The sequence below is a fragment of the Equus caballus genome, chromosome 6 (assembly GCF_041296265.1).
Source record: "Equus caballus isolate H_3958 breed thoroughbred chromosome 6, TB-T2T, whole genome shotgun sequence".
NCBI classification, from domain to species: domain Eukaryota; kingdom Metazoa; phylum Chordata; class Mammalia; order Perissodactyla; family Equidae; genus Equus; species Equus caballus.
Genome location: NC_091689.1, coordinates 69089474 through 70178499, shown reverse-complemented (window position 1 = coordinate 70178499; position 1089026 = coordinate 69089474). Strand labels below are relative to the sequence as shown.

Sequence of the window (1089026 nt, the reverse complement as noted above, 5' to 3'; positions counted from 1 at the left end):
CATTGTTTAAGTCTTTTCCTATTCTTCTGTTGGAATTTTTTTCCATATTGATTTTTAGAGGGTTTTATTCCATTTTTTTTAATGCAGACAAATTTTTCATATGACTATGTCTCAAACTGATCTCCATGTACAAAGCAGAAAGCCTAATGTTAGATTATAATTGGTAAAAGCAATTTATACAACATATATGAAGGAAAAATATATATTGAAATATATATGTGAGAAATATAAAGCAAAGAGCAATCAAAAGTTATCGTCTCTTGAAAAGCATGCGTTATCTTGACAATTTTCTAGATAATTTTGGGCTGTAAACACTGATGTATCTGAAAGAATTTGAAAACATCCTCTTCACGAATAAGCCACTATTTATGCTATTGTTTGAAATTCTTTTTTGTACAAAATTTGAACAGTTTTGATTCTGTCCACTCTCATAAGATGATACATAACAAATGAAAGATATGTCCATCAGTGTCAACAGAGAACAAAACCAAAAATCTAAATAGTAACCACAAATAGGACACTTGACAGACAGTTTCCATTTTCATACTGCAGTTGCAGATGTTTTTTTAAATCCACCTTTCTTCCAAATGAGAAAATCATCCAAACTTCCAAATATGAGTATAAATCATGTGAATGAAATCAATTCCCACTGTGAAGGCACTTAGTGAATCTGAATGTTTAGCTTGTGTGTTTTATCATGAGCAGGTTTGTTTTTGTTTTTGTAATAAATTTTAGAACATACATGACTTAAAATTTTACTTTAAATGAGAAGCCAGACCTGAGTCAGTGACAGAAACTCAAACCAGAAAGTGAAGGAGCTGATAGATAAGAATCATATTGAGAACACAAGATATGAACAGGCTACCAAATTGCACAACACAGAAGGCACCGATCACACTGTCGTCTGTGTAAATGGTGCCACCAGGAGCTCACAAATCGAACCACCTTAAATTACTGAATAACGAGAAAGAAGCGGTACCGAAAGCTACAGTTAGCTCAACCAAAAGCTGTTGAAGGCTAGAGTCAAGAATTGAAGGAGCCGGGTCAGCCCTGTGGTACAGCGATTAAGTTCAGCATGCTCCTCTTCTGCGACCCAGGTTTGCAAGTTCCAATCCCAGGCACAGACCTACACCACTCATCAACCCACATATAAAGTGGAGGAAAATTGGCACAGATACTAGCTCAGGGCTACTAATCTTCCTCAAGCAAAAAAAGAGGAAGATTGGCAACAGATGTTAGCTCAGGACTAATCTTCCTCAAAAAGAAAAGAATTGAAGAAGAGTTTTTTTTTAATTGGACTTAATGCCAAAAACATACAGAAAATGTACAATGCACCAAGCACTATGCTCATTACATACCTTATCCCTAATCTGTACAAAATTCCTATGATGTTTTGTAATGACAATTTTAAAGATGGAGAAATTGAGGGTCTGACCAAAGTGGATATACATGTAGTTAATGGTAGAGCACAGTTTTGACCACGTGGTTAACTCATTCCAAAGTCTGCACTTTTATTCCCTATATGTCATACAACATAAAAACTAATATTTATACAATTATAAAATATTTTCACATTTACTGTTTCTTAATTCTTACCACAAGGCTTGTGGGTTTTATCACTCCCATTTTACAGAGATGGTGATTGTGGTTAAAAGAGGTTAAATGAAAGCCCAAGGTCATAGAGGAGACAGTGGGACTGGCTCAAATCTAGGTCTTTGGCCCTCAAATTACATGCTCAACTCAGCACATGATGCTTTTTAGTAGAACACACTCAACATGCTATGAAACATAGGAGGACTTCAGGGCTTTTTTGTCTCTTTCGTCAAATCATCAAGATGAAGACATATAACCCTCAGTAATCTTTACTCATCTATTAGTTCAAACTCATTGTATCTGCCTGACCTACCTACCGCTTAGTTAATGTCGTGCCATTTTTGTAATATGTAAACCACTAAGCAAATAGTAGGTACTAGTTTTTGTCGTCAACATCATTCCCATCATTAATAGCTGAAGTCCATGGATGGGATAAATATTTTTTAAAGCCATAAGATAAGTATGTGTGCAGATCAACTTGCTAAGAAGAAAGGAGTTAGATGCCAAATTGACACTAACCTGACAAAAAAGAGCAAAGAAAGGAAGAGAGGAGAAGGAGCACAGTACATAAGCTCAACTTCTAAAGACTCCTGCTAATCATATCTCATTTTAAATTATTGTTCGATTGTCACTACTCTAGTTCAGGCCATGAAACCTCTTGTGTGCATTTTATAAATCTTGCTAACTGGTTTAAAAGCCTCCAGATTCTTATCAAAGCCACTCTCTACTACACGGTGCTGTTAGATCCACTTCTGGAAAATGCATCTCTATACATCTCATATCCTACACAGTAAGCATAAATGAATCTTAAAGGGGAAAATAATGGTACCCAAACAACTGGAAATCCATAAGAAAAAAAAACATAATTTGGCCTGTACCTCATATCATACATAAAAATTAATTTCAGATACATCAGACCTAAATGTAAATCTTAAGCCTATAAAGCTCTAGAAGACCAAACGGGATATCTGCATGACCTTAGGGTAGGCACACCAGGCCAAGACTTTCTACTTTCTTAGAAATTGCCCACCACAATTTTAGAATATCTTAAAAATATCAAGATTTAAATTGCCTTCAAATTAATCAAAAGCAGCTCAAAGTTTCAAAGCAACTCCAATCAAAACCCCAATGAGTTTTTCATTTTTGTTTTAATGGAACTTGACAAGTTTTGTTTTAATGGAACTTGATTCTTAAATGCAAATGGAAAAGTGAAAGTCTGTGAACAGACATTCTACTGAAAAAGAAGGAAGGATCAGAAGAGGTGAGACTTACTCTAAAAACGTCATGACTTATTCTGAAGTTAATTAGGACAGTATGATACTAGTGGGAAGATAGACAAATTGGTAAAATAAAGTAAAAATATGTCAAGTAGATACGGAAATTAGATACGTGACAGAGGAGGCATGCTAGGCTTAGGGGGAAAATGTGACTGTTTAATTTCAGCTGTAAGAATGGTTAGTCATAAGGAAAAGTACAAATAAGGATTTCCTTTTCAGTCCACATAATAAATTCAACTTTAAGTGTCATTAAATGTTGAACAAAAACTTTCAAAATTCTATTATAAAGTACAAATGATTTAGAGAGAGGAAATGGTTTCTTAAGACATAAAATATGCTCCACATTAAAAAAAAAGGACAAATAAATTGTATTTTGTACTATGTTAAATAACTTATTATCAAAAAAAGTCTTTAAAAAGTGAAAAGGTAAGCTATAAATTGGAGATATTTACAACATATATGACAAACAGAGTGTTAGTAGCAAGTTATATAAGTAAATCTTACAAACCAATAAGAAGAGCTTAAATAACCCAATTTAAAATGGGGAAAAACACGAAAACTATAAAAGGTATTTCATGGAGGAGGAAATGCATATGGGCAACAAATATATAAACCAATGCTCCACTTCATTAATCAAGGAAATGCAAATCAAGCCTATAATGAGATAATGATATTAGCATTAATTGACAAACTCACAAAGTCTCACAATACCAATTCTGAAGATGTGATAGCCAATAGAATTGTTAGTACCTTTCTGGTAGGAATGTAATATTAAGAAAATAATTGAGAGTATCCATTAAACATTCATATACTCAGGATAGAGCAATTCCACCCCTAAGTATATACCCGGAAAAACCTTCACCCATGTGGATTACGAGATAGGTACAAGAATTTTCCTAGCTGAGCATAGTATAAAGGAATTGTCTCTTAGAAATAAAACTATTTAAATAAAAAACTGAATAAATATTAATTCATTATAAAAATTTAATAAAATACAAAAATATCTCAAAAGACAAGATATGATATAAAAATATGAAATGATAGACAAAGTTCAGATTTTAGTAACAAAAATTGGAAATGAAATGGGGAAGAGATGGAAGAAAAAAGGCAAGTTGAATTTATTATAATACATGGAGGTAGTTAATATATGACAAATATTTGAAGAAAATAATAGTCAAGTTTTAGTTATCTAAAAAGAGATGTTACTAAAATGAGAACAAAGTATATGTCTTCTAAATGAATAGAAAAAAATGAAAAGTAGCCAATACAGCAAAAGACCAAAAAAGAAGGAAAACAATAACCACTTAAAAACAATATACTATATAGCATATAGATAACATAATATCAAATATCAGTTAAGATAATCAAAGCAAATAGGAAACCTCACATACTCATATCAAAAACTGTCAGTGTAGGCAAATAGCATAAGTGTCCAACAATAGGACTTTAGCAAAATAAGTTGCATCACATACTGCATTAAAAAATTCATATTTTAGAAGAACACATGACATCAGAAAATTATTTTTGTAAATTTTAAAGAGAGATTGCAAGGGAAAGATTTGGTATATAAAACCAGCTGCCTTCTGAAGAGAATGGGCCCTTTAATCAAAGTATCTTTTGTTTCACTGATATTTTCCTTGGGTTTTGATATATCAACTTCAACATAAAAAATAGAACAGACCTGGATTGTTTTGCAAAATTAAGGAAAAAAGAATTTGAACTTAACGGGAGGTAAGTGATAGATTGCAGCCAACAATACCGGGTGCTATAGGAAAAGTACGAAAGAGAAATTTCTGGTGACAACTGAAGCCTAGAAGGAGCATCAAAGAATAGACGTGTGTAAAGAGATTTTGAGATTCTATTGTGACTCCCTTAGCATTCTTCCTTTTAAAGGCTTCATTGCTCACACCGACATTTGTGTGAGCAGATCCATTAGGGAAAGTGTAAATGTGCTGAGTTCCATGTCAAAGTGATGCTGGTGGGAGGAGAGAGGGCACACAGCCGTGCAGGAGAGGAGAGGTGGGATGGTCTCAACTGCCATCTCCATTACATCTAGATGCACAGAAAGAAGTTTAAAAGTAGAGAAAACTATGACTGTTTCAGAACCGTACGTTTTGCTGTGATTGGTTTTTTCTTTATGTATATTTTAATTCATTTAAGATAGGGAACACATTTTACTATAAAAGCCAATGATTTTCTAACAAGGGAAAAAAAAGCAATCCTTTAGTCACTAGTTCATTCAATAAATATCTACTGTCGCAGCCGTTCTTCTAGTGACGTAAAATTCATCAATGATCAAAAATAATCAAAATCTGTGATCTTATGGTGATTAAATTCTAATCAGAGAGCCGGACAATAAACTATACTAAGTAAATAGATAAAATATGTATGGCAGTATCTGATAATGGTATAAATAAAGAGACTAGATTAAGAGGAATCACTGGTGTGAGGAAGGGTGGGTTGTAATTTTAAAAGAGGTAATAAAGAAATAAATAGGATAAGCCAGTGGGAGGTCACATTTAATCAAAGACTTGAAGGAGGGAAGGAGTTAAAAGTGAAACTATCTGGAGAGAAGAATGTCCCAGGCAAAGGGAATAGCCAGTGAAAGACCCTAACACGGAGCGTTCTTAGATGTTCAAAGAAAAGCAAGCTGGTCACTGGGCGTCAATGGAGTGAGTGAGAAGAGAGTAGCCCGAGAAGAGGTCAGAGTGTAAGTGGAGGCAGATGATAGAGGATTTTGTGGGCTATTATGTAAGGACTTCGGCTTCCTTCTAAGTAAGTTAGGGAGCCATTACAGGGCTTTCAGAAGATGACTGACAAAATCTAATTGTTTCACCAAATGTCAGCCCAGCTATTGTGTCAGGTATAGACTCTGTATTATAGGGAGGCAGAGAGATCAGTGAAAACACTATAGCAACAATCTAGGTGAAGGATGATGGCCATTCACACCAGAAAAATAGCAGTGAGAGATGAAGAGAATTGATTGTTTTTAATATATTTTAGAGTTTGAACCAAAATTTCTGGCAGATTCAAGAATGACTAAAAGTCTGTTGGTCTAAACAAGTAGGACTAAGCTGCCCTTAACTGAAATGGGAAACAATGTAGAAAGAGTGGATTTAGAAGCCGAGGGACAGAAGGTCAGTTTGGGACAAGTTTAAGTTTGGAGTATCATGTTGCTGTTGAGTGGGCAGTTGCATATATGAAAGAAGACCAGGCTGAGGATATAAATTTGAAAGTCAACAGCATGTAATTGGAATTTAAGGCCATGGGTTCATCAAAGGAGTGAATAAAGGTATAAAAGGGAACAAAGGACAGAGCCCAAGGGCATTCCAACAATAAGAGGCGTAGATCAGGTGGAGGAAGCAGTAAAGGAGACTAAGATGGAGTGCAGGGATGGGGGAAGAAACTCAGGAGGGTGCAGAGTTCTACAAGTCGGGTGAGGAAAGTGTATTCAGGAGAAGGATGCCATCCACTGCGTCAACTGTTGCAGAGAAGATCAAGTAAGACAAGGACTGATAATTGACCAATAGATTTAGTAACATGGAAGTGACTTGTGACCTGAATAAGCAGAGTGGCAATGGAAGGACCGTCCAAAGTCTGGCTGGGAAGGGGAAAGCAGGGAGGGTAAGACATGATTAGAGGTGAGGAATTGGAGACGGTGAAGACGACAGCTGCAAAGAGCAGAAGAATGGGACTGTATTTGGTGGGGAAAGTAGGCTCAAGAAAAGTTTTAATTTTTTTTAAGATGAGAAAAATAACATCATGCTTGTGTATCATTGGAAACAATAATGTAAACAAGGAAAATATAATAATGGGGGGTGCGGAACTTTGGGAGCAATGTCTTTAAGTGAGTGGGAGGAGCTGAGGTCGAATGCACGAGTGGAAGGGTGGCTTGAATCCAGTGCACAGGCAGTTCATGGATCAATCTACTGTCAGAGCTTCTAGGGCCAAGTGCTGGTAGGCTGGTAGATGTGGTGATCAGATCTAGGGAAGTTCTCCTTTGAATGCTTCAGTGTCCCTAGTGGAGAAGGAAGCAAGGGTGTCAGCTGAGAGGGAAGGCCACAGGGGAAATATTCAAAGTCTGAGAAAGGAAGAGGTGAGAAAATCTTCCAGGAGAGTGGATGGTGAGGAGCCTTGGGAAATGTACTGTGATTGCTGGCCGGAATTAAGGGTCTACTTTGAGGTTTGTGGTCCTGAATTTAAAGTAGGAACAGTCAGTGATTTTCTTCGATCACATTCAGCTTCAGGGTACAAGGACAAAATTTTGATGGAATGGGATTAATAGAGGGAGTGAGCTGGAAAGATAGGAGATAATGATCCAAGAGCAGAGTGCATGAAACTGAGATAATAGAAGGGTAGCAGTTATTTATGTCTTCTCTGAGGAAAGAAAATCCTACCACTGTAAGTCACAGTAAACATGGAATAATTACAGTTTGTAAAACATAGCAAACAGGCTGATTGAAAGTCATTCATTCACTTTTTTCCATGGATGTTATTGTGAATCTATGAGTGGACAAAATGGACCCAGACACTATCATTATGGAGCCTAATTTGAGGGTAGGAAAGAGATGTTAATCAATAATTCTAATTGAGACCTGCAACTTTTTTATCCTGTGTAACAGGAAGACCCAACCTAGTCTGTTGGAGAGCAGTCAGTGGAGATTTCATTGGACGAAGGGATATTTTAGTTAAGAAAAGAAGAATGAAAAGATGTTAGATGGGTGTGATGGAAAACAGACAAAACTGCCTGTGCAAAGACCCTGGGTAATTAGAAGTAACGAAAGATGGGTGGAAAGATTGGCAGAGTGAGAAGTAGTACACGATGAGGCTGGAGAGACAGTTAGGGAGGAGCCTGCCCATGCAGTAGTATGACTACTAACCATTTGGACTTTCCAAGAGGGAAACGGAATCTTTGCAGACAGGAGAGTTCCAGGTTTACATGTTCTAAATATTAAGAGCATAGATTGGAACTGTACAAGAGTGAAACAGAGATAGAGAACATCAAAGGAGGAGCATTTTTAATGGAGATGGGGTGTTCAAAAATATTTTCCACACACTGAGTTTGAGGTGACTGAAACATCTAAATGTCAGTGTCAAGTGGTCCAAATCATTTTGTGAGAGAAATAAAGAAAAAGATCTCTAAGGATAGAGAGGAAAATTCTGAAATAGTTATTGAAGAGCACCATAAAGCTACATGAATTAATGTTGATGCTGGGGGCTGAGATAAAAATAAAACAATTATGCCACAGCATGGATGGACCTTAAGGGCATTATGCTAAGTGAACTAAGTCAGACAGAGAAAGACAAATACTGTATGGCCTCACTTGTATGTGGAAACTAAAAATATTGAACTCATAGAAACAGATGGTAGAACAGCGGCTGCCAGGGGTAGAGGGTAGGGAAAATGGGGAGATGTTGGTCAGTGTGTAGACTCCCAGCTATGAGACGAATAAGTTCTGGGATCTAATGTACAGCACGGGGACGATAGTTAACAATACTGAATTGTATACTTGAAAGTTGCTATGAGAGTAGAGCTTTGATGTTCTCACCATAACAACAACAACAAAATGGCAATTACATGAGGTAAAAGATGTGTTAACTAGCCTTATTGTGGTAAACATTTTGCAATATATATGTGTATCAAATTGTCACATTGTACACCTTAAACTTACACAACATTATCTGTCAATTATATCTCAATAAAGCAGGAAAATAAAAAACCAATTCTACCAATAGGTTATATAAGCTTACAAGAAATATAAAAGTTTGTGGTCTTTTAGTGGAATGTCTGCATTGGGAAGTTTAAGGTGGAACGGTTCAGGAGGGCAAAAGGTACAGGCTGCACACCTTGAAGTGAGAATCTCAGGTGGATGGGAGAACAGCATTTCAGGCAGGTGGTCAAGGCATTCATAGCCTAGCTGTTTCATATGATCTCACCTGCAGATGAGTAGGGTGTGAGCTTGAGAGATGCTGCAGGAGGAGGTTAGGTTAAGGCAAACTTGTGGAAGATGCTGAGGTGATATAAAAGTTTGCTGATTATGGATCAGGAATAAACAATGGCACAGTCAAAGGGTTTAGAGAAGTGTAAAAGGGGTGAGAGGCTGGATCAGTGGAGAGAAGCCCTAGGGCGTTAGGAGAATGTGAACTTGGGAGTAGTTGGATGACTGGAGTGTCTGAGGAGAGCAGGAATGCCAAGCAGCAGAGTTCACTTCAGTAGTCCCTGGAGGGTGGTGGTCTCTCAGCTTCCTAGGATTGCTGAAGTCTAGAAAAGATGCCCAGTGTTTTGAGATGGGGCAGGGGGCAAGCTTTCTTGGTCTTTTTGGGTGACAGCTATGGGAAGCTCCTAGAGAATGTTCCTTTGATTAAATTGCATTATCCAAGAGCTCGATAGTACTCCAATTCTCTGAAAAAATGTTTAATCCTCTGAAAAGTTAACAATTTTCCCAAAAAGAAGGAAGCTTAATAACTTTTAGCGAGGGTTGGGAACATGAGTCACTTCATCCCCAAGGACCACCTCCATGCCCTGTGGGCTGATCTAGAAAGCAAGCTCTCTAATGTAAAGTATGTATTTTTATTATCTGCTGCTTGATGGCACTTAACTTCAGATAAAGTGGTATGTAACTCCACCATAAATGGAGGCTCTTCAGCTGAGGTATCATACAGTGTTCAATTAACTGATTCTCTTATTCTAAGTTGTTTCTGATAAAATTAAATTTATGCAACCCATTTTGGCTAAACGAATCATTTGTATACTCTTATAAGTTGTATCTATATCATGAAAGCAATGACTAAAGCTCTTCAAAATCTCTTTACGTAATGTGATTTGTTCACCCTGGGGAAGAAAAGTTTTGAGAGTTCAGGCTGTTCGTTAACTGCTGTGTGTGGCGGGGGCCATACGCGGGCTCTATTCTGAGCTTCTCAAGGGAAGCAGCACCAAAAGAAAGCTTCAACCAGATGTTTACCACTTGAGCTGTTCTGAGTCCTCTGCCTCATTTGTACCTTAGGGAATAGTTTGGACAATTCAGGAATAAAAAAGAAGTTTGCTTTGAGCTGTCTCTTTTTTGAACCAAAAGCACTGAGAAGCCCTCCAGAGACAAATGACACTTCTCCTTCCTGGTTCCTCATTCAAATAATAGCATGTGTTCCTTTCATTAATTTGGAGAAAGACTGAGGGCAAGAGCTCTCCAAAACCGCAACCTGAAGGGCACCACATCCAAAGATTCAAATGACCAGGAGCCTTCCCTTGCTTTCTGAACTTGGCAATCTCATTTCTTCTCTGAGGAAAACCAATAATATCAGTAATCCTAAAGGACACTGAGGATTTACTAAGAACCACTTATCAGCACTGGCTGTGTTCTTGGTCAGGGCATTTGCAACTCTAGTTTACTAACAGGTGTAGAAACTGAGTCATGGAACTTTTCAGTAGCCTCGCCTGAATCACACCATTTGTAAACAACAGTATGGCCAGGTTTTTATTCAGGAAGCCCAGCTCCAAAGACTTATATCTTGAAAATTGGGCTCTACTCCCTGAAGGAGGCTGGAAGAAGGAGTGGACTGAAATGGCATCAGCTACCTTTCCTCCCAGAGTCTGAGGTTTTGTTCTATTGTCTCCTATCTCCTTCTATGTTTAATACAGAGATTATAACCCTAGCACACCCAATGTTTTTTTATAACAAAAGTTTTGTAAAACTATCTTTCATATTCTGCAATAAAATTCATAGGGTGCAATAAAGGATTCACTCAGCAGGCCTAGGTTGTCCAAACCCTGCACATTTCAACCAAAGATTTGGCCCTTGACCAGCTCCTGAAAGATAATCTCTAAGCCCTTAGAATATCATGCCTGAAAGGAGTGTCTTTGTTTACCTGGGGGCTTGGACCACATCAGACAGTTTATGATAACAAAGTGATTTCTGGTGGTGACTTTGGGCCACATAATATCAATATGATCTCTGGAGGCGCTGGAGACTGAGTAAGTAAGGTCAGCCACATGGACACTCCACAGCTACGTGACTGACCCGCAATAAAAATCCTGGACACCATGGCTAAAGTGAGCTTCCCCGGTTGGCAATACTTCATACATGTTGTCACATATTATTGCCGGAAAAATTAAGCACTGTCTATGTGACTCCAGTGGTAGAGGACAACTGAGAATGCTGCCCTATACACACAAGATCTTTACTACAATATAAAAAACACACGAAAGGAAAGTTATTTGTAATAAAATAATAGACATTTAATACGGAATTGTTGGGGCATGGCTATAATATATAATGCAGTCAGATACTTGGACTTGCAACTAAAGCTAACTGGTAGCATTTACCATTGGAGGCATGACTTTTCAAATGATTAACAATTCTTGGTAAACTTCCAAAGAAAGTATAATTGTCCCTCAATGTCACTATTCCTGGAAAAGTAAATATATTTCAACATAATGCAAAAAGTACTTTGTGTTTATATGTAAAACAGAGATAAGTTCTAGGTTCAGATAATTATGAGAAGATCTTAATCTGCATGGATTCTGTGGATCAGTCAAAAGTCAGGCAGAGTGATGGACAATTCTTTCTTGGGCAGACTGCCCTGAATATGCAGGACATCTAGCATTTCTGGTCTCATTAAATGAGACAGGACTGTGACACCCGAAAGCACCTCCCTGGGGGCGGTGTCATTCCTGTTGATAGCTATGGATCTAATGATATTACTTCTTTCTCCACAGTTTAAATCTGTCAGACATTTCTAAACTTGCTTCTATTGGTCACTAGTTTCCTAAATTCTTGTTTAAGGAACTAGAAAGTAGGGCTTAGAGCTGTTTATATGCATTCATGCACACAGCTAGTGGCATAAAAGCGTGCAGGACATTTTTAAATGTTCACCAATGTTGTTGCTTTGTCTTCCTTCCCTCCTTGGAGTTGACTTTTTTCTACCTCTTCCTTCTTCTCCTTTCCACCATCAAAGCAGCTAGATTTTCCATGATTGTTTTTGCAGGGGGGAAATATGACAAAGGAAAGAAAGTTTCTTCCTGGTCTTTTCATTTTAAAAGCCAGTGGTCATTGGGGCATGGAGGTGACTTAGTCAAATCGAGGCACAGCTTTCCTCCACTTCAAAGCCTATGAAACTAGAATAAGTTTCTACAGGCTGGGTGGTAGCGAGCTGAGCCAGGATGAGAAAGCCTGACATGAATGAATCATATGGACAGGAACAAGGGATTTTAAAGCAAAGGATGTCTCTCAGGGAGCGTTTTATTCAAGGGCCTGGCAGCTAGAGGAAAGTTGACCTTCCCCAGGTCCATTAGAGGACTTCCCGTGGGACACAGCCAAATCTAAGCTGAGTGTCACCTAGCAGGGAGCAATGTCTCATGCTGTAATGCTGCTTGAACTCTTTCTGATGTATTCCAACCACTGCTGACTCACTTTGATCTCTTTGCTCTATCCCAGGCTGGAAGAAGGGGTAGAGATTAGATTTGTAATAGAACTGAATTTAGGGAAAGTCACTGTAACTGTTTTTGGGTGGGGATACAGCTCAAGATCTTCCTGAGCTGATGGGTGGCCTAATACATATTCATTATGATAGCAAAATTGGAGCTAACTCAAGTGTGGTGTCACCTTAAACTCAGATACAAAGAATGATGCTCACCTCATTTCTCCTTATAGCAGAGAAAGTGGTTTGGCTATTCAAGGATGAGATTTTGTTTTGGTGTGAGGAGGCAAGGGGTAGAGGAAGAAGTTTGGGTTTTGTTCTTTTGATTCTGTGTTTCTTTTAGTTTGGCTTTGGAAGCACACAAATAGTGACAGCAGAGAAATCAGCTCATTTCTATAGATCTGGAGACTTCCCTGGATGTGCAAGGATGTGCAAAACTGAGCTCCTGTTGGCCATTGACTCACTGTCTTTTGAAGGACAATAGATTGGCTATGGGCAATTAAGGCTGTTTTTCCTGCTTAATCTTGATTACCCCTCACTTCCCTTCACTCTCCCTGTTTCTCATTTTCTCCTCTTTCCCAATCTTCACCTTCGAGAATTTTCTGGCATTCTAAAAAGTGTAAGATAAGAAGTAGCTACTGTGGCTCCTGCTCCAGATGGAGCTTGTTTTGGTGTAAGTTTGCCAGGAGAGACTCACCCTGAATGCAGTGTGGGTGCCTCTCAAGGACCTCAAAGTCCCGACGTCAGAACACAAGGGGCATATGCTGAGTGAACCACTGCTCAGAGCCTCCTGCCCAGTAATCTCATGAAGAGACCCTGCAAGCAACTTGGAAGCATCACACTGGGCAGCTGGATGACACCAGTACAACAGAACAAGACTGGAATAACTTAATATATATTGAGGCAACTTTTTCTTAATAATATGTTTGTGATTTTAAAATTCTTGCAAGGCTTGGTCATAGTGACCTGTCTAAACAATGATAGTATTACATTAAAGAAAACAAACAAGATTCTTGTAGGTAGATCAACACTTGAGACCTAGCAAACCTGGCTTCTGGCCCCCATGCTGCTGGCTCACCACCCCAGGGAGATGCTGGTGCTGTCTGATCTCAGGTTAGTATTGTGTTCTGTGTTTTTCAGCCCCATGACTCGGACAGGGTATACCCAAGGAACCCAGGATTCATAGTCATGTGTCCATGTTCCCACAGGGTTTTTGATTTGGAGTTTTGTTTTGGGGAGAGGAGCAAATAGCGATATTTTGTATATGAATTTTATGCTCACCCACCAACAGGCATAAGCAAAACCATGTAAATGTAATGGAGGAACACCTCCCACCTCCTTCTGAGCTTCACTTCCCAGACCGAAACTCCCAAGTGTGCCTGCTGAGTACGGTACAGGGAATAGAAAAAGAGTTCAACTGCCAATCTCCAAGCTATACCCCCAACCTCTCTTCCTAACTATATTCTGCCCTTTGGTGCCTCTCATTATGTACTTCCCCCTATGGACAGGACTCCCACTTCTGCCAAGCACACCGAGTATATTACTCATCTTAGGCTGCCATGACAAAATACGACACACTGAGTGGCTTTAACAGCAGACATTTATTTTCTCATGGTTCTGAAGGCTGAAAGTCCATGAGGAAGGTGCCAGCAGGGTTGGTTTCTGATTAGGCTTCTCTTCCTGGCTCGCAGATGGCCACCTCCTCACTGTGTCCTTATATGGCCTTTCCTTTGTGCACGCACAGAGAGAAAGAGAGAGAGACTTCTGGTATCTCTTTCTCTTCTTATAAAGCTACTAGTCCCATTGGATTAAGGTCCTATCCTGTGATCTCATTTATCTTAATTACCTCCTTAAAGGCCCTATCTCTAAATATACATTGAGGGTTAAGGCTTCTGCATAGGAATTTGCAGGGGGACACAGTTCAGTCCATAACGCTGAGTATTGGATTACTGCAGGGAGCTGATAAGCCATACTCTATTCATCATCCAGTCTCTCTCCTTCCTTTGGCCTTATTCTCTCTTGGTTTCTCTCTGTCTCTGTGCATGTCTCTTTCTCTCTAGCTGCATCCTCTTTGTACCTCTCTGTTCCTATTTTTCCATTTTTTTCTCATCTACACTGTAGCCCTGGGAAGGGTCTATAGCTCCTGGGTTGGGGTTAAAAAAAGAGTACACGTTCCAAGTTGAATAGAGTCTGAAACAATTTTCCCTAACTGCAGAAGTCACTGAATCTTGAATATTTCCATTCAATATTAACAGTCCCCTCCTCTTTGCAGCTACTTGAAATCTGATGCCTACTATACACGGATGAAATTATCACATGTTAATTCCTGTCCATGACATATTTCACCAAATTATGTTGTTTTTCTCCAACATAAAATATGTCTCAGATTCCAGTACCTAAGAACAGTTTGGGTCACATGTCCAGCTATATTGTATTATCTGGCTCAGAACATTTTGTCTTTCTACTCTGCATCACCAAGTGACCTTACCAGTTAACCTCCTATTATTGCAATAAAACCTGAATAGCTTTCAGAGCTGAGGCTGTGTCTAAACACATGCGGCAGAATTAAACATCACTGAACTCGTTCTAACTCACTTGTTGTAAACCATCTCAGCAAGCCGGTCCATTTCTATGAACACGAAGAACCCTGAAAATCCTGAAGTTCAAAAGAAAAGACGATTTATATTGCGGAGAATTAGTCCTATGAAATTTGGAGGTTAGATAAAAATTTACATCCCCAGAGAGGAGTCTGCCCACACTCCCATGGAAACTGACCTTTCTTTGATGTCCTCTCCTCTTTCCTCCTCACCCAGCCATTAATTTAATTCCTACGCTCCCTTTAAGGGCCAGCAAAACCCCACACCCCTCAGTTAGTGTCCCTTTAAGATTCCAATATGCAGATTTTTTTAAATATCTCAGCTTTTGTACTATAAAAACCAAAACTTGATGACATATATATTGGATTGCTCTTTCTAATTGTTTCCTTGTCAAGATTATAAAATTTTCAGCAACAAAGACCATATATTCCTTTAAGGTAACAATACAGAACTAGGCACATATCAAGATTATAAGAAATGATTTTACCTGATTTGAAACAGTCAATACTTAATTCAATTAAGATTCGCCCCTCTGAATCCTTAATTGCACAAAAATTAAGGCTTATTTTTTTTTAAAAAAAAAAAGCTTGCTGTGGAACATGATTAGCAGAATTGATAAGCTATAAAGGGCCTGGAAATAGCATAATATAGGACCAAGATTTTCATATAGTATATTCTTGTTTTAATTGTCTCAGTTGTTGTATTTCTATTTGGTCTTGAAAATAAAAATCTAGGTGAAAAAAATCATCCTGAATATATCAAAGATATTATTATTTTATTATTATAAACATAAATTGTCAAACCTGATTCCAGCTGGGCAGCTGATTACCATTACTCTATTTCCCCTGGAGAGAACTAATGGAAGGGCGCTCCCTAGAATTTGTAATGGTAAATTTCTGCAACAAAAAAATTGTTATGCTGTATTTTTTCTTTCCTCTAGAGAATATTCAATGGTCTCTCTAACAAAGAATTTAGTTGTAAGAAACCATGAAATTTTAATCACAGAAATAACCCTCTCAGCTTGATAGTGAGCTTTCTCACAGGGAATAGAGATTTGCTAAGACTAGAAATCAAAGGCAACTAGTAGTGAAGTGAAGGGAAATAGATAGTTTGAGACAGGATACCACTGGTGTTTGGTCTGATTTTAGATCAGACCCCCCCGTGAAACTTGTATTGGACTGTGCTGTGAATTTAAATAAGGATAGTAATGACATATCTGCAGACCTCAGAAAATTAGAAATTAGAGGGTAAGTCAATAAGAGATGAGATGACTATGGAGTAACTCATCAAGAGAACCATAATCACAATAAGGATGCCTGAAAACTTCAATACTCTAATTCTAAAGGAGACTCAAAAATCAAAGTGAATCATATAAATGTAATGATATGTAGTATTTTTCATTTGGGGTTATTTGTAAGAGAAATTCCAAGCATGACGTAGTGACTAAAATCGTGTGAAACACAATAAAAGTGGACCAATATAAAAAACCAATCTTTCTTATATACCTGGCTGCATGTCCAAATGGGGATAGAATAAGTTGAACATTAATATAAATTGGAGTAAAACCCATGATCTAGAACAATGATGGGGAAGGCAATTAATTGATGGAGAGTCCAAAAATACAGACAGATAGCCAAGAAGGGGCCTGATTGACGTGGATGTTGGGTTCTACGGCCTTAGGGCAACAAATCTCAAAATACTGTTTGGAGATCTCAGGCTATATCAGAAGCAGCAACAGCTGACTCCGTACTGAGTAGACATGAAACTGGCATAGATTGCTAAGTTTCTCTTGCCTTGGACAATGATCTACATTTAAATATGGAGTATGTCTACACCTACAGAGGAGGTTGAACAGTCTTAGATTCAGTGCTTAGAGAAATGCAAAGGTGAGAGTTCCGAAAACTAATACATTCTTGAACAGTCAAGTTGGCTAGATTTTTTTTAAAAAATTAATTTGATATTTGAGAACTATAGAATACAAAATGCCAGTGAAAACAGGAAAATAAAGCATTGGCGATTACAATCTCAGGGTACATTGACTTAAAATAATTTTAGTTATATTTTAAAACCTATTTGATAATCATACTGTTCATGTGACTAACACAATAATCACACCCCTCAAATAAACATGCTTCAAATTAAATTACCTTGACACAATCTTATCCACAAAGTTTACTCTCATGTTTCTAAACTTATCACCTTCAAAAGGAATCATGGGAGAAGATGATTAGAAATAGAAGTGTATGGTACTGCTAATTCATATTTTAAGAAAATTAAATCAATATTTAATTAGAGTAAATTTACTCTTTTCAGTACTTTGGCACTCTCAGGTTAGTTTACACTTATAGTGAGAATAATTAATATAAGATCTCCAATAATATAATTTCTTTCTAGAAATTGGTGGCAGAAACTACAAAGTAACAAAAGAGACTCAACATATGGTAGACATTTATTTATTCTATTATCTCTGTCAAAATGACTGCTCTGGGCCACACACTGCTTTGATGCTAGGAATATATCAGTCAGGAAATACACAAAGTTGCTGTGGTCAGAGAGTTTATATTCATGTCTGAGGTAGAGAGATAGACAATCAAAATAAATAAGTAAAAAGATAATGCCAGATTGTGATAAATGCTAAGATAAAAATAAATAAGGTGATGTGATGAAGAGTAAATGAGTGGGTCTCCTCTGAATAAGACAGTCCAAGAAGATCTTTTAGAAGATGGCACATTTAAGCTGAAACCTAAAAGATGAGAAGAGAACAAGTCAAGAGGCACCTAAGATGAAAGCAGACAGACAGCAAAAGCCAATCCCCTAGGCAACAAAGAGACTGATGTGCTGGAGGAAGCTGAAGGAGATGTTCTGCGTTCTCCGTTAAGGGAAAATTATTACCTTGAAATGGCCATAATCTCCACCTCCCAAAAGGGACTGCTTCCAAACCTTTAGTGCAGACATCTAAAACCTGAAGGAGACCTACACTTGTGCCTGAAGCAAAGTGAATGGGATAAAGTAATATAAGATCATACTGGAGCTATGATATGGGAGGGTGAGGAGCAGTGGGAGCACCTAATAAGGAGTTTAGGTATCACTCAAGTGCAGCAGGAATCCTGAGAAGGGTATTCATCAAGATCATGAATGTAAATGAAGTCATTTCTATTTTTGATCAATCACAATGGCTTCTATATTTCTTCCTTTCCTCTAACGGCCCTGCTGTTGGGAAATGGCCAATCCAAAGCAGTGAGAAGACAGGAGCATTGACAGTTGAAGACACACTGTAAGCTCCATGAGTCTGCCCTTGGCCTGGGCCTCATAGGTGAATCCGGTACCTAAGCGAGGGCACTGCCTCCTCCATCTGAGCTGTTAATCCCTAGGGCTGAAAGGATGGCAAATGCCACACTAGCCCTTTCAGAGGATTATAAAGTCAAACTATCACAATGATTCTTGAGAAGTTCAATCAATCAGTCATTTTTCAACAAAATAACACCACACAGCAGGGAACAAGGAGAAGGAGCCACAGAGGAAACACTCTGGGTTCCGCGTGTCCTTTGAGGGCAGTTGTTACCTTGACATGACCCTGCTTCCCAGCCTTTAATATAGACGTCAAAAACTCAGATACCTACAGGAGCCAGGCTGGGACTATAAATGATTGAAACAGGTGTGGTGGGAACTATGGCAAACTCCAAATCATATACCCCACCTAAAGAGGTCAGCAGCTACTTAGCTACCGCAGGTTGTTGCCTTATAAATCCCTATTTTAAAGAGAATCTTCCATATTTTAAGGAGAAGCCAAAATCTCTATGTTACATCCTAGTAACTAATTGCAAATTGTTTAAATCACCATATGGGTCAAATTTTTTAAAAAAGAAACAAATTGCGGTCCTGCAGCTTGGATCTGATCTGTCAGTAACAAGTTTGTAAATTGTCCCTTCAAGAACTTTTGGAAGCTCACACCTGTTTAAATCTATCCAGACCTCCTACTGTTTCCTGAGTCACCAACAGAGTCTACTAAGATTTAGACCAACTTCTCAGAAAATCCAGGAAACAAGACATTGGTGGACCCAGGAATATTCATATTAAGCATTTTTCTTGAAGACTGCGGTAAGAATGACAAAGGAAAAATAAAAGAATGAAAGAGAGTCAAAATTAGAACTGAAATGAAAAAATAAAGTGGGGGACTAAGCAATAAGATCATGGAAAGTAGAAAAGTAGAAACTGAAAAGTATGCATTTAAAATTAATACATGGGAAATGCAGGATGAAAAAATCTCACACAATGTCCTCGCAACCCATGCAGGAGAGAAAAGAGGGAAGAGGATATAGAATTCCTATGCCACAGTGATTTTATATGTGAAACTGAAGAGCAGGCCCATGGGAACATAATAGGGGGTCCTGATAGGAGGGAGTGGCAGGTGTGATAAATTGAAAGTAATGGTAACAGACTTGTTGAGAACAGCTAAATGAGAGTATATGTCTGCTAGAAGGACTTGAGACTTGAAGGGAACAGTTGCTATTGTTGATGTTGTAGTAGAAAAAAATTTTTGTGAACTATGTTCATGGTCCACTCTTGCAAGTGACACATTTGAAAGAATATGGTGAACATGAGGGCCTGCACTCTCGAACATCGTGATTGCGGCAGAGAGAATGAAAGGGCTCACAGCTGCGTGCCCAGTGTTTGGCACTGCAATAATGGTCAGGAGTCATATCTGTGTGAGAAAATACATGACTAATAAATCCTCGGGAGAAGAATAGCAACTGCCTGATTCCGAATGTCCCTATACTCTCTCTAAAACCCATAAAATCAAGAGAGTATATAACAATCTCATGATTTCCTATTGTGACAAAATATAATTAAAATATTTAGGGGTAAAGGGCCATGATGATAACTTGCCCTTAAAGTTTTCAGAGGAGAAAAACTTCCTGGTCTTCCTAGTGTGGTCATTCATTCACGCATTCATTGCTCATTCATTCAATAAGCGTCACCTGTTATACACGCCTTGTTCACCATTACCTCTCCAAATAGAATGCCTGCTATTTGATACGTGCTTAACAGGTATAACACACATAAAAACTAGGGTATCTTATTACATTAAAAGATATAGAAGTCCAGCTCCATGAAATATTGAGAATATTGCTGGCCTTTATTGCCGTTCTCGAAGATGTAGTGGAATTACTTTCCACATTAGACAGTAAAACTTTCCAAACACCCCCTAAGTTTCACTTTAAATAGCAACTACTCACATCTCTTCAATCATTCCTATTGGCAAAATTTAACAAAGCTCCTGACTTTCTTCTTACTTCCCTTTCCCCTGGTTGACCAAGGTTTTCCAGTTTCTAAGTTTCTTTTTACCATTTTCCATAGCAGTGATTTCAGATCTTCTCAGAAAGATCTGCCCCTGCTCCTGTACCCAGCACATTCAGGGTCTCTTAGGCACAACAGAGACTTTTAGCTGACCCAGCGACAAGGCATTCTTCCTCCTTAGAAACCTGGGCAGAGCAGAGAGGGATTTTGGAGAGGGGAAGAAAGTGAAAAGGAAAGGGAAAGACTTCCAATAATTATATATTTTTCCTTTATTCCTGTCATATCAATGTATGTGGAATAAAGAAAAAAGACCATGCTGCTATTTCTTCAAAATGAAATAAAGATAGTCTCTTTACCTAAGAAACTCTCAATCTGTTATCCAGTCTAGACTCTAAATAAGAAAACAAGCAAATAAAAAGAAATTTTATTTATGTAGTAATAGAATCAAGTATAGCATAAGCATTTCTATTCGTATGGTGACCATGTGTGCCCAGAGACAGTACTGGTTTATGACTGGGATCCCTGTGTGTTTATTAACAGGGTGCCCTTCACTCTTACTTGTCTCAATTTGGATGAAAAATTATGTTTGCCATATCTATCTGCAAAGTAGAGTGAGGTATAACTTTAATATTGGAGAAGTGCCTTTTCAAAGACAGAGTTGACCTATATCCATTGGAACTCATAATAACTAGATTTTCGCTGGAGAAATTCTTCAGGAGAGATGTCTGCTAACCTCAGGCTGCTACTTTAAAAGGAGTTGCCTTTAAATTGTAATATTAGTTAGTGTCTGGGGAAAACTGCTTGCACCCTAACCTGTTCAAACACCTAAACCCTCCATTATTCTGAGTTTAGAGCAATCAGTCACTGAGGGTGTTTTGTGCTGTGCCTGTCCTGATACTCAGGAGACTAGCTAGTCCCTGGATGAGACATTGAAGCACAAGACTTCAGCCCTGATCCTTGCCAACTTCAAGGACTAATCTCAATAATTCCAATGATGTCAAATAATCTTAATAGAAGGATCAAACAAACCAATGATTGACTCTGAAGTGAAATTCAGAAAGGCTACAGACATACCTAGAAACTGACTAGTACAGATTGAGCCTTTTGAAAGCAAAGCTTCCAAATCAGAAAAGAGCATACTCTATACATGTGAACCCATTTTACATAACAGGTAGGCATTTTACAAAATCTTTGTAGAACTGAATATTTGCACTTTTTAAAAATAGAAGTCAAAGAAGAAAAAATAAGTAATTCTTAGAAATTCTTCCATTGTCCTTCTACATTTGGCTGACAGATTTCCTGCCGCAGACATCAGCTATAGGCAACCAATTAAATGAACAAAATTTCTCTTTGAGAATTCAAAAAGCTCAATGATTTGACTGATTGGAATGTCTAGCTTAGCTAGCTTCTTAGCTATTCTTTTCTGTTGAAAGGTACAAATTTAAGTTGCTAAATGCCAAAATTTGCGTACAAAGAATATGAGCCTTTTATAGACATAGTTTTTGGGGCCTCTTTGCCCCATTTTTAACAAAGTCTCCCAGAAGTGGTGCCTTACCTTCTCACAGAAACACAATCTGAAGATGACTAGGTACCAAATGGCATCTGTACATTTTGCCAAGCTGTACTGATCCTATTAAATACTTAATGAAGTTTGAAGCAGTACTCTACAGTTTTGCATGTTTTCTAGCTTAATTCACTATCACTTTAATTTTCAGAATAAATCATTTTGACAAAATAAACCCCATCCAAACATGAATGTCTTGTAAATTATATTACCCAGAGGAGATATCAGTCAAATTCAACAAAGAATTTTTGAACACTTATTTATGAATCAGTGTTAGGTGCTGTGAGGGACACAGAAATGAAGATGACACAGCTTAGTCCTCCAGGAACTCGTAATCTAGTGGATGGGAAGAAACATAAACAAACCATGCAAGATAGACTCCATAATGCACACAATAAGGTACTGTGGGGGATCAGAATAGGCCACCCCAAAAGGTATCTCTTTGGCATAAGGTTTATTTTGGGCTGATTACTTTTAAAACTTCAGACATGGGAAAAGCTCTGAAAACCAAGTAAAAATAGAAGTTACCCTTTTTAAGAGACATCAACATTTGTAAGGGAAATCTCCATCTTAAATGTACAACCTCTCTGTACCAGGAAGAAGGGGGGATGACCTTGTCTGTAGAAACTCTTATCAACATGGAAAGCAAGGACTTAAATCTGCATAATAACCTTACTCTTGTTTACTGTACTTTTCTGTTAATTGCCCATAACTGACCCTCCCCACTCCCAACATCCTCCTTTGTCTTTAGCTGAAGATGGTATTTAAGATGAGAACATCCGCCATTTTGGCAAGTTGCTCAGTTTTCCTGATGTCTCCCATGTGTACATGTTATAAAGCTTTGTTTGATTTTCTCCTGTTATTCTGTCTCATGTCAATTTAATTCGTAGCCCAGCCAGAAGGACCTAGAGTAGGTAGAGGAAATGTTCTTCATCCCCTACAGTATAATCACGGAGTTGTGAGATGATGAAATGAAGTCTCACTCCAGAAAAGTTTATGATTTCCTGGCAGAGACTAACTTCCTACTGGTACTAATACTAAGTAGAATTTCCTATGGGGTTTATCACAAGTACAAAGTGCAATCATTTCTGGTAAAAACATTTTAAAAGCTTCTACTATTTACCTGTCTCTCTGTATGACTTTGGCATATTCATTAGCTCATTTAAAGAAAGAGGACATTAATTCTGAGGGGAAATTAAGGAAAGTTTGATGGCTATCTAGAGATTGACTGGTACAGGTTGAGCAAAAGCAAGAGTTTATAATTCTGGCCACCCAGCCTGGGTTGGCAGGGCCCACCTTCTGCTCTCCAGCACCTAGGCACCTTTTTGTAATGCAATTGTACAGGCTGTGTGGGCAGCCTCTGTCACCAAGTACACCACTGACTACCTCAATCTATCAACTGGAAAAAGATGAGAATCAGATTGCTGAGAAGGGATAGCCAAGACAAAAATTTGCTGATTTCAAAGATATTTTCCAGTTCTAAAAATTGAATTATTCTATGTTTTGTCTTGCATGACATAGCAAAGGTCTTCATGGCAAATGTCTTAACATTTTTGGTTTCAGTTGGTCATACTTGTTTCTTCTCTAGCTCTTTACATAATATAAAACAATGCAAAATACATACCTTCATAAGGATTAGAAGGGCAAAGAGGAGACCTATTTTAGAAATGTCTGACTCCTATCATTGTAGTATTGTTGTTTGTCAATAACATTTAGTTATGAGGAAAATATAGTACTTGAATTCTAATGATTTCTAATTTGTGACTTATCATTTAAGATGCTGACATCTCTTTATACCCATACCATGTAGCCACAATATACTATGCCAAGCATATTCTATGTATCACTCATTTATTCATGTGTAGAAAAAATTTCCCAGCAGAGAATGAGTTAATTCTCTGTGATTTTTTAGGAATGAAAACTTAGAGAATAATGCTCACATAATATTGATTCTTCAATATTTTGTCTATAATTATGTCAGCCTTCTCTTTAAAAATTTTTAACTCAAAAAAATATAAATGTCACTATAGTGGGAAGATAGGTCATATAATTGAACAATCTTTATTTAATTATGGTAAAGTACACATTGTTCTAAGACCAGCTGCCAAAAATCAAGATTGGCTATATATAATTGGTGATAGCAGAATGAGAACATAACCAAAGTTGATCTGGTTCATTGAAAATTGATGAGTCGTGTGTGTACGTGTGTTACATAAAACTATACGAATATAGAAATATACATGGTGTACAGTCCCTACAAATTGACAAGGATGAACTTGTCAATGTAGGGGAGGAAAAAATAATTTTTTCTATCTATCCTTATAAGTTCTCAGCTGAGGCCCCTGTAACAAAAGATAGATTGGCAGGAATAAAACAAACAGAAGTTTATTAACATGTATATCTCATATACATAATCCTTATGCCAAAGAGGCATATTCTGGGCTGGCATATTCTTGTCTCCTACAATAGACTGGCATTCATTTTTCTGTAGGAAAACATGTCTGTAGTCCTTTAAATGGAGCAAATTATTCATAGACCTTAAAATGTATATTTTACATATTTGAAGATGACCATGATGGTGATACTGATATAGGTGAAGAAAAATTCTTTTTCATACTACCTCCCAGGTTTTCCACCTGGAGACCTATAAATTAGACTGGCCAAAGGCAGATTAACAAGATAAAAACAAAGAGAAGTTTATTAGCATGTGCATTGCACTTACAGATGAGAGCACCCAGAGATGAGTAACTCCAAGGGGTGGTTAGAACTTGGGCTTATAAACCATCTTTATAGTTTTAGGCTAAAACAAAGGAAAAGGGATTTTGGGCTTCTAGGTGGAGGAGATAAATTATGGGAAGGTGACCAGAAAAAGGGTGGTAAACAAGAATTGTTTAGTAAGGTTTATTGTGCAGAATTAAGTTCATGCCTTTTCCATTGCTGAGTTGAGTCCTTCTCTTCCTGGTAAGAGAGGGAGACATCTCTAAAAATGGAAATTTCCTTTATAATTGTAAATTTCCTTTCAAAAGGAAAACTTCTGCCCTATTTTTTAGAGCTCTTCTTGCACCTGCTGGTTCTCGATGTCCTTTGACTCAAAATAATCCATATGCCAAATAATCCACTGGGGTAGCATATTCTGGTACCCTTCACTGATCTTTACACACTCTAATGGCTTGTAGCTCCTTGCTTTTTAATGTCAGAATGATCTGTGTACTAAAGTTGATGGCTGCCTTATTGCTTCCTCAATTTTTTCAGTTTACAGGCTCTGCAGATAACTTTTATGAAGGAAAAAAATTACAAAATGTCATCAATTTACTTATCACGAATTTCATTGATGATAGATTCATTTAGTTTTACTAGTTTTAGGGGTATTCCTCAGATTCCTGCCTCAGCCTATTAGAACTTTGAATTTAACTGTCTAATATAACAGTATTATTCTTTTAATCCTCTGGTTAAAGAGATTTTTTTTAAAAAAAGAAGAAACAATGCTCCAACTGTCAAAGATTTATTTTCTCAAATTCGTTAACCCAAAAATCGTTACCATATAATTAAATACAATTACAGCTAATGTTGCCTTATTCAATGTTCTTAAATATATTCAGCTTCTCCAATCTGCATTTTGGAATTTCAAAAACAATTTGTTTTTTTCCTGGCATTAATTCATTATCATTTATCTGAGAAAGTATCATTTTTTCAAAGATATAAGACTACTGGAGAAATTTTGATTTATATTGTGAAACAACTTTATAAAAACTTTTTTTAACTTTTAATAAATCGTTTTTCCATCAATTTTTGTAGAGGTTTAGCACAATGTTTATTGAGAGTTCAATTAGTCATGATAAGCTAGGTATACTTTAGTAAAAAGAAAAAAAAGAAACCTGAAATCTTAATGGTTTAATCCAATAAAGATTATTTCTTGCTCACATTAAGTCCAATGTGAATTCACAACGCCTCCTCCATCTTGCAGCTGTTTCTGTAATGTATGGCTTCCAAAGTCCCCACCTCAGAAAAGAGAATAGAAGAATTATTTCAACAACTGGTTTTAAGGGACAGGGTTAGGTGTGACTTACCTTGGCAATGGGCCAGGACCCAGTTATTTGGCCCAAATTTAACTACAAGGGAGCCTGGAAAATGTTGTATTCCTATTTACCCAGAAAGAAGAAAATGAAATGAGATTTGATAAACATGCAGCATTGTCCTTGCCATGCGAGGTCTTCCAGAAGAGTGCCAGCAAGACTGGAGAAAACAAGGAAACTTTTTTTTTTTTTCAAAACGAAGTATAGGACGTCAGCAACAGGGTGGAGTGAACTGTTCCCTTTGTCTCTCCCCATTTTGATCCACAACTAAATGGGCGTTCACTGACCAATGGAGGAAGCCCACACAGCACAACAGGATGCCTGAGAGACACACACAGCTATACATCTGAGGGTGGATGGACTGGCCCCCTGGGAAGTGGCGGAGATAGGTGAGCATGCCCTGCTCTCCCCTGGTACCCTTGTGAACACACATGAATGCTTTCCAGCCTGGTGCAAGTGCCTGGAAAAGTGGGAACATGCACCGGGGTGACCATAAGAGACAGCAGTAACCCTTAGCCTACGCTTGTGATCACTCTTCCGGCAGGAAGGGGGAGCCCACTGTGCCCCTGTGCCACCAAGGTGTGGCCCCATCTTAGTCCAGCAAGGAAACCTTGCCCACCAAGCACAGCAGCCCTGTGGACTGTAAACAGAGACTGCAGCAGATCTACGGCTACGGCAAACACAGCTCAGGCCTGCACACAAGTGCTTGTAGTGCTGCTGAGCCCCCAAAGAGAGAACATGTCTTGGGCAGCTGTGGGAAGAGGCAGCAGTAGTTTTTAGCCCACTATCAATCACTTTCTGGTGGGGAGGGGGAGCTCAGGGTGACCCTGAGGCACCAAAGAGTGGCCCTAACTCAGACCAGAAAGGAAGCCCCACCCAGCAAGGACAGTCCACACAAGTACCTGAGCACACCCCAGGCCAGGGCAAGCACTCATAATACCCCCATAGCTTCCAGCTGACAAGGTGGGGCCAGAAACTCTGCTCCTGCTTCCCCCTAGCAATAACAGGGGGAATCTGCATCCTAAGAATACCACAAATGCCCTGACAAAAGATTAGCTTGTCAAACACCATAAGAAACTGCAGCAACAATTCCTACCAGAAGGAAAATGACAATTCTCCAGAAACCAACACTGAACACACAGAAATTTAAAACCTAAATAACAGAGAATTCAAAATAACCATCATAAGGAAACTCAACAACTTACAAGAAAACACAGAAAGATAATTCAAGGAGCTCAGCAATAAAAGAATCTTTTCACCAAAGAGATTGAAACTATAAAAAAAATCAAGCAGAAATTCTGGACATAAAAAAACATAGTTAATGAAATAAAAAATAATCTAGAATCATTAAAAAATAGAACTGATCTTATGGAGGAAAAAATTAGCCTTCCAGAGGATAAAAATGTAGAAATTCTACAGGTGGAGGAGGAGACAGAACTAAGATTTTAAAAAATGAAGGAATTCTTCAAGAAATATCCAACTCAATTGGGAAAAAACAACATAAGGATTACAGGTATTCCAGAGGGAGAAGAGAGGAAGAAAGGAGCAGAGACCTTGTTCAAAGAAATAATTGCTGAGAACTTCCCAAACCTGGGGATGGTTCCAGATTTACAGATAAATGAAGATAATAGAACACCCAACTTCATCAATGCCAAAAGACCTTCTCCAAGGCATATAATAGTAAAAATGGCAAAAGTTAATGATAAAGAAAAAATATTAGGAGCAGCAAGGCAGAAGAAAGTAATCTACAAAGGAAACCCTATCAGACTTTCAGCAGATTTCTCAGCAGAAACCATACAGCCTGAAGAGAATGGAATGACATATTCAAAATACTGAAAGACAAAAACTTTCAGCCAAGAATACTCTATTCAGTGAAACTTTCCTTCAGATATGATGGAGAAATAAAAGCTCTCCCAGATAAACAGAAGCTGAGGGAGTTCATTGTCACTAGATCTCCCCAACAAGAAATAAAGATGCCCTCACATCAGCAATAAAAAGGCAAAAGTCTACAAAGCTCTGAGCAAGGAGATAAATAGACAGCCATGATCAGAAACCTGCAGCTCTCTACTAGAATAGGGAGGCAAAGAATCAGTTACAACTTAAAAGAGAAAGGGAAAGAAAGCATCAAAAGTAATGATAAACACTTCAACTTAGCCACAAAATTAAACTCACAAAATTAAAAACAGAACAATTCGTAACAGCAATTACTCAGAAAGGGAGAGGAAAGGGAAGTAAACTGCTTAGGTTAATGGAGATAAGAGGCTATGAGAAAATGGACCATCTCATCTCCAATATCTTTCATACAATCCTCATGGTAACCACTAAACAAAAAATTAGAGCAGAGCCACAATTTAGAAAAAGAGAGGAAACTGAGAAATCCCCCTCAGAAAACCACCAAAATGAAATGGCACTCAGAAATACAAAGGAAGAGAAACAATGGAAACATAGAACCAGAAAAAAAGACATAAAATGGCAGCTTTAAGTCCTCATATATCAATAATCACTCTAAATGTAAATGGATTGAATTCTCCAATAAAAAGACATGGAGTAGCTGGATGGATTAAAAAAGAAGATACAATAAAATGCTGCCTCCAGGAAATGCACCTCAACTCCAAAGACAAACATAGGCTTAGAGTGAAGGGATGAAGACAATACTCCAAGCTAATGGTCGACAAAAGAAAGCAGGCGTTGCCATACTTTTATTAGGCAAAGAAGACTTCAAGTTAAAAAAGACAATGACAGACAAAGGGGGGCGGTATATAATGATAAAAAGGACTTTCCACCAAGAAGACATAAAACTTATTAATATATATGCACCTAACACAGGGGCACGAAAGTACATAAAGCAATTATTAACAGATCTAAAGGGAGAAATTAACAGCAACACAACAATAGTAGGGGACCTCAACACCCCACTCACATCAATGGACAGATCATCCAGACAAAAAGTCAACAAGGAAATAGTCAATTTAAATGAAACACATGATCAGATCGACTTAATAGATATATAGAGAGCATTCCACCCAAAAAGAGAGGAATATACATTCTTCTCAAGTGCACATGGATCATTCTCAAAGATAGACCATATGTTTGGAAACAAGGTAAGCCTCAATAAATTTAAGAAGATTGAAATCATCCCAATCATCTTTTCTGACCACAATGCCATGGAGCTAGAAATTAATCACAAGAACAAAACTGGGATAGTTAGAAATATGTGGAGACTAAATAACATGCTATTGAACAACCATTGGATCATTGAAGAAATCAAAGGGGAAATTAAAAAATACCTGGAGACAAGTGAAAATGAAAATACAACATACCAACTCTTATGGAATGCAGCAAAAGCAGTCATAAGAGGGAAATTGATAGCAATACAGGCCCACCTCAACCACCAAGAAAAATCTCAAATAAATAATCTTAAAATGCACCTAACAGAGCTACAAAAAGAAGAACAGACAAAACCCAAAGTAAGCAGAAGGAGAAAAATAATAAAAATCAGAGCAGAAATAAATGAAATAGAGACTTAAAAAAAAAACAGTAGAAAGGATTAATGAAGCTAAGAACTGGTTCTTTGAGAAGATAAACAAAATTGACAAACCCTCAGCCAGACTCACCAAGAAAAAAGAGATAAATCTCAAATAAATAAAATTAGAAATGAAAGAGGAGAAATTACAACAGATACTGCAGAAATACAAAGGATTATAAGAGAATACTATGAAAAACTACATGCCCACAAATTCGATAACCTAGAAGAAATGGATGAATTCCTAGACCCATACGACCACCCAAAACTGAATCAAAAAGAAATAGCAAATCTGAATAGACAAACCACAAGTACAAAGATTAAAACAGTAATCAAAAACCTCCCAAAAAACAAAAGCCCAGGACCAGATGGCTTCTCTGGAGAATTTTACCGAACATTCAAAGATTTAGTACCTATCCTTCTCAAACTATTCCAAAAAATTGAAGAAGATGGAATGCTTCCTAACACATCCTATGAGGCCAACATTACCCTGATACCAAAACCAGACAAGGACAACGAAAAGAAGGAAAACTGCAGGCAAATATTACTGATGAACTTAAATGTAAATATCCTCAACAAAACATTGGAAAACTGAATACAGCAATACATTAAGGATCATACACCACAAGTCAAGTGGGGATTCATTCCAGGGATACAGGCATGGCTCAACATCCGCAAATCAACGTGATGTACCACATTAACAAAAGGAGGAATAAGAATCACATGATCATCTCAATAGATGCAGAGAAAGCATTTGACAAGACCCAACATCCATTTATGATAAAAACTCTCAAAACATGGGTATAGAAGGAAAGTACCTCAACATAATAAAGACCATATACAACAAACTCACAGACAATATCATACTTAATGGTGAAAAACTGAAAGCCATCCCTCTGAGACCAGGAACAAGACAAGGGTGCCCACTCTTGCCACTCCTATTCAACATAGTACTGGAGGTATTCACCAGAGCAATTAGGCAAGAAAAAGAAATAAAAGGAATCCAAATGGGAAAGGAAGAAGTGAAACTTTCACTATTTGCAGATGACACGATTCTATATATATAGAAAACCCTAAAGAATCCAACAGAAAACTATTAGAAATAATCAATAACTACAGCAAAGTTTCAGGGTACAAACCAATTTAAAAAATCAGTTACATTCCTATATACTAACAATCAACTAGCAGAAAGAGAAATCAAGAATACAATCCCATTTACAATCACAACAAAAAGAAAAAAATACCTAGGAATAAACTTAACCAAAGAGTTGAAAGACCTGTACACTGAAAACTATAAGACATTATTGAAAGAAACTGAAGAAGACATAAAGAAATGGAGAGATATTCCATGTTCATGGGTCGGAAGAATAAACATAGATAAAATGTCCATACTACCTAAAGCAATCTGCAGGTTCAATGCAATCCCAATCAAAATCCCAATGACATTCTTCATAGAAATAGAACAAAGGATCCAAAAATGTATATGGAACAACAAAAGACACTGAATAGCCAAAGCAATCCTGAGAAAAAAGAACAAAGCTGGAGGCATCACAATCCCTGACTTCAAAGCATACTACAAAGCTATAGTAATCAAAACAACTTGCTACTGGCACAAAAACAGACACACAGATCAGTGGAACAGAATTGAAAGCCCAGAAATAAAACCACACATCTATGGACAGTTAATCTTTGACAAAGGAGCCAAGAACATACAACGGAGAAAGGAAAGTCTCTTCAATAAATGGTGTTAGGAAAACTGGACAGCTACATGCAAAAGAATGAAAGTAGATCATTATCTTGAACCATACACAAAAATTAACTCCAAATCGATTAAAGATTTGAATGTAAGACCTGAAACCATAAAACTTCTACAAGAAAACATAGGCAGTATATTCTTTGGCATTGGTCTTAGCCACATCTTTTGAATACCATGTCGACTCAGGTAAGGGAAACAAAAGAAAAAGTTAACAAATGGGACTACATCAGACTAAAAACCTTCTGCAAGGCAAAGGAAACCATGAACAAAATAGAACGACAACCCACCAACTGGGACAAAATGTTTGCAAATCATTTATCAGATAAGAGGTTGATCTCCAAAATGTATAAAGACTCATATAATTCAACAAAAAAACCAAACAACTCGATCAAAAAATGGGCAGAGGACATGAGCAGACATTTTTCAAGGAAGATATACAGACAGTCAACAGACACATGAAACGAAGCTCAACATTACTAATTATTAGAGAAAGGCAAATCAAAACTACAATGAGATATCACCTTATACCTCAGAATGTCTATAATTAGCAAGACAAAAACAACAAATGTTGGAGAGGATGCGGACAAAAAGGAACTCTCATACACTGCTGGTGGGAATGCAAACTGGCGCAGCCACTATAGAAAACAGTATGGAGCTTTCTCAAAAAATTAAAAATAGAAATACTCTACAATCAGCTCTCCCATTACTGGGTATTTATCCAAAGAACTTGAAATCAATGATCCAGAGGGATTTATGCACCCCTATGTTCATTGCAGCATTATTCACCATAGCCAAGATGTGGAAACAACCCAAGTGTCCTTCTACAGATGAATAGATAAAGAAGATGTGGTGTATATATATATACAATGGAATACTACTCAGCCATGAAAAAAGACAAAACCATCCCGTTTGCAACAACATGGAACTTGAGGGTATGAGGTTAAGTGAAATAAGTCAGACAGAGAAAGACAGATACAGCATGACTTTCCTCATATGTGGAAGATAACAAATACATGGATAAAGAGAACAGATTAGTGGTTACTACATGGGAGGGGGTTGGGGAGTGGGTGAAAGGGATAAAGGGGCACATATGTATGGTGATGGATAAAAATTGGACTACTCCGGGTGAACATGAGGAAGTGTACTCAGGAATTGATAAACAGTAATGTACACCAGAAATTACACAATGTTATAAACCATTATAAGTGCAATAAAATTACTTGGAAAAACAAAAAATATAATTCGGGTTAGTTTCTTCCTAGAGTAAACTGCCATTTAAAATCATGGAGACAACGAACCTTGGTGTGAAAGTATAAACTAAAAATTAACCTCTTGATTTCAAAACAAATCAAAAGCACCATATGCCTTTTTGCAGAAGGTATAGCTGACTGCTTAAAATGTGACACTGAACTCCTACAACTCAAAAGCAAAAAAAAAATGCCCAAATAATCTGATTTAAAAATGCTACAGGACAACTGAAATTTCACAATATTGTAAACTATCATAACCTCAATAAAAAAAAGAAAAAGGTACAGGACTTGAATAGACATTTCTCCAAAGAAAACTTACAATGGGCAAGAGGCATATAAAAAGATGCTCAACCTTGCTAATCATTCGGGAAATGTAAATCAAAACCACAGTGAGCTGTCACTTCACACCAATTAAGATGGCTGTTACCAAAAAAACAAAAGATAACAAGTGTCGGCAGGCACCTGGAGAAATTGAAAACTTTGTACATTGTTGGTGGGAATGCAAAATGGTGTAGCTGCTAAGGAAAACAGTATGGAGGCACCTCAAAAAATTAAAGCTAGAACTACCATATTACAGTAGAGGAAAAATAATTTTCCCTCTAACCTGAGTTCTTAGCTAAGACTCCTGTGATATGAATAAGAGAAAAACAAACAGAATTTCATAACCTGTATTCTTCATGCATACATGGGAGAAATCCAGGAAAAACTGAATAATTCAAGGAGGTGGCTTAGAACTCCAGTCTAAATACCATCTTCAACTAAAGACAAGAGAATAAAGGTGTCGGGGAGTGGGGGTGCAGTTATGGGGAAGTTACCAGGAAAAGCTTGGTAATCAAGGATAAAGTTTGCTTTGAAGACTTAAGTTGTTTCTTTGTCCATTGATAATATTCTCTTGTGATTTACTCATCCGTCTCTTCCTGGCACAGAGAAGGGCATAGTCTTACAAATGGAGATTTCCTTTATAAGTGTAAATTCGCCTTACAAAAGGGTCACTTCCACTGTGTTTCTCAAAATAATCTTTACACCAAAGAGGCATATTTTGGGGTGGCACATTCTGCTATCTCTCACCTACATAATCTGAGAGTGAGTAGGGAAACTTTCATTGCTTTACACATTTACTGGCAGTTTGTTTTTTTTCAACCAATCATCTGTGCACTATGAACCTATTATTAACATCAAAAAGCAATTTTCTTGTGAATGTAAGTTCTCCTTTCCTTGATATTCTTGTTGTAAGCATTCTAATTTAAGAAAATTTTAAAATGAGACCAAATTTAACAGAATTTATAAACATATGCTTTATTTTCTGCAAAGGTTAAAGCTACGGCCCTCAAACACTGACCTATACATTTTGTAGGGGAGAGAAAATATATTTTCCTCTACCCTTCTAAATTCTCAGCTGGGTCTCTGTAACAAAGGACAGATTAACAAGAGAAAAGCATACAACTTTTTAATTTAAGTTTTATGCGACATGGGAGCATTCATACGGAAATAAAGACCTGAAGTAAAGGTTAAACCTGAGTATTTTTATACTAGGCTTGATGAAGAGTAGAAAGTCGTGGGGAAATATGATAGAACAAAGGGCATGAACCAAGTGTGGTAAACTTAGCAAGGGCTGTTTGTTCAGATTCCTCTTGGTGTCCCTTCATCTTTGAAGATAAGGATGCTCCTTTCTTCTGGGCATAGGGAAGGCATCTCTCACATGGGTCTCATGACCTTCTTCAGGGGAAAGTCAGAAAGTCTCAAATTCCTCCAGTTTAAGATATTCAATATGCCAAAGTGTCATATTTTGGGGTAGTGTGCCCTGAACCCCATCAATTTTATCTGTCCGCAGAAAATCCAAGGAGTAATCTAAGGTCATAATAAATATCTGTTAGCTTAAGGTAATGACTCTTTCCAATGGAATTTACCTGATGTTCCTGTTGTTGTCACATTAGTACAAGACAATGTCTGAAATTCCATTACCTCCACTGAATAAATTATTGCTGAAAAATAAATGAATGGCTGTGGGTATAGGATCTACTTTTCCCATATGACATGTGTGGGGACCTGGAAATGGCCACCCCAAGATACATCTCTTTAGCATGATTATTTGAGGCTGGTTTCTTTGCAGACAGGAAAGCAACTGAAAAGTAGAACTTGCTTGCCCTTTGTTAGGGTACATTTACATTGTAAAGGAACTCTCCATCTGTAAAGATATCTCCCTCTCTGTACCAGGAAGGGGAGATGACCTTCTCTCTAGAAACTCTTAATCAATGCCAAAGGCAAGGACTTAAATCTGCATTTTATTGTGCTAGTCTGGTAACCTCCTGTAACTGACTTCCCTCCCCCTCCCACTGTTGGCATTTCTTTAAGGATTAAGCATCTTTCCTTAGGCTAGGAACTGATTGCTGTGCTCACCTGTGACCACCCAGCTCGAGACAATAGAATTGCGTCCTGCTATGCCCACGGAGATAGCAGACCCACTATCTGCTGTGTCCATCAAGTGCCAACAGGGCAATCTTGTGACTATTGTGGGAGGGATATTTCAATCATATGTGAAATATCCTATTTGGGGTTATATAACCACTCTGTGCACCCCACTTCTTCAGTGCCCTTTCTTCCTTCAGGAAGAAAGGCCCTGGGCCATGGTCCTCATAAAGCTTTGTTTAATTTTCTCTTGCTATTCTGTCTCATGTGAATTTAATTCGTTCTCCAGCCAGATGAACCCACATTTAGGTAGAGGAAAAGTCTTCCTCCCCATACATGGAAAATATTTTTATATGTTTCATTTTAGGCCAACGTGTTATTTTATTAATACCTTTGCTCTTTGTTGTAGACACAACGGTGGCCATTGGGATAAAATACTAAAAGCTCAAAAATCAGCAAAAATAATAGATAAGGGAGAGAGGGCCCATACTTCTTTAAATGTATATGACCCAGAAATCAGGGCTCATGCTTCCTGGGATATAAATAAATTGACTCAAACTCCCAATGCTTGATATCTGGAAGCCTAGAACTCTTCCCAAGACTTCTGCAGTTTCTTGGAGGGCTTATATGTCCAAAGTTACGTCTTTCCTAAGTTCTTCTTCCATTTACTCAGTTCAGGTTATGAGTTATTTCATTGCCCACATGAACAATGTTTTTCCCGCATCATTTGTACCAAGTCATGAAATGCAGTCTATGCCTCAATTTCCACACTTACATAAGGTGTCAATATGTGTAGAAGACATTTTTTTGCTCGAGAGAATTAAATTGAAGAGTAGATATCTCTACTCAAAATATCTTCAATTCACCATTCTACTGCGGCAGATATTTTTCACTGACGACTTACTCCATGGACTGCTCCAATCTCACATCATCTTATTTTTCCCTTCCTGTAACTCAAATCCCCATGTCACCCCTTCTCTCTTGGATGGTCTAGAGAATTTGTACTGTTTCTTACTCTTTTTTTACAGAGTAATTCAGTTCTCTCCAGCCACCCCTAAACTAGGCTCAGGCCCTCCCACCCATATGTAAAACCCATGAGGGTGGTGCAAACAGTCTTATTGAATATGACTTATCTTTCTCGGCAGGCAGTAGTGATTTTATTCTCCATTATGAGTGAGCATAGAAAATTTCTTCTAGATATTTTGCAACAGCATATGGTCATAATCCAGGCAGAGATTAGCAATATTTAAAACTCCTTCTAAATTCCTCTGATAAACTTTTGTTCACAAAAGATCGGCAGAGACAAGGCAATTTAAAAAAACACTCTAATTGAATCCAACAACATTGTATTTATTAAGCATGTCATATTTTGTCATCATCTGTGCTATATTAGAATCCAAAGAAGCATTATAATCCCTCTCATCAAAATAAGAGTTTGTTGAATAAACAATATGAAAACATATTCCCATTAATGCCAAAATCTATAGCATAGATAAATTCTTTTGAAGTTCAAAGGAGACATCAATGTGAACTGGAATGTATTATCTGTGAGTAATAATATCCTGATGTACTAAGGAATTTAATTTTAATTCGTGAAGCTTTCTTTGAAATAAGTGCCTTTAACATTTCTGGTCCCTGGTCTGATAGAAAAAAAGAGCACTCTAAGGATTAACCAAATTACAAGAGCTAAAAAAGCACAGGAAAAGTAGGGACTATGGCTCAGTTCCTAGGTAATGGGAGGAAGAATATAAGAAGGCTGGTCCAAAAATGAACTGTGAGTGCAGAAAAGATCTCCTTTTCCCACTTGCTAGACTCCAAACATGCAGCCAGATTAACCACAAGCCTGAGAATATGACGTTGGTCCAGAGAACAAATGGAACTGGACAAAAAAAGAGGTTTGACCCTCATGGTGCCACGCAACATTCAGGTTTCTAGTCTTCTTATGAACAGAACACTCTTGTCTTGCTTAGACTTCAGAGTGTGAGCAAGACGAGATGCAGAAGGTTGGAGACAGTATAAGCAGTGTTTCAAGACTAAATCCAGAATAGAAGCTGATAATATTGGGGAAAAGGTCATGCCTAAAAGAGTTGCAACTCTTCAGCTTTGTTCAAACCGATTAAATGAAGTCCCCATACATGATGACTGCTTCAGTTCACGTATATGCAGACCACCTGCGATCAAGAACAATTCTGAAATCAAACATGAAAAAGGATGAAGTGCCCTGCATTAGTCAGAGTTCTCCAGAGATACAACCAATAGGATGATACAAAGAAAACTGTAATCAGGAATCGGCTCGTGCGGTTACAGAGATTGCCAAGTCCCAAAGTCTGCAGCATGAACTGAGAAGTTAGAGACCCAGGAAAGCCAGTGCTGTAGTTTCAATCTGAAGACCAATATGCTTAAGACCCAGGAAGAGCCAATGTTTCAGTTTGAGTCCAAAGGCGGGAAAAAAGCTGATGTCCCAATTCGAAGACCAAACTCCCAGTTGGGGAGAAAAGATTCTCTCTTACTTGGGGGAGGGGCAGCCTTTTGTTCTATTTAGGCCTTCAGTTGACTGGATGAGACTCACCACATTAGGGAGGGCAATCTGCTTTACTCAGTCCATCAATTTAAATGCTAGTCTCATCCAAATCACCTTCACAGAAACACCCAGAATGTTTGACCAAGTATCTGGGCATCTCGTGGTACAGTCAGGTTGACACATAAAACTAACCATCACTTGCCCCTTTTCCAAAGCCTCTCACAGCAAAGTTGCCTTAAGAAAGTTTTTAAATATTTTAAACTCAAGACCTTTAAAATTGAAGATCATCTTTTATGAAATAAGAGAACCTACGTCTTTTAATTACTTTGCTGACACCTTTCTAAAATAAGGCATTGCACATATTTATTCAAATTGAGTCAATCATAGGCTGCCAAAACAAGGTGAGCAATGGCGTGTCATCCAGAAAAATACAAAAACTTAAAAAGAAGACTAAGTTTTACTGAAGACAGACTTTTTGGTAGATTGATTTTATTCCTAGTTTTCTGTAAGATCTATTTTATCCTCCAAATTCTCAAGTATTATTAATAACCAGCATTTATTGAGCCTTACTGTGTACTAAGCACTATGCAAAGTGTTCTGGGGGCATTGAGACAGGTGCTATTATTATGACCATCTGCCAGATGAGAAAACAGAGGCTTAGGGAAGATACTTACGAAAGGTCACAAGCTGGTAAATTACAGGGCCAGGACCCAAACCCAGGTTTATTTGTTGAAATTCAGCACTCTAAACCACCACGCTGTACAACAGGACAATCAGAAGTTTGCCAAGTTAATTGGGAAAGTCATATCTTTCCAGACAGATGGAAAAGGATGAAGGCTCAGAGTTTGAAAAGGCCTGGATTGTCCAGGAAATGCTGAGAGATCCAGCATCATGATAATCAGTTCCCTACTTCTGTTTGTTATACATTTTTTAGTTGGTCACTCTACATTGACTTGGTTTCCAGTGATTAAACCAAGATGTCTGAACTGATACACCCAGAATATCAGAAAGAGGTAACCTGAAACCACTTACCCTTTGCCACTCCCAGATTTCCTTTCTCACACTTAGTCTTTGCTATGCAGTTAGCTTAAGTTGCAGAATGGTATTAGAGCTTGCTGTGTGAAACAGACAGTTCTATTTACTGTTGGATTATACTTAAGTATGAAATGAATTACATCAGTCAGTACATCTCATGTAACTATTCTCCAAAAAAATTTATTTTCAGTTCTTAAGGCAAGAAAACATTTTGCTTCTCCTGAAATATTAGCATCCTCCTTTGGCAGACAATGCAAATTATGTAACTGGTTTTGTTCTTTTTTCGCTTTGGCAACTGAAAAGGTCAGAGATATACTTATAATTCTATTATAAAAATCATTCTTACTTTCCCCCAACCATGCAATCTCATCTCTACTCTCCAATTTTACTTTTTAAAAGTTTTTATTTTGTACAGCACTTCTATTTTTGAGAACCACTTCAAGCCTTTTGTGCAACAAAGCAGAGAATGAATGAATATGTGAGAGAATAAATCAATGAGCAAGTGAATAAATGAATGAATGAATAAAGTAGCTTCCCCTGGCTTAGCTCTTGCCAGAAAATTCAGGGAAATTTCATCCCCAAATTCCACCCTCTGGTTCAAGAGATACTATGTTTCACATGAGTTCATGAAGACCTATGATTACCTTTACCCACATTTTCTGTTAATCCTGATTTATAACAATCCAATTGCTATCTTGACTTCTGATGGTAACTTCTGCTTTAGTCACCATCTCTTACATTGCCAATATCTTAGGTTCCCTGTGCAAATAAAATCTCAGTAGCCCTATTTTGCTTGCTCTTTTAACATTTTTTGTAAATATCTGAAATCTCAGTGGACTCGTGGCTTAGGTACTAATTACAAGAACTGCCTCTCATTCTCTCTCTCTCTCCTCCCTCCCTCTCTCTCTCTCTTTCTTTCTGTATAATATATATACACACATACTCCATGTTATTGTATGGATCGACTACAGTTTTTTTTAACCATTCACCAGTTGAAGAACATCTGGGTTGTGCCTACTTTGGGGCAATTATGAATAATGTGACTATAAATTCTTACATATAGGTTATTTCATGAATATAAGCTTTCATTTTGGGAGGGATAAATACCTAGCTATAAGGTAAGTGAATATTTAACTTTAAAAGAGGTTGCCAAACTGTTTTTAAAACTGGCTCTTGGCTCTACCGTTTTGCATTTTCACCAGCAGTAGATCAGAGTTCCAGTTGCTCCCCATCTTCTCTAGTACTTGGTATCGTCAGTTTTATTATTAATATTCAAATGTTTAGACATTTTTATAGGTGTGTAGTAACAGCCCACTGCATTTTCAATTTGATTTCCCTGATGACTGATGATATTGAACATCTTTTCATATTCTTATTTATTATCTAGTCAAAAATTTAAAAAGCTAAAAACGGCTAAGGCTAGTTGCTTCCAAATTTGCAGATAACATTTCTGTATTGTTAGAGCTGTAACGGAGCTAAGACACAAGTGAGAAGAATTGGTAAAAGCAGGCTAAAGTATTCTGCTATGTTCTGAAAAGACGCTGGCATGGATTTTAATCAATCATCTATTTAAATCTGTTTTGGGGGAGAGATTTTAGGAATTACTCCTGAGAACATGAGAGTACTCTTCCTCAGTTAAATTGAGCTGTGGTCCACTTCAAAGTACTTCAGACCCCTGCAGTTCCTCTGCCTCTCCGACAAGTTAGAGGAATCTCTTGATGCTGCAACTTGCTGACAATAATATCTATATCTTCTCAAAAGTGGTAGAAACTTGTGAAAACATGTGCTTTTGTCTATATTATCATTCCTTAGATCACTGAATTTTCTTTGTGAGTTTAGTTCCCCTTCTAGCATTAAAAACTAGGCACAAGTGTCCATGAAATTTTCTATTCATTAAAAAACATCTATGACTTAGACAAAGCGGAGGAGCATTTGCAGAACATAAGCTATATAGATCAAGCATCCTTCTCACATAATAAAAACTGATAACACCACCATTAAAATTCCCTTTTTTTATAACTTATGCTGGGCTCTGAGCCTACAGAGATGCTAACACGGAAGCATGAGAACAGTTAACCTCCAGTAAAGATGGCTGCTTCAACAACCCAGAGGGGTCAACTGAGATTCAGTCTTCTGGTGCCTATCCACACACCTCGAGGTGCACGAGATTTACGAGGGAGATCGTTCAAATGCTTAAATCTTCACTCTCTCCAAAGCAGTATTCACTACAGTCTTAATTTTGAGATGTGTTTGTATTTTCATTCTTTTCAGACACAAAGGCCTAAGACTGCAGACCATGTGAGCTGAGTATATTACAGCTGTTTCCAGTGACTAACATCTCACTGCCCGTCACCCAGCTATTCTATGTCAGATATGCTGACGCTTCCTGGAATCTGTTGAACATGATGTTCTCTGCCTGAGCAGCCATTCTTCAGTCACATACGGTGTGCACATGGGTTCTTTCTCTCTCAGCTTTTGGCAGCTTAATTGCAACACTGTCAAAAAAATCACAGCAAAAAATCTATTCATTTCTCATCATTCTCATTCAAATCTGTCTTGCAGTAGTTTGAGTTTGTTAAGTAAGAGAGATTATATAAAATGCATATTTTTATCAAATGCATGAGTAATCCATGTAATATTTGTTTTTATGACAGTCAAACTCAAGAGCGCTGTGTGTGGACAGAACAGAAGATTTAAACTCTCATAAATACTGAGACTATTTGAATGACTAACAAAACACCCATTGTTAAGTCAGATGGCAACATAGACCTTCCCCAAAATGGGCTCTAAATAAGTATATATTTCTTTTCTATTTACCTCTTAAAAATGTTTTTCTATTGACTGCAACTTCCAATAGAAATCCAAACAGTTATTTCAAGTTAAATTCAAGTTATGTTATGAAACTCCTTAAACATCAGATAACTTACAGTCACAGAGATTCCTTACACCTCCTTTCACTTAAAATTGATTTATAGTCTTTTTACTTCAGATAGGTCGCTGGGAAGAAGTGGTAATGCCTAAGTTAAGTTGGGCCATTTCAACAGCTGTGGGAAGAGATTGTAACTGGGGCGAAAATGAAGGATTACGTATCTAAGTGATCTGCCTTGTGAATCTACCCGGGGCTGTGGTTACGTAGTAGACGGCATAGTCTTTCATCTTCCGTATCAAGACCTTGTTTAATAGACAATATCATCTTTAGATATAGCCCGTGTATCTTTAGACCATTTTAGTCAGAGCTGGGAAATAGAGTCAAAATGACAGCAATGTTGTCTATCAGTGAGAATGAGGTGCATTGCCCATCACAGAAATAATAGAGTCCAGCAATACTACTGGCTAGATGCACGTGGGATTATTTTTCCTCTCAGTTAAAAGAATTCCTGAAACAGAGAGTCCAGGGCTAGTATTGCTGTTCCTTTGTCATCAGTGTTTGTGTTTCTACTCGGCCATTCTAAGTCCGTGACTTTCATCTTCAAGGTTGCCTCACGTTCCAACACGGATGTTGCAGCACTGGTCATCATTTAAGTATTCCAGGAAGGAAGCAGCAGGAAAGGAGGCAAAATGAGAAAAAGGCCAATCACTATAGTCTCAATAATTCCTGAATTTGGGGACCTTAAAAATTTCTTGTGAGTTCTGCAATTTTAAATCACTATTTAAACTGCATAAAATATTTATAATCATTCCATTGCCACTTGGAAAAGGTTATATTCTCTATCTATAAATTACAAGAGTTTATTCTTTATAGATTTCAAATAAGCCTTATCATTTCATTCCTCTGTTTTCTGTAATTATTTTTGATTGATTTATTTTTAAAGCTTGAAAAAGTGTTCCATATAATTGCATTCTGAAAATATTCTTCTTTTGTGTATTTGAGTGTGATTCTGTTTGGTGACTACAGAGTCATAGTCCCTTCTGTGGCATATTTAGCCTTTCTAAATACCCTTTTCCTTATCTACAGAATAATGATATCGATACCTATCTCACAGAGATGTTGTAAGAAAAATAACATAATATATGTGAAATACTTAGCAGAATGCTTGTCACACATTAAGTGCCAAATTAGAGTTACCAATCAGTTCCATCATACTGTAAAACAGTACAGTGATACTGTAAGACAGTAAACAAATAACACATGGCATGAGTCTAGGCAATTGATGGGGTGTAATTAGAAGAAATTTTTTAGACCTTCATGTTAGAAATATTCTCCTTCAAGTAAGCAAGTGACAGTGAAATTGGGTAAGTATAAAACTCAGAGGAATACAAGCATTCTAGGGGCATAGAATTTTTGCCTATTCTGTTTACTGTAATATCTCCAGGGCCTAAAACAGTATCTGATTCTTAGCAAATATTGAATAAACACTGTGTACTTCTTGGTCTGACTGTAAACCATATCTGGTATCACAATAAAGTAAATTCTGTTTATCAGTTTTCAACATCTAAACTCAACCTGTGGACAGTGCACAAACACTTGGTTGGGGTTGCAGAACAGAATATAAATATTGGGAGCCTTTGCAACATGAAAATGAAAGCACAGCTGACAGAAGGTAGGAGGTAAAACCAAAGAAAGATGTCATGAAGCATAGAATTGATCATTCTCATTTTAGAGTGAGTTGAGGCAAAATATTGGGAAATGTTGACTAAATACAAAATAGGGGTACATTTATTATTTAAAATTATAGAAGCATCCAAAATAAGGACCCAAACAAAATTATGACAAACATTTGAGGGAGGAAAAGGGAGAAGGTGTAGGTGAGATAAATTTCCCCTTTCATAGCAGGGAGTTAGAGATTGTCTAGGGTTGGTGAGTAAATGAGATATGAGCATCTTATTTCAGTCTAGCACTTGGAGCTACTATATAACTAAGTATGCAGGAGTCCACTGGATATGTTATGAGACATATGGTGTTTGTAGGGGTCAGTCCAATGAATTAAAAGGAGATATAACAGAGACCACCATTCCTCATCCCTCAAGTTTTTGGTGATGTCACTTAAAACCCTCTGCCTTTTCTTCCAGGATGTTTTTGATTTACATTGATCTGGGGAAGTGGGCTGAGTTTCAAAGGCTTCCATTTGGCCTTTCCTATTATAATAGCTCTTACTCTATAAGTTATGAATCCGATGTGAGGGTTCTGCCAACTTCTAAGTATGACCATTCCAGTTATAAGTTTGGGAATTGTGGAAATGACGACTGGGTGTATCTGTGGACCCACTGTGAGATGGATCTCGTCTATAACTTGACCCCCAAAAGCCTCTTCTCTAACAGAGGAGGCCATAATGGCAATTTGTTTCCTAGGCATCAGCATTAATTTGGGCCACCTAGTCTCTAATTCACTAGTAGGCACTGGCAGGGATAATTGATCTTGATCATCATGATGAAAGGCTGCTACTAAATACAGGGGTAGGTAGGAATATATTTAACGCTCAAATAATCTACTTGGTTGTTTCTTATATTACTTATATTACAGTTTTGACTACAGACTAATAAATTTATAGTTATCAAGACGCACAACCCTCAGGAATGAGGCTTTACAGCACAAAACAAAGTCAGCCACCTAGGCCTACAGAAATATTAGAACGAAGGGGAAGAAAACCTCTCTTGCCCTGGAGGTGACATTTCACCTCCACCCTAAGGGCATCTGAAGTACAGAAGTCTGGCGCCCTTGCCTCTGTGGGACCAGCTCAATGGTGCACTGCATCCTCTAGAGCTCCCCACTGGCTCAGGCTGAAGTTACTCTCTCGCTGGGCTAATCCCTTGATGAACTCCTTCTCCCGTGTTCTATCTGTAATATCCGGCATTCCTCATTCCCTTTCCCCCGAGAACACTCTGTCAGCAATCACATGACCCAATGCACCGTCTTAGGATCTGCTTCTCAGGATTCTGATCTAAAATGAACATTTTCTTGCCTTTTACTTGGAGGTTTTTTTTGTCTTTTCATGAAGGAAAGTCAATATATTATAAATGAAATCTTGGATGGAAGTCTTTATTATTTTCATTATTGATGATTTTCTTTCTTCATTTTTGCTCTGAAGTTGGGAGAGACTATGTGGAGACCACATATACTATATATATATAAGTTGGGATACAGATATAGTTAAATTTTAGTGTATCTACATAATGAACTATTGGGTAAATGTTACTTTCGTCACAAAGAGTTTTAATAACGTTGTTATATTCTTATAGGAAGATGTAAAAATATATAGAGAATAAAATCTAGAAAAGTTTTGAGATCAAAATTTTTTAAATCTAGGTAGAAATAACGATGGCTCTTTGGATAATAGATGAGATTCGATCCTATTTTCTAAGCCATCACAACATACATTTTTATGATAAATAACTTAAAAAATAATTTTTGCTAATTTATCTGCATATTTTATATAATCTGTGTTTAGTCATTATGGCCAGTTCTTCCCACAACTTTTTAGTACATAAAAATAATTCAGAATTTTTGCTATACATAAGATTGTTTATTCTAAAGATTATGATTCTTTTTGTAAAATGCACAGAACTTTATAGATAGGAGTAATTATTGTTTTCACCTACTCTTTCTCCATGGATTTCCCTGTTATATTTTAATACTTAAAAGCCAAGTATTACAACATCTCCTTCTTCTCCTTGAAGTCATTTTCTTTCTCTCTGGCTACTGGATTCCCACTCATTTGCAATGATTCACCTCAAATGTTAACCTTCTCTTAGAAGAATTTCCTGATCTTCATCTACATCATGGTAGTTGCATACTCCATCTTCCATAGCACTACAGATCTTTGGACAAACTTCTTCTGTAGCATTTATAGATGATTACATTATCATAATGTTTATCTCCTCCATAGTAGCCATCTTTCAAGATGAGCCCCATGGATTCTTGACTTCGTTGTAAGTCTCTGTGTAGTCCTCTCCCACATTGAATAGAGCTGACCTATGTGACCAGTAGGATATATTGCAGAAACGACAGAGTGAGATGGTGAGACAAGGTTATAAAAGACATTGTGACTTCCATCTTACTCTCTTACACCACTTGCTCTGTAATAATCCAGCTTCCGTTTTGTGAAGACAATCAATTGTACAGAGAAGACTATGTGGCAACAAACTAAGGTCTCCTGCTGACAGTCACATGACTTGCCAGCCATATGAGTGGACCTAATTGGATGGAAGTGTATTCTGCAACCCTAGCCAAGCCTTCAGATGACAGTAACACTAACCAACGTCTTGACTGCAACCTCATGAGAGACCCCAAGCCAGAACAACCACTCCCAAATTCCTGACACACAGGAACTACCCATTGCTATTTCAAGTTTTCAGGTAACTTGCTGTGCGAGGATAGAAAATTAATGCAGATTTTGATACCTAGAAGGAGGTTCCTGCTACAAGAAAAACTTAAAATTTGGGAGTGGGCTTTGGAATCAGGCAGTGAGTAGAAGATAGAAGGACTTTGAAGAAAGAGTTAGTGAAAGACTGAAAAGCTTTAAAGAAACTATTAGGACATATCAATGGACTTTGAGGAGGCTCTGGGTAAGGGCTTAAAGGGATGTTATTGGATATTGGAGAAAAGAAGATTTCTGCTGTGGCAAAAAGTTTAGGAACACTGTCGCTTTCTGTCATGTGAAAGGTAGAAAACGTACCCAATGTTATATGCTGGTGATGAAATTTCTCAGCCTCTCCAGGTGGCAAACGATGGTAAATTTTAAAAGCAGCTTCAGGCAATGTTCAAAACCAGGACACGCCAGGAAAATTTGGTCTAAAGGTGAAGGCCAGTCTTCACTGAACTGTGCTATCAGCAAGAAATAAATCTTTGTTGTGTTCAGCCATTGAAATCTGGGGTATTTAATTGTTACTGCAGAATAGTCTCATGCATTCTAACCAATACAATGAGCAAAGCCAGCAAAGCAGATTACAAAGAAATGGACCTTATCTGAGGGTCTCTAACATGGCAGTGTGTCGGAGTTCTCTTCAGGCTCGTTGCCAAAATTCTCCTATCTGCTTCTCCTCCCCACCCCCACTTGTAAAGAATTTCTCTTTTATGTGGGCAGTTCACAGTGAACAGAAAGGCAAAGAAGGGATGACAGCACTTGAAAGAACAAGGAAATAATTGGACAACTTCAGATGTAGTGCATCCTGAATTACTTAAATTCTTCTAGAAGCTTTGCGTTACAACTCAGAGGCATGCTCCTAATGGTTAAGAGAAGCCAGTGTGCATGCTCTGAAGCTGAGCCGTCTCAGCACAGATCCCAGCCTGGTTGTTAGACAGTTTACCTCACCTCTCTGCAGCTCTGAGAAATTGTATATACCTCCTGAGCTTGTTGGAAGATTAACACCCATTCCTACATAAAAGATACTTAGAATAGAGCCAATTAAGAAACACTGAGACTAAGGTTTCTCTAATATACAAGGTCTCAAAGACAACAGAGTTGAGTGATTAAGAACATAGACCCTGGAGGTTTGAATCCAAGCTCTGCTACTTACTTATTCTGTGACCTTTATTTCACTTTTCAATCCCTCAACTTCTTCATTTGTAAAATGAACATAAAAGGAGCTCTTTCCGCATAGGATTGTTAGAAGAATTAGGTGAGTTAATATCTGTGAATTAAATGAGTTAATTTGTGATTGAATAAGTTATCTTGTAACTAAATGAGTTAATATTTAGAAGTGACTGGCTCATAGTAAATGATGTGGATCAAGGCTGCCCCAGGTAGAGAAGCCCAAGGTGTGCTGGCCTGCATGCTGATCTATATGACCCGATGGATTTTATGGTGTGGATCAGGGCTGCCCCAGGGAGAGAAGCCCAGGACATCCTGGCCTACGTGCCGATCTATATGACCCAATTCATAACTAAAGTTATACAACCACACAGTAACCAGACCCCACCTGCACTGACACCATTTAATGACTTTTTACATCATCTTTCCTTTGTCTAGTAAAAAAAAGTCACATATCCATGCCTTATAAATTTAGCCCTAACCCTCAACACATTGCAGCTCTTCACTGCCCATGGGTCCTTTCCCCATGCTATTCTCTGAATAAAGGAGCACTACTACCAGAGCTTGAGAGTCCAAAAAACCTTTCTTTCGACTCCTTGGCTCACCGAGCCCGCATCAGTAAGTATTATAAAACTAAGTTTTAAATAAATTTAAAGTCAACATGTAATTAAGGCTTCATGGAGACTGCAGATTTTCATAGTTATTATAGTTTGTGTTCTTTACCTGTTTGTGCCTTTTGGGCTTGACAATAAGGCAAACTGAAGAATTCTGGGTTTTCTTCCTGCAATTCCTATTATGTTATCTCAATTTTTTTTATCTTCAGTTGAAGCATATATCAATGGAAGTTAAACACTTCTCTTGTTAGTCACCTGGAAATTTTTGACAGATCGTTGATGGGCACCTGAGTGATACAGTTTTTTATGACACACGAATCAGTCACTCCAACCTCTCCTAGCTTTGAAAAATTCTATGTTCTATTCTGAGTGATTTGGCAATTTCTTCTGTCTTTAAATTACTTGGCTTGTGACAGGTAATCTTCTGTACACAATGTAACTTTACATTTCAATGCTGTATCACAATGTAATCTTTTCAAAGACGTTTTAAGCAAAAATTAGGAATCCAGAATTAACTTAAATTCAATTGCCTGTGGAGTTATCAATGCAAGTATCTCTATTGAGGTGACAATCAAAGGAACCTCTGTAAAAAGCTGAGTTCTCACACGCAAAGGCAATGAAAACTTACTCCTTGCCCAGGTGGCCAGCACGTTTCCTTTGACTTTTGTAAGATATATTCCAATTTCAGAAAGAAAGTAGAGAAAAATGTGTAATTTGGAAGACAGGAAAGAACAGATTCTGTGCTACTTAAGTATTTTATCTTCAGTATTGTATTTTATTTCTACTCTTCATAATCTGAAAGATTGTTATTATTTTTCTCTCTAACTGGATGAAAAAAGCATAACGTCAAAAAAATGTAACTAGCCCAAAGTCACACAGTGACACACTCACATACACTTAAAGTGTGGCAGAAGTGGGAATTGAAGTCAGGCATGTCAAAACATAAAATCTATGCTTATTCCATTATGTTTCCTTGTCTATCAAAGTAATATGTGCTATTATACAGATGATTAATTCATTAAATAAAATCTTCTAATTTTCCATTAACATAACTGGCATCTTAAAGAGAAAATCAAAACTTATTAAAACAGAAGCATTTTAGTGATTTAAACATAAATATTCTCCCAACCTCCTCCTTTGATCCATTTCCTTAAGTCCCCATAGAAATCATCTATTTTTGGTCTACTATATATTGCTGTATTTTAGGTGTTCACAATTTGGGCTACTTTTATCTACTTCTACAAAACACTCTTGAATAAAACTTTGCAATCATACTAATTTTTTGTGTCCTCTCTTTCCCCTTTCTAAGGTATTATTGTTAATTGTTCATTATTCTTGTTTCCTGTTTGTTTTCATCTCAATATTTTTATAGTTTCGTATTTTTATCACATTTTAATTGCACCCAAAAGTTGTCCTGGGCAATCATCAAAGATTGTGTCCATGTGGAAAGTATTTGAGTCTTTCTTGATTTGTTGTCTATTTTCATAACTGATGCGGGAACGGTGAGCCGAGGAGTCGAAAGAAAGATTTCTTGGACTCTCAAGATCTGGCAGTAGTGCTCTTTTTATTTAGAGAATAGTGTGGAATAGCATGGGGACAGGACCCATGGGCAGTCAGACTTCTGCTGCCCTGAGTTGAGGGTTAGGGCTAATTTTATAAGGCATGGGTACGTGACTTATTTTTACTGGAAAAAAGAAAAGATGATGTAAAAAGTCATTAAATGATTTCAGTGCAGATGGGGTCTGGTTATTGTGCGGTCATATAACTTTAGATACGAATCTGGCCATATAGATCGGCATGTAGGTGAGGATGCCCTGGGCTTCTCTCCCTGGGGCAGTGCTAATTCATACCATAAAAAAAGTCCACTGGGTCATATAGTTTGGCATGTAGGCCAGGTCACCTTGGGCTTCTCTAGCTGGGGCAGCCTTAATCCACATCATAAACCTCAAACTTATCTACAAAATTACTCTTTTGTTCTTTGATTTTGCTATTTTTGTCTCCATCTTTTCACCTTTAGTTTTTTATCTAGAGCTCAATTGAGCTGTAGTGAATAATATCAGTTTTTGCTCTTTAAATTTCATCTTTTACCCTTTTCCTTGAGAATTCTCATTTGTTATTTTTTGTCTCATCACTTTCCTACCTCTAGAAAAGAAAATAAGACTTCCTTCTTATAATTACATTGATCTATATTTCATTTTTTCCTGTTCCCGCAAGAATTTCCTAAACGTCCATATAGTCTGCATAATCAATTAATTTTTTCCAGAACATTTAAAAACACATGGCGTATCACAGTGTATGTTAGCATATGTGTATGTGGATCTTGATTCTACTGCCCTATTTCTATTTGATGTCTCTAACTAGACTATTCACTTGTAAGATCAAACATACTTAGTGTTCTGCTCTTCACGGCATGTTGCAAATGCTATATTTCAGAGACTGTCTTACAGTTATTTGCATCCATGTTATCCCAAAATAAAGCTAAAATTTCCAACGCAGAAAGACTCTAAATTCTCAATTTTCCCTTTCACTTTGTCTTTACAGGCTCCATGCTAACAGTTGCAGATTTGATCCATTCCATTCCTTAGTTCATTTCCACGATTATATGTCTATAACACAGGACTCACTTATTTTGAACATCTGTGCTACATGAACCCAGCAGTTTTTGAAATATTAATTTAACAAATAGATACTAATTACCAATGATTTTCCAGGTCCTGTATTGTTTGTTGAGCACGATGAGAGTGCCAGCCACTACTCAAAGCACTTCTTATATATTAGCTCATGTCAATGTCCTCTAGCCAAAGACCACCAGGAGCAAACTCCTGGCCACCATGGAAACATGGAGCTGGCCCCTGTGATGGAGAGGGCACCCCACACTCGGAAGAGGCAGCCTGCTTCTGCTTGCCCTTTGCCTCTGTTTAAGGACTTGTCTTTTCTTTCTGACAATTCCAAAAGAATTCCGGGCATATATTTAGGTAGGAAGAAGTTACCAGCTCATTTCTTTCTTTTTCCCTTTCTTGAACCAGAGCCAGATATAGCCATTCCTTTATGATAAACTATATCCCCCTTTACCACAGAACCTCTTTAATGAAGAAAACTCTGTTGAGTCTTTCTTTTCTAATGTTCTTCTGATTGCACATTTCACTATATGAAAACTGGAGCCACATCTAAAGCATATCTAGGCAGCCTCCCTTCTTTATCCCCAAAAGAAAAGAACAAAAATAAGCTAGTATAGTGTTAGGTTTTGAAATGCTTGTGGGTTAGAAATGAATTAAAAGAAAATACTGAAACTCTGTGGAATCCACATTATTCACAGTGTTAGGGGAAGGTGAGAGAGGTAGTTGGCTATAGAGAGAGAATTCTAGACTCACCATATCTAAAGCCCCACAGCAGCCCCTGCTGTATTTTTCATGTTATTTCCATTTATTTGGGGCCTATACCATCAGCTCACTCTCTCTTCCCTTCTCTTACGTTGGTCAGAAACTGAGAATGTCTCTGTAGCAAGTAGAATTCTAATTTTCATAATATTAAGGTATGTTAGGACATAAAATATGCATATACTAAGTTCTGATATGTGACTCTGGACAGGCACCTAAAAAGAAGGTGAACTAGAAAATCTAATTCTCTAATATATTTTCCAAATCCTAAATCATAGTACCCACTTTGCCACCTCAGTTACATGGGAGTCGAGCTAGGTGTCCTAGAATCCTTTGCATTATTTCCTTTCCATAACCAATGATCCCCAACCAAACACATATTAGTCACCCCTATAGAAGAGGGATTCTTCACGTGTGTCACCACAGGAGAAGTATTTCCTGATAGCACGATGCGTCATTTGCTTTGCTATGACTGCTGGAGAAGGGACAGAGTCTTGGGGTATGAAGCCTCAGGTAAAGGTAGAGCTAAGAGATGCCCGAAGCCTATAAGGCATCAACCAAATATTAGATTATAGATTACATGAAATATTAACTCAACTCACATGGGTTATTTACAAAAATCATAGTGAGTTTCAGCAGTCCCTTGGAGGGTGACTGAGACACTCCTTCCACTTGTGTTCTATGTCTTTACTTTGGACCCCTAGTTTGTAACAAGTAACCAGATGAAGAAGTCAGGAAATCATATTCCCAAAGATTTGAACACCACCGTGGTTCCTACCAAGTGTAACCTTGGAGATGGGAGCGGAATTATGTTGCGTCCCCACCAGATGACCCTCCTGGAAGTTACTGCAAATACGCACAGGAGCCTACAGCCTATAGTCAAATACCAAGTGTGTAGTTCTCTTGGAGGTTATCGTCTGAAAGAAATGTGAACATTTGGCATCTGGCTTGCTGTAGCAATAGGGAAAGACATTTTCTCTATACTATTTGACAAATGTCAGGTGCCAAGGAATGAAGAAAAAGCATTGAGATATTTGGAAGACAGAGATCCATTCAGGAATAGCTTATGCTTAGCACCAAGGTGAGAATAAATAAGTCTAGAAAATGTATACATTGAGTAAGGACAAGACGTTCTAAAGCCTTTATAATGAATGCCAAAGGGAGAGATATTAGTAGTTAAACGGGTGACTTAAATCACAGGGATAGCAAGATGATAAACCTTTAGGCAAAAATGAGAATTCGTTTGGCTTTCAGCTTTCCATTCTGCCAGTTCTGCATTTCCCTCCTTCCCCTGAGACCCACAGCCATCTGGTTGAGTAAAGGCCCACAGTGTGGTGCCTCTCCAGCTTGCTGTATTCCTCACTACTTCCAACTCAACTCTCCCTACCTTTCAAAATTCAGAAATACAATGACCTGTTCTCTCTCTCATGGTTCAGCTTTCTGCTAACTGGAGATGTGTGGGGAATGCCAATCCTGGGAACTGGATCTACTCCGTTTTATTCTCAACTCAAAGGTACTACAAACCTATGCTCAAACCTGACATTCTGTCCTCTTCTGGGCACATCTGAATAGACTAGAGGCCCTCTGAAACATTCTCATAATGTCAGAGACAGAGCTGCCTGGTACTATATTGTCTTTACTCACATGTTCTAAGTGTTTTTCTGAGTCATCCTTAGTATTTAGGTTGTAGAGACACTGTTGTCAATCAATTTCTATTGTCTCAAAAAGGAGGCTGTCCAAAATGGAGCAAACTGATCATTGAATATGTAGTTAGATATGGGAAAAATCTTAAATTTGCACCATCTAAGTATATTTGAACTATCTTAAAAAAGAAAATCTTACGAGAATTTTACAGGATACAAAAAGATAGGACAGCACTTCTGACAAGAACTTTTTTAGTTTTTTTTCCAAGGAAGATTAGCCCTGAGCTAACCACTGCCAGTCCTCCTCTTTTTGCTGAGGAAGCCTGGCCCTGAGCTAACATCGTGCCCATCTTCCTCTACTTTATATGTGGGACGCCTACCACAGCATGGCGTGCCAAGCGGTGCCATGTCCACACCCGGGATCCGAACCGTCGAACCCCGGGCCGCCGAGAAGCAGAACGTGTGAACTTAACCGCTGCACCACCAGGCCAGCCCTGAATGGTTTTCTTAATTTTCAGTAGTGTAAAACAATGTGATCAAATGTCCAAAATATAATCATAAAACCTGCCATCTACTTTTCTGTGATTGTACTGATAAATACAGCTTTTCTGTTATACTCTCATTTATTTTGAGCCCTTTCAAATTAATTAAGTTAATTAACCAATAGAAAAATGAATTTAGTAGGAATTGTAAACAGTCAAAGGGCATACTCTTGAAAACCGTCTTTTTCCGAACACTGATATCCAGATTCTCATTGCCACCTCCCAGAGTCAACAACTATTATCAAAGTTCTGATGTGAACATACAGAAATATTGTATGCAAATATATGTGCCCAGTACTATCCTGATTATCTGACACAGATTTATTCATCAAATCCTCATAGCAACCCATGAGTACATATTCTTTTTTTAAAAAAAAATCATACTCATTTTTCACAAGGATATGAAGGTGCAGAAAAGTTAATAACTTATTCACAGTCCCGTATTTTATAAGCAGTGGAACCGTAATTCTACCCCAGAAAGCTCAGTTCCAGTACCACGCACTCCACCACAAAGCTCTACAGCCTCTGAGTAGTGCTTGTCATGTCATATTGGATACCATCATTTGCATCTCTTCACTTTACATTCAACAAGAGCTACAATGAGTACCCGAATTAATTTTGCACATTTGTATGAGAATACGTGCACATGTTTTTTGAATCTGTTCTCTCTGTCTGCAAAAGTATGTTAGGAATATAAGAAACCTTTCATGTGTGCGGTTAGATATTAAGCCTTATGTAAAGCCACATTTTATGCCTCATTTTAGAGAGAGGATATAATATGGGAATTGAGCTCCTTTCTCTGCTAGCTCTCAATTATACTTTTATCATAACCCTGTAGGGGAGTGTTTGCTCCTAAATGCAATTGAGAATCTCACTAGAAAAAGAGTAGCAATGGTATCACCCATAAACAGATAATTTATTATATTTGCCTTAAGAGGAACAAAAAAGACAGGATAGAAAAAAAGGAAAGGAATTTACTACAATATCACTACATTAATATTGCCTTATTTTGAAATTAGTGTTATTTGAGATGCATATTCCTCACCTTTCACATGGATTACTAATATGTGGCTCCTATGTCTACAGGGCTCACCAGTTTGAGATACAAATGAAGTAATATTAACTCCAATCCTCTACATGATGATTGCTTTGGGGTTCCCGGTATTAGTTTAGCAGCAAATTAGCCCAGACTTTGCCATTCTCCCTCCCCTCTGATATTTCTCAAGGAGTCTATGATGATGTCAGTATCTCGTAGATGCTCCAGTCTTCTGGTGGTGCAACAAAGGGATGGGGTATTATATGAATAGTGGCATGGAGGTGTAAAATAGCAAGGAATATGCACGGAACTCTTTAAATAGAGAGAGAAAGAGAGTGTAACACAATGGGATTGCCCTGTGAATAATAAGACACTAAAGGTACAATCAGAGCATAGAAAGTTGCTTTAATAGCAAAGAATATGGAAATTATAGTGATGACTAAACAAAGCAGAGAACAAGATAAAGGATCCTCAGAAGGAAGTGCAGACTTCCCAGGCCCCAGGTACTCACAGTGGGGTAGAGCTTTAACTGTGAACAGCTGTGTAGAGTGAAGGAGCGATGATTCCAGCAAGTGTGAGAGTTTGCTTTGCCATTCTCATGGGTGCTTCATACTCTCCTACCTGCTCCCATGCCAAATGGTCCACACAACTTCCCATACAATTTCTTTTTCCGTTAAGGCCCTCAAGAATCCAAAATCATGTCTTCCTGCTACCAGGTTCAACATTCTGGTGAGAAATAAATCCACAACTTTCCTGAATTATTGTTTGACTGGTTGAAGTCAAGGTCAGTTTGCAGGCTTACTATCCTTCAGTGGGCCAGAATTCAGACTTTACTCAAGTCAATTCTCAATCCTCCCCTAAACTAAAATTCCATATTCTCACAATAACATCTCAGCAGATAGAACATAATTTACCTGTCAAGTAAACTCAAACAAATACTGAACTACCCAGAGAGGAGGGCATTAGATTAGCCAAATAAAGCAAAGCATGTCACCTTCTTTTAACAATTGAATAATCTGGCTTTTTTACTCTTGTGGGAAATCATTCACCTACCAATGTACTTACACTTGCAGGTTGGGCTTTGTTGAAAGACAATTCTCCATGACGTTTTTGCACATCTTGTCCTTTGTTCGGAAGTATCCTGTATTGGTGACTGTATTACAAATAGATTTGGAAAATAGAGATAGTGTCTGCCTCTGGGCAGAGAACAGATTTGTTTCCTGATTAGGATAATTAAGATAATGTCTCCGTCTCTGGGGGGAAGTTAGACAGGTTCACTAGCAGCCCCTTTAAAGGATTGGGGTTTCCTAATCTCGGGGTTCCTCGGCTGTGGCACAAACACACTGTGCGTGCAGTACCCACCTGGGCCTGCCTCTGCATTGCCGCCATGGGACTTGAAGGAGTAGGGGAACTGACGCAAACATGAGAATCATGCTGCCTGCCATGCCGTGAGTAACAAGGTCCTGTGTCTCTGACCCGGGAAGTCTGTGTCTTCTGCCAGAGTCTGGGAAACTGGCAGGCTAACTCGTTAGTCTGCAAAACGGGTAAAATCTCAGCGCCTTCGCTGTTCTTGATGGGCTTTTCTCCAATAAAACTAATATTCTCTTCTTTAGCTATCATCAGGGACAGTTTATAAACAAAACAAATTCTAATTTAATCACTGTTTTCTTTTTGATATGCAGTTTGTCGCTACTTATCTTCTAGCAGTTTCTCCTCAGACTTGCATTTTTATCCCTTCACAGACTACCCAAAAGCAATTATGAAAGCATTCTGGTTTTTGACAATGATAAGGCATTGTAGGCTTAGGTTGAATATTTCTACCCTAAATAGAGAACCATCTATTCTATAAAAAGTTCTGATGCTATTTAAGAGTATTGAAGACCAAACTCTGGACACCAAACGAGGCATGATGACGTTGTGGCATGTCAAGAAAATTTCACTTTTTGTCCAAGGCTCATGAATTCATGCTTGTAAAAGTTTTTTTTTTTACCTTGCTCTTAAATTAGAGTTTATTAATTTCATTTTTTCTCTCCCCATTCGCTTCAATGCTGTATAATATGTTACACCATGTGTTCAAATCACAATGTGCTCCTCTCTACCTCTTTGGAAGTTTCTATTTTCCTTTTCCTTTAAGGTCTTTGGACTGGCTTCAAAGTGCATGAATCCAAATGATACTTCATATCGATATCTCCAAGAGTAAAAGAAACTCTCAACTTCTCTGTACCATCCAGAGTTCCGTTTCAATCAATAGCAAGTCCCTTGCTATAAAAATCCCAAAAAAATTATGTGCTTTCAAAATCCTTTTAAGAGGTGGAGGAGCAGATTCTAGGATGGATTTCCAGAAATAACTACTAGAACCACACCACAAAACAGGTCTGTCTGGTAACTGCTCTTAAAGAACAGTAGGGAGCTGAGGAAATGGGAAACCATTATTTCCAACAGTTGCCTTCACAAGCACACTACCTTAGCTCTGATCTGGAGAGCAAGAAGCCATCACCAGGACTGTTTTCTGATGGAAGGTATGGCTCTAACTAGAATAAAGGGATCAGCAAGTCATTACCACAGCTGACATCTCCAAAGCAGTGGAGCACCTGTTCAGTGTGCAATGGACACCTGCGGCGATACAACCTCCCTACATAACACAGTAAACAGTTCCAAATCTGATCCTTGCACAAATGCATCTGCTTGGCACAAACTAAACCACATCCAAAAACGGAGCTACGAGAAAACCTTAGTGGGAAGGTATAGATTTCAGCCTTCTAATGTAAAAAGTACAATAGAATGCAATTGGAAAGATGTTGAGTGAGTCACTCTATGGCATCCACCATGGTCCTGCCTTCTGGCAACATCAATATGTATCATCATTCTCGTTTATTTTGAAGAATAGCAATAAATTATCTGCTTAAAACCCTCTGTTAGTCTCCCTCCCGTTTAAATCCCGTTGTCAGAGTGACTAACAAGTAGCAATCTGGCTCCCTTTTAATTCTTTGAACTAGTTTTCTTGCATCACCACCACCCCCACTGCCACATATTTTCCAGCCATGCCAGCCTCCTCGTAGTTCCTTTAGTAGGTCAGGCACACTCCCACCTCACAGCCTTGCTGCTCACCTGCCCAGAATGTCTTCTCATTACGGAATGATATTTGCTTGGCTTCTTGTTTCATGTTCTTCAGCTTATGGTTCTTCAAATCTCACTAAATCAGTGAGACCTTTCCTGATCAACTTACTTAAGTTGCATCCTCCTCAACCTCCCTCTTTCTAGAATTCTCAATCCTTCTTTCCTACTTTATACAGATCTCAGCATTATTCTAGCACACTATACATTTTCCTTATTCATGGTGTATATTTTCTTCTCTTCCTACTAAGACGTAGGGTTATGAGTGCAGAAATTATATTTTGTTAACTATGATATCTACAGTGCCTAGAACTATATCTGGCATATAGTAATTGCCAGTAATTGACAATTACAAAATTACAAATTAGTGAAGAAGGAACAAACAATAACTTGCTCCCACATAACGTAATACATTGACAATCCGTTGTACAAATAAACATGCAACTATTCTCCTCTCCTTTGGGGAAATGTAGTATCTTGTGAGTCACCACCCTTCTCCAAGAGCTATTCTTTGCTCCTCTGTTTCAGTCACAATTTTATCTTGATATATTTTGAGCGATTAACTAAATAATAAGCTTAACTACCAGCAAAATTCCTTACATAAAATACGGGAAAAGAAAATGAAAAAAAGAAAATTGATTAATACTAATAAATACATAATAAATCAAGGAGAAAATATAGATATCTTATAAAATCTTTGTTTCTACAACTGGACACAGATTGTAATTAGCATTTATAAATTCATTATTCTGCTACCTATTTGATATTGCCTTTGACCTCAGTCAAAGTTTTCTTGATCAAGGTTTTTTACTTGATATTTGAGCCCACCTTTCATTCCTGAGATGCTGGATTCTTAAAGATCCTGCTCACATGTGATTGCTATACCTTTCATTAAATTTTACCACTCTAGTAATTTTAGGCTCTGAGAGGATCCCCTGGGTTTTAGACATACACTTCTATGCTCTTTACGTAGTAGCCTCCCTACATCCCCTTGATAATCAGGATTAATTACCCCAGTAATAGAGTATCTCTATTTTTTTATATTAGATTATGCAAGAGGAGGCCTTAACAAGCTAGCGTCAATCTTATCTTCCCAGTTCAGTGGAATCTTTGTTGTTTCCTCTGGTGGAAGTTGTCTTTTCTTAGGAACTGAGAACCAGAATAAAAAAAAGTGGGAGCACATATTTTTCTAGTGAGTGATTCAGTGTGATGGTGAAAGGTACCACTTTCACTTCTACCCCTTGGCTCCCAGAGCCACCTACTATGGTGTTAGAAAAATAAGTACCATATTTGTCATAGTGCAGAGAACATATCATACTTCTAGAGGATAAGATTTTAACTTTGTAAAGCATTTCTTTTAATAGATTCAATATCTTCACTAGGCTAAGCCACCATTTTCCAAGACCTTGATTGGTACGTGGTAAGACGAATTAATATTATAGAAATTAGACCATTATCTCTCTTTTATTTTTTCCTGTACAATAATCTCCTTACAACAGAAATAAGATTGTGTGAGACACAATGATGGTGAATAAAGCATTCAGTAAGTTCAACAATGATGTTGCTTGGAGAAACATGAGAAGGAGGGAAAGCAAATCTATATCATAAACTATCTTCCTCCACCACATGCCCATAGGGAATTTTCCTTGGTGCCGCAGGTGCCTGTTCAGGAGAAGTGGCAGTGCAGGAGAAATGAATGTCTTGAGAATGTAAACAAGTTTATGAGAAATTTTTTGCACTTCCAGGACCATCTTAAGCCCAATCTAATTTATACTGCTACCTCCTGGTGATGTACATTTGTTGGTATCTCCAATTCTGTAGGCCGAAAACCATATAAAATTCAGTTACTTTCAGAAAACTCGTGTCAGATGGTCATTTAGTATTCTCTACCAAGTATTCAAAACAAGCCAAATTAGAGTCACACACAAAAAAAAATAGTTATTTTCCAAAGAGGTCATGGCTTTACTTCAAAACCTTAAGACTATTCAGGAATTCTCCTATAGAAGTTTGTTAGAAGTTCCATACAGCATCCCATTAGTCGCAGACACTTTGATCACCACTAGATGTGCTGGCTCCTCAGAGCCAAGAGACTGAGATCAATTTTTTGTGTGCTGGATCTCCCATCCTTGCCATACATGTGTCTCAATAAGCATCTAGGTCCTGGCTACTTCTATTAATTACGTCCTATAAACATGATGCTGTCAATGAAATGAACAAGAGTGCTGCCCTGTTGAATAGTGAGATGACTGACTAAAGCATGGCATAGAGCCAAAGTTGATGTAGACCTGAATCAAGACAGTAAAGGTATATTGCTGTCCCTCCCTGGTGAAAGCATGCTGCTCTGGAATCTTAGTTTATTGGTAGAGAGAAAAGTAACATATTTCAGTAGTTGCATATCAGGTACCAGAGTCTCTGTTTATTTGCTCCAGTAACCAGACCACATCTGGAATAGCAGCTGCATTTGGAGTTATCAGTCACTAAACTTAAAATAACCCACTGGATGTGCCAAACTGATGAGTTAAATATGCATGTAATCACTAATTATAAATAAATTACAGCAACTAGAAGAAATATACTTTTGCTGTTATAAGTCAGGATAATGGTTACTCTCAGGAGGATAATGACTAAAAGGGAAAGAGGACAATTTTGATGAGCATATTTAAAAATTGCCATCATCTCATCCCCCATCACTCTCCATGGAACTTCAGATCCCTTTACTCTGTTTTGTTTACCTCTGTTATTATGTTTATGAATTGTAGTCTTCTCATCCTGTTTACCTCAGTGTAAGTTCCACAAGAGCAGAGATCTTAGGGTGTTTGAGCACAAATTATCCAAAGAACCTAGAAAATTTCTAGCCCATAATAAACTCTCTATAAATCTTTGTTGAATAAATACCTAATTTTCATTTCTGTAAAAGAGATCTGCTTTTTCTCTATGGAAATTTTTAGGACTTTCTCGTCATTTTTAATGTGCCCAATTTTGAATTTTTCTTCTCTATCCTATTTCAGACTTTGATAGCATATGTCTTTCTTTAGTTTTTAAAAATACTTTAACATTATTCTTCAAATATTACTTCCCTCCAAATCACCGTCTTTATTTTGACAAGTCTATTTTTCATGTCTAATATTTCCAGTTAGTTCTTCTTCATAGCTATTTGTTATAGCTGCCCTTGTTTCTCAGATGATGTGTTATTGTGTTAGTCTCCTTCACTGTGTCTATTCCATTAAGAGTGCTTCCTCTAGGAGCTCTCGCATAGTGAGTTTTGGGGTCTTTGAGAGGATCCAGTGAGTGATACTCCCTTTCCCACCCACGTGCTGAAGGAATTAAGATATAAAGTAAAATAATTATCAGTTAAAGAGCCCAACACATCACCTTTATTACTAATTAAACTGATGTTGGAGAACATGACTTACATCTGTGGGCAAATGGCCTGACTGATACTGAATCCCAGAATTAGATGGACTTCACCTCCCAAGCACGGGAACAGCCTCTCCACTGAGGGACATGGAAAACTTTGGGTGTGAAAAAGGAAGGGCTAACACGTGTGGTCTGAAGGCAGCCTCACTCCCAAACAAGAAAAGAGGAAGAGCCTGGGCTACACATGCCCTGCTTCTCCTTCCAAAGTCCACCAGCCACATATGATATGCTAAGCCTCTGGATGAAATGAGCAAGCAGGTGGATGGAGTCCGCAAGCTAAGAGCAAGTTGACTTTCCTTGGAAGGGAGCTGGAAAAAAGCATCTCCCCCATCCCACTTGCATATCTCAGTTCTTTATTCTCTCTTCACTGGGTTCAAACCTTAAGTCTCTAATGTACAAAGCCTATGACTCTTCCCTTAGGGATGAGATCAGCAATCAAATATATCTGCTGTATTTCATACCAACCAACATTTGGATACTCTGCTAGGACCATGAGTGTGCTGCACAGATTTTTCCCAGAAGCCTCTGAAGTGAGCATGAACAGAAAATAATTTAATTAGCTTTTGAGCCGCTCTGTGTACAAGACCGAGAGCTCACTCTGTGGTCTAGTTCCCACCTCGCCTTAAATTATGCACAGTCACATTATCCAGCAGAATCTATTCAAGGATCTGCAATGAAATCAAAAGACAACATGAAGTCACTCTAAAAATAAAATTCCTATATTACAGTTGCCTCAAATTTGCAAACAAACTCCTACTATGAAATTCTCAGGAAGAATTTAAAGTCCAAAAACAAAATCCATTTGCAAGTTAAAGTTTGCAGATGACAAAATCCCATGGACTTGAAGTCAGAAAGCAGATTCTCTGAGCCTTGTGAAGTAAAGTTCGTATGCATTACGTCCAGAGTTCTCTCTTCTCAGATTTTAATTCTGATCAGTCTCACCCAAATATGTTTTCAGTGCCTCAGGGGAGTGGGAGCTCTTTTGAGGACCTGCAGCCTAGACTGTCTCTGGTTGCAGCAGGTCTGTGAAGTTGCACCAATTCAATACCACATCTTCCATGACACTCACTTTTATAGAGAGATATTCATAGGAAACAACAGATTACCACAGCAGTGACCCATGTGCATTAAATTTAGGGGGAAAAAACAAACATTCTTTAGACCCTTAAACGATTATCCCAGACTAGATCATGCTCCCCAAATCTAACACCTGGAGTAAGCACAGACTGAGCCAGAGACTCAGTGTTTTCAACCCCAGGAAGGCAGAGAAAATAGTCAGTCTGTATCAATTGCCTGGACCCCTGACCTACAGGCATAAAATGATTTTGGAAAAAATCTCTCAGAAAGAGTTTGTTTCACATGATAAAGGTATCATATCTGGAGAAAAACCACCAGTTCAGTCTATTTGCTTTTTCAGAGAATGGCATTGGAGAAACTACTCCCTTCTTGCAAAGTTTAGCAATTTGCAGTGGTAGCAGCTGCAGTCACTAGTTTATATTTAGGGTATCTTTCTTCTATATCTGTCCAAACCTCCTAATGTTCATTCCCTTTGGCAGCCCAGTACTGAATTAAATGGATCGTGTAAGAAGTTACGTTCAGTGCAGAGTCATTTTGACTGTTTCTGCATTGCTAAAGAATTATGTCTTGCTAAAGAACTGCTTACATCCAAGAAACTGCCTCCCTGGAAAGAGTTCTTCAAGTAGAACCAATTGGAACCATCTATTGGGAGTGTTTTTGAGCCTGTGGACAAGCACATGAATCCAAGGTTGGCTCCTCCACAAGTTTCTATTTGGTGCAGAACACAGAATGGGATTTGAGGCAGCCAATCTCATGCTGTCTCCCAGGGACTGCCACCAGCCTTTCACTTTGTTGTCTGGTATATGCAAACCTCAGCTGTGTTACATTTGAAAAACAGTCAACATTTCTCTGCCCTCAAATGCCAAGCTTAAATAAAGTTTCTCTTTTTCATGTAATCACGTCCTTGCTTCAGTGCCCCCTTCTTAAACGGACTTCTACAGCCCACTAGCATCTTTTTTTGATCCCCTCATGACCAGCACATGTGGACTAAGGACAGCTGCTCAAGCTACAGTAGGATGCATGCTAACTTCATCTGTGCGGCCAGCCTAACATTTGGCTCCGGCCACCCAAGTGCTTCACCTTCCCTAGGTAAAGTCTTCTGCTCCCATGACTTTGCTCAGGCTCTCGCTGCTTTGATTCGGATCTTCTTTGTGAAGCCTTGCTTCTGTGGAAATAATCAACTATGATCAAAGGTACCAAATCGTAAAGACCTCAGGGATCAAGGCTTGAAGTCTCTTGCTCTGTCTACAACAGTTAAATCAACTGTAGAGGCCAGCCCCGGGAGGGTAGCAGTTAAGTTCACACACCTGGCTTTGGCAGCCTGAGGTTCACCCATTCAGATTCTGGGCGAAGGCCCAGCATTGCATATCAAGCCATGCTGTGGCAGGCATCCCACATATAAAGTAGAGGAAGATGGGCACAGATGTTAGCTCAGGGCCAGTCTTCCTCAAAAAAGCCCCAAAGTCAACTGTAGGTTCGCTGCATGACTCACTGTAAGCCTCCAAAAGACAATTACAAGATTATAATGTTTCATAGATTACAAGGCAAGGTTCTAAATGCACCACCCTGAACATATTTTCCCCTCAATATTTTGTTCTCCAAATTCTAACCATTTTGCTCATTTCTGAAGATTCCAGCCCAAGATGAGCCCCAAATTGAATCCATTCCCTAAACTGGGATTAGCAAACTTTATTCCTATAAAGGGCCACTTAGTAAATATTTTAGGCTTTGCAAGACAAGAAGCAGACTCAAGGATATTATATAGATATTTATATAACCACTAAAATATAACCATTTAGAAATGTAAAAGTCATTCTAGCTCACGAGCTGTACAAAAATAGCCAGTAGGCTGAATTTGGCTCCAGCCTATAGTCTCCTGTCACCTGCCTTAAAACACAACATCCTCATTATCTAAAATCCCATTGATGTACCCTGTTTAAACCCAATCATGAAATATATTAAATATTTCTTTAAAATGTTCTCAGTTATCATTTGGCGTTTTCTAGTTTCCTGTCATCTATTCTAATCACATTGTTTCTCCCACTTTAATTTAGTCACAGATTTAAATTACAAATGAGACCTTTCAATTCAAAGTTCCAGCTTCTTTTCTCTGTGATATCTTTAGCAAAAGCACCTTTTGTGAGAAGCCCAACAATGTGGATAGTAAACAATCTATCAGAAAACCTGCAGTAATTAGTACTCTGGCCCTACATCATAGGAAATTTGTATTGTATGGAAAGTACTTGAATTTAAATAAGAAGACATACTTTTTAAAATAATGAAGTAGTGAAATTGAGATAAATGTGTAATAACATAAAAATTCTTTTTATATAGGAAAAGGTTTTGTTATTCAAATTTTGTCTCTTCAGTCTGAAACACCAATCTCTCTGCCATAACTACTCCCATCTGGGAGCTTCAAGTTCTCTCCTGGGACCACAATTTTATGGTGTGACCTTTTCATTCTCTACAGTACACTTTCAGATCTATTAAAAATTTTTTTTTTAATATTAAGCATATAAAAATTTAGGAGACAGATTTTTATTATATCTGACTCCATATTGGATGTTTGACTGCCAACAGTTTTCATGTCCCACCCTCCCCTCCCTCCCTGTTGTCCCACATCTGAGCAAGCTGTTAAAAAAAAACCCTGGAGGTCCCTCTTTGCGCACAGGTGAGAAATTCAACCCACACCAACCCTGCCCCCACCCCAGGTCTCACCCCCATCCACAATAAAACTGAAGTCACTCATTTGTCCCTTCACTCAAGCTATTTGGGACCAAGTTGGATGCCTGCCCTAGTCTCCCCAGAAAGCCTCAAATGCAACTAACAAAGCTTTTGTGGTGCTTTTTGACTCCACTTAAGTCCAGAGAAATCACTTTTAATAGTTACCAAATTAATTATTAATCATCATGTGCTATAATTATTCCCATATTGCAATAGAGCAGACAGACTGACACCAAGAGATTTTTAGTTCACGTAAGTTGTAAGTGCAGAAATTCTGAAACTGGTTTATGTGTGTGGATCTACGACATGAATCTGAGTTCTCTAATGTCAGAGCTCATGAGTTTCCACTGTAGTTTGACAGTTGATTTGTGTGTGTGCCTGTGTGCGTGTGATTCTGAGTCCAAGGCCATACTGAGTCAATGGCAGTAAAACAGAAAATTGAGTTTATGGCACTAAAAATGTTAAAATCAAAAAGCCCAGTAAGAGAAAGGCTCAGTAACTGAGTCCCGTATCTTAACATTCTCTTTCAGAAGTAACATCACCCACAAGTTGCCCCAGGGAACTCAAGGGTGGGTTTGGAAGCGCTTAACTGTTGTTCCAAATTTTTTTTTCCGTTTTGTTATGTTAGGAAGATGCAACCACCAACCACCCTGAACCAGACCAAGCCTCGTCATGGGAGCTACGCCCAAGACCTTTGCTTTATTTTTAATGCTAAGATCTCTCCAGGAGGAGCTTAGGCCTTGTTACCGTAACCTGCCATGTATGTGGAAGTATGTTGTCCAGCTGAGCCTGAGCAAAAGGATACCCACCTCTTCCTTTTGAATATTCATTCCCTATCCAAAATAAGTGTCCTTGCTTCCTTTTGTTTGGGGATGCCATGACTATGGAAATGATTCCTCATGGTCTCCTATTTGCTGTAAATATACTTTGTGAGACAACTACTTCTGGTGGAGAGTCTGATTTAACTCGCCAGGAGGGAACCCACTTTGGTTCGGTAACAGTAAGCTATTCTATCAAAGTTATTGGAAGGGAGGAATTATAGATTGCAAAATTAGAGAGAAAGTAGCTTATAAATGCATTTCCTTTGATGTTACTCACCAAAAAGTGATGTAAAAATCAGTGCAATTAGTTACTGTCATCTGTACCAGTATTGTTCCTTTTAATACCTAAAGCCTTCCATTCTAGTTGCAGAGGAAAGCAGCAAAAGCAGGGCTACTAAGATCCACAGGAAACAACAAACACGGGAACAAAGCAGTCAGTGAACTCTCTGAGATCATTTAAAAACCGATATTGGGATGGACCATATGAAATTGCCAATAGTCAAACAACTTTATTTTGGTTTTCCAAAGCAGAATTCTTGACTGAAATCATTGTGGAACAGTTGCATTTCTAAAATATAAAAATGAAGAAAGTGACAAACGGTTTTCTTCTGAAGTGAATGTTATATCCACAAATGGCAGGACTGCCCCACAACAGCTGTACCACATCACAGTGCTGCTATTGCTTTTTAATAATGCAAAGATCCCCTTAAGTTTGTAAATAAGGCATTTTTCTTTTTGTTTTTTTAAAGATTGGCCCTGAGCTAACACGTTGCCAATCTTTTTTTTTCTTCTTCTCCCCAAAGGCTCCCAGTACATAGTTGTACATTCTAGTTGTGGGTCCTTCTGGTTGTGCTGTGTGGGATGCCACCTCAGCATGGCTTGATGAGCAGTCCTAGATCCACACCCAGGATCCTAACTGGCAAAACCCTGGGCTGCCAAAGCAGAGCACAAGAACCCAACCACGTGCCACAGGGCTGGCCCCACATTTTTTTCATTTATTGTAATCAATTACAATTCCTTCTTCTCCTTTTAAAACTTCCAACAGTGAGGTGATAAGCCATAATGAGAGAGCTACTGGAAAGTTTTTAAGGAAAAAATCTCCCAGTAAAAGACCAGTTCGTTTTGTAAACAGTGAGACAAAATTCTTTTCTGTGAAACCAATACTTTTTTGAAATTTTGGTGCAATTGCATGAAAAATCAATTGCGTTTTGAAATCTTACTTCTGCCCATCCCAGAAAAGTGGATCAGCTGCAACCTAAAATAGTTTTTATTTACATTCTAGTCATTGTCTTTTTTATGCTAGCATGGAAACTCTACAATATTGGGATGGGTTTCAAATTTACATCTATTAATCACCTAGGAAAACAAACATTCTATTTCTTTTTTTTTTTTTTTAAGATTTTATTTTTTCCTTTTTCTCCCCAAAGCCCCCCGGTACATAGTTGTATATTCTTTGTTGTGGGTCCTTCTAGTTGTGGCATGTGGGACGCTGCCTCAGCGTGGTTTGATGAGCAGTGTCATGTCCGCGCCCAGGATTCGAACCAACGAAACACTGGGCCGCCTGCAGCAGAGCGCGCGAACTTAACCGCTCGGCCACGGGGCCAGCCCCCAAACATTCTATTTCTTTACTGATAGAGACCAAGAGGTGAAAGGGTACACTGAATTTTGGAATACTGATTTTACGATAATTGGGGTATTCATTCCTCCTTTGCACTAATGACTTTCCCTTTTATTTTCAAGGGTTCTCTTCCATTCACGGTAAAAAAATTTTGTTATTCTTATTAAAGAAATAGTTCCATTTCATTAAACTGAGCTTATTAAAAGCATTCTACTTACAAGGCATTAGGTGATTTGTATAGTTTTGCTATTGGTAAACTTTTTCCCAAGTATCATACATTTCTTCCTTTAAGGAACAAAAAAAAACACCTGAAACGTGTCAGTATCAGTCAGGGCTCTCCAGAGAAACAGAACCAATTGGGAATACCACACACACACGTATATGTAAATAGATATAGAGATGAGAGAGAGAAATAGATTTATTTTAAAGAAGTGGCCGAGACGTTCATGGGGGCTGGCAAGTCTGAAATCTCTAGAGCAGGCCAGCAGACTTGAAACTCAGGCATGAACTGATGCTGCAGTTTTCAGGGAGAATTCCTTCTTCTCTGGGAAACCTCAATTTTTGCCCTCAAGGTCTTCAACTGATTGGAGAAAGCCAACCCATATCATCAAGAGTAATCCCTACTTAAATCAACTGATTGTATGTGTTGACTGCAGCTACAAATACCTTCACAACAACACTTAGATTAGCATTTGATTAAATAACTAGGAACTGTATCCCAGCCAAACTGACAACTAAGATTAACCATTACAATGCCTTTTTGCTTTTTTTTTAAATTCCCGGTTCTAGCAGTAACTAGCTGTGTGACTTTACACGTTACTTAACTTCTCTGTGCCTATTATTGGGGAAATTAAACAATCTTGACAACAAAAGATCCCCTCGTACCAGTACAGAAGAGAAGATGAGAGAGAGCATTGGTGAGTACGCATTACAAATTTACATGCATTTAAAGATAGCATAAAAATGTCCATGAAGTCTGGAGAGAATTTCATACAAGTGTTTACAGAAAAGTAAAAGGGAGAACAATTAAGCATTTCTTATCTCCTTGAGAGACAAAAGGATTCACCTTGTGATTGTCTCCTGTATTCCTCACGAGGGACTTCCAAGTTAATCTTGGAGGGTTGTGTTTACAGATCCAAGGGTCAGACGGTCCAGGACTATAGCTTGTGAATTCAAAAGGTCTGGCCTCTTACGGGGCCTCTTATGTTTATAAGTGGGCACACCGAGGGAGAGAGAGTGGGCCGCAGTTGGCTCCCTCCTCTTTGTTAAACAGAGAAAGCTTGGTGATCTTACCCTCATATGATTTTTCTCTGTAAAATGATGTAATAGTATAAGTATAAAAGTAGAATAAGATTGTTGAAGGGATTAATAAAATGAATTCAAAGAAAGAGCTCAAAACAATGCCCAACTCACAGTGGCCTCAAGTAAACAGCAGGTATTGTTACTTTACTTATGTTCTGCTTTGTTGTGCTCTTTGTTGGGTGACTTCTGTCCTGGTCCCTTAGAAACAAAAATGCAGACCTAATACTATTGTTTGTGCCTTTATTATTACTTACCTACAGTTTTTCGATAATCTCTTCTATGCCTCCCTGCCTTTCATATTGCTTTCTTTAAATCCACCCTCCACACAGCTACCTCCTTGAGCTCCCTGTACATCCACCACCACCCCTACCCACCATTTCCATTACGACATCTCAGTGGCTCACCATCAACTAGGAGAAAATCCAATTTTCTTAGTATGACCAATAATGCCCTCTAACTTGATCATGCCTCCCAGAACAGTCACAGCTCTTGGTTCCCCCTGTTGCAACTTTCATGAATCACTAATGCTCAACTTCTGTGAAAGCTGACACCACCATATATTGGTTCATGCCGTCAGTCCCCACTGCCTAGGATGCCCCCTTTTTTCTCTTCCTGTGTCCTCTGACCCTTACCTCATCTCATGCTACTCTTTCCCCTCCATCAATACATTCCAGCCACACCGGCCTTTATGGAGTCTCTAGGCCAAAAGGCCTTTAGCCACACTCTTCCTTCTGTTCTAAGACTCTTCTCACCACCCCATCTTTTATTCTGAGGATCCAACTCCTGTTTAAATCTCACCTTCTCAGAAGGCATCTGACCTTCTAATCTAAATTTGGTAGCTCTGTGGCCTTTTTATAATGACCAATTTTTTCCATCAGATCATATATCCTAAGGTGTAATTGTATATTTATTTTTGTGTTTGTTTTTAATGTACAGCTCTCCTACTAATTCTAGTAGCTTCTACTAAGCTCTATGAAAGAAAAGGCAATGCCTGTGGTGTTTACCACCAAATGCCCATCACCCAAAAAGAATGCCTGGCATCGCTGAAGATTTGCTAATTGAATGAATGAATATTTGAAGAACAAGATGGTACCATTATTAGTCCCATGTGGTAGGCTTATCCAATATTTATTCTGTACTCTTCCTTACAAACAGAATCACAATTGCATTTGGTGCATCAGTATGGTAAAATTCTGTTTTTCCGGGGCTGGCCCTGTGGCCGAGTGGTTAAGTTTGCACGCTCCACTGCAGGCGGCCCAGTGTTTCGTTGGTTTGAGTCCTGGGCGTGGACATGGCACTGCTCATCAAACCACGCTGAGGCAGCGTCCCACATGCCACAACTAGAACGACCCACAACGAAGAATATGCAACTGTGTACTGGGGGGCTTTGGGGAGAAAAAGGAAAAAAGTAAAATCTTAAAAAAAATCTGTTTTTCCCTGTCTCTGCCTTTTCCTCTTCTCTTTACCCCTTCATCCTGCCTAGGACATTGCACTTACAAGGATGTTGGTAGATGAAACTGGAAGCAGCCTCAGTCCTTGGTGGTACTGTGGAGCTACGATGCTATGCATACATCGTGGGAAAACCAAGGTAAAGCCACACATGTTGAAGTATAGAGCCCATGGAGACGTTAGAAACAATCTAGTCCAAGCCTGCCTTTTATAAATGAGGAAAGTGGGGTCCAGAGAGGTTACTCAGTCAAAGTCTTATAAAGAGTAAGGAATCAACGTAGGATTATAAACCGGTTTCCTTACTCTCGGACCAGTGCTTGGTTATAACTTCTCTTAGAGTCTACAGTTTGTTGCTGTTGTTTTTTCCTATGTGGAAGTGTTGAAATTTCTGCATAGCGTTTTCCAGGAAGGTGACATACAAGAAGGAGCCATCTTGTCACTAAAGGGAGTAAAACATAGAGGAAGAGTCTGACTTAATAACATGGAAAGAAGTGGAGACAAAAGTGAAAATTATGTTTTAAGAAGAGGCAGACTTTTTTTCAGAACTCAGAGAACACATACTGGTCTGATTTAATGGAAAATTTTCTTTTGAAGAAAAGGAATAAGTACTATTTACTTGTATTAGTTTTGAAAGGAAAGAAAATTTCCTAATATATATATGTGGACTTAGAATGAACTGCATCTAATACAAGCTGCCAGTTTCCAAACACGTAACACCGTTCCAATGATGCAATAGCAGTGCTGTTAGATTTACCATAAAATATTGCTATTTCAATCATGAAAAATATTGGTAATTTTTCCTGAAAAAAGTTTCTAATACACTCATATGGCTTAGCCAATTTGACACTGCATGTGAAATTACATCAGTCTTATGGCCCATCAGAGAGAATAAGAATGTAAACCAGATACAATAGTGTAGTTGGACTCAAGGAAAAGAGAGAGAAAATATCTTCTATTATATAGAAATACAGAATACTCCCACATAAGTGAAGTTCACAGTGATCTTACAATTGTGTGGGCTAGTGGAGAAAGCCATGTTGGGTGTTACATTTAATATAATCTAGAACAGCCTGAAATCAAGCACGTACAACACCAAAAGAATCACATATGATTACATCACAGACTAGAATAGTGTCTGGCACAGGATGTCTTTTGAATAAATATTGTTGTATAAATAAAGTTTCTCACCCAATCACGATTGTATAGGAAAAGAATATATAGTTCCTTCATTGGGAATGAATACACTGTATTTATCTGGCTGCTTTCTAAAATTCTAAGTGACGTCTATGTGAGTTCCTGTAATACCATTTTAGCCATGAAAACAGACACCATTCTAGATATTTCAATGCAAAGTAGTAGACTTCTTTGCAAGGCATTGATGAGTTACAAAATTTTTTGAGGCTTACGGGAACAGAAATGGGGTGGGAATAGGGAGTAAGGGAGGAAATGGGCACATTCTATGGAAACTAGGAATTGTGGGAAGCTCCTACCATCACTGCAGGAGACTGCATTTATGTGACCGCCATTGACTTGCGGCCAGCCAGAAGCCTGTTTTTATCTTCTGCTACTGCAGAGAACCCCTCCAAAAGAGCCTGCGCTGGTCAGCTGCCTCCACGTCTGTGGGAGCCCAAAGAAGTTCTAAGTCATTTTCCCCTCCCAGTCCTCCCAGTCTCAGACAGGATGCCTTCCATTGGCAGAACCTAAACCTGATCACTGTTAGCAATAGAATTTTGCTTCCTGCAACTGTGGGGGTTATTTATCTATCTGCACTGCACAGTTTTTAGGTAAATAGTAGTAAGGAAAACAGACACAGTTCTAAAACTGTTATCATGGAAAACTCATTCCCTATGGGAAAAAGATAATTACAAAAACATTAAACCTAAGCTTATATATATATATACACACACATATATATAAAACATATACTTTATGTATCGTATATAATACCTATATATAAATATTAAAATATATATTTATTCATATTATACTTAACATCTATTTCCTTAATGTATATTGCCTCTTACATGTCAAGCACTATTCTAAATCCTTTAAATGTTTCAATTAACTTAATCCTCATAAAACACACATGTGATAAGCACTATGATCATTTCAGGTTTTATAGATGAGGAAACTGAAGCGTAACGAGGTTAAGTAACATTTGCCCAAGTTCACACAGCTAATCATTAGCAAAACTGGTATTTGACCACAGGTTGTCTGGCTCAAGTCTATGCCCCTAACATGCTCTGCTGGCCATGCCTCTACCACCCAGGACTAGGACAGGATGGGTAACATGCTACTGCAGCACATAGAGAGAAAAAAAAAAGCCTAACCTAATCTGGAGGACTCCAGGGAAGGCTTCTAGGAGTAAGTGATATTCGAGGGAAGGCCTCGAGGATGAGTGGAAGTGGGCTGGGTGAACAGGAGGAAGAGGGCATATCCTGGAAGAGAAGCTATATTCTGAGGCACCAACAGGCTTGGCTGTGTACACAAAACTAAGCAAAAGCCAGTGACGCTGGAGCAGAGTGAGTGAAGAGGAAAATGGCAGGAAATGAGCCTGGAAAGGAACCTGGACTCCTTTTCTGGAGCCAGGCATGGCACTAGGCATGTAACACTTGCAGAGCTCTAATATGAGCTTTAGGGGAACTAAAGACGGCAGCTAAAAGGTGAATTTCCTGCTGCACGCCCCATCCAAATAACCACCTCTGTTTCAACATAAACTTCAGCTGTGTGCAGACCAAGTTTCATGGATAGACTAGCAGCCTATGCAACATTTTTCAGGTGATGCCTCAAATCTTACCATTACAGGTTGATTCCACAAGATGAACACCAGTACTGTTTTCAACTTTATTGAGGTATACTTAATATACAAAAAGTAGCGCTTTTTTTTTTTTTTTTTTTTTTTTTGCAGGGAAAGATTCGCCCTGAGCTAACATCTATTGCAAATCTTCCACCTTTTTCCCCCTCCCCAAAGTCCCAGTGCATGGTTGTATAGCCTAGTTGTAAATCTTTCCAGTTCTTCTATGTGAGCTGCTGTCACAGCATGGAAACTGACAGACAGGTGGTATGGTTCTGCAACCAGAAATGAACTTGGGTCACCGAAGTGGTGAGAGTGCTAAACTTTAACCACTAGGCCATTAGGGCTGAGTTTGGACATACGCATGCACCCATGATACCATTACCTCAAGGTAATAAACATATTCACCGCCTCCACAACATTTGTATCCCTTTGCTCTCATGTGTGTGTGTGTGTGTGTGTGTGTGTGTGTGTGGTAAGTATATTTAGCATGAGATTTGCCCTCCTAACCAGTTTTTAAGCTCACTGTGTTGTTACTTATCGGGACACTACGCTGTACAGCAGATCTCTAGAACTTATTCATCTTGTGTAACTTTAGCTCTAAGGCCATTGAACAAACTCAAGTAGATTTGAGGAAGTTAAATTATTAGTTCTCTATTTTATGTGAATTAAAAGACACTGTTTTCTTCTGCTGACAACTAGTTATTACCACAGTAATGGAAGAATATAAATGTTAACGGAAAGAAAAGAAATAGACACTTTGAGCCTAAAGCAATGCCTAAAGGTGATATGAAGGCACAGGCTCCCCGAAGGGGTGGATTGGTATGTAGGAAGAAGCCTCAGAAAGAAAATTTGGGAAAGGCTGAAAATGAACTTAATTTGTAACTATATCAATAGAATATCTGAGTCCATTTTCCAAAGCACGCATTTTTTAACAGATACAAATAAGTGCTTCCTTGCAATTCCTTTGTTTTTTTCCATGCCACAGATCTTTATCGAGGAACCCAGTTTTGCTGAAAACAGTGCAAAGCCCTAAAGATATCAAATGAATGACACAGCCTCTGCATTCAAGGAGAGAAATGATTACGGTAAGTGCCAAGATTCATAAGTACAAGGGTCTAGGTGAGCTCATGCCTAACCCAGCCAGAGGAGAAAGGGGCTCAGAGAGGCCTGCCCCGAATTTGGAAAGCAGAGGAATTATTATGGGGAGAAGGAGATGTAATTAAAGGCAGAATGTTCATCCCTGAGAAGTTCATCATCTAAAAATGGTGCCAGGAGTGAGCCAGAAATTTAGACCTATTGGTAAGATGACTCGTGGACACTCTTGCTAGAGAGGGCACTTGAGTAAGAGCAGATGAGTAATGGATCAAGACGGATGCAGAAGACAGAAGCAGGTGGTAAACAGCAATTGGCAAAGCACTAGAGAGAAATATAGAGGGCACAGACTTACTTCCGAACACAGCACATCTGGGAAAAAAACAAAGACGAAATGTTTGACTGGTAACATCTCAAAATTGATATCAGACTGAATCCCATTAATTAAGGAAATAGCTTGATCTTAAATCTGTTTGCTAATTATGACTTTTAACAAAATACTTGCCAGGAAGTAATCTTACTAAAAATCTTATAGAACTAGCTAAAGATTGACTGAGAGAACTTTTTTAAAAATACTTTTCCTTCTATTAATGCCATTAGCTGACCGCTAATGAGATCAGGGGAGTATAATGTAATAAAGCTATTCTTAAGCATCCTGAACTTGCATTCTGTAATAGAACTTTCAAAACGATGTTTCAGTGTTTTCATTTTGGCTAACTCACTGTCACGCAGTTAAGTATTTTCTATTTGCCCAGTCCAGAAAACCAAACTTTTCTGCTCTGCCTTCCTCAAGAGTTTTCTTTTATTTAATCTAATCTGTTGTCCACAGACCCTGTAAAGCAATTGTAAAAGGTCTACTCTGGGGTTTTCATTGGCAGAACCTGAGATAAAATCCATGGAGACAAATGCAGGCAGCATTGTTTCTGTGGCAGGGTCTGCTCGCTTGCTAGAAGGTTTATTTCTGCATGGCTTCCCTGTTTCTCTTGCTTAAAGGCTGTATGTTTATCTGGTCTGTTTTGCTTTGGTTCTGCTTTGGCTTTGTCGTGGTGTTTTGCTAAAAGTTGGCAGAAACCTTTGTTTTTCTTATTTTTTATTTTTTTATTAGCATAGTTTATTAACAAATGGTCAGCACTATGCACGTGTAAACAGCTAAAATGTATAATTTCATGAATTTGACTATGACAATGGAGAAAAATTGGAAGGAGGAGATAAATGGTGAGCAGTCAGTTTGGGCATTGGGAACTTTCCAAATGGCCAGGAGGCCTGATGTCGAAGAACACAGAGAGGGGAAAGAGAAGAAAAGGGAAATGATCTGGGCTGAGTCCTGAGGCCTCTTAAAAATCCTTGCCCTTTATCTTACATTTTACTTCCTATTAATAGCGAAACACTCCCTTGGACATTTCTAGGTGGAAACACGAAGGCATGTCCACTGTGCTCCCCTCAAACCCACTCCCTCTGTTGCCTTCCTGTGCAAGGGAATGGCATCACCATTCTCCCAAAGTTACACTGCCTGCTTAGAAACCATGGAGACCTCACCAGTAACTCCTTCAAGCGATGACCAAGTCCTACCATGCATCTATAGGGCCTCTTATTCTGTCCTACATTTCTCCCCTTTCCATTCCTAAAACCAATCCTTGAATTCAAGTCTTTAGCCTCTTTTACTAAACTTTTAACTAATCTCCCAGACTCTAAACTCTCCCATGCAAATCCATTCTACAGAATGCTAATATACAATTTTTCACAAATTGCTACATTGATCACATCACTCTCCTGCTCAAAACCTTTAGCAGTTTTCCTTCTGCCTGACTTGTTAAATGCCAACTGCTCTGCTCGTATTTAAAGCCTCGCACAACCTGGCTTGGACTGACCCTTCTGGGCTTTATTCTGACTGCTCCCCCTTGTGCGCTCCATGACACATCCAAATGAAATAACTCAAACCATTCCCCTTGCTGAAACGTCCCCTCTACCTTTCTCTTTCAAAATCCTCCCCATCACTCAAGGTCCATGAAGACTGACAACATCCCCACAGCTTTTTCCCTCCTCTGCACTGCAGGAGCTCTATGTGTGAACATGTCTTGGCACTAACCCCCTTCTATCTGATTTTTTGTTAATTTTTGTGCCTGTTACTTTACTACTAGGTTTTATTAGATGAAATATGAGGATATGATTAAGAATATGGGTTTAAATCTTTTACCCCTTAATCCTTACATGGCCTTGGGCAATTATTGGACTTAATTATGACTCAGTTTCCTCATCCATAGAACTGAAGTGATAACAGTGTTTGCCTCATATGATTATCTTGAAGATTAAATAAGTTAATACATGTAAAAGACATGGAACAGTGCCTGATACATAAGCATTCAAAAATGCTTAATTATTTTTAGTGTTTTTTTAATCTTCATAACTCTTACAACATGAAGAGTGTAGCCTTATATGTAGCAGACATATATGTAGCAGACATTAAAAAGACACTGTAAGAGGAAGGAGAAAGATGGAGTCATTGAACTTATAAAATGGGAAGGGAGGAAAGAAGGACAAAAGATGAAAATAAAGTAAAAAGAAGTTACATTAAAAGTTTTGTCAATCCTAAATTTGGACAAATACATTTATATTGCAAAAAGAGGCTTTTAGCCAATCCAGTTTCATTGTGGCCGAGTCCTGAAGTATTTTTTTTCAATACAATGCAAAGAAGTAATGTTTCACCTTAATGCATTACTTACATTAAGGGCATTCACATACATTATTTTACACTAGGACAGAAACCACTTGAGCTCAAACTAAGGAAAACACGAGGTACAGGCATTCCTCTAGGGTTCTTCATTACTTCACAGGGAAAATCCACTAAACATATACATACACGCATGCACACACACATGCACACAGAATCACAAACAAACACAACATAGCTCTCCACTCCACAAAATCTCCCACCTACTTTATCACGACATTCTGAGGTTTTGCTAGTCGATGATGGTTTAGCTCTGCAAATGAAAACAAGATGATAAAATGTCCTGAACAGATAAAATTCTTCTTATTCAAAAGGTCCTTGGACAATTTAAGGTTTATATAAATAAACGAATGGCATTCTCAAAGACAGCTTTCACAATGCATAGGTGTAGCAGAGTGTAAAAATTCTGCTTCCAATCAGTGTTGAAAACGGCAAAAGTAAATGAGAATTATCGGAACTGCTGGGGTCAGGCAACAATTTGGAAAGTTAATATTGTGTATGCTGAGGAAATTGAATATGATTGTTATCAATGGGAACATTAATACAACGAGAAAACTCTGAAAGACGAAGGAAGGAAAACAATAAGAAAAACAAAAGAATTTTGTCAATTTTGACAAAAGGGTTTTAATAAAATTTGTTTGAGACCAAAGGAATAAATCTCGGGTAAAATCATTGATCTCTCTAGAACTTTTCTGTATAACATGACTACCTTAAACTGAGAGTCACTCAATACATGAGTTTTGGATTTTGACCCAGTGTATATCTAATCAGGCTATTTCTCTCTACCACATCAGTGTTTACAGAGACACAACAGGCACCAAAGGCCCAAAGTAGACTAATTATCCAGCTTCTTCTTCATCCCCAAACCTGCTGTGTTCCACCATCTGCCTGGAATGCCCCTTCCAGTTATGCCTATCCCCAACCACCCTCCCGACCAGCGTGCACCTAGAAATTCCTTCTCTTCTCTCAAGGTTTTGATCAAAACACATGACTCCCCTTATTACCCCCAAATACGTTTTTTCCCTGCAAACCTAAAGCACTTTTCAAAAAATTAAATAGCCCATCAAATTTCATGACGATTTTTCTGTCTGCCTTACCAGCTTGTGGCAGAAGCTTCCTCGAGGTTTCTTTGCCCCCTCGCTGCCATTGCCCAGCAGCTGCCCCTCCCTGTGGCCACTTTCTCAGTTATCTAAACCCCAACCTTCAACTTCAGTTCCAAATATGTGTTTCCCAGGAAGCCTTCCCTGAATGCCTCGCCTGATTCAGATGCCACTCCTCAGTGCTATACTCATCCTCATCATAGTATTAGCACATTGTACTGAAATGATTGATTTGCTCATAATCATTAGTCACATTTCTCCATGTCCAGGACTGGCTCACATTCCACTTTATATCTGTAGCATCTAACGTAGTGTACGGCCCATGGAGTGTTAAGTAAATGGCTAAATGAATGCTGTATTTCTCTGCCATAATTCATTCATTCTACTATCTTTCCTTTGGGGAGAGGCAGTAGATAGGGAAAACTGTCAATTCTGCAAGGCTATTCTCTTTGCAATGACAATTGCCTTTTGTTAAGAATCTCTATTGCTTTTGCATGTGGAAATACTAGAAATTATTTTATAACTGAAAGAAGGCTCAGAATCATCTAAAACTGCCTCTTTATACAAAAACACAAAGAGAATACGTCAGTGACTCAGGGACACTGAAACCTATATGCCCGAAACCAGACTCAACTTTTTTCTTCTAACGCACTTCCACTTCCTTATGTTGCTGCTAGTAGGCATGTTTTAGAGTACCTGTCTGTGATGGTTAGTTTGGTGTGCCAATCTGCCTAGCCTACAGTCCCTCATTATTCAAACACTAATCTAGATGTTGCTGTAAAGGCATTTTATAGATCTGATTAACATCAGCCATCAACTGACTTTAAGTAAAGGAGATTATCCTCAATGATCTGAGCGGGCTTCATCCAATCGGTTGGAAGGCCTGAAGAGCAAAATGGAGGTTTCTCTGAGAAAGAAGAAATCCCGCCTGTGGACTTCAGCATCTGCTCCTGCCCAAGAGTTTCTAGCCTGCCCTTCCTGATGGCCTGCCCTATGGATTTCGAACTTGATTAACAGTCCCCACAATAGCGTAAGCCAATTCCTTGTGATAAATAATGAGAGAGAGAGAAGGAAAAAAAGAAAGAAGGAAGGAAGAAAGAAAGAAAAAATTTCTACTGGACTCTTGGAAAGGCACAATCAGGAGAGAAGAAGTAAAATCTGGCCTCACCACTGCAAAAGTCCTCTGAAGTCTGAGGAAGTGACTGCTTAGAAGAGCATGTTTGCCCTTATTAAAAACGTAACTGCATATGAAAAACCACCAGCAGTTGGTGAAGGGACTCTAACACACACATTCAAATGACCCAGAAGAGAGTCAGTTTTAAGCACAACCAGAGCCAAGGAGGGCAAAACCATCTCACAATAGCACTACTGGTCAGCTAAGATTTTTTTTCTCTTTTTGCCTCTATTTTTTCAACCCCCATCCACCTCCTGAAGAGTCCGTAATTACGGCTAGTAAGTAGGAATAGTGCTAAGTGAAAAGAAAAGAGATTTCTATACCCTCTTCTCCTAAAAGAGGATACCAACCTACAAGAGATTCCAGACTGGGGAAAGATTGAGAACTTTTGCCATTGAATGAGGTTGGAAGCCTGAATTATTACGATTATTGAATTAAGACTGTTTGCAACTTAAAGTCACTATAGAATTTTCTATACCTATTGTGTTTCAGATGAATACTGTAACCACATTGAAGGGGAGGAAGAAAGAATTAATCTGAGTAGTTTATAAACACAGAATTTCACTAAATACCCTCAGTCTTAAGTGTAATGAGTATATATGAGCATGTATATAATAAATCTAAGGGAAAATTTTCATGAAAATCAAGATATTTGCATGGTCTTAGTGTATCCCACAGATGGTTCATAAGTCCCAAGGGAAAAAATAGTAGAGAAATTGGACAATACCCTGATTGGGTGATCAAAATCAACATCACCAATAAAGATCAGTGGACATGTGCACCTCCAGATCGGATACACTGAGAAGCGCTCAGCATCATTGATGTAGTGTTCTGGCCTGGAGTGTGTAATCTGAATAAAGTCAAGAAAAAACATCAGATGAACCCAAATTGAGTAACATTCTATTAATTTTTAAAAGGCTGTGTTTTTTTAATGCCAATGCCATCAAAAACAGAAGAAACTGAAAATAATAAGGACAAAAGGAGAATAAAGACATACAACTAAATTAATTCTTGTTCCTATATTGGATCCTAAATTGGAAGGAAGAAAAGTGTTGTAGAGATTTTTATTGGGTCAACTGACAAAATTCTAATATATGTGGTAGATTTGGTAAAAGTAATATACCAATGCTAAATTTCCCGAAGGTGATAAATATGCTGTGTATTTGAGAACTGTTCTGGGGCTACATAAGAGGCTGTCATGTTGATAACTGTGACAACTACACTAAGGATATAAAAGACCTATGCTTAGGAAATATTCACTGAAATTTAAGAGTAAAGGGACACAATGTATGTATCTTAATATCAAATAGTTTAAAAATATTATATAGACTGATAGAGAAACAGAGAGCAAATGAGATAAAAATGTTAATAATGGATGGATCTGGGTAAATGGTATGTGGGTATTCTTTGTACTATTGTTATTCTTGGAATTGTCCAGGAATTTCAGGAATTTTTCAGGGTTAAATGTTGTAAAACCTTATTTCTTCTTCAATAAAATTTTCAGAATGCAGCATTTTGATGTGACCACCATCCTACTAACATAAGCCTGAGACTAAGAATTTAACTTAAAATCAAAGTGTCTTGATTTGGATCCTCCTTGGTCTTCCCTATTAGGGTAAATAATCCAACCAATGGGACTGAACTATATGGGGACAATAGTGGTTGTGGGGATGCTATTTAGCTAGTTTTGAAAGGTGTCTTCTCACCTACGTGCATTTACTCTATCAACAGAAAATAAATACAACTATGTTCATGCGAGGTCTTTGAATGTTTACCTAAAAAAGGCAGTCTGATCTACATTAAGGTTAAACTAACTAAAAATATGTAATTAAACTCCAATTCCATTTCTAAGGTATCACCTAGGAAAGCTACAAAATCTCAATTACATTCATCAATTTTCTCATTTGTAAAAATGAGGTTGAATAAGATTATCATTAAAGTCTTTTAAATTAAATGCCCAAAGTGAGACCTGACTGAGGGAGGGGAGGGAGAATGAGGTGGACAAAACCATGCACATTCACATGAAAGAGACCAAAGGGAAAATATATTCTTGAGAAAATTAAGCAACGACCTAAAAATATGTAGTTTCACTTTTTCCTGCTTCTTTTGCTTATATGTATGGAAAGTTTAATATTTTGACAATGCTGCACTATTTGTGCCTTTTAATCTAGTTTTCTGGGGACTGTGGAATTCAGAAAATATAGGAAGTAACCTATAGTTTCAGTAAGTATACCAAGGAAAAGCCCAAATTTTAGATTTTTTTGCTTTAAAAGTTTCAAAAACTGACTCTGAGTCCTAAGATGCTAAAATGATAAATTTGTTTTCTCCTCTTGTGACTATAAGAATGCAATTATAGAGACTGGCCCAGTGGTGTAGTGGTTAAGTTTGCATGCTCCGCTTCAGCAGCCCTGGGTTAACAGGTTAAGTTCCCTGGCGTGGACCTACACACTGCAATTCAAGCCATGCTGTGGAAGCATCCCATATACAAAATAGAAGAAGATTGGCACAGACGTTAGCTCAGGTCTAATCTTCCTCAGCAAAAAGAGGAAGATTGGCAACAGATGTTAGCTTGGGGCCAATCTTCCTCACCAAAAAAAAGAATACAATTATGGTTACTTGCGTTTTAAAGACATAAACACAAGAGGTCTCACCTGAAGTTTTCAGTCCTTTCTGGCCAGGGATGACCAGACATCATTTTATGGCATCAACACACCACCCTAACAATTCGCAAACACCTTAACTATTAATAGCCACAATACTTTTAAAATCAATGGATGAAGAAAATATAGTGAAGCAAACAAGACAGTCTTAAAGAGTCATTTCTCTTCATTCACTTCCAATATCCTCATCTAATGTCAGTAAAGGAATAAGAAAAGTGTATGTCCATAGGAAAAAGAGAATAAGTATATAAGAAATGACAAAAGATGTCAATAAAATACCAGAAGAATAGACAGAGTCATGAAAACTAACCTAATGCAGTGGAGAAATCTGAAAACGTATTGCCTATGGGCAGGTGGGGATAGTGAATCAGAGATGTTCAAAAACAAGAAATTGCAGACACCACAAATCTGAGAAAGCCAAAGCTCAAGTGGGACTGACAAAAGGAAGAATGGTTGAAGGTCCACGCAAGGGGCATTTAGGCCCGTGTACCCTTCTTCTGATCTAAACACCCAGGTGACTGATCTGTCCCACACCAACAGAAGATAAGATATGTACACTCTGAAGAAGTTAAATGGGAAATGTTCTGGAGTCAGGGATACCAGCCACAGATGAATGAGAAGCAAACATGGGGTTTAAGTGTAAGTCTGAATAATAACTGATAAGACTCCCACCTACTAGAAACCCAGTATGCCAACTAGGAATATATTCTGTAGGGAAGAGATTGAAGGAAGCCTCTGGAGTGAGTGACCTGCCCAAGAAGAAAAATCTAGAGAGACAGACTTTGAGGGGACTCAACAAATTGTCCAGGACCTCACCTACTTGCCCTATAATGAAGGTCACCATGAACAAGACCCTCCCACTCATACAGAACTTGCAATTGTCTTTTTGATGTCGCTTTTAAATATATGAGGAAGCCTAAAATGACTGACTATAGGGTAACTAGAAATCTGAGGAAAGCTTCTTACATGAAAGCCAGAGATAAAATAAAACATTTAGTTTTAGGGGAAAAAAAGGAATAGAAGAGAAAAAGAAACAATGCAGAGAACAGAAGAAAATTTGAAAAAATATATAATTAATATCTTCTGAGAGATAAGCAAAGGTATTGCATCCGTGAAATGAAAACAGAAAACAAAGCAAAACAACTCGGAATTCTTAGAATTCAAAAATATGACAGCCAAATTGAAAAATTCATAGAAGAATTTAAAGATAACATTGAAACGATATTCCAGAAAATAAAACAAATACAACAGTTTGGAAAACAGGAAATACAAATAGAAAATTCAGAGCGTCAATCAATGAGATACAACATCCCATAATAAGAGGTCCAGGAAAAGAGACTAAATAAAATGAAGAAGATGATGTTTTACCATAATTTATTCAAAGAAATTGCTCAAGACTTTTATTAAAAGGCCCCACAAAGTCCCCTGAACAATGAATTTGAAAGACTCATATCAAGTTACTTTACTGTAAATATTTTAGAACACTCGCAACAAATATAGGATCTTAAATCTCCCAGAGAGGGGAAAACAAACCAAAAAAAACCCACAGACAACGGACTGGGAATCAGAATGGTATTAGGCAAGATAAGATTGGAAATTGAGGAAAATGTAGCAATACCTTTAAACATTCTCGGTGAAATGATATCCAAACGAGACTTCTGTACCCAACCCAACTATCAATCACATCTGAGTGTAGAATGAAGACATCTTCAGACATGCAAGATCCCAAACATTTTACCTCCTAGGCACCAGGAAACAGAGAATCCAGTACACAAGATATCTAGGATGAGGGAGAAGCAGGCATTATGAAGTCAGTGGTACAGCAGGTTTCAAGAACAGCTAGTCCAGATTGGAAATGATAACAGATTAACAGATGGTGGGTATTTGCAACTAAAGACTATCTGATGATTTGAATATCAGGGACACACTTCTGGTGGAAATTAGGGATTAGTGTTAAGCACAATGTTAATTAAGTGAATGCCAAAAATACAATAGTTATTAATTCCCAAAAAAAGGCAAAACAAAACATATTGTTCAAAAATTGAAAGATAATTGTATCATACTTATCATTATGTGACTCAGCTAAGATGAATACTTATTTAGTCCTAATAATATAAAATCTGATTACTTTTTAAAATTGTACAGATGATTGGAGAGGCAGAGGGCTAAATGCTTATCTTCCTTACTTAGAAATCAATGAGTAATGTCTAAAATTGAAAAATCCACCAGCAGAAGTATATGCATATTACTTAGAAATTAGAAAACAAATATCAGAAGAAATAACTAAAAACTGTGAAGTAATTGCCTATGAAGAGGCAGCACTAGGGGCAGATAAGGCTGAAACAGAAGTCCTCTTGTTTCCAGTATAAGCTCATTGATTTTTCAAAATTGTGTTTACATACATATTTAACACACACAAAACATAAAGTTCAAAAGAAAAGTAGAAATAGCTTTAACGTATTTAGTAGGAATTTCAAATTCATTTTTATTTTATAAAAACATGACTGCATCTACCTATATTTGAATATTTAGTATATAAATATATAAACCTATATATATAAATATGCAAATTTAATATATAAATATATAAACTGTCTTCAGGCTACAGAAAAATGATGTATATACATAACAGATTTCCACAATTCTGGCACTAACATTTCAGCTTTCCAAGAATCCACAACCCATGTGTTTGGAGGCATTATTTTAAATCTTAAACTTTAACTCAGCAGGGTCTAGCTGAAAAGGAGCCATTGTGATTGCTCATAGGAAAATTGGTTATGAAACACAATATTTCTTATTTTTTGCAGTTAATGAAATATATTTTAAAAATGGTACTTTCTGGGAAGAAAGTAATATAACAAAATCTATAGTAACAAAGCTGATGATTTTAAGTGTTTGGGTGTGAAAAACATAAAGCCCTAAAATTAAACCAATCTTTTTTCCATCCCACTTCCAAGAATAAGAGAGTAGCTCAGAAACAAACAAAAAAATACACCCAGGGGTGTTTGGGGGTTTTTTTCTTTATGCAAAGAACAAACCTGAAAAATTACCTGCTCTGTAGAGTAGCTAATTATCTGTCATGTTGCTAAGGCATTTAATTGCTTAGATTATGCAGCAACATGTTAACTAAGCTCCTTGGGAAAACAGAGGACGAACAGTTTAAGATCAACCTTCACTTTCTCCTTTTTCAAACTTACTGTATAAAGATCATCAGGACACATCCACTCAAAGGAAAAAACAAAACATCCAATCCTGCCATGCCTATTAGAGACTATTGCTAAAGATATTAAGCCTGGGGGAGAAAATGCATTTTATCATAAGAAGACATGCATCCAGAATTTTTTTCTTTGAGGATTGCCCTGTTATTGGACTAGAGGTATGAATGTCTAAATTACATTTTTAGGTCTCAGAGAATTTTTTTACATTTTCTACTGCCCTGTTGAAAAGTTACCATTAAATAAGCATTTACTGAATACTCTCTTCCAGGCAAGCATTGTGGCCAAGCCTATGCCAATTCTACAATGACAAACAAAACTTTTTCTCCACCCTTAAAAAGCTCTCAGTCTAATAAGGAAGAAAAATGCAAACCCATAATTGCAAGGTGTGGTATATTCATACAATGGAACACAACTGCAGTTAATTGAATAAATTATGTCTACACATAACGTGAATAAACCTCAAGAACATAATATTAAAAGAAAGAGTAAGTTGCAGAAGATTAACACAGTATGATTCCATTTATATATTCTATTATATAAACACACAAAACTGAACAAACTAGTGTTTAGAGATACAAACATAAGTTACAAACTATAAAGAAAAGTAAGAACAATACGCATAAAATTCAGAAGCGATTTCCTCTGCATGCAGCCACAAACTCTCTAGACTATCTTTTCTCCTGCTCAACAATCTACCACGGCTATCCACTGACTCTAACAGATTTCTACCACTTCAGCCAGAGAAGTCCTCACTGCCTCAAAGGTAATAGTGTTAGTGCCTACAAGCGTAGGTTCTCTACCTGCCACACAAGAGGGGCCAAATAAAAACTGGACACCAGGCTTATGGCAAGGAAAGTGGTTTTATTTCGGATGACATCAGCCAGGAGACAAGAGTGAGCCCTTAAATTTGTCTTGTTTCATCTCGTCTCCAAGAAAGAGGGGAGGCGAGCAGTTTTAAAGGTTTGTGAGGAATGTGGCTGCTTCTAGAGAGACGGAGGGAGTCAGTGGCCTTGCTGGTCGGAGCTTTCCCACCAGCCTGCATTCAGCCTTGGGGCACTGCTTGCAGGGAGCAGGAGGAGATGATATGGAATCCAGGTGGGCGACATTGGCTGTTTGTGTCCGTGCTGCATAGTGGATTCTGGAGCCAGGGAGCCAGGGAGTAAGCAGGGAATGAGTGCTTTGGTTTTAACCCCACATATGCTGGGTTTAACGTAGGGGAGCTGTTATCAGGGCCCGGCATCAATAGTAATGCTCTCTTTTTTAAGTTGGACGCAGAATAGGATTACATGCAATGGCATTTGGTTCATTATTTTCTTTACGTCTTTCAAATATTTCATAAATATCCTATAAACAATTTAAAAGTGGTGGTAAAAACATCATGAAATGGTCAGGAAATTGTGTGCAATCCAGAATCAAAAGACGTTGCCATTTCCCCTCCTACAGGCAGCATTTTCTTTCACAGGAGGAAAGTTGGACCTATTGTCTCTCTTGCCTCCTCTCCTTGGTGCTCACAGATTCTTCTCTTCTCTCATGCTTTGCCCTAGGCTGCCCTTCAAACAGCTAATCACTCTCGGGACTCCAAGTTTTGGCCTATTTAACAGGTTGGTGCCCCCTTTTAGATGGAATAAAATATCTCTGGAAATATTATTATCACTTTGAGTGCCTAAAAAAGGTAATCAATTCTTTTAATTAAACCTAAACTGTGTGATGCATCAAATGAAAGCAAAAAAGGATAATTTCTCAGGTCTTATAGATTCAACTCAGAATGATTAAAACTAACTTTGAGACATAATTCTTCCCAGTGATAAGTCCTGGCAATTAAGTTTACTGTAAAATATGGGTTTGAAAGTAGTTTCTCAGTTAGATTTAGGCTTCCTGATGCTCCTATCTGTCTCTTGAGCATAAACTTGCCTCCATTTACCAGGATTAAAAAATGAAATGATAAATGGCTCCCCAAAAGGACAGCTGAATGAAATTAATATTCATGAAAATTACTGTTAAATGTCAGTCTTGTTCTTATCCTGTGGTTCCAACACCTGTGAAAGTCCTACAGCTCTCATAGGCAGGCTCTCTGCAATTAATACTTCCTGGCACTAACATCACACCAAAGCTATTTTATAGCAAAATGATTCCAAAGAAACCCAAGAGAGAAGCTTTAGAGCAATTCAGACCCCTTGACAGGAACGCAGTGCAAGTAGTGGATTTCTTACATTGCTTTGTTGGTCACTGATTTGACCATATCAAAACAAAAACCCAAGGAACATGTCTGCACCAGAGACAATCAAGTTAAGAGCCACTAGGCTGCACATACATACTATGTATGATACACTAGGTTGCAGCTTAAGAATGAAACTGGGACTTCATTATGAAGAAAAGTGGGTGGCTGCTTAAAGTCTCAAGTTCTTAAAATATCAGTAATAATTACATACCACGTATCCTCAGACCACGGAAAAATATCATTCTTTAAGCAGCATTAACTTCTGTGGGTGAATTAAACTCGCTCTGCCCTGCACTTCAGTGTGTAGCTTCTTCCTTCTGCTTGCTTCAGTGCTTCTATGGGCACGATTAGTTCTTACTGCAGATCAGTGAAGTTTGCCAGGACAAAATTTGGAGAGTTTTCCTGAAAAAAATGACAATACAAATATAATAGAAAGGAAAATAAGGTTTGTTTGTCTGTTGACTTGAATATATTTAGAACTAGCCTAGGAAATGCTTAAGCCATAACACATCTCAAATAAAACCAAAGATCTGTATTAAAAATACATCTTTTAAATACATTAAGATAAAAAGTGAAAATAATAATAATTATTATTATATTATATAATTATAAATTATAACTAATAATAATAATGATGTGGGTCAAACTATATTGCTTTGCAATTATGACCAGTTAAAATCTCCTATTTGATTTTTTCAAAATCAAAACAGAACTGTCGCAATGACCTTTTCAAATTCTAATTTCTTTAGTGGTTTGTCTAAATAATTTATCTAAATAATTTAGTGGTTTCTCTAAATCTAGGTAACTAGATTATCTATTAGGTAGGCAGATTAGGGGGTGGTTAAAATGACCCATTTGTAAAAAGTTTGCAGGACCAACAAAATTAGCTAAATATCTGGGCAGCTATTCCTGGGCTGCTGAGTGCACCGCAGTAGGAGAAACAACGACAGCCCCATGCCTTCCCATGTGCGTTGATCCCCAGGAAGGAAGCACAAAGCGGACATAGTTTGGAGGGTGAGTATGGAAGAGGGGTCCTACACTGGAGTGTCATTTGGGTCATTTTCGGGTCCAGGGGACTCTGCCAGGGTGAATGACTGAGCCGCTGTAAAACAGGCTCTGTAGTCAAGGAACATCACAAGCCAACTCTCTTCATGGCTTAGTAAATAAGCATTGCACAAGGGGCCCCAGGGGAGGTCCCCACATCAGCGTGCAGAGTAGGGGTAGAATAGTGGCTACAGTCTTCCCAATTTAGGGGATGTCTCATAGCATTTATTGCAACAGTGTCGTGTTCAAGGCTTTTCATGGTCTGACCCCAGCCTAAATTACCTCTCTTGTTAGACACGGTATGTGGCCTCTGGTGGGTTCTCATAAATTGTCACACTACACACACCCACAGACCCTGCACTGACCCAACTCAGTACAAAGCAGAATTGAAACAGTGTAAGTTCAACTATGTAAAATAGACATGTGGAAAACAAACAAAAGATGAAAGGATGGATACTAAATGATAAAAAGCGGTCACGTTCCAGAGGTATCTTGTTTCTTTTTTTGCCAAATGTTATTAAATAAACATTCATTTTGTTTCTTTTGTAAGTAGAAAACATTATTATTTGCAAGTCTCTCCCTGAACATAGAAATGTGTTTTTCTTCCTGCCCACACATTCAAGTATTTCATACCTTTTTCTTACAAAGACAGAGTAAAATATAACACAGGGAGCAAGCAGCTAAATTTCCTATTTTCTGTATTTTATTTAACCATAATCATCTTTGTTATTTATGACATATAAAATTATATAGTAAGGGTTATATTTTTTCTCCCTTAATGCAGATTGTTGTGATGGAATCACACATTCACAGAAAAGTTGTTTTGTTTATTTTTTTGCCTGCTTCACTAAGAATTGAATCAGATCGTCTCTAAGGCCCCTTCTGGCAGGAAAATTCTCTGATTCTAAGCTCCTTTCTGTGTTCAATCTCAGTTACTAGTTTCACTTGATATTTTGCATGTATTTGAATATTTCTACTTGCTTGTTTGTGCTTGATTCAACTTTTTCATGAACCTTGCCCAAACTCTGCTAGAATTGAATTAGTTTAGCTTTTAAAATGTGTTAAAACCCAGCTAGTAAAACAGTCTGATGTTTAATAACATTATGTTTAGTGGCACGAAACTATATTAACTTGTCTTCCACTCTGAAATTTTGCTGTTCAATATTTCTTCATTTCTCTGGAAGAACAGTTACCCTGACATTGTGATGTGTGACACGTTTTAGAGTTGTATGCCTTCATATTGTCCTTTTATTGATAAATTTATGAAAAAATGTCTTTGTTGCTGGGGCGAATGTATAGAAGCATTACCTTGGAAGACGTAAATGCTGTAGAATTCATATTTTCTGGACAGCAATGCATCAACCCATGATGCACTTATTTAGAATTCGTAAAAGGAAGACAAATGAATATCCGAGGCATAGTTTAACTTTCTCTTCAAAATCTAAGTGACAGCCAGTAGGCTAAGAATGCAGGAGCAGCAAAATACTATAAAATGGGGAGGGTGGACAGCAGTCAGTCTGCCCCCGGGATGTCCTTCCCATCTACCTCCCATAGAAAATAAGTGACCACAAAGTACAGTGATGTTTCCTAATTTTAAGAATGTGTTTGGGGGCCAGCCCCATGGCCAAATGGTTAAGTTCATGCCCTCTGCTTTGGCGGCCAGGGTTTTCACTGGCTCAGATCCTGGGCATGGACCTAGCACCACTTGTCAGGCCATGCTGAGGTGGTGTCCCACATAGCACAAGCAGAAGGACCTGCAACTAGAATATACAACTATGTACTGGGGGTGCTTTGGAGAGAAGGAGAAGAAGGAGAAGAAGAAGAAGAAAAAAGATTTGGCAACACATATTAGCTCAGGTGCTAATCAAAAAAAAGAATATGTTTGTCTTTCACATCCAATTAATATAATCTCACAAAAACCATCAGAAATAAATTCAAAATTTCTTCCTCTAATCTTATTTTTCTTAATGACAAGAAAGGAAAGAAACACTAGGATGTAAATTCCACAAAGGACACAGTCTATTGGCCTCATGCTCCCTGGTATCCCTCGTGATGTGCACAGAGCTTGGGCAGAGTTTGAATTTAAAAATGAGTGAATAGATGAATAAAAATTAAATGAATCATATAATTTTAGATCTAGAAGAGATTTTAAAGGTCAAAATTCTCGTATAAAGTTTTAGGAAAATCACACAAATCAATAATGTTGAAGACAGAATCAAAGCTGTGGTCTCTCATTGCCTTTTCTTCCATGCCACACTGTTCTTGCCTACTTCTTTCTATTTTCAAATTTATCTTAGTTCTTGAGTATACACATAATAGATAAATATACTTTTGCTTTGGAACTCATAATACGGAAAAAAAAGCATATTGAATTATCTAGCTGAAGATTTTTGAAAAATTAATATTTGTTGGGTTCTGTTTTGTATCGGACACAGTGCACTAACAAGGGAGGCCGTTAAGGAGGCATGATGTGTGTTTTTCTCCATGTCACCAAGCAGTTCTTCAACACCAGCTGGATGGCCTACAATTCAACTCAATTCTCACACTACCTGGAGATAGCGTCGGATCCCAGGTTAGGGGCTCAGCCCTACAAGACTCCCTAACTCCTTCAGATGTGAATTAAATGTCCAGGTTGTCACCTGTTCTTCTGACCAATGGGCCATGAGTCAGAGGCTCCCATGACCTCCACCTTAAGTTGGGTAAATTTGTTAGAACGGCTCACAGAATCCAGGAAAATAGTCTATTTACTGTTTATTATAAAAGGATATGATACAAACATCCAGATGAGGAGATGCACAGGGTATGTATGATATGTATGCATGTATGTGTGTACACATACACCCAAAATATGCACAAAATATACAAAAAGGGTGAGATTTCATAAGGTCTTTGCAATCTCTTAGCAGATTGCCTCTGATGTGTACCCCTTTTTGGTTTAATGTTTATTCAATGATAAAACTGTTTTCTGGGGCTGGCTCCATGGCCGAGTGGTTAAGTTCGCGCCCTCCGCTGCGGCGGCCCAGGGTTCGGATCCTGGGTGCGGACATGGCACCGCTCCTCAGGCCACATTGAGGCGGCGTCCTACATCCCACAACTAGAAGGACCTGCAACTAAGATATACAACTATGTACGGGGCGGCGGGGGGGGGCCGTTTGGGAAATAAAGTAGAGGAAAAATAAAGGGAAGATTGGTAACAGTTGTTAGCCCAGGTGCCAATCTTTAAAAAAAAAAAAAACTGTTTTCTTTCTCTGCTACCTTTGTGAGAGTTTTCTGGGTTGGGGGAAGATTTTAGGATCCCAGTGCCAAGTTACACATCTCTCAATAATAACTCCCTTAGGCACTGAAGACCGGGCTAAAGGTTTGAGATTACTCTCTAAGTAACTTAGGAGGGGATACTGAAGACAGTACGTAAGACTCATGATTATTGTGTGGGTAATAGGTTGGAGTCAATGTATATCATTTAACTGACAAACCAGACAGTGAAGTATTTGGCTAAAAGAGCAGAATTAAGAGGACTATTATAGAAAGCTTAAATGCAATCCTTCTTAAATAAGAAAAGAAAAATTTTAAAAAGAGAAAAGAAGAGACTCTCCTAGAAAGGAAGCATATGTGTAACATAATATACATAGTAATTAAAATATAAAATAAACAAACATAAAATAATAACATTTTGGTGAGTCAATACCAAACCTGTCAGTCACATGAGTAAATGTTAATGGGCTTGCCTTGCCTATTAAAAGTTTTAATTAACTCAGAGTAAAATCCAGCTCTGTTCTATCAATAAAGACACACCTAAAACAGAATGATTCAAAAGGTAAAATATAAAGAGATAGGCAAAGATGTACGATAACAGTAATAAGGTACAGGTTATGATCCCGATATTGGACAAGGTAGAATTCAGGCCAAAAATCATTAACTGAGACTAAGAAAATTATTTTATAATGACACAATGTACAATGAAGATGCACAAATTATAAATAGCTTCATACACAAAAAAAACTAGCAACCACCTATATAAAGCCAAAAATACAGGAAATGTAAGAAAAAATAAAACACCACTAGTTAAAAAAAGACTTTAGCATAACACTCAGTACAGGACAGGTTAAGTGGACCAAAAAAAAACCAGCAAATGAATGTATAGATGAGCTAAACAGAAGAAACAAAAAGGTTGAGCTTGTGGATGGATAGCAAACATCACTATATGCTTTTTAATGCACATGAAATATTCACAAAAATTTCCCAGAAATTATTTCAGCAGCATTAAATTTCCTGAATTTGGCAGCTGTACTATGGTTATGAAAGTGAATATCTTCATTCATAGGAAATACACACTGAAATATTAAGGGCTAAAAGGGCCTGATAAAGAAATGCGGAAAATAAGTAAAAATATGGGCGTCTTCCCTACTACTCTTTCAACTTTCCCATGAATTTGACATTATTTCAAAAGAAAAAAAATTCAAAAATAAGCGGCTGTTATTTTGACAGAGGCTTGCATTTGCTTGGTGGCTTGTTGCTAACAAATGCATTGCCCCATCTTTTCCCAGACCACAGAACACAAGACCGGCACCCAGCATGCCAGGACAACGAGATGCATTCTCCCGGGAGGCTAAAAGTGTATTGCGTATGTTTTATGTTTTATGCTAAAACCTCTGCATCTGCTTTAGGTTTCTGGCATTGAGAGTGGGTGACAGCAATAAAATACATCCATGCTTAGTGTCCATTTCTCCAGGATTAATTATCTTTCCCTTACAGTGACTCTGCATGCAAGAGCCAAACTTCAAGGTATTATAACCAAGTTTCCAATCCTCCTTTCTGGAAGGAGCATTAAAGACTCTCTCTTGGCGAGAACATTGTAGGCATTTAGTAAGCGTCTCCTAATAATATGATGAATCAGAGCTTCTAATGACCAGCAGGCAGACCGTAACCGTAGGAGCCTGCAGTAGCAGACCCCAGCCAAGGCTAAGACTGCAGGGTCAGACTGCAGTCATTGGAAACTAACAAAATAAGACAGAGTGGCAGAAAACTAATCAGAATTTCAATCTGAGAACCTGGCACACATGAGCTCTGGAAGAAGTGGAGCTCCGGGAAATACAGGAGCCCAGCAGTCTCAGGAGTTCCAGATTCAAAGCCTGATTGGGAAGAAAGGACGTTAGAGAAAGACGTCAGACAAAGGGTTCCTGAGGGCGACTAATTCTGAACCTGAGTCAGAGCAGCAACTAAGGCGGCTTAAATCCTTGCTGTCCCAAGGCCTGGCTGAATGGCGACAGGAGTCAGAGGCCAGGGAAATGAAATATTACAGCATTTTCTCTAATTTTCTCTGAGGAAGCATTGATTTAAAAGGCAAATTGATTTCTAATACTATTATATATTAGATATTATATTATATATCATATTATATTATATATCACCTATACCTTCCAAATTAGACTGTAATTGGGCATATTGTTCTCAAATAACTATTTAATGTGAGTTAGTCTTGATTCCCCACAGATGTCTTATACTTCTTTGTATGTCAACATAGATGCTAGAAAACCTGGAACAATAACAAATATGTCTTTATTGAAGAAGCAGCCTACAGATACAGTTCCCATTATATCCAAAAGCATATATAATACAGAAAACTTAGAGTAAAAGGAAAAAATCTCTGTGTAAAATGTTCCTATTTTCCACTAGAGAGAAAATTATTTTCACTTTCCTCTTAATAATAGCTAAATATTTAGAGATTCCTTCCAGTCCTACCAGCCAGATGGGAGCTACGATTGTCAGAAATAGTAAACAGTGATCACACCCAAGGTTTCATTTTGTCAGGTTAGATGCAAAGCAGATGCCCCTTTAGTGCCTATCTCCTGGTGAGCACATTGGACATCGACAGAAAAATAGAAACAGTACTGTTTGTGGTATCAAGGAGCCCCCTTCTTGGCTTAATCCCAGATGACTTCTTAGGTGCTGCTACTCACTCTACATCATAATCAGCATCAGCGAAAGGCAGCAATGTATAAACAAGTCCTCCCAAAGTAAAACTCACAATTTTTTGAAATAATTTAAATCGCTAAATTTTTGATCATGTACCCCATCAGTAACAACTCTTTAAACATGTACCTCCAACATATAAATGCTTATTTATACATTATCTACAACATACTTTATTACTATCAATCTGATACTACTAAAGCATACTTTCTTTTTTGAGACAAACATAGTATAAATAAAAGTTCTAACACATCTTTCACTTTGGGGACCAGCATTTAAAATAATTCAGTGATGGGGCCAGCCTGGTGGTGCAGCGGTTAAGTTCACGTTTCGCTTTGGTGGCCCAGGGTTCACTGGTTCGGATCCTGGGTGCAGACATATGCATGGCTTGTCAAGCCATGCTGTGGCAGGTGTCTCACATATAAAGTAGAGGAAGATGGACATGGATGTTAGCTCAAAGCCAGTCTTCCTCAGCAAAAAAGAAGAGGATTGGCAGCAGATGTTAGCTCAGGGCTAATCTTCCTCAAAAAAAAAAAAAAATGCAAGGAACTGCACCGGTTTTTACCAATAAATCTTAGATTAGTCCATAATCCAACTTTTAACCCTCAAACTCAACTCAGGTATTACTTTATCTCTTATATGGTTTTGACATTTGCTCAAATTAGAAACTAAGAGAGATTTACTTTGCTTGGTAGGATAGAAAGATTTGCGCTTATTCAGATACTAAATGCAGAACAAGCCTTCCTTGGTTCTCCAGTTAATGATGTATTGTCCAGAAAACTTCTTTTATTTGAACGCTCTTTTGCTTCTTTAGAATGGGGATGACTCCTGGCGTTCAAGTTACACAGGCAGAGTCAGTCTTCCTAGACAAAGCTCCGTGGATTATAGAGAAGTTTTGCAGATCTTCCAGAAAAAAAATCAATGGCAAATTATAGAGTCCACATTCTCTCTGTAAATTCCATAACTCCTGGGAGCCCCTCATTACTACTAGATCATAAAGTCCTGGAAGGCAGACACTGTGTCTTCTCTCTTCTCCGTAACGGCAATCCGAGTCCAATAACGTTTTCCGCTTCGCAGTACAGACTAACTTACGGCAAAACTATGAACAGAAAAATTCTACGTTGAGCATCTCAGTAACCCTGCAGGCGCCCCTCCCCCACCGCACCTCGTCCTCTTTGGTGATTCTTCCCTTCTTCCTTTCAGTACTTAACAGTACCACTCGTAGGAAATAAAAGTTTTCTCTTCGTGGCGATATTTGCATTTTAAGCTTTATCTTTAATGGAGAAGTGTGGATGTTGTTTTTAGAGGGAAAAAAATCAAGCATTACTAGGAAACAAGTGAATTATTATGGATGGACATGGAATTCTTTGTGCCTTTGAAACTTACCAAATGGATGTCACCTATGTGATAGGCCGCCCGACTCGATGCAAGACAGTTGAGGAATGGTGTTGGCGAAAGTCGGTCCACATTTTAAAGCGCCCCAGATAATTCTAATGTGCAGCCAAACCCAGAACCTCTAGCCTAGAAAAGAGATTTTCCTACCTTATTGTACATTAGAATTATTAACAAGAGATTATTTTTTAAAAATATGATTATTTGGAAAAATACCAATCGAATCTTATTTGGTACATCTGGGTTGGGATCTAGTAAATGCATTTTGAATCAGCTCTGTGGATGACACTCATTTCCATAGTTTGGGAACCAGAATTCAAAAACACATCCAGAGAAATTACTTAAAAGTAAAAGAAAAAAATATATCATTGTTGACATCAACAAAAATTTTAAACCTGTTAAACCTGAACACACCCTGAGCTATATTTCGGTGCTTCTACGTTCATTCTTGCTGTTTGGGTGACATGTAAATTACGTGTTGAAGGTAAGAGATTTTATGGGAAAATAATAATGAAATAGGGAAAACCATTAAAATTGTGATAGATTCTATGTAAATGTGCTCTATGGAAATATGTGAAACTTGGCATGAAATTTGTAGAATACAGCTAGGGCCATTTACTTTAATTGAGGTACACACACAACAATATTGCAAGCTACTGCTCTAAGAAATGCATATTTATTGGTATGGCTGTTTGCTCTCCTGTAGAGTTCTCTAACGTTTACTAATGGCTTTATGACAAAGAAAGTTTGACACATAATCTGTACATCCATCAGGTTGTTCTAAGCATGAATCTTTTGATGTTTAGCAAATAAAACAAATATATGCATCCACATAATCCATATGTCTATCAAGATATTTGCAAAACTCCAGAAATTTCCCTAATGCCTCTTCTGGGTCAATTCCAGCTGCACAGACCAGCTATCAGAGGCAGCCGCTTTTCTGATTTCTTTCACCATAAATTAGTTTTACCTATACCAGGACTCCATACGTAACAGATCGTCTATAGGTACTATTTTTTTTGTCTGATTTCTTTCATCCAGCATATATAAAAATTCATCCATATTGTTGAATGTGTCAGCAGCTCATCGTTTTAACTTCTGTGTGGTGGTTCTTTGCATGAATATACCACAAATTATCCATTCTCCCATTGATGGACATATGAATTAAATCTAGCTTTGGCTGTGATAAATTAAGCCACTATGAACATTCTGGACATATTTTCTTTTGGAGATATTTATTCATTTCTCTTGGATAAATACCTAGGAGTATAATTTCTGGATCCTAGGGTAAATATGTATTTAACTTTATAAAAAACTTTCAAACTGTTTTCCAAAGTCGTATCATTTTACACTCCCACCAGCAACACGTGAGAATTTCAGTTGCTCCACATCCTAAACAACTGTTAGTATTGTCGGATTTTAATTTCAGCCATTCCAGGGGCTTTGTGCTGATACCTCATTGTGATTTTCATTTGAATTTTCATGATAAATACCTATGTTGTACTATTTCTTGTGTGCTTAGCAGCCATTCCTGCATCTGTTGTAAAGTGTCTGTTCAGACCTTCTCCCTTTTTATTGGGCTGTTTGTCTGTTATAGATTTGGGGGAATTCTTTACAAATTATGGATAAGTTCTTATGTCAAATGTATGTATCGTAAATATTTTCTCCAAAGTTTCCAAATCTGTGACTTGCCTAGTTATTTTCGTAAAAGAAGACTTGCTTCTTACTAATCTGTGACTCGCCAGTTTATTTTTGTAATAGAAGACTGACTTAATTTGATGAAGCTCAATTTAGCATTTTAAAAATTTCTTATCTTGTGCTTTTTATATCTTGTCTAAGAAATCTTTTCCTATGCCAAGATCATGAAAATATTCTACTACATTTTTTTCTCAGAGCTTTACAGCTTTTTATATTTAGATCTAAGATCTATTTCAACTTAAAGTTTTGTATGGTGTAGGGTAGGGGGTCAACAATAATTTCTTCACTCTACAGATATCCAGTTGTTTTAACACCATTTGTTGGAAGACTATTTTTTCCTCCATTAAATTGTCTTTGCACCTTTGTCTAAAATCAATTGACCTTTTTAATTGTGGTTTTAATTCTGGACTCTTTATTTATTTCATTGCCTATCCTGATGCCAACAGTATACTAGACTTTTTTTTTTTAGCAAAAAAAAAAACCTAAAATGAAAAAAAATCTAGTATACTGTTGGCATCTATATATTTACTAAATTTTTGGCTACATGGTCTACCAATTACTGTGAGAGGATTGTTAAGATATCCTATTGTAATGGTAAATTCATTTGTTTAGTTAATTCAGTTAGTTTTTGCTTCATGAATTTTGAATGCTCTGTTATTTTGTCCACTTATATTTAGTGAAAATATTCATATTATTAGGTTTAAGCCCACCCTCTTACTACTTCTTTTCGATTCTTCCTTTTTCGTTATTATTTCTCTTTCTCATTTTTCTCACTTTATTTTTGATTAATCAAATGTATTTTAATGTTCCATTGTATTTCTTATTTTGAATTCTTAGCTATATCTCATTTTATTATTTTCTTAGTATTCGTTCTAGAGCTAACATTTTGCATTCTTATTTTGTCAGAGACTAGAATCAATACTTTCCCTCTTCACACATCACACTTCACATTTGATATTTCCAGATCCTAATTCACCTTTCCACCTTCTCCCACCATATCTGCCCATGGAATAAGGTTTGGAGGTTGAGTCTCACAAAGTCAGAGGACCTTGGAAATATTGATGCTTCCCACTTCACACTTGTTTTAGTTTTTTGTTTCTTGTGTTTTTCTTTTTATTTTTAGGAAGATTAGCCCTGAGCTAATATCTGCTGCCAATCCTCCTGTTTTTGCTGAGGAAGACTGGCCCTGAGCTAACATCTGTGCCCATCTTCCTCTACTTTATGTGGGACACTTGCCACAGCATGGCTTGATAAGTGGTGTGTAGGTCACGCCCGATCCAAACCAGCGAACCCTGGGCTGCTGAAGCAGAGCTTGCAAAGTTAACCAATACACCACCAGGCTGGCCCCATGTGTTAGTTTCTGATTGCTGCTGCAACAAATTACCACAAACTTTGAGCCTCAAACAACATAAATTTAATATCTTATAGTTCAGAAGTCAGAAGTATGAAGTCAGTTTCACTGGCCCAAATTTGAAGTGTTGGTAGCGCTGCATTCCTTTTGGAGACACTAGAGAAGAATCCATTTCCTTGCCTTTTCCAACTTCTAGAGGCCAATTACATTCTACAGCCTTGTGGCCCCTTCCTCCATCTTGAAAGCCAACAATGTGCCATCTTCTCTCCTGACGTCTGCTTCCATCTTGATATCATCTCTGTTTGCTTCTGATCCTCCTGTCTCCTCTTATAAGGACACATAATTACATTGGGCCCACCCAAATAATCTAAGATCATTTCCCCACCTCAAGACCCTTAACTTAATCACATTTACAAAGTCTCTTTTACCATGTAGGGTAACCTATTCACAGGTTCTAAGGATTAGGATATGGATATGATTGGGAGACCCTTATTCAGTCTATCACACACTTTATACTCCTCACTTCACAAATTGAATAACCTTGCATATTGCAAGAGTATACTTTCATTTACGCACCTACTCAATTTTTGTATAATTATCACCTTTACTTCTATATGTTACAAACATTATTTTACAGTGTTATTATTTTTGCTTTAAACAGGTAATTATTTTTAAGTAAATTATAAAAAGAAAGAACAGGGACTGGCCTTGTGGCTGAGTGATTAAGTTCATGTGCACCACTTTGGCGGCCCAGGATTTCGCCAGTTCAGATCCTGGGCAGGGACATGACACCGCTCATCAAGCCATGCTGAGATGGTGTCCCACATAGCACAACCAGAAGGACCTACAACTAGAATATACGACTATGTCCAGGGGGGCTTTGGAGAGAAGAAGGAAAAAAAAAAGAGAAGATTGGCAACAGATGCTAGCTCAGGTGCCAATCTTAAAAAAAAAACAAGAATAAAACACATTTAAAAAAATTTTTTAATTTAAAAAATTTTAAAAAAAGAACACACCTTCTTTTGTGTTTACTCATTTATTTACCATTTCTTGTTCTCTTTATTCCTTCATTTAGATCTGAATTTCAATCTGTTACAATTTCACTTTAACCGGAAGGGTATCCTCTAACAAATTGAACTTTTTTCAGCCCAAAATGATTTAAAAGCTAAAGTGTAACTTTTCATAGAATAAACCATTTGCATGAGCTAGGCCCTGGATTACCCAACAGTCACCTCGTAGTTCCAGATATAGGTGATGTAAGAGAAAGTGCCTGTAAGCATTTCTATCTGTTTGTAGAGTATTGTGTTTAACCACTGCCAACTTTAAAACTATTTCACACACTGTTTTTCTGTTACATAAAAAGCAGTATATTTGGGAGCAAGTGTTTTAATTTTCTTGTTCCAAGACGTCATGTTGCAGGTGGTAGAAATTGGTAAGAAAATGAAAACAAGGAAGGTGAAAAAGATATATGAGGCGTGCATGCAGAGCACTCAGCTTGGGCTGATGCTGCCTTTTTTTTACCTACTTGTCTCATTTTTTTTGGTTTTCTGTGTGTGTTGCTAGGTTACAATTGTATACTTTTTGAAATCAACATGAAACCAACTGGCTAAACAGGTTGTTCTCCATCAGCCTAAAAATAGTTCATGCCATTTTAATTGAAATTTCTAATTGAGAATGCTTGTTAGACTTCCTATTTGAAAGACTTGCCTTGGTCATTAAATATCTTTATGAAGATCAAGAGATTTAAGACAATTTACCTTTTCTTCCTTGCAAAAGCAAACATAAATATTGCAAGAATAAAAGAATGGCTAGCTAGCAGGTGAGGCTACTTCTCACTAATTCTGAACCATTAGGTTATGTAGAGATGACAAATCGATGTCAACCAGGTATAAATTGGTTTGTGATGCTCCTCATGGCCTGTGTCCCCAGATTTTCCAGAGCAGCGAAAACTACGTGTGAGAATACTTCCTCTCATCAAATTTCATTGTGATGGAGTATCATAACCTCTGTTTTTCCCTCATAGATGAAAACCTATCCAATGTAAAATACGCTTTGGAAATGCTAATGACAGAATAAATTGACAGATGGTTACTAGAACAAGGCCAGCTGGTAACACGGGATAGAGTCTTCAAGCTGAAAAAAGGGAAGCAATTTGGAGTCATGGTTCTTAAACAAGACCAGCATATCAAAAACCCTGAGGACATTTTTTTTAATTTATTTATCCTTCCAGCCAAGTTTCTTCCTTTTCCTACCTCCAACAAAGCTAAAATGCCCTGGGAGAGCAGGCATGTATAAACCTCAGCACGCATCAGAAGCACCTGAAGGACTTACTAAAACACGGATTGCCTGACACAACTTTAAAGCTTCTTATTCAGTAGGTTTGGAATGGGGCCTAAGAATTTGCACGTCTTATGAATTCACAGATGATATTGATTCTCCTGGCCCAGGGACCACACTTTGAGAATCAGTGGCTTCAAGAAACTAGGAAAAAGGTAGTAAATCCATCCAAGTTAGAGAGTCTCAACATATGGCAGGAAAGAGCACACTCAGGGATGTGAGATAAATCCAGTAGAAAAATCTGGGAACAGAGAAGAGTCACGGTGGGGGATGTTTCCACACAAAACAGAAGTATGTCTAGAAAGAAAATTTAATTAAAAGGTACTTGATTTCTGTTAGAGGCAAATAAAACCATAAGATCTGGGATTCAGCTTGTATAAGCAAAACAGTTCTGACCTAAAGAAGACATTTAGAAATAAATCATCATATTCCCCTGGGCAGAAGTGAAAGTTAGTCAACATGCCAGGGAAGGAAACTGAAAAGGGACAGTAAAAACCTGATTGTTGTGGACCCTAGTTCTTCTATGGGACAGTGAAAGTCACCACTGGGGAGCCTCTTGTTTTGGATAACTAAGAAGATACCACAAAAGATGAAAAACCAATAGCACCACCAAAAACCAGGTAACTGATTAGGATTTAGTAATTGCAAAATCGGCAGGAAAGAAAGAGTTGGGGAGGAAGGAGAGGAAAGGAGAAAGAAAGAAAAATACTAGACTGAAGGAAGCTAATATGAAGTTGTTGCTGAATAGGCATTAGGCTAGGTAGAGTGGACTTGCTGGCTCCCACTAACATTTAGAATATGAGTCTAGAGACCATGAGTCTCTGCCACTCAAATTTCAGCCTTCTTCTATCAGTAAGTTTTAGAGAGAAGGATAATGAAGGATCATAAAACATCAGAAGCCCTGATGCAGCCCCTGCCAAACCTAGTTGGAAAGACAGGTTGGGGAATTACCCATGTAGATGTTATACTTCTGTGGGTCTCTGACTTTGAGTGGCATCAAGAACAACAGAGCCAGAGGGCCCACTGTGGGCTCCCCACAAAGCTGGCCTCTGCGACATTTTTTATTGAAGCAATCATCAAGTTGCCCACACTTAAGAGGTTATTTTGACACATTTTTCAAGTGGTGGCTATGTCAAAAGTGTGGGCCAAAAGAAGTGCCCAAGTGTTTAGTAGTGTCAGCAGCAACAGAAGAGGGCAACATAGCTTTGGAAGGCACCCAAATATATAGCATCTGTTCCTTTTGTTCATGGAGATTGATTTTGGGACAGTCAAGGTCCTGGGCTTCTCCCATGTGTACCTCTTTCGGCATGCATTCAGTGATGGCAATACTCAGAAAAATGGGAGTAGGTAAGTTATGCATGAGATGGACAGTGATACATTACAGTCTGGAATGTGCAGTCCCCATAAATAAAGAGTGGTACATTGGGGCAAAGATGGAAGCCATCTGGTAGCAGTGAATACTGGAAATTGTAGCATTTCATGCATCCCATCTGTTCAGACAGTGGAGATAGGAGATCATCCTATCTTAGGCTAGTAAAGCTAAAACAAATGAAAGACTATTGGATGCTGAGCTAGGAGCTAGCCTATTTATCTGCCTTCCAGCTGTGGAATGAGTAGAGAATTGATTCAGACAAGTAGACAGAAGGGCACCCAAGGCAATTCGTTGGCATGCTCTGCAAAAACACTCTCCATTGGCAAATTCTCAGGCTCAATAGATTTGTTATTATTTGAGAATGAGTGAAATAAAAACATACCAAATGATACAGACGGGGGAAGAAAACCAAAAGAGGAAATGTACACAGAAAATTTTAGAAAAATACTTGGCATCCTCAATTGCATTAGCAAATATATAGCCTCTTGAAATGGGACCGGAAAGCCAGAAAGAAGGAAGAAAATGGAAATAACTAATGCAGCATTAGATCAATAGGAGACAGGTGAGATGCAGAGTTATAACATGATGGAAACACTTTCCTTGACTGAATTGCATTGTTCATCATTACCCCTTTCCAATATGTGTGAAATCCATAAGAAATATTTTCTGTGCAGACTTTTTATTACTAATTTTCAATTGTTTGAAGGAGATATCTATGTTTACATATTTCTTTTAAATAAAAGATGTTGGGCAGAGAAAACCAAGAGAGAATGAGATCCTTTCCCAGGTCCTCATTCTGCCAATTTTGTAAAGCAGTATAAAATTATGCTGCAGCACTTAGAGAAATGATAGTGAGCTCACCAACCATGTGCTCTCCAGGCAGGCCTGCATTTGTTCCTCTGCTGTGTCTGCAGGAGGTATAAATCTGAGCAAAGTTAATGGACTTCGTTGGTTGATATAGGCCTTCACCACTACTGATCATATAACTGTTTGGGGTTTTTTCCTATTTTCCTTTGTCTTAGGGATTTGAAAGTTTTGTATGTGGAGGTGGGTAGAGTGAAGGAGGGTAAACATTTACCAATTTAAGCATGACTGTAAGAGTCTTTGTCCAAGATTTTCTAGGTCCAAACTAATAACTCATACTTTCATTAAAATCTGCCTCAAAAACACATTGCAGAGAAACTGTAAATGTAACCGTGGGGTTTAAAACTTCAAGAGAGTGAACAGAAAGCAGAACTGACACAGCAAAACTTTTAAAAATCTAATCGTTCCGAGGAGGGCAAATTTTGTGAGTTCTCATTTAAATAGTAAAACCAACAGAGAGGAAAACACAATGAGACTTAATTGTGACAATACAAGACCATGGGTCCAAGTAATACACCAGATAACTTAGAAAAAATACAATAATCAAAAAACAAATAGAAGAAAAATTCCTGTGATGAAATTCCTTTATGTAAATAAATGCAGACTGAAAGAAATCACTCAATTCCAGTCAAACTTAATTTTAAAAGACCAAATTTAGAACCATACCGGCAATTTGTTTTATATCTCTAAATAAAGAAAAGTCTGTGTACATTCAAGCCAAAAATATAATACACACACACAAATCAAACTTGTATCCAATTTTTCCTCTGCCAAGAAGTCAATAAAACACTATCTGTAAAATTTTTAAGTGGTGAGACAGTGATTAAAAATTGTATGTTCAACAAAATTGGCTTTGTCTTGTTTTTATACTTAAAAAACAATTCTCAATAATGCAAGAACTCAGAAAATACACCATATAACCTTCATGAAAAAAATAGTTATTTTAGTTGACTGAAAAACAAAACAAGCACAAGTGCTCTAGAATTAAAAATCATCACCAAGGGGCTGGCTCCATGGCCAAGTGGTTAGGTTCACACACTCCACTTCAGTGGCCCAGGGTTTCACTGGTTCAGATCCTGGGGGTGGACATGGCACCGCTCATCAAGCCATGCTGAGGTGGCGTCCCACATGCCACTACTAGAAGGACCCACAACTGAAAATACGTAACTATGTACCAGGGGGCTTTGAGGAGAAAAAGGAAAAATAAAATCTTTAAAAAAAAAAATCACTAAAAAATAAACTAGAAATATTATTCTGAGCATTGTTGTAGACCACAAATCATAATGTTGGAAGAACAGTGCAATTATTACAGAAGCAAAAAGTCTAGGAATCAGGAGAGCTATCATTGAACCTAAACTCCACCAGTATCCACAGGCAGATTTTGCTGTGTGATTTTTAGTTTCTTTAATCTCACAGAAGTGGTTAGACATAAGGTAATAGAATGCATATTAAGATAGTTTATAAAATATTATTTAAAATAAAATGAGTTTTGTTACTCAGTTACGGGCTCACAGATTTCCAGCAGAATAAATGCTGTTTTGTATTGACCATCTGTAGTCACGCTGAGTTTCTCCTCACTCCACAACTAAAAAAAATTGTGTTGAAATAACATGTTATTTCCTTGGTAAAAATGAGATTATTCATGAAAACTAAAAACGTAAAGAAAGAAAATTTGAAGGAAAAAGAGTGTATGTTGACAAACCAAACTCAATCTTTGCCGTAAATCCACTTCTCCTGCAATCTTTCTCATCTTGGTAAATTGCAATTCTATTTTTCTGGTAGTTCAGATCAAACCTTGAGGCGGAATTGACTCCTCACTTAATCTCATACTCCCCATCCAATCCTCTGGCTACTGTATTGGTTCCACCGTCAATATATGTTTCATATCCAAGCTCTTCTCACCACCTCCAAGCTACAACCCTAGCCAAGAGCCATAAAATGGTCTCCCCACCTTCATCCTTACCCTGTTAAGTCTGTTCTCACAGAGCAGCCAAAGTGATTCTTTGAAAAGTTAACTCATTAAGTCTCTCCTCTGCTTAGAACTCTCTAAATCTTCCCAGCTCACTCTCCCCGGTCAATACTTCACCACAGGGCCTTTGGACTTGCTGTTTGCTCTGCCTAGAATCCTCTTGCTTCAGGTTTACACTCGGATCTCTCCCTCAACTCTCAATTCTTTACTCAAATGTCAGGTTTTTTGTTTTTTGGGTTTTTTTGAAGAAGATTAACCCTAGCCATGAGCTAACTGCTGCCAAGCCTCCTCTTTTTGCTGAGGAAGACTGGCCCTGAGCTAACATCTGTGCCCATCTTCCTCTACTGTATATGCGGCACGCCTACTACAGCATGGCTTGCCAAGTGGTGCCATGTCCGCACCTTGGATCCGAACCAGCGCACCCTGGGCCACCAAAGGGGAATGTGCACACTTAACTGCTGCGCCACTGGGCCAGCCCCTCAAATGTCAGTTTTTAAGTAAAGTTTCTCCCACAGCCCTATGTAAAAATGCTGCACTTTCCCCCACACAATCCCATTTCCACCTGCCTTTTTATTTTTCTTAGCACTTATTACATCCTTTAAAACATACACACTATTTTTTCGGTCTGTCTCTTCCCACTAAAATGAAAGCTTCATGAGGGCATGAATTTTTCTCTGTTTTGTTCCCTGCTGTAACTCCAGCACTGAGAGGAGTGCCAATAATGGATGCTGCATAAATATTTGTTGAAAACAGTTTCAGAATCATCTTCATCCTAATATTGTTTTTCAATTTTTGCATAATGGGCATGAATTCCTTGTATAACCAAAAGATCTTAAAATGAGCATAAGGAAAGTCATAAATGTACATATAATTATCTTCCTCAAGGACATTAGGAATATAATAGAAAAATCTAGGAAAATATTAGCAAATCCAGAGACTTTAATGACTCAAGCTTTAGCATCTCAAACCATTCATTTGTTAGCTTGAAATATTTGAGTGGTTCTCGTCTGTGAAGCTATCCATTTCAGATGCACATTTTGACAAATATAAATTTTAAAAGAAAATTATATGATGGTTGAATAAAAGGTATAAAAGTTAAGGTCATTTTAGTTGGAAAAGAGTAAGATTCTACAACTAACAAGCCAGTGACCCGCCTTTAAGACTCCATTTTTTAAATTCATTTAAGAAGTCATAAATAATGTCAGTTTTATAGTCACAATAACCTACTGAGAGAAAGAGCTTTAGGAAGGAAACAGCATAAAATTAAATTAGTTTTCCTGGCATTTGATATAAACTGAGATAACTTAGTTGACAGTGGAAGATTTTTAATTTGTCTTTTCACCCACCCACTTGTCTTTCTTTAGCAAAGATGACCCAGAGCTGAGGTCGCCCTTAAGATTTCATCCATTTGGTTTTTCCTGGCCATCAGTCACGCATGCATGTGATGAAACAAGCAAAAGAACATTGAGTTTCCATATAAATCAAAACACAGGAAAATTGATTTTTTTTTCATTTGTGGAACTCACTGAGGAACTGATTGCCTGGTGAGGGTTTGGGCAAATGTTGCATTCCTTAGCTGATGCTCAATGTACTAAAATCCTCCAGTGGGAACATACTGCCTCTACCTTTGGTTCTAGACCATATTTGTACTACTGGCCACTCTCTGGCCAGTTGTTCACCTCAAAGAAGCCCCTGGCCATGAATCCCACTCCTTTCCTCTCACCACGATGCCCCTTCTGTCCACTTAACAGATGTGTTCTACTGACTAATTCTGCAAGTAGATATTTACTAATATTGAGGTTTCATGTGGTCTAATAAATATCAACTCTCTGCTCTGCCTGATTTATAAATTAATTGCAAGTTAGACCAAAAATATTTAAATATCCCCCTTGGGTGTGAACTGTAATCCATGACTTGCCTCCAACGACTACAGTATGGGAAAGAGGGTGCAAAGAGAAACTTTATGATGGCTGAATCTGGAAAATACTACCTTGGCCAGGTAATCAAGGCTTATATCGTCAGTGATAAGTCATGCTGATAGCATGCACCCCGATATGATGTGATGAGGGCAGCACTTCACCTCTGTAGTAATCTTCCTCCAATCCATAATCCCTATATAACTATGAGAGAAACATCAGACACACTCGAATTGACCATTCTACAAAATAAATAACCATCTCGAAACAGTAAAGGTCATTAAAAAACAAGGAATGTCTGCCAAACCATTCTAGACTAATTGATGACTAATTTGATCCTGAAACAATAAAAGGGCATTAGTGAAAAAACTAGTGAAATTTGAATGAAGTTTGGATTGTAGTTACAAATTATGTAACAATATCTGTTTCTTCATTGCAACAAAATTACCAAGGTAATGTAAGAGGTTAAGAATAGGGGAAACTGTCAGGTATATACAGGAACTGTCCAACTCTTCCGCAAATGTAAAACTCTTTGAAAATAAAGTCTATCAAAAGTAATAGTCAATGAGATGTTAATCAAAATATTTCTTCTATTACTAATAGAGCCTAGGTTGGATGAGATGGCTTAGGTGTGGGGTGATATAGAGTTTTTAATTACACAACCAGAAATAGGCAAACTTGCTAGAGTTACATGGGACCACTGCAGGCTTCCCCAGGTAGGGTCTTACCTTTCAAATAGCTTGGAGGGGTAGAACAGAATGGATACATTCTACAGGTAACTAGCTTCTAAGAGGAGTAAAAGGGCTGAGCTATGCATGCCTAGTTTCTCTACCAAATTCATCAAGAGTAAATCATTGTTCTAACCCTGGAAAGGAATGAGAAGGCAGAGATAGACCCAGAGTATAAATCTAATAGAGCTGCCTAGAAGGAAACAGAAATGGAGAATTAATGTCCCCTCCTAGCATTTCCCCAGTGTTTTATCTCTTAGCCATTTAAGCTTAATGATTAAGATGAGGGTAAATTCAAGGTACAGTTATCTCATTTTTGAGGAGGTGATCATAAGTTTCTTGAACAATCCTATTTCCACCTTCATGAAGCTACTACCCACGCAAACTTCTCTTGTTAGGATCCACCTGCTAGGCGGTGTTGATTTTCCCCCTAAAACGCACTGAAACACTTCCAAACAGCACCTCAATCAAAATAACTCTGAGACCACTCACTCCAAGATTGAAAATTCCCTTTCTATTCTATTTCTCCTCCTATATTATGTCCATGTTATCCATAAAAGCCTATCAGAGGGATTTCCAGTTTCAGCTCCAACGTGTAAAGAGCTTGGAAGTCATCACAGCCGTCCTTACAACAAGAAAAAGCTGAACAAATTGAAAATCAATGACTTCTCTCCCACCAGTTAGAGAACTGGGGTCACAGGGAAAATTGCCACTCTGAAATCTAGAGACAGGTGAGTCCAAGATTCACAGATGAGATATAATTACCTGGAGCAGACTCAACCAGAACCATAAACTAGGAGGAACACTTAGAGGGTAATTCTGACAAATTGCTGGGGACTAAAGAGTGTGCATTAGCACGAGAGTAAGAAATTTCTGGGAGCTTTACCACCAGGAATCCCACCAGGTACTCACAGTGAAGAGTAGAGAAAGATTCCTCCTGGGTCTGGCTGGTGAAGGAAGGATAGTCATTATAAAATACATCCAGGCCACTCTTGCTAAAAAAGGCCAAGTCTCCAGGGGGAAAATTTTCCCCACGGTCCTATTTCACCTGGAGGTGGAGCATTGCTACCATCTAGCTCCCTCTAACCTTCCTGTCTCATTGAAAGGGAAGGAATGGCTATAAAATATCTGTGAAGGCCCAGGGACACAGTCCCAATAAAAACGGAGATTTAATGAAAAGATTACAAAATGCTTCCCCTCTTCCATGCCTTTTCACCACACCTACCGGGCTCCAATATAATAACAGTGGATTACAGCTAAAAGAGCTGCGAGTCTCAGACTCTCTGAGGAGGAGTCTTAGGGAAGCCCAAAGTCAACAGGGAAGACAAGCAGAAGGACACTAGAGGAATCTGGAGCCTCTGGCACCTACAGATACAGTAAAAGTTAACCAAAGCCCAACTCCCAGCCAGATTAACGAAACACCTCACATTACTGTCCTGTTTACCCCAGTTCGTATCATTCAACACATCATGTTTGGCTTCCAACAAAAATTACAAGGCATGCTAAAAGGCAGGAAGAAATACACTCTAAAGAGAAAACCAGCAGCAGAACTAGACTCAGGTATGACACAAATGTTTGAATTATTGGATAGAGAATTTAAAGTAACTATTAATACATGAAGGGCCCTCATGAAAAAAGTAGACAGCATGCAAGAACAGATGGGTAATGTAAGAAGAGAGATGGAAACTCTAAGAAAGATTCAAAAGTAAATACTAGAAATCAAGAACATTATAATGAAAATGAAAAATGCCTTTAACGAGTTCATTGGTAGACTGGACTAGGCTGAGGAAAGAATCAATGAGCTTGAGGATAATCAACAGAAACTCCCCAAACTGAAGTGCAAAGAGATAAAAGAATGAAAATGAATGGAAAAGAAACCAAACAGAGCAACCAAGAACTTTGGGACAATCTGAAAAGAAGTAACACAGGTGTGAGTGGAATACCAGAAAAAGAAAGAGAGAAAGGAGCTGAAAAAAGATTCGAAGTCACAGTAAGATTTTTCCAAAATTATTGACAGACAACAAACCACAGATCCAGAAAATTCAGCGAACACCACTCAACATAAATATCAAAAATCTACACCTGGGCATTTCATATTAAAACTGCAGGAAACCAAAGATAAAGAGAGTCTTGAATGAAACCAGAAGAAAGAAGTGATCCATGGATCCATGATCCATGAAAGAAGTAATTGAGAAGTTGGACTTTGTTAAAATTAAAAATTCCTACTCTGTGAAAGACTTTGTTAAGAAGAAGGAGAAGACAAGCCACAGATTGGGAGAAAATATTTACAAAAAACATATGTGATAAAGAAATGTAATCCAAAATATACAACAATATCTTAAGACTCAACAATAAAAAACAAGCAACCTGATTAAAAAATGGGCAAAAGATCTGAACAGACACCTCACCAAAGAAGATATACAGATGGCAAATAAGCATGTGAAAAGATGTTCAACATCGTGTCATTAGGGAATTGCAAATTAAAACAACAATGAGATACCAACACACACCCATCAGAAAGGGAAAAATCCAAACCACTGGCAACACCAAATGCTGAAGAGGATATGGAACAACAGAAACTCTCATTCATTGCTGGTGAGAAGGCAAACTGGTACAGCCATTTTGAAAGACAACTTAGCAGTTTCTTAAAAAACTAAACACTTTCTTACTATACAATCCAACAACCACCCTCTTTGGTATTTACCCAAATGAGTTGAAATCTTATGCCTCCACAAAAACCTGCATATTTATAGTAGCTTTATTCATAATTGCCAAAAATGGGAGGGACTAAGATGTCTGTCAGTAAGTAAATGGATAAACTGTCTACATACAAACAATGGAATGTTATTCAGCACTAAAAAGAAATGAGCTATTAAGCCATGAAAAGACGTAGAGGAATTTTAAATGCATGTTACTAAGAGAAAGAAGCCAGTCTGAAAAGGCTGCGTACCATATGATTCCAACTACAGTTTGCCCTTTGCATCTGCAGATTCAACCAACCATGGACTGAAAGGCCGACATGATTGCATCCATTCTGAGTATGTACAGACTTTTTTTTTCGTCACCATTCCCTAAACAACACAGTATAACAACTATTTAACAGCATTTACATTGTATCAGGTATTATAAATAATCTAGGGATGATTTTAAGTATATGGGAGAATGTGCATAGGTTATGTGCAAATACTATGCCATTTTATACAAGGGACTTGAGCATCTTGAATTTTAGTATCTGTGAGGGGATACTGGAACCAATCTCCAGCAGATACTGAGGGACAACAATATATAACATTCTGGAAAAGGCAAAATTATGGAGACAGTAGAAAGATCAGTGGTTATCAGGGGTTTGGGGGGAAGGAGGGATGAATAGGCAGCGTGTAGAAGATTTTTAGGCCAGTGAAACTATTCTATATGATACTATAATAACGGATGCATGTCATTATACATTTGTCCAAACCCATAGAATGTACAAAGCCAAGAGTGAACCCTAATGTAAACTACGGACTTTGGGTGATAAGGATGCATCAATGTAGGTTCATCAGCTATGACAAATGTACCATTCTGGTCAGGAATGTTAATAACAGGAGACGCTGTGCATGCATGGGGTCAGGGGGTATAAAGGAAATCTGTATGCCTTTCACTCAATTTTGCTCTGAACCTAAAATTTCTCTAAAAATTAAAGTCTATTTAAAAAATAAAAAACAAAGTCTATACATTAAAAAAAATAAAATATATTGTCCTTTTTAGAAAAAATTATTTGTTTTATCCTGTCAGGTTGCCAGCCAGTCTGCCAGATACCTCGAGTCTTTGAACTATAAACGTAGTTAGAAAAATTTTCCAGCAAAATAGTTAACATGTATTTACCATGTCTGAGGAGAAATCCACCTCTGTACACTGTCTGACAGTAGCGTCGGTGACTGGCCTGCCCTCTGAAAAAGTTTATAAGTTTATAATGGTGGCAGTCCCACTGGCCAAGTCTTGTTTTAGGTGCCTGTTTTAACATCCAATTTTGTCAAAACTATCATATCTTCGGTGTAGACGCTTTCTGCCCTGGGCCACAGTGGTTGCTGTTGTTACCACTTGCTTTGGAATTGCGTAGGCCTCTGGGACAGGTTGGTCCCTCATCCCTACAATTCTCTCAGCTGGAGAATCACCCCCAGCAGACTGCCAGACTGAAGCTGCTGCTGATGCTTCTGAAGCGTGTGCTCTTGGGGCCTACTGAGGACCAATATCTCCCCATGTGCTTTTCAAGACACGTCTCTCTGTACTTTGCAACTTTTCCAATTTTGAGGAGATTTTCATTCTGTGCCATCGTTTTCTGTAGATGTATGAGATACCTCTAGTCTTTCATTTCCCTCTGCTCTTCTCCTATAGCAAATGAGGCTCACATGAGTTTCTAAAATGCAACCTACTTCTGAACTTGATCCCTTCCCTTCTCTACAACATGAAAGGTCAGCAACGCTGTCTGGAATTACATGACTGCATTCCTTCTATTTTCTCTTTCAATTCTAGTTGGCATTTGTTCTCCTATAATATTCATCCAAACTTTGTCTTTAAGATGTCCCATAGAGAGAAAGACAAAATCCGTGAAAAAAAATCTGTGAAAAGAACCCATTGCTCACAAAATCTTGTCTGCTTTCATTCTCCTGGGATGGATAATCCCACCTATGAGGTAATCTTTTCCCTATAATCTACTCCCTCCCCAGTGGCACCCACTTATTAAGGCGGTGGCACTTACCTGGGTCTCTCAGGGCATTCTTGGTGCCCTTCCATGTGCACCTAGATAGTTTCAGCTCAAACTGCAACAACCTGCACACTAAGAGCCGCTTGTTCAGCACCTCCTGAGACTTTCATTTTCGCTTAAGGTACTTAATATTGATGATTCCCAATCCTCATTCTACATTTCTTCTAATTGGAGAAGTTGGAAAGCTACAATCTACACTCACCAAACTCCTTTGCAGCTAGAATTCTTGATGCAAATTAAGTTCCACAAATTCGATGAACTATTATAATCCTGCAAATAAACATAAGGCAGAGGTCATCTTACTATTGCTCTCAGCTGGTGTTTTTTGCAAAAAAGAATTTGGAAATATGAGGCTTCCTTGGGAAGAATTTCGATGTCCATTTTCCAGTTTCCTGAGTATGAAAAGCTATTGTGGTGGTGGCAGTAGCTTCCTGCTTTAACATAACTTGAAGTGTGACATCAGAGGTAGTAACTTTCTCAGCAGATCAGCCCTATATTGTCCTGCAAATCTTTTCGGATCCCCAACTAAACATCTAATTCTTTAGCACTTCCAATAATCTTCAAAGCACCTATATATTTTATCAATTCTAAGATCGGGGGGGGGGTGTTAAATATTTTTACATTCCTGAATTTGGGGTACATCATATTATCAATGACTTTACTACAATCTCTGTTAACCATGTAATGTTCATGACACAATTTTTTGAAATGCTTCCATTGACAACTTCTGTTAAGATCAAGACAGCACCAGCATCAACACACCTGAGGTAATTTCAAATGTAAATCCCATCACATTTGAGGTTCTGAGAGTATTTTGTTTTCTGCACTAAACCATCATCGCAAGAGTGGGTGAGACTCATGCACCATTTGCTCAAGGTCTCATGAATACTGCTCTTTCTTTAGAATAGCCTTTTTCCAGCTAAAAAGAGCTCCTTCCTTGGGGAAAAACCTTCTTAACTTGTAGTGACTTGTCAGTGTGAAAATCCCATATGGATAATGCTTAATTCTAAAACTGCCTGCGTAGGTTAAACAGTTAAATACGGACACTTGACTGCAAAAATCCAGCCTCGTGGAATAATATGAATCATGGCAAAGTTCAAAATTCCAATTTGAAAAAGCGGCATCAAACTAAAAATGGCCTAGTCAAAGTTATTTTGCTCACCAAAAGCTGGGCTTTATCCACATCTCAAAATTCCTGACATATTCATGAGAAGTTGATGTTTCAAGGGGGCCTATAAATAGCATCTATTTTTCCTGCCCAAGTTCTAAATCATTTGAGAAATAAGACCGAAAATAATTTTTTTAACAGATAAAGATCAAGATATCAACATCGTTAATAAAGTCTTGATCAGGGAACATGCTTATGCATGTAGCGGAAATGGTCTCCCTCGTACTAAACCCCTGAATTCAATTTACCATTCGCCACAGGCAGCACTGAACAACCTCATTCCTTCCTACATGCGTCTCTGCCCCTTGAACATGCAGGATGAAGAGTGTTTTCTTCAGCCAGCCGCATCCCAAGAGCAGGGAAGAAAGATGGAGTGAGAGTCATCGGGCCATTTCCTCCTCAAATCGCAACAACATCCACAAAATAAGAAAGGAAGGAAAGAAGTGAATAAATGACAAAAACAGCCTCCAGTCTCAAAGAGCCTCTGTTAGAAAAACTAATCTTCACAAGGGCAGAGACTTTATCTTGTTCAACACTATATTCTTGGCACCCAAACCACTTCCTGGCACTTAGTGAAGCTCAATAATATTAGCTGAATGCTTACAACAGGATAATAAAAAAAAGTAGATTCATGTTAGTCTCTTACTTTTTCCCCTAAAAGTAGGCTAAAACTCAGAAAATGTAAGGAAATTGTTTAGCCACATTTTTTCCAAGAAAAATATCACCAGCAAATAGCATTGTTTACCCGGAGGAGGCGGTGCTCACCTCAGCCCCTCCCTCATGCCCTACCTCTGCCTGCTGCCAGTAAGCGTCATTGAGCTAAAGAGGACCCCAAGGATTTCAGAAAAACTTCTTCTGGCCCCAAAGATCCCCAAATGCTTCTGCCTGGCCAAGAGTTCCGGGTTCGCTGTAGACTGACCCACTTTAAAAAGTATCATGGAACAGATGTTTTGTTCTTTTATCTATTGATCACAAACAAGAATGAAAAGCATATCCAAAGAAAAAGGAATTAAAAGTAAAGTCTTTCCTTGCACAGCCTCCAAAGGAGCTGAAGAAATTGTAAGGCTAAGCCTTTATTTGTATAAATGTCACTACAGCTCTCCCACAATTAGGCCTGTCCTAAAACATAGATAACATTCACCTCACCAGCAAAGCTGCCAGGATGTAATTAAAGATGCAAGATCTTTACGTACAGTCCCTGGGTCGAGAGGGGCAGTTCTCAAGCAGTGTGAACTCCTCTTTTTTTGAAAGGGTTTTGCCAGTTATTAGCTAAAATTTAAAGTGCAAGACAACTTAATCTAAAAGGTTGCAATATCTTTTGCCCATGTGGATGTGAGAGTAAGGTGAAGACAAAAGGAAACTGGAAAAACATAATGTTGGGCTTTTTGCTTTGTTTTAGTTGTGCTTGTTGTGTTGTTGTGACTATTTGCAATAGATCTGTTTAAGTTTTGTAGACATAGCAGAGTAAAAAAGTAATAATACATTTTCTATCTAGTGATTATAATTATAATAGAGATTCCACACGTAAGCCACATGATTACATTAGCACTCTTTGGTATCAAATGGCCAACACTTAGCAAATTGGTTAACTATGTTGGTGCATCTAATAGCTCCAATCATATTCTTTCATTTGGAATATACGTCTCTATATTTTCTACTTCATATTGGACTTTAAAGTTCTAGAAGATTAGGCTATGTCTTTTTTTCCTTGATTATATATAGCACAAAATATAGTACTTGTATAGGTAAAAATTTAATGAGTAGTATTTAAACTCTACAAACATTTAAAGGTAATTAAGAATTTGAGAAGCTTTAATCTTCTGCATAATTAAGTTTCTCAACTTGCAATACACTTCAGTTCATAACAGGAACTGCTTTATTGTCTATAAACATAAAAATCTATAAGTCCTATTACAAATTCAAAAATTAGCTCTTCTGGCTTAGGTGTACTTGAACTTAAAATGGTAAATCTTCAGTGGCCTTTCAAAGATCATCTAAGGACTTTATAAGACTGTACTTGGTAGATGATGATCTATTATTTAAAACACGGGGAAAAATGAGTTCAAGATATCCAAAGTAGTCAATTTAAGGTTCACAAGACATACAGAAAAGTCTCCCTAAATATCTAGCCCAGATAGCTATGTTGAACTCCAGACCTATATTTGCAATTGCCCCCTAAATCTCTCCCTAAACCAACATGTCTGCAATGCTTCCACCACAAAACAGGCCCCTACGGGTCCTGTGGCCTAGTTGTTAAGCTTGGCGCACTTCACTTTGGCGGCCCAGGTTTGCTTCCCAGGCAAGGACCTACGCCACTGGTCTGCAGCCATGCTGTGGCAGTGACCTACACGCAAAATGGAGGAAGATCGGCATAGATGTTCGCTCAGGACAAACCTTCCTCAAGCGAAAAAAGGAAGATCAGCAACAGGTGTTAGCTCAGGGCAACTCTTCCTCAGCCAAAAAAAAAAAAAACAGGTCCCTATAATCTGGGAAATCATACCTGGCTCCCAGAAACAAGGTTAGGGTAAGGTCATTGATGAAGATAAAGGCCCAGACCTCATATACGTAAAGTTATCTCCCACTTATCTACCCTTGTATGGTCACACCCACTTGTGATCCTGCTAGGGGTCACAATACCAGACTTTTCAGTCTGTCTGAAGCGCAGCCCAAAACCGACTTCACAATCCCCTTCCGGCTCACTAGAAATCAGACAAACCCTTGTCAATGGGCATGTGGCAGCCTTTAGCTTCATAAATATTTTAAAACTGGCAGAATTTCCAGGTGGGAAGGTGCATCTACATGCTGCCCAAACACCAGAATATTTGCCTCTTTCTAATTTCTTTTCCAGGCTAATTTCGTAAGGTCACATTCAGAACCTGGACAGCTGGGCACTGGTGACACAGGAAAGAGTCTTCGAGCATTACATTACATGCAATTTACTTCATATTATATTTCTGCTGCATCACATCTGATCAGAATAATCTCAATACATCTATGCCTTTGGTGACTGTGAACTGATGTTGTTACTTCTGCCTTTAGCAACACAATAGGGGGGAAATTCAATTCATACCATCTGGTAGCTTATGGTAAGCCTTTGAAAAAAGGTCTCTCAAAGAGCAGTGGACGAGAACACCCCCACCCCCAAAAGTGCTCCTCCTCCTCTGCTACCTAAATTGGTGAAGGACACCACCATTTAAGCTGCCAGTCATCCTAAACTACTTCCTATCCCTTTCACATGCGTGTGATTAAGGATAAAAGTTCAGTCAAGGTAACTTCCTAAATAACTCTGAAATCCGTTTCCTCACTACCATCACCAGCACCACTGCCTCTCCGGTCTGAGTTACTTCAACAGCCTAAAAGTCATGTCCCTCTTCAAGGTGATCTATCTAAGATACAAATCTGATCATGTCACCCCACTCAATCACTCTGCATTGCCTTCAGAATAAAGTCCTCAGCCTTTAATAACCTAGCTTTTACCCGGTTTTCCAGCCTCACCTGTTATCCTTTTTTTACCCCGTCCTTTCTTTTAGCCCTTCTAACTCCTTGAGTTTCCTCAAACACACCACACACGTTTGTTTAGACTGAATTACTCCACATTTCCCCTCACTTAGCTTAAAATTCGTCTAAACCTTAAACTAAGATGAAACCTTCTCCTGAAAGACTCTCTCAAAATTCCAACACCCTCCCAACCAGGCCCACCCTCAACACCAAATTCATGTTATGACACCCTCTTCAGACTTTCCACCCTGTGCTTCCATCTCTTCTAACGCTCATCACTTTATGTAATAATTGTTTACTTGTCTATTTCCCATAAGCCTAAGAGGTGTTTGAAGACACAGTCTCATGTTTTCTAGCTCTACGCCCAAGAATAGCCTCTGGCACAGAGTAGACACGTAATAGATATTTGTTGAGTGAATGAATGAGACCACGAAACCTGAATTCGAATTCAGATCCAAAGTCCATGATCTTTCAACTTCATCATAATCATTCAGCTACACGAATAAAGGAGCCAAAATAGACATTCAAGGGAGAGTTGTGGTAGCACTTATAAGTCCCTTTCTACCAGACTCTTTATATTTATTAGAGGAAGGGAAAGAATTGTCTACTGAAAGTGCAGGTGGCACCTAGTGTTTCTCCACTGAGGCACACAGATGGTCAGAGCACCATAACAGGCATGAGCAAAATGTGCTCAAAACAGGAATGGAAAATTCAACCTCCAAAACCTACAGAGGGTCCTTTGTCTGTTGATGGAGGGATTGTAATCACATCAGAGGCATTTTAGGTGAAGCAGAATCATCAACATGAAGCACAGAGCCAAGCTCCCTGCTTTGAGGTTTATGGATTTATATCCTGACGAATGGATATGATTGATTTCTCAGGTACATAAGAAAAATAAGACTGCCTTGTGGAAATTTAAGTTCTAAAGCAAATGCCTTAAAAATTTTTTAAAGTTTCACTGGGCCATTTAAGGAACACCTCATACAATTTAAAGGGAAATTTCTGGGCATTTAAAACTTCCTTCCATAATACTTCTTAAAACCCATAGTGTGCATTAAAATCACCTGGGAGTTTTTTTCAAAATAAAAAACATAAGGATTCCTGGGTCTCACCCAAGATCTATTAAATTCAAATCTCTTCAGGATCATATCTGGAACAATAGTTTTAAAGTTTCCTTGGACAATTCTGTGCACTGGTACGGTGAACCATTCCTCCAAAAGATTTTTTTTCACCCTGATAGAGATGCTTACATAACTGCACAGTTCTAGATGTGGCATAGTAGTTACGTAATACTCTCATTTCTCAGACCATAATTTTCAGGCTGTAGATTAGGTTTTACATATTACTGATTTTATTTTAGCTTATAAGAATAACTTATTGAACTGCAAGACTGAAGAAGACTAGGAATGCAGTATATCACTGTACAAGAGTGTATGTCTCCTGAAAGTTCACCAGGACATAAATCAATATGTAAAACATAATAAATATAACCCCAAATCTATGCTTTAGTAGCTGTCTTTTCACTATCAAATCTTCATTATATGATTTTTCCATAAGACTAGACATCACCAAAGCTGATGATATAGAACTATGCCTTTTTCCTCACCATAAAGCCAGGAGTCACTTCGCATTGAAATGAGTGTTCTCCCAAGACCACCCCACATCTTTAGTGACAATCATGGTTCCAAACACCAGGAATCTCCTTTTTACCCAGAAGTCCTTTTTTGGCCAGAGCTGTACTGGAGGCTGATCAGGATATCTTCCCATCTGTGAAAGTATCACCTTTGCAAGGCCAGGCCTCTCTCTGCCTCTAAAACTTCTTCATGATTTCTAGACGACTTCCATCTAGACCTGCTCCCCTGACTCTAGATTATTTAATCTTCAAACTTCCCTGAAGTCTGCATGTGCGCTCTGTGACTGCTTGGCAAATATTATATGTTCCATGCATTTACCCATATCCACAGTTGAACTGTGAGCAGGGAGGAGAAATTTGGTTTTAGCCTCTTCAATCTTTGACTCTGTCCATTTTTACCTTCAGTTACCACTCCCATGGATATTTGCATTTTAAATGGTATCCCACACGCAATAGCCCATCAATGTGTGTTAAGAATGAATAGGTATTTTCATGTAGTTTAATTTTCACAATTGTCTATGAGGTGTTTATCATTATTCCCCAAACATAGATAAGAAAAATCGAGAGACAGAAAAGTTGGAAGTGTCACAAAAGTTGTGACAAGGGTCAGAATTCAATCCTCTATTATAAATCTGAGTCATGTTCTTTTTAAAACATCACTGCCTCATATCAGTAAATTCCATACATACAAAACTCAATTATAAGGCTAACTAATAGGTGAACTCAGAAAACTTGATAGTCCTATATAACAACAATCTCAGTTTCAAAGACATTACTTGTGGAAACCACCTTCATTTAGAAAATTAAACTCTAATTTTCTGATACTTGATTATCTATATGTTCTAGACGGAGGCCAAAGATGCTGCTAAACATTCTACCACATGCAGGGAAGACTTCCCCCTAACACAAACACACAAAAAGAAGTATCTGGATAAAAATGTCAATAGGGCCAAGGTTGAGAAACTCTACCCTCCACCAAAGCTTCACCTAGTGAGTATTAGAAACAGTTTGGATTCAACTGAATCTTTTACATTTTAACATATTTCCACTTAGTCATTTCACTTATTTATTCTCAACAAATATACTTATATATTACATACTTAACATATAGTAATATAATACATAATTATATAACATATTGTATACATTATTATATATCTGGATGCTGACCTCATGGAGCATAGCTAAGAGTCTGTCTCACAACACGTAGGTGAAAGAATAATCATTCTGTTTTCTAAATCAAACTAAATATGCTTCTGAGCCTGTTTAATAGAGTGTGGAGAAATCTAATCCAGTCCTATTCGGAGAGCCCAAAGGTTGGGAAATTTTATAATATCTAGAAAGTGGAAGAAAAGGCCTGAGGCTTGGTCTTTGGTGTCAATATGATTACTCTTTCTGCTACCAATGCTGCTGTTGAGCTCTGCTCTCTGCCTTGTGCTGCATGTGGCATACCTGCACCTCCTAGTGGCCTTCTCTCCTGACCCCACCTTAGACAGCAAAGCCACCTCTTGCCTCTCCCATCCAGGACGGTGCACTAGATTTGAGATGAAAAATTCAAATCTCTGAGCCTTTCCCCGTCTTGGGTACACTTGCACCTTTTCCCTGTATCAAGCCACCTTTGCCATTTCTTTCCTTGCTCTCATCGCTCTCCATTCTCTCTAGTGGTCCTTCTCTCCAACCAAAATCTAAGTAGGGATCATCTTCTGAGGGTCAAGCAAATGCAGAGCAAGGAAAAAATATGTCTGGTTCTTTCAATTCTTCTACAGCAGCTAAAACAAAACAAGAGCAAATTTTCATAAGGACCCCCCTCCCCAACGTAGACTGGCAGGTTATAGCCATTTGTTCAACACACACGAAGCTCCAGCAAAGCACTATGGTACTTACCTAGTGAAAAATCTGGTGCTCTTGAGCTAGGGCACATAAAGTTGTTATCGGAAGTTTCCTCTCTTTTCCTTGCAATTCTTAGCATTGAAAGGACAAGAATCGTAATCAATACATCAGGTATAAGTAATTCACTCTCGTTTTTCTTAAGATTTGTTTTTGAATTGTTGGTTTTTCTCCAATGACTTTTTGTCAGAAATTACTTAAGCATGTTTGAGATTCTGATTTATTTAGAATTAATAACTTCCTCCAGTGGCATGACACATCTTTCATCTCGATTGTCTGGGATACAAGCGAAAACACCCTCTCTAGGGAGAGAGCCAAAACATCCTCAGAGGAGCTGCCAATACGGTTAGAGTGATGTCTATCAGGAACGAGACGACATTTGGGGTCAGCCACAGACAAACATTCTAAGTAGGAGCCATGTGTCACCTAGCATTGTTAGTTTCCCTGATTTAGGTCTTTTTTCCTTTTTTTAGTGTCCTTATCTCCCTCTTCAGGCACTCAAGATGCTTTGCTTTATCCAACTTCCCCTACATCTCCTGTCAAAACTCTCAGGAAATGTCTTAATAAATTGATGTACACTCAAGTATAAATGATGGATGTTGTTTAAATTGGAACTACTCCAGGAACACCTGCAGTTATTGGCTTTCAGTCCTGACAGGAGGAGGAGGAGGAGTATGTTTGGGCCAGAGGACTGTTCAACTTGTAAAAGTCACACTGACGTGTCCATGCCAAAACCAGTTCAAGTAAAATGTCTATTTGCATATGTCTTAGAAAATGTCCAAGATGTCTTAGTATCTACTAAGAAGTCTCACCCCAAAAAACGACTGTCACAGCCAAATGAGATTATATATGTAAAAACACTTTTTTAAGCTAATAGAGTATTACTGATACGAAATCCTGTCCTACGAGCTTTACTTGAATAACTTTATTCTTCTTTACAATAGCCTTGGAAGATAGGTGCTATTAGTCCTGTTTCACAAATGAGAAAATAGAGGCAATGGGAGGTTAAATAGTCTTCCTAAGGTCAAAAAGCCAGAAAGTGGTCTTCTTTGTAAACTATAACCTGTCATTACAATATTTATCATTATACTAATATTGTCATTACAATATTACAATAATTATCAATGTTATTCTCAGAGCTTGTGGGGGGCAGGATGGGGAATGTGAGGGAGTGATGAGCAGCCCGCTTTGGTTGTTGTGTTAGCTGTTTAAGGAGAAGTACAGGCAGCACAACTACTGTAGCTAACACTTGGTAAGCCTTTTCTACCGCCCCAGTAGCCCAGTGAGAGCTGACTGTATGTCATCTCATTTATTGCTCCCAGCAGTCCTAGAAGGAGGTCCAGTTAGCTCTCTACATTTTACAGATAAGAAAACCAAATCTTAGAGCATTTAGTACTTTACCCTGGGTCACACATATAGCCACTTGTGCAACCAAGATTTAATCCCAGGTAGCCAGATCTGATTAAGGGCTTTACATACTTTATCCTGTTTAATCCTCACAGTAGACTTACAAGGAAGAATGTACAGATGGGGAAACTGAGGCTCTGGGTAGTTAAATAATTTGTTCAAGTCTTCACAGAAAGTATGTATGAGAGCTGAGATTTGAGCCCAGGCATATGTGATTCCCAATCCAAGTTCTTACTTGTTATGCTGCTCTCCTAAGAATAGCTGAGAACTCCTTTTGGGTTCAATTACTTACCTCTTCCCCTTTGTACCTGTCACAACATGTGAGAAAGTTATACAAGGCTGAAGTGGTGAGGATAAAAGACTGGGCAGGGGGGCAAGGGACCCCACTCAAGAGCCCTCTACCACAGCCTATACACCTCAATTCATTTTTGTGACTCATAAACATTTCACAAATGAATATTCATAATAATATGGTATTACCAATGTGTTTATAAAACACGTAGTAAAGACAAAAACACCAGTAGCAAATTACCATGGGTGAGGGTTGTATTTTTTTCAAAAAGACAAAGCAACCTGACTTTGCTGAGGGATACTCTGGTCCATAGAAGATGGTAGGAGTTAGAGGTCTTGAAATTTACTGTCCAAAAGGTGAGCTTACACATTCAACTGCTATTTTGTATGTGGAAATAGGATACGCTTTTTTGGCATATGAAACTCAGGCCAGCTAGAGTAAACACACTTATTTATTGTTTTATTGGATATATCTGACTAAGATTATCATTCTAAGTTTGTAGCGAATGCCTATTACCAAGATTAAGATGCTTTGCAATCTGTCCAAGAAAGAAAATTTCATATTGATATAATGAATGAGCAGTCATGACGGGGCTAGTAAAATGATATTCACAATAATTGATCAGGCACTCTAATGAAGGGAATGATTCTTTTTAAACACAGTCTCCACCAATCTAATCCTTCTCCTCTTGGAACAAAAACTCTTTTGTTGCTCATTGTAGGAAAGACACATGTCTTGTCTAATCATACGTCAATGATATTCTAAAGAATCAATGTTTTATGCAGTTCCAAATAAAGTCCTTACTGGCTTTGTCTTTTCAAAATAATCAGTTAAATTAGCCTTGCGATAGATTTTAAAGATTTCCTAGCCCAGCAAGTTCACTGCCCATAATGTTATAGCAGTTTATCCTTAGATTATAAAATGTCCTAGATAACTTCCCTCCCGCCTGCCCCATGTTCCCGCTTCCATAAGTCAAAGGGTCAAAGATAGGTCTATGTCTTCTCACTCAGACTTAATTATCACCTTGCTTCTTCACACATTTCATAATCCAGATCAATCACATCCATTTGTCTAAACCAATCCTCGGTCAGAGACTAGACCATCAGAGAAAAAGAGTTTGGCAGTCACCCTGGCAGCAGCACTGCCCATGTTTGCCAACTAGCCTGAAGGATTGCGGTAGCTACAGCTACTCATTCAGCTGACACACAAGAATTTCACTCAACACTGGACAGATAGAAGAGTACATAAACTATGATCTTACTTTACTATTCTGGCTCTAATAATTCTAAAACAATTCTGAACATTTGGCACCCCAAAATGACTTATTTATACACCTAGAAAAATGATAAGTACAATGCAGATGCTCAGTAAATGTCTAAAATCTTGAATTATATCAATCACATTAATTTGTACAGGAATTTCAAAACTTTGTTTTGTCCTTGAGAAACTCCCATTTTGAGAGCAAACCTCTGGCATTCCCTTGAGCTCACAGCTAGTTTTTGACACCAGTAAATTATATGTTGTTTGCACAAATTCTTTTTGTGTGTGAGTACACTAGCACTGTAGAATTTTTTTATCTTTTCATTGACAGGTAACATAAAATATTGTTCATAAACTTTAAGTGTGTAGCTCCATAGACATTCCAAACATAAATACACAATGTAGCCACTATCTAGATTAAGATATGATAGAACACCATTAGCATCTATGGTAGCCTTGCTCACATTCATTCCCAAACATCAGTCACTTCCACAAAGGAAACCACATAAACTTCTATCCCATAGACTAGTTTTGTCTTTTTAAACTTCATAAGAATGGAATTATAGAGTATGTACTGCTCTATGTCTGACTTCTTTCATCCAATATTATATTTATGAGATTCATTCATGCTGTTGTGTGTAGCAGTGATTTGTTCTTTTTCATTGCTAGATAGTATTTCACTTATATGCATAAATATACATATAGCAAATGTATTCTTAGAAAACATTTGTATGTATTTCTTTTGGGTAGGAATGGAATGTCTTTCTTTTTAAGAGGCAGAATTGCTGTGTCATAGAGCTTGTGAATGTTCAGCTTTAGTAGATAAGCCAAACAATTTTCCAAAGTAGTTGGCCTAATTTATACTCCTTCCTGCTGTGAATGAGAGAGTTCTAGTTGCCACACATCTTTGCCAATGCTTGATAATAATAGTTTTTTCTTTTGTTTTGTTTTGTTGTTCTAGAAGGTGCATAGAGGTATGTATTATGCCTTCAACTTGCATTTCCATGATAACTAATGATGTTTGACTCCTTTTCATATGCTTAAAAATCAACTGGATATCCTTTTTAGTGAAATAGTAGTCAAGTGTTTTGCCCGTCTTTGAATTGTCTGTCATTTTCAGATTAATTAAAAGGAAATCTTTATGCATTCTGTACATGATTTCTTTGACAGATAAGGTATTGTAAGTATCTTCTCCCACCCTATTGCTTACTTTTTCACTCCCTGAATGGTGTCTTTTGATAAACAGAAATTTTTAATTTTAATAAAATTCAATTTATAAACCTTTTCCTTTATGGCAAGTACTTTTTGTTTTCTGTTTAAGAAATATTGCCCTACCCAAAGGACGTGAAGATCTTTTCCAATGTTATCCTCTAAAAATTTTATTTCATTGCTTTACATAAAACATGTATAATCCATAACTCACCTACAAGTAATCAGGTATACAGTGTGAAAGGGAGTCATTTAACGTTTTTAATATGGATAGAAAATTGCCCCACTACCATTTATTAAAAAGTACTTTCTTTCCCCACTGTCCATATCTTTGCAAGACTAATAATTTTCTAAAAATAAAAAGTGAAAATTAATTCAAATAGTAAGTGCTAAGAGTTTTCTCTAAATATCAAATAACCACTGTATAAAATTAGCTTCTATTAAGTTTCAGGTTTGCTGTGATAATCTGTCTGAAAATATTTATTTATTAAAAATATATGAAACACTTAGATTAATGAACAATGATCCTGGATACAAATGAAGAGAGAATTTGAAGATATTACCAGAAGAGCAGGTTGTAAGTCATTTCTATCTGTAATCTAAGTCTGTCTTATTTTTAATCACAAAAACTTGACATTTGTATTTCCTCAAAAGAAAGCAATGGCATTTTTTTCAGACAGTATATTTTTATTTTTAGGTTACTAATCAAATGGCAACTTATAAAAATAAACAGAATACAGTTTATGAAACAACTTTTTTTAAAAGGCAAAGCTTTACTCCAATGAATATTGTTTTCTCTCCTTTAATATCTTACTAGTAAATTGTTCTTACTAGTTCTTACTAGTTCTTTACTTCCTAGTTGTTCTTTCCAGTATTTGGCAAGGGGGAGCATTGAAAAAGCTAACACTCTATTATCCCAAATAATAAATTATTAAACTCAAAATATACCATTTGTAAAATAAATATTATTATAGAAATGACAAGATGGTAACCACTTGATTTATGTGGAATATAAATCAATTATTAAGAATCATAGCAAACACTTCAATAGCATTTGTCATATACCAGCTACTATACTAAATACTTTACATATGTATGCATTCACTTCTCACAGCTATCCTATAAGGAAAGTAATAACAGTGTCCTTAGTTTACAGATGAGATTGAGGCACAGAGAGGTTAACTATCTTGCCAACGTTACACAGCTAGTAGGTTGGTGAATCCCAGATTTAAACCTACATAGTCTGGCTGTAATGGCTATTCTGTTAACTAATATGCTATGAACCACTTTGTGACCGCTTGCCAGCATTTTGACAAAATGAGTAACAAGGCTACTAAAAGATGTCTATTGTATTTCAAATGCATTTATTCTAATTTGTTCTATCTCCCTGTCTTTCTTGACTGTCAATTGTCTGTAAGCACAGAACTTGACTGCTCAAAAACAAGGCTCAATGTCTCTGCGTTGTGCTAGTGTGAACGCACTCATGACAAGGAATAGGCCATCACTCTGAGTAGGCTTTATTTTCTCCAAACAGGATGTCACCTCATGCCTGGCTGGTTTGCACTTGCATGGTTCTAGATTTTCCTTCTATCCAGATGCACGGTACGACCTTTGATTGGGGATTGCCCTGGGATGTATGTTCCAAACTCCAGCGCACTCCTGAACACAGAAGACAATTCCATCCGGACTCAGCTCCAGGGAGAAAGTATTGGGATCATTCTTTTCTTCCTTTAGAAAATAACCATCAGGAACATAAGATAGTGGTTTGAAACACGGACTTTGGAGCCAGACCCCTCCATTCAAAGTCCAGCTTACCAGGTGGGCAAGTCACCCAACCTCTCTCCGTCTGCATTTCCTCATCTGTAAAATGTAGATGACAATACCGTAACTACCTCCTAAGGTTGCTATGAGGATTAGATGAGTTAACACACACAGAACACTCAGAAGGATAGATCATATGGGCCACATAAATAAAATAAATTTGACAACCATCTATGACCTTGTAGCAGCAACTATTACCAAACCCCCTCTCAGACATCTAATATGTCCCTGGACCAACACATGAGGGCAGCCCTACTCTTAGGGAATCAAAGTTTTTAGTTAATGCTTTGTGGTTATGCTTTTGGATTTTACCAAAAAAGTGTGGGTCTCATACATATTTTTACTATTTCACCCAAAATATAGTTGCCATTATCCCTCACACTATTTATGGACAGTCCTTTATTTCCTTCAACTTTTCAAAATATTTATTGTAGTGAGTACTAGCAGGTACTGTTTATTATCTACTCATTTTTCCACTTAGTCCTTCCCAGTGGAAGCCTGATTTTATTCAGATACCCCTCCTTACCTGCCCAACCGGGAGTGTCCAGCAAGTTGAATCATTCCCAATTCCTGGGTTCCAACTGATCCTATTTTGTCTAAACTTATAATCTCAGGACAGTCCCATGGAATATGCTATTGACCCGAGCATGGGTATGTGATAAAACTTGGTGGACTTATGCTTCAGAGGTGGAAGAGGTATGTTTTTCTTACTCTCTCATCCTGCAGATGAAAAAGAGAGCAAATAGCCCAAAATGCCACAGGAGACATCCTACTGCCGGGAAGGAAGAATTAGCCTTAGGATGAAGCTGGTTCTGGAGACAGCTTAGCAGATAGATCAAAGACCCTGGATTCTTGCTGACATCGTTTAGTCCCAATCAATACTATGCTCGGGGTGCTCCCTACCTCTGGATTGCCTTATCCTATATGATAATAAGCTTACTTGTACTTTAAACTAGTTTAATGCAAGTTTTTCTGTTATGTGCAGTGGAAAACTTCTTACTTAGAACTCATAAATCTATAACCTGCTTAATTTGAAATGAGGTCTATGTCCATGAATATCTTCCAGATTTTCACTGATTTTGGTGACTGCATATTACCTGCTTTGGGACTTGCACACTTTGCAGGTCATTTCTCCAAAGTACCTGGTGTCTGCCATATTTTAAAGAAAACTAAAAAGACACCCAAATATTAATTTCAGAAAGCTATTCTGCTTTTGCATCATATTGATTTCATTGAGTTGCAAACTTATTGAAAAATATGTCAAGGTATAAAGTCCCATCGTTTTTCAATGAAATATACATAAAAATACATTTAAACAATTATGCATCAAATGAATATATTCTATTTCATTGCCATTACATAAGAATATAGATTTTTTTTTTTACTCATTCCGTACTTTATTTCCAACAGGGTACCTAAATATTTAGTTTATAAAAATTAAATTTTATATGTCATATGAGCTACTTTAAATACAGCAAGTTGGAGCTCTATTTTTCATTACTTCTTTGGCAAATTTATAAGGAGAAAAGCTGTTGAAAGAATGTGGTCTCTGTGAAAGAGACAGCATTAATTATTCACATTATCATTGACGATTCTGCAATACTAGGTAAGTCACATTTTTTGAAAAGTGTTGAAAGGATTACATAAACTCCTATTGAAAAGTGTTAAGTATAGTTTGCAAAAACATACAAATACAGAAAGATTACTTTTTTTTTTTTTTCCTTTTTCTCCCCAAAGCCCCCCGGTACATAGTTGTGTATTCTTCGTTGTGGGTTCCTCCAGTTGTGGCATGTGGGACGCTGCCTCAGCGTGGTCCGACGAGCAGTGCCATGTCCGCGCCCAGGACTCGAACCGACGAAACACCGGGCCGCCTGCAGCGGAGCGCGCGAACTTAACCACTCGGCCTTGGGGCCAGCCCCCAGAAAGATTACTTTTTAAAAGTTTTCTAAGGATTATAACGAACAAAGTCGGGGACAATCAGTATCCTCTAAATTGCACAGGAAGACATCTCTAGACTTCTCTTGACTCTACAGAAGAGTGAATTATCTTCTGGGTATTATGTGGGCAGGCATTGGCATAAACTAGACAAAAATTCTAAAAGGACCAGTCTGAGAGTTAAAACAGTAATTGACCCTATCAACAATTAATACCTAAAATCAAATTGATTGCTGCTGATCTGTTAATAAAGTAGAATCAATTTCTGATGTTGATTTACAGGTAGTCTTGACTTACTAGACATGACTGGACTGATATTCATTCAAAACTCCATATAGCATACCACATATCCAAGGATAATCAATAACAGTGACCCATCTACAGCTAATAAGATTTTAAATATATAAAGACATAGTAGAAAAAAATTTGGCAAATAACTCCAGGATTGATAATCAGTCTCATGCATATTTAAAATGGGAAAAAAATCACAATTACATATTGTATATGTATATTCCTATATATTTATACCACATATATTCATGTATATATGCTATTTCATACATATTCATATATATACCATATATATTCATATATATTCATGCATATTCATATTGAAATAGCACATAAAACATTGACCAGTTTAAACTGGTTTTGTTTCCTTAAACATGTTGTTGAGTAATAAAACCTTTCTCAATAACAGAGACAACACTTTACAAGTGCCAGGTGTGAGCTCATAGCCCCAGGATGACCCCAGAACCAAGAATCTTCAGAAATGTTGCCACCAGAGCCCTTTATGAAGCAAGAAGTCCTTCAGTAAGGAAAATCCTGCTTCCAGCAAGCCAACTAGCTTGATTACCATATATGGGCTGATTTGAGACTAGCCAATCAGCTTCTGCCAAGTTTGAAATTCCCCTAACTCCTCAAATTTCATCCCAAACCCTGGATCTGGGAGACAGATTTGAGAGCCATGCCTCCTGTCTCATTGCTGGTAGACCTCGCAATAAAAGCTTTTTCTTTTCTCAAAAGCCAGTGCCATAGTGTTGGCTTCTATGTGCATTGGGTAGTGAGCCCTTGCTCAGTAACAATTGCACTCCATATACATATATATTCGGATCATCCTCTATGTTATATACACATATGCATAAATTACACACATTAAGAAGTATTATAACAAGCTAATTAGATTCTATTGTCTCCCCTCAAATTAATTTAGAAAACTGGAAAAATTCTGTAATCAAGCTACAATTTCTTTAAAGTAAAAGAAAGTATGGCTTGGAAAAATAGAATCTTTGAGCTGGAAAGACCTTTGAAGCCTATTAAATTTAAGCATCTTCTATAGGACTATCACCTGCAAGTGGATGACCCTATGAAGTTCTCCCAGAGACTAAATTGGAGCCTTGGTGAAATGAGCACTCTCAAGCATGAAGCATATGGAAGTTACAGTGTATGTCATAAACATAAACAGACAAATGAACAAATAGTGTCACTCTAAGAGAGCAGTATCATTACTTTAAATTTTTAAATGTAGTTTAAATGGTTGAAAAGATTGCCTTTAGTAAGCAGAGAACCTGGATTGGTCATCAGTTTCTGGACTTAGTCCCATCACTGTCATCTTCCTACCTTGACCATGACTATATAATAATTTTTATCTGTCTTATGTCCATAGTCATTTTGCAACCAGTCTGTGCACATGTGTGGTCTATTACTTTTAATGTTATGAAGATTAGGAGGGATTGAGCATGGCAGTTCTGGCCAGATCTACCACACTATCTTTACCAATCTTTATTCTTAACCTCTCTTTGGAGTTCTGGACTCTCAATTTTGTATTCTTTCTAGTCTTCATATTATAAACCCTACTCTATGGCAGGGTTTTGTCTCAATTACTTGGTAGACTCTAATCCAGGAAACAAAGCTTCTTTCTTGCCGCTATCTACCTGTATACTTATTCACTGCCCTTACATTCCTTTCCAATTTTGCTAAAAGTAGTACATTTAAAATCCTTATCTATCAGTGGAAAGGGAAGGAAAGCTTGTCAGCGGCTCTTATGATAATGCAATAAGTGATCAATCATACAACCAAGTTACTTTCTGTGTCTGTAAACTGTGAAGAGCAATGAGTTAGGTGCGAACCCTGAACACCATAACATCTTTCAGTGATGGACAAACTGCCCACAAAATCTAAAAAAGACAACTAATTAAAAAAATAAGAGGGTAGCCAGCAAACAGCACAGGAGTGTAGTGGCAGGTAAGAAAAGACCAAATTCAAATATCTGAATGTAGCCAACACTGATGAAAGTTATGGGGAGGAAGGTAGGAACCAAGAATAAACGCAATTTTAATAGAATGATTGAGACAGAAACAGTGAAAGAAAGTTGAAGCAGCACTTATTGACCAGTTAAGGAAGGAAACGATGGTGTGAGAAAAAGTCAAAGGTTGAAGTTTATAGATAGATGAGTAAGGGGTCCACAAAATGCAGTAAAAGAGACTAGGAGAAAGAAGGAACCTAGCCAAGAATGGGGCTGGTGAGAAACTGAATGATGTTTAGGTTATTAGAGAAGACAATAAGTTAGAAGAAATTGTATAAAACATGGTAATGTATTTATGTATGTAAAGCATGTGTACCATGGTGATAAAAGAGGAAGTATGTTAGAAGATAGTTCTAACATAGTAAAGGAAAGAGCATAGTAAAGGAACACAGTAAAGGAAAGAAAATTATAAAGGAAAATGAGTGTTTTTCACAGTAGTTTCCTAAAAGACAGCTTTTTGAAAAGTGAGATGAGACCACACCAGGAGATTACAAAAGATAATCGTTTGGAGTGTAGTGATAAATTATTAGAAATTATATGAAGTTCTCTCCCTTAGAGAAGCCAAGTTCTACTCGAATGTAATAAATAAATTGAGGCTGGCTCATCCTACGTTTCACATGTCAGCCAGCCATGCGTCATATGTGGTTCTAGCGTTATTCTCAAGGAACGGGAGAGTTCAGTGAGGACGAGTAAAGAGTGGCTCCATCACTCATTTGTTTTCTTTGCCTATATCAGGGTGCATCCTTTTTAATTGCCACAGGATGCGATCAATGTGTTTGATTTCACAATAATAAGATACTTAACGCCCAATAATCATTGTGATGCTTTGAAATGACATGGAGAGGCCTGAAAAACTTTTGAAACATGTGATAGTGATCGTAGTGAAACATGTGGTATTGAAAATGCACTCAAACCTCAAGATGAGTTACACATACATCTTTCACAAAAAGGAAGTATTTCAAATTTGCTGACCTCTTCGGTAGTGACAATGTGCTTTCTACCTAGCAAATATTTTCTATAATACACATACACACACACACTGCCTTTTAAAGTGAAAATGATATTTAATAATTAGCAAGGAAGAAAAAGTTTTCTGAAAGAATTGCATGCTTGGAGAAAGCATTTTTAAAACGTGGTTGTGAAAATTTTCTCTGTTTATATCATTTTTCTGGCAAAAACAGTGTGTCTCCTAAAAATAATCATATTGTGCCATATTATGAACTCGATAAAATAATTTTCTATTCTAGATCTTTCAACAGAATATAAGTGAATTTCAAACCTTTATTAAAATTTTGAAAATGTAAAACATTCAGTTTAAAAGAAAAAACAATAGACATTAGGGGAAAATTGAAATTTACTAGGTGAATTTGAATAAAATTCTTTCCAAAATTAGTAGTTGATACTAACAGATTACTATCATCATTTAATGACTGAAGTGTCTGTTTGCAATCAACCTTCGCTAACAGTTTTAAAGATAAACAAATCTTTTCTGTCCACAACTAACCTCTGTGTATTTTAACCCCAAGAGTTATCTTTGATAGGAATTGTCAGATTGGATCAAGGCAAGATTATGACATTAGAAAGAAGACATTGAGAGTCAGTTTAAGTTGGAAGCTGAGAGCACAGAAGACTTCAGAATTAAGCCAACTCAGTTTGAAAGCTCTGCTCTGCCACGTAGCCTGGTTAACCTTGTCCAATGCGGCTTTTTAAAAACCTGTTTCCTCTTCGAGAAAATGTGGATAACAACTACTTCATACACTTGTTTTCAAGATGAACTTAGGTCTTATATATAGTTGTGCTCAGCACATAGTAAATAACCTATGATAGCTAAGATTATTTTTTATTATTTCTGTGACATACAAGGTCCAGATAGCAGTTGGGTTGATACGATTTGTTTTAAAAAACACCTAAGAGATAAGACCAAAAATTTCCAGGCAATCTTTATTTTTTCAATAAAACAAATATACACAATTATTTAAGAACATGATTCCATAAAAGAAAGTTATTTTCAGCAATGACAATTGCACATTCCAAAGCACTGTACATATTTAGAAATTTAATAAACAAAATGTTATATCCCTAAAACAAGGATGTTTTGTTTACATTACGAAGATAAATGACTAAGTACACTGCTATGTCATTTTTTTCCCTCTTTTCTTTCCAAACGCTTTTTCAAAATTCCCCTCATGAAGTGGCTGATGACAGGACAATAGTTCATTTTTTAAAAAGAGCATTTAAGGTAAAGATGCTGAAAGCATGTAGAGGAAGGGCAAGGAGGCAGTCACCCCAAGCCCAGTGAGTGATGGAGAGTGGTAGGAATGAGGGGAAAGCAGCCTCTGCAGCCACACAGGGACTAGCTTTCCACGATAAGGGCTTCAGATTTCAAAGTGGAGTGCGAATCACTGGAGTGCTTTGTGCAAGGAAATTTCATTATCTGATTTAAATTTGTTAAAAGTCAACCTAGTTGCAGTGTTGACAATATGTGCACAAGCAAATAGTATTATTACATCCTATCCTCCATCCTACATCCCCTAGTTGATGACCTATCAACTCCACATAATATTTACTGAGTCCATAAAATGGAAGACAAAGAATTTACCTCTTCTTGACTACCTCCCAATCTCTCAGTTATAATTTTATTTTTATTTTTCCCATTATTTTCATAAATTTAAATAATACACTTAGTATATTTAACCTCCACTTCTTGATCCTTCAACTTCAGATTCCAGTTTAATCTTTTCAAAACTATTAACTTAGAAAAAAATTATACATGTCCACCATAAAAGTTTTAAGTAATCCAAAAGTAAAAAGAATGTAAAAATTTTTGCCAAAATACCAGGATACCAAAATAAGGGTCTTAAAATTGGGTAAATATTACTCCAGACACATCATTATATGAGCACATACTAAAAGAAAATGGCAAGAGAACTTTGGATACATTGGATTTTTCATAAAAGTAGAAAATTTAATTTTAGTTAAATTTAACTGAAGGGAATGAGAGGAATAAATTTGAACTCAAGGACTTTCTAAACTTTACGAAAATGTTTTTACCCTCTCACCGGACACGTTACTTTCCCAAAACTCCTCTAAAGTTAAAAAAGAATAAAAAAAGGTTTACGTACATTTTCTCACTCCTGCCCTAGTCTTTATTTCAATCACTTCCTTGCTTGGATTGTGTCATGAAACACGTTGCTGTGTACTGGCTGGTTTAGAAGAGCTAATGATTGCTTTGGTCTATGACTGATTGCATTTTGTGAAATGTCTTTCCGTGATTTCTAAGGCTCTTTCACTCAGTCATTGCTAGTTTATTGCTCTTCCCGATTACTCTCATCAATGAGAATCTTTGGATAGGCGTGTGTCACAAAGAACTATTGTTTTTACAAGAATTGAGCACCTGTGTTCCCATGAACTATGCCTCATGCTCCAGGAGATTTAACCTCTGAATAAGATAGAATATTAAATAGTTGTCTCCATTAATTTGTACTAAATTTTGCATGACTTTCTAAAAGTTCTTAAATTCTCATCTACAAATCTCTAAGTTGTGTGTCACCATTATAGATTAAAATTCAGAAGGGCCACACTTTCTGTGTATTTGTATTCCAACACAGCGGAGTACATTTCGCTGCTGCACCAATGGGAGCATCAATACACAAAACAAAAGTACAGCTCAGTAAAGTATCCCAAAATGAACACCCATGCAACCATGACCCCTGTCAAGAAAAAAGAGTATTGACAGAACCCTAGAAGGAGCCCTCCTATCCCATCTCTCTTGTCCGGAAGATGTAATAAATAGCCACAGTTTTATGGTATCACTTCCTTTTTTTTTTCATTTTACTAGGTATCTCTAAACCCAATAGTTTCATTTTGCCTGCTTTTCTGAATTTCGTATAAACAAAATCATACATGTATCACTTTGTGTATGACCTCTTAATACATTACATTTTAAAAATTCATCCATGTTCTTTAAATAGCAGATGTTCGTTCGTTTTCATTGTTGTACATTTCATCGCATGAATATACCAAAATGTGTTTATCCATTCTATTGTTGATGGACACTAGGAATTTTCTAGATTAGATTTTTTTTCTGTTATGAGTAATGGTGATACAAACATTCTCATACATGTCTTTCGGTACACATATGTATATATTTCTATTGGGTGTATACCTAGGAGTGAATTGCTAGGCAATAGGTTATACATAACTTGAGATAATGTCAAACTGTCTCTGAATTGGTTACACCATTTTACATTCCCATCAGCATTGAAGAAATTCCTTTGGTTCCACATAGTCAGCAACATTTTGTATTGACAGCCTGTAATTTTGCCATTCTATTGGTTGTATATTGGTATCACATTATGGTTTTTACTTTCAGTTCTCTGATTCCCAGAGAGCTTGACTATCTTTTCACCTGTGTGTTGGCTATTGGATATCCTCCTTTGAGTAGTGCTTGTTTAGGCGCCTAGTGCACTTTTCTACTGAGTTATTTTTCTTATTGATTTATAAGAGTTCTTCATATATTCTAGATATGATCCCCTTGTTGGTTATATATTTGCAAATATCTTTCCTTTTCCACTCTGTGACTTGCCTTTTCACTTTTGTAATGGTGTTTGATAAACAAATGTCTTTAATATTAAGGTGGTCAAGTTTATCAATGTTTTTCTTTGGCTTGGTGCTTTTTATTTCCTGTGAAGAAGTTTTTTCCTATAACAAGATCATGAAAAAAATCTCTTTTATAATCTTCTAAAGGCTTTGTTTCACCTTTCACCTTTATTTCTACAATCCACCACCAGCATTTGGTTATTTTGTGTATAGTGTTAGAGTCAAGTTTAATTTTTTCACCTATGCATATTCAATGATGTTGCTCTTTTATTAACTGAATATTCTGTCCTTTCCTCACTTCTCTAAAGTTCCACTCGTCATGAACCCAGTGTCCATATATGTTTGAGTTTCTTTGTGGGTTATTTACTCTTTTCCACTGATCTATTTGTCTACATTTCCACCATTATCATACTTTCTTAATTACTGCAGTTTTCTTACAAATTCATATTCTCTCTTTGAACAAGTCCTCTTTGGCTTTTTTGGTTTTACTGTTCCGTATAGACTTTAGAATCATCTTGTCAAGATTCATAGAAAGATCCATGAAAAACCAATTAGGATTTCATTTGCATCGTGTCTATAGATCTCTTTGGTGAGGATCGGTATTTTTACAGATTTTTATCAGACTTTCAAAGAAATCCATGAATATATTATATCTCTTCATTATTCTAGATCTTCTTTAATTTCTCTCCATTGAGTTTTACAGTTATCTATGTAGACATCTTACACATCTTTTGAAATTTATTCCTAGATGTCTATCATATTTTTTTTAATTTTTAGTAGTGTCTTATTACTTCATTTCCTGTTTGTTACAAGTATATAAAACTAAATTCATTTCTATAACATGATATTTTATCTGGCAAACTTCCTAAACTTTTTAATTAATTCTCATTTTTTATCCATAAATGATTTTGGATTTCCTATTTGCATGAATGAATAACAACAGGTTTTATTTCTCTTTTCTGACTCCTACTTTTTTTTTTTGCCTTACTCCATGGGCTAGGATTTCTGCTACAATCTGAACAGAGATAAGATGCCAGGTATCCTTGTCTTGCCTCCAATTTCAAAGGAAAATCTTTCAAACTTCAACCATTAAATATGATGTTCCCTGCAGACAGACACGCTTTATCAGGTTTTAAAAGGTCACTTGTAGTCTTAGCTTCTTAATAGTGTTTTATATGAATGGATGTTGAATTTTACAAATGTTATTTCTCCATCTATTGAGATGATCATATGATATTTCTCCTTTATTCTCTTAACATGGAAATTTCATTGATGGGTTTTTTTCAATGTTAAACCCAGCTTGTATTTTTGGAATAACTTTTCTCTCTCTCCACACAAACATATTCTTACACATAACATACTACACACCTACACATAACTTGCTCTCTCTCTCTACACACACACACGCACACACACACATGCACCACATATATAACTCCTGGATTCATTTCATTATTACTTTATTTAGGATTTTTGCATCTGTGTGGGATAGTCCTATAATTTTCCTCCTTTTATATTCTTGTCAGGCTTTTATATTAAGATAATTCTGGCTACATAAAATCAATTGCAGAGTATTTCCTCTTTTTCCATTTCCTAGAAGAGATTGTGTGTGACTTTAAATATTTGGTAGGTTTCATCATTTAAGGTTTATCAGCATGGAGTTGTATTTATAATAATGGATTATATTATGGATTCCATTTCTTCAATATTATGATATTTTTATATATATATATATTTTTAAAGATTTTATTATTTTCCTTTTTCTCCCCAAAGCCCCCTGGTACATAGTTGTATATTCTTTGTTGTGGGTTCTTCTAGTTGTGGCATGTGGGATGCTGCCTCAGCGTGGTTTGATGAGCAGTGCCATGTCCCCGCCCAGGATTCGAACCAACGAAACACTGGGCCGCCTGCAGCGGAGCGCGGGAACTTAACCACTCAGCCACGGGGCCAGCCCCCTATGATATTTATATTTTTAAAATTTCTCCTTTTATCAGTTGTGTTAAAATGCATCTTTTTAGGAATTTATATATATCATCAAAATTTTCAAATGTATTGCTATAAAATTTTTCTGTTTTTAATATCCCCTTATGCTTTTTTTTCTTTTTTTATTTTTTGCTGAGGAAGATTCACCCTGAGCTAACATCTGTTGCCAATCCTCCTCTGTTTTTGCCTAGGGAAGATTAGCCCTGAGCTAGCAACTGTGCCAATCTTCCTTGACTTTTTATATGTGGGTCACCACCGCAGCATGGCTGAGGAGTGGTATAGGTCCACACATGGGATCCGAACCCATGAACTTGGGCCACCAAAGCGGAGCATGCCAAACTAAGCTGCGACACCACGGGGCTGGCCCCTCTATGCTCTTTTTAATATCTGTGAGATCTGTAATGATATCTTCTTTTACATTCCTGATATTAGTTACTGATGGTTTCTCTCTCTCTCTCTCTCTCTCTCTGAACAACCACTCCACTTTTGGATTTATTACTCTTCTTTATTGTATGTTCTTTTGTATGTAATTAACTTCTACTTTTATCTTTATTATTTTCTTCTCCTGCTGTCTTTGGTTTATCATGCTTTTTCTTCTCCAGCTCATTGCTTGCTGGCCTTATTTCTTTTCTAGGATGTTATTTTAAAGCTGTGTATTTTCCTCTAAACAGTGCTTTAGTTGCTTCCCGCAAGTTTTATTAGGTATTATTTTATTATCATTTAGTTTAAAATGTTATCTGGTTTCCATTATGATTTCTTGGTCCCACCAATTATTTAGAAATGTATTTCTTATTTCCCTAATGTGAAGATTTCCTAGGTATCTTTTTGTTACTGATTTGTAGCGTAATGACAATGTGGCAATTAACACTAAATATAATTTTAATTTTTTGACATTGGCTTTAGGCTCTGGCATTTAGCCAATATTTTTAAACATTGTATATTTTAGTCTTTGTCTGATAGATCTAAAAGCAGGAGTCTTTAACCGTCTTTTTCTATTGTTCACCATTTCTGTTTATTTTCTTTTGTGCTGTCTTGTCTTCTCACTTCCCAAATTATGTTTTATTGTAAACAAGCATTTTATTTGCAAAATTGTTGGTGGAAATAACATTCCTCTAGGGAATATTTATGTTTGCGTCTGCCAGGCACCTGGGGCCACTAGCAGACTGAGATCTCCTCAATCCAGTTTCCATGAATTGAGGTGAATTTAAACTGAGCCACCTGAGAGAACCCATGCCCATTTCTTGTTCATCCTTACCGCTATGCACACAGTCCCTTCTGGGGCCCATTCAAAGCAAGGAGTTTTGCAATCCCCCTCTCCCCCCAGGGCTCCTGGATGCCAATTGCTGTTCACTCAACTTAAGACACTGTCACAGGTACACATGGTACCTCAGCCAATTGGTCACTCATCTACCTCCTGCAGAATCTGCAAAGAACCCAGAGAAAAATAGGCCAAAAATGCCCACCTCACCTTTCTGGGCCTCTGTCCTTCCCTATTTCTAGCCCACTCATTATGTGCTATCCTGTTTGTTCTTTAGGTTTTTTTAATTGAAATATATTTGATTTATAATATTGTGAAAGTTTAAGGTGTAAAACATGTTGATTTAATACATTTATATTGCAATATGATTGTCATTGTAGCTTTAACCAACACTTCTATCATGTCACATAATTATCATTTCTTTTTTGAATAATTAAGATATAATCTCTTAGTGTCTATATCCTCATAAAGAAATCCTGGAAAGCCACATAAACTAATAAAAAAATACATAATCTCTTAGTAAGTTTGATGTTTATAATACAGTATTGTTGTCTATAATCACTATGTTTCGCATTAAATCTCCAGGACTTATTTATCTACTAGTTGCAGGTTTGTACCCTTAAACAACATCTCTCCTATTTCCCCACCCCCAGCCCCAGGTAACCACCATTCTATTCTGTTTTTACAAGTTTGGCTCTTTTAGATTCCACATATAAGTGATATCATACAGTATTTGTCTTTCTCTGTCTGACTTATCTCACTTAGCATAATGTCCTCAAGCTCCCTTCATGTTACCATAAATGACAGGAGTTCCTTCTTTCTCATGGCTGAATAATATTCCATTGTGTGTATATATATAAAGAGAGAGATACCATATCTTCTCTATCCATTCATTGGATGATGGGCACTTAGGTTGTTTCCATATGCTGACTATTGTGAGTAATGCTGAAATAAACATGGGACTGCATATATCTCTTCAATATCCTGTTTTCATTTCCTTTGGGTATATATCCAGAAGTGGAATTGCTGGGTCTTATGGCAGTTCCATTTTTAATTTTTTTGAGGAACTCCATACTGTTTTCCGTGATGGCTGCACCAATCTACAATACTACCAACGGTGTACAAGGGTTCCCTTTTCTCCACACCTTCACCAACATTTCTTATATCTCTTCTCCTTGATGGCGGCAATTCTAACAGATGTGAGGGGATATCTCACTGTGATTTTGATTTGCATTTCCCTGATGATTAGTGATATTGAGCATCTTTTCATGTACCTGTTGGCCATCTGAATGTCTTCTCTGGAAAATGTCTATTTAGATCCTCTCCTTATTTTTAATTGGATTGTTTGGGTTTTTGTTATTAAGCTATATGAGTTCTTTATAAGTTTTGGATACTAACCCTTGTTTGAAGCATGATTTGCAAAAATTTTCTCAAATTCTATGGGTTGTCTGTTCATTTTTTTGATTGTTTCTTCTGTTGTTTGTGCTTTTGATGTCATATCCAAAAGCCATTGCCAAGATCAATGTCAAGGAGCTTCCTCTCTATATTTTCTTCTAGGAGTTTTACAGTATCAGCTCTCATGTTTAAATTTAAATAGTTTTTAAATAATTATATCCCCCAGATCTATTTGTTTTCTTTTTAGGAGGACTGGTCTGAATTATGTAAGCTGTCACCACCAAAGGTACCCTTCAAATTCAGTCTTTAATTTTTTTTAAGTATTACAGCCGTGAAAGTTACTTACCTCTCATCATTACCTCACAAAGATAAAATGAGATTGATAAGGGAAGGCATATAAAACTCACCATGAAGTCCACTATAATTCTAACGTAGCACTAAATGATTTAGTCTGAATATTACTGAGATGCTAAATATAACTTATGGCTGAGACATCTATACTCCTAAAGTTTTAGATCTCTTTTCTTACTAACTAAAAATCCAGCCTACTAAAAGAGTAAAGATAATTCTGCTTTATAGATTATCTACTGTAATTACTGTTAAGAACTATAATCATTAAGTATAATTAGCATCGAGTGGAATTTTACACAACAGTAAATGGTAGCATAATTACAGATTCAGGCTGTCTGCTACTACAAAATTAAGCAAAAAAATTTCAAGCAAAATCTGTGTGGTACCTAATGCATATTCATAAGCATACAGTATATTGCCGATAAACCCAAGTGAGATTGTAAAGCTCACATCAAAGATCTGAAGCTAACAACTTTTATTTCCTCCAAGATAGCAAACTCTTTTGAATTCCATTTATTATAAGTCATATTCTGCTTTCCATAATGTCACAGACTCCACTAAATATAAAGAAAATAAGAATACAAAAAATAATAGTTTACCTCCTAAATAACCTTATCTTTACACTGTTCAATAAAGGTATTTTTATTTGTTACCCCCACATCCTTCCAACAAAACAACAAAAACCTCACCAAAAGCAACAAAAAGATTGAAAAACAGAAAACATAATACATAGTCCATGAGTTAAGATAACCCTCTGAATTCCAAAGCTCATACAATGAAGTTCACTGGCCAAACACCATGGCGTCTGGACCAGGAGGAACAGAAGTGCTACCACTCAACTCACGCCTACTGGGACTCTGGCAGGTACAGAATTCCCCCCAAAATGAGTACCTCAGTCTAGAAGAATTTAACCTATGATTCTGATTAGAACGTCAAAATGTGAAGGATGGATGGGCAACAGGAGAAGAGCTGGAGGTCCTGTAAAGATTTCATTCCTTTTAATATTCATACAACATCATTCAGCGTCGGGGGCCAAATGATGCTGTCACATTGTTTCTATTATTTACCCCCTAGATTCTCAGTAGAGCAAAGATCACCAGCAGTGAATAGTGATTAGGAGGAAGAACAGTCACCAGATTGCAACACAGAGAGCCTGTGTCCTGCAGGAGCTTTGTTCTGAGCCATACCGTCCTCCTGATGAGCAGAAAAACTGATGTATCCCAGATTAAGCAATAAAATGGCAGATTTGATGAAAGTCTCTTGAAGGCCACAAATGGTAACTCATTTAGTCATAGATCTCTTCCCTCCTCATGTCGCCTCTCCTGCTCCATTCTGTTCATCCAGAGGTTAAACAATTCCTCTTGAGAATAAGTCATAATCAGAAAGAAGTCAATATGAAATATGCCAAAAAATCTGGGGAAAAAAGTGATAAGAGGCAGATGAGGAAAAGAAACCAAATGGAAATTTATCCACTGAAACGTGAAAAGTCAGACAAATAAAGTTTCTATTCTCTCAAAAAAATTACAGCTCTGAATTCTCTTTTTTAAAAAAGGCAATGATCAGGTTCAAAGATTCAAAGAGAAGATTATAGAAGGAGGTGAAAAGGGAGCTTAAGAGTTCAGAACAGAAAAGCAAGAGAAAAATAACACGATAGAGACAAAATAGCATACACACGTAATTGAAAAGACACAGTCAGGAACATAGTGATAGAATTCTGCAATTCACAGCAAACAAAAAGAAAAAGAACAATGATTTAAAATTGAGTATACAGATGATAATAGACAGGGAGGTAAAGAGATTTAACAGTCATCATTAGTATGTTTTCCCGAAAAAAAGAACTGAGCAAATAGAACAGAAAACATATTCAAATCTAAAACAGAAGACAATAATCCTGAAATGATGGCTTTCGTCTGCAGATCAAAAAGTATATCATGTTCCAGGAAACATCAATACAATAGATCAGCACTGAGACACACCCTCAGGAAATTATTGAATTACAAGCACAAAGAAAGAATCATACAGACTTTCAGGCAGGAAAACAAAAATTCACAGGCCAAGTCGACCTCAGACTTCAACAGAAAAACTCTTGCTAGAAGATAGTGTAATGATGCAGTCAAATTTTGAAAGGAAGAAAGAATGACCTTAGAATTTTATACTAGTCAAGTATTAATTATTAATTAGCATGTTTTAATCTTCAGACCTCATTTGAATATCTCCAGTTGTTCCAATGTTATTCTTTATTGCCAAGGAACATCTCAGATGAAGCATTGTATTTCATTGTCACTTCTCTTTACCCTACTTTAATCTGAAAGAGTTCCACCATCTTTTTATGCATTTCTTCACATTGACATTTTTAAAGAAAAGCTCTCTCAAATTGGTGTTGGTTCACAAACTGGCCTCCACACAGGAAGGGCAAGAAGAGACTGAAGAAGAAGGCAGACCACTTCACATCGGTAGGTAACAGGTTTAATAAGCAAGGGACCTTACATAAGAGGCTTGCCTTGGGTGGCCTCAAGATGAGCAGATCTCCACCCTGCCCACAAGAGTCTTAAAAGTGTATATAGAGGCCTTAACTGTGTTCAGTCATGTACTCAGTCCAGATGGTCTCAACAACATCTTACTCACTCAAGGCTGCATCCTTGAACCAGTTTTGGCATGGGAAGGGTGGGTGGAACATACATTCCAAAGACAAAAGAGCAGGAGAGGAGGCTCCAATTGCCCAGGTCCAACTTGCAGGTCAACCGGTGGTCACATCCTTTCCATGGCCTCCTCCAACAATTGGGTTTGTCTGATGTTTCCTCATAATTATACTCAGGTTAGGTATCTTTGACCGGAATACCATAGACATCATCTTAATCAAATGATCAAATTAAAATTACTAGTAATAGGGGGCTGGCCCTGTGACCAGGCAGTTAAGTTCACATGCTCCACTTCAGTGCCCTGGGGTTCACAGGTTCAGATCCTGGGCACGGACCTACACGCCGCTAGTCAAGCCATGCTGTGGTGGCATCGCACATAGAAGAACTAGAAGGACTTACAACTAGGACATAAAACTACGTACTAGGGTTTTGGAGAGAAAAAAAAAGAGGAAGGTTGGCAACAGATGTTAGCTCAGGGCTAATCTTCCTCACCAAAATTTTTAAATAAATAAATAAAATAAAATTACTAGTAATGGGACAAGTTGACATCCTGTTCCTCTTCATATAATGAATGGAGAATAATAAACCCAAATTTAGAAGTCTTAATATACCTGATATAAAATATAAATACATTCTTGGTTATACTATTTTAAAAAATAAAGAAATATACACAGCAAAATGGAACTTCTAGTCACACTATCATCCCAACACTCAAGTTCATTTCTTGCCTCAAAGAAAACTGCTGTTAACAGTTTGGTGGATATTTGTCACATCTCTTTCTGTGATTTTACATGTGTGAAATATATACTAGGGTTGGCTTTTTTTGGTCGTGGGGCGAAGTTATACAAATGTAATCATAGTGCATATTTTGTCTTGCAATTCACTTTATTCATTTAATATATTTTAGGGTATTTTTCATGAGAGCTCACAGCTCATTTTTTTTATCTGATGATTAGTATTTCATGGGATATACGAAGCATAATTTAACTATCCTTAAATTGACGCACATTTAGATTGCCTCCAACTTTTTAGCATTTCAAACAATGCTGTAATAAGCACTCTTGCATATGTCTCTTCGTGTACATATACAAATATTTCTGTGAATAGATACTTAGGAATGAAAAATTTGAAAGATATGACATTTTGATTTTTTTGATAGATTCTGCCAAATTACCCTCTAAATCAACTGACTGTTTTATGTTTCTACTTACTCTATAAGGAGAATCTGTTTCCTCCACATCCTTGTCAATACCTAGTATTAACAATAATTTTTAATATTTGCTAACCTATTGGGAAAAAAATCTTATTATTGCTTGCCAGAGAGGTTGTGTTCCTTTTCATACATTTATTGGTCATTTTTATAATTCTACAAATTGCGTATTTGAATCCTTTGCACACTTTTATTGTGCGCATTTTTTCCTATGTATTTGAAAGCTACTTTTTATGTTTCTTTGCATATTAATAATATATGGCACTTAGGTTGCCAATATGTGTTCTCCCAAGTGTAGACTGCCTTTTACTCAAGAGCACTTCACACTGGATCACTGGGTAATACCAAAAAAATCAAAAGTCCCGTTGCATCGATTGTACCCAAGAGAAACTTACCTACAGAGAGAGGAAGATTAATTTATTCCAAGGCACACAACTAAAGCCTTGATATTATATGAGGATGTCAAAATAAGTGTAGGACAGTGGAGAAAAGAAATTTAGAATTTATATTTTTGTCAGACCGGGTTGGAGTCCAGTCTGAGCTAATAACAGACGACTTTAGGACTACTATTGAGAAAAGACTTTAAATCCTCTGCAAGGGAATTGAACTTGGAATCCAGAGGCATAGCTTCAAGCCCTGGCTCCACTATGTACTTACTATAAGTACTTGTTGCAAACCAAATTCTTCAGTTGTAAAATGAGAATACAAATAGATGCCCTACATATTTCAAGTTGGTGATGTGAGAACCAAATGCTATAAATATGAACGAGCTCTATGCCTTTAAAATATTACGCGAAGGCAGGCAAAACCAGTGTCTTTTGGTAATACAAGGTAACTCTATTGTTGCAGTAACCAATAATCAATCTATAGGTCAAAATTGAGGTGAATTTAATACATGGGCCAGTTCTGAGGACTATAGCCCCAGAGACCAACCTCCACCAGGGAAGGAAGCATTCTGGAGAAGTGAGGTGTACAGCATGGTTATACACCATTTTGGAACAAGGAACATACATCAAATATGACAGGAATACTTTTTCTTTTTTTTTTACTACAGTCACAAGATGTTTTGCTGTGTACATAGCAGGTCAATCTGACCCTGGTTTCTGGGAAGGAACGCTCATCCTTAAAGAAATGCTGATGTGGGAGGGAGGCATTCATCCTTATCTTTAAAGAGCGTTCTTTGCTTTGAGATACTGTAAATGTTTACAGCAGATGTGCAATGCATGCTTCACAGGACAAATCAGGCCATTCTGGAAAAACAGGCCAAATCAGGTTTAAACCAAAATGGCTTATATACCTCAATATGTTAACTTTCCTTATTGCCTTTCATTTAGTCCATTGCCCATTACCCTCAAAATAAACCGCTAACCACCTCCCATTTACCAGTTCTAATAAAATAGAGAAAACAATGTTTTAATACTGTATACAAAAAAAAATAGAGATTTCTGTTGCACAGAGATTCTTCTCTATCGTTAATCTTCACACACCCAACATTAGTTTTTCGACAGGTCAAACACTAGTCAAGCTACTCTAAATTTCTATCATTTCTAATTATTTTGTTTACTTTTAGTTTCAATTTTCTTGGTTTAGAATTTGAAATTAAAATGCTCAAATTTACTTTTACTACCTAAGATTAAAAAATGTTAAAGACAAACTTCATGGCATTGATAATTCAATTTTGAATCTTCTCCTCCAGTTATAGAAGTTAATCCTTATTTTATATGAACTCTAAACACAACTATTGGCATATAGCAGCTTGTTATGAGATCTATCATAATTGACTAAGATTTATTTTTATGCGCTTTGAGTCCTCTTTTAAATACTTTTCAATTTAATCATTTCATCTTTTCAAAGATGTGTAAATGAAACGTTATTACCAAGTGCATGCAAGGTCATCTAGGGCCTTTCTGCAGAAAAATTACAAGAGGAAAAGCAGACTATTAATAGAGTATCCATCACTTTGATGAAACCAGGGATTGAAATTGACTCTCACATATATCCTATTTCTTTTGGCTTCAGAACAATGTGTATTAACAGAGACTAAGGATTTCCTTATCAGCATTAACACGGTTGCTGAAGACAATTCAAATGCAGTAACATTCAAAAGGAACTTTTAAATGCAAAGATTTCTTCTTTTATAATAGAAAAATTGATTTCTTAAATACTGTAGATATTTTGATGCTAATATTGTACTGGAAAATAAAAATAGTGGAAATGATAGCTTATTCATTGCAATTAGCCAACTATGAAAAATCTAAATGCTCTCGATTTTAGTTTGGTAATATTGTGTATCATAGACTAAACCAGACAAGGAACATATAGAGACATATATAAATTAGAGACATATATAAATGCTCCCAAGAGTACAAAAACCATGCTTTCCTTATTAGAGATCTAGTACCTTAGAAAACTACATAAAACAATGTGTAAATTAGAATAAAACATTTAAGTTCTACAATTTAACATTTCCCTTGATACCTACTTGCTGATGTTTACTCTTTGATAATAACCTTCTCCTATAACTTTACCATTATCTATCCTTTTCACGTAATTCAGGTCATTCCTTCTGATCATCAGTATTTCAGTGAAGTAAGTATAGAGGTGTCCATTTTTATTTTATTTTATTTATTTATTTATTTTTTGCTGAGGAAGATTAGCCCTGAGCTAACATCTGTGCCAATCTTCTTCCATTTTTTTTTATCTGTGGGTCACCACCACAGCACAGCTGACAAGTGGTGTAGGTCCATGCCTGGGATCTGGGCCCACAAATGCAGGCCGCTGAAGTGGGGTGCACCGAACTTAACCACTAGGCCATGGGGCCAGCCCCAGAGGTACCCATTTTAAAATCAATGTGTGTGAACTGAATAAAGGTCACCTTAACACGATTTGCAGCTGAGGAGAAGTCATCACTGCTCCTGCTTTCCATTACAAGGTTCCTGTCAAGGTGGCCTATTCCTCAATGCTAGAGTCTCAATGAATGAATCAATAATCAATGCCAGTTTGAACATAAGTTTCATTGAAGAGTTTCCCTCTTTCAAAAATGGCCATGTGTTTAATTTTGAGCCTTTTCTGATTTTAGGCTTTTCCACATTTCCCGACCCTAGCTTCTTGACTTTTTCATTTAACAAAAATTCATAAATATCTTTATAATTGTAGACCCCAGGGTGGTGGACAAGTTCCCCCTGCAAAAAGTAAACAAATAAATAATCACTAAGTCTAGGAGCAAGGTCAGCAATCTCTACTCGCTAGTTAAGAGACTATAAAGTAGTAGCCAATGGTCCAATTTTTTTTTCCCACTCAAACAACAAACACAAAATGAGTGAGTTACCAGTCTTTAAAAATAAGGATATTTCACAGGAAATTTTGAGTTTTCAGTTTCAGTTTCCCTTCGAAACTGAGACATCTAGTCCTCCACAATCACGTTTCCACATGGCAGTAATCACTGGGGCCTCCTCAGTCTACCTCCTTCAGCTGGGACTGCAGTCCACACGGCTTCCGAAAGAATGTTGTGCTATTCTCTCTTTCTCTCTCTCTCTCTCTCCCTCCCTCCCTTCCTTCCTTCCTTCCAAGTGACCCTTAGATTCCAAAGTGGACTGATATCTCCATGTACTCTTCTCAGTTGTGTGATAATTTTGTCCAACTTCAGCCTAGGGTTTCACGGTCTTCTCTCTGCCTGAATCCTCTCTACTTTGCGTGGCTGGTTGTTTCTCAGCCTTCGCAGTTTCCACGCCATACAGTTTATACCTTGCCTCCTCAAAGGCACAGTCCTTGATCTGCCCCCATGTAAAATAGTTCTCTCCTGTGATTCAGAATTTCAGCATCTTGTTTGGTTCCTTTATAGCATATATAACAAGTCATAATTTCTTTTTGTTTCTCTGTTTCCTTCTCTATCAACTATCCACTACAACCCCCTCCCATCTCACCACATTGTTAGTGCTGAGAAATCACAGGACGTGTTGGTCTAATTCACAGATGTATCGCCCGAATTCCTTGCAAGGTAACTGTCACAATCCTTGCTCCATACACTTTTTAATACATTTTTATAGATAAGTCAGTAGAAATTGTTCCAAGGTTAAATTCATTAAATGAAACCTAGGTAAAACCAAGGGAAACATTTCTTTATGGAAAGATTCCTATTGTCAATTGTGAATCACTGAGAATAGGCTATACTTTACTTTTTTTTCAGACTTATTTCACCATGAAACTACTTTTTCATGGTCCACTTGTCATCATCTGCTAGAGCTATGTTCTATGATCCCTCCACCAGAAACATCAACTCATCAATGGACAGGGACAGTTCCTTATGCAAAAATCCCTTTATAGGGGCTGGCCCCATGGCCGAGTGGTTAAGTTCGCGCGCTCCGCTGCAGGCGGCCCAGTGTTTCGTTGGTTCAAATCCTGGGCGCGGACATGGCACTGCTCATCAAACCACGCTGAGGCAGCGTCCCACATACCACAACTAGAAGGACCCACAACGAAGAATATACAACTATGTACCAGAGGGGCTTTGGGGAGAAAAAGGAAAAAAATAAAATCTTAAAAAAAAACAAAATCCCTTTATAGTAAAAAAAATAGAGAGAGATCCATTTGGCTATCATAACCCAGACAACTTCATGAGCACCCAAAATCGTTTTATGCCTTTGTTCATCATGAAATCTTCTAACTTGTAATTTATATGAAATGCTCTTCCCAGAAGTGAAAGACCCTGCCACCAATAATTCTGATTTCCAAAGTAAAGATCTCTCTCATAAATCAATAAATTTGCATTTTGATTTGCAAATTCATCTCTTGTGAATTTGACCAGCATGAAACCGAATCCTAGATAAAATCATGACAAATCAGTTCTCTGGTGCTGGAAAACTGAAGAACAGAGCCTCAGGTAAATTACAATCCCACTGAACAGCCTCCTGGCTGAATACGACTTTATCTATAATTATAGAAAGTTTGAAAAGTAATTGCATAAAATCATCACAGAACTCAAAAATATGTTACAGGGCGTTGTTATCTGTATCCCTAGAGGTCTCTGCTGAGCACGATCCTTTAGACGAAAATACCAATCACTGGTAAATTAATCATGCATTCATTCATTTATTTACCAAATGTGCACTGAGTATTTTCTCTGTGTCACACCTGTTCTGATGCTGGAAATACAATGATGAGTATGAGAATGCCCATTCCAGAGTAGCTTAGAGACCAGAGAAGACAGATCAAAATATAAATTAAAAGGGGCCGGCCCCGTGGCACAGTGGTTAAGTTCACATGTTCCACTTTGCCGGCCTGGGTTCATCAGTTCAGATCCCGGGTGCGGACCTATGCACCACTTGTCAGGCCATGCTGTGGCAGGCATCCCACATATAAAGTAGAGGAAGATGGGCACAGATGTTAGCTCAGGGCCAGTCTTCCTCAGCAAAAAAGAGGAGGATTGGTGGCGGATGTTAGCTCAGGGCTAATCTTCCTCAAAAAAAAAAGTAATAAATTTAATTTAAATTTAAATGCCCTCCATAGTAAGTGCTATGATAAAATTTGTTTATGATACTTTGGAATGCATAGAGAGACTTCTCTTGAAGACAGAGAGAATAGTATGTTAGAAGTTCTAACCCTCTCTGAGCCTTGAATGGTGAGGATGGATATCACAGCATTATTCAGTGTCACAGAATGCATATTAACTATCTATCAAATATAGAATTCCTCCCAAGTGTTGGAAGAAAGTATAATCACCAACCAGAAAGCACTACCTTAAACTAACTGCTCTTAAGACTATGTTGAAGTTCAGCTGAAAGTGTGCCAGTGAAGTTTAGACTGTGAGCACCAATGAGATTTGTGCCCTGCCTGTTTATTTAGGTGTTCTGTGTGCTTTCTATTTATTAAATTCCATCTAGTGAAATAGAGTACCTGGATGATGTTAGCACGGTGACTAGCAGAAAGGTGTTTATCGAGTTGCCATCTTATGCCATTTGAAGATTTTAGTTCTCACGGTGGAAGTATGTTTTCACTTGGCATCCCTTAAGTAAGAAACCACCAAAAAAATTTTCTCGTAGAATTTAGTACCAAGAAAAAAATAACTTTCCAGACAAACTCAGATTTGAATTTTTATCATACAAAAATTATGATTCATCCCATGTTCCTTCCATTTTTTAGTGAGGGAGAGAATAGAAAAATAGAGGGTTTAGCTGTTGTTGCGACTCTCTCTCCAGAGATCCCATAACAAATATTTTTCTTCTTCCAAATTATTTTTGATCATTCTTATCATTTGTTTAAGCCATTTGTTCTTTTATATTATATTTTATTATTTATTATTATATTTATTTATTTTATTATATTTTATATATTTAAACACTACAGGTCATTAAATTCTTTTGAAGTAAAAAGGATGCTAAATTATTAATAAATAAATAAATGGATGGACAGATGAATGAATGGATAGGTAGATGTTTTCCCAGATACATGATATTTCTCATTATCTAAAAAACTTAGATCCTCAAATATAGTCAATGTTAGTGCTGTATTATGCTTTTCAACATACTTTTTAAGCAACAAAAATATTATTACTAAAATAATTAATAAGGTATATTTTATACCCAAGAATCTGCTGTTTTTAACCATTCATTCAAGTCACCAGGATATATATATTTACATCTTCTAACCACAGTACTAATGAATTAATATTTTCTAATGCACTTAGAATAGTACCTGGCATAGAGAAAGTACTACTAGGTATGTGCTTGTTACATAAATTGTTCTAAAAAATACTATAAACTGTTGCTAAAACTTGAGAATTATCAAGAAGCCTAATTATAATCGTGCATGGTTTACTGAAGAAACACGAGTATTCCAAGAAACAAAAATGGTAAATATTTTTGAATACTTCCTGAGGTCCTTTAAATAAATTTCAACAAATCATCATTGTCTCTTTTGTGTTGTACTATTAACATTTAAAACAAATGTGCCTTAGGATTGAAAGGACATCAATAGAACAACGCTCCCCAAGAGAAGTTGCAAAACACGTCTTACCGAGTCTGAAATATAAAAAACTAGTTCATCCTGACCACAGGGGATTAATACAGAGCCACGACACAATGTACAACTGCATATATTGATACTAATAATTGATGAGCACATTCATGATTTCACCAAATATTGGGGCACTCACGAAAGTCAAAGAGGTAAATGTGGACCAAGTGAAAAGAAGATGCAGTCTCCCAGGTTCTGGATATATTAGGAGGCTGAGGGGGAAAGAGAAGAAAGGAGCTAAGATTCTTCAGAGTTGACAGCTTATAGGGTTACAGAGTATGCTCCGAATTCTTCTATCTTAAAGGACAGCTATAGGCATGATCACATTTGACTAAAGAAGTGTCTTTATAATAAATTGAAGCATGATTTCTCTGAGCCTTATCTCCATGCAAGAGCAGAACCAGTATCAAAGTTAGACCCAAAGGAGCTTTCCATAATTCATTAAAAAGAAGCACCACCTAGGGATCTGTTGGGCAATGAGAGCTCCAAGCTCCCGTTAGAAACTGGGAGAGGATGGAATCTCAACTGGGATCAAGTTTCATCCCAACGGATCACAAAGATATTAGCAATACCCTTGCCTACACTCATGAACTAGATTCTAACACTGAAACATACAACTGGGACAGAATTTAAAAGCGGCCTTTCCGTTGTCTCTGCAACAACTTCCACATCCAGGTAAGTTACTTAGCCTTGTATTTAGACTCAGGTTAATATACATTACACATTGTGGTGTATGTAATACATCTTGGTATACATAATACACTTGAATAGTGCACACCTATGCGAAAGGCTCTGTACCCATAAAACTGACAGTGATAATGGTGGTGTCATATATTAAATGGAAAAACTACTATCAAAGTAAAGAGGGAAGCAAATTCTCAAATGTGTGCTTCTTAGCCTAAAAACAACTCTCTCTTCTATTTGATAACCAATCTTTGGTTTAAGCCAGAGAGTGAGTAGATCTCTTCTCCACCATTGATTAGCTGGAATGGGACCAGTTCCCTCATCTATAACATGGAATAATAATAATATCTACCCCACTGGAGACTTTGTGGAGTTTAAAAAAGAAGAATTTGTATAAAGCTTTTATCAGCATGCCCTAGCACAGTGCTGTCCAATAGAAATATAATGCTAGCCACAAATGCAAACCACACAAGTAATTGTAAATACTCTAGTAGCCACATTTTTTTTAAAAATGCAGAGGAAATAAATTTTAATTATATATTTTCTTTAACACAATATATCCCCCTTTTTTTTTTTTGGTAAGGAAGACTGGCCCTGAGGTAACATCTGTTGCCAATCTTTCTCTTTTTACTTAAGGAAGATGCACCTTGAGCTAACACCTGTACTAATCTTCCTCTATTTTTTGTATATGAGATGCCTCCTTAGCATGGCTTCATAAGTGGTGTGTAGGTCCACACCCAGGATCCGAACCAGTGAACCCTGAGCCACCAAAGGGGAATGTGCAAATGTAACCACTAGACCACCAGGCTGGCCCCCCAAAATATCATCATTTTCACAAGCAATCAATATAAAAATTATTAATGAGATATTTTATATTTTTATACAGCATCTTTTATATCTGATGCATATTTTACACTTTAGAGTACATCTCAATTTAGCTTAGCCCTATTTCAAATACTCAATAGCCACATGTCACTAATGTTGAGGAGGGAGGAAAATCCTTCCTTCTATCTCTCTTGTGTTTTTATGGCCAGACTAACAATAAAATTGGCACAAGGCCATATTACCAGGAGAAAAACCCATTTGAATACATGTGTAATGGAGATCATAGAGAAATGATGCTGAGAGAGTAAACAAAGCAGGCAGCATACATATCTCCTATACAAAGAAACAATAAATTTATGAGGAACAACAGGGCAAGAAACTTAGGTTTGGGTTACGTGATTAGTGAGGAATCCAAGCAGAGTTTAAGTCTCAGGTAGTAAATTAGCAAGGCTCGTTCTTCTCGGCCCTGAATCCCGTAGCTCTAGTGGTAAGGATGCATAGGGAGCCCTTTCCCGAGGGAGATTTATTTCCTGCTTTCAGGGGCAACACAGACAGGAAGGTCAGAATGTCCTCTTTGCTTCTCAAGTAACTTTAATTCAAAATAATCAACGTGCTATTGTGGGATATTTGGGGTGGCCTGCCCTGGGCCCCAACACTAGTGCTGACAAGTACTGTATTGAAGAAAGCCGCTCTGGAATGTAGTCAACACTCCACAAAGACTTCTTAGCATTAACTATTATAGTAGGATTGGTATCACTACTACTTATTATTACTTATTGGTTCCTCTTATTCTTACAATAATGCTAAGCAGCGTTTATAACTATTAATGGAATCATAAAATAATTTAAAATCTCTTGCTAATTTCAGAATCTAAAAGCTTCCAGTGATGCTAGAAAAAGTAAGAAAAATAAAAGCAGATGTGCATCTTAATATATTAGGAAAAATTACAGAAGAAAATTGTCAAAAAGTACAGCCAATGTTCAATGGGAAAAAGTGGATAGACATGGGAGAAATTTCAGGTAGAGCATATGTTTCAAAAAAAGATTTTTAAAAGGCAGGATTTTTTGTAAAACCTGGGTTTAAATTTTTGCTTATAGCCAATATATTGGTAATTATTAACTAAAACCTCTGTTTGCTTATTACCCAGAAAATCAACTTAGATGTACAATTTTGACTTAAGCAAAATCAGAGTTGTACAAGATCTTCTAGAACAAAATTGTTTTACAAGTCAGAGGGCTTCTTTGTGTGCGTGGGGGGGGGGGGGGGTGGTGAGCGGAGCCCAATGTTGTAAATGTTGTAAGAGAATTATGCCCAAAGGAGTATGTAGACGTTGTTCTCAGATTCCAAGGAAGGAACTTCACAAAGGACTGAGGCCTTCCTAGGGCCCACGGAGGAGTCCGCCTCCCTAATCCACAGTGCCTTCTATCTCTCACCCTCATCTCTTTCTGGCAAACCCCTAGTCATGCTTCAGACATCAACCTACCTTCCCTTCCTTTGGAAAGCTTCTCCTGACCCTAAATGACCCTGTAGACATCTACAGCACCCTTTTTTGCCTTATGGTAGTTCCTACCACAGTGTATTTCAATTCCAAGGATGTGTGCCTATTTGTTTCTTCTTGAAATTCTTTTTTTTTTTTTCTTGTTTAGTTTCTATCTCTGAAGGATCTTATAATTTCCTATGCTTTCAACTATCTATGCATATAGCTTCTTTTTTTTTTTGAGGAAGATTGGCCCTGAGCTAACTGCTGCCAATCCTCCTCTTTTTCGCTGAGGAAGACTGGCCCTGAGCTAACATCCGTGCCCATCTTCCTCTATTTTATATGTGGGACACCTACCACAGCATGCTTGCCAAGCAGTGCCATGTCCACAACCAGGATCCGAACCGGTGAACCCCAGGTCGCTAAAGCAGAAGGTGTGAACTTAATCGCTGCACCATTGCGCTGGCCCCTGCATATGGCTTCTAAATCTATACCAAAAACGTCTTGCCAAAATCTCCTCTTTGATATAAACAAAATTAAAATTATCATCTTATCCTTTCAAAACTACTCCTCCTCCTGACTCGTTTTTTTTTTCCTTTTCTTTTTTATGAGAGCCTCACAGTTCTCTTGGTCAGAAAGAAAACCTTAATTCAGTCTTGGTTCTTCCTCTCCCTATGCCACGCAGACCAAACATGGTCAGTCCTGTAGCTGGCCCCACGAAGTGCTGTTTCCAGAATGCATTTCCATTATTCCGATTCAGAGCCTCATTAGTTCTTACCTATGCAAACACCTTCTAGCTGGACCTTCAACTCAGGCATCTCTCCTACCCCAGTCTGCTGACACATTGCTGCCAAATATTCTCACTGCATATTTGTCCATGCTCCTCCCCTATTCAAATTCCCTTACTTGTCTCAGCATATTAAATCTTAACCTCCAAGCCTTGCTTTCTAAGTCCCCCACAATATGGCCCCAAACTATCCTTCCAGGCTTATCTTCTACAATTACCCTCAATTAATTAAATATTCCAGCCAAATTAATTCTCTGTCCCTCCAAGGAGTCCCCATACTTTCTTGATTTCATTATTTTTTCATTTTTTATGCATAGGAAGATGTCACCCACACAATCTATACCTAGAATCCCGTATCTTTCTAATGCTTTTTTTTTAAAAGTGATCTTTTCCTCACTTGGACTCTGACCTATCTCTTGGGGCTTCATCTTATTATTGAGTTTCATCTTTACTAGTTGGATAGCTGCTAGTCAATTTGGAGTTCCTCCAGGAAGGAATTGTGTCTTGTTTTCCTTAGTATTACCTTCAATCCACCACCCCAGAGCGAATGGAAGAAAAAAATTCCCCAGATGATATTGTTGCAAATGTCTCGTAGAGAATTAGAAGCAAACGGGAAGAGAAGAAAAATCCAACTTAGGGTAGGCTTCTTGAATTGCTGGGAATTTTGAAATATCACAGAGAAACTTGATGGGTATATAGTGAAAAAATATTTGTATATGTCAATTATTTAATCACCCTGTACTTGTTCAATGCCTGCTGACATCCACAAAATATTTCAGATGCAGAAAGAACTTCCAAAAAGGAAAAGATACTTCACCATCTGCAATATTCAAATCTTTATTCTAAGAGACTGCACTGTGGAGAAATTTCCCTGGAGAATAAGAGATCAGCGGAATCATCTTCACTTGTTTACGGAGCCACCTTTTAACTCAGACGCTTCCTGGAGTTAAAAAGGTACTAACTCAAAAGCACTGAGCAACTGAACTCGAGTCGCCTTTGAATATTTTTTGGTTTCAGTAGTTTCTCTGTTTGTCTTATGCACATAAAAATGCAGACAAGCTCTCAGTAGAGAGCAGGCGCTAGGCTTGCAAATAAGAAATAAGCAGTTAGATAAGAAGAGAAGCAAAATACAAGTCAAATAGCAAATGAGATTACAAATAAATTTAAAATGTCAGCTATAAAAAGAATCATGGCTCTCAAGATCATAACAAATGCAATTGCTTTTAATAATCTGCAAAGTAAGACCAGAGACGGTTGGAAAGAACACCAAAATAACAAATGCTACCTAAACAAAATATATAATTATTGTGGCTGTTTAAAACGTTGTAATAAAATCTCTTTAACTGATCAGAATGTTCTCGGGACATACAATTGTATTCTTCTTTCAAAAAATAAATATAAATCTCAAGCATTCTGAATAATTTTCTCATTTTTTCTCATAATATGGCTTAACAGTCTCTGAGTAGTTTGTGTGTTTTTTCTCAAATTACTCATATCTTTGAAAGACCAAAATAAAATTATATGCAGCTATACATAAGCTGACTCTTACTCAAGAGTACAAATTTCAAAAAAATAATTTAGGGTCAAACTATCCTCACAGCATGAAAAGGACATTCTGTATCTTTTATATATACACCTGACGTATAGTTAGGGTGAAATAAATTATTATGAGGAAATAAATGAGTGTTAAGCACGATATGAGCCCTCCCTATTATTCCAATCTCTCTGTCTATTACTCCCTCAAAATATCCTTATATTCTAGCCACATTCAGCCATTCACATCCTGTAACATCGTCAAGTTCTCCTACATAACTGTGCCTCTGCTCCCGCTGATTTGTCCTTCTCAGATGGTCTTTCCATCTTGCCCATCTGGTAGGCTCCTGCTCATCCTTTAAGACTGAATTCTGGTATCATCTTCTGACTGAAGCCTTCCCTATCCTTTTCCAATCCTATCAGACACTTTACATGTAACCCACGGGTAATCATACTGCATTCTAACTATTTACGTCTCCTTGAGACCATAGACTGTGTCTTATTTGTCATTGTGAGTTTCAACATATAACACCATGTCAGGATCCTACTGTATTGTTGGATGACTGTTGACCAAATATCTATTTATACATGTGACTATAAGTTCCCTGAGGTTGGAGGCGTTGTGCCATTCATCACAGTAGATGCAAACTTAACATAGTGCCCACTACAAGGTGGCCCTAAATAAAATGGTTTAAGGAATTACCCTGCAATCAAAAAAGGCCAGAGTTTAAAGACCTAGCTACTAGGGTCTAACCCATAACTTTACAATAGTAGATTAATAGAGATTCAGTTACCTACATGGAAAGAAATGACAGCATATACCAAAGATTGCTGACTTTATTTATTAAACTGTTTTTTTGCAGATGATTGTTATTGTTATTCCTGGAAAAGCTCAGAAACATGTGTTTCTTTATAGGAGACTCTTTCAAAAAAAACATAAAATTTACTCAATACATTTTTGACCGTCACAAGTAATGTTTTCATAATGTAAGGAATAAAAACTCAAAAAAGAAGAGTTTTTATTTTGAAACTTATTCTGATTTTAGGCAATGTGATATTATAGGAAAGTCGGAACAATACAGAGCCAGGGTTAAATTCACAGCCAACTCAAACACATCTGTGCTTGCAAGCTTGAGCAGATTATTAAACCTCCGTGCCTCCACTTCCTCAGCTGCAAAATGGGAAGAGGAATAATAGTGCTATCTTCATAGCATCATTGCAAAGACTAAATTAGTTACAGATTTTGTATGCCACTGTGTCTGGAACAACATAAGTGCTCAATAAATGTAAGTGATTATGACATATACCTGATGGTCTTTAATATTAGGAGTGAAATTCCATTCTCTCCAGGGAGGGAAGATAAAAGGTCCCCATACCTCCACATAACACGGCTAAACAAGAAGTTCTGAATTGCTGCAGACCTTATGAAACAAGCCCCTCTGTGGGTCTCAAGTTTCCTTATTAACATAGCATCTGGAAGCCATGGGACTCTTTACGGAACAGGATGTCTTTTGCAGAACAAATGAAATATGAATGCATCTAATTCTATCCTACACACTGGAAAAATTTTGCTAGCAGAAAATATTGTTATATTATAGCACACATATTACCACAAATACATGTTCCCAGAACAAAATACATTGCTATTAGTTATTAATGATTTTTCTTTTTCTGTTTTTTTGTGAGTAAGCTTCTCCCTGAGCTAACATCGACTGTCAATCCTCCTCCTTTTTTTTTGCTTGAGGAAGATTAGCCCTGAGCTAATATCTATGCCCATCTTCCTCTATTTTGTATGTGGGATGCCTCCACAGCATGGCTCATGAGTGGAGTAGGTCTGTGCCCAGGATCCAAACCCACGAACCCCAGGCCACTAAAGCAGAGCACACAAAACTTTAACCACTTGGCCACAGGGCCAGCCCCTGAGTTTTCTATTTTTCTTTAGGCTTTCAAAAAATTTTATTTTCCATTAATCCCATTCTTGTTTGAGGATTTTTCTTAAAGCCTTTTTTATTTATTTATTTTTATTATGGTAATATTAGTTTATAACATTATATAAATTTTGAGTGTACATCATTACAATTCGATCTCTGTGTAGATTACAACATGTTCACCACCCAAAGACTGATTACAATCCATCACTAGACACGTGCCTAATCATCCCTTTTACGCTGCTCCCTCCTTTCCCTCTGGTAACCACCAATCCAATCTCTGTCTCTATCTGTTGTTGCTTTTATCTTCTATTTATGAGGGAGATCATACGGTATTTGACTTTCTCCCTCTGACTTATTTTGCTTAGCATAATACCCTTAAGGTCCATCCATGTTGTCACAAATGGCAAGATTTCATCCTTTTTTATGGCCGAGGGGTATTTCATTGCATATATACACCTTATCTTCTTTACCCCTTTGTCCCTTGATGGGAACCTAGGTTGTTTCCAAGTCTTGGCTACGGTGAATAATGCTGCCACAAACATAGGGGTGCATCTTTATGCTTTCACGTTCTTTGGATAAATACCCAATAGCTAGATCATATGGAATAGCTAGATCATATGATAGTTTCATTCATTATTTTTTTGAAGAATCTCCATACCGTTTTCCATAGTGGCTACACCAGCATGCACTCCCACCAGCATGTACATACGAGGGTTCCCTTTTCTCTACATCCTCTCCAACACTTGTTATTCCCTGTCTTGTTAATTATAGCCATTCTGACAGGTGTGAGGTGATATCTCATTGTAGTTTTGATTTGCATTTCCCTGATAATTAGTGATGTTGAACAACTTTTCTTGTGCCCCTTGGCCATCTGTATATCTTCTTTGGAGAAATGTCTGTTCAGATCTTTTGCCCATTTTTTAATTGGGTAGTTAGTTTTGTTGTTGTTGAGATGTATTAGTTCTTTATATATGTTAGATATTAACCCCTTATCAGATATATGGTTTGAACACATCTTCTCCCGATTGTTAGGTTGTCTTTTTGTTTTGTTGATAGTTTCCTTTGCTGTGCTGAAGCTTTTTAATTTGATATAGTCCCATTTGTTTATTTTTTCTGTTTCCCCTGTCCAGTCAGCCATGGTATTTGAAAATAAGCTGCTAAGAGCAATCGTTGACATTTTTCCCTATTATTGACATTTAAGTTGTTTTATTTTTATTATAAATGATGCCACTAATCATCATTTTTTGTGATTTTAAGTTGCTGTCCAAAGCAGGTGAATTTGTACATGGGCCCTTTAAAAGCAGCCTGTCTTTTCCCTTATGTCTGACAGTTTTTCTGGGGATAGTCGCTGTTGTAGTTAATAGCTAACAAAGCCAGATATTATGACACTCGTGTTGGTTGTGCTGAGTCCAAAAGCTGCTTATTGTGGTAATGCTCCCCCATTCAGATGCCGCACTCCTCCAAGGAAGGCTTCATCATAGTTTAAGATTCCTCCTGGCTGGGGGCTGGCCCAGTGGTGCAGCGGTTAAGTTTGCACATTCTGCTTCTCAGCGGCCCGGGGTTTACTGGTTTGGATCCTGGGTGCGGACATGGCACTGCTTGGCAAAAGCCATGCTGTGGTAGGTGTCCCACATATAAAGTGGAGGAAGATGGGCACGGATGTTAGCTCAGGGCCAGGCTTCCTCAGCAAAAAGAGGATGACTGGCAGTAGTTAGCTCAGGGCTAATCTTCCTCAAAAAAAAAAAAAAAAAGATTGCTCCTGGCTGGCTGTGAAGCACTGCAGCTAAACATTGCTTTTTTCTCTCCAGAATGGAGTTTCTCCCTCTTCGAGTCAGTCAGCACAGTCCCTTGTTGTGGGTTTTTTTAAATCCAGTTTTCAGTTCTATCTCAGGGGTAATTTCTCCAAGAGTAGTTGTAAATTTGTTGTGTCCGTAGGAAGAGATGAGTTCAGAGTCTGCCTATGACACCATCTTGACACCATCTCTTGATTATTCTTTTGATATTTATTTGGTGTACTACCCTTAATACTCATTATTACGGTTATAGTCCCTCTAACTAAAGAAAACTTACATTAATATCTCAGAATTATTTTCTCTATTTTTTCTGTGCATAATTTTTTGGTAAACCTCAACATATGTAATGCTTTTAAAGATCATAGTAATATACATTAATTTTTTATTTTCCAGCTCTGAGTTTTCAAGTTTGCAAATCTTGGCCAACATTAAATATGCTAATAAAGATCACTGGCAATTCAGTGGGGGCTCTTGGAAATAAATAAATTAATAAATAAATAATGCCATCTTAAATATTTCATGCGTGCTCTTTTTTCCCTGCTTTATTCTTATTTCTTTAGATTAAATGAATAAGTTAACTAGCAACAAAACATCTTGAGTTACCTTAAGGACGACTGATGTTCCATAACATGTGTACATAATTAAGTTTTTAAAATCTAGGTCCAAAAAAAAAAAAGAAAATGGATAAAATAGACTTGCTGGTTGGAGAAAATGATCTAAAAGATGGCAGAAGGAAAGCAATATTGTTCATTTCACATCTTCTACCATTAAGAAGAATTAATAAGAGCAAAATTTTATTGAGTGCCTACTACTGAGTGTCAGAAATTATTATAAGTCATTTACATGTGTTACCTCACTTGATCTTCATCAGAATTCTCTAAGCCAAGTACAATTATTACTCCCATTTTTAAGTTATTTTTCATGAATAAACAAAGTCACAGAGAGAGTAAGTAACTTGCCGAACATCACATAGCTTATTATTTGTGAAGCCAGACTTCAAACCAAAGCAGACTGACAAGGAACCTGTGACCTTAATCGCTCCAATCTTCTGCTTCCACAGAGCATGACCATAAACCACAAATGCAAGAAGTGAAGTTCAAAAAAGAGGACCAAAAAAGCCAATTTAAATCAATTCAAATCTATAGGACTAATTTTTCAATGATTTTATTAACAGTGTTAGTAAGTATACATAAAAAATGTATATCAAATTTGAAGATGACATATCAAAAAGGTAAAGAATAGCAAATGTTGTAGAAGATGTGGAGAAAATGGGAACCCTCCTACACTGTTGGTGGAAAGGTAAATTGGTATAGCCACTATGGAAAACAGTATGGAGAGTCCTCAAAAAATTAAGAAAGAACTACCATATGATGCAGCTATTCTACTTCTGGATATTTATCCAAAGAATACAAAAATATTAATTCCAAAAGATATATGCACCCTTATGTTCATCGCAGCATTATTTACAATAGCCAAGATATGGAAACTATCTAAGCGTATATGGATGGATAACGAATAAAGAAGATGTGGCATATATATACAATGGAATACTACTCAACCATAAAAAAGAATGAAGTCTTGCCATTTGCCACAACATGGATAGAACTTGAGGGTCTATGTTAAGCAAAATAAGTCAGATGAAGAAAGACAAATATATGATTTCACTCATGTGGAATCTAAAAATACAAAACACAAACAAATGCAGATACAGAGAACAGATTGGTGGCTCCCAAAGGGGAAGGGCTTTGGGGAAAGGGCTAAATGGGTGAAGGGGTTCAATTGTATGGTGATGGATGATAACTAGATTTTTGGTGGTGATTACTTTGCAGTATACACAGATGTCAAACTATAATGTTGTACACCTGAAACTTATATAATGTTATATACCAATTTTACCTCAATTTAAAAAAATTAACATAAAAAAAATTTGAAGATGACAAGTTTGGAAGGAATATGTCAGAATCAAAATTTAAATGAATTCAAGGATGATTAGAAGGATTTGGTTAATTACTGAATTCTTGTTCCAATAATCTGGACACCAGTAATGTAAAAGTTTCTCCAGGAAGTTTAGTTGACCTGACATTCAATAAAGGGTCATATAGCTACTAAAAAATATGATCATGGACAGCATTGCTCATTAGTTCAACACTGATATTGATCAACTACTATGTGCCAGTGGACCATGATCAAGGGAGATAATAGTTCCACTATGTCTCTAGTGGTCAGATGACGTCTGGAATATTATATCTGGCTTTGAGTCTCTCTCCCAAAGAGGGGCATCCAAAAAAGCAAGATCAGGACAATCAAGGACCGGAGATGAGAAAGAAAAAAAAAACCTGCCCTCAGATATTTCAACGGCAGTCATAAAGAAAAAAAATATACTTTATACTGCATTATTTTAAGCACATAACATGTTCGAGTAGCTAAAAATTTCCAAGAAAGGGACCACCTCCAGAAGTAAACTATCTTTCATTAGTCGACAAGTTTAAAAGCAAAATCGAAGGTCGTCTCTCAGAAGTGGTAAAAAATGTTTCCAATATTGAGGATAAGATTGAACTAAAGTACCCATACAGTTTCTTCCAATTATAATATTGTGATACTATTAAAATCTAAAAGGAGAAGAGAAACATAAAGAGATTTAAAGAACTGTAATGCCTGATTTCATTAAACTCCTATGAAAGTTGGTTGCTTTCACTGAGGGGTATTTTAATGACATTGTTCATACACAAGTCTGCTGTAAAAACAAAGTATGGCTTTTAGCTAGAGACGAAAACAATACGTGCAGCCCAGTCTTCCATTGATCCTACTCTATTCAGAAATCCATTAAAGTAAATCTATCACACGGGGAATATCTTTAAAGTGGCACTTTGTAAAAATTGACTGAAAATTTGGCAAAATGAAGGGAAAAGCCTGAGCTTTAGCATATCCATTCCTTCCTGAGGGGAAAAATGGGGATCGAATGAATTTATTAACAACTTTACAATGCTCTAATGGAATTTTCATTGATATACCAATCAACGATATTTTAGAAAATGGGCATTAAGTCTAACGAATTTTTTATGCTAGAGTTAATGCTGAGATAACATTTCCATGGTGAAACTTGCTTTTAATTTGGCAACTTTATATCTTCTGAGAAAATTGCTCTTAATGAATAATTTAGGTGCATATCTATAAGTGAATTTTGCTATGGAAATGGTTCTTGAAAGTAACCACAACTGCTCTTATAAGGGAGAGTTTTGAAATTCAAAGATATTCTGCCTACTGGGTTCTCCCTTGCTGCGAACAACACAATTAGTTTCTAATTGTATTTAACAATACAATTAATTTTTACAAATTCTTACTAGTTAATATCAAATAATATATATTTATACAATTATTTATAAGGAAGAACATGGATAGTTATGATAAAAAGAAAAAACAATTTCCCAGTAACAAGATTGGAATGGAAATGGCACTCCCAGCTTTCAGCAGAATTTCAATCAGGAGGCATTAGGAAAATGGTGGATGGAAGCAATTTAGAGGGAAAAAGGAACATAAATTAAGCACAGGCCAGGAAAGGGCAGGAGATGGTCCAATTTAGCGAGACGCCAGCTACGTCAGGAGAAAAGTTGACAGTTATTTTGCAACCTTATTCTGAAGAAGTGTAACAAAATTTATCAAACTATTTGATTTTGGAATAAGATACATATGATCTTGAATTTACTATAAGTAATCTTTATCAGAGAATTGGGCAAAACAGATGATTGAAATAGCAAGGCTGAATAGGGTTTGAGAAAAACAAAAAGTTTTACAATGAATGGACTAAATGGTCATAAAAGATAACTTACAAGATGACCAGGAATCGATCCTTGAGAGCGTGTGTGAAACTAGAACAGTCTGTTGTTCCCACCTCATGAAAGAAGACAGGATGATTTTTTTTACCAAATTTGTTGGGTACCTTTGAGATAGTCTGCCTTAACTATAAGATACACGGCTCTTTTTAATGATCAGAAGCTTACGTTTAAATATTTTACTCAATGTACACTTTTTTACGTTATTTTCATTTCGGATCCTCATGAATTTATTTGCCTATTCAGAAATTATAATTTAAAATTTTTAATTTAAAATTATAAATTAAATATAATCTTTTGCTTATGTTTTATGGATTGAGAAGATAGAGTCTGTAAGTGTTCATTAATTTTTTGAAGTGGATGGTTTTACTTTATTTCTTTGAATACATATAAGAAATTATTCCAGCAAAAATACTGTTATGAAAATGAAGAAATCCAATGGCATACAGTGTTGTACTGGTGCTGGCTCCCACCGCCTTAGGAGAGTCAATTGGGCACATCTCTTCCAAACTCTGTCATCAATTACATTATGTCGGTAACTTAAAATTGGCCATGATGGAAGTATTTACACCACAGAAACTGGCAAAGCAAAGCAAAAAGACAAATCAACGCTTTCATTTCTTTTTTTTTTTTTTTTCCAGAAAGCCAGCTGCGAAATATTTACCAGCCCACCACTGGTTTCACATAAAAAAGATTTTAAAGGGGTGGAGGAGAAGGAAGAGGCAGAGGAGGAGGAAGAAAGAAGGGAGGGAAGAAGAAAGAAAGGAAGAAAGCTAGTTTCAAGACCATAGAGAAGAATAACTGCCAATCAACAAAGTTCGGCTAATTGAGGAGCAAAGTTTAGTCCCCAGTCGGTACAGGACTGCTCCTTTCAAAGCAGCCTAGACTGTTGCAAAAACTGAGGAGTAACTGAGTACCCACTGAAATAGGAACTCCTCAGAGTGACTGAAATCGCGACTTCAGCTGAGTGAGGCCTGCTTCTCAGCAAGATGGTATAAAGCCAGGGCCAGAGACTTGGCAGACCCGAATGAATTGCAATAGCTTTAAAAAGAGAAAACAAGCACTAATTTCAAATACAAATGCCAAATCAATCACCCTCAGGACCTAACAGGTATTCGGTGTCTGGCGTTTATTCTACTGTTGATCTTTGAATGAAAGTATATGCTATTCAAATAGGTGGATCCTGTTGGACCCAATTTCAGAGCTATTTGGATCCTGCTAATGGAACCACATTTCCATGCAAGTTATGAAATCTTTATCATGGAACAACACCAGAAGCTAGATCTTTAAAAAGTGACATCAGGGCCTTTAAATGTAGATTGCAATTGAGTGGGGAAAAGGGAAGAAAGAGTAATTATCCACCAAATAATAGTGAATCCTGTAAACTACCAACTGTTTAAATCTTTTGCAGTTCCTAGCAGTGACATTTCTGCCATCACTGACATGGTCACAAGAGCAAACTGTTCACATTACAGGTTACTTGTCCCATGTCACACATTATTGCAATTCAACTGTCCCTCTCAGGCTATGTGTGCCAATCAGAAGGGAGGCTCCACAGATTTTAAATCTGGTTCTGGCATTACCAAATGTGTGACACTGGGCTCATTATCAATCTCTTGGGACTTCTATTCTCTCATTAAGAAAATACCTAACACATAGGATTGCTATTAGGGTAAATGAGTTTAGGTATAGAAAGAACCTAGGGGCCAGCCTGGTGGCATAGTGTTTAAGTTCTCACTCTCCAATTTGGCAGCCTGGGGTTCATGGGTTCGGATCCCAGGTATGGACCTACACACCACCTATCCAAGTCACACTGTGGTGGCATCCCACATACAAAATAGTGGAAGACTGGCATAGATGTTAGCTCAGCAACAATCTTCCTCACCAAAAAAAAAAGAGAGCGAGCTTAGAAGAGTGTATGGCATACAACAAGTGATAAATAAATATCAGTTTTTATTACTTTATCACCTCAACATCAATAGCTGTTTCTATTAAACATTTCTTTAATGATGATTAGCTGTTCTTCCAGGCAACCCCACGTATATAGTGAATCAACATTATTTTATGGCTCTCTAATAACACAGTTGTCCTAAATTGAAAAGAAAAAGGCAAATTTTGCCAATATAATTTTGTCAAGGGTATTCAGTTCTAGCAATTCTAATCTGTAATAAATTGCTTTGGAACAGCGTTAGCCATTGTCATTGTTCTGTCTCTTGTCTGCATTGATTATGTCTCTGATATCAAATTTTTCCTAGTCAAAGTATTAGCCTAAAACTAAGTAATGCTACATTTACAAGTAATCTCAAAATCTCAATTATTTTTTATTTGAGTTCATAATAGCTTACATCATTGTGAAATTTCAGTTGTACATTATTTCTTGTCTGTCCCCACATAGGTGTTCCCTTCACCCCTTGTGCTCACCCCTCACGCCTCTTCCCCTGGTAACCACTGAACTGTTTTCTTTGTCCACGTGCTTGTCTATATTCCACATATGGGTGAAATCATCTGGTGTTTGTCTTTCTCAGTCTGGCTTATTTCACTAAGCATAGTTCCCTCCAGGTGCATCTATGTTGTTGCAATTGGGATGATTTTGTCTTTTTTTCTGGCTGAGTAGAATTCCATTGTATATAAATACCACATCTTCTTTATCCAATTGTCCATCTATGGGCATTTGGGTTGCTTCCATGTCTTGGCTATTGTGAGTAGTGCTGCAATGAACATAGGGGTACATATGTTACTTTAGATTGTTGATTTCAAGTTGTTTGGGTAGATACCCAGTAGTAGGATAGCTGGGTCATATGGTATTTCTATTTTTAGTTTTTTGAGGAATCTCCGTACTGTTTTCCATAGTGGTTACACCAGTTTGCATTCTCACCAGCAGTGTGTGAGGGTTCCCTTCTCTCCACATCCTCTCCAACATTTGTTATTTTTAGTCTTAGTGATTACAGCCATTTTAACAGGCATAAGGTGGTATTTTAGTGTAGTTTTGATTTGCATTTCCCTGATGATTAGTGATGTTAAACATCTTTTCATGTGTTTATTGGCCATCTGTATATCTTCTTTGGAAAAATGTCTGTTCATATCCCATGCCCATTTTTTGATTGGGTGTTTGTTTTTTTGTTGTTCAGTTGTGTGGGTTCCTTATACATTATGGAGATTAACCCCTTATCAGCTATATGATTTGCAAAAATTTTCTTCCAATTGGTGGGTTGTCTTTTGGTTTTGGTCCTAGGTTCTTTTGCCTTGCAGAAGCTCTTTAGTCTGATGAACTCCCACTTGTTTATTTTTTCTTTTGTTTCCCTTGTCTGAGAAGACATGGTATTCCAAAAGATCCTTTTAAGTTCGATGTCAAAGAATGTACTACCTATATTATCTTCCAGGAGTTTTATGGTTTCAGGACTTAGCAAGTCTTTGATCCATTTTGAGTTTATTTTTTGTGTATGGCATGAGATAATGGTCTATTTTCATTCTTTTTCATGTGGCTGTCCAGTTTTCGCAACATCATTTATTAAAGAGACTGTCTTTTCTCCATTGTATATTCTTGGCACCTTTGTCGAATATTAGCTGTCCGTACATATGCAGTTTTATTTCTGGGATTTCCGTTCTCTTCTGTTGATCTCTGTGCCTGTTTTTGTACCAGTACCATGCTGTTTTGATCACTGTGGCTTTGTAGTACATTTTGAAGTCAGGGATTGTGATGCCTCCAGCTTTGTTCTTTTTTCTCAGGATTGCTCTAGCAATTCAGGGTCTTTGTTTGCCCCATATGAATTTTAGGATTCTTTGCTCTATTTCTGTAAAGAATGTCATTGGGATTCTGATTGGGGTTGCATTGAATCTGTAGATTGCTTTGGGTAGTATGGACGTTTTAACTATGTTTATTCTTCCAATCCATGTGCATGGAATCTCTTTCCATCTCCTTATGTCCTTATCTATTTCTTTCAATAACGTCTTAGAGTTTTCATTGTATAAGTCCTTCACCTCCTTGTTAAATTTATTCCTAGGTACTTTATTCTTTTTGTTGCAATTGTAAATGGAATTGTATTCTTGAGTTCTCTTTCTGCAAGTTTGTTATTAGAGTACAGAAATGCAACTGATTTTTGTAAGTTGATTTTGTACCCCACAACTTTACTGTAGTTGTTATTTCTAATAGTTTTCCAATGGATTCTTTAGAGTTTTCTATATATAAGATCATGTCGTCTGCAAACAATGAGAGTTTCACTTCTTCATTCCCTATTTGGATTCTTTTTATTCCTTTCTCTTGCCTAATTGCTCTGGCCAAAACCTCCAGTACTATGTTGAATAATATTGGTGAGAGTGGGCATCCTTGTCTTGTTTCTGTTCTCAGGGAGATGGTGCTCAGTTTTTCCCCATTGAGTATTATGTTGGCTGTGGGTTTGTCATGTATGGCCTTCATTATGTTGAGGTAATTTCCTTCTATGCCCATTTTGTTAAGAGTTTTTATCATAAATGGCTGTTGGATCTTGACAAATGCTTTCTCTGCATCTATTGAGATGATCATGCGGTTATTATTCCTCATTTTGTCAATGTGGTGTATCACATTGATTGATTTGTGGAAAAAATCTCAATATTTTTTAAAAATAAAGTCTATTTCTTGTTCATGTTACATGTCCATGATTGGTTTGCTGCAACTCTGCTCCCCTTTGCCTTTACACAGGACCCAGGCTTCTGACAGAGTCCCTCTGTGGATCTCGGCAAAGAAAGCGGGAGATATGGCTATGAGCTGGTTTTTAACAGCACAATGGTTACACATAACACTCTCACTCATTTCATTGGCTAATACAAGTCATGTGGCCACTCCTGAGTAAAGCAGGGCAAGGGTGGATAACCTAATCTTCTCATGGAGAGAAGCAGCAAATATGTTGAATAATAATAAGCTCCATCACAGACAATTGTAACAGCTCTTAGCGATGCCGGGAATTGGCATTATTTTTTAGGTTGGGAGGGTTGTTTCTGTTTCGTTTTGGTTTGGTTATTTCTGTGATTTTACCCTGTGCAGTTTTCGATGTCATTTTGTTTTTATTTTTCTCATCTGTAATATTTATTATGATGTAGAAAAGAAACTCTATATATATCCTGAAATTAAGAACATTAGTGGCCCCATAACAGAGGACCCAAATGCATGATAGGAGTCAAAATCTCCTCCCTCTCCTACACAATCTTTCTCTCCTATTTTGCTCCACTACTTCTGTGACTAATAGCTTCAACCGTGTGTGTGCCACTGGCAGGAAACTTTATGTCTGAGTCATTGTTAAAATTCTTCTTAATGTTTTTCCCTTAGAGGTGCAATGAACAGACCAATTACTAGGTCTAGATGCAATTACACTGATTCTCCTGCATAAGCACCCATTTCCTTGGGGGCTATTGCACTTCATTGATTCTAGGACTCATACTTGTTTTTGTATTTTATCTCTTAACATTTTATAGAAAGCTAAATTGTTCTGGAGTGTCAATAAATGATAATTTCAACAGATGAATATTATGCAGAAATATGCAAATTAGAATGCAGATGAGATATAACAGCAGTAATGGTACTGCTCCGAAACTGACTTTTTAGTCAGTTAGGACTCTGCACTGGGAGAAAGTGACCCTCCATCCAAATATGATAAGCTAAATGTCACACTTTTCCTTTAAAAGTAATCTCGACTTTATACTTCAGAGGCCACCACAAATGAGTGAACACACCCAAGTGTGGTGTTACTCACCTTTTCTATAAGGTCAGCAGGTCTCTCAAGGGAAAAATGGTAGACTCACTTTTCTGTAAAATATGGTCCCTTGAGTTAAGTAAAGTAATGCAGGACAGACTTCTAATTTAGCAGCTTTAGAAACATTCTGTGAAAGCTGTGAAAAACTCCTTTCCCATGGTGCTCGCTTGCCTAAATGGAAGCATCTGGTCTGAAGATTAACGCACCCTGGAAACACTCAAGGGAAAATGTACCACTTTTCTTCTATAAAACCCACGTATTAACCACCTGCATGTTCCCAAGTCCTCCAGCATTTCAGGGTCATGACTTCTTCCTCTAACATCTCAACTAGCCCTTCTCCATACACGGAGGTGTCTGGAGGACTGAGGAGCCCCAACTTTTTTAGAAGATTATTAAGGAATTGCATGGCTTCCATGTGCTTCTCACTCTAGTTTTCTGCTTTAGCTGAGAGTTTGGTCACCCTCTCATAATGAGGGCAAATGATGGAGGCATCCCACGGAAACTATTCTCTTGCACACCTTAGCCCAGGCTGGGAATTTGCCCTCCTTTTAGTTACCCTCAGAAGAAAAGAGAATTTTACTGAAATGATTAGGTTAACAGAAGGGAATTCTGTTAGGCGTTTCAGTTTCTGAAGCCCCTCTTCATTGCTCTCTAGGAAATTTTCTTTTCTCTTTTTTCTTTTTTTTTTTTCTTTTTTTTGGCTGTCCTTCCCTTAATGGTCCAGGCTGCCACCATGTTGCCTTAGGATCTTTCTAGGCAGTTGGCTTTTCTCTGTACCTCCTCTTCTTTCTCATTCTCCAGTCTATTCACACAACATCTTCTCACTCCCAAACTTTTAGTATTTTATTATTTACGACATAAAGCAGTTTTATTTTCATTTTTGCAGCCCAATCTATCACTATGAGACCTCTGGCCTCACTTTCCCTAACCAAAAGACAATGTGAAGTGTTCTTCAACACTTACAGTGATCTTCTCTAGAACTCTCCCTAATAACATTCAGAGATTGTTATCAGTTAGGAATAGCAGTGTCTTAACTACGTTAACGGGGAAGAGTACTATTTTTTTTCCCACAAAATGAGAAATGTAGAGATGATAAGGTGGCTCCAAAAAGACATCAGTGACCCAAGCTCCTCTAACTTTTAGCAACACCACACTTTTAGCGTCTGTCCCTTTCCCTCATGCTCCTTATCTGGATGTTCCACTTTCAGGCAGGAAGAAGAGCAAATGTTGGAAGGAAGAATGGAAGGAAGGAAAGAAGGAAGAAGGGGAGGAAGGAAGGAAAGAAGGGGAAAAAAGAGAGAAGCAAGAAAGCTAAAGGGACAAGGCAGCCTAGTCTACTCCTTTTAAAAGAACTTCCTGGAAGCCCCATGCAAAAATATCTGCTTCTATGTCATTGGCTACACCTGTGTTCACAACCACCTCTCCACAAGGGCGCGTACAAAATTAGGGTTCTGTTAGTAAAAAAGAGAATGAATATCTAGTAGGCAGCCAGAAATGGCCGTGAGCTGAGCTAACACAGAGGTCAGACAAATTCAAGATCTTACCAAGTAGCAAACTTGCTCTGTACCATCAAGAATTGAAGCTAGCAAAAGGTTCAGCAGAAGCTGAGAGAAGGCTGAGATGTCAAGAGCAGATCCCCAGGTTAATCCCACCAGACATTCCCTCTGAATAGATGAGATCTCTATGTGAGGTTCACAGAACCACTTCACACAGAGGGAGCATTTAAATGGCGAAATGTGTCCACTTTGTACCCCCAAGAGACATATCACCTTTAGCGCACTTCAATTAGACCAGTCATTTGCCTTCTCTCTGCTCCCTACCCAAGGTCATTTTCTCCACCAGGCTGCTTTCATTTCTTCCTTCCAGTCTGCAATCAGTTTTCTCTTTTTTTGTTGGAATGAGGAGATGGAACCATTTTATTTTAGTTTTAATTTTTTTAATTAGGTAGGATGAATTTCTTAAGCCAGAATCTTTTGTGCAAAACAGGGTGGATAAAATGTATATTCTTTTCATCTTGAGCATGCTCCCCCAGGGTCATGAGATTTTTTTTTCTTCCCTTATATCTGCAAAGTAAATCAACAAATTTATGAAATCTGCTAACTAACTGCCATTTATTGCGTAAGGCCCTGGGGATCTTAAAATGGATGAGAACTCGTCCTTGCCCTGTAGAAGCAAATAGTTGTGGGGTGAGATATGTTCCTAAAGAGACCATCACAGTGCAATGTGGAAAGTTCTACAGTAGCGGTATTTCTAGGGTACCAGAGAGTGCTAAATTGGGCAAGTAACCCAGCCAGAAGGTAAAGGAGAAGGGGAGATTAATGACACTTCAGAAGGGAGTACTCCTTTACTGAATCTTAAAGGGAAGTGGGGGATGGGAGCATTCCAAGCAGAGGTAAAACATGAACAGATAGGAAGAGCCCTCCAGTACGTGTAGAGAACAATAAAGCACTTTGTGGTTATTAGAACACGAAGTGTGAGGCGGATAGTACTGAGGGCTGTGCTTGGAGAGGGTTTACGTCTGTTCAGGGCAGACCTCATACACCACCTTCAAAACCTTTACTTTGATCCTGCAATTGATGGTGAACTCTTGAATTTTAGACTAGGGAGTGAGAAAATCAGAAGTACATTTTTGATATGGCTCTAGACTGAAAGATGGATGAGAAATAACGATAAGACTACAGTCAAGGAAGCTGGATTAAAGGCTGCCATGACAATCCAGGCAAGAGATGACAAGAATGATAAGAACCTATGAAAGACCTGATACAAGGAGGGAGTAAAAATATTAGAGGAATAGTGTGTTTATTCATTTAATCAATATTCATTGAGCATGAATTATGTTGCAGGCACTATTATGGGCACACCAATATAACAATGAGCAAAACAAATAAAAATCCCTACCTCCATGGAAATTACAAGGCGACGTTAAAGCTCTTCCCGATCTTCGGGTTAATACATATTAATTTACAAATGTAACCAAAGGCTGACCTTCGCAAGACATTTGGCCCAGCCTTAAAATATAGTCTTTGTCAGAAAAGACAAGAAGCCCAGGTCCTCATTCACATGGTGCTGTAAATTTTGAAGGACTCGATTCTCGCAGAATATTAATTAAAGGAAACCCGCTTCGTCAATGCACCTCTCTAATGCATATAAATAACTTCCACAGATCTCAGCAACACCTTTAACATTTTCATCACTTGGAAACACAGCTGTTGCCTCCCAGCCTGCCTTTCCTCGGCAGCTTTGATGGCTTGGTAATGTCAGGATGTGACATTATTGCTTACCCAGGCTGTGCCCTAATAATTCCATTTTTTTATAAACAGCAAGGCCCTTAGTAATCTTTGGGGACCACTTTAAAATTCTTGTGCATCTGCAAAAACTTTGAAATTTGTGAAGACATCTGTTACCCTCGGCTCTAATTTTGAAGGCAACCCCCTCAGAACATACTTTTAATAACTCAGAAAGTTTTTAAAATAGTTTTACAAATTTGCTTCCATACCTGTTTTAAACAGAGTATATATGTAAGCAATAAGATCCTGACAACACTTTATATTGTGAACTAATGTTAAAGCACTGACAGGAGTAAAGTCTGTCTGGGAATTACATATGATAGCAACTTTCCCTTCATCCAACACCTGACAAAGGAAAGTTTTCCTACCTTTTTTATTCTGGTCAGGTAATCAATTTTCTCTAATGCTTGTTCTACCACTAGCTTGCTGGATGACCGTGATAAAGAAAATCGTGTCACCTCTATGGATATATTTCCTAATGTGGAAATGGAGGGAAGTGAACAACATGATTCCCTCTAGTAAGACGATTCTGGATTTTGTAATTGATAAAAAAAATTTCAAACCAGACATCGAATTTCATATAGACAAGAGGATATTAATCAAAAAATCATAATAAATGTTTTAAACCAATTAAAATATCTAAACCAGACAAAATATATCCCAAAGTATTTACAGAATATACAAATATGGTGTCAGGATGACTGAAAGTTACTTTTTCAGTATTACAGATAATAAATATTGCTCCCAGGACACTGTAGACACGCAAAGTCCTTGTTTTCAAAAATGGTAGATGGAGATGAAGGTAGGGGATCTCTGACAGCTGTCTAACTTCCTTCGTGGTTGTTGGGTGTTCCTATTTTTCTCCCCCCTTAGGAGTTAATTTGAATAACATATTTCCTGGAAAATCATCCTTTCAAGGAGCTTTTTATATTTATTAGCATAAATTTTTATAAACTATTCTCTTAGCTTTATTAATTATTTCCATACTGGTGGATCATCCCTCATTCTCGCCCTTGAGTCCATGTATTTGTGTTTTAATCTCTTCCCATTTACCCTCTTGATGAGGCTGAGGGGAAAGTTACCTTTTTGAACAGTTTTTTTATTACTATTGTTTAAACTTCCTAAATATATCAATTCCACTAATTTTTCTATATCAATTTATACTTTTATCTTAATTCATTTCTTTATTTTGCTTTTCTTGGACATATTTGTTTAACATCCTATATTGAATGCTTAATTATTTTTATTCTCTTTTCCTTGGGTTTTTATATATAGCGTTCTCAATTCCATTTTCAAAATATTCTGCAGTTTCAGTTTTTATTCTATATTTGACCCAATAATTGGTGAAATTAAAGTTATTGTTTAATTTGTTTTTACTTTTGCTAGGTATATCTGGTTTTACTGAATTGTATTCAGAGATTATACTCTTCTACTTTCTGGAATTTACTGAGATTTTCTTTCTGGGTTCATGAGGACTTTAAAAAAGTGAAGCAGGGCCTTCCCAGTGGTGTAGCAGTTAAGTTCGTGTGCTCCACTTGGGCAGCCCAGGGTTTTTGGGTTCGGATCCCAGGCACAGACCCACACACAGTTCATCAAGCCATGCTGTGGCAGCATCCCACATACAAAATAGAGGCAGATTGACACAGATGTTAGCTAAGGGCCAATCTTCCTCTCCAAAAGTAAATGAATAAATAAATAAATAAATAAAATTTTTTTAAATAAAATTTAAAAAGTTGAAGCCTCTATAGTATGTAAATTTTTATAGCAACTCTATTAATTATCTTTAATTGTATCAATAGATATCAAGTCCTTATTGAATTTTGGATTTCTCAATCTGTTGAGGATAAAAGAAGTATTTAAAATCTCTAGCTATAATTGTATTTCTTTTAATTTCTTATTTTCTAAAGTTGTATTTATATGTTGAGATGCTGTATTGTTTACTGTTATCTATGAAAAATGCAAAAATTTGTATAATTTTACCACCTCTCCCTCTCTTTCTTTTCTAGTGTTTGTGACAAGTCCTGGGACATTTTTCCTGGTAAAGTATTAATATTATTAACTATTTCATTATTAGCAATTATTCGTCATTACATGATATAGCTGTGCTCATGAGTTATAATCATTAAAGTTACTTTTGTAGCTATGATTTAAATTTTAAAACTGCAGTAATTATGTTTAAAACAATATTTACCACCAGAATTGTCTTCCCACAGTTTCAGTCATTTGCTTGAACAGATTATGCACTCAAGCAGATTTTTTTTTTTGAGGAAGACTGCCCTGAGCTAACATCCATACCCATCTTCCTCTACTTTATATGTGGGACACCTGCCATAGCATGGCTTGCCAAGAGGTGCCATGTCCGCACTTGGGATCCAAACCGGCAAACCTCGGGCCACGGAAGTGGAATGTGCGAACTTAACTGCTGCGCCACTGGGCCAGCCCCCAGATTTTTCACATGGAGGACATGGGACATATAGTTGAAGAGTCTTTGTATATATGAAAATATCTTTCTATTGCCTTGACCTGTTAATGACAACTTGGCTGGGTGTCCCCTCTACTGGTGAAATCTATTCTCCCTCCAAATTCTGGAGATACTGTTCTCCTATTTTCTTGCACATAAAGTTTCTGAAATTATACTATTTTTTCTTTAATTGATGAATTGCATCTTCTGTTGCATAGTTATATCATTCCTACTTTAACACTGAAATTCAATAATTTCATTAGGTTTACCTTAGTCTTCAATAATCTTTGTTCTGCTCATAATAAATATAAGGGATATCTATGGTTTGCTTTCCCAGGATCTATCCCCCCTTTTTCTGACAATAGAATTAATTCGCTCTTTCCTCACACTCAGTTCACGTGGAGTTCAAACCCCAACCCAGGGTATCAACCAGGCTTAGGTCAAGCAATGCCTCATACTCCCCTTGCCACAGTGATTGATTCAAAGTAGTGCTAACTTCACTGTGTGGTTCTCCTTGACTCCAGCTTCCCTGCCATAATGTATAAAAGAAACATGCACTGAACGAGGTGCATCCTGTACTTTCCATAGGCAGCCCTTGATAGCTCATCCTACCAGACAAGGGAAATAACAGAGTCAATTAGAATTTCTTCTACTCATGATCTGCAGTACTCAGGAGTCCGAGATGTGAGTCTTGGCTCCTGATATCACCTTTAATTTGGTTACAAATATATTGTACTGTCTGCCATGATCTTTGGATGTTATAATATTTAGCTCTTTCCTAATTTTAGCACTGTTAAAAAACAAAATTTGAGTAAATTTGAACATCTAATTGGCTTTATTAAATGATTCATGAATCAGGTAGCATGTAATCTGACAAGCAGAGAGATACTTCCAGGGGTTACACAATGTGGAAGGCCTTTATAGTAAGGAGGATGGGACAAGGAAAGGAAGTCATCAGCAAGAAAAAATTATAGTTCACAGGAGGAAAATAAAAGTCCAGGTGACGACGGCTTCTCATTGGCTGAGCTGTGGTGTCTTCCACAGCTGGGCGCGTTGCTGGGTAAGAAGGAAGTCTTCTTTCCCCCTGCTCGGGTAGTACAGTAGTTGCACTTTCCATTTGGGAGTGCAAGATATCTCTCTTCCTGTTGGGGCATTGACTGATGTCTTCCTGTTTGGGGTAATAGACAATGCGTGGTAGGGCATGAGAGCTCCCTCATAGAGGCATTCAAAACTCCATGCTAGTTGAGGTTTCCTTTATTCATTTTAACAGTACAAACAAATCTTTCAATTGACTTTTCTTCCTTTCTCTGAGTATTGAGAAGTTTTTGCTAGTTTTGTTTTGTATTGTAAGTGAAGGATTGGAAAAGATTTTACTTATGGAGAAAAAAGTCACTTTTTATTTCTGAAAATAAAAAACTGAAATAAATAAGACCATTCCCATTATAGAAAGCCCCATATTAGTTGTTACTCTTTTTGTAGTCTAAAATATTCAATTATTCAAAGCTAAAGAAAGATAAGAGAACTGATGTCATATTCTCAGGTTACCATTTTTGTTTGCAGAAAGCGCTCTTGGTGAAGTTACTACGTCTCTCTCTTTTCTTAAGAAGAATAATGTTTATCTTTCCCCTGAAGTAAAAGTGTAAATTTTAATTCAAGAATCTATTTCTCCTTTGCTATTTAATTATTTATCGTTAATTTATTACAAAAAATTACTATTGATATCATAATCCTAATCTGTATTTTCTTAGTGAAATGGACATTTGCTGATTTCTGGCTGGCAAACATCCATGCGCTCTAATGCTGATGACAGTGGCCAGGTTTCACTTGAGGATACACTCCTCCCTATTTTAGGTCCTTTGACTCTCCTGCTGGATCCAAAGCTGGTACATGGCCTAGGATGGGCATGTGGCTATGTAGAAATGTGGCAGTGGCTATGTAGAAATGGTGTTATGAGCTGAATTATGCCCCCCTCCCCAACTCATATGTTGAGGTCCTAACCCCTGGTAACTCAGAATGTGACTGTATTTGGAGACAGGGCCTTTTAAAAAAGTAATTATGGAGCCAGCCCTGATGCTCTAGTGGTTAAAGTTTGGCATTCCCACCTCTTCAGTGGCCCAGGTTCGCTTCCTGGTTGTGGAACCACACCACCTGTCTGTCAGTAGCCATGCTGTGGCAGCAGCTCCCATAGAAGAACTAGAAGGACTTACAACCAGAATATAAAACCATGCCCTGGGGCTTTGAGGAGAAAAAAAGAAGAAGAAGTAGAAGATTGGTAACAGATGTTAGCTCGGGGCAAATCTTTCCCTGCAAAGAAAAATAAAAAATAACATCAAGGTTACACTAATGTCATAAAATTCATTGGGTAGTGTTTTCCCTTTTTCTATTTTCTTGAACTATTTGTGTAATACAAGAGCTATTATTTGTGTTAACACAAGCTCAGGGCAAATCTTCCCTGCAAAAAGAAAAAAAAAATGTAATTAAGGTTAAATGAGGTCATTAGGGTGGTCCTCAATCCAATATGACTGGTGTCCTTAGAAGAAGAGATTGGGACACAAACACACAGAGTGACAACCACATGAGAACACAGCAAAAAGATGGCCATCTGCAAACCAAGGAGAGAGACTTCAGAAGAAACCAAACCTACCAACATTTTAATCTTGGACTTCTACCCTCCAGAAATGCGAGAAAATAAATTTCTGTTGTTCAAGTCACCCAGTCTGTTACAGCAGCCCCAGCAAACTAATACAAGTGAGTATGAGACCTAAGTCAGATGAACCAGAACCAACAAGATTCAATTCTTGAAATGAATATTTTTCACTACTGCATTGGAAGCTGAATGAATTCAAGGCTAGGGCTGCTGCAGCCCTCTTGCCACCATGAGGCCAAATGTGTCAGAGAATGCAACCGATAAAGCGAAAGTGGTGCTGAAGGAAGTAAGGTAAGTACAGTGCTGTCCTTTGAGCCCCCAAGTTAAGGTGGACATAAAGTCACATCTATAGATGGATTTTTCAATTTTGTAAGTCAATAAAAATCCATTTTTTAACAATTTATAATTTATAAATTGAATTTTTTGTCTTTACATACAAAAGAGTACCAACTAATAAACTTAACTTCCAATAATTCTGAGCCAAGAATTGTCTAAACCTATAGGTTGTTTTTTTCTCTAAGTGGCAATCACTTTGAAATGATACAGTCACGTGGAAAGATATCATGGTCCCTTCTTAAAGGAAAAAAAATCATATAAAATAATAATTAAAATTTTAAAAAATTGTATAGAAAAAGTCATTGAAGGATCCATTCATTCTATGAAAATCACTTCCTCTGGAAAGTCTTATTGGTTTGGAGTAGAAAAATTGGGGAAGGTTTAAGTTTTCACTTTGTGTATTTCTTCATTATTTTACTTTTTATAACAAACACCCTATTTTTAAGATTTTCAAACAATAGAAAGTAAAATTCATAAAGAAAAATGAGATAGTTCTGGAATCCTGAGTGTTGACTCCACAAATTGACTTCTTGTAAATTTTATAATTAACTGAAAATGATACCAAATACTTAGCTTTTGCTGAGAAATTAAGAACTAAGGCAAAAGCCCAGATAATTCCAGTATAAATACTTAAGAAACCATCCTTATCATGTGAACTTTTATTTCTTTCAGGGTCTTACGCAGATATATCAAATCCATACCCAGCCACGCCCCAACACACACACTTTATTCCACCAATCTAACCTTGTTCAGAAATAAAAAGGACCAATGTACTCAAAAAAGCCTTCAATCTTTTTTAACTTTCAGGTCGATTGAATGACAGTAATGTGTATTTTCACATGAGCAACATTGTGATGTATACATATTTTTCATAAACAAAGGATCTTAAAGTGTTGAAATAATGTACAGTAATTTTTCGTATATTAAAAATTAATATGCAACACGTTTTAAAATACATTAGAAGATTACTATAGTATAATTTGTGTGTTTGCTCAATAAAAAATTACAACATTCTTACTTTTTTAAAAAAGTGAAACACATACCTAGAGATCAACACTCATGTTGTTTCACAAAAATTATTCATTTGCTAACTTTATCTTTAGCATTAACAAACACCAAGATACAAATTATGTTATTTGGAGCATTCATATTGGAGATAGATATACATATATATACACACACACATATATGTATTTATATATACAATGTATATTTGCATGTATAAATATACAATATGTTTGTATATGTATACATTTTTTCTGTCTTTCCATCTCCTCTTGTTCCTCCCAAATAATACCAATAACCCACTGGTAATTATTTTGTTTCATTTATTGCTCTTTACAATTTCACTCTCATTATGGGTAATATGGCTCCCACAACAATTTCTCAGACTGTGTTTGTGAACATGTCTGTGCATGCTGTTAGCAGAAAATAATTTACAGCACTCTCTTGCCTGTTGTGATGGTCATAATGTTAGCTTCCGCTGTGAAATGATAATAAAATTTTAAGGTAATTGCATGCTAATTGGTGAACAGATTCCAAAACCTGTGACACTAAATTGCAGGTGTGTATCTCCCAGCATCTCTGGAAGCTTTTATGCCCCCAAAATTACTAATAGCTCCTCTTCCCCAACCATTACACACATTCCTAATCATTTATTCCACACGAACATCAATAGAATGGAAATAAGTAAAGAACGAAGCATGCTTTACTTGTTGGCCTGAGAAACATAGGCATTTATGAAGCTCCTGTTGATTTCTTCATTGTGTTAATCATCACGCCATTCAAAAATCTAAAATACGTAGCTCCAAAGCCAAAGGAAGAAAGAATCGGTTTTAACTGGTGAAGCATCATTTAAAGTAGTGTGCAAGAATAAGATCAACTAGATCAACTCTGATGTAAAAATTCTTTTGGTCAAAAAAATTTAAAAGAAACGTGGCAAGAAAGCAATCTTGAATTTTCTATTTAATCCTGTAATATGTGAAAAAATGGCTATGATTATTCAGCCATTTTGGTCATGAGAAACATCTATCAATTACAGTTTTTAGTCCCAAATAGTTTCCAAACAACAAATAGTTATTCCATGACTTTTATATACCGTGTTAGCTGCTGGGGACACATTAGTAGGCAAGACCCAGTGCCCCTTCCTCAGGTCTAGGGGGGTATCAGAGAGGTGAGCAGACAATTAAAATTGTCTTAAGATACTTTCTGACTTACAGAAGTGTCTAAGCAACCATCAAAAGAGGGTAAACCTCTCTCCAATACAAAGATGAGTTTATTCTTAGGAACATAACTGAACTACATAATTGTCTAATTGTGGAATAAAGAATTTCTCATTAATCAAATTTTCCCATCCCAAAATTCAGCTGCCAGGGTCCAATCTTTATCTTACTATCAGAATTATTATAGTAGAATTAGGTCACCATGATGCCTCTTCATTTTCCTCTTACCTATAATATCCATTCCTCAAGCATTATTCTAAAGGCACTAAATTGCTTACTTGAGGAATATGAAAGGCATCTTGGCTTTCTATTGAGTGCACACCCCAAGGATTCTATTAATAGATACATAGGAACTAGAGAAGCCTGTCAACAAAAGCGAAAGTAGCTGTATCATAAATTCATAAGACTGAAAAAGACCTTGAAAAATTATCTGGTTAATATTCTTTTTAAGTGAGTCTGATTACACTGTGTTAAACACTACATAGCTATTATGTAACTTTAAACAGCTTATATGTAAAACTTTATACTTACTAGATAAATCAAATTACAACTTGCAAATCTTCCTCATGCCTTAATTCAACCAACATTTCTGAATTCCTTTTAGTTTGGAGACCCCAAACTCCATGCTGGGGAAATAATTTTGACAAGATATAATCCCTGTTGTCAGAAGCTAACTTTGGCGGGGGGGACATGATAGCGAAAAGTGCAGTCACCTCTTCCTTGCCAGAGATGTCCAAAGCCCCCCCAACTCTGTCACATGACATATCTGTGTAAAGTCCCCTTTATGGTAAGATATCGCTACTCACAATTCCAAGCCCAAAAAGAAAAAGGAAAGCTAGTTTTTAGAGGGGAAAAGGAGCCCACTAATCTTAGAGAAAGTCAGTTCTTGGAAAGACACTGATGGTTTGTCAAGTTACCAGGGGAAGTCCATATATTTCTTTTTCATATGTGTGTGTATACACTTATTGTATATATATGAATATGCCAATGTGCTGAGGAAGTTGAACTGCTCACTTGAGAATTGCTTTCATTTTTTATTCCCTTTTTCTCTCCCTCTCCTTCTCTTGCTTTCTCCCCTACATGCAGGAAGAATGTTAGCAAACATCACAGTCATGTTAAAGTTTTGCTTCTAAGATCTTAATCTGTGCAACAATAGACAGGTTCCTACCTGTCCATTACAATGAATGCTATGACAGAGGTGTTACTGGCCGCTGGGTAATACCATGTATTTCATTCTTGTATCTTTGAGTATATTTGTGTGTACACTTGTAAACTGGGGGATCTTCCTACAACAGAAAACATGTCAACATATTGTATGCCAAAAGTATAATGAAAAACAATTAGACATAAGATTTTACATGTAAAGGGCAGTGTTTAAGTAGCGGGATCCCGAAGGAAGGTGGCTTGTTTACCTGAGCTGCTCTTGATCTCCTTCTACTTACCACATCTTCTATACCACCAGCTGCCCCTTCTGTCTGTAGCTATTCAAGCAAGGTATCAGCTTGAATAGCTGACCAAGCAAGCAACATCCATACGGGAACCCTGTGTTGCTAATATACTGACTTGTTTATTCCACCTCACTCACTAAGCTCTCTAGCGAGCGGTAGGTAAGTTACCTCTGTACCTGGTATGTGCTTGAAGGATAACGCAAAATTTTAATTCTTGCATCAACCAATCCTGAGGACAATACTACGATGGGCTGAAAAAATCAGAGTATTTGTCATCTACCTCTCAAGTACCACTGTAAAGAGTTTGGTGAAAGAAGTAAATATTCTTGTAAGAATTTGTCAGTAGAAATGTTTTTCTTCAACAAGTTCAGCAACAAATCAGAATGATAATGTCATGTATGTTCCTACGTTTCTGTCATCTGAGAAAATTTTCTGCTCTATTTGATTCTTGTAATGGCTAAGGAAACCTGGAGAATGATTGACAACATCTTCTAAAAAGGCTGCAAGTTTCATGTAAACATTAAGTTTTTTGGTTGAAAAATATTGGATCATTAAGGGCAAAAAGAGACAATCTAAAACAATGTAATGTTTTCCCCTAATGTTAAAATAAACTTGGCAATTATTGTGACTTAAGTTTTAGTTAGGCAATATTTATATCAGTCTAAAAATTTCCATAAATGGCCTAGAAACCATTAAGAAGATTTGAGAAAATATTAAGGTAAAAACAAAAAGGAATCCTCAATACATGCTATCCTGTACTGTACAATATTTACATTCGTGATTTTTATCTAATCATAAAAATATCAGTTCTACTATATTAAATTTTCTTTGTAGACTGACAATGGTTTTGGTGTTTTTAGTTCAAACATAGGTCTTTATACTAACTTGAGATATCACTGACATTTTTTCAAAAATGAATATTATAACGTAGCTTTTTTAAAAAGTCATAAAGACAACATATGGTGAAAAAATTGTACACAGTGTTCCAATTAATCAGCTGTGTATCCTTGGACAAACAATTTAACCTCACTGTCCTATATTTTCTCCATCTGTAAATAAGGATATTATACCTATTTTATATATGAATATTACAAGAATTAAATGAAATAGTGTATACGAAGGACCAAACATATTTGAAAAGTATTATATATAATATATGTGAAGAAACATTATATTTTTGAAAATAATACTAGCAATATTGTTATAGATATACTTTTTTAACTTAACATGAAAAATGAAATTTATAAAATAAACAAATATAATGTGGATTATTTTCTTATTGAGTTCATAACAGTTTACATCATTGTGCAATTTCAGTTGCACATTATTTCTCATCTGTCCCCACATAAGCGCTCCTCTTCACACCCTGTGCCCATCCCCCCCCCCCCCCCCCCCCCGTAACCACTGAACTGTTCTCTTTGTCCGTGTGTTTATCTTCCACATATGAGTGACGTCATCTGGTGTTTGTCTTTCTCAGTATGGCTTATTTTGCTTAAAATAATATCCTCCAGGTCCATCCATGTTTTTGCAAATGGGATGATTTTGTCTTTTTTTAATGTGCATTATTTTTAAATGCATTCCCTAAAAGGGCTATTTTACTGCAAAAATCTTCTACTTTGGAGTCCTCTCTCTCATTCAAAACATGGCTGGATGCCTAAAAACTGCAGTTTTATGCAGTGGAGTGCAGGAGGAAAAGCAGTCGCTTTGTTGTCAGAGAGATCCAGAGTGAATCCTTACTAGATTGCCATCTTAGGCAGGGTAACTCATTTGAGTCTCCATTTCCTTACCAGCAGAATAAGAACATCATCATCTACTTGCTGGGGCTTGGGGGAAGTCTGAGGGTCTGGCCTATGGCATGTGCTTAATACATCCTTTAAATTTTAGGAATTCAGTTATGTTATAAAGCAAGGTACACATCTGCAGTAGCAACATACACAAGAAATTTTGGCTGGAAGGTACATATAGTTCAAACACCATTCAATTACAAAGGCTTAGCACAGGCCTGAAATCTTATATGTACTCAATAAGAGTAGAGGAGTGTTATATTCAATATTCAGAATATTTTTGAGCGCCTCATCTGCCAAGTCTGTGCTAGGAATTAGAAGCCAATACTCTGATGGAGTCACAAATGGGGGCTAATTACCTTACATCCTCTCTTTCCAGCTCTGTCTAGCACCGTAAGAGATTTAATCAACAAAAGCTAATGCCTCCAGGACTTAGGGCTGTGTCTCAGAAAAAAAAATTAATTAATTATTAATAAAATAAAATACAACATGGACTGACTGCCAAGTTTATTTATGCCAGTTGTCCTCGCCTGACTTCCCTCTGCAGATTCGTTCAAGCCACTTCTCCAACCTGCTGGTCAGAACACAGGGTTCATTCTGTTACTTAAGTACATAGCACAAGAAAATAGGAAACATCGTTCTACACAAAGCTTCAGGATTGACCTTCTTAAGACAACAGAGAAAACAATGATGAGATGAGCAAGAAAAAGTAAAAATTCCTCAAGGGTGAAATGTATTTTCTTAGATCCATGCAATCAAATATGTTTGCAGAATTCCATCTCAGAACCAAAATGTAATTGTGTTGACAATGAACACTGTGTTATCTTTTTCTAAATCTTGAATGCTAAAATGTGACTGTACTTTCAAGAATTTGCTTTGACAGCTGAGATTCTTTAAATCAATGTTTACCCAACTATCATGGCCTTAGGTGACCATCCTCAAATATTTACAACATCATGCTCTCTGCTATGTTATGGAATAAATATTTTGCATATTGTTGTGTTTACGATAAAGGATTTGAACTTAGCAAAAAAAAAGCAAAATCAAATCTCTTCCTCTAGACAACATTTATGGTGATACAGTCGCCCAGCACAATCTATACTATTGACCAAAAATTGCTAATCTAGATCTATATGTGTGAAGGCAAGAAGTTTCAGACACCAATATTCCAAACTCTACTACCAGCTCATTAGTGAACACTCATAACAATTTTGTTTTCCCACACAACCTCATAACTGCAGAGGTCAGATAATGAATATTCATTTGATTACTTTCTCCTCTATGTCATCTGAGTATGAATCTCGGATTCTGAGAGACTTGGAGTCCTGCTTCTGTCTTGTGGTTACATAACTTCTCTGGATCTTCCTGAGTAAAAACGCTGATAATAAAATCTGTCCTATAGCATTGTCATGAAAATGAAATAATTTAGAAAGTCTTAGAACACAATAGACTCTAATACATAGTAGCTCTTGTTCTTGGTATCAGTTTAGATACCAACATCTATGAGGAGAGGAGAGTGAGAAAGGCGCGCTTCCATTCGGAGCATCCAGCACTTCCAGGGTTCTCCCTGCGCAGTGAGGCTTGAAGCTTCACTAAGCTCAGCTGCGAAGAAGGAGAAAGGCAAAACAGAGAAAACGAAGAGGGCATAGACAAAATACAACTTAATTGCAAACATTAACACCTTTTCTTTTTCTGAATTTGCTAATTGCATTTTAATATTCCGTTTTCCACCCAGAATAGCCTGTCCCCCTTCAGGGGATCATAAAGAAGTCTTTAATGATGCTAGCTATCTGGCTGATGATGCTTAAGTGCTGCTAAGAAATTACACAAAGATAATTTTTACTTCGGGGCTGGCCCCCTGGCCGAGTGGTTAAGTTCGCGCGCTCCGCTGCAGGCGGCCCAGTGTTTCATTGGTTCGAATCCTGGGCGCGGACATGGCACTGCTCATCAGACCACGCTGAGGCAGTGTCCCACATGCCACAACTAAAAGGACCCACAACAAAGAATATACAACTATGTTCCGGGGGGCTTTGGGGAGAAAAAGGGGAAAAAATAAAATCTTAAAAAAATAATAATAATAATAATAATTTTTACTTCATGTAAGTACTCAAATATATGCACAAATTTGTTCACTCATAACCCAAAAATCATGACTCCACTATGAGAACATTGAGGTGGCCCAATACATATAGAGAAAAAAAGGGATAAAATAGATAGCAAATCAAAATATCATCTTTTGATTGATAAAGACTATATAAGGTCACAACTTAATATAAGAGCTAAATTGTCTTGCTAAGCGAACCCAGTGTTAGGCAGATTCACCCATCCAGTCACAGGCATTGCTGGATAGGAGCACGTAAGACAAAGCACAGAGGAGCTGGGAGACCGGCTCCATGAAGACAGTCTTATTGAAAGAGAAAAGAAAACGGGACTGAACTGGGCATGCTCAGTCGATTCTTCCCAAATTTCTACGAGTTACTTCTGGGGCAGAGTAAAAGGGATGGAGAGTGGCCAGCATCGCCACATTAATACTGAGTTCCTTAAACTGGGAGAAAGTTTCCAGAATGAGGGAAGACATATTCTCCCCTAATATCCACAACCAGAAAATAAACTGAAAAACCCAAGCAATGTAAAGCCATAATATGTTAATCTATTACCAAACAGTGGGGTCAATTCCTAAAAGGTATCATGTTTTACAAAAGTTGAAATTCTATTTAAACATACCTTCAAGCATAATAATAAAAGTTCTGGAAGGCATCTGCATCCCAAGCAAAGCCTATAATAGGAACCATCTCCAGTAGAACATCTCTCACTGAGTCGTAGTCGAAATCATCCAGGGCATGCTGCTGCCATGCGCTATGGCTATAAAGGGCTAGACAAACCCCTTCCTCTAATGAGTCTGAAACAAATTAAGAGATGCACACAGATACCAGATAGGAATTAAACACCTGCTTTTCTACTGATGGAGATGGAATAGAGGATATGACTTGGATCTGTGTCCAAAATTAAGCTTCCCACTCGTTTTCCCCATATCGAATCTAGCCATCTCACATTGCCTGTGTCCTCTCCACAGGAACAGAGCCTGCCAAGGTAGGTTTCAGTATGGAGGAAGAGAAATGGCAGGAGAAGAAAGAAAATTCCGGTGCTTTCAGCCAGAGAGAGAAGTAAGGCAGGCCACGATGTTGGAGAGATGTTGAACTCTATATCCCTGCTCGGAGAGGAGAGTGGACGCAGGACGGCAGATCCTTGCCACCTCACCAACAGATACGTCATTTCTTTCTGCACGTGGAGGAGTTAGCAAAAAGCGCAAGGGAATGTAGAAGCCCCTCCCCCAAACTGTCAAAAGTGTAGAATGTGAAGAGAAGGAAAAAGTCATCTTACACACTGCAGTTATCTGCAAAGGCAGATTCTCCTGCAGGTTCTGCCTTTTGTGGTGACTGTGAAATTGGGTCCATATTTTCATGTGTGTGAGAAATATTACTTGTTTGGTTTTTCTGTAATTCACTTTAATTTCTCTTATAAAAAGAAAGTGACCGTTTTCCCAATTTGTCCTGGACAGTCCCACTTTACACACACTAATCTTGTTGTAATTATCAATATCTCCCCTTTTCACCCTCAAAAGTATCCCAATTTGGGCAATAAATGGTACAGTCTTCCTAATAATAAGCCTATTCTATTGGATGGTAGAAACTTAATCCCAGTCAATCCAGAGGGCACCCCTTTTGCCCCACTGGGCTGGGAGGAAGGCTTGGTTTCATGTGGACCAGGACATTCGGAGAGGAAGGTATCAGATCCAAGTGGGCAGCTGGGGACTCTGGCATCTGCGTGGACCCCTATTCTTTTCTGATTTCAGGTGTCAGCCCATACAGGCTGCCATTTCTTAGGTCTCAGTCCTGTCTGAAAGGTCCTCCAGGGTTGAGCTCTGTCTGTTGCTTCTGGTACAGGAGAGTCACCATGAAGCTACCCACACCACACTAGGACAAGGGAAATTAGGAAGCTAATGCCCTCTGTCACTTTCACACTTCTCCCTGGCAAGTAGAAATCAGTCTTGTGCTCTTGTGTCACTCTGGGCCCACTATGGACCCAACTTCCTTGCCTGGGAATCATTCTACTATTTTTGCCCTATACCGGGACACAGGAATTTTGTAAAACTATCCCCAGGGCTTGCTGTTTCCTTGGGCTCCATCAAGAAACAGGTATGACATGCCCTTGCCTCGCTCAGACCCTGTCAGAACCCTCTAGGGTTTTGTACTCACTCCACCCACTCCCAACACAGTTTGGCCCAAGAAGGCAGGACACAGGATCTTCTCGCAGGTAGTCAATAAGTATAGTTATTATCATAATCCCGATGGTTATTGTTATCTCCATTTCATCATCTACAAAATGGTGTGATAAAATCTACTTTCTAGATTGTAATGGAGGTCAAAGTAGTTAATATTTATCAAAAGCAAATTACAAGGTATATTTAAATACTATTCTTTTCTTCCAACTGTGAGTTCTTTGAGGGAAGTGATTGTGTTTTAGTCTTCGTTTTTATCCATAGCATTTCACACAGTAACTTGTACATAATGAGTTCAAATAATGTTCTCAGTAAAATGATCACCTGAAACACACATGAAATAAACTTATAACACAAGTGAAAATATTTGTTATCAATCAAAGCAAGCAGGAATGACGTCATGCAGACATTTATAGCCCCCAGAATGTCATAGAGTGGTAAACAGGAACAGGAACATAGTGTAACAGGTAACATATAACAGGAACATAGTGAATATTCGTGGAGTAATTGATTCACTTTATCACAATATGCTTAATTGGCTACCTATGACTTTAAAGCAAGAATATAACTTTGAAAATACATAATTTGTCTTGTAGAAACAGTGAGAAAATCAAGTTCAAAAAGTCACAGTAATATTCTGAAAATACTATTTCCAAATACGGAACAATGGAAATGTATTAGGTTAAAACTGTCAAGGAGAGCCATCAATACAGTGGCAAGGGAAAAAAAGAAATGAACTTCTCTGTCACATTCCAGAAAGGTCAGGCTAGTGGCTGTGCTTCATGCAGTCATTCAGGGACCCAGGTTCCTTCCCTCTTGGTTCTCAGGGGTCCCCTAGGACAATGTCCTCATGTGCCCGAGAGAGGCTGAATCCCAGCATGTCTGTGAGGAGGGGATAAGACCCGGAAGTGGCCTCATCATTTCTGCTCACATTCAGTTGGCAAGGACTTGAGTCATGTAGCCACACCTCACTGCCAGGGAAACTGGGAAGAAAGGGAGCTCTGATTTTGGTAGGCAACTAGAAAGCTTAATTACAATAATAAAGGTTTTTTTGTCCCACATAGGTTAACTTACAAATAAAATATAGCCAAAACAACACCTTTGCTGAACAGAAAGGTAGAGTTGATGTCCCTCTGCACAATTTATTTATATCTACCAACTATAATTTGCCAAAATCATATAGTAGATAGTCAATAGACAGTGGGTATTTATTTCATAGGCAAAAAAATGAAAGCTATAGGAAGCTCTCTAGTCAAACAGAACCAAAAGTCATAATAAAGAATATTGGGGCTGGCTTGCTGGCGCAGCAGTTAAGTTCGAACGTTCTGCTTCGGTGGCCCGGGGTTTACTGGTTTGGATTCCGGGTGTGGACATACGCACTGCTTGTCAAGCCATGCTGTGGCAGGCGTCCCACGTGTAAAGCAGAGGAAGATGGGCATGGATGTTAGCTCAGGGCCAGTCTTCCTCAGCAAAAAGAGGAGGATGGGCAGAAGACGTTAGCTCGGGGCTAATCTTCCTCAAAAAAAAGAATATTATTTAACTTAACCTTATAGAAAATCTACTAAAAATGGGAGAAGAGAAACATTAATTAATTGAAAATATCTTCTTTTAGAATCCAGTTTAGTTAGGATTCCTAACATGTAGTTTATAAAAATGAACACCGAAACAAAGGGACAAACAAAATGTTAACAGTAAATAAAAATAACAAACACCTAAAGAGTATTTAAAATAATAAAGCTTTATCATCAACTCTTGTTTAATCTGCTAAATGAAGCATGGAAAAACTATCAAAAAGATAAAGTGCAAATTTTTCATTTTTGGGGATTGTTTTTCCCTTCCATCCTACTCTCTGAATGAGATTAATAAGATGGTCAATGTCCATGCTCTAACCAAAATAATGGGATAGCACTCAAAACAGATTTCCAACCCCTAGACAATGGCCAAATGCTAGAATATATGTTTCTTTAAACATTAAGTTTTTAAAATGCAAAAGTAGAATTAACTTAAGTATTTGAAATTTGGAAAATAGATTGCATAGACTGTTATTAGAAAAGCAATGATCCATAGATTTATAATAAGCTTTTATTTAACATGCTTATAAGCTAAATTTACATTTAGTAACATTTATAAACATAGCAAATCATCACAAGCTTTGGGTTCTAAATTGTTTCTGCTTTGTAATCTAATTTTTATGACCACCTAACTGATCAATAGAATTTTTTTGATAGTTAGGAATTCACCATATATATTCAGACTCTGTTCTGTAAAGATACTTAAAAGGACTTCTTAGTTTAGGCACCATTGTAGTAACTACCCCTGAGAGGTGAGTCCACTTGATTGAGAGAACCTTCATTAACAAAGGTTGATACACACTTTAACTTGGGACCCATGCCCCAAACACGACAGGCACACAATAAATACAGCTCTTATTATGCTCGGTATGATCATCAAGAGAATGTGCTTTAATAATAACAGCTAATCCCACCTCACTAAAATATTTGTGAAACCCATAAAAGGACAACATCATTTCTAGATGAGATCAGAGACATTTACCACTTTTACAGACTTTATTCTTGTAATCCTCTTTAGTCTACCTCAAACTGGTCTCTGTACGAAAACTACCATCGTCTAAGTACTCTGAAAGTAGTCCGTGTTCACAATTGCCCTAAGTTCTGTAAAGAACAGAGTCTTCCTCAACTGTCATTCTATCTCTGAATCTTTTAACTGTCATTCACCTCTCAGCAGTGATCAAATGAAATGGAGTTCTCTGTTACTGCCCATTACAAATGCTTTCACTCTGAGTCTTTAGAAAGAGAGTGGCTTTTTGTTTGGCTGGTTTTTTTCCAATATACTTTATGTGACCAAAAAAAATAGTCTCTACTTTGTGCTGGGGATATAAATCTTATATCAGGTGTAAAAAGTTATAACTTTAATTTTCTTTTTTTTTGGAGGAAGATTAGCCCTGAGCTAACATCTTCTGCCAATCCTCCTCTTTTTGCTGAGGAAGACTGGCCCTGAGCTAACATCCGTGCCCATCTTCTCCCACTTTATATGTAGGACTCCTACCACAGCATGGCTTGCCACGAGGTGCCATGTCCGCACCCAGGATCTGAACCAGCGAACCCCGGGCCACCGAAGCAGAACGTGTGCACTTAACTGCTGCACCACCAGGCAGGCCCCATAACTCTAGTTTTTAACAATTTATTTAATCTTTTGTGTCTCATCTTGATATGGGAAAAGAAACATTGTCCAAAAATTTAGAATTTTTCTCCTTTTGTCGAGTGACATATGATGGCCACTGAGAAGAGGATGCTTATAGAGCCCATCCTTTGGTGGGGGGAGGGGGAGTCTGGATTTGCTTTTCAATATCAGGTGACCACAAGAGTGTCTACACAGATGTACATCATCCCGTCTCATCTTTGGTATCCAGTCCATTCAGGTTATCCTGCAACATCCCTTGTTTCTGTCTGTCTGGTCCCTTCAGGAATTCGGCTCTCTCTGTTCCATCAGTGACATACCTGAGGCCATGGGAATGTCTGAAGGGCTAACAGAGGTCCCATCTCCCCAGATATGACCCTGCTATCTCTGCCCTCAGGGATCTTCCCAGCAAGATAGGCGTTGGGTCCCTCTCACCCAGGTCTACTAATATCCATACACTTGTTACCTCCCCTTGGTCTCTATTCTCCCTGATGCCTTAGCAGAAACTGCTCTATCAGTGGCTCCTCATTAATCTTTGTGTGTTTTTTTCAATTTTTTATTTTAGTTTATTTATTTTATTTTATTTTCTCCCTAAATCTCCAATACATAGTTGTGTATCCTAGTTGTAGGTCATTCTATTTCTTCCATGTGGGACACCGCCTCAGCATGGCTTAATAAGCATTGTGTAGGTCTGTACCCAGGATCCACCCCAGTGAACCCTGGGCCACCAAAGTGGAGCACACAAACTTAACCACTCGTCTACAGGGCCAGCCCCTGTGTGTGTTATTTTTAGTTTGTGGGCTCCTTCCCACTCTCACACAGGTGTATGGACTTTTGGAACACGTGTTGTTTCGCAACCTCAGGAGTTCCCTAGGTGAAATTCAAAGCTGGCCCTATACACAAAGGGCAAGGAGAGACCAAAGAAAGAAGCAGAACACTCCAGATTGGTAGGTGGCAGGTTTAATAAGCAAGGGAAATTACCTATGAGGTTTGTCGTGGACAGCTGCAAGATGAGTAGATGTCCATACCTGCCCACCAGAATCTTAAGAGTTTGTGTAGAGACCTTAACTGGGTTCAATCACATATACAGTCCAGACGGTCTCAACAACACATTACTCTCTCAAGGCTACATCATTGAAACAGCTGCTAGTATGGGAACAGTAACTGAAACATACATTCCAAGGACAGGGGAGTGGAGGAGGAGCCTATGATTGTACAGGTCCAGCTGATGGGTCAACCGGCAGCCATCTCTTCTCAATGAACTTCTCCAACAACGTGAAAGCCAGGAGGCTTCAGATTCCTCAGGAAACAGACTCTGAGATGGAGATGTGGGGAGTGCTCTTGGGAACAATGCCTGTATGGGTCAGAGGGGAGCAGGACTGAATAAAGGATGCAGGTGCAACAGAGACCGTGGCTGATCTGACAGAGAGTTCGGAAGCAAGTGTGGCTCTTCAGAGATGCCTCAAATTGAAGCAAAGGCAGAGCTTCATGCCCGCTCCCCAACAAATCTCTGGACAAGCGCTGCTCCAGAGTGAGACATGACCTTGGATGAGGCTGCTCCATACACGCCCAGGCAACTCCTAGAGCCATGGGTAAGCCACATTCCTAGCAGCTGAGGTAATAGCATCTCAGTCCTAAAGGGAGCATGTGCTTCATCCACCACACCGGGGGTTCTCAAACGGCAGCTGCATCAGAATCACCTGGAGGCGATTGTTAAAACACAGATTGCTAGGCACAACCCCAGAGTCTCTGATTCATTAGGTCTGGGGGCCGGTCCGGGTGCAGCGGTTAAGTTCACACGTTCTGATTCTTGGTGGCCCAGGATTTGCTGGTTCAGATCCTGGATGCGGACATGGCACCACTTGGCAAAATCCATGCTGTGGCAGGCATCCCACATATAAAGTAGAGGAAGATGGGCATGGATGTTAGCTCAGGGCTGATCTTCCTCAAAAAAAAAAAAAATTAGGTCTGGATTGAGGATGGAGCAGCTGCATTTTAAACAAGTTGTCAGGTGTTAATGCTGCTTTTTTGGGTCACTCTTCGAGAACCACTGCACTCCACTATTCCAAGCTTACTCCTCCTATTTTCCTTCAACAGAATAAAGAAGACCTTGAAAGTCAGGAAGTCCAAAGAAGACAGACAAAATAAGAGTGAGTGGAGATGAGAATCTGTCAATATTTTTTCAAATACTTTACTGTTACAGGTCACTGGGATAATACTTCTTTCACTCATTACTTTGGAGTTCTTTATTCTATATTTAGTTTCTTTTTTCTTCCTTTTCTCCTATTAATTAAATGTTCTTTGCTCTATGACTATTTCCAGCATATCCCTGTCAACTTGTCCCCACCCTGGCTGCAATAACTCCTCAGTGTTGCCTATTCTGATTCACTCAATCATTCAGAAACTATTTACTCTGTGCCCATATTTTCATTTGGGATGTCTGAATTCACTAGTGTCAAAAAATTAGTGCAGTTTAACTATTATCTTCACCAATGGGAATTGTGGTAGCACAAACAGACAGGAAAAATCACAATCACACACCCCGTGAGGAGAAGCCTAGGCGACCTGCAAGCATGGTCATAAATGACAGAGTGATGCCTAAACAGAAAGATAACAAGGTTTATAAACAAGCGCAACAGCACAGCACGTAACATGGAGTGGAGTGGCCTTGACATGTGTTTCTCATTATGCTCAGAATTGGTTAGGTTATAATCAGGCTGATAGGTAGCAGGTGGACTTCCTGGAAGAGGAATTGTCTTTTTTCTGTACTAAAAATACCCAGTTCAGTGAAGCACATTTCATACCTGAGGATCATGCCCAGACAAGGCAAGGTGTGTGAAAAGCTCTAGTTCCCTCTTTCCCACTCCATTTCCTGCACACTCTTCTGCATGAAACTGACGTTTATTTATGACATTTCACTCTGTTTTTGCCTCTCATGACTGTCCCTTATCATTCTTTTTAATATTGTTTCAGTGCATAAAATGGTAGTGAATAGTAGCAAAATCATAACCCTTCCTTTCTGCCCTCCCCTGCAAAGGTCCCAAATTTTCCAGTTCTTTACAGATAACCCTGTCATCTAAGGGTAGATATGTTTTTCTGGGCATCTTGGGTAGTGAATGACATGTGAAATTTGGAAATAATTTATTCCTAATCAAAGAAGATGTTTAAAGAGCACAAAAATAATGTCTGAGGAAATATTAGAAAAACTAGGATTATTTAGGGTGGAAATTAAAGTTTAGGGATTAATTTTACCAACTTCTTCAAAGATATAAAGGGTATCTAATGGGTAAGGTTGTGGGAGGAGGAGGAAATCAAGGATGAACACTCAATTTCTGCTAAGAAACAGGAGACAATAGAAACTAGATAGAAAGGTTTTCCTACCTAGCAGACATTAATTGGGCACATGAAAAAAGTGTGCTCTCTCTTTTCCTGGGGGGTCTTAAAAAACAAAACAATATTGTATTTCAAAACAGGATTAGGTGTGGTCCTATCGGGATACAAGTTAGCAGCAAAGATGACCTCTTAAGTTCCCGTCCCACCCTGAGATTTTATCTTTTATGATAGCAGTCAGAGACATTATACTGGGCAAAATTGATTTCTGGCAAAGGACATATCTCCAAAGAGCCATTTTTCACAGCTTTGTATATAATTTTTATTGATGCCATAATCTTCAAAGACTGAAGAGATGTCTCCCGTGTAATGAAATTCCTTAGGCCGCTCTAGCTGTTTGCTTGGAAAGATTATCATTTCCATGATGTCTCAAAGTTCTTAACTCATTGTGACCCCAGTCTAACACTTTATACGGAACTTGATTAGCAATAAGAGTGTTAGACTACAGCAATACAGATCGGGTGAATAATTCCACCCAAAAATATCTTTACAATATAGAATTTTGTTTTTCTCAGTTTATTTTCATTCATAGGGTTTTATAAGGATCAGGTGAATCAAGTAGAGAGCAGCCACCTGAGAGGCCTGGAATCACTCTAGAGAAAATTTGTAGGATGTGTATACTTTTACTGTCCTAAAATACAGACAGTCACCACTGTTTGGGTACTAGAATGGAGGATGGGAAGTTGAAGAAGTGAGAGAGGCAGAAAGATATAAATTCTCTCGACCTGGAAATTCCCTTGAGTCCTTTTGTATGTATCAAAATTCTGTGGTATCATTAAAGCCCAGCTAAAATCCCACCTTTTCTGGGAAGCCCATTACCGCTCCCTTAGTCTCATGGTAGAGCCGGTCAGATACCCCTTAGTTTAAATCCTAATTTCAACAAAGACCATCTATAATATTTTACTTAGTATTTCTTAACCTTAATATAAAATTGGCTTATGTACGTTTGTGAAAATATCTAGAACAGTGTCAGACACAGAATAGGTCTTCAACAAACATTAGTTCCCCCCCAAAACTGTTAAAATGGATCATTTTTATATTGATGATAGCAATTATTTCATTCTTCTTGGCAAAATCACTATTGCTTATATGTCTGTATCCTACCCCCATTAGATATACTTTCCTTAAGACCAAATACTGTGCCTTAGTCGTATTTACAAGTCCTTGATGGCTAATGCTGTACTGGCATACAATGAGTGCCAAAAATTTATGTGTGTTAGACACTTGTTCTTAATCTCTAAAGTTCCAAAAACATTAAATGTCAATCATCTTAAAAGATACTGACATGTTTTTAATACTATCAAATGTTCCTCATGATCTTAACCTCTGGCATAAATGAAAGTTCTAAGTAAACAGAAAATCATTAGCAAAAACTGAAGCCAATCTGTGATTTTCCAAAATTCACTGCCATTCCAGACTCTAAACTGATTTCTGGGAACTTGTGGATGAGAGAGAAAAGAAAAGTATAATGGATTCAAGGTTTGTGTCTCAAAATTCATATGCTGAAACACTAATCCCAATGTGATGGTAGTTGGAGGCTGGGCCTTTGGGAGATAATTAGGTCATGAGGGTGGAGCCCTCATAAATGGAATTTGTCCTCTTATAAGAGACCAGAGAGCTCCCTCGTCCCTTCCGAAGTGAAGAACTCAGAGACAAGACAGACCCCCAGGAAGAGGACATTCACCAAAAACCTGACCATGCTGGTACCCTCATCTTGGACTTCTGGCCTCCAGAACTGTGAGAAGTAAATGTTTGTTGTTTAAGCCCCCCAGTCGATGGTAATTTGTCATGGCAGTTCGAACTGACTAAGATAAAAAGAGTAAAGTGTTAAGATCACGTGTACAGAAAAAATTAATTCTGGCCATTATTATCAGTCTAATATAGTACGAAACATAAATTAGGTATGAAAGATCAGAATTAAAAAATTAGGGCAAGGTAGGGGGGAAAAAACCACACAACACAAAGACCTTTACCAATTTCATGAATTTTCTTCCAGTATTGTCTCTGCACTTTCCATATTTCTGATCATACTGTATAAATGATGTTTGTTCTTCTAGTTGTTGTTTAATTAACATAATATATGGTAAGAAATTTTCAACATTATTATAACCATTTTTAAAACATTTTATTTGTTGTCAAATATACATTTGTGCATATATAATAATTATATAGTCTTTCCCTTTTATTTTTTTAATTTCTAAAATTTCATAAATACTCATTAAATTTAAAAGAAATCCAGTTGTTGTATTGAAATTCAAAATAATAGAGCTGAGTCTTAATGATACCATCAAAATAACTTAAAATATTATTGATCGAATTACTTCAATAAATTATCAAGCATTATTATATGTACACACAAAAAGTAATTCATCAATTCTTTTCCAATAAGTTTATGATTGTTTTACAGACAAAGTCTAAAACTATAACCACAAAAGTTAAATGTTTACAGATTATAATATATTATGTCCCAAACTGTTTCTCCTTATTAGGGAAAGGGTGGGGAGCCAGCATGGAGATTAAGGGAATGTGGAATCATAAATCATTTATTATAAGTCTTTTCTTTTGAAAACTCCCTGATATGTATCACAAATTAATAGAAACAAAGACTAAAAGAATGACCCAATGCTTGGTATGCTCAAGCACCAACAGAGGTTTCTTTGGTGAGCAAGTTAAAGATCTTTTCCTCAGCTTAGACTTCAAGGCCCTCCAAAATGTGACCCCAGCCGTCCTCTCCAGCCTCATCCTCTATATCTGCCTTATGCACACCCTTCACTCCAAAAAAACAAATATTTGGCATTTCCTAACAAGCTCCAGGCTTTCCCACTCTCATCTCTACACATTTGAAACCTTACCCAACCCTTCCTTCAAGGCCCACGTCAGACATCCTTTTATACCTGGTGCCCTTTCTAATATCTCTCATTTGCATATGGTTTTTCCTTCCTTTCTGTGTGTACAGTAATTTTCTCTCCCTTGTACTTAGCTTGTTCCATATAGCCTTCTAGTATAGTTGAGTGTGTATTTACCATCTCTGAGGATTGCAAGATCTTTAAGGGTAAAGACTTTGTCGAATTCAATATTCCTTTTACATCTTCCCGTTAGTTCTTATTTAACATTTACAACATAATTCTTCAATACCTACCATGTTGCAGGCCCTGTGCTGGGCCCTAGAGATAGAATGATAAGCAAGCAGGAAGTGGTCTCTGTCCTAACAGAGCTTATGCCATCCAGCAGTGGATAAAGAAAAATAAATCGGAAATTAAAAGAAAGTGGAAGCACATAGGTGCTATGCAGCGTGTAGCGAAAGTACCAACTTGTCGAGACTGAGGGAGATGAGACGTACTGTTACAGGCAGAAGGAACAGAGTCAAGAAAGAGCTTGGAGTTGAGATTACATGGAGTTTTCCAAGAGCTAAAAAAAGGACATTATGACTGAAGCATAAAACAGAGGCCATAAAGATGGAAATACAGGCAGAGCTTTGTCATCAAGGGCCTCAGAAGCAAGGCTGAGGAGTTTAGACTTCATTCTAGGTCACTGGAAGTTGTTAAGCAAAGACATGATTTGATCAAAATTGACACCTACGCTTACAGAAACATCCATAGGAATTAGTTTATTTCCTAATAAATGTGTATTTATTTATTTATACTTTGCTGCAGTCCTAAAAGATTTTGATGTGGCTCAAATATTTTTTTTTTGCAGTACAGTATGTGCAAATTAGCATATTTCCACTTTCAAGAAGGTTTTGAAAATAAAGAAAGTGAGACATGTTGACACCAAAATCAAAGGTGCATACAGCCTGCACACACTTCATGTCAAAAAAAAAAAAGACTAGACACACAGAAGCATAATCGTGCTACATGATAATCTTTAAGCTCATTGGAGTTTTCTTTAATATATGCAACCTTGGTCTTAGGTCACTTTGTGAAGAAGGCACACTCTTTAACTCTTTCTGTCATATTCTTCCACAACACCAAAACACTCATTAAAATCCTTTAAGCAATAGACATAGAGATACATTGTTCATTAAAAAATATAAAATCTTTTACCTCCAGAATTCCCCCTGAGGAGAAGATTAGTTTGGGAGGAAATACTTTGATAAATCATTGAACCACGCCAAGGACCTACTCAATTAACAAAAAATGATTACTAAAATTTTCAGCAATGCTGAATATAAGGAGGAGAACTTAGTTGCCCTAAGGAGAAGAGGGGGGGTAGGAGGAAGATGAGGCAAGAGCATTAGGAGGAGAGATGAGGCTGTGGAAAAGCTCGTGATGCAGAATATGATTCTATATCATAACTTGTCTTCAGAAAAATAACTAAATTCAAAAAATCTTGGTATAAGTAGAGTTTGGGTTTTTTTGTTGTTTTTTGTTAACCAAGGGGGAAGCTAAGTTTTATGCCCAAAATGAAATAAGGCAAAACAGGGATAGTAAATACAGGTGGGCTTATAAACCAGGGAGACAGGAAGCCTTTAGATGACACTGAATTACATAGAATATTTTGCAATAGGGCAAAATGTCAACAGATTATTGTATTTAAAATAAAGTCTTCTGGTTGCCGGAAATTATAAAGTAAATAGAGCTTTTAAAATAGAAATTTTTTAGTTCTTATGGGTGCCGATTTTGAAATATGCTTGTTGGAACACTCTCAAAGATACAAATCTGAAAAGACGGACCTCTCATGGTGAGCCTCGATGTAGGTAAATGAAACTTTTAAAAGTACTTATTCTTTCTGTTTGCTAGAATGATGTCCAAATCTTAGCAGACTTTAAAGCAGCTACGTGTTTATCTACTGGTAATTTCTACATTACAGCAAGTTATTTTCAAGCTGTGAACATTCATGAATTTCAGGAGAACATATCTATCAAGCCCATAGAAAACCAAAACATCTATGCCAAAACTTGCCAAAAAAGATAATGTGATTTACTGATAAATGGAGAAACACAGGGAAAAAAAAGTCTTTCTTTTCATTCAGTTGCTGATTCAAATGGCATGTCCAGTTTAAATGGTAGTAGGGGAGAAAGTCACTGTTTTACTCAGAAAATTCTACACATAAATATCAAATTCAAATACTGGACATACCATAAACTATCTAAAAGGGAACAGCTGTTGAACCTACAGACATATAGAGGAGACTTCACCTGAATCTTGGAATGGTCATTTCTCTCAGTTTTCACTAATAAAACGTCCATCTGAGATAAATAAGGAAACTGACATAAAATTTGTGTTTAAAAGGATAATTCTTGCAGCAAAATAAAAGATGATCTGAGAGACAGTGAGTCTGGGAAGATGGAAGACTTTTAAAATAGATCCAACAATTCTGCTTCCAGCCAAGATGGAGTAAGAGGTACCAGATTTATCCTCCCACCTAAAACAAGTGATAAATTAGATTAAGTATATGAAACAACAACACGTGTGTGAGGAAGTTACTTGAAGCGAGGAAACAACCATCTAAAACAATTAGACGGAAAAGTTGTTGTCCCCACGAGGCTAAAACAGTGCTCATTCTAACCAGCCAAATTGGAAAACCTCGTAATTCAAGGAACATTGGATAGCGTTCTCAGAAAGATCTTGCCTTAGTTGTGAGAATAATTACCTACCTTGAATACAGCTCTGGTACTGCCTAACAAGTATTAAAGGCAAAACCCAAAAAAGATAGCACCATTTTCAAGCAACTTTCACTGTCTCGTAACAAAGCTGAAGAGTATGTATAGGAATACAAAAATATCCAGCACACAGCAAAATAAAATCAAAATGGCTAGCATTCAATCAAAAAATACCAGGTACACAGGAAAGCATAAAAATACAACCTATAAGGAGAAAAATCAAATAAACCCAAACCAGACCACAATGAGATATCCCTCTATACCTACTAGAACGGCTAGAATCAAAAAGTCAGATAACAACAAGTGTTGACAAGGTTGTGGAGAAATTGGAACCCTCACACACTGCTGGAGGGAATGTAGCATGGTGCAGCAGCTTTGGAAAACAGTCTGGCAGTTCGTCAAATGATTAAACTTAGAGTTACCATATGACCCAGCAATTCCACTCATAGATGTGTACCAAAGAGAAATGACAGCAGATGTCCATGCAAAAACGTGTACGTGAATATTTATAGCAGCATTATTCACAATAGCCAAAAGGCGGAAACAACCAAATGCCCATAAACTGACGGTTGAATAAGCAAAATGTGATATATCCATACAATGGAAAATTATTGTCATAAAAATGAATGAAATACTGATACATGCTACAACATGGATAAACCTGAAAACATAATGCTAAGTGAAAGAATCCAGTTACGAAAGACCGCATATTGTATAATTTCATTATGAAAATCCAGAATAGGGAAATCTATAGAGACAGAAATTAGACTAGTGGTTCTTTAAGGTCAGAAGGGGGCTAGGGGAATAAGGAGTGATTCCTAAAGGGTATGGAGTTTCTTTTTAATGTGGTGAAAATATTCTGAAATTAACATGGTGATAGTTCCACATAGCTGTGAATATACTAAAAACCATAAAATTGTACACTTTAAATGTATAATTAGACGGTATGTGAATTATATCTCAATAAAGCAATTTTAAAAAACCAACCCAAAACTGACACAAACATTAGAATTAGCAAATAAACCCATTAAGCAGACATTATAAGTGTATTCCATGTGTTCATAAAGTTAGAGAGAGATATGGAAGATGTAAAAATGACCCAAATCAAACTTCTACAGACGAAATTTTTAATATCTGAGATGAAACATACAATGGATGTGATGAACAGCTGACTAGATATTGAATAAGAAAAAATTAATGAACTTGAAGAAACAGCAATAGAAACCATTCAATATAAAACAGAGAAAATAAAAGAATTTAAAAAATAAACAGATCATCAGTGAGCTGTGGGTCAATGTCAAGTGACCATATATACATGTAATTGGAAAGCCCAAAGGAGTGGAGAGGAGGACAGAAAAAACATCAAATTGTCTAAAACTTTTCCAAATTTGATGAAAATTATAAACTCATAGATCCAAGAAATTTTCTTTTTGGGAAAATTTTTTGCTAAGAATGTAATGTTCTTAATGCTTTTAGGATTATTCAGTTTTTCTCTTTTATCTTTAGACAATTTTGAAAGTTATAATTTTTCTGAAAATTAGTACATTTTACCCAATTTTTTTATTAGCATAAAATTCTCTGAATTTCCTCCTTAATATCTGCTCTATCAATAATTGTGTCCTTTTTTTATTTCTGTGATTTATATTCGTGTGTCATTTTCATTCTTCCATCAGTCTTGCCAGAGGTTGTCTATTTTACTAGTATTTTTTTAAAATTAACTGTTATTTAGTTGGTATTCTCAGTTTGTTTTTACCTTAATAATGTGTTCTTATCTTTATTACTACCTTTTTTTAAATGTAATATTTTTTTTCTCCCCAAAGCCCCAGTACATAGTTGTATACCCAAGATGTAAGTCATTCTAGTTCTTCTATGTGAGATGGTTTGATGAGTGGTGTGCATGTCCACACCCAGGATCCAAACCAGCAAACCCAGGGCCACCAAAGCAGAGTGTGGGAACCTAACCACTTGGCCAAAGCGCCGGCCTGTTTTATTACTACCTTTATTATACGTATCTTCTGCCTTCCGTTGCTGTTTTGAGAAGGAGCAGGCAGCCTCACTGAGTCTGTTTTGTACAGCATCAGTCTTTTCTCTTTGACTCTTTTGAGATCTTCTCTTTATCTTTGTATTTCTTTGACTGTACTTTTTAATGTTTTGGTGTGGATTTGTTTTCCTTTTGAGGATTTGTTGATCTTTTGAAATCTATGGATTAATGTCTTTCATTATTTAGGGGAAATTCTAAGTTATATTTTTTAAATAAAACTTTTATTTTACACTAGATTTATTTTTATAGAAAATTTGGGAAGATAGTGCAGAAAGTTCCCATTTATTCCACAACCAGTTCTCCCTATTACAAACACCTTCCATGATTACAGTACATTTGTCACAAATAATGAACCAACATTATATATAAAACTAAAGTTTATAGTTTATTCAGATTTCCTTAGGTTTTTTTAAGTTGTTTTGTTTTGTTTTGTTTGTTTTTTGGTGAGGAAGATTGGCCCTGTGCTAACACCTGTTGCCAATCTTCCTCTTTTTGCTTGAGCAAGACTGTCACTGAGCTAACATCTGTGCCAAACTCCCTCTATTTTGTATGTGGGATGCTGCCACGGCATGGCTTGATGAGTGGTATGTAGGTCCACACCGGGGATCCAAACCTGCAAGCCCCAGGCCACTGAAGCAGAGTGTGCGAACTTAACTGCTACGCCACCAGGTGGGCCCTTCCTTAGTTTTTACCTAATGTGATTTTCCCGTTTCAGGATCCCATCCAGAATATCAACTTGTATGTAGTCCTGTGTTTCCTTAGGTTCCCGCTGTCTGTGACAGTTTTACAGGTATTGATGACCTTGACAGTTTTGAAGAGTTCTGGTCAGGTGTTTTGTAGAATTTCCCTCAATTGGGACTTATCTGATGTTTTTCTCATTATTAGACTAGCTTGTGGTTTTTTAGGAGGAAGATCACAAAGGTAAAGTGCTATTTTCACCACATAACAAGAGTACATATTATCAATATGATTCATCATTGTTGTTTACCTTGACCTCCTGGCTGAAGTACTCTGTTAGGTCTCTCCATTGTAAAGTTACTCCCTTCCCCCTTTCCAAACTGTACCCTTTGGAAGAAAGTCACAGTGTGCGGCCCACACTTATGATGTGGGAAGTGATACTCTACATCCTTCAGGACAGAGTGACTATATAAATTGTTTGGAATTCTTCTGCATGAGAGCTTTGTCTATTTTCCTTCATTTATTTATTTACTCAATCATCTATTTATATCACTGTGGACTCATGGATAGTATTTTACACTTTGCATTATAATCCATTATTACTTTATTTTCTTGCTCAAATTGCTTTAGCTTTGGCCATTAGGACTCTTTCAGTTGGCTTTTGTGTCTCTTTGACATACCAAATCATTGTGGTTTGCCTATGTATTTTACCTTGTTTTGTTTTGTGGAGTACTTCCTTGTTTTCTGGCACTGTAAGGTGGTCCAGACTCATCTTGCACATTTCCTGCCCCAGTCCTAGAATCAGTCATTTCTCCAATGAGCCTGTGTGCCTTTCATTGGAGAACAGTATAAGAAACCAAGATCTGGGTGGTAGATATACTCATTGCTATTGGGATGTCATTGCTTTTTGTTCTATTTGCTGAAAGATCAAGAAGATAGATATGTGGCAGAGATTTCCCATATACTCCCTGCCCCTGCACATGTATAGCCTCCCTCATGATCAACATCCCCCACCAGAGTGGTACATTTGTTACAACCAATTGAACCTACATTGACACATCACCAGCCAAAGTCCGCAGTTTACATTAGGGTTCACTCTTGGTAGTGTACATTCTGTGGGTTTGGACAAATGTATAATGACATGTATCCACCATTATAGTATCATGCAGAATAGATTCATTGCCCTAAAAATCCTCTGTGCTCTGTTTATTCATCTCTTCCTCCCCTGCAACCCTGGCAACCACTGATCTTTTTTCACTGTCTCCATGGTTTTGCCTTTTCCAGAATGTCGTATTGTTGGAATCAGACAGTATATGGACTTTCAGATTGGCTTATTTCATGTAGTAATAATGCATGTTTCCTCCGTGTCTTTTCATAGCTTGATATTTTATTTCTTTTTATCACTGAACAATATTCCATTGTCTAGATGTACCAGTTTGTCCATTCACCTACTGAAGGACATCTTAGTTGCTTCCAAGTTTTGGCAATTATGAATAAAGCTGCTATGAACATCTGTGCGCAGTATTTTGTGTGGACATAAGTTTTCACTTCATTTTGGTAAATACCAGGGAGCACAATTGCTTGAGCACATGGTAAGAGTATGTGTAGTTTTGTAAGAACTGCCAAACTGTCTTCCAAAGTGGCTGTGCCATTTTCATTCCCACCAGCAACGAATGAGGATTCTGAGGCTCCACATCTTCACTGGCATTTGGGTTTTGGGTTTTGACCATTCTAATAGGTTTGTAGTGGCATCTCATTGTTGTTTTAACTTGTAATTCTCTAATGACATATGACACTGAGCAAGTTTTCATATGTTTGTTTGCCCTCAGTATATCTTCTTCAGTGAGGTGTCTATTCAGATCTTTGCCCATTTTTTAATCGAGTTGTTTATTTTCTTATTGTTGAATTTTAAGTGTTCTTTGTATATTTTGGATAGCAGTCCTTTCTCAGATAGGTCTTTTGCAAATATTTTCTCCCAGTCTGTGGCTTGTCTTTTGCAGAGCAGAAGTTTTTAATTCAATGAAGTTCAGCTTGTCAATTATTCTTTCATGGATCATGCCTTTATATTTTTGGATATTGCTTTTTCTTATTTGTATTCTCATCTCCTTCTGGAATCCAAATACATATATGTTAACCTTTTCACTCTCTTTCCCATGTCTCTCATGCTTCTTTAGAAGTTTCATAGCCTTGTCTCTCCATGCCATATTTTATGTTGCCTTGTGTCTTTAGCTATGTTAAAATGCAAGCTACTCATTTTCCTTGGAATTTTATTTGTGGGAAATCTTTACATTCTCAGATTTTCCTTTCATCTACCTAGGGCTGCCTAGGATGACTCTAATGCTACCTAGAATGAAGCTTTTTTTAGACTACACAAGATGTATAAATTCAGGCTGAATACAACATGAGGCTTATAGTACCAAATTCTTAGTGTTCTTCTTTTTTCTCGCTTTCTACTCAGGACCAAATTCAAGGCAGTAACTTCTCCTTGCCATGCTAAAAGGAACAGGTGTTTGATTTATTTCTAGTTCGCCCATGTGCTGAGGATATAGACTGTAGAATCTGAGGCATACACAAGGAATATATCCTATTAAACTCACCAACTTGGTTGGGCTGTGGATTTTATCTCATACATCAGGTTGATGCTGAGGCCATGAAAAGCAAAACTCAGTTGTACAAAGCTTAGCAAATGCTTTCAGGGTGAAAACAAGCTTCTGTATTCCACTGTTCTTTCTGAGGTCTTACTTTCACTAGATTTTTTGGTACCAAAAAATTACTTCCTTGCAAGATCACCAATCTAAATATGATTATTGAAATTATTTTATCCATAATTTCAGGGATTTTCAGCAAAAAGATCAATTCGAAGGCCTAATCTGCCATATAAGTGGAAACACAAATTTTCCACTCAGTTTTCCTACTTTTCTCCTTAGTAGCCTAGCATCAAGAGCAAATTCTAGAGAAATGTAATATACTTACCTTCCCAAAAGTGCCAAAACAATGGCTTGGGTATCAATAGAGTCACATTGTCTTCCTAAAAGCTTTAAGCTCCCTCGTCCCCCTGCTATTTACCCTGCCTTATTATCATAGAAAAGGCTTATCAACATCTCTGCAGTTCCACCATTTGACTCATAACATCGATAATATATTGTGTATTTTTACAGAACTTACCATTTTAAAAAGCACTGAAATACATCATAAAAATATTTCTTAACCCATATAAAATAATTTCTCTCTAAGGCTAAAAATGTTGCTGACAAGCAGTCTGGAAAACATAAACAGAAAGAATGATTGTTCAATGTTCACTTATAAAAAGGCATTTAAAAAGAAAACCCAATGTTTATTCTGACATGGTTTTTCTCACTTATTTGCAATGGCTGCAAAGGAAATCTGCACCATTCTTATTTTCACTTTGTTTTGCTTTAAAGGAAAACAATCTCATCAATTCCAAAGTCCTTTTAACAGTATTATTGATTATTTATTTGTCAAACAGAAATTGAGACTTTAAAATCTTATGTTCTGCCCCTTAGAAAAAATGTTTAGCGCAATTGTTCTTTCTCAATAACTCTCAACAGTCCATGTGGGAATAGGCTTGTTGTTAAAAGACTAATTAGGTTATTGCCACTTTTGCTAAGCTGTAGAAGACTCGATATATTTTGACATCTATCTAGGAAGCAAAATATGGTCATCACTTTATTACTCTAATAATGACGATTTCACAGCTATCAGAAAATTGTTATTCCAATTTATCGATCCTCAGGCCAACCAGCAAAAACAAAGTTAAAAGCCAGACCTTATAAAAATCTTTTAATCATCCAAAAAATAACCAGTTTCATGATTTTATATGACATAAAAATTAAAGCCAAATTTGACAGGCAACAAGCTGTCCATCAAAGTTTATGCTCTCACTTTCATTGGCAAGAAGTAGTCAGAGCAGCCAGAATGCGGAAGGATTGCAGAGAGATGCAAGAAATCAGGGGAGCAAGGAGCTTTGGTTAATGGGTGGAAGGGAAAGATAGGAAATAGCCATACAATAAAGTACTTGAAAGTAATTGTGGCAAGACGTGCTGCTGTTGTTGTTGTTGTTTACTTAGTTGATTGTCCCTCCTTTTTTTCTCCCTTCGAGCTTTGCCCACATCCAACCAGGCAGGTGTGGTGTGCTTTACCCTAGTGAAGCATGGTAGGGGACACAGCTAACAAGAATTCTCTTGGCATTTTTCACCAAAAAGCACAGACTCTTGTGAGAGAGAGAAAAGAATTCTAGGCATTAAAGGAAAAAGTTTGTGGGGAGCAACCTTAGAACAGAAGAAACCCCTTAGATGAAGACAAGCGTTCCCCTGAGCCAGGAAGAAGAAGACAAGACCAAGGAAAATACCTATAGGCATTTATAAATCTGAGAGAGAGAGCGCCTGTACTCTCTGCTGAGAAGAGCCCCGGGAGCAAAAAGACAGGCTCACCTCTGGGGAAACAGGAACTTGAACAGCCTTGCAGAGATTCTCACGGCCTCAAGCATGACACTGATGGAATGGAAAAGAACCAGATTCCTGAAAAGATCAGGCAATAGAAGCAAGGGTTGTCTCAGAGACAGTCTGCATAGATTGATGGCCAGGGATCAGAAGGGATGACATACACCTCAGGAGATATCCTTATGGGCACCTGATATTGAAGGTCAGCTACAATATCCTTCTCCACACTCACTCCACCAGCCATCAAAGAGCAGACGTGATAACTACTACTTTCCAACTGCACCTTATTTGTCACTTGGTAGGAGGAAAAGAATCCTACATTTATGAAGGCTGTGTCTTTTCCCATATGAAAATGGGGCATGAAATAAATTAAAATAAATTGTATTTTTAAGAACAAAATTATGTGTTTTTTCACATCTGAGTTGATAAATAAGATTTGTATCGCCCCATTGCATTAAAACTAGATGTTAATCCTTTTTAACCCAAACATAAGAAGCCATATAATAAACCAACCCCATGACAATAAGAGAAGTCATTTTATAAAAGATGGTAACAGAGAATTCACCATCATTTTATCAGCACGCTGGTATTTATTGTGCCAAAAAGACCAGAAATAGAATGACAGCTGAAGAAGTCTCTACTTCTGATAGAATTTTGAACAATTGTCAACATAGACTAATTTCAGAGTTCTTAGTCAATGACAGTTATTGTACAAAGAAAAAGTAGTTTGAAATGGAATAAAGTGGATCACCAGAATGAAGACCAGAAAAGTGATAAATGTCCCTGTCTGTATCTAGGACAGGCATTTCCCTTGACAGTCCTGCTTATGAGTTTAATATTTTAAAGAAGAAGAATTAGTTATCATTAGAGTAGGTGATGTATGTATATGAAATATTGAGAATAATAAGAGCTACATTTATTGTGTAACTGTCATGCCCAGGACACTAGCCCAAAGTTGAAAGTGTGTTCAACTACTGTTAAGGTTCTCTGAATCATGTGGGTTCACCCATGAGGTGGACTTAGTACAATGATGCCCCAACTAAGTAGACCTTTTAAACATCATCTTTCCAAAATCAAGTGTAAACATACATGTGGCGCCTTTTCTATTTTACATGTTTGAGCTACTGATTAGCTAAATGATCATAGAATTTCTCCTGTATCAGTGAAAGACATTTAGAACCCAAAATGTGTGTCTATTTCATGTGACTCAGAAATGTCATCAAAATTAAACTGAGTTAAATTTTAAAAAGAAATTTTCTTAATGAATACTTGCTATAAATCTATAAATCACTGAATTTCCAATTATAATACTTGATGAGATTCAATTCCATATTTCAAATATTATAGTTATTTTTAGTTTTGAATTTTTTAAGACAATTATTAATGAAATATATTTTCCAACATTTCTCCATTATTTAAAAATTGATAATCCATTGAGACATTATCTTATATTTCTTCTATTCTTCTTTCTCTTTCTCCTGCCTGCAATTTGGACAATAAGCATCTTATTAATCACATTAGGAATGTAGGGTGAGAAGCCATAGGAGGAAATTTAAAACATCACTAAAATAATATTTTGATAATTTAATACAGAAATCAGAACATTGAAGTAGAGTTTTGCGTTAACAATAATCTAAAAGATATAGCTATCAGCTTAAATTAACACTGGAAATAGACCACACAAGGTGTGGAATACACACCACAAACTAGGAAGTTAGTGCCCCCTGTGCTCTATGATAAAAATTGATAATTTCTCATCACCAATAATTTAGAAGGCAAACCATTTGCCTATTGAAGCTCTGACTCTAGGGAAAGAGGATAGAAAGAACCAGAATATGTGTTGGCTTTTATCTGCTCATTTTAGCAGGTGGGCCTAGAACTGAGCTCAGACTTTGATTCTCCAGATTTGTACCAGCAAGAAACCAACCTTATGGAGGATTCACTTCCAGTGCTCAAGTCAAGTGAAGATGTGGGTGAAATCAAGAGCCATGGAAAGCAATGCGTGAGGGAATGCCTGTCTCAGGAGGAATTGGGTTTAATGCGTGGCAAAAAATGTTCTGCCCAGATATTTGGTGGCCAGAGGGGCAAACTGTGACAGAAAAGGTCACAACAAAATGCATACCCTACCATTCACAGCATAGAGTTGGTGCTGGGCTGTGGCTGCCCAGCCAGGATACATTTTCCAGCACCACCACGAATCCTCTCTCCTTCCATCCTGTTTGCATCTAGATGAGGCCATGTGACTAGTTCTTGTCAGTGAAATGCTATGGAAAGTATGCATGTCGTGTTTGAGCCGAACTTTTAGAAGGATCAGCATTCTCCATTCTTAAATGACCCTTTCCATTGGTCAGGTACAAAAGACAACAAGGCCAGGAAAATTTGCATTTAGTATCCTGTTAGCATAAAGCATGTGCTACACATGAAGAGTTAAGTGAATGATAGTTATTACATTATTGGAAATTATTAGTAAAGTTTTTTTTTTAATTAAAGGTAAAGGCAATTTTTAAATTACTGTTCTTGAACATACTTTTCAAACTCATGTACTAGGCTTCCCATTGCCCTTCCCCGTGCAACCAATTCATTTTCTATACTCAATCTACACCAAAACTAAAAAGGGAAAAACTCAATAAAAATTCTAGTGCAACTTGGGACTTTTTGTGGAAAAGCTGCCCAGAGATGTAGAAATTATCCAAGCAAATTCCATTTGAAAAAGAACCAGTATCTGTATATACTTTTCCTGAGAAGCATGTATCCTAATGTTTCGAACCCACAATTAGTAGTGGACAATAATTAAAATAAGAGACCAAAATAGATGGTTTAGCTTTGACCTCTGGAGAAAATAATATAATGAGTTAATTAGTATAAGGATGTTCTATAATGCGTTTCATGTATAATGTCTACAACAGCACTGACATTCATGTCCCTCCACCACAAATTTGATTTGATTCTATCAATTTTCCAACCAATTATATCTGAGACCATATACAGGGGATGAAATCTCCAAGTGTTTAAATCATGTGGTTTTGTTTGTTTGTTTGTTTATTTTTAAAGATTGGCACCTGGGCTAACAACTGTTGCCAATCTTTTTTTTTTTTTTCTGCTTTATTTCCCCAACCCTCCCCCCCATACACAGCTGTATATCTTAGTTGCAGGTCCTTCTAGTTGTGAGATATGGGACGCCACCTCAATGTGGCCTGATGAGCGGTGCCATGTCTGCGCCCAGGATGCAAACCCTGGGCCGCCACAGCGGAGCGCGCGAACTTAACCACTTGACCATGGAGCCGGCCTCCTAAATCATGTTTAAAGAACACATACAGACAACTCCTGTGGGTAAACCAAATTCTGAGTTCAAGTAGCAAGATCCTTCTACTTGATTCTGTGATGAAGAATGATTTATTTTTGAGTAAAAGGAAAAAAATGTATATTATATATATTCATATATTATATATGTAAACATGTATTTTATATATGTAAACACACATTTATGTATTAGTTTTAAGAGGGAGAGAGAGACATATCTTCAAAAAAAAAAAAAAGGTGGGGAAACACATTGACTACCTATTATTTGATTGGATGTTAGTCAGTCCCTCCATTTGCACAAGGAGCATTGCAAATCACGCTCTCCAGATTCTGCTGTGTTGGGAAAAGCAGTCTTGCACATGCAATCTTTTGATCCCCTCTTGGCCCCGTAAGAATGGGCCTCGGGCCTGGAACACCTCCTTACCGAGAGAGAAGGAGTCCACACAGCCCGTGCTGGACTTAGCGCCTTGTGTGAGAGTATCTTTCCCTGTTTCAGACTCAGTGTGTCTTCCTTTGTTCTGTTAAGCTTGTGCAACTTATGATACCTGGCCAACCCCACTGCAGTATCTGTCCCCTGCGGGGAGGGGAGGTGGTCTTTCATTCTGGGGCACAAGAGGGATGTGCTTAGGCCAATAGCCCTGCACTGACTACCAGACAGGACCTGCTGGCCACAGGGGGCCAATGCCCATTACTGGAGCTGATCTTGCTCTGTCTCTTCTCTATGTGACTAAAGCATTGTTCCATCCAGTGCTTGACTGTGTTGTGTTTTCCTTGGCAACTTCAGTACCAAGATGCAGTGGGCAGAAGTGTTTGGACTTCTTCTCCTGATAATAGGCCACAGATGCCACTTGCTCTATATTCTGTATGCAGCTCAACAACATTGCTCACTATAAGTCTGAAGTTTAGTACTTCTCTAATTCCTGTTGGTTGGTACATTAGCTTCCAATTGCTGAGATGACTTGTTGACTGCCCCTAAGTCCTTACCCAGGTAGATTGATCAAAGAGATTGTATCTCATCCTCGAAAGTTAAACACTGACCCATATATCCTCGGTCTAAAATAATATTCAAGATTAGACTGTGTACCTATTGAGAAGATAAAAAATATGCTTAATTCGCATTTGGAAAACTATCACTTCTTTTTCTACCTAAAACAACCTAAATTTTCCTTGTTCAGCAAACGGTTATGGAGTGCCTCCAATGAACCAGGCACTGCCCTAGCTGGTGAAGATAGAAGAGTGAGGATAGAAAGTTCCTGCCCCCTTGGAATTATATACTAGTGGTGTAGACAGCCAGCAAACAAACATAAAGTCAGCTAATGGCAAGAACTATTGTGGAAAGAAGCCAGGGTAGGTGAATAGAATGTGCGGGGGAGAGTATTTAGATAGGCCTGTTCTCTCTACGGGGATGAACTGTGAGCAGAGATCCCAATAAACTGACGAAGCGAGTCACAGGAATACCTGCTGGAAGAATCCACCCAGAGAGAGAAACAGCCAATCTCTCTAGTTGTTTTCTATTTGGACATCTTGTCTCACCCAATAAGATTGTAATGTTCTTAAGGACTTCTACTTATTTTGTAGCTAGCTCATATAGATAGTCTCAAATTGATCTCTTGATTATAGACAGAGGAGTCATGAGATTTTTATGGAGCTAGATTATATATATGTACTAACATTAAAAGTAAGATTCTATATCCTGAGAATATAGTACCTACTAAGCTACTGAGGGACATAGCCAAGGCAGCTCAGAAGAAGCACACTATATAAACATCCGTCAATGAAAGAAGAGGTCCCAGGACTAGCAACACATATATGTGATCCACAAAAGCAGAAATCTGAGGGCAGATTTTCACTAGAATGTGTCTTTTCATGGGGTCACCATGTGTCACTATATTACATGGATACTTATTTTCTTTTTAAGCAATACATTCAAAAAGTATGGTGAGGTTGAAGGAGAAGAGAAAAGATGGCAAACATGCTTGGGTGAAATCCAATTTTGCCAGGAGAATTAATTTTTAGAGATCAAATATCCTTAAAATTTATTTCAAAGGTTTATGACTATAATTTCCATTTTGAACAGGTGCAGAAACTGAAACGGGTAGGAAAGTTGGCCAACTTGAATTCTATTGTTTTGAAAGTGGATGTATCAATGCTAAGAAGTTGTACAGATTTAGCAGATTAATCCACTCAGAATCAACCCATCCTCTTGAGCTTCAGAAATCAAGTCTGAACCGTTAGCAATACTCCAGCTCAAAACAGAACTTATGTTTGATTTCAGCTAACATAAAGTTACGTTTATAAGCCTTAAGACAGCTCGTTTTATATTCCAGCTAAAAATTTTACACTCATTGACTAACACTTGAGGCAAACTTGTGAGAAAATAGACTTCCTAATGTACCTGAAATCTAAATAAACTGACTCATCTTGATATCCGAATAGAGCATTTGGAAAACATTTAGGAAACAACAAAACAGAGCAATACTTAAGCTATGGTCACCTTAAAGAATGTGACAGGCATATTCAGAGTTATGAGTTTGGACTATAAAATCAGATGGGCCCGGTTCAGATCCTAGTTCTGCAGTTTAACATCCACGTATCCTTCAGCAACCAGTTAACATCTCTGCTTCAGTGTCTCCATCTATAAAATGGGGAAAATAATAGCCTTAAGGTTACTCTGAGAAGTGAATGAGTTAACAGGCATAAAATTAGGTAGACCTACTTATATTTGAAATATTTTGACACATACACAATATGATACCTTTCTATTGTTAATAGTAGTATTGCAAGGTTTTTAAAAATATTAAATGAGATAGTTTGTGTAATACATGTGTACGCAATTTACATGTCTACTACATGTAAAAATACATCAGTATAGTGGCTAATACAAGTGGTAACTTTAAATAGTAGTATTAACATCACCCAAACCCCATCCCTAGGCAGTCAAGAGGAAAATTCTGATACACAGACTAAGCAAAACAAATGTTAATGGGTCCTGGGCAAGCCGATGAGCTCTGTGTGTGGAACAACTCACACCCAGTCGGAAATAAACATTGTCAGGGCACCATACCACAAGAGGGACTATATATTCCATCTCTCTATTCTGGATACAAGATTGAAACAATTATTTACAGACTATCTTTCTAAAATAATGCCTAAATTCAATTCCTTATATTTCTATAAATTATAAAGACAATGAGAGTGTCAATTGACAATATTGGAAACTATGCTACGAACTATATACAGTTTTGTATACTGAGGCTTTCTGCATAAATATACATATAATAAACCTTACTTGTACATAATAGGATTCTGCTATTAGTTTTCGAATCTAAGGAATCAGAAACCCTTCATCAGATGTAATGAAGGAAAATGTGTCTAACTGATCTTACCTGATTTTTCTCCTTTCTTCACATATATTCTGAATTGTTGGCTAATCTCTTATGTTCTTTCCCATTCTGATCTCATGCCGGTCTGGAATAGGCACTTGATTGTATGAGGACTTTTAATGCTGATTGCAGACAATTCGTGATATTTCCATCTACAAGTGCCCAAAGTTCAGGCTTTTAAGAGGAAGATTTCAGACCGTGTTTCTACATCTCCAGCTAACAGTGTTCAAAACTGCACAGAATTAAAGCAGATTTGGGTTGGGAGCATCTTTCCTCTGCTTTTAACAAAAGACACAGAATGCCAACCATTCGATATTTGTCACCAAGAGACAGTTGATCTCTCCATTTGCACAATCCTCAGCTTTCTCTCTGCCTTTCCACTCTGAGGATTCTATAATCTGTATTTGTCTCACTTATCGATTCATTCAGCAAATATTTATTGATTGCTTACTATGCCCAGAAAAGTCTCCAGGCCTGGGGAGATATAGCAGTGAACAAAACATAACCCACAGTTTCAGAGTAAACTGCATTTGCATGAACAATAAATCCTGTCTAATTATTTAGGTGAAAGAAATTACGTATTTAGTTATATGTGAAAAAAATCTTAGTTTCTATGATGTATTCTGAGTGTTTGTACATCAAACATTCTTTTTAGAGCTGCAAGCTGCTTTGAAAACCTTAACAGCAGGTATCATACTGACTGTATGTGCAGAATATCATCTTCCTAAATAAGCAAACACCACAATGTGGTAGATGATACTGGCCACCATAATTGTGAGATGAACTCTGGTAAAGATAAAAAAGTCTTAAGACTGGAAAAGTCATAGGCTGTTAGATTTATTCATATAATGTATCTGTAGGACATAAAAACATACACATAGATCAAATGGAACAAAATAGAGGACCTAGAAATAAACCCATACCTTTATGGACAGTTAATTTTTGACAAAGGAACCAAGAACATATAATAAAGAAAGTCTCTTCAATAAATGATGTTGGGAAAACTGGGCAGCAATAAGCAAAAGAATAAAAGTAGACTACTATCTTATACTGTACACAAAAATTAACTCAAAATGGATTAAAGACTTGATTTTAAGACCTGAAACCATAAAACTCCTAGAAAAAAATGTAGGTAGTATGATCTTTGACATCAACGTTAGCAGTATCTTTTTAAATATGTCTCCTCAGGCAAGGGAAACAAGAGAAAAAATAAACAAATGGGAGTATAACAAACTAAAAAGCTTCTGCATGGCAAAAGAAACCATCAAGAAATGAGAAGACAACCTACAAGTTGGGAGAAAATATTTGCAAATGATTTATCTGATAGGGGTTAATATCCAAAGTATATAAAGAACTCATACAACTCAACAACAAAAAGCAAACAACCCAATATTTGTCACCAAGAGACAGTTGATCTCTCCATTTGCACAATCCTCAGCTTTCTCTCTGCCTTTCCACTCTGAGGATTCTATAATCTGTATTTGTCTCACTTATCGATTCATTCAGCAAATATTTATTGATTGCTTACTATGCCCAGAAAAGGGCAGAGGTGGGGCTGGCCCCGTGGCCTAGTGGTTAAGTTCGTGCCCTCCGCTGCAGGCGGCCCAGTGTTTCATTGGTTCGAATCCTGGGTGCAGACATGGCACTGTTCATCAAACCACGCTGAGGCAGCGCCCCACATGCCACAACTAGAATGACCCACAACGAAGAATATACAACTATGTACCGGGGGGCTTTGGGGAGAAAAAGGAAAAAAATAAAATCTTTAAAAAAAAAAAAAGTGGGCAGAGGATCTGAACAGACATTTTTCCAAAGAAGATATACAGGTGGCCAACAGGCACATGAAATGGTGTTCAACATCACTAATTATGAGGTAAATTCAAGTCAAAACCACAATGAGATACCACCTCATACCCATCAGAATGGCTATAATTAACAAGACAGGAAACAAGTGTTGGAGAGGATGTGGAGAAAAGGGAACTCTCATACACTGCTGGTGGGATTGCAAACTGATGCAGCCACTATGGAAAACAGTATGGAGATTCCTCAAAAATTTAAAAATAAAACTACCATACGATCCAGCAATTCTATTTCTGGGTATTTTTGCAAAGAACAGGAAAACACTAATTCAAAAAGATAAGTCCATCTCTATGTTCATTGCAGCATTATTCACAATAGTTAAGAGATAGAAACAACATAAGTGTCCATCAACAGATGAATGGATAAAGAAGATATGAGATATATATATATATATATATATATATATATACAATGGAATACTACTCAGGCATTAAAAAAGATGAACTCTTGCCATTTGCAACAACATGGATGGACTTTGAGAGTATCATGCTAAGTGAAATAAGTCAGACGGAGAAAGACAAATACTGTATGATTTCACTCATATGTGGAAGATCAAAAAACAACAAAAAACAAACACATAAACACAGAGAACAGACTGGTGGTTACCAGAGGGTTAGGGAGGTGAGGGGAGAGCAAAATGGGTAAAGGGGAACATTCGTACAGTGACAGATGGCAACTAGATTTTTGATAGTGAACACCATATAGTCTATACAGAAGTTGAAATATAATGATGTATACCTGAAATTTATATGTTACAAACAAATGTTACCTCGATAACAAAATGCTGTATAACAAATAACCCCTCCAAAATAATAATAATATGAGAGTAAAATATAATGCAAAGTGTGCAAAGAGAAAAGGGAAGAGATGCTACCAAGGAGAAGGAGAAATGAGAGAAGGTTGGCATATCTGTTATCCACTGATACAAGACATATTTTTTGAGCTCCTAACATAAGTGAAGCACTGTGATAGATGCTGAAGGTACAATGATGAATATTACTCAGTTAATGACAGATTAGAATCATAAGATCTTATTGCAGAATGATAATAACTCTTTAGTTTATTTAATTAGTATTCAATTTATGGGACTACTTCCAGATTTTTAAGACTTAGTTTTTTATTCTCAAATATTTGTTGAAATCCCTAAATGTTCAGCCTTGCAGTTCCATTACTGTGTGTGTATGAATGCACACACATATGTGTATTTCTAAACATGTTCCTTTATATGTATATACCATATACACATATTATACTCTATAAATATATTATGTTTAATTTATTAATAGAAGTACTCGATAATTTTATATTATTTAGATTTTTTCTGGAAGAATCCTTGAATACATGAAATTATACAAACAATTGAGATTAAGCATATAGATAATAATAGAAGCTATATGCATTAGCAATTCCTAATTTGGATTTTTTTTGCTTCAATATGTAGGAAATCTTAAAAGCAGTATTACTTAGTCACATGGAACACATCCTCGAAATATCATTAAAAATTCTATTCTCAAAAGTGAAAAAATTGAGATTAAGTTTCGCATTTAAGACACTTGATTAACAGCCTAGGATTAAAATGTAAGTCTCCTCTGCTCTTATTTCAGTGCATTTTTATCTAACCATTATTTTAAGGGTAACAGAACGCACTCAGGTTATTAAAGAGAAATAAAGGGAAATGTGAGTTCTAGCCCAAGAAGATCAGAATGATGCCAATTTGGGGGTCCAGTAGCAGTAACAACACTTAGCAAGAATTCAAGCCCTTCCATGGACTGACTCCTGCTTAACTTTTCCAGATTCTTCTTTTGTCACTCTCTGCCTCCCACTTTATATTACAACAACCTTAAACACTGTGCTGTGACCCACACATATTTTGTTGTCTCTCACTTCACTGTCTCTGCTCATTCTTCCTCTACCGTCTGGTCTGGAATATTGGTGTCTCCCTCCTCCACTTTTTTTCTTGTCTTATTCGTGCACATTGTCCAAGCCTCAGTTCAGACATATCCAGCACACCTTCCTTAGCCGCCACTCACCTCTTCCAAGCTATTTTCTCCTCAATACTTCCAGATATCTCTGTCACTGTGCAAACCACATTATAGTAGTAGCAGTAGATGGAACCAAATGAAATTGCCATTATTTGGTTGATGTTGACCCACAAAAATGGTGAGTCATTCTCTGCCACCAGGTTGTAAATTCCTTTAGGGTGGGTCTTTTTAATGAATCACTGTCCACTCCCTCTCTCTTCAGAATGGGCCCCAACCGTTTGTTTACGGGAATGAATGGGTAATTTATAAATAATCACAGAAATTTCAAGGATGCTCCTCACACTGTCTTACACCCTAAATTCAACCCAGTTTCAGTCCCCTCACCCCTTCAATGGGATGAATGCACAGTTACACCAGATCTTCTTCTTTTTGATGATATGCTGTGTTTTTGTTAATGGAACAGGGCTCCATGCAATAGGTTTTGTTGGCTGTTCTTGCAAATTGCATGGCTTCTTTGTGAATATATCTTCAACGGAAACGTGAGAAAATCTGTCCCCTAGCAACAGCTCTCTGTAAGCTACGCTCCCTAATCAATATAAAGAGAAGAAGTGAGAGGTGTGGGGTAAGGCATTCATTGTTTCTTGGTTGGGCATAATTTTAACTTGACACAAGATTCAATTGATCCAAACTGATTACAGACTGCACTGTCTCTCTTCCTCCCTTGCTTCAGTTCTGTATACCTCGGCTTCATCCCAGAAAGATCCTGTTTACAACAGGCCACCAATGCTTTCCTGGGGCCATTCAGACATGCCTAGCAAATGGCTTATAAAGAAGACGCCCACACATGATTTACCTCCTACCGCTCGCTACTCATCTATCCATATTTAGCAAGTGCCCACTATGTTCCAGGAATTAAGCTAGATTACAAAGATGGATAAAAAGGAGGAACTCTTGTGCTCGAAGAGCTCAGAATTCAGTGAGAAGAATGAGACGTACAAATAAACAATGGCCAAAGAAGGAAACTCATATTAGAGATATATACCAAGCATGACAGCAGTTAGAAAGAGTTTTAACTCTGTTGCCAGGGGGTAAAGTGAACAGTTTCTGAAAACTACCTGTAGGAACTGACAATTAAGAGAACACTGGTGACCTGGTTGAGAACAGTAATAGTGTCTGCTGGACAGGGAACCCAGCCACTAATTGGTTAAAGTATGATTTAAGAATGACGAAGTGGCGACACTAATAGTGGAGAGCACTTTTTCAATGTGTACACCTGATATAAATTATAATATTAATACTGAAATTGAATAAGTTTGAATTATGGAAAGGGAAAGGGATACAGTGCCTAGAAATATCTACATATTTATACTCATATTGACCCTACGAGTTAGATATCGTTATTTTCTGCTTTTACAAACAAGGAAACCAACAAACTGGACTTGAGCTACAAAAATGAAACCATCATTAATTGGGCTTTTTTAAATATAAAATCAATTTTCCACATTGCATGTAGATTGTATCTTTCAAAGGACTTTCACATTGGTATTCCCAAACAACCCCAATAGGTGTTTAATCAGAGACATAAAGGAATGAGGCAAAGAGTGATTTGTTCAAGGTCACATGGTTACAAAACCTGAATCTTATCTGGGTTTATTCTACCCTAATAGAGAAAATACCTTTCACTCTTCCAATGTTTGAACTGTTTTAAAGTGTTTCTTTAAAATCTTTTTTAAAGTTTCAGAATATATATATAAAATTTATTCATTGCCTTACTTTATATTAAAAGGAAGAATGGGGACTAGTGAAGTCAAATTTTTTTCTCCATTTACCAGAGGAAAAAATTCTCCATTTTCTTTTTTTTCTTTTTCTTTTAAAGATTTTATTTTTTTCCTTTTTCTCCCCAAAGCCCCCTGGTACATAGTTGTATATTCTTCGTTGTGGGTCCTTCTAGTTGTGGCATGTGGGATGCCGCCTCAGCGTGGTTTGATGAGCAGTGCCATGTCTGCACCCAGGATTCAAACCAACGAAACACTGGGCCGCCTGCAGCGGAGCACTCGAACTTAACCACTCGGCCACGTGGCCAGCCCTTCCATTTTCTCCATTTACCATTTTTCTCCATTTACGCACATTTTTACATTCACAAGGCAGAAAAAGGAAAGTTTTTGTTTTGTGTTGCATTGTTTTCTTTTGAAATAAAAGTTTCTCTCAGTTCACTTGCTGTATCTTTTGGGAAAGAATCAGCCGATCTCTATTCTATACATCCCATGGGTAACACTTTCGTTGTTAGATCTGGATTCTATGGCAATAGGATACACCAAACACCTTTATTATTTATTTTACATGTTATTTGGAGCTAAGAGTCAGGCTCCATGTTTGGTGCATCCTATTGCCATAGAATCCAGATCTAACAACAAAAGGCATCATAATATATTCAATTCAACTCAGAAAACATTGATTGAGCTCCCTCTAGCAATAAAGCACCAGAGTAAGCATTATGTGAGTGCAATGATAGATAAAACACAATCTCTGCCTTCCATCAGCTCCCAGCCTCACTCTGAACTCTACTACAGGACAGCATGTCATAAAGTCTCTATCAGACATTCAGACAGAGTGTTATATCTGAGCTTCCATCAGAGTACTTATCCTAAATACGCCTTGTCCAGGTCCTGATCCTGAGGACTTCAGTTATGATTGTCAACTAACCATAAGATAGAAAGACTGCTTCTACCAAAACCAGTTAAGTTTGTTTTCAATACCCTAGTCCTTTAGAAATTCATGTGCACCAACACGCCAAATGCTAGTAGCATACACTTCAGTACCCTCTTCCTGCACGCCTGCTCGGCACCATGGCCAGTGGTCATTGAGGGTTTTTTCAGCAGGACTACCAGAAAAGACTCTGCTAGGCATACTCTGTACTCTTAAAATAATAATAATAATAATTAACACTCTGCCTTCTGTCTGAGAATGTTCTTCTTTATAACTGAGTCCATACAATCGGGAGAAATAGGCACAAAATGGTAAAAGTGGAAAGTGTTACCTCTGTCAGCCAGATATTAGATTCATCAAATCAACCCAGATAGTCAATGTTATTTTACGGCCCTCTCACCTCCTCCTCCTAGTCTGCCCTCGTTCTATCATGCTTCCTACTAACCTCTGAAGGCACATAAAAAAGCACTATTAGGGGGTACCCTTTTATGTCAGGACTTCTCCCAAAATCAGCCTGCCTGTAAAGTACATGTTAGCCCCTCAGGGTCGATTTCTACAGATCACTTGCTAAGTAACAATTAACTAACCCAGTAAAGTAATCTGTGAGTGATGAATAACGAAACCATTTACCTCTGCTTCCTACCCTCTGCCAACTACCTCCTCTTCTAAACCACATGGATGCATTCTAGAAGCCACTTCACCTGTTATCCAACTCTCTCCCTAAAAAGCGTTTAATTGTTGGACTGAGTTAAATAGAGGGATTATGTTGCTATAGAAATTGATTAGGGAGATATTTAAGGGGACATGGAGTTTCACAATCTATTCATATTATGTTATTTAAAAGAGCACCCAATGATCACGTGTATAGAACATATGACAATATGGAACAAATACTAACCAGAGAAAAGAGAGTAATAAGTCAAGGGCTCTATCTGTTGTCCTGGCTAAAAGCCTTTTCTTGGTAAATTTGATACCACTTTATACATCCTCCAAGGACTTGAACTTGATCCTTCCCTTAGAACAATTGTCAAGAACATTACCGTTCCCTCTGGCTGTAAAACAACTACTGAGTTCTATTCCTGTGGAAGAAAAAGATATTCTGTGCCAATATAATTTTCAAGTCACATCTTAGAGAGAAAATCTAAAGATATAAATAATTTTCAAAAGGGACATTGAAAGAAAGCTCCTCTTTTGATATGATTGTTTTTCACAGATGTCTTACTGTAAAAAAGTTAAAGGAATTACTACTCTGCAGTCATTGGAAATTTTTTCCTGTTTTAATCTTTTAAAAAAATTTACAACAACTCATCATTTTTCTTTTAAGCAAAAATTTTGCCTGAGAATTAAATTAAAATGTAGAGACAGTTTGTCCTGGATTCTGCTGCAATGAGCCCCATAAATATTTGATTTTCCGTGCAAATATAGATAATGGCATTTATTTTTGTAAAAAATACTTTCTGTTCAGGAAAAAAAAAATCAGTGATGCCAAGAACTCTCTTGTTTTGCTATCTTAACAAAGGCCCCAGGCAACTGGAAAAAGAATATCAGAAGAGCATCTTCCCACTGAAAAAAATACTAAGGGCAACAATTCCGTAAAATCTGGGAAGGCAGCTGTCAGGAAGCAGAAGAAAAGTCTCCTTAATATCATTAGAATCAGAGGCCTGAAAGGAACCTGGGTAGTTTATTTAATTTACTGCTAATCTCACATCTAAATCATCTTGCCAAGAAGATACTCTGCTGTTTGTTCATTTCCCAGGCAGAGAAAGATTTCACAACATCCCAAACAATTTAAAACTATTTCGGAATCTTTTGGAGGGTGTTCAGCTTTGTATGTTATGTAAATCTTCCCTCTATTCTTTAAATATATTTATATCCTTAGTGGAGTACAAGAACAAGTGGTTATAGCCTCTACATCATGACCCTTTCTGATTTTGGTGACTATCGTCTTTCCTAAGTTGCTCTTCTGACCTGTCTTCCTATACGTCAAGCAGGTCACTTAATATAATCTCTTAAACATTTGAGTGACTTGTGTCTGGACTCTGCAAAATTTTTTATACCTTCATTTAGATGGGGAACCCAGATGTCATCAAAATAATGAGTATAAAGATTATCTTGCCTCATCCATAAATAATGCAGTAATTACCTTAATGGTAATTTTAGTAGAGATTTGTGAAGAAAATTATGTAGACTCTAAATTGATCTGATTCTCAAACAAGCAAACAAAATTTCATAGTAGGTGCTATGGCTTTCGATTAGTTCACTGATAGTTTGATGTATGCATTCAAAAATTCATCAAGGCTTCCTGCCATAATTTGGTAACTGGTACCTGATTAGAACCTCCCATTTTAAGAAACAAGAATAATAGGCTAAATATATGAAACACTTGCTTTCATATAGTGAAATATATATATAAATTTCATTTCATATATATTCCATATATTAGACAATACTCAGAACAGGATTATAATTCTGAGAAATTATAGGAAGGAAGCCATACAATTGCCTGGACTTTTTGCCCAGCGGCACATTATAGACTGCTGCACAGAAAGGAGGAACACATACAGACTGTGGGGGTGTCACTGGATTGAAGAGAGAGAGAGCAGAGTTCTGAGAAACAAAGACTAATGTTAGCTAGAATTTGGAGAACAGAGTACCTGAGAGGAAAAAAACAATCAAAGGGGCACTCTAGAAATCTGCATAAGATCCTCTTGAGTCTCTGACTGATTACTAAGCTGCACGTAAGTTGGGAGCGAGATATATGTGGCTAAGAAAAGAACAACTACTAGGGAAAAAACAAGTACCAGAGCTTACACGAGGCTGGGAGCTATCCAAATTCATTCTCCCTCTCTGAACGCTGGGAGCATTCAGGCAAGACTCTAGAAAGGCCATACCTTAGGAGTAAGGCTGATCTATCCTAGCCCTGGATGCACATTGGCAAATATCAGAAAGAAAACAAAAGCCCAGAAGAATCAAGCTGTTCTTGAAAAACTTAACTGCTGCCATAACAAAGACCTTTTAAAGGATGGATACAAAATCAACACTTAACAAGCAGACAAGTTAAACAGAAAAAGGTGAGTCAAACCAGGAGGAAAATCAGTCAATGGAAACAAGACTCAGAAATAACAAAGACGATGGACAGATAAGAATTTTTAGAACAGCTATTAAAATACATTAAAAATGTAAAGGAAAACATGAATACAAACAAGAAAAAATGGGAAAACAAGACCAATGAGAACTTCTTGAGATGAAAAATGTGACATCTGCAATCAAACATTCACTGAAATAAAAAATGCACCAAAAGAAATTTTACTCTGTATAAATTATATTTCAATAAATCTGACTTCAAAAAAATTCACTGGGTGGAATTAACAGCACATTGGGTACTGCAGAAGAAAAGATCGATGAACTTGAAGACAAAGCAATAGAAAATACACACACTGAAGATTTGTTAAAAAATTATTAATCCACAAAAACAAGAAAGATTGTGCAGCCCAAGCAAGATAAGCATACACGTAAAAAAATACATCAAGGTATGATATAATCAAATTTATAAAAATCAGTGATAATGAGGGAGTTCTAAAAGTAGTAGGGGAGGAGAAGGGAAATAAAAAGACATGACATTTTATTAGACTTCAGCGTAAAGTAAATTTAAACCACAATGAGGTACCACTATACACCTACTAGAAAATCTAAAACCAAACTGACTGACCATCCCAAGTGTTGGTTAACGTATAGAGCAACCAAACTTCTTAAACCAGAGTATTTCACATGTGTAAAATGATAGACGCAGTTTCTGAAAAGTTAAACATACATCTACACTATGACACAGTAATTTCATCATTATGTATTTACCCAACAGAAATAGAAATACATGGCCACAGATTGCCTTAGTAGAAGAATGTTCATAACAGCTATTCCAACCAAAATCTGAAAACATCCCATATGTTCATCCACAGGAGAATAGATAAACATATCGTGGTGTGTTCATACAACAGAAAATTACTCAGTATAAGAGAAATGAACTACTGACACCAAAAGCGTGAAGGAAAATCCAAAACATTATGCTGACCAAAAAGAAGCCAAACACAGAGTACATACGTATGATATTTCATTTGCGTGATGTTCTAGAATAGGCAAAACTAGTACATGGTTATAAAATGGATAGGTTGTCTAGGATGAGGTAGGAGGAAGGGAGGGATTAGCTAAGAGTTGGTGAGGGGTTGCTCTAACAAATACCTAAAAATGTGGAAATGCCTTGAGATTAGGCAGGGAGTAGAGGCTAGAAAACTTTTGAGGAGAATTGAAGAATAAAAAGATATGCTGCTGTTATCTTTTGACCTGGAATGTTTGTAACTATTATCCTGTGCCTATCCCACCATCGTATTTTTAGGAGCAGATAACTTGTTTCTTGAGTTTCACAGGTACACAGATGGAGAGGAAGTATGTCCCAGGATAGATAATACCAATAGCCTCACCCATACTGGATTTAGAAAATTTAGGTAATGAGATTTGAGCTGATGAGATTTTTAGAGTTTGAGTTGATGTTATAATTGGTTGAGACTTTGGGGGACCTTGTGGTGGGGTGAATGTACGTTGTATGTGAGATGGACATGAATTTCTGGGCCTATAGGGCAGAATGTGGTAGGCAGAACAATGGTCCCCCCCAAAGATACCCACGTCCTAATCCTTTGAACCTCTGAATATGTTACCTTACCTGGCAAAAGAAATGTTGCAGATGTGATTAAGGTAAGGAACTTTTTTCCAGCTTTATTGAGGTATAATTGACAAATAAAAATTTTATATATTTAAGGCATACAATGTGATGATATGGTACATCTATACATTGTGAAAAGATTACCACAATCAAGCTAATTAACACATCCATCACCTCATGTAGTTACCATTTTTTCTGTGTGATGAGAACACCTAAGATTTACTGTCTTAGCAAATTTCAAGCATATGATACAATATTATTAACTGTAGTCACTATGCTGTGCCTTAGATCCCCACAACTTATCTTATAACTGAAACTTTGTACCTTTTGGCCAACATCTCCCCACTTCTCCTACTCCCTCAGACACTTGCAACCACCATTCTACTCTGCTTCTATGAGTTTGACTTTTTAGATTCCACATATAAGTGAGATCGTACAGTATTTGTCTATCTTTGTGTCTGGCTTATTTCATTTAGTATAATGTCCTCCAGTTTCATCCATGTTGTCACAAATGGCATTATTTCCTTCTGTTTTATGGATGAATAATATTCCACTGTATACATATACCACATTTTCTTTATCCCTTCATCCATCAATGGACACTCAGATTGTTTCCATATCTTGGCTAGTGTGAATAATGCTGCTGTGAACATGGGAGTGCAGATATCTCTTTGGGATATTGGTTTCATTTTCTTTAGATATATAACCAAAAGTAGGATTGCTGGATCATATGGTAGTTCTACTTTTATTTTTTTGAGAAACTTCCATACTATTTTCTATAATGGCTATATCAATTTACATTCCCACCAGGTTACAACAGTTCCCTTTTCTCCACGCCATCACCAACATTTGATATCTCTTGTCTTTGTGATAATAGCCAACATAACAGGTATGAGGTGTTATCTCACTGTGGTTTTGACTTGCATTTTTGTGATGATTAGTGGTGGCGAGCGCCTTTCCATAACCTTTTGGCCATTTGTATGTCTTCTTCAGAAAAACATCTATTCAGGTCCTTTGCCCACTTTTTGCTACTTTTTTACTATTGAGTTGTATGAGTCTTTTATTTATTTTGGATATTAACCCCTTATCAGATATGTGCTTTGCAAATATTTTCTCCCATTCTGTTGGTTGCCTTTTCATTTTGTTGATGGTTTCCTTTGCTGTGCAGAAGCCTTTTAATTTGATGTAGCCCCACTTGTTTAGTTTTGCTTTTGTTGCCTGTGCTTGAGATGAAGAGATTATTCTAGTTTACTAAGGGGGAAGGCCGTTCAATCTAATCACATGGGTCTTTAAGAAAAGAAAACGTCTCCCAGCTATAGAAAGAGGAAAAGGTGACTACAGATAAATGGTCAGAGAAATGCAACATTGCTGGCTTTGAAGATGGAGAAGGGACCATGAGCCAAGGAACACAAGCAGCTTCTAGAAGCTGGAAAAAACAAGGAAACATTCTCCCTTAGAGCCTCTAGAAAAGAACACCACTCGACGACACCTTGACTCGGGTCCAGTGAGATGCATGTTGGACTTATGACCTAAAAAACTGTAAGATAATAAATTTTCATTGTTTTAAGACACAAGGTTTCAGCAGATTGTTACAATGCCAATAGAAAATGCCTCAGATCTTGGAGCTCCTGTATTAACCAACAGTGCCCAATGATATGCTGCTTTACCTATGACCTGCTAATCTTCATTTTAAACACAATTATAACAAGTTTAATTAGTTCCTTACCTGGCCAATGGAAATTTTGCACCATCAAAATGGAATTGCCAGATGATACGTTGTGTGTCTGGTTTATCTAAGAAAGATGACGAGGAATTCCAATCACAGAACCCATATATGCCTTGGCCATATATGGAAATATTGGCAACAGAAATATGTTCATATGTTTTATTTAAATATTTATTGTTCGTACATAACATTTTTATAGACTCTACTTTAACCAACTTTTCAGTTAAAGACGAACTGCCTCTCCCAATCATACTGCATAGGAAGCGCTCCCATTGACTACCAGAAACAGCTACACTGACAGCAGCAGGAAGCAAGGTTGAAGATCCAAGGGTGGGTAGAAAGAATAATCGAAAAATCTTAATATGCTCAAAATAATAAATACGCTCAAAGCTTCGAAATCTAGCAACGAACCTTAGGAGTACCTGATCATATTACTGTATTTCTAGGTGATGCAAAACTGACTTTTATAATGATAAACCTGAGTTGCCAAAAAATGTGAGCTAAGGCTTCCACATGTATTCAAGAAACAGAAACTTGAGAATTTTATTTTTAAGAGATTTTCATTAAAACTGTCAAAGTAAATAAATGTCGATACTTCAAAGGATAGTTGATTGTTGGAAAATTCCCTTAAGAATTCTGAAAACAAGAAACAGCTAGAAAATATTTTCATCAGCTGTTGACAATGCAACCTCAGTACCAAATTGAGACTTCTACTTTCATATCTGCCATTGCAAGATGTTTAGAACCAATTTTTGAGTTTACCATAATATTTAAAGTATTATGATACTATTTTTCCATATACTCTCCCCCCAAAACTCCCATCTTTACTTCTACAAAAGAATATTCATATACCTGAGGTAACACATCTTTCAAACTCAAATATACATATAATATTTTCATATACATGGCAGGTTAGGTAAAATGTTATGTTTTACACTAAGGGAAAATTTAAGTGAATATTTTTTAAGGAATTTTACAGACATTAATAACTGTAAGAAAGGGCTTTTTTCTTTTCAATTTGAATAGAATTCATTGAAAGCTTTTAACCTCTCCAGAATACCAACTGTATTGAAGTCATTTGTTATTCTGAGTTTTACTGCCCTGTTTCTTCCTGTAAAACAAAGGTTTTGTAATTTGTTCCCTTTGTGCCATTCTTTACTGAATCTAGACTGAGAAAGAGACATGGGACAGCTGGCTTTCTATCAGAGACAATGAAATAAAAGATTCTGAGAAATGGGATTTGCGGCCCTTTAAAAAAGAAAAAAGAAAACCTGAGACAAAAAGGTTAAAAAACTAATTTGTCAGCTTCTACTAAATTCTGAGTCAAGTTAACCACTTCAACTCTGATCCTGCTCCTTTCTAATTCTCTGAATAGATTACAAATAATGGGAGGAAAGTGAAACATTAATCACAATTCCTTTCCAAGGAAGAACCCAACGAGAAAATATGGGCGAGGGTTATAATGCCACCCATACAGAAAAAAAAAAAAAGAGCGCGAGAGAGCAATCCTCGTCGCTATTGAGAGTCTAATTTCCTGACACAGACCTTACAAACTCATGTGCCCATTCGCTCATGTTGCCGATGATTAGAACCTGTCACTGGGAATCAGTTCATGGCTCATCGCATCACCAGTAATCTTCTCCTGACATAGAAACTAGTCCAAAACATTGCCAAAATCAACTTTATCGATGTGAAATACAAAATTATATTGTAGCAGTAAGAGTTTTGCGGGGTTTTCCATTATTTTGAATTATCTAAGGCACTGGCTTCCTCCAATGACATGGACAACGGAAGGCTGACTTGCTATACTAAAGATACAGTTCTAGCATTAAATAAATGCACTTTGATGATAGCAAGAAATATGGGAGTTACGTGTAAAGAAGATATTTCTGACTAGCATGCCCTTCCAAGCAGATTTTTTAGTTTTTCCCTAGAATTCTTTAAGAAAATTAATTCTCTAGAATTCTTTAAGAAAATTATTTTCTCTGAGGAAATAAAATAAGAAAATACTTTTTAATTTTTGCCTATAATTCTTTAAGAAAATTCTTAAAGAATTCTTTAAGAAAATTCTTAAAGAATTCTTTAAGAAAATAATTCCCTGTGAAAATGATTTCCCTAGAATTCTTGAAGAAAAGAGAATTCTTAAATTCTTCAAGAAGGTTTCCCTAGAATTCTTAAAGAATTCTTTAAGAAAATAGGAAACATATTTCCCATTTATTTCATTCTAAGGCCTGATTGTATGAGGCAGGGTAGAAAAATGCTTTTTTAAAGGATCTGTCTAGTTATATATTTTACATAGTTTAAGATGCCCAAAATTTCTAGTCCCTTATTTGATCTCCATATGAAGATAAATATCCTCCTTAAAATGTGCCATTCTGTAAGATATCCTCATATTGATGGGACCTTGTATTTTTCACTTATATTATAGAAAAAAGTGGAGGAAGGGGGAAATGAAAGAAAAATACGGAAAAGAATAAAGCATGGATGGAAGGAAAGAGAGAGGAAGGCAGCCTCCAACTGTGTACTCCCTTGTTCAGTTGCCCTTGTCCAAAGTGATCCTTTTATCTTATGAAGAAAAAAGAAGGGCTTTACCTCTCTTGCCTTCTTTTAATAGACCAAGTACCTAGAAAAGCAGTTCCATTGGTCATGAATGCTATTTGATTGTGTGTTTTGTCAGAACCTCTTTTTTCACCAAACAAAACAAGATCTGACCCTTTTCCAGCAGCGAGGAGAGGCAGCCTGGTAAATATCTACCTTCTCAGAATTATTTCTCGAATCCATTGTTTACAGTGGTTATTTTAGCCTGATGGAGCCCACCACTTGAGGAGATAAATCTCTTTTCCTTTCAAACATGCAGTGGAACATGAGCTTTGTAATGGCTATTGGTTTTTCCTTCAAAATAACAAAATTGTTTGTAAAAATGCTATTTTTGATCCAGTACAGTCATCCGAGATGTGGTCCTGTCGTGTATTCTATTTGTCACCAACAGTTTCATTATATTTTATAATGACATTGGTGCACCACAGTTATTGCTTAACCCAGTTTTGTCTTGAACAAGACAGCAGAATTGTCAGTCACTTGCTTAACCTTATTCTTCCACGGCTCTACCATTCTTTCATCCACATTCAGGAGCCTAATGTAATTATATTTAATTGAAAATATTGAAGCATTCTCTTTAAGACAGCCCATGTTACAATATTCCTATTAAATCTAATGCTTGGCCCACCTTAATCTTCAGTTTTTTATCTTCCTCCACTCCTTCTCCTTGTTCCCCTTAGTCACAGTAACAATCACAGTGACAGTAATTTGCACCTTTTATTTCATTTCATCCTTTTAGGAGCCTTCCCAAAGGGTTACTTAATCAAGACTCTTGGTTACAAGTAACAAAATCCACTTCCAATAAGCATAAGCAAACAAAGGAAATTTATTAGAAAAGCACTAAAATATTTCACAAAACCAAAGGGCAGAAGATGAAGCCTGCCTTGTAAAAGACAGAGACCAGGCGAAGAAACTAGTTACCCTGTCGCCACTCTCTATTTTTGCCTTTATCTATGCATCTCCTCCTTTCATCTTTCCCTCTCTTCATGCCTGACTTCAGAGTCAACATGTAGATGATCCTCAGCTGCCTCGTCTCCAGTTCACAGACCAACTAGTGCTTTTCAAATGAAGTTCCAGATCCTGAGAAGTGAGAACCTGATAGTTGTTCACCTTAGTCCATTGACTGTAACCAAGGATGTGGAGTCATGTGGGTCAAATGTGGCTATCAGAGTCCCATCTTGGGGCACAGAGAAATTCACAGAAAAGGGATATGTGCTGGAAAGATCCCCCAAAATGTTCCTGCTACTAGGATACAGGTTCTGTTGAATTAGCCCACATTAAAGATGAGAAAACTAAAGCACATTTTATATAATGGTCTTGTCTTAAGAGACTGAGATATTGGCCTTAGTTCTGTACTAACAAGATTTTTGAACTAAGTCAAAATCACTTCAGACTATATAACTTGCAAGGTTCCTTCCAGCATTAAAATACGGTATTCTATGTTCACCTGAGACTGGTCTTTTAAATAGCAATGCTCCTGCATAGATAACATTTTATGGCTTAATAGTATTGGCTAACTTGCCCTGAATAGTTACTCTGGGCTAGGCACTATTCTAAAAGCCTTTGAAGCATTCTCTTTAAGACAGCCCATGTTACAATATTACTATTAAATCTAATGCTTGGCCTAGATGTATTAACAGCAAGATGATCCTGACACAAACTTCACAGATGAAGGGCACAGTTCCCCCACAACACTGCTCTCACTTCAGATTCCAACAGCAAGCTTGAGTGTTCCCAAGCCACCCTGCCCTTCTGGTCAACTGGATATATAGTCAGGGTTCCCACTACCCCTCAGCTTTGATAATTCTCTAGAACAACACACAGAACTTAGGAAAGCACCATACTTATGATTATAGTTTTATTATAAGGATACAAATCAGGACCAGCCAAAAGAAGAGATGCACAGGGCGCAGTCTGGGAGGGTCCTAAACCTGAAGCTTCTGAGTCCTCAGGAAACGTTCCCCTCCTGGCACATCAATAAATAATTAGTAACCAGGGAAGCTCATCCATGCTTCAGATGTCCAGAGTTTTTATTGGGTTTCATTTCATAAATATGATTGATTCAATCACTGGCCATGTGATTGAGCTCAATCACTACCCTCTTTCCCCAAAAGTTAGGACATCCAACTGGTATCACATGCTCAAAGTCCAACACTCTAATCACACGGTTGGTCTTCAGCATGACCAGCCACCATCTTGAACCTATCCACAGGCCCACCATGAGTTACCTTGTTAGTATAAACTCAGGCATGGTTCAAGGGGCCTGCCATAAATAACAAAGACACTCCTATCATTCAAGAAATTCCAAGGAACCAAGATCAAAGGCCAGCAAAATTCTTTATTATACAACATTAACTCATTTAATTCTCATAATGATTCTTTGAGATGTAAACAATTATTTTCACAATTTTACAAGGCAGAGGATGGTTAGTAACTTTCCCAAAGTCCAGACAGCTAATGAATGGACAGACAATCTGACTGTAGAGCCTATGTTTTTAAATGATATCTACTTTCTCCTTCAGTTATTTGGCCTTTGTTTAGGAATCTGATCAGGAAACTCCATGCCTCAAATCAGAATTCCTCTCTAACTTATCATGTCATACTTTCCAACTTAAAGATAACAACATCCTAGTCTTTTGTGTTTTCAAAAGAAAAAGTATCTTAAATCAGTGCTTTTTGTTGTCTTCTTCCCTTTAAAACCACAAAATGGCTAAGTCATAAATCTTTGGAAAATGTGAAAACTTGATGGCACAGCCATTATCTTCAAAGTGACTTAGTACAGAGAACGTGGTGGGCATCTTTATCCAACAATGGTTTCTAATATGGCATTGGCCACAGTGATTAATTCTAGTCAGTGCAGTAAACACCCCCAAATCTGAGAGGCTTAACACAATACAGATTTCTTTTTCACTCATACAGTGTCCAGTCAAGGCTGGGCAGCACTCCTCTAGCTGAAATTCAAGGATCTGGCTCCTTCCATCACGTGGTCAAGCCATCCTGGAGCCTTTTGCTTCCAGGCATGCAAATAAAACAGAAAGAGAGCACTTGGGGAAGATGACGCAGATATTTAACCTCTTAGCCCAGAAGTAGCATATATCACTTCTGATCATATTCTATTGTCCAGAGCTAGTCAGATGGCCAACTTAATTGCAAGGGAGGTTGAAAAATGGAGGTGCAACACATGAACATTACTCAGCATTATTAATTGTCTCTGTCACGGTCTGCCCTTCAGTTACCAAATATCCATTTGATCGCTCCTTCCTACTTAAAGAAAACACCTCTCCCCAGGTAGTCAACCCAAAGCCCCATGCAGATTAAATCCAACATCCAGTGTTCTTTCTCTAGCTGTGTGAACTTTGGGCATGTTACTTACCCACTCTTGGCTCTGTAAAATTGGGAAAATCATTGTTTATACCTTAAAGATTTGTTATGCGAATTGGGTCTCCAAGTCCTATCCATTTGATCCAGATATGGTGCTTCCAGGCATTTCCTGTGAACTAAAATGGAGATTCTATTCCTTGGCACATGCTCAATATACAATGATAGTACAGGACACTGGCACTGGATGCCCCTTCAGAAAAGGGAAGACTGGAAATCAGAAAGCAGTCACTCATCTATAGCCACTCGGAATTCTAAGGGGAAGACACTGTGAAGTCTCCTTTCCCAGCAGGATAGAAACTTTCAAACTCTTGTATTGTTGCCTTCTGCAAAGGACTGCCCTGCCCATGATTCTCTGTGAGCCTAGAGCTCTACCTTCTGGGAGGTCCCTTTATCTTCTTTGGCCGCATCTGAAATGAATGTTGGAGCCCTTCTGGAGAGCTGCACAGTTGTCAAAATTACCTTCTCTTTATAGAAGCCTGGGTACACAAGAATGATTTTAAGTCATAAAAGGCTTTTTATTCCATGTTCTGAGTTTCTTGCAATATAATTCCTCCAAAAACCTAGTAAGCTTTTTATCTAATTGCAGTTAGTGCCATGTGCTGGTAGCCACACAAAAGTTTATCTTAGATATAATTCTCGGCCTGATTTATTGTTTGTTTATTCTTTCCCCCCTGGTTCCTACCATATCTCTCTTAACAATTTCACTGTGTTTACCTGAGGCCATCTAGCACAATGAATGAAAAGCCCACAGCCTTAGTCACTGAGCCACTTAACTGAGAAGTTTACAGGGACTTTGTTTCTCTTACTGGGGTAGGAGGTCTAAAAGCGATTAGCTTTCCATCCTTGAAGGCTCTGAATTCCTAAACTGTGTCTATTTCCCCTCCATTTTTTTAAATTAAGGTATAATTGCCATATAACATTATGTTGGTTTCAGGTGTACAACATGATTCAATATTTGTATATATTGTGAAATGATCACCACAATTAGTTAACATCCATCACTACACATAGTTACAAATTTTTTTATGTGATGAAAACTAAGATCTGCTTACTCTCTTAGCAACTTTCAAATCTGCAATACAGTATTAACTATAGTCACCATGTTCTGCATTACATCTCAGTGACTTATTTATTTTATAACTGGAAGATTGTACCTTTTGACCCCTTTCACCCATTTTGCTCACCTGCGACCCACTTCCCTCTTTAAACAGCTTTAAGTGAGGTATAACTGACCAACAATAAACTGCACATATTTAAAGTATACAATATGATAAGATTGACAGATGTTTACAGCCAGTAAACTACTACCACAATAAATATCATAAATTGGACTTCATCAAAATTAAAAACTTCAAAATGTGCTGTTAAGGAAACGGAAAGACAAGCCACAGACTGGGAGAAAATATTTGCACATTATGTATCTCATAAAGTACTTGTATCCAGAATATATATAAAGAACTCTCCAAGCTCAATAACAAGAAAACAAGCAACTCAATCAAAAAAGCAATGGACAAAAGATTTGAACAGATACTTTCCAAACAAAATAAAGATGTCAAACACATAAAAAGATGCTCAAGGTCATTAGTCATTGGGGAAATGCAGAACAAAAACACAATAAAATAATACTACACCCCTATTGGAAGATCAAATATTAAAAATACTGACCATATCAAGTGTTAGTGTAAATGAAGAGCAACTAATAGCTGAATACACAGCCAATATTGCATACAGAGAAAGCCTCCACTCCTAGTACTGTTTGGATCAGCTATTTAGCTGCTATAAAAAATACTCTCCAAATCTCAGTGGCTTACAACAAAAGTTTAGTGTTCATTTAGACAAAATTCTATGTATCCTAGTGGCTCCCCTGGGTATAGGCTAGTGGCTCCCCATTGCTGACTAGGAATCAGGATTCCTTCAATTGTGTGGTTTCACTGTCCTAGAATCCTTTCTTCCTGACCATGGGGACAGGGGAAAGTGAGACAGGGACAGAAAAACCAACCAACAAACCACCTCGTCCTATAAGTGACATATATCGCTTCTGTTATATTCCACTCTCCAGAACAAATTACATGGCCAACCTAAGTGTTTTCTGCTACAAATAGTTGACAGTTAATTGTCTGTTATATATTTTCCTTCTCTACCTACGTCCTGGCGTCTATCTCCTACAGGTTTCTGAGAATCTTTGTTCCAAAGCTTGAACCTCTCCTCTAACACCTTCAACTATAGAACCATTTCCAATTTCCAGATTATTGAAAAAATTTTGGTTGATCCATTTTTCCTTAAAATCATCACCTTCTTTTTAATCCCAGTGTTTTACAGTTTCACATTTAAGTGGATATTCTATCTATATACCCTGCCAGTGTGATGCCTTACTCAGCACAGCGTTTAGATTGCTCTCTAACCAATAAGGACCCTCTCATCAACTTCAAGCATTCTTACTCAGTTCTCATCCTACTCACTGCCCGTTGCACTCCTCATAACTCCCTCCCCTTAGCACACGCCTTTATTTTCTGTTTCTCCCCCATGCCTTCTGGCATAATCTTACTACAATGCATTCCTCCTCACTACTCTTAACTGTGGCCCAGTGCTTGGCCCTTTACTCGGCTCCCTTTCATGGTATTAACCATCATCTTTACTGATTTTTTTCAAATGTAATTAACACCAAAATAATTCAGTATATTTATATAAATAATCTATCATTGCTAAAGTGTTAGGATTCTAGATTTTGAAAGATTGAACCAGCTAAACATAGAGTCAGAGATATATTAGAGATGCAAGTGATCTTTTAACTTAAAACCTCTTATTTTTAAGGCAAGTCACAATTGTCTATGACTTGATCAAGATCATACAACTGCTGGCTGTCAGGAAAGCTGAGACTAGACTAGAACCCCATTCTCCAATATCGTATCCACTATTCTAGGTTGATTCCCTGACTTTTTATTAATTCTCCTCCGTTTTTTTCGCTGGTTTTCCAATTTACTCAGAATAAATTCCAATGAAACTGTATAGGGTTGTCCAGAGGAGATAACTGAAGATATAAATCTTCCACAGAGAAAGAGATCTGAATAAGGCACCAAATCAAACCAAAAGCAAGTATGCTAATTATGAAATACCTTAGTTTATTTTTATTCTAAAGTGAAATTCTCCTTCCTTTACCTCATTTAAAATATATATTTTTTGATTTTAGAAGTATGAAAAACCATTTTGATATTAAATGGCACCCTCTTCTGATAAGCAGACTTAACTACTTTTGTTAAATATAAGAATAATTCTCTCCTGAAGTGTGATTAATTGGAATTTTATTCGTGGAATTTTTTTAGCTTCATTAGTCATGTAAATCTTTATTATTTATTACGGCACGTAAATGTCATTCACTTCTTCTCTGAAAGGCAGCTTTTCTAGAGAAGTGGTCAGTAGGAAATCAACTCTCCCAGGCAAGATGTCAAGATTTTTCCACGTATTGACAGAGCAGTGGCCCTATAAAGATAAGTTTCAAAGATCCCAAAATATTAAGCGCTTTGTATAAATGTCAGGGGTTGCCATGATCATGACACAAAGCTAGTGTTTTTTACTCCTTTTGAATTCAGCAGTTGTGTTCTGGAGACACATCGAATGTTGTTAATCCCAAACAATTTATTTGACTATTTTTGAAGGCTTCTTGATGCTCTCTCTACTCAAACATCTTCTGTCAACAGTGATAGGATCCTGTTGAGCTGAAACCAAAAATAAGAGAGAAACAGTCTAGAAAGTGTTCACTTCCTAGACACATCCTGAGAGAACTAAATGAGTCAGAGGGAGCTGGGCCTGAGGGTAGACTGGTGTGGAGAACAGATTTAGCCATTGGGGTGTAAACTAACATACCCTCAGCAAGTCTTAGGTACTTTCGCCATAAGCATTTTTGCCTGCAAACATTTTCACCCAGTAACTAATTGGCTGTAAGCTAATTTTGTTGTAAAAGATAAAATAACCAGTTGACAGTTTGGTTTCAATTAGCTGACAGTTTGGTTTCATTGCTCCATTGACGCAGTACTCCCATTTTTGTATTACATAAATCTTAGCCCTCATAATGGTCTATACAGTGACAGGTAGTAGTGATGTGTCAGACTTAAAATAGTGAATGATAACAACTATGTATTTTGACTTGATAGAAAATACGGTGGTAAAACTTACTGGAAGTGTGAAATAAGAGAGTGTGAAGCCTGATTGCATTCTACACTAGAAAATGGTAACATATCGGTTTGCAAATCCTTCAGCGAGGACAGTCACTCCTCCCACCCATCAAAACCAAAAGTTTAGCGGGCTGTGGCAAATATAGAAGAGGCAGCTAGTAATTCACAACAGTCTTCGAGACTATTAATTATCGATTTTTTAGCTAATTTAGATCCAATGGCTTGTTCTCTAATACCATCTTTACCAAATTTATCATGCAATATTAGAAGTTGGAGGCAAAAGAAAAATGAAGCTACTCCTATTAGACCCCACCCCAAAAAGAAATGGTTACATGATTCCTGATGAGTATAATTTTTGTGAAAATTTTTTGCTATTCAATAATGGAAAACATCATGTGGACGGAATTTTGGTATTTGGCACAAAATCTGGCTTAGATGATTTGATGAATTATAAGGACTGGGTATGTGATGGAACATTTAACTGTAGTCCAGATATGTACTACATGTTTCATTATGTCCTATTTAATGTCCCTTTTATTTTATTCTCATTATTTTATCTTTTATGGCAAAATTGCCTTACAGCCAATTAGTCATGTGGCAAAAATGCTTTCAGCTAAGGTGTCTACGGCAAAGACGCTTATGGCAAAAATACTGGACATGCCCCTCAGCATCAGAAAGAAATTGCAACCATTTGGTTTTTAGAGTTTGTGGTTATGAGATTCCAGTTCCTGGCCCCCTAAAAATATTCGACTGGAAGGACTCAATTCACCTGGATTAAGAGAAGCCTACCAAACAAAATACTTTATAATGGGACCATGTACAGGCTTCCTTGTCTTACCCAAGAAATAGAAGATTCTAATAAAAATTAACCAAACACATAAAATTACAATATTATGAAACCGACAAAAAAGGGAATTGGTTATAGTAGGAGTCAGTATGAAGAATGGGGAATTAGCTAAGAGATGATCTGAAATAAATTATATTCTATAGAGTGTAAAGATAGAAAATTATGCAAAAGATATTCTCAGTTATTGAGACTGTCATTCTTTTGGGCTCTCTAGGTGAGGAACGTTTCTTATGTGAACAACTAGTTAAGTAACAATTAGTCAATTAGGGCTGAGTAAAGGAAACTAAAGAGAAAGTTTGGTTATAAGCTCTTTTTTTAAATGAGGAAACGTTAAATTCGTGCTTTTGCTGTTGGTTTCTGTATTGATGTGTAAAGTCTGTCCTCCCTTCAACCTTAGGAAATTGTAAGAAATAATTCGCTGCATCTTACTTAGGGCTTCTGAGACAAGAAGAGACTACATTGTACAAACTGGAGCTTCCCAATGGCATTCGTTGTCTGCTCTTGAGGGTCTCTGGATGTCAAGCAAAGGATGAAAGAACTCTCTATATTTTATCTCTGTGTCCATGTCCATCCCAAAAACCCTTTGGGGATATTCTTACACTTGCCAAATTCTCCCTGTGCTTCTTGGAGGAAGACAGTTGAGCGATATAATGTGTAGAAAGAATTATTTTTTAACACCACCTTGATTGGGAAATAGACCAGTTTAATACATGTAATAACTGGAAGTAGACTAGTATCAGAGAAATGACTAGAAGAGCCTTCTAACTGTTCTCCCTGCTTCCTGCTGTCTATTCCCCACACTGAAGCCTGGGTTATCTTTTGAAAATGCAAATTTGATCATGTAACATCTCTGCTATAAACTTGCAATGATTCTCCATTTCTCCTTAACACAGTCACCAGGCCCTTCCTAGTCTAGCTCCTCCTTAACTCTGGGGCCCATCTTTTACCACTGTTACTCTCCAGCTCTACTGATCAGCTGTACTGAATGCCTCCCACTGCCCTGAGGGCCTCTGTTCTCCGGCCCATGCCATTGAAAGTGCTGAGCTCTCTATCCAACCCACTGGGCTCAAACCTTGTCCCCCTGTTCCTCCTTCTCACCCAATAACACTTACCCAGGCTCCAGAAAGCCTTGCCTGATAGGTGTCGGTGTTGCAATCCAATGTACACATCAGGATAGATGCGGAGAGGGCTGATGGCCACTCTGAGTTTATTAAAACCAGCGTTTCAATATATACATAGCTTACATCTGTTAAACATACACAGGTGTTCTGAATGAAGTAATTAGCAAATGCCAAGAATTCTTAGTGATTTCTCAAGGAGCCCTCCCTCAGCCTCTGTTTTGATATTATCATGTTATTGCTGTGCTCGTATATTTTTATCTCGGAGCAGGCAAGGTCTCCTAGGCAACGGCGCCTCCTGCTCCCAATATCAATATCGTATCTCCATCTGTGCCCCCAGGCGACCGCGCCTGTCTTAGGTTGCCTCCCCCTGGAGGTCCTACCCATCATTGGCTGACCAGCCTTCTCACCTCTGGGTCACAGTTTGTTAACAAGCCTTTTCCAGTGGTTATTAACCCTTCCTGCGTCAGGGGCGGCTACAAACTAAATTTGGCCTCCCTGAACCCATAGCATCTTTTACTTGAATAAGCCAAAACATTACCAAAAGAGTTCAATCAAAGACTAAAGTTCCAATCGGCAGTTCCTGACCAAAAACTCATGGACAAAGCATTTCTGGAATCGTGTCTCAGGCTAGAGACATGAATGTTACAATCTTTTCTTTTTTTACTTCTTTTTAAAACTAGCAATGCCTTATTTCATTGTTGTGATAGAGATCACTAGTTACCCAGTGCAGCATCCATTTTCCCTTCCTCCTTAGTAATATTTAGAGTGGACACATTCTGCCCCATACAAAGGATTAGATTTCTCAGCTTCCCTTGCAGCTAGGGATGGCTATCTGGCTTGGTTCTGACTTATGGCATGTAATAAGAAATGTTATGTGATATAAGGCTGCTGAGAAGAAGCTGAGGATGTTACTTTCTTTTATAATAAAGTTAAACAGGAGATTTCAGTATAGATTCTAAGATAATAGATAACAGATACCAAACCAAATCACAAAACAGACCATTCTGTAGGAACTTTCTGGCATCCTTACCTCTCCTTCCTCCCGTAGTACTGACTCCAACCCTCTATGAGTCAGAAATAGTAATCATTGGTTGACTGGTAAGAGAAAAAAGAGAGAAGCTGTCAGCCACACCCCCTACTCCAGCAATGAACTTCAAGCCTACAGCAGGACCTGGGTGGCAAGGACAAGGATGCTCAGGATTCAAGCAATGGTGGTTCCTGTAAGGCCATGGTGTTGTGGAGTTCACAATGAGAAGGAATTAATGTTTTGGGAAGATTGGATAGTTTAAAATGAACACATCAGGCAGAAAATCAGGCTTATACCACATTATGTGAGTTCACTAGATTGAGAAAGTTTTAAAAATTCTTTTTGAGTAATTTCCTAGAAATTGGTTTTTAACTCAGCATATATAGACTTGTGATTTCTCAAGATGTTGGAGTTCCTAGGAGACTCTTTTGCAGCTATGGCATTGTTGGAGCTCTTTGGGGATTCTTTTCTTCTCACTCATTAGAATCTCTTTAGATAATTTTACCCCACCCCACACATTTAGTTGCCATCTATATCATGATGGTTCCCAAATGTATATGTCCTAGTCCAGGCATCTCCTCTGAGCTCCAGATTCATCACCAGATTCATCAGACATTAAAGGGCGTGCAGACATACAGGTCCCTGTGCTAAGGGCCAGGTGCTTAGAAGGGTGATCCTTTGGTTTAATGCTCTGCTGTAGCCATATTGAAATTATTAATTTTTTTAATAAAAGTCTCTACATTTTCATTTTACACTAGGCCCTGAAAATTATGTAGTCAGTCCTGGTCACAGCCTACATTCCATCTCCACAAGGAAAACTTAAGTACACTTAAACTCAACATCTCTCAAGCTGAACTAATGATCTTGAGTTCAAAACTGAGCAGGATCACCCGGTGTGATGATGGTGGCACCGTCCATCTTGTTGAACTCGCAGAAACTTAGCAGCCATCCTTGACCCCTCCCTCTACCTTACCTCCCATGTCATAAAAGCCAGTCGAATTTCTTTCTAAATCTATTTTTAATCTTTCCCCTTCTCTCCATTGTCACTGCTTCTACCCTCATTCAAGCTGCCATTTTTTCTAGGCTAGATCATTACAAAAGCTTTATAACTAATCTGTCTTCATCCACCCAAATCCTTTAAAATCCTTTCTCCCTGTGGTATCAAGAACAGTTATTTTCATACAGATCTTATCATGTCACACATACACACTATCAAACACATACACACTCACAACTGCGTAAAACCTTTCACTGCTTTCCCATTACTCATAGGTTCATTGGACCCTGTGGTCTGGTCCCTTGCTACTAGTTTTTTTTTTTAGTATGTTACTTAATTATTATTATCCCTCTCTCCCCAACCCCACCCCCATCTTAAATTTCATGATTATAAAAATTGCATCTGGTTTTGCTCATCACTCTATGCCAGGACAATCAAGACACAAAATAAGCATTCATTAAGAATCTGATTAATAAATGTATACCCCCAAAAAATACACGAGAGAGAAGGCAGGAGGCAAGGAGAGAGGAAGAGAAGGAGGGAGAAAGGAAAGAAAAGTAGTTGGTGGCAGATATACTGAGGCTTATTTTAAATCTTTATCCTGATTCACCAAATGTTCTGGGAGTTTGTTTCTAATGTGGAACTTGTAGCTAAGCAGATATAAATGTACCAGTACAGGTTCTTTTCTACAAGAAAATACAGAAATATCCTGAGAAACTCTATATCAAGGATGGAAAAGTGACTTTGAGTGGTATTTAAAGATGAAAATACTGCAGACTAGATAAGAGTCTATACCATGGGTAGCAAAGTCACATGTCTCCACAGGTCAATCAGGCAACATAAATCATTGACAGAATCCAGATGTCAAAAAATCAGGTGTGGAGAGGACAGTTGCTAGTTGGAAAGTACATGCCCCATGTAGAGGAGGCCACCACTACTCTGCATTGACCAACTACTGCTCAATGGGAAGACAGGTCCAGTAGCGTCAGGTGTTACTACTTTATCAAGAAAAGCTAAAACTCTAGATAGTATGCATAAAACATCTCTATTTTAAAACAATATGCAGTCCAAACAAAACACTTGGTTTGCAGTATAGAGCCTTCTGGTTTGTAGGGTCTAGTAACAGTGGTAATGAATGGATTCGAAGTCATCAAAACCTCCATGTTGGTGGTAGATGGTCTCACATCCTTGGGAGATTAAATTACAGGGAGAAGAAGAGTAGTTTGGATTTGTAGCTTGGATTTATAATCAAGAATCAGCAAGAAACAGAGAAATGTTTTTCTACTATACGTTCAAATGAGAGCCAGCTACCTGGAATTGTGAAATACAGCTTGGAAAATCCGACACACTGGGACTAAATTTCTGAAAGAGTGATTTAAAAGACTGAAGTTTGAGTCTTGGAGGGCTCCCTAAATGCTCACTATTGGTTAAGCTAATGAAATCTAAGAATGACAGTGGTACTGAGCCAGAGTGCCACAGGTATGCCTCATCATCTTGAAGTGGAAACCATGAGAGGAAAGACATCAGTGGCCAGGGACAAGCCAGTTCAATTCCAGCCAAGGTGATTGGCATCTTCCCTTGGCCCTGAATCACTCTAGGGCTCAGCTTGGAAACAGGACTCCCTGATCTGCTTCTAGTATGGCAAGTTGACCGCAGCTCTTAGTACCCAGGTATCCATCTACAGCCATGTCATAGTCCCCAGCAGGGGTGAAGATAGCTGTACACTGGTTCTGGTTGCAACAGATAGAAATTTAGTGGCAAACTTCATCTTGAGGATTTTAACCCTAATTATAGAAGTAGAACCCCTAAAGGAGGCGCAAATTAACTCCCAGTATGAACGCGTTGGCTCCAAGACACGCCGAGAAAAATTGATTGGCACAACCAGACTGAGCTTGCTAATGCCTTCAGAGGAAAGTGAGAAAAAATTTGTTCACCTCAGAGAAGGAATAGAAAAGGATATTGGACTGTGAATGGGAAGAGACCCCAGGAAGCGAAAATGTACACTATACTGTGCCTCTCTGTGGAGATCCACAGAGATTTTTTGCTAAGGAAAAAATGTAATGAGGTACAGAAATGTATGCAACAGAATTCCAGAGGGTTTAGGGGTCCTGACTGAATAAGAAAAACAGGTAATAAAGCATGATTTCCAGAGAGCTATGGGATGGAAAAGGACAATTGTAGGAAGGTGGAGCATAAGCATTGCAGAGGATAAGAAGAGGAGAGACAAAAGCAGCAAAATGGTGAGAAGGCTGCAAAAAGAGAGGCAGACAGAGAGATTTTTGGCAGCTGCCCTGAGTGGGAAACTTTGGGCAGAGTGAGCAATATCTGGAGATGTTTTTAGGAAGATTTTTAAGGGCTAAGCTATATAAAACTTCCATATTGCTATTTCAACCAGATCAGCTATAGACATTTGTCCTGTTCCTCAACTTTTTAAGAGTAAAATTAATAATGGAGGTGCAGGGAGATGGAATGAGGTGGGATGTGTAAACAGGCAGAGGCAGGTCAAGCAGCCCATTTACAATGGGGGTATGTTTGGGGTGCCCATCTAAGATCCACATTTACTAAATAGCAGACTTCAGAACGAGATCTCGATTCATCTATGGCAGTGCTGGAATTTAAGATACACATTTCAGAAAGCGTATGGGGAAGAAAATCAAAATCAGTGATGGCTTGGAGATCTTCTCTCCCAGCCCAAATCAGGCACTCAAGATGTGTCATCAGGGCAGTCCACCCAGGGCGCCATTGTCCAAAAGCACCGGAAATACTTACCAAGGAGGGCCTTTGATGTCTACTTATTTAGAGTGGCACCCACTTTGCAAGAAGTCTCAGTTCACAAACAAAGTTTGATGTGTTTGTTCAATGCTGTTGGGTATAATTGATTTTAGATTGTCCTGATTAAAATGAGTCTAATTTTCAGACTGTCATTATATCAAAAGTCCCTGTTGAAAAGAATCCTTGTGAGGAACTTGTGACAGTTTCGGTTTAATTATTTTCTGTAAAATCTCCCTGAAGTAGAAGAAACAGCAAACAGAAGCTATTCAAGCTTATGCGTGCTTTAGCACTGCAACCCATGTGACAACTGGGAAAGCTTGCTAGAGTGAATGATAATTTTGCTATTACTCAGTGGAAATAAAATATGGATTATTACTTAGGGAAAGAAACTGAACAGTTTGATCTGATATAGGGGACAAACCACCTAGGGGATGAAAATGATAAGGGGTGATGTTTTAGGAAGAAAATTACTTCTGAAACAAATACTTCACAATAATTATTATTTTAGGATAATTGCATCAACCAACTTTATTGTTCTCAAAGAGACCCACTGCCCTTTCCAGTCTCCTTTATTTACAGGTATGATTCATTTCTTTGTTTTGAAATCTAATTTATCAATTATGAATCCCAGTCTGACACATAAAATGGAATCATAAAGGCTTGAAAGGGTTAATACCGCTCCTCAAAGTCCTAAGAAGCTACCAGAAAAGAGCTCAGGAACTAAAGCAGTGCTCATCCTTGGCTGCACATTAGAATTCATTGAAGTGCTTTAAAACAAAAAATACCAGTGCCAGAGCCCTACCCACAGAGTCTGTGGTCAGGGTGGAACTCGGCATTGTTATCTTAGACAAGCTCCCCACGTGATTCCGATGTGCAGCCACATTTGGAAACCACTGAATCAAGAAAGTCTGTATAATTAATATTTTAAAAATCGACGAACTGTCAACAACTGGCACTTATTATGAATTTATATATTGAATGTGATCCAGAAGATTACCTCAACACCAGAGGAAGTTCACCAAATGATGGATATCTTCCCAAAGGAGTAGTAGCACGATTATAAGTCCTACCAGTACCATAATCTAGAATTATGCATAAAACTGCCAAGATGTTCCAAAACTGGGAATTGCGATTTTGCATGATGCGTAAATATAGAAGAATGTATACATTATTTCAGCTTAGCAGTTATTCATATTAAGCTATGAGAAAGTACCTCAATCACCAATATAAAATGCTGTTTTTCATACAGAATGGTGCAAGATTCTAAATGATGAGTTGTTCATCAGAATTGGTCAAATTCTAATTTCCTTGAGAACTTTGTCCATTATTATCGTAGAACCACTTTTAGGAGGAGAATTTTTAAACTTATGAGTCCCTACCTATATCATTCATTTTTCATTCTCTTCCTACTCTACCAAACCATAGGTAGAAAACAACGGGAATGTTCCTAAGACATAGCACACAAACATAAGACCCATCTCCTCTGCACAGGAGCAGCAAGGCCTAGAATCATGAGAGAGCAGTGGGAGGAGCGGGCCTCCATAATTACAGTCTCTAGCTGTGCAAGGTACCTCACACCTGCTACCTTGATTTTGGGGCCCGTTTCTGGATAGGTATTTATAGATAAAGGAAGGTAGGAAGGAAATATGGCCTTGGACTTAGTGTTGGTAAATTTGATTAGATTAGGAAGGTGAATGCTAACTATTCCTCTATATCTTATCTCTGGCCTACAGCAACCGTGGACTAGAGCAGTGCTTTTCAAAGTGTCACCCCAGGACACCTCTGGGGAAAGAAAGACACCTCTGGGGAAGGGTCCCTTTCAAGGGGTAGCCGAGGTCAACATTTTATTCTTATAATAATACTAAGAATTTTTTTTTTTTTGCTGTTTTTGAAGAGTTCCAATTTGTACTGATATTGGAAAAACAACACTGGGGGAAACCGCAGGTGTCCTAGAATGAAACAAGGCAGTGTCACCAAACTGTACTAGCAGTCATGGTACTCTTTATTGCTATATACTCACAGAAAAAAATAGTCACCTGTTCCACTTAACTGTGTCCTTGGTGAAGTGGTAAAAATTATTTGTTTCACTAAATCTCAAGCTTTGAGTGCACGGCTTTTAAATGTCCTTTGCTAGAACTATGCATAAAGCACTTTCGCTGCCTCTGAGGTTTGATTGTTGTCTCAAGAAAAAGCACTTACGCAATTACTTGAGTTGCAAGGTAACTAGCTATTTTTTTCGTAAAATACTATTTTTCCCTAAAAGAATGACTGAAAAACTGTGATCATTCAGTCCTGGGTATTTGGCAAAAGTTTCTTCAAAAATGAATAAACTGTGCTCATCAATTCAAGAAAAATCCCTGCAACTGTTTGTTGCCAATGATAGAATTCAAGCTTTCAAGCAAAAATCAACTTTGAAAACTTCTGTATGCCACCATGAGCTTGACACCTTTGCAGTGCTTAAAGAGTCCTCTGGCGGTATCAGTGGTGACATTACCAAATGTGATTTTGTTTGTGTGGGTTATAAAATGAGCGTGTCAACCTTTGGAATATCTGCATAACCGAGTGAATTAGTATTTTGAAAATGACCAATGCAAAAATATTTCAAAATCACACTTGGGAAAAAGACCCACCCACTCAAAGTATAAGATAGACCAATGGGATTTTAATTTAACAAAAGTACAAAAAGTTCACTGCTATAGTCTCCGATGCCACCCTGCAATTAACCTTGAGAAACTGTCACTTGTCAAGCTTTGTTAGCAGCAAACAGGAAAAGCCACAATTATCTGAAAAGGCTATTAAAATATCCGTCCCTTTCCAGTTGCACGTCTGTGTGAGGCTGAATTTTCTGCACATCCTTTAACCAAAACAACATGTCATAACTTTTGAATGCAAAGCAGATATGACAGCCCAGATGTCTTCGATTAAACTGAACATTAAAGAGATTAATGAAATGTAAAACAATGCCACGCTTCTCACTTACTTTGTTTTGGAAAATACTTTCGATTTTAAAAAGGTGTTTTTATGTTAACATGTAATGGATTTATCGTTATTTTTAAATGAATTCATTGGTAAATATTTTCTTAATTTTAATTGCTAGTACATTAAATTTCATAGATACACATCCTACAACTAGAAGGACCTGCAACTAAGATATACAACTGTGTACAGGGGACGTTGAGGAGATAAAGCAGAAAAAAAAAAAAAAAGATTGGCAAGAGTTTTTAGCCCAGGTGCCAATCCTTAAAAACCACAAAAAAGAAGAAGATTGGCAACAGTTGTTAGCCCAGTTGCCAATCATTAAAAAAAAAAAAAAGAAAGAAAGTAAAAGGATGGTTAAAAAAAAAGAAAAAAAATTTCATAGATAGAACACATAAACGAAAGCTATTTGGTCACCCTCAATAATTTCGGGTGTGGCAGGATCCTAAGACAGAAAACTTGGAAATAATTGCCTAGGTGAACTCCTCACCTTCCACATACTTCACCAAACCATCCTCTTATTCGGTCAATCACTCAGCCCACAGATATTTATTTAGCACTTATTCCCAGGCAACATTATAGGGACTGGGGCGAGGGCAGTAAATAAAAGAGACCCAGTCTATGTTCTCCTGGAGTTTATGTTCTAGTGGAGTTAGACAATGCAGGTAAACAAGTACAGGAGTGAAACAACTTCAGACAGGTATAAATGCCATGAAGTAAGCAAAACAGAGTGATGTGATCGAGGGAGACTCATGCGGCTACTTTAGATTGGATGTGGAAGAGAGACCTCTATGAGTAGATGATCCTAGAATTGAGACTGAATGACTCTAAGAAGCCAGCCGTGCAAAGACCTGGGGGAACCCTGTTCCAGGGCAGGAAGAGAAAGTGCAAAGACTGAAATGCAAAGAGGTGGGCTAGAGCCAGATTGGGGAGTGTCCTGTAAATCAGGGGAAGGAGCTTAAATTTTATACATAAGGGATACATTTAAACTACCTGTTTTTCCTTCAACCAGCACAGTCCCTCCCTCTGCTCTCAAGAAATTCTTTCAATCACCCCAAAGTCCTCTCATTGTCTCCCATTCAAACCCACACTTGAATCATATGCTAAGGGAAAAGGAAACAAAGCCTTTCAAAGATAGAAAGATTGCTATGCACAAACGCAGAGTGAATTTTTCTGCTCAGAGGGTGATTATATAAAGGGCAGCAGACTAAGGACAGGAGAGGAGGAGGAGCCGGGGGAATGATCACATGAACACGAGAGGAAGGAATGGATGCACAGGGCTCTGATGTGGCCTTGTGTGGGTGCCAGGGATGGGGTTAGGGTGGGATTACCATCAGAAGCATGAGAAGGTATTAGGAAGTTTATTCAATGCCCTTGTTTCTGACCCAGGAGAACCTGACTTCTACTGGACGTGTGGTGGGATGGGATGTTTCCCTGTGCCCTAGGACCTTCCCAGCACCCCACACACTCACCAACATACTAAGGGGACAGTCCACCGTCTGATCATCCTGGACATTCACGGTCCTCCAGAACAAAGTGGAGGACTCAGACACCTCACGCAATGGTGTTGACTCAACAGGAAAGTCTTGCTCCCTGATTGTCCACGGGACAAGGCAAAACCAGTTTGAGATGCCCTCTGACCCAGGACAGCAGTGGAATGCACCACCCCTGTTCCAAATTGTGAGTGTGATGGAATGTCATTGAAGAGCTCTCGTGCTGGCTTGATTGCTAGCCTGTTTGGGTTTTTTTAACCCAACTGTTATTATAATATATAATATTACAATATTACTACAGCTAACAATATAACTTATCTTACTCTATTTCATCAAGCGAACAAAGGCAATGTCTGAAAGGGCTAAACTGAACCAGAAGCAAAATGAGCACAAACTCAAATTGACTTGCATTACAGTGAAGCGGATGAGGATGTGCTACTCCGAAATATGCGACTCGTCACCAGAGACAGAGAGGCAGCATCAAAACGAGGCTGCAGAAAGAACCCCTACTAAACTCTTACCTTCCGTTACTTTCTGCCGTATATTTCCTAGTCATTTCCCCACAATTTATCATCCTATGAAGCCCAAACCCCCTTTCCTTTGTTAAAATGATATATAATCCCCTAGGTGTAAACACTTCTTTGAGTTTCACTTCTTTTCTTTGAACTCCCATGCACATAAATGTTAATAAAAACTGTTTGCCTTTTTTCCTGTTAATCTATCTTTTGTTAGTATAATTCACAGGTCCCCATCACTGAATCTAAGAGGGTAGAAGAAGAGTGGTCCCTCCCCAACAACAGCTTCAATTTATTCTCCTCCTACATATAGTACCTCTCCTCCTTAGTTCAAATAATACTTTCCTTAGAATGGGAAGTGGTACCTTATTGCAAAAATGTTTTGAGTTTTACTAATAAATATATAATTATCAAGTATTCTGGTAATTTGTGGCACATCCAAACAGAGGTAAGTCTTATTAAGCCAGCTTTTTGTTGGCATGCTTCTTACACGGATTTTTCTACTCTGGGTACAAGCATCTTTACAGTAAAATTCAGGCAGTGTCCATTCAGTCTGCAAGTATAATTATTGAGAATACTTAAATACATATCCTGGAATGAGAACTATATACTCTTAGAATAATTCATGTCAATATTGTCAGTGCTGTAAATATTCTAAACAGTAGCTCTTACCTTTGGGAGGTTATGACTCTTCCAAGAATCTGATGAGAGTTAAGGACACTCTTACTACCAATTTTTATACACAGAAAAATTTGCATAGAATTCCCAGTAATGTTTTAGACCCATAGAGTTCATTCATGGAGTCAAGTTAATAACCCATGCTAGAAGGTAAATTTTTATATCTTTCAGGTTTTTAACAAGCAAATGAAATGAACTGACATACGTATTTGTAAAAAGTAACTCTGGTAGTTCTTTAGAGAATGTTTTAGAAAAGCAAAAGTTCTAGTTAGAAGGATAGTGCAGGGTCCAATGATGAGTAAAGATGCAAGTGAGCAACGATGGCAGCTTGGACTAAATAAACAGTAACTAGGGACCTGGTAGGAAGGAATTTCGTAAAGACATACTTCAAGTAAAAGGAAAATAGTAGTAACCCACAAGGTATGATTATTATCATTACCAAATATAATAAAACAATAAAATGTAAGAAAAAATTAGAAAGATGCATTGAACCATAATTCTTAAATCAATTGAAGCAGGAGTTTAAAATCTTCCATAAATAAATTCTAGGTCCAGATGGGGTTCCTGCAGAATTCTACAAAACTGTCTGTATCTGTCAGAGTCCAATCAGGAGACAGAAACCACTCTAATAATTACAACAGGAAAATTTAATTTAAAGAATTATTAACTTTAAATGTCATGAATTACAAAAAGAAGACTCCAAAAAATACAGCAAGAGAAAACACAGGAAGCGGAATTACTTCTAGGGTTGAGAGTAAACATGGAGGAAACTGAGAGCCCTAGAATCTATCTATATGCCTGTTTTTGAAGCTCCTATAGATATAAATTGGCAAGATCTTGTAACTCTTTTGCTATACACGTTATTTCTTCCTGAGAGTAGACCTTACACTTCTCCATTTGGGTTAGGCTGGAAATTAACTCTCATTAGAGGCCTCAAGGCAAGGTCGGATGATGTGAGAGGTTCTTGCAGGCAAGGTAATTGTCCCAGATGAAGTCACCAAAGATTATTTATGCAAAGGAGTAATTGTTTGCTCAAAGTGAGATGAAGGAGCCCTTCCACTGGCAAAGAAGTTTCAAGATAATATGAAGGTTCAAAATTCTCACTTGTGTCTTTATCTGCTCAAATTCCCCACTCCAAGTAGGGTACCACTTCCTCCCAACCAGCTTCCTTATCATAAGGGGCTTAGCAGGTTAACGGGCTTTGCAACTCTGCAAACCTTACAATTAGATCTGGGGTCTGATGCTCAGCAATGTCTACCCTGTGGTTGAAAAAGAGAAGGAAGTTTTTTGAGGCCATCACGAAGGCTTTCTGATACTCCATTCATGACGTTACTTGAAAGTCTAAAGCCTTAATTTTTATTTAATTTTATTTTTATTTAATTGTGTGCTTTTATTTTCATAAGCTCTCCAGCACACTCAGAAATGACCGTCTACCTCGGTATCTTTGTAACCCACCCTATCACCATAGCAACTAGATTCCAAAGCCACTATCCCAACACCTTGCTCTCTTCTAGCACTCCATTCCAGCTACCACCAGTGATTAAGTACTTGTGAAGCTGCTGTGTGCTATGGCGTACTTGTGCCACATTTCCTCCAGCAAGGAGATTATCTGTGTGCTCATTAAACATGTGAACAACTGAAACTCAGAACCCCATTATGAACTTTACTTCATAATACCAGTCCAGTTCTGAAACCAACTTATCTATCAGTCAGGTTCCTACTAGAAGAGGGGCACACATGAGAGATTTAACTGAAGAGAATTTAAGGAGAGAACTAGTCACAGCCGTGTGGACATGGTTACAGTACAAACAAAAGATGGCGAGGCGTTCCTGGAAATGCAGCTGTGGGAAACCTCTACCACCACCAGATCTAAAGAGACAAGAAGAGGGAATTTGGTTCTCAGAGGGCCATGAGAACCAGAGCCACACAAGAAGGGATTCCTAGCAGAATCTGCAGTTTAAACGAAAGATAGCCACTGCCAAACCTAGAGAAGGTGGGAAGAATAAATACTACAATTACTCACTCCTCCTGTTCTCTTCTGATCTCCAATCCTTGCTTTCCATACCCACACTCAAACAGAAGACAGAGGGCAGGGTAAGCTGGGTGACTCTGTCCCCAACAGTCGACCTTCCTGAAGACATAAACGGGCAGAGCGAAACAGAGAAAAAGATCTGAGGGAGAAAATAAATAAAAAATATCATAACAGCCCCCAACTTCATTTTATGAGGCCAGCATAACCTTGATATAAAAAGTCTTGACAAGAATATTTCAATAAACAAAAATTACAGCCCAGCCACACTCATAAAAATTGATAGAAAAATTCTAAACAAATAATTGGGAAACTGAATCCAGTAACACATAAAAAGGATAGTAAAACATAAACAAGTTAGGCTTATTTCAGAAATGCAAAGTTAATTAATATTTGAAAATAAATCAGTGTAATTCACCACATTAACAGAATAAAAAAGAAAAATCATATAATCATCTCAATTGATTCAAAAAAGACTTTTAAAAATTCAACATACATTCAAAAACATTTTTTAAAGTCTGTTAATAAACAAAGAATCAAAGATAATTTATTTAATCTGTTAAAGTATATCTATAAGAAATCAATACCAAATGTCATACTTAATGATAATACATTTAGAACTTTCCCTTAGAGATTAAAAAAATATATAAAGTTTCTAGTCAGTGAAGTAAGGCAATACAAAGAAATATGTTATAAGGATTATGGTTATGTATGTAAAACAAACAAAAAGAATCTAAAATTAAAATGCTATGATGGATAAGTTTATTTAGCAGAGTTTCTGGATACTAGGTTAATACCAAAATCAATTGCCTACATACACACAAGCTGCAAAGCACTTAGAATATGAATTTTTTGATGACACCATTTACAATAGTGTACAAATATCAAATCTCTAAGAATAAATCTAATAAAATCCATGAAGAGCTCTATACAAAATATTATAAAATATTATACAGAGAAATCAAAGAAGACCAAAACAAGTAGGAGAAAGTCATGTTCATAGATTGAAATATTCCACATTGTTAAGAGACCAGTTCCCTCTAGTTTGATTTAGTTTCCACGTAACATCAATCAAAATTCCAAGAAGTTTTTGGTAAAATGTAACAAGTTGATTCTAAAATATGTATAGACATGCAAAGCATCAAGAATAACAAAGGCACTATTGAAGGAGGAGGAGGAGGAGGCAGCGAAGGAATTTCAACCACCACATATCAAGTCTCCCAGTAAGCATACAATAGTGAATATAGTGTGTTGTTTTTGCAAAGATAGACAAGTGGACCAATGGAATAATATAGAGACCCCAGAAACAGACCACACATTTACAGATATGTATACCTGACCTAAGAGAAAGAAAAGGAAAAGATAATCTGTTAAATACACAGGGCTGAAAAACTTGGGAGGAACAAATGAAACTTGAATCCAACCTCAGGCCATACACAGGAGGCCCAGCGGACTTGAGCATCTTGCTGGTGTCTCAGCCAAGACTGAATACTCCAGGACAATCAAAAATGGTCAATCTTGGACGTCAGTATCATGGCAGAATGAGCTCTTCCCTCAGACTCTCCCTTCTAAAATACGACTAGAGGGATATTCAAATACCAACAGAGGACATACACACAACATAGGAGACGTCTGGGGGACCCACGCAGGCATACACCTGAAGGTGGTAGTGAGGGGGGATCCTCCAGAATAAGGTGAAGCTGCTCAGCAGGAGCTCCATGGAGAGAGAAGACCCACGGCTAGCGGAGGGGCACAGATGGGAAGAGGCACTCTGTTCCCACCTGGCGCTCCAGCCCCATGCTCTAGCCCCACATTCACTGGGAGAGTGGTGCAGTGAGAGAGGGGCAGGTTAGAAGAGCGGCTCAGCTGGGGAGGGGCACTCTGTTCCTGCCCAGCACTCCAGCCCTGCGCTCCACCCAACATTCACAGGGAGAGTGGCACGGTGTGAGAGGAGCTGGCTAGAGGAGTGGTTCAGCTGGGGAGAGGCACTCTGTTCCTGCTCGGAGCTCCAGCCCTGCACTCCAGCCACACAATAGCATGGAGCACTGCACAGAGAGAAAAGCATTGGCAGGTGGAGCCCTGTGAGTGTCCAGAGCACCACACAGAGAGAGAGGCATCGGTTGGGGGAAGCATGCAGGTATAAGAAAGTGCTGCTTACCCCACCTGGCACTCCAGTCCTACTATCACCGAGAGCTCCACACAGAGTGAGAAGTGGAGGCTGGGGGAAGCACAGGGGAAGGAGAGCACCCCTCCCCCTGCCCAGTGCTTCAGATCTGCCACCAGCCAGAGCATCAGATGCTGAGAAAAGCAGCCAGTGGCCAGAGCTGGAGAGCCCCAGATCATGCTGGACCCAGAATACATAGCACCTGATCCTCACCCAGTGGAGCCACATGGCAGCAGCAACCAGATAATAACACCATGCAGAGGCAAAAATCCACACCATCAAGCACTATGAGAAAGTATATTATATCTCCAGACCAGAAGGAAGATGACAAATACCCAGAAGCCAACCCCAAAGATACAGAAATTCATAACCTAAATGACAAAGAATTCAAAATAGCTATCACTAAAAAAACTCAACAAGTTACAAGAAAACACAGAAAGACAAATTAACGAATTCAGGAGCTTCTTCACAAAAGAAATTGAAACTTTAAAGAACAACTGATCAGAATTTTTGGAGGTTAAAAACACAATGAATGAGATTTTTAAAAATCTGGACTCCCTAAACAACAAAACTGACAATATGGAAGACCAAGTTAGCAATTTAGGAGGCAATACTATAGAAATGCTTCAGAGAGAGGAGAAGAGAGAACTAAGACTAAGAAGAAATGAAGGGGCTCTCAGAGAAATATCTATCTCAATTAGGAAATGCAACATAAGGTATAAGTATTCCAGAGGGGGAAGACAAAGAGAATGAGGCAGAAAACTTGGTCAAAGAAATAATAGTGGAGAATTTCCCAAACCTGGGGAAGGAGATGAAAATCCACATAAAAGGGGCAACCAGAACTCCCAACTATGTTAATTTTAAAAGACCTACTGCAAGGCATATAGTAGTAAAGCTGGCAAAAGTCAATGACAAAGAAAAAATATTAAGGGCAGCAAGGCAGAAGAAAATAACTTACAAAGGAACCTCTATCAGGCTTTCAGCAGATTTCTCAGCAGAAACCTTACAGGCTAGGAGAGAGTGGAATGATATATTCAAAGTCCTGAAAGACAAAAACTTCCAGCCAAGAATTCTTTATCCAGCAAAATCTCCTTCAGATATGGTGGAGAAATAAAAACTTTCACAGATAAACAAAAGCTAGGGAAGTTCATTGCCACAAGACCCCCACTACAAGAAATCCTCAAGAAGTCTCTCTTACCTGAAAGAAAAAAAAGAAAACAAGAAAAAGGCTACAAAGCCCTGAGCAAGGAGATGAATATGTAGGCAACAATCAGAAATCAGCAGTTCTCTATCAGATCAGGTTAGTAAACACTTAACTCTTGCATCAAGGATAAAGAAAAGGAAAACACTAAAATAAAAATTCTATCATCCCCTTAATCACAAATTCACAACACAAGATGGAATAAGATATGACAAAAATAAATTAGAAGGGGAAGAGGAAAGGGATGGAATCAATATAGTCTAAAGAAATAAGAGGCAATCAGAAAAAGGACTATTTCATCTTCTAGACTTTCTAGATGAACCTAATGGTAACCACTAAACAAATAATTAGAACAGAGACATATATGATAAACAAGGAAAACGTGAAGAAAACCAACATAGAAAAATACCTAATCAAATCAGTAGCCCGATATACATGGGACAAGAAAGAAAGGATATGCAGAAGAACGAGAAAACATGCAATAACATGAGAGTATTAAGCCCTCATATTTCAATAATCACTCTAAACATAAATGGACTGAATTCTCCAATCAAAAGATGCAGAGTGACAGGATGGATTAAAGAACAAGACCCAACAATATGCTGCCTCCAGGAAAAACTTCTCAGCTCTAAAGACAAACATAGGCTCAGAGTGAAGGGATGGAAGACAATACTGCAAGCTAATGGCAAACAAATGAAAGCAGATGTTGCCATACTTATATCAGACAAAGTGGACTTCAAGATAAAACAGGTAAAGAGAGACATAGAAGGGCAGTATTTAATGATAAAAGGAACTCTCCAGCAAGAAGACATAATGCTTATAGACATATATGCACCCAACACAGGAGCACCAAAGTACACAAAGCAACCATTAACTAACCTAAAAGGAGATATTACCAACAACACAATAATAGTAGGGGACCTCAACACCCCACTTACTTCAAGGGATAGATCATCCAGACAAAAAGTCAACAAGGAGATAGAGGAATTAAATGAAAAACCAGACCAAATGAACTCAATAGATATATAGAGAGTACTCCACCCAAAAACAGCAGAGTATACATTCTTCTCAAGTGTGCATGGAACATTCCCAAGGATAGACCATATATTGAGAAACAAGGCAAACTTCAATAAATTTAAGAATATTGAAATCATACCTACTATCTTCTCTGACCATAATGCTATGAAACTAGAAATCAACTACAAGAAAACAGCAGGGAAAGGAACAAAAATGTGGAGACTAAAACAACATGCCACTGAACAACCAATGGGTCATCGACGAAATAAAACGAGAAATCAAAAAATATTTGGAGACAAATGAGAATGAAAACACACCATACCAACTCATATGGAATGCAGCAAAAACAGTCCTAAGAGGGCAATTTATAGCAATACAGGCCCATGTTAACAAACAAGAAAAAGCTCAAATAAACAATCTTAAACTACACCTAACAGAATTAGAAAAAGAAGAACAAATGAAGCCCAAACTCAGTAGAAGGAGGGAAATATTAAAAATTAGAGCAGAAATAAATGAAATTAAAACAAAAAAGACTGTAAAAAGGATCAGTGAAACAAAGAAGTGGTTCTTTGAGAAGATAAACAAAATTGACAAACCCTTAGCTAGACTCACTAAGAAAAAAAGAGAGAAGGCTCAAATAAATAAAATTAGAAGTGAAAGAGGAGAAATTACAGTGGATACCACTGAAATACAAAAGATTGTAAGAGAATATTATGAAAAACTATATGCCAACAATAGGACAATCTAGAAGAAATGGGTAAATTCTTAGACTCTGACAACCTCCGAAGACTGAATCAAGAAGAAATAGAGAATCTGAATAGACCAATCACAAGTAAAGAGATTGAAACAGTAATCAAAAACCTCCCCCAAAATAAAAGTCCAGGACCAGACGGTTTCTCAGGAGAACTCTACCAAACGTTCAAAGAAGATTTATTACCCGTTCTGTTGAAACTACTCCAAAAAATTCAGGAAGATGGAAATATTCCTAACACATTTTACGAGACCAACATCACCCTGATACAAAAGCCAGATAAGGACAATACAAAGAAGGAAAATTACAGGCCAATATTGTTGATGAGCATAGATGCAAAAATTCTAAACAAAATATTGGCAAACTGAATAAAGCAATACATTAAAAAGATCACACACCATGATCAAGTGGGATTCATACCAGGGACACAAGGGTGGTTCAACATCCGCAAATCCATCAGCGTGATTCACCACGTTAACAAAATGAGGAACAAAAACCACATGATAATTTCCACAGATTCAGAGAAAGCATTTGACAAGATCCAACATCCATTCATGATTAAAATTCTCAATAAAATGGCTATAGAAGGAAAGTACCTCAACATGATAAAGGCCATATATGACAAACCCACAGCAAACATCATACTAAATGGGGAAAAACTGAAAGCCATCCCTCTGAGAACAGGAACAAGACAAGGGTGCCCACTCTCACCACTCTTATTCAACATAGTACTGCAGGTTTTGGCCAGAGCAATTAGGCAAGAAAAAGAAATGAAAGGAATCCAAATAGGCACTGAAGAAGTTAAACTCTCGCTGTTTGCAGATGACATGATTTTATATATAGAAAACCCTAAAGAATCCATTGGAAAACTGTTAGAAATAGTTAACAACCACAGCGAAATTGCAGGGTACAAAGTCAACTTACAAAAACCATAGCATTTCTATACTCAAATAACAAACTAACAGAACAAGAATTGAAGAATACAATCCCATTTACAATTGCAACAAAAGGAATAAAAATATCTAGGAATAAATTTAACCAATGAGGTGAAAGACCTATACAAAGAAAACTATAAGACATTACTGAAAGAATCGATAATGACATAAATAAACGGAAAGATATTCCATGCATATGGATCGGAAGAATAAACATAATTAAAATGTCCATACTCCCTAAAGTATCTACAGATTCAATGCAATCCCAATCAGAATCACAATGACATTCTTCACAGAAATAGAACAAAGAATCTTAAAATTCATCTAGGGCAACAAAAGACCCTGAATAGCCAAAGCAAGACTGAAAAACAAGAACAAAGCTGGTGGCATTGCAATCCCTGACTTCAAAATATATTACAAAGCTATAGTAACCAAAACAGCATGGTACTGGTACAAGAACAGACACACAGATCAATGGAACAGAATTGAAAGCCCGGAAATAAAGCCACAAATCTATAGACAGCTAATCTTCCAGACAAGGGAGCCAAGAACACACACTAGTGTAAGGAAAGCCTCTTCAAGAAATGGTGCTGGAAAAACTGGACAGCCATATGCAAAAGAATGAAAGTAGATCATTATCTTTTTCCATGCACAAAAATAGACTCAAAATAGACCAAAGACTTGAAGGTGAAACCTGAAACTGTAAAATTTCTGGAAGAGAATATAGGCAGTACACTCTTTAACATCAGACTTAAAAGGTTCTTTTAGAATACCATGTCTACTCAGACAAGGGAAACAAAAGAAAAAATAAACAAGTGGGAGTTCATCAGACTAAAGAGCTTCTGGAAGGCAAAGGAAACCAAGATCAAAATGAAAAAACAACCCACCAACTGGGAGAAAATATTTTGCAAATCATATATCTGATAAGGGGTTAATCTCCATAATACATAAAGAGCTCACACAAATGAACTGCAAAAAACCAAAAAACTCAGTCAAAAAGTGGGCAGAAGATATGAACAGACATTTTTCCAAAGAAGATATACAGATGGCCAATAGGCACATGAAAAGATGCTCAACATCACTAATCATCAGGGAAAAGCAAATCAAACCTACACTTAGATACCATCTTACACCTGTTAGAATGTCTATGTTCACCAAGACAAAAAACAGCAAATGTTGGAGAGATTGTGGAGCAAAGGGAACCCTCATCCACTGCTGGTGGGAATGCAAACTAGTGCAGCCACTGTGGAAAACAGTATGGAGACTTCTCAAAAAATTAAAAATAGAAATACCATATGACCCAGCTATCTCACTACTGGGTATTTGCCCAAAGAACTGGAAACCAACAATTCAAAGAGACTTATGCACCCCTACGTTTATTGAAGCATTATTCACAATAGCCAAGACTTGGAAGCAACTCAAGTGCCCATTGACAGATGATTGGATAAAGAAGATGTAGTGTATACATATGCAATGGAATGCTACTCAGTCATAAAAAAAGACAAAATCGTCCGATTCACAATCACATGGATGAAACTTGAGAGTGTCATGTTAAGTGAAATAAGCCAGACAGACAAAGAGAAAAACTGTATGATTTCACTCATATGTGGAATATAAACAAACTTATGGACAAAGAGAATAAATTAGTGGTTTCTGGGGGAAGGGGAGTGGAGGGTGGGCACAAGGGGTGAAGGAGCACACTTATATGGTGTATGACAAACAATAATGTACAACTGAAATCTCGCTATGTTATAAGCTATTATGACCACAATAAAAAAAAATGGCCCATCTAGAAGGGCTCGGCTGAGATTGCTCGTCTCTGCCTTACATGAGCTCTCTTCCTCCAGTAATCCAGCCCAACCTTGTTCACATGGCAGCAGCTTTCCACTAGAGCATAGGTTCTCCATTTGGGAAATTTTGCCCCATTCCCCAGGGACATTTGGCAATGTCTGCAGACCCCTTTTGGTTGTCACCAATTGGGAGAGGAAGCTGTGAGGTGTCATGAGGAGAGGCTTGCTACTGGCATCTAGTGGTAGAGCCCGGGGATGCTGCTAAACATCCTACGATGCAGAGGACAACTCCAACAGCAACAAATTACGTGATCCATAACGTCAATAGTGCCGAAGTCGAAAAACACCGCAACAGAGTGAGTGGAAGCTGCAAGGTCTCTTGAGGTCTAGGCTTGGAAATTGCACAATGCCATTTTCACTGCATTCTACTGGGCAAAGTATCACAAACCCAGTCCAGATGCAAGAGGTTGGAAAATAGATTCCACCTTTTGACAGGAGGTGCTACAAAGAATTTATGGATGTGTGTTATTTCCCATAAATGCGGATGCTTTGGGGTGGAGGTGAGGGGATGAACCACTAGGTGGGTGTTGACGCCTTTTAATGAAATAGAGAAGACTGATACACAGATAGACTGAGGTCAGGCAGAGGGATTCAAGGATGGCTCTGAGATTTCAGAAGTGGAGCATTGAGGAGACTGAGAGGACGCAGACTAAGATTAAGATGGCAAGGGTGCTGTGTAAAATTCAGGCCTGATGTGTTGATTTTGAGATATTCACATCTAAGGAGGACAATTGAGTCATTGAAGTGAAGTCCCATGAATGCAGGATGCCCAGAAGTCTTGGCTGTTAACATAGATAAGGAAAACTTGAAGTTTGTCTTATTGCCAGTCTCATCACAATGTCATAACTTACAAAGATCCAAGTTCAACTTAAAAAAAAAAAAAAACCAGAAAAATAATCTAGGTCTTCACTAAGGCCACTTGATGAGTCAGCAAAGAGCAATTACATCAAACAGCAAACATAATATTTTTTGAAACCTTCTTTAGATACTGTTCACATTCCCCCAAAGTTCCATTACACATGGCAACTACTCACATCTCTGCCCTCTCTCTCCCTTTATAAACTCCAAAAACTACCCTCAGCCTCCATGACTTTCTCTTGTCATCCCTCCACTGCTTGTCTTCCTCCTGCCACCTTCCGTGGATCTTATTTTTCTTGGTAGGAGCATATTCTAGCAAGTTACCCCTTATCTTTGTGTTTCGTTTTCACCACCGCACTTAACAAAACTAAACAATCTTCCCCAGTACCCCATTCCTTAGAAAGTGAATTAAGTGGAGGTTTTTTATTTCTATTTTAATTTTTTTTAGCTCCCGGCCAGCTGCATGGAGAAAACTGATCCTCTGATGCTCTCTTCCTTGCAACTTGTCCACAGAACACTTAGAGGGATGAAAATGGGTCTCAGACTGGAAATGTCCAGGTATAAATGGGCAGAAAGACTTCAAACCCAAGACATGACCAGGGCTTTCTTCGACTGCAAGTTGTCTCACCTGAAGTGTAAGTTGTGGCAACACACAGGCAGAGCATAGCCACGCGACAGGATGTTTCACGGAGAAATAGCTTTCATCCTGCTTTACCATGTTTGAAGCATATCAGGACTGAACAATTCATTTCCACAGCCTCGATGATAGGGCTCTGTCTTAGTCTGCTGCAGCTGCTATCACAAAACACCATAGACTGGGTAGCTTAGACAGAACATTTGTTTTCTCAAAGTTCTGGGAGCTGGAAGGCGAAGACCAGGTGCAGCGTGATCAGGTTCTGGTGAGCACCCCTTCCCGGATTGCAGACAGCCACCTCCTCAGCGTGTGCTCACATGGCCTTCCCTTGGAGCACGCATGTAGAGAGAGAAAGTTCTGGAATGTATGTTCCTCTTCTTATAAGTGCACTGCCATCATGAGGACTCGCCCACCCCCCCCAACCATAACCTGCTCTAAACCTAATTACCTCCCACAGGCCCTACCTCCAAATACCATCACTTGGGGGGTTAGGACTTCAACATATAAATTTTGAGGTAACACAAACATTCAGTCCACAATGAGCCCAAAGATCTTTTTTTAATTGAGATATAATTGACGTATAACGTTGTATTCATTTCAGATGTACAACATAATGATTGGATATTTGTATATATTGCAAAGTGACCAAAGGTCTTAAGATCAGGGAGAGAAAAACTGTAAAGGATTATGAGAGAACCACTGTCTTCACAGATAACCTTTTCCTGGAGTTGAATTCAGAGCTCTTTTTTTTTTTTTTAAAGATTTTATTTTTCCTTTTTCTCCCAAAGCCCCCTAGTACATAGTTGTGTATTTTTTTCGTTGTGGGTCCTTCTAGTTGTGGCATGTGGGACGCCACCTCAGCATGGCTTGACAAGTGGTGCCATGTCCGCGCCCAGGATCCGAACTGGTGAAACCCGGGGCCACCAAAGCAGAGTTGGTGAACTTAACCACTCGGCCATGGGCCGGCCCCCAGAGCAATTCTTATCTTCATGATAAATACGATTTACTCTACCTCCAAGTCTGCAATAAGATCTATATTTATTCCTGATTTTAAAATATTTTTGTGCTTCTCACAAAGCCACCAGCCCCTGCCTTCATTACTTTCCTCTAAAAGCAAACATGCTCTGCCTTTTGAATATTTTATTAATCCCTATAATTAAAAATCCTTTTTCTTTCCTGTCCCTTTTCATGGCAATATCTTCCCTTTTCACACATCAATTTTTCTTCTTCCTGAATTGCAGAGGTGGAAAAAAAAAGAGTTGAATGATGTTGTGAATGTAAACACGTCTGTTGCCATGGGAGCAGCAGCAGCTGAGCGAGGAGAACCACTTGTGGCTGCAACATTTGCCGGGGCCCAATTACCAAACCTGGAAACTCTAATTCAGTAAACAGGGACAACAGTGAGCATAGTTAGAGAAAATTGCTTATTTTATTAGGGAGGGAGAGAGGCAAGCCGAGAGACTGCAAGAACTATAGGAGGCAGAGATGATGTTGGTGAGCACATCCGTTGCCTAATGAAGTGGTGGTTTTTCAAAGTGGCCTGGGAAAAATGCAATTTGCAGCTGCAGTGACTGTAACATGGGAGTCTAAGATCACCTCCTGTGTTTCCTGCTGGTTCCCCCACAGGCCTGGTGATGATGCAGTGTGAATACCATGCTCCCCTGCAATTTAGCAAACCGTTGCCAAGTTGCTGCCTGCTGGGTACCACAAAATTCTGAGCAATGTAAAACAAGTCCAGAAGGACTCAGTCCTTCACCTAGCTTTAAAGAAAAATCTGCATTAAATGCTCAGGGTCATGGAAAGAAAGCTACAGCTACATTTCTCATTCTTCTCCATCTTAAGAATGAGAAGAGCCATCAAGGAGCCTTTTCATTAACTAAAAGCATCCTTATTTGTCCTCTGGGTCTAAGGGATTGGGGAGCAACTTTGTGCATTTTGTTATCTTAAGAAAAATGTTAATAAGAACAATTAGCCCCACTCATATTTCTGAGATTTTGCAAATAAGAAATGAGGACCCACTTCCTGAGGATGGTTATCTACTAGAGGGTACGGAATAAAAATATTTGTGTGCTATATGCCATCACCAGAACCAGGACCCCAAGAACTAAGACCTCGAGGATCTAGTTTGTCACGATCACAAAAACAGTCCAATGAACGCCTTGATGGCTCAGGTGACTATTCAAGCTTTTCGATCCTACTCTATTGTACACAAAACAGAACAGTTTCCTGCACACATAACTGGCCCTTAATAAAATTAATTTAATTGAATTGAAGTAGATAAAATGAAAAGTTGTTAAAACAGTGAGTTGTACTAAATTTGAGTAATTGAATATGATTCAAGTGTGATAAAAGATCTTAAAAGACTTTAATTTCTGCATTGTAAGTTGAAACAGTGGATTTTTAAATTGTATTGTAAAAACATTAAATCTATTTTTCTCTGGCCCCCCCAAAAGATGTTCAGTTTTGGTTTATAGAGGCAGAGTTTGTACAGTGGAAACAATAGTGACTAGGGATTTTTTTTCAAAAAGTTCTATGTCCAGCTTGGATTCTAACTGGCTGCGTGACTTTGGGCAAATCCTTGAAGCCGAAGTTCCTCATCTGTAAATTCTCCCTGGTGAGATCCAAATGACATTATAAATATGAAGGCAATTCAAAAACTATAAGCTATAAAATAACCTATATAAGCCTTCTCCTTCTTGTCCTTGTCCTTTGAGTCTTTACACAAACGCCATCTTCTCAGTGAGGCCATCCTTGGGAGACTTGTCTAAAATTCAGCCACCGCCAGTCCCCATCCTGCTGCGTTTGTCTCCCTAGCACTCATCACCAGGCTGCGCTATTCACAGCCTACTTATTTGTCTTGTGTATGTGCTTATTGCTTGCTAGAATGAGTCTGGAGGGGTTTTTTTACTGTTTTTTCCCCAGCTATATCCACAGACCTAAATAGTAGGTGTTTATAAATATCTTATAAGGAATGAATGCAAAAACGAATGAATAAATAATTCATCGTCAGTTTTTTCTAACTGGCTTTTCAAAATGATGGAGACATAACCAAGGCCTCTGACTACATCTGTTCAAATCAACAGACTCGAATGAAAGAGTGAGGTTACCCACAGAGTGGACAGTCCTGGGCACACGTCTAGACCATTCCCTCTCTGTCACATGCGCAAGCTACCTAGTAACCCCAGCTCCCGCCCTCCGATAGGATTGTTATCAACATAAAATATGATTATGGGAGGAAAGTGCTTTAAAAGTTAAAAGCACCAAGAAAGTATTACAGTCTATACTATTATTAAACAGTGGGGTTTCTGGTGCCTTAATATTTTGTCAGGGACATTAAGCACAGTGGGAGGAAGAGTGACAGTTGCAATGCAAACATTTTCCGAGGAGTGCAGAGAAGGAAGCTGCAGCTGGTCTCAGCGTCTGCTCGGAATGCATTTGGAACCTCCGCCGTGGGCCCCAGAGCAGAGCACAGATCTCACAGCCTTGGCCAGAGACGGGGGCAGCCCACTCTTCTTCATGAAACACAGAAGAGTTGAGTTGTGAAGCAAACTCAGACATTCTAGCAAACTAAAATGTGGAGATTAATGTGCATTGTTCGGTACAACATGAAAGACACAATTAAAGACGTTTAAAAATTAATCATACATCTAAACATAATACATCACAGCTTCCTTCAAAAGGTCATGAAAATGGAAAGTTTCTCCTGCCAGGGTCCATTGTTCTTTGGGTCGTATTTTCATGATATGATGCTTTTTAGTACCCCTGCATATGATTAACTTTCAAATAACATGAAATTTTTAGATAGTAAAATTCAGAATAGTTTTCCACACTTCTTATTTCTCTTTCCCTCAGAGCCGTTATATATTAGGTATCAAGGATGGGTTTTGTGGGGCCAGCCCAGTGGCTCAGCAGTTAAGTTTGCACCTTCCATTTTGACAGCCCTGAGTTTGCTGGTTCGGATCCTGGGTGTGGACATGGCACCACTTGGCAAGCCATGCTGTGGTAGGCATCCCACGTATAAAATAGAGGAAGATGGGCACAGATGTTAGCTGAGGGCCAGTCTTCCCCAGCCAAAAAGAGGAGGATTGGCAGCAGATGTTAGCTCAGGACTGATCTTCCTCCAAAAAAAAAAAAAGAATGGGTTTTGTTTTGTTTTGTTTTGTTTTTTTGAGGAAGGTCAGCCCTGAGCTAACATCTACTGCCAATCCTCCTCTTTTTTTTTTTGCTGAGGAAGACCGGCCCTAAGCTAACATCCATACCCATCTTCCTCTACTTTATATGTGGGACACCTGCCACAGCATGGCTTGACAAGCAGTGCCATGTCTGCACCGGGATCCCAACCAGCAAACCCCAGGCTGCCAAAGTGGAATGTGTGAACTTAACCACTGCGCCACCAGGCTGGCCCCAAAAATGAGTTTTTTCTGACAAAAGTCTTCTAGAGTAGGTGGAGTCAGAAACAAGGAAAGTTCCAGGCCTGTGTGTTGGGAAGTGGCGTGCTTATTGAAGAACACAACCCTTTGCCGTCACACTGCCCTGTGTTTCAGCCACAGCTCATGCATTGTTTTAGCCAGTTTCCCCAGCTGATTCCAAAAGGACTTTCAGAGTCTGGCCATCTGTGTGTGGGACTGGTGGACGCGTGATCCCTTCAGATGTTTATTGCCTGATTTGATATGCATGAGGGTTTTTAATCTTTGATCTAAAGAAAGAGAATGGGTAGAGAAGAGAGGACACCTGAAAGAGGAAGGGGATGGGGAAGATGAAGAGAGTAAAGGGGCATTGTCTCTCTGTCTCCTCATATGTACTGGGGATTACTTTTGAGCCCTAATGGAAAGAGGAGTTGAGAACAGTTGATGAATCAACAATTGGGGGAGTGGGGGTAGGGTGTGTGTGGAATAATGGTACAAGCAGTGCCACTTCAGGCCCAGGTGAAAAGGTGCTACACAGAGATGGGGATAAAGCCACCCTTTATCCTGAACCCCTCTTACCTTCTTACAGCACCCCATGCTGCCACTGACTTGGTGCTGAGGGATCCAGGGGTAGCCACCAACCCAGAGTGGCTCCGTTTGGCAAAAAAGCTTAGAGAGAGCATTCCCAGCAGAGGTGGTGACCACATCAGTGTGGGAAGCAGTGGAAGAACAGAAATAGCCTTGCTCTCGAGCCCACGTGAGACACCCATGGGGAGAGACTGGAAGGGTGGCTCTCACACAGGGAGGGCTAAGTGTCATTGCAATTTGGATGTCAGTGTTAGCAGTACCTCATCTGTACCCTCAGACAGGTAAGACTTGGGGCAATTCTGCTTACAGGGAGAGTAATTATCTCAAAGACCCTTTGAAAAGATTACGTTAGATAACAGTGAGATATATGGCACAGAGCTCTGACACATAGAAGGGACTAGATAATTTTATCAGTCTTACCGGATTTCCCAGGTACCTGAATGCAAAACTGCAAAAATAATACCTACATCCCTTAGTGCCCTTCTCCATCGCCCTCCCCTTACTGAGGCATCCTTACCAAACTCCAGTGGCTCCAGGGTCTGGGTACTTGTCCAAGATGGTGTCCAATAGCTTTCTGGACTTCCATTGCCATTTGCATGCCAAGCGTTAGGGGATAAATAGACACATTGGAATATGCCATACGTTTTTGTCCCCAACCTCAACAGCATCTCTTAGGCATCTTATAAATTAACAATATCCTTTGAAAGAGAGAACACTTTTTTGACTTGAAATAGTGCCAATGCTAAATGAGCAAATCTGAATGAAATTAGTCATAAACATATCATCTGGCTCAGAGAAAATTTTTATAGCCAAATCACCATCCCATAGTGGTGTCTTATCAGTTTCTCTTGCTTCAATAGGCTATTTTTAAAGGCCCTGTAATATTATCCTCACAAAGGGGCTGTAGGAAAAGAAGTCAAAAAGAAAAGCCTAATCTAATAAAAATTAAAATGAGGCTGCGAACCAAACATAACAAAATAAAACATTTATCTCTCCCAGGGGTCTGCCACAGCTGGTTCTTCCAGCTCATCTGCTGCTGGGAAGTTTTACGTTGTCTTGATTATATCCAAAGCAAAATTGCCCCGAATTATTTAATCACATGGGTTCCAAGAATGCGCTACATCTGACAAATTTAAAGTGAAACCGACTGCCTGTATTTTTCTCAGATTTCAATATGCAATTGTGTAGACTTTCTGAGTATCACAAATTTACAAGATGGGTGTAAATTAAAATATAAAAAATTTAAGAAGTTTCAGTCAGATGAATGATTCAGAAAACAAGACCGTGAAATTTCATAGCTGCATACTCAGTCATAGAAAATTCTCATTATGTCTGAGTAAACACGCTGTAATGTGCATGGTAGTACATACCAGGTTATCAAAGATGTTTAACGTGGGAGCCACAATTTCTTTTTCTTGTGAGACTTTTCCACTCTCCCCAACCCTACTCCCTAACTCATTTATAATTGGGTGTGGAATTATAACTATGTTTATATTACAACTATGTTTATATTACAATAAAGAATTATAGTTATATGGGAATTTAAATAGCAACCAGCCAATCACTCATTTTAATGATGAGAAATGAGCAAAACTCAGTAAAAGTAGTCTTTTTGGTTTAAACCTTTCTGAAAAGATAGTTAAAAATCCTAATCCAGGAGAATGATCATAAAGGCTCTCTTTACTTGACCTAACCTCAGAGACTTGTAAAGGAATACATTTTTGTCACCAAGAAACAGGAAATATGATGCAAAAAGATTACATATTTGCCTCCCCACAAGAGACTGTGAGTACTCCAAACAAAGGTACTATATCCTATTATTTTTACAGTTTAACAATGTACATAATAGACATTGAATAAGCATGAAAAGAATGAACTATTCCACACGTGAGACAGATCAGCAATTCCTCCTCCTCAACCTATTTCAAGAAAGATTTGTCAGATCTTCCAGATAATTTTCCCCAGTTATGGACTGTGTCAGCAACAGATGTCAAATATTACATGTAAATTCAATACTACAGAATTATTTTTAGTAGCACAGACCACTACACATAGTTAATGGCCTTGACTAGCTACTGACTTAATTTCTGCCTGTGCATAAGGAGAATACACAGAAGACAGCATAAAGTTGAAAAATATCCACATTTATTTATAAATGCCCAACTTTGGGTACTGCGTGTAAGATCATTCTCTTTAAAAAGAACATTCTCCAAATGCATGAAGATCTTGGAATTTAGTTGTCTTTATATTATCCCTCATTATAATAAAATCAGTATCTCAGTCCTTGCTTCCCTAATTATGCAAAAGCATCCTCCATTGTAAGTGTTGTCTTTTTGCCTATAAATTACACTTTGTCTTCCTATACTTGGTTTGTTGGATGAACTGTTGACAGCTTATTGCCATTCAGGCAGAAATAATACCCTTGACCGTCCCATTTCAAATGACTGTCCTGAAATGTGACTGTTTTTTATGCTAAAAGTTAAAAAAAGGTACCAAATTGAATGATAAATATATATAAAATACGATTTGTAGAAGTTAACAATACACTTAGGTCAACAAGTAGTTTTCGACTGCTTTCTGAAACTGCCAAAGAATCATTATTTTAAAAAGTATTTTTATTTAGTCCTTAATAGGTAAAGAATTCCCTGTAAGAATCTCCACATAATTTTATAGGGAATAATTTTACTAAACTTTACAATATGCTTCCCTGAAAAAGCAATTCTTAAAGGAGTGAGATGCTGACACATTGCACTGAGTGTGGTTGTGGGGGACTGGAATTGGCCACCCCAAGATATGTCTCTTTGGCATGAGGATTATTTTGGGCTGGTTACTTTTAAAAACTGCAGACAGGAAAGAAACTCTGAAAAGTAGAATTGACTTACCCTTTGTTAAGAGACATTTACATTTGTAAAGGAAATCTCCATCTGTAAAGGGGTTTCCTTCTCTGTACCAGGAAGAAGGAGGATGACCTTATCTCTAGAAAGTCTTATCAATGGGGAAGGCAAGGACTTAAGTCTGCATAATAACCTGACTCTTGTTTACTGTGCTTGTCTGGTAACCTCCTATAACTGACTCCCTACACCCCCAACATCCTCCTTTGTCTTTAGCTGCAGATGATATTTCAGGTGGTGGCTTCAGCCATTTTGGTGAGTTGCTCAGGTTGCCTGAGCCTCTCCCATGTATACATGTTATAAAACTTTGTTTAATTTTCTCCTGTTATTCTGTCTCATGCGAATAAATTCATTCTCCATCCAGAAGGACCCAGAGTGAGTAGAGGGAATGTCTTCCTCCCCTACATGATGATGAGCTCTGGAACATAAAGACCCTACTGTCCTCACATTGCTCACACTGGGGACCTTTTATAGTGTCTTTACAATTGTCCCAATATGCACGTAGCATGTGCAGACTTGGTACCCACAAAAAAGCAACCACTGAGGAGGCTTTGAAGCATTCATCTCAATATGGTTCAAGTTTCACCAAGGAAAAACTAAACACTTTAAATCCCATCCAGACATGGTTGCCCCACCCTCTCCCATATCCCCTCTGGCCTCCTCTGAGGTCCTATAGTTCTCATGGACAATCTCTGGGCACACTGACAACTTCCCACCTCAAACACGCTTTCCTATCTGTCCCTCCATCTGCAGGCTCTCCCTGACCCATGAGAGATTGCTCAGGCCGCTTGCCTGCACAGAAGACCATGTAAAAATCTTGACTTTATTCTGTTTCAGGCATGCTTTGTATTTCCACACTCTTGCCATTACGGTGCAAGGCTCTTTTTATCCATACTTGTGGGCATTCTGGAAGTGCTGGGAAGTCAACACAAGGAGCAACCCTCAACAATGAGGGAAGGAAAGGAGTATCCCAACTTCCTTGTCCCTCAGTGAGATAATTCTAAGTTCCTGGGAGCATCCCCAGCTGGGCTGAACCCCACGGCCTGCAAAGTTAACCCACCTCACGTAGCGCACTCTCCTGTGGGTTTTCTCCCTTCCATCTCTCACCTTCTCTTCTCTTCTACTTACGCATCCTGGGATCCCCCCAGATACCCTACCTCCACCGGGATCCTTTCATTCAGGGTTCACTTTTGAGAGATCACAACTAGGACAAACCTTCCTTCAAACAAAGTCAGTGGTAATGAACAAATCTAAGGTAGTAGGGTTAGTTGGGTGATGGGGAGGGGAGAAGGGAAGAAGTGTCACCATTTGCTTAATAGCTGAAAAATGTGCTAGTCATAATATTCATTGGTCTACCATTATGCTAAGAAAACCTCATAAGTTGCAGACCATGCATGTTTTCATGTGCAGTTTCTGGAACTATATCTCCACCAACATATTTTCCTCACGGTAGTTTGTTTTCAGAGTTATTAAGTGTGTCCTTGGACTCCACCCTTTGTCTTATCCAGCAAAGCTTACAGAGTTACTACTTATATTTCCATACTGCTTTACTTTTCACTCTCTCTAGCTACTATCAGTCTGGCTTATAGTAACTGTTAAATATATGAGAGAGGAAGGAAGAAAGGAAGGTAGGATGGAGGGAAGGAAAAAGAGAGGGAAGAGAGGAAGGAGATATGACAGTGTTTAAAAATGTGTTTGGTGCTAAGCCATGCAGTTCTAAAGGGCATATTTGATTTGTTCTGTATAGGTAAATTATGGTATTTGCACATTGCTTGGCTATCTGTAATTCTTAAAAATAAGCCCAGATCCTCCTTAATGTCAATTGAGAAAATAAGTTTCACATACCAGAAACTCAGGAAAAGCACTGAGATCCAAGGAGCATTCTTCAAAGGAAATTAAACTCTGAACCAAAGCAGAGTTCAGTACACAGAGTCCACACAAGGCATTCCAAGTTCTTAGCAATATGCTTTAGCTCAGGGATTTCACTCCATTCCATAAAAGAACAAAGAGTTTAGAAATCAAATGTGCTTTGTCCTTTCCAAATAAAAGAAAACAAAGTTCATGAATATTTTGGGCCCTTGAAAACATAATACCAGTTTATCTACATGAAGATGGAGTGAATGGTGAGGAATCTTATGAAAGTCAAAGTAGTGATACTCATTCAATACGATCCAGCAGTCATGATCTTGGTATTTACCCCAAGGAGTTGAAACTTGCGTCCACACAAAAACCTGCACATGGATGTTTATAGCAGCTTTATTCATAATTGCTGAAACTTGGAAGGAATTCAGATGTCCTTCAGTCAGGTGAATGGATAAATAAACTGTGGTACATCCAGACAATGGGATATTGTTTAGTGCTAAAAAGAAATGAGCTATCAAGCTGTGGAAAGACAGGGAGGAAACTGAAATGCATATTACTAAGTGAGAGAAGCCAATAGGAAAAGGCTACATACTGTGTGAATCCAAATATAAGACATTCTGGAAAAGTCAAAACTATGGAAACAATAAAAGGATCAACAGTTGAATAGGTGGAGCACAGAGGACTTTTAGGGCAGTGAGACTACTCTGTCTGATACTATAATGATGGATACGTGTTTTTATACATTTTTTCAAACCCATAGAATGTGCAATACCACGAGTGAACCCTAAGGTAGACTATGGACTATGAGTGATGATGTGTTATTGTTGTAGGTCCATCAGTTGTAACAAACAGTACCACTCTGGTAGAGGATGTTGATAATGGGAGAGCCTATGCATGTGTCGGGCAGAGGGTATACGGGAAATCTCTGTACCTTCTGTTCAATTTTGCTGTGAACCTAAAACGACTGTGAAAAATAAAGTCTGTCTTTAAAAACCATTAAAATAGTGCATAATTTAGTCCTCACCAGCAATTATCTATCTTGAACGGACTCGTTTAAGATTGTTCTTAAGAAGTTCTCTCTTTCGCCACCCTCCTCAAAATAAAATCAAAAGACGGGGGAAAATAATCAATCTTGAAATGCTTGAAATTTTTTATTTTCTCCATACCACTCTCTCCAGATCATGTTTATACAAAGGGCCTGGGTATGCAAAACTTTGTGTGAAAATATTCTCTGTAGAGTCTAGTCTAACCACCTTGGAATGTGTGTGATCTTTTACTGCCCACCTCAGTAATTAACCTTCCTGGTTTTCTTTCCAAGACAGCAAGCTTTAGTTCAGTTGAGGAAATACAACAAGTAATTCACCCAGGCTATAATTTCAAACTGTTGAGCTTCTGGCAACTTGCCCCTCCTCATCGTTTCTTTAGATCTTGCTCCTCTCCTCCCTTTCTCCTCTTCACTCCCATGCACGCGCAGCCCCCTGATGCTCTCCATGGAAGCAACACGGCTGCAAATCAGAATGAGGGGAAGGCTTTGAAGTCGCTCAGGCATAATAATTTGCTTTCTATTTATAAAAATTGATCCACTGGTAAAATAAATCAAGTGTCAGGCAAAGTAGTATAATGAAATGTGTTTTGTGCCTCATTCTGAAGAACAAATAAATTTTTCCCTCCACGGGGTTGAGAAATGTTTTAGAGATTCAGAATAAACTTTACCTCTGTCCTCAAATTCTTGATCTGGAACTATTGACTGTCTTGATGAGAAATTCAGACGATCCCCAGCAGCCCAGACTCAGAGAGAGTTCCAGGAAGCTTAAGGTGGCTGCTCAGAAATAGGGACAGCAGTGCCTCCAGATTCCTTTTTAACGTACAGGTCACAAATTAGACCCCTCATGGTCAGCGTGATATTCACAAGTTATAATATTTTAGTCTTCCTTTGCTTCTTCTCTGCCTGTGAAGGGATAGGAATTGAGGTGATAAATATCAGAGTAAATATCTTTTAAAAACCCACACTAACAATAGGGAAAAAAATGCTGTTTTATTATATGTTTATAATTGTATACCCCAGAGCTTCTAATTCCACATTCCTGTTTGTCTTGGAGAAGGGGCCACACTGATCCTCTTGTAGACATTTTCAAAAGAGGTGAATGCAGGAGTCAAGCTCTCTGTAACATGATGTTTGGGTATTAAATGCCATTCCCAAAGTAGTTTATGCTAAATCCCACAATCCCAGGTCTATCAGTGATGAAGACTCTCTTCTTGACCTAACTCTAGAAGCATGGCTCCCAGTAGCTTAAAGCTGTGTCCCTGGGATGTCATCCAACACCTCTTAAAATGCTGCCTGAGAAAGTTTGCAATTGCAAATCATTTTTGGGCTCCTTTGAGATGTAAATCTTCTACCACTCAAACTGTCTCCTCAAGGACCTGGGAGCCGTCTCTTTGAAATGCAAACGTTCAAGGAGATAACTCACTCTGGTTCCCAGCCCCTGTGGGAGAGGACAGCTTGCTCCAATTTGTACAACCACTCCCTGTCATAAAAATACTGTTTGTTGCTTCTCTGGATATGCCCAATTAGCCAAATGGCCTAGTGACCAAACACCCCCTTCTAGCTCTTCAGTGTCCCTCCTTTTGCACACCTCAGTGTTTACAAAGTCTCTTGCCTCTTATTTCAGCAGAGTTGAGCTCAGGTCACACTGGGTTCTCTCCCCTATTGCGACAGTTACTATTAAACAAAATCTGTCGTTATTGCCATTAACTGGTGTCCAGCTTGGTTTCTCTTTGACATCAGTCAAGTTTCGCTGAGGAAACAGTAACCACTCTAGGCATTTCAAACAGAAAGAATTTAAATACAGGTAATTAGGTATTTACAAAATCTTACTGGAAGAATTGGAGAATTGGAGGTAGGGCTACTACATTTACTGTCTAAACGAGGAGCATTTTTTTAGAGTAAGAGGGGCCCTATTAATAATGACACTTGTATAATGGGTATAAATCAGGACTATTCCAGAAATATGGATATGCAATCAACCTAAAGTCAGGCAGCCACTCCCGTGGCAAAGTCCCATCAGTTAGCTCCTGTTCAGAGTTTTGAAGCTTCTGCTCCTACTGCTGCTGCTGCAGCCCTGAAGGCTCACACCCACAAAGCCAGAGGCTGCAAAAGGAAAGACTGAAGCGAGTCCCCAGCACCCTTCAGCCCAAGTGCTTGTCAGGAAGCCAGCCTCTTCCGCCTCCCCACTCTGTCCCAGTGCTTCTAATTGGCAGAACCTCATTCGCATCCGGACTCCTAGCTGTAAGTGAGTTTGGAAATGTCATTGATAGTTTTTCACCCTCCCCACAAAGGAGGAGAACAAAATGCAGGTTCAGAGAACCAACATAAGCGTCTACCATAATCTGCCATACCATGCTATTTGGCCTTGTTTTCAGACAAAAAAAATAAGTCTGTTGTGTCAGAGCTCTAAAAAATGTGAAGTATTAAGATTTCCAAGTCTCCTCAAGATTGCCTGAATGAACTCTGGGCAGCCTGACTCAAGACTATTCATTTGTTCTACCCATTGTTAAGTGCTGATCCTAATTCTGCTTCCAGTGAAGAGAGGCAAAGATGATAAAGAGCTTAGCGTATTTTGCCCTGAATCTCTGTTAATAAATTATCAACGCATTAATGCTTTTTCAAAGTGGCAGATGGGTTGTTTTCTCAAGGTGTAATGAAAATAGCATGAAAGATGGGTGTGGTCAAGAGGATGGTTGCCTGAGGAGTTGTCAACACAATGATGTTTTGGTTGGGTTTATGTTCCAGCTGCTGAATGTATTGTGGAAGACGTACTAAATTGGTTACTTGGTTTGTCCCTTGGGTGTGGCTGTGACAGATAACATTTACTGAGGAAGAGGTAGAAGGAGAGGGATAGAAAAACAGAGAAAATGACTAAGAATCAGTAACAGAAGGAGACATCAAGACCAGAGAGATACAGAGAGACAACAGACACGCACCTCCCCCACTATGCAGACACAGATGTGCACGCATGCAGGTAGGCACAGACGCGCACCCTGAAAACAAAGGAATGGGGCAGATGAGAGAAGAGACAGAGAAAGGAGTACACAAAAGCAAAGTGAGAGAACAACATTAAAATCAAGAAGACAAAAATATAGAGATTGAGAAAAGTCTTTCTCATACTAAAGCTATTCAGAGAATCATTACAGCATGTGGAGGAATTTTAGAGATTTTGGTTCTGTTCTCACTTCTTTTTGCTTTGTTACTGGGTTATTTTTGATTTCTTGCTAATTGAAGAATGTCACACGAACATATGCTGTGATTATGAAACTAGTTTTTGTCCAGAATTAAATTGGTGAGGTACAAATTTAAGAGATATGGAGAGAAAATATTTTTTGACTCATAATTCATGATTTTTCTATCCCATATTTCTACTATATAGAGAATGTGAGCACCTGCTTTGTTGCAATAATTTTGGAGTAGAATCAAGCAAGTATTTTTCTTTGGCGTGACTGAAATTCAACTATGTCTCCCTGATTCAGATATTTGGGCCATTATCCCCCAAAGTCTTGTTTCTAATAATGTGCACATTAATTACTTCATTTTTCTCACACTTCACTATTTCCTCCAAGTTAAAACAAAATCTTCTAATGAAGAGTAATTTTCAAAAATCAGCCACAAACAGATGAATTAGTGAACTATTAAAGATACTTTTATTATGTTAAAGGATTAGAAAGTCATGTCCACTGTCACCATATTGTTTGAGGTTCAAGCTCATGTAACCAGACAAAAAAAATGAAATAATTGGCATAAATATTGGAAAAGACAAAATTATCATTATTCCATGTAATATAATTTTGTAGCCCCAAATATAAAATATTCAACTAAAATATATACTAATAATTAAATTAGATTACTGGAGACAAGAAAAATAAACAGAAAATCAATAGCTTTTCCATATATTGAAATAAACAGTTAGAAATTAAAATAAGACAAGTATTTTATTCACAACTGTGGCAAAAACTACTAAATATCTAGAAATAAATTTAGTGAGAAGAACATAAGAGCTCTATGAATAAAATTTCATTCTAGGACATAATGAAAGACCTAAATAAGTGAAGAGAACATCCATTACTCACAATGAGAAGACAAAACGTCTTAAGATGTTAATCCCTTCTGAATAGATACATAACACAGTGAAACTCTAATTTGAATATCAAAGCAGGATTTTGAAACTAAAGAGCCTAAATGTCATATGACAAAATAAATATGAATGAATTACTGAGAAATTTTTGATGAGGAAGAATCGCAAATGGGTATTTGACCCACCAAATATGAAAAATATTATAAAAGCTACTATTAATCCAAACAGTGTGGTACTAGTGTAGAAATATGACAAGGCTGGCATTACAAATAATTTGGGAAAAGATGGACCATATAATAAGTTGTAATGGGAGAACTAGTTCTGATTTCAAAGAATTTTAAGTGAATTCATAATCTCTCAACATATATAAAATACTAAATATTAAAATGTAAGCAATATATCTTTAAAAATATTAATCCATATAGATAGGACAATATACTACAACTTTTTGATGGGTCATGGGGAGGACCTTTTCTAAATAAGATAGAAAACAAAGAGTTAATAGAGAAAAATGTGACAGATTTGACTACATGAAAAGACACAACTTTTATATCTTGAAAGACACTGTTGAGAAAGTCACCTAGGGCCAGCCCTGGTGGCCCAGTGGGTAAGTTCAGTGCACTCCGCTTCAGTTGCCTGGGTTCACTTCCTGGGCACAGAGCTACACCACTGTCTGTTAGTGGCCATGCTGTAGTGGTGGCCCACATACATAAAAAAGAGGGGGATTGACGGTAGATGTTAGTCCAGGGCAAATCTTCCTCAGCAAAAAAATTTTTTTTAAAAAGTCGCCTAATGTCAGACAAGGAGAAAAAAATTGTAACACATAACAGACAAAAGGCTAATATTCCTAATGTATAAATAATTGCAATAAATTAATAAGAAGAAGACAAATAAGCCAATGGAAAAATGGGCAAAGGATACTAGCAGGCAATTCACTGAAAACAAACACAAATGGCTTATAAACATAAAGGGGCTACAAATGAAACAAAAGTAAGAAAATAATTTTTGCCCATGGGAATGGGAAGACTCAAAAAGATAACATCGAGTGCTGGTGGGAGTGTTGGGCAACCTGGCAGTCTCACAATATAAATCAATATAACCTATGGGAAAGTAATTTGTCCATGAAGTTGTGAAACATGCATTCCCTTTAACCTAGCATTTCTTTTTCTAGGACACTAGCCCACAGATCCAATAACATGAATTGCAGAGCAGTTATTATAGCATGACTCCATTTTTGTGATTTAAGGTATATATGCAGGCATCTGTGTGACTGTGTATAATGTATGCGTCTATAGCTGGGTCTATATAAAATTAGGAAGAGGTTGGGATGGATAGGCACAAGTGAGTACTTTGGAAAATGGAGTCAAATGGGTGAAAAGGAAGATTGTCATTTCGTTTTTTTATTGAGGTATAATTGACATATCATATTAGTTTCAGGTATACAGTGTAATGATTCAATATTTGTATATATTGCAAAATTATCACCACAATAAATCTAGATAATATTCATCACCATAGTTACAAACTTCTTTTCTTTCTTGTGATGAGAATTTTTAAGATCTACTCTCTTAGCAACTTTCAAATATGCAATAAAGTATTACTAGCTATAGTCGCCACACTGCACATTACAATCCTATGATTTATTTTTTTTACAGCCAGAATTTCATATCTTTTGACTCCTTCAAGAATTTTGCCCATCCCTCACCCCCCATTTCTGGCAACCCCCGATCTGTTTTCTGTACCTAGGAGCTCCGTTTTGGGGAGGGAGTTTGTGTGTGTGTTTTGTGTGCATGAAGTGAGGTCATAGGGTATTTGTCTGTCTCTGTCTGACTTATTTCACTTAGCATAATGCCCTCAAGATCCATCCATGCTGTCACAAATGGCAAGACTTCATTCTTTTTTATGTCTGAATAATATTCCACTGCATATGTGTGTGTAAATACATGTATATGACATTTTCTTTATCCTTTCATCTGTCAGTGGACACCTAGGTTGTTTCCATGTTTTGGCTATTGTGAATAATGCTGCAACAAACATGGAGGTGCATATATCTTTTCAAATTAGTGTTTTTGTTTTCTTCAGATAAATACCCAGAAGTGGAATTGCTAGATCATACGGTAGTTCTATTCTTCATTTTTTAAGTAACCTTCCTACTGTTTTCCACAGTGGTTGCACCAACTTACATTCCCAACAACAGTGTACAAGGGTTCCCTTTTCTCTACATCCTCACCAACACTTGTTGTTTCTTGTCTTTTTGGTGATAGACATTCCAACAGGTGTGAGGTGATATCTCATTGTGATTTTGATTTGTATTTCCCTGATGAGTAGTGATGTTGAGCATCCCTTTACGTGCTTGTTGTCCATCTGTATATCTTCTTTGGAAAAATGTCTATGTGGATGCTCTGCCCAGTTTTTAATCATTTGGTTTTTTGCTATTGAGTCGTATGAGTTTTTTATATATTTTGGATACTAACGCCTTAACAGATATACAATTTGAAAATTTCTTCTTCCATTCAGTAGGTTGTCTTCTTATTTGGTTGATGGTTTCCTTTGCTGTGTTCCACTTGTTTATTTTTGCTTTTGTTGCCTTTGCTTTTGACGTCAAATCCAAAAAACCAACGCCAAAAGCCTCATGGTCAAGGAGCTTACTGCCTACGTTTTCTTCTAGGAATGTTATAATTTGCAGTCTTACATTCAAGTCTTTAATCCATTTTGAGTTAATTTTTGTGTATAGTGTAAGATAGGTTTTCATTTCATTATATATTTTCATTTTAAAAGTAGTGCCTATCGGGGCTGGCCTGGTGGCATGGGGATTAAGTTCATACACTCCACCTTGGCAACCCAGGGTTCATAGGTTCAGATCCTGGGCACAGACCTACATACTGTCCATCAAGCCACGCTGTGGTGGCATCCTGCATAGAATGTAGAGGAAGATTGGCACATATTTTAGCTCAAGGATGATTTTCCTCATGCAAAAAGAAGAAGACTGGCAACAGATGTTAGCTCAGGGCCAATCTTCCACACCAAAAAATAGTAGTGCCTATCAATAGATGAATGAATTTTTTAAAATGTGATGTATATATGTGTGTATATATATATATTATGGAATATTATTCAGTCTTTAAAAAGAAGAAGGAAATCTTGCCATTTGTGAAAACCTGGCAGATATTATGTTAAGTGAAATAAGCCACACACAGAAAGACAAATATTGCATTATCTCACTTGTATGTGGAATCTGAAAACAAAGATCAACCTTACAGTAACAGAGAATAGAATGGTGTTTACCAAGGCAGTTGGGTGAGGGAAAAGGGCAGATAACTGATCAAAGAGAACAAACTTTCAGTTATAAGATGAGAAAGTTCTGGAGAACCAATACACAGCATGGCAACTATAGTTAATAATAATGGATCATATACTGGAAATTGGCAAAGATGGTAGATCTCAAGTGTTCTCACCACACACACAAAAAGGGTAACGGTGGGAGGTGTTGGAGATGTAAATTAGTCTGACTGTGGTAATCATTTCACAATGTGTATATACATCGCAACATCACATTGTACATCTTAAATACATACAACTTTTATTTGTCAAAATAAATGTAAAAGTTTTTAAAGTGGTAATTTTCACAATAATTAGAACGGTAATTTTAGATGCATCTATGTGGCTTTCGTTTGTAAACTGAATAAAGTGTTTGACTTTAAATTGTGTCTGCTTCCTTCCTATAACAAATGTGATTTTGTTCCCCCATATGTTCTTCAGTTTTTAGCTCTATTTGTCACATCATAGTCACTCAACAAACATTTGTTGAACAAATGAATGAATAACTAGACATTCCCTAGCTTTTTGCTGTCTATGGACCTCTTTTTCCTCCGAAATACAGTAGCTAGTTTTGATTTCTATGCAGCTCATTTAGCACTAATTGTTCACCAATTTTTTCAAGATTATTTTTTTCAATTACTCCCATCTTCCCAGGGATTTAACCACCTCTCAATTCACCCCCCCTTCCACCTCCCACCTCTCCTCCTCCACTCCCAAACTGGAAAGCATGCATTTGTTGGCATATTCTGTCCATATGCTCATTTTCAATCACTGATTCAGACATCTTATTACAGGAAATGAACACTTTTTTAAACTTAAGGGATAATTGTGTGAAACTATTTGAAGAACTGTTGCTTCAATTTGAAGAATAAATTACTGGACTCAACCATATCATATGTTTTCTTATTCTAGGTAACAAAAATAATTTCCCAATTAACCAGAGGGGGAAAAAGATTAATTTGGTTGTGAAAATAAAGAAATACATCCACATAATAAAAAAGAAAATGTGTTAGATCAGCTCAGATTTTCTACAGTGATAGTCAAAATGTTCTTTGTTCACAGCCTATCTAATCCCTGCTTCTTAAACCCAGATTAATCTCTTTGGTTTATGATGAGTTCCCAATCAAATCGATAACAAAGATTGTAGAAGCTTCTCTTCAGAAGGTCTGGCTGGCTTCATCTAAATGACCTGAAGGGAGAAAGGTTTCCTAAGTGGAGTTTTGTTGTCACTCTTGCTGTTTATTGTTTCTAGTGACTCTCCCTAAATCATCTAAGACTAGCAGGAAGAATAAATTCACATTTAAAAGTGCCTAGGATGTATGAACTACTTGACACATGCTACTTCATTTAATTCTTAAAACATATTATGAAGCAGCTATTATTCTACCCATTTTAAAGATAAGGAAACTGAAACTTAGAAAGGGTAATGACTTGAACAAGATCCCACAGATAGTAGATGTTAAAGGCAGGACCCAAACTCAGGGGTATCTAATTTCAAAGTCTGTGCTTCTATACCAAAAGCCATCCCCATGAAGTCTGAAATGTTGCTCACAATCAGAGCATTGTTACGTGGATCTTCCAATAAATGTTGCTTTTCCCATTTCATAATGATCAAATTTCACAATGATCATCTTAAATGCAATGACATTCATCCTTACTTAAAATGTCAATTGGAAACTTAATTACTTCTCTTCTCTGCCCATTGGGAAAAAAGGCAGTAAGAAGTGACCAATGCTCTGATTTAATTATGCTCATTTGTCTCCGGAATTTTTCTGAGCATTTTAAAATGAGCTAATAGTGCAGACCAATTAACAAGCAAAATGAGATTACACTCAAAGACTGCAAAGCCAAACACCAGTGCTGGTAAACACAAATATCAGTAATTAGGGTTTTAATTAGAATTAACATTAAACCAAAAGAGGTATGGAGATAAACATACAAAGCACAAGTCAACATCATAACAAGCAACTTTGGGGCAGAAAATATGTAAGTATGCTAGTAAGTTCTGTAAAGTCTTATTATCCTCACTCAATCTTGTATCATCCTTTTTAACTCTTTTGTTTCCATTTTGAATACAAACATCAAATATCAAAGTTTTCAAACTGAGCCAAGATCAGTTCACACTCAACCTTTGCAAACAACCATCACAACCACTCCAGGTTTTTGCTAACAACTGAAACCAGAAAGGGAAGCAAAAAGTAACAAAGCCAAATTTCTGCAAGTGTTTTCTTCTTGTAAAAACATCTGGAATTTTCTCTGGCGAGACTTGAGGCTTCTTGCCCTCTTTCAGATGATAACTGCTATAACCTTGAAACCCTTGGAGGACGCATTCAGGACCTAACGTAAAAAAAAGTAAAAAGAATACCTTATTAGCAATGTAAAATAAATCAGCCAATTAATTAAAAGGGTAATTATGAACAGTATTGATACTTAGAGAATTATGTACATAAACCAGTGATGGAGCCCGTGATGTATAAAATGCAATCACTGAAAGATTAAGGGAAACAAAATATTGCTCCCAAACAAGAAACCTAATTTGAGACTGATTCCACAGCCATAGGAAAGCCGAATAAGCTATGGTGTCCGTGGTGCTGTAATTGACAGTTAGGTTTAAAAAATATACAGGATCAATAGGGTACAGGGAAGGAAAGTCCGTACACTGTAAATCTATGAAGCCATAAAAAACTAATGAGGGAGCTCCTTATGACTGGTATAGAAAGCTCTCAAAAGAACAAAATTAAGAGAAAAAATTAGGATACAAAACAATGTACAAAATATGTAATCATTTCTGTTTAGAAAAAAACGAGAAGAGGGAAAAGGCTGTGAATGTATTTGGATTGTATTTACATAAAACATCTCTGAAAGGATGACACTGGCTACCTGAGAAGAGAACTAGGGGAAAAGGTGGGACAGAAATTTTTCATGGTATATTTGTTTGCTCATTTTAATAAGCACGGACTTTGACCCAGGAACTCCCTAGGCAGAAATTTTCCCTATGAATACAGACATATTCCAAAATACAAATTCAAAACAATATTCACAACAGCAATGTTATTAATAGGAAAAAACTTTTAAAAACCTAAAAGCGCATCAATGATTGATTGCTTACGTAAATTGTGGTACATCACCAATCTACAGAGTGTAACTAACAAGGGGAGGAGAATATCTGTGAACTCCGAATGGAACTGCCCCTCTGCCATCCCAGAGGTCTAGCCCCTTATTTGCTACCCTCAGTTGAATCTTGGGTAGTCTAACGGGTGGCATAACCACATGGTTGTTTTGGATATGGAAAGAAAGAAATCCAAGAGAAATACTACACCAGCATGCCAAGAATTGTGAAGGGTCTGACATTTTACCCTATTCGCAAGCCAACCAGCTAGTCTGCCACAGTTTCAAGGATGTTTGCAGAAGACACAAGACTCTAGAAATACAGTACTTCATTATTCACAGCAATATTAGTAGCCAGAGTTTCAGCATTTTCTTATGCTGGTCCCTGAGCTCCAACTCCAACAGGGTGACCCAAGAGGATCAGGTGACACACACACACACACAGTGGGTTGTGTTACAGGAGAAAAACTTAGAGCTTAGATGTAGGGGGCCTGGTCAACCTAGATCTTAACTTATCTCACTCAAAGAACATCATGTCTTGAAGGAACACAGAGCCCTTCCACATGAGTTACTGTTCCTGGGAATGCTGGTCGTACCAAAGATAGTTCCTCTTGGCACGCACATAGCCTTTGTCCCCTGCCTATATAAGCAAACTCCCTCTCTGCCCGTGGTAGCAGGTGCAGAACTTCAGCCAGCCAGCTGCCCCTGGACACTCCCTATACATAAGTCCCAATAAACAAATATCTTTCATACTCTGTCTCCAGATCTTTTCTTCATTCTCTCCGCACCCTATCCCGCACTGCTTGCTCAACCTGGCATGTGGCCAGACATTAGGGAACCCAAATCTCCTATAATGGGCAGTAAGCATGACTGCCCTTTGCTCTAGAGGAAGGTTCTATCTCTATTTTCCAAAAGCGTAAACAAGTCTGACCTTTGGTGTAGAAGGAGACATTATCTCTCTCTTACAAGACTATTCACCATGCTAAAATCCTTGAAAAGATAGTCCAGAACAAAGGCAATCATCATATCTGTTCACATGATATGCAGAAATACAAGGGACCCAAGGAAAATTGTCTCCCAACAATCTCCACCTCTCATTTCCCCACCACCTCAGCTTCTAGTGAATTTCCTAACGAGTACACCACCACATCAGCCACTCTGATTAATCTCATCCAGTAATAGTTTTAATTAAGACTGTCAACGAGACTCCAAGCAACAGGATGAGGCCGACCTGCAGGATTGACCCCAACCACGCCCTGCTGGGTCCAGGGCCTAACCAGCTAAACAAATACCATAAACCATGAGCGTCTACATTAGAAATCCTGGTTGCCTTCACCTTTAGCTTCTGTATTGACTTTTCTATTTAGCTGGAGACATTAATTTAGGTAGAGCAAAATATACTAGCAGTTGCTCATTCTCCACCTCAGCCCCCCAAAAAAGAAGTCTTAGGCAATTCTCTCATGCATAACCATGCTTGTCAGTGAGTCGAGACTAATCTGAATGCCTTTTAGCACAAAACTGGTACCATTGATCACTTCAGTGAAAGTCAAAGAAAAGTTTCGTATCACTTTTTCTAATTGAATGTCCTTCCTGTTGTAGGAACAGCTATCTACAAAGTGAATATAAATAACAAGTCAGTTACCCTTCAGAGAAGCTCCTCAAAGTAGCTAAGGGTAACTCCAATTTGGAGGGATTGCTACAGTCACCTGAGGGCTATTGAATCAACTGCAGGTTTTTCTTTAAACCCTCAAAGGTGATCTATGAGCACCTCTAAAATGCAAGTCACTATATTTTCAGGAGGGAAGCAAGTTAATTCCTGGCTTCCACACAAGAAGTACCTTCCCATGGGTGCATATGGTGTCCCTAGAAAGAAAGTATTGTTTACATTTGGGGATCCTTAAGAGGAGCTTGCATTGGACTAGGACCCAGGTTGACAATGCCTCAAATGTGGCTTGCCAGCCAGCTAGTAAACCTTAAGATCCCCAGTTCAGTTGAAATAATTGAATCTGGTCCTTGTCTTTGGAAGGACTGCACATGGGAAGTCAGTCCAACCTGTCCTGTTTGTCTAGCTCACCAGCCAGGATGGCCCATGCTCCTGAACCTCTCACGGAAATCACCCATCAGTATCTCTGGATGTCTGCCCCACACCTGTTGCATAGCTATTGCTCAGCCATTCCACAAGATGGACAAATGCCACCTGGTTGGCATGTTAAAAGGTGTGGACTTTATTTGTTCTATAGAAAATCAGGGGGAGGAAAAATAGTAAACTCCAAAAGCACAGAATCTGGAGCTAGGATGCCTGGTTGTAGATCCCGACTCTGCCACACTTTTGTTAATATTGCCTCTGCTCTGATAGAAAAAATCTTTAAGTATTGGGAAGCTGTCAAGCTCACAGTAGCACACACAAATTTCCAAAATTCGTAGTCTGAAAGCTCAAATTTTATCATTGGCAGCAAATACTGCCCGTTGTGTTCCTTGAAGCAATAGGCTCACTTTGTTCATTTTTGAAAAAGGTCTGCCAAATAACCAAATCTGAACAACCATGGTTTTGTCTGCCAGTCATTTTTTCAAGTGAAAATGTTCCATGAAAAAGCAGTTAGTTCAGCCCACAGATCAAACAACCGCACACACGCTTTCTCCCAAGACAACCATCAAACTGCAGAGTGCATCAGATGGGCTTGAGGAATACTTCCTATTTGTCACACAGAATATGAAAAAGGTGTGTACTCAAAGTTTGAGATTTAGTCAAACTGATAATTTGTACTGCTTTATCAAAGACATTCTTAAATGAAACTCATTTGGTAATTGACAGGGTTCAGAACATGCTACCCCAAAAATATGGCGCTTTGGCATATTGAATACTTTAAGCTGAAGGAATTTGAGAAACAACAGGTGCAAGAAGGACTCTGACATCCCCTGAAGCAGGTCATAAGACCCTCATGTTAGCAGCGCCCTCCCCATACCCAGAGGAAAGGAGCATCCTGATCTCCAAAGATGGAGGAACGTCTAGAGGAAACCAGAGGAGCAGGCCTTGTTAGATCATATCCTTTTGTCCTATCACATTTTTCTACAACTTTTTACTCTTCATCAAACCTAGTATAAAAATGCTCAGGCTTAACTGCTCTTCAAGTTTTCATTTCCTTATGAAGCTTCCCATGTCACATAAAACGTTATTAAATAAATTTGTATGCCTTCCTCCTATTAATCTGTCTTTTGTCAGCCCAGTTTACAGTGCCCCAGCCAGAAAGCCTGAGAAGGGTAGAGAAAGAGATTTTTCTTCCCCCACACACTGACGAATAAAATAGCTACTAGTACAATTTGGCGCCGTTGACTTAATTTGTGCTTGGGACCAATATTTTTACCCACCATTGCTTCGCACCATTCATGCAAATGTCAACATAGTGGAAGAGACAAATAATTTCTTGGTATTGTAAAAACAGGTTTGATTTCACGGACCCCCTGTAAGTGTTTTGGGGACCCATGGATCTGCACACTACACTTTGAAACTGTTGGTCTCCATGAACATGATAAAGTCCTAAACTAGGGCAGGTGTAGTAGAATGGAGAAGCAGGGATGTATAGGAAAGAAATTTTTGAAGAGAAAATACAGGACTTGGTGACAAAGTACGTGTGAGAAGTACAGAAAAAGGATGGATCAATCTTGCTGAAAATTGGGTGACTACGTGCTATTAACATAAGTAACAAAAAAGAAAAAACCCTGTAGGACAGATCAGCAATGGATCTATTTATATAAGGTTTTGGAGCCATCTCCTAAAAACTAATTTTTCCTAAGAGAAAAGAGACTCAAGGGACAATATTTTGTTTGGAGATAAGGATTCTGAGTACAGATGAATTGATCACTCAAACTATCATGTAGGCCAGCTTTCTATGGACCTATGACAGACTACTAGTTTGAAGGAATTGAAAGCATAAATCCAGAAATACCTAAAAGAGGTGTTACACTAAATTCCCATCTAGACATCAATAATAAAACGTTCTAGCTCCATTGGAGGTGGGACAGAAACAGCAACAAGAGATGATGACTTTGGGACAAATATAGGATCCTTGACATCAGATGGTAAACTTGGCTAAGCCATTAGTGGGTCTCAACAGAAGAGGGGGCATCGTAACAAGGATATTTGGTATCATTCATTACCCCGGGAGCAAACATCAGCAGTCTCAACATTGGACATCATACTTTTTGAAATAAGCTCTGAGGATCGTCAGTGATATTGGCAGCAGAGCATTCAACGGGCATCAGCAACATTGAGGCTTATGGGTTTTACAACACAAGAATCTCCATTTGAGCCACAGTAAGAAAATGGGAATGTTGGCTAGTTAGTGACAATCAAAGGGCTAGTTATGGAGAACATGAGAGACAGCTTCTGGAGAAAACTCATAATACTCTGTGAAGAATTTACAGCAAGACTAGTGTTCCCAAAGGGATGTAAGAAAAGCTAGAGAAATATTGTTTTGAGGTACTATTTTTCCTCCCTGGGTGATAAAACCTAGCAAATTATGGATTATTAGGTATAAACAAAACCTTAATACATGAAAATTAATTTTCTAATTATCCTTATCTTCCACAGACATTGGCTTGATCCAAAAGTCTATTTTAATAAAGACCTATTTTCTCCAAGAAATTTTGATTTAATTATGAATCAGAAAGCAGAGATTTCCTTTTTAATAAAAAATCATTGGCTATGTTTTTACTTTATCCTCAAAAACTCCATCTGTGTCTGATCATTAGTGATAACCAAATATCACTACACAGCCTGACATTTTTAATATCTATTTTCCGCTCTATAGTGTTAATCTTTGGAGGATCTCAGTTGCTTCATCAGGACTTATGATGGTTAAACTATCCAAAGAATGTCTCTGTTTTACAAAAAATGTATTCCATATCCACTGGAAAGGTCAGTAAGCTGACCACAGCTGAAGCATAGTATTCTACATTGTATGTAGCTTTTAAACGAAGATTTGTTAAACACATGATTTACTCTAAGTTACAAAACCCAAAAAGATAATTTAAAACTATAAACACAAAATTTATATTGAGTATTTAAAAATTTTTGGTTATGTTGCATTATTTAACAAAAATAGACCTCAAATAGAAATTGCCCACCACTCTCCCCGTTCCCATTAATCTCTAACCACACTGGCCTTTTTTCCATTCTTCAAACATGCCAAGCTTGTTCCTGACCAAAAGATTTTGTACTTGTTATTTCCTTTTGTAATAGTTATATATTTCTGCGTGACAAAGTACCCCAAAACTTCATGACTTAAAAAAATAAGCATTTATTATCCCACAGCATCTGTGGGTCAGAATTTCAGGAGGAGTTTAGCTGGGCGCTCTGGCTCACACTCTCTTGTGAGGGTGCTGTAAGACATCAGCTGGAGCTGTCGTCATCTGAAGCTTGAATGGAGGTTGGAGGGTCCACTTCCAAGAAAGCTCCTTCACATAGCTGGCAAGTCAGTACTGGCTGCTGGCAGAAGACATTAGTTCCTCTCCATGTGGCCCCCCTCCATAAAGTTGCTTGAGCATCCTCATGATATGACAGCTGGCTTTCCCCGGAAAATGGTCCAGGAGATCAAGGTGGAAGTGGCAATGTCTTTTATGTCCTAACCTTAGAAGTTGCACACCATCACTTCCACTGTATTCTACTCAACACAAAGACCAATGCTGATACAGCTTGAGAGGGGACTATACAAACACCAGGAGGCAAGGATCATGCGGAGGCATCCTGGAGGCTGGCTACCACACTTCTTCTCTCAGATCTTTTTATTTTTCCTTAGCTCTCCTAATTCAGGTCTCTGCTGAACTGTAATCTCCTTGAAAAGATCTTTCTATCTGTCTAAAACAGATTCCCCTTGACCTCTGACCTTCTATACCCTTAACCTACATTGCTTTTACAGTGTTTATCAATCCTGAAATTGTTACTTATTCACTTACGTATTTAATTTTTTTTATCATCTGTCCCCCAAGCTTCATGATGAGAGAAACTTTGTCCATCTTTTTCATAATGCAGGCCAATCACCCAGCATAGTGCCTGGCACACAGTAGGCACTCAGCAAATATTTGTTGAATGAGTGAATGGTACTTGAAGCAGTGGCAATGAATTTACACTTGGTTCTTCATGATCTTTCACGCACTTTTGCAACTCCACACAGAGAGAAATATTAGCAGTAACCCAAAGGATGACAAATGACAAGACTAGTGCTCCATAATATTCTTAAGTGAATTACAGTGTTTGTTAGCAATTACGGTTTTCATTATTCAAGGTAAATTGGTGTTTGCCTTTCTAAGGGAAATGTCCAGGACTTACGAAATATTTTCATTATTATATGTTTATGAGAAAAAGTAAATGATTTTAAATATTCATGTATAATAAGAAACAATAAGCTATCAGGAGACAGTTCTTGGAAATAAATGGAGATGCATGGAGATATAATTTTGGAAGGAACTTAATCTCATTAAATATCATTACTTAAGTATTTAGTACTTCTGGTTCACGGAGCTTTTATTGCCTCAATACGTAATGTACATGTACATCATCTATCATTTTGTCACTGAACTGAATGAACAGAGAAGAATGCTTGCTTTAAATAGACAGGCTGCTTCTCTCTACTGCCTTACTCTCCTGCCCACAAGGCTCTGGGAGGTAAAATTGCAACTCGCCCTTCCCTGCTAATAAGAATATAATCAAAGTTAAAACCTACTTCTTAAGTTTCATCTAAGATGCTGTGGTTTATACTCTGCACAAAGAAAAATGATTAGAAATATTCCGTCAAATACTCATTTCTGCAAAGTTATTTGCACCTATGCAATTAGATTATTATGGCGATAATCTGCTCAGACTAATAGCTCTCATTGCAAATGTAATTATTCTAGCTTTAATCCATCTTAATTGAGTAGGAGAGCAGAAATGGGCAGGTCAGTCAGTAAATGAAACTCTAACTCGAAGATCAAAGTAAGGAAAAGGATGTTTATTCTAAAGTGGATTGCTAAATAAGTTTTTTGGCACAGAGTAATAGAATTAGTAATATGTAAAGAATATTAGAAAGTATCTAGTTCACCCTCTCAGCCAAAGCAAAACTTTCCTCCACAAGATCCAACCTCTATTTGAACTATAACTGTGATGGAGTTCTCGTCTCAAGAAAATAAGGCTTCAAATGTACATTTTTATGTTGAGCCAAAGGAACCCCTCTGTGAAGCTTCCAAATTCGGGACCTACTTCTATTCCATGAAACATGACAAAATAAGGCTATTCTTTCCATTACTTGACAGTCCTTTAGAGTAGTGCTTCTCAAATTTGGGTGCATACTGGAGTCGCCTGGGAAGCTTAACTACTGATGGCTAGATTCCATCAGCAAAATTCTGATTTCACCTTCTGTGAGGCGTGACGTTAGCATCTAAAGTTTTAAAAGCTCCCATGCGGGGCCAGCCCCATGGCCTAGTGGTTAAGTTTGGCACACACCACTTTAGTGCCCAGGGTTTATGGGTTCGGATCCCGGATGCAGACCTACATGCTCGTCAGCCATGCTGTGTGTGGCAGCAACCCACACGTAAAATGGAAGAAGATTGGCACAGATGTTAGCTCAGGGCTAATCTTCCTCATTGGAAAAAAAAAAGAAAAAGGTCCCATGTTAGTCAAATGTGCAGGCATGGTTGAGACCCACTGTATTTCAAAACAGTTATCTTGTTCCCAACACTTCTAATCTTCTCTTCCCAAAACTAATTCTTCCACTTTCCTTCTCTTATTCTTCATATGACATAATATTCCCTCATCGTCTCAGTCCCCTGAATACGCTCTACTTAATCAAAATTGATCTTTAAAAGCAGAACCTAGCGGTTTTCCAGTGGGCCGACCGGTGCAGAACAAAGTTGCCAGTGCGATTTCTCATTCTTCGCAGATTGAATGGCATTAGTGTTTGAATACCGATGTGATACTGGTAGCACAAGGTGAGCCTACTGCCAACTAAAGCTCTTAATTCCTCTTCATGTGAACTGACGTTAAACCGTGAATCCCCAGTCCCACAGGTACAAAGCTGATTTTCCGAATTTCCTGATTTACTTTTATCCCCAATAATTTTCATCTTAGTTTACTTTCTTTTGTTCTATCTTATTAATTTTTAAATGAATCATTATTCAATTATTCACTATAATAGCCCAAGGCCAGGATTAGGGGGAGGCAAGTAAGGCGCTCACCTCAAGAACAAATTTTAAGGGGCACTAAACCTCTCAGGAATGGAGACAAATAAATTATTTTCAGCTTTATTGTGGTATAATTGACAAATAAAATTGTAATATATTTAAAATGTACAATGTGATGCTTTCATACGCATATACGTTGTGAAAGAATTCCCACAATCAAGTTCATTAACACTTCCATCACCTCACTTATTTACCTTTTTTTTTTTGGTGAGAACAGTTAAGTTCTACTCTTTTGGCAAACTTGAATTACGCAATACAGCGTTATCAACTATAGTCACCACGTTATACCTGATACCCTCAGACCTTATTCATCCTATAGCTGAAAGTTTGTACCTCTTTACCAGCCTCCTCCCATTTCCCCCACTTCCTGGCAACCACCACTCTACTTTCTGATTCTATGAGCTCCACTTCTTTTCTTTTTTTAGGTTCCACACAAAAGTGATACCACGCAGTATTTGTCTTTCTCCATCTGGCTTATTTCACTTAGTATAATGCCCTCCAGTTTCATCCACGTTGTCACAAATAACAAGATTTCCTTCTTTCTCATGGCTGAATAACATTCCCTTTTGTGTATATATGTACTGAAAATGAAAATGTGGCAAATATATCTATATAGTATATATAGATATTTTTTTTTTTCTTGATCCATCCATCCATTGACGGACACTTCGGTTGCTTCCACAACCTGGTTGTTGTGAATTATGCTGCAGAGAACATGGGAGTACAGACATATCTTCGAGATAACAAATAATATTTTAATTCAATATTTAAAAAAAAACAAAATCCATGTAAAATATCCATTATAAATAAAATATCAAAATTTTCAATAATAACAGACTATTTTTGTTTGTTTGTTTTATGACCCTGCATTATTGTTCAATGAGAACAATCATTTCCCAGAAGCCTGTGGTTCCCAGGCCAGGGCGGCCATCTAGTCCCCACCCCCACGCCACTTCATCTGTACCCCAGTAGGTTTATGAAGGCTTACGATGACATGCAAACACACTGGACAAAGCAGAGCTTAATATGTATAGTCACGTTTTTTGATTGTAGAGTTTGTATTACCTTTTCCATTTGGCATATAATACAGGAAGAGATTTTGATAAGTGTCTATGGGCGCACACATTTTTCTTTACAGGCTCCAGTAAGTCAGCACTGCAATAACCACTTGCCCATCCTCAGATTTCTGTTATCTGTATTTGATAAACACACCTTTTGTATTTTTGTCTAAGGCATTGATAGATATACCGATCAGGAGAAATACAAATCTAAACCTTAGTTCTCTGATTGAGAAAGCTTACTCCAGTTTCAAAATTATTCAAACAACTAAAAATTCGCTTACCTACAGCCATTTGTTTCACATTTCTTCATCTTCATATTTCTCTTCCTAAGAGACACTCATTATCTACTAAATTGAATTATACTCTTAAGATTTGACAAATTAGAATTTCACATTTCACATACAGGCAAAACATCAGATAGCTTACAGAGTTTTATTTGAAATGTGTTGTAATTTTTATTGTCTTTATACTTATTGTCTGCACAAAAACGAATCACTAATTCTTTGATTTACTTAAAGCAATTACCTCTACAATTGGTTTCTCTCTTCAGATAGCAGAAAAAAAGGGTGGGAGTTATAGGACACCACATTTTTCTGAAGCACAAGGAAGAATTTTCTAACAACTGGAGACGGTCAGACTTAAAAGCAAGCTAGTGATTTCCTTGTCTCTAGAAGTGTGTAAGCAAAAAATGTACACCACTTGTTGTGAATGTCAAGCAGGGATTCAAAAGTATAAAAGAGGCTTGGCATCGGTTACTCCGGAGGTCCCTTCCAACTCTAGGACTCTGTGATGAGACCCATAGGATAAGCAGTATTGTAAGGTTCCATATGAGTAAACTTAGTCATTCAAAGAGACATTTGCAAAAGAAAAGAATGCAATTATTATATATATATATATATTTTTTTAAGATTGGCACCTGAGCTAACATCTGTTGCCAATCTTCTTTTTCTTCTTCTTCTTTTCCCCAAAGCCCCTTGGTACGTAGTTGTACATTCTAGTTGCAGGTCCTTCTAGTTGTGCTATGTAGGTCGCTGCCTCAACATAGATTGATGAGCAGTGGTAGGTCCACACCCAGGATCTGAATCAGCGAATCCTGGGCTGCCGAAGCAGAGCATGCGAACTTAACCACTGGGCCACAGGGCTGGCCCCAGATGTAATTATTTTCATGATTTCAAACCCAAGGGCTAACCAGGCATTCTGAATAGCCCCAATTTCCTTCTAAGCAATCCATCACACATCATTTTGTCTATGCCCTGTAGTACCTATTCAACTTTCTGTCTGCATTACACATTCTACGGATTTACTACTTACTCGTAAAGTAAAGCATCATGTTATCTATTTGTTCTAAAATTGCCTCTTTCTTACCTCTGAGAGAAAATTAAAAGTCATTTCTATTGTCTTTACATTTCTTTAAACAAACTGAATTTAGAGGTACTAATAAAATTTTGATGATATGGCCCACTAAAGTATGTTTACCTTGGATCAAGGAAGGAATAAACTTTTTTATTCAATTACAGATGAAATATATATATTTGGCTTCTCTACATGAGTGGTTCTCAACCTGGCTGTTCATTAGAATCACCTGGAAAGTCTTTAAAACGCTGATGCCCAGGCCCCAGCTCATGCCAATTAAATCAGAATCTCCTAAGGGAAAGCAGCCTGGGTCATAGTACAGGTTAAAGTTTCCCAGTGGCTTTAATGTGTACTGAGAGTTGAGAACCACTGTTATCTCTGTGTATTATACTCTCTCGCTCTTTCTCTGACACAGGTGGAATTTAAAAACAAAAACAAAAACAGTCAGAGGTTCTCTGCGTGTGACTGACGCACACCAGTTACTGAGACACAGGTGCATTCAGAATATTTTAAGTGTCCAAAGAGGACAGAGTGGCAATTGCTGACTTTCAAATGGAATTTTTCTCCCTCCATATGGAAAAATGAAAGATAAAGAAATATTACCCTTTTGTAAACTAGATTGAAAATAAAATATCCTAATTCACAATTCTGGGTGCTTTTGGTTTTGTTTTTACTATAAAACACAGTTGAGATAAAAGTGGGCCATAATTTGGGACACTCCTGCTGTGTCACAGTGCCCTGCCCGATTGCTGGTAGGGTATATCATAGCACCAATACTGTTAATAATACAGACTAGTAACAATAATGTTTTTTACATATAAGATGATTTTAATTTTAAAAACACTTATGGGTCAATCATTCAGATCACTTATTTAAAAATAAGTATTTGGAAAAAAAATAAGTATTGGATCACATCTACAGAAGAAACAATCTAAAAGTCCAACAATAGGGGATTGGTTCCATGGATAAAGACCATGGATAAAAAACAAAAATATGTTGGGTCCGGCCTGATGGCACAGTGGTTGAGTTTGCACCCTCCGCTTCAGCAACTGGGGTTCACAAGTTTAGATTCTGGGCGTGGAACTATACACCACTCATCAAGCATGCTGTAGTGGCATCTCACATACAAAATACAGGAAGATTGGCAACAGATGTTAGCTCAGGGCCAATCTTCCTCACCAAAAGAAAAACAAAAAAACAAAGATGTGTTAAAATAGACCAATACTATTATGTGAAAAGAATCAGGTTTAAAAGCAGCATGAGGGTCAGCCTGGTGGCATAATGGTTAAGTTTGTTGCTCTGCTTCCATGGCCCAGGGTTCGCTGGTTCCAATCCCAGGCACGGACTTAACGTACTGCTTGGCAAGCCATGCACAAAACCGTAGAGGAAGATGGGCATGGATGTTAGCTCAGGGCCCATCTTCCTCAGCAAAAAGAGGAGGATTGGCAGTAGATGTTAACTCAGGGCTAATCTTACTCAGAAAAAAAAAAGCAGCATGAATACTATAATCTCATTTTTTAAATATATTTAGTTATAGACCAAATATATTATCTTTCAACTATATTAGTCTTCTACATATATACATAGAATGTATATATGGAATATATATATGTAGTATGTATATTAAATTATATATATAATTTTCCATTTGTGTGCTGTTTGGGCTTAGAGTTACTAGTGATTTTTAAATTTTCTTTTCAATTTTTTTATTCTTTTATGTTTATTTTATATTTTTTGCACAATCAACAATGAATTGTGTGATAAAGAAATAAAAAAGGATGGGGCCGGCCCCGTGGCAGAGTGGCTGGGTTCATGCACTCCACTGTGGCGGCCTGGGGTTTCACCAGTTCGGATCCTGGGTGCCGACGCTGCACCGCTCATCAAGCCATGCTGAGGGGGTGCCCCGTATGCCACAGCTAGGAGGACTCACAACTAAAAAATATACAACTCTGTACTGGGGGGAATCGAGGGGAAAAAAAGAAGATTGGCAACAATTGTTAGCTCAGGTGCCAATCTTTAAAAAAACACAAAAGAAAGAAATTAAAAAAGGAAGGGCCGGCCCAGTGACCAAGTGGTTAAGTTCACGCACTCCACTTGGGCGGCCCAGGGTTTTACCAATTTGGATTCTGGGTGCGGACATGGCACTGCTTATCAGGCCATGCTGAGGCAGCATCCGACATAGCACAACCAGAAGGACCTACAACTAGAATATACAACTATGTACTGTGGAGCTTTGGGGAGAAGAAAAGGAAAAGAAGATTGACAACAGTTGTCAGCTCACGTGCTAATCTTTAAAAGAAAAAAAAGGATCTTATAAATTTATATGGCTCAAAATAGCACCAATTTTTCTCATGCTGTAGTTGAGATCCAGAAACCTGCCACAATAGATTACTTTCAAAGAGACAGCAAAGCAAAATTGTTTTAAATCAAGTACCCAAGTTTCTCCCCTACCCTATTTTTTTCTGCCTTTTTCCTCATTCTTTTCGGGAATGAGAATATATGCCCTTTTTCAGACAAAGCAACTTTTTTGTTGGATTACAAGAGATGAGAGTGACAGTGTAGAAATGTCTGGAATGTGTGCAGGCATAGTCTATAATTTTATACAGCGTATCTCGTCATCGCTAAGGTAATCAGGGAGAGGCAGATTTTTGAGAAGAAGAGAGAGAAGTATTAAGTTAACAGTCCAAATCAACCTCTTGATATTGTAGGCTATTCTTTAAAACTAACCCAAATTTTGGGCTGGCCTGGTGGCCTAGTGGTTAAGTTCACTCACTCTGCTTTGGTGGCCCGGGTTTCGCAGGTTTGGATCCCTGTGCGGACCTAGCACCGTTCACCAAGCCATGCTGTGGCAACATCCCACATAAAATGGAAGAGGATTGGCATAGATGTTAGCTCAGTGACAATCTTCCTCAAGCAAAAAGGGGTAGATTGGCAACAGATGTTAGCTCAGGCCCAATCTTTGTCACCAAAAAAAAAAAAAAAAACCCTACTAACCCAAATTTCATCCACTACTGAAGCCTTCCGAACAATCCACTAATCTCTCCCACATCTGAATTCTTACAAACTTTTGGCTATACTGTATATTTGGATCAATTCAATGTGTATATTCTTATTTCACTTTTCGTATGTGTAAAATTGCCCTTTCCAATGAGAGTATAAGCAAACTAAGGACAAGGCCATATCCTACATGAGCCCAACACAACCTTAAGCACACAGTGATTTGGCACCTACTTTTCACATTCATGAGGGGATGGTGTCTTCACAACGGAGCTTGTTCAATTGCACTGATATGATGAGAGGTCCAAGTTCCTGATGATCTCCTGGCCCCTGCAGCTAAACCGGTAAGTCCTTTCAGTGATCTGTCACAGAAGATTAGGCTATGGCATGTTTGACACAGATTCCAATTTGTGTAGTCCATCACTGTTTACAATAACTAAGTCTTCATCTGATCATATACATATTGCTTAATTAAGCAAGAAGTGCTTTACCTATGAAGTCCGTATGGCAGTCAAAATCTTTTTCAAAGGATGAATTTAGGGCACGTCCAACCAAAATTTGCATTGGGGAACATGAGACCCTTAAAATATTCTGTAAAAAAAAAAAGAAATTATGTTGAAATAAGAAGGAAAGATGCTGCATATTTTATGCAACTCTTGGAAATTCACACTGTGCCTTAATATACTAAGGCTCTTGTGGATTCTTGCAGTGGGTAAACTTACTTAATTTGGTTGAACCCAGCATTTCTCAGTGAAATCATTTGTTGTATAACATTCAATAACATCCTGCAGAACATACTTTAGGAAATGCCCTTTCTGAGATTCAAAACTCCGTTTCTTCTTTCTTAAAGGTCATACCGAAATATCATACTTTATCATTGAGTTATCACCATAAAGATTGTTAGGGTTAATTAAGAGGAATCTTAACATCATAACATTTGTTGTGTCCACACTTCTCCTTAAAGATTTGTCATGCACAATATTATCTCTCAGTGTCTGGAGAACCAGACAAATAATCCATCTGTTTTAAGGTTCTTAGAAAAAGGACAATCATTACATCTGCCAATTAGCATCCCAAGTGCACAGGAAGGCTGTCAACTTTCCGTTCACGAATGTTTTCCCAGAGGTTCATTCTTTTTATCTGGTTCAACTGTTAGATCACGACGGTAATACTTCAAAATCTTTTATCTGGGAATGAATCTCTTAACACCAAAGGAAGCTTTGGATTACGCACAGTGAGACTGCTTGACAAAAAAAGAACTATGGAAAAGAACATCTGTCCTGATAGAGAACAAAACCTCCCAGCTATGCTTAAAATATTAAAATCTGGTTTGCAGCAGCTTCTGTCCCCCTGTGAAAACAGAGAAAGATGGTGAAAGCGTAGAGCTGGAATAGGGTTCTGGATGCCATAGTAACGGCATCTTCAGTGATGACATTATGTACCACCTGGTGCTCTCCTGACTAAATTGCAATATTATGTCTCAGCATTCACCAAGGTGGGACAAAGCCCAGGCATAAAACAGAACAATCACATTAAAGCAACAATTCACCTACAGGTTGGAGTAGGATGCATCAATCTTTTTTATTTTCCTAATAATGTCTTTTGTGCTACCAGGTGTTAGCACCATAGCAAGATTTATGAGCAGAGCCAAAATCCAAAGTACTCTAAAAGTAAAACAGAGAACTATAAATTTGGAAATCACAAACCTGTGCAGAAGACCCTACTGAAATCTAATTATTTCAGTAAGAAATTCTGGGCAAACTTTTAGTCTATTTAATTAACAGAGATGCTAAGGCAGAGGCTGAATAACCACTTCGGGGAAACATGGAGCGGGGCTGGATAAGACCCTGGATTAGATGATCTATCAGGATCTCCGCCACATTAAAATGCAGTGCTTCTGTGATACAGTCACAATGTTTCACAACGTTGGACCTGAACAACCTGCTTGAGTTGAGAAAACTCCCCGTTTTCCTCCTGTGTGTCTCCTTTCTCTCACACCACTACCACACTTGCCATAGTTCTGACACCAAATGTAGGGGAGCTTTTCCCCCATCAAGCAAATCTCTGTGGTACCATCTGGATGTCCTACAATTTAACTCAATTCTGATGCTCTCTACCTGCAGGTAGCCTCAGATCCCACAGGTTAAGGGCTCAGTCCCACAAAACCATCCCCACCCCACTTCAGATGCCAATTGCAAGTCCAGGTTGTCAACTGTGCCTCTGACTAATTGGCTATAAATCAGAGGTGCCCAAGATCCCTTCCTCGGGTTCGATTAACTTGCCAGAGTAGCTCACAAAACTCAAGCAAAAGGTTACTTATGTTTACCAGTTTATTAAAGGATGTGATAAAGGATACAGATGAACAGCCAAGTGAAGAGATATACAGGTCTAGGAGAGCCCCAAGTGTAGGAGCTTGTGTCCCCAAGAAGTTGGAATGTGTCACCCTCCTGGTATGTGGATGTGTTCACCAACCGGGAAGCTCTTCAAACCCCATACTATTGAGACTTTTATGGAGCCTTCATCATGTAGGCATGATTGATCATTGACTCCATTTCCAGCCCTTCTCCCTTTTCAAGAGAATGGGGGCGGGGCTGAAAATTCCAAGCCTCTAATCATGGCTTGGTCTTTCTGGTGACCAGCCCTCATCCTGGAGTCATCCAGGAGCCCACCCAGAGTCACCTCATTAGAACAAAGGACATTCCTATCACCAAGGAAATTACAAAGATTACAGGAGCCCTGTGACAGGAACCAGTCAAAGACCAAAGAAAAGTTGCTCCCAGTGCTCTCAACCCTTAGGAAAGGACAAGAGTTTTAGGAGCTCTATGCCAGGAACCAGGGGCAGAGACCAATATATCTATTTTCTGTATTTCACACTACTAAATAAAGGTAATGGTAATTTTCCATCTTCCCATAAAAAAGATATCCTTTATGGTTTTGTAAACCCATTCAAATAGAGGTTTTATCTAACTATGGGCTCCATTTCATTCCTGGACATGTCAATACTCATTCAACAAGCATCTATTAATTGAGAATTTGTTCCATGTGTAGCATTTCAAGTGCTATGAAGGATATGTCATCATTACTATTCACCAAATATTTCTGGCTGTCTTCTTTCAGGATACATGGTGGTTGTACTTTCTGCCCCTTCTTGAAGTTGAGCGTGGACATGTAACTTGTTTTGTCCAATGGCAATGTATGAGTAGAAGGGAAGTCTATTACTTCCAAGCAGAAGTTTTAAGAGTCAATGCATTTGCCATGTTCTCTTCCCACTGCGTCTGTGATCCTGGAAGCACAGCTCAAAATGAAGTCTCTATCACCCTCGAACCTTGCATCACTCCATTGAGCAGAGGCCGCTGCTGATCCATGTTGGACATGAAATCCAAGAGAGAGAGAAACTTCCGTGTTACATGACTGAGATCTGGATTCTTTGTTACCACAGTATAATCCAACCCTTCCTATCTGGTAAGAAAAAAGACAGTCCCTTTTTAGAGCACTTACTATGTACACAGCACATTATATATTATCACATTTAGTCCTCACTACAATCCCATGATAGGGTATCTTTACCTTCATTTAACAGAGCAGGAAATTGTATATCAGAAGGATTAAGTCACTTGCCCAAGATCAAACAGCTGGAAAACGGCAGAGCCACAAATCAAACCAGGTTCTCAATGCATGCTCTTTCTACCACCCAATGCAGCCTGCTCTTGAGGGAGTTAAATTCTAGTCAGACCAAATTTTTAAAAAGATGAAACACAAGAACTCTGAGAGAAAACAAATGGGTGATGTATATACAAATAGTGTGAAAAATATCTTTGCAGAAATGCAAATAGAAAAAGATCAATTTACATTAAATGTAATTAGTAATAGTGGTATAGTTGAGTCTTGAGCCAAATCTGTAAGATTTAGTGAAATTTTGATGAATAGAAAGAATGTGGATAGCAATAGAAGTTAAAGGCATTGCATAAGCAAAGAAGGACAGGAAGGAAACTATTAGAAGAGAGGGGTAGCAGAAGATTCTTATAGAAAAGAGTGAAGCGGAGGTAATAAGCGGGACATGGATGGTCTTTTTATGGGTTTCTTTTTTCCTTATGGAACTAATTTTTAAATATAAGAGTAAATCATAAAATTCCAATCAGCTCTAAAGGAACACATTGAGAAATACATTTAGGACAATTGTAAATTTATTTGAAAATATTACAATCTAAATTTAAATACTGCCTAGGACCATAAAGTTCTACCTTAGGATTAGAACTCACCATTCTGTCACATTTTAAGAGCAACTGTTCGTTTTCCTCAGTAAAGGACATATCAAGGAACATGATCATAGACCACCAAGTTAGGAAGGGGTTACAATACAAGCGACAAGACCCAGGGAAGAACACCATCCTCAAATGAGGGCAGGCGTCACCACAAGGGCTCCCTCTCAGTCAACCCTAATCCCAAAGTTGAAATCTCACCATGAGTAGTCTATTCAGAGTCAATAGTAGGAAACTGAATTATTTTAAATGGAAGAAACATGAGTTGGGATATTTGAAGAAAAAAAGAATTAGGTTCTTAAGTGTGCTTTAATGGATGGTAGGTGTTAGATAAATGGACTTCAAGTTACAAGAAACTCCCTGGAAGGTAAGAGTAGAAGAGAAAATAGCAAAGTATCTGGCAAATAGGTACTTTGTGAAATAAGCAAATAGGTAGTTTGTGAAAAGAATCAGCCAAATAATCAATCAATAAATAAATGTATTAGAGTCAGATTGTGATGGGTTTAAAAGCTGAAGGAGATGTCCCAAAGGTATGGGGAGGCACCAGTGGCTTTTGAACAGAGGAATAATATAATTTAATTCACTTATTTTTATTTATTATATTTGCATAGTGATTTATTTCCTTTTATGTTCCCTAATGTGCTAAAAATTGGTGAAAGTACCGCAAAGCAATTGTTTTGAGTGGTTTTTTTAGTTTAATGAATGCTTTATTTAAACAATGCTAAAATGTTTTGAATGAAAATTTTTATTGTAAATATAGTACAACAGCATTTCCTATACTAAATTTAGAAAACGTAATTTTAAAAAAGGTCCCATCCCTAATAGTAAATATAATAATAACTACATAATGCCTCTCATTAACCTAACAAAAGATATGTAAAATTAACACAGGTACATGATTGTATCCCAATAAAGCTTTTACCCATAGAAAAAGATAATACAAAAAATACATAGATGTAGAAATAATTAGTGTAACATTTTGATATGTGTCCTTCAAAATGTTTTTAAATAAAAAAGAATTATAATATGTATACTATTGTGAAAACTGCCTTCGTAGTTTAACATGATTTTTAAGACTATTTTTCCAGATCAATAAGCATCAAAAATTATATTAATAGTTAAATAGTATTTCTTTATATGGATATACCATAATTTATCAAATCTATTGCATGGCTATTATAACATTTTCAAATTTTGATGTTAAAAGCAATAATGTAAGGATACTACCAGATTATTTCTATTGGATGCAATTCTAGAAGAAAACTTGTGGATCAAAGGAAATGTACATGTTATTGAAAAAGTTATAGCAATTTAAATTCTGAGAGCTCCCCTTTCACACACCTTTATCTGAATTGGAAATTAGCATTTTATATCTTTGCCGAGTGAAAATTGGTATATCATGGTTATCTTAAATTGTATTTCCTTAACTTCTAGTGCGTTTCAACAATTTTTATACATGTACTCACGATATGAATTTTTTTTAATTGCCTATCCATATCCTTTACTCATTTTTCTATTCATATGTTTATTCAAGTGTTTTTGAAAGATAAATCCAGTTAGTATATGGGATGTGCTAAATAGATTGAGGCATGTGTGCTACCTGAATGCAACTGAAGGAAGATAAGACTTCAAAACCATAAATCTTCACTTCATTTGTATTGCCAGAAAGCTGTGCCTTGTTTTGTTTAGGCTCAGAGTGATACTGTGATCAAAAGAATATAGTCAGAGTAATTACAATTTTTAACCCAATATGGTTCATAATCATGGTCCATATAGCCAAAAGTAATTTCAATTTTTTACCCAAGTCCTTTATTTCTATTTCTTGAACACTGTGAAGGAAAATGGATATATATAGTGCCTAATTGTATTTCTTGAAAATTCTCTTTTTTCTCTCCCATCCCATCCTCTCACTTTAATGCCGTCTCAGCCTATTTCTCTCTTTAAAGCCACCTAAAAATTCCCCTTCTCCTAGTCCAGGCAACTTTTTTCTTAACCCTTCCCTCTGTCTCACTACCATTTATCATGTGTTTGGAACATATAATTAAAAACAAAATCTCCTGCCAACTTAGATAACCTCTCCACAAAGGTAGGAGAGAAAAAAAACAGCTTTATTATCGAATAAGTATTAAGCCAGAATGTGGTGCATGTCCCAGGCAATCCACTAAGAGATTGCAAAGACAAAAAGAAATCTCACCTTTTATAGAGCCAGGCAGATGCAACCCGTTACATACATGTTCTCAAGCTAAACCATAACTAGTCGTCAAGAGGACCTGAGAGCATCATTTGTCACACATGGTCCAACCTAGATTCACTTGGTAATTGGAGTGGCCGTCTGTGCTAAACCTTCTCATGTCTTTGTGGCAGGAGGCAGTTTTGGAGAGAGGCATGGAGGAAGCTAGATTCCTAGGCTCCCACAGAAACTGGAAGCTACAGACGCTATTTTCCGTAATATTTACATTTCAAAGAGATGGCTCCCCATGCCTTGAGAAAGACATTCCTGGGTTGTAATGCAGGCAAGAGGCTTATTTAGGCTTTAAAAAGGGCTGTACATATACATTTCAAAGGGACAATTACAAGTTTTCTAAAGAAAATGCTCTGAACGAAAAGAAGGCGGGGAGGGTAGTTTCTGTTCCCTTTTGCACCATGGAAAATAAAATAATTTGGTTATTTTTTTGATCTTGTATCTATCCTTACATGTGGAAATAGACTTAACCTCACTCAGCTTAGCTACATCAACCCTTTCAAGTGAGGACCGGGAAGACCAGGCCAGAGTCTTCTATGGTGAGAGAGAAGAGAGGGAAGTGCTTTATTTCCCTGAGGAAATGTTCCTGAGGTGATGGAAACACGTTTAGACTCACAGTGTTCTCAAGTTGCAATCCTACTTCTGCAATGAATTTTCTGAGTGATCTGGGTGCAAAGTAATTTAACTTTTGCAAGTCTCAGTTTCTTCATCAGAAAACTGAGAGGATGACTATTTACGTAGTTCTTTCCAACTACAAAATTCTGTTTTTCACCAGCCGCATGTACACAGAAAAAAGTGGTAATGGACTATTCAAAAAGATGTCCTAGTAAAAGCTGAAATGGAGAAATTGCCAGAAAATGAAACATGACTTCAAATAACGAAGAGAAGCAGCTGAGAAGGTAGAGAAGGATAAGGACCAGGAGTCCTTGTCCAGAACAATATGGCACTGTTCACACAGAACTACCAACAGCCATGACCCAATGGACATAGATTTTACTGGGAAATGATTACCAAATCTCTGTACACCGAGTTTTGCTAAGTTACATCTCTGACCTTCCAGCTATATCCTGAAAAATCATCAATTCAATCATCTGGGCATATGACAATAATGACATCTAAATTAGAAAACAATTTTAAACACCAAAACGTATAATGGTCAGATTTTACAGATTAAGGGCTATTCTCTTTATTCCCTAATGTGTCAATAAATCTAAATGATGTATTTATTAAATAGATGTAACTAGTTGTATCATTTATCTATTGCACAATAATGCTGCATAGCAAACAACCACAGTGATATTCAACAACAGATATTTATTTAGCTCATGAGCCTGTGCATTTCAGCTGATCTGGCTGAGCTCACGCACAGGTGTGTGGGCTGCTAAGGATCAGCTGATGCAGGACTCCTCGGCTGGGAGGAGTGGGAGAACACAGTTCTGCTCCAGGTATATCTCATCATCCAGCAGGCTAACCTGGGCATCCTCCTCAAGGTGAGGCAAGAGTGGCAAGTGAAGGCTCCTTTGTAGCCTCTGCTTGGTCTTTTTGCCAAGTCTTAGGGTGACCAACTCATCTTAGTTGGCCTGGTCCATCCCACATCCAGGGAGCTCCCTTAGTTCCAGACATACAAGACCAGTTGGTGACCCTACAACATGCCACTGGACAAAGCAAGTAATACAGCCCAGCCCTGAGTCAGAGTGAGAGGACCCTGCAAAGTTACATAGCAAAGAGCATGGGTAGAGAAACTCATTATTGCAATCAACCTACCACACAACATTTTTAATTTCTTCCTACCTACATGTTCTATTCTTGGGTTTCCAAGAAAACAATCCACAGGGATGCTTTCATGTCCCGGATCTCTGGTTCCATTTCAGTTCCTAGATATATCCTTGACAAACAGCTGCTCAAGCTTGACCCCTCAGCTGGCTAAGACGTGGCTTTTGAATTGCAAAACCAGGAAAGTACAAAACTCTTGACTTGATTCTCAAACCGTTTGACCCAGTAAAATGCTTTCCAACCTAAGGGCTTCAGACCAACAGGGATGGGACCTTTGAGAGTTCCTCCCTCAAGCACACAGATCAAATATGTCCTAGATTGACCTGTTAATGATTCTCTCATTAACAAGCAAACCGCTGGCCCTACAGTATTCTTCCAAATTAAAGAACTTTACATTTGACCTAACCTACGGAACTAGTTAACAAAGATGTATAAGACCCTCCCTCCTCAAAAAAAATCGTTACTCTACCATTATGGTCAAAGCACACGAACTTTCCCGTGAAATGTGTACCATTAGGCACACATTCCTTATTAGTGTTACAGAAAAAAAAGAACGGTCCATATTTCAAAAAACTTAAATCTAATATTCATTTTTAATCCCTCCAGTTGTTCTTTCATCAAACAGAAAGATGGCTGACCAGCACCATATTTGAGCAAGTTTTCCTTTTCCATGTTCTTACTAAAGTCTCTATTGCCCAGTAAAGTCTCTGGAACTTCTTTTAGGGAAAGTAATATCATTAGTCATCTAATTTGGGCTGGATAACTTTTTGGTATATCATCTAATCCTCATAACAACCTCCAATTTACTAGTATCCATCCTTCATCTTTTTTTTTTTCCTCTATTCCAGAAACTTGAGAATGAGAAAACTGTGATCTTACTCTTCGAGATTATTCTGGTCCTGCCTTCAGCTGTCCTTAAATATTTACTGGTTATATCTCCAAGAAAGGAGTTAATATGTTCTTTGGAATAATTCTTGATTACTGTTTCTCAAACATGAGCAAGACTTACCTGAGATATCTGTAAGAGTAGATGTGGAAAATGTGCAAACCCCTACTCAGCTCAGGGATTTTGTCACCACACAGTCCCTCATTATCTCCCATAATCCTCAGCATTTACAGCAATAAAAACTAGCTCCTTTGGGGCTGGTCTGGTGGCTTAGTGGTTAAGTTCACCCACTCTGCTTCAGTGGCCTGGGGTTTGCAGATTTGGATCCTGGGTGCAGACCTATGCACCACTCATTGAGCCATGCTGTGGTGGCATCCCACATACAAAACAGAGGAAGATTGCCACAGATGTTAGTTCAGCGACACTCTTCCTCACCAAAAAAAAAAAAAAAAAAAAAAACTAGCTCCTCATATGTCTGTCAATTCATATAATATTGGGACTGAGTATATTATTCATTTAGCTAGCCATCTCCATATTAAATATTCCCAATATTTATTAAATATGCTTACCCATTTGTTCCAAAGAAAAAAGTAATATATTCTCTCCTTTCCAAAACAAAAAATCAGAGAAAGAGACAAATCTGTAAAATAAAATTATAGAAATAAATTATATATTATCTTATATATAGTATATACACATTGCATATTTTTACTATTATATTATTATTGTATTATATATACAATTATGGATTGTATTATTATTGTATTATACATAAAAATCTTGACAAATGTGACACCTTAAACCAGTAGAGAAAGGGTAGATAAGCCAATAAATTGTATTAGAAATCTGAACTTACGCAAAAATAAATCCTAGAATGAGTCAAGATTTAAATGTCTATATGAAAAATCAGTGATATTAGGTGAAAATATAGGAAAATGTCTATAAATAACACGGTGGGAAGGAGTTTGTAATATAAAATCATAATACAGAAGCCATGAGATAAGCAAGAAAAGCAGTTATGCTGTTTCCAAAAGTTACCATTAAAAACAGATGTTACCAGGGCCAGGCCTAGTGGTTAAGTTGGGCATATTCCACTTTGGTAGCCAGGGTTTGGTTCCCTGGTGCAGACCTATATCACTCATCTGTCAGTGGCCAAGCTGTGGCTGTGGCTCACATACAAAAAAGGGAAGATGGGCAATGGATGTTAGGTCAGGAGAATCTTCCTCAGAAAAAAAAGAAAAAAGCTGATATTACAAAACAGAAGGAGCACTTTGAAGGCTTTGTCAAATTATCCCCCTTGCCTCCAGTACACTGGCATAGCTATCTGATTGTATGGTGATGACAGGGTGGATCAGAATAGATTCATCCAAACATATGAGATCACTGATCATGTGCTAGGCATCATGCCAGGCTCTGGAGATGCTGAGATGATTCCATTCTACGATGGAAGAACTTAGAGTCTTGTAAATCAGATAGATTTCTGCTCACAATACAAGGAGCATGCTAGCAATGAGTTCTGGGCAGGCAGGGAGACCCAGAAGTACCAATCCTAAAACTGGGTTTTATTTCAGGGCAAAAGATACACATCAGAGGTCCTTGAAATGATGAGACTCAGAATAAGGATCTAAAGACAGATCTGCTTAGATTTCACCCCACTCACGTGTGTGCTAGAGATATTCCTGTGATCCTGACAGATGACTTGTTTTCCCCTAAGCTCAGCTGCCTCATTTATAAAATAAAAGTCTCAGACAAGCAAATCCTCAAGATCACTTCTTGTTGCAACATTATAACAGCCTGTCAAGCAGCTTCAAAATCATAAGACAGATTTATCTTAGATCACACCATGACCTAAAGTATATGTATCCACCGCATGTGCTAGAAGTGCTTTAGGTCTGCTCTGTAAGTTTCCCTGAGCTGAACTGTTTCTAGAATAGACTATCTCTCTCGCCTTCCTGGGGTCTAGGAACTCATGAAAAATTCTTATAAAGTTTCATAGATATTTTGTGCTGCCACTTTTCCATTCTCATAAAGAGATTTGCCTTCTTGTATAAAATCTTTAGAAAATTTTCTTTTGCAGGTTTAGCTTCTCAAAGACTCTTGGTTAAGAAAACTAGGCAGTCACTTTCTTCAGTACATATGCTCTGTATAACGGGAAGAAAATTGGCCTGAGAGCAAGGAGGGCTGGATCCTTGTTTCAGCAAAGTCAGTAGCCTATAGACCAGCAGTGTCTTACACAAAGCGGGCACTCAGTAAATGCCTGTGGAATTGAATTGGAGCTACTAGGCCATTATTGTGAAGGGTTTTGATGTTGTAACACCACCACCTAGTGGGACATCTTATCAAAAAAAAAAAATTACCGTATTCCTAAAAACATTCTTTTGAAGACCTTTGAATCAAATATTGGGGGTCCATTTTTAAAAAACAGCCAAATTATTAAGGCAGACTTTCTTAATCATTGGAGTCACAATATATGAGTAATACATAATGAGTATATATACATAAAGAAAGACATCTGTGGTCAAGTAATTTTGGATAACCCAGGGTAAAACAAAAATAAACAAGCTATTTTTTAATGTGAGGACTCCCAAAACATTTAATATGCTAATTTGCATTTGGACTCTCCAAGAAAGAAGCTATACAATATATTCTTGATTCTATGGTGCTCTTTATTCACCGTGGCAATAAGGATTTGACATAATACTTGATATGGATGTTTCATGTAGCTATAGACTTTTCTCCAAAAGTTGTGAATCCAACAAGAGATTTTCACATATTGAGGTATATGGGGTAACTATTTGGGTTCAAAACTGATTTGGCTTGAACTAAAAAGCTGACCTATGGCCTATCAAACAGATATTGTACATCTGCTTAACCATTACAGTAAAGAACACACTCTCTTAAGACAAGAATGCTACCTCCCCTCCTCGTCCTGTTGGTAATGCCAGATTAGGCCCTTTCCTGAAGTCACAGTCTTGTTGACCTGCTAATTTGCAACTGAATACTTCCTTGAAATTTTGATGAAAATGTATCCTGGGTGTGTTTAATGTATGTTCTTTGTCCTAAAAGGGCTTAAGACTGTACTGAAAACCACGTTTCTCTGGCCCGCTTTCTAAGCCCTTCCCGGGATATAATCCTCACTCTGGCTCAAGCAAACTCACCTTTTCTCTTGTCTATAGAATGGTTATTGGTTATTCTCATCGACAAATCAATGGCAAGACTTACAATTACACCAATACTTTTATGGAGGGTAAATATAAATATAGTAATATGCAGATTTCAAAATCTTTATTTGAATATTGATCTCTTTTTCTTTTTGGAGCATCTCATAGGAATATGTTCCGCATAATACATTCTTTCATAGATCAAATTTAAAATGTTGATCTAATTATATTGGAATGATATAAATATCTAATTATGATAAATGGGTCACCTGTGCACTTACTTTGGTACTCTTACTATGCAAATCAGTTTCACATTTGGGATCTGTTCAATGGCTTGAAGCTCAGCAATCAGAGCAGCCAAAAAAAGTAAAATCAGGCTAAAATTACTAAATTTGGTAGGACCATAGAAATATGTTCTCTAGAAGAATGGTGAGAATATAGGGACTCAATATAATTTTTTTTAATCTCAAATTGTGTGCCAAGCCACTGCAGAAAACTTACAGGGCTACTGCATGATATTTTAAATTTTTAAGTGAAATATATCTTGACATCTGTTGGATACTGCAGTAACTTTTCGCCCAGAGTAGTTCAGTCTCACCATTAGTTCACACGACATTCCTTTCGTGGACATCCTATCTTTGCAAAGCTGAGTTTTCTATGGTCACTATGATTTTTAAAAAACAAATACTGTTTGAAAATCAGTAGAACAATTATTTTTTTTTTCTTTTTTTTGCTTGGGGGTGCCATAAAATTTTCTGAGGTACACAGAGCACCATAAACCAAGAAAGTTTGAGAAATCCTGGACTAATCTACTTACCAGTTAACAAATATTTGAGAACTTCCTAGACACCAGGCTGGCCTTCGAGTCTTTCCACAATATACCCAACAATTTAACGGTCATAATTTCTTCCCATGAGATACCTTGTTACAGAGGTTGTTACATAGTGTCTTACAGATGGTCACCTATGAGAATGTATCATCTTCCTTCTTACAAGATAAACTACTTGATGGAAGGACAGAATATCACTCAACTTTATGTTCCTTTCAGGACCAACATAGTTCCTTGTCTACGGAAATCATTCAATAAATAATCGTTAAATAATGAAAGACATTAGATAACAGCATTGTACAGCAAATAAGACTGCTTCAATTCCCACCGTCACCAGACAATCCCATCTGTGTAAATTTCTGGAGAACTAATGCAAACTTCTCCACCCAATCAGTGGATACCCCAAATTGCATTCTCACATACCCATTCCTTTGGTTTGAGACTTCCAATATAATGAGAATAGAGCTCAGAAAGATAACATGAAATCTTCTTAGCCTTTTTGCCTGGCTAGAAATTAACTTCTTTAAATCTGAACTGAGAGCAGGTTTAGGGGTTCATTAATTACTTGTAGGTCAGATGAGTAAACAACTGGATTAATAAATAGACAAATAAGATTGAAGATGATTCTATAATTAACACAAAAAATAGAAATTATGCCAACCCAACGATTACAGTTTTACCTCTGTGCACCAGTCCCATGACACTGAAATAGGAAAATAATTTTCCTCATTTAACAAGCAAATAAATAGAGGAACAAAGATGTTGAGATTTGATCATGAGTTAAATCATGAGGAAGGAGCAGTAAATAGAACTTAGGAGCCCAGCACCAAACCTAGCACTCCATTACTGACACGCTGTCTAATAATCTTAGTGTATTCCACATTTCAGGGTTAAACTCGTAGCTTCAATAAGATAGTCCCACCATGTTTGAGACTCTGTCTGGAGTTACTCCAAGTCGAGAATCTCGAAAACATTCCTAGTCAAGTTTACTTTAGGCAGCAGAAATGAACCCACGGTAGTCAGTGGACTGGTGTGAAAAAAACAACTGGTACCTCAAGTCCTCACTATCCACTCTGGCCCTTGGGACATTTCCTGCATCACACTGTTCAACGCTGACTCACCTTGCTGGGCTCATCTCCACAGCCCCAGGCCCCAGAGTAGTGTCCTTGGGTTATTCCTGGTTAGGTATTTTATGCCAAAGTTAGCATTAGTTATAAACAAAGGGTCACTGTAATAAATTGAAAAATAAATGATGAGTGAGGTTAGGCATAATAGTGAAATAACTATCAGCATAAAGAAAACACATTCTGAGTATTTTAAACAATGCCTCAAAGAGGGAAGTAAAGCTTGGACCAAGGACTTCTTCCCTGAATGATGAACAAGCAGCAGTTTGTAAGGGCAAGTTTAATGAAGCATCCTGTGACAACAGTTTAATCAACACAGAATTTAAATAATTACTGGAAACATTTGAGTGACCAACTGTCTTGATTTGGCTGAGGCTGAGGATTTTCCCAAGGTGTGAGTCTTTCAGTGCTAAAATGAGAAGTGTCCTGGGCAAACGGGGACAGCTTCAGAAGATAATGTACAAATACCATTACGTAAATTTTCTGTATGAGAAAGTTACTTAACCTCTTTGGGCCTCACTTTGCTAGTCTGTAAAATCGGGCTGATAAGGGTGCCTACTTCCTATGGCAGTTGTGAAGCTTCGACACACTGCTACACACAAGTGCTTAGAAACAATCCCTGGCACATGGTAAATTACTCAATAAATTCCACTTCTTGTCCCTTTTTTTTTTGTGGTGATGAAGATTGGCTCTGAGCTAACATCTGTTGCCAATCTTCCTCTTTTTGCTTGAGGAAGATTGTTGCTGAACTAACATCTGTGGCAATCTTCCTCCATTTTGGGTATAGGACACTGCCGCTGCATGGCTTGATGCTCAGTGTGTAGGTCCACGGCCCGGATCCAAACCCTGAGCCACCAAAGCAGAGCATGTGAACTTAACCACTATGCCACTGGGCCAGTCCCCCACACCTTGTTTTTTTTTTTGTTCTTATTTTATGAGGCATTCAAGAATGTTTACGTCATAAAAATGTACTGGGACAACTGCAACTAATTCTATGATTTTTGTTCTAAAAAATATACACACCAGGGCCGGCCCAGTGGAGCAGCAGTTAAGTTCACACGTTCCGCTTCTCGGCGGCCCAGGGTTCAATGGTTTGGATCCCAGGTGCGGACATGGCACTGCTTGGCAAGCCATGCTGTAGTAGGCGTCCCACATAGAAAGCAGAGGAAGATGGGCACGGATGTTAGCTCAGGGCCAGGCTTCCTCAGCAAAAACAGGAGGACTGGCAGTAGTTAGCTCAGGGCTAATCTTCCCCCCCACCAAAAAAATATATATGTACACACCATAATTTTAACTATTCAAGACTTAGCTGTCCATCACTTTCCATTGGACATAGACTTTCTTTTAAGAAAATCTCCAGAATGTGATTATTAAAGACAAAATAAAATCTAACAATTGAAAAATTGAGTATCCTGAACTGTTTAGTGGTTACCAGAGGGAAAGGGGGTTGGGGGTGGGCGAAAGGGGTAAAGGAGCACATTTATATGGTGATGGATAAAAACTAGACTATTGGTGGTGAGCACAAGGTAGTCTATACAGAAACCAATGAATAATAACGTACACCTGAAATTACACAATGTTATAAACCATTATGACCTCAATAAAATAACTGAAAAAAATTAAGTATGCTGTAGTCTATAGACTATCATTTAATATAAGCCCTAACTGATCTCCAGTGACAGGATGATTAAAGAATCGAAGGCTCCAATGAGAGTCCCTCTTAAGACTAAAATGAATGGGAAATGAATGGTTGCCAGAAGAGACTTTGATTTAGAGGGAAATAACTTGCCTACTGTCAGACTGGAAACAATTTAAGTCCAGTATCCTGCTAGTCCCTACGTCTACAAAATGCCATTCCTTTTTTGTGATTCCTACACAAATATGGCATCAATATCAGGCCAGATCATGTTTATGTATGGATTGATTATTATATATCTCACTATCAATACCACCACTAGAATATAAGCTGTAAATCAGGGGCCTTGTCTGTCTCTTTCTCTAGTGTGTTATAGCGCCTATAATGGTGCTTAACCCATAATAAGGACTCAGTTAAAGAAGATACCAATGTAAGCTTGGTTTAACACCAGATTTTTTTTTTCAATGCTGAAATACATATTAAAAAGGACAACATCGGGGCCAGCCCAGTGGCGTAGCGGTTAAGTTCGCACGTTCCACTTCAGCGGCCCGGGGTTCGCTGGTTCGGATCCTGGGTGCAGACATGGCACCACTTGGCAAGCCATGCTGTGGTAGGCGTCCCACATAGAAAGCAGAGGAAGACGGGCACGGATGTTAGCTCAGGGCCAGTCTTCCTCAGCAAAAAAGGAGGATTGGTGGCAGATGTTAGCTCAGGGCTAATCTTCCTCAAAAAAAAGCCCAAAAAACATAAAAAAGGACAACATCAACCAGAAATAAGACATGAAACAAACTTTTACAACATCTCTACCACAGTAAAAATGTCTGCCAGGTCTTACCATGAATTTTCCTTTTTAATAAACCATTTTAAAAATTAGTGCTTTAAATTTCCAAAAGACAAGTTAAAAAATGAGTCCAAGCATTTTCTTTTCAAAACAATTTAATTTCAGACATACATGTTTGACTTTATTCAACAGATAAGATCTTCTTTAACACTACCCCTCCATGCTTAACAGGGAACATTTTTGCAGTGTCTAGACACAGGCACTAGCAGGAATCCGGATTTACAGATAAATGGAATCGTCTTATACTATTGTTCTGTAATTTTTCTTCTTTATACTTATAATGATATGTATCGTGGACATCCTTTGATTTCAGAACATGTTCACCTTTCTTATTTAAGACCAAGCATCTTCTGAATAAGGAGACTAACAGATCATGACATTGTTGACTAAAATTTGAGAACTCTCCTAATTCCCCGATCCCACATGCCCAAGCCACCACCAAAAAGAGAAGGTATACCTCTCCAGAGATAATAAATACTAATTTTCCCAGACTCTCGCATTCCTTCTCAAAGCAGCCATTTGAGCTACTAATACATAAATTATATTGGTTTGGTAGGTTACCATATCCAGTACCACAAATTGTTTGGCTTAAATAACAGAAATTTATTTCCACACAGTTCTGGAGGCTAGGAGTTTAAGATCAAGGTACTGGCAGCATTGACTCTTCTAATGCCTCTCTCTTTGGCTTGCCATCTTCTCCCTTTATCTTTGTCTGGTCTTTCCTCTGTGCATGTCCATGTGCTAATCTCCTCTTTTTATAAGGAGACCAGTCATATTAGATTAAGGCCCACCCAAATGACCTCGTTTTATCCCTTTAAAGACCCTATTTTCAAATACAGTCACATTCTGAGGTACTAGGGGTGAGGACATCAACATAGAAAACTGGGGGGACACAATTCAGTCCATAACAGATCTATTTTAAGAGTATATTCATGATTTCATAGCACACATATTCAAACATTAATTTTAGCAGTAAGAACTATGAGACTATAGCATTTTTTTAAAAGATTTTACTTTTCTCCTTTTTCCCCCCAAGGCCCCAGTACATAGTTGTATATTCTTCATTGTGGGTCCTTCTAGTTGTGGCATGTGGGATGCTGCCTCAGCATGGTTTGATGAGCAGTGCCATGTCCGCGCCCAGGATTTGAACCGACGAAACACTGGGCCTCCTACAGCGGAGCGTGCAAACTTAACCACTAGGCCATGGGGCCAGCCTCGAGACTACAGCATTTTAACAAAATTCTGAATTAAATAGTACATACAAGGGAACTACAACTTTGACTAGAGATTCCAGTTACTGGCAGGAATAGAGCTAGTTCTGTTACTTAATCTATTTATTACTTCTTCCATTTGGATTTGCTGCTCATCTATGCTTTTATTTATCAGAATGGATGCTTACTGGAAAACACACTTATCTTCCATGTGAAATCATTATCAGAAATTAATGGCATCAGTGGCAGCCAATAGCAGTTGAGGAAACATGATTATCTAGCTTTCTGCACTTGGTAAAAATGAAGCATTTAAAATGCTTAATGTAGTCACTTATCATTCTGCCATCCAGGCATTTCCATTTCCCAGTGAGACCCAAGCCTCAATTGCATCTTAAATTTATGCAGTATCTGTTACCTATGCCATTTGATATGGTACAACCTTTTCACAAAGTACCTGCTGGGGAGTAATTTCTTCTTGCATAATTTCCACATTGATTTTCAAGACACCCATGGCCTGAATAAAAATCAAGGTGCATATTAATCTCCTGCTTACTTGAATTCTTTTATTCAGGAATCATTTTCATTGATTAACCTTGGTGTGAACAATTTTCAACACCTAACCTACAAAAGGCAATTTCAGAGACAGAGCTCACAGGCAGGTTTCAGTTGTCAAGAACGTCACTCACTTATTGTCACAATAAGGTCAATCATCTAGTTATGTCAGCCTTTTCATGTGAGTTCAAGGAAATTCTAGCTTAGAAATAGAAACTCTCCTTTGATAAGGGAGATACAGCAATCTAGACTATGATTGTTGTCTTTCAATTTCCTGTGTGCGTGTGACAAACAAAACTTAGGCTTACAGTATGGAATATAGTGGGAAAAAATGTCCTGAGGAAATTTCTTTTTAATTTCAGAAGCAGTAGGCTGCACAGAGAAAGAAAGTACGATCTTTACGTTGGTGTTTTGTACTCTAACATCTCCTATGATAATCAGTGGTCCCAAAATTGCATTAAATTGCAGCCCCCAATTATAAATTGTCACTATTATAATGTCAGTACCTCAGCTACATTAGCAGGTGGGGAAGAGAATATTTTGGAATGTCTCTATCCTGCATAAATAATCAGAAAGTAATATATTTGAGCTAAAGACCATGACCTGAACTTTGCCACTGTAAAAAGCCAGTGCACATAGAAAGTTCTCCAAAACACACTCCACTCTGCAGCTATAGATATTTTCCAAACACAAAGAACACAATGGAATGCAACATCATAAATATTTCAAGAATTCATTTATTCATAAGTAAAGCCCTGCTACGTCCAGGAAAATCTGTTTTGTCAATGTGAATGGAGGGAGGTGGGCGGGGGATAGACTCCTGTTTCTCTTTTCAAAATTATATAAACCCCAAAACTTGTAGTAAAATCTGGAAAACCACAAACTTAATTAATTAGATCTTGAAGAATAGCCTTTATTCAACAAACATGCACACACTCACATCTTGTGTTTACAGGTCTTTGCCTTGATATTCCTGAAGCTTCTATAAGAAGAGCTGAATCTCCAGCTCTATTTACCAAGTGATGACAGACTTACCACCACCTCTCTCTTCCATTCCTAGACAAAAAAGCTCCTGTTGAGTGTGAAATCCTTCTACTTCTCTCTCTCTCTAACCCAAGAGGAACAGGCCTATGCCTTTTAGCATAGCGGCCCCACCCAAGATCCATGGATCACAGCAGGTCATACCTCTCTCCCCATCTTCTCTCTCCTCTCTCTCTCAATTTACAGTAAGGATGCACCTTCAACATTTTGCCTGGAAATCTCCTTAACCAGATTGCCCAGTTCATCAGGTATATTTCCTACTTTCTACATCACCTCAAGTGCCAGTGTTTCTCGACTTTACCACTCCACAAGGATTCCCTTTCATCCAGTCTCCAAAAACACTTTCCTCAACGTCCTTTAAGTGTTCATGGGCAGCCTTCTGAAAGGCCGTCAGGCTTCTACTAATAGTGTCTTCAAGACATCTTAGGCTTTCCCTTACACTCTTCTCAAAATTCTTCCAGCTTCTGCGCACTGTTAGGTCTCCAAAGCCCCTCCCACATTTTTAAGTTTTGTTATGACAGCACTCTACTTCTAGGTACCAAAATATCTAATTGTTATCTAATGCTGCAGAAAAAAATTAGTCCATAAAAAATTAGCAGCTTAAAATAACAATCAACATCTATTATCTCACTCAGTTTCTATGGATCAGAAAACTGGAAACTACTTAGCTAGATGGTCCTGGCTCGGAGGCTCTCATAAGGTTGCAGTTCAGATATCAGGTGAAGCTGCAGCCGTCTGAAAGCTTGACTGGGACTGGAAGATCTGCTTCCAAGATGGCTCAATTACATTGCTGACAATTTCATGGTGGTGGTTGTCAGGAAGCCTCAGTTCCTCACCATGTGGACCTCTCTATACACGTGCTGAGAGTTCTCATGACCAGAGACGGGATTTACTCTCTTGTCTGAAACAACTGAAAAATGAGACAGAATGTGTAAGACAGCAGTTTTCAGACATTGCACATCAGACAATGCAAGACAGTGATCCATGAGAGAGCAAAAGCAAATGAAGTGAATCCTATAATTGCCCCAGCTTCCTGCCTGAAGAGATTCCAGGCCATAACGCAGGGAAAAGGAACCCAAGAGAAGCCTGGGGATCATCTGGAGCTGAAGAGACAGAGCTGGGAATCCAGGGACGACAAAGCAGCCAGAGTTCACAGGGCAAAGAACCGGAAAAGAGAGAGAACTCCAGGCTCTGCAGAGCGATCCCCTCCAGTCTTCAGCTGAGTACTGATCAGCACATGTGAATGAGGAAACTAGGTGTGGTCAGGGGGTAAAAAACAGAAAACAGCAAAGGAAATAATCCTCGGAGCTCACATGGGGCTGGGAATTGCTCACATTCCCACCCAGGCAAGTGCTAAAAAGGTCTCAGTATGGGGCCAAATTAGCCCTAGACTAAGGGCTGCTCTGGTCCTGCCCAGCAAAGGCTAAAAGCAAATCTCAAAATAATCAAACTGTTTCAAATAATTTAACTGCATCCCAGAATAAAGCTCAGGAATATTAATAGAAAATACAAAATATCCAGCACTCAACAGGTAAAATTCACAATGTGTGGCATCCAATAAAAATTACCAGTCATGCAAAGAAGCAGAAAAATAGCACCAGTAATAAGGAGATCAATCAATAAGATGACTCAGAAAGATACAAGTGACAGAGTTAGTAGACAAGGACATTAAAACATATATTCTATATATTATATGTTCCCTATGTTCAAGAAAGTAGAGAAAAGATTGAGCACATTAAATAGGAAACAAAAGATCTAAAAAAAAAATCAAACTTTAAGAGATGAAATACAAGTTAGAATTAACAGCAGATTAGACACTGCCAGAGAAAACATTAGTAAACTTGAAGGCAAAACAATAGAAACTATCCAAATGAATCGCTGAGAGAGAAAAAAATTTTTTTAAAGACCTGGAATAGCACATTAAAGCTACAGGACAACTTCAGTCAGCTTATTATACATGTAATTGAAGTTTCTAAAGGAGGGAGGTGGGCAGAAAAATTATTTAAATAAAGACTAAGATTTTTTTCAAATCTAGTGAAATCTGCAAGCCTATTCATCCAAAAAGCTCAACCAATCCCAAGAACAAGAAATATTAAGTAAATTATACCAAGGCACCACATAATGCTTAAAATAAATAAAATAGCAATTCTGGAACTCACTATCCCTTATTCTGCTATTTTTTTTCATTGCTCTTATCACTACTTAACACCTAATTTCATTTATTTATATAGTTATTGGATTACTAGCTCTTTCATCTCCTTGAAAGATGATCTTCATGACAGCAAGAAATTTATCTTGTTTATTACAATGTATCCAACATCTAGAACTATGTCTAACATACAGTAGACACTCAATAAATATATGTCGAATATTTATTCAGAGAAGTGAGTTTAATGATTTTGACCCAATTACTCTATCATACTTAAGGAGACAGATTTTAGTTCTAGAAATAAAAACATTATTCCAGACAGTACTCAATGAACTGACTGAATTATCACCAATTCATCATTCATTTTAAACCAAAATATACTGAATATCCAACCCAATTTTACTCAGTATGATCTTGCTTTTTACAATATTCATATGAAACTTCCATTATTCATGGTGATGCTTGCTTTCCTTTTTCTTCACCTTTACTCCCAATCCAGCACCCTCCATTTATACATTTAGACATCATCCTGGGACAAACAGAAACACATTGTAGGATACTAGAATATGCCACTCCAAAATATGCCTCTCTGACATATGGATTACTGTCATCCCTCAGTATCTGCAGGGGATTGGTTCTAGGGTCCTCCTGGGATACCTCCTTGGATCCTCCTTGGATAGCAAAACGGATGTTCAGGTCCCTTACATAAAATGGAGCAGTATATAAGATAACCTGCACACGTCCTCCTCCTGTATACTTTAAATCATCTCTAGATTACTTATAATACCTAATACAATGTAAATGCTGTGTAAATAGTTATTATGCCGTATTGTTTAGGGAACAATGACAAGAACAAAGGTCTGTACATGTTCAGTACAGATGTAATCATCACAGGCCTTTCAATCCTGGTTGGTTGTATCCACAAACGTGAAACTGCAGATACGGAAGGCCAACTATATTTTGTGCTAAAGGCCATTGAAAACCAGCAGGAAAAGCTCTTTACCTCTTCCTAACTGACTAAAAATAGAACATAAATTTCCTCTTTTATATAGGAAATTTACATTAACAAAGGATATTTACACTTGTAAAGATGTCTCCATACCAGGAAGAGAGCTTCTCCTGGAGACAGCTCTTACCACCTGAGAGACTCATCTGTGTAACAAGACATCCCTTACTTACCAGAGATTTCCTTCTTTCACCTTCCCATAACTTGCCTCCCCAAGCCAGAAACCCAAAACCCCTTTTCCTTTGTTTAGCCTAAGATGGTATATAAGCCTCAATTATCTAGCTGCCTCCTGGAGCGATATTTTTTTTTTGTGAACTCTTGTGCAAACACAAGTAATTAAAACTGTTTTTTCCATTGTTAATCTGTCTTTTATCCCTTTGATTCTAGGGCCCTAGTCCTTGAACCTAGGAAGATAAAAGATTTTTCCTCCCCTACAACATTCAGACACAGCCATATACATGCATGCGCACACACACATACACACACCACTCAAATAAACAGAGAGACAAAGACACAGGCAGACATACACACACAAACACAGGTGGACATACAGACTGGCACAAAGACACATGGATGTACAATGAAATTCTTACAAACAAATGACAAAATTTTAAAAATCTATACAAACTTGCTACACACTATATCCTCTCTTATAGATTCATAACTGGCTTTAAGGGATCTTATGTAAAGAAAGTGGATTAAATTTGCTTAACGTAAGATTTTCCAAAATTATTTAAACACATAAATTCCTCATGCTGCTATTTGCATCCTAAGGACCAGTCTTCTGTGGGACACTGGCCTTCGAAAATACTGAGCAAGATCATCCTATGAAGTGGGTACATCAGATTATTTTAGCCAGGGAGTATCCATAACACTTGGGGAGATTTTTCAAAATTCAGAGTCTCAGAAACAGGTGTATTTAATCGAATCTACGCTCTACTCCATTGTGTGTTGATCAAACCACTGAAATTTCAAAGGGCAATCTACTTATCTTATTTCCAATCTCTTAGCTGGAATCTCACTATTAGCCCCATACACATGTGAGGGCCAACTGTCTCATTCCGAGATCAGAGGTCACCATGCCTATGAAGTCTTCACTGGCCTGTCCAGATGGTCAATCTGATCCCCTCTCCTGTGAGGTGTTACCACTCTCCCCTTGTAATGTTTTTCCTATCACTATACCTGCTCTCCTTCATCATGATTACTTGTTTACATGTTTCCCTTTTATCAGACTGTTGCTTCTTTGCAGACAAATCCTCAGTTTTACATCTTTATATTCCTGGTGCCTTTCAGCGTGTCTAACATAAAATAAATATTCAATAATTTTGTTGTTAGTGGTTTTGATTTGTTTAAATAAAACTGAATCGAAATCTACTCACTTTATTGTACTTTAGTGCAGTTCTCAGTTATTCACACATAATGTACATATATATTGAGCCTTTTATGTAGCACATACTTCATTCAATATATATTTGTCCTATAGTCACCAACCTATGGTAGGAACACATTGTTACTGGCCCAGACTACACAATTGTGTCCAAATGTGTATAGGGATATGACCAAGAAGATAATGTTGAATAAGATGTCCACAATAAGTAAGCATTCAGAACAATAGTGTTAGTACTTGAACCAGCTGCCAGACTCCCAGCTCACTGACCTGCCAATGGCTACCACCTTCTTAGCCCTGGCCAAGAAGCACTGGAGAGCTAAGAAGAGTCCAGGTACCAAAAAGGCAACACCAATGGTTAAAATAATAATAATAATAAAATAATATTAATAAAAGCTATCATTTATAGATTGCTTACTACTTGGCTGAATGCTTTACACATATTAACTCATTAATCCTTAGAACAACTTTGTGAGATAGCTATTATTAGCTCCCTCTTTTTACAGATGAGAAAATCAAAACTTAAAGAGTATTGTGGACTGAATGTTTGTGTTCCCCAGATTTCATATGTTGGGTGAATGGTGTCTGGAGGTGGGGCCTTTTGGAGGTAACTAGGTTTGGATGAGGTCATGAGGGTGGGTCCCACATGATGGGATTAGAGACCCTGTAAAAAGAAGTTTCCTTAAAATGAATTTCATGCTGCTCTTTATCCTCCTGGCCTCTGGACTTTCTGTACACTACCCTTATCACATTTGCTAAATTCACAATCAGTGTGGTCCTTTAGTCAACGTTTAACAAGTATTTATTGTAACCTTCCACTCCAGACATTGGCTAAATTTGAGGGGCATTCTCCATGTCTCTTTATTCTCAGCCCCAATAATTATCTTCCTCCAGCTGCAGTATTTCACACTTTCCTTAGCAAGCAACCTCCTTGAATTAACTCAGCTTTGGAACTCGCCTTTCTCCCACCCACCTCCCCTGCTGTCATGGACAGGGCTTCTCTCAGAGCTTCTACCAGGATGCTTTCAGACACAAGTATCAACAACAACAAAAGAACACCTGATTAATGGAGGCTTAAACCACAAAGATATAACTTAGGGTTAAGTTAACAAAAAGTCCAGAGATAAGTGGCTACTATAGCTCCCATCAATACTTCATCCCACTCGCATCCTTAGGAAAAAGCAGAGGGGTCAGAAAGTATCTCCCCGCCAACTGTTCTCTCTGTTATCAGGAAGAAAATGTTTCTTATATATTCTCAGGAGACTTCCTTCATGTTCCATTGCCATAACTGGAACTAAGCCCACCCTCTTCCCACCGGCAAAGCAGAATGAGATGAATGTGACTGGCTTCATCAGTTAGGTTCACCTCTTGCACCAAAGGTCAGGCCTAACTTCCCTGAGCCCACTGCTGCCTGTCGAATACCTCAACAAAAGCAGGGTTCAATTAGCAAGAAGGAAGAGCGGAAACAATTGTTGGACAGATGAACAACTGCATTGGCCACAGGGCCCCCCCAAGCCTCCCGGAGCAGGAACCAGCAGCATGGCAGCCAGCATCATATCTGCCTCCCTTTGATCCATCATTTCATCACACAGAGTGCTCAGTAACATTTCGAATGGATGAAAGGCTGAAAGATGACTTGAAGAGGATGGCAAAAAACAAGAACTATATTTTAGTGCCTGTGCGTGTGTATGTGTGTATAGTAAGAGGTATTAGGGTTTGATACAGGAAACATGAGTCACACTGATCTCTGAAAGATTGAATTTTTTTTAAAACTCAACAAAAACACATAACACATATGAAAATACATAAAAATTAATACTTATAATTCTAAAATGTCATAGATTGGGTATACAGTAGTGTATGATTCGATGATTATTTTTAGGGGAGACTTCCTAAGGGAAGTGAATTTTTAAAGGGAGTCTGAAGGAAGGAAACAACAAATAAGGAAATGAGCGAGAAGAGGGAGAGGCCTGAACCAGAATCAGGAATGTCCAGTGAAGACTGTGTTTTATTCCTTCTTATTTTTTTCTTTACTGTCCTTATTTTCCTCTCCTAGCAAATTCTCATCATTCTCTACCAAACTAATTTTATCAATAGTCACCCCACCCTGCCTCCACTCTTCACCTCCTAGTGACTGCTCAACTCTGAGCAGTTCAGCTTTTACCTTCATCATTCTGGCAGACGAGAATAGAAAAGGAAATGGTCTTGGAAGTTACCTAGTCTACAATCTGTCTATCCTCCTCCTGCTCATCTACCTCAAGACATGGAACCTTATTCCAGTGGTAGGATGCACAGAAGAGCCTTCCTCTGGATGAAAGGAGATACTGGAAGAAATTCTGGGATTTCCTTTTTAAAAAGGTAGATGAGCCTTGGTATGTCCCCGCTGTCGGTAATGTTCTTCTGCTTCATTCCCAGTGCCAGTTTTGATTCCCAAAATCAGCCCATTTGACTTTTAGATCCTCTAAATTGAAGTGATCAGGAAAGCATATTGGGTCAGAAGATTCTTTATGGGAAACAACCATAAAGATAGAAGAATATAAGGTACAAACTCAAGACCAAAAAAATGAAGACTGTGTTCCAAGAGGTTGGACATATCCCTCAAATTCTTGGGTCTTAGTTTTTCCACATTTAAAACTGGAAGGAAAAAGGGAGTTAAAAGATCTCCGTAGAATTTTTCAGCCCCAGAAGTTTATAATTTTATGAAATTTCTGTCTCAAAAAATCACCCATGACCCTTTTAATTGTCACATCTAGCATTCTCTAGTCTTTTCTCCTTTTCCTTTGCCTCTGCATCATTTAGCATTCTTGACCACATTTTCTTCTTTCCCGTGATGAAAATGAAAGATTGTGATTTCCTTAAGAGCAAGTAACACTTAAGACCCTTGCGTACAGTTGTGTAAGATGGGCGTTGCCCAACCCACTACATCCAAAGGGCGCTATTCCAGTCAAAGACATCATACCTATGCATTTATTATAAAACTTTTCCACTGATGATAGTAAATGATCTTGTCCAAAAAATTTCACTATATTATGACAATTTTTTTTAATTCACACAAAGGATCTCATAGCTGGCAATAGCACTGGTTGCAACACCAGTGTTGGTGGGAACAGAATGAATTCAGTCTTAACCCAACTATTAGGACTTGAGACTTTACTGTCATCTTTGACTATTTCCTGTCCTCAACAAATGGCGAGCATGTATTCAACTAACTTTTTTTTGAGCATTCATTCTTTTTAAATTAAAAAAAAATACAGTATTCGTTCACACAAGCCAAAGTTATATATTCCCACAACACAGACCTGATCATCTCTTTTGTTTCCTTAACAACATCCATTTATTGCTGAATAAAATGTAAGTCATCCATGTTCTGGCCCCAGTCGACTCTTCTAGCTTTATTTCATGCTTAGTGGGTGCTTAATACATACTCATTGGTGGGAAGAAAAGTGTAGAATGACTTGGAAAAAAAGATTATTATTGGCTGCAGTATAAATGCTTATGCTATGTCTGTGGTCTGAGTAGACATGGTTTCATTCAATCCATTTTAACATCTGAGTAAAGTCAGATTGAAAACTTAATCCTCTTATTTGGGGCCTTTAGATTATTTCATAGGGAATTATAAACTTCCCAGTACTTCAATCCAGGGGCACTGAGGCAAAGAAAAGTATGCTTCCTCATCTTGGAGATGTTTATTACTCAGAAGTTTAAGAAAAATACTCCCTAATCCCTCCCTATTATTCACACATGAATGTGAAATGCAGACGGATGCCTCACCACTTAGTCATTCACAAATTTTAGAACATTTAGCTCAAAAATAGATGATAAGTCAGAAAAGTTCTCTCCCTGTTTATTATTTCTGATCATTAAATTGTCTATGGCAGCAAGTCCGTGACCCACCATATCAGCTGACTGCTATGTTTAATTTTTATATAAATTTTCCTTCTGCCAATTGTCTAAATGTTATCAGCCTTCTACTTGTGACTTAAAATGAATAAGCCTGAGTAAAATGAATGAACTCGTTTAAAATGAATAAACTAAGGGTTGGTTCTTTCCCCCACTTAGAAAGTGGCTTAATCTAGCATTTTAAAATGCTACGTATTTCCTTTTCTTTTCAGATTTTAGAAGCGTAGGATAGACATAATGAAAGAAAAACGACATTTGAGAAACACGGGAGGAAAAGTAAAACACTCTTGCTGTGAATTGGTGATTTTGTCCTGCAGTTCTCACACTAGCATAGCTAGCCTGGGATCAGCGGCTAATCTAGTGTCATGCAGATGGTCTTTAACCAAATCTGTCAGTTCCACAAACAAAATGATGGTTCCTGAGACCAAGAGTAATCCCACTTCTGTGTTTTTTTCTTTATAATTGAGCGCTTTTCCTCTGCCAGTGTTTTAAGGTGCCACAGACCAGAGTAACTAAATACACTTCTTCTGTCTACAGGCCAGTTAATTGCCTAACTTCCTCTTCTTTCCTTTGTTTGTCATTTGGGTGTGTCTCACTCTGCTTAGCAAATGCATTTCTTTAAACTGTGTATATCAAATTTTTATAAACTTAATCAAAGTATAAATACACTGGTGGGATCACTGTTTAAAGGAAATCTTTCACAAATGCTTTTATAAGGTAAAAATCCTGGGCACTACCTCTGAATTTCTCTCCTATAAAATCTGGTTTCCACTTATTGAGTTGCATAATGTGGGATATATCAATAAACATTTTGGTCTTTGGAGTAAAAAAGCTTTCCAAATATACTTTTCATTTGTTGTTGGTTTTTAAGTCAAGACATTTTGAGCGTTGTGATTCTTTGGATACCTAAGTTTTACCTCACCATGGATGGTTATGAAAGGAGCTTTGACCTTCATCAGAGTCTCATTGAGTTTTCTTGGCATCAGCCTGCAGAATTCTCACTTTAGTCAATAGTGCTCTCTCATTTCTGAGTCACATTGTTTTAAATTCTCTGACGGTTTCATCAGCTTTATGTTTTTGCATGTCGAGTTTAGTTTAGGCTTCCTTTCACTTCACAAAAACCACATGGTTCTAGAAACAACTAAACAAAGGTGTTTATATTGGATAGCACTCTAAGGATCACATGTCAGGGTTGAATTTTGTTTGTTGCTTTTCCATTCTTTTAGCATTTCTGGTGAGTGAAGTGTGCACAAACGACAGAATACATTCTCTAAAGGATAGGAGGAGGGAAAGGAAACAATACCCTATTTAAGTTAATTCATTTAACTAGCAAAGCCGAAGTCCCAAATAAAAAGGAAAATACCCCATAACAACCACTTGATGTCACTGCAGTAGCTTGTCTCCAGCTTTGGAGGAGAATAGAAGCTGGCTCCTACCTAACTCACCAGAAAAGAAAAACACGACAAACATAGTTTTAATATTTTTTCATAGACTTTTTTTACGAGGTCATGATTGTTTCAGTTTCCACTTGGGTTATACCACCATGTTTCTTGTTCTTGCTCTGCAGAGAGAAGGGAACTGCGAGAAGGGACTGAACAGATACGACCAGACAAAAGCAAATGTTTAATCCCCATGTCTACAGTTCTCAGATGTAACTGTGTGTCAAAACTCATCTGGGGATCTTTTTAAAAACACAGAACACTGGACTCAACCCAAGAACTAGAGAATCAGAATCTCTGGGTTGGGGCATAGGCATTCATATTTTTATAAGTTTCTCAAAGTGATTCTGCATCTCAGTAAGATTTGGAAATCTCTGTTCCACTTTTCCCTACACCTCTCCTAATTTATCATAGAGAATGTAAGCTGACCTGATATTCTATATCACCGAATAATTTTACATTTTCACATCCTCATATGCCACTCATAATGAGCTTTTGGAATGCACTCTGTTCCTCATTCAACCCTTCTTTCATCTTCTTTCCTTCATATCGTCTCTTTATTTTCCTCTTCTTTAAATATTACACAGTATTCATTCCCTTAATAGCATAATTATATATTTTGCTTTACTTACATATCTATTTTTCAACTGAAGGAAAGCTGAGCTGGTCCTCCTTCTGCTGTTTGGTCCCCCGTTTTATGACAAGTACTATCCTAGTTCTGGCATTATTCCTAATAATAAAAACAAACTCCCTTTTTAAATTTACACAATGTTATGTGTCAAATATTTAAAAAAAAAAAAAAAAAAAAACCTCCCTTAACTTCCCAATTACATGCCTGATCCTATGTAAGACATTTCACATACATACCTACATCCTGTCACCAAACCCTAGGTGAATAGTATTATTCATGTACCTTTACAGATGAAGAAATTGAAGCCAGAATATTGCCTCCTCCATCCCCACATTCTAATCTTAAGGTCAGAAATCCTAATGCAAAATCTTCTCAGGTTTTTGCTTTAGATACTGCCTAGCCTTGTCAGAAATATGATCACCTTGCTACTGACCAATTTATTAAGCGCCCAATGGGCAGACTTCAAGGAAAATTAGACCACGAATTAAATAGAAAGAGCCCTACAGAATGACGTAAAATGCGGTATTCTTGATGAGCCATATTGTTTTTGGTTACTAGGGAAGAGAGTCCAATGACAAACCCTAAAACTGTGAGCCAGCTGCTCTGTGAAAATCCAACACATTTAGGACATTTCCCCACATTTTGCCAAGAGAAGAACCTATACCTTGGAAAAGAACCCAATTAGTGGCCCCACCTTTGGCTGATTAATTGAAGATTACAACGTCTTCCTGAGCTCTTTCAACAACACTCATTGCGTTTCAGCTCTTCTGTAGAACACGTCAACAATCTCAAATTTCTTGCTTGCTTTTAGACTTCAAAGAGATTTGTGACTAAAAACAGACTCACCCAACCACCCATTTATGTTAGAAATACTGATGTGATTTTAGCGTACTGCCTAATTCTGCCTTTTTCCTGACACAACAACTGGGAAGAATATCAAAGCAAAAATTGCATTGCTAAGTCTGATAATAGCCAAAATAATGATTATACTAGCACCAGATACTTGAAACACTGCCAACAGAAAGAAAACAGATATCTTTCATTTTGCTTGCTTGAGTAAAATTGAAAAAGAAATTCTGAATCCATGCTGAGTGCCATGGATCTGGTGATCCCATCCCGTATCTGGTAATCATCCAGCTGTGACTTTTTTTTTATTAAGGTGAAAGTCACATAACATAAATTAACCATTTTAAAGTAAACAATTCAGTGCCATGAATTACATTCACAATGTTGTATAACCACACTTCTAACTAATGTCAAAACATTTCTGTCACCCCAAAAGGAAACTTTGTATCCACTATTCAGTTACTCTGTATACCCCTCTCCCCCAGCCCCTGGGAACCACTAATCTGCTTTCTGTCCCTATGGATTTAGTTATTCTGGATATTTCACATAAATAGAATCATACAATATCTGACCTTTTGTGTCTGGTTTATTTCATTTAGCATAATGTTTTCAAAGTCCATCCATGTGGTGGCATTGGGTTATCTCCACCTTTCGGCTAATTTGAATACTGCTGCTGTGAACATGTGTGTGCTCAAACACTGGCAGTTTTAATTCTTTTTGGTATAGCTAGATCAGACGGTAATTTTATGTATAACTTTTTGAGGATACTTCTTCTGCCATCAGCCTCCATGGAGATAGCAAACTATAGGAGCATGTGGGACAACTTCAGTTAAACCAGCACTTCTCAAACTTTTTGGTCTCCATACCTCTTTACACTCTCAAACATTTTTAAAGAACCCAAAGAGCTTTTGATTGTGTTGGCCATGTCTATCAATATTTATTGTACTAGAAATTAAAACTGAGAATGTTTTAAAATAATGGAGCCATTACACATTAACACAAAGAAAATATTCCTTGGAAAGATAACTATATTTTTCAAAATGAAAATATTTAGTGACAGGAGTGGAACTTTTATATATTTGCAGCTAACGTAGGACAGCTGGATTCTCATACCTGCTTCTACACTCAATCTTTGTGTTAAATTGTTTTATTGAAGTGTAGGAAGAAAATCCAGCCTCATACAGATACATAGTTGGAAAAAAGTGGAATGGTTTAATAGCCTTTTCAGATATTTATGGGCATTTCCTTCCATGCCACATGAAAACTTAACAAGTGGTAGAATCTTAAAGATTAGGTGTGATACAGAATCTGAAACTATATTAATAAATTTTTCTTATTCAGTTACATTAAAATCCATTCATCTATTTAGCACTTTGAGTAGCTCTCATTCCTGCATGATTGTAGCATTATAAATATTGGTTCACTGAGTTACATATCTCCTTCAAATGTTGATATATCATATTATACAATAACAAAAAATCATGTTTATTAATATCACCATCCATCCATCCGAAAAATACGGGAAGCTTTCAAGGTCACAATGGTGGCAGATACATGTTTTCCAAAATTCTAATTTTTACTTAAAAGCTTGAATCTTTTCATTTGCAACAAATCTTGTAGTTGGTGTCCTTGAACTGACAGGCTTACTTCACTTATTTTCAACAAAATATCTGCCAATTACCCAAATCTGAATGATTCTATTTTGTCAGTCCTTCTTACAAGTGAAAAAAATGACATGTCATGAAAAAAAGGACTCGTTTCACCCGCAACTCAGTTGCACAAATGCTTTTCCTCAAGACAATCCGTATACTTCTACATGCAGCAGAAGTTCCTCATGGCAACTTTCAAATTCATCATACAGAATTTTAAAAAGGCATGTCCTCAAAGGTCAAGATTTAAGAAAAGGAATAGGAGCCAGCTCATGGCCAAGTGGTTAAGTTTGCGCTCTCCACTTCAGCAGCCCAGAGTTTCACTGGTTCGGATCCTGGGCACGGACCTAGCACCGCTCATCAGGCCATGCTGGGGCAGCATCCCACACAGCACAAACAGAAGGACCTACAACTAGAATATACAACTAGGTACTGGGGGGCTTTGGGGAGAAGAAAAAAAAAGAAGAAGATTGGCCAGAGACGTTAGCCCAGGTGCCAATCTTTAAAAAAATAAATTAAATTAAATTAATAATTTTACTGCTCCATCAAGCATATTCCTAAGTGAAACTGGCATTTTCTTTTTTACTGCCAGAGCGTGGTAGAGAAGAATACAACGGCTACCAGTGCCGGGCAGAACCACAGTCTGGCCAGCAGTGTTACCCACCATTGTTTTGCACCATCAGTGCAAATGTCCACACATTGGAAAAGGCAAATAAAGTTTCAGGATTATTATGAAAATAGTTTTACTTTTCAGAACTCTCTGAATGGGTCTCAGGATCCCTAAGGGTCTGTAGACTATGCTTTAAAAACCACTATTCTAAACATAGAAGCTGACCAGAGAAAAGTTATAAAGGCATAGCTTTTTAAGAGCAGGACTAGAAATTTGGGATTCCCAGCAAATCAGCTGAAAAGGTGCCCCAAGAATTGCATGTGCTAAAAGCCAAAGGAGACAGACAAAAGCAAAGAAGCAGTCTTAACCTCCTAAACAAGCACACTTTTTAGGGGGCTTTTGAACGGTGCCAAACATCCTTCCTTTACAAGAAGGGCTTCTGCTACCATTTCTTCCCCTGTATCTGGTTGAGAAAATACTCTAGAACCCCACATTTGCCTTAGGATCTCCACAACCCCTACACCACAGCTGTGGACTCTTAGTTTATCAACTCAGCTCCAAGTTCTTTTCCCTTCCAGACCATTCCAGAGACGATGAATAAATAGATCAGTATCTTAGATTCACACCTCAGAGCTCTGTCACTCCCCCAAAACTTTCTGACTCTCTACTGACTTCTGTGGTTTCCTCAGGGTCCCCGCAGATATTTTTCCCTTTTAAAAATAGCCATACATTACTAAAGTTTGAGAAGCATTGTTGTATAATGTACAAAACCTACTCTTCACATTCAAGGCCTTTGGAATTCGGACCTCAACTAAATTTTTTGCTTTATGATCTATTAATCCTTTTTACCTGTGGTTCCCAAATCTGGCTATTGATCCGAATCTCCTGGAAAGGTTTCTCAAGCTACAGATTCCAGAGGCCACCCATCAGAGGTTGCTTTTTAATTGGTCTTAATGGAGTCCAGGAATCTGCATAATTTTTAAAGTTTCTTCTTTGATCGTAATGTTCAACTAGGTTTGGGAACACCAGCTGGAATTACTCTAGTCAGACTAGTCTCCTTATCAGCCTTCCAATTATCACACTTTTCTACTTCTGCACTCTGCTGCCCATATTCTTATACCTTCCACCCGCCTTCTCCCTAAGCAAATCCTACCCACCCTCAAGATCCAGCTCAATTAATACCCAACCAGTCCCTACAAATATCTTCCTTGATTGTGCCAGCCAGAATGCAATCTCTTATCCTTGGGACCTCAGCAATAGCGTTTATCTATCCAATTTATTTGGTACATCGTCTTGTGCCCCCTCAAATTATTGTTGCTTTGAATAATTTTTGACATGCTATCGTTATTTGACTTTTGACATATTTTTGTTTTATCTTCCTATCTACAATGGAAGGCCCTCCAGGACAATCATGTGCATTCTTATTGGATACTAAGTTCCTAACCACTGTCTTGCATTTTGCTGGCTTTAAAACAATCTGTCACTTTGATGGCACATATCTAAAAATTCTGAAATATGCAAGGTAATATTTAACATTCATATAGTGCTTTAAGACTATAAATAATTTTCGTATCTGTTATTTCACTTGTCGCATTAACCTTATTAAATGTGGTAATGTTTATTACCCCCATCTTCAAGTTGGAAACCAAGGCTTGGTTCTGTCTAACAGCTTAACCAAGGTTAAATAAGTATTAAATGGCAGAGTAGGGAAAATAATTTGGGTTCATCAAGTTCCAGAGGCTAAGCTCTTAATCATTATGCTGTATTTCTATATATGCATTTACTATTTGTTTTTTATCCCCTTATTTATTCATTTATTTTCAGTGAGGAAGATTGCCCCTTAGCTAACATCTGTTGCCAATCTTCCTCTTTTTGCTTGAGGAAGATTGTCCCTGAGTTAACATCTGTGCCAATCTTCCTCTCTTTCATATGTGGGATGCTGCCACAGTATGGCTTGATGAGCAGGGTGTTATGTCCACTCCCGGGATCCGAACCCAGGAACCCCAAGTCACTGAAGTAGAGCGTGCAAACTTAAGCACTACATCACTGGGCTGGCTCTATCCCCTAATTTTTATTTTGCGTACCTTCTATCTACAAACATAAAACAGCCACCTTTATTCAGGACACTAGTCTGAGCTCTTAAAAATTTTCATCTCATTTTATTCTCAAGAACAAAACCAAAAGATTCTAAGAAGCCTGGGGGGTGGGGCTAGGGGAAACCCTGAGGGTAAGATGAAGTCAGCCTTGCTAAGGAGAGGAAGCACGAATGGGACCTTAAAAGATGGGTAGAAATAAACTAGGCAAACACTGAAAACAAGAGGAAATGAGCACCAACAATTTAGGGTGTGATAAGAGTTTTGGCCTGGCTGTTTCAGAATGTTTGTGCTGGAGAGTTCCAGACTGTGAGCTAAAGGCAGCTTGGCAGGGTGAGGCTGATGGAGAGGATCTTAGAATCCCAGGGTAGTTAATGCTGTCTTGATCCCTTATGCAGCTGGCGGTTAGTGGGGTCATTGCCTCATTTAAGTATTTTCCCGATAACATCTTTGAAATTTGATTTATTGACTCAATAATTGCCTTGTTATTCATAGCCCCAAAGCTTGATATTTCTGCTGAAATCTACAACATTGAAATATTAACAGTGTCAATCAAAACACCCATTCTGAACCCTTTTCTTAGAAGCTGTTGCCACAGTCACGACTTCAGAGGGCCTTCTTTCTTACCTCCTCTTCTGTGTCACAGGGCGATCACTAGGATTCCTATTTGACTCTGATTCTATGGCCAGAATATTTCTTCAAAAGGTTTCCTGTTATCTGAGATATAACACTTCAAGCTTTAAAAGAGCAGACCCGGACATGTTCTAAATTTGAACTAGTTTAATTCAATCCAGCGGTGATACTGAGGAACTTCATTTGCTGCTGGAAAACTTGGGGCTGTAAAGACAAAACTAAGTGGCCTCAGGGATGCAGAAGTGTGTGTCCTGTCTCCACCTGTCCATGAAATCATGAAAATCCAGAGCTTCCCAAAAGACCTTTGCCTTTTAGAGGATTGCCACATGAGCCCTAATGAAAAGGGGGTGGCTCTGGGAGATTTGCCAGAACTCAGCAGTAAGCTCTGGGTTTCATGTTCCAGGATCACAACAAATTGTGAAAACAGGAGATTGCTTAAACTTACCTTCATTGAACATGTTGTTACTCAGAGCATCAAGTTTAAAAATAATAATAATGAAATAAAATCAGTAAATAAGCCTCAGAATCCCATCTTTCACTATGAACCTTTTTTTTTCCAGAAAAACACAGAAAGATTTGTCCCCACATTTCAGTTCTATTCAAGAAGAGAGAAGAACTGAAGTTAAATGGATTTCCGTTATACACTCATTTAATGAATCCTGTGAACTTATACATGCATGGATTCTAAGAGCTCTAGGAGAATTGGGGAACAAGAAAAGGTTTCTGCTTGCATAGCTCTTCCATTCTAGTAAGGAAATAACACACCTGAACACACACACACACACACACACACACACATATATATATATATATATATACCGCTGTTAATAAGAAAACTATCGGGCCGCGGCAAGTGCTTTGTAGAAGCGACTGGGCAGCTACTTCAGACTGGTTAGCCAGCGAAATTCTTTCTGAGGAGGAGATATTTAAACAAATCTGAATGACAGGAAGAGGTCAATCCCGTGAAGCTGTGCGCAGGTGTAGATCATCAAGAAAACAGAAGCACACTACCCTCACGGGTGGCCCACCCTCACTTGGACAACTTTTAAATTGGAGTCCATGCTGCAGACCTACTAAAAGGGAACAGAACATAATTGCTGTGGTCTGAACGTTTGTGTCCCCTCAGCATTCATATATTGAAACCTAATGCCCAATGTGACGGTATTAGGTGGTAGGGCCTTTGGGAGGTGATTAGATCCTGGGGGTGGAGCCCTCATGAATGGCAGTAGTGCTCTTATAAAAGAGACCTCAGAGAGATCCCCTCCCCATCGGCCATGTGAGGACACAGCGAAAAGACGCCTTCTGTGACCCAGGAAGTGGGGCCTCACCAGACGCTGAATCTGCTGGTGTCTTGATCTCGGACTTCCCAGCCTCCAGAACTTAAGAAATAAATGTTTTTTGTTATTAGGCCACCCAGTTTATGGTATTTTGTATAGCAACCCGAACAGATGAAGATGATAATAGAATAACGATGTAAAATAATGAGATTGGACTAACAATTGTCTATCCTTTCTCGCTTACATCCTGTCTTGCAATTGATGTTCTTTTGATTACAGCAACTATATTCCAAGTGAATAGTACACTTTCCTTCTTACTATTGTAAAGGTATCATGTATTTTTCTTTTATCAAAGTAGGAATGCCATAATAAAATTAAATTATACTATTAATCCTTTTTGAGGTTTAATTGTGCATTTTTATCAATTTTTAAAATTATTAATGAGTGTACTCTGGATAAAATCCAAGATGATGATCACTCAAGGACTGGTGACATCACTGAGATGGTGAACAAACTGGAACCCAATCCACTTTTGAACCAGTAGAGGACCAGCGGGGAATGCTTCACGTCCAATGAAACATCTGGAATAACCGCACTTGACTTTTAAGATAGCCAAGGTTTCTCTGAATAGAGTTTAACCTCCACTGATACAACAGGCAGAGAGCTACATGTATCCACTAATCTTGGGTAAATCAAGATTACTTTCCTCTGGATTCACTCCTCCAGCCATCAAAAGGTAATAACAACCCTGCCAAACTCTGAGAGATATGCCAATTCTAAGTAATAATAATAATAGCAGCTACGATTTATTGAGCAGTAAGGACATCAGATGGTTTGCAAAGCTGGCCACAATATCTTCTCTCATCCCTGCATGCATACCCCTTATAATAAAATTTTGTGGTCTCACAGCCAGCATCATACTTAATGGTGAAAAACTGAAAGTCACGCCTCTGAGAATAGAACAAGACAAGGGTACCCACTCTCACCATCCTTATTCATCAGAGTACTGGAGGTTTTGGCCAGAGCAGTTAGGCAAGAGAAATAAACAAAAGGAATCCAAAAGGAATCCAAATGGAAAGGAAGAAGTGAAACTCTCACTGTTTGCAGATTACTTGATTCTATATATAGAAAACTCTAAAGAGGCCACCAGAGAAGTATTAGAATTAATCGATAACTACAGCACAGTTTCTGGGTACAAAATCAACTTACAAAATTCAGTTGCATTTCTTTTCTTTTTTTCTTTTTTGTTTTTTTTTTTTTCTTTTGAGGAAGATTAGCCCTGAGCTACCATCCACTGTGAATCCTCCACTTTTTGCTGAGGAAGATGGGCCCTGATTAACATCTGTGCCCATCTTCCTCTACTTTATATGTGGGACGCCTGCCACAGTATGGCTTGACAAGCAGTGCATAGGTCTGCTGCCAGGATCGGAACCAGCAAATCTCAGGCCACTGAAGCAGAGTGCGTGAACTTAACTGCTACCACCACAGGGCCAGCCCCTGCATTTCTACACGCTAATAACAAACTAGCAAAAAGAGAAGCCAAGAATACAATCCCATTTACAATTGCAACAAAAAGAATAAAACATCTAGGAATGAATTTAACCAAGGAGGTGAAAGACCTATACACTAAAAACTATAAGACATTATTGAAAGAAATTGAAGAAGACATGAAAAAATGGAAAGATATTCCATGCTCATGATTGGAAGAATAAACATGGTTAAAATGTCCATATTACCTAAAGCAGTCTAGATTCAGTGCAATCCCAATCAGAATCCCAAAGACATTCTTCACAGAAATAGAACAAAGAATCCTAAAATTTATATGGAACAATAAAACACCCCAAATAGCCAAAGCTGTCCTGAGAAAAAGGAAAAAAGAAGAAAGCTGGAGACATCACAATCCCTGACTTCAAATATACTACAAAGTTATAGTAATCAAAATAGCATGGTATTGGCACAAAATCAGACACATAGATCAACAGAACAGAATTAAGAGCCCGGAAATAAAACCACCCATCCATGGACTGCTAATCTTCAATAAAGGAGCCAAGAGCATACAACAGAGAAAGAAAAGTCTCTTCAATAAATGGTGTTGGGAAAACTGGACAGCCACATGCAAAAGAATGAAAGTAGACCATTACCTTATAGCATACAGAAAAAATAATTCAAAATGGATTAAAGAAGTGAAGGTAAGACCTGAAACCATAAAACTCCTAGAAGAAAATATAGGCAGTACACTCTTTGACATTGGTCTTAGCAGGATCTTTTCAAATACCATGTCTACTCAGGCAAGGGAAACAAAAGAAAAGTAAACAAATAGACTACCTCACACTAAAAAGCTTCTACAAGGCAAAGGAAACCATGAACAAAATGAAAAGACAACCCACCAACTAGGAGAAAATGTTTGCAAACCATATATTGGAAACGGGTTAATTTCCAAAAAACATAAAGAACTCACACAAATCAACAATAAAAAAACAAACAACTGGATTGAAAAAAGGGCAGATGATGTGAACAGACATTTTTCCAAAGAAGATATACAGATGGCCAACGGGCACATGAAAAGATGTTCAACATCACTAATTTTTAGGGAAGTGCAAATCGAAACTATGAGAGGGGCCAGCCCAGCACTATAGTGGCTGTCTGCATGTTCCACTTCAGCAGCCTGGGGTTCTCAGGTTCAAATCCCAGGAGCAGACCTACGCACACTGCTCATCAAGCCATGCTGTGGCCACATCCCACATACAAAAAATAGAAGAAGAGTGGCGCAGATGTTAGCCCAGCAACAATCTTCCTCAAGGAAAAAAAGAAAAAAAGAGGAAGATTGGCAACAGATGGTAGCTCAGGGCCAATCTTCCTCACCAAAAAAAAAAAACAAAACCCCCCCCCCACACACACACACACAGAAATCAGATATCATGTTACAGCCATCAGAATGACCATAATTAACAAGACAAAAATAACAAACGTTGGAGAGGATGTGGAAAAAGGGGAACTCTCATCTACCACTGGTGGGAATGCAAACTGGTGCAGCCACTATGGAAAACAGTATGGAAATTTCTCAAAAAATTAAGAATAGATATACCATATACTCCAGATATCCCAGTGCTGGGTATTTATCCAAAGAACTCGAAATTAACAATACAAAGAGGCTTATGCACACCTCTGCTCATTGCAACATTATTCACAATAGCTGAGATGTGGAAACAACGCAAGTGTTTATCAACTGGTGAATGGATAAAGAAGATGTGGTGTATATATACAATGGAAACTACTCAGCCATACAAAAAGACAAAATCATCCCATTTGCGACAACATGGATGGACCTTGAGGATATTACGTTAAGCAAAATAAGCCAGATAGAGAAAGACAAACAGTATAATTTCACTGATTTGTGGAAGATAAACAAACGCACGTAGGATTAGTAGTTACCAGAGGGGAAGAGGGTGGGGGCAAGGATGAAAGGCATAAAGAGGCACATATGTATGGTGACAGATAACAGCTAGGCTACAGGAGTGAGCAAGATGCGGTCTATACAGAAATTGATATATAATAATGTACACCTGAATTTACACAATATTATAAACCAATGTGACCTCAATAAAATAATTTTAAAAAACATTTCTGTGGTCTCTCCCTTAAGAAGTGGCATCTCTTTCCCCACCCCTTGAATCTGGGCAGGCCTTATAACTTGCTCTAACTAATAAAATGTGACCAAAATGACATTGAGCAAGTGCCTGAAAAGGCCTGTTGCTTCTGCTCTTGCTCTTAGAATGCTGTTCAAGGCCACCCTAGAAAGTCTGAACTAGCCTACTGGAGGATGCAAGGCCACATGGAAAGAGACACTCAACCATCCTAGCTGTTCCCGCCATATCAGTTGAGACCTCAGACCCATGAGATTGGCTGTCAGACCATCCAGTTGTAGCCAAGCCACCAGCTGACCTCAGCCACAAGAGCGAACCCAGGCAAGACCTGTAGAATAATTGTGGAATCAACCAGAAAACCATGAGGAAGACATCGTTGATGTCTTAAGCTGTTAAATGTTGGGATGGGTTTTTGCAATTAGAAATAACTGATACACTAAGCGTGGACTACGAGATCTAAGTGTTTTATATTTAGTGTCTAAATGAATCTTCTTAACAACACTGTGAGGCCAATACACATTACAAATAAAGAACGTGAAGCTCAGTGAATTTAAGTAACTTGCCCAAGGTCACACAGTAAAACAACAAATCAAACCACCACTGTTTGGCTTCAAGAGTACATTTATATCACTCTACCGTTCTGTAAGAATGTTTTAAAATATTGTTCTATGATGATCCTGTGAAGGAAAAGGCGGGGAGGGCTTTTATAATCCAAGCCAGATTATTAGTATTATTTTTCTATATGGAATACAATACTTTAGTTTTTGGAATTTCAAGGAAATAATGGTGTGTATGGGAAAAAGGAGACAACTTTAAAATGCAGATAATTTATTTGTTAATAAATATACAAAATACTGTATAAACATACACAATATATTGATTGATATATTCAAATCAATATAATCAAATAATTTCCAAACAATTCAAAGTGTATAGTGCAATAATTCTTTTTTTTTTGAGGAAGACTGGCCCTGACCTAACATCCATGCCCATCTTCCTCTACTTTAAATGTGGGACACCTACCACAGCATGGCGGGCCAAGCGGTGCCATGCCCGCACCCAGGATCCAAACCTGCGAACCCTGGGCCACCAAAGTGGAACGTGCTCACTTAGCTGCTGCGCCACCAGGCCAGCCCCTGTAGCACAATAATTTTAAAAAATTTAAACAATGCATGACACTGAGGTACTAGATCCTCTACAAAGTTATAAAAAATCAATTTTACTGAATTTTTTTGATACTCTCCTAAGCTAAAAATCAGTAAACATTGAGCTCCACTAGGCACTCAAGTCACTTGGAGATTTTGTTTCAGACCAGGCCACCTCCTTCAGGATCCTCCTGCTCAGCTACACCTGGGCCCACTCAGAGGCAAACGAATTAGTCAAAATGCCTATAGGTCAGAATTTACACTCAATTAACTATTGAGCACCTGCTAGTTATCTCATGGCTAGGTTCTGTGGCAGAGACAAAGAAGTAAGGAACATAGTCTCTTCTGAAGCCAAGGAAGTGTGGTGGGAATTGACCAAGTTGTTCCTCCCTTCAGCCTCTCTGGCCATCGGCTGAACGATCAGACAACCATTAATATAGCAGCTGTGCTCATCCACCCAGAAGGTAATCGTCACTGATGTGCCGGGCTCATACATGCCCAGGAATCAGGATAAAAGGAACTGTCATGAAAGCCTCAGTGACTATGAACAAGTTGCTCATGGCCAGCCCTCTTCATTGCCCACCTGGCTTCCACCTCCCACGCTACATCCGAGGTCTTTTCAAAAGAACGGTTTTCAGATCCACACACTCACAATATATCCAAAATAGCAGACAAAATGAACATCGGCATTAAAGACAAACACCTTAACGTTAACTCACTGCTGTTGAAAGTCCCATCAGAGAGGGATGTTCAGGCCCAACGCACACACAGCTTCCTTTTCCAGTCCTGATCCAGTTTCGTTATATGTGGCTAATGCCAAACTGCTACCCATTGCCTTGGCAACATATCCACTTGCTAAAAAAGGAAATAAAACTCGTGGTTCATTTAAAATTTCTATCTGCCAGGTTTCACACACTAATTTGGGAAATACTTTTTAAAAGCAATAGACATTAATACCATACAAATAGTAACAGAAAAATATTTCATGAGAGAAGATACTCATGAAAATCTGTTAGAGGTTTTTTTAATATGAATCAAAGCATTTTGGTGCCATTAATGTTCTTTAATGTTCTCTGTTAAAATATTATTTCTGCTTTCAAATTTATACTATATTTAGTCTTCTAGTAACTTCTTGACTCTTTGTATATTGGAATTTCTCATATTGGAATTTATACAGAGTTAAAGAAAATAAAGATTACTCTAAGGAAGCCCTAACTGTAGATTTGAAAACAATAAAAGATTAGCAGGGTTTTTTGTTTGTTTTTCTGTGAGGAAGATTGGCCCTTTCTTGTAGGTTTCTAGCAAAAGGAACCATAGCCTCATCATTCAGTTATCTATTATTTACCTTCCACTTCAACATTCCTCAGCTTTTAATTTTTTTTTAATCAGATTCTGTTGGTAAATGAAAAAGAAAAGAAATGGAAGAGTTTTCAAAATTGAACCTAAATACTAAAAAGCCGCAGACTGTAGAACAGGCCAACAGCACAAAAGTAGTCATAGCATTTTGTTTCCATGCTTCAATTTGTTGGCTACAAGCTACCTTCAGCAGTTATCTCAGGGATGGCTCAGAATTTAGGAAGTCGGCTAGGCAGCTATCCCAGGAAACGCAAAAAACAGGACAGGGCCTGCACTCTGTTGGAACAGAAGCGCCTTGAGACTACATTTTGAGGCACAATGCCAGAGTCAGCATACTTCCTCACCCTGTAATTAACTATGGCTATTGCAATAGGATTCTCTCTCCAAGGGGATCCTTTTAATGAGTTGATACATTTATCTTACTTTCAAAGGGACCGTTCTGCTGAATTACTGAATTCTGAAAGTATTCAAAAATTATCTCAGTTTAATTTGCTTTTTATCCACAGGGAATATTACATGGCTAACTAGTAGAATACCGAGAATGTATAATGATATCTATGACTTTCTAAAAGACGGTAACAAGTTACCAAAAGTGTCTGGAAGCCTAAATAATTATTCCTGACTAACAGTTGTTGAGCGCTCATTATATACTATGTAATATACTAAGTGCTTTCATGCATGATTCATTCACTCTTTCATTCAACACGGACCTATTGTCTACTATGTGCACTGTTCTAGGTCCCAGAGAACGGCTGTGAACAAACAGAATCCCTGCTTTCATGGAGTTTATATTCCAGTAGGGAAATAATCAACAATTAAATAAAGTAAAACATAAAGCATGTGTCATGAAAACAAGCACTATGGAGACGAAGCAGAGAATGGAGATAGTGAGTGACTGTGTGTGTGTATGTGAAAGAATCTCATTCAAATGATAAGTTGACATATGAGCTGAGGAAATCCAGAAGTGGATCCCAGGGGGATGTTTGTGAAAGAGCATTGAACAATTACTTATTGAGTATTTCTTATGAACAACTTATCATTTAATCCTCACAGCAGCACTTCCTCCTAGGTAGTTTCATTGCTCCCATTTTACAGGTAAGAGAATTGAGACTTAAAAACGTAAAGAAACTTGCTTAAGTTAAGTACAAAGCGCAAGCTAAGATGTGAACCTGGATCTGCCTCACTCAAAGGCTGTGCTTTTAACCATCGTGCTCCTGTCAAATCACCAAACTGCCCGATAATCAGATTTCTGCATGCTCAATAGGGGGACCTACCTAATAGGATAGTCAATTACAACATCACACTTAGAAAAAAATCCACTTGAAAGGAAAAAAAGTAAATAAAGTTTGGCTCAATCAAATAAGCAAATGGGAAAAATTCCTCTCTACTCCCCCCATGAGGGGTTTGATCTTGTAAGTTACGGCTCTCCAGGCACAAAAAACAAGAGATGCCCCCGCTGACCCTGTGCGGGCAGGTGCTGAAATTGTCTCTCAAAGCAGCACTCTCAGGGCTGCCAGAAGAGGCCATGAGGAGGGGGAGGGGGAGAGGAAGAAGCAGGGGGCAGGGACAGAGTTTGTTGTTGGAAATCTCTGTCATCACTCTGCCTTCGGTTCACCCCTCTCTTTTCAACTGAGTCTCAGCATCCGGGTTGGATGTTTACATCTGGCTACATAACTGAGCTCTTCACAAGGTATAATCTACCTCGAGACTGGTCTTGCTGGGAAGGGAGACATGGCTTTCAAGACCCACCATCCACATGACTTCACAAGTGCTGCATTCCACAAGGCCTTAGCCATGTGGCGGCTGAGAAAGGGTGGCGGCACCATCACCACTCCGTTGTTCAGGCTTTGGAGCCCTTGATTTCCTCTTCACTCCCTGGAGAGTCGTGTACCTGTGCATTAAAGTGTGTGCGTAAAGACAGAAGGGTGTGCATAGGAAAATGGGGAAGGGCGAAGCTGTGTTTCTCAGCCACTCCAAACCTGATAAGTGGGGTTTTGCAGCAAGTGAGTGATTTAAGGGAAAGTGTACATACAAACCTAAACAATCAAAGGGAAGATTATCTTACTCAATACTAGGCATAGACGTTTTTCTTTCTACCTCTCAAATCCAAAGAGGAAAATCAGGACGAGTGGCTTAGGTTGTAAACTTTCAGGTCAAGGACCCTTTCCACTGAGCTCAGCTCTTAAGTTCTCAGTAGTCAACTACGTGTAAAACATAATTAATAGCACGATAAATATAAGTTGTGGAAGATGCGAGGGAAAGTCAGAGGCCTCTTCCATGGGCCCCTTACAGAAGGCCTATCATAAAGAGGACTTAATCAACGCTAGTAGGACTATTAAAGAGTATCACCTATTAAAACTGTGCTCTTCCCCAGCGCCTCTCATTGGAGTTTCTCCGTGTGGGTGTGTTCGTAAGAGAGGAGTGGGTGAGCGAGAGCGTACTGGGTACAATTTGTGTATCTGCAAGAGAAAACAGAAGCTCTCAATGAGGAAGAACATATGCTTCTGGGACTGCATCTGTGCAAAAAGTACACACTCCTGAGTTGTACTAATTTAAAAAAAAACTATATGAAAAAGTCTTTTATTTTACATATGTCATCTTCTCGACACATTTCTCTCCTATCGCCCTTTCCGCCTGACCCAATAGTCCTTTGTCACCCTCAGGTCCAAGAAAACCATGCAGTGTTTCAAACAGTCGGACAGAGCCTGCCTAACCAGATTCACTCGGGGATCCCAGAGGCAAAACTCAGCCCAAGAACAGAAGTGACTCTCCAGGGCGCACCTGCCTGGAGGCGGCCCCTCCGCAATCAGGCAGAAATCACATCCTCTCCGAGGACTGGGGAAAGGCGGAGCAAGGCAAACAGAGCGCGGCGCGGCACTGGCAGGCAGTAGCCGTGGGGACTCTGAGAGTGGCGCGACCCCAGGCGGACCGCACCCCTCGGCCACCTCCCCGCGGGCGGTTCGCGCTCGCCAGGTGTCGGTGCGCGCGGCCGGCCCCGCCCCCGCTCCCGCTCCCCAGCCAAGTGCGCGTGCCCGGCGGGAGCTGCGCCCCCTCCCCGGGAAGGCCGGGCGCTCGGCCCTGGAGGCCGCGCTCGCCCCGGCTCAGGCCTCTCACCGGCGCCGGGGGGCGGGGCCGGAGGCGGGGCCGGGGCGGCGGGGTGGGGCTCGCGCCGGGGCCCCCTGCTCCGCTGCAGCTTCGCCTGCAGGTCTCGCGGCAGGCGAGCTGCTCGGTCGCGTCCTCGGGCCCCATGGCAGCCCCCGGTTCCCCGACCGAATGCGGCTACATCCGGACAGTCCTGGGCCAGCAGATCCTGGGGCAGCTGGACAGCTCCAGCTTGGCGCTGCCCTCCGAGGCCAAGCTGAAGCTGGCGGGGAGCAGCAGCCGCGGCGGCCAGGCGGCCAAGAGCCTGCGGATCCAGGAGCAGGTGCAGCAGACCCTGGCTCGGAAGGGCCGCAGCTTCGTGGGCAACGGTGAGTGGAGCCCGCCGGTCCCTGAACGGCCGCGACCCCACCCCCTACCCTTTCCCCTACCCCTCCCTCACCCTCAGCGCCCTGGTGCTTCCACCAGCTGCTTCCTGGGGGTGCGGGACCGGGGCTTCTGCCCACCTGTTGCTCGCCGTCCCTTTGTATGACCCATCGCGCTTCAAGATTCAGGCCGGCTTACTTGAGGAAAGCACTCTTCTAAAATAACCTCGTACTCAGCTCTGTCATATATGTGTCTGTGTATATTAAATGCACATCTATATGTGAAACAATTCGGTCCAAGATTTTCACCCCTTCCTTAACCTGCTCCTCTCGCCTCCCATCCCCCCAGCCCCACCCGACGGGGGACTTAATCTGGAGGCTCCAGAAGTCTATAAACACTTTGCAATTCTTTGCGGAAATTTGGTATGATTATTTTTCTGCGAGAAAACCCCCCTAGCTTTTATTAGGTTTTCTAAAGAGTCTATGACCCCCATAAATATTTTGTAAAAGAAACCTGGAAGTACTGGCGCTCCTACGACCGGTAAATTGGGATTGTGGTGCCTCGCCCAGGTATTTAGGGGCGCTCCACCCAGCGTGCGGAGCGAGGGGTTGATCAAGGAAGTGAAATAAATTGGGTAGGAGGCTTAGGGCCAGGGAACAACTTCCCCCCTCCCCCCCACCATCCCCCCCTCCGCGCGGAGGAGGAGAAGGAAGGGGACTTTGGCCCCTGCAGCAGCACCACCGCCCGCCTCCCTGCGCCCCGGCGACACCCTCGTGGGCACAGCGCTGGTCTCTCCAAAAACTTAAACTTGGAGGTGAAAGGGGTTTAAAAAAAAATACTATATTAGTAACTGATAATCAGGGGAGGTGGAAGGGGAAGAAGATAGCAAACCAGTTGTGGAAATTAGAGAAAACGATAAATCGTTTTCTCTCCTGTTAAAAGTCAGAGGATCGGAGCCACACAGTAACTCTTTTATTAGTTGTTTAATTTATTTCTTTCATTATAGAAGTATTAATAGGCCTATTGTAGCAAAGAGAAGAGGAAAGCAACTGAACAGTTAATTAAGTTGGGATATCAGTTGGTTTCCTGCAATGTTAAATTGTTTCTGTAGGAAGTAACTTGGGCAGTGGCAAATGCAGAACCCATTAGGGAAAAGAAAATTACTTGCAGATCACACCAGAGATTTCAAACAGCAGACCCTAGCAGGCTGTTTTGTTTTCAATTTGTAGGAAAGAATCCTAAAGAATCAGGCAGTCCATATTTACATACTTGAAAGGTAGAGAGAAGATGTTAATGATTATGGTTACTGTAATTGAGTGCCTACTATGTGCTAAGAATTGGATTGTGTGGTTTGCATGCAGTATATTGTTTATGTTTCAAAAAAACCCATATGAGGTAGGTGTTTTAATCCCCATTTTATAGATGAGGAATCCAACCGGTTAAAACTCGAGTTCCCACAGATAGTAAGTGGCATAACTGGTGTTTAAAGTCCGAAACCTGAATTTTTAAACCACTCGTCAGTTATATTTTTAAGACTTTTGGTTGTGAATACAAAGTGAGATTTTTATTAGACCCTAAACCTCTCTATGGCCCCCTCTCGTTTTCCTTGAAATGAAATTGAGATAGTTATGTGAGAGGAGGGAGGTTTAGATAGCACAGAACTGCCACAGTACATGGAAAAAAGAGCCTGAATTTACGTGTAGGAGTCTGACTCAAGATTCCAGGACAACTGAGGCCAATTTTTGACTAGTAGAGTTATTGCACCCCTTTAGTCTGTGCAGGTCCAATGCTAAACTGGAACCAAACCTCAAAGCAGCTTCTGCTGCTTTGAGGACACAAGGGGGATGCACAATAGATTTTCTTTCTTGCCCTCTGAGAATGGCTAGTCAGAAAGAGCAACCAGACATCAACTATTCCATAAATGGGGGGGATGAACAGAAGGAAGGGGAGCATTGCTGAGCTTCTCCTGTGTGCCTAACCCTGTTTACGAACATGTTTGCTTTTCCTCATGCTCTTAAAACAATTTTAGAAGATAGATATGAGGATCCACTTCGCATATGAAGAATGTGTCGGTCTTTCGACGTTAATTGGACACCTTGTCCCAAACCCACACATGATCTGTTCTCTCTACCACATGGTAAATTCATGTTGCGTGGTGATTTCAGGAACCGTCAAACGAGTCTGTTCGTCATACAGGGTACTGTGCAGGTGCCGAGTTAAACATAGACCCTGCTTGCTTTAAAAGCAGGGAGTTTAAAATCTAAAGAAGGAAATCTCCCTCTGAACGAGTTATCAAATAAAAAGTGGCGAGCAACCCAGAAGGACAGCGAACACATTATGGAGTTGAGAATATGAGTTAGACTACCAGCTGAAGGGACTCTGGAAAGCTTCTTGGAGGAATTGGGATTTTAGATCACAAAAATTCAACAGGATTGGGGGCTGGCCCCGTGGCTGAGTGGTTAAGTTCGCGCACTTCCACTCCGCTGCAGGCGGCCCTGTGTTTCGTTGGTTTGAATCCTGGACGCGGACATGGCACTGCTCATCAAACCACACTGAGGCAGTGTCCCCCATGCCACAACTAGGTGGACCCACAACGAAGAATATACAACTACGTACCGGGGGGCTTTGGGGAGAAAAAGGAAAAAAAAATCTTTAAAAAAAAAAATTCAATAGGATTGAACATGAGGAGGTGGTTGGAGGAAGAGCATTCTAGGAGCGAACAGCAGAAGTATTTGTTGTTCACAGAATTGTGGTAGAACAAAGGACACTGTCCTAGTTCTACTTTAATGCTCAGGGCAACTCTTGAGAGGCTCTTCCAACTAAGGAACAAAGTGTTTGAAATATTTTGATTACAACAGGAGCTTCTCAGCAAGCTGAAATACCTCAGCAGCCTACACAGAAGTGCAAGTCAATCAGAGAGATAAGGCAGCAAACAGCTACTTGCTTTAGAGCCTCAGTTTTTTGAGTCTCCGAAAAGTAATCAGCTTCAAAGGAATTTAACATGAACATGCCACAGAACAATTACCAGGGGTGGTTGGTGTGTGTTGTATAATTGAAGTTGTTTGGGAAAGGTCTGGGGGCCGGTGATGGTTGTATTGTTTTTATTGTTTCCGTGTTCGTATCGTGACTCTAAAGTTGAAACAGACAAGCAATTGTTGAAAACAGTGCTGGTCTGGAAAGAATCCTGTATCAACACAAGAAATTCCGGGAAGAAACGACCCTGGTGTTAACTGCTGTTGGCTCCAGGGCCCTGGAGAATTCTGAATTGTTGACATACCTGTAAGATTGAGGCAGCAGATAATCTGCTGAAAACAGAGATGAGATAAATGTGGCTGGCTTGTTGATAAGTACCCTGCAAGGGTCTTTAATCCATCACCTTCTCTCTAATGCCTTAGCATAGGTGGGTGAGTTTCCTTGTACATCACTGTAACTTTTGCTGTTATTTTAAGCTGTGCTCAACGTTTTAAAGTTGGCTGTAACTCTTGAGCGAGCTGGGGAGCCAGGAGGTCAGAGATGTGAAGCAGCATTGTGAAATGAGTCTATATAGTAGGGAATTTTAAAAATTCTTTGATAAAAGTCAGACAGAAGACATTTAAGAATTGCAAGCCCACAACTAGAAGGACGTGCAACTAAGATATACAACTGTGTGCAGGGGGGGTTTGGGGAGATAAAAGCAGAAAAAAAAAAAAAAGATTGGCAGCAGTTGTTAGCCCAGGTGCCAATCTTTGAAAGAAAAAAAAAAGAATTGCAAGTGTTAGCAAAGGGAAAAGTTTTAAATGTCCATCTCCCATTTATTACACTTACTTTGAAAGTACTATGACTTTATTTTATTATCAGTTCCCCGGATGTCTGTGTGGGAAGAAAGTCATGTTTTAAACTGTTGTGTGTAGTACTTAGAAAACAAAACGAACAATATCCTAATAAAATTTACAACGTCTTTGGAAATCTACCATTAAAACTTGAGGTGTGCCATTTACATAGATGGTTTCCCTGGCCAAGATGTTTTGAATATCTGTGATCAGAAGGAATTCTGGAGGAAGAGCTGAAAATTGCCTAAAGTAGCATAAAAAGGCGATTAATAGGTGTTCAGGGTGACTGGGGGCAAATGGGGGGGGCGAGTGAAGAGAGTTAGACGTTGTTTAAATCCTGTATTGTTTGCCAAAAAGGAATTCCAGGAATGAAGCAATTCTGAGAGCGAGGTGACTCGTCATTCTGAAAGTGGGAAGAATCAGGAAAGGGGGGGAAATGTTAGATGGTGGGATGGCAGGGGCACGGCGGCGCTGCTATGAATGAAAGGTGTCAGTACTGCCAGCTGATTTCATGTATCTCCATATCTGCCTAATATAGCCCATGGGCCACTTTTTGTTTAGTGTCTAACAGATCCATTGCCATGAGTAGCAAAAAAGGTATGTGAGTTTTTTAGAAACTCTTCTGAATATAATTAGAGGCAATAGAATGTTAACAAAATGGTGATTACAGAAAAAAAACTTCCCACCCCTAGACATGGTGAGAACACATGTGTTATGCAGAAAGTCTTGAATGAGGGCGTGGTGGGGATCTTGGGAATCATCGAACTGTAGCAGTGTTTGGTTAGAAAAGTACCTTGCTATATGTGTTACAGATAAGATGCAGGAAATTACCTTAAAGAGAAGCAGACTGTTCACTTAGGCTTTTTAAAAGACTCCATTAATGTTATCTATGTGCTAGTGGTTCCAATCATGGGAACAGAGGGGAGCTCACTTGAATTAGATATTCTAGGTATTTGCTGTTCACATTGGCTCATTCTCCTAAAGTGTTGTTTTGGATATCAGCTTTAATTTTTTTCCCCCATGTATTAAAATAGGCTAAGTGTGTTTACGATATTTTATCTTCAAATAGTTGACATTGATTTTACACTCAAATTGAATGATCTGATCCATAAAAATTATTAAAAGCTTTGTTTTTTCTTTCCTGAGAAGAGCAAGCATATTATTGGCAACCTATCTATGATAGCAGGGAAATATAATAACAGATATGTTGCTAAAACTTCTGCAATTTATAAATCAGACTTGATTAATATGGTCTGTGGTAAGATTGATTCCACCTCAGATGACATTCAAGAATTTTTTTTTTTAATTAAGATTAGCAACTGAGCTAACATCTGTTGCCAATCTTTTTTTCTTCTTCTTCTTCTCCCTGAAGCCCCCCAGTAAGTAGTTGTATATTCCAGTTGTAGGTCCTTCTGGTTGTGCTGTGTGGGACGCCACCTCGGCATGGTTTGATGTGTGGTGCTAGGTCCATGCCTAGGATTTAAACCAGCAAAACTGGGGGCCACTGAAGTAGAGTGCGTAAGCTCAACCGCTCGGCCACAGGCCGACCCCAAGAATTTTAAATTATACAATTCTGAGATAAATGTTGGACTCCAGCTATTTTGTGCATGTGCACAAATGTATGAAGACATGAATACCATATCCCTCTGGGGGAATTAAGCAGTAAAAGGCAGTGTTGCACGTGGGAATAGACAAAATTAGAAGAAAACTTAATCTTTGTATTAGAGTGAGCCATCTCACTCCGCTGACTTATTAGGGTAAGAATAATAAACAGAATTTCAGGTCCTCTTACAATAGACATGTTAAAAAATGTATTATGTATCTTTTGTGTAATGCCATTACTGATGATTGGATATTGGGACATAAAAACAGTTGTTATGTTAACGAAAGTGCTTAAAGATGAGCAAAGGAGCCCAATATGTAGACTTAGATAAAAATGGACATTTTGAAAAAAGAACTTTGAGCATTTGAAAACATAACTCACCATTAATCTTAAAAGAATCTGCATATTTATATTCTTGGAATAATCAGCTTTAGGCTTAACAATGCTGATTGGCCAAAGCATCATAATCAAGGTTCTGCAATTCTTTGATTTCCAGAAGAACGTATTGCTCACTAGAATCTTAATAAATTCTTCCCACTAAATCTTAAATCTCACTAATCTGTGGGATGGGGGGGACCAGAATCACATCGGAATTACTGTATCTTGATTACCTTTTTCTTTGAAGGAGGAAAACAAATGCGAACTTTTCTTGACAGATAATAGGCACTTATAGACCTCCAAAATAGTACAGATAAATACACAAGCCATACAGATAAGAGAATGACAGTAAATATTTATTGTTCAGATGTAGAATCAACCTTTGCCAAAACGAACCTCGTCAGTTTTTCTAATCACTCAGAGAGGCTGCCTACGTTTAGGGGAAAGAATTTTTTCTTCTTCTTTATATTCCCAGAATGACAGAGAAACAGTAGAAAATATTTGAGCGCCCTCCGTCCACCCCGAGACAGAAAACACATGCCACTACCGTCCTCACATTTTGGCTCCGCTGTGGCGATCCACAGGATGGATGGCGGCCTTAAGGATTAGTGCAAACTGAATTTGTGTAACTAGGGTATTTTGAATGAACAAAGAAATATGACTAATCAACAATTAACTTGTCAAGCGCTGATACAGGACTGAGCTAGAAGTGGTAGTAAAAGATATGATTCTTTATGTCAGGGAGGTAAAAATTTACCTGGAAGATATGACAGCCTCTTCCTGCTCTAATCTGGCCTCACTCCAGTCCATTTTCCACCTAGCTACTAAACTTTGTAAAATCTCATCCCATTATTTCCCGATTTAAATTCCTTCGCTTTCTTGCTGTTATCTACAGGAGTCAAGTCCTCCCTGAACCTGGCATTCCAAGTTCTTCATGATCCGATGCCTGCAAATGCTCAAACTTCATCCTTTCGCTGCTGCTCCCACGCCTTACCCAGCAAACATGTGCGATTTATCTTGCTGGGTGTTCCTGCCCCTATCCTGCCCCCGCCCTCCCCCCCCAACCCCCCGCACCCCAGGTCTACTCCTCCCTCCCTTCTCTTGGCCTGCTTAACTCTTACACGCCCCTTAAAACACAGTTCAGTTGTGCCCTGGTAGAGGTAGCCTGCCGTCACCCCTCTTCCACCTCATAGTATGGAGGGAGATCTTGACTGCAAGTCAAAGACTGGATCATTGTGAGTCACAGAAGATGTTTCAGCAAGGGAGAAACTTGAAAAAATGCAGGGGTTTTCCGAAAATACATTTGGCAGATTTGGTGGATTTAAAGGAAAAGGTACAGCACTTATGAATCCGTTGGGAGGGAAGAGGTTAGCCCTGGCAAGTGAGAGGCAGTGGGAGTATCAGGATTTGAGATTCATTACAAAAACCCATAGTGAGTTTTTTTTTTAAAGCAAATAGAATTAAATTTGTGAGTTCCGAAAATTCATCTTTTTGGCTATTAGTTGCATCATTGTGAGTACAATGGGATATTTGTCGTTGCAGTTCTAAAGTCCTACAAGTAATCATTATGAGATGTCTCAGCAAATGAATTGGCAGGCATGCCAAAGTAAGGAGACAAGTTGCAGGAATTAATAGATTTAGGAACTTCCAGGTTGTGTCAACTTCCCCAGTGTGCTAAGTTACCAGTCTATAATCACAAGTTGTGTAATCACATGTTTTGGCTACTCAAACAAAATACGTGAGATAGACACCTGCAATTTTATATAAAAGGGCCTTTTTAATGTTTCTTTGTGGTTATCTAGAGCAGTAATTTGAGGATTGCCCCCCAAAATGCCATAAACTAATGTGTCAGAGGATAACCTCTACCTGCTTAATGGGCTCCTGAAAAATAAGACTTCTGGTGGCTGGTTGGTTTATCGCGTGAGTGATAATAGCCATTGACTAGTCACATAGTGGCACATGGAGCATGTGGCCTGTTCTCCCGAGAGAGCTGGTCTGTCGCTGGCAAATTCAGCTTTGTTGCAAGGCAGCTCAGCAGTGCTCGCCACTGTGCCACCAATGCCAACTCCTGGTGTATTCAACTTTGTAAGAACTCATAGCCAGTACTTTGCAACTGTATGCCTGGTACACTGAGTTGTTTCTCCTGGTTATGTGAGCTGTGTTAACTGGTCACAATAAACAGCACTGCACGCTTTTTGTTAGTTTTTCAATTATGCAAAGCCTTATTAGACTTTGATCTGCTTTAAAACAATTCTTCACTGCAGTTTTTTAAACCAACAAATTCTGCTTATTTTCCAGCCTGAGCAAGTGCTTAACTGAGTTGTATGCAAGGGGTGGGATTGTGGTTTCCATAAGTATCTGTTCACTTTTCTTAGAAAGTAAGGATAGGGGCGGGCCCCGTGGCTGAGTGGTTAAATTCACAGGGTCCGCTTGGGTGGCCTGGGTTTCACTGGTTTGGATCCCGGACGCGGACATGGCACCGCTCATCAAGCCATGCTGAGGTGGCATAAGCACAACCAGAGGGACCTACAATTAGAAGCTACAACTATGTACTGGGGGGCTTTGGGGAGAAAAAGAAGGAAAAAAAAAAAGATTGGCAACAGATGTTAGGGCAGGTGCCAATCTTAAAAAAAAAATAGAAAAGTGGGGCTGGCCCACTCGTGCAGCAGTTAAGTTCACATGTTCTGCATCTCGGCGGCCTGGGGTTCGCCAGTTTGGATCCCGGGTGCGGACATGACACTGCTTGGCACACCATGCTGTGGCAGGCATCCCACATATAAAGTAGAGGAAGATGGGCACGGATGTTAGCTCAGGGCCAGGCTTCCTCAGCAAAAAAGAGGAGGACTGGCAGTAGTTAGCTCAGGGCTAATCTTCCTCCAAAAAAAGAAAGTAAGAATAGAAGAAGATAAAAGAAGTGGATTTTCTTTTCTGCTTTTTAAATGTAAGTCCAGGGAAATGAATCCTATGTTGTATGCCCACACAGGCCAACAAAAATGCTTCGGCAACTCTGGAGTACCGGTGTATGGTTCTTGACGGGTCCTAACATGTTTCGTGTTTTCTTGTAAGTTCCTACTTTTATTAGTAAATGACTTTAAGGAACTATTTAAATATGAATTGCTATACAAATTCCTTCTAATAAGTTTCAGAATGTCATGTCTCACCTGTAGTGACATGCCCCCAGTTTTAGACTAATGGCAAAAGTTAAATCTTTTTAAGGGTTGTGGAGAAAGAGAGCTGTTGTTACCCAGAGGTTGCTGTAGAAAGACCAAATACAAGAAGATGATAGCTTTGAAGACTGCCGGGCTCTCTTCCCCCCAGAAAGACCATTGTGAATCCCCACTGTGAAGACAACGGCTTGTGATTGTGAACACAGCTAAGCGTAGTATTTAAATCAGTACCAGTAGTGAACACCTACTGAGTTCTCTGCAAACATTTAACCATACGTGTTTCCATGGGAATTTCTAACACCTTCATCTCTACAAATTGTCCTTTTAGAGCTCAGTTTTAACGAAATCAGTTTTTTAACCACGCTCAGAGAGTGCTAGAAACTTGAAAGAAAAGATGCTTTTCTGAATGTGAGTGCTACTCTCTCCTCTCTGATGAAAGCAGGTTATATAAAGGTTTTGTTTGTTTAGCGATTCTCTATCATCTGCTTACCGTAATGGAAACTGTGGTTGATTTTTTAAACATTCCCGGATATAAGTAATGGAGTCACAATAGAGGCTTGTCAATTTGATTTCATAAATATATTAAATTTAACCAATTAGGTAATAAAGCGGTTCACAAAACCCACAGAGAAAAAAACTGATTATGGAAACCACTTTATTATTTTTAACACTAACAATAATCCATTATTTTGGATAATGCTGGCATAGGTGACCAGAAACTAAGATATTTTCCTGCTAACAGCTGCTTGGGGATCACATCATTTGGACCAGGAAAGAGAGAAAATTACATTATCTTATGAGGTCTACACCTCTGCAGTCTTCGGAGCAATTTGGAATCCTTCCACCATCAAAACCAACCCCCCCACCCGCTCCCAGCCCAATCTCGACAGTGGCTTTGGCCTGAATTGCTTCTTGTTTGAGGAAGGTGGAGTCTGACGTTGTTCCCTAACTACCTCCTTCATTTCCCTTAACATGGGCTCCATAAAATGTCCCTGGTGCTCTTCGAAGGAAAGGTTCGGATAATGTTGCCTGAGTCAATATTAATCTGAAGTATTCCCTATAACTCATGACCTTGTGCAAGTGAAATAATGGACTGGAAAAACCGCAATCATGTCATCGTGATCCTCAGTGGCTGGATCAATAAAAAATAACCAGAAAAAGTCAAATTCAATACCACTGGTAAGTTTACCGGAATGCAAACTCTGAAATACAACCACAGTGTCAATGAAAGCATGCAACTAGTTTCTCTCTCTTTCTAGAACAGATTAATTCATGAAAAAGTGTAAAAAGACAAATTTTTGTGACCCAAATTCTGTTTTAAAAACCGTATCTCCGTTTTGCATGTTGCTTTACAATTTTCGAAGCGTTTGAATGTGTGCTTTCTCAGGTAAACGTCTCTCTCAGCAACTCGGTTAGTAGCTGGAATTTCAGGAAACAAATCTGAGTGATTTGTCCAGGCTCACAGAAAGTCGTGGAGTGGAGCCTCCAGACAAAGTCCATGGATTTCTTTGGCCTGGAAAAGATACCTACCTCCTTTTGTGAGGTAAACGAATGCTTTGAAATATACTCATGCCCTAATTTTCCATGTTAGAAAATCTGGATTTTCATGTTGGATTTCTTTAAAGCAGATCGTGCCTGTGTGTATAATATATTTTTATTTGCTTTCTTGTTTCCAATTTTTGTAAAAGGGCATGGCTGAATTATTTTATATGTTCCATAGTCATTATTATATATTTTATTCTCTGGCTGAACAGAAAATCATGACTTGCCTTAAAGAGATTAGTTTCCATCCTGATTATAGTTACCTTTTTTAAAAAAAAATTCCACTCAGTTCAAAATTTCTTTAAAATCTTAGAACACAGCTGCTAATTCAGCTTTAATCCACTGTACTGATCTCAAACTCATGACTGCCTAGGCAAATTAATCTGCAGTATTTGTTGTTTGAGATTGGCCTTTTAACCAGAAAAACCATCTCCTGTGCCAGCCTGCGAGTGGAGTATCAGGAGTCACCATCTTTCTGGCACAGGAGGAGAGTCCATGGTTTAAATATCCAATCTTATTTTATTCCCTGTTACCAACCACGTTGTAGTTATTTTGGGAACCAGTAAACTGGTCTTAGTTCATTCATCTGAAAACTGAAGGAGAAGCTTCCTCACAAGGACTTACGTTGGCAAATGAAGAATTACTATTTTTACAGAGTATTTGGAGTTGCCCAGGTAAAGGTTCTGGAGGAAAGAGAATGATTGTTTTTGGTTCTCCTATCAAAAACGATGCTAATAATCCCTCCAGGGCATTGAGAAATGGCAGTTTCAGAAAAGCCACGATGCTGTCAAACAGCAGAGACCAGTGGAAAGGAGGAACCCAGAGTTTCATCCTGTTATGAAATCTCTTTGCAATTTAAAGCAAGTAATTGAAGTTCCCCTGTTTATAAAGGGAGATGATAGTAGCTGGCTCTGCATCACCGAATACTGAAAAGAAGATAAAATAATTTTTGAGCTCCTTAAAGAAAAGTAATATTGAAAGGTAAGGAGTTCGTGTAAGTTGCTTTAAAAAGCCTTACAACCCCCAGCATCAGTGTGAGTTCCACATTTTACTTCCACGGGCCTGATTCTAAAGCTCCCTGATCAGCTCTCTTGACACCATTTCACAGGATCCTGTCCAAAGATTCTTACACATTTTAAAAAATCCTTGCAGGAATCTCAGCTTAAAGATGGAGAAGCCCCCTATCAACTGTTCCTGAATATCTTTCTGCTCCTGGAAGTAGAGCAAGGGTGATACTGCAGGCGATGAGGGGCCTGAGGGGCCCACTGAAGGCCTTTTCTTGGATTTCTGAAATTGCACCCTTCATCATCTGCCACTTTATTATAGAGTAAGAGGAAATAACAGTTCCAGCTACCATCCATATATGCCATTAGTATTTTCCCATTCTAGGTTGTCCCTGACTTTCATATAGTCAGTGTTCATGCAATCTAAAATTTTGAACATGGATACCCCGTAACTTTTTTTTTTTGGTGAGGAAGATTGGCCCTGAGCTAACATCTGTTGCCAATCTTCCTCTTTTTGCTTGAGGAAGATTGTCACTGAGCTAATATCTGTGCCAGTCTCCCTCTATTTTGTATGTGGGACACTGCCACAGCATGGTTTGCCGAGTGGTGTGTAGGTCCACACCCAGCATCCGAACCTGCGAACCCCAGGCCACCAAAGCAGAGTGTGCAAACTTAACCACTATGCCACTGGACCAGCCCTATAACTATTTTTTATAAGACAATAAATTTGGATTCTTATGTATCAACTGACCAAAAATTTTCTGCCTGGACACAACCTCTGCAGCAAAGGCTTCTGTTTTATTGGAGTGAGCCCAGTTTAAGCACTCCCCTCTACCCACCCCCTGCCCCCTCTCTACATCCCCAGTGCTGAGGGCACCCTGGTCCCCAGACCCTTCAGGATTGGAGCCAGGATGTTCCCTGGGCCTGCCCAGCTAGCCTCCTTTCCCACACCACCAGGACCCTTGCAGCCCTGCCTCCCTGATAGCCCGTGGGGAGGGGTGGGGGAGAGTGGAGGAATAGTGGGGACGGAGTTGGGGACCACAGACCACCTGGGCAGCCTGGGCAGGAGCCTCTGGCAGCCATGGAGAGTTGAGTCCTTAAGGCTTCTCACCACTTTTGCCCTGGGGTCATAGAGAAGATTGCTTTTCCTCAGTCAGTGTCCAGGTTCCAGGCGTTTTCTGTCATCGAGGTTAAAAATAAAGGGGCTGCCTGACCTTTTGCCCGCCCTTGTGGATAAACCAGGCACCTAGAAACAGCAGATGCCTGGCTTCCCTCAACTTATCTGGTCTTTAGGGTGACAGTTACAAGCCTGCAGCTGTCTCCCCCAGGACCCCTTGAGGCCTGAAACTTGTTTACGAGCCAGATTGTTTGGCTCCAGGACGTAAGACACATATACAAACATAATTTGGGATGGATTCATACTTTTTAGCTCTCTGGCAACAAGAGTCCCCATTCCCCTTCACCCTCAAAAGAACTTGTGAATCTATTCAACTTTATGAAATTTAGACTTTATAACCATTTATCGGAAGAGTATGTTGGTACGTTCCAGCTGTTTTGGAAAGGGACTGCCTGGGCTGTTGTATTCTCAACATCTTTCACGAGTCTCTGAAGCCTAGAAGAGTATTTTTTCCTCTGATTTCTAAAAGAATGCTACATGACAGAAAAAGAAACTTTGGTTAAAATTATGGAACTAGAAATTACCTAGGTTTTAGAGATCTTTGATTATTTTGATTAGCTTTTTTTTTTTGTAAGGCAGTAGGGGGTTACAGCAGACCAACAAATAAAAAGTGGGAGAAGGATAAAGGAGGTACAAGAGGATCACAATACTGTCTTCAAACCACCCCCTCCTCAAAGAGGACTATTTTATTTTATTTTATTTTATTTTTTAATTAGTTTCTTCAATTATTTATTTTATTTTATTTTATTATTTTTTATTTTTTTGAGGAAGGTTAACCCTGGGCTAACATCTGCTACCAATCCTCCTCTTTTTGCTGAGGAAGACTGGCCCTGAGCTAACATCCGTGCCCATCTTCCTCTACTTTATATGTGGGATGCCTACCACAGCATGGCTTGATGGGCAGTGCCATGTCCGCACCTGGGATCCGAACCAGCAAACCCCGGGCCACTGAAGCGGAACGAGCAAACTTAACCGCTGCACCACCAGGCTGGTCCCTTCAATTATTTACTGAGGTCGTGTTGGCTTATAACATTGTGTAATTGCAGGTGTACACTATTATATATCAATTTCGTTATAGACTGCATCGTGCTCACCACCAGTAGTCTAATTTTTATCTATTACCAGAAATGTGTGTCCTTTTACTCCTTTCGACCTCCACCAGCCCCCGTCCCCCCGGTAACCACTAATCTGTTCTCTTTATCCATGGATTTGTTTATCTTCCACATATGAGTGAAGTCATACATTGTTGGTCTTTCTCTGTCTGGCTTATTTCGCTTAACATAACCCCCTCAAGGTCCATCCATGTTGTTGCAAATGGGAAGATTTTGTCTTTTTTTTTAATAGCTGCATAGTATTCCATTGTATATGTATATGCCACATCTTCTTTATCCATTTATCAGTTGATGGGCACTTGGGTTGCTTCCACATCTTGGCTGTTACGAATAATGCTGCAGGGAACATAGGGTGCATATATCTCTTTGGATTGTTGATTTCGTGTGCAAGAAGGAGTATTTTAGGAGACAAGCATCCAGTGAGAGTCCCTGTCGGCCCCACGGAGCTGAGCAGGAAGGGGTGCCTCCTACTCAGTGTAGCAGGAGAGGGGGCTGGCTATTAGACCACCAAGCTGAGAAGAGCCGGGTGGTTCCACAGGAGCCCTCACTGGCAGTGCAGAGTTGATTTCCTCTGCTGCCAAACTGTCCCGTTGCCAAATACTTCAACCCCAGGCTTGACTGTTTCAAGCTGATCCGTATTCTCTTTGACCACACTGACCCACCTTGTTGTTTATACAGCCTGTCTTATCTGGTAAAGTTGAGTCACCATTATATTTATTGTCACCTTTATATTTCTTGCCTACACCTGCTTGCTTCTCGGAAGGTTCTGAGTTCCTGCCCTGGGAGTAGAGTTCTCGTCTGACTTAAGAAACTGCACTTTTATAGTATAGACCGTTAACCCATGGAATGATTCCCGGATTCTTCAGCCTCATAACGCTTTTGGATTTTTGTGAAAATCTCCTCTTTCCTTTCTTCCCTTTCCTCAAAAAGAAAATTTATTTTAAACAAATAAATGACTACTTTAAAAAATTTTTTTTTAATTTTTAATTCAACTCTTATTTTGAAAGGCTCATACAGAATGTTGTGATAACCTTTGATCATTTGCCACATCCAAGGGTAATGTTAAACCAGCACTTCAAAACACTAATATAAATCTGATACTTGCTATTGGCCTTAATTACTTAAATTTAAAAAATATTATTGTTATACAGTCTTGAACTACTGATTGGCCCATTTATATCACTTTAATATATGCTTGATTGTAGGAAATCTTCACCGAACCAGCAGTGTTCCTGAGTATGTCTACAACCTCCACTTGGTTGAAAATGATTTTGTTGGCGGGCGTTCCCCTGTTACCAAAACCTATGACATGCTCAAGGTAGGACACCAAAGAATATAACTCCTGTTATCGGATTACCATGTGAATGTTTTTAATCTTCCATAGACTATTTTTTTAATATTATCATTTCCCAAGTATTACTATTTCCTGAGTAAATTATGAGAAGATTGATTTTGTGTGGATGCCATGGAAAACTGGGGACTGTAAATGACGTCAAACTCCAGTGCAAATAACTAGTCAACCAAATCCACCAGGTCTTATGTAAAAACAGATTTTTACCCAGAAAGGGGCCAACTTCTCCATGTGATTCCGAGAAATGGACACCTTGTATAATAGTCCTGGAAGAGTTAGTCTTCAACGAAGATGAAAACTGATTTATGCCTCGTTTAAACTTTATTTCTGTCTTGTGCAGACAGGCACCACCGCCACTTACGAAGGTCGCTGGGGGAGAGGAACTGCTCAGTACAGTTCACAGAAGTCCATGGAAGAAAGATCCTTGCGGCAGCCTCTGAGGAGACTTGAGATTTCTCCAGACAGCAGCCCTGAGAGGGTGCATTACTCACACAGTGATTACCAGTACAGCCAGAGAAGCCAGGCCGGGCACACTCTGCAGCACCAAGACAGCAGGAGATCCACGCTGCTTATGCCCCCGAGATACGCTCGCTCAGAAATTGTTGGTTTAACCCACTCTGGGGCCGTGAGCAGACATCGCCACTACGACACTTACCATCGACGGTACCAGTACGGGTCTGTTAACGATTCTGTTGATGGTGCCCCTGTCAACCCGCTGGTGTTCATGTACCCCAGGCCTGGGACCAGCTACAGCATGGGCAACCTCTTAGAGAAGGAGAACTACATGACTTCAGGGTCTGTTGCTGGGCAGGTGAAGCCGCTGGTGCCCCTGCAGCCCATCAGTCAGAACAGGGTCAATCGGGCCTCCTGGCATCAGAGCTCCTTCCACAGCACCCGCACGGTGCGGGAAGCCGGGCCCAGCGTCACTGTCGATTCAGGCGGGAGGAGGACGCACATGACCGTTGGCCAAGCGGCAGCAGGAGGAAGTGGGAACATGCTCGTGGAGAGGAGCGCTTTCACTGACTCCCACCTTGGGTGAGTCCCCTTCTCAATCTGCAGCGCAGGCGGTGCCAGCACGTTCTGTTCCCGCAGCCCTTACAGCATGAGCTGGCACTTCTGGGGCTGCAGAGAAAGGCTTCCAGAGATAAGCGATTAAAATAATGACTTTTCAGGCAGCTGCCTAATTGACAGATTAGCCTATTTACCTCGGGCACAGGGGCCAAGCTACCTGTTCAAATGGCAACTTTGCAGGGAAATGTGACTTTGAGTCCATCTGTTCCAAATTAGATGCTGGCTGAAGGGGTGGCTGACCCTTGGCTATGTGAAAATCTGCTGTGAACGAGAGCTAGCTCCAAGGTAGACCAAGAACTGGATAATTGCTTGCATTTTCTCAATCCTTCCTTGAAATTAAGGAAGGAAAAAGGCAAAAGTGCTTATTCCTGGTGCTAGGCATGACCCTCAGATGTGATTTTGATAACTACCATCATAGAAAGACTGAGAGCTAAGCAAAGGCAGGTAATTTCCAGATGTCTCTTTCTTGCCTTTGTTTCCTGAAACTTTTACTTTTTGATTCTAGTATCAGTGATTGGAGAGTATTTTTTGGCAATTCTGAATAATTAACTGAATTTTCAAAGTCATTCTTTTGTCTCTCCCATTTACTTTATGGCTTCACTAATTTAGTCTGTGGAACTTGACCCTTATTCAAATTTAATACTGAAGCACAAATTTCATAAACTGGGGAAGTTACTAAAGGAAAGGTTAAGGGGCCGGCCAGGTGGCGCAGCAGTTAATTTCGCACGTTCTGCTTCTTGGCGGCCCAGGGTTCGCTGGTTCGGATCCCGGGTGCGGACATGGCACCGCTTGGCACGCCATGCTGTGGTAGGCATCCCACATATAAAGTAGAGGAAGATGGACACGGATGTTAGCTCAGGGCCAGGCTTCCTCAGCAAAAAGAGGAGGACTGGCAGTAGTTAGCTGAGGGCTAATCTTCCTCAAAAAAATAAAAAAATAAAAAAAGTAAAAGAAAGGTTGAGAGATGGATAGATGATTAAATCAGTATCTCCTGAAATGATGATGTGATATCCTTGCGGTAGAGTATTAAATATGTGATTTTTGTTTGATTTCTAAAGTTGCTTAATGGAAGTTGTTACCTTTAATCATCCCTTTAAGTGAAATTGTGCGGTATGCTCATTGACTAGGCAGGCACTGGTAATAAAAGATGTGAGGGCTAACCTAATCTTTTTTTTTTTTTGAGGAGGATTAGCCCTGAGCTAACTACTGCCAATCCTCCTCTTTTTGCTGAGGAAGACTGGCCCTGAGCTAACATTCATGCCCATCTTCCTCTACTTTATACGTGGGATGCCTACCACAGCATGTCTTTTGCCAAGCAGTGCCATGTCCGCACCCAGGATCCGAACCGGCGAACCCCGGGGCCGCTGAGAAGGGGAACCTGCGCACTTAACCACTGTGCCACCCGGCCGGCCCCCAGGGCTAACCTAATCTTGAAGCAGGAAATATTTCTTGTAAAGTAAAATTGAGCATGAGACTTCTAACATTTTTTGTAGAAAGCAGATGTTTGTCAATATGGACACAGTTATAAAGAAGAAAAATGCATGAGGTAATTATTTATGGAGGCAAAAGCTGATCAAGTCTTTTAAATGGATAATTCAAAGTTTATTAAATGTCTTCGATAGACTAGGATTTGTGCTCAGCACAGTTTTAACAAAGTGATTTTAACAATAATAAAACTGTCCTGCCACATCCTCCAACAACTGGCGTTGTTCTCTTCCTCCATCTCTCTGTCTCCCACATTCTTCTTAAACTACCCTGTCACTTTCCAGTCTCTCATCAACCCACTGCAATATGGCTTCAGTCCTCACCATTTCACTGAAACATTCTTCTCACCAGTGTAGCAGTGACTGCCTTATCACTACATGCAGAGCAGACATGTACAGTCCTTATGCTACTCACCCTAAGGGCAGCATTTGACACCACTCTCTCTGAAATTCTCTCTTCCCTTGGTTTTCAGGGTACCAGCCTCTCCTGGTTTTCCTCTCACTTCTCCAGTCATTTCTTCTTAGTCTTCCCTGATGCTCCTTTTCTGCGTGCCCAGAGAAGTCATCTCCCATAACCCTTCTCTTTCACATCTTGGCGCTGTTTCAGAGAGTCCTATGGACTACACTTGTATCCTGTGATTCCTAAGGTTTTCTCTTCAGCACTATCCTCCACCCTGAATTCTAGAGCTCTGAGTATTTCTAATAGCCTCCTGGACATCCCAAACTCAGTATATCCAAAACTAAATTTATCTGCTCCTCCCTACCCTCTACTCCTAACCATCTCCTCATACTAAAGTCCTACCGTTTACAAACCTGCAAGTCGTTCTTTTCCCTCCACAGTCACATGTCACCGAGCCATATTTTTATCTCCTTAATGGGTCTTCAATTTTTGCCTTTCTTTCTGTCTCCACGCATAGGTCTCTCTGCCTCTCGTCTTCCTCGCTCAGAACGGTTCCCTAGGACTGGTAGAATGATCTTCCCAAATCTGATGATTTCTCTCCCTAGTTTATAAACTTTCCAAAATTCCACCAAGTTTTTGTGGTTTTTAGCATGGCACACAAGGCCCATGTTTTCACCTCTGCTTATCATTCCAGTCTCATTTCTTTATACTCCCCTCTACCCTTCAATACTGCCATCCCCAGACACACCCCCACACAAACACTTAAGACACTTGGAACCTCTTTTACTCCCCTTAATGGAGGATATATTCATTCATATATTTCCTTCCTTCCATCCTCCCTTCCGTCCTTCCTTCCTTTCTCCCTCCCTCCCTTCCTTCTTTTATTATCTAGCTAGCTGGCTAGCCGTCTCTTTCACCCTCAGCATCTCTGGCTTTGCCTAGCTAGTCATGATCTGGATTTGGCTCACATACCACCTTTTTGTTGACCACGCCCCTCACAATCTAGTTTAGGTGCCCAGGTAGCTACACTGTGTGGGTGTCTCTCCTAGAAGAATATGTTGTGGTTACTCCTTTACTCATCTGCTCTCCCTCTAGACTTCGAGCTACTTGTAAGTGTCATCATCTTTGTATGATGCTTAGCACCCTAAAACAGAGGTAGGCCCATGATAGGCATCGTATAAATTTCTGATGAAAGAATGAATAAATTAAGGAAGGAATAAAATATGAACTCTTCACTTTTTGCCATCTAGGTTCTTTTGTTGCTCAAATTCTAGAAGAAATATTAACCATTCTGTTTCGGGTTATTGTTTTAATGGACAGGGTAAATTTTATTAGAATAATTAATTATATTTCAAAGAATAGAAGGAGCACTTTGGATCAGGAAATTTGAAATAAAGGGCAAGAAACCTATTTTTAATGATTCCCAAAGTTGCCATCCTGGAGAAATCATAGAAATGAACTCTTCTCAAAGATTTTGCTCTCTCTGGAAAGGAAAGGGGGTCAGAGGTATTTCCTAGAATAAGGAAAATAAATGATCAAAGTGGCATCTATGCCTGCCTCTCTTCTTTCCTCTGGGTGCCCCAGGGCTCATTTCAGTTCCCCAGGCTGCCGCCTGAGAGTCCTGCATCTGAGACCGTGTGCTTTGCTCTCCCTTGCCCTGCATCATCTCACATTTCCAACTCTATGGTGCCACTATTTTTTGGATTTACTTTACTGTGTTTAGTGAAAGTTCCACATGTAGAGAAGTGTTCTTTTACATTTGTGGAACATTCCTGTAGAGTAGCTAGATAAAACTATAAATCTATGTAATGACATAAGGTATTAAACAATGGATCTTTCCTTCCAACAAAAAAAATGACTGGTCAGACAGTTACTAATGCCGCTGAAAACCAAGACATTGGAGTAAAAGAGAGACAGTTAGCACCTGTTCTAAATCAGATTGATGAAAAAGGTTTAAGAAATCACCAAGTAAAAAATTCTAGACCGATTTTTCTGAAAATACAATTTGTGTACCTATGGGGGATCTGGTGGTCCCTTAAATGAATATTAGCTTCCTCCAGTGTATCCTGCACTGCAGTTAGCACCATAAGAGATAAAAATTCAGTGAGATACATCATGGTCTCGGAGAGGATCAATACAAGAGAAAGTAAGACACATCATCAAGTGCTAGGTTATGTGGTACAGACTAGTGTCTACAGGAATTCAGAGAACAGAAGAGCAGTGAGCTCTGGGAGTGGTAGAGGGAGACTAAGGGGAGAGACTGGCTCTCTGGTAGGATCACCAGTCAAGGTCGTGACAGAGTAGCACAGAGCAGAAGAGATGTCATATTAACTTCCCTCTGCATCCTCTTAATTACCAACTTCTTTAGTTCTTTGATTCTTCAAGTCTCTTTCAACTGTATCTTTCTTTCCATTTTCATTTTTAACAGCCCGGTTTCAGGTTTTAGTGCCTCCGCTTAGACTCCTGTAGTGCCCTTAAAACTGTCTCTAGAAACACGTATCCACTCCAAAGTCATCTTCCCGAAGTGGTGCTTTCATCATACTTAACATCTTTGAGAGGTAGGGGAATTCTCATTTCCTGAGCATCTAACAGCACACAGGAGCTTTCCCTTATCATCTCGTGTTTACTTGGCCTTCAGAGGTGCAGCCCGATTCTGCTATCTGGGAACCAGCCTGGGGCAGGGCTGTGGTGTTAGTTGGCAGGAATGCTCGTTGCTGAGGGATTGCACACATAAAAGAAGTACCTTTTTTCCCCTATAATATCTTATATTCTGACCAGTGATGTTTTACATGCTTCCTCTTACATTTTTAATTTACAGTGACTTCATTCTAACATATTAACTCAGGCTGTTGAAAAGATTCCCTTCCGGAGAATATGTTCAGGGGATGTTTGATTCGGGAACAACTGCTCTTCCCGATCCTCTCCTCCCTAACTGCATCTTCCAAGCCACTTTTCTGCAAGCTTCAAGAAGTGTCTTATGAATGAGAGAGAAGGAAGAAAGGAGGAAAAGAAAGAGACAGAGAGAGAAAGGGATGGAGGGAGGAGTGGTGTGGGAGGAGAGAGGAGGAAAGGAATAGCTCTAGCTGAGGATATAGGGGCACAGGAAAGACTGCACACACGTGATTGGAGTAGACTCTTGAAGAATGGATCAGAATTACGTAGAAGAATGGGCTTTCTAGAAAAATCAGAGAGAGTGGCTTGTGAAGAGGCATGCAGTGTTTAGAGAAGGCTTAAAAGTCTGGTGTGATTGGAGGATGGGATAGTCGATCAGAGGAGGGGGAAGAGAGGGAGTTGAAGATGGCGAGATGGAGCCAGATTGGGTCAGAACATACCCTGCCAGCACGTTATGGAGTTGGACTTCACAGACGACAAGAAAACAGAAAATTGATGCTCTGACAGTTGAAGCAACCTTCTTGTGGAGGAAGGCTTCGCTCAGTGGGGGATTGTTTTTCATATAAACTGAAGTAGCGTTGGGTCGGCTGGGAGTGAATGCAGACCTTGTTTGTGAATCATGTTCAGGAGCATAAAGGATTAGAGTAATGGAATTATTTGTGGGTGTTAGAGGCTTGGGAAATTCAAACTTTCCTGACTTATTTATGAGTTATGAAGTTGATTAATGGCTGACTCTTTTAAAAAAAGTTGCATTAAACAGAAGGCTATTCTTATGTTATGAATGATCTTTCATCAGTTAAAACACCTGAAGGGATGGCTGGTAAAGACTTAAAATTATTACGAAGATTGAGACTTTGAGAGTTTTGATTTCTCTATAAAGACATTGGAGTCCATGCATGTGAAATATTTCCATCTCTTTTAAAAGGTGTGTTTATATTAAATGAAAGTGACTCAAATTCTGGTTTCAGTGGTAATAACCTACATTTTTTACCGATTAAATTGACTCCTGAGGCACATTTTAAAATATGAGATCATTATATAATTCTCAGTATGGATGTTGGAGCCGTTCTGCTTCTTTTTTAATACCCCGATACTCATGAGGTAACACTTCTATGTTTGAACATGTGTTTCGGAAACAGTGGGTATTAGTTTTTAGTCATGAGGCCCATTACTCTTATCCTCTCACCTGTGCCACACCCACCCACACACAAACACACCATTCACAACATTACACACACTCACATCTGTACATCTGTGCATGTATTAGCAGGTTAGCCTGATGGAAGAGAGAATTTACTCACTGTGCTTGCTGGCAGGTATTGGAAAACACCCTCCCAGGATGTCTTTGGAATTTCCATTGCCTGGAGTGAATCAGGCATAACCCTCTTTGAAGCCCAAGAAGGGTCATAGGTTATCTTTAAGGCATGTCTTTAGCTGCACTTCTAAGATGTTGCCGTCTGGAGTGTGGTTTCTCTGAGGCTATGCGTGAACGTGCTAACATCCATGGTGACAAGCGACTGCATGACCCAGTCGCCCTCCAGGCAGAAATAAAAGGGGGGAAGAAAACATAGTTCTATGAGGCATTTGGGAGTTATCGGTTTACAAGTAACAGTTTTATTTGTCCTTCATAAATTATGCTCTCTGTTTCAAACTGCATCAGATCTGATCATCACCCTACCTACCTAAATTAGTGAAGGACCAAAGTAGAGTACTAGATAGACATGAACTGTGTCATTACAGTGGCAAAGCGAATGGTAACAGAATGTGCATAAAATTGTTTTCTTTAAGAAAAAGGATATTTATAATCGCATTTAATCATTACCTTTCCTGATGGATTCTGTCACACCGACATGACTTATTTTAACAAAAGGAACTCAGTTTTCCTGGCTTTTACAGTTTATATACTGTTATATTCATTAAATAAGAACACTTTTAGAATGGTTTTTTAAAAACTCACTTTCAAGGAAAATATCAGATTCTGAGCAGCTCTGAGAAAAATCTAATGACTTTTGAGGGAAGATGTTTCTTTTACAGGTGTAACATTACCAGGGTAGGAATAATTTTTCATCTCTGTGACTAAATGTCTTTTAAGTGCCATGTAAAGTCTTATTGTGCTTTTTTTTTATAGTAGTTCTTTTTCTTTTTCTTATGAGGAAGATTAGCCCTGAGCTAACATCTGCTGCCAATCCTCCTCTTTTTGCTGAGGAAGATTGGCCCTGAGCTAACATCCATGCCCATCTTCCTCTCCTTTGTATGTGGGACGCCTGCCTGAGCATGGCTTCCCAAGTGGTGCCCTGTCTGCACCTGGGATCCGAACCTGTGAACCCCAGCCGCTGAAGCAGAATGTGCGTGCGAACTTAACCTCTGTGCCACTGGGCCAGCCTCATTATTGTGCTTTTAAACTCACTTTTTAAATATGTAATTGTCATACTACACGTATTTATTTTAAATTGAGTTCAGGTTTTTTCTGGTTTATGTTATGATTCTGCTCAATTCAGTGACATCTTCAGAGGCTGGTCTGACGAGAGCTGGAGTGTTTCTGCTACTAGCTTCCTGTACCTTCTGATCTCAGGCTGATTTTTCTTTTGGCTGAAGAAGAGCCAAGACTTAGGTGTTCTAGGTGCTTCCCCATATTAGCCACATCATCTCTGGAGGATCAGGTTGATAGGCAGGAGGGAGCAGGTTTGGAATTTTGCTGAAACTGTGACTGTTTGTCTAGGAATGCAGACATGGAGATGACTCTGGAGCGAGCCGTGAGCATGCTCGACGCCGACCACGTGCCACCGTCCAGGATTTCTGCTGCCGCTACTTTCATACAGCATGAGTGCTTCCAGAAATCTGAAGCGCGGAAAAGGGTGAGTACCGTCTGAAGTCCTGTGCAAAACCAACACACTTTCACACCTATTATGGTGGCCCTGCACACTGAAGCCAATAATTTATTTAAATTTTTAAAAATCTTCATTGAGTTATATATATGTCAATTATAGCCCAATTTTTAAAAATAAATTAATGAAATAAAAGTTTTCATTGTGACTTTTTAATTGAAAAGGAAATACACACATATTACCAAAAATAGTTTCCTGCAATTCAGAAACTTAGAAAGTCAGTCACTACACAAACCTCCCCCTTCTTTGTCTGTCTCCCCCACCTCCCCCTGTAGGACCATCCCCAGAGGCAGTTACTGTCCACAGTCTGTAGGTGTACTTCCAGATTTTCCTGAGAGGGAGAGTGAGGGGGAGAGAGAAGGTGTGTGTGAGTGAGTGTACGTTTTAGGCTATTGTTTTCTATATTTAAAAAAATATATTAAATATAATAAATATTTCCCAGTTTTTGTTTTCGTTAGACAATTTCATTAGCGTTCGATAACGGGTTCAGTGAACAGCTTTGTAGATAGAGCTTTTGGCATTTCCACAAGTGTTCCTGTAGGACAAATCCCCCCAAATGAAATTAATAGTCATTTTATGTTTGTTTCAAAAAGCGGCACATTTGTGGGAGAAGAAATCCTGATTCAAAAAGGTGTGCAGTGAAAAGTACGTTTCTCTCCCACACAAGACCCCAGCCTAGCCCCCATCTCCTCCTTTCTCTCTCTCTCTCACTCTCCCATTCTCTCTCCTCCTCCCACCCACCGTCCTTCTCTGGCTCTCGTTCTGTCTTTCGTTCTGTCTCTCTCTCTCATCAGTTTTGGGGTATCTTTCCAGAGCTATTCTGTGCATGTAGAAACAATTATCGGATGGGTTGGTTGAGTCTCCTTTTTGGTTTAAAAGAAAATCACAAATGGTAGCAGATTACTTTCAGGACTCTGTGCTTTGTGTTTTCATTTAACACTATCTCTTAGGAATCCTCATGCTTTAAAACTGCTGCATAGATTTCTGTTGTATAAATGTACCAGTTTTGTTTGTTCACTTTTTGAACAGCTTTATTAAGGTTCAATTTGACAAAGTTTTGACATGTTTTGATACCATGAAACCATTATCACAATCAAGATAATAAGCACATCCATTATCTCCGAAGTTTCCTTGTGCCCTTTTGTAATCCACACATCCCGCCCCACCCGCAACCCACCTCTGGTACCCAGGCAGTCAGTGGTCTGCTTTCTGTTACCATAGATTATATGGAATTTTCTAGAATTTTATATAATGGAGTCATACAGTATATATGCTTTTTTTGTCTGGATTCTTTTACTCAGCTTAAATCTTTGGAGACTCATCCATGTTGTGTGTATCAAAAGATGTGTGTGTAGGTGTGTTCGTATGTGTGTGTAGCTGAGTAGCATTTCATTGTACAGATATACCATAATTTGTTTATACATTTACCTGTTGATGGATGTTAGAGTTTTGGCTATTACAAGTAAAGGTGCTATGAATGTATGTGTACAAACATATGTTTTCATTTTTCTTGGGTAAATACCTAGGAGTGGAATGCCTGGATGATATGGTAAGTGTATGTTTGACTTTTTAAAAAATTGCTAAACTGTTTTACAGATTAGCTGTGCCATTTTATATTTCCATCAGCAATATATGAGAGTTCCGCTTCCTCCACATGCTAGCACTCAGTATATGGTCTGTTTTAATTTAAGCCTATAGGTTTGTAGTGGTATTGCATGGTAGTTTTAATTTATGTTTCGTTAAGGACTAATGATGTTGAGCATCTTTTCATGTGCTTATTTACGATCTGTATGTCTTCTTTGGTAAAATGTGTTCAGATCTTGGCCCATTTTTTCTTTGGGTTTTCTGTTTTCTTTTTATTGAATTTTAATACTTGTTCATATATTCTGGATATCTGTCTTTTTTCAGATATGTGATTTGGAAATATTTTTTCCCAGTTCTGTTTTGTCTTTTCATTCTCTTAACAGTTTTTAATTTTGTTGGAGTCCAGTTTATCAATTTTTTTCTTTATGGATTGCACTTTGTGTGTGTGTGTGTGTGTGTGTGTGTGTGAGAGAGAGAGAGAGAGGCAGATTACCCCTGAGCTAACATCCGCCACCAATCCTCCTCTTTTTGCTGAGGAAGACTGGCCCTGAGCTAACATCTGTGCCATCTTCCTCTGTTTTATATGTGGGACGCCTGCCACAGCATGGCTTGATAAGCAGTATGTAGGCCCATGCCTGGGATCCAAACCAGCAAACCCCGTGCCACCTAAGTGGAGGGCGCAAAACTTAACCACTATGCCATGAGGGCAGCTCCTGGATTGTGCTTTTCATGGTGTATCCAAGAAATCTTTCTGTACTCCAAGATCACAAAGATAATCTCCTATATTGTCTTCAAGAAGCATTATAAGTGTTAGATTTTATAGTGGCTCTATGGTCCATTTGGGGTTAATTTTTGTATATGTTGCAAGTTGTCGATCAAATTTCCTTTTTTAGAAATATATGTGTATGCCATTGTTCAGGCACCATTTTTTGAAAAGACTGTCCTTTTGATACTGAACTGTTTTTGCACCTTTGTTGGAAAGGAATTGATGACATGTGTGAGTCTATTTCTGGACTATGGATCCTATTCCATTGATCTATTTGTCTATCTTTATACAAATAACATGCTGTCTTGATTACTATAGTTTTATATTTTAAATCTTGAAATTAGGTAATATTTGTCTTCTGACTTTGTTCCTTTTCAAGTTGTTTTGAGTATTCTAGGTCTTTTGTAGTTTCATTTGCATTTTAGAATCAGCTTGTCCATTGCTATATTAAAAAAACTAGGATTTTGTTTGAGATTGCATTGAATCTATAGATCAATATGTGGAAAATTGACATCTAAACAATTTTGAGTCTTTTGACCCCTGAACATGGTATATTTCAACATTTATCTAGGTCTTTAATTTCTCCCAGCAGGGTTTTGTAGTGTAGAGGTCTTTCATGTATTTTGTTAGATTAATCCATAAGGATATCATATTTCTAGATGTTTTTACAAATAATCTGGGTTTGTTTTCCATTTTTGATTGTTCAATACTAGTGTATAGAAATACAGTTGATTTTTATCTATTGGTCTTCTATCCTGTGATATTACTAAATTCACTTCTTAGCTGTAATGGCGTATTTGTAGATTCATCAGATTTTCTACGTAGAAGATCATGCCATCTGGGAAGAAAGACAATTTTGTTTCTTCTTTTCCAACCTGGATGACTTATATTTCTTCTTCTTTTTTTCTTTTTGTACTGCCTGGAACATCTAGTACAATGTTAAAAGAAGTAAGAATGGACGTGTTGTCCTGTTCCTGATCTTAGGGAGAAGCAATCAGTTTATTTTTCAATATTAAGTATGATGCCACCTGCAGGGTTTTTTGTTTGTTTGTTTTGCTGAGGAAGATTTGCCCTGAGCTAACATCTGTGCCAGTCTTCCTCTATTTTGTTTGTGGGTCCCCACCACAGCATGGCCACAAGTGGTGTGTGCCTGGGAACCAAACCTGGGCTGCCAAAGGAGAGGACACTGAACTTCACCACTAGGCCACGGGACTGGCCCCATGTTCGTTTGTTTTTTAAAGGATTTAATCTGGGGGATTTTTGTGGGTTTTTTGGAAGAAAGGAAAAAGTTTTACACTTTAGTGTCTTTAACACCATTTTTTTTCCTGTTTTTTGTTATTTTAATTGAGATATAATTGACATATAACATTATATTAGTTTCAGGTATACAACATAGTGATATGATATATGTATATATTGCAAAATGATCACCCCAATAAGTCTAATTATCATCCATTGCTATACATAGTTATAATTTTTTTTTCTGGTGATGAGAATTTTTAAGATCTACTCTCTTAGCAACTTTCAAATGTACAGTACAGTATTACTAACTATAGTCATCATGCTGTAATTACATCCCCAGGACTTATTTATTTTATAACTGGAAGTTTGTACCTTTTGACCACCTTCATCTATTTCACCCCTCCCCCAACCCCCCACCTGTGGCAACCACCAGTCTGTTCTCTGTATCTATGATTTAGGTTTTTTGTTTGTTTGTTTTTTTAGATTCTACATATAAATGAGATCATACAGTACAGTCATACATCACTTAACAACAGGGATATGTTCGGAGAAGTGCGTCCTTAGGTGATTTCGTTGTTTTTCAAACATGATATAAGTGTACTTACCCAGATGGTATAGCCTACTACACACCTAGGCTCTCTGGTACTAATCTTATGGGACCACCATCATTTATGTGGTCTGTCTTTGACCAGAACATTGTTATGCAGCACGTGATTGTATTTGTCTTTCTCTGTCTGACTTATTTCACTTAGCATGTTGCCCTCAAGGTCCATGTTGTCACAGATGGCAGGATTTCCTTCTTTTTTATAGCTGAATAATATTTCAGAGTGTGGGTGTATGTGTATATGTGTGTGTATGTGTATATATATAGAGAGAGAGAGAGAGATACCACATTTTCTTTATCCATTCATCCATCGATGTAAGATTAGGTTGTTTCCATATCTTGGCTATTGTAAATAATCCTGCAGTGAACATGGGGGTTTATATACCATTTTGAGTTAGTGTTTTTGTTTTCTTTGGATAAATACCCAGAAGTGGAATTGCTAAATCATATGGCAGTTCTATTTCAATTTTTTGAGGAAGCTCCGTACTGTTTTCCATAGTTGCTGCATCAATTTACATTCCCACCAACAGTGCACAAGGGTTCCCTTTTCTCTACATCCTTGTCAACACTTGGTATTTCTTGTCTTTTTGATGATAGCCATTCCAACAGGTGTGAGGTGATATCTCACTGTGGTTTTGATTTGCATTTCCCTGATGATGAGTAATGTTGAGTATCTTTTCATATACCTGTGGCCATCTGTATGTCCTCTTTGGAAAAATGTCTATTTAGGTCCTCTGCCCGTTTTTTAAATCATTTGTTTGGGTTTTTTTTGCTGTTGAATTGTACAAGTTGTTTATATATTTTGGATATTAACCCCTTATCAGGTATACGATTTGCAAATATTTTCTCCCATTCAGTAGGTTGCATTTTCATTTTGTTGATGATTTCCTTTGCCTGTGCCAAAACTTTTAAATTTGATATAGCCCGCTTGTTTATTTTTACTTTTGTTGCCTTTTCTTTTGGGACCAATGTCAGGAACTTACTGCCTATGTTTTTCTTCTAGGAGTTCTATGGTTTCAGGTTTTATGTTCAAGTCTTTAATCCATTTTGAGTTGGTTTTTGTGTATGGTGTAAAATAGTGGTCCAGTTTCATTCTTTTGCATGTGGCTGTCTAATTTTCCCAACACCATTTATTGAAGAGACTTTTCTTTCCCCATTGTGTATTCTTGGCTCCTTTGTTTTAAATTAACTGACTATGTGTCTGTGGGTTTATTTCTGGGCCCTCTGTTCTGTTCCATTGGTCTGTGTGTCTGTTTTTATGCCATTACCATACTGTTTTGATTACTATAGCTTTGTAGTATAGTTTGAAATCAGTAAGTGTGATGCTTCCAGCTTTATTCTTCTTTCTCAAGATTGCTTTGGCTAGTCAGGGTCTTTTGTGGATTAATATAAATTTTAGGATTGTTTGTTCTGTTTGCCTGAAAAATACCATTGGAATTTTGATAGGGATTGTATTGAATCTGTGGATTGCTTTGGGTAGTATGGAAATTTTAACAAATTAATTCTTCCAATCCATGAGCATGAAATATCTTTCCATTAATTTGTGTCTTCTTCACTTTCTTTCATCAGTGTCCTATAATAGCATATAGATCTTTCTGCTCCTTGGTTAAATTTATTCCTAGATATTTTATTCTTTTAGGTGCGGTCGTAAATAGGATTGTTTTCTTATTTTCTCTTTCTGATGATTTGCTATTACGGTATAGAAATACAACAGATTTTTGTATATTGATTTTGTATCCTATAAATTTACTGAATTTGTTGATTAGTTCTAACAGTTTTTTGGTGGTGTCTTCAGGGTTTTCTGTATATATCATGTCATCTGCAAATAGTGACAGTTTTACTTCTTCCTTTACAATTTGGATGCCTTCTATTTCTTTTTCTTGCCAAATTGTTCTGGCTAAGACTTCCAATAGTGTGTTGAATAAAAGCGGTGAGAGTGGACATCCTTGTCTTGTTTCTGATCTTAGAGGAAAAGCTTTTAGTATGATGTTAGGTGTGAGTGTAGGTTTTTTATAAGTCGCCATGTAGAGTTGAAGAACTTCCCTTCTAGCCCTAATTTAATAGAGTTGTGTTTTGTTTTGTTTTTTACTCAGGAATGGCTGTTGGATTTTATCAGATGCTTTTTTTGCATCTATTGATATTTCTATGCTTTTTATTTTAATTTTGCTAATACAGTAAATTACTTTGATTTTTAAATGTTATCCCATTTCTGGGATAAACCCCACTTGGGCATGATGTTGTCTCACCTTTTATATTTTTGCTAAAGCTTTGTTAATAAATTGTGCAGCTATATTTATAAAGGATATTGATCTGTAATTTTCTTTTCTTCTAATGTCTTTGTCTGGTTTTGGATTGAGGGTAATACTAGCCTCATAGAATAAATTGAGATGTGTTCTCTCCTCTTCAATTTTGCGAAAGAGTTTGATTGGAATTGTTATTATTTCTTATGTTTGGTAAAAGTCACCAGTGAAGCCATTTGGACTCAGAGGTTTTTTTGTGAGAAGATTCTTAACTATAAATTCTATTTCTTTAATTGATATGGGGCTATTTGGGCTATCTATTTCTTCCTAGTGAGCTTTGGTAGTTTGTGTCTTTCAAAGACTTTGTCCATTTCATTGAAGTTGTTCAGTGCTGTTCAGTTCTTTGTGTAGATCATCTATTATCATTTCCCTTTGTCTGAAGAATTTTCTTGAACATTTATTCTAGTGCAAGTCTCCTGGGGATTAACTATTTCAGCTTTTGTATGTCTGAAAAAGAATTTCATCTTTGCTTTTGAAAGGTGTTTTCACTAGCAATAGAGTCCCAGGTTGACAGTGTTTTAATTCCAATACTTGAAAGATGTTGTTCCACTGTCTTCTCACTTGCATTGTTTCAGACAAGAGATGTCCTGTCCTTATTGTTGTTCTGTCCTCCTTATTGTTCCCTTCTACATAATGTGTCTCTCTCCTCACCCACCCAAGATGCTTTCAAGATTTTTTCTTTATCACTGATGTTGAGCAGTGTGGTAACAATATGCCTTGGTGTAGTTTTCCATAGGTTTCTTGTGCTTGAGAGTTCATTGACCTTCTTAAATTTGTGGATTTCTACTTTTCATTAAATATTGGAATTTTGGTTGAAAATTTTTCAACCATTAGTTCTTCAAGTATTTTTTGTGTCCCTCCTTTGGGAACTCCAGTTACATACGTATTAGGCTCCTTGAAGCTGTCCCACAGCTCATTCATACTCTATCTATTCTTTTTCTTTTTAGGGTTTTTTTTCCTGTGTGTTTCCTTTTGGATAAGTTCAGTTGCTATGCTTTAAATTCATTAATCTTTTCTTCTGCAGCGTTTAATATACCATTAATCTCATTCACTGTATTTTTATATTCCATAAATTGTAGTATGCATCTCTAGAAGTTAAATTTAAGTCTTTTTTACATCTTCTCTGTCCCTTTCTAACATGATCCATCTTTACTCGAGATTTTTGACCATATGTGGGACTATTAGAATAGCTGCTTGAATGACCTTGTCTACTAATTCTAACATCTGTATGCATTCTGGGTGGGTTTCAATTGATTGATTTTTTTCCTGATTATGGGTCATATTTTTCTTTGTATGCCTGAAAAATTTTTATTGAATGCCAGGTATTATGAATTTTATCTTGTTGCATGCTGGATATTTTTATATTTCTGTAAATATTCTTGAGCTTTGTTCTAGGATGCAGTTAAGTTACTTGAAAACAGCTTAATCCTTTCTAATCCTACTTTTAAGATTTGTTAGGTGGAACCAGAGTAGCATTTATTCCAGAACTAATTAGACCCCACTTCTTAAGGCGAGGCACTTCTCAGAACTCTACAGAACGCACCATGAATTACGAAGTGTTCTAACTGGCTATTGAGACTAGGCCCTGTTCCTGGGCCTGTGTGAGCATGAGGAGTGTTCCTTTAAATCCTTGTGGGTAGTTATTTCCCTGGCCTCAGGCAGTTTCCTCATACCACGAACACTCTAATTAAGACTCTACTAAATACTAGAGGTGGACTCTGCAGATCTCAGGAGTTCTCCTTCTGTGTAGCTCTTTTCTCTCTGATACTCTTCCCTGCAAACACTAGCCTCTTTAGTGTTCTCAGACTCTGTGCTGTCTCCTCAGCTCTGCTTGTCAGAATTCCACTAGGCTCTCCGTCACCACACTACCGCCTGGGAACTCTCTCAAGGCAATGATCTGAGGCCACAGTGGGGCTCAGCTTTATTGTTTTCCATCTCTTGGGGATCACTATCCATCGTTGCCTCATGTCCAAGTATTGAAACCATTGTATGGTTTGTCTGGTTTTTAACTTGTTTCAGGCGAGAGGTAAATCCAGTCCTTCTTAATATGAGTCATTTTTAATTTTGATAAATAACTCCTAATTAATCCTCCCAAAAATTGTAGAAATTTATACTCCCATTAACATGTGTCAGAGTGTCCATTAAATGTCCCATTACTCCCACATGATATTATTCTTTTTTGTCTGTTTTTATTTTATAAGCAAAACAAAATTGCATCTCATTAGAGTAGAAATTTATTTATTTTTTGAAATCAACTAATAGTTGGTCAGTTAATCAGTGACAGAAAAATTCTTTTTTAAAATGGTATTGAAACCTGAAAAGATACTCTTGATAGAAAATCTAAGAGTTGTGATGTTATAACCTAAGAATATTAATAAAATTCTTCTAATATTAAGCGTGGTGCTATAGTTTTCTAATTTATGTATTAAAAAACAATTACTATTTGGGGAGCCAGCCCGGTGGTGCAGCAGTTAAGTTTGCACGTTCCGCTTCTCGGTGGCCCGGGGTTCACCAGTTTGGATCCCAGGTGCGGACATGGCACTGCTTGGCAAAAGCCATGCTGTGGTAGGCATCCCACATATAAAATAGAGGAAGATGGGCATGGATGTTAGCCCAGGGCCAGTCTTCCTCAGCAAAAAGAGGAAGATTGGCAGTAGTTAGCTCAGGGCTGATCTTCCTCAACAACAACAACAAAAATCTTTTAAAAAAAAAAAACAATTACTATTTGGATATAAGGATCAAAATTTTAAATCATAAACTTTTAAAACCAGTGGCAGCTTTTCAATCTTTATTTTTATTTTATTAGGACTCTCAGCATTTAATGCTGTCAATCCCTTGTTCCTTTCTGAAATTGGCCTCTTTTGGCCCAGAGTCTCCTGATTCTTTTTCCATCTCTCTAGCTCCTTCAGGTTTTCTCTGTGAGAAATTTATCCTTGACCTGTCCCTTCAAAGTTCATGTTGCTTAGATGCTTTCCTGGGACTTTTCTTATTCAACGCCCTCTCCTAACCTGCCCCATTCGCGCCTGTGGCTTCCGTTAGTGTGTGATGTGGATGCTGACGACTCACAGCATCTCCAGCCTGTATCTCTCCCCTGGATTCCAGCTCACATGGCCGTCTGTCTCCTAGACATCCCACTGAACTCAACAACTTACCCAAAAACGAACACATTACCGTCTTTTGCTTTTCTTCTCTACTCTTCAGCCCTCCTTCTAAAGTTGTGCTTCCTGCTGGGTTGGGAGACAGGACACTTCGTGGTTTGAGCATCGAGGCTCAGGAGTCATTAGGGAGGAGCTGGGTTTGAATCCCAGCACCCTAATTACTGGGTGACCTGCAGCAAGATATTTTACCTCCCTGAGCCTCGGCTTTCCTACCTATAAAGTGGAAATAATAGTCATAGTACAAAGAGTTGTTGTGAGAATGCAATCAGATAATGGTACAACGCTGGCCCAAAATAAAAGCGTATTATTTCCTGTGTAAGTGAGTGGTAGTTCACCCAGGTAGCTTGACACCAAAACTTGAACAGAGACTTTGAGCTGTCTGTTTTCCTTACCTCCCTTTTCACTCAGTCTTTGGTCCTATTAATGCCACTCCTGAAAGTGTCTTGAATCCACCCACATCTTTCCCTCCCTACTCAGCGCTACTGTGCTGATCCCTGTCATCATCATCTCTGTTAATCCAGCTCCCTCCTGATTAATCTCCCTGCTTCTGTTCTTATCCACTCCTAATCCGGTCTCCTCTCAGCCCCCGGGGAGACCTTTCCCATGGCTGCCCCACTTGCCTGCAGCATAAAAGACAAATCCCTTAATTTAATCTGCAAGACCCTTCTTAAACCGGTTTTAGAAATTTCCGTGCCTGCTTCAAATCTCATCACTGAAGCAGTGATTGCCGTAACTCTTTGCAAGATGTTATTATAAAATGAATACAAATTCATTATAAGAAATTAAGAAAGAAAAAAACCACACCTACGGTCCCACTATTATTATTATTTGGTTTTGTTCTCTGATTTTTTTTTTTTTTTAAAGATTGGCACATGAGCTAACATCTGTTGCCAGTCTTCTTCTCCTCAAAGCCCCTCCCCCCAGTACATAGTTGTATATTCTAGTTGTGGATCCTTCTGGCTCTGCTATATGGGGCACCACCTCAGCATGGCTTGATGAGTGGTGCTAGGTCCACGCCCAGGATCCAAACCAGCAAAACCCTTGGCCACCAAAGTGGAGCATGCGAACTTAACCACTCTGCCACAGAGCCGGCCCCTGTTCTCTGATTTTTTTAATGCATGTATGTCCATAGCTGTAATCAAATTGGATCTGTAACTGTGTTACTTGGGAATTTTTTCTTTTGATTTTAAAAAGCATGCACAAATAGATGCTAGCTGTTTAAAAAAATACAAAATAGAAGGCCCCTTTCATAGTTTATGCTCCCACCATTTCTCCCAAACTCCTTAATCTCATTCCCTTCTTTATGTGTGTGTTTATGAGTGGAAATGCATAAATATTTTATTCAGTTTTTTTCCAATAACGTTGTGTCATGAGCATTTTCTCGTAACATTAACAATATTTTGTAAACTTCATCTTAATGGTGGTATATTAATGGTGACAGTAGTAACTACCATGGGTTGAGTAACTGCGTAGCACACCATTGCTTATCTTACGCAATCCCCATTTGACTGACGAGGGAACTGTTTGACTAATCAAACATCTATCAGTTCAAACATTGCTCTGCCCCTCCCATGGGTACCTCACTATAAGGCTGTCTGACAGTTACTCATTAACTGGTCTTCCCCCATAGTTGAACTTTTGTGGTTTCTTCTTTCTCACTATTGTAAATAATGTAGCTGCTGTTCTCGTGTGTTCGTCTGTGCCTGTGTTTCCAAGTATTTCCCAACAAAGGTTACTGGAAGTGAATATTTTTAAAGTTTTTGACACGTATTGCCAATTGCCTTCCGGAAAGGTTGTACCCATTTACAAGGAGTGATTAATTCTAAGAGAGGGAAAGGAGAGAAGGGTAGTGACATTTCACAGAGGAGGTGACATTTGAGCTGCCTCATGAGGATGAGTAGGGCTTTGCCAGAAGACAGGCAGAATGGCAGGGCCTCCCAGACAGGAAAGGAAGTGAGAGCAAAGCCACTGGCACAAGGGAGCCCTTGCCGGACAGTTGGTCTGCTCCATCTGCTTATTTGCCACCAGAAATCCTCATCATTTATTTTAGAGTTGCCGGGGAAGAGAATCAAAATAGAGTCAAAGAGGAAGTTAAAATTCTAATATGTGATTCTGCCCTTTCATATAGTTAGAAACTATCTCCAATGAAAGCTCTTTTGAAGTTCTGAGACATTCATCTTAGTCTATTTCTTTTTTCTTTCCCCCAAAGGGAGCAGATCTCCTGAGGCTTCAATGTAACTGGGAAACACATGCAACCTCTCTGGTCCCAGCTGCTGCCCTGAATTTAAAGGGGCAAGAGCAGCACATTTGACACTGGTCCTGTGTGTATAAGATTTATCACCAACGTCCTAGTTCCAGGCAATGGGGAGAATGTCTTCAGCTTCTTGCGTTTGTTATGATTTATGTCCGTTTGCTTGATAAAATGGATAAAAAAGCAACTAAAATCTATTTTTAAATTTGGGGTAGATGCCAGACATGAGGGAGTCAGATTCTGCAGTGAGTCGAGCTGTAGCGGATTTCAGCTTTATCTGAGCACTGGTGTGTCTGCAGTTCCTTCTTTCTGGGCTGGAACAAGTGCTGAAAGCCAAGGGGATAAAGGCGACAGGTTAAGGGAACAGGTTAAAAGGCTGTTAGCAGAAGCCTGCCGACCAAGCTCCGCGATGAGGGCAGTGCAGGCTCCCACGTGCCACCTTCTCACAGACGCTCTCATCGCAGCTGGAAATGCAGTATGGCCAGTAAGGCACTTCGCACCATATTTTGAAGAAGGCAACTTATAAATTATAAATGAAGTAATGAAATATTTCTAAAGCTGCCAAAGTACCCTCAGGACAAACAGAATTTTCTTTGTGCATCTGTTTGTGCAATACTATGAAGATTTACTCTAGCTGGCATTTATGAAGTTTATAGAGTATGAATTTACCCACCTTAAAACCTAACTATGAAATAGAAATTGACGGAATTAGGGAAAGATGTGGGTGACAGGCTGTTTTCAAATAAATTGCGTCTTTCTGCTTTTTAAGGAAGTATAATAATGGAAATAGATGAAATGATCAGATAGATGATCTGTTGGACCGGATTTAATTGATAGCTAGGAAATCTTTATCATTCATTTGTCAAACAAATATATTAGAATGACTTTAGACATAGCCCAACAAAACTGCTGTGGCCGGTCTCCTACTTGTCTCCTGTGCTGCAAGCGTCTCCTCTGAAGGGAGGCAATAAGTGGAAGTGTTACTCCTCATGACCGCCAGTGGAGCCCTGAAGGGACCAAAAGAGTACTTCTCTCTCAAGGTTCTTGCAAGCTATTAATTAGATAATGTATATAAAACTCTTCACACTATGCCGACACCCCCTGATGATAGAAGTGGGAGGAGGAGGTATTATTTTTTTTATTATTATTATTGTGGACATTATTATTATGGTTACTATTTTTATTATTTAGATTATTTTAGAACCCTGGCTTTTATTCCTGCCTTCTGAGTCTTCTCCGCAATCCCAACAAAGGAAGATGTAAGGTTGGAAGGCTCTATCTTAAGTACCATTTATCCATCTGTGAAGGGGAAGCTAGAGTTTGATGATACCTAGAAAATATGAAAATGCGCCACGGGGCCAGGTGTGTGGCTCTCTCCTGAGTGTGAACAGGTGTGCAGTGAAGGCATCATTCATACATGATGCACTTCATCTGACAGGGCCCCCTTCATCTGAACATGCCCATTCACAAACTTCCTTCCTAAAAAGTTCTGCATTAAGATGGTGAAAATAACCAAGATCTTTACTAAAAGCTCTTGCCAACTTAAAAATTTAAAAATCAGCTGCTAATGGGAGCCTGTGAGAAAGAAAACCCTCAGTCTGTAACTTAACATTTCTCTTCAGCAGTCCCTTGATTTCTGTGGATAATATTTGCAGCCTAAAACAGAAAATTTGCCAACTGCCGTTATTTGATCTTTTCTTAAACAGCCATAGGTTTCCGAATCTAAGCCATCTCTTTCTTTTCTATTCTAGTTCTGGCCCTTTCTCTGATGGAGAGCGTTTTCTTTCTTGCATATTTGAATAGAAGAAATGTTTTTTAAATAGTACATAAAAAGTGTAAAGTTACGTTATTTACTTAAAATACTTGCACAATTTATATAAATCTCTTTAAATACTCAAAGCAATCGATCACAAAAATAGCTTGCATTTTTCCAGTTATAAACTAACTAAGTCCTGGGGATGTAATGTATCACATGGTGGCTACCATTAATAATACTGTGTTGTATATGTAAAAATTGCTAAGAGAATAGATCTTAAAAGTTTTTCACAAGAAAAAAAAATTTGTAACTGTGTGTGGTAATGGATGTTAACTAGACTTATTGTGATGATCATTTTGCAATATGTACAAATACCAAATTATTATATTTTGTACCTGAAACTAATGTAATGTTACATGTCAGCTACATTTCCATTAAAAAATAGCTCGCGTTTAGGATAGTTTGTATTGCTACTATAATAGCCATGGTAAATGAATTTTTATTTCTACTGTTGATGAAGGTGATTTCTATTGTTTATATTGACTCTGAAGTTTTGTCCTGGGAAAAACACTCATGTAATGGTGTTCTTCCATAAAACTTGCTTTGTTCCTCTGATTCCCAGTGCTGTTCATCGTTATGATACTTAAGGCTTTTATCACCTAACTTTTTCTATACACTGAGCTATCACTTATCCATCCTTTATCACTTAACTTTCCCCTTCACTTTTTTCATAGGTTTCGGTCTTCTCAAATTTATTGTAAACTCCTCGATGAGAGATGCGGCCTTATAGCAGGGGTATATTGTACACCGTGAGCCTCAGGTTATGCCACCTGTAGTTGTTGATTAATGGGAGTTATAATCAGTATCAGTGAACTTCATCTGTTCATATTATGCTGAGTGTCTTTAATGCCACATCCAAATTCATAAACATCTGAACTATGCATCCACTTCCACCCCAGGTTCATCAGCTTCGCGGCATCCCCAGGCTTCTCCAGCTCCTAAAAGTCCAGAATGAAGATGTGCAGCGAGCCGTGTGTGGGGCCTTGAGAAACTTGGTCTTTGAAGACAATGACAACAAGCTGGAGGTAGCTGAGCTCAACGGGGTACCTCGGCTGCTCCAGGTGCTAAAGCAAACCAGAGACTTGGAGACTAAAAAGCAAATCACAGGTAGTACTTACTGAATATTAAAGGGCATAGCCGCACAGTGCAGCCCGCCGAATGTGTTATGTCATCTGTTTTCCTTAAGTTTCCTGGAACAAATGATGGATGGGTTCATTGTAATCTGAGAGATGGCCTTCAAGGAACATTATCACCTGCTGGCTTAGACCCCAGATTCAAGTCACGTTTGAATTCCTTTCTGAAGGAAATTTCAAGGGGAAATTACTTTGAGGCTTTTGCTTAATATGTTTCATTAGAAATTCTATGCACCTTTGACTAAATATCTTTAAAACAACTTCTTGACGAGACTTCACCGTGTGAAAATTTTGCATAAATTCACAAACAGCCAGCTTTGTAGTTTGAGAATGTGTGAGGTTTCAGTATTGTCCTAGGTGTCCAAAACATTCTGAAGAAACCCAACAAGAACCACACCCAGTTATTTTTATAATGTATTCTACAGTCTTCTTGCCAGGTCTATACAAAGAAGGTAAAATGGGGAGTCAAATGGTGTCCTAATGTAGAAGATCAATTTAGTCAAATTGATCAAAATACCAGAAACTAGATTTCCCAGTCCTTCATCACCTGGACCCCCTCAATGCCAAGTCCCTAGCTCACCTGTCCCTCTACTCCCAAAAAAGAGAAAGAGAGGGCTGGCCAGGTAACGTACTAGTTAAGTTCACATGCTCTTCTTTGGTGGCCCAGAGTTAGCAGGTTCAGATCCCGAGTGTGGACCTACACAGCACTCATCAAGCCGTGCTGTGGCAGTGTCCCACATACAAAATAGAGGAAGACTGGCACCACATGTTAGCTCAGCGACAATCTTCCTCAAGCAAAAAGAGGAAGATTGGCAACAGATGTTAGCTCAGGGCCAATCTTCCTCACCAAAAAAAAGAGAGAGAGAAAAAGAATGGCTGGATATGTTTTTCAGTTCTCTACTTCATATTTTTGTTCAAATACTGATTTGAACAAATAAATATCTCCTTTCTGCCCAATGAATTGGAAAGATGAAATAATCAGAAGTAAAGCAAAAGTTAGTAATCCTTGAAGCATGGGGAAGGAAGGCCTTGTTTGATTTAAGTGAATAGTGCATATGGTAGAGGAGAGAATGGTTCATTGATGTTCCAGCCCAGCCTCCCCGCCATCACCATCAGCCCTCAGCTGATTCTCTCTGCACACATTACAAAGAGTGCAAGAAGCATTACTGAGTGCAATCATCAGTAGTAATGCCCGGGGAAACTTATTAAGTATCTTCAATGCTCCAGGTGATATACATACATTTTTTAAGTTAATTATCACAAAAACCTTAGGTTTTGAGGTATTTTTAGATATTATTGGGTATTAAATTTCGCTTTTACAGATGACAAAACTAAAGCCCAAAGTTAACCCTTTTTAATATATCCTATAAAAGTTCTTTTAAATGATAATTGTTGACAGTGTTCCTACTTATTTAAAAAGGAGGTACTCCATAAATATTGTTTTAAATTGAATTGAATATATTTTGTGCTTCTGCCTTCTGTACCTTACTATGCAACAGTTTCCCTTTTTTTCTATAAAAATGTCATATGTCCTCTCTACGCATTTATATCACATTTTTTTCTATCTTGATATATTTTAATTTTATAAAACTATACGAAGGGTTGTACCATGCCACCCTTCTGCCAGCATGCTATCATATCCCATGAGAGATTTCCTTTCATATCCATGACTTATATTAAAATACCTATGGAAATTAAGAGTAATTTCATTCATTCATTCATTCAACCAGCATTTATAGAGCAGACTTCAAATGCCAGGCAGTGAGAATCAAGCCTAAAAAGGTTGTGGATTTTATATTCGAGCTACTAAAATATGAATGATTATGTGATGGTTGGCATTAAAAAAGGAGACCAAACTTCACATTTAGAGCCTAATATTTTCTTCATTAAAATATAATAATGACAACTAGAAGAGAAAATCAAATAGATTATCCTGTTTTACAGTCAAAAAAAGACTCTGTAAAGATATGTTTCATGGTAGACGTGAAAAGAGGGACAGGCTTTAGACTGGTGTTTTGAAGGAGAATGAAATTTATTCCCAGCAGAACGAACATTGCCAGCAAAGCAAAGACGCAGAAAGAAGCTGCTGGTCATTTGGAGGAAGCTTGGATAATGGAGTGATTGAGGTTAGGGTACATGGTAGGTAGAAGGCTTGGGAGGATGTGTGCGTGTGTGTCAAGGAAATAATCCATTGAACCACACTTCCTCTTCTGTGTAGGCAAAAGGAATCTGAGGTCAGAGAACATTCTGTCGTATTGATGCCATAGAAACCATTCAGTCAACGTTAGGTAACCTACAGAGCTGATAAATGGAGGTTGATTGCGCAGTTCCCAGGATTTCTAGTGTAAGCCAAACATCCCTACCAGAGGGTGTTCATTGCATGTTTATTGAGTTGACACTTGAATGTTTGATACAAATCCGTCTAAGTAACTTCCTTTAGCTCTATTAATAGAAGAGTTAAATAAGTGCTTTCTAAATAAATAAATAAGGCCTCAGAAATAAATTGTTGACAGGATAGATATGTTTATTTCTTTGTTTAGAAACACAAAGCAAATAGCCATGTATGCGAAACTAAACTAGGACTTTCCATTTTTCATCTCTGTTTCTCCTGACAGCTCCGTAAGGCATTATTGATGATTTACATGTGATCAATGTGAGGCTCGGAGAATTAAGTAAATTGCCCAAGGTTACGCAAGTGGTAAAGAACAAAGTCCGGATTTGAACCCAGTGTTTTGCTATATCAGTATGGCTCCCACCTACTGCTTTGGGGGCGGAGGTGACTCATGTTTACTCCTCTTTGGGAAGGGTTTTGTCTTTGAGGATCTCTGATGGGAGAGCTCTCGCTCACTCTTCTGACCCTTCCTCTCTCTCCTCTTGCCACTGCCTTGGATGAAGCCCTCTCCGTCTCTCTAGTTTTCTCTTGCACTAGCCTCATACCTACCTCTGTGATTCAATATTGCACCTTCCCAATCTGTCCACCACTCTGCTTCTAGTGATTTCTTTCTAAAGTGAAAATATTATGCCATTATGCTCCCCGTTACCTGTAAGATAAAGTCTGTGCTCTGTAGCATGCCACACAAAGATTTTATGATGTGAGCCTGGTGACCATTGGCAGCAGTGTCTCCTCTCACACCCTTCCAGCCCAGGTTCTGCAATCCTAAAGGATTTGCTGGTCTGGTCCATGTCACTTTGCTCTCTTCATGTCTTTGTCTCTGCTGTTGTCTTGGACTGAATCCTTTTCCCCACCTAGACCACCTGGTGAACCCTCTCATCCTTCAAGCTGTCTCAGACATCATTTCTCTGAAGCATTTTCAAATGCCATCCTTGCATACTTTACTCTCAGTCTCCCTCCCACCTCAGCAGAGTTTCGATGGAAGGGGCTTCTCTGAACCGCCTTTGCATCCTTTAATATTAGGCTGCCATGCTTATATGTTTATTGCGGTAACAACTGTGGTGCTCCTTTAAGTTTCTCCACAACTGTGGATGTCTGACTGAATATTAAAAAGAAGCTGTTGGCCTGGGAAGATCTAGATTACACACAAATAAAAAAGTAAGGTGTGTTTTCAGATACGACTCTGATTTTTCTGGCCAAGATGTAAAAAAAAAAACCCATCTGTTTCTGTATATGCTAAGAAGTTCAGCACCAGAGTTTTGTTCACTAGAAAAGAGTGTCAACTCACTGACCTTTCTGGCATTCTCAGTACCAGCCTAGGAGGGAAGAGCTCTTCCCTCTTCTGATGAAAATACTTCAGGATCAAAGACTTTCCCTCCACAAGAGATTGTTCCCTGTCGCTCACCAAGTGAGTGTGGTAGTGAACTTTTAGTTGAAATGAGAACAGTACATCCTAGTCTCAGAGGCTCATCTCCAAGGTCGCTGAGTAATGAGCACTTGCTGGAGTGAGTAGGGCTCTCCTTTGGGTTAAACAGACAGGTCATGGAAGAATGAAGCAGGGCATTCTTGCCCCTCCTCTGCGTATTGCATAGGGAAGAGTCAGGGAATGATTGTCAATGAAATGGGTTGAACATGCATATTGACCTCCGCATATTTTATGGAAATATTTAATTGCATTGCTGTATTTTAATATCAAAATCATTTTACTATAAAATATTCATTATGCAGCTTTTAAACATAATTGTATATTATTCTGCATTTGTAATGTGCAACAAGATACCTCGGGTTTATATATAACTTGGAATAAATAGCTTTTGAAATAGTGTGATGTTTCAGATAAGATTTACAAAACTTAGGTGAAAGGAGGAGTATATCCATGCGGTGGATATGGTGAAAAAGCTATTCTGCCTGCTGTGTGATCACGTTGAAGATCAAGGTTAAAAAGAACCATCTCTCCTTCGCCTTCTCCTTCTGTACCAATGATAGGGATTCATTTAATCATAAAATTTGCAAGTTTTGCTACTTAAAGTGTCGTGCAGACTTAGTTAAATAACTATATTTTCAGTCCTGGAGGGCAATATGAATAAAAGATGGGTTTTAATAGCTATAAGATCCCTTTACTAGTTAGCTGTTTTTTGCAAATATCACAGTTGGCAGTGAATTTCTAGATAATGCAGTTGTCATTATCTCTCTTATAATTGCTAATTATTCAAAGTATATCCCTATCAGAATCCAGTTCCTTTTCTTTTTGGCTAGAATGAGAGCTTAATGATAGAAAATTACAGGCAGACCAGATGCAACAAAAAACTATAATAATAGAAATTTCGGCCTGATGAATAAATTGACCAGAAGTTAAAGGTGAGAACAATGAAAACCTAAACGCTAAATATTTATATCAGGGGATCTAAAATCTGATCATTGAAGGGAACATCTGTTCAGAGGCATCTAGTGCATTGGTTTCCCAGTGCCAGAAATGGAGTCCTTATTTAAATACGGGTTCCTGGAATCCATCCTGAGATTCCGACTCAGTAAATTTGGGGTGTGGCCCAGGAATATGTGATTGTGATTTGCCACCCGGCTCATTTGGAAACTGCTAGTCTAGTCTAACACTCTGGTTTCGAGATAAAATCTCTTGTCAATATTGTGATAAGGGATGAGCTCATTTTTATCAGCTCCAGCAACAGAGCTAGATCTTACAGGCAGATCTCTCTGTTTTCTTCAAAGCTCTCTTAGAAGTTTATACTTTCAGCAAGCCAAATCTCCTCCCCTAGAATTTCCACTCACTGGTTTGATTTTGCTGCCCCCGTCACAGAAAATGATATCTAGCTGTTAAATTTGCATTTCTTTAGTTATTAGAGAACATGCCTGCCTATGTGTATTAGAGTCTAACATCTTTTAATTTGGGGTTAATTTTTCTACTAGTAACTAATTTTTAATGATTTATAAAAACTCTCTGTATTAAAGATATTATCCCTTTGTCTCGTATCGTCATACATATTTTCCCAATTTGTAATTGATCACTTACTGATTTTCTGTGTATATGTGTGAGGAGATGTTTGTAGATGTGTGTGTAACCCCAAAGCTCTAGTGAACATTTAAGCTTTTTCCTAGCTTTGGACCATACAGAAACTTGGCAGGCATGACATTCCTATACAATATCCTCCATTAAAAATTCAAAAATTTTACTAAAACCCCCCAAAGCATATACTTCTGTAGAAATAATATAGCATGCCAAGCTACAAAGGACATTGACTGCTGAAGGAAAATTCCACTCCCTTTGTTCAAATTAATCCTCCAGATCTGGTTTTTATTGTAAGGTGTACTTTTCCTTTGAGTGCCCTGTGTGGTCCTTTTTAAAAAAAGGAAATGTCATTATGCTTCACATTTTTAAGCCTCTGGCAGGCAGAGACTGTTAATTTGTTTGCTTATTTAGAACAGGAAGCTTTTTTTTTCCTTCTCGCTCTTTTCTTTTTAACTTTCTTTTGTAGCTTAGTAACCAGATTCAACTCAGACCTGCCTTTAAATTGTTTTCAACCACCTTTGGAGTTTTATTCTGTCTCTCCCCCATCCAGGGCCTCTTAAGATGAAGTGGGAGGAATGAAGTCATTGTGTTGCAAAACCTGTGGCTGAGGGACACTGCTCATGACTAACCCCAAATGCTCATTTGAGCAAGAAAAGACTTCCTCATAAGCCAGAATTTGAGTCCGCACAGGACACTAGACCCGATGTCACTGTATCTCGTGGAAGCCAAGTGTAGGCTGCAGTGGAAATTTGGTTATTGTTTCAGAAATTAGTTACTTATACACAGCCAAAGTAAACTGGTTAAGCCCAAAAGACTGCATTAGGCGTAGAAGGTTCTAATTGATGGGCCAAATTCAAGTGTGGTAGAATAATTACCAGCCTTTAACCCTACAGACTATTGTTTCAGTCATTAAAATCTAGGGAGATGATATCACCACATAATTCAGCCAAGACCACCATGTTTGCTTTTCTCCTAAAGTAGACTGTCCTGTATACTGTTAACCAAAAAAAGCAAAGAACCAAAATGAGAGGCAGTGAGGAGTTTATTTTGGGATCAAAGAATTGCCATTTGGGGAGCACAGAGTCAGGTAGAAACCCAAATAATATTTCGACTACAGGAGAGGGGCTCAGAGTTTTTGTTGGAGACAGAGAGGAAGATGAGGTGAGTTGTATTAAAGGGGAGCTCATTGGCACTAGGTGAGGTAAGGCTAGGTTTGTACCTCATAGATGGGCTTGAGAGTCACTCATCAGGCAGAAGGCTAGACTTGCATTTCATTGATTGGTTAGCAATTTGGTCATCAGCAAAATCCACTTTTATCAGTCCTTACTGACTTCCTGGAATCTTGGTGGTTTTGTCTAGTGTGGAAGATAAAGAAGACAAGATGTGCATGGCAGTTCCACTGAAATGACTGCTCTGCCTTTATTTTAGTATGGCTCCACTCATGTCATCTTTCACAATACGTATGCTTCCTCTTTCCTTCATACAGACAAAGCAGTAAATTTAAGAAGTAGGAGTTATTGACTGGGTGGCCAGGGAGTGACTAGGGAAGAAAATGAAGATGGCTTCTCTTTCTGTCCCCTCTCTTTCTCCTTTCCCAGATGCTAGTGAATTAGAATAACTTGCTGAGGTATGAAAGATGGCAAGACAACTTTACACCTGGTGAGAGTCACTGGAATAGCAAGCAATAGGTGTATAGTCCTTCCACTGAATCAGAAGTATTTGAGCACCAAATTTGTAAGAAAAACAAGTCCTAAATCCCACCTTGTGTTCTCTCTCAGTACCCAGCTTCAGTCTCTGTCTCACAAATGCCCTGAAAAGTACAATATCCTATTATTTTAATTTCCCAGATTGGCTTATATGGCCGTTCTCTTTAGTGGGAGAAGTTAAAAGGTGTTCAACAGGAAAGGGAAAGTTAGGTGAGTGAATTCGGTACCAGTCCTAGGCCAAAGCTTAGGCCATGCAAGTTGGCAGATAGATAAAATACTCATGTCTCTCTGTCACTGCCAAACTTTAACATGAGAAATACATGAGATCGCCAGCATAAATTCTGGGCGGACTTGAAGTCTGTCATTGGGTAGGAATCAATAAATATTAATTGGTGTTGTTGATCAGGCTACTGTTGACAGGCATAGGCAAAGGCTGTCTGCAGGCCCTTCCTGCTGTTATCGGGAGGCCAATGTCAGGTGAAAGTCGCAGGTGGTGGGGAGCAGGAGGCAGGGGGAGGTATTCTGTCCATGCACCTAAGGGAGAAAAAATATGACTCATAATATTGAAATCTTACTTACAGTAAGATCATTTCAAGCCTCCCTATTGGCAAGCCCAGAATTTATCATCCCGATGAGGTCAGCTTTGTGGTAGGGTCTTTTAAGAGAAACAGTAATAAATATTGAAAGATTTCTGACTGTCATTCACATTTGTGATTAATTTAAACTTTTCCCTCTCTCTTTCTGTATGTATGTGTGTGTGTGTGTGTATAAATTGTTCTTGCGGATCAGCTTCCATTGCCATCGAATAAGCCCTAAATAGGTTCTTTCAGTTGAGAAAGGGGTTGTCTCCTCACACCTTATTTTTTTATCTATAACTAGCCATAGCCCCGGGGAGATGGCCTTAACTGATCTTTTCAGCAGTCATTTTGACCCAACCCTGCACTGTTTTGATGGTTCTCTTTGTTTTTCTAGGTTTGCTGTGGAATTTGTCTTCTAATGACAAACTCAAGAATCTCATGATAACAGAAGCCTTGCTCATCCTGAATGAGAATATCATTATCCCCTTTTCGGGGTGGCCAGAAGGGGACTACCCCAAAGCGAATGGTTTGCTTGATTTTGATATATTCTACAATGTCACAGGATGCCTAAGGTAATGCCACTCTGCAACCCCCCTCGCCCACCTTTTCTCTATACACCTTAGATATTGCATCCAGGTCTATCTAGAACTCTACCCCATTACCTGGAGATGCTGTAAGAATTATAAAGATCATTCTGACTACTAGAAGCTCAACACAGGGACAATGAGAAAGATCAAATCAACAGAGTCTTGGTTTCCAGGCATGTTCGATTCCAGAAGCTACCCACATTAGCTCATAAGGAGAGGATGTGAATTCCAATAGACAAACTAGAGATCTGATCTGAATACCCAGAAGTCATGTAGCCTGGCCTTTCCTATCCCACAGGGTTCAAGGCAGGCACGATGCTATTTTTTAATTCACAAAAATCTAATTTAATGACATGGTTAAAAAAATAATTTTGAACCTGGTATTTTTAAATAGGCAACGAAACCTAAAGAAACAGAATGTCTTGCCGTAAGAGCAGCTACAAAAAGAAGTTAGTTTGATCAGCATTTGTAAATATTGGGATGAAAAAATGCTTGAAGTGTCTTCTCCCATGTGCTGTCCAATGCCAGCTAAACCAAGGGGAAATAGAAATACATGCACCAGTAAGACAAACCGCTTGTCTTAACTTCTTGAGTATCGTGCATCTCAAGTTTTCTTATATTTGAAAAGGATCATTGTTTTTTATGTCCAGGGATTAAAAGAAATCAGATAGAAGATCTAATCAAAATTAGGCAGCCACAAAGAAGTCAGGATATATTCTGCCTTTCCGTTTTTTCTGTAGTTACACAGTTCAGTTTTTGAGAGAATCTGTTTGGATGATAACTGAGGGAAATTATTATGGTAAGATGTTTATCTTATCTCCACAGTCAACACACAGTAATGCACATCAAATACCAGTTTTTCATAAAGCATTATGTTGGCTACTGAGAGTTTAAGAGGGATCAATAAGAAAATCCTTAAGGAACTTTTAATCTAGCAGGGGGATGCAGATGAGCAGACAAACTAGAATATAGCTCCAGTGAAATATGTTAGAGCAGCAGTTCTCCAAGCATGGCCCCTGGACCAGTCGCATTGTATCATCTGGAACTTGTTAGAATTCTTGGGTCCCACCCCAGGCCTACTGAATCAGGAACTCTCAGGGAAGGACCCAGCGGTCTGTTTTTTTAAACAAGCCTTCCAGGTGATTGTAAGGCAAGCTGAAGTTTGAGAACCACATGTCCGGGGTATGCATGAAGTGCTACAGGAATGCAGAACAAAGGACTATTCATGCCAGCCGAGTGGGGTCAGAAAGACACTGTAGAAGAGATGCCAGTGAGCTGAGCCTTGGCAGCCTATTTCAATAGTCAGAAATTCTCTTAAGGATGAAAGACTAATTCTTGAATGGTCTAAGAGGTGCCTAAATGGTCTCTCTTGAGCCCATCCTCTGTACAGCCCACTGGAACTGCTTTTCTAACGGACTTTTGATCTATTAGAACTTTGATCCATTTGAAAACACTTCATGTCCTCAATTTCTCTAAAACTCCCACTGCCTTCCCGTGTACATCAGAGTTCTTAATGTGGCACATCTGTCAGTCAGGACTCTTTCATTTGAAAATGGCGGCTGCACAGCTCAAACTCCCTTAAGCCGAGTAGGGGTTCATTGGCCTGTGTGGCCGAGAAGATGTTGACAGTCACCTGTGAAAGGGAAGGAAATGCACCAGGAACCATGACCTCAAGGACTGTGACAGAGATGCAGCCTCCCTGGGACTCACTCTTTTTCTGTTTCTATCTCATCTCTGCTGACTCTTCTTCTGCATGTTGGGCTCATTCTGTACAAATGCAAACAAGCCTTCTCCCCTTAGCAGGTAACTAAATCACAGACAGCGCTTGCTTAGCCACCCAGCAGAAGTGCACTTCTTTCTTCCACTGTCAGTCTCAGGGAAGGTTTGTCCCTGGCCCTGCTTCTGAAGGGTGCACATCCTTTGAGCTACAGTTGCCTGCATCGGCCAGACCTGGATCAGATACCTGCTTCGTGGCAGGGATGGCAAGGTCTGTTAGAATAACAAGAGGGATGGGAACACTTGCTGGGCAAGCAAAACAAAAACAGAAGACACCTTCATCGATTACAGCAGGTACAATCTCAGTCTATCCACAACCTTCTTTACAACCTTATTTTCCATTTTCCCCAAATGTACTTCATACCCACCAAAATACTTGCTTTCCTTAGATTCCATAGGTTCTTTCATATAGTCAAGGCTTTATTTAATTTAATTTGCCTCTTAACATTTTTCTTATCTTCCTATTGAATACATAATCTCTTAATCATTTAACACCAAAGATAAAGTTTACCTTTTCTGTGAAACATTTTTCAGCCTCCTCAGGCAAAAGCCATTACTCACTCCTAAGAGTTCAAACAGGACTTGATAGGCAAGTCACCTCTGTACAGATTTTATCGCATTGCTGTTTTATGATGAGCTGTTTACATACCTTCTTTACTAGATTGTGAACTCTTTAAAAGCTGAGCCTACGCATTTTTAAAATCTTTAATCTCTAACACCTAGCAAAGTGTCTGCCATATTGTAAGCAAGTATGAAGTATTTGAATGAAATGAATAAATGAATGAGCAAGCAAGTGAAAATACATGACAGATTAGATAAATAATCAAGTCTGGCAAGAGGATCAAATTTGTGATGGAAACAGAAGTTGGAAACAGGCTAAGGCCAGACTGTGGGGGCCTTGAAGGTCATGTTGAGTAGTTAATTTTTTTCTTTTGTAAGCAAAATCAGCTCATGTTGGGAGGATAGAAATATGATAAGTTCTGTTTGAAGAACAATAATGATAATATCAACAGGAAAGGTGTATTGAGAAGGTGAAAATCTAAAGACAAAGATGTTAGTTACAAATCTCTTCCTGTAGCCTTCCCTTTTGAATGAGAAATAAAAGACTGACATGGTTTGGGTGAGGTCATGCCCTGGTTGGCATACGTTTTCCAGAAGGTGTAATAGCTGAATACGTTCCCATGAGAATGACACCATTTTAAACAATGTTTGCAAAGTCAATCCATATCACCGATCTGAACTACTTTCAGAAGCAGAATATAGCAAAAAATCTGGGAAATTGAGTGCCATAGTATATACTTACTGAAATATCTGTTCTTATTTCATTTGTGTATCTAATTTTTTATAATAATAACTAACATTTATTGTGCATTGTAGTCTAGAAACTGTTCTAAATACTTTATAAATGTCTCAGTTTATTCTCAGAGCAGACCTTGTAAAGTAGGTTTTCCCCATTTTATAGGTGAGGAAGCTAGGTCTCAGAGAGGTTAGGTGATTTTCCCAGCATCCAACAGCTAGTAAGAGACAAAACTGAAATTCAAATCCAGGAAGCCAGTCTCCAAGGCTCTTATTTGGTTTGCTGGATACATTAAGGATGGTCACATGCAGACTGCACTGTTGTGGATAAGACCTCTGTCCTTCTGTCTCGCAACCTCACTGTGTCACATAGCTCAATTTACAGTCATGTTCAGGTCTCATTATGGGCGTTGTATCCACATTTCTCTATCAGCATTTTTGTTGTAGAAGTTAGATGCAAGAGGAACTCTGCACTGCATTTCATATAAACAGAGAAGATTCAAAGGATAAAGCACATGAAGTAGGAGATCTTTCCGAGGGAGGAGATGGCGTTGCAGACAACTTCAGGGTAGATGTTGTCACCGTGAGTATAAAAGCACTAGGAGATGTGAGTCAGAATGTAAGAAAAGCCCTCCAGGGAGCCTGCACATAGTTTCCATGACAATAGAGGTGTCTGCTGAGTAGTTGCTTATTTATGACCCCAGCTTACTCTAAAAAGATTTTAAGACAGGTGTCCACTGCTTCTAGTACGAGTGCATCTTAGTGCATATAGAGGTCATGAATGTTAGCAACTATCGTAATTGCTACAGGTTCATTTGAAGTATTTTCGCCCCTAATGGGTTCAGAGCCAACAATGAACTATGCGTTGGCAAAGTGTTGTATGGTTGGCATTGTGATTGGCTTAGCTCAATGCAGCTAAATTCCTTCAATCTACGTTTGGAGAAAAACTTCTGCATACACCAGGGGACTCTCCCTTTACTAACTTGACATTCGGATCCGTTCTGAGAGGGACTTCCCTAGTCCGTGGATAGCAGTGGTGCAGAGTGAAGCTACTCCGCAGGGAAGAGGTTTGCTCCGCTAAGGAACTCGTGGTGACTCGGTTCTGCCTACCTGGCACCGCTGCAGTGAGCTTGCATTCATGTAGGAGAACATGTACAGTTTATCATTGAAAAAGAGGAACGCTCTCACGTACACCACATCTGTCAGGTATCAGATCATTGATCTAGAGGATTAGCATCTGCCTGCAGCAGCATTTGTCATGGGCCTTGGTGCTTTCTTTGGGTCCCTTTGGAATTACATACTTTTCATGACGGAAGTTAGTCACTGAGAGTGATACAGATTTTGCTATAGGGAAAATAAAGGGTTTGTGCAAGTTTCAATATTTTCTTACACAACATTATCTTAGCATAATGAGCGGTAAAATCCATGTCAGGAGAGGACAGATATATTGGTACACTCCAATTTGTGCTAGAGCCAGCAAGCGCAGTCGTCAGCATCTCTTCATAACTCCACATACAGTGACATCATGTTGGTAGTTTGAAATCGGCTGGGGTGGAAGTTTTTATGGCACAGAAATTGGCAAATGCTACAAATCAAAGGTCTCCCCACTCCCAAACCCCCAGAAAGCTGGTTGTTAAACACTTACCAGCATACCACTGCCACTGAATTTCCGTTAGTTAACTGCTTTAACATCAAAATGTGGACAATTAGGGTGTTGGTATATTTCTCTATACACATCCCTTTTCGAAGAACAAGCAATTTGTTTTCTTGGAAGGTATTATAAAGCTTCAGCATTTTCCTTTTTTTTTTTTTCCTGTGGGGAGAAAACCTGTTAAAGCGTCCCATTCTTTTTTTCAAAATTGTTTTCATTTAGGCTTAGGGCAAGAAGTGTAACAGTTAAAATATTTGATAATTTTTTGCAATTAGTAGGATATTCTGCCAAATATTTCAAGTCTAAAAGACTTATGGGACAATGATAGAATTGTAAATTACCAAAAACTGTGAGCTAGCTTCTTTGATGGTGCACCCCTCCTGTACACACACTCATTGTGAGCCCCAGCTTCTCTATTGATTGTGGGTAACTCCTTGAGAACTGGTGTGACATGGCTGTCACATCTGTATGTTTCGCCTCACTGATTGGCTCACTTTGGGGAAACCTTTGGATGTGACATAAATAAAACCAACAGTTATTATCAGATCTAAGTTTGAAATTTCTACCAAAGATTTATCATTATTTCTCCATTCCTCCATAGCCTTCTCATGGCTCTCTCCTCCCCTTTTTTCTTTCTTTCCTTTCTTCCCTCAGTCTTCTTTGTTCTCTTAAAGGAGAGGCGGTGGAAACAGTTGAGAGGTCAGAAATTAGAATGCCTCCAGGGGTCAGGCAGGCGCTTAAGTGGACAGGTGTAAGACCATGGGGAATGGTGGGGGCTGTCAGACTAGAGAATGGGAAAAAATGCTTGCCCTGGGAGCAGTGAGATTCCAAGTTCTGGAAAACACTTCAGGCCAAACGCTAACACATCTAAGCAGCCTCATTCTTCATTTGAGGAAATCAAGGGCCAGTGACTCTTCCGCAATTATAGAACCAGTTACCAGAAGCCTAAGAAAGGCAACTAGTGCAGCCTTCTTGAGATTTCACCCCCGTCTGCCTTTCCTCCTGGGCTTATCAGATGCTGTCATTATTCCTCGAGTGCCTGCTATAGCCAAACTGTTTAAATTTCTGAAATCTCAAAGGGGAGTGGGACCTTTCTCTTTGCCCTGGGGGATCTCCATGTTTAGTGAGAGAGATGGGCACCTAAGAGATAATCACAGTACATTCGATAAGAAGCAGAAGCGTAAAAGAGGTACCAGAAACATGTTATGGAGGCATTGAATTGCTTAACTGATGTTGCCTGGGGGCTGGGAAAATTCTTGACTGGAGAGTCACATTTAAGGAGCTGTTAAAGGATGAGCAGGTGTTTGAATGTCCCTTTTCATCTTTAGCTCATCATTCTATCACTAGTTCATCTCTGTCGTTTTTCAATATAGTCATATTAAAAATATGAATTCATACAGCCCTGAAAAGTTGTTTTCCTAAGTTCCTATCATTTGTTAACCATTTACTTAGGAGAAAGGCTTATGAAATTGCTGCCTTATCTTATTGCCGCCATCTGACTGTTTCTGCATTGTAAAGGCCACCCCAGAATTTGCCATTTTGTTTAGGATGATGGGACAAAATGGCAAAACATTATTCTAGCACATTATAAAACATACACCTTTTTCTTAATTATATTTTATGGCAATTAAGAGGAAAAACAATTGGTAATGCATTTCTCCTGCAAGTCACTTAAACTTCACTTTTCCCCATGTCATGGTGTAGTAAATGTGTTTTGATGAATGTATAATATAGTTATATGTACTAAAATTTATAACTGTCTTAAAAGAAACTTCCATTGTCGCTTATTGCTGTAAATCTAGCTGGGGTGGGGAGTGGTGAGAGAAGGCAAACTACCTAGAGAGAGAAGAGCTCTAACTATCAGTCTTGTTCCTAATTAGCCACGGGGTCAAGAGCAAGTTTGCTTGGAATATCAATACCAGCCACTCTCTGGAAAAAGAATGTCCCCATGTAAATTTTTAATATATTCAATTACATCTGTCTTCTGCAGCACAAAAAAACATATCACGTGTTCTTGAATTGCCTTTTTTATGCATATCTGGATATCAGACTTCAAAACTTTGCTGAATCTCAGTCTCCTTAATTATGCATTTTCGTTCTATTTACCTTTGCCCATTTATCCCTTGTTCTGAATACTCCTGACAGAACAGGATTTCTTTGCTCTAGCCCTGCACGTAATCCTATTTAATTATTTAAATAATTAAGAATTAGTTAGATCATTAAGAAAATAATCAAATGATGGTAAAAATTTCCCTAGTTATCAAATAACTATTTTTCTTTTCTCTAAGAATGTAGATCCAAAAGCAGGACAGAACTTACTTTTTAAAAATCATAATGTAAATGTGGTTATTTACTTCTGGAAAATAATTTGGTATAAAACTAGGATGTTAGCTGAGACAGTATAAACAACACAGAAATCCGATAGAAGTATCCAGATAGTTCAACCTGGAGAGCGACTTTTTCAGAAATAAAGACAATTGAGTCGTCAACTTCAACGTCAGTTATTTGGCTAATGATTTAAACTCTTCCATTTGATGTGTAAACGTAAGCAGTATGAAGTCCATATATAATAAAGTTGGCAACATTTCTAGTAATGTTACACTGTTAGTCATAACCGTATTTTATAAGGTGGGTAGGTGTTTGAGATATACAAACAAACGTGTGGTTTAATTAATTAAATTCTTTTGTAAATTTCTCTTTAAGGAAATTTAAAAGGTGTAAGTTGTATTTAAATGAGTGAATAAAATGTTGATTTTAAAAAATGATTGTTTTATAAGCTAAGTCTCAGGGGTGTTAGGTCATTATTTGAAACTCTCAACAATAATTAAGTTAGTAAAGCAAATGAACAAACAAAACAAATATGAATGAACATGCTTACCTGGTCACCCCTTTCTGGTCCCCAAAAACCAGTGGGGGTTTTTTTGTTTTTTTTTTTTGGTGAGGAAGACAGGCACTGAGCTAACATCTGTGCCAATCTTCCTCTATTTTGTATAGAAGCATGGCTTGATGAACAATGGTCCATACCCAGGATCCAAACCTGTGAACCCTAGGCTGCCGAAGTAGAACACACAAACTTAACCACTTCATCACCAGGCCAGCCCCAAACCCAATGTCTTTAAAAGTATGTGTCTTGAGGCCAGCCTGGTGGCATAGTGGTTAAGTTCATACGCTCCACTTTGGCAGCCCCAGGGTGCATGGATTCAGATCTTGGGCGCTGGACTACACACCACTCATCAAGCCATGTTGTGGCAGCATCCCACATACAAAATAGAGGAAGATTGGCACAGATGTTAGCTCAGGGCCAATCTTCCTCACCAAAACAAAAGAAAAAGTATGTGTCTCATTGGAATTGTCACAGCAGCACAAGTACAGCCAAACCTTTGCAAAGACCCCTGCTCTTCAGACTAAGTTTTCCACTATCCTGTTCATGTCTTCAGCATGTTGGCCCAGATTAAAAATTGTGCTTCATAGAATTATATGACATTTCTGTTTCTGTTTGTCAAAGAAATTCTTTATTCTTACCAATCAGTCCGTACATAGTGACTGCATACTTTAGGCCCAGCCCAGGGATAATGGGTAAAGAAAATACATAAATAGGGATAATATGGAGGAAGAAGGGTCAGTGAAGGGAACAGAAAAATAATTTTTATTATCTCAAGAGGACTGTATTTGTTTCTCTTTCTGCATCAGTTTAGTTTATTAGTTGAGCTTTGAACAGAAAAAGAAATTCCTAAGAATATCTTTGTCAGAGACTTTTGACAACATCCTCATGTTTAGAAAAAAAAAATCTGTGTATAGCTTAAATTGGAGGTAGTGTTTTGTTAACTTTATCTTATGACACTCAAAGTCTTTTTCAAAACACCTAATGCTATCATCATAATCAGAACTATTATTAAATTTTTGAAATTATCCTTATCAAATCAAATGAGTGGGTTGAGATATTTGGATGAAGCCACAGATGATCTTGTTGCTGTCCTGTGCTTAGAGGTTCATGGTGTCTTGGAGGTGCAGACTGTCTGAGCATCATCTTCTTCTACTCTAGGGCCTGAGCATTTTCATCAATCCTAGTCTGACATCCCAGACGTCTCTTTTAGGTTTCAAGAATGTCTGCTCAATGGGCATATTTTTAAAATTAGTTTGCTGTTTATAATTGATTTCAAACAGAATCTGGCACCCTCCCTCGGACAGCCTGCTAAATCAAGAGGAAATGGCTGTTGCCTACCAACCTGATAATTATTGGCTCAATTGACTATTCAGAATACATTTGGAAAATGCAGGAAAGCAGAACTAAAGGATTTTGAGGAGAGATTTTTCTCCTCCTCCACCTTCTAGTTTCTTGTTGTGTAACAGAAGCTGACATATCTTTGTTCGGTTAATGTTCCTTGTTCTAGAAGGAACAAGAGGTGTAGGTTGTGGAGCTTTGTTCTGCCTCCCAATGTTGCTTCTGTTTGCAGACAGAACAGTTGACTTTGGCTGATGTTTGCGGATACCTTCGGGGACTGATGTTGACTTCAGAGTCACAGACAAGCCCTTCTCCGGGCATGGAGTTTTTGTTCCTATGCCAGTTCAAGTGAGGCTCCCCTTTTGTTCTGTGCAACCACAAGCTGCCTCTGCCTCTTTCTGTGGGTTAGTCACAGACAAGGCCCAACTGTTTGATATGTATCAGCTGAGAGTTAAACAAAAACCTGGACCTAAATCTCAAATGACAAGAGGAAGAAGGATGCCTCCTTATCAGCCAGTGTCTTATCAAGTGCCTGTTGGGTCTTAGAATGGATTCTGACCAAGCGCTTAATTGACTGGCACCACTCGGGGCCTTACTGCACAATTTATGGCACATTATTAGCAAGCTTATCATCGAGTTGGTGAACTCGAAGATGCAGCCACAATTTTTTAAAATCATTGAGATGATCACCATCTCAGTATGCTCATTAGACCTTTAAAACTGGTTCCATAGACGGTGGGTCTTGCATACAATGCACACATATATTGGGTGTTAGTAGGAAACCATAACTGTTATCAATAGAAATAGCCCCATATAAAAAAAAAAAAAAACTCTGCCTCTTAAAACTACTTGTTTTGTTGGTGAAGTGTCTTGAAAAGAGTCACTCCAACCCTATTATTGTCTGTCTTTCTTATGTCCTGGTAACTGACTACAGCCTTGTACTTTAAACATTCCTTATCAGCTCATCATTTCCCCAGGACAGTTGACCATACACCATGCACATAGCTGGGATGTTCCTTGTTGTAATAAACTTCCTTTCAGTGCTGGCAAGCTAGCTGTATTTGACAGCACACCTGCACAGAGCCACACACAGACAACTTTTTATGGAAAGGCCAGTAAAAATCCGATTAAAAGCAGATAATTATGGGGGCCAGCCTGGTGGTGCAGCAGTTAAGTTCACATATTCTGCTTTGGCGGCCCAGGGTTTCCCAGTTCGGATCCAGGGTGTGGACCCACACACCACTTCTCAAGCCACACTGTGGCAGGCATCCCACATATAAAGTAGAGGAAGATGGGCACGGATGTTAGCTCAAGGCTGGTCTTCCTCAGCAAAAGGAGGAGGATTGGCGGTGGATGTTAGCTCAGCGCTAATTTTCCTCAAAAAAAAAAAAAGTGGCAGATAATTTTGGTTTTAAACAAAAAGAGTCGCAGGTCAGGATTCTGAACAAGATTTTGGTGTACCTTAATTTCAGGAATTTTGTGAAAATTACAGATCATAATATTTGCAACATGCCTTCTGTAACGTCTAGCACACAAGAAATTGCATCTGTTTTTATCATTTAACATTGTCCTTTCGCTGGTTTGCCATATGAATTTAAAGTTTAGCCACACTGTCATTAATCTTAACAAAGACATACCATTCTTCCTTTTAATTCTAGCAAGGCCCGGGGTGTTAGGTTTTCTTTTCTCCTTTTCACTGTGACACTCAGGAATGTGTGAGATAAGTGGTCCTGGGGAGAGTCATGAGTCACTGATTTGCTTTCAGATAAACACCTGACTCCTCCTAAATATGAAAAGCTTGTTTAGAGACATACAGAGGTCCAGATTCCATTTTTTCCCACCCCTTACAAGTCGTATTGCGAGAAAACTTCTTCTTAAAATCAAACACAGGCTACAGTTCAAGCTGGTATCCTCCCGTTCCGGCCCAGTGGAGGTGAAGGCTCAAAAGCGGTCCTGCCTTTATGTGTCGGGTAGTTTATCTCCTCCTCCACTCGCCCATCTCTGGAGGCCCCTGCCGCTAGTCTTCATGCCCCAGTCCAAGGACCTGGTTTTCCAATTTCAGTATACAACAGTATACAATTTTAATTTCCTGCAAGGTACCCACATATTTACTCAGACTTCTGCTAGATTGTACTAGGGGAAATTGACTCATCGCTTAATCCAATTCAAACCATAGACACGAAATGAAACGTTTCCGATATATTCCTTGGTAACTCTGATAATCAATTTTTATTGAGTAACTGCTGTGTCTGTATGCTCATTCTCTTTTCAACAAGATAATTGTTTTGATATATTTCACTTACAGTTTCGAGATATTTTTCCATATTAAACCTCTCTTGGGCTACATGTCGGAATCCATTATAGATAAATATTTTCCAGGATTCAGGAGGTACATTGTAAAAGGCTTAATTCTGCCTAAGATTAGCCATGTTAATTCTCTGACTCCCACAAACTTAAGTATTAGCTGTTGGAAAAAATACTGTAAGATGGCTATCTCATTTTCTAATAGCTATTGGTTGTTTTCAGAGTGACACCGTAACAAATTCCTTTCTGACTAGTGACCTCTATTCATGCCCTTCTATTCATGTTCTACTCATGGATGCTATCAAATAATCCACACTTATCATTCATATTTCTGGGTAGCTGAGTAAGGTAGGAACTATTTTTGATATGCACGAGCAAATACTGAAGCCGTGGGGTTCCTTCTATGCACTTTCTGTCAGCAAGGGCATCAGCTGCCAGAAACCCTGATAAGTCCCATTTCAAGCGAGTAGAGTCTGGATAATACCAAACTACAAGACAACAGTCAGTGCGTGTGAACTGGCAGTACTGCCAAGCTCAATTACCCTCCTCACCCAAAATAAACACCCTGAAGTTAAAAGGCTCAGTCATCCATCTGCAAGGTATGTAGTGGGCTTAGCTAGGGAGAAAGACAGACCTTTTGATTTGTCAAAGCAGTTTTAAGCTACTGCCATTTCTCTGAGACCGAGGCTGAAAAAGTCAAAGGGAAGGTTTAAAACATATGATAACATTGTCTCCGAGTTGGGGGGGGCATATGATATTTGCTAAACGAATGGCAGACTGAATGAATGTTGGATAAGGTTTGCGCTCCTCTGGAGCCGCCCCAGGCACGGAATAAAGAGCAGCTCTCCTGTCCTGGCTTTATCACTCCTTTGCTGCCACCAAGAATAGTAACTTAGACTCTTTGGACCTTAGTTTCTCCTTCTGTAAAATAAAGAGACTGGAAAAGAGCTTTTCAGTTTCTGTCAAGCTTCTTAAGATCCCGTGATCTTTTTTTTTTTAATTGGGGTAACACTGGTTTATAACATTATATAAATATCAGGTGTATGTCATTATATTTCAATTCCTGTGTAGATTACATCATGTGCATCACCCAAAGACTATTTATAACCCATCACCATACACATGTGCCTAAACACCCCTTTTCCCCTCCTCCCTCCTCCCTTCCCCTCTGGTAACCACCAATCCAATCTCTGTCTCTATGTGATTGTTTGTTGTTGTTTTTATCTTCTACTTATGGGAAAGATCATAGAGTATTTGACTTTCTGCCTCTGACTTATATCGCTTAGCATGACACCCTCAAGTTCCATCCATGTTGTTACAAATGGCCGGATGTCATCATTTCTTATGGCTGAGCGGTATTCCATTGTGTATACATACCGCATCTCCTTTATCCATTCATCCCTTGATGGGCACCTAGGTTGCTTCCAAGTCTTGGCTATTGTGAATAATGCTGCAGTGAACATAGAGGTGTGTGTATCTTTACGCGTTTGTGTTTTCATGTTCTTTGGATAAATACCCAGCAGCAGAATAGCTGAGATGCCATGATCTTAAAGGGCTCAGAGAGTAGATAGAGAGGATCTTGGTTCAAATGATCATTGCTTGAGAAAAAATGTTAGTAAAAGTGGTTTTATTTACAGTTTATGAGCCCATTCATTGTCTTTTTTTAATGGACAAAGTATCAAAGTCTTTAAGGTACAGTGAAAATTAAGGAAGTGAATCTTTAATTAGAAACGTCAAAGGAGAACCAAAGTCACAGAAAGGATTTTGTTATAATCAAAAATTCGTTGTATCAATTCAGTAGCCATTAAATTGTTAGTATAGCCTTAGTTTTATGTGGATTAGTCTTATCTCCTCAAGTATTATGTGGAATCATGAAATTGCATTTTTGTGGGTTAAAAACAGTCAAGTATCGTTGGTTTCAACTTAAAGATGTGATGGTCTCCCTGGGAGCAGGGTACACTGCTGTGTGCTCCTCCCTTGTTCCCTCTAGTTCTTGATGTAATGCTGGGCACATTTGTTCTTTCATAATATGTATTGAAAGCAGTATTTTGGGGCAGAAAGGCTTTTTGAAATCACTTAGTGCAATATATTATTTTAAAGATGAAGAAAGTAAGACCCCAAATTTCTCAGACTTGTAGTTCTTTTGATGTTCATTATGACACTGAGACATTCTAGACAAAAAGCCTTGAGTATACTTTGAGTATTCTACCCACCAGCAAAAGAAACTGGTCTAATCAATTTTTTAGGAATAGTTCTTAGCACTTAAAGTTAGCAAAAGGGGATAAGCGTTGTTCCCAAAATTCTATAAACCTGAAGGCATTGTTCTTTTTCTATTCTTGTTAACAGAGGTGTTAACATTTTTGGAAAAAACTATTTTAAATAGTTAATGCTGACAAGAAAAATCTAGTCTAAAGGAACATAGCAACAATAATATCAACATGATCTGAATTTGAAACATGATTCCCAAATATATTACTTTGCTGTATTTGATAAACTTCAATTCTCTATAAGGAAACAACCTCCTCTTGTAGATTTAGTTACTGTTTATAGAAAGGTGTCATGGCTTAGCCAAATTAGAAATAGACTAAGTGCAAAGATATTTATAGGTCATGCTGTTGACTTAGGTCTTAGACACTGTGAAACTCTGCATTTCTGTGACATCTCTCTGCCATTTTAATTATAGGATCATCACATTTTAGAGTGTCTGGTTTAATATTTATCAATAATAGTTTATTCTGAAACCTACAAAACCCCAAAATGATATAGTCCAACATCTTGTCTTTACAAATGAGGAAACTGAGGCCCAGAGTATTTAAGTAATTTTAAGTTACTTGAGTTAAGACACGGAACAAATTGGTACATCTAATATCTGCCATGTCCAATGTGCCATTTGTTCTTTTAGTTGCAATAATGTTTGCCTCATATCTACCCTTTCAAAAATGGGGTGAAGAGTAGGTAAATAATGCTATGACCTTGGTGCTTGGAGAGAAGTATACAGGAGACTTTCATTGATGTGATGACATGTTATATGAATATGTTTAGAAGTTGTTTCAGGTTTAATGGCCATCAGGCAATTGATGATTTATTGAACCCAGGATAAGTCTGTCACACTTTTACAAATTTCCCAGTTTTCCAAAACTTTGGAAGAAGTGCCAAGTAAAGCTTTGAAACAAAGGCCTATTGGATACGCCACCTGTGTCTTATGATTGCCTGTTTGTTTTTCCTGATAGAAACATGAGTTCAGCTGGCCCTGATGGGAGGAAGGTGATGAGAAGGTGTGATGGACTGATTGACTCACTGGTCCATTATGTCAGAGGAACCATTGCAGATTACCAGCCGGATGACAAGGTAATTCAAGAATTAAATAGTTCTTGAATTGAAGTAGTATTTTGTCTTACTCAGATTCTCCAGGGTATTTTTGAAGTAGCTATTTGCATTTAGCTTTATTCATTAACTCATTTGCTGAACTTATGATTTCCCCATAGATGCTTAGAAATATGAAAATCCATCTAGCCCCATTTTTCTACTTTCCAGACCCAAAGTTCCAACTATCTGTTTGACAACTCTATGTGGATCTTGGAAAGGAGCCCAAATGCTACATGTTCACAATGAACTTAAATTCATCTCTTCCTTCATCCTCAAATTTGCTCCTTCTCTGTATAATCCTTATTAATAATTATCACCATCCTCCAAATGAAAACAGGAAGCTGAGTAATCTTGGACTGCCTCCCTTCCTTCAAATCCCATATCCACTGGGCAGCAAATCACATGCTTCTATCTCTTAAATGACCTGTGGTTTATCCACTCCTCCCTGATGTTACTGCTGTCCTTGTTTGTACATCTTTCATGCTGATTATTGCATTTGCCTCCCACTTGGTCCCTACAAACAATATCTCCTTCTGTTTCCCAACTTTCTACATGGCTCCTAAGTTATGCATCTAAAATAGAGAATCATTCTTAACACACTCTTGAAAAAGTAAACTAGAAAGGCTCTCCAGTGTTTTAAAACATTCAGCCTTATGTCTTGGGCTCTCCAGTGTTTTAAAACATTCAGCCTTGGGGCTGGCCCCGTGGCCGAGTGGTTAAGTCTGTGCGCTCCGCTGCAGGCAGCCCAGTGTTTCATTGGTTCGAATCCTGGGCACGGACATGGCACTGCTCATCAAACCACGCTGAGGCAGCGTCCCACATGCTACAACTAGAAGGACCCACAACGAAGAATATACAACTATGTACTGGGGGGCTTTGGGGAGAAAAAGGAAAAAATAAAAAATCTTTAAAAAAAAAAAAAAAAAAACATTCAGCCTTATGTCTTGGCATGGTGCTCATGGCCATTCATGATCTCGTCTTAGCCTTTCTAGCTATACTTCTTCCAGTCCCCCAGGCACACCCTCTTGCATCCAGTAAACCTTGTAAGATCCAAAGCGGAAGAAGTCACACCTGCAAAGGGATACCTCTATGTATGGGATCAATATTCATGTCCTCTTTTCTCAGGCCACAGAGAACTGTGTGTGCATTCTTCACAACCTCTCCTACCAGCTGGAGACAGAGCTCCCAGAGAGATACTCACAGGGTATCTATATTCAAAACCGGAATATCCAGACTGACAACAACAAAAGTATTGGGTGTTTTGGCAGTCGAAGCAGGAAAGTAAAAGAGGTATACTGGGAGATGTTTGAAAGAATAAGTATGTGTGTGTGTGTATTTCTGAGTACTCAGTATATGTCAGGCACTATTTTAAGTTCTTTTAATCCTTATATCAACCTTACACGGTGCGTATTTTTAATATCCTCATTTACTAATGAGGAAACAGAGGTACGGAAAGGGTAATCAATTTTCTCAGAATAATTTAGCAAATTAGTGGACGGGATGGACTTCAGTCCCTAGCAATCTGACTCCAAATTCGCATTGTTAGTCACTAAGCCATACTTCTTTATGCCCTATAGGTTAGGAAATAAGCTAAATGCCACATGGCCAATGGTGTATGAAGTGTTTTAACATTAAAAGCAGCGCTGATATTCAGCTTTGGACATTCTAAAAACAAACTTTGGACATCCTAAAAGCAAACCCCATGGGAAGGAATACTGTTCATACTGGCATTTCATGAAAACAAAAAGAATGTGCCCTCTCCTACTCCTCAGAGTGTCATGCTATTTGTGAACTTGGAGAACAACTGGTAAATTTAGAATCCTGATGTTGGCCCGGACAGCTTCACTAGACTCAGAGGGAAGAGGCCTGCTTTTCTTATCTTCAGAGTGATTGTGACTAATTTAGCTTTAAGTTTAACAGCAGCCTGAAAACTGTTCTGGAGCAGCCTATGCTTAATTCTCTGAATTCTCTCTCACTGTGAAATGCAAAGTTGAGAGGTATGTGGTGGTGTTAGGGAGAAATAATCATCAGGGGCTAAAAGTTAAGTGATTAGAAAACACATATTTACTTTTTCATTTCTATTTCAAGGGTTTCTTACTATGCAAATTATTGGTCTCTCTAGACTGGACAGTATTTCTGGTCTGTGGGTTTGGGTATGGAATATAGAAATCACTTGAAGGCATTAATTCTGGATTTCATTGTGTGTGTGGTTAGCAATACCAGGACATGCCAATGCCAGAGGAAAAGAGCAACCCCAAGGGTGTGGAGTGGTTGTGGCACTCCATCGTGATACGGATGTATTTGTCCTTGATCGCCAAGAGTGTCCGAAACTACACTCAGGAAGCATCCTTGGGAGCTCTCCAGAATCTCACGGCAGGAAGTGGACCAGTGAGTATCAGGCCTGCTTTCCTACTTTTTAAAATAATGACATTGTCGACATACTGCATTAGGTTCTGCAATGAGGCAGTGAGGTCAGAGCAAAAGTTTCTCCCTTTCATCAGGACAGCTCTCAGGAATTCCCAGAGAGTTCCAGCAGTCCAGAACTTTCAGCCTCGGCTTCTGCAAAGCCAAGTCAGACTGCAAGTAGATGACTCCGAGAGAGTTACATGAATCAGAGCTCTTCCAGTTACAAGTCTCAGAATTCTACCTCAAAATGGTTTAAGCAAAAAAGAATTTCTTGGCTCGTATAACTAAGAAGTCCAGGGTAGGTCTACCTTCCATCGTGGCAGGACGTAGGTGCCCCAGCAACTGTAATTATGACTCCCCATCTCTGGACTCTATTTTCCTCTGTTGGTTGAGTTCTCAAAAGGCTCCCCTTATCTGGTAGCAAAGAGAGCCACCAAAGATTTCAGGGTTACATGTTACCCAACCCAATGTCCCCACAAGAAAAGAAACAACTATTTTCCCAGTAGCTCTATTAAGAACTCAGAGTGAGTCTCACTCGCCCATTTCTGAACCAGCACCTGTGGCTAGGAGACCATGATGTTCTGATTCCCAGGTCTGGGCATTGTGCCCACATGTGAATTTCAGGGGAGTGTGTTTGAGCAGGCAAGGGTCACCGCCACTTGTACGACATAGACTGAAATTGTAAAGGAGTAGTTCCCCCATGGAAAGTCAGTGTTATTGCAAAAAGGAAGAATGAATGCTGGGCAGGCCAAAACAACAGATGTCCACTGCAGTGTGGAGTTGGAAAAGACATCTGTGCTTTTGTGTCCCAGAAACTCAACTACAAAATAAAGAGCTGCTTCTCTTTCTAGGTGCACTTGCTTATACCAGCGAAGTCAAAACATATAAAACAGTAAAAGCTTAGTCCCTCCCCCCTGTATTTTATACCTTGCTACATATTTAGCAATTCTATAAATATTTAATTATTTGAAAGGTAAGTTTATATTCTTTGACTTGATCGTAAAATGATTAGAAAAAACTCCCCCAAAATAGTTTATTGTGTGGACGGTCTCCAATTAGTCATCGTCATAGAGAAAAGCACTTTCTCTTTTTTTTTTTTAAATTGCAGTAACATTGGTTTATAACATTATATAAATTTCAGGTGTACATCATCATATTTCGATTCCTGTGTAGGTTACATCATGTCCACTACCCAAAGACTGACTACCATCCACCACCACACACATGTGCCTAATCACCCCTTTCGCCCTCCTCCCTCCCCACTTACCCTCTGGCAACCACCGATCCAATCTCTGTCTCTATTGATTGTTGTTGTTTTTAATGTCTACTTATGAGTGAGATCATATGATATTTGACTTTCTCCCTCTGACTTATTTCGCTTTGCTTAATACCCTCAAGGTCCATCGATGTTGTCACAAATGGCCGGATTTCATCGTTTCTTATGGCTGAGTAGTATTCCATTGTGTATATATACATCCTTTTTATCCATCCATCCCTTGATGGGCACCTAGTTTGTTTCCAAGTCTTGGTTATTGTGAATAATGCTGCCATGAACATAGGGGTGCATGTATCTTTACACATTTGTGTTTTCACATTCTTTGGATAAATACCCAGCTGTATTTATCCAGAATAGCTGGATTGTATGGTAGTTCTAGTCTTAATTTTTTGAGAAATCTCCATACTGGAGAAAAACACTCTTGTAGGTAACAAAAATATTATTTACTCTTTACTTGAGAAATCATATTCATTCTTTAATGTGTTTACACAGAAGCTTGCTCTGTTTTGAATAAAATTGTGAAATGGTAAATCCAATATTTCTCTTATCTTAGCACTATGGAAAACGACCAAACTCAAAAGGTACAAACTTCCAGATATAAAAGGAATATGTCCTGGGGATATAATTAGTGTACAGCATGGTAACTACAGTTAATAATACTGTATTGCATATTTGAAAGTTGCTAGGAGAGTAAATATGAAAAGTTCTCATCACAAGAGAAAAAATTCTTCACGTAGGGTGACAGATGTTAACTACACTTGTGATCATTTCACAATATATACAAATATTGAATTATTATTACGTTGTATGCCTGAAATTAATATAATGTTGTATGTCAATTATACCTCAATTTAAAAAAAGAACTCCCCTCCCCCAAAAATACAACCAAACTTTAATCTCTTTGATTTTTTTCAAAGTGTACTTCTGCACAAAAAGAAGGAAATGGGGAACTACCAGGAGCCCTGAATGACACAAGGACATTAATTTATTATCTTACTTTCCCATTTTCTGATGCTAGGTTTCCCAAAACTACTTCATTCACTTTTCCAAACTACAGACACTCTCTTAGTAACTCCTAGCCAACTTAAAAGAAAATGTCAGAAATTAAATTGCTCTGTGTGTGTATATGTGTTTAAACTCACTCTGCTCTGAATACGGTTCACCATGAGCTAACCCTTTCAACTTGGATTGTAGCATCTTCCATTCCAAGATCTCTCATGGAATCCAAACAGTCTGGAGATGTTTCCATGGACCTGAGGATACAGGGATATTTGTGCCACTTAAGCTCTGAATATGAGTATATTACCTAGATCCCAAGTTCTTTCATTCGTTTGTTAAAGAAACATTTTTTGAGCTCCTACTATGTAACAGGCACTAGCCTAGTGCTAAGTATATAGCGGTGAGTAAGGCAAAAATCCCTGTATGTCGTAATAGTCAAGTTGGGATAAATAAACAAACAAACAAACAGAAATGTAAGAGGCTAAGAGATACCAAGTCCAAAAGGAACCCAAGCAAGAGGGGGGATATCTTCATAACTGTCCTAATTGTGTCAAGGCATTTAAAATCATACCTGACCTCAGACTAGTCCAGGCCCCCAAAAGGAGGCCTACACTGAGCTGGTATTGATCCGTATTCAAGGGTGTTAGAGTTGAACTTGATTGAAGATTTATAAGAGGAAATTTAGCAGAATAGGATAATGATCTGAGGACCCTTTATTCTTTTAAGTTATGAGATGCTTTTTATTAAAATTTTGACTTATGTGTGTATCCTTTCCAGTTATTACTTTTCCTAATTTTGTTATGCTTAGATGGTGTGATAAAAATACTTGGTTTTATAATTTCTCAAGGGAATTTTTGAATATAAAAACTTGAAAAGCAGGCCATTAAACATAGTTCCAGGAAATATCCAGTTCATTAACCATGTGTTCATAACTGAGATAGCATCAAACAAATGGCCTTATACCTTAAATGCCAAAGAACCTAAACTGAAATAAATAGCTTTGCAAAAGATAGATTATATAATTTAAGTATAGAATTGTGACAGTGATTTTTAGTCAGCAAAGCTACATTAAACTTTATTAATTTGAATACAGTGGTCATTCTAATAATAAATAAGAGAAAGAGATGGATTGATAAAATTTATCCAGTTAGCAAACTCTGTAAGTATAATATAAATTAAAGTATAGATTTATAAGTACGGTATAAACCAAAAGTACAATTTAAATTAAAAGATTAAACATTCAAAAGTTAAAAGTCATTGAAATGAACAGTTTTCAAGTTTCTAAAACACTTTAATGGCACTTACTTTGATAACCATTGGAAAAAAACAAAGTGTATCCCCTACCTCACACCTTACCCAAAAATCTGTTCCAACAGCAATGAGGTTCAAATGTGAAAGGGAAGACAATAAAGCTTCTAAACAATAACATGGAAGAATATCTTCATGATCTGGAATAGGGAGAGATTTCTTAAAAGTAGTCAGAAAAAGCAGTAGCCATAAAGTAAATATTTTATAAATTGACAACTTTAAAATTACTAGCTTATGTTATTATACTATCAAAAGACATTGTTAAGACACTGTGGGGGCCGGCCCAGTGGCACAGCAGTTAAGTGCACACGTTCTGCTTCTTGGCAGCACAGGGTTCGCTGGTTCGGATCCTGGGTGCAGACATGGCACTGCTTGGCAAAAGCCATGCTGTGGTAGGCATCCCACATATAAAGTAGAGGAAGATGGGCATGGATGTTAGCTCAGGACTAGACTTCCTCAGGAAAAAGAGGAGGATTGGCAGAAGTTAGCTCAGGGCTAATCTTCCTCAAAAAAAGACACTAAAGGGGCCGGCCCGGTGGCACAGTGGTTAAGTTTGCACGTTCCACATCTCAGCGGGCTTGAGTTTGCCGGTTCGGATCCCGAGTGTGGACATGGCACCGCTTGGCACACCATGCTGTGGTAGGCGTCCCACATATAAAGTAGAGGAAGATGGGCACAGATGTTAGCTCAGGGCCAGGCTTCCTCAGCAAAAAGAGGAGGACTGGCAGTAGTTAGTTCAGGGCTAATCTTCCTCAAAAAAAAAATATATATATGGAAAAAAAAAAGACACTAAAAAGACAAACCACAGAGTGGGAAAAGATTTTTGTAACATATATAAGTTACAAAGGTTGGTATCTAGAAAATATAAAAAACTCATGAAGTTAACAATAAGAAGATAGACAACCCAATATAAAAATGGACAGGAGGGCCAGACCCGGTGGTGTGGTAGTTGAGTTCAGCGTGCTCTGCTTTGGCAGCCCAGATTCGGTTCCAGGGCATGGACCTACACCACTCATCTGTCAGTGGCCATGCTGTGGAGGTGGCTCACATGCAGAAAGAGGAAGATTGGCAATGGATGTTAGCTCAGGGTGAATCTTCCTTAAAAAAGTAAATAGAGACTTTAATGGGCACTTCACAAAAGATAAGATAGAAATAGCCAATAAACATTTGAAAAGGTGCCCAACCTTATTAATAATCAGGAAAGTATGAATTAGAAGTGCTATTTGTAAACGGTTGACTAACTACTTCACAGTCATTCTCATATATTTCCTAAAGCTGGAATTAAAAAATCTCTCTTTGGTAAATCTGATTATTTTTCTTATTGAGTAAATTCTAACGACCATCCCACTTCAGCCTCTCCCATTTTCCTCAATAAGCGAGAATTACTGAGACTGCTCTGCTTTCCCCTAGTTGAGCAAATGTCGTTTGAGGATCCAGACTTCGTTTAGAGTTGCATTTTCTGGTGATCATTTTTATATACAAACATCAAACTCTTTATTATCTATAAGAATATATCATTAAATGGTATAGTATGATATACATATAAAGCAAGATTTTAGTTTTAAAAACATCTCATGTTTTAAAAGAAAACAAATTTTTTTTAATTTTATTGATTTAATTTTTTTTTTTTTTGGAGGAAGATTAGCCCTGAGCTAACTGGGGCCAGTCCTCCTCTTTTTGCTGAGGAAGATTGGCCCTGAGCTAACATCCATGCCCATTTTCCTCTACTTTATATGTGGGATGCCTACCACATCATGGCTTGCCAAGCGGTGCCATATCCACACCCAGGATACGAACTGGCGAACCCTGGGCTGCCGAAGTGGAACGTGCACACTTAACCACTACGCCACCGGGCCGGCCCCCAAAAGAAAACAAACTTTAAGAAATAAATATCTTGTGACTTTTTAATCCATCCTTATCCTCATGAAGAACCTTCTGAGATTATAGTAAATCTTCAGGAAAACTTGATAGTATATTATTCATATCGTTCAGTTCAATAATCATTTGTATAGGACCATTCAAGGCACTGAGAGAAACAAAAAAGATGGACAAATCATTTCCTCCTTGCAAGGAACTTCTGTTCTAATAAGAGAGATACGCAATTTAATATAGTTGTAACCTAGAAAATTAACGAGTAGTGGTAGGAAAGGGAGGACAGAAGATGCCAGGCTGTGAAGGACTATATGGGCCATGCTAAGACTTGTGCACATCATTCTGAAGGCAATGGGGAGTCATCACAAGGTTTAAACATGAGGTGGAACATAATCACTTTAAATTTTAGAAGGATCATTCTGGTGTAACTTTGAAATCTTCACTGGCACTTACAAAACAGCAAGTTGACCAACAACATTTGAGCTCCTAGTGGAGATCAGAAACCATAAATTTGCAGAAGTGCCAATCTTCAAATGCCCTATTTACTATAGCAATATTTGGTGGCCAAGTGTAAAGTCAGCTTTGCAGTTTTGGTGAGTGGGTGAAAAATAGGCTAGAGTAATAGAGTTAAGGATGTTGGAAAAATAGTATTTGATGTAATGGTTCACATACCCTCATCTAAATAAGAAAGGTAAGGTAAGAGAGAATTGATCACTTGAGAGCAGGAAATGAAGGCTGAGGTATAAGGACTGGAGTTCCCGATGAGGCTTAAGAAGAAATATGATAGGAGTGAGGGAGAGAGAGCAAGGAGAATAGGAAGTTGTGTTCAGAGCTTGACATTGGAGTATATGTTTTCAGAGGAAAGGTGTTTCTGGGTGAACACAAGTTCCATATGACCATGGAAGTGAGTGGCTGATATGCAGAAGAGATGAAGACTATGACTTTTAGGAAGTCTATGAACTGTGAGGTAATTAATTTGGTCATCTACCATGGACAGGAGGTGGAGAAGGCTCTGAGTCAGGCTGCATAGCCTCCAGTGGATGCTGTGAAAAGACCAATAGATCTTGAGATGACAAAGAAAATGCTATGGGGGTGATAGAGCTGGATGGCAGTGACTCAGAAGAGCAGAGCTTGGGCATATGTGGAAAGAAATAATTATCTAGACAGGCTATAAGGGAGATAGAGGAATGCAAAACCTACCTTCTTGCCCAAGACACAGGAATTGTACAGAATAAATAGCCTCTCTAGGTGGCTACGGGGAAGGATTCTTCTCAGAGGAGAGCAAATGGTCTAATGGAATGTTCTGTGAATTAGTGAAAGACAAATTATAATTTGTTTACAATAAAACAGATATTCTAGAACTGCAGTTATTAAACTTCTTTGAGTCATGGACATTTTGAGTGTCTAATAAAATCATGGACCCTTCCCCTATAAAAATTTATTAGAAACACAAAAATAGCTTTAAGCACCTCCTGTCCCATCCTGAAACCTATCCTGGATCCTATATTAAAAACCCATATTCTAGAAGGTACAGTGGAGGATGTAAGAAGGAGAGCAATCTGAGGGAGACAGCGGGAAACAAGCATGTTTAGATAAGATAAACAGAGAAGATAGACGCCTTGAAGAATGACCAAGTATTACGGGAATTTCTGGCATGGTGGCCTCAAATTAGCTTCAAATAGAAATCTAGGAAGTTGCAGACACGAGCTAAGGCACTAGTATCAGTGGAGGTTTGTTGATGCTAGGAAGGATCTGGTTGGAACTCAGATGGAAAGTGGATGGCCAGCCTCATAAGATTTGCATCTAATGGACCTACACTTGGCCCAACAACTTGCATGTGCAGCCTCTGATACAGAGCATAGAATTACAGCTGATCTAACTAGCCGTACATGCCTTTCTTTACACGCCCAATATCTCTTTCAGAACAAACTGGTTTTTAGAAATGAGCGAGTTTATTAAAATATGTAAAATGCCAATATTTGAACAAGAAGAGACAAAAAAGATGAATAAGCCAGCAACTGGTAAATATATTGAAGTAATAATCGAAGACATCTCCCTTTAAAACTTTTGTCAGCTCAGTTGGTTTTATAGCTGAATTCTACCAAACCCACAAAGGGGAGATTGTTCTTGTATTACACAAACAGTTCAAGAAAATGGAAAAAGGGAAAACACCACCCAACTAATTTTATGATATTAGTGTAATTTGATTTTAAAACTGATAACAGTATTACAAGAAAGGAAAAGACAGGCGCATTTTATTTATAAACACAGACGCGAACAATGTAGTAGCTAACCAAATCCAACATTGTGTTTTAAAATGCTGAATAAATTGTTTTTATCCAGAAATTAAATTGAAAACCTAATAAGAATGAAAAAGATATATCTTCAGATTGGTTTCATCACTGCTCTAGTTTTTAAAACATCTTGCTTGACTTCTGGTAATCTGCAGAAAAACTTAATATTACCATGAAGTCAAACGCAATAGCACTTGTGGGACGTCTCTTAAAACAGATGCCGACGTCAGTGGCTCAGACAGTTGTCCAGAAGGAAAATGGCCTCCAGCACACCCGAAAGATGCTGCATGTTAGTGATCCAAGTGTGAAAAAGACTGCTGTGTCCCTGCTGAGGAATTTGTCTCGGAATCTTTCGCTGCAGAATGAAATTGGTGAGTCAGTAAAGTATCTGGCTGAAATAAGTACGCAGTGAAAATACAAATGCAATAAAATGTTGTCTTTATCACATTCTTTTCACAATGGTGAACTGAAAATGTGAAGAAAGAGCAGAATGTCATAAATACACCTGGTTTTTGTGCACACAGATGTCAAGGGTGGGGTTTCTCACTGGGTCTCAAATAGGATTTTTCTTAATATCCCGCATTTTTTTGTTGTTTTTATTAACACAAAGAGAAATTTTAGACCACACTAATAATTAACAAGATAAGGAATATATTTGATGGCATAGCTCATCCCTCAGCTGTGCCAGCCAGTGAAATCTTTTGAATCCATGTAGCTGTCTTTCAGAATGTTTTCTGCATAGCCTGATTGGGACCACCCTTCTAGAACATTAAAAAACAGTCGTTGTTCACTTTAGAAACTTGGCCGTTGTTGGACTGGAAAAAAATAAATAGATAATCACACACAAAAAGACACAAAGAAGGAGTCACTGAATATAGCAGATTCTGCATATATGGCTTTTAGAATAAATATGATGAAACATATTTGCTCTTTTTTTTTGAGTCTATATTATTGACAAAGATGGTAACTGTATTATGCTATCAATTAAATAATTTTTCACTCTTTTGCGTTATACCTAGAAGTATCTGATAAATGTTTGTGAATCAAGTCAAAAACTATAAAATGAGATAGTAGGAAGACAATGCTAAAATTAAGCATGCTTCAGATAAAAACTAGACTATTGGGGGTAGGCATGACGTAGTCTGTAGTCTATACAGAAACTGATATATAATAATGTACACCTGAAATTACACAATGTTATAAACCAATGTGACCTCAATAAAATAATTTTTTAAATAATGATAAAATAAAATTAAGCATGTTTCCTAATGCTCCATTAATTAGTCACTCCTGACAACTTGAAATTCAGTTTTTCATGAAATTCTAAAATTGTAGACAAGTTTTGGTTTTTCAGTGGATCAGATTATTTTGGAATGTACACACATACAAGAGATATTGAAGTCTCTGGTTAATGTTTTAGTAACGTCATTTCCAAAGACAGCCACCAGCACAACATTGCACAAGCGGTTTCAGAGAATGGTTTTGTGCCCATTATAAATAGAGAAAGAGACTGGAAATTTGTCAGTGACTCTAAAAGAAACTTTGCCATAGGCATTCTCAGAATTATGAAACTGTGCTCCCCATTGTCTTCCGTGGACTTGTGTGCTGCACTTCAATTCAGGTGTATTGTCCTTTGAGTTTTCTTTTTCTTTTTCCAAATAAAATGTTGACTCCATCTTTAAAACATTGCCTCTGAAAATAATTGCGTTCTACACATTGTGCATGTACCTTCAGGGCAGAAATGCTGTTGGGTCAGTTTCTATACAGTTCTCTAACTGTTGGTAAGATATAGCTGTAGCCCCACAGTTTATATAAGATAATTCCACTGATAAACCTCCCCTCATTTTAAGGACAACAGAGAGAAGTGGCTTGAGCAAGCTAAAATCAATTTTTAAAAATTCCAAATTGGCTTTGTGTCAAATAGATAATTTGAGTAAAAAGACCTGTCTTGATTCAGGGTATTAATAACCAAGAATAAATGGAAATCAGTTTGAAATACATGCTTTGTGCTTCTCATAAGAGATTTCTAGGCCAGGTAAAACTTTCCATGTGCTGACCTGTGATGATGTCATCACGTTTTATTTAGATTTACAGAAATAAACTTGAAACATTTTCTTTTCTTTTTCTTTTTTTTTCTTTTTTATTTTTTTTGCTGAGGAAGATTCACCCTGAGCCAACATCTGTGCCAATCTTCCTCTATTTTGTATGTGAGCCACTGCCACGGCATGGCCATTGACGAGTGGTGTAGGTCCGCCCCTGGGAATTAAACCTGGGCCACTGAAGTGGAGAGCGTGGAACTTAACCACCAGGCCACCAGGGCTGGCCTGAAACTTATATTTTCTTACAAACTTAAAGATAGGCAGCTTAGCATGGTGACAAAATATAGATCTCAGGTACAAGACATGGATCTGTATCCTACAATGTGACCTTGCCACTCATGTCACCTTGGCTAGTCATTTAACTGATCTAAACCAACTGAGATTAGTAATCACTACCTAATAGTGTTTTTCCAAGGGTCAGATAACATGATGTACTTGCAAGCATCAGGAAGTATTTGGATAGATCTCTCGAGTCTCAGTTCACATTTCTTCAGTTACAGATGTTTTCAGACATCCAGCTAATGTCTTGGCTTTTTAAGGCATTGAGTTTAAGCATTAAAATCTCAACAATATGACATTGAGCTATAACCCTTCACTATCATGATAAGGCCTTTAATTTTTATATTTCACTATTAAAGATCCAATTTTATTTTATTTTATTTTTTAAGGTTTTATTTTTTCTTTTTCTCCCCAAAGCCCCCCAGTACGTAGTTGTGTATATCTATCTATCTATATGTATATATATTTTTTTCTTTTTTTCTTTTCAGTTGTGGGTCTTTCTAGTTGTAGCATGTGGGACACCGCCTCAGCTTGGCTTGATGAGTGGTGTTAGGTCCACGCCCAGGATCTGAACCTGCGAAACCGTGGGCCGCCAAAGCAGAGCGCGCGAACTTAACCACTTGGCCACAGGGCTGGCCCCCAGAGGTCCAATTTTAATTGTCCCAAAGCAAATGTATTTATTCAGGCCCACTGTGTGTGTGTGTGTGTCTGTGTGTGTCTATGTGAGTGTGTGGAGAGAGAAACACCAAGAGACAAAATGACCTCCTTACTATATTGTAGTATCTAGCTTTGTCGATGTAAACAATTGGACTGCTTTTCTAAGAACAACAAACGCCATGTAAAATGTTAAAGACTCTAACGTCTCTAATTCTCACTCCTCCTCTGACATGACCCTGAGATTCAACCTTGAGTTTCATCTACAAAAGTGGACCTTCTTGTTGGCGATGCTGAGGGAGGCGAGGTGGGACTCTCTCTGAGTAGGCATTGTCCTCGGTGTGGGCAGCCTGGGTGTCAGCAGACAGTGCTGCAGCCTGCAGAGAGGTGATGGGGTGTTTTCTGTTGGATTGTCTCAGCCTTGTTTCCTTGTCATTGACCTAAATTTCAGTGAAAGGAAAATTCATGTTCTCAAGGCCTTTCGGTCTGTGGCTTAACTTATTAAAAGGAGGAAGCCTTCTGAAAATAACTTCCATCTTTTGAGAGCTTACTACGTATGTGCAGGGTACTGGGATACAGTTAACACATACTAACTTATTTAAGCCCTTAAAACGACAGATACTATTATTATCCCATTTGACAAAGTAGGAAAATGAAGCAGGGGGAGGTTCCATAGCCTGCCCAGACCACACAGCCGTTAAATGGCAGAGACAGGACTGAAACCTGAAGAAGCGTGGCTTCAGAGGCTGAGCTCTGAGCTCTCAACACTATGGTATGATGCTTGAACAACAGTGAAAAAGAAAGTGGTCAGGCCTTTGAGCAGAAGGTGTGTCTTTCCTGTCAGTCAGGTCCAGGTGTTATCAAAAGGATGACACATCGTTCAGTGCCTTTTATTGATGCCTCTCTGTTTTAGGCATTGTGATCGATGCAAATCCAGAAATGTGTACAATGATTGTCCTCCAGGAACCCATCGCCCCATTTGGAATTCAGACAGGCTTATAGCTAATTACAATTCAGTATCGTAGAGAGAAGTGCAGTTCAAGGTGCCACATAAACGCAGATGAAGAAACAATAAAATTAAGCGGAAATATTTGTTATACAACCGTGATAAACACAGCATTGTATTAAAGAGCTGTGAGGAGCAGCAAAACAATTGAAGCATGCTCTCTGTTTTTTAAGGAGAGTCCAAAGTAGTTAGAGAGAAAGAAGAAAACATGTGAAAAGAATTATTGCAGAAAATCAAGTACATATTCATATTGCCCAAAATATACACCGGAGGACAAATTATAATGAAATCATCAAACATTAATACCTCTCTTGTTATTACAAAAAAAAAGTCTGGGGCTGGCCCCGTGGCCGAGTGGTTAAGTTTGCTCACTCTGCTGCAGGCGGCCCAGTGTTTCGTTGGTTCGAATCCTGGGCGCGGACATGGCACTGCTCATCAAACCACGCTGAGGCAGCGTCCCACATGCCACAACTAGAAGGACCCACAACGAAGAATATACAACTATGTACTGGGGGGCTTTGGGGAGAAAAAGGAAAAAATAAAATCTTTAAAAAAAAAAGTCAAACTAAAACCCTATAACCAAGAACTTACATGGTGAAAAAATAAATTTAAAGTAATCTCTTTCTCTTTTTTTTAATAATAGCATGATTAGTGCATTCAAGAAACTTTGGGCATTTCAGATAATTTTTTAAAATATTTTTAGGTCACCATCAATACTATTGTAGAAAAACAAGTCCTGTTATTAGTGTATTTCTTCTCAGGTTTTTTATGTGTTTTTTCTCTCCTGGTATTATAATATGTATTCTTTATATAAATAAATATACTGGTTTTTCACACAGAATATTAACATAAATATTTTCTGGTTATACGTGCTTCGCTGATATGTTTTGGGATGCATAATATTCTTTTCAGATGTATTTCCATTGATTATGTTCTATTATTGGAATATTTAGGCTGTTTATAATTTTTAATTTATATGTAATACTATAATAAAGATCTCTGCATAAAGCTTTTTCCATTTTTAAAGTGATATCTTTAGGATCAATTTCCAGAAGTGGAATTACTGAATCAAAGAATGTGAAAATTTTTAAAATTCTTGACATTTCTGTCAAATTGCTTTCTGAATAGATTTCCGGTGTACTGAGCACAGAGTATCATCTTTTTTAAAAATCTTTTCTAAATTTGAGTGTTAAGAGTGTTGAATGTTACATCTTTCATATGCTTATTAATCAATTGTGTTTCCTTTTTAAAATGTTCTTGACCCAAAATGTATTGGGATCTTGAGGCTAAGAAATAATCCTTTTCATTGTGTTCTTTCTGTTTCATAATGTAGCCAGAGAAACTCTGCCTGATTTGGTTTCCATAATTCCCGACACAGTCCCAAGTACTGACCTTCTAATCGAAACTACGGCCTCTGCCTGTTACACGTTGAACAACATCATCCAGAACAGTTACCAGAATGCCCGGGATCTTCTAAACACTGGGGGCCTGCAGAAAATCATGACCATCAGTGCAGGGGATGCGTAAGTCCTTTAGCATCTGCCAGTCAGCGGTCGCTTTCCCCACCACCACACGCGTGTGTAAATAATCCAGTTGTGAATGTCCAGTCATTGAGTACCATGGGCGACATGGCCAAAAACAGGATTGTAAAGTTGGGCTGGATCATCTGGCCCAGTCCTTGGTGACAAGGCAAGTGAAAAACTGAAGCTTCCAAGCCCAATAGTTGCCCATTCTCATCTAAAATATCCAGAGATAGTCAAACACCATAGCTTCTCTGGGTAGTGCCTTCCAGCATTTTATTCACTTGATGAATTAATTTGTTTTCCAGAGCCACGGCTGTGATTTAAGAACAGCAGAGTGTAGGCAAAGTGGGAGTCCTATGGACAGAGAATACCCTTTTCCTCACTTAAATCTGTGGAGCCAGTGTCACCACAGGTGGCTGAGAGGAAGCAGTGATAGCACAAGGAGGAGAAGTAGGAGGCAGCGTAACAAGAAATTCTTGCTTTCTCTATCACATCTGTTCCACCTCTTATTCCCTTTTGAGAATAAAAGGTTTAATGCATATGCCTTCCGGCATCCCTCTTTCTGTGTCTTTGAATTTTCCACATTTTAAAAAAACAGATGAGGAAGAGAATGAAAAACCTTGTGTAACCAAATTATTACTGTTAGTTAATTTAGAGTGATGGGATCCAAAGGGGGCACGAAGATTATTATCTTTTTCTCTTTATACAGTTCTGAATTGCTCGCCTTGTTAAATACAAGTTACTTTTGTGGATAACATAAAAGAAAAGAAATGTTATTGTAGCCGAGTTCTAATGAGCTGCAAAGCAAACAAACTTCACCTGGTGTGGACAAATGTGTGTGAGGCAGGCATGGGGGCTCTGTGGTGTCCTGGAATGAACACGTGTCCCCTCCCCCACAGTCCCACCCAGTTTAGGCCCCTGGTGCTCTGCAGCCCTGCTCTGGGAAAGCTCGCAGGGAAGGAAGACCATATTCAGAGTCACGTGATTAAAAGGAGCACTGGTTAAAAGGTCAGTTCCCCAAGAGCGGGGAAGGCTCACCTGTCCCCAGAGCCTGGCAGATAGCTGTTGCTCAGTCTTTGTGGAAAGAATGAATTATTGCTGCAGAATAGATCTGACCATTCCTAATAATCCTCCAAACCTCTAAGCAAATCTCCACAAGACCATATAATGTTAATTATTTGAGTATTCAGACAGAAGCAGCACATGGGAATACGCCATCACTTTTGGAAACTTCTTGTAGCTTAGCAACATATGAGGCTGTGCTACTCCGTTGCCTATTTTCTGTCTTGAGTGTCCACCTGTGAGCTAGTCCTTACATGTCCTCTCTCAAACAAAAGTCAGCAAGGAGCTTCTAACTGTTGTACCTGCTGCTCTGTCCTTGCCAGAGTGTTGTATAGCTGCCCTGTAATGTATGAGCTAGCCTGGGAACCAGTTGCCATTTATAACATTTTATCTTTCAATACATGAGTTCCAAGTGCCAACTGACCAACTCATAAACAAATTTTATGAATATACAGCCCTTGCAATTTAAGAACTTTTTCCAATTTTAAATATCAGAGACCAGTAGCTTTCATGGATATATTAGTACTTTGGTTATTAGCAAGTGACTCTGAAAAGTCCATGAGGTACTATAAAACAGTCTGTAAGATACTGATTTGACTTACCCTTCATACAAGGCTGGTATGGAAGGGAAAGGCTTTTAGCTAATGAGTGAACCCAGCCTGTGCTTCTCCATACAGCTTTGCATTCTCTATTCTTGGTTGCATGTTTACAAATCCTATGATATAAAAAATAAGTTCTGTGTTAAAAGAAAAAATTCAGCCATGTGCTAGTTCAGGTGATAGAAGAGATAGAGATCTAAGAAAGCATTAGATCCTTAGCCAGAAACAGGAGGTTTAGGACAAATTTAAAAGCTGAGCATCAAAAACTGAGTACAATGCCAAATTCAGTGGTGACTTGGTTTTATAACAGGACACGTCTTCCATTTGCTCTCTATAAAAACAAAGAAATTTTGAAACTATTTTAACAAATGCTCCAATAAGAATTCATTTTATTAACTTGAAAAAATTACTCCTACATTCATAATCACTAAGTCTAAGAGGTATATATATTTTTCAGTCATCCTTTCCTGCATTTGTATTCTATAAATGTACATTAAAGTATACAAATATATTCTATCAATATACAAATACAAATTTTATTCTATAAATAAATTCAAAGATGTATTCCGTATAAATATCAGGAATTTGCTCTGTAAACTATTTATTGGTTAGCACATGCTAGTCGTTTAAAAATATTTTTTAAAAATAATTTAAAAAACAACAACAGGGTGGCCCCTGGCCTTCAGAGCTCACCATCTAATTCTCTTCTGATGGTGAGTGGCCTGACTTAATGGATGGCTACTGAGCAACAGCAGTTAAAGAAGATTTACGGAGTGTCCAAAGACAGCGCCCAGAAGCCTGACACATTCTCGCTGATCTCAGAGTGTCCTTTTCTTCTTTTCAGCTGTGCCTCCAACAAAGCCAGTAAAGCTGCCTCTGTTCTCCTGTATTCTCTGTGGACACACACGGAGCTCCATAACGCCTACAAGAAGGTAAGAACGCCAGAAAGACGTGTGTTGTACTTAACAGCCAGATAATCGTGGCCTTCTTGTCTTGACCCTGGTGAGAAATCACTAAAAACTGCATTTTCTTGTGTGAAAATGTTGTTACCTTTCACATTTCTGTTTGCTTATTCCAAAGGCTCAGTTCAAGAAGACAGATTTTGTCAACAGCCGGACTGCCAAAGCGTATCACTCCCTCAAAGACTGAGGACAGTGAGGAAGCGCCCTCAGAGATGCCAGCCTCGCCATCCTCAGCCACAAAAAAAACCCAAAGGAAAGCACCTATTTTTCTACTGCCCAGCCCAAGAAGCCTCAAAAAAAGCATGCCTTGTTTCTATCCTTTTCTATTTCCATGGTCCCCAGAATTCAGAAAACAAATAATCAGAGTATAATTTTATTGGTCTTCCAGAAGACTTTTGCAAGTTTGCCACCAGTAGAGACTGGCAGCGGGCTTAATTCAACCTTCTCCAAATAGTGGTCTTTGTGATCAGGGCTTACAATGCATGGCCTCCTGGAACCACAATGTGAATTCACGTGGAATGGACATTAACAGAATAAATAAGGAAGGAAGCTGTTGTATTACTAGGATTTTAAAAGTTTGATTTACATTTTTATTCCCTTTCTGGTTTCCATGTTTTGTCACTCATATGCACGTCGCTTCACCACTGAGCCACGAGTGTGTTGTCCTGCTGTGTTGAAACAGAATGGAAACGACGAGAAATATTTGAAAAGTTATCCAGGAGAAAATTTAATGGCAAAGTTATATGTTTCTTTGTTTACTTTGTGCTTGTTTTTATCCTCTTGAATTTTTTCTCTGATTTTAAATGAACTAATGAAATTTAGATCACAGAGCATGCATGACTGTAAGGAAAAGAAATTGAAAGAAAGTGATCATAGCAAACTTAAAAATCTTTTCCACAGGGAAAGACAACTATGGTTGTGAAATTCAATGTTCCCTCTAAACGCTGAGTAAATTCAATTTTCTGCCCAAGGAAATACGTTACCTGTAACACCACTGTGAAATGAAAGTCTCTTCTGAATGGTGGCATTCAGTGTAACTATTTCCTGGACTTTTTCAGCCACTGCAATGGGCTGGTGAAAAAACAGACTCAACTCTTTAGCTACAAAAGGAAGAAAGGCCTCTCAAACAGCTGGGCCAGCCCAGGGCACTGAAGACACAGCTCATTTTAATGAATTATGTTATCAACCAGCCCAACTTTGCTCAACATTTGAAAAAATAGCACAGAGCCACTAACTCTGATGTGATCTTCCTCAAACCATTATTTTAAGTCAAGGGAACTCTATAGAAGAAAAATGAAGAAGTTATGTTGAGGAAAAATGTGTCTAGACCACCAAGAAATGGTGTGAGAGATACTAATATTTAAAAGTTGACACCATCATCTACTGAAGCGAATCTATATTGTTATTTTAACTGGGCCGTGAGTAATATTCATATAGAATTAGTCTTCTCAACTACAATTTTGTTATTATATTTTGCTTTTCTAAAAAATCTGACAATGTTTGTTATAAGAAAGTAAGAAGAGAAAAATCCTTCAGCTCCTTTTGGCCAGATAGGTGTAATAGAAAATAAATTCCCATTTTCAGTTTGAATGTGTACTTAAGTCTTTATTATATTTAGAACTTGAAATTTTTTCCATTTTAAAAGCTCAATGAAGAAGACTTAGTTTACTAACCTAGTTCAAAATGAAATTATTTGGATACCAATTTTTAAAATACTGAAGAGAGAAATTATCTCTTTTTCCAGAGTTTTGATGATAAGCATTTGGAGTATTTATTCCTCCAGATAACTGATGTATGTTCCAGAACTTTCTGTATTTTTTAAGACATTAGTAGAATCTTCAATAATGTTACACACAAAATGAGGCAAAAATAACATTGCCTGCATTGGTATCTGTGTATATCTGATTTATTTGTATTTCTTGGTATATGTGGTATGATTGACATGACATCTGAGGATTTGACCTTATAAACTTCAACTTTAATTACTAAGGGTTTGATGCTTTGTAATTGCTTTTGTTTCTTCTCTAATTAAAATCCTAAATTCTTTACCAAGAAACACTTCCTGTAAGAAAGATGGGAGTAGCTAGTGACTAAAACATGTAAAAATGGAGAGACATACAAATGCATTAGCTATTGTTGGATTTTAGTAAATTGAATGAGTCTGTGCCCACAAAAAGATAGACTGTGTTTGATCCCCATGTTCTGCTTTATCCACTCTGTTTACACAAACCTCACTACGTCACTATCTGTGAATACCTCTAGGGGAGGTCCTTGTGTGGTTGAACATCCATTTTGATCACAGGTCTACACACAAGATTCTTTTTTTGCCTGTTTGTCCCAGACTGTGCCCATGTCTTCAAAGGAACTGATGGGCTGAGCTGGGCCTTTTTATTTATTTGTGCTGAGTTCCAAAGGGCTGCTGCCTTGTCACAAATTCTTAATGGTCTTCTGGAAGATGGGAGGTTGCTGCCCTGAATTTCTATCACTGGGAACATTTGTTTATACCTGATGGATATAACCAAAGGGTTTTCTGACAAGATGGAGAGGGGATTAACATGTCAAATGGGAAAACAAGCAGCATGAGTAGATAAACCACTTTAAAACCAATTTAATCAGCCTCTGAAGAAGCAATTCCCTAGAAGAAAAAAGGAAATGGGAAATATATATAAACTTAAATATTTATTTAATATATGTATAATTTATATATACTATAGTTATAAATGAAATTTCCTCGAAATGAGATGTGTAATGAACTTACTGCAATGGAATGAGGAGGACTTTGGTATGTGTGGACTTTGAACCAAATTGCAGAAGCCTCAGAATCACAGAATCTGAGGATTAGGAGGGAATTTAGAGGGTATCTGGTCAAGTCCTCCTTGACATATCTTCTTGCAGCAGAAAAGACTCAGTTCTTATTAAAGCGACAGAGAAAAAAAAATGCCCTCCTTCAGTCAACTAATGCCCAGCATGACCCTGTAACCAGCCCATCTTAAGACTCAGTAACTGTTGCATTAAAATATTTGTTGTGGGAAGGGAAATAGGTTAAGAAGGAAACAAACTTTTCAAAATAAAATTCTACTTTAGTTTAACGTTTTAGTTTATAGGGATGCTGACAGTTGCATCTCTTGTGAAATAAATGTCAACCTCTTAAGGACTATAAGAAAAAGGAAAACTCTCACTTTTTATGATATATTCAGGAAAGAGAGATCAAAATGCCACACGTTGGCAGAAGAGTTGTTTAGAGTAAGAGCAAGCAGGGAAAGTGTTCTGAAAGCTGCAGTCTGGGAGACAGTTAAAGAATCCAGCAATATTTAGCCTGGAAGAAAGGTGCCATGTCACTTATCTTGAAATATCTGGAAGAACGTTGTATGGAAGATGACACGGTCTTATTCTGACGGAGCAGAGGACAGACAAGGGTCAGTAGGCAGAGGCTTGTGAGACCAGCTTTGACTGAACAACAGTGGACATAGATCGAAAACGCCTCACAGCCTCCTCATGACGCATACACCTTTTTCTTTTTCTTTTTCTTTCTTTACATTTTACACATGAAAATAACCTGAAACAGAGAGAGGTTAAGACACACTTTAAAGTCACATAGCTAGAAAGTGCAGAGGGGCCATATGAACCCAGGCGAGATGGCTCCTCGCTAGGGGTTTCCTGGGAACCAAGAATGAAAGATTCGTGTCTCCGTGCTGGGGAAATGCGAGGATCTCTGGCTTGTCTCTCTTTGGAGAGTTTAGAGGGCAGTCTGACATGATGGTTAAGAGGGCTGATTCTAGAACCAGCCAGCCTGAGCTCAGATTGTGACTTCTTCCCCACTGACCAGCTGGAGTGGGTTTCTTACCCTCTGAGCTTCAGCTTTCCTTCTCTGTTATATGCGAATGATAAGACTAGTTACCTCATGTTGTTTTGAGGATTAAATGTTTTCATAATTATAAGCACTTAACAGTGCCTGGCAGTACGTACTCAATAAATGCTAATAACTAATTTATTTGTAGTTCTCTGGTTTGGGGATCTTTGCTTTTCTTTTTTAATCCATCTCTCTTGAATTTCTTTTTTCAGATGTGGGTTGGTTCAGTTAAAGGTCCAACCTTCCCCCAGCCACCCATTTTATTTTTTTTAAAGATTGGCACCTGACCTAACATCTGTTGCCAATCTTCCTTTTTTTTCCTTTTTTTTCCTCCTTCTTCTCCCCAAAGCCCCCCAGTCCATAGTTGTATATTCTAGTTGTAGGTCCCTCCGGTTGTGCTGTGTGGGATGCCGCCTCAGCATGGCCTGATGAGCCATGCTAGGTTCACGTCCAGGATCCGAACCCATGAATCCCCAGTCCGCCGAAGCGGAGTGCACAAACTCAACCACTCCAGCTGCCCATTTTATACACACACACACTGACCATCCCTTAGAAAGCCAGGTAGAAATGAGGAAAACAAACATGGCCCGGATAAGTGATTCTGAATGTCTGTTCCTCAGAACACAAGTCCTTTGAGAGTATTTATAAGCGTTATGTGGAAAAAAAAAAAATCCCATACTTAAATAAGTTTGAGAATGGCTGAGTTATACAAAGATTGAAAGGATCTTGATTGCAAGACTTCTCAGAGTCCCTAATAGGCGATGTGCATTGTGGAATCTCCAGGCAGGGACAGAGGATGCTGCATGTCACGAACCTTTTGTCTGAATCGATTTCCTTAGATGACTCTTAAGGGCATGTTGCTTAAGTGTTAAGTTCTTAAGTGTAAGGTTAAGTGTTGCTCTGCAAACTCTTTGACCGACCGCAATCTAAGCCACAGGCAAAAGGACAAAAGGTGTTTATCTGGCTCACCGTCTACTCCCGTTCATCTTGCAGGAGCCTGGGCTATGAATAAGCCATACCTGGGGTTAGTCATGTTTCTGCAAATCAGTGATTTCACTAGATTGAGGACTAGTTCCTGAACGTTTTGTTTCATTCCCCTCTGGAGTGCTGCTAATTTGCAGGCAGGGAGATAACTCAGAAGATAGTTATCAGCCCAGAGAAGCAGGTTGAGGCAGCAACAGACAGTCCTCCACCCAGCTGATCAGACCTCCTCAAAGATCTCACATCAAGAAGCTGTTAAATCTCTCAGAAGCCGGAATCTCGCCTGTAAGCTGCTGACACACCATACAGCTGACGAGGAATAAAAAACAAGTCCAAACTGTTGCAGATTCTCTTGCAACCATAATAGGATGTTCTGCACAGTAACAGCTAACCCTTGGGGTGTTTTTTGTTTTGGAAAAAAGTGGTTTCCGTTTTTCATGACATCTTTCAGCATACGTACGTGTATTGAGCGCTTAGTCTTGGAGCTGAGGACCAGTGAGATGCGCTTTATAAGGAAGCGCTCTCAGCGCTTAGCAAAACCGACTTCACCGTCACAGTTTACAGTATCCTTTGCTTCCTCTGGGAAATGGAAAGTCATCAACTGCATGGTGAGGGTTAGGGAACTGTAGACCCATGCAGATCTTGTGGAATAGGTTTCTCTCATAAAACAAGGAATGGTTACAGTAAAAAGCAGAGAATTATTAAGAAGATACCTTCATGTTTAGCCAGAAAAAGTTGCCTGTGATAAGAATGCATGAAAATTCTAATATCTAGAAAATTAACAAAAAATTTTTTCCCCGCAATTTTTTTTTTTACCCCTTGCTCTAATTGGAGATTTTTGCAGTTCCTAATTTAAAAAATAGAAGTAGTCTATTTTTGTGGTATTGCCTAAACAGCTTTTTATAAGAATTATGTGTGAACATATTAAGTAGCACGTTCCCACTTCTTTTGGCGGCTCATACCTAAAGTGACCCAGATTTCCTCACCTCGTGTTCTTTTTCTCCTGCTTCAGTTTATCATTTAGGATGCTTCATTTGCATTTGAGTCATAAAAAAGTTCAACTTAAAATGGCTTAAGCAATAAATGTTTTGATCTCATGTGACAGGAAGATTGGATTTAGGCTCAAGATTGGTTATTTCAGCTGCTCATTGATGTTTTCAAGAACCCAGATTCCTTCAGTCTTTCTGCTCTGCCATCCTCGATGCGTTAGCTTTTTTCCCCTGGTTGATTTCTTCATGTTGACAAAATGGTTGCAGCAGCTCCCAACATCCCATTTTCACAGAGCCATGTCCAAAGGCCAGAAGAGTAAACATTCCTTTCTTGCATCCTTTTTTCGTAAGTAAAGAAAATTTTCCCAAAAGCCTCCATCAGACATCCCTTATTTGTTATTGCCCAGAATTACATCACACATCTAATCCTAAATCAATTCCTGGTGAGAAAAATGAAACTACTATTCTTTTCTTAAACCAATCACATTTCACCCAAGGCTGAGCCTACCCCTCCTGAGATTCATGGATAATGAATACTTGAATAAAGTCAAGTTTTATTGAGCAAGGAACAAAGGGGCTGCAGAGTAGTCTACAATGTCACCTGCCCTATGTAGGGACACTCAAAGAAAAATGAATTCAACGTTTTTTAGCAAACTGATTTCATCTGGCCTATAAGATAACAGTGTTCTTTGAAAAGCTGCAGGTGAAAGAATGAGTTTTCCTGCTAGGAATGTTGCACTGTGTTTAGAACAAAGTCTGTGAAAGTTTGTGGGTAAAGCATGATGGGAGAGAGCCGGCCCAGTGGCACAGTGGTTAAGTGCATATGTTCCCCTTTGGTGGCCCGGGGTTCGACAGTTCAGATCCTAAGTGCGGACATGGCACTGCTTGGCAAGCCATGCTGTAGTAGGTGTCCCACATATAAAGTGGAGGAAGATGAGCACAGATGTTAGCTCAGGGCCAGTCTTCCTCAGCCAAAAAAGAGGAGGTTTGGCAGCAGATGTTAGCTCAGGGCTAATCTTCCTCAAAAAAAAAAAAAAAGAATGATGGGAGAGCTAGGAACTGCAGTTAAACCGAGAATCATGATTTCAAGGAGAATAATAAAAGAAGATGATACAACTGATGTTCAGTTGAACAATAGGGGTGGAATAAAATCGTTGCAGAAACTCCAGTGCCTCTTTTTCAGTCTCTACCCTTCTTGACATCTACGATTCCTCACCTTTAAGTACAAATTATGGAACGTAAGTTACACCTTCATTGACCAGATCATCTTGGAAGACAGTTGGCCTGAGCTGAGGTGGTTGGTAATCTCCAGTTCCAGAACCTCCCTGAGACATCTTTTTAGCTGAGGAGAGAGCACTTGCATTTGGATTCTGACTTGACTTCTCACTGGCTGTGTGACCCTGGGGAGTCACTTTAACTTTCTGAGTGTCAGTGTGCCCTCATTGGTAAAATGGAGTTGATAATTAATGCATCATAGGATTGTTGAGGGAATAAAATGAGATGACATTTCCAGAATACCTGGCGCCTAGGCCCTCAATCAAAGGTCATGATTACTTCCTCTTGTAGATCTGGCTGCCGCCCAAAGGTCCCCAGGCTTCAACTTCTGCCAGCAGTTTTATTCCCCTGCTTTTCACAGTGTCCCAGGGATCATCTAAGAACAGAAAGCAAACTCCATGGGGGTGAAACAGGAAGTGATAAGAAGAGGAGGGAAAACTTACCTGCTGAACCTCATCGCCCCCTGCAGCCCCTCTTAATGCCTTCAGGATTTCCTCACTTTTCTTCTGCTGACCTGTGATCTGCAACCCAGAGTCTCTTGACCTGCCGATTTCCACACCAAACTCCATCCTCTTGAAGAACTCGAATCAGGAGAACCTTCCAAGAGCACAAAGTGAAGGGACTCCCATTCTTGCAGCAAGAGACAATGTGTTCTTGCTAAATCAGGTGGAAATATTGAATGTTTTTCTATTAAAAAGAATCATTCGTGCTACCCAGGGTAAATACTGCATCACATCAGCCAAACAGTAAAGATTAATTTCCTTTTCTGAAAAAAGTGATTTGTGTGTGTGTGTGTAAGGAAGATTGTGGCTGAGCTAACATTTGTGCCAATCTTCCTCTTTTTTGTGTGGGATGCCACCACAGCATGGCTTGATGAGCGGTGCTAGGTCTGCACCTGGGATCCAAACCTGCAAACCCTGAGCCAACGAAGCAGAGCGCACGAACTTAACCACTATACGACCTGGCCAGCCCCCAAAAAGTGGCTTTTTTGAGGAGAATTCTGATACTCTTGAAAAGTAAATGTTTTACATTGTATGAAAGTTGAGTGTAGCATAGAGCGCTCATCGCCCCCCTTTGTACCCTTTCTCACTTCTTTCCAACACAATAGAATTTTTAACAGGACACCTGGTGCCCATAATAGAGACAGAATAAAGACTATATTTTCCTGCCTCACTTGCAACTGAATGAAGGCATGTGACAGTGCTGGCCAGTGGGATGTAAGTCAAGTGTAGTCCAACAGCTTCTCAAAACCCTCCTTGAGATACTGGGCACCTGCTCTTTGCCTCTTTTTGTCCCCTTTATCCATTCTGCCTGGAATGCTGATGCTACCTACCTAGACCACAAAGATGAAGGCCACGCTCTGGGGTGGCAGGACAGACGTGAGTGGAGCCTGGTCACACCTGCTCTGGAGCACTTACCTTCACACATTGCACACACGAGAGGGAAATAAAATTTTATTGGGTTTAAGCTATTATTATTTTCATTTTTATAAGTCACAAGCAGGCTTAATTCTAACTCTTACTTCTTGACACTATTGTCTAGAACAAAATCAAATTTAAAAAAGAAATTTTCAAACCAGAAGATACAATGCCTCTGCCCTAGATCAAAATGCCAACTACCAGATTAAACAGCCAGCAAGAATACAGAGAAAGAAGTGAATTCAGTGAGTTAATTTTGGATGTCAGATCCCTTTATCCTGTTGATAACGCTCTTTATAAAGCAGTCTTTGGCCGTTGTGAAATTAATTCTACTCAATAGAAAAATACAATTCCAAGAGGGCACCAGAAGGCACAGGCTTGACCTAGTGGTATCAGATTTCCTCTGGGACGTATGCTCTGGGGCATATTGCCTGGGGGAAAAAAGGTAGTACCTGAAATAAAATCCATAAAACTATGTGACTGGCAAAGCCTGTTTTCTACAATGTATTTGTTGACAGATGTCAAGAGGAAACAATTTCTACACAATGAAAAGAGCTGTTATGTTGTAACTTAGGTCACAAACATTTCTAAAAGGGCTACTGGAAAACCGTCTACAGTTGCCTAATACAGCGTATCCCCAGGGGCTCTGTTTGACAAAATGCGTCCAGTTTCTAACCTGCATGTTGTAGTGTTTAGGAAACATCACCAAGTTATAATATATGGGTTTTGCTTTGTGATCCTGCTTTTGGACGCTCAGCACCTAGTCCCACCTCTTCTGAATCTCCTCCTTAGTCATAGGAGCAAGAAGGCAAAAAACTGCATTTTTCAGACTCTCTTAACAACTAGGATTTTGGATGCAGCCTAGATTCTGCCCGTCTGATGCTCTTGGGTAGGAAGGTGGAGGCCATTTTCCAGCTGCTGTTACGATTGGCGTGCAGGTGCCAACAGATGTAAGTGTCCCAGTGTCCAGTCACCGGCTTTGTGAGTGTCGGCAGCTGTGATAGTGACAGATGTGATGGCAGAGACAGATGTGATGGCCTCCGGAGTCCTCTTCCTCCAGCTCTTCCACAAGTGTATAAACACCCAAATTCCTGTATTCAGTCCTTTCTACTCACGTATCTGGAGTGAATTCTGTTTTCTCCACTGAACCCTGATACAGTATTCCAATCACTTATATTTTCTAGGAATTGGGGAAATTAGCTTCCCAGAAGAGCCTAGTTTCGTTTGTTAACTGATTTTTAATGTTAAAAAGGGATCTTTGGTAGATCATAAAGATTTGTATTTCTTAAACGTTAAGTTCAACTTAAGTATCTAGTCACTTTCAATATAAACCTAGTAATTTTTCTGTAAAACTTTGATCTTTGATTAATATTCTAAGAACCAATAAGTTGAACAGAGTAATTTCTCCAAATAATTAACACCTTAATTAATTATATTCAGTTAAGCATGTTAAACTATAATCACAGAATTTCAACATATCTCAAGACCTTCATGCAACTACTAGAGTAGATCTGGACAGTCAACAAAGCAAACTTTCCTCAGCAGTTAAATGGTGCTGAGAAGCCTGTGCAGAGAGATTTAAAATATCCCATTCCTTTAAACATTCAAACATTATCTACAAACTAAATAAATCACCTACCTTTCTCATAGAAATCACGACTAATATTAATTAAATGTTTCAAATTAAAACCACAAGCACAAAATGTCAGATTCTCTTAAACTATGAAATGCGTTACATAGAAAATATAGACAGATTATAATGATGATTTTAAAACTTACCTTTAGGTGTACATAGAAGTATTAAAATTATTTTGATTCATGTCATCATTTCGATGATAGTTTCTGAGTCTTTGCAGGGTTACAAAGGCATTTATACAACTAAGGAGAGTGGATTGACCTTCCCAGGATGGCTGAGTCCATTTGGTCTGAAATCCAGGACCAAAATGCTGTCTCAGAGCTGGTTATCATCAGAGGTTCCAGACCCGGACAAAGGGGTCTGGGTGCTGGTTCCATTTGATTTTACCCAAGCCACCCAAACCACAGATGACAGATGACGTCTCTCTGCCCTTTCTCACAGATTATCCTTCTTAGTATTCTAAGGACTTTTGAAGGACATGCTTTTTCTTGCTACCTAGTCCCCTTACCCAGCCTCTAACAACATTTTATCATCTTACTTGGGTGAATTCCTTACTCGTACATGTACACGCACACACTCACACACACCAAGCAAGATTGCAGCTAATCTCTTTGCTGCCTAATTAGGGTTGACAGAATTCTGCAAGCACACACACACACATAGTAATTAATGTTTTTATGCTTTATTATCTATCTCATGAGCCATCTTTTTTTAAAAAAAAAAAAAAGAAGAAGAAAGAAATCATACGGACATTGCTAACTTTTGGCCCTGATGGAAAAAAATCTAAAATAATTAAAAATTAGAGAACTGTATTCCTTTGGGGGGAAAAAAACCCCTTTTTCCCTCCTGGGGAAAAACCAGTGTCCCTGAGAGCTTAATAGATTTGAGCTCATGGGAAATGAAAGGCACTTCCAGGTCTTGAATTTAAATCCTACTTCAGAGAAATTTCCCTGGATTAAGAATACTTGGCAGTTTTAGATGTCTTAAAATCATTTTTGAACAAGGCCCTACTGGAGCTTTTGCTTTCAAGAGTTTTAGTTAAATTTTGGTGAGAAGGTAGTTAAAGCCATTGATTTTTCCTGTCTTTAGCTACTGGAAATTATACTGAAGATCAAGTTTTCTTGTAGGAATTTCTTCTGCATCAGGAAAACCATTAAAGAAAGGCCATTCCAGCTATGCTTGGCAAATTGATCTTTTTTGGAAAATTATTCACCATATTAGTACCATATAAAAACCCAAGCAATTAGCAGAACTCCTCATTCTCAGAGTTGTGGGCTGAAGTTCAATGTTTCCTGACTCACTGCCCACAGTTTGTTATTTTGAATAGGAGCGTCCTGGGCTGAGACCCCATGTTTGATGATGACAGCCATAAAACTCAGAAATGATCATCAGAGTTATTCATGAGATGCCCATATACGAAATTTGTTTGTCTCTACCACAGTTATTTATTGATTCTTGCTCACCCTTTTGACCTCATTCTTTTAAAGACAGTATCCTCTTATATAGTCTTTCTGCTGTAGGGTCACAGTTTATCAAACAGTTATAAAATGTTGAATTTTATTATGTTAACTGTGCTCTGACAAAAACCAACCATCCTTTGTGGGCCAACAGAGGCTGATTAAGCCTTATAAGGAAGACATTTCTATCAAAAAAAAATATTCCTACTTAAATAGGGTATGTATTTCTGGTTTGTCACAGTGCCTGGAAGTCGACAATTAGAGATTAAGGCTTTGGTTAAATATGAAACCTCTTTTAAAATACAAACCCTCGTAGACAAGTTAGCACCAAAAGGCCAACCAACAACAGAAGACTATATAAAACAAATCAATGGCATGACATAGTAAATCATCACACAATGAAATAATATATGGCAAAGAAAAAGAATGAGCTACAACTATAAGCATCAATGAAAAAAGCCTAAATTAGGTTATCATGTTAAGCAGAAAAAGACTGAAGATAACATAAAGTGGAGTGATTCCATTTATTTAAAGCTCAAAAACTAGACGAAAAGATATATTGATTAGGAACAGATACTTATGTGGCTTTGAAAAGCTATAAAGAGAATGCATGCAGAGAAGTATTTTAGAACACATGTAAAAAAGATGTTTGTAAGAGTGCTGCTTGCTTGCCACATTGAGAACAGTGCTCTGTCAGTGAAGGGATGTGACAGCCTTTCTGTAAAGCATGTAGAGAAGGGTTTAAGAACACCTGCAAGAAAAATGTTCGTAAGGGGGGAAAACATATTGTTATAGGCTGAATTGTGTCCCCTAACCCAACCTGACTGGTATCCTTATTTAAAAAAAGAGAAAAAAGCTATAAAGAATAGCCAGTAAATGATTAACACCAAATTTAGGTCAGCTGTTCCCTCTGGAGAGAAGGATACAATTGGGGAGATGCATGTGGAGGCTTGCAAGGTATTGGAAATGGTCAATTTGTTGTACCTACATAATGAGTTCTCTAGTGTGATATATGTCATGATTTAAGTGTTTAAAACTAATTTTAAAATTAAAGATGGACTGCTGTGATTAAAAAGTGGAGAGAGCTAGAGCTCTGGGCAGAGGCCCGCACGCTTGTCCCATGCCCATCTCTAGTAGAGGCCATGGTGTGCCACCAAGATCCCCTTCCCCCATGCACTCCCAGCTCTGGGAAGTGTTGGCAACCACCACCTCTCAGCTGAGTCCCTCTCTGGGACTTACTTGCCTTTGACTGAAGAGAGCCATAAACTGGAAGTCACGCCCGTTTCTCAGGAAAAGCCCATATCTACAGGCTGGTTAAATTGAGATAAGAAAGGTCGACTCCCTTTGCCTCTCTTAGGATTGAAATGTGATAACATAAATATGCTCTAAATCATTATGCAAAATATTAGAAATATTTGAGGTTAATTGAGAAGAAAATGCCAGAAAGATATCACTGAAAAGAGAGATGACTGCATAAAATGCCGTTATCACAATTGCATACTGCCCGGAACCTCTTCAACTTGCAGAGGTGTTTTTCATCAGGGACCTCTTATTAGGAACAAAGGTGTTGTAATATTTTGAATATGAAACCCCTAGATGGAATTTCTTGTTTTATTTGTTTATGTAGATGTGAGGCCTTCTTTTATAAAAGTGATGAAAACAAAATATCAAAGCCTAAATTTTGCCTTCTGAAGGAATATCACCAATGCAAATGATCCCGCTTCAGTTAGTTGTCATGAGGCTGCTGTTTAAGGGCTGATATTTAGAGACAAGGAATTAAAAGTCAAAGGGACAAAACATCTGGGGCATGACGCCAGCATCAGCCCGGTTGGAGAATCAGTAACTTCCAAGCTCTGCCTTAAATAGAAAACGTTCTGCCTCACCAACAGAAGTTGTTAAACGAGGCAAGCTCTGAGGGGGCCTCCTCATTTATGCAACAAATGGGAAATTTTGAGAGAGGCAGAAAGAATCTATTTTGGCTGAAAAATAGAAAAGGGCACAGAAATCATCTGAAGTCTCCTGGGTTTCATGTGAAAGGCGGAATGTAAAAAAACCTCACTATCATTTTGATTCCTTCCTTCAATCATTTTGTAGAACAATGTCCATGCAGATGTGAATTCTATAAATGTACTCACCTGGAATTTCTAAGAACTTAGTGGGCTCAGGAATCTATCCAGTGAATTTTCTTTCTCTGAAAATGGTACTAAGAAATATTTAGTGGAATACTGTCACAGTTGTTACCTCAGTGTCAACAGAAAGAAGCCAACATGATAAGCCCCGAAATAGTTACCAGCTTTCCCTTGGATTATTTAAGGCTCTGCCATCTTTGAGCATGCCTAAATGCTTTCAGTACCATTCATTTCTTCCTTCCTTCATTCAACAGACACTTATTTGGTGCCTGCTGTGTGTCAGATACAGTGCTCAGCACTAGGGTATATGAGGAACAGGATAAGGATGACCCTGCCTTGGGGAGCTTATGTTTTATAGGGTCTGTGGCTTCATTGAGAATTGGCAGTCTCTACATCACATTCACTGGTAGAAAGTGTCACATAGTTACCATTCACCCACTGTATAAAGTAGAATTCCCCTTTCCTTGTTCTAAAACTATTTCAATGAAAAACTCGCTCTTAAACCTTTAAAATGGGCCCAGCAACGTTCGTAGTCTCTACCTCAAGAACCTAGCAGCATAGCTAGAGAAGTAGAATGCATACATCTGGGTCAGCCCGAGAAAGCCACAAAACCATTTATTTTCTATTTGACTAGAGTGCTACAAAAATGAAAAGAGGGAAGGCTGACCCAAATGTCCTCTAAAAGAAGGATTTGGACTGACAGGGATGGTTCCAGGTGGCTCACATATCTCCCACAGAAGTAAATTACAAGCAAATACTTGTAGAGGCTTTAGGTCAAAGCATTAATCAATACTGAATCCCAATTTCCAACAGATATATTCATCCCAAGTGCATTTACAGTTGCTGTCCTATCCATAGACACACACCCACCAAATACACCCTCCCACCCAGATGGCTCATGGTGAACATAGCTTATTCCGAAGGGCTTACTCTAGAGTTGTTTTGAAGAAGGCAGCAACTTTGGTTATATGTTCAAAGCAATACCCCTGAGACCACAGCCAGGATAACTCTCATATTGGGGCTTCACACTGGGTGCCAAGTATATGCTAGGGCTTTCGCTGCGCCGCCTCTGCAAGGTGCCGCTTATGTATCCATTTTCCACATGAGGTAGTTGATGCTTCTGGAGGTTAAGTTGTCCACAGCCACATAGCTAGTAAATAGCAGAGCCAGAATTCAAACCCCCAGACTTTCAGGCTCCAAATGCCATACTCTTCTCTAGATGTGTTTTTTTCAAAGAAAATCCGAGAGGATTGCACAATTTTTCTGTTTATTATATGATGTTTTACTTCTGGTTTCCCCGAGTTTCATCCGGTCTTCAAGGAAGCATGTGCCACTGCCGCCTCAGGGTTAAACGATCCATTTGGCTATATCTCTTTGTTGTGGAGACTCCCTTATACTCTGGAAATGATAAGCTTGGTTATATTGTCCATAATTCTGATATGAAACTTCTCTTTATCTCATCTTTTATAACCTCCATCATAAACAGAAACTTTCACTCTCTTAGACCCAGTCCTTCTCAACTTACTTTCCAGTCTGGTATTAACATAAATGGAAGTAACTTATTAAATAACTATTAACAATTTCATTATAACTAGCTAATATAATAAGAGCCACCACTTTCAGTCCTCTAACTGTGGCCACATTAACTTCTTACATGTGTCCTTTCATAATTCTATGTCTTTGCTCCTGCAGTGCCATTCACCTGAAATACGTTCTCCCCCATTTCTTCACCTGGCAAACTTCCTTTCATTCTTCAGGATGCACCTTAAAAGAAATTTTTGATGCTATCCCAGATATCCCAAGCTGAGTTGCTTGTTCAAATGTTGTATTAAAGTTCTATGGTCCTATTACTTACTTGCCCATTCTATTGCAAATGTCTGCTTAATTGTCTGCTCCCCTGCTGGCCAGTAAGTTGATTGCGGTCAGGATTGGTGTCTTACTCATCTGTAGATATGTAGCATCTGTGCAAGGCTTGGCACAGAAGAGGTGCTCAATAGATTTTAATTATGGAATAAGTGAAGTGGTGAAGATTTAATCCTTAGAATTTGCAATAAATATGTCTTCTGCAACGTGTCTTATGTAGGACCTCCTCCCTTCTTTTCTCTTCCTGCCTACTTATCATGTAAAGATACATGAAATATTTAAAACTTCAAGCCAGGCCATGGGGAAAACAGTGAGCCCTTTCTTCTTTCACAGTAGCATCCTTTGACTCAGTCCTTCAATCTGACTTACCTCCTTTACCAACATTATTTTCCAGTTTTAAAGTATGATGAATTATTTTGAGTATCTTAATTTACTAGAAGTATCCTTTGGTCATTGCTCCTCATATCTGACCCCTCTTTTTTTTTGTAGGACCCTCAACTTAGCCTTTCTATGCCCTTCCATAAATCTCTGGCCCTTTGTCCTCTGTTGGTCCCATCTCCTGGGATGCATTGGTCATTGTAAAATTCTCCAGAGGGGAAGATCACAAGTGTAAACACAGGTCTCTTAAACATAAGGGAATGTCTCTTCCTTACACGAAAACCACTTAACTCCTTTAGGGAATATGAGCAAAATGCAATGGGGTAAATGCAGCCACTCATTATGAACAAACACAAGCTAACCAACGCAAGAAAGGACCTCATAGATGTATGTGCATGAGACAGCGCAGAAGCTAAAACATAGGCCTTGAAGCCAACCAAATCTGGGTCCAAATTCCAGCTCTCCCACTTACTGTCAGTGTCACCTCAAGTTCATCATCCATAAAATTGGTATTAAAATTATACCTGTGTCACAGAGTTGTTGTACCTGCCAATTTCTGGCATCACCGTCTTGGATCATCACCTCTTAAGTAAAACCTGTAGATCAGAAGATCAGCAAATTTCTTCCAATTCTAAAATATCCTGTGATTGTGTTGCCTTACATGTTCCTCTATTTCTTCTCTTGGTTCCTTCCTTAGATTTATAATAGAAAAGGAGCCGACTATCATTGTTTATGACCAGTCTTTGAGTTTTGCCATTGATTGACATTTCCCCCCTCCCTAAACTCCCAATCTTCACAGGCATATACACAAGAACTAGTTAAAGCTTTCCAACAACTCTCAAAGCAGCTGAACTGCTTTCTTTTGGATGGGGGTATTCCTAGACCAAAGATTAGATTGAAGATTATTTTCAGTGTATCAGAAACGTGGGTTTCTAGTCTTCCAGATGATAAAGCATCGACAAGATAACTGCAATTGTACTCAGCAAGGGTTTAAATCTCATTAGAAAACTGTCATCCCTTCTAGGTTATTCTACTTAAAAATATGGAGATTTGTAAGGACAATTCAAAGTGGAATCAAACAAATGAAAAACAATATCTAAAAACTTTTTTAAAAGTGGGATCATTTAACTTGGTAAGAAGAGACAGAAGGTAAACTTAGTAATGGTCTTTGGACTTGAAAGGCCCTGCAAAAGAACAGTAACAAACAATTTTGAATCTCTCTTGGCAGCAGAACAAGAAAACTCCCCTTTTGAGAGCTCAGTGTTAGCAACTGCACTTGTTACTTTTCCTTATGACCTTTTGCACAAAATAGTCTGATTTCCTTATCTGTAGTTTTCTTGGTCTGTACAGTAATGAACGTTTATTGGCCTTCCCAGTGTAAGTATATTCATGATAAAAGAGTAATTTCTAATCTGCTTCCCTCTTATATGATTATGAAATCCAAAGGTAATTATAAGGAATGTGGGTGTGTGAGCTCTATGCTGAAAGCCTGCATTCTCACAGCCAGCAGGACCCTTGTTAAAGGCCATTTCTAGCACTAAAAGGAGAGAAAAGGCTGGGACCTCCTATAAGAGACCCGCCCTCTTTATCTTACAAGAGGGTTGCCTGGGCCATACCCCAACAGGGGGCTTAAGAATACTTCTGTCTTTTTACTCAGGCTCATGAAAAGGAAGAGTCCACTTACCTGCCATATTGGAAGAGAAGAAAAAGGAATGCTCCCCCTTCTTCTATTTAGGCCCACATAAGTCGTCAAGACCACCACAGTCCTCAATGACTGGAAGGAAAAAGCAGGCTCTGATCAAAGGTGGCTGCGGGATGACTCTGTAACAATAAAGTGCATAAAATGTGTCAACCTCCACCAAAAAATGTTACGTGCATTACTGCTTCCAATCCCGTCCATAAAACCTCATGAAGTAGACACTACTGTCGCCATACTATAGATGAGAAAGCTCAAACTCACAATGGCCAAGAGTCTTGCCCAAAGTCACAGCCAGAAAGAAGTCAAGCTGAGATGCAAGACCATGTTTATCTTACTTCAAAGCCTGTATCTTAACTGCACTCTATGGCTTCCCTGATTCAGAAGGACTCTAATCAGAACCCGAGCAGACCAGGAAGGCTGCTAGAGCAGGACAAAGGCAGCAGGGGTCAGCCTGGACCAGCTCTGGTAGAAAGAAAGTACATGATTGCTATGACCTCTAATAGCAAAGCAGAGATTGAAAAGCAAATGTTGAGCTATCCTTCACCTGAGCCCCCCCACGAAATGCAAACCCTGGGTAAGCAGGTCAGAGTGAAGAATTTAAGCCCTAGGACTAAAATCATGGATAAAAGTCCGCATGCAGTGGCCTAAGCTAAGTAGTGTGGAGTGCAAGATCCAGGCTGACTCAGGGCTTAAGCCAACTGCGAAAAACAGGAGTGGAACTGAGTTTAGACCTGTTTGGGTTGGGGTCAGCATCACAGAATCTTTAAAAGTAGAGGGCATCCACAGAGCAGTAACATTGGGTAGGACCGACTCGTTATCCCAGGACAAGGCTATCTGTCCTCTGCTCTCACTTTAAGTTACATTTCTGTGTGGGTGAATGTGGCCAAGTGGGTGTGGTTAGCTCTCAGAGCAAGGCAAGTTTGTGTGTGTGTCCTTTAGAGCAGAAGGCTTGGTCCTCTGCAGAGCCTTTGCAGTTCTAATAGAGAAGATGTAACCATGAAAGAGATGACATTTATAATAGTCTGCACCATTTGGGGTAATGGTACAAATAGTGCAAATTAAATATTTACCTGCAAACCCAAATGCCAGAGCACCAACCATCTTGCCCAACAGTTGCATCGGCTGTGCACTCCTTAGCCTTTGCATGTTCTCAATTCAGAGCTCTGGGCATCTTGATGCCACCTTTCCTGCCAATAGGATTTCATTTACACCCTGAATGCTTTCAACTGGAGATTATGCTGAACAATATCCTCTGCTCAGTAGATTGACTTCAATTGAGGCGTGAACAGGAGTATCTTTTCATCCAAAGATCACACCTGGAAAAACAAAGCAAGCTTTGTTCCTCATCTGAGCAAAAAGATCCTGTGAAAATGATTTATTCTTGCTCTTTGGTTTATAAAACAAAACATTACCCTTCTTTCTTAAAGTGAAAGGTTTTTTTAATCCAGAGCCGTTGCAGTTAGTATGATGCAAGTTTATAGGCTTAGGGTGGAGTTAAGACGGAAGACTTACCTTTGAGTTATCTCTGTGCCCAGACCAGGACAAGGAAGCAATAAACCCAGAAACTCATTGTCAAACATGAGCTGATTTTGAATTTATTATAGAAAATAGTCTTGAAGATTCTGTATTTCCCAATTCTATCACATATATTTTTTATTTGATTTTACAACAGTTAATTGGAAAAACAAATGAATATGTGAGTGCTTACTAATGATAAAGCACTATACCCAGCATTGTAAAGGACACATTCCTCACTCTCATTTATTGCTGGCAGTAGTTGCCAATACCTATAAAAGTTCAAATCACATACCCTCTGACCAGCAATTGAATTTCTAAGAATTCATACTACAGATGTATTAGTACTTATGTAAAATGGCATATGTAAGATTATTCATGCAGCAGTATGCATAGTAACTAAACACTGGTGCTATTGATCATCAATATTGGTCAAATAAATTAAGTTACAGCTTTTCATAAGACTGTCGAAAAGAATGAGGGTGCTCTTCCTGCATTGACTGGTAACTTTGCCGAGATATAATGTTCAGTGAAAATAAGCAAGATGCAGAACAGTCTACATAGTGTGTTACTGTTAGGTATATTTGAAAAGATGCAAAAGAAACTGGTAACAATGGTTCTCTTCTGGAACAAAACTAGACCTATCTTTAGATGCCTCAAATTTGACCCATTGGCTTTTGACATTGATCCCATGGCCAAATGGCTGAGATCACAGCCTCTTATTATGTGTTAGATAAAGAGTTATTTTCCAGTGAAAAGTAGTACAAGTTTTATTTCTATTCATGTCTCTTTTATATATTTTTGCATGTGGGAAACCCCAATTTACTTTCCAATTTTCCATCCAATTGGCAATATATCCAGTCTTTGAATGGCTGCCAGGTCCTTTCCATCTTGGGCAGAGTTCAAGTGGACTCTAAGAGAAATCATCCTCTCCTTGTTTGCATGCGCATCCTGTCAGAACATTATTTTGTAAAGTCAGTGTAAATACACATGTTCTTAAATGTTAAAATGTGATGGGAAATAGATCGCCTGAGAGAAAACAAGACTGCATGTAAGAAGAGTAAGACAAAGAAAATGACAGAAGTCAGAAAAGAGCATGAAAAATCAAGGTTAAGTTCGTTAACGCCTGAAGGAAGAAAGATTATGCGTGGGCATTAAAAAACTAAAAGCCATTAAAAACTAGTTTAAAAATATTCCTATGGGGGGAGCCAGAATAGATTTACTACTGCAGGGGGTGACTCCTTTGCACTTTGTTCTGAACTGCAGAGCATTCTTCTTAAAGTGGAGGGTGTGTACCCCATGGAGGGTGCAAATTTACACAATAGGATACAGGATGAAAAATTAGAATTTTATTTTTATAATTTCAGTTCGATTTGTGGATGTTTTATTATGTGCATAATATATTCTTTCAGTAGGACATATTTCTCACACACACTGAGATATTGAATGTTCGAACTTTCTTTGGGATGCGTGACGGAAAAAACCACTGAACCACTGCTCCAGGCTAGAATGAAAGAAACCAGAGGGGAAAATCTTCCTGCTTTGGTGTCTAGGTTTACTCAATGAAGGCAGAAGATTGTATTAGAATAAGACACGAGACATTTTAGGAAGCCTGGAACAGATCTAAGCCAAGTAGAATTCTATGGTTTTGATTGTAATTTAGTAAACGACACATATTTATGTCCTGAGAACCCCATGCACTGTAGTTGTTGAGTTTTTTTACCCTCAGCAACTTAGTAGTGTCCTGGTGGTGACTTGGGACCCAGAGACTGCAGGGAAAAGATCAAAGGGACAAGAGCTATAATCTTGAAATTTCAGCCCCAAAGGAAGAACCATCTTCGGTCCCTGTGGGGCCACAAATGAAATTCAGCAGAAAAACAGGGAGTCTGTTCTAACAGTTCCCCTCACATTTTATGATTCATTCAATCAACTTCTACTTCCACCAAGATGGAGTATGTGGTACCAGATTTGTCTTCCCTCTGTAAACAACCGGAAAAGTAAACAAAAATATATGAAACAACTGTTTTTAGACCTTAGACAACAGACCTTCCAGGACTTTGATCACTGAGAGAAGAGAATAAAATGAGGTAAGCCCTAAATCACCTCAGCTTTCTGCCTGGAGGCATTTTCCAGTCCGCAGAATAGTGAGACGGGTCCAACCAGAGAAGAGCTGCATGAGATAAAGAGACAGGCGGCATTCAGGAAGGTCAAGGAACGTCCTCGTCGTGTTGAAGCAGTGGGAAAATGGTAATGTATAAAAGTTTGTGAATCATTTGCTTTTATTTAGCAAATCAGAGAATAAGTTATAAGCAAACACATACATACATAAATGCGTTGCAATAATAATTTCATTCTTACTCAGAAATTCTAACATCCTTTCTGGAATGGGAGATGAAAGCATGGATTATACCCTCAGTTTACATATTTGTGACACAAGTGAATGTCACTCATTATGTATGTTGTGAAAATTGTTCTAAAAGATTATTTTTAATGACTACACAATTTACCATTCTGGATCTATAGCAGCAATGATATCTAAGAACAGGGCTTTGCTAGGTATGAGGACCCGCCCTCTGCTTTCAGGGTCCAAAGAAAATGTGTGAAAGTCAGACGCACAGTAGTAATAACAACAATAATAAAATAGGAATAACACAGCTGTCATTTATCAACTTTTACTATGGACAAGGCACATGTTATACAAGGTGGCATTTAATCTTCATGACAATCCTGTGAGGTACATTAGCATCACTATTCATATTTGACAAGGAAATTGAGGCTTCTAAAGGTTGACTTGCTCATGATCATTGCAGAGGATTTGATCCCATATCTGATTCCAGAGTTCATACTCTTAAGCCATTACACAAGACCGCCTCTCAAGTCTCAATCAGCTGCTTGGGGAGCATGGAATCAGAACCAGGAGAGTGAAATACATCAGATGAGACTGGGGGTATCAGTCAAGATTCAGCGCAGGAAACAAAGAACTCTAGGTATTTAGGAATGACGGATTTAATAAGGAATCATGATTGCGGGAAGGGCCAAAGGAGCAGGAGTCCAGCATCTGCCACTGGAACTATTGTGTTCCAGAAATAAGAGGGATCAGAAAGCTGGGATCAGCAAACCATAGTGGCTTCTACTACATCCATAACTGCCATAACTGTCCAGAACACCCATGAAAATGGAAGCTACACATAAGAACAGAGTCTGGCCCCTACAGTCACCTTTTTCACCTCTTGACACATTTCCATAACTTGCTTGCCAGAAGAAACCATGTCAGAAAGACGGCTTCCAAAGAACATACAATACGGGGCTGGCTCCGTGGCCGAGTGGTTAAGTTCGTGCGCTCCGCTGCAGCGGCCCAGGGTTGGGATCCTGGGCGCGGACATGGCACCGCTCGTCAGGCCACGTTGAGGCAGCGTCCCACATCCCACAACTAGAAGGACATGCAACTAAGATATACAACCGTGTACAGGGGGGGTTTGGGGAGATAAAGCAGAAAAAAAAAAAGAAAAAGAAAAGAAACAAAGAACATACAATGGGGAAAGGATATTCTCTTTAAAAAACGATGATGGGAAAACTGGATATCCACATGCAAAAGAATGAAACTGGACCCCTATCTTACACCATACTCAAAAGTCAATTCAAATGGATTAAAGACTTGAATGTAAGACCTGAAACCATAAAACTCCTACAAGAAAATCGGGTAAGCTCATTGATGTTGGTCTTGGAGATGATTTTTTGGATTTAACAACAAAAGCAAAGGCAACAAAAGCAAAAATTAAAAAGTGGGACTACATCAAACTAAAAAGCTTCTGCACAGCAAAGGAAACCATCAACAAGATGAAAAGGCAAGCTACTGGATGGGAGAAAATATTTGCAAACCACATTTCTGAAAAGAGGTTGATATCCAAAATATACAAAAATCTCATACAACTCATACAACAGCAAAAAACCAAAAAGCCCAATTAAAAAATGGGCAAAGTACCTAAATAGACATTTTTCCAAAGATATACAAATAGCCAACAGGTACATGAAAAGGTGCTTAATGTCACTAATCATCAGAAAATGCAAATCAAAACCACAGTGGGATACACTTCATACCTGTTTGGATGGTTATCAAAAAGACAAGAGATAACAACCGCTGGCAAGGATGTGGAGAAAAAGGAATGCTTGTGCACTGTTGGTAGGAATGTAAACTGGTACAGCCACTATGGAAAACAGTATGGACGTTCCTCAGGAAATTTAAAATAGAACTCCCATGTGATCTAGCAATCCCACTTTGGGTATACATTCAAAGGAAAAAATCATTATCTCAAAGAGATAGGTGTACTCCCATGTTCATAGCAGCATTATTTACAACAGCCAAGGTGTGGAAACAACCTAAGTGTCTGTCAACAGATGAATGGATAAAGAAGACGTAGCATATATATACAATGGAATATTATTCAGCCTTACAAAAAAAGACAGAAATTCTGCCATTTGCAACAATATGGATGAAACTGGAGGGCATTATGCTAAGTGAAATGAGTCAGACAGAGAAAGACAAATACCACATGCTATCACTATGTGTGGAATCTAAAAAAGAAAATCAAACTCATAGAAATAGAGTAGAAAAGTAGTTGTCATGGGCTGGGGGTGGGGGAAATAGGAAGAGGTTGGTGAAAGGGTAACTCTCAGTTATGAGATGAATAAGGTCTGAGGATCTCATGTGTAACGTGGTGACTATAGCGGAGAACACTGGATTGTATAATTGAAATTTACTAAGAGAGTAGAACTCTAATGTTCTCACCAAAAAAAAGATGGCCTCCATCTCACATCTGCCTCCATACCTCTCATGAGTATATCTGTTTGGAGGAATCCAACTTACATTTAGAGCCCTAGCTGCAAGAGATTAAGGGAAATATAGCTTTTATCTTTCCAGCCCCTGCAGCAAGAAAGGCACATAGAAGGAGTTAGGAAGAAATGTCAATCCAGCATAACTAGCAGAAATGGCATCAGACTAAGACAGCCTAGTGGGTTCACGTCACAGCAAGCCTGAGCTTGTCAGCACCACCATCAGACTGTAAGCTCCTGCTAAATGATGTCATCTGTCTTCCTGTTAGTTAAACCCTCATAACCTAATATAGGTCCAATACATAGCTCTTGAATGAAAAACTATTTAAAGATCTTCTACAGAGTGGCTAAGAAGATGTTCTTCATTGTCAGAAAGATCTTGATTCAAGTACCAATGTCTCCTCATCTGTGAGCGAGAGAAGCTATAGCTTAGCACACAGCATTCAATAATGTTTGTTGTTATTATTGGTACCATCATTATTACTACTCCTGCCCCTTGTATCTAACTCTACATCAGGGATCAACTTGCCAGTTATAACCATGGACATATTCTGAGTCAGAAGGCTGCAACTCCCTCTCTTCTCTGGACGGTGGCTGGGTGGGCATTATATCTTATATTCTGTGCTTCCAAGGATGCCCATCCCCTCGTGTGAGTAGTATCATTGATTGATTTGTATAGATATATGCTTTAGATCTTATTCTGTCTTCAGTGTTAAAAGATTAATTCCTGCTGCCTTAGAAGCCAGTCAGTAACTTCAAACACCAAAACATTTTATTTTACTTTATTTTTAGATTTTTTTTCCCTCTTTCTCCCCTAAGCCCCCCAGTACATAGCTGTGCCCTCCTAGTTGTGGGTCCTTCCAGTTGTGGCATGTGGGACGCCACCTCAGCATGGCCCAACGAGCGGTGCCACGTCCACACCCAGGATTCGAACCAGTGAAACCCTGGGCCGCTGAAGCAGAGCGTGTGAACCCAACCACTGGGCCATGGGGCTGGCCCTACCAAAATATTTTAGATGAGGAAAATATGACTCTAAACTGCAGTTCTTTAATTACTGGTGAGCTTGAGCATTTTCTAAAATGTTTCATTGGCCATTGGGCTTCGTGTGAATGTGTGTGTGTGATTTGCTTATTCATTTACCTATTGGAGTATTAGGCTTCTTCTCATTAATTTCTAAGCACTCTTTACATATTTGAGATATATTTGATAAGTTAGTTATTTCTTGTACACATTATAAATATTTTTGTGTTTATCATTCTATTTTTTTACAAACAGAAATTCTTAATCTCTTCATATAGGGTCCCACTTTTATTTTATTTTAGAGAACTATTTCCCACTTCAATATGAAATATGTATACTTTTGTTTCTGATTTTACTTAATATTTTATAAGCACAATTTTAATGGATACAAAATATACCAGTAGGGGTCAATCATAACATTTAATTAGTCCTCTATCTTTGGATAGTTAGGTTTTTTCCAACAGTTTGCTATTTAAAACAATAAAGTGATACGCATCCTTGTGCCTCTCTTTTCCCATATTTCATAAGACCAAGACCGAGATATATAAACATTTCACTATTCTTTATACATGTCGCCATTTCAGTATTTTCTTACTAATTTCAGTGTCCCAGCTCTGTATGCCCATTCATCCTACCATTTTGACTATTAAAAACTCATATTACAGGCCAGGCCTGATGGCCTAGTGGTTAAAGTTCTGTGTTCTCCACTTTGGCAGCCCAGGTTCACTTTCCAGTGGTGGAACCACACCACTCATTCGTCAGTTGCCATGCTGTGATGGCACCTCACATAGACGAACTAGAATGACTTACTACTAGGATATACAACTACGCTCTGGGGCTTTGAGGAGAAAGAAAACAAACCTCACATTGCTAAGGAGAATCCATTCATATCTAAGAATCCTCCACAAAACATATTAAAACTCTTAACTCATAAAAATGTTTTGATTAACTGGTTTTCCAGGGTAGGAACTTGAGATAGAATGACCACATAATTTATTGTCAAAATAGGATACTTTTGGGGCCAGCCCAGTGGCATAGCGGTTAAGTTCGCACGCTCTGCTTTGGTGGCCCAGAGTTCACAGGTTCAGATCCTGGGCACAGATCTACACACCACTCATCAGGCCATGCTGTGGCGGCATCCCATATACAAAGTAGAGGAAGACTGGCATGGATGTTGGCTCAGGGACCATATTCCTCCAGCAAGAAAGGAAGATTGGCAATAGATGTTAGCTCAGGACCAATCTTCCTCACACACAGAACAAAAAACAAAAAAACAGGTCACTTTTGAGAGAAAAAGGGGTCATATTAAGAATTAGGCTGACAGGGGCCAGCCCCGTGGCCGAGTGGTTAAGTTCGTGAACTCCGCTGCAGCTGCCCAGGGTTTCACTGGTTGGGATCCTGGGCATGAACATGGCGCCACTCATCAGGCCATGATGAGGTGGCATCCCACATGCCACAACTAGAAGGACCCACAACTGAGAATATACATCTAGGTACCAGGGGGTTTTGGGGAGAAAAAGGAAAAAAAAATAAAATCTTAAAAAAAAAAAGAATTAGGCTGAGACAAGAGGCATTTACACCAGAGCTCGTGGTCACCTAGTTACAGGGTGCATTCTCGAATATGGAGTGTCAAATAATATGAGCAGTCCACGGGGAAGATGTCTCATTGGTGATGTGTGCTATGTGTTGGGTCACAATCTGACACCAACAAAGGTATCCCTGATTCCTGCTCCCCTAAACGTTCCTTAAACTCCACGCTTGGAGAAGAGTTTTGTGAGATAGATAATCAGAAGAGGGGCACAGGTAACTAAGATTTCCTCTGGCTTCAGGGAAAATAGCTATGAGCATACAGAGGAGTCATTCTCATTCGCTTTCTCTGCTAATGAGACCCTTCCAGTTTGGTCTCCCACCCCTTGGCAGCTGTGAATGGGATCACTGGGGACCAAAACTGCTTGGATCTGAGCACAGCTGCTTGGGTCTTGATTGAACATTTCTGCAAATATGATCCATGTTTCATTGGTTATCACCTTCTAAATCTTCATTTTTCAAAACTTGTCATAAAACAGTTTGGCTCTACATACAGCTGTGTAGACAGTGACTTAAACTGGGTTCTACTATTTAATCAAACCAATAGAGGAGGAGATAGATGAACACACTTTTATCCTCCTCTCTCGTGAGGCAGCTTAAATAATGAAGATAAAGTTAAGAAACAATAAATGTGACCTTTGCCTAACGTGATAGCAAACAGGCATCTCAGAATTTTAGAGCTGGATGGGATTTTAGAGATAACCTAATCTAGCCCTTTCATCTGTAAAATGAGGACACCAGGACCTAGAGTGTTAAGTGACTTATCTAAGGAGTACGGCTCATGGAGGTGGAGCAGAGTCAGCCACCTAGCTCTATGACCCCTAGGCCAGTGGTCTCTGTAGCACAACTCAGAACCACATTTTGTTGTTGTTATGATGATGAAGGAAGTAATGTTTGACTTTTCTGTTTGGGGACAAGTAAATACAAGGTATTTATTCCCTTTACAATGTTATAGAAGAGTAGTTAGAGAGATGTTTCCAGACATGCTTGTCATTAGATAATTGACCATACAGTGCTTACAACAGAAGCTCATAAAGCCTAAAGACACTGAAAAGAAAAACACAAAAATAGATTGAATCAAAATGGAAACGCTCTACAAAACATAGACTGATTGCCTATTGTTTCACCTTTTCTCCAATGGAGATATGAATTCAGTTGGCCTTGATGGAAGGACAATGATGAGTTGATTGATTTGCTTGTACACTATGTCAGAGAGACTAGAAAATTACTAAGGTAACATGAGAAATAGGAAAATTCTGAAATTACTTTGTCTGAAGACATTATCCTTTTGAACCAAGCTTTTCAAAATACAATCACAACTGGTGTCTCCAAGACTCTGTTTCTAGGAGACAGCCTGATTTTCTTGTCACGTTAGCAAACAGACAAGCAGCTCCCGTGGCTTGCCCATCACCCCTGAAGCATGATCCTGGCAAAGAGTCTGTGAAACAAAATGTTGGTGTGGACTGCACCAGTCACCACAAAACTAGAGCAGAAAGGGAGGGTGTTGGGGATGGAGTTATTTGAGGACAGAATTCAGTGCAGCAGTTGTAAAGAACAGCACCACTGCAGATCAAAAGGGGAAGACTTGTTTGAATTCTGTGGCCAGGATCTTTTAACTCTATGCCTCTATCATGACTCTTCCACAAGGGGTATCTTTCCCTTGTCATAGTCTCCACAATGTTTCTCTCCCACAACCCCATCCTAACCTGCATGATCCCGAACAATTGCCTTGAAGTCATTCCCTCTCCTTGCTCCAAGGCACAGGGGTAGAAAAGGACCGTGGGTTGGAAAGAGGAAATTGGTGAAGAATAGGGCCACTCACAGAAATATAACTTCACAAAACAATTTCATCTCCATGAGACATGGATCTTTCTTCGTTTCATGAATGTGTCTAAGTCACTAGAACAGTGACTCAATCATCTAATATTTTTAATAAATACTTGTTAAATTAATGAACAAACTTCTGAGTCCTTAACTTACCATAATGGTGACAGATTGCTTCTCCATCATTATTTGGTTCCTTTCCAGGGTTTCACCAAAATTTGATCATCTAACACAATGCCCAGGAAATAATCATCTCTAATCTATTCTGGTCAAGCTAACCATGCTTGTTGGCCAAAACCGCAGTGTTCTCTGAGGCCTGCAGGTGGCACTCAGGCACTATCCTGCCTGAAAGGGAGCAGAGAAACCTTTGGTAGGCCAGGAACCCACGCCTGAAGTGCAAGAGGAGATATTTGTAGGTTTCTTTTTTTTTTTTTCCATCTTTCATGTTCCCCTTTCCATTCTATCCATTTAAGCTAGTAGTAAGTTGTGTGTGTCAGAACTTCCTGCCTGGGGGAGGTCAGGGAGGAATGCAGAGTAAATCTGGAACTTTTTGTGCTTTTTTTCCCCCAAAAGTCAAAAACCTAGAGATAGAATAAAATTTGAGGAAATAAACATGGAGAAGCGGAAGGGAAAGAAATGGGATTCTCCTTATTAAAGAGAGCCTGGGCTGTTGGCTTGTTTGCAAGAGGAGCTGTGCATGGCTCCCTGGCCTCAAAGGGACACTGTGGTAGGCAGCCCACATACAAAGTAGAGGAAGATGGGCATGGATGTTAGCTCAGGGCCAGTCTTCCTCAGCAAAAAAAAAAAAAAAAAAAAAAAGAGGAGGATTGGCAGCAGATGTTAGCTCAAGGCTATTCTTCCTCAAAAAAAAAAAAAGTCCTACCTTCTTCTTTTGCTCCTGTCTTTTGAACAAAGCCTCATTTCTCCTATTATACCAAGACAAATTATAAAAGGAAAATAATTGTTGCTGTCCTTGAGCCACCGTCACATCTCAGGCAGCATCTGCTCCCATACTACCTTCTGTACCAGACTTCACTACCTGCTCATGAAATACAACTCAGCTTAGGAAGAGACCAAGCAGAACTCAAATCTATGTTTAAAGACCTTATAATAAATTCTAATCTCAGATAGAAATTTTCTGCTTTTTCATTATCCACAAAAGTTCTTCTCCATTTAACACAGGCCATCAAGTAATGCTGAAACAAGTACATATTTTTGTAAGGAGAAATATGATTTCCCAAAGTGACTAAGAAATTAAACCACAATGTGAAGTCATACTTTCTGGTATAAAATTACTAACATACCTGTAAAAGCCACAGGCAGTCACCTGTCATATTAACCAGCAACCTCAAGAATGAAAATATCTCTTTAAAAATGTCCAAATCTTCCTGTGTGTTAGACATTAAATAGAAAGTACCATTTGCTCTGAGTTCAGGAGAATTTCCTGCTACACATACTGAAATATGTCCCCGATCAAAGTGGTGTGAAATCAGACTGCAGATAAACAGATTATGATTGCAAATTTTAAGATGTTTTGAATAGCAACATGAAAGTTAAAACACGCCCTGCTTATTTTCTTCAGCATTTGGGATTACGTTACATAGACTAGTGAATGAGGATCTAAAAATTCTATTGAAGTTACTCTTTGGCAATGACAGAGTCACTTCACCAATAATTACACATGCAAAGAAACTAATTTTTAAAATAATATTTCAGGGGCTGGCCCAGTGTTGTAGTAGTCAAGTTTGCATGCTCTGCTTCAGCAGCCTGGGGTTCACAGGTTAGGATCCCAGGCACAGACCTACACACCGCTCATCAGGCCATGTTGTGGCAGCATCCCACACACAAAATAAAGGAAGACTGGCACAAATTTTAGCTCAGCAACAATCTTCCTCAAGCTAAAAGGGGAGGATTGGCAATGGATGGTAGCTTAGGGCCAACCTTCCTCACCCCCTAAAAAATAACAGCAATATTTCATTTTGTTAAATGACTTAATAATGTTAAGAAATGGTGGGGCCACCCCGGTGGCGAGTGGTTAAGTTCACGCGCTCTGCTGCAGGCGGCCCAGTGTTTCGTCAGTTTGAATCCTGGGTGCAGACATGGTACCACTCATCAAGCCACGCTGAGGCAGTGCCCCACATGCCACAGCTAGAAGGACCCACAACTAAGAATATACACTATGTACTGGGGGGCTTTGGGGAGAAAAAGGAAAAAAGTAAAATCTTTAAAAAAAAAAGAAATGGAAAGGTCCTGTAGGGAATGGTTTGGAGCATGGCCCCGATGCCTGCTTCAGGACCAAGGCACTCAGACCCCAGCTGCTGAGAGTACTGGTTTGCTGATGGCTCACAGCTGAGTCCCCTTCTGCCTCTCCCCCTCTGCCAAAGCCTTGCCCAAGGTTTTCCTCCTCCTCAGGGGTATCCCACATTTACTGACTGGTCAATAACAGGGTACAAAGGCCTGCCCCCTTGCCTCAGTTCAGGGTGACTCTGAAAGGAAACTCGAGCTCCAGGGCTCCCAACAGGATTTTCTGAGGCCTCTATTGCAAATTGTTCACAGTTCAACTTCTCCCTCTGTCCAACCCTGTTTCCATCACTGCATTACGGATGTTCCCAAGAGCACTCCAATAATCCTCCTGCACACAGATCTCCAACTCGAGTCTTCTTCCCAGGGAACTCGACTTAACACAGTTGGTACTGAAAGTGGTCCTAGAAATGAGACTCTAAAATGAGGTTTTGGCGCTGAATTCCCTGCCAGCCAGCTGCCAGTGAGAACCCTTACCACTGGGGAGTGGAGTACTGACAACACCTAGCATACTGCGGCAGTGTGATTACGAATCTGAATCCACCTATGATAAAGCTGTGTCCCACCTGCTTACCTGTAATTTAAAGTAAATAAAACATGGCGCTTTTTGCATTTATTGCATGGAATTTTCTGTCGATATAGCTTGGACAAGACTGCCACCTCCTGGAGAAGCTGATGAATACTGGGGACTGAGGTGCTCTCATCTGCTTGGGGAGTCAATATTAAGAAATTGCGTCTCAGCACCAATTCCTAGCCCCTCGCACCCTCTGTGAACAAGTTTTTGCACAGAACCAAGACTTCAAAGAACTTGCGCATCACAATCTTTTCACGTAGAAATTTAAACAAAAGCCAACATCTGTAGAGCGCTCATTGTGTGCCAAGTGCTTTAATTCTTAATCCTCTCAATAGCCCTATGAGGTAGGAATTATTATTATAAACACATCCACGCTACAGATGGGGAAATTAAATATTAACTTAAGGTGACTGCACAATAAGCGGAATCCGCACTTTAGAATCCAAAGACTGCGGGAGCGCAAGCGCCGTAACCAAGCAACCGGCTCGACTTAGCCTAGCACCCGGGCATGCGCAGAAAAACACGGAAGCAAATACTGTGGGAATTGTAGGAGGCGGGCGCTGAGGGGCGTGGCGGGGCCTCTAAGATCCCAGCAGTCCCTTCGTGCCGCCGCCAAGATGGCGGCGCCCATGTTGCGGTGCACCTCCTGGGTCAGGTGGTGTGGCACCCCAGGCCTGTCAGGAGTCTTACTCCTGGGGCTGCGTGCGGCCCACTCGGGCGCACAGGGGTTGCTGGCGGCGCAGAAGGCTCGGGGGCTGTTCAAGGAGTTTTTCCCCGACAGGGGTACGAAGATAGAGCTCCCAGAGCTCTTCGACCGTCGTACGGCGGGCCACCTTCCCCAGACCATCTACTGCGGCTTCGACCCCACGGCCGACTCGCTTCACGTGGGGCACCTGCTGACACTCCTGGGCCTGTTTCACTTCCAGCGAGCCGGCCACAACGTGATCGCGCTGGTGGGAGGCGCCACGGCGCGCCTGGGCGACCCCAGCGGCCGCACTAAGGAGCGCGAGGCGCTGGACGCAGAGCGCGTGCAAAGCAACGCGCGCGCCCTGCGCCGAGAGCTCGAGACCCTGGCCACACATCACCAGCAACTCTTCACGAATGGGCGGACCTGGGGCAGCTTCACGGTGCTGGACAACTCGAGCTGGTACCAGCAGCAGCACCTGGTGGACTTCCTAGCGGCAGTGGGCGGTCACTTCCGCATGGGCACGCTGCTGAGCCGGCAGAGCGTCCAGACTCGGCTCAAGAGCCCCGAAGGCATGAGTTTGGCCGAGTTTTTATACCAGGTGCTCCAGGCCTATGATTTCTACTACCTGTTCCAGCGGTATGGATGCCGGGTCCAGCTGGGGGGATCTGATCAGCTGGGCAATATCATGTCCGGATACGAGTTCATCCACAAGTAAGCGCCTTTAGACCCAGGAGAAATCCTGGGACCAAACCATTTACTCGCGAATAGCCTGTGATGCACTGCTAGGATTGTGGAATGACGCCTTGCGTTCAACCCCGCGTTTGTTTCGTCCCCGTTAAGGGTCTATAATAGTGTTAACATCCCTGGCTAATGAGAACTAAAGGGCTGAATTAATGGTATTTTGTATGGGACGTATTCTGGAGCCCTGCAGGAGATAGACCACTAGTCAGGATTCGGACTCTATCTGTTTTGCTTCCCCTAAGTAGCTCTTTCTGTGTTTTTCAGAAATTGCTTTTCTTTGTTTATACCTGAACGCACTGAGCCTCTTTGGGTACCTCTGCTTTAGCCCTGCACCTTCCTTGAAGCTAGTGTTAGTCCTTGGTTGGCATTTCAAAAAGAATTTTTTTTTAACTCCGACTATTTGGCAAATAATGTAGGTTTTAATGAGATTTTCCTGAGGGGGATGAACTACGGGGCTAGCCCATGTGCTCCTCATTTTAAAAATCCTTTTAAAAAACATGTCCTTTAGTGCTCTGCCTGACTCCCCCTGTATTCACTTTTTTCTCCTCTTCCCACCCAGCCTTTAAAAATGTCTAGGCCCGAGTTATGCAGCACCTCCCCTTGGCTTGCCCGGAGTCACTGGTTCAATTGCAGTTCAGAATGACAGATGCCAAAATAGAGTGAGTGGTGTGAAAGCAGTACGAGGGAGAAGAATCTGGATTTAGGAGGTCAAGCAAGTTTTATTAGAGCAAGAGACCAGACTGAAGTCTGAAAAGTGAGCAGAAGCTACCACCACTTGTGCCTGAAGCACATAATGAAGTTCTTCTTTATGCGTAGGTTGACTGGAGAAGATGTATTTGGAATCACTGTCCCTCTCATTACAAGTACAACTGGAGCAAAACTGGGAAAGTCTGCTGGCAATGCTGTTTGGCTAAACAGAGATAAGACATCTCCGTTTGAATTATATCAGTTCTTTGTCAGGCAGCAAGATGATTCGGTAGAAAGGTGAGTTCTTAATAGCATGCTGAGAAAAATTAAATTCGTAAGCTCGTGATATAATTGTAGCCATTGAATTTCTATGTAACCTTTATAGATTTGTGTGGATTTTTTTCTTAGGTTCTGTTTAAGGCATAAACCATTACATTACAGAACATGGTAATTTTAACTGTTCTAAAATTAAATACTTTCTGTTGGTTAAAGCAGAAACCCACTGTGGTTGCTAGAAAATTTAGAGCCAAGTTTGTGACCCACACCTGGCAAGTACTTAGGACATCATCAGTTCTTGTATATTCTAGTTTTTTCACTCCTTTCATCTTAAACTTGACTAGCCCTTATTTTATCTTTGTCACTAAAGTTCTTTTTCTTTAATGTAACTTACAACACTTTTTGAAGATCCTTTTTAAAAATGGTTTTCTCAGGGCCAGCCCCGTGGCCGAGTGGTAAAGTTCGCACACACTGCTTCGGTGGCCCAGGGTTTCCCTGATTCGGATACTGGGTGCGGACATCATGGCACCACTCATTAGGCCACGCTGAGGCGGCATCCCACATGCCACAAGTAGAAGGATGCACAACTAAAAATATACAACTAGGTCCTGGGGGGATTTGTGGAGAAAAAGCGGGGGAAAAAAAGGTTGGCAACAGGTGTTAGCTCAGATGCCAATCTTTAAAAAAAAAGAAACGATTTTTCTCATTTTTTCTCATTGTCTAAAACTCTTGGAAGCAAAGAAATGAGAAACCAAATACACCAACAAAGAAAAAGAATTTTTCCAAAAAATATCATTTTGGATATGACCATATCATTAAAATAATCTAGAAATAGTTCTTTATAATTTTTTAATGTTTAAGACTTTCTTGCAGAACATTAAAAAACACTATGCAGGGAGCAGCCTGTTAAGTTCACATTCCGCTTTGGCGGCCCAGGGTTCGCCGGTTCAGATCCTGGGTGCACCCTACACACTGCTTGTCAAGTCATCCTGTGGCAGGTGTCCCACATATAAAGTAGAGGAAGATGGGCACGGATGTTAGCTCAGGGCCAGTCTTCCTCAGCAAAAAGAGGCTTGGCAGCAGATGTTAGCTCAGGGCTAATCTTCTTCAAAGAAACAAAATGAAACACGATGGAGCAAAAATAAAGACCTACATAAATGGAGAGTTATGTCATAGTTTGATAGAACTGATAGGTATCAATTCTACTAGATTTGATCCATGTATTCAGTACAATTCCAACCATATCTAAACAGGCTTTTTTGTGGAACCTGACAAGCTCATTCTAAGATTTACACGTAAATGGAAAAGGTTGAAATTGGCCAAGACATTTTGTAAGTACAGCGTGGAAGCTATGCCTTATTGCAGAACTAAAGTAATTTTGTTCCTTTAGATGCACTCCTGGCGTATTTGATGATGCGGGCCTAGGTTCTGATGGATCAAGAACTGGTATCTTACTGAAAATTTCATTTTCTGTTTGGCTCTGGTATATGGTAATACGATTAATTTCTATATATTAACCATGTATCCAGCAACTCTGCTAAACTCTCTTATTAATTCTAATAGTAACCTTTAGATTTTAAAGTACAAGCTTAAATGTAAGGTTAAGTAAAGAGAGACCAATGGAACAGAATAGAGAATCTAGACAGACTGCAGTGTATGTAGCCACCTAATCTCTGTGGCACTGCAGAGCAGTGGGGTCAGACAGTCTTGTCAATAAATATCAGCTGGATGTTAGTCTTATCATTGGGAAAATAATGAAACTTAACCTCACACTGAACACAAAAATCAATTCCAGGTAGATTATTGACTTAAATCTATAACAAAAGACCAAACAATATAGCTTTTAGAAGATAAATAGGAAAATATCTTCATGACTAGGATAGGGAAAGATTCTTAAACGCAAAGAAAAGATTGATAAATTCGACTAAATTAAAATTAAAATCAACTGTTCATCAAAAGTCACTATTAAGAGTAGGAGAATACATTTTCAGTACAGTAAGTAATTGATAAAGAGCTCGTATTCAAATTAATATAAAGAATTTCTATAAGCCAGTGAGAAAAAGACAACCTAGTAGAAAAATAAGAGACTTGAACAGGCGCTTCACAAAGATTCTTTCTGAAAGGCCAAAAATATCCGAAAAGGTTAGTCGGGCTTAATAATGAGAAAAATGCAAGATAAGGGTGCAGTAAAATGCCATTATGGCTAAACATAGTGTTAGCCAATTGGCAATACCAGGTGTTGGTGAGAATGTTCCAAGGTGGTGGGGGAGTAAACTTATTGTGGTGGTGCTATTAGCTATTTCTAGCTATTAGCTAAAAATGTCTGAGGCATTTGCTTGGGCCCATACTACTTGTGGCGACCCCCCACAGACATTTCTCCAAACCACAGCCCATGGTGTGGCTGGACCAGCCTTTGTGACTCTTACTATGATTGTAGCACGCGCCTCAGCAACAACCATCAGGGAACTTTGAAAAACAAGATTTATTACTCGGGTCCTGGAGAGGCACACAGCGAGGTCACAGTTAGAGAGGGAACATGGACCTGGGGCTCTGCCTTTATTAGGGTTAAGGGTAGGATGCCTACGGTTTGTGAGTTCACCATTTATTGGCAAATTTAAAGCATAAAAGTGGAAGGGATGAGAAGGCAGAAGTGGGGTCACTCAAGGTGTCCGTTATTTAGGTTACCCAGGACTTCTGAAAGGGGAACTTCGTGAGTGGGGCAGCCTGGTTCCTTGTCTAGTTGGTTTGCTAGTAGCTGTGTCATACAGCTGGCAGTGTGTTTATTTAAGATGGATGTCTCTGATTGCCTTGGCAATCAAAAGCTTAATGTCAGGCACTTAAACTGCAGTCCAACCTGTGATATCGAGGCCAGTAAATCCTCAGATTTAGTGGTGAGGACATTAACAATCTCGGTAGCCAGTATTTTAAAAGCCAGGGGTAGGGCGTGTCTAACAAAGAGAGTAAACATCTGATTAGGGTCATGGTAACAAATCCTATTGTAATTATACAAGCAACAGTCTGCAATCTGGTCTGTAGTCCAACTTGAAGGGTCTAGCCATGAAAATAGGTCATTGATCTCAGGGGCCTTGGGAATCTGTTCCAACATGTGGGTAATATTATGGAATATTTTAACATCTTGGGCCATCTGATGTAAGTAGGTTTGAACTTGTCTGAGTTTTGATGTACATGCAGCAGGTGGTCCCAGGGAGGGCCCAAATAACCCCTGTGGAGCAATTGGGACAGAAAATTGGTGGGGCATCTGATTGAAGGGATACCCAGAGCAAAGACATCATTGTTAAATGGAGTTGGCTGAAATTGAGTATATTCGCAGGGTAAGCATTTAAGATGGCGTACAAGCAATTTGAGCCAAATGACAGACCCAGCAATTTCTGATTCCCAGTGTGTGGGTAGCCCTCTCAGCCCGTTGGATATAAATGTTGGTAGTGTTTTGAAACGCCTTGCCAGTGTTGTGGAAAGAATGGGGGAAGTGTGGTGGAACAGGTCATGCTAGTGACGGGAGTGGCTGTGGTGGGGGCTAGCAGTGGCCAGCAGAAGTCATGGTTGGGAATCCTCCGTGAAAGCACACAAAAATGGAAGATCAGGGGGAACGGGTAAGGGCAAGCAGTCTAAATGGGTGGTATTTCTAGGTAGGAGAGCTGTCTAGTTCCGAATGCCCTTTCTGCCTGCCACAGTGGAGGAATATGCCACAGGGCTGCCCTGCAGTTGGCAGAGGACGTACTTACAGTTGGACAGACATCTTGGTATAGGGTAGGGTCAGCCGGCAAACACCAGGCAAATTCAGGAAAATAATATTCCACTGAATCCCCTGATTCCATCAGGGCAGTATATTTAATCCATTGTTCCTGGAAAGTCCTAGTCCCCACTGCAGCATTTTGCTGAGTTGGAGGTGAGCTAGAGAGTGGGGCCATCTTGGCAAGCTGTGAGGTCTCTGACATGGTGTTATGTCTCTGGGCTGTCATCTCTGGTGTAGGGAGTGTAGTCATCTCCAACTGGGGAACTCTTGGGCTGGGCTGACGTCATCTGAGGCATATCCTCTCCACATGGCATGGCGTTGGGACAGTGCATCCGTACCTCTAATAGGGAAAGAAAGAGCCAAGGGGGCCACCAGCAGAGGAAGCCGTTTGAGGTAAATGGTCCCCATAGTTAGATCCGAATGGATTTGTACACCTCTGACTGTTTTACTAGCAATGCCCTGTAGGTAGAAGGACTCCCCTTTCAAGAATTTAGAGGGATTTCCTGGAATAACAGTGACTTGGGCCCTGGTGTCTAATAGGGCCAAAAAAGACCCTGCATTTTTATTGTCCCGGTGGACTACCAGAGTGATATAGGGGCTTTTGTCCCTGGGAGGTGGAACAAGTCCCGGGGAGCCATCGATTTCCTAGGGTAGAGGCTTAGGTGGCTGAGAGTCCTGGGGGTTAGGGAAGGGGCAGAGGGAGTAGTGGAGACTGGGTTGGGACCAGAGTGAGTAAAGGGCAGCTGTGTGGCAAGAGAATGGACAGAAAAACGGGGCTATAGCTGGGAGAATGCTAGTTTTAGGGCCTGGAGTTTAGAGACTGGCTGTGCAGAGATGAAGTGGTCAGGAACACTGAGATGACGTAACTCCCAGTAGAGGTTAACCTGTGTATTCCCATAAGGGGCAAAATTAGGTTGGGGATTTATTGGGGAGGGGTTCGGGAGCCATTTTCATTGAGGGAAATTTGCTCAAGGGAGGCCCCTTGGGGCAGCAGGGGTGGAAAGGCGTAAGTCTGAAGTATCTGGGTGTCTGGGTAGGAATGTGCTCCGTGTCTACCAACCATGTCAATGCCCCCCAGTGCCTTTTGAATGGTTTCCACAGTCCCAATAAAGTGTAATAGCTCTGCCTTATAATTAGAGAAAGTGCCTTGTGAAAAGGATTCTCTGGACTCAGCATCAGTGCGGCCTTTTCATGGTTAGAAGTTGAGGAAGTCATTGGATCACTATGGTCATAGAAATGACAAACCCAATGGACAGTGCCAACTTTGCACAGCAGGAGACGGGCCTCATCTGACGTTTTCCATTCTCTGTGAGCCTTAGCAGTGATCACTGTGATGGGAGCATGGGCACAGCACCAGGCAGTGATTATCCAGGGAGGAGAGAGAGGGCCTGGTATGGCTGTCAGTGGCTCTAGAGGCCTCTGCCTTCCTTTCTCCCTCTTCATCTTCACCAGAGGCAGCTGTGAAGAAACTAACCCTGTCACTTTTTCCCTTGGTGGCAGGGGCACCTCGTGGGCTTTGTTCTGCCCCATTCAAGGGAAGGCCAAGGGGACTTGGGATCTGTGGTATCTCAGAGGAAACAGACATAGCCTGGATGGATCTCTGAAAGGTTATAGATTTTAGGGTCTTTAGAGATACCAGCCAGTTAGTGCATTTCAGCGGCCATCAGTAGCAATTTAGAGCATGGTCCAAAAACTTGCAATAGCCAATCAGCTCCCTTCTCTCCTTCCTCCTGCACAAAATCTGTAAGGTTAGAATTTCAGTTAAGGTGTAATTTCTGATCTCAATTTTTGCTTCCTGATTTTCTTCGTTACCTTGACCTTAACGTTGCGTTACTAGAAAAGGTTTGTGGATGACGTCCCTGTGAGCCCTCTTTGTAGGCACCCGCCTCCCTTTCCAGGTGTCCCAGTTGACTTCCCCAGGATTGGGGTCTGCCTCCACTAGTGCGGTATGCGCGGGGTCTTTAGGAAAGTCCCCAGGCCTCTGGAGCCTTGGCGTGTCAGTATGCAGTGGCACGAAGCAGCACCCAGGAAGCTTCCCTGGCGGTTTCTCACTTATCAGGGAGCTGATATGCCTCCTTGGGGGTCTTAGGAGGCGATGGCACAAGATGTTCAGGACGTTTATATTTGTCCATTAATTGTTGAGCAACATTATGCCATGGATTGGACCCGTGACATCCCATCAAGTTGGGGGACAAAGAGAGACAACAGCAAGTGTAGCAGCCACATAGGGGCAGCAAGCCCCTGTTGCAAGGCTATTTCACTTGTCCGGCTTAGGACACTAGTCCCACTATGACCCACCTCTCAGTGGTCTCAGGGGGAGGGCTCTCTGCTCCTTACCAGAATATCCTTTCCTTGTGCCCTTGCTGGAAGCCTCACCTTGGAAAGTGATGATAGCCTTGCAGTCCACTCCACCGTGCTTGGCTCTCCTTGGCTGAGGTGTGGAGGACCTTCATGTGTATTCATAGTCACTGTGGTCTAATCATCTCTTTAGACCACGTGGCCTTGATCACGTTGCTCTGGGGGAGATCACTGAATGATGGCACAGTGACATTTTGGGATAGAAACCACAGGCAACACACAGTGGAGGCCGTATGCAAAAGCATGGAACAGCACACTGGACCTCCGGCAAGCAGTGCTGCCTTCCCAAATGGTGTTACCCGCCTGGGTTAGCCAGTTAGGGTTAATAAGGTAGTGCAAGCTGAAGGGCATTCTCGCTTAACTGCCAATTGTGTCAGCTCCGTCAGTCTCAGCCTGTTGATAATGATACCACCAGCTAGAAACGCCTGGGGGCACTCACCTGGGTCCTTGTGGTGCGTCCCCATGGACATTTCCTCCACCATAGCCACTGTTGTGGCTGGACTGGCCTGTGTGGTTCTTATGACTGCAGCACGCACCTCAGCAACAGTCATCAGGGAACTTTGAAAAGCAAGATTTATTACATGTTCTGGAAGGTACATGGCATTCCAAGGGCCACACAGCAAGGTCACAGATAGAGGAAGAGGGAGGGAGTGAACGTGAACCTGGGGCTCTGCTTTTATTGGGGCCAAGCGTGAGGTGCCTACGGTTTCGTGGGTTTACTCTTTATTGGCAAATGCAAACCATAGGAGCGGGAATTAGGGATGGGATAAGAGAAGTCAGGTCACTCAAGCGGTCAGTTATCCAGTTACCCAGGAGGTTCTAAAAGGGAAATTTGACGTGCAGCGGCAGCTTGGTTCCTCATCTGTTTGATTTGCTAGTAGCTATGTCCTACAGCTGCAGTGTATTTATCAAGATGGATGTCTGAAAGGATGCCTTGGCAATCAAGAGCTGAATGTCAGGCACTTGCACTACACTCGTAGAACCACTTTGCAAAGTTTTTGGCTTTGCTTTCTAAAGCCGAATTTGCACATAACCTATGATCCACCAGTTTCTCTCCTGGGTACATCCCCAACAGAAATGGGTGCACATGTGCACCAAGAGAAATATGGGAATATTCAGGGCAGCATTATTAGCTATTGTCCAAGAGTAGAAACAACACAAATATCCACAGTACAATAAATTATGGAATATTCATAGCATGGAATGCCGTAGACTACAGCTGTACACGCAGCAACATGGATGAATCTTCTAAACAGAATGATGTGCCGAAATACCAAAGACAAAATATTCTGTATGATTCTGTTTATAAAATGTCTAAAAGCCAGCAAAACTAAGTGATGCTGTTTAGGGAGGAATACTGATATGATAGAAGTATAAGGAAAAACCAGAAAGAGATTACCTTGAAAGGCAGAAGAGTGGTGGATTTGGAGGAGGCGAGGGGATGTGATGCGTCTGGGCTTCCTTGGGTAGGTGCAGTGTTGTATTTCTAGACAGGTGATGGTCACATAGATGTTTGCTTTATGATTCATTAAGCTTTATGTCTGTGATTTGTGTACTTTTCTGTGTTTTTCACCAAAGAAAAGATTTTTAAAAAAGGATACATATAAAATATTATGTCGATTTTTAGATTACACAATATTTTTTATTTACAGATTTTTTTATTTACACAGAAAACAAGAGTATAAAAACATGCTTGGGAAGGATGCACACAAATTTAGAGTAGTGGTTATCTCTGGGGGCAAGGAGGGGAATATGATGGGGCTGGGGCCTTGATCTCTGTCTGTACATTTTATGGCTTTTAAAAAGGAAAGATCTGAGGGGCTGGCCCCGTGGCCGAGTGGTTAAGTTCGTGCAATCTGCTGCAGGCGGCCCAGTGTTTCGTTGGTTCGAATCCTGGGCGTGGACATGGCACTGCTCATCAAACCACGCTGAGGCAGCGTCCCACATGCCACAACTAGAAGGACCCACAACAAAGAATATACAACTATGTACTGGGGGGTTTGGGGAGAAAAAGGGAAAAAAAAAAAAAAAAGGAAAGATCTGAAACAAAGATGGCAAAATAGTAACATATTCAATCTGGGTGGTATGTGGATGGGTGTCTTATATTATTTTCAGTACATTTCTTTATGTTTCATAATTAAAAATAAAGTAAGCAGGATGTTCTTTAAAGAGTACAGGAGCTGGAGATAAAAATTAGGAATGTTAAATAAATCTAACACTTTACTTTTTGTCCCAAAGGTACCTGAAGCTCTTCACTTTTCTGCCCCTTCCAGAGATTGACCACATAATGCAGCAGCACGTCAAAGAGCCCGAGAAACGGGGCCCTCAGAAACGACTGGCTGCGGAAGTCACAAAGCTCGTTCATGGACAAGAAGGGCTGGATTCTGCTAAAAGGTGGCCTTTTAGAATAATTAACATTTGATAAATTATTTAGTTAATAGACTTAAGAAAATCTGGAGCCATGCTGTTTTGAGTTGTCTTTTACCACTAACGAGGATTGTTAGTGTTTGACTTAATTGCTTTTAAATAGCCTCTATTTATTGGAAAGAAAGATTATTCTGAATTAAGTTTATAAATTATACAAGATAAATGTTGCTGTTTCAGAAACGTTCAGTCTGGAACGTAAAGGGTACTGCATAATTGGTTACCGGGTATTAGAACGTGTGTCTGGATACGCGCTCAAATGATGCGGCTCTCAAAATGTGTTTTTCAGGTGTACACAAGCCCTTTATCATAGCAGCATCGATGCCCTGGAGGTCATGTCTGATCAAGAGTTAAAAGAGTTGTTTAAGGAAGCTTCATTTTCTGAATTAGTTCTCGACCCTGGAACCAGCGTCCTAGATACGTGCCGCAAAGCGAATGCCATTCCAGATGGTCCTCGAGGGTAAGATGATTTAACTTTTAGGTTCCCACTCAACTCAACATTAAATGTTAGACTTCACAGCACGTGTTTCCAGAGAGGGTGTTTTCCTGATAATTCTTCTTAAAAGATTGGCACCTGAGCTAACAACTGTTGCCAATCTTTTTTTTTTTTTTCCTTTTCTGCTTTATCTTCCCATACTCCCCCGTACATAGTTGTATATTTTTAGTTGCAGGTCCTTCTAGTTGTGGGATGTGGGACGCCGCCTCAACGTGGCCTGACAAGCGGTGCCATGTCCGCGCCCAGGATCCGAACCCTGGGCCGCCGCAGCAGAGCGTGCAAACTTAACCACTCGGCCACAGAGCCGGCCCCCCGATAATTCTTTAATGGCATCTCATTCCTTACAGAAGTTAGGTTAGTCTGAGTATCAAGTGAAAACTGAGAGTACTTACTGTTGAAAATACCTTAAATTTTCTATAAAGTCTAGTACTACTGTACAGTCTCTCACTGAGTCTAACCCAGTCAGTGTTTCCTCCAGCACTGGAAAAGGCTTGCATTTAAGGGATGACTATGTTCAATAAATCCACTGGGATCAGTCAGCCCCGGGATGCCCATAATTTGAGGTCACAAGAATGGAGGCCCTAAGTGAGCAGATTCACATGACCCCTGTCATATTCAGTCTACATCTTCTTTATTTGGGGGAGTGGAGGAGTTGCCCAACCTATTTAAAATATTAGTTGAATTTCTGAAAATGAAATAAGCATATGATGTAACTTCATAAGACTGTTATTACAAATTACATATTATTCCTCTCTATAATTGCATTTTTTCTTATCCAGGAAGTGGGTGGAATATTTTAATTCCTCAGTTATGTGGTATCAATAGGGAATAAGGTGTTCCACAAAAAAGTAATTTGGCGTATACTTGATAATTATCCATTTATAAATGAGACGGCGTGATGCAGAAGGAAAAGTTATTAGTTAGCCAGAAGACCCTGGGCACCTCATCTGCAAGAGTTCAAGCATAAGTCAGTCAAGTTACTGGTCCACACTCATGACCATGAATGACGTTTGTTATAGTATAGCAGCTGTTTTCTTTCCATTGTTTTGGCTTATTTGCCTCTATCCTGAAGAGCCCGAGATTACTCTATATAGAGAAAATACCCATTATGTCTCTTTGGATCACCTGCCACGCCACCTTATTGATTCCCTAATATATATGCTAGTTTATTTCATAGACACTGAACTGAGGGTGTCATCTGCCTCCCCACAGTGAGTCACTGGTTCTAAGAATTTTCCTCACTATGGTGGCATTTTTCATTTTCTTCTGAACTTTTTTAATGGTTTATTTACTGATACTGGACGTTTTACCACTACTTAAGATGACACCATATCTGATTTAGCCAGAGTTCTAAGTAATACTGACATTTTTTAGATTGTACAGCGTATGCTAAATAGGGTCGGTTTGTGCATTTAAACAAAGTGTAGAACATGATCTGGAAATTACAGCAAACAGCGTAAAATAACACTTCCTCAGAGAAAGAAATCTGTCCTTCTATTGAAATCTTCTACTGTTGAGTTTTAGAAAACCATATACAGTAGTTGTTTTTTTAATTTCATTTGGTAACATATTCAGATAAGGGAAACCAACTTTGCCTTTCATGAGGACTTTCAAGGCCTGTCATGCTCTAGCCCCCTTTTCTTCTCAGTTCTCACCTCTTTCTAGCTACTCCCATGTTTCCTTGCCCTGTTTGTGAAAGTCACTGCTACTCAATCTCCCAGTTCAGGGGTCTCTTTCAGGAAAATTTCCAACTCGCCACCCTATACACTCCACACTCCTACAGCAACCTCTTGTAGCTCTTTATAGCATTTAATCACAGTGCGTGGACTGTTCATTTATGTCTGCATCTCTCCACAAGTTTGTGATACTATTTACATTTAGCACATAGTAAGGGCTCTATAGATGTTCACTGAATGAACTGGATGACAAATAACTTGAATAAAACCTCTTCACAGAGGCCATCAAAAAATTTTGTTAGTAATCTAGAATTTATTAGATCAGCTACTGATTGTCCATTTCTCAAATCAGCCAATTTCATTTTTAAGAAAATTTTGCTTCTATTTTTAAAAAAGCTGTTATTTGCATAGTCTCAGAATGTAACGTGCAAGAATTTTCCAGTTTCGTAAGCAAGTCTTCTAAAGATTTCTGTAGCTAACACTATAGTTGTGACTTATATCTCATGGGTAGCTCATTAAAAGCAACATTGTTCCCCTTTTATTATTTTTGGAAGTTTGCTTTCTGTGATTTTTTTTTTTAAGGTTGGGGGAGCTCTCCAGAAAGTGATCCTCCATTATTCCCATTCACTTCATTTTTCAATCACTAACAACTGAATGGTTCTATCACCAGCTGAGAAATCCCAGCTCTTTTTCTCCACTAAACAAGAAACCTATGTATGCCTTAAATCTACTCTGTTAGAAGAGCATTAAAGGGAGGCGGAATCTAGTAGAATGAAGATGAAGATAATTCAGTGCTAAACGGTTTCAATTGGAGTCTCTGAAATTTAAATAAAATAATGATGTATCTTTATTATTGGGAGAGGTCAGCAGTGATTGGATTTACCTAGTTACTAAAACATTTCTATTTTTAGGTATCGGATGATAACAGAAGGCGGAGTCAGTATAAATCACAGACAAGTAACAAACCCTGAGAGTGTTTTAGTTGTTGGACAACACATTCTTAAGAATGGACTTTCATTACTTAAAATAGGAAAAAGGAATTTCTACATCATAAAATGGCTTCAGCTATGATGAAAAATCCTTCTGGTTGTTCAGACAAACTTACTCATCATTCTCAAGACATGAAAGGTTGGCTCCAGGACTTATACCTTCGCTAATGCCAATCAGAACAGAGAATGGAGTATACTCTAGGCCTCACAGTGTGAGTAATTTCATTATTTATATAGGTTGGATAATAAATAAGTTGTTTGTGTAGTGATGGGATATTTTTTGATCCGCAAACATTAAAGACTAACAGAAAACCATGATTTCCTGGGTTAATCATCACTGTTAAAAATTTTACTTCATGAAAAAACTAAATGCGTCATTCCTATCCTACTCTTCTTGCTTTCCTTTTTGGAGATGAGGAACAGTGAAAAAGAGGTAGTATAAGGAATTGTGGCTACATAAGGTTCAGTACTGTCCACGGTTTTAGGCATCCACTGGGAGTCCTGGAACGTATTCTTTGCAGATAAGGGGGACTACTGTACTTCTCTCTCAGGTATACATCTCACTAGTAGTAGTGAATCTCATTTTAAAACCAGCAATACCTCTAGTGTCCACATTAGGAATGGGAAATCTAGTACTGGAAACTTACTTAAAATTTCTGATTTGTTTGTTATGAAGCAAATATAGTTCTTAAAAAGGAGAAAAGTTAGATGAAGCCCATACTTGGCATGAGAAATGATAGTAGAAATAGTTTCTCTTCAAAGAAAAGAATAAAAATCAGCACTTGATTTCTCAGAAAGTTTCTAATTCAGTTTCCCAGTCCCTTGCCTGTGTTTCAGTATAACTGAATTTACTCACAGCCTTGTTTTGTCCGTAGATTACTAAGATAGAGATATTTTATAAATTTGGACACTTTTAACTTAGTTTTAAGTTTCAACTTGCGTCCCCAAGCAGATTGCAACTTGAGAGAAACTGAAAAGTAACCAAAGAGAGAAAATAGAGGCAGATATTATACTAAATATCCAATCATATGAGAATATCAAAAGATACTCAGATAAGGGCCATTTTCAGGTCAAGTTTAAAGGATATGGAAGCAAGACTTAGTTAGGCTCTGTATACCTTAGGCAAGTTAATTCTCCAGAACTGTTTCCATGTCTGAAAAATCAAGGTAATCAACAGAACCCCTATTTCCCTGAGGATCAAGTGAAACACACCAACACAGAAGAAACTTCACCATGAGATTTCTAGACGACTTTATAGGCAGCAAAGCGTGGCATTAGTGTTCACATTCTAGCCATTTACTACCTGAATTACTTGGAGCAGGTCACTGTCTTCATATGCAGAAATGGAGATGTGAGACTACCTCAGTGAATTATGAGAACTTTCATACAGTATAAGCTGTACTGTTACATTCCAAAGTAGATTTATGTTAAAAAGCTACAGTTATCTAAGCCTTTCTCTGGGAGTAAAGGTAAGCATTCACTTATTGACAAACTTTACTGTCATTTCATACCAGCAATTTTATTTACATAGCAGGAACATACAGACATATGTCATAGATAATCTCTACATTTCAGAACTTCAGTGTGAGGACCAACAAAGGAAGGTTTTCTCTTTCCATACCTTTCTTGCCTGTTTTTCTCTGTACAAGGTGTGTAGTGCTAGCAAGTGCATTACTTTAAAGCTAAGATTTTCAATTTGAAATCTGTTTGATATGCTGGAGAAAAGTGCATTGTAAGGTTTTGTTTTTCCCCTTACAAATTCAGAAGGCCAGAACGCTAGTCATCTGATCTATCTGAAAAAAGTAAATATGGATGGCTGTAATTTCAAAACTGGTGTTTAATGATGCCAGAGTGATTTTAAAGTGTGCTAACAAACATTTTGGTAGCATATATTCTATCATCAAGATAGTACTAACAGATTCATAGTAGTACCATATGATAGCATATTGAGTCTGGTTTTTTATGTTGGAGACCAGTTGCTGGGCCTATTGTTTCTTAGTAATGGGTACCATAAGCTAAAATTAACAGATGTAGTCATATTGTCCCTGCCAACAGTCCTTCATAAATGTCATAACTAAAAAGAAATTTTAATGTCTGCAATATATAATTAACATTTTATCTGTTAGAGATGGCGCTAGATGCCTTAAGGATTACGACCCATCTTAAAACTTGTAATTCATATTCAAGAATCACCTGGGGAATTTTAATAAAATATATGTATGTCCTAACCCCCACTCCCTGAATGCAATTTAGTAGTCTGTAAGCCTTTAGGAGAGTGTGTTGTGTCTGGATGTTTTTCTTATTTAAATAGTAAGGCTCCACCAGTATTTTCATACCTCGATTCTAATGTATTTTGTTGGTATGACTCAACAGTAATTTATTACCAACTAATACTTATATACTTCAATGATTAACGCAGTATTTGGTTTTAAGTACCACCTCCAAGAGAATCTTGGAGCATGGTTTAAGTGTCCCAATTTAAAGACAGATCTGAATTACTACTATTAGAAGGGGAATTTATTAGAACGCTAAAAAAAGGGAACTGGTCTTCCTAGATATCCAAGCCTAGATGGTTGTTTTTAATGCAGGAAAACGTAATTCATGCTTCCAGATTTAAGTAAGAATCAAGGATACTTTAGTTTTTAATGCACTAGGGCAATGTGGACCCAGAAGTAGAAGGGCTGCGTAGCTACACATTATGCCCACTGCATCACTGTCAACGTTATATGCATTCAGCTTTCTTACTAACACATCAAAGGTTGCAGAGAAGCTCAATAAAACTGTAAATCAAAGGACAGGTGGAATACAGTGACTATGTGAGTAACTTGTCAACCCACATCTTTCAAAGCCAGATCAGTTTATATAGTGCATGCATTATAGTTGTATGAAATGTCTTGGTACATTCTTCTTGAAGGACTATGACAGCGGCTTTAAGACTACTAACAGCTTACACAGGTCATCTTATCCACAGGCAAACTGCTTTTACAACTAGAACATTAACAGGTCTTTTTAAGTTCAAATGAAACTGTGACAAGACAGACTTGATGTATTTTATATATACTGGAAAACTTTAGAAACAGCCATTTATTATTTGGATTAAATATGTGATTTGTTCTGTAATACAGAGTACAATTTTCAGTTTATAGCCAGTCTTCACATGAGCAGATTCATACCACTGCAATACACAGGAGTTCATAAATAAAATTCTACTCAAGTAGGCAGTAACTAGCAAGTTTTGAGTCAACAGTCTCAGTGTTAAACAGTTCTCTTCACCAGAGATGAGTCTCTCGGATTTCAGCAATAATTTGACTGGCTCCTTGTAACGCCTGCATTAAAGAAGATAAAATTATAAATGCTTATTAAGTTATGATAGATATCAAAGAATCTGAATTATGTGGAATAATCCCTCCACTTTATATGTGGTAGATTTATATTAACCAGTATCTTCTCTGGAATTTGAATCTAATCAGGTACCAACAGAAAAAGATTAGCCATCATATGAAGAGTATATATATATATATATATATATATATAAACATATATATCTCTCCAAGAATCAGACTGCATGTTAGACAGTAAATGTTTGTGAATGTTTACATCTACAACCCAGTTCAAAAACCTTCACTGTACCTTTAGCATATCAGCTGCTTCTTTCCTGCGTTGTGCCATGTCCTCAGATTCAGTCAGAAGATCATCCAACAATGATGATTTATACAGCTGTCCTACTAACTCACTCTGAAGAGTATCTTTCACATGATTAACCAAAAAATGCATTACTGCTTTTGGCACACTGCAAAAGGAAACAATCAGATGATCTATCTGATTTAGAATAAAAGCCTAAAATTTTAAAAATACATGTTTTGAAAACAGATTATGGAATCATGTAGCAGTATTCTAGGCTGGTTTATATCACGTCATACTAACCTGTCTTGAATATTCTTTCTGACAATAAGAAAATATGATTTGATGAGTCGTTCAATAACCTCACAATCTCTCTGTTCACGGGCAGACAGTTTTCGTGCTACAGGAACCGGCTGAATGGGATAAAGGGGAAAAAATATTAACTTTTGTGCCATTTTGAAATGGCAACATTTAACATTGAAAAGTTATAGAAATTTCTGAGACTTTTAGTTCCTTTTGTCTTTGGAAGTGTTTTCCTAGTCATTTGGTCATATTAGTCCTCACCCAAATTCTCATGGCTTACCACATCTAACAGATTCACAGCATGGCCTTTCTGTGGACTGGCTGGCATAATTGGAATTGGTTTTGATTTTTCCTCAGCTAATAATTCTTCAGCTTTTGAAGTTTTCAGCATTCCTCTCCAGTTGCCTGTTGTTGGTTCTTGAACACCATCTCCAACCCCACCACCTCCAGATGCAACCTGAAAAAAACAAATGTTCCAAAACCTATACCAAACACATCAGATCTGACATAAACTAACAGAGTTCCTTTTCTTTGACAGTAGTCAAAGGGAACACACGTCCAGTACCCATCTGGAGTTTAATCTATTCAGACAGATAACAGGGGCAGAGATGGTTGGTGGCATGTGTAACTGGAACCCTGAGCTATCTAAATAAGAGGTTCTGTTGTAAGTTGTTTGCAAGGCCTCAGCCTGTAATATAGGTCCTATTTCACTCCTTTTTTCTTTATCATTTGCTAACTTTTAAAAATTTATCCTCGGGGGCTGGCCCTGTGGCCAAGTGGTTAAGTTTGCGCACTCCGCTGCAAGGGCCCAGGGTTTTGCTGGTTCGGATTCTGGGTGTGGACATGGCACCACTCGTCAGGCCACGTTGAGGCAGCATCCCACATGCCACAACTAGAAGGACCTGCAACTAAGATATACAACTATGTACCAAGGGGATTTGGGGAGATAAAGCAGGAAAAAAAAAAGTTATCCTCTTCTCCAACCCTTCTAACACTAGATTGTAGAAAAAGTATAAGCTGCTTTTAAAAACAAGAGTCCTCATTAAAAGCACAAGGAAGAACAAAACTGCCATTCAGCTTAATTTCTTCAAAGTAATCTTAAACACTGCTGAACTATGATCTCTCCAAAAGTTTTATGAACTCATGTCTCCAAAACTTAAGAGTTTATATTACTCAAGTCAGTCTCCATTCCTAATAGTCAACAGAAACACTACAGGATAAAAGTAGAAACTCTTCAATAAAAGAAACAAGACTACATTGACGATTCTTAGGCTGATAGTGACTTTAAGCTGCCTGAAATGTGGAATATGACAGAACCATAAGTTCCCTCATAAAAATCTGCTGAAAGAAATCTAGTGCTACCATCCATTAAGCAGAAGTGCTTTTGTACCTTCTTTTCTAGGATATCTTATTTTTCCTAAAAGAAAAAATGACTATTCAGGATAATGGGAAAACCACTAATTCATCAACATTTAAGAGATGTTTTCAGATGCTCTTTAAGATCTTACAATCTAAAATGGAGATGACATCCAAAAGTTATAGATAGAAATAAAAAATGGCTTATGTAAATTTAACAGGAGAGTCATGGCAACTGTTAGAAAAATGTCAGTTTTTGATATCATTCTGAATCAAAACACTGGCCAAAATTAGCCTCTAATATGTTAGTTAAAGTGAGCTATATTTAAATAAAGGCTGTATATTTATATTACACATTAATTTTTGAATGAGTAATTATATTTTTTAAAATGCCCATTAACTATAAACAAATGCTCTATCAAATGAAATCTTAAGGAAAGTGAGCAAATTCAAGATGATGCCATGAGTGAAATAAAACTTAAGCAGTGATTGAAATGGTTCTCTTAAGATCTGAGCACAGCGGGCTGAGAGAAGAGAAGACATTTCTAAGATTTTATTTGAGGTTCAGAACTTTAAATCTGGACAATAAGAAAGAAAAGGAGCTAAAAATGGAAAAACGAGAAATGACCTAAATTATTTAGACATGCTTTCTTAATCTACCCCTAAAAAGTTTATCAAGAATTGACAATAGTCTCCAACTCTCTCAGTCCTCGTTTGTTTTGAATTTGCTTAAGCTGTTGAGGCACGTGTTAAGCTACACATTTAGGGTGACAAGTGCAAACTGAATGGAAGTGTAAGAAGCATGAAAAGATTATCTAACAGGACTGGACAGATCTCAGAACCTTTAAAGAGGAAATGTCCAAAAGTACAATTTCCATCTTTGGAATCTTAACTCCCTACCAAAATATTAAATTCAAAACTATTCTTAAAGGTAATAGAAAACAGTGGGAAAGCCTATTATTATTTAAAACAATGTTAAAACTAGAATTAATGCCATCTTAGAAGGGTTAGTTAGATAAGAGGAACATTAAAAACCTAACACAGACAACAAGAGATAGATGTCCCTGTACAAAGAGGTTCTTCACTGGCTTTGAAGACTGTTTCAGTGAGAACCAAAGGCACCAACATTCCCAGTCTGAAGCAAGAAACTCACATTTTTAGTTTCTCTTCTGCTGTCCTGAATTAACTGTTAAAAGATATGTTAAAACATGCAGTTTAACAAGCAAAATGTAAATACCAATATGTCTTGAAATTCAAAAAGTGCAGGATAATTTCCTCTTTAAATTACTTTTTCTGTGTACATCTTCTATATTGCAAGCAAAAGCATATCAACAATAATTTATTTTATGAAGTATCTACTGTTATATAATTTAAAATTTCTCTTAGACTAAAATAAAATGACCTTTGCAACAATATCCCTTATTAACATTCTATGTGGTGTATTGTTTCAAGACGATTATGTTGCACCAAACAACTAGGCATGCAGGCTTCAATTAAGAGTGAGAACAGACCTTGCCATCAGCCTCAGCAGAAGCAGCAGGGGAGGGCTCCTGGGAGGCAGGTGCCAAAGCACTTGGAACTTTAGAAGACTAAAGGCAAAAAATGCAGGAAGAAAATCAAGGATGCCAAAAGTGCATTCAGAAACATTCTGTAAATGTGAACTTTCCCCCTCTGCATCACAACAGTAAAGTAACATGAAAAACAAAAGTAATCATGGGACATACAATTAACATTTATTCTGCCTTATTTCCTGCACCATTGTCACATTTGTTAAAGGCTTTCTTCAATGAACACCTGAGAAAAATCCACAGCCAAAAACTTCATTTTTATTTTTGGAATTTGGTAAGATCTTTCCTGATAAAGAATTCAAGGTAACAGATTTTTATACACACAAATATAATATGCAGCTATTATAGGTATTACAGGTAACTAAACTGTTATGTGCATTTTGTGTCTTTGCTCTCCAAAAAACCTTGTTATAAGGAAGTCATTAGTGATTTCAACTAATTTTACAAAGTTGATAGTCACTGATTGTGAATTCTTTTAAAAAGCCTTGATGCTTTTTTAAAAGCCACCTTTAAGCATTTATTCCAATGTATTCAAAATACTATTATCTTTAAATTACTCAAAGCCTATTATTTTAAACTTGCATACCTTCACTCAATGAAATAGTTCCAATGGCGTATTAAAGGGAGAAGAAAAAAATTACTCCTAAAACTGAATTTTTTCAGTTCATAAGCACCAATCCATCTTTGTGTATTTCGAATATGCTTTAAAAACATTGTTTTTTACCTTGTCTCGTGACACAGCTGAAGGTAATTCTCTTGCTAGCCTGTTTCTCCTTTGTTCCTATAAAACACAACCAAGCAAAACAAAAGTGGATTATCAGAGCACTGCGATATAAGCCTACTAAAAAACGTTCAGCTTAAGTGAAAGGTGTGGAATAACTTACAGTATATTCTCTCACTGTTGGGACTCATGCCATAATTATATTTTAAAATAAACAAATCATTTAACCCAATGCTCAATCTTTTTTTCTGCCCCAACACACCTGAGGGATACAATACAACATCAGTAACAGCGGCTCCCTATACAAGGGATTCTCAAATGAGGGGCTGTGGACCAACACCTCTCCCTTTCCCACTAATTTAAGAATCATTGATTTAAACTGTCCCCACATAAACGGGGAACATGAGCCTTCAGAACACCATGTAGCATCTGAAGTGCACAGATCATACAAAACTTGAGCAAAGTCTTTAAAAATCACTCTAACCTGCAACCTGTGTGTTAAATTCCCACAATTCCCACATAACGCTGAGAAATATCTGTGGTGAAGCTTATCTTGTAAGAATGTTGTGTTTTTATTCTAAACTATCTCCAGGAAATAAATGTAGAGTCGAAAACTAATAGTCCTTTCTGTAACCTGGCTAATTGAACAGACTGATCAACTGCCCACTCTTCTAACTTGCTAATATTATCAAAGTATCTCTGGTACTACACTAAAGTGACTGTTAACTTCAGCCAACAGACACGGCACACCTACTATATGTCAAGCACCATGACAGGTGCAAGACTATGGAAATAATAAAAGGATGTAGGTGTTAACAATGGCTTTCTCACAGGCAGCATCAAATACTGTAGAAAAGCATTTAGGTTAAAGTCAAAATTGCTCCTAAATGGAAAGTATTTCATGAATACTCTCAAACCTGCAAAAAGGTGTAAGTTTAACAAAGCTTCACAATGATGTTTTATGGGTAAGAAATTTTTGTTTTTGACAAATTTGACCTATTTTCATTTTTTCATGGGAGGTAAGCCAGGGGTAAAAAATACAACAAATGATAAAAATAGATGGATTTTAATAATCGCCAGAATAAAAAGCATGTTAAGATGTACCTTTCAAAGAAGAACACAAAGCAAACAGCAGGGGAATCTGGAGAACAGAAATTCTCACCCTAATCTGTTACCAACCAGTTACGACCTTAGCTGGCCCTGGAGCCCAACAGACCTGGTTTACTTGCTTTAACTAGACAAGTTACCAACTCTAAACCTTGGTTTCCAAGTCTGTTAATATTATCTACCCTCATAAGGTTAATGAAAAATATTCACATAAAGTTCTTTAGCACAGGGTCATTAAAACCAGAGACATACTCATTTGTAGAAAAATACTGATCTGAAAACCATATCATGAAAGACTTTGTCAGTATTACAAAAACTGTTCCGGACACAAATTTTCCATGAAGTTGGTTTCATTGTTACAAGAACTAAAATCCTTATCCTAAGCAAGTGTCTACATGCTATTTTTTTTTAACATAACTGTTACCTAGTCTACTTTCTGAGTGTTTTAAAGTGCCTTACTCATGTGCATTTTGGAATTTTTTCTGATAATAGGAATCACCTCAGCTATGTAGCTAAAAATAGTTCTCTGTACCTGTTAAAGAGAAGTTGCTTGTTTCCTCTAACAGTGCCCAGCAAAATAAGCATTCAAGTAACAGCTGTTATCATCTGTGGGCCTCAGGTTCCTCATCTGTTTAACCATAGGGTTGAAGTCAATAAGCCATGGATTTTCTCTCCACCCACACAAAAGAGGAACTCTGATATAGAAGACTCAAGTCTTACTGGATTAAGAAGTAGCAGAAAAATTTACTTTCTTGGATGAAAATGGCAGAGAAAAAAATAGCATCCAGATAAGTTGCTCTATCCGCCAGTCTTGGCTCCACCTGAGATCTTATGCAAATTGTAACATGAACCCTCAAATGGAAAAAAAGAATCCGTGAAATGCAGCCACCCCAGTAGTGGTGAAAAGAATATTCCTTTCCAAATAATTCTTGGAATCTTTCCCTTTACAGCTTTCAGAGTCAAATGAAAACAATTTTAAACATTCACTTTGTTTTACACATTTCAACCTGAATAAACTGCAACAGTTACTGATAGGGAGCCAGGCAGTCCTTCAACACTAAATCAATGAATCCCAGATCCTTTGAGTTTCCGTTTCATGAGCAGAAAATGAAATAATGCCTCCAGACGGTTTTGAGAATTAAATTTAAGAAAATGTCATGCCCTCAGCATACTTCCTGGAATATAACAGACAATAATATGCTGGTATGTTTTATAGTTATCCCATGCTCAATTAAGTTGACTATAACTGAGTTACAGCAGATTTTCTCTCGCTTATAAAAGACAACTTGAATGGTATTTACCTCTATATTATTGTTCATTAGCCCACAAGCATCAGCAAAGTCTGGATGTTTTGTGTTGATATAAGCCAATTCAATTGCCACTAAGTTATGGACCTAGAAAAAAAAATAAAATTGGGCTATACAAAAATATGTCAACCTAATTTTACTTTGAGAAATACACATAAAACTTATTAAAAGACAACTATAAAAAAGTACAGAAAACTGATGTCTAAATACTCTATGATTATACTCCAACTGATAAATCTTATTCCAAAGAATAATTTCCTCTATTTTTTGAGTTATTTACATTTCAGCATCTAAGGTTGCATTTCTAAGAGGAGAAAAATGACATTAAGGTAGTTAGAAGTAGTTCATTGTTAGGGGAAAAAAGTTATCTACCTGATGCAAATCTAAGTTCCAAGGCTTTATGCAACTTTGCTATCCACTATTCTAGGTCAAAGTTTTAGTTCGATTTCAACAATAAGAAAACATTTCATAATCAGACATAACTTAAAGATGTTAACTTTATTTGGATAAAGGATACATTTAAAGAGCTGAGGGAGTAGACCTTAAAAGTTTTCATCACAAGAAAAAAAACTAACTATGTGCAATGATGGACATTAACTAGACTTATTGTGGTGATCATGTCACAAGATATGCAAATATTCCATCATTATGTTGTACACCTGAAACTAAAATAATGTTGTATGTCAATTATCTCAATTTAAAAAATGAAATACAGGGGCCGGCGTGGTGGCACAGTGGTTAGGTGCACATGTTCCACTTTGGCAGCCTGGGGTTCACCGGTTGGGATCCTAAGTGCGGACATGGCACTGCTTGGCAAGCCATGCTATGGGAGGCGTCCCACATATAAAGTAGAGGAAGATGGGCACGGTTGTTAGCTCAGGGCCAGTCTTCCTCAGCAAAAAGAGGAGGATTGGCGGCAGATGTTAGCTCAGGGCTAATCTTTCCTCAAAATAAATAAATAAATAAATAATTTTTTTTAAAAAATGAAATATAAAGACCTGAGTTAATGATTGATTAGCCTTGATTATGAAGCACCTAGTTTAAATACTATACATGATTCAAAATCCTAATGGGTCAGTAATCAAAAAGGAAAGTTGAAGTTAATTTCTCAAGCATTACAGAGAGATTGAACTAACTCCATTTGCACTGTCCTGACAAGTCTCAGGTATCAGATCAGCACCAAAAGGTCAAGAACCAGATGAAAAGGATCTATTCACATGAAGTTCCATTGATTCTGTGATATCAGTGGGTAGAGTCTGAGATCAGGCTATGGTCTTACTCATCTCAATCTGGGGTTATGCTTGCTAGCAAACAAGAGAGGAGCAGCACATACATTCTGTACTTCCAAGGATGGTTTTGTACTCTTAGTAAACTTCCATTGGGGCTCACCATCCTGAGCCAAGGACCCAAATGCACTTTTAGTGACCAGAAAGGGGAAAAAAAAAAATACGCAGCCAACAATTAGAGGCATAAGGGCAATTTCAAATGCTTATCCCATATTTTGGCCAATTTGAGTTTTCTTTTTAATTTTTTTTTTTAAGATCGGCCCTGAGCTAACATCTGTTACCAATCTTTTTTCTTCTTCTTCTTCTCTCCAAAGCCCCCTAGTACGTAGTTGTATATTCTAGTTGTAGGTCCTTCTGGTTGTGCTCTGTGGGACGCTGCCGAAGCATGGCTTGATGAGGTGATGGCCTGGGTGCTTGATAAGCCTGCACCCAGGAGCCGAACCAGTGAAACGCTGGGCCACCAAAGTGGAGTGCGCGAATTTAACCCCTCAGCCATGGGGCCAGCCCCTCAGCATTTTCATTTTTAAGGATAGCAGCAATCCACAAAATAGAGGCAAACTATGATATAATAGCATTAGGTCATCAAACAAGCAAACTGTTGTAGAAGTGTTCAAATTACCTGATGTAATTCATAGTTCAATAAGAGACTGCTACAAAGGTTCAGTTTACTGAGGCTGAAGAAGAACTACTTCTCCATTAGATCAGTGCTGCTACATAACAGAGCAAAGCCATTCACAAGCCTCAACAATAACTCCATTCTCATGAAAACCTGGGGCTGCAGGCTAACAATGATTAAAATATGAAGAAGGCACTTTATACCAGAATTATTGAAAAGTTGCCTTTGAAATAAGACTGAAACGCACTTCTTCTTCTTCCCAATACACTGGGGAACATTATGCCTAAACTCTAATCATAATGCCGTACAAGAAAACTTTTACTAATTGTAACAACATCGATGATTTGTAAAATAACAGCTCACCATTTCATTTGTAACAGGCAACCGTTTTCTCAGAAGACAAGTCACTACTTCAACTATGGCATCATGAAGTTTAGGAAACCTCAACAATTCCTATATATGATGGAAGAAAGAAAAATGTAACAGGCAATTTATTTGTTTAAAGGAAAATTAAATAATCACTAAAATAGTGAATTAGATTTCAAAGCTACATTTAAATACACTATTTCAAGTCACTTTTAGATAAGGGAACTGCAGACTGTGACTTGTTCATCTTAGAAATTCCCTCCCGCTTCCTGTGTTTCACTACTGAATCTGAGGCCCGTCCCGTTTCTCTCAGGACCTGGGTGCTGTAGTTGCTACAGTGCTGAATGATCCTTTGCATTTCTTCATGGACCAGCTCCACACAACGGAGGCTGGGCTCTTCCAGACGTTTGATTTGCCGCTTGACTAGTAACTCAAATGAAACTTCAGGCACAAACAACGCAGGACGAGGACCCTTAAAAATAAAATTTTGAGCTTTTATTATAGCTACTTATGATTCTAGGTCTTCTCAAAAGTTAAACCACATTTTTGGCATTTTTCATGATTAGTGCTTCTTATTTCAAGTAGGAGAGCAAAATAATAAACAGTACAATTCACAAAAAAAGATACAGTATTACAGTTATATGGGCTAAAAAAAAAATAAAGCTTTAACTCATTTCAAAAAATTCTAAAAGTTAAGCATACTCACAGTAGCATTTCTAATGGCAGTCAAAATGTCAATTGTGTTAAGGCCACCTAGTGGGTCAACAGATTCTAAGGTTCGCCCAAACGTCTCATGGAAAATATAACATATTCTAGCACCACCGCATCTGAAAGGCAATGAAGTATATGGTTTCCAGTATTACTAGAAAGGGAAGAAGCTACAAGTTGGAAGTCTTTCTATAAGCTTTAAGCTTGTCTCATTTTCTGAGAAAGCCTCAGATAAACAACTTCATCTAGACAATTCCCATTTCCATGTGTTCTTAATTCCATTATGAACCAGTCTCTAATTTTTTTTTTTACTGGGGAAAGGAGTCAGTCCATGAAAGGGATTCATGTATACTTGCGTGTGTCTATAAACTGTTCTGTCAGAAAACATCAGTTAACTAAGAACTACTCAACTTCTTTGCCCTATTTGTCTTCAAACAAGACTATGAGCTCATTAAGGTCAAGAAACAGTATCTTACTTATTTCTGTTTATTCACAATCTAGAATAGAGGTCGGCAAACTTTTTCTTTGAAGGGCCAGATAGTAAATATTTTAGGCTTTTCACGCCAATCTCTGTCACAACTACTCAACTCTGCCATTGAGCACAAAAGCAGCCACAGACAGTATGTAAACAAGCATAGCTGTGTTCCAATAAAACTTATGCATGGTAAAATCTGAATTTTATATCATTTTCATGTCACAAAATATTCTTTGAATCTTTTTTCAACCATGGAAAAATCATTCTTAGTGGATGGGCTATAGTTTGCCTACACCTGCTTTAGACAAATTAAATCTCTGGGCCTAGTAATGGGTACCTTGTGTGTCCTATCTTAATGACTAGAAACCCTGGTATATTATCTTTTACTTTTTAATTCAAGTCCAGCTGAATTCTACAAACACCTTTATGTCTCCCCAAATCACCCCTTCCTCCCTGTTTTCACCCCTCCTATTCACTACTTTCTTACAGTAGTCTAGGCAGAAAGTACTAGCCTAACATTATGCTAAGTGAAATAAGCCAAGACACAAAAGGACAAATACTGTATGATTCCACTTATAGGAAATATCTAGAATAGGCAAATTCATAGAGACAGAAAGAAAATTAGAGGTTACTGGGGCTGGTGGAGGGGAGAAGAGGGAGTTTCTGCTTAATGGAACAGCGTTTCTATTGGGGTGATGAAAAACTTTGGAACTAGATACTATGATGTGGATGTTGTACAATATTGTGAATCAAATTAATGCTACTGAATTGTATGCTTAAAAATGGTTAAAAACCACCAGTAATTGATCTCTCTGCCTCCAACCTTTCCCTTCTCCAAATATTTTTCCATAATGACCAGAATCATCCTTTTAAAACGGATTACTCTTCTGACCAAAAGTGTTTTATTTTGTATAGTTCTCCAAATTCTGAAGACACTCGACTTTCCACAATCTTCTTCTTAGATACCTTTCCTGCCTTACCTCCTCTTATGTCCCATCACTGTACATACCGTTCTCCAAATACACCCTGCATTATTCTTTGCTGCTCAAAACCGAAACCACTGCTCTCCTTACTGCCTTCCCAAGTGCTATTCAGAGCCCAACCCAAATGCATTCGTAAACTATGGACCTCTCCCAATCCCTGAAAGAGATGTACATGGTCTCTCTTCAATGTTCTAAAGGATTGGTGATTATACAGATATTTGCTTTATTAACTACTTATAAAACTATCTGTGTATGTTATATGCACTTTTCTGGATATGTATTATATTTAATAAGTATTTAAATAAAAATAGTTGATTATACCCCTTTTTGCCACCTAATCAAATCTCATATTTTATACCTTGACCTACCTTACCCACTAAGGCTCCTCTTAGTAATGTTAATTTCCCTCAATATGCCACACATATAACCATTCAATAATTAGTCTGTTAAATACTCTCTTTATGGAGTTAACTCACATAAAAGGCCACCTGGTTTACACAAAGGTACATAAAACTACACACACACGAGTGCATGTGTAATTGGTGAAATGTGAAAAGCTCTGTGGACTGCACCAATGTGGATTTTCTGGTTTTGTTATTGAAGTATAGTTATGCAAGACGTCAACACTGGGAGAGGCGGGATGAAGGCTGAGTGGGACCTCCAATATACATTTATTTGTAACTTCAGAAGAGTCTATAATTATTTCAAAATTAAAGATTTTTTTGAAATAAGAGTATAGAGAACTGGACATTCTTATATATTGCTAGTAGTAAAACAATACAACCTACTAATAGTATAGCAATAATAAGATCTGAGGATGTTATACCCTATGATCTAGTAATTCCCTAGGAATTTATCCTAATGGTTTACTTGGATACATGCCCCAAAGGTAATCCATTACAACATCGTTTATATTTATGTATAATTGAAAACAAACTATTTATAGTAGGGGTCTGGTTCAACAAATGAGAGTATATCTATAAAGTAAAATACTATGTAGATCTTAAAACTGATAATATAAATGTATAATTAATATTAGTTGTAACATGTTGATATAAGGAAATACTTCCAAAGTAGCATGTATAGCATGTGATTTTTAAAGATGTGTAATATAAGTATTTCTAATGTTTTATAAATGCATAGAAAAATGTCTAGATTAATGCCAAAATTAGCAGGTATTATCTTTGGATGATGGAATTAAGGGTCATTTTGTTCTTATATTTTATTCTTTTTACTTACCTGCATTTAACTTTTTCATGAAAAATTATACTGTGTGTAGTAAAGAAACATTGAAAAATTCAAATTATGAAGTATTTAAATGTTTATCAAGTCTTGTTAGAAAAAAAAAGTCTTGTTAGAAAAAACAACTCTGAAATTTTTACTTTACATAGTTTATGAAGCATTTTTACACACATATCAGACATAATCCTAAAATTTCTATAAAGTGATATTCCTGTTTTATAGATAATAAATTACAATCAGATAATCTCAGAATTAAAGCAAAAATCATCCAGCAATCCAGGTAACCATATCCACAGAGAAACTTCTTACTTACAGCTCAGAAGTTTCAATATACTTTGCCGTTCCTTCAATAGTGTTACAATATTCTGTGGCAAACTTGGTAATAAGCTGGAGTAGAGTAGCACTTTTGTCATCCACAGGTTCCCCGTAGCTGTTTAGAAGAGACTGATACTGAGCAGCCAGGACGTTTATTCTGGTCTTCAGTTCCGGTAAGCAGTCTCTGATGTGGTGCATCAGTAACCTAAGACAGGTTAGAGAGGAAGGATTTTGAAGTAAAATTGTGTATTGTGAAGACCCAAACAGGTCAAATTTTAAAAATACAGATAATGGGGAAACCTGTCAAATACTTTGTCTTGGCAGGAAATAATGCAATTTAGACTAGGAGTAAATACTTAGTCTGAAAAATAATGTCATGAAAGAAGCTGTCTTGGTCACTGCTTTTCAAATTTCAACCCATCAAATTGTAGCAATTGCTGAGAACAAAATATAAATTGAAAAAATATATATTTTTATATTATTGCAACTACCTCAAAGAAAGTAAGCTACTCAATCCAATTCTACCTATGTAATTTTGGTTTCTGACTTATCTTTTACAATGGGGACTCAGAATAGTGAAAATCAGTCTTATTAAGATCCAAGTCCATCCGCCTTTAATGTATTTAGGGAATAAGACAAAAGCAAGGGACAATAGCTTTCACTTCAGTCATATATAAATCATCTAGAAAGGTCTTCCAGTCCCACTACCGTAAGTGGGCATTCAGAATTAAAGATACACAGCTTAAATTCTTTTTATGAATAGGAATAGAAGACATCCTAAATTAAGACTAGATTATGTGAAATTTTTAAATTTCAATTCAGTTCCTGAAATCCAAAGTGGAAATGAAGTCATGTGCTATCTAGTTCTATCCTCAAAAGTATTACACTGACTGTCAAGAATTTCATAATTAAAACATTTTAAAGTTTACTTGAGCATTCCTAGACTACATGATGATTTAATGCCACCCACCCCAATAAAAACAGAGACATCTACATGTCTCTACTATACAAGAACCTATGGAATTGGATGATGGAATTAAGGGTCAAACAGTACACACAAGAACATTATGAAACTGTAAGGAACTGGAAATGAATGGTCTTAGACACCTATTGGAAAACCAAAAATATCTCATTTTCCAAGAGGTAAAAATGTTACCTGTTTAGAGTCCTAGCAAGATACTTTGTTCCATTTCTATTGGCCAGAGATGGGTATTTCTTTTGAAGGAAAGCATATTCATCACGGATTGAATCAGTTACACACTTCTTATTGTTAATGTCTAGCTGGCTCCTAAAGTTGAAAAATAACAACACTGTTCAAGTAAAGTCAGCTGTGGTCCTCTGCATACCTTGGATGATGATGGTGATGATGACAGCACCAGGCACTGTTCCTGATGCCTGACATGGATTGTGTTATTTAATTCTCACAATAACTCCATGTGATAGGTGTTATCCCATTTGATAGCAAAGGAAGTGAGGCTCAGGGAGGTTAAACTTACACAAGGTCACATACCAAGCGGCTCAGCCAAGATTCAAACTATGTGACTTGTAAGTAAGTATGCCTGAACAGTTTAGGCCTCATTACCACCATTCACTACAGTCAAAAGCAGTACTCTTAAATAACAGGGACAGAGGTGAAAAAATATGTGTATTAACTATTATATGTGTGTTAACTATTAATATGTGTATTAACTAACTATATTTATCCATGGACAGGCAACTAATTTCTACCAAAATATAATTAAGTTAACTTGAAGAGCAGTCATCTACAAATACAACAGTTTTATACCACCTGCTTGCCTGAACAGGGAAATAATGAGATTTTTTTTAAGTCTTAATAGGCATGAGGTAGGAGGACATATGAATAGAAGCAGACAACTGGAATGGATCTTAGATTTTATTTAGTAAAAACATTTTCATTTTTAAAAGGGCTGAGACCCAAAGATGGCTGGTGTCGTTTAACGTGGGTTTAAACCCATCTAGTTTGTGGACGAACTAGGACTAGAACCCAGATCTCATGAGAATTTCAGTGTTCTCTGTATAAAGGCTTTGGACCAAGAGAGATCTTCATTTGAACTGGGCTCTGCTTTCACCAGCTATGTGACTTTGGTAAATGTATAACTTAAGTTTTTTTTCTTTTTTTTTTTTTTAAAGATTGGCACCTGAGCTAACAATGTTGCCAATCTTTTTTTTCTTGCTTTTTCTCCCCAAATCCCCCCAGTATATAGTTGCATATTTTTTATTCTTAGTTGTGAGTCCTTCTAATTGTGGCATGTGGGATGCCGCCTCAACATGGCCTAGTGAGCGGTGCCATGTCCGTGCCCAGGATCCAAACTGGTGAAACCCTGGGCCACTGAGGCGGAGTACGCAAACTTAACCACTCGGCCACGGGCTGGCCCCCTGAGTTTTCTGATTATAAAATAGACATCAACACCTGCCTCATCAGGGCTGTTGTAGGGGTTCATAAGGATATCATTTGCAAATTGCTCCCAGTATAGTGTCTGAACATAATTAGACACTCAACAATAGTTTCCTTTCCACAATTTTTAATACCAGCTATTTATAACTAGGGTACCTTTAATAAAATTTCTCCAGGTCATATCCTGGCAATTACATAGAATCACTAACGCTAGACATTAAACTAATCTATTAAAATCCTACCACCTTAACACAAACTCTTTCTTGATTGGGTGCAAATTAAATAGTATTTTTTCTTATCCAGTGCCCTCCTCATACATAACAGGCAGGAATTTTTAAAACCTCACTATTAAATTATCTTCCATTTTGTGGTAATGTTTACTCTAGAAACATTTTCCATCAAAAATATCTACAGGAGACTTTGGTGAATTTCTCTTCTCTCTTTAGAGCAATGAATTCTTTAGCAATACCAAGATTACAGTAAAAGGGGGAAAAACAGGACACTATCACATTTCAGACTGATTTTTAAAATTTAGATTTGCTTTGAAATAAGAATGCTGAATTCTTATCCCATTCTTAATTGCTAACCTGTTAACTACTCCAATTATTCCAAGTTTGACTGGTATAACCCTTCCCATCAATACATCCATGGCATCAGTACCCGCATCCATGAGATCAAGTTTAGTGATTACAGCTAGGGTTCTGCGACCTGATAAATGCAAAAAAGAAAAAAAATGACCCATTAAATAAAGCCATTAAGTATTAATTAAGGAAAATCCTCACCTATAATCCCACCTAACATTATCTCTGTCATCATTTTGGAAATGCTTTTCTAATCTTTGCTTACAAATACTTTTTAAAAACTCATTTTAATCATTGTGTACTTTTTTTTTGGTGAGGAAGATTGGCCCTGAGCTAATATCTGTTGCCAATCTTCCTCTTTTTTATTGAGGAAGATTGTGGCTGAGCTAACATCTGTGCCAATCTTCCTCTATTTTATGTGGAATGCCACCACAGCGTGGCTTGATGAGCCGTGCTAGGTCCACGACCTGGATACAAACCAGCAAACCCCAGGCCGCCAAAGCAGAGCGTGCAAACTTAACCACTACACCACTGGGCCGGCCCCTACAATTTTTTATAATTTTCATATGTAATTTTATATTAGCTCTTTGGGCTTTTTATAAGCATTTAAAGAATTTCTTTAAAATTTACTTCTTTTGTGTACAGTTCTACAAGTTTTGACAAATGCAAATGGTTATGTCACTACCACCTCAAGACAGAACAGTTCCATTACCCCCAAAATTTTCTTGTGCTACCCAATCAAACCCATTTTCCATTCCCAGCTTTGCCTTTTTCAGAAGGTTATATAAATAGAATCCTATACATAGCCTTTTGAGTCTGGCTTCTTTGGCAGACTCAGAATGCATCTGAGAGTCATCCATATTGTTGCACGTATCAATAGTTCATTCCTTTTTATTGCTGAGTAGTCTTCCATGGTATGCATGTACTATACTTTGGTTATTAATTCTCCATTTGAGAAACATCTGAGTTGTTTCCAGTTTTAGGAAATGATGAATAAAACTACCATAGACATTTGCAGACAGGTTTTTATATGAACATACGTTTTTATTTAACATGGGTAAATATCTAGAAGTGGGACTACTGATTTAACTTTTTAAGAAACTGCCAAACTATCTCCCAAAATCACTATCCGATTCCCACCAGCAACGTGTGAGAGTCCCAGCTGCTCTGCGTAATGTCCAATCTTACATATGACGTTTTTTAAATGTAAACATTTTTCCATATTGTACCAAATCTATAAAATCATCCTTTTTAATGACTTCATATTCTATTATTATCTTAATTTACTTAATTGTTCCTACTGTGGGCCATATTAAGTTGATTCTAGTTTTATGATACTATAAATAATACTGGATTGGATTATTTCCTTATAATATATTACTAGATTAAGACTATGAGATCAAAAGCACAATCACAGTTATGGCTCAAGGGTCAATTTAAAATAAAATGCATATAAAATGTCTAACAGTTTAATACAAATAAAATTTAAATAAATCTTTTGATATAGCTTATCTTTTAATTTAACTGAAATGAGTGTTACTCATGTAATAAAAGTTTCTTAAAAACTTGAAATAAAAATATTTTAAAAAGTCGCCCGGTTTATGGGAATTTTAATTTCCTACCCAATTTATTTGAAATTCTTCTTCAAAGCAGGAAAAAAGAAAGATGACACAGCTCACAGAACCTCCAAATACTCAGGTAAAAAAAAACTGGCTCCTGTATGGAGCAAAGCATACATTTATTAGCAGCAATAATAACCACTCTCCTACGAGCTGGTGTTTTATATATACTAGGAGATACACACTACAGCCTTAGTCAAGTATCATACACTGATGCACAGTCTGGGTCAGGATGGAGTGCTTCATAAAAGGATTTTACTTCTATTTCTAAGAATGCCCTCTGCCTTGAGCATGTTTAAATGTTTTCTGCCTCTGCAGAATTCAGATACCATAATTATCTACTATATCATAAAAATTTACAATGATTTTCCTACTCTGAGAATTATTTAATCTTAGAAGTCAACCATTCAAAATCCTACATCATTTTATTTACACAAACTTTTTGCAAAGCCATTTTATTTTACAACCATTAGGTAACCATTACAAGTATGGACACTGTGTGAAGTATTTTTCCCTAGCCTGTACAGCAACTTATCTGTTAAAACTTTATTTTCCATCAGAATTTCTATTTGAAATTATAAGCAAAATGAAAAACCATTATTTTTTAAATCTGTATTAACAACTAGAAACACTACTTTTAAAAACAAAAATTCCTTTCTTGAAGGTAGATTTACCATTGTTAACTGAGCATTCATTAAATATTAGTATCTGTCCTTACCATCTGGATCTACCTCTCTCGAAATTTTAAGTGCCTCTGACGTCGCCATATCTGTATTAGCAGCAGTGACAGCAAGGATGATGGAATTTGGGTTACTGATGAACCGAAGAATGAGCTCTCTGATTTGAAGCTCAATATCCTTAGGTTGATCACCTACAGGCACCTAAACCAAACAGAGATGAGCAAGGAACTAGTAACAAAAACCAACTCAGCTTTTTCTCTCCCATTTAATCCACAGAACATAGGTATTTCTCCACTTAGAGATAGTTAAAATGAAGACATTATAAACTACAGTGGTATTTATGAATTTGGTAATATGTGAAAGTCTCAAAATGTAACTTTGATATTTGAGAAAATAGCAAAAGTTCACCATGTTAAGAACTGGTCAGTGTTAATTGCCTAGAGACAAATTCATTTGTTAATCAAGTAGCAAATATTTATTGAAAGCCTACTATATTTCAGGCACTGTTCTACATGCCAGATTATGTCACAGGAGTGAATAAAAAAAGACCAAGATCCTTGCCTTCATAGAGCTTACCTTTCAGTGATGAGAGGCAGATAAGAAACCAAGACATATATATAGTATCTAGGTGGTGGTAAGGCTATGGAGAAAATAAAGCAGAACAGGAGGGTAGGGAATGATGAGAGAAGGTTGTGCTTTTAAATTATTTTTAATTGGATTATGCTCTTTAATAGACTAATCAGGGAAGACCTCACTCAGATAATGACATCTGAGAGAATGATCAGAAACAGGAGATAAGGGAGAGGTATATGCATATATATGAGGGAAGTACATTCCAGCAGAATGAACAATAAGGACAGGAGGCTGGAGCAGGAGTTAGCAGAAGACTAATGGGGACAAATCAGGGAGATACTGTAGCTCTCTTTAAGAACTCAAGCTTTTACTGTCAGTGAAATGAGAAGCTTCTGGAGAGATTTTTTTTTTTTTTTTTTTTTTTTAAAGATTGGCAGCTGAGCTAACATCTCTTGCCAATCCTTTTTTTCTTCTTCTTCTTCTCCCCAAAGCTGCCCAGTATATAGTTGTGTATTCTAATTGTAGGTCCTCTGGTTGTGCTATGTGGGACGCTGCCTCAGCATGGCCTGATGAGCGGTGCCAAGTCTGCACCCAAGATCCGAACCAGCGAAACCCTGGGCCGCTGAAGCGGAGCGCTTGAACTCAACCACTCGGCCACGGGGCCAGCCCCTCTGGAGAGATTTTGAGCCAAGGAATGAAATAATCTAACTTTCACTTTAACAGCATCACTCTGGCTTCTTAGTTAAGAACGGATTATGAGGAAGACCTGTTAGGAGGCTATCATAGTAACCCAGGTGAGATGATAGTAATCCAGGTGAGATGATACATCAGAATGGCAGCAACAAATTTGTAAGACATGATAGAGTTCTGGACCTATTTTAAAGGTTTGGAGAACCAAGAGGATTTGCTGACAGAGGAAGGAGGATGTGGGATAAGAAGTGTCAAGGATGACTACAAACTTTTTGGCTAAGCAACTGATAGAACAGAGTTGCTATTTATTGAGATGAAGGAGACTATAGAAGGATCAAGTCAGGTTGAGGGACAAGTCAGGAATCTGGTATTAGACACATCAAATCTGAGATACCTATTAGACATTTAAATTTATATGTCAAGTAGACAGATGGATATACAAACCTAGAGATATATGAATGCTGTCAGCATAGAGACACTCATGTATTTAAAGTCATAAGACTGGATGAAATCATCAAGGGGGTAACTGTGTCCCCTTGACAAGAAGTCCAAAAACTGAGCTCTGGGGCACTCACTGTTTAGACACTAGAAAGAAGAGAAGAAACCAGCAAGAGACCGAGAAGGAGTAACCCATGAGACTGGAGATAAACCTGTAGGGTGTGGCATCCTGGAAGCCAAGTAAAGAAAGTGTTTCAAAGAGAAAGGAGGGCTCAACTATGTCAAATGCTGCTAAAAGACCAAGTTAATTGCCAAAAAAAGCTGATTATTTTCACAAAGGGTAAGGAAAAACCACATTTGTTTAAGTGAAAACAAATATGACCAAATCCATAATGAGTTACCACCATTGTTTACCTTGGTCATTCCTGGCAAATCCACAAGTGTCAGATTGACAACATTGGGTGAAAAAATCTTAAGATGAATTGGTTCAGGGCTTACTCCCTAAAAATAAGTTTTAAAATATATTAAAATCACATTAAAATTTCAATGAAATATAAAATGCTAAAGTAAACCTCATTTCAAGTAGATAGACGTTAGATGCTTTTAAATACAAATTAAACCATGATCCCTAAAACATTTCAACAATCAAAACCTGATGAAACACATGGGCAGCCCAGCATGTTATAATCCTATCTAACCCTATAGCATTAATATAAATGATTTATTTCCCCTGTATTATTTCACATTCTTTTCTCTTGAGTCTAAGCAGATACCATTTCTTAAATATGTTTAACAGACTTAGTGCTGAACAAAAGATTAATGTATTTCCTCACTATCCAAATTTATGAGGTTCTTAAGTTCAGAGAGTGAGGCATAGATGACAAGTTATCCAAATCAATGTGGTTCTTAATCTTTGAATATCAAGTGGTAAGAGCCTATTGTAAGAGATTCCTCAGAAAATTTATCTGAATTTTCTGATCCCTGAATTCAAACTAAGAATTTGGATAGTGAGAGATACTTATGTTTTCTTTTCCCTAGACTGAGATTATCACGCACTCTCCCTCCTCTTCACCACTGGCCCTCTACAAGTTTTAGAGTTGAGTCAGCTACATATAAAAAAACCCTTATAAAATGTTCATAACTTGTCTTTGTACGTGCCCTTCTTTATCCTTTAAAATTTCTCATCTATTTATCCAGCGTATATGTTCCTTCATTAACCCACTGAAAATTCTAATTTCCCAGAAAACTTTTCTGGAACATCCTTCACTGAGTTCTCTATACAGTTAGATTTGCTCTATTAAGATTACTCTGAATTACTTTTCTATTTTAAATATTCCAGAGCTCCAAAGTCATTATATGTTGATATTCGGCATACCTACTTAGGTTGTCTATTTCTCAGGCATTCCCTCATCATGTCCAATACAAAGCTTTGCCCAAATGCCTTTACAACTCCAATCTCATAGGTGTTTTAAATCCTTCAGGGCTTTATGTTAGGCATATGAAATCATTTAGACATTTAGACATGTAAGATTACTTACATAAGGTCAAAGTATCATTTACTTCATTACAAACATGATTTAGGAAAGAAAAGATTTTTTATAGATTTTGGGGGTAGAGGACTTCTCATCTTTTAGACACTGTGGATGAGAAAATCTGCTAAGTAAGTAAATCACATCTCAACCATAAATTAAACATCTTGTAGGTATACAGACTTGATCTTTCATGACATTCAGTTTAGTGTAACTAAAAACTTTCCTTTCTGAATCACCAGTCACATCCACTCTAGTCCTAGTACTATGTAAAATTACCACAATTCCTGAGTTCAGTAAAAATCCATGGGGATCACAGGAGAGATGATTCAGACTGGTGTCATGATTAATAACATTCCAAAAGTCAAAATTATCCCTGATATAAGTACAGGAGTGAGGACAAGCTGATCTAGTTCCTGCCACCTTTTCTACCTCTTCTGTCAACCCAATTATTAGACATTCAGGGAAGTATGGCAGCAGTAGCAGTAACCCAAAGGTTCCCAGCCTAGAGTTCAGTAATGAAGAAAGCTTAGGCACTCACTCAAAGAGAGACAAATATCCTGAAGAGACATAAAGAATGAAAATGGCTCCAAACATGTCTTTTTGTCAGGGAACAACCTCTCTAGCACAGTATCTGACAGATAAAAGGACTCAAAATACATATCTGTTTGAATGTTAGTACTAGGCTAGGGTCAACTCGTGGGGTTAAATATGCCTCTGGATAATATAAGAAGGGAGGTAAAAACAAAAAGAAAGGTAACAAAGAGAAAGCTAATAGGAATAAAGAGAGAAGAGTGAGAAAACAGAAGCATTTAAAGGAGGTAGCACTGATAGTGCCTGCTGTCAAGATTAACGGTATCTTAGACAACTAATTAATTTTAAATTCTCAGTCTTAGAAAACAAGAAAATAATTCAGTTGTTAACATTACTTTTCACTTTCACTGAAACAAAAAACAAAACTAATCTTTCTCTCTCTCTACTTTCATAAGCAAATCTAACCTTACTCAGGTAAAAAAAAAAAAAAGAGCTCTTTAAAATAGATGTATGATGTAAGTTATATAATGCTTCTTGAGTTGGAGTAAATCAACCCATTCAGAAATAGGTAACTTCTTATAACCGAATTAAGTAGAATAACTATATAATAAAGCAGTATGTACAAGATCAAGAATGAACATCTAAATGAAATATCTGATAGCATATAAAAAGTTCTAAGAAACAAGAGATTTTAAGTAAAGTTTTTATATATTTGTAAAAACACTCCATTAGTTTCAAAGACCAGGATTATGAATTTACAATCACACATTATATGCAGAATACTCTCAATGATGTATTTGCTGAGGTTTATACTTTCCAGCTCTAAAAAGATGCCTACCTTATTATTTCCTGAAATCCGTTCTGTTTCATTTTCAATTTCTTGTCGAATTTCATCAAAATCCGTGTAAAGCTAAAAATTATTGACACAAAAAGCACAATATTCAAAATAAAATCAAAAGTTCTTAAGTGGGGGGAGTGAATAAATTTCAAGGATGTATACACACCTGCTTCAGATAATTAGTAAACAAATTCTAATATATACATATATTTTTCTGAGCCAAGGAGTCATAGTTTATATGAGCTTCTCAAAAGCTGCCTGATCCCACAACGATGGAGATATTAGGGCTCAACTTGAAGTACTTTCCAAATAAACTACTGTGGTTAGAAATGTTACTAAGATTTATTTTACAAGGAACAGTTGCTTCAAGATAACATGTCACACTGCCAATGATAAGAAACTAAATTATCAACTATTTGTACAAAAAAGCTTTTTTTCAACATGTTATTTCTTCATGATATTCTTGTACAATTACCTTATTTTTGGTGTGAAGAAATTTACCCCATTCTTCTGCTTCAACCCCTGGAAAAAAGAAAAACTCCATTTACTGGAAACTATGGAAATTACTTTTTACCTTTAGTAGGAATTCAAAAAGGCAACACAATATTATTTGTTCCTATTTTGCCACTAACGACAAGTTAACAAACATTTTAAGATCTGCTAAATTATACTTTCACATTTTAAAAACTGTATGACGTATTTCAAAAACAGGACTAACTTCAGATCAGCGTTGCTCATAGGTCTGCCCACCATTTGAAATCCAGATTTTACTAATAAACTTGTTCACTTCTCTTCATCTTTTGTATGTAATTATATTATTTTTAAAAGTATATTCCTTATTTTTAAACATCTTACACACAAAAGCAGTTCATCTGATCAAAGTACTCAATTAAGCTAACGGCGAACAGAAAAAAATTAAGAACCCGAGTAATGCAAAAAGCATACAAAAGATTTACATATATAATTCAAGGTAAAAGTTTGCAATACGTGAATAAAACAGCTAACTTTTCAATTCGTTTTTTTTTTCCTTCTTCTAATTTGGTTTCCTGTTGGTTACCTATAAAGTCACAATTTGCTATTCCTTTAAACGGCTCTCTCAGTAGTGTGAAGCTATTCTGTAATTTATATGCACTTTCAAGGTGATTTTTCCCCCAGGACCAAGACTATGCTTTCCAGTAGAAATGAAGGTCAGAAAGAAATGAAATGGGGCAGGGGGCACACACTCTGGCATACGCACTGTATGGAGTTGCTACTCTCCATTAGTTTCCAATAATAGGTCTGCTCCTCCTGCACTTGCTGAAGAAAGGAAGATATATTCACTGCAGACACTGCTTCCAGCGGTCTAAAACTTGGAGAGCAAGTTTTGTTGTTTTTCTCAGAGAAGCTAGAAATGTTTACTTGTAGAAAGGTAACCTAACTTTGCCTCCCCCAAGCACTGCTGTTCTGCTTTTGCCAAATACACAGTTTTAAATGTCTTAATGACTGAGTTTATGAATAATGCGTATCAGCCACCTGAAATCAAAACAAAAAGGACTATAAGTTATTCAAATAAATACTTGTTGAGGAAAAAGTGGATCAATCCTTTGTGAATAAAGATAAATAAAACTGGATCCTTTTTGCGAGAAAAATGCTCACCTACTTGAAGCTTAGTACCTTCTTCCAAGAAGTCTCATTGGAGGACTGGAGTAATCTAGGTGAACAGAACTCACAGAGGCAGGTACTACATACTAAAGGGGTATTTTTAATTTACCTTATCATATAAAAGAGGCCTGGCTTCACAAGCATATTTTTAAAATTAAAAATAAAATAAATTACATTCGCCACCAAAAAAAGCCTGCATTCTGATGCAATGCCAAAAGGTAACAAGAACAACTAAGACCTGCAATCAAAGAATGTGGATAGGCAAATAAAAATGGAAGAAAAAAAATGCACACAGCCTGTAAGAGTACATAAGCACACATGCAGGCATTATGGAAAAAGAAGGGCCAAAAACAGATGGATAAAGGAAACCTTTAGAAAGGTGTCTTGAGTTTTTCCATGTAGCAGGGTCTGTAGTTAAAGAGAAACAGCACAGAATGATAAGTTTAGTGCTTATCCCTAATATTTTAAACCTTTTTAAAAAATTAAATGTGCAGAAACCTGAACACATTTCAAATGCACATAGCAATTATTCAAAATTTACAACTGTATAATTTCCATTACAATTAATTATAATTAAAGGGATATACAATAGTATATAATATTCTAAGTGATATAAATGAAGTATATTGTGTGCCATAATTTATTTTTACTTTCCATTACAATTAACTATGTTACCTCTGGCTTCTAATTCTAACACAAATGGATTAAAATCAATTCACTATTCAAAAATTTGCCTTAGATATGTGATAACTGACATGGGAAAAGACAAATTGCCTGGTAAAAAAGAATCTACAAAATAAACCAAACATCTTTCAAAACCTTAAGAGTAAGTAAATATATGTAAGTATTTACCCTATTCACTAAGACTGAGCTTTACAAGGGATTATTTTCTCTGAAATATATTGACTTTAACAGAACACAACAGAAACAATGTTGGTCTTTAATCAGCATGCTACTTTTGGATTTTGTCTAAAAAGAAATCTGAGGAAAGTGTGATTTATTTCTTACAAATATATGAAAGATAATCATAGTTTAACGTTCAAACCAAACCACCATCCCACTCTATAACAGTTTGATTTTGTTTTTAGTAAGATTTTCTCAGAAAATTCTTTTACACTGGCAAAGGTGGGGGGGGAGCAAGCTGAGAAATACTGTAAATCTATATATTGACACCTCAATTTTCCTTTGTAGTTGGCAGAATGAAGGATTTCACATTAAGTAAATTTTCCTGATAGTTAAAATATCTTAACATTTAATATGTATAATTTATTTTAGCCAGTTTTGATGAAGCTATATCTAAAATAGATTACACTGTTCCATGTCACCTTAGAATATACTGCTCTTAAATGAACCTATTATTGGTAACATCGGCCTTTATTACATAACAAAGCCCCCTGTTACAAAACAAGGCTATAAATGCCTATACAAAATGGTTAGAGACTTTTTCTTTTTCTGAAATTCTTCTGTCTGGTTTTGTTTTCCTCCCTTTTTCCTCTCTGGTTGTCAGGCTATCGGGCAGTTCATACTCTTCTGGCTAACTGTTTATCTGCTTCATTATTTCTAATTTCCTCTGGGTCAGAATGACTTATGACAAGGTAGAACTGTTTATCCCAAGGATAAAGAGGCTCTGATGAGAAACTAAGGAACTATCCTAGTTATTAATAAGACACATGAAATTTAGTACTCAAAATTTATGAAATCTATTTTGTGTTCTGGATAGCTGAATTGCCATTTTAAGTGAAGTTTCTTTTTTTATATAAAAAATAAGCACTAAGCTTGGGGGAAAAAATATATTAAGGTAAAAATATGCAGATTTACTGACCAACCACCAAGAAGAGACATCAACAAAACATAGTGGACACACAAGCAAAGAGATACCAAAGACCGACACCTCTAGGGCTGAAATGTACACCCTTTTCCAGAAACAATGCCTACATCTACAAATAGTTTCCGAGAGACAGGATTATCATCTGCCCTTTTCAAGGTGACTAAAGCAAATGAAGTTAAAAGAAAGACCTAATTAATGCCATAACGTATTTGGTAAATTTGATGAAATAAGTTGGTGGGAATGAAATTTTAAAAGTGTTATTATTCTACATATTTGAAGCTGGACCATAGGGTAGTCCAAAATGATTTAAGTTCAAGGTTCAGAATTTCAATAATAAAGAAATATTACAGAAATGCAAAGTGATGAGTAATATACCAGTAAGTTACCTAAGTATCCCATCCAAAAATATTATTTAACATCTACAACTTCATTAACTTGCTTCACTGATTAACTTTCTACAGTCATAGTAGATGCTCATGACAGGTTTTTGTTTCTCCCCTTTAAAAAAAAAAGCAAGCTATCACCACCAATGCTCCTATAAGTGAAGAAAAAAATCAGATACAGAAATTAAAGTCAATTTCATCAATACTATTAGCCCATCTTAGATCAGAATACAAGAAGTAGAATGAAACTACATTGCAAACAGATCTCTGCTGATAAGAAACAAACAGGGTACTCTGCTGCAAATGTAATTTAATAATTAGAGCTATTTTACAGACTCTTATAAATAAGACAGAAAGTCTGAGCCAAACAGTGAGCTAAAAAAGGAAGACTAAATATGTTACTCTCATCAAACATTTCAAACCTAATATAAATGTATGATTAATACAGGACACATGTTTAATAAGCGATTTAAAATCTGCTGATAGACAACATTTCTCAAAATATTTTCAGTTTAACCAAAGAAGAACTGCTATAAAGGGCTGTGCGTATTCTCTCATCTTAACACTCCACATGCACTACTCACGGGAGGAGGGGATCTTAAGAATCAAAACAGTATGTGCTATACAGGTAAGTCGTAGCAAGAGAAGGAGAGCAAAAGAATAATTAAAAAATCAACTCTTTCTAAAAATAATATTCATCTTAGACTGAAGGGCAAAAGATTCAAAATTAACAGGCACATGGTAAGAGCAGAAAAGGGAAGGGAAGGTAACACTGCTATGCTGAAAATCAGTCATTTTAATTTTATTTAAAATAAAATCTTTAAACTAGAATCTAAATTATTTAAATTCTAAATCAAAGTAAAAAAGCAAAAACATTGTTTTAAACACTAGGCAAAAAGTTTAAAACACTACAAAAGAGAGAAAAACTTTTTCTTTAAAATAAATGATTCCTGTTTACCGAGTATCTCACTAGATCGTCCAATGAACAGCATGTACAACAGTTTACCGAGCTGAACTACCAAAAACGTAATATTGCAAACAAGTTTACTCACGGTCATCACAACAAAACTTACTCTTTTTTCACATGAGAAAAGATGTATACCACTTCTCTTCACAGGACTTCGGATTTTGCTACAGCCACTAATTTCTGTCTAATCAATTCATATCTTTTAAATATTTGACAAAAATGAAGAGATGTAAAATAATTCTTAGTCCAATTCTAAAATTTACCATTTTCTTCTCCTGTTGTTTTTCGTTTATCTTCAGGTGAAACGTGGACTAGCTGCAGAATGAGAGGTCTCCGGGTGACAATACCAGTGCCTCTGGGAAGCAGGTCCCTCCCCACTAGGCTTTCTAGCACTGAGCTCTTTCCACTGCTCTGAAAACAGAATATACAAGAGCAAAATGAGTTTCTTAACAGAGTTTTTGTAACTTAATAAGACTACACTAACGAAGCAGCAAAGAAACTTCAAAGAAAAAATTATTGCAGACTTTTTATATTTTCTATCTTGTATCTTTAGTTCTTTAAAATAAAATCCAAAAAGAGAGACGATAAAGGCCCACTTCCCCATTATTTCCCTACCTTTTTTGATACTCTCTCAGCCAGATTTTCAAAATCTATTTAATACTGGTATACATAAATTATGCCTATAAGATGTAGACATTTTACTTTAAATGAGGTAGTACTATATGTATTTTTCTCTAATTTGCTTTTATTTTTAATGTAACAATCAGGGATATCATTCCATATCAATGTATTAACTTCTGTGTTTAACACTTAAATAATATACCACCCCGTGTAAAACCAGACCCCGAGTGATAGACATTTAAACAGCTTTTGCTCTTGTTAAGCAATGCTGCAATGAACATGCTTTGTACATATAACTTTATTTATCCTATTACCTCATTAGGTTTAGTTCATTAAATGAAATTGCTGTGATTATAGAGCATATACGTTTTAAGCATTCACAAATACTGCCAGACTGCACACCACAAGATGGCAGGCACCAAGCTACACCTCCCGTTCACTTTGCTGCATCCCCCTCAGCATTAGGCATTATCATCACTCTTGTCAAGCTGCTACTTCGATAGATGAACACTGACAACTCATTTAAATTTGCGTTCCTTATTATTCAAGACAGGCATCATTTTGTTTAAGGGCTTTCTACATTTTTCCTTCAGTGATTTGCTTGTTCAAATGCTGCCATTTCATATGTTCCTTATTAGTTTATAAAGCTCTTTATCCATATCAATATTTCATTTTTTATTGTTTTGAATATTTTCCAACGTTTTATTTTGAAAATTTCAAAGCCACAAAACAGTTGCAAAAATATTAACAGTGAATACCAGAGAGCTTAACAAAGATACACCAATTATTAACATTTTGACAGATTTGCTTTATCTCTTCTTACACACACACACACACACACACACACACACTTGTTTTTTTGCTGTCCCATGTGAGAGTTATATATATCATAACACTTCATCCCTAAATATTGTGGTATATCTCTAAGAACAAGGGCATTCTTCTACATAATCACAATCACACTCAGGAAATTTAACATAGATACAATATACTAAAATAAACAGTAGGTAAGCAAATACTATATAAACCCTTGGTCTCTATTATACATTTTAAATGTTTATAAATTCCTGTTTTTCTTGACTTTGTAATTAATATATGTTTCTGTACAGAATATTTTTTCCATATTGTTTTTTCTTAGTAGTCAAAACTAGTACATCTTTTAATTTCCTATTTTCTCCAATGTAAAAATCCTAAACTCATCTGTTGTATCAAACAAGGTCTACAGCAAGCAGATGGCCCACTCAAGTTAGGTTAACTTAAGAAGGGTTTATTTACAAGCAGACTTTTTTTTTAATTTGCAAAGCTACAGATGAGGCTTAGAGGAGTCACAAGGGACAGTTCAGTAACAACACAGAAGCTCTTAGAACCCACAGGCCCTGAAGGAAGGACTAGGTCTTTCAGAAGAGGGAGAGCCAGCCCAAGGCACCCAGGGAATGAGCCAGGGGAATTAATACCCAGACTTTAATCTCCTCCTTTTTCCAATTCCTGCCAGAGTTCCCCACTTCCAGATCCAATCAGAAGCCAGAGGACATAGAGGCCCATTCATATTGTCCAGAAAGATCCCTCATGATAGAGAATAGGAATGTTGAGTGAATATGGAAGGTCCAATTGAAGATTATGTGGCACATCCAGTGTTGCTAGGTTTTGGTGTCCAGGTTTATCCCTCTCATTAAGTAAAATGGGGTGTTTTCCATCATTTCTTTTCTGTACTCTGAAATAGTTTAAACAACATGGAAATTTACTGTTCTTTATGTGTTTGATAAAAACTGTCCATAAAAAAATTCACTCGGGGGCCAGCCCCTTGGGCTAGTGGTTAAGTTGAGCATGCTCCGCTTCAGCGGCCTGGGTTCAGCTCACAGGCGTGGACCTACACTGCCTGTTAGCAGCCATGCTGTGATGATGACCCACAGAGAAAATAGAAGAAAAGTGACACAGATGTTAGCTCAGGGGAAATGTTCCTCAGGGGGAAAAAAAATCATCCAATTCTCCTCAATTTTGAAATTTATAGGCATAATTACTTATAATATTCTTAGACATTTTCATTTTCCTTATTTGTAATATTTTGTCTTTACGTATTTTTTCTAACCAAATTTTCCAATTGACTATTTAATTGATCTTATGGGTCAAATCTGTATTTTATTTGGTTTCCTTTTTTTTTTTTTAAAGATTAGCACTGAGCTAACAACTGTTGCCAATCTTTTTTTTTTCCTGCTTTTTCTCCCCAAATTCCCCCAGTACATAGTTGTATACTTTAGTTGTGGGTCCCGCTAGCTATGGCATATGGGACGCCGCCTCAGCATGGCCTGATGAGTGGTGCCATGTCCGCACCCAGGATCCAAACAGCAAAACCCTGGGCCACCAAGGCAGAGCGCACGAACTTAACCACTCAGCCATGGGGCTGGCCCCTGATTTCATTTTGTAATTTTTTTAACACTGTTAATTTCTTCTACCTGGTGTTTTTTTCTGGGGAAGAGGGGTTATTTATCTATTTTTCCTTTTAAAAACTCCTGAATTAAATGTTTAACTTATTTCTCTCAGTTATCAACACTTGCCCTGCTCACCCTACACAAACACATACATCCCCCAATCTACGTTATCTCTATCTTCTTTCTTCTACAACAAGAATCAAGATTCTCAAGGACACACTTCATGACAGAATTAGAATAACACAACTCATTTGCTTTTTATTTCACATTACACAGTCTCCAGATAATACCAATACTATCACCACCAATATGAATACCAAAAATAGTTTTTAAAATGTTTTGCATATGATCCCTCCATTCTCCTTCCCACGCTTTATAGACCATACTTTCTCCTTCTTTATCCCCCACTTAGTCTTGGTTCTGCAACTATGTGTGTAATGCTAACCATCAGTCTTTATATTACTGTCTCTATAGTCATATTGATTCTCTGAAGCTTTTTCGATAGCAGATTCCTCAGGAAGGACTAATGGGAACAAGATTCTTCAAGTTCTAGCATACAGATAATAGTGTGTGACTTCTGTACTTGAAAATCAGTTTGGTTATATATAAAATCTTGGGCTCAAACTTTCTTAAGTATCTTAAATATGGAATTCCATAATAAATTATGTCTTCTCTCATAACAAGAATGTCTTCTCTTATAAGTTGTTACTGTTGAAAAGTGTACTAATAATCTGGTTTTCCTTACCTTATAAGAGACTTTGTGACTTTTGCTGCATGTCTGAAGGATTTTAATTTTTCCTTTAAAGTCCAATAATTTTACTAGACCACATCTCAGTATTGGTTTCTCTCTGCCAGTGTTCTCAGATATTTGCTGTGCTCTTTCAAGATGGAGTCTCAAATCTGTTTTTAACTCAGTTAAACTGTAATTTTTAGTATCTGCTCTGTTCCCTTGCTATTGGTTTTACTTCACTGGGGACTCCTATTATACATATGCTGGATCTTGTTTGCCTGTCTTCAATATCAATTTCTATCAAATTCTTTTTACCCCTCTTTCTTATCCTCTTTATTTTTAATGTCTTTTTCCTTTTCAACATCCTTCTCTCTTAACGTATTTTCTGTTATGCTCACTTGCTGTTGTGCTCTTTCTCATTTGTCTTCCAAAATGTTTTCCTTCATTTCCAATACTTTACTAAGTTTTACCACCTAGTTTTTCTTTTTCTTATGCAAACTTATTTTTTTGAAATGGCTTGTTCTGATTACAATGTCTTTTGTCTTACCTTTTGTCTTAATATCTAATGGTTTTCATCTATTTTACGGACACATCCTTCTGGTGTGCTTTCACTGTCTTTAGAAAGGATGCTATTCTGAGGCTCATTTTCTTTAAAAACTTTTATGAGATTTCACAATCATTTCATACTGCTGATATTTAAATTAAATTCATTTTCCTGAACTTTTAGAAGGAGGCTTGGCATAGAATAGCTATTCTAACCTCATACTCTGAGACTCCCTCTTGTTGCTTTCATATAGTGTTCAAAAACATAGTTGTTTCCTGAGATATCTTGTCTTGGTCCTGGAAGGGAGCTTTGGTGGTTAGTTTTAGAAGTTTCATGAATGCGCTCCGGTCCCTTAAGACTTTACAACAGACCTCTTTCACTCACCCATTATCAGTGTGTGCAAAACCCCTCCCAGTTTCAGCTGGTGTTCTTAAAATGGCCCTCCAAGCTTTCCAGTGATTGCCTTTTGGCTATTTTTCGATTCTCAGATTCAATTGATGTTCCACTGCTTCCTTCTTCTTCCTACATAGATAATAATACACAGGTCTTGGAGCTGTTGGTGGTTTGTCCCCAACCTACTGGTATTTAACAGTTTGTGGAGAAACATGGTCAACTAATTTTCTTGTAAACACTGTTCATGGGTTTTGGTTTTCCTATGCTATTTGTTCTGTTTTTATGGGAAAGTATTCTAGCACCACTGTCATGTTCATAGACATGGGAAACCTAACCCATTCAGAAATACTGACATTAATGTTTAGTCTTATGTAAGTTTTTTTTAATATCATTCAGTCATAAAAAAGAATAAAGTACTGATACATGCCACAACATGGATGAACCTCAAAAACATTATATTTCACTTAGGTAAAAGAATTCAGTCACAATAGAGCACACATATTATTTGATCCCATTTATATGAAATGCAGGAAGGCAAATCCAGAAAGCCAAGAAAGTAGATTAAGTGGCAGTCTAGTGCTGGGGCACAGAGGAGTGAAGAGTGATTGCTAATGGATACGAAGTTCCTTTTTGGGATAATGAAATATTCTAAAATTAGATTATGGTGATGGTTGCACAACTCTATCTATCATTAGTGTCGTCAAGTCAATTCTGACTCCTAGCAACCTTGTATATAGCAGAGCAGAACTCTGCTCTGTCTTTCTGTGCCATCCCCTCATCTTCTGGCACTACATCAGACAACACTCCGTAGCTATTCATAGAGTTTTCAAGGCCAGTTTTTTCAGAAGTGGGTGGCCAGGTCCTTCTTCCCAGTCTGTCTTAGTCTGGAAGCTCTGCTGAAACCTGTCCACCATGGGTGACCCTGCTGGTATTTAAAATACTGAGAACATAGCTTTCAGCATCACAGCAATAGGTAGCTGCCACAGCATGAGAGCCAAGAGACGGGTGGTGTCGTTCTCTGACCAAGAAACGAACCTGGGCCATGGTGCTCAGAGCACCAAATCTTAACCACTAGACCATCAGGTCTGGCTGCACAACTCTATAGACATGCTAAAAACACTGAATTATACATTTCAAATGGGTGAGCTTTATAGTATATAAATGACATCTCAATAAAGCTGTTAAAAAAACAAAGGAGAAAACAAATTCCAGATGAATTATAAATAAATATGAAAAAGCATAACTATAAATTAGAGAACAAAAGAATACTTTCATGACTTTGAGATAAGGAATTACTATTTTATACACAAAATGTACAAACTAGAGAAGAAAAGATTGATAATTCAACTATGGAGAAATTAAAATTTCTTTTACTCACACAAAAAAGTTATGGCAAAATATTTGTGATCCATATAACTGACAAAGAATTAGTAACCAAAATGTATAAATAACTCCTACAAATCAATAAGAAAAAGATGAATAACCTAATAGAAAATAACGTGCAGAGATATGAATAGAAACTCACAAAAACAGAACCACAAAGTGCCAAGGAATAAGTTAAGATGCTCATACTCATTAGTAATCAGGGAGATGCAATAAAAACCACAATGAGATACGACAAAAAAGTAACAATATTAAGTACAGGTATAAATAAATAAGTAAATAAACTTCACTCTGTTGGTGGGAATGTAAATGGTTACCACCATTCTGAAGAGCAAGCAACAATATCAAGTAAAAATGAAAATAAATCTCCCCTACAGTCTGGTAATTCTACTTCTTGACACCTTAGAGAAATTCTCAAATGCGTACAGTGAGGCATGTCTAGGAATGTTCCTAGTACTGCTGTTTACTAAAACTGCTACAGCAAACAATGGGAAACACTCAAATGTTCCTCAAGAAGAAGAAAAATTTTGATATATTCATATAATGGATATATAGCACTTAAGTGACCAAATTAGGAATATATATGTGTATGTATGAGTAAATCTCATGTATGATTGTGTAAAAAACAGTTACAAAGGACTATATACTGTTTGACACCACTTACTCCAGGTTTGAACCATGTAAAACAATACATATTGCTTAAGTTATCTACATATGTACTATACGTATAACAAAGTGATAAACACCAAATTCAGGAAAACAATTATCTCTATCTGGGAAGGAGGGAAATTCAACTGGGTAGTTAATGTTTTATTTCTTAAACTGAGAGGTAGACACAATGGTGTTCATAATATTATTCTTTACACCTTTTTGACACTTTCGATATTTCAAAATAATTTTTTAATGCCTTGAATGTGGTATAGGATCTCATATTGAAGAGGCAATTAAAGAGGTTACAACAGTTCCCCCTCCCTCCCATACCCTAAACAGACACTTGATACAGCCACACAGCTTGGATACGGGTTACAGACCATTTCCTGTGTCCACCCTGCCCTTCTGTACAAACGATCTATACTAGCTTAAGTGGACAGCTCTGCTGGAAAGCTCAAAGTACTATAATTGAGCTAAAACAGAGTTGGAAGCAATTCAGGTAACATTTCGATTTTATTTCACAATATCTTGAATAGAAAATGGACAGGCAATAAAACTTTTTTCTCTTCTCTCTTGTCCAGTTATTTATGTTTCACTGCATTTAAACAGTGTTTACAGTATAGACAGAGAATTTTATAATCACAATTAATTTCCCAAGGAACTCTAAATTTTAAACATTTCTCCATGTCGTCTAACACCTGCTGTTGCAGACTGGAGGTCTAGAGCCAGTCTGATTCTCTTTCCCTTTCAGCAAACCTGTTTTTCCCTCCCTCCTTCTATTTTGACACTTGGAGAATTCTGGGGTTTTTGTTTTGATTTCAGAAATTTAATCAGGGCATGTCAATTCTTTCGATATTTGTGCCCAGCAACTGAAATGTGAAGACGACTACTTTGGCCCCGGGGAACTTCTACCTATCACCTGTTTGATTATTCTTTGTCATCTGGTCCAACTACTCTTTCCCAGTCCACTAAGAGAAGGATTTTGGCTCTCCCAGCTCTCACCACCAAGTCTCTTATCTCTAATAAATTTCCCAATGTATGTTTTGGATCTGCCTTTTAGGAGAATTCCTCAAGCTGTTTTTCTATTTAATAAATTAGCCTTTCAGCAATTTCAGGGGCTATTCTTCCCAATCATCCAAAACATGCCATTTTGTGCTTCCTCCTTAAATGAGATATTTCACAAACAATATATTTTAAAGTTCTCTCCTGCATTCTTTATTAACTTCATTTTGTTACCCTGATTATCTACCTTGGTCTCTTCCTTTATGGCTACTGGTTTTCAGTTACTTGTTCTTTTTTTTTTTGGTGAGGAAGACTGGCCCTGAGATAAAAAGATGCAAAGTGTGGCATCAAAAACATAAAATGGGGGGGATAAAAATGTAGAACTTTAGAATACATTCAAGTTGATGTTGTTATCAACTTAAAAGACTGTTTTATATATATATATATATATAGGTTGTTTTATGTAAGCCTCATGGTAACCACAAAGCAAAAACCTATAGTACTAACATAGAAGATAAAGAAAAGGAATCTAAACATAGCACCACAGAAAATCATCAAATCACAACAGAAGAGAGCAAGAGAGGAAGAAACAAAGGAATTATAAAACAGTCAGAAAACAATTAACAAATGACAATAAGTCCATACCTAACAATAATTACATTAAATGTAAATGGACAAAATTTTCCAATCAAAAGACTAGAGTGGCTGAACAGATTAAAAAAACAAGACCCACCTACATGCTGTCTACAAGAAACTAACTTCAGATGTAAGGACATACACAGACTGAAAGTAAAGGGCTGGAAAAAGATATTCCACACAAATGAAAACCAAAAGTAAGCTGGGATAGCTATACCTATATCAGACAAAAATAGACTTTAACACAAAGACTGTATTAAGAGACAAAGAATGCCTTTATATAATAATAAAAGGGTCAGTCCAACAGGAGGATATAACATTTGTAAATATGTATGCACCCAATGTAGAAACACTAAACATATAAAGTAAATATTAACGGACCTAAAGGGAGAAGTAGACAACAATATAATAATAGAAGGGGCCTTTAATACCCCACTGTCATCAATGGATAGATCACCCAGACAGAAAACCAATAAAGAAACCTTGGCCTTAAATGACATGTCAGACCAGATGGACTTATCAGACATATACAGAACATTCCACCCAAAAGCAACAGAATACACATTCTTCTCAAGCACACATGGAACATTCTTCAGGATATATCATATGTTAGGCCACAAAACAAGTCTTAATAAATTTAAGAACACTGAAATAATATCAGGCATCTTTTCCAACTACAATAGTATGAAACTAGACATCAATTACAAGAAGAAACTAGAAAATTCGCAAATATGTGAAGATTAAACAACAAGCTACTGAAAACCACAGAATGAAAGAAAAAATCAAAAAGTATCTTGAGAAAAATGAAAATGGGAATACAACATACCAAAACTTATGTGATGCAGCAAAAGCATTTCTAAGAGGCAAGTTCATAGCAATAAATGTCCATATTAACCAACAAGAAAGATCTCAAATAAACAAGCTAACTTTACACCTCATGGAATTAGACAAAGAAAAACAAAGCCCAAAGCTAAAAGTAAGGGAACAAAATATCAAAGATCAGAGTGTATATAAATGAAATAGACACTAAAAAGACAATAGAAAAAAATCAATTAAACTAAGAGCTGGTTTTTTGAAAAGATTAACAAAATAGACAAACCTTTAGCTAGACTTGCCAAGAAAAAAAAAAGCACTCAAATAAATCAGAAATAAAAGAAGAAATATTACAACTGATACCACGGAAATACAAAAGATCATGAGACTACTATGAACAACTATACACCAATTGGACAATCTAGAAGAAATGGATAAATTGCTAGAAACACACAACCAAGACTGAATCATGAAGAAATAGAAAATCTGAACAAAGCGATTACTAGTAAGGAGATTGAGTCAGTAATCAAAAACCTCCCAAACAAACAAAAATCCAGGATCAGATGGTTTCAATGGTGAATTCTACCAAAAATTAAAGAAGAATTAATACCAATCCTTCTCAAACTTTTCTGAACTCACTTTACAATGCCGGCATTACTCTGATACCAAAACCAGACAAGGAAAATTAGAGGCCAATATCCCTCATGAATGTAGACAAAAAAGTCCTCAACAAAATACTAGCAAAGTGAATTCAACAATACATTAAAAGGATCATATACCATATAAGAAGCCCACAGCTAACATCATACTCAATGGTGAAAAGTTGAAAGATTTTCCTCTAAGATTGAGAACAAGAAAAGGATGCCCACCCTTGCCAATTTTATTCAACATAGTATTGGAAGTCCTAGACAGAGCAATTAGGCAAGGAAAATAAAGGCAACCAAATTGGAAAGGAAGAAGTAAAACTGTCACTATTTGCAGATGACATAATATTATATACAGAAAACCCTGAAGACGCCACCAAGAAACTGTTAGAACTAATCAACGAATTCAGTAAAGTTGCAGAATACAAAATCAATATAAAAAATCAGTTGCATTTCTATGCACTAACAATGAACTATCAGAAAGAGAAATTAAGAAAACAATCTCATGTACAATTGCATCAAAAAGAATAAACTATGCAGGAATAAATTTAACCAAGGAGATGAAAGACCTGTACATTGAAAACTGTAAGACACTGTTGAAAGAAAATGAAGACACAAATAAATGCAAAGATATTCTGTGCTCATGGATTTGAACTAATATCGTTAAAATGTCCATACAATCCAAAGAGATCTACAGAGGCAATGTAATCCCCATCAAAATTTTAATGGCATTTTTCACAGAAACAGAACAAACAGTCCCCAAATCTGTATGAAATCACAAAAGACTCTGAAGAGCCAAAACAATTTTAAAACAGAAGAACAAAGCTGGAGGCATCACGCTTCCTGATTCTAAAGTATATTACAAAGCGATAGTAATCAAAACAGTATGATATTAGCATAAAAATAGACACACAGATCAATGGAACAGAGTAGAGAAATAAACCTATGCATATATGGTCAATTGATTTACAACAAAGGAGCCAAGAATATACAGTAGGCAAAAGACAGGGTATTCAATAAATGGGGACCAGGCCCCATGGCCAAGTGGTTAAGTTCGCCTGCTCTGCTTCGGTGGCCCAGGGTTTCGCTGGTTCAGATCCTGGGCACAGACATGGCACCACTCGTCAAGCCATACTTAGGCAGCATCCCACATGCCACAACTAGAAGGACCCACAACTAAAAATACAGAACTATGTACTGGGGACCTTTGGGGAGAAAAAGGAAAAATAAAATCTTTAAAAAATAAATAAATAGGGGGCCGGCCCCGTGGCCAAGTGGTTAAGTTTGTGCACTCTGCTTCAGCGGCCCAGGATTTCACCGGTTCAAATCCTGGGCACAGACATGGCACTGCCCATCAAGCTATGCTGAGGCAGCATACCACATGCCACAACTAGAAGGACCTGCAACTAAAGATACACAACTGTGTACCAGGGGGATTTGGGAGAAAGAGGAAAAATAAAATCTTTTTAAAAATTAAATAAAAAATAAATAAATAAATGGCGTTGGGAAAACTGGACAGCCACATGCAAAAGAATGAAACTGGACCACTACCTTACACCATACACAAAAATCAACTCAAAATGGATTGAAGACTCGAATGTAAGACCTCAAACCATAAAATTTCTAGAAAAACAAACATAGGCAATAAGCTCCTTGACATCAGTCTTGGTGATGATTTTTTGGATTTGACACCAAAAGGAAAGGCAACAAAACCAAAAATAAATAAGTGGGACTACATCAATAAACAGCTTCTGCACAGCAAAGAAAACCATCAACAAAAGGAAAAGGCAACCTATGGGATGGGAGAAAAGATTTGCAAACTACATATTCAATAAGGGGTTAATATCCAAAGTATAGAAAGACCTCATTCAACCCAATATCAAAAAAACAAACAACTCAATTAAAAAATGGGCAAAGTACCTAAATAGACATTTTTCCGAAGATATACAAATGGCCGATGGGTACATGAAAAGGTACTCAACGTCACTAATCATTAGGAAAATGCTAACCAAAACCACAGTGAGGTACTACCTCACACCCTCATTAGGATAGCTATAATAAAAGAGACAGACAATAACAAGTGTTGGCAAGGATATAGAGAAATTGGAACCCTCATAAATGTATGAGGAATACATTTGGTAGGAATGTAAAATAGTACAGCCACTGTGGAAAACAGTCTGGTGGTTCCTCAAAAAGTTAAATGCAGAATTAGCATATGACCCAGCAATTTCACTCCTACATATATACCCAAAAGAACTGAAAACAGGTACTCAAACAAATACTTGTAGACAAATGTTGATAGCAGCACCATTCACAACTGTCAAAAGATAGAAACTCAAATATCCATCAACAGATTAATGATAAACAAAATATGATATATACACATAATGGAATATTACTCAGCAATTAAAAGGAAAGAAGTACTGATACATGCTACAATGTGAATGAACCACATTATGCTAATGAAAAAAGTCAGACATAAATGGTCACATATTGTAGAATTCCATCTCTATGAAACATACAGAATAGGGAAATCTATAGAGACAGAAGATTAGTGGTTGCCAGGAACTGGGGGACAAGGAATACGAACTGATCGCTTAATAGGTATGGAATTTTCTTGTGGTGTGATGAAAATGTTTTGGACCTAGACAGAGGTAATGGTTGCACAAAACTATGGATGTATAATTCAGGGGCATTTAGTACACTTTAAAATGGCTAATTTATGTTACATAAATTACCTCATTTTTTCTAAGTTTAAAAAAGGAAGTAGCACATGATCTATACAAAGAAATTAGAAAAAAGAAAGGAAAGAGGAAAACATAAGTTTACCTAAGAACATGCACAAGAAAACAAATGAAAACTATGATCAATATTTGGCACCAAATACTAAACTTAATGAAGACATCACCTCTAGAAGCACAAGACAAATGTAGGCATATCAAGCAAAAGAGAGCAAGGTTTCAGAAGGAGCTAAAATGTAGCTAGCAGTACTAGAGGACGCAGGAGAAGGATATGCGCGCTTTTTTAAAAAATAAGGAATTCTAAAATCATTTAGCACTTTCAAAAAAAGACAGCATGGGGGCTGGCCCTATGGCTGAGTAGTTGAAGTTCTGCACACTCTGCTTCAGTGGCCCAGGTTCACACGTTCGGACCCTGGGTATGGACCTACTCCACTCATCAGTCATGCTGCGGCAGCATCCTACATACAAAGTAGAGGAAGACTGGCATAGATGTTAGCTCAGGTCTAATATTCCTCAAGCAAAAAAAAAAAGAGTAGTACTGGCAATGGATGTTAGCTCAGGGCAAATCTTCTTCACAAAAAGAAGACAATAACAAGAGATGATGAGGGTGTGCAGAAATCGACACCCTCATACACTGATGGAGGGAATGTGAAGTGGTGCAGCCACTATGGAAAAGTATGCCAGTTCCACAAAAAGTTAAACAAGAGTTACCAAATGACCCAGCAATTCTACTCCTAGGTATATCCCAAGAGAACTGAAAACATATGTTCACACAAAAACCTGTAAATGAAAGTTCACAGCAGCATTATTCATCATAGCCAAAAAGTGGAAACAACCCCAATGTCCATCAACTAATGAATGGATAAACCAACTGTGGCATATCTATATAATGCAATATTATTCAGCCATAAAAAATAAAGTACTAATACATAAGAAAACATGTATGAACCTAAAAAATATCATGCTGAGCAAAAGAAGACAGATATTGTATGATTCCATTTACATGAAATGTCCAGAATAGGCAAATCCATAGAGACAGAAAGATTAATCGTTGCCAGGGGCTGGGAGGGAGTGTGAAATGGGGAGTGACTGCTAACGAGCAGTTTCTTTCTGGGGTAATGAAAATGTTCTGGAATTAGAGAGTGGTGATGGTTGCCCAACCTTGTGAATATACTAAAAACCAATGAACTGTACACTTTATAATGGTGAATTTTATGTAATAGGAATTATATTTCAATTTTTTAAATGTTAAATTTTTAAAAAGTTGGTTTGCAAATTAGTCATTAAAAACCCAAAATTCCTTTTCCTTTTTGTGTTTGTCTAAATTATGGAAGGCGGAGTGCTGAAATCACTGAAATATAAGGCAGAGTGAAAAGTACATTACTATCAACACTGAGCCAGATTCTCAGGTTAACCTCATATGCATTGGGATTCCTGTACTGGGGGGAGTTTGGATTACATACCTGAAGGGTTCCCCCTTCCAGTTCTCAATTTAAGAAATACTGATTAAATTCCCCAAGTTGAGTCACAAAAGCTGTTTAAGTGTTATCTCTTTCTCCACCTGCAAAGGACACCATAGTCTAAAAGTATCAACCTTCTCTCTCCCCATTTTCTGTTCTTTCCACAGAGACGATCTTAGCTAAAGAGGAAAGCAATTTATTTAGCTAACTCATACAAACTGTGAATGATCAACAGCTGTAAACATGATTCCCTCTCCTCAACTCCTCCAACTCTCTAGGCCCCAAATAAGAATCACTGGAGCAATTTAAGAAATCGAAGTTTAAAACATTTAGGGGTCAGCAAAGGTTGCTAGGGAGTTGATACTTTGGAGCAAAAATGCCATCAAGATCAGCATTCTACTGGATGGAGGTATGCCCCTAGATTCAGCTCCCCTGCTCTTTCCAGTTTCACACATTTTAAAATCAAAGACTCACTAATATACTTATCAAATTAGGACCTATGAACCACCTAGATCAGAATCACTAGGTCCCTGGCCCACCCCAGACTTATAGAATCAAAATCTCTGGTGATGGGGTCCAGGATACTTATTTTCAAAGTGATCCTGATATACACTAAGTTTGAGAATCACTGTTCTAAAAAGTTCAACAAAATGGGACCTGCAGACATTTAAGGTGTAGATAATGTGTAAGATAGAGACAAAACCTGTACTATGAAAACACGATCACTGCCACTGAGAAGTTTACCAGTCAGAATGAAGTACCGAACACTTATGATGTCTGGAACTCACTCACTGTACGCTACTCCATTAAATATGAATGTGAGGCATGTTACACAACCTTAAATGGCAGAGATGACAAAGTAGTGGGGTACGTGTATTCAAATCAAGTAGAAGAGGTTTTTCTTCAACATATTGAGGAAAATATGGAAAAAAAAAGACATTGTTTCTATTATTTTTTATTTCTTCTGTACCTGAATAATAAAGGATTGAATTTCAGCTAACAAAGACCTAAATGGAGACAATCTTCATTAAATCAAGTCTAAAAACTGAGTAATTTCAAATATCAACATGCAAATAGGGCATATAACTGTTACTGCTAGGACGGTTTTTGCTAGCACACATTCATGGCTTTCATAAGGGTGAGATCTTTACCTTTCTACACTGCCCCTCCCAATTCTGCCAACAGGTTTCCTCACTGAAATAAACTCTATTTTGTGTAAGAAAAAGCCTTCTTGATTTTAAACTATTTATGCTGACACACTAGAACCCTGATTCTTTCACTGTTTCAAGCTTAAAAAGCATTGAGAATCCCTTAAAGGTACATGGAAAGTCTCTGGTCCACAGCTAGGAAACGCTTCCACATTACTACCAACGAAGATTTAATTTATATCATCTCTAATTCTATTCACAAAAACATCATTTTTCATAAAGTTCCAGCTTTTTAAAACATTATTTAGTGACAGTGAGCAATATCCGTTCATTCAAAATATTTATGGGGCACCTGCTACATACCCCAGACTGTTCCAGGGGCTAACAGGAACACAGCAGTCAAGAAAATATGCTCAATAAAACTACTGCTCATAACTCATTATGTTGATGATTCAGAGTCACCAATAACTACAAATACCACAATACATGTAGGCAGGATTGAGCAGAATCTATACCAATCCTACAGCAGAACAAGGAAATTTGCTTCTGAAATAATTTCTATTGCCTTAACTTAAAAAGCAAAGAGAAAAAAAAGTGCAGATGTCTATGGTTTCCAAGATTCCCAATGTCTGGACATACTCTATAGTATTTTGAACATTAAGTTCCCTCTCATAATATTTACACACTACACTTTAATTTTGTAGCAAGATGTAGCAATGCGCCTCATGGAAAACGACGAGGAAACCCCTTCACAACAGAAAAGATCATTAACAAATGACAACACAATATCAATATACTAAGTAATCTCTAAAACGCATTTCCCTGAACTCTAATAAAAGTCCTGCAATTTCTCTTCAACCAAGAGAAGCAGCAGGCAGAGAAAATGAAACATATTCCTCCATCACTCTAGAAATAACACATTTAGTCTTTCAATATTTCTGCATGCTAAAAAAACTGTATCTGTAAGAAACCCAACATGAAAACACCAGAGAACTTTGATTGCCAATTTAAACGGAAGACAAAAACTACAGCCTACGCAGAAAAATTGGATACTCCTTCCGAACACCCACAAACTCCACGTACATGCGGTAGGAGGTTTTTCTTGTTTTTGTGTTTGTTCTTTAACTGCCTCGGCCTTCTCAAAACCTAGAGGGATTACCCTGCAGGAAAACTCTCAGGTGCTACACAGTAGCGGCTTTCTCAGCCCCGACCGCGCGGTTCCGAAACTGCCTCCGCAGCCCCGGAGCAAGGCGGGGAGGGAACTGACACGCCCGCCGCCCGGAAACCCACAGAGAAGGGGCCGGCCGGCCCACCACGAGCCCGGCGCGGCCCCGCGTCCCCCAGGTGCCCTTGGAAGCAGCGGCCCGCGAGCGAAGCCGCGCCCGGTCCCCGCGGACTCCAGTTCCGCCCGCGGCCCGTCCCCCGCCCCCGGGACCCGCCAGGCCCGCCGCGCCGGCTCCGCCCCTCCCCGCCCGGCCGGGCCCCATTCCCAGCCCCGGTGCACCGCACCCCAGGGCGGGCAGGCGCGGCAGAGCCCGGGGAGCTCCGGGGCCCCCAGCAGCGCCCTCCTCCCACAGGCCGCAAAGGCCGGCCCCGGAGCGAGCGCTGCCGCAGCCCCGACCAGGCCCGCGCCCCGGCCTGCGCGGACGCCGCCCTGGTCTCTCACCTGCGTTCCCACCACGACGATCTGAGGCAACTGGATGATGTCGGCGCCCACCGTGTTGAAGACGTCCTGCAGCTTGTTGATAACAGGAATTAGCGCCTCCATGACTCGGAAAACACGGGACCCCCGTCCGACCGGCCGCGGCAATGAATGGGGCCGGGGCCCACAACCCGCCTCCCTCCTCTTCTCCTCCGCCCTCTCCTCGAGAGCCGGCACCCATTGGGCCCCGCCCGCCCGCTACCTGCCCCCTCCCGGCAGGCCATGCGCCAAGAGGGAAGCGGAGAGTAACAACGCCTGCCGGGAGTTGTAGTTCTGGGGCGGAGCAACGCCAGGGCCTACGGCTTCCAGAAGGCTGAGCGGCGAGGGCTAACCCCGAGCTGCGAAGAGGCGGGTGGGTGCTTGGGGCGGGAATGTTTCTCCAGCTCTTGTCAGAACACTAGGGAGCCAGGTCCGGAGAGTAGGAGGGAAGAGACACATTTATGCCTGTCCTCGAGGCATAATATGTGTAAAAATGCCAGGTATGAGTATGTGTTAAGTACAGCGGAGTCTCTTGATTATAAGAGATGTCATTTTCTTATGAGGACGCTTTCTCTGGAAGGGCGGGTTGGAAAGGCTGAGAGAATAGCTCATCGCCTCAGACACCCCGCCAGGTGCAAAAGATCCCTAGGCTGATACTAGAGGGGATGGGGTGCTAGGTAGCAAAAATTCAAAACCAGCTCAGGTTAGAACACTCGGGTTCTCCAGAATATTTGTTGAAATGTGTTCAGAAAAAATCTTAACAGTGTCAAGAGTTTTAGAGGGGAAGGGGTGGGCCCTTGTTCTCTCTGTTTTGTATAAATCTTCATTTACTGTGGCCCAATTTCTGGCAAAGTGGAGATCTGATAACTGCCTTACTAGGTTTTTTGCTGAGTGGGCCTGCTATTCTATTCCTAAATGTTGTTTTTCTTTTTAGACAGAGCATATGTCTCTCGCCCAAATATCCAAAGGCTTCCTATCGCAAAGTAAAAAAAAAAAAAGGTGACCTTTGAGCAAGGACCTAAAACAGGTAAGGAGAAAGCCTCCTTCCCTACTTTATTTTTCTAGATAGTATTTATCTCTGTCTAATGTGCTATATATTGAACTTGGTTACTGTCTCCTGCCGCTTGCTAGATTATCAGCTCTTAGAGGCCGGGGATTTTTGACTGTTTAATTCATTGATGCATCCCTAGCTCCTAGAAAGTGATAAACAAGATAGTCCTAATCTTAGTCCCCTCTGAGTTTACAATCTAACAGATTATGACCCCATTATAAATAAAGGCGTAAAGTGCTATGACTGGGTGTATTATGGAGCACATAATGGGAGCACTTTTTCTATGGGGGAGGGGGAGTGAAAGTTCAAACAAGACTTCCTAGAAGTTGCTGGATTTAATCTCCATGAAGGCAGGGATCACCTGCAGTAGTGGAAGTTGTGCACTACACAGTGTCAGTGGGTACCATTCACTGGCACAGCCATACACAGTAGCCCTGGGGAATATGCTCAATTTGTTCAGCAGGACACGTGGTAGGTACTCAATAAATATTTTTAAACAAATGAATGAAATGTCATCTCAGCTAAGACCTGAAGGTCCACTAGTGGTGTTTCAGCATCATCAAGTTATATGAGCATTCCCTTCTCTTTGATTCCTTTTTCAGAAAATTTCGGAGACAAAATTTCAGAACTGCAAAAACAGAGAGCAGACCAAAGACGTTTATTCCAAGTCCTTTTATTTTCTACCCAAGATGATATTGTATGATAGTCAGATGTTACCCACTTTGCTTCTCAGCCCTCTGTTGATGGAGCTTTTCTCTTCTTTTTCTCTGAGCAGTCTGTGTTCCTTCCCTGAAGAGAAGGCCAACAAATGGAGAGGGTGGGCTCATGGTATAGCTCCATGGGCAGAACCAGTAACTGCTTCATAGGGACAGGGTGCCCTGGGGCAAAAATGATGCAACTACAACTGTTTTTTCCTTATTTGGGGCGCCAATAGACATAATCTTTTCCTATTTGCTAATGGTAAAATTTAAAAAGCAAGCATACGTATGTTCCAGAAAGAGAAATGTCATGAATTTTGCATGGCATTATATATTTCCATTTAAATTATAAAATGTCTGTTAGAATGGAACACACAGAGCCTGGTGTTAACATGCTTCAGGAACGATAGTGGCTACTTTTTAATTCTATCTTTTTTTAGAAGGAAGAATAATTAAATGGCCAATGGTTAAAAGTCCTCATATCACCCCACCACCACCACCAGTTAGGTTTAAACAGAATAGTCCAGTACTTGTCTGGACGCTAGAGCATCGAGTTCATCAGACACAGAAGAAAAGAAAATTGTCTGAGGCTGCAGATACAGGAAGTGCTGAGGCCTTGAAAACGCGTGGCTCTAATTTGATAACATTTTTTTTTTAACACAGGCAGGATACTCTATGTGCAGTGTATTTCACTGGAAGCAAACCAATTTGGGTTTTCACATTTTAAGTTCACAACACTCTTGCTTATGGGAAAGCCGCTTAGCCAATAAGTATGTCTTTCCTCATCGAAAGTCGGATAAAGTCTTTCTCAGTGGGTTGCTATGAAATCACATTAAGCCATTAACTGGTGCTGTCTCCAAAGGCTTTTTTAAGAACTCTTCTCCTTCAGCCATCCCACTCTCACTGTAAGTTTGTGATTAATAATCTAGGCAGGACAGTTTGGTTAAAAGTCACAGAAATTGGGGCCCAGTCCCGTGGCCGAGTGGTTAAGTTCGTGCGCTCCACTTCCTTGGCCCAGGGTTTTGCTGGTTCGGATCCTGGGTATGGATGTGGCACTGCTCGTCAGGCCATGCTGAGGCAGCATCCCACATGTCACAACTAGAAGGACCAACAGCTAAAATATACAACTATGTACTGGGGGGATTTGGGGAGAAAAAGCAGAAAAAAAAAGAAGATTGGCAACTGTTATTAACTCAGGTGCCAATCTTAAAAAAGAAAGTCACAGAAATTTAGTCAAACTAACTGGCTCGAAAAGAGGAGTCAGTTACTTGTATAACCAAAGGGCTAGCATGACCTTGGTCTCAAAAATACCTGGAACCAGGGACTCGGGCAGCATCAGAATTCTCTCTGCCTCTTATCTCTGCTTCCCTCTGCATCATCTACTTCATTGTCTCAAACCAAGTTACTCTTGTGGATGAGATGAGCCCTGTGGAGGCCATAGGGGATCTCATTGTAAGCTGGAGGCCATAGGGGATCTCATTGTAAGCTGCCTCCAGGCAGATGAGGTTGAGTGAATCTGGGGAGGAACTGAAACTGTGTTTCCACCCTGTTTCCCTGGTATATGAGTTTCCTATTGCTCCCTTAACAAATTACCACAAATTTAGTGGCTTAAAACAACAAAAATGTTTTATCTTACAGCACTGTAGGTCAGAAGTCCAACTCAGGTCTCACTGGGCTAAAATCAAGGTATCACCAGGGCGGCATTTCTTTCTGGAGCCTCCGCAGAAGAGTCCATCTCCTTGCCTTTTCCACATTTGAGATCACCCACATTCCTAGCTCTTGACCCCCTTCCAACATCTTCAAAGCTAGCAGTGTCACATCTCTTCAATCCTTCTTGTGTCATCCCATCACTTTCTGACCACATCCAGGGAAGGTTCTCTGCTTTTAAGAACCCATCATTAGATTGGCCCACCTGGATAACCCAGGACGCTCTCCCCATCACAAAGTCCATACCTTGACTCAGGTCTCCAACGTCCCTTTTGCCATATAAAGTTCTCAGGTTCCGGGGTTTAGGGCATGGATGTGTCTGAGGGACCATTATTCTGCCTACCACAGCAGGTTAAGGTGACTGGTCTGGGGATGGACCTGACCCAAGCAGGAGCTTTTAGAGGCCTTCCCTGAGAATTGTTTAACTTGAATTAACCAGAGAATTTTCTGCCTCCGGTTATGGAACTATAAGGATTTGATTCTTTGTCTCCAGAGATCATGTTTCCTACCACAGGGAATAAATTGGCTTTGGAGAATAAAATAGACTCCTTTTTCACTGTAAAAAAAAAAAAAAACTTCCCAAATCCAACAATTGCCCTATACTTCTAAATGTACATATATAGCACATAATCTAGCAATTCAAATCCCCATAGTTTATTTCTTCTTCTTTTCTCTGTTGCCCTTTTCACACAATATTATTAAACTATTATTTATTGAGTACTTCCTGTATGTGAGGCACTGTGCTCAGCATTTTACAATTGCCTCTTGGGAAGGGTTTACAGATTTGGAAACTGAGGCCCCAGGGCTTTAAGTAGAGTGATAGATTTACATAGCTAGTATGTGGCAAAGCTGGGATCTAACAGACTATTTGGCAAACTCTTAACCTCTACACGTACTGCCACATTTCTTCATTCGTTCTCTCATTTACTCAACACATATTTATCAAGTACCTATTAGGCATGTGGATCTTAGGCAGGCATTATATTTACCTAAGGGAGGGAGAAAGAACTGTGACATGACAGTAACATGCCCTTCCCCCTTAGCCAATAGTGAGCTCCCTGACGGCAGAAGTTATTTAGCTAGTGGTCTCCACCACCTAGTATGATGCTTGTTCCATAGTACCACTCTAGTGGACTTAGGGTTTCCTTTTCTTTTATTTGGAAAGTCTGGAATAGCAAGGATTTAAGCAGCTCTGAATTGGTCCAATTGCAACCAGGATTTGCAATCAAACCCAGCCAAAACATGTGAGGCTGGCCTGGCATACGACTCCTGATCAGAATAGCTGCCAAATTACTGTATGGCTGGCTTCATTCTAACTTAAAGTCCCTAATGAGAGAAAGTTTATTTTGAATTAAATTAATAACTGGAAATTATTTTAATAATTCTTGCAAAAGATCATTCAGACTACTTTTTAATAGCGTAAGTGTCCAATATCATTTTATGCCAACTTTTTTTTTTTTTAAAGATTGGCACCTGAGATAACAACTGTTGCCAATCTTTTTGTTTTTTCTGCTTTATCTCCCCAACCCCCGCCCCCGTACATAGTTGTATATCTTAGTTGTGGGTCCTTCTAGTTGTGGCATGTGGGACGCCACCTCAACGTGACCTCACGAGCAGTGCCATGTCGGCGCCCAGGGTCCGAACCCTGGGCTGCCGCAGCGGAGCTCGCAAACTTAACCACTCGGCCACGGGGTCGGCCCCTATGCCAATGTTTTGATCATCAATCATAGCCAAGCTGCCGTTATACATGCCTTGAAAGCATAGCGGAGCATGCAGATCTAACGTTAATATAGAATATACAACTCTGATCGGGTCGCCTCTTGTTATATTTTAGAAACTGCCTGTATTTTGCAAAGACAATAAAGTAAACAGCTTTAATCAATTTGCACTACTCCCTAGGCCTCAAGCTTAACACATACTTTGTTAGCAGGTGTAGGAAATTGTCAGCAGATGGTGGAATCCATCAGGTGGTTCAGAAGCCAACAATTGAATCTGGTGAGATACTGACAACCCATTAGAGGGCAGTGTGACAACACAATTAAGAGTAGTAGAGGCATCTCATCTCCCTAGACTATTTTCTTCCCTTTGCTCCACATCCAGACACCAATGGAACTTAGCCTTTCTTTTAATCCTCCCACCCTCAAAACATGCGGCATATGTTGCTAACTGTTTGAGATAATGGAGTGATTTTACATCACAGTAATGCCAACAACCGGAAATTGCATGTTAGACATCCGTGTTCTTAAGCTACTTCACCTGCCCTGTCTCTGGAACTTTCTCATTAGCCTCTTTTCTTTACCACTGTATTCCAGGTTCCTAAAATGTTATTTGGCATTCTTAGAAGCTCCTAAGATCTCCGTTTTCCTCTGTTTTCCAGGCTTCTTTTTTATCTCCCTCACACCAGTTCAATTAGCTCACTCTTTATGGTGAAGAGGAGCTTAGCTTTTTAGCTCTTAGTTACTTTTGCATATCCAACGGCTCTACTAATACCTTGTGATAAACAAAGGGACATCTACCCTGGATTTCTTCCTTTAGCAACCACGTCTAGTAGAGACTTAGAACATCCTTCCTTTCTAATTCCCCAGCCAGTCGGTCTAACCAGTAGCGGGCAGCATGAGTCAATTTAAGTGGTTTTTTGGGTTTCTGTTTGTTTGTTTTGCTGAGGAAGATTCACCCTGAACTAACATCTGTGCCATTCTTCCTCTATTTTGTATGTGGGACACCGCCCCACTGTGGCTTCTGAGGACGGGTGTAGGTCCATGCCGGGAACCAAACCCAGGCCACCAACGCAGAGCGCACCGAACTTAATCACTGGGCCACAGGGCTAGACCCACAATTTAAGTTTTAACAACCAATTTTCTCGAAATGCCATACAGTCGTGAAGGATGGCAAGACTTACACATCAGTGACAGAATTAGTAAAATTGGTGAATAATGCAGTATACCTTAAAGTACTAAGTGCAGCATCTATAACATGTATAAAGGTTTATCCAAAAGTTGACTTTTTGTTTCTTTCTGATGACTTTTATTTATTCTAATTCCTTTTCAGTTACTGAATGTTTGACCAAATGGATGAGTGGATAGATAGATGGATGGATGAATGAATGATTAAGTAAGTGTTTTGCATATTAAATATACTTCATCTGGGCTAGTCAGGGACTAACAAGTTATTTTAGAACTACTACAGCAAAAGGAAAAAAGTTCTGAATTAATCATCCTCTTTAAGAAGCCATGACCTTACTCCCAACTCCTGATCTATGAAATAGGAATAATAATATAACTACTAAGGATGTGACGTACCACCAAAACAAAAGAAAGTTTTTAAACAGCATGAGCAGTACTGTAAGTTAATGCAAAGGTAGAAAATGATGTACCCCAAAATCCAGACCGTGGTCTTGAATGTGTGCCACTATTCACACCAGTAGCAAAAACAAAAACAAACAAGATTAAAAAGAAAACAGAAGAATGGGCATTAAATATTATGTTAAGAACTCAAGATGGCAAAGGTGAACAAAACACATTCATTGGCATTCCTCAAATCTCTTTTCTTCTCATTCCCTCCTCGCAAGAAGAAAACAGGCAAGTAACCAGAATTACTATCATAGAAGTCACCACATTGGAGAGGGACCTAACCTGAGCTTCCTGGATTAAAGGATGAATAGGAGTTGACCAGATAAAAAGGAAGAGAGAGAACTTCCACACCAGGCAGAGGGAGCAGCTTGTACAAAGGTAAAGAGGAAGGAAAGGACGTGATACATTCTGGATGCTTTAAATAGTTTAGTGAGGCTAAGTATAGGGCAAGAGGGTCTGTGAGAGAATGGTGAGGGGCAAGGCTAACAGCTGGTCAGTCAGAGGTGAACTCATGACAGTGAGGAGCTAGAGGTGTATCTTGAAAGTAATGGAGAAAATCAGCAGAGTAGGTAAAGAGACACATGATCTTATGAATTTTGTAAAGATCACCCCCAACCCACTGGATTGGGATGAGGTAAGGGAGAATGGGAAACCGGATAGGGAGTGTTGCAGTAATTCAAGTCAGAGATGATGGTAATGTACACTAGCGTGGTAATAGAGGAGGTGGAGACACCTGGACAAATATAGAATCGATGCAGTCGTCCAGAGAATATAAAGAAGGAAAAAAAACGGCCAAGGGCAGAATGGGTAATAGGAACATTTAAGAGGAGAGAGAGGAAGGATGTTAAAGAAAGAAACCATAAAACTAAAAAGATAAAAGGAAAAATAAAAGAGAGAATGGCTTGTTCAAAATGTCTTTCAACCTCCTTCCTGTGGGCCCTTCTTTGCTTCAGAAGCTGAAAAGCTAAAAACATTTCCCAATTCTTTGCAACTAGTGTCCCAGATATAATTTTAGTCCTATAAAACAGATGCATTCACCCAAAGCTTAAATTTTGAACTAAATTGTCAGAGGATGGAAGAGTTGCATAAGGCATCCATTTTGCTTCTGTAAATCATAGGAGGCATGACGTGGTTCTGGAGTTAATAGTTCTGATGATGCTTTCCTGATTCTCAGAGAGGCGCTGGGGTGAAGAGATCCCGAGAGCCAGCTCCTGATTGTGGTAAATATGTCAGTAACTGTTGGTGCCCCAATTTTGTGGCATTGTTCTGGGAGTACAGTCATGCACTGCATAATGATGTTTCGGACAAGGACAGACCATATATCCGACAGTGGTCCCATAAGATTAGTACCATATAGCCTAGGTGTGCAGTAGGCTATACCATCAAGGTTTGTGTAAGTACACTCTATGATGTTCCCACAATGATGAAATCGCCTAATGATGCATTTCTCAGAACATATCCCCATCGTTAAGCAAAGCATGACTGTAATTCCAGGATATCTAGCCTAGAGCCTGTTTTTCTAGTCATTCTAACAGATTCATAAGCACGTAATTCCATGTATTAAATTTCTTTATGCAAAAACTTGATAGATGAATGTATTCATTTCCTAAGACTACTGTAGCAAAGTACCACAAACCGTTGGTTTAGAACAACAGAAATTTATTCTCTCTTAGTTCCAGAAGCTAGAAGTCCAAAATCAAGATGTCAGCAGGATTGGCTCCTTTTGAGGGAGAATCTGTTCCATGCCTCTCTCCTAGCTTTTGGTGACCCCAAGCATTTGTTGGCTTGTGGCAACATACCTGTAATCTCTGCTTCCATCTTCACGTGGTGATCTGCTCCCTGCATGTGTTCACGGCATCTTCCTTCTGTGCATGTCCGTATCTGTGTCCAAATGACTTCCTTTTATAGTGACATCAGTCATGTTGGGTTAAGGCTCACTCTAATGACCTCATTTTAACAGGAGACAGAAGAAGGATTTTAACTGGAAGGAATTTTAACTTGATTACCTCTATAAAGACCCTGTTTCCAAATAAGATCATATTCTGAGGTACTAACGGTTGGGACTTAAACATATCTTTTGGGGGGAACACTGTTCGATCTATAACAAGGAGTATGACAGGAACATTTGGTATTCATTAAATATCCGTATGGTTCTCATATTTCCCAACCTCCTTTGCAGTTTGCTTGGGGCCCTGTGACTAGTTCTGCAATAACTGGGAACAGAGGTAGCATGTGTTTCTTCTGGGCTGGGTCAGTGAAAAGCCTTGTTCAACCCTCTAGCTTCCTTCTCCTGCTTTGGCAAACTCGAAAGCCACATGTTGAGAGAGTAATGTAGCAAGACGGTCAAGCCTCAGTCAGCCTTCGTCCCTGAGTGTCTCCGTGGAATAGAGTCCCCTGCCAAAACATATTAGACATGTAACATGAGCAAGAAATAAATCTTTGTGGTGTAGAGACACTAAGATTTAGAGGTCTCTTGCAGAAGTTGGTGTTAATTATCTTCATTAAGCAGCCTTACCCTGATGGACACATTCTTGGAGAAGTTCCTGTCCTGGGAGTTCAGTTTGTGTCCTGAAGTAGGCTTTTCAAAGCATCTGCTAAAAACAGTGTGCTTCTCTCAGCAAAGAATATCTAAGAATAAGAGTATAAAGAGGAGGATTGGCAGTAGTTAGCTCAGTGCTAATCCTCCTCAAAAAAAAAAAGTATAAAAATCTCTATGTATCTGTGTTAGTCTGCTGAGGCTACCCAAGGCTTATACCTCTGGCCTGTGTACCTGATCCAGAGGTTCACTAAAAGCCACTTTCCCACCCTCACCCCCACCCCGCTTGCCGATTGTGTGTTATAGATCGCACATCTCACTCTCCAGGTCCCATGATACAGCGTTAGCATGTTGGTGAGATTTAGATTACTTTTATCACACCCAAACTAGGGTATGTCCTCAAGCTAGGAGGTTCTTTGAAGGCTGTTTTTACATTTTTTTTTTCCACCTCAAAGAAAGGGTGGAAATGAATTTTAAAAATAATAATGAAGGGTAAAAAGGGGAAGGTAAGTCATCTGAACTCTGTTGACACCTTGTCAAATCCCTTGCCCTGGAAGTAATTACCATTAAGGTTTCTTGTGTGTGCTTTAGGAATTTTCCACACATGTGTAAGTGGGAGTAGCATCATATTGTTTTACAATTCATTTCTTTAAATTTTCACCTACTAGTTTGTAGGCATCTTTCCAAATCAGTGTGTGTAGCATCACCTCATTCTTTTTAACACCTGTAAATGTTGTTTATGATTTGGTTTGTTTTTAAAATAGCACTGGGGGGCTGACCCGGTGGTATAGTGGTTAAGTTTGCACACTCTGCTTCAGCAGCCCAGGATTTGCAGGTTTGGATCCCAGGCACGGACCTACACATGGCTCATCAAGCCATGCTGTGGTGGTGTCCCATATACAAAATGGAGGAAGACTGGCACAGATGTTAGCTCAGTGACAATCTTCCTCAGGCAAAAAGAGGAAAATTGGCAACAGATGTTAGCTCAGGGCCAATCTTCCTCACCAAAAAAAAAGATCCACTTGTCCACTTTGTAAAGAAGAGAGATGGTAAAAAATCAAACAAACAAACAAACAGAAAACCTGCAGTGGTGCCTCAAAAGGCACCCACACTGATAGAACTTGAAAATTATTTTTGGAGTGAGTACCAAGAAATGTTCCTTACCTAATGTAATAATCCATGGATGATGGGGGATGTGTGGCCTTAGATAGGCTACCTATCCTTTCTGAGCTTCAATGTTTCCATCTGCAAAAAAGAGAAATGTTTCTTGCCAGAGAGTCGTGGTAGAATTTGATGAGATAATGCATCTAGGGCAACCTGGTAAGGTGGAAATGGTGTTTTGGGGAGGAGTATTCTGTATTCTCTAAAGCATGGGTTTTATAGGCAGACAAAATATGCTTGAATCCAAGTTCTACTTACCAGTTCTAACCTGGGATGAATGATGTAAGCTCTCTGAGCCTCAGTTTGTTCATCTAGAACATACATGAAAGAATAGTGGTGAGATTTAAAACAAAATAATACATATAAAGGGCTTAAAACAGTGTTTTTTTCATAAAATTTGTTCAATAACAGTAGCTATTAGTGTTGTGTGGCCCTTGAAGCCAGATAAACCTGGGCTTAAAATCTACCTTGGCCACTCCTTAGATATATGTCCCTGAGGAGTTCTCTTAAAGTTCTGAGCCTCAGTTTTCTCATCCTACTCTATCAGATTGTGAGGATGAAAGAGATGCTTCATATAGTCCCCCAAACATGGTAGATACAGACACTTAGCACTGTGTTCAGGTCTTTGAATGGGAACCCACATCAGCTACTTCTCTCTTTCCTTCCTAGCTCTTCACTTCACAGATGAAGTATATTTAAAGTTTAGTATAGGTGTGTTGAAGAAAGGTTTTAAAGTCAGAAGCCCTGGTGCCCTTTTGTCATTGTCAAATCTTTGAAAGTCCTTTCTACGGGTTCTGTCTTACCCTACAGCTCTGAAGAAATGTAACGAGGTGTAATGAATAGTGATAAAACACCCTCAGATCAGGACACTAATCATTTAATTATTTAAGCAAAAAAATGCACAGAGGCCTTCTTTCTTCAAGGCATACATTTTCTCAGAAAATCAGTTTCTGAAGTTATCAGGTAACGACTAACACCGGTTCTATTTCTCCATTGAATTTACAAGTTCAATAGGAACACGAATCATAATGACATGTTGTGGGGGTGAGGAGTGGTTTTTGGGGGCCCCAATTCATAGCCCCCAATCATCCAGTCATCCCCAAGGAATGGCAATGCTGAGGAATATCCTAGGAAAATGTTAAGCTAGAGAAATAGAGATGGCTCTGAAAGACAAAAGTTTAGCAGTCATAGTTCAAGACTATTTAAGGACAGTGATCCTCAAAGCTTGCAGGTCACAGATCGTGTTCCCAGTCCACTGGTATTTAGGCTATTCTTGTCTCTCCATGAGTTCCCAGATTTCATAGATGAGATAAGGAGTCACTTTACTCGAGGGACCTTATTGCTGAATACTCACCAACTACAGACTGAGGACAGAGGGACACTACTTGAGGTCCATAAAGCATTCTAGCTAGATGTCATTATCTTTCCATTTGGACCCAAGGGAAATAGCACAAGAAAGGGGACAGACGAAAGGAGGAGAGGGTTGTAGGAAAGTAAAGGCTCTGGAGCAGGGCCTCTCAACTTCAGCACTGCTGAGATTTGGGGCTGGAACATGCTTTGTTATGAGGGCACTGTCTTCTGTACCACAGGATGTGCAGCAGCATCCCTGGCCTCTACTCACTAGATGCCAGTAGCACTATGCCTCTCCCAGTTGTGACACCCAAAACTATCTCCAAACGTTCCTGGAGATGGAGAAGAAAGGAGATAGAAAACCAGGTTGAGTGCTCACACTGCCCTGGAATGTGAGGAGGCAAAGACTGGGAATACACCCTGGCCACCCCCCAGTTTCCTTTCTCCTTTATAAACGTTTTACTGCTTTAGAAAGGCTTTTTGTGGATCCTTTCATTCCTTTCTCGTTTTCAGCTGGACAGCTCTCTCTGTTTTCATTCTAGTCACCCTGACACAGGCTGAAACTTACCCCAGAGACACTCAGTGAAGCCTTTGGGTTGCTGGGTGGAGAGTAAGAGGGTGTGAGGTCCCAGAGAGCAAGCCAGAGCATTGAGATCCCATCTGAACAGGGCTCATGGCCTAAGTGTAACCCTGAAGACTAATGTTCTTCCCTCACTTTTAACTATCACAGTGGTTCATAAGAATGGGGGTGGGCAGGTAGAGGAAGAGGGGATGAATCAGAATCATTTGTGCAGAAAATTATACATCTTTGTCCACCTGCCAGCGCATGCCCCAGGCACAACAAAATTGCAGCAGTGGGCTAGGTATGCATTTTTCAATGCACGTCCCACACGATTCTCAGGTGTTACTTCCTCCCACTCTCTCCTCTCAGTTGAACCACCTGCCTGGGAAGTTTCCAGTGACATCTAACCTCAGTCACAGAGGGAACGTTCAATAGCAAGTTAAAGATGTTCTTTGAAGCATTACTTAAACTAGTGAAAAACGAGGAATAGCAAATTTGATAAATTGTGGTGAAGTATAAATTAAATAATTCATGTAAAGTCCTTAGAATAGTGTCTAGCACATAGCAAGCCCTCAAATGCTGACTATGACTATGTAAAACTGCTTTTGAAGATAAAGTGCTTAGAGTATGATGTTAAATGAAATTAACAAGACCCCAGGCTAGGTATAGTGCATCCCTATTTTATAAAGAGATATCTATAATTTGGGGATCCCAGCTCAAGACTGAGCTGTTGTGCTCTATCCCTTGGATTCAGTTATGACTGGTGAGGTGGACACACTTGCGGAGTTTGCTCTGCTGTTCTTAAGGGAAGGAGAATACAAGGACAGAGTCGAGGGGGCAAAGGCAATTGACAGGACATTAGGGCAGCTGCATGGTTGACTGTTCTTCCCAGCAGAGCTGGATGAAGGGGTGGGCTAGCAGGGGAGCCACTCATGTTGCCATTGTATAAAGGATGCTAAAGTATCAATGAGCTCTAGTCATGATGGAAAAGAGTGATATGGAGAAAATTGTATATTTACTCCTGTCAGAGTACAGAATGTGCTTTGTCTGTCATAGTTTGAAACCCCCAGGGGGTGCTCTTGAGCAAAAGTAAATGGTCCCTAAACTGCTTTCTAGTGAAACTGGGTCCAACTGATTTCCATCTTTTTATTTTGTGAATAGTAAGTATATACAACTCTCCTGCCAAAACTGAGGAACACAGAGTATAATAGAAGAGGTTTCCAGCTGCCCCTAGAAGTCCTTCTCTGCCCGTTCCTTCTCTCTTCTAAATAAATGTTAAACAAATATTTAAAGAGTATGAATTTTAAGAGGCACCAAATTATTACTTTACCTGGGAGCCTGTATGTCACATCTGGCCCTGATCCCTGGCCTCTTTCAGAGCTTATGTAGAGCAGGGTTATTGGCAGAAGCTGAGGGAATTTTTATTTGGTGTGTTTTGGTTGTTTCTTGGCCAGGAGTCTGTTGAATACTAAGATCTAAGCAGCAGCTGTATAATATAATCTGTGTAATTGAGGCTCAGGTGACAAATAGTTATACAAAGTGCGGGAGCTGGGGATTCTCTCTTCTGGGTGGAGCCCAGCTTAACTGCCAGATTAATACCCCGAAGCCAAGAGGCATTTTGGGTCTGCCCTGCTGGCACCACTATTGGCAAGCTATCATGCACAGGTGGCTGACTGCTACCAGGGGCTGGTGGCACATTCTTAGGTGGCATGTCTGCAGTTCCTTAATAATAGTGTGTTTCTTCTTAACTTCTAAATATATTTTTAGACTTCAGAAAAAAATGGGAAATACAGAGAACAAAGGTTAAGATAAAATCACTCAGGATTCCACCGTTTTATTTTTAGACTTTGGACATTGATCTTTACTTTGGCTGCTTGAAGCCTGCTTTTCTGTTCTATTCTTATACAGGTTTCATGGTTTTCTTGCTTTGGTTTCTGAATCCTGAAATGTATAACTTGTCCTATTTACACTTTTTCTATTGCAGTTTGAAAACAATGGAAGCTCAGAGCCTTTGTGGAATTGCATTTTTTTCCAACAAAAATACGTTAGCGAGTGTCACTTATGCAGCCTCTGGTCTCTCTTTGAAAAGCCCAAATGCGTGCAGGAGCTCTGGAAGTTGGAAGGGTCGCAGATTTACTCAGTTTGTTCTTTCTTTCTTTCTTTCTTTCTTTTTTTGAGGAAGATTAGCGCTGAGCTAACATCCGCTGCCAATCCGCCCCTTTTTGCTGAGGAAGACTGGCCCTGAGCTCACATCCGTGCCCATCTTCCTCCACTTTATATGTGGGACGCCTACCACAGCATGGCTTGCCAAGCAGTGCCATGTCCGCACCTGGGATCTGAACCAGCGAACCCCGGGCCGCCCAAGTGAAACATGCCCACTTAACCACTGTGCCACGAGGCCAAACCCCAGTTATTTCTTGTATTCTCACACAATTTTTCCTCCCAAAAATCTATTTGCTTTTCTTGGCTCCCTTAACTAAACCAATCATTAATATATATCAAAACAACACTTTAAATAACCAACACCGGTTCCTTTAGTATATTTGAAACAATGTATAATTTTATAACATTCCAGATATTGCTTTGTTCATATTTCCACTCTAAAACCTCTGGTTAAAATAAGATGCTTCTCCTGTTTTTCTTTCATTTTTTAAATCATACATTAGTTTGGATTACAGTTGACAGGTGTGAGGTCAGAAATTTTCCTTGTGAATGTTGACGTATATGCATTTTGTGACAGTGTGGGTCATATATTTTTAAATATCCAGGTATTTTGTTTACAAAGAACATTCTTTCTGATTAGAGGAATGACAAAATACGAGGATAGTGTTGTAGCGTTGTGTGCTCAGGGAAATTTAAAAAGAAACCTACTGTCACAACTGAATGGTCAAAGTAACCCTAGACCTTTAATATTGACACGATCAGCAGTCAGTATATAGGAAGCACTCAATTAATAGTGAAATATTGAATGAATGGTTGAATCAGTGAATGACTCAAGACAAACTATTATTTTTCCTGGGACAATTTATGAGACAATTTTATTTGTACGGCGATGAAGAAAAGGAAAATCACAATATGTAGGCTTACAAACAATTCAGGAAAATAAAGAACTAGGGTAAACTCCATAGAAACATTAAGTTTTTTTGGAAATACATTTAGACTTACAGAAAAGTTATAAATATATCACAAGAACTCTACTCTTCAGCCAGATTCTCTATTCACATGTTTACTATATTGGCTGTGTCATTCATCTCCCTCTCCCTCCTTTGTCTCTGAGCCATTTGAGGGTAAGTTGCAGACGTGATGGCTCTTCACTGTCAAAGACTTCAGTCTATGTTTTCTGGAACAATATCCTCTTACTTAATCACTTTGCAATTACTGAAACAGGGAAATCAACAGAAACGATTATCTAATCTACAGATGTTATTAATTTCTCACCAATTGTCTCAATAACATCCTTTATAGTAGAAAAAATATATTCTGGCCTAGGTCCCATCCAGGATTACAGACACATTGCATTGAGTTGTCATGTCTCTTTAGTCCTTTATTCTGGAAAATTTCCCCAGTCTGTCTTTGTCTTTCATAATCTTAGCTTTTTTTTTTTTAAAGGTTTTATTTTTCCTTTTTCTCCCAAAGTCCCCTGGTATATAGTTGTGTATTTTTAGTTGTGGGTCCTTCTAGTTGTGGCATGTGGGATGCTGCCTCAGCGTGGCCTGATGAGCAGTGCCATGTCCATGCCCAGGATTCGAACTGGCAAAACCCCGGGCCTCCGAAGCAGAGGGCGCGAACTTAACCACTCGGCCATGGGGCCGGCCCTAATCTTAACATTTTTGAAGAATGTAGACCAGGTATTCTGTAGAATATTCCTCAGCTTGAGTTTATCTCATATTTCCTCATAATTAGATTGAGGTTCTGCACTTTGGCAAGAATACTGCAGAAGTAATGTGTGTCCCCAGAGCCTCAGATCGAGGCCCATGATACCAGTCTGCCCTTACTGGTGACGTTAACTTGGTTAAGGGCCTGCCCACCAGGTTTCTCCACTGGAAAGTTACTATTTTTCCTTTTGTTATTAATAAGAATTTTGTGGGGGCAGCTTTGAGACTATGTAGATACTTGGCCTCAAGAATTTTTCACCCACTGGTTATAGGGTCCGTTGATGTTTCTTACCTGAATTAATTTGTTTGTCAAATGCTAATTTTTTAACTTCATCATTCCTTCTACATTTATTTATTTATTTGCATTCCCTTATAGGGAAGAATCTTTTCTTTTTCTCCATTCGTTCCTATCAGTTCAGTTTCATGTGTTTCTGTTTCATTCAATGGATTTAAATCCATTACCATCGTTTCTTCTTCTAGCTTTATTGAGATATAATTGACATATAACTACCATCATTTTTTATTTTCACTTTCAACTGTCCCAGATTTTACTAGTAGGAGGCACTTAAGCTGGCTTCTGGATCTTCTGATATGTCCCTATCATTCTTTGGGCACTTTCCCACTTTCTGACACAATATCATACCAAGTCTTATCTTGAATTTTCCCTGCCGCAGCCAGCCCTAGAATCAGTTAGTTTTCCAAGGAGCTCCTGTTCCTTTTAGTGGCAAATGGCACTTAGAAACCAACATAGATATGCTTCCTGCTATTGGGGTGTTATTGCTTCTAGACCCTCACAGCAGATAGCTAGGAAATATATGTACATGTACACATACACACACACGTAGGTCTATATATCTATATGTATTGTGTCTATATCTATACCCAGCTAGCTTTCTTTATAAAATCTCAAGTTCATACTGATACCTGTAATTCTAGTCCAGCAACACAGGATGTATTATCATGTTCCCCTTTCCATACTGTAACTGTCTTCTCTGACAGTGAGAAACTTGGCTCCCGTTAACCTTAACATATTACTTATTTGCTCATTTCTAGAACAGAGCAAAGGTAATGTTAGAAATGCTAAGCCGTACCACTGGGAAAAGCAAACCAATGACCTAGAATTCAATATTTGTTTGCAATTCTATTTGTCTTTCTTCTAAGCATATATAGTCAATATACTGTGTCCAAAATTTGCCTTAGTTCTAATTTGTCTCATCAGTGTGGTTATGTTATTCATCTGATATTCTTTTCTATACAGATAGGTTCACTTGTTTGTATTTGTATTCCATTTTTGGGCTTTTTCACCATAGCTGATTTTATGATGTGTGTATGCGTAAAACACTGAGATGGTTCAAAAGTCAAACCCAACAAAAAAGGTATACTCAGAAAAGCATCATGACTTTCTTAGCAAATAATCTTTCTTTATTGAGGGTTCCTTCTCCTATATTTATAACTGTAAGCCTGGATCCTTTGGTTCATTCTCCCTATATTCTGTGCCTGCCTGCTCTCTACTCCCCAAGAGCACACAGACACACAGACACACACACACTCCAGACACACACTGCTGGAGCAGATATTGAAAACCTCCAAGATGATCTTTAGGATGATCTTTAGGTATTTCTTCCACCCTTGGACATGATTCTATATGGAAACAATATTCTTATTTTTTTCACAGTATATTATCTTAGTTCAGTGTATGATCACAATATATATAAGTGATCATCAAAAAATATTGTTTCTTGTGAAAATATCATAATGGACGATAAGGTTCAATCTTACTGTATAAAAGCATTTTCCCTTACTGAGACAAAGCAACCTGGCTTTGTTTTTACTTAAATGCAGAACCAAAACAACACATGAATCACTTCCTCTATGAGAGTGACTGCAGACTAAGCACTCATTATCCAAAACCTGGGCCAGGTCCACTCTGCAGCCCCACTTCCTCAGGACGTGTGTCTTTCAGTGCCTCTGGCTCCTTCGGAACAGTGACCAGCTGTCTCTAATTTCCTCACAGTGCAGGTGCTGTGGGGATGGTGGTGATAGTGAGTTCAGACTGATTTTTTTTTTCTGCTTTTTCTCCCCAAATCCCCACGCACATAGTTGTATATTTTAGTTGTGGGTCCTCCTAGTTATGGCACGTGAGACGCCGCCCCAGTGTGGCCTGATGAGCAGTGCTATATCCGTGCCCAGGATCCGAACCGGCAAAACCCTGGGCCGCTGAAGCGGAGTGCACGAACCCAACCACTCGGCCACGGGGCTGGCCCCCAGACTGATTTTTGAAAAGCAAGAATCCATCATGCAAAGTTTGACTAATATTTTTGCCATTATATTTTGAAGTCCTTGACTACGTTTTAAACAATCAGGAATCTGGCTTTGTTATTAAAACAACTTAGCTATATAAAATGTTGATTTCTTTCCCCCTCAGCCTCTATTCCAAAGGTCTGTACCCATAATAATTTGAAAGTTTGGAAGAAAGGTTCTGGTCATTTTATTCTTTTATATAACCTAGCGTTTTTGTTTTTGTTTTTAAAGATTTTAATTTTACTTTTTCTCCCAAAGCCCCCCAGGTACATAGTTGTGTATTTTTAGTTGTGGGTCCTTCTAGTTGTGGCACGTGGGATGCCGCCTCAGCATGGCTTCATGAGCAGTGCCATGTCCGTGCCCAGGATCCGAACCAGCGAAACCCTGGACCACCGAAGCAGAGTGAGTGAACTTAAGCACTTGGCCACGGGGCCAGCCCCTAACCTAGCTTTTATATTCAGTATTAATTGAGTACCCATAATGTGCCAGGCACTGTACTGGGAATTTGGGACATCGGTGACCAAAACAGATAAAAATCCTTACTGTTATGGAGCTTAAATTCTAATAGGTATAGATAGACAATAAAAAATAAACATAAAAATAGCTAATTATTTAGTTTGTTACAAGAACTATGAACTATGGGAAACACAGATGAGATTAAGGAGGAATGGGAGTGCTATGTTGGGAGTGGAGGTAGTTGTAATCTAAGATATCATGATCAAGTGGGACTGTGCTGGTGAGATTTGAGCAAAGGCCTTAAAATGGCAAAGATGTTAATTGTGCAGATCTGGAGAAGGACATTGCAGGAAGAGGGAACAGCAAGTGTATGTGTTATAAGGCTGACCTGTACTTGGCTTGCTTAAGGAAAAGCAGGGAGACATATGGTACAGGGTGCTGGTGGGAGGAGACATATAGGGCCTTGTGAGGCCGCTCAAACGACTTTGGCTTTTATTCTGTGTGAAATGAGGAGCCCCTGGAGGGATTGGGGTAGAGAAGCAACATGATCTGATTTGTGTTTTAACAGACTCCTCTGGCTGTGTGTTTGACAACGGGAGAGGTCTGGCTGGAAACCTTGAGGCTAATTAGAAAACTATTGCTATGATGTAGGCAAGAGATGATGATGGTTCAGGCCAGAATGGTAGCAGTGAAATTGGTGAGAATCTGATTCCAGATATATTTTGAAGGTAAGCTAGTAGAATTTCCTGATGTACTAAATGTGTAGTCTGAGAAAGAAAGGAGTCAAAGATGAAAACTTTTGGCCCGAGCGACTTGAAAACCAGGGTTGCAGTTAACTGAGGTGGGAAAAATTATGGATGGATTAGGTTTTATAGGGGAAAGATCAGGTGTTCAGTTTTGGACAGGTTAAATTTGAGATGTATACTAGTTATCCAAGTAGAACTGACAATCAGATAAATATTTCTGGTGTGCAGAGGAATACTAAGAGCTGGAGATATAAAACTGGGAGTTAACAGCATGAAATTACAGTCATGTGTCACTTAACGACAGGGATACGTTCTGAGAAATGCATCCTTAGGCAATTTTGTCATTGTGTGAATGTCATAGGGTGTACTTAGGCAAACCTAGATAGTATAGCCTACTACATACCTCGGCTATATGCTATTAATCTTATGGGAGAATTGATGTATATGTGGTCCATTGTTGATGGAAACATCATTATGTGGTGCATGCTTGTATATGTGATCACCAGTGGAATGAGTGTGGATAAGAAGAGACCTAGGACATACTTAGCCCTGGGATACCCCTATGGAGCCTGCAAGAAATGTAGAAAACAGCAAAGGAGACTAAGAAAAAGTGCCCAGAAGAATAGAAAGGAAACCAAGAGTTTGGAGACTAGCAAGCCAAGGGAAGAAAGTGAATTAAGCAGGAGGGCATGATCAAGTATGTTAAATGCTACTGATAAGTCAAGATGAGAACTGAATTGACCACTGTACTTAGCAACATGGAAGTCATTGGTAACCTTGATAAGCACAGTTTTAGTTAAATGATGGGGGCAAAAGTCTGACTGGAGTACATTCAGGAAAGAATGGGAAGAGAGGAATTCGAGACAAATAGAGAAAACTCAAGTATTGCTCCAAAAGGGTGGGAAAATGGGGTGGTAGCTGGCAGGGGAAGTGAAGAGGTTTAAGTTGGGAAAAATTATAGCAGGTGTGTTTGCTGATAGAACAATCCAGTGAATGGGGCCGGCCCTGTGGCTGAGTGGTTAAGTTTGTGTGGTCCACTGAGGCAGCCCAGGGTTTCGCTGGTTTGGATCCTGGGTGCGGACATGGCACCACTCATGAAGCCATACTGAGGTGGTGTCCCACATGCCACAACTAGAATGACCCACAACTAAAAATACACAACTATGTACTGGGAGGCTTTGGGGAGAAAAAGGAAAAATAAAAAAAAAATCTAAAAAAAAAAAGGAAAGATCCAGTGAAGAGGGAAAATTGATATTGTATGAGAAAGGGACAATGGCTGGAGCAATATCCTTAAGAAGCTCATGAGTTGGGGATAAGGTACGGTGCACATTTAGAGGGATCAGGTTTAGGTAGGAACATGGAGAGGCAGAAAGAATATGTGGACCCAAGTGTTGGTAGATGGCTAGATGTGGTTGTTGGAGACTGTGGCAGTCCTCTGCCAATTAATTTTCGGAGTAAGGTAGGAAAGGTCATCGGTTGGGACAAGGTTGAGGGAGAAGGTATTGGAGATTTGAGGAGAGAGGAGGTGTGAAATAGTAATCTAGTAATGAATTTAAAGCGAGATCAATGAGTGTCGTTGTTCATTTTGTTCAGTTACATGGGTGTGGGCATGGGGAAGACAGAGGTGAGTAAACCAGGTTTTGGTTTTGCCAAGCAAGTAAGATAAAGCTAGAGAGGGACAAGGCAGTTGAGTGAATGCAAAGGTCTGATCGTAGTGATTGAACATGGTACTAACCTGGGTGAGGGAGGACACCAAGAGCTGAGTGACACATTACTTAACCTCTCTAACCCGTTTCCTTACCTGAAAATCTTGAAGCTCTGTCGGGAGGCTTGTGAGAGATAACGTACGTTTAGAATGCTTAACAAAGGACCGAGCGTGGAGTAAATATGCCATCAGTGTTTCCCAAATGAGGTTTCCCATCAGGATCACCTGGGCAATTTCTGAAAATACTAATGCCCACAGCCCAACCCTGACAAATAAGATTTCTGAGGGTGAGGCCAGGGCATCCTTCTGTTTAACTACTCCCCAGGTGACTCATGTATAGTCAGTCAGGGCTGCAAACTTTTGCATTAACTAAATGATCTCTATTAATAATATTAACAGTTACGTGCTGAATGTCTCATGGGGCCGGGCAATATACTATAATATTGTCTAATTTAAGTCCCACAACTTTTCAAGGAAAAGTTTGTGCCTAAAGTCACAAACAGTAAGTGGCAGAGCCAAGGATTTCCAGCCAGTTGTCTGTCTAGGACAGTCCTCCCACTGTGAGCTTGCTACTCCAAGGACGGTTTGAGAAACAACATTACCGTAGACCCCGTTAGAACCGCATCATCACAGACCTTGCTAAATCAGAATCTGCATTTTAGTAAGATCCCCAAGTGATTCCTTGTACTTGAGAGTTTGAGCAGCTCTGAAGTATGCCACACTGGCTCTCGCTACCATTTCCACTCTGTGTAAGGTGGACCCAAACAAGTCATATTGATGAGCCAAGGGCAACATTTAGTTTAAAGAATTCTTCAGCTGATGCCAATTGCTTGTAAGCATCAATTAACAAATTAGTTCTTCAAGGCCTAAAAAAGGTAATAAAATTCTAAAAAGGGGGCCAGCCTGGTGGCGCAGTGTGCATGTTCCACTTTGGCGGTCTGGGGTTCGCTGGTTCGGATCCCGGCTGTGGACATGGCACCACATGCTGTGGTAGGAGACCCACATATAAAATGGAGGAAGATGGGCACACGGATGTTGGCTCAGGGCCAGTCTTCCTCCAAAAAAAAAAAAATTCTAAAAAGGATTATCTCTGGAATGTTTTACTTATGAAATCATACTGAAGTCATTTAAGATTACCTTTTTGGAATATCTTTTATTTTTTAAATTAAAGACAATAAGATAACTGAATGAAACCCAGTGAAGTGTTCCATGAAATGCCATTTGTATAGTGCTTTGTAGTCATCAAGTGTCTTTTTCTTATTTCCTGGAATGACCATAAGAGTTTATTACTGGGATTCAGGTAAATTGTGTAAGGTCACATAACAAGTAATAGCAGGACTAAGAAAGACTCAAACACAGTTCTCTTGACTTCCATTTCCACCTCTGTTTCACTATGTAAGACTGAACAATGGAGGCCAATATCACTACTATGGAGGAAAGCCGTCATTTCCCAGAAAACAGAGCAGCACTGTTTTACTGGTTCCTGGAGATCTACTTTGGAGTTATCACAGGGAGAAGCCCCCGTCTCTACACGTATGGGACCCTGGCTTCTGTCACAAGCTTTATTCTTGAAAGACTTCACACAGGTTTTGGCGGGACTGGAGGTGGGAAAGAGCATCAGTACCCTTTGGAGTAACTTTTTTCTGAACCAACTCAAATTTCTGACAACCAAAATAATTGTGAACTGAACATACATAATCCTAGCTGAAATAACACGAGTCTTCCGAATTCATTTAAGGATGTATTTATTTACAAGATACAAATGTTTAATATTTAATAGGAATTAAAGTGCTTAATTTTACAATGTTTCTAATTCTCTGCCTTTATGACCAAATATACATATGTTACACAATATATACACTATCTGCAAGTTTTTTACATTGATATAGCTAGAAAACAAAAATTACTTTTTGTGTACACTTTTCACATTTGAGTTAACTCTAAAATTCTAACATACCTTTTCAAACTGATCAGTCAACAATTCAAAAGCCCAGATAACACTTATTCAAAAGTATCAGTCAATTGTCACTCACAAAATGAAATGCTAGTTTGGTAAAAAAACAAAACAAAACACAAACAACCCCAAAGTTTTACATACAGACATGATTGCTAATGAAGGGAGACTCCCCCAAAGTGATACATTCCAACATCCATACAATGTGTAATATATAATGCAACTCCATTATCATAATGGCCCCCACAGACTATTATGTTTCTTCTCAAACCTATATATATTACTCTATGTATTTGGTATTCACTTATTAAAATATGCTACAATGAGTTTTTTTTTTATTTTTCGCTAAATCTGCCTAATCTCACTAATTCCATCTATAATGAATTTTAGGAAGGGGTGACCATCATATGACTCTTAGTGACCCCAATGACTTAAAAACTATCTTGTAGAAGCCGTGTGCTATTTCATCTCAAAACACAGAAGACACTGCATTCTACCAAACGTTCAGTGCAGACAGTAGAAAACCACGATTGGCTTTAGAGAGTTTACCTCAGTAAGCTGCGCAGAAAATGGCCCAATAGAATGAAATTATTATGTTTTAAAGCCTAAAGGAAAAACAAAGTAATGGCTAAGATACTAATGGTATAATTTAGAGGCCAAGGTGAAAGGCCCAGGTGCAGTGGATCCTATGAGTAAGCAATTACGTAGATTCATATTTGATAGTTTATATCCCTTCTGCAGTTTAAGGACTTTTCTCTTAACAGACATTGCTCTGATCTGGAAACCAGCAGTATCTTTCTGTCCACCTCTGTTCATTCTGGCTTGTTTCAATTCCTAATCTTATTCCTCCCCACCATATCATTAAAGAAAGCAAAGTTATCTTCTCATGACACGATTATGGGGCATATATAAGAATGAATTATACTAAAAATTCATGTAAATAATTTATGTTAAAATATTTAAATTAAAAAGAACAGTTTCTAAAAAAAATTTCATTCCTGTGGAAAAACAGAATTGGAAATCAATGGTGTTTTTGCATATATACATATATGCATAAAATCACAGAAAGGGTATTTAAAGTAGATCTAGAGGTCTTTATATATCATACTTTTATTTTCTAAATCAGGAGAATCTATAATAGATAGTAATATGAAAATAAAAAGCAATTTGTTTCTACCAAAATTGGATGAGAATGGAGAAGTAACATGATCCACTACAGACGTCACTAAAATCCTAAGAATAAGAACTGGTTAGCCACAGTTTTTATATTAATACATTCTTGAAGAATACAAAATTTAACATTCTTTCCTTTGAATTAATTTTAGCTTATAAATACCATGTGCTTAATCTTAGACCCGCTAACACGAACATCACGTGATGTAGGAAATTTTAATTAATCTTCTATTCTGCATTATAGCAAGGATACCTGCAAAAAATAAGACATTTGTTCCCTAGAAGTTTATTTGCTCCTGTTGGTGCCTTTTCCTCAGGATACATCCAGCCTTGAAAGATCATTATTAGAGTTATCACAGACAATACGCTCAGAATAAGAACTTAAGGCTTTGAATATAACCAGAAATAAGATCTAAAATTTGGAGGGGAAAAAAAGCACCCTGTTTCCACAAAGTAGACAAGAAAAAGGAACATACAATTATAACTCACAGAATTATTTTTGATATGAGGTTTTTAGAAGGCATAAATGAATCCTTAACAACCCTGCAGTACTATGAAGTGTGTAGTTTTCGTTATATACTTATGACTACAACAAATATTGTTTTCAAAAATCCAAATGTATATCTATTTATGGGGACAGGGTACCTTTAAAGGGTTAGTTCTTTTAAAAAGTTTGATAATTTTTTTAAGTTGGGGTATTTTTTTTTTAAAATTGGGGTAGGTCACTCAGCGAAGATAAGTACACCAACCTGTATGTGGTATTAAACTTCATGGAAAATGACATGTAGCTTGATAAAGTAGTGCAGATGTGCTTTAATTGTTTCACCATCCATACCCTTCGCAAAAGTAAAAATGCTTTTGATAGTTATTTGAATCTAAAGAATAATGCCCTCTGCCCTGATACACTTTTGCTTCCCCATATGGAGCAATTTAAATTACAGTATCACTTCAAGAAGTCAATTCTCTATATCCTTGTGACTAGGGGCATTCATATTAAAATTTCAGTATAAAAACACACCCTGAAGAGTTTTATTGCTTGCATACATGATGGCATTATAGATGCCATTGTTACAAAAGTGGCTGGTGGCATTTTTCATTATTGAGCTCCACTTAAAACCTGGAGATAAGTCTGCACTACATTTCATCCTTAATATACCAAATGGTAGACTTTCAATAAAGCAAAATTTACGTTTAAAAAATTGGAATGTTTTATAATGAATAGCAGTTTTTATCAAAGAACTATTTTTTAAATTTGTAGGAAGGGCACTTTAAAGAAAAGATGACTCAGAAAGCACCAAATTAGAGAAAATAAAGAATAAGACCCATATGGAATGTTGGTTTCAACAGGAAAACAATCAATTATTGTTTTAGGTTCAATTTGTCATGACTGCTAGGTGTCTTGGAAGGCAAAAGACATCAATTATTCTTGTAACCAATCACACTTTGAAGTCGTTTGATTTAGTTGCATGCTTACTAAATGGCTAAGTATCTTTTGCCTTCCTCCAAGTAAAAGCATTAGTGATTCTTTAATAAAAAAGCAGATAAGGCTGCTTCACTGCTTCTCTTTGTGCTTGGCTAAAGAACATGGGTGCAATGCAAAGGTGATGACTGGATAACCAGAAATTTTCTTCTAATACTAATATTTCTAATTTTTTTGAAAACATTAAAGATGATATTAAGAGCATAATAAATATCCTCTTTACATGAGTATTCTTTTGATAATCTAAATTAAATAACATCAATTATTATTGAGCCAAAACTCGAATGTGTCCGTGTTACTTCCATTCCAGGAGAAGAACTTAATGGTATGGAAAGTGTAGTCGTCTTGTTGTTTAAAATAGTTTTCAAAAATAATCTACCCCATAAATGTTCTAATTGGCCCTTACATTTCTATCGTACTATCCACATTTACAAAAGTCATCTTCCGATGATAATCATTCTACATTTTTATTGCTTCTCTTAAGATTAAGAAAGTCAAAGCATCATCTAGAGCTATGGTTTAAACTTCTCAACAATTACCCTAACACACATGTTGTGTACACACACACAACTAGAAAAGAGAAGCAATGTAAAATTTTTTTAGTCTGATATAATAGGGCCTAAGAAACTACATTTATCTCTTTTTGGTTCCAAATACAAGTATTTGGTTTAATGTTAATGGATCATGGCTGGCTCTCCTTTTACGGAGGAAGGCAACCTAATTATGTCAGCCATAATTAATCTATCTGCTCCTTTGGGGTTGGGGCAAAAAAGGGGATATTTCAAATATTTCTTAAAACAACAGGGCCTGAATAAATGTGTGGCAATCTCAAATTCTGAGTGAATCCATTCTACATTTAAAATGTAATCCCCAAAGGCCAAGGATAGTGGGGTCATTCTTGTGGATTTCTAGCATACTGATGCGTTAAAAAGTGATAATGTTTGGAGCACGACAGGGTAAACGGGAAAAAAAAAAGAGATCTAATTTACTATATAATGAAGAGCAGCCTCCATGACAAGGAATCATATTCTATCTATTAAAATTCACCGGAGAGGGGCTGGCCTGGAAGCCGAGTGGTTAAGTTCGTGCACTCTGCTTTGGTGGCCCAAGGTTTTGCCGGTTCAGATCCCGGGCGTGGACATGGCACCACTCGTCAGGCTATGCTGAGGCGGCATCCCATATGCCACAAATAGAAGGACCCACAACTGAAATATACAACTATGTACTGGGGGGACATGGCGAGAAAAAGCAGGAAAAAAAATTCACCAGAGGATAAAAGAAAAAAAAATGCTTATACTCTCTTCAATCATCTTGTTCCTTCCCAAATTCTGCCATTAAAATATTGCTTTTCAATATTGTGTCCCTCCTCCACTTTAGTGAGGTGGTTTAAAGGGTTGAGCATAAACTTCCTTTAATATCTATCTACCTCCCTCAAACATGGATTATCACATGTGAATTTTGTTTCATATCTGACAAAGGAATAGGCCCACACAGTTATCTTAAGTGTTAATTATACATAGTCCTCATTTAACCCCGCTTAACAGTCTTATAGAAAAGAGAAACATTACAATAAATGTAGTTTCCATATGTCCCAGTTCTGTGTAAGGTCAGGTATCTTGTACGGTTTAGGTTTTGGTGAAAGTTTTTGTACATGCTGATATTAACTGCTGCAACAACTAAGATTGTAAAAGGTAAAATAACCTGTATGACCTGACCATCCCAGTGACCAAGATGCACTTTATCTCAGAATAATCAAGACTGAAGCATTAATTAAACCCTCATCTTATATTTAAATAGGTATCATTAGCACCTTCAAAGAGAGGCACTGTTTTAAATAGGCACAGAACAAAAGAATAGTACTTTAAAAATACTGTTGGAATTCACTAATATATCCCATGCCACATAAATTACTTTTTATTATAAAAATATCAATAACCTTAGATGTCAATCAGTTAAACAGAAATCATCAAAAACATTTCTTAAGTTTAGAACACTGCTCAATTCCAAGATGAAACATGCTTTATATTTAAAAAATAAATTAGAGACAAGTATGAACCTAAAGCCGAAGAGAAAAGCATGTATAGTATATATATATTTATATTTATATTTAATACTATATACACATAATTGCTATATACTTAGGATATTTCATTCTTAGGAGTATTTCTACAAAAACAAGTATTATCTTTTCTTAATAAGTTGGAAATTTGAACACCAACAATTTGTCCTTTTTCTTTTGTTTTAAAAGAACATATGTTATTTATGCAGTTGAGCTTTATAACCTAAATTAAATAAGTTAATATTATAGTCTAAACTGTCCCTGTATTTTTTTTTTACCATGGATCTAATTTGGCAACAGAGAGGTATATCTTTCAAACTGTTACAAGTCCTACATGTGAAAGAGAAGACATTAAAGAGTTTCTTAAATGAAAGTGGCCTATTCTAACCTGATGGTGATAGACTCAATTGATACCATTTTCTTCAAGACAAAAGCACATGTTCAAGGAATATCTCATTAAAAATGCTCCATTTTTCACATTATTTCAAACTTTTATCGGTAGAATGGCTCTGCACATTAATTTCACCAAGAGCACATAAACATATGAAAATAGTCCCCCAAGAAATGCATTTATGAGCCTATATTTTTCAACATAAAGTGCTAAGAGATGAACAAGGAGAGCTGGGAATGTCTTGAGCTGTAAACCTGGAGCCCCCGCCATGCCGTGGTCGGCCCTGGAGTTCAGCACTCTGATTTTCTCTTAGGATCAGGATGATCGTCCAAGGCGGCTGGATGCTCATTAGGACCATCTGGTGTCTCACCTGTGACAGCTAAACGGATGATTTTCAGCCATTTCTGTTTCAGTTCCTCACTGTCTGCGGCAAAGCTGTGCACAGACTTGGACTGGGTCAGTTTGAAACTGTGTGGCAGGTCTGCACTCCGTGGCATATCGTCCACAACATAACCCAGGAGTGGAATGGTGGCCTGAGCTCTGACATCCTAGGGAAGAAACATGGTACATAAGAGTGTGATATGTACTAGCTTACTAGGCGTGACCCTGCATGATTCAGCTTCTACTAAACTTCTTTTCCCATGACCGTTCCACACAGACTGGCACTGTGAGCTCTCCATGCACAGAGATGCTGCTCCAGCATTAGCACACTGCCTGTACATGAGGCCACTGATAATACTGGCTGAATGAATTAATAAATGAGAGCTGACACCTAAATCAGCCAGGAATCATTGACCCTACACCTCCTCTCTGTGAGGGAGCCCATTCAATGCGAAAATGGAAAGAAAAGCATAGTCATCTCAGTGTACAAAACCAGCGAATGTTAATGATGATTTCATGACCAAGCACAGTTTCATTTGGTGTTTCATTTACTCATGTATCAATTCATTTACAGACAGGAAAACGTTATAGGAAAAACAGTGAAATAGAATAAAATGTATACCTTGGCATTTTTAGTCTATATCTGAAAATAAAAAACTTTTCCTAGCCCTTAATGTAGATATAGGCTAAAATACAACAGGGACATTTAAGATTTTGTACATTTCCAGGTGAACGTACAATGGGTTTAAGTGTTGTTTGTTTTTTAAGCACAACACAATCCACAGTGCCTGGTGCTGCTCTGGGCAGACGGCAAAGCTGCTTGTCTGTTCTCCTAGATTTATCTCAGATCCATGCAAACATGGTACTCAAAAATTGTTACTGGATAGAGTTCATCCAAGGTTGATTTAAATTCCCCTTCCTCTCAAATTCCTTTCTTTTTCAGGTATCCCTCTACTGAGGCAAAAAAGGCTTACTATTACAGTAAGTCCCCCATTATCCATGAGGGGTATGTTCTAAGACCCCCCCAATGATGCCTAAAACCTCATACAGTACCAAAACCTATATATACTATGTTTTATCCTGTATATACAAACCTATGATAGAGCTTAATTTATAAATTAGGCACAGTAAGAGATGAACAACCATAATAATAAAATAGAACAATTATAACAACATACTGTAATAAAAGTTATCCTAGATCTTAGCAACCTCAGCATACAATATTTTTTCTTTCCTTATTAAGTCGAGAAATTCACTTTTTCACTGAAAGGAAGAACTTCACAGCTTCTCTATGGCATATGTGAATTGCCAGCAACACTGCTCTTGTGCTTTGGGGCCATTATTAAGTAAAATAAGGGTTACTTCGACACAAGCACTGTGATGCCATGACAGTCAATCTGATACCCAGGACAGCTACTAAATGACTAACGGGCGAGTAGGTAGTGTATACAGTGTGGAGATGCTGGACGAAGGCATGATTCACATCCCAGGTGGGACGGTGTGAGATTTCATCATGCTACTCAACACAGTGTGCAATTTAACACTCATGAATTGTTTATTTCTGGAATTTTCCACTTAATATTTTCGGACCATGGGTAACTAAAACTGCAGAAGGCAAAACTGCGAATAACGGGAAACTACTGTATTTGCTATTATTATAAAGTCTCCTCCTTCTTGCTTCTCCCTCTGCTTCATTCCCTTCTCCTCATGCCCTTTCCTCATTTGACTCACCTTTTCTCAAACCCGCTGAACAGGAATGAGAGAAGGGGACAAACGATTCACAGGGTAAAGAAATGATTGGCCACCAAAGGACTCAACCATTCAAGTAAATACACTTGAATTTTAGTCACTCATTATTTTTCAATTGTAATGAAACACAGGGCCACTGCCTGAGCTCTCCGCTTCCACAGAGGAGCGGTGGGAGGGTTCGGAGTTCAGAATCCCTGCAGACGGACGCGGTTTAGATACCTGGGGGGCACCGTACATGTACAGCACGAGAGGGTCTTGTTTGGGGATCACACACCAAGCTTTCTGCCAAGGCTTGGACTTCTCCATATACTGAAGAAAGCTGCACACCACGCTGTTTCCAGATACTTCTGCTGATTCAATCTAGAAAAATTTAATGAATAGAAAGCGAGAGTGAGAGAGACAGAAATTGAACACAAAATGAACCAGAGAGAGAAATAATTCAACTTAAGGGCACATTCATAAAGTATAATGTGTTTCTATAAAATGTCTCCTGGGACTGTCCCAAAAATGGTTCATCTGCAATTATGATTTAAACACTTGTCCAGACCAATTACTAGCATAGGAAAACATTTAAGTCAATTTTAACTCCTTGCATTGCCAGACCTCGAATTTAAATAAAGTTAAACATTTTGTGACTGCTGAGTATATAGGCACGTTTCCTAGCTTGCTACATGTATTATTTCCTCTAATCCTCACACCAACACTGAGAAGTTACGCCTTTCATTATCTATAAGGTTCAGACATGAAAGAGCTTTCTCAAGATCACGCATTTGGGAATTGCCGTGCCGGCATTTGAACTTGTAACCACCAAGCTATACTAACTTCAACCATGTAAAAACGCAATAGCAAAGAGGCAAATACTGACCAGCAATCTTTGTCCTGGAACCTGAGATAAGAGTTTTTACAGATGAACATTTAAAATCGATTTGATGATAGAGAACACGAACTTTGGACTCCAATTAAGTGTAATGCTCTCTCTCTTCCCCTCAAATAATTCCATTCTTATTACCATATTACAAAAATTTATACAAAATTATTATTACAGTTTGAATTTTGTCAAGAAAAATTTGTGGAAATTTGTTTTCTCTTGTTATAGAAGTAACACTCTCAGTTTTGCCTCTTGGCCTGCAAAGACTAAAATAGTTTCTCTCTGGCCCTTTACAGAAAAAGTTTGTTGACCCTTGGTCTAGAGTACATAATGAATTAGTTGGCACAAAGCAAGTTTCAAATATGCATTATGTATGTTTGTGCATGTGCACACATACATACTTATATTCTATTTATGGACTAACACTATATAGTTATTTGATTAAATGTTTTAACGGAGTAATTGATTAATTTCTTCCCCAAGTATAGGTTTTTCTAGAAAACTACTTACAGATTTTAATTTCATAGACATAGCCTGAAACTCACCCCTTAAAACAAGCTGACTCATTCTACTCGGCCAGTCTCATCTGTTGCTGTTAAGTCTTGAGGCTGTGTTCCTGGGAGCCACTAAAGTGTGTCTTTCTACCCTCCCTGCCAGAGAAAGCCCTACTTTGGTCTGCTGTACAAGCAACATGTATACCCTAAAAGAATTCAGAGTTATACCTGTAGCTTGTGGGCCTATACTTTTTAACCTCAAGTATAGTTTATATGGCTCTATATAGTTTTATGGACCTTGAAGTTTATGATCCTTTTTCAGTTAACAGAAATGACTTTTTATGCTTATACGGCATAGATGCTCAATGAATACTCACTGATTCTTAATAGACCATAGAAATTCTTAATAAACCAAGTATGTCTATGACTTTAGATACATGGAATTTTGATCATGAGCCTATTCTTCATAGACTTTCCAGACTATCTTGAACTTTCTGCCACAAATGCCTTAATATAATTTATTCCTTATGTTGTTAGTATCTTTTGGTATAAAACTCATTGCAGATACAAGCTGCATTATAATTCTCAGATTTGGGGGTCTGAATTTATTTAAAAACATGAGTCAAGTCACTTGTGAGACATTTCAATAATATTTTAATGCAGTTATCAGATTACTGTCACTGGCTATTAAACGATGCTTTTAATGCAGTAAGTTAGAAGAGTTTTTCAGGTAATAAGTACTTTAATCTAAATTTTAATAATTTCATGCAGTGGTTTCAAAGCCAATATAATGAAACGGAGAGAAAAGCTTTTCTATCAAAAAAAATACCCTGTAGGGGCCAGCCAAGTGGCATAATGGTTAAGTTCACATGCTCCACTTCGGCGGCCCAGGGTTTGCGGGTTCGGATCCTGGGCACAGACCTACATACCTCTTATCAAGCCATGCTGTCGTGGCATCCCACACACAAAATAGAGGAAGATTGGCACAGATGTTAGCTCAGGGTCAGTCTTCCTCAAGCAAAAAGAGGAAGATTGGCAGGGTCAGCCTGGTAGCACAGTAGTTAAGTTCATGCACTCTGCTTCTGGAGCCCAGGATTCACAGGTTCAGATCCTGGGTGAGGACTCAGCACCCCTTGTCAAGTCATGCTGAAGTGGCACCCCACATAAAACACAGGAAGACTGGCAACAGATGTTAGCACAGGGCCAATCTTCCTCACAAAAAACAAAACAAAAAGAAGAGAGGAAGATTGGCAACGGATGTTAGCACAGGGCCAATCTTCCTCACGAAAATAAATAAATAAATAAAAATACTGAAATAATTTGGGCATTAGAAGAGATGACAATTAATATTCTAATATTTGACTACAGCTACCTCCACAAAATCAATATATCTCACTCTTAAATGCATGTTGATTTAACATAGCACTGCCCCTCTTCCTTTACATAACTGAGTATAACCCCAAAATTCAGCAATATAGAACAAAAATATGAATCTTGCTCATCATTCTCCAAATTGTTATATACTAAGAGAAATAACAAAATATGTTATTTGTATTCTTCAGCATTACAAGACAATGCTATGTTCCTCTTACAAAAATCTAAAAGATACCCAACATTTAATATTTCATACCTCTAAAATTCCTTTTCTTTTCTTTTCTTCACTGTCTGTGAATCCACTTATTATTTGATAACAGTCTTTACAAACTTTGCTCAATTTACCACCATCATACTCAAGTTGAGCTTTGTAATCAGAACACTTCCAACAAACCACCTTAAATTTAAAAAGATAATGAGAGTGAATAACCATATTTAAAGAATAATAAGATTTAAGCAATAATCAGTTATAGTAGTAATAAGTGAGAAAGAGTTTAATATAAAGGGCAAATTTTTATTAGACTAAGAATATCCACAGGAACATTCGAGTTTTTATCATGGTATTACAATGCTGTTTGTGATGGGTTCCGCTTGCTCATCCTCTCTTCCTGGCCTCTAAAGCTAGGAGATCTTCAAAGGCTTGGTCTGGACTTTTGTTCTTCATGTTCTGGATGTTTCATCAATATTCTCCCAAAGTGAACTCATGATCTTCACTGCCCTCAGCGCTCTCCTTAGCCTACCTCTCACAGTGCTCCCCCTCTCATAGTGCTCCCCCTCTCGGAGTGCTCCCCCTCTCGCAGTGCTCCCCCTCTCACAGTGCTCCCTATGACAGGAAATAGCACAGTCATCTAACCAGTCACGGCAAGTCAGAAACCCAGGAATCATCCTGACACCTCTCTCTACCTCACCCCAAAGAGTCACCACATGACAAAGTGCTGCTAATTTTACCTCCTAGATATTTTCTCAATCTGTCCATTTTTCTACATCTTCCTGATCATCTGAGCCCAAGCTATTGATGTCCTAGTTTGGGCTATTATAACATCATGACTGGTCCTTGTAGCATTCTTACTGGCCTTCAGCTTCTACTCTTATATCCCTCCAAGCTATTTTCCAAACAGCACCAGATTCTCTCTTAAAAATGTTAATCTGATATGTTTCTCCTCTATTTAAAATCCTTCAAAGTCTTCCCTTGGCTCTTGGATAAAGAACAGATTCTTAACCATGGCCTACAAAGTCCTGAATCCTCTGCCCCTCTCACTCTGTGTATCCTCGGTGACACTGGCTTCATCCAGCCCCTAAAGTGCTGTGCTGCCTCCCCCTTTCATCTCTGCTACAGTGAGTTAACTCTTGTTCATCCTTCAGACGTTGACTCAAATCTCACTTCCTCTAGGAACCCTCCACCGACTTCCAGATGAGAGCATGTCTTTTGTCACTGTGTTACTAAAGTTCCCTGTGCTTTGTTTCATGCACTGATTAGAATTTAATCATGTACCTCTGTCATTATTTGATTAATGTTTGTTGCCCTCACTCGGCTGTAAGCCCTCTGAGAGGCTGTCCTGGTATGCTTTGCTCACCAGGTAAACATTTACAGAATGCCGATTAATGAATGACTATAAAGCAAATGCATGTTATTGCCTAGCGAAGGGTATTTTTTTCTAATTATTAGATGATAACTGTTAAAAAAAATCTTTCCAGTTTAAAAAATTATCTTCTTACAAAAAATAAACAATGTAGGAGAGGATGTGGAGAAAAAGGAACTCTCATACACTGCTGGTGGGAATGCAAACTGATGCAGCCACTATGGAAAACAGTATGGAGATTTCTCAAAAAATTAAAAATAGAACTGTATGACCCAGCTATCCCACTACTGGATATTTATCCAAAGCACTTGAAATCAACAATTCAAAGAGACTTATGCATCCCTATGTTCACTGGAGCATTATTTACAATAGCCAAGATGTGGAAGCAACCCAAGTGCCCATCAACTGAAGAAGAGATAAAGAAGATGTGGTATATATACACAATGGAATACTACTCAGTCATAAAAAAGGCAAAACCGTCCCATCTGCAACAACATGGATGGACCCTGAGATTATTATGTTAAGCAAAATAAGTCACACAGAGAAAGACAAACATCATATGTTTTACTCATATGTGGAAGATAAACAAACACATGGACAAAGAGAACAGATTAGTGGTTACTAGAGGGGAGGGGGTGTCGGGGGAGAGAATAAGGGGTAAAGGGCACATATATATGGTGAGAGACAAACAATAATGTACAACTCAAATTTCACAGCATTATAAACTGTTACGACCTCAATAAAAACAAATTATCTTCTTGCTACCAGAAGCATCTTTTCCCCCAATTTATAGTGGACAAACTACATTTAAGAAATATTAGTAAATCTTTTGGTTTAGATTCACAGCACGTAAAATTCATGATAAAAAGCTTGTTTGTTGTTTTCTCTTAATTACAATGAAATTACTCTAGGATTTAGAAATTAGACATGTCTGATCCGCAAATTCATATCAACTAGTATCTCATTTTATTTTCTAATCATATAGTATTTTGATAACCCACAAACATATTTTTGTTTGTTTACTGATGCATGTATGTCAACACCTGAAAGTTTCAAGCAACCTCAACGATAAATTTTAAAAGTCTTACTCTGAGGAAAAAGAGATGTTTGCTATCAATTTAATTTTGATTATAAAACTGTCTTATTGAGTCAAAACTTAGGAACGTAAGTGAGAATAAAAGAACTATCAATAAGAATTGTTGCACATGAGTATATTAATATATATTCAATCATGACGTCAAAGACCTACTCTTCTGTTTACTTGTTGCTTTTTACAAGAAAGAGTGTAATCTTCGACTTGGTTTACAAGGCTCTCTAAAACCTGCGGCTACCTCTCTCCAGCTTCATCTCATGCTTTGCTCCTCCTCACTCTTTCCACGTCAAACAACTCAATCACTGAAAGCCTGTCATCTGCCTTCTCTGGCTTGAGTTGCTGAATTTTGTTAGAGAAAAATCACAGCCATTAAATGGACCAGTGTGTCCTTAAATGTATAATCATGAACCTCTAATGGCACCCAGAGCCCATCTGTGTTTCTCTGCTAGGCTCCCTTCTCCCTGCCCAGAGACAACTACTTCATACTTAGCCCTCTTTCTTGAATCTCCCCACCCCTCTTCCTTCTCCCTTCGTTTTCAGCTGATGACTTGGCCTCATACTTTAATGAAAATATAGATATCATCAGACGTAAATTCCCTCGTTTCCCACCACCAAATCGAAAGCACACCCACATTTGCATCCATCTTTTCCCTTTTTCTTTCTCATACAATAGAGGAAGTTTCCCTCACCCCTCAAAAGCCTGAACTTCCACTTATGCTATAGGTTCTACCTGTTTTCTCAAAGACATCAACTCCTTTGGTTATTTCTCTCTCTTCCTATTTCTTACACCACAATTCTCCTTACTCATTATGCTCCAGCCACATGACCTTTTGGCAGTCTCAAGAATAGACCAAGCTCTTTCCGATATCTGGGCTTTTGACATACACTTTCTTACTGCTTGAACGCTCTTCCTGCCTCCCTTCGTATGGTTAGCTCATTCTCACCTTTTAGAAATCAGTTTACAGAGAAGTCTTCATTTTTCTAATTAAAATTGGCTCCAAATCCTCCTCTGTTACCATTATTCTCCATTTTTATTTCTCGAGTGCTTCCTTCTTGCATTTATAGTAATTCGAAATGCTTATTTGTCTATTTACTTGACTTTGGTCTATTTTCTCCGTTAGAATGTAAGCTATGTGAAGCCAAGGGTCATTTTGCTTGCCATTTTTTCTCTATAACCCAGCACAGTGTTCTGCACATAGTTGTCACTAAAATAAGTTTATCAGTTAAGTGATTTATTGAATGATTTTTTTGGTATTTCCCAAGTTGATGATTTTACAACACTCATATAGTTACTAGCAACCTTAATGACAAAGAACTCTCACTTACATGTCCACATGCCCGACAGTGATGCCTTCTCCTCGTCAGTGCATTGAAAGACTCTTTGCATTTCATACACATTGTTACTTCATTATCTCGGATCCATCGTGGGGCTCTTTTCCCTAGTTCAGCAGTCTAAAAAAAGGAAAGAGAGATTCAATTTTAATAGGAAAAAAAACTATTTCCTTTTATTTACTTATTTAAAAAAAAACCAAAACACTTTGACAACATTGTTCATACCACGTTCTGAAACTCAAGACCCAGGAAAAGAAATAAAAGGTTCAAAGACGTTTAAGCAGTTCAAAAGGCATACACTATTGTATTCATCTAAGAAGGAATGAGATTCTGCCTAAATAGCCAGTTCTAGCATTGCAAAGGAAAAAGCCTGGATGACAAAATGACCAGACAGCTCTTCTGCAATTGCAAAGAGAAAGGAGTGAAGAATTTAACTCAACTTACAGAAACCTCTGAGTGAATGTCATTATCCTTTGCAATTGCATTTCTGAAGGTTTCATGTCTCTGATGGAAAGCATCAATAGTCTCTTGAAGGGCCTAAAATATAAATGAAAGTTAAAGCACACATTAAAGCATTGCATGCAAATTAATGCAAATACTTTATTAAACAAATAACTTTGATGCGAACCACCTTAAAAACTAAATGACCTTGTTCTGATGACTACAATATTGTGCACAATACAACAATATGGGCACGTCTGTGTACACATACAGTTGCCAAAAAACAAAAATGAAAATAGAAATCAGCTTTACCTTGATCCATTCTTCTTTGTCTTGCTCAGAACTACAACAAAACAAAATTAAAGTGAATGCGGAGAACAGTAATGAGTTACATCTGGTAAATAAAACTATGCTTTTAATGTTGGTGTAACTTTCTGGAAAATTCAGAGATTTCCAGGAAGGAGTTACAATCAAAATTAAACAATCTCTGGCAAGTGAACAAATAAATTTTTTTTTTTTTTAAAGATTGGCATCTGAGCTAACAACTGTTGCCAATCTTTTTTTTTTTTTTCCTGCTTTTTCTCCTCAAAATCCCCCAGTACACAGTTGTATATTATTTAGTTGTAGATCCTTCTAGTTGTGGTATATGGGATGCCACCTCAGCGTGGCCTGACGAGTGGTGCCATGTCTGCGCCCAGGATCCAAACCACTGAAACGCTGGGCCACGAAAGTGGAACGCGCGAACTTAACCACTTGGCCACAGGGCCGGTCCCCTGAACAAATAAATTCTTATACAGAGTTTTAGACCACTCATTTACTTTGGTACACATAATTTTTGATGGGGAGAGTTAAGTTTAGCTTTCATTAATACACTGCCCTGACAGTAAGTTTAACAACCATCATCTAATTGTATACATCAGGTAACTCTGTAGATCTAGCATTATACTGGATATATAACTAGTGTTCCAATTCACCTTTATGAAAACACATGAGGATTTTAAAGGCCCACCTTAGAAAGGGTTTCGATTATCCTTGAGAACCTAAAATAGCTTTGTAAGTCATTAGGGAGCTATTTAACATTTCCTTTGGTAAACAATTTAATTTTATTTTGCTAGGAGGCTTCAGGCAATACCATACCTAACCCATTATAAAGCAAAACAAAAATTTTAAATGCCTGTAGGAAGGAAGTTTCACAGATTAATGGACCCCAGTATTTAATAATTTTCTGTTGGGAAAAAATTTCCTTGACTATAGTCAAGTCACCTATTTTCATTATTTCATGTCCCGTGCAGTGAAACCAGGGGCCAACTTGCTTTAACTATGCTCAGTTGTCTGTTTGAAAAAGTAGTTAGATAATGCATTACTAAAGCCTGCCCTACAGATAACATCTCTAGTGCTTGGGTCACCTTGGCAATAAGTGGGGTGCTCAAGTCTTTCAGGAACTGAGAGTCGACTCCTTGTCCAGTTCAGGCTGGTTGAGACCACCAATTCATCAACTGGGCCTGTGCAGATGACTGATAAATGACCCTTTGATGTCAGGGAGTTAAAAACTCCACCCTCAAATCATGGGAACACTGCCATTTTGTGGACATGTCTTATGAAGAGCCATGAAGCTGGACCATGCTTTCACAAATCATCAATTACCTCACTTGTCCTTAGCTCCTTTCATCTATCCCCACACTTCAGACCACCTTACCCCCTATCCCATAAATAACCCAGAGACCCCATTTTTGGGGAGGCAGATCTGAGATTGATTCTCCTGCCTCCTTGCTTGGCTGCCTTGAGATTAAAACCCTTTCTCTGCTGCAACCTCATCATTTGGTGATTGGCTTACTGTGCGACAGGCAAAAACCTGGTTTGGTAATAATAGCTTACATAGCTGGCTGCTTGTCATATACTACATTAGAAAAATCCCCTTTAGACTCTGGACTCAGTAAAATCTCCAAATTGAGGGATTTTGAAGAGTGTCAAAGAGGTTCTGTTTGTCTGCATGTGTTTGGTAGCTAGGGCTAAGTTTGAGCTCCAGCCTGAATGTCACATGCTTCGGTCCCACAGGCATCACACATGCATGACTCTGGCAGGAGCTTTGCTCCTGTGACACCATCCATCTTTCCAGCAAATCTATTATTGAGCACCACGATGTGCCAGGAATGCTGCTGGAATGTGTGCCTGTCAAATGGAAGACTGCTTATTGTTCACCTGGGGATTCTTAGACCAAGAGCTTTGGTGGAGGGGCTTCAATCTTGCCCTTCAAAAAAGAATTGTCCCTACTGCTGTGCCCTGCCTCCACAAAACCAGCTCTATTAGCCTGGAGCATAGTTATGAGCTGCTTTTAGCCTTTTATATGCAAAGAAACTTGACGAGTCTTTAATGCTTTTTTGTTTCACTTTCTCAGACATGGCAGATTTTTTACTGTTTTGTTTAATTGACTTATTACTATATTTTTATATCCATTTAGCAATAGAAAACCACTGAATAAAAACTACATAAAACTGAATACTTTATATTCTTTTGAATATGGAAGAGGAAGCAGCATGTAAGTGGTCAGTCTTGAGGTTGACTTGTTGAGCAAAAAAAGCAGAACCCTTTTTTCCCAGTTGGCTTCAGAAGTGAATTTTCTTTAAATATCTCCAAATATATACCCAATCTGGGGTTCCATGTAATCCCTCTGACGCTCTAACTTTCTGGGACCTTCAGTGTTTGTTTCCATTCTTGCGAGAGTCATTATAGACTAGATGAAAAGGAATCATTTAATTCAGATCTTCAATTCACCATATAATCATAAATATAACCAGAGCCAGCAGATTTGGGGAAAAAGAAATTTAAGAAAAAATGACCGTGTTTTCAGTCCTAATGGGAATGTATCCAATACTGCATATTAGAACTGTACAAAGTGACGACTGCCTGTACTTAAGAAAATTCCTCATAAGTCAGCCCCATCCTGAAGAAAAAACAGCCCAACTTGCTAATGGAGGGCATTTAGGCAACCCAAGGAACCTTGATAATCTCTTTTCTGCTGTCCAGACACACCTCTTGGGTTTGCAGATTTGGAAGTACGCTGATATTTCAGACCCAGCAGCACCTTCATTCTTCTGCAATGAAGACTTCTGTGATGATAAGAACTATTGATGAGTCCTCCCTGTGGCCAGGGCCAATCACTCAGTGAGTCAACCACTGAGTGAGGACTTGGGTCAGGAGCCTCTAAGCACAGCATCATCCATTCTTCTCTTGGGTTTGATGGCTGGACCCCAAATCCCACCATGACAAGGTAGGAAAACCGTGACATTCAAAGCTAAGACCTCCACCATTTTAACTCATGCTTGAAATGCCTCCTTCTAATCCTCAGAGAAGTCCCCTGGCAGCTCCCTAAACAATGCCAGGTTCAATATAAATTTTCTTTGAGAAATCAAAGAACTAGCCAGCTCTTTCTTCAAACTTTCCCAGCCTGCCACATCATCCATAACTGTAATTTCACCAGTTCCCTGACTCCCTGGGCACAGATTCCTGCTAAAATGATTTATTCTCTTTTGAAAGACTAAAGTTTAAGCTCTTTTTTTTTTTTTTTTTTTTAAAGTTTAAGCTCTTATGCAGTTAATAAATACAAATATGCAGGATGAATTCACCTGAGCAGCTAGAGCCAATGCTAAGGAACAGAAGGGCTCTCTGACTCTCCACAGATTCTAGGGTATCAGAGCCATCAGAGCCATGATTGGTACTTAACCCTATGATCAGTGACCTTCTGGAATATCCCAATTTTCACCATGCTAGGGGGCTTTACAGAATAAACAGATGACAGTCTCCTACAGCAGGGATTTCAGAGACCTGACAGCACTCTGTCTTCCAGAGGTTCACGCGTGAGGTGGCTGTGATCTACTGCAGTGGTTCTCATGTTTTTTTCTTTCCAAACATGGTTATGCTCCGAGGATGGATGCTAGAACTTGAGCCATTTCTCTCCCATTCAATAAGGCACATAAGAAGAGTCACCTCTCCCAGAAGTCATGGTTACTAGAGGCCACTGCAGCTCCAAATGGTCTCCGTCATGTATCTGCCAACTGTGGCAGGAGAATCATCACCTTTTCTACCCTGTCTCCTCCAAACATCCTCCCCATCAAAATGCCACGTCTCATGAAGGCAGAGCCTCTGAAGGACTGAGAGTTAAACCTTCAACATTTAGCATGGAATAACAAACATCTATAAATATTTATGGATCAAAACGAGAGATGAAGGGAGGAAAGGTTAGGAGGGAATCTTTGCCTACCAGACTCAAAATTCTGGCTTGAATGCAACAACTTCAATCTCTGAGCACCTTGTAAATCTGAAGAGTCAATTTAATTTACTGAATGCTTACTCCCTGAAAACCAGGATCCTAGGCACCAGGGGGGAATCAAAAGGGAAGAGATGATTCCTGCCTTTCAAGAGCTTACATCTCTCCACTTATGTCCATCCAGAGTTATCCCAGAGATCTGTACAATCTACTTGGGAAAGATGCTTAGAATTATTCTGTCCTATGATTCATTCTGACGCTTTTGGAAAGCTGTGTGATAGGAAAACTGTGGTTATCTTACCTGGCTTGCAGTTCCAGTGTTCTCTCCTTCCCAGATACCTGGAAAGTGTGTGGGTATTCCTCATTGTGAGTCTCTAGGATTTTCATTCCATCGATGCCAACCCTGGTTCGAACTGTGAATTTAGAGCCCACCAAGCTGAATCTTGGCACACAGTACAGCAACATGTTGTTGAACTGCAAAGAGGCAGAACACATATCAATAAATAGGAAAACAAAGAAGAGAGAGAAAGGTGACCAACATTGAAAGTAGCCCTAGACAAAAATTTCAAGGAATTTCTAGGGAATGTCATACTTTCTACGTGACCAAAATTATTTAAATATTATATGGAGATTTCATGCTTGTATCAAAATTATCATGTTTTAAAAATTTGTAACATATTTCCCTTGTTGGTTCATAAATATTTTGATATTTAAGTAAACCAATCATCATTTCGTACTATCAAGGAAATTAGTTCAATTAAATTCAGCAACAATATATTAAGGATATTCTATGTACTAGAAACTTAAGTTCTCAACTATGTAAGTTGAAGCCGTTAGACAACAAAATGTCTAATTGTTCTCAGAGAGCAAGTCTACAATAGCTGTTAGAGGAAAAGAACATATTTAGTATTTTTACCAATGTACTTAATGTTCACTTAAAAAAAACATGCATATTATTAGTTTAAGTTTCGTTAGAACATATGAGGTTAGCACACTAAACTCTACGTAAAAAAATAAGTCACCATTTTATATTGCCCCATATCTTGGTTAAGAATTTGTCATGTACAAATTAACAGAAAAGTCATCTATTTTAGCAAAAAGTCTTGATCTACTTTTAAAATGAAGGACTTTACTTTGAAATGGAATCAAATTATGTGTAGTGCCTTGTTTCTAGTTAACAAGGAACAGCTCCTGCTAATCAGGACCAAGCAACAATTTGGGGAGGGTATTTAATTCACTTTTGAATATATGAAAATATGCAAAAGAATGAAAGTCTAAATATTTGGGTTAATTTGAAGGCAGATTCCTAAAGAAGGTCCATACATATCTTCCTACTTCATATTTAATGTTTCTAGGGTTATATATATTTTTATACAAGAGCAACTGCGGACTTAAACCCATATGTGCCATGTAACCCCTCATGTCTCAGGATCATTATTTGTGAAAGTCACAGGTTGTTGACAGGATTGAATGAGGAAATATCCTGTTTTCCCAGTCCTCTGGCTCCACACAGCCTTTAAGACAAGAAAGGTTGGCGGATAGTTAAAAGATTTCAACATGTTTATGTGACATTGTCCATTGTACTCATTCTGAAAGCAAATTTCTTACCAGTTGTTCCTCATACGCTATTTTGCAACTTCCTGTAACCAGTGTCATATATTTCATTTCCACACTGGATAATGCCCAAATAAAAAGGCACTAAATGCAGGTCATTAGACATATCTCAGCACCACATTTCCATTTCTAGAAGAGGACACTAATAACCTATGCTTTATCATTAACTGTCCACTGTATTCTCAGTATGGCAATCGTAGTATACAGGATTTAGAGATTTGACAACCCTCTGAAAGGTTCTCACCACCATCCCAGCTTGATTAAGGCAACAGCTTGCCTGCTAACTGTTCTTGTTAACATTGCTCTCTCTCCCTCCTGTCAAGGCCTTCTCAGGTGGGGATCTGGTCAAGGCTGTGAATGGTGCAGCAGGAGCTGGGGAGCTGCCACCAAAATGGACAGGGCTCACACCTTCAAGACAGCAACCACTACCCAATTTTTCCGCAAACTGAGCAACAAGTGTAATGTTATGGCATAAAACTTCTCAGATATCTAATACTTGTACTCAAGCTTGCTTTATAAAGTTCAGCAAAGTCTTGCTATTTTATAGAAACACAAGTCTATGAATATGGAAGTTCTCAGGATTTGCATTTTGTAGTTACGCTCATACAAGATGACAGCCTATCTTATGATATGTTTCTCTCTCCCTTTCGTGCTTTCAGGATTACATTTCCCTTATTACATTCTCTGTAAGTGAGACTGTGCATTCTGAATGGTCAATAAATATATGTTAACCTTACATAACTCAGATTACCATGTATTGCTAATCTATAAATACCTTTTTCTTCTTCCTAGAGGTGAAGGTGAGAGCTCTTGAAGGATACAAAAGATTGTTTACAAAGAAGTAGATGCCATGTATGTAAAAGAATTAGGTAGCTAGTCCTGCTCCGTCTGTGAACCTTGCTCCTGTGGCAAATACCACCGTCACCTTCTCTCTGGGTTTCTACTGATACTCAAAGACAGAGTTACAGTAACTGTAGCACCAAGTAGACAGACTTTCCCTTTCAGTGTAGGAAGTTCCTTTTGTTCGTGCCCAAAGCTCAGAAGTAGTTATGGACCAAGCAAACTCTGGCTGGCGAGGCGAGCTCCAGAAGTGCTCAGTTTTGCTAAAACGTAGAAGCAAGTCTCAATTTTATTAACAGCACAGGGGCGTTCCTCCTCCTTGACTTCCAGTGTTGCTCAGCTATTTATTTCAAGTCTCTTAAAAATATGTTTGACTGACATAATTCATTTCTTTTTTCATTTAAGATTTTTTAAACTTTTTATTTTTCCTCCTTCTCCCCAAAGCCTCCCAGTACATAGTTGTATGTTTTAGTTGTGGGTCCTTCTAGTTGTGGCTTGTGGGACACCACCTCAGCATGGCTTTGTGAGTGGTGCTAGGCTCGTGCCCATGATCTGAAATGGTGAAACCCCGGGCCACTGAAGCAGAACGCGAGAACTCAACCACTCGGTCATAGGGCTGGCCCCTGAAATAATTCATTTCATGTCTCACCAGTGATAGTTTCATGACAGTTTGTTTTAGAAGGTAAAAGTACACCATTGGAGAAAAATCTAAATCTGTCAAGCTGCAAGGAAATAAGGAACAGAATTCCAAAGAGCCAAGAATAAAACCTCACCTCCTGGGTTATTCTTTGGGGCGATTATTTTTTTTTTTTAACTTTCAGATGTCAGGTGTGGTTATTTACTTAGTCAACAGAGCGCCTTACATTAATATAAAAAATTATGATATGGAGGCAAGCAAACATGTGAAGATCATCTGAAAGCCGAAATCAGAGTCTAAATATAATTCGGCTTTTCAGACAAGTGGAATATCCCTAGAGGAGAAAATAGAGAACCAGCCCTCATTTTCTTTCTAGAGAGGAATCAAAATAAAAATGGTACTTTTGTGGTTTCTACATATAAAAAAAACAAGATGCTCTATGGGAATAAAAGTGTGCTGGCAAGAGGAGAGGTTCTCTGACAAGTACAGTACCGGAGGGGGAGGATTAAATGAACAAACACCACAGGAAATGCTTCTCAGATGGTCTTCAAAAGACGTGTGTGGCTTTCCTAAAATTCCTGCCGTATGACTCCACGCTCCTGGGAGGCAACGGCATGATACGTTTGATAGCTTATAATAGCTGGAACAAGATGTGTCCTCTCCTCAAAGTCACTGCTGCTGTCTCCCCCCCAAGGCTCTCTGCCACCTGTCCTGCAAGGAGCTGCTTAGTTTGCTCTGTATCAAGGTCTTCAACCTCAAACGATTTCCAGAATAATTTTCAAATGTGAAAATCAAACCAAGGCATGTGGCTAGACAGAGCTGAAAGTTTAACTCTAGAAATTGTAACACTAATGTGGAAGAGGGGAAAGAAATATTACCGAAGCACCTAAAGGTAGAGACCAAGGGAAGACCACTGACTCCCAGGCATTTTGCCCAGAAATTGTATCAAACATCTCTCTTTTTTTAAGATTTTATTTTTTCCTTTTTCTCCCAAGGTCCCCTGGTACACAGTTGTGCATTTTTCTTAGTTGTGGGTCCTTCTGGTTGTGGCATGTGGGATGCCGCCTCAGCATGGCTTGATGAGCGGTGCCATGTCCGTGCCCAGGATCCAAACCAGTGAAACCCTGGGCCGCCAAAGCAGAGCACATGAACTTAACCACTCGGTCACGGGGCCAGCCCCTAAACATATCTTTTTAATCTGTATTTTTGATGCTTTCATATCCTGGGGCTTTGCTGACACTGGAGGAACTGCTCCTCTCAGGGTTATCCAGTCCCTAGAGATCATAGATAACACACCTGTGCAAGCAACCAACCAAACCAGAGCCCACACCCCAACCATCTCCTCTATCGAGCTCTTACACTCTGGGCCAGTATTCCCCTGCCCTCCACCCGCTTTGTCCCAGAGCCTGATGAAATTATCTGATTTAGAGAATCCTAAACCTGTCTACCTTGCCTTGCCCATTCCTTCTCGCAGAAACCACAATAAAGGTTCTTGTCCCCATTTTCTGCTCACTCCCTCTGCCTCCTGACTGATCCTGGTGCATTCTCGTGTAGCTCCCCGCAGTGTGGCATGCCCCCTCCCTTTGGATCTTGTGAGCCTAACTACCTTTTCAATGGAAATCGTCTCCTGATCTGGTGGCCTCATCACACCTGAATAACAAAACCTACATTTCAAAATAAATAGACCTCTGAAGCCTGACAGGACATTGCACGTCCTTGATTTATATTTAGCTCTCTGTATAACCTCTGTAAGGTGACATAATTCTGTTGAACTCAAATGAAGATTTTTATAGTTAATTTGGACAATATCTATACATTTTTAAAAGTTATTCAGATATAATTCATATACCATAAAATCTACCCTTTTAAAATGTACAGTTCATGGTTTTTAGTATAGTTGTAAATTGTGTAACCATCACTACTATGTAATTCCAGAACATTTCATGACTCCAGATGGAAACCCTATATCTATTTCCTCTTCCCCACCAGCCCTCAGCAACCACTACTTACATCCTGCCTTTATGCATTTGCCTATTCTGGACATTTTATATAAATGGAATCATACAGTGTTGGCCTTCTGTGAATGGCTTCTTTCGCTTGACAAAGTTTTCAAAGTTCATCCATGTAGCATGTATTAATATTTTATTCCTTTTTATTGCCATATAATATTCCATTGCATGGATATAACACTGTTTACTCGTTCATCAGTTGATGGACATTTAGGTTGTCTCCACATTGGGCTATTATGAATAATTTGGCTACGAACATTCATGTTCAAGTTTTGGGCAGACATATGCTTTTAATTTTCTTGACTTATACAAACTGGGAGTAGAACTTCTGAGTCATATGGGGACCAAATGTTCTTTTTAAAAAATGAGGGGTCAGCCCCATGGCTGAGTGGTTAAATTTACACACTCCACTGCGGTGGCCCAGGGTTTCGCCAGTTCGAATCCTGGGCACGGACATGGCACCGCTCATCAGGCCATGCTGAGGCAGCATCCCACATGCCACAACTAAGAGTGTACATCTATGTACGAGGGGGCTTTGGGGAGAAAAAGGAAAAAAATAAAATCTTAAAAAAAAAAAGAGAGAGATACTGAACACACTCCCTCTGCTTGAGAATTAGTTCCTATACATTTTCCTTTTAAGGGAGGATGTAACCAGACAACAGAAACCTCTAAGCCGTCAATGACAGCTCATACTATGGCTGGTGAGATGACTGCCTTGCAGCAGAAAAGTCAGACATGAGTAACATCCAGGAAGGTATTGTGTGCCAGTCACTGGGCAGCCTCTTTACCAGTGTGTCTTTGTTTCTCTGCCTTTAATAACAATCATTATAATAGCTAACATTTACTGAGCTATTACTCAATGTTAGCTTATTGTTACTCAGTGTTAGCTATTATTATGATTATTATCATATCATTAGATATAGAAAGGAAGTGGAATTAACAAAGACTAAAAATGTAATGGCCTGAATGTCCCCGGAAGAGCTCTTACATTTGAGATGAGCCTCAGACTAACTGTCACTTCCCAGAAGTGAAGGAAGGGTTAGGGACTGACTGCAGTGAAAGGAACTATGTAGTAGATTCATGTAGTTTTCACATAGATGTTTTAGGCACAAGTTTTACGACCCTACCTATATATTTCTTCCAACTAGAAAGGTTAAAAGTAGCGATCAGAGGGTTTTAGGAAGAGAGATGTTGTCAGGAAATAGTATGCCAACAAAATATCCAGGAGATGGAAACCATTAGCCTGGAAGAATGAAAGGAAAGAGAAAATCTAAACTAAAGGAGGATTTCAGAAAGCATATCATATCCACATACGCACTGATGTCTATGATCATCATGGGAAGATTAAATTGTCTTTAGTATGTGAAATATTTAAAAAAAAAAAAAAAAAAAACCTTACCAAAAGATTTGTGTCCTTAAAATAACAAGTGTCAGTTACTAAGGACATCCCCTTATGTGGAATCCTGACAGTGTTGACTAAACCAGGTAGATATAATTGCTTTTGTCAGCAAGCAAGCATCCTACTTTTCTAGGACATATATAACAATTTCATGAATTATTCCTATGTGACTTGTTCACACTACAATACTCACTAAGAAAAGGTAGCGTTCTTGTGCTGACGTGTTCCGAGCAGCTAGTTTGAGGATCTGTCCTTCTTTTATTAGTTCATTTGAAGGATTTACAATGTCTTCTTCTTCTCCCAACATTTCATAAATCTCTAAGAGTTTCTTTAGGTTCTCCTAGGAAATTAAAACAAAACAGCACGATCAAATGTAAGGAGGTTTCACCTTAGTGGCTTTAACAATACACTGACCTTAGCTAAAATATGGACAATTCAGAAGGGACTGGGACTAAGCATAAATTTTGGTATAAAATGTGTCAGTTATGAGCAAATTGAAACCTGGGAGAAGAAGGGAGAGAATTATTCCAGATAACACTAAATATTTTGTAAACAATCTTTTTCATTCGCTTGTATCAATTCATTTTGGTCCAAACCTGTAGATAGTGTTAGGCTATATTGTTGACAATTACCTAACTAGAAGATTCCTGTCTCCTCTGAAAACCACTTACCATTTTTCTTATTGCACTATTAGAATGGCTTGCTGCTGTAGATATAATTTCAAGTGATTCTAAATGGGAAAAAAGAAAAGTAAATAAATATACTTTGTCCTTACTATGCTGCTAGATAGCTGAGTAACATACACTACAATAAGAAGAAATCTGAGACCAAAGACGCATGATGAAAGCAGGGGCAATTTCCACTTACAAACTGGATACTTTCAAAAGTTCATTTGTAAGTCTGTTACTTGGAACTTGAAGGGTATTTCCTCATTGAAAGTCATATGCAATGGTTAGGCTCACAGGTGTATGTAATCCGGAATGGACCTTCCAAATCGACAAACACCATGTACACTAGTTTGGTACCAGGCACTTTTGCTAGGTGCTTTCATATGTATTATGTCAATTAATTCTTAGACAGCCTTGAATGGAAAGTATGTTAGCTCCATTTGGCAGATGAAAGAAATAGAGAGTAATATGACTTGGCTAAGGTCACACAAGTAAGATGTAGGGCCACATTTGAACCTAGGTCTTCTGACTCAAAGTTCTACAACATTTCAGTAGTAGTAAGGATTTTATTAGTTTCATGAGCAAATTAACTACTGAGCATAACCAACTTCTTTGGGAAAACACTCACAGTTCTAGCCTTGGTCAGTTGAAAGGGAATCTTCAATGCCAATGCCAATGGAGGGTGTTGTTGCTGAGGCAGGTGGTAGGGAGAGACGGGAATGGGACCCTCTTTTGGTCTGGGCAAGGCAGGGGCTCCAGGAGTGCTGGTGAAGGGCTGTGGAAGCTGAGGCCTCCTGCTGGATCAACCCCAGGGAATGCTCTCAATCTTAAACCATGTCCTGCTCCCCTCTTTTCTTTTCTATCTTGTGGATGCTGGTCTGCTAAATTCTGTTACCACAACAACCTCTGGACCAAATTTTCTGTCTTCTTTGTTCCACTGCTGAACAGAATGTACTTTTGCTGCTTTCCCCTCTACTTTTAGGTCTTTAAAAGCACTTCTATGATTTCCTTAGAATTTTAGTGTAAGTAGCAATGGGAAACCAAAAAGAGTAATAAAATACCCTACTAAGGTATTTTATTTTATTTTGCCCATTTTATTATTTTTGACATAGGCATCTTATGTGAAGTCAAAGTCTCTGAGTAAAGAAGAAAGTGAATTATTATTTAAATTTTGGAGAACCAGCCTGATTTAGGCAATTCTGTGTATTTTGTACAGGGTCCAAGGTGGAGGGAGAGAAAAGAAGACGTGCCACTGCCCAAGGGACCAGTTTGAGTAGCAGCAGTAGACATCCCATCTCCAATCCTAATACTAGTTCTGCCACTAAACCAATCACTCAGGCCAGATGAGTGGAAAGTGGGCATGAAGTGGAAAGTGGAAGAAGATGAGTCAGGAAAAGTCTAAACTATAGAGGGAGAAAGGGGAGAAGAGAAGTTCCTGTGGTCACCGACTCACTTAGATGGCGGGAGAAACGTATCAGAGACAGACAGTGCTCAAAAAAAGACCCAGGCTCCAAGACCAAAGATTGTGTTTTGTGTTCCTCATCTTTTATAAAGTTTCACTTATAACAGAAGACAAGAAATTATTAGGGAAAGTAGCAATGTTTTAAGATTGTGCACCAGTATTGTTAGTACTTATTGAATACTAACCCATTTCTACTTCTTAAATTTTCATTCTTCCCTTCAGTTAGATAATTTTTCTAAAGTACATGAGAAAGCAAAATTATTATTGAATCTTGAGCTTAAAATGTCTTTCATTATGATCTAACGAAAAAATAAAAGACAACTAGCAGAAGAAGAATAAAGTTTTCTTGGAGGAAATGTTAACTGACACTAAAAAAGAACCATTTTCCCTTCTGTTTTACGTTATGTAGAGCCAACTCTCTTAGGTTATTTTTACATAGTAGATGTCATCTTAGCTTTCCTGATATGCTCAACCTATCTAATTAACCAGCAGCACTAGTAATTCTGAATGGTTGTATTCTTCCTGTGAGAAGGTAATTGTGTATTGCTATTCCAGATGTCTCTAAGACTATAGTTTTGAAATTCAGAGTTAATGATTAACGTGAAACCAGCATGAGAAATGTGATTTGCATTATTCTAAACCTGTGATTTGGGTTCAAAAGTGCTTGCCTAATTGAGGTGTTGATAACAATTCCAGTGAGGCTATTTTCTGGCAGCAATATTTTACTAAATTGGCTGTGAGACCTATCTCACTTTGGAACCACAAGGTTGTTTGGCCACTATATTATCCCATAATGGAAAGGGAGTTAGAGGGGAAGCATTTACTTTTAGCATCATTCCAGTCCAGAGAATCAGCGGGCAATTTCCTTAGGTAGTCCTTAAGGAGCATCTCATACCGGGGAATTCGCTGAACAGGTTCTAGCATGTGATGCTGCAAAGTCAAGCTCCCACAGATCTTCTGTTTCTGTAATGAGAAAGATTTTTAAAGAAAGATTTAAAAATTAGGCTAACCGGTTTACAAAAACTTACTATAATAGAGAGCTTTCATCAAGGGCAATATTTTCCTACAAAGTGTGGTCCGTGCATTAACCACCTACATTAGATATATCTTGGGTGTTATTAAAAGTGCAAATTGTAATCTCATCCCAATCTATGCAACCATGATCTTTGAGGCTAAGGCCTGGGAATACGCATTTTAAAACACCTTAGATTCTTATAACATTAAAGTTTGAGGAATAGTAATCTAGTTTAAGAACAGAAAGGAAAATCAAGCAGAATTTTAAGCAAGAAAATTCCAGATTGCTGGCAACCACTTCAATTAGTCACTACAAGGGTTTGTAAGGTCACATTATTAAATCAAACTCCAGAGGTTTTCAAAGGAAGCATCTATTTAATAAGGTTCACTAAGCACAACTGTATTAAATGACTTTGTACCCAGCAGAAACTATTTCATAATAAGGCTACCATGAAAGTCATTTCCTTTGAACTTAAAAAAGACTCCACAAAGAAGAATAAAGAGATCTGAGCATCTTATTATCTGTCAGAAAATTTTAATTTTTCATTAAGTCAGGACATTCTTTTCCATTAGAAACCAAACTCTGTAAATAGATCTCCTTTTCTTAGGGCGAAATTGAATCTATAGCACTGTTTTCACTAAGCTGTTAACATAAGAGAGGGAAAGATTACTTGAAAAATAAGATGTATTCTTGTGCACATTAAACAAAGCAGGAATCCTATTAAAATATTTATTGAACTCATACCGTGATCAAGGCACTGCAGAGTATAAAAGTTGTATTAAGACATGGTGTTTGCATTCAAAGCAAACAAGAAACTAAAGGCTTCACAGAGAAGGGAGCATTTAACATGATCTCTGATGAGGGCAGGCTTTGGTGGGAAGGGAAGTGAGGAAGACCAGAGGATAAGTGCGGGAAGAGGGACCTTGAAGAACAGGCCCACGGTAGTGGGGCAGGAAACGTTCAGTAAAAGGAAACAGTTGAGTTTTCTTGGCAAATAAGATATTTACAGGGCAACAGGGAATGAGAAAGAAAAGGCAATCTGGGGTAATAATGTCAGGCTGACTTCAGATTTGTTTCACCTAATGCAGGTTTTCATGGAGGAGTTTGAGATCAGATTTGAGCTCAATTAAGATGAACCTACTACAATGTGGCTTTAGGGAGACATGGAGAAACTAGTTTGGAAGTTAAAATTGTAGACCAGGAAAAAAGTAAAAAGAGCCTGAAAATGGCATGGAAGCTGAGGGCTAATGGCTTTCCTTAATAAAGTATAAAATATTAATATGATAAGTTTAGTTATCTCATTTGATTTTCTCCACGAACCTATTGTGTGTATATATATCCTGGAAAATATTACTGATCCCCAAATTTTTAGATGAAGAAACTGCATCTCAGAGAAGTTGGGAGAGTTTCCTAAGGTCAAGTGACCATAAGTGGCAGACTAGGATTCTAAACTGGTTAGTTGATTCCCAATTTAGCACTCTTTTCACAACCCCATCATTTACTCATAATAGGGAAAGGATAGACACTGCAGAGAAAGAATTTTAAGATTTGATAAAACAAGAATGACTACCATCACCATCATCATTTAGTGAGCATTTACTATGTAACAAGCTCCATGCAAAGCACCTTGAATATATTATCTCACAGGCAAATGAACACAGATAGAGAATGAGGAAAAGTGATGAATCAGGGGTAAATCCAAGTTGTCAGACTCTGGAGAATGAGAGAATATTGGTGTTGGCTAATAAATCCAATCACATGGCCACAAGCTACTCTGTGCAAGCCACAAAAAGTCAGATGGAAAAAATGTTTAGGAGCTAAAAATAGGAATGGAACATGTTGATTTTGTTTGATAGCAAGATGTTCATAAAGAATTGTGTAACCAGCACTCAGCAATTTGGGGTAGAGGAATAGACTAGAAACAATGATCCTAGAGGTATCTGTATGACATAATGGTTAAAGGCTTGGGGAAATATGACATCATTGAAGACGTGAAGACAAAGAAGATTCAGGAGGGCAAACCTTGTATTCTGCCTACCTTTCAGTATTAGCAAAAGGAGCTGGCAAAAGAATCAAAGAAGGAGCTAGTGTTTAGAAAGCTAATGAGTGCTTATTCACAAGAGAACAGAGATGTTCAAAAAAAGGACTGAAGGGGAAGAGGCAAGACTTTGGCTATGGCTGAGTGAGGAGACGTAATGACCCTCCCTGTAAAAAGCCATGATAAAGCTAGAAAATTGATAAAACTATCATTTCAGCATTTTGGAAATCGAACAAAGGTGTATAACAATCTGAAAAGTGTTCAGGCTTTTAAAATTGAACTTTGGGTAAGAAAAGCGAGAATCTGTGTTATTCTGGTCTGGGGCTACCCCCATTCCTTTCCCAGCTCAGTCAACATGAAGGGTCTACCACGGTGGGGCAGGCTGTAAGGACTGGCAGTTTCTCTGCTGAAGCTGAAGAGGGCTCATTTGATTTGCAGTGCTGGGTAAGGCACACACCCAGCAACATTGTGAGTGGAAGATCTCTACGGTGGGCAAATGAGGAGGACCAATGGCTCTACTAGCCTGAACCTGTGGTTGTGGGTGAGATAATCATCTGTTTTGCTGAGGCTATGTGAATGATCAGCACAGACCAAAGAGAGCCTAAGCCAGCACAGTCCTCCTGGCTGCCCTGAGGCTCTGAACATGCAGATGGGACATGTGAAAGGCCCAGCAAACTTGAAAATGGCTTGATTTTTCAACATGCTCCCCTATCCATAGACAAGTCCATCAGCAGAGGATAGAGGCCTAATGGCTCTAGGTAATTAAGCACCTCTGTTCAATAATTCTTTGACTCCTAACCTAGACTGAATAGGGGCAATCCTAGAGAGCCAGGATCACATATAAATAAGAATATGCAACAACAAACTGAGACAAGACATTAGCAACTGCACACCAAGGGAGAGCTAGATTTCATAGATTTAGTCTAAGCAAGTTACTAAACAAATAAAAAACAACAGACACTTTCAGTGGGGGGAATCAGAATCCAGAGTCGCTACAGTAGGTTATCTAAAATGTCCAATATTCAGCAAAAAATTATGAGCCATTCCAAGAAATACTATGTGTTATTTATACTGAAGAAAAAAGGCAGTCAAAAAAAATTGTCTCTGAATGCAGTGTTAGATGTAGCAGACGAAGACCACAACATAGCTATTATAAAAATGTTCAAAGAAATCTTATTTGAAAAGCATGAAAATCATAACAACAATTATGCACAAATAGCAATTTTCAAGAAGGAAACAGGCATTCTAAAAAAGAACCAATGGGGGCCGGCCCCATGGCACAGTGGTTAAGTTCAGCACGCTCCACTTCAGTAGCCCAGGTTCATGGGTTTGGATCCTGGGTGTGGACCTACCACTCGTCAGCCAGGCTGAGGTGGCAACCCACATACGAAATAGACAAAGACTGGCAGCAGATGTTAGCTCAGAGTAATCTTCCTCACCTTAAAAAAAAAAAAAAAGAACCCATGGAAATCCTGGAGTTGAAAAGAACAATGGCTGAAATAAAAAATTCACTACAGGGACTCACCAGCAGATTCAAGATGGCAGAAGAATCAATGAATTTGAAGAAAGATTAATAGAAATTATACAATCTAGGGGCCAGCCCAGTGGTGTAGTGGTTAAGTTCATGTGCTCTGCTTTGGCAGCCAGGGGTTCACTAGTTCAGATCCTAGGTGCAGACCTACACACTGTTCGTCAATCCATGCTCTGGCGGCATCCCACTTAGAAGGACTAGAAGGACTTACATCTAGGATATACATCTATGTACAGGGGCTTTCGGGAGGGGAAAAAAAAGAAAGGGAGGAAGATTGGCAACAGATGTTAGCTCAGGGCCAATCCTCCTCACCAAAAAGCATACCGTAAAAAGAAAAAAAAGAAAGAAAAATTACACAATCTAAAGAACAGAAAGAAAAAAAGATTGAAGAAAAATGAACAGCCTTAGAAACTTGTAGAATAGCATCAAGAATTCTGATGTATGTGTAAAATATTTAAAGAAATATGGCTGAAAACTTCTCAAATTGATTAAAACAAAATTAACCTACACATCCAAGAAGCTAACCCAATCTCAACACAATAAATACAAAAAGATCCACACCTGGACATAATATATTCAAACTGTTGAAAGCCAAAAACAAACAGAAAACTTCGAAAGCAGCAAGAGAAAAACAATTCATCACATACAGAGGCATATCAATACAATTAATGGCTAACTTCTCATCTGAAACAGTGAAGGAGAAAAAGCAGTGAAATGACATTCAGATTGCTGAGAAAAGAAAATGTTAACCAAGAATCCTGTATCCAGTAACACTATCATTCAATCGTGAAGAAAAAATAAAGATATTCTCAGATAAACAAAGACCAAGAAAATTCACTGCTATCTAATATTTTACAAGAAACACTTATCACTTTCATACTGAAAGAACTTACTCCAGAAATGGTAAATATATGGATTAATAAATATATTTATTGATACATTTTTTCTATCTTCCCTTAACTTCTTACAAGACATAAAATTGTATTAAACAATAATTATATCACTGTATTATTGGATTTAAAACATATATAAAGGTAATATATATGACACTAATACCATGGAGCATGGAGGAGGAAACAGAGCTATCATGGAGCAAAATGTCTATATTTTACTAGAATTAAGGTTAGTATTAATCTGAAGTAGAATGTGACAAATGAAGATGGATATTGTAATCCCTCAAGCAACCAGTAGGAAAATAACTCAGGAAATAGTTTTAAAATTAGAGGAATTAATACGGCAAGTAAAAAATTAACACGAAAGGCAGCAAAATAATCCTTACCCCAAGAATCTTATGTGATCTAAAGAATTCCTTTTCAATATTTAAACTTCAGCAAAGAATAAGTTATTAACAATTTTGATTAGAGAATCAAATAGAAATCACTATGGCTCTAGTGAAATTATTAATCAGGTTTGGTGAAATTAAAAAAAAAAAAATCAGGACACATATATAAAGGGACCAAAAAAACCAGAATAATGATGTTTCCAAAATGTCAGGGTTTATAGCGATCGTTCTTTATATTCATTTATATTCCTTCTAACATCTCAATCTCTGAAAGAATGTAAGAGAGGCACAGACCTGAATGGGAACTCACTTGGTAAATTTATGTGGACTCTGATAAAGCTAGAATCTCCTGGTCTCAAAAGCAAATGAAGAATTTACTGCTCATTACAGGGCATGTGCTCAATAAATATTTTAACTTTACAGAGATAATTTTGGCATAATTCAGAGTAGAATGGAATTTGGCTAGGTGTCTTAGACAGATTTCGAATCTAAATTTTAGACCTAGAAGATCTTATGATTGGTACAGAAAAAAATTATAGCCTGAACAAGAGTCCTATTACCTGAATTTCTTCAACTACTGATTTGAACTGGGGAATACGCTCTGTCATGTTTTTAACCAATTCCATTGCATTATCAAATCCTTTCACATATTCTCCATACATCTTAAGGAATGGCGCCAATTTCTGAAGGATGTCACCAATTCTAGGGGTAGTTTCCCTGTATAAAATATAGAAACAAGTCATTATGATTTCTTACACAATGAGTGAATTAACAGGACTCTAAATGAAGTAATCACTTTCTACACACACTACTTTATCAGATCCACTCTTCCGTAAGATTTGTAGAGAATGAAGAAGCACCTTTTTAAAGGGAGTTTAGCAATGACGTAGTAAAGAGAGATGCTGTGGAATTCTTGAAGCTCCAATTACTCCTAATATCTTGTCTCCACTAGTTAAAAGATAGTTTGGAGAGTAGAGATGAAATCCTTTTTTTTATTATTTATTTTTTTATTGCAGTAACATTGGATTATAACATTATATAGCTTTCAGATGTACATTGTAATATATTTCGAATTCTGTGTAGATTACATCATGTTTACCACCCAAAAACTAATTATAGTCCATCACCTCACATGTGAGCCTAATTACCCCTTTTGCCTTCCCCCCTCCCCCTATGGTAACCACCAATCCAGTCTCTGTTGCTAGGAGTTTGTCGTCGTTATTATCTTCTACTTATGAGCAAGATCATATGGTATTTGACTTTCTCCCTCTGACTTATTTCACTTTGAATAATACCCTCAAGGTCCATCCATGTTGTCACAAATGGCTGGTAGAGACTAAATCCTTTTTAATTAAAGCCAAAAACATACCATAACTTCATCAGTGGCCTTTAATCTAAAAATTTAGCGCAAATCTTTAGCTACAGATCTGTGTAGCATTATTATTTCAACTTAAAAGCTGAAAAACAGCATCTAACATGACTATCTTATATCTATCATTTGTTGTCTCTTACCATTCTTGCATTCGTTTCTCCAGCTCTGGCAATAGGAATTTACTATGAAAGGCATTTATTGATGAAATATTAGAAAAGATTTTATTCACCATCTCTGCTGGAAATGACCCTCGATTTGCTTCTTCCAATAGTTTGCAATAAAATACCTGAATAAGAAAATAAAGCAAACATTACTTTAAATTTATTAGTTTACCACCTAGCACTGTGCTAGGCACATAGTAGGCTCCTAGTAACTTTTTACTGAATGAATGAAAAAGTTCATGGTCCAAGAAATCAATCATTTTTTAAATGTAGGAGTGGGTATATGCTTTGGTTGAAAAGAAACAGCAATTAAAATTAGGAAACTTTGACTCTAACCTAGGCTATGCCTCTCTGGATGCATCTGTGGGATGTTAGCCTTTCTGTGCCAGAGAATTCCCAATTGAAGTTAACAAGATTTACCCTTCTTATCCATAAGTAGAATTAAGAGATATTATATATTAGAATTAGATAACTATATATGCACAATAATTGTGGTATTTTTTCATCCCTCTTTATGTTTGAATGACTTCTGTGGCATTTATTACATATTGCCCTTTACTGTAATTTGTTGGCATATATTTCATTTTCCCCTTTTAAAATTGTATACTCTCTGGGGAGAGAGGACATCATCATTTAGCTCCCACAGTAGAACAGGTGTTTAGTAAGTATCTAGTCAATGGATGAACAAAAGAATATTTCAGTTCTCAGATGTTTTCTTGCTTTTTAGTAAATAATAATGCATGATAACTTAAAATACTGATATGAGGATAAAAAGAATGTTCTCCTGTACATAAGAACAGGTATCTTAAAGACAGTTTAAAAAAACCAACCCTGCAGTCTTAGCTATTCTCCACTAGGGCCACTATTCCTCTTACTTGCCATTCCATTAAAAGTAGGCAGAAGGAGGTCTGTGCCTTCAAAATGTCCAGATGGTTGTTAATTTTCTAAATTCACCTCTACTGCATTTTCTTGGGAGGCAAAAAGAACACAAAATTCTGTCCTTAGAGACTCCAAAAGATAGGATATTGTAGCAATTGAGAATCTCGGACTCTTAATAGGTCAGCAACACTAGCTGACAAGTTAACTGTTAAAAAAAAGAGGAAGAAAACCCCCACATCTACACCATGAGAATACCTAGAAGTTTCAGGTCTGCAATCCCCCTGGGGAGAAAAGTTGTTTCAAAGGCACAAACTCAACATGAATTGATTGACTTATGGGAAATTCTTTGGGAAGTGAGTATTTCAGTCACAAATTCATTATTTCAAAGAATGTAAGCCTTAATCCAGCCCTTTAAGTCTCACCCTAACAGGGACGTAGTTTGCTCTAGGAACAATGATAAGGAGGTGTGCCCAGGACAGCCTGCTCCCATGAAGTTCCAGTTTTCCAATGGCAGAAGTGGGACCATTCTTCATACACTAACATTCAACCATGGCAACTTTCTCTCTGAATCAGAGGAGTCTGTATTAGCAGACAATCTACTAATTATCTTCTTTTATCACTGAAACAGGATTAAGAGGTCTTAGTTTTCAACAATTATTCTTATGATGCATTTTAAAACTTCTTTTGCAAATGTATACCTGAAATGACACTCAAGTCTCGGCCATGATGAAAGAACAAAATGTGGTAAGGTAGATTCACGTATTCAACAAATAATGACTGTGCAACTTTATGCCAGGCACTGGACCAAATGTTTCACACACGGCTGAACGACTGCAGCAATCCAGATGACGCACATAGGGCCAAACAGCAAATGAGACAGACAGACTCAGTGCTGCATTCATATTAGCATTAGAATCACCAGTCTCTTATTTGGAGTCTCCAATGTCGTAGTAACATGGCCCCCAGGATCATAATAAAGTCAAGAAACAGACTGGTGTTTAGGGTTGAAAGATACAGATAAAGGCATTTTGTGACATGTACAGAGAGTCCTTCAATCTGTTCTTTACGAATTATAAAACCTTTATAACTAGTGAATTCCCTGCCAAAGCTGAAAATGTTAGAGATTTCCTTGAGGAAGTAGCTTTCACTGGCCAAAAATGGTCAGCCCCTTCTTGTGGTTTCTAAAACATTTTAATTACTATGTTAAAATGATGTGCAATGCCAAAAAATAAAACAATTCTGAGATGGAAAACATTACCTGATCTAAGAGGTCAAGTCGGTTGACGTAAGCTCTTTCTGTAAGCAAAAGTTCATTGGCTATTTTGTGAAGCTTTTGCTCATTAGTCTCCTAAAAATAGAATAGATATTCACATATGAGCAAATAAAGCTTGGACAACATTTCTCAAGTAATAAACACCTTATCAAATGGTTTGATCAAAATAGTTTTCTCAAGCTTCTCAGGTCCCCAATTCCTTTCAGCCATCAAGGAACATCCAACCAGAAATGAACAAAATTAGGAATGAGCTATCTGCTAGATTTACCCTATAACAACCTCTTTAAGTTATAACGTCTTCTTTGACCTCTTTAGCAATTAACACTATTGTTCATCTTTTCCCTGAAACATCTTTTATCTTTTTCAGTTCCCAGACACTATACCTCTTCAGTTTTTCCATACCTCTTTCAGGCTAGTCTTGGACATGATTTCATCACTCTCTCAGACATCTTGTTTAATTATTAGGTCTTTGCACCGAACTTTTGGCCTTTTTAAAAAAACATTTTCCTACGGAAATTTTCAATCATATATAAAACTAAAGAAAATAGTAAAATGAACCCCATGTGTCCATCACTGAAATTCAACAACTGTCAAAACTCATCACTAATCTTGTTTCACCTCTGCCCCCACCCATCTCCCTCTACTCATATTATTTTTAATTAAATCTACACTTTCTTATCTCCTCAGCATATATTTGCTTAATCCTCTAATTTATTTGTGTAACCTTGTTAGTTCCACGAGGACAGGCACATTTTTTTCCTTGTTAACTGCTCTACCTCCTGTGTCAACTATAATGCTTCAATACAACATTAGTACTCAGTACAATATTACTGACTGTATGAATGAGTAGCAGTCTCACATACCTATTGTTGGACACATTACCACTTTGAACATGCTGTCCATGTAAGACCAAACTCATCTTTTCTGGAAAACCCCTATCCTACCACACCCTCCACACCCAAACGTTACCATCCTGGCAATGGTTCCGTCCCTTTCCAGTTATCTAATTTGGTATCTTGAATTACTTTGAATTTAGTCCTCTACCACAAAATCCAGTCAGCTACCAATTCCTACTCATGATATTATGTCTTTAGCATCCATCTTTTAAGTTCCCGTTGTTGTCACCCTATTTTGCTCATACCACATCTCAAGCCCAGGCCAATCAATAGTTGCCAAATGTTCTGATTCTACTATTTTTTGGCTGTCATCCACCTTGTATATTGCTATACGAAGACTCTTTTTAAAACTCTGCTTTGCCCAGATAATCCTGTTTCCCATAGAAAGAAAAGCCTTCAATAGTCCTCTCACCAATAGGATAAAATCCAGACTCTGTATACCAGTCAGGGTTGTTGAAACTTTGTCTCTATTCACTTCCTCAAACTTCTTCTCATTGTGTCTTTACAGGTACCCTTCCCTCCAAACGCACTGATCTATCCACCTTGATCCAAACACATCCTGGCCATCTCCAAGTCTTTCTTCTTTCCATTCTCTGCTTGGCATATGCTCTTGCTCTATCTCTCTAGGTGTTAAAGACCTACTTTCCTTTTGATGGCCTGCTGAATTTCCATCCCTTGTCCATGGAGCCTTCTTTAACCATCCTAAGGCCTTGGGCTTGGTCCTATTCAAATGTATTTTTTAACCAATGCCTAATTTGTGTAAATGCTCCATTTGAAACTGTGTATAAAATGCTATTAAGCTATATAAATGCTTCACTGTGTTCAACATATATGAGATCTACCTTATGCTTTATTTGCAATATCACTCTAATGTGGAAAGTTACCAAGTTGCTTCTTGCAGCAGCACTGAAATGAGGTATTTTTATGTGAAGTCTTTAGGTAAAGTAACATAATACTGCTAAATAATTTGTGGTCTTATAAATACTGAAATAAGAACCACGTAGTCATCAAATTCCACAAGTAGTCAAGGTTTTGGTTTAACAATAAATTCAGGATAAAGCACTAGCATTGTTGCTTGCCTGCCTGGCATCCTTTGTCCCCATTTCTTAATGGTATGCACATTTGGTTCATATATCTACCCCACTACTATGGAGCCTTTCCTTTGGGGAAACTGATCTCATTCCCAGATCAAAAGGGAGCCCTGAATGGTGTAATAATCAAGAGTACACAGTGATTGGTTCAGGAGCCAGTGAGACATGAGGGAATATGTGCTGGGGGCTTTAGCAAGGTTGAGTATTACTGGTGTTATTTGTAGCTAGAAGCATCCTGATTAATACGGAAAACTTAAATACTATGAAACATATGTAGTATATTCTGTGAAATTGAAAAACTTTCAAGTAATTTTTTTTTTTTTTGAGGATGATTAGCCCTGAGCTAACATCTGCCACCAATCCTCCTCTTTTTGCTGAGGAAGACTGGCCCTGAGCTAACATCTGTGCCCACCTTCCTCTACTTTATATGGGGGATGCCTACCACAGCATGGCTTGACAAGCACTGTGTATGTCTGCACTTGGGATCCGAACCGGTGAACCCCAGGCCACTGAAGCTGAACGTGTGAACTTAACCACTGCACCACCAGGCTGGCCCCCTCAAGTAATTTTTAAACAATTACTACTTATAGAGGAGAAAGTAAAATAGTTAATGAACTAAAAATGTGACTTTCAAACCTGTAATAAGTGAACATAAATACACAGTAAATTCATAAGAAATCTACCAACATTTCAGAGGAAGATAAAGTATAGGAATATGCTATTCTACACACTCAAAGGAAATACTGACCTCCATCAACACCACACACCATTTGTGTTTGTTGTGTTTTTTTTTTTTTTAAAGATTTTTCATTGTTTTTATTTTTCCATCTTCTCTCCAAAGCCCCCCAGTACACAGTTGTATATTTTAGTTATGGCTCCTTCTGGTTGTGGCATGTGGGACGCCGCCTCAGCATGCCTTGATGAATGATGCTAGGTCCACACCCAGGATCCAAACCAGCGAAACCCTAGGCTGCCGAAGCAAAGCACAGGAACATAACCACTCGGCCTTGGGGCTGGCCCCTGTTGTGTTTGTTTTTTTTTTTTTAAGCCAGATTGAGATAGAATTTACAAATAGTAAAATCCATTTTTCTGGTATATAGTTGTAGGAGTTTTGACAAATGCTTACAATCATGTCACCACCACCACAGTCAAGATACAGAACATTTCTAGCCAGACTTTTCTTAGGTCCCTTTGTAGTCAACTCCACTCCTCTCCCACCACCAGCTCCTGGTAACTGCTGATCTGTCCTTTTCTAGAATGTCGTGTAAATGGAATCACACAATATGTGCCTTTTGAGTCTTGCTTCTTTCCCTTATCAAAATGCATCTGACATACATCCATGTTGTTACTAGTATTAGTAGTTTGTTCTTTTCAAGCCCTGAGTTTTATTCTAATTTAATAGTGGTGATATATCTTTTTGACTCACTCACACTCCTTTGTATGTTCAGAGTCTAGTTTTTACAAATATCTTTAAAGAAAACAACCCAGCGGAATTTGTGCCATGGTAAAATAATGAATCTTTTATGAGTCAGAGAATTCACTAACCAACAAGTCATGCTGTCTATTACTGCTACGCAATGAAGTCATCCCTGAGGTCTTCCACATCCTACAGGGTCTTAAATAGGAAGCTTATAAGAAACAATCTTTTGCTGACTTCAAATCATACTTTAGCTGAATGTGGCAAATTGTGGGTATCCTGGTCATATTTTGCAAAATCTAAGGGAATGCCAGCAGTTATTAGCAAAAGCTATACTCCTTCCACACAGATGGTCATGTAACGTTAGGTCTCCGACCTTGCAAAAGCGAACACAAAGATAAGCAAAAGTCAGCTTGCTGACATACAGTTTAACCACTCGGTTACACATAGATTTGGGAAAAGCTGCTAGTGATTTTGTGGTGGAGGTGAGGAAATCAGGGACTCACGGAGCCTTGTTTCAGGTTAATCACAACAATAATATTGTCACCATAAAAAGAACAGCTAATCTATTCACTGATCACTTATACGTGCCAGGCGCTAATATATGTATTTTACATAAATTGACTAATCCTTACAATGACTCTATAAAATAGGTGCCATTATTATTCCTATCTTACAGGCAGCACACACACACCCAACTAAACAAAATCCTGAGGCTCGAAGAGGCTAGGAGACTTGCCCAAGATCACACAGTTGAAGGTAACTGGATCAGATTCTGATCACATGGAACAGTATGTGATTTTAAGGAACTATTTAGTAAATAATTGGTTTTCCCTCTAACCCTTCTTTGAAACAACAAAAAGAAAGACTGTAATAAGTGCCTACAAGCGAACAGACTAGCAAAATACCAATATCCACTTAAAAGTAGAATGTGGTACCTACTATGCATTTTAATTTATAGATTAAGTTTTCAACATAAATTCTATTTGAGGCTGACTTTTCAGCATTTTAGTAATAATTATCAGGTATAAAAAAATCAGTCATATTTCATGTAATTAATGATGGCTTCCAAGTTTAAAAAATTAGTTTAGTTACTGAAACTCATCTCTGAGTACATTTAGGGATGCATGGGGCTCTATTACTCCATTAGACTTATGCTTAAATAATGGACAAAGTAGTTTTTAACTTGCTAGTACACTAGGGCTGTAGCCTGATATTTTTTTAAATAGAAAGTTAAACAGGGGGCTGGCCCAGTAGTGTAGTGGTTAAGTTCGTGCACTCTGCTTTGGCAGCCTGGGGTTTGCAAGTTTGGATCCCAGGTGCAGACCTAGCATCACTCGTCAAGCCACACTGTGGCAGCATCCCACATAAAATAGAGGAAGACTAGCAACACATGTTAGCTCAGGGCCAATCTTCCTCACACAGAAAAAAAGGAAAGGAAAATTAAATAGGTATAGTTATATAATACTGTTTCTTACTATTTGCCACTTCAAAACTATATAATCCCTACATTATACTTAACACTTTACTAAGAAGTCATTTATTCTTGTGATTCTTTGGAAAATAATAATGGTTACACAATATTGATTTAATAAATAATCCTATTTGCTTCTTTTGAAACCTAATACATGGCTTGACTTTTCAAAATAACTATAAATGTGCTATTAAAAAAGCAACTCATTTTTTATATCCCTCTATAAAATAGAGATTTTTCTTCCACTTGCAAATATACGATACTCTACTCATATACTGTAAGCAGATTCCCTGAGTATTGCCTCAAAGTATAGAGGATATTGAAACTACCTGATTTGAAAAGTAAGACACACTCCTCTTACAATAATAGATTATACAGTTGCCTTTCTCTTTCTGCTTAACGCACTCCTAGGCTACTACGGCGTCCTTCCCACCTCCGGCAACCCTTGAGTAGAGATCTGCTCCACTCTCACTAGGGTTAGGTCCAGCTGGTACCCACTGGCTCATGAATGTGCTACAGTGTCAGTCCTGCCTTCTTATTTGCAGATGTCACCAGCTCCTGCAGTGCTTTTCAGACCTTTTGGCATGACTCTTCCACATGGCAGGAGCCGGGACAAAGAGGCCCCATGGCAGCTCACAGAGTTCATTAACTGGATAGGCAGAAAACGCCCGTGTGGGGCCAGCGATTCATTCTTCAGAATCTTAGTGCCATACGCCCTTCCACATGCCTCAAAACCACCAAGGAAGGGAGCAGACATTTTGGAAAGAATTTTGTAAATGCTAATGAACAGTTTCCTGGAAGATGCCTTAAGGGCAAAATCCTCAATAATTTTAAAATGCATCAGACACTGATATTATGTTTTATAACTCCTCAATTATGCTTTACAACTCTTCAATACATGTTCTTGTGATTTGATTTTAAGCAAGAAGAATTTTCTTTTTTTAAAAACACCGAATCAAAACTACTAAAAGTATTTACAGCCTTTTCCAGATATTTATTAGAGGCTGTATATAAAACAATATGTATATAAATTATCAGGTTTTTATAGGACCAGAGTGACTGTTTCTTGGTTCTGGCAAATCTCTACCCAAATCTGCTATCAGTTAAGTATATTCTCCACAGAGCAGGAAGACGTGGCCGTATAGAGTTACACACGTGTCTGAGTTCCCCGAAGTCCATTCTCTCAGATTAAGAGGAGTCAATTTAGAGAATAAACACTTGATTTTGTACCACAATTTATGAGATGCATCAAAATTTTGATATGTCTTTGTTTAATGTATTTCCAGACATCAAAGTCTTCACTATGGCTCCAGGTGATAATTTAAAATTAGATCACAATGATATTTAAATATCACATAACAAGCCTATCATCTCAAAAAGCATCTTCAAATCTCTCCCTTTGTTAGACACCTTCATTCCAGTATTCTTTCTCACTATACTAAGGAGCAGGGAAATCGAGGGGAGCTACCGCCCGTGAGAGACAGTCATACTCCCCACTACTGACTGAGTACTTACTGTGTGGTAGGCACCATCCTACGCGCTTCACGTGAATTATCTATTGTAATCCTAATACTCCTGTGAAGCAGGCAGCATTGTTCCCTCATTTTATAGATGAGGACGCTATGTTTTAGGGAGGCTGGGAAACCTGCCCAAACGCATACAGCACACAGTCAGACAGTCATCAGTGACTGAGCCAGGATTCAAATCCAAGTTTGTGACAACAAAGTTCTTGCTCTGCTAAGCCTTTGAACTAAGAGAACTCCCTGGATTTGGGGAACAAGAAAATGTGAAGGTAAAAGAATAAAACACAGATCTCGTGTTCAATTAAGATCGTGTAATAATGCCATAAGGAAGCTCACATGGCCTTAGGGAAGGTTTATAATCAGCAAGAAATTTATCAGCAGGTTCCTGTTACAAGAACACGCAGATGTTATTCCTCTCCCAGTGCTTCCTTATGCAGCGTCACAGGCACAGTCTGTGACTTTAGCATGATCCTTCAGGAAGCTTTGGGAGCAAAGTCCAAGCCTACTTGTGACCCAGCAACAACATTTTTCCAATGTTATGTCCTCTACACTATTTATTCAATTCAAAAGAGGAGAATAGGCGAGGAAAAGCTTCAATCTGAAGGTTTAAATTACATCCTTTCCAGACAGGGTGGGGAGGAGCAAGAAAGAGAGACTTCACTGAGAAGGACAATTTGGTTTCTTGCACAAGATCAGACAGGAAGTAAGTGATAGCAAAGAAAGAAGAACTTTGCTCTTTTTGTACCCAATTTAGTCTACATTAGACTAAACTGTCCTTTGGGTTTTGCAGAAATTAAAGATCAGAATTTAATATATACTCACAACCAATAACTGAATTAACCAATCCCAAGTCAAAGCTGAGCATCAGAGTAATTAGGTCACTTATAAATATTCCTGATGATGATTCCCTCAAGTTAAAACCTTGTACATATTCATGAGAGTGTCTTACTTTGTAATAACCTACAGCCTTCAGGCAAGAGAAACAAAAAAAGAAAATACAGGAAACTAAGTTAAAAAGGAAAAGTAAAAAAGGATCATGCAAACTGATCTCTGAGCGTCCCACAAGGGAGCATCTCAGTTTAAAACAGACAGAGAGGGGCTGGGATATTCACCAGGCAAGATACGGTGAATTCTGGACCTATTAAGGGACATCTCAGGTCATGAGTCTATTCATCTTGACTTACAAATGAGGAAATCAGATTTTATTTTATGTTTAATGAACAAACACAGCTCACATTATGTCTTAAGGCATTGTTCTAATTTCTTTACAACTATTAAATGATCTATGCCTGGTAATAATGTTATTAAGTAGCATTATGGGATATCTCCATTTTACAGATGAGGAAACCAAGATACAGAGAAATTTAAGGGACCTGCTCAAGGTCACACAGCTGGTAAGTGGCTGAGCTGGGATTCAAACCTGGAGAGTCTAGCTCTTGAGCCTGTCTTCCTGACCGCTGGGTTATGGTGTATTGCTCTTTTTTGTCTGCTTTTGGTTTTTTAAGCCACATACGACAACAAGGTCTGACCTTTCTATTTCTCACACCCACACTAAACTGGATCTTTATGCACATCACAACCTCCAAGCGCCTGACCTTCGCAAATCTCCTGGTTCACATCAACATTCTGTTAAACCCCATCCCTGACTCCTTATCCCTTTGTTCCCTTGGCCCTGCTGACTTGCTGATCCTGGCTCACCCCTACTCCAACTTTGCTTTTCTCTTTCTTGAGTTCCAGGCCACTCAGCAACGCCGGAGAGACTGCTGGTTGCACTGTCTTTGACCTGGGCCCTCTGAATCTTGGTCACAAGTTACCATGAGAGAGCTAACCTTCTCTACTGTCCTCAAGCTGGTCCCAGTATCTTTGACCTGGGCCCTCAGAATTTAGGTCACAAGTTACCACAGAGCTAAGCTTTTCTATTGTCTTCAAGCTCCAAGCCCCACCCTTTGAGGATATTCCACTGGCCTCTCTGGAGCACTTCCCAAATCAACACATCCAGCGTGAAGTCCACAAGTCACTTCTACGCCATGGTCCCTCAGCACCTCACTCACTGAGTCCCAGACCCTCTGCCTGACTTCTCCATTTGTGCTAACAACAGGGAATTCACCCTCTCAGCCATGCTCTGAACCACACCTATCTTTGAGTTCTCCTTTCCTCTTTACCTCATGATATCTTAAGTAATGGTCATTTATTTATCTTAATCCTCCTCAACTGCTAATTTCCTCTTTGTAGTCACTGCAGTGCCTTGCACATAATATATGTGCAATATAAATTCACTCAGTTTAAATTTGATCGTCCAGGTTCACTGAGCTAGTTACCTATAATGTCTCAGTAAAGGCCTTGGTCTCCAGGTTAACTCCCAGTTCCATGTTCTACGTGATGACCATCCTCATATGCTCACCAATATTTCCGTGCCCCTCCACCCTCTCAAGCCCAGTACTTCTCATGACACTGCTCTCTCTTCTTCTTTTTCGTCTCAGATAACTCACTATGTTCCCCTTTTGACTATGTTTGTGCTCTCCAGGGCTCAGTCCTAGGCCGTCTTCCTGTTCCTACACATTCTATTTTGGCAATATTAGTCACACCCTTATGTACATCCTCTTACGTTTTTATCCTCTTTCCTCAGCTCCAAATCCATATTTCCACTTGCTTAATTAATATCTCCAAATGGATGTCTTGGCAGGTGCCATAAACTCAGAGGTACCAAACTAACCTAATTAGCAACTCTACTCCCCCTCCCCATTCCAAACACAATTTCTTTCTTTCCTGTCTGGCATCTCTATTATTTCATTAACATGTTAGGAAACCGAGGCCTGGAGAGTTACATTATAGTGCTATGTCCAAGGTCATCTAGCTGGTAAGCGATAGAGCTGGGATTTGAACTAATCTCTTTTAATTCTAAAGCCTTCACCCTTAACCAATACACCATACCGTCTCCAGAATATTCATTTTTGTTTTAGGCATCTTTACCTGGATGACCTAGAAGTTCCTCAAATTAACTATGTCTAAACCAAATTAATTTTTCTGTCCCCCATATATGTTGCTCCTTCTATTCTCTTGTAGTTCAGGAAGTGGCACATCATCTGCCACTTCATCCAAGCTAGGAGTTGAACGTGATTCATTCCCTACGTCCAGTCATGGGGTCCTCAGAAATCTCTCTTCCTCATCCTAACCCTCGGCCACGGCCGGGACCCCATCCTCTCACACCTGGACTTCTGCAGCTGCTTACTAACCATGCACCCTGCTCCATCTGTTTTTCCTTTGATCTGACTCATTTTTCGAAAACCCACAGATGGATAATCATGTCACTTCCATGCTTTAATTAAGTGCCTCTGAGGCCAGATAGTATTAGGCTTACGGAAAGTTTGAAATAACATGGGAAATACCTCTGTTAATCCAGCAAAACAGGATGCACAAAGACCCTACATTATGCTATTGAATATGTTTTTAAGAAATCAGCTCAGTCAGAAAAACAAGCTGGAATGTTAAACATCAAAGCAGTTCTCTTTGGGTGGTAGAACTATGGGTGATTTTTGTATTCTCTGTGCTTTGCTGCATTTTCTTGATTTTTCAATGAGGATTATTAATTTTTATTCAGACTTTTAAAAATCTTTCTAAAAAGTCTCCATTACTGTCGGGGGAAAAAAGTACAAGGTAGGTATAGAAATCCATTGCAATTTGTCCTTAGCTTACATTTTCTTTTTAAGCCTATCCTTCTAGCCCCATACTCATTTCTTTAGCCCTTCTGGACTCTAACGAGGCCAGAAATACCTCCCAATATGGCATCTACCCTTTTGCCTCTGCTCATTTCTCATCACACGTTCCCTCTGCATAGATGCATTCTCTTCCCTACCTCACCCGGTTCCTGTTCATGGTGGACCACCCAGCAACCTTCTGTTCTTTCTTCAAGCCCAATTCAACAGCTTCTCAGCAGCCTGCCCCTCAACCAGCCCCTCCTCTAGGCACAGTTCGTTCCTCTCCTGTGTTTCCAAAACACTTACTGCACCGTGTTAGCGTCATGTATTTCCATCTCTCTCTCTCTCCTCTCAGTAGACTCAGGGTTTGTTGGCAGGGCTTAGCTTGTTCATTTGTTTCTAGCACCTAGGAGAGTGAGTCTGGCATCCTGAATTGGTAAACTGAACAATAGGTGGTTTTTTCAGGTACAGGTTCCCTGAAGTTCATTTTTTTCTCATTTCTCTTTCTTAAACCTTTCCAACATACTGAACAGAGTGACCACAAAATAAAGAAGATTCTGAATTCACCATTCAGTTCTAAGAGAATAAAGAAAAGCTACCTTCAAGACTTTTATGAACTATCCACATGGTTAGCGGGGTAACTTTTCCATTATCCTACACATTGTTCTAAAACTTCTACAACGTTAGCTGGAGCTTTCATTGTAATAATACCAGCAACAATGAAAGACCGATTAGTGAAGCCTGGATAATTTCTTTGCTTGTTCTTTCCCTTTTTTGGAATTAAAGCTGATTTGGCAAGAGAAAAAATAGCTACAGAGTCACTTACTATTTGTCTTCATATCTAACAAGACCTCAACAATTATCCCCCTTATTTTTCAAGAAATAAACCAAAAGAAATGTAAAGATTTACCAAAAAAGAACTTGTAGCCCATCATCAGAAATGGATAACCAAGTAAGCATCATGTGTTAGCTCCCAGAAATTGCTGCCTCACATTACACTCTGTAAAATTAATCAACACTTCTAAGAATTCCAGTTAAACTTAGTGAGAGGAAATTGGAGGGAAAGTAAGTTAACTTGAATTACAGCACTGGTTTTCTACTTGCCATTTATGTCTGAATGGGATTCTCTGTCATTCGTTTCCCTGGGAGATGATTATCTTCTTAATGTTTGAGTATGTTTAAAAGTTATAAACCCTCAAGGCTTATATAAAAATATAATAAGTAAAATGGTAATTAAAAAACCAGAAATAACCACAAAGGAAATATTTAAGTTTTTTTAAAAAAGAATAATGTGCCATAAATCTCTACCTTGTGGATACTTTCTTCATCTAGTCCTTACTTTATTATATAATTTCTTTCATTTTTGGGGAAATGAAAGATTAACTTCTTAAAAATCTGTTTGTTATCTTCTTGATAAAACTGCTATTATTAGAGTTTTAATACCCTGCTCCTTTGAGCTTATGTTGCAAAAACAGAGATCTGTTATTTATATAAACTACAGTCTTTAAAAGTGCACATCTACACATTTATGTTTGGCTTGCTGTATGAAATATGGAGCAAGGAAACTCTTTGAATGAGATCTCAGAAAAATCTACCAATACAACCTGTTAAAATATATCCTGAATATCAGAAGGCTCATGAAAACTGTAAAGAGAACTTTTCACTTATACCGCATCATCAATGAATGCAGCATTCCACATCAGTGCATTTCTACTAAAGCTGACCCACTGAAGCCTACCAATCTGAGAAGATAACCTCTCTTCATGAAATTCACTCTAAAACGTACTGACCCATTTACCTGAATCTCCTAAAATAGTTTAAGCTACTTATGATAACCCAAATTCATCATGCCAAACAGGAATTATAATACTGTTACCCCCGAGGCCCTCAAGTATGCATGTCTGTGAGGACACACACATACACACTACGATATTCCTTTGCCTCCACCTTCCCTGTAACGAATGGCTTTTAATATGTTTTCTTATAACAACATCTACCCTTTACTTTAGTGGATTTCAGTCTTTTAATCTGCTGTAATACATGATTAACCTTAATTTAAAGATACCATTAACACCCTGTGGGTGAGAGCTAAAGATATCACAAAGTGCTAAAATTTTCTTTTGGTTTTGAGGTTTTTAAGAAATATCTGCTTACTGTGAGGTGTCTGGCTATATTCTAGATCACTGGTGATGCAAAATGTTTAAACACTGGAAAAGTGTTGCTTCGCTAACGTATGGTCGAGTCAGTCGTTTCAATGAAGTAGGTATTCTTTATCTTTTATGTGGTAAAAACAGTATCCTATATTCACCACTGAAAGCAGTTCCTGATCAAAATACACCAGATAATCAGTGAAACAGTTATACAAGCTGAGACTATTTTCAAGTCAGTTCTCATTGTTAATAATGATCGTTCAAGATGCGTTTTAATACGTATCTACTTTGCTGAACTATCTTTATGGTTCTACTCTAAGCCTCCCTTCCAGCCCCCACCCCTCATTCTCCCCCTCCTGGTGGGCATTTAGGAAATGTCCATTAAATGTAATTCTGGTTTAAACGAACCTTACTTACGACTGCTCTGATGTAAATTTCTATACTGAGTTATGTCAAGATAGAAGTTTTTTCAGTTGTCTGCATAGTGAAACTCAAATATTCCATCATGTCTTAGAAAGTTCAATACCTTAGACAGTTTAAGAAGCAGCTGACAACCTATAGGGGTACACTAACAAAGGAATATTCCTACATATAACATCACAGAATTATATTATTATTACTGAAAAGGGCTTTAAGATCAGACTCAATTTATATTGTTTAAAGAATTTTAGAATCCTTTTAATTAACAAATTTAATTGATTTGTTCAAGGTCATACTGCTACTGAGTAGACAAATTAGAAGTATCACCAAGATGTCCTGGTTCCAATTGTTTGGTCCACTATATACTACTTCCTTTTTTTTTTACTTTTTAAGATTTCTTCTTTATTTTTAATTGTGGTAAAAAACACGTATCATAAAATTTATTATCTTAACACTGCTTACATTTACGTTTTGCATTTTGGAAGAAGGAAAGGCAATGAAACACATCAGAGCAGTGAAGGAGAAAGACATTGTCACCATGTGGAAATTAAATCCTAATTCTCCTTTTCAGATGGGACACACATGTGGTGTTTGGATCAAAAGCTCTGCAGAGAAACTGTCCTTTTTCTTCCCATATAGAGCATGTGCCATCCACTGCTTAGATGTCCAGTTAAGAGAAAGGCCAGCTGTACTATTCTGTTTCACTAGTTTAATAGGAAAGCCCCATTAAGTTTCTCCCAAACCAATTAAGACTCATCTATGAAAATGTATACATAATATGACAGGAAAAACAAAAGCAAAATTCAGCAACTACAGGCACCATCGCCAATTAAAATATTTCCCTTAATAAGAATAGCTCTTACTGTTTTATAAATACTTGCTGGTGGCATCATCCCAGCTGTAAAAGGACAGACGTATGAGTCTTGAGTTCCTTGGTTCTAATCTTCTCTCCTGTTCACCATGGTTCAAGCACAGAGACACTACAATCTACCATGATATTGAGATGTAAAGAGATTCACTGTGCAATGTCCTGTTTCTTTAACGTTTCAGATAATGTTACCAAGTATGACTCACTTTCTCCCACCCACTTCCTTATTTAAACTTCACTTGCTTGAGAGTCAGCATTTAAAATTAATTCACTAAGTAGAAGAAAATAATTCACTGGCTCTTTGTCTATTTGGGATTTTTTTGAGAGTCAGTGAAAAAATTGTACCATAAGGTAGATTTCACTTTGAACTTCTAAATATATCAATCACTTTTTACTCTAATATTATAGTATCAGTCCTTTCGAATTTCTGCCTATGGTAATGCCAGTGAAGACACAGTACCATAAAAAATCCTAGAGAGATTTAGGACTTGGATTTGTCATTTACAAATTTTCCTACAATTGTCAAGTTTTCAATTCTCAACTCTCCTGCAAAGATTGCTGTTTATAATCGACAAGAGAGACTAAGCAATGGAAACTTTTTTCTTATCTTCCGAGATGTAAACAATTTTCTATTTCAGGGAACTCTATGATGATGCTTATATTACACCTTTGATCCAAGAAATCCCAAGTACCCTGTAAAAGCCATATTTATTAATCTTTCCAAAGCACTATATGGAATGAATAAAGAAAACAAATGCAATGGTCTTGTTACTGGAATTATATAAAAGTTTAGCACAGGTAAATTATGAACATAATTAACCAGCAAATAAGCTCTCTGTTAGCTTAGAATTTTGCACATGGGCAGAAACGCCATTCAGGTGGTTCATTGAACTGCTGTCCTCTTTAGAAAGGAGATGAACTTCCAGATTGCCCCAGCCTCACCTCTCTCTGCTATATTACTCATGGCTGCTGCAGTCATTGGCATTTCCTGCATTTAGGCATTTACATTTGTGACTTCTGGCATACGAGACACAAAACTGGCCTGGGGGTCAGGGCTATAATCGTGACCCTGGAAAATCACTTAAGTTTTCTGGGACTCTTCCTTCTATAAATGAATTGCTGAACTAAGATGATCTTTAAAGAGGCTTCTAACTCCAAGATTAAGTCATTCACTATAAAATTGTGTATTTATTAGAAAAATTTTCAAAACCTAGAAGCCTGGAAAGAGTTATAGATCTAATCCATTGAATAATTTGTGAATACTTCCATATTCCCATCTTTACAAGAAACATTTACTACTGCAAGTTAATCTTCCAGGTCTGTGTCTTTTACTAGATTAGAAATGTCTGAAAAGCAAAGATTATACAATTTCCTCTTGCTTATTAGCCCATAAATATTAGAGATGCTGCCCTAACATCTAGAACAACAAAGAACATTTTCTTCTCATTTAAGTAAAAACAATATGTCTGTGGTTTTCTTATACCAAAGTCTTCACACTGTTCAGACTCTTGAAATCACAATAGAAAGATCAACAGAAACTACACAGAACAAAAAGTGAAACAGCTCCTCAGAGAGTAGGGGTGACACCCATTGGCAGCTAGAACTTGAAAACTGTTTAACTGGGGGCGTGGGTGATCTGACTCACTCATCTCACAGGTGCTATGAAACAGAGTGTTAAAACAGTAGTAAAATAAAATCCTACTTATGAGCCAGTCTCACACTCTACCTTCATCTCATGGTGCTGGTCCAGCTGGTCCAGGTCCAGAGGGCTTTCTCCATTTTCTCTCTCTTGTACCTTAGCTTCTGTGTCTGCCCTTCCTTCATCCAGGGAGAGCACTGGGCCTACACCTGGAGTCCTGTAGCTACTGTCAGAAGCATTTCCATCACAGACATCTGTCGTGGGTGATGCAGGGCCTGTGGTAGTTTCATCTCTTTCTCCATTCACTAAGTCCGTATCGGGCAAGGGTTCAGAAGTTTGAATAGGAGTATCTGGGCCGAGAGTGGCCGCTTTATCCTCCTCACATTCCATCTGGTTTTGTGCCTCTATTATACCGTTAGCCACACAAGTCTGTACACCCTGAGTCTGATCTGCATCATTTCCCTGCTTCTGCGGTGGGTTCTGGGAGAGGAGTTTTTGCTGAGGTGTGGTTGTCAATCCATGTCTTCCTGGGATTTTAGGAGCATTTAGGTTCACAGCAGCATCTTTCTTCAAATCACTATAATTTGATAATGAGCTAAAAGAAAAATACAAAGGAAGCATGAAAATGTTGGCACGGAAAGCTCTAGAATAAAAACAAGTTTATTCCAGCTGCAAAGGGATATTTAGTGAAGACTTTTTTTCCCTCTGATGGTTTTAGAAGCATGGATGAGAATATTCCAGTGTAGCTCTCAGTCTCTTGGGGTGCTATCCACACTTAAATAAACATTTAAATAAAGATATCAAGCTTGTGCTTGACCTGTAGGATCTGGAACATCTCCTTGGGCTGTTTATCAATATGGCTAGTTAGTAAAGACTTAGATGTGAGAAATATTTATATTTAATAAAACCATATTTTCCCAAGATTTTTACTTTCTTAACATTTTAAAAACAAGTATAGTCAGACCTCACTTTATGAACTGGTTAGAAACCAAAGGCTATTTTTGTTTGGAAAGCAGAACACAGATTCTCAAAAACTTTATTACACATGCCACCATAGCCTCCTAACTCATCTGCCTCCACTTTGTGTGTGTTTGAGGAAAACTGGCCCTGGGCTAACATCTATTGCCAATCTTCCTCTTTTTTTTTTTTTTTTTTTAAATTCCCCAAAGCCCCAGTACATAGTTGTGTATCCTAGTTGTAGGTCAATCTAGTTCTTCTATGTGGGATGCCGCCACGGCATGGCTTGAGAAGCAGTGTGTAGGTCCACACCCAGGATCCGAACATGTGAACCCTGGGCAGCTGAAGTAGAGCGTGCGAACTCAACCACTTGGCCACAGGACCAGGCCCTCTCTGCTTCCACTTCTGATCCCCTCCAATCCAGTCTCTCTGAGGCAGCCACAGAGACCAGACTCTGTGAGGGCTTCCCCACACACCTAAAGGTAAATCTAGCATCCTGACCATGGCCTACAAGATCCTAGACACTCCAGCCCCACCTCATTAAATTCTACCCTCTCCTCACTTGCTGAGCTCTTGCCGTACTAGTCTCCTTGCTGTTCCTGATTCCCAATAAGCAAATATGTGCAAGTAAGGGTCTTTACAGCTGCTATCCTCTGTGCCCAGGACTATCTTCCCCAAGACACTGGTGTGGCTCACTCCTTCCTTTCATTCAGGTTTCTGCTCAGATGTCACCTCAAAGAGGCTTTCCTGGGTTATTCTATCTATTACAGCATACTCCACCACTAACTACACATTTTACTTTATTTTTCTTTAAAGCCCTTATTATTACTTGACATTATATATAATTCTAACAGTACAGTGGAACCTAACTGCCAATATATAACAATGTTCCTATGGCAGTATTCACATAGCATTTTAATCTAGGATTCCAGGGATGAGAAAATAAAACTCTGGGCTGCAGTTTTGGAGAGATTCCTGCAACCTAATGAGGAGAAAAAGTAAATACAGAATAATACTCTCTAAGGGCGTAGCACTTGCCTGTCTTGTTCTCTGCTTTATCCCCCGCTCTTAGCACAGCACTTGACACATGGACAGTGCTCAATAAATACTCAATGAACAATGAATAACTGTGATTGTGATGATGATCATGACAGTAATTCAATAATAGCAGCTAACATTTATCAAGCGCAAGAAACTACACTAAGCCCTTTAAATCAATTATCTTGTTTCATCTTCATAATAATTCCATAAGAGGGACGCCATAAATAGAGAAATCCAGGCTTAGAAACTTACATAATGTGGCCAATGTCACATGCCTGACAAAAATAAAACTGTGAAGTCTGACTCTAAATGCCATGGTCTTAACCCCATGTTATAACACACTGGAACATGAAGGATGGAGTGAGGTGCAGGTGAGTAGGCTGTATACAAAACGTGGGACGCAAGTTCAGGGCTGGCCTCTTCCTGAGTGCAGGTAGAGGTCACGAGTTCGAAGGAGGTGGGGAGAGGGCAGCAGCAAGGTCCATGGACAATGCTGAGATGTGCGTTACCGCCTCCCTTCACTCCACTCCTCCCAGACACTGCTGACCTGGACTGGAGAATGGAACAGGGAACAACAACCGACAGCAAGAAAGTAATAAGGGAGGAAGAAAGACATGGTAAAGTTCAGCACCACAGGAAGGGAAGGGAAAATTGGGGAGGGGAAAATGTCATATATGTATAAAAGTTGAATGTTGTCAGCATAAATAAATGTGATACACGCTACCACTGACATTTGCCTTTTAGGAGAGTGTCCCTTAGGTGTAGATAATTTCTCAAGCAGTCCCTGGAGATTTGATTCAAACTGTCCTCCTTTTCCACATCAGTGTCCAGCAAGCCAGTGGAAAAATCCTCGGCAGATCCTCTGAACCAAACTTTGGGCTCGCTTAGGATTTTTGGAAAGGACTGTTTTGGACGAGAGGCAGGAATTTCCTGTAATAAGTGATATCCAGAGGATATGCGTGTGGGGGTGGGGCGGGGATAGCTGGGGAGGGAAACTTAGTAAAAGCAGTGGTGAGCCAACACGTAGCAGATTCCTGCTGCTTTGTGGATGCCAAACCACGGGGAAAAACAGTTGCCCTTGCAGTATCCTTGGGAAAAACCAATGTTCAGTTTTGAGGGAAGATGTTATTCATTTCTTTCCAAAATCCTGAAGTCTTTTATAGGTTAAAAAGACTAGTTTCTCTTACTCTCAAAAAAGGGGGGAAAAAGTAACCACAGTAAAAAAATACATAAAATTCACTTGCTCCAAATACATCCTCCGAATCACTCATCTCAATAAAACAATTACTTAGATTATTGCAAAGAGGCAAACTATGGGGTAAGGTCTTAACAGTGCCGTACCGTCTTCTATTACCCCACTACAACAGACATTTTTCTTTTTGTCAATTTACCGTGGTAACTCAGAGTCCGCCGAACCTCCCTCTAGTCCACAAAGTGATACTTAGAGCGGTAAGAACTGGGGCGGAGCCCAGGAGCTACACTGCAGCATGCGGATCTCCCTCAAAAGGAAATACAAACTTCCCACTAAAGTCCCATAGACCCAACGCAACACTAACCCCTTTAGACACTTTAAGAGCCAGTTCCTACTGGTAATACCTCACTAAGAACATATGATTATTTTTTGTATTGGCAGTGGACTCTGCCACAAGTAATACCCCTTTACCAGATCTGCCAAAATGCCCACATGACATCCTATCTGCGCTTAGGAACAAGTTTATTTAAAATGTCATAAATTATAGCACATCTCTTAGCGCCCACCTTCAAGCTTTATATCAAAAAATGACTTTGAATCTGCGAAGTCTGAAAGAGTAAAAGAAACCATATTAATAAGTGGAAAAATTGTGTACATTTCATGTATGGAGAGGAATGCAAAGAGTGGGTTACCAAAATTGTGACGTTCACAGGACTTAACCTTTGGAATACTGACCCATTCAGGGCTTCCCAAAGCTACCTCCAAAGCTGGGGATCCCGGCTCTAGCATGCACTATGGACAGGGGCCAGGGTTCTAGTGCCTGCTTACATTATGCAGTCATTGAACATGGTCCTGGGAGCCTGCAAACACGACAGGTCGCTCTCTGTGCTACTGAATCAACTTGCCTTGACAAACAAATTTTTAAGTGGAATTAAATCATTTTAGTAAAGCTTACTATAAGATAGCAAAGGTTTTAAAAATCCTACTTCGGAGGGGGAGATGTTGAAGTTTAAATATTTATGACTCAAGTTCCCACAATAGATTGGGAATGAAAAATGAAGACAGGCTTCTGAACTACTTTTCTCTAGAACCTGTTACTAAATATAGTCTCATCTTAAACAAGGGACACTGCAGTTTTGTACTGGGTCACAATTTCCAGAAAATTTTGAAAGTATTTCCAAGCTATGATCCATTGCATAAATAACAATAAATCCTGCAAAGAAATAATAAAGTCACCTAATGGGAAACCATTCCCAAATATTACACTGAAATAAATAGAAATATTTGAATTCAAGGATGAAAGTGAAGTTATATATGTTCTGTTTCATTATATTCATGAGACTTTTGGTGACATATAAAAATAAAATGCTCCTGACAAAAATTTTTTAAAATTCTATTTAACTCAGTGGCAGGAATTCTAAGAAAAAACTATTGAGGGTCATATAAGCAGAAAAGCGACTTATGTGAGTTTGTGTTTATCTTTAAGTGAGAAATATACAATATTTCACCTACCTTTTTTGAAACATTAGGACTAAAGATATAAAATTATATCTAATGAACACAAAACTGAAATGTAGCATGAATTTTGCTGTTGGCAACATCTTTTCTCAAAACTTAGTACAGTACAAGGGGATGGGGAGAGGGAAAGAGAAACTGAATGGATATAGAAGACTCATGTGAATAAAGTGGGTCGGAAAGAAAAGAAGGCCACGGAGATGGGACAGACTCACAGGAGTCACATTTACAAACATACAAAGGGAGAAACAAAAAGAAAGAGACAGCCTCCTGCCTTTCCAACCCAGATATCCAGTGACCAAGAGACTGACCCACATGGAGTAACACACAGCGTGATATACAGAGATACAGAGGAACGAGACAGAGGTTATCTACAGTTGTATATAGCACACAATGGGATGAAAACGCTGATGGCATAGTGTGCTGTACAGAGGTAATATATAGTAACTGACAATTCACATTAGTGCAAGATTAAATATTTTAAAAATTCACTCTTTCTAAAGGCTTACCAAACCTAATGGAATAAGATATTCTATTTTTGATTTAGAAAATTGATGACTCCATCATCTCTTTTTCGAAAACCGGCTTTCTTCTCCCCTCTGCCTTCTCCCATTGTAAATTAGCTCTTACCTGCCTCCTTCAAAGCGACTGATGAGATCTGATACCTTACTGGGTTTTTCTTTTGAGACACAAGAAGCAGAGGCAGGTTTAACTTCCTCCATCCTTGGTTTTGCACTAGATAAAGCTTTATGCCTGGGGGTTTGGTGTATATTGGACGAAGGAGAATTCTGCAGATGTAATGGCTTTGGAGGCACTGTAGAAAAAGAATTAATAGAATTCAGATTTCACTGTTATTTGTTCCTTAAAAAAAAATTCTGGTGTCTTAGGGGTCTGTCAAATTTGTACTGAAACTTAACCAAGGGACCCTTATCTACGTTGGATATTTTCTCTGTGTCCTGTGGAAATCCTACCTCCAAGATTCAAGTGCTTCTTTTACTTTTAGGTCATTTTAAATATGCCATTATTAAACACCTAGGGATCTACATATGGCTATGGCATTCCAAACTCTATTAGAGATAATAGAGCAGTTATTTATCTGAATAGAGAAAAGAAAGTGCTAAATTTGAAACTAATTCTTAGGGATACATTGCTCGCTACAAAACAGGTTTGTAATAATAGAGTGAATAAGAGACATACTAGAACCAAGAGCTAGTAAGTTAAACAGTAAAGCCAACAAAACAATAACAAACAACAGTAATATAACGTTGCATTATTATAGCATTCCCCACTTTACAAAAGCACCTTATTTCATTTGATCTTAGATAAAATTTTTTACTTTACAGTCTTCTGAGGTAGGTGCCATTATTTGCCTCTTGCCTCTTACAGTCCATAAAGGCTTAGAGAGGTTAAGTGATTGGCCTGGTGGAACAAGGCTAATCTGATTTTATGACTGGCACCCAGACTCTGGCTCCTTCCATTATCAGCACTCTCTCTCATAAATCTAGCAAAAGGGGGATACAGAAATTCTATTATTATTGTCTGCTACATTAACAGTTGGCTTATATCAATATACCACAAATAAGTCCTTCACTCAGTTAACAGAATAGGAACAGATCATTTCCTGAAATATTAAAATCTATAAAATTTCCCCTAACAGAAACTCTACAAACAGGAAAACATAATATGCCATAAGAGCTTAATCAGGACGGGAATTACTTCAATTTTGAAAACCAATATAACTTTTCTCTTAGATCGACATTCTAGGTAAAAGATTATAACACATATGTATTTTTCTATAACTGGTTCTAACTAATCAAATAGAATTATATCCTTTTTTCTTTTTTTAGACCACTCTTCTTACTTCTGGAAGAAGGGTGGGGAATCATGTCTCCTTCTAATTACATGCCCCATTTTCCCCTAGCTGGTTACCCTGGTTTTCAGGAATCTCATCTCTTTTATAAACTCAGCTAACAGTTGCCTGATGCTCACCGGCCTAGATTTCATCATTTCTGTGCCAGTTATCAATCCTTACAGAGAAGAAAAAATATATATCACAATTAGCTACAGGTGTAACAATTAATTCACCCCACTCGCTTTCAACACAAACAGAAGAAAATCCCAATAAAAACATGACATGCTTCTTTTCATGAAAACGATATTATTTTCCAAGATATGCTCAGGGGGGATGGTTAATATAATTGTATCCATTGGGAAGGTAGGTGATTATATAAATGTTATATTTGTTAATTTTAAGGAAAAATTTCCTGTGTAGAACAAACATGTACCAAAACAGTAAACCAGGACAACATCCGACCACAAAAGTTTTAATATAAGGAATAATTTCAACATTCTTAACCAAAATCTTTAAAGAAGGAAGTGAATATGTTCTTTATAATTCTGTGTGCAAAATTTGTTATAAAATAACACACCCATCTAGAGTTTCTTCGGTGAACATTTCTCTTTTTTTTTTTTGAGGAAGATTAGCCCTGAGCTAACTGCTGCCAATCCTCCTCTTTTTGCTGAGGAAGACTGGCCCTGAGCTAACATCCGTGCCCATCTCTTCCTCTGCTTTATATGTGGCACACCTGCCACAGCATGGCTTGACAAGCGGTGCCATGTCCACACATGGGATCCGAACTGGCGAACCCCAGGCCGCCGAAGCAGAAAGTGCAAACTTAACAGCTGCACCATGGGGCCCGACCCTGAACATTTCTTATTTATTATGTGCCAGACACTGTTAGATACTTGAAAGTCTCAAATAAAATGATACATATCAGCTGGTCACTTTCTCAGAGATGACTCGACCCACTTTTTCATCTTAATTATGCCTCTCTCTTAAATTGTTTCATAGTACCGTGCACTTTTTCTACAAAGTGCTTATAATAAATTATTATATGATTATTAATTAGTAATAAATAGATCAGCAATAAAATTTTAAATACATTATATATGCAAAGTTTCCTCCTCCACAAGGCTGGAGTTCCATGAGGGTTAGGAACATGTTTGTTTTGATCACAACTGTATTCACATTAACTACCTGTACAGGGCCTGGCAAATTTGTGGAATTCATGCAGGCACTAGTTAATTGTGTCACCAAGGAGCTCATATTCTAGTAGGGAGACAGCTTAATAACGTTAAAGGTGGGCACTGGGTACACAGTTATTCTAGAAGCACAGAGGAGGCATCTATTTCAGCAAGGGAGACAATCCAAAGGTATAGTAAATCAGTAAATATACACATTTTTAATAAAAGAGCACAAATGCTACATGGATATGACAAAAATCTCAAGAGGGTATATGAATGGCTAAAGTGTCAGAAACACTGTCTTAAAGGAAAATGATGCATGCTCTGCTCAAAAGACTTAACTGACAAGTGAAAATGATGCCTCCCTGCCCCCACTCCCATTTCTGGTCTTTCTTTTGCACTCTGGAGGTCAACATTTCTAAATGCTCTCCAGACCTCTCCTAGCTGTGCCATCAGTGCCTCCAGTTGATTATGTCTAAAACTCTTCTCCCCCCGGCAGCCCAAAGGATATAAACAGGAAGCACAGTGCTCAACCTCACCAATAATCAGGGAAATACACAATATGATATCACTTCAGCCCCATCAATTAACTCAAAAATTTAAATCTGACAACACCAAGTGTCAGTGAGGATAAGAAGCAATGTGAACTCGCATACATTTTGAGAGGGAGTACAAATTAATACAACCATTAAAAACTTGACATTTCCAAAATATACATCCTAGAGAAATTCTTACACATCTATACAGGGTTTTTTTAAAAAAGTTTTACTTTTTCATTAATTCAACAAATATTTATTGAAAGCCTATTGAGATCTAAGCACTCGATCATATCAATAAACAAAAGGAAAGACAAGAAACAAAAAACATACTACGCAAACTACATGTCAGAAGGTGGTAAGAGCGAAGAGAAAAATGGGGGAGGAGAGGCTAAAACAACCGCGAGAGGGGATCTAGAGTGTAGGGAGACTTGAAGAAGTTGAGGGAGTCATTCGGGGAAGAACATTCCATCACGTAGGGTGAAATCTAGAGGCTGCTAAGGTCTGGAGGCCACTGTGACTGGAAGTGAATAAGCAAGCAGGCAAGAGCAGGCACTGAGGTCAGAGGGAGGGCCTGATAATGTAGAGCCTTGAGGAGTACTGTCAGGATTGTGACTTTGAGTGAAATGAGAAGTCACTGCAGAGTTCTGAGCAGAGAAGTGAGATGATATGACAAATTCCAACAACATCACTCTGGCTGCTGTGTTGAGAACGTAGGGGAGCAGGGTAAGAAGCGGGATGAAGAGTTAAGAGGTTACCACAGAAATTCAGGCAAGACAGAGTGGTGCTTGGGAGGAGACAGTAAGAAACAGTTGGATTCCAGGTATATTTTAAAAGTAGATTTCCTGATAGATTAAATGTGAGGTATGAGAGAAACGAGGAGGAGTCAAGGATGACTCTGAGACCTTTGGCCTGAACAACTGGAAGGAAGGAACTGTCATCAGCTGACACAGGTAGAGCAATCTTTGGAGAGAAGACCTGTAGTCCAGTTTTGGACACGGTAAGTTTGAGATATCTAGTTGATTACAAATAAAATGGGCTCTATTCCAGCCATTTTACAGACAGTAAATAGAACAAAAGAATTAAATTATTCAGAAATTTCCAAGTACGCAAAATAATCATTGAGAGTGAAAAGAGAAACTAATTACCAGTTTAATTTGGAGATTACTACTAGATTTCAATTACTCTTATTTTTACTTACTCTGAAAAACAAAAGCTGGCTATATATAAATGCACTTTAAGTCTATACCATATTATACTTTAAGAACAGCCAGTCCTGGTGGTCTAGTGGTTAAAATTAGGCATTCTCACCATCCTGGCCTGTGTTTGTCTCCAGGTCAGGGAACCACACCATCCACCTGTCATTGTCATACTGCGTGTTGCTGTGATGCTGAAAGCTATGCCTCCTGGATTTCAAATACCAGCAAGGTCACTCATGGTGGATAGGTTTCAATGAAGCTTCCAGACTAAGACAGACTAGGAAGAAGGACCTGGCCACTCACTTCTGAAAAAACTGGCCCTATGAATAGCAGTGGAGCATTGTCTGATACAGCGCCAGAAGGTGAGGATGGCACAAAAAGACCGGGCAGGGTTCTGTTCTGCTGTGCACAGGGTCGCTAGGAGTTGCAATTGACTTGACAGCACTAACAACAACAAATACTTTTTTTTTGTTTTTGGGGAAGATTAGCCTTGAGCTAACATCTGCCACCAATCCTTCTGTTTTTGCTAAGGAAGATTGGCCCTGAGCTAACATCTGTACCCATCTTCCTCTATTTTATATGTGGGACACCTGCCACAGCTTGGCTTGACAAGTGGTGCGTAGGTCCATGCCTGGCATCTGAACTGGCGAACGCCAAACCACGGAAGCGGAGCGCACAAACTTAACCACTGCGCCACCACCAACAACAACTTTAAGAATGGAACATTACACGTAGAATGCTTTACTTTAGAAGCAAATGAAATAGGTATGAGTATTTTACATTTATTTAAATTATTCAAACAATAATGTGCATTTCCAAGTTCATGAAACGGTTTTAAACATTTAGATTAGTCATTGAGAAGTGACAATATGTGGCTGTATCAAAATAATTAACTGTGGAGAATGTTGTGGGTCAAAGCTCCTAAGAGAAAAAGAACTATAAACTTTAATTGCTTGAGGAAGTTATTTTGAATTATGTCTAGCATGGCAGGAAATAGGCCAATATTAAAAATAGTGAACAAGAAGAAAGACTTATGTTGGAAGCTGCTCAGTAATTTATTTGTTGTTTGACTGGTAGGATTGGTATGGAGTGAATAAACCATTGTTTTCCAAGGCCTTAGGGCATTTTCTGAGGCCAGGCAAAACAAGCCCCAACTACCGGAGGAATCCATTTCAAAAATCTACAGGCTCCAATTTAGATTTAAAGGCAAGCTTATCTAATCTCCAAGCAGAACTTAGCTCTTTTATCCTTTTAAAAACTATAATTCTTCAAAATTATTTACTTATTGGTAATTAATAAACACAAACATAAACCTGATATTGTTCCAGACACATTACTACACAATCATCACTAATAAAGGCATTCGATATTGTCTCTCTTTTTAAAAAAAAATCACCAAAATTAATTACAGCTATGATATTATTAGCACTCCATATGAGAAACAAACAAACTAGATTTAATTATGAGCTCTTTAGGATCCAGATCAGTTTCTTAAACTATTGACATTTCAGGTCGGATGATTCTTGGGGGGCAGGGGGAGCTGGTCTGTGCACTGCAGGATGTTGAGCAGCCACCGTAGTCTCTACCCGCTAGATGCCAATAGCAGCTTCCACAAGTTGTGTCAAGCAATAGTCTCCAGACCATACCACTGGAGGGCAGAGGGGGAGTGTCTCCAGTTGAGAGCCACTGATCTAGAATAAGAGTCTTCAAAATTAAATTAAAATCACATAATGGATCTTGAAGGCTCAGTAGCTTCACCATTCACAACCTGTAAGGGATTGGCAATGAAGTGGGAACAAAGGTGTCAGTGTGAATCCCTTCCTCTGCACAGGAAGTCCCCATAGAATGTCCCCTTCCTTTCCCGTCCTCGGCCAAATGTTCTTCAGGGTTTGGAGAAATTAAAAGTAGCTCCTCTCCACTAGGGGGTGGGGAACACTTATTATTGGTCAATAAGTAGTGCCCAATCTATCTGGCGGCTGATTTCACAATACCAAGAGGTAACCCTTTTCAGGGACCTTGCTTTCTATATGGTGCACATTTTAAGTTTGAAACAAAGAACAGCAGAAACAAAGTAGGGGAAACGTGGTGACGGAGCAGGGATTCACTCAACAAGTATTACTGAAGGCCTGCACGCTAGGCTGGGCATGAGGGTGCAGCAGTACAAAAGGCAGAAAAAACCAACATGGATGAGCAAACGCATAGTGGGTCAGAGCGCCATGACTGAGAAAAAATAAAGCAGGAATGGGGAAATATGAAAATGTCAAGGTTAAGGGTGGGGAGGGGACAGGGAAGGGCAAAACAATGAGTGAGAGTATTATGAAAAAGAAAACAAAATACTCCATGAGATTTAATATCTGGAAATATTCCCTGTAGCTACGTAAAATTACATATATGAACCCATATTCAAGGTAGGAAGTAAATAAGTATTTAAATAGCAATATATTGACTTTACTATAACTACAAAAGGCAAAAGCAAGGTCAAGTGTTGTCTCCCTAAAGAATATGATTACTTTGGCACATGGCAACTCAGGAAGGACACTATGATTTATCTCAATGAACTATGAAAAACAATGAGGTAATGCAATGCATCTTCCAAAAAGAGGTTCTATAAATAATGAAATTCTTGCTTTTGATCTCGGCACTTACATAAAATTGAACTGTACTCATTTTTTACATTCTTACCTCATTTGATCTTTGTCAGCTCAGGTCTAATGACCAAGATAGAATTTTGTATTTTGCAAATAAAATGACTTAAATTGTGATCAAAAAACCCTCTATGTTCATATTCACATCAATGTGAAAGGGAGGAGTATAGTCAAAAGAAAAGGTTACAATCTCATGAATGGGCTTGCATTTGAATCATCAATTATTTGACCTTGCTTAATAGACATACCCCATATCACCACTGCAGTGAGAAGAAAAAGAAAAATATCCCATAACCTGGAAGATTCCATCTAAAACTCCTTTTAAAGGTCTCTTTCAGAAATCGTTAAAACGTAAGAACTTTAAAGAGTAACACCAGTTCTTTTATAACGTGTTCTCTATCACACTTTTTTCTTTGCAAGAAAGGAAAGAGACCAAAGCAAATACAAAATAAACCAAATATAAATTGATTCTTCCAAAGTATAGTAATGCTGAAAATGCCCAGTACTGTTTCTTGGCTGAATGTTCAGCATGCGGTATACATGAAAATCTATTAGGAAGAAACTACACATTAAGCCATAGTGGAGCTTAGCTTTGTGTTACATTTCAAAAGGGCTTGCTCTCTACCATCAAAACTATAATTTTGTTCTTCCCAAAGTTAATACCTGGCTCACTAGAAATTTATTCATAAAAGGAAATGGTCACTGAAAAAACATTCACAGGTTTCCACCATTATAATTTTTTCCCCTGATGGCTGCTCAATTCCTGAATGGACGGACCATTTACTCTTAATTTCTGTGGATGACTTTACTAAGAAACCTTTTCAAGCCCGAGTTCCTTAATATTGTAAAATCGCGTTCTTGCTAAGTATGTTAAGCATTATTTTAGAATGATCTATTTCACAGATCCTCTGACATCTATCAAGTCATAATGACTTTCTGACAGTACTTTCAAACACACGTTCATTTGTTACACATTTTTTACGCAAACAGTAAGTTAGGTTCTGTACTAGGTCAAGCACGATGCATGAAGAGATCATAGTCCCCTTAAGGGGACACATAAACAATTGCAGCAACTTGAAAAGAACCATATAAAGAAATGTATAAAGTGTTTCAGGAGCAAATAACCAACTCTGCCTGAGACGCTCCACAGACTCACTTTTCTCCTGAAAAAGTAAATGCACTCAATTCCTCCCATTTATAGCTTAAAACTCTTTCTTCGTGTCATCATTCTTCTGGGCAGCCTTCAGGGGTGAACAATGCACCCCACCTGATCAAAAGTCCCCGATCAGCGTACCTTGTGGCTTTGGACTTGCAGCTGAGTGTTTTGCTGGCGTTCTTCCATTTATTCCCTGAGCCTCTTCATCAGATGCATTCTGATCAACCAGCGTGGTTGTGCTGCTTTTCAAACCAGGCGGATCTACAGTGATCTTTGGACAGGTGCTGCTGCCTGGAGTTCGAAAAGAAAGGGCAGGTAAATACAGAGGCGGAGCACAACTGTGTCTCGTGACTTAAATTTCTTCTGACCCCATAAAACACAAACAGTCAGTTATAAGACTAAGCATAGAAATACTTTTCTGACATGTGCTGGCCTCGGCAAATAGTTTTCTTGGGAAAGATCTCATTCCATGTGCTTGAGAAACCTTATAATGCATGTTGACAGAGATTGCCACACACACACACATACATACACACACACATTCCTCCTTTCCTTACAGGGCCATGGAAAGGGCAGAATGCAGCTGCTACTATGCCGGCGAAGGAGAGGACCAGAGGGCCCCGGTACTAATCTGTTAAAAGCGTTCCTTTCCAGCATCCAGTCAGTCACCAGTCAACGAGTGACTCAGAAGAACAAAGCAAGAAAGCACCAACATGACAGCTGACCTACAGACTCTAGAAGAATGGCTGGATTAGAAACGAACAAATACACTCCTCCCCCACCCCCAACTCACTAGCTTACTCAGACTCCAAATCAACACGTATAAGCTAATAATACCCACGTTTTCTAAAATAAATCATGGTGAGATTATACAGATAACACTGTCAGATTTATTAACAACCCAAAACCCCAAAATGTTCTTCAAAACACTGAAATACATCATGAGACATAGATGAACAAGATGCTTCTGATATAAGAAGTTAAATGTTGAATTTCAGAGACTTTTTAAGAAATCATATGTCAGTGTTTTCGCTTTCTACTCACACCAAATTTCCCTTTCTTCTAGTTGACATGGTGATATTAAGAATAGACTGGACTGCACTAAAGAGAAAATAAAATTTCTACCAGGAAATTCAAGACCTCGAAATAAACGTATGCCATTTAAGAAACTATCATTTGTTAAAGAGTGTCATTTTTACAGAATCCAAATATCTAAAGAGAGAACTATGAAAAATAAAATGCCTTAATTATTACTCAAAACAAGAAAAGCTAATAAACCCCAATCAGTTTTCTACTGAGTAAAAAAATTCCCTTTCATTTCAATTGACTATTAAATAGTATTGATTAAAAACCACACTACTGCTTTATTTGCTGTGCTCTCCTTAAAATTTACCTTGGTAAGACAAATTTTAGAAGATATTAACAATTCCAAGTATTTTCTGAAAAGTTATTAGAGACCCAGTACTAAAACAAGTTAAATAGGTTTTCACCACACACCATTCTGCTAAAATGGGCTGCCAGCTGGATTAAGCATTGTTTAGCCAAACACAACAAAGACTTTGAAGGCAAGATTTATGGGAGATTATTTGACAGCATATTACTAAAATTGTAAACAAAAGAAGTAAAAGCTCAAATCTTTAAATGTGTGATCTTATCTACTTTGTTAGAAAAATCATGTGAAAAGCAAAGTATATCTGCAAAATCCACAGCAAACCATCTTAGGGGTATTAGGATGTTTGTTCCACAGTGATCCTAAGAAAGGCTTAGTATCCTAAAGGCCACCTGCTGGGGTCTAGTCAAGCACGGTCTAGGGGCAGAAACAGTGAAAGAGAGTCAGAAACTGTAACAAGACTGTAAAATGAGACAGTGCAAAAGCAAGAATGCAGCTTTAAACTATAAAAGGGGGGCAGTAATAGGTTAAATGAGAAAACAAATTAAATTGAATCTTTAAAAAAACAGATCACCAATGTTACATTTAAAAAGATTAAAGTAGTAATTATTAGAAACAAAACATGTCTTGAATAATAATTTGAAATTGAAAACTAGGCACTTAATTTCTGGATAGCAGACTTTCAGGATACGATGGGTTTTACAAGTGTCTCATTTATTAGAGAATATCACATGAATGTGCCAAAATGCCTGCAGTAGGAGATCAACTACACATCCATTTTCTTATAAACCCAGTCATGACATGACTACAAATCTTTCGCCAGTGGCAACAAATCCATAGCCAGAAACTTCATTTCGGATCATTAAAACCAGTCTCCAAACTTTAACTACTACCACAAAGCAGGAAAATGTGAAAGATACAGAAAACACATTTTTAAAGGGTTGTTTAAAAAAAAAAAGAGAGAGAGACAAATATACAACAGAGACCATATGTGGCTGCAAAGCTAAAAATATTTACTATCTGGCCTTTTACAGGAAAAGCTTGGCAACCATTGGTCTAGGTGCAACACATCATGGTAAAGGAAGTTTGCCTAAAAGAAGCAGCGTTTCATTAAATACTTCATCTTCTCACATCTTGGATGCGAGCAATAAAAAGTAAAACTTCTTTTTTGCTTGTTGATGACTGACTCGGCCTATTCACATTTGGAGACAGTCATTATTTGGGTGCCAGTTGCATAACAGGGAAGGAAACCCAAATTGTAACCAGATGGTCCACCCATTCAAGAAATGTTTTTATTAACTGTAGAGGCTTTTAGATTCCGATTTACCAAGAACCAGTAGGAGTGATTAAACAGTTATCTTAGGCACAGATACAACTAACTAGTTAACTACATTAAGTTAGCATGGAGGGAGGGGTCCTATTTAAATTCTCTCTCCTCTTGAGGATTGGTAACCTTTTTAGTCACTGATCCTAACAATTTTGCGCTCCTCTGTCTTTGGGTTACTCACTTATGACTTCTGGGTCATATCTCCTGCAAGGAACGTCTAGACATACGCTAACTGCAGGGGCTCCTCAGAGATTCTCAGTTAATCCAGACTCATCTTCGACTGCGTAAGGCTCCCTGTTCCAATGGAGAGGTCGCCACTATCACTTAACTTTCATATATCTGTCTTTTCCATGACATTTGCGAGTAGCAGACAACCCTTCAGACTGGTTAGGGTAACTTTGTTTCCTATTTGCAAAACTTTGTGTTGGGCTGTTATCTTTTGCCCAATCATTCTTGAATGGTTCTTTCACATTTTAAGGGTGGACTCTCTCTCCGGCCATCCATCCATCCCACAGCCAAGCCCATTCAGTGCTCTCATTCTTTAGGCCCTGATAGCCCACCACGGTATCCATGACCTCAGGTCACATCTCGATGGTCTTGCTATGGCCTCGTCTACACTGCCTCACCTATCCATAACATCTCTCCAATGGCACCAGGTCTTTAGCACAGAAGATCTCGGACTCCACCCCTCAGGACAAGAGGATCTCTTGGATTTAAGGGGACAGAAGTAGTTTTCTAGGGGAGAAAACCTTTTTAAGAGTACATTGTCCAGAAGTAAAGAAATATCTTTAGAAAAAAACCCCACTTTATTTTGAAATAATTTTAGATTTATAGGAGAGTTGCACCCTGGTTTCTAAAGTTGGCATCTTATACAATCATGGTATATTTATCAAAATCCTGTACCCAACTTTCTCTAATGTTAGCATCTTATATAATCATGGAATATTTATCAAAACTAATAATTTAATATTGGCACAGTACCAACTACAGATTTTATTCATATTTCACCAATTTTTCTACTAACATCTTTTTTCTGTCACAGGATCCAATCCCAGATACCATGCTGCATTTAATTCTCACTGTCCCCTTCGTGTACTCCAATCAGCGACAGGGACTCAGTCTTTGCTTGTCTTGCGTGACCCTTGGCACTTCTGAAGAATACTGGTAAGGTATTTTGTAAAATGTCCCTCAAATTGGATTTATTTGATATTTTCTCATGATTAAACTGGGCTTACAGATTTGACAGAAGAAACCTCACAGAGGCAAGGTACCCATTTCACTGCATTGCATCATTACATGGGATCTATGTGATTATCGACCTTGGTCACTGGGTAAGGTGGTGTCTGCCAGGTTTCTCCACTGGAAAATACTCTATTTTTATAAGGTATTTTTCAACAGTCTTTTCCTATCATCCCTTCAAAAACTACCTTTTTGTCCCACAGATTCTGGATAAGGGTCATATCCCGCATGCACTACCCAAAATGCCTAGATTATGAGATCAACTGCCCTTAAAAAGTAAATAAGTAAAGCCGTTAAGGTTATAAGGCGCATAGTTCACAACTCTTTTGCCAAGAGGAATAAATTCACAGCCAGGAAATTTATTTCAGAACACTATTTCAGTTTCCCAAACTTCGAGAGTTCAATAATAAGTTTATCCAGAATAATAAGCAAACCACAAAGGATCTTAGAAAAGAAAATATGACGGACAGTTTAAGAAATTTCCTTGGTCCTGGGAATTCTACTCCTAGGTATCACATCTACAGAAATAATCTTGTGTTTGTAAAAGTATATGCACATGGATAGTCAATGCAACATTATGGAATCATACACAGCTGTTCAAAACAGAAAAACAAAAATAAGAATGGGAAGATCTCCAAGACACTACTAAATAAAAGACAAAAATTATAGAATATGTACAGTAGGATCTTTTTTTAAAAAAGAAAGATATATACAAATGTGTAAAATGCATGGAAAGGGATGCAAGGTAACATGGCAAACTTAAATTTAGGAATTGGAGATGAGGGTAGGTGGAGAGAAGGAATGAAAACTTTTATGTTTTGCTGTCTATACAGCTATATCATTTAAATATTTTATAATGACAATGTACTTACAAATTGGTTTTATAAAAAAAAATAAAATCTATGAAAGTCACCAAGTATAGGTATTAGAGATTTTGTGAAAAAACATATCCTTTATATTTGTACACCTATGTTCATAGCAGCATTATTCACAATAGCTAAAACGTGGAAGCAACTCAAGTGTCCGTTGACAGATGAATGGATAAACAAAATGTGGTATATACACACATGGAATATTATTCAGCCTTAAAATGGAAGGAAATTCTGATACATGATACAACATGGATGACCTTGAGGCCATTATGCTAAGTGAAATAAGCCAGTTAAAAAACACAAATACTATATATATATATACATTCCATTTATACGAGGTATACAGTGTAGGTAAAATCAGAGACAAAGTAGAATGGTGGTCGCCAGGGACTGAGAGGGTGGGAGAATGGAAAGTTATTGTTTAATAGGTACAGAGTTTCAGTTTTACAAGAAGAAAGGAGTTCTATGAATGGATGGTGGTCATGGTAGCACAACAATGTGAATGAACTTAAGGCCAATGAACTCTACGCTTAAAATGGTTAAGACGATAAATTTTATGTTACGTATTTTTTAACACAATTTAAAATTTTTTAAATTAAAAAAAGTATATCCCCAGGGCCAGCCCCGTGGCCAAGTGGTTAAGTTTGTGCACTCCGCTTCGGCGGCCCAGGGTTTTGCCAGTTGGGATCCTGGGTGCAGACATGGCACCGCTCATCGAGCCATGCTGAGGTGGCGTCCCACATGCCACAACTAGAAGGACCCACAACTAAATAACATACAACCATGTACTGGGGGGATTTGGGGAGAAAAAGGAAAAATAAAATCTTTAAAAAATTATTTAATTAAAAAAGTATATCCCTTGCTTAATGAAGAAAAAGTCAAGAAATATGAATATATTCAATTGCCTACTTAGCATCTGCACTAGTATGTCTAAGAGCACACTCAACATACCCAAATCCGACCCCCTCGTTTGCCAACTCTCACCCCAAACCAAGTGCCTTTACAGTCTTTTCCATTCAGTTAATGGCAAAGGGCTTTCTATCCTTAGGCCAAAAAGCTTGGAGGCATCCTCAAGTCCTCTCTTTTTCTCTCACACTCCACATCCTATCCATCAGGAAATTCTGTTAACTCTACCAGCTGCCACCACAACCTTCACTGCTACTATTCTGGCCTAAATGACCATAATCTTGAACTGGTTTACAGCAAGACCCTCCACCTGGTCTCCCTGACCCTGCCCTTGTCCCCAGGACAGTCCACATTTTCAACCAGTACCAGAGAGACCCCTTCTAAAAACCCGTCAGATTATGTCCCTCCTGTGCTTAATATTCTCCAATGGCTCCACACTTCACTCAGAATAAATATACCTGCTACTCTTACTGGCTTTACAGTTTTATTTTTTTTCCATAGCACTTATCACCTTCGAAAAATTACATTACTTATTTTGCTTATTATCTGTCTCCCCTAATTAGAATGTTAATTCTGGGCAGGCAGTGACCTATGTTCGGATGTCTCCCAGGAACATCACCTGCCATACAGTAGATGCTCAATAAATATTTGTTGAACAAATGAATTCTAGAGACTCCAGGCAAGTTTCTCTTCATTTGCCTACATTCTTAGTTCCTATTTCATGAGAGATGTTTTCTAATTCCAGTTCTAGATATGTAGCTGTTTTACAGCCCAATCTATACGAAAGTTCAAACATTTCCATTCTTCTCTAAATTTTGAAACATGCAAGGTTATTTCTACAAATTCTACATAGCTAGAAAAAAACTTATGCTCCAGTCATCTTCCTCACAACCCAGCAGATTTCCAAACATCTGGAATTGTGGGACTATCCAGATAAAAACAGCAGCAGCCACAAATCTCAGCAATGACTGAGATGTTCCTGTTTATTATACTCTGTAATTTTACTTACATTTACTAGCAATGCTAACTAAAATACACTATAACTGCCAGTGTTTCAGACTCATCTTCTGATGCTACTAAAAATTAGAGAATGTTATACTGTCAAGAAAAGCAGATTGCTTGAGGTCTTTAAAGTTCCAAAGCAACACGAACTCAAAATAAGCCTGGAAGGTAGGTAACGTATTTAATATTTTTAAATGTCCCATAGCTGGATGAGCAAAAAGATGTGAAAAGGCAGTTGTTACTATTGTATTTTTCTCAAGCAAATGCAACAATGTATGCAGGCAATGAGATATAAGAAATGTATAGCCTTTAAAAACACAAAAATACCTTTTGTTTTCAAGCGAAAATATTTTCTTTTCCTGCAACACATTCCATAACTATTTACTGAATTATTTTTTTTACTATCCAGAAGGGATGAAAAGGATAACAGTAAAATTTCTAAAGAACGCTACGGCTTCTGGTCTCTTAAAAGTTAGAATTCTGTTAAATGAACCAAAACACATCTCACTGAGCTTGTCAGAATTCCAGTTTTGAGTGGGAGCTCACAGATGAGAACCATGGTCACAGTGCCTGTCATGTAACAGTCTTCATGTGTCATTACAATTTCAACGTGGGCTCTAGGGGTCCAAACCCCTGCTCTCCACCCTCAGGGGGACCATTTATTAGGTGCCATGAATCCCTGCATAGACGTGCTCACAGCGCGGTTCTCTGATGACTTCTGGACAGGTGCTGGGCCAGGGTTGTCAGTGTGTTCTGCTGTGCTTAGCATCCTATTAGTTGGAGATGGAACTTCCTCCAGCATCTGCTTGCGTCCATCAGGAAGGGAGCTCAAGGCAGCTCTCCCACCTCCAACTACGCAATGATAGAGGTTCTCCTTTTGGCTATATTCAACTAAGAATGAAGATTACAGAAGGCGCTTGCTAATTAAAGCCCAGAAATTACTGTGTCTGCAGCCATGACTAGAGCGGAAGGTGGGAGTAAAGAGAAGCCACAATCAATTACACGTGTTTCTTTTCGCCCATTTGCAAAGGGCAGTTCCAGCTGACACACCTTAAGTTGGAGGAGGTTCACAGACTGCTGTGTTTTATCTGATAAATTGTTTCCAATGTATAATAACACCCATTTCTTGGTTCCTTCTTTTATTGCTAAGCATAACTAAGTGGAAGAAACTGGGCCCTCGAACTATCAAAATATCCTGTGTAACTGCTGTGCTGGTGATGAGAAATGTCCCCGAGAAGCTGCCCATTCATGCAGTCGGATTAAGTGCCAAGTTTTGAAGCAGTCGTGTTTTTTTCCAGAGCCTAAGATTTATACAGTTTTAAGCTTTGATATTAATGAACATACTGCAAAGATCTCTAAGTATCTTAACGTGCAGAAGGGCCTGATAACTAACGTCAGCTTTCCCCAGTATGACCATCTGTATCAAAAGGGCAGCTTGGATGCTATGCACACACACACCTAGGCGGTTTTTCTTGATCCACAGAAGCATGAGTTTGGCTATTTCCATGCCAATTGCACTAGTTATTATATATTGTGAAGCACTAAGTATACCCTTACAGCAATTTAAACCTTCCCAGGGCAGCTCAGTCATTAACTATTGCTTTCCTAGGTTCTAATCCTGGCTTGGCCATTTACTAGCTGGGTGATTGACTTGCTCTCTGTGTACCTCAGTTTCCTCATCTATAAATGAGGATTTATAGGATTCATAATAGTACCCCCCTCATAAGGGTGTTATGAGGCTTATGATTTAATAAATTCTAGGGAAAGTACTAGAGCAATTGCTGGCACATAGTAAGCGCTATATAACTATTTACTGTCATTATTACTTGTCTCATACTCAATGCTGTACGATGCCAGGATAGTGGATCAGGGGATCAGAGCCTTAGCCTCCCCTCCCTGCAGCTTCCTAAGGCCCTTGCCTCTCGCCTGCTCCTATGACTGCCCTGTCTGCTTACATTTGCCCTGACTGCTGCCTAAATCTTGATTTACTACCACCCAGCACTGGCTCATGCTGGCTTACTTTCTCAGCCCCTGCCATTTGAACATGCCCAACCCCTCTGCCACTTTCAGGGATTCCCAATAGACCGTTTTGAATAAATTCCAGCCAAATAACAACTCTTTTGCAAATTAATACAATAGTTAACTATTTACAAGTATATGGCCTGGTACACCAAACACGAATCTCTTATTCAATAAAGATGATAACAGTATTAGTAATGATAAATGATGCCTGACATCTGATGTGGAGTAGAATTTACTGCAGATAATTTTAATCCCAAACAATTTAATCATTATTCTTCACCCTTTATCATGATTCTACGTGTGTCCTAGATTCCATTAACTTTTTTCATTTTTCCTCCATTTGATACTAGTCATAATTGATGGTTTTTAACAATTATTTTCTGAAAAGCACATTGAAGTGGTTATGACCACTTAAAGAAACTCAGTATTTAATTTTAATAGATCTCATCTTTATGCTGCCAAAGTACAAACTGTCCTGTAAGCATTGAGAATATCCAATGATCAACAGTAACAAGAGTCATATCTATCAAGCTTCTACTTTATTACGCTCTTTCTTTCTTTTTCCTTTTTGTCTCTCTTTAAATGTACTGAGTGATAATTTCCTAATTAAAAGTGCCAGGTATTCTGGTAATTCTAGGAAGACAAATAGGTCATAATCCTTAGGCTCATGTAATTCATTGCCTCAAGGGGGAAAGAGATGTGTACAATTCCGTAGGTACCTGAACCTGCCTCATCCACCCCCATCCCCCTGCTAACTGTGGTTAGGAAGAAACTGCACTAGTCCATGCACAGGATAAGAACCCGCACTACGACCGTGGCAGAGGCTGAAGAGGAGAGGAATGGCTGTGAGACATACCCTGTGAGACATACCCAGGAGAAAACGGGTAGGGGACTGGCTGTAGAAGAGAGGGTCAGACAGGAGCAAGTAAAGGATGATGCTTACTTAGGCTCCTGGCTAACGTGATGGGGAGACACTGCCCCCCACTTTGTCAGAATGCAAGAAGAATGCAGGGGTGTGTGTGGTAAGTCTCAGGAGCCTGCAAGACTGTCCAGGTGAACAGTCTGCCCTGATATTCATTAGATTCTGCCAGACCTAAACATTCCATTTGCCCTCATTTTTCGATCTCATTGTTAAAATTTTTAGATATATTCCCTTTGATACTTTAAAATATCATTTCATTTCCCTTTTATGTGGGGGGGGGGACCTATTTGCCTGATGTAGGCCAACTGTACAGAGGCTGTGACCTAGTTACTGTTATTTTGGTTGTTTTAGGTCTTATGGTTTAAATCAACCTCTTCCCCCAAGAAGGACTGATTTCCTTAATTATATTAATAAGAGTAGCAAATATCAGTCAATTGAGTAGGCTAAGGGAGGAAAAAAGCACTTACTGAGAGCCTGGAGGATGTTTCCTGGTGTTTGCCGGTTCCTTCAGGACTCCCCAGGGCTCCGAGCAGTCCATCAAGGAGCCCAGGTGAAAAGGCACAGCCATCCTCACAGCACACACCACATGAGAGCAACTTTTCCCAGAGTGTGTTCTGAGAAACGCGACCCTAGCAGGATCTCTCACCTCCTCCTTCCAAACTCCCCCACCACAACCAACCACCAACCAACCAAGCACGAATCTACACAAAATATTTGTGACCTCCCCAATTTTATAGCTTTATCTTGTATACTCATGATGTCCGTGGGTACATCAGAGGCTGTGAAAAGCCTGACAGTAGAAAAATCTGTTTAACTTTGAACCTAGTATTGTCCAGGAAACCTTTCCATCATATATTACAAGTCAGTGTCCCGTGGAGCTAGTGTGTCTTGGAATACATTATGGAAAATTTGCCCCAGGGACACCTTCCCTCGTTCTGACAGCTATTGCTTTGGCTATTTCCCACACTTTTCCATCTACATTACTGGCACCCCTGCCCCCGACTTCCCGATAATCATCTTGGCTGCCCTCATGACTCTCAAATTATGAAGTGAAACTCCAACCTGCCCTCAGCATCTGAGAGTGACCCTGCTGTCCCCAGCTTCGAGCTGCACAATCTCACAATGCGCTGACCACAAAAGCAGCACGGCACAGGCCCAGGATGCTTGAGCTCTGCCCATGGAGCCTAAAACTGGAGTAACCCTTGGCTTAAAAAATCAGGTGAAGTCGCATTCTATAATTCTGCTAGTCCACTTCTCTCCACCCCCTCCTCCTCTCACTTGCAAAATCCTACAGCCTAGCCGACTTGGAGGCATACAACTTAGTAAACACGGAAAAATCTCCAAAGGGACTTTTCCTTTTCTGAAAGTCATTATAAAACAGGATGTGAAGTATTATAATAATTAGCAATGTATAAAATAGTAACATTGAGAAGAATGCAGGCAGTTCTATTTCATGGAGACAAGAACAAGACCTCTGAACGTAAAAGCACATCACTAGCTTTTAATTCTGCTGAGTCGCAAACAGATAACAACTGTTCCTTTGCTCTGTTACCTCCCTGGGGGTTTAAACCTTAAGATTAGGCAAAACACTCCAACTGATAAGAAGCTTGACTTCTTCCTGAAGTCTTATAACCCAACAGGGTACTAACATAGGTTGCGCTCCCTGGAAGAAAAAATAACTTTTCAAAATGGCCTTTCTCAACTCATCTGTTCTCTAGACACCAAGAGGAGTTTGTATAAATGCAGGGCAATGCATAGGTTCAGACAGGGGTACACTGATGCTAAGAGACACGTGCTTCAGTAACATACACACAAACATATTTGTCCAGAATGTCCCAAAAATATTAGCAGTCATAACTTGGGATTTAATAGTGCTTTAAAATTTCCACAGGTTACAATTTGCTTGCAGATACAACTGTTCTTACTACCATTAGTGATAATGGTAGTAATAAAATCTAACAATATTGATTGGTTATTCTGAGCCAAGTACACACTATGAGAAGCACTTTATATGCATTATTTCATTTGCTCTCAAGAATCCTGTGAGATGAAGTAAGGCAAGCGTTTTTATGTCCATTACAAAGAGGAGTAAACTGAGGTGGCTTTGTGACTAGGCTGATACTAGCTGTCATATTTACATATAGTTTGCAAGTACCTTCTGGACAGGAACTCTAACTCATAATTCTTTGGCTTTTACTCAGCAAGTAATCAAGTGATTACATTTCTATTATATTATGGATATTTGCCCTGACCCTGTGCCTCTATTTCAACCAATATGATGCAGCCAGGAAGTTCAAAATACCCAGATATTGAACAATCCAAATTAAGAAATACAAGATAAGAAGAACATGAATCTTGATCTGGGGGAACTAGACAGATTAAGTCAGAGTTCCAGGCTTCCTCACCTCCTCTCAGTTTTGACCCCCTTGCTTGCTTGCTTGCTTCCTCAGATTCCTCATCTCCTTGATCTGCTGAGGCCAACAAGGCCACCCCATTGAAGATTCTTGGACATCCTCTCCAGAAACCCATGGGCATACTCCCTTAGGTTCACTCCATGCTAGTCTAGTCCTAGTTAGCTCTGAGCTACATAGCCGTCACTTCTGCTATGCCTGACCCAGACCTCTTCAAGGAGAGACCAGAAAAGAAGACCTCATGAGGCACTTCCGCATTCATCATGCCACGTTTCACCTTCAGCATCCATAAAAGGTTTGTAGGACCAGTCAGTGCTCTTTCCTCTACAACCGATGGCCCTGTTGTCAGGTCCATTGCGTTTTGCACTGGAAATGGGCCCACGATCTGGAGCTGTGTTTCCCATATTTCTGGGGCTGTGAGGATCCATCCGTATTTTCTCCATTTTGATGGAGTCTCCACTTACCACATACAAGCACTATAGTGATCTTAAATCCAAATGAATTGAAATGTTTTGAGAAACTAAACATACTCTTTAAATCATTAACAACACCCTAGTTGTCACAAAACCAAATTTAAGAAATACCATGAGTTTTTAAATAATGTCTTAGAATTTGCTCTAAGAAGTGAGGATAATAACAAATGTCCTCAGAGCAAATCAGATCTCTATTCACTTCAAGAATTCTACCAAAACCCAGCAATTACAACCTTCCACAGACTTCAAAGAACTGAAGTGTACTTCTTCTCCATAGCTGGATACGTGCCAACTGTTTCCCCTACTGAAAGATGGATAATAAGGGTGGGCTGGAGATAGTAGAAAAAAGGTTAAGAGTTGCATGTATGCATTAATTCAACAAGCAGCTTGCAATAGAGGGTGTAATAGGATCAGTAAGTGCCAGGCACTATAGTATCAGTGCTGAGTGTAGTATCAGTAAGACCCTCAACCTATTCTCAGGTAGGAAGATTGAAATGCCCCTGAATCAGGGGACTGCAAACTACAGCCCAGAAGTCCCTCAGTAGGAAGATTAAAACACATCTCAGTCAGGCGTCTGCAATCCACAGCTCACAAGCCAAATTTGGTCCACCACTTATTTTTGTCAATAAAGTTTTATTGGAATACAGTCACGTTCATTCTTTTACATATCGTGTAGGATGCTTTTCACTAAATTGACAGAGTTGAGCAGTTGCAGCAGAAATTATACGGCCCGCAAAGCCTAAAATATTTATGACCTGTCTGACCCTTTACAGAAAAAGTTTGCAGACCTTGACCTAAATAACCAAGGCAACAAACCATGGATAGTGCTATAATTTTCCAGTCTTGGTTCTGTCCCCAGGTAGCAATATGACTTTGGGCAAGTAAAACACTCTAGGCTTCAGGAGATTCACTGGCAGCATCATGGCACAGTTGGACTTACAGATGACTCCGGGGTACATCTGGTAAATTAACAGTGTTATAGGGTATGATCTTTAATTTTTTATCCGTATAAATCCTGCATGCCTAGCATGCTATTGATTCAGTTGCCTTCCTAATATTTTTAGTAAAAATTATCTTCCCCAGCTATCTACCGCACACGAACCAACAAGCCAACAGGTCATGCTTTTTGGTCAGTGGTTCTCAACCATGAGCCACCTGTGGAGCTTTAAAAAAGAAAATCGCATTACCTAGGCTATATCCCAAACCAGTGAGAGCACAATCTCCAGGGGGTGGGACCCACATATCAGTGTGTTTTAAAGCCTCTCAGGTAATTCCAATGTGCAGTCAAGCTTCAGATCCACCATTCCTACGTCATGATAATAATCTTGGCTCAAATTAGTATTTGCAGTGGGAACTGTATGAAACGAATTCCATAATTTTAAGCTATTAAGCTAAAAGCCCACCAGAATTATATTGTAAAATGCAGACACCATGAAGACCTAGTAAAATTTCAACAGAAATGATTTAAGCTTATAGCGTCAGTTAACTCCTGTTTAAGCCGGCCAATACTTACACACCGAGTATGAGACCCTCTTCACCATGTGGGAGGTAAAGTAAAATTATCCCATTTTTTAGTCCACTATTGAAAAAAGGCTAGGCATTTCCTGGTTTACTATATGAAAAGCTACCAATTAGGAGCCTTGAGAATTCAAGAGGGAGAGAATTTTTGGCCAATGGAGAGTATGGAAAGCTCTGCTATGAAAGGAGAGACGTCTGAAACAATAAAATTGAAAATTTTTATGGACTTCATAAACTCTGAAAGAAATAAAAACAGATGTAAGAAAAGGACTTGAAGGGCAAAAGAAAGTTTTTTTTTTTCTAAGATCTATAGCCAACTCATTTATTCAAGATGTCTGGTTTATATATTAACCAGAATCATAGCTTTTCTTCCTCCTTCCACCCACTGCCAAACTATTTTCCATTTATTCACAATGAATTTATCTGCAGGTCCAGAGAGAAGAAGAAAGTCAAACTGGCCAATGTTTCGTAAGGTTTGACAGGTTGTTGCTAAAACCAAATAGAACTGTTTTTAATTATCTCCGTCACAAGCAACGAGAACCGACCACTGTTTCTCTTCACAAAAGGGAAGATTTTCATTAATGTTGCATCTGATTTTCTGGTTTATGTTTCTACACTTGATTTCTCTAAACCCAATTCTCAGCAGGTAAAACATTCCAGGCTAACATTCTTTGTAAACCAACTTCTGCGAGCTTCTGGCTGCTTCACATTGTTACTTAAAATTACTGGCTGACTTCCAGCCTCAGCCCACTGTCCTCCAACACTTTGTTCTGCACTTACTGCCAACTGTTCATTCACTTTTCAAACCTAAATTTAGCATCATGGCAATAATGGATAAAATGAAATCTACCAAGTAGGAAAAGCTCCTTAGGGTCAGCCAGTTCTTCACCCCAAGAGATACTTATTTATTTACTTTTTTATTATCATTATTTCTGTGTGTGTGAGGAAGATTGGCCCTGTGCTAACATCTGTTGCCAATCTTCCTCTTTTTGCTTAAGGAAGACCGTCACTGAACTAACATCTGTGCCCATCTTTCTCTATTTTGTGTGGGATGCCACCACAGCATGGCTTGACTAGTGGTGCTAGGACTGAGCCCAGGATCCGACCCCACGAACCCTGGGATGCAGAGCATGTGAACTTAACCACTATGCCACAGGGCCAGCTCCCAAAAGATACTTATTTTAAACACCAATGCTATCACTGTATGTAGTCCAATGGCCAGGATCAGCCAGATCTGTTGTGAGAAACAAAGCTGTTTATCGGGGAAGTGCATTTTTTTCCCATAGGAGAAAACAGGATGAATTTGTAAAACCAGAGGTTGAAAGATCAAAATTTTGACATGATTATTATTTACTTTGTGACAGTGAGAAAGTTATTTAACTTCCTCATAAGTTAGAGAATTTTTTACTGCTCTGGTATCATTGCTTAGGTACAGATCACAGGTAGACAGATGCAGACTTCAAAAGCTTCTATTGGTGGCTTCTATTGCTACTATTCCTGGTGGCAATTTCAAAATATCTAACAAGGTATGTGGCTTCCTAAAAAGGGCTCCTGACAGTCTCTAATCTACCCTAATTCTCCCCTTTGATACTCTCTCTTTTAAGACAAACATTAATATAAATCCCATTTTACTAGAAATTTAACAGTTCTAACAGTTTTTGCTTAACAAAGTTAGACATTTGCATTCCTTACTCCCTGCCACGTGATCAGACCAGTAGGCCTCGTATTTTTTCCCTGGCTGGATTCTAGATGGGGAGCACAATAGCAGTGTGTTCAGCTTCTAACAGTGCAAGGGATTGTTTCAGTCATGCAAAACTTAAAAAGCAAATACTGCATCTAGCTTATCTATTATTTCCTATATTTTTATCTGGCTGACAGAGGGAGGAAGTTAGGAAGAAAAAGAAGCCAATTCATCAGACATAATCACTTTCCTAATTCTGAATTTAAGACTACATTATGTAAGTCATGTTTCGTTATGTCTAATATGATTGCTCCTACAAAGAAAAAGTTTTACTATTTTATTCATTCAGTGATGAAACCAATCTTATTGCTTCCTTGCTTAAAATTCTTTAATGGGACTGCAAGATTCATAGGAAAGAAAAAACTAATTTGCACAAAGGACCCTTCACCATCAGACATCAACCTACCAGTAAAGGCTTCATGTCTGTCTACTCCCAGTCCTGCACCCTAATGGTCCAGTCACTTTCCTATCATCTCCACTCCTGGAACTCATTACACGAATCAAACAGTCAGTCGCTCCTCCTTTTCTAGTCTCCAAACACATATTTTGTACCTATACTCTGATATTTGTCCTGCGCAGTCACTGCTTTTAGATGTCTATGATGGAAACAGACTTAACCTTCCTTGAAGGCAGGAGTATGAAGAGGTTTTAAGGATTGAGTCTGGTGAATACAGTTATATTTCCCATCTCTAAGCATGTCTCATTACCATTGTCTTATATCTAAATAAGTTAATGAGTTTTAGACTTCAGGGGAATAAAAAATATCTTCTGGGGACCGGCCTTTTGGGCGAGTGGTTAAGTTAGTGAACTCCTGCTTCAGCGGCCCAGGATTTCGCCAGTTTGCATCCTGGGTGCAGACATGGCACCGTTCATCAGGCCATGCTGAGGTGGTGTCCCACATGCCACAACCACAAGAATCCACAACTAAAAATATACAACTATGTACCAGGGGGCTTTGGGGAGAAAAAGGAAAAATTAAAAAGAAAAACTTCTTTGCTCCATATTTTTATTCACTATTTTGCTATTTTATGCTGTAAATTAGTAACTCTGATGGAAGAAAATAAAAAAAATTTTATTGGGCAATATTAAAAGAGAAAAACTGATGATGTTCCATATAAATTGGTAATCCACCAGTTCAGTAGTAATTAGGGGGCTTTACACTGACGAAAATCAAAAAATAATCATTTTCAGGGGCTGGCCCCGTGGCCGAGTGGTTAAGTTCGTGCACTCCGCTGCAGGCGGCCCAGTGTTTCGTTAGTTCGAATCCTGGGCGCAGACATGGCACTGCTCATCAGACCACGCTGAGGCAGCGTCCCACATGCCACAACTAGAAGAACCCACAACGAAGAATACACAACTATGTACCGGGGGGCTTTGGGGAGAAAAAGGAAAAAATAAAATCTTTAAAAAAATAATAATAATAATCATTTTCAAGCTTTATATATTTCTTTTTACTATGCTCAAAATAGATTTCATATTTCTAAGAAGTCATGTGATCTAATAATGTCACCATTATTCAGATAAATATATTATCACATAGCAAATAAATTCATAGAATTTAAGTGCTGATTATAGATTTTAAAATGTAGATCAGTTACCAATTATCCAGATGAATTTGAAAAGAAACTGCACAAAGTATAAACACATAAATAATTCTCATACTTTAATTCATACTCCTTCAAGTCAAGCTTTACAAAAACTATTAAGAGGAAACATTTCTAGATTGTTACATTTTATTCTATCTCCTTTCTTTTCCCATCTCCCTCCTACAGGAGAGATTCAAAGAATTAAATGCCTTAAATGCAGGAGGGAAAAAAACAAGCAAAACAAAAAAGGGGGAAAATATACCCATAATACATAGCAAAATATCTAAAATAGTTTCTCTTCATCTTGCCACAATTTTCTCCATGCAAATTGTTCCCCAAATTTCTTGGCCTCACACCCCAAAACTTCTCCCACCTATTTGCTCTCTCCTAATAGAGATCCGTAATTCATACTCCAAAACCATTTACTGAGCCCATGCATGGGCTCTAGTCTCAATGCACCCCGTCTTCACCCCATTCTTTATCATTGTGATCAACTTGGCCCCTCGGACTTCCAATGGGAAGAAACGCACTACTCAGTTACTGCTCAACAAGGGAGACCAGAAACTAGTAAGCAGAATATTTACTGCATAAACGAGAATTGAGGGAAAGAAATGAACAAAACTACAAATAATTTATTAACTTCTCAATAATCCTGCTCATTTAGCTTTAAATTTCCTAACAAAAAAGGTCATACAAATATTGAAAATGTATTCATTCAGTCAACTAATATTAATGAAGCACCCAGTATATATCAGTTGCTTTTCTAGACCCTTCAGATAGAGCAGTGAACCAAACAACATAAAAAGCATCTGTGTAACTTGCCAGATGGTATAAAGTGGTATGAGGAGGACAAAGCTGAGTAAAGGAGACAGAGAGCGCTGGGTGAGGGAAGGCAAGGAAGGACCCCCTGATCTGGTGACAGTTGAGCAGAGCCATGAAGGGAGTGACACACACAAATATTTGGGAGATCAGCATGCCAAGCAAAGGATAAAACCACAAAAGTCCTAATGTAGGAGCAAGGTTGACTATTCAAAGAGAAATAAGGAAGATAATATGGACAGATAAGAATGAGCAGGGAGCACGTCTGGCACTGAGGTCAGAGTTAACTGGGTAGAGGTTCAAGTCAGGATAGGTAGGGTCCTGCATACCATGGAGGGAGATGGGAATCACTGAAGGGTTGTGTGCAGGAGAGACAATGATCTCTTTTCCATTTTTAAAAAAGTTTTTATTTATTTATTATTATTATTATTATTTTTTAAGGAAGATTAGCCCTGAACTAACATCTGCTGCCAATCTTCCTCTTTTTGCTGAGGAAGACTGGCCCTGAGCTAACATCCGTGCCCATCTTCCTCTACTTTATATGTGGGGCGCCTACCACAGCATGGCGTGCCAAGCATTGCCATGTCCACACCCAGGATCCAAACTGGCGAACCCTGGGCCGCCGAAGCAGAATGTGCGCACTTAACCACTGTGCCACTGGGCCAGCCTCTCGTTTCCATTTTCAAAGGAGTACTCAGGCTGCTGGGTGGAAAACGGACTTTAGGAGGTCACTGGTAGGTACGAAGCTACTGGAATAATCCAATGAAAAGCTGAGTGTGGCTTGAACCAGGGTAGTAGCAGTGGAGGTGTTAAGCCATGGTCTGGCTGACATCCCCAAAAGCAGGATTTATTGATAGACTGGACATGTGTTAAGAGAAAAAAGATTCAAGGAAGACTAAGGTTTTTGGTGTAAGCAAAAGAAATAACAGTTGCTATATAAGGACATGGAAGAGACTGGGCCACAATGACTTAGTGATTTTACTTTTTGTTTAAACTTTTTTTTTTTTTTTCCCAAATCTTGTCTGCATTCATTCTCTAAGAGAGGGAAAGAGTGGTTTTGCCCCAGAACAAGTTTTAATAACCACCAGGTAGGATGACCAACTTTCATGACTAACACTATTTTTCTTCTCATAGGCATTTTCCTTCTGCATCCTTCAACACATGACCAGCCAACTATAGACTCTGGGTCAATTAGCAGAGGAAAGACCCCTTACAGGGATCTGATCTAAAAGGGCTTAGCAGGTACTGTGGGAGGGGATAAGTCAGAGAACATATTTAAATCAGGGTGAAGATGTTTAACATATATTTCAGGCCAATAAAAATTAGCTCTCTGGGGCCAGCCAGATGGTGTAGTGGTTAAGTCCGCACACTCCGCTTTGGCAGCCCGGGGTTCGCAGGTTTGGATCTAGAACTGCTGGTCCAGCCACGCTGTGGCAGCATCCCATATAAAATAGAGGAAGACTGGCACAGATGTTAGCTCAGGGCCAGTCTTCCTCACACACATTCACACAAAATTAGCTCCAGATTATATAAAGAAGAAAGAAAACAGAGAGTAAAGATGATTATCAGAGGATAGATCAGAAAGGGAGTGGGGATGGATAGATCTCTAAGCACCTAGGAAAAGGCCTCTTTGTTTTTTGAATGAATGGTGTTCTAGTGGCTAAGGAGAGTTGGTTAAGTTTAAATCTTAATCTTGGATTGCAATTTAACTTACATACAGTGGATGAAAATCAAATGAAGATTGTATTATCATCCCCACAAAGACTGAATACTTCCTAAAGAGTCATTCATCACAGTCCGTTTTTCACTTTTCAATTTTCACATGAGTTTGCCTATAAGCCTAAGTTTTAAAAAGGAAAGTTTCTCCAAGTCAATAAAAAAACCCAAAACTTTTATAATAACATGTTCACTAAAAATGCATATTTAAAATTTTTCTGAGACAACTTAATAGCAATAAAATAACCCAGCAGTGTGGGCAGGAAGTGCTACATTACTGTCTCTTCAGTTTAAAAGCCTTAAAAGGAACTTCTAAAGCCCACATTATTGTAGTGGCTACTCACCACAGGGCAGAAAATTCCAGTAGCCGTTCTCTTTCCATCTGAAAGCTGCCTTCCAGGAGGGAATAACTAACTCTCTCCAATCACCCCTAACTGTTTGAAGATGGAAGGAGAAGGGGCAGAAGCTGTTCCAGGGAATGAGAGAACTTCACTGATGGAGAAAGAAAATACTTCCCTTTTGCCACTTCAAAAAAATAAAATTTATATTTAGAATGTGATGGTAAACCACGGAGAGATCACACAAACCTTGAACTTTATGCAAGGAAAGTGGAACCCCTTGTACAAAGAAATCGAGGCTTCTGCCTGGATGATGGAGGAAGCCGGGACAGGCATGGACCGGGCTACCCGATCTCTAGCAAGTACTGGAACCTGGGAACAGAGCCAGCCCAGGCTGTGCAGCTGCGGGAGGAAGCCTCAGCTTCCTTCTGCAGGACCACGACCAACCCCACCCTTGAGCCTCCACACTCAGTGCAAGCTCCCTAGGCCAACAGAAGGGAAGAGGGACACCACAAGAAAGAGAATCTTGGTGACTACGAAGGCTGCCTGCTCTAAGGTTTAGCTCACCTTGTTTAGCAGTGTAGATATTCTTCAGGAAGGTTCGCATCCATACAGAAACAGGAAAACAGTTACACAAAATGAACCCATTTCAGTTTTAAAAAATATTTTTAGCAGAAATTTCCTGTCACATGATTACATTTCTACCACACAGGAGAATTTCATTCCTCTGAAAGAATCGATTTCTCATTAATATACTCTCTAGAATACTGGGGGGTGGAAAACAGTGGCTTAATGCCACTAACAATTAAAAGAAACAAACAAACAGATGCCTACCTACCTCTACAACGTTATCATGTATGGAAACAAGTAACAAGTACCCCCCTGCGCTTTGCTACAACAAGACGACCGGGACGGTGAGGCTTTGTTTGTTTGCACCGAACACTGCTCCCTGCAGTAGCACAGAAAAGGATTAGTGGTAAACATTTCTTAGCTTTGTTCACATGAGAAATGGAAGGAACAAAAGAAAACTTTTGATTTCTTTCTCTGCATTCCTCCATCAGTGACTGGATTTTCAAACTTTTCTAATGTTAGTAAGGATGAGTCAGAGAGAGAGAACTATTAAATAAATTTGTATTTCGCTAACCCAGAAGCCGCCTCCTGGAAGAGCCAAAAACCACGAATATAGTTCATATTTTAATGTTCAAGTTGAAAAATAATGTAAACCTTATTCTTAACTTTAAAACAAAACCAAACTCTGCCACTTTTATGTCCCTCAGCTGTGTTATAAATGGACCCATAGACACTGAAAAAAAAAAACCATGAGAGATACACTAGAAAATGAAACCACTTACCTTGGTCAGTGGACATGATTTCACATATACTGATAATCAGTCTACTTTGGCTTGATAAAAAAATGTTCAGCTTTATTCTTCTAAAGTTCATGTGATAAATTTCACTCCTGGCTTTACAGCCGGTGGTAGACTGGAGATCACGCAGATCAGCCAGAAGCTCTGATCGGTGCCCTGTTTACTTCAAGGCATTCTTAGACCTTACTGCCCCAAGACAACCTCATGCATAATATGCCACACCTCCCAGAGGAAGGGCTGCTGCAGTGTTTCTTGTGAGACTGAGTGTATGAGGATGGAGAGACTTCTATTTATTGCAGGAAAATAAACAACAACAGAGGCACATGGAAGCTCAAAGGCACTGGAAATACATTTGGGAATAGGATGGTTTATAAACTGACTAATTCCTTAGCTATTAGTAATGCTCTAAAAAAGCCAACATGAAAACAGTTTGTTTCCACTTTAACTGGGTCCGTGCCCTTGACCAAAGAGGTTACAGATTCAGGATTCACAGGCTTAAGATGTTAAAATGTTAATTTGAATGATCTCAAATGCTATTTTGTCACTTATGACTTTCCATTTTAGCACAGCTCACTGATCTTGGTGAATAAATAGTGCAGACTGAATAAATACTACTCACCAATTTCCTAAGGAAACCAAGTTTCATATGGTATTTCAGAACACTGGTAAAATACTTATTACTCATTTTTATATGTCTGTATAAACATATTTAATCAGCACTATAAAAATTTCTCATAGTCCTGAAAAATCAGAAAATGTCAATTTAAATATTTATAAAATCACAATGAAGTAACAGGCTAGACACATCACCCTCATGGTTGCAAATAACCCCTGCCAAGCCCTCCTCAGTGTGTCCAGATGCAGTGGTTCCCACACTGCTGTGTGCATCAGGTCACCTGGATGGCATCTGAAAACCCACACTGTTCCACCTCTAGAGTTGAATTCTACCAGTCTGTGGTGGAGCCCCAGGATTTGCATTTCTAACAAGCTCCCAGGTGCCACAGACACTGCTGGTCTCGGACTGCACTTTATGGACCACACGTGGAGAACCACTGGGCAGCAGCTTGCCTGTCTGGAGTCCTGACTCACTCACTGATGGCCTAAAGCTCTGGCTCAATTGCACCCGCTTGTTGGTTGTCAAACTATGGTGCTGCGTGTTGCTGTGATACTGAAAGCTATGCCGCCAGTATTTCAAATACCAGCAGGGTCACCTAAGGTGGACAGGTTTCAGCGGAGCTCCCAGACTAGACAGACTAGGAAGAAAAAACCTGGAAGCCATCCACTTCTGAAAAAAATTGGCCATGAAAACCCTGTGAATAGCAGCAGAGCACTGTCTGATAGAGCGCCAGAAGGTAAAAGGATGGTGCAAAAAGACCGGGTAGAATTCCGCTCTGCTGTACACAGGGTCGGTAGAAGTAAGCACAGACTTGATGGCATTAACAACAAAAAAGAATTGCTTAATGTTAGGGCAGCGGGGCAATGCTCAGGATGAGGTATGAGGGGCTTACGTATACACGCAAATGCCACTCACAGTAACTTCTGCCTCCTCATCAGGAAGTAGGGGTTATTGACCCGATAATTCTTAATGAAAGAAATGTGTTTGCATATTAGGCATGAATAGGGTTTTACAACTAATCTAAAAAGAACAGACAATTAAAACATGGAGAAGGGAGTCAAAGAAAGAGAAGAAACCTGAATTGTCTTTTATTTCCTCTGCAAACTCCACCCGTGTGTTTAAATTTCACTGTGGCAGGAAAACTGTTTAGATTTGATTCCAAGACCACTTAGCCTCGGCAAGTTTCAGTAATGTAAAAAGCAGAATGTTTCTCTGTCATAAAAATGCCCCAACTTCTGTGCTTCCTGAGCTTTGATAGCAATGTTTAAATTACAATCTCAGGTTTGGTTTTCAAACAAATACCTTTTCTTTTTTTGCAGCTAAAATTTACTTAGTGCCAGGTGCTATGTTAACCACTTTCCATGCAGCATTTTATGAAACCCTCACTTTAAGGTAATAGTAATTTATCACTATTTTACAGAAGAGAACCACTCTTCTGTGAAAGCAATAATACAGGTAAGGTAAGGAGTAATAATTTATCACCACTTTGCAGGAGAGAAAACTAGGTTTCAGAGGTTAAAAATATCGTGGCCAGTAACACTAGTAAAATGACAACCTTTAAGAAATGAAATTCACCTCTGTACAATAAATTAAGATATAATGAAATCCACTTTTGAATCTTTTTTTTCCCCCTAGGAAAGATTCACCCTGAGCTAACATCTGTAGCCAATCTTCCTCTTATTTTTTTTTATGTGCGCCACTGCCACAGCATGGCCACTGACAGATGAGTGGTGTGATTCCATACCCAGGAACCAAACCCGGGCAGCCAAAGTGGAACGTGCCAAAGTTTAACCACTAGGTCACCAGAACTGACCCTTAATCCACTTTATACATAGATGAAAACCAAAACATGATTTGCAACTAGGAAGTGATAATTAAAATAAAATATAACTATTATGATTGACTCTCATTGTCCACAAGTGGATAATCTGCAATTATATTCAGCATCTACCGCAAACTTGTAACTAAATTCTAAGCTCCCAACAGCAGCCATGGCAGTTTCTTATAAAGTTAAACATGCACTTCCACATAACCCAGCGATCACACTCCTAGGCACTTACCCCAGTGAAATGAATACTTACATTTACACAAAAACCTGTACATGAATGTTTACAGAGGCTTTATTCCTAAGCACTAAAAGCTGGAAAACACCTAATTGTCCTTCAAGTAGTGAAAGAATAAGCAAATGATGGTAAATCCATAAAATCGCCTAACACTCCGTAATAACAAAGAACAAACTAAGGACACTCATATGTGCATTAGAAAGAAGCCAACTTAAAAGGCTGCATCTGTATGATTCCACATGACAATCTGGAAAAGGCAAATCTATAGGGACAGAAAATAGATTTGAGGTTGCAGGGGGCTGGTGGTGTGGGAAGAGACTGACTGATTATGAAACGGCACGATGGAATCTTTGAAGATACTCTGTATCTTCATTGTGGTGGTGGTTACATGCCTGTATGCATTTGTCTAAACTCAGAATTGTACCCTAAAGATGGTGAATTTTACTGTATATAAATTATCTCAATTTAAAAAAATTAAGGAGCAAATAAAGCAATTTATTCTTTAAAAAAGAGAGGGGCTATGAAAGGGATGGTTTGTCTTGGATAGTATAAACTCAAAACTAAATCAGTTTTGGTATGTCCACTGCCTTTCTCATCATCAATAGGAGAGCTAATCACCGGTTCATTTTGTTTCCTATGATTTTTAATAACTTTGAAAAATTCAAAAGTGACCTAATTAGCTCTCTACAGAAAGTCCATTTGTGAACATTGAAGTCTAGGATGGTATATTTAAAAGGCCTTTTCAAATAAATGGTTAGATAATTTAATTTGGTAAGATTATTTGTCATAGATATAAGTCCTGAAAAATATCCAAAATCCATGCTAACAGACTCATAGCTATTCACAAAATACCCTGTGCACTGAAGACTTCATGGGCTGTCGCCATGCTCTCAGGCTTTTCCTCCTTATAGAGGGGTGGTTTCTTTACAAATTCTGAAGAGTAAGGAAAACTCAGAAAGTTCTGTCAAACATCCACATGGTATTTCATAACCACTTGCTTTTTCATTATATTGCACTTAGTTTACTTTCTATTAAAGGCTAGCTGTGTTATTTTCAATAGCTTACCAATTCTAATGGAAACGATCTACAGCAAAAATTTTAGCATGCAACCTGTGTTTCCTGAATTAAAATCTATTAATCTACAATGTTTAAAACAAGGTGAGGGGGCGTGGGGGGACCAAGTTGTCTGGCCCAGTGTTTTTATTTCAAGCTACCTGGCACATCATCTATCCTGTAAATGAAAACTTCCATATACTAACGACAAAGTTGGCTTTAATAGTTATTTACTAATAAACGTATTTTGGCAATAAAATAACAAGACAATTATGTCAAGTGAATGTTAGCATTTCACTTTGTTCGGATAGAACAAGAGGTAGGAAAAAATAATTGAAGTACTTTTGACTTTCCGTTATCAACTAAGGAGTAAAATCTTCAGATTGATTCTCCAATATTATTTAACTGGGAGGCAATCTCCATTTTCACAGAATGAAACTAATCTGAATCTTAACCCATTTTGCACTCTTTAGTCTTCTAATAACGGTCTAATAAAATCAAATAACAATTTGGTATTAAAACGATTCCCTTGTTAACTTAAAAAACACCTTTTAATTTGAAAAACCAACCAATTGATCCATAATATCCATTTTGCATGTCTGTGAGCCTTAATGAAGTGAGGCCTGCAAATTCTTGAATACATGCCAGGTAAATCCTGTTGCTTGAATATTTTTGTACCAAATTATTTTTATACAGATCTTCAAAGCAAGCCTATTATCCCTGAATCTCTCTCTCTCTCTTTTTTTTTTAATTTAATGTACTTAGGGCCAGCCCGGTGGTGCAGTGGTTAAGTGTGCGCGTTCTGCTTTGGCAGCCTGGGGTTCGCCTGTTCGGATCCCAGACGTAGACATGGCACCGCTTGACAAGCCATGCTGTGGTAGGCATCCCACATATAAATCAGAGGAAGACGGGCACGGATGTTAGCTCAGGGCCAGGCTTCCTCAGCAAAAAGAGGAGGATTGGCAGCAGTTAGCTCAGGGCTAATCTTCATCAAAAAAAAAAAAAAAGAGAGAGGAAAAAAAAATAATGTACTTAATTATATTAATTCTTTAGTTAGATATTCAGTTAAAGTCCCAACCACACAGTACTGTTAAAGCAGACAGTACTCCTCAAACTATGGTTTCTGGATGGACGACAACACAATCCTAGATTAAACTGCTGGCCATTCTGGCTTCTAACTCAATTCCAGTACTCTTCTACTTGGGAAGCCCATGGAAAGCTACACATCTTTCTAATGGCATATGGATAGGGAGAGTTTGCATATTTTAGATATACAGTTTAGGAAAAGAAACCTTGATCTGAAATGTCATCTCACTTTAGAAATTCTCTTCTAATAAAAAACATATAATCCTAGAGCAAAAACACTCCTTCCTAATCTAAATTATGGAATTGATCCTCATGTCCTTATTTATAGCCTGTCTGATCTTATCTGTGTGGATTTCCTGTATCACACCACTTATTTCATATGTTCACATACACAGATCAGCCGTAAACACACTTTAAATCAGTGATATTTCTTCTCTTTTGGCATTTCCCCTTATCGTGGTCCACTCTTTTCTCTGTCTTTCATGCCTTTTATCTAGTTTTGCTTTTGTACTAATCCCAGGTACCTGATATTATCTAAATTCAAAGAAGAAACTAAGCTAATTGATAAATATGTTGTTTCTTCTTTAATTATGCCCATTATTATTTTTACGGAACATCTTTGGATTCCACTTGATCAACTCCAAGTAATCACCTTACCCTGGAGGAACTATGTGTTTCCTGTAAGTAAATCACCTTCACTTCATTAAGTAGTTAATTCTGAGATTTCAAATTCTACAATTCTCATCTTGCCATCACCTAGATTTCCGCCTTTCCCGCTCTAAACTCTGGAAGGAACCCATTCTTAGCTCTCACAAGAACTTCATTAAAGAACATACGCAAAGCACTCAACATCATGCGGGGCACACAGATGTTCATTCCTCTTCTCCGCTCAGTCCCTCCTTATCACAGTCCCGATGCCTCACCCACCTCCCAACAGTCACTCTTTACAAGTGCTTTCTCTAGCAGTTTAGTGTGCTTTACCTGCATCTCTTTCATCTCTATCTAAATAAGGATGTCCACCTATAGGGGTCTAGTGCTGAAGTTGCCATGTATTGCGAGTAAAACATTATTGCAACTATTTAATGCTACAGAATTTCAGTTGGGGAAGATGAAAAAGTTCTACAGATGAATGGTGGTGATGGTGGTAGAACAATGTGAATGTACTAATGCCACAGAACTGTACACTTAAAAATGGCTAAAATGGTAAATTTTATGTTAGGTATATTTTACAATAAACTGGAATATTTCCCACCATCAATTTATGCTATCGACCTCAGTCAGCTTATCCTTGCTGCTCCCCAGTCTATTAGTTCACGCTTCTGAGTTCCTACACTATCGTAGACTCTCCATTGCCTGTACTGTTCCTCTGCATGCTTCTCTTTCTTCTCTTCTCTTACCTACTTACCTACTGTGTACAACTGACCCCAGGAGGGCTGCAACTGCTGCACTATGCAGAAGATTCTAAAATGTCTATTTTCCGTACCAACCTCTCTTCAGCTTTCTGCTCTCATTTATGTAAATCTGGAAAGTACCTCCTTCACTGGAGAAGGGAAGTTTAAACTTTATCATAAAGGATAAGTAGGATTTCATTAGGCAGCAGAAGGAAGGAAAGGATCCTATTTCAGGTCTTAGTGAGGAAATGTGTGGCAGACCTGTAAACTTCATTACAGCTTGCAGGACTGTCCATCACTCACCAGCTGATATCCTCGAAGGCTGCTGACCTCACCTAGAGTGAAATCCAAACCCCACAGAAGGCCTGAAGGTTCTGGCCCCTGCTTACCTTTCTAGCCTCATCTCTTGCCCCTTTGCTTTCAAACTAAGTTCCCAAACCATGTTCCCTCTATCAATCACCAGTTTTGAGAAGGAAGTCAAAAAAAACATTTTCTTTTCATAAATTTCCACAGGAACCTATTATTTTTTCCAACTTTGAAATAACCATGCAGCTTCCACAACAGGCTCCTCTGCGGCTTTAAGAAAATAAAACTTAGGCTTTGCCCTTATCAGGTCAGATAAAGGGTAAAGTATGGCCAGTTGGTTGGTATTAACTTAGGAGGGAAGAGAGAGGGCTCTTATTTCTCTGTTTTTTCATCAGCTTCCTCATCCAGATTTCTTTTAATTACTGTCTTCCTTTCCCTAACATCCTAATGCACAGCTTGCTGGTGTAACACAACTGCTTAGGCCTTTTCTATTGTCCCAAATATTCTTAAAGGACAAACTCAGAACATGGAAAGAAAAGATACCCTAAATATAACCAGCACCATCCTATCTTTGCAAATCGTCCTCTCTAATCAGCCCACAGATAATGACACACTTAAACATGCAGCTTCCTTCTTGATGCATCGCAGAAGTATATTACAGAAATAAAGAAAATTCCAAAGAAAGAAAGAATATTAGCAGATCCAGATTTCAGTAAGCTTTGAGATAACTTTTTCTACTGTCTTCGTAAGAGGAATTAAGACCAAGGATAAAAAGGGAACTAATTTAAAAAAACACGAACAGCCTATTTCCAACCTATGAGCCTTAACTGATAAATGCGTACTTGATAAATTATAAATTTACTTGCTTGAAATTTTCAACTTATTACCCTGACGATCAATATATTGTGAACTTTCCCAACAGTGCTGAAACAGAAATAGGTTTTCAATATTACACCATGGATTATAAAATATCCACATAGTCTTTAAGACACACACTTTAGTTTGTACATTAATGACTAGTAGAACTCAAGATAAATAATCTTTTATTAGTAAACAGCTCACTGTCCATGGAGTATGGCTTATCTTTATCCTCTACTCAAGGTAGTAAAGGCAAACATATCTAGCATGTTGACAGATAACACAAATGGGTAAGGATACAGGTTTAGAACAGGATGAATTAAGAGTTAGTTGTAGCAAACTGGAGAACGATTTTTTTTTTTATTTAAACTTTAAAACTCAGAAACATTGTGAGTCAAAGAAAACTTTGAGCCACCAATTTGAGATCGCTTCTAGAATTGTTCTATCTGTTTATTTACAGAGAATTACTGAGCCCCTACGTGGGACTCAATACACTGTCCATGGCACACTGCTAGGCAGTTGAGGATTGTTGACAAAGTCCTGACCATCACTTTCCTTCAATCTCACTTTCCTTTAGCCACACTGTCCTTTTCAGTTCCTACGGCCTTAAGGTCTTCACATACGACTAATCTCACTATCCTCTGTGGATTTCCTTTGAACACTTATTTACAACTGTATGTTCATTCAATGTCCTTGTTTAGCATGTGTCTTCCTGACTATTCCCAAAGCTTCTGGAGACCAAGGATCATGACCGTCCCATTCATTATTATGAACCCCATGTTCATTGTGTCAGACACTTAACACAATGTCATTAAATGGTCCCTTCCAGGGAGTCAAAGGGAGAGCAGATAAGTAAAATGGTGATTGTCTGGCTGGGGCCTTGTTACTCTTATAGGTGCATAGAGGAGGGTCAGGGAAGGTTTTCTAGAACAATGATCTCCAAACTTTTTGATGGCACATCCCTCTTAGTATGAAATCTGGGCACTGCACTCCCAAATATGTATATATGATACGTGCATGTATAAATGTACACGTTAAACACAAGTATTACTGCATTAAAATGCATACTGTAAAACACAAAAATAAAACTTAAAAGAGGATGAGGTAACAACAAAATGTTATTTTTGAAAAAACAATGTGATTCAATCTGTTTTGTTTTTTAAAATCTTGGTTAAGTATTTCATGATACAGCAATTTGAAAGAGCGGATCTAAGTCAACTTACCTCCATTCTTGGTTTTAATGATTGCCCTACCTGAGAAAGATTCACTGTTCTAAAAGGAAGTACACCATTGGCTAAATTTACTAAATCATGGCATACATTTTTAAATCCCACCTACCAATTACGCAAAGGTTTTGCTTGAAATTCTTGTAGTAAATTTCCATCTGCCTTGATGTCTTGGAAGGTGTTAAATTTTTTTATTTTTGAAAATTTGGTCTAAAATCTACTAAAGCTATTTCAAAGATTTTTAAACAAAGTTAACAAGATGTGTATTTAAGTTTAGATGTGTGCAAAAAATGAGTTTTTAAAAAAATAAATAAAAAAATAGAAGATACATATACCAATTTTGGTGATAAAATTATACAATCATGGAAACATTTCCAAACAATCATTTCAAAAATGCTCTGTCCAAAAGTGAAGTGCACTTTTCCTCTGCCAATTACTTTCTTACTCATTCGAATGTCCCCTTTACCTCAAAAGGACAGGTTCTGTTTTTTTTTCCAAATATATCTGCCAGGTAAGAACCCGCTAACCATGTCCTGACAGACACTTGTCTTCACATGAAAGGTGAGTGAATGAGGAACATTTGTGGTTTTTTGTAAAAGAAAAAGACACAATGTCTTTGGTCTGACAACTTGCTTAAGTACCGTGCCATTACAAAACGTACAAATCTCTAGGTGGTACGAAAGATGTTTATGGTCACTTGTTACCAAGTATTGCCAGAATTCCACTAACTAAGATAAAGTCATCTTAGTGTGTTTAACCAGCCAGGCCTAAAAAGCCATGGGCACAAAAGAGACAAGTGAGCTTGCTACTGCCTACCTCCCGTTCTTCCCTCAGAATTCCTCACACGTGCCTGATATGCTAGATGTATCTGACACATAGATGGAAGGTCCCAGAATAAATCCATATATATTAGGAAGGCTAAGGTGTGTTTTCTTTTAAACTCCTTAGGCAAAATCTTCCAAGTTCCAGGATCTGCTTCCTGCACTGCAGTGGTTCAGCTCTTACACGCTGGGACACATAACCCTTCATGGACCATTGCTCTGGAGAAGGCAACTTCTAGAAGATAAGTAGTATTTATGTTCCTAGGTAGTTTTTCACAGGGATTTTGTACATTTCATCTAATAACCCTTCAATCTTCAAGTTATTCCTAAAATTTAGCTATGTCGTAACGCTGACATAGATGCTATTGTACCAATGTTAAAATGATGATGACTATAAAAAGCAGGCAGCATAAACAGTAAACACTACATGCAACAACACTGAAGTAATTTGGAAAAAAAATCTCCAGAACGATTTTAAGTTGAATTCTCCTAAAACTTTAACCATATTCTTTAGATCAGTCTAGATGCTAAGAAGACCACCTAACCCAATGGTTTGATTCTAGAATATCAATTATGATAAAAAAAAATTAAGAAAATTTCATGAAATTAAGGATAGCATTACATTTTCATCTAAAAGTAACTCAATAATGTTGATAAAGAAATATTTGAAAAAGAATGCTATTCCCATAGGAAAAGATACCAGTTAAAAGAACATCATTTTTAAGCTTTGCATTGGAATAAATGTTTTTAAATTATAAGATCCAATCCTGAAGAAACCATCATCTCAAGCATCCCCAGTGGCAGGCAAATTGAAACATCCATTGAGGAGGCAAAATGACAATGCATATCAAAACCCAGAAAACTGCACCTCACCTCACCCTGCCACTGTGGGCAAGAGATCCTAAACAAAAAGCTGCCCACATAAAGGTGAATGTCACGGCATTTAGAAAAGGGGAAAATTAGACGCAACCTCACAGTTTAACAAAATCATTTTTATATACTCCCTCCCCCAAGACAAGGTCAGTTCAAAGTATACAGAAGCCACACAATATTTGCTAATTTGAATGAGTTAATAAAGAAGCTTTACTAAACACTTAGGCACTTTTTTGGTACTCACTAAAAACACACGAGACCTGAAATTGCCCAATTTAAATTAGGGTCATTTCCAGATCCACTACAGTATTATGCAGCTATAGTCCCAATACTATGTCATAGATATGTACTCATTAGATAAAATTACCATCTCAAGCCAAAGTACTAAGTTTCCCATTTCTTTCTTCATTTGAATAGCAGATTAAAGTTTTGATGTGTCCATAGGTCAGAGACATTTTACTAGAGAAGAATTTTTACTCTTATTGTTTATAAATAAACCTTCTAATAACTACCCTGGAATTTAAAATGAGAGGTTTTTATTCCCTTTAAAGAAACTTTATTTTAAATGTAAGAGTTTGCACTAGAAGATCGCTTTATAATTTACACATTATGTAGTTCATAGTATGCATCAGTGTAAACATACAGGTTTAGAATAGATAACCTTGTCAGTTTCACCATCATTACTATTAACCAGGGTGGGTCTAAAAGACCAGGTATCACGCATACTCAGTGCAAATAGAAAATGCTGCTGATACTAATCACAACTTTAAATAGGGGAACTATTTCCACATCCTATAACTTTTCAAAGAGCTTTTTCTCCTGCTTACTATTTGTTGTTTTCGTCCAGCTTTCTGAGAAGAGTATTTTGACAATTTTAGTTATTCCATTATATACTAATTAGAGATCGACAGCCTGTTATTTATTAAAATCAAGTTACTAGTTATAGACTGGGTTAGACTTGTTCAATAGAATATCTTGTTTTTTTGAAAACTCATTTGACTGCCTGCTTAAAATTGGTATTATATAACCACAGTTTTCAATTTATCCTATCTTTCTCTATGAGATTTTGGTCCTTATCCATCCACAATCATTTTTATTTTTGAAAGACACATATACTCATATATATCTGTGAAAATACAGTTTCTGTCTGCCTGTTTTTATCCCTGCTGTTCAAATAAAGGTAGGAAGTTTTACTTCAAGAGTAAATGAAGTTGTTTGAAGTAGCACCACATATGGAAAGCCAAATGTCAGCATAGTCTGGCAAGACCAGTAGGGATAGGCAGGAAAGCAGATTTTTCAAATCAAAACAAATATGTATAAAAAAGGACTTTTGTTTCATTCACAAAGATTATTGTTGCTTTTAACTCTGCAGCTCTACTGATGATGACAACCTTCCAGTTCCTCAGTGATTCTCAAACACTTTGAAGACGTTTGGGTAAGACTCATTCTTTTCCTCATTCCTTCCATTTGATGCTTTATCTGGCACCTTCTATTTGCTGGTCCTTGTGTGAACACCTGGGAGCATAAAGATGACCAACGAAATCCATGACCCCAACAGCATCCAATTTAATTAGGGAGAGCTGGACAAGAACGGGTCCAGCACCACCAGAGATTTGAGGAGGAACTGTTCAACTCTCTTTGTTGGAGTAGGGCTCTTTCCAGAGTGGAGACAAGCAGCTAGATGAGGTAGATACTGTTCCAATCCTCTCGTGTGGTATCTCTCCTTGTCTTCCAAGTGTTGAAACGGCAACGCAAAATTGTCACTGGCAATTTGGGTAAGTTCCTTTACCTTAAATTTCTTTTTCTTAGCCTTAATTCAGTTCAACAATCTGAATTTAAAGTGGAGGAATAAAATAGTTCCTAGCCTCAGGAACTCAATATTGTTGGGGAAAGACATAAGAGAACAGCCAATGGCAAAATACGTTGATGATAAATATAATCACAGAGTGCTCCAGGAGCTCAGAGAAGAGTAATGCAGCTGGGAAACAAGGTTTCCTGGAAGACTGGCAGTTGAGCTGTGTCTTAAAGGAGCCCACTTAACACTGAAATTTTTTTTCAGTCGTTAAAAAAAATAAAAACAAAGACCAACATTGTACAGACATTTCTTGTCTCAATATTGACCCTGCTTTAATAGTTTATTACTGAAATATGTATATAACTAATTTCCTGCTTAGATAGATTTTAGACATTTTTGCATAAATATAAATATTAGTTTTTCCAAGTTATACTGTGAACTCAAAAGAATGCTGTTTTAATTTTGTCATTCACTCCACAGCAAGGGTTCAGTTACCTGTTGATAGGCAACAATTTTAAATGGTAGGAATTGCTACAATTTGAATTATGATACACAAGGAAAAGTAGTTCTTTTTAATGTCGGATTATTTTCCTTTTGCCGTCATGTTTTCCTTTTTTGCAAAATGGAAACATACAATTTATCATACTAAGATTTACATGGACTTATGTGGTATTTGTATTTGAAATTGTAAAAAATATAAATTTCAGGAGCCAGCCCAGTGGTGCAGTGGGCCGCTCTGCTTCAGCAGCCCAGGGTTCATGGGTTCGTATCCTGGGTGCAGACCTACACACTGCTCATCAAGTCATGCTGCTGTGGTGGTGTCCTACAAACAAAACAGAGGTAGACTGGCACAGATGCTAGCTCAGGGCCAATCTTCCTCATCAAAAAGAATACACACACACACACACACACACACACACACACACACACTTCATATGTAAATGTAAACCAGTTAGCCTTGTGATGAGATATTCAATACAGTTCCAAAGTCAAAAGTAGGACTTGAGCCTGCTTCCCCTCTAATGATGCATCATCTAGTCAGCAATCCAAGCTGGAAACTTCAGCACTGTCCTTGACACTTTCCACTCCTTCACCCCATCCACACATCTAGCTAATCACCAAGTCCTGACAATTATACTCCGACAGACTTTTCAGTTCCTGACGTCTTCTACATTTTTGTGCCACTGTCTTAATTCAAGGAACTCATCATCCCTCTCTTGGACCATCTGTTCCCTATCAAAATGGCAGGGAAGCTTGCCACCCCAACCCTTTCTCTACGGTGCTGTCAGAGTCATCTTTCCAAAAGGTATAAAGGACCAAGTTGCTTGCCAGCTGAAAAATCTGGAAGACACTTGTCCACTGCCAACAGGATAAAGTCCCCATAAGGCCTGGTTTACACAATCTAACAAAATTCAGTGCCATTATCTTACAAATCCTAACCACTCCACACCTACATTCAATCCCAATACTCTGGTTACACCCACTTCCTTGGATTCCAAACACGTATTGTGCTTTCATCATTTTCAAGCCTTTATGTATGCTGCTCCCTTGACAGGAAATACCCTTCCTTCTCCACCTGGCAGAACTCTCCTCACCCCTAAGATGTGGGGCAGAGCTGTCTCCAAGGCAACATTTTTCTGATTCTCTGGCTTGGGCACAAGTCCTTCCTTCTCTCTGTGCAATGACAGCACCTTGTGTGCACTTTTACAGTCTTACCAGTTTGCATTATACATTTTAGTTACTAAAGTGAGCTTATTGAGAGCAATACCGTATCTTTACTGCTCAGCACAGTGCTGGACACAAAGAAAACACTTAAATGTTTATTAACGGAATGCTGGGGTTGCCTAGACAAGGAGATAAACCTATCTAACTTTATCAAAGGAGAGTCCATTTGATCTGTTCCCCCCTAGAAATTTTATGCAAACATCATGCCCTTGCCCCTTTCTGCCAATGTTCACAAACAACAGAAGAGCTCTTGTGGGAATTTATTATACCTGTGGGCAATCAAGAGAAACAGTTCTGAGTGGCTGAGGATGCAGGAAAAGTAGACAGCCATTATATGTGCTTCAAAGCATCTGCCTTTCACTTCCATCTGGCCAAAGTAACTCAGTTTTTACTATTGTTAAAAGGTATATGCTTCCTGAGAGGGAAAGAGCTGGATCTTGGAACAGCCTTTTTCAAAGCCATTGTGCATTTTTGGTAGTCAAACTATCGGATTAGCTAGTGGCTTGTCTACCTGGTACAGAGCTGGTTCTTCTGAGAGAAGAAACTACACTCTGACAATTTTCTATGACAAAAAGGCAGTGACAAACTCTGAATAGGGGATGGGGGTGCTAATCTGGAAAGAGGAGTCCCAAATGTTTTGGCACCAACAGATACCTGAAAGCTGAAGCTAAGTGAGCTCAAAGTCATGAGCCCTCAAAGGACCATGACCTTGAGTTTAGGATATACTCTTCAGAATTAGTCTACGAGTTGTTAATCATCACAGAAGAGACTCAAGGTACACAATGATCAGAAAGCATAAAATAACTCAAAAAAACTCAAGGAAAAAAGATATTGATCAGTTTTACAGTAATAATTTTATGCCTATTCCATGTTTTAAAGAGGAAAAGTAAGCTTTACAGAAAATGCTAAAGTAAGTTTCAGTCCTGAGATCAGCTTACTCTTTAAGGTGCTATGCCTTTTCCTAATGAGCAAAAGGAATATACCTTTACTATTACTTTGCTTTGGCAAAAAGATGACACCAAACACAAACACACACACACATACCCCTACCCACCCACCAGAAAGATTGAAGGTTCTTGGTTCCTGTGTAGTTCTGTGTAGTTTCAAAGAATTTTAATATCTGAGATTTAAACAACTCTCATGTTGAATTTATAGCAAAGCTGTTAATGTATCTCTGCCATAATTTAACTTAACCACCAAAACATAAAAATCACGGCTCATCACCCTTCCTTCCTAGAATACAGTTAGACTCACAGACAAGCAGACTTACCATGGTGGCTTCCCTCCGCTCTCTTGTTCAAGTTTTGTACCACTTTACTCATCTCACTAGAGGATGAACAAGGAAAATGCTTCTCCCATTTGGCCAGCCAATTTGGTTACTATCCTCTATCCATAAACGCCCAAATCCTAACTCTGCCTTAGCATCAATCATTAGCAAACCTTAAAATGACTTCCATCACATAATCCAACACCAGCCTATCACCTCCTGCAAGTTCTGACTCAAATTCAGTGCCACCTGCTTAATCCCACAGACTCTGATGTCTCTTATATAAGAATTTCACCTCTCTTTCACAAAAGCTACTTGGCTCGGACACCTTCTCCTAACAACCATAACAATCATTCCCAAGAAAATTCTGTTTCCATAACAGACTATTTGGGTTGAAAAGGATTTTAGAAATAATTTAATTCTACATACCTGACAGATGAATTTTCTCTACAGTATCTCTTATAAGTGCTTGTCTAATTTCTATAGGAATACCACCAGTGATAGGAAAATAGCTCTTGAACAGACTTTTAAAAAGTCTATTAGGAAATCCATCCTTAAGATTTTATTATACAATCCATAACACAAATACATACTAGCTTATATTGGTTATTGTTACTTTACTTAGATTTATATTGCCTACCAAATTATAATTAGTTTTATTGAATATTTTCATGTTAATTTATTTTTTTATAATTGTACAATTACTGTAAGTCCATTGTTAATCACTTAAAATCTACCAAAAAATTATAAAGAAGACAACAAAAGTGATTCTAAAATCTAGTGATAACTAGTATTTGGTGTAATTCTAGGATTTTTTTCTATAAAATGCAACTTAGTACAGCATACACAACATGTATATGCACTCAAATTTCATTGTGAGCATTTTCCTTTACTTTGTGAAAACGTGTTTAATATTTGCACAACATACAATCTCATGAATAGATCATAATTCATTAGCCATGTCCCTATTGTTGAACATGTTAGGAGTTTCCCGCTTCTCCCCATTCACACTGGAACACCTGACGTGATGCGATAAATCATTCACTGGATCACGCAGGAACTTCCTAGTGGTAGATTTCTAAAATTGGGACTGTGGGGTCAAAGGACATGAACATTTTTAATGCTACCGACATATGTAGTAGGTGTGTGTGTTCTTCTGTTTGCTTGCCCTAACTATTCCCCTTTCAAAGAGTTCCTGCTTCACAGGACATTCTGACTGGGTTAAGTCAAGGGATGTCTGTGTTCCATGGCCATATCTAGTGGGACCAAGGTAAGTGCCATCCAAAGCTTAGCCCTCAGAGTCTCTCTCCAAGGCATCAGTAGTTGGAACTTGTGTGTTTCAGCTGGGCAGTGGGCAAGGAAGTGGTCTAATGGAGATTTGGGGTGGCCATGTTTTCTGCCATCCAGACAGCTGTAGAAGAGGCCAGTCTGAGGGACAGCAGGGTGTGTAACCGTCCTGGTTCCAGGCTCCTGTGAAGCCTGGATGAACTTACTGTCTTCAGTTCAGCTCCAGGAGATACCTTTTTATTGTTCCTATACATCCCTCTTTTCCCTTAAGTTATAGTGGGATTCTATTCTTTGCAACAAAATGTTCTCTAATTAAGATAATACATATTACCAAATTGTTTTCCAAAAAGTTATACCAACTTACACTGTCATTTGAAGTTACATGGTCATCTGAAGTATATAAGGGTACCAATCCCAAATATGACCATTTAGGAAATTTTTGCCAATGAAATAAAAGACAGAATATTTATTTTGTATATTTCTTTGTCAGTTATATAAAACTTTTTCTTCATATATTAGTCATTTGTGTTTTGAAATATCTATTCATGTTTTTTGACAATTACTAACCACCTAAAGGCTCCTTAAAGACAGTAACTCGTTAACTGCCTCCTCATCCTTGGGATCTTATCGGTTCTATACCTACATCTGCCATATTTCAGTTTCCTATATTTTTTTGCCTAGGTTCATACAATGGCTTTCCAATTCAAGAAAATTGTGTGTAAAAGCTGAGAATATAAGGTTGAAGCCAGAATGGATCAGGGTTTTAATCCCAGTTCATCATTTACTTATTCGTGAACTTGAAAATAGTATGTTATCTCAGAGCAGCAGTTTTATTTGGTCAACGAGGACAAATTCCACTTATCTCAAATGTTTGTTAAAGATTAAATGAAATGATGAATGTACTTTGTATTGTCTGACATACACAAAATACTAAAAATTGCTATCACAGTAACAGTAGTTGTACTGTAAGTGCATTTAAAACTTGCTCGAATTGAACCACAAATGCTTTGCAGATATAGAAAACAGGGGCACAAGAGCACGCACAAACACAGTGCAATAGTTTAAGTGTTCAGGCAACTTGACGCCAAAGCTCATATGCACATAGCAGGAGTGAGACAGAGATCACGAACCTGCTGCTCCCTCATATTTCATACAGCATGGCCCCTAAACACAAGCAAAGTCATTATTTCATCTCTTGCCCAAACAAAGCAGCAGCAATCTCTTCCAACCCTTGGGGAAAAGCACACACACTGGGTTGGACTTTATGAGAAGGTTGATCTCCCAAGCTACACCTTCCTAAGGGATTTCTCAAGGACTTTTGCTGACTCTCCGCAAGTTTTACCTTACGTGCTGACTTTAGGATCTCAATGTCAAGAATAAGACATGACTTAACTGTATTGTTGTGGTGATAAAAGAAGAAAACCTCTGCCTGCTGTGGAGGAAGAGGAAGATGAAAAAGAAGAATAATTCAGGCTGCCTTGGACATTGTTTCCTCCAATGTCTCCATAATTTAGACTGCCAGGTATCTTTTTAGACTACAAAACTGAAGATCTATTCCTTGAATGGGTAAAACTCTTCAAAGGTTCCTGATTCCTTATAGGATACAGTGAAAACTTCTATGCAAGCCAAGAGCTCCACCTCAAATCCTGCCCAAGTTTAGCTCAAATTCTGCACCGAGCTACCAGCACTTCCCAGGCCCATCCTGCCTCCCTGCTTTTGCTGCCTCAGACTAGAATTCCCAGCCTCGCCTGTACAGTGGACCACCTGCTCCTTGGTCCCCTGCATCCCTCCTCCACTGTGTCACCAATATCACACTGAATGCAATTGCTTGGTTAACAGATTGTTAGCTGAGCACCTTGTGAGCACAGACCATGTCTGATCACGTTCTTCATCCAGAATCTAGCAAGGGCAGATGGACATGCAAAAAGTGTTTCTTGGGGCCAGCCTGGTGGCGCAGCCATTGGGTTTGTATGTTCTGCTTTGGCGGCCCGGGGTTTGCCAGTTTGGATCCCAGGTGCAGACGCAGCACCGCTTGGTAAGCCATGCTGTGGCAGGTGTCTCACATCTAAAGTAGAGGAAGATGGGCACGGATGTTAGCTCAGGGCCAGTCTTCCTCCAGCAAAAAGAGGAGGATTGGCGGCAGATGTTAGTTCAGGGCTAATCTTCCTCACAAAAAAAAAAAGTGTTTCTTCTTTTAAAGGTGATGGACATGTTTATGGCATAGATTGTGGTGATGGTTTTGAGTGTATATTTATCTCCAAAATTCATCAAGTTATATACATTAAATATGTACAGCTTTTTGCAAGTCAATCATACCTCAATAAAGTGTTTTTTTTTAAAAAAAACAAAACAAAAACAATTTAAAACAGCGTTTGTTGAATGAATGAATGTGAGGGGTGCGGGAGTAAATAGGAGAGATCGAAGAAAAATTTATCCTATAGACAGAGAGCTAACAGTACTCCTAGGCTTTCAGTACCAACAGTAGCGAGTATTTTAACACTCATAGGATTATTACTGATGTCCATTAGAGAACATCACAACAATCACCATTACCTTTAGCACTAAATGGGTTTTTGAATATTACTTCCTTCAATACCCACAATAACCCCGTAAATTCTAACAAATGGGGAAACAGGTTTAGAGAGATAACTTGCCTAGAGACTTCCAGGTAGCCAGTGTGGGAGACGGGACTAAATCTAGATCTGCTCGCGCTGTTAACCACTGTACTGAAACGCCTTCCCGTGCCAGCCCATTAAACTCCGAGTTCGAAAAAGAACATATATTCAGTACGAAGTCCTGAGAGAAAAGTAAAGACAACATGCAGTGTAGGTTTGCACCCTAACTGAACATGGTATGATCCTGGTGATAGCTTTCCTCAATTTCCACCTCAAGAAAGTGGGGATAACAACACGTCTCAGCTTATACAAGATCTTCCCAGATAAGCATTTCCTGATTACACAACCTCAAGCAACCTCAAGTTCGCTGCCCTAAAATGCCTCCTTGACACATCACTGTTTGTCCTCATATACTTGTCACTATTTGAAATTACACCGTTCATTCGTTTGTTTAATTGCGTATTACCTGTCTCCTCCCTATCACACTGTTGTTGTCAGTGCTGTCGATTTGAATCTGACTCCTAGTGATCCTGTGTATAGCACCCCGCCAGGTGTGTTTTGCCCCATCCTCTCATATCAGACAATGCTCTACTGCTATTCATAGAGTTTTCAGAGCCATTTTTTTTGGGGGGGGGGAGTGGTGGGGGAGTTCTTCTTCCTAGTCTATCTAGTCTGGAAGCTCTGCTGAAACCCGTCTACCATGGGTGACCCTGCTGGTGTTTGAAATACCAGTGGTGTAGCTTTCAGCATCATAGTGTGACAACCGACAGATGGGTGGTGTGGTTCCCTAACTGGGAAACCACCCTGAGCGACGGCAGTGAGAGCACGGAATCTCAACCACTAGACCGCCAGGGCTGGCTCCTCCTTATGTAAGTTTCACTAAAGACCTTGCCCATTCTATTCCATGCTCAATCTTCTACCTCTACCTGCAACACTGCCCAGCATAGAATAAATGCTCAATAAATATCTGATGAATGAATGCAAGGACAACACTCATGATAGTAACAGAGAAACAAAGAATGTCTCAATAGGCAGTAGGGTGGTCCTGGGCAAAGTAGAGTAGGTGGGTAGGGTGAGGGGAGCAGACAAAAGGGAGGCTGTGTAAGCAAACACAGGTTGTATGTCTCCAGCAATGTCCATAGAAGAGGGTGCATTAATCCACAAGAGGAATATAGTATCTGGTGTCAAGTGTGCCCTGGAGTGGAACTATATTCGTCCTTCAGACTGTCCTTCCTTAGTGCTCCACCCCCACCTGCTCTGGGCTCCATAATCAGCAAGCAACATTCTGATCGTCATTTTACTTCCCCATAAATATGGATATAAGGCAGAGAACAAAAAAACATCCAGTTGGCTTGGCAGTCACATTTTTTTTTTAAGTGTAGGCATTTATAATGAGAAATGTATCTGTTTCTTATGAGCTTGTTACTGAGGAAATCACCTTTCAAAGCTGCTCTCCCTGTGGGCATACTGAAAATCGCTTCTGTGAGACTTTAGGGCGACACCCCAATGTTCTGCTCCTCATGAGGGTAACAATGTAGGAAGTCAGTTGACCTTACCCCATCTCTTCGCATTCAACATGCAATACTCAACATTAGCTGTTGCTGCAACTTAAGTTCTGTGACTCTGGACAAGTTGCTTAATCTTTATGGGCCTCAGATTCTTCTGTGTAAAATGAGAGAGTTATAAGGAGATGATCCTGACAGATCCTCCCAATCTTTAAATCACGTGAAAATAAACATCTAGCAATGAATAACACGGATCTAAGAAATCCAACAGATTCCATTTGTTTGCCTTATGAAAATACATCTTATCTCATGATTTCATTAATCTGAGTTTAGGAGCAGGAAGTTGGTAAAAAAATTTTAAAAGAACACAGGATTTAAGCAGACAAGGAGGAAGGAAAGAAAGGAAGGAAACTACTTACAGGGGAAGTCAGTAATTCAACACATTTGTTACAAAAGAACAATTAGCCCCATAGAGCTGGGGTTATTTGTAAAATACGGAATTTTTCTAAGAATAAAGTATTGCTAGACACCCTCGTATAACTCCATCAAGCCATTCCTGAGCTTAAAGTGGAGGCAATTGAACGAGAAAGAGATGAGAGCGTTACATGAAATTGTTCCAAGGATCTGCTGCCTACATATACCCATTCGCTGCCAATTTATAGAAGGTTTGCCTTTTTATTTTACAGAAGCATAGGAGCAGTTATAAAAACAGAAGAGGAAGCATCTCGGAAGAAACAGCTGCTGATAATCAAATATATGGCACACTCTCATCAAGAAAAACCCTGCCAAACGCAACCACCTTTGAGCCACAGTTTTTGGGGGAGTTTACATCGTTGACATGCACACCTCATAGGTTTCACATCCTGTAGTTCTGTATCTAATGCAGCAATGCAACATTTTACTGATGCACAAAACTAACTCATTCTAAGCATTTGTTGAAACCATGGCAATATGGAATTGTGGGAGAGGGCAAAAGAGGGCAATTTTTAGTACATCTATATTTAAAAGCCATGTAAAATGCAAACAGCTTCAACATCAAGGACATGTGAACACAGCAGCATCAGCAATGACAGCATCCGCAGGTTCTCCTTCACTTTCAGTCCCCAGCGTTCCATCACTGCAGACAGCTCAAGGGCCAAAGGGGACCACAATGGTCAAAAACAGTTAACTTCAAAAAATGGATTATAAATCTGTACCCCAAAAGCAAAGAGACAGAAAGATTCCATTTAGAAGTTAGACAGAATGTGGCAATAAAACATAGGAAGAAAAATGTGAGGATTTAACTAGTGCTTATTAGCTCTGTAGTTTACTGGTCCAAATATAAGTTAAGCCAGACAGCATTCCAGCATAACACGTCAAAGGAAGAAGCAGAAAGATTTGACTGTTTGTGATGAATGAGTGGTGGGTTGACTTGCTGTCTACTCAGACTGTTATGAATTTGAGTCACTACAAGCACTAAATTCAGAGTTTCCAATTTGTCGTGTATATAATACTTTTTTAAATAAGAAATAACTCTGAATAAGGGTACCTTTACATATTTACAAACATGAATATAAACTTGTCATCTAGTAAAATCTTAAGTTGTATTGAAGGATTGAAAAGCATTATGCCATCAAAGAGTTTGAAAAGTTGAGAGAAGGCTCAGAGATCCCTGAAATCTTGCTCCTCTCCCACCCTCACAGACAAGGCCGGTGAGAAGCAGAAATCTGTGTTTCACAGCAGACTGAGAACTCAGTACACTAAAATCCTTACCACAGACTGTGGACACAGTGCTGGGTCTCACTGCTGACCGTGCATGTGAATGCACATGAACATCTCACCATGGGCAATAAGAGACACCAAGTCTAAAAACAACATCCTCTCAAGCGCACTACATGTCATACAACAGTGCGCTCCTGTCCCTCAGGTACCTTGGGTGGGATCACAGGTGCTTCAGGACTGTTTCTGCTGCCCGATCTTCTTTACCAGTTTCAGAAAGTGTAACCCTAAATCCAGTGGTTGATGAAAGAAAGTTTTTTCAACACATTTTGAACACCCTTGTGGCTTTATTATCTATTACTCGGAAAACTCAGTCAAGGAACATATTAATAAATATGCTTACAAGTGAAAATAAATGACAAAGTGCCTACCACTATCCATAACCAGGATATATTCCGACATAAATACCCACTTAAAACAAACTTACAACTTTAACTCAACAACAATAAAAATAGTAAGGAAATCCACAAACACTAGAGAACTTGAGAAGTGTACAGATTTAGCCAGCCCACCTTGACTGCTTAAGCAACCACATCCCGGGCACACGGATGCTCTCACACTTCACACCCACTCACTCCTAAGCTTTTTCAGGCTTCTAAGATGATAAAAGCAACACGAATATCCTAAATGCACATGCTTTTAAATTATTTCATTTCCTCCCAAAACTTATATTGCTTATGAACGACTGTTTTTATGGGTAAAAATTTCATCCCAATAATACAAGATTAGCTTAAAAATTTTTACAGATGCTTCTAAGGAAATTTTCTGGCAGACATGTGTCTATTATTATTGAAAAAGATGCTTTTTAGAGGTAGTATGTACCTAATCTAATTTTGTACATTAAAAAAATTTAAATAACAATAACAACATATATAGGCCAGTAAGCACAAAAGAAGGTAAGAATTTTGAAGTCAACTACAATTAATACCAAGAATCCACAACTACCAGTCAGGCTTCAAAACCTGTTCTTGAAGTAAGAACATGAGTCCTTGACCAATACAAGGTTATCTAATTTTATACTATCATTAAAAAAAGAAAATCACACAAGTAAGGCCTATTTAGCAATGACCTTTTCTAGCTCTCTGGGCAGCCATTGACCTACTGACATGAATGTCCAAGATGACAGCAGAACAGCACAATTAGAAGGACGAAAGCTGCACAAGCTAAGCCTTTGCTTGCAACCTTTCCTATATCAAATAAAAATGGCAGACCCAGCTAGACTCGCAGATACCTGGCATTGTGGTTTAAATGATAGAAAAACTTACACCAAACAAGTATCCAGAGTATAGACAGCACACTTTTTGTTTTTCACTTTGATATTTTAGGGCACAGTTTTGGAGAAAAGGATACAATGTTGCTTTACAAAGGACATAGAAGTCCCTTGTTTGAGCTAGCAACCTCTTAGCCACACAGAAAAATGTCAGTCATCCATTTGTTAGCACCAAAATCTCCGTCCACTGCTTACAATATGCACCACACATTTTTAGGGGCTGTTGAAACAGAAAAACAAAGGAAGCCCTTGACATAGAAGCCGATCTCCCTAGCCTTGCCCCTGCCTTAACACTGTGCCTGCATGCCCGCCGTTAAAGCAGTGTCACATTGTTTCCACATGCTCAGGCCCTTGAAACTTGTGCAAAAGCATTGCAAAATAAAACTGCATAAACGTTGCATTTCAAAACTGGAGCTAGTGATGGTAGGTCAGTTATGTGGGCTAGAATAATCATGAATTAAATCATAACCTACAAATGTCCCTGACCTGAGACATTTTCTCATTTGAGGAACACTGAACACGTTGTGGCCATGAGCGTATTTCAAAAAGAATATCGGGATAATTTACTCTGAGAAACCATTAAAAATGATTGTCTATTTGCCACTTCCAGGGGTCATAAAACAATTTCACAGGCACAAATAATTCAATTAAAGAATAATTCTTGTATTTTCCCAGCATCAACATGTTACTGTACAGACATAATTGAGCTGCTTAAAATCAATGCCACAAAAGTGTGTAATGCTGGAGATTTCTTCCAGAAGAGCTTATAGTTCCCTTTCCTTGGACCACATGGAGATAATGCCCTATACCAAACATGGCACAAACTGGATACATACTACCAGGGTTACTTACCTTATAAAAGCTGAATTTATTCCTCTGGGTTAGAAGTCACAAATGGCTGAAGTAAAGCTCCCTTCACTTGTTCTTCCAGCAAGCCAAATCTAGCCTCCCATTAACCCAGTCCATTGCAGATAATTTCACACAGCACACACTCCCCTGCTTCCCCCAGTTCCCAGCCCAGCAAGGATAATCACATTCCGGCTGGGAGTGAACAGATGGTGGATTCCATGGTAACCAGCCCTCATAAGGCGATTGGTAGAAATGTGTGACTACTGCTTATTGGGTAACAATCGCTGTCTTTGTGCTCCAGCCTTGCAAATCCTAAAGGAAGGAACATATAGCCACTCACATGCGCAGGGGCTTGCCTAGCAGGTGTTTGGCTATTTAAACAAGGCAATGCAGGCCAATTAAAAGCTTTTCAGCAAATCTACCCTTGGTGGTACAAAGTCCTAACATTTCTGATAGCGTCCACTGTTCATTCAGGGAGAAAGGTCACAAGAGGCTTAACTTGACAAACAAAAAATAAAACTTGAAAGTTAACTGGAAAATTCAAGATAAAGCATTCTAGAAATCTAGGCGGTATCAGCAAGTCATTTTCTGATTTGCAATCCACATCAGAAGTGAAACTGGTTTTGTATCTAGAAAGATTTTTTAAACAAATATAATTTTCAAATTTGCAAAACTACCTTAGTTTGAAAATGAAAGTTTTCCAGGGCAATTGTTTTATAAATGCACATGTAATAATTTTTGAAAAAACTGTGTATAAAGTCATTTTTACTGTGTCTGTGGATTTTGGGGGTGGGGGAGAAGGCTACTGAATTTAAAATTTTCATTAGAGCCTTCCTCAACTATAGGATTGAAATCTCTTGGTTATGTACTCTCTACTGAATTTGTTTCTGCATCCATGAAAGTTAAACGCTGATTTGGCAGGAAAAGAGCTTTCTCCCGAGGAATCAGAGAATAAGTCCTTGGAAGAGCAAAATGGCTGAAAATAAAATATACCACAGCAAAACCAACCATAAGAGGTAATGCACAAATCTAACACAGGTAAACTCTAGGCACTCAAAAAACCCATCAGAAATAAATTTTTAAAACGGCAAGGAAAAGAAATAATTAGGATAAGCCTAAAGCAAAAACTAAACAAAAATTGTAAGCTGTGACCAGACTTTTAGGTATTAACTGCCTCCTTATTCCAAAGTCACCCCCTATCTTAATCTCTTGGCATGAACAGATATGAGACACAAATATTGAAAGGAAAAGACAAAATTATTATTTGTGGATATGATTCTATTCCTAGAAAAAAAAATCAAAGAAATCAAGTAGGATACTATTCATAGTACCAGAAGTTTAATGAAGTAGCCAAATATGTCAATATAATTCCTTGAGAAGAGCAAAAACTACCAGAATACCAATGAAATGGAATTTACTAACAATGGCAACAAAAAGTATACAATGTGGAAATAACATTATCAAGAAATGTGTGTGAACTATTTGGGGAAAAAAGAATGAACTCTTATCAGAAGAAGGAAAGGAAAACTAAACAGAGATATAACATGTTGCTGGATACAAAGAATCATTTTAAAGATGCCAAGTCTTCCCAAATTACCATATAGACTTTTAGTAAAATTTCCAACATACTTTAGAAAAGTAATTTAACAGACTCAAGTTTTTCTGGTTTAAAAAAAAAAACAGATGAAGATACCAAAGAAAATTTTATGTGAGAGGGGTAATAATGGGTAAAATAAATAACTGTACTAAGTTTTTAAAATACAGTACAAATACCATAAATATACAGATACCTCCCAAATTTATAACTCCAGGACAAACCTTTTTCCCCGTGAATTCCAGACTCCTACATCTACCTACCTGTTGAATCTCTCTGTCTGGATGTTTAATAAATATCTCAAACACAGCATCCCCAAACTCAACTTCTGATTTTCTCCCCAAACATGCTTCCTTGTTTTTGGAAATGGCAATTCCACCCTTCTGGTCACTCAGGCCAAATGCCTGAGAGCCCATCTTTGACTCTTTCTCTGACACCTTCACCATGTGTCATGGGCTATTTCTTTCAATCTGGCCACTTCTTACCCCTTCCACCACTCCTACCTGGTCTAGGCCACACCATGTCACCTGGATTCCTTAATAACTTCCTAATTAAACTCTGCTTCCACCTTTGCCCCTACAGGATACAAACCTTAGAGGATAATGCCAATTCTCTTCTCAAAACCAACTTCCCCATTGCACTGAGCATAAAAGTCCCATTCTGTATGACGGCTTAAAAAGCCCTTAATAACCTGCGCCCCACCCCCATTAACTCACTTCACTCATCTCCTACAACCCTCTCCTGCCTTTCCTGAGCTCTTTAGGCCGCATCTGACGTTTTGTCCTCTCCTCTGCACTTTCTCAGTAACTTGGACAGTGATGGTGTTTACCACAGGCCAGAATTATCTGTACACATCTCCCCCGCAGACTGTGATCCCCTCAAGGCCAGCAACCGTGCCACTCTGAACTCTGTGCTCCTGATGCCAAGAAAAGGTCCTTGTACACAGCGAGCACTTATTGAATCTGCTGAAGGAATGACAGCTTGCTGCAGACTTTTTTATTCTAGTGCAAATTTAGAGGCAACCTAAGAATCTAATGATAGACAAATGGTTATGCAAATAAGAATGCATACAACTTGACAGAATATCATGCAGTTATTAAAAACATGGTCACAAAGGCTATGTGGCAAAAGGGAAAGGCTGATGGTATATTAATAACAACATACTATTTACTGAGTCCCTGGTATGTGCTAGGCACTATAGTAAGCACTTTACAAATATTTTATTTAAATCTCACTGGGACTATGAAGATTATTATCCTCATTTTTTAGGTGTGGGAAACTGAGACTCAGAAATTAAGCTCTTGGCTTTATGTCTCACTACTGAGATTAGAACTGCGTTGGAGACCAAAGCTTGAGTATAAGTCATCGTGCTACACCATCTCCTGGAAGTAGAAAAAAAAAAAAAAGAGAATATATAACTGAATACTATCAACAACTACATAGAAAAGAACAGATTCTTAGGAACAAAAGCCTAGGCTCATCTACCTCAAAATTATAAGATCAGTTGTGAGGAAGAAATATTGGTGATATTTTCCTTTCCTCTCTTTTCCAAAATTTTTAATGTCATAAATGATAATTTTCTAAAAATAATATTTATTCCTCCTACATGTAGTTTTCAATTTTCACTCTACTATGTTCTTGGGTGGAGCTACTAACTAGCAAGACACAATAACTAAAAAGAACTTGGCTCACAGTTTCTAGAAAATTGATTCCATGGGAATTACTCAGAATGGACAAAAATGGCAGATCTAAGAAAGGCAAGTGAGCAGTTGCGTCCTCTTCAGCTCCAAGTTCACCTCCGGGTGTTCTGACATTGTCTCCACAATAGCGCCTCAGGCCACCCTGCCCAGAATCTAATAATAAGGCCCTAAAGGTAAACTGTAGGGCACGTGACAAAGAGCCAATAATCCCCATAAAGTTTCTCAAGATAAAAAGGTGTAGAGAAGGCCGATAATTTATCTTCTTCAAATACCGTGCAGGCAGCAACATCGCCTAGAATCTCTTGTAGCAGCCATTGTGCCCGCTGAGCAATCAACCTTGAGAGTGTTGCTCTGCCTCCCCTCGCTGTTGAATATGCCCAGTTTCATTCACCCTTTCTCTTCCTTGGTAAGAAGCTTTATCCTGAAAGATATTCTAAGTCAGAGGTTCCCAAACTTTTCAAGTCACAGAGCCCTTAGTATCTCAGTAACTTTTTCATGGCACCCCAGGCCAAGAGAAATCCCTAAGAGATCCATTTATTAAGTGGTTAGGGATAAACAAAAACTTTTTTTTTTTCCTTTTTCTCCCCAAAGCCCCCCGGTACATAGTTGTATACTCTTAGTTGTGGGTCCTTCCAGTCGTGGCATGTGGGACGCTGCCTCAGCGTGGCCCGATGAGCAGTGCCACGTCCGAGCCCAGGATTCGAACCAATGAAACACTGGGCCGCCTGCAGCGGAGCGCGCGAACTTAACCACTCGGCCACGCAGCCAGCCCCAACAAAAACTTTTTGACCCAGCAAGTTAGCACGATTTGAAAACATAAAACAATTGCAAGAAAAAGTAATATTTTTATTCCATTCTTAAATCACTACCCCTACTTATTAATGGGATGTGGGTGCCTGTTGGCCCTGCACAACCTCCCATATCTTAGGATCATATTAGACATCGCCATCCTCATTTCCTGTTCCACATTGATTTTCATGAGGTACTTGCTCATTATCACAGTAACCCATCAAAACCTCAGCTTTGCAAAACGATGAGGTCATCGAAAGAAATACAGTACAATCTAAAACTAAAATGTGAATTACCGGGAGCAAGTAGTCTCTGCAGTGTTTGATAGATACCCCTGTGTTTCCCTTGAAATTTTAAAATAGTCTGCAAGCAGTACCCCTGTGAGTTGGTCACAGTGCCCGGAGGGTAGCTAGGCCCTTAGGTTTTTCAAGGCCCGGGGACAGAAAGACCCCCTAATTAGAAATTCAGAAACCTGGACTCTTGTCCCTGCTTAGCCACTGGTATGACATGGACAAACCATATTTATCCTTTCTGGTCCTGTGCGCTTCAGTCACAAAATGAGGGAGCTGGGTTACATCATCTCCAAGGATCTCCTCTGTTCTAAGATAAGAATGAATGTTAGAGGAAGGAGGGTTCTTTCTCATTCTTACTGGTTTCAGAGGAAAAGGAAAAACGGCTAGCTCAGTGAGAACAAGAACAAATACTTATTTCAGAAGGAAATAGCATACTATAATTTTCTGGGTACAACTCTTATGTGTGTTATGATGGAAAGGTTCAAGCAGGAGCTGTTACTAAAGTACCAGATGAGATGGCAGTTGTCCTGCACAAAGATCCCCGGTGTAGGGCACATTTGAGTACCAGTGCAGCCAGCTCTGCAACTGTTTCCACTACTCTTTGCATGGTCTTTCTACTCTTGCTTGTTCTTTCTACAACTTCTTGACAAATAGCTTCTATTACGAAGTGACTGGATATTGTTAAGGTTGTAGGGCATGTGACAACGACTGACTAGGAAACAGACTTAAATTACCTACCTTAATTGGAGATTAAACTTATAAGCCTAAAAAGCACCAGATTAAACAACAGAACGAACCAGTTACTACACTGAAACATAAAACACATCTGTAAAGAGGTAACATTTCCTGAGATATTTTCAGTGTGTTACCAAGAATTTTGTATTTTTGCTTAACATTCTATGTAAGTTAAAAAAACTGCTTTTTTCTTTTGTAATTAGTTTCATAAAAATGATTTAAAACAAAAATATATTTGCAGGGTATGGAATGTCTAATAAGCAAATGAAGACGCATTGAAATAAATGGAACTTCTCTGCCCAGTCTGCAAGGTGTTAACAATGATGGAGTAAAGAGTCTACTTGATTTGATGGAGGATTTTTTTTTTTTTTTAAATTGCTCATCATTCCTCTGACATGGTTAGCATTTCAGAGAAGTACTTTCCTTTCTGGGACCTGCCCGGGTACCACACTGTAAAGAAAACAACAAACGTTGAAGAGGATACATCTATGTCAGGGGGTCTCAGATTACTAGCCCTTTTTCATTAATGTCCAACCGTCAGGACTCTAACCCAGGTCAATGAATGCCCTAGGGATCATTTTTATTAAAGTCGGAAGGAGAATATATCTCAGTCAAATGAGAATCATGGGACCCAATTCTTCACATCATTAGACTATTCGTTACTGTCTTCATTAGGGTAATATTCCCTCTCCTTCCAAATCCTTAACATTGACTATAAAACAGAGGTGGGAGGTAATTATACAAGCATCTGGGTCCTAGTCTGTTCCTTCCACATTCTCCATCTATCCACATTCTTTCAAGAAGTGACTCATCCAAACTGGAATCTAGATGTTTTAATTCTTCTATCTTTCTTTGTCAAAGAAAATTTCTGAAATATGCAAAAGTGAAGACTCTCTACAGGGTGTACATATGTGTAATATTTACATTTATGGTAATATGTTAATTACATTAGTAAATATATTTATGTTAAATATTTGTGAGAGGGTGGGACAAGTGGGAAAAGGGCTAAGAACAAAGAATGTTCTATAAACAAACTTATTGGGCTTCTACAATTTGCAAAGTTCCAACCTAAACTCTACAGACAAAAAAAAGAGGAGACACTTGTTCTTTTCTCTTGATGGGCTTTTAATATGTTCGAGAAGCAAAGCCTTTTGCCTCTTGTGGGGAGTGAGGAGGGGAAAGGAGCTAACTAGTGACAGGTAAGCAGCAAAGCTACACCACACAAGCGGCACTCTGTAAAAATTATCAACATGCCAACACTATGAACCTGCCCTTTCATATTTTAGGGGCTGAGATCAGGCCAGAACAAAAATTTTGACAACCCCCATTTTGTGCTTATAAAACCCAATGCTGAATAGTTAATCCTTGCAGCTCAAAGAATATCCTGAAGGATCAAAGCCTGCAGAAAACAACTATTGCTTTAGATCAAATTTACACAAAAACCGTTTAGCTTCAGTTCTACAGGGTTTCCTTTGTGAGGAGAGAAAGCAAGTTCAGCAAACATTTAATGATCAACTGAATGAACCCTTATTGTTGAAACCTAGGGACTGACAGATGGCCTCTCATCTGGCCTTACAAAATCAATTTCTCTAACCTAACTATACACCTTTCTACCCCAAGTCCAAACCCCAGAAAGAGGAAAATATCGAAAAGAGAGTAGCGAAGCTTTGTGAGCAAGAATCCTTTGAGACTAGGACTGAAGTGTATCCAGTTATGGACAATGGAAGGTGTCTGAGTTTGAGGTCCTGTGTATGGCAGAGATTTATATGCGGGGTGGGTGATGTGTGTGTATACATGAGGGAGCAGAGGTGGGTGAGAAGGGTAGTGTGCAGGGGGGAGATAGAGGCGGATTCTGAGATGCTTCTTAATCTGCCCTATAAATTATATCTAAACACCTTGGGTTCTCTTCTGGGGTAATCAGAGGTTAACTGGTTGAATACGGGGCAAATCATGGTCACTTAATGTCGTGAATACAGATTCCCAAACTCTGGGCTGGATAGGGTATACTGATAAAAATTCTTGCCCCACAACTGATTAGTGGGGTAACTTCTCAGCTACACCCTCTGAGCTTTGAGGCTTTCATCTAAGAAAGAGGCATAACATTTGGTACCTTCCTCTCAAGAAGATCAATGAGATCACACAGGCAAACTGTCTTTGAATACTTGGAAAACTATACAGCTGTAAACAGTTTTAAATGTTTAAAAGGTATGCGGTGGGGGAGGACAACTATTTATTCTGTGAGGAAAGAATGCAAACCATGACTTCCTGTCAAGGAAAGAACCACAGAACCTCTTCAAAAAAAACCCCCAACAAAATAAAAAACTCTTGGTTTCACTCATATCCCTGTCAAGCCGTTTAATCTCATTCCTTTCTTACTTGTTCACACTTCTCAAAAGCTGGGAACTCTACAGTCACTGCCTCCACTTCCTCAGCCCACTTCTGTCTGACCAACATGCAACTGACACTGCACCCACCAAGACCAGCGGGGTCAGGCTGATCGCCGAACCCACAGGTCATGTCCAGTTCCTGTATCCCTGCACTTCTCTGGTGTGTCTGACAGTGCTGACCTCCTTCTCCTTGACATTCTTTCCTCCTGGGCCCCCTCACAACCAATTCCTGGTTCTCTAGGACTCTCTCCAACAACTCCTTTCTTTTCGTTTTTTTTTTTTTTTTTAAGATTTTATTTTTTCCTTTTTCTCCCCAAAGCCCCCCGGTACATAGTTGTATATTCTTGGTTGTGGGTCCTTCTAGTTGTGGCATATGGGACGCCGCCTCAGCGTGGCCCGATGAGCAGTGCCACGTCCGCGCCCAGGATTCGAACCAACGAAACACTGGGCCGCCTGCAGCGGAGCGCGCGAACTTAACCACTCGGCCACGCGGCCAGCCCCTCCTCCTTTCTTCTCTTTTATCAGCAAGTCTTTCTCCCCCTTCTAGCACATCCAATCAATCAGGTAAAAATCAATAAATGTTCACTGAGTAAACGTTCATAAAACATATCACAAGTAAATGTGTTTAGATACTATACAGCAATTCATTGGCAAAATATGAAGTTATCAGATCAAACATGGAACCCCACGGACTGAAAAGCAGCATCTAATCTTTATAAGAAAACAAGCCAAATAATATCTTACTGAGTATACGTTTAGAGGTGGTAAAGACCTTACCATCCCTCAGAAACTAGTCCACTGACCAGCTGGCAGGAATTTAAATATCTCCCTGCCAAGTTCTGACAGCCCAACCTCATTCTGCTTCGGGTCCCATGCACCTGCAGCTCCCTCCGCCTAGATTTTCACCCAGATTTTCCTCTTGCTTCCAGGACGCGTTTCATGCAAGTCTGAACTTAGATGCCACTTCCTCACAACCCCATCTCTGTCACTTTCAATCCATCCCAGAACCTTGGTTTTTTTTGTTATTTAATAGCACTTATTACCACTCAACATTATATTAAATGCCTCTTTTTCACTCATTTTATTTTCTGGCTCGCATCCCAGAAGGTAAACTCCATGAGGACAGGGGCTTTGTTTTGTTTACCAAGGAATGAGGTGCTCATGAAGTCTTTGTTGAAAGAACAAACGAAAAGAATAAAAAATGGCAGAGAATGAAGGAAGACAATGCTAAGTCTGGGCCACACCACTATAACTTACCCAGGAAGTGACCATGGAGCCAGGTCATGGACATATCTGAGCGAGCGGGAGTGGGTGACAAGTTTCTGAAGCAGGCAGGCAACAAGCGTGCTCTCTAGTCTCGAGGAACCAGCAGGCAGGAAGCCTATGTCCCAGCACTAATGAACATGACTCCTTGGGATACCATGCTTCCTCCAGGACAAGAGAGTGGGGCTTAAAGTGAAGATGCTTGACAGTCTGGGAGATAATAAGGGACCCTATCGAGGTCACTGACATTCTATATGCTTTTTGGAGGAAGACTGAAAAAGAGAGGTCCACCTTAGCAAAACTGTAAATAAAGTGATTTTTTTAAACCTTATTTTGCACTTCTCTGTTGCTTTGCTCTCCTACAGGGCAGTTGGATAGTGACTGCCTGGTGACTTTGATGCTAGATCTCCGTTTTCCCTGGCCATGACCCAGAGTTTACCTCACAACCTAAACCTGGCAGTCACCTAAATCCCAATACTATTCCACTGAACTCACACCATGGAGTTTTCCTGTTGAAAACAAAAGTAGAGTGAGAAGACCTGAGAGTCTATAATAGCTGGTGGGTCCAGAAGCATCCACCTACACTCTCTTCATGTGTCTCCACCTTTATTGTCTGTCACTGGAGAGCAGGGCTGCCTGTGCTTAGAGGAGCACCAGCTTTTCACCTTTGCTAAAGCTGACTCCTCTGCTTGCTTTATGAAAAACTTTATAAACCAGTAATGCACGTTTGTTGCAAAAAATTATAAGAGAAATACGCAAAAGGATAATTAATGGCTTACTCCCATCACTCAGAGAGAATCCCTATTAATAGCTCGGAGTACTTATTCTCGACTCTTTTCTACACAATCGTATACCTTTACAGATATGTATATCACAAATATTTTACTTTTACAAAAATAGTATAGTATACATCCCACTTTGTCTTTTTTTACTAAAAACGACAGCAATTTCAGATATGTACTCTTGAACATATTGGTAAGTATATTGAAAATATGAAGTGCAACTAATTTTAACTACTGTGTTTACAGAGAAAATCTCTAATCTAGTTAAGTCGCTAATATTTCCGTTAATAAAAATATCTTAATGACTGAAAACGTAACATGCTTTTACAAATTTAGAAGTTACAGAAATAAAGGAAATTAAAATCACCTATAGAACCACCATGTAGACATAATCATGATCAGCATTTTGATGCATTTCCTTAAAAGCTTTTGCACAATACACATGAGGATTGGGATTTTTTTTAAAGATTGTGTTCTTTAAAAAATTTTATGAAATCATTTCAAGGGAAGTTTGCTTCATTTTCTCCTCAATCATGTCAGGGTAGTTGGGGTTTAAAAGAAGGCTTTGATATGTAATTAAGCTACTGAATTTATTTTATAAGGGTTCACACTGCTCAGGAACACAATTTCTGTAACAGTCCAATAAACATCAGTACAATCATTTCAAGTCTCTATTTTTCTACTTTAATTTTTTTAAGATTTTATTTTTCCTTTTTCTCCCTAAAGGCCCCCGGTACATAGTTGTATATTTTCACTTGTGGGTCCTTCTACTTGTGGCATGTGGGACGTCATCTCAGCGTGACCTGATGAGCAGTGCCATGTCCTCGCCCAGGATCCAAACCAGTGAAACGCTGGGTCTCTGAAGCAGAGCGCATGAACTTAACCGCTCGGCCACAGGGCCGGCCCCCTCAAGTCTCTTAAATATACAAAACTCTTCACTGAAGAAGACTTGCCGCTCGATTCAAAGGAGACTTCTTTATTCTCAGCTGATGTACAGTTTTCTTTGGCAGGTTGAGCTAATTCATTGTTCAGAGTCACTATCTGACTTTCTGATAAAGTTTCTAATAGCCCCTAAATGCTGTTCACTTTAGAGGATTTTCAACTGTTAGCTGAACAATACTTCATGCTAGATGAAACTCACAAATTTTAAGAAGCAATTGGGATGCTACAATTTTGCTCTTTTTTAAAAAATGGACAACACAGTCCTCAAGAGAACTGTGTTGCCAGGAAGCATACATGCATTGCCCTCCCAGCTCCATAGCGACCCCAAATTGCCATCGCTAGAAAGAGGATCAATATTGCTTTTGGTTTAACTCATAGGACTCTAGGATTTATGATTTTAGGTTAAAGTAGCATGCCTGGAAACAATACAGTCCACACTTACACCCAACATGATTTATATGTTCATCAAGGAAATTCTGAGGCATTCCTAATCATTATATAGTTTCATAAACACAAGAAATTAAAGTATTCTCCTTTCAGTAGGGTGTTTTCTGAAATGAATTAGGGAAAAGATCAAAAGTTCCTTACCAAAGAAAGAAGGTAAAAAATTGTTAGGTTTCTCAAGGGAAGGGAACTTCTCTACTTAGAACCGATTGAATGACATAGCATTATTTAACAAACATTTACCAAGAATATTAAGTAGCATACAGATAATAAAAAGAGGCTTGAAAGTTATTCCTTGCCCTCATAGACCTCACAGCCTAACACAATGGTTTCTAAAATGTGGTTCCTGCAAAAACCACATGATCATCTCAATAGATGCAGAGAAAGCATTTGACAAGATCCAACATCCATTTATGATTTAAAAAAAAACTCTCAATAAAATGGGGATAGAAGGAAAGTACTTCAACATAATAAAGGCCATATATGACAAACCCACAACCAACTGCATACTCAACAGGGAAAAACTGAAAGCCATCCCTCTGAGAACAGGAACAAGACAAGTGTGCCACTCTCACCACTCCTATTCAACATAGTACTGGAGGTTTTGGCCAGAGCAATTAGGCAAGAAAAAGAAATAAAAGGAATCCAAATACGCAATGAAGAAGTGAAACTCTCACTGTTTGCAGACATGATTTTATATATAGAAAAACCCTAAAAAATCAATTGGAAAGCTACTAGAGATAATCAACAATTACAGCAAAGTTGCAGGGTACAAAATCAACTTACAAAAATCAGTTGCATTTCCATACTCCAATAACAAACTAACAGAAAGAGAACTCAAGAACACAATCCCATTCGCAACAAAAATAATAAAATATCTTGGAATAAATTTAACCAAGGAAGTGAAAGACCTAGACAATGAAAACCAGAAGACATTACTGAAAGAAATTAATGATGACATAAAGAAATGGAAAGATATTCCATGCACATGAATTAGAAGAGTAAACATACTTAAAATGTCCATACTACCCAAACCAATCTACAGATTCAATGCAATCCCAGTCAGAATCCCAATGACATTCTTCACGGACACATGGGGCAACAAAATACCCCAAATTGCCAAAGCAATCCTGAGAAAAAAAGAACAAAGCTGGAGGCATCACAATCCCTGACTTAAAAATATACTACGAAGATATCATAATCAAAACAACGTGGTACTGGTACAAAAAGAGGCACACAGATCAATGGAACAGAACTGAAAGCCCAGAAATAAAACCACACATCTACAGACAGCTAATCTTCCACAAAGGTGCTAAGGACATACAACGGAGAAAAGAAAGTCTCTTCAATAAATGTTGGGAAAACTGGACAGCCACATGTAAAAGAATGAAAGTTGACCATTCTCTTATGCCATTCACAAAAATAAACTCAAAATGGATCAAAGACTTGAAGGTAAGACCTGAAACCATAAAACTTCTAGAAGAAAATATAGACAATACACTCTTTGACATCAGTCTTAAAAGGATCTTTTCAAACAGCACATCTTCTCCAACAAGGGAAACAAAAGAAAAAATAAACAAATGGGACTTATCAGACTAAGGAGCTTCTACAGGCAAGGGAGACCAGGATTGAAATGAAAAGACAATCCACCAACTGGGAAAATATATTTGCAAATCATATATCTGACAAGGGGTTAATCTCTATAATATATAAAGAACTCACACAACTCAACAACAAAAAATCAAACCCAATCAAAAAATGGGCAGAGGAGATGGGGCTGGCCCTGTGGCCGAGTGGTTAAGTTCGCGCGCTCCGCTGCAGGCAGCCCAGTGTTTTGTTGGTTCTAATCCTGGCCGCGGACATGGCACTGCTCATCAAACCACGCTGAGGCAGCGTCCCACATGCCACGACTGGAAGGACCCACAACTAAGAATATACAACTATGTACCGGGGGGCTTTGGGGAGACAAAGGAAAAAATAAAATCTTTAAAAAAAAAAAAAATGGGCAGAGGATATGAACAGACATCTCTCCAAAGAAGATATACAGATGGCCAACAGGCACATGAAAAGATACTCAACAGCACTAATCAACAGGGAAACACAAATAAAAACTACACTAAGATATCACCTTACACCTGTTAGAATGGCTATAATCACCAAGACAAAAAATAACAAACGTTGGAGAGGTTGTGGAGAAAACGGAACCCTCATACACTTCTGTGGGAATGCAAATTGGCACAGCCACTATGGAAAACAGTATGGAGAGCTCTCAAAAAACCAGAACTAGAAATACCATATGACCCAGCTATCCCACCGCTGGGTATCTATCCAAAGAACTCGAAATCAACAATTCAAAGAGAATTGTGCACCCCTATGTTCACTGCAGCATTACTCACAATAGCCAAGACATGGAAGCAATCTAAGTGCCCACTGACTGATGATTGGATAAAGAAGATACGGTGTATACATAGACACACACACACACACACACACACACCCTGGAATAGTATTCAGCCATAAAAAATGACAAAATCATCCCATTTGCAACAACATGGATGTACCTTGAGGGTATTATGTTAAGTGAAATAAGCCAGAGAAAGACAAACTCTGTATGATTCCACTCATACGTGCAAGATAAACAAACACACAGACAAAGAGAACTATTTAGTGGTTACCAGGGGGAAGGGGGGTGAGGATGAGCACAAAGGGTAAAGGGGTGCACCTATATGGTGACTGACAAATAATGTACAACTGAAATTTCACAATGTTGCAAACTATCATAACCTCAATTAAAAAAAAGGGGGGTTCCTGGGCCAGCAGCATCATGACATTCTTTGTTAGAAGATTTTTCATTGCCAAATCAATTTCTTTAGTAGATGGAGGACTATTCAAATTTCTATTTCTTCATGGTCTGTTATGTTTTACTCAGCTTGTCTTTCAAAGGAATTTGTCTCTTTCATCTACGCTGTAGAATTTATTGGCATAAAGCTGTTCATAATACTTATTATCCTTTTAATGTCTATAGGAATCCTGATATTGGAATTGTGTCTTTCATTCTTGATCAGTCTTAATAGAGAATTATCAATTTTATTAAACTTTGCAAGGAAATAACTTTTTGTTTCTTTTATCTACTGTTTGTTCTCTATTGTATAGTTTTCACTTTTATGTTTATTATTTCTTTCCTTCTACTTACCTTCAGTTTAATTTGCTCTTTTTCTAAATTCTTCAGGTAGAAATTCAGATCAATTATGCTAAAATTTCTTTTCTTTCTAATATAAGCATATAAAGCTGCATATATTTTCCCAGTTTTGTAATTTTTTATGGCAGGAGGGTATTCCAATATCCATTACTCCATCATGGCCAAAACAAAAAGCCTTTCATGGAATCCTTTCTTAGTGCTTAAAAATCAAATTAGCTATTGAGAAGAATCAATGAAAGAAAAAAAGAGTCCCCACTGTGGTGAACAGTATGTAGCTTTATTGAGCACAAAAGTACACATCAGATAGTGCAAATAAAGAATGCTGTTTTGAATGAATGATTCCTCTGATACTTGCTTTCAATCCAGTGAGAGGGACTATAATCCAAACCTCCGTAATTTTTAGTGGAAAGAAACTTATAGGAAAAGTGCAGCTCAGACGACTTCACCTCGAAACAACACACAAATTGCTCCCATCCAGCAATGTGAACGCATTCCCTCACCTTCCCCTGCAGTGATGTATACGCCAACCGCTGCCATCCCAATAGGAAAAATCTTTCTACGACTCAGAAATTTTCTACTCTTTCCTACAATGTGTACAGAGCACTACATTAGGTGAGATGTGATGAAATAGAAAACATGGTCCATACTTGAGATGACTTAAGTAAAACAAGAAAAAGAATTTGAGATGGCTTAGATGGAAGTGTGAAATGTCAGAATTCTCAGTCAAAACCTTAAAATCAAGTTGTCACTGAGATATTAGTGGGCAAAGGACAATCTTTTCACTAAATGATGCCAAATCAACTTGATATCCACATGGCTCAAAAAATAAATCTTGACCCCCTAAACTTTACATCTTTCACAAAAACCCATTTCAGATGGATCATAGACCTAAATGCGAAAGGTCAAACGATTATAAATAAATAAACAATAAGCTTCTAGAAGTACTATAGGAAAACCTCTTTATGATCTTTAGATGGGCAAAGGTGTTTTAAAAAGAATAGAGACCTAACTTTAAGGGAAAAGACTGAAATTGGATAACACTGTTCATCAAAGGACACCACTAAGTATAAAAAAGAAAGCATTACAGGAGAAAAAAATATTTGTAACTCATAATTTGGACAAAGGACTAGTACCTGGAATATATAAAGAACTCAGACAAATAAAAAAGATAATTCAATTATTTTTAATGGGTAAAAGTCTTGATTGAGAACTTCATAAAAGAAGTTCTCCAATAAGCATATAAAAATCATTAATCATCAGAGAGGTGCAAATTAAAATCACAAAATGATATAAGTTGACACCTGCCACATGGCTAAATTTTTAAAAAACCAACAGAGGGTACTGGAAAAGAAGTGTAACAACTAGACAACTCACACACTATACAAACTGTGAGGCAACATCTCCTAAAGTTGAGCACATGCATACCCCATGACCCCATAATTCCACCAAAAGACATGTACAATAACGTTCATAGCACCTTTCATCATAATAGTCAATATCCATCAACAGCAAAATGGAAATAAAATACTACTCACAAAGAAATAAAACAAATTACTGTGTAATGGACAGGCTACAAGCTTTGGAAACAGATGATCTTGCACTCGCATTCCAGTTCTGCTATTTACCATGCAACACTAAATATGAAGATATGAGTATATAACCTCACTGAGTCTGCTTTCTCGACCCAAAAAAGAGGGTCTTATTCTGAGGATTAGAAATAATGAACGTATAACACAAAGCACCGTGTCTAAAAGGTGCTCAGGAAACAGGAAGACTAGTATTTAGCAGACGTAATTTATACCTCTCCACGTCAATTACCAGTCCTTTTTATACATAAACTCTCATTCCGTAAAATAAAGATAATGTTTCCACCTGACCTGTCAAACAAATCTGTAGCATTTCTGAGTTGCCAACTCTGTCATCAGTGGAACTACACAAGAACCAGGGCACGGCATTTTATAATACAGCTACTTTATGAACCCCATTTGCAATTGCAGCTGTCATCTCTAATGCCAGAGGATCAAATGAGTTGGAAAGATGAAACAAATGGGCAGGAGAAATGCCAGGAAGTGTATCAACTGCTGGACAGGAGTCCACCTGGTTCAGTTACAAAGTTGGTCCTTAGAATACTACATGCACTGTACACACACTCGGAAGGGAAGCACACGCAGGTTCGGACGCCTGAAAAACAAAAGACAGAAAATGGGGGCAAGCCTCCCCCCAGTACTACCGTTGTTTTCAGCCAAATCCTGAATCTCCTTTAGTCTTACAAATAAATCTATTCATTCTTGTCATTAGAGAATAAAACAAAGAAGTCTGGTAATAAATCACACTTTGACTTCTTTTTAAAGGAAAATATCTATGCATATACATAATCTGGCATTTAGTAGCAAACAGATACTGAATTTTGAAGCTACAATAAAAATTAGGAGAAATGACTATTTCTAAGTATAACACATATTCAATAAAACTTTACTCATTTATAAAGAAAAGTCAGGATACTAACTTGTATTATCATCCAAACTAGCGAGGCAAAGACAGAGGTAGAGCAAAGGAAAAATAAATCCCCCAAAATCTGGGAATCAAAGTTTCTGATCCAAAATAATTACCTGAAGATAAGCCTCCAAACTTCCATATTTTGCTTGTATCCTCATATTACCCTAGCTATCTCTATTCTATTACAATTTATTATCATGCCTATAAAGTTTTAAATAGAAGATACATTTAAGAATTTATAAGTAAATCAAAGTACTCTAAACTCAGGTCCATTCATTCCACAGGGATGGTCAGTACTCCATCTTGGTGCAAGTCTGTGACATAGGGGCTCTATACAATGGGAATGAAGAACAACAAGCTTTTTCTTTCTTCTGTGGCTGAATTATTGGGAGACTCTCAGGCCATTTCTAACCTAGTGACACAAAGAAAAAGTTTGGCCAAAGCCTTGTGAATCTGTATTTTTCCAGGCACCAGTATTTTCACAATGCTTAATTTATCCTGTAAGCATGGATGTAGTTTTCCATTCACATGAGGTGGCAAAGAAGAACCTGCCTTAGTTAGAAAAGCCTTCTTTCAATTTTCCTCAATGACCCACCAATTTGCTAAAGTTCTACAGAACCCACTCCAGTTTGTCTCAATGAAGAAAGCAATGTAATCCACATTTGAAAAATAGCTAGCACATAGACTGTCTGCCACACAGAAGTCAAAGATAAAATGTGAAGTCCATACACTTAAACAAACACGGCACCCAATACATTTGTTTCAGATCCTAATTCAATGTTTTGTCCTTAAAATTCTAAGATCAGGCTATTATTTATATCTTAAATCAAGAATACAAGTACAATGGGATTCCCCCCGCCCCATGCTCCTTGCAAGATAATCTTTAAAAATGGTGATGTTCTTACAGTTATTTATAATCCAAAATCTTGAAAAATTTTTAATATCCAACAATAGAGGATGTGTTAACCAAAGTATAGTACTACTTTGTAACAGAATATCATAGAGCTATTGAATTTTTACGAAGAACTTTCAGTAACATGAAATAATTTAATGTTGTGTGGGAGAGGGAAAGTATGATAAAAAAAAATCCATGTACAATATAACTCAACTTTACACAACAACAGATACAAAGAGGAAAAACACATCAACATATCACCAGTATTACACCTGGATGTTTATTATCTTTCTCCTTACTACCCCAAAAAATATGTTTAAAAATGTATTTCTGAACAAAGACTTTCACCTAAAACGGTTTTTCAGTTAAATATAAAAGACCAAGAGAACATTAAAGGCACAATGATAGAAGGATCTAGTCAACTAGACGTCAGATTCTAATAAACCATATGTAATTTGAAGAAATCCTTAAACTTCTGCATTACCAATATATCTTGCTAATGTTTTAGAACTAGAGGGAATTTTATCCCCAAATAACTGATGATCAAGAGACTCTTAAGTGCCCAAATAAGTTCTAAGACACTGGGTGAAGTATAGCTTTTATATATTAGAAGAAAGGAGGAGAAATAGAAATTAGAAATAGGAGGGAGGAGGTTATGATAAAAAGTCTCGGATAAGAAAGGGCAACAGTGATTGCACTTCAAGCACAGTGCACTTTCACTGTCCTGCTGAGTCCACAGGGAAAAACGCCGGTACCTCAAGTCATCATACTTGGGCCACAAAAATAAGAAAAAGTACACCTTTGTGCCAAAATCACAGCATGAATCCATTCTAAACAAGCCCCATGATGATTTTTCAATAATGATATGACTTACTTATCATTTAGTAAACAAAAAGACAAATACCAGTTACTTCATCTACTCATACACTTTATATACTCACAAAATTCAAATGTTTTTAACCCAAGATAGTTCAGAAATGGAAACTGCAAAAATAACAATACTCACAGATCCCCATATAGGATTCCTTTCAAGCAGCATCCGGCAGTGCCTTTTACTCTTCTGATTAATCATACTTCTTTCCTGCTTGTGGAAGAATTATCTGGATCTATGCTTTGTGGGTAAAATCTACAGGCATTCTGAATTTAGACACCAGACACGCGCACATCTTCTGTTCGACATGGGACAGAACTAACGGGAAGTGCAGAGCTACATTTCATAATTCTTCTTCTAGCAGTGATGGAGCCTCAAAGAACTACGCAAGTAAGGCATTTCAAAACTCAATGAAGGTATTTCAAAATGTAGTGAGAGAGTTCTAAAACACTGTGTTGGAGTGGGAAGGATGGGGTCAACTACATGTGATTTTACTGTAGTGACAGCCTGTAGATTTATAGCAAACTATCCTTTAAAAATGGGTCTTAAAGGATTTTTAGAATTTTTTTTTCATGATTATTAGAAAGTCATAAGAAACGCTGAATAACAAAACCATGTTTAAACTCTCCATCTCCCCCAAAGCACAAGGGCCTTCTATTTCCTTCCCAGGTTACCTAGCACTCCCAAATAACTTCTTCCTAAAAACACATCAGGATTTAAAGGAGGAAAGGCACCAATGAGTGAATTTCTCATCCTTGCCATGTTTATAAGAGAAAATTACTGATTAAAGTCAATATTTTAGTTAAAATATCACATAATAGACTTCTTAAAACACCTAAAGGTTTATCATCACGTGGATTCAACATTTACCTAATAATCCAAAGTCTAATTTCCCTTTCATGTGATATTTAGACGTGGTACTCAGAATCAAACTATAATACCCAGAGGCAGTTTAACTTTACAATATCACTTCTTCAAATTACTATTTCTGAAAGAACAACAAACTGAAAATAGGGTATTACCTTAAGTACCTGACAATACTTGAGGAAATTTTGATGGGTAGAATAAAACAAACATTTAATGTAGTTTATGAACCAACAAGTGGAAACATGGAGGAAACTACCTGGAAAAACACACACTAAAATCACAAAGTCTTAGAAATTTAGAAACCCTCCCACGGTATGGATAAGAAAACTGACACCAGGTGTGGTTCGGCAGGATAGATGCAGCCTTATTGATATTAGGGAGACAAGCTATATATAATTCAGATCTTCTGATAGATTTTTTTCAGTGCAATTTCCACGGCATATTTCTAAATTAACTCTTTCTTAAATATGCTGTCGTCCAATATAATACTTTTCAGAGGGTGGTGATTTTGAGAGCTGGTAACCCACCTGCAACAATCACTAGCTGTCCATGAATGTTATTATTAGAAGCTTTGAAAGCTGGTCTCTGTGAAGTGAAAGGTGTAGTAATGAGACACGGCATGTTCACATAGTGTGGTGGTATCCAACTGAGGGCTAATGCTTTCCCAACTTCACCAGTCCAACCCACCCAAGTCAGCTGAGGCCTGGGGTGTCCTCTGCAGAGCCAGAGTAGGTTTGGCACAGGAAGTGTTGGTGTATGTGCTCGGGCATGAGTGATGAAGTCAATGAGGATGTCAGCATCTTTGGTTCCCTCTCTCTAGCTCAGAGGAGTACAGCTGGAAACTTCAAACTGACCACATACCAATGAACTATTGGCTAAAACTGGAACGGCCTCACTCAGCTACAGGGAACCTGAGCCAAAAAGATCCTAATGAGTATGCTGGCTCAGGTGCTTGCCCTCTTTTTCAATGTTTTAGTAGTTTAGTAGGCAAAGAAAAAGAAAATTCATATGGAATATTTTCTGATAATTTAACACTGTACACTACAGATTTTCATATATCTTTACAATTAACTAAAACTTTTCACTGTTCATTCAGCTATTATGTGGATTTAGCTATAGAAACATGTTGCCGGGATTTCACTGAAATAAAATTTCTCTCATGAATGTATGCTTTTTTTTTTAGTTTGCTGCTTATATTTCAGTCTGCTAGATTTTATAAAAGCAGATTTATCCCTTCTTGGCTTTAAATCAAGTGATTTTGATCAATTTAGCCTCACATACATTTAGTTAAATTCGAGAATGGCTTTAGGAACCACGATATGAACCAATTTGTTATAAAGTGAAAATGAGCAACATCCCCCCTACCCCAAACCCATTACTACGTGGCTAAAATAAATCTCCACAAAGGAGAATAAACAAAGCTATTTCTGCTCCTAACACCACCATCATTCTATTCCATGTCTTGATCAAATCAATATTATCATTCGTCATTACAGCTGTCTACTTATTACGTGTCATCCTCATAACCACCCTAATGGCAGGCGTTATTAGCCCCATTTTATAGATTGTGAAACTGAGAACTAGAGCTAAATAACATTTCCAGAGAGTAACTGGCAGAGCTGCAATTCAAACCCTGGACGGCTTAACTTCAAACTCCCATCTTTCAAATGCAAAATGTTTGCTTATTCTCCCAAAGTTTTCTCAAATTGACCTAGAATGGAATAAGAAAAATTTTCACTCTGTGTCTGAGTTGTTTCGTTTTTAACTCCCAAACTCAAAGCAGTTCATGTCTGGTAAAGCGAGCTACCTCTTCCTACCTCACGGGACTTTTTTTAAAACTAAATTCCTCAAAGCTTTGCATTTAATCTACTTGTAAGCAAGTAGTTTTACACACAACCTAAAATAGTGGGATCACTTTAGAATCACTCATCCTGTAGTCCACTCGAGCAATAGTTGGTTTTATCTTAACTTGCTTATCGGTTATAAGAAGGAGAAGAGTGAATTTGTCACTTCCTCACGGTCACTTTGAGTCAGAAATAGAATTCTGGTTTAAGGCCTGGTTGCTAAACCCCGCTTCCTCTGCAATGGTACGCCACCACTAGTAAGCTGGTCATTAAGAAACAGAAAATAACAATAGAAAGTATGGGATATTTACAATACTTTTCCTGCTGATCTCTCTTTCCCCTACCTGTCCATCCTTCTAGTTTGCCCGTTTCCTCTATATTCTATATTGTGATCATGGAAAGAAATTGCAACTGCCTTGGCAGATAAGGAAAAAAACCTTATTCCAATTTCAAACATGAAGCAAATGTTTCATTTCCTTTTCTTATTAAAATACGGGAGATAGCCTCAAAAATTGAGTCTTTAAAAAAAGTGTTATGTTAAATCCATTTCTTCTACTTAAATTTCACTAGTACAGACTATTATCTTTTCATTTACAAATTTAAGACAGTTCGCTAAGAAATCCAAAGGTACCCACACACATAGCACTTGGCAACGTAGAGGGGTTTGCCCAAAGCTGAACTGCCGACTGAACTTTCTGTGGTGGTGGAAATTTTCTATATTTGCGCTATCTGATAAGATAGCCACATGAGCACTTGAAACAGGGCTTGTGTGACCAAGGAACTGAAGTTGTTTTATTTAAATTCATTTAAATTTAAATTTTAAAAGCAACCCAGGGCTAGTAGACACCACAGGTCTAAAGTCTGAGTATATCTTTTATTTTTAACTTTTTATTTCGAAATAATTGTGGACTGGCAGGAAGTTGCAAAAATAGTACAGGCAGGTCCAGTTTCCCGTAATGATCACGTTGTATACAACTATAGTACAATATCAAAACTAGGAAACTGACGCTGGCACAATGCGTATGTTTAGTTCTACGCCATTTTATCACTCGTACAGATTTATGTCACTGCCACCACAATCAAGATACTGAACAATTCCATCACCACAAAGAGCTCCCTCATGCTACCCCTGTATAGTCATACCCAACATGCTTCTCCCCATCAGCCCTAGACCCTAGCAGCCACTTATGTGTTCTCTATTTCTATCACGTTGTCATTTACAGAATGCTACCTAAGTGGAATTGCACAGTAGGAAACTTTCTGAGATCGGCTTTTTCCACTCAGCATAATGCCCTTGAGACTCATTCAAGCTCTTAAAAGTATCAATCCTGTGTTCTTTGCTATTGCGGCAAAGAGTTCCATAGTGTGGACGTACCACAGTTAGTTTAGCCACACTTGTTAACGAACAGTAGGCTGTTTACAGTTTTGGGCTATTATAAATAAAACTGCTATGAACATTCTTGTACAGGTTTTAATGCACATCTAACTTTTCAGTTCTCTGGGATAAATGCGCAGAAGCGCAATTGCTAGATTGTATGACCAGTGTCCACATGGGCTTACGTTCATTTGTCATCCATATGTCCTTTCCAGTGAAATGTGTCTTCATGTTGTTTGCCCTTTTTCTAGGGAGACTAGAGTTCTTTACTGTTAAGTTTTGAGAGTTCTTTATATATTTTGATAGAGTTCTTTGTCAAATATAGCGTTTCCAAATTTTTTTTCAGTCTATAGCTTGTCTTTTCGCCCTTTAACAGTCTTTCACAGAGCAAAAATTTTCAATTTTGATGAAATCCTATTTATCTATTTTTTTTTCTTTTATGGTTCATGCTTCTGGTGTCATGGCTAAGATCTTTTTGCCAAGCCGAAGGTCCTGAAGATTCTATCCTATGTTTTCTTTTAAAAGTTTTACAATTTTATGGTTTACATTGAAAGTGATGACCTGTTTTGACTTTATATATAATGTCTAAGGTTTAGGTTGAGGTTCATTTTTTTGCCCAGAGATATCCAACTTCTCTAACATCACCTGTTGAAAAGACAAACTGTATTAATTTTGCACCTCTGTCAAAAATAAGTTGGCTATACCTGTATGAGGCTACCTCTGGGTTCTCTATTCTGTTGCATTTATCTATTCGTCTGTCTCTCTGACAATACCATAGTCTTGATTACTGTAGCTGCATAACGTCTTAAAACTGGGGAGTGACTATCCCATTATTCTTCTTTCTCCAAACTGTTTTAGCCATACTAGGTACTTTGCCTTTCTATGTAAATTCTAGAAACAATACTAACTATACCTACAAAAGTCATGCTAGAATTTTGTTAGGAATTGTGTTAAACTTAGACATCAATTTAGGAGAACTGTCATCTGTACCATATTGAGAGTCTTTCAATCCATGAACACAGTACGTCTCTCCTTTTATTTAGATCTTTGGTTTCTTTCATCAGCACTTTGTAGTTTTCATGGGAATATCTTTTAAAGGCAACCCAAAGGATGAACTAGAAATAGCTTGTAAATGCCACCAATATAAAAAGTGATAGTCCAAATAAGTTTTGGAAGTCAAAATGATGTTGGTTAACTAAAGTTAAAAATCAAGAATAACACAAACCCAAATATATCCACTTGGGGCAAATAAGCAGATTTTGCTGAAAGACAGGATTTACATAATTTACAAAGAAATGAAATGGCACTACAGGCAATTTTGTAATTAAAACAGTAAACTGGGCAGACTGGAAGTATAAAGGATAGAGTAAGTACCCTCCAATTACATGCAGCACTGTTTCCTCCTTTTTCTGATTATTCCATATATTCTGTGTATCAAAGCTGTGCATTACATGTGCAATAATAGCACAAGAGGAGGGCTCTAAATTACATAATTTCAAAGGTCCCTTCCAAGTCCTACATTACATAATTTTATGAATTATATTTTTGAGGAGTAACTGGTAGAAAATAATGCTTTATGAATTTTGCTGCTTAAATATTCACAGAGGGAAGGTCAAATGGAAAACAATAATTCTGTTGAAGAGTAAACGTATATAACTATTTGGACAGTTTACTAAAGCTATGGGGAAAAGTGGGATATGAGAAAATCTTGAAAGGATTAAAATTATTTAGCCCGGAAATGAGAATTCTGAAAATATCTGGAAGGTATTCAGGAAATTACGTAGGAACCCAAGGGAAATAAAGGACAATTTTTAAATATATACAAGAATACATTCTTAACAACTGGAGTTCCAAGTAGTGAGGATACAGTAGGTTGTACAAACGCTGAAATAAGTAAGGTCCTATTAACGATGAGTGAGGTAAAGTTGCGAAGGCGGGAGAGTACCAAAATAACTCAGAGACCCCCACCATTCTACAAGGGTGTAGTCCAAGCCTTCAGAAAACCATGCCCACTTTTCAAATCTGACTGAGAAAGAAGAATTTGAAGCCTGGAGACTAAGGAGTAAATAACCACGCCCATTTCCTCACCACCTCTGTGTCTCCTAAAAGGCTTTAGTGGTTCACCCACAGCAATTGCTTGATGGATTGATAAGGACCTGGGATATAGCAAAGCAAATAAAATTGTAATTTGTGAAGAAACAGAAGAAGATAATTTCTGAAAACCAAGAGTGTGGGCATCATTTTCTAAACTGTTGGTGATGATATCATGCCAGGGAAGTTTGGTGCTGGATGGAGAGTATCAAGAAGAAGCTGGAAGGTTCCTCACACAGAACCATAAACACATGTATCTATCATCTCATTCAAATACCCATAATCTCACTCTTGACTATGTCACTCCACTAGATTTGGTAAGGTATGAGGAGAATAAGAAGAAAAACATAAATAAAAATACCAAAGAGAGATGGGGGCTGCCCAGTGGCAAAGCAGTTACGTTCACATGCTCCGCTTTGGCAGCCGGGCTTCACTGGTTCGGATTCCAGGCGTGAACCTAGGCACTGCTCATCAAGCCATGCTGTGGCAGGTGTCCCACATACAAAATAGAGGAAGATGGACATAGATATTAGCTCAGACCCAATCTTCCTCAGCAAAAAGAGCAAGACTGGCAGCAGATGTTAGCTCAGGGCTAATCTTCCTCAAAAAAAAACACAAAGTTCATTAATAGTCACATTTGACAACTGCTCAGATGTGAGAGAGTAAAACTAAAAGCAAGTAAGGAAATTAGTGTTGCCCAAACATTTTTACAAACAACCAAAGAAAAATATTCAAATTACTTCAATATCTAACAACTTATCAGTGCTATCAAGACAATGCATAACCAAACCCAAAAGAATGAAATCAAAGTTAAAAATAGGAACTACAGTTAAAGGTCAAAGATTTAATACCAGTCAGATTCTATGAATTTTAAAGCTACAAGATGTATTTAAACTCAGTTAAATCACCATTGTCATAGAGCATTAATTTGATTTTTTTTTTTTTAAATAGCGCTCCAAATTGGATAGGGAAAAATTTACTAATGTAAGTGCTTAACAAAATCAGGAAGCCATTTACTAGCCTGTTAAGCTAACCTAATAGATGATTCGGGTAAATAAGCAAACGCAGAGGAGACTTCTGCTGCCATCTGTTTGGTCCTCTCTTGATAATCTGGAAACAGCTGCACACAAAAGCTCCAAAGGATAGAAAACCTCAAGATTCTTTCGTCCCATTATCCACCCTCTGCCTTTACCACAATCATTTCTACAATGCACCCAGAGTCTGCCTTTCCTTGTCCACAACTCTTAAACATCATTTAGTCCCTATTTTAAGAAGGGAAGCGTGAGGAAGGGAGCTATTTCTCTACATTTGGTAATAGTCAAGGCAAATTTTATTAAAAATAAATAGTTCAGTGTTAAGACCAATTAAGAAATATAAATGCATCAGACATCTCTGTCGCATACAAATCTTGATACAATCAAAGATGCTGGGGGGGCCGGCCCCGTGGCTGAGTGGTTAAGTTTGTGTGCTCTGCTTCAGCGGCCCAGGGTTTGGCCGGTTCGGATCCTGGGCGCGGACATGGCACTGCTCATCAGGCCATGCTGAGGCGGCATCCCCACATGCCACAACTAGAAGGACCCACAATTAAGAATATATAACTATGTACCGGGGGTGCTTTGGGGAGAAAAAGGAAAAAAAAAAAAGAGCTGGAGAATATTACTCTGTTGATGAAGAAGGTTAAAATTTAATTCTACCAGAAAAATGACTTTAGTCCACCAGTGAAATATAACATTTAAAATTTCCAGGGACAGGGGCTGGCCCCGTGGCAGAGTGGTTAAGTTCACGTGCTCAACTGCAGGCAACCCAGTGTTTCGTTTGTTCGAAACCTGGGCACGGACATGGCACTGCTCATCAGACCACGCTGAGGCAGCGTCCCACACGCCACAACTAGAAGGACCCACAATGAAGAATATACAACTATGTACTGGGGGCTTTACGGAAAAAAAGGAAAAATAAAATCTTTAAAAAAAAAAAAATTTCCAGAGACAGCAAGAGGCTCTTTATACGTAAATGTTTTCTTTACTTTTTCTTTTTTTCTTTTTTTGAGGAAGATTAGCCCTGAGCTAACATCTGCCGCCGATCCTCCTCTTCCTGCTGAGGAAGACTGGCTCTGAGCTAACATCCGTGCCCATCTTCCTCTATTTTATATGCTGGACGCCTGCCACAGAATGGCTTGATAAGTGGTGCATAGTTCGAACCTGCGAGCCCTGGGCTGCCAGAGTGTGCGAACTTAACTGCTACACTACCAGGCCAGTCCCCATAAACATTTTCTTTTAACCTCCTTCCAGAGCTTGCACCTTTCTTCAAGTGATAAACAATTACTTTTCACCAACTCATAACTTAAGTCAAGAGTGCCTTTTCAATACTAAAAAAACTCTAACAGATTCGAGTGGGTTAATGATAGCCACAAAGTCTTTGTCACTACTCCCACCAAGAGGTAGTGTCAATTTCTCCACCTCCTTGAATCTGGACTAGGCCTGTCCAACAGAAAAGGGCAGAAATAACATTGTGCCAGTTCTGGGCTAAATTTTTAAGAAGGCTGGCAACTTCAGCTTCCTCATTTTCAAAGCCTAGCTGCCATGTTGGGAGATGGTTCAAACAGCCATATGCATGAGAAAGGCCTACAGGGAAGAGCAACAAGGCCCAGCTGACAACTCCAGCTAAAATGCCAGTTGACACCCAGCACCAACTTGCCAGCCACGCAAGTGAGCTATCATGGAAATAAACTCTACAGCCCTAATCGAGCTGTCCCAGCTGACCACATACAGACCAGCGATGAGCCATCCTTACCAAACCCTGGCCAAATCCCAAAATTGTGAGCAAGAAAATAATTGTTGCCTTATGCCACTAAATTTGGGAGTGATTTGTTATGCAGCAATAGATAAGTGAAACAAAATCTGGTACCAGAAGTGGGGCTCTGCTGTAATAAAAACCTAAACTACATACTAGCTTTGGGTCCAGGTGGTGGGCAAAAGCTGGAACAGGCTTGAGGAAACTGTTAATAAAGATTTATTATTGGTGGCTGAAGAAAGGGGACCTAAGCTGCATACTGGCAGAAAAATTAGCCAACCCATTGCATGCAGTAATGTGGAAGATAGAAAGGGTACCTAATGAACTCAGGGTCCTGACTAAGGAGAACTCCAGGAAGAATGCTGAAAGTATTAACTGGCTCATTTCAGCTGCCTATGATAAAATACAGGAGACGTGAGATGAACAAAGGAACTGTTTGGTTCCCTTTCAAGAAAATTTAGAAGAAATATAAAGGAGCCAGATTTGGTGGGTTCAAAAATAAAACAATTCCTCATTTCAGCATCTTAGCAAAAAGTAAGCTCAAAATAAGAAATGGCTCAGGGCAAAAATCAAATCCTGTGCCGCCGGTAAAAGGTGGCCTCGAGGATATAGCTGTATGACCCTTTGTTGAGAGCCTTCATGAAGAGTCTAGGTGGTTCCTCATAGACCCTTTCCATTAGACCAGTGGTTCTAATAACTTTGTGTGCATCAGACTCAGCTGGGGCATTTGTTAAACTGCCATGTGTCTCCCATTTTCCCCTTCTCTGTTTTTAAATTATTAACAGCTTTACTGAGATATAATTCACATACCATACAATTTACCCAAAGTTTGAGACTCAAAGCCTTTTAGTATATTCATAGTTACACACAACCAGTCAATTTTAGAACATTTTCATTACCTCAAAAAGTAACCTGTACCCTTTAGTTATCACCTCCCATACACCCATCCCCACCAGCCCTAAGAAAGCACTCATCTACTTCATGTCTCTATAGATTTGCCTATTCTGGACATTTTACATAAATGAAATCATAACGTGATCTTTTTGTGACTGGCTTCTTTCACTTAGCACATTTCCAAGGTTCATCTATATAGTAGTAGGTATCAGTACTTCCTTCCATTGTATGGACATACGACTAATTTTATTTATCCATTCATCAGTTGGTGGCTATTTGGGTTGTTTACACCTTTTGGCTATTATAATGTTGCTATGAACATTTGTGTACAAGTTGTGGTGTGGACATGTTTTCCTCTGAGTATATGCTTATGTACGGAATCGCTGGGTCAAACGGTAACTCTATGTTTTAAGGTTTTGTGGACCCGCCAGACTATTTCCAAAGTGACCGCACCACTTCACATTCCCACCAGCAGTGCATCAGGGTTTTGACTTCTCTACAGTTCCTAAAGCCTTTTTGAAGGAGAGCGCCTGTTGCAGTTTTCCTGGCCCTGCCTTACCATTGTATGTTGGATGGGGGAGAAGAGCAAATAACTTGTCCCTTTAGTTCACAGGTATTCAGTTTGAGATTGGCTGTACCCAAAGAGCCTCATCTGCACCTGGACGTGATTTAATGATGACATCCTGGACTCAAGCTGATATAGTAATGGAGTGAGACTTGTGCGGGTCTTGCGTGTGGGTTAGGATATTTTGCACGTGTGAGGGGCCAGAGAGCACACTTCGGTAAATTGTTATTTTGGTGATCACCTCCAACGAACCACACTTCCAGGTATTCATGTCCTTGTATGGTCTCCTCCCACACTGACTCTGGGCTGGACCTATTACTGCTTAGACCGCTAGAATATGGCAGAAATGATGCTGTGCTAGTTCTGGGCCTAGCCCTTAATTGGTTGGGCAGCATCTATTTCTTCCATTTTGGAACCCAGATAGCACAAGGCAACCCAAGCAACCAGTGGGTCCCAGCTGAGCTCCCATCCAAGCCTCAGAGGACCACAGCCATTCCAGCATCCAGCTGACACCACATGAAACAGAACACCTGGTCAACCCACTGAATCATGAGATAATAAATTGCTGTTTTAAGCTCCTAAGTTTCAGAGTGGTTTATTACACTGCAATAAATAATGAAAACATAGGTCCCTTTTAGAGGTATTTTAAACTTCACCTCTCTAGTCATGATAGGCTAGTTAACTACGAAGAAATGTAATGTGGAGTAAACTTTTTCTTCCTCTTAAAATATAATGCATTCCACCTAGGATCAATTTAACAATCATTTAAGCAAATGAAACATACCTTCCCAAGTCTCAAGAGACTTTTCTGAGAATCTGTCTTAGAGATCTTAGAGTCTAACCACTAATAATGACAAAAACTTAGGAGTTTGCATTTTCAGTAGAACACAATGACCAGCTACACAGGCCACAGGGAGGACTGGCCAGGGATGGGAGCTCTTAGCATTAGCTGACATCTCTTGGTGCTCAGCAAGGCACACCAAGGGTACAGACAAATCTGAGAAAAGGCCCTGTGTATCAGGTAAATTCACAACAGGAATTCGGCAGTCAGCAGGGGATACACAGACACCAAGCAATCTGACCTAAGAGCCAGGGAATCCTCAAGGCTCAGTCACAAGGGTTAAGATGGCAGGTCTTCCGAACGAAGCCTGTTGTTATGGCAACCAGCAAAGATTTTTAACATCAGTAACTCCAATAAGAATTTGTAAGCTCTGCTTTCTTTTATGCTGATGCAGCTGCTGCCCTTCTGCTTAGCTCCTTTGGATTAAAGGGCCCTCACATGTCTGACCCAGTCACCCATCTTTCAGTCCATCCTATGGATGGCCATGACAAGGAGCTTGGAGGATTCTGCACCTTAAGAATAGGGACATTAATAGTTAATCCCTCATAAGATGGCAGACTCAGTCTTCTAATTTTCATAGGATAGTGCTTAGAAATGTTCCAGACACACAGTAAACTCTCGATATATTACACTATCAACATACGACATTTTGGTAAATTTGCTCAATTTCATGTACATCTGCCCTAAAAACAATGAATTTCAAGGAAAAAAATTAAATAAAAAAGAGCATCAACTCACAAGTCTATTAATAGGGAACTGGTTTAAACAAACTGTAGTACAGCTATAGAGAGAAATACTATGCTGCCTTAAAAGAGAGAATAAATAAAATTAAGGAAGAGGATTTTGAAAGATTTGATGAGGAAAATTTCTAATATATAGAAATGAAAAACCAAGTTGAAAAGAACATTCAATTCCATTTTTAAAATAAGTATATACTGTTTGTATATGCATAGAAAAAATCTGGTAGAAACCGTGAGACTAAACAAACACTAAAATTTGGGTGGGAATTTCACTTTCTACGTAATATATTGCTATAATTGTTTTATTGATAGTAGGCACACATGACTCATCATGAGAAAAACAATTTAAAGGCACATAGATCTTTCTTAAAACACAGCATGCTTTTTTACCTGAATTTGTTCACACAGTTGTCAGTGTTCACTCTTCTTTAGCACTCGAGCAGCTCAAGTTTGTTTTTAGAACAGTGTCAGAAGCTGCTATATGAGCTGTTTCCTGTATTGGGCAGCTATTTTTAATTAATGAACATTTTGTTATAAGAGTTCACTGGAAAATAAAAAACACCACCATTTCTGCAAGTTAAACTAAGGAAAGGCTTACTCTCTAAGATAAAATGAAAGACTTAAGTTATAAAAAAAGTACTCTACTTTAAAAGATCTTAAATGGTATGGGGTATTTAGTATTAAGCACTTTATTTCCACTATGATGCTGAGATCAATTAACCTCCTTAAAAAAATTCCTCAAGGAGCAGATTGAAATTCTATTTACTTACTTTCTCCTCAAAAATAATATACCGTTCTTTATATAGTAGGCACTCAAATGCAAGCTGCGGGAAAATCAGAAGAAAGAGAGAAAAGAGAACACAGAAATAGAATAAGATTTTTTTTAAACCAAATATTTATTAAGCAACTATGTGCAAAGTACTACACTGTCCAGGAGAATTAAAATCGTGGTTGCTGTATCTGTGAGCACGAATAGCAACATAATCAGCCCCTTCCACTTCATTAGATTCTCCCAAGGTTTATATGAGATAATATGACTCAAAAGATAGCTGCTATGTAAACGAATTATACTTTTCATCTATCCAGTTCTCCAACCCATGGGTTACACAGCACCAGAGGAGTCCTCTGAAGAGCCAGCAGCAGTGAGACCAGGTGAGAAGTCAATGGTCAGGTAACGGAACCAGAGTTCCCAAGGTCCCACCAAGCCACTCTCCCATAGGAGGAGGACAGGATTTTCCTGTAGATCTAAGAAAAGGTTTTAAGAAGGCTCGCACTGCACTGTGTACAGTAATGTGCAGTCCAGTCACAAGAAGAAGGGTTTATTGTTCTCTTGCCAAACTGTAATCCTCATGACAGGTGGCAATCCACTCCATCATACTAACATCTACCCACACCCTCTTCTCTCACCATTTCCCTAAATTCCTCACATTTGTAAACTGCTTCACAATTTTTAAAGTGCTTTCTCATCCATTAATTTGATTCAAGCAGGTTCTAGGATTTCTATCTAATACATTTAGCTAAAAATGCTGGCATTTGAGAGAAGTTCTCAGGATGGGGTGGAGAGGGCTCCTAATGTCTTTTAAGGGGGCCTTGCCTGTAGCACAGCCCATGGTGGGTGTGACGGTTAATTCTGTGTGTCAGCGTGGAGCGTGGTTTTGGACGAGATTAACATTTAAAGCAGTGAACTTTGAGCAAGCAGATTGCCCTCCATAATGTGCGTGGGCCTCAATCAATCAGTCGACAGTCTAACTAGAACAAAAAGACCAGTCTCCCTGAGCAAGAGGGAATTCTTCAGCAGACTGCCTTCAGATTCCAGCTACACCACTGGCTCTCCTAGGTCTTGAGCCTGCTGGTGTACACTGCAGATTTGGACTTGCCAGTGTCCAAAACACATGAGCCAATTCCTCATAACATACACGTGCACACATGTGTGCACACATACATACATACACACACATCCTATTGGTTCTGTTTCTCTGGAGAATCCTAATACAGGGGTCCCCTTGGGAAGTCATAGCCTGGCTACCAGCAGTTTAATATCTACACAGTTAAAAGTCACTTGATGAGTAACAAACAGACTCCCCCGACTAGGGCATGCCTAACCCTTCTTCCTACCATGGTGCTTTCCAGCAAACCATGCTGTTTGGAGAGGAAGGATATGCTTGGAATGGATATAGCTCAGCACATCATATTGTCCCTTTCTGATTAGATTGTTAAAAAGAGAAATGAGTCCTGAAAGCAGCTCATACTCTGCTCAAAGCTTAAAAACACAAATATAATATAAAAATCACATAATTAGATAGATAAACTTCAGCAATGACCTGCCGAGATCATTGTGGACATGAGAGGATAAAAGGGGAGGTAAAGACAACAGACAGTGGCAGAAAGTACAAGGGCCTCTGATTCCGGGCATCAGACACATTCTTCTCCATTACAAATGATTCATTTATTCACACTTGCCTCAAAATACCTCAATATTACCAAATATCGACCTAAACAGTTATGGAACTTCTCTATCCAGTTCTCACCCCCTTCACCAACATTTGCCTGGTTAAGCAAATGACCCACTGTATACGTGCAACCTTGTGGTTATGCTTCATCCTAACTTGCCCCATTCATGTCAGCCTTATCTCACCTTGCTGCTATCTAATCTGGCCTGCCCCTGTTACGCAGTAGCATCCACAGGGAATCCCTTTACAGCATCCTCTTCTCACTGACAGCGCTACTTCTCCAGGCTCTACTTCCGGCCCCTCCCACTCATCTTCCCATGAAGATGGTACCCATAGCCCTGACAATTTACATATTTGCATTTACTTTTCTCGTACCAAACCAACATTTTGAACTATTTCTTGAACACAAACTTTCAAACAATATACTTTCTCCCACTTTCAATTGTCTTTACCTCCTCCTCTTTGCCTCTCGTTTCCACAGTGTATCCTGCCCTATGGCTGTGTATACACCTCTCTGGCTTTAATCTCTATCACAAATTGGAGTTGTAGGTAGAACAGACATTACTATACACAATTTAAAGATGAGGAAACAGATGCAAAAAGAGATGAAGTGACTTCTACAAGTTCAGACTATAAATTAATAATAAAACTACAATTAGGACACATTTTCTATTAACTCAGTTTAATTAATGTCTATTTGGCACATAGGAAGCTCTCAATAAACTTCATCCTTTCTTCTTCTTCTTCTTCTTCCTCTTCCTCCTCCTCTTCTCCTTTTTCTATAATCAACCTTCCAAATGTTCTATAATATAAATGCCCTACTCGCACTTGTCCTTTTTCTTTAATCTGTTGTAGAATCACGAATTTCAGCTGGATGAGGCCAAGCACACTTAGAAACCATGGCTAATCCAGTGTTTATTTACACAACACACTGCATGGGGTCACATGCAAATAAGTGCTTAGCAAAAACTTTAAGAGAAACTAGGGTAGAAAGGAAAAAAATCACAACTTAAAGAATATCTCCAGCTGTTGAATTGGCTACTTATTGCCTATGTGAAATAGCCAGTAAGTGCAGACCTTTACTTAATTTTTCCCTCATGGGATCACTTTATAGAACACTGTCTGTCTTGGCTACATTCTAAACCCAAGTAGCAAATACACAGCGTGGTCCTCTTCCTCTGCCATTTTTGACCTTGGGCCTTTACTCAAAACATGCAATTACTCTGCCCACATGGATTAATGCTTCTGCACAGAAGTGGGCAGGCAGGTGGTAAGAAGAGCTGAGTTCTCATTTAAATTCTTACACAACTTTTTCAGACATCGGTGTTGCCAACAATGACACCATCTGCCTACCTACTTCACAGGTTTTTCAGAACAAAACAGTGCAGAAGACAAAGCACAAAACATGGGCATTTATGACAGGCTTCCAGGTTTGCTATACAGAGGAGAAAAGAAATGTATTTGTGGGGACTGTACAGTGTTCCTCCAAATGATGTTACCTTAAATATCTGAGGTACAAAGTAGAGAAGAATAGGGTATTTACCTTTAAACAATGATAGCTTAATGATGCTTTCTTGTGCTATAGTCTTTGTCTCCCAAAGAATTAGTATTTTAATTAGTATTCAATTGAAAACAAAGGTACTTGACATTGACATTTTTAATTACATATTATAAAGGGTTTTGGTGTCAAGATTTTTAGTGGTAAGGCCGATGTGGGTTGAAGCTTTACTCTCTCCTACTTGCTATGTGACTTTGAACAAGCGAGCCAACCTCTTGAATCCTTGGGTTTTGTTTGCTTGTCTGTTTTTTGGTGGGGGTGGTTCTGTTGAATAAAGAAGACAATTCCTTCTTTTCTCTCCCAGGGTTATGAGGTGCAAGTGAGATCACACACACCAAGTTATGAACAAGACGGCACTAGTTGACAATGCTGCTCTACTCCAGCGGCTGCTGAGGCAGCAGCCTGTTTCATTCCACAGTTCACACCTGAATTTCTAAAGTTGTCTCGAGTGGATTCGCTAGGCGATGTGAGTTAACATAAGCCCACTGATCCAAAAACGGCGAGAAATAAGGTTAAAAATCTACCCACGAAAGAATTACAGGGTGAGTAAAAGTTTTAACAGAAACGTTAGCTGAGACTCATGGTCCTTACATTGCATTGTCTTTCTGCTCGCACTGCCTTTAGTCATAGCTAGGGCACAAGTTAAGAGTGGGTGAGCTAATGAAAATGTCCATTTCAAGTACTCAAGGACTATTTGAAGCACCAAAGTCTAGGATCCAAACTTAGATGTTCCAAGAGATATCACCTTCTCATTTTGAAAGCAGCCCCGGATGTTGCCAAGCTGGAAGGTCTTCAGTTAAGATAGAAAAGCAAGCCAAAAAAGAATGTTTTCTATTATCTTTTTCTCTAAGGCAAAAGCTTTTTTCAAACTGTGGTCTCATCGCATTAGTGGGTCCAATAGAAACCAGTGGAGTACAGAAGCACACAGAAAGGATAAGTTTTATTTCAGACGCACGCATGCATGCACTTGCACACACACAGTGTTGTACTGGGTTATGGTTAAAAAGTTTGAAATCCACTATTCGATAGCAGAGTTACCGACTGCTCGCCTTCTGAAAATAAGTGGAAAAGCATTAGGTATTCAGTTTCCATGGTAACACTACTCTTTAAAAGTCCACTGCTGTGACAAAGAAAAGGAAGACAGTTGAAAAGGCTGGACTCTTGAGAAGAAAGTTTTCCCTCCCACCTCAGCACTTTGGTTCCAATGGTTCATTAATATGCCCAGATAAACAACACATTTTAAAGACAAGAGGCAAACAGATATGAAAAGAATCATTAGGGAGAGGGCAGGTGCAGAGGGAAAAACATGTTATTAATTCCAGGTATGGTGCTAGATTACATGGCCAGGCACACCACAGCTCCCTCCTTTAATCTTCACAATCCTCTAAGTACCACACTGTGGTAGCCGCTATGACTTAATAGTTTTGCATTTTAAGTGATGACCTAATGAAGGTCGTTTTCTTGTAGTCACAGGACTGGCAATTGTGGTCATTACCACCTGCTGAGCAGCAGTGCCTGGTTTTGGCTGTATAGGGTCTACATTCAGGATTATGGATAATCAGAAGGCAGATTCTAGAACATCTTCCAGACTGCACTTAAAACAATAGATTAATTGGCACAGATCTCAACTCAAAGAGCAAGACCAGCCAGTGACAGCCGGCTTCTATGGACCTCTGTTTGTGCATCTATAAAACAGGGCTAACAGTGCCTTACCAACCTGATGGCAGAGCTTTCCAAAGTTTCCAAAAGCTAAGATTTCATGATGCCTTTAAGATGACACATTCTAAGTAATAAATTCCATCGCCAGAAACTTCATCACCACGGGTAGCATTAAAATAAGCAGTAGAGAAATAAACTCTAGGGCACAAATTCTTTCCCTGAGGCACCCTGACTGGCCGCTCCCTACCTCCCACCCCTGCAGGGATGGCTGACCAGGCTTCCTAATCTTATAAGTCTGCCCAGAACTCTTGCTTCCGTCTTGCCATCTAGTGGCAGCAGGACTCAGATGACTGGAGCAAATGTTGACTCCTTGTCAAGGGACAGAAAGATACGGGCCATTCCCTGAGCTAACAAATTCTTTCCTTAGACACCAGGTAGGAGCCACAAGACTTGGGAGCACCCACCACCCCTGCCCCGCCCCTTGGATTCTAGCCTTCAGATGCCTCCTACCTCCCAAAGCTTGTCTTCATTAAGAGAAACTTCATTTCCAGAGGAGCCACCAATTGAGAGGCCACTGTTTTTACTAACATTTTTTTAAATGGTAAAATATAACAAATAGATGGCATCTTAAAGAGACTGAATTAAAGACCCATACAAGTAGAAATGATCTATTCTTAGAATTTATCCATCTATGAAACTCGAGGTCTCTGTGCTGCACAACTCTAGAGGGCATGAAGGGGCATTCAACAACCTAGCATATGTGAATGGCTCTCCATGGACCATCCACACAAGCTCAAGGGCCCCCATGAGACTCGCTACTACTTCATGTATCTCAAGTTTGCTATCCAAAACGAAAGGGGAGTCAGAACTCCCCTTTACTGCTTTCTTTGCGTCAGGAGCCTTCCCAGCTTAACAAAAGCTAAGCTCCAGAAATACTTATTTAAAAAAAATTCTTCAAACAAACCTTTAACAACTCTTGTTCCTAAGAAGGTGTCAAATTGCTTCTAGCTTTCCACAGCTCTGGTTGGCTCCCACTTAGTCAAAATAGAAAAGTCCTCCAGGAGCTGTCCCCACATGGTTAGCCAAGAAGGGATAAAGCAGCACAGGGTTATGTAGCACATTTCATTTCCTCAAGCTGCTCCTTCTCCGGAAGGCGGGAAACACAGCAGCTAATCCTCTTTGCATTTCCTTTTTTCTTTAATTAATTGGTCCATTGAGAGGCAGAAAAGTTCGGAAAGAGAGCAAGAGAAAGACAGCAAGAGAGCAAAAGAGATCAGAGAAGGGAATCTACACTTATTGAGAACCTACTATGTAACAGACACTGGGCTGAGGCTTTTTTATATGTAGGTTATCGTTTTGGAGGAAAAATAGAGCAATGGTAGCAGAGTCAGAGATCAATCCCGCCTTTGTCAAAGTTACTAGGAATGCAACCTTGAAAAGCCTGTTATTTAAATTCTCTGAAGCCCTCTCTCCTCCAAACCCTCCTCATTATCACCCTGGTTCTGCTCTCCTGAAACAATGGGGGGGGGGGGGGGGGCGAGATAAGTAGAGTCCCAGGCATTTTTGCACTTTCAAACTGCCTCCAGGCTTTTGCCTATTTTTAGAAATATTTGGAGAAAAACTGTTTCATTAAAAAAAAAAGTACATAGTGGCTTCCTCATAGATCAAAAAGAAATAAGTAGAAGGCAGATGCTAGCATAGGGTAGGGTTTCAATGGCATTGATTTAAAAGATGAGCACGCCCTGGAGAGAATGCGTAAGTGAATGGTAGTGAAAGTTAATGGCCTTGAACCAGAAAAGGGAGAGGTTCAAAACAGGAGAAAATAAGGTCATAATAGGAATTAATTACTGAGCACTTAAAAGTTTTGCAGGCCCCACTGTATTTGACACTCACGAGAAAAGGCAAACCATGGAACAAGCTGTGAAGGCATTTAAGGTTGCCACATGGAATGGAAAAGTAATTTTTCTACCAACTTTCCTACGACAGATATGTCGTGTTTACTTGTTATTTACCAACCGATAGCATGCATAAACCAAACCAAATCCATAACTAAAAAGGTCATAGTAAAAACTTCTAAAAAACTGAAAGAAAGGATAATAGTCACAGAGCAAATGGCATAAAGTGGGAGCAAAAGAACCAGTTACTTTCATTTAAAAAACACACAACATTCTTGAAATTCCCCCAGGAAGGTTTCTGTTTGCTTTATAGCATCTCTCAGTGCTCCGGGAAAATATGTGGATTCAAATTCCGCTCTGCTAGTTGTATAAATTTGCAGCAGATAAATAAACTACCTGGCAAAAAAGATCAGAGAAACAGATGAATAAATGGAAGTATTACTGCTAAACTCATCGGACGAAAGTCTCTTAACACTGTGGCATTTTTCATCATCTCGTCAGCCTCTAAGACTGAGGCAATCATTTGAAAGCCTTCGTTGCAAGTTAGGAGATGTGCGAATTATAAGAGGCCATGATAACCTTTATCTGAAAAGGGCAAAAGAAAAAGTTAGTAAATTTTATATTTCCACCAGTTTTAGTTACTTGAATAGTTATTATGGTGTTTTTCCACATGCTTCTGATTCAAAAATGATAATTTCCCAAGAGAAAAATATTTTTTCCTCAGTAGATACTCTATTATCAAACACAAGCTTAGAAGAATCAATACTAACTTTGAACATGATGAATAAGTTATGGACCCCAGACACAGAAACAAATCACACACATCATGTATGGATTAGATATCTCAGGTGCGGTTACTATAAATACAATTTCATAAAAAATTCACTAGTAGCCTCCCGGAGGAAATGAGTTACTTGTATTCTTTATCTCAGCTAATAGCACTTTCAAATGCCAGTTATTCAACAGAAACAATATGTAGAAAGAGCATAGGTTTTAAAGTAAGAGACCTACGCTGAAATACTGAATCTTTAATACCGTAATTGTGATCTTGTGCAAAGTATTTAACTTCTCTTAGCCTCAGTTTTGCCATCTATAAAATGGCAATATCTATTTCACAGGGTTACTGTTAACATTATATCACATATAATATGCAAAGGAAACCACACAGTCTAAAGCAACTCGTTGAATCTAATTAGATCTCACATGACCAACCCCTATTTACCTTAGATTTTCAGCATCTTTCTTTAAACTAGTCACCTCAAATTTTTCATCATACAACCCATTAAAACTTTTTGACTCTGCACCCCAGGATATGTACACTTATAAATTCTACATGGGAACTACTGTACTAATATATTACAAAAAACACAAAAATAGAACTTTTAATAAGATGTTACAGCAATAATATAAAAAGCACTTTTTAAATACTGGCTTCATAGTATTAATTAATATCTTAAGGCATGAGAAAACTTAAGCCAAATTTCATACTTAACAAAAGTGAACGTAAATTCAGACTTCAAAGAATCTTTGTGATAATTCTAATTTCATATTTCGGTCACCTTCTTGTCCTATCTGATTGGACATTGTTTTTGCATCATAATGTGGCTCAGAGTTATTACAAGGGTAAGCTCTACTATTTACTTATTGTTCACTTGTCTCGTATCTTTAGGCTTATCTTCAAACTGCGGTTTCTCTAAGAGTATCTTTACACTCAAACGTATGATTCTGTGAGAGTTTAGTTAAAGCTAAACAATATATTCTGTAAATCGACTAAACCAAGCACATACGAACTGCAACATTTAGCAAAATGCTAAAAGCAAAGGACAAAAAGGCCCAGCCACCCCATGAGTCATGGAATTGCCATTCTCCTTTCAGGAAGCCTTACCTACCTCATGGGACATGACAATGTGACATTCAGACTGGGAAGCCAGCATCACCATATGTAGTAAGACATTTTTCAACATATATGATACATGTTAGTAAGGCTTATTTTTAAAATAATAAACAGAAGTTCTAATATTTTCTCCCAACATCTGGATTATCTTACACACCCCCAGAGTATAAACACCCTACACCCCACTTGGCCTTAGACTCTAAAACAGCCTCCTAACCAATGTCAGCCTCCCCCCTCCTCCAGTCCATCTTCTGTACTGTTTACCTTTCTAAATTATAAATCTGCTCCTGTTACCCACTCCCTCTCAGAAATCCTCAACGGCACTATGACTCCTTACGGGTAAATCCAAATATTTAGGCAAAAAAGCCTTTGGCATAAAATGTCTAGCTCCAAATTCATATACATCCAGCTTCACCTCTTACTAATGCCCACACTGTGCCTTATTCTGGAGCCCCACCAAATTGTTAGATGTTTCCCACACATGGTCTTGCAAATCTTCATTCATTCAGCAACCATTTACTGGCTGCCTATTATATACCAAGCATTGGGGAAGACAAGACCCAGCCTCCCAGCACAATAATCAAGTACATAAAATTATAGCATAATGTGAAAAGTACTCTAACAGAGATTTATACAAAGTCTTACGAAAGCCTGGGGTCAGGAATGCTTCTGAGCTCCATTTCTTGCACCCAGAACACACTTACCTCCCTTAGTCCTTGTTTCATAACCTCCTCCTAATCCTTCACAAATCCAGTTCAAATGTCAATTTTTGCTTCATAAACTGCCCTAGAAAGACTTGGTCTCTTCTGCCCAGCAGCTCCCGTATCACTTTGTCATGTTGTTATAACACGTACTGCTATTTCATAATGATATTTTCAACAGAAGTTTTGTACAACAACATATCTTCAAATGTTAAAAAAAGTTGGGCAAAGTTACAAAATAATCATTCCACTTAATGACAACTATCAAATATTTTAAGTTAAGATTAACCATTCAAGAAATATATTTTCTCCTTAGGGGTTTTATTTTTCCAATTTTTAATGGAAGTATAATATACACAGAGAAAAGTACAGATGCTATGATCAATCAATCTTCACACATTGAACACATTCCAGGAACCTGCACCCATCCTTAGGTCTTTATAAGTCCCAGCAACTATCTGACCATCTGTATTCAGACACTATGGGAGTGATAATCTAGTTTTTAACCATTGGGGCTTCTTTCAAAAATAAGAATTCTTTCTTTTAAACATCAAATTGCAAATTCAAGGAATGGAAAAATTATAGCAAGAAAATATTTTGTGAATAAATAAGACACTTTAAATTGAGTCACTTGTATAATCAATGTTTTAGTATCTCACACTAGTCTGAGATAGTCTAATTTATTTCAAAATAAATATCCATTTTCCTTGAAAATACTTTTTACATTTTTAAATGCATATGCTTGCTTTTTCAAGTCTGTATTTTTGTTAAAGGAGATAAATCTAAATGTAGAAATGTCTTTAATGCCTAAAATTTATTTTTTGTGACCCTTTAATAGCAATAACCAAACATCCTCAAATAACCACAATTCACCAACCAAATCTATAATCTCTTTCAAATAACTATCTGCTGACTCAGCTCTTCCTGCCATCAAAATCCTTGAAAAATTTTAATTCAAATGAGTCAGTGAGGGGCCAGCCTCATGGCCGAGTAGTTAAATTCACATGTTCCACTTTGGTGGCCCGGGATTCACTGGTTCAGATTCTGGGCGCAGACAAACACACCGCACATCAAGACATGCTGTGGTGGCATCCCATGCAGGGGAACTAGAATGACCTACAACTAGGATATATACCTATGTAATGGGACTTTGGGGAGGAAAAAACAAAAAAGGAGGAAGATTGGCAACAGATGTTAGCTCAGGGCCAAGCTTCTTCACCAAAAAGCATAAAGAAAAGAAGTCAGTGACTCAAAAGATTTATGAAGGTACCATCACTCCTGTTGATAATTTCCCTCCTAGCAATAGCCAGTTATATGAAGAAAGGACCAGCAATTCCAGTACAAAACCTGGCTTCTTCTCTAACTAATCGAGAAACTTTAGGCAACTCCCTTAAACTCTATGATCCTCATCTGTAAAAATGAGGATCACATTACTGAATAGGTGAATGCTTTCCAAACAAAAAAACTCCCCCCAAATTCAGTTACACCTGTGAAATACTGCTGTTAAATCTAGAACAAATGGGACCGGCCCCGTGGCCAAGTGGTTAAGTTCACGTGCTCTGCTTCGGCGGCCCAGAGGTTCACCAGTTCGAGTCCTGGGTGCAGACATGGCACCGCTCATCAAGTCATGCTGAGGCAGCGTACCACATGCCACAACTAGAAGGACCCACAACTAAAAATACACAACTATGTACCGGGGGGCTTCGGGAGAAAAAGGAAAAATAAAATCTTTAAAAAAAAAATCTAGAACAATGAAGGTAGAGTTAGAAGCTATATAATAGAGCACTGGCCCTACTATTGATTTGTTGGGTGACCTTAATCGAGTCATTAAATCTCTCTATGCCTCATTGGTAAGAACACTGGACCAGATCACTAGTTCCAGGTGTGTGGGTGTTGGAGCACTTGAAATTCATGATGTTCTTTGCAGAACATGTTCCTGTGGGATAGAATAAAATATTGATTTACCAACCAAGTTCACTTCTATCACACACAGGGGACTCTTATTGGCAGAAAACGTAACTATGTTACACCTATTAGAAATAATAATAAAAAAAAATCACAGCCACAAGCAAACAAGGCCACAAAAAATGGGCTGTTTGAGTTTTTCTGTTAGTTTGCATTCACTTGTACCTGCACAAATTTCCCCTTGAAATCAGTTAGTACTCTCAAGCAGAAAAATGGCATGAAATGATGAAAGTTTACCCAAAAACTTGAGTGAAAAATTTTTAAATAAGGAAATTCTATTCATTATCTAATTTACAAGAAGGAAAGCAATCCTGTCATTATTGAATGTAATTATCAATCCTTTGATTATTTAATTTCAAGAGCAGAACTCATCACCCCAGCTCCTGGGAAGAGAGTGGGAGGAGGGAAGAACTTGACACTCCCTAAGGTTCCTTTCAGTCCCAGGACTCTTCGGTTTCCACTGAAATTTGCATTCTATTTGCATATGCTACATGCTATTCTGGGCATAAACAACAATATAACATTTTTAACACTGCTTAATAAGCTGACCATTTTTCATGAAACAGACCAGCATGCATATACATACAGACACTCACACCTAAACACATACCCACAAAACACAACCCTTGGGGGCTGGCTCCACCGAAGACATCCTTGACGTTCACTGAATGCTGTAATGGTACACATATCAATCCATACTAATTTGACAAACCAAGCACAGGCCATCTTTTCTTGCAAAAGACCCTGGCAATTAGATATTAGAAATTTCCCTCCACAGTCGACAAATACTATGGCGTATTTGTGATGTATATCTGTGGCAGGCATTGGATAAACGGTCCAAAATGAGGGCAGCTGGAAATGGTAAGAAAAATGATCTAGTTAATGCGGTTCCCCACGAGGCCTTATTATTTCAGGTGTAGCACTCTTCAATCAACTTAACGGACAAAAATAACCCTAGACCCACTTTGGCTAAAATACAAAATGTCTCACAATGATTTTCCTTCATGTAACTCTGATTTCTAGTTTAAAAAAAAAAAAACTATAAACAATGTTGAATTAGAATCCTTTTTAATATAACATTGTTTTCCTTGGTAGAAATGAGACGTTTACCTCTAAGGAACTTTCTAATGACGTACTGTAGAATACTGTAGAATACTGTAGAATGAAAAGTACAGAAGCCCTACTTTGCTTTTTAAAATCTAAAGGTTTCTGGATAATTTAGTTTCTTCATCGTGACACACCTGCTCATTCCAGAACTCAGAACAGGTTATACCAGTTCATGTTCTCCTATTTCCATTTTGTCCCAAATATCACCCTGTTAATGTAGAAACAATGAACACTTAAATGAACACGTGAAAAAAAAAACAGTAAAAGAAGCCCTGCTCATTAGCTGACTGAAGAGCTTTGTGTCTCAAATACAAAAAGGGAGGCGGAAGCCTCAGACCATTCAAACAGGAAAACGTCAGATTACTTGCTCACAGAGACTTCCATTTTAAAGCACTGCATCCTCCTGTGGAAAAAGAATCACTGGGCTTCTTTAGAATACATGGCACTCTAATTTTTCTTAACGTTTACCAAGTCTTTCAGTATAACTTGATTACTTTGGTCAATTCTTTCTAGATTAAGTACATTCAAGAGTAAAAGAGGATGACTGAACTTTATGAGGTTTTGGTTGAAACAAATTCAAAATTAAATTAATGGCAATGACAACACTATCAATCCCATAAATAAGGCTATAACTAAATCCTCCCACCAGGTCCTTTGCCTTCTGAAACTATCCTTGAGTTCTGAGCAGAATAATTCTCTTAAAAGTGGCAATTCCAGGAGAACCAAGGGGCATTATCCTTTTACTATGATACTCCCATCTGAGTCACTAAATAGCAATTATTCAGATGCCATGAAATCAGGAAAAGGAAGAAAAATAGATAAAGGATGACAGCTTAACCACTGTCCTCTGACAACACATTCACACTCTCTACTCTCCTGAAGCAACAGTCACATGTCATGAGTATATTTTGGTCACATGTAAAAGTATCCAATTACAATGAAAGATTGTCATAATGTATCTCCTGAATTTCAACCAATTTTACATAGCTTTTAATAATAGCTATAGCAGAGCTTTAACATTTGCTAATGATTTTGTTCAAATTATATTTAAACCAACACTTAATATAGTACTTTACAAAAACACCAGCTAGAATAAGAGCCCTGAACTGTTAATGACAGTAACACTCATAGAGCATTTACACGAGAGAAGTGTGGTCTGCTAATGGAAAAGTACCCATCCATTAACATTATTAATTCCTTTCCTTCCTCAATCGTACGGCAATCACAGTTATGCCTTTTCCTTTTTAAGTACTCCCGCAGAGAAAGACACAATCACAGAATCTCTTTCTCTAGGACTCTTGACTATCAGCTGTAACTTTATGATTCAGAGGGCGAAGATTTTCAGGCAGGAAAGTTCTTAAAATGACGAAGAACCAAGTTTCCTCATTCAGGATCCAGAAATTTTACACTAGATCATGCTGCCTCCTAGAGGCCAAAGGGACATATAGACACCTCTAAATGCACCACAATGTCTAGTTTTAACAAACATCACATACTCTCAAATTGAAGTCTTGATAATGACCACACAGAACATGCTCTGCTTATTTGATTAAGTGACTCTTTTTCTACTTTTTAGGTAGATATCTACTTACATTTAAAAAACCTAAAATGGCGAGGGAAAATGTGCATTGCAAACGACTCAACCCTGAAGAGAGAGCGCAAATGACATAGATATTCTGCTGTCAGCCACAGGAAATGGAATATTAATAAATGCAAACATTTAAAAATGTACACTGTAAGTTTAAATACAATTATCCTGATAGCTAACCTTTAAATACCTAAAAGGACTACATTGCTATAGTTAACAATAGAGCCACATGCCTAAAAAAGCTGTAAGTATAAAGTAAAATTTTACATTAAGTATAATGTCCTATAAAACAAAATGTATAAAGGTGTTTCTCAACACAGCAAACATCTTGAGAATGAACACATGCAAGCTACCGTTGGTGCAAAATCCTTGTGCAAAATATTATTGTTAAAGAATCTGTAGAAAACACTGAGATGAACAAAACTTCTTAATTGAAGGAAGTCAAGTACAATGCAATCTTCCTTACTTCTTTTTGGCAGCCTGCTGCTTCATTGTGTTTTGTGTAACGAAAGATCTGGCCAGTGGGAAGTTTTAATGTATTCACACGGGGCAATCTGTAGCAGAGTTACCCTGGGGATAAACATGCCCCCTGCACAAAGAACCATTCTAAGTAGGTCAAAGCATTCCCCAAACAGTATTTAAACCACCAGAACCTTCCTCAAAGACTTTAATATTCGGTCACTTCATTCAGAAAGGATGCGAAATACAAAGAATCACAAGATACACTGTTAGAAACAAGAACACTGAGGACTAAAAAAAGGGCAACTATTAAAAGGGAATTTTTTGGGATTCTAAACTGGAGTCTAGTCAGTTTAAGATATTTACCAGCAAAATATTTGGTCAAAAGCATGCTTATGATCCTGTTGAATTTAACACAAACAGTAAAGTACTACTAGATTAGAGATACAGACAGATAGGAATCAAAACTTGTTTAAAACAATCATTTGGTGTGGACTCAGAAGCTGGAGTCTATTACACTGACACTTTTTAAAACACGAGTGATTAAAAAAAAGACTAAAAAAGGCTTATAAAAGACTAGTGATTCATGAAAGGGCAAAATCAAAGCTTCTATCTAATAACAACCAGAACATAGGGGCATCCTGTGGAGAATGCTAGAAAAGCAAACAATACATAAATAAAATCCTAATTTTTCCTGGATCCTTATAGCAACATTGAGAGCTACTTGCCACTGTTTTCTTCATTTCTTCAATAATTTCTGACTTCCTGGGCACTCAGATGGTGAGAAAGAGAACTAACTTGAAAACCTATAGCACCTTTTTCTTCCATGATTCCACAGACATCCAAAACCTTCAAGTTCACCAAAAAACCATGATGAATATCCCAACACCGACAGGCCTAGAAATGCTAAATCCTCACAATTGACTATTATTTCTGTTCCTATGTCTCGATGTGACAACCTCAGCATAATTACACTAAAATAAACAAAGAAGAAAATTTGGAACTGATTTTTTTTTCTTGGTGACAGGTTTCCAAGAATATGAAGGACTGGCTTAAAAAGAGGTTAGTTTATTCTAAAGATGGAATGGCTCTTCACAGAATCCAAATGCAAGGTTTCAGTCTCAAGAAAGACTAGAACTGGGAATTGAAAGACCACCAGAGACCAGGGGGGTGTCTCCTTCTCACCTCTGTGTCTCACTTCATGGACTATTCATTCTCTGCTCACAACCGTCTCTGTTATTTGGTCTCTCCGGTTTCACATATTAACTATGATTTTCTTGGTCCAACTTTCACATTCCTAGAAGGCTATTCTGATTGGCCCAGCGAATGTCTGCCTGTTTATGGTCAAATCATCCACTCCCAGTCAAATAAAGTACACGAGAGCCCATCCACTTGGTCATGAATTCTTTAGGCATTTGTACGTTTGAAAATATCTACAATGTTTTTATTTCACCTTTATTTTTGAAAGATATTTTCGGTAAGTATACAATTCTAGGTTTTTTTGTGACAACATGGATGGATAGCGAGGGTATTTATGCTACACAAAATAAATCAGAGGGAGGACCTCAAGTACCGTGTGATCTCACTCATAAGGAGAAGATAAAAACAATGACAAATAAATACATAGAAACAGAGAGTGGATTGGTGGTTACCAGAGGGGGAGGGGGAAGGGAGGAGGGCGAAAGGGGTGATTAGCACATGTATGCGGCGATGGATGGTAATTAGTTTTTGGGTGGTGAACATGAGGTAATCTACACAAAAATCGAAATACATAATGAGGTACACCTGAAATTTATATAATGTTATAAACCAATGTTACTGCAATAAAAAAAAAATCCTAGATTTATAGTTTCTCTTTTTGAGTACTTTAAAGATGTTGCTCCTTTGTTTTCTTTTTTAAAGATTTTATTTTTCCTTTTTCTCCCCAAAGCCCCCCGGTACATAGTTGTGTATTTTTACTTGTGGGTCCTTCTAGTTGTGGCATGTGGGATGCCGCCTCAGAATGGTTCAATGAGCAGTGCCATGTCCATGCCCAGGATCCGAACCAGCGAAACCCTGGGCCATAGAAGCAGAGCGAGTGAACTTAACCACTCGGCCACGGGGCCAGCCCCAACTCCTTTCTTTTCTTATTTGCATTGTTTCAGAGGAGAAATCGCTGCCAAAGAACCTTATCCTTATTCTTCTATATGTAATGAATCTTTTTTCCTCTGGTTGCTTTTAAGTTTTTCTCTTTATCACTGATTTTGAGCAATCTGATTATGATGGGCTTCTGTGTAACTTTCTTAATGTTTCTTGTGCTTGGGGTTTACTGGGCATCTTGGATCTATGGATTTATTGTTTTCATCAAATTTTGAAATTTGGGGGCTATTATTTCTTCAAATTTTCTGTCCCCTACACCTTTCTTCTAACCTTTGGGAAGACAAGTACACTATATCAGGCCACTTAAAGTTATCCATGGCTCACTTATCTTCTTTTCATTTTTTCTCTCATTCTTGTCCCCTCATTCCCATGTTTCATTTTAGATAACTTCTCTTATGCCTAAAAGTTCAGTAACCTTGTCTTCTGCAATGTCTAATCTGCCACTAATCCCATCTGGTGTATTTTTTCTCTCAGATATTGTAGTTTCTATCTTTAGTTCTGAGTCTTTTTTTTTTTTTAACGTCTCCCATGTCTATATTTAACTTTTTAAAAAATGTCTAATATAGTGATAATAACCTGTTTTAATGCTCTTCTCTGATAATTCTAATATCTGTGTTAGTTCTGGGTTGGTTTCAAGTGATTATTCTCCTTATTAAGGGTCATGTTTTCCTGTTTCTTTGCATGCCTACCAATCTTTGATTGGATGCCAGACATTGTAAATTTTACTTTGTTGGATGTTGGATATTTTTGTATTCCTATAAATATTCTTGAGTTTTGTTCCACGATGCAGTTAGAAATTACGTGGAAACTGTGCCTTTCAGGTCTTGTTTTTACGATCTGTAAGGCAGGACCAAGGCATTGCTCAGTCGAGGGCTAATTTCTCGCCACTATTAAGGAGAAACCATCCTGAGTATTCTACCCAAGGCCCCACGACTCAGAACAACCACTATTCCCTTTGAGTACTGGGCATTGCTTCTTATAACCTATATTGGAAGGTTTATCCTTGACCTTGGGTAGCTTCCTTACATGCAAGCTCTGATCAATATTCTGCAGAGGGTCCCTCTGCAGTCTCTCCTCTCTCGTACTCTGTCCTACAAATCCTGGCCACTGTGGTCTCCCTGGTTCTCAACTCAGAGTCCACTGGGCTCCTCCTAGGATCCCTGCTTCCTGAGCTGTGGCCCAGAAGCACTCTCAAGGCAGTAAGGTAGGGAAAATTTAGGGCTCACTTCATTTATCTTCCTTCTCCTAGGGAGAACTATGCTGCTTCTCGGGATCACTGTCCTTTGTTACCTGATGCTATGTATTTTGTCTGTTTTTTGTTTGTTATTGTTTTTTGGTTTCAGATGGGAGGAAAAATTTGGTTCCTCCATCTTAGGCAGAAGTTCAAACCCATCCATTTGGAAAGAAAGAGAGAGAAGCAGCAATTCAGAAGTTGACTGAGAGATACCCCAAAAAGTATCTATACCACATGGATTTTATAACAAAGGATATTAAGAGCACATGGAATTTATCAGATCACACTGGTCATATTCAACATTTACTGGTTTATTTAAACAAATATTTATTGAGTGTCTAATATGTTTCAGACCCTCAGGATATAGAAGTGATAGAAATGTGGTTTCTGTCCTCCTACAGCTTATAATTGTGAAGAGAAGACAGACACTAAACAAATAATAGTTCACAGGTAGTAGGAGATAGAGATGAGAAAGATGACTACATATTGCAGGGTCCTGAAATGAATCAAACCTCAGGAACTAAAACAAATAGTAAATGTTGAGTGGGCTGAAGAAGAGCTGAGGAAGAAGTCTCATCAGAAATAGTAAAAATTCCAAAGTCTAGTTTTATAAATATCTTCTCAAACTTCAGATAGAATAACCAATAATTAGTTTATTGCATCACTTACTAAACTGATAAATTTTCAATTAACATAATTTTTCACATTGCTATTTTTAAGTACCTGAAAAGCTTTTCCCCTTTTCACATTTAGGTGGGTAGGCTACGATGTCCAACAAATCATTAAATTTTTGATTTGACTCAACATGCCTCCTTTTTTAAACAAGTAGGGTAAAAATAAAATTCAGCCCAGAAATTTAATAACATTATTTTTACTTACTTGTTAAGGAAAGGACACCAGTCTGTGAATATCTTGACTCTCATTTCCTTGTTAGGATTTATCTGTTTGAATGTCAATACCTTAAATGACCAAAAAGCAGCCACTCTGTCCTTCTGACTTCAAACATACTATCCAAATCAGTGCAAATTTCATATTAATACAATCCAAATTAACACGGTCACCTCTAAGGCTGTCAACAGCACTCAACCACAATATACACTAAAATTTAACTACAATTAAAACCTCAGCAGGGAATAGATTCTGTCTCTACATGTCACTGCGTATACCCGGGGGCTAGTTAGGTATTTCATCACAGATAAAAGTTCTGAAGGAAGGCAAATACACAAGAGTGAGTACATTTAGGGGAGAGAAGGAACTAGGATTCTAAACATCAAAAGAGAATATGAACAAAATCTGGAACTTTGTAATGTTACGATTTTATGACTTCCTAATTTCACTCACAAAGCTACCTTTGATAGGGAACTTCCATATCCTAGATTACATGTAGGGTTCACTCTGCTTTTCCTAACATCACTCTACATTCAAGATCAGTGTAGCCATTTTGGCAATTTTCTGATAACATTTTGAGAAATGGTGCACGTTATCGCTCAGATATATTCACTTAAAGTAATAAAGATCAAGGTTTTCGTTTCTATGTCTTAAACAGATCACGTTTTTAGATTATGAAAGAAGTGAGTGATTTAAAAATTTCTTGATGATTTATTTCAAGAAACTAACTAGGAAAACCCTAAAGACCATGCCGATTCAGTGTTATATGTGATGCACTGGGTTAAATTTAATGATGAACTTCAAAGTGAAGATGTAAGCGGCCCAGAGTAATCCTATGTACTTATAAAACCAAACACATTAATAAGATTTTTTTAACCAATAAGAAAAAAGTAGCTATGAAACCCTCTACTATAGGAAAGAGCCTTTGAGTACAGCACAACCTGACAATGAAAAGAAAAGCACTTCTCTCAAAGAACAAAGGAGCCTGCTCATTTCCACTTTTTGTGTTTTGGGCTACTGAAATTTTGCATTTCAAAGTATGTGAAGCTAATGCTTTAATGGTACAGAAAAGGTAACAGAAAAATGTGAAAACACTTGCATGGAGTCCATATAGTCATTCCCTCAAGTCACTCTGATATAATTCATTCACAGTGTAAATTATGTTAAAAAGAAAAAGAAGAACTCATAGATAACACATTACTATGCTCCTGTAACGTGGAGAACTTGCTCTTATTTCCAATTAGCAATGTATCTATTTCTCTTCAATGCTACTCAATGATCCTCAAGGCCAATTCAGCAACTGGCTGACAGGTTAGGAAATAAACAACTTTTATAATCATTTCACATTTTACCTTTAGTCGGTTCTTTTTCTTAACAGCTAAACACATTGATCAAGTCTACTCTCTGGTAGCAAGTCTGTTTATGGAGAAAAACTAGGAATTATTCTTGATAGGAGAGAGATAAATGAATGCCACTGAAAATAAATATTTTCGGGGGCGGGGAGAGAGTGGCCCTGAGCTGACATCTGTTGCCAATCTTCCTCGTTTTTTTCTTTCTTCCCCAAAGCCCCAGTACATAGCTGTCTATCCTAGCTGTAGGTCATTCTAGCTCTTCTGTGTGGAATGCCACCACAGCATGGCTTGATGAGTGGCATGTAAGTCTGCACCTAGAATCCTAACCAGCAAACCTCAGACCGCCAAAGCGGAGCACCCTAACTTAATCACTTGGCCTTGGGGCTGGCCCCGCCACTGAAAATATTTTTAAAATGCAAATCCCAAACTCCCACTATAAAAGTAATTTTGATTCATTCTTTCAACAAATGTTTATTGAATATTTTAGAGCGGACGTTGTGCTAGCTACTGGGTGTGTGACAGTCAGTACAACAGATGTAATCCTCTCCTCCTGGATCTTATAGTCTAGAGAATGAGGCAGATGAGTAAGCAAATAAACAAATATACTAAAAAAAAGTAAGATGTGTTAATATTATGGGAAAAATGAACAGTTTTTGGAAGATATTGTTTGGTATAATCTGAAATAATGAAATCAAATCAGGCTCTTTCTAATAGGCATGTTGGGCAAGTTAATTAATCAGTCTGAACATCACTTTGCTTTTCTGTAGGATAAATACATAATTTGCCAGACAAACTAGGATACTTATCCAGGACCAATGCTAAACGGGAAGAGATGCCAGGACAAAAACCTGAGGAGTCCCAGAGAGACTAGTATTGTATGGAAAATAGGGATCACGGTATCTACCTCTTAAGGTTATTGTTGAGTTTTAAAAAGATCTAGCAGACGGTTTGTCACATAACAAGACATCTATTTTTACGATAATTGGACACACTTCTGTACTTCCCAGAGATCTGGAATATATCCTTCCCAACTCCCATCCCACCTTCCCAAACTTGAGATCTAGAATACATCCTTACCAAATCCCACCTCACCTTCCCCAATCTAAATTTTATCAATCCTTCAAAATTAAGCTCAAATATCATTTTGAGGCATTCACTTCATAAAGTCTTCTTTATGGCCATCCAAACCTAACCGATAATTGGCAAAGTAATATGATCTAAAAGATCAGACTCTAGAATGAGCTAATCAGAAAGGGAGGAGAAGGAAATTTTAAACCAAGTCAAACAGAATTAAGAAGTTGTACCACCGTGTCCCTTCTAGACTCTAGCAGGAAGATCTCGTGCTCTTCCAAAAGTTCTTTACAGAGAGGATTCTGAGAAGATGGTAGAGTAAGAAGAACCAGGAATCCATCTCCCTGCTGATGAATAAATGAAAAGCATAGAATATATCGGAGTATACGAGGAAGTAATGTGGTTTAAAACTAATTCGGCATGACCTTGTCTTTCCAGAAAGGCCTGATGTGGCACGCATGTATTCTACACCTGCTTTAAGCATTGACAATGTCCCAAAGCCTAAGAGTGATGCCCTTAAAGATAGGAATGTTGCCTCCGCCATATCAGAATTTCTTTAAGGATAAGCATTTCATCCCAGAAACTAAGGATTAATTACTGACCTGCTTTAACTCATCTTGTGAACACTCACCTGCCTACCACCAACCTGTGCTCACCTTGTAAGCATTTTTGACCTGCTGTGCTAGCAAAACACCTCGTGACAATAGTAAAAGACATATTCCTGTCATATGCGATGTATGCTCTTTGTTCCAAGACAGTATATAACCACTCTGTACACCCCACTTCTTTGGTGAGCTTCCTTCATTGGTGGAAAAGTTCTCCCAGGCTATAGTCCTCAAATTGGCCATAATAAACTCACCTCAATTTTGATTTATAGACTGATTATGGATTATTTGTGTTGACGCTGCCTACACAACAAGTGCACTGGCATAATCTGTCTGATGTAACTATTTTAGAATTCTGGAGTCCGTTCAAGGCTTGCAACTTCCAGGGGAAGACTTGGATGGCAAACTGCAGTTTAATATAGGTCAATTTCAGCTCTTAGCACGGTAGCAGCAACCCATCCCCCACCCCCCGCCATACGGCAGGCAGCTGTGCATGTGTTCTTGGACAGTTTATACACAGCTTATGGGAGCCAGACTGCACAAGAAGAACCCTGTCCTCCAAATAGCAAGGATCTGTGCTCTCATCACTGTCTGCTGCTTCTAATCACAGAGGTGCAGACCAGGAGGTGGGCAGCCATTATTGTTGTACTTCCCCGTATTGTTGCAAGCCCCTCCCCCTACACCTGAAGTGACTTCCTGGGGATTTAAAGAGCTGGAGTTCTTTTTTTGTTGTTCCCTTCATGTTTTATTGTTTTCTCCTTTCAGGAGCCAGACATTAAAGACTAGAATATTCAAAACTATTGCCTATACAGAGAAAATCAGAAAGTGACTAGGCATATGCCCAGAGGAAGGCTCAGAAAAGACCTGAGAAGACCATAAGTTTATACCTCAGGCTGATCCTCAGCACAGAGACAGACTACAACAATTAAAAATTTTTTAAAACCCCAAAACAAAAACAATAACCAAAAAATGTAAGCCCTGGGGAACAAAGAGAATCTGATTTCCAGAGTCACCACATTAGATTCAAATGTCCAGTTTTCAACAACAAAATCACAAAGCATACAAAGAAATAGGAAAGTCTGGCCCATTCAAAAGGAAAAAAAAAATAAAAACAGGAACTGTCCCTGAAAAAAACCTAATGGCAACTATATCAGACAAAGACTTTAAAACAACTTCCTTAAAGATGCTCAAATAATTAAAGGAAGTTATGGAGAAAGCCAAGAAAACAATGTGTGAACAAAACTGAAATATCAATAAAGAGACAGAAAACCAAAAAAGAAACCAACAGGAAATTCCGGAACTGAAAGGTACAATAACTGAAATTTTAAAAAATGACTAAAAGGATTCAAAGGCATAGGTGAGCAGGAAGAAAAAAGAATCAGTTAACTTGAATATAGGACTATGGAAATTACCAAGTCTGAAGGACAGAAAGGAAAAAGATTGAAGAAAAGGAAACAGAGCCTAAGGAACCTGTGGAACATCATTAAGTGGACTAATATATGCATCATGGGAGTTCTAGAAGAAGAGAGAGGAAGAAGGGGCAGAGAGAATACTTGAAGAAAGAATAGCCAAAAACTGCCCAAATTTGATGAAAGGCAGGAATATAAACATCTAAAAAGTTCAACAAACTCCAAGTAAAGATGAACTCACAGACCCACGCAGAGACACATTATAATCAAACTTTCGATAGCCAAAGACAAAAAGAAAAATGTGAAAGCAGCAAGAGAGAAGCAAAGTGTCACAAACAAGGGCTCCTCAATAAGATTATAAGCAGATTTTTCCTCAGAAACTTTGGAAGCCAGGTGACAGTGGATCGATATATTCCAAGTGCTAAAAGAAAAAACCTCTCAAAAAAGAATCCTATATCTGTCAATACTGCCCTTCAAAACTGAGGGAGAAATAAAGACATTCCCAGATAAACTAAAGCTGAGGGACTTTGTGACCATTAGATGTGCCCTTCAAGAAATGCTCAAGGCAGTCCTTCAAGGTAAAAATGAAAGGACACTAGACATTAACTCAAAGCCATATGAAGAAAGAAAGATCTCAATAAAGGTAAATACCTGGCAGGTAATAAAAGTTAGTATTATTGTAACAACAGTTTGTAAATGTACTTTTTCTTTTCTACATGATTTAAGAGAAAAACTTAGTAGCGTAAAAGCGAATATTACTGCAACTTCGGTTTGTAACTAAAAATCTTGTTTTCTTCATAATTTAAGAGACTAATGCATTTAAAAGGATTACTAGTTTATGTTTTTCAATACACATTGTATAAAGATATAATTCTGTGACATCAAAACCAAAAGGAATGAGGATGGAGCTGTAAAGAAGCACAGTTTTTGTACACTACTGAAGTTACCTGGTTTAATTTAAACTAGTGTTACAACTTTAGGATGTTAAAAGTAATCCCCATGGTAACCACAAAGAAAACAGCTATGGAATATACACCAAAGGAAATGAAAAAGGAATTCAAACATTTCACTACAAAAAATCCACCAACCACAAAACAAGACAGTAATTCAGGAAATGAGGGGAGAAAAAGCAATAAGGCAAATAGAAAACAAATAATGACAAAAGTTCCCCTTTATCAATAACTAGTTTAAACGTAGATGGATTAAACTCTCCAGTCAAAAGACGGAGATTGGCAGAATGGATAAAAACACATGATCCAACTATATGTTGTCCACAAGAGACTCTCTTGAGATTCAAAGACAGAAACAGGTTCAAAGTGAAAGGATAAAAAAAAGATGTTCCATGCAAATAGTAACCAAAAGAGATCAAGGTGGCTATACTAATATCAAACAATATAGACTTTAAATCAAAAAGGGTTACAAGAGACAAAGAACATTAAGTGTTGATAAAAGGTTCATTATCTCAAGAAGATATAACAATTATATAAACATTTATGCACCTAATGACAGACCATCAAAATATATAAAGCAGAAACCAACAGAATTGAAAGAAGAAATAGACAGTTCTACAATAACAGCTTGAGACTTCAATATTCCACTCATAATAATGGACAGAACCATCAATAGAAAATAAGTAGGGAAATAGAGGACTCAAACAACACAATGCACCAACTATAACTAACAGACGTATACAGAACACCCTACCCAAGTACAACGGAATACACATTCTTTTAAACTGCTTATGAGACATTTTCCAAGACAGACCATACGCTAGGCCACAAATTGAGTCTCAATAGATTTAAAAAGATAAATATCATACAAAGTATCTCCTCTGACCACAAGAGGATGAAGTTAGAAATCAACAACAAAAGGAAACCCAGAAAATTCATAAAATGGTGTAAATTATTTAACAACACACTTTTAAACAACTATGCATCAATGAAGAAATCACAAGAGAAACTAGCAAATACTTACAGAAGAATGAAAATGAAGACAACATACCAAAACTTTCAGGATGTAGTGAAAGCAGTGCGAAGGTGGAAAATTATAGCTACAAATGCTTACATTAAAAAACAAGAAAGATTTCACACCAACAACCTAACTTTACAATGTAAGGAACTAGATAAAGAAGAACAAACTGAACCCAAAAGCTAACAAAAGAAGGAAATAATAAATAGCAGATGTAAATGATATAAATAAAAGAGACTAGAAAATAGAGCATAGATAAATGAAATAGAGAATAGAAAAATAAGAGAGAAAAATCAATGAAACCAAGAGTTGGTATTACAAAAGATCAACAAAACTGACAAATCTTCAGCTAGATGGACTAAGAAAAAAAGAGAGAAGACCCAAATTACTAAAATCAGAAATGAAAATGGGGACATTACTATCAACTTTACAGAAATAAAAAGCATCATAAGAAACTACTATGAAAATTTCTATACCAACAAATTGGATAATCTAGAGGAAATGAACACATTCCCAGAAACACAAAACCTCCAAAAACTAAATCACAAATAAATAGAAAATCTGAAAAAACCTATAACTAGTAAGAAGATTGAATCAGTAATCAAAAATATCCCAAGAAAAAAAAGCCCTGGATATGATGGCTTCACTGGAGAATCTACCAAACATTTAAAAAACCAATACCAACACTTCTCAAAGTTTTACAAAAAAATTGAAAAGGAGGGAATATTTCCTAACTCATTCTATGCTGCTGGCATTACCCTGATACCAAAGCCAGATAAAGACACTACAAGAAATGATAACTACCGACCAATATCCCCTATAAACAGTGATGCAAAAATCCTCATCAAAATAGAATGTAAGAACTTAACTGCTGCGCCACTGGGATGGCCCCATAAAAATAATTCTAAATGGATCAAGAAACTAAATGCAAGACCTAAAACAACAAAACTCTTAGGAGAAAACACAGGACAAAAGATTCACAACATTGAAGGTGGCAATAATTTCTTGGATATGACACCAGAGGCACAGGTAATAAAAGAAAAAATAGAGAAAGTGGACTTCATGAAAATCAAAAAATTTCGTGCATCAAAAGACACCATCAAAAGGCAACCCACAGAATGGGAGAAAATATTTGTAAATTATGTATCTGATAAGGGATTAATATTCAGAATATATAGAGAACTCCAAAAACTCAACAACAACAACAAAAAGCCTGATTCAAAAATGGGCAAAGGACTTGGATAGGCATTTCTCCAAAGAAGATATACAAACAGCCAACAGATTATGCACATGAAAAGATGCTCAACGTCACTAACCATTAGAGAAATGCAAATCAAAACTACATTGAGATACCACCTCACTGTCATGAGAATGGTTATCATCAAAAAGAAAAAGATACAGAAAACATGTGTTGGCAGGGAGGTAAAGAAATTGGAACCCTTTTGCACTGTTAGTGGGAATGTAAATTGGTTCAACCACTATGGAAAACAGTATGGAGGTTCCTCCAAAAATTAAAAATAGGGGGCCAGCCTGGTGGCGTAGTGGTTAGGTTTGTGCACTCCGCTTCAGCAGTCCAGGTTCGTGGGTTCGGATTTTGGGCGCAGACCTACATACCGCTTATCAGGCCATGCTGAGGTGGCATCCCACATACAAAAAATACAGGAAGATTGGCACAAATGTTAGTTCAGGGATAATCTTGCTAGACCGGAAGGGTTTATTTTTTAACTTTTATAACCTAAAATTATTTGGCCATATGTTGATAATTATCAAAGCTAGGTGATGAAGCTGGAGTTCATACTCTTCTCTACTTTGCAGAAGCTGGAAATTTTCCACAATAAATGTTAAATAAAATGGTTTATCTAGTGTATTCTTTACCATAAGGTGTTAATACACTTTTAGATATTAAGAGACACATGGTTCCAAAGGGCAACAATGGGCTAGAATTCAAAACAAGGAGGATGCTCAAATGAAATTATTCACCGACCATGTGATCACTGAAGCTCTCTACTTTTTGCTTCAGAATCCCAACCTCCAAAAAGTAGTAAATCCAACCAATCCAGCCAGTTGTACTTGCAGTGTAACTGTACCTCACAAACTGAGATATCTACATTTGCATTGATAACTTCCTCAGCAGCTTCCCACTTGACTCACCAAGATTCCATTCTCAGACAAATGAATGCATTAACTTGCTTTTGGGATGAAGAGTTATCTGTCCACCCAGGGGTACAACTGACCTCTAGATTCATTAGGGAAGGGAGACAAGATCTGAATACCGTCTGCTATGTATTGACATTCAGAATTCCACAAGAATTACCATATGCACAGATATAAACCCTTTTCCTGTAAAACTGTTCCCTCAATCACTGAAAAATAATAGTGAAACAGGATGCCTGCCCAGAAAAAAGCTGTTATTTCAGAAGGACAGACTTAAGAATGAAAATGTAAAATAACTTTAACTAAAAAGCATGCTGACTTTAATCAGAACCTTGGGAATCAGTCAACATCTGTTCACAGTGCCCATATTTATATAGTTTCCTATGAAATACGTAGGTGCATATAAGAAAGAAACATCCAGGAAGCTCTACTTTCCAATAAATTGACTTGTTTTGAAGAAGGATCTCTAAAGGATCCATAGTTTTCAGGAGAGTAAGAAACTCTGCTATTGCTATCTTTAGAACATCAGCATGACCTTAATCAGCAACTTCCTCCTCATGCATGTTTGAAAGGGAAACACCTTTCTAAGGAATAACGCAAACACCAAAAGAAACTAATACACCAATGGTAATGTCTTTGACATAATTTTAAAATCAGAATCATAAATTTATGCAATATTCCAGTTCATATTGCAATCCACGGTAATAAGGATTACAGGTAGATATGTGGGATTTTTAAACCAGTTCCAACATCTCTGCACTTTATGTTGCTATACCAAACATATGGCTTTACTACTTAAACCTAAAAACATAACATCATATACAATATTTACATAACACAACACAAGCTATCCAATAATGATGTACATAAGCATTGATACAGGAATCACAACATCCACATGTAAGTTTATTCATTGCTGTTGTAGATGAAGACAAAACAGACAGATGAAAAAACTCCGACCAAAAAGTGCAATTCAAGATTAAAAGAGTACAGGCAAGTTCTCAATTACAAAGCTTTACTCAAAGTACAAGAGAAGCAAACCTAGTCCTTTCACACTTGGCACACTTAACAGAACCAAGCCCAAGCTGAGTCAAAGTGTGTCCACATGTGAGGGTCATAGCTGGCACAGGGTATCAGAGTCCAAGTGGTATGAGGACCCCTGCAGGGAGGGAGAGGGGGGCAGCAGCAATGGGATATTGGTTAGTGCTGTGATCCGCTTCTATGCATTTCTCTAAGATGATGGCCTACAGACAGCAGGATGGACCAAGGAAGTAAACATATTAAGGATAATAGGAGCCAGGTTTTTCACTTTCAGGAAAGGAGGTTACAGATATGGCAAGGGAGAGAACTAGAATGAATCTTGTAACGTGAGATTAGAATTGGATATATCTGTATGAATGACTCATGATTTTTAGATAGACAACACGCAAATGCGTACGCATACATATGTATGTATATATATATAGGTATGTATATTCCCTAGCTAAGAAGACCTGGGAGCAGTAACACCCCAATAGCCATGATCAAATCTAGCACCCAGATCTTGGTCCCTAAATATCATTTTCCACTAAAAAGAACCAGAGCTCCTTAGGAAAGTGGCTGATTCCTGTACTGGGGCAGGGAAGAACAAGACGCCCCTGGAACATCTTGTGCTAGCCAGAAGTGCTCAAAGAATTATGGGAACTTGTCAAAAGGGAAAAGAAGCCAATCTGAAAGAAGGGTGAAAGATTATAATTTATTAGGAAATGATAAGTACACATTGATACAAATGAATAAATTTAAAGTTTGATGAGAAATGAGGTATTTACATAGTCTTAAAATACTTCCCCGCAAAATACTTTGTAATTACAAAGAAGGAAAGTAATTTTATAATAGAGAAGCCAGACAGACACCACCTTAGTCAAGTGATCAAAGTGAACAGAATCAATAATGGGACAAAGAGAAATCACAAATCATCTCATGATTGAGAAGATGCAATCAAAAGAACAAAGCATCAGTTCTGTGACATTCCTGTCAAAGACACCTAACCTGAATCAAATCATGAAGAAACCTCAGAAAAACTCAAATTGAAGGTAATTCTACAATACAGCTGGTCTTTAATCTTTGGAAGTGTCAAAGTCAGGAAAGTCAAGGAAAGAGTAAGGATCTGTTCCAGACTGTAGGAAACTAAACATATAGGACAACTAAAAGGAATGGGTAATTCTGAACTGCATCCTTTTGCTACAAAGGTCATTATTGGGGCAATTGGTGAAACTTGAATGGGTCCTGAGGATTAGACGTTGTAATCAATGTTAACTTCCTGGTTTTGATGGCTATATTATGAGTATGTGAGTGAATGTCCTTGTTTGTAAAAAAAAAAAAAAAAAAAAAAGAGAAATAAAAGAAAAAAAAAGCACTCAACATTCAAGGATGATGGAGCATCAGGTAGGCAAATTACCATCAAAGCAATCAGGAAAGAAAGTTCTATGTACTATATTTGCATATTTTTAGTACATTTGATACTGCTTTTTAAATTAAAAAGAAAAGAGAACCCACACTCAGTGTAATTCCCCTAATCAAAGTACCTGACTTTGATTTCTCTACCTCAGTTTCTCAGTCTACAAATGGAAACAATAATGCCTGCCCCTCCAAGAGTGTCATGAAGTTTAAATTACATAAAAATACAATGTTTAGTATACTTATTGGAAGACAGGTTTTAGTTAACAAAAAATATATCAATTTATAACCCTACTTTAGAAGTACTCTGTCTCAGGAGATGTCTCATGGTTCCAGGTTTTCCCCAGCTCTTCCTTGCATTCTTTCAGACATCCTCCCTTACAATTCAGCCTACAGGAAGTGATCAGGCTGCTCCCATACCCCCAGCGCCCTACCCTTCCCTTCACTTCCTTCCTTTCACTTCTTAACTCAATGCACATTCATAGTTCAAGACCAAGCTTAAGCACTCCTTTTTCTATGAGCCCCTCCGAGTCTGCTCCATCTGCTCAGACAGAAATGATGGCTCCCTTTTTTGTATTCCCACTACACCTCTACATACCTTCATCATACTACCTCTAACATCGTATGGTGCTGTGATCCGCTTCTATGTATTTCTCTACTAAAATGATGGCCTACTTGATGGCATGGACAAGACCTCATCTTAGCCACCCTTCATGCTTAAACCAGGGCCTCGCACCTAGCAGGTGCTCAATAAATGAGTTCTGAGTGAATGAATCAACCGAAGTGAATGAGCAAGTAAGGGCACAAAAGGGGCCAAGGTTACAATTTGCAGTACTTGAAGATTCGGGACAGATCAGGCGAACACTTCTTTGTCTTGTACCTGTGTTCTCTCCCTCTTAATGAGTGTGTTTTTTGCCCCACACATACTCATAAAAACAAAGCCTGAAAATATATACCTTCTGCCTCTCCTAACATCACAGGAAAAAAAAGAGATTTCTCTTCTACACTGATTTCAACCAGCAAATATTTGAGTGCCTGCTATGTGTCAGGCACTGAACTAGGATTCCAAGGTGAATGAATCAGACACGGTACTGGCGGAAGGGACAGCATTTTTGTTTGTGTGTTCCAAACCTTGCCCCATCAAGTACTTAATCCGATTACACTTCTCTATTTAACAAGTAAAATACAAAACTAGTCATTCGAGGTAAGTGATTTGTTTATGTCACTGAGCAAGTTAATGGATGACCCAGGACTCGAATGCTATGCCTTTCAGTTGTACATTAATTCATAACTGTGTTAGGTTATCTCCCATATTTCAAAGGGACAATCTCATTTAATGCAACACAATAGTGGAAATATTATAATGACCTCACCTTAAATCACAAATCTAATGCTTAAAGGGAAGGACAACAAACTTTAACTATGGGAAGGTGAAAGAATAACTTTAATAGCCTTTATCTGAGTCACCCAACCACACCCCTACTCATTGGGAAATATAAAGGTGATTCTAGAATATGAAAGTCTAGTGAAGGTGAAACAAAATTTAAAGGACCAAAGACTTAAATTCTTCTAGTACTGAGCCAACATCCGCTTAAGTAAGATGTGTGAAGGTTTTATTTTCAGCCCAGCGACTCCCCAGATGAGAAGGGATGACTACTCATAGAACAGGTGCAGCTCCACTACACAGAGAGGTTTTAAGGATCAACGATCTAGTTGAGCTGGGAGGCTCGCCTGAAAGCTCATTTTTCATATTTTTGAATTTTCACCTTCTCTTTTAACCTACACTGCACAATTTGTCTGGGAAGGATTTGTGTTTTGTTAGGGGCTGTAGGGGAGGGGAGCTCACACAGATGATGAGAACGGCTTTGCCTTATCCTTTCCTCACCTGGAATATCTCCATAGTCCAAGGCTGGTGGCACACTGAACTAAACTCTACTCACACCAACTCACCTGTGCTTCCTGCTCTGGGCAGGGTGCACATCCCTCACGGACCTATGTCTAAATCCTACCTGTGCTTCAGGGCGCAGATCGGTGTCACTTCCTCTGTGAACTAGTACCTGCTGCTCCTGCTGCAGGTCTAGGGCACCTCTATGCACTCCACGCAGGACCTCTTTCTAGCTTGCGTAATCGGCATTGACGCTGCGTCTCTCCAGAGTCAGGCCTGCGCTTGCCTAGGCCAGAGAGTGCACACGGACACAGCCCAGAGCCACGTTTTGCCTGGCCCACAAAACAAAGTAACATTTTTCAGTCGCAACCCTTGAGAAACTTTACATAAAATTCCAGCCTCTAGGCATCTCTAGAAACATTGGAAGTTTCCCAGGCAGGAGGTCCTTAAAGGAGCTATTTGGAATGCGTGTTTAACAAAGAAATTTTAGACTTTGGGAAATAATATGTATCTTACTCACGACTTACAGTACAGACGACCCAGTCTCAAATTGCGCCTCATTCCCAAAATTACTGCTTACATAAGAAGTCTAAGTTCAGTTCCAAAATAACCAATGCATAAAGACCTATTGACGAAATGCAACAGATATGTTTTCTGACTGCCATTTTCAGCACCCAAAGAAACAACAGATTTTATTCAATAATCCTATCATGAGACGTTTCCCTCTGTTCCTACTCATATAAAAAGCCATTGTACTAGAGGCAACCCTCAATCTGCCATCTAATCATTCCTAAGCAATGGTCAAAGGGTAAGAATTACGTAAATCAAACTTCCTAAAGACTTATTTTATACCAGAGAAATAGGAAAATACAAACAAGAAAATCTCAATACAGGCTTTTACAAATATTAAGCATGTAAAAACTCACTTTTAAAGAACCATCTTATGAATATTGTAGACCCTTTTGAAGGATTTTTTTTTTTCTTGTAAGGACTAGACAAGACAGATTTCACTAAAGACTTTCCTGGGCACCAGCTTCTCTTTTTAAACAAATCTCATTACGGCAGGTGCAGGCTTTCCTATCTCTTAAAGGACCTCTGAGCCATCTTCACACTTCATTCGTCTCACATTCTTTCAAGGCCAATTCATGCACACACCCAAAGGTCTTCACCTGGTAACAGGAAGGGACACAACAGCATGGGAACTCATGCATCAGGGAGCCTTCCTCTTCTATCTCAACGCTAAGCTTCTGTGAAAGATATTCCAGCAAGTCAACCAGACCTATTTAGATTACTGATCACCATTTCAAATATACGTTACGCAATTTGGTAGAAAGCCCATAAACAGTTACAAATTTGGGCAGAGTTTCCTTTTAAAAGTGTGCCAAAACTATCTGCTGAATTCTGAACCCATTCTTCATTTGATCTTTGTCTCAGCTCTCATCTTGCCACAAATAAGCACTTCTGAAGAGAGCAAATTCCTCTGTTAAAAATCACTGCCTAGGGGCCGGCCCCGTGCTGAGTGGTTGGGTTTGCCTGCTCCGCTTTGCAGCCCAGGGTTTCACCGGTTCGAATCCTGGGCGCAGACATGGCACTACTCATGAAGCCATGCTGGGGAGGCATCCCACATGACACAACTAGAAGGACCCACAACTAAAAATACACAACTATGTACCAGGGGGCTTTGGGAGAAAAAGGAAAAATTTCTTTAAATCTTAAAAAAAAAAAAAAAATCACTGCCTAATTCAGAGTTCAATGTAACTGTATGGAAACAATCCAAAGTTTTTCCATCTCAGAAGTCAGCCTGTCTTACTCTAAATGGGTAAATTGTATGGTATCTGAACTAGATCGCAACAAAGCTGGGGTTTTTTTCTTTTTTGTCAGCCTGTCAATTTTTTTTTTTTAAAAAAATCACAATTTATTACTTTAGTTTGGTTTTAGGCCCTTTCAAATACTGTTCCCTTCTTTGAAGCTGTCATCACAATCAAATGCAGAAAACTGAACTTGAAGGCTGGGAAGTGTTCAGATAATAACGTATGGTTAAGCCTGTGGACTTGAACCTGGACCAGCCTGCTCGTGTCCGGTTGTGCCATTTATTAGCTAGGAGACTTTGGGCCAGTCAGTCATCCTTCTGAGGACTTGGTTCCCTCATCTGTAAAATAAGGGTAACAGCATATGCCTCGGCAAACTGGTGGGAGGATTCAACGAAGCTGTGTATACAAAGCTCTTTGCTCAGCGCCTGGCACATAGAAGGCACTCAGCCTCAACAAATAAAACGTCCAGTCCACAGCAACATCTCCTCAAATCCCCTCTGATCGCCCATCTCTTTCCTTCCCTCTGTGCTCGCTCCTGGGCCTATTTAAAACTCTCCCTCTGAGCAGTTCCCACAGCCTTCACCTCCTCTGGTTCATGCCCCTGCAAAACCTATAGGGACACGAGAGAGCGCTTGATGGAATGAGGAGGAAGTGGAGGAAATGAGAAGCCAAGACCAGCAGGTCCCGGGGTGGGGGTGGGGGGCAAAGGCTGGCGACATTCATCTTCCTGGTAGACTCTCGGGCGTTTTGCTCCACTGAGTCCACACAGTTCAACACATCCAGAGAGACTAGTTTCAAGAGCACCAGCTATTTTGAGGCAGCAGGTACAATTAGGTGCACTCAGGCAAGTTGAAAGTATTCTTTCCCACCAGCACCTGGCACTCTACTAAGAATTATATGGCCCATCAAAAAAAAATCTCGAAGCTTCCATAATGTGAAACTAAAACAATGATGCATACTTCCCTGTGAGTCACAGGAATCTTTTTCAGTACTTTAAAGGCACAGTATGGACTATGTGAAACAAGTAGGAAACAAATCTAAACATAGGCAGTTCTCTCCTCTGTTCAAGGAAAAAAAAAAAAGTGAGAACAGAAGGTACCCAAAATGACCAAGCAGAGATGATGGTAATTGGATGTTTTGCATAGCTAAAACCAAAAAATGACATTAGCAAGGCATTTGGTTTTAAGTTCATACCTAATCTGAATACACTCACACTAAACCAGTTGTTCTCAACCTGGGCAATTTTGGCTCTCAAGGGATATGTGGCAATGTCTAGAGCTACTGGCACCTCAAGAGTAGAGGCTAGAACATCCTATAATGTACAGGACAGTCCACCACAATAAAGAATTATCCAGCCCAAATGTCAACAGTGCTGACTTGAGAAATCCTGCATTAACCAAAAATCTTAATAATGGTCATCTTAATCATAATCAGTATCAATAGTTAAAGAAAATCCTTTGTTTACCAACCACTTCCATTTGCAGAGAACTTTAAGAGCCTTTATCTGCATTGTTTCTTTTGATCTTGGGCGTGGACCTAAGAGGTAAAGCCAGTGGAAACCCTAAGGGCAAAAAGAAGCCTGGTTGTGATTTCACGGTCAGAATGCTATTCCTATTATGTTACACTACATCCCTAGTCTGGTACACAAAGGTAGACAAAGATATGTGAGGCGGCTCACACACAAGCACTCAAAGGACTTACAACTGGAATATCCAACTACGTACTGGGGCTTTGGGGAGAAAAAAGATATATATTTTGGTTGAAATTTCTAGGAAATTATACACCATCTTGCTTTTTACAATGCTGAATATTAAACAATTTTTGATGAGGAGGATATAATTGTGAACTTCCATTACTGAAATGTTGGATGGTATTGTTGGAAATTTTTTTCTATTCTTCCTGTCAGATTGTCAGACCATTTCTGTTGTTGCGTCTGAAAGCACACTCTTCTAGCCACTTCCCTCCAGATCCACTCTCGTGCCTCTCCTACTTTGTGGCTTCTCATCTGCCATGAGCAGTGGAAAAATGAAAAGCAAGCTTATTGAAGAATTTGCTGAGTGAAGGCTAACATGCATGAAGTACAAAGTTTGCAACATTATCTTAAGAGCAGATACTTTCTTTTTCAACTTGGGCTAATGTCCTAGCGCTTACAACTGTTATCCCAAGTCTGACCTATGAACTACAGTGTTATCAGATGCTATACATTTCCAAACCATTTCTATAAAGCAAATGAGAATTTAATGTTTTCTAAGATGAGAAGAAATGGTTCAAGGACCATTCCCACGTATTCCTACCTACAACACTGGAGAGCGATAACATTCTGAGAAATAATTTTCAAAGTGAAAAAGAATGTCTCAGTGGTATATAGAATGCATCTGCGGTATGTAGGATGATACCATGAACTAATGAGTAACTGTAGGATTGTACGTCTAAAAAAGATACTTCACTTTTACTGAAAATGAAAAGACACTGGTCAAATGCAAAACATCTAAAAGGCGTAACGGGATTCATACAACATGTCAATGTAAGTTCACTTTCTAAGACTTTAGGAGGAAACTAAAACATCTGCTACTGTGGAATCTGCTGGTTCTACTCAAATAATACGCTGTATCTGCCTAGAAATTTTTAAGATTTTATTTTTTCCTTTTTCTCTCCAAAGTCCCCTGGTACACAGTTGTGTATTTTTCGTTGTGGGTCCTCCTAGTTGTGGCATGTAGGATGCCGCCTCAGCACAGCCTGATGAGCGGTGCCATGTCTGCACCCAGGATCCGAACCAGCGAAACCCTGGGCCACCGAAGCAGAACACTCGAACTTAACCACTCGGCCACAGGGCGGCCTCCTAGAAATTTTGCTAAATTAGTTTTATCAGATATCTGCAAAAGGGCCTGAGGCCAATTCCAATCGCCAATTAAAATACACATAAAAACCATATATAATATTTATGTATATAAATATATATAAAATTTATAGCTAGCATTTATTGAGTACTGAATATGTAAATATACCAAGTTTTACATCCATTACTTAATTTACTCCTTCACAACCTTATGAAACAAATACTTTCATTATGCCGATTTGGTAAAGAAACAGCCTCAAGGAGGTTCTGCAACTCACCGAAGATATAAACTGGCAGAGGCAGGATTTAAACCCACGCCTGTCTGATTTCTGAGCCGGATCTCTCAACCAGTTTTACCATCCTTTCAAGAAATGAACAGAAATTTCTATCATTTCACCATTATATTTGATTTTTTAAATCTTGTCCACTATTTCATGACATATACAGTGTGCAGACAAAATGTGGTCAAAACACCATATGGTATCTCATCACATTGTGCAGATTTTTGTATTAGAATAAATTTCAACCTTGTATACAAGTTAATCATATTCTAAATGTCAATATCTACTAAAGTTTAAAGTATTACCATTCTCCTAGCAGGAAGCACTGAGAAGGCAATTAGGTTAATTACGACCATAAAGAAACCACAGAGTGCGCCCAGATGCACAAAAGTCCTAATTTACATGAAGGAAGTGACCTTCCTGAAGACTGTATGATTAAAGCTTTCTTTTTTGAAAAGGCCAGACTATTTCAAAGAAGCTAAGAAATAAATTTAGCCTATGAATTTTAAAAGCATTTTCACGTGCATGAAATTTACCCATGGGAGGGCTAGAAAACTATTTCAAATATTCCAGCTGTAAAGAGTTATTTATATTCCAACTATTACTGCTCACCTGAGTTTCATTTTCTTACTTATAGGATAAACAACTTTTCTGTGGCTACGGAACATCTAATAAGCTAACAGAACTACCATGGTTTAAAGTTCTCCATCTTGTAACTGAGGACAGAAAGTTTTAGAACGCAGTACTAATTTAAAAAGCTGGAAAGGGGTGGAGGGTGTGAGCAACCTTAGAAAAGGAGGGAAAACGCTCAGCTTATTATGTAGTTCAGCTTAAACATATATCAGATAACTAATCCCTTTGCTTTGCCAAAGGATATTTTCCCCTGCATCCTACCCCCAACCCATGACAGAAATCTTCAAAGATGTAACTTTGGCTCAAAGAAACAATTAACAATGATGTCATTGCAACAGCTACAATTAGAGGATACTTTGTTACATAAAACAGATATACTTTGAAAGTTAGAGTTAATGCACTTTTAAATTGAATCATCTCTCAAATGTACCAAGGAAACTTATTTAAAGGAATCCTATATTAGAAAAAGAAAAAAACTGAGCAAAGAAAAAAATGAGAAAAGATGGTGATAAAGCTTGTGTATTAAATAGAATTTTACATATTGGGCTGGCATAAAAGTGCACTTAAAAAATGTAGCACTCTACATAGGATTTCATTCATTCACTCAATCGGAATTTCACAATCACCTAATATGAGCCAGGAACTCTTCCAGGCATTGGAGAAACAGCAGGGAACAGTCCGAGATAGTTCTCATGATGCTAACGGAAAGGTTCATCTTCATGTTAAAATGAGTCAAGTCACTAAAGGAGGTGATGGAGAAAGCTTCTCTGTATTCACAACTCTCACCTTGATGACAGTTGTCAAGTTGACAACTTACCCCTAAATCAATGTGATCCCAGTCTCTGCCTCCACCCGTCTTGTCAAAACAGCAGCCCATGGTGTCTCAGTTGCTGTGGCCGCTGGTGCTCTGGTGCAAGGGGCCCAGGCCTGGCACCCCACCTCCAAGGTCTGTCCAACGGTCACCTTCACCACCACCCCAAACAAACCTACCACCTCCCTTCCTGTCTCACAGACCAGCTGCTGAGAACAAGTCCTCAGGCCTAAGCTCGGCAGTCTCCACACTGGGAATCCTGACTGTAGCCGGCCTTTGGAAAACAGATTGTGAGAGACGAAGCCCCCTGTTGTCGCGGAGTTTTAGTGAGTGTATGGGGTGGAAGTGGGGGACAGAAAATGAGACCAAAAAAATACAGAGTTAGATAGTGCTAAATATTGCAGAGAAAAATAAAACAAGGAAAGGAGTATGGGAGCAGGGCTCCAATTTTAAATAAGGTGGCCAGGCGAAAGGCCTCAGTGAGAAGACGTGTTTAAGTAAAGATGTCAAGGAGACGAACTTGATACTTTTTCAACACTGAAAGTAAGGTGTCAAGTGACTGAAGTTTCCTATTAGTCAAGCCTTTCAGATCTACAATAAAAAGTTGCATCACACTTAACACATGAGCAAAGGGAAAATATTAGAAGAAAAAAATCATTAAAGAGAAATTATTTTCTTAATCAATTCGGGGGGGGGGTATTTTCAGAGAAAGGAAAATAAGCAGATATAAACTGTTCACCATAAAAATAAAAGAGCTTAGGGCCGGCCTGGCGGCACAGCAGTTATGTGCACATGTTCTGCTTTAGCAGCCCGGGGTTCACGGGTTCGGATCCCGGGTGTGGAGATGGCACCGCTTGTCAAGCCAGGCTGTGGCAGGCATCCCACGTATAAAGTAAAGGAAGATGGGCACGATGTGAGCTCAGGGCCAGTCTTCCTCAGCAAAAAGAGGAGGATTGGTGGCAGATGTTAGCTCAGGGCTAATCTTCCTTAAAAATGAAAGAAAGCAAGATGAAAGAGAGATGAGAGAGAGATGAGAGATAGAGATAGAGAGAGAGAGTGAGAGAGAGAGAGAAAACAGCAAGTTATTTTACCAGCAAAATGGGTTTATTCAGGAATGGCAGAGGAATTGCAATTCAGGATACATAAGCTATGGTGAAACATACCCAAGTCCAAAGGGACAAAGGGAAGTTCAGGTTTTATGAGGTTTTAGGAGGAAACTGGAGAGGGTTGTTTTGAACAACAGTTCATTGGAAAGGAAGACTTCGAGATTGTGGCAGTTTCTCACTGGCTACAAGCGATGGTGAGTGCGCTGCTGCTGGGCCAGGAGGGACCTGCACTCTTTTCCTTAAAAACAGGAGATGAAATTCCCATGTCAAAATATTCTTATCTTCCTTCTTTCTGCTGGTTATGCAGGCTGCACCAGGTGGTACCTGTGTGAGACCTCCCCCTCCAGGGCTTCCTGCCTCCATTTTAAATGAGGTTTCCTTCACTCATCTTCACAAAACTATTAAAGATCTCCAGGAGTCCATAACAAAGCCTATTTTCTGAAAGAGCCACTATAGCATTTGCAGGAACTAACTGTAAGGAACTGGCTTCGAGACCCAAAACAAGGAGAATAAAAAAAACCCTTTTCCAGATGAAAAAGTACAAGTTGTAGCAGGACCCAGGAATCTATGCCAGAAATGAACAATTAACAAAAGATCTACAGGAATGAATCTTCTGAAATAAGGGCTTTCAGTGCATCTGCGATACATGCGATTGCCAATATAATTTTCCTAAAGTCTACGGAAGTGAGCCACCATCAAGACCACGAGGCTCAGAAGCACCTAACCCACCCCAGCCAGCTCATCAGAGGGCTTTCATGACATTAGATGATGACACTTGCCCAGTGAAAGTGGGGTTATGAGAGTATCTTTTAATTTTCTATTCCTTTTTTCTACTTTCCCATACCCACAATGTGGTTAAAGCAAATCTCCCAGGTTAACAAAAACATACAAGTTGGTCCTTCAGTTCCAAAGCTTGGAAACAGGCATAGCTCTCAATGAAAAGGAGGTTATACTGGGCACCACACTGACTTCAGAACAATGATTGCCATCATTGGCAGTTTCCTCCTTGCTTCCTCCTGAATCCTTCTCTTCCCTTCTTTTCACTGTTTTCATAACCAGTGGCCTGAGTTTACCACTTTCTATAAAAGGACTATAGAGGGGCTCTAATTAGCACCCTAGTCAGTTCCCTCGTTCTTCCACGGTGGACAGCATCTCTGAGTGTGACTACCCACATCCAATTTCTTATTACACTAACATGTTAAAAGAGTGAGGAAAAAAAAGCTATGCATAAGTCTCTTAAAAAAATTAAAGTAGTTTGCGAACATATACCAGTAGGGTCATGATATTGATATATTATTATTATATATATAAACACACATGTGTGCATATATTGACATATTCTATTATATAGTCATCATTATAGGGTTTTGTTTTGTTTTTTTTTTTTGGTGAGGAAGATTGGCCCTGAGCTAACATCTGTTGCCAATCTTCCTCTTTTTGCTTGAGGAAGACTGTTGCTGAGTTAACATCTATGCCAATCTTCCTCTATTTTGTATGTGGGATGCCATCACAGCATGGCTTACCGAGCAGTGTGTAGGTCCACGCCCAGGATCTGAACTGGCAAACACCAGGCCATTGAAGCGGACCACACTTAACCACTACGCCACTGGGCCAGCCCCTAGGTGTTTTTTTTTTTTAATGGGGTAAAAGAGAAGAGTTGCAGTTTTATCTGCTTCTGCAGAATATCTAAAATTAACAGATTCTTGAAAATTAACATTCTCCATATAACTTCAAAGTTTAGTAGGCCACCATCACCCCGCTAAAGATGTGATATAACCTGGTCAAAAAAAAGTTCCTAGGAAGAAAGCAGTAGAGCGCGTGAATTAGGTGAGTATTCCCAAGAAATCTGGTTGCACAGCCAAGACCAGGAAGCTATTTCTTGTTTCCATCCCCAAGATCTTTTCTAAGAATACGTTTCTCTTTTCTCCTTGAAAATGTCTTTTTTTCCTTCCTCACTAGCTATAGTAGATCAGAGAATTGCTTTTGTTTTGGTTTTGTTTTTTTCAATAAGATTTTCTTTTTCCTTTTTCTCCCCAAAGCCCCCCGGTACACAGTTGTGTATTTTTCGTTGTGGGTCCTTCTAGTTGTGGCATGTGGGACATCACCTCAGCATGGCTTGATGAGCGGTGCCATGTCCGCGCCCAGGATCCGAACCAGTGAAACCGTGGGCCGCCGAAGCACAGCGCGAACTTAACCACTCGGCCACGGGGCCAGCCCCGTTTTTGTTTTTAATACTCTGGATAAACTGGAGAAAAATATCAGGGAAAGGTGTCTTCTCCATTATTAAAGATCACCAATCGTATTCTTTACGTTCAGAGATGTTAAAAACTGGCAAAAAGAAATTTATGGGAGGGGCCGGCCCAGTGGCACAGCAGTTAAGTTTGCACATTCTGCTTCGGCAGGCCAGGGTTCACCTGTTCGGATCCCAGGTGCAGACCTATGCACCGTTTGTCAAGCCATGCTGTGGCAGGCATCCCACATACAAAATAGAGGAAGATGGGCACAGGTGTTAGCTCAGGGCCAGTCTTCCTCAGCAAAAAGAGGAGGATTGGTAGCAGATGTTAGCTCAGAGCTAATCTTCCTCAAGAAAGGAAGGAAGGAGGGGAGGGAAGGAGAGGAGAAGAAAGGAAGGGAGGGAGGGAGGGAGGGAAGGAGGGAGGGAGGGAGGGAGGAAGAAATGTATGGGAGAGAGAAAAGTTTAGGAGTTAAGAGCATGGGTTGAAATCCTAGCTCCCCAAGCCATGTGAAGCTGGACAAATTATTCAATCTGTCTGAGCTTCTGGTTCCTCTTCTGTACAGTGAGGATTACAGGTCCTACTTGTGACGATTAAGTGAGTTTATGCACATAAACTGACCAACAAAGTTAGTGCTCAATAAATGATAGGTATTATCATTATGACTCTTATGACTGTAGTTATAATTAAGAGGGGGAGGAGGTAGCCAGAGACATGGAAGAGATAACCACACATAGTACGTTTTGGGTTTAGAGGAGTGGGGTGTGAAAGTTACTAGTCAAGGTTTTCAGTTATATAATCCATGAATATATTTCATAATCTTTGCTATTATTCAGAGGCAGTAAATATTGCACAATTTTATTTTAAAATTTAGGCCAACCTACATTTCAATGTCTAACCGTTTTCTAAACACCCCAATTCACATGAAAACATCCCAACTTCAGAGATGTTAAAATGTAAAAAAGTATATATTTTAGATTTGATAAAAGACATTAAGAGATGGAAAACAACAGTAATATTTCAGAATGTTCCACAGTCCCATCTTTTTCTATAAGAGCTGGAAACTAAAATCTTGCTTCTGATCTTACCTAGTTTTTGCCTCTAAGACTTTTTTTAAAGCAAGCCCATTAGAGATGGGCAGAAAAAGGGAGGAGTTTTATTAAGAGTTTTAACTTTAAAAGCTAATGCCTAATAGTGAGAAAAAACAGGCAAAGAAGACAAAGGCTATGAAAGAAGCAAAGAGGACAGCAAGAATGGGAAATGAGAGATAAAGCCATAAGATAAGGAAACTCCTGACAACATAACAAAGATTCTGGGGTCTTTCAGTGGAGGAGCAACCCAGGTCCTATTAACTCCAATATGCTCTCCAGTCAAGACATATCACAGCATCAGAAAGGATGCCAGGAATAATCAAGACTGCTAAACTAAAAGGGACATCCAGTTCATGAATTCTCAAAGGGAACAAGGTATACTATCCCCATGCCCTTCCTAATACGCACCTGCACAAAATGGCTACATATTGCTGATAGGAGCACGTGAAAGGTGTAGACACAGAAGGAAAGCTGAGAACCACCGATGTTACAATATTTCAGTTTGAAGCCGGGGTAACAGACCAGAGAGGGTTACATCTGACATTCCATCTCCTCTACAGCAAACCACTAAGTCATCTAGCGTCTCCTTGAATATCCTCATTATTAAGGAACTCACGACACCAAAGGAACATGATTTCATTTTCTGACAGTGTTGTCAGAAAATTCTTATGTTGAACCAAGATGTGCCAAGCTAGTTTGGGGTTCTTCTGTTTATTCAATATTTACTGAGCCCTTGAGTGGACTTAGAGGGACCCTTGAGGAGCAACGGCAATGGATGATTCGAGTTAGGGACTGGTGGGGCAGGTACGATAGAAAAACAGGAAGAAATTTAGTGAAGAAATGGAGGTGGCTGGCAAGAGTGAATGTAGGAGGATTTTTTTCTAGGAGGGTAGAAGACAAATAGTCAGGGAAAGCTAAGAGAGGGCTGACCTCAGGTCCTGCCCAAGAGCTATGTGGAGAAAGGAAGATGATCCATTGCCACTTGAGTCACCAGGAAATCAGCGCTAAGAGGAGAAAGTCAGGCTTCAGTCAGGGAGTAGAGGTGGAGGGTGGTGGTTCTGTGATGCAATTCAGCCTTCAGGGAAGTTTGACACAAAAGTTGGGCTTAAGACAGCCAGGAGGAAAGATCGAGGCCAGCAGAGAAAGGCAGTTTTGGCTGGGACGTAGGGGAGGAGAGCCAGGCAGGAAGCGTGTGAAAGGGGTTGGGAAGACAGAAGAGCTTGCACCTTGGGTAGTGACTTGCACTCAGCAGGTACAACTGTAAACAACCAATCACAAGCCAGTGAGACAGTGCTAGATTACATACACGTAAAATGCCAACAGAACCCAGACTGTGAGGGTAGGGCCTGTGTTATCCCAACAAAAGTACTGAAAAACAGTTATTATTTGGACACTTCCCAAGCACTGTTCTAAGCCCCTTAAGAATATTAACTTTTCATTCTTCCAACAACTCCATGACATAGGTAATATTAACACTCCCATTTTAGAGATGACGAAACTGAGTCCAAAAGAGCTGTAAATCACCCAGTTAATTACTAGAGAAGGATTCAAACTCAGCCACTCTTAACTCCAGATCCCACACTCTAAGCCTATAATTATAGTGTATCCTTTTCACCTTGATTTCTAGGCCCTAACACAATGCCTGGTTCATAGCAAACATTCAGATATTTGTTGAAGGACTGAAGGATCCCTAGCTTCAGTGGGATCACAGGAGGCAAACTGTAATGAAGGATAAAGGGATTTGAAAAGAGAATCCAGAGATACTGGTGGAATGAATTGGTTTAGGGTTTTGAATGGAACTCAGGGATGAAACTGTTTTCCCAACCTGGTGTGGATTTCCGGAGTGTGTCAGCAGGACACTGCTCCAACCAGACACATAAACCAGCAGAGGCAGGCTCTCGGCTGACCGTGAAGGCCCCAAGTCAGCTGTGTGGTCTTCTGCAAAGTTGTATGCAGCACAGCCAAAGCATGCCTTCCTCTCAACCACAAGGCTCTGATCACTGCTTTTACCCCAACACTGTCTTATACTCTGGCTGTTTATTATACATCATGTTACCTTTGTAGGACAGAAATTACTTAAGGTCGAGGCATTAGTCTTACTCATCTTTACATTCCCGATACCAACCAACATATTGGTAAATCATCAACACGACAGCATTAAGGTACCGTGTTTTAGGGGAAAAAAAGTTACATGTTAGTCAACTCTCTGTAGAGACAGTGAAGATCACTTTGTTTAAAAGTTTATTTTTCTATAGAAAGTTTTCAATGATTATTTTAAACCAAATTTGGCTATAATTAAAAACCTTCCATACGTTATACTGAATTGCACTTGAAATTATAAGCAATAACCCCTAAGTGTTCTTCAGTTGGGGTATCTCATAATTTCTTTGGTTCTACATACTGATTTTGCACCTCCAAAATGTACTCATTAGCATATATTTTTAAAATGCAAATACCCTTATCATAAAGGCATTGCACTTTTTAAGGCTACTATTAACACGTGGCCTAACATAAATCCTGCCAGAGGCCCCAGGGAACCACCCAGCCTTGCACAGCAGGCTGGACATTTGTCTGCAGCAAGGCTGCATCGCGGCTTGGGGCAGTCCTCAGAACAATGGCCCCTCGAGTTTCCGCAGACGCTGCAGTTGGTGGAGTGGACAGTTTAATTCCAGTGAATGGGTATGTGTGTGAAAGGGGCACGGCAGCTGGGTTTGTTGTCACCCTATTCCTGCATAAGGGAGGCAATAACACAAAATTGTTTATGGGCTCCCAGAACGCTTGCGGTGTTAACATCCACACTATCGACTGCTTTCCAAGGACAGATGGCTAATTCTACACAATGCTCTGTAAACAATGCCAAATTTATTTCTGAAAACACACACAACGCCTCAAATGTGACTGATGCACAACTAATCTAGCTTTAATAGTTCTAATAAGATTAAATGTCTATGAATGCAAAAGGTCCATCCCTATACCGAAGAGTTACTGGTAAAAGGTTTAACCAATAGTCACTAACATGATCATTTTGGGATATAGAGTATCCCATTATAGACATCAATAACATGCAGTTGGGGAGCCATAGAGGGATTCTGGCATGGGAAGGACATGATTAATTCCCAGATTTAAGAAAACTATTGGGGTGGGGGCACATGGTATGTAGAGGGATACCAACACAGCTGATGAGAGCTGATGAGAGCAGTGGGCCTGACAGAAGGCAAAGGCCACCAATCCCGAAATGAAGGGGAACCAATGAGAACAGTGGCTGACTGGTGGCAAGTAGATAACAGAGAAGAGCAGATTTAAACTAAACTTTGAAGCCTAACAAAAGCAAGGTTGATAATACCTCCAAGGAATGCCAGGAGGGGCTGGATTGAAGCAGAAAAAGAAGTTGCAAATTGGTGCCCTCAGGACACTTACTTTATTAAGCAGGCCCTTGAAAATGCTGAGCAGTAGATATGAACTAAATGAGCCCAGAGGATGGATGAGCAGGTCTGAATAAGAGGAGGCAGGAAATACTGGAGAAGAGGGATGGGGGATGTTGGAGCGAAGAAAGGAGAAAAATGGGGGTAGCTAGAGGAAGAAACTTGGATTTCCAGGGAAGTAGGAAAATCAGGAGATCTCTGGTAATCCAGTCCAAGAAAAGAGCTTTAAAAAGAAGCAAATGCCACAGAGATATTAAGACTAAGGATCAGAAACAAACTATGGGATGCTGCTTGGGAATTCACTGCGGATTGAGAGTGCTGATCCAGCCCTGGGAACAGAAGCCGGCCTAGAAGAAGAAAAGGAAGTGGGGAGACGGACGGGGTGCGGGGATGAAGAAGTGGAGGCGGCGAGGGAAGTACATACAGTAGTTTCCCGAAGACAGCTGTTGGGTGGTAGCTCCAGAGAGTATCCAGGTTTAAAGCCTAGGAAGACCTCATTTGGAGGGAACCGAGAGGGGAGAGGGCAAGGAGGCTGTGAAGGAAGACAGTACAGATGCAAACCACGGGAGGTAACAGAAGAGAAACGCAGCTGGGGACTGGACTCATCCTCCAGATTAGGAAAGGAAAAGAGGGCAGCAATAGAGGAGACTAGAAACCAAGTGTGAAGTGAAAGTGATGCGGGGTTGGTGAGCAGAGGAGTCGAAAGAAAGATTTCTTGGACTCTCAAGATCTGGCAGTAGTGCTCTTTTATTTAGAGAATAGGATGGAATAGCATGGGGACAGGACCCATGGGCAGGCAGAGCTGGCGCCGGGATGCTGCTGCTGCTGGCATGGGGACAGGACCCATGGGCAGTCAGAGCTGCTGCTGCAAACATGGGTGGAGAGTAAGACTAAATTTAAGGCATAGGTATGTGAGTTATCTCTTTACAAGACAAAGGAAAGAATATGTAAAAGAGTTGTTAAAATGACATCAGTGCTGGTAGCTTCTGGTTATTGGGTGGTCCTATAACTTTTAGATAAGAATCAAACCAGATTAAGCAAATGGCAGAAGCCACTGCTTAAATATTACCTTCAGCTAAAGACAAAGGAGGATGTGTGTGTGGGGTGGGGGGGGGGGGGCGTCAGTTACGTGAGGTTGCCAGACAGTAAACAACTTAAGTTCTTGCCTTCCCCATTAACAGTTTCCAGAGATAAGGCCATCCCGCCTTCCTCCAGGTGCAGAGGGGAGGCATCTTTACAGATGGAGGTTTCCCTTACAAATGCAAATATTTCCCAACAAAGGGCAAGCAAATCCTGCTCCTCAGAGCTGCTTTTATTAAAGGTAACCAGCCCCCTTCTCATCTGCAGTTTCAAAAGTAACCAGCCTAAAATCCTCATCAAAAGGAGGTCACTCGGGCTCACATCAGATCTCACATCAAATACTCCAGTCAGATACAAATTGTCTATCAGCATAAATTAAAGTCCACTTCAAGAGGGACAGGGTGGGGTTGAGAAACAAGTACAAAGTAGAAAAGACCTATAACAGATGTAAAGAAGGCATCAACCAGAAGTGGGCAAAAAGTTTGCCACAAACTACAGAAGGCCCAGATGATGTGCCAGTTGAGGGACCATCTATATCACTCTGCCTTGCACCTGCAGCCTTGGTTGCCTGTGCTCAGGAGCAAAGGTGGAGTTTACCAATGTTTGGGAATGCACAGTAGTTCATAAACCTGGTTGTACATCAGAACCATTTGGGGCACTTGTTAAAAATACAGCTTCTCTAACCCTACCCCCTGGAGATTATGACTCCTTATATCTAGGGTGCGGCTGGAAATTTTTAATTAGCACTCCAAGTAATTCTGATGCAGCCGGTAGGATGGTACCTGGAAACCAAGCAGATCATCAGAATTATCTGGTATATTTTTTAAAAATACAGATTCGTGAGCTCCTCTCCAAACCTAGTGAATCTCACACTACACTCACATTGATAAAATTAAATGCATCATGTTTGAATCCTTTTTCAATCAACCTTCTAGTAAATGCACGTAGGAAAGAATTTCAGTACAATCCTAACTCCACAAGAATCAAATCCAAGTGCCCTGCAAGTCCAGAGGTAGTGGCCCTTGGTCAGACCCCCTAATCCCGACGCCAAGCTCAGGTCCTCTTCTCTGTCACCAGGTGGGTCCATGCACCTAAGTTTCCATCGGTAGAAGAAAAAGAATGCAAGCAAATAGCTGAATGTGGAATAAAAGTTTCTCAGTGTTCTTAGGCCATGGCTATTCATTAAAAGACAACTGACTACTCTCTAAATTGCTCTTGGAAGGAAATCCAAGCAAGAAAACTCTTCCTGGTTCCTGTCCCTCTGAAGGACATTCCAATTTCAAAGTCCATCTTTAAGCAGCTTCTAAGAAACATTAATAATATTAATGTACATCACCATTTTATTACAAATCTTTAGGTAAATTACTTGTTTAGATCATTGTTTTAAATATAATAAACACAAATGTCACAAATAACCTTAGCCCCAACATATCTGAGACGGTTACTGCACTGCACTTTGCCCCTCAGAGCTCTAGGAAACCTTAAGAACTAGTGTTACAAGCATGTGGGGACTGAAGCCAGAGAGACCTGCCTCTGAAGCCCAGGCTGATGTAGAGCATTACACTTACGACGTTCTGAAACTTGGTTTTTCTTTTTCTCTAAAATCCTAATACTACCTATCTTGCAGGGTTGTCAGAAGAATAAGAATTGGAAGTAAAACACATATAGCCCTTGTTCAGAGCCACCATTCAATAAACAGCATTCAATAAACTCTTACTGCTCTTACCCAAATCTCCACCCCTCCTCCTGCAACAAAGGTGAACTTAGTCCTCTAGCGCTCAGGATATTGGAGTACATGTTGAAAATCCATGGCGAGTACTGGAAAAAGGAACTCTACTTACAGAAAGCTTGCACATCATGCAGTGAGAAGTCCTTCAGCACAAAGCACCCAGATGCCGAATAAACTACAACAGATATACTTCTAAACAAACTGCTGAGATCATAAGAAAATTAAAGGATATTTCCAAGGACAAAAGAAAAAAAGAACAATCAACCTAAACCCAGTGGCCAAGTACTTTGTAAGCCCATGGCGCCCTGGGGGCAATACCCTTCTGGGGAACCTGGAGCCCAGGAACTGAGGGTCTTGCACAAGAAGGGGAGAGTTGGCCTTCAGCTTGTGAAACTGGGTAAGGGCTGAACCCGAGACCCAATGCCAATGTTCCCCACTGAAGAAGCTACACCTTGGATAAAAGGGTGGCCTAGGAAAAACCTGCCTTCCATCAAAGCACACTGAGAAAATCTGTGGACCTACACCAAACCTGAGTGGAAAATTAATGACAATAAGGATGCTGATCTCCCCTGAGCAAGGCTGAAGTCAAATGTACACTATTTTCAAGTCAGAGGAATGCTTGGCTAATCAAAGTGGTCTTGGGTTGGAAGGAGAAACAAACAAATATTTTCTACAGAAAGGCATCTTCAATACAGACCCCTCAGGATTCCCATAAAACTAAGGAAATAAGCTACCTTGAATGATAGCAAAAAAACCCCAAAAAACAAAAACCCATTCAATGGATAGACTCTCCCCCACCCCAAAGGCTTCAAATATCCAGACTACGGAAAAGAAAAAAAGGGAAGGCATAGAAAAAGCTGGGCCAAAAAAAACAAAAAGGAAAATTTTAATCCTACTGTGTGTGTGTATAAAATATCCCTTTAAATGTATGTTTCTCCCATAAAGGAATTATGTGCTTTATGTGATGTGTGGTAAAAGCATTGCCTTTGATGCCAGGCACACTTGAATCTGAATCCTTGCTAACCAAGTACCAGTTAAGGATTCCAGCAAGTTAATAAAACTCTCTGTCCCTCAATTTCTTCAGCTGTAAAATGGGCATAATACTACCTACCTATCAGGACTGTTGTGAAATAAATTCATACACATATTCATGTGTGTATCACATAGCACAGTTCTTAGTATAGAAAATGAACGCAATAAATAGTAGCTATTATGAACATCATGGGGGCAGGGCATTCATTCAACAAGTATTTATAGAGTGTCTCCTATGTGCCAGTATTCAAACTGCCAGACTCTTTGGGACACAGAGATGGATAATGACTCCTTGTTGTGATACTATCTGGTATGCTTAAGTACTGTTATCTTCATTATTCAGATGAAGAAACGGAGGAATTAAGAGACTCAGTCCAACTCACACAGCTAGTAATCTAAGAGACTAGCATTTGGATGCTACAGCACCCCAAGCCTATGTCTTAATTATCTCACCTCTTTGCTTACCTAGATGAGATTCACATTCAGATATAGGGGATACAGTTAGACTTTTTTTTTTGGCCAAAATACAGAGAACTCTAGAAATAGCAGATTTCACAATCATAGAATATACCATAACACCCTAAACTGAATTCTCTGCTAAGTTCTTGACCTCTTAGTTTTTGTTCCTTCTTCAAGAGGAATAGTAACATTTTGATAATGAGCAACACCCACTCTGTATGCAATGGGTCTAAATGCTATGATTTTCATGTATAACAATACTTTTCTAGGCGCTATAGAGTAAATTGGCAGCTTTTGGGAATTTAAACCTGGTTTACTTTTTGATAAGGGGAGGATCCTACTTATATAATGATAGATAGCTGCGTGAGACTTCACAGGGAAGCAGATTTGATTTAAAGGAAGCACCTTCTACACTTTTTCACCCCAGCAAATTGAACAGGGTGTGGTCACTCAACAGTTTAAGACTACCTGTCAAAACACTAGATCATTCTCCAACAGACACTGCAGATGATATACTAAGGTAAAGAGGAATAGTCGGCCCCAGAAGAAACAGTAATTACTTTTCAACTCTGAAAATAATGGCAGCCAGAACTTTGAGCGTAAACAATATTGAGGCAATGTAATACACCTAGAAAAGTCATTGCGAGGTTCTCCGTCTCATTAAAAAAAACTGGGTTGGATTGTCTCTGAATAATAAAGAGAACAGAAAAGAATAGACTCTTTCTTCTAATCAGCACAGTTGCCTCGTAGAAATGGCTTACAGACCGCCACAGCTTCACTCATTCCTACTTCTAGGAGGGCGCTTCATCTTTTGCTCACCTAGTCCAAGAGTTTGAAACTAAGCAGGTGACTAAGTAAAATGATGATGTAAAAGAACATGGATCCTATTACCCTCAAATTGAAAACAGCTGAGGATTAAGAAATTGGGTCGCTCAATTAAAACATTCATAAGTAACTTCAAAACAAAGCAATGCATTTTCACTTAAAAAAGAAAACATTCTTCCATTCATTTTAGAATGAATCACACCTAAATCTGGAGGAGATTTCAGAGGTTATCTCACCAGTGTCCTCATTTTGCAGATGAGGAAATTGAGACCTAAAGCACCTTAATTCAGTTACTTGTTTACATATTATCTCACATCACTATTTCTTCCCTTATCTAACACGGCTATAAATTTGTAATTCATCATCCATCGCGTTTTTTTCAGGACAAGGACTCGACAGAAAAATTTTAAACCTCCAGTATTCATCACGTTTAAACCATCATAACAGCTTTACTTAATCAGAACAAAATGAGCGAAAGTGAGTAAAAGGATTTGTATTTCTGCTGCTTAAATAAGGGTTTTGCCTCTTAACTGCTCTACATACAAGACACCTCTGGTTACGCCGTAACAGGAGCACAAAAAAGGGGGGAGAGGATTTTAAAGGCAAGTTTTGCAAACCCAGAAAAAACTCCCCAGTGTTTTCTACATAGCTTCAAGCTCGCGTCGGGAGAACGGAATGCCTTTAAATAGCGAAGAAGATGTGGGCTTGAACAGATCTTGAAGATTTCTTCCAATACCCAGATTCGATGAGAATTCAGAACTCAAAATATCCCATTACTGATATCTGAATTTATCAGTACGAGAACGGCAATAAGAATTCAATTTCTTGATATTAGGAACATGTTTCATCACGAGAGACTTGCAGCTTTTCCCACTCAGGGTGGGAGTCAAGCGTCATTTCCAAAAGGGAAAACCGGAAGCACTCAGGACAGCCTGTCCGAGGTCGCTCACCGGCTAGGCTGCCGGGCCAGGATGAACACCAGCCTCCCCCATTCATTGTACTAACCCTTCGAGCTCGGCCGAAAGCAAGAATTTAGCGAAGAAACGTAAACTTGAGTATCTAGAAAATGGGCTTTAATAACTCCTAACCAAAGTTTTTTTTTTTTAGTTATACGTTTACTTTCGGAATTCCTTGATAAGTGATCTCCAGGGCAAGCTCAGCCCTAGGCGGGTTTCTGCCCAAGGTCCTTTGGGGGAGGGGACAAAACAGGCCATGGGGTGGATGGCCAGGCGCAGCCCTCTGGGAAAGTCTCCCCTGCTGGCTCCCTTTGCAGCCAGCAGCCGGGGCGCACCTGCAGGGCGCTCGGCGAGTCCTTCGCCTGCGACAACGCCCCCTCTCCCTACCCTCCCCACCCTAGGCACTTACCTGGGGCGGCCATGGGTGCCTGGCTCCTGAAAGTGGCCGTCCCGGCCCATCTCGGCTGCGACAGGGGCTTACTCCAGGGCCGGGGGGTTCCTGGGGGCAGGTAGGAGGGGCTGGACTTCCTCCGGATGGCCACCCGCCTGAAGTTGTAGCCGCCCTCGCCGCTCATCGGGCCGGGTGAGCTCGCGGCTCCGCGCTCTCTGTCGCCCTGGTCCGGCCGCGAATACGCGCCCGGCAGGCTCCGCTGGGGCGACCGGACTCCGGGGGGCGTCGCCTGCATGTCCCCGCTTGGCGCGCCTCGAGACCGGTGACTCTGGGGCTGCTCTGCGCCGGCGCCCCGCTCCTCCGGTGTCTCCGCGGCAAGTGCCTCCTCCTTCCCTCCTTCCTGGGACGCCAAGAGCCGCGCAGAGAGTTTGGCTCAGACTCCTTGTGCGGCAGCCGCGACGCCAGGGTCCCTGCGGCTCCCGCACTCACCTGACACCGCGACTGCAGCGCCGATCCAGGGCTGTCTCCACCCCCTGCTCTCCGGAGCCAGTCGCCGGCAGGCTCCCGAGGGTGGGACGAGGAGACCGCAGAGTTCAGCTGGTTTGCGCCGCCGCCGCCGCCTCCTCCCCGGTCCGGGGAAGCAGCCAAGAACGCGCTGTGCCGAGCCGAGCCCTGGGTGCCTCCCCGGAGCCGCTGCGCCCCGGGCGGCCCCGCCCCGCCCCGCGCGCTCGCCCCGCCCCGCGAGCTCATCCATTGGCCGAGAGCAGCCGCGCGAGCGCGCACCTGCGGCCGCACACCTGCGAGCTCTGGAGGCCAGCGACGCTCACCTGTGCGCCGCTCGCTGGCTTCGGGAAGAAAGACAACGTAATTACATTTTCACTGGACTCTGCCCAGGGGCTTGCCATTCTCGAAGACCCACACTCCAAGGGTCATGCATGTGTCTCAAGCCGCTGTACTGAACCCTTGACAATAATCTTATGTCGTAGAACTACCAAGTATTTCAGATAAGGAAACCAAAGTGAGGAACCTACAGTAGGTCACAGAGCACTGCTGAGCTGGAATCCGTACCCGAGTCGCTGCGCCAAGTCTGTCCTTATCTCACGGAATCAAATATCTTGCTGGGAGCATCAGGTCAGAGAACGATGGAGAGGTGTATGGAAGTAAAAGGGAAAGGTGGAGCTAACAATCCACAGGTTTCCAGAAGAGCATCAGACCCTCCATCACCATGAACACTTTCAGGACTTTATTAATAATGCACTTTTAGAGTCCTTTTTATTTGTCATTTTTTTTTAACATCAACTGATACCAAATTGAAGAAAATGCAGTTTAAATTAGTTTGCTTACCAGCATTTTAAGATTCAATACTCTCTAATAATGAAGAGGCTGTGTTCCGAAACCACAGAGATAGGAGAGGAAAGGGCAGCATTCCAAGTACCCCAGCTCAAGCAGAAAGAGTTCCCCAGCATGACTTCCACTTGGAAGCCACCTCACGTTTCTTCAGATTTCCTCTTCACCGGGGTAACAGCTCCTCCAGCTCCAGGAAGTGTAACCCAGAACCCAGTCCCCCTCAAGAAACCTTTTAGGAGGCAGTTGAACTGTCTCAGTCTCCTGGGCTGCTACTCCAATAAATATATTCCTGAGGAGAAGGAAGTACTCCCCTAATTTTTAGTGCATCTGTTCAGACCTTGTCAAAAGGAGCTTTTGCTCCCTTCAGATTTCTTATCCCTATATCACTGTATTGCACCTAATTATTGTTTCTCTTTCTGTGTAGTCAAGGTGTTATCTTCTATGCCATATAGTATCAGAAATAATGCAAACAAGCAGTTTAAAATATAAATTAATCCCGAAAGGGGTTTTACCTCCATATACATAACTTAACTAATTTCAATGCAAATTTCTAACACAATTTATTTGGTTCAATAAAAAAGTGGTGTTGCAATTAATAATACTGTACTAGCAACCTAGTTTAGCATAACCTATTTTTAAGTGAGAAGATGCTGGCAATCTTCTCTTTTAAAAAACTGGTTACTGAGGAAACTTAAAGGAACCGTCGTCCCTCCCACCCACGCCCCCCCCCCCCCCACAGCAACACACAGAAATACTTTCTCAGTAGATGCTAACTTTTTCTGCAGAGAACTGCAGTAAATACACCAGTGTGGGGCAAAATGGTATCCTACCACAAGTATTTGGGGTAGCAATTTTATGAGACCTCATTTGGATATTTTCACTTGTTTACATTATACATATTTCTATTTTTTTCTTACTTCAAGTTATTCAAATTTGCCTAATCATACAATATTAGTTCACATCTGTGGATGTCTGTATTTTCTGATGGAATGTTTTATACATATATATCATCTGACATTACCTCTAGCAATGTTACTGCTGCTTATTATTTTCTCATAGAAACCATTTCTTTTTTCTTTCTCTTTTCTTTTTTCTTTTCTTTTTTTTTTTGATGAAGATTAGCCCTGAGCTAACATCTACTGCCAATCCTCCTCTTTTTGCTGAGGAAGACTGGCCCTGAGCTAATGTCCATGCCCATCTTCCTCTACTTTATATGTGGGACGCCTACCACAGCATGGCTTGCCAAGCAGTGCCATATCCGCACCTGGGATCTGAACGGGCAAACCCCGGACCACCAAAATGGAATGTGCACACTTAACCACTGCGCCACCAGGCCGGTCCCTAGAAACCATTTCTAAGGAACTCTGTGTTTGATGACTTCATTTTGTAGCACTAAATGAATGGGTCACAGAATTTTATTTGATTTCATTATCTTGGATTAGAGTAGAACAAAATATTGAATATCACCTTGTACATATAGTCTTAATATACTATTTTATTTGTTAATATAGCTAATAGGAAGTTTACCACTAATTCAGTAACACATATTGACTGAGAACTGTGCTGGGTCCTGAAATAGAGTGATGGGTGCAATACACAGGTGCTCATACCCCATATCTCTGTGCCTGAGACAGTGCTGAAGGCTGGCCAAATCCTGTATCATTTTCCTTGGGCACGCAGGGGGACCACATTCAAAACCTTCTCTTGCAGTTAGGGGGAGCCATGTAATGGAATTCTTCAAAATTTTGTGGGAAGAAGTGGTATGTGTTACCTCCAGGCCTGGCTTCTGTACCCTTGCCATGAAACTCTGTACTTCTCTTCTCCACCTGCCAGCTGGAGTGCAGAGGGGCCAGTGGAGGGACCAGGAGCCCTAGACTATGGTGAAACCACTATATGAAGAGGAGCTGGGAGCCCAGAATCACTCCATTCCTGGGAATTAACATATAAGCTCAGACTAGAAAAATGCATAGGAAGACTACAGACTGACTCATGTTTCTTACATTTTATCTTTATATTTTCCAGTGTAGCAAAAAATATATGTATATTGGTAAATGTCTTTTAATTCTCATTAAAATGTTTTAAATAAACGTTTAATTTAATTTTTACAATATAACCAGTCTCAGATTGATTTGTTTCCTGATAATGAAGATAAAGGCAAAAAAGAATGCTCAGGAGAAAAATTATGAATCAATAAGCTGCTTCAACTACTGATAGAACATTACTTCCAAGACGGGTTTAAGAGAAATCAGTACTTTGCAGCATATTCTTATTTTCTTCTATTTTAAGTATACTAAATATATACTTAATTTATTTTAGTCTCATTAGAGAAAGATAAAACTTCTTTCACGTTAATAATAAATTGTGTTATTCCCTTAGTAAAAATGAATTATAAATTTATTAGTTATTTACTTTGATGCTGTCACTGGGTAGGAAATTTATATAAATGTCATTTAAGTAATAAAGGTCACTAAAAGGGATGAATCATGCTGAATTTATGTCGTAGCATTGGGGGGCTGACATACAGAAGATAATTTCATGAAGACCTAATTGAAGAAGATGATATATTTATTTTAACAGGACCTTAGTAAACAGTATGATATTTTGAGTTGGTACAGGTTGAGCTTTCAATAAAGTCTCATATATATATGAAATCATATACATACAATTGTATAATTTCTTTTTCTTTTTTTGAGGAAGATTAGCCCTGAGCTAACTGCTGCCAATCCTCCTCTTTTTGCTGAGGAAGCCTGGCCCTGAGCTAACATCCATGCCCATCTTCCTCTACTTTATATATGGGACGCCTATAACAGCATGGCGTGCCAAGAGGTGCCATGTCCGCTCCTGGGATCCGAACCGGTGAACCCCGGGCCACCAAAGCGGAACGTGCGCACTTAACCGCTTTGCCACGGGGCTGGCCCCTATAATTTCTAATATGTTAATTTAATCTCTATGACTATATTTTGACCAGGTATTGCATATATTGGTAACCTTTGTAAGGAAATATACATACACACCTCTCAGAAGATTTGCACAAGTTTGAGGTGCCACCTAAAACAGTCATGGTATGAGTTTGGTCTTGTATTTAAATTGATGACTAATGCTCTTTAAAGAAATTAGTCACTCAATATATTTTATTTATTTATTTTTATTTTATTTTATTAATTAATTATTTAATTAATTTTTATGAGGAAGATTGGCTCTGAGCTAAAACCTGTCGCCAATCTTCCTCTTTTTGCTTGAGGAAGATTGTCACTGAGCTAACATCTGTGTCCGTCTTCCTCTATTTTATGTGGGATGCGGCCAAAGCATGGCTTGATGAGTGGTGTGTAGGTCTGCACCTGGCATCCGAACTTGTGAACTCTGGGCTGCCAAAGCAGAGCATGCAAACTTAACCACTACACCACCAGGCTGGCTCCCACTCAGTATATTTTAAAAATCATTTGGAAACTGGAAAGAAAGCAGTTACTTTCTAAAGCATGCAAGCCCTGGCATTACGGAACCTAACCTATAGTTAGTTCCATGAGATTAGGAGAGGGGCACCCAACTTGAACTGGCCTATCAGGAGAAGTTTCCTAGAGGAAGTCAAAATTAAGGGAGACCCTAAAGAGGAGGAGTTGGCCTGCTGGAGGGAATAAAGTGTTACCCTAATGGAAGGAACAGAGTGTACAAGGGGCAGAGAAAGAGAAAGATGGGTAGGGGAGGGAGGGAAAGAGACAGAGACACAACGTTCCCCTTACAGGGCATGGGAAGAGAGAAATGAAAGGTAATGGGAGAGAAAGTAGGATCAGATCTTTAACAACATTTTTATTTTTAAAAGATTTTATTTTTCCTTTTTCTCCCAAAGCCCCCCAGTACATAGTTGTGTATTTTTAGTTGTGGCATGTGGGACACCGCCTCAGCATGGCTTGATGAGCGGTGCCATGTCTTCGCCCAGGATCCAAACCAGTGAAACCCTGGGCCACCGAAGCAGGAGCACACAAACTTAACCACTCAGCCATGGGGCCGGCCCCTTTAACAGCATTTTACCTCATGGTAAAGAGTTAGGACTTTATTCTGATGACAAGGAAATGGTTTTTAAGAAAGGAGTGATGTCAGGTTTCCTTTTAGCAATCACCTTAGCTGTCTACATTCCTTGTTATCAGGCCAATAGATAAAAAAAAAAAATACTGATGAATCCTGAAGCATTTCATCTCAAAGGATATACCACTTCCATGACTGACTGACTGACTGACTAAATGAATGATATATTTGGGAAATTTACTTAAATCAAGCACATACAGGAAGTTTTAGAAGACATTCTCTGCCCCTGTGGAATAGATCTTCCATGTCTTTCTGCTACCTACATCATGGTTTTTTCCCCATTTTTATTGAGAAATAATTGACATACATCCCTGTTTAAGTTTAAGGTGTACAGCATGATGGTTTGACGTACATATATATATAATTGTTAAAAATGTATTGTGAAATGTATTGTGAAATGATTATAGTATTGTGAAATGATTACCACAATAGGTTTAGTTCTTTCTTACTTACTTATTGCTGGAAGAGGTATATTCTTGGAGCTGAAATATTCCAGGATTGATCATGAGTGAATTAGTGGTGGAGTATATAAAGAAGTCAGAAAATTTATTATGGGGTTACAAAAGCCCCATATCTCATTCAATAAAATGTAGTTTTTCCTGTCAATTTGGTTTTATAAATTATAAACTTCTCAAATATTATTATAAATTATAATAATTACATTCATTCATTTCATAAATGAATTAAAAATTAAAAGAAGCTGGGGCTGGCCTGGTGGCATAGTGGTTAAGTTCATGCACTTCACTTTGGTGGCTGGGCTTCGAAAATTCGGATCCCAGGTGCAGACCTAGCACTGCTCATCAAGCCATGCTGTGGCGGCATCCCACATAAAGTAGAGGAAGATTGGCGTAGACATTAGCTCAGCAGCAATCTTCCTCAAGCAAAAAGAGGAAGATTGCCAACAGATGTTGGCTCAGGGCCAATCTTCCTTACACACAAAATTAAAAGAATGTGGCACGCACTCTTGACTGTCTACTCAACTGCCATTCCTGCTTTTCCTTGCCAACAAAACCCAATTTCACTCAAATGTTGGCAGCAATGTGGTCAGACAAGTTGTGCTCCTTCAGGGGTTCTGGGAAAGGTGGATGGGGTTAGGCAATTATGGTAATCCTGTTTTCTTTGACAGTTGTTGATTTAAGGGGAGCTTATGACCTGGTTCTGCTCAGTGGGTCTAGACAGGTAGTCTGGTGTGGGCTTCTGGAAAGGGCTGTCTCCCCCATAAGAGAAGAACCTATTAAAAGGAACCTATTCCCTACCTACCTCCTTCCTACTCCTCCTGCTTACAGATGTGGTTTTGTAAGGATACAGATGTAAGTCCTGAGCTGCTGCAGCCATCTTGTGACCAGGAGGAGAGATGCTACCTATCTACTAGGGTGGCAGAACAGAATGACTGGAAGAGCCTAGGCCTTTGCTGAGTTCAACGTTCTACTGAACCAACCCTGAAACTTCCTATCTCTTGCATTCTTGATAATTGACACAGTAAGTGGTCCTTATTGTTCAGCCAGTATTAACCAGGCTTTTTTCGTTACCTGTAACCAAAAGCATACTGATACAGGAGAAATAATTTATCCAAATTGTAAGAAAAGCACTTGAAGTTGTGAAATTGTAAAGCCTTGTATTTAATGTTTTATTGTTACTGTTGAGCAAGGTTTTATTTTAGGATTTACACATATCCCTTTGTTGTTTTTGAATGCAATCATCTACATAAGGGGACAGCAAACTATGACCTGTGGGCCACATGCAGCCCACTGCCTGTTATTTTTATATGGCCCATGATCTAATAATGGGTTTTAATTTTTTAAATGGTTGGAGGAAAAAATCATAAGAAGAATATTTCATGACATATAAAAATTATGTAAGGCCAGTCCCAGTAGCCTAGTGGTTAAGTTCAGTGTGCTCTGCTTCAGCAGCCTGGGTTCAATTCCTGGACGTGGACCTACACCACTTGTCTGTCAGGGGCCATGCTGTGATGGCAGCTTACATACAAAAAGAAGAAGATTGGCAATGGACGTTAGCTCAGGGGGAATCTTCCACAGCCAAAAAAAAAAAAAAAAAAAATTACATAAAATACAAATTTCTAAGTCCATAAATAAAACTTCATTGAACCCAGCCAGTAGTTTATGGCTGCTTTTGCACTACAACAGCAGAGCTGAATACTTGGGACAGAGACCAGATGGACAGCAAATCCGAAAATATTTACTACCTGGCTTTTTACAGAGAAAGTTTGTTGATCCCTGATAGAGATGAAAATAAGAAACTTAAAGGTTTGTTAAATTTTGAAAAATGATTCAACCATTATCAAAAACTGTAATTTAAGCTCTGCTATTTTATGCCTTGGTACATGTCATAATAATGTCAACCAAAAGTGACACACTGAGGCTGTAAGACTGTAGTGCCAATCTAGAATTGCAAATTTACATCTTTCTCCAAAGATGCTGTGGCTTAATTCTAAGACTCACACATCTATAGGCATTTGCAGTAGCCCACATAGTGTTGCATCATTAGAATACAAAATAACCATATTTAAAACGCCTTGAAATTTCCAGTGAAAAAGAGACAAAGTATAAACCTGAAGTCTGATATTATTTATGCAATTCCTTCATTAGAAGTTTTTTTCAAAATAGACACAAATAGATATATGATAAACATTTTAATGAGAATATTGGCAATCAAAAATATTTTCTAAAGCAGGGAATAGACAAATATTTTTATGCAAATGATTTTCAACTTATCAAGAGAAAACAGACTTCCAAGTTTTGAGTCCCCAAAGCACAAATTAAAACCTTTCTTCATGGAATGTATCACTTTCTACCACATATTATAGTTATGTATACCTTTCTTTGACTTTCCTTTCTAGATTGTAAGCTTCTCGCTGGCAAAGTCTAATGCATATTTGTAGCCTCTGTAACCCTTGCACAGAGGCTTCCATACAGTAAAATATTCAATGAAATTTACTGAAGGAAAATGTAAGAAAGGAAAAATATTCATGATCATCAGCAGTAGCTTCCTGAAGGAATGGATCCTAAGCAAATAGTCAGAAATTCAGATGACAATTTCTGTATAAAGATTTTAGGGGCTGGTCCCATGGCCTCATGGTTAATTAAGTTCAGTGTGCTCCATTTTGGCAGCCTGGGTTTAGTTCCCAGGCACAGACCTACACCACTCATCAGCCATGCTGCGGTGGCGACCCATATACAAAAAAACAGAGGAAGATTGGCACAAATGTTATCTCAGGGTGAATTTTCCTCAGCAAAAAAAAACCAAACCAGGTTTTTTTTTTTTTTGAGGAAGATTAGCCCTGAGCTAACTGCTGCCAATCCTCCTCTTTTTGCTGAGGAAGGCTGGCCCTGAGCTAACATCCGTACCCATTTTCCTCTGCTTTATATGTGGGATGCCTATCAGAGCATGGCTTGCCAAGTGGTGCCATGTCTGCACCTGAGATCCAAACTGGCGAACCCTGGGCCTCTGAAGAGGAACGTATGAACTTAACCACTGCGCCACAGGGCTGGCCCCCAAACCAGATTTTGATAGCATCATTATTTATAATAGTAAAGGTCTGGAAGCAACTTAAATATCCAATAATAGGAGAGTATTTTTTTTTTAAGTATAGTTTATCCACTCCATAGAATATTATGCCAGCCTTAAAAATAATGTAGTTGAAAACTTTTAATAACCTAGAAAACCAATATTCACCATAAAATGTTAAGAGAAAAAAGCAGGATTCAGAATTGTGTGTTCATGGGGCCGGCCCAGTGGCACAGTGGTTAAGTGAGCACATTCTGCTTTGGTGGTTCAGGGTTTGCTGGTTCGGATCCTGGGTGTGGACATGGCACCGTTTGGTAAGCCATGTTGTGGTAGGCGTCCCACATATAAAGTAGAGGAAGATGGGCATGGATGTTAGTTCAGGGCCAGGCTTCCTCAGCAAAAAGAGGAGGATTGGCAGCAGATGTTAGCTCAGGGCTCATCTTCCTCTGAAAAAAAAAGACTTGTATGTTCAGTGTGTCTCAAGGAAAGGCACCAAAATATTAACAGTAGTTTTCACTGAGAGATAAGATTATGGGTGCATTTTATTATCTTCTTTCTATTTTTTCACATCTTCCAAATTTGCTACAGTAGACATGTATTGCTTTTATTACCTGGAAAAGAGAAACAAGCATTTGGGAAATAAATGAATGGGATTGGCAGAACCTCATCTGTGTCCAACCTGAAGGAAAATAATCTGATTTATTCTAGGTGAAATGAACGTTTTTATCCTGAACTGAGCAGGTCTCTCCCAAACTTCCTGGCTGTGAGGGAGAGATGAGACTCCCTTCCAAGGAGAAAGAGAAGTGCTGCCAGGGACTAGTAGAATGAGGGAGGCTGGGCTGTGAACACCATCTTCAACTTAAAAAGTTCACACTGTCTCCACAGCCCCTCTGGTGTGATCATCACTTCCCCAGCCAATTATCACCCTGTGTCTTTGCTGATCTAGAGGATATTTAAGAAGATGATCAGTTCTTGAATAATTTGTTCAATCCCTTAGGCATAGTTTTCCCATCTAAAAATAGACAGTTACAGGCTTTCTGTGCTTGTTTTCAAACTTTATCAGATGTATTCTGGTACCTTGTATAACTCTATGTTATCTTGTATTCTGATGTCCTAAATAATAGGACTGCTCTAGAAGCATCGATATTGTTCAGCATAGAGTTGCAAGTGCCAGGAGAATGCCATTAACTTCTGCACATGTTCCAGTTTTTCACGTTTGGCAGTTGGTATAATTTTGCTCAACTGGTTGACCTTAAAGGAATTTTCGAGATCCACTGATGTATGTAGTATGCAGTCAATCAACGTTCATCTACTGACTGCCACAGGAGTTTTTAGTAGTAAGTAAATTGTTCATAAGAGAAAACTGCAGTTTTAATGGTCATGAGTAGTTATTGTCAAGAGAACATAAGAGAAGAACAGAGTGATACTTACACATCTGGAACTCATTTAGTTTTTATTTCAACAATAGAAAAAACATGAAGTTATTTTCCTGATTTGATCTCACTTTCAAAGTTCTAGTGAAGTATCTTGGGCAAGAAAATATCTTTTAAATGTAAGGTTTATATCTTTAACAATATACAGAAACTATATAGTAATGTGCACAATATATTCAAATGTAGACTTTGGAATATTCAACATCCAATAACAATATGTTTCTAAGAAGTATTTCTGGAAAATCTTGTTTTTCCCATCAATCACTAGATGTGGAAATCAAATGATATGACAGATATTGGTTGGCTGCCCTTGTCCAGCCCAAAGAGCAGCCATTTTCCAGATGAATCACACATTAAAGGACAACTTTGACTGGTTTGGTGTGTGTCATTAAAATCACATTATCATAATTATACCCAAATTCAAGTCAGCTTTATTTTTGCATCTGCTGGAAAGAAGTAACATTAAAGAACTCTTCAAAGGAGATAACTAAATAGACTTTTAATAGGTGAGGTTTTCATCAGTTGGATTTTATTTTCATCTTTGATATTTATTAAATAAGCATACTTACCTATGCATGTAATTTGACGAGCCCTTTCCCATATTACATAAATGTATTTAGTAACATGGCCTTTATTTTATAAAAAAGTAACCCAGAATCAGGGCAGCTATTCATGAGAACAAGGAGAAGGCTGACTTTTAAATATATGTTTCTTTCCGTCAATTCTACTGAAATAGCCAAGCTTGAAGTCGGAATCTATATAAATCTAAGAAAAATGGTAACACTCAGCAGCAAGCTAATGCAAAGCTTAGCAACGTGATATCTTTCTTACCTTTGTATTAGGAAGAAAGTTTGTGAGAATGCACTGTAAAAGATGCCCTTAATTTTATACAAAATTTGAATGAAAGAGTCAATCAAGGAGGAGTTAGAATTAAGGATGAGAAGAAAGAATAGCTTAGTCTCTGACTGCGTATTGGAAAACAACATTATAAGCTATTTTAAGGATTATTTATAGCGTCAATTACAAGTTCATTAGAATTGACAGTTATCAATAAGATCGTTGAATACAATTATTTGACTCAAATTTCATTTTAGAAGCATAAATGGGCATGTCCTAGAGCTTCAAGAAAGCACGATATTTATTTGTAAAACAAATATTGGCATTTTAAAGCAACACTGTCATAAAATAAAATATATGCATATTTTGTAATCGTTCCTCCAAATTATTAGAACATTTTGAAAGACTAGTGTTTTAAAATACTATTGCTTAATGTGCATTGCTGGTTGATGTTTTTAGATGGATAAAAAATTCTAAAAATTTGAACATATGTAATATAATCATTTTAAAAGCTGAGGCAATCATGATGTGAACAGGATAATTTTTGTCTTATTTCTTCTTCTTTTTAATAAGGACCCATCTGACCACCCCACTCACTATTGTTATCTGTTTCACTTTCTCCCTACCCCAACCCAGCACAATCTCTTCTCTCCATTTTACTTTTTTCTTTTTCCACACGTTTCATTGTCTAACATACTTCAGTATTTACATATTTGTTATGTTTACTGTTTTTTGTGTGTCTTCCTCATCAATGTATATCTACGTATCTACATCTGTGATACAAACTTCAGAAAGGCATGAACCTTCTTTGTTTTGTTCTCTGACGTATCTTAAGCTCCTTGAGCAATATTTGGCACAAAATAGGTTCCCAATAAATATTTGCTGAATGAATGCATGTATAAGTGAATGAATGAGTTTCAGCCATATAGGACTCCAGGATTGTTATAGGAAATAATATTAGCTACCAAAGGCTAAGCACCGTTTAAAAGATGTTAGGTGTGTTATTTCACTCAATCTTCCCCATAACCCTGCCAGGTAGGTAATTTTCACCCTCATTTTTAAAAAGAGACAATTGAGGGCTGGCCTGGTGGCACAGCGGTTAAATGCGAACGTTCCGCTTCAGCAGCCAGGGGTTCCTGGTTCCGATCCCGGGTGCGGACATGGCACCACTTGGCATGCCATGCTGTGGCAGGCGTCCCACAGAGAAAGTAGAGAAAGATGGGCATGGATGTTAGCTCAGGGCCAGGCTTCCTCAGCAAAAAGAGGAGGATTGGCAGAGGTGTTAGCTCAGGGCTAATCTTCCTCAAAAAAAAAAAAAAAAAAAAAAAAGAGACAATTGAGCCTTGGAGAGATTAAGTACCTTTCCAAAGTCTCAGAGCTGATAAGTGCCAGGGCTAAACTTGCACAAAATTCCACGTTTTTAAAAATATTTCGGCTGACATAGCCTGCTGTAGAACAGTTATTTCTCTAGAATTCATGCCAATTTTTATTTCTGACTTCACTGTGAAATTTTTTGAGAGCCCATATTTTCTTTAGTTTTTCATTTTTCAATAGACACTATATTTCCATGGTTGAAATAGAAAAGCAACATAGGAAGGCATTTGCCTACCGAGGAGTCTGACTCTCCCGGTTCCCTTCCACCAACACTTTGCCCTTTTACGGATAACCATGTCTATGGGTTTCCACTCAGACTTTATAAAATACAAGAAAAAATTAAGATATATTTTTATTTTCTCCCTTCCTTACAGGTAGGGTAGCTACTATAACATGACAGCCCATAATTCCTAAGTCAATAGATTTTAATGAAGTAAGTAATTTCTTTCCCCTTTGATTTATCTGGAAGAAAAGCTGATATGAATCATTTACTGATCTTGGGCTAATAGCTCTTTTAAACGAGGTAAATCTTCCTGTGACATTTGACTGACATTTTTAATTTATAACTTCAAAGGAAGTCAAGCTGTGAAGGTATCAGCAGGGTTCTTAAATTAGTTTTACTTTAATAGACACTAATTAAAATGTCTACTGCTGATATTTTGAAGAGTTCTTTTAATGATTTTTATAATCTCTGTTCAGCTTGGTAGGTATGCGGGAGTTTAGAAATTTTGAGTTGAAATGTATGGGTGCATTGGGATATGGCTATATGGCAAGATTCAACTTGACAATTCTTTGAAGTAATAGCGTTAAAAGTTCTTTCCCTAGAACATAAACACATTTTCTTCCAAGCTCAGAAACTGGGATATCCACTCTGTTAAAAATAAAACATAGGTTCTGGATCGCTACATTTAGTGTTGAGGTCATAAATCAGTATTTCAGCACATTCAGAGGCAAGGCCGGCTTCAAGGGCATGTGGACTTGTACAGTCACATACGACCCTGTGTTTAGGACTCCCTGCTTAGTTTAATGCTCTGCTGTCATTGTTTTGAAATTCTTAATAATTTTTGAACAGGGGGCTGGCCCGGTGGCACAGCGGTTAAGTGAGCACATTCTGCTTTGGCAGCTGGGGATTCGCCAATTCAGATCCCGGGTGCGGACATGGCACTGCTTGGCAAGCCATGCTGTGGTAGGCGTCCCACATATAAAGTAGAGGAAGATGGGCACAGATATTAGCTCAGCACCAGTCTTCCTCAAAAAAAAAAAATTTTTTTGGAACAAGAAGATCTGTATTTTCATTTTGCACTGGGTCTCACAAACTACGTAGACAGTTATAACATTGTTTTTACTATTTAACAGATGTCCCTATAGTTATGATTTACTTATCTTCATATTGCTTTCTACCTTTAAATTACATTATAAATTATGTTTATTTTGGACGCTGGCAATATTTTCTCCAGTGAAATTTATCTTCCTTGACAGTTATGTTGCAGATGAAATAGTCTGAGTTTCTTCTTAAAGTATTTACGTGACAGTTCATTCACAAAATGTTTAAGAAGGAACTCTGACAGATGATTTCATTGTATATATTAAGGCTCCTTCAAATGCAATGTTAGAGATCTAGTTTTCAGATTGACCAAGAGAGAATGACGGGAAAAACCATTCATTTAATTTTAAGACCACTTCCTCCAGATTGTTGGCATTTAGTGCCTGCTGATAGTATAGTAGCTGACAATAGGTTGTATAAACTCAATTCCAGATGTGTCATAAGAAAAGCCAGATGGCAAGGAGCCAAGGAACCCGCTTTATTGAGTTCCTACAGTGCTAGTCAATGTGTGTACAACCAAAAACTAAGAACATCTCTTCACAAGTTCCCATCAATTTGGCCTCTCTTTTACCCCCAGTGGGGTTGCAGGATGCCTCCACATTGCCCTCACAATGGTACAGTGCTACCCAAGTGGCCTGCAAAAGTAGGGATGAGAACAGACTTTCTTAACATTCCTTAGGTTGATCCACTTGTTTTAACTTTTGAATGTAACAAGCCATCAGTTTTATTGTATAAGAGAAGACCAAGGATCAGATAGATGTAGAGCCCCAACCTCACAGAAAAACAATAGCTTTCAGAAGAGAAAAAGGAAAGATTTTTAGGAAAATTTACACTACGATTGCTAGCATTGGATATACAACAGGCAAGGAGGCAATCTTAAGCAGGATTGTTGCAGCGTCCATGGTGGGTTAATTTGATTCGTTATAATGAGGATTGTAGCATTAGAGGGTTCCACTCATTAGAACCTCACCTAAGTCCAAATTCTGTCTGGTTCTCTGCCTCCCTTGCCACCCGAAATAAAATCAGGTGATGCCCAAAGCAGCTGATTTGCCACAACGCACATTTGAAGAAGGAGCTGGAAAATGAACATTCCTCAAAGTTCTGGGGCTCTGCTGTTCCTTCATAAGAAAGAGAACAAAAGAGAACTGTCTCCCAAAATAAAGCATGCAAAACTTCATTATTCTTTCATTAAAATAATGTTTTCTTTTTTTAGAACAGGCATTTTCTTCATGTTGGTACGTTTCCAATCTAATTCAGCTAAGTGTATGCTCCTGCCAAAATAACCTTTTTGAAAAGATTACAAGTAGGAGAGATGGTAAGTGGAGAAAATGGGCAAAGTTGATACACATTTCTTAATAGGAATGTGTAGAAATGTCAAAGCAAAGCCTTCAGTTTTTAGTTAAAATAAGTGCTCACTTTGAATAAATATATAAATCATATAGCAATTCATATAGTTTTTTTTTGGTAAATACAAATCGAAGTGACATACAGAAAAATCGCTCAAACTGATAAAAAGGTAGCATAGATGAAATGAACAAAAGATAACCAGTTTATTTACTGGAAAGAGTTACGCATTACACCATATTCAGTTGGTAACATAAACCAAGATTGAAGAATTGATATATTGGCTTCAGTTATTTTCTTAGCACTGGAGTGCCTTTTCCAACCATCGAGTGCATCATCAGATTCCACAAATACAAGCACAAATCATATGGATTCTCCCATGAGACATTCACTTAGGATTGTCTAGAATAAAAAAATTAAAAAGGACAAGCAATAATAAATTCAAAAGAATTGTTTTGAATTTAAAATAAATGTCTATGTCTTTGAGAAAGTTTCCTTTGAAATTTAGATTTTCAAAAATAATTAGCAACAAAACAGACTCTTAGGTCAGTCTTTTAGTCATATTTTCATATGGTATTATCATTAGGTGGAAACACTTCACATCATTTGATCCCAAAAGGCATAATAACAAAATTGCAATTAAGCGTAGGAACAGCAGAATCATCATAACAATAATCATACAATGTACAAATCAGGTTGGTCACACATTACACAAATATAATACTGGAAAGAAATACAATATCGGAATCATGAATGGCTCATCACATAGGCATAATCATGCAAATAAAAACACTGAGTAGATTACAAAAATGTCACAAAAGATTTTCAAAGAATTTTTAATTGACTCCAACAGTCAAACCATTGAGCTTAAAAATTTTGCGGCAATAATGTTAAAATAACTTATTTGCGCTAAGATTTAGTGCGTAATTATAGCTATAAACCCAGACAACAAAATGATTCATTCTGTACCTCCCTTATCATCGAATAATGAATGATATGTCGACAAAATGATGACATTTCTCTTTACTTTATAGTTCTTTGTTTTAAAACGACTCTTTAAAAAGAAAATATAACAGTCACACTGAAAGCATCTGACATACTTCTCAGTGTTTTCATTAGAGAACCATAAAGATCAGAGAATAATTCTGAAAGAAAAAAAAAGTTAGAGTTAAAATGTGCTCTCCACCAATGTTCTACTGCGCTTAAACTCCAATCACAGAAATGATCTGGCTCAGCAGTTTATCCAGCTTCAGTTTAAAAGGGCAAATTGTAAGTAACTCCAGAGGAAAGAGGTGAAAATTCACTGAGGATTTGAGCCATGCATTTTAATATGGAAAGGAGACCAGATACAGGTAACGATCTCCTTCCATTTCTAATGGAGAGAAGACCACAAGAGAAATAAGACTTCTATAGTGTTCATATTGTGAATATGGGAAAGCTAACATGATGGGAAATATCTCATGCAAACATTTTACATGGCAGACTTATGCACTCGCACCTTACAGTAAAGGCAGTTAATTGCTCCTCTTCTTAAGTAGAATATTATTTCTGGAAAATCCTCAATCAGGGAACATATCTTAATACTAAAATCTTTTCCAGTTAAACTTTGAGTAAGAAGGACAGAAGAGATGGCTAGATGAAATCTTTCAGAGGTTAACATAATAGGATCGGGCTACATATGCAATACAATCAGGGACTATGGCAGTAAACTTGGTATTTGAATAAAGATGAATTTAACTATAGACACAAATCATCTAGGGGCATTACCACAAGACAATGGAAATGGTCACCTGGGAGCTAGATTGGTCTTGTATGTCCACAGAAATTGATTTCAAGGTAAAAATTACTTGTCAGTATCAACATTGATCACGCTTTCTATCACAACTCTAGTTCAACAGCTTTTTAAAGAATTACGTTCCTTTTTATTCAGAAACATATTCTTGTAAGTTTTTTGCAATCTTAAATACAAGGATTGTTTTAAATCATTCTGGCTTATAAACAAACAAAAAACCAGGAGGGCAAATTTTTAACACTGGGAACTTTATCCTAAGAGTTCCTTTCGACTCTAGTCCTACTTTATACTTAGAATATCAATAAATTTGTGGCATCCTTGGGTCGAGTCATCACAGTTCCTTATTGGCAACCCATCAGTTTCCCCTGCCATGTCTTGCTGAGAGGCAGATTATGTCTTTTGGCTGATTGATTGTAACAATTATACATTACGTTTGCCATTCTTATCCCAGTGGAAAATATATTTCATTTCTTCTTTTTCATATTTTGTGATTTCCACTTGAGAACTGTAGAGAATTTTATGTAATACAGTATCAGGAAATGTCCACACTCATAGCTGGTTTATTTGACCAACATTTCATGCTTGTTTGAAAGAGAAGGTCTGTACAGAAGTATTTTCCAAAGCATGGAAAAAGCAAATATTGTAGATTGAAGATCCTTTTAAGAAAAGATAAAATTTGAGAGACATTTGCCCCCCTAAGGGATTGCATACCTTCTATTTCCAAAGTATTCCTGAGGACATTTGTTTTTTTAGACTCTGACAACTGAGGCTTTTTATAGTAAAATTACTACATTCTGGACAACTTTAAAGATATTATGAAATATAGCTGGAAAGAAAAATAATACCAATGATCTTGTTTTGTCTTTTTTTTTACCAAATATCTTGGAAAAATTACAATTGCTATTCTATTTTCAAGGGATAAAATATTTTATGACTAACCAGTATAACTTTAACGTATTTTTAAATTTAAAAGAAGCAAAAGATTATGGAATCTCAGAATTATAATAGATTATCATAAGACATCTTGCCACTTAATCCTTACTAGATAACCAATAATATTTAATTTTTAAAAAACAAATCTTCCTTATGATGATCAGTTTCAGTGATTAATTTCCCACTGTCAAAAATCTCTTTCCTCGAGTTAATATAAACCCTTCACTCTGAAGACTGTTCTTATTCTAGTCTTAGTAACCATATCGATGTTCCTATCGTTTGTTAAATTTTCTTTTCTTGAAGATTACATTGTGGCTCCTCTTCCTTAGGCTAAAGTATAATCTTTCTAAATAGGTCTTTTCTTATTTAATAACTTTCTGTTTTCTCACAGTTCTCCAAATTCCTCTTACTGAAACAGAATTCGATACATGAAAGGGATCTGATCAATCATGAATTGACTGGAAAGATTAAGCCGAGGGTCCTGTATGCCCTTGTGCACTCAGGCCAAAGGCAATTTATTGCTACTTTTAATTTAATTTTTTAACTAAGAAAAATCCTCAGTAGGAAAGCATTTCTGCATACTGACTCTTCTTTCCAGTATGGTAATTGTGCTTACTTTTAAAAAATGACTGCTTTTGCTAGTTCCCTGTGTTTGCAATAATTAGCCAGTAATTTTATTGTATTTGTAGTTGGTTTTTCTTCCCCAAGTCTGTCTTCCATTATTCTTACTGAGATTTGTTATTTTTGATTTTCACTTGTTCTTCAATTTTTCAATTTTCTTTTGTTTCCTGATGTTTCTTTGCAGGTTCTGACTTTTATCAGAGCCTCACATATTTATTCACTTTAAAAGTCTAAATGGAAATAAATACAGATATGGCTCAGTTTAAACTATACCAAATGATGCCACCGTGTAAATACATGGAATTCTCTCTTACTGCTTATCTAATTTCATGCTGAAAAGTAGAAGAGTATTTCCAATTTTCTATATCTTCTTGGCAAAGTTTTGTTAAAATTAACATTTTCATAAGATTAATATTTCAAAACAAGCATTTCCCACTCTATTACTATAAAGAACAGAAATAAAACTGGAATATAATACATGTAATGATAAAATTTGTATTAGAATAAATGTTTTGTCTATGATTCATCTTTTCACCAGGTCATAAATACTGAGTAAGGGAGCATGAACGCAGTAGAGCGCTGTCAATAGACAGTACTGCCCTGTAGCTACACACGGACAATATTTACTGCTCAGTTCCCTGTGCCACCAACGAAATTGATGAGGAAATATAGGAAGATGTTCTGAGGTACTTTTGAAAAAGGCATATTTTCCCTCAGGCACAAACAGTTTTTATTAAAAGCCAACTTAGCAGCTATGCCATTTCTCAGGTCCAAACATATGATGCTTGAAAAAGAAACCAGAGAAAGAGAAAAAGAGAGCAGGGCTGGGGGTAGGGTAGCTTCCTTTAATTGAACTCTCATAACATCCATTCTTTCTTACTAATACTGAGACCAGGCAGATACAACACCAATACAATGAAGAAAACGTTTAGGAACAGCAAGGCAATGCAGGTAGGAAAGAGCAGAAGGTTAGGTTGCCATGATCTGGACTTTATGAAGATTGTTTTGCTTCTTTTTCTGTATTTTAACCTGAATCCCTATTTTGGTGAAGATTTCCAACTACTCCAAGTTGCATGATAAATGACACTGTTGAAAATAGCACTCATATAAGGAACTCAAAACCTTTCGGTTGCTTTGGTAATAGTGACCACTACTTCACAGGTGTATGACTGATGAGAGCTCCTGCACTGTGTTTTCTGACTTACTGATTGGCTGCCATCTTTGATGGACCACTCCATTAATGCTCCTGCACTGTGTTTTCTGACTTACTGATTGGCTGCCATCTTTGATGGACCACTCCATTAATGCTCCTGCACTGTGTTTTCTGACTTACTGATTGGCCGCCATCTTTGATGGACCACTCCATTAATGCTCCTGCACTGTGTTTTCTGACTTACTGATTGGCCGCCATCTTTGATGGGCCACTCCATTAATATTCCACCCACTTCCATTCGATAAGCTGAGTGGTTCCTACTAGAGCTCCATTGTTAGAACCTTGCATTGCTAATTATCCTTTGTGTTAACAGTGAGGATTGTTTTCGTTTTAAAGATAAGTTACAGATATCATTACATGAAAAAGTCAAACCGTTATGGTTTTAAATAAGTTAAGGCTACCTGACTAGACAAGGAATCAGGGCTAGGAGCAGTTGTGCGGGCAGCACTTGATAGTTAAGGAGCCCAAGAGTGTTAGACCTTTCAGCTCAATTAGCTGTTTTCCTTGTTTGTCAGATTATGTGCAAAATAAATTTTGCTATGAAAATCCACTGCCTTAAATCAAGTCATAAAAGTTACCTAGCAGAATCTGGAAATTAACTAGGACCACGTATTATCTCAATATAATATAATGATTGTAGGCACCTGAGTGTTTGTCAAAAGTAGACAATGAGCTAAGATTTATCATCTATTGTTTTTTGGCAAGGAAGATTCACTATGAAAGAAACCTAACAACAACAAAACATACAATTTAATCAAAATTTGAACACTTTCTGGGTAATTTAATTAACCAAAGGCTAACTTACATCTATCTAGGTAGGTATTTTCCCATTTGTACTTGATACTTTTTAGCAGGAAAGACTCATAGTAGGACTCTGAATTTGGGAGAAGTAAAAAAATCCAGGTCATTAAATAAACACCCCATTTTTTTCCCTTCCCATGATTTAGCCTTCTTCAACATTATCACACACACGTACACACACACAAAGGAGCAGCACCGGTGCATCCACTTGTCTGCAAGTTTAAAAAAATTAAAGATGCAGTCAAAAGTCAAATAAGTCAATGAATCGTAACGTAGTCTCTTTTTTAGATTTACTTAATAATGTCCAGTGAAGAATTCTAGTTAAAAAAAAAAACAAACAGCAGTTAATGAGCTACTGATTAGAAAATAAGTGCATAAACAATATCAATGTAGCAGCAAAATACAGTTATTGTTAACATTCCGATGCACCTTATTATCATTTTGTGCAGGAAAAATGACCACCGTCTGGCCAATTCCAGATTTCAAACTAAATTAAAACTCATACTTAACTGAGCAAATTATGCTTCTTTAAAAATAAACGAATTAAGTTCACCTCTCACAGAAATTTTTATAGACATGAATCCCATGTGGCAAATAAAGTACAAAATAAATATTAATGACAAAAAAAATCAGAATCAACCTCTATGGCTGAATTTGAAGTATGAGGAAAGATGACTTTACAATATACGTATTTTACATTGTCTTAGGTCTCTCTTATGCTATCGAGGTAAAGCCAGCCATCTGAGATACATGTTTCTTGTTTCGTTTCACCTTGTTTTTTGATTTAACTGAACGGTAGCCATTTGATTGCAGAAGTTTATCTGTGACTTAGAGAAACCATAAAACGTTCTATCACACCAGAGTCTGTGCTTTGTGTTATTCTTCTCAACTTTCTCTCATCTTCCAGAATGATGGACATTAATCCAAGGATAATCTAACCACCAAAAAGAAAACACTGCTGGATCTTGGGCAGTATCCTGTGTGTGGCTACAAAATGTTCACCCCAGATGTTCGTCCGCAGGAGGTGAAGGCTAAGGGTAAGGAGGCTTGGAGAGACAGTGGAGAGGGGTGCACTGCGAGCTGGAATGTGGCTGCTCCTCTGGGAGAGCTGGGTCAGGACTGCAAATGAGAAACAAGCGTGTCAGCAAGAAACGCAGTGACAAGGGGCCAGGCACACTTGTGAGGGCTAGATGGACACAGTGTTTTCACAGAAATTTTAAAATCGTGAACAGAAATTTTGCACAGGAAATGGTTTAGATCTAAAGTCTGCCAAGACAACCGTGGCTTTTCGAAACAACACACAAAAAATAAAAATGAACGTGTTAGGGAAATAATGTGAGCTCCTGCTCTGCAGTCATTCTTTTCAGTTTTTGCACAGTCTCATTCGCCTAGGTCCCTGGTTAGTTACAAGATACCTTTAGATCAGTTCTTTTCGGACTTCAATGTGCATACCAATCACCTGGGGATCTTGGTAAAATGCAGATTCTGATTTGACAGGTCTGGGGTGGATGCTGAGAATCTGCGTTTCTTTTTCTTTTTTTTCTTTTTTGAGGAAGATTAGCCCTGAGCTAACATCTGTGCCCATCTTCCTCTTTTTGCTGAGGAAGACTGGCCCTGAGCTAACATCCGTGCCCATCTTCCTCTACTTTATATGTGGGACGCCTACCACATCATGGCTTGCCAAGCGGTGCCATGTCCGCACCCGGGATCCGAACCGGCGAACCCTGGGCCGCTGAAGCAGAACGTGTGCACTTAACCGCTGCACCACCGGGCCGGCCCCAGAATCTGCATTTCTAACAAGTTCCCCGGGATGTGGACAGTGCTGGACCAAGGCTTTAAAGGATTCTACATCAGCTCTCTGGTAGATCCAGATTCAACAGGATAATTAATTTGCCTGTCCAAGTCTAATTTGCTCTAAGGGTTCCCCCTACTTGCTTTAGATAATCTAAATAAGACAGAAGAGTTTTCAAACTTCCTATTTAAGTATATCATGCAGACTTCCACAGGATCACCTTGAGAGTGCCCAGTTTAAATGAACACAGATGTGTTCAGGCTCATCAATGTCTTGATGAACAATAAGGAATAAAGAATAAGGAAGCAAAACCATTGAATTTCCTGAGGTAAAACTACAAAACACATTTGAGTTCAGATCAATTAAAATGTAACTAACAGAGAAAATCATACCATGGGGATTTTTTTTCAATTGAAAAAGATCAGCATTTTTCTAAAACTCTGTTTTTTTTTCTATTATGAAATTCAGTACCACAGAATTCATTGCTGCCAAGGGTGATACTTGAAAAAACTATTCAAGGTTTATTATTATTAATTAATTTAATCATAGTTTTTCTAAGCTAATAATATCATTGAAGTAATTACAAATGATCATTAAACAAATGATTTTTATCTTTGGTACTGAAATTATTCTTCATGTATCTCGCTTGAATTTTAATACAAAATCATAATTATGTAAAATATTGATCTACTTGAGGTCACTCTTACTTCTCAATGTCTTTGAACTGCTATAAATTTAAAGAGAGATATGCTCTTCTAGATAGGACAACCAGTGATAAAAATGATTTTCCTATCTATTTTTAGAACATGGTAGGTAAACAATGGGAGAGCTGGGGCTTCAACAAAAAGGCTGAGGAAACATCACTTGACGAGATTCTTCCTCCACCCTCCAGACAGAGTCCGATGGCCTGGGAAACATGGCGGCAGACAGACTTTCCCATAGACCTCAGAGAGTTTCTTTCTGTCATGTCTAGATGATTTAGAACGAGCTTTTTTTAGGGAACTAAACACGTTACTCAACATAAGTGATGGCAAGTAGCACAAGGTCGTCACATTATACGAGAGGCTAAGTTTTCGAAGACCCCATGTAGTTCCATACTTTTCCGGGTAAAGGAAGACAGGCATTTCTGTGGACTAGCTGAAGTGTGTGGCAACAGCTCAACCATGGGCCCCATTGGCCCAACACCTTCATGTTATGTCATTCGTGATGATTTAAAATTCTTTTCCTTATTTCATCTTTCTTACGTAAAGTGAGAGATTAGACATGTCTTTAAATTATAGTATTACTATTTTAAATTTGCATAAAATGCAATTTCACTGTGTATATTATGTGACAGAAGCATGCTTTTGCTTACAGATTAAGAAATTACTTCTTGAATGTCAATATTTGATAAATTCTAATCATTTAAGGTACAGGATGAATTCAGTTTTAGTTCTGATCGCTAAAAATCTTCAGGAGCCCACTCTTTATTCAACCTTCATCATTTAAGATCCTACTTTATGAAGGTAGACCATGTTTAAACAGCAGAGTTAGGAAACCATTACTAAGATATAAAAACAGATATATCTTCAGAAATTTCCTTTTTTCTTTTTTCTAAGTAAGCAACTATTTGATAGAAGGGTAGAAATGCTAAATATCAAACATCCCTCCAAATTAATTATTACATCCATGGCTGCCACACCTTGGGCATCCCTTTTGTATGATAGTATCTATTACCTAAAAACAACTTTAATAAGTTAGCTCTACAATGAAATCAGTCTGTAAAAAGCGTATATGGAAAAATTCTACATTTTCAAATGTGACATATGCTCTTTTATTCAAAACTATACACCTAAAAAATTATTTTGAAAACATGTATACGCTGAAAGAGATATAAAACAATATTTCAAGTGAGAAACAGAAATACAGAACACGGTCTGAAATCACTCAACATTCTTAGCATGTTTATTTCTCATTAAACGAACTTTCCTTTTCCATTCAGGGATGAAGAGTCAACGTGGTCTGACTTTGCTCCTCATAGCATAACTGGAAGGGGGAGCGTCTCCTTGAAGTGTGGCGGTGTCCAGGGGTGGTTAGGAGAATGGGTGCCAAGTCATTGGGATCAGCTGCTTTCAGAATGAGTGACCCTGGAAGTCATGCTGCCTCCCTGAACCCTGGTCTCCTCATTTTAAAATGGGTGTATTAACTGTGCTTACCTTTTGGGGATTGTAATGATTAATAAGCGTAAAAAATTTAACACTTGTCTTGTACACAATAAGAATTCAAACGCTGGCTATGTGTTAAGTTTTCCACCTGGAAGAAGCAGAAAGGGCAGTGATCCATTTGGCAAGGGCCATGGTGGGAAGGAGGAAGCCAGTTATATCCCAACCGCTTTGAAAAGGACAGTCTTCTCAGGTCTGTATGTATATTATCATTTTTCCATGAGGACCGCAATGAAGGACAGTGGAAGCCTGCTCTGGACCATGCTGTATTCATGTGGGTAGAAACTAGAAACATTTGTAATTCATTGAACTGCTTTTCTTTAAGGAAATCATCTGTGTGGAGGTAGCAAGCAGCCTAAATTCGGTAATCTCAGAAGATATGGAACTGGGGATGGTAGCTGTTTAGTCAAACGGGTTCTCAAGAAAAAGCAAAGTGAAATAAAATTAAACTTAAAAAATTCCTCCCTAGCCTTTCCATTTCTTATCTAATTTAAACATTTAGGAGAGTAGGCTTTGCCACTCTTTGCCCAGGCAAATTAGAGAGGTCATGAAGGAGACTGTAGATCTTTGTCTTGAGGAACGGTTAGCAGCAATAACAGATACTGAGAGCAGCCACGGGGAAGGCTTGTGCTTCTTCTCATCCCTACATTACAGGTGAGGAAAGGGACTCTCAGCCAGCACGAGCATCTTTCCAAGATTACACAACTAGTAGGAGTTAGAGGTGGGATTCAAACCCAAGCCAGCTGACCCCAGAGCTCCTTCACTCATTCCTGTGAGCAAGAGCTCCTGACCATCTGTCACGCGCCAGGCCCTGGGTGGGGTGGGGGTGCTTGCAGAGAATGGGCTGTAGGTTAGCAGCCCACGTTCTTCATGACCACACATGCAGCATCCACTGAGATGGGTTTGTACATTTATAATTATATTCAGTTACTTACATAATTGAAATTACCCTACAGTTGGCTGCTGTTATAAACCGGCATTTGTAAATTAGTGAAGAACTTTCCTGAAGTAAAAACCACGTTGATGGAAGTGTTGGGAGCAGCAGGCTGGGACATCAGTGGGGAGACACCAGCTTGGGGCCTATTTAATCACGTACTTTTCCCGCTATCTTGATGTCCCCTCGGAGAGCTGGCTGCACATCTGCCTCAGAGACCAAGTCACACTGGCTGCTGCTGTGTTTCTGGGGAGCACTGGTGGCTCCCCAGCTCTCCGGCTCTAACCCATGAACACATGCAGCCTGCTACTGACATCTACCCCTCAGACACACATGGAAATACATTTGGGCCTGCCCCTACTCACGAGCAGCTTTGCCCTGGCAGAAGAGCAACAGACACATGAAAATAAGGAGAGAACGAGGAGCAGACTATAAAAGCCACAACCAGACTAGAAAAACTTGGCACCATCAGAGGCCAAATAATTGGAGATGAAGTATTACACGAAGATGACGAGGTCCCCTGGGGTGCTCTGCTGCCGTGCGGAAGTTCACCCACAACAGAGGCAAATTCCTGATGGATTTGCAAAGCTTTCACGGGAATGGAAATTGTCAGCAACCTCTCCAGGTTAGTGTCAAGGGAGTAGGTAAACCTGCCTTTAAAATTCTTCAGTTAATTGCCCATAGAGAGCTCTCTCACTGCAAATATTTTTTTGAATGCCAATTACACATTTTTCCTCACCTTTTGATTTCAGTTTTAATGAGGATACTGAGTGGAGACAAATCAGAAACACTTTGATAAAGTTGTCTTGGAACAGACGTTAGATATGCTTTATAGCCTTCCTGTTTGTTTGCCTGAGAAATATATTCTAAAAACCAAAGACAAACAAAAGAAAAAGTAGGGCAAACATCCTAACAATTCCAGGTTTCATATTTTGGAAGGTAATGAAACACCAGACTAAGCCAAGTCTTCATTAAAGGAGCGGAAGGCGGCCTTTAGTCTACCCACCAGTGGGTGAAGTCAACTCTAGCTCTCTTGTATTTCCTTTGGGCACAAACGGACTTCAGGTATCCAATGTGTGTTTGTGTAGCCCATATTTGAAACAAAATGTAGCAAATATAATGATGTATAGGCAATTACAGTGTTGGAAAGGAGAGCCTGGGGTCTATGGATCTGACATGCAACTGGGTGGGAAGAGAAAGGATGTGTGAATTTACCTGACAGTCGGGCAGTCTTGCCTCCCGGCTAGTTGTGAGCACTGTGGCGGTACGGAGGCAGCAGGCTGCTGACAATCTACAAGAAACTGATAAATTAGACATGTATACAAAGAGAGACAGAGCAACGTGTTAGTAACAGTAACTAAAAGCAGTTGCCTGAGAGATTTAGTGAGGAATGTGCATTCACACAGAAACATCTGGACTAAGCTTTGTCTTCCCTGAATGATGCCAATAGAAAAGACAAGACTTTTTCTTAATTAGATACAGTATGAAAAAGTTAGTAGCACAAAATTAGTAGTGAGATTTCTCAAGTACATTAGGACATACGTGGCCATTCATATTTGGTATTTGGATACATCTAAAAATAAAGGGTCTATTAATACTAATAAAGGATGAAAGATCTTCAAGTTCTGAACTTGAACATGATGGTATTTACTTGCTTAGCACTTAGATCTGCTATTCCAAAATGGAATATATTCAGATAACTGACTATTGTCTGGACACATGCGCATATTGTCAATCCCATAGGTACATTGAGAAAAGCATGCCATATCATCTTTTCCATGATCAATAGAAGGACATTGGAGAAGAAAATCATCTTTACGGTTTTCTCAAAATTGATTTTATCAAAAGCAAGAATTGTTAGCAGAAATCTTAGAATGTAAGATTTTGTAATTAGATAGTAAATTGTTAGTAACTTGGAATGGTGAAGAAAGCTGACCTGAGTGGGAAATCCACTTTTGTTTTATTTTTTGCCATTTTAAAGACACATAATATAACTCACAAAAGGTTAACGAAGTGCTAGCTACTAAAAGCGCATGCTTTAGCTGATCAGTCATGTTAATCATCTGCTCCAAGAAAGACCACGTGCTGAGTGTTCGAGAATAATCAAAGAGCAGGCTGTTTACTGGTACTAGGCTGACCGTACCAGAATCACCCAAGAAGCTGGTTAGAAATGCACACGTTATATTTCTGCCAAAAGATTTTGCAAAAATTTTAAAATTAGAGTTAGACTTAAAAATTTAATTATTCTTAAATAATTGCAGCATATCCTCTTGCTAACTGCTTAGACTACGTATTTGCTTAGCAAACCTCTTTCTCTACATGTTACGTAGATAGTATTTAAGCCAAATTATCACAAATTCTGGATTTACAGCCTTGAATTAATGAGGCTTTACTGAAATTTACATTCAAAGGCTATGTGTCACTTATTCTAAAGCCAGTATATTCTCTGTTATAACAAAACCTGACCAGATAACTCTAGAATACCAAAATTCATGAATATTGCTGATGCTTTTGTATAAGACATTGGAAACATACTAAAGCTGTCTGTGATGCAACGTAACACAATATAAGACAGGCTTGATTTGAGCTCATTCAAGAGAACATTACTGAAGCAACCCTTTACAAGATGGTCTTTGTTGCAGAGTAACTTATTAATTATTCCTTATTAATAGCAACGAGATCTGATTCTCGTTGAGTAGTTGGTGTTCAGATTATCACACTCAGTAAAAGTCCTTCAAATGTAACAAATATTTCCATTTTCTCAGCTGGTGGAATTCCTTTTTTTTTCTTTAACTCTGTTTTCCCATTTTGCAGCTTGATTAGCTCAATGACTCCCTTTTGTAGAAACTCAGAGTCTTAAGGATGAATTCTTTTATGCTCCTTTTATCTTTTCCAACAGCTTTCCTATCTAAGTGATAATTTAGGAATGTCTCGGACTAATTTAGACAAGTGTTTTGATCTGGCCACCGGACGTGGAATTTTAAGTTAACCAGGTATGTGCTGCCCTCTTGTGGCATATTTGGGTAAATGCAATGGGTGCAAAACAACATGGACGCTTGGAAAACGGCTGTGGAATCTGGCCTTAGGTCTTACATTGACAGGGAGGTAGAAATGAAGCTCTTCTATTGCAAGGTTTTGGCCTCTTGGGATGGCAAGCCCTACAATTAAAGTAATTAGAGTATTTAAGTGGTTTCATATTTTTCCAAATCTTATTTGCATTAGAATTTTTTATTTTTTGCCACTGCAGTCACAGATTATTCTTCATTTGAAATATGCTTTGTGATGAAATTTAGAAAGCAGGTGAGCAGGACCACAATGCACTCCCTTAACGAGCTGTTTAATATGTGGTGGATATTCCTTACATTTGTAGTGAATATCAGTTTTTCCTCAGTTAGAAGTAATATCTCCTCTGGCTAATTATTAGTTTTTTGCATTATTATTTATAAGTACTTAGCTGAGTGTTATCCTTAAAGAATAAAAAGCAAATTCCATAGATAATATGGTAGCAGATGAAAAAAATGAAATTTGAAAAATAACTGTATTGCTCCAACTTAACTGTCTTCTAAATTCCTCTTCTTGGGTCTACAGCCCTCCAATCATGCACACGTCTAACCCAGCTGAGCAGTGGATGTGTCTTAGCATGTACTTTGTAAAATGAAAGGGGTGGGTTGGGAGATTGAGAGCATCCCTTCTAGCTCTGAGATGCTGTGGGTTCGACAATATCTCACCCACTCTGTCTAGGAGCTACTCTGGTGGACTCACTCTTGAAGGAACTAGGCCTCATCTCATTGCTTTTGAGGGCGTAAAAGATGGCAAGGATGTGACTCAAGGAGGAGGCAATGCCCAACCCCAGCAGTCACTGCTGTCATCTGGGCCGCTGGAATTCATCTCAACCATTCAACAATCAAATTACTAAGCTCCTATTATGTGTCTGAAATTGTGTCAGGCACTGGGGACAAATAGGAAAACAGAGAAGATATGGTTTTTGGTCAAATGAGAAAGACAAGCATATTCAACAAGCAATTACAATAAAGTGTCATGATGATGATGGTGATGATGGTGGTGGTGAGGACGATGATGATGGCACCCAGCACTTATTTATTGCTTACCATGTGCCAGGCACTGTGTAGGCACTTAATATGCATGCTCTCCTTTAACCCTGTTGTATGAATCCCAATTTATGGACGAGGAAAGGGGGATTTAGGTTAAATAACTTGCCAAAGCCCATTAAGAAGTGGAGTTGGATTTGCATCCAGGATTGTATGATCCACGGGCTGAATCATGATTCCCATCATGGTGAAGTGTAGAGATCTTAGAGCAAAAACAACTAACTGGATCTAAGTGGTCAGGGATGCTTCCTGGAGGCCGTGGCATCTAGGCTGACATCTAAAAAAATGACTTAGCCAAGGAACTTCTTAGCAACTATAAATTGTTTATGGTCTCTACTAATCGTACTAAAATATTTTACAAAATTAAAGTGTTGCCTTAAAATGTCTGGAACGGAATTAGATAACACTGTACATTTATATGATAGGGTCACAGGTCTGAGAAATGTCATGGCATACTCAACGATTGTTAGTGCCTCAAGGGCAGAGGTGAATAAGGGATATGAATGCTGAAAGCATCTATAGGTCTTGATACACACATGGAAAGTACCCTTGTATGACATTCCTCTACAAACAAAAGCCAAGTAGAAAGGAAGGTAGAAAAGGGAAGGAGAAAGAAGGAAGGAAATTATTTGCTGAATCAACATGATATAATTTCTCCTAGGAATTTCTTACTAGTTATCTGTTTTAAGTCTTAGCAACACTCTGAAATTATTATCTTCCCTATTCCTACCATGAGGAAAATAAGTATTTTTGATAGATGGGACTATATCAAAACCTCACATATCCTAAGACTATTCTTTTCTTTAATGTTTTTCATGATCCCTCACACCAGGCACAACTACAGAGCCTGGCGTCGCAGCAGGTATTCCACGAACATGCCTTGACTACATTAATGCATGATCACCATAGATATTAACTTGCCCAAGGTCACACAGCTAGGAAGTGGCAGAGCAAGGATTTAAATTTAGACTTTTCTGATGCTAAGGCCTATTTCTACTAATTTCTCTGGTTCTCTCTCAAATTGACACCAGCTACCTCTAGAAAATCTCAGGGTCATAGAGTCCAAGAAACCTAAGAACTTCATCAGACAGTTGATATAGTAATTTGAAGGCAACCGATTATCTCAAAAACACAAAGCAAAGAAAAAGAGTGCAAGAATGGGGATAATATCCAGTTTCTATAAAGAGGGGGCTGAAATGAGTGGATTTCATTGGCAGGGAGAGAAAATCTTATCATATGGTTTTCCCTTTAGGCTTCTACTATTTTTAAACTTTTCAAGGCAATTTGGAAAATTCATCAATTTTCTAAAAGTCAGTGCCTTAGGGAGTCCATGAGCCCCTGGTGGTTGTTTGGAATGGGAGGGAGAGCCTATGTTGAAGGAGACAAGGACATCTCAGTGTTTCGGCTCCACACCTGGCTCGGGTGGCAGTGGTGGAAGTCGGTGAGGACAGTGTGAGTCAAAGCTGATCTGTGGAGACCACACTCGGCCAGGGTGAGTAGCGAGGCTCCAGCGATGTCTTCCTTGGTGCCCAGATGCTCTGTGGGAGACAGAGCAGCAGCTCTTTGTGGCAAACAGTCTCCTACAGAATGGCTGCCACCCCAGCCCCTAGTTTTCCTGACTTGAAATCTAACGCATCCCTGCAGTTTCATGAGGTCCACACCACATGTCCTTCCCTCATGACCATAAACTCCGCCAGGTGCTACATATTTTCCCGTGAAAATGATCTCTGTCCTCTGAGTTTTCCTCAAGCCAAATACCTAGGTTGTTCCTCACAGGACACAATTTCAACTTCCTTCACTCTCTTCCTTGCTCTCTGCCCATGTTCCAGTTTGTGCACAACCGTCTAAAAATGAGGTGTTCAGAAAGGAAATCCTGTGTGATGAGATGTGATTGGCAGAGTGGACTGGCAGAGTCCTGCCTCATCTGAGACGTCCTGATTCTATTAAAAGAGCAGAAGCCTGCATGGCAGTTTTTGGGTGGCCACGTCACACTGCTCTTTCATATGAGCTTACTTTGTTTACAGATAGTGCTATCAAGTCATGCTTCCTCCATCCGGTACTTACGGTGTCTGGAATTCCAAGGCAATATTTTATATACTTTGTGTGTGTGTGTGTGTGAGGAAGATTGGCCCTGAACTAACATCTGTTGCCAATCTTCCTCTTTTTGCTTGAGGAAGATTGTCGTTGAGCGAACATCTGTGCCAGTCTTCCTCTATTTTTTGTATGTGGGATGCGGCCACAGCGTGGCTTGACGAACAGTCCTAGGTCTGTGCCTAGGATCCGAAACTGTGGCCCCTGGGCCACCGAAGTGGGGCGCGCAAACTTAACCACTATGCAACTGGGCTGGCCTCTATATACTTTTAACTTTGTTTATCTCTAATAAGTTTCACCTTTTCCTCCCTGATGCATCTTTTAGATCCTATTCTGTCGTCTATCAGATTACCTTCCTCTCTCTTTTATTTCTCTCTCGAATCAAAAAATGGATGACCTTGATATCTTCATCTTTATCTAAGATTAGCAACTAGTAATAGGGCTGGGCTAAGTAGAGATCATGTTTTATAAATATCAATCTATGAATTTTGACCCTTTGAACATGTCATTCAACCAATTATGAATCCAAACAATTATACTACCACCTAGAGATTCTTTGTCTAAAAATATTATAAAATACCTGGTTAGTTTTTTGCCAAAATTCAGATACATTCTGTTACCACCTTCCCTGGTCTTATGAGATGGGGGATGAGGGTAAGTCTAGCATAAGTCATTTTGATGAACTCAAGCTGACTTTCAGTAATCCTTACTCTATATTGAGCATATGAAACTCATTCATTTCCAGAAATTTGCCAACTTCCAGAAAAGTGAGAAGGAAAGGGACGTGTGCTTTCCTTTTTTCCTTTCTTGCTTTAAAAACGGCAGCGCATTTCCTCAAAAATCGGCAGGAGAAATGGAAGTTCATGATACAAAGAGCAAATAGGCCTCTTGATGAGTCAGTTAATATCTTTGTTAACTTGGTAAACTATTTCCAAGAAAAGTAGGTTTAATAAAGAAAGATAGGTTTAATAATTAAATCTACCCACTTGAAGAATTGCTGTCACAGAATAGGACATTGCTGTTATTTTCAAATAGATATCACTTTGGAACAAAACTCTTACCTACTTGCAGTAAATAGTCAATATTCATTAAAGACCTTTCAATAAGGACAGATGACTAACCATTAGTGGAAAAGCAAGAATGTTTAACTATGAAAAGCTATAGATTAAGAATTGACAGAGACAGTTATGGATGTCCTAAGATAACTCCATAGTTAATGATCAAAGCATAGTGACATCATCTTTTCTGTCCATAGGATATCCCTCTTTTTTCTTTCTGCAAACCTGACCATGTTCTTCCAAAATATCCCCTAATTGGGATTGGGCAATGACAGAAGAGGAAGAGCATGCAGAAGGAATGTGGAAGGAAGAGGAGAGCAGGAGAAAGAATGGTAACGTAATATTTATTAAGTGCTGTGTATATGCAGACACCAGGCTAAGCACTTTGCATGCAACAGCTCGTTAATCCTTATAAACACTCAAAGAGAAAGGTTCTATTTTTATCTTAGAAAGGAGAAACTGAGGCCTAGGGAGGTCAAGACATTTACGCATGGTCACTTTCTGTATGACTCTTCTGGTGAACAAAAGCTTTTTCGTGCTCAGAAAACTCAACTGAGTTTGGTTGTCATAATCCCCATTTTACAGATTAGAACACTGAGGATCAGAAGGGTTCAGTGATTTTCTGAGGGCCCATAGAGAGAGTGGCAGAGTGAGAACTTGAGCCCAGGTTTCTGACTGTCCACTCCATGCCCTTTCAGTGGAATGCCCCATGGAGCCTTTATAGACTGAATGTGTCCCCCCAGATTCATATGTTGAAGCTAACCCAGTATCTTAGAATATGACCGAATCTGGAGACAGAATCTTTAAGGACGTAATTAAGTTAGGGAGGGCCCTAATCCATTCTGACTCATGTCCTTATGAGCAGAGGAGATTGGGAGATGAGGACACACAGAGAGGCACCAGGGATGCACTCACATAGATAAAAGGCCATGTGAGGACACAGTGAGAAGGTGGCCTCCTGCAAGTCGAGGAGAGAGGCCTCAGGAGAGACCACACCTGCCCACACCTTGATCTTGGACTTCCAGCCTCCAGAACTGTGAGAAAATCAATGTTTGTTGTTTAAGCCCCTCAGTCTGTGGTCTTTTGCTATGGCAGCCCTCAGACTAATGCAGAGTCTTTGTACTTGTTCCAAAGGGAAAGAGGTTATGACTTCCTCTTACTCCGCCAACAGTACCTCTTCAGTCTAAATAAACCAAGAATAGCTAAACTTCTCTTAAATCCTTCTAAACTCTAAGCAGTCCAAGGGTGGAAATAAAGAAATATGTTTTAATTCAAGAAAACTCAAAGGAAAAAAGATATGTACAGAAAGCCAGAAGCACAAATTCTAAGTGAAAATCTTCACTCGAATTTCAGCAGACTTTCTTCTTAGCAAAAAGCATTTTAGAGAGAAGTGAAAGTGGTCAAATCAGTGATCCTGGGGAAAACTAGATGGATGAGAGAATGTGAAATTTGAGTAATTACGTTCGTAGAAAATACAAACTTCCATGTCCTGTGCACGGAGGTGGAGACAGAAAAATTGCATAATTATTTTTCAAAAAGCCTCCCAAACTCAGGAATTTGGAATATTTGTGGATAATAGCACAAAGGTGGTCTCCATAATTAGATACTGGCATACTTATGGATACATTCAGGTCTTAAGTGAGGGTTTTACACAAAAATCCATGGGAATGGATAATGGGTACATCACCATAGTTTCCTTCCATTCGCCAGTGATGCTTCTGCAGCAATTTTCTATGGTCTCTTTGCGTGCCTCTTTACTCTTTATTCTCTCTCTCTGTGCTCAACTTTCCTCTATTTCAGCATGAGATTTAGAGATCTCTCTCCATCAGAAAGACCTTTGTATTTAGATCCAGCTCCATCAATTAGTAGCTGAGGGACACGGAAGAACTGACTTCCCCATTCTGAGCCTCAGTCTTTCTATCTTCGAAGTAAGAACATTAAATACTAATCTTGCAGATCAGGGAGAGAATGTTTGTGAAAGCCCGTAGGCGAGGGTCCATTGACAGGAACTGGTTCCTTGATTAGACGTGAGGGACCAAAGGGAGGAGGAGACCTCAAGATGACCTTGAGATTTTCAGCTTCAGGAAACAAAGCAAATGCCATTAACAACAATGAAATTAAAATATGACGAAATCATTTTGACAAGCCTTTGCTCCTGTCATTACATCCATCTGAAATGCTCTTCTCTTCTCTCAGACTATTTAGAACTAACAAATTTCAGTCTTTATTACTGACCACCCCAAAAGGAAGCGTCCGCTTCCTCTAAATTCCTTTAGCATTTACCTCATTGCCTTGGGCATTTCTTGTATCCAGCTTTTGACCCCACTGCTTTCCTTGCAGAGCATCTAATCTCCTCAGTCATGCTGGGCGGTTGACAGCAGAGAGGACTCTGCCTTACAATTCTTTGCTTCCCCACAGTAGTTTGCTTGGGGAATTTGCATGTGGTGCAAAATACTGCTAATCTACTGACTTCATCTTCCCTAAAGGATTCTTGGATTTTTCTTTATTAGTATTTATTAATGCCATTGTCTGATGTGTCCATTCAAAGAAGGGGGAGCTTGCAATTTAGACATTCCTGTCCTTATAATAACTCTTTCTAACAAAGGAATAAGAAAGAGCAAATACTATCTGATAAAGATTTTAAAGCTAATTTAGTGCTATCAGGTGACTATTCTTCTTTGACAATTTGCGACTTTGATGGCTAAATCTTGAAAATAGTTTTTCAATGGCCATTACTTAAAGTGTGCCCAAAAACATCAACGCTAAATTATTCCTCACTAAATCTACAAAATGATTAAAATAGTGTGTTAGTGAATTAACAGAAAAGTTAATGGAAAGAAGCATCAAAATACATTCTCCTAGTAGGAACAACTTGAACACTTAAGTAGTTCTATAGGCACCTATATACACAAAGTGAAAAAAACAGACAGTGTAGAGAATTTAGGAAAAAATAAGAAAAATTTAAGGTAGAAACATTGTATAAAGAAAAATAATAAGGAGGGCACGAGATAGAAACATTTATATACATACAAATAGTAGTTAGGAAAAGTTGAAATATTTTCAAAAATCTAATGATAAATTTAACGGTACATTGACACTAGTAAAAATCGATAGCTGTGAACAACTTTGACCATTTTATAATCAAACACATAGAGATGACTATCTCATCCCTTTTTGCCAACATATCTCATATCCTTTTAATACATGAGTTTCTCTGAAAGTACCCATAGATAAGACCGTAGCATAATTTCCAACTACTTAGGAGGGTAATTGGCTAATTCATGTCACTAGATACCTCAACCTTAACTTTCCAGTCAGTGTTTAACACAGCAAATCCCATTTTATGTTTACACCCTTGATAGTCAGAAACAATCGTTATTCATTAAAAATTTCCAGAGAACAATAAAGACAGAATTATTGAAACACATAAAAAATATCAGTATAGACAATGCAAAAATATGATCTGGTGACAAATCTTTAAGAACATCTGGCTCTGCCTTCATATAAATGACAACTGTGTATAGTTTATCACACTTCGGTGACAAGCCTTAAAACTGTCCAACAATGTAGAGTCAGAGCATGACTTGCTAAGGAGAGGGAGCATTTTTAGACTTTTCAGTGATTATGGATTAGACAAAAACTTTCACCCAGCTTTCCATTTGTTGTCCTGAAGAGTATCATGACTAGCTGATAAAACAAAGCAATATTCACAATCTATTTTTATTTCAAACCTTGCAAAAGAGAAATATAAAATTGCCCTGCAGGACAGTCAACTTTCTGCTTCTGAACAACATACAATTAAACCATGAGCATGTGTGTAATCAACAGCCTGCGATAGCGAAGACACAGAAGATAAAGGAGGAGAGGATAATTACATACAGTGGCACCAAGAGGTAAAAGTACATTTTGCTCCCAGATTCTTACACCAATTAAACACCTTTTAGGAAACAGCCCTTTGTTCAGAAACGAGCTTCCCAAGGACAATGTCAGCTGGCACAGAGTTAACTCAAGGTGGTTTGGTGGTCTGTTCTCATTAAGCAAAGTCAATAACAGCATGCATGCATCAGATGAAGACCAGCTATAGCTTTGAAATGTCAGAATTAATTTGTCATCAAAAATAAACAAAAGAGAAGTAAGTTAAACTATAAACATGAACCCACTAAAAAGATCAATTGCAAAAATAGATCCCAAACAAGAAAAATATATGAGACACCACTTAGTGAAATGTGTTTGATTTTCTTATTTAATATTTTTTTTTGGTCATTTCGAGAAAAATCAACACTAGAAAATATTCTGAGAGATTCAGGACATCCTCTTCTGTAAAGCGATGAATCTGAAAATTATAGGCTTTCACCAATGTCAGTTGATTCTTGACTTTTCCCCCCCTTCTTTTAAGAGAAGAAATACTTATAACATGCAACCCACATTTTTGCGGGGAAAACAATTCAGAAAACCCAAAACTAAACCAAGTATTTCAAAATGCACTATGTCCTCACAAGTAAATTAAACCATAAATATAACTCGGTTAAAGGAAAAGCAATATGTTTCAATATTAAATATTTTTAAAATTGAAGTTTACAAAAGGTGCTTATTCATTTTTCAAAGAAAAGAATAAGGATTTATAATGACAAGCTTCCTAATGTAAAAATATTTGATTTGTAGAAATTTAACTGAAGCAAAGCTATTAAGGAATAAATCTATTAAAGAAAATAAGGTTCACCTACAGATTTATAGCCAACTTACCTCTTTTTGCTTTTGATGTCAAGTAGTGCATAAAAAGAGAAAAAAATTCATGTTTAACTGATTCTATTGTCATCACATAATAAATACCTACTCAGAGTAAATGACTATACTATAAGTACTTGTTTTTTTAAAGGATCCTATGAATAGAAGTGGAGCCAGGATTGCCTGGAAAGCCACAAATACGTTTTTAAGATGAACTAAGCAGCATCCTCATTGGGATGTCTGTGCCAGGGACCTGGGTGCCATTTGCTCTGGTCTACTTTAAATTTTGAATTTCAGTTCCTATGATCCAAACTGATCATAGGCTGATTTTTCTATTTGTAGTAAGACATAATCTTAAGTGCAATGAAGAATTGGAAGGTGAGGCTTTAGAGCAAAAAATGGACTCGATAAACAACAACAGAGCAGTGAAAAAGTCCTTAACCTGAGGAAAGTGTATCTTCTTCAACTAAAAGAAGTACCAATTTTACATCCACCAAAGTAGGTTTAGTTGAAATGAGAATCGCGCTCTAAATCATTACCCTGCAAAATAAATGTACATATTTTCATAGAAACTTGTAAATGCAAATATTTGAAATTATAGAAGTTGTTCCTTTTAAGTAATTATCTTAAGAGTGACAATCTAATCTAGTCATTCAGTGACTGCTGCAATTATATCAGAGGCCAGCTGGAGGAGCACTGCCTCCAAAGGTGATCTGATTTGTGGACTGGACACACTGAAGTGACATAAATAACCTATATGCCAAACAAGAGAAAGGAAATCCCTGGAGTCCAGTCACGAGCAAAGCCAAAACAAACGTGGCTTCTACATGTATAGTTTACAAAATCTTTAAATTCGTGATACTGAGAGTATATCAATGACTATTTCTTTTCAGCCGAGAGGTGACAATGATAAGGACAATGAAATTATTGGTTATATGACATCTTTCAAGCATCAATAGATGACTAAAAAGAGGGGTGTGGAAGAACGGACACACAGCTGTGCAAGAAGAAAACAAGAGGGTGGCAGGAGGCGTTGTGTAATGAATACTGTGCCCTGTGAATCTTTTCTGGTTGATCAGCTGTACAAGTTTAATTACGAGGTCACTTTAAGCAGTCTAGGTGTAAGTGCTATGGAACTGCATTTTCACTACATCATTTAAAACAAAGGAATAGGAAGTAGTAAGTGTAGGCTTTCATGAGCGTTAGAAGCACCCATCATTGCACACGCTCACAGCCAGAGCTCAGACCCTGCCCAACTCACTCAGAGCTCCGAGAGCCGCTGCACCCAGGTTGAGCGTGTAGAGAGGTCCACTCTCCACTCGGTTTAGTAATGTCTCAGAAGAGTTTGGTTGGCTGCCATGTTGACGAGTACCAGAAAAGCATTTCTGAATTAAATCAGTGGTCCCCATAACTAGTATAACAAAACAGGTGTACTTTTAGAAATGGAACCCTCAGTTCTGAGAAGGAAACCCAAGTGTAAGAACTCAGTGTGAACTCGGAACACTGCTCTTTCCTGCATTGTATGTAGTCCGTTCATAACACAGAGATACCTTAAACTGTCAAAAAAAAGTTTCTTCTGTATATTAGGTAATGGGAATTTTCCTTTTTCTTGATGAAAACTATACTATATTGTTTTGAGATATTTTAACATAGTTACTTATAAGTCTATCTAGGAACATGGATTGTGTACAATGAGCTTCAGTCCCAATTATGGAGAGAATAATTTTTCTTCATAGAATCAGGGTCTGAGAGCTGGGAGAAGCTCCTTCAGTATTTCTTCACTCTAGCTGTCTCTATATCCTTAGAAATGTAAAGGAGAGCCTACAGCTGTTAACGTAGAGGTTGGCTTCACTGAGTACCTATTGTGGCTTTTTCTGACTAGGTTTCTCTTAGTATTCTTTGTAGACAGAAAAAGTCCTTTGAAAGCTACACTTTGGATAGAACATTCCAGGAAATGCCTTGTAATCAGAGGGTTTTTATACTAGAGCTTATTAGTGGTTACAGTGAGGGCAAACAGTTGAATACAATAGACGAGTGCCCGCAGATCAGATTAAATGGTGTGAGCACGGCATAGAAGATGCTGATGGCCACCTTCCCCTGCAATACAGTGAGGGAGAGACCCCAGCTGCCCACCCAGACAGAGTACTAAAACTCTTCTTTGCAAGGGGGCTTCGGGATATGAAGGCAAGGCCATGCCAACAGCAAACGGTTATAGCACCTGACTTCCTGGCACAAAGGACACCAAGGAAACTATGGTTTATGTGCTGTGGGTAACTGGTTGCAGGTTGGTGGAATAAAGGCTATTCTTTGTCTTGAGAATGCAGAGCACGCACAGGCAGAAGGTGGCGAGATAAAGGGCAATTTTTAAATTCAGTATTTGGACTAGTTTGTCATGTGGGGGCAGCAGCTGGTCACTGCAGTGAATCCGAAGCAGCAGCTAGGATCTAGGAACCGATCCTAGGCTTGCTTCCTTTTGGGTTTTCTATCTGCTTGTTGACAGTGTTTAGTGAGCCAGAAAGTGTCATTTGGGCAGGGTCAGGAGAGGAAAGCAGTTATTGCCTGGAATGGCCTGGGTTTTCTGTGTGCCTCAGCCCACCCGTGCCTCCCCATTACCGCTCCAGACTCAGCCACCTTCTGGAGGCCTCTATCTTCTGTACCACAGGGCTAGACTCCGGTGGACACAGGTATGACCTGATCACTTTTGCCCTGAATAGGTAACAATTAGGAATAGCAAATAAGTATGTTTTCTTTAACTTAATGGATATATTAGAGAAAGACTATAATTTTTTCCTTGAGGATTTTAATAAGGAAGTTTCAATTTCCATGGATTTAATGAAATTTTAATAAAATTTATAAGACTTTAAAACTACACAGTTACACTAAAATAGTCAATGTGCATTGAAAATATGATCTAATCTACTATGCACATTCCTCCTGCAGTGTTGGTTTTCATGTTGATCCCTTCAGTAATTAAATAATTCCACCCTTTTATCATAGCTTACTTTATTTACAATGCTCAGGTTTTGAATATGGACTCTGTTAAGAAAATGCAAGTTCTGGGTAGTATAACTGACAAAGGAAGGAGTAGAAAACAAAAACAAAAATAAAACAAAATAAAAATGCTGATACAATTGTGGTCATCAGATGTTCCATTAATCATTGTATTTTTTTTTTTTTTTTTTTGAGGAAGATTAGCCCTGAGCTAACTACTGCCAGTCCTCCTCTTTTTGCTGAGGAAGCCTGGCCCTGAGCTAACAGCTGTGCCCATCTTCCTCTACTTTCTATGTGGGATGCCTACCACAGCATGGTGTGCCAAGTGGTGCCATGTCCGCACTCGGGATCCGGACCAGCCAACCCCGGGCCGCTGAGAAGTGGAATGTGCGACCTTAACCACTGCGCCACCGGGCCGGCCCCAAATCATTGTATCTTTTATTGAGTGGTTTCAATTTGTACCATGGAAGGATATACTTGGCATTGTCCTTATCTTCTCTTTTAGCCTGGGAAAAAGGAAAACACATGGAGCCCACTGTGAAAGAGTTTGATGTGTTTTCAGTCTATGTATGCTGTCATTGAAAAATTGCCATTTAAAATCGGCAGGATGCATGAAATGGCAGGATGAAAACGTTTTCAAGGTACCCCCCTCTTAAAATAAATAAGGTGGACTTATTGCAAGCTTGATTACACCAACTAAAAAAAATTAAGTTGTTTTATTACTTTAAGAATATTTAAGAAATATGGTTTCTAAGGATATACTTAAACAATAGGAATTAAATTCTTGTACTAACAAGGAGATCTTGTAACAAACAAAGGAGATGTATAAAGAATGGTATGCAAACATTTAACAGGTGTCTATTTAAAAGAGCATTGCTACCAATCAGAGATGAACAAAGCAGAATCAATTTGCAACAGCGAACATTTGGCTCCATATTTCATTTGAAAAGAAACCTAAATATTTGCCATCTTAATCTTATTTTAATATTAGATGTTGGTGATTAAAACTTAGATTTCCTTGCAGAAATCATATCCGGTTGAAACTATTGGTAAGTAAGAAGGTCTAGAACGCCACGGTTCAATCTAGTGGCTACCAGCAAAATCTGGCTATTGAGCACGTGAAATATAGCTAGTTCAAACTGAGATGTGCCCTAAGTGCAAAATACACACTGAAATTTCAAAGACTAGGAAGAACAGAACATAAAATATCTCATTAAATGTTACTTCTATTGATTGCATGTTGCAATGATAATATTATGGACATATTGTGTTAAATAAAATATACTGTTAAAATTAAGTTCACTTGTTACTTTGTCTCATGTGGCTGCTAGATTATTTAAAGTTACATATGTGGCTCACATCATATTTCTATTGAATTGCTTTGGTGTAGAAGATGAAACATTCTTGCAATTGTCATTTTATTGTTTGGCAAGACATATTTTTATTCTACACATGAAAACATTTCAAGCTTTCTCAAAGGGTTCAAGTGTATCTTTCTTCTCCTCTATAACTTCTGGTTAGAAATAAACAAAAAGATGAATACTGATATGAAAGAAAAAGCTAAGATATATTAAGTGAAAAAAATAGCATGCATCACAATGTGGTTGTGGCAATGTTATTGTTAATACATATATGAAATACATATTTTTAATTATATATGTATATATTTATACATATTGGATTGTATATGCAGAAAATGTTTCTGGAAGGATACACAAGGTTGGCTGGGCACAGTTGTGGGTGGAGAGAGCCACTTTCTATTTGTGTCTCATTTTGTACCTTTTGAATTTTGAACCATCATTACCTATTGAAAAATATACTTAAAAACTATAAAAAATGTATAAAAAGGAATGAGAAAGTAAAAAATAAGGTAAGCCTATATATTTGTATGTAACCTTTTACTCTGTACTATATTGATTCATAAATTTTGCCCTCTAAATTGAATATTTTCTTATAATTGCCTTGACTTTTAGGCATCCATATATTAAAACAACCAAATAAAGAAACTTCAAAATGATAAACATACTGCCTGGATTAAATAATAAAAGTGAATAAGTGACTTGAAAAATTTCCAAACGCAATTGTTATGTAGATTTTATTATATTACCTCCATTAAGTCACATCTGAAATATACTATTTATAATTCTGTACATCAGAAGAACTTCCTGTTTAGGTGATAAACCACAATAAAGCCGTATATTTTGAGATATTGTAGAAAAGTTGGACTAATTACCAATTATCCAACAAATGGAGGGTCTAGTATGTGCCAAGTACAGTGTAAGACCTGGGGGATTCAAAGACCAAGGAACAAGCCCCAAAGCTTACAGACTCAGAGAACATTGATTTTATGACAAATTATGATGCGCTGTCTTGTCGTGAGGCCTAGAGAAGGAAGCGGTTAATTTTACCTAGTGAAGACAAGGGATCAGAAGTCTTCATAATTGTTGTGCATTTATGTACACAATGGTAAAACTGGTGTATATATAATACATAGAGGCCAAACCCTTTGCAAGAGAAAATAAGGGAGGGGAAAAATCTTAAAATTCTAAAATATTTTTATATGAAACTAGTTTATCTGGATGAAAATCAAAACATTCAGCTAAGTGGGAGGATATTTGGTATTTATCTAAATAAAGCAAATATACACCTGTTTAGAAAAAAATGAGATAAATTCCTGTATTTTTTAGTTATCAGTTAGGTATCTGTCATTAGAGAGACAATCCAAAGAAGAGACACACCTCTCAGATGACATTCTTAACAGTGCATATTCCAACTCAAGATCATGCTACACTAAAAGATTTCCCGTAAAAATGGACTCGCTACTTGAAGAAATACTGAAAGAAACGAAAAGAAATTTGAGGGTGTTGTACATTTCCACTGTAAAATGAATCGTAACTAACCCAGAAAAAGAGAGAAAAATACTCTTGCAGCATACATGATTCACTAAAATTCAGAAATTTGAACCAATTTCTAATGCATATTACATTGGGCCAAGATACAAAAATGTATTTTTCAACATGTGCTTGGTAATTGTGTGAATTAATATTTTTGAATTAACTTTTGTTTTGGCAGATTCCAAACCAAGGGCAACATACTCCAGCATCAGAAGAACTCTGTAGAGGCTATGTTAGAAGAAAATACAAGCCTAAAAAGTGACAGATGTCAACCGAATGCTGTTCACACCTGCTACTTAGAGAATTGAATCCTGTGGAAAAACAAAGTATAGTGATCTGGGGAGTGGAACATACAAAAATGGAGAAGGAAAAAATATACTTTAGGAAAAAAATCCCTGAGGCTGCTAGTACAGGAAGTGAGTTCAAAGATCATTCACTGAGTTCCTTCCTCACACAAAACACGGGAGGAGGAAGGAACACAGGCAGTTAGAGTAGGTTGTGTGTACACAGGACATACTGGCTTTCATATATAGTTGGATTTCTCTAACTTCAGACATGTGTAAACATTCATATTCCTCAAAGTTTTTTTGTTTTTTGAGGAAGATAAGCCCTGAGCTAACTGCTGCCAATCCTCCTCTTTTTGCTGAGGAAGACTGGCCCTGAGCTCACATCTGTGCCCATCTTTCTCTACTTTATATGTGGGATGCCTACCACAGCATGGCTTGCCAAGTGCTGCCGTGTCTGCACCCAGGATCCGAACCGGCGAACCCCGGGCCGCCGAAGTGGAATGTGCGCACTTAACTGCTGCGCCACCGGGCCAGCCTCCCTCAAAGTTTTGATTCTAAGTCTCCACCACCTCTCACCTGCACATTTAATTAGATTCTTTATCTGTTCATTTCCTTAGGTGTTACTCGCATCTAATCCATTCTCTACCTTGTTGTGAAGACAATCTTATGTAATAAAAACCCAGTCCTATTCTTAAAACTGTTAACTCTGCCCACGGAATGAACTCTGCTGTCACTAACCTGGCCCTCTGTTTTCAAGTCCCTGCCTGCCTTTCCACTGTCATCTCCCCTCACTCCCAAGTCCTCACCTGGTTTCTAGACCCACACTCATGGCCTTTGCACAAATTGACCTCCTTTCCTACAAGGCTGCACCCACACCTGCACCCCTACCTGCTGCCTATGAAGGTCTAGTCGCCTTTCATGCAGTGCTCACATCTCTTCTGGGGGGATGTTCCTCACCACCCTAACTCCTCTATTTATTCCAGGAACATCTATTAACATCACTACTTATTTGCCTGCCTACCTCTCCTACAGATTACGAGCTTCTTGAAGAACAAGGGTGGTGTTTTACTTGAGTATCGTTACGTTATACCAAGAGCCAAGAAAAGTGCCTGAGTCGTAGGAGGTGCTCAAGACATTCTGTTAAATTTTGATGAATGAGTGAATGAGCAAATGAGTTAATGAGAGAAATGTGGTTTGGGCACATGCTTAAGAACACAGGCTTTGCAACACAACAGACAAATAAATGTCTATTTGTTTGAATGCAGTGAAATGTAAAGGCAATTTTCACTAACAAACAGGTTTGTGTCTATTGTCGATTATACATCAACAGTAAAGGGGTGATCACATATGTAAGGTTAACACATTTCTGTGAGCTGCTTTAAAATCAGTAAAATCTAAAATATCATAGAAAATTTTCAGATTTCAAAATAATACCGTTCTCTCACAGTAGTTCAGTGATGCTGTCAGAGAAAGAGAGAGAGAGTGGGAAGGAAAGAGAGAAGAGGCGGGACAGAAGAAATCGAAATGATATGGGGAAGCAAAACGTCCAAGAGGAAAAGCTCCTACATGGAAAACACAGTGTGAAGAGCAAATTGCTTAGGCTATTACTTCAAGAAGAGAGCTCAAACTTGCTTGCTCAAGTTTATTTCTTGTTTATCCTGTTGCGATATTATGATTTATAAGAAATATATATTTGGTCTTTGTCCACACTTCCTGGCTCACAGCTCCCAAGCGTTTGGAATTTCCTAAGTGTTGAGAGTGACAAAGGTGTCTCTTGTTATGTTAGTGAGGTGACTTTTGGACCCCACCTAAGGATGGAGCTGACTGCCAGAAGAACCAGCCCTGTGTCGCCACTCCACCTCCCCCACACCTCCCCGGAGGGGAAAGGGCTGGAGGTTGAATCAGTCACCAATGGTCAATGATTTACTTAATCATGCCTATGTAATGAAGCCTCCATAAAAACCCAAAAGGACAGGGTTCAGAGAGCTTCCAGGTTGGTGAACATGTGGAGATGCGGGGAGAGTGGTGCACCTGGAGAGGGCATGGAAGCTCCAACCCCTTCCCCATACCTTGCCCTGTGCATCTCTTCTGTCTGGCTCTTCCTGAGTTATATCCTTTTACAATAAACTCATGATCCACTAAGTAAAATGTTTCTCTGAGTTCTGTGAGCCAGTCTAGCAAATTAATTGAATCTGAGGAGGGGGTCATGGGAACCTCTGATTTATAGCAAGTCAGTCAGAAGCACAGGTAACAGCCTGGACTTGAGAGTGGCATCTGAAGTCCAAGGAGGGCGTCACTGGAACTGCCAATCTACAGCCAGTCAGAAGCTAAAGTAATGACCTAGGCTTGTGACTGGCATTTGAAGTGTGAGTTTGGGGGTGGCGGGGGGCAGTCTTGTAGGACTGAGTCCTCAACCTGTGGATCTGAGGCTACCTCCAGGTAGACAGTGTCAGAATTGAGTTGAATTATAGGACACCCAGCTGGTGTCAGCTTGCTTGTTGGTGTGGGGAAGCCTGCATACGTTGCAATTGGGTCCAGGAACCCAATTTACCTGTACAAATGATGCAGTCAGGTCTTTACTACAGAAATAATATCTCTTGCCCATGAATTATATAGATTCTTTTTACATATTCTAATTTGGTTTTTTTTGAGGAAGATTAGCCCTGAGCTAACATCTGCTGCCAATCCTCCTCTTTTTGCTGAGGAAGACCCACCCTGAGCTAACATCCATGCCCATCTTCCTCTACTTTATATGTCGGATGCCTACCACAGCATGGCTTGCCAAGTGGTGCCATGTCTGTACCTGGGATCCGAACCGGCGAACCCTTTGCCACTGAAGCTGAACATGTGAACTTAACTACTGTGCCACTGGGCTGGCCCCCCTTTTACATATTCTGGTAGACTGATTTTATTATTATATAGGAGTAGGTAGTTAAGGCATCAAGATAAAATGTTGGCTACAAAATAACCAATGATTTTATGAAGATATACTATATCTGCTGCCTGATTGCAAACTCCTTGATGACAACAGGGTCCCTTTTGATTCAAGTTCATCAAAGCTGGTAGGTATGGGTAGAAGGACACTGGAGTTTACATGCCAGGATAAGGATAAAGTCTAGAACAAGAAGGTCAACAAGCCATGGCCAGTAACTCTGGAATTTCAGGGCTGAGGTAGCAGAGATTGAGCCAAAGTCGGAGGCAAGGGCCAGAATTTTCCTCCAAAAGGTATTAATGTTGCAAATCAATTCGTAGAAAACATTCTACTAATTTTGAAAATCAATGCCCCATCCTGGAGTTGATTCTCCAGAAATTGTGTCTTAAAGAAGATGGGGTTTTCTTCTGACCATCTCACAGAAATGAAATCTATTTGAAAACACCCCTTATGTATACTATTTTATGTCCTGTGTTTTAAAATTTTAAGTGAGATTTATATCTCTTGCAATTCTTCAACCAAAGGATACAAAACAAGTTAATTTCCTTTTTATTGATTTAATTACTTCAATGATCCTCAATAGAAAATAAGTTGCATGTATGCTTATTAGAATAATTTAAATCACCTAAAAAGATATATTAAAAATATACTTTAGAAAACAATGCTTATCAAAAAGCATTCTGAAAAATTAACAATTGTCCTTTTAAAATGAATATATATTGTTCCCAGCCAGTAAATTTTATAATAATCAATACTTATATTAAACTCATGAATAAAAAATACTCATAAAATCTATTATTTCCCTTGGGTTTAAGATATTTCTTGCACAGAACATAGGACTGCATATTTTCCCTTTCTCAGCTTAATGAAAACATTTTATATAATAAAAGCATCATAAATATTGTTTAATATGTCCTGCCCAATATAGTTCAGCCTAGGAAAAATAATATATATTGTCAATAATGCAGATATTTTAAGAAGCTACATTTGAGTGGTATAGATGGTTAGTCAGTTTCTATAGCAATTCATTCCAGAACCTTTGAGAAAATTTTGCTGAGTTGACCTAAGAATTCATTAAGGATTAATCTGGTTTGTTCCATGATATACAATTGAAAATTCCTCAGGCTATAATAATAGCTTTATTTCCTCCCCTCTTTTATTATTTTAACTTAAAATAAATGGCTAAAAATATAAGGTTTATCAATATGCTAGTTTGTCATTAAAGTGATTTTCTGGCCTAATGATGATACTCAATTTCACGTTGTTTACATCTCTAATCTTGTATATAGTAATCATGTCTAAGGCCAATAGAATTTTCTGGTTTTTCAAACCTAAAGAACTTAAAGACAACATAATGGTACTTTCATTCATGTATGCTAACTAGCCTTAGAGTTGCAAGATGTGTAGAGTGTTCATGAAGCAGCAGAAAGACTCAGAATGTGTGACAATGGGAATAATATTTTGTGGGGCTTTTAGTACATTGATATACCCTTTTTGAGAGCAACATCAAAATGGAGCAAAAACCATAAAGATGGTCATACTTTTAACCCAGTGATCTCACTCTTGCGAAAAAAATTAAATAGATGAGAAGTTGAATGCATAAGGATATTCCTAGCAATGCTGTATAATGTAACAAATAATGGAAAACTGTCTCCATGGATAACAAGAGAGGAAGTAGTGATTGATGTGATAGCAACATCTGAAATAAAATTTATGATACAATAACCTTTAAAAATAAGACTAGGTAGTAACATACAAAAGTTTATGATATAATGTTAATGGTTCCCACAATGTAATGACAATGACGTGAAATAGATATTAATGTAAACAAAGATCAAATAGTCATATACAAAATGAAAATAGTTATTGTTAATATTTATTATTAATTTTTTATCTTACTGATGTGACACTTTTAAAATTAAAATACAATAGGGTTATTTATTAATCATAGAATTTCTTTCCTAAGTTCTAGTAGATAGTGCTACTGAATCCAGTTGGAACACTAAAAAGACTTGTGGGTTTTATTCAAGTTAGGTGTATGGATGAATCATTACCACCTTGGCAATTCACAGATATTTCAAGGCACCTTCCAAAGGGGTCTAAAACAATAGGAACCCCCAGCAGGGTTGTTGTTTTTTCAGCTGTACGTTTTGGCTGTTACGCTCTTCCAACTCATTATCACGACCTATTTCCTCAACTGTTCTTAGAATGTTGAACATGCGCTATAAATTTCCACACCACATCTTTTAATCCCAATTATTAGGCTGATTCATGAATTAGATAAGGAAAATATTAGAAATCCAAAGGCTGAGGTTTCCAAAAAGGAATTAAGGTAAAAGTCAGAGTAAATAAGGTAGGAGGTAAATTTAAACAAAAGAAATTCCGTGGCAAAGGTGGCGAACTCAAAGTCTACAAGTAGGGAACAGAAGAGCACAGAAATGAGTACAGCAGGCTGGGGATAAGTAATAGGGAGTGAGGGGGATTGTGGCAAACTGCAAAGTTTGCCCCGTTTAAAAGCAGCCAGTACAGAGCTCTGACAGGTTGCTGACATGCATGAATGCAGACCGAGGGCTGCCACATGTTCAGAATCACTCAAGGGAGGCCAGAAATAGAGATGTTCATGTGAAATCTCTTGAGTTTCTAACTGTTGACTGCTAACTTGAATTAGTTTTAATTTTTCATTCATTAAAATTTCATTCAGCCTAATGATAGTGGCCTTTGGGCTTATTTTGTTTCATGGACTTCCTGCGTGCTATCTCTGACCTATAGTTAGCATGCAGGGATTTCTCAAAAGGAAGATCTTTATTTGCCAGAAGTCACATTTTCAGTTGAGACCCTTCATAGGAAGAATTGTAAAACAGAAAAATGCAAAAGAGTGAAGATAAAGTAAATTGTGAGCATATTGGTAAGCATAAATCAATAAGGCCTTGCAAACTACAAGAACATTACACTAAGACCTAAATGTTTCTGAGGAGCAAAACTTTAAAGGACTTTTACTTTTATCTTCTCTATAATGATTGAGGAGACATTCTGAGTCACTACAAAAGATTAGCCCAAAAGGCTTTTTATAAAGATGGCTCCCTTTACCGAAATTACATTAAAAATGATCAGAACCAAATGACAAAATTTGACCAAGATGGAATCGCTATGAGCCACCAAATTGCAAACAGGATCCAGGTGTGTGTCCTGCATGGCATCTGTTGCTAGTCTCCCCTGAACTTATCCCATTCCTTCCTACTCTCATTGTCCATCCTTGGCTGTTAAAAGGAAGTCGCTGGAGACTCTGACTGTCTGGCTGAGTAAAGGAGGAAACTGGAAGCTAAGTGGAAAGCATCTTTATCTGAGCTGTAGCAGTTGACCCATCACCAATGTTAACTCTGCGGATGGGTGGGCATGAGGGGGAGGAAGGAAGGGGAGAGTCATCTATGCTACTGACCATTTGCATCACATGCACCCAAGGAAAAAATGTTTACCTGGTGGAGCCACGGTTAACCTTTTTTCCTTGCTGAGCCGGTGCCCTTGGATGAATTCACTCATGGAAGGGGGGCCCTTCAGAAGAAATGATTCTGTGGAGGTGGGCTCAGGGGGAACGCTTAATAAATTCTGTAGGTAGGAAGCCCCTGAAGTCCTGGGACGGCTCTGATCACAAAGGGAAGGTGAAAATTGTCTTGCAGGAGATCCAAGAAAATACATATAGGAAACAAAAAAGTTTTACTTTAATTACCTTTCAAAGCCTCACCATTGACAACATTATTTATATCGGCATTTAATTTTTTTTTAACACGTAAATCAAGATTTTTGCTAATTGCTTAGTTTCCATACCAGGATACAACCCTATTTGGAAACTATGCTGGATACTGGAAAAGAGATTTATTACAGTTAGTCAGTTTGAACCACAAATAGAAATTATTTATATTATTTGATTCTTTACTGAAAACTCCTAAAATAAAAATTTTACCGTTAACTGAAAACACAGGATAAGGAATTCAACATCCAAGACTCTGGAAAAAGATCACAAAATAATCAAGCCACTAAACACCTTACACGTGATTCCTTTGAGTAATAGTAACATACCAAATGAAAAAAGCACAAAACCTGCTTTTAAGAAAAAGACTATACACATTCCATTGCATTTTGCCTAAAGATAGATATCACCTTTCAGTCAACCATCAGTTTTGGTCACATGAACAAAAGTTCCCCTAAGAGAACATACTCATATCCTTGCCCCATTAAAGAGAAGCCAGTAAACAGCACCATAACCAGAGGTACAATGATTTTTAAACTTATCACCCATGTAAAACATAACTTCATTCTTAATATCCACCTTTTATCTACCAACTTTTAGGCTGGAGGTAAGGGAGAGGCATATTTATGCATACAAGGAACAACAAAAAATGTTGACAGACACTTGAAAAATTATATTATGGTTAATCAAGAGGTGGGGTGTGGGGGATAGAAAGGAATAAACACAATTATCAAAAGGTTTTGATTTGGAAAAACCAGCATTAGCGAGGCCCAATTGTACATCCACTCTCAGTTTTTCTCTTCCTTCCCTTCCTCCATCCTCCACAATAAGAGCACATTAATTTTTGCAGTTAACTAAAATCTGGCCACTGCACCATACTATGAAGATCGCTGCATGCATACCTTTTCCTCTGAGTGCCACTGCTGACCCGAATGTTGGGTGTCTGTGGGCCCTGACTATGCAGGAGGTAAGTGTCTATGGTGGGCACGGTGACTGATGCCTCCCCACTTACTTTAGGGCTGCCGATCTTGCTCTTCCCAAGTTTGCCTTTGCTGCGTCGGGACTGCTCATGGTCAAACTCTAAGTCCTCCAGCCGCTGGGTCAGGGCGAGTTTTTGCTGGATAGCCATTCGTAACAAAGTGTTTAGAGTCTTCTTCTCATCCTCTGCGGCTGCTAACTGTCTCTGCATCTCATCCAACTGTGTGACATATTCATCACATCTGGAACCCAAACAGAAGAGTGGTCAGGAGAAAACCTTGGTGAAATTGAACTTGGAACTGAAGTTGAAAAGTAATGAACTGTACTGGAATTTAGATGTTTAGACCTGGTCTTCCTAGAGCAGAATGGAGGTAATCCATTCCAGCAGAAAACTGGAAACAGCAGAGCAGGTTCAATAACTGATGGTTCATCCATACAATGGAGTACATATGGGGACATTCTTAACAGGTGACATCTCAAACTTTAGGGACAGAGTTAGTGTGGGGGCTGCTCTACGGTGGCAGAAGAATGAACAGTAAAGTCTCAGGTAATGTTCACACATCTTAGATGTGTTACAATAGCTTTTTCTACTGTGTAACATTGTATTCTTTGGAGGAATGTGACACGTTTGTTATAGGCTATGTCTGCAGAATGCAAAGGAATAATAATGTTTATAAAGAAAAAATCGTTTCCTTCTGTACCTATATTTATAGGTTTTATTTTGAGTACAGATTACAGCTGCCACTGCTTTCAATATGGCATATTAGCCTGAATTAGAGACCTGAATATTTCCAGTGATTTCTTAGCCAGATGATAAAGCAATAGGCATCAAAGAAAACCCAGATTTGCAGAGAGTTTGATACAGACAGAGCAGGCTGTCAGGAACATCTTTATTCAGGTTTGATACTTGTGCTGCCGTAGGAAGATAAGCTCAGTAACCTTTTTTCCCCACCAAAGGTAAAACCTGAGCACATATACATTTGGAAGCAAGGATAATTCTCACAATTATTCAGCATTTTTTCCTGAGTTTATTTACCCACTAAGATAATAATAAATACTCTTCAGACGCCAGCAGATAGTTACTGACTTTGAGTTATCTAAAATGTACTGTACAAACTTTGAAATTAACACAAGCCTTGTGTCATTCTAAAGAAAAAACAGACAAACTCTGCAGTGAAAGAACTTGAGATCCAGGTGGTTCCCATTTTCCTTAACCTTGAATGTCAAGAAGCATAGTAGGGGTAGCCTAAGAAAAAATCAGGGCTTAGTAAAATACAATGTGGATTTCAAGACCCTTGATTTAATTTAATTGGTCAGATTGATGCAGGCTCAACAGGAGGTTGACATAAGGGAAGCTATATTGTAGAAAAGAAATCATATTGTAACTTTGAATGACCTCTGACTAACTAACCCAGACATGCTCTGTAGATTTTACGTCCCTCCCAGCTGCAGTAAGTCGATAACTTTGTTCTTTTGAGTTCCTGAGGAATGTGATGACCCCCAGGCAGAGAGTCTGTGCTGATGGCCATCATCAAGGACAACTGAAAGGTCAGGGGATAGGGCGCTGCTCCGGTCTCTGATGCATATCCAGTAAACCAAAAGACTATCAGGAACTAGGACCAGATGTCTGCCTGCACCTGGAGATCAGATGGAGGTCCCTACCTAGAGACCAGCTGCCTCCCCTACCCCCAAAGACTAGCCCCGCATATAACTGGCCTGTAGTCTTTGTTCTGTAAGATGGTTCTTTCGGACATTAGTTGGCCATCTTCCCCTATGCTAGCAAGCTGTAATAAAAAACCCTTTCTCTCCTACCACCTTGCCTCTTGATTATTGGCATGTCTTGCAGTGAGCAGATCCCCCACCCCCCCACCTTGGGCAGTAACAAGATAACAATATTTGTAAAAATACTAAGGAGTAAGGCAGTTACTATACCCAAAAAAACCAAATTTCTGTGAAAATGCACTATTTGGGGGTAATAATTCTGATATAAATCAGGTTGAGATTTTAAATGTCCCTTTAAAAATGTTTTGACTTCTCTTTCAAAGAGGAAATAATATGTTTTCTTGATTCTACATGTAATGCTGACTGATTTCTTTCATCAAAGAGGCGGGCATTGTGCACCATCTCCATTCTCTATCCTGCCCCCCATAGCAGCCATAGTATGCATACTCTACTCCCCAAACTCCACCTGCTCAGACCCAGAGGTCAGTCCCCCTGCCCCCGTGTGTCCCTCTGGCACTCAGCCTCCTCACTGCCATCTCCAAGAGAGTCAGTCACAAAGTATGAGCTTGTGCCTTTAATCTCCTGACATGCAAAGGAAGCTGGACAAATGCCAGGGCTCCTATAAAACCCAGGATTTTTTTTATACTTATATCAGCTACATGTAAATTATTTATTAAATCTTCAAATAAAGCCATCATTATGCTTTGTGAATTCTGTACCAAGTTGACGTCATATAAGATATATAACTGTTTTTGTCTTGGCCCTGAATTGTGACAGCAAAAAAGAGATTGCAACACTATATTGAAAATCTCAGGATTTTGAAACCCTTGAATCAATACATTCTCAGCAATCACTTCAAGTCTAAAAACAAAATACAGAGGCACTTCATAATGAAACGGGTTGGAGGAGGTAGTAACTAATATTTGTCTAATGAACTAGTTGGGCAATGTAAACAATTTGGTAATATACAATTACATTTTATTTTTTTTGTTTATTGTTTCTTTTTGAGGAAGATAAGACCTGAGCTAACATCTGCTGCCAATCCTCCTCTTTTTGCTGAGGAAGACTGGCCCCGAGCTAACATCCGTGCCCATCTTCCTCCACTTTTTTTAATATGTGGGGCACCTACCACAGCATGGCTTGCCAAGCAGTGCCATGTCCGCACCGGGATCCGAACTGGCGAACCCTGGGCCGCCGAAGCGGAACGGGCACACTTAAACACTGTGCCACCAGGCCAGCCCCTATATAATTACATTTTAGAAATCATACTTTAATCACAGTGTATTAAAGTCTAAGTAATTAGCTGATATGATGAAATTAATCTTCATTACGCAGGTATCTTCCTCACACAATACTTACTAATGATAAACATTTTTATGTACTCCAATCACAGAAACAAACTTCAGTGCTGATAATATTTAGCTATTTTAGGAAATGGGCTTTTTTCCTCTTATTGGAGGCTTTTTTTTTTTTTGGTCTAATTATTTTGAGCACATAAGCTCTGGAAAAATATCTATAATATTAATTTAAAAATACTTCTACGTAAAAGAATTGCTTGACCCAATGTGTCCAGTAGAGGGCTCTGGAAAACAGCACAGGGGCCGGCCCTGTGGCCGAGTGGTTAAGTTTGAGAGCTCCACTTCTGGCGGCCCAGGGTTCAGATCCTGGGCGCGGACATGGTACTGCTCGTTAGGCCATGTTGAGGCGGGGTCCCACATGCCACAACTAGAAGGACCCACAACTAAAATATACAACTATGTACTGGAGGGATTTGGGGAGAAAAAAAAAAAAGAAGATTGGCAACAGTTGTTAGCTGAGGTGCCAATCTTTAAAAAAAAAAAAGAAAACAGCACAAAAGGTTTTTTCTTAGATTTGTCAGAGTGTAATCTTATACATTTTCTTCACAGCCTATCCTTTTAGACAGCACACCAAATACACTCAGGATGCATGAAGATGCCCACGTGAATATTATAGTCTTTCCCCACATACCACACCTAATCTTGGAAGAGGAAACTGTTACCTTGTTGCAAACATTGCTCTCAGGGACGAGAAAGTTGCTGCATCTTCTTTCAGAGCCTTCAGTTCATTTCTGAGTTTCGTCATCGTTTCCGTCACCATTGCTTTTTCATTTTCGTATTTGTTCTTGAGGTTGGCTAGAGCCACCTCAGCCGTCTAAAGCAGAAAAATCACAATGCTTACCATTTTCATATCAAGAAAATCTACCATACAGATTTCTTCATGCTATTACTTTCTTTCATAAGTGGAAAATGGAGTTGATTTGGTTAAATTTCATATAAACATATACATGTATTTGGGACACAGGTCGTTTTTCTTTAATGTCAAAACATGCTATGAATCCATAAAGTGGTTAAGTTTGTCTTGGAAGTGAGCTGTGAACCAGAGTCAGCATCCGGAGCTACGGGAATGATAGCAGTTCAGTAAATATTTAATGCAGATGGTTGAGAGTGCCTCCTTTCAGACAGGAAGGGAGCTGAAATGAAACTTCATACAAGAAGGATTTTACCAAGAAGGAGTTAGTGGAGAAGCACAGCTTCCAACTGAAATACTGTAGAACTCAAATATTCTTGTGTCACCCATGCTCTGTGGGCCCAGAACACATAGAATAAAAGACACAGGCCGCTGCAATTTATAACATGAGTGTATGACAAACCATAAATCCATATTATATATTTAAGGAAAAGAATTAACAAAGAACCAATTATTTCCTAAGTCTTTGCATACAACTTCTTTAAAACAATGAATTATGGTCAAATTTAATTCTTCACAATCTTCATAAAAGCAGAGATTCCAAAATGTTGGATGAATTAAAATCTTTGTTAGAGTTTGGGGTTTGGGCATGTCTGAAGTTCTTGGAATTGAGAGTATTTCAAACTGAGAACTAGCCCGACAGATACTAGAAAGTGAAAAAAAAACAACAGTGACTGAATCAATGCATAGCATCAATGTATATTTCGGGACTGCTTGTTTGATGCATAGCACATGGTGTACATATTGAAGGCAAACTCAAAATATACCAGTTTTACAAACTGCTAACTACTTTTCAGAATGTGTAAAAATATTCAATACTAATGAAAAAGTCCATTACTAATGGAAAAAAAATCCATTCCTAACGGAATTTCCCAGGAAGACTACCCTGGTTTTTAATATTTCTTTTTGTGCTTGAAATGGATAGCTTCAATGTTCTTATGCAAAGAGCTAATGTCTATAAATGGATTTTTTTCCATTAAAACAATTTTGGGATAGGGTAGTTTGTTAATCTTTTGATTCCAAAGTAATTTCTTATTCGTTTTGATTGATTTAAATTCAGATTAACATGAGAAGTTGCTCATAAAACACTTTAGTTTGTTCTATTGTGCCATAACTCAGTAGGATCTTCAGAAATATTACAGATTCAGAGAATTATCCAGAATGCAGAAACTGACATGGGGAAAAATGGCAGTTTAATTTTTAAAAAATTTAGACACATATTCATTTAGAACAGCTAAATTTAAGTTGTGAAAATGTAGCTGTAACAAATCTGTAAGCATGTGGTGCCACATGGTCAGTTACCTAAGGGAAGGAGGGGAGGGAAGGGAATAACGGAGAGCAAGAGCTGAAATAGAAGTGTGAACACATTTATTATCTGTGAGAAACGCCTCAAAGGACTCAGCTTTGTCTGTAGATTTCTTTCTGCACAAAGTTTTTTTCAGAATTAAGAAATTCTAAGTATCTATAACCCATTAGTAGATTTGCTGATACCTGCATTGGCCACATTCTCCACATCCCAAAGTTGACTTTCTAAATAAAAAGTCTTGTTTCCAGCCACAGAGGTCTTCACCACCATTCCCTGAATGTATAATCCTATTCTGTGCCTCTCTACTTCCTGTTCTTTCTGTCTGGAATTATTTCCTCCTCTTATGGAAAACAATTCCTTATCTTTTTTTTTTAAACAGATTTAATTTTTTTTCCTGCTTTTTCTCCCCAAATCCCCCCAGCACATAGTTGTACACTTTAGTTGTGGGTCCTTCTAGTTGTGGCATGTGGGATGCTGCCTCAACATGGCCTTATGAGCGGTGCCATGTCCACGCCCAGGATTCGAACCAGTGAAACCTGGGGCCGCTGAAGCGGAGCGGTCAAACTTAACCACTCAGCCACAGGGCAAGCCCCACAATTCCTTATCTTTTAAGAACAAAGAAGTATAATTGTTTCTCTGAAGTTTTTTCTAACTTCTCTAGGAAACATTAGTTACTTCCTCTGCAATGTTCCCCTAACTTGGATTACAGCATGTATAACATCAGACTGTAATTATCTGTTTCTATTCTGACATTCTTACTAGTCTGTGAGTCCTTTTCTGGAAGGCAGGAGCCATGTACTAGTCTTCTTGGAATCTTTAGCATCTAGCACAGTTTAGTACACAGATGGTACTTCACAAATATTTGCTTATTTCATCAGAAGACACTGTGCCTACAAAAAATTCCTAAAGTACATTAAAAGAGTCACAGAGAATGCAGAATGCCTATTTTTAAAACAGGGAGATTCTTTCTTCTACAACGGAATTCTTACCTTTGTCTTGATAATAAACATTCCATGAAGTCTTAACATAACGGATGTCATCTGTAGATACCTGAAGCTATTTATGGCACATAGGCATCACAGCAATAGGGCCAACATCATTAAAATGTAAACTAAATGCACGGCTAGAAATGTGTTTTCACTTAATTTACTGAGACCATAAGGGCTGTGACGCTAATGTAATGCAAATGGTACCACAAACCACTGTGAAAATAAAAACGCAGCCAGGAATGCTTTGTACTGCTCTGAATTCCTGTGGCACTGTTTCTACCACTCTGAAGTGCTTGATGATATGTTCTATCCTGTAAATAATTATAGGCACATGTTAAACTCCTACTAGATTACTAGTCATTTATTTTTGCATCCCTACTTACTACCTGCCATGAAATACATAATTAATGAATGCTTCTTCACAAATTAGACTCTCTTGGCCGATCAACCATGCTTACCTGTACTTCTGTGTCAGTGAAGCATCTTGACACTTTTATAGATCTAGCTTTCTAGGTTGGTAATATTCAACCTTCAGGAGGAAGTCAAAGAACTTATCTGAATGGCTTGACCAAGAATGCTCAGGATATTATGTTCTTGATAAAGGTTGTCTAAGCTTTAATACAGTCTTGGTTATTTATGATCACTCTAAATCACTGGGTCTTTGGATTTATGGTAACAAATCCCTTCATTTTGACCTCAAATTGGAGTCAGAGCTCTCACAAATTCTTCATTCACCCTCATATTTTCTATTCCCCTGAAGTGATGGCATAAAATAAGGTCCTAATTCTGCCCTTAGATTTATAGAAAACATGTTTATAGTGCAAACAATATTATTGCTTGTGGTATAGATCTCCAAATTCTATCAATGGATTTATGGGAACTGAAGATAAAGATGCTAGAAAGCTGCACTGTAGATGACATGACAATGGTGTGGTTTCCCCCCGAGAAGGGCAAAAAGAGAAGAACTCTGAATCTGACATTAACTCTCACTCTCCGACAGTAGCACTGCTTACATTTGCAGGAAGGTGTCTGATGCTCTGTTACTTCTCTTCATCAACACCCTTTATTCAGCACCCTTCTCAAATGTATCTTTGAAGGCTCACTTTCCCGATAAACTAAACAGAGGTTAAAAATATTTTCCTGGCTATATTTCACAGCACTCCCACCCAGGCAGAGCTCAAGAGGAAAAGAAATTCAGTCATCAAGAAGATCAAGGAATTAGTCAGGTAGTCATGTTACAGCATTCCTACTTATTCCAAAAGGACAAGGTCTATGGTTAGGAAAAATTCTCTGCTGCTTAAGGGGTGATCCAGCTGAATTAACATCCCAGCTGAACCTAAATTTTGTACGTGTAGTCACCAGCAGAGCTAGTGCACATTTTCTCTTTATATCTCTTTCTCTCTCTACCTCTCTATCTCTTTCTAGAGAGCTCCCCTCTCTTTGTTCTAGCTGCCTGCCAGGGTGCCTTTCGTGCTCTGTCTCCTTGGTGTAAGCTGCCATGCCAGCCTAATCTGCCATCCCCTCTGTCTCCTGTTTCCACACTCAACCACTGCTGGTCTCCTGATAAGTACCACTTGAACTGCCTTTCTTCATCTGCAACTGGATCTCCTCCTTTGTTCCAGCTTTAACTTCCTCACCTTTACCTCCATCTAGCAGTGCATAGCTACTCTCCTATTTCTTTCATTCACTCACTTAAAAATAACTATTACATTCTGATCTGACACTGGGACACAGTTTGTTTTCTTCCTCGGCTGACCAGGAATCTGACCTCTCATCCTGATCATAGTAGACACTGAGAAACATTAAGGAATAAACCAGTCAAGAAAGCATTGGCTAGCATGCATTGTCGGGAGAATGAGATCACCTGTTTGTTGGCTTTCAACACGGCCCTCAGTGTGGCGATCTGCTCCCGTTTGGTGCTCAGCAGGGACTTCAGCTTGAGGATCTCTTCCATTAAGGCTTCCTTGTCTTTATCGATCATGGGGGCCAGCTCCCGTGCCGCTGCTCTTTGACGAGACAGTTGCAAGGACCGGTCCACAGCTTTCTGCAGGTGCTTGATTTGGTCCCGAATTATGGCATTAAGGTTGTAGATGTTCATTGGCTCTTTGCGGATGTCACTTGTATCTAATACTGGAGATGATGGTGGGGCAGTAATAACAGGAGAGATTGTGGGGGTCTTGGTTGGACTTGGTTCTTTGCTGGCCTCTGTATTTTCTTTTGGAACTGGTTCAGATGAGGTCCTTGTTTCTACTGGGGATGACACCCCTCGCCTGGCTAACCGTGGAGACAAAAGTCCCCTGGGATCATCCGGCCCTTTCAGGCTGCCACTTCGGGTGACTCTGCTTTGCCTATAGTAGTCCAGCATGACCCTGTTGGGGGTTTCATTATTACAAAGACATACATGGTGATAAAGCTGAGCTAGCTCCTCACTAAATGTCACCAACTCATCTTGGGCCGTATTAAGGGTATTGTGATTTTCATTGGCTATGCTGGTCATCTTTTGCAACTCCTTCTCCATGTGGGCCATCTTCTCTCCACTCTCCTTGGTGGTCTTCTCAAGGCTTGTAACCTGTTCATCATACATTTGGATCTTACTCTCATACTTGGCCTTCTCTTCAGTGTAGTTTTCTACAGATTTATTATATTTCTCCTTTAAGGCCTTAATTTCAGCTTTCAAATCGATCACCTCAGTTACTGCCACCCTGTATTTGCACTCAAGGATCTCCAAGCCATTGATGTCCACCTCGTAGTCATGGGCCTCCTCTCCTGAGTCCCGGCCCTTCTCCCCATCCATCTCGGCCTTGAGCTCCTTGCTGCTCTGCAGGCCCCTCATGGCATTAACGTGCTCTGTGAGGCGGTGCACCCGTTCATGCTGCTCTGTCAGTGCCCCCTTGGTGTGTTCCAGCTGCGTTTGGGACTCCTGGAGATTGGCCAGAAGGATGGCCTTTTCTCGCTCTACCTGCAAGGGCAAGAAAAAGTCTCTGAAAGACATCAATGCAATGCCAATGATGACCTTAATCCAATCACAGTTGGGCACATATACATTTAAAATAAGTGCAACACATGGGGCTGGCCCCGTGGCCGAGTGGTTAAGTTCGGTCGCTCTGCTGCAGGCGGCCCAGTGTTTCGTTGGTTCGAATCCTGGGCGCGGACATGGCACTGCTCATCAAGCCACGCTGAGGCAGCATCCCACATGCCACAACTAGAAGGACCCACAATGAAGAATATACAACTATGTACCAGGGGGCTTTGGGGAGAAAAATGGAAAAATAAAATCTTTAAAAAAAAATAAAATAAAATAAGTGCAACACAGCCAATGTCCCCATTATCTCAAATTAAATTGCACTGTGTTTTCTTATTTCAGCAGTTCCAGTAAAGTCAATCAATCTAAAAGTACATCATTCTGAAAGAAGTATACTATGCATATTTACCCATTCAAATTTTCATACATTATACACATATATTCATAGAACTTGAATGTTACTCAAACAATCTTAGTTTTGTCTTTTTATACCTTGCAGAAAACAGAACATGATTTCATGAGATAGTACTTGGCATTTCTTTCTTTCGAGAGCCTTGGAGTACATCTGCTCCTTAGTTCATGTGGGATAAGTGACTGTCTCAAGGTGCCTATGAATTATCATTTTCTTCCCAGAGCTCAACCCAAAATCAGATTTAAAACCTAAGGCTTTAACTTACTAAACAATGCTGAGAACCTTAACCATCCCCTTAAAAATAAGCACGTAATCCTCCCAAATAGACATGTACTAAATTTGATAGCTTTTAATATAAAAGTCAGAGAATATAGAGTTTTGGGGCTAAAAGAACAATTTACAAATCATTTCAATTCTTTCAGTTCAAAATAGGAATTTTAAAAATTAGCAATTAATTTGAATAACGTGACAGTTTTGTCATTATGTAGGTGGTAAGTACTATTGTATATTGAAAAATATTCAGGTCTCAATATAACATACAGTCTCATTAAACAAAAGTATATAAGAAATTGTAATCTGAGAATTTTTAAAACCATTTTCTGTCTCTCCATACAGGTAATCACTATTATGAATTGAGTTTTTACATGCTTTTAACGTAAATATGTTTTTCAATAAGGAAATAATGTTTACAATTTAAAGCATTATATAAGAGGTATCATATCCCTCTGCACTTGATTTTTCTTTTCTTTCTTCTTGATTTTTAAAGTAAACCATCATGAGACCTATTTTAAGGATAATGCATTGATGTTGAATATCCTTGCATCAAAAGGAAGTTATTAATTCAAACCTACAAACTTTCCTAGATCATACATTACATCCCTCCAAACTTTTTTAGATTCCTAGGAGGCAAATAAAATTATTATTATAATAACATAATAAATATTAATTATTAAAGTGTAATTAATATTTATTTTAACCAACATATTACTTTAGAACTATATCTATTTATCTAAAAATTTATAATACAGTAGAGTAGTATTTTTATGATCCTTTGTGGTACTTGATATCCTTCATATAATTGTCATGTACAGACAGTTCTCACATGGCAAGGTTCTAATATGCATGAATTTCAGTGACCATGACTTAGTTAAAATACTAGTTCTCTCAAAGCTCAGTTCAAATTTCAATGACCAGTATACTAACTGTGAGCAATATGTAAAGTACAAACTTTGCTGCTTCAGTCTACAAAATCACCACCTAATAACATCATGACCAGTGACCAACCACATCACTTCATTCAAAGTCTGTCAGTGATTAGTCACTGTATATCTGCTATTCAGTTCACTCACAGACAGCAAAGTGCGTAATTGTGTCGTCTTCTTGTCTCCCAGTGATACACCCACATGATGTTCTACAAAAATAGATAATCCAAAGAGGGAATTGGGAAAAAAGGAAGGAAGGAGGGAAGGAAGGAAGAAAAGAAGAAAGAAAGAAAGAAAAGAACAAACAGCGAAGAAACAAAGAGTGACAAAGCTGGCAGTGCAATTTGAATCAAACATAAATGGAATTACAGAAGAAATAGTTGAATGTAGGAATGTTGACACTGATGTTGTTTGGACTTTAGATATGCAGCCAAAGCAACTTAGTAAAGTTGAAAATGTCCTAGAGGAAGTGACACGGGAACACTAAGAGTACTCTCAGAGATATTTTCAGACATTGAAAGTGCAAAGGATAAAATGTTGGAAGCTGATCCAGACTTAGAAAGGAGTATGACAACTCACCAAGGCATAGAAAAGATTCTTGCTAGTATAAGTTACATGATCAGAAAAAGGCAAGATTAAACTACTCTTAATAAGTTTCTCTTTTGGGGGGAGGGGGCAGTTAAATTTTTATTTCAAAAGTTTGGATAGCTTTGATATTCTGCAAAATGAAATTTCCCTAGTGATTTTGGGTGGGGGGGTGGAGGGTTAAATTTGTATTTCAAAGACAAGGTTTTATAAAGAAAAACTTAATGTTTCTAAGTTTTAGATTATGGTGTACTAAGTAGTTTCACTATTTTTTTCATTTCTCTATACATTTATAACCAACAGTAAGAGAGTTTTTAATGTTTTAACAAAAAGTTTTTACAGGTAGCAGAACAATTGTAATTTTCTCCACTAATTATTGTTTGTTTGCCTGACTTCAGCTTGCAGAATCATCCTTAGGGCTCTGCAACATCATGTAAAGCAAGGACCACCTGCATAGTATGGTCCTGTATAGTAGAACTCAAAAAAAATGTTTCTTATTTTAAATTATTATTTAGAGCCTTCAAAATAATATTTAATTTTAAATTAATATTTATTTTAAATTATCTTTAGAGGCTTCTAAGTTGTAGCTTTGATTTTATGACATAGTGCTTGCCCATGTCTACAACAGAAACACAATCCACAGGTTACGTATTATGGCTACAGAAACCAAAATATTCCAAAAGAATAGTATTATTATAGGTAGAAAAACCGGGGCCGCAGCATCAGAGAACTCGAGTCAAATCTTGGCACAAACATTTACTTAGCTATGTAACTCTGGGCAAGCTTCAGTTTAGTAATCTATAAAAGGAGCACAATAATGCCTGCCTCACAGGGACATTTTGATGATTAAGTAAGACAGTGAATCTAATGCTTAGGGTATTTCATTTTAGTATTTTATTTATTTTTCTTCTTCTCCCCAAAGCACCCCCCCCACCGCCAGTACATAGTTGTGGATTCTAGTTGCAGGTCCTTCTGATTCTGCTATGTGAGACGCTGCCTCAGCATGGCTTGATGAGTGGTGCTAGGTCCACACCCAGGATCCAAACTGGCAAAACCCTGGGCCACCGAAGCGGAGCGTGTGAACTTAACCACTCGGCCACAGGACCGGCCCCTCAGGGTATTTTAATGTTAGCTGTTGTTGACATTTGGGGAACTGTGGTTCAATTCTCATGACCAAAATGATTCTACACAGTAAATGCATCTGTCTCACAAATTTGCATCTGTATGTGCAAAAGCAATGTCTTCATTTCAGAGTTAGGATACATTTGAATAAAAATCCTCTTAGCTGAGTTTCATTAGATACAACAGATTGTATCTCCATAGTTGAAGATGAATTGACTTATCCAGACTATTGGGCAATAATTTTAAGTGAAAACTAGGTAATTATGTAATATGATATTTGATGAAAATTCAAGTCATCTGAATTTTTAACAAAGGAGATGGAAAATCTCCTAATATTCTATTACTGGTATTGTATACAATCTCAATGAAAATGGATTCTTTCAGGATTTTTTTTACGGTTTTCTTTTTCTGTTGAAAATTAAGTGAATTTGCTCTGAAAAGTCTAAACATCATTTGATTAGTATACATGATAACAACAGACAAAGCTATTTTCAAAAAGCCCTTTAATAGGAAAAGCTTTGGATAAAATAAAAACTGGGCCAAACAAAATGTACTAAATGTGTCTCAAGCTGGTTTTAGAGGCAAAAGTGTTATGATGAATGAGGTAATGCCTTTAGGATAGTTTCCCATCTGTACTCTGCCAATTCCAATTTAACATAAACATTGTCTAAGCTTAAAAGGATAAGTCTGTCAGTTTCTTCATGACAGCACCTCCAGAAAACATCAAATAGAACAACGTCTCTTTTGTGTGTGTATGCTCCACATACAGTCCTAATTTCCACACTCAATACATTTCTGGTGGAATCACTTGAATAGAGAATGATATCCAAATTTGATACATACAGACATACATACACATGTACATACACACACACATATGTGTATATACATATTTTTTCCAGACAATTAAGGTTGGTCTGCCCCCTCCAAAAAAGATAACTAAATTGTGGATAATTTTGTACAACTCCAGCATTATATTTTCACTCAGCTGTCGAGAGGCTTGGAGCACCTTAAATTGTATTTGAATTTCAGAAAGCAGCGCTTAAACTATTTAAGAGACATTGTGCTTTGAATTAATAAATGCAAAGCACTTTAAAGATTAAAATTACTATTCATTTTAAGCAGACCACTTTAACCTCCATTGGTGAAGAACTTATCCAAGGAGACTTGCTGGGTTAATTATCACCTTCTATAATGACTGGGAACAGTTGCCTTATTTCTCTTCCTATGATCTCCATCTTCTATCTGGAACTGAGGATTTTATTTTTCATAATAGGGCTGGTTGTTTTGCCAGAAAACCTGAATGCAGAATTTGTAAACTCTTCAGTCCAGTGTAAGTATACAGTATATGTTAAGTATTATTACTGTTGTTATTATGTTCCATTGAAAGTATTTTTAATTTCACTGAATGTTTACCTTTTAAATAAACACATTTACATGCACTGAATACTGACAGATTCTTTTGTGAAGGAACAAATGAAAAGATAATCAGAATTTGCCCATTCATATCAGGACTTCTACAGGAAAAGAAATCAAAGCCGTTTTATAAGCTATTCATTTCCATAAAGTCTTTATCTTGATATCTGACTGTTAACTTGACACTGAATGATTGGTGTGATTCCTATAATGGTATGCATAATATCAATATATGCAAATAAAACTCAGAAATGAATAATTTATTCTCCTCTGCTTGAAGTGAAGCAACTCTGGCAATGCATTTCCACATTCTGACAAACGAGAACTATGAAAAAAGATCAATCTAGAAGTAAGATACACTAGGTAAGGGAATCTAGCAGCTGGAAAAGAAGGGAATATATTTTGGAGAGTGTGGTGAAAAGAAAAATCTTTCTCTCTCTCTTTCTCACACACACACATATGCAAAAGACAGTCAGTTGGACAAAGGCTCAAAAACATACAAGGGGAGGGGTCCTTTTCAACTCATTCTATGAGGTCAGTGTCACTCTGAGGCCAAAACCAAAGATATTACAAGAAAAGAAAACTACACACTAGTATTTCCTATGAACATAGATACAAAAATCTTCAACAAAATACTAGCAAACTAAATCCAGCAACACATAAAAAGGACTAGACAACATGACCAAGCGGGATTTATCTTAGGAATGCAAGGTTGATTTAACATCCAGAAATTAATAAATATAATACACTCTACTAATAGAATACAGCACAAAAACCACATGATCATCTCAATAGATGCAGAAAAAGCATTAGACAAAATTCAATACCCTTTCAAGATGAAAACAGTCAACAATCTAGAAACAGTAGAAAACTACCTCAACCTAATAAAGGGCATCTACAAAACACCCCCAGATAACATGCTTAATGGTGGATGCTTTCCTCCCAGGACCAGGAACAAGACAGGGATGATTGCTCCTGCCACTCTTCTTCAACACTGTACTGGAAATTCTAGCCAGGGCAATTAGAGTATGATCAAAAGGCAAATAATCACAAGTGTTGGCGAGGATGTAGAGAAATCAGAACCCTCATACCCTGCTAGTGGAGACGTAAAGCAGTGCAGCTGCTTTGAAAACAGTCTGACACTTCCTCAGAAGGTGAAACATAAAATTACCATATGACCCAGCAATTCCACTCATAGGTATAAACACAAGAGAATTAAAACATATGTGCACACAAAAACCTGTACATGAATGCTCATAACAGCATTATCATAACAGCCAAAAAGTGGAAACTCAAATGTCCATCATTGAGAAACAGATAAATAAAATGTGGTACATCCATACAATGGAATATTATTTGGCAATAAAAAGGAATAAAATACCAATATATGTCATAACAGGGATGAATCTCAAACACGTTATGCTAAGTGAAAAAAGCCAGTCACGAAAGACCACATATTGTATGGTTCCTTTTGTATGAAATGTCCAGAGGAGACAAATTGATTGAGACAGAAAGTAGATCAGTGGTTGCCTAGGGCTGGAGTGGTTGCTAATGGGTACAGGGTTCCCTTTTGATGTGATGAAAATGTTCTAAAATTGACTGTGGTGGTGGTTGCACAACTCTGTGAATATTCTAAAACCCACTGAATTATACTGTTTAAATGGCTGGGTTGTATGCTATGTGAATCATATCTCCATAAAGCTGTTCTTAAGAAAAGCTACATAGACCCTTCCCTGTTGTGATTATAAAGGCTCTTTTTATGTTTACTGAAATACGGTAGAAAAAGAAAGGCTTCTGAGAAATGTGTTTGCCTATAATGCTCATAAAGGTAACCTTTATAAAGTCTGTAACAGTTTAACAACTTAAATTGTCAACTTTGTCCTCAGAAACTGTCACTTTCGGTTTTAAAAACCAGGAACTGACCGATCTTGTTTTAACTAATTTCACCCCATAAATATTCTGTGAGTCTTTGTTAAGCACAGATAATATTTGATTTGTATGACTCTTTCTGTGTAGCAACTGTACTTACTAGGTTTTTGACTTTGAGTGAATGACATCACATATTCGTGCCTCAGTTTCCCTATCTGTAAAATGGGGATAGTAATACTATCTATCCCATATACCTTTTATAAGCACCAACCAATTAAGCAAATACATATAAATTGCTTTGAACTCTTATGGTTCATATAGCAAATTGACCACTTACCACCATTACAGGAAACATTTAAATTGCCTTTAATAGAGTGGATCTAAACACTGTATTGAGATGAATCTTTATTTCTTCCTCATCCACGAGGATACAACAAAACATATCAATTTCAGTTTTACAGAAACATTACTGTTTTCTCAAATTACATATGAAATTACATAGCCAGTGTGATACTGAAAAAAATTCCAAAGACTTTTGTCCTTAGTTTGACTCTGTGATGTGAAGTTAAACGGAGGCTATTTATCAAAGGCAGAAATTTTAGCATAAGCATAGATTCCTTTATTTTATGTTTTTTTGTGAGGAAGATTGACCCTGAGCTAACATCTGTTGCCAATCTTCCTCTTTTGCTTGAGGAAGATTGTCACTGAGCTAACATCTGTGCCAATCTTCCTGTATTTTACGTGGGATGCTGCCACAGCATGGCTTGACCAGCATTGCTAGGTCCATGCCTGAGATCTGAAGCTACAAACCCTGGGCTGCCGAAGTAGAGCACGCAAACTTAACCACTATGCCACTGGGCCAGCCCCGAGTCCTTTAAATAGATTAGGTAATTTAGGTAGTTTTCCTAGATAGGATCTACTTATTTTCATTCTAATAAAACTAATTGAGGTACTTGACTGTCACTGGAAAACGTCAATTATAATCTGTTTGAAATAACTGAGTCTTGTGGGCACCAAAAAGCTAAATAACGTATCCAATAACACTCTGAAAAATTTCTCTTAGTAAATAAAGAATGACACTAATTGAGCTGTTCACTATCAAGGTCTATTGACAAGTTTACAGGATTCTTAGATGAATAAAATATGTTTTCATATATACTTTTTTCTCATATGCTTTTATATTATGTGAAAGTTAGCATGATTGGCTAAATTCAAAATATTCCTGTAATTTATTCCATATTCTTGGAAGAAATATAACTCAGTAAGATATTCAGGGAAATTAATCAGGGAAAAAAAAGCGCTCCCTAATTTAGATATAGATTTACCATCGCTTGCCTTTTCCTATACTTTCTATGCTTTATATATTGACTAATTATCTAAAATGGAAATGGCAACCTTCTTGGCACCTCAAAAACCGATGACAGGTTCCAGTACAATAGTAATAACTTATAAAATTTTGTGATTTCTATACGGTTTCATATTTACCATCCCATTTGGTCTTCACAACAATTCTACAAAGGGGCATGGCATTCTCACCACGGCTTCAATAAATAGCTCTACAGATTGTACATGATACAACTCCAGGAGGTACTATTTTTTTTTTATTGAGGTTATGATAGTTTACAACATTGTGAAATTGCAGTTGTACATTATTATTTGTCAGTCATCTTAGAGGTGTGCCCCTTCACCTTTTGTGCCCATCTCCCCCCTTCCCCTGGTAACCACTGATCTGTTCTCTTTGTCCGTGTGTTTGTTTATCTTCCACATATGAGTGGAATCATACAGAGTTTGTGTTTCTCTAGCTGGCTTATTTCACTTAACATAATACCCTCAACGTCCATCCATGTTGTTGTGAATGGGACGATTTTGTCATTTTTTATGGCTGAGTAGTATTCCACTGTGTGTGTGTGTGTGTGTGTGTGTGTGTGTGTGTGTGCGCGCGCGTGTGTGTGCGTATTTTTATATATATGCCATATCTTCTTTATCCAGTCATCAGTCAATGGGCACTTAGGTTGCTTCCATGCCTTGGCTATTGTGAATAATGCTGCAATGAACGTAGGGGCGCATAAGTCTCTTGGAATTGCTGATTTCAAGTTCTTTGGATAGCTACCCAATAGTGGGATGGCTGGGTCACATGGTATTTCATTTTTCATTTTTTGAGAAATTCCAGGAGGTACTATTTAAATTGTAGTCATTGTAGACTTTTACATTTCTTATTCCCATTTCCCAGCAGGTGGCAGTGTGATATCTTGAGGAAGAGGACTTATCTTATTTTTCTAATTCCAACAAGGGCATCCTGGAGACTAGTGATGGGGGTAATTTAGTACCTTTCCTTTTATGAGTGCGCCTCCAAGAAGTGAAGCAACTCATCCAGCATTCCTGATACTCAAGGAAGAAATGTATATTTTCATTTTCTTTTCAGAACTAGGTTAAGTAAATACCCATAGATGGGAAAACATAATGTACATGCACAGATGGAGCCTTGTACGACAAGAAAAGGCCAATAGGCTTTGGCCCAGGTATATTGTTTTCAAAGGGTTTCTTTAATCCTAAGACAGATCTTAAAGGCTGCATATTCCCTGGTATAGGGTGTTATGTCACGGCCTGTGCCCCTCCACATCTTCACAAACTGTCCACATTAACCGAGGGCAGATGCTGGATTTGAAGGCACACAGCTCTCTCACAGATGCAGGGCTTTGGACCGTGGCCAAAAGAAATCCTAAGAGACAAGGGCACTATAAAAACAGAAACTGTCACATCCAAAGTATGCTGATGTTCTAACCTGAATAGTACAGCAATTGCTATGCCTATGACAGCTACAATTTTGAAATCCAGAGAGGCTCTAAATAGAAGTTTTATCATATTCAGACAGTCCTAAACTCCCTGAGCAGCAAAATTGCACCTGACTGATGTGAGTGAGGCCTTTTATGGTCTCATTTTTTCCTCTTAGTGGGAACACTCACATGTTTTACTACAGAAATGTAACTATTAGTTGGTCTTTCAGTTCTGTACCTGACGCCATTGGGGATATCACAATGTATATGGTATATGCTGCATATTACCTTTCTACATTCTGAATATTTAATTTCAAAACACCTCTGGCCCCATGCATTTCAGATAGCCATACTTAAAGTGCGTTTTCTTGCCTCCTCCTCAGAAGGTCCAGAACAGTGTACTGACACACAGTATGTGCTGCAAGGTACGTAAGTACTGTTGCTTATAGAATTGCCATATTATTTTCAAGCCTCATTAACATCAAAGGCAACTGCAATAATTTCTAGGCAATGTATCCTCTAATGTTTTTTCTTTTTAAAGATTTTATTTTATTTTTTTTCCTTTTTCTCCCCAAAGCTCCCCAGTACATAGTTGTATATTCTTCGTTGTGGGTCCTTCTAGTTGTGGTATGTGGGACGCTGCCTCAGCGTGGTTTGATGAGCAGTGCCATGTCCGCGCCCAGGGTTTGAACCAACGAAACACTGGGCTGCCTGCAGCGGAGCGCGCAAACTTAACCACTCGGCCATGGGGCCAGCCCCTCCTCTAATGTTTTTATAGTTTGTTTATTTATCTAAATTCTGCCCAAGGGGATGCATAACTAAGGTGTGGGGGATTGGAATTGGCCACCCCAAGATATGTCTCTCTGGCATGAGGATTATTTTGGGCTGGTTACTTTTAAAAACTGCAGACATGAGAGAAACTCTGAAAAGTACTAGTTACCCTTTGTAAGAGACATTTACATTTGTCAGGGAAATCTCCATCTGTAAAGGTGTCTCCCTCTCTGTACCAGGAAGAAGGGGGGATGACATTATCTCTAGAAACTCTTATCAATGGGGAAGGCAAGGACTTAAATCTGCATAATAACCTTACTCTTGTTTATTGTACTTTTCTGGTAATCTCCCATAACTGACTCCTCCCACCCCCAACATCCTCCTTTGTAGCTGAAGACGGTATTTCAGATGAGAACCTCTGCCATTTTGGTGAGTTGCTCAGTTTTCCTGAGTCTCTCCCATGTATACATGTTATAAAGCTTTGTTTGATTTTCTCCTGTTATTCTGTCTCATGTGAATTTAATTCGTATCTCAGCCAGAAGGACCTAGAGTGGGCAGAGGAAATGTCTTCCTCACCTACAAAGGAGAAAGATTATAAGGAAATTCTGCATGAGAAGACATACTCTGCTATACTTGTACTCAACAGTTTGAACAAAATATATTCTTAGAAAAAGTGGATATGTTTTTAAAAAATGCTGATTATGAGAAGATAGACAGTAACTTTGCCTAAAACAAAATTAGAAGTTAGTGTTCTTGGTGTGAGGCTGGAAGCTGCAAAGCCCTTCCTGTGTTGAGCCTGGTTTTCACAACTAAATCTGGAGCAAACCTTAGGATCTAAGGCCCTAGTACCCCTTTTACAAATTGTCTACATCTTTACAAATTGTCTACATTAATTAAGCACTGATGAAAGATTTGAAGGTACACAGCTTTCTGGCCTACTGAAGGAGGGTTTATCCAGCCAAATTTTTCTCACTCTTTTTCCTAAATGAACATCCCTTTTCAGACCTTCTCACACCCTGAGACTTAACTGTTACCCTTCTGTATTCCTACCAGCGACCACATTACTTCCTTCTGAGATGACTATGCTTGAGTTAATCGTCCAACAGCAACAGTTAATAATATTAACAAAACCTAAATAAATTGAGTGCTTAGTCAATCAAAGACACTATAGAGTTGAAATAGTGATAATAGTTCACAATTATTGGGCATTTACTGTGTGTCCGGCCCTGTTATAAGCACACTACATACATTAACTCATAAACCTTCATGGCACTCTAGGAAGGTATTATGCATCCCCATTTTATGGGACAGTAAAGTGCTGTCCCTCTAAGAATGATTGTCGACTAGTGGTTGACCCTTGGAGCATTTGAAATGCATGGGGGCATTTTTGGTCATCGCATCTACTGAGGAGATGTAACCAGCATTTAATGGGTTGGGACTAGAGATGCTAAACCTCTTGTAGCTCACCAGACAGTCTCAGACAAAGAGGAATTGTCCCACCCCAAATGCAAAGGACACTCCCATTGAGAACCACTCTCTTGCTGAGACCTTGTTCTCCACCATTCTTTTAATTAAACTACTCATCTCTTTTGGACTTTTGTGTTAGCTAGCTCAGATTACGTTTAGGATTAAAGCTGAGAACAGCTCTGAGTGTTCAACCACTAGGTGACCTGGTTGAAAACTGTTGAACTATTTTACGCATAGCAGCTCTTCTTCCTAATATCTTCTACACTGCCACCAAAATAAAAACAAACAGAAAGCTTCAACCCACTAATTTTTTAACCTAAAGCCACCAATGTAACAGTTTAAGAAAAATTTTATATTCATTCTATTTAATTTGGGGGCAAAAATTCAGATAAATATACCTGTCATGTAGAATTTTTTCACAAGGAAATATGTTTTCTACCGACCTAGTTGTCTTAGTATAAACTGAGCAAAAAAGACATAGAAAACTGTTACCTACACAGAACTGCACTTTGCAATCAGGTAAAAGTCTATATGAAATTCATTTTCTTCCAGTGCTCATGCCTTCTTATCTTGATTCAAATTAAACATTGTGAAAACAAATTCTCATGAATTCTCTTTTAATAGCCAAAAGCATCAGGCAGGTGAAGTGCAGGATACATTAACTCTTACTTTTTTTGGTCAGAAAGATTGGCCCTGAGCTAACATCTGTGCCAACCTTCCTCTATTTTGTTTGTGGGATGCCACCACAGCATGGCTTGATGAGCGGTGTGTAGGTCCATGCCCAGGATCTGAACCTATGAACCCTGGGCCAGCGAAACATGAAAACTTAACCACTACGCCACTGGGGCAGCCCCTAACTCTTGATGTAGTATTAAAAATAAACCTAATCATAAATTAACTTCACTGGTTCTCTAGTCTCTTGTTGATTTCTGCTAATTTCATTGTTCTGTCATCATTTCTGTAGAGGCAGAAATAGATAAGCCCTGTTTGCTATAAAAATAAATGACTGCCAGAGTCTTACAGCCTCTAATTATCAGCTATGCACAAAGAACCTTGGAGGGATAACAGACTGAAGAATAAGCCTCAAACTTAATTAACCCGAGAAGCTTGTTGAACCAGATTCCTGGCTCAGTAGATCTGTGTGGAGCCTAACAACGCGTAGGACTAAGGAGCCCCTGAGGTGATGGTGATGGGCTCCGACAACATTTCCATTAGCACTGGATTAAGGTATGGCAGGGAGGCAAGACTAAACTGGAAAGTCATTTTACAGTGAGGTAAGCTTAAAGGCCGGGACTCTTCACAAAACTTTTGACATGAGGATGCTAAAAATTTACGGCCTAGTCATGTTGGAAAAAGAACTCCTTGGTTTCAGATTTAGACCTGTTTTGTGTTTTAAGCACTGATATCCAGTAGTTTGTCTATAGAAACGCCGTCATATTTTTTAAAGCTTAAAGTATTGCCGTGAAGTGTATCCATTAATCCTGAAGCTATATGCAGATGCTTGTGATGGAAAACTTCATATTTTGTCATTTCACTTGTACATAAAGCTTTGAATTCTTTTGTTAGAAATGCATCAAGATGCTGGCTTGTCTCCCTTCACACCTGATTACAATCTAATTTGTGACTGTAAGATAAATTTCTTAAAGCAATGCAAATGAGAGATTTCTCTTCAACACCTCTTCTGTTGTGTCTTTCTAAAATATTGCACTTTCAAAGTTGCTAGCTGAAGAAGTAATATTTAAAAAAATAATCTGGAACGAAAATGTGAGAATGAGAAATCGTACAACAGGCTACACACAATCTACAAAAAATTCACTCTCACGGCCTTAAACAGAGTTCTTACCTGCATAAGCTGCTGCTTCAATTTCTGTATTTCTGAAATGTTCAGCTCACTGAATAAGTCAGAAACAGGGTGTAGAGACTCTCCTTTCCTTAACGTGGGAGTCCGATAGTCTCCATTCAGTTTCACAAGGGGCCCATGGATGTGCCCGTTCATTTTGTCATCATTGTTTGGTTCACTCCCATCCTCGGCGAACTTGAGTCCGTCTACCGAGATGCTGATATGGTTGTCATTGAGGGTGATGTACTGGGACAGCTCCTTCCGCAGGTTGTTCTTCTGTTCCCTTTCATTTTTCAAGGTCTCCAGGGCTTCTTCCAGTTGATGCTCAGCAATCTCTTTTAACCGGATGGCATCTTCCAGCTGGCTATTCAGCAGCACTGTCTCCTCCTCAAATCGCTTAATCTCATGCTTTAAGCCTTCATATTCAACCTGAATTAGGTAGGATAAAGAAGATTCATAAAACTAAAATTTGGGTCTTACAAAACTGCCATTAAACACTCTAGTGGACCTAATCATTTAAAAAAATTAGAACATTAGTCTACAAAATAAACCATAAAAAGCACACAGTATAACATAGGACAGTTTCTTAGAAATTATATATATAATATATAATTATACAATTATATGTTATAATATAAATGTTACATGTAAAATTATATAACATTCAATTCTTAGCAGAAATTGGAAAAGGTACCACTGTCTTAGGATATCTTTTATGGGGCCCAATGGTCAAAAGGGAGCACCGTTTGCCTAATAAATCAGGCATATATATATATGCAAACTCAACCACTCAGCCACGGGGCTGGCCCCAGGAATATTTTTTTTTTTTTTTTTAAAGATTTTATTTTTTTCCTTTTTCTCCCCAATGCCCCCCGGTACATAGTTGTATATTCTTCGTTGTGGGTCCTTCTAGTTGTGGCATGTGGGACGCTGCCTCAGCGTGGTCTGATGAGCAGTGCCATGTCCGCGCCCAGGATTCGAACTAACGAAACACTGGGCCGCCTGCAGCGGAGCGCGCGAACTTAACCACTCGGCCACGGGGCCAGCCCCTCCAGGAATATTTTTTTGTAATAGTTTCTCAGAATATTCACAATCCGGGAAAAGATTTTATCATCCCTGTTACCTTGTTTTATTTAATGATTAATAATGAGAAAATTTTTATACCCAGAGATAAATTAGTTAAAGGATGACAATAAGAACATAATCTCAAAATATGTTTGAGAGTAACATGAGGAAGCAAAGAAAAAGTTTATATGCTTAAGGATAGAATCAGGAATAAGAGTACCTATTATCCAATAACAAAAAATACATATATATTGTTATTAATATAATATTCTTTTAAATTATAATCAAGTTAAGAGCCTGCTCAAACACCCTCTTGGTCATGAAATTCCACAGGGAAAGAGATCTCTACTCTAAACCGACACAAAAAGAGAATATAATAAAAAAAATAAAACCGATAAAAAGTAATATAATAACGTCACCATGGTATTAGATACTAATACAAACTACGTGTTTAGTTTTAAATTTTTTTAGTATTTATATTAATTGAAACTTGTATTTTAAGAAAAATTTTAAAAATTAAAGAATAGGGATCACAGACATTATCATTTTCATATATTCATATATTTCTATCCCCTTCCTTCTTCACATAATCTCAGTGCAATGGGTTATCTTGCAAAGGTTAGGAAAACAGTTTTTGACAGAGGTTTAGTTAGGATGTAGGTTTGGCTGACGGAACAGAGACCTAAATAAGAGTGACTCAGTCGAGACAGAAGTTTGTTTCTCTGTCAGGTAACAATATGGAGGTAGACAGTCAAGGGCCAGTAGGGAATGTTTGCTCCATAAGGTCATCCAGGAACCAGGCTCCTGTTATCTTATTACACTGCCTCCTACTCTGGTCCACATGATCCAGGGCAGCTTGCCATCTTGATCATGTTTAAAGCAGTGGGACAAAGTAAGGGGCACATCCTCTCCTTTTAAGGACATGCCTCAAAAGTGGCCCCTATCTCTTCTCCTCATTGCCACTGGCCAGTACTAGTCATATGACACTCACCTACAAGTGAGGTGAAGAATCTAACCTTTACTCTGGGTAGCTTTGTTTCCAGTTAAAAATTGGGTAACACAGTGGGAGGAGGGAACAATGGATATCTGATGGACAACCAGCACTCAATGCTATACAAGATCACTGGAATTTCACATGTCCAAGACAGAATCAGTCAAAAGAGTCAAATCACGGAAATCGCTTGGGTTAACAGAGTCTGTGTCCTTGTGTCATAGTTTCCTCGAGGCCTGCATATATACTGTAAAGTCATCTTGCTCCTGACCTTCTCCTTTTCTTTCCCTAGACAACTCAGGACACCCACTTGCCAGCCTTTCCTAGTATTTCAACCAATCCTCTGACTGCCCCCAGATTATGAGATAGCTTACATTTGCAGACATTTAGTTAGTTTGCATTGCAGACCTGTTATTCTGTAATCCCTGTTAAACGGATAGATTAGACCAGGGATTATCAAAGATTACTGTGCTTCTGGACCAAATCCAACCCGTGACCCATTTTTGTAAATAAAGTTTTATTGGAACAGTCACACTATGTTGTTTATGTATTGTCTATGGCTGCTTTTCTTTTTTTTTTTTTTAAGATTTTATTTTTCCTTTTTCTCCCCAAAGCCCCCCGGTACATAGTTGTGTATTTTTAGTTGTGGGTCCTTCTAGTTGTGGCATGTGGGATGCCACCTCAGCATGGCTTGATGAGAGGTGCCATGTCTGTGCCCAGGATTCGAACTGGCAAAACCGTGGGCCACCGAAGCAGAGCCTGTGAACTTCACCACTCGGCCGCAGAGCCAGCCCTTATGGCTGCTTTTCACACTACAACAGCAGAGTGGAGTAATTGGATGAGACACTGTTAGACATATGCTAGGCCTGCAAAACCTAACATATTAATTATCTGGCCCTTTATAGAAAAAGTTTGCTGACTCCTGGGCTAGACTCAAAGACATTAATTTAGTTTGCATTATAGATTTTTAAATTATGTCATTCCTATTTAATTGATGGTAGACTTCCTGTAAGACCTGACCTCTTTCTGTCTGGGCAGCTTCACTCACTCCACTCGAGCCAATGTGGTTCAAGCTCCCAATATTCACCCAGCTGTTTTGTGTTTCTTTGTCCAGGCAAAGGCTGTCATCTGGAAAACTCATTCATCCTTTAAGTCCCAAGTCAAGAATCCACTCCTAACTCCAAAATCTTTGTTGACCCACTCAGGCCAACAGATCCCTCCTTTCTGGTGCCATCACTGTAAGGCTGCATTATATGATTAGAGCTCCAGCAAAGCGAAGGCACCAAGACACAGAATGATAAGGCACTTAGAAATTAGTGTTTGATATTTTAAAGACAACATCAAAGTAGTCACCACGAGAAAAATCAGTATTTTGTTGGAATTCCTTATAGTAACTTCAAAGTTTAGTAAATCTTTTTATTTTTAACTACGAGAGGGTTGGGGATAGGTACCATAATCTTTTCAGAGTTTAGGAACTCTAAAGACCTTAACCTGGCCCTGTATTGCCAAACCTAACACACAGCTTTCATATACAATCACATGATGGCTATGAGTTTATTACCTGCCTTCTCTACTGGGACTATAAGCTCTTTGAGCCAGTGACCACGTCTTTTTGTCCTTAAAAAGGTACGTGGCCTCATAGAATGATATCCTTGAAATACTGTTTAAATCAAATCAAACTAAATTGACTGTGTTCCCTAGGTCTCTTATGATATTATCACCTGATATAGAAATATATCCCTGAAGGAAATGTTCTTTATAACAGAAATATGATTGAATTAATTTTAACAAGGGTTTTCAACGCTCAGATAACATTGAGTGCTTTAGTTCAACACGTGAGATAGTAGGGACATGGAATTTATTATTTCTCCCCTCCTCCCTCCATCACATCTCTAAAAATTGAAACTAACATAATTTCCTGCCCTATGTTAAGTAATACGGGGACCAGGCAAATTTTCCTGCCCCTGTGTTAACCAATACTAGGATAAGGCATAAAAAACTTAGCTGTTTGTGGGAAATACTTGCTCCTGGAAGATGAGACCCAACTAAAAGAGCTGCTTCAAGATTCAAATCAAGACCCTCACTTTGTTATACTTCCCAACTCAAAGCTATTACGTCATAAACTCAGTCTATCCCCATCAGTTTCCCATCATACAAAACCCAGTCCAGATCCTAAAATCCTATGACCACTCTTCCCCTCAATCTCCCATTACCAAGGCTCTGCCGAGGGTCTCTTACTGCGATGGGTCTAACAAACAGCCTTACTCCACCAGTGGATTTTCCGGTGATCTCTTGGGGAATCGACAGTCCACTTGACCTCTCTTTATGGCTGCTGCTTCTTCCTACACTTCTTTCAGACATTTTGGTTTTCAAAAGTATACAGATATAAAATGTACTTATAAGGTTGGACTTGATTTTATTTTGGACACAGAACCAAATCAGCACACAGAAGGATGTGGCAAAAGTTTTCAGAGTCAATTCTTCGATGTTCCCATATACGTCATATTTAGGATCATCAATAAAAATTATTTTGGTGAACAATAAACATCTTAAATTTTAGTTTCCTCTCTAAGTTGAAGAGTGGATGTAAGAGAAAGAAAAAGCAGTTTATTTATTCTTTCAACAAATATTTATTTAATGCCTTCTATTGGCCAGGCTCTGTTCTAGGTGCTATATCGCAGTGGAGGGAAATGGAAAATAAACAGATGAATATATAGAAACTATTGAGGGAGTAAGAAGTGCTATTTAAATAACATTTATTTAGAAAATAATCAATAAATACTCAAAAGAAAAATGGAACTTCAGCAGGAAAGAATCCTCCAGTTCTCTGAACTAGGCATTTTACAATGCTAGTAGTTTTGCTGTTTATAGAAACATCAAATTAGCCTGGAGGAATAGAATTTGTATAGAGAGCTTCCGCACAAAGCAACATTCAGACCATTTTTGAGACTGAAAGCCAGCCATCATCATCTCTTTGAAAAAAACCTGTGGTATTTGTACATAAAATATTATACTTAAAACTTCATGAATTAGAAAGAGAGTTTATGATGGATGCTAACTCCTATAAATAAAGGCCAACAGTAGGAAAAAAAAAATCCAGCATTTCCTTAATTGGGAGAGACTGGTGACACTACAGCGCACCCATCTGTTAGAGAATAAGCCAGAATGGCCCTTTGTATGGAAAATGATTTCAAATTAATTAATTAGACACTTAATTGGGAAAATTACCATATTGCATCTAGAGAATAAAATTAAAGGGATGTATACATTTTCCTGTTTGTTTGGGATTTTTTTTTCTGAACTTCTGAGTTAAGCATTTGATTCCCACATTTCAGGTATCGGTGGAAGAGCGTGGGTGAACCGTAAACAGTAATCAGCCAGATAGCCCAAATTCCCACAGAAACGGCGTCTGGGTTAATGAACACTCACAGGATCCCTTGGTAGTCTTTCAAGAAAACTCAAGACTGGCCTACATTAACCTCCTGGGTAAATCAGTCTACCACTAGGGATAGGCAGTGATGGCAGATTCCACCGAGAGGATCGGGCACACTCCTGCTGGTGCAGAGAGCAGAGAGGACATGTAGGAATCAGGGACCACTTTAAACATTTGCACTTCAAGTAAATTTGCTTCAATTTCACCTCTACATTCTTCATCAGCAACCAAAAAAACAAACAACAAAAAAGACTCCTTATTTTAAGAAGTTTCTGAGAAGTATATTTAAAAAAAAAAATTCTTCTAAGTCTCATTTTCTCCACTGTGAGTTCACTGACCCCAGCCAAATCAAGACTGGAATGCCCAGGGTACGGCCAGCTTCAGCACACACTTGGTGATTCAGTGATAGAAGGGGAAGGAATGAGAAAAACACAGGGGATATCCTAGTAACCCTTTCTTTTTTGAAAGATTTTATTTTTCCTTTTTCTTCCCAAAGCCCCCTGGTACACAGTTGTATATTTTTAGTTGTAGGTCCTTCTAGTTGTGGCATGCTGCCTCAGCATGGCCTGATGAGTAGTATTATGTCCGCACCCAGGATCTGAACCGGTGAAACCCTGGGCTGCCAAAGTGGAGCGCATGAACTTAACCACTTGGCCACGGGGCCGGCCCCTAGTAACCCTTTTTTAATGATGATCTGAAACCACCCCCTGTACTCCTTAACAGACATCTTGTTCCCCCAATACTCTAAAGCTGGGTGGAAGTGGCAATGATCAGAAATCAGATTTCAATTGTGTCAACACATGGATATTTTTTTTCCTGGATTTTTCCTTTCCCCTTTTAACCTTTATGTCTGTCAAAATCAATTAATAGTTTTGGATAGATACCAGCTTAGGAAGGGAGGAGAAGTAGAAGCGTACATCTGGGCTGGCCTCTAAGTTGGCTGAGGGCAAGACTCCTACCCTATAGACTCTTGTATCTCCCCAGCCTAGCATGGTGCCCAACGCAGTTTGTTGACCTGACCTGAGAGGTTGTGGCAGCGTTTAGATCAGAACAGAGGTTGTGGCTGAGGAAGCACCTTGAAAAGACCTTGAACATCCAAGTCACCTTTGCTTAACTACTCGATAGACTCGTATTCATAAACAAATTCTTCTAAAATTACAGATTCAAGAATGCTTTTACGAATAACTATAACAAACCACAATGCAAACTGACCAGGAGAATTAAGCAATGACTACCAAAATAAATTATTTAAATGCACACATGACAGCTTTTCAGTCAGGTTAAAGCTGAAAAAAGAAATCAGGCGCTTTCTTTTCCTTATAATTTTGTTCCTATCGATTTACAATTCAGAATCTCTTTCCCTGTGCGAAAGAGATTTACAGAGAAAGAAAGCAATTGACAGAGAGAGAGAGAGAAAGAAGTGATTACAACGAGATCTTAAGCTCGTTTTACAAACTTACAGTCCAGGTTTTCAATGAGAAGTCATTAGGTCAAACTGATTACAACACATTTGACTTAGTCCGGAAATAAATGAACATAGAGTTCATAAAGTACAAACTAAAATTCTTCTTATCCAATGCAGCTGCATTTTAAATTATCCTCCTTCTAGGTTGGCCTGCTAAATTTTAGCTGAAATAGGAAGGCTGGGAAATTTTAGCACATAAATATCGTAGGGAGATTAAGGCCAATTTCAACAGATTTTGTCCTGAGAAATAAAGAGCAGATTTAACCTTAGTGGTCAGAAGATGTGGATCCATCTGAAGCGTGACCAAAAAACTTCCCAAGTCTTACCTGGTTCTGCTTTAACGTGGACACGAGTTTCTGCAGCGTGATATTTTCTTCCTCCAGCTCCGTGTAGTCCTGCAGGAGGCGGGCCTCTCGGAATTTATATTCCCGGATTTCATCCTTCATCCGTATTCTCTGTAGCTCCACCATCTCATTGTTCTGAAACAACAGGACAAACAGTCAGTACAAAACTTTCTCATTCTAGATTTTATGAAGCGTAGATACAGTCTTGGTAGTTAAAAATAATAACAAAAACACCTCATGGGGTATTGGTCAGTCCCACCTGTTTTTGAATGGCAATTTAGTGATATCTGTCAAAACCTTAAAAACACATACACGTGATCTAGCAGTTCTCCATCTAAAAATCAGGCTTCAGTATATTTTCATAGAGGTAAATAAAATTAAATCCATGTATATGTACACAAAGAATTGGAAACAGTCTAAATGTTTGCTACCAGGGGAACAATGAAATAAATTATCATGCATCCACTGAAGGGAGCATTATAAAATTTTTTTTAAAAATGAGGGGCCAGCCCTGTGGCCGAGTGGTTAAGTTCACACGCTCCGTTTTGGCAGCCCAGAGTTTCACCAGTTCGGATCCTGGGCGCGGACCTACACACCACTCATCAAGCCGTGCTGCGGCGGCATCGCACATAGCAGAAATAGAAGGACTTACAGCTAGAATATACAATATACCAGGGGGCTTTGGGGAGAAGAAGAAGAAAAATAAATAAATAAAATAATGTTGCTCATTTAAAAAAAAATGAGGAGCTTTATGTACTAAAATGGAAAGATAATCAAAATACATTATGAAATATAAAAGAAAATTATAGATTAGTATGCATACAATATCAACTCCCCATACTCTGGGGGGTTCCTCTACAAGTTTCAAAACCTTCCCAAAAACCCACGTGGTCTGACCCTGCCTCCGTCCAGCACTCTGCACTCAGTCACTTGGCTCCAGACAGAGCAGCTTTCCTCCTGTCCCCCCACCATGGTGGCCTTGCTAGCTTGCTCCTGCCTGAGCCTTCTGCACCCCCGTTCCCAAACCCCCTGCCTCCAGATCAGGGGTTCTTAACTTCATTTGTGCCATGGCCCTCTTCAATAACATGGTGAAGCTGATGGATGTCTTAGAATAATATTTTAAAGGGCAGTGAAAGGGTTCAGAGCATGCCACCCCAAAATGTGTCACTTTGGCATATTGACTATTTTGAGCTGAAGACACTGAGAAACAGCATGTGCAGGAAGGGCTCTGTGACTCCCCGCTTTCTCCCTAAAAGCAGGACACAACATTTCCCATGAGAAAGGTGCCCTCCTTGCACCAGGAATAGAACATTCTTATCACCAGACTGAGAGTTGACGCTAAAACGGACTTGTACAAACAGATCTACTGAAATAACCCTGATCTTCCATTAATTTCCCCATATATTTCCTAGGCACTGTCCCACAATTTACTGTCCCACAATCTACTGCCCCAGCCCAATTTATCACATCTTGTCACATCCCCACAGTTTATTGTTCTTTGTATAAAAAGGTATTTAAGCTTTTGGGCCTAACGTCTTCTTTGGGTCCTCATTTTCCTTCCGAAGACTCCTGTGGCCACATAAAAAAAACTAAATAAATTTGTATGCTTTTTTCGTGTTAATCTCTCTTATGTCAGTTTAATTCTTCGGCCAGTCACAGAACCTATGAGGGTGGAAGGAAATTTTCCTCCCTTACAGCATAAAAGACAGGATTACAAAGGAGACTGATTATAATATTTTAAAAGATTATGACATGGTAATCAGGTAGGTAATTATAGTAATGGCCCTCAATTAGTCACACTTCCCTCTGGTCACTCTCTGTGGAGTCTCCTCTCAAACCCAGCTCTGAACTGGCCTCTGACTTGCTTTGACACGCAGACTGCAGTGGAAGTGATGTGGGACTTCTGAGAGTTGGACTCAGGAGGCCCTGCAGCTCTCGTCCTTTCTCTCTTGGGACACTGCCACCATATAAAGAAGCTCGGGCTAGCCTGCTGGAGCCACGCAGCCCAGGCCATAGTCAGCACCAGCTGCCACACATGGGAGTGAGACTATTTGGCTCAGCTGAGCTGCCAGGTGATGGCAGCCACATGAGCAAACCCAGGGAAGTCCATATGAACTGCCCAGCTGAGTACAACCCAAATATGGATCCACAGAATCATGGGGTATTGTTTTAAGCCCTTAAATTTCGGGGTGATTACACAGTAATACATAACCGATACAGTAATATATGTGCTTCTTTATTAAAACAATGTATAATCGGATCTAGTGGCAGACCTAAGAAATATCATCATTTCAAAGCAATGATGATATTTCAAAATACCTGCAAGAACTGAGATGTGATATGAAAATATTAGTCACAAAGTAACAGCTGCTGCTAATACTACTGAGGTTTGTTGCCTACCTTCAGATGAAAGAAAATGCTAACTTTCAGTGTGAGTTTAATGCAAATAGAGATGTTACTATTTTTCCCATCCGACTTTCCCATCAATCTCCTGAATTCTATCCACAGACTCCCAGGACCCAGGTTAAGAAGCTCTTCTGCTTCTACTTGTCATTTAGGTCTCAGTTCAAATGTCGTCTTCTTAGAGTGGCCTTCCTAGAACAGCTAACATAAGACAGCTCCCCTGGCCCTGAACCTCCTATCACTCTATGTGATTTACTTTATGGATCAGTATTTAGCACAGAGTAGGTACTCAAAAAATAATCGTTGAAAGAACAGGACTCACTACTTGAAATTAGTTATTTACTTACCTTTTACATTTTTTACATTTATTAAATTTCCTTTTTCATCTGAATATAACGAACCTTTGCTGTATTGTTTGTCGATGTGTCCCTAACACCTGGCAAATTTTAGGCCGTTATAACCATGGAATCAATAACAAAATAGGAATACATGTGGTTAAACACAAAATGAAAAAAAGAATATTATTGCATGGATAATGGCCTTCTCTTTTGCGTTGTTTTAAAGTGTGGAACAAAGGGAGAATAACACACTTTGAAATAAAACATATCTAAATCTGTGAAATAATTGGATTTGTTATAATTCTTTTTCACTACACAGTCCAGTGACTTGTAAGCAGAAACATTACTTTATTCCCTGCTCCTGGACAATACTTTGAGCATATGTGCTCAATAAGTGTAGAATGAAAAATAGCAGAGTTTGGCTATAAAGCCAAATTACGATATTAATTAAATTCTTTTATTCTGCAGAAACATGAAACCTTAATATAATACTTTTCTATTTCTTGAACGATCTACCATTAAGTGAGTGATGTATATTTATTTAGTTTTTCTTATTTATATGTATAAAGATTTGAGGAAGCCTGATAAATTACATGACAGTCATTTACATAAAATTATTTTTAAAAGATGCAGAAGATTCTGCAAAATGTGAAAACATACATTGTAAAAAACGTAAGGACCAGAAGCCTAGCTTGTATACACTGAGAATTAACCATAAAATCTTATACGGTAAGATAGTAAATGTCAAGCAAATTTAAGACCATGGCAAAGCTAACGAGGACCACTAACAAATAACTCATAAAATAGCTAATGAAAACTCCCCTTGCTAACTAAGGAAAAGGAAGAGCTTGGCTGGGAGATGGTTAAGTTGAAAGACTTGCTAGCAATAAAACAGACATAAGGCCCAGAGGAAGAAAACTGGTCTTATTTGTTTTGCTAGAAACCCTTGTTTTTTGAACTGCCAGAGATGAAACTCCGTGGGCAATGTTCGTTGCCTTCATAATAAATTTAAAAGATTGTTACTGTTGTTGTTTTGCACCACTCATCATACATTTATTTCCAACAGTCTTTTTCTTCTTGGGATAAGATGGTGCTGAGCTCTACTAAAAACTTCCATAAGACTAATGAGAGTGAGAAAAATAAAGCATCAGAGACAGGGGAGAAAATGGCGCAACCAGGAAACGTGTTAGGTTTTCACCTCGAGAGACCAGAGCCCTGGCTTCCCCTCAGGGGAGAAGGGAGTAACCTGAAATGAGTGGGGCAGACCATCCTCATTATTTGCATTGCACCTGAGTATATAGCAGCATTCTTAAAATTTTATTTTAATTAACATTAAAAGGATTTCTTTATGGAGAAATAATAAATTCCCTCTACTATTGGCAAAAAGAAAATATAAACACTTGTTACCACAAAAGACTAATGTATAAAAAATAGTATTGCTTTCCAGTTATTTAGCTCTTAGTCTTTTATAAATTAATTGCATTCATTTCATATGAGATCTTTTTTTTTTAAGATTTTTTTTTTTTATTTTTTCCTTTTTCTCCCCAAAGCCCCCCAGTACATAGTTGTGTATTCTTCATTGTGGGTCCTTCTAGTTGTGGCATGTGGGACGCTGCCTCAGCGTGGCCTGATGATCAGTGCCATGTCCGCGCCCAGGATTCGAACCAATGAAACACTGGGCCACCTGCAGCGGAGTGCATGAACTTAACCACTCGGCCACGGGGCCAGCCCCTCATATGAGATCTTAATAAGAGGTTGTGTGAGGTGGATGACAGACCCTCCAGTTTACTCATCTGTAAAATGGGGATCTCAGTACTTAATATTATATGATAATGGTGAGGATTTTAGGATATAGCATGGGGAAATGAGCAGGCAGGCCAGACACACAGATAATTTCTATAACACAGTGGAACATGTGCTGTCACAGAGGTTCACTCCCAAAGGCTGAGCAATCAATACTCCTGGGGGAGTCAGGGAAAGCTTTATAAAGGCAGTTACATTTGAGCATAAACTTGAAGGACAAGAAGAGTTAAATGGATAAAGAGGAGGACAGACCTTCCAGCCAGAGGTAAACTGTTGAACAACAGCAGAGTCATATTTGTATGGAGGGCAGTGATAAAATACCCAACAGTCAGACAGAGCGTTTCTTTAGGGCACCAGCAAAGTTGGAGCACTAACAGAGAGAAAGAGAGGTGAGAGAAATGCAGACAATCTAGAAAAGAGCTAATTATTTTCAGCTGATGTCTACATTTGGTGTTATTTCATAAAATAAAATGTTAAATTACAGTATAGTGTCGTTAACCTAGGAGATAGTGGGAGGAATGACAATATTTTCAGAGCTGGAAAACTTTCAAGTTCTTAACTAGGCTGTGGCTTAGGAAACAGTGTCATTGGGTGTGGTCGCACCAAACTGAGACATTTTGCAGGAAATTCTATGTTAAACAAAGGAATCGGGGAACCATCAAAGCAGTCATGTGATCAGACCTACATTTTGGCAAGTGGCTCCGCTGAGAGCAGGAAGGGTGGACACAAGAAGAGTCACAGAGAACAAGCTAAGAGGCTGCTCCAACAGCCCACAGTGAGAGAAGAAGATGACGAACGTCGAGGAACATCTCACGTAGAATGAACAGGACTTGGTCATTGATTGACGTGATAATAAATGAAAAAAAAAAGAGTACAGTAAAAAACAATGGGCCTAGTAAGGATAAAGGTACCTAAATAGAGTTGCAAGGAAAAAAGAAATTTTACAACAAAGTGAATGTGAGAGTTAATGATGTGTCCTGTAAGTAACTATAAGTAGTATTAATTTGGATAGTCAAAGCAGGAATTTCTGGATCTGTGAGTAGGGTAAAGGAAGACAGCTGCTCTGGTCCAAGTGGAGAAAGCTGGAGAGGGGAAAGGATGGGGCATGCGGTACAGCCTTTCTCACTTCTCTCCCAGACAGTTGCCACTGCCACGGAGTTCTGGCAGTTCAAGACCTTAACATTTATTTTCCTTCATTTGGCCAAAAATTAACTCTTCTCCTATTGGAGAGAGGAGGGGACAATAGTTCTCCTTGCTTCTCCCCAGCTAGGAATTGTCTGCTCTGGAGCCCAGGATGCCTGACCTTCAGTGGTTAAGGAAAGATTAGGAGGTGCGGGGCAGAGAAGGAAAGGGGCCACCCACTTTAGCCCAAGGGAGCCCACTGACATTGTGGCCTTCACTGCCCCAGCTGTCTACACCTTAGGACAAGCACACACTTGGTTTGAGGACTCCAGGAGCACAAGGCTCTGAGTTTCTCTTTCGCAAGGAAAGAAGGATGGGACCTCTGGATGACAGATTCACGGGACAAGCCCCGACCTCTCGGTTCCTCAACCTCATCTCAGGTGATCTATTCTTCCATCCCTTGTCACCCACTCACTTTGTCACGTTGTCAATCAGATGCCCCTCCTATTCTTCCAAATCATCTCCAGGTTTCCCACCCCAGCCATTCTTCCACCTCATCAAGGTTTGCTATCTTTTGACCCCCAATTTGTTCATTATCTATAACCTTGAGTCTTCACTTCCCTCCTTACCCAGTTTTGATCCACTGTCATCACATGCTTACTCTCTTGCAAACACTTTTAACTCCCTTGCATCTCTCTCTCTTGATCATAAATCCCAACTCTCTGCCTCCTATAACCAAAGTGGAGCAGAACTGGAGAAAATACAAATCCATGTTGAGCAGTTTCAGCTATAGCTCATGAAGAGGCAGTGTAGTGTAGTGGTGAAGAGCCCAGACTCTGAACCAAACTTCCCTGGGTTCAAATCTCTCCTTCAATACTTACTAACCCTGGCAAAGGTTACTTACTTCTACATCTCTGTTTCTTTTCCTGCAGGGGGAATAACCTCTGGGGTGTGCCATGTGGATCAGAATGGTGCCTTGTATTAGTGATCAATTAAAAAACCAAAAAAGTCCTTAATCTCTCAAATTCAAACAGGCCTTAAACACTGCCTAGTGGCCATACTACATGTCCACAGCGTAGTAAGTTTCCTACTTCACTCTCTTCCTACTATCTGTTTCTTCTTCCTTCCCCGAGAATCTTGCCTCATATTTCCTTTGTGGGGGAAAAAGACAAGGAGGAATGGCTCCTATTCTCACTCTCATTTTCATTAATTTCTTCCAATCTACTATATACTGTTTAAAGATAGTAAATTCTGTTTTAAAACAAACAACGCTTAATCTTTATATCCATATTTCCAGTTCTATAGTCATAGCCACCCTTTCTCAAGTCACATTCCTCCTCCATCCATTCCAATGAGCACTGAGCCTGCTCCTGTCAAAGTCTTCAGTGACTCCCATGTTGCCACTGGCTTTGCCTGTGTTTTTCCCTGCTCCATTTCTTTAACACTGTTTACCACTCCCTCCTTTTTGAAACACTTTCTCCGATTGGCTTTCCAGACATCTAAACTCTAACCTCACTGGCTGCTTCTTTGCAATCCCTTCCAGCTCGCACCCCTCCTTCTCTGCTCAACCTCTAAATGTTGAGTGTTCCAAATCTGTACCAAGCCCCTCCCTTTCTGTCTACTCACTCTCCAAAGGCAACCTCATCTAGGCCTCTGGCTTTAAAGATACCACCCACACAGTGATGATTCTCAAATTCCTACCAGGGATAACAGAACCCTATGTGACTTCCCTCTTGCCTCCCTCCTCATGGATCTTTCTCCCACTCACCTGCGACGCTTCCCTCCCTGACCTTTTGGTTCTTTAACCAACTCAAGCTGGATCCTGCTTTATCGAGTTTTTGCACCAGCTATTTCCTCTACTTGGATTTCCTTCTCCTTGTTCACACTGCTCTGTCTTTTCATAAGATCTCAACCTAAATGTCATCTCTGCAAGAAGCTTTCCCTGACAGCTCAATCTAAAGTAGCCACCCAATCACATTCACATAACCCTGGTTTAATGGTCTGAAAAGTGTTGGGCACTATTTGATTTGTTTGTTTGCTTACTGGCTAGTTTTCCCCCACTAGATATAAAAGCCATGAAAGCAGGGACTTTGTGAGTCATTGTTCACCACAGTACCCCAGAATCCAGGGGAACATGTCACTGATGTAGGTGTATCCCACAGCTCAGACTCATCACTTCCAGCCTGGATTGGATCAGTGGTAACATGAAGAAAGCTGGGAAGTCTTTGTAGGGATGAGCTTAGCTGGGCATAACCAAAGAAGTACAAGCATATTTTGTATATGTGAGTTCATGGATTGAAAAAGAAGAGCACACCTACAAAGCAGGCCCCACGTAACGTTCTCCAGTGTTTAAAACCCCGTAATAGGGAGGCCACTCCATGAATATTTATACTTCATTCTATCTCTATAGAGATTTGCCCTAAGGAAAGGATTTGATAAACTCAACTACTGTAGGTATATATGACTGACACGACTTATCTTCTGTCTGTAAAGAATGGGTACAGTTAATGAGGGACAGAGCAATACATCTCTGTGAGATCAGCCACTAACAAGCTGAAGGACACAGAGGGGTCTTCTTCCAAAATCACAATAAGGCAAGACCTGTTGCTCTATCAGGCAGTAAGGCGGGCTTCACAAATTTTTAGGAGACTTATCAATGAAGAAAACATGGATAGTCAGAGCACCACATAGTCAGTTATCTCCAAATGCAATCTAGACTTAAGAACTGGACAATAACTAGGAAAAAAAATAGGGTAGGTTTGAAATGTGGCTTAAAGCAAACATGTTCAGCAAGAAAAAGGAAATATAAAGAGATTTGCCATGGCTGGGAAAGAGTAATAGAGGAGGAGAGAATGATGACCTCAGGACAGCGTTTCCCACTGTGAGTTCTGCAGTAGGCTAGTTGTGTGCAGGGTTACCAGGAGTCACTCAAACAGAAGTTTGGGAAATATTAGGTTACATAAAGTCACACACATTTTTCTGCTGCTGGAATGCTCGGAGCCCTCAATATGCTAGTGCGCACTGAGACTTTCTAAGAGCAAGGCATGGCATGCAGCATTTGCTAAATTTATTTGATCAAAAGACCTTTGTCTCTTTAAAGGAGCATTTTAAGCAATCCACGGACCAAATCATTGGAAAATGTTACTGTGAGACAGTAGAAAATGACAGTCTTTGTACAGCTGGGTGGGGTAAACCACCAACCTCCACATAGCCCAACTCCACATGCCTTCCAACTGCCAAGGGCTGAATGGACCATCAGATTTAACTAATGGCATAAAGTTAAAAGCAGAGGATTGGATAGATAAAAAAATGGTGAGACAAGATGATCAGGTCCTAATTGGCAAAGAGTGAGTGACTAAACTAGAGGAATAAAGCAATAACGAAACCAAGACTCCGTAATTCTCACTTTGAGGTATATGCGAATGTGGCTCTGAAGAAAGCGGCACCAGGAAGGGTTAACTATCCTAGATTGAATTTGAAGCAACACAGGCCTCTTTCCCATGGGATCTCTGCCTCCATTAGAAGCCCAGGACCAGCTCATTTCACAAGCAGTTCACATTTCAATGCCTCATTTCAAACATTTATCATAAGCAAAATCTTGACAGCAACGTAAAGTCTGCCCTTTTATTGTTAACATTTGAAAGAAATGCCACAAAATAAATACTATATGACTGATGTTCTTATGCCTCGATATAGATTTTTCCTTCTTTTACTTGTATAAAAGGACATCAAAAGAATACACCTATTATTCTAAGTAAAAAGAAAATAGCTTAATAGACTTTCACAGCATCTTAGTTGGGCAGAACATGTGTTTTACAGGAAAGCTTTTTATGTAAGTTGTTTTTGGTATCAACTTTATTAAAATATAATTCACATACCCATAATTCACCCATTTAAAGTGTACAATTCAACGGCTTTTAATATAGTCACAGAGTTGTGATCATCACCACAATCAATTTCAGAGCATTTCTATCACCTCAAAAATAAATCTCATACCTTTTAGCTATTGCCCCCCTCCCGACATTTCCATCCCCTCCAGCCCTCAGCAACCACTAATCTACTTTCTACTGGGCTCCACTGGACATTTCATATAAACGGAATCATATAATATCTGGTCTTTTGAGATTGCGTGTAACACTAAATAGTGTAGCTACTGCTGATAAAGTATCTTTGTTTTTTGAAGTCTATAGACAGCTTTACTGCAGCACGAAATATATTTCACGCTATACCAGCAAAGGACTGCCTTCTGCTGGCTTTTACCCAGTATATACCAGATCCAGTAATCATGATACTGTGTATCACAAGGTACAGTAGTGTACCCACGGTTTTACTTTTTCCAGTTTCAGTTACCTGGGGGTCAATCACGGTCTGAAAATATTAAATGGAAAATTCCAGAAATAAACAATTCTTAAGTTTTAAATTGCACGTCGTTCTGTGCAGCATGATGAAATCTTGCACCGTCCCACTCTGTCTTGCCCAAGAGGTGAACCATCCCTTTGTCCAGCGGATCCACGCTGTATACACTACTTGCCCGTTAGGCTAGTTAGTCACTTAGTAGTTTCTTGGTTATCAGATCAACTGTCACCATATCATAGCACTTGTGTTCAAGTCACCCTTATTTTACTTAAATAATGGCCCCAAAGCACCATTAATCTCTTACTGTGCCTAATTTATAAATTAAGCTTTTTAAATGTATACCATCGGTATACCTTAGGTATGTATATGTAGGAAAAAACATAGCATATACAGGGTTCGGTACTATCTGCAGTTTCAGGCATCCACTGGGGATCTTGGAACGTATCGCCCATAGATAAGCAGGGGCTAGTGTAGCATGATGGTTTAAAGTTCACTCAATAGGCTGCAAGTTATTTTATTTTATTTTTTTTGAGGAAGATTAGCCCTGAGCTAACATCTGCTGCCAATCCTCCTCATTTTGCTGAGGAAGACTGGCCCTGAGCTAACATCCATGCCCATCTTCCTCTACTTTATATGTGGGATGCCTGCCACAGCATGGCTTGCTAAGCGGTGCCATGTCCATACCCGGGATCCAAACCAGCAAACCCCGGGCTGCTGAAGCAGAACATGCACACTTAACCGCTGAGCCACTGGGTCGGCCCCTGCAAGTTATTTTTTATTCAATAAAAATGTGGCTTTGTGACCTGGTTATTGTAACCTGAATATACTGATATGTTTTGGAATGAGCTTTTGCAGATATAAAATATTGCAATCTTTTTTCTGTAATCGACTTTGAATTCAGGAAACCATGATCATTTCCCAAAACAATCTAGTTATCTCTCCCTTACTTGCTTGATTTTTCTTTTAATTTCTCTTTTTTTAATTTAAATATGCAAAACACCATAATGAATGATGTTGTTTTCTTTTCTGATGATATCTCCTTATAACTATGAATATACATGATGCCTTGATTACACAATTACTATAATAATTTATTAAATGGAAAAGGAAAATTAGGTAATACACTAAATAGATTTGAAACCTAAATTGTGCAATAAACATGAAGGCCTGATTCAGAAATATTCCAGAAACAGTTTGATCTCTAGCAAATATCCTTTCACCTCAGCTTCACATATTTTACTGTGACCTTGCTGTGAAGAGTGATCTAACCCAGGAGATAAACAGCATGAAGTCTCAAAATCATTGATTATGATAAGTAATTCTAGTTCCCATCACCATAGGAACATACTATATATAGATTTTTATTGAGAAGAGACAACGTGAAAGGGAAAGAAGTGAATAAAAATGGAGCAATGGCATGCAGTAAAGTGATTTTTAAAATGGAAGTATATGTTCAGATAAATTTAGAGGATGAGAAAGGACAAGGGATTGAAGATATGAGGATCATCAGGAAGAAACAGTTGAACAGAAAGTGGGATATTAATGTAATTTATAACTTGATTTGAAAGTTACAAGCTAACCCCTCAAGGGACTGAAGGTTATTAGGACACGACTCGGATTATTCCGTAGTTATGCATGTACAGCAGAGGCCGACGGACTGGTCATTCACCAGGATAGTTTCCAAAGCTTTTATGGGATATCTGGCTAGCCTGACTTAACTGTTTATTTCTGTTGCTATAAAACACCTTTATTATGCAGTAAATAAAGTTTGGCCCAAACATTGGTAATAAAGAAGAAAGCTTAAAATAATAGTGACTATAGTTACTCAAATGAAGTCTTCAAGACATGCAATAACATCAAAAATAACACTTCAGAGAGGCAACTGTTTTATAAAGAGGTGGGTGGTCGAGTAAAAACAGTTCTGGACCTGGATTCAAATACTGGCTGACACCAAAACACTTCTGGGACTTTCCGTTTTCTTACCTCTAAAAAGCAAAAAATCCTATTTTTCTGCTCAACTCCAGAGTTGTCAGAAATAAATGAGAAGCACTTCTAAAAGCGCTTTATAAAGAGTAAGGAGCTATCCTGCATCTTTATAAAGCCGTAGTTTTTGAAAAGTCAGTTAAAAGCTTTTATAGGACTGTGTCGGAGGAGCTTCAGAAAGTTCTTTATCAGTAACCATTTGAAGATTCTTTGAAAAAACTATCAACATGTAGCTATGAATCTAACTCCCCATAAGAACAGTTTAAGATGAGGAAATACTGATTCCAGACACAGAAATTATAAAAATATATCCAATGAGTAAAAATCTCAACTCCCATCTTGTCCCACACCAGCCTAATTTCCACCCCCAACCCCCAACCCACTATTCTTAGTATCTTATGTATCCTTCCAGAGCTCCTTTATATCTTGCTTATTTTCAAACTTTATCTATATAGCCAATTTATTCCCACATGAAAATGAACATGGTTAACAGAATTTCATAATGGACTAATCATTGCAAAGTTCTTTTATTTATATATGTGTATGTATGTGTATATACACATATGTATCACATAATATGGTATATCTAGTGATATACATATGTATCACTGGAATCTGTATCTCACATGGCATTCTTCAACTAGAAGTCAGGATTTATTTATTTAATAAGCTCTTATATAACACTTACAATGTGCCAAGACTGTTCTAAGCACTTTAGAAATATGAAACTCTTTCAACCTTTTAAGCCACATGACAACTCTATGAGGTGGAAACCATTATTAATCCCATTTACAGCTAGGCTATCCGAGGCATGGGTAAATTATGTAATAATTTCCCTAAAGGTCAAGAATAGTGGCAGAGTCAGGAGTCACTCAAGTTCTAAAAGACATGTTCTTAACCTGCTCTGTTACCTTAAAAATGGCTTATTAAGGGGGCCCTCCTGGTGGCACAGTGGTTAAGTTTGTGTGCTCTGCTTTGGCAGCCTGGGGTTTGCCGGTTCAGATCCTGGGTGCAGACCTACATACCACTTGTCAAACCATGCTGTGGCAGGTGTCCCACATATAAAGTAGAGGAAGATAGGCACAGATGTCAGCTCAGGGCCAATCTTCCTCACACACACAAAAAAAAAGAAAAGAAAAAAAAGGCTTATTAAGGAGAATTGTTGCTTGAATGGGATGGCTAATACAAACCAGATTATTGTAACCTCTCTAGGTTATAGTTTTTTTTCTAAGAAATAATGAATGAAAACAAATATAAATGCTTCAACAAATTTGCTCCAGTTTATAACAAGTTAGTGGATACTATTTCTGAAAAATAAATTATTTTACTATTTTCAAGATAACTCCTGCAAAATTTCCTCAGAACTAATTTAGGAGCTAATGATGTAATGGCAGCAAGAGGTACACACGTTTTGAACACTCATTGCCTGCAAGTTTCATAGGTAGAAGGTCTGATTGCTAAAGCTGAGCAACACCTGTGACCCTGATTGTTACCATGTTTCCAGAATCTTTCCCCTATGAAGTTTTTCATTCTGGGAACGTAAGTACTACAGGCTAACTAATATAAGAAACCAGTGGTGTATGTGCTTATTAAAATATAAATTACAGACTGTGAAGTATCCATCTGTCTTAAGGTAAACAGCATTCCAATTTTCAACAATTATATTAAAAGTCTAAGAAATTCAAAGATGTATCTTTTAAGTAATTACTATAGGGGATCAATTTTCCACCTCTTACAATTGACATTAAAGTTTCAAAAAGAATTCTCCATACCCAGATCTTCCTGGGATCAGCTTTTCATTTTGCTTTGAAATAAGTGGAAACCGAACTTTGGAATCACCCAAAGAAAGGCATTTTGGTGTGACAGGAGCGATAACTCGAGATGTAGAGGAAGACCCGGGTAGTGAAATTTAAAGTTATAAGGCCCAGGTGAGAGGCAAACAGTACTTTAGCAAAGGATATGGACTATTGTGTAAGGTTGCAGACAAAGGGCAGCTCTGTGCTCACCTTTAGGGACCCCTGGACATCTGTGACTGAACCTGGGCTAGGACAAGGATGAAATGGACTGACTAGTGACTTACGACATGCTATTTAAAGCCTGCAACTCCCTTGGCACACACTCTACTACCTTGTTTTTCTTATTTATAGAAAAGTCACAGATTGACGATTGATACTTGGCTTCATAGATTATATTGTCTAATTTTAGCTGGATGAGCCACGAGGTATAAAAGACGCTTCTGTAAATTATTCTTGGCTTCCCTGCAAATAGGTATCTTGCATGTATCTTAGTGGTTCACACCTTGAACACAAAGCACATCCAATGAGACTAAGAAAGGGCCCTGGAGCTGCGTCTGGAAGTCTCAGACCTCTCTCTGTCTGCCTGTGTTTTCTTTCTCCTGCTGTACCACATCCTTTAGTTTATCAAAGCTGCCACTTTGGCACATGGATTATTTTTGGCTAAGGACAGTCCTGGCCCAGCAGACTCAGGAAGAGCTTTTTATCTCTCCCTTAAGTGCTAAAATAATTTAGACAAGGGGCCTGTACCAGGAAGAGAGCTATCAGCAGAGATCACTTTGTATATCAGAAAGACGTACCTGCACGGCCGCATGGCGGGGCAAACATTTGTTCTTCCCACCTTCCTGTGAATTGTCTTCCTCCCCTTTGAAACCCCAGATCCCCACCCTCTTCTCCTTTGCTCGGGATAGTATATAAGCCTCAATTACATGACTGCCAGGGAGTCTCATATTTTTGTGTGTGTGTGTGAGGAAGATTTGTCCTGAGCTAATATCTGTTGCCAATCCTCCTCTTTTTGCTTGAGGAAGATTAACCCTGAGCTAACATCTGTGCCAGTCTTCCTCTACTTTTTATGCAGGATGGCTCCACTGCATGGCTGATGAGTGGAGTAGGTCCCTACCCAGGATCCGAAACTGGGAACCCTCGAACCCTGGGCTGCTGAAGCCGAGCGTGTGGAACTTTAACCACTTGGCCATGGGGCCGGCCCCTGGGAGTCTCATATTTTTATGGGACTCCCACGTGTATGAAATTTATTTTTCTCCCATTAATGTCTTACACCAATTTAATTATTAGGCAGGCCAAAGAAGCTAGAAGGGAAGAAGGGAAAAGTTTTCCGCCTCTCAAAGCCTTCTATGAGTAGACCCTTTGGAATCTCGTGAGTCCTTTCAATGATTGGACCCTGTGTAATGGCTGCAATCTCAGGAAAGACAAACAAAAACAGAAATCGAGGCTAGGAAAAGGGAGTGCAATCATTATGAATTTCAGTAACTGCCAGGAAGACACACAGAAGACGAGAAGGCGCAGCCTCCCCTGCTCACGTCTTGCACACTCAGACGACCCTGAGCCTCAGTCACCAGAAGGCAGATCATACAAGTCAGCCTGAAGTGAAACAGAGGCATCATGGATACGAACGGCATCTGAAATTTTTTGCCTTCCTAGGAGAATATTCTTAGGCATTTCCTTCACACACTCTGTAGCAGTAAGAAACATTTGGAATAGAGTATCTTTCTACAAACTATATCTTTGCAGAGAGACTTCTAAAACCAAATAAAGTCCTATAGGGCAAGACGCACAGAAAGAAATATTTGAACACTACTCTCTTAGGAGAAATTCAGGTTATATTTGAAATATTTGAAAGATATACACAAATATGTATGTATATATAAATATATATTCAACAACATTTTTCTTTCTTGGCAGGTAAAGGGAAATAGATTCTAAGTCTTGTGGTTTTCTCTTTCTTTTATATATATATATACTTTTTCTTTTTTTCTCCCCAAGTCCCCCCAGTATATAGTTGCATATTTCAGTTGTGGGTCCTTCTAGTTGTGGCATGTGGGACACCGCCTCAGCATGGTCTGACGAGTGGTGCCATGTCCGCGCCCAGGATCCAAACTGGCAAAACCCTGGGCCGCTGAAGCAGAGCATGCAAACTTAACCCTCGGCCACAGGGCCGACCCCTCTTTCTTTTACGTTAAAATAACAACTGCTTGGTTGTCGTTACTTTTACAATCACTCAAAGTGAATTTTTCAATCAATTACAATGCCGTCAAAGTGGGGAAGCTTGATTTTTTTTAATGTTTTCATAAAAGTTGTTTTAACCACATATATACAACTTAGCAGCTATAGGGAAGAAATTTCTCAGGTATAAAAAAAGACAGTAAAGGAACATTCTGATTCAATCATATGTAACTAATATGTAATATTAGTAGTTGGTAATTAAATATAGTATAAGTAATGAAATAAAAATAACTTGTAGTGCATATTTTACTACAAAATGAGTAAACTGAGGCCCAGAGAGATTAAGGAAACTGGAGTAGGCCACAGAGTTTTGTCTGTGTCTCCTGGCTTTGTCTCCTGGCTTCAGGCAGAAAGCCAAAGAAAACAGACTGAAAGGAAAAGAATAAAATCTGCAAGAGGAAAATGAAGAGTTCTCTGCAAACCAAAATGAATTCCCCATTTTCTGGGCCTCTAAACTGAGGAGGAGCCTGGCAGCACTGTGAAAACACAGAACTAAGGGGTCGTAGCCTCAAGCTCTGCGTGGAGTCTTATTTGGCTCAAAGAAAGGACACTAATTCAGGGAAAAAATGGAGTGTTTGGGGATGAGAACATGGTTTACCTCCCTGGAGACTCAGAGTTCCACACAGGGGCTCAGAGGATGGCTCCATCCCCCAGCCCTGGGAAAGAATTTTGGAAAGAGTGAGTGAGCATCTTTTTGGCACCTGACGGGCAGGGGCTCAGACAGCCTGTGAGCTGCACTATTGAGGAGAGAGCATGATTGCTTCCGGCTGGTGAGCGACTAGTGTCTACGTTGTTCTTGAAGACCCCACTGGACACGCTTCCCACATAGGGTCCCTCTCAGTTTGCAGAGAAGAGAAGCTTTTATACTGAACAAAGTCTAATAAGAAGGCCTTTCATTGAAATACAAAGGCCAGTGATGTATTTTTCCCTGCCCTGAATTTCAATTAGCATCTTAGGCAATGAACCTGAAAATGACTAATTGAGAAATGTCTGTATTTAGTTTGTGGGCCAGGGCCAAAGAAATATTATAAAACAGATATTAAGAATCACTATTAGCCAAACGAACTCTCAGTGTGTGTGGGGAGAATATTTAATAGGACTATTCTGTTAGCGTTCCAAATTTTTTAAAATCTTGTCATATAGTTTTACCTAAAAACTCCTGGTAAGGGGTTGGCCCCATGGCCGAGTGGTTAACTTTCTGCGCTCCACTTTGGCAGCCCAAGGTTCACTGGTTCAGATCCTGGGCGCAGACTTATGTACCACTCATCAAGCCATGCTCTGGCAGCATCCCACATAGAAGAACTAGAATGCCTTACAACTAGGATATATAGCCATGTCCTGTGGCTTTGGGGAAAAGAAAAAAAAAGAAAGATTGGCAACAGATGTTAGCTCAGGGCCAATCTTCCTCAAAAAACACAAAGAAACAAAAAAACAAAACTCCGGGTCATTACCTTTTCCCTTTACCTATTTAATATTTTAGTGAATTAAATACTGGGATAAAATATCTCCCCCCCACCATTTAATTACATTATGTATGAGATATCTTAGATTCTTTGGTGGTACCTCACTTATTTAGTGCTACCTCTATTAAACTTGTGTACTTTCAATAAAGGTCACGTTCTCCAGAAACAGTTAGACTAACAGACTTTTAAAATATGAACTTTTCAGCAAGCCAGAAGTGCTTTTTGTAAAGAATCAGCCGTAACACAAACATGGTATCAGTTATATTCAGATTTTGAAGATGTATTGTACTATTTGATTACTATTCATATATTAAAATGTTTTATTCATCACTATGTTAATCTTTCATTAATGAGTTGAAAATATAAACCTAAATAATGTTTTTTTTTTTTTGAGGAAGATTAGCCCCGAGCTAAGCGCTGCCAATCCTCCTCTTTTTGCTGAGGAAGACTGGTCCTGAGCTAACACCCATGCCTGTTTTCCTCTACTTTATATGTGGGATGCCTGCCACAGCATGGTGTGCCAAGTGGTGCCATGTCCACACCTGGGATCCGAACCAGCGAACCCCTGGCCACCAAAGTGGAACGTGCGCACTTAACCGCTGTGCCACTGGGTTGGCCCCAATAATGACAGTTTTGATCAAGCACAATTGTAAATTAAGATATGCATGGGGCCCAAGATATGACTGGCTTGAACCAAGTCAATTTGAAGCAAACAAAGTTAAATAGCACTTAAAAAAAATCAAAGTGAACAATTTTAGCATATATTCCTAATCAGTTTGTAGAAAAGGAAGACATTTCCTCTACACACTCTGGGTGCTTCTGGCCCGACAATGAATTAAATTCACATGAGACAGAATAACAGGAGAAAATTTAACAAAGCTTTATAACATGTACACATGGGAGAGACTCAGGTGAACTGAGCAACTCACCAAAATGCTCACCTTAAATACCCTCCTCAGCTAAAGACAAAGGAGGATGTTGGGGGTGGGGGGAGTCAGTTATGGGTGATTACTAGAAAAGCACAGTAAACAAGAGTAAGGTTACTATGCAGATTTAAGTCCTTGTCTTCCACATTGATAAGACTTTCTAGAGATAAGGTCATCCTCCCTTCTCCCTGGTACAGAGAGGGAGACACCTTTACAGATGGAGATTTCCCTGAGAAATGTAAATGTCTCTTACAAAGGGTAACTAGTACTTTTCAGAGTTTCTCTCATGTCTGCAGTTTTTAAAAGTAACCAGCCCAAAACAGTCCTCATGCCAAAGAGGCAGATCTTGGGGTGGCCATTTCCAACCCCCAACAAGTTACTGGCAAGTGTCTCAGTCATCAGATTTATCGTGACATCAGAAGGCAAGTTCAAAGTGTTGAAAACCCAGAGCATTTAAAATTTCACCTCTAAAACTGACAGAAATACTAAAATGATGCACTACATATTTACCTATCTTTCCTGGAATATTTTCTCTATAATTCTTTTCTTTCCGGATAAAACCAAATTAGAAAGCTGTGAGTGTAGACTAGTAAGAAGGCTTTTTTGCGTATGGGGAAGAGCCTGTTAAATTACTCATCTTATGGTTCCTGTAGTACTTAGGTCTGAAGAGGAATAGTATGTTCTAAGTTTCACAGTCTAAGAAAAGAATTTATATTTAAAAAAACCCTCCTACTATCAAAGTCGGAGAGGACAGCAATCATATTTATATTCCTTAAAAAAATCACAAGGGGCTGGCCCCATGGCCGAATGGTTAAGTTTGCACGCTCTGCTGCAGGCAGCCCAGTGTTTCGTTGGTTCGAATCCTGGGCGTGGACATGGCACTGCTCATCAAACCACGCTGAGGCAGCGTCCCACATGCCACAACTAGAAGGACCCACAATGAAGAATATACAACTATGTACCAGGCGGCTTTGGGGAGAAAAAGGAAAAAAATAAAATCTTTAAAAATAAAAAATCACATTTACCTTAAGTCCAAAATATTATGTATTCATGTGCCCATTTCCAATATTATGTTTTAAATAAATCTGCCTTTCTAGTTTGATGTTCAATATTAATATATACCACTACTTAAAGCTAATGGCATATTAATTCGATGGGAAAAGGAATAAATAATAAGCACTTGAAGTCACAGACATATTATTGATAACAGAGGTTCTCAAAATTTGGTGCTAGAACCATCAGCATCAACAGCATACGGAAACTTGTTAAAATGCAAATTCTCAAGTCCCACCCAAGACCACTGAATCAGAAACTCTAGCAATCTGTGTTTTAGCAAGCTCTTCTGATGCACATTAAGTTTGATGACCACTGGCCCAAATAAGAAAAATCAACTTACAACAGCTTACGTTCATCCAGAAAACAGACGCTCATAGTAGGTTATTCTATTAGCTATTCAGTTACATCAACTGGGGAGCAATTACAAATAAATAAATAAGATAGGCAAACAATGGAGCAAAATAGAGAGCCTAGAAACAGACTCACACTTATATTAAAACTTAATAAACAAGAGATGTCATTGCAGATCAGTGGGGGAAAGATGGGCTAGAAGAAAAGAAGGGAGAATATATTTACGACTTTGCAGCAGAGAGTTTCTCAAATAAAAAACAAAAATGGCTTACCACAGAGGAAAAGACTGATACACTTAACTATATTAAAATTCAACACTTCTCTTCATCCAAACATCATTTACAATAAAGTAAATGAAAAGATAAGCCTCTAACTAGGAATAGATATTTTTCACACACATTGACAAAGACCTGTATTTAGTATTTATTCATTCAACAACTATTCACTAAATGCTCATTATGTGCCAGACACTATTAAAAGTGCTAGGAAGATAGTGAAGAAGAGCAACAACATATGACGCAGGTCTTTGCTCTCTTGAACTTACATGCCTTGCTTACAATGGACCTAATCAGTGAGTAAATTACGCAGTTTATTTACTTAAATTATAGGTAAATTATATACATTACGTACATGCACAGAGACCCAGAAGGAGAAAATTTGAGAGATCGGGACAAGGAGGTCTGGAGAACAAGAGTACAGATGGACTCAGAGAATTGGTCATGGAGTGGGAAGATCTTTGTACTGCGTATTAATGCTTATCAGAGAACAGCTACCCTGGAAGAGACACTAAACAACCAAATAGACAGAATGACTTAGACAGTTGACAGCTGCCAGCCTCTGTCATCAGCCACTCTTGCGCTGGCACAATGGAACCATGAAGGTACTGGGGGCTCCTGTCAGTATGTGATAGAATTCGGGCCTCACAGTCCAGACTCTCAGAGCAGAGCTCTAACTCCCACGAAGTGACTGAGGGATTGTTCATGAACTTCAGGCTCTTTCTAAATTCTAGCTCAGCTGTCAACATCGTGCGTTTTGGACCACAGGTGGTCCCCAAATATCTTTTAGCTGATGCGGTGCAACTGCTATTCTGGCAGCTCACATGAAGGAGCCTTTAAGAGTCAGGTCATAATTAAGGAGGAAATGAATTTTTAGAATGTGGCCCAATTGTCATCACAATAGATAGTCACTAGGCTGAAAAGAAAATCGTCTGTGATAAAACTGACAATTATCACATTTTTAGTAAAATTTGGAATTTTTGAAAAATATAATTTCAGGAGTGATTCTCAGACAAAAAAATCCTTCTCTGGATATATTGCACTTCTTTGATGAAATGACTGTCATCCCGTGTCCCCACCACCACTGCAGGGTTCTATTAAAATAGATTGTTTATGTATGCTGGAACAATAGCGCTATGACCTTGGAGAGGAAATGACTGATTGCACAGAAATAACCTAAATAGAAATGGTCTTTGTGCTTAGATGAGGAAATCTGTATATATCATCTTTAAAAGTTTAAACCAATTTGTGCAAAGCAATGGAAGATCTTAATAGACTATAAGAATGGATGCACAAATAAATGGAGAGAGATGACACACTTATTCACCATCCTGCCTAACAAGCTATGAGGTCTGTGCTTCCGGGCAGGTAACAGCATCCCTTCTTTTAGGATTCCATCCTCCATTCTAATTCATTTAAGCTGAAAGTGAAGATGAAAGAGTCTGCTCTTGAAGCAAACTGCTGACCAAGCCGGAAAATGTGCCTAGCAGAACCTCTTCAAAATTGGGGAATGCCACTGTAATTCTTAATCAACAAAAGAACCAACCGGATGAACTTAAAAGCCTTAATTTATACTTACCTTATTTTTTTTCTCTTTTACCCGAGACACCTGCATGAGAAAGTCTGCTTTTAGCCACGATAAAGCAACAAAGACTTAACCCTTGATTGTAAACAATTAGAAAACTGAACAAAATATATGAAACAGCTGTTTTCGGACATTGACCAACAGGCCTGTAGGGCTGTGATGTCTGGAAGAAGGGAAACGGGTGAGGTGAGCACTCTGAACACCCCAACTGTCTGCCTGGAGGCAATTTATGGACTGCAGGTGCTAAGAGGGCAATCCCAGGGAACTGAGGGGATGGAGTTCTGAGCTCAGGAAGCTGAGGTGGCCACAAGTTGCAGGGTAGAATTCTGGAAAAGAGAGAGCTACACAGAAAAAGATATCCAGAAATCTGCATGAGGGTTTCCTTGAGTCCTCCTTCCTGTGGGGAGGCTGCATGTGCCTATTCTATGCAAAACATATGCAAAACACTAGAATTACAAAGAAACCTAGGAGGAGGTCGTTGCCTTCCAGAGGCTAAAATACAGTGAGGAATTTCATATTGGCTGTGATTTCCTTTTCTTTTCTCCTTTTAATCATATTTGTAGTTCTTTCACGATTTAAAAATTTTGTTTAATTTCTGCATACATTTTTTACTCTAACAAATATTAATTAGAACTTTATCAATTCTGTACGTATTTGATTTTTTATGGAGAAAGTATTGTAAACATTATGGCCATTCATTCATTCTTTTTATTAGTTCAACAAATATTCATTGAATGCATATATAGGGGAGCAGAATTTGCCACCCCAAAGTGTGTCTCTTTGGTTTGATTCTTTTCAAGAACAAAAGACTCAGGAAGAAACTTTGACCTTCCCGCTAAGTGCCTAAAAGAATTTAAGGTGGAAAGCCTGTCCAGGAAGGAGTTATCACCACAGATAACTGAATAACATGAACTAGGCTTGGTAGACAAGGAGGAACCTAACAGGGCCCCTTTGATCAAAGGCCTCTCCATGTCCCATTGTGTCTGTAAGGTGTGGCAAATACTTGTTAACCAAATATTTGCTTTTTCATCTCCATGTGAATTGCCTTCCTCCCCTTTGAAGTCCCAAACCACTACCTCCAACATCCTCTTTTGTCTTTAGCTGAAGATGGTATTCAGCCATTTTGTCAAGTTATTAATTTTTCCTGGGCTTCTCCCACATATACATGTTACTAAACTTGTTTGATTTTCTCCTGTTATTCTGTCTCATGTCAATTTAATTCTTAGACCCACCAGAAGAACCTAGAAGGGTAGAGGAAAATTTTCCTACACATATAATATGCAAAAAACTGTGTAGGTTTGGGGATCATGCAAAAGCATAGGACACTGCCTCTGTCTCGGCGAGTTTATAATTTAGTTGGGGAGATGTGCTTAAGAATTAAAAATATGTAACATTTATTGAATCCTGGTATGCAAGCACTATTCCAAGTACTTTATACATAATAATTCATATACTCCTCACAACAACATTATGAGGTAAGCATTATCATTATTATTCCAATTTTACAGACAAATAAATTGAGGCACAGAGAGATTACATAATTTGTTTAATGACTTACATTCCATGGGCGGCAGAGCCAGGATTTCAAGCCAAGCAATTAGACTCTAGAACAGCTGCTATTAAACACTATATACAGTGCTTAAAAAATGAACTATCCAACTAGTGTTTATTGGAGGCCTCCCATATGCAAAGCACTCTGCTAGGTAGTGAAATTTAAGCATGTATAGGACAATCCCTAGTTGCAAGATATTTATAGTATATATAGGATTAACATTAAAAAGATTGTTATGGATTAATATCTGAAAACATCCATAATATATCACGTGCCTCCTGCAGGAAAAAATGCACTATAAGTCTCAAACAATTTGCATATGAATTAACTTTAAGAACACTTTATTGCCAGGTGAGAACTGGCTCTATAATGTATAACAAATAATTATTTAGCAAACAATCTTTTATTTATTAATAATTGAAAAATATTTCCATATTCTTTTCTAGAATATTTTTATTTAAAACTGTTCACCAGTTGTGAAATAAATGCTCCTTTGGTGCAGTCTGGTCTCCCACTGTCTGAGTTTCCTGGGCTGCCGTAATAGATTACCATAAGCTTGGGGGCTTAAACAACAGAATTTATTCTCTCACAGTTCTAGAGCCAGAATTCTGAAGCTGAGGTGCTGGCAGGGCCACACTGCTCCCAAAGGCTCTAGAGGAGAATCCTTTCTTGCCTTTTCCAGCTTCTGGTGGCCCCTGGCATTCCTTGGCTTGTGAGAGCAGAATTTCAGTTTCCACCTGTCTCCACATGGCTTTCTTCCCTGTATCTCTGTCTGTCTTCTCCTTTCCTGTCTCTGATAAGGACATTTGTCATTGGATTTAGGGTTTACTCTAATCCAGGATGATCTCATCTGAAGATCCTCGCCTTAATTACATTTGCAAAGACCTTATGCCAAATAAGGTCACATTCTGAGATATCAGAGGTTAGCATGAGTTGAGATGTGTGACATATATTTTGGGGGCCACTATTCAATCCATTATACCCACCTTAATTATTTTTATTTTTTGTTGTTTTGCTAATGTTAAGAGAAGTAGGAAATTGAAGGCGGTGGATGGCCATGACATGGGGGTGGGACTCATTCATAACAGGGATGAGAATGGAAAAGGAAATGGGAGAATGAGGAGGAAAAGCAGGAGGAAATAGAAGACAAAGATAACAGAGCAGCCAAGGAGTTCATAACTCGCCTCTTCGCGGGCTCAGAGGTATGCACAGAGATCAAGAACAGAACAGGCAAAAAAGGAGACAAGATTAAGAAAAAGACAAAAAATAATTGTCAAGGCAATAGGGAAGGTGTGGGGACAGTGTTCAAGGGTTCTTGGTAACGAGCTGCATTCATACTGCTATGAAAGGACATTTATAGATAAAGCACATACACAGACAAGGATAAAAACCTTATTATCTAAGCCCAGGATTTAAACTGGGGTCACATCCAACAATAACAACCCATATATTACTGGCTCTTGCCTCTACCAGCTCTTGCAATATCTCTAAGTATGAACTCACCTCATCCCCTCAATTATTTCTGGGAGTCTCCCTTAGCTGTCCTCCTGGGCTCAGAAACATGTCCTGTCAAGGCATTAGCCATTTCCTTCCTCTCTTGCTCTGGCCCCATCCAGCAATGTCCACTGCTGGGCCTCCACTGCCGTCCAGCTGGCATGAAGGGGCCTCAATCCTGCCTCTGATGATCCTGATGGGCCCTTCCTGCCACATCCCACCAGGCCTGCTGCCTGATTATGTTGGGTATACCTGGCGCCAATACTACGTAGGTGGTCAAATCTCTTCCAGGCACCAACACCACGGTGGGGGTGGAATCCTCTTGGTATCAAAATGGCACTGGTCCTCAAAACGCAAAGCATCACTGAATGCCAGGAAAATGCAGAGGCACTGTCTTCCTTTAGTATTGCCCTTCTCTGCTAGGGTTTACAGCAATGCTGCCTGTGTCCTAGTGGCTGACAGACTTTCACTCAGTGTCTCATCACGCCCACACCCTCTCCCTACAACAACACACATACACCCATTCCACACACGTGCAGACAAACAGCTGTGAGAATCCACAAAGATCCGAGCAGAAGGACACATTTGGGTGACAAACACTTAACCAGAATTGCCCTCTGATAATGGATGAACTTCTGGGTCATGGGAAGAAAATAAGAACAAGAAAGGGATAAAACATGGAAATAAATGATCATTACCATTTATACTCTGTGCATCTAGATCATCTTTGAACAGGTCGTGGATGAATTCTCCAGCACAGGGCCTGCCACATGGCGGATCAGTAAATATGCTGAATTCATCCATGAGATAGAGGAACCAATCCCGTGGAAACCAAGTACTTGGGCCTCCCCCAGCAATAAACTCCCCACTCACAGCCCTCATCCTCTGAAGAACTCGCCTTCCCGTAGCTACAACAAGATTCACTGCCATATATTTACTCTCTTTTTTCCCCAGCCCAGCCATGAAATTATGATATTTTGAATCAGAGCTCTATTTGCCTAAAAGGCTATTTTGATTAAAATAGAAAGTCAGAGAAGGGAAGAGTGATCAGGGAAACTTCAAGGAGCTCAAGCAATGTAAGTTTTAAGACCCTTGGGGAAAACCAGTAATCATATGGGCTTAAATCAGTGAGGGAAAGCAGATGTTGCTCACCCACTCAACAAATTGTCCTGGGAATCCTAAGAGCTTAGACAGAAATTCAGTCTAGAAAACTAACCAGTAGCGTTCAGAGGAGCAGCAGACAAGTAACATGATTGAGAGCCATGTTTTCAATTTGTGGCCTGTGATCCAGCAGTGGTTTGTGAAATCAATTAAAAAAGTTGATTCCAGCATTAAAAAAAAATGAAAGAGGGGCTGACCCCATGGCATAGTGGTTAAGTTTGGTGCACTCTGCCTTGGTGGCCCAGGTTTGTGGGTTTGGATCCTGGCTGTGGACCTACGCCACTTGTCAGCCGTGCTGTGGCGGCGACCCACATATAAAGTGGAGGAAGATTGGCACAGATGTTAGCTCAGGGCTAATCTTCCTCAGGTAGGAAGGGAGGGAGGAAGAAAGGGAGGGAGGAAGGAAGGAAGGAGAAAGAGAGAGAGAGAAACAGAGACAGAAAGAAAAAGAATAGAACAGGATAAAGTAGGATAGAACAGACAATATCAGGATGCATTGCAGAAAGTAACAGTAACCATTGTTTCATGAAATCTTGCTTTGGAAACATATATGTACACACGTATCAACACCTATACATGAACGCACACACATAAGCATGATGCATGTGAGTACTGGGTAGCAATGTAAAATGTATTGTTCATTGTGGGCTACTCAAGAAATGTATGAAAGGCACCACTGCAGAGAAGGCAGCCATCAGATATAGTCAGGAAGAACCAGAGAGTGCATGTGCCACCTGCAGGGGTGACTGCCACTCAGCTCCAAATGGTTCTTGCTATAGCTTATGATTTCCAAGAGACACCAGAAATCTGCAACTTTGTGAAGTCTCACGATTTTAAAATGTTGGCAACTTGTTCAACAAAACAAAACAAAAAAGAAGTGCAGCACACGATGTGTGTTGAAGACAGTCCAGAGACAGTTTGCATTCTCCGTCCTAGAGTGATACTTTTATAAACCTACTCTGCAGGAAGAGATGTTATTGGTCACTCTCTTGTTCACAAATATTTACTGCCCCTTCCTATGAGCCCCTCCCTTTTAGAAGATTATACAATGCTCTCACTGACATCAGTCTTAGACACGATTTGCTTTGGCCAAGGGAACATAAGTGAGAATGGAGTACTTGCCACCTCTGAGCAGAAACTTTAAGACTTTGTGTGTGATCCATTATGTTGCCACCTCTCTTTTCTCTCTTCCTAGAGACCAGCAATGCCCCATTTGGGGCTGTCTCTTCAGCCAAGGTGAAGAGATGAGGATGATGGGGATGTGGAACAGAACCACTGATCATCACAAACAGATATGCAGTAAGAGCAAGAATTAAACCTTGTTGTTTTAAGCTACTGAGATTCTCAAGTTGTGTGCCAGTGTAGGATAATTTAGCCTCAATTCACTGATGCAATGATTTACATAGATTTTTCATAATTAGCCTTATTTAGTAATGTTACTAATGGTCCTTTTACTAATAAATATCTTGCTTTAAAATAATAGCATATTAAATGGCCAATAGACCTATTAAAAGGGCCTCAATTTTATTAGTCCTCAGGAAAATGCACATTAAAACCATGGTACAATACCACTCTGTACTCACGAGAGTGGCAAAAATGACGAGGAGAGAAAATACCAAGTGTTGGAGAAGATGTGGTATAACCAAACACTCACATATTAGGCATGTACAACCACTTTGGAAAATTCTTTGGCAATCTCTACCAAAGCTGAACAGGCATTCTCTGCAGCAACTCTACTCCTAGGCATATAACTAACTAGCAGCCCTACTCTTAATGGCCAAATATTGCAAACAATTAGAATGTCAATTGATGACAGAATGGAAAAATAAATTATGATATATTCATACAATGAGATATATGCATACCTACCTACATATGTTGATATATATATTGGTATATATGTAACATATACATATTGATATATATTATATAGGTAACATATATATAACGTATTATATATCAATGAGAGCTAACAAGCTGCAAACACATGCAACCACTTGAATACATTGCACAAACATAAGGTTCTATTAAATAACTATACCATAATTTATTCATTTTACTGTGTTTGGACATTTGATTGTTTTCAGTTTTCTCTATTACAAACAGTTCTGCTGTGAACTTTGGATTAGCAGACAATCGATCCTTGAAATGTGGTCCTATCAAAAATGTTCATGTACAAAAAAAAGTCCCTGGGTTCAAAGAGCCCATAACATTTATTTATACTTTTGATTTACAGAATTAATACCTAAAAGATAACTATCATGTTTTATTGGCCCAATGATTGTGTTGTGGCTGTATTGCCAGTTATAATCCTTCTGGCCTTGGTAGCTTAACTGGTAAGAGCACATGGGTTAGATGGGTCAGGGTTTGAATCTTGCAGAAAAGTAAGATTTATATTAATTATGCATACTGAGGAAGAGTCATCCGGTTAGAGAAATGCACAGAGGATGACAAGTCAAGGATGGGATCTGACGATGCATGGTGCACTAGGGCATTTGGTTGGATATGGCTGGGTCTTTCAATAAGGGCAGAGTTTAAAAGGAGGAGCTTCGTCAAGCCACTATGTAAAATGGGCAGCAAACGTGTTGACTGATGTAAACACTTTACAGAGTATCTTGCTTGTTGGTAAATTAACCCCCCTACAAACTATCCCATCCCTCAGGGTTAATGAGCCATGTTTCCTTTGAATTTATGTCATATAGAGGTACAATCAAGGTACCTCGATTGTAGGCAAGAAGCATCTGCTATTTGGGGAGGTTTTAGTGGATGTGACTCCCATGCTTACCTGCCAATCGCCATGGAACCCCACACCCTCGGTTGGTTCCTACCTACTGGCTGATCCAGCCCAGCTAAATGGGGTGTTGAATTCATAAGACATTAGTAATGTTTTCCCTACTGTTACAGGCACTTAAGACCAGCCCTATATGGGTTCCCCTACATTGAACTCAGCATATTATGGGGTTAAAACCAAAACACATATCCCCCTTTTCCTGTGTCTTTAGCTACACTCGTATGTAAACATGTTTCCTTAACCCTTGACTCCCAGAACCTCATAACTAAATAGACGTTACAAATTGTTAAAGCCCAGGGGGCCTGGTGATGGGCTCACCCTAAAGTTTTAGGTAATCATGCATCCTTGAAGTTTACCACAGGGAAACTGTTGTCTAGAGAATATCAGAAAGCTGGGGTTTCCCAGACCTCAACTCCTCGCCTCCCTGACACCCAAATCCATCATCCATCATGAAGGCAAGACAGCCAAGGATGCCCACCTGCAATCTTCGTGTCTCACCATTCCCTGCCTCCCTACAAGCAGCCACATTTCTCCAAACTCTTAAAACCCCCTACCCAGTCCTTGATGGGGAGCTAGCAATTTGGGTGACACTAGCCCTTGCTCTGCTCCCTCTGCCTGGCAAAGGAAAATAAAGCCTTTCCTTTTCATTCAAGACTCTGTACTTGTTATTTGGATTGGTATCGAGTTCAGAGACTGAACTTTCGGTTACACTACCAGTAAACCAGTGACCATTGGCCAGATGGCTACAAAAAAATAATCAAATAAAATAACCCTTCTTCTGTTGCCTGGCAATATGACATCTTTATTTGAAAATTCTCAGCGGATTATGGCAGAAATAGCCCAGTCACAAAAAGAAAAGCCAATGCTACATTATAATGGTTTTTTGTTACCATTTCCATCCCTCTAACAGAGATAGGAGTAAAAGGTACTGGCACTATGAAGAGAGGAGAATCTGCAATGCCCGATGTACAACTAGTCAGGATTTGGATAACATTACAATCACTCAAGATGAGACAGGACACATCAGCACAACGGTGTTGAAAGGGAAGGAAGGAAAACCCTAAATAGGTTAAAATGGCACGCGGAAGAAGAACCAAATGCAACACCATCGCATGTATTTCAAAGAACTCCCTGTGATATTCATGATGAAGAGGTCCTGTTGATGCTAACAGAAAGAAACTCATTAAAGAGGCAAGTAAACAGAATTCAAAACAGACGTTGACCTCCAAAACCAACTTCATCACATGGAATTAAAATTCCAGAGGAATATAACATGACCAGACTCAGAGAACCATTTCTTATGCATGATTCCAGTGCTCAAGATGATGAAAGAATTCTTATTTACACAATTTATGACAACATTCAATATTTAAGTGCCAATACCACATTATTCAGCTATGGTACCCTTAACACGGCACCAACACAGTTCACTCAGTTTACAGGCACAGTGTAGTACTGGGTTATACTATGCCACTGATTTATGCACTAACAATGAAAAGGTAAGAAGACACTAGAATTTGCATTTGTTTGAGAAAGAAATCTCGACATTAACTCTTCATTGTGCATGATGGATTTCGAGATTGCAAACGTGAATGCAATTCGACTACTCCTATCAAATGCATAAGTAAAAGGATGCTTGTTTCATTTTTCCCAATCACTGTGGCAAAAAATATCTTCTTTGGGTCTTACATGCGAGTATAAGACAACAGAAAGTAATAGCTGTAAGTGTGCATCCATGTTGTCTGGACTTCCATTTGTGCCTTTGGAAGATGTAAATGAAACTTTTGAGTACATTGTGGAGAATGCAGAAGAAAATGTAGATGACCTACTGGATTACGTTGAGAAAGTGTATGTCCATGGAAGGCATGGCAGAGGCAGAAGACAAGAAGCTCCAAGATTTCCACAAGAAACTTGGAATGTTTATGCATCAGTACAAACAGCAATCACAGAATGAACAATGGAGTGGAAGGCTGACATAGCAAATTTCAAAAGCTAATGGTGGTGCATCATCTTTCAATTTGGAGATTTACTGAAGCATTAAAAGATAAACAGCAAGACAATGAACAAGTTATCACACATGTTCTTGGTGGTCACAACAAACAGGCCACCAACTTCACAACGATACCAACAAAATCAAACTCGTATAACCAAAATTGTTACTAGATAATTGATTACAAAGCTAAAAATCAGGATAATATATACTTGAGAGCAACTACTCATCAATTTAAGAGTAACCCTGCCAATCTTCCTGAAAAGGAAGAACAAAAATAAATGTGAAATCCAAAATCATCATGAATTGCAATAAAAATAATATAAATAAAATTTTAACGAATTAAATGTATGTTAAATGTATTTAACAAATCATGGACCAAATGTCTCCATGGATGTTTTGGACCAGGATCAAATATCAAGGACGTTTTGGCATGGAACAAATGTCTCAATGGACATTTTGGAGAGGACCAAATTTCAAGACTTTTTTGGTGCGGGCCAAATGTCTCAAAGGATGTTTTAGCAGGACAAAATATCAAGGACCTAGGACCTTTCTGGCATGGACCAAATGTCTCAATGGACATTTTGGACAAGACAAAATTTCAAGGACCTTTTTGGCATGGACCAAATGTCTCTGTAGACATTTTGGACAGGACCAAATGCCCTACAAGGGAACTTTGTTGCATATGTCTCCTGACTCAAAAGAGCCCAGTTTTCTTGGGTACAGACTAGGACTGGAATCACAAGATCTTAGGATCTGTACATCTTCAGCTTTACTAGATAAGGCCAGTTTTTCAAGGTGATTGTACCAAAGTACATGCCCACTCTCAATGTTTTAGAGTTCTTGTTGACCTCCATCTTCACTAACATTTGCCATTATCCATACCTTTTTTATACCCTGGCACGGTCTTTGAAGAAATATAGAAACTCAACAAAACACTACACAAGACTGTATGATCACTGGGTCTACAGTGAGTAATACAGGTAACATTTTATATTTTAGAACAAGTAAAATAATTTCATGTACATATAATTGTAAATATTTCTACTTCCCTAACAAAATGTCTGATCTTTTCTCCATAGCTTTAAAATTTCTGGAAAATTTGCATTTCTAATCTTAGCGATGCTTAGAAAAGATTTTATGCCATTAAAAAGAAATTATTACCTGGTTATTTGTACTTGGTGCTGAACTGTACAAAGTAATTACATACCTGAATTTTTAAAATATTATTTGGGAAAATCAAACAAATACTGAATGAGAATCTGTTAGTGCCAGCATTTCTTATCTCATCTAATCTTCATAACTTCCTTTTTACAGATAAGAAACAAAAGATAAGAGAAGATTTTTAATCCACAGTGACAGAGACAATTGGCGGCTGGGTCAGAATTCAAATCCAGGTGTGTCTGATGACAAAAATACCTTTATCTTCATTTATCATCACTGCCTCTTTTTACAATTTTCCTTCTAATCTATTATCTTTTCAATTTTTCACAATAAAGACACTTTGTCGTGTTGATTTTCATTTATCATCTGACAACAGGAAAATTTTAATGGGTTTAAAATCTGAAGCCCAATGAAACTGAGTAAATCTCAACTCCACCACTTTCGTGTGTGTGGACTTTGGCAAGTGAATTGACCTCCTTAAGCTGCAGTTTTCTGATCTGAATAATCATATGTACATCAGAGGATAGCTGAGGATTAGAATACAGAAATAATGGTAAACCCTTGGCATAGTGCTTCGTGCATAGTAGGTGTTTGATACACGCCAGCTATTGTCAATAACAGACACATGCCAATATTTATTAAGGGTAACATGAGTGTAAGCCTGGCTGTTTACTACTGATTTTCGTCTTCTTTATATCCAGTAAACATCTGGTGCAGACCAGCTGGCCCAGGGAGTAATTGTGATTGGGTGTCAGGGATGTCCTATGAGGGATGACATTCAGCTGAGACCTGAATGATGAGAATGAGCCGGCCATCTGGGGCAAAGCATCGCAGGGAGAGTGAGCAGCAGGAACAAAGGCCCTAAGGAAGAAAGCAGCAAGGAGGCCAGTGTGCTAAGGCGCATGGGAGGAGAAGGGTGACAGATTACATCTGGGAGGTAAGCAGGTGCCTGTTCATAGCCCGGTAGAGCACTGGAGAAAGACTAGCTATTTTTAAAATCCAGTTCAGTGCTTCATCGTTAGAAGAGTTTTTAAGCCAGTGAATAATATGGCACAAATAAGAAATATTTGTAGAATAAATGAGCATTAAAAGGGTCACATGAGCAATTATATCTCTATTGCTTTAAAAAGAGATCAAGCTTTGGCACAGATAGAGCTTTTTCAAACTCTGCTCAGATGACTGGCACATTGTGGCTGCCATAACTGAACTGTTCCCCTCCACCTAATTCATATGTTGATGCCCTCCCCCCCTCCCCCCCCACATGATGATATTTGAAGATGGGGGCTTTGGGAGATAATCAGAGTTAGGTGATGTCATGAAGGTGGGGCCCTGGTCTGATGGGAATAGTGCCCTTGTAAGAAGAGACACCAGAGAGCTTGCTCCCTCTCCCCACGTGAGCACAAAGGAGAAGCCATGTGAGGACGCAGCAAGAAGGCAGCTGTCTGCAAGCCAGGAAGAGGGTCTCACCGGGAACCAAATCGGCTGGCACCTTGATCTTGGGCTCTCCAGCCTCCAGAACTGTTGTCTAAGCCTCCCCAGCCTGTGATATTTTGTTATGGCAGCCTGAGCAGACAGTCACATGGGCCAAGATCCAGTCTGAGGAAGAAGGAACGAGCCTCAGTCAAAGCACTGGATAGATCTTACTTCGTGCTTCTGCTTTAGGGGAAAAAAATGCCTCTGAAGAGCTCAGAGAGAAGAAACAGACTAATTAAACAAGGAGACCAAAAAAGGAAATAGCTTTTCAAGCAATGTTATCTGTTGGTTGGTTCACTGCTCCTTTCTAATTGCACCAGAGGGAAACTAGGTGATAGTATCCACTGAATTCCAGAAGACTAGGCCCAAATTTCACTCATCTGATGCAAAGTAAGAGGCAGATGATATGAATGCCCCCCCCCCCCCCCCCCCCCCCAGCAAATGAGATAGTGGCACAAGCATGCTGAGCAGAGGAAGAAAGATCACAGGGAAGGTCAGGGTTTTATTTATTTGCTTGTGCTGCTTATGGATTTCCAAACAGATGTTACAAATGAGTATGTCAAAATATGCTACCTGTTAAGAGGTTTAAATTTCCTATTTGTTTATGCAACAAATATTTTTCCTAAGCCAATATTCTTGAGCATCTTTGAGTGCCCGACCCTATTCTGGACGTTTGGGAAAGGGCAGTGAATAAGACCAGTGCAGTCCATGCCCACAAAGAGCTTACACTGCAGCTGGAGGGAAACAAAATAAACAAAACAAAACAAACTCAGAAAATCTCGCATTGTGAAAAATGGTTAACAATAAAATAAAACGGAAAAGTGCTAGAAAATGACCGGGGAGCTGCTTCTGTCACTATTTATCTAATTCTTGTGACTAACAAATATTAATTGGAAGCTTAATATTCACTTCTGCTTTTTTTTTTTTTTTTGGACCCTGAAAGAGGAAACATTCTAATCACTTTTGGTCAAAAACAATAAAATAATAAATAATCCACGGTTCTTGGGCTATTATCATTCAGTTAAATTTGTACATATACTGAGTCCTTTTGAAAGGGAAAATGGCAAACACTGTTGGATAAGTACAGCGGGGCATTAAAGTCAAACGAATGAGTTCAGCTTTCAGATGTAAGCAATTTGAAAGCAGGGATCAGGTTTTGCTCATCTCTGCATCATGCAGAGCAACCAGTGTAATTCCCGGCACTATTAACAATGTGGTAAATCTAACAAAAAGATGGGCAAATATATGAACAAACGGTTCAAAGAAAAAGAAATCCAAATGGCCAACAAACATAGTAAGATGATAAAACCAATTCATAATTAAAGAAAAATTAAACAAGTAACTTTTCCCCACAACATATCATAGTTGTGAAGTTTACAAGCTTTTGTAAAAACAACCTCTCAAAATACCAGTGTTCGCGACTGCGTGTGTAAACATGAACTCTTACTCATCACTGGAGGGAGGGGTAATTGGTGCAGTCTTTTGGGAAGGCAATTGGAAAGAAATATCAAAAATGTAAATGTACATCCTGCTTGACCTGAAAATTACACCATGAACAACTCATCCCATGGATATATTTGCCAAAATGCACAAATATAAATTAGAAAGATAATCTTTATGGTATAGTTTATAAAAGTAAAAACCTGAAAATAAACCAACTGTCCATCAACACAGGACACTGATTATATAATTTATGGTATGTCTATACAGAAGAATAGTATGCAGCTGTTAAAAAGGATGGAGAGCTCTATAAAATATATAATTCAGTGAAAAAAATCAAGGAGCATTAAACATTTCTGAAACAATATATACCATATGATCCAGCTATTCCACTACTGGGTATTTATCCAAAGAACATGAAAACATTAATTTGAAAATATATATGCACCCCTATGTTCAATGCAGCATTATTCACAATAGCCAAGACTTTGGAGCAACCCAAGTGCCCATCAACGGATGAATGAATAAAGAAGATGTGGTGTATAAATACACTGGAATACTACTCAGCCATAAAGAAGATGAACTTGTGTCATTTTCAACAACATGGATGGACCTTGAGGGTATTATGCTAAGCGAAATAAGCCAGACAGTGAAGACAAATAGCACATGATTTCACTTATATGTGGAAGATAAACTAACAAACACATGGATATGGAGAACAGGTTGGTGGTTACTGGTGGGGGTGGTGGGGGGAAGGAGGTGGGGGAGGGTCAAAGGAGTAAAGGGGCATGTAGGTATGGTGACAGATGGAAACCAGACTTCTGGTGGAGAACACAATGCAGACTACACAAAAGCCAAAGTACAGTGATGTATACCTGAAATTTACACAATGTTATAAACCAATGTGACCTCAATTAAAAAAAAAAAACTCATAGAAAAATAAAGTTCTAAATTGTAGCCCCCAAAAAGAACATATTTTGTTTAAAAGAGATCTCTATACACATCAGCCTTCTTGCCAGTTAAACCCAGGCTCACTTTTCCATCCCCGGTCGGCTCCCCAGGGCACCAGGAAGTTTGCTTGCTCAAATTTCCTTTTTGTGGCCAGCTGTTACCACACTCTGCCTTACCCACCTGGGGTTTCTTTCCCTAAAGACGTAACATACAGGCTCCTCAGCTTCCCAGCTCCCCGGAAACCCCACCAGCATCCATCCCCACCCTATCCTAACTTAGAGTTCTTAAAATCAGCATAAGAATCTTTTTATTTCCATTTTAAGGTGTCCATCTTTATGCATATCAGGAAAGCAGATCTCACCTCCTCAAGGAGGACACTCTTGAAATTATCCCTCTTAACTCTCTCCTTCATCATCAATTTCTCCTTCTTTAAAGACCATCAGTTTACAAACACACACCTCCCATTAAAATAAACCACCACCACAGCAGAAACTAACAACAAAGAAAACAAAAATAATAATAATATCCACATCCCTCTGCTGCCTTTTACAGCGAAATCCTGAAATGAATTGTTTATACTTGCAAGCTCCATTTCTTCACATTCTCTCTGCAGCCTACTCTAATCAGGCCTTGGCTCCCTCCAGGCCAGGGAAATCTCTCCTGCCAAGGTCATCAGCAATCTCCATCTTGCCAAATCTAATAATCAAGTCTTAGCTTCACCTTATTCATTTTTTACTTTTGGAAACATATTTATCTCTAGGATTCAGTCTCCTTTAATGGCTCCTCCTTTTCTTAACTGACTTCTGTATATCGGAGTGTCTGAGGTCAGATCCTTGGACATCTTCTCTTGTCACTCCATAGGTGATCGCATCTGGATCCATGGCTTTAAATGGTATCTATTCACTGATAGCTCCTAGATTTCTTTGTCTAGCCTCAGCCTCTACCTTGAGCTCCAGACTGGTGTAGCCAACTATCTTCTTCTTATCTTCTCTTGGAGATCTAATATGCATCTCGAACCAAACATGATCAAAACAGGACTCTCGATGTCATCTCCCACCAACAAACCAACCCAGTCCCTCCACAAGGATTTACCATTTTACACCATGACATGATATTATAATTATGTTTATGGTCCATCTCACTCACTTGAATGTAAGTCTCATGAGAACAAGGATTTTGTATTATTTCTTGCTATATGTCCAGTGCCTAGACCAGTATCTGGCAAACAAAAGGTGTTCAATAAATATTTGATGAATGCAGAATAGCAGGAGAAAGAAAGTAAAAATAATAAACACTGGAGGGGCTGGCCCCGTGGCCGAGTGGTTAAGTTCGCGCGCTCCGCTGCTGGTGGCCCAGTGTTTCGTTAGTTCGAATCCTGGGCGGGGACATGGCACTGCTCATCAGACCACGCTGAGGCAGCGTCCCACATGCCACAACTAGAAGAACCCACAATGAAGAATACACAACTATGTACCAGGGGGCTTTGGGGAGAAAAAGGAAAAAATTAAAAAAATCTTTAAAAAAAATAAAAATAATAATAATAAACACTGGAAAAGCTACAAATATCAAATAACTATAAAGATCCTTTCCTTTTTTAAAAAAATTTTTATTGAGGTCATCATAGTTTATAACATTTTAGGTCACAGTTGTACATCACTATTTGTCAGTCACCGTAAAAAGGTGCCCCTTTACCCCTTATGCCCACTGTCCAACCCCCTTCCCTTCCGGTAACCACTAATCTGTTCTCTTTGTCCATGTGATAGTTTATAAGGATGCTTTCTTAATAGTTCTTCCTAATCAGTAGAAAAGTGTACATTTTTCTTGAATAATTTGGTGGAAATCTGCCATATTATTATAGTGTTATTTCAGGAGGTAGAGATAATCAACTATTTTTGCCTTTAGCGACTGGTTCCTTGCATCATTCTCCTAGTTATCAAGTGATTCTGAGAAGGGGGAGAAATAACCGTGACCTAATAGGCCATTCAAGTGTCCCTAGATGCAAAGGTATTATTTACATCTTTACATTATTTACCAATAGGCAGTTGTTTTTCCAATCTAAATATTCCTTCTTCCTACACTGGAAAGTCAATTTAGGCAACATTTCATAATTTTCTCTTCTGACTTAAAAATAAAATCAGACCACTGGGTATTTTTAACATTCCTTTTCCACACCTGCCTCTCTGTCACCAAAAGTCTTTACATCTATTGGAGAGAGAATTGGAAGCAATGTTGGCTGTCCTTCAGGTGTCCTGATTCTGAGATTGAAGTCCAGTGAGTACCACGTCCAGCGCTGGAATTTGAAATTAGACCTTCTCAGAGAATTTAACCAAATTGGGGCTTTGTGATATTCTTTAAGTAATTCTTAAACTTAACAGGAGCCAGGTTAAAGTTAGGTATATTTTATCTACCATACTTCACGTTTCTTGAGAAGAAAAGCTGAGGGATGCTCCTTCCTTCCAGATGTCAATCTTGCTTCAACCCAATACTCAAATCCTAAAATGCCTGCGGTGCCAAGTTGCAGTTTCATCCCTTTTTTTCTTAAACTATTGCTTATTGGGCATTTAGCCTATTAACTATTCCAAGAGCTTTGCACTATCTCATTTAATCCTCAAAGTATCCCTACATGGCAATATTATGCTCATCTAACAGATTAAGAAACTGAAGCAGCAAAAGGTAAATAACTTGCTCAGAGCCATCATTGAAACCCACATCTGTCTGACTCCTGATACGATGTTTTAACCACAGCCTCTTTTGCTTTCTTTGTCCTTGCTGATGATATGGATTATATTATCATCTGGATTTTATTATTATTATTATTATTATGTATCACCTCTGCTTAAAATGTTTTGAGGCCATTTATAATAAATTATGTATATATATTATAAAGCAGCTAAAATAAACTAGGAAATTTTAGAAAATGAAAAAAGAAGCAAATGTCCTTGAGAAGTATGACCACGAGCCTTAACATGATGTAGCTACCAGGACTAAGAAGTGAGACCTCTTGTGTCAACATGACTTAGTTGTTTGTTCCAGGAAACTTTGCCCGGGGCAGACAAGACTGCCAACGGATAATTGAAGTCACTGTTTGCTTTAGGTAAATCAGTTGATCTTAGACAACAAACTGCTCCCCAGGGCAAAGAGCTCACACACCAAACAGCAACATCCCGACTAGCTTTCAAGGAGTCACTTTGAGCTTTAAACTGAGCTCTCTGATTCCCAGCAAACAAGTGAAAAAGGAAATACACAGAGCCATCCAATTCTAGTTATCTGATTAAAAAAATGAGATATTCAAGAGAAATACATTTCTTCACTGTCATTTTTATCCCTCTTGTACAGATGAAGAAACTGAGGCTTAGAAAGAATATGAGGTTTACAAGAGATTCCACTGAAAGGAAGCTGTGGGACCCGAATTTGAACTCAACTCTTCTCTCACTTCTAAGTCCATATTTTTAAACATTACATCATGCTGCTGATAAGAGTGTACAGCTTTCTAATACTCTATGTCAAGAGAAGGCTAAAACTTAAGAAAAAATGGGGGAGTTGACAGACTGCATGTCACTTGGGCCATGGCCCTTGAATATCTGTCAGCTGGGTTTTTGACAGGAATAGAATAACAAGTAGGCAATTGAAGGTAATGCTGTCTGATGACAGCCTCCAATATCCTGTGTTGCAAATTGAAGGGAGATGCATATGCTTTGGGTACCACACAAGCAAGTGGCAAGGCTGATATTCCACTAAAAATGATGAAAAGCCTGCTGTGACGATTTGATTGGATGTAGGGGTTATTTGCATAATGGGGAAGGGCAAAGATGGACACAGGGTCAGATGGTTTCTGTCATACTGAGCACTTATTAGCAGAAAAAAAAATTAGACTGGAAAATTCTATAAGTACGTACTATTAGCTCTCTATTTCAAATACAAAAGGATCTTAGTATTGAGTTTTGCAACGTCTGGTTGTGAATATCATTAGTTTCCATCTTTCATTTTACAAAATATATATGAAAGCAATGGTTTTAATTTTAGAACAGTTGATAAACAACGATTCTTCTTACCTGTGGACTATTGAACTAATGATTTCCAAAAGCCACTCTTAGAAGAAATACTAAATCAGCACAGTAAAAAAAAAAAAAAAAAAAGCAAGCCTGAGCTTGTCTTCCAAACCGTTCTATCGATCAACAACCTAGGCGCGTTGAGAATCTAAAAACTGAATCAGACTGCTGAGATATGAATTAAAAATGAAAGGGCACCAAGATAATGGAAATAGAGGAAAGAATAAGAGGAAGACAGTACTAGTGAACTTTGAACACATTGTTACGTGGCAATAATGACCAAGAGAATCCCAGGGATATACGTAGGAAAAGAGAATAATAGAATAGGACAGAAATCAGACAGAAGAGACTGAAATAGGACAGGATAGAAAAACAGAATACAGTGAAGACAATAAAGTAGGCGTCCTTTTGGAAAAGACAACGTCAGTGTCTTTAAGAAAGGAATCAATTTTACTTAAAGGGAAATTATGAAGAAAATCACTCAAACAGAAAAATGCTTTATTTATTTAGAAACTATGTATGTAATTACCTTCTCAGACCTGCTAAGAAATTTGAAGACTATGGAATATTTAGGAACCAGGAAGCTAATCGAAACCTATTCTTGGCCCATCAGACTGAAGGAAATAAGATTAAATTTGACTACATACCTGTGTTTTTCTGATAGTCAAAGTAAAAATATTGAGAATGTCATCAGAAATGTAAACACTTAACTCCAGGACTTATGCCAATTCTAAAGGCTTGTAAATCATGTTTTAAAAAACTATGTCAAATCACAAAAGCCTTTTATTGTAGGACATAGTAATAATGTTCTAAATATGTCTATTCTTCAGTTGAATTGAAAACGACTTTACTCACAGTTCTTTCATTTCTTTTGTTCTCCAACATTACAAAAATATTCTGGTTTTTTGTTTGCTTGTTTTTGTTTTGTTTTGTTTTTTCTACTTTCCTCCCCCATATCCCCCCAGTACGTAGTTGTATATTTTAGTTGTGGGTCCTTCTAGTTGCGGCATGTGGGATGCCACCTCAGTGTGGCCTGACAAGCGGTGCCATGTCCATGCCCAGGATCTGAACCAGTGAAACCCTGGGCCACCAAAGTGGAGCACTCGAACCCAACCACTCGGCTATGGGGCCAGCCCCATGTTTTTGGGCTTTTTTTTGGTGAGGAAGATTGTTCCTGAGCTAGCATCTGTGCCAATCTTCCCCTCCTTTGTATGTGGGATGCTGCCACAGCGAGGCTTGATGATTGGTGTATAGGTCTGCACCGGGGATCCGAATCCGTGAATCCCGGGCCACCAAAGCAGAGCACATGAACTTAACCACTATGCCACCAGGCCATTGCTGTTTTTTGTGTTTTTTTTTGAGATTGTAATTTACTCTGATTCTCCCAGTTTAAACTGTTTATGATAAACTTGAATAAAAAGTATAGATGAGAATTTAATACTCTTATTAAAAGAGGGCACCATGCTAAAATAGTGCTGGGACACAGCCATTTAAGGGAAGATTTTTTTTTTTCTTTTTCTCCCCAAAGCCCCCCGGTACATAGTTGTATATTCTTCGTTGTGGGTCCTTCCAGTTGTGGCATGTGGGACGCTGCCTCAGCGTGGCTTGATGAGCAGTGCCATGTCCGCGCCCAGGATTCAAATGAACGAAACACTGGGCCGCCTGCAGCGGAGCGCGTGAACTTAACCACTCGGCCACCGGGCCAGCCCTTAAGGGAAGATTTTTAATTTAAACTCTCAAATTGTTCCACCCACCAAAATGAATCTCACATAGATTAAAGCACTAAAAGTAAAAATTAAACCATAAAAACTGACAGAAACAAGCATTAAATTGCTACAGTTTTGAGACAGGTGAATGGAAATAGAAGGAAGAAAAAACATTCTAGGCTTAAAACCACTAAAAGGAATCTCATAGGAAACAAGCAGTAGATTTAAAAACAGAATTGCCAGAACTTTAGTGTGTCAAAAGTAAAACAAAAAGGCAAATAACAAACTGGGAGAGATACTCACAGAAAATGATTTAAAAAACCCAATAATTTCTTGAAGCACCCATAAATAATAGAAACACTAAAACCTAATAAATAAACGTGCAAAAATTTAAGGAATAGAAATTTTCCTTAATTAATGAATTGATTTATTCATTAATTATTCCACAAGTTAATGAAAGTGGCAAATTTCTCATTGATCCATTTGTTCTTTTTTCTGGGTATCTATGCCAAGCTCTGTGCTGGGATACACTGATGAACAAGGTAAACCACATCCCCACCCCTCGATGTCCTTGTAAACACCAAAATGCCACTATTCACCTACTAAATAAGCAAGCTGAAAGAGTTATAAAGCTTAACACTTGCCAGGGGTCAGCAAAACAGGAATTCTTTGCTATTACTAATGGGAGCATAAATTGCTTTAATATTTAGAAAAGCAATACAGCTATATGTATGATCTTGAAAAAAACAAAAGTCCTGTACCATTTGATCCAGTAATTCTACTTCTGGAATACTATCCTCAGGAAATAATTCTAAATACTTTAAAAAAATATATGCCAACAGCAATGAAATAATACAATAGCTAACACGGACTCAGTGCTAACTACGTGCCAGGTGCTATTCCAAGTGCATCACATGGAGGGGCTCATTTAATCCTCACAACAGCCCAGGAGGTAGGTATTGTTATTAATACCACTTAATAGATAATCTTTTTTTTAAAAAAAAGATTTTATTTTTTTCCTTTTTCTCCCCAACACCCCCCAGTACATAGTTGTATATTCTTCGTTGTGGGTCCTTCTAGTTGTGGCATGTGGGACGCTGCCTCAGCGTGGTTTGATGAGCAGTGCCATGTCCGCGCCCAGGATTCGAACCAATGAAACACTGGGCCGCCTGCAGCGAAGCGCGCGAACTTAACCACTCGGCCACGGGACCAGCCCCAATAGATAACAATCTTGAGGCCCAGACAGGATAATTCATGTGCCTAAGGTTAATCAGCTAATCCGTGATAACCAGTGTTAAACCCTGGCAAATGTGGAGATGAATACACTGGCAAAATCTGCACTTAGCTCTAAAAATCCAAAACTTCTAACTCCAATTAATTGCAAAGTGTTAAGTAATACACTTGTAAGAGATTTTACTTAATACAGTTTTTCTTTTGTGCATCTGCTTTATCCAACATGAAATGTTACATTGCTCACCTTCAATAAAATTTCCTGGCAATCCAGCTAAAAAAGAAAAAGAAGATAAAGATGCCCGGGTCCTATCCATCCAAGAAGAACAACTGTTTTTAGCCTGTGATTTGGTGGAAGGTGTGAGGGAAGTCTGTCTCCAGAAGCAGGTGGAGCAGAGCACTAAGACTCCAGTTAGACTTCACAAGGATTCTTGTTTAATTCAACCTCCATAATCCTGACTTGACTCTGCATTACAGAAAGAAGGACAACTCACAGTTGTTAACAGAGAACTGATCCATTTCAAGGCCATCTAAGAAATCCATTACAAGAGACGAAGGACTTGGCATTAATCTTTAATTAATAATGCTTCTCTTAGTCTGGAGAGCCAAACGGTGTCCACTGGATGTTTCCCAAGGGGCACTACTCAGGCTGTGTACTTACAGGATGTCAGGCAGGTGTTTCCTGCTTTAACTCAGGCAACTACCATGCAATAAACAGCCCAGGGGAAGAGAGGGCCTTCCAGTACTAGAATTAATCACATATTCATTTTATGCCCCTGAACAGTCTAGTAAAGGCAGACATTGCCTTACACATGCTGGTATTTCCAGCAGGGTTTGGCACAGCATTTGCACAGAGTAGGTGCTTAACAGAAGGTCATTCCCGAAGGAGAAATTTTGCAGCAAATTAAAATACAGCACAGAATTTCCATTTCTCTTTGCCACAGAGTCTGAAAACTTGAGGTTACATACGACTATCTGCACATACACATCGAAAACACTTGCCAACTCAATAGTGTTTCAATTGGAAGCCTAATAGTGGATTTGCCCATCACAATAAGAGTTAGGTAATAACATTGTCTGACCTTGGAGTGACTCATTGCCCTTCTCTGTTGAATGGCTGCAGAAGAAAGGGTGATGCAGAACAAACGGATGGATAAGCACACTGCAATAAGGTGGGCATTGCCAACTCTACTTTTCTGAATCCTATTAATTTTAAACTATCTTCACTCTCTGTTCTAATGGCAAGTGCCTCAAATAGATTAAGGTATAATAAAGAATTGATTACTAACCAATGTTATATATTTATTATTTTTATTCTTCTTTCTTTCTTAATGGTATAAAATATGCATTTCCAATAGGGGGTGGTATCACCCGTGTGGTAGGCTGAATAATGACCCCCTCTGCAAGATACCCAGGTCCTAATTCCCGGATTTTGTGAATGTTGCCTTCTACAGTAACAGAGACTTTGCAGATGGGATTAAGTTAAGGATTTTGAGATGGAGAGATTATCCTGGATTATCTGGGTAGACCCTAAATGTAATCACAGTATCCTTATAAGCGTGAGGCAGCGGAAGATTTGACACAGAAGAAGAAGGCAATGTAATATTGAAATGAGACATTACACTGTTGGCTTTGAAAGATGGAGAAAGAGGCCATGAGCCAAGAATGCAAGGAATGCAGTTCTAGAAGCTGGAAAAGGGTGGAAGCTGGAAGGGGAAATGGACCCGCCTCTAGTGCCACCAGAGGGAGTATAACCCTGTCAACATCCCTTACTTTAGCCCAGTAATCTGCAGACTTCTGACCTCCAGAACTGCAAGAGAATAAATCTGTGTTGTTCGAAGCCACCAAATTTGAAGTCCTTTGTTAGAGCAGCCATAAAAATTAATACAGCCCCCATGGTGGGGGGGGGAGGGGAATAGGTCCTTGGGGAAGCAAAAAAAATCCTAGATATTACAATGGTTTTTGATCCTCCCAAGCTCAACCTTACCCTACAAAATCCTATTCCTCAGTATTTAATTTGGTGGCAATGAGGAAAAAATGTCTGAAAAGGCTCTGTAAGGAGATAATCATGAAAAAAAGATTTTTATTACTCTTAAAACCCAGTTTCATTATCATTAATAGTTGGGGGCAAAAGGGGTATTGTTATCCTGACAGGTTCTTTTATATCCTTCACTCTAACAACTGAGTTCACCATCCAGAAAAAGTCTGCTGGCCACTTCTTTGTACAAGTAGCCAGATTTCTACCTCATTGTTTAAAAACCATTGTGGGGGTATATTGTGTGCCAAAATCCATCAGGAATTACATTTTGATATTCTAGATTTCTTTTTCTTTCTTTTTTTTTTGAGGAAGATTAGCCCTGAGCTAACATCTGCTGCCAATCCTCCTTTTTTGCTGAGGAAGACTGGCCCTGAGCTAACATCCATGCCCATCTTCCTCCACTTTATATGTGGGATGCCTACCAGAGCATGGCTTGCCAAGCAATGCCATGTCTACACTGGGGATCCAAACCGGCAAACCCCGGGCCACCAAAGCGGAATGTGAGAACCTAACTGCTGCACCACTGGGCCAGCCCCTAGATTTCTCTAATGTAATGCAGGCAGTGAGGTTTTTGCATATTGTGATAGTCTCAGGAGACATATTTAGTTACAATTCTGCTTTTTGAAAAATTGTTTTAGTGAAACCAAAACTCTATCGGACTACTATTATTTCTAAATCTAAATACTTTTAATATTATTGAACAAATGATGATAAGGAAGCTAGTTAACAAGGTAATCAATGTATAGCCTTTCTTATGGGATGCCTAGTATGCTACCTTAATTCAAATAGAAAGTGAAAGTTTGGGTGTATTAATACATCTAGTATGATTGGTCTACAATGTTTACTTTTAAAAAATATCTGTGTAGATTAAGCATTGAAAAGTATAATTCAAGACATATATCAAAATTCATTATATCCCTAAGCTCACGCATTAATTTGCTCCTGCCTTGCTCAAGTATAAGTTTCCTATAACCTTCCAGAAATTAAGTTCTGAGTAGATTCAGGTATCCGTGATTGTTAGATTAAGCTATAAATTCCCTTAGGAGAATTAAATGGCTGGACAGAATTTTAATCAGGCTAGACCTGCCAGCCAGGATGTTCTCTGGAAATAGAGGTCAAGATGTAAAAAAAGATGCAAATTGTCCACTCAGCACTCCAGCTGAAATGCTGATTGCGCGTTACCACTCCTCCTACACAGTCTGCACCGGGAGCAAAGCCTGAGTGGAGATGGGAGACCAAGCCCGAAACTGACCCGAGCTACTCTTAGTCCAAGAACCAATGTAGACAAAAGGGGCTGTGCACAGATCTTTATTCTTCTTTCCAAGAGGTGGAAAACTGGTGTTCGACCCTATTCACAAGATAGGAAAGGGAAGGGAGGAGGCAAGAGGAAGGAAGGGACGGAGGAGAGAGAGGAAGGTAATCCATAGATATGCTAATATATATGTTATATATATAATCTACATAAAGTATATATATATGTGATCCATATATATGCTAAGTATATAACATACCAGTTCCACATTTTAAAAAGTAGACTTTCACTGTTTATTTTTAAATGATAGAAAGATAACTGTTAAAAAACTTAATTACCTTCTAAACAAAGAGATAATGCAAGATTACTATAAAGCCAGATTTTTATTTTACCTATGTCATTTCCAGAGCTGCCATTTTCACAGTTTGCCCTGATCAATGCTCTTTCACCATTTCTAACTTTAGCTTGAACTTCCCTGCAATTTCCCATTGAATTCTCCATTTGGCGCTGGTTTAATGACTGCCTATTACACAGGAAGTTGATGTAACTGTCACATCAGGCCAGAAGTTTATGCCTCTTCTCATTATCTAATGCAAACAGGAAAGAGTTGCAAGCAAAAATGGTACTATTTTGAAGCTGTTCCCAAAGGATGTCCAACATCTAGATGTTGGAAATATTTACATATGCTTTCATTTTTGAAGTCCCCCCCGCCAATGTTTGGGATTATGGAGACAGAGACCCTTATTGCCTCCCCACAATAACCTCAAAAAGGCTAAAGATACTTTTGAATAAAGATCAACTGACATCATTTTCAGAACTAGTCAAACGCTGTTGTATTAGTTCTCACTGACAAATATAATAACCCAACTTTCTAAATCGTTGAAAAAAAAAATTTCCAATCCTTAAAAAGAGAAATTAAATGTATATGCTCCTGACCACAATGCACGCATTGTAATGGACAGGCACTCCCTCTAAGAGCATATGGGGTTACAGCAGGCATGAGGAGGATTTTACAGATGTGTAGAATGCACGGCCTCCCTTGCCTTAATGGAAACCTGTCTCTCCCCTGGGGACTCCGCTTTCAGAACATTCTCCCCGGCTCCTCCCCTAAAACTCCTCTGCTTTAAATTTCATGTCACCATTAGTTTTTCTTTTTAAGCTGGAGAATGTATATATATTTTAAACACAAATTAACAGTAACGTCCACTGGGACAAGGTAGTGGCAGCAGGGTGGGCACAGACCCTGTATACTGTCCACCATTCAGCATCGATATTGTCACCTACCAAACACCAACTCCTTCCCGCTCATTTCTCCAAGATGTTAGCTCCTGGCTCACTGTCACATCTCCAGAACTTCTGGTCTTAATTCTCGGCATTCTCAATATGCATATACATTCCCGGAATTCCTCCTCTGGAGGGACCTTCTCCTCCTGCTTCAGCCACTCATTCCCATGCTCATACCTTGGTGATTCACTCTCCCAAGTGATTATGTCATCACTTCTCTCTCCTCAAATCCCCAGTGCCTCCCCCATCTTCCGGGCTCAGCTGCTCATCTTACTTCCTGCTTCGGTGAGAAAACCGAAGCAGCCTGAAGAGGACTTGCAAAGACTCTCTTCATTCACACCTGCCAGTGTAGCAGCAGGTGCACCCACATACTCCTCTTTCCCAGGCATTACCATAGATGAAACTTCCTTGCTCCTTTCCAAAGGCAATCCCTCCATTTTGCACCAGATCCAATTCCCTTCTCTTTCTCTCAAGGAAATCAAATGCTCTAGGTATTCTCCCCTTCTCCTCTTACAGCATTACATTTTCCCTCTCTACTGGGTCAGACCCACCAACAATCAGCCTTCATATATTTCTTTCATCTTAAAAAAAAAAGGACAAAAACCAATGACTTTCTCTTGAGCCCGTTTTGTCCTCTAGCTACTTCCTCAATTCTTTGCTTCTTTGCAAACAAACCAACTCATGAAAAAGTCACCTCTATTCTCCGTCTTCAACTTTTCTCCTTTTACTCTCTCTTAAAGCTGCTCTAATCAGGCTTTTGCTCCCACACTCCAGAGAAACTTCTCTTGCTGAGGTGACCAATGACGCCATGTTGCTAAATCCAGTGGTCAGCTCACTGTCCTTATCCTGTCTGACCTATCAGCAGCATTTGCACTGTTGATCTCTCCCTTTGTAGACCCGACTTTCTTCATGTGACTTCCAGGAACCATTCTCTCTTTATTTTCTTTTGACTCACTAACGATTATTTTTAGTTTTCTTTTAGTTTTCCTTCTTATTCCCAACCTCTCAGGGCTGAGGTGGCCCAGGACTCAGTGCTTGGACCCCTTCTCTTTTCTATCCACACTTCCAGCCTTGGTGATCTCACTGATGTGCCTTAAATAGCATCTATCTGCTGATGATTCCAAAATTTGTATTTCTAACCCCAGATTTCTCTCCCAAATCTATGCCCTCATCTCCTACTACCCATTCAACATCTACACTTCAAGGTCTAATCGAAATTTAAAACTTAACATGTCTAAAACAACTTCTGATCTTTCCTCCTAAAACTTGTTTGCTCTGAAGCCCTCCCCATCTCAACTGATGATAATCCCATTTTTCAAGTCGGTCAAGCTAAAAACCTTGGACTGGAGATCTTTTCTCCTCTTTATCTCTTATTCTCTACAACCAATCCATTAGAAAGTCATGTCGGCTTCACTCTCAAAATATATTCAGAGTATGACTTTTTCTCACCACCCCTACCTATCAGCCCGGCCCCCACCACCATCTTCTCATAACTGGATGACTGCAATAACCTCCTACTCTTATCCTTGTCTCACTAAGGTCATGCCACTCCTTTGCACAACACTTTCCAAAGAACTCCCATTTCACTCAAAGTAAAAGCCAAAATGCTTCCAATGGTCTACAAGGCCCTACATGATTTGGCTTCCTGTTACCTCTCTGACTTCATCATGACGGTGCGGTATTAGCAAAAAAGACGGACATACAGATCAACAGAACAGAACAGAGAGTCTAGAAATAGACCTAAACAAACATGGCCAGTTCGTTTTGACAGAGGTGCAAAGGCAATTTAACGGAGAAAGAAAAGTCTTTCCAACAAATGATGGTGGAACATTTGAACATTTATATGCCAGAAAAATGAATCTCAACTTAAACCTCACACCTATATAAAAATTAACTCAAAATGGATCATAGATCCAAATTTAAAACTATAAGCTTTTAGATGAAAATATAGGAGAAAAATCTTCCTGACTTGGGGATGGAGAAGGTTTTTTTAAATCTGATATCAAAAGCATGGTGAATTTGGGGCTGGCCTGGTGGCTCAGCAGTTAAATTTGCACGTTCCACTTTGGTGGCCCAGGGTTTGCCGGTTTGGATCCCGAGTGCACATATACACATTGTGTCCCACATATAAAGTAGAGGAAGATGGGCACAGATGTTAGCTCAGGGCCAGTCTTCCTCAGCAAAAAAGAGGAGGATTGGCAGCAGATGTTAGCTCAGGGCTAATCTTTCTCAAAAAAAAGCATGATTTTTTTTGTTTTATTTATTTATTTTTTGCTGAGGTATAATTGACATACAATGTTAGTTATATCAGTTTCAGGTGTACAATATAATGATTTGACATTTGTATATATTGTGAAAAGATCACCACAACAAGTCTAGCTAACATCATCACCATTCATAGTTACAAGATTTTTTGTGTGTGATGAGAATTTGTAAGATCTGCTCTCTTAGCAACTTTCAAATATACAATACAGTATTATTAACTATGGTTTCCATGCTGTAATTTCATCCCCGGGACTTACCTATCTTATACCTAGAAGTTTGCTCCTTTTGACCACCTTCACCCATTTCCCCCAGCCCCTGTGCCCCAATCAAATTTTTTTCTTGATACATGAGACTTCATCAAAATGAAAAACGTTGTGCTCTGCAAAAGACACTTTAAAGACAGCGAAAAGACAAACCAAATACTAGGAGAAAATATTTGCAAGTCACATATCTCACAAAAGTCTTGTATCTAGAACATGAAAAGAATCCTCAAAACTTACCTAAGAAAGAAACAACATAATTAAAAAATGGGCAAAAGCCTCGAATAGAAACTTTACCAAGGAGAATACATGGAAGGCAAATAAACACATGAAAAGATGCTTAATATTATCAGCCATTAGGGAAATTCAAACTAAAACCATGATAAGATACCACTACACACTTATTAGAATGGCTAAAATAAAAAATACTGATAATATCAAGTGCTGGAAAGAATGAAGGGAAATTAGAAATCTTACACGTTGCTAGTGGAAATGCAAAATGGTGCAGCCATTCTGGAAAAGTTAAACATACATTTACCATCAGCCCCAGAATTCCCACCCTCCTGGATATTTACCCTAGAGAAGTGAAAACTTAGGTTCACACAAAAATATAAATGTATATGAACGTACATAGCAGCTCTATTTGTAATTGCCACAATCTGAAAATAACCCAGATGTTCTTCAATAGGTGAATCAATTAAAAAAAACTGTAGGATATCTAGACAGTAGAATACTGTTTGGCAACAAAAGGGAAGAAACTATTGATATAAGCAACAACTTATGCTGAGAGAAAGGACCCAGTCTCACAAGGTTACACACTGTATGATTCCATTTATATGATATTCCCCAAAAGACAAAACTATAACGATAGAGAATAGGTGACTGGTTATAAGAAACTGGAGTAGGGGCGGGCACGACTGCAGAGGACCAGCAAAGCACCGGGAAGTTTGTGAGGGGATGAAATTGTTCTGCATCCTCACTGTGGTTGTGGTTACGTGAATCTATATCTGTATTAAAATTCATAGAATTATACACCAAAAAAAATCCTATGAGCCTATAATTTAAAAGCAATCTTACAAACCTATTTATGTAACTTATCTTTCCCAAAGGTACAATCAAATTTCAATTATTTAAAGGCAAATTGTCTGTATATTGTTAAACTTTGCTTTCAAATTCCTGATGGTGTTAATAGGGAGAGGTATTTGTTTACTGTAGCCCAGCAAGTGTTGGAAAGAAGATCTTTTTGACCAAAAGAATATCGCTTGGGCCAGCCTGGTGGTGTAGTGGTTTAGTTCATGCACTCTGCTTCAGCAGCCCAGGGTTTGCAGGTTCAGATCCCGGGGGCGGACCTACACACCACTCATCAAGCCATGCTGTGGCAACATCTCACACACAAAAAGTAGAGGAAAAATTGGCAAAGATGTTAGCTCAGCAACAATCTTCCTCAAGCAAAAAGAGGAAGATTGGCAACAGATGTTAGCTCAAGGCCAATCTTCCTCACCAAAAAAAAAAGACAGAAAAGAAAAGAAAAAGAAAAAAATACCGCTCTTTTCAGTGGAATCAATAAACTAATAGGCAGGCACTGACATGGTTAAGAACAGGAACTCTAGAATCAGATTGCCCAGTTTAGGAGGCCAGCTTGACTTCTTGCTGGACAAGGTGTTTAGCCTCTCTTTGCCACACCTGTAAAGGGGGCAAGGAAAGAGAGAAAACAGAAACAGTGCATGCCTTGCACCCCTATGTTCATTGCAGCATTATTCACGATAGCCAAGATGTGGAAACATTTTAAATTTAAACATTTTAAATATGTATTGTTTCCTCTAGTGGTGTTGGGATGTCAACCATTACTCCATGCTACTGTCAGAGGTGCTGGGGCCTCTCCCTTTACTCCAATCCATCTTGCTAACCTAGGTGCCCATCAAGGGACAAATGGATAAAGAAGATGTGCTATATATACTCAATGGAATACTACTCAACCATAAGAAATGATGAAATGTGGCCATTTGTGACAACATGGATGGACCTTGAGGGTATTATGCTGACTGAAATAAGTCAGAGGGAGAAAGTCAAATACCGTACGATCTCACTGATAAGTAGAAGATAAAAACAACGACAAACACATAGCAACGGAGATTGGATTGGTGGTTACCATAGAAGAAGGGGGGAGGGGGGAGGGCAAAAGGGGTGATTAGGCACATGTGTGAGGGGATGGACTATAATTAGTTTTTGGGTGGTGAGCATGATGCAATCTACACAGAATTCGAAATATATTACGATGTACATCTGAAAGCTATATAATGTTATAACCCAAAGTTACTGCAATAAAAAAAAAGAAAGAAACAGTGCATGCCTTGCAAGCTTGTTGAGAGAGTTAAACAAGATGATGAATGCTAAGCGCTGAGTATCATGCTTGGCACGTGGTAAGCTCTCATAAGTGATATTATGATATTTTATTGATATCATATCATATTATGATCAATATCATATGATATATGACATAATAATAGGAAAATATTATTAGTTACTTAAACCAAGTAAAAATAGTGACAGTTCTTCACTGTTTGGTGCTTTGCATCATTCCAGAGAGGTGTGAGGTCCACTATCAACAAGGAAACAGAGCTGAAGAGATACTGGGACATGTCATGGAAATAGCTTTCCAGCTCTTCCCAAGGCACGTCTTGACAGAATGGCAAAATCATCACTCAGCTGGAAGTGTCAATTTCATCCAGCTATGTGTAAACAACTTCCAATGACTAATTATTCATCCAGAAACATCAAAGACTATAAGAAAAGCATTAATAAAATAGTTTAATCTTTTCTCCGTGACTTGGGCCATCAGAAAGCACATTCGAGGCTGTACTGAGAATAAAGCAGTGACCCTTCCAAGAACCAGCAGGTACGAAAGCCTGTTTACATTGACAGGAAGAGCACCCAGACAACTCTCCTCTTTCAACCTACTGGCTTTTAAATATGTGTTGTTTCCTCTAGTGATGTTGGGATGTCAACCATTACTCCATGCTACTGTCAGAGGTGCTGGGGCCTCTCCATTTACTCCAATCCGTCTTGCTAATTTATTGCTTCTGTCTTGCCAGGTGTGAATAAGTCTGATTACCAAACTTTGAAACAATAAATAACACTTACATAGTCCTCTATTTCTTATAAAGCACTTTCATGAAAAATATCTCACTTTATCCTCATAAAAATCATGGGGAGGAGAATAGGTGTTATATTATAATGTTTATACGGGAAATGAGAAGTTTAATGACACAACTGGTAAAAAGGCTGAGTTAGGACCTGAACTCTGATTTCCTGCTTTCTAACTCCACACTACTACCAAACCACCTATTCATGAAATAGAAGCAAATCAAGTTTTAAAAAGTAGCTGAGAGACTCTCCTCTGAATAAAGTGAATATGCGCTGGTGGCTGAGGTCCACGGCATCTAATCTGGCTGTTTAGATAAAGTTTTCCACTTACTTAGTCACAGCAGGTACCACTTGTAGTTTTACTGAGACGAAGATGAGTGTAATATTACTATACGTAATGTCATATCTTGTCTTAGTCCATTAGAGCTGCCATTACAAAATACCATAGGCTAGGGGCTTAAACAACAAGCATTTATTTCTCACAGTTCTGGCAGCTGAGAAGTCCAAGATCAAGGTGCCGCCAGATTCAGTGTCAGGTGAGGCCCCACTTCCTGGTTCCACAGATGGCCACCTCCTTGCTGTGTCCTTACATGGTGGAAGAGGCAAAGGAGCGCTCTGGGGTCTCTTTCAGAAGGGCACTAATCCCATTCATGAGAGCTCCACCCTCATGACCTAATCACCTCCTAAAGGCCCCACTTCCAAATACCATCACATTGGGGATTAGGTTTCAACATATGAATGTTAGGGGGACACTACAGTATATGTTGTCTAAAACACAGCTCACTATTTCCACAGATACTAAAGACTAAGAGGAAATGGTTTGTAAACACATTTAGTTGTTTTCACATTGCAAACAACCACTCATTGTTGAATTTTTGCTCATTGATGCTTCCCAAGCACCCTAGCATCTGGCTCATAGTAATCACTGAAGAGACCTCTGTTGAATGAATGAATGTATGACCGAAAAGTAGAAAATCCAAAAAGGTGAAAACCATAAGATGAGAAACTCAAAACCTAGGTCCATAATGGTTCAAATTATCAAGGATTTCCAACAGGGGTGAAGACAGTCAATAGTACCATGGTTTTAAAAGGCAGACACACATTTTTAAGAGACACTGGATGTCGGTCTAAGAAGGTAAGGCATCCTGAAACCATGTCACATGAGGAAGTACAAATGGATCTAGATATGTTTAGTCTTAAAAACAGAAGACAAGATAGTTCTCCAAAATATTTGAAGCTGTTGGGCACGGGCCAAAATTGTTCAGTGGAATAGGAAACTAAAAAAATGTATTCTTTGTAGATCCAGAGGCTAGAAATATGGCCAGTTGGTGAAAATTATAGGGAGTCAACTTTGCACGGAATAAAAAAAGAGCAGATTAACAATTAGAGCTGCTAAGCAACAGGATGGGCAGCCTTGGGAGGGAATTAGAAGACAGGGAACAATAATTTCATTGTGTCCGGCATTTGACATGGCACCTGTACATTAGTATTATCAACTCCACGTTGGAAGTAAAAAAGTGAAGCTTAGAGAACAAAAGTGACTTGTCCAGTATCACACAGCTGATAAGGGGCACAGCTGGAATGCAAACCCAGGGGTAGCTAACTCCCAAAGCATGTTCTTTCAGTTCAATTCAACTCAACAAATACTACTTTTTTGTTTTTTGCTGAGGACGATTCACCCTGAGCTAACACCTGTGCCAATCTTCCTTTATTTTGCATGTGGGATGCTGCCACAGCACGGCTGCCGAGGAGTGGTGCAGGTCCATGCCCTGGAACCGAACCGGGCCGCCCAAGCAGAGCACACTGAACTTAATGATTAGGCTATGGGGAAGGCCCAACAAATATTACTTTTTAATATCTGCTTTTGGCCAGGCACTGTGTTGGGTGTTGGGAATACAAGGATAAATGACAGAAAAAACACAGTCTCTTCCTTGAAAGGGCTCACAGTTTATCTTCTCCATAGTGCTGGAAGCGTCTGGGTCAAGGCTACATGACCACTCAGGGATATTGGAGAAAGAACTATTGATCTGGGAGTGACTTCATGCCCTAAGTTTATAGATGCTGATTCCTTATGATGGAATAGACATATTTCTAAAATGTTGGCATAACAATAGATCTCTGGAAACTAAGCCACTGGTGTATTATGAAATTTGGTTGTGTACTCCAATGAAGGAAAAAAAATGGAGCTTCAAATGGAATAAAAATAGTATGGATTAAGCAGCTTTTAAAATATAAAATGGCCATATCCTAAAAAAATGTTATCAAGTTACAAATTTAGCTATTGTACTAAAGCATCACATATTGTGCCAGAAATTTCATTAGCTTGAGGCAAGATTCGGAAGAGAAAAACGTGCTCTTGGCAGCTACAATGACATGGCTGAGAGAATCTAGATCACAGCCAGTGTTCCTGGGTTCAGATCCTGGCTTGTCACTCATTACCCATGTGTTTTGGACAAGTTACTCAACCTCTCTGTGATTCACTTGCCCCATCAGTAAAATGGGATGATATAACAATAGGAACCACTTCAATAGAGTTGTTATAAGGATTTAGCAAGTTAATCCATGTAAAGAACTGAGCACAGTGTCTGGCACATTGTCTGGCAATCCACAGATGTTGAATTATTTGCACTTTAAAGTATGGGCTTAATCTCTACTAAGGTCAGTAATCCATCTTGTAACACCAATCTTCTGCATTCCACCTGAAGGGGTCTATCTTCTGTGACAACTCTTTTTCACCTATACACTAATTCCGGTTAGGAATACTGGTGTAATTGCATTGTATGCTTTATAAATATTACAGTAACTTCTGACTTATCTTACTAACAATTGAAAGTATTCAGTAGTATTAAAAGTTTCATTATCCTATTTTATGATTTCATCAATGTGGATTTTAGTTTAATTTAGTACAAAGTAAGTGGTCAAAAAATACAGTACAAATAAACCTATTTAAGCAATCTTCTAGTATGTTAGACTGATAGGCTGGAGATAGAAAAATGAAATGCAAACTTCTTTACTAAATATTGGCTGAAGTACTACAGTAACCTACCTGTTCTCATTAAGCTCTCACCAAAATGAAGCTAGTCAAGGCAACCCAAGGATTCTTTCCCCCCTTTGTCTATTACTCACCCTGTAGGATTATCTCCTAATTTGGTTAAGATTAACTCCTAATTTGGTTCTTTGATTTGGGTGGTATTTTTTCTTTATACTTTAAAAAAATTATTTAAAGCTGCTTACCATCAAAGATACAAATAGAATAAGACTGATTAAAATGTTTTAAAATGAGAAGCACTATATGAAAATTCTAGGTTAGTTTTTACAGTAAAACATACTGCTACAGCTTCTTAACAACCAAAGCAGAAATAAAAATATACTGCAATTGCTACCGCAGGATTCATATGTCAACAGAAAGAATTTTCACGGCAATAAATTCAGAGAGGTATTTATCTAATGTTTCTTTAACCTAAGGATATGGATCTATATAAGAAGTGATATCTTCAACAATATTTTTATGGAGGATGCAGAAAATTAGTAATGATAGTTTATGTTTATTATGTATTTACTGTCTACTAAAATAATCTTTTACAAATACCATGAATATAATTCTAAAACTTTTAGTGGAGCTGAGACTAGAATATTGATTTTCAAATATCTAATTGAGAAATTTTCCCATCTTTTCCACTATACTATCCTATACCTATCATATATGGAACAGAATTTGACCTTAGAATTACACACACACATACATTTGCACACAAAAATGCACGAACATATGTGTAAAGCTTCCATAATACACACACTACATATACACACATACATCTCTGCCAGTACCAACAATCCTACTGAAATAAGAGATGCGTCCATTCAGTAAATAAAAATGATTCCATCAATTAAATTATTAAATTCTCGCAGCATCTGTCAAGCTGATGATTTGCTACATTTTGCGTTGGTTATCCTTGTCTATTTCTCATGGTCCCTCAGGTCATGAATTTTTATTTCATGATTTCTCTTCCAAACACTATGCATCAGTCAATGCCCAGGGTACAAAAATAAATAAATAAAATTGAGCCGACAATAAAAACAAATCTGGGATTTCAATTTAACACCAGCCATCAAAGCTACGTATCAATATACCAAAAAATAGAATTTGTTCCTTTTCTCCTTTTAGAAATGTACTCAGCTCTAAATGCTAAAAAAATTTTTTTTTTTTGGAAGATCAGCCCTGAGCTAACATCTGCTGACAATCCTCCTCTTTTTTGCTGAGCAAGACTGGCCCTGAGCTCACATCCGTGCCCATCTTCCTCTATTTTATATGTGGGACGCCTACCACAGCATGGGTTGATGAGTGGTGCCATGTCTGCACCCAGGATCTGAACCTGTGGACCCTGGGCCGCCGAAGTGGAACGTGTGAATTTAATTGCTGCGCCACCGGGCCGGCCCCTAAAAATAATTTTATTAGGTACATTAAAACATGAGGCCTAGATGAAAAACAGCAGGCCTCTGGGGTGTAGTAATATCATTCGCTTTCAGCCCATCAGAAAGAACATCAACAAACACATTGTTGACACACTTAGAAAATCAGGAAACTGACAACCTGTTCTTTTTTTCTATTAGTTATCTGAAAAACCTGAATGAATACACTCATAGGCTAAATTGCCTTAAGTTATTTTAGATTTAAAAAATTTGGATGTAACAAGTTATTCTCTTAGTGCAAATCAACTACTGAAAATGCATAGAAACCGAAGGATTACTTCCAAGTAACTCATTCAGCAATTCCCCAAATTGTGAGCCTACGATACTCCCTTCCCCAACTTTGGGCCAGCCAAAAAGTCTAAATTAGTGGTTCTTCAAGTGTGGTCTCCAGAGCAGCAGCCACAGCATCAGCTGCTGCGAACTTGTTAGAAACACAAATTCTTGGGTTCCACCGAGACCTACTGAATCAGAATCTCTGGGGGCGGGGTTTGATGAGTTCTCTAGGTGATTCTGACGCTCACTAAAATTTGAGAACTGATCTGAATGAAGGGCTCCTCAAATTTTTTTTCCTTTGCTGCCTCAGTTCATTCCTAAGTCACATCCTCATTCTTAATTATCAACTCCTGCTGCTTTATCATAAATCTAGTCATTGAAAATTACACTCAAGCATGGTGGGTGTAAGTAAGGCTGCTCCGTCAATCACTACTGTCTTGTCTCAACAGAAAAACATCTGTGGATTCTCTGCCCTTTCCTCAACCTTCACTGTTCTTTCCACAGCTGCAGCTGCTGCACACAGTGGGGATGTGCAGCTTTCCAAAGATCCATCCAATTGGCAATTAAGACTGCTCGACCCATCGGTCCCAGTTATTCTCCACTAACCACTTGTATGTGTATGCCCATGCACCTCATGTTGCCCATGTCACAGCCTCTCTGCCAATTTGCCATGTGAACCTGCTGCTGGTGGCTGCTGAGCTTCCCCCTGTGGATGTTTGGGGCCTTGCTTAATCGAGGATGGTGGCCCATGGTACTATATGACCTTGGGTCCACTCTGCAATGGATGCCTGTCTCACAGAGAAGCCTGGGCTTGGAAGGCAATTCCTTAGGAGGAGGAGGGTCTGGTATTCCAAAGGTTAAGCTGGTGATGGTCAAAACCTAGCACGTAACGGATGCATCAAATAAAGAACCAGAGAGCAGCTTGGTTTTTAACAGTCATTTGCATTGGAGGGAAATGAGGCAGGGCATCCTGAAAACTGTCTCCTGGTCTTCTTGGTACCCAACACTGACTTCCACTTGGTTGGCTCCTTTTCCTGTCTCCAAAAGTCACATTGCTGTATTTGGGCATGTCTGAAGACCATGAGCTAGGTAGAGCAGAAACCTTACTGTCCATATGCATTTAGTTCATCATAATATGGACTTGTGTAAATGTAAATAACTGATTAAATTCTAATAAGTTTTTGACAACTTATATCTCATAATAATGAAACTCTATTTGTAACATGTCACTAATTTCAAGTGGATTACTTCTGTTACATTTCACAATGCTGAACAAATCTTTCATTCTACCTTTTTCTATTACTAAAACGCTCAATTAATAAGCCCCCTTGGTAGTGGACCTGGCACGTGATGCCGCTATGGGAAAGCTGAAGAGAAATAGTGAGTCCAGCAGAGACCCAGGGACTGAAGAAGCCTCCCTGGCCTAATTTGCACCAGCTATAATTTGCTGCCTTCTCTACAACCAGAAAAATAGTTTATGGTTCTACATTATGAGACTCTCAGACCCTTCAGAACACTCCCCTGGGGGCTCATTCCCCAGTGAGAAGAGTCCTGAACCAACACTACTGTCATTTTGAATTAGTGCTGGCACGGAGCATCACAGCCAACCATTCTTCTCCACGTTGGATTAAAACAGGTAAAGTGGGAGGAAGTGCTAAGGTCACTATATTTTTTAAACACCTTTGCAGAAAAAGCAAGGCCAATTCCCAAGTACTCAATAAATAAAGACTAATTCTTAACAAACAATAAAAGAGAGGAAAGCTTATCTCAGAACAAGCTGTTATTTCACTAAAAAAGCAGAAAAATTGCTAGCATCGGTATTATGTGCTTCTTCTTTAATACAGCTCCTCTCATTAAAGAGGAGGTTTTATTCTTTTCCCCTAGAGAGAACTTGATCTTCCTTCTCACTCCCACAAATCTCTCGCAGGAAACGTGTTTGCTTTTTGTTTACCTCCTTCAGATCCTGCACGACGGCCGTGAGCCTCTCATTTTCTGCCTGGACGTTGGTGACCACAGCCCGGCTCTGTTTCAGTTCGTTCTGCATCTCCAAGATCTTCCCCAGATAGTAAGCTTCCTTTGAGGCTGACTCCTGCAGAAGTGTTTCCTCCCGAGTCTCCCCATCCTCCGCGACTTTCCGGTGGATGGAGAAGGACTGCCCAAAAGCCTGCAGAGTATTTGAAAAGAAAGAAGAGCGCACAATGAAACGCACCACAGCACTCCAAACAGACTTAGGAAAATGTTTTGTTTCACGTTGTTTGTGAGAAAAACTATTCTGCAAGACCTCTCGAAGCCAAAAGCACATATTTTATGGAACAGTCCAGCAGCTCTCAATGATGCTTGAAATAATTCAAATTCTACTAATAAGGAGAAAGAAATTTTTAAAATATCTTACTAAAAATATATACAATGGGGTTGAAGAAAACTTGAAAACCATTGCTGCTTCTTTACGTAACCATGATTCAGACAAATCTTATTAAGGAATAGACAGTTCAGTGGTAATGAGCTCATCAAAATTCATGTTGTCATTTTCATTCTACAAAGAAAACCTCCAAAATATTTTTCAAGAAAGAAAATAATAGTTTCACTAGTTTTTTAATACATTAGCAGTAAGGATGATCAATTATGAACAGTACTCTTAAGAGAGAAAAATCACCAAACAGCATTCAAGTTGTCTGGTACCACAAAACACCTTAAAATGTAGCCACTCTATAAGAAAACCTATATGTATCTACCTATTTTTGCTAAGATAAATACAGAAGAATAAACCCAAAACTAATGAAATAGGTTACCTACCAATTGGTTACCTACCTACCAAGGGGGTGGAAAGATTGGGGGAATGAAATGCGATACAGGGGATGAGGGGGGAGTGACATTTTTCTGCATATGCCTTTTCATATAGTTCTGATTCTTAGAACTACGTTAATGTTTCACATAGCTTGTAAATAAATATTAATTAAAATCAACCTCTACATGTTGGGGGAACCCAAATGGAACACAAACAGATGAACTCAGCTATATTACAAATGAACAACAGAACCACACTAAAAGGGATAGAGAAGAAAAGATGTAACCTGAGTACTTTTGGAAATCAGTATTTTTGCTATATATTGTAAAGCCAAAGATGAAAAGAACTGTACCCAAACACTATAGTCTCGTTAGTGAATTTGTTTCTTACAGAGATTATGGGATCACAATTCTGAAACTTCTTTACAAGCATCCTAGAGTGGAGCAAACAAGCAAACACATTATGGATAATGAAAGCCAGGTTTCTCACTGTTGGAGAAAGGAGTTACAAATAAGGAAAAGGATAAGTCTAGAAAGAAACTAGTGGGGTTGGGTTGTAACTAGAAGTATCGGGATGAACTTATAGTTTTTAATAGATAAGTACAGATAGATAGATATAGATAGATGAAATAGATAGATTAGAGACACAGAGAGGCATTTATGTGTGTTTATACATTCACATATTTCCTAACTCTGTCAGCCGAGAGGTCCCAGAGGCAATGACATACCAGTAACAATGAGCATACCTAGCACCCAAATTTTGTTTTGAAATATCAATCTCCAATTAAAAGAGCTGGAGCTCTTGGGAGAAATGACCATTTCTAGGGATGGAGCAAAATGAACTTGGTACATTTTGTGGTGCCAAAGATTAACTAACAAAATGCTTTGAACAAATAATGGGGAATATGTCAAAGGATGCAAGTTTACCTAAGGGACTCCCAGTGGCCAAATCTGGGATAATTTGGTCAACAAAATAATTATAATAATCAATCATAATCTGCAAAATGAAATTAATATTCATGAGTCCACATTGATATAAACACTGAATAAATGGGGAGGAAGGAACAGCTCCTCCAGTGGAATTAATAAATGTAGAATGAATGATGGAAATAAAAGATGTCAGCATTTGGCAAACACCAAGTAATAACTGTTGCAGGCAAGAATTATCAATGGAATATAAAATTAGTGGGCAAGAAGTATGATGAGAAGCACAATATTTGCATAGTCTTAAAGCATCTCCTCCCCAGATACTTATTAATGCCAATGGGAAAATAGTGACTGCAGTGGAGAAACCTGGCGGACCTTAACTAAGTGACCAAAAGTGAGATGAACAGCAATGAGACATATCGACATCCTGTACCCTCACATAGACTGAGAAGGGTGTAGCATCTCTTCTGTGGTATTCTTGCCCAAAATGCACAAGTTAATTCTAATCATAACCAAACACCAGACAAACCTAACCTGGGGGACATTCTACAAAATTATTAGTCAGGACTCTCCAAGAGTATTAAGATCATAAAAGACAAAGACTACTTCAGAGGAGATATGACAACTAAACGGGGATCCTGGATCCCAAAAAAGATATTAGGAGGACAGTTGGCAAAATTGGAATAAATTCTTTAGATTGGTTAATAACATTGTATCAATGTCAATTGCTTGTTTCCATAATTGCACTATGGTAACCTACGATGGTAACATTTGAGGAAGCTGCAGAAAGGGTAAATGAAATCCAGTGTAGTATTTTCTAACTTTTTTTTAAGTCTCAAGTTATTTTAAAATAAAAAGTTAAATAAATAAATGTAGTCGCTGCCCTAAAGGAGTTGATCTGATAAAATATGGGCACGTTGAGCTATGGAAGAACACGGACACAACACCAAAGAGCTATTATACTCAATTAGAAATAATTGTGGTTTTATGATGTATTTGTGATATTATTATATTCTGAAATTGAAAATGTCATAACGTGATGCTTGTGGACTATGTATAGCCCATGAAGGGATAAAGCTGGAAGTAACCTGTAAAACTCTGTTTCACATTTGTTACAAACCTGAAGGCAGAAAAAGTATGTATTACTTATTATGAGGGACAGTGTAAAAGTTAGGAGACAGCACAATTTTGTGACTTTAAAGACAATCTGGTATTCTTCTCCAAATTACACTCACAGAAACAAAAATTTTTTAAAATAATAACCTGAAAGCCCATGTCTCAATAAACTATCTTTCTTAGAATTTCGACATTGATTAAAATGAAAAGATGGTTCCTAAGCATCAACTAAGAGAGAAATATTCCAATATCAATATTCTGTACAGAGTAGAATATGCCGGTGTTGGGCTTGTTCAGTCTCTGGACAGAAAGAAATTCTTATTTGAATAGTCAGGTCTCTACAAGTGGCAATAAGCATATAGACTCATGACTAGATGAAAAATTATATTTGGAAGTGATATTAACTTTGCTTTTCCATCAGTAATGGTCAGATTCTGTGAGGTCAACTCTGAATTCATCACCCATTTAAAAGCCTTTGGAGGGAAGAGGTCTGGCAGCACGTCTCCCCTCAGAGACCTGGTGAATTCTTCAGCAGACCCTCCCCTTGCAAAGGACCCCTGACTATATAGTCAAGAATTAGCAAAATTAAAATTAACGCAAACTGTGTGTCAAGCACCTCAGTTAGCTTTTTTCCCACAACTACTTTCCCACTTCTATGTAACAGAAAACTGTCACTGGGTCATTTTCTTTACTCTGTGTGAGTAAAATCAATAGACTCAGGCACTTTACGGCTCTCACATTATTCTCAGTACATAGGCAATGCTCTCTTGGTGGCAAAAACAACCCCTAAGGTCTTAACAGGAAGTGAACTGATGTAAAGATTTAAAAATTGTATTCCAGATCCAGCACCAGGAGAAATAAGAAAACTCAGCTATATACATAAAATAGATTTTCAAAAACGAACCAAGAATTGAAGTTGCAAATAGAAAAATTTTGATGAATCTTTAATTCGTATTTATTGCAACTTAGAAACCTGAGATGAACATATGGGTTTCCAAAATTAGTCATTGTTTTTATGAAGAACTTGGCCCTTCACTGGACCTGATTTGAAAACCAATGAAAGTATACAAGGTTATCCAAGGACATTAACCATGGTGTTTTTTACTTGAAATCGAAAAAGAATACCAATCCTGCACAGACTTAGAGATGCCCCATCATCCGCATTTGCAAATCCACTGAGAACTGATACTACTTAGAAAATATCTGCATTATAGAAAGGGACGGTGAAAGAAAAACACTTCTACTTTACCTAATTTCTAATTGTCAGTAACTGGAATTGGGCATGACAGCCAACTGACATCTATCATTTGGCTAATTGTGAAACTTGATCGACCAGACCTGTCTGGCCCTGCCAGGTAGCTCCCTCCTCCATGACCATTCTAAGTATATGCTGACAAAGCTGGGCCCCAGAGAAGAAAAACAATCTTTTTCAAGGCTCCTGAAGCTGCATCCTTGGCAGAAATCACAAAACTATCTTCGATGTCTAGTTATAGGCAAACCTAGGGTAGTCGTGCTTCTAGTTATATCTCGTTCAGACGGCAAATTCCTTGTAGACACTGCGATCATTTCTTGGATAATTTTTATTTGAAATTGAGGTAAACTGACATTTCTATACAATTTTAGAATGTGTTATGATTTCTCACCATGTGTATGTATAGCTATAATTGCACAATATTACTTTTAATATATTCCATTGCAATGTATCACAGTTGCTTCAAATTATACACCAGCATAAGTCCAATTAGCTATATAATAAGTACTTCGTTTTCTCCTGCTTCTCACATGACTTCTTAATCCAAAGAAAACTGATATTTTATACTTTCATGTTCACAACAATATGTTATCTGTTAAGCAGAATTTTCATACTGATTAACCTTCATACTATGAAAGATAAAAACACAAAAGTTTGGCTAGAATTATTTAATAATATCACATTCTCTTAAAAATGTGTGTCCTTGATTACAGAATTTTCATTCTTTCATCTTAAAAGTTGTGGCAGAAAAGTGTACTAGGTTACCCAAGGATATGAGACAAAATATTTTTTATTTGAAACTGGAAGATAATACTAAAATTCATTCCTTCATTTGTTCATTCACTCAGCAAGTATTTACAGAAAACTCTATCAGGTACTGCGTTAGGCAGTGAGGATGCAGCAATGTTCTAGAAAAAAAATCTCTGCTATCGGGAGCACACATTCTAGCAGAACATAAACAAATAAATCAATAAGTGTGTGGCATAAAGCTGGAAAAGTTCTAAAAGGAAAATGAAAGGCAGGGCTAGAGCGTAAAATAGAACTTTCTGCAATGACGTATCTGTGTTGTCCAATATGATAACTACTAGCCACGTGTGGCTACTGAGATCTTGAAATGTGGCTACTGTGACCAAAGAATTGCATTTTTAATTTTCTGTAACTTAATCAACTTTAATTGTCACACATGGCTAGTGGCTACCATGTTGGACAGTGCAGGAATAGAGAGAAAGGCAGGTGTGGCGGAGAAAGGGAGCCTGATTTAGAGAGGACGGTAAGAGAAGGGGGTGACCTTTGAGCAGAGACGGGAACAAGGGAGGGAGGGAGACAGAACCTGGCCTTTCCCCAGAGAAGCAAGCCTCAATTGAAGTGTTGCTAAGCAAGAATTACAGCATTGCCATGGCGCCTCTTTAAAGACTATCAGTGGCAGTTCCTTAAAGTCATTAGTATAGCACTTTAAGATTTGAGGGCTCCAGGGCAGATGGTTTAACTCCAGGAGAGAAAAAGCTTGTCAACCGGCCTGTCACTGTAAGCAATCCTCCCCAATGAACTACTTTACCTTCTTTGAACCTATAATAAAAATTATTTGACCAATTATGTTCCTCTGTTGCCCCAGCTGCCAGGAAATCCATCATTTAATGCTCTGTGGCAATTAACTAAAATACCTGAAGTTTCTGGTACAACCATCTCCTGTTTTCTATATATCGCCTTGAGTTTTTCTTGCACTTATTCCATTGTATGGGTTTCTTTTATTTTAACGTACTTCAAATACTTTTTCAGTAGAAAGGATATGAGTTATAATTCCACAAAACAGTTTAAACGATGTTTAGTTTAATTGTCATTTGTTTTAAATTAAGTCTTAAGGAAAGTCTATGTTAAAGAACGGAGTCTGAGAGTTTAAGCGGACTTAATGTTCCATTAAGGATTCATTCTCATCCCACGGAAAACAGTGAGCCCGAGGGACCTCATGAAGCACTCAAAAAAACAGGAATAAACTAGATAAACTGGTTAAAACTGGCTAAGAAACGTTTCTCAAACCACTTGTTCCAGGAGCAAAGTGTCTTAGATGGTAAGATCTAATTAGAAAAGAAGGGATCATTGGAGGTGAGACAGTCCAAAAGTACTCAGCTGGAAGAAATCGGTTTCCATGACTCATAGCTCAAAAGTTATTAGGAATCATAGGGTTTCCTTGACAAAATCAAGCCTGATCCTTGAAAGGGCTCACATACTCATAAGAGGCAAAAAAGGTCAAGAGTGTGGGCTCCTGAATTGAGCCAACACTGCCACTTACTAATTGTATGACACTGAGCAAGTTACTTAACATTCCATGCCTCAGTTTACTCATCTGTTAAATGGGATAATAATCATTTCTATCTCATAGTGTTGTTGTGAGGCTTAAAAGGCAAAATTTATGAATGACTTGCAACAGTTCTTGGTACAAATATTGTAACTGCTCAATAATTATTGGCTATGATTAGCAGAAAGAAGATGAGCTTTGGAATCAACTGCATTTGGGTTTAAATCTGCCTCCTCTGAAATTTCTGGCAAGGTTTTGAATTTCTATGTCTCCGTTGCCACAATCTATCACATATCCTTAACTGATTTCAACATCATATTACATGTAAAATGAGAATAATAACGTCGACCTTAAAGGTAAGAATAGCCTAGCCCTAAACAGTCAGGATATCAGATATGATATAAAATCTACCACCTGGGGCACAGTAAACGCTTATTCAGTATCAGTATCCACTCTCTCCTCTCCTGCCCTTTGGAAATCTTGGATCTGACACCGGCAGATTGGTGCTTCCTCTGGTGTAAGGGTTTTCCTCAGACTTGTGCTGACTCAGGACAAGTACACCCCTCTATGGAGAACAGCTCCCTACACATTTCTGAAACACCAAACCTCTTACCAGAAAGAGAGCTCTGACGTATGTTTGTTCTCATTAAGTCATTAAAAAGGTAAAAAGACAGAAAGTTCTCAAGGCATGTTCTAAGGCTTATTTTATTCCTTCTATCTTCTTTTAGTGGGAATTTTCAACTCAACTTCCTCCATCTTTTCTGGCTGTTAACCTAACTCCCTACTCAAGTATAAATTCAATCCATCTGGGAAACACAGGATATCGTAATACCAATTTTTGATTCTCATTATGCATTCCGTAAGCCATTTTTTATTTATCATAAAAAAGAAAAATATGCATTTTTAACGTGATGAGACTATAGTCTTTTTTTAAACAATCTATCACATATTCTTAACTGATTTAATCATTATGTTAATGTGGCTTCAAGGCATCATTCTAACAAATAATATACCATATTTTATATACTTTTTTTTTAAAGATTGGCACCTGAGCTAACAACTTGCCAATCTTTTTTTTTTCCTGCTTTCTCTCCCCAAATCCCCACAGTGCATAGTTGTATATTTTAGTTGTGGGTCCTTCTAGTGGCTGCATGTGGGCTACCACCTCAGCATGGCCTGATGAGCAGTGCCATGTCTGTGGCCAGGATTCGAACAGGTGAAGCCCTGGGTCACCGAAGGGGAGTGTGCAAACTCAACCACTCGGCCACGGGGCCGGCCCTTATATACTTCTCAACTAAATATTCTATGATAACTTGGTTTAATGCCCCAATTTTTATAAACATAATGCCTAATAACCTATCATTCAAATATATATTTACTTAAAGCCTAGATTTTTTTCTGTCCTTGATAGTTCGTAATTGGTACCTTTTGTCTTGCTTAACTCCCTTTTTAACTATTTAGAGATTTTTCTAAATTTTGTTGTGCTATCTTGAATATACACAAAAGGAAATTTATTAAAAAATTTATACACACAAAAAAACATCAAAATGAATTTCTGTAGTTTAGGAAATACCCAATGATTCAGTCTCAAAAGCTTGCCTGCCCTTCCTTGGTCCTATTTCCTTCCTTGTTCTCCTGCTCCTTCCCCAGGGAAGCACTATCCTAAATTTTGTATTTACCACTTTCTTGCTTTTTAAAAATAGTTTACCATATATGTATGTATTTCTAAATAATATATCATTTAATCTTGTTAGTTTTTAAAATTCGTATAATGGAATACATTCTTTTGCAATTTGCTTTAAGTCAACTTTAAATTCCTACAATTTAACCATTTTGATTAATATAGGTATAGTTCAACTATTTTCATTGCTATAATGTAGCCTCCTGAATAAATAGAAACTTCTTTTTCTTCTTCTTCTTCTTCTTCTTCCCAAAGCCCCCCTGGAACATAGTTGTATATTCTAGTTGTGAGTGCCTCTGGTTGTGGCATGTGTGATGCCACCTCAGCATGGCCTGATGAGCGGTGCCATGTCCGTGCCCAGGACCAACTTAACCACTTGGCCACGGCGCCGGCCCCTAGATATTTCATTTTAATAACCCATTCTTCCGTCAATGGATGATTGGATGGCTTTTTGCTATTACAAACAATGTAGTTATATACATTCTTGTGCATATCTCTTGGGCTGGTATTTCTCATAATACATTCGGTGAAAAAATAGTTTTATTTCCAATCCTTGGTGAACTGATGCTTTTGTAAAATACTATAAGAATTAATTACTATAAGTATATGCCTACCATATGATCCAGCTGTTCCACTCCTAGGTATTTATTTACCCAAGATAAATAAAAGCATGTCTCCACATAAATATTAGTACACAAATGTTCACAGCAGCTTCATTTGTAATTGCCAAAAACTGAAAATAACTGAAATGTCCAAGAGGGGAATGGATAAATAAATTGTGGTACATCCATACAATGGAATACTACTTAGCAATAAAAAGGAACGAACTACTGATACAAGCGACAACATGGTTGAACTGCAAAATAATTATGCTGAATAAAAGAAGCCAGAAAAAGAGTACATACTGTAAGATTCCATTTATATGAATGTCTAGAGAATGCAAACTTATCTATAGTGATAGAAAGCAGATAAGTGCTTGTCCTGGGCAGAGGGTGGAGGTAGGGGTGAAGAAGGGGTGTGGAAGGACAAAAGGGAGGATTACAAAGGGACACAAAAATATCTTAGGGACTGATGAATATGTTCATTACATTGGTTGTGGTGATGACTTCACAAATGCATGCATCTATCAAAATTCATCAAATTGTACACTAAATACATGCAGTTTGTTGTATGTCAATTATATCTTAAAGCTGAATAAATAATAAATTACTAGAAAAGTATGAGAATAAAAAACCCAAAATATAAGCCCAGTTATTTTTAAAGACTTTTAATTTTTTTAGAGCAGTTTTAGCAAGAGCAAAGTTGACAGGAAGGCACAGAGATTTCCCATATACTTCCTGCCCCCACACAAGCATCACCTCCCCCACTAGAGAGGCACGTTTCTAAATCGATGAACCCACATTGACTATCATTATCATTCAAAGTCCATAGTTTACGTTAGGGTTCACTCTTGGTGTGGCACATTCTGTGGGCTAGACATACATATAATGCCACCATTATAGTATCATACAGGGTGGTTTCCCTGCTGTAAAAACCCTCTGTGCTCTGCCTATCCATTACTCCCTTCCCCTTAACCCCTGCCAACCACTGATCTTTTCACCGTCTCTACGGTGTTACCTTTTCCAGAATATCATATAGTTGGGTTCATACAGTATGTAGCCTTCTCAGATTGATTTCTTTCACTTAGTAATATGCATTTAAGGGTCTTCCATGTCTTTTCATGGCTTGAGAGCTCATTTCTTCCTAGCGCTGAATAACATTCCATTATCTGGATGTACCACGGTTAATCTGTCCATTCACCTACTGAAGGACATCTTGGTTGCTTCCAAATTTTGGCAACTATGAACAATGCTGCTGTAAACATCCATGTGCAGGTTCTTCCTTGGACATAAATTTTCAACTCCTTTGGGTAAACACGGAGGAGTACGATTACTGAATTGTACAGTAAGAGTACTATTCGTGGGAAACCATCACGCGGTCTTCCAAAGTGGCAGCACCATTTTGCATTCCCATCAGTGATGAATGAGAATTCATGTTGCTCCACATCCTCACCAGTATCCAATTTTTCACTACTAAATTTAACAGACAAAACATTCTTTTTTTTTGAGGAAGATTAGCCTTGAGCTAACATCTGCTGCCAATCCTCCTCTTTTTGCTGAGGAAGACTGGCCCTGAGCTAACATCCGTGCCCACCTTCCTCTACTTTATATGTGGGACGCCTACCACAGCATGGTGTGCCAAGCGGTGCCATGTGTGCACCCGGGATCCGAACTGGCGAATCCCGAGCCACCAAAGCGGAATGTGTGCCACTTAACCGCTACGCCACTTAACCGCTGCGCCACCGGCTGGCCCCTAACAGACAAAAAATTACGTTTTTTTTTTTTTTTTTTTTTAAAGATTTTATTTTTCCTTTTTCTCCCCAAAGCCCCCCGGTACATAGTTGTATATTCTTCGTTGTGGGTCTTTCTAGTTGTGGCATGTGGGATGCTGCCTCAGCGTGGTCTGATGAGCAGTGCCATGTCCGCGCCCAGGATTGGAACCAACGAAACACTGGGCCTCCTGCAGCGGAGCGCAGGAACTTAACCACTCAGCCACGGGGCCAGCCCCCAAAAAATTACGTTTTAATAAATTTAACCAGACTGAGAGTAACATAAGGGAAAGAAAGGATTACAAAAAGTACCATTACTCGGGGCCGGCCGGCGGTGCAGCAATTAAGTTTGCACATTCCTCTTCCACGGAAGATGGGCACGGATGTTAGCTCAGGGCCAGTCTTCCTCAGCGAAAAGAGGAGGATTGGCAGAGGTTAGCTCATGGCTAATCTTCCTCAAAAAAAAAAATTCCATTATTCACTGAAAGCGTGATTAATATATTAATATAAACTACATTTATCTTGATGCAGACCTGTAGGGAACAATTTGCAAACCTGTGATGGTCTGCGATATACTTTGAACAGTATTACCATAAGTCACACGTGCAAGAGTTCCTCTAGCAGTGGTTCTCAGCCCTAGTGGCCCATTAGAATCACCTGGGAATCCTTTTAAAAACAGACACACAGGGGCCGGCCTGGTGGTGTAGTGGTTAAGTTCCCATGCTCCGCTAGGGCAGCCCAGAGTTTGTGGGTTTGGACCTACACACTGCTCAGCAAACCACACTGTAGCAGCATCCACATATAAAATAGAGGGATACTGGCACAGATTTTAGCTCAGCAACAATCTTCCTCAAGCAAAAAGAGGAAGATTGGCAACAGATGTTCACTCATGGCTAATCTTTCTCACCAAAAAAAAAACCAGACACAAAGACTCCATCTCTAAATACTCTGAGTTAACTGATTTGGAACAGAGATTCCCAAACACTCTCAGTTCAAGGTATACTCAGTGTCTCAATAATTTTTGCATGGCACCCCTAGGACAAAAGAAATACCAAACAATTCCATTTACTAAATAGTTAGGTCCAAACAACTTACTAAGTCTTTATGTCCTAACAACACAGTAGCTATTTGAAAAACTAGTGCACACAAATTGAAAGAAAAATAAAAATATTTTAATTTCCTTCTTAAATAGCCACAATTACTTACTAATGGGATGTGTGCACCTCTTGGGCACTGCACAACTTCTCAAACCCTGAAATCAGATTGGACCCCACTAGCCTCATTTCCTGTTCCACACTGATTTTCTTTTTTTCCTTTCTTTTGTGAGGAAGATTGGCCCCAAGCGAACATCTGTGCCAATCTTCCTCTATTTATATGTGGGATGCCACCAAAGCATGGCTTGATGAACAGTGCTAGGTCTGCACCTGGGATCCAAACCTGCTGACCCTGGACTGCTGAAGCATGTGAACTTAACCACTACATGAAGCACGTGAACTGAATGACTACGCCACCAGGCTGGCCCCTCCACATTGATTTTCATGTGGTATTTGCTTTTTATTAGAGCGACCACAGAAAATCTAGCTTTGCAAAACACTGCACAATAAAAAAGAATGTAGCAAGTCTAAAATTGAAACTGTGAACGAACTATCTTGAGCTAGCAGTGCACAGAGTATCCAACAGATGCCAAGTATCACTGTGTTCCCCCAGAATATGTAAAATGTCCACCTCTGCGGGTTGGTGGTGGTGCCCCCGGGCATCTACGCACACAATCTGGTGACCATAGATCTGGGGTAAGGCCCAGCCTAAGTATTTCCGACATGCGCATTTTGAGATTCGAAAGTAAGGAAGGGTTGAGAACCACTGCTCTAGGGCGTGGCCCAGGAGCTGAATGGCCAGGTTGTAGATTACACACAGCTCAGCACCTCCTGACAAGCCGGCAGAGCTCTCCCCAGTGGCTGCCACCAGCACTGCCTAAGAGTTCCTGCTGCTCCACACCCTTGCTGTGGACGTTAACGTTTTTGCCACCCTGGGAAGTGTGATATAATATCACCTGGTGGTTTTAATTTGCATTTCCCTGATTACTAAGGAAGGAGAGGACTTTCATATTTTTATTGACCATTCACATTTCTACTTCTGCGTAATTTCTATTCAAGGCTTTTTTCTATTTTTCTACAGAATGCTTTTTTTCCATTTTATTAATTTGTCAATTAGATGCATGGCAAATACCTCCCCCTAGTATGTACGGCTTGTTTTTTTCACTCATTTCACAGTGTCTTTTGATGAAATAGGGTCTCATTTTCTAAAGGACAGGTTCCTGTTTCCTTATTATTTGCCGTTATACATAAGGCAAGTATTTCCTCCCAGTTTGTGGCTCCCCCACCCCAACTCTTTTAGTGATGAAGTAATGTCCTTGATTTTAAGGTAGTCCAGTGACCAATCCCTTGTTTTCTGGCTAGCACCTTGTGCTTCTCATTAAGAGCCTTCCTTCCTCCAAGATCATAAGGCTATTTTACATTTTCTTCCAAAAGTTTAAACCTTTTGCCTTTTTACATTTAAGTCCCTTAATCCACCTGAAATTGATTTTTGTGTATGGAATGATGTACAGATCTATTTTAATTATTTTCTATATGAACAATCAATTTCCCTAGCACCATTTAATGAACTGCCCCTCCTCTGCACTTATGTCGAGTGCCAAGTCAGCCATAAATCATGTTGACATAACTGTGCCTGCTTCTAGGCCATGCCATAAGGCTCCACTGATGTTCACGAGGTATTAGAGTAAGGAGTAGTTCCCCTGAGAAAGATGGGGTACCTTGCATTATCTAAACCTTATTCATTAAGTTATTTAAACTTTGAAATATCTGTGTTAAACTGGATGTCATTACTAAACATACTAAAGCCAATCTATTAAATGAAAATGCCATACTTTGTAGAAAAGGAGCAAATCCATATGGATTTTGAAATTTATTCAGTGAATATATATAAAGCAGGGGTTTTTTTCCTTTATGTAAGATATGTAATTATTAAAGAAAATATAGGTAATACCAAAAAGCAGAAAAAGAAAAAAAAGTTACCCATTGTACCACCTTTCCTCCCCCACTCCCACAATTTAGGCAAGTTCAGGACTTCCAAATCTTTGCTCACCATTGCCCACTAGGCCCCCTGAGGTCTTTTTTTTTTTTTTAATAGACTTTTTAATTTATTTTTTTGAGGAAGAGTAGCCCTGAGCTAACATCTGTCGCCAGTCATCCTCTTTTGCTGAGGAAGACTGGCCCTGAGCTAACATCTGTACCCATCTTCGTCTGCTTTATATGTGGGATGCCTACCACAGCATGGCTTTTGCCAAGCAGTGCCATGTCTACACCCAGGAACCGAAGCGGCGAATCCTAGGCTGCCAAAGTGGAACATGTACACTTAACTGCTGCGCCACCAGGCCAGCCCCACCCCTGAGGTCTTGAACACTTGTTCTTACTCATCAGGGTTTGGGCCTCACACTAGGATCTGGTCTTCTACCCTCGTGTACCCGGCTCAACCAAAAGACTCCATCTGCCCAGGCTGGCAGCCACCCATGCTCCTCCCCCTTGGTCCTCCCAGGGTTCCTGGGTTTTCTTTTTATTGGTAGGGTGATGCATGTCATAAGAAATCTTGAGCTCAAAAGTGTTGGACAACCACTGTCCCCTAATTGTTGTATATGGTCAATCTCATTGCTGGTGGTTCACTTCGGCCTCCTTTGGATGAGTTAGAAGCTAGTCTCCTATTATTACAGCCACCAAGCAAATTACAGAGACTTTAAAATCAGCACAAGTAAAAATATATGTGCTCAGCAAGCATTCCCAAAAAAGACTGCTTGCTTAGCAGAATATGTCTGTCCAGAAGCAAAATTCAAATGCATACATTTTATGAGTATTATAACCAGAAAGAAATTCTTCAACTTTTTTATAATTCAGTTTTTTGACCAAAATATGCATAAAATATAGGTAAAATGTTTTTTCTGGGTCTTAGCCAATGACTGCCTTTGTCATTAACATGCAGATAAAAGGAAATTACTTCTTAAGTCATTATAAGCTATATTCTGGGTCCCCAGGTATAAAAATAATAAACTTCATATTCCTTTTCCCAATTAAAAATCAAACCTATCTCCAGTAAAAAAAAAAACTGGTTAACTTTCCCTCCCTTCCCTTTCATCATCCATCCTTCTAGAACAAACATTCATTGAGTGCCTGTGCATTTAGGTACCAAATCTCTGGACAGTCAAGACCTCATTATACTGTATAAAGAAATCTGATGGTTTTATTTATATGTAGGTTTTGTATAAAAACAAGTCTATTCCTTTAAAGGACAACTTGTGAAGCCTTTCAGCCAATTCAGCTCAAGAAAATGAGCTGAAATCAGTTTAGGCAGAGTGACCTCACCACAACCCCCCTAGATAAGAGGGATCCCCCGAGGAAATTATTCCGGTCCAGGGCTCAGAAAAGGAAAGCCTTGTTTCAGAAGAAAGAGCTATAGAACGGAGGTTTGCATTCAGGAAAAAGGTTATTCCCTCCTACTCCAGGAGAATAAATACAGTAGGCTTTTTGAAAACCGAAGAAGTAATGAGGAAACATTCTTGATTTTGCAGTTATTAACAAAACGCAGTATTGACACAGAGTTATCAAAATAACCTGGATTTTCTTAAAATTTGACTGCGACTAGGATGTAAGAAAATAGATCAGTGACTTTTATTACTAATCAGATAAGAAGAAAAATGTTTCTGGGACAGATTGTTTCCTTGGCTCTGTACATGGGCACTAATGTTCTTATTGGTCAACAAAGTGAATGAACCACATGTTTTGAGTGTGTCTTCTCGTCCTCATGTAAAGTAACATGATCTTTCACCTGAATTTTTAAAAATTGCCTCAGCCTAAAAAACATTGTTTATAATAACAAATCACAGTATTCCCTATTTTGCATATGAGGTTCAGTAATCTGCCAAAGTCGCCGGCTGGTAAGTGGCATGGCCGGGATTCAAAGCCCAGTGGCCTGACCCCAGAGCCCGTGCATCAACTGTTCCATACTGTGCACAACAGAACGGTGGCAAGAAATTAGAAATGAGGAAACTAATAAGAATCGTTAACCAGATAATATGAAACTTTCGCTGCAAACTGATAGGAAGTTAGGAAATGCTAAAGCAGTTTAAGTAGAGAAAGATACAAGCTTGTTCAGGCTAAACGAGAGTGAAACCATCATCTAGTTATCTCTGTCCTAGTCTGCTACTGTGGACGGGACTATGAGTTGCCCACACAATATCTACTCTTCCCTCTTCCTTAGTAGAAATGTTGATGTCATTTAGGGTGCAATATCCCCAGCTTAAAGACTACTTTTCCTAACCTCCTTGGCTTCTAGGGGTATTCAAGGAAATGCAAGCAGAAGTTAAGTAGATGGAAGCCAGGGAAGCTCCTTCAAAGGGGGTTGATTCAGTTGAGACATATGCACTTTTGCCATCCCACTTTCTTTCAGCTTGGAATGCAAACATGATGGCTGGAGCACTGGGAGCATCTTGTGACCATGAGGAGACTACTGCCATGTAAGCCATACTAAGGATGGCAGAAAAGGTGAGAAGGAGCCTGGGCTCCTTGTGACCATGGAATTGTCATACTAGCCCTGAACTACTTATGTCTGGACTTCTTTTATATTTAAGCCACTCCTATTTGAGTTTTCTATAAAATATGGCTGAATCTTAATCCTAAATGATATAGTGTCTTACATAATTTTTAAACTTTGAATTATCCTCAATACTTTCCTAGCAAAGCTTTACAAGAACTCTTAATAAAATTTGTTCTAATTCATAATAACTTCCTTTCTGCCTTGCATTTATTCCTCCCTGCAATTCATCTCTACTAGCCTCAAATTCACGTCTATACGAAGACATGAATTTCTCTCAGTCCTACCAAGGAGCATAGTAATCTTGACCTTTCATGGAGTTCACAGCATATACTGTTAACAGAAAAAACTGGAAGATCAATAAAGGTGGAAATAAGAAATAGATGCAAAAGTCAGTAGTTCAGCCTGCCATGTCAAAGGGAAAAAAGATCTTGGGAAATCAAAGTTAAGAACCTTGTCTAGAATCACAGGTCCAGTAATTGATGAAACCAGGGCTTGAACCTAAAGGCTCCTCTGTGATGCTGGTCTTAAAGAAAACCACTGATAGGGGCAGGCTCGGTGGTGCAGTGGTTAAGTGTGCACGTTCCGATTCAGCAGCCCAGGGTTTGCAGGTTTGGATCCTGGATGCAGACATGGCACCGCTTGGCAAGCCATGCTGTGGTAGGCGTCCCACATATAAAGTAGAGGACGATGGGCAGGGATGTTAGCTCAGGGCCAGTCTTCCTCAGCAAAAAGAGGAGGATTGCAGATGTTAGCTCATGGCTAATCTTCCTCAAAAAAAGAAAAAGAAAACCACTGATAGTGAACTGGCAAGAAGGCAGTGGAGGAGCTTCCAGTTGAGGGTGACAGGTTTAGCAAAGGCCTTGGAGGGAAGAGGTAGACATTTCTTATTTCAGACCATCAGAAGCCATATGAGCAGGGGGCTATTTTAAGAAAAGCAGATCTTGGTGCAGCACAAAGAACTCAAGGGGAGTGTGACATAATGAAATAAGTAGGCTTAGAGGTGCATCTCAGCCGCCAGCGTGGGGAGGATGGGGTGGGGAAACACCAGCAGGAGCAGCCAGCTAAGAAGCAGGGTATTCAGACCGCCCTGTCAAGGAACACAGTTGCTGTTTTTTATTATCAAGTAACGCAACATTCATCTCTGACCCTGACTATAGAGGACTTTAAGGCTCCTCATTTTTTTCAGTATTTTTGGAGCATTTATCAAGATATATTACTCCTATAATCATCCCTTCCCCAAAATGAATTACAAAGTCTGTGGGAACTTTAAGGATATTTGGTCCTTTCCCCAAAATCATCATAATAAAGCACTGAAAAAAAAAAAAAAGAAATATGATGCACGCTTGTTACTCAGAGATTTGTGTTAGCGTGTCACTCACAGCCAGATGACACAGGTGAAGGCCAGTCACAACACCTGGAACCTGAAGACACTAGGATTATAAATCGTAACCCATGCTGGGTGAAGCCCTTTCCCGTCTTACTTAGGGCTGATCTGTATCTCGTCATCATAAAAGCGTCCTAACTAGTTTGTAACCAGTTACCTTGGGACATCCAGACTTCAGAAGGTTAATCCTAGCTCTTGGGGAACACAGTCATTAAGCTTGAAGCCAAACCTACTAACTGGCTGTCAAGGAAGCTGTCTTCAGCCTTCTATATGTAAAATCCTTGGTAAAGAGCTTAAATTCCTTTGTCAGTAAGTAAATACTAAGATTTGTGGTTTCCTTCTTTAGGCCTGATTGTAATAACTTGATAAGCATAAACAGATTCTTTTCTTCAAACCAATACAAATATGAATTTTTCTTCCATAGGCCCCAACACTTCCACCTCAACCCCTATCCCCATCAATGCCTTTAATTTTTAGGGAGAAATGAGAGAAGTGGAATTTGAGATGCAGACATCAAAGATATAAGTAAAATCTCAGGAAGGAGAAGATGCTTTGCTTTGAATGACAGATGGCTTTTCCTGAGACAAGTAAGTGTGGATGGTAAACTCATGTCTAGTCACACATGGTTGGCCTGCTGGATGTTATTTAACCCTCAACCCATCTCACACCTCTCTTTGATTTTATGCCTCACATCTCTGGTCTGCCATTATATCCAGTAGCAAGAGGGCAGGGGTGGGGAGGAGGGGGAAAGAGGAGAGGAGGATGGGAAAGAGAACACAACAGGCTGGCCAACGGTGGGGTGAGGCTCAGAGGCTGTCTGTTTGCACATTATCTGGTAATTTCTCTTAACTGAAAATCAAAGTGTCTTTTCAGTCCGCATCAACTGTCCCCATATCAATATGGCTATGTCAAAGCAGCAGAACGTAAATGTCACGGGACTCTTTCTCAGGGTTATTCCTTCTTAAAGGCACCTTCTAAGTTCTAACTCCACATCGGCAACAAGCTGCTCTCAGAATCCGTGATGGAATTTCCAAAGGTGCAACTGTGAACCGAAGGACAAAGCTTTTCCCACCAGGCTTCAGGAGGAAATAAACATTATAAACTTGAAAATACTTTAATTCAGCCTCAGTTAAAGAGAGAACTCATGGGTGATTAAGGTACTTAGTGAGAAACTTTAAGAAAAATAACTTTGACACATTATTTAAGAATTCAGGGTGTAGGGTGGAAAATACGAGTTAAGCAGTACTTGCACTTGGTGGTCTGAAGAGCACACTGAACAAAGAACACTTCAGCAACAGGCACAGATTTCTGCTTTAAGTTCAAATTTGCACATGCTCTGTCTCTTGTCAAACTAATAAGTAGCTCTTAAATGTTAGGTAAGTGATGTCAAGGAGGCTCTGTGTTATGCGACTTCAAACTACAAAGGCATCGTCTGTAACCTTAAGACTATGTATGCTTGTTATAGAAAACCGAATTTCTTAGAACATATATTATAGGCAAATGATTGTTTACATAAAGTTGTAAACTATGTTTGACATAGAAAATTGACTTTGCTCACGCACCTTGTTATAATTAACCCAATGGCTATGGCCTCACTACTCTTGTTATGATTAACCACACCCATATACAAACTATGTACAGTCTCACGCTAGTCAGGAAAAATATCTAGATTCACATACTAAGATATTTTCCTCCCCCTTAGATAGTAAAACAAAATAGCACTTACAGCAGATTCGTTTTCAACACTACAACAGATAATATTGTTCCACATACTTGTCAAGCTGTTTGCCCAGGTGAACAATATATTTTTCTAATAAGAGAGCTGTTTGCCCAGATGCGCAAACTGTTTGTCCTGAGAAATTGATTTGCAAGAATTTCCTAAAGCAAACACTGAAGTTCTTTATTAACTTACTGTCTAATCTTCCTGGGCAAGAATTTCCTGGAGCAAAGGGTTAAGTCATGTTGACACGGGTGGGCTCAGTTCTAACACCTCCTATTCCACGTGTAAATAACAAACAGTTATGGAGAAAAACTGCACTGAAATAGAGGGACGTTCAACCACAGAAGTTCAGAGGGTGGTGAGTTTAAGCTCATAAGCTCACTGTAGAAGAAACTGAGACCCAGAGAGTTTAAATAACCCATCCAATTTCATGAGAGTGGATGACATAATCTAGATATTTTCCTCTGACTCCGAGGTTCTTTCCATTACCTAACTCAGCTCCTGCTTTGAAATAGTTCTTTAAACACAGAGGAACGTGGATAGTCTTTTATAACATCTATAAGTGGTTCCCAGGATCATAGGCATCTCCACAAATATAATATAAATTTAAGCAAAGACACGGCATTTGCAAAGTTATCAACTTTAACACATTTCACATACTTCACACTGAAGAAACTCAGAAATGAATGTGAATTCTTGTTTATTTTACATTTATTTTCTGTTGTTAAAGACTATACTTACACTTTGGCAAAAATGTTCATTCCACCATTTGTTCTTCCAAGCTGTATTTGGAAGCTATTAACACGGACCCCCATGTCAGCTTGTACTAGTAAAGGACTCTGGCTAGTGTCCAACATCACAACCATCACTAACGAAACACTATATAAAGATGTGGCCCCTTTCTGCCGTTCATTTTTATGACTCTTAGTCATCTAGACAGTGTCTAATTTAGACAGCATGTTGGTTTTATGTTTAGATTGCTGAGACAGTGGATTTATAATATATCAAAGAGCCAAAAATCTTCCTATGGTCTCGGGCTCTCAGATCCAATATGGTAGCCACTAGCCATGTGTGGCCACTTAAATTTAAATTAATTAAAATGAAAGAAAACTTAAAAATCAGTTCTTCGGTCACATATTCATATTTCTACAGGAGAAATCTACGCGTGCTTTTAGCACTTTGGAGGGGTATGTTGTATTTGGCCAGTCTACTACAGAATGTACATCACTCTAGTAAATGGGAATCATTAAATAAACCACAAAGCAGGGTTGTATTGGTCAGGATAGGGTTACACAGAAACAAGGAACCACAAAATCTCAGTGTCTTAACATAGTAAATGTTCGTTTGTTCTAACCCATAGTTCAAAGTAGATGTTTCTGGTCAGGGACTTATGGATACGTCTCCTCTGAACAGTGATTTGGAAAGACAGGCTCCTCTGAATTCCCCCCAACACTGATGAGAGAGAGGATTTTGCCAGATGTTTGGGAGCTAGGTCCAGACGTGCCACACATCACTTCTCCCTATAATCCATTGGCCATAAGTACTCTCTTGGGCCCACATAGATGCAAAAAGGTTGAGAAAGGCTATCTTCCTATAAACCCAGGAAGAAAATGAAAGGGTGTGGTGAGTACAGAGGGCTGTCTGCCACAGAAGTCAGCCAACATTCAGACATCATCACACAAACAGATGAGAGTTGTTCAGAGCAAGTCTCAAGGTTTGTAACTATGGTAGATTGCGTTATTATTCAAAAGTAGTCCTCACCCCTCACCGTGGAAGGATTATACATCCTGCCACGTTGATGCCAGGCTTGGCTGCATCACTTGTGGTGCTCCTCTCTGCAGGACTGCACATCCCGAGAGGCCATCTGACTTGGTTTATAAAATGTGGGTAGCACGACATGTGCCAATTTCAAGCAAAAGCTTTAAAAGGTGCAAAAAGACAAGCAAAGTCTCAGAGAGGGGCTGCTCCTGCAGTTCATGTCTCAGAATGTCACTGACATGGAACAGAGCAGTTAGGGGCAACGGATGAAGAGCATGAGAGAGAAATCTTTGTTGTTGCAAGCCCCTGAAATTTTGGGGCTTGTTTGTTACCACAGCATAACTTAGCCTAAGAAACTAATAAGGTATCAAAACACAGCAGTGGATGTGGCTCTGTAGAAGCATTAGAAATTAAGAATAGGAATTGCTTACGATTTGTGATTAATAATAAAACATTCCTGTGACTGGTAGAGAGTGTGACAAAAGCAATAACTTAAATTAGGCACAACTTTTATCTTGGACTTCTTTATTTCCCAGGTCCTGGGGAAGGGACTCTACCAGTGGCTTGGAAATGGCATAGTCCCTGCTTCCCCTGCCAGACAGTGAAGGCTATGGAGGACTGGGGTTCCTGGGGGTGGTTCTACTCCTAGATTCTCTGGCACTGTTAGTTCAGGCACAGGAAAGGGTAATGAGACTTCAGCGCGGACAGAATTTATACATAATAACATGTTCCTAGCAACTGATTTAAAATAAACTTCTGGAATTCAACAAGTCATATTGAAAAACACAAACTTGGTTCTGTAGGAACGTCGCTAATAGGAACTAATTTGACATATAACTAATAATAGAACTATGATATTATATAACACAGAACTAACTTGACATAGCTTCTCTATTAAACCATAAAACACATTTTATGAATTGAAGAAAATTTAGGTTTCATAAACTTTGCACATAAGGATGAAAATAGGAAATCAAAAGTTGAAGGAGTTTAGCCGTCTAATTCATCTACCTATTTTCCAAAGTTTCAGGTGAAAGGAGTCCTATGGCAAAAGGATTCCTAACATCCTCATTTTGCTTTTCCGAAGTCTAAGTTTTCTTGCTGTTATTTTCAGCAAATTCTCATTAAGTCTTCACCTAGGATGGAAAACAATCATCTTCCATATAATGTTTTAGTTATAGTCAATTACTGACGATGCGAGGCCATAGAGCAGCAAGAAGTCAGTGTGCCATGAAATCAAATCAATAAATATGTTTTCTCCTTGCAAGACACCACATTAGATGCCATCAAGGACAATTTAAACACTTCACAGTCACCTATAATGCCAGCTTTCTTCAACAGTCCTGACTATAAACATCATTATTGTTTTTTAAAAACTAATAGGAAAATGGCCAATGGGCTGTAAAAACACAGAGAAATAAGAAAACTAACACAGATTTTTCCAACCCATGGGACAAATAAAGCTCTGTGAATGACATTCACCAAACTTCGTGATAAAATTTAACAATGCTTTTAACTCTCCACTTCCAACCCCTTGATTTTCTCAAAACATTCTCTAAAACTTTTATGAATAGAAATACTACAAATCTACTCACATCAGTAAATATTTTCTATGCACAGTGCCGGAGCGTGGGGACTGCAAAGAGCCTTTTCCTTGGAAATGAATCATCTGCTCAGGACAGAAATTTACATATTAAGAGAAAATCAGAAAACCACAGCGCAGGATGTGATTATCTGTGACGTAGGAAATCAGGTTTTTCTTCTTCCCACAAAATCAAAGGATACAGTCAGATATTTACCACCACCTTTCTGAATTTGACTGATAACGAGCAGTTGCCTGTTCTACTCTGATATTCTTTAAATTCTCCTTTATTTTGAATGGAATAAATTTAAGTAGATCTAACAAGCATACACTGGCAGTTTTTCATTGGTAGCAGCTAATTTAAAACAGCTGCAACACTAGTCTTGGTAAATAGAAGGCATCTTAGAGCAATTACCATCCCAATTCCTCCAGACACCAGGGTCTTTGAGTGCAGACAGATCAGCAGATTACTTCTAACTCTGCAATCTGCTGTGCAGGGGCGTCTAGTTTTGCTTTTGCTGAATTGATGAGGTATATACAGACATAATGGAAAAAATTTAATTACACTAAACTACATAGGTCAGTGTTTTTCTCTGTTAGAATTATAACAAACAAATTCCAGTTACAAGCAAAAGTTGCTAAGAAAATTGAATTATGTTTCCAAAGCCAGTGGGTGAGAAATGATATTTTTGGATAGAATCATTAGCTTAGCTGAATGTGAAAATGTGCTAAAATATAATCCTTCATGTAGTGCATAAGGTAGCCAGCTGTCTTATTGCACTTATATGCATAAAATGGAGGGCTTCTGATGGTGACTTTTAATGATTGCAAATGTTAATTAGGAAAAAAAATCAAGTCTAAAAATAACTGTATTCATTTTATAGCCAAAATTACTATACACCATGGCATTCAATATGACAAATTAGTAAAAAGTGGAATTTTTTATAAACACCTCTTTAGTTTTTTTTATATATCTCTCCAAATGCCAAAGTATACCTAAAATTATTTCTGATTCCATGGTAAAAAGCAATATTCCAACTTCTGGGTAAAGATGGATTGAAAACATATGAATCTGGTGGCCAGATAGCCATTGATGATTGTTCTTAAGAGTAATGTAGATGAGCAATATATTGTCAGAGTCCCACTGGGTCCCATATAGATGACATCTCTGACACTTGGGTCACCATGGTAAAGGGTGCTTGGGTTGTTTTTTAAGAAGTGAGGGTCGATCCCTTGTCCAGTTCAGGCCAGCGCAAAGGTCCAGTAGGTGTCCAGTAGGTGACTGTTTGATATCAGGGGCCAAAAACTCCACTCTCAGATCATGCTAATGCCATCATTTTGTGAATATGCATCCTATGAAGAGCCATAGAGCTTGACCATGCTTGTGCAGATCACTAATTACCTCACTTTTCCTTACTTCCAATTGTCTTTCCCCATACTTCAGACCACCCTGCCCCTTTATCCCATAAGTATTCATAATCTCTATTTCTTTTTTTTTTTTTAAAGATTTTACTTTTTCCTTTTTCTCCCCAAAGCCCCTCTGGTACATAGTTGTATATTCTTCGATGTGGGTCCTTCTAGTTGTGGCATGTGGGACGCTGCCTCAGTGTGGTTTGATGAGCAGTGTCATGTCCGCGCCCAGGATTCGAACCAACGAAACACTGGGCCGCCTGCAGCGGAGCGCGCGAACTTAACCGCTCGGCCACGGGGCCAGCCCCTCATAATCTCTATTTTCAGAGAGGCAGATTTGAGATTTGTTCTCCTGTCTCCTTGCTAGACTGCCTTGTGAATAAACCATTTCTCTACTGCAAAGCTCATTATCTCGGGGACTGGCATTCTACATGGCAGGTAAAATGAGCCTGGCTCAGTAACACATATATATTTTCACTCTTCCCTGAAACTCCACTAAAGCTACAGTAAAATTAAATATATATATATAATATATAGAAATATAAACAAATATATGTATATCTCCCTTCAAGAGAGTGACGTCAGCATCATGGCAGAGTGAGTTGTTCCCCTTGTCTCTCTCCCCACAAGAGAATGTGACAGGAGATGAGCAATAAACTGTTAAAAGCTGTGATACACATGGATGAGGAGTGACTGATGTCACAGACCTGCGAAAGCTAATGCTCCTTAATTAATATTATTGCAAGAATTAAATGAGATAATATATGTTGAAAAGTATCCAATAAATGCTAGTTTTTACTATTAATAAAATGTTTTCAAAGGGTGATCTTTTGGAAGATGGCCTAGCAATTTAAAGTAGGAAGCCAGGACTAGGAGAGCAGAACATTAGGAGCAAAATATAACCTGCTAAGACCAGAGTTGTGAATTACTGAGGGAAAAGGCTCCATTTTCGACTCTTCAAGGGAATCATGTACTTCCAGCAGAATGAGGATAAACTCGCCTAGGAAATTCCACGCAGAAGAGAATGAGGAGACCCAAGGGAGAGTATATTTGGAAATCTGGTAAAGAAATAAAAAAATTTGACCACAGGAAACATCAAGAGAAAGGTCTAACTCCAGAACTGTAAGTAGAAGGTGTACCTGGTGCCTATTCTGAAGCATCTGAGATGGAAGGGTAGGTGCACCTGAGAATCTTCGAGAAGACATCCATGAGGAAGGTGGAAAAGCAGACCTGGAAAACATGTCTCAGTGGGTGACTGCAAGGTCTAGGCAGAAATCCCCATGGGGCCGGCCCATGGCCGAGTGGTTAAGTTCCTGCGCTCCGCTTTGGTGGCCCAGGGTTTTGCCAGTTCGGATCCTGGGCGCGGACATGGCACCGTTTGTCAAGCCATGCTGAGGTGGCATCCCACATGCCACAACTGGAAGGACCCACAACTAAAAATACACAACTATGTACTAGGGAGCTTTGGGGAGAAAAAGGAAAAATAAAATCTTTAAAAACAAAAAAAGGAATCCTCAGGGTCCTTTGAGTAGACATTGGAGGTGATTATCAGATCCAGAAGCTTAGGAGCACTGAAGTCTACATCTAGACTTCACTAGCTTTGCCACCTCATAAGCAAAGAGAACGTCTAAGAAAGAAATTCAAGTCTGGGCTTGGGCTCAGTGGATAAATAGGGCTTCGCTTCTTTGCCTTGCCCAAGGGGAAATCTCCACTTTATTTCCACCACAAACATAAGAATTTCTTCAGCCTCATACACAATCTTCACATAACGAAAAAAAAGTCAATATTATAGTTATGAAAATATCTTGCTTATTTCCATAGTTTAGTAAAATTAGCACATTGGGAATCAAGAAAGCAGAAACTGAGATTCCTCTACTACTCAACCTGTTGGTGGGGTTCAGGACACACTATCCTAAAATATGGCACCCGGGCATGTTGAATATTTTAAGCTGAAGGAATACAAGAAAATGGCAGAAGCAGGGAAGGTCACTCTGACCTTCCTCCCCCACCATCTTCCTCCCGACACAGGTCATAAAACCCTCCTATGAGAGGTTCCAGAAGGAGCACCCTTATCTCCAAAGACAAAAGGACTCAGGAGAATCAGAATAAACAAGCCTTGCTCAATTTCCCCCAGTTTACTTCATAATTCTCATATTCTTTGACATATCCTATTTCTCCATGAGCGTCAACTCTTATCAAACTTAGCATAAAATACTCAGCTTTAATAGTTTCTTTGGGTCTCTGTTTTCTAATGAAGGCTCCCATATCATATAAAAGTTATATTAGATAAATTTGTATGCTCTTCTGCTAACTGTCTTTGTCATTTAATTCTCAGACCCAGCCAGGGACCTTAAGAGGGTCGAGGAAGACGTTTCCTCCCCTACACAATCATTTGCTTTTAAGCTCCAGCCAGCACAAATAGGAAAAAAACACAATTTACCTCAAAATGTGTTTCTCTATTTTAAGAAGGGATCATTATTTTTGTCAGCTTCAATTTTAATATGGATTGATAAATGTACCAACAATACAAAATTTCTACTTTGTAATGTACACTTCATCTAGAAATTGATCTTATCGTTACTTTAAAATATAAGTATATTCTTGGATTTGTTTCTGGTGGGAGTGGCATCTGGAATCTGGCGTAAATGGGTTTCTTCAGAGAACTGCTTCGTCACTTGAGGTGTGGCCTGCTGTTTCTACAGAGGCACAAGCAGATTACTTTACACAGAAAAATGCAAAGCAGAGCCTCTTCTAACCCTCTTAAAGAATATCTTCTGGCAGATTTATTTACATTTCAGCGTCCTTTAAAGAACTATGAAATATGTCAGCTCTTTTTTGGTTAATATTTCACACGGTCCAAAACCTATCCCAACCACATGTGGAAAAAGCAGCTGCTCTCTGTTAAAAGTAGACTGCTGTTTCAACTAAGGAACAGCTCTTTTCCCCAAAATGAAGTGTGAACCCCTTAAATGAAAATGTAATGCAAACGCCTGGCTCACCACAGCGGAGTGAGCCAACAGATGCTAGCCTGTGGTGGGCCAGGACGGCCAGCAGCAGGAGCAGAGTAACTCCCTACATCAGCATGAGGGGCAGCTGCCATTTTTTTACCTACTCAGTCAGTCACCAGCTGTCTGTACAAATTTAGAGACTACTCCGAACCAACAAGTGGCCATCTTGTTAAGTCATGCTGAGCGAAGTCATGAGATTCTTGCTTCTACGGTCCGTCCAGCTGGAAACAAACCAAAGTTAACCAGATCAAATCCTACATTTCTGTAAACCAGGGACTAAGGTGCTGACCTAGCAAACAGAGCAGTCCCCTTTAACCCTGGTCCTGCCCTAGCTCACCTTTTCGATCCTTTTCCTAGAAACTGCAGCTTCAGTCCCAGCGAGCACTGGGGGCAAGTCTGCTGAGTTGCAACAGGTAGGCACCAGCACGGTAGTCAAGTGGAGAATACTTTGACCACGACCTGCTCTTTCTAAAAGCTTGTGCTGTGTGACCTCCTTGATGTGGAGCCCCTTCTCCCACATGGGCTGTGTTCAACGGTGACGTCTTGATAGCATGAATCAGAATTATTCTGAGTTTTGAGAGTACACATAGAATCTTAAAAGGTGATTCCTCCCCTCAATCAGCCTACCATCTAATTAAAGACGGGACTAAATCTCGTGAAATTACAGCTATACCAGGAAGAGTATAATTTAGGTAATAGAGGCTGTAAGTGCTGTAGTAATTCAAACTTCCAGAAATAACTTCTGCTCTTTTTCCATATAAGGTTAAAAAAAAAAGCAAACGAGAAACCACCCATCATCATACAATCATATTAGCACAAAGCAGACAGGGTCATTGTATGCACGCTCTTTTGCAATCTGGATTTTCATTTAATACACACTCTAAACACATATTATATGATGTTTATTGGGAGCAGGAATCCAAGGATGTTAAAAGTTTGGTATGTGTTAGAAACATGGAAAAAAAAGGAGAGGGAGAGAAAGTAGAGTGGATTGTTGAATCTCCTCTCCAGCTTTTTTTAAAAGAAGATATTCATGCATTCATGCATTCATTCATTCATTCATTGATCTGCTGAAAGGGGGATGAAACAGTAAGCAAGGCAAACATAATCTACCTTGTGCTTACAATCAGCAGGAAACAGACCAAAAAAAGGTCAACTAATAAATGCTTGCAAATGATAAATGCTATAAAACAAATAAATAAAGGGATAACAAAAATCAATGGCTTTTCTCTATACTAAAACCAACCAGGGAGAAAGAGAACTTTTTAACATTCTATTTACAAAAAACTATAAAATATTGTAGGAAAGATAAAAATCCTATATGAAGGAAACTATAAAAACTTTATTTAAAAAACATAGAAGACAACTTGAATAAATGAAATTCATCCCATGCTGGTCAATCAGAAGATATAATGCAATTCCAGTTCGAATCCCAATGAGGTTCTGGAGCTAAATGATTTGAATTATTTATAATTACACATGTTAAAAAATAAAAATCTGTAAATAACCAAGAAAATTACGAAAAACAAGAATAATGAAGGGAGTATACTATTTTTAAATTTGTGTTAACAACAATGCTTTCAAACACTATATGGGCCAAACTATAGGAAGACAGATCAGTGGAACAGAAAGAAAATAAGGGGAAAAGATGTGACTATAGACAGAGATGGCAATTCATTTCTTAAGCAGAACAGTTTAATTATGCCAACACAATTGGTTATCCAACTGGAAGAAAATAAATATAGAGTAATTCCAGTGGATTAAAGCTTTAACTGGAAAATACAATTCAAAAATTTTAGAAGAAATTTAAAAATATTCATATAACCTAGGGATCTGGTAGAAATTTTCTGTGTAAAACAGAAAATAAAGAAACTAGAAAGGAAAAAAATAAATACATTTGACTATGTAGACATCTTATATTTTTGTAAGGCAAAAGATAGATAAACAAACTCAATAGAGAAAAAGTATAAACAGAAAAACCATTTTGGGGACAAAGTCATAATATTCATAATAGACAAAGAATGCCCATGAATCATGGGCGAAAACAATGAGCTACGTAAAAGAAAATGTGATGGTGCTTTTTTTATTTCTACCATAAACAAGATTAAAATATGTTCAAGATCACTATGTAAAAGCTGTTTTCAAACTCTGTGGGAGGAACCAGACTGGCTTTTTGTTTTGTTTTTTGATTTAATACAAAAATAGTTTCTGGAAATCTTGGTAAGAGTCCATTTGTGGAAAAAGCGATTACTACTGGGTTCACACTTGTTTACCCAACCAATAGTTACTGAATTCCATGTATGTGCAAATCTCCTAGAGAAGTGTTGATAATATATCTGGTGACATACGTCAGCAATTTTTCAGAGGAAAACCGAAGTAAAGTAAGTGGCTAATAATTTCTAAAGAGTTGATGAGAAGCAGATTTGGAGCAAAGGAGTACTGTTTTAGGGTGTTCGATTTGTCTTTGAGCTACTACATTTGTAGGAAAAGAGGCAAAACTCAAAAGTGAAAACTAGGTAAGAATGACTTTAGCTGTTATTCTCCTCCCTTCCTTCCTTCCATTCTTCAAGGACTCCAAGTGGAAGTTAGTATCTAGGAGTCAAGCAGTTGACAGCTGATGGTAGTCAATTAAAGCTCTGTCTGAACGGGGCAGGAACTCTGGCCAGACAGCTGAGAGCAGAGGCAGGTGGTAAATTGAGGCATTTTATGCAGTTGGTATGAGTTGGGTTATGCTGGCAACTGGCATAACCCTACCTGGTGACATTGGTTTAACAACTGAACAGTATATAGTTAAAGATAAGAAATAGAATAGACGATAACTTTGCCTAGGGCATAATATGGAACGGAGATTAATATAATCAATACGTAGAACACAAGCATCTTGAGGGCAAAGGCCTTGTCTGTCTTATTTAGCAGTGGATCCCCAATTCCAGCACATGGTAGGCACACGAAGGACTGAATAGATGTCTTGTCCTACTCATGTCAGAATCTTCTGTGAGTAACGCCAACGATTCATAAAAGTCGTGGAGGATTAAACACTTTGACTTCCCTACTCAGGAATGAGGTAAGAGGGCCTGAGTCTTGGGAGTTTCCCACACCTTTAAAAGATGTGAAGTTCTAGCTAGGATCAGTGGTGGGCAGGGGGTGAGCGAGAAGAAGGTGAATTCAGCCAGATCTACTCTAAGCCTTGGGGAGAAAGCTCTGGACTGTGGATGTCTTATGGCCTTTTCTCTGGGAGGGGTTTTTCTTCCACAGTAAAGTGTTACAGTCAGAGATTATAGTGTGAGTTCGGCAGTAAGGAGGCAAAGTAGCTTGCTGGCAAGTCTATTTCCCTTCAAGACTCTAAGGATAAAAGCAAACGAGTCACTCCTCACAAACATCCCAGCTGCTTGGAGACGCCAGCTAACTTTTTATTTTTTTTAAGATTTTATTTCTCCATTTTCTCCCCAAAGCCCTCCTGTACATAGTTGTGTATTTTATGTTGTGGGTCCTTCCAGTTGTGGCATGTGGAACACCGCCCTAGCATGGCTTGATGAGCAGTGCCATGTCCGCGCCCAGGATTCGAACCGGCAAAACCCTGGGCCACTGAAGCAGAATGTGCGAACTTAACCCCTCGGCCACGGGGCCAGCCCTGGGGACACCAGCTTACTTTAACCAGTATGCTTCACTAGCCACTCACTCCCACCTCTTTGGGTAACTGGTCATTCTAGACTTATCACATAAAGGGAGATAAAAGTCAGCCAGTAATGAACCCAAGAGTGCTCAGTACTAAGTAGAAACAAATATAAAAGGAAGGAAAGGAGGAAGGAAGGGAAAATTGATGCAAAGAAGGGAGAAGGGAAGGAAAAATCTGTCTTAAAGCCTAGTGCTCAATTCTAGCAGTTTTAGTATTATAATTTTAAAAATATAAATACACAAACAAAAAGAGAGAAGCATTCATATTGCTAGCTCAGTCATAACAGGACTGTCCCCTAAGCCTTACTGTTTACTCCAGATGGGCAAGAACAAAGGGTGCCCTGGTTGAGATGTCAGAAAAAGAAAAAAGTCTTGAAGGCTGTGTGTGCAGACCTGAAGTTATAAAGGAAAGGAAAGCATCAGAATCTTGCTCTCTATGGGAACACTGTATATCACACTTCCTAGGGGCCTAATGTATAATGTGATTACATTTTAAAACAACAGTAAACACATATTTCCAGTTCCCACCACATCCCCATCATGGGTTGGCTGTGGCTCTGAGACCGGGCTAACAGACCTGCTGCCTCCCTAGAATATTGCCAATCACACTGCCAGAGGGAAGAGAGAAGATGGCGCACCACGCAAGCGCTCCTAAGGCTTCCACTTGAAAGCGATGTCTGTTGCTTCCGCTCACATTTCAGAGCCCCAAACAAGTCAAGCAGCCACGTTTGACTTCAACACGGCAGGAATGTATAATCTTCTCATAGAGAGGTACCTGTAGGGAGGGCATTAAATTTTTGAGAGCTGTCTTCCATCGCAGACATCTTTGTCCGGATCTCAGTCTCAAAAGGAAATTTCTCATCATTCTACTATTTTAAGAACAAATTTGGGTGATTATATTTTAAATCTTATATTTGAAGGACAAGTCACTTAACCTCTCTGGGCCTCAGTTTGCCTGAAAAATTATTCAATTGGACTAAATCAGGGTTTCCAACCTTGGTGGTACTGACATTTTGGTGTAGGGGCTGTCCTGTGCATCGTAGGGAGTTTAGCAGCATCCCTGATCTCCAACCCTAGATGCTAGTAGCATACACCCTACTTGTGAAGACCAAAAATGTCCCCAGACACTGAGGAATGTCTCTCTGGCTGAGAGTCACGGGGCTAGATGATCTCCTATGTCACTTCAAATTCTAAAATTCAATGCTCAACTAATCTACACTCAAACCAATAAGACCCTTTGCCAAATTTTGGACCTATATAATACGCCAGTCCAAGAAAGTAATAATTACACTCTGTAAAGTGGCACTTTAGAAGTAAGGCTTCACATGCTGTAAACACAGAATTGAGATCCATGAGCCTTCTAATATGCTAACTAAAATTCTGTAACCTTTAAAGGGTAACGTATAATACAGGGAAATGAGCAAACAGTACTCCTGTAGAAGGCGGGGAACCAGATCTTTTCATATGAGTAATGTTTAGGCTCTGTCCCAAAGAAGGTTTGGTTCATAAGTGGTTTAGACATCATTTATTTATCAAATTTATATCCTGCCTCATTCCGAAAAGCATTTGAGGTAGCTTGCAAAGAGGCATATATAATAAAATGGAAAGAAAGTAATAAAAATAGGGGAAAATACATAAAGAACAAAGAGGAAACAAATATTCCAATCCTAAAAGTCAACATCATTTCTGTGATCGTGCATACAATGCAGCTCAGAATATTGGAACGTCTAAGGAAACATTGCAAATAAAATAATTATACAATTTGCATTGTCAGAGAAGAGGAATTCTATTCATTGTCTAGAGAAACAAGGTTTTTCTTAGGATTAAACTCAGAGATATGTTTCATGTGGGGCCTGATGTGGGGATTGTAGGGGAGGAAGACATTTCCTCTACCTGCTCTGGGTTCTTCTGGCAGGACAATGAATTAAATTCACATGAGACAGAATAACAGGAGAAGATTAAACAAAGCTTTTAACATGTATACATGGGAGAGGCTCAGGCAAACTGAGCAACTCAGCCAACTGGCCGAGGCTAACTGTTTAAGTGTCTTCAGCTACAGACAAGGAGGACATTTGGGGTAGTGGTTTGGGTCTTCAAAGGGGAGGTAGGCAACCCACATGGAAGTGGAAAAGCAAATGTTTGGTAAATAGAACTTTGATAAGAGTGGGCTTACCAAGGATCCTCCCAGTCTACCGGAACCCAAAATTATCTATGGTGATGGCCTGTCCCAGGGACAGGCCTTTATTTTAAATTTCTTTTAGACAGTTGGGGTGAAAGGTCAAATGTTCTTGCTGAGTCTGAGCCTTTACTGTCTTTAGTTCGAAATAGCCCACATACCAGAGTGGCGCATCTTGGGGCAGCCTGCCCTAAACCCTGTCAGAAACACATGTTCAAAGGACCCATATTCTATGGTTTCACAGAAAAAGCCAGTTCTCATTGGAACATTAAGTATAATTTAAAAGCATAACCTTGAAACACAATTGGATGGAGGTATTTCTTTGGGAAGCTAAAGCAACATGGGTAGCCTTCCAATAAAGGCTGTTCAATGACCTAGGTGATCCAAGGATAAGATCTCATTTGCCTACAAAAGTGATTTTCAAAGTGTGGTTAGCAGAGAGAACTTTTCTTCAAAGAGAACCTTCTAGAGAGGTCTAGTATATAAAACAGATGAAGGCAAAGCTGCACCTTTCCTTCCTTCGGCTCTCTCTCCTCCTCAGAAGGCCTCGAAGCCTCTTGTAGCAGAGTTCAAACACCACTAACCTAGAGAATAAAACTTCAAATACCTAGAATAGATTCAATAATTCAACAAATACATATGGTGCTCCTGCTAAGAATCAGAGTAAATATTGTTTTATATATATTTTTCTTAAAAATAATTTTTCAGTTGAACTTTTTATGAGAAAATCGACAGTTCCCAGTACAATTCCCTGACAGAGCCTGACGTGCTGATTAAGCCCAGATGCTTAACTAGCAGACTCCATCACTGAGCCCACTTCTGTTATGGAAATGAAAGCTCCTGACCAGGATTCACATCCAGGTGCAAGGCTGTCCCATCTCCTCACAACAGATAGGCACAAAGTCAGCATTTTCCTCAGGAATCCGCTTGGACCCACTTAGGACCTGACCTAGTGCTTGGTTCACATCCCAAGTTTCTACGTTGCTGAGCATTGCTGAGGGAGCCTGAACCTAAAAATTTTTCAGTGCAAATGTCACCAGCGATCCACCACTGTTATGACTTTCTAGCTGCTGTCAGCCAAATGCCAGGTAACTTCTCCTCACCCCAGTCTCAAGGACCGCCTTGCCCCACCTCCCATCCTTTTTCCTCAGGGTCCACGAGAAAACCACCCCTGAGCAGTTGGCTTCCATTCCTTGCCCTGGACCCTCACCTGGCCTTGCTCCTTTGTCCTGAACTGGGTGGGCCCTTCAAACCAGAAGGCTCACTGAGGTCAAGTCTTACCACATAACTGGAAAACCAGGAGAAGAAACTGCACCAGGAGAAAGGGAACCTTGAATCCTTCACTCCCCGACCAAGAACACAAAAGCGTACATTCTCGGATTTTATCTCATGTTTCGAACATAAATAGGAGGGCCTCCTTGAGAAAGTGTGGGAGGTGAGGAAGGGGTTTGACCGAGAACTACAACTTGGAAAAGCTCAGTCACGCATTAGTAGCTAGTTCTAAACAACATGATATTCTGAAGTAACCAACAGCGTGAATAAACCATAGAATGCAATCCAACGTGATAGAGCTAATTGATACAGAGCAGTCTGACACCTCCCACTTACATGTTGAAGAATGTCTATCAAAGCTACCTTTGTTTTGTCAGAGTTAGGATTGAGTCTTTCTTCTTTGCAATAGGTTAAAAAAATAGGACTTAAAAAATAAATCCAACTTTCAATAATAGCAAGCACTTACATAGGCCTTACTATGAGCCTGGCATTGTTTAGAGAGGAGAAAACATATATATATAGAGAGAGAGAGAGTCTCCTTTTAACCTTCATAATATAAAGACATTATTATTTTCTTTTTAAAGGTGAGGAAACTAAGTCACAAAGAAGTTAAGTTACTTCCCCGAGATCAAAAAGCTAATGAGTGGTGGGGCTGAGATTTGATGCAAGAAAGCCGGACTGCAGAGTCTGTGCTCTTAACCAAGACTCTTTCTGGGTTTCCCTTAATCACATATGATCTGGCATTAGGAAAATCCATGTCCAATAAAAATGACTCTCAGCTACTTCCTTCTAATTGCTATACACCCATAGAAGGAGAAATAATTTTAAAGTCTAAGCAGAACATGAATATATATGAATAACTTCAGCAAAACCAAATCCTATAATCCATTCTCCAGTCTGTCATACACACATCATTGCTTTCGTTATCCCAGAATATTGACAACCATTTTATTTCTCATTTTCATTGCGCTCAAATAATAGCGTTCCACACAGTCATGAATTAGGTAGTGGTTGAAAATATCTGGTTATTTCGTGATCTAGATAACCTGGACTTGACTCTGGAAAAGAGAAGAGAATATTTAGGATTTATGATATGGAATCTGAAGCTTCCTTTTGAATTGATTTAAAACACGTTTGTTTATTATTTTCTTATTATAAAAACAAGACATCTTATGGTAGAGAATTTTAAAATACAATCTAAGAAATAGAAAGTTAAAACCCGTGGCTGATGGTAACCAATGCAAACACTGTGGTATATACATCTTTTCGATTTTATTTTTATGCTGATACTAGCTACCACTTATTGGGCATTTAAAGACTGTCAGGCACCCTCCCAAGCACTTGTTATGTTTTCTCATTTAATTTTCACAAAAACCTAGAAGGCAAGTACTATTATTATTATTCCCACTTTTTTGGTAACTGAGGCTCAGAGAGGTCTAGAAACTTACCCTCAGCCGAGGGTTCCAATGTAGGACTAAAGGTTTTGCCGATCCTATGATCTCAGTGAGGCAGGTACCCACTCTATAATCCCACCTTGGGCACTGTGTTGGGTAGAGGCTTAACAAATGTGGTTAGCTGCCATTTCTCCCAGTTTTATCCCCTTTTTCATTTAAATACAAGTTCCCTGGTTTACTTCAACTCAAGGTTTCTCAATTTGGGCAGTAATGACACAGTTGGCTGAATGATTCTTTGCTGTAGGGACTGTCCTGTGCAATCAGATGTTTGGATGGTTCGCAGCATCCGTGGCCTCTACCCACTAGATGCCAGCAGAGTTCCCCTAGTCTTGACAACCAAAAATGCCTCCAGACATTGGGTATGGGGGTGCAAAACAGCCCCCAATTGAGAACTACTGCAGTTTAATAAGCTCTGTAGGGCCAGCCCCATGGCCAAGTGGTGAACTTTGTGTGCTCCACTTTGGCAGCCTGGGGTTCCCAGGTTCGGATCCTGCGTGCAGACCTAGCACCGCTCATCAGGCCACGTTGTGGCAGCGTCCCACATAGAACTAGAATGACTTACAACTAGGATATAGGACTATGTCCTGGGGCTTTGAGGGGGGAAAAAAAAGGAAGATTGGCAACAGATGTTAGCTCAGGGCCAATCTTCCTCACAAAAAAAATAATAATAAACTCTGTAACAATCTTTGGAAACTCATAGTCAGATTAACATAGTCTGTTAACTGACATAGACCTTTTACACAGAAACAATTCAATATAGATTATCTACAAATTTCCCTTTATAAAGAGGCCCTTTAGGACTCCTGAATCAGTCCATATGTACTTCTCTGTGGTTTCTAGGTATTTCTTCATTATTTTATTGTGTTTTGTTTTGAATAGCTGAATCCTCACAAATCTTCAGATGAGTCAAGTTATAAATTAGGTTGAGGCTAATTACCAAATCCTCTTGACACATGAATTTTGACAGAGCATCTCCCAAAATACTTTCATACAAATCTGAACAGTCAATCCTGGAGTCTCTTTCCACATACTTCTTCCAGTAATTCTAGTCTTTCTTCTCATAATATTCTATTTTACACTCATGAACCCAGTTCATCTTTATTGCAATTCCTCTGAGCTCTGATATGAAATTCAAGCTCTCAAACAATGCTCTAACTTAATATGGTCCCTTTTAGATCTTTCTCAAGGGGAGGTCTCCCTCTGGTTCAGCAAAAGCAGGGCTGTGTCAGCTAATTAGGCCCCTGTGATGCTAGACTTGTCATTTCTCCTACGCTGTCAGGATGTACAGCTCTCAGGGAGCTCATTAAAAATAATTTTGATGAAGAGCATAAATACGGACAGTTAGCTCCTGTGACCTTCCAAAATCCATTTTACCTCCTGATTTTCTTTCCACAGTAGTCAGATTGTTTTCTAGAGTGCTAATGGATTCACTTTCGTCCTTTGAGGGCCCTTGAAGAACAATCTTTCTCTCCAACCATCAATGTGCTATTGACAGGGATTTCTGTATCCAGGCTGCAGTGTTCCCCCTTTGACCCTCAAATCTAAGGAACAGAGAGAGAGACAGGTTGTGTTTGACTTTTTCTGATTACCTTAGTTGCCTCTATAACAAACACCATAAAGTTTCCTTTAGCAACAGGAACTTTCCCACTCCATTTACTTTCCTCCACGCAGTGAAAATTTTGTAGTCGAAAATATTGATGGGTTCAATGTCAATAAAAAAGAGACAAGAGACAAAAATAGATTATGTGGTAGTAAACTTTTTTCGTCTTTCACTTTTGAACCATTTATTCTGATTTATCTTCAGTTTACGCGGTGGAAATAACCAATTGTTAAGTGCACTAATGAGAATTGGTGCATAATAGCCTGGCCATTAAAACTGCAAAAAAAAAAAAGTATAATAGTAAATCAATACCACTAGTAAACAAGATAAATTCTATAAATTATCAGGATAATTAACAGAAGCTACTGTTACAGACAAATCTGTAACTCTCAAGGGTTTAACTCAACAAATGTTCATTTCGCACCCAGGTAAAGTCGAAAGTAGACTGGGCAGCCCTCCTCCAGCTATGCCATCTGGAATACACCACATCCAAATTCATTTCAACAGGAGAAGAGAGGGATAAAGGAACACACTGGCTCTTAACTGCCTTGGCCTGGAAGTGATGCTACTGAATTCTGTTCACAGGTTATTGCCTCAGGATCCTAACTCCACTAAAAGGGAAGCTAGGAAATGCAAGGGGCACATGGAGTGTTTGGTGAGCACCAGAATCCATGTTCAAAAGATATTACTATGATACTGAAGAGCTGGAAATAGCCATTTTTATATTCCATATAATAAAATATTATCGAGACATTATAATGTTTCCCAAGCTCTTAATACAGTCTTGAGTGAACAGAAGGATACCAAACTGAATATATATTTTCCTTTTAAAAGTGTAAATATGCAGAACAAAAACTAGAGGGAAATATCACTTTGTTACCAACAGTTATCTCTGTATAGTACAATTAGAGGTGATTTAATGTTATTCTCTGTACACCTCCTTATTGTCGAATTCTCCACAATGAGCACGTAGGAAGAATTTCTATCAATCAAATAACTAGAGTATCAACCCACCTCAGTACCTTGTGTATAATAAACCCTCAACTGCTGCAGGAATGAATGAAAAGGAAACAGGAAGAATTAAACAATGAGATTTGTTACACTCACATGAAAATCTACTATAATGGAAAATTCAAATTTTAATTTTTAATCAAAGAATCTCCATTTCCCATTAGGAAACAAAAATTTGATGAATAGGGGATAGAATTAGAATAGGTAACGTTTATTGATCAGTTGCCATTAGTCAGACACTGTGCTAAGCAGATCCCATTCTTTATCTCATTTATTCCTCAAACTCATATTTTGGAGCAAAATTATGCCCATTTACAGATTTGGAAATTGGGGCACTCAGAGGGGAAAGAGGATTTGACTTCAGATAGCATGACTCTGGAGTGCATCTTCTTAACCACTACTCTCTACCTGACAATTATTTTTTGACATTGAAAAGTGTTCACCTACATTACCTTCTTCCAAAGAGTGCTAATGGAATGTAAACTTTTAAGGAGGTAGAATGGACACAGTAAATTGGTGCTTAACATCCATTCCAACTTCTTCCTAATGAGCCTTCTTTCCAGCAGAGGCTGGAATATTAAAAATTGCATTTTCCAGGCTCCTTTGCAGCTGGGTTTTTGAGGGTGATGTAGCGTCCACCAAAGGCACAGTCATGTGGGATTCAGAAGGGGGAAGTGAGGCTGAGGTTACAGCTGTTTCTGCTATCAAGCATAGTCATGGAGGTATCTTCCTTTTCTGTGAAAGTCCTATCAGAGACTGCAGTGTCTACTCGCTCACTTAATGAATGTTGAAGGATATGACGAGGGGCATCCATTTGCTGGTGCAGATCATAGCAGGCATGGCATGGTTCTGGAACCAGCAACAGTATCTGCAGTTTCCTGATCGTGGTGGCTTCTTTACCATGGCAGTACTGGTATAACTCTGAAGCTGGTGGCTTCCCAATATTGGAAAATTGAATAAAAATCCATGAAAAGCTACAAAGGCATTCAAAAAAATATTTATCCAGAGGCTTCTATTTGCCAGAAACTATATTGTACTAGGTGATGGGAATACAATGACAAGCAAAACATACATGCCCCTGCACTTAGGGAGCTTACAGCCTAGTTCGGGGAACAGAAATTAACAAAATAATTATACAAATAAACATTTACAAACTGATTACTCTTAAAGTTCTGCCTACTTTCATTTCATCTTATTTCCTGGGCAGTGAATACCATCAGGGATTTCTAGAATTCACATCAACTTACTGAATGTTCAGTCCAGTTTATTGATCTAATCTTCAAACCAAGGTAAGTTACAATCAGGAGTTTAGACATCAAAGAAAGAAAAAATTGCACCAGTTACAATGACAATGCAAAACTTCCAAGAAGACCTTCTTCTGGAAAATGGCTACAATTCAACGATTACAGTAAGCAAAACTACTCTCTCCTAAAGACAAAGAAAAAAAATACAATCATGACGTCAGTGCTGTGGAAAATAATTGGTCATATTGACATACCGTTAATGGAGTCTACGTCTCTGGTTGAATAATATTGATTTCACTAATGTTCTTTCTAGTGTCAGCTCCCTTTCATTTGTTATACAGCATGCCATTTTTCAGCTTGGAAGGATTACTACTCAGCATTATGACGGGTAATGATTTGGCAATCAGGCTCAGATCTTTTACCATGTGGGGGGCTCAGTAAGTCATGTAAAAGACTGGATCCAGAGGAGTTTGAAGACACAATGACATTCAAATCATTTTTCTTTCTGGATCTGAACATTATCGGTAATATTGGGTATTACTGTATCATTAAGGCTTCCAGACAAAGATAAAGATACTGCTCATAGAGTCAGAATTAATCCATCCTATGAAAATGTTTTTTCAAAAAATAAGTGATGTCAGGTATAAGGTTATATCACAGTCTTGTTGCAAATAAAGCAAATTTAGATAGAGCTTAAGTACAACTGAAACATTATCTACCTTTGTTTTAACTTTTAATCATATAAGGGAAAATTAATAGATATACATAATATGTGTGTGGATGTATGTGTGTGTGTGTGATACCTGAAACTTAATTACACTAGATTATGTTTCACCATTAACAAACAGGAATATCTACTCATCTCAGTATCCTGTACATAACAAACCCTAAATTGTTGCATGAATGAATGAATGAATATGAAACACAAAAGCAATTTTAAGTGGCACCACTCTATTTCAAGATGATTCAGATTTTCATAACAAATTATAAGGATTAAAACTAATGAGTCAGCTAGCTCTTATTACTCAGATTTGATATTGGAAAACTCATACTTCCTGATTTTCCAAAATCTGTACTGAGGCTCAATTTAAAAAAAAAAAAAATGAGGCACTTCCATTTTCAAGATAAATGAACATAATCTCAGTAAGAGTGGTTACTTTTTATTTTTTTTATTTTTTTTTAAAGGTTTTATTTTTTCCTTTTTCTCCCCAAAGCTCCCCCCCCCCCCCCCCCCGGTACATAGTTGTATATTCTTCGCTGTGGGTCCCTCTAGTTGTGGCATGTGGGACGCCGCCTCAGCGTGGCTTGGTGAGCAGTGCCATGCCCGCGCCCAGGACTCGAACCAACAAAACACTGGGCCACCTGCTGCGGAGCGCGCGAACTTAACCACTCGGTCACGGGGCCAGCCCCAAGAGTGGTTACTTTTATTTTAACCATATTTATGGGAATATTTCTAAAGTATACAATAGATTTTAAAAGATAGTTTAACTTTTCAAAGATAAAACCTTTTCTTAACGACATAGGGTATTATAAACCTCCTTTCAAAAGGGGCAGCGTAAGGCATGCTGGGAGGGCTTCTCCTTGCAATGGGGTTCATCTCTAGGGGATTAAAGCACCTGGTAAAGGCAGGCTTGCTTCCAGAAGAGGATAATATCCAGACTTAGCTAATCTAGTAGTTGGGACATAGCAGTGGGAGGGATAATACCTACTATTTGTTGAATATGAAATAAGTGCCAGACTAAACCACATGCTAAGGATGTGTTAGATGCTATACATATATGTTATCGAAAGTCGTAACAACTGGGCATTATTGCCACATTTTGGGGGTTAGAAATCTGAGGCTCAGAGAGTTTAATACTTGCCGAGAGTGACACAACTGGGCACCGTTGGAGCCTGGATTCAAAGCTCAGCCTGTTAGGCCCATCCTATACAAGGGAAGCTCTGTGTTCAAAGTGGGCAGTTGTGTGACTCCTTCCGAAGGAGAACTCCAAACTATAGGTGGAAAATAATCGCCCTATTTCCTCTCTGGGAACAGGGATGACAAGACAGGCTGAGAAGAATGTCAAAGCACGGGGTAAACAGGTGAGGTTCAAGCAAGAGTCCTTCAAAAGGATGGTTAACGTGGTGACTTTGGCTTGGAGACACGCATATCCAGTAATGATGGAGACATGTCAAATACTGGGTCTTTGGCAGCAGGACAATTCCAGAATCCCACCTACTGGTGAACTGATTCTCCCCGAACATTCCTTGCCAGGGCTGGCTTTTGGGATCAAGCGGTTGGTGCTGCATTAACAGATGAAGGATAGTGATGGCTGAAGCTAACAGGACTGGGCGGACATAGTCAACACTCTGGTTATTGTACCACAATGTTACAGCAACGCCCGAGGGCCCTACTGAGATGTGTAGTGTTATTGTGTCTACGTTAAATAGCCCTAGACAACTATCCATTTTATAGTTTTTCTTTCTTCCTGCCTTGGAGTCTACCAGTAGTCACTTTTTGCTGTCAGTCTGCCTGCCTGGCAACTTCTCCCTCCCCGACTCTCCCCACTTGGCCTCTCCAAAAACACACATCTTACCAGCTAGTCTATAGGGTAGAAAACTAGTAAACCAACCATGTTTCATGGTGTGCAAATCACACACAAATTACTCGTCCCATTCTTTCATTCACTCACTCAACAAACATTTCTTCAGTATTTTTAATCAAGAATAGCAGGCATTGTGCAAGGCTGTAGGAAAAGAACACCAAAGACTGAGTTCCTGCATTTGAACAGCTCATAAACCAGTGCGGATGGAGAGGAGAGAATATAAACATGACACCACAGGTGTCGCAGAGGCTGTAACAGAGCTCTGCCCAAGTGTGAAAGCCGGACAGGGATGGAAGCAAAGTCATCATGAGAGTTGAGGACAGTTGTCCACAAATAACTTACAGGACTGCTCTGCATACAGGGACAGAGGCCAAATCTGCCACCAGAAGAATTTCAAGAAGACGAACAGCTAATATTTGTTGAATGCTTACTGTGTGTCAGAGGTGTTCTTTCCACATATTAACTCATTTAATTCTTACAACAACCTTAACATTTTGCTATTATTTTTATTTTCCTTTTACATCTGGAAACTGAGCTAGAGAGAAGTTAAGTAACATGCCCAAGGTCATAGAGCTAGTAAGTGGGGAGCCAGGACCTAAACCCAGGCAGTCGAATACCAAAACCCACACCTTAACTACTAAACTGTATTATTGCCCCAACACTTAGCACACAGTAAGGGGCCCAACAATTAATGGTCGAATTAAAATTAAATAAACTTTGTGACCTCTGTTTTATTTGGCTAAAGGCCTGGGCTTCCTTTCAGGTTCTGAAGGTGCAGATGTCGGGGAGGCAGCCTACTGACCCCCAGATAATAAGGCCTCAGTCCACTGTCAATTCAGAGAGCAAGTCCACCACCAACTTACAAACCTGCTGTGCTCCAAATGTTTACCTATAGGTTTATACTCTGAAAACACTTCCTCAAATATTTTTAAATGGGGCAAAACACAGTATCGCACACTACATAACACTAAACAAAATGCCTCATACACACACGTGTATATGTATTTTTGTGTGTGCGTATAGACATGTATATAACAATTTTGCAGACTTTTCCCTGTTTGGAGAGGAAAACTCAAGTAGATGGAGTTTTTCCTCATACAAGTAATTTTCAAATAATTTATTAAGAATATAAAAATCTCCTTGACTGCTTCTAGGATGGAGCCACAAGCAGGTCTCCTGGTTGATCTAAACGTGTATGTTCTGAAGTACCTCCCTCCCCCACTTGTGGTAAATAATACCAACACAAGCTTAGGCATGTCATCATGCCATTATTTCTGATAATGAATATTTTTCTGATAATGAATGAATTTCTGATAATGAATGTAAACATGTAAACTGACATGCAGTTAACAGCTCTTTAGAAAAAAATAGTAAGTATCCAGAACACAGAACATCAAAAAAATATTGAAATTTTAGGGGAAATGATCCAGGTTCCAGTGCCAAGTAACTCCCAAAACACTAACAGTGATGTCCCAGAGCGCCGCGCTTCTTTCGATTACTTTAAGCAGATCCTTAGATTTCAGCAGCATGATAGCTGGGAACTTGAGGCCCAGCTAAAGCTGCCCTCGGCTGTATCCCTTTATTAATTCATCCCAGGAGCGGGGATTGAGCTGTGCTGAGGAGCAGAGAAGATGGCACTGTGTCCTCCCTGGCCAAGACAGACGAGTACAGGCACTTCACACCGAGAAAGGTCCTTGTCCTGCCACTCAGAGAGAACCGTTTGCCTGATGCCTGAAATTGCAGTATGCCTTAAGACTGCATACAAAACCCTGGAGGAGCAATCATTTCTAAGTGCAGTTTTACTGCAGGAAGGCCTGAGTCTGCTGTTGTCTCTTTACAAACGTCTGCTAATCCACTCCTGTCACAGGGCTGCCAGGAGCTATTTTACTCCCAGGCGTCCGGGAAGACCTCCGGAGAATAGTTCCCTCTCCATGGGCAGCAACGGCAGGGCTATTTCAAGCCCTCACTGCATTTTAAAGGTGTTATTTGTCCACATGGACACATAAATCACCATGGAACATCTTTTCTGAAGCACGCGCTGGTCTGTAGGATTGCTAGATAATTCCGAGTGAGTTGGCATCCCTGGGAGGGTTTGGGACATGGAGCCAGACAGCTAATTTAAATGACTCCTTCAGGGTTACATGTCATAATAAACAGGGAGAAAATTTTCAAAGATTTTAAATCATTGGTATAAGACCCATTTAATATAAGCAAATATATCTTAATGTCTTAACAAATGTTGCTCCCAATAGTTTCTTCTATTTTAATGCAGTTGACATGTTAAAATAAAACATTTTCTTTTTTTTTTCCTCTCTGGGATGTTGGAGCGCAGGCAAGCGAACAAAGGAAATATATTGCTATTGTGGTATTCTATAGCACCAAGAGCAATCTCCTTGCATTTTACAAGAACTTTCCTTTCTCTGTGGAGTTTGAATTGTTTACAATAAACACATATTAAAGAAGACACTTTAACTTTGAGGCGTATTTCTCTTTGAGAATCCTAAAATAATGAGTTCTTGAACTAGATATGATGATAAAAAATTTAGCTGAAATGCTCAGCCTACGAAAGGCTGAATTTTAATCTCCTTAGCTGGACAGTCGAAAGTCTCCTTTCTGCATATCAATTAGATTCAGTCGCTCCTCATTCCACCTTATGGTGTCACCATTCACAGATGGTGACTCCAGGGATGAATGCATTTTAGTAACAGTTTGAAATGCCCCTGGGTAATAAAGAGTGTAAATGATGGCTGTGCCTTTGAAATAATGCAATCAGAGAGAGCAGGCTGATAGGGTACAGCTGTGGACAAAGTCCACTTTTGCTTTTAGAGCCTTGTCTGCGTGGTAAATGAAAGAAATTTTAAAATATGATGATTAACTGAAAAAAATATTAAATGTCATTCAAGATATTGGATTTTAAGAAAACCACAGCTCCTTTTAAAAAATCACATTTTGAGTAAGAAAAGCAAAAAGGTTAATTTCACAGATACCCATCTTTCTGCCTAATTGCAAACAATATGGGGTAAAATGGTTGAATTAGAGGAAAACCTGAAATGGGATCATTTTAATTGGATACAGGATAGAGCAGGGGGTTTAGCCATAGTCCATCAGTATGGACATTACTAAGTGTATAATTAAGTTGATTTGGAGTACCAGGCTACTCTAGTCTGTGTACAGGATACCAAAGACTTTCCTACTCTTAGGAAACTGAAAATCTTCTTTGATAGATGAGACACCATGCATATCAGACAGTACACAATCAAGTATTGAGTTAAAAAGAGTACAGACGATAAGACCACAGGGATTTGCAGAAAGGAAAGAAGAAGATGAGCTACGTTCACTGGGAATAATTGGTAGAGAAGGTGGTTCTTGGGAGAAGTGAAGGAAAAACTACTTTAATGAGACCAGTAAAGTCACAGAATGAATATGAACTTGGCAGATAAAGGAAACACTCGCTGCTCAGAGTTCAGGGCTCACATAGAGGGATAGTGAGTGTTGAATGCCAGACTAAGGAACTTGACCTTGACCTTGACCTGACAGGCATGAGGAGGCTGCTGCCAAAAGGAAGGATTTAAGTGATGTTTAAAGAATTGATCTAACTGCAGTAAGATGGACTGGAGGGAAGACCAGAGCAGTAATCCTTAATCAAGGGTACACAGCAGACTCACCTGGGAACCTCTCTACACCAGACCTCGCTTTTATTTTTCAAGATTTTCAGATCACTCCAGAGATTGTGATTGTAATGGAGTTTGGAGGGTATATATTTTGAAAATAGTCTTCAAGTAATTCTGGTGTGATTCTTGGCTACAAACCACTGCACCAGAAATTTTAAAAAACAAAACAAAAGCAAAAAAGAAAAAACCCTCTTAGGAGAATACTGATGATATTACCTTAAGAATATGCTCTGCGATCATGGCAATGGGAACGGAAAAGGAGGAATTATTCCTAGAGTTGCTGCAAAGGAAAACTCAGCTGGACTTGGTAATGGCACTCAGTGAACGAAGAGGTGTCAAAGATGAGTTCACGGTATTAAGGCTAGGAAAATGGGAGAAGTTCACTGACATTGACAATACTATGGGAATTTAGTACTTGTGGGACATGAAGCCACTGAGTTGTCATTCAACTGGCAACTGTGTCTACTAAGAAATGGTTATGTGAGAGGTCAGGGCTAGAAACGTGCCTCCTCGGCACCAAGACACTGGAAAAACTTATCAACATGAGTCAACAAGAAGAGCAGGGGCCAAGGACTGAACCTGAGCCCCTCTCTGCAGAGTGGGAAGATAAAGAGCATTTGGGAAACTTTGAGGAGAGGTAAGAGGAGAAAGAAGAATAAGGCATCACAGAAGCCCAAGGAAGGAGGAAGTAATTAAAAAGTGTTAAGTCCAGAATACAGCAGCCGCCTGTTGTATACGATTTTGCTTTCTGAAGTTTGTCACCTGTGGTACACTGCAGTCCAAAAATATTAAATGGAGAATTCCAGAAATCAACAGCTCATAAGTTTTAAACTGTGCGCTGTTCTGAGTAGTGTGATGAAATCTCATGCGTGCTTGCTCCATCCTGCCCGAGACGCGAATCATCCCTTTGTCCAGTGTATCCACACTGTACTGTACAGAAAAAACATAATATATTTAGGGTTTGGTACTACCCACGATTTCAGGCATCCCTTCAGGGTCTGGGAGCATATCCTCTTTGGATAAGGAGGGACTATTGTATTCAGTACTGACAAAAATTATTATTGACTTTGTTTAAAATAAAGTCCATAATGAACTTGGAGAAGACCATCAAAAAATCTTAGAAGTCTATACAGAAATTGATAAATGATAATGTACACCTGAAATTACACAATGTTATAAACCATTATGATCTCAATAAAATAACTGAATAAATAAAAGGTGTCTTTCAAGTGATCACGGAACTAAAAAAACAAAAAAATCTTAGAATAAGGTGAGTCTTGAATCCACCCTCTAATTTCAAGCATTGGGAATCTGATACACATCTTAATTGATTTAATGTTTTGGAATTTCCTCTTCTGTAAAGAGCAGTTTTACTAGTGAAGCTCCTGGAGTGTTGACTGAACAATCTTCTCAGATCCAAGCGTCAGATGAGCAGTCAAATCTAATTAGATGTGGCCATGCATTTCTTTGACTATATTATTACTGTATGAAGTAGGTTTGTTTTCTTCAAAATAAATAAATAAATAAATAAAAAGTTATGATGTATACCTACAGAAATAACTCCTTAAGTTGGACAACTTATCCTCATGTTGCTCAGATCTCTGTTTTCTTGGGGCTGGGCCCCAGCAGCAATGTTTATACACACAAATCTGTCTCTCTGGTTATGTCCGAATGAACCAACAGCAAACACCAGATCCCAGGTGGGCCAATCAATTTCTCTCTCCATGGCAGTTGCAATTGGGATTCAAAAATGCTAGTCTCGGGGCTGGCCCCGTGGCTGAGTGGTTAAGTTCTCGCGCTGGGCTGCAGGCGGCCCAGTGTTTTGTTGGTTCGGATCCTGGGTGTGGACATGGCACTGCTCATCAAACCATGCTGAGGCAGCGTCCCACATGCCACAACTAGAAGGACCCACAACGAAGAATATACAACTGTGTACTGGGGGGCTTTGGGAAGAAAAACGAAACAAATAAATTAAAAAAAAAAAAAATGCTAGTCTCTCCTGACTGCTTACACTGAAGATATGTAATCTCAGGAACAGTGGAGCATCCATCTTCCACCATGACCATCAGGAAGGAGAAAATGGCCAACCAGAGGCAGGGAAGAAAGCAGCAGATGTGCAGGCAGAGGCAGAGATGCCCGTCAACCTCACAGTCTACTCGGATGTTCCCCACTCTGTGACTCAGTGCGCTCTGACTTAGTTGCTCTCAACTCCGCTCTTCTTCCTTCTGCTGCCTCTGCTTCCATCACTGGCATTTCTGTTCCTTTCTTCCTGTGTCTCACAAACTCCCAGAGGGAGGATGTGATCAAGTTTGGTTAGTCATCAGCCAATAGGAAGTATCATAATGTACAATTTTTAGCCTAGGGATGCCTGGGAACATGACTTTCAATTTATTGAGCCTTGCAATAAATACTGTGCAACTTATCATGTGTGGGTTGGCATGTGCATGTCTCCAAATTAATAAGAATGAAAAATGTATGCAATTTAGGCAAAGCTGTACCATAATCCAATAATTATATTCTATACAAGTAATTAATGAGCTGCACCTGGTGAGCAGGCAGGCACACAGCCAGAGGCTCCAGAACAATCGGAAAGGCTGTCAGGATACAAAGACTGCTTAAGAAAGAGGAAGGTGAGTGGCTGTCCACTGGCGGAATCCGTGCAGGTTCCATGAGCGGCCCCTGCGCCTCTGTATAAAGGGCCTCTGGAGGGGCTGGACCCTGTATTTCTGTCTCGGAATTTCCAGTCACATAAATCTCAGTATTCTTTTACATCAAAGAAATCTTATATCTTTAAGCAACTGCATCTGCTACCAACTTTTGAACAATGCTACTACCTACCATCTGTTTTGATGCCTACACAGAAGCCATAAACCAGTGGATCCTATACTTCTGTGGAGTATTTGCTGAAGTACAAAGATTAACCAGAATTGCTCCAAGCATGGTAGAATTTATCCTAACATTACAAGGGAGGGCTATAATGAAAATGACAGAAAAATGCTCTGATAGAAGAGTCAATGAATATACCATGAGTCTTGTCTGCCTTCTTTATCAACGTAAAGTGTTCTCCTCTTTAGACTGCAATCTCTGAACGACAGCCTGCATATTATCTATTTCATAAGATACCAGAGTACTTCTATTTTAGTGGGATAGCAGAGTATCATATACTTACCACTGCCATGGACCAACCCAAGGCCCCTGTGTCAGGCTGTGCAGACCAGCACTGCATAACATCAAGGGTGCTATTTGCATCACCCCTCCCCAAAGTTGGGCAACATGGCAGCCCTGGAAATGACCAGTCTACAGCATGGAAAAGCAAGGATAGGTATTCAGAGATGTTAACAAGCAATGCATTTGTACAGCTAACGAGAAGCATCTTACCTATTTGTCCTTTCAGATTATCCCCCATTCTCTCTGCTCAGCTCCAAAGCACAGTTCTTTGAATCCCTATCTTCATCCACATGCCTCTCTAAAACTGACTGGGCTTCTCCTAGGATCTTCCTGTTTGTACACAGCAAACTCAGGCTAAATTCTCAAGGTCAAGAAGAAAATAAGTGCTTTTTCTCTTATTTCTCTAGATAAAACCTTCAGACAGGCCAAAATGATCAACGGGAACTAGCAGGGAATCCCAGACTGACTACTCGCGCTTCTGAGAATCACATGACCAGAATTCTCCCAAGTCAGACAGGGCCAATGTTTTGCCTTTATTCTTGCTTTGCATCTTTTTAACTCTGACACTAGTCTTTTTCTTGGTTCACCTAAAACATCTAAAACCTCAACTTTATTGTTCTACATTTCAGATCATTTTCTTGCAATGCCTCTTTGCCAAAGCATATAAATTTAGCAACATGAAAAAATACGTATTTCTTGACTTCAGAAAAAAAATGGTTCCTCCTATAATACATATGGAAACATATAAAAGGCAGATTAGATTATTAAATTGTGTGATTTATGTAGCTTATTATAGTTACATGCATTATTAAGTTATGTACAGAATACATGAACATATAGTTGTATAAATACTCATTCGTAGGAGAGCAGCCCATCACCACAGAGAAAATCTTAACATTGACCAACACTGACTCCAATGTTACCCAAGATCGATATTTAATACATGTTTAGGAGCATCACAGCTCCTAATCCAGAGGATCAGGCTATATTGAAATGGGCCTGGCCCACGTAGTTGAGCACAAGGAGATGCAATGCAATATGGGAACAACCATGATATGCTTACAAATGACTAGTTAATAATTTCCCATTAGATAACATCTGTTCGACATCTTTAAAATTACAGAATTGTCTTACTATATTAAATCTTATCATTTTTAGAAAAATAAGTTACCTGTAAAAGTCCCCAGTAAAAGGCCTTACGGTGATATGATGGCGTTTCACCAGGAAAGCACCTACCTGCCCACCTGCCAAGAGATCTGAACAGGGAGCATAACTTGGTGAATTTGATATGATTCAGGTCATAAGCAATAGACTAAAAAATTTCATCCTAACCCAGACTCATTCGGGCTTGCCAATGCTCTCGCACACAAATTAAACCCAAAGAGAGTGATGCACAAAACCAGCGTAGACATTTATTTTACAGTAAAAATTATATAACTGCCAAAAGGTCAGAGAAGGACATCAGTAGGAAATCACAGTCTCTCCTCAAAGGCAAGCTCCCGGGCAAGCAGTTAACCCGGCGCTGGTTGGGGAGCACGGAGTCAGAATCAACATGAGATCTGCCTGATTTGAATATAACTGCATCAGGCCCTGAAAAGCCAGTACGTCTGTCTCCACCACACGGGCCCGTCAGGAGAACTGACCACTACAGGGGTCGGGCAGGGTGCCCACCCCCGCTCACTGCACATGGCCAACATCTGCATCTCAGGTACTCTTTCTTCTCTGCTTCCCTTTTTAAACAACCCCACCTCTGATTGCTGTATTCTTGACATAGATATTAATATTTTTTCTTAGGACTGTAGTCAAAGCTTACTGACCCGGAGCCATTCTGTCTCTAAGATTTTTCCTTCTCTCCTCTTTGTTTATTTTATTCCTCATTTCCAAGCTCACTGCAAGTGCTTCACTGTCATACCCATGTACTTACCGCCCACATTCACTAAGTTATTGTGTACTTACTCATGTTTCTAGAATACTTGAAAAAGCTTTTTAAAAATTATCACCACAGAGACTCTAAAGAGAGTTGCCCACCATGAAGCAGACGTCAAAAAACAAAACAAAGAAATTGAGTGAGCAGTGAGGTGAACAACGAACTTGAATGATTTTAATCACAAATCATTTAACCTTAAATCCCACAAATTCTCCTTGGTAAGTCTTAACTACCAAGAAGTAGCAAGCTTAGCTGTCTGATAATCAAATATCCAAAATGGTGGCAAAAGACAAAAATCCAAAAAACAAAAACCACCACCCAACTATCCTTTTAGTGCAATGAGAGCTGCAGATTTCAGAATTCAGAATTCTCTGCTCTTGTTCCTGTGAAGCTCCCAACCCAGCTGCCTACCAATGCTGGTCTTTCTCGGCCTCTAAAATGTTGGTCTCCACTCTAGAAATGCTTCCTATGCTGATTTCCATATGCCGCACTCTCCTGTTCCTCCTCATAGCTCTCCCATCACACCCGTCTGGCTTTCACTGCATCTTCTTCCTCGGTCTGCCCTGAAGGACTCTGCTGCCCAGGACTCCACCTGCAGCTCTTTTCCTTCTTTCTCTACTTTCATCTCATCCACTCCCAAGACTTCAAGAACTACTTATACACAAAGATTTGAAACCATATATTGCATAACCAGAGCAAGACACATGTTAATGGTTCCTCATGGTTAATTTTCTTGCTTTTTTATTAGTCAGTCCGGAGACTCAGAAGTGTATTTGCACCAGCCTATTCAGTACAATCAGCCCTCCATATCCGCGGATGCGGAACTCGCGGATGCAGAGGGCCGACTGAGGGACTTGAGCATGTGTGGATTTTGGATCTCTGGTGGGTCCCGGAACCAAGCCCCACAGATACTGAGGGACAACTGTGCCTCCACCCCAATGTTTTATAGTTCCCTTAAACTCCATGTGTTCAAAACACTTTTTTTCTTAGTCTAAAATCTTTTCTCCTATGTTCTCTATTACAGTCCACGGCCTCTCCATTCACCTGCTTTTTCAAGTTGAAAATCTGGAAGCCATCATGGATGTAAGGCACTATTGACCACTATGTAAGAGTGACTATGTAATAGTAATTGTTAACAAAAATGTGCAAGACAAAATTGCAGAATTGGTCACTAACTAAGCCCGACAAATGTAGATGGTATAATTAGGAAGAAGAGTGAAAGGGAAGAATGAGAGTTATGAGAGAGCCTTTATTTGTAAGTATATGTCATTTGTAATTATAAATATGGAAAATTGATTGATTCCATTTTTCCCACTCAACTCTAAGTTCTATGAGGGCAGGACCCATACCTGTTCTGCTCATCTTTGTATGCCTAGCACCCAGTACAGCGCTTCACATGTAGCAGGTGCTCAGTAAACACCTACATAGCTGCTAACACAATTAGCTGAAAACACAAGTGATTTGTACTTCGATTTGTCTATCAAGATCAAAGTAGATCTAGAGATTGCCAACACACAGTTATGAGTATAATACCACCACAAGAATTTCAAAATGTCTAGTGGGATGAATAAAACTTTCTCAACATATCTCTTGAGTCTTCACTTCATCATTTGACCAGAAATTTCTCTATCTCACTAGATCAAAGACCCTGATTATGATAGTGATTTTCACCTCAGCAAAACTAAACTGACCTTGAGGGTCATTTATTATTCTAAAAGCCCCTTCCAAAGATTAAACAAGTTTCTAATGTCCCTGATATCAAATTTCCTGGGCATCAACTGATCAGGAAGGTATGAGACAAACAGAGAGGTCCAATGGAGATCCTTGAGCTAGATGAAAAAAAAAAAGAAAAAGAAAAAACCAAGAGAAGGGAACTTCTTGGAAAGCGTTCCAACCAAAGACCCACTGAAGGAGAAGCTGGTGCCCTATTTGCTGTCACCAAAGCTGACAATTGGGCAAAGGTAAATATTAGGGGAATAATTTATGTACAGGATGAGTGTTTGTGTCTATGAGTGAATGGTCACGATACACAAATACACAGAAAACAGAAATCTGCTGTCTTCTGGACTTTGTCCTAAGCCTTCTCCCTAAAACCCTGCATTTATAGAAATAATATTCAGTGCAGCCTTAAAACAAACAAAAGACTCTCTCCCTAAGCCTTCAAATCTTACTGATCATCAAATTCCATCAACTTGGTCCTCTAGGATACAGCTCAAAACTGCTTTCTCTGTGTAAAGTTACTGGCTCTCTGCGCTCCCAACACATTCTGCATATTATCATGTGTTATGATAATATATTATAATTATTTTAGCATCTCTCTCCTCCTTACCTCTTCTAAGACCAGGAGCTACTTAGAGATTTTCAGGATCTCCTGTGTAATAACTGGGCTTAACACGGTATCTGGTAATTTAATTGGCACTCGTTAAATCATAGTCAAAAGAAAGAAGAAACAGGACTTGGGGACACAAATGTAGGATTTTGACAGCAAAGATGAATCCTTTCATCCCTCCTACTTTGCACCTCCCCATGGCCTTTTCCTCTACCATTTTTTGTCAGATCCATGATGATTAATTTGTGTCAGAGAGCTTTCCTCCTGATTCCAGTGACGTGTGGCTGTGGGCACCGAATGGATTTACTTCCTCATTCCTCTCTTAGTCCCTCAGCAGAAGCAAAGACCAAGTAGGTAAGAACTCAACAAGGGCTAAAATATGCAGACATAATGTATGCATAGTGGCACTGATTAAAACATGGACAAGAATTAAAGAATACTGCTTTCAAGAAAACTTAGGTCTCCTTCTACATCTTTGTATTATACTCGACCATCAGGAGACAGCCAACTCTTTTCCTAGATAAGAGACTATTTCACTTGCCCCCATTCATATGAACACCACTAGTATCTGTCCATTAAAGTGTATTGATGGCCTGGTATTTGAATATAAAAGATGAGGCTCTGAGCTCTTCATGACTGATAAGTGAGTTTGGCCTCTCTCGTAGGGGAGTAGGGTGTGTATCAGAAAGAAGGTAGAGTAAGTGATTCTGGGTAGTTTAGATTCATATTTAAATCTTAATCTTTATGAAGGAAACGGGAGCTTAACTTGCTGTATAAAAATTTCAGTAGATAATAGATATTTTGACATCATTATGCAAGTAGATAGTAAATTAACCTGCCTTGATTAATGAAAGCAGTTAATAAGCGCTGTTACCATAAGTGGATTAATTTCACTCTATAATTTCTCCGAGTGATTCTTCATTTGGCCCAGATGAAGCCAGGGGCTCTTTAACAAAAGGTTTCTTGTACCTAAGAAGGTATATTTTGCTGGTTTAAACCATAATCTGTGGCATTCACACCTACTATGGACTTAAACCTTCACATATGAATTTCTATTTTAGCAAAAACATTTTCAGGAGTGGGAATGGAGAAATATTAGATCTCACTAGCAAAAAAGCCACGGTCCTAGTGTTACCATACAATGGGCACGATCTGCTTGGTGTGAGACAAAACCAATAGTCAAGAGGCAAGACAGTGGCAGAGAAAGGGGCATTTTATTATGGCTTGCTAGCAAGAGGGAAGATGACGGATTAATGTCCAAAAGAACCATCTTAAGCGGGCACAGAATCTTGAAGCAGTTATATAGGCCAGTGGGTTATAGGCCCTCCAGGGGGTTAGGAATGTTGACCCAGGAGTGGCCACACCAGATCTTTCAGTTGTCATTGATGATGGCTATCAGTATAGACTCTCTGTCCAGGGGTCATCACATTCCTAAGGAACTTAAAAGAACAAAGTTATCGTCTTATCGCAGCTGGAAGGTATATGCACAAGCAGGGGTCATAAAATCTACAGAACAGGTGGATCTCCTGGAGGGTGGAAATCTGGCTAGGTTAGTTAGTGAGAGGTCATTCAAAGTTACAATATAGTTTCTTTTCTACAATATGGCTTCCCTTATGTCAACCTTGTGTTGAGCTGGTATCACTAATGTGCTAATTACTCACCTGGAAAGAATCATCTATGAACTCAGGCCTCTATAAACGCAATTCAGCTACTATGGATTCAAAGATGGCCGTAATTTATTTACACTTATAGCAATGCAAGGTTAAAGAACCAATTGTGGAAGACAGAAATTATGTACAAGACCTCAGAGTAGGGAAGAATTTCTTTAAAAAGACACAAAAATATATGAACAACAAAGGAAAAACATTGATAAATCTAATTACATTAATTAAATTAAAATTGGGAATTTTCTCAAAGGACATCACAAAAAAATGAAAAGACAAACCACTGTGTAGGAGAAGATAGTTGCAACACATACAAATGACAAAAGACTAGGATCCAGAATATATAAGGAACTCCAGTATACCATTAAAAAAAAGACAGATAACCTAATATTTTAAACGGCTAAAGACTTAAATAGACACTTTATAAAATCCAAATAAACATGAAAAGTTGCTCAATCTCATAGCAATCAGAGAAATGCAAATTATAACTACAATAGGATACCATTATACACCATCAGATCAGCAAAATTAAAATCTGACAATATGCAATGATGGTGAGAATAGAGAATTCTCACACACTGCTCGTAGGTATATGAATTGGTATGATCACTTTTGAAAACATGATAAGGTTGAAGATAGGTATATCCTATGCCACAGCAATTGCACTTGTAGAAATTCTTGAACATGTGTACCAGGTAAGATGTTCATAGCAGTACCATTCATAATAAACCAAAGAATGAAAGTAACCCAAAAGTCCATCAGCCAAAGAATGGATAAATAAACTGTAATACAGTCATACAGTGGATGCTATATAGTAACGAAATGAGATAACTACTGTTGCATGCAAAAACCTGGAGAATCTCACAAAAAAGAGTGTTAAACAAAATTAACCACAAGCCATCTAGGACCAGTTCGAACTGAAGGTTATCAACAGAAAGTTAAAGGTGTTCTTCAGCGGCAAGCCAAAAATTGCAAGTCAGGTAGCCAGAGCATGCACAGAGGAGAAAATCCTGACCTGAAAGAACACCCAGAATCAAAGAGTCTCCTTGCTAAGGAACCAAAGGGCTGGGACATGACTGGAACTTGAAAGTCAGACTCTTACCAGAAGCGAGGGGTCCACTGTCTAGGAAGATGTGGTGTTAAAGCCCCTTCCACACCTCACCATAAATGTTTAAAGCCCTCCAATCAAAATCTGCCCCTCCAGCACTTCTGCATTCCAGCCCGTTCGCTCTAACCTCTTCAACTGCGCCCCAAGCCTTGGATCAGGGAGACAGACTTGAGAGCCTTGCCTCCTGTCTCCTCGCTGGCCAACCTTGCAATAGAGTCTTTTCTCAAAACCTGGTGGCATAATTATCAGCTTTTTATGTGCATCAGGCAGAGAACTCCCTTTCTATGCAGTAACGAAAACAAGTGAGGCATGGAAGAACATGTACAACATGATTCCATTCACGTGAAGTTCAAAAACCGACAAAAACAAAACCACATGTGGCAAAACTATAAAAGAAAATGACTAAGAAAAACCTATGGATTACCTGGGGTGGGGGGAGTTGCAACAGGGGAGGGGTATAACAGGAGATTCTAGGATGCTCACAATACTCTATTCCCTTCATCTGAGTGGTGGCTACACAAACAGCGGCTTTATATTATTTGTTAAACTGTGGATTTGTGTTTGTGTACTTTTTCTGTATATATGGTATATTTCACAGCTTAAGATGTTTTTTGAGAAGGTTATAGAGATATTTAAGACTAGATGTTATGAAAACCAAATGGGGGGAAACAAAGGACAAACAAAAAATCTAGTGAGGAGATATAATACTTGCCGTAAAGACATATGCAGCAGGGTAAGGGCGATGGGAAGAGCAGAGGGGACTATGTGTAGCCCAGAGAATCAGGACCTCCACAGTGAGGTCATGGAGCGCTGCTGTGGACACAGCAAAGGCACTGCCAGCTGAATGCACAATGAAATTGCAAACCGTGCCACGTGCGGGATTTCATACAGTCCACAAAAGATGGCTCCACTAACACCCGAAGTCCCTGACAGACAAGGATCTGGCAGCATTAGACTGTTAACAATGGAAAAAATAAGAAGAAGAAAGAAAAAGAAAAGAAGAAAGGCTGTCTGTACTTTGGATGCTTCATAAGAAAATAGTTTTAATGAGGAAATATTTTGTAAAGCCTTGGAAAAGTTAATAAAGTCTTCAAATTTAGTTTGAGATCTCTTTAGAGGAATGCTGCAAGAGTCAGATGTGAAATGAAGGCCAGTGCAACATGCCTTTTTTGTAGAAAAAAATGACACCACATGGGGCTGGCTTGGTGGTACAGCAGTTAAATTCACACCTTCTGCTTCTCAGCGGCCCAGGGTTTGCCCGTTCGGATCCCAGGTGCGGACATGGCACTGCTTGGCAAAAGCCATGCTGTGGTAGGCGTCCCACATATAAAGCAGAGGAAAATGGCACAGATGCTAGCTCAGGGCCAGTCTTCCTCAGCAAAAAGAGAAGGATTGGCAGTAGTTAGCTCAGGGCTAATCTTCCTCAAAAAAAAAAAATAATAATAAAAAAATGATGCAATAAATAAGAATAAGCCTTTCATTTTTAATTTGAGGAATTAATTGTTATTTTTATCAACATATTCTCACATTTACATATTTCAATAAAGAATTTCAATCAATCCTTTCTTTTTCCTGACTATGAGTATGAAGCATTTGTCCTCATTTTTAAGTGAATTCATTTTGCTTTGGTTTCTTCTGTATATCAGCTGTTCTCAGATGATAAACATTCTCAAAGTGGATTAAATTTTAAGCCCTTGCATTCATACCTTTTTGTTTAATATATTGGGCTGAACCCTGTGGAATTACTGTAGTCTACCATTTTTGACCTACAAAAATGGCAATATCATACGATTCAACCTAATATGTGACTCTGAAGTCTGAGCTATACCCTCCTGCTCACAGGACACGTCCCGCCCAGTGGTGTTTAAAGAGATGACCATTATGCAGAAGACAAAAAGACTCCTGTGTTTTTCGTTATAACTTTTCCTCCTTGTTTAAAAGGAATCCAATATCTCCTCTTTGTTCACCAAAATGGAAAACACTGATGAGATGCATACTTTTTTTTTAACTAGACTATGATTTAGCTCATATATTCAACAAACACTCGTTGATCACCTACTGTGTGCTAGGCCATAGGGAAAGATAAAAAGAAGACAAGGATGGCTGGCTCAGGAAGCTTATGAAGAATGGGGAATAAAAAAGGCAAGAAAACCAATATGTACAGGATACTGTGGTAAGTGCTACTCAAAAGTGTGTCCAGAAGAGGGGCCTCTAAATCAGACTTGTCACTAGGCTTTAGAAAGTAGAATTTTTATGGGAAACAGTATGGAGAGTTCCCAAAAAATTAAAAAATAGAAATACCATATGATCCAGCTATTCCACTGCTGGGTATTTATCCAAAGAACATGAATTAATAATTCAAAAAGGTATTTGCACCCCTGCGTTCATTGCAGAATTATTCACAATAGTCAACACTTGGAAGCAACCCAAGCGCTCAACAACGGATGAATGGATGAAAAAGATATGGTGTGTATATATATGCAATAGAATATACTGCTCAGCCATAAAAAAAAGACAAAATTGTGCCATTTCAGACAACATGGATGGACCTTGAGGGTATTATGCTAACAGAAATAAGTCAGACAGAGAAAGACAAATACCATATGATTTCACTTACATGTGACAGATAAACAAACACATAGTTAAGGAGAACAGACTGGTGGTTACCAGAGGGGAAGGGAGTAGGGGGAGGGTAAAGGGGCACATATGTATGGTGACGGATGAAAACTAGACTACTGGTGATGAACATGATGAGTCTATAAAGAAACTGAAATATAATTACGTACGCCTTAAATTTACACAATCTTATAAGCCAGTGTGACCTCAATAAAATAATTTTTTTAAAAAAAGAAACATAGAATTTTGTTTTGAGATATCTTTTCCTACATCTTTAGCTTAATAACAAAACCACAACAAATTGGTCAAAAGTAGGTATCAGGAGGAAAAAAATCAGAAATATAAATTCTAAATGAGCTACAAACGAGATAAGGTCTTGAATAACATCTTTTCTTAACTTAAAGATGTTGGTATCTTATAAGACAGGAATATAGGATCAAGACATTGTCTGGTTTGAATTATAAGTCTTCACTTTAAGATGGCAGATGGAGCACCGTATGCTCCCAGATGGAAAGCCAAGAGCTCGGGCAAGGTAATGGCCAAAGACACACAAGCAAAACAGAACCCTTGGTTCTGCACTTTTATCCCCTTGAAAGGTAACAGAGACTTAGAATTTGAGAGATTTTTACAGAATTAGAAGTTAACCAGTGTAAATGTCTCTAAAGTGTTTTTTCTTTCTGAGTCAATGGAACATGTATGTTCTAAAAAAGATTTCAATTACTTTGAAAACTTTGAGTTTCCAATCACTGAATTTAAGTTACCACAATCCTCTGGTATATAGTTGATGCAGTTACTAACATCCTTTTTTTTCAGTTCTGCTTCCTCAAATGCCAAAACTACACACACTTAAGTATGTAACAACCCTCCGAGAATGAGGAAATCTAGGTAAAATGTTATTCATCCAAAGAAACTAAAACCCAACATTTTGCTTTTTATTTGTACACCTAGTTCTTATAAACATTTAATCAAATAAATAGTCTGCTTAGAAAATAAAGATCCAGGGGCTGGCCCTGTGGCGTAGAGGTTAAGTTCACATGCTCCACTTCAGCAGCCCTGGGTTCACCGGTTCATATCCTGGGCACAGACCTAGCACTGCTTACCAAGCCATGTCATGGCCCACATATAAAATGGAGGAAGATGGGCACAGATGTTAGCTCAGGGCCAATCTTCCTCAGCAAAAAGAGGAGGATGGCAGCAGATGTTAGCTCAGGGCTGATCTTTCTCAAAAAAAAAAGAAAGATCCTCTTAAACAATGGTCCTTCTTTCAAAGGAAGCACTGATATGTGGTTTGATAAGAAGGCAAAGCACGCACACACCAAAAGTAACCTGATAGAAGAATGTCAAATGGTTGAACAACATGAAAAAAAATCGTTCAACCTTATTAATAATTTAAAAATTCAAAATAGTATGGCATGCCATGTTTTCCCTATCCAGTCAGTAAAGATTTCTGGAAAAGAAGGCAAGTAGATTTCTATTTCCTATGTAAACAAATCAGTGACACTTGTGACCACAAGTAAATTCTGGCATGTCTCATAATTTATGTTTCTAATCACATGTTTGTTCCTATTAACACATCCTCAGAGCAATAACAGACTTCAAAAGGTCAGGCCTGGGAAGATTTCCGGCAAGAAATGAAAATGCCTTGAAACGCTTCTCGAAAAACTGAGGATCATTTTGACTTGATTTCCTAGACGTTTCATGGTGAAATTATGCGTCTCACCAATGGAATAATATGATTTCTACCCTCAGATTCAAGATCCAAACTCTATATTATCATTCTTGGAGGTGCTTTGTACTCAGCCAAGTAGTCAGAATTGAGTGCTTGGGAACGCAGTTATAAATTTTCGTAAAGAAGTAAAAGCATTACATCGAAACGTATTTGCTAATGAACTGCCCAGTGATGTCTCCCCATCTAAGCTCTTTCCTGCAGTCTATTCATCCTCGCTGAATCATTCAGCCAAAATAGACTAAAGGCGAGGATGCCCAGCAAAAGGAGAATAGAAGAATAATGGTCTGGAGGTTGCAATAGGGGGAACAATATGCTCTTCCCTCTGGATTCTTAGATTTGTGGGATGTAGGAGAGAAGAAGCAATATCTTCTACAAAGGGCTGCAGGGAAGACAAGTAAGCCAAGTTGAGAAGATGAAAAGAATATTCTGGAAAGCTTTTAAGATATAAGTTGGCTTACCGTGCAGAAGGGTGGCAGACAGATAAGTAGAATGGCAGGACGAGAGCAGGGGGATAAGAGAATGGATGAGCAGAGCGAGGCTTGGCTGGAGGAGGGAACACAAAGTTTTATGAAGGTAAGAATAAGAGAAAAGAAGAATAGAATCCAATTATAACAGTCTCATTTGTAGCCTCTCTTTTATTAGACCACAGTGAGAGGCTTATAAAGATGTTAGATTCTTGACTTTCAGGCACTTTTTACATATTCCATTTTTATAAAATTTCTCTGCCACGGAAAAAAAAAAAAAATCCATCTTTGCCAGAGCAGGAAGGAGGCCCATGAACCAAGTAACTCACTGGGAGAATAATTATACACAGTCAGCATTGTTTGGAACATGAGAAAAAGAAAAGCTTTTATTTAATGGAGTTTCATAATCTCAAGAAAGAATTCATCCACCATTTATTTTCAGGGAAATGTGGTGCTGCCTGGAAGAAGCCCAGAGGATCCTGCTGTTAAATCAAGATCCATGCAGGAAAAAAATTATCCACTCCACAATAACATGGCATGTAACACAAAGGCGGTGGTACCTCTCCAGCAGGGAGAGGGCCCCGTCAAGACAGGGACTCCCACGGGCTGGCTTAATTACAGCACAGCAAGGTGATCCACTACAAGAGACAGTGCAAACAAAACACGGCTGCTGAGATCCGTCCTGGGTCCTGGACAGATGGTTCTATTGCATCTCATTTGGTATGAGACCTTCTAGAAAAATCTGAAAATGGATACATGCCAACAAGTTTCCACTACCAGTATGTTTTTGTTAAAGCCTGCCATAGGATACTGTAAAAATAATCCTTGACCGGAGAGTCCATCAGAAGTATTTCCTGAGCCGTGACTGTGTGTAAGGGATAGGAAACAGGCTAAAGCAGCTCACCACCTAGTTTAAGCTTACCACCTACCACCGTCCTAAACCACACGGATTAAACTCTGATGTAATTCAAGGGCTTCTGATTTTTTTCAGCATGCTGCACACAAAAAGAAAAAGTAGAGGAGGAGCCATCAAACCACTGCCTTAAAAATTCGGAGATGACAGCAAACGCAAATTTACAGAAACAGAGTGAGTCCGCATGAGAAAACATGGTTTTAAACAAGGGACAGCGCACGGAAATCGAACCCAGCAACGAAGGCACCTGAACATTGTGAAAGCAGACAATTCAGCAACCACAGGGCCCAGAGGAAAACCTGGATAATCAGCCCCACAATGACAAAACTGGAATACTGTTTCTAAATAATAGCACTGAGTAAATTCTACCTTGCAAAATGTTTTAAAGAAAATGGATATTTAACCACAAACTTACTAAAGAAGGACCAAGTTATTACTGTCATACTATTTTGTGAAATTAATACACATCAGCTTGTCTGCATGAAGCAAACTACCGTCCCGGTCACTTTAAAGTCTACGAATTAATCAAAATCCCAAAATTCTTCATTCTTATGTATGAGCATACAATGACGCTACCTAAGAAACTTAGAGTTAATTCATAATTTCCATAGCATGTCTAGATACATATATATAAATACGCGCACATATTCATATCTCATACTCATAACTATGAACTAAGAAAACACAGCTCAGTGAGTCTGGATAAATTAATATCTGTAAAGCCCTTGGAGAGCTGCTGCACACATCACCAGCACTATGTAAGTCCAAGCTATCATTCCTACCATTTCAGAGGTAGCACTGCTGTTGTGGATATTATTATTACTGTTATTTAAAAATGCAAGTTTTGAAGTCACACTGCCTGATTCAAATTTTGGTTTTCTCATTAACTAGACAAGTTACTTAATCTGTCAGTGCCTCAATTTTCTCATCTATATAATGGAAGCAATAATAAAAAAACATACACTTCATAAGCTAGTGAGAGTATTGGGATAAGACGTGTTAAGTATTTAGCACAATGCCCAGTACATGGTAAGCGGTGAACACAATTTAGCATTTGGCCTGGGGGCCGGCCCCTTGGTCGAGTGGTGCAAGCTCTGCAGGCTCGGCTTTGGCGGCCTGGGGTTCGCCGGTTCGGATCCTGGGCGCAGACCTATATCACTCATCAGGCCATGCTGTGGAGGCATCCCACATACAAAATAGAGGAAGACTGGCATAGATGTTAGCTCAGGGCTAATCTTCTTCAAGCAAAAAAGAGGAGGATTGGTAGTGGATGTTAGCTCAGGGCGAATCTTGCTCACCAAAAAATAATAATAATAATAATAAGTGTTTGGCCTTGGTCTCCCAGCCAGTAAATAGGGAATCTGAATGAACACCCAGGTCTCCTGACAAAGTTTAGAGCACTTTCTACAGCCACAGTGCTAGGAAACATACAAAAGAGACCATTTAATCAAACAGATACAACTAAGCATTATTATGATACAGTAACATTGGTTGCACATGCTGACACTAAGCACCGAAGGCTCTATATGACGTAAATTCATCAGGTCAGACACTCCAGTAGAACATACACCACCCAACACACTAGCTTGTTCTCTTTTTTTTTTTCTGCTACGACTTTTTTCCTTTTTGAAAAATATTTAAAAATTATATATCTGAGTAATGAATCCCTGCAGTAAATATTTCAAAGTATTACTTCCGGTCACAAAAGCAAAATAACTTGTTAACAAAATAACCAACTTCAAAATACTAAGTATTCAGTGAAAACCAGAGTCACGATAAACCAAAACAGTGCTTTAGCTCCAGGTATTAATAGCTATTTCTGGAGCCATAAGCAAACCTAATAATAAAGCTCCTAAATAAAGAACTGGGGTATGGTTAGCAAAGAACCCGCTTGTTAATTTCTTAAGCGTATTCAACCTGGGCACAAAGTGGTCCAGGTCAGTATGATGGACATCCTTCTAGAGAGATCGGAGTTCACAGCAAGACTAGGAGACTGTCAGTCTGCAGAAGGAAAGGAGCGGGATCTGTGGAAGGGGAAGGAAGGAGATGCCCAGTCATTTCCCTTTTCTCTGTTCTTTTCCCCCATTCTCAAAATTCACTCATTAATTCATTTCTTCATCAAAATGCCAATTTCAGTGCTTATGGATATAAAGTTGAATAAGATACAAAGAATTGGGTAGAGAAATATGAAAATGAATAATCACAGAACAGGGGAACATTACTGCTATCTCAGGTTTTACAGGACAACACAGAGGGACATCAGCTAACCAGCTAACCAGAACGTGTGCTTTGGGTAAGGTGACATGCCAGCAGCTCCTGATGCACTGCCTCATTCAACAATAAACATCAGTCTTGTTTACTGTTTCCATTCAGCACACGAAGAAATGGAGGCTTCAAGAAAAGGTAGAACTCAGAATGGAATCTGCATCCTCTTAATCCAAGTCCAGGGCTCTTTGTAAGGCACTATCATCCTCCCCCAACTCCGCTACCTCCTCATTCTTGACTTTCTTTTGTCCTTTATTTTTCTTCCCTAGAAGAGCAAGAGAGTGTCAGCTTCTAGATCAGAAGTCAAACTCAAATGTCAACAGGGAAGTGACAGATGATGTAAATGAGGAAAGTAGACAGTAAGATGATGTGGATGAGATGGAATGGGGTGTGGGGAGTGGCAAAATGGAGATTCACGTCCTTTCTGAAGGAGAAAGACTCACTCAGCGCCGGCCCTCTGATGTCACGCAGAAACGCAGGCCCAGGGCTTTGTGAAATCTTCCAATTTTTTGAGAGGCCTGAAACCCAGATTTTTTTTATATAACTCTCCTCATTTTAAAAAAAGAAGCTCCCTACAACAAATGCTTCTAAATCACTGGACTGGATTCTGTCCATGGGGTATCAGTTGGCGACCTCCACTCTAGAGGAGAGGTGGTGAATCTCGCTGGCATTGTCCTCCATCACTCTGGTGTTTCACCTACAGCGTTTAACAACTAAGCGGTCATTGCAAAACAAACCACAGGACCGTGCGCCTACTGTTATCTGGACTTTTTTGGAATTCTGAGGTATTAATGAGACAGCCACATTTAATGACAGAGTCACAGTGCTGAAAACAATTTAGACATCCTCTGTTCCAAAATCCATCAAGTGCCTGACTCACTTCCTCAACATCCCTACCAAGCAGCCTTTTGGCTTCTGCTTAAACATCTCCATTAGCCAACAGGGAAGTCTCTCTCCTCAGAAGACCTGCTAATTTTCACTCTGCGCTTAGTCTTCCATAAAGGAAGCCCCTTGTTCATATTAAGTTGAGCTCTGTATCCTCGTACCTGCCACCCATTGGTTCCTGGATCGTTATACCTAGAACACAATATTCCAGGAGTGGATGGACTGACATTTATCATCACGTTCTGGACAGTATTTCTGTTCATACAAAGATCACATGAGCTTTTTCATGAGCCTAGTACCCTCACCTTTCTGGCCCTCAGGCACCCTGCCACGCTCTAGCACTGCAAGTGACTCAACGAAGACCCACGATAGACGGGAGAGAAAGTTGTTATTTGTACCAGTCACATTTTTCACTTTAATTCCAGTTTAAGGATATGTTTGTGCCCCAGTCTCCATGTTTCTAATCTAGAGTACACACATTGCTTCCTATAAATAATTAACTCTTTGGTTTAAAAAATAGTGACTTCCTGGGAATGCAAACTGGTGCAGCCACTATGGAAAACAGTATGGAGATTCCTCAAAAAACTAAAACTAAAACTACCATATGACCCAGCTATCCCACTACTGGGTATCTACCCAAACAACTTGAAACCAACAACCCAAAGTGACCTATGTACCCCTATGTTCATTGCAGCACTATTCACAATAGCCAAGACACGGAAGCAACCTAAGTGCCCTTCGACTGATGATTAGATAAAGATGTGGTATGTATATACAATGGAATACTACTCAGCCATAAAAAAAGACAAAATCATCCCATTTGCAACAAGATGGATGGACCTGGAGGGTATTATGTTAAGCAAAATAAGGCAGACTGAGAAAGACAAACACCATATGACTTCACTCATATGTGGGAGATAAACAAACACACGGACAAAGAGAATAGTTCAGTGGTTACCAGGGGAAGGGGGGTAGGGGGTGGGCACAGGGGGTGAGGGGAGCACTTATACGAGGATGGACAAGAAATAATGTATGACTGAAATTTCACAATGACGTAAAGTATTATGAACTCAAAAAAATCTTTTTTAAACAGAAAAGCAAAAGAAAAAAATACTTCCATTTTAGTTACTGGATGGGGTTGACTTCACAGAACATTAAAAGAGTATATAAGGCTAGTTTGATTTTACAGGAAGAAAAATGACAACATTTTAACTTTGTAACAGAAACTAAGAAATATGGCTACACATTCAATATGTATCATGAAATGTAGCCAACTTAAGTCCAGTAAATTACATCATAACTATAGGAAGATGCCTACTTTCCTGTCAAAGTGAAGAATCCTTTCCAAATGTTAAATGCTTTTGGCAGACACATTTTAAAATTCTTTTATAAACAAAGCATCAAAATTGGGATCCATAAGAATTTTCAAATTGAAATAAATACGGACTATTTTGTCTCTTAAATTTCCTTGTGAAATATTGTTTTTTTCCCTTCATTTTTCGTATCTCCTTATCCTATGATTTCTGTATATTTCATAGCTCCGTATAAAGAAACTTAGGCGTCGTCCTGATTTCTCCCTTTGTTTTGCTCTCCCATCCAATTAATTAGCAAATCCTTCAACACACATCCTCAATCAGATCATTTCTCATCCCTAAGCAGATTCTTCTCCCCATCCGAGCCACTATCATCTAACACCAGAAATTCTGCAACAGCCTCCTAACTTGGCTCACTCCTTCCACGGTCTGCAAAGAATACCCACAGTGATCTTTGCAGAACATTTATCAGATCCCATCACTTCTGTGGCTGCCCGTTATGCTTAAAATAAAATCCAGGTTTCTTGTCAGGGCTCAAGGACTTGGTCACTGTCCTCCCCTCCAACCCCCTCTCTAACACACCCTCCCCCACTCCAGCTTTCAGGGGTCTCAGTTGAGGGTAGAACTGCTCCCCTGGAGGGAGAGGGGGTTTTGGGAATGCGTGAGGGTGTTATTTTTTTCTTTTTAAGGATTTTTTATTTTTCCTTTTTCTCCCCCAAAGCCCCCCGGTACATAGGTGTGTATTTTTAGTTGTGGGTCCTCCTAGTTGTGGCATGTGGGACGCTGCATCAGTGTGGCCTGATGAGTAGCGCCATGTCCGTGTCCAGGATTCGAACCAGCAAAACCCTGGGCCACCGAAGCGGAGCGGGAGAACTTAACCACTTGGCCACGGGGCCGGCCCCCTTGTCTTCTCTTTTTATTTAGCTTTTTCCTTTTTATTTTTTTAAACTGAGCTATAACCGACACATAACATTGTATTAGTTTTACGTGTGCGACATAATGATTTGATGTATGTATATATTGGGAAATGATTACGACAATAAGTTTAGTTAACATCCCCCACCACACACAGTTACAATGTTTTTTTCTTGTGATGAGAACTTCTAAGATCTACTCTCTTAGCAACTTTCAAATACACAATACGGTATCACTAACTATAGCCACGATGCTGTACAGTGAGAGTATTTTTATAATCACTATGACTTGGGAGTGGGACACCACTGGCATTTAGTGGGCAGGGCCAAGGATGCTAAACATCCTGCAAAGTCCCAGGGCCCCACAACACACGGCACAGTTCCACACTACAGAGGATCGCTGCACCCAAATGCCAGTAATGACCGATTCCCACCTTTGGTCTTCACGTTTGCTGTTACTTTCAGCCTGGGACGCTGTGAAATCTTTTCCCACCTTGCTCTCTTTCTCACCACCTGGGATATCATCTCCTTTGAAAGGCCATGCCTAGCCCTCATTTCTAAAACAGCCTCCCTTACTAGCCTTGCTGCCTGTCTTATTATTCCCTTACCTTGCTTTATTTACTTTTTAGCACACAGCACTATGCGACATTATATATTTATTTGCTTACTCTTCTATTGCTTTCCCCTACTGGTATGTCAACTCCCTGAGGGCAGGAACTTCGTATCCCCAGCACCTAACAATGCCTGGGACATAGCAGGTGTCCAATAATCATCTGTAAAATGTCTACAATAATTTTTCTTATTTAGGATGAAGAATGAAAAAAAACTTTATTTTGATGTACAGTGTCATCTAAGCATCACTTCTACTGATTTTTTTCCTATGTCAAATTTTCCTTTTTTGCAATGGATTCTCAAAGAGTTGTTTTCACATTCCACAACTTTTTTTTTTACATAGCATGGAGAGGTGATAACAAATTTAAAATGTCCTAAGTCACCACCTAACTTTCACGAAATGTGAAAGGGGGTTTTCAATGAGCACAGTATTTTTGCAAACCTCAGAATAAAGGTGTAGCTTCTTCCGGCTCATGTGGTCAGCAGAGCAATGCTTCGGGGGGCAACAATAAGACACGTGCTGCCGGTCCCTTTTGCTCTGGGAGGAGCAACTCCTGAATCCACCAGAACAGAGAATGAGCATCACCTTCTGGCAAAAATGTTCACAAACAAATTTTCATGACCAAGAAGAGCTGAAAATTAACACAACATAATTTTTTTTTAAATCACACTTTGAGAGGGCTAAGTCAAAAGTTCAAACCAGGTGTAGGAAATGGGCTAAGGAGGAAGTGATAAGTGGGATGTGTAGGATTACAGCTAGATTTTAAAATATGATTTTCTTTAAATGTACGGAAGCATTATTTATTTAAATACACAGAAGTCTGTTAAGATATGTTAAAGAAGAATGAGTATAATTTGATTTTTTTATGTTCCACATGTATACGATCTATGCTTAGACAGGGTCTAGATTAGATACCAAATGCTAAACAGTGCTTTTCTTTGGGGCCTGGTATACAGTTACGTATGGTTTGTGTGAAATCGTTGGGCCAAAAGATTGTGTACATTTTATATCATCATACAGACTGCCAGATCACATTTTCAAAGCTCATAGCAATTCACACTTCCACAAACAATGCATGAGAATGCTGACATAGCCACACACTTGCCAACACCGTATATACCAATATTTAAAATTTTTGTAAGTCAATTGGTAAAAAAGTAAACACTGGTCATTATTATTAATTTGCATTCACCGACTACTAAGAATGCGCATCTTTCCACATGTTTATTGATTATTTGAAAATGTTCCTCTGTTTGTCTAGTTATAGTCTTTGCCCATTTCCTATTGTATTATTGTTGTTTTCAATCAACTCGTAGGAGCTGTACATTCGGGATAATAATCTTTGTAAGTCAACCATGTTACATTATTTGTTCCAGTCTGTTGTTTGTATTTGACTTTGGCTTATGGTGTGTATGATATTTGTTTATTTAAATTTCTATGTAACCAAATGTTTCAGTCCTGTCTTTTGATTCCAAGTTTTATATCTTGCTTAGGAAGATTTCCTCCACATTCACATTTAATGTGTTCTCAGGAATTTTCTTCTAATTAGAGTTCACTCTTTACTGATCCATTAAATCCTTGAATTTCTAGCGTAAAGTCAAAGAAGAGAGAAAGGATAAAAGACCATGACAAAGAAAAGTATAGAGGGAGAAAAAAGGCACTGGAGAAGTCCTATTTTTTAATGTTGAAGAGAGAGTTTTAACAAGATGCCAGATTGCTGAATTCTTCCTCTCCAGATTATTGATGTCATGGGGGGGAACCCTCAAATATATTGATTTGAAAATATAATTAAGCTATAAACTTCAGGGAAAATTTTTGGGTTTAAAACTATCTGAGCACAAACAATTCTATGAAGTTTTTTGGGTTTTTGGTGAGGAAGATTTGCCCTGAGCTAACACCTGTTGCCAATCTTCCTCTTTTTTTGCTTGAGGAAGATTAGCCCTAAACTAACATTTGTGCCAATCTTCCTCTATTTTGTATGTGGGTTGCCACCACAGCATGGCTGATGAGTGGTGTAGGTCTGTGCCCAGGATTTGAACTGGTGAGCCCTGGGCCACTGAAGTGGAGCACACCAAACTTAACCACTACACCACAGGGCTGGCCCCTAAAGTTCTTTAAAGTGAGAAGAGGGACAATGCCATTTTTCAAAATATTAAAAATGAAGTAATGTAAACTGATAAAAAAAGAAATTAATTCCTATGTAAGTAATATTTCATCTGAGCTTTTTCCATAAAAGTTTTCAATTTTACAGGAGTATGAAGTTATTTATAACTAAATAGGCCAGTTGACTGGGAATCAGTGGAGAAACTTATTTTTCCAATGACTGTGAAATGAAGGAAAATAACCAAAGGAAGATTTTTCACAGAGCTATAGGTAATAAGATGTTTCAGATGCTTAAGTTGGAAATATGTGGCTCAAAAGCCACAAAAGGGACTTTGTGGATTAGAGCTTGTATTATTTTTTAATACTTTCTGAAAAGCTCTTAAACAGTATTTTTCTCCAAAGTGACTTCTTAAGAATTAGATCACAGATCCCATTAAGGTTTCTAGCAAAACCTAATTAGACAATTGAGTTCCCTTGTTGGAGCTTGTGTACTTTGCTTATAAAAATGCCAACAAAGTCTAGGACAACCACAACCAGACACTCAGAATCCCCTTCCTTAACACCTACTGGGGAGAAGGAAATCAACAGCGTGATCTGCCCTCACTCACTCGCTGCTTCTTTGTAAATGTTGAATGCATGTCAAAGCAGAGAGCCAATGAGAGCAAAGAGGAAGACTCCTAACGCAGAGCAAAACGGGTGAAGTATCCCACCAGCTATCAAGAACTTATCATAAAGCTCTAATGGAAAGACAATGTGGTGTTTGCACAGGAATAGACCAACAACTAATGGAACAGAATAGTCCAGAAATAGACCTATGCCTACATAGACACTTGATTTATGACAAAGCAGAAATTGAAGATTAGTGGAGGAAAGAGAGACTGTTCAATAACTGGTGGCGTTGGGTAACTGGTAATCCAATTTTATGGGGGGAAATTATGGGGAAAAAAACCAAATTAGATTTCTGTTTTATATCAAACACAGAAATCAATTTCAGGGAGAATTAAAGATTTAAATATAAAAGGCAAACCATAAGACATCTGGAAAACGATATAGGTGAATATTTTTATGAGCTTATATAGTAAGAAAGGCTTTCTTAAACAAGAATTTTAAAAAGCCAATCTATAAACAGGAAAGAGTGATGAATCAATTAAAATTAAAATTACGAAGCTCTCTTTATCAAAGGGAACCCCAAAAAAGTGGAAAGATAAGCCACAAACTAGGAAAAGAGATTTCCAACATATATAATTGAGATAGGCTTAGTGTATAGAATATAAAGATAGATATATACTCCTACAAATCAGTAAGAAAAATATAAACAATCCCAGCAGAAAAATGGGCAAAAGACAAGAAAAAGCATTTCAATGAAGGGGAAATATAAATGCCTATAAACACTTAAGAAGATGCTTAACCTCATTAATAGTCACAAAATGCAAACTAAAGCTACAATGAGATACCGCTTCACATCTACCTCACTAGGCAAATGTTCTCAAGTCTGACCGTACAAAAGAATGAGAAGGATGTGGAGCCGATGGTGCCTTGTTCCTTGTATATTTTTGCAATTTTAAAAAAATTTTTGCCTTGGGCTCACATCTTTTTAGAATATCATCTGTGGTAATTCTTTCTAGTCCACCATGACAGCAGGTTTCTTCAAAGCACGTCTGTACGTGCTTCTGACAGATGTCTGCAGGCACGACCACCGGGGATCACTCCAAAGCAAATTCTGACCTTAAGGTTTTTTGGATTTCAGCCCCTCCACACACACTCTGTGCGAACAGTCTGCAAACGCTGGTGAGAGCCAATCGGTGGAGTGTGAAGTCTGAGGAGAGATGCCCAATTTTCCGTGTCGTCCCTGTCGGAGATGGGGTAGGACAGTATATCCAATTCTCCCTTACGCTGAGTGTGAAATCCTTTGGGGTCCAAACCTGGAGGGTTCTAGGCTTTGTCTCCTATTTCCTCTACCCTACATGGCCCATAGAAACGATGCTCAGTTTTGCCTCATTCAGCAAATGCACCCAAGGCAAACGTCAGCGCTGACATACTGCCTACTTCTAAAGGTTCTTGCTCTAATTCAGTTTTAACGTCTCAGCATCCTTACTATGAAGTCAATTCATTCATGTATTTTAAGGGCTAGTTTTATATTTATCTAGCATTTTTAAGTGTTCCCAGCAGAAGGGTTAGTCAGAAGTCCGAGACCACTGTACTGCCAGAATCAAAAGCCAAAAAATCAGTTTTAAAACATAAAGCTAACGATGTTACTCTCCTGCTTTGAAATTTTCAATGCTTTTCCCGTGGTATATAAAGTTTAAGCTCCTTACCACTCCCATAAGTGGCCTGACCTTCTTCAAGGGGCATAAGGGAGACTCTCCCAGAGGAGAAGCGAAATGGAGGTTGAACCTGAATCAACGGCAACTGAGAGAAAAGACAAGAGACAGGAGGACAACGACAAAGTAATCCTAATTAGCAAAGCCAATGGGCAAGGGAGTATTCAAGTCTCGTATCGACAGAGCTCAACATCCAAGTCCAATCAATCTAAGAATCTAAGTCAAGACTGCAGGGCATTACGGCTCTCAGAGCCCAGAGAGTCGGGAATCCGAGGGGTGTATGAAAGATCAGGGTCACCAGGAGCAGCACCAGCCCAACCACATGGAAGGACAGCAAGCACTGAGGACCCAAACCGAAGCGGAATTAACGGATGGTCACAATGGGGGTAAGATCGGGAAGCTGCCACTCTCTCATTTACAAGAGGCCATGAGGCTAAAACAAAGCCTAAAACACAGCCAACAGAGGGCATGGGAGCAGCAGATACTTCCAGACTCCTTGTTAGCTGGAGGTACTTCTTACAGTGTCACTGCGCCTGGCTCTCCTGTTGCAGACTTCATTACAGTCAGCTACGCCAAAGCCTTGGCTGGCAGGGACCGACAGGCCTAATTACAAGGCCCTTCATCCACAGTCTGGCCCCAAACCATCTCTCCAGGCTCACCTCCCACCTCTCCTCCCATTTCAAATACCACCTGCAAACAACACAGCTGCTGACAAGCAACAATCTCTCCATCCTTCCCTCCTTAGCAACCTCTTTCCTCTTCCTGAACGACTCTGCTCCTCCCATCTGTCTGCAAAGTCCTTATCATTCTTCATGCCCCCTCACATGTCGCCTTGATCAAGAAGTTTGCTCTGATTCCTTTGAGTTTGCTGCCCTCCACTTTGGCATCCTATCAAGCACAGACAACACGTTATTACCTTTGTTATTTTACTATTATTATCAGCATCACATCCCTCATTTAGCAGTGCCTACTATGTGTCAGGGACTGTATTAAATGCTTTACATCAATTTTTCTTTAACATCCCTAGTGAGTATGCTCCTCCATTTTACAGAGGAGGAAAGTGAGGTTCATAGAGTTTTAAGTATTAGCCTAAGATCACATAGCTACTAAAGGGATTCAAAAATAGATTGTTCTGACTCAAAAGCCTGTGATCTTGCCAGTAAAATATCATAATCACATTTGTGCATGTCTATTGCCTCCAACAGTAAATAACTAACTTAAAAATACAGACCATGTCTTCCTCATTTTTGTATACCCAGCATAATGCTTGTCATATAACTGATGCTCTCTGAATATTTAATATATGAATGAATGAATGAATGAAAGACTAGCATTCATTCCAGGCTCTCAGGCGCTAAAACATCAGCTGTAGCACAGAACCAGTAACGCACTGTTGAAACTGTCTTTATGTCCTACGGTCTACCAGGTGGCTGATATGCTCCAGAATAAGGACAGAGAGTAGACCAGAATTAGGTGAAGATTCAGGTACAAAGAACCTGGCAAGTCAATCTAAGTCAGTCATTTTTAGTAAACTGGTATAATTGGTCAAACAAATGGTTATTTTTTAAACAAGTGGTTTATTCCAAGCTTTTTTCAAAATTGCTGGCTGTCTAAATAATTTCATCTGTATTTTTTTTCTAGCCTAAATCAATGTAATACCATACACATCTATTAAACCCTTGTGATGAATGAAAAAAGAAAAGAATGCAACATATCTCACGAGCTGTCAGGTTGATTTAAACTCCTTTCCCATGAAGGAGGTCAGAGTCTTGCTTGAATGCACACACAGGTTATCTCAGTGGGGGGAAAAGGGCAGAACTTTGTGACTCTTTGGCTCAAAATCCTCTAAAAGTTTCTCCTCTCCTTATAGCAAAAGCCAAAGTCCTGATAACAACCAAAAACCTGCTCCATCATTTGACCCCCATTCCCTCTCTGACTCACCCACTATTCACCCCCTCACTCAACCCCTCCTTGCTTTCCTTCTCAAGCAGGCTCTCTCTGACTATTGAAAACAGCAACCTCTTCTCACTTCACACCCTGCCTCCTCCTGTCTCCTCTATTTTTCTCTATACCATTTAGGACGATCTAACATTCAATTTTATGTATTCACTATTTATTGTCCCCCCTTCTCAAGAATGTAAGCTTCATGAACATGGAGATTTCTGTGGGTTTGTTCTCTGCTGTAGCCTTAGCACCCAGATCTGTGCCTAACACACAGGAGGCACTAAATACATCATCATTGTAGAAAGAATGAACAAATCATATTTAGCTTTCTGCGACGACCTATCTGCTCACAGTATTTACTTTGGTGTCCATTTTCCAAATTTCTAAGTCACACTGGCCTCACAAATTAAGATGAAACTTAAAATTTTTTCACTTGGAATTGATCAATGATGACCAAATTCTCATTGGTCTAGAGTTCTTTTCATTGCCTTTTCCCGAAATGTCTTACTGTAACCATCACCTACAAATGTAATTGCGGTTTTGAGATCCCAGTCTGAATTTTAGCAAATTATCCCAAACACTTCAACGTGGCTTGCAAAGATATATTATTTATTTTGGTAAAGGGAAAAAAGCACACAAAACTTGATTGGAAATAACTATGTTGATTAAGATAGAGGACCTAAGAACTCTTAAGAAAGGGTTCTTAAGAATTCTAAACCATTTTAAAATATTTGCAAAAAGGGAATATTCTTGTTGTCCAGATCATTAGAACTAGATCATTAAACCAAAGTTAATTCTGAATTACCAACACTAATCAAGAGCCTTAGCAATTTTTAAAAAATAACCCAGTCAACAATTCAAAAGGGATTTATAATTGGCTTTTTAACACATTCTATTATTTCCTTTTATTCTCTCTAATTGTTGCTTTTCCTTTTTAATTTTATTTTCTTGAGATTTGAGCTTAAAGGCTCTTTGCACACACCAGCATTAGCAGAAAGAAAAACAGATTGTGATTTAAAGAGTAAAAAATTGCCGTGCATGCCAAAGAGATCATGTGCAAGGTGACAGTATCTTCGGCTCCACAAAGGAAGTCATGGACAAGATTAGACTCATCCTGTCTCCATCTAGTTACCTCATGCTGAGGTCAACTTCAAAAAATCTCCTAAAACTTTCTAGAAAATGGCAATCAGTGAGCCTTATCAACAAGGCACATCCGTGTTATAATATAAACCTCTTTCAGTTTCAAAACTTGATGGCTAAGGGCTCTTCAACAGTGGCATTTGATTCCACATTAGTCTGCAGTATGCGAGAGAAAAACAAAGACCCATCATTCTAAACCTTCCATTACAGACCCACGCCAAACTGGGCAACAAACATTCCTAAGGAAATTGCTACTGTTATTGTGTACTTCCCATAAATGTAAACAGGTTTCTTATTTTCAATCCTAAATTTAAAGATAGAAACATAGCAGTTGAATATTACATTTTAGAGTAGTGCCATTTCTCCATAAAATAATGTTGAAAAACAGTAAGCATGTACAACCAAAAGAACATTGAAAATAACCTCAGATGTTAAAGATCAATCCATCGAAGCAATTCGTTTTTAATATTCTATTTTGGAACTTGTAAAGTTGGTATAAACAACTGCAAGCAGAATAAAGCAACAAAACAGACAAAACAAAGAAATAACTTTTAAAAGAAACTTTAAACAACCCTGAAGAATAGAAAATTAAACACAGTCTAATTTAACAAACATCTCTAATATAGTTGAGTCTTTGATGATGTTTGTTAGTTTTCTGAAAGGCTTTACAGCGTCAATTCCAAAATAGAGAAGACAAGTAAAAAAGACTGCACAATTAAGATTTATATCTTAGCTCAGAACTTCCCAGCTTTTCTTACCAAACACTTCTGTTCCTACGGAGTCATTTATTCTCAGAGTTGGAAGTATCTAGAGAAGAGGTTCTCAGCCCTGGCTCCACCTGGGGTGGAGATGGGGGGTCACATACTGAAGCCCTGGCTCCTCCTCCAAGACTCTGATTGAACTGTCTTGGAGTGGGGTCCAGGTAGCAGTATTTTTATAAACCACCAAGGTGATGCTTTGTGTAGTCTGTATTGGACGTCACTAGTTCTGACTCATCTCTTCTAAAAGAAGAGCTCAGGCAGTATCTAGGCTCTGCTCAAACACTTTCAATGGTTGAGACCCAAAATCTCATTCAAAAAATCCAAAGGCAATATACTACTTTACAGATGCTCATTTTTCAAATACGAATGGTTATTTTTACAGGGCATGGTGACCCATCATTTCCCCTAACAACTGCAGAGTTCCAAGATCCTTGCCCTTGTCCCTCTTTCTAAAAATCACTTCCCCCAATTTCCAGATGACCAGCTCCTTCTCATCATTCAGGTCCGGGCTCAGATGTCACTCCCTGGGAGAGGCTTTTCCTGACCACACTTTCCCCAGCAAGCCTCCACCTTTTCACTCAGGGCACATCTCCCATCTGAAGTGTGTGTGTGTTTCCTGACTATCGCCTGGTCTGAAACAAACTCCATTCAGGCAGCTCCACCTTGTCAGTCTTGTTCAAGGTTGTAACTTGAGCAAGTAGCACAGTGCCCATCATAGCAGCCACTCAATACATATTTTTGAATGAATAAATGAAACAGAACAAGAGGTAATGGAAAATCTAAAGCAAAAAGAAAAACTCAGATAGGTATACAATGTAAATAGTTGGCAAGGCAGATTACAAAATATTGGACTAAGTGTAAATGACAAAATATATAATCATGTACGCACATGTATGTGCAAGTGTGTGCACGTGTGTGTGTATGAAAACAAAGATTCTGGAGGCTCTAGACTGCCATCAATGCAACTATATAGCTTCAAAATGTATAAAGTTAAAGTGAAACTTCCCAAAATTTACAGAGATAGTCATCCAATTTTTTATTATGCATCAGTTTTTTCCTGAAAATCAAGCACAACATAAATCAAAATTAAGATAAACTTTTCACACACTTTGAAAACACTTGAAATGTTCAAAAGTCATACATACTGTGAAATGCTAAACAGAAAAATTTAACCATGTTGGAAACACTGTGAGTCAGGGGGAAGAGAGTATAAAAAATACAAACATATGTACACTTACATGGAAGACCTAAAATAATTTTCAAAAACCTCAGACTAGGAGACGGACCTTGAGATTATTCCATATAAACCCCTTTCCAACCACAAACCCTCCAGACAGTATTCCCAGCACATGGTCGACTAGCCTCAAACTTTTTGGTGATGGGGAACTCACTACTTCATAAAGAAGGCTGCCTCATTCATTACTAGACAACTACACTTGTTAGTTCTTTATTTTGATCCAAAGTCTGTCTTCCAGGGACCCACTGGGCCTCGCTCTGCTCTCTGAAGCCAAGTACAAATAGGTCGGTGAAAACAACCTCAGTGAATCAGTTCCATACAGTACAGGCGTGACTAGAGAAGAGAATCTGGAAGGGAAATGAGTTTGGGCCAGGTGTTCAAAGGAGAACTATGAATTGTTTTTTTTAAAAAAAATTGTGGACAGACAGAGTACAAGTGTGAAAAAGGTGGGTTATGCTGGCTGGAACCGAGTGACCAGAGTGGAAATAGATTGGAGGAATAAAAAAACCGTTGATGCAAAACCCCAAAGGCTAAGTGAAGTTATTGCAATTAAGTAAGATTATTCTGTACTTCGTAAAAAACAGAACAAATTTGAAAAGGACAGGTTAATAAGTAGACTAAGTAACTCTAAAACACAGCGTCACAGAAATTTAAAGATAATAAAAATCATAGAGCTTATCTATTCCAACCCCTTAATTTTATAGACAAAGTAATTAAGTCCCAGGAGGGAGAGGTATTCATGGCCACTCAAACTCCTTCCACCGTAACAAGGAAGAACACTTTTGCTGAACAATCTCCTGTCTTGTACCCTCTTCTCCCCATCACCTGCATAACATGCTGAATCTGAGATGCTGTATAAGATCCTAACCAACTATCTCAAAACTCAACTATCACAGAGCAAGGATGGGATAATGTAATGAGGCCCAATTGCCTGAATCATCTTGGCTTCTCACCAAGACCCAGAATAGACAGGATGTGGCCACCCTGCAGGACTGAGTCTCGCTGGCCATGGAATCCAGCCACCTATTATGCTGATACACCGACCTCCAGCACCAGCCAAGAAGACAAGGAATCAAAATCGCTGCTAATTCACCCACAAAACTTTCCATCTTTTCACTTGGTATTATCACACAGGCCTGCCATGGGACAACCAATTCCATCTGTTTCTTTTACCCATAGCCACACCTTTGTTTTCTCTCCCACTTACCACCCAAGCTATCCTCAGGGCAGAACCTGGCCCTCTCCTCCCCTCCCACCTCCCAGGGTCACCCACTCTCCCTGAGGCTCTCTGGTTTTCTTCCCTAGTCTGTCCGGATTTTCTTCACACTTGAAACATCAGTGCCTTAAAAATGCAGCCCTGTTCTAGAAATATCTGCATTTTAAAATGACGTACTATTCAATGAAAACTGCCAGCTTGCAGAGTAATATGTATGGCATGACGTCATTTTTATAAAAACAAAAGAACAAGAACAACCAAAAATCCTGTGTATGAATTCATATGTTTAAAGATATTTAAAACAAATAAAGAAAATACTCGCTAAAGTATTAGCAATAGAGACAGAACTGGTGGGGGAGGAAGGGGAAATTATTAATTTGTATATGCTTTCATGTAACTTGGATTGCTGCCATACACCATCCTAATCACACAATTGTAATTTTTAAAGAGCAATCAAACTTTTATGATAAAAAAAAGGAAAAACAATTTAAAAGCGCTAATGGAATTTTAAGTATCAGTCAGCAAGGGGTGAGTGCTGTTGCTCCCAGCCCTTCTAACCCAAGAGGTCAGCAAGGGCTAGTTTTCCATTTAGGCTGCCCTTGGGGTCCCCGCTGTGCCAGCCTAGCCCATTGTTTACTAGTTTGCACATTTCCTAATTCAGCATGTAATTAAACCGGTGAAAACATTGTTCAATTGTTCACATCTTCCACATTGTGGAAATTAGGTCTGAATAAAATGACAACCAATTGCACAAATTATTCATTTGTTTTATTAAACTGAGGGGTCGGCCCTGTGGCCAAGTGGTTAAGTTCACGTGCTCCGCTTCAGCGGCCCAGAGTTTCGCCACTTCAGATCCTGGGCACGGACCTAGCACCGCTCATCAAGCCATGCTGAGGCGGCACCCCACACAGCATAACCAGAAGGACCCACAACTAAACATATATACAACTACGTACCAGGGGGCTTTGGAGAGAAGAAGTAAAAATAAAATCTTAAGGAAACAAATTTAAACTGAGAGTTGAGTTTTTGAATTTATTACACAACTTATGAAGGAAATATGAATTAAAGGGGCTCATATAACTTGGTCATCAACCTCACCCTCTAAAACCACCCTTCCCCCATAGTACCTTCCTTTGTAAATGGAACCACCTTCTATCCATCTTAGAAGATTCTCAACTCTACTCTTTTCCTCACTTTCCACATCCATTCACATCCAACGCCATGTTCCACCCTACGCCTCCTAAATAGCTCGTAGGTTTGCTCCCTCCTCAAAGTCCCTACTGTTCCTGCATGGCTCCAATTCACTCTCTGAGACCTACACCACGACCTTCTGAATTGCACCTGTGGCTCTGGCTCAGACGTCCCACTCTCTCAGGTAGTATGGTGCAATGAAAAGCAGGCTTCTTCCTAAACCAGGTTTCACCACTCAGCTTTGCAGTCTTCAGAAGAATCTTTAATCTAAGACCCACTTTCCTCATCTGTATAATTCGAGTCATATCTACCTTGTAAAAGGACTGTTAGAAGAATTAAAGATAAGGCATGCAAAGCCCATAGTCCTAAATGTAGAGCTTTGTACATAGTTCAATGCTTTAGTATTCTTACTATTTTCTTATCTGTAAAAATGGGCACTACGCCTCTGAGTTACTCTGAAGAATGAGACAAGATGGAAGGCATCAAACACAGTTACTAAGTGTTTCCTTTCATTTCCTTTTAATGGTTCCCCTCCCCAAGAAAAAATGTGGCCGCTGCCACTTTCCCAATTTCATCTCCTGCCACTTGACTTCACATGGCCCCTCTCTTTTAGCATAACGAATTATTTAATAGTACAATTATGTCTCTCTTCATGCCCTCCTCTCCTTCACAGCTATTTTTAGAGGTATAACTTTATGTGTGAGAAAGTCCTTTACTATGTATTTCAACATGCAAGTAATTATCATATTTTCAAATTTGGAATGCAATAGCTATAAAGAACAAGAGTACTTAAGAGAACGATAGTGCAGAATATTTGTAAACATGAAATTCTGAAAAAATCTGCAAACCTTGCCTTCTGTACCTGTTCATGTAAACATGGTGAATGTGATGAAAGACTATAAAATCAAGCTAAATGATCTCTAAGAAATAGCTCTGTCAGAGGTAAAATCTGGAGTTGAAATAAAAAGAAAGGATGATGCAAGTTAGAGCAATTAGGTCAAAAAAAGAAATGTAATTCAAAGCGATCATGTTTGTTTGTTGAGGCTGTTTATAAAGTTTCCAAAAGCATATGTTGATATATTTTAGATTTTTACATTAATTTACTAATAAATATGATAATAAATATAATCATTTCTTCTTTAAAAACAATAAGAGAGAAAAAATACTAGCTTAGGTAAATAAATTAAGTACTAACTTTCTCTATGTTTATTTGTATATTGGAAAAGAAATCTGTGGTTATTTTTCCCTGTATGATTTCATGATTTAGAATTTACAGAGATAAAGCTAACAATCTTTCTAAGCATATAAGGGAAAAAAATTAGTTCTGTTTAAACATGAATCCAGACGATTAAATGGCTTTCATCAGGTCCCTAATGTGACAATCTCTAAAAGAGTATAAGTTAAATGTTTATTTCTTGAATGATTTAACTATAGCCCTGAAAAAGCACAAAGTTGGCTCCAGGAGGAGACGCTGCTCCACGCTCAGAAAGTGCTTCTTCAGCAGTTGGGCTCTATCCTCGGCATTAGGGATGAGAAAATGAGCAAGAGAATGAGTTGAAGATTCTTAGTACATAGTCTACTGTAACCTAGCTGCAAACCTTTTCGAAAGTTGTCACACAGACATGTTTTCTAAAATGCTACCGGGAATGCTGAATCATTCCTTTCTAAGGGAATCTTTTTAAAGTTTACTACATTTTAAATTTCGAACAATTTTTACGTTTAAAAAAAAAACTTTAAATTCAGGGTACCTTTTTAACGTATGTATATTTTTAGTTTTCGAATTATTTTAGAACATGACTCTTCTTCAAACACTATTTTGGCCTGGGTGACAGCCACAGTGCTGATTTACGCACATCCCAAACATACAGTCAGCCAGGCCGGGAACATAACTGGGCACGGGTGCTCCCCAGGTCACTGAAAAGCAAGGATTATTTGTGAGCTTCTAAAACTATGGTCAAGTATTCTAGTGGACATGTTGCTTTGTCCAGGCGCCCAAAGATAATATAAAGGAGGACGTTATGACGATGTCAGAAGTCATCCTTTTTTCAGATCCTTAGTACTTTGCTTTCAAGTGTGTTCTTTTGGGAACAGAATTACAGCAGTCATGGAGGCACGGAGCAGAGCCCCAAAGGACAGCAGCTCAGGCCAAAAAGCAATCCAGACCGAGGAAAGACATCAGAAAAAAATTACTGACTTCATCATCCTGATTTCGCACATCTTCAGGCAGCCCTGCTCACTTGCATCATTGTCACAGCAGACACAGCCCGGGAAGGAGGGCAGCCACATTGCTGGGTGCTGACTCTCGAAAACAAAATGAGCTGTAAAGACTGAGCTGGGTGGCTACACTGCAAATCCTAATGTCCAACTTGGACTTAATACAGTGTTCCTCTGCTGACAGTCCCAGAAGTGATCCAGTTATTTTTAAATGGATCGCATTTGTTGAAAGAGCCTAGAAACAAGCCAAAGATTTCTTTTATACATGGCTTAATAGATATAACGTGACAACATTGTTTACTATATATACCTGAAAACGAACAAACCTTCCTTTTGAAAAATCAGACCACTCACAAAACATGTTTTTCAAAAATGGGTTCTATATGATATCATCGTTGGAATGCCTTAGTTTGCACAATTATTTGGATTTACTTTTCAAACAGGAAATATTATTGAGACAGATTTAGCTCATTTAAACAATAATCACAACTAAAGTGTACATCATGTTTAAAAGATGAAAATAACAGGTCTCACTATCAAATAATCAGGTATAATGATTATTTTATTACCTTAAAATACATTTTTATATAATTATGTAAGCCAATTCATCAGAAACCCAAAATTGAACTATATTTATGCTAAATGCAACTCAAAATACACATGTAAATAAGTATTATTCGGTAAAAATAATCCTGATAAATTTTTATTAACCTCCTGTTATACAAATATGCTTCAGATTTTTATAGAGAAAATTTATAATTGGTATTTGCACTATTCTGTATTAAGAAACTGATGTTATACTATTCCCACAAAACTTTTTTTCTCATTTTTCCCATTATCGCTGATGAAAGTAATACAGGTAGTTTTTAAATACCAGTCACTTCCTACACTTCCAAATTTTCTTAGTCTTTCTCTGACACTAACCCATATTGACTAGTGAAAGCTTGATAAAAGTGTATCTTCTTCTAGTATAAACTTATTCTTTCACTAAATATTTATTGCTTGCTCACTCTGTGCTGGGTTTTGTATTAAAGGCTTTGGTTGCGAAGTAAATTAAGACAGCTCCCTCCCCTTAAGTGCTCATGGTCTAGGAAAGGCAGACAAAAATGCATTGAGGTTTACTATTTAGGGCAAGTGCAAACGACACAGAAATCCCCCTAGAAGGGTTGTTTAAATCAAGCAGGAAGGTCAGTTGACAGTTACACTCCATTTCACTAAATGAAGTCCACTTCCTTCCTCAAGGAGGTGATGGCTTACCATTGCCTGGTTTGAACTTCCTTGTCTTGGTAAAGCAGTGTTGACAGGTGTAGACAACATCAAAACATCTCTGAGAATTGCAATCACCATCCTGTTTCCTGACTCCACAAGGTTTAGCATCATTGAATTTAAACATATCAGCCTAAGAACTAATCTAAATTGGCAAATACCAGTAAGTCCAGCTGTTGTTAAGAACAGACGTGTGCATGGTAAGAAAAACATAAACTAGAAATTTATAGCCTGATACACAAAAATCAGATTTCTAGTTGGGGTTTTTACCATATATTTATTTTTTGGCATTTAGACATCAGAATAAAAATAAAACGTACCTGACAGTATAAATGCTTACCATTTTATGTACTAAATTAGAAGACAAGTTGATTATATATGTCTTAAGTCATTGTTTTCAACTGTAACAACACAAGACACTCCCCGAAAAACTGAGTACGTTATAAGAAAAACATTTGTGATATTATTATACACCAAATTAGAATTAACATTTAAAATGCCAATATGCACCTAAAAATAAGGACTTGTCACATAGAAAAGCAGTGTGTACATTTAAATTTATAACTGGTTACGTGCTACCCATAGTGCCTCAGGAATCAGGCAAAACAGACTGAGTTCCTTCAACAATATGTATATTTCCATATGAGTGTTTGATAGGAAATCAAAGCATATTCATTATTTTCCTCTAATACATTAGCCAGTCTTTAAAAGAAGCCAAACATCAAAAGACTAAAAGAGGACAAGTGTCCTACACGGCCCATTTGTGATACTCTGGTTTCATAAATGTAGTCATTTCAAACAGAAGAACCTCATTGAAATGCACAGCTACCCATGTATTTGAAATATATCACTTTTCTGATCATTTGTGGGGAGTTAAATTTTCCCTGGTCAGGGTGACCTTATCAGACTTGGGCATGGCCCAGCCTCACTCAGAGGTGAAATCAAGACAGAGGGATCACTCAGCAGTTGTTTTTCTCCTGCAGCCGGACGACAAGAATAACTAAAGCCAAAAAGAATGAAGACCGCCCAGCCTTTGTCAAATGGGATTGGCCGGGAGTTCTAATCACAGTTCCCTCTCTTATCAAGGGGTGGTTACGGCCAGCAGAAGGCTGAGGTACCACAGAACCTGAAATTGTGGGTCCTCGACACAAACCTACTCATCACCTTTGTGGATTATGGGATTGTCACTGAAACCTGAGTTTGAAATCACAGCAGTTCTGAGAAGTTTGATTTATACATTCCAACCCAACTGAATGTCGCCTTAGAGCGCTGAGACTTGAAGACTTATGAATCTCCCTCCCCCACAGCCTTAACAGCCCTTGCCTCCCAAATTCCAGCTTACACATTCAATCCCTGGGCAATTTTTCTCTTGGGGGAAAAACAATGGACTCTTTCAATCTTCAGTTATCAACAAAGGACTCTAAGATGAAGAAACAGGCCTTTCAACAGCATCTTTTCCGACTTCTTTATAAATGATGAGTGGGCGTTGGGGGTGGGGGACGGGGGCCGAGGAGGGAAAAGGTGACAGGCAACTCACCTCTTTCAGCTGCTCCAGCTCCTGTTTGAGGCTGTCGTACTCAGCCTCCAGCTCGTCATACTGCTGTTTGAGGGTCAGCTTCTCTTCCAGCACCACCAGCCCGTACTCGGCAGCCTGGATCTTCTCGTGGGTCGTCTCTGTGAGCTCCTTGGTCAGCCTCTCTATCTCAGTCTTATAATGGTCCACAGTCTGCGATACCTCTTCTGCGGCCATAGCCCCGGTGGATGGAGGCAGGAGCGGGTGATGGGGTGGGGGAGATGGATGCAAAGCAGGCAGGGGAAGGAAGAAGGAAATGGGAAGGGAAGGGTAAAAACGGAAAAGAAAAGTGTAGCTGGATGAATGAGCAGAGAGCCAAGCCCTGACTGCTCCTCTGGCAGCAGCAGCTACACTGCCAGGGAAACTGACGAGAAATGCAACATGGAGAATGCAGGGAGAGGATCAGGGCGAGGCGGCAGCTGCTGCCGCATGTGTCCTCTGGGCCGGCCCCTGCGTGCGGTCAGCAGCCGGTCGGCATGGCCTGGGCTGCGGCGGCCAGGGGCGGCGAGGGGCTCCGGATTCTGCTTATTCAGAGGCGCCCGGCCGCCATGTCTCCCGGGCAGCGTCACTGCAGTCTCCCCCGGGTCTGGCGCGCTCCGGCTCGCGTCTCGCTCGCTCGCTCCACCTGCTCGCTCTGGCCGTGCTGCAGCCAGTGCGGAATGATGCAGTCTCGGGCCCGCTCCCTCCCTTCGCGCCTGGCCGGGGATCCGAGCAGGGGGCGGGGAGGCGGATGGAGTCAGCGCGGGGGGAGGAGGGCAGGATCCGACGGAAACATCCCGAGGCGCCTCCCGCCGGGCGCACGGGCCACGCCGCTGGCTGCACCGGGGGAGGGGGCGCGCGGGACGGAGGCCGAGGCCGAGGCGGAGGCGGGGGGACGCGCGCGGGGAGGGAGCCTCTGCCCTGCGCGGCTCGCCGCGGGCGGGAGTCTCCCCCAGAGCTTGCCCGGGGGACGTCGAAGCCCCCGAGAGTGGCGTGGGCGCCCCAGCTCTCTCGCTGCGAAGAGAGCTCAAGCTCAGGAAACTGCCTGGAATCGGCGCCTTCCTCAAGGAAAAGCAAACAGTAACTAGCGCGCTCGGGGCCCGCGCATCCTTCTTCTCGTCCCCCGGGCTTGCAACGTCCTTCCCTGGCCGCCTGCACCCAAACACTGTGCTTCCAAAGCCTTCCAGACGCGCCCCAAGGCACCCGCCGGTTTCCGCCCTCTTCCTCCCCGTTCCTTTCCCTAGTTTGGGCTGGTTCGCCTCACACTCTCCCCAGATAACCTTACTATCCCCTCAGACACTCTTAGCTAAAGATCGCTTATCTTCACCCAACGTTTCTGTGCCTAGCTTATCACAAATCACTATCTACTCAGAACAAGATCTCTATAATGCATGCCTCCTGTGAACCTCTAGATACCATTATTTCTTACCCCAGTGGTTCTACTTTACAGATTCTTCAATAAAGGAAAAGTGCATGAAATTCCCTATGTACGGTATCAATAATACCCTACAATAAAACATTTTTAAAATAATAAGAGCTGATAGTTCTTGAGACCTCGTGCCAAGCATTTTTCTGAGTACGGTGCATGCATTCTCTCCCATCCTAACAACAACTCGGAGGCAGGAACCCGAATCCCCAATTTACAGGTGGTGAAAGAGGCACGGAGACGGCGAGTGATTTACCCAAAGTCAGGCAACTCATCAGTGGTGAAGCCAAAATGTCACCTTAACTCCAGACCCCTAAAGTGGATCATTATGTTGGCTTCACCTTCACTCATTACTAATAAAACCCTACAGGGGCTGGCCCGGTGGCGCAGCGGTTAAGTTTGCACGTTATGCTTTGGCGCCCGGCGTTCACGGGTTCAGATCCTGGGTGCGGACATGGCACCGCTTGTCAGGCCATGCTGTGGTAGGCATCCTACATATAAAGTAGAGGAAGATGGGCATGGATGTTAGCTCAGGGCCAGTCTTCCTCAGCAAAAAGAGGAGGATTGGCAGCAGATGTTAGCTCAGGGCTAATCTTCCTCAAAAAAAATAAAAAGAAAGAAAGAAAGAAAAGAAAAAACATAAAACCCTACAACTAAATATTATATGCTTGTAAAATGACCACTTTAATCAATATGAAGAGTGATGATGAAGAGTCACGAAAGGAGGTGAAGACAAAGTCAGAGTGAAATAGAATAAAGAATGAAGAACAGATGAGAATACAGAACACGCAAGAGGAAAGAAAGCCATAGGAGCGGGAAAAGAGTAATTTCTGTGTGACCAGTAGGCTGTGGGATCAACAGACCAGGTGTGTGACCAGTTCCTTTCCTCTCTCCTGGGTGGCACTTATGACAGCTGTTTCTCAGTGGCCAGGAGGTGTTCAAAACACACACAAGCTTTCTGAGTTAGAAAGCAGCACTCATTTCTCCCATCTTTGAGCACTTAGTAAAGAAAAAAGACAATTGCTGATAGTGTGGAAAAGCAAATGACAATGCCCTCACAAAGCCTTGAGTATTAGGCTCTCTGGGTATGATTTTCATTGTCTCCAAAAATAAACAAAAAAGATTCCTTCCAGATGCTGACAATTACAACAGAATATTCTCTTGTGATTATCGGATCCATAAATAAATGAATGACTAGATGGATGGAAAACACACTTGAAACTTGGGACCACCATGAATTGCAACCTGGCAGAGAAGCAGGAATGATAACGACCACATCAGTCTGCCTACGCTGCCTTGCTCTCCCGCTCCAATTGAGAAGCCCCTCCTGGGTGTTCCTGTAGCGCCTATCCTCTATCACAATGATGAATGGTCCTGAGCTGCTGAAGAGAAAGAGATGAAACCTGTAATAGTGGTTAGCTAGACTAACTGCCTTCTTCCTAGTGTGCACCTGGCTGTCCCTCACTCCACGAAGTGTAGGCACAGCCCTTCCACAGAAATCGTAACACCTGGAACAGACTGCCTGTGTCTCTCTTTCCTTTGGACAGAACTAAGGATGGAGTTTGCCTCTGTGAGTTTCCTTTTTCTAAGTGTCCATTGCTGCCCATTCCCTGTACTCTATCCTGCCCCATTTTTCTGATGGATACACTTCTGTTAATTTATTCAATCTGACTTCATTCAGATGTGTAGACTATTCTAACACTTTAAAATTTTGCTGGGGCCGGCCTGGTGGCACAGCAGTTAAGTGCGCACGTTCCGCTTCGGTGGCCCGGGGTTTGCCGGTGTGGATCCCAGGTGCAGACATGGCACAGTTTGGCACACCATGCTGTGGTGGCATCCCACATATAAAGCAGAGGAAGATGGGTACAGATGTTCGCTCAGGGCCAGTCTTCCTCAGCAAAAAGAGGAAGATTGGCAGTAGCTAGCTCAGGGTTAATTTCCTTAAAAAAAAATAAAGATTTTGCTAACTGCAACTTTGATCCTTTTTATGTTGGTATTTAACTTGAAGCAAGTAAACTTACCTCCTTGTACACTGTACTCTGCCAGTACTGCACTGTACAGTTACATCTCTTTCTTCATCTGTATGTGTCATACATGTTCTATAAACTTACATATATGTGTGTGCGTGTATATATATATCAATGACAAGTATCTAGAAAATAATTTCTTAAATTTCATTCCTAGAAGCAGGGTTCCCTCATATTTCTTTATCCTAGCAGCCTCCAATCACTTATGGAACTTTCTTACTTACAGATATTTAGGAAAAATTGTATTTTGTGACCTAGTACCTCAAACCAACCTCTCACCAACTTTGTCAGCAGGAATATTGCTTTCTCTTGCTCTCTCTCATTCGTTCGTTCATTCAACCAATCTTTATTAAGTACCCTTTAAGTCCTAGGTACAATAGTAGGCCTTGTAAAGTCAGTGACCAATAAGATGAGAGTGGTCAATGGTCCCTGACCTCCTGGAGGGACATCTCCTCCCTTATGTTCTGGGAGGGACAGACAAAAAAACAAACCACAACAACAAAAAAGATAAATTAATGCAATAATTCCAGATTGGGACATTGACAGGCAGGATACAGCATAGTGATTAAGAGCACAAGCTGGTCTGCTTGGGTCAACTCTCACTTTGCCACTTGCTGGCTGTGTGTGCCTGAGTTGCCTCATCCTTAAAGAGGGGAAAATAATAATATCATCTACTAATGAGATTGTTGTGAATAGTATCAGACACCTAGTAAGCAGCATGTTTGTTTGTTTTTAAAAGTTGTGAAGAAAAATAAGGATAAGATTGAGGTTGAAAAAAGAATAACCGGATGATCAGTGGAGGTCTTTCTGAAGCAGTGATACATATTGATCTTAGCATCTAAGGAACAGGAAGGAATTGGATATGCAAAATGTGGGGGAAGAGCTTTCCAGGCAGAGGAACAGCATGTGTAAAAACCTAAGGCAGCAAAGAGCTTGGTGAGTGCGAAGAATAAAACTCAGATGCTGAGGCTTCATAAGCCGAGGGGAGATGGCCTAAGATGCCACCAGAGAGATGGGCACCTCTAGAGAGGGGGTCAGGGATGGTGCCTGCCTTGCAGGTTAGATTGAGGAATTTGGATGTTGTACACCTGAAATTAATGTAACGTTATACGTCAATTGTATCTCAATTTTAAAAAAAAGAACATGATCCTTTCAAGTGCAAATATTCACAGACTAAGAAATTTTCCTAGCCAACTGAGTTTCACACCGGAAGAGACAAGATACTTCTGTTTAGCTTCTCGGCAAGCATTAGAAAAATCTTTAAATACGCTTCCTAACTGAATCAGCCTTTAAGTCAGAATAGCTGGTACGTCGTGAGTTGAGATTTTAAGGCTGCCAGAAAGGACATTTCAAATCCTCTGCTCTTCTTTCTAATCCCCCTCAATGATGTCTGAAATTCCTTTGGGAATAAAGAGAGAAGTCTATCATCTCATAATTAGAAATAAGTTTAAAATGCAAAACGTTATTAAACTTAAATTTACAGTTATATTTCCTTTTTATTTTTTCCTGATTTTGATAAAGAGTTATACCAAGGAAGGAACTGAAGGCTGGGAACACTGAAGACAAACATCCTCTAATTCACATTTGTCCCTGAGGCTGGCCTTGCACCCAGTTCTTCAAGATTTGAATAAAATTCTTTAATCTGCTTCTTTCTGCTAAAATATGTCCCCTTCTCTTGGTTTTTAATGGCCCCAGCATTTACATAGAGATTCTGAACCAGTTCAGAAGCATTCCTTTGCCCAACGGCCTCCAAAAAAAAAAAAGGAAAAATAAGGAATTGAGGTTTTATTCTCAGTGCAGTGGGAGGCTTTTGAGTATTTAGTCAGGAAATGAAATGATTTGATTTGTATTTAGAGACTATCTACTACATGCAAAAAAGATTGGAGGTATCAAAAGATAGAAATGGGGTCACTAGTTAGGAAGCTGTTGTGGTTGTCTAGGAGAAAAAATGGCCTGGATTGGGTGGTGGCAGCAGGGAAAAGAAGTGGATGGATTCAAGATATATGGGGAGGGCGGATGATAGAGGTCTCAAGACTTGGTTGGAGATAGGATATGGGATCGGGATTAAAAAGGAATCATTAATAAATTCTAATTTTCTGACGGGCAATTGGGAAGATGGTTTGGCATTAGTTAGATGGGAAAGGCTGGAAGGGAATTTCAGGAGATTAAAAGTTCTATTTTGAACATATTAAATTTAAGACACTTTTGAGACATCTGAATAGAAATGTTAAGTAGACAATTGGATGTAAGACCAGAATTAAGAAGAGACTTCTTGGGAGGTCTAACAATTCTCCTCTGGAAATCATTAGCATTAGATGGTATTTAAAGTGAAGGAAGTGGATGGGATTATCTAGGGAAAGGGTGTAGACAAGAAAAGGGAGTCCAGGACCTAGCCCTGAGGTGCCCTTATTAAAGGTTGAGTTGAAGAGGAACAGCTGGCAAAGAAAGCTGAGCGGGACCAGTCAGTGTGGTAGGAGGAAAATCAGGAGAAAAACATCTGAAGGGAACAAAAGAGAAGTTTTGAGGAGTGGAGGAATAAGGACCAAGTCAATGTTGCTGCGACGTCAGGGTCAAGTAAGATGGGGACACAGATATGTCACTGGATTTGGCAACATGGAGGGAGGTACTCTTGGCAAGTAGTTTGTGTAGGACAGAGAGGGTGGAAAGCAGATTGTAGTAGATTGAAGCATGAAGAGAAGTTTAAGATGTGGAGACAGCCTAAGCAGACAACTCCGTGACGCCAGAAACAATGGAGGGGAAAACACACAATGAGCAGGAGGTCTGTGGTACATTGGAATGCCCTGCTATGAACTGCTGGTAAGAAATACTTTCTGCAAGAGCATCTCACACTGAGACCTCCAGACGCATCCACAATGTAGACGTGAGGTTTACCCCATCAATGCCGTCTGGGGCCAGGACTTGACCTCCAAACTGCTCAGGTACCAGCCCTCCGAGCAGCTGCCCCTGACCCAGATCCTGGGAGCCCTCCCAGCTCTGCTGCTTTGTCTGTCTTTTGTCTCTTCTAAGATGCACGGTGCTAATTGATGAAATCTATAAACCAGCCACAGAGCAGTTCTCTCCCTGTTTTACATCTTCGAAATCAGTGGCCATCAGATTCTCTGGAGTTGTTTCTTAGCCACAGCCTACATTCCTGCCATCTCCCCACCAAAAAGGCACTGGTATTCTCCAAGCACTCGATTTAATTTTAGTTGGGATTTCATTTTCCCATCTATTTTTTGCTTTACTTTCTAAATGATGTTTTCTTCAAAATTCTTGATTTTACCATTTTTGCCATCAACATTTGCCCTATTTTAGGAGCAATCTCATCCCATTAATTCTTTCTTCATTATTAAGTCCAGCCTCTATCTATTTTGGCTAAAAACAGCCAGAAGAATTTGCAGCACACTGCAGTACACTGGCTAATATAACTTATTCTTTCTTTAAAACAAGCCTAAAAAGTCCTGACTACCAAGTGTTATTTCTTTTCTTGAGGAAGATTAGCCCTGAGCTAACTACTGCCAATCCTCCTCTTTTTGCTGAGGAAGATTGGCCCTGAGCTAACATCAGTGCCCATCTTCCTCTAATTTATACATGGGATGCCTACCACAGCATGGCGTGCCAAGCAGTGCCATGTCCGCACCCGGGATCTGAACTGACGAACCCGGGGCCGCCGAGAAGCGGAACATGTGCACTTCACCGCTGTGCCACCGGGCAGGCCCCCCAAGCCTTATTTCTTTAGAATTTGTTCACTGACTTTCTTAATCTGAGGAATGTTCTGAGTCACCAGTTTCAGAATACCAACTCTTCTTTTTTATAAAACTTATTTTGAGGACCACTTTAGTGAGCAAAACTATGTGATAGCCACTAAAGTGATAAATGCACCTAAGGTCTTAGGAGATGCTATGGATCAAAGAATATAAAGACTGTTTTGAGTAATTTTTTGTCACCTCACTGAATCAAGAGCCCAGCTGAAGTTAAAAATCATGAATTTATAGAGGCATTAAAAGCCACATTATTGTATGACTTTTTTTCCAGAGGATCAAGAGCAGAGATGGTGGGTAGCTGTATCAATCCAGAATTAAGGTTTTGTCAGTGAATGTTCAAGAGGACTAGGGGACAAGGAAATTGAGGATACTGATGAAAAGGTAGCTGATTAGTTAAATTGTAGAATATGGCCCACTAGTAGCTGTCTCTCAACATTTATTCCCTTCTTCTTCTATTGTAATTGCACCCCCAATTTCTTGCTGCGTGCATGGTCATGTAATAAATGTGACCATTTATTTAAGTTAGTATATTACATAACTTGCCAGTGTCTAGGATCTGGCTAACTGGGTTTAAGAAGTGGTGTGGACAGCTCACAGTAAATGTTCTTAATGTGAGGCAGTATGCCCTTCTCTCCTTCCACTTTCCTGCTGGTTGGAATGCAGACTGAAGCTCCAGGAGCCATCCTGGCCCATAAAATAACTTCAATAATGAAAGTCACGTAGACTGAGCAACAAGACAGAAGGAGCCTGGGTCCTTAAACCTTGATGGGAGGTTTGGTAGAATAGCCCTAAGGTTCAAACTCAACACCCATGTAAGGTGACTTTTTGTTTGTTTGTTTGTTTAGATGAAACACAGAGCTTGAGAAAGCCAGTTTAGTTCTTTTTTTTTAAGATTTTGTTTTTCCTTTTTCTCCCCAAAGCCTCCCAGCACATAGTTGCATATTTTCAGTTGTGGGTCCTTCTAGTTGTGGCATGTGGGATGCCACCTCAGCATGGCTTGACCAGCAGTGCCATGTCCGTGCCCAGGATCCGAACCAGTGAAACCCTGGGCTGCCAAAGTGGAGCACGTGAACTTAACCACTCGGCCACAGTTTAGTTCTTATTCCTCCATCTATTGTAGTTAATCTTTTTTTTTAAACAGCTTTATTGAGATATGGTTCACATACCATAGAATTCACCTACTTAAAGTGTACAACTCAATGGTTTTTAGTATGTTCACAGAATTGTGCAGCCATCACTATAGTCAATTTTAGAATATTTTTATCACCTCAAAAAGAAACCTTGTATTCTTTAGCTATCATCCCCTCTTCCCCTGAACCCTAAGGAACCACTAATCTACTTCCTCTCTTTACAGATTTCCCTATTCTGGACATTTCATATAAATAGAATCATATTATATGTAGTCTTTTGTGACTGGCTTCTTTCACTTAGCATAAGTGTTCAAGATTTGTCCATTCCTTGTCCATGGTGTAGCATCTATCAGTTATACTTTTCTTTTTATGGCTGAATAATATTCCATCGTATAGATAAAGCACATTTTTTATCCATTCATCAGTTCATGGACATTTGGGTTATTTCCACCTTTTGGCTATCATGAATAATGTTGCTACAAATATTGTGTACAGTTTGTGTGGACATGTTTCCATTTCTTTTGGGCATACCTAGGAGTGGAATGCTGAGTCATGTGGTAACGCTAGGTTTAACATTTTGAGGAACTGCCAGACAGTTTTCCAAAGCAGCTGAACTATTTTACACTCCCATCAGCAGTGTATGAGAGGTCCGATTTCTCCACATCCTTACCAATGCTTGTTATCTGACTTTCTCATTCTAGGCAGCCTAGTGGATAAAGTGGTGTCTCATTATAATTTTAATTTTCAGTTCCCTGATCGCTAATGATGTTGAGCAACCTTTCATGTCTTTATTGGCCGTTTGTATATCTTCTTTGAAGAAATGCCTTTCCAGATCCTTTGCCCATTTTTTAACTGTTATTTGTCTTTTTGTTTATTTTTTATTTTTTATCTTTTTTTTTTTAAGGAAGATTAGCCCTGAGCTAACTACTGCCACTCCTCTTCTTTTTGCTGAGGAAGCCTGGCCCTGAGCTAACATCCGTGCCCATCTTCCTCTACTTTATGTGGGACACCTACCACAGCATGGCTTGCCAAGCAGTGCCATGTCCGCACCCGGGATCCGAACTCGTGAACCCTGGGCCGCCGAAGCGGAATGTGCACACTTAACCGCTTCGCCACTGGGCCAGCCCTGTCTTTTTATTATTGAGTCATATCAGTTTTTGTATATTCTAGATAAACGTCTCTTATCAGATATATGGTTTCCAAAGATTTTCTCTCATTCTGTGGGCTATCCTTTCATTTTCTTGATAGTGTCCTGTAAAGCACAAAAGGTTTTAATTTTGATGAAGTTCAATTTGTCTATTTTTCCTTTTGTCGTTCATGCGTTTGATGTTATATCTAAGAATCCATTGCCAAATCCGAAGTCAAGAAGATTTAGACTTCTGTTTTATTCTAAGAGTTTTTATAGTTTCAGCTCTTACATTTAGGTCTTTGATCCATTTTGAATTAATTTTTGTACACTCTGTGAGATGACAGTCTAATTCTATCTTTTGCATGTGGCAAAAACAGCGGTTTGTGCAATCACGCCCTTGTCCCAGCACAGTTTGTTGAAAAGACCATTCTTTCCCCATTGAATGGTCTTAGGACTTTCGTCAAAAGTCAGTTGACTGTAGACTTATGGGTTTATTTCTAAACTCTCAATTCTATTCCATTGGTCTATATGTCTATCGTCATGCCAGTACCACAGTGTCTTGATTATTGTTGCTTTGTAGTAAATTTTGAAATCAGAAAGTGTGTGTGATATTGTGATTTATAATAAGAAATATATAGTTGGTGGTCCTGTTTCCGGCACAGAGCTCCTAAAACCCTTGGAATTTCCTAAGAGCAACGGGAGCATCTTTCACTATAGTATTTGGTCTTTTTTTTTTTTTAATTTTTCCTTCTTCTCCCCAAAGCCCCCCAGTATAGTTGCATATTTTAGTCATGGGTCCTTCTAGTTGTGGCATGTGGGACGCCGCCTCAGTATGGCTTGATGAGCGGTGCCAGGTCCACACCCAGGGTCCAAATTGGTGAAACCCTGGGCACCAAAGCAGAGGGTGCAAACATAATAACTCGGCCACGCCACAGGGCGGCCCCGAGTATTTGGTCTTTTGTCCTTGGTTCCTGAAATGGCTCCAGAGCCTAATGAGCCCCATTCAATCACACCAGACTTTATGTTAATGAGGTGACTTCTGGAAAGGCCCTAAGGATGGAGGCTGCTTGCCAGGGGAACCAACAACATGACTAGAGAGTAGGAAATTTCAGCCCACCCTCTATCCCTCACCTCTGGGAAGAGGAGAGGCACTGGAGGTTGAATCAGTCACCAATGGCCAATGATTTAATCAATCATGCCTCTGAAACAAAGCCTCTATAAAAACACAAAAGGACCGGACTCAGAGAGCTTCCTGGTTGGTGAACACACTCATGGTACATTCCAACTCCACAGGGACAAAAGCTTCTGGACTTGAGACCCTTCCAGACCTCACCCTGTGTACCTCTCTTCATCTGGCTGTTCATCTGTATCCTTTATCATATCCTTTATAATCGGTAATCTAGTTAGTAAATTGTTTTCCTGAGTTCTGTGAGTTGCTTTGGCAGATTAATTGGACTGAAGGATTGAGGCGTGGGAACCTCTGATTTATAGCCAGTCTGTCAGAAGCACAAGTAACACCCTTGACTTTCAATTGACGGGTGGGGGAAGGGCAGTCTTGTGGGACTGAGCCCTTAACGTGTGGATCTGAGGCTATCTCCAGGCAGATAGTGACAGAGTTGAGTTGAATTGTAGGACACAGCTGGTGTCCCAGACTTGCTTGATGTGTGGCAAACCCACACATCTGGTGTCAGGAGTGAAGTAGTGTGGTAGGGATGTGAGAGTAAAGGCGACACAGGAGGAGGAGTGTTTTCTCTTTATAGTGTGAGTCCTATAATGCAACTTTTTGCAGACAGGCTGAGGTCCCAAGTAATATCAGAGGGTAGATGAAGCTAGAAGGTCACAGCCTCTGCTCAGGATTCTAGAATAAAACTTAGGTTAAAAGATTATGGTGACTTAGAAAATACCACATACACTAACATGTCTTAGGAGAAGAATTAGTTATTTCCTGGTTAGCATAGTATCCCATATCCTGGGAACAAGAAGTTCAATTCCCCAGCATGAAACCATCAACCTTCTGTTCTTAGGGAAATGGATAGGTCTGACTTTGTTTTTTTTTTTTAAAGATTGGCACCTGAAGTAACATCTGTTGCCAATCTTTCTTTTCTTCTTCTCCCCAAAGCCCCCTGGTACATAGTTGTATACTCTAGCTGTAGGTCCTTCTGGCTCCGCTATGTGGGACACTGCCTCATCTTGGTCTGACGAGCTGTGCCATGGCTGCACCCAGGATCCTAACCAACGAAACTCTGGGCCGCTGAAGTGGAGCATGCAAACTTAACCACGGGCCAGCCACTAGGTCTGACTTTAAGCCACACTCGTCCTACTTCGAAGTTGTTTGTTCCTGTGCAAGTTACTTTGGCTCCAAGCCTCACTTTCCTCATTGATAAATAGGAGTGACTATACCTACTTCACAGAGTTTTTGTGAGGATTATAAGCACAAAAGTTCTTCTCCTTCCCAGGACCCTCCTTCTTACAGGGGAACAATATTTGTCAAGGATTTAGGGATTAAGGAACAAAAGCAAAGACAAAAATAAAAAGCTTGTAAGTGAGAAACTAGATGTGTTTCTTGCGCGGAAACCATTTTGGATGTCCTTAGGCAGTAATTTAAGGAGACTCATACTGGAGATTTCAGATTTTTTTTTTTTTTAAAGATTTTATTTTTTTCCTTTTTCTCCCCAAAGCCCCCTGGTACATAGTTGTATATTCTTCATTGTGGGTCCTTCTAGTTGTGGCATGTGGGACGCTGCCTCAGCGTGGCTTGATGAGCAGTGCCATGTCCGCGCCCAGGATTCGAACCAACGAAACACTGGGCCGCCTGCAGCGGAGCGTGCAAACTTAACCACTCGGCCATGGGGCCAGCCCCTGGAGATTTCAGATTTAATGTGCATCAGAATTTGTGTGGAAGTTGAAACTGGCTCAGGGAGATTATCTAGAATGAAGAGAAGGAGGGCTGAGAATGGACCCTGGGCAACGCCCATATTTAAGGGGCAGGTAGGGGAAACAAGGGGGGATCCTTGAGGAGGTGCAGTTTCTTTCAGTACTTAGTGTGCATGTGTGTATGTGTGTGCACGTGTATGCATGCACACACATGCACGCTATTAAAATAATCTCAAGCTTGTCTGGTTCAACCTCTTCTTTCTAGATCTAGGAACTCTACCCACCCCACCCCCCATTTTGTTGTACTGGTGTCCTGTGGTATGGTTAAGATGATGATCATACGGGGTAATGAATGAGGGATCCAGCAAAGTCCTGTGATGGGGCAATGACCAGTTTAATGCAAGTTCAGGGAGGAGCAAGGCCCTCCCTGCATCTCTGTGAGAAGAAACTGGTGTAGACCCTGGAGGCTGATGATGGGCATGTTGTTATTCAACTGCAGGTCTATCTAATGGAGTATGAGGGCTCAGCTCCCAAGCCTCTCCTGGGCACAGAAATCTCCTAGCCTGGACCCTCTCTCTTTGTGGGCAACCTCAGGGATGAGCTTCTAGGTTTCCGAAGGCCCCTCTGGAAACCCTGCTCCTTGCTACCCTTCTCCCTGATCTGCTTTCCGTACATTGTCTTTATGTCCCCTCCCATAGTCTCCTGCACCCCAAATAAACCAAATCAAAACAAGACCTGTTTTCTTCTTCTTTCCACTTGGTTTGATGGCCAGTCAAACCTGGGACCCAAGCAATTAGTAACTGAAAACTGGTGCCTCTTTCCGAGATATTCCAGTCCATCCAGAAAGTGTCTTGCATTCTTCTATTGCAGGAAATAAAAGGAAAAAATAAGATTCTATGTTAAGAAAAACTGAAGATTCATATCTTGCTACCATATATTTTAAACATAGCTGGCATCGTATGCGATATATACGTTTGTATCCTGCTTTATTTATTTAATATTATAGTCTGAGAAATTTGTCATATGGTCAAAATGCTTCCTAAGCATCATCTTTAAGAGCTGCATAATTGACATTTCATATTATAACATTTTTAAATCATTTCTATCGCCAATCCAATGGTGCTTAACACATATGAACCTGTCTGACAAAATAGGAAAGTTGAATTCTAGGTTCTTGTTGAAAAGCACAGTCTCAGTCTAATGTCCCATGACATTTATCAAAGGGAGGATTATTTAAAGAATGGCAGCAGGGCCGGACCCATGGTGGAGTGTTAAATTTATGCGTTCTGGTTTGGTTACCCAGGGTTTCCTGGGTTTGGATCCTGGGCATGGACCTAGCACTTCTCATCAAGCCATGCTGAGGTGGCATCCACATAGCATGACCAGAAGCACCTACAACTAGAATATACAACTATATTCTGGGGGGGCTTTGGGGAGAAGGAGAAGAAGAAGAAAAAGAAAAAAAAGATTGGCAATAGATGTTAGCTCAAGTGCCAATCTAAAAAAAAAATAATAATAATAAAAAGAATATCAGCCCACTTACTCTCAGGTACTCTATAATCTCCAGAGCAGTACAGAATGATGTGCCTGACCTACATCCTGCTCACCTGGTACCATGTTTTGATGTTGGGTCAGGAGACCCAATGAGAAAAGCTGGAAGCCTCAGCCAGTAGAAGCGGTCATTTGTCTACACAAAGATACTATTGAGGTCATCAGTCATGACCTTACACAGTGTCTCTTTTCATGAGAACCTTCTGTATCTTGTGGAGTAAATCTGTGTCTGGTCTTATTACCAAGAATAGTTGGTCTTCTCCTGAGTGATTGGTCTGCTCCTATCTCACGAGCACTGTGAATTGCGTAACTGATCAGATCTCCCTTTATCCATGGGCTGCCAAAAAGCTTGTAGGCACATTTGTGGCCTCCTTTTAGCAAGTGTATAGGTCAAATAATACATATGTTTAGTCTCATTCCTAGCCTTGTTTTATGTCCTCACCATTATTTTTTCTTTCTTCCACAGAATTCTTAAAATTGTGTTGTGTTTTATCTAGCTCTGCCTGCTGCCTTAAGCCATTTCTGGAACTAGGCAGTCGGGCACAGTGGTTCAGGGCCTGGCTGCAGAATGGGAGCCACTTCCTGTCTGTGTGTCCTTGGGCAAGTAAGTTCCTTATGTCCTCTGTACCTCAGTTTCCTCTTTGGGATAAAAGAGGAAAAACAGTATCTACCGCATAGAGTTCCGATGAAGACTAAATGACAAAATACGTGTAAAGACCTTAGATTTGAACTTAGCTCATAGTTAAGGGCTTAAAAGAAATTTTAAAATAATTAAAAAGAAATAATCATGATCATTCTCCTATTGTTGGAGTTTTACCTTTACTCCTATAAGGTAAAACTCCATTGCCAGTGGAGTGACTGGGCAAAGAAAACGCATGTTTTGAAGGCTGAGTGCTAATTTTCACATCACGGAAGAAGCTCCAGGCTTAGCATGCGTTTGTCACTGCTGAGTACTATTACTTTTAAGAATCCTTGCTGATGAGACAGGCAAAAAGGGAGTATTATTGTCATTTCAGTCTACATTTTGGTGATAACTATCATTGAGATTGAACCTTCTGACCAAAATCACTATGTTTATTTATTTATCATTTATATTTCTTCTCTCTCTCCATCTTTGCAATTTTCTCACTGAGGTCTTTGTGTTTTTCCTTTTACCTATTTGAATAAGATGAAGGACTCTATTTTCTGTCTCCAGTCAACTTCTCAAAGAGAGGAAGGCAGGGTAGTAGAGGGACTTGAGAGAAGAGTCACAGGGCATGGAAAAGGAGCGATCAGGAACACATGCATGGATGCTCAGGGCAGCACGTGGGTCCTGCAGAGTGAACTGTCATCTTATTAACTGAGGATGGATGCTTAGTTCTAGAAACAAAACATACTCCACACAATTAATAGAATATCTCCGTAATCTGTCTCTTCTTATCCTTTTAAAACATGACCAATTCCAGAAAAATAGTTAAACATTAAGTTTCGTTCTTTCAGTTGAAATAAAATTCCTTGGATTACAAAGCAATTTCAAGCTGATAATCAAACACTTCTCTGTTGCAAAGACTGTGGAAAAGTAATTATTTTTGTAACCATGGAAACCCAGCTGATGCCATGGTTACATAAACAGCTTGCCAGATAATTTTTAGGAAACCAGGTCAAACAAATCACTATATCTACTAAAATCATTTCATTTCGGAAATGCTTTCTTTCATTGCCAGTGGAGGGAAGTTAGATGGTTTGGCATTGTGTTGCACACCCAGCTCAACTTCTTAGCTTCTCTTTTTTTGACATTTTAGCTTTCTCTGTTCTTTTAAAACAATTTTAATAAGTATAAAGCACATGCCATGATAGTTCTTTAATCTGTTCTCTGATTTCTCCTAATAAAGTCCCTGGATATACTGGCCCATTTTCCTGAGGATACTGACAAACCAAAAGATGCCATGCCCAGCCCATAGCCACATGCTAGACAGAGCTATACAAACCTCATTGACAATTTATTTCATGCACAACTACAGTTTTGGATAATTAGGGAAAATCGGTTCCAAGCTTTTTTTTTTAATTTCTTTTATTTTTATTTATTTATTTTGAGGAAGATTAGCCCTGAGCTAACTGCTGCCAATCCTCCTCTCTTTGCTGAGGAAAACTGTCCCTGAGCTAATATCCATGCTCATCTCCCTCTACTTTATATGTGGGACGCCTACCACAGCATGGCATGCCAAGCAGTGCCATGTCCGCACCCGGGATCCAAACTGGCGAACCCCAGGCCACCAAAGCGGAATGTACACACTTAACTGCTGTGCCACCAGGCTGGCCCCCAGTTCCAAGCTTTTGATGTTCAATTGGTAAATAGATGTGAAGGTTGACTCTCTTCTAACTCATTATCCTTTTTTTCAATTTTTTTAAAAAGATAACATGTCTTGAATGCCCCTCTATACCAAGCCCTGTTCTAAGTGTTTTACATATATTAACTAATTCACCCCTTACAATAACCCTGGGAGACTGAGGGTAATTATAGCGATGATAATCACAACAATATTCCTATTTTACCAATAAGGAGATGAAGGCACAGAGAGGTTATGTACTTTGCCCAATGCCTCACAACTGAGAAATGATGTTCAACAACTGTTATTATAAGCTTCTTTCCTACCACAGGTACTCCTCTCTCACTGGACTTTCTACCACTTCCTCCTCCATCCGCAGTGAGTGCCTCAAAATTATGAGTCATATTCTCTACCAAAATACTGTAGTGGACAAAACAGTAGATTATAAGTCACACAACTTGGATTCATGTCCAATGTGGCTTTGGTAAAGTCACTTAATCCTATTGGACTTTGGTTTTATCATCTGTCAGATGGGAATAATAATAATAATACCTATATAGCCTCCCAGGGCAGTCATAAAAATCAAAGGGGCCGGCCCGGTAGCATAGTAGTTAAGTTCGCATGCTCCATCTTGGCAGTCTGGGGTTCATAGGTTCAGTCCCGGGCACAGACCTAGCACCACTCATCAAGCCACACTGTGGCAGCATCCCACATATGAAATAGAGGAAGACTGGCACAGACGTTAGCTCAGGGCCAATCCTCCTCACACACACACACACACAAAAAAAATTAAATGAGATGATAGAGATGAAAAGTCTTTGTAAGGTGAAAAGTCTTTGTAAGGTGAAAAGTCTTGAGCACCTCCAATGACTTTTATATCTATGGCCTTGGGAATTGTCTGGGAGGTTTCACAGAAGAGGCCATATTAGAGCTAAGTTTTGAAGGGCGTATGTGTGTCCTAATATAATCACAGATAACATTAACTGAGCAACTACTATGTTCCAGGCTCTGTGGTAAGAGCTCTATGTGCATTATCTCATTTAATCCTTACCTCAACTGTATGAGGACATTCCGGTAGTTCCTACTCACCTTGCTCATCTAAATACCTGTTACCATGATTCAAGAGTGGATTGGTCATGCTTGTGTCCACCAGTCACAGCCCAAAGAGAGAAGTACCAGTGGCTGGAACAACAAACTGCACAGGCTTTGAAGGTGGCATGCCCTGCCATGCCAAGCCATGCCCTGGTGAGCTCAATAGAGACATAGTGATGGAAACAACTCGCTTTGGTCAGTGGACACATCCTGAGAGGGTACAGCCCGGGACATGACTAGGACGTCAGTTAGACCAGGTTTTTCCCATTGCACTGGGAGACTTGCGAGGCTTTTCCTAACTAGTTTTGACAATTATTCTGGTTTAAGCTTTGCGGGCCTTCAGTCAGACCAAGGGCGCAACAAGCGGTCCCAGTGAAAAGACTAGTAACCTGGGTTGTCAAAAAACAGACCCCTAACTTATATAATAACAAACTAGAGAATGTATTTTAAGGCTTAAGCAATGCAGTATCAGTCAAGTGAATTATCATTGCTGATTTTTGTTTATGTTTCCAAACATCATACCTGAAGCAGTTACTACAACTGAAATTCGAAATGAACCATTGAAGCAATTGATACACAAAACAGGAGGCAGCAAGGGCATGAGGGGCAGGCTTTCCGGACTATGGGAGCATGTCATGTATCTGAACATGCAGGGCCCCAAGAGAGGACAAGTAGTCGAGGGATGTGGACAGGAACAGGGGTGGGTCTGGAGGACATAACTCATGTCACAACACACCAAGTTAATTTTTAAAAACCATTTTTTCACTTCAGGACCAGAAATTCTATTATCCATCTTTAAGACAAAAATAAAGAAATCCCAAACCCTTTTGATTGTTTACCAGATATGACAAGCAGAATTCTGATGAGATAAATGAGTGAGGTTGGCTCCATCTCACATGTGACTGATGCTTTCAGGATCCGTCTTACTCCATAGAAAGCATTCTCCATGATAATATACTTGTGGCACCCTTGGAAAGTGGCTGGGAACAGACAGGTAGAGGAGCACTCAAATCCATGTCCTTCTATGAGACCAAGGGCATGGGCTAAGAAGGACTCCTAGTGGATAAACTGTGAGGTGGGGAGAAGTCACCAGGAGAGTTGCTGTACCAGGCCACACTACTTTGTCCTTTTACCCTAAAGAGCATGCTCTCTTAGCAATTTTTCCAATATATCCACAGGCTATAATGAAGAACGTTGAGTGAGGGCTCCAGTCTTAACCCACCAAACCATAGTATTTGGCCCATTTACTTCATAATATTGGGCTCATGCCCTACTTGGCTCTTCTGAATGGATAGTAAAAAATAAACATTTAGATACAACCAATCTCTAAAGGAACACATTTGAGACCAAAGGGAATTATCCCATTATGTCTTTATTGAGCTCACCAGTTTGACTTGGGCTCCTCTGGATCACTCATTTTGGGGGACACAGGTTACCACCTTCCAAACTTGTGCAAAATGCTGTGATGTGGGGGCTGCCTGATGGCGTAGTGGTTAAGTTTGCGTGCTCCACTTCGGCAGCCCAGGATTCACAGGTTCAGATCCCAGGAGTGGACCTACACACTGCTCATCAAGCCATGATATGACAGTGTCCCATATACAAAATAGAGGAAGTGTGGCACAGATGTTAGCCCAGGGACAATCTTTCTCAAGCAAAAAAAGGGGAAGACTAGCAATGGATTTTAGCTCTGGAATAATCTTCCTCACACACACACATACACACACACAAATGTTGTAATTTTTGGAAAGAGATGGGATGCAGAATAATTTGGGTTAGGGGACCCTATGGAATAATAGTTACGATAATGATCATATTCAACCAAACCTACAGCGCAAAATTGAACTATGACTACCAGTTGGTCTGAGGAAAAATATAAAAAGTAGAGGGCAGAAAGGGGGGAGTTAAGTAAATTCTGAATCATTCAACTTACAACATATAATAAGGAACATGTTGGGGCTGGCTCCATGACTGAATGGTTAAGTTCGCACACTCTGCTTCTGTGACCCAGGGTTTCATCAGGTCGGATCCTGGGCATGGACCTAGCACCTCTCGTCAGGCCATGTTGAGGCAGTATCCCACACATAGCACAGCCGGAAGGACCTACAACTAGAATATACAACTATGTACTGGTGGACTTTGGGGAGAAGAAGAAGAAAAAAAAGGACTGGCAACAGATGTTAATTCAGGTGCCAATCTTTTTTTTTAAAGATTTTATTTTTTTCCTTTTTCTCCCCAAAGCCCCTTGGTACATAGTTGTATATTCTTTGCTGTGGGTCGTTCTAGTTGTGGCATGTGGGATGCTGCCTCAGCGTGGTTTGATGAGAGGAGCCATGTCCGCGCCCAGGATTTGAACCAACAAAACACTGGGCCGCCTGCAGCGGAGCGCGCGAACTTAACCACTCGGCCACGGGGCCAGCCCCTGGGTGCCAATCTTTAAAAAATAAATAAATAAATAAGGAATGTGTTCAAACATTGAGAAGGAAGCCAAAAAGAATAATATAACTGATGATCAAAAAATAATGGGAAAAAATTAATTGTTCACAAATTTTAAATTTTCTCCTCAACTGGAGAGTTTAAATATGTAAGGAAATAAGAACCTAGGTATTGGGGCCGGCCCCGTGCCCAAGCGGTTAAGCTCGCGAACTCCGCTGCAGCGGTCCAGGGTTTTGTTGGTTCGAATCCTGGGCGCGGACATGGCACCACTCATCGGGCCATGCTGGGGTGGCATCCCACATAGCACAACTAGAAGGACCCACAACTGAAAATATACAACTATGTACTGGGGGGCTTTGGGGAGAAACAGGAAAAAAAGAAAATCTTAAAAAAAAAAAAAGAACCTTGGTATTTTGTTTCTTCTCTATATACAGGCATGTACAAGGCTATAAACCTTTGTAGGAGAAGAAAGACTTTCCTACTATCATACTTCTATATATGATAGCTGGGTCTATGAAAGAAAATTCAATAGGCAGATTTACAAGAGAAAAAGTATACAAATTTATTAATTTTTAATATTACATCCATGGGGCATCATAGTAAAAAAAAAAAAAAAGCGAATACCCCAAAAAGCTATGAGATCTGAGAGCTTATATACAGTCTTAATAGGGCAAGGGGCAACGGGATCTGCCACTTAGAAGGGAGTAAGCGATTTTTTGGAAAGATAAATGGGCCTTAGAAGAATAGATAGGAGATATGACAGTTTGTGACACAGTTTGTCTGGGGGTGGGGTTGACCTCTAGTCTCCTCTCCTGTGATCAGAGTCAGGCTTCCCTGGTTGATGAAACTAGGGGGAGGGATCTAGGACAATTGAATTCTTTTTGGAGGATCTGTCTTTAGGCAGATAAGGGGAGTTCAAAGAAAATCTCCCTGCATTTGCTGTTTTTCAAGAGCCTTCTGTTCAAAATAAGCAATACAACAAAGTGGCGTATTTTGGGGTGGTATGCCCTGAACTCCTTCAGCTTGATAACCGAGACTGTAAAGATATTGAAGAAGCCATTTGCAGAGGCCGTGCGCTCTGCAGTACATGTGAGGTAGGTAAGTCACATGCCCTTTCCTTTTTTTTCTTGAGGAAGATCAGCCCTGAGCTAACATCAGTCCCCATCCTCTTCTATTTTATACGTGGGACGCCTGCCACAGCATAGGTTGATAAACAGTGCGTAGGTCTGTGCCCGGGATCCAAACCGGCAAACCTAGAACCACGGAAGCGGAGCACACAAACCCAACGCCTGTGCCACCGGGCCGGCCCCAAGTCAGGTGCCCTTGTTGGGAACTCCCCCAACCCCTCAGGGGGCCAGCCAGCATGCTAATCAGAAAGTGCACTCTATAAATGCTTTATCTTTAATAAGCATGGAGACTGTTAATTAGCATCATTATGTTAGAAAAGAGTTCTCACTGGTAAAATTGATGGCAGTCAAGATATGTAGATTGCTGAAGTCTTTGAGCCACTCTTGGCAGGAACAGAGTATAAGAATCTAGAATGTTCTGGAGCTTGGTCCCTAAGGCATGGCGTCCATATCTTAACCCCTAAGCCTCTTATGTCCAGCCATTGATTTAGAGGATTCAGCTGCCTGAAGACAGTGATGAAGTTAGTCGAATCCTGCCTCCAGAATACTGACACTGCTGCCTCAGAATGAACCTTTTATGAAGGTGTACTCCAGCACCTAAGAGAACAGACTGGGCCTTCATCTAACCAAAGAGAACAGATCGTATGAACTGTTGTGTGCCTGCTTGCTGATAAGTGCGCACTCAATAAATATCTGTATGGGTGACCTAACTTTGTCTGAATCTTGCTTTCACTACAACGTGGTAGTGAGGGATGGGGGCGTAGCTAACTCTGACCTACCTCTAACTAAGGGCAGTTGCCCATATCTATCAAGATATAACTTAAAAATTGTGTAAGTCCAAATTGTTGTATGTCAACAACTATGTCCAATATTCATTTCACTCCTCCTCCTTTGTGTAAAAGTCATGATTGACCGTTCGAGGGGATCGCTCTTGATCAAGTCTTTGAGGGCAATTCATAAGTAGTACCTCTCTTCCCACCTGGGTTCTGGACCATTTGAGAAATATTACAAAGGAATAAGACAGATGGAAACTCAAACATTACTATTAGTACTGATAAAGTGTAGTTTGGAAGATGAAGCTTTGTGGGGAAGACAAAATGATCATATTAACTCCCTCTGCTCCAGTCTAGACCTTAAGATAGCCCACCCGAGGGTAAGTTTGGGACAACAGAGCAGATACAGACACCTAGTGGCTGCCTTCATTGGGCTGGGAAACGAGGAGGGGAAAAATAGACCAGAACCTCCATGCTTGGGACCTTTGATAATTTAGCCTTACCCAATTAAGAAATGAGACCCCGTGGCTGTAGCTCACCACACAGGCAAAATACCCAATCCACAGAGAGAACACTGAGGGATGGAATAAGTGGACTTATCTTGATACACCTAGTGTTCAGGCAAAAGGCAAGAATCAGCCACTCTCCAGCAACTTCCCTGACCCAGCTCAGCCAGTCCCCCACCAGTCACACCTGTGGGGCAGAGGAAGAAGGATATCCAGGATGAGACTGTGAGTCTGGGACCTCCCCATAGTCCCATGCCATGGCACTCAAGGCACAGTATCCAGCTGCCCATGGCCAACCCCACTGGCAACCCTGCCACCACCAGGGTATTGTTAGGAAGCAGATCTATTTTCTGCATCAGCTTGTGAAGGAATTCTCACTCTGTGCTACTTCCAGACTTGAAGAGCTCTTTCTATCTGCTCTTAGCTCTTCTTTTATGCAAACATAAACTCAAATTAAGAATGTGAAATTAAAGTTATCCCCACTTTACAGATAATGAAACAGCAAAGCTCATCTTAATTATCAAAATCAGGACCGAGTCTATTTAGCAAAAACTCTAAGGTTTTCCAAAACTTAATATTTACCTCTAGAGATCAAGTAGAAAAAAAAAATATGTAAAAATCATACAGTGCAGGGGGCCAGCCCCCTGGCCCGGTGGTTAAGTGCACAAGTTCCACTTCTTGGCGGCCCAGGGTTCACCGGTTTGGATCCTGGGTGTGGACATGGCACTGCTTGACAAAAGCCATGCTGTGATAGGCGTCCCACATATAAAATAGAGGAAGATGGGCACGGATATTAGCTCAGGGCCAGTCTTCCTCAGCAAAAAGAGGAGGATTGGCAGTGGTTAACTCAGGGCTAATCTTCCTCAAAAAAAAAAAATCATACAGTGTGTGCTTTAGATAAATATAAAAGGAAATTGTATTTTAAGTGAATTTCCTTCACAAAAAAAGAACCAGATTTATAATGTTATTTTATACACTGTTGGTTCATTAGATTATGACATAAATATGGCTCAGCTGTTGTCTATTTTAGCAAAATAGACTTAAGGTTCATGGAATGAACTGAGTCATCACTGTGGCTTCTATCGAGAACAAAATCAAAGTTGAGATATAACCATGGAAGCATTTTAAGTGTGAGAATTTTAATGAATATCTACATTTTGTATAGAAAAAAAGAGTAACATTCAAAAACATGGCAAATTGCTTAGTGCTTGCAGTAGACCTTTGAGAGCATATGGTCAAAGAATTTAAGAGCATTTTGGTCAAAAAGCATGTAGAGATTGGCCAGGATCTTGTTGTTATTTTAGGGATCTCCACAAGAAAGGAAATAATACTGGATAATGAGAGTCATTATAAGTGTAAGTCTAGACATACGTGGGGGACCAGAATTGGCCACCCCAAAGTGTCTCTCTTTTCCTTGCCTTGATTTTTTTTTTTTTTTTTTGAGGAAGATTATCCCTGACCTAACTAACATCAGCTGCCAATCCTCCTCTTTTTGCTGAGGAAGACTGACCCTGAGCTAACATCCGTGCCCATCTTCCTCCACTTTATATGTGGGATGCCTACCACAGCATGGCTTGCCAAGTGGTGCCATGTCTGCACCCAGGATCTGAGCCGGTGAACCCCAGGCCACCAAAGCAGAACGTGAGAACTTAACAGCTGCACCACCAGGCCAGCCCTGCCTTGATTATTTTTAAGAACAAAAGACTCTGAAAGAAACTTTGACCTTCCCCCTAACTGTCTAAAAGAAATTTAAAATAAAGGCCTGTCCCCAGGACAGGGTATCACCATAGATAACTCTGGGTATCAGTAGACTGGGAGGATCCTAGCTAAGCCCACTCTCATCAAAGTTCTGTTTACCAAACATTTGCTTTTCCATCTCCATGTGAAAATTGCCTTCCTCCCCTCTGAAGCCCCAAACCACCACCCCCAACATCCTCCTTTGTCTTTAGCTGAAGATGGTATTTAAGATGAGAGCCTCCGCCATTTTGGTGAGTTGCTCAATTTTCCTGAGTGTCTCCCATGTACATGTGTTATAAGCTTTGTTTGATTTTTTCCTGTTATTCTGTCTCACATCAATTTAATTCATAGGCCAGCCAGAAGGTAGAGGATATGTCTTCCTCCTCCACACATACTCCTGGTTTTTTCCATGCAAGGAATTCTTCCTCTCCAAACCATCTCTGTGAATTTAGGGAAACAACCACAAGCACAGAGCACTGTCCCTTAGATAACTGGAAAGAAAGCTAATATTTGTTGAGAAGATAGTATATATCAGGCATTGCACATATTCAACTTTTTTCGACTACATATCTGTGAAGTATTATCCCCATTTTACAGAGGACAAAACTGACATTCATTAAGTAAAGATATACAACCAGCAGAGCCAGAATCTAAACCCAGGTTTGCCTTCTATCAAGTTCTCTGCCCTTTCTGGGCCTCTTCTACTTCAGACGTAGGCGTAAACCAAGACCTGCTCTTTGACCAGATGCCACCTCTGAGCTCAGATTGTGGCTTCCGAAGATGCGTATAGAAAAAGAGGGGGCCGGCCCCATGGCTGAGTGGTCAAGTTTGTGCCCTCTGCTTCAGTGGCCCAGGGTTTCACCTGTTCAAATCCTGGGCTGGGACACGGCACCGCTCATCAAGCCATGCTGAGGCGGCGTCCCACACACCACAACTAGAAGGATCCACAACTGAAAATACACAACTATGTACCGGGGGGCTTTGGGGAGAAAAATAAAATCTTTAAAAAAAAAAAGAAAAGAAAAGAAAAGGAGGGGTGTAGAAAAGGAGAAGTGAGGAAGAGAGAAGTATCAAAATTTAAACTCAGAAATCCAGTCCAGGGGTCAACAACTTCTTGCTGTAAATGGCCAGATAGTAAACATTTTAGGTTTTGCAGACTATATGATCTCTTTCACAATCACTTAACTTGGCCCTTGTAGTGTGAAAGCAGCCATAGACAATACTTAAACCAATGGAGCAGCTGTGTTCTGATAAAACTTTATTCATGGATGCTGAAATTTGAATTTCTTAAAATTTTCCCATGCCACAAAATAGATTTCTTTCGTTTTTTTCAACCATTTAAAAATATAAAACCACTCTTGGTTTATGAGCTGTACAGAAACAGGCACTGGGCCAGTTTTGGCCAAAAATTCAGTTTGCCAACCCCTACTCTAGGCTGAACCAGCCCTCAACTAGCAACTGTTCAACCAGACATTCTTGTTATCCAAACTTCTATGAGTTTCTTTCTTCTCAACGATCTGCTCTCTTCCTTTTCCTTACTTTTACCTCATCTTTTGCTATTAATTACTTTACATTATTCCATTTAAATAAAACCTCCTATGCTGACATACAAACTTAGAGAAATAAAAAAAATTAGGGCAGTGATTATTTCACAGCATGTGGGAGTTAAAGTTAACTTATCCAGTCATTGACAATGTATTATGGCTCAGGCAGTAGGCCTGGTTCTGGAAATAAGATTCAGTCCTGGGCTCACCAACGATAGCAGAAAACTCATACGAAAGACGCCAATCGAGCATTTTATCTATCAGGTATTTTGAAAGCAGCGAGACCTACTGTACAAAGAGAAGTCTTTAACAAAATTAAGCAAACTGATGAGCAAACAGCAAAACCTAAATCCCTTTGCAACAAATGGCTAAAAGCAGTAGATCTGAGATTTTTAAAAGGGTTACTTATTAACTAGGCCTAATGACACAGGAGGATCTATATTCAAATAACATGATTTTAGTCCAACAAACACTGAATCTGTGCTACAATTGTTATTACCGATGTTCCTTTTTCTTTTCAAAGTTTTTTTCTTAATTGCTGTGTTCTCTTGAGTGTTTTTACATCCATGTTGAGACTAATCTTTTTATAAGCATGAAATTCCTCCTTTGTAAGGTGATGTTAATAGGAAAAGCATGATTCGGTTTGAAGTAACTTCATAGTAATCTTTATGAAAGCTATGCAATCCTTCAGAGAGACACACTTTTATCTTTTGAGATATTCACTAACGAAAATTTGCTGCGATAACCCCCAGTATAGCTACTGTAATGAATACATCAAGAAAATGAACTAGAAGCTGCTATGTTTGAGGATTTACGACAGTAGACATGTTGTTATACTGCAAAGTAGGAATAGACAGTTCATTTGTACACTTGTCACACTTCTCTCTGGGAAGTGTTGTCAAAAGAAAAACAGGCTCTGAAAATGAATGAACAGGGCGGTGGGGAGGGGGGTGAAGCGGGGGGGAGGACGCTGAATGCAAAGAAGAGCTTCACTCTGTGGTATCTGGTTTCTGGCAGCAGCAGGAAATGTTCAATCTGCCAGTTGGAGACTCCTTGCCAGTGAAGTGACATTCTCTGCTGTCAGTACCCTTTGAGTGAGAGTAAAAAGCCCCCCCCCCAGAATCCTTCAAGAAAAGCAATATCCTTGTCACTCGTCAATGCCTTTGACAGGCTAGAGGACAACCTGTCAGCTAGCTGGTGGTATTAAATTAATGAACATTGCCGTTGAAAGGAAAAAAAAAATTACAATTTAGCATAGAATAATCAATGAAGAAGCTTACCAAGGTTTGGTTTTTTTACGTTGTTAAAATGTGCCCATTGCTAATGTGTTGGGTATGGGAGCAGCTAGAAAGTATTCCTCCACCCTATCAATCCAACAAGACTTCTCATCAAGAGAAAGGCCTTTTATTTAACATCTCATGTACGATCACAGCAAATAGAAAGGATGTCCCACAGGTTGGCTTTTCCATATGCTCATGGAGGAGCAGAAAGAAAGGCTTTCTTTGGCCATATTCCTCCAGAAGTAAATTTAAAAGAGGGTAAAACAAAATTTTTAAGTGTTGAATTTCTTTGAAGTAGATCACCATCTTAAACAAGAAGTCTGTGAATATTTTAATAAGTTTATATACTGAGCTACCTAAAACAAATTTCAGGAATAACTCTTCAACCTGTAGCGAGTATCCCCTATTTCCTCCTCCTCAGCTCAGCGGAGGCATCATTCATTCATCACGGCCCTCATTCCTGAAATTCCATCTCAATCATCCTAACACTGTGAACTTGGGGCCGGCCAGTGGCCGAGTGGTTAAGTTCGTGCGCTCTGCTTTGGCAGCCCAGGGTTTCACCACTTCAGATCCTGGGCTCGACATGGCACCGCTCATCAAGCCATGCTGAGGCGGCATCCCACATGCCACAACTAGAGGGACCCACAACTAAAAGTATACAACTACGTACTGGGGGGCTTTGGGGAGAAGAAGGAAAAATAAAATCTTTAAAAAAATCTCATCTAACACTATGAACTTTTCAGAGAAGCCCCTGAATTGCAATCCATTTGCTCTCCCTGCCTTGTGGCAGTGCTTAACTAAGTAGCTCTCCCAATAAAGAAAGATTTTTCTTTAAGGAAGCCTGTGGCAGAGCCTCCTATTGGCTCATTCAGTCCCAGTTCCAAACCCTTCTTACTTGCCATCCTGACCTCTAGATGCTGGAAAACTAAGAACTCAGTTTCCTAGACTCCCTTGTGGACCAGCTACATACACGACCCAGGTTTTGCCAAGCCAGCTTGGGAGACTTGGAAAGTGAAAAAGTCCCAGGAGGAGGCAGCTGCACGGCAGCCGACTGGCTCCTGTGGCGGAGGCATTTGATTCTTCCACGGCTGCTGTGGCAGGATACGCCTCCCCGCGCCCTAGCATCGTGGGCGCCCGGTGCTTACAAGCGCAAGTAGCCATGGGATTTCTGTGTTGACAGTCCATGGTGTGGTTGGGTATTTCTGAGCTGTGCAGCATTTAACTTGGTCCCTGGCGCTCTTGAAAATTCTGTAAGCTACCTTATACCCTGAAAGAAATGCCCTTCTGCTTAAATGAACTAGAGTGCACTACTTTGTTTGCAGCTAAGAACCCTGACAAATACAAGCCTGTCTCTCGAAAGTCAAGGGCATATTTGAGATCCAGTAGATGTAGATGTAAAAACTGGCTCTACTAACTGCTAGCTGAGAGGCCTTGGGCAAATGCCCCAACCTCTCTGTGCTTACGTTTTCTCTGCTATAAAAGGGGTGGGGGAGAAGGCTAATACCTACCACACTGGGCCTCTGTGAAGAGTCAGTGAGGTAAGGTCTATATATATCTGGTATGTGAGTGTGTTTGGGGGGGAGGGGGAGCCTTGACACGTAGTAGGTCCTTCCTGCATCGTTTCCCATATTTTAAAAACATAATATTCATGTTGGAGTAAACTATCAACTCTTTAGAGAAAAGTGCAGGTGGACATCCAGTGGTGGGCAGGGCAAAGTATAGAGCTCAAAGCTACAACAAAAGGAAAACTAAAATTCCCAGAGACGTTGGGCCAGGGATGTGTGAATGTGAGGTCCCAATAAGTGTCAGATGAGACAGTACCCAGAAATGAGACCAGACTGGTGTGCTAAAAAGAGAAATTAACTCCAAGTTAGAACTGATGCTTTTGCAAGGAAAAGAAAACCCAACTTTAGGCTTAAACAAATAATAGATAAATTTTCTCACAAGTCCAGAGGCAGGTTGTTGCTGGCATCAGTTCAGCTGCAAAATGATGCCATAAGGGACTCAGCTCTCTTCCCACTCTGCTGTGCTTAGCCTGCTGGCTTTTGTCCTCATGCTGTCATCTGGAAGTTGCAGGAGGTCTGCTTCTGCTGTTCCAGGCATTCCCCCTGTTCAAGGGAATAAAAACGGGGAGGGGGCAAGAGCTTTTTCCTTAGATGCCTTTGTCTTGTTTTTGAGGAAGAATATCCCTCCCAGATCAGCTCCACTTCCCTTTCATTTGCCAGAATTGGCTCATGTATCTCCTTTAGATAAATTATTAGCCCAGGGAACAAAATCATAGGAACACATTAATTTTAAAAATATGTGTCAGTTGTGTGGTTTAGAAAAGGACAGCAAGACACTCCTGTTTCAAAGAAGTGGACAAATAAGGGTGAATTGAAGCAATAAAGTCAGGCTCTCTTTTTCCTTCTTAGCCCTGGAATTCTTGTGCAGTGCCAAAGAGAGGAGCCTTTCTCATAACCATACATAGCCCTGGCCCTGAGATCCACTGGGAATCCAACAGCGAGCTGGCAGAGAGATGGATGTAAGCCCCAGGAATGAATGAGCTTTGACTAAAAAGGCATAATGGTAATAGAACCAATCTCCAAATTGGAGACAATATCCTTTTTTTTTGTTTTGAGGAAGATCAGCCCTGAGCTAACATCTGCTGCCAATCCTCCTCTTTTTGCTGAGGAAGACTGGCCCTGAGCTAACATCCATGCCCATCTTCCTCTACTTTAGATATGGGATGCCTACAAAAGCATGGCTTGATGAGTGGTGCCATATCCGCACCCGGGATCCGAACCGGCGAACCCTGGGCTGCCAAAGCGGAAGGGTGACCTTAACTGCTGCACCACAGGGCCGGTCCTGGAGACAATATCTTAAATTTAGTCCAAAAGTTGTGTGTGTCCAAAGTCCAAAGTTGTGTGTGTGTGTGTGTGTGTGCATGTATGTTGTTAGAGAGGGGTTTGCTTCATGTATGATCCAGGTTGGAACCAGTAGTTAAGGAATCTGTTCTGATGGGGACCTTGGTGTAAGAGTCAATGGGTACTAGCAAAACTTGCTGTCAAAATCATGCCTCCATTGTGGATTCAGGGATAGCCCGGACACAGGACAAAGCTGGGGCTTCTGGGAGCTGAGGCCAACTCCAGTGGGAAGAAGAGTGAAGGCTAACAAGAGCTATTGGGGATATGGTCCATCACCAAAGGGGCTGGTTAATGGCAGGACTCAAATCCTAGTAGGCACTTAAGAAGAATCCCATTCAATCAAATTAGACACATAAAACGTGGGATGAGGAACAAGAAGGAAAGCTGTACCTCTGAAACTTACCCTGGGCTCAGTTAAGCAGATCTACTCTAGATCCTATGCAGGTGTGATGTTGGGGGTCCTAAACCAGTCGGATTTCTTTCTCATTGACTTGGAGACGGTACAGGCCCAAAGCAAGGCTGGGACACTCAGCCGCTGAAGGAGAGAAAGATGGTGACTTCAACAAATTGAGCATCTGTGATATGCCAAACACTTTCTAAGTGCTGGGGATACAATAGTAGGCAAAAGAGATGCAATCTCTGCCCTCATGGAGTCCACTGGTTTCCCTGGAACAACTGTGGGAGAAAAAAGGTAACTACTGGCCAAGGCCACAGCTTACCAAGGCTTCAGCATCTCTGATCCCCTTCCCCTGAACTGGGAAGAAATATGAGTCCCATATAGGGATTAAAGGTGTGCAAGATTTGATCCTCGTCTTCAAGGACCTGACAGCCTAAGGGAAAGTTTCACTGAGGAGATTCTTCCAGGAGACTTCTAAAGAGACATAACCACTAACACTCAGACGGTGACAGCTTCAGGAAACCAGCACCCCCGCCTCTCAGAGAGTGTTCCCACCCTTTCACATAGGGCAGGGGCTATCCTTACTTGAGTACAGGGCAAGTCAACTGGGGCACCCTGTGCATACCACTTGCCCTCCACCTCTGCTTCTTACCAGTCAGGTTTTCAGAGTCTGATATTCCTCTGGCAAACCGTGGGCATTATGTGGTTAACTGATGACCCATATACATCAAGAAAAGGAGAGCTGCTGATACATGTCATTAACAATCAAACCCTCATGAAGGTGTCTACACTTCTAACAGCGGTGGTCAGGGCTCTGCTCTTTGTCTAAGCTATCTGTCATGTGCCTGAAAACACTTTCCTGCCAGGACTGTTTGCCTTACTAACCCAAAACCTCAATGACAAATATGAACAGAGGCATGAAAAACAGTTCAGAAATGCAAACTCACTCACGCAAACCCCCCCTTTCTCATTCCATTCACCAGAGAGGCTGTTAAAGCATATGTCATCAGGGCACATGTAACTTTCAGACAACACTCAGTTTTCCAAGGTGGTTGGGAATTAACATGCGTTATTAAAATCAACAATCCAGAGAGAAATTTACTATTTAACTAATTGTAATGCTGAATGACCAGCAAATAGTGAAATCGACGGATTTAGTTAAGTTTCCATTATGTTGTTTACTGACTAAGCAGTCAGCTAATGAGGAACACATTAATTATTGGTAAAATAGCCATAAATCAAAAGAAGGAAGAAAGGAAATAGGGTTTAGCTAATCCACAATACAGATAGCCAGTCTCTGAATTTACATTAATTAATATGCAATTCAGGTGTAATTGATTGTTGATCAAGAATTCAACACAGAAGATAATTAATGTCAAGTCCATGTCATATAATCCGTTTCCCTTTCCAAGGGTCTGTAGTCCCTGTTAAAAGGCAAAATGTGTAGCATTAGCAATTTCCAGAAAAAAAAAATCTTTGAAAATATGGTACAATATATAAATTAAAATCATATTGAAATACCATTTCTCATCTATCTTTTGGCAAAACTCCAAAATTTGACATTATAATCTGTTAGCAAGTTTGTGGGAAAACTAGGGCTGTCTCATACATTTCTGATGGGAATGCAAAATAGTTCAGGCTTTTAGAGGGGGAATTTGTCAATAGACAACAAACTCACAAATGCATTTATCTTTTGGTCTAGTATTCCCATTTCTAGTAGTCTATCCCAAAGATACAAGTGTAAATAAACAAAAAATATTTGCTTATATGTGCAGAATGAATCAATGGAAAGTTAATGAAATATTGATAGAAATAGTTACCCATGAGGGAATAGGATGGAAGGGATAGTAAAGGAAATGAGACTTGTCTGAATGTGGTTATTTAGTTTTAACTTTGGAATAATAAAAATTTTTATACGATAATAAACTAAATTAAATTAAAAATCAATGTCTAGAAATTGAAAATAAATGAGAATTAATGAATCTAACTATATTACACAGCATTATTACTGAACATCCTCAGTGGGATATATTCTAAGGATAAGAAGAACTGTAACAAAAAAATCGTGAACTTCATTCAGTATTCTTAATGTTAGTAATGATATTAATATTGATATTTTGATACAAATATATGTATATTATAGGCTAAAACAAGTAATTATGCTAATGATGTTAGAAGCCAGGGTTTTCAACATGAGAAAACAGATACAAGTAAATGAAATCAAAGGTTTTAAGTGAAAACCCAGTAATCTAAAACTTAAATTGGAAATATCAGTGTGTAATCTTGATTTCTTCCTGGTACAACTCAATGAAAAGCCCTAGAAACAATGACGATCCAGTAGCAATGAACATTCCTAAAATCTAGATTGCAGTCTTCAAATATCATTCCTCATGTAAAAAAAGGCAACTAAAGTTAATAAGTAAGTTTGGCAAAGTCATAGGACACAAGGCTATTATACAAAAATCAATTTCATTTCTATATTTTAGCAAGAAACAAGTGGAAACTGAAATTTAAAATATCATTTACAGTAACATCCAAAACATGAAATACTTAAAAAACATTTTAACAAAATATGTATGAGGCCTGTACACTGAAAACTACAAAACATTTCTGAGAGAAATTAAAGAAGATCTAAATAAATAGAAATGTATGCTATGTCAATAGATGGGAACAGTCAATACTGTTAAAATGTCAATGCTCCCCAAGTTGATCTATAGATTCAATGCAATTCCAATTAAAATTCCAGGAGACTCTTTTGTAGATATTGACAAGCTACAACTAATATGGAAGTGCAAAGAAGCTAACAATTTTGAAAAAGAAAAACAAAATTCAAAGACTTACACTACTTGATTTCAAGACTTACTATAAAGCTAGAGTCATTGAGACAATTTTATATTAGCATAAGGGTAGACCTATAGATCAATGGAACACAACAGAGAGTCCAGAGATAGACCCATGCATATGTGATCAATTGATTTGCAAAAATGATGCTAAGGTAATTCAATGAGGGAAGAACAATCTTTTCAACAAATGGTGCAGGAATAGCAGCATATCCATATAGGAAAACAATGAACCACAATCCTTACCTCACACCATACACAAAAATTAACTCAAAATGGATCATAGACCTAAGATAACAGCTAAAACCATAAAATTTCAAGAAAACATAGGGAAAAAATATTTACAATCTTGGGATAGGGAAAGATATCTTAAGACATAAAAAAAAGAAACCATAAAAGAAATAATCGATAAGTTGGACTACCATAAAAGAAATCATTGATAAATTGGACTTCATTAAAACATAAAACTTCTGCTCTTTGAAAGACACAATTAAGGACATTAAATGGTAAGCCAAATATTGGGGGAAATATTCACAATACATATATCTGTCAAAGGACTTGTATTCAGAATACGTATTTTAAAAAAGAAACCCTTACAACTTAATATTAACAAGATGACCCAACTTTTTTAAATGGATGAAAGATTTGAACAGACACTTTCACCAAAGAAGATAGCTGAATGGTCAATCAGCACATGAAAAGATGCTCAAAATCATTAGTCATCAGTGAAATGCAAATTAAATCCACAGTGAAATACTACTGTACCCTTATTAGAATAGCTAAAATTAAGTACCATTTCTCACTAAAAGGCAGCAAACCTGATCCGTGTCTGGGGCAGAAAAGGTACAAGATTAGCTTGGAGGAAAGATGCTATCAAAAGCTAATAATGAGGACACATCAAAAAACAGAAAAAACCCAAGAACTTGAAGAGGCTCCCATTGGTCAATAATGAGATAATTTGATCATCAAAAAGAATTATGATTCCAAGTGATAAAAATGAATTAAAAATATAAAAAGGCAGAATTTTTTTAAGGAATAGAAAGGAAAAAAATAAGACTTCATGGACACAATTAAAGGTTGCCGGACATCAACTCATTCCTTTAAAAATTGATAATTAAAGGGAAAGAACTGAGAATTCATATAGCTTTTCCAGTATGAACAGTATTTCCTGGAGATCAAATAGCTCTAGCAGATAAGAGGTTTATATTAGATTTAGAAAATCAACATTTTGCAACTCCGGAGGAAATGACTCAAATAATGGTTATCAATGGATGATAAAATTATTACGTAAAAGATCAATGGAAAACTTTACAATAAAAGGATCAGGTTGGGCCAGCCCCATTGCGGAGTGATTAAGTTCACGTGCTCTGCTTCAGTGGCCCAGGGTTTCGCTGGTTCGGATCCTGGGCGCCGATATGGCACTGTTTGTCAGGCCATGCTGAGGCAGCGTCCCACATGCCACAACTAGAAGGACCCAAAACTAAAAATACACAACAATGTACTGGGGGGCTTTGGGGAGAAGAAGAAGAAAAATAAATAAACAAAGAAAAAAGAAGATTGGCAACAGATGTTAGCTCAGGTGCCAACGTTTTAAAATAAATAAATTTAAAAATTTTTTAAATTTTTAAAAAAGGATCAAGTTGTCACTATTTGAACTCACTGATCAATCTTAGTATCCACTAAAAGTGAAACAATCAGATACTACATGCTTTTGAATATAGTGCAATATGAAGTACACACCACCACCTCCGAAATAGCCTTAAAAACAAAAAACAAACCCTTGAATGTGAATCTAATGAAGCCTGAAGTCTACAGGAAATATGGAGGATAGAGGAAAACGTTAAGGAGGAATATTTAGTCAAAAATGAGAATTTAGGACATTCTACAGGACAATTGACCCGGCTTTGTAATCGACTCAATACTATTTTAAAAAATGTGGTAGGCTATGAGAGATTAAAAGAGTCTGTGGAAAACTGATTGTAATCTAACCTTATGGAAGAATGCTGAATAACGTGACTGACCATATTTACCGTCAAGTAGATGTACTATTAGGAGCAATTGTAGAAACCACTGATAAAGAATTATAAAGAGAGTACATCAAAGTAAGCTTAATGTCATAATGTAAATTGAGTAACTACTGACTGTTCACTAAGAGTAGGATGATGCATAAGCACTGAAGCTTTAATTCCAGATAAACAGAGCTGAAATCCACCATAGGTTTGTAATCATTTGCAGGCTACCTGAATGCATACATTTTTTTTTTGATCAATAATAAAGTTAGTTAATTCTATATTTATGAATTGGTGCCTTCCTATGGGTCTTAAAATTTCTTGTTTTCCCAACAAGTTTCAAAACATTTTTAAGAGACAAAAAACACATGAGGTAAGTGGATATTTTTTTGTACGCTAATCAAACAAACCAACAATATAAAGATAATTTTAGACACTTGGAAAACCTTGAATAAAGATTTACTATTAGGCATGGGTCTTAGCAGTATCTTTTTTAATATCATGTCTCCTCAGGGAAGGGAAACACAGAAAAAATAAACAAATGGGACTACATCAAACTAAAAAGCTTCTGCATGGCAAAGGAAACCATCAACAAAATGAAAAGACAAACCCCCAACTCAGAGAAAATACTTGCAAATCATATGTCCAATAAGAGGTTAATATCCAAAATATATAAGGAACTCATACAACTCAACAACAAAAATAATGAACAAGCCAATCAAAAAATGGGCAGAGGATATGAACAGACATTTTTCAAAGAAGATATGCAGATGGCCAACACGCACATGAAAAGATGTTCAACATCTCTAGTTATTAGGGAAATGCAAATCAAAACTATAATGAGCCATTACCTCACACTCGTCAGAATGGCTATAGTTAAAAAGATGAGAAGTAAAAGTGTTGGAGAGGATGTGGAGAACAAGGAACCCTGATACACTGTTGGTTGGAAGGTATATTGGTGCAGCCACTAGGGAAAACAGGATGGAAATTTCTCAAAAAATTAAAAATAGAAATGCCATATGATCCAGCTATTCCACTTCTGAGTATTTATCCAAAGAACAACACTAATTCAAAAGGATATGTGCACCCCAATAATCATTGCAGCATTACTCACAATAGCCGTCTTGGAAGCAACTCAAGTGCTCATTAAGGGATGAATGGATAAAGAAGATGTGGTGTATATATACACAATGGAATACAACTCAGCCATAAAAAGATGAAATCGTGCCATTTGTGACAACATGGCTGGAGCTTGAGGGTATTTTGCTGAGCAAAATAAGTCAATGGAGAAAGACAATTACCATATGACTTCACTCATATGTGGATGATAAAAAAACAAACAAATACATAAATATAGAGAAAAGATTGGTGGTTAGCAGAGGCGGAGGTGGTGGGGCCATGGCAAAAGGGCTAAAGGGGCACATATATATGATGATGGATGGAAACTAGACTTTTGGTGGTGAACATGATGCAGTCTGTACAGAAGTCGAAATACAATGATGTACACCTGAAAGTTATATGATGTTATAAACCAATGTGATCTTAATAAAATAAATTTTCAAAAAAGACTCCCTATTAGAAATTTAAATATGAGTATTGGGTGATATTAAAAGATTATTGCTAATTTTGTCTCAAGGACTCCTTTGCTGCAGGCTGTCTAAGATGCTTCCATCAAACATTCTCTTTCTCTCTCCTGCACTCTGGGTCAGTCTTGCGTCAGTGGATGGCTCTGATCACTCAGTCTTCCTCAGTTCCCTCCCTATTTCCTTTCACTAACATTTCTCCTCATAAAATACTTCATGTTTAATCCCATCTTGACATCTGCATCTCAGAGGAGCCAGACTAATAGTCTTACCACTCAATCTTGCTTCACATGCCTATGTTGGTTTCTTTCTACCATTTCCATACTGCCTTCCACTTTGTGTCTTTGTAACATCCCCCAAACACCTCCCTGAAGAGAAGTGGATTTAAGATATAAAGCAGGAAGTAAATGTACAAGCATCTCACTTCCACCTGATGCACACATGAGGTGCCTCAGCATCCATCGGCTTGGTTCTATGAGTATCAGTAGAAAAGATTTAGGTTGGAACAAATTCAAGCCATGGAAATTGATTTATTCAAGGACTTTGCATATGACAAAATCTTATCCCCGCTGTGCCTGTAAGAGCCAGGCGACAGGCAGCCAAGAGATATATCCAACTTTAGCCCTAGGTCTTCTCATTCAAATAACCCTTTTATTTTGCATTCAACCAGCCCCTCTAGTATAGGCAGGCATTTAAGTCCATGATGCGCTTTTTCCACACTGATCACATAACTTTTAAGTACAACAGAGTGTTGCACGGTACAGGAAGGTTATCTCTGAAGCACAGCGAAATACACGCACATATATTCTTACTGTCCCTCTGCTTCTGGCCCCTCTCAGTTCACAACAAAGTCAATTCAGCACAGCCTATCTTTTACACACAATTTCTCGCTTCACACCAACCTCGTAAAAATCCCCAAACACCATTCTGTCATAATCTTTTGGAGGCTGTAGGGTTGGAAATTACAATCAATAGGTTCCAGAAACATAGAATCTGGGTTGAAATCCCAGGCCCATCTCTTCAGACTTTATAAACCTTACTTTCCCGGTCTGTAAATTTGGGTCTATAAATTAGGTCCCTGCCTCATAATGTTGTGAGGGTTAAATAAGATCACATTTGATACTGGTTGGCCTATGCTCAAAGCACCGTAAATGTTTACAGACATTACATCCATTTGACACCGTGGGCCAGGCATCTCCACTCACTCTTTCCTGCTCTCTACTGTCCACTCTGTTCTCAGAGACTTTTCCATGAGAGAATCATCTCCATTTCCTGGATGCCTGGGGACAGAACACATAGGAGGTAGGGTTACCAGATAAGCCCCTGGCTGAACAAAGTGAGAAAGGGTGATTTACTCAGCAAGAGACTGGTGATGGCTCCAAGGACATCAGAGCGAGGTTTTGATCACCTGGCATTCCATTTGCAAGCCATAGTAGTCAACTCTGGCTGATTTAAGCAGAAAAAAGGAGTTTATTCAACTGATATTGCATTTCTCAGATAACTGCTTGGAGGCTGGAGAACCAGGCTCAAGTCTGAGCAGCCAGCAGGTGCCAAAGAGAAAGTTCATCACACCTGTTTCTTCTGTCATTGGCTCTACAGTCAAAAGTCAAACAGGAACATTGCCAAAGCCTAGGGCACATGTCTGTGCACTGGAGATAAGATAGGCTAGGAAAATGCAGTATCTGGTATGTTGTTGTGGAAGTGAATCCTTGCCTCCAACTAAAAATCAGTGGAGAATTTCTCCTGATCATTAAGGAGTTCCATTGCTGGGTGGCCAAAAAATTGATAAACCCACCACCCAGAGCCTCCTTGCAAACATTCAGCAAAAAGAATTGAATGAGTAGTCGTAGCTATATACAGGTATGGATAGGAAACTTGTTACATGAAAGGTCTTCTTCAGGACTTTTCTGCATTAATCGTCCCCTTTCAGTCATATCTTCAACTTCTCCATATTTGTTGGTTCATCCTCTCCACTTAATTAAAAATTTTTAATTCTCTCCAATCATTAAAACATTCTTTTCTACCTGCCATCCCTGACTTAGTTCAAACACATGCGATCTCTTCCCTGGAAAATAGCCCTAGTCTGATGTGTCTGCTTCTCCTCTTGTCTTCCTTAAGCTCATCTGCCACATCTGTCAGGTTGATTTACCTAAAGTGGAAAATTTTATCATATTCCTTCTTTGCCTAAAACCCTTTAGACACTCACTCACTGTTTACTAATTAAAATTCATGTTCCTCTGTTGGTCTGCAAAGACTTCAATGAACTGGACACCCCAGGTCCCCGGTTTCATCTCCTCCTCGTTATAATCAACCTTACTCTCAGGTAATACGTAATTGCTGGTGGTCCCCTGCTCACGGCTTCCCCTCTCCCAACATTCCACTGGTAAGCTTGAGATTCATGCCATGGCTTCTGATTGTTCTCATCTCGGAATGTCTTCCCGATTGTCTTTGCTCAGCCAACTCTTGCTCTTCTAAAGCCAGCTCATTCATTGAACAGCAGCTCAGGGCCTCATCTGCCATAGAAAAAGGCCCCTGATCTCCCAGGCTGGGTGTAGCACGCTTCTCATTGCTCCTATGGCACCGCGTACACGCCTTTACCTTAGCACTTACCTTATGTGTTGGAATTTCTATTTGTGTCTTTGCCCAACCTGATAGACTCTTCCAAGACAGCTCAGAGCACCGAGCTTGGCATATAACAGGCACTCAACAAATGTCAGCTGAACTGAACTGAAGTTATTATAGCAAATTCCTTTGGAAGATGGAAGTATTAACTGGTGGTTAATTAGCATGTATGAATATAGGCATTGTGAAATTATTAAATGATTTGCCCCTCAAATAAAAATACTTGGAGAGTCAAGTGGTTTCAGCAGCATGTTTCCAGTCTACTTAATGGCTCTCCTAGCTAAGGATTCTAATTACAATATATTCTCCTCATCTGAAGTGATTGATATGTGTGGAAACCGTATGTGATCACAAGAATAGTTATAACATTAAAATTGAAAAAATCTATTAAAGATTTTTCTGCTAGCAATATTAAAATTCAGAGTACTTAAAGATTCTGATCATTCTAACATATTTATAGTGGTGAACTAAGTGAAATAGTATTCTCTGCTAAGCAGCTGCTAGCAGAGAATATTAAATTGAAAATTTTTCCCTCTGCTGCCATCTTTTGGCCGAACAACAGGAGAAAATCTTAAGAAGAAACTAAGGGAAGAAATTTTATCTTAACACATATTTGACGCTAGGCACTAGCTTAGGGAATTTCACGTGTATTATTTCATCTTATACTCATAGCAACCTTCCATAGATATTATTATCCTCCTTTTTTTTTTTTCTAAGTTTGAGGGGTTTTTTAAAAAAGTTTTTTGTGGTAAGGAAGATTGGTCCTGAGCTAACATCTGTTGCCAATCTTCCTCTTTTTGCTGAAGGAAGACTGGCTCTGAGCTAACATCTGTGCCAGTCTTCCTCTATTTTATATGTGGGACACTGCCACAGCATGGCTTAATGAGTGGTGTGTAGGTCCACACCAAGGATCTGAACCTGCAATCCCTGGGCCACCAAAGTGGAGCACATGAACTTAACCACTACGCCACCAGGTCAGCCCCTATCCTCCTTTTGACAAAGGAGAAAACTTAGTGTAGCACTGTTGGTCATCTTTCCCAAAGCAGATTTTGTTCATCGTGCAGACAAATCCTTTAAAGGAGTCTGAGCCCCTTGCCTGAGCAATCGTGGAGCTGTCGTCTTACTTGCCGAGAGATTGGTTTGAGCAGGGGCATGGAATAAAATTCTAGCCAATGAAGTCAGTGAGGGATGGTGGGGACTTTCAGGATGGTTTTCTTACCTCTTAAAAAGAAAGTCAGGGCTGGCCCAGTGGCACAGCGCTTAAGTGCACAACTTCCACTTTGGTAGCCTGGGGTTCACCGGTTTGAATCCCGGGTGCGGACATGGCACCGCTTATCAAGCCATGCTGTTGCAGGCATCCCACATATAAAGTAGAGGGAGATGGGCATGGATGTTAGCTCAGGGCCAGTCTTCCTCAGCAAAAAGAGGACGATTGGCAGCAGTTAGCTCAGGGCTAATCTTCCTCAAAAAAAGAAAAGAAAAGAAAAGAAAGTCAACCAGAGAAATATCCTTTTTTCTGCCTCTGAACATTATCACTCATCTGTCACCATGAAACTGTGGCAGCCATCTTGGAACGATGAGGGGAGCCAGCCTAAGGCATCAAACCAAAGTGCTGAGAATGAACGGATGGAAAGAACCTGGCTTCTTGATGATACCCCCGAGCAGCTGCTCTAATTCTAGACTAATTTCTACATGAGATATTAAATGTCATTTTTATTTTGGATTTCCTGTTACTTGCAACTAAACGTATCCTAACTGATTCAGAGGCTTAGTGAAATTAAATAATTTGCAAATAAAAAGATTTGAATCTAGTACATCATGCTATTATCTACCTGTTTCTTTCTTTCTTTTTTTCTGCTTTTTCTCCCCAAATCTCCCCAGCATATAGTTGTATATTTCAGTTGTAGGTCCTTCTAGTTGTGGCATGTGGGACGCCACCTCAGCATGGCTGATGAGAGGTGCCATATCCATGCCCAGGATCCAAACCCTGGGCCACCGAAGTGGAGCGTGCAAACTTAACCACTCAGCCATGGGGCTGGCCACCTGTTTCTTTCTTACATACAGAAAAGAAGCAGAAATTCTGGGTGAAGAAAAGTTAAAAATGTAACTTATTACCTAGCCAATGGAGGGTTCAAATTCCTAGAGAAGGAACATGTGATGCTTCTTTGGATCTTGAAGGAAAAAAGAAAACTATAAAGGACATTATTAGTATTAATAGGAAAATTTGCATATGGACTATATATTAGAGAATAGGATAGCTTACTGTATAAACTCTAAATTTTCTGAGTGAGATCACTATATTTGGATGCGTAGGAGAATGCCCTTGTATATAGCATCTCAAGTGAAATGTTCATTTGTTTAGAAAAGTTTAGAGAAAGGATTCACAATCACTAAATTTTCTCACAGAAATGTCCTAAGAAGCGGAATAGGGAAAAGTTTCGTTCCTTTCCTTTTTGGCAACTGAGAAAATTTGCTTTTAAAGTTTATCCTTACAATAGAATAATGGATGGATAGAGAGAGAGAGTTAAAGCAAATGTGGTAAAAATTTAATGATCTAATCTAGGTAAGTGGCATAAGGGTGTTCACTGTGGTATTCTTGCAATTTTTCTAAAGGTTTGAAATTTTTCAAGATAAAAAGTTGAGAAATATCAAGGTATAACATTCAAATACTTAAAACCATGACTCTCAGATAAATACAAAGTGAGAAAGTACCAACGGTGAGTTTAAGTTAAAGGTTTATTTAACTCATTAATGAAGGGGATGAGCTGAATGGAAAAAGTGGTTTAAAGGAGAATTTGAGAGACTGGTATACATAATCACTGGGGGAGAAAGAATGCCAGCACATGATTGCTAAAGTAGATTTTAAAAACTGCTTAAATTAAAACAAAAATTGTAACCTCTGAGGTTATCTTTTCTTCTGAACAGAAAGTATTTGTATCCACAGAGAAAAAAACATCATTTTAAAATTATCCATCCATTTGACATTTAACTTCATAGAGTCTGTGTCATAATTAATTGTACATTCCGCTAGGTCAGACGCTCTCAAAGAGTGGCCTGGAGACCCTTACGTGGGCTAAAATCTTTTAAGAAGTCTGCAAGGTCAAATCATTTTTATAAAAATACTAAGACATTCTTCGCCTTTTTCCCTCTCATTCTCTCATGAGTGTACAGCGGAGTTTTCCAGAGCTGGCGTGTGATATTTCAGCAGATTGAACACAGAAGCAGATATGAGAAGACACCTGTCTTCTATTAAGCCAAACTTTAAAGAGGTTTGCCAAACTAAAAAAATGCCATTCTATTCACCAATTTTTTTATTTTGGAAAATATAGTTATCTTTAAAATATATATATATTATGTTCATATGTAATGAGTTTATTGTTATTTTTAAATGATCTAATAAATAAACGCTTTAAAATTTTTTGCCATAATTTCTAATCCATTAAATATTGATTGACATAACCTACCTAAAGAAAAGCTCTAGGCGCTTTGAGGTCCTCATTAATTTTTAGGATGTATGGGGTTGTTCTAAGGCCAACAAGTTTGAGAAATATTGCCGCAGAAAGTTATATCATACTTGGTGGAGCTTCTCCCAGTGTGACTTTGAAAGGATACAGTCATAATTTTGCTTTATTTTCAAGCTGTAGATAATTTTTTTTTTTTAAAGATTTTATTTTTTCCTTTTTCTCCCCAAAGCCCCCCGGTACATAGTTGTGTATTCTTCGTTGTGGGTTCTTCTAGTTGTGGCATGTGGGACGCCGCCTCAGCGTGGTCTGACGAGCAGTGCCATGTCCACGCCCAGGATTCGAACTAACGAAACACTGGGCCGCCTGCTGCGGAGTGCGCAAACTCAACCACTCGGCCACGGGGCCAGCCCCAAGCTGTAGATTATTTTTCTGAACAAAAAAAAAAAGTTGTCAAATGAAATAGGAGAAATAAATTGAATTTATCTTCATTGTAAATAGTAATAAAAAAGTCTATCTGGACCCTGAATAGCCAAAGCAATCTTGAGAAAGAAGAACAAAGCTGGAGGCATCATACTCCCTGATGTCAAACTAGATTACAAAGCATCAGCATCAGAACAGTATGGTATTGGCTTAAAAACAGACACATAGACCAAGGGAACAGAACAGAGAGCCCAGAAATAAACCAACACATATATGGTCAAATAATAATTACAATAGAGGAGCCAAGAACATACAATGGGGGAAGGACAATCTCTTCAATAAATGGTGTTGGGAAAACTGGACAGCTGCAGGCCAAAGAAGGAGACTCAACCACTATCTTACACCAGGCATGAAATCAACTCAAAATGGATTAAAGACTTGAATGTAAGACCTGAAATTATAAAACTTCTAGAAGAAAACACAGGGGATAATCTCCTTGACATCAGTCTTGGCGATGATTTTTTGGATTTAACGCCAAAAGCAAAGGCAACAAAAGCAAAAATAAATAAGTGGGACTACATCAAACTAAAAAGCTTCCACATAGCAAAGGAAACCATCAACAAAATGAAAAGACAACCTATGGAATGGGAGAAAATATTTGCAAGTCATATATCTGATAAAAGATTAATATCTAAAATATGTAAAGAATTCATGCAACTCAATAGCAAAAAACCCCAAAAAGTCCAATGAAAAATGGGCAGAGGATCTGAAAAGACATATTTCCAAAGAAGGCATATAAATGGCCGACAGGTACATGAAAAGGTGATCAACATCACTAATCATCCAGGAAATGCAAATCAAAACCATAGTGAGATATCACCTCACACCTGTTGGAATGACTATTACCAAAAAGACAAGAAATATCAAGTGTTGGTGAAGATGTGGAGAAAAGAGAACACTTGTGCACTGTTGATGGGAATGTAAATTTGTATAGCCACTATGGAAAACAGTGTAAAGGTCCTCAAAAAATTAAAAATAGAACTACCATATGATCCAGCCATTTCACTTCTGGGTATTTATCTGAAGGAAATGAGGTCACTATCTCAAAAAGGTATATGCAGCCCCACGTTCACTGCAGCATGAGTTACAATAGCCAAGACATGGAAGCAAACTAAGTGTCCACTGACAGATAAATGGATAAAGAAAATGTGATACAAATACATATATATATAATTGAGATATATATACAATGACTCCTGTTAGGCCATAAAAAAGAAGGAAATTCTGGGGGCTGGCTCCGTGGCTGAGTGGTTAAGTTCGCGCGCTCCACTGCAGGCGGCCCAGTGTTTTGTTAGTTCGAATCCTGGGCGCGGACATGGCACTACTCATCAAACCACGCTGAGGCAGCGTCCCACATACCACAACTAGAAAGACCCACAACGAAGAATATACAACTATGTACCGGGGGCTTCGGGGAGAAAAAGGAAAGAATAAAATCTTTAAAAAAAAAAAAAAAAAAGAAGGAAATTCTGCCATTTGTGACAACATGGATGGCCCATGAGGGCATTATGCTAAGTGAAAGGAGGCAGACAGAAAAAAACAAAGACTGTTTGATCTCACTTATGTGTGGAATCCAAAAAAAACCCCCCAAACTTATAGACACAGAGCAGAGATTGGTAGTTGCCAGAGGCAGGGGCTGGGCGGGGGTAGGTGAAATGGTACAAATTTCCACTTGTAAGGTAAATAAGTCCCGGGATCTAATGTACCAGCACGGTGACTATAGTTCACAATACTGTATTGTGAATTTGAAAGTTGCTAAGAGAGTAGATCTCAAAAATTCTCGTCACAAGAAAAAAAATTGTAACTGTATGTAGTGATGGATGTTAACTAAACTTATTGTAATCACTTCACAATATATACACATATCAAATCATTATGCTGTACATCTAAAACTAATACAATGTTATATGTCAATTATATCTCAATTAAAAAAATAAAGTAATAAAAAATAGAAAAAGTGAAAGCAAATAAGTTTTTTAAAACCTGTAAAATAAAATAGATATCCATATAATAAATATATAGCATGAAAAAAATCTATGAAATTGTAAAATTTAAAAATTATTATTTTCTCTACTCTGATAAAAAATAAAGTAAAATAAGATAATGATAACCCAGCTATCTAGTGGTAATACATCTAGTAATTCTTCTCTGATTATAAAGTAACACATTTATTCTAGGTAAACATGGAAAACAGAACAATACATAAAGAATAAAATAATAAACATCTATAAATTCCATCAGCCAAAAATAACCACGATTAACATTTTTCTCCTTTCATTTTTTTCTATGTACGTATGTGTGTGATTGAGATACATTTGCATGTATACATACACGACACACATATATATAATTCAAATTAAACTGGAATTATAATGTTTTGCTTTTTCCATTTAAGATCATATGGTATCCAGTTTCCTATTTCATTATATTTCTTTACATTTTTGGTGCCTCTATAGCATTGTCTTTTGGAAATGCCATGTTATATTCAAGCAAGCCTTATTACCATTCATTTAAATTCTTTTACATTTTTTTACTATTATCACCAACATAAATGTGTATGTTTCTCTGATTCTTTCCTTTAGATAAAGTTCTAGAAGTGGAATTGCTAGGAAAAAGGGTATGAGTATTCCAGGAGGGAACACTCTCCATTTTTTGTTTATTTAATTCATTCATGATTTAGAAAAATATCTATCGAGCATCTACCATGGGCCAGGCACTGTGCCAGATGTTGGAGATACAGTGATGAAAAGTGACACTGGTCCTGCTTCACAGAGACGACAGAATCTAGGTGACCATATAGACAACCTATGTAAAGGATGGGAGACACAGGAAATGTTCCTGAGTATCAGAGATCTGAGGGTTGGAATGTCTTCTTAAAGAAGTTATCATCTGGGGCCGGCCCAGTGGCGCAGCAATTAAGTGCATATGTTCCACTTCGGCAGCCCAGGGTTCATCGGTTCAGATCCCGGGTGCAGCCATGGCACCACTTGGCAAGCCATGCTGGGGCAGGTGTCCCACATATAAAGTGGAGGAAGATGGACATGGATGTTAGCTCAGGGCCAGTCTTCCTGAGCAAAAAGAGGAGGATTGGCAGCAGATGTTAGCTCAGGGCTAATCTTCCTCAAAAAAAGAAAAAAATGAAGAAAAACAGAAGTTCTCATCTAACCTGACACCTGAAGAATGCGCAGACGTTCCCCAGAAATATGTGGGATTTGAGGGGAGGCAGTTTCAGGTAGAAGCAACAGCATAAGCAATGGGTCTCCTGCTGGAACAAATGAAGGAGGTCAAGTATGATTAGAGAGAGAGAATGTATATTTGTTTCAAAGTGGGGAGGAGGTGGTGGGATGGGGAGGGACAGTGTGAGGAGACAAGAGATGTGCCTGGAACATAAAGAGGGGCAAGATCATTTACAGCCTTGTAAGCAAAAGTAAGGAATTTGGGTTCTATCCTAAGTCTTGGAAGTTTTAAGAAATGGAGTATCAATACAGAAGGCAGAAAGACCAATTAGGAAGGGGATGAGAATTGAAGTAATGTAAAACTAAGAAAATTCTGACTTTTGCTAAAGCTACTAGATTGATAGAGAACAGGGTAAATCCAACCACAGAGCATATCTTGAGTTTGCCTGAGCATTTCTGAACCAGATAGAGAAACAGGCTGAATATCGTCAGCTGACGCAGACTCTGGAGCCAGACTGCAGGTTCAAATCGCACCTCTCCCACTTCATAGTTTTATGAAGTTGGACCTGTCTAGGACCATAAGGGTAACTCACCTCATGGACTTGTCATGAATATCAAATGAGTGAATACTTGCAAAGCACTCGAATGGTACCTGGAGCATGATTAGAGCTCTATATGCTAACTAGCACTGTTTCACAAGATAACTCACACATACATATTTCTCTCACTCTATATCAGTTTCTTAAATACTGCTTTCTCTGAAAGTTGTAGCAAAGTAATCCCCAAAGTCTTTCACATGGAAATAGAGTTTCATGGTCACATAAATTTGAGCAACATTGGAAGAAGAAATAAGAAAAAAGAAAAGCTATCTGATTGAAATCTGGATATCATGCATGGCTCTCTGTGGCTCGCAGTCATGACTGAGGAGGTCATTGTAGGGAAGGATGACATCTCCTTTACCCTCTCTGGGTCCTTCTGGTTGGAATACGAATTAAATTCACATGAGACAGAATAACAGGAGGAAATTAAAGCTTTATAACATGTATACATGGGAGAGGCTCAGGCAAACCGAGCAACTCACCAAAATGGCTGAAGCCACCATCTTAAATATCCTCTGCAGTTAAGGGCAAAGGAGGATGCTGGGGGTGGGGAGAGTCAATTACGGGAGATTACCAGAAAAGTGCAGTAAGGTGCAGATTTAAGTTCTTGCCTTCTGCATTGCTAAGAGTTTCTAGAGATAAGGTCATCCCCCTTCTTCCTGGTACAGAGAGGGAGGCACCTTTACAGATGAGATTTCCTTTACAATGTAAATGTCTCTCACAAAGGGTAAGTAAATTCTACTTTTCAGTTTCTTTCCTGTCTGCAATTTTTAAAAGTAACCAGCCCAAAATAATCCTCATGCCAAAGAGATATATCTTCAGGTGGCCAATTCCAGTCCCCCACATCATTCTGCTGTAAAACCCCTAACACACCCTGCAATTTTCAGATTCCAGAATAACCGCTAATAATATTTTAGTTTATATCCTTTCAATTCTGTTTCTATGCACATCAAATTTATAGTTTTCTTGCTGTTGAGGACAATCTGCAAGGCCAATGAACCGATCTACTTTTTTTTTTTTAATGGCTACAATGCTATTCCATTTTATGGATGTGCCATAGGTTTGTTTGTTTTTTCTTCTTTGAAATCTTCTCTCCTGTTCGTGGACATTTAGATTGGCTTCACATTTTTTAAAATACAAAGACATGATTTATATGTATACATACAGACATACAAATATAGATAGATATCTCTGCATTTATCCCATCTTTTTTATAGGGTGGGGGTTTTGACTCTAGCTTTCTATACCAGGCAAACTGATCAAGGAAAACTTAAAATGCATGAGAAAAATGTCAAATGTTATTAGCCATTTAAGTAATGGCCCCAGCATTCCAGCCCTCGCTGGGGGCTAGCAAGAGGGAAAATTATACCTTTGTCCCCACCACTTACCCCTACCCCAAGCCAGCCTCCTAGGCAACAGAATAATGCTGTCCTACCCAAACCCCCCAGGCGAGGGTAGGTTTAGTCTCAACACATATTTCCAGTTCAGGGATTATCCACAGGAATCATACTGCCCTCTAGAGGGCAATTTGGAAATGTTTGGAAGTCTTTTTGACTGTCTTGATGACTGTGATTTGGAAGTAGAGGGATTTGTATGGGCACTGCTGTCATTTAGTAGGTGGGGATCAGGGACACGATAACGTGTAGAATAATCTCACAATGCAAAATTGTTCCTCAGCCAGCATGAACTTGTAGTGGCCCTTCACACCTTTCTAGAGGTTAAAAACTGCTCATAATTATCTGAGCTTAAACATAACTTTGTTTTACATATAAACGAAAATATTTTTGCATGGTTTTACTAGCCATCAAATCTTCCAGGAATGCAACAACTGTGCAAGTCTAGGAAACACTGTGCTTTACTTGGCCCAGGATTTTATGAAGATGCTCACCATTTTGGAAAGTCATTTCTCTGAAGGCAATTTCAGTTATGGTATTTGAGCTGGTGATATATCATAACTGTCTCTGTATGCATTTGTATCCATCGCCCTCTCATTAATCTACATAGAAGCCCCAGCATCTCACTGTTCATTATGCCTTCTAGCATGACCATATCCAACATTTACATAGTAAATATATATTATTTTTATAAGAATTTTTTACCATTTCTGTATGTTTCAATTTGAGCATTATATTGATTTTTTTAATTGTGTATATAAGGAGGTGTATATCAAAAAAGGGTGTTACAACATATTTATCACTGAAAGGAGGCACATGAGAAGACATTTTACCATCCTGAGCAAAACAGCCTAGCTTCCCATTGCCTGAGACATCTCCATTCCAAAATAGGAGTTTGGTTTTACTTTTCTACAATCAAAAGGCCCATTGAATTGGTTACCCTAAAACTAAAGAGATTCAAAGTCAATTTAAATTTCCCCCTCTAGCAGCCATTAACTGTGTCTCATTTCCCTTTTTCCCCTCTGCCTTCAGTCCTCTCATATCCAGGACATCTTTCTCAGACTGGACTCAGAGTTCACCTCGTAGAGAAAAGCCCTTTACCATTACACATTCCTCACTCGACTGTGAAAGTGACAGGGCTAGGTTCTATTCGTTACTGTATCTGGCACATAGTATGTGTTTAATAAACATTGGTTGAATTAAAACTTAAGAATTTGGAGTTTCTGGGTTGGTGAACATGTGGGGATTCAGGGAGATTGGTGCGCTCAGAGAACATGGAAGTTCTGCACCCTTTTTCATGTACCTTGTCCTGTGCATCTTTTCCATCTGGCTGTTCTGAGTTACATCCTTTTACAATAAATTGGTGATCTAGAAAATTAAAGAATACATGGACACAATTAAAGTTTGATTAAGAATGAGTGAAGAGTGACTGGCCCAGTGGCGCAGTGGTTAAGCTCGCGTGTTCTGCTTCAGTGGCCCTGGGTTTGCCAGTTCAGATCCCAGATGTGGAGTATGGTACCGCTTATCAAGCCATGCTGTGGCAGGCATCCCACATATAAAATAGAGGAAGATGGGCACGGATGTTAGCTCAGGGCCAGTCTTCCTCATCAAAGAGAGGACGATTGGCAGTGGATGTGAGCTCAGGGCTAATCTTCCTCAAAACAAAAAAAAAAAAGAATGAGTGAAGAGAACACAAGACAAAAAGAAAAAAGGAGTTGGTAGAGCTAAGTATATAAATTAAGATAAAAGTTAATGCTATTGCTGAACTCGTTTTGATTATCCAAATAATAGTGACACTGTAAGAAATGTAAAGTAATAACCTGGGGACAAGGCGATGCCATGTCCGTGCCCAGGATTTGAACTGGTGAAACCCTGGGCCGCCAAAGCGAAGTGTGTGAACTTAACCACTCAGCCACAGGCCAGCCCCCTATATCCTATAAATCTTATCCTATAAATATTCTTGCTTCTCAGATGCTCTTTGAATTGGTCATAGTGTCTTTATTGGTTCCTTCATTAATCAATGAATTAAGTAAAATCTTTGACGTGTTCATTTTATATTTGCTGGAAAGTCATGCTTTTACCTTTTTGAAAATTATACTTTAACATATCTCATAAGTGTGCAAACATAGACTCTAGTCACAGGTCTTCTCCAGCATAATAGGGAAAGGACCAGTGATTGTACATGCTGCATTTCACGAATTTTGAAAAGGCTGTGTTGATGCCAATAATCCATAGTCAATCTACAAACCAAAATTGGGGTGAGTTTATTATGAGCCAGATCTGAGGACTAGCCTAGCCCAGGGCCTTCCTTCCCCAAGGAAGGAAGGGCACCAAAGAAGTGGGGTGTACAGGATGGTCATATACTGTCTTGGAACAAAGAGCATGCATCACATATGATAGGAATGGCCCTTTTACAACAGTCATGAGATTGCCTAGCCGGCACAGCACAGCTGTTCACACAGCAGGTAGGAGGGCCACTGTCTCGCTGGACACACCAGTAGCCCGTCTGTTGTCTCGAGGTGGGTGGTCACAGGGTGGGTGCGGCGATCAGTTCCAACCTAGGGAGAGATGCTTATCCTTAAGGAAATGCCAATGTGGGGGAAGTTACATCTTTATCTTAAGGCCCTTTGTTCTTATCTTTGGGACATAGCAAATGCTTAAAGCAGATATACAATGCATGCTCAACAGCCACGTCAGGCCTTTTTGGAAAAACAAGGTCAGGCCAAATTAGTTTTACACCAAATGGCTTCCTCATATACTCCAATATATCCTATTGCTCGCCATTTGTTTATCAGCTGGGTTAACGCTATGAAATAGAGATGTAAAGAACTGGTTCAAAGTTCAGTTTATTTCAAATCTTGGCGGGCAAGTGACTGTAATTGCCAGAACAGATATCTCATGAAACCTCCTCATATACAACAATTAGGGTGAGGCTCATAACAAAAATAAAGTAAATCAGTATTTCAAACTATGTTGACAATTTTCAACGTTTTGACCAACTTCTTGCAAAATATGCTGGATTTTTGTTACTTTTTCTTGTCAAGTAGCTAAGAGCTTCTACTGTTGTAGGAATATTTGTCAGTGCCACACTGGATTCCTGGTTGCTGGTGCATGCACCATTAGAGTTATTTTTAGATGAGCAGTTTCTCTGCACGAGTCTTTTAAAGCCACTTGCCCATTGTGTAAGTAAGGTTTAGTAGAGACTGGATAATATTATCTGCACTTAATCAGGTGCTCGTGACCTACAATATGTTACTACACTCTGAAGGGGTTCAGAGAGGAAAGTTAGCACAACAAGAAGCTTCTCTTCTCTAAGAAAGTGACACGTGACAAAGATTCAGAGTGGGAAACCCAGTGCAATATAGTATATTAAATATCAGTACTAAGTTTAAATTCTTGCTTGCTTTTTAAATAAAAATAAAATGAAGTAAAAATTCTGGTATTTTCTTCCTGCATCTCAGTGGTTTTTCTTGCACACTCCTGGGGTACACACAGCCCACTGGCGTCTGAAAAAAGGATGTTTCTTTTCAAGTCTGAGATTTGGCAGTTACTAAGTGGGTGCCACCACTTGGTGGCAGTGGCGTCCCATAACTGTAGTATCCATTTTGCAGGAATAAATAAAACACTTCTAAAGAGAGTTACTGTAAACAGTTAAAGGCAGGCGATGACAAAACACACTCAGCTACACACAGTCCTTCGTCCGGAATGTGGACAATGCTGAACTTTACCTGAGCCCTGTGCTTCTGGAAAGCAGAAAACTTTTGTTTTCTGAAACCTCCCCATTCTTTTGTGTTCTAGGAAAGCGCTTACTCAAAGAACTACCCTTTGGACTTAGATAAAACTCTCTGTCTACTCTTTCTCATGACTCCCATAGTTCTGGAGGATGACTCCTCTGTTTACCTGTGACAAGGCCAATCACAGATCTTTCCCCTTTTGCCTGAACCTGCTGACAAGACCAGACATACATCCTCCAACTTCCCATTCTTTGTTATAATGGATTAGCTAAGATTAGAACTAGTTGTTCCCCTGAAACTAGCTAACCACAGAGAAAAACATTTTCTGTTTAGCTACCTGACTGAGACTTCTGCTTGCAAAACAACCCCAACTCGAAATCACGCCACCTAAAGCCTGTTCACCCTCCCCATGTGAGGCTAAGGCCATCCACCCTTCGGAGGCGCTCTGATCTTTGGATCTGGAATAAAATCAATCTCTGTACTTGTCGGGGTTTGTCTTTGACACACGCTTTGAAGCAGTTTCACCCTCAGCGAATCTAAGCCTGTCATCCAGGCAGACAGATGACTACCTACCCTGCAGGATGTCTCCTGGGAACACCTCCCAAAAGAGGTTTTCTTTCATTTTTAACGCTCAAACTTCATAAAACACGTCTCTCTCAATATAACATTTCCAGCCAACAATTATATAGAAAAATCTCCTATTTACATTTTAAACGTAATAAAATATTTTTGACAAAATGAAATGCAGGAAAAGTCTTTCATAGCAAATACTACTGATGGTCTTCAGAGTCAGTTATGGGTTGCATTGTGTCCCCCCAAAAGATATGCTGAAGTCCTAGCTCCTGGTACCTGTGAATGTGACCTTATTTGGAAAATGAGTCTTCGCAGATATAATTAAGATGTAAGTTAAGATGAGGACGGAGCCGGCCCCGTGGCCGAGTGGTGAAGTTCGTACACTCCGCTTTGGCGGCCCAGGCTTTCACCTTTGGATCCTGGGCGCAGACATGGCACCGCTCATCAGGTCATGTTGAGGCAGCGTCCCACACGCCTCAACTAGAAGGAGTCACAACTAAATAAAATATACAACTGTATCGGCCAGCCCAGTGGCACAGCAGTTAAGTGTGCACATTCCGCTTTGGTGGCCTGGGGTTTGCTGGTTCAGATCCTGGGTGCAGACATGGCACTGCTTGGCAAGCCATGCTGTGGTAGGCGTCCCATATATAAAGTAGAGGAAGATGGGCACAATGTTAGCTCAGGGCCAGTCTTTTTCAGCAAGAAGAGGAGGATTGGCAGCAGATGTTAGCTCAGGGCTAATCTTCCTCAAAAACAACAACAATTATATACTGGGGGGATTTGGGGAGAGAAAGCAGAAAAAAAAAAAGATTGGCATCATTGTTAGCTCAGGTGCCAATCTTAAAACAAAAAAAATGAGGTCACACTCAAGTAGTGTGGGCCCTTGACCCAATATGACTGGCATCCTTATAAGAAGAAGACAGACACACACAGGGAGAATGCCATGTGATGACGGAGGCAGTGATTGGAATGATGCATCTACAAGTCAAGGAACACCAATGTTAATGCAAATAATCCATAATCAATCAAAAATCAAAATTGGGGTGAGTTTATTACATGAGCCAGCTTTGAGGACTGTAGCCCAGAGGCTTCCCTTCCTAAGGAAGGAGGCACTCCAAAGAAGTGGGGTGTGCAGAGTGCTTACATGCCATCTTGGAACAAAGAGCATACATCACATATGACAGGCATCTCTCTGACAACAGTCACGAGATGCTTTGCTAGCACAGCAGGTCAGTGGTCACAAGGTGAGTTAAAGCAGGTCAGGAATTAATCCTCAGCTTCTGGGAAGAAATGCTTATCCTTAAAGATATGCTTATATGCGGGAGGCAACATCCCTATCTTTAAGGGCATCGTTCTTGGCTTTGGGATGTTGTCAATGTTTAAAGCAGATATACAATGCATGCTCAACAGGCCACGTCAGACCTTTCTGGAAAAACAAGGTCAGGCTGAATTAGTTTTAAACTAAATGGCTTCCTCACATACTCCAGTATATCCTATTGCTTTTCATTTATTCATCACCAAGGATTACTGGCAACATAAGAAGCTAAGAAAAAGGCACGGAACAGATTCTTTCCTAGAACCTTTAGAAAGAGCATGGCCTGTCCACATGTTTGATTTTGGTCTTCCGGCCTCCAGATTTGTGAGAGAATATATTTCTGGGTTTTTTTTTAAGCCATTCAGTTTGTGGTGCTTTGTTATGGCAGCTCTAGAAAATTAACGTAGAGCCCCTGTTAAAATGTTTGAAAATTGTGGAATTGAGTGTCCTCAAAAGGGATGCAGTACAGAACCATTGTGGTGTCAAAGCAAAAACTGCATGAGACAAAGCTAAACAGGCAAAGAAGACTTTATCCAAGGCTACTGCAATAGGGAAGAGAGGCCAGAACTAAGCCTGAACTCAAGTGCACATCAGCAGAGCGGATAGATCTTCCTAAGGGCTGGGATGAGCTAGCGGAAAAATACTGGAGGACATTAGGGGGAAGTCATAGGCCATCTATGTTTGCTAATTGGCTTTATCCAAAGGAAAAATAAATTTCTCATATCTTTATGACAAGAGAGAGTTTTGCAACTTGGAGCAAGTCCTCTTAGAATTCGGAGCAAGGCAATTTGGAATTCGGCTCCTGCCTCCCACAGACACTGAGAGATAGGGCGCTCTCTCTGCTGATTACATTTCAAAGAGATGGCTCCCAGGTTCTTGAGAAAGACTTTCCTGGGTTGTAAAACTGACAAGAGGCTTTTTAAAAGATTTACATCTCAACGGGGCAGAGAAATAATTTACAATTATGAGTTTTCTAAGATAAATAATCTAAGAGTCGTTCATGCAGAACAACTGATTTTCAGTAACAGATTACTGATCTAAAGCAGTAAAAAATAAAATTAAAAAAATATAGCAGGAGATGACTACATTTCTGAATTGCTTAATTTTTTTTTTAGGAATTTTGGAATCATAGATTCTAATTTCTTTTAAAGAATCCTCTCTCTGACAGGGAAATTCAGTGCAGACCCACCACATTCTGAATCCTAGAACGAGGCCATGTTTAATGAGCTTTCTCTCCTTGTTCCCACTTCTAACCCCACTCTCCTCAAGATGCAGGACAGATGGGCCAAACACTCAAAGACCAACAGCAGGACAACCACACTGGCAAATTGCCTAGGAAGCTTGGGAGCGAATAACAAACATCTGTTCTAAAATCCACACCCCAGACTAAAGGAGACAGCTGCTGACCCTACTCCCTGTAGCCCAAGACAATGCTTTGAAACGGCTGTTGGAAGCCAAGCATTAAAAAACAAACACAAACCAAAACATCACAGAATAGAAAATTCTATTGCATAATAAAATGCAATAATAACATACTTATGTACGTTTGTAGACATTTGTGTATGTTTGTGTCCTGGGTCATAATGTAAGGTGTATTCCTTTGAGAACTGTTCTAAGAAATCCCCAGTAGTTACTAGAAAGGAATGGAAAAGGAGTCAGTTAATACTAAATGTCTTAGACATCAGCAGGCCAAGATTTGAGATCCAGTCCCACCCCCCTCAATTCACCTACCAGTCGATATTACTGGTCGTCCAAATCACTTGAGGAATTTTCCACTGTCCCAATTTTGGTATTTGAAACCCAAAACGCATTGCATTACCACTGTCCTCTGGTTCCTCTCACCTCCTGGCAAGCAGCCTCTTTCACTCGCTTCTGGTAGGCCAGTAAGGAATAAGTGGGCCAGTAAGTTGGCAGGAGGGAATAAGGAAAAATCATGTCCATCTTGTTTCTGTAGATAGATAAATGTGGACAAACAAAAATCATCTCAAGGGTCTGTAGAAAACGTCTTAAATCAAGCTCCACTATTTTCACGAATAAGAAAAACTTAATGCCATTACCATAAAGTGATTTGCTTGAGGTCACATAGCAATTTAGTGATAAATTTAGAGCAGGAAACTTGGTCTTCATATTTTCTGACCAGGGTTCTCCCTGCTAACTCCACGCCCCCTGATGGAGAAGTGTGTGAATAGTATTTAGGCGTGGATATATTTTTATTAAATTTTACTCAAGAGTCTGCACAGTGGATGGTCCGGAACACAGTAGGTGGTGGTGAGTGTAGTTGGCATTCCTCTCCATTCTTCCTCAATTTATCTGGAGTGAAAGGGTGTGGAGGGAAGACCTGAGTTCAGTTTGACTCACTAATCATATAGCAGTTGCCTAAGTGGGCCTAGAAGAGGGTGAAACTGGAAAGGAGTTAGCCATTGATGATTAAGTAGCTAAGAACTAAAGTTTTTTCCTTTATGCAATTACTGATTATAGCTTTTAGCTGTTTAACCCACCCATGGTTAACTGTGCTGCTTAGGCAATATGCTATCTGACTCCCACTAGGCTCCTATAGATAACATCTCCCTGGAGCCTGGGTCACCATGGTAACGGGTGTGCGAGCTGTTTTTCAGGAATTACCACTCCTTGTCCACTTCAGGAGGGTTGAGACCACCAACTCATCAACTGGGCCCATGCAGATGTCCGATAGGCGACCTTTTGACGTCAAGAGGCTAAAAACTCCACCCTCGGATCATGCTAACGCCACCATTTTGTGAACATGGGTCCTATGAAGAGGCATGAAGTCTCACCACGCTTGCACAGATCATCAATGACCTCACCTCCAATCACCTCTCTCCACATTTCAGACTACCTTGGCCCGTATCCCATAAATATCCCTGAGTCCCTATTTTCGGGGAAGCAAATTTGAGGCTCATGTTCTTGCTTCCTCACGTGGCTGCCTTGTGAGCAAACTCTCTCTCCGCTGCAGTCTCGTCGTCTTGGTGTTTGGCTGTCTGGGCAGCAGGCAAAAACGAACCTGGTTCAGTAACAAGGGTGACTCCCAGGAGGGTTCCAAGCAGGATGTGTCCACATCTGTAGCTTACTGACAGCTGATGGAAATATTATCTAGAGTACGTTAAAACACCCAAAGAGAAAACAGAACAAAGCTACACATGATTTGAAACTCAAAAATTTTCTGTAAATTACACATCAAGAAGGCGGAAATGAAAAAATAAAAAAAAGAAGAAAGAATTTTCTCGTCCTGAATTCCAAGACAAAATTCTACAGAGTGAAAGTCTAGAAAAGTTTTTACCATTTTTTGTGATAATACACATTCTTTCTTGTTCAGTAGATACAATCTTAATTCATTTTATTATTATTTTTAATTGTGAAAGGATTTCCAATTAATACATCATCACCTCACATATTTATCTTTTTTTTTGGTGAGAACGTTTAAGTTATACTCTCTTAGCAAATTTTAATTATATAGTACAGTGTTATCAACTGTAGTCATCATATTTTACATTAGATCCTCAGACCTTATTAATCTTATAACTGAAAGTTTTGTACATTTTACCAACCTTTCCCTATTTCCCCCACTCCCCAGCCCTGGCAACCACTTTTATACTCTCTGTTTCTGTGAATTTTCCTTTTTTTTAAGATACCACATATAAGTGACATGATGCAGTTTTTGTCTTTCTCTATCTGGCTAATTTCACTTAGCATAATGCCCTCAAGTTTCACCCACATTGTTGCAAACGGTAGCATTTCCTTCTTTCTCATGGCTGAATAATATTCTATTGTCTATATATACATACCACATCTTCTTTACCATTCAACCGTTGATGGACACTTAGGTTGTTCTCATGTCTTGGCTATTGTAAACAATGCTGCAATGAACGTGGAGTGCCGATGTCTCTTCAAGATCCTGTTTCATTTCCTTCAGATATAGACCCAGAAGTGGGATTTGCTGGATCACATGGTAGTTCTATTTTTTTTAATTTATTTTTTTTGCAGGGGAAGATTTTGCCCTAAGCTAACATCTGTTGCCAATCTTCCTCCTTTTTCTTCCCTTTTTTCCCCCAGAGCCCCAGTACCTAGTTGTGTATAGTTGTAAGTTCCAGTTCTTCTATGTGAGCCACTGCCCCAGCATGGTTACTGACAGACAAGTGGTGTTGTTCTGTGCCTGGGAACTGAATCCGGGATGCTGAAGTGGAGTGTGCTGAATTCTAACCACTAGACTATCAGCACTGGCTCTGTTTTTAATTTTGAGGGGAACCTCTATATTGTTCTCCATAGTGGCTGCACCAATTTACATTCCCATCAACAGTGTACAAGGGTTCCTTTTTCTCCATCTCCTTGCCCACACTTGTCATCTCTTGTCTTCTTAATGATAGCTATTCTAACATGTGTGAGATGATATTTCATTGTGTTTTTTTTTTAAAAGATGGCACCTTAGCTAACATCTGTTGTCAATCTTTTTTCTTTTCTTCTTCTCCCCAAATCCCCCCAGTACATAGTTGTACTGTAGTTGTAGGTCCATCTGGTTGTGCTATATGGGATACCACCTCAGTGTGGCTTGATGAGCGGTGCTAGGTCTGCGCCCAGGATCCGAACTGGTAAAACCCCAGGCCACCGAAGCAGAGTGCATGAGCTTAACCACTCGGCCATGGGGCTGGCCCCTCATTGTGGTTTTGATTTGCATTTCCCTGATGATTAGTGATGCTGAGCATCTTTTCATGTACCTGTTGGCCATTTATATGTCTTTGGAAAAACATCTATTCAGATCCTCTGCTCATTTTTCAATCAGGTTAATAAAAATATAATTTAATAAGATAATAAATAAATCTTAACTAATTTTAAGTGAGCTATACACATCATTTCCAAAACTGTTTTTCCTTGACCCAAATCAAAGCTTTTTTACATTTCTCTTTCAATGAATGTTTTGTGCAGCATGACTGGAGAGAGTCCAGATTCTAATACTTATGGCCAATCCAGTGTAAAATTGGCAGGTAGTCCCTGTCAAAATCCAGAAACTATAAAAAATACAACCAGATCAATAAAATCGTATTTAGTAAGAGTTTCTTGTGCATAGAAGCACAGTTTGCAAACTGAGAGTCTTCAAACCAGCAGTGGCATGAAACCCAGAAGCACGTTATAGGATGGCTTATATAGTGAAAACATGGAAGCTATTTAATGTTTATAATGATTGGTTATAGCACTGGGGGTTTTCCAAATGAAGGGGATTGGTTAAAATTGGTCTTCTTCTGCCACTTTTGGAAAACAATTTAGGTTTTGTTTATGATTTTCAGAGGCATTTACAAGAAACCAGTTAAGTTTGGCTTATGTTGCAGAATAAGTTATATTGGTTTCTCTTACATGGCTTAACTGGTGCTGTCTGTTCAGGAAATTTTCAAGTCTGGTCTCCATTTTGTATTTGATTTGAACACCTCTATTCTTGTTCACTCAAGAAATTAACATAAGCACTTTCTCTTATACAATGAGCAACTAAGGTATGATACTAAGCACCTGCTCACCAGAAGCATAAGCAGACAGGTTTTAAATTAAAAGTTAATTTTGGGGGCCAGCCCCTTGGCCAAGTAGTTAAGTTCATGTACTCCACTTCAACAGCCTGGGGTTTGCCAGTTCAAATCCTGGGTGCAGACCTACGCACCGCTCATCAAGCCATGATGAGGCAGCGTCCCACATAGAAGAACTAGAAGGACCGACAACTAGGATATACAGCTATGTACTTGGGGGCTTTTGGGAAAAAAAAAAAGGAGGGTGGGGCAACAGATGTTAGCTCAGGGCCAATCTTCCTAACTAAAAACAACAACAACAAGAAGTTGATATTGACCATCTGATGCTGAAGCAGAAATCCTCTCCCAGAGCACCTCATCCAACCTTCGTTTAAGGATGAAACTCTTTTAGTTAATGAAAGAGGCTGAATGAGAACTGTTGATGCCAATTATCAATAATCAACCTATAATGGAAGAGAGTTTTTTATTTGAGCCAAGCTGAGGACTAGCCCAGAAGTGCAGTCTTCACCAAGGAAGAAAGCTCTCTGCAGAAGCATGGTTTTAGGCACAGTTTATACCATTTCAGAACAAAGAACATACATCAATTTTTTTTCCTCAAAGTTTCAAGGAGATATTTTGTTTACAGATTAGCATGTACACAGCGGGTCAACATGACCCTGGTGCCATGGGATGGGAGATTCATCTGGCATCACAAGAAGGGAGGCGCTAATTTTTATCTTCAAAGAGCACATTCTTTACTGTAGGGTAGTGATTGAACACATCCTTTACTCTAATGGTTAGAGCAGGGGTACAATGTGTGTTTGACAGGTCAGGCTTCTTTAGTTCACAGAAAGTTCAGGCAGAATCAGGTATAAACCAGAATGGCTTCCCTATATACTTTAATACGTAAAAATTTCTTATCAGAACTCAAATTGCCTTATTATACTTCAGTCATTGATTCACCAGACATTTGTTAAGCACCAACTTTGTGCCAGACACCATTAGGAGCTGGACAGACAAAAGGAAAAACACAGATAAGGTCCTAGCCATTGCCAATCTTATAGTATGGTGGAGGGACAGACCACAAAAATTGAACAAGGAAAATATATAACAAATTGCATTCAATGCCACAAAGAAAAAATAACAGGGTACTTTGAGAGAGAACAAAGGAGGACTGCCTGATACAGGTTGGGTGGTTAAGAAAATTCTCTTAGAAAAGTTAATTTTGGGGGCCAGCCCGGTGGCGTAGTGGTTAAGTTTGTGCACTCCATTTCAGTGTCCCAGGATTTACAGGTTCAGATCCAGGGCATGGACCTACGCAATGCTTATCAAGCCATGCTGTGTCAGGTGTCCCACATATAAAATAGAGGAAGATGGCAAAGATATTAGCTCAGGGCAAGTCTTCCTCAGCAAAAAAAAAAAGAAGAAAAGAAAAGGTAACTTTTAAGTAGAAAACCAAAGGATGAGAAAGAGCCTGCTATGGTTGTTTGGGGAAGAAGCCTCAGAAAGAGGGAAGAACTTGGGAAAGCTTGGGATACGAAAGAACCTGTGCCTTCTAGGACTGGAGAGAAGGCCTGGGTATTTGGAACTTAGTGAGTAAAGACTGCAACTTGTTTTCTCTTTAGCTTTGATCCTCTTTCCTAAAAGGAAAGCTTATGCCGCAGCCCAGTAAGTAAAACAGATGAGAACACAGCTTCTCTCATGGGAAAGGTGGGCAGAACACCCCCTAAATGAACACCTTAGAATGTGAAGCGATCAGAACTGTGCCTGGCTCAGAGTGAGTGCTCAAAAAGCACAGGCTTTGACAAAGGCAAGGATAGGAAGCCTTATTCCTCCTTCCACAACCTTCAGGTGTCCCCTTAGTGGACTCAGAGAAATGCCCAGGGTTCCAAAGAACAGAGCCTGATAATCATTGCACTCACACTGCTGCCCCACAGGGGAACATGAGTTTCTGAAACCATGTTGTTTATAAAATCAACTTAATACAAAGTCTTTCTGGAGGAGATGATTAGTGAGGAATTCTGATTAAAATTACATACAGGTCTTGATTTCTGGAGAATCTTTAACAAAACAATGCTAAGAGACGTGAGCAAGGTGAAGAGTCTCAGATAAGGCACAATTGATGGTGTAAATGAAGTAGAAGGGAGGCTAACCGAGAAAAGAGAGAGAGATGGCAAAATGTGCTCTGACCCAGTGCTTCTCACACACTCATGCATAAGGAGCACCTGGAAAACTGTTAAAACAGCCCCAGAGCTTGTGATGTGGCAGATTTGAGGTGTGTCTTGAGAATTTGCACTTCTCACAAGTTCCTAGATGAAGCTGATGCCTCTAGCCTAGTGACTGCGCAGTGGGAACCACTGGTGTAGATCCCGGCAACCTGGAAAAAATGAAATGGGAACAGATTATGGGGCAGGTCGTGCCCAACGATGAGGTTCTTTTTGGCAGAATTAGTCGTCTCGCGTAGTTAGAAGCCGGGGAGGGTTGGCCTCTCTCCTGCACCCTCCCTACTAGGTTGCAGTGAAAGCAAGTCTGTAGCATCCAGACATTTATTTGCAAACAGATACAAAACAGTTCAGAAGCCCTGCTCTCTAAGTTCGACAAAGACCCGCTATCTGTCCCTTTAGGTGCTTGGAGCACACCCAGCCTAACAAGTTCATTCAGTTATTCAGGATGAGTCAGGCTCAGGGAGCCCAAATCCTCTGAATGAATGGCTGGATGCAAAATGTTTAGGGCTCAAGATGTGGATGCCATCCTTAGGGCTATATGCTTCCAGAACCCTGAGTTCTGATAACCTGTTCATGCAAGCGTGGAAGCATTTCTAAAATATTTCAGCAAATCCTCATTTCCTGAATATCACTAAATGCATTCATAAAAACCCATTCCTAATACTCATTTTGATCATTTGTAAAGCCTCTGGGCTTTCAGAAGTAAAGAGAACTCAAGCTTTGCAGTGGTCCCTTCTAGATTATGGCCTTCTTGGTTAGAACGCCAGAGAAGACCCCTTGGTGGACCCCTGGCTACCCTACTGTTTGTGCTAACGTGTTTGAATGATGACTACTTGGTAGAAGTCACAAGATACAGTAAAATTTCAAAAGTGAAAAGTGATTTTTACTAAAATTGAGGAAAGACGCAATATTCACACATTTACTAGAAGGCGGGGTACACTCTGATTTAGCGCAGCATGTTGTGGGTGGCCTAGGAATGACCTGGGGAGGGGGTAGCTTGGGATTCCTTTATGAAATTGATACTGCAATAGTGCCGGCTCCCGCTCGTCCTCCCTCCTTTCTCACCCTCCCTGCTCCTCCCCTGGAAGACGCCTTCTTTTAATAACTTGTGATGTAATGTATTTGTCCATGTTCTTTGCAGTGTTTTATCCTGAGCCAGATAGAGTAGAGGGCCAGTTAGGCAGAGCCCCAGAGCAGGAATCTGTGAGCAGGGGAGGTTCCTACAGATTTACATTATCTTGCAAACAGTACAATTTTAAGATTAAAAGGAGGTGCCAAAAATCATAATTATATAATTTTTTGAAATATTTTATTGACCAAGAATTTGATTTCATTATTTTGACGGATCTATAAAATAATTTAACTCCAAACCATTTTTGAAATAATATTCTTTCTAAGAAAATAAAAAAACATTAATCTGCATATATTAAAGCAAAATTTAAAATCTTTATGTTGCTTATACAAATATTAAAAAATAATATAAGCAAAATGATTATTTTAGGTACATATTCACATAACTTAATCAGCTTCTCTTTTTCTTCAGCTTTATTGAAGTATAACTGACATGTTTTAAGTGTAAGGGCCAGCCCCATGGCCGAGTGGTTAAGTTCGTGCTCTCTGCTTCTGCGGCCCAGGTTTTTGCCGGTTTGGATTCTGGGTGTGGACCTAGCACCGCTCATCAGGCCATGCTGAGGTGGCATCCCACATAGCAGAGCCAGAAGGACCTACAACTAGAATATACAACTACGTACTGGGGGGCTTTGAGGAGAAGAAGGAAAAAAAGAAGAAGATTGGCAACAGGTGTTAGCTCAGGTGCCAATCTTTAAAAATAAGTTAATTAATTAATGAAATAAAGTGTAAAATGTGATGCTTTGAGAATCATATGCTTCGTGAAATGATTACTATTATCACATTAACATATCCATCACCTCACATAGTTGCCTTTTGTTGTGGTTGTGGTGGTGGTGAGAATGCTTAGGGTCTACTCTCGGCAAATTTCAAACACAAAACAAAGGATTATCTACTCTAGTCACCAGGCTGCACATTAGATTTCCAGAGCTTGTTCATCTCATAACTGAAGGCTTATACTCTCTGACCAGCCTCTCCCCATCTCCCTCACCTCCTGCCTCTCCCCTTCCAGCCCACCCCACCCCTACCCTACCCTCCGGCACTAGTAACCACCATTCTACTCTGTTTCTGTCAGTTCAACTTTTTTTATTTTTAAAGATTCCACATATAAGTGAGATTGTGTATTATTTGTCTGTCTGGCTGATTTCCCTTAGCATAGTGTCCTCTAGATTCATCTATGTTGTTGCAAATGGCAGGATTTCTTTCTTGCTGATGCCTGAATAATATTCCATTGTAGATATGTATACATACTACATCTTTATCCCTTCATCCATCAATGGGCACTTAGGTTGTTTCCATATCTTGGCTACTGTGAATAATGCTGCAATGAACATGGGAGTACAGATATTTCTTTCAGATCTTGATTTCATTTCCTTTAGATATATACCCAGAGGTGGGATTGTCGGATCATATGGTAGTATTATTTTTAATTTTTTGAGGAACCTCCATACTGTTTTCCAAAATGGCTGCATCAATTTACATTTCACCAACAGTGTACAAGTGTTCCCTTTTCTCCACATCTTCGTCAATACACGTCATCTGTCGTCTTTTTGATAATAGCCACTCTAACATGGGTGAGGTGATCTCTCATTGTGGTTTTGATTCACTCTTCCTGAGGATTGGTGATGTTGAGCATCTTTTCCTGTACCTGTTAGTCATTTGTTTGTCTTCTTTGGAAAAATGTTTATTCAGGTCCTTTGCCCTTAATCAGTTTCTTAAGCTTATCCAAGTCAATATCATATCATTGGCATTTTTTTGGAATAAAATTATTTTTTAAGCTTTTTAATAAAATTGCCTGAAATCTTCAAAGTTATATTTCAGGGTTAATGAATTTGAAATTGCTGATATTTTTTATCCTTCTTTCTAGAGCTGGTGCTGAGGTACGTGGAACAATTATGCTAAATAATTTCAGAGCAAATTACGCTGAATGGAGGGTATTCTGGATTCCATTTTTTTCTCATATTGAAATGTATAAGTTTTTGAGCCCAAAATTTTTCACAGGTCCTGTCTGTTTGACCCTATTTAGACTACCCTTCTCTGGCCAATATTTTTACGGAGCTAAACATGTCAAATAAGTGATCTCTGTTTATAATTGTTTTGATTGTTTCCACAAATTTGGGTGTTGCAAAACCATAGGCCTTCTCAATTCCATTCTATTTGGTGCAGAATATACATTTATCCAACTGAAAGGAGCTATATTAAAAGCCTATCTTAGAAGTCAAAGTATTTTAAGTCAAAATCATAGAATTTCAAAATTAAATCTAATTGCCCTTGCTGTTAAAATCTCTCAGCTTTTCCTTGCTTTTGTAGGGATAAATTTCAATATCTTCCTATTTGTAAATTTTGTATTCAATAATTAAAATTTGCTAAAAGCTTTGGAATCTGAATTTCTTTTGGCGCTCCATTTCTTAAATTTTCTGATTAACAGTTTCTGTCTCACTCTTTTTTTCTTTCTTGTGAGGAAGATTGACCCTGAGCTAACATCTGTGCCAGTCTTCGTCTACTTTGTACATGGGATGCAGCCACAGCCTGGCTTGATGAGCGGTGCTAGGTCCACACCTGGGGTCCAGACCTGCAAACTCCGGGCTGCCAAAGCAGAGTGCACAAATTTAACCACTATACCACCAGGCCGGCCCCTGTTTCTATCTCATTTTAACACAATGCACTCAAACAGGACTAACCATAACCAAAAGGTTCAATGCCATTATAGGACACTTGCTCTTGTGAGGCTCAGATATTTTAAAATTTAAATTAATAATAGTTCTTATTTGAATTCAAATTAGCTTCACCAAAATTTTGTACTTTAATTAATCTGTTATATAAAAAATTTTGTAATTTTTGCAGTCATAGCTTCCATTGCCCTTGGTAGATTATTGCAGCTTTAAAACAACTATGAATTATGTGTGCATCTCAACCAATTCCAAGAACATGTCTGATCCACGGGTTTCTTAATTTAATAAGAACATTGTTTTACCATTAAGCTGTACTCTCTTAACATTTACATTTCTATTATCAGTGTGCAGGGAGGAAAAATTTTCTCTAGTTTCCCTTACCCTTCCCTAGGTATCCTTCTAGGTTCTTCTGCCTGTTCTAAAAAATTAAATTGAGGTGAGACAGATTAACAGGAGAAAATCGAACAGAAGTTTCATAAGATAAGAGACCCAGGAAAACTCACCAAAATGGCTGAGGCCCTCACCTTAACAACCGTCCTCAGCTAATGACACAAGAGGATGGTGGGGGCGGGGAGAGTCTCAAACTTCCAGGGGAAAAAAGGCAACTCACAACTACATGAAAGAAAGCAAAGAAATGTACACGGGCCTCACAGAAACCACGGAGGCACAGACGGGAGTCTAAGATAAGAAACAGATTTTGCTAGATGCTCCCTGTCTACCACCTAGTCCATATTATGCTATGGTGCTAGCTCCCTTCCTGGAACAGGTTTTTGGGTTTTTTTGCTTTTTAAAATAGACTTTATTATTATTTTTTTTTTCCTGGAACAGGTTTTTTAATCTGAATTCTTCTAGACAGTTAGAGAGTAGGTAACAAGAAAAACTTTCTGAGTCTTTTGTTTCCTAAAAATAATCAGGCTAAAATAGCCTCATGTTAAAGAGACTCATTTTGGGGTGGCAAATTTTATTCCTCTTCAAGTGAAAACCAAATCATTTTACTTCAATGCTGATTTTTTTGTGTGTGTGAGGAAGATTGGCCCTGAGCTAACATCTGTTGCCAGTCTTCCTCTTTTTTTCTTGAGAAAGATTGTCACTGAGCTAACATCTGTGCCAATCTTCCTCTATTTTGTATGTGGGATGCCACCACAGCATGGCTTGATGAGCAGGGTGTAGGTCTGTGCCCAGGGTTGGAAACTGTGAATCCTGGGTCACCAACGTGGAGCACACAAACTTAACCACTTTGCCACTGGGCCAGCCCCTCAGAGCTGAATTTTTTAACTGACACTACAATAGTATTCACAATGAAGTTAGATGTTTCACCTTTGACAGAATGAGCTTCTAAAAACTTAACTTAGTTCCATAAATTGGATGAAAATAAAGCCAAATTATTATTGGAATTAACTTAAATCTTCAATGACACCAATATAAAATGAGCATTATTGAACTGGCTGCAAAGTTCTCTTTCTGCTAAGAGAGACAATACATTAACAGATGTCATTTTACTTTTCACATATGCATAAGAAAATTCAGACTTGAAAGTGAACAAAATTAACTTAGAAGAGCCATCATTTGATCTAGATGAGAGGTCACGCTTCATAGACGGACACCTGCGCATCTGCACGTGTTACACAGTCATCTTTGGGCACAGTCTTCTTACAGGAACTACTAATATCAGAAGTAGCTGCTGATTTTCCATCAGCAAATTTGAGTCTTCTACTTTTCATATAGTCAGTGACATTACTATAGCAGCCACTGGCCATGGTAAATGTTAATAAATAATTTGTGTAATTTATACATTCATGATTAACTTTCTCAAGAAACCAAAATTCGGCCTTAATTTTTTCACTTTATAAGAACTTTTTGAAAGCTTCTTCTTGCTGAAGATTATGGGGGAAATTTAACATACAGCCTAATAAATAAATGCTTGTACATTTACACAATACATATGTTGATGCAAATAATCAACAACCATTCAATGGTAGAGTTTTATTTGAGCCAAGCCGAGGATGGTTTCGGTTAGTTTCAATCAAATCCTGGTGACAGGTTCAGCAATCGATTTAGGAGTAGGATCTGAAGTATTTTTTAGATGAGAAACATGTATCCATGAATCAAGGCCTCATAATTTAGCTGCGCATGGGTTGGTTAAAAATACCTGATATGATCTCTCCCAGAGAGACTAGAGAGCGTTCTTTAATTGATAACTTTTCCAATATATGAAGTCACCAGTCTCTAGACTGTGACCAACAGAATCCTTTAAACTGGAATCTAGGAAAGCTTCTTTATCCTGTTGATGATGGACTTGAGTACAAGACATTAGAGACTTACAGAAGAAGGTCATACTAGCATAAAACAATAAGGGATCAGCAGAAGGTTGGGCACCAATAGACACTGATGTGCCAGTGACCATCCCATGTGGAGTCAGTTCATGTTTTCCAAAGGGGGTAATTAGGCCAAGGCAATCCAGTCTATAGGTATATAACAAAACCTCAAAGACAATTAACAAGACTATAATCCAACATCTATGAAGGTGTAACATAATTACCGTCATTTTTTACCAAAGGTAATCACAGTAAAACTAATTTGCTTATATTAAAAACTGGGCCTGATTATTTATATAAGTGAAAACAAGAATATTCACTGAGAGTTTCTGAATTCCTGAGGGGTCAGGTAGGGAGAAGAAGCAAATGTTTCATCTTTGTTCATAAAGGTATATCTTACCAAATTGTTGATAGTTTAAAAGAAAAGATTTCTTTAAATCTGGAAAACAAAATGTCAAAGTATCCTCCTTGGTTCATGTAGAACTATGTAATTCATATTTGACCTTGATCTTTTGTTAGCAGTTTTATGAAGCCATCAGTTTCTCTGGTAGAGTTCTGTAATTTCTTAGCCAGTTCAGTTTTTCCTTTTCTTTATTTTTTCTTCTTCCCAAAGCCCCCCAGTACATAGTTGTATATTCTAGTTGTAGGTCCTTCTCGTTGTGCTATGTGGGATGCTGCCTCAGCGTGGCTTGTTGAGCGGTGCTAGGTCTGCAGCCAGGATCCGAACAGTCCAAACCCTGGGCCCCTGAAACAGAGCAGGCAAACTTAACCACTCGGCCACAGGATCAGCCCCCTCAGTTCAGTTTTATGATCTGAAAGTTCATCAAAAACCTGTATTCTAGAGTAAGTGTTAGAGTCCTTTCCATGAATCTTTCTGAAGATGAAACATATTTGCAAAAGCATCAGAGTAAAACAACAACTATCTATAGATAACAAAGACTTAACATTATAGTGTAATTGACAAGGGAATTTGGTTATTTCTATGACACACTTTTTAAGATAATGACTAGAATTACACCAGGACATATCAGATTTTTAGGAATATTATATAATTTTTAGAAAACTTGTATTAACAAGTTTTACTCATGCAATGTAACCTAAGAAGATTTATCATCATTTATTTGACAATGCCCCTCATGCAATTAACATACCAAATAAAGATAATTAGTTTAGTATCTCCCTCTTTATAGCAAGAGAGAACAAATCTTTGAGAAGTTCCAGGGATCCACTGGAAATTCTCAAAGTTACTTTTAGGACAAAAGAAAGACTTTATTTTGATTTGAATTTTGGAAAGTTTGTAAAAAATATCAAAAGGATTATCTAAAATATTGAATAGGATCATAGGTCACTGTGAAACAATGCTTAGCTATCTGTTTAACCATGGTGACAATTAAAGATTTTCAGGCAAACACGAAAAAGTTAAATAGTTGTAAGAAAAACCTTAGCTCTTGTGATTAAAGAATTGATAAAAACAATACAGGAAATTAATTTTGACAAAATATAAAATCAACCAGGATCAAAACAGAAAGACAACCCACCAACTGGAAGAGAATATTTGCAAATCATATATCTGAGAAGGGGTTAATCTCCATAATATATAAAGAACTCACACAGCTGAACTACCAAAAAAATAAAACCCAATCAAAAAGTGGGCAGATGATATGAACAGATATTTTTCCAAAGAAGATATATAGATGGCCAGTAGGCATATGAAAAGATGCTCAACATCACTAATTATCAGGGAAATGCAAATCAAAACTATACTCAGATATCACCTTACATCCATTAGAATGGCTATAATCACCAAGACAAAAAATAACAAACGTTGGAGAGGTTGTGGAGAAAAAGGAACGCTCACACACTACTGGTAGGAATGCAAACCGATGCAGCCACTATGGAAAACATTATGGAGATTTCTCAGAAAGTTAAAAATAGAAATACCATATGAAACAGCTTTCCCACTACTGGGTATTTATTCAAAGAACTTGAAATCAACAATACAAAGAGACTTATGCACTCCTGTGTTCACTGCAGCGTTATTCACAACAGCCAAGATGTGGAAGCAACTCAACTGTGCATCAACTGATGACTGGATAAAGAGGATGTGGTGTATATATACAATGGAATACTACTCAGCCATAAAAAAAGACAAAACCATCCCATTCGCAACAACATGGATGGACCTTGAGGGTATTATGTTAAGCAAAATAAGCCAGACAGAGAAAGACAAACACCAGATGATTTCACTCGTTTGTGGAAGATAAACACTCAGACAAAGAGAACAGTTTGGTGATTACCAAGGGGAAGGGGGTTGGGGGGTGGGCACAAAGGGTGAAGGGGACCACCTTTATATGGTGATGGACAAAAAATAATGTACAATTGAAATTTCACAATGTTGTAAACTATTATTACCTCAATTTAAAAAAATAAAATAATAAAATCACTGCTTTTTTGGTAGGCTACTCACAGGTAATGTCAAAACCTTTCATAATCTCTTTATGCTCTTTAAGAGTAGACTAAAAGTCCAAGAAAATTATCCTTTTAAGAGAAAGAAAACCAAATTCTCATTTTTGCACCAGCTTACTTTTGATATTAAAATTCATTTATTTCAATCTTAGCTAACTTACCTATGCACAAAACTCTTTCCTCAGGGTACTTCTTCCATAAATGCTCTATAACTTTCCTTTTTACATTCAGAATTAGTCCCATGTCTTCCCTCCTTCCTGGTACTTTAGGACAAATTCACCTTTCTTAACAAAAAAAAATCTCCATTCCTTATACCTTCTTTACTGAAAACATAATCTCACTTTTCTTGTATACAGGGTTTTTTAAAAATTCTTTTACATTAGGGGCTGGCCCCGTGGCCGAGTGGTTAAGTTCACGCGCTCCGCTGCAGGCGGCCCAGTGTTTCGTCAGTTCGAATCCTGGGCGCGGACATGGCACTGCTCATCAAACCACGCTGAGGCAGCGTCCCATATGCCACAACTAGAGGGACCCACAACTAAGAATATGCAACTATGTACCTGGGGGCTTTGGGGAGAAAAAGGAAAAAAATAAAATCTAAAAAAAAAAAAAAAAAAAAAAATTCTTTTACATTAGTATCCTGTGGCTTGGCAGATCCACAAATACTGTCTAGAAACATGTGTTTTTTCAAGTAAAATTTTTCAGCATAGCACAAAACATGTTTATTAATAAACTCAAGTATTTTTCCAGTTTCTCTGAAATAAGGAGACAAAGGTAGATAAATCTATGTTTAGTAATTAACTCTAATATTTTATCCTATGTGGAAATGACCTAGATACTCACTAAATTTTTATCATTTAACTTAATTTAGCAAAACTCTAAGGTTTCAAGTAATCAAAAGGTTTTGAAGTACATATACTATAACACACAATTATTGCTAAAAGTTCACCCCAAAACATTTATCTTTCTTACATCTATTTAGTTTACTGTTCCTAATAATTAGGTTTAGATTGGCACGTACACAGCAGGTCAACATGACCCTGCTGTCATAGGAAGGAAAACATCTTTCAAAGGAGTTCTGGTTTTGGTGTCAGAGGGAGGAAGGCATTTATCCTTATCTTCAAAGAGTACATTCTTTACTTCAGGGTAGTGAGTTAAAGCAGCTGTACAATGTATGTATGTCAGGCCGAAAGTCAGGCCGCTCCGGTTAAAATAAAATTCAGGCCAAATCAAGTTTAAACCAGAATAGCTTCCTCATACACCTTAGTATTTTAAATTTTTCTTAAATCACATATATACATATGTCTGTATATGCATAATACATATATATATTACACAATACATAGTAAAACCACTAAAGCAAGAGTGGCCAGACCATCCTCTGTACACAGTGTGGCGGGACTGCTCAGCCTATGTCCTCCACTTGCAACTCATCTATAATTAGGTGGCCTGGAGGCTCTGTGCAGCTCTAGCATCGGACCATGGGCTATGACACAACTGGCAGATGTATCAAGTGGTCAACAGCAGCAGCATTCAACCCTTCTCCCACTGCCACTGGACAGAGTTAACTGTCCCTGGCCACCAGTGTTGGAGTACACTTAATTTAATAGCAAGCACTCTGCCTCAGCCCACGGTCCTTGAAGAGGGAGGTATTGGTTAGGTAATGTCTGGCAAGCACTAGGAAAAGGAAGACAGATTGTCTTTCCCATTGAAAGGAGAGCCCTGCTCATGGCACATGGGCCTCGCAAGCTGCCAAATGAGACCACAACAGAAGCTAGAAGTGCAGAGCGCGAGTCTGTCAAACTCATCCCAGCTTATTTTAATAAATCTATTAATCACAACATTTTGTTTAAATATGTTTTTAAAAAAGGGAGAAGGGTGAGCAGTGGCTGTCTAAAGCAAATGTCTAAGGACCTGGTGATATAACGGAAAATGGATATCCTCGTGTGGTTAGAAGGGATCTTCATTGAACCGCTTGAGGTGGCAGGGTGATAAGATCCCCCAAGGGTCCTACTTAAATGACCATAACTAGTCTCTAAGGTACAAAGATTTGGTAACTATGAGCTATCTGTTTGGCTGAGTGAGTTTGGGCTCTCTAAGTAATACATCTCCTCCAAACAAATGTTTAACATACATTTAAACAATTTTGGTGTGATGGTGAGCCAAATAACCGGGGTGTTGTTTCTGCCTCCATTCCTGGTATTAATACTGAGTGATTCTCAAAATGTTTACCTCTCCCTTTGGCATCTCTAACAATTTCTTCTCTAATACCTCAGTCGTGAAAAAGAAGGTAGCTGATTTTCAGAAGTATTCTTTTGTGTGTGTGGGGAGGAAATTTATATGCTTATTATATTGGGTTGTCCCATCTATAAAAATATTATTCACTTTGTTTTTTTTAACCAGTAGTATTTTCATTAATTATGCCTTAATTAAACTTAATGGTTTAGTTATATTTTACTCTCTGCTTACTTCTCTTTTTCCCCAGCTTTACTGAGGTATTCTTGACAAATAAAATTGTATATATTGAAGATGTACAACATGATGTTTTGATATATATATATATTGTGAAATGATCACCACTATCAAAGTAATTAACATACCCATTATTTCACATAGTTACCTTTTTTTTTTGTATGTGGTGAGAACACTTAAGATCTACTCTCTTAGCAAATGTCAAGTATACAATACATTACTATTAACTGTAGTCACATGCTGTACGTTAGGTCTCCAGAACTTATTAGTAATGTTGAGCACCTTTTCATGTACCTGTTGGCCATTTGTATGTCTTCTCTAGAAAAATGTCTGCTCAGGTCATCTGCCCTTTTTTTCTTTTTTACCATCTTTGTTCCTCTTCTTTTTTTTTTTTTTTTTTTTGAGTTCATAATAGTTTACATCAATGTGAGATTTCAGTTGTACATTATTTCTTGACTGTCACTACATAAGTGCTCCCCTTCACCCCCTGTGCCCACCCCCACTTCCCTTATCCTGGGAACCACTGAACTGTTTTCTTTGTCCATGTATTTGTCTGTATTCTACATATGAGTGAAATCATCTGGTGTTTATCTTTCTCAGACTGGATTATTTCACTTAGCATAATTCCCTCTAGGTCCTTCCATGTTATTGCAAATGGGACAATTTTCTCTTTTTTCTGGCTGAGTAGTATTCCATTGTGTGTGTGTGTGTGTGTGTGTGTGTGTGTGTGTGTGTGTGTGTATACCACATCTTCTTTATCCAATCATCAGTTGATGGGCACTTGGATTGCTTCTATGTATTGGCTATTGTAAATAGTGCTGCAATAAACATAGGGGTGCATATGTTATTTTGGATTGTTGATTTCAAATTGTTTGGGTAGATACCCACATCTGCACATTTTTTAATTGAGTTATTTGGTTTTTTGCTGTTGAGTTGCATGAGTTTCTTATACATTTTGGAAATTAACCCCTTATCAGATGTTCATTCTACCCAAAACAATCTACAGATTCAATGTAATCCCCATCAAAATTCCAATGGTATTTTTCACAGAATTAGAAAAAATAATTCTAAAATTTATATGGAACTACAAAAGACTCCAAATAGCCAAAGCAATCTTGAGCAAGAAGAACAAAGCTGGTGACATCACATTTCCTGACTTTAAACTATATTACAAAGCTATAGTAATCAAAACAGGTGGTAGTGGCAAAAAAACAGGCACATAGAACAATGGAACAGAATAGAGAGCCCAGAATTAAACCCACACACGCATACACCTCAGCTAATTTTTGACAAAGTCACCAATAATACACAACGGGGAACGGTTAGTCTCTTCAATAAATGGTGTTGGGAAAACTGGATATCCACATGCAAAAGAAAGAAATTGGGCCCTTATCTCACAGTGTACATGGAAATCAACTCAAAACGGACTAAAAACGTAAACATAATACGTGAATCTGTAAAACTCCTAGAAGAAAATACGGGGGAAGAGCTCCTTGACATTGGTCTTGGCAATAGTTTTTCGTATTTCACACCAAAAGCATGGGCAATAAAAGCAAAAATAAACAAGCAGGATTGCATCAAACTAAAAAGTTTCTGCACAGCAAAGGAAACAATCAAGAAAATGAAAAGGAAACCTACAAAATGGGAGAAAATACTCACAAACCAGAAGTATTCTTTTTAAAAGAAAAATGACCTTGAAAGAGGTGAAGATGGCAAGGATAGATTTGTTGAGTTTGAATATGCTTTCAAATGAGATAGGTTAAAAATTAAACAAAGCATATATTTTGAGGCTCAAGGTAACTGTTTAGCCAGTAAAATTGATTAGACAACAATCAATCCTCTCCTTTACCTTTGGTTTTACAGAATACAGCAAAAAAGAGGTTTGGAGTAAGAATTTAAGTCAACTTCATTTCACAAACATTCACTGAGCTTTTTGTTAAGTGTTAAGAGCAATAGAAAGAGGTAAACGAACGTGCCCTACCGTAAAAGGGTTCCCACTTTCTCAGGGGATACAGACACTGCCTGAAAAACTATGGCTATAATACAGTTTGAAAAGTTATGCTAACAGCATGTGTAACATGTAATAGGATCTCAGAAGTGGGGTTCAATTAACTCTCCCTGGCAGGGTTAGGAAATGCTTCACAGATGAGGTGATATTTGAGCTGGGCTGTGGAGCAGAATGAGTAGGATTTGTTCCATCAGCTGGAGAAGCAGTAAAAGGAATGTCTAGATAGAGGAGACCAGAGCAAAGGCAGGCAGCTCCTACATGCCAGAGGCTGGTGTGTTTATATGTGGAAAGTGAGAAGTTTAATATGGCTGGCACAAAGAAAATATAATATAGGAGCATGGAGGTGAGAATAAAAATAGTTTGGTCCGCGGAAATAAACAAAGACCAATCAAATGAAGACAGGAAAAAGCCATTTGGAGCTCACTACAGCAAGGGAGGCAGCCACCATCACTTGTGTTTGGCAAAGACTTAAAGGTCGACAGAGGAGTGGGAAAGCTTTACAGTGGAAAAAAGGGAAGGCTTCAGGTACACCCTGATGTCCAGGCTTTGGTCAACAACTGTCAGCTTTCCTAATTGTTGCCCAGGCTTCTGACTAGGAACCAGCCAGAGAAAGGCAAATATGCTGCTCTAACCAATCACATGGGATGTTCCATTTCTAGTTATCCCGCTACCAGCTTCTCCAGCCAACAACCTCCAATCAGGACACATCTGAAGCCTTCCCTTTTTCCACCATAAAGCTTTCCCACTCCTCTGCCTGCCTAAAGTCTCCAGTAAAACACAAGTGATGGTGGCTGACTCCCTTGCTATAGCAAGCTCTGAATAACCAACCTTTGCTTGTTCTCATTTGGGTGGTCTTTGTTTATTTCTACACCATCAAGTCTAAGCTGCCATCTGGACCACCTCAAGTCTTCAACAACCCTTACCTTCTCCAATAAAATAGGTTGACACCAATTATCTAAATCTTCCAAAACATAGAAAATAATAGTGTTTATGATGAAAAGTTTTGCATTGTGTTTTTAGCTGCCACTGTCGGTGCCCCCATTCATATTCCTAATTCTGTAGTGTATATTTGGCTGATTTCCAACTGTCTGAGAGTTTTCTCTGGTGGCCTGAATTTAAACATTTCCCCAGTAGTCCATAACCAATTATTAAAACTGGTTGGTGTATAAATAACCCAGCTCCCTCAACCCTCTCGTGGGATGACTGGGAGAGATGCTTTCGACACTGATTCCCAGAGTTCCCCAACAGGACTGAGCCCCAGCTGCTCACGGTGGTAGCTGGCTTGATAACTCACCCTTTCCTTAGCTGCCTTCCTTTCCATCCTTGTCTCACTTCTCCATCTCCCCACCAGTGTTTCCTAGAATCACTTCCCAAAGAAATTACTTGTTTTCAAATCCTTTCCTCAGGATCTTCTTCTGTGGAACCCAAGCAAATACAGTGTCAGAATTAGAAATAACTCAAATCACCTTTATTCTAATAACTAGCAACTGCAAAGAGAAGAGACATTCCCCACCCCCCACAGGTTTCACTAATATATAAATTTTGGGAAAATAAAGAAAAAAGAGAAGAAACTGGTAATGCCATTTATAATTTAAAGGATAAAAGGCATATGGTTCATTAACAAACATTTTCTAATAATAAATAACTGTATCACTCTATGCAATTATTTAAGGCTTCTGAATAAACACAAAACTAGATGTAAAAGATTTCACTGCAAATAGTTAAAGACAGAATCGGTAGTAAAATAATGTGATGGAAGAGTCTAACCTCATTTCACGGAATGGAAGAAAACTTGACCAGAAATCTATCATTTACTGTAGATGGGGAAGTTTTACCATTAGTTAAACAAAGAAGCAAATATTTTAGCAGAAGTTCTCAAACGTTGTGGCCTCAGGACACAATTGCACTCTAAAAATTATTGAGGACTCCAATGAACTTTTATTTATATATTTCTTTTAAAAATATATTTATCAATATTTACCATGTTCATATTTATTAATATAAATTTATTGATATTTATATTTATCAATATTTGTATTTTGTATTTATATATTATATACAATATATTTACATATAATATATAATATATAATATATTTATGTATCAGATATTTATATTTATCAATATAAATAGTATCATATTCATATTTATTAATATTTATCATATTACAAATTAAAAGAACTTAAAAATGTTTATTAATCCACTTTTAAATAGAGTAATAATCACAAATAACACATTTTTATAGAAAAAAATAATAACCTACCAAAACCAATTTTCTCTAAGGAGAGGGGCATTATTTTACCTTTTTGCAAACCTCTCTGATGTTTAGCCAACTAGAAGACAGCTGGATTCTCATATCTCCTATAGAGTCAATCTGCTATGATACCACATGCCTTGTAGTCTCTGGAAAACTCCATTTTACGTTTATGAGAGAATGAAAGTGAAAAAAGCAAATAATGGCTTAGTATTATTTTGAAGATCGTTTTGACCTTGTGGAAGCCCTGAAGGGATTCTGGGGACCCCCAGTGTCTCTGGACTGTACTGGAAGAAGTGCTGCATTAAAGGATACACAAAATGGGGAAGCAGAGAGAACACATTCCATTGAACACGGTTACACCACAGGAGGTGAGGCATCCAGTCTTTCTGGTCTTGGCCTTTGGTATCTTTCTCACCTGGGGAGCCATGTCATTATGTCCCTATATGGAAGTAACACCCTCTTGCTAATTGACAAGTCTCCAGCACCTGTTGCTCATATTCTTCCTATTGCTATTTATTGCTGCTGCACATGCACCTTGTGCCCAAGGATAGGGACTCTCCAGCTTCTGAAGCACAGAGGCTTGGGGGGAGGGGGCGGGGGAGATACGCCAGCAACCAGCAGCGACCTGACCTGGGTGCAGCCTTCAAAGCATGACTAACTTTCACATGACTTAGGACTTCCCTGGACCTTGATCAGTCCGTTGACCTCATTTCTTTGTTTGGATCACTGAGGGAGAGTCAAGCTTCTTTATCAGCTCAGAGCAAGACTTCAGGCACAGCACATACACAAAGCACAGTCATATTCGATCCAGGGAGAGGCACTTGGTCTGTTGTTACCTTTTTAATCCAGGCTGCACAACAGAGAAGAGATACTGTTTATATTCCATATTTTTCATTGCAAAAGAGAAACATTTACTCTCTTTTTATTTTACTTTTTAATAAAAAGCACATACATTTAAGGTGTACAGATGATGATTTGATATACATAGTAAATGGATTACTACAGTCAAGCTGGTTAAAATATCATCTCCCCACATAGTTACTACTTTTTCACGTGTGATGAGAGCACCTGAAATCTACTCTAAGCAAATTTCCAGTATTTAATAAGTATTAGTAACTATAGTCATCACAGTCTAGACTTATTCATTCCACAGACTGCAATTTTGTGTCCTTTCATCAACATCTCTCCATTTTTCCCACCTCCCCATCCCTCTAAAAAAGAAAAACAGAACTACCATACGCTCTAGCAATCCATCTTCTGGATATAAATCCAAAGGAAATGAAATTGGTACCTTGAAGAGACATCTGTGCACCCATGTTCATTGCAGCATTATTCACAATAGCCAAGATATGGAAAAAAAACTAAGTATCTGTCAACAGATGAATGGATAAAGAAAATGTCGTATGTATATACAACGGAATATTATTTAGACTTAAAAATGAAGAAAATCCTGCCATTTGCAACAACATGGATGACCCTGGAGACAGTATGCTAAGTGAAAGAAGCCAGACACGCAAAGAAAAAAACCGCATGATCTCACTTATATGTGGAATATAAACACGTCAAACAGATAGAAGCAGAGGGTAGAAGAGAGAAATTTCTAATTCCAAAATTTTGAGAGTAAACAAAACACACAGTCACCACCATTGGAAGGAAATACACCAAATAGAGGACAGTGGCGGCTTCAAAGGAGGGAGTGAGTGAGACTGAGGCTGGAGAGAGTACAAAGGGGATTTTCACTTCAATGTTTTTTCTTTCATTAAAAAAATTCAAAGCAGGGGCTGGCCCCGTGGCCGAGTGGTTAAGTTCGCGCGCTCCGCTGCAGGCGGCCCAGTGTTTCGTTGGTTCGAATCCTGGGCACGGACATGGCACTGCTCATCAAACCACGCTGAGGCAGCGTCCCACATGCCACAACTAGAAGGACCCACAACGAAGAATATACAACTATGTACCGGGGGATTTGGGGAGAAAAAGGAAAAGAACAAAATCTTTAAAAAAAAAAAAATTCAAAGCAAACATGTCTAACTGTTAATATTTGTTAATTGTGGGTGGTAGGTATTTTGGTGTGTAAAGGCAAATAAAAATTAACAATAAGAGGCCTAATTCTCCTTGTTAAAAATGAGTGAAGAGACTCTGCCCTCCCTTTTCTTAGAGTATTTACTTTAGAAAACTTGTCCTTGTAAATTCTTTCTCTGCTCCTTCGAGATATATGCAAATCTTTTTAAAAGACTTTTGCCAGTTTCATAACCCAGAAATGTCTTTCTCAAGGAGCTGGGGGCCATCTCTTTGAAATGTAAACATCAAGGGAGATAGTGTCCCTCTCTCCCAGGCTCTGTGGGTGGTTAGGAGCCTAACTTTGGTGGGCGCCTTGCTCCAAATTGAAAAACTACCTCCTCTCATAAAGATATGAGAAGTTGACTTTTCCTTTGTATAAAGTCAATCAACACAGATGGCCACTCCAATTTCCAGGTGAATTTAGGATGAACTATGTGTGACAGATGGTGCTCTCAAGTCCTCTTACTGGAGGACTAGTTATTGTTTACCTTGACAACATGCACATAATGGGTTGTATCTGCCTAGCTATGAAAGAAGGTGAGATTTCTTGCAGTCTTTGCCATCTCTTCAGCAGACTGCCTGTGACGTACATCACATTCTGGTTTAATGCTTACTCAACAATAAAACTGTTTTCTTTTTCTACTACTTTTGTGGAGAGATTTATTGGGTTGGGAGATTTTGTTTTTAATTACATTTCCCCAACAGTTGTTTGTTATGTTATTCTTTGTACTTTCTGTATCTTTTTCAAATTAGGAAGAAAAAGATATATTCATGGACAACTTCTCAAAAATGTTGTCAACTTTCCTATGCTGCTCTGTCCTATAAGCAACCTTCATTTTGTTTAGCAACTAAGCCATTTTTCCCCTTGGCCTTAATTTATGAAAGAGGTTTTTGCATTTAAATGTCTGGAAAACTGCATTGAGACCTTAGTATTAAATACATTTAAAAAAAATCTAAGAGGCTTTAGAAGAAGTGTTTTAAATCTAAAACGCACAATGGAATTCATAGAGGATTTATTTTCCTGTAAAATATATTTTTAAATATGATGTGATTTATTTATCTCCAGCTTTATTGAAGTATAATTTAAAAATAACAATTGTATTTAAGGTGTATGATGTCATGCTTTGATATATGTATACATTATGAAATGATTATGACAATCAAGCTAATTAACATATCCATCACCTCACATCTCCACCTTTTGTGTGTGGGTGGGTGGGTGTTGAGAATGGCGTGATTTAAATTTTTAAAAAACAATGCCTGTCTCTCTTGCCAAATTTTAACTTCTCTAAGATCAGGGTTCTTGTCTTATTTATCGCTGTGCCCCCTGCTCCTAACACAATGATGGGTATGTAGAAGATGTCAAATCATTTTTTAGTTGAATAAATGAGAAGTTAGATATGCAAACTCTTACAACAAAGCTAGAGCATCACCTATGACTTGAAAGATAAAGAGGACTCCAGTAGATGATGCTACAATCCACACTTGTAGTTCTCTTTGCATGTAGGCTCTTCATGTCTCTGCAGCTTGAGGTCAGGTGTGTGCATGTGGGATTCACCCTTCGTCTCTGTCCCCCGGGCTTATTCCTCATTTCTTATTCTTTCTTGGTCTGTCTGTCACTGCCTTTCTTCAGTGCTTCTTTTCTTCCACTCTACCTGCTTTTCCTTCGGAGTATATTTTTCTTTGACTTATTTGTTGAATAGAATTATATGTTCTTAATTGCTAACTTAAAAGCAGGTGAGTTAAATAATATATTACATTAAATTGTGTAATCATTTCTATCAATGGTCATTGATAAAAGGACCTTTGTCCTCCTTGACTAGGGTTAGTCAAACTCTCCATAACTCTATTAAGTGAAAAAATAGCGAAGACTTCCGGTTTCTAGTTCCACATGTAAGGAGCTTGGAAGTCACCACTTTGTCCTAACAAGTAAAAAGCTGAACAGACTCAAAAATCAACAACTCTTCTTGGATCTGTAAGAGAGGAGAGGACACAGCGCAAATCGCTGCCCCAAAGGTTGGAGAGACAGACCATCAAACACAGGAAGTCCACGCTTACCAGAGCAGAAACTTACAAGTGGAAACTGCCACGGGAAACAGTATTGGGGTAGGAAACCTGAACTGTAATTGACAAATTGCTGGAGGCTCAGTATAGACCAGTATGAAAGTTAAAAACTCCAGGGGAACTCAGTCCTAGGGGGAACACTACACTTTTGTGAGCTATGCCTCTGGGAGTTCGAACAGGTTCTCACAGTAAATACCAAAGAAAAATCCCTTTCTGGCATTTTGAAAAATCCTGATAACCTTGGGTATGGCAATGGCTTTTTAGATACAACACCAAAGGCACAATCCATGAAAGAAATAATTGCTAGGCTGGACTGCATTAAAATTCAAAACTTCTGTTCTGTGAGAAACAATGTGAAGAGAATGAGAAGACAAGCCACAGTCTAGGAGAAACTGTTTGCAAAAGACACATCTGATAAAGTACTGCTATCCAAAAAACACAAAGAACTCTTAAAATTCAACAAGAATAAAACAAACAAGCCAACTGAAAAATGGGTCAAAGGTCTTAACAGACACCTCACCAAAGAAGATATACATAGACAAGAAAGCATATGACAAGATGCTCCACATCAAATGTTATCAGGGAAATGCAAGTTAAAACAACGAGATACCACTATACACCTATTAGAGCGGCCAAAATCCAAAACACTGACACCACCAAAATGATGAGTGTGGAACAACAGGGACTCTCATACATTGCTAGTGAGAATGCAACATGGTACAGGCACTTTGGAAGACAGTTTGGTGGCTTCTTTTTCTTTCTTTCCTTTTTTTTTTTTTTTTTGCTGAGGAAGATTTGCCCTATGCTAACATCTGCTGCCAATCTTCCTCTTTTTGTATGTAAGCCACCACCACAGTATGGCCACAGACAGATGAGCGGTATAGGTCCGTGCCTGGGAACCAAACCCAGGCTACCAAAGTGGAGCACAATGAACTTAACCACTAGGCCACTGGGGCTGGCCCAGTTTGGTGGTTTCTAACAAAACTAAACATAGGCTTACCATATGATCCAGCAATTGTGCTCCTTGGTATTTATCCAAAGGAGTTGAAAATTTATGTCCACACAAAAACCTGCACACAGGTGTTTCTAGCAGCTTTATTCATAATTCTGAAAACTTGGAAGCAACAAAGATGCCCTTCAGTAGGTGAATGGATAAATAAATGGTGGTACATCCAGACAATGGAATGTTATTCAGCACTAAAAAGAAATGAGCTAACAAGCCATGAAAAGACATGGAGGAACCTTAAAGGGATATTACTAAGTGAAAGAAGCCAATCTGAAAAGCCTACATACATACTGTATAATTCCAAGTACATGACATTCTAGAAAAGGCAATGACCATTCTACATATGATACTATAATGATGGATACATATTATTATACATTTGTTCAAATACATAGAATGTAAAACACCAAGAGTGAGCCCCAAGGTAAACTGACGACTTGGGTGATTACGATGTATTCCTACAGGCTCATCAATTGTAACAAATATACCACTCTGGCAGGGACACTGGTAACGGGAGAGGTTACGCACGTGTGTGGCAGGGGGCATATGGGAACTCTCTGTACCTTCCTCTTAATTTTGCTGTGAACCTAAATGTGCTCTAAAAAAAAGTCCTTAAAAAACAACAGTAAACAGTTTCTTTCTAGCTCAATAACTTTCCCTTTTATCTTCAGTTAAAGGTTAAAGATTTTTTTCCCTGATGTTGGAGAAATAATTATCAGTGATGACACATAGATTAAAAGATTTATGACGATAACCATAAATCCATGTCTGATGGATAATGAGTCTGACTTTTTTGGTTTTTATTTTTGGTGAGGAAGATTGTCCCTGAGCTAACATCTATACCAATCCTCCTCTACTTTGTATGTGGAACACCACCACAGCATGGCTTGATGAGCAGTGTGTTGGTCCATGCTTGGGATCCAAACCCTGGTCCTCTGAAGTGGAGCATGTGAACTTAGCCGCTACACCACCGGGTCAGCCCAAGTCTGACTTTTTATTGATATACTCAGGCAAATTTATAGACTGCTTTTCCTGAAATTAAACTTAAAATTTTAAGGATTATTTTTGTTAGATTAGACACTGACCCACTGAAAATATAAAATGACTAAGCCATAAAACTAACAAAAGTATTTCTTTTCATTATTGTGTATAAAAGAATTAGTCACAGTTATTTTAATGTGTGTGTGTGTGTGTAGAGACATGCTTCTGCCTTCTGAAATACCACCGAAATACCACAGTTGACACCAAGAGTGTGATTGTCATTCTTACTAACAAATATATAAATTGTGAATAACATTTTTAAGAGCTTTATTGAAGTATAATTCACATATCATCCAATTTACCCATTTAAAGTGTACCATTCAATGGCTTTTAGTACATTCACAGTTGTGCACCCATCATCACATCAATTTTAGAAACTTTTTATCACCTCAAATAGAAACCATGTACTTTTTAGCTGTCATCCCCCAATACCTCAACTAACTACGCCCCCTGCCACCCCACCCAGCCTAAGGAAACCACTAATGTACTTTCTGTCTCTATAGATTTGCCTATTTCGGACATTTAGTAGAATCATACAATATGTGGTACTTCACGATTGGCTTCTTTCATTTAGCACAATGTTTTTTCAAGCTTCATCCAGGCTGTATGAGAAATTCATTTCTTTTTATTGCTGAATAATATTCCATACTATGAATATAGCTTATTTTGTTTATATATTCACCAGTTGATGGACACGTGAGTTATTCCTCATATTCTTTTTAACACACCAAGGCCTAGTCCTCTATCTAAGATTGCCTTTCAATTCCCAACCATTTTTTGAAGAGAGATATTTTTCCATCACTTTTATCACAGCTCCAGATGACTTCTTGGTTTGCTCATGAACGTAATTCCTGCTGAAACATTACATTCTGAATACCCATAACAAAATCAAAGGATTTTGTTTTGTTTCTTACAGTTAGTTTAGAAGACTTTTCAGAAGAAATAGTTCTGACTATACAGCTTCTCTTTCACTTTCTTCTGTAGAATTATATGAATAAAATATTTTTAACATCAAGAGCCGACTGACTCACAAAGAGGGGAAGAAAAAGTCATCAGAAGGCAGAGCAAATGAAAAGGAATTTCTTCCAGGAGCCTTGAGGCTGGAGCATATAGAATTAGAACCTTTCTTGCCTCTCTTTTTTGCTTCCTTCATCAGTGCGTGATTGCTGCAGGGTGAGCGAAAAATTAACCAAGTTTAGGAGACCTTCATCTGTACTCGTAACTCAAAAATACAGTAAGCAGGGCAGTGTTAGTCCTGATGTCTCTGTTCACATTCTACCTCTGCTACTTGCCATCATGTGTCTTTGGGCAAATTACACAAACCCTTTTTATCTCAGCGTCCGCATCTAAAAGTGAGGGTTGAATATAGGGTTGCTGTGAGAATCCTATTTACGTGATGGGATATTTCACAAAATGCAGGTATAAGTATGAGGGGAAAGCATGAAATCATATTATGAGAAAGTATTTTCAATTTTCTCCAATTTCATGGACTCAAATCAAGAAGTCTTCATTGGACAGCCTGCTGCTTCTTTGTCTCTTCTCTAAAACATGCCAAAGACAGGAACAGCAGGTAGTCATCCAACTCAATTTTTTAAATGGAGCTTGCTTTCACCTTTAGGAATTTGAATGAATAATTATTAATGCCATCCTCGCGAAGGTCCTTAACCCTGAGTTCTGCTCCAAGGCCCAGACTTCATGGCAGCTCAAGGACAAGAAGTCATTTAGATTTTCTTTTCTATCTTCTGCCTCTTTTAAACATAGACAGAAGTGTCCCAGGTAAACAAAATCAAGCTATAAAGTGAACACAGCTCTCCAGTAAGAGCATCCCACAAGTTAGTAGAAAATTGAAAGAAGGGAACAGGGAAAGAACAGGGAAAGTAAAGAGACAAGTATTTTTCATTTTCTAGAAGTGTGAAATCATCTAAAAAGGTGCAAACATTTAGTTGAGTATTTACATTTTTATCTCCATTGCCGATATTGTGGAACTGGGAACAAGCTAAGACCGATTCTGTGAAACTGTAACAACCCGAACTCTTGGTTTATTAATTCTTTCTTCCTTCCCCCCTGCCCCCACCCTATAGGGATGACGCTATAGGTCATCCATCTTCCAATTTTCTCAATGAAGTAGCTTCTCTTTAGGGCCTTACTTCTAGAAGGGTGAATGTGCCTCTCTTGACTGAGGAGTGATCCTAATGGGGTGAACCGCAAGCAAAAATTTTTTATATGTTCCAGTTTTATCTTAAATTTTTATGTAGATTTGCATTTTGTTCCAACATACACTCCTGTTTGTTCTCATTTTAAATTTATTTACCTTCAGGAAAACAATTTCAACTTTTTTGTCAAATCTTTCCATCTGATTCATACACCGTAAATCTGCCATCCCTCACAGTGGCCTGTGATCCCCGACTTCAGTAGGAGTTAAAGAATCTAGGCGTTAGAGTCAGAGAGCAGTGATTTCATCCTGACCTTCCAACCAGCTGATGGTCAGGTAGAGACTGTCTGAGATAGATGTGTTAGGCACTGAGCTCCAAATTCAAAGATACAGTTTTTGCCTTGAAATCAAACACTAGCTGGAACCTGGGCAAAGAAAGATCAAAAGGAAAATATTTTTTCTCCAACTAGCATTCATTGAGTACCTACTATGGGCCAGGCACTATTCTACACAGCACGGAATCATGGTCAAAAGTGCAGGCTCTGGAATCAGTCTCCCTGAGTTCAAATCCCAGCTCTGTCATTTACTTGGACCCTGGACAATGTACTTCACCTCTCTGTGCCTCAGTTTCTTCCTCTATAAAAGGGGAATAATAACAGTACCTACCTCAGAGTGTTATTATGAGAACAAAGTGAGTTCCTAATTGTAAAGCACTCAAGGCCATACCTAGCACACAGGAAATGGTATATAAGTTTTCATTAAATAAATAAAAATAGGCACTGGGAAGCAAACATATATATATTTGAGAGAGAGAGAGAGATTATAAGGTATTGGCTTGTGTGATTCTGGAGGCTGAGAAGTCCCATGATCTGCTGTCTGCAATCTGGAGACCCAGGAAACCTGGTGGTGTAGTTCGACAGCCTGAGAACCAGAGTCGATGCTCTAGATTCCAGTCTGAGTCTGAAGGTCAGAGAACCAGGAGGACCAAGAGCAGGAGATCAATGTCCTGACTCTTGGAGTCAGGCAGAAGGAAAATTCAATTTTCCCCCATCTTTTTGTTCTATTCAGGCCATCAATGGATTGGGTAATACCCACCCATATTTACAGAAGAAATTGGTGAATTCTTCTCGAAACACCCTCACAGGTACACCCAGAAATAACGTTTAACCAGGTATCTGGGTTGGATCCACTGAATCCAAAATCAGGATCTTATGGCTCTAGAAGGGCCCCTAGACACAAGCTATTTGAAATAACCCAGGAATTAAGAATTATTACCCATATTTGGTGGCATTTTGAGGGATTTTTAATTTCTTTTGAATTTTCCAAATCTTCTTCTACAGACCTGGTCTCCGTAGAATTAGGGAATAAAGGGGCCAGCCTGGTGGTGTAGCGGTTGGGTTCGTACACTCCACTTTGGCAGCCCGGGGTTCATGGGTTCAGATCCTGGGCATGGACCTCTGCACCGCTCACCAAGTCATGCTGTGGTGGCATCCCATGTACAAAACATAGAGGAAGATTGCCACAGATGGGCGTGCAGTGATAATCTTCCTCAAGCAAAAAAGAAGAAGATTGGCAACCAACGTTAGCTCAGGGCCAATCTTCCTCACCAAAAAAACAAAAAAGAAGAATAAAAGAATTAGGGGATAAAACAAACTTTAAAAATTATGGAGTTAAATTCTTCTGTGTTTTTCTTTTCTTTTTTTTCAATCATTGAAAAAAACTAAAGGAAGAGAATTTATATCTCCAGATGTTGCAGGAGCTTAAGTCCTGGTTGGTTTACTCCTACTTCCAGGAGTCCTGGAACCAGCATGGTGAGACTGATAAGCCTCACCCCTTCCTGAAGGTGCTAACTGATCAAGTACCAGGACTCTCTTATCGTGAACAGGCATGCAGGAACTAGAGGACATCGGTTAGGAGAGCAGGTCATCAAAAGTGATAAGCCAAGAAAGCAAGAAGCCACCAAAGAATCTCCTTGCCCAAAGTGGCTTTGGGAATTTGATCTTGTATGAAAGGTCCAGGAAAGTGGAATTCCTCCACATCATTCTACCTAAATGTAGTTGTCGCTGAGCTGTAGCTGTAATTCGTTTGTCTAAAATTTATCTATCAGGAGGCCAGCCCGGTGGTGTAGTGGTTAAGTTCATGTGCCCTGCTTTGGCAGCCTGGGGTTCGCAGATTCTGATTCAGGGCATGGACGTAGCACTGCTCCACAAGCTACACTGTGACGGCATCCCACATAAAATAGAGGAAGACAGGCACAGATACTAGCTCAGCGACAATCTTCCTCAAGCAAAAAGAGGAGGACTGGCAACAGATGTTGGCTCAGGTCCAGTCTTCCTCACACAGACACACACACACACATGCAAAAGTTATCTATTAGGACCCTCACATGGAAAAGGATAAATTATTTTATTTAAAACACTTTCCTATATTGAGAGGACAATTATGAAGAAAACACTAGGTCAAAAGTGAGTTTTAGAAATCCATTCATCCGCTCCACAAATATCTACGGAGTGCCTCCTCAGAGACAGGCACTGTGCTGTACAATAAATAAAGAGTCTCAAATAATTTAGAGCCCAGTGGGAAAGACAACATGGAACAAGCATGCAAATAATTCTATCCTCCACTGAGGTTAGTGTCAGGCAGGAGAAGGCAGAGTGCGAAGGCAGCTATAAAAAGAAGACTTCACCCAGACCGGGATGCCTGGGGATGAGTTCTAGGAAGAGCTCTTTAAGCTGAAATGTGAAGGATGAGGTTTAAAGGGGCAGAAAGGAATGTAGAAGGGGGGGGGGGGAATGTTTCGAGAAAGGGAACTGCAAATGTGAAAGCTTTGAATGTCAGAGCAATTTGGGGTGTTGAAAGAACAGAGGGAAGCTTGAGTGTTGGGAAGCAGTGAGAGAGATGGCGAGTGCTGAGACATGAAAGCTGACGCTTAGCAAGAGCCGGAGAATGCAGTGCCTTTTACCTGTACTAAGGATGTTGACAAAGTACCTTCGGAGCAATGGAAAGGCATTAAAGATCTTACACAGAGGGCCAACATAATCATATTTGTACTTTAAAGACACCGCTCCGAAGATATGAAGAATCAAAGTGTAAGAAACTTACCGTATTGTTTTCCATAAATTACCACATTAAGTTCAAGTAACTAGGAACATTGTAGACGCAAAAGCAGAGGGAATTGTTGAGCTTCTCCATTCAAAAGATGCAAGTCCTAATCGTCATTAAATACATTTACTTTTTCTATTGAGAGCATACTAATAATTATAAGGCAAAATAAAAATCTGACCTTAAGAATGTTAACAAACAAATTATTATTATCTTGGTTGGCTTAAAATGCCAAACAGGGGCCTGGCCCCTTGCCCGAGTGGTTAAGTTCTCGCTCTGCTTCAGCAGCCCTGGGTTCGCCAGTTTGGATCCTGGGTGCAGACATGGCACCGCTCATCAAGCCATGCTGAGGTGGCGTCCCACATGCCACAACCAGAGGACCTACAACTAAAATATACAACTATGTACTGGGGGGTTTTGGGGAGAAGAAGCAGAAGAAGGAGAAGGAGAAGAGGCAGAAGAAGAGGAAAAAGAAGAAGAGGAAAAAGAAGAAGAGGAAGGAGGGGGAGGGGGAGGAGGAGGGGAGGAGAAGGAGGAGGAGGAGGAGGAGGAGGAGGGGGAGGAGGGGGAGGAGGGGGAGGAGGAGGAGGAGGAGGAGACAATGCCAAACAAATGTTGTAATTTTAATCTGACTTAGATAAGTGAGCAGCAAAAAATTAAAGTAGGATATAAGAGTAAGATTGGATTGTAGATTCCGTGTTTGACAGAGACTTTTACTTGCCTAAAAATTATTTCAAAATGCTCATTTTGCTTTCAAAATTTCATCAACTTCCCATAAGACCACTGGGGAAATCTACTCAATCAAAGTTGAGTTTACTAAAATGTGGCTGTAAATGTAAAGATCCTTTGCCCCAAAATGGATTTGCAACAATCAATTAAAAAAAAAGGTGAGTTTACTAAATTTGCTGCCACAGAGGTGAGGGTCACCCTCAACATCGGACACCTGTCTTAAGGGCTGTATCCCAGGTGTGTCACTGGTTCCTAATCTAGCCGTACTACCTGGAAGAGGAGGGGGAGGGGTCTTCGCTTGTGGCAGAGTCCAGTTCCCTGTAGGGGGATCGCAGCGGGGAGAACAGCAAGGGGTTTGGCCCTGTTCCGGCCTCTGGCTTAAGCAGGTCTTAATGGTCCTTTCTTTAAGGCTGCTGTATCCTTTTTTGTTTTCTATCTATTGTTCTATTAGTTACTACGAGAGGAGTGAAGATATACCCAACCATAATTGAGAAAGTTAAATTCTCCTCTTGGTTTCGTCATTTTTGTTTTCATGTAACAGTCTGTTTTGAAACACTTTTATTAATTGCATATATGTTTAGGGTTATTATGCCTTTTTGATGAATTGATCCTTCTATCGTGAAATATAGCTCTATCTCTGCTAATATTCCTTGTCCTGAAGTCTACCTCTCTGATAGACATTGCTAGTCCAGCTTTCTTCTGACTGGTGTTTGCATGGTATAACTTCTTTCATGCTTTTAGTTTATCCTATTTGAGCCTCCATATTTAAAGACTTTGTAGCATATGAACAGCATATAGAGCATACGTATTTAATATTAATATTTTTCTTTATGTGTTAAGTATATTAATTCTTTGCCATACTTGCTGCAATTATTTTCCTGAACTACATTTCACTGATCTCCACTATTAGTGGATTTTAAAAGGAGACTTTTGGAAAGGAAAGTGGAAATTGAGACTACTTGCCTTAATTCTTTGTTCCAGAAAATTCTTGCCCAGGAAGATAAGTCTTTAAAGAATAAATAGCTTCACTGTTTACATCAGGATCTGCTTGCCAATCAGTGTATCTGGGCAAATCATCTGTGGGAACAGCTTTCCTATTAGGATAACAGCTGGCTCACCCGGACAAAGAGCTTGCTTCTCTGATAATAGTTTGCTTATCAAAAATTGCTCTTAATCCTCACTTTGCTGTCATAAACTTTGCCCGGTTCCAACCCGGTCTCTGCCTTGAAGGACCATCTTTAAACCACTGGAGTTCAGACCTTCAAGCCCTTAATCCTTAACCCTTCCCTAATCTGCACGCCTCCCTCCGTCTGAGTCACAGTTGAGTCAAGGGGACACTCACCTCCAAGGCAGAGGCAGAAGCCAGATAAGCCTCAGTGAGCAGAAGCCCATGCGGAGCCTCCCTCCCTCCTGTCACTCTATAAATGGGCCTATTAAGGAAGCACCGGGGTGGCTGGGAAAAGAAGCTGACTGACATCCACAGGACTGGATATATTGTCCATCTGATTATGGAGAGCCTACTCTGCAGTGGATGCTCTCTGATGATCCTTAATATAGGACACAGATTTGTCATACTGTGCCCATCCTGAGAGGTCTTCCACATAACTCTCCCCTTGCCAGTTTCCTGATCACCAACCTTCCAATCTTGTTCTTTCTAAGATTTTGACCAGCAGGTCCACCCATTAGTCACTGTCCATAAATCAGTGTTGATTCACACATTGGGATATCTATCCATCCATGTCCAAAGTGAATGACCAGATGCACTGGTTCTGCAGCCACTCTGGTATTTGCTGAACAGGTCTATCAACCCAGATAGGGCATTCTGTACATGTTCTGGTATTTATCTAATGTAGGGTTTTTGCCTCTCTGGACTAGTCAGTTTCTAGATGCCATAAAGGTGAATGAACCATTCTTTCTGTCTCTGTTTCACATTTAATCACATCCAAGAATTTGCTCTTATAAAGGCTGTGAGGTATTTCAGTACAAGTAACTCAAAAGCTATTTAAAAGAATTACTCGTACCTGTTCCTGGTGGCAGGCTATAATGAGGTTGGCTTTATCACTGTCTTTTGGTATCACCACTAAGTAGGGCTATAAAATACCCCTGGCTGGAGTCAGCATACTGTAGAAACCAATTCATAAACCAGGACCTCCTTTCTTTCCTTCTCTTCACTCCTCATGAGGCCATAAGTGTGAAAGCAGAAGGAGCAGATATGATTGAACGCTGGGCCACTTGACGATATGTTTTAATTATGCCTTCCAGACCTGCTTGGGCTAGTAATGTATATGCTATTTTCATTTAACAATGAAATGCCTCTGCACCAGTCCAGTGACATAGTTTTGTGAATCAGATAACATCCCATTCATGATGGGCAGCTCAGTTTGCCTAGTCATTTTGTGTCCTAAGAACAGGCCCCAGAAGTAATCTCAGAGCTTCTTTTCAAATGGAGAACACTTGGCAGCCAAAGAGGGCACGGTGCTAGAGGTTTTGCTAGGATTCCCCTAAAAGAGGGCTGTGAGAGGCTTCATACAGTACAGAAACTCCCTGTAGCATTGGGCCAGCTGGGCCACCAGGCCTGAGGGGCAGGGCAGTTTGCACAACAGCCTGGGCCTGCTGTGCAGAATTCTCCTGCTTGGGGCCTCACATAAATGTGGAGTCATTGTGAGTTGCTTGATAAATTGCTTAGGGCAGCACATCCGTATACAGTGCCTCCAGACTCCACAAAGGCTCATCCAACAGGGTGCCTCCTTCTTTGTGGTGGGTGGTACAACTTGCGCCAGACTACAACCAGACCCCCAAAACCCCACTGATGTGGCCGGTCCTTGAATTCTTGCAAGGTTTATTTTGTCCTCTGGCATGCATGTGTTTTACTAAGTCTTGCAGGATGCTTATTATTTTCTGTTTGTCAGGTCCAATTAGCATCATATCATCAAAGAAATGGACCAATATTCTGTGGGATATCAAGATAACAAATTTTACTCTAGAGTATAACAGAAAGCAAAATGCTTGCAGGCAGATGTCTAAGCTCAAAATCACTACAACTAGATATACCCATTGCTATTGGTCCACGTCCTAGAGGTTGAAAGAATTAGGATCAGGAGGCAAGAGGGCAGCAGGTGCTGAGTGAGCCCACAGAGAAACCCAGATATGGCCTCAGATAGGCTTAACCAGGGTCGTCCTAATAAGTCCCCGTGTGGGTACCAGCCTGTGGGGATCCCAATGACTGAGAAATATACTGGTGGAAAGTTTCCACTCATCTTATAACACTACATTATCCAATAAGGGACATGTAGCTCAACAGCCACATGTAGCTATTTAAGTTAATGAAAAGTACATAAAATTAAAAATTCTGTCCCTCAGTAGACACATGTGGCTAGCAGCTACACTATTAGTGCAGCTGTGGAACAACTGGATAGAACTGCCATAAAAAGAGTGGGAGTAGCCAGTGATATTCTCCTCATTAGCCAATGGACAAGCTTCCTGAAGGCCTGTCCAACCTGACAGGGCGTCCCCACAGAGACTTCACTAGTTAGTTGTTTGGGCCTGTCTGGACTCTGCCAGTTTGCAGGTGAATAAAGCAGTACTCTCTCTCTCTCTGCTTCTAATTTAATCACACCCAAGAATTTGTTCCTAAAAGGGCACTGGGGTGTTGCAATATAAGGAACTCAAAGGTTATTTAAAAAGAGTTATTCTCATCTGTTTCTGGTGGTAAGATACAGTCAGGTTGGCTGCAATAAGAATTCATTTTGTACTGGTTACATATCACACCATAAATGTTTCTTAATATTTATTATTATACAGAATAATATATATAATTATTCTATAATATATTCTGTAATATATTAATATATTCTATATTATATGAATATATATGAATATATTATTAATAATATATTATAATCATATAATATAGAATATATTCTATAATTCTAATATTCTATAATATATATAGTATATATTAAAAAAAGAATTCCAAGTCCGGTAACAACAACAAAAAAAGGAATGTAGAATATCTCATTAATAATTTTTCCTTTTTTTGAGGAAAATTAGCCCCGAGCTAACATCTGCTGCCAATCCTCCTCTTTTTGCTGAGGAAGACTGGTCCTGAGCTAACATCCATGCCCGTCTTCCTCTACTTTATATGTGAGATGCCTACCACAGCACGGCTTGCTGAGCGGTGCCATGTCTGCACCTGGGATCTGAACCGGTGAACCCTGGGCCGCCAAAGAGGAACATGCGAACCTAACCACTGTGCCACCAGGCTGGCCTCAATAATTTTCATATTAATTACATGTTGGCAATATATTATAAATATATTGGGTTAGATAAAAAGTATTATTAAAATTAATTCCATCAGTTTCCTTTTACTCTTTTTAATGTGACTACTAGAAAACTTAAATTACATATGTGGCTCACATTTCATTTCTAAGGGACAGCACTGTGCTAGACAATAGGCATTGTGAATACAAATACAGTCATGTGCCACATAATGACATTTCGGTCAATGATGGACCATATATGCTATGTGGTGCCATAAGGTTAGTGCCATATAGCCTAGGTGTGTAGCAGGCTGTACCACCTAGGTTTGCGTAAGTACACTTTATGATGTTCGCACAACAAAATCACCTAACGACATATTTCTCAAAACATAACCCAGTCATTAAGTGACGCACGACTATAATTAAGCCAGGGTCCCTGCACTCAAGGAGCTCCTAATTTGTGTAGGAATCGAGATTAATTGTAACATGATAAGCACTCTTACAGTAGTATAAAAAAATTTGCCAGCTGGTACTGTATAAAGAAACAAACGATGGGGGGGGGGAGGGCGGGTGACATGGAGAGCAGGGCAGAAAGAGGTCTTCTCCCTCGGAGGAAAACTGACTTTAGAGAAAGGCGTTTAATGAGGCTCTTTGCAGCCCAGTGGATGCTTTGATCGATGCTGGGGGAGCTTCCCAAGCACTTGAATGCTGCTGGAATGTAGACACAGTGGCTGGATCTGAAGTGCACAGAGCGGTGAGAGACTCCCCACGTGCAGCAAATACCAAGGACTGGATCATTGAAAGGGCTCATGCAACTTCACAGGATATTCTTAGGGAAGGTTTTAGCAAAAGTAAAGGATACAGCACAGTAAGAGAAAAAGCACAAGCAGAGAGAGATTTGAGGTGCTGGGCACAGCTCCCAGGGCCCTTTCTCAGTGACACAAGACATCTTTAATCTTTGGAGTGGGAACAACCGAGACAGGCATGAGGTCGTCTCAGGGATGCTGAGGCACAAGTGTACTGAAGGGTCCTTTATACTCTGCACCAGGTTGGTATAACCAGGCTAGGTAACTGGTTAACCAGGTGCATCACTGTGTGTCCTTACCTTGGTCAAGGAGCCAGACTTTCAGGCTCCCCTGGAATAAGGATAGAGCTATTTGAATCTAACAGAGAGGTCATACTTCTACTCCTGTACAAAGAAGGAACAATTTAGGGGTTAATTTAGGAAAGGACTATGGTAGGCAGCCTCTAGGATGGTCCCTAGTGATCCCTACCCCCTAATATTTATACCTTGGGTAACTCCCTCACCTTGCATGTGGGCTAGAACTTTGTGACTCACTTCTAATAGAATAATATGGCAAAAGTGATAGGATGTCGCTTCTGAGATTAAGTTAGAAAGACTATGACTTTCATCTTGCCTGCTCTTTCTCACACTCATGTTCTATCGCTTGGAGGAAAGTCAGTTGTCATGTTGTAGGCTGCTTTATGAAAAGACCAGCATAGCACAGAATTGAAGGAGGCCAAAGCTGGTAAGGAACTGAGGCCCTCAGTCTAACAGGCTGCAGGACCTGAATCCTGCCAACAATCATGTGAGTGAACTCGAAAGGGGATCCTACCCAAGGCAAGCCTTCAGATGAGACTACAATCCCAGCCAGCACCTTGACTGCACCCTTGTGAGAGACCTTAAGGAGGAGGCACCCAGCTAAGCCACACCCAGATTTCTGACCCATAGGAACTATGACATAATGTTGTTTTTAGCCTTATACAATGACGATAACTGATGCAGGCATCTAACAATGAGCTTCATTCTGCAAAAGAAGAAGCACACGATGACAGTATGTTCCAAAGACATGAAGTTGGTATGTGGTATAAGTCACAAGTGAAAAAAAGGGAGGCAGTAAGGGAAGTTAAGGTCACACTGACACAGGGAGCAGAAGTTAAAGTAGGAAAGCACAAGGCCAGTAGAAATTATAAATGCAAAGCCAAATACAGGTGGAAGCTGAGGACAGTCTGTGTGAATACTATGCTGGAAATACTATTTTGGGATTACTATGCTGACACATTCTGGCCAATTAGTCCAATATTCCTAATCACGGAGAAAGGGCAAGTGTTGACATCTATCATGTAATGGAAAGGTTCCTTGGTAAGAAATGGATTCTAATTACTGACTTTAGATTTTAGTGTTTTGGATCAACTGAGAAGTTGTTTGCTGACTATATTAATTCCTGGGTGCTCCTTTATTGCTTAAAAGCTGTTTGACCTTAAGTTATTTCTCTGTAGCTCAGTTTTCTCATCCATATAATGAGGACAACATAACTTCCTGGTTTATTGTGTATATTAACTAGTCATTAATGAGAGGCAATAAGCAAAGCTCAATTTATAAAGGATGCACTTGAATCTGAGCATAAAAGCCTAACTATCCGCACATTTTGTTTCCCACAAGACTCTCAGAAGCATCCAAAAGGAACTGAGTGAAGCTAATTCTCCCCATGCATAACAACTTGGTATTTTGATCAGCCAATGCAGCTATGAGTAAGTATATGATTTATATTTGGTATTTTGATGTCTTCAAAATAACTAGAGGGGCTGGCCCCATGGCCAAGTGGTTAAGTTCGAGTGCTCCGCTTCGGCGGCCCAGGGTTCCACCGGTTCACTGGGCGCGGACATGGCACCGCTCACTAGCCCATGTTGAGGCGGCATTTCACATGCTACAAGTAGAAGGACCCACAACTAAAACATATATATAACTATATACTTGGGGGATTTGGGGAGAAAAAACAGAAAAAAAAATAATTAGAGTTTGGACTCCAGGAAATTATAATTATCACAAGGCAGGAGCCACATTTGGGATTCACAGTACAAAGCAAACAGAGCAAATTGCCAATGACCAATGGAATTTAACATATCAAAAATGCTGCCACAGTGACAGTGGTAATTCCGACAAGTGGGTCCCCACAATTACAATAGCAAATTATCAACTTGGAGTTACAGAGAGATCAGAGAATAGAAGACAGGAAGGAAGCAACTGATAGCACTTAGAGAAGGAAATACTAAAGGTTTTTTCTTGCCCCTTCTGACTCTTTCAATTTAGGTTGATAGTCTAGGTTTCCTGCTGTTAAGAAAAAATATTATGTCATAGACAAATCCATTCTACTTAAGTAAAACTAAAGTTAGGAGAAATTATAGATATCAAATTAAATCTCAGATATTTATTTCATTAAAATCTACCCTGAAATATCAGCTATGAAAATAACACTGTGTCTGAGAAGATGGTGCACTGAGTGCAAGTTCATGACTCCATTACTCCCTAGATCTATGCTGGGTTGACTCAACCACTAAGAAATATGGGTTAACTTGTTCAAGACTGCTGCCGTGCCCACTGGCCTCCAGGAAAAGGAGCTGGCTCTTGCAAAGAACCAAGGAAACTGGCCACATTCTTAAGGCAATCAATCTCCAGTTGGCCTCAAGACTTGACTCCCTAATCACACAGGCAAGGCAGGCCTCTCGACTCAGTGAAACAATCCAGAAAACAAGATTCCTGCCTCCTCTTCTCTCTTACCCAATCTGCTATCAAGTCCTACTGGCTCCCCCTCCAGAACACACACTAAAACCATCCAGTGCATTCTACTCTTCTAGCACATCTTAATTTGGACCAGCTCACATTTCAAGTGCTCAATAGCCACATACAGCTAATGGCTACTATACTGGACTGTGAAGCGCTAGTTGATTACTTTTGGTCACCTGTGTTTATAGCACGTTTACTATGATTACAGGGCTATCAAAATGCTCTTAGCTTGTATCATTCTTAATCTTCCCTGGCAATGCTGTCTTAAATGTGTATTCACTCATTTTTATGGGACCTTCCCAATCTTGAAGTAAAAGAATCTGATATTCAGTCCCAAGCTTCTTTCACTATTTCTGGGGCCTTTTGGGTCACGATGGTCTTGCAGAACTTTGGATGTAATAGTCTTCACTGAAGTGTATAGTTCAGGTACAATCCCGACTCACACTTCATAATCTCTGCGCTGCAGTCTAAACGTAATATAGAAGAGCTTTGAATTTGTCTCCAAGTTCCACTTTTAAATATCTAGGGTTGGAAGAAAATCAACCTTGAATGCATTCGTTTAGGCATGTAGACTGTAATAACGAAGCAACATTATTTGTGCTTCTATCTCTGGACTCTTCTCTTGAAGAGAACCTCAAATAAAAATTAGTTGTTAAGACCTGTAGTCTTGACTGCTTTCATCTAGATATAGGGAAGAGAAGGCATCAACCTGACTGTGGTAAGCAATCATTGGGCATTCCAAAGTCAGTAAGAAAACTTTCAAAGTAATTGTTTTTCATCTCTCTTTCGATCTCCCATAACATTTATGCCTCAAACACATATCAATTGACACTTAGACACTTGCTTTTTCTCATCTTCTAGATTGAAGGTTTCTAAGGAAAGAACTTGTTTTACTCCTCTTTGTGGCTTCTATCGTAGCACCACGCTTTCCACAACTTCATACATTACAGGTATTTAATATTTGCAAATTTAATTCCGGGAGATAAGGTATACGTAACATGCTAATCAATGTCACCATTCAGATGTATTTTCCACTCTATATTTTTCTTCTAAAATTAGTCTTCACTTATTATGGCTTTCTTTCTGTGGTCAATTCTTCAGAATGGATGTCAACTGATTTCTTGGATCTTTCACTCTTGCACCTCATTTCTTTCTACTATTTTCAATTCTCTTCTTCCTGAAAGACCTTCATTGTTCTTACTTTCATTGAGGGTCTGTTTGTTGTTCAATATATTATGCACAAAGGAATATCCTACACACCTTTTGCCCTAAGCCTCAAACACTTAAAAGACTGAATTTGTTTTTACTAATTTTAACAGTCAATGCAGTCTCCTCTCATTCTTTCTCGAAATTAACCTTTGAAATTCAACATCATGAAATATTCATTGGCACCTCTAAGGTTCCAGCCTTAACACATGAAAAAAAGCCACACCAAAAGTGAAAACATTAACTATTAAACAAAATGATAGCAGCCAACTCAGTGTTAAGTACTTATATGCAACTCTAAATACTTTATACAATTTAAGTATTTGAAAGTTAATGTTGACTTTTCAGCAATGACGCAAGACTGAACAGATCCATCTGTGTTTGTTCCTGAATCACCACTGTAACCTTAAGATATTTTTTTACAATCTTAGAAACTGAGAAATCTCAAGAGATATTTACCAATATTTATTCCATGAGGAATTATAACAAATTTTTAAAGTACTTTTATTTAAAAGTAAACCCATTACATGGTTACATAAATTTTTATGAAAAATATTTATCAAAAAAAATTTGACAAGTCTGGCATTGTTGTACCTTTTGGCAAATCTCTTTAGTGTCTGACTTCATAGAGGACAGCTGAATTCTCATATCTATTTGTGCATTCTGTCTGTTGATGAGCTATGCTGTCTTGGTTCAACTGCGTCAAGAAAATCCAATCTCACATACGTACACAGCTTTTTACACGGACAAACGAAGTGCTCTTACAGCTTTTTCAGATAATCATGCATATTCTTCTTTGATACTGCACCAAAAGCTAACAATCAGTTGGTTTCCTAAAGATTAACTCCAACATGAAAGCTGAAACCACAAGCAACTTTTCATTGTTTTATTAAAATCCATCAGTTTGCCTGGTATTCAGCATGGACCTCTCGTATCACCTTGCATTGGTTACCAGAAAATATTGCTTCACTAAATCATGCAGATCCTCCAAATAGTAACACATTTTAACACACACCAAAAAACAATTACATTCCTGGGCCTGGCCCTGTGGCCGAGTGGTTAAGTTTGCGTGCTCCGCTTCAGCAGCCCAGGGTTTGTTGGTTCACAACTTGGGCACAGACCTACACACTGCTCATCAAGCCACGGTGTGGCAGCATCCCACATAGAAGAACTAGAATGACTCAAAACTAGGATACACACTATGTACTGGGACTTTGAGGAGAAAAAAAAAGAGGGAGATTGACAACAGATGTTAACTCAGGGCCAATCTTCCTCACCAAAGAAGAAAAGGCATACCTTAAAAACTAATGATAATAATTACATTCCTTCATATTCTCATTGAGCTGATCAGAGGTCTAGGTAGTGGGATGCTATGAAGCCCAGGGTCTCAGACATAAGTTTTCCAAAATCCTAATTTTTCTTGGAAAGCTCACATTTTATTATTGGCAACAAATTATTTTTATTTTCCTTGGAATGTTAGGCTGACGTGGCTTGAGAAAAATGTCTGTCAACGATTGCTTCAAGTAAAAATGATGTTCCATGAAATTAGTTCAGTTTACAAGTCAAAAAATTACACGCTTTTCCTCAATGGCCACACAGCATCATTGCTCTTGTATCTCTGCTTCGAATTCTTCTGCAACGCGCACCGTTCTTCATGAGTACTTGCTATTTCATCACTTAGGAGACTTAAAAGATGTGTACTCAAGGGCTGAGACTTAACAACTTTCAGTGCTTTACCAAAGACATTGAGACTTTCAAAGAAAGTTCTGAGAGTTCCCAGCAGTAACGAATACAATGACCAATATAATGATTACTAATACACTTTGGAGCTATTGTCTTGACTGGTGCTAAGGTGCCAGCAGTTTGACTGATCATTGCTTTTCTAACTGAATCTTTCATTGACATTAAACGATCAAATACTCAGGATGGGCAGAGCTGCTTTTCCTACGGAAGCACGTTTCCCAAGTTTGTGAGAAGCTCAGTCCTCCAAAGTCTTCAGAATACATTTTCTAAACTTGTGATAAAATACACACGAAAGTTACCATCTTAAGGGTTGAGGGTACAGTTCAGTAGCGTTAGGAATATTCATATGAGCAAAACAAACTATATACCCATTAAACAATGCCCCATTTCTCCCTACTCCCAGAAATGTAGTTTTTAAATGAATACGAACTATACATGTATAGCATTAAGAATTTATGGGGGCCGGACCTGTGGCCAAGTGGTTGAGTTCGCGCACTCTGCTTTAGCAGCCTGGGGTTTCGCCAGTTCAAATCCTGGGCACGGACATGGCACTGCTCATTAAGCCACGCTGAGGCAGGGTCCCTCATGCCACAAACTAGAAGGACCCACAACTAAAAAAGACACAACTATGTACCAGGGGGATTTGGGAGAAAAAGGAAAAATAAAATCTTTAACAAGAATTTATGAAAATAACCAACACTTTTCTAGTGGTCATACAGTAAAACTGAGATACATGTGAAGAATTATATTTTGCCTTCACTGCTTTCTTGCAATTTCCTGAACCTACTAAAATTTTTGGGACAGCTTAATTAACACTTCTCCTTTTAAAAACACCTTTCTAAAATACACCCTGTTGTGAGGGTAGGAAATCAAACACAAATCAAAGCATTACTATTTCAAATATATTTGTTAAAAAATAAATGTTTATTTCAAGTATGAAAAGTAATGTTTAAATGTTATCCAAAAATTGTGTTCAGTTTAACAAGTATAGAACAAGACTTCTGACAAAAAGTTTACAATCAGGTATAAAATACGTACGAATATACTTTGACATTCACAGTGAGCATTTTTGAAAATAAGTTTTGCTAATAAGTTCTAGAAAAAAAATCCATTTACAGTCCCAGCTAACACAAACAAGTCCTTAACTGAGGAACACGCCTCCCTAGGGATGGACAGTTCGCATTTCAAAATAAGAATTGTGTAAGAACTCATTTTAAAATCGTAAACTTGGTTCAATAATGTCAAAATACAATACCTTATGGTTTCCCTGACAAATGCCATCTATTTTGTACGTCTGCTACCCACAAATAAGGTTCTCAAGCCATTTTTATTAAGTAATTTCAATGATATACATAACCTAAGTGGTAACCAAGCTCTCTGAGAAATTTCAGCGTGGCAATGCTGCGTATTTCCAGCAGAGTATTCCGAACGCAAGATGACAGAAATTTTCTGGTGGCAATTACAGAACCATCAGAAGAATTAAAGTCTCAAAATTATTTTACAGGACTGCTACAAAGGCTTCTGCTTCTCTTCTCCAGGTACATCTTTTTGTAGGTTTGAAACATTGCTTTTGAATCTTTTACTGGGTTTTGTAGTGTCTCTATTCCATCTGCACTGAAGCTTCTCTTGGAGACTCTTGAATTAGCCAAAATATTACCATCTAAGGAAACAGAAATTTTATTTATTACTCTTAATTAATGTTAGTGACCAATATACAACCAATCAAAATTGAGAGGGAAAACACGCATTCTTCTCTGGGATAAAACAGGGCCAGAAGTTAGAAATCTGAGTGCCAACTATGGCGCTTTACCTGTAGAATTATGAATTATACAAACAGGACACCTTGCCTCTCCTTTGAGGGCTGTTTTCTACTCTCATCCTTCTCTTCACTGTCCAGAGCTGTTCTGCTCAGCCTTTACTCTTGCTCAATGGAATCTCTTACTTTGCATACTATAGTAAATGTGACCTTCTTAACAGCTATCTAAACTACCAATATAAAGAGCACAAACACCAGCCAGTTCCAAACAGTGAGTGGAAAGGACTGTTTCAATGTTCTGGCCCTGCTATGCATTCGGTATTCTCAGACATACCTGTACATTTCTGTTTCGTTAGACCATTTCATTGTTGCATTAGCTTCACCACCCTTTTTTTTGATGGTCCCAGCTTTTCCTACTTCTGTGCATTTCAAGATATGCCTCTTGATCTCAGTAGCTGTTTCCCCTACTCAGAATTCCCTGACTTTTCATTCCTGCTCTAGTCATTCTGTTCTGGATAACAGTCTTGTTTCACCTCTTTCTGCCTGGATGGGCCAAGGATTCTGTCCTCTTAGTTCTTTTATTTGTTTCAAGTTCTTCTGTCATTAGCTTTCCTTCATGTCACTAACAGTGATGCCTGAGGTGGGTCTCCGAGTTGCTTTCCACTGGATTGTTATTGCCTCTTCTGACAGTTTCACAACTGGCTCCATCCACATTCCAACCTTTGCGACCAAATTTAGATGTGTCCTTATCTAAAGCATTTCTTCATAGCTGCGTGGGAGCTCCCGACATTTGTTTCTGTCTCACTTCAGGCTGGTCCACGTTCTCCAGCCTCTTCATCTTGGTATGTTTCATCTTTCACTGTTCCCGAGTCCCATCAGACTTTTCGCAGAGCTCTGTGACTTCTAAGTTGGCTTTTCTCTCACCCTGCTGCAGATCTTATTGTGTGTGTGCCCTGGTTTGTGCTTTTTTCATGATTCGGAGTACTGATGTCCTACCTTCATCGTTTATTGCTCATCCTGTTTGTGGCTCTTTATATCTGTCCTTTAGCTCACGTTTATCTCTGAGCTTCTTTGGTCAATGCGTATGCAACTGTATTCTCAGTATTTTCAGACTCAGATTCCAATTATGCTTCTCCCTTTCTCTCGAGACAATACTTAGTTCTCTCCTATTCCCAAAGGCTTTTCTTGCCCCAATTTCCACGCCCATTTCCATCTTTCTCATTTTTGACTTCCTGGTTTGCAACTTTAGAAGAGTTTTTCCCTACTCCCAGACCTCTCACCAATTCATTTTCTCCTCTTTCAGTGTTTCCCTTCTTTCTTTGAGTCACTGATTCAACTTAAGTTTTCTCCTATACGCATGACTCAATTTCCACATGCCTACTTATGTATATTTGTTTTAAGCTCTTTTCTCAACCTCTGTCACACTTCCTCTCTTTTTAAAAAGGTGCTTCTCTTTATATTAATTGCTCATGGTGAAATTCCACTTCTTTCCATTTTCAAGTGACTCTAAACCCTTGTCTTTGTATATTCAATTAACCAAAACTAAGGTAAAACTGCCAAACCTTAGCTACTAGTTCAATGAAAAACCCTAAGAACAAAGTACAGTCACTTCACTAATTAAATCAGATACTGAAAACTCTGGTTTTTCTAGTTGGCCCTGAGCCCAAATCCCTCCCCTGCAAAAATAATTTTAAATAGGAGCATCAGTCTCTCATCATCAAAATAACTTAAATTCCATACTTAATGAACTTGGAAGAGACGGGACCTGGTTCAAGTTCCTAGCCTTGTAACTTTAGTCAAATGATCTAACCTCTCATTGATAAAATGAGAATATTCCTGTCTACCTGGTTTTGAGAATTAAATGAATTAGCTTGCAAATCATTTAATCTAGGAGTTGGCAAACAGGGTATGGCCTGCAGGCCAAGCCCAGCCCTTAGCCAGTTTTGGTAAATAAAGTTTAATTAAAACATGGCCCATACTCATTCATTAATTATTCTACGGCAATTTTCTCACGACAACATCAGAGCCGAGTAGGAAAGAGACCTTATGATCTGTGAAACTTAATATTTACCGTAAGTTCTACACAGAAAAAGTATGCCAAACTCTTAGCTAATACATTGTGCTGAGAACTACTTTTTCGTAAAAAGGAAATAGATCATTGCTTCCTTCTCCACAGCATGACAGAAAAAATAAGAAAATGTCTTCCAACCACTCATAGACACAAACACGGAATCATTTAAAAAAGAATGTGGGTTGAAAACCAAACTTCACAATAGTTTCATAACTATTAATCCAGCTTATACACCACAGAGTGCCAGATAAGTAAAATAAAAATTTAAACAGTGATTTTACCTATTTCTTGGCTGGCTTCCGGCATCCTTTTCTCCTCAGTTACACATTTTAACCAATCTTCTTTCGTACTTTTTATTCCTGAAACTATTTAAACATTTATTTTCAGATCTCTAGATACTGCTATTCATCTCTTTTAGTACTATAATGAAGGAAAATCATGTGAGCTTAAAATAGATTTTAGAAGGCATCAGATATATTCACATGTAACATAACTCTAAAAAGAGCCCGGAAAAACGCTTTCTTCCAGTTGACATGCCTGAATATCTCACAGTTGAAAAATGAATTCTTTAAAAGTTTACTTTCACTATATAATCATGTTTCTCACACTTGGGCTGAAGACCAACACATCTTAAGGTATTTAAGGGCACATCTGATAGCAGTTGTCATTCACACAGCCCCCAACCATTTCCAATGTTCCCGTTACACCCATGCCTCGAATTCTAAGCATCTAGTTAAAAGGACCAAGTGTAATCACCAATACTTTACAAAATGAATTTTACACTCTATTTAATCATATCCTTATCACCTTCCAAGAAAATGTACCATATTTACGTTCAACAGATACCATCTGAACAGCACAGGAGAAACTAAGATTTCCATTCAAATCCTTTCGTTTTCCAAACTGGGTTTCTCAACACAATGTTTTAAATATAATATCTACAACCCCTAAATGTTTCCTTACTGCAGCAAATATTAGTCATCTAAATTTTCTTCTTCCTTCCTGCACTACATTGAGAATTCTGTCATTCAGCTAACCAATAATCATGTCTGCTCTTCTGGGTTTGGTGACTCAACATTGGACAGTACTGGTTCAGCGGTCCTCTCATTTCAAGATTAGACTAGACATTACCAGTTTAACTTTACTGATAACACAGGCACCAAATGCTTCAAAGATGACAATAGGTTAAAACCATTTCCATATGTATCAAAAGATTTCACTAAAAATAATTATATATGTCCTAACGTTTAGATCAAAATTTCAAATTCACAGGGCTTTGAAATTCCAAGCCCAAAGGAGAATCAACAAAAACAAGACTCCTGAGATAATGTATACTTGACAGTTTTCTAACTCAGCACAAAGAATGTTTTTCACGATATGGCCTTCTTGGTACAAAATGAAATTTTCGCATTTGGCAAACCTTACAATTTTATATACCTCAACTTTAGTACAAATTACATACAATTTACAATAAGGAGGAGATAAACTTAAATATTGCCCAACGAGCCACTGATTTACTGAGGAAAAACAAATACCAAGTAAGGGCACTCAAGTCTTGCCTAGCTACCCAGATAGCATGAGAGGTGCCACTTGCTGACCCACAATACTTTACAATGGTGCAGACACTAACTATCAAAAATTCATACCGGACCTTGCACAGGAGCCTGCTTCTTTCTAGGACAAAGCTGCAGATCCTTCCAGTCTTCAGCAGGGTTTGTATTCTTTATTAGTCCATCTGGACATAATTTAAACTCCAGCATTCTTGATTTTTCTGTGGTATCTTTCACAAGCAAAAGGCTCTTAGGTTTCTTTTCTGGTCTCTTCTCTTTATTAAGCTTCCTGGGTGAACCGTCCAATTTCGTGAGACAGATGCTCTCCCGTTCAGTGCATTTAAAGGCGACTCGGTTCAGGTAGAGTTTCCTTTGATCCTTGGCTTGGGAAGACGTTTGGCTGAATTCAACTTCATTACTTACATTGGCTAAATTTTTGTCTAATTTGCTTTTATCAATCCACATTTTATCAGCCTGCTTTCCACCCACTGTTCCTTTAACATTCCTCGAAATGTATGTTTTAGACTCCTCAGAATGGTGGGTTTTGAGGTTTTTATCAAGGCTTACATAAATATTTACAGGTTCTTTTGAGGTCTGCATGCTGCTAATCTGTCTCTCGTTTGGTTTCCCACAACTCCCTACTCGCATAGCAAGTTTACTGGACCTGATGTATTCAGAATCACATGGTACGTTCTTCGCATATCTTTTTAATGCTTTGCTACCCCTAGCTTCTTTATACTTCTGCCTTTGTAAAAACTCCTTCTGTGCTAGAACTCTATTAAATTTAGATGCACTATCCTTGGAGCCCGAAGACTTAACATTTGATACTGTCTTTTCTTTAACATTGGCTCTTTCATTTGAGGTTGCCAAAAAATTACATAACTTAAATGTACCACCTCCCACATTTCTATTCTGCTCTCGTTTATCACATTTCTTCTTCTTTATCTCTGAAACAAGTTGGTTTCCTTCGTCTAACTTCCTTTTTTCCAAAATTTTTTGTGTGCAGCCTCCTGCTTTGAGTTTTCTCTTTTCTGGTGATACTGACAGCAACGAACCTTTCTTCATATGTAGATCTTTATTCTTATTTGTCAAAAAACCCATCTTTGTTTTCAGTGGACATGCGTTTGGTGCCATGAGCCTCTTCTGCAGGCTCTCTTGTGAAAATTTTGTCATTTTGTGACCGGAGTGAAAAGTTATCTCATGAAACTGCAGTTTTCCTTTTCGTTTGTAACTTTGCAAGGAATCTAGTTTTTTATCACCTTTAGATAAAAACTGACTAGAAGATTCTTGTTCTGAGCTTGGTGAGCTGTTACCTTTTAGTTGGGATATATCTGTTATATTCTTGCCTTGATCCATCAAAGGAAAATGCTCTCTACCATCTGGAGGAGACAGAGGAACCTTCGGATCATTATTTAGAGGACTATTAAATCCAATAGGGTCATCTCTATCAGATGCGCCCTCTCCTTGTTTACAACTATTGGTCTCCAAGGGAGGACACTGATCTTTCCCTTTTTCTTCCTCTGAAGTCAAGTTTTTGACGGAATTACACTGGCATTGGGGTACTCCTTCATAAACCATAGAGAGCCACCCCAATGCACAGCAACGGACATCGTCTTTCTCTGAATCCACCGTTACAGAATCAGAACTTTCTCCATCTGTACGTGCTTGTGGGTCACACTGGCTCCCTTCTTTTGTGACAGGCTTTTCTTTCTGAGGTTCTGTCAACTTGTCTGCCTCACAGGCTTGATCATCCTGTTCTGGAAATAATTCTTTCATTTCCTCTGAGCTTAATATAGTAATTTGTATTTGGTCTGTTGAGTCTGTTGAGTCTTTGGGGTCACATCCAATCTCATCACAAGTTTGATCTTTTGAGATCTGGTCTGTTAATTTGGAGGCCACAGAACCGTTACGTCTGTTCACAGCTTCAATACCATAGGGAAATTCTTTTAAAAGTTCTGATAGCTGATCACGTAGGTATAAGATGGATGTCTTATCATCAAGAACCTCATTTCTTGCAGGATCTTGGGCAGTGTAATCGCAGGACATATCGATTTCCTCCAGGAAACTATCCTGCTGACTAGCAACCACCGAACACAGATCATTGGCCATGCTCTCTGTTTTAGTGATGTGTTCCAGATTGCTTTCCTCTACAATGCCACTATCTGCCTCAACATTCTTTAAAGATGATGATTCTGCAAGTTGCAGTGACTTTGACTGATCAGGTATTTTATCTGAGATATCTGTGCACTGTCCAAAATTATCCTTTTGAAAACCAGGGTCTCTATTTTCAGTGACGTTATCTAATTGTTGTTCACTACTAATCACTTGGTGATTGGGGAGAGAAGGTTTCTGTGCCTCAACCTTTTTCAAAGGGGGTGAGTTGAATATCTTTGCTATTTGGGAATTATAAGATGTATTACCTTCAGCAAGAGAACAGATATTATCAATCTGTAATGCATCAACATTCACTATATCACTGTCCCTTGAGGTACAGGAGGCTTGCCAATCACCCACAGGATAAAGGATATCTGGTTCTGATTTGGTATGCTTTCCTTGATTAGTATTAGGTGTGCCTTCTAAATGACCCTTAGTTGACTCATTTTGCTTTTCCTTCTGAAACAGTGGGAAAATCTTGGTGCTTGCTGTCGTACTTGCTACTAGTTCATTAACCTTCAAAGCAGCAGTAACTCCAGGATTTTCTGCCAACTGATTTTGTAAGCTACAAACACTGCCTTCTTTAATAACCGGATACATTGCTTCAGGTGAAGCTTCAGGTGTTATTTCTTTGACAGATAACGTTTTGACATCTGAAAGAATTAAGGGTGACACTATAGCAATCTGAAGTTCTGTTCCCTTTGTAACAGTTGCACCTGAAGACTCAGAATTCTGCACTACCATTGACAAAGCTGATTCTTGTGAACTGTTTACCTTCTTATTCTGAGAATTTCCCACAAGTGAAAATGGACTTTTGTCACAGATTTCCACAGGCTTTGAAATTCCAACTGCTGTTGTGTTTGTTCTTGACCCATTACACTGTTTTTCTTCTGTAGTTTCTGAAGGTTGTTTTTTCCACAGAGAAAGACATGTTGCTAGCAATTCCATGGGACAGTGACTGTCACTTTTAGAAGACATTCCATTTGCTGAGGATTTACCCTCAAGGCAAAATGAATCGTCTGAAATCTTGGCATTTATATTACAAGTACTTGGAGTTTCCACGGTTTTCAAATTCGGCTGGTTATCAGTGATTTGGGTATTTGGATTCCTTTCAAAACTATGTGGTTTAGAATCCTGAATAGTTTTATTAGCATCTTTTGATAATTTCCTCTGAGTTTTATCTCCTTGTGTAAGTAGACTGAGAATTAGTTTATTTTTATTTGGATATCTTGAAACATATTCCTCAAAAGACGTAGACTGAGGAAAAGAAGTTGTTTCAGAATTTGTTGGCACATTTTGTTCAACACTGACAAAATTTCCGGATGAAAACTGAGTGTTATTTAATGTTGCCTGGGTAATCTCAACAGCTGATGTCTTTAAAGAAGTCATAATTTTCAACTCATGTAACTGGTTTGGCACTGGCAACTTTTCTGAACAGACAGGATTTTGTAAAATGGAATTGACTTGGTTAAAATTTCTGCAATTGGTGTCCTGAATGTTGGAATTCAATGTATGGTGTGTTCGATTTGTTTCTTCTACAGATTCCATGGCTGGTGGTGGTTTATCCTTTGCAGCCTCTAGAGTGACTGGGGTTACCAGTGGTCGAGACTGGATTTGGGCAGTTTGATGAGACAATTCAGAATTTTGAGCCGATTCACTATAAGAGGTATTAGTTGTTTTAACACAACCTGCTGCCATCAAAAGATTTTTATTAATTTTAATTTTCCTTGCGAGTTCCGAAAACTTCTTTTTTATTTCAACTAATGTTTTAATATCTCTCACTAACTTTTCTTTCGCGACACTTGTGTCTAGTACTTGATTTGAAGTTAGATTGCAAGCATCCACTCTTTTCTCTGGATTATTTTCAGGAAGAGTCTGAACGCCATCCAGCGAAGATCTAATGGGTTCACTATAAGGCTGACTGACACTGGAATTTACTTTCAAGTTACAGGAATTTCCAGTCCTGCTGACATTTTCGTTAAGGTTTTGCCACTGCTGTTGAAAGCCTCTATAAAATTCTTTCCTCATTTCAGGTAAATGCATTTCTTGACTCTGAGGAACTTCCACGGAAGAGTGTTTAATAATATGCTGAGTACTTTGCAAAGGCTGGCTGGCATATCTACAGTCATAAGGAGGAGGAGGTCTTCTGTCAGTTTGAGCAACCGCATATTGATATGACTGTATAGTTGCAGCTTGCTTTGACTGTAAAGTCAGTGCAGAATTTGGAGGGTGACTATTTTTAACTTGTAATGATGCAGCCGGCAGAGAGTGCTGTTTCTGAGTAGGATCTTGCAAATAGCTTCGTGATGAATAACTGTATTGCTTTGGAAGTGTTCTATAATCTGGATAAGTCAGTCCATTGGATGGATACTGTTGTGCCCAATCAACCTGTCGCTCTGATAAAGGTGGGTTAAGTCTCGGGTTTCCCTGATAAGTTACAGGACCGCTTCCAGAACTAGAAGGGATCATCTGTAGTTGCATAGAATAGGTATCTGATGTTACAAACTGATTCTGTAGTGGGTGTACATTGGGCGCATTTGTTCCAAAACTAGTTTGCTGGGAGAGATTTGCCCCTGTATGAGAAAACACAGAATTCCTCATCGGTGAGTTCAACCATACATTTTGTGTAACTCCTGAAGACATTTGCAAATTGTGATTTAGTTGTTTGGGTCCTTTAACATTTGCATACGTTATTCTTTCTACTGAAGTTTGTGAGGCCACAATCGTCCCACTATGCATATCAGAAAGAGGGATTTGTTGAGGAGTTTTGTAATTTCTCATGTTGAGCAGCGGCTGTGAAACTGGATTTGAATTACTGAAAAACATGCATGCTTCTTGATTACTTCCAGGATAGTTTAAAGAACTTTGAGATGGTGTGTTTATCAAAGCCTGCTCCAAAAAAGATGTTTGGTTTTTAGGATACTGTGGTGGTAAGGCAACGCTCTCTGGTTTTGTATTCCAATTCATTGTTGATTTGATGTAGTAGCAGTGTACTAAAGTCAGTTGTTTGAATGTCAGAACCTGTAGAAAATAAAGATCTTTTATTAAAAAGCTGTTTTGCCTAGACAGAACTTCTGGGAAAATTAATTAACCTTAACACCAATGCTGACTCTACCTATTGCAATTCCTGAAGCCTCAGATTAGACAAAATCTCATCTTTAATTCAAGGAAGATGCAACAATAAATACGGCAAATGACAATGAAATTTCTGGGGTGTTTAACAGGAATTCATTCTACACAATACAGGTAGCATTTTGTTTGTTACACTTAAGTGGTAATCACTTTCTGCTTTTAACTAGGTCTTTATTCTAAATAACTCAAGCTCACTGTAAAAAGAAGAAAAAAGACAAGTTCAAACATTTAGTAAAAAGTCCTTACTGTTCACCCCCAATGTCTAACTCCCTAGGATATCTATTGCTATCTCGTCTTTCAGAAAATTTCCATACATCAAAAACACTAATACATAAATAAAACCTCATCTTTTAAAACAAACGGAATCCTGCCAAACACACTGGCTACAGTTTGCCTGATTCTCACTACTATACTTAGGATTATGTTGTCATTTCACTACACATATATCTATTTCATTGTCTGCAATAACATCCACTATATGGCTATACCTCCATTTAACCAGTCCTTCATTTTGATGGATATTTGATATTCTTAAGTTTCTGCACTTATAAACTATCCATTAGTAAGCATTCTTCTGTTTATATGCTTTTATATTCGTGATAAATGTTTCCAGAAATTCCTAGAAATGAAATCAATGTGTCAAAGGACATTAAAATTCTTTCCATAGTGATAAACTGCCTTCCAAAAAGGTTGAAATAATTTACACCCTACCAACAGTATATCTAAAAACAGACAAATCCATAACCATAGTAAATGATAGGGGAAAGACAGATTAAATAACAAAATTAAACAAACTTCACTCAAACATATTAAGAGGACACCCAACAACTGCAGAACACACATTCTTGCCAAGTGCGCATAGAATTTTTACCAATATTGACCACACGGCTGGGCCATAAGCAATTCTCAATTTTCAAAGGATTAAAATAATTCAGATTAATTCACAAGGGAATCAATACAGAAATTATAGAGAAAGGTAAGCAGAAAATTGAGAAATAAGGAACTGACTTTATACTCATGCAAAGAGAGAGAGAAATAGAGAGCTTTTGCAAGAGTGAGCTCCCTGGTGTTTCTTCTTGTACTTATAAAGGCACAGGTCCTATCAGATCAGAGCCCCACCTTATGACCTCATTTAACCTTAATGACCTCCCTAAAGGCTCCATCTCCAAATATAACCTCCAAATTTAGAGGTTAGGGCTTCAACAAGAATTTGGGGCAACACAATTCAGTTCATAACAGGCTCTCATCCCCATGTTCAAATAAGACTTGAGGACAATTTATAACATTAAATAGATTTAGTTTTAAAAAACTGGGAAAGAATGTCCGCATTTATCACAAGAAGTGAGAATAGTAACAAGTTAACCCAAGGAAAATGAAGTCAGAGTGCAATAAACAAAATAATAAACAAAAACAGAGATTCAACAAGTCACAAGTTGGCTCTTTAAAAAGAATAATAAATACCAATAAGCCTCTGACAACTGATGATTAAAAAAAGGAAACACAGGGGCCGGCCCGGTGGCGTAGCGGTTAAGTTCGCACGTTCCGCTTCTCGGCGGCCCGGGGTTCGCTGGTTCGGATCCCGGGTGCGGACATGGCACTGCTTGGCAGCCAGGCTGTGGTAGGCGTCCCACGTATAAACTAGAGGAAGATGGGCACGGATGTTAGCTCAGAGCCAGGCTTCCTCAGCAAAAAGAGGAGGACTGGCAGTAGTTAGCTGAGGGCTAATCTTCCTCCAAAAAAAAAAGGAAACACAATATTGTGAAAAGAGGCTATCACTACACCCTACAGACATTAAAATGGTAAGTATTTATTCTGAGTAACTTTATTCTGATACATTAAAAATTTAGGTGGAATGGAGAAATTCCTTGAAAAGCACACCTAATCAGGACTGACATAATAAGAATACCATATCTCTTTAAAGAAAATACAACTAAGTATCTTTTCACAAAGAAAATGCCAGGCCTATGTAGACTTTACTGGAGTATTCCACCAATCACTTATGGAAGAAATAATCCAATATAACCTCTTTAAAAGGATAAAAGAGAAGAAATTTCGCAGCTCATTTACTGCTGCTCTCATATCAAAAGCTGAAAAGAACAAAAACGAAGAAGCGAATCTCTCAGAAACAAAAATGCAGAAATCCTAAACAAAATGTCAGCAAACCAAATGGGGTGATAAACGAAAAATATGATAACCATGAACAAATTGGGTTTATTATAGGAATACAAGGTTTGGTCTTTTCAAAATTAAAGTAATTACATTATGATAACTTTTAAAAATCCTGATCATTTCAGTAGATGCAAGAACTTTTAATAAAATTCAACATCCAGGGTCCGGGTGGTTAAAGTTCTGCATGCTCCACTTCAGTGGCCCGGGTTTGCGGGTTCAGATCCCAGGCATGGACCTACTCCACTCATCAGCCATGCTGTGGAGACATCCAGCATACAAAATAGAGGAAGACTGGCACAGATGTTAGCTCAGGGCTAATCTTCCTCAAGCCAAAAAAAAAAAAAGAGGAAGCTTGGCAATGGATGTTAGCACTCAGGATGAATCTTCCTCACCAAAAAAAAAAAAAAAATTTCAATATCCATTTATTAAAAGAACAATTGTATCAAACCAAGAATGAAAAGAAATTTCCTTAATTTTGATAAATGGTAGCATGAAAAATTTAGGGCAACAAGACAAAGATGCCACTATCACCCCTTCTATTCATCAGTACCGCAGATCCTAGAAAGCATAAGAATTGGGAAAGAAAACATAAAATCGACTATTCACAGAGGTTATGTAGAAAATCCAAAACCATCAAAGATCTTTCAGATCTATTAAGTTCTGGGTCACAGTGTACTCACTAACAGACTGAAAAAGACTGGGACATTTTTGGATTAAAAACAAATCCCAAGGTAAAACATCTTACAGTCCTCACCTGCCTTCACCCAGGAAAGTGCCTTAATAGACAACGGAATGATCAGGTAGGAGTGTAGCACAAAGTCAAAAGCAGCACTTCTGCTAATGAGTTAATGCTGCCTAATAATTCCCCCCCAGTTCTTAAGTGAACTTAGGGGCAGCAGGCTGTTATGGACCCAACTGTGTCCCCCCCGCCCCACCCCCACCCCCCCCCCACACACACACACTCTTCCTGTGTTGAAGCCCTAACCCCTAGTGTGACTGTATTTGGAGACAGAGCCTTTAGGGAGGTAATTAAGGCTAAATGAGGTCATATGCGTGGGTCCATAATCCAATAGGTCCGGTGTCCTTATAAGAGAGACACCAGGTGTACGCACACAGAGCAAAGACTACATTACATAAGATCACAGAGAAGGTGGCTGCCTGCAAGCCAAGGACAGAGGCCTCAGGAGAAACCAAACACCTTGATCTTGAACTCTAAGAACTCTAGAACTGGAAGAAACAAATTTTGTTGTTTAAGGCACTCAATCTGTTACTTTGTTAGGGCAGCCCCAGCAGATTAATATAGAGCCTGTGGGTAGGAAGACAATGACCTTAATGAGTAAGTTGGGGCTTTCTTCCTTTCCTTCTCCTTTGTGGCACAGAAGAAAACAAATGTGGAAAAGCACCCCTGCACAACCTAAATGACAGGGAGGGAGTTAAAAGTTTTTTGACTCAAAGTCTCTAATTTTGGATATAATGTATTCCTAGACCTTTTGAGAATATATTGTAACTGAGACTTCCAGAGAAAGGATTCCCTGGGTCTATCATTTTACTCTCTCTTAGAAACATAGACTCTTCTGCCCCAAATCTTTACCCTGCCCACTCATCACCCTTCACCTGTGACAGCAGTGAGACTCACCGACAAACCCCAGCTACGGCTGAACTTAAGAATCTCCTTCTCTGCACAGGAGCAGCCAAAGTGTTCTGGGGGAAAAAAATCCACAAGCCAGTAGACAGATTTACTTCATGAACACAAACAGCAAACTCAACACTGCCCAACAATTCTACTTCATTTTAACGAAATTATATTAATACTGAAAGTAATTTTATTTTCCCATTCTCTAAGACTTCTGCTCTCCCTCCCTGGTCCCCAGTCACTCCAACCCATACATGTGCACCCCCTACTCAGCTGCTTATATTTCAGAGGGAAAAAATAGCCCCATCTGCCATCCTCCCATCCCCAAATCTAGAAAACATGCATCCTTGTAAATGTAATCTGTGTTTACAGGGACAGAAATGATCTTCCTCTCATCAAACCTCTACATTTTAAATCCTGCTCCCCTCCCCCTTATTCCTAGGATCAACCTGTCTCTGCTGGATTAGGTCATTTACGCATGTGCACACCCAAACACACACACACTCTAGGACCGCTAGTATTCAAAGAACACAACCACTAACTTCACTGGGCCCCACATTCTTCAACTCTTCATCCCCACACCAGTGACAGTCTTTTAACTTGGTTAAAAATCACAAGTATAATAAATCAGATTTTAAATGCTTAACGCCTTTAAAGGTAGAAATAAGAATGATTTTTGGAAGTAATCTGTGCTTTCATCTAAATTTTTAAGTAATTAAATAACTAAAAACCATATAGTGAAAAAATCATTAAAGAAATTAAGATGTTACATTCGAAAATATTCACCTAATGCAAAAGACAATAGTAAAGGAAGAACAAAAAGACATAAGGCATAGAAAACAAAAAGAAAAAAACAGCAGACGTAACTCCATCTATTTCAATAACATTATATGTGAATGGATTAAATAATCCCAAAGACAGAGAATGTCAGGTGAAAAAAAAAAGCTATCTAACTATACGCTATCTCCAATAAACACACTTTAGATCCAAAGGTACAAACAGATTGAAAGCAAAAGGATGGAAAAGGTATCATGCAAACAGCAGTCACAAGAAAGGTGGAGTGATTGTACTATTATCAGACAAAATAGACTAAAGCAAAAAAGTTACTAGAGATAGAGAGACACTTCACAACCATAAAAGAGTCAATCCACCAAGAAGATCTAAGAATTGTAAACATATATGCACCTAACAGAGCATTAAAATACAAGAAGCAAAAACAAGGGAGAAAGAGGCAATTCTCAGAGTCAAAGACTTCAATTCCCCACTTCCAATAACAAATAGGAACAAATAGGCAGAAAAATCAACAAGGAAATAGAAGTTTTGAACACATTATACACACCCACATTTGTTTCCAGTGGGATTAAAAAAAAAAGAGTATCTTAAATTATAGATTAGTGAATAATTAGCCACTGGTTGCTCTGTAGGTTTGGGGTTCTCTCCTCTCTGGCAGTTACCGTGGATCGGATCTAGTACGCCAAGTACTCTTGTCAAGTGTGAAAGGGTCAGCAGCCCAGTAACGGGAGCAGGTGCCATCAGGCTATCAAACCACCAGATTCCTATATTCTGTTGTGGGTAATTCTCCTAGGAACATCCTTGCCATGACTGGCTATTTTTGTCGTGCTGTGGAGTCAATTCTGACTCCTAGCAACCCTGTGTACAGGACAGCAGAACCCTGCTTAGTTTTGTGCACCATCCTCTCACCTTCCGGCACTATATCACACAATGTTCTGCTGCTACTCGTAGGGTTTTGATGGCCAACACTTTTCAGAAGTGGCTGCCCAGGTCCCCCATCCTAATCTGTCTTAGTCTGGAAGCTCCGCTGAAGCCTGTCTACCATGGGTGACCTCGCTGGTATTTGAAATACCAGTGGCATAGCTTTCAGCAACACAGCAACACACAGCCACCACAATACGACAACCAACAGATGGGTAGTGTGGTTCCCTGACTGGGAGTTGAACCCAGGCCATGGCTGTGAGAGTGCCGAATCTTAGCCAGTAGACCACCAGGGCTGGCACAGATAAATTAGGGAACTCTAAACAGTGATCCTAGATACACTACTTACTGCAAAGTTTGGTTCTACTAATCCGATGCATTTGGCTGTAGGTTTTACAGTTTGAAGAACTGGCAATACTAATATGTTGACACTGATAAGATGTGGTGGCCCTCACTGGGAGGCAAGCAGCCCTTGTGCGTTCATGTTGATAAAGTGCTATGTCCCAAACTGGGGGAAGTCAGAGCCATAATTCACATACTCCTCAAGAGACAGTCCGTGGAGGTTGCCTGTGTGTCATCACGAACACAGCATTTTTAAATTTGAAATTAAAAACATCTTATATCCTGGAAGTAGACAAAGTCTATCTTTTCAGTTTGACAGTTTTTGATTTAAATCTTATATGATATTACTATTACTTCCTGTAAGAAAACTGGGAAGAAGCAAGTCACCAAAAATCCAAAGTATAGGAAGTTGTGAACAGCAAGTTGTGAATTGCAAAATTAAGATTAATTTGTGAAGCAAGAAAAAAAGGGAAGTGAACGGCTACAGGAGACAATAAACATAAGAACCCATGTGGATTTTCACATAAAATTTTCATAAAGACCTCACTAAGGTTAAGAAAAGATTTGTGAACTTTTTTCATTTTAAAATATTCTATGTCCACACAATGCACAGAATGTAGTTTAACTGAAAATTCATCAACCCAGCAGCTTCTTTTATTTGCAAGCTAGCCTTACGAAAGAAAATTACAAAGCAAAGAGATAACCTAAAAATCATACCTTTTAGGAATAATCATATTAATGTCTACCTTAAACACAAATGCACAAGCACACACACTCATCAACAGAAAGAACTCTATGAAATAGACCTTATATTATGGTTTGCCACAGCCAGGCCTGCTATAGGTCAGATGAAATAGTAAGAAGTAGAAGATGAAAGGACAAACTGAGCCACATCAAGAATTGTCTTATATCCAAGGATGACCATTAATTTATCAAAGAAACTGCAACACTATTAGAGTGAAAGATAATGCTATTATAGCCAAGATGATAGGCATAAGAAAAGATTGTGTCTCAGGGTCATCCAAAAGATGCACCTATCTAGACAATGTCTAGCAGGCTTCAGTAATGTCAAATGAATAAACATTATCTATAATTGCTGAACACCAACTTAAAGAGAAGTCCCTATTTAAACTTGTAGATGGGAAAAAGTTCCCATCCCTCCCTTTACATCTATGTCAACCATAAACATTACATGATTTCCTCCGTAAGCGTTTCAAGTACCTCAAAAATATAGGCCCTCTTAAGAAATATATGTCATATTCCTCTCCTACCCGAAAAAAACATAAATCTGTTTTGGTATTTTAAATTGGAACTTTCCCTTATGGTTTTGTAAGTTCCCTTTCTAATGTGGTCCACAAACCAAAGTTTATTTGGAGAGTGTCCACTGATGTGGTTAAATGGAGGAAAGCCAGAAGTCTTCACTGAAAAACTGACTTGCATTAGAAAAAGCTACAGATACTTCTATAAAAACCAACAAAACCACAAACACCACCACTTCAGTATAAAAGCCACTTTTTTCAGGAATTCTGAAAGCATCCTGATTGACTCAACCTATTCTCCCCAGCTCTGGCTTTTTGTATCTTTACTCACAGGAGAAATTATGCTATCAGCCCTTGAATTGGGCTTTCAAGAATAGATTATTCTAAATTGTACATTATTTTATAATACAACTCCACAAATAATAACAGCTAACATTTGAGAATTTACACCACGTCAAGAACTGTGCTGAACGCTTTACATACATTGCCACATCTAAGTGTAACAACAAATGAATGAAGTCCAGGAGTCCTCCCTAAGCAGTAGGGTCACGGCTAGTAGGGCCAGAAGTCCCACTAACACAGCTGTTAGGCAGGCTCTCCACAGTGCCATAGAAAGAAAGGAGACAACACTAAATGAATTCACATATAGTTGACTACTTACTGGAACAGCAAAACCAACCTCAGTGTCTCTAATCCCACTGATACCAAGGTGACACCAAGGTGGCTACCAGGCTGCTGAGGAGCCAACTCTAACCTATAGCCATTTTATAGCCTGCAGCTACACCCCAAGAGGAAGGGAGGTGGGAGAGTCCTGTGCTCAACTGACACTAGGGAGGCAGAGGAGAAACAACCTTGGGGCTATTTCTCACAAGGCTGCTTATCAGTCTTTGTTCTGGGAGGACCTGCAGGGTGTCCTGCCAAGGTGTGGGTCAGACTGAGATTACACTTTGCCTCTGCAGCCTATGAGAAGAGAAAGGTTATCAAGGCACCAGGAAGCTGTTTATCTACATCTCGACCTTCCAATTTTTCATGTATCCAGCTATAAATTCTATTCAGAAGCCCAGGCCACTCAACCAGACACGCCAATTAATTGTACTTTCTCCTAGGCAACACTGGGGAGGAGTGATTAGACTGTGACTCCCGATAGGACAATCTGGCCTTATGTGGAGGTCAGGCCACAATCAGGCTACTCATAGGGAGCCAAGCCAGCGAGGTACATCCCAGATACCACCGACGTTCACCAGTGAGAGGCACACGGCTTTCTCCCTGAGAGAACAGGGGAGAGGGAAATAAACTGCTCTCCTTTTCCAGACTTATTGATCTAGGTACAGCATGGGGTATTGGCAATCACATATATTCCACCACGACTGGCCAGCAGAGAGTTCAGAGAAATGCCACTGACTATCATTCGGGCTAGAAAGTTTACACTAGTTTGTGATGTCTCCAGTGCAGAGGTCAGAGACGAATTTCAGAACACTTTGTCTAGTTATATTATTCCCTGAAGTGGGACGGAAAGATCACAGAGCACACACAAGGAAGTCAGTTATCCTTCTTTGGAGTTCTGCCTCGCAACTCATTTTAGAGCCCTCTGGGTACCCACCTCAAGGAAACATGATCCACTGGAGGGATGGTGGCCTCAAATATCTAGGAATCCCTGACAACTGCCCCAACTACACGATCAGTGTTTGCCAGGCAAGCGTAAGCTCCACAAGGCGCGATATTCCATTGGGGTACAAATTGCATCACTTATTACAATGGAGTGAGCCAATCTGTGCCTCTTGAGGAGGACAAACTCTTTGAGTAGAACTGAACAGAAAAGCAGGCTGCAATGCCTCTGAAGAGAAATCTGATAAAACTGTTACCCCGTCAGTTAACTTCTGTCATGATGGGCCACATTCCAGTGTTCACGCCGGTTGTCCCAGGTTCTGTTGAGAGGGTTGCAAGAACCTCAAGAGAGGCATTTTGTAGGGATGGAATTAAGATCCAGATTTGATAGAACTGAAGGTTGAAATTAATGATGCAAGGGGATCTCAAGGACCAGAAAAGATCTATAAGACAGAATCTACCTTCTTGTCAGCAGGGTCAGGTAAGGCATGTCCAATCCAGCAATCAGTTAAACTCAGAACCATAACTATAGTCTAGAAAATGCATACAAGACAGATGTGCTTTCCCTTAATCAGGAAGTCATGACTAATAGGATGAGGTATTCAGACCTTCAACCTAAGGACATCACTCTCAAGCACATCCACTCTCCAAGTCAGCAGCTGCTGAGAGTCTCTAAGTAGCTTAGATTAAGAACTTCCACTGGCCAGCAGTTACGTTGAGGATGGTGGCAAAAGCCTGGGGTAAATTAGGATTAATCGTTCCCCCCCCCCCACCCCTGACCCCTGGGGTCTATTGTCTTCCTTCCCCAACAAGCATAGGGGAGTTATGCAGCTTCTGCTGGGTGAGAAGGAATAGCACTCAGTTGTGAACTGATCGGTTGCATGCTCCAAGCCACCCTAGCCATAACACTTTGTCCAGTGACAGGGTCATGTAGAAGGAAAATGTAACAACTGCTAGAAATTGTGGCAGTGAATCTTTAGGGCCACAATAAAGCACTGACCTACCTGAGATGAATTTCTGTCATCTAATAAACACCCTTCAACTACTTCAATGAAAACATGTGGCAAAAACAGAATAAGGAAGCAGATAGAAGAATCTATTTTGTATTAAGCCAGACATCAAAGAGTAATGAATAATTGAAAAGCAATAGGATATACTGGAGCATATGAGGAAGCCATCTGGTTTAAAACTAATTCAGCCTGAACTTGTTTTTCCAGAAAAGCCTGACGTGGCCTGTTGAGCATGCACTGTACATCTGCTTTAGACACTAACAACGTCCCAAAGCCAAGAACGATGCCCTTAAAGACAGTGACGTGGGGCCGGCCCCGTGGCCGAGCAGTTAAGTTTGCACGCTCTGCTTCAGCGGCCCAGTTTGGATCCTGGGCACGGACATGGCACCGCTCATTAGGCCATGCTGAGGTGGCATCCCACATCCACAACTAGAAGGACCCACAATTAAAATATACAAGTATGCACTGGGGGGATTTGGGGAGAAATAAACGAGGAAAAAAAGATTGGCAACAGTTGCTAGCTCAGGTGCCAATCTTCACTAAAAGAAAAAGAAAGATAGGGATGTTGCCTCCCCTCTTATTAGCATTTCTTTAAGGATAAGCATTTCTTCCCAGAAACTAAGGATTAATTCCTGACCCACCGTGCTCATCTCATGACCACTGACCTACTGACCAGACTTGCTGTGCTCACCTTGTGACCGCTGACCTGCTGTGCTAGCAAAGCATTCCATGACTGTAGTAAAAGAGATAGTCCAGTCATATGTGATGTATGGGAAGGAAGCCCCAAGGCTACAGTCCTCAGACCTGGCTCACCTAATAGACTCACCTCAATTTTGATTTATAGATTGATTATGGATTATTGGTGTCGATAAGAGATCTGCAAAAAATACAAAACAATGTCACTATTTTCACTATTGTTTTTGGAAAATATTCATACTAACATGTAAGGATTGTTACTTTTAAATGAAATACTTTAAAGAATTTCTCAGTTCTAGTTCTTTATGCAGTAAATATTAACGTAACCCATATAAATGAATGTTTTTTGGGGGTCCTAAAGAATTTTTAATGGAGGGGCCTGCCCCGTGGCCGAGTGGTTAAGTTCGCGCGCTCCACTGCAGGCGGCCCAGTGTCTCGTTGGTTCGAATCCTGGGCGCAGACATGTCACTGCTCATCAAACCACGCTGAGGCAGCGTCCCACATGCCACAACTAGAAGGACCCACAATGAAGCATATACAACTATGTACCGGGGGGCTTTGGGGAGAAAAAGGAAAAAAATAAAATCTTTAAAAAAAAAAAAAGACTTTTTAATGGCTATAAATGCTTCCTACAGTCTACAGGTGCAGAGAAAGCATGTCCATGCGGTTCTCATGGAGGGAGAACCCAGAAGATGCACCTGACCACTATGGTCTTCGCCTATGCATATTTTTTTTTCCTGTTGGTCCTATATTGTACCTTTGTGGTCATAAACTTTATCCATGAGAATACAAAAATAGAGAAAAGGAACAAAACCACAAGTTGGGTGTTTGAAAAGATCAACAAAATTAATAAACCTTTCACTAGACTGACCAAGAAAAAAAGACTCAAATTACTAAAATCAGGAATGAAATAAGGACATTACTACCAACCTAGCATAAAATGAGAATACTATGAACAACTGTATGCCAATATATTTGATAATTTGGACGAAAAGGACAAACTCCTTGCAATATTGTAATTTATAATAAGGAATACAGATTTGGTCTTATCCTATCTCTGGCACAGAGTTCCTAAAACCCTTGGATTTTCCTAAGTGAGGAGAGTGCTAAAGATGTCTTCTGTTATGTTAATAAGGTGACTTTTGGACTGCACTGAAAGATGGGGGCTGGTTGCCAGGAGGACCAATCATGTGATTAGGGGGTTGGAACTTTCAGTACCATCTCCCCCCATCACCTACAGGGAGGGGAGCAGAGCTGGAGGTTGAGTCAATTGCCAATTGCCAATGATTTAACGAGTTGTGACTATGTAATGAAGTCTCCATAAAAACCCAAAAGGAGAGGGTTCAGCGAGATTCCAGGCTGGTGAAAACATGGAGATCGGAGAGAGTGGCACGCCTCAGAGAGGGCATGGAAGCTCTGCGCCCCACCCCACATCGCACCCGAGGCATCTCTCCTATCTGCCTGTCACTTTGTTTCCTTTAATATCCTTTGCAATGAACCAGTAACCTAGTAAGTAAACTGTCTGTTTGATCTTGTGAGGTGCTCCAGCAAATTAACAGAACCCGAGGAGGGGGTCACAGAAACCTCTGACCTATAGTCAGTGGGTCACAAGTACAGGTAAGGGGGTTGTAGCTGGTGGATCAGAAGCACAGGTGACAATCTGGGGTGAGGTCAGTCTTGTGGGACTGAGCCCTCAATCTGTGGAATCTGTGCGATCTCCGGGCAGATAGTGTCAGAATTGAGTTCAGTTGTAGGACACCCAGCTGATGTCCCCAGAGAATTGCCTGTTGTTGATGTGGGGAGAAACTTCCTCTCACAAACACACACTGGAATTGGGCATAGAACCCTAAAAGACCCCCAAAGACACAGTGACTAAAACTGACTCTAGGAGATATAGGAAATCTAAATAGACCTATAAAGAGATTGAATTAGTAACCAAAAAACTACCTAAAAAGAAATGGTTAGGCCCAGATGGCTTTCCTGGTGAATCATATAAAAAAAACTGCAAGGTTTAAAACTAATTCTAGGGGCCGGCCCAGTGGCCAAGTGGTTAAGTTCACGCACTCAGCTTTGGTGGCCCAGGGTTTCGCCAGTTCACATCCTGGGCATGGACATGGCACCGCTCATCAGGCCATGTTGAGGCGGCGTCCCACATGCCACAACTAGAAGGACCCACAACTAAAATATACAACTATGTACCGGGGGGATTTGGGGAGAAAAAGCAGGAAAAAAAACCTAATTCTACACACTCTTCTAAAAAATAAAACAGGAGGGAATACTTCCCACCTTAATTCCATGAGGCCAAGATTACCCTCACACCAAAACCAGAAAAGAAATCAAAATAAAACTATAGACCAGTCTGTTATGAATATAGATGCAAAAATTCAACAAAATACCAGCAAACCAAACAGAACAGCATATAATTATATGCCATGACCAAGTGGCGTATCCCAGAAATGCAAGATTGGCTCAAGTCATCAAAAACAAATCAATGTTATGTAATTTATCAACAAAGGACAAAAACTACATCATAATCTCAGTACATAAAGATAAAGCATCTAATATGATGGAAATTAAATGCATTTTAAAATCCAACACCCTCGCATGATAAAAACACTCAAACTAGAAATAGAAGGGACCTTCACCTTGATAAAATGCACCTAAAAAACTCTTACAGTTTACATCATACTTCATGGTGGAAGACAGCATGCTTTCCCTCTAAGAGATCAGGAACAAGACAAGGATGTCTGCTCTTGCCATTTCTATTCAACATTGTACTAGAGGTTCCAGCCCTGGCAGTTAGGCGAAAAGAAATAAGAGACATCCAGATTGGAAATGAAGAGGTAAAACCATTTCTACTTGTAGAAAGACATCATCTTGTATATAGAAAATTGCAAGGAATCCACTAAAATGCTCATAGAACTAGTATACTGGTTCAGCTGGGTGTGAAGTACAAGCCCAATATACAAAAATCAAATATATTTATACACAACATTTAATCTAGAAAATTAAGAAAACAATTCCAGTTACAGCAACATCAAAAAGAATAAAACACTTTGGAAGAAATTTAATAAAAGTGAAACACTCATACTCCGAATATTATAAAACTTTGGTAAAAGAAATTAAAGACCTAAATAAATGGAAGAACATCCCACATTCATGGACTGGAAGATTTAATACTGTTAAGGTGGCAATAGTCCCCAAATTGGTCTAAGGATTCAGTGCAACTCTTGCCAAAACCCTAGATGTCTTCTTTGCAGAAATTGAAAACCTGATCCTAAAGTTCATTTTGAAAAAGAATAAAGTTGGAAGACTCATATTTCCAACTTCAAAACTTATTACAAAATTACAGTAATCAAGACCATGTGGTACTGACATAAGATAGACATTGATGAAAGAAACAGATTCCAAAAATAAACCCTCACATTTACAGTCACTAGTAAGGAACTAAAATCCAGAATATATAAAGAACTCTTACAACCCGACAATACAAAGACAGTTAAAATTTAAAGTCAACAAAGCTTTTGAATAGACACTTTTTCCAAAGAAGACATACAAATAGCCAATATGTACACAAAAAGACATTCAACATCACACATCATCAGGAGAATCAAAACCCCAGTGAGATACCACTTCACTCTTACTGTGATGGCTATAACCAAGAAGTGTTGGTATGGATGAGGACAAATTAAAACTCTTACGCACTGCTGTTGAGAATATAAATGGTTCCTCCACATCAAATAACAGTCTGGCAGTTTCTCAAAAGGTCAAAAATAGTTACCACATGATGGAGCAACTCCACTCATAGGTATACACCCAAAAGAACTGAAAATGTATGTTCATACAAACACTTGTACATGAATGTCCACAGCAGCATTATTCATAGTACCCAAAAAGTGGAAACAATCCAAATGTCCATTCACTGATGAAAGGATAAACAAAATGTGGCATATCCATACAATGGAATATTACTTGGCAATGAAAAGGAATAAAGTACATCCATGCTTCCACACGGACAAACCTTAAAATGGAAAACCTTAAAACATCATGCTAGGTGAGAGAAGACTCACAAAAGACCACATGTTATGATTGGCAGCTATATAAAAGGTTCAGAATATGCAAATCTAGAGACAGAGAACTAACATAATGGTTGTCTGGGGATGGGTGGGTTGGAAGCGAATGGGAAGTGACTGCTCAAGAGGATAGAGAATCTTTTGGGGTCAGGAAAATGTTCTAAACTTGCGGTGATGGCTGCACAATATGTGAATATACTTAAAATCATTTTACACTATAAAAGGGTGAACTGAATTATATAAATATAGTATGTGAATTATATCACTTAACAGTAGTTTTAAAAACCAAACACAGTATTTCTGCATTATTAGCGCACACAGGAATGACTCAATGAGAGCCAGTGAAATTTAACTGTAGTCTTTTGGTAGAGCAACCAGACAAACGGTTTGCTCTGTGCAAGATGAAGCTGACTGGATATATACCTGGAGGTGCTGGGGCCACCCAACGAAGGGAGGTGTGCCTGAGAATGAAGTCAATGCTGAAGACAGCAGGGCTCAAAGAGAAGGCTATGTCTCAATCCTTTAAAACTTTATGTAATCCAGTAAATTCTCTTCTGAGGCTTAAAAAATAATAATCTGCTTATGATTTCTGTTTCTTAAAACTTAAGTGAATGATACAGTTTCTTCTAACACTTTGCAATTTTAACCACAAGCTGAAGATTTTATTTATAAATGACGTCTTGTAATTTAATACATCTCAAGAGAGTCTTAGTGATTATCATTAAATCTGCAATCATAACAACTATGCACAAATGTCTCACTTGAGACATTTGCATCAACAGGCCAGCCTCCAACACTGCCCTTCAATTTACAAGCACTTAGGATCTCAAGGATAAGCACACTACACAGCTGCCTCCCAACAGAGCATTTAGAATCCTTCAAGATCCACAAGACTTATTACAAAGTAATTTTTAACTTGCATTTCTATAGACAGAATTGGTAAATTGTTCTCTTTATCTCAAATTGAATACTTTCCAGGTCTGTTTCACAAAGAGTATGCCTCCAAAGAGGGATTGCAGGAAGGGTGGCAACAGCATGGTTAGACAAAAAAGATTCTTGCAATTCACCTTTATACCTTCTCAAACAATAAGTTAGATCAATTCCTTAAATATTTGCGCTTCTATTGTGTCCAAGACATCGACAGTCTAAGTGGGAAGAAAGATCCCTGTACATCACAGAATAGGGGAAAACAAGGCTTACAGGCAAATCTTCCCTGGCTGGAGAATTTAATGGAGGCATTCTTTTTTTTTTTTAAAGATTGGCACCTGAGCTAACAACTGTTGCCAATCTTTTTTTTTCTGGTTTATCTCCCCAAATCCCCCGTTACACAGCTGTATGTCTTAGTTACAGGTCCTTCTAGTTGTGGCATGTGGGATGCCACCTCAACATTGCCTGATGAGTGGTGCCATGAGTGGTGCCATGTCCACGCCCAGGATCGGAACCAGCGAAACCCTGGGCCACCGCAGCAGAGCACATGAACTTAACCACTCGGCCAGGGGTCGGCCCGTAACGGAGGCATTCTTGGTTTCAAATAAGGCTGCAGATCAAAAGTTCAGCTGGGTCTGGCACTTCCTTACAAAACTAAACCTACAACAGGATCTACGGTGAAGGGTTTAACCAACACAAAGCTGATAAATTGATTTAGAGCTTAAATGTGCAAACTGAATTTCCCCCAAGATGGTGTTGTCTGGGGCCATAAAACATACTTCCTCTAACGTGACAACAGCTAGGATGTATTGAGCACTTAACATGTGCCAGCAGCTCTTCCAAGTGTGTTATGTGTAGGAAAGTCATAATTTAGCATACAACAATCCTATGAGGTAGGTACTACTGTTATCCTCATTTTACAGATGAGAAAACCAAGGCAGAGGGGTTAATCATAATTCCCCAAGGTCATACAGATAGTAACAGGTAAAGCCAAGATCTGAAGCTCAGCAGTCTTGATTGCAGGGACCATGGTCTTAACCATTACAGGTTTCCTAACACAGCATGGTGTTTACAGAATGGAAGCCCTAGAGACAATCGCTTTGGCTTTACAGGTTGATTATCTCATGGAATGGTTCTCCCAGAGTTGTGCTCTATGCTGCCCTCCCCCAACCCCGTGTGCCAGAAATAATAAAAGAAAAACAACCAAATAAGAAACAGAGCATGTGGAGAATAATCTTAAGTAGACTCTGCCTAAGTTGGACGAAAGTCATCTCATCATAAATGTCTCCTCTTCCACATCCTGCAAAGATGAACAACTGAATTTCCCAGGCTATGACAATCTCCAGCTTTGTCACTGAAGGTGAGCAGAATATGCCATCCCAAAATATGCCACTTTGGCATTTTGATTATTTTGAATTGAAGTTACTTAAGAAACAGCCAGTGCAAGGACAGTCTGATCGCCTTTGTCCCCTGAAAGCAAGAAATAAACCTCCCTATGAAAGATAGCCTCCAAATACTAAGAGGGTAGAGGGCATCCTTATCACCAAAGATAAGGAATTTAGTGCTGAGAACTCGGTATTAACAATCTCACTACTTCTTCACTAACTTGCTACCCCAAGCCCAAATCCCTGTCTTGTCAATTCTTCACAAATTTATTGTTTCCTTGTCTACAAGATATAAAAGCTGCCTGTCTTGATCACTTTTTTGAGTCTCATATTTTCATGGGCTCCCGTACATACAAAATTAAATTTGTTTTTCTCCTGTTCATCTGTCTTACGTCAACCTAATTATTACACCAGCCAAAGAACATTAAAAGGAAGAAAGGAAGTTTTCCTCCCCTACATTATCAAATCCATTGTGTTCCATTAATTTTTAACCAGTGCTGATTCATTTCATCAATAATTCTACTCCATTAACAGATAAATTAGAGTACGTTACTTAGCGGTGACATACTTACCTTTAAATACGATGTTACTCTTCTATTACTGTATATGCTCCCATTTCCCTCCAAATATGTCAGTGCCTCTCTACACAGTGTTTACTTCTTTGGTCCTAGGGACAGTGAGAAACATTTTGTAACCAATAACTTAAAATAGTTATTATATTTACTTATATAAAATTTACATGAAATTTATAATAAAAGTCCATGCTAACGTTTACTTGATGTGACATTGCTGTGCAAAACTGTGTTCTTAGATTGCACCAAAAGCATACTAAGTTTACTGAATTTTTATTAAATGTACAAAGTAACAGAAACCAAATCTGGTCTAAAATATCATTCACTTCTTAAGTTAGAATTCATGTGCGCTCCTCCAGGTCCATATTGCCCTAGCATTCCTACACAAAAATACTTCATCTTAGCAATTTTCTTTATTGGATTAGTAAAAGAAAATCCGAGTGTACAAGAAAAAAAGAACACGTAACTAAAACCTTAAACTTCGTGCATGTTAACACTGAATAAAACTTAAGCATGATTTACAGCTAACAGTAGCAGAAAAATCCCCAAACAAGCTCCGCGGTGCGCCTGTGAAAATGCACCTCAAGCGCCTACACATCACCTGCCGTTCTCTTTATTTTGGAGGTAGGCGTTGAAAGTACTACAAATCAATTGTTTTCACTGCAACGATTCCCCGGAAACTTGCTACTGAACTCAGGGCCCTAAGGACAGTTGCTTAGGGATTCCGCGGCCCTCCAGAGCACTTAAAACCGGTATGCATTTGTGCACTTAAAAATGCCTCGAGGCACTAGCATTGCTCAGGAACAGACAGCATCTCCGGGACGGCCGCGTCCGCGGGCCACTTGGAGATGCAAGCGGAGTCGATTGTTCCGGGGGTTCCGCATCACGGGGGCGGGGAGGGAAGGAGGGAGGGCACGCTCCAGACACAGTCAATGCAAAAACAAAGATTTTTTTTTTTTCACACCAGCGACAGGAAATAATTAAAAACACAGCTCGTCTCACACCCACCCGCCTGAGAGTTTAACAAACGCGTCCCCGCGCTCGCCCGCCGCCACCTCCACCGGGAGGAGGAAGGCGATGGAAGCCAAACAGCCAGGCGCCGCCCTCCGCCTCGAGCTGGCCGTCGGCGGCGGGCAGAGCAGCGCAGCGCAGGGCAGGGCAGCGAGCGGGGCGGCGGCCGTGGGAGCCGGCGGGGCCCCAGGCCCGAGCCGCCCGCAGCCCGAGCGCCCGCGGCCCGCTCCCCGCTCCCCGCTGCAGAACAAAAGCGCGCGGCCCCGGCCCGCCGGCCCCTAGGCTCCGAGCCCGCCGCCCCGCCCGGGCGCCCGCGGGGCGAGCGAGAGGCAGCCGGGGCCGCCCCGCACTTACCGCCGAGCGCGGCTCGCAGCGCGGGCCAGCAGGGAAGGGAAAACGCGCCGACCGCCCGGGCCCCAGGATTTAAGTCACCTCGGGCCCGCCTCCGGGGGCGGGCCGAGCGCGGGACCCCGCGCCGCCGCGGTCCTAGTGCCGCCGGGAGCAGCCGCCGCCGCTGCCAGCCCCGCCCTCCGGTGCACCGCGCCGAGGTTTGCAAAGTTACGTTCACGTGTCTGATGCAGGAAACTGGTCGAGCGGTGAATCTCTGCCTTTAACTTGCATCAGAATCGCCCCGGAGGGCTTGTGAAAAGAGACTGAAGAGCACCCCCTGGGAAACTGCCAATTTCACTAGATCTAAAGTGGGGCTGAAAATGTACATCTCTAACAAGTCTCCCGGACAGGCTGTTGCTGCTGGTCTCAGAACCGGTGATCTAGAGTATGGGGTCGACAAACTTTCTGCAAAGCGTTTGAAAGAAAGTGCACCAAGTGGAACGTAAGGAGATGATTTTTTCCAGGCTACTGCAGTAGAG

At 38.8% G+C, this 1089026-nt stretch overlaps 6 protein-coding genes and 6 long non-coding RNA genes across 61 annotated transcripts; 3 read left to right on the top strand and 9 right to left on the bottom strand.

Annotated features, from left to right (window-relative positions):
• Nucleotides 1–271735: 271735 nt before the first annotated feature.
• LOC138924908 (uncharacterized) lies at nucleotides 271736–273032 on the bottom strand. The gene is made up of 3 exons (XR_011440254.1): nucleotides 272651–273032; nucleotides 272304–272538; nucleotides 271736–272095 (listed from the first exon to the last, which is right to left on the bottom strand). It is a non-coding gene; the product is annotated as an uncharacterized lncRNA (long non-coding RNA).
• A 69194-nt stretch (nucleotides 273033–342226) lies between these two features.
• On the top strand, nucleotides 342227–424509 carry PKP2 (plakophilin 2). Of its 2 annotated transcripts, none has more exons than XM_023643348.2 (13): nucleotides 342227–342557; nucleotides 357550–357662; nucleotides 358036–358730; nucleotides 366262–366397; nucleotides 381048–381255; nucleotides 389374–389551; nucleotides 404046–404163; nucleotides 405307–405471; nucleotides 406396–406569; nucleotides 414554–414707; nucleotides 419708–419897; nucleotides 422403–422490; nucleotides 422639–424509. In XM_023643348.2, the coding sequence occupies exons 1-13, from the start codon at nucleotides 342335–342337 to the stop codon at nucleotides 422705–422707; spliced, it is 2511 nt and encodes an 836-aa protein (XP_023499116.1). In that variant the 5' UTR covers nucleotides 342227–342334; the 3' UTR covers nucleotides 422708–424509. The 2 variants fall into 2 exon arrangements, with proteins under 2 accessions (XP_023499116.1, XP_070126203.1); XM_070270102.1 differs by lacking the exon at nucleotides 419708–419897 and having other exon boundaries at nucleotides 342250–342557; nucleotides 422639–422720; nucleotides 422755–424509.
• Nucleotides 424510–454376: 29867 nt separating this feature from the next.
• On the top strand, nucleotides 454377–468253 carry YARS2 (tyrosyl-tRNA synthetase 2). The gene is made up of 5 exons (XM_001503208.5): nucleotides 454377–455245; nucleotides 456092–456259; nucleotides 464589–464744; nucleotides 465064–465234; nucleotides 467858–468253. Exons 1-5 carry the CDS (start codon nucleotides 454464–454466, stop codon nucleotides 468015–468017), a joined length of 1437 nt encoding a protein of 478 aa, XP_001503258.2. The 5' UTR covers nucleotides 454377–454463; the 3' UTR covers nucleotides 468018–468253.
• Nucleotides 468254–469433: 1180 nt separating this feature from the next.
• Nucleotides 469434–515805, bottom strand: DNM1L (dynamin 1 like). 12 transcript variants are annotated; one of them, XM_023643346.2, is made up of 21 exons: nucleotides 515485–515734; nucleotides 498890–499037; nucleotides 495818–495856; nucleotides 494283–494329; nucleotides 493808–493879; nucleotides 491321–491407; nucleotides 489244–489406; nucleotides 486913–487033; nucleotides 485066–485197; nucleotides 483908–484114; nucleotides 480893–481013; nucleotides 480503–480658; nucleotides 480184–480273; nucleotides 477913–478005; nucleotides 475508–475564; nucleotides 474727–474804; nucleotides 474369–474401; nucleotides 472140–472316; nucleotides 471860–471969; nucleotides 471566–471725; nucleotides 469434–471261 (listed from the first exon to the last, which is right to left on the bottom strand). In XM_023643346.2, exons 1-21 carry the CDS (start codon nucleotides 515584–515586, stop codon nucleotides 471205–471207), a joined length of 2250 nt encoding a protein of 749 aa, XP_023499114.1. In that variant the 5' UTR covers nucleotides 515587–515734; the 3' UTR covers nucleotides 469434–471204. The 12 variants fall into 12 exon arrangements, with proteins under 12 accessions (XP_023499114.1, XP_023499115.1, XP_023499110.1 ...); XM_023643347.2 differs by lacking the exon at nucleotides 495818–495856 and having other exon boundaries at nucleotides 515485–515805; XM_023643342.2 differs by lacking the exon at nucleotides 474369–474401 and having other exon boundaries at nucleotides 515485–515795.
• LOC138924789 (uncharacterized) lies at nucleotides 499919–515196 on the bottom strand. The gene is made up of 3 exons (XR_011440024.1): nucleotides 514902–515196; nucleotides 503332–503469; nucleotides 499919–500958 (listed from the first exon to the last, which is right to left on the bottom strand). It is a non-coding gene; the product is annotated as an uncharacterized lncRNA (long non-coding RNA).
• Nucleotides 515743–636327, top strand: LOC106783274 (uncharacterized). 7 transcript variants are annotated; one of them, XR_011440027.1, is made up of 12 exons: nucleotides 515743–515999; nucleotides 516434–516526; nucleotides 522524–522683; nucleotides 523424–523525; nucleotides 534349–534492; nucleotides 535115–535274; nucleotides 583550–583605; nucleotides 600585–600809; nucleotides 601047–601212; nucleotides 608008–608129; nucleotides 616379–616634; nucleotides 635445–636327. It is a non-coding gene; the product is annotated as an uncharacterized lncRNA (long non-coding RNA). The 7 variants fall into 7 exon arrangements; XR_011440025.1 differs by lacking the exon at nucleotides 616379–616634 and adding an exon at nucleotides 605315–605400 and having other exon boundaries at nucleotides 635445–635904; XR_011440030.1 differs by lacking the exons at nucleotides 534349–534492; nucleotides 535115–535274; nucleotides 583550–583605; nucleotides 616379–616634 and adding an exon at nucleotides 605315–605400 and having other exon boundaries at nucleotides 635445–635904.
• On the bottom strand, nucleotides 543496–734494 carry FGD4 (FYVE, RhoGEF and PH domain containing 4). 17 transcript variants are annotated; one of them, XM_023643339.2, is made up of 17 exons: nucleotides 733791–734494; nucleotides 604387–604539; nucleotides 596319–596502; nucleotides 591071–591578; nucleotides 575796–575885; nucleotides 573638–573783; nucleotides 572686–572842; nucleotides 567084–567222; nucleotides 564801–564859; nucleotides 564323–564469; nucleotides 557932–558104; nucleotides 553679–553709; nucleotides 553370–553462; nucleotides 552920–553045; nucleotides 549177–549317; nucleotides 546404–546544; nucleotides 543496–544602 (listed from the first exon to the last, which is right to left on the bottom strand). In XM_023643339.2, the coding sequence occupies exons 1-17, from the start codon at nucleotides 734065–734067 to the stop codon at nucleotides 544345–544347; spliced, it is 2823 nt and encodes a 940-aa protein (XP_023499107.1). In that variant the 5' UTR covers nucleotides 734068–734494; the 3' UTR covers nucleotides 543496–544344. The 17 variants fall into 17 exon arrangements, with proteins under 17 accessions (XP_023499107.1, XP_070127328.1, XP_070127327.1 ...); XM_070271227.1 differs by lacking the exon at nucleotides 733791–734494 and adding an exon at nucleotides 697120–697198; XM_070271226.1 differs by lacking the exon at nucleotides 733791–734494 and adding an exon at nucleotides 681049–681114.
• A 14724-nt stretch (nucleotides 734495–749218) lies between these two features.
• On the bottom strand, nucleotides 749219–960617 carry BICD1 (BICD cargo adaptor 1). 8 transcript variants are annotated; one of them, XM_001503123.6, is made up of 10 exons: nucleotides 959331–960514; nucleotides 874830–875042; nucleotides 815179–815331; nucleotides 807902–808327; nucleotides 793283–794377; nucleotides 788876–789027; nucleotides 785058–785375; nucleotides 783884–784077; nucleotides 760539–760614; nucleotides 749219–755515 (listed from the first exon to the last, which is right to left on the bottom strand). In XM_001503123.6, the coding sequence occupies exons 1-10, from the start codon at nucleotides 959541–959543 to the stop codon at nucleotides 755428–755430; spliced, it is 2928 nt and encodes a 975-aa protein (XP_001503173.1). In that variant the 5' UTR covers nucleotides 959544–960514; the 3' UTR covers nucleotides 749219–755427. The 8 variants fall into 8 exon arrangements, 6 of the variants coding, with proteins under 6 accessions (XP_001503173.1, XP_014596172.1, XP_014596173.1 ...); XR_011440022.1 differs by having other exon boundaries at nucleotides 752536–755515; nucleotides 785168–785375; nucleotides 959331–960541; XM_070271222.1 differs by having other exon boundaries at nucleotides 752536–755515; nucleotides 783884–784049; nucleotides 785168–785375; nucleotides 959331–960602.
• An 11813-nt stretch (nucleotides 960618–972430) lies between these two features.
• On the bottom strand, nucleotides 972431–1020986 carry LOC106783295 (uncharacterized). 2 transcript variants are annotated; one of them, XR_011440019.1, is made up of 7 exons: nucleotides 1020863–1020986; nucleotides 1016156–1016244; nucleotides 1014979–1015084; nucleotides 989354–989485; nucleotides 987989–988152; nucleotides 974402–974558; nucleotides 972431–972556 (listed from the first exon to the last, which is right to left on the bottom strand). It is a non-coding gene; the product is annotated as an uncharacterized lncRNA (long non-coding RNA). The 2 variants fall into 2 exon arrangements; XR_001380951.3 differs by lacking the exons at nucleotides 972431–972556; nucleotides 974402–974558; nucleotides 987989–988152; nucleotides 989354–989485; nucleotides 1020863–1020986 and adding an exon at nucleotides 1015194–1015446 and having other exon boundaries at nucleotides 1014868–1015084; nucleotides 1016156–1017102.
• LOC138924788 (uncharacterized) lies at nucleotides 1001120–1008954 on the bottom strand. Its single transcript, XR_011440021.1, has 2 exons — nucleotides 1008818–1008954; nucleotides 1001120–1002294 (listed from the first exon to the last, which is right to left on the bottom strand). It is a non-coding gene; the product is annotated as an uncharacterized lncRNA (long non-coding RNA).
• A 5644-nt stretch (nucleotides 1020987–1026630) lies between the features above and the next one.
• LOC138924787 (uncharacterized) lies at nucleotides 1026631–1035350 on the bottom strand. The gene is made up of 2 exons (XR_011440020.1): nucleotides 1035215–1035350; nucleotides 1026631–1027722 (listed from the first exon to the last, which is right to left on the bottom strand). It is a non-coding gene; the product is annotated as an uncharacterized lncRNA (long non-coding RNA).
• Nucleotides 1035351–1060004: 24654 nt separating this feature from the next.
• RESF1 (retroelement silencing factor 1) lies at nucleotides 1060005–1088676 on the bottom strand. Of its 8 annotated transcripts, none has more exons than XR_011440018.1 (8): nucleotides 1088512–1088608; nucleotides 1087147–1087241; nucleotides 1080320–1080370; nucleotides 1080185–1080226; nucleotides 1073568–1073632; nucleotides 1064578–1069651; nucleotides 1061190–1063291; nucleotides 1060005–1060759 (listed from the first exon to the last, which is right to left on the bottom strand). XR_011440018.1 is itself a non-coding variant. In XM_070271216.1 (8 exons), exons 4-8 carry the CDS (start codon nucleotides 1080222–1080224, stop codon nucleotides 1060593–1060595), a joined length of 5430 nt encoding a protein of 1809 aa, XP_070127317.1. In that variant the 5' UTR covers nucleotides 1080225–1080226; nucleotides 1080320–1080370; nucleotides 1087147–1087241; nucleotides 1088512–1088608; the 3' UTR covers nucleotides 1060005–1060592. The 8 variants fall into 8 exon arrangements, 7 of the variants coding, with proteins under 7 accessions (XP_070127317.1, XP_070127318.1, XP_023499100.2 ...); XM_070271216.1 differs by having other exon boundaries at nucleotides 1063208–1063291; XM_070271217.1 differs by lacking the exon at nucleotides 1061190–1063291.
• Between the last annotated feature and the right edge of the window lie 350 nt (nucleotides 1088677–1089026).

What these genes read in the sequence shown, in the direction of transcription:
- DNM1L (XM_023643346.2), bottom strand. Translation starts at nt 515,586, where the DNA reads ATGGAGGCGCTAATTCCTGTTATCAACAAGCTGCAGGACGTCTTCAAC. An exon ending in AACAACAGGAGAAGAAAATG is followed by an intron (nt 495,857 to 498,889) that starts GTAAATTTTAGA and finishes CTTTAACTACAG; the next exon opens with ACCCTGCTACATGGAAAAAC. An exon ending in CTGCTGAGGCTGATGGCAAG is followed by an intron (nt 474,402 to 474,726) that starts GTCTGTTCTCAC and finishes ATCTTTTAACAG; the next exon opens with TTAATTCAGGACAGCAGAAG.
- FGD4 (XM_023643339.2), bottom strand. Translation starts at nt 734,067, where the DNA reads ATGCAGGCGACGCCCCCCGGAGTCCGGTCGCCCCAGCGGAGCCTGCCG. An exon ending in GACTTGACCTCTTAGATCAG is followed by an intron (nt 573,784 to 575,795) that starts GTAATGTTTTCC and finishes TTTCTTATTCAG; the next exon opens with GTATTTTATTGCAAACTATT. An exon ending in ACATGTACGGTGCCCCCCAG is followed by an intron (nt 544,603 to 546,403) that starts GTATCTAAACCG and finishes TTTCTTCCCTAG; the next exon opens with GATGTCAGAGCTCAGGCCAC.
- PKP2 (XM_023643348.2), top strand. Translation starts at nt 342,335, where the DNA reads ATGGCAGCCCCCGGTTCCCCGACCGAATGCGGCTACATCCGGACAGTC. An exon ending in AATCTGAAGCGCGGAAAAGG is followed by an intron (nt 366,398 to 381,047) that starts GTGAGTACCGTC and finishes CTTCCACCCCAG; the next exon opens with GTTCATCAGCTTCGCGGCAT. An exon ending in TCCATAACGCCTACAAGAAG is followed by an intron (nt 422,491 to 422,638) that starts GTAAGAACGCCA and finishes CTTATTCCAAAG; the next exon opens with GCTCAGTTCAAGAAGACAGA.
- BICD1 (XM_070271220.1), bottom strand. Translation starts at nt 959,543, where the DNA reads ATGGCCGCAGAAGAGGTATCGCAGACTGTGGACCATTATAAGACTGAG. An exon ending in AGCTGGAGCAGCTGAAAGAG is followed by an intron (nt 875,043 to 959,330) that starts GTGAGTTGCCTG and finishes AATACTCTGCAG; the next exon opens with GCTTTTGGGCAGTCCTTCTC. An exon ending in GTTAACCGTGGCTCCACCAG is followed by an intron (nt 755,516 to 783,883) that starts GTAAACATTTTT and finishes TCTCATTTGCAG; the next exon opens with TCCTGACCCAGCTCTCCCAG.
- RESF1 (XM_070271216.1), bottom strand. Translation starts at nt 1,080,224, where the DNA reads ATGGAATGCTTTGCTAGCACAGCAGGTCAGCGGTCACAAG. An exon ending in AGCAGGTCAGCGGTCACAAG is followed by an intron (nt 1,073,633 to 1,080,184) that starts GTGAGCACAGCA and finishes TTTTTCCCCCAG; the next exon opens with AACACTTTGGCTGCTCCTGT. An exon ending in GGAAGCCAGCCAAGAAATAG is followed by an intron (nt 1,060,760 to 1,063,207) that starts GTAAAATCACTG and finishes CTGTTTCCTTAG; the next exon opens with ATGGTAATATTTTGGCTAAT.
- YARS2 (XM_001503208.5), top strand. Translation starts at nt 454,464, where the DNA reads ATGGCGGCGCCCATGTTGCGGTGCACCTCCTGGGTCAGGTGGTGTGGC. An exon ending in CAAGATGATTCGGTAGAAAG is followed by an intron (nt 456,260 to 464,588) that starts GTGAGTTCTTAA and finishes TTTGTCCCAAAG; the next exon opens with GTACCTGAAGCTCTTCACTT. An exon ending in GGGCTGGATTCTGCTAAAAG is followed by an intron (nt 464,745 to 465,063) that starts GTGGCCTTTTAG and finishes TGTGTTTTTCAG; the next exon opens with GTGTACACAAGCCCTTTATC.